At 38.2% G+C, this 1153433-nt stretch overlaps 5 protein-coding genes, 1 non-coding gene and 1 pseudogene across 8 annotated transcripts; 2 read left to right on the top strand and 5 right to left on the bottom strand.

Annotated features, from left to right (window-relative positions):
* Nucleotides 1–3281: 3281 nt before the first annotated feature.
* Nell1 (neural EGFL like 1) lies at nucleotides 3282–827593 on the bottom strand. 2 transcript variants are annotated; one of them, XM_070032056.1, is made up of 20 exons: nucleotides 827390–827593; nucleotides 820293–820421; nucleotides 743159–743309; nucleotides 676298–676468; nucleotides 630012–630108; nucleotides 609898–609970; nucleotides 608682–608764; nucleotides 602804–602938; nucleotides 601549–601651; nucleotides 587986–588059; nucleotides 578440–578539; nucleotides 558000–558128; nucleotides 409541–409666; nucleotides 297672–297794; nucleotides 189469–189564; nucleotides 42794–42934; nucleotides 18626–18819; nucleotides 8002–8178; nucleotides 5641–5865; nucleotides 3282–3745 (listed from the first exon to the last, which is right to left on the bottom strand). In XM_070032056.1, the coding sequence occupies exons 1-20, from the start codon at nucleotides 827442–827444 to the stop codon at nucleotides 3695–3697; spliced, it is 2433 nt and encodes an 810-aa protein (XP_069888157.1). In that variant the 5' UTR covers nucleotides 827445–827593; the 3' UTR covers nucleotides 3282–3694. The 2 variants fall into 2 exon arrangements, with proteins under 2 accessions (XP_069888157.1, XP_069888158.1); XM_070032057.1 differs by lacking the exon at nucleotides 42794–42934.
* Nucleotides 261308–262641, bottom strand: LOC138833759 (isocitrate dehydrogenase [NAD] subunit gamma, mitochondrial-like). The gene has a single exon (XM_070032055.1). It carries the CDS (start codon nucleotides 262584–262586, stop codon nucleotides 261414–261416), a length of 1173 nt encoding a protein of 390 aa, XP_069888156.1. The 5' UTR covers nucleotides 262587–262641; the 3' UTR covers nucleotides 261308–261413.
* On the top strand, nucleotides 307497–307600 carry LOC138834270 (U6atac minor spliceosomal RNA; annotated as a pseudogene).
* A 16349-nt stretch (nucleotides 827594–843942) lies between the features above and the next one.
* On the bottom strand, nucleotides 843943–896921 carry Slc6a5 (solute carrier family 6 member 5). Its single transcript, XM_070032058.1, has 15 exons — nucleotides 896385–896921; nucleotides 893916–894054; nucleotides 891471–891602; nucleotides 890997–891170; nucleotides 880794–880935; nucleotides 877746–877878; nucleotides 872980–873114; nucleotides 870834–870937; nucleotides 867993–868117; nucleotides 861660–861772; nucleotides 860778–860909; nucleotides 859577–859676; nucleotides 852431–852531; nucleotides 847165–847332; nucleotides 843943–844128 (listed from the first exon to the last, which is right to left on the bottom strand). Exons 1-15 carry the CDS (start codon nucleotides 896904–896906, stop codon nucleotides 843973–843975), a joined length of 2376 nt encoding a protein of 791 aa, XP_069888159.1. The 5' UTR covers nucleotides 896907–896921; the 3' UTR covers nucleotides 843943–843972.
* Nucleotides 896922–943966: 47045 nt separating this feature from the next.
* Prmt3 (protein arginine methyltransferase 3) lies at nucleotides 943967–1040430 on the bottom strand. The gene is made up of 16 exons (XM_070032720.1): nucleotides 1040345–1040430; nucleotides 1039993–1040128; nucleotides 1038340–1038422; nucleotides 1036357–1036406; nucleotides 1034679–1034781; nucleotides 1028817–1028976; nucleotides 1027712–1027847; nucleotides 1022679–1022744; nucleotides 1017971–1018092; nucleotides 1008737–1008836; nucleotides 995472–995550; nucleotides 984612–984799; nucleotides 982253–982339; nucleotides 958759–958809; nucleotides 958478–958565; nucleotides 943967–948351 (listed from the first exon to the last, which is right to left on the bottom strand). Exons 1-16 carry the CDS (start codon nucleotides 1040370–1040372, stop codon nucleotides 948242–948244), a joined length of 1587 nt encoding a protein of 528 aa, XP_069888821.1. The 5' UTR covers nucleotides 1040373–1040430; the 3' UTR covers nucleotides 943967–948241.
* A 3438-nt stretch (nucleotides 1040431–1043868) lies between these two features.
* On the bottom strand, nucleotides 1043869–1061283 carry Htatip2 (HIV-1 Tat interactive protein 2). Of its 2 annotated transcripts, none has more exons than XM_070032722.1 (6): nucleotides 1061232–1061283; nucleotides 1060605–1060800; nucleotides 1057702–1057809; nucleotides 1049757–1049894; nucleotides 1046948–1047009; nucleotides 1043869–1045413 (listed from the first exon to the last, which is right to left on the bottom strand). In XM_070032722.1, exons 2-6 carry the CDS (start codon nucleotides 1060797–1060799, stop codon nucleotides 1045188–1045190), a joined length of 729 nt encoding a protein of 242 aa, XP_069888823.1. In that variant the 5' UTR covers nucleotide 1060800; nucleotides 1061232–1061283; the 3' UTR covers nucleotides 1043869–1045187. The 2 variants fall into 2 exon arrangements, with proteins under 2 accessions (XP_069888823.1, XP_069888822.1); XM_070032721.1 differs by lacking the exon at nucleotides 1061232–1061283 and adding an exon at nucleotides 1061051–1061225.
* Nucleotides 1061284–1079725: 18442 nt separating this feature from the next.
* LOC138834243 (U6 spliceosomal RNA) lies at nucleotides 1079726–1079830 on the top strand. The gene has a single exon (XR_011374019.1). It is a non-coding gene; the product is annotated as a U6 spliceosomal RNA (small nuclear RNA).
* Nucleotides 1079831–1153433: the final 73603 nt, after the last annotated feature.

The raw sequence follows: 1153433 nt of genomic DNA on the forward strand, positions 1-1153433 counted from the left end.
TGTGTGTGTGTGTGTGTGTGTGTGTGTATCATAGTCAATAATTGTTTTTAACATGGGGTCTTGCTGTGTTGTACGGGTTGGTCTTGAACTAATGAGCTTTGCCTCAAGTTCCTGAGTGGGTAAGACTAAAATCACATTTCATTTCTCCTGAAAAATAATTTATTTTTCTGTGTGTGTGTGTGTGTGTGTGTGTGTGTGTGTGTGTGTGTGTGTGGATTTTGGGGCTTGAACTCAAGGCCTGGGGGCTATCCCTGAGCTTCTTTTGCTCAATACGAGTGCTCTACCACTTGAGCCTCAGTGCTATTTCTAGCATTTTCTAAGTAGTTTGTTGGAGATAAGAATCTCACCACCGCTGGGCGCTGATGGCTCACGCCTGTAATCCTAGCTACTCAGGAGGCTGAGGTCTGAGGATCGCAGTTCAAAGCCAGTCCGGGCAGGAGAGACCGTGAGACTCCTATCTCCAATAAACCACCAGAAAACCAGAAGTGGCGCTGTAGTTCAAGTGGTAGAGCGCTATCCTTGAGCTGAAGAGCTGAGGGACAGCGCCCAGGCCCAGAGTTCAAGCCCCACGGCCGACAAAAAAAAAAAAAAAAATCTCACCACCTTTCCTGCCCAGGCCAGTTTAGAACTGCAATCCTCAGACCTCAGCCTCCTGAGTAGCTATGATTACAGGCATGAGCCATTAGTACTTGACTGCATAAATAAATTCTAATTAGTAATGTCATCTATTATTTTTATAGGAACTAGATAGATTATTGATTGGGGCTGGCAGTAATTTAAATTGTGCTCTGGAATACTAATCATATTTAATCATCTAGTTATACCACATTAAATTTTCCCCATCATGTCTCAGATAAAGAGAATATTGCATATTATGATATTTTAAGACTACTTTTGATATTAATGATACCATAATAAAGTATGCACATATAAATATTTGAATAAAATATTGAGTTTTTTGAATTCCTTGGGAAAAAAGTACAACTGACTCTGTAATATATATCATTATCCAGTTATTGTCTATAGGAAGTTGGCATGCTTTTGTTTTGGGCAAGATAGCAACATTGTGGACTTTATGTCTAACTTGGAATCTGACTATTCAACTCTCCAATCTATCCCACAGCTTTAGAAAATAAACAAATACATTCACCCTCTAGTTCTATTCAGACAAGCAGGAGCTGGACTAGACATGTTTCTGTACATATACAATTGCAGACATATGAAATCAGAAACATTTATCATGGATGCTTTTGCTTTTACAGCAGAAACTGAGGGATTCTTTTTTATTTTTAATGTTGGTAGTAGGGCTTGAACTCTGGGCCTGGGTGCTGTTCTCGGCACTTCAGCTCAAGTCTAGCACTCTACTCTTGAGCCACAGTGCACTTTCAGCTTTCTGGTGGTTTATTGGAGATACAAGTTTCATAGACTTTCCTGCCTGCGCTGGCCTTGCTTGTACTGCGATCCTCAGATCTCCTGAGTAGCTAGGATTACAGGCTTCAGCCACTGACACTAGGCTGAGAGATTTCTTTAAATTGAATTTCCATACATATTTTTAAAACAAGTATTTTTCAAATTCTTCACCACAAGGTTCCACTTAAGAAAGTAACAAAAAAGAGATGAATTCTAATTTGTCATATTGTATCAGTCTTTGTCAAATAATCTATCTGAATGGCCCTTATCATAATTCATCACTTAAAGTTGGGTTTATGTATTGAATTCAATTTTCATAAAAATGTTATAATCTCCATGAACTATCAATAAATAATAGTGATTTGAGTTTGGTAGTTTAAGTTGGTAATTCTAACATGTATGATTTTTATGTTCTCTCTGTTTTTGAGAAAGTTTTACTTCATGATCCAGATTAACCTAAAACTTGTGACCCTCTTGCCTCTGCCACCAAAGCTGTATGTTACAAACCAGGTAGGATTTAAATATTATTTTTGGCATGGTTGAATAACTAGTTACACCTTTTGGAGAGGAGGACTGGGGAAGGGATAAAGTTTAGACTATCTAGGCCAATCTGGCATTGAATTTGTAATCCTGTCTCTGTCTCCCAAGTACTGGGATTAGGGCTTTGCCATGCTCAACCTACCTCTTTGATTTAGGGTAGTGACCAGAAATCTATGAACTAATTTAATTCAGAATAAGATGTTATATGACTGAAAATATAACTTAAAGTTGAATTCTCAGTTCAAACAAAATGTCAGTTATACATTTGTATTCATTTTGTAGAACTTAAAAACTGACAGCTCTTAAAAATCTGGAGGTGGCCCAAGTAGGAAAATTCAGTTATAAAACAATTACTGAGCATACAAATATCTTTCCTTAAAAGTGTCCTCACCATCTCACAAGAGGTAATGTCTATCAGTGGAAAATAGAACTGCACAGGAGTCAGGAGCTGTGGTTATCTGACACAATGGGCTATAAATCAGCTCTGAAAACACCTGGTTGGTCAAACTCCTTGATTCACATTTATGTGATACAGGGTAAATGTTCTTCATCTATATCATGATATTAACTACATTAACTATTGAAGTATTTTGTGAATTATTCAGTACTATACACAATGGATGCAAAGATCATTTTGCTTTCAATGCAAAGAAGGGCCTTAGCATAGATACTTATAAAACATATGTTTGGGTTTTTATTTCACTTATTTTATTTTTTTATTTTTTGAAGAAGGAAGAGGGTTTTTTTTTCCTTTTCTTTCTTTCTTTTACTTTTTAGTGCTGGTCGCAGGGCTTGAACTCAGGGCCTAAGTGCTGGCTCTGAAATCTTTTTTGCTCAGGGCTAGCATTCTACCATTGAATCATAGTTTCACTTCTGGCTTTTTTTTTTTTTGGAGGGGGACAGGGTAATTGGACATAAAATTCTCATAGATCTTCCTGTACATATTGGTTTTGAACTGCAATTCTTAGAGCTAAGCTTCCTGAGTAGCTAGGATTATAGACATGAGCCACCAGCACCTGGCCATTAAAAAATATTTTCTGTTTATGGTCCTTCCCTCTTTTGAGTTCATAACTACCTTTAGTACCTTTAAGATGAATAAGTGGGAATCTAGGTATGTTCAGGAATTTCAAATGTAAAGGTGATACTTTTAGCACTACATCTCTTTTTTCTCCTCTTTTATTTTTAGGTCTGAAACTGGGACTCGAACTTTGTACCTTATGCTTTTGCTCATTGGCTGGCAGCCTAACAACTGAGCCCATGCCTCCAACCCCTTAGCACTAACATCTCACAGGGATATTTCCATGATAAGTATTCAGTGAATGAGACAAAAATCACAACAGGCAACTTTATTTTTAGAACTGGATCCAAAATTGAGATAAATAAATAAATAAATATATGGTGAGGACTCTATTATGTTAGTACACAAAATAAAGCAAAAAAAATACATCAATATTTACCATGAGATCAGTTAAATGTATTTGAAAATGATCTGATAAGGGAAACGTGATTTACAACACGGGAAACTTCTTTTAACAACCATAGACTTTAAATGCACTGCACTGTAGGTCACCTAGACTAGGTTAGCAAGGATGAGCAAAGTGGTATGTCCAAAGGCAACCCCAAACACCTTCCTCAGGATGGAGACTTTGGTAATTGTGTTATAAAAAGCAACTCCTATTCTTCATCATGTTTGATGGTCATTTTGTCCATTTTTTTCTCCTCTGATGAGTCCATTTTCAATACTTCAGTTATTTTGAAGACATTCCAAATCCACTGAACAGCAGACTCTCCCATTCTGGACAACAAGAACACAAGTGTTAGCCAACTGGGCCAGAACATAAGCCAATAAGCAATCTGAAATCTTCATATTAAACAGGATCTGATGCATCCTGGAAATAAAAATGTGAAAGAGGAATTTCTCTTTTTGGAAAGAAAGACAACCCTCCAGAGGCCCTCTTGTGACAGGTTACTAGTGATGCAATTCGATGTCCTGCCTGCACCCAATCCATGGTTAGGTTAACACTCCAGTAATATATGTTTTAGCATTACTTATTTGCTGGATTTATTCTAAGTGAGAGTCTTTCCAAGCATAAATTTCTACCAAGGGACAACCTGCCACTTCAAAACTGATAGGATCCAGGCGGCTCAGGCCTATAATCCTAGCTATTCAGGAGGTTGAGATCTGAGGATCATGTTTCCAATCCAGCCCTGGCAGGAGAGTGAAGACTTTTATCTCAAAGTAACTACCAAAAAGTAGAAGTAGAGCTGTAGCCCAAGTGGTAGAGCATCAACTTTGACAAAAAAAGACAAAAAACAACAAAAATATAACAGAACAAACAAAACAGAATAAAACAAAACAGAAAAAACACCTAAGTGACAGTGCCTTGACCCTGTACCACAAGAATCTATACAAATCCAAAGACAGGATCAAGAAAAGTATATATAGTAAGTATAAATATAATGGCTTATATGACAATCAGAAAGGAGACAGTACAAGAAAATCTTGGAAATTCTTGAAAAAATCAATTTTATATATGGCTATAATAAATAAATGCCTCTTTAATGAGTCTCTAATCTGATCATAAAAATATTAAATAGCATCTTTGTCCATGTCTGGAAATTTAGTTTTCTGTGGCAAAGGGCTAGATGGAACTATGAAATTGTTTCGTAAAAATGTGTAACTTAATTATTTTTCTATCAGGATTATATCTTAACATGATATGCTTCAGGAAAGAGAGAAGATTTCAGAATAGTAACTCTATAAAATGGAAAGTTATCAACCCTGCACTGATGGGTAAAGTTGAGCCAGACTCTGATGGAACCAACTAAATGATTTTTTTAAACAAAACTCAATCTGGAATCTTAAACAGATATTTTGCAAGATATTTTGTCACTGACTAAATATTGCTCCCCCAACTCTAAATTTGTTAATCGTGACTCTTCATGAGCATTGAAGGGAGGGGTGGTTTCAAAATGCATGAAGGTGTTTTATGGAACAGATAAACAACCACTGTAGCAACAGCTGCACCTCCTGTATTAGACAAGTTGATGAAAGATCATAACAAACTACTTAATAGGATACTTTCCCCCTACTTACTGACAGTATCATGAAAAACTTTGAAAAATATCCATGATGAACAAAGTTAGAAGTTTCCTCCTCCTCCTCCTCCTCCTCCTCCTCCTCCTCCTCCTCCTCCTCCTCGTCCTCGTCCTCCTCCTCCTCCTCCTCCTCCTCGTCCTCCTCCTCCTCCTCCTCCTCCTCCTCCTCCTCCTCCTCCTCCTCTTCCTCCTCCTCCTCCTCCTCCTCCTCCTCCTCCTCCTCTTCCTCCTCCTCTTCCTCCTCCTCCTCTTTCTCTTTCTATTCCCTTTCTTTCTTCTCCCTCTTCTCTGTCTGTCTCTCATTCTTTCTCTAACATGCAGGTTAAACTATTTCAAATCCACCATAATTTTTAAAATTCTGAAGCTTAAAGAAAAGGGATGTTATTTCCATGTTCATTTGGAATTTGCCTTTATGTAAGGTGCAGCTATGGTCTGTTCATTCTTATTAACCTCCTGTGAGAAGTAAATGCCTGCTGTGTTTCCTTTGTGTGTCCACCAAACCAGAGCATTCAGAAACCTCAGGAATGACTCTCCTGCAAATGTACTCTGGTAACTGTTGAAGGCCTGTATATCCCCAGGAGAGCCAATTACCTTGCATTTACAGGTTGTACAGGGAGATCCAGCCATTGTCCAGACTGCACCACTAAGTCTCGATACACCGTTGCTGTCCAGGCAAGTTTTTCTGATGTCATAGACCATATTATCAGCCAGGCAGGGGTCACTGACACAGTGGGGACAACATTCTCCTTCTAACATGGCTGTGTATTCACAGCTCAGACTGGGGCAAGTGAGCGGCCAGCAATCTACCTCTCCGTCCTGTGGAGAGAAAGCCAAAATGATGCATCATTGCTCTTCTGCAGGAAGAGATCACAGTAGTTTTCATAGCTCAACTCAAAGAATGTTACCAGTTATCCCAGTTATCAACATTATGGACACTATTCATTCCCTCTGTGAAGTAATACTGCAGAAAACCATCTTTCTCAAGAATGTTTTTACTAAACCTCATTTTGATGGCTCACGAGAAGAGTGAGGTCAGCTCTTTTGTGTGTCAAGTGCAGCCTGTGATTATGTGTGACAAGTAAAATTTCCGTATTACAGTTCAAATGAAGCTTAATGTGCCTCTGCTGCTGGCATATGCAGTTCTAGTGGTCTGCCCATTATAAAATTGCTTCTCTACATATCTTCTTCCTCTGTAATAATGACTGTTATTACACTACATGGTGAGTCACAAGAAAATAGTCTGTTCACAAAAACTATGGTCAGCTATTACAGGTACTATCCACCCTATGTTGATCTTGCTCACTTCTGTATCATCCAGAGTCTGACACAAGGCAGACACAGATAAATATTTATGAAATATGACCCATATTATTCTCAAGATAGTATTTGAAAGCTCTTATTTTCAAAAAAAATCTCTGAGGGGACAGACAAAAGGAAGATATACTTGAAACTCTACTAAACTTCATGGATAAGATTAAAATCAGTCATTCTAGCTACCTGGTAACTAGCTTCTTGAAAAACAATAGCAGCTTTCCAGACTACTATGGAAACCAACTTATAGGCTTTATAAACGTTTAAAAAATATTTTTTCATTTTCAATTATTATAATTATCTTTAAGTAGTTGTACAAAGAGTTACCATTTAACATAGGAGTTTGTGAATACAAGGAATCTTGGTCAATTGACACCTCTTTCAACATTGTCACCCATTCTTCTCCTACCCACTTCCTTCCTACTCCCTTCTCCTCTCCTACCTACTTCCTTCCCTCACTCTTATTAATCTCATAGAATATACATTGGGCTCTTGTCAGCACATTATTGTGTATGTTGTATTTTGATGAGAGCTTGAGAAAATAATTGTGATTTAAATGTATCTGAGTTATACTTCTCAGTATTATGAGTGATTAAGAGTGTGTGTTTTCAAGATTATCTGTGCATTTGCTTGGTATTAAATGTGAATATTGATGGGAATTTAGAGGACAATTTCTCTGATTGCTTGTTTTCATATAGTACTTATAGACTGAAAAATGCATTTGAGCCAATCTTAAGCACCCAGCTAAGACTTTCAATAACAAACTGATTCATGTATAATGCTCTTGGGGACTCTTCACAGATAAAACATACTCAAAAGTCTTCCCATCCTTAGAAATCACTGTTTGAAACACCAGTTAAAATCCAGAAATTAAGCCTTTTATTTTGGATTTCTTATAATCTGAGTATTCTTACTAATATCTCTCTATTAATATAGTCTTTACTTTGTACACACAGTAAGCATTTTGCCTATCTTAATTTTTCTAATATGGACATATAGTGCCTGTATCAATTTGTATATTAGACAGACTTTCAAGTTAGGAAATATTCACAATAGTAACCATATGTCAAGTGCCTTCTACAGAACTAAGTACCTTCTATGTAACAAGTACAGTACAGTATTTGTCTACCACATTTTCCAATCATCCAAAAAGCTATCTGAAATAAGTTCAAAGGAAATGAATGATCAATAGAATGATAGAGCTCAACAAGCTAGGGACACCTAGGGACACCTAGGATAAGATTCCATTTCTATACCACTCAATTGCTAGTATTTCTACTATGTTTTGTTACCTCTCATATTAAAACTTTTAAATGTCATGTTTTACAAAATTTTTGACATTAAAAGGACCAATCAAGGTATTCAAAGCTAGCTATCCATGGAGACTTTTCTTATTCTGGGCTTCCTAAAATTTACTACATAGAAATTAACGTTGTGTCGGCCAAATCTGTACCACAAATGTGTCCTTTTTTTGTCTTGCACAATGTTCTAAATACAGTCAGAATGTCTTCAAGCACAGCAAAGGCCTCTTAGCCCCAGCCCCAGAAGTTCCTGTAAATATTGGAAACACTTTTGATCTACAGCCCACAGCATCTGGGGAATCCCTTCAGAATAAAGGAGCAGTGCAGGAAGCCGACATACCAGGCACCGACACTGCTGGCAGCTGTGGGTCCAATTGTCTCCACTTCGGTAGAGCTTGTGTCCACTTTGATCTAAACATTGACTTGTGACCCTGGTGTCACACTCAGGGCAACAGAAGAGGTCAACACTGGGGTTCTGGCAATCACACGCTGTCCGCCGGCAGAATATCTTCCCATCCTGTTTAGAAATGAGGTGAAGGGCCTTTAATCAACACAGGCTGAGAGGGCAGCTGCACTATGAAAACCAAACTTTGTAAAATACTTTACAAAACTCGTAGAAAACATTTCTTCAAATCTTCGTCAATCCACTTCGCACAATGTCGATCCATGCTTCTGCACGCACGCCCTCTCCAGCCCCCCAGCTTGTAACAGAGCATCTCAAGTCAAATGGAGACATAAAATCTGAGTATTCTTACTGGTATCTCTCTATTAATAACTAGAACAGTGCTCTTTTATTTTGTACCTACACAGTAAGCATTTGACATATCTTAATTTTTCCAATATAGACATACCACATCTGTATCATTTGGTATATGAGACAGCTTTTTCTGTATTTCTTTTTTTTCTGTATTCAATATATGCTTTCAAAAGTCTTTGTTAACCTCAACATATTTCTGAATAAGGGTTATTCAGAACGTTCACTAACCAAATGTAAAGCCTATATGATCAAGAATTCACACCCCACTAATGCATTTTCCTAATTCATAAGGATGTAACTCCTAACTTTTTCAAAAGCATGTATCTAATTTTATCTCTGTCTCCATACTAGCAGGCAGTTTGATTTTTACTTTTTTTACACAGAAAAAATAAACTGATGCCCAGAGACATGAAATACCTTAACTAACCAAGTTAAGTAACACTGACTTAAAGCATCACCAAGGCCTACAGTTTGAAAACAATTTCTAGGAGCTGGGGATATGGCTCAGTGGTAGAGCGCTAGCCTTGAGCTGAAGAGCTGAGGGACAGCACCCAGGCCCAGAGTTCAGGCCCCACAACCAGACCCCGCCAAAAAAAAAAAAAAAAACCAATTTCTACTTCAACAAGAAAGCCTTCGGGTTGTTTATTAGAAGAGTTTGTAATCAGGTGCTACTTTCCACCATGCTGCACTTCACCAAATTTCAAGCACAATACAATTTCTGGAGTACTGGTCTCGAGGACTCCCAGTTACAGAGTGTTGAAGGTCAATAACTTAGTCATTAAGACTGAACATTTTGTAGCCTTGTCTAATTTCATGTTGGTTGCTCACAGTAATCTCACACCTCACGCATTAAAGAAGCTGAATACATAAGATAGACTTGGCATGTGTGGTTATTTCTGAATATTTACAAAACTAAAGAATGGAGGTACTTTAAAGGACATTCAACCAATCTCCATATTAACTGTACATAAAATCATCAATATTATGCTTGAGGAACTCTTCATTGTGAGCTATTCAGAGTGCCCATCTTTGGAATCACTTACTATTAAATCTGGATTCTTATTACATCTTTTTAATATAATTATAGCACTCCCAATACCTTCTATCACATTTTAAGCTGCAGTTTTTAGAAAAAAATTCTTATGTATTCACTGAGTTGTATCAACTTTTGGTTTGGCCCATCATTTTTCATTCATTCATGGTCACAATTGAATTCTCCAATTCTTAATATTTTCTATGAAGATCATGATCTTCATCATCATTATTCCTCATAAATGGAACACTTCTGGTGTTCCTTATTCATTATACTCTTTTTCATTGATCACACTTAATCCTGAAATTTGGGGGTCAGATTTTTGTATGTTCATTTCTCAAGTGACTTAGCTGAGACAGAAATAAATATGTCAACAAAAACAATGACTCAGGACTCATGTGCCTTTTGTTTTCAATGCTGCACTTTAACAGTCTGGTTTCAATTTTTTTTGCTTATTTGGTTATGTCATAATGCTGACTTATATTAAACTTAATGAAGACTAACCCCTCATTTAGCACTGTCAGAACTTGTAGAGTTGGTTGTTTAGGAAAGCTAGCTTATGAATTGTGTATTGCTGTTGTATTTTATTTTATTAGATCCATCTTACCTCTCTTGCCTGACACAATGTTTTCTAAATTCTGTGGCTGCCATCTACCATAGATTGTCCTCCTTCACAGCTTAGTGACATCTGCAAACTTGATGAACTAGCCCTCAGGGTCTTCATCTAAACAATGCTGAATCAGATAGAACTTGCTAAGATAAATGTGCTGAGAGCTGAAGGGGAAATCTTTAAAAGCTTTATATTCTTTACAGAGGATGGGAAAGATATGCTGGCTGCATACATAATAATTATTTTGAAAAAATGCTTTCTCTTAAGTTGCATGTATTGGCTGTCTTCCAAAGCATGAAAAGAAATTACAGCGCTCCAAATATCTCAAGATATGAAAGATTATATGGGCACAGAAACTTTGTGTGCATATATATATACACACAGAGAGAAAGCACGAAAGATTCTGAAGTGAAGCAGATAAATTGAATGAGAGAATCAACTACCTTAGACAATGAAAATCCATGCTCTTGGTATCTTCCAACAAAAAGTCTTGTTTGCTTAGAGTTGCATAACATCATATTCTTTAATCTAAGATTCTGTTGTAGTCCTGTACATTTCAGGTCATCACAGATACAGAGTTTTTGATTATTTATTTTAATGAAATGAAGCTATAAAAAGTAAAGATAGCCACAACATGAAACTTGTATTGACTTAGCTTTCTATGGAACTATACATTCCCCTAGTTCTAGGAAGGCTAGAAATCAACATAGGTAAGTCTATGACCAGCATCAAGCAAAAGAAAAGAAATTATTTTAAAAGAGGTTGCTATATCTGTGAGACCCCATCAGAATGTCATTTCATCCCACATACTAATAAAAGAATGAACAAAAATAAATGGATAACCTCCAGGATTAATGCAAAATAAAGCAATTTATATTTCATCAATTATGTGAAAATGCCAAATAGGCCCCTTTTAGCTTTTAAGTGTTTCAGAACAATGTTCATGTACAAGTTGCCTTTGAATTATAGGGTAACTGTCAAGGAAATCAGTCCATTGGAATGTGACTAAAGACTTTACACTCAGAACACACTTAGAAACCACATTTTGGGAGGAAGTGGAATCCACTCTTGGGGAATCAATGCCACAGACCTTCGGGTTAGTCTAAGAGCAAGGATTCGAAGTTGCAATGGTCAAAACAATCCGCAGTTACATACTAAAGATATATTTCCTATCCTCTGCCTCAGAAGTTAAATGCTTTATGTATTTTATAATAAAAGTTTTATAATAAAAGCTCAGCTATAAACTACTAATAAAAGATGTAATATTGAAATTTCTTCCTAACTTTAAAAAGCTTGATATTTATTTTTGCTAGAAAATTTACAAATGAATTTATTCTTATTAGGCCATGTAAAATTATAGGTATTATATTATAAATTAAGCATTTCATCACTTTATAGTCAATATACTGCTACATTTATCCCATATTATCATTTTTTTATCCCACTGAGTTATTACATATTGAAACTAAAGATGGACTTAGTAAAAAATATTTATGTGCATTGAATAAAAATGTGTATTGGAAGATGGTGAGTCTAAATTTGACCTGTTCCTGCTTCTGTAAATAAAGTTTTATTAGCTCACAGGTTCCCTTCATTCACTCACATATTTCCTATGGCTATTTTCACACCTAATGTCAAAGTTGAAAATTTGGGACAGAGGGCTTATGGTCTTCATGGAAAAGGTGTTGACTGATCGCTGATGTAAATTGTAAAGTTATTATTTACTATAGTTTGTCACACAAAATTCTATTTGGACTGTGGATTCCAATGTTTTTGCTTAGTATTAGTTTTGATATCAGTCACAGCACACAAATTGGTCCCTTTGTCATCTTTAAACATCTGCAGTAGAAACACCTTCAGAATCCATTTGAATGAAACAGGAATCCAGACCTAGAGATGGAAGTGAATTTCCATGTGGAAATTTAACAAAAGAACAAAAAGTTTTATACAAATGGTTTTTAAGTATCATGCATCCTTGCACCATGAGGAGGCTGTAGGGCAGAAAAAACTGATTGCACCTAAAATGATGTTGGGCAGAATGGTTCACAAAGTATATTCCTCAAGTATTATTACTTCCTTGGAGCTAGTTAGAAAACACATTCTTATACCCCACCCAAATTCTACTGGTAATTCTACCAAATTCTACCCAAATTCTAGTGCTAAGGTTAGGGTCAGTGATTAAAGCTTCTATAAGTCCTCTCCATATAACAAGGGAAAGGGGCTGGGAAGGTGGCTCAGTGGTAGAGCACTTGCCTTGCATGCCTGAGGCCCTGGGTTCGATTCCTCAGCACCACATAAGAAAAAAGAAAAAAGCCAGAAGTGGTGTTGTGGCTCAAGTGGTAGAGCGCTAGCCTTGAGCTAAAGAGCTGAGGGACAGCGCCCAGGCCCAGAGTTCAGGCCCCACAACCAGACCCCCCCCCCAAAAAAAAAAAGAACAAGGGAAAGTATCAGAAGCTAATGAAACATCATTTGTCTGTTTGAAGCATTGCCAACATTCAGCCTCTCATAATAAGAAGAGAGGACTGGAATCTCACACTGAAAGAATGAAATCAAGGAAATAGAAATGGAGATCCTCTACTCTGACTGGATTCTAGTGTTTCACAAGGTGAACTAAACTTGCTAACATCTTTGTGTTTCAAAGAAAATGAATCAATTTAGGGCTTAGACAGCCGAATTCTGCCATCAAAAATACCATAAGCAAGAAGGTATTGATAATGCAGCTGGATGGGTTCAAAAATCCAGAGGCAAATTTCTTTACCCTAGCCTCCAACACAAACTGATTCTATCTAGTCTTCATCCTGTAGGTGTGTGTCATGTTCACAATGGCAGGCCCATTTTCCTGGCAGCTACTTACAATCAGGTTATTTTCTCTTTGCCAGAATTATACCTGAAGCCTTTCAGTTGCCCTTGCATGGCCATCCTCCTCATTTTCTGGGTAAATGTTTCTACCAAGCCAGGGAAATTGGCCATTATTACATACAGTTTCACAGCAAAGGTCTTTTCCATTGGACTCCTTCTGTGTTAACAAAGAAATTTGCTCATGACTTTGTTCTAGCATTTTTAATTAATTATAACATTCTGTTCTACTTATCTCTGGATTCTTCACAAAACTTAAACTCTATTACTGCTTTGTTCTTAGCATTTAGTTTCAGGATATATGTTACTACTTTTTACTAAATGAAATTGCAGGAATTTAATTCAGCCCTCACAGTTGTCTTTCTGCCAAAGGCTTTCTAGTTACTGATAACAGTACAGTGTCACCCTCTGCTCCTTATCTATATACTTAGGACATTTGAAACTATGGATGGTGTCAAACTCCATATATACTGTTATATCTATACACATAAAGCTCTAATAAAGCTTATATATTATGTATGACATAATGCATGACATAATATATAAATTATGTGTAATTAATGGTTTTGTTATGATTAACAATAATTCATTATATGAAAAAATTATAAAGGTATACTGTTATAATAATTAGGGGAATGAACCCCAAGATAAGTATTCAAATGTTTTTTTTTCTTTCATGCAATTGTTTCTAACATATTTATAAGATGATTTCTACGTTGCTTTGTATGTCCCTCCCCCACGGTATAACCCCTGCTTTCACTGTATTTGATGTTGGTATAATTTGTGGAGGGGAAGGACAAAAACAAATCATTTAACTAGGGATACTGGTGGACCCATTGCAACAATGAGATGTACAAGTTGTTATGTCGAAAAACAACTTTAATGGGGGGGGGGAGGGGATTGGGTGAGGGGAGTATGGGAAGGGATGGGAAGTGGAAACAAAGAGGAGGCAACAATGCTTGATAAGAAATGTACTCATGGGGCTGGGAAAGTGGCTCAGTGGTAGAGCGCTTGCCTTGCATGCCTGAGGCCCTGGGTTCGATTCCTCAGCACCACATAAAGCAAAAAGAAAAAATCTGGAAGTGGCGCTGTGGCTCAAGTGGTAAAGCGCTAGCCCTGAGCTTAAGAGCTGAGGGACAATGCCCAGGCCCAGAGTTCAGGCCCATGACCGGACCCCAAAAAAAAGAAAAAAAAAGAAATGTACTTGTTATCTTGCTCAAGTAATTGTAACTCCTCTGTACGGTATTTTCACAATAAAAAATAAAAATAAAATAAATAAAATAAAATAATTATGTGAATGTGGTCTTGCTTACTGTCAAAATATAGCACTGTAATCCCCATTCTTATGATGATGTGAGATGAAATTACACCTACATGGTAGCATTGGCATTGTGATATTGTATTAGGTTACTACATAAGAGAAACTTTGCAAGTGCTGTAGTATGAAAACATTCAGTCTGATAACCAAGAGGGCTATGAAGTGAACTGAAGGTGGCAAATGAAGGCCAAATCCACAGGACAATAGCATGACTCATACTCAAGATGGCCCAAGATTTTATCACCCTACTCAGAGCAGCGAACGATTTAAAGCTTGTGAAATGTTTATTTCTAGAATTTTGAGTTTCCTGCCTTTAGACAATGGTTGACTATAGTTAGCTGAAAGTGCATAGAGTGAAAGAAATCATGAATAAAAGTTTCCTGCTGTGGTCCTAAGTACAAGTAGAGGTAGAAATGTAATAGAAGCTGTGATTGAGTGCATAAAACATAACTTTCAAATCCTGAATCTTTCTCTTGTCAGTGGTACATGAAATCTGTTTACTCTGCAAAATAGGCATCTAAGTCTCACACTTGTTCCTTTAGAGTTACTTTCCTTTGTGCTCTTTTTTTGTGTGCCAGTACTGGGGTTTGGACTCAGGGCCTTGCAATTCCCTTGGCTTTTTTACTCAAAGCTGGTGCTGTCCCACTTGAGCCACAGCTCCACTTCTGGCTTTTTGCTGGTTAACTGGAGATAAGAGTCTTTCTTTGCCAACCTGGCTTCATACTTCTGTCCTCAGCTTTCAGCCTCCTGAGTAGCAAGGATTACAGATCTGAGCCACCAAAACCCAGAGAGCTTCATTTTTCCCAAAGCATAGGGAACACCTAGACCCAGAGACTGATGACCCATCATTTCCCATCAATATATTCTTTCATGTGATCTTACCTTTCTATCTTTCAGGTTCTTATGGTTCCTTTTCTAGAACCTTTACAATATTATAAGTGATTCATTCTAGTTACGTTTGATTTCCTTAGGCCACATATCATGCTCAGAGCTTGACCAGGCATTTAATTTTTTTAATTTATTCTATTGTAAAGATGCTGTACAGAGGGGTTACAGTTACATGAATAAGGTAATGAGTATATTTTTTGTCGAGACGTTACCCCCTTCTTTGTTTTTCTCCTACTATCCCTTCTCTCTTCCACCTCTCCTACTTCTCCCCCCCACAAAGTTGTAAAGTTCATTTCCAACATAGTGTCTTGTAAGTATCATTGTTGCAATGGGTCATCTTCTGTCCTGTTTCAGCACATTTAATTCTTAAATATAAAAGCTATCGTGATCTTTTGGTTCTAGGAATCCTAAATTGCATACCATAGCTCTATCTTCAGCCTTTATCTTCAAACTTCATACCTGTTCCACAATCTCTTTGTGCTTATATTCTAGCTTTATTCACTTAGTGTTTCCAATATAATATGTAAGCTTATCGCTTATGAGTTTTTTGCAATTCATTTCTCCTCACTTATTCCTAGCTAAATTTCTCCTCAGTTTTCAAAGTCTCTTTAAAAGGCCATCTTCTCTATGATGTAACCTTCAGTTTTCATTTGCTTCCTATCATCTTATAGCATACTTCTTTTCCTATGATATTCCTGGAATTCGTAACTATTACTATATGACAGATGGTTAATTGCTTTTGCATCCATTTCCTTCTTCAGCTAGATGATTCCCAAAATGAATGCAAACACTCATCCTACAATGTTGCATTTACTGGAGGCCAATAAACCTGGTACCTCCATACCTTCCCATGTGACAAATTCACCAAATAAAGATATCATCCCAAGACTTGACAAATTATGACAGAAACCTATGGAGGTAGTTCTTGTGTTCTAGATATTGCTGGGAAGGGTGGGTTCCAAGTAGCCAAAACTGTCTGCTTAATCAACCAAGTAGTTATATATGCAAAGCTGTGCTACTACCAAAGAAATCAATAGAATCTTAAAAGTTGAAATCCATTGTCTATGCCCAGATTTTATCATTAAACTCCATTTATATGTGGACACACTTCAAGGTACTTCTTTCAATTGATATAGCATGCTAGTAGCTAACCTTGTATATTGACTTTCAAGGGGAAAACTGACCTTTTAAAAACTTTCACTCTGTTTCTTTCAACAGTAAGCCTTTGTCATTTGTTGTCTTATATGAGATTCTATTGTGTGATTTTATTTTTATTGAAGGAATATGATTGAAACAATAGTAATTTATACCCTAATCTTGATTTTATTTCAAGGCTTCCAATATGATGTCAGTATAACCATATATTTAGATGCTTAAGTACTGGAGATATTTCTTATGAATTGGAATAGGATACTTTCATCCACAAATAATGAACATAAAGATGGTTGCAGACAGTTCATTTTATGAGGAAGACTTTCAGATTTGATTCAGGATATTGCAATCAGCTCCTCAAACATGGTTCTCCCTCTGTTTTGAAACCCTGGGAAACTATGGCATAAGTGGCTAATGAAGTAATAGTAAAACAACAACAACAAAAATTATAATAAGAAATCTGCCTAGTACTTTATTCAGAACATGATTGAATGTGGTGGTGGTAGTAAAGGCATATCTTACTAATAAATACTACAAGAATTGTTCATCTGCTGTGGCAATTTAAACATAATTTTCATAAGATTTGGGGGACACTTTAGAAGTCAATAAGAACAAATGGTGATGCTTGGCTTATTAATAAATTTAATTAATGATGCCCTAGGAAATTTTTAATGATTGGTGGGTCTCTTGCGTTAACACAGGAAAAAGAAAAAATTTTGGTTTTATAACAGTCAAAACTTGAGCAAAATTCCTAAGAAAAGTGATCAAGAAAACGTATCAACGATTTCAGTTTGGATTGTGGACATCCTCAAAAGTTTAGAAAAATGGTATTTCCTCAAAAATGAATAGCAAAGAATCCATCTCCATTTTGCTGGCTGAACAGGAAACAGAATTGCCATTGGGAATTGATATTCTCAATTATCTTAAGACAACATAATCTATTCCCTCAAAAACAGTTGTCATTGATTCATAACCACCTGGTTAAACAATATACTTAATGACATAACTTTTGAAGAACTAGCCAACTAATAGTAACATAATTCTGAGCTCACAGTTTAAACTCAGTCAAAGTGGATTTACAGATTTCCTAATTGATTTGAAACAGATTCATCTGCCTCATCCATAGCGATGACTGGCAATAAAGGAAAACTATGAACTTTCAAACAAGTGAAGCTCATATCCCTGGAAAATATAATGTCTAATTTTCAGAATAGACATTTATGCCTTCAGTATTTACAGCAAGTTCTAAATACTTCTTATAGAGTCCATTTCTTCATCTTGCAAAGTTGTGCTCTACGAATGGGTGTGTGAAACATAGCAGCTGCTCAAGAAATGGAAGAACAGAATCTAAAGTTGGGTTATAGAAACATTCAAATACAATTGGAATTCCAGTCTTTTGGCCAGTGGTGATATCGTTCTCCCTAAAGTTCCCTGGGTTGTTGAAGTGTGATAGACCTTAAAGGCAGTGGAAGAAATGATTTCTTGAGGCTTATTCCAGCTATGTTTCTAAGAAATACAGGACTTAGCAGGAGAACTGGCTACCTGGCTTCTAACCAAGTAATTTGTCTAGATTTTCATGCCCATCAAGTCTAAGTACAAATAGCCTCATCCCAAGAGATATAGAAATACAAGGCAATACCTACAGTAAAGCAACAACAAAGAAAAACTAACAGGAAAGACCAACAAAAGAAAAAATAAAGCACAAGGAAATCAAACACTTTCATAGTCCCATTTTGCAAAGCATAAAGTAAAGCCACAATGGTGATAGAATTTAATTTTAATAGGCAGTAAACTCACTATCAAACAATTTCGTGTAAGAAATAATCCAGCACTGTGATAGACAAGAATATCAATTACTTAGAGGCCATGAACTATCACAATCATTTGTTCAGAATAGAAGTCCACCTGTCTCTGACCACTGGGAACAAATCTGTGAGCCTTGCTTTTCTGGATAATATCAACACTAAAGCGAGCAGTTCACACAGGTGATCACTGCAAACAAAGAGATCTTTTAATCAGTAAGTCTGTGTGAGTGTAAAATGAGGGTTCTCTAATGTCACTCAATCAGCCTTTAAGACAATGTGGGCTCTCAATGGGAGGACTAGCTTTGAATTCTTTGCCCTGCTTCTCCTTCCATGCCATCTCTTCTCAATTCCATACCTCAAATTCCACAGAAAGCACAATCGATTTAAAGAAGATCTGCGTGCCGCTCAACATTACCATTAGCTGTCGTGTGGATCAGAGGAGAAGCCTTTTCAGGAACTATAGGAGTCACCAGCCAGAGGGATAAAAGTAAGGGAAGCAGAGATATGAGAGAGGACCAGAATGGTTACAATTCCTGCAGCCTCACCTTGCAGGAACACACAGAACACCTGTCTTCTCTCAGGGTCCACACCTGTCCATTTCGTTTCAGTCCTCCTTCATGGGGGCAGTCACCAGAGCAGGAGGGCCCAGAGGGACAGAGGCAATCAAAGCCCCCTGCCAAGTTAATGCAGGCAGAATCATTCCAACAGGTGTGAGTTCTTAAGGCACATTCATCAATGTCTGCAATAAATAAAGCACAGAAGTTTAGAATCTAGCCACGGGAGCTTAGGAAATAGCAATAATTTACAAGAACATTAACTAGCATTATTGTGTATTTAGCTTGTGCCAGGTACTTTGCCAAGCTGTTCATATGTATTAACTCATTTACCCTGCAAGGCAGCCCTGTGTAGGAGGATCTGTTCTCGTCCCTATTTTGTATATAATGAAGTTGTGTTGCAGAATGAAATAGCATGCCCACTGTCAGCTAGTTGTTGACTCGTTGAGACTGAATGAACCTACAACTGTCTGGCTGCAATTGCTCAAAGAACCAGTAGCCGCTATGAACTAGCTTGGTTTAGGATTGTCTCAAGGTCTTCTCTATGCAATAGTCCTATCCGCTTTGAGACCTAGGTCTTTTAGAAAATGTGTATGTAGACCAGCTTCTGAGTAAAAGCTACGGGGCAATTAGGGCATCCTTAATACAGTTAGGCTGCTCCCAGGATCCAGAATTCAAGTCTTTGAAATGGGAATCAATGTTGGTAGGTACTTTGTGTAATAAAGTCCTTAACACCCAAACAGCTATTGGTAGTCTTGCCCCAACCAAAATATAGTTTGTCTGCTGACTTACAAATTTTGTGCTACTTTCATTGAGAGTCAAATATGGAAGGAAAATGCAAGCCCATTCAACTATTCCAAGAGTTAAAGCTTAAAGTAGCCATAATATCACAAATACACACCTGTCCTGCCCTGTTTGAGCTCTTCTCCATCAGGTAATCCATTACCTCATAAGGCAGCCAATTCTGACTTTCAATAATATTTTAAAGAAATATCTTCCTTATCTCTTTGTTGCTTTGTATGTCCCTCCCCCATAGTATAATCCCTGCTTTCACTATATTTGATGTCAGTATAACTTATGGAGGAGATGGGGAAAAACAAGTCGTTTAAGGATACAGGTGGACCTGTGGCAACAATGAGAAGTACAAGTTGTCATGTCTAAAACAAGCTTTACAATGTTGGTGCGGGGGAGGGGAGAAGGGGGGGGTTTGGGTGGGGAGGCCGGGGGGAGACTGGGAAGGGATGTGAAGGGTAAACAAAGGAGGAGGCTGCAATGCTTAATAAGAAATGTACACATTATCCTGCCCATGTAATTGTAACCCCTCTGTACAGTATGTTCACAAAAAAAATAAAATAAAATATTTTAACTGGCACACAAAAAAAAAGCGAGAGGAAAATATATTACAAGGTAACATCTACTCATTGGTATTCTCCTACTTCTTGAGGCTAATGTATTTATGTATCTATGTATTTATGTATCTATTCATGTATCTACAGATCTATCATCTACCTGTCTCTGTATCTATCTATCTACCTATCATCATGATTCATCATTATCATTTATTTTTCTGTTCTTCCAAACCATCAGTCTATTTCTTAGATGCACAAATGTGATAAGATGTAATTATTTCTGAATAAAAACCTTGAGAGCAAGAACAATATGAATATGATCACTTAGTATTATTCCAAAACAGTATGTACCCAAATACTAAACTTCTACCAGATGTTACCACATGATAGAGCTCAGAAGAAGTGATTATTTCTGTGAATTGGTATCATGTGGAAAATGCTTAAATGAGAAAGTTAGGGATTGAACTTGGCCTTAAATAATTACAATGACTATATCAATAAACAAACTGAATCATTATTGCATTGTTCATATTGTAATAGGGAAGAATGAGGAGATGAGAAAGTTTTAAAGGACCTTAAAGTGGATGATATGGCTTATAAAGATAAAGGAAAAGTAAAGGAAGCTAAATGATGTGGCCTTTGTGTATATGGAAAATGACTGGCACACACTAATCATATAATTAAACAGAAGGTTTGACTTCATTCCCCTGACTTCATTCAATCATAGTTGTAGTTAGGGAGAATCAATGTAGAGAAGGAAGAATACGGAGATGAGTCTTCCAGAAAGTATCACCATATGGTTGAATGAATTGAGGGTTATATGATGATGAGTGAGGCGTAGTTGTCAATAGCTTGGAATCTAGCCATCATAATTCAGTATGATTTCCAAGGACTTTCTATCACTGTTCATTAACTAAATGACTTGATTTAGGTTGTTACGGGTAGAAGAAAAACAGAAAATGTATTTATGGAGTAATTAGCTTCTCGGAATATTGTTAGAATCCTTAGCCGTAAAGTGTATTTTCTGGTGTGGATAAAAGTTTTATGCCAATATAGTGCATGTATAGTGTGAAAGACTGGTCATTGATTTCCCCATTATTTTGTTTCTGTGTAGAAACTAAATTGAAATCTGTATTTTTTTTTGGGGGGGGGTCTGGTCATGGGGCCTGAATTCTGGGTCTGGGCGCTATCCCTCAGCTCTTCAGCTCAAGGCTAGCGCTCTACCACTTGAGCCACAGTGCCACTTCCGGCTTTTTTCTTTTTTGCTTATGTGGTGCTGAGGAATCGAACCCAGGGCCTCATGCATGCAAGGCAAGCGCTCTACCACTGAGCCACCTTCCCAGCCCCGAAATCTTTATTTTTAAAAATTTTTATCTGCAAGTAGTTGTACAAAGGAAATACCATTTAACAAAGCAGTTTATGAGTAAGATTTCCCATTATTTCCAAGTCTCATTTGCTTCAAAATGCTAACAAATTTTGGGTAATTGCAAAATAAAACTCAGAATTTAAACTGAGAGTACTGAAGAGGTTCAGTGGAAGATTTATTTTTCACCTGTGAAAATGAATTTCAGTGTCTAGAGAATAAATAGTAGAAAGTAGATAAAACCACAAAACATTCCACTATACTGACAAATTACTTTAAATCTTAACTTGTCATAGTGCAGTGAGTAGAATTATTAGTGATTCTGACAGAACTCTCAGAATGCAATCCCTGCTCTAAAAATGTGCTACTGTAAGACCAGTCTCTCTGTACCTCATTTCACCTTTTGTAAAACGTGAAATCATTATTTCTGTCTTGTGATCATATGCTACAACCAAGGAAAAATACCTTTGAAGAATTGAAATTGTGTGTATGTGTGTGTAGTTTTACAATTTATACATGTATATAAATATATACAAAAATATACACATATTTATATAAATATACACACACATATCTATTAACAAGAGTATACAGCAGTGGCAGTAAAGTTGATATGATATCTTTGAAATTAAGTTGTATACTTTATGGGAAAAGCCATTTATGATTTTATATTGGATTCCATTATCCTTAACAAAATGATTAAATTTTATGCATATTGTAATATGAAGTTTAGAATTAGGACAAGTTATTCATCTAATTTTCTACCCTCTATTTAGTCAAGCCCTCCAAACAGAAGACAACCAATATTTATCTGCTTACTTCCATGTCTCTCTTTTTCAGCTTCAGCAGAGGGCTGTCTTATATGTTATTTTCCACACCTCTAAAAACACCTCTAACACCTAGTGTGCAGAGTTCCTTTATTCTTTGGTAAAAGTGATTGAAGATATGTTTCCTCTAAAGAATATTTGTAAACTTAGCAGAGGTTAATCAGGGAAGTAGGAGATTGTGATAGACCATGTACCATTGATAGTTTAAAGATTGTCTTTAAAAAGGAAGGATGAAGCCGGGCGCTGGTGGCTCACGCCTGTAATCCTAGCTACTCAGGAGGCTGAGGTCTGAGGATCGCAGCTCAAAGCCAGTCCGGGCAGGAGAGACCATGAGACTCCTATCTCCAATAAACCACCAGAAAACCGGAAGTGGCGCTGTAGCTCAAGTGGTAGAGCGCTCGCCTTGAGCTGAAGAGCTGAGGGACAGCGCCCAGGCCCAGAGTTCAAGCCCCACGACCCACAAAAAAAAAAAAAAAAAAGGAAGGATGAAGTAGATATCAAGTAGATTTCCCACTACATGTAAAATAAAAGAATAAAATTAAGTTGTTTAAATCCTCATACTCCTCACTGGTAATTTATTGCATTAGCTTCTTATTGGATCTCTTGCTTTCAAACCACTTGTTCTAAATGTGGTGTTTTTCGACAGAGAGTACAATGGAAACGTGGAGGCCCTTACTTAAGAGTATTCCATTTTACCATGACTAGGGATTGATTTAACAGGTGTAATGTAGAATCCAGATATCTAGGCACTATTCAGCCAGATGCAAACCATGTTCTCAACATCTTTCTCAGGACAGTGGTTTGAAAAGCAAATCTGCCCATGCCACTCCTATGTTCACCACCTCTCTGCATATCTCTAATGCTTACAACTTCGCGTGTGTGTGATGGGGAAGAGTGGGGGGAAGGAAAAGATAGTGGGAGAACAACAATGGAGTGGTAACAATGTTCAACAAGAAATGTACCTTACTCATATGTAAACCCTCGGTACAGCATCTTTACAATAAAATAAATTGCTTAAAAAAAGACAGTTCAGGCCGTCAGCATATTATATAAGCCCCTATGTAACACTTCAATTGTTATATTATGTCCATTCCCATTTAGACTCAAAAGCACTGAAGACAAAATGTCAGTTAAAAAAAGGCTCAAGTTCAAGAGATCTAGTGTAAAGTATGTTGACTATAGGTAGCAGTTTTGAAGGAAACCTCATTGAGCCATTCCACAATCTGTCTATATTTCAAAATATCCTTATTTATCTTGTAATTATATATAATATATGTCAATAAAATAGAAATATATTAAAATTCTTTCCATGTGGTTGAACATGTCATTTCTTATTATTGACCTATTTTCTTCTTCTTTAACATTTTTTATTAATTGAAATTGAATTCAGTGAGGTAAAGATTAACTGATGGGCAAACACTACTGTTAGTCTGCAAAAATCATTCTTATTTTTCAAAATCCTGATTCAGCATCATCAACCCTCATTCTGCAAGATGCTCACTACTGGCGCTCTCTCTGGATGTTACCTACATATCCTGTGGAAAGAAAATAAAGCTCTAAGGGGTAGCACATTTCATGTTCTTATCTCCATAGATGTTGAAGTTTAGGGATGGACTAAATTTTATTTCTCTTTTTCTTCCTAGTGCCAAGGAAACAGAAAATATTAATGATGGGAAATATATTTATTTAATTTAACTTGTCTAAATCAAGGACATTCACTACAGCCATTTTTATAAAGCTTAATTTGCCAAAAATATGTTCTCATGTGCTCAAGAAGTATAAAGCATAACCACAAATTTGCCCTTCAGGATAAACATTTTGTTATTGATTTCTTAGCTATAAATGCCCTTGAATCTATTTTAAAATAAAACAAATACAGAAAAATAGTCACTACCCTGAAATAAGAAAGCAATGCCCTTTCTGCTCTACCCAAAAGGCATTTTATTTTTCTTTTAAATTCTTATCCTCCAAAGCAGAGGAAGACCCATTAACAAATCACTTCAGAAATTGTATAGAAACGTAATTTCAGCCAATCCACCACCAGTGGTTATGAAAAGATCACTGAGGTGCATCTAAAATAATCTCTAAAGTCAATCAATGCATAAAATAATATGCTTTTTAAATATTTTGTTATCTTATATTTACAAAGTTGAAAATGTATTAGCCATGTTTTCTCTCATAAATTAAAAATCTAAACTTAAAGATGAACACACCTAACTGAATATCATAAAAACAATGCCCCAAAGCAGAATTTGCTGTCGAGGATTTCACAGTAGAACATAGGGCCATATTGCCTACAGAGTTCCATGTAATTGCTTTACTTATGACAGAGAAATATAATTCTGCTTCCATGCAATTTAACAGATTTATAGAAAGCCAGATGTTAGCAATTATGGAAACTGACATTATTCATATTCTTGGTAATACAGACCTGTTTGCTCTGCACAAAGCCAACTTAATCTATTATACATATCCCAAGACACCCGGAAGGAAAAGGCACCCTATTTACATATTGCAACTGTTGTTCTCTGCTGAACAAACACAATAATATTCACCCATGAGACTTACCCAAAGCATCAGACATGCCTCGCAATGAGAAAAACTCAATGAAATGAGAATCAAGCAAAGAATTCTGACTCAACTCGATAATCATTACAGTCTACTTGTTCTTTCTCATTGTAAACAATGGCTTTCTGTGATTTCTTTGTGATCTGAATGTTCTATGCTTGGATGAGCCTTTTTCAATATGATTCCATTACTAAGCTTGCCTTAGAACTAACTTTCCTGCACTGAAATTTGCTCAATTTCTGAAAGATGTTATTATGGTTTGCAATTTTGCCTTTAAAAAAATCTAGATGTACATAGTAATGTGGTTCCTTCTTTGAGCTGAGGTTTCTTAGGTTACTTGAGCATGTTTATATCATAGAGATGTTTATATCATAGGCAATCAAACCAATCCCAACATAGCCCCAAACAATTTTCCTATCCTTCAATAAAAGTGGCTCTGTAGAAGTTTTAATAGCACAAACACTGTAATGATACCTGCCTTCAAGGTGGAAAGTTCTACATCTTGATTTCAAAGATCATGGAAAACGCTTTTTGGCCCCCAGGGGTTTGGTAGCAGTTAGGTCAAAGAAATAAAGTTTTTCATTATCTCATTTTTCTGAATAACTTCCACACCACAGCTTGTCTTTAGCTTCAAACTCAAATCAGGCAATGTGTCAGAAAACAAAATGTAACCTGGGGTTTGAATATCCAGCTGTGTGTGTTCTGACTTGGAAATCATTATTAGACATTACTAACTCAGAAAACGAGAACCGAGCTTGGGGGCTTATTAATGACAGACAGGATAAAACACAGATTGCTCACAAGTAGCTAAAGCAGAAATCCTTCTTTTACAGTGCCAGAGAGAAAATTATGGGGAAAATGATACATCAGCAAATAGCGAAGCAAGTAGAGAAGTCTGTCTCATCTAACTTGCAAAATGAAACACTGAGCTCAACAGTTCCAAGACCACAATAGGGCACCATTGCCACTTTCTGTGGTCTGTTGGTCTACCACAGCTAGATAAGATGTCACCTTTTGATCACAGTCTATTAAGAATGAGGTTGACACACAAGATATATTGGAAAAGATTCACCAGCATGGGGCTCAGGCCATCTCACTTTAACAAAATGTGAAGTACTCAGCTAAAAAAAGGCAAAGATTGAAAGAAGAGATAAGTAAGTTACTGTAGGTTTATTTATTTGAAATGCTGTTAAGAAGGATGTACAGTGTCCCTCCAATATTAACTCCGCAGTCTCTGTTTCAGCTACCAAATATTTTGAGTAAGGGAAAAACTCTTTCCTATGGCATTCCTTGCAGTCTTTGGTGTATAAGTTTAGTACTTGGCAATAAATATTTTCCTTTCTTTTTCTTTTCCTCATTGTTTTTAAAATTTATTTTAAAGGTCATGAACAGGGGGTTACAGTTATATAAGTAAGGTCATGAGTACATTTCTTTTTAAAAATTATTTTCATTGTCAAGGCGATGTACAGAGGGGTTACAGTTACATAAATAAGGTAATGAGTATATTTCTTTTTTTTTTTTTTGGGTCCGGTCATGGGGCCTGAACTCTGGGCCTGGGCACTGTCCCTCAGCTCTTCAGCTCAAGGCTAGCACTCTACCACTTGAGCCACAGCACCACTTCCGGCTTTTTTCTTTTTGCTTATGTGGTGCTGAGGAATCGAACCCAGGGCCTCATGCATGCAAGGCAAGCGCTCTACCACTGAGCCACCTTCCCAGCCCGGTAATGAGTATATTTCTTGTCAAACGTGTTGCCCCTCCCCTCATTTTTCTCCTGCCTTCCCTCTCCTTTACCGCCCCCCCCCCCCGACACATTTTACAGATCATTTCCAAGACATCGTCTTGTGAATATCACTGCTGCATCACTTGCCTTTCTCTCACCATTCTGTTGTTCCCCTTCCCTTCCTTAATTCAAATAAATGTATATATAATACCAGGGCACCAAAATCAAATACAGTGACAACAGAGGATATACCATAGGAGGAAGAGCATCCAAATGAAACAAAAATGAACTCCAAGACATGTACACAACACGTTTTCCTTCGTTGTTGTTGTTTATAATGTACATTTATTTTTAAGCAAAGTTACCCCCTCCCTAATTTTCTCCCACTTACCCCTCCCCACTCTCCCCCAAGTTGTAAAATTCATTCCAACATAGTGTCTAGTGAGTATCTTGTTGCATTAGTTCATCTCTGTCCTGCTGTTTCTGTGATTCCCTTTTCCTTCCATGGATCAAATAAGCTTATACACAAGACAAAGGTTACAGAAAACTAAGAGAGAAAGAAAAATAATAGAAATAACTGCATACAGGACATAAGAACCTCTTATTTCCAATTCTTGGTGTTCATTTTGCTATGCTTCATTAGTAATGGTCCTATGCACTTAGCAATTGGGCTTTTGTGACCCCCTGCAAAGAACAGCATAGCCATATTCTAGTTATTACAAATAAGGGAAACCATGCAACCTATATTTCTTTGGGCTGGCTTGCTTCACTTCACAACTATGTTTACTGCAGCATTGTTTACCATAGCTAAGATATAGAACCAACCCAGATGCTCCTCAGCAGATGAATGGATCAAGAAGATGCGTTATATATACAAAAAGGAGTTCTATGCTTCCATTAGAAAGAATATTGCCCCATTCATAAGGAAATGGAAAGGCATGGGAAAAATTATATTTTTGTAAAGATTTATTTCCTTTTTTGAGCAAACTCTAATTAATGAGGGAAAGAAAAAAAACAGGATTTGGATGCATTAACTTTGCATCTAGTGTGCAGATCCAGTTCTTGTTTCTGGGCATCTATTACTAGAAGCAGTCTCTATGTATTTATCTTCTTGGTCTGCTCAATGTGTGCAAATTTCCCTGTGATCCTGCCCTCAGAACCTAAATCTTGCATGACTAACGTCTTTCATTAGCCCAAAGTTTATATAAGCCTAATGTTTTTCATAAATGCTGTGTTGTAAATAATCATTCGTGCTTAATATGTATTGAAATAACCATTGTTAATGATTATCTCCAAATAGCAGCTCTCTATTCTACCCTTGTTGTCCTGTTCATCCGCTCACCTATTCATGTAATTCAACCATCAAGTAAGTAATTTCTCACCTTTAAAGCCTCTACTGTGATAGACTACTGGTAAGAAATGCATACACAATGAGAATGGAAGCTATCTTCCTATTGGTGTGGACATTAAAGTCTTCTCCTATTTTAAAAAAATACCATTAGTTTCTCCTGAGATTCTACCTCTGTTTTTGTTGCCATTTCTCCTCAGTAAAAAGCAAACACCATACTAGTTTAAAAAAAAAAGCTTTGGTATCCACAATAGTTGGTGCTATTAAATGATGCATTGCCCAAGTCCTCATGGTATTAAAATGTTCCTGAGGTATGAACCTTGGAACAAATAGTGTAAATCCCAGGCATATGGGGACAAGTAGTAAATTAAGTCACAATTTTACTTTGAAAGATATTAATTGTATGAATTTGGGAAATGTATTAAAATCCTGAGGCCTGGGCTCATTAGTTGAAAAATGTTCATACAGATATACCCCATTTGGTAATTTGGATTAATAAATAATAAAATGGAATCATGGAATAGTTTCTCAATGATGCTTCTCTGTCTAATTGTTGTTCCTGCTCCTATGGTTGGTGTAATTTTGCTCATAAAGGATTCCATCTTATGCATTCCACTGTCCCATGTCTTGAGAATATACTCAGCTCAACACCACCAGCCAACCACCAGTCTTATGTAGCTAGCCCTCCTTCATCCTCCAATACTTCCATTTGAATCCTGAAGCCTTGCATAAATTCACATGTATTAGTCAGCATATCAGTCAGTGAAATCCAGAAATATCAGCACCCTATCGGCACTCTCAGAGCTGTCATTTCTAAATCCAATTATAAGATTAACTGAATAATGTTGAAAGATCTTCTTTTTGTAACACTCAATGAACTTGTCTTGGTCACTCAGTGCCTCTAATTTAGAGAGTACATTCTTCCTGCAGATATCTTTCTAGGTATAAAAACAAGGATAAAGGGGCACCTAGAACCCTCTGAAATTAACCAACTCGGTTTACTTTCTGCTGTCAGTCATACTTCCTTAGCTACTGATTAAATTCTGTTTAAAATCAATATAATTATGACCAGTGAAGAGAATAAATAGAAAATCTATAAATATTGACAGAGTTGCTATCTAAAGAGGATTTTATTGTACACAGAAGCTACAGTATTGATGCCAAGAAGCTTAGATTAATATGATTTTGATATATCTGTATGGTGGGAGTAATATTACAGTTACCATCCAGTAAATGCTCAATACCTAACCATATGCATTCTAATCTTATAATCCTATTGTTTGATCACTGAAAGACAATTACTCCTTTCTGCATTTTAACTTTATGTTGCTTGTCTCTTTTATGTTGCCTTGTGTATGTTTAGCTTTGTACATTCTTTTCTATCCTTCTTCATTCAGATTTGTAAGATTCTGGGCTTATATTTATCTTTGCATATCACAGCATGTTTTGCAGTGTCACTCAGAATTACAAAAATGCATAAATAGTTATTAAACTTGAATTTGGTTGAGCTATTAGATTGAAAAGGAACTCCTTTGTTAGTCTGTTTTTTGTCTCTTGTAATATGGGAGTTACATAATATGTTTCCTAAGATTTGTCCATTTCCAACTTTATATGATTATTTTCTCCTTCTGTAGAGCTGAGCTCGTAATTCAAAGATTAGAAAATGAGTAGTGACAGCAACATAGAAATGGAGGAAAGAGTCATCCTCAAGAAAACAAATAGATTTCTTCCAATTAAGCAGTTTACTTGGACATTCAGTATTTATTGAAGCACTTTTGGTCTTCCTTAATGAGTATTTACAAGCAAGTGCCAAAGAGAGGAAGTATGCTATTCCTGTCCACCTTGAAGCCTTGGCAAAGTAATCTTTGGTGACAAATACAGATGGGAAATCCAGCCAGGGTGAAAGCCAACACTAACTCCCTATTTTGACAAATCATTGTCCCAAGCAAGTTGTCAGATGAGAAATTACATCTCCTCTCTTCTACAGGAATAAGAGGTCTTAGACACAAAGAGGTTACAAAGTAATTTCATTTACTACAAGAAGTGTCATGCAATTTATGCAGAAAACATAGTTAGTCACCCAATTCTAGACCAAGTCTCAACCTAAATAAAGTTCTGACTATAGTAGCTAAAAATTCAAAGATGTTTTAAGCTTATTACATTGCTCATTTTTCTACTTCTTTGGTCCCTAAATTCAAGGGGTAATGAGCAATCAAGACTCTTCCAAGAAACTGTCTTTTAGTGGGACATTTCGGATACTCAGGAAGCATAAGAATTTGGATCACAATGTCATGAAAGGGAGTCTCTGCTGAAAAGACTTACAATTAAAGAAATTTTGAGGGTGTTCTGGTGTATTTTCTTAGGAGAATTCATCTCCTTGAAACTTTTCTCCTCTATTCATATTTCTTCTGCTGTAGAACAAACTCTAATCAATTTGCTTAAATTAGTGCTGCTGACTATTTTGAAAGAAATAACTTTTGTGAAGACCTAGAAGGGTTTTGTAGAGGAAAAAAAAGGAAATGGAAGCACAATGATGGGGTTTGATACCATCTTTCTCTTAGGATGCAATTTATCTTTATTTTGAATTGCTCTGTCTGTGCTTGTTGCCTTAAATGAGACTAAACCAGGTAAGTAAAACTAAGCTGATTTCCCAGCCACTGACAATGGACAAAAATTCCATTCTTGAGCAAATGTTACTGAGCAGACTCAAAAGATTTTATCCATCCCACCCAACCAACTCCCATTAAATGACTAGCACACACATTGGCATTTTGTTTCTTACAGATCAAGGCCACATTGCTAGGATGATAACTTCTAAAGGCCTTTTGCTGCCTGGGCTCATGACTGTCAGAATTTGCTCCAGCCAATCCCTGAAGATGGGGCTTCAGTGTCTGTGAGGAGTAGGAATATAGCATCCATAGTATAAGTTAACAAACCCAGATGCCCTTCAATTGGACCAACACTTTTCTGATTTTTTTTCTTCTTTTTTTTTTTTTTTGTAAATTCTACTTGCCTGACTCTTTTCAAGCCCCCAGTAGTCCTTCTTTTTACTCCCTTATTGTCTCTTTAAAACATCTTGTTACTATTCTGTAAAATCTGATTACCTTGAGCTCTTTACCATGCTACTACAGTACAATACTAACAAAACCCATTCTTACCAATTGGACCAGTACCCAGCTCTGTGCAGCTTGAAGACCACTGTATGCTTAATGGGGTTTTAATACAAACAAAAGTGATTATTGGCATTCATATAGAGTCAGCCCAATCATAAGGGTAAGTTGTGGACAGGAGCCAATGAATCAGTAATAAAAATGATTGTTCCAATGGTCCTTTTATGAATGCATTTATTGGTAAATATTTACTGAGAAAATATGATATACTGGCTATCTCTGTGGATACTGGACAACAGAAAGTAAAACCAACCAGCTTCTTGCTCTTGAAAGAAAACGGGTTGATACAAACAATAGCCAGTAAATATCTCGATATTTTCCTTGTCCTATTTGTTTTACTGAATTAGGATGAATACTTCTTATGAAATGGATGCTTCTCTTTTTTTGTCAGTTGAGGTGCTTAAACTCAAGGCCTGGATGTTATCCCTGAGCTTCTTTGTGCTCAAGGATAATACTCTACCACTTGAGCCACAGTACCACTCCCGGTTTTTGAGTGATTAATTGGAGATAAGAATCTCATACTTTTCTGCCTAGGATGGCTTCGAACCATGATTCTCAGATCTCAGCCTCCTGAATATCTAGGATTTTAGGCATGAGACAACTGCACCCAGCTGAACACCTCTCCCCCTCTAACTTTTATTGTAAAGATGCTGTACAGAGGAGTTAGTTACATAAGTAAGGTAATGAGTACATTTCTTGTAGAACATTGTTGCCCTCTCCTTTGTTGTTCTCCTACTATCCCTTCCTACCTTTACTTCCCTCACTCCTCCTCCCCCCAGAAGTTGTAAATTTCATTTCCATAATAGTGTCTTGTGAGTATCAGTTTTGCAATGGGTCATCCTGTGTCCTTGTTTCAGCATTTTGTTATTTCTCTTCCCCTCCCCAAATTATATATATACACACAAGATGCAGGGTACCAAAATTGAGTACAGTGACAACAGGGGATCTACCATTAGGGGAAGAAGGTACAAAAGAAACAAAAAAAATCACATAGAACATTAAAAACAACAACAACAAAGAAAGACCTCTTTCCTTTCACTTAGCATCATCTTATATGGTCATATGTACATAGCTTTTGAACTTTTCTGCTCATCTTTTTATCATAAATGAAACTAAAAATTTTTAAAGCTCCCATGCAATGTAGTCTTTCAGAGCTTTCAAAATTCTACCATACCTATGACCTAACTTGTCATTCTGGAAATTTTATATGGTCAGAATCACTGTCATGTTCATTTGACAAGAAACAAAACTGAAGTTTTCATGAATCATTATTCGTTCTTTAACATGGCTATTTCCAGGTTTGGAAAGAGTACATACTTACATCTGTCAACCTCAGACCTGTGTAGGAGGAATGCCTTATTTGTATAAGATATATTTGAAGTCTCATTTATTTCCTGTTTTAAAAACAATTGATGCTATAGTCTATAATTCAAGATTGTTCTGATAGAAGTAATTTTTCTTCAAGTTATTGAGTAGAGTGAGATTCCTCTCCTAGTTATTTACTCCTGGATACAGAAATATTTTTAGCAATACTTGTATCCTAATCTAAAGAATATAAGAACAGGCAACATAGGCCTAGTAATTATCTGACTCAGGACACAAATTATGTATCTCAGTGTACATAAAGCTTATCCATCTCATTACACAAAGGTTGGCTGGCTTCCAAATCTATAGAAGATAAATAAAAGTTATTTTTAAAAGAACTACTGTGGTTTTTTTTTTACAAATGTTCCATCTAATGCACAGATTCTATAAAGACTGACACTTTAAAATGCAGTAAGCATTTCTGTATAATTGCAGCAGAAAATTTCCCCAATATTTCTCCCAATAAAATTTATTACTCCTTTCCATTTCTATTTCATAGAACACTACAATAGCATCTTATGATACTTCTTCGCCCAGGTCGAAATTATTTTTATTGGTTAGCTGACTGATTGAGATACCGTTTCACTATTTGTCCAGTCTGGCCTTAGACTTAAAATCCTCCTATCTTTTATTTTTTTTTCTGGTCCTGGGGCTTGAACTTGGGGCCTGAGTTCTGTCCTTGAGCCTCTTTTTGGTCACAGTGCCACTTCTGGCTTTTTCTGAGTAGTTTATTGGAGGTAAGAATCTCATGGATTTTCCTGCCTGGGCAGGTTTTGAACATTGATACTCATATCTCAGCCTCCTGAGTAGCTAGAATTTACAGGCATGAGCCACTGGTGCTGGGCTAGATACCCTAATAAGTTTGCTTGCCTGAACTTTAAAGAGAAACTAGACTAATTTTCTGATAATGTAATTATTATTATTTTAAGAATTCCTAGTAGAAAAAATGCAATTGTCTGCCTTGTCCAAGATTATATATCTGGCAAATAGTAGAAATGTGTATTTGAATCTATATCTTACTCATCTTTACTCCCAACAGTTTCAGATTTCAGCTGATAAGTTGTTATTGTGTGACAATATGAAAATTCATATATCTTTGTTCTTTAGCTTATCTATATAATAGAAATTCATACTAAACCTGAAATGCTACTTAAGACAAAATTATCACATAGTAATTGCTTGATTACTATGTTGAATCCAAACTAAAGAACTGTGTGTTGCTTTTCCCTCTATGCTTAAGATTTAGCACCAGGACTCACACAGAGCAGGTCCTCTCAATAAAAGTTGACTGAATCAGGGATTGTGATTTTTATACCCCCAGTGCTTTATTTTATCTGAATACTGCCATTTTTAATTTATCTACTCATAAACCCACAGGTAACCTGTGGGTAACCTGAGTAACCTCAAAGTAAAACAAACAATTCAGTATTCACATCAAAGAAGTGGTAGGTACTGATCTCTGACTTGCTGCTTAGACATGATCTTTGCCTCTAACACAGCAAAGTCAAAAATTTGTATAATGAAACAGTTGGTCATGCTGAGCCTCAAGAGGCAGAACTCTGACAAGAGCCTGAAATTCAATATGAGGGAGGTGCTCAGAAATGAAGGTGGTTGAATTTCCCCAGATCCTGAATTATTATTATCTCCCATATTCTGAATTTTATCAGGAAAGACAGAGGAGTTTAATCAGGATGATGACTAGAAATATTGGGGCTACGTCTTGTTATATTGAAAATGGTTGTTTCACTGTCAAGGGTCAGAATCTAGGGTAATCTATTGTTCCACTTCCTAAAAAAACAAACAAACAAAATAAGCACACATGCACACATGAACAGTTCCAGAGGGTTCATGAACCCTCTGAAGGCTTTCCATAAAAACCACAAGGAAGTGGTTTTCAGACTTGGGTCAACGTTAGAATGGACCAAAGGAGGCTCTTTAAAATTTCTAGCACAGCTGAGTATGGTGGTTCACTCTTCTTTTCCTAGCTACTTGAGAAGATTGGGAGGACCATAGTTCTGAGCCAGCTTAGGCAAAAAAAGTTGTGAGACCCCCCCCCCCCGGCCCAACCCATCCTCCATAGAAAAAGCTGGGCTTGGTAGCATACATGAGTCATCCTAAATCTGGTCAGAAGATATAAATAGAAACATCATGGTCCAGTCCCACCCACCAGGGAAAAATGTGAGAACTTACTTTAAAATTAATCATCACCATAAAGGCTAGAGGCATGGCACAAATTGTAGAATGCCTACCTACCAAACATAAATCCCTAAGTTTGAACCCTGATAGCAAAACAAGACAAACAAAACTCGGCCATCAATCATCATGTCCCTTTACCAGTTGTCAGTTCAGTAAGTGCAGAGTGGAATGGCATTTCTCAGGTGAAAGGTGGGCACTGCTGGTGTGAGGAGCTCATTTCTAAAGCCATGGCTATCATGTGCATGGAAAACTGTTCACAGGAAGCAATATGCTTTTAAGAAGCAATTTCTTATAGCGTTTTAAGAATCTTTAATTCTTAAGGTCCTACTGCTGTCACTCAGTAGCTACCACCAGCTATTTAGGAAGAAAATGAAAACATCACTTAAAACTTAATTGAAGTGTTTACATGATATAACCTTTGAGGTCCTATACAGAAAGAAAATGAGAGTGTCTATTAATACTTTGTCTATTCTATTTTTAAATGCCACATTTGCAATGAGAAAGAAGGCTTTAAGAAAACTCACAAACAACTTGTATTTATAGGGGGAGGGGAGGTATATGCCAGTTGAGCAATATTCAACTCTTATTCTCCAGCATTGGCCAATAAAGCCTCCTTCACTGTTCTGCCACTTTATTATTCCTGTTCCTCACTCCCACTGGGACAATTTGCACAATACAGAATTCACCATAGCTGCTGAAATCCTGCATCACACATTCCATTTTGCCTCTTCTGAGTCGAAAATTGCACGTTGCTTCTAGAGACATTGACTTGCTGTAATCTGAGAACACATTACCAAATCTCAGAAGACCATCTTAGAAAGGAGAGCCACTTTCAAAGTTTCATTTTTAAAATTAGAGATGAGCCAGATGCTGGCGGCTCACACCTGTAATCCTAGCTACTTAGGAGACTGAGATCTGAGGGTCGCGGTTCAAAGCCAGATTGGGCAGGAAAGTCCATGAGACTCTTATGTCCAATAAACCATCAGAAAACCAGAAGTGGTACTGTGGCTCAAGTGGTAGAGCCCTCGACTTGAGCTGAAGAGCTGAGGGACAGCATCTAAGCCCAGAGTTCAAGCCCCATGACTGACAAAAAAAAAGGAGATATGAATCTGATGTTATAAAAACTAAAATATCTATCAAAGTATGAATATGTTTATCAAAAACATATTCTAGGGCCCTTAGGCACAAACCACCTACAGCCCAATTAGCCATTAGAACATTATTAAGTATGGAATAATTATGTGGAGTGATTTAAAGTTTTTATGATAACATTACTTTCATTAAAGAACAGTAATAGATGAATATACAGACTGAAGTGATTTTTTATGAGAAAGTCAAAATAATATTTAAAAATCCTGATAGTAATGAACAAGTAGTGTGTTCAATAAATATTTGTTGCAAGAATAGAAAAGAAATCTCTTTGGAAGTAGCTCATTATTCCATGACAGTGAACAAGTAAGACTTTCTAGAAATTCTTAAAGCAGGATGTTTTCATTCCTGAGTTTTCAATTCGTATATTTCTCATCATTCCAAATCTACAAGATGCTGCTTGACAAAAAAATTCTAAAGCCAAAGAAATTCAAGATATTAATAATGTATAATAAAGGCTTAGTGTCTTTGTTCATTAAATAGTGATTAGAAACATACTTCTCAATACTATTTTGTTCAGAGGTAGAACATTTGGGAAGTAAATGGATTATAAGGGCTCTGACTTCATGAATGAAATAATTCACAAAAGATTCATAACTAATGGGATACCAGGAGAATATTTCATACTTTAGGAGGTGAGACATAGTTGGCAAGTTGGTCCCTGAGTGCATGCCATTGTATATTTGGTTGTTCATCCTGTATTCTCTTTCTTACTTCCTGGCTGCCATGTTGGACCTTTGCTTTAACATATATTTCTCACCAGGTTCTCCCACCTTGCCACAGCCTAGAAGCAGTGGAGCTAGTTGACCACTCATTGAAACCTCTAAAACTGTGAGTTAAAGTAAATCCTTTTCCTAAGTGGTTTATCTTTGTTAATTTTACAATAGTGATACAAAGTTAACTAATGTTTTGCAGCTTAGAGAATAGATGCTACGGGTAGTCTGAAGTCTTATTAGAATGATTACAGAAATGGCCAATTTTAGTTCCAAAGTTCAAGTAAAAAAAAACAACATACAGACTTATTCTATCATCCTTTGCTTGCAATGCATTGTGTTCCAATATCACTTTGAGAAGTATTACTTACCTTCTCATGAGATTCCCATAATATATTCTTCCTACCTACCATTCATGCTGAACAGATGTAGGCTGAGAGATTCTGGTGTGGACATACAGGGTTTAGAGAACAAGAAGGCTTCTCAAAGGTGTGGTTGGACTCTTCTAATTTACTATTGAAACTTTATCTCCACTACAAGGCCTTTTCTGGGGGACCTAGAAGGTCAGCTTTGCTATAGATCAAAAAATATTCTTTATTCTGTGTTCTGATAGCACCAATCCCTTCCCATATACATACATTACCTAGGTAGGCTCTTGATCCTTCCAAACTTGATTATGAAATTTGGCCAGTTTGTGCCATGAGACTGAATTCCTTTGATTTATAAAATCATGTTCCCATACACTCCATAGTGATTCCAGTTTGATCCATAGAGCTATTTAAATCGCTCCATAGCTAGGAGGCAACTACCTTTGAAAAGGCTCTTTAATTATAAAGAATTTATACTTGGCTAAAAAGCAGGTCTAAATTTCTTGGACAATAAATACAAAATAATATCAAGGAAGATGGGAACGGAAAAACAAAAACTCCTTTATGCTTGCATAGGTTTTACTATTTGGAAAAAGAAAAAATAAAAAAGCATCTAGTTCTCCAAAATCAGTGTCTACACCTCTGCTTCTTAAATATTTTTACAGCGAAGTTCCCTTTTCTGTGAAGATGCTTTCTCTGCCCTACAACTTCTGAACAGAGGAAAATCGTATAGTCTGTGCCTTGCTTTGTGCAATCTTTTTTACGCAAACTTCTTTCATATTAGAATAATCTGTAAAGTCACTATTTGGCTGCCACAATATAAAATATAAACCCTTGGTTACTCTTACTCTCTGGTTTAATAACTCAAATGCATACATATTAGCTATAGCTATACATGCTAAACTAATTACTTTTATACTATAGATGATTAATAGATAAATGAAAATAACTTGTTTACTCTCTACCCTCTGCCTACTCCTTCCTTGCTCTACTCTGGATTCAAACTACCAGATACTTAGAGAAGGCAATAACATTAGTGCATATGCAGGTGCTATTAAGTAATGTCTAAGCTTAACCCTAACCCTAACTTTAAGTCTAACTCCAGCATGTTTGAGATGAGAGAACAGAAGATAAAAGAATCTCTTTTTCAAGACTAGGCTTATAGAGACAAACTCCTGACAAAATGAGTCTCTTATTTTCAAAAAAAACTGCAAAATACTATCTGTCTTCCATGTGATAGTTATGGATTCATTCTCCTAGCTTCTACATAATTCTGATCTCCAGGCTTAGATTTAAAAAAACAAAACAAAAAAAAACTTGCTCACAATTTCTACATTAAAACTGAGAGCCAGGCACTGGTGGCTCAAGTCTGTAATCCTAGCTACTCAGGAGGCTGAGATTTAAGGATCACAGTTCAAAGCCAGCCCAGAGAGAAAAGTCCCCTGTGAGACTCATTTCCAATTAACCACTCAAAAGCCAGAAATGGTGCTGTAGCCCAAAGTGGTACAGTGAAAGCCTTGAGCACAAAGAGGCTCAGGAATAACACCCAGGCCCTGAGTTTAAGCCCCATGATGGACAAACAACAAACTTGTTCACAATTTCTAAGTTTCTAATTTCTAATTTCTGAGAGCCTGAGAATTGCTGTCACCTTCTGTGACAATTAACTTGCAAATTTTTGTGTATCCCTTTTCCTTGTACCGTAAAGACTTAGAAGCAAATAAGACAGTGGGGAAGAGATAGACAGAGATATAGACATAGAGGTGCTAATTCATAAGTCTCCCAAGTCAGGTCATCTGTCTGCCTCTACGTTAACTAGGGATCCTTATTACTCAATTATATAATTTACTTTGAGAAAAGGAGGCAAACATTAAACACTGATGTTCATAAAATAATAAATGTTATCAAAGTATGTTTCTTTGTGATGTCAACACATGTTGCTTGCAGCAGCTGATGAGATCAATAGAGCAGGTGCTGTTGTCTGCATCTGACCAAAAAAAAAAAAAACAATTAAAATGCCACAGAGTGAGAGATGGAGACTGCTCTGGAAGCCTGAACTGCCACATTTTAGATTCTAACATTTGCAATTCCCAAACTTGAGTTACATATTTCAATCACATGATTCTTTTTTTTTTGGGGGGGGGGTCTGATCGTGGGGCCTGAACTCTGGGCCTGGGCACTGTCCCTCAGCTCTTCAGCTCAAAGCTAGGGCTCTACCACTTGAGCCACAGCGCCACTGCCGGCTTTTTTCTTTTTGCTTATGTGGTGCTGAGAAATCGAACCCAGGGCCTCAGGCATGCAAGGCAAGCGCTCTACCACTGAGCCACCTTCCCAGCCCCATCACATGATTCTTAATACAACTTTAAATGTTTGTTTATTCTGATATATTTGCTACTTCCAATGCCACTAAGCTGTGTTATTATAATTCAGGATATTTCAAGTCATAAGTCCCTCAGGAATAGGGATCTTAACATGCCTGCCCCCCATTTACCTTCAGAGAAGATCTAATGCAGTCCTGCTGTGACAGTTCTTTTTGCTAAAGTAAAAGACTCATATGTCTAACACCATATGCCATGCTGCACAATTTACAGAACTACTTCTGTCAATCCAAATAGAAATTACAGCTGACCTGATATGCTTTTGAATGTCTATTCCTTCAGTCATTTGACAAAGATGCATAGAATGCCGACTACTTGTTTTCATTATTCTAGGAGATGTAGGTACAGTAGTGAAGGACAGGCAAGGTCTCTGTTCCCAAAGAATTTGTGAACGTGAAGCAAGAGTTGTTTAGATGCACACTCATGCACAGGAGTTTTGAGAAAAATGGTATAATGTATATGGAAAAGAATATAGTACTAAAGTGACTGAAGAAAGACAAAGTAATTTTTGAAAAAAAACATTTGATTTGAGACTTAAAGAATTAAACATGGAAACCACAAGCTGAGTACTGAGAGTTTCAGAGTATGAGAAGATCAGCAAGAATAACATACAGGAGGTGAAGCTGAGGGGAAGCAGGAGCAGTATTACCTAAGTCTGAAGGCCATGTGGAAGGAGAACTTTGTTTTGAATTAAATGAAAAGGTAATTGACATATTACATTAGATATGACTCATAACAAGAAAGCTGTATGATTGAATGTACATACATGTTGGCCCTGGAGATGCTTCAAACCCAGAGAGTACTGTTCAATACTAACAAAACACTAAGTGATACTCAGATTTCTTTCTTATGAAGCCCATTCAGAAAATGAAAATGGAAGGAAATTCCTATGAACAATTAACCAAATTAAAAATGCCATACATCCAAACATTTCTACTCCCATTAGAAAATGCTGAGAGTTTTTGTGAAGGACAGGAATCAGCTCAAAGATGAAACAACTGCTTGCACTCTCTCTCTGTCTCTCTGTCTCTCTGTCTCTCTGTCTCTGTCTCTGTCTCTCTGTCTCTGTCTCTGTCTGTCTCTGTCTATCTCTGTCTCTGTCTCTCTGTCTCTCTGTCTCTCTGTCTCTCTCTGTCTCTGTCTCTGTCTCTGTCTCTGTCTCTGTCTCTCTCTCTCTCTCTCTCTCTCTCTCTCTCTCTCTCTCTCTCTCTCTCTCTCTCTCTCTCTCTCTCTCTTTCTCACTCTCCTTTTCCCTCAACATAGTAGCTTTGGTCTTTTCTTATTATTGGATTATTGATCCCATGATGTGACTGCATTTTCTTTTCTTTTCTTTTCTTTTTTTTTTTTTTTTTGGCTGGTCGTGGGGCTGAACTCTGGGCCTGGGCACTGTCCCTCAGCTCTTCAGTTTAAGGCTAGTGCTACCACTTGAGCCACAGTACTACTTCCAACTTTTTCTGCTGAGGAATCCAACCCAGGGCCTTCTGCGAGCAAGACAAGCACTTTACCACTGAGCCACCTTCCCAGGCTGCATTTTCTTACTTAGAGAACATCTACTACCAAAAGACCTCACTGGAGAGACAGAAGAACGAAGCACATCTCCAGCACACAGTCCAGTTAGAGAGCAAAGAAACTACACTGGGAGACAGTGAAGTTACTACAGCCTATACCAGGGTCCAAAGTCAGCAGAATAGATGAGAGATCACTCACTCTGATGCAGACATCACAAAACCCTTCACAGGGCCTGGTGAAACATATTGAATCTAGGACAGGGAATACAAGCTCATCAGTGAGGCATCAAATGCCATTACGGTCAGAGGGCACAGCATATGCCAAGGCCTAAGAAAGTACAGCACCAGGGCAAGTTCCAGCAGTTATAAAACTGCTTTAAGTAGGTGATCTCTGATGCACTACCGATCTAAGCATCTTCTGTCCTAATGACATCAAATGTAATTTTTTAAACTTAAGGCTTTATTTTAGCCATCAATATTAATATTGTCTCTATCACCATTTATCAATAAAAGCTATTTAATGGTTCATTTTTGTTTTGCTTTAGTGCTGGTACTAGGGCTTGAACTGAGTCTTGTACTCTCCCTTAGCTTTTTGACTCTAGGCTGGAGCTCTACCACTTAAGCCACATTTCCCCTTCTGGACTTTTACTAATTAAGTGGAGATAAAAGACTCTCAGATTTGCTTGTCTAGGGCTAGCTTTAAACCTCAATCATCAGATCTCAGCCTCCTGAGTAATTATAATTACAGGAGGAAGTCACCAGTGCCTGGCCAATTAATGTTTTCTTATCCACACATTTTTTTATGAGCTGCATACATGGAAAAATATCTGATAGTATGTAAGGAAAAAAAAGTGAAGACCTAGGATAAATGTAAACTTCCCATGAAGCTGCAAATCACACCCACCCCCCGCCACACACCACATACACACCCATACCCACACCTACCTACCTCTCACATGTACACAGAGAAATATGGATAGAATATGGAGCAGAATGAGAAATAAGAAGGAACATTTAAGATAATATCTAACATGCAATCAATTATCAGAATACTTCTATTAATTAGATACAGGCATGAGGTAAGTATTTTCCAAATAAAAATTTATTTAGAACTACAAATCTGTCATTTGACTGTAGAAGTCCAGCCCAGAGGTCTATGCTTTTAACTGCTACACTACACATAACAGTAATTTAAAGACTATGGTGTACAATTGATGCCCCCTGCCCATTATTCCCCAATTCATCTTTGCATTATAGCAACAATGTGGAGAAGTTAGAATAGCACTAACCAGGTCCTGGTAGAAGCTATTATGAAAAGAGTAGTAGGCAATGAGCAGATATCACAGGTTTTCCAAATCATATTTCCACTAATTCAGTAGCCTGAACTTTTGAACCTCTAATCAAAATATTTGCCCTCCAGGTTTGTCAAGCATTATGAATTCAGCTGAGCCCACATGACATGAAAGAAGACATTGGGAACAATGACATTTTTGATCAGTTGTCTGGATTTCATCAAACTTGGCAGGTTGGGAAGGTGAATAATTCCATCTGTTAACCTTCCCTGTGTACAGCATTTAACAAGACACAAGCAGAATGGTGATTGGAGGTAACTTTGCAACTGTGTTGCCTATATGCATTTAGTCAAAGGTTGCAGTTTTTAAATACATACCATACCACTGAAACATAACCATATATGTATCTATTATTCCTAGTCTGACATATGCACACGCAGGACCAGGAAGTACAATGACTTTTGACATACAAGAAATGGGGCGTAAACTGAACTTCCGAATTCTGAATTTGGAACTCTTTCCTCTTCTCCACAGCTGCCTCTCACACTGTCAACTATTTCCACAAGTCATCTTGGGTGTCCCTAAAAAGATGTAGACATCTATAACATACAGAAGTTAGGCTTTGTCCTGTGACTCTCCCAGTTTCAATTCAAAAGTTCTAACACCAAACACTGGAGAATCCCTGCTTTAATCTCCACATCGTAGAGGGTGGAGATTAAAAAAAAAAACACGAATGAATTTATCCACTGATTGGTTATATTTTATCACTGACAACTAAGCAGAGTACTGAAGAAGGCTGCCCTTCCTGCCAATGTCCATGCGGGAGTGGAGGACTGAAAGCTGCTTACCAATACAGGACTCCCCGGACAGTGAATAAGTCCCATCGTCATGGAAACCGCTTCTGCACTCACAGTGGTACCACCCTGGCAGGTTAACGCAGCGAGAATGGTTGTGGCACTCAATGATTCCCTCTGTACATTCATCAATATCTGCCTCAGAGAAAAACACAAGCCCACCAGGACATTAATGCCTTTTGTCACTAACCCTTCTATAAGCATGCTCATCTCAACATATGAAGTATAATGGAAAAGTCATCTAAAATGAAAGCTATAGGAAAAAAACAAATCCCATTTTTTTAACAGAATTGAAACCAATTGAAAGCACTGTTCATAGATGCTTTCTCACATATTGGATGAATGTTGCTCCTAACTGCAAATGCTATGTTTACATCTGACTAACCGAAAACTACATAGAGGGCATGTGGTACCAATTTGCTAATCAGTATATATGACTGTCTCCTAAATTAATTCCAGGCACTACTTTATATTCTTTGGAGATATTTATGAACAGCTTCATTCAGGAAACTATGAATTAAGTACTACTTAGCTGATTTAAAAAATATTGTCTTATATGAAATCAATGTATGCAGGGTGGGTTAAAAACTCAAATAAAAACAAATTAGGAAATCATCAAATCAGAACGTGTGTAAAAATGAACTTAATAGATACATTTCAGATGAAGACACACAAATAGCCAACACATCCATAGAAATGAGGGGAAATCATATCAGAACTACATTGACTCCATCTCATTCTGATCAGAATAGCTATGGTTAAGAAAACAAATAACAGCTGGGTGCCAATGGCTCACACCTGTGTTCCTAGCTACTCAGGAGGCTGAGATCTGAGGATTGTGGTTAAAAGCCAGCCTGGGCAGGAAAGTCTGTGAGAATCTTATCTCCAATTAGCCACCAGAAAACCAGAAGTGGTGCTGTAGCTCAAGTGGCAGAGCACTTGCCTTGAGCTGAAGAACTCAGGGACAGTGCTCAGGTCCAGAGTTCAAGCCCCATGATCGACCAAAAACAAACAAACAAAAACAAATAATAGCAAATGAGAATGAGGATTCAGAAACAAAGAAACCCTTACTGTTGGTAGGAATGTAAAGTAACACATCCATTATGGAAACCAGTACCAAGGTTACTTAAAATATCAAGATTAAACAGCCATATCACCTCTAGATATATAATCTAAATAATCAAATTCAGCTAATAGTAAAGACACCTGTGTACATGTGCTTATGGCAACACATAACATGATAGCCAAATTACAGACTCAGCGTAGGTGACTATCAACAGATGATGGTTAAAGAAGAGGCATACACAATAGAATTTTAATACATACACAATGGAAGTGAAATTATGTCATTTAATAGAAAATGAATCATCATATTAAGTGAAATCAGCCATTCCCACAAAGACAAGTATCCTATATTGTCTTTTACTTGGAAGTGAGGAGAACACTAAAAAGAAAAGTACTCAACCCCAAAACGAGGTCCAGGAAACAGAGGGAGGGGGATCTAGTAGGGAATAGAAGTACATTGAATCATACATGGAAATGTCATAATAAATCCCTTCATATGTACGCTTATATAAAATAAAATGTTGTAATATAAGAGACTTGGTCGTTTAGCTATACCTGTATGGAAAGAGAGGAGATGAACTTGGAATTAATTAACTTAACAAATGAGTACTCATATTTTAACACTGATTGCTAAACAAAGTGCCAGCAAATCAAAGCAGGCTTCCCCTTTGGCAAAGGTACAGGTAAAAGGGCATGACTGAAGGCTGCTCATCCACAATGGTCTTTCCTGACAACGAGTCCCTTACAAAGCTTCTCCTAACTTTAAGTCACAGATGAATTCTTTTTCTTGGAATATCTTAAACATCTCATGAAACTGGTGCTCAAGGGAACACAATTGAGGAGGTACTTTTCTAATTCATTTGAAACTGCTGGTTGACTGACTACTAGTAAGTTAATCAAAGACCTTCATCCTGTATTCATTCCTAATGAAAATAAGTCCCCTGGGCTTTGCACTTTCTTGTGAAATTCCTCCCTGTACAATTTAGGTTTAGTGCATAGATATTCCAGGCCCAGAGTCTTCTCTGTGAGCTAAACTTGGCTGCCGATTCCATCACAGAAAGAATACTTGTTGACTGCTATGCTGGGTCAGCCCATTCCTATAGAATCTACCCCCACCCCTGGCATGCACTGAGGACTTGGAATATAATGATTCCAGGCTAGGAATCTTCTGGTTCTCCTGGGAATATATGAATTATAGAATCTATAAATACAAAATTTGCTAACATAAAACATGATGAGTAAAATGCACTCTGGGAATCACATTGAATAGAAACCTGATGTGGGGATTAACTCAGGGACAATCAGCTACTACTGGTTCTATTATCCTGACAAGGCCTAAATTGAACATTGAGTGGTGAACATAGTTTGCAGTTCCACACTGCTGTCTCATGACATGCCAGCCAAGGAAAGAGGAAAGGCCCAGATACGATCCCGTCAGCTCTAGCTTTGCCTTTTATCACTAAAGCTCATCTCCGTGTTCAGTCCATAGAGTCTTTTCACAGCTAGCATCTTTTAAGCTCTTAAATGCCGTCTGTCCTTAGGACCTGGTGCTTCCATGGTATCTCTAGGTATTACAGTTATACTGCGTGTGCATTTATTATAAATCCCCAACAATTATACAGATTTCCACTTTTTCAAGTTTTAATAGGTATGAGTTCTTTAAAACATGGGCTGGATCATTAAAATGTTCAGAAATTGAAGTGAGGTATGATGGAGGACTGTGGTTCAGCCAGGAGATGGCTGACTCCAGGTGACAGAATCAGTCAGCTCTTTTTTTTTTTTTTTTTTTTAATACAGGCAGCAAGAGGCACAACCCAACCAGAGGACTGATTTTTCAGAAATGACTTATCTATGTGAGGCTGAAAGATAACTCTTTCTAATGGAATAGCAACGAATTTTACTTCTGACATTGACATCTCTCAGAGAAGTAGTGGTGATCTCCACAAATATGATATCTCACATTTAGGCTGCCTACAGGATTATAAGTAACATCTAGCCATAGTTAGTGTTTGACAAAAAATAGGAGATATAAAAGCAAAGGCATCTCAAGTAAAGCTTGTTTAATAAGTCAAAACTTATCTTGCTTCAGAAAAAAATCCTAGTTTATACATGTAATTGTTCACTCTTAAAACAATCCTGCTCTGGGAGAAAGTAAGGGAAGGGAAGACACTGTACTAAAGGTCATGTACTCATTACCTGATTCATATAATTATAATCCCAGTGTACACCTTTATATTAACAATAAAGCAAATAATAAAAATAAATACATAAAAACAAACACCTGAAAAAATATATTCCACTTTGGAGGACAAATTCTCTATTGTCTTAAAAATTGTCTCTCTGTTGTAAATTCCTAAGAAATTTCTAGACAGAGGAAGTATGGTAAGTGTAATGCAAATACTTTCTCAATTCTCCAAATTAAGTGATAAGACTAATAAGAGTTCTCATAATCCAGCAGGGCATAAATAATCTGTGCAGCACTGGGGATTTATAGCCAGTGAAGACAGTCTGACAGTTATATATCTGCCCCTTCCCCAAAGACTCCAGGACACTTCTAGCTTGCATTGGAAATGAGAAAAGGAGTCAATTTCTCCTTTGCACCCATGAGGCTCTTCCCACAGCAGATTCTGGGAACTCACTGTGAATAACTAGGACTCATCATATACTGGTACTTGGTAGTAAGGGCCTATCTCTGTTCTATGTGAAAGATCTACAAAGCAGATAATGCATTTTCCATGCAACCATTGCACACAGGAGGCCCTCAGACTTTTACCGTGTTCATAAAGTTGGCTATGTTTTTCTATGTAATCACAACCGTACAAATCCAAACACAGAAAACACTTAGAGGTTTTTTCAGCAATACATTGGAGAATTTACAAATTATACATGATGGATTCTCCCTAAGTTGGGACATGGCTGCCTTTGTCCTCAGGGATTTGTTTCTCCCAGTCAGCACTTGCTACTGGCAAACAAACAAGACAGATACTGTAGGAATAGGGTTCCTGCTAGTTCACTCCCAAATCCGACTCTTACCCAAGGAATTCTGATAAGTCACAGTGAGCCTGGCTGCACTTCATAGGAAGTCTGCCATCCCAAAAGAAATAAACAGAAAGTGCCTTATCTACCTATATTTAATTTTAGAATTTTGTTTGAATTTCAATACAATCTATCATAGACATAAAATGTAACAAAGAAATAAAAACATGATAGGGGATTCTAGAGAGTGGAACCAATAGCATTAATTTCTATTATCTTATTTTCCAAGTATCTGCTATACGATAACATTATTGACGAAGTCACATGCTGAACCATGGTAAAATCTGGTCCAAGACTCACTAAGCCCAAGTCCACCTTTATCCCTACTCTATTATATCATCATATTGGTAAATCATGAAAGATAACTTGTACAAAGATAATGCATTTATTCAGCTTGATAAATAAATTTGAGGTAAACATCAATTATTTTTGCATTATGGTGAATATTTCCACGATTGCTGAAATCCCATAATTCACAATTAAGGAAAAGAGATGTGCATACTTTCTTCAACTTCATCTAATGTAACTACTCCAGATGCCCACTGCCATTAATTCAGTACTTCTGCATATATTTCTTGGTCCATCCAAGATATTTTCTTTTGTGTCCAGCCCTCAAATGCAAGTTTCCAAAGAATAGGGACAGCATCTTATTAAGATTTGTATCCTTAGTAATTTAGTGATAAGCAATAACAATGTGCCAAGGGAAACTCACAGGTTTGAGTGAATAGAAAAATAAATGGACCAGTGGGCCACATGAAAGGAAAAATTAACAAGAACTGCAATGGAGATTCACAATACCAAGGTGTCCTGGCCCTGGAAAATGACAACATAAAATGCCAATTTATTAAACTAATGAATGGGACTAATTCAGTATTTGTTTTTCTGCTTAAGAGACCTGTTGTTTCTATTTAATGCTTTTATTTTTAATCTTAGAAAGTTTTAATGGGGCGAAATGACAAAGACAGGTATAATTGCCCTTACTGGACAGTCTTGCCTGTACCATAAGATATTTTTCTTTTAAAATAACAATGAGAAACAGATGAAGACCCAAGGGTTTTCATAAGATATGTCTTAAAATTTCATAGAATTCTATAAAGAATGCCAAATACATTATCTACTAAGAGCCATTTGCAGACAAATAGTGTGGTTCTTGTAAAATCCTGGTCTCCTATGTTAAATCTCCTTTCTATTTGAAAATTTATATAATCAGTAATGGTTCTCAAGATTATTTCTTCTTTTTCTTTTCTTTTCACTACTTTCTCATCTTCCCTTTTCTCTTCCTCCTCCTCTTCCCCTCCTTATTAGTCTATTTCTCTATCTGTCTGTGTCTCTCTTTCATTCTCTACCCCCAAAGGAGGGCCCTATAATAGCTGAATCATGGAGGTCACCCACAGAACTCAAAGCTGTTACAAAGTGATAATTTTCATATTAACTAGTTGAAGTTCACAATAAACTAGTGGCTTAATTTCCAGTCAGATGACACCTCTAAAAGTTTGCAGTGAGGTGTCACAAAAAATTACTTTGTATTTTTCTTTCAATAAAAATTTATAAGTAGTAAACATATTTCCCATTGTGAAATAGAGATGAAAAGTAAAGTCTCTAACTTTTAGACAAAGAATCTTTCAAGAGCAACTGCAATATAAAAAGATGAGCTATGACTGAAATGTGGATTCAAAGTTGTGGGCCAGTTGCTTACACCTTTAGTCCTAAATATTGAGAAGCCTGAGATCTGAGGGTCAAGGTTCAAAACCAGCCTGAGCAGGAAAGTCCATGAGACTCTTCTCTCCAATTAATCATCAACAAATCTGGAAGTGGAGCTGTGGCTCAAGTGGTAGAGCACTAGCATTTAGCAAAAGATGCTCAGGGACAGCACCCAGACCCTAAATTCAAGCTCCAGGATCAGCACTATTCAAGGTGTTAGAAAATATTTAATATAAATTCATTAATGTTGTTCTCTCTTTTTTGAATGGAGGGGCTTTTTTTGGTCTAAGAACAATACTTAAACTCTGTGTCCGACACTTTTGCTCATTAGCTAGAATTCTACCAACTGATCCATTCCTCCAACACACTATTCCTGAAAATTTGACAATGTTACTATTGTCCCAAGGTCCATATGTATTTAAGATCTAGAAATCACCATTTACTTCCAACTAGTTCTCAGGTTACAAGGTGTATTGAGTTTTCAGGGGGTATTTGGAGAATCCATTTGTTCTGTGTTTAGAAATGAACAGAACTTAAAAGTCTAGCTTACCTACACATTAACTTATTATTTGTTTGTTCCATCTGTATGTTGAAGAAAATAAAATCAAACTTCATAAGGTGGCTATGCACAAAAAGACTCTTAGTAAAACATAAAGTTTCTTCTAAATAGTAGCTTTGGGTAAATAATAATGTTAAATAAGTAGAAGATAGACTACTAGGGATTGCAAATAAGGGAAACCATGGGACCTGTGTTTCTTTGGGCCTGGCTTACTTCACTTAATATAATTTTTCCCAAGCCTTTCCATTTCCTAACAAATGGGGCAATGTCATTCTTTCTGATGGAGGCATAGAATTCAATTGTGTATATATACCACATTTTCTTGATCCATTCATTTACTGAGGGGCATCTGGGTTGGTTCCATATCTTAGCTATGTATTCTTAAAACTTCAAAAACAAATTTAACTTGCAACTGAATTGGAATTCAATTCAAAAATTCAAATTATAACCAGGAAACCATTTGAGGATAAGAGATTATTTCTGGACTTCAAACACATTCACATGGACTTGGCATAATTGTAAAATGTTCAGGAATAGTATCTGTGAATCTATTCTTCATATCTTTTATTCTTTTGAATCCTTCATCCTTTTATGGTTTTATTTATATATATATTTTAATATATATTTTTATTGTAAAGATACTGCACAGAGGGGTTACAGTTATATGAGCAAGGTAATGAGTACATTTCCTATCGAGCATTGTTACTGCTACCTTTGTTTTTCTCTTACTACCCCTTTCCTCCCCACCTCCCTAACTCCTCCCTCCTCCTCCCCCCCAAAGTTGTAAAGTTTGTTTTCAACATAGTGTCTTGTACATCTTGTTGTTACAATGGGTCAACCTGTATCCTTATTTCAGCATTTTGTTATTTCTCTTCCCCTCAAACATTCCTCAGAAGTTTATGTTTGAATGTTGAATGCTTATCATCTGATGATGCTATTTGGGAGATGGTGGAAAATTTGGTAAACTAGGCCTACACAGAAGAAGCATGTGAATAGGGTGGTTCATTTGAACACCCCTGGTCCTCCCCTCTCCTCTCTCCTTTCTATGAATGAAGTGAAGAATTTTCCCTTACCACATGGTTCTGACACCCATGATACTTTTGCCCAAGTCCATGGGAACAAGCAGCCATGGACTGAACCACCTGAAATTGGTCAATAAATGAGTTGTTTTCTCAGATATTTGGGCCAGCCACAGATACACGAGAGTAACTATTACAACAAGTTAATACCAGACAGGTAGGGTCACTGATGCAAATAAATATGGTCTTATGATAATTAAGCTTCTGGAACTGGTTCCTAGGGAAACTGGAAGAGTTTGAAGTCAAAGGCTGCTGAAAGTTTAAAATGCTATAAGCAAAGATCATTAGGTGATTAGGAACTCAAAGGACACAATATCAAGAGGAATATCTACAATGAAAGCTAGGTTCATGAGGTTCACATTAGAATGAGGACTAAGGCAAAGAGGAAAGACTGAGAATTCATTCCTGTGAGATACTGGCAAATAATCTGTGTACATTTTGTCCAGATCCTGAGATTTTTGGTGAAGCTGAGTTTCAAAGTGACAGGCTAATTACCAAGCACTCAATCTGTCCCTTGTGTTTTAGAGACTGCTTCCAGTCAAGCATATTGTGAAAATCCACAGGGGAATAAAACAATAGAAAAGAAACAAAAAAAACTTTAAAAAAAAGGAAATTGGTCAGAAAAGTCAGTATCAAGCTGGTGCTAAGACAAATTTTCTAAAGAGATTGCAAAGCTACCATTAGCAAGGGTTTTGCATAAAGACAAAAGGAAAGACACAGTGAGGACATCTCATTTATTAGTTAGACTCACCATAGCTTGAAGAGTATAAATGTGTACACTTCACTTAAAAGATTTTCCTTTGAGATGGCAGAGACACTGACACCTGCTATGTGCATTCCTGCACATAGAAGGTGCATTCCTGCCTAGAAAGTTGTATACTCAGGATTCCTTTTATTGTGCATATTCACCCACGCATTCAGAGGACACAGTAGTTTGGTCCAAGGGGACCTAGCTACTGCTTGAACTAATGGCAGACACAGAAGTCTTCATTCAATATCTGACAGGTGTATGCACGATGCTGCAATGACAACCCCAGAGTGTTGTGGATGACCAGAATGTGGAACGTCTGCTGAGGAAAGTCACAGGAAATGACTGGAGCTGGTCCAAGAGGAAAGTCACATGGGTTTCAAATAGCAAGGCCATAGAAACAGGGCTGAGCAATCCAATTGGAACGCACATCATGACATCATCTGTATTAGAAGCTAGACCCTGATCGCATTTGCCCTGCTAGATTTGGTCTTTCTTTGAACTCATTTGTCCTTTCAATGCTTCCCAGTCCCATCTTTGGGAATGGGAATATTTATTTTGTGGCATTGTGTATTGGATGTATGTGAATTGATTTTTATTTTTATAGTAACTCTCAGGTAAGAGATTGCCTCAGATCTAAAAATAAAACAAAAGCAATAAGAAAATAAGAAATTATCTTCAGCACCAATCACAGGTTATTCAGTTATCTATAGAAATACAAAAAATTGTCTGCTGAGCCTCAGAGTCCATGTGAAAATGTACAAAGCAGAAAACACTTTGTAGTTAGATATGCCTGAGTTTAAATGCTGTTTAAACTCAGGCATATCTAACTACATCACTCTGAGCAAGTTATTTATTTTTTCTTGGGCTTTGGTCTCCTTGGTACTTACATGAGGATAATATTACCTGGCTCATAATGTTTCTTTAAGGGTTGAGTGAGATCAGTGTAAAGCGATGGCCACACAGACATCCATTAGGTTGGTAACTAATATTGTTCTCTAAATTACAGTCCTGACATGCCCAGTGAAAAACTGTGTGTCCATACCAAGACAGACAGTCTGAGTCCTCAGTTTTCCTTTTCTCACATGAAAAATGAAAGAACTGTGCTACTGTGCATTTGAGACTTCTTTCTAGCCTGAAATTCCTACAGGAAGCGATATCTCAGCTTAGGCTGATGCCTTCATTTACTATTGGTCAACTGAATGACCAGTAGGTTTAAGTGTACCTTAGTTCTTCATTATCCACAGTGCAATTTTTAAACAAGTGTTGTCTCTGCTTCACAAACAAGGCTTCAATAAGGTATGAGCAAGCTGCAAATAGCCAATTAATTTCTACTCAAAATGTATGGTAATATTGTTACTGTTATTTTCTTTCTAAGTGCTGATTAATAACTAGTTTTGATCCATTAAACTAAAAGCAACCTGCTGTCAATAATGGGTTCAAGTGCATTGGTGATATGGTTGCTGGCTCTTTGTAAATCTCTTTCATTATTGATGTTTCACAAGCTAATCAGTTTCTTCTTAGCTGGGCACTTTTATCTCTGATGCTTTTCTTTTTGATTATGTTTTCTCTAAAATTAGTACATTTTTTCCCATAAAGAATCTATGTACTGGAGATTCTTCCTCTGGCACAATTTCCAAACATTCTTGCTATTCATTTTTCTACATCTGCTTCCAACATTGTGTGTTTCTGTTGCTTATTCTCACAGACCTGAATGAGTGCAAGAGCCACTCTGGCTAGTCTTTCTGTTATTTCCATCTGCTACCTAGCAACAACAGGTAAATCATCACTCAAACAAATCACTTAAGAGAGATTTAATTAAAATACTCTAGCTTTTCTACCACTTGAAAACAAATTCTATTTGCATTAAGTCACATTTTAAGACAACATTTTCATCCTTTTATTTGCATAAAAATTGAAGATTAAACAATGAATACTTTTTTAAAAAACCCACTACTGTGTAGAGTCTTAAATTGCCAAGAATATTCTCTTATTCATACAAGGCAAATTTCCTTACATGAGCCTCTGTACATTCTTGCAGTGTAGACATATAGAAGTTGAACCAGTATGAACACTGAAGTTTCACAAATCATCGAAGTAAGTTTTTTATATACTATAAGCCTGAAAATTCTATGATGATAGGGTTTTTCTTTTTTTCCTGATTCTCTAGTCATTACCATGATCCTTATTATAACTATCTCCTACTAGACATTCAAACCATTTTAAAAAAAATGACCTGCCTTTCACCATTTTATTTTTATTTGTTAAAATTCTTCAGCCCCAAACCTTTTGGTTTGGTGGAATTGCCATATCTTTCCATCTAACTCCATTTCATGCTTCCCAACCTACAAAAGATTGGTTTTGACTTGAAATCCAAACACAAATTTTAATTCCACCGCGAAGCTCTCTTTCTTTTCTCTATATTTTACAATATTGATAGCTCTACAACCCCATTTAACTCTGACACTCATTTAGAAGATTCTGTCTCCTGCTGTAACTTTTTCTTCCTGAAAAGAAAGTATTTCTGAAGTTCTACTTCTTAATAATTTACCATGTGTCAGGTCCTTTGACAAGTGCTTTATACTCCCTACTCTATTTGATCTTCAGAATGGTTCTGAGATAATTTGAATTTCCTTCTTTTGCAGAAAATGGGTGTTTATGCATTGAATGATAAAGCCATGGCAAAATTTTGGGGCAGTTCTAAAGTGAGGATTTAAACCAAGGTCTTTGATTGCTATATATGTATACCAACCATCACTTTACATTCAGCCTTCTGAGCATTTGGGGTAAAAGAAGAAACTTGTCTTTAATAGTCACCTGTGACTAACTCACTTTAATCCTAAAGTGAATTAACCATTGTTATCAGGTTTGCAGGTAGAAGAACTGAGTGAGTTAAGCCAATGCTATTCCTAGGTATATAAACAAACAGGATCAAGTGACTCAAACTAAGAAAAAAATGGCAATAGAAACCAAGCTTACTCTTACACAGACACTGGAGTTATTAGAACTTTAAAGAGATTATGGTTTACAGACTTAGAATACAAGCATACTCAAGTAAATAGTGGACAAAATTCTAATGTCAAACAAAACAGAATAGAGGTCGGATTTATCATCCCATCTGAAAAAAACTAAAGACAAATAAAACTAACACACTTGAAAAAAATAATTTTCAAGATACTGGCAATTAAGCAACAAATGAGAGTGAGTCCTAAAAAACATGAAACAGGAATTTGTGATTGTCCTGGTTGCCTGATGGAAAGAGTACCTGTTTGCGGCTCATGAAAGAGGATCCTGAGAGATACTATGCAACAGGAGGAGAAAGCTGGCAGGATGGGAAGACTAAAGCGGCTATTGTATGCTGGGCAGAGTGTTATATAAAAGAAAGCTGCACCAACAGAGAACTTTAACGTCCTGCAGAGACTACCATTCAAATATTCAGTGCTAAAGAAAACTAGGTTGATCAAATTACAAAGCTGATGGAAGAACACCAGAAAGCTGAGAAGTAACAGTTCCTGGTGTTCAGACATGAGGCAAAGAGTGCAATCTTCTTCATGTTGGAGGAGAAAAAAAAATCTCATAATCAATTGAGTAATATTGGATAGAGCACACTGATGTGTCTCACCTTAATAGTGAAGAATAATTTACTTGAGTACTTAACTGTTAAGAAAATGTTTAAACCAGTTGCAAAGGTGACCCATGAATACAGCATATATCTGTAAAGGAAACACATTGGCTCAAAAATGAAAAAGAAAGAATGAGAAAAGAAAGGAAGAAAGAAAGAACAAAAAACAAAAGAAAAAGAAAGCAAGATAGAGGAGGGGGAGGGAGAGAAAGGAGGGAGGGAGGAAGGACGAGAGGAAGAGAGGAAGGAGGAAGGAAGGAAGAAAGGAAGGAAGGAAGGAAGGAGTAAAGGAAGGAAAGAAGGAAGGAAGGAAGGAAGGAAGAGCTAAAGACTCTAGACATGATGTGATCTGTGTTAGCAGAATTAAAACTGCTTCAATATCTCCATATGTTCATCACCATATTTATCTTGCTGTAAACAAAAATATCTTCATGTGGTCCTGGTGGCTTAGGCTAAAATTGTCCCAAAGCTATCAAAAATATAAATTCTTTCCAACAGTATTGAGATAAATTTATAATTGGCTTTAATCACTTTCATTTGCAGAATCCTGAACTAAACTTGCTTGGGTTGTAGCTAACCCTAGAGCAAAACAGAATTGAGGAGGCAAAGCTACCTAAGAACTGTTAGAAGGGCAACACTATAATGGTGAGTTTGTTCAAAGAAGTAATGAGAATGCTACTACACCAGTGAATTGTAAGATGGAGGTACTAGCTCTAGAATCCACGCTAATTTGGCAATGTGTAGCTTTGTCTGGAATGCTTCAAAATCTAAAGGGCATCCGTCACATCTATTCTCCTCTTACTATCAGGTCAAAGTTCTCAACATATATCCATTTTTGTCAAGAAGCCAAATAGAGCCAGGCAGTATATCTCATATTTCTAAAATCCTAGCAATTGGGAGGCTGAGATTGAAAGGATATGTTTTCTTATGTATATTGTTACATATTATTATATCTTTAAACTGTTGTACAAAGGGATTTCAGATTAAAATGTCAATTTATGAGTAAAATTCATCTTGATCAATGTCACCCCTTCCATTTGAAGCAAACTGACATAAAACATTTGTGAAACCCCATTTCAATTATTCAAAAGCTAGGCCCAATAGTATTATACCTATTATCCAGCTATGCAAGAAGTCGAACTAGGAACATCATGGTCCAGGCCTGCCTGGAAGAATGGAAACACCCAATTTGAAAAATAACTAAAGCCGCCGGGCGCTGGTGGCTCACACCTGTAATCCTAGCTACTCAGGAGGCTGAGATCTGAGGATCGCGGTTCAAAGCCAGCCCGGGCAGGAGAGACTGTGAGACTCCGATCTCCAATAAACCACCAGAAAACCGGAAGTGGCGCTGTAGCTCAAGTGGTAGAGTGCTAGCCTTGAGCTGAAGAGCTGAGGGACAGTGCCCAGGCCCAGAGTTCAAGCCCCACGACCGACAAAAAAAAAAAAAAAAAAAAAAAATAACTAAAGCCAAAAGGACCATGGTATGGCTAAAGTGGCAGAATGCCAGCCTATCAAATTCAGGAGCTAAATTTTAATCCCAATACCATTAAAAAGGCCAAGTGGTGGTAGTTTATGACTGTAATTCTAGCAATTCAGAAGCTAAGATCAGAGGATCACAGTTCAAAAGCTAGCCCAGGCAAGAAAATTCATGAGACGCTTATCTCCAGTTAATCCCAAAAAATGCTAAGGTGGAGCAGTGGCTCAAGTGGTGGACCTGGAGTTCAAGCCCTAAGACTAATACATGCCATGAGTGCACCCCCACACACACCAGAAACAGAGAGAAGGGGGGAGGGAGAGAGGGATTGAGGGAGAGAGGGAGAGAGAGAGAAGGGAAGAAAAAGAGAAAGAGAAAGAGGATGGTTAAAATGGTCTTATTATGACCCCATGAATTACATGAATTAACTATAAAAGAAACCATAGAAAATTTTTTTATTGTGAAAATACTGTACAGAGGGATCACAATTACATGGGCAAGGTAATGAGTACATTTTTATCAAGCATTGTTGCCTCCTCCTTTGTTTCCCTTCCCATTCCTTCCCATTTCTCCCTCCCTCCCCAGTGGCCCCCTCACCCCCACCGGCCAAAGTTGTAAAGTTCGTTTTTCAACATAACATCTTGTATATCTCATTGTTGCATGGGTCCACCTGTATTCCTATTTAAACATTTTTCTTTTTCCCTTCCCCTCCACAAATTATACCAACATCAAATACAGTGAAAACAGCGGTTATACCGTGGGGGAGGGACATATAAAGCAACAAAGAAATCATCTTATAAATATGTTAGAAACAATCCAAGAAAGAAAAAACATTTGAGTCCTTATCTTGGGTTCATTTCGCCTAACATCAATTTATCTGACCTTTTCTGCTTGTCTCAGACATATACTAGTTAGCTCCCCTATGCCCCAGCAATCCCATTTTTGGGCATTTACCCAAATAATCACAAACAAGACCATACTAAAGCTACCAGCACAACTACTGTAGCACTATTTGCCATAGCTAAGATATGGAACCAACCCAGATGCTCCTCAGTAGATGAATGGATCAAGAAAATGTGGTATATATACACAATGGAATTCTATGCCTCCATCAGAAAGAATGACATTGCCCCATTTGTTAGGAAATGGAAAAACTTGGAAAAAATTATATTAAGTGAAGTAAGCCAGGCCCAAAGAAACATAGGTCCTATGGTTTCCCATAGAGAATTTTTGAAATATAAAGTAAGTAACACCAGGTATCTTTCTTCCACATAGACAATTGCCAGGTAAAGATCTGTCCAAGGGGGAATTTTGAAATTCTGGTGTGTTTAAGGAGTGTGACTTCCAGGAAAGGGCTTAAGGGTAAAATTCAATCACCATTTGCTGGTAGCTTCACAGTACAAACATATTCCTCACTGTCCAGCTCTGAAGAAGGAAACTACTATCCAGCTTGTTTGGTTCCCTCCACTTCCACATTCTGAATGATACACCCTCCCACTCTTTATAGTAGAACAATTTGGGTCCACATACAGTAATCCCTAATCTCAGGATACTTGGGGCTATATTCCAACTTCAGGAACTCAATCACTCATGGTTAAAATTAGTGATTCTAAAAAGTTTATCATCAAGCTGACAGCATTAATACTAGCAGAGATCATATTGTAAAATAATTACCAAGTCCTTAGGTACTGGATGAGAAATTATTGGGGCAAACTCAGAAATATGCAAACCCCAAAAACTTGAATTTGAGCTCTTATATTTTTAAGCTCCAGGACCAGAAAAAAAAAAAGAATCCTTGGGCAAGACAACAGCAAAACAATTCTGGATTATGCTTTATTTTCTTACTTAAAAGAGGATATTGAGTTGGTGTTTAATTTAGCCAGAGAAATGCTAAACATATCCCTTTAAGTCAGGTCCATGTTTTTTACATGAAGACTTTCAACCATTTTGCATTATTCATCATAGAAGTATTTATGCAGACATGATAAATAAGATAATTTGCCTCCAAATAAACAGTAGCTTCTGTCCTCTCTGAAAAATGAGAAATTTAAGTCAGTTCTTTCACGAGCTTTACCTTATTTCTGTCACCCTTGAAGTGCATCCAGAGAAAATCCTTTTATGTTGTGGACTGGTAGACAGTAATCATCATAATGAAAAAGTCATGTCGAGAAAAAAATATAAGACTATCAAGTTCACAAAGTTAGTACTTTCTGCTTATGGGAGAATAAATAACATTATCTCCTTTTTGGAGAAGAAATTCAGAGATGATTTCATAGAGTACCAGAGTTAAAGATTTCCAAAGAGCATTTATGCCATCTGTGTGGGTGTACTCCTACATTATCCCAGATATACCTGGCTTGAGTTTTTGTAGGGCTGGCATAGCTCTGAGCAGATCCTAAAACAGGGCTGGCTTCCCTGGGTCAGTATGAGTTTCTCAGATTGGAAAGGTTGGAGTGAGGAACAAGTAACTGCATGTGGGATTGAAGGTACTGCATCACTTCTTGATGAATGTTTATAAACATATATCTTGGAAACACAACAGGTAAGTAAAGAGAACAGATTTGTGAGAGGCTAGATTAGAGGAGAGAGGAATCACTCTTAAATGGATTTGAGGATTATGCTATTGCCTGTAGCCATTTGTTTGATGGCCTTTTGCATGTTCTGAAGAAACAAGAACTCCTTTCAATTATATGGGCTAGTCATTGTAATATTGGTGATGACTAAGAATATCTAAACTCCAGACATACTGAGAAGTCATTGAACCATAGAGGAATACAGTAAATTTTTTTTCTTTCTTTTCTGTGTAAATATTGGAGCTCAAACTTAAGGCTTGTGTTTTCTCCTTAGCTTTTTTGTTCAAAGTGGTGATTTACCCTTGATTAACACCTCCACCTTTTGTTGGATATTTGAAGGTAAGAGTCTCATGGATTTGTCTGTCCAGGCTAGCCTTGACCCAGATCTCTGTCTTTTGTACTCAAGATTAGGATTAAAGGTGTGAACCACCTGTGCCCAGATGAGAAATAAAATTTTATATCCTCTGAAGTGAAGGCCATATATTCCAAATGGCAGGTAATGAACATTGAGAGAGAACATGTCCTGCCCAAGAAAATCAGCTATAATGAAGCTACAAGAAATGTCATCATGTTTGTTGAGATTCCAGTGAGCTTCCATACATCATCCAGTTGATGGCAAAATAGCTAAATCTTGCTATAAGTTTGTTTGAGTTTATATTTTATTTATTTATTTTGCTAGGCCTGGTGCTGTTCCTGAGCCTCTTTGTGCTCAAGGCTAGTGCTCTACCACTTAAGCCATGGTGCCACTTCCAGATTTTCCTGAGTAATTTATTGGTGATAAGATTCTCACAGGACTTGCTTGCCCCAGCTGGCTTTGAACCATGATTCTCAGATTTCAGTCTCCTGAGTAGCTAGGTTTATAGAGGTGAGCCACCAGAACCAGGCTTGGTTTTATTTTTTGAGACAACACTTAAACCAATCAGACGATGTACAGCATCTAAAATATGTTTTCATTGAACTCGAATTCAATCATCACATTTTCACTTGGGGAAAATTGAGATCCAATGCAAAAACTGATTTGTCTAAGGTTTTCTAGCTAGTTGGACAAATACATAATGTTCCATGCATCATTTCACTAGCAGTTTATAAAAGAACAATGCCAACTGGTTAGACATGCTTAAAAACAGTGTATGTGTATAATGTCTTGTGCTGTGCATACAGGAATTCATCACCTATGATGTGCTCAGGGACTTTGCTAAATGCTGAAATTATAAATGTGGACATATTGTGTTCTATGGCTATTAAGGAACCTGGCTGCACCGTTTTAATCCTCATGGAAATACTGGGAAGTAGAATGTATTGATCTCATTTTCTAGATTAGAAAACTAAGAGGGTATGTCAGATTTTCAAGATAATACATGATAGAACTGGATTCAAGTCTAGATCCTTCTATTGGCAAACACTGTTTCTCTACTGTGAAATGTTGCCTCTCCCCCCCCCCCATCTTCTTTAAAATCGAAAAGTAAGCACACAGACTCTGGCTTTGTGAACCTTGTACTGAGGGAAGCAGACACAGAAACAAATACTTTTCTGAGGGATGCTCAGGTCCAATGTTACTGAGAAACTACGGGACTGCTAGGAAGATACCAGGAAGTACTCTGTAGAGCTTTAGTTGTTTCCCTCTCAAACTGGAGTGAACCAAATTTTGTATGTCAATTTGTTCCTTGTGATATCCAGACAATGATCAAAGTCAGATTATGTACTCCCTGAGAGGGTCTTTTTGATGTGAAATACTGTGTCATGAAAGCTTGGACATAATAGTGACTGAATCTTTTAGGGTTGGTGCAGCTCTAAGAAGTAGAGATTTGGTGCAGCATAATCAATGTACTTTCACATTCAGGATTTGGTTTGATCCTCACATCCCTAATGTGAATTGAGCACCTCAGGGTTCAAATTCTCTTTCAAGCATGATGTGACTGAGGCCCTCAGAGCAAATTGCTGAAGGTGAAGAAGCCCAGACAAGTTCTTCTTTGAGCTGTATGTTCTTTGCAGCCTAATATACTACTTACTGGAGAATTTAAGGTGGAAAGAAAAGGAAGTTACTGGCAAGAAATAAAAAAGGTCCCTTATAACAGGTATAGTGTCTCAAGCCTGTCTGGGATGTAGAAATCAGGGGACACAGGTTCAGGTTCCATTCAAAGACAGCTGAGACAAAAAAATTTGAGAGACTCCATTTCAACCAATGGCAGGGTTAGAGTGGCATGTACTTCTCACCCCTAGCAAAGTGGTGAAGTGCAAAGTAGTGGGATCAGAGCCTAGTACATCAGGGCACACAAAGAGAACTTATCTAGAAAATGACCAAGGCAAAAAGGGGCTGTAGTTATGGCTCAAGTGGTAGAGTACTTGGTTAGTAAGCATAAGACACTAAGTTCAACCACACTAAGACCAAAGAACAAAAAATGTAGCACTAAGATAATTCATTACTTATTGCAGTAGGACTTGAATTCTTTTGGCTGAGCTTTTGTCCTGTGTCTTTCAGTATTGTGGGTAAGATTTTCAAAGATAGACTTTCAGAAGGATGTCAAGATTTAGTAGCCATAACAAATCCATAGTTTTTTAAAAAAAATTATACTGAGGGCCACTTTAAGGATGGTCAGTACGTAAAAATGTGAAATGTCTAAATATCATAAAAAGCAGAGTTAGAGGAATATTGTTGTTAAGTTGTATCAGTGTAAGATGATGAAGAAAGGTGAAGGTATATTTTTATTCTTGTTGTTATTATATTAGTGTGAATTAATTATAATATTAATCATAATATTAGTTGTATTATATCACTATTAATTAATTGTAATATGAATTGTAAATTAATTGTAATGTTTCCATGCTTGTATATAATGCACTTAGATCAAATTCTCCCCTTCTGTTTCTTTTCCTTAGTCTTCCTCTGCTCCCCACCTTTAACGGATTTGGGGTTTTGGTGGGGTTCATAAGGTTATTTTTCACACATATAGATTATGTACCCCATCATATACACTTTTGCTCCTCTTTCCCCCTCTTCTGCTGCTTCCCTGCAAAAGTTCCCTTTTTATAATCATGACAGATTATCATTGTTTTAGGTCTAAGGCAAAAATATGGCATCTGTCTTTCTGAGCGTTGTTTATCTCACTCAACATGATGATTTCCAGTGCCATCCTTTGTCCTGAAAACAACATACCTTCATTCTTGCCTTTCTGTGTATTTACACTACATTTTCTTGACTTGTTCATTGGCTGTTAGGACCTAGGCTAATCCCATAGCTTGGCTATTGGGAATAGTGTTCCGATAAGCATTAATGCACAGACATCTTTACCTATGCTTTATCTTTTAAAAGCTTTCTGTGTTTCATCATTGTAGTACCCCCGCCCTCCCCCTCCCCCGTGTCCTATCTCATCTTCTAGTAGTAGAAACATGCCTTCTGGAAAGGATTCTATCAGCCAGGGACATCATATTCCATGAAGATCACCAATGACACCAAATTCTTGGTTTTGCAATGAGATCAAGGGATAAATAATTTGAAAGCCAATCCTCAACAAAATGGGACAGAGCAGGACACTCTAAAAATAACAGGTTTCCAACTCCTTTGGAAGGGAATGTTCTCAACTCCTTGTGCTGGATTTGTTGCTGTAAAGTAGCATACATACCCAGACAGTTTTCCCTCTGGCAAGAAACAGCCCTACACAATGTTAAACCTTGAGCTTCTGTACACATATTCTGAATTCTTACAACAAACATAATGAACTTGATAACTCTTAAGCCATGCTGAGTTTTCTTTCTCTAATGTATTAATTTTAAAATTACATAATGATAGAATCAGCCTAGATTCAAGAAGGCCATGGATTTAATTTTCTTCTATTTTTTTGGTAGTACTAAAGCTTGACCTCAGGGCTTTATGCTTATGAGACAGGCTCTCTACCACTTAAGCCATGTCTCTAGCACACTTTTTGCTCTGTTATTTCTGAGATAGGGTCTCACACTTTACCAGGGATGAATTGTGATCCATTTATTTCTGCTGCCTACTGTAGCTAGACTGTCAGGCATATTCTACCACACTCAGAATTTTCTGCTGAGATGGGGATTTTTGAACTCTTGCCTGAATGGACTAGAACCAATATTCTTCTAGTCTCAGCCTTCTGCGTAGCTGGAAATATGGATAGGAGCCACCAGCTTATTGAAAATCTTGTACTGTTTTTCTGTACTATGTGATGATTACATCACATAGTACAGATTTAGTAAGCTTTTAGTATCTTTATTCCCTGTAACTCCTAAGAATAGAAATTAATACCAGTATCCATTAGCCCAGCTCTGTGTATCCTGGAGTCTCCACAGCATCAACATTCTTCCTCACTCTCACAAACTAATCAGGTCAGCTCTGATGTAAGACATGTACTATGGATTCAGCCCAAACAAAGCTCAAATTTAGCTTCACTCCTTCCTGGACATGCCACCATATGCCAACTACTGAAGTCCTAGTTTCTTACTAGAAAAATAGAGGAAATAATCATTAGGTCATTGGAATATAATATATAAATGGATTAGTGACCCCAGATTTCAGAATCCATGGTGAATAGCAGGTGACATTCATCACAAACCAAATTCATTTAATCAGGTGTTGGATTATTTTACAACGTGATTATCTCTGACTCAGGGATTCCAGGGATGTGTTTGGATACCTAGCATATATGTCTTTGAGAAAGATCACACCATCACTTTTAGTCTACCAGTTCATTTTTCCTTTTCAATCCATGAAGTATAAAAATGTTTTACAAAGTACAAAAAGGTGTATTTATTTTACTGGAGTAGTAAAATTAGAATCATCATAACCTGTAAAACCATTTGTTTTTAGATACAAAGTCACCAACACCATAAATGAATACCACACAGCACATAGGAATTCTTTGATTAAAGAATACCCCAATATTATTTTTTACCCCAATATTATTTCTGGATAAAAAAATCAATAACCGGGGCTGGAAAGGTGGCTCAGTGGTAGAGCTCTTGCTTTGCAGGCATGAGGCCCTGGGTTCGATTCCTCAGCACCACATAAGCAGAAAGAAAAGAAAAAAGAAAAAAAAATCAATAACCTTCCAAGAAGAAATACTTTGGATTTAGCTTTCATTCCCATTACACAAATATTATTTCACAGGCATTAATTTCTCCTATGGTGTTGACTATAATTTACTGAGTAAATTGTGCTGGAGGGTGGAGAATAACAAACCTTAATTGAACAGCAGGGATGGGATGACTAGAGTTGACAAGTACCTTTTCTGTACAGCTTCAGTCCACTGCCCAGGGTCCCAGACTGTAGCTAACAATGGGTTTACTTCTTAAGAATAAATTTTCTGCCCAATCAGCTTGAATGTTTGCTTTGATTGGAAATACAAGTGCCACAAACGTCATTCTCTTACTCTAAAATGACCAAATATGTTTTTCCTTAATAATCAAGTGCATCAATCATCTATTGAGCAATAACTGCATGGCAGAGAATTTACACAGAGTTTGAAACAGTACATTTAGAGAAGCAGAATACAATGAGTTTGTTGTTTTATTTCTAGTGAAACTGTCTTTTCTAGTAACAACTTTTATTTCAGACCACTTGAGTTTGAATTCAACCTTTACTGCTGCATGGCTTTCAAATATTGTTTCTCAACTCCCTCCTCTTTTAAACTAGAAATAATATGTCTTCCTTGTAGACATTTTGTGACTACTAAATGAAGCACAATACTATCTGTGGTAGATGACAACAAATGTTTCCATATTTCCCACTGTTATCAGTAGCATAAAATTGACTGAAAACTCTTTCTGCCTCAGAGAACTCATATTCCTTGAGAGAGATAAGCACATATAAGTGAAAATATCAGACAATCTTATAATACAGTTATATGTCAAATGCAATAAGTTTAAAGCTATAATATCATCTTCTTTAATAGTGAAACAAAGTAAATTCCTTGCATGACATATTCCTTAGTGAAATAAATTCAATAAAGCAATTTATAAGTGATGACTTTCTCTAATTCGTTTCCCAATCTTTCTTCTTAAACAGAGGTGGAATAAAGTGCTTTTTGTATGAGTGGTGAAAAGAGAAGGAAAGTTCAGATCAGCATTAACAAGAAGCAAGCAAGCCCCCTTCAGGAATTTGAAGGAATCCCGTGTGCTTAATATTCTTTTAGGTCATTGCTCTGAGACTATTTCATCAAAATGTGCACCAACATCTCCACTTTCCTGCAAAGACATGGGAACTATATACTCAGTAGTAAATGAAGGTTGAGGAGAATCATTATCAGATAGCAAGCATCAAGTGGTTGGCAAAGTCCAGATGGCTTTGAATCCTGGAACTGATCACCTTGACTTATCTGACAGGCTTATCCCAATTATTTCTTCCATCTGATTATGTTACTACCTTGTTACCATACAATATGGTATTTTTAGGTTCACATTCTCCAATATATATGTTTGCATTGTGTCAGGGTTTTAGAGGGAGTTTTGAACTATATTATACTCTCTATAAGAAACAGATTGTCCTTGTTCTCACCCCATCCTCTCGCCTTGTTTTGCAACACCCCAGATATGCTGGTCTGTTTAAATCCACCATTAGAGGGTTTACACTAAGTCCCTGCCTTTCCTAGAATGTTCCTAATAATCACAACCAGTTCTTTTATTATAGAGCTCTCACCTCAAATGTCACTATCTCCAGATTTCTTCCCTGAGTACTAGTTTTGAAGTAGTTCCATTTTTTTCTTTTTCCTGCATTCTTTTCCGTGCCTCACCCATCAGTATCTGACCATAATTAGTATGTTTTTGCTTGTTGTTAAGCTTTATTCTCAATAAGGTAAGCCCCTCAGGGAAGAGCCTTGTCTATGTTGTCCATTCTCATGCCTCCCAGTAAGAAGCTTGTTTGAGTCATTGCCTAGGCCCTGCTGTGATACATAAAGTAAGCTATGTAATAAGTCCCTTAATATAAAATGTACAAATATGAAAGCTATAGGAAACTAGAAAGTTTTACAAAAAGTGAAAGACTATTACAGTGAATACATCTGATGGAACATGTTGAACATAACCTCTTAATCCTGGATGTATCATCAATGAACAGCATCCTATCAAACACTTACTGGGCTGACCACTCTTCTAAATATTTTACATGTGTTAGATCATGTAACTGTCTTAGGAACCTGATACTACAGCTACTACTATTATTCTTACAGATGAAGAGATAGATGCCAAGCATAGTTATAAAATTTACTGAAGTTCACATGCTAGGAATGGAAGAAGGTAACAGAAATCATGCTATATTGTCTCCATTCTCTTAACACCTTTCTTAACTATTCCAAAGCAAATCATGGAAATAGCAAGCATGATAGTTTAGTTATTCCTAAAAGAGAAAAAATAGCCTAGACAGTAGATCTAGGACAGATGGTACAAATGAAACACTGGGAAGAGGAAAAGTCACACACTACATTGCAAAATCACAAGCAGAGGATTCAAAGGGAAATGGGGGAGTGAATATGAAACACTTGAGAGGGTTCAAAAACTAAATTATATTAAGTGAAGTAAGCCAGGCCCAAATAAACATAGGTCCCATGGTTTCCCTTATTTGCAATAACTAGTATATGTCCGAGTCAAGCAGAAAAGGTCAGATAAGTTGATGTTAGGGGAATGAACCCCAAGATAAGTATTCAAATGGTCTTTTTTCTTTCATGCAATTGTTTCTATCATATTTATAAGATGATTTCTACGTTGCTTTGTATGTCCCTCCCCCACAGTATAACCCCTGCTTTCACTGTATTTGATGTTGGCATAATTTGTGGAGGGGAAGGGAAAAAACAAATCATTTAGGGATACAGGTGGACCCATTGCAACAATAAGATGTATAAGTTGTTATGTCAAAAAATGAACTTTACAACTTTGGCGGGCGGAGGGTGAGGGGAGGATCAGGTGGGAGTATGGGAAGGGATGGGAAGGGGAAATAAAGAGGTGGCAGCAATGCTTAATAAGAAATGAACTCATTATCTTGCCCATGTAATTGTAACTCCTCTGTATGGTATTTTCACAATAAAAAAAAAAAAACTCAGTGTGGAGAAGAACAGACAGGGGGTGGGGCTGGTTCACAGCCACAAATGAATTTTTTTCATGCTGTTGGAAATCATACTACAGCCAGCGATACTCTATCAGACTGGATCATGACATTTTGGGAAATATCAGCAGAAACAAATACACTGCAATGTGTCCCTTCAAATTGGGTGCTGGTTCAGCCTTTAACAAGTATGCTTATGTCTTAGCCCAGTCAGACAAAATGTGTGAGAAAGGAAAGATCAATAACAAGAAACAAGACTCAACTGAGCTTTCCTCTATTTTTCCACACAATTCAAGGAAAGAGCAAAAAAGGGAATTTACTCGGGTTTTGTTGAAGCAAAAGCTTTATGAATTCCATAGAGCACATCTAAATTGCTTTTGAATTCTGTACTCTCCTTTAGCATAGATATTTATGCTGTTTATCAAACACCACCCCCATTCTCTAGCTCTTTACACATTTATAAACACAATTTTGAAAAGGCATCCATTAATAATTATGATTTATAATTACAAATAAGATGCTCCCAGTCAAGCATTTACCAACATTATAAAAACATGGACTACTCTTGGAGGGTTGGAGAGGTCTTGCCATTCAACAGAAGTGTTAGGATGTTAATGAGATCTCAGTCCTCAGATGTTTCAATGAGGCTTTTAGCTTATGATTTATCACAGTCCATGTTTCTCACCTACTTCTCCTCATAGATAAAAAACAAAGATTAACAATATAGCCGGTAATGTTTTTGGAATTCTTAGCAGCCTGGGACTCATCTATAGTATGAACTAGATTACCTAAATATATTATAGGTATAATAAGTGATAAAATATATTTTTCCCATTACACTTCTCTTTCTTCCTTAGGCATGACAGAATGACAGAATGGCAAATGAAAGAATTCCTAGGTCCTTTCTAAGAGGAAAGACAAGAAAATATATTGCCATATTGCCTCTGTGACCATAGTCCCAAACCCATGACATTTATCCAACATATCTCTCCTCTACTCAAGGAAGTAAAGGGTAAGATCATAGTTTGAAATATTAAAGTTGTCCTAACACCTAATCTAGAAGTGGAAAAGTTAGTGGTTTGGTAACTATTCTGAGATAAGAATCATCACTACTTAAGTGCTATGTACATAATACTTCTTTTAATTCCCATCAATTGTATAAAGTGTCCTATTATCCAGATGAGGAAACTCAGAATACACTAAAAAATGCATCAAAACCTGGTTCACTTTGTTTTACTCCAGCTCCTACTCTAATATTTTTTTGAAAGGAAACCCTACTGAACAAGTTGGGGTCTGCATGAACAAAACATTCCACAATATTTTTTTCAGACTTTGGGATATTTAAACATACTAGGTGGGTATGAACTGAACAGTTGTTTTTTGTTGTTGTTATTATTCTTATTTTGGTGTATGCACCCAGGAGAAAACTCAGAATTCTAACTTCCACCACTAATCAATCATTTAGAGAGGTTCTTATGAGCAAGAATATCCATAGAATATACAACAAATATACATATAATATACATCACATATACATAGAAAAAGCCCATGATTCTCAAAATAGGATTTCATAGTGTAGAGGAAAATACATAGAAAATAAATAGCTATAATATTATAAACATTAGAGCAGAGAAGATGGTTCAAGTGTCCTTTGGGTCAGATAAGTTGATGTTAGGTGAAATGAACCCCAAGATAAGTATTCAAATGTTTTCGCTTTCATGCGATTGCTTCTAACATATTTATAAGATGATTTATTTGTTGCTTTGTATGTCCCTCCCCCACAGTATAACCCCTGCTTTTACTGTATTTGATGTTGGTAGAATTTGTGAAGGGAAAGGGAAAAAACAAATTCTTTAAATAGGGATACAGGTGGACCCATTGCAACAATGAGATGTACAAGTTGTTATGTGGAAAACAAACTTTACAACTTTGGCAGGGGAGTGGGGGGCAGGGGGGGAAGGGGTCAGGGCGGGATGGGAAGGGGAAACAAAGGAGGAGGCAACAATGCTTGATAACAAATGTACTATTTTCACAATTTAAGAAAAAAGCACTGGAAAAAGAATACTTTGGGACAGAAGGAGAGTAATATTAGAGGAAATTAGAGAAGTTTTACAAGCTGAGCCTTGAAAGTCATGTAGCATATTATCAGACAGAGCTAAAAGAAAATTATAGGTATAGAAATACCATATATAAAGTGCTAAGATGCAGGGGGAAATGAAGAATTTCATGTAGCTGTATAGTGTATGGCTTAGGGAAAATCAAAATGAGAGACATGTTTATAAGATATTATGAGACCCATTTACCAAAAAAGGCTTATGTCATAATTCCTGTTAGAGTTTGAACAACTATCATGTAGAGAGTGAGAAGTAACCTAAGAGATTTTAGCTAGTACACAACTCTATTTCTACAGTGAAAAGAACATGAGTTCCTGTGTTATTGTTAATAAATTTAGACGTTTGTGGCTAGATTGACCGAGATTCAATCTAATATGTCAGAATGCTCCAAAGATGGATGGTAGTTTTCTGAGGCACTACTTGGGAGTATTCTGTGGTCTCATGAAGAAATAAAAACAGATGTATGATTTGTGGTATCATCAGAAGTGGTGGAAAGAGTGTGCCATTCATCTGATAACCTAAGCAATGGGGAAATAAACATAAGTTCAAGGGGATGATTTAAACCATGTATTTATCCTCATTCCAATAATAAGCAACAAGAAAAAATTAGAAGAAAAAGGTTTTGAGGTATGTATTACCTATGAAGTGTGGTAATGGGCTTTACATATAACATTCGGCTATAAATATATTTAACTCTGAATTCTAGCATACTGAAGCAATCAAAGCAAGTGATACTGACCTGCTTGCCTAAAGTTCAAGAAAAGAGAGGTGCCTAAGTAGAACCGTTGGCAACTGGAGATACTCTGGGCAAGATAAGGAAGAATGAGAAGCTGAGCCTGACTCTGGAATCTGCTTTGAGCTAGTGAGTGGACGTGTTTAAAATAAACAAAAACTTACTAAAATATAAGTTAGAATAGTGCACATCTTTCATGAAAGCCAGAGGAAAAATAGCAAAACAACCAAATTCACATAACCAAGAGAATGGGACAGAGAGTATCAGAAATTCTGACGATCAAGTTTCCCCGAGCCTATTTTAGGTAAATAAGGGTAAGCATCAAGTTAATTAAGATAGGAATTACAAAAGCACCCTGTGAGTTCATTCAATTAAGAATAAAAATTGGAGTCAGATGGTAGAAGAAAATATGTAAGTAGAGAGAAGTAAACAGGACCTAACTTCCAGCTTGTGTCCCAGTGTTTGCTAACCACTCAGTCTATGCCTCTACATCCAAGAATGTGAAACAATAATCCCCAAAAGACACTAATGTGAAGATGAAATGAGAGAAGGTGTGTGAATTCACTTATAAATTACAAGGCTTTTTGACAAATATGAGTTATTATCATGAACACATCATCACAATAAATGTTTAAAACACTCAAGGAAAAGCACCCTAACTGCCATTTATGCTGTCCAAATATTTGTTGGGCACGTATGTGCCAATTTGCTGCTCTAAGCCCTGGAAAGGAAATGAGGCTTCTGCTCCCACAGAACTCACATGGAACCAGTATCCTCACAGTGAAAAAAAAAATCTCATGAGTTATTCATGAATTCAGTGTGCCATTAGCAAGACAGAAATCCCCTGTTGCAAATTTAGCTCAGCAGTTCCTGGATCCAAGGAAAGAGAGTGGATGTAAGAGGTGTTTCAATGAAGTTAGAGGAATGTGCGGATCAAGGTTGGAATTGAGAAACACTGCTCTTGGAGACCGGTGGGAAAGAGTATCAGAGGATCAATTACTGATGTAAACAAACAAAAAGCCAGGAGCCACAGATAAATACAGAGTCCAGATGAATGACTAGATTAGGCAAATATATACACTGAGTGTCAGATAAGATGTTGACAATATCTTTAGGGTCCAGTTGACTGACACTGAGACCTTATTTACAAGGTCAAGTTGAGAAAAGCTTTTAAATGACTGGATTTATACCACACTACTGAAGCTGAGAAGAATGTAAACCTTATTTTTTACCTGAGAGTCCACAGAAGAGAACTAGGCAGAACAGAAGACAACATATAGCCTTGTAGTTAATATATCCTAGTTTGTCACTCCAGATCTTTTCTAGAACAAGACATGTGTAGAGATGTTCCCGCTAGACCTTTCTTGGAACTATAAATGTGTAGCGCTGTGCCTGGATAGAAAAGGTCAATCCTGGTGTCAAGCTATCCTCTTCCTGTGCTATCTATAGAAGTAATATCTAACTGAAATAGGAGCTTTGGGTCAATTTTTAAAGATGGAAAATGTAGTAAGCACTAAGGAGTTAAATTAATTTTAATATTATATTTTATTTAATTCAACATATCTAAATGAATTTCATTTTCATGTCCAGCCAATATAAAACATTTCTTCAGATTCTAGGAACATCACAAGAACCCAACATTCACACTAGAGTATGTCAAGAATCTAGTCACATAATACAAGTTGAATTATACATAATACAAGTTCCATTATTTATCTTATTTGCAATAATTAGCATATGTCTACAATTAAAAAAAGAAAAAAAGAAATATATCTTTAACCAAACAATACAGTTATATTAAAGAGAAAATATATTATATAGTTTCAAATTTTAATTTTAATTTTATTAATTTATTAATTTATCTTATTTTTGTTTATGTGGTACTAAGGAATCAAACACATGGTCTCATGCCTGCTAAGCAAGCCCTCTACCAGTAAGCCACATTCCCATCACTCATGTATAAATTTTAATTAAACAAATTAACATAAATTAAAATTAAGTTGCTCAGTGTGCCAGCCATGTTTCAACTGCTCAGTAATCACATGAAGATAGTGAGCATTAAAGTAGGATAGCACAGATCTATACATTGGAAAGAGTATGAGAAGTTCAGCTGAAAATGGTCAGAATCAGTGTCTGTAGTTTATAGATGTATATGACGAGGAATGTAGAAAACATACAGAGATGGTACTCTGTACTTGACTTGCCACATGCTATCTCATTTCATTTTCATAATAACCCTAAGCAGAGGCATTATAAACTTTTATGCATTCAGACAAAAGGGCCTACCAAGACATATACTGTAGAAATGTGATATAATCTAACCCAAACCTAGAATTCCTGATTCCTTCTGTCACAAAGAAACACATTTAGTTAACTGACTTTGTCTTGTTCCCCCACACCATCAGAGAAACCTATTGCTTTAAAGCATACAAGGTTGATACATGGAATTACAATTTTCTATATGAGAAGAGAACAGAATCCTGTGCCCCCTTTTATACCTATATCTTCTCCTTCAAGCTCTCATTTGCCATTCATGATGCACTGGGCACATTTTTTTCTATATGGTAATGGTGCATCAAAAGGAATTATTCTCTAAACTTTACAGTACAGTAAAGCTACTTTTATTTACAGTAGCTGCCAGATCTCCAAGGGCTAACTCAAGGACAGCAATGCATACTGCTGCTTCTGTTCTTTCTTTCTTTGGGTATGCACAACATATGTGTACAATCAGCTTGGACACTGTGATAGTTCTAATCGCTATAAAAGAATCTAAAAACTCAAATGGTCTGGAAAGCAAGGACAATGAAGAATGTGAAGAATCAGATACTTTAAATAAAAGGCAACCAAAATGTTATTGTCACAAATTCCTCCAAAATTCAGTTGTGAGTTCTGATGAACCAGCTTGCAGAAAAACCAAGCATGTTTAACTTCCCCTTGTAGCTCATCTTATACTACTCTTACTAATTTCATAATATCCTCACTATTGTAAAAATGCCCTCAAAGCATAACACATTTGCTCATCCTCCTCTTGTCCTCACTCAAGTCACAAATCAGTCACAGACATCATAAAGCCCTCATATGCCCATGTCCATTCACCATGTCATCACAGAGGTCATAAAACTCTCATGCATGTCCATAATGCTCTCACTCATGTCTTCCTGCTGTTGCTCTTATGATTATGCTCTCACTCATATCATACTGCCCTAACCAAGGTCATAATGCAATCATTACCTAGACATGTGGTATGTACTTGGATCTCAACTTAGCTCACTGTCAGACAATCAGTAGAGTTCCGAAATCAAGAAGAGTTACTTTAATAATATGGAGTGACATCCTACTACCCTTTGCCAGATTCCATTCATGTGACTTTTAATCACATCAACTCCTCTTTCCATTATTGCTATCATCTACAAGAAATCAAGAGAGTTACCAATGTAGGAGATCAGTAAATCATAAACCATCAGAGGCGCTCAGTATCTGCCCTCTAGATCTTCAGCAAGTTTTATTCCTGGGAGAAACATGCATATGTGCTGACAAAGGATTTCAAAACTCTGCTAACTTTTGTTAAAGAGAAGAAGCAGGAATACTGACATTCCTAAACACAAGTTAATATCTTGCATGAGTGTTGATGTAGGTAACATGAGTGTTGATGTTGATTAACACTCATAGAGAATTGAAAAACTATCCATGACATTTTACAAATTCATAATTATAGGAGTTATTTTGGGCTAAACAGTGAAATCCACATTCTAGTTAAGAAATCTCATGACAGAAAAAAATCTCAATTCTACAAGGTGTTTAAAGGGTTTTGTTCTTAGCAAATAGTTATAACTATCCAGGTTAGTATACTAATTTCCTGAAGTGGGTGCTAAGAAATGAAGGTAAGACTTTTATTTCACACTGACATAAATATGGCATGGTGGTGGAGACCTGTAATCCCAAATACTTGAGAGGCAGGTATAGGAAGTTAGACAGGAAGTTAGTGAGACAATCTCATAAACAACTTTCAAAAGGGCTGCGGATGAAATTCAAGTAGTAGGACACTTGCATGGGCCCTGGATTTAATACCCACATTCACCTATATATGTATATGTACATGCATATGCATATGTATATATACTTTATAGTAAATAATACTGTGTAGATATTGTTGGTGCATTCATGGTAAACAAGCCATAAATTAATATGGAAAATCTTTAAATAGACATATATGTGAACATGAAAAAGTGGAAGGTTTATCAGTGGAATAACAATGTCTAAGCCATATAAGCTTGTCTTAGAGCAGCAGAACATAAACTCTTAGCTCCTGCTATTTGTGAAAGTAAAGTCAACATTCATTTCCTTCAGAGAAAATGCAAAATAGTATAATACTTAGAAAAGGGAAGAAAATACGTTCATGCTACCATATAAGGGAATTTCTGAAATAAACACAAAAAATTAAGCAAAATGCTAATGATCTTTATCAGTCATTACCAGTGTGACAAAATATTACTACAAAAGTATTTACAAAGATGCTATAAAATAAAGACCAGGTATCTAGTATGCAATAAAAAAATCAATAATTGTACAGGGATGATGTTAATGACACTAGGGGGACATCAGCGGAACACATGCACCTGAAGTAAAGAGAATGAGCAATAGGTAGAAGAGAATTTGTTTACCATCTCTAAAAATCAGAGAAATGCAAATAAACATGAAAACCTCATGTGTTTATTTGTGCACGTGTGTGCATGCACACACATAAACACATATTTTAAACCAATTATTAGTAAAAGCTTATGGAAAAGTAATTCTCACACAATGGTATGAATTTGTAAACCCCTTTGTAGATAATTTGCCAATGCCCAATAAAACCAAATATAGCTCTATCCTGTGGTACAATAAATGCCACCTTTGGCAGGTACTGTAAAGAAACTCCCCCAAATCTTTATTGTGAAATTTCTACAAAGGTATTAATTGCAATGTTTCTTATAAAGTTAAAAATAGAAATAACTTAAGATGTTGATCCCTAGCAAAATGGAAATTAAAACATGGTTGTCTCTTTTGATATAAAATGCTATATAGCATTATATGTTCTATGTATTGGAACTGTATGTATCAATTTATACATATGTTAAAAATGTAATTGTGAGTGAAAAATAAATTTCAGATTGTACATATTAATATTTATGTATAACTTAAATAAAAAATTATATGAAATGATAACAATAATTTACATGTAATAGAACATATATGTACAAATATATGTAGTCAAATGATGTAACCATGTTTACCAAATGTTTTTTTGTTAAAATTTATTTACTTATTTATTTTTTTCTTTAGTGTCTTGTTTTTTAAAACATTTTTTATTATTATTATCTTTAAGTAGTTGTACAAAGAAGTCCCCATTCTCCAAAACAGTATATGAATACAAGGTTTCTGACAACATTAAGATTACTTCCTTATTATAAGAGCATATGATTTTACTTTACAATACACACAAAACCTAAAAGGAAAAAAAAATAAAAGCTTCTCTTGCCTTATTCAAAACCCAGTGCTGATATTTTTTATAATAACGGTATTTCTTTTTTATTATCTTTAAATAGTTGTACATAGAAGTTGCCATTCAACAAATCAGTTGATGAGCACACCACATCACATTATATCTTGGTCAGTGTCACTCCTTTAAACATTCTCACCTCTCCTTCCCAACCCCCACTTTCCACACTTCTTTTGTAGGCTATGAATGGAATTCTTTTTTTACAGCATTTTCTCTCCTTTCTTTTCTTCATTTGTCTACATTCCTCTCCTTACCTCCACTCCACCTCTTACTATATCAACTGTTTTATGGCAATTGCTTCCAGAAAATCCTTTCCAAGGGAGAAATTATAGAATGAACAGAACCAAGAAAAATACAGAGAATTTAAACTTGGCCAGGGATAGTGGCTCATATCTGTAATCCCAAGTACTCAGAAGGTGGAAATCAAGAGGATTGTGGTTTGGGGACCAGGCAAAATGTTAGTAAGACTCCACTCAACAAATAAGCTGATTATAGTGATGATCTGTCATTCCAGCTACTCATAAGGTCTAAGAAGTAGAATTGCAGTCCAGGCTAGTTTGACCAAAAATGTGAGACTCTATCTGAAAAACAGAAGTAGTATATTCCTATTTTTATAGTATATTTGTCATTTTCTAAATAATGTGGGGGAATGGAATCCTCGGGTTCCAATCCCAGGACTCCTCAAAAATAGGGAGAATTTCAATAATATGTAAACCTGAAATATTATAATTTTTAATAAAATAAGTTATATGCAAACATAAGATATTAAACTTTTAATGAATTTCATTTTTAGCCATCTATTTTTCCAAGCTTTTCTTTTTTTAAAATACATTTATTATTGTAAAAATAGTGTACAAAGGGCTTACAGTTACATGAGTAAGATAATGAGTACATTTCCTATAGAGCATTGTTACTCTGCCTTTGTTTTTCCCCTACCATCCCTTCCCTTCTCACTTCCCCAACTCCTCCCCCCCCCCTCACAAGTTGTAAAGTTTGTTTTCAACATAGTGTCTTGTACATCGCATTGTTACAATGGGTCAATCTGTATCCTTATTTAAGCATTTTGTTTTTTCCCTTCCCCTCCCCAAATTAGGAAAGTGTATTATGTGATTTTTTTTTCTTTTGTATGTTCTCCCCACCCCCCATGGTATACCCCTGGTTTTCACTGTATTTGATTACAAGCTTTTCTATCTGATATTGTTTCATTAAAATTCAAACTAAGAAAGACTAAAAATAAAATATGGGTTAAGTTATATCAGACAATGCACATAGACAAAGCTGAGGTGTAATATTAATATGAAATTAGTCAGAATTTTTTGTAAAGCCATACCTGGGCTTGTAAAGGTGGGGGGGGCAGGGAGATGGGAGGGCAGGGATGGTAAGGGAAAACAAAGGAAGAGACAACAATGCTTGATAAGAAATGTACTCATTACGACAATGAGATTACAAGACATTATGTGGAAAAACGAACTTTACAACTTTGGCGCGGGGGTGGGGTGGGGTGTGGGGGGGGGAGGGTGGTGGGCCAAGGGGGTCAGATGGGAAAGATGGGAAGGGATGGGAAGGGGAAACAAAGGAGGAGGCAACAATGCTTGATAAGAATGGTACTCATTACCTTGCTCATGTAATTGTAACCCCTCTATTGGAGGGAGATGTTAAAGAGGTGGGAGGGAAGGGATGGTAGGGGAAAAACAAAGGCGGGGATAACAATGTTCAACCAGAAATGTACTCATTACCTTACTCATGTAACTGTAAACCCTCTGTACAGTATCTTTACAATAAGAAAATATAAAAAAAAAAGAAAAAATTCAAATCCTAAATTGTGTGAAGTAGACATTTCAATTGAAGAACAAAAACACATCAAAGCTGGATCTATTTAAAGAAAGGAATTCCCACATACCTAATTAAGGAATACAAAGAAAATAAAAAATCTAGCTTGAAGCAGAACAAAAAGACAATAAAGCATTAAAAATGGAAGTAATTACATTGGAATAGCACATAAAGTGTGGTAATGGACTTGTACACCCAAGGGAAACTGATATTTTTAAAGTATAAATTAATATAATTATATATAAAGAACTAAGACAGTGAAATAGAATCCATAATCATAGACAGAAAGCATTGAAAAGTATAAAGATGCTATTTTCAAATGTTTCAAGGTCTCATGACCTTATAGGCAAACCTATCTAAAATTTAAAAAATAAAGAAAATGATCATCCCTAAATTATTTTATTTAAATAAAACAGTTTACCTATGCAATAGACAATAAACAATAGTCTAGTTCATATATTAGAATAGGTAAGAAATTTTAGGTAACTTATTTACATTGTATGAAAAAACAAATCAAGAAATAATGACCTCATTTAAAAACTGGCATTAGTGGCTCACATCTGTTATCCTTGCTATTCAGGAGACAAAGATCCAGAGAATTGTGGTTCGAAGAGATCCTGGGCAAAAAAACTCCTCAAGCAGTAAAATCATTAAAAAGTTTGGCTAGAAGCATGGCTCAAGCAGTAGAGTGTCAGCTATGAGCAAGCAAGTTGAGTGTGAGACCCTGAGTTCAAGTCCCAGTATATTGGCAAAAATATTAATAATCAATATTAATAATACTAATGATTATTAATAATCAATTACCCAAAGAAAATATGCAAATGGACAAAAGTATATGTAAGGGTGAACTATATCACTAGTCATAAGGTAAAACAAACGGAAACTGCAATAAGGTATCACATCACACCCATTAGATGAGAGCAGGGACATGGAGAAACTGTAACACTAATACCCTGCGGATGGCAATGTACAGTGGTGCACCTACTGGGTGGGCCTTCACCTGAGAAAACTTTTGTATCATTTTTGGAGGGCATAGCAGGGAAGCCACAAAAGGGTTTGGGCTTGCCTGAAAGTGGCTAGCTAAGCACACTCAAACTAAATTTCATTTGCTTGATCTCCAGGTAATTCAATTTAAAAACTGAAGTTCTTAAACATGAACAAAGGCTTAATGTTATACTATATTTAAGGATTTAAGAATGTGGCTTTCTTAAACTTCCAGTACAGAATAGCTATACTATAGGTGAATGACCAAACATGCAATGTTGAAAAAGCAGTAATAGACATCATTCTTATAATAACCACTAAGATTACGGAGGTGGGATGAATATTTGGTTGTTTAAAAGTTGCATAAGTGCACTTTATTTTGTTTTCATTATAATGCAAATCCTATAAGAATACGATGTTCCTTGTTTTAAAAGGTCTTACACCATATTGCAATGATAAATTTCAATGTATTTTTCTTTTTTAATATATATTTTTATTATAAAGATACTGTACACAGGGGTTAGAGTTACATGAGTAAGGTAATGAGTCCATTTCCTATTGAGCATTGTTTTTTTTTTTATCGGTTGTGGGGCTTGAACTCTGGGCCTGGGCGCTGTCCCTCAGCTCTTCAGCTCAAGGTGAGCGCTCTACCACTTGAGCTACAGCGCCACTTCCGGTTTTCTGGTGGTTTATTGGAGATAGGAGTCTCACGGTCTCTCCTGCCCGGGCTGGCTTTGAACCACGATCCTCAGATCTCAGCCTCCTGAGTAGCTAGGATTACAGGCGTGAGCCACCAGCGCCCGGCTTCCTATTGAGCATTGTTATCCCTCCTTTGCCTCCTTTGATTTTCCCCTACAATCCCTTCCCTCCCTACCTTCCCAACTCCTCCCTCCCCACCTCCTCAACTCCTCCCTCCCCACCCCAAAGTTGTAAAGTTTATTTTTAACATAGTGTCTTGTACATCTCATTGTAAGAGATTCTTAATATAGTCTTCTAACTAGTCACTTCAGACTCGAGTGAATAGCTTGGACATGTTGTAAGGAATATGGCCTTTTCAGTCCCCTATCTTTTCCGGTTCCTTATCTATTACCATTTTAGATGGAATTATTTGATCCCATATAATAATTTCTTTTTTTTTGCAGTATATTTTACTTTTAATTCCAAGTCTGCAATACTGCATTGTTGTATCAAATGCTTATATAATTGTAGCTTGGAGACACTGTGGTCACAATAGAAATTTGCATGGTCTTCTGCACGTCATTGTAAATTGTATGAAACTTTGAGTCTGAGATACAGCTTCTTCTGTACAACACATGGAATACTGATAAAAAAATTTTTGTTAATGATGTTTAGCATGAAAGTCAAGCAGATACAATTTTTTTTACAAGATGAGTATCTAAAGCTTTCCTACCTTCCTTATCCAACTTTGGATAAAGTGGTTTCCATCACCTGTATGGCAGATGAGTTAAAAATTAGAGGCAAAAATAGTACAGATCAGCTTGAATGAGTTTCCATTGAGAGCAATGTCAAAAGAATAAGAAAACAAAAATCAGAAAAGTACCAATGTCCTCTAAATAGACTACATTTCTTTTCTTTTCAATTTGACTCCAGAGCTTTCAAGAGCTCTGGATAAAGATCAGCATGTGTATGAATATACATCCTTTCCCTTTAACTGGTTCTAGTCTTGCATTCAGATAGAGTCATGACTCATAAGTCAGACTACAGTCTTAGAAAATATGACAGGACACATCTCTTACTCAGAGATTTAGATTCAAATAGTTTTAAATCTCTGGCTTCAGTGTTGAGAATTTTTAACTCCACCGATTCTGATGTTGAGTCACTGAGATCATGCGTCAGAAAGAAAGCAATACTTTTTATTGGTTTTGTTTCCTTGTTTTGTTGTCATCATTGCTGTTTTTGCTAGAAAAAATCTAGTTAAAAAACACACACACACAAGTGACCTCCTCCCTACATATAATGTAAGAAACTGCTACCAATAACTGTACGTTTTATTAAAAAGTATAATGTCTGTTAAGCTAGTTTACATCATGTGTGTCCAGACTAGGGTACAGTATTACTTCCATTTTGCAAAGGATAAGAGAAATTCAGTAAACATTTGTTATTCTGGCTGGCCAGCATCCAGAAACCTGTCCTATTTGGGGGCATCTTCTATGATAAGCAGTATCTGTTGGAAATAGTTTTTCTGCATTGCAATATGACACTCAGAATGTAAGCACATAAAGAAGAGATAACCACATGCTCCCACCTAGAACTTTCAAGGGATAGCATAAAATGCAAGGCCTGTTGGAGAATACTAATTACAGTGTAGCCCATAATCTGCTGGGGCAGATGTGTTTAATAGCCACAGGACTGCAGTGATAACTCCTCATACAAGCCCTTCCATTTCCTTACTACTCTGGTGTCTGCCAGAACTTGGTTCTTAGTCTTTCTACTAATTCTGTATTTCACCAACCCCTGTTTCACTTAAATTTAACCAAAATTTATTTCTGTTATTCATCAAAAATAAAAACAAAAGATAAAAATATAAGGCTCAGAGAGATGAATTCATTGGTTTAAGGTAACCTATCTAGTTAATAGTAGAGAATGACTTTAAACCCCCTTATATTTTGTTACAGCAAGAATCCATTAACAGGGACTATCTTACCTCCCATCCAGATAATTGAGGCAAGGGCCTCACAAACCTCAACTCTACTACATGAGCTATCACCTACTCTGTAGCTAACTAAGCTCTTTAGAGTTTACTTGATGCATGGCAAGCAGGAGTTGGGAACAATTTGAGGCATTGAGAACCTATCCTGGATCAAGAGTTAAGGTCACAGTCTAAAGCAGATGTCACGAAATAGTCCAATGTTCACCAGAGCAGAGGAATCTCAGAACTGTCCAATCATCAACCATCTAACTTCTGTCTTTGACAGGTGCACATGCAGGGAAATTTTCTCCTTGGACTCCTGCTTCAATATCTATTGTTAACAATAGTAATCTGTTTCATCTGCTCTTGTACTCTTAGGGAATATCGAACAAGTCTTAGAAGAATGATAAGGATGTGTGTCTACTTTAATTCAAACCTTCCATTACTCTTTCTGATCCTACCATCAATCATGCTGGAAAGTCATTATGAAGTCACACTGCAATCTTCCCCTGCCCAAATTAAAGAACCCATTTGCTCTAACCTTTTCTCAGAGGAATGATCTCATGGACCTCCATCATTTTCAATGCTTTTTCTGGAGCTGTCTTCAAAAGTCATTAAGTCTTGTATGAATAGAAATGATGCATAATGTGCACAAGGCCTCCATGAAGCTTTCTTTGTGGACTTGCTCTACAGGCTCTTTGAATTAGGATAGGCTTCACCTGGGGTGTGGGGGAGGGCATTCCCATGACAAAAGCATGATTTAATATCCCATGCTATCTGATTCTGATTTAAATGTCATTTAAATCAAGTACTTCCTACGCATCTCTCAAATAGATCCTCAGAAAATTTCTCATGGCTTCTCACTGAATGTACAGAGGAAGACCTTGTAAATTTCCATTTTATAAAGGACTAAACTGAGTCTAAGTGACACAGCTTGGCCAAGACCATATAAATATAACTGAGATCCAGAAAAGAAATGGAAAGGAACAGTAACAGGAAAAAGAGTAAAAAGTAGCTTAAGGGGTATTACCCCAGCCATTTAGCTTCAGAGGAAATACTAAGTGAAAATTAAATTGAGATCTTCTGAGGGGAATAGAATGATGGAACATTACAGAGACCTGAACCATTACTTCCCCACTCCTTCAGTATTAACTCAGGAACATTTTTATCAGAGTGGGCAATACATAGTTAGGGAGAACCTGTCTCTCATTGCCCATAGAGAGTTTACACAGAGCATTCAGTGAGGAGTCTGGTTAGTTGCCAGTAGCCAGAGTGAACTATTTTAATTCCAGGAAGAAAATGCTGTGCAGGATTTTTTGTTGTGGTTGGAGATATGTGACAATTTAGCATGCCTGTGGCTGACACTGTCAAGCCGAATGGACAGCCTAATAGCTTCACTTACAAGCAAATTTGTCTGTGTGACAGTCAAGTTCTACCCAGGCAAGGAAATTATCCTTCTCCCCTGCCCTTTTTGACCATTTCCAGCTGCTACAATTTCTCACTCCACTGATTTACATTTCTATCTGAATGGGATCAGGGAGGCACATTGTGAGAAGAGCAGTCTGGTCACCATCTTGGAAGCTAAATGGTTAAAACAAACTAGCCCCCGGGTTTAGGAGTGGTTAAAACTTTACTGATTTCAACCCTATTAGTAAAAGCACCAGGGAAAGTCCTCATTACATGTCAAAAAGAAAATATTTTTTTCAGTCACACTAGAGAGTCATTAATTAGATATTTGTTATACTCCCAAATCTCCTATAATGTCTTAATTAAATTTAAGAGAGAGGCAAAAAAAAAGATAAGAGGATTTAAAATAAGAAGTTTGGGGGCTAGGAAGGTGGCTCAGTGGTAGAGCGCTTGCCTTGCATGCCTGAGGCCCTGGGTTCGATTCCTCAGCACCACATAAGCAAAAAGAAAAAAGCCGGAAGTGGCACTGTGGCTCAAGTAGTAGAGTGCTAGCCTTGAGCTGAAGAGCTGAGGGACAGCGCCCAGGCCCAGAGTTCAGGCCCCACGACCGGAGCCAAAAAAAAAAAAAAAAAAAAAAAAAGAAGTTTGCAGACCAAGTATATTGTTCAAAGATGAGTTCTGTTGACTTTTCCACAAGATGAAAGAAAAAATTCACCAAGGAAAGAAGATAAACAGACAAACAGACATACAGATAGAATTGAATTATAGGAATCATATGATACAAAGGAAAGTTGAACCACATAGAAATATTTACCTGAAGAAAAGAAAATTTAAGATTATGTGAAGTATTAATCAGACAAAATGGGAGGAGGATTCGAATTTCACCTTGTTTTCCCATCAAAGTCAGTACCCATAATGGCAATATATTCTCGCATGCATAGTTGTTGGTGACTGTAGCTGAGAAAAGTGATATTCTGTGCGCTCACACCAATCTATTTTTAAGTGTGATCTTCGGGTAGGCCAAAATATGCACAGACACTGTGAGCAGCCAAAACTCATATAATCCTCACGAATCCTTTAGCATAATAAAAATACATGTTTTGTTTTTCTCTTAAAAAAATTAGTTACCTTTCTTTGATAACTTTTCATCTTTCTGGTAACAAAGAGAATGTTACATTTCTTCAACCATTCCTGATAATTCTTGTTAATAAAGACAGAGCAATGGCCATGCCATTAAGAATTAAGAGCACATAGCCAAATGAATGCACCTGTTTAGTAATAAGAAATGTATTTTTAGAGAATGATCTCCATTTTTGGGGGGTAGGAGTTGGTTGAAGAGCTTGAACTCAGGGCCTGTTTGCTGTCCCTGAGGTTTTTCAGTCAAGGCTAGCACTCTACAACTTTGATGCACAGTGCCATTTCTGGTTTTCTAATAGTTAATTGGAGATAAGAGTCTCATGGACTTTCATGCCTGGGCTGGCTTTAAACTGTGATCCTCAGATCTCAGCCTCGGATTATAGGAGTGAGCAAGCAGTGCCACCTGAATATCTCCTTTTAAAGACCTGAGATAATGGTTCCCATTTCTGGCAGTGATGTTAAAAAAATTACTTTAAGTAAGAAGAATTTAACTGAAGAGGAATTATAAATTATCCATTGTACTACACACCTCAAATAATGCCACAGTCATGAATGCAGCAACATTTTAAGTTTATCATTTGAGAAAGCTAATTTTCAAAACCAAGTAGGTGTTCTTGGTAAAGAGCTTATTTATAAGTGGAGACTGTTCCAGCTGTGGCTTGATAGCTATTTGGTATGAAGCTGTGCATAATTTCCACACTGAATAGAGGCCAGTACTCAATGACTTCGAATGCCTCTCCAACCTTGAGATTTTTATGTTTCTTTATATGGTCATGTGATGCATAATCACATTTAGGTTGATGATAGCATTCACAGTGTTGGTCTCATAAGATTATAATGAAATTGAACATTTTTCTGTTGCCTAGTACACATCAAAGCCATCATAATATCACAATACACTCTTACTGACTTATATGTTCGTGAGCTTGCTGATGTAAACATATTTATTGCACTTCTGTTTATATGAAAGATAGCACTTACAATTATATACCTTATATAATAATAATGAAATACAAAACCATGTTAGTCTTATGTAGCTAATATCTTATAGTGACTAATATTATTTGAACATGTATTACTATTATACAAAAAAATCAAATTTTAGTGGAAATAGTATTCTGTGTCGTGCTGGCAGCAGTTGCATATATACTTTCTGAACTGCAAAAGGTTGTGCAAGAGGGTAACTAACCATTTAATGTGTCGATTTAAGTGTCCATTGTTTCTTGACCAGTGTTACTCCTTACATGATTTTCCCCTATCCCATCTTCTGTTTCTTCTCCCAAAACTCATTTCACATTTCTCTCCTTCTTTATCACATATGTACATTGAGTGTTCTGGCTATGTTTGGCCTACGTTCCCTTTCCCTTTGTCCATCTCTCGACTTTCAATCATTTTTCATAAATAAATTATATCTATTAATATTTGCTGTGTGAATAATGAGCAATTCAGCTTTTTATGTGTGGGTTGGTTTTTTTAATGTTTTTATTATAAAAATAGTGTACAGAGGGTTACAGTTACATGAGTAAGGTAATGAGTACATTTTCCGTCGAACATTCTTACCTCCTCCTTTATTTTTCCCCTACCATCCCTTCCCTCCCTACCTCCCCAATGCCTCCCTCCCTCGTCCCCACAAGTTATAAAGTTTTTTCAACATAGTGTCTTGTACATCTCATTGTTACCATGGGTCAACCTGTATCCCTATTTAAGCATTTTGTTTTTTCCCTTCCCCTCCCCAAATTTCAACTTCCTGATATGTATTTGGTTAAACTGTTCATTATTCAAAAACAGTTTTATTCCTGTTTATAATTTATAATTTAGTCTAGTAAATTTTGAATGTAATCATATGCTTGTGTGTGTGTGTGTGTGTGTGTGTGTGTGTGTGTGTGTGTGTGTGTTATGGGAAGTTGTATTTTTGGTTTAAGACCTTATACATACATACATACATACATACATACATACATACATACATACATACATATATATATATATATGTTGAGAATAAACATGTGTTCTTTGTCTTTATGAGCCTGGTTTACTTTGCTCATATAGCTCTTGATTATGCCAAGAGTCCCCAGGGAATGACTGACAATGTCTATCTATGTCTATATAAATATAGTCTTCGATGTGTCCAAGATGCCAAAATTTTTAATAAAAAAAATTTAAAAAAGATGCCAAAATTGTCTAACAATGCATTCCTTAGTGCCTATTTCCATGTTAAAACATACACCTCTACTACATGATTTCTATTAAGCCAGCAAACAAATCTTACAATCCTCAATGACAGAGCATCAAGAATACTTGGTTCCTACATGATCAGAGGCACATAGGAGCTCTATTTCCTTATATTCTCAATCTCAGAATAAGATAGCAACCTGTTTGTCTAATAGTTGTCTTTAACAGCAAGGAGATCAAATTCTAAACCTCTACACCTTGTGCACTCACAGAACATTTGCCACAGCAAGTCACATGCCAAGTCTCGCCAATAGAACTCACAGAATGTATTGTAAGCCATACAACCAAGAATATGGATGAGTAATCCTTTCACAGGAAGGAGAAGGAAATGGAGAGGTAGGAACAGTATTGCAATTTACCACAAAAGAGATTCCAGCTAAGGACCTTCAGATCATAATTAAAAGTTTCCCAGCAACTTCAGGTATCAATGCTTCCTTCCAATTAAAAGGACACTGAGACACAACTCTGTCATGTCTCCACATAATTAAAAAGTCATAGATAAAATAAATAGAACTAATTTTTAAAGAAGTTGTTTTATGACAAATGCTAAAAAATGTGGCCAAGGGAAAAAATTTAGGGTATTAGAGCATTTTGGTTTTATCTTTATTTCCTTTGTTTTCGCATATGTAGTGTGTAAGGCTGCTAGAAATAGCATGAATAGCATGGGGACCCACTGCAGAGATAAATGAGACATTGAATGAGAGCTTTCCTGTCCTGAATTTCTCTCTCAAATGCATTCCACTTCAGATATTCACTGAACGGAGATGAGATGCAACTCAAAGCTTTGCCAAATAACCAAAGAAACTGAGAGAATCATTGTGAATATTATTTGTGCCAGCTAGCTAAAGTTAATACATGTTGCACATTAATTAATGATTACCATGCAGAAAAGTCTTTGCAATTACTATGCAGAAGATGACAACCCAGATTAGGTTTTATTGAAAGAGGAAGTAAGAAAAGCAAATACCTAATTACAAAAGGGCCTTTTTAGAAGAAAGATATTTCTCATGTCAATGTTTCTATAAAACAAGGGAGCATTTACTCTAGTGTGTTCTTGAAAGTTATTTTGCTTTGGTGAAGGGACAGTTTAAAGATAGATTTGTCCCAGCTGCTTCCATTATTATTAAACTGAAAAAGTTGCATCTAATGTTCATTTGTCACTGTTTTAGTCCATTTTGTGCTGTTATAATGAAAACCTAAAGACTGGGTAATTTATAAAGAAAGAAATTCATTTCTTAGCGTTCTAAAGCCTATGAAGAGTGAGAACAAGGGTCAGGAATCTGACCAAGGCATTTTTGCTGCACGATCCCACAGTGGTAAACGAAGAGGCAAATTAATTAACCCATAATGACACAGTCTTCATGAGGACTTTGCCTCATGAGCACCTCCCCATCCGGTCCCACTTCCCAACCCTGCTGCATTAGAGATCAAGCTCTCAACACATGAACTGTAAGAAACATAAAAACCAAATAAAATATGTTTCAAACAGTATGACCTTTATTTTTGAAAATGTAAATTAAAGGCAGGTGATATACTTGATTTTTCCAAGTTGTTGCAAATCCAACAATAAAAGAAAGCTTATTGTTTTTGTTCCCTTGATATACTTTGTAGAAAGGAACAAAAGGTAACATATACCATATCAGATAATGTCAAATGGGATGAACAAAAAATAATGAGAGGCAGAGTAACTTTGGTCAGTAGTTGAGGCTCATGGATAAGTTGGCAGGGAAGATGCCTGAATTAGACAACAGATGAGGGGGAGTGCAAATGACTTACTCTAGGCAGAAATTCAGATAGTTACAAAACAGTGTTTGATAAAGCGATTTAACATGGATGGATAAAGCAGTTGAAGGAATGGATGGAAGTTGAGGAGAAAGAATAAAACAGGCATGTAGATTGCTGTTAAATTAAGATGGAATAATTATTATTATTATAAAATTAAGAGGGAATGTTATTGTGAGCCAGGAGACAGCATTTTATAGGAGAAATAGCATGCAGTATATAATATTATTCAGGAAATGTTAAATTTTCCTTCCTTTATCCTCTCATGAAAAAGTAGAACACCTATTCATAATATCTGAATAGAGCCTTTGAAGCACAGACACATTGGAATAAAGAGACTGGTGGCACTTTTATGGGATCTATTGTTCCACTTGACATAGAAATGTAGTGGAAAAGTTGATATCCTGGATTGCCCTTAGGATATCACATGGTGCTCCATTTAAAAACTCATAATTACTGATTATGTTATTTGTCTGCTTCCCCCCTTCCCCCCAAAAAAATCAAAACCCTAGTTCATTATACCCAAATTGTCCAGCTCACAATATCCAGATCCTTCCCCAGGCTTACTTTACCAGTAACATTTGTCAAAAGCAATGTCAACTTAGCTACATGGACAGTGCTCTCTCCACTAATGGAGAATGTTGAAAATATCCCTTTTTATCTCTAGGACAGTAACAACTACCTTGACAATCTAATGCTACACAGAGTTACAATCACATCTCAGAAATTTCCTGTTAGCACAGTGACAGGTAATCGTACATGACTGGTATCATAGATAGGTGATATTTTTGTGTGAAAAAAATCAACACTTTAGACAATCAGTCACTTAGCAGACCCTGAAGAGCCACCCAACACAGAATGAGTAAGTTTGATGTGGGAAAACACAGAAGTGATCCTGCAAAGTTCAGATTCCAGGGTTACCAGCTCAATAGTCCAGAGAATGAAGAACTAAAGGAAATAAAAGATTTCACATCTCAACCCTTTTCTGCACCCTTCAATCTGGAATGTTCCTCCACATTTTCTAATGTGCCTGTCTTCTTTTATAAAATTGTATTTAATTGTAAAGATGCTGTACAAAGGGGTTACAGTTACATTAGTAAGATAATGAGTACATTTCTTGTTAAACATTGTTTCCCCCTCCTTTTTTTCCTACTGTCCCTTCCTTCCCCCCTCTACCACTTCTACCCCCATTCTAACCTCACCCCCACCTTCCCACCCCCACCAAAGTTGCAAAGATCATTTTCAACATTCCAGCACAGTGGTTTGTGGGGATCATTGCTGCAATGGGTCATTCTGTGTCCTTTCAGCATTTTGTTATTCCCCTTCCCCTCCCCAAATTAGATAACTGTATATACAAGATGCAGGGCACCAAAATCAATGGGCTTAGTTCAAATGCTACAATAGTCATGAAGCTTACTTGGTTTCCTAGAAAAGAGAACCACTTTGAGGTAGTCTCACCTGTCTCTCCCATGGGGTTGACTGCAGCTTATCTTAGATTTTAGTTACTTTTTATCCCTGGGATGTCTTGTGTCTTCTAGTATTATATAAAAATAGCTGGAGGTAGAGATTACTTCTGATTATTCTTTGCACTATTTACTTTTTAAAGCTTCATAACTTTACCTAATGTTTACCAGTAGTGTGTATCAAATAGCTAGCAGTTGTATGGATGGTTTCAATGGAAGGTAAAGGAAAGCAGGAAGGAAAGAAGGAGAGGAAGGATGGGAGAAAGTGAGGAAGGAAGGAAGGAAGGAAGGAAGGAAGGAAGGAAGGAAGGAAGGAAGGAAGGAAGGAAGGAAGGCAGGAAGGGAGAGAGGGAGGGAGGGAGGGAGGGAGGATAGAGGGAATGAGGAAGGCAGAAAAGGAACACTTCCGATTTGTTTCTTCCTGGATAATGCTGGAATCTTGGCACACATCAAGAACATAGATTTCCCCAGGAAATGGAAAGATTCGTTACATTCCCATTGAACAGCACTCTGATTTTCCATATCAACCCACTTAATTTGATTCACACACTACACTGATCTCCCCCTCTCAATATAATTGGGTCATAAGACATATAATAAGTCAAGGAAGGTTTTCTTTTTTAAGACTCCAAGCTCTCTATAGTTAACTGCAAACATGGTAGTGAGTAAAGGCCAGGAAGTGATTTATGACTAAATAACAATTGGAAGAATAATGTGCTTGGTGGCATGATTTAAAATAGTGTTATAGCACTCCAAGTCTTTAAAGTTCAACAGTTTAGGTAAAAAGAAAGCAAGCTGTTCTTGGTAGGCAGACAGCATCTCAGGTATGTGGAAGTACAATCAAGCTAATAATGAACTAATCTGGAGGCAAGATAGGGTTTCCTAATCAGAAAAAAAAAGTGTGAGCTGAAATTTTCTAGAGATTGAAGGCATTCTCTAAACAGTGAGTTGCAGCTGGGCAGAGAATTTTAAAAGAAAATAAAATAAGGGCAGCAACTTTGATGCTTTGCTTCTGGAAGCTTAGGCAGCTCAAAGGCCACCGGGAAATATCATACCAGCCTTGCTCTCATTGACAGTATGTGAAAGTCACTCCTGAAGTTGAACTCAATTGAACTGAATGATCTCTCTAAATAGGCAAAAGAAAATGTCTTCAACCTTATTTCTTTTGTATTTACTGACAACGTCAACATGGACTTTTGCTGTGAGAGATTATTTAACTTTTTTAGACTTCACATGTAGTATTTCAGACATAAGTTGAAGTATAAATTTAGCAGTTTTTCATATACATATATATGTATATATATGCATATATGTGTATTTATAAATAAATATGCATACATGTACATGTCCTGTGTGTATAAACATGTCTCCATTTGTGTCTTTTTTCAGTAAATTGATGAAAAACATGAACATTAAAGACCACAGCATTAGCTAAATATTTCACACTGACTCTTTATTTAATGTTTGTATGTCAGTACTAGGGCTTGAACCCATAGTCTGGATACTGTCCCTGAGCTTTTATAATCAAGGATCACACTACCACTTGAGCCATAGCTCTACTTTTGGTTTCTTTGGTAAATAATTGCAGATAAGAGTCTCAGACTTTCCTGCCCAGGCTGGCTTCGAATCACAATCCTCAGATCTCAGCCTCTGAAGTAGCTAGAGTTATAGGCATGAGACACCAGCACAAGGCTATACTTGGCTTACTTTTAGTTATTGATATTGGATACATCATAAACTATCCTAATCTCAGTTTATTTGCATAATGAGAATAGAGATTGTACTTTTCTCATTGAATTATGTTTACTGGATGAGATAAGAAATGCAAACTGCTTATCAAGGTAAGCAAACAATCAATATTAGCTTTATTATAACTATGTTGTTAATGCCAGATACACTCAATCTTTGAAATGATTTCACTTCTTCAGATTTTCTGTCATTTTAAGGAAAATACCAGACTTCAGCAATTTATTTTCTAACATATTTCTAGCTCACCAGTGAGGAAAGATGGTCCTTTAGATCAGGAAGATCCAAGGACAAATAAGAAAAGAGCACAGACCTGAAGAGTTTTATTAGAGTATGTTCTGCTAGTCAGGAATGAAAAGGTGGCAAGCCTGATCATTTTGTCTTAAGCTCAATTTTATTCATATCTTTCAGGCTACTTTCCCACAAACCCCCAAATTCATTTTCAAGCCTATAATCTTTTCTCAACTACAGATAAAAGGATCATTGAAAAGGTGGCAAAAAGTGAGGGAAACACAGTATGGTCCATGTAGGGAACTGTATTTCTTTTAACTCTACTGTAGTTATTGCACCATTGTATTTTTTCCCTAATTCTTAATTCCGACCATTTGTGGTCACTCTTTTTGTGTTTATATTTTTATTGTAAAAATGCTGTACAGAGGGGCTACAGTTACATGAGTAAGATAATGAGTATATTTCCTATCTAGCATTGTTACCTCCTCCTTTGTTTTCCCCTCCCACTTCCCCAACTCCTCCCCCACCCAACTTGTAAAGTTCCTTTTTTCTTGTCTCCTACATCTCACTGTTACAATGGGTCAACTTTCTCTAGCCGTAAAAGAAATGTAAATCAAGACAACATTGAGATTCCACCTTTCCCTAGTTAGAATAGCTATAATCAAGAAATCTAATAACAACAGATGCTGGAGGGGATGTGGACAAAAGGGAACCTTACTGCACTGTTGGTGGGAGTGTAAACTTGTTCAACCACTTTGGAAAGCAGTATGGAGGATCCTCAAAAGACTCCACATAGAGCTCCCCTACGACCCAGCAATCCCACTTTTGGGCATTTATCCAAATGATCACAAACAAGATCATACTAAAGCTACCAGCACAACTATGTTTATCGCACCATTATTCACCATAGCTAAGATATGGAACCAACCCAGATGCTCCTCAGTAGATGAATGTATAAAGAAAATGTATTATATATGGAATTCTATGCCTCTATCAGGAAGAATGATAGCACCCCATTTGTTAGGAAATGGGATTCTATCTCTTTGCAGCTTTCTGTCTGCAAGGATTGACAAACCTTTGCAAATGGCAAGACAAATAATATGAAACGAAATTTCTCTGCAGGCTTTCTAGCTTTAAACACTTATGCTCTGGTCTTAGAAGGCTTGAATGTAATTCTTCCAAAGTTGAAAGATGAGGAATGATGATAGTTAATATTTGTAACTGTCACTTACTTACCAAACAACTTGCTAAGTATTCTATAATTATTGTGATGCTTAAGTTACACAATAACTTTGGTGAAGATACTGTTTTTAAATCAATAAATAGAGGATGCACAGAATTTAAATTATTTGTCCAAGGTGACATGACAGTACCTGAACTCTAGAGTTAAGACTTGCCAAGTGATACATAGTACATCCAAGGATCAAAGCCTTTCAGTGGATGTTTTCTAGGACCAGGACTAGCAATGTCACAATGAAGAAGGCACTAGAGCTTCATACCTTCAGGACATTTCAGCACAGAAAACACTGAAATGAATATCGGTGCATTGAGGAAGCTCTGATTGTTAAGATGTACAAACTACTAAGTGAGGAAACATTGTTCTTCTCATGAGTGAATGGAATATGATTCAAAAAATAAGCCCAGGCTAACATTTCCAAAAGGAAAATATCTCAAGTTTCTAGAGAGTAGAACATTTCATATGTGATGCTTCTATTCATTATTTTAAAGATTTCCTTGCAGGGAAGTTGGCACAACTGTAGCTTCAGCCTTCCTGCTGTATTTTATAATTACATCCATCAACTATTTCTATTAAGAGCAAATGCATCACTAATGGTTCACAGTTAGCAAAGAAATGTCCCAGAAAGCACGATGCTGGGACCAAGTCTACAAAGAACACAGGAAAAGCAGGTACAATATCAGGCCATGGAATGCTGAAGAGAATGTAAAATGAAGCCTATTAGACGAGTGGCAAGTATGTTATAATACAAATTTTAAAGTAATGAGATTGGAGCAGAACCCTGGCAGACCAGAGAGAACCTGAAATATACTGAGATCACTTGACTTTGTACTATAATAGAAGGACCTATTGGGGCTTTTCATTAATAGAGTAATATCATACTTGAATCTTAGAGTCATAGTGCTGAGAACAGTTTGAGACCTTAGGGTGATCTTGTTCAAAACTGCACACAATGTAAATATCAGTTCTTCATCTGTAAAGTGGGTATAAAAGGAGCCCATATTTCAGAATATAGTGGTGGTGTTAATTAGATGAGATCATAATGGAAACTTTATACACATTCATAATATAAACCATACTTCAGTAAATGTTGGATGTAATTTCTTTCTATGAAGATTGGATAGTATTAATCCTGTTCTTCCCTCTGCTAGACACTTCAGAGCAAAACCACAAACAGGAATAAGCAATATCAGCAGTAGCACTTCCCTTCTGTGTGTCCCCAATCTAATCTAACATGGAGAAAGATACAATAAAATCTAGAAAGCCACAACAATATATTTTATACTTTCCAAACATGCAATGTTACTTATATCTTAATAATGCCTTCCTTAGATTCAAAATCTTGCAGCCCTAAACTCTTTTATCTCCAATTAACCACCAAAAAATCCAGAAATGGACCTTTGGCTCAAGTGGCAAAGTGTAGCCTTCAACACAAAAGCTCAGCACACTCAGACCCTGAGTTCAAGCCCCAGGGAAAAGCACACACACACACACACACACACACACACACACACACACACACACACACACACACACACACACACACACACACACACACACACACACACACAAATCCCAAAACCTCTTAAGAAATGAAACAAATATTCAAGTAACTTGAACTAATAGCTAACATTTAACCACCCATGACAGGTGAATTGCTCATCATGTCTGGGTCTTTATTAGTAACCTATTACCTTAGTGGGAGAATGACCTGAATCTTCCATAAACTGGAAAAAAATTATTTAATTTTACAACAAAATCCCAATATAGAAAATGTATTGCTAATGCCCTTTAGTCTGTGTAATTGAGAAATTCCTGTCATTGAGGCCTTCACAGTTTTCCTCACATAAGAAGCTAAACAGTGGGGTTTCAGATATATCTCTAAATATATAATCTCAACTGGGGCCTTAGAAGTTCCAAGAGGATTTAGACAAAAGTAGAGTGCATTGTAGAAACCTCTTGATCATCTCTCCTTTACTGGAGCAAGGCGCTTTCATCAGATATAAACTCAGCAGATCCAGGAGACACTCATTCATCTGTTGCCATAGTTTTTCAGCTAATCATACCCAACACCCCCTGTTGCTAATAAGCATGTTGTCCTGAAATTAAATCTTAAGAACACATGAATAAACTCTTGAAGAATAATACTGAAATTTTCAAGGTAAAAAATTTAATCTACAAAAAGGAAGGACTTGATAATTAAGTGATATATAACCTGTTGGCACTGGTGGGTAAACTACTATAAAAAGTAATAAAACTGCTACATGTTTGTCTCTGGGAAGTTTAAACTTAAATGAATCTGGACAAAATAAAACTGACACATTCTCAACATTTTTATCATTGAATTTTAAAGATATAAATAGGCACAAAGATATGCATATCCTCACCAGGAGGGATCTGACAACTTCAACTGCAGAATAATGCCGGTATAATTGCATTAGAGCACACATCTAGTTGGTAGTTCATGACTATCCAAAGTAAAAACAGAACCCTGGTTACTTCTCCAAGCACTTTAGTTCCCCTTGTACTGTTAACCCATTTAATTTACACAGCATTTTGAAACAGGTACTGAAACAACCCCTAGTTTACAGCTTGGGAAACTGAGTGGCTAAGAACCTTACTCATAGTCACAATGTAGCTGGTAAATGATAGAACTCTAATTTTACTGCCAGACTGGCTGAATCCAGATTGCTAGTTTTTGTTTTATTTTATTTTTAAACATTCTTTTTCTCTCTTGGAGATTAACTCCTGGTGAAGCTTCTAAGGAAAAAAAGTCCATTCTTTCCCCCCCAAATATAGTATCTATTTAAACTGTATAATAAATAATTTACATTATATCTTAAATAAAGACAAGTTCTATGCTCAGGTTCTTTTTTTTTTTAACATGTTTTTATTGTAAAAATACTGTACAGAAGGGCTACAGTTACATGAGTAAGGTAATATGTACATTTCCTATCCAGTATTGTTACCTCCTCCTTTGTTTTTCCCCTACCATCCCTTCCCTCAACTCCTCCCTCCCCTCCTTCCCTGCAAGTTGTAAAGTTCATTTTTAACATAATACATCTCATTGTGACAATGGGTCAACTTAAAAAAAAGTGTGGAGGAGATTCCTAGGCATCATGTGGGATATGAGACAAGTTCCCAGTGTCTACAACTATCCCTCCCACGGGACATCCCTGGTGCCTGTCCACTAAGTGATACTAATAGCAGTACCCCTGTTAACTACTGTGAAAACTACTACCATCGATTTCCAAAACTACACTGAGGGTAGATACACCTGTGACTAGTACCTAAACATTGTTGCTTAGAATGTAAGTGGACATTTCCTTTTATGATGAAATTCTATCACAGAATCTCTGATTTTATCTCTCTTATAGGGGGTTCCTGCCAAGATTTTACCTGGAAAATAAAGTTAAAATGATAAAGTTTAACAAAAAGTTTTTAAAACTATTGCTCTAAAGGAGTCATTGCCCATATCTACTCATTGTGCATCACAAAAATCACTTACCCACTGTCCTATATCCTGGGTGAATAAATTGCTAATGCCCTAAGGTCATCTGTCACAACAAAGACATGGAGTGACAAACTGCTAGTTGAGCAAAAGAACTCAGCTCCTTTGCTTCTGGCTGTGTCACTGTCTGGGATGAGGTCCTTTAGGCCTGCAGGCCCCTCTATACTTGTCTGCCCCTTATGAATTCAGCGAGGTGAGAGCTGGGATGGTTCTCTGGGCATTGGTGGTCCTCTGGGTGTCTGGGATTATGCTCTGATTCCAAGGCTGTAGCTGGAGGGCAATGCATTGTGCTAGAAGCTAACACAGTCCTGCCATGGCTAAGACAGTCCTGCACTAGGAGTCAGAACACAGTTCTCTGCTACTAATTAGTTCTTTCGCCTTGAGCAAACTACTTCCTTTCTCTGAGTTTCAGTCTCTTCATGAGAATTTCAAGATTCCAGCTTTTTGCATCTTGGACCCTCTCTGTCTCTCTCATTCCTGTACTTGACTGTGACTACAAAGGTACTGTGTACAGCTTCAAGGCAAGGTCAGCTGCATAGCCAGCTGAAAATGAGCAAGTAATACTTTTCTGGGGCTCCAGCCTGCATTTTTTTAATGTCCAAGAAGCTACCAGGGTTATTGTGACCTCTTTAAAGCATCTGCAGGAAATAGCAGTTCAAGGGAAGTATGGAATGGTGTGAACAATAGCAGTGAGAACAATGCTCCCAAGAAAATGTATTTTAGAATGAGCTTCTAGCTAGATTTTATTCTCTACATACCCACTGCATCCTCCCAGTTCCTGTCTTCTTTACAAAATAACTCATCTGTGAGGCTGCTCAAGGAATTAAAAAGATGGGTGAGGGATAAATGAGACACAGAGGAAAAGAAGAAACACTTGGGCAGGAGGAGTTTTACAAGGCGATGATTGATATGTCAAAGATTCCTTCTCAGAAGGGAATCAAGATGCTGTAATAAACTCTGGACAGATGCCAAAGATGTTGTTGGGAGATGGCAAAAAGAAATCTACAACAAATTGAGGTCTAAGCTTCAAAGAATCCTTAGCATGATGCATATGATAAACAGGCAAGGGAAGGAACTAGGAAACTTCCATTTCACCTATAGCTTTGCCTCTTACCATCTATTTAGCTGGGGGAAAGACTTAGTTATGTAAAGTGTTGTTCTCCCCCATCAACAAAAATTATTTTCAATATTGTTAACAATAGCTGTTAATACTGAGTACCAATTAAACTCCTTTCCAATTATATTAAGAAGACTCTAGTATCTGGCACAGATAAAAAATTCAGTGTCCTCACAAATAAAATAAAATTAAATTAAAAAAAATTCAGTGTCCTTTTTTGCCTATGTCATACAGAGTAGCCCCTAGATCATCTCTTCCTAAATCCTAGTATTATGGATTAGCTATGAAATGCTCCCCACAAGTTCATGTGTTGAATGCTTGGTCCCCAGATGGTGGTGCTATTTTAGACTTGGTAGGATGGTGAGTTGTGGAGCCTAGCTGTAAGAAGTGTCATTGGGAATGCATCTCTGAGGTTATATTTAGTCCCCAGTGCCTTTCTCTTCCTCTGCTTCCTATCTTGCATGAGGTGAAGAACTCACCCAGCCCATGAGGTTCTGTCCAAGTACATGAAACTGCTGTCCAAACTAAACTTCTCCTTCTTTACATTGTGTTCCCAAGTATTTGAGTCTCAGCTATGAAAGAGCAACTAATACATATAAGGATATTTAATATCATATTAGATTGCATCCTCCTTAAAATTTCTTACTTTCTAATATGTATCTTCACATATCTAACTAATATTTGCTCTGAGTCTCCCAATTTATCTGACATTCTACTAGGCATTGGGTATAACAGATAAATAAGACATCATCCTTGTTTTACATAGTTTTGACTAATACCAAATACTTTAATACTCTTCATTGGTTTGGTTTGAGGGTTTGAACTCAGGGCCTGGATGTTGTCCCTGAACTTTTGAGCCACAGCTCTACATCTAAAATTTCTTGGTGCTTAATGGAGGTGAGTCTCACAGACTTTCCTGCCTAGGCTGGCTTTGAACCACAATCCTCACATCTCAGCCTCCTAAGTATCAAGGATTATAGGCATGAGCCACTGGCACCTCGCTCCAAATACTCTTCAAATTACTATGTACCTTGTCATGTAGAATGCTCCCATGCTACATGACATTCTACAGGGCCATGGAAGTATTCCTACATGATCATGGTCATCCCTAAAAGATAAACTGAGACAGATATGTTGATTCATGCCTGTAATTCCAGAACTCAGTAGGCATAGAAAGTCATACTGAGTTATATAGGTTATTCAAGGCCAGTCTGACATATACAGCAAGAACCTGTCTTAAAAAGCAATGGCAGAGCCGGTGCCAATGGCTCTTGATTATAATTCTAGCTACACAGGAGGCAGATTTCTGAGGACTGCAGCTCAAAACCAGCCCAGAGCGTGGAGGGGAAGGGTAAAAACAAAATGTTTAAATAGGGATACAGGTTGACCCATTGGATCAATGAGATGTACAAGACACTGTTGAACAACAAACTTTACAATTTAGGCGGGAAGCAGGGAGTGTAGTTGTGGAAGTGGGAGGGAAGGGATGATAGGCGAAAAACTAAGGAGGAGGCAACAATGCTTGATAAGAAATGTACTCATTACCTTGCTCATGTAACTGGAGCCCCTCTGTACAGTATTTTCATAATAAAAAAACATTAAAAAAAACAGCCCAGTTAGGAAAGCATAGGAGATTCTTTATCTCTAATTAACTACCTAAAAAGCCAGAGGTGGGACTGTGACTCCAATGACAGAGACATATCATTGAGGACAAAAGCTCAAGGATAGTATCCAGGCCCAGAATTCAAGCCCAGGATTGCACATCTGCAAAAATAAGCAATGGCCTGTATCCACAGGATGTAGTTCATGCCTGGCATGTGAGAAGTCCTGGATTTAATACCATCACCACATTTAAAAAATATATAAACTTATATCTGGATCATGTACTAGTCTTTTGAAACTAATTTCATATGATTGCATCACTAAGATAGCATGATAACTCATAGTGTATTTTTAGGTTTGTAAGTCAAAAAAGGTAAACCTCAGAGTATAGTGAACCCACTGAGGCAAGCGCCTGCTTGTAAAGGTCTGTTGCAGCCACCTTCAACACCTGTATTCAATAATCCTCTTTATTCAAGTGACCTCAACATTTTGAAAAAAGCACTTTCAGAGGTAAGAGAAGTTCCTGGCTCATTTCAAGCCAGCTAAAATATATGCTGTTCATTTTCATGATCAGGATAGATGATGAAGTCTGTGAATATCATTTGGATGGAAGGCATAGAGAAGAATCATACAGACTGATCTTCTGAGCCTCCTCAACAAACCTCATGCTGTACCATAAAGGTTTTATTTATTTGGTCATGGAAAAAAATCACAGAATATGTCTGGATCAAAAGTATGTGGTGCTATTTGGAGCTATCTTGAAATCTGTTGAAAAGATAGTCTCGTTACTTCATGATTTCCAGTTACCAAATGTGGCAGTTTTTAAACCCAGTTGCCATTTCTTTGACATTTTCCAGAAGGACCTAGGAGTTATGTCTTATCTACTTTAATATGGACAGGCAAATGATCCAAACATTTGATATGCACAGTTAGTTAGACAGATATAGATATCTCTATATATACATATCTATCTATGTTTCTATCTATCTATCTATCTATCTATCTATCTATCTATCTATCTATCTATCTATCTATCTATCTATCTACCATCTATCTATCTATCTATTCAGATCCTAAAGATCATGTAACTTCTGTTCAATGGAACACTTCACTTTGGAACCCACTCCAAAGAAATTCTATTACCCAATTTGGGCTTGCTGTGAGAATCTCAAGTCAGGAAGTGGCACTGTAGCTCAAGTGGTAGAGCGCTTGCCTTGAGCTGAAGAGCTGAGGGACAGCACTCAGGCCCAGAGTTCAAGCCCCACAACTGACCAAAAAAAAAAAAAAGACAAGAATCTCAAGTCATGTATGTATCATACAACAAATGATTTGTCTGATCTATGGTTGTGGCTGAAGCCAGCTTTGAAATAATCCCAGCCCAATCTCCAGACACATGAACAGAGAAGCTTCAAGATTATTTCAGTTCTATGGGCTCTTGCCACATTTAGTCTTTCAGACATTTCTATTTCAGGAAATAGAAGAAGCCTCTGAGGCACTCTGAGTTTGTAACCTGTCAGGAATATAATTTTTTGTTTATTGCCACCAAGTGGTAGATGGCTTATTATGGAAGAGTTGATAACCAGAAGCAATGAGGTCTGAATTAGTATTCTCTCAATGTCAGATAGAATTATTATGTTAGTTTAGGAATGCAGCAGAAGAAGAATGTTTTAGGATACATTTCAGCAAATTACAGATAATAGATCTCATCTAGGGGGGAAAGGATCTTTGCAAATTTACCCCATGAGTTTCATAATTCAGTCCTAAAGGACTAGAAAGCCTAACTTTAGGTTTAAGCAATAAAGTCCGATAAAATCCTCCAATCATCATCACTTTTCCAAGAGTTTCATTGAGGCAACCTGATGTTCTAGTTCAATGCAGCCAAATATTAATTTCTATGAACCAAGTCTTTGAAATCCAAATAAAAAATTATTGTTTTCTAAACACCATCAAATACCTTAGGGTCAATTTAGGATAGCGAAAATATCGTACAGAGGGGTTACAATTACAAGGGCTAGGTAATGAGTACATTTTTTTTATCAAGCATTGTTGCCTCCTCCTTTGTTTCCCCTTCCCATCCATTCCCATCAACCCTCCCTTCCCCATCCTTGCCCCACCCCCCAAAGTTGTAAAGTTCGTTTTTCCAGCTAATGTCTTGTACCTGTCATTGTTGCAATGGGTCCACATATAGGGATACAGGTGGACCCTTTTTCCTTTTGAAGAAACAAGCCAATCATGATCCAAATTATAGTTTTCCTCTTCTGGTGCACTGCTAATCAACTTTTATTGACAGACACACATTAACCCAGAACAGTTAGAGAGCAGTTAAATTATCAAAGAATTTGTTTTAAACAGTTTTAGTAATTTTGTTTTTAGGGACTTCAAGTGACTTCAAGTGACTATTTTTTTGGGGGGGGGTCCAGTTGTGGGGCCTGAACTCTGGGCCTGGGCAGTGTCCCTCAGCTCTTCAGCTCAAGGCTAGCGCTCTACCACTTGAGCCACGGCGGCTTTTTTTTTCCTGCTTATGTGGTGCTGAGGAATCAAACCCAGGGCCTCATGCATGTAAGGCAAGCGCTCTACCACTGAGCCACCTTCCCAGACTCAAGTGACTATTTTTGAAACAATAAAAGAATGTTTTATCTTCAATTGTCCCTTGGCCTTATTTAGCGCAGATCAAATGGGCTGGGTCCAGCTCTGATCAAAGCCCAGGTCTGACAATTTTTTTTTAAACAATGGGGATGGGAGAGGAGAATGGACACTCAAAAAAATCAGAAGAAATTATGTGACGTTATTAGGGAATATGCATACTTGCTCATGTTAACTTCTGAGAAATTCGTGAGCCATATGAGCCCTTTAACTTTGAGGATTCATCAACTTTGACTGAGAACACAGCATCTAAAGGTATATTCATTATAAACTATAAATTAGGAAGAAACAAGTGTAAGGTAGGGAAATCAACCCTGAAGAAAGATAGTGGTATAAAACCCATTAAGATGTTTTTATGGCCAGATACCCTTCTTAAATTATATAATTACCTCTAAACTATAAATTAAATAAAAATGCCTTCATTGTCCAACAAACACAAGTAGAAGACAAAGACTTCAGGGAAAGAGGGGGCTTCTTCATTTTAAACATTCTTTTATAAAATTACAAAACTCTAATCTTTGCTGAAACAGGACACTGAACCAATTGAAGTTATTTGGACTAAGTTAAGGACAAAAGAGTGTTTACTAGCATCCATCAATATGTTTTTCTTGAATGTTTACTTTCTAATGAAATGTAGCAATATCTGCTGTCTTTTTACTTACATTTATTTGATCCAATATCCTCCTCTTTTATTTAATTCTAATTGTATGAACCAAAGAATGAATGGAGATCCATGGCCTGCTTTAATGAAAATTTTCCAGGTAAACCCAAGAGGTTCGTCCTCCTATTGGCTCTTAAAATTCAACAGTGTGATATGCACATAAAACCAGAACTAACAGATAAAAAAAAGCCAAAGACAGATGCCCCAGACTTCTCCAAGTCCAAACTTCTCAGCTCACAATTATTGCCTTTGGCTGAGCTTCTAAAGTTTCCTACTTCTATTCTCCAGTTTCAACACTTGGTGCTGGCCCTTTGTTATATGCTATTCTACAAAGCTTCCTTTGTAGTTTCCTGGTTTTCACTTTTCACTAAACCACATGAGCCGATTAACCCCAGGTTCATTATCACTGTGATTTCAGAAACTAACAGAGGAGCCAGGCTGCCCTTCTGTAAATCACCTCTCACTTATCCTTAGCATTGTGACCTCAGGCAAGACACTGAAACTCTCTCTTCTTCTGTTTCCTTAATTTTGTAATGGTGGTTTCCAAGACTGATGTAAGAAAAAGCGAGAGTTTACAGAAGTCCTCATAGAGAGTAATTAATGAAGTTTAGTCTGCTGGTGATGCTAACTCAATGTATCAACAATGAGAAAGAGACTTTTCATAAATGTGACAAATGCTCAGGAGAACAACTTAAAAAGAGGATAGGTATATTTTGAATTATAGTTTCGTTGCTCCATTGCTATGGGTCTGGGGTGAGGCAGAATATCAGGGAAGGAAGACAAAAGGTATAGCTAAGCTAAGTTACTAACCCCATGGATATTAGGAAGCAGAGAGAGAGAAAAACAGGATGAGCCTGGGCACAAGATATAGCAACCCCAGACATAGCCTTGGAAGCTGACTTCCTCCAACTAGGCCTTACTTCATAAACATTCAACCACCTCCCAAAATATTACCACAAAGTAGGGACCACATCTTCAACATTAGGAGCCTACGGTAAACACTTTATATCAAACCATCTTACCTTTTACCAATGTTGCCTTGTGTTCTGAGGAACTCTACTTCATTTTGAGAACTGAATAGGTAACATAGTTGGTAATGCTGGGTTAAAAAGTCAAACTGGTATCTTAACTTTGAGACTACCTAAACTATTGATTAAAAAGTTATCCTCTTTCTTCACATAGAAACTGCTCAGACATGGTGGGTCCACATGGAAATTCAGGATTTCTGTTCTGACAAGATGCTTATTAGATGGACAATCTACATCCTGGGTCATAATACACTTCTAATCATTTGGGGTGCTTTGCTCTCTGAAACCATTGGTGAACTAAGAGTTACTTCCTTGTTTCCAAAATTAGTGTTATCAATTATGAGATTATTAACTACTCTCCCCATCTGCCTCTAGTTTCTAGTGAAGAATATTAACAAAAGCATAAATCTATCTAAGAATTTGGGGAATTTATTGCAGATGATGTTTACCAATGAGTCCAGGAAAGATGTCCAAGATATAATAAATAATAACACCAATTGATTTCACATTTCACTATATGTCAATAATTCTTCCTTTGGAAAATTAGATTTCTCCAATGAAATCATGAAGGAACTGTGGGTGTTTCCCTTCCCCAGTGATTCATCTAGTTGACCCATTAGCTTCAAAACTGCTGAATATTATCAGATTTTTCTATGCATCTCAGTGATACACAAGCTAAAGAAAGAGCTGTACTACTTCAGAGGCCCTTCCAAGATCTGCTGAAGCACAAAACAAAATGGGACAAGTGAAAATCTGTGGCTTTATATTATAGGAACCGTAAGTCTACCAACTCCATAGCTGAGGACTACACACTGGAGAAAAGATTTAAATTTATTTTTAACTCATATCTAAGAATAGGTTTCCCTTATGCTTCTCTGTTATACCAATTCATGTCAGGACAGAAAACAATGTGCTTCACAGGCATCTTAAGTCATTGACTCATCTCCATGAGAGCTTCAACTTTCAAAAGCATCATAAAATCCTCTCCACATCACCCCAACTGACCCCAGGATTCTAACATGATGATTTTTCTCATGCTGCGTAGGCTTCAAAATACTCCATTATAGAGATTTCAGAATAGTCATTGTCTGCCATTCCTTACATTCCTTGGACACTCATCCTTCCCTTACAAACCTCTACATAATTCTTTTCCACCTCTTTTTGTACATTTTCTCATCACATGCTTTCTTCTATTTCTATTCTTCTTTATAAATATGGTATGTCATACTCTTCAGAATACCTGTTACAAGGTGAATGGCCTTCTTCATTTCACCATATTCTCTATCTTTTCCCCCAAATACTTCTTCCTCCTGATAATGACTCATTATTTATGTATTCATTTATTTATCTATAAAGTGAGAATAAGTTGGTCCTCAGATTTGGTTACCCATCTCCCAAAGTTCTAACTACAAAAAAAATCTAGAACCTGCTTCTTCTCTAAGAAAATATTCTTCTGGGTATCTCAGTGCCTTAAAGGCCCCGGGTCATTCTCTGAGTGCCCTTTCTAGGCTCTAGATTTGGTCTTTGTGCAAAACCCTCTCATCATTCAAGGCCATGCCATCCCAACCTTACCAGCACTCCTGCTTTGCTTCACATTTCTGCTGTCTGCACATCCTACTTCATCTAATAAGCACGTTAAAATAACCCTTGAACTTTCCCACTGATTCTGATTAGCATCATCATTGGGGTAATAGGATCATTAGTTTTGTTCCTAGAATTTTGGACAGTTCATCTAACCAACTATGAATCTCTAAAGGCCTTATTTTCCCATCATATGATCTGCCCCTTGAGTACTGCTGTTTCTCCCCTTATATTTTTCCTTTTTATCTTGTTGCCTCACCCCAAAAGTTTCTATTCCATATTAATCTTATAATTTCTCATTCAACTTAATTTATTGTCTATACTTGTAAAGTTTTTAAGTCCTAGTCTGTATTACATCTCCAACTAAACTAACTGCTGATCAATCCAACCCTTCTCTTTTCTTCTTATACACTTAGACAGGTTACTTCATTTGTAGAAAACAGTACATAATTTTGTGAAGTGTTAGTCCTACATATACATAATTTAAAGAGGACAATTGATATCATGTATCAATATTGGAGTCTGTGTCTAGTAAACTCCCTTCAATTTCCCCATAGTCCACCCTGCCCTATGTTGCTCCATTCCTCACTCAGCAGAAGGCTCACAAATACACTGTAAGTTGAATCTCAGACCATCATAACTATGGGAATCAAGAAAAGGGATGAATGGAGGTAGGGGAAAGAAGAAGAAGAAGATAAAGAGGACAAGGAGAAGGAGGAAGACAGCCAGTCTCCTACTGAATGAAAAAAAAAAACACTTTTGCTTCTCTTCCCCATATTTTTATGTAGAGGTAAATTTCTACCTCAAAGTGAATCTTGAGATCTAGTCTCTTAAGCTATACTAAGATACTCTTCAATTCCTAGTTTTTCCTATGTATTTCCATATCTTTAATTTTTTTATTTTCAATCTTTGGATTACTCTATATTCAGCTTTCTTATTTCTCATTTTTCACTCAACAGCATATTGCAAGCACATTTCCCCTGATAATTTGAAAGCCTTCAAAAATAAGATTTCAATAGTTATGTAATACTCTGCAAAAACACCATAATTTATATAACTATGGCTTCTTTGCTGAGCATAAAGATTGTTTCTATTTTTCATTATTATAAATAAAGCTGTGATTATTATCCTTGTACATAATTTTTATCTACATCTCTAGTTATATCCACAGGACAGATCTCTATAAGAAGTCTTACAGGGTCAAATACTATATTTTAAGGCTTTTTATACACATTATCAAATTGCTTTTCAGAAAGATTATACCAATTTATACTCTTACAAGCTGAGTATGAAAGAGATTATCTCACCACATTCACATTGTCATTAAGAATGTTTTTTGTTAAATGTTCAACTTCTCTTTCTCTACTTATTCTTACAATACAGGTTAAAAAATACAAATTTAAGTGTTTTACTTCCTAAAAATAATAACTTTCTACCAGTGTCTGTCTTTCTTCTACCCAGTGTTTGTCTTTCTTCCTATGTCCATCTATATTTGACCCTTAGCTCTCCATTTTTCCAGTGCTACCACTGACTCCTTAACTACTCAGTCTAACCAGTTCTTATCTTTGAAGTATAACTTAAACTTAAACAAGTACCACTCTTAACTTTCTTTTTTAAATATTGCCAGTGCTTGGGCTTGGAGATATAGTTTTCTTTTTTCTCTTACTCCTCCTTTGCCATTATTTATTAGGTCTATTCTGTATGTTCTTAGTCCTTCTTACATTTATTCTGAATTATTTTATCTGAGCCAAATGGCTGGCTTTTCAGTTAGTCCAACTTGTCCTTCAAATGATAACAAGAACAGAGCGTTCAAAATTCCACAGGACTTCTCGAAGTGAAAGTTTTTGTGAATTTAAAACTTAACAAATCCAAGATTGTGAGCAGAGAAAGTAACCTCCTCATACTCTTGAGCAGGACCCTGGGCACCACATCATGGCCTATTGCCCCAGGAAGACTTGCACATGAAGGGTGGACTGATTGGACCCAGAGGTGTAGGCTGTCTGAGCACCCAGCAAGGGGGACTAAACTACTCATGAAGAGCTCATGAGGGCTGGGTGCAGTCTCTGATCAAGTTTGTGGACTTACATGGTTTGAAGGCTGTCTGTTGAGTAATATTGCGTGTTAGATATCCTTCTCCTTGAGATGTCTTTTTACTCACTGAACAATCCCTTGCATCCCACCTAGTGGGAGTTCCACTTACCTTCTTATTCAATAAATCTCCATTGACTTACTTCTTCCTCATTCTTTGAGACCACAGAGACAAAGGGTCTGATCAAAATATCAGAATATTTTAGGATCAATATTACATTCACCCCTCTACACATGTATAGTATTATGTATTATATTGTCTATTTTGGAAAGAAATCAGAATATAATAGTTCAGCATTCTTAACCAATACCCAGACTGTTGCCAATACCACATCTCTTAGTGTATAGCATTCAGTCTTGTCTCTAACTTCTTCCAAGCATATCCATAAAACTAAGAGTTACTTCCACTTCAAACTGCTTTTCGATTACTGAGCACAGCAGCCTAATTCATGTCACTGTGATTTTCCCTTTTATTTTCCCATAATGTGGCACCCACACAATACACATTGCACCAACCCACCCAGCCAATGATTATTACTTTTTTTGGAATCAGCACCACTGATAATTCCCTAATGATGGCTCTGTTTGCTCAGGTGGAAGCATCCATTTCCTCCCATGCTTGAAATTCCACACATACATCTCTTGCTACTCAGTGCTAGAATACTTTTCTAAGTTTATGGACTTGTATATTTTTCCTGTATTCCCTTCCCCTTAGTGGAACTCTTATGTCTCTTTATAACCTCAGTTTAGGGAATTTCTCAAGGGTTTAGAGAATTTATCATGGTCTTCAGAAATCAATATATCAAGTTTAAAAGAGTGCATCTTAGAAAAAAAACACTTGTTTTTAAATGTGTTTGGTCTCTTTGCATCATCTAATGGAAAACAGGCGTACATCTTCTCTACTATTTATATATTTCCATTCAACTCCCACATTGCTTCATATGTGTCCTTGGTTGTACCTTTTAAATATTTCTACTACAAATTTGCATTTATTTCACAGTGTGTTTCATTTTTAGAGGCATTAAGTTTGATCTTGGGGCCATGCCTCCAACTGTTCTGGTTGTTTTGGAAACAGGGTCTGGATTTTTGCCTGGATCACAATCCTCCTATTTAGGTTTTCCACTGTAACTGGCAAGACATTTAACAACTTTGTGGGGTAAGATGGGGGGGTCTCATTTTATCAAGGGCTGTCCTTGAATTTCAATCATCCTGATCTTTGGCCTCTGAGTAGTTAGGATTACATACCTAAGTCACTCTACCCAGCATTTTCAGTTTGCCTAGGTATCTGATTCTTGAGACAGGTCCAGATTTTCACTTTCTTAAAAGTCTGGCTTCATGAATCCCTAAAATATGTGTTTCTAAGGTGAATATTGGAAGTTACAACACAAGATCAAACTGAGGAAACTGTCATAAAAAACTATGGACAGAATATTGCCCTTATACCAAACATGGAAATGTACTGCTGCACTAAATTATAAAGTTAAAAAATCATTTTTTAGTTTATAAAATAAATATGTCACAACTAGACAATAGACAATGATCCTTCAGAAACAAAGAGGAACTAAGTCATGTAACTTCTCTCAATGCCTTTTACAATCTGTTGTAATGAAAAGTAATACTACACAGCATCACAGGTGAGAAATAAATGAAACTAAAGACATCAATAGAAAAATCCACAAATCAGTAAAGAGAGAAAAAACTAAATTGAGTCTCAGTAACACATAAGATAATAGCAGGCAATACAAACTTATAATTATTTTAGGGCATGGGAAAAAGTACAAAAGGTGGAACTGAGTAAAAAAGGCCAATGTATCTGAGGCAATGATAGCTAAATTACAATTAGAACAGTTCCAAAATTGCATAAAACAAAAAAGTTGCATATCTATTAAACTGAAAACTTCAAGTGGAAGAACATAAAGTACAGACTAGCCAAACAATAAATATTGGTGACAAAATACATAACTCAAGTTTCAAAAAGCTACCCCATTTAAGACACATGATATAAAATGGTAAAAATTAATATCTTTCCAAATGCATCCAAACCATAAAGAACAGTTTAAATTCTTTTTTTTTCTTTTTCATTATCTTTTGCTGTTTCATTTTGTTTGTTGGTTTGTTATTGGTGTTGGTCTTGGGGCTTGAACTCAGAGACTAGGTACTGTCCATGAATTGTTTAGCTCAAGCCTAGTGCTCTAGAGCCACAATTACCACAACTCCCATTTCTGGCTTTTTGGTAGCAAAATGGAGTTGAGAGTCTCACAGATTTTCCTGCCCAGGCTGCCTTAGAATGGCAATCCTCAAATCTCAGTCTCCACAATAGCTCAAATTACAGGCATGAACCACAGGTGCCTTACAAGAATAGTGTAAATTCTAATGTAGTGGAAGGAAAAACTGCCAACATGTATTTCTACTATTGATGATAACTTCCAATAATGAGGTATAATAAAGATATTTTCAGGCAAACAAAAACTAAAAATACTATTTATCAACAAATTTAATACTGGAAGTTTATAACATTCTTCCTCAGAAGAAACTTGGGTCTAGGAAAGAAAGCTTGCATGAGAAAGTCTAAGGAGATGAACAAGACGCTATGTTGAAAAACAAATTTTACAATTTAGGCTTGAGGGTAGTGTAGTTGAGGAGGTTGGAGGGAAGGGATGGTAGGGGGAAACCACAGGAGGAACAACAATGCTTGATAAGAAATGTACTCATTAATTTGCTCATGTAACTTAACCCTTCTGTACAGTATTTTCACAATAAAAACTTATTTTAAAAAAAGGAAAAATCTGAGGACTACTGGTGTTAATTCTTCTTTGAAGGTCTTGTATAATTCAGCTGTGAATCCATCTGGTCTTTGGCTTTTCTTTGTTGGGAGATTATTTATTGCTGTTTCAATCTTGTGGCTTGATTTAGATCTGTTTAAATGGTTTATATCTTCTTGGCTCAGTTTTGGTGTGGGAAATCTTTTGTTCAGATGAGATTGGCTAAGGGGTTGTTATTTTAGCTTATTTTCTCCAGGAACCAACTATTTATGTAGCTTCTTTGCACAGATTTTTTAGTCTCTATTTTATTGATTCCTGCTCCATCTTATTTTTCTAAGAACTTACAGTACATCGTTTGTATATTCATTTGACATCATTTGGTTTTGTTGATGCAGGTGTTCATATCTATAAACTTTCCTCAGAGAGCTGCCTTTACTTTGTCCCAAAGTTTCTGGTATGTTTTATTCTCATTTTCATTGAATCCTAGGAAATTTTAGATTTCCTCTCTTAGCTAAGGGCCCGATCATTATTCACCAATATATTATTCAGTCTCCATGAGTGTGCATATTTTCTGTAATTTCTTTTGTGATTAATTTTATTTGATTATTATCTGACAGGTTATGAGAGATTATTTCAATTTTCTTGTCTTTACTGAGATTTGACTTATGACATAGAATATGTTCAGTTTTGAAGAATATTCTATAGGCTGCTGAGAAGAATATATATTATGTTGAACCCCTACAACTATAGCCAAATATAAATGTTGGGAAGAGACTGCCTCTTCACAAGGACCTTAGAGCCAAAATATACTTAGAACTTAAAAAATGAACCCGCCCCAAAATAAACCCTCAAAAGTACAACAACCAAATCAATAATTGGGCTAAAGAGAGATTTCTCCAAGGGAAATAAAAAAGAATGGCTAATAGAAACAAGAAGAAATGTTCAACGTCTCTGGACATAAAAGAAATGTAAATCAAAACAGCATTAACATTCCACCTCACTCCAGATAGAATGGCCATTATCAGGTAAACTAACAATAACAAATACTGGTGGGGATGTGGCTAAAAGGGAACCCTATTACACTGTTGGTGGGAATGTAAACTTGTTCAACCACTCTGGAAAGCAGTATGGAGGTTCTTTAAAGGACTAAACATAGAGCTTCCCTATAGCCCAGAAATTCTACTCCTGGGCATTTATCCAATTGACCACAAATCAGAACAAATTGAAGCTACCAATACAACCATGTTGATTGCAGCATTGTTTACCATAATGAAGGTGTGGAATCAACCTAGATGGCCCTCGGTGGCTGAATCAATCAAGAAAGTGGGACACACGCACACACACACACACACACACACACACACTGAAATTCTCATATATCAGAAAGAATGATGGTGTACCATTTATAAGGGAAAAACATGGAAAATATTATAGGAAGCGAAGGTAGCCAAAAACAAAGAAACATGGTTTCTCTCATTTGTGGTAACTAGAATGCACCTATAAACCTACGAGTAAACACTGAATAACCAGAACAAATAAATAAAACAGAAAATTATAAATTATATAGGACTCTGGTCATTAATATTCAGAAGCCAAAGGAGGCTAAGCATAGGAGTAGTGGGCAAAAGCTCAACAGCTCTGAACAAATGATCATATAAAATAATATTCTGTCAAATGAACTCCACCAAAAGGAAACAAGAGACGCACTTTAGTTCCCATTGTTACTGTTTCTGTTTTCTTTTCCTTTTGTATTGTTTGTTACTTTGTATTTGGGAAGGTAAAGGAGGGTACATAAAAAGTGGAACAAGAATGAACAAATACAATAGTGATACTCACAAGACACTGTAGAAAATGAACTGAGTATCTTATGGGTGGGGACAGGAAGGAAAGATTGGGAGAGAGCAATGGAAGAGAAAAAAATGGTTCAAAAGAATTATACTAGCCGGGCGCTGGTGGCTCACGCCTGTAATCCTAGCTACTCAGGAGGCTGAGATCTGAGGATCGCGGTTCAAAGCCAGCCCGGGCAGGAGAGACCGTGAGACTCCTATCTCCAATAAACCACCAGAAAACCGGAAGTGGCGCTGTAGCTCAAGTGGTAGAGTGCTCGCCTTGAGCTGAAGAGCTGAGGGACAGCGCCCAGGCCCCAGAGTTCAAGCCCCATGACCGACAAAAAAAAAAAAAAAAAGAATTATACTGATTGTACCTGATTCATGTAATGGTAACTCTTCTGTATATCAAATACACAAAAACAAAAACAAAAAATAAAAATAAAAAATAAAAGAAAGTGGGTAACATTTTATAATCCATAAAATGCTCCATCTCTTCAACAAATGATAAAGGAAAACTAGATATCCACATACAAAAGACAGAACCTTGATCCTTGTTTATAATCTTCTATTAGTTCAAAGTGGATCAAAGACTTTGATATAAGACCTGAAACCTTGAAATTTCTACAGAGAAGAGTAAACTCAAAGTAAATAAAAGAAGAAAATATTTAAAATTAATATTTCTTTATATACATATACATATATGTATGTATGTATAAATATGGACACATGTAGTGATGTTAGTTTATTCACAGTGGTCAATAGAGAAGCTTTCTTCAAAATTTATATGTACTTTTGAAATGAATATAATGATATTTCAAGAAATTTGGGGCTCTAATATCCATATGCTATAATCATATTTTTGTTGTTTTTAAAAAATGAATTTTCAAATTTGTTAGGATTTCTAAGACATGATCCCACAATATCTATTTTCACATAGACTGACATATTGATCAGAACAGGAAATAATTTGGTAGTATAAATCACATTTGTGCCTGAAGCTATAAACATCAATATTCAAATAATTACATGTGCATTATATCACATGACATCAGCAGCCTGATCCTACAAGTGTATTGTTTCAATTTAACAATTTATTTTGTTCTTTATTTTCCACTTCTTGGAAAAGCTTTGCAGGAAATTCATTGGAAATCCCCCAGATAGATCCCCAGAGAAATTACAATGAAATTATAATGAAAATGAAGACACAGATGCTTCCATTCTTTTTGAGCTCTGTTCTTAGATTAAAAGAGTCTTCATTTTTTGAAATGAATAAGTTATTTTGTTATAATTAAATAAACCACAAAATGGCAAAATACATTTGCACTTTTTATAACCTTGCAGGAATAAGCTAAATTTGCACAGTAACTTGTCACTCTCATTAGTGTTCACAGTTTTTCACAGGTTGCCACGAAGTCAAACTAGAAATCTGCATTGCTTTATGTGTGTGTGCACACGCACACACATGTGCACGCGCACGTGCATGCACCTACACACACATAAATCCTGGTCTTGAACTCAGAGTCTGGGTACTGTCCCTGAGCTTTTGTGCTCAAAGCTAACACTCCCAGTGAGCTATAGCTCCACTTCCAGCTTTTTAAGTGGCTATTTAGAGAAAAGAGTCTCACTGAATTTTCTGACTGGGCTAGTTTTGAGTCGGATCTTCCTTTCTCAGCATCCTGAGTAGTTAGGATTAGAGTCATGAGTGCTGGCAGGTGCTGCTATTATTTTTAAGCATGTTGACATAATTTTGAAAAAGAATAAATAAGATGGAAGGCTAATGCTACCTTTTCCCCAAGATTTATAATAAAGATATAATGATAGGTAATAGTATTGACTTAAAGATAAACAAGTGAATAGACATAAAAAAATGGTAGTCAAAAATATACAGTTATGTACAGACAACCTATGACTGGCTAAGATTCAAATACAGCTGAGCTTAATAATGGTAGTCTTTTCAATAAATTATAAATACTATTGAATATCTATCCATATGTAAAAAAGATCACTGTTGATCCATTCCATTACCTATTTACAAAAAATAGTTCAAAATATAGCAAAAAAACTAAATATAAAACCTAAAACTTGAAATGTCCAGGGAAAAAATTAGAGAAATCTTTGCATTATGTTAGCCCAAAATTTCTTGGATACAGCACCAATATGAAAATCTTTAAAAGCACAAACTGTACTTCATTAAAAATAAAAATATTCTACACTTCAATGAAACTGTTAAAAAAAGTGAAAACACAAACTACAAATGGGGAGAAAATATTTGTAATGTATGTATCAAATAAAGGAAATTTAGCTAAATATTTCAGACTGTTGCAACTCAATACAAAAGAAAAACTCTTGCCAGGCGCTGGTGGCTCACGCCTGTAATCCTAGCTACTCAGGAGGCTGAGATCTGAGGATCGTGGTTCAAAGCCAGCCCAGACAGGAAAGACCATGAGACTCCTATCTCCAATAAACCACAAGAAAACTGGAAGTGGCACTGTGGCTCAAGTGGTAGAGCCTCGCCTTGAGCTGAAGAGCTGAGGGACAGCGCCCAGGCCCAGAGTTCAAGCCCCAGGACCGACAAAGAAAAAAAAAACCCTCAATTTTAGAAGGTAACAGAATGATAAAATCATATAATATATTGAACAGTATATGACATTTTATATCTGTATATGTGTATAAATTTAATTCAACTTTCTCCTTGCATTTAGATTCTAATGACCTAGGAAGATTTATAGAATCTTTTATAGAACCTTTTATAGATTCATAGATTTATAGAATGACCCAGATAAGATTTATAGAAAAGTTAGCATGTTTAAAACTCAAAAATATTTCCAGGATCATGTGGCTCAGACCTGCAATCTATAAGAGGTAGAGATCTGAGGATCATGGGTCAGAGCTAGACCAGTCAGGAAAGTCTGTGATACTCTTATCTTCAATTAATCACTAAAAAGCCAGAAGTAAAGCTATGGCAGAACATCAGCCTGGAGTGAAAAACCTAAAAGACAAGTGCTTGTATTGGCATAAAGAAAGAAATGAAATACCATAGTACCACTGAATAGAATAAATATAAATAAATTATCAAGAAAATATAAGAAAAATAAAAGTGGCATAAAAATTGTATGACCACTACTGTTTTATGATAAGGCAAAGTAATTTCTGATTTCCTTTTAAGTAATGATAGCATTCAATATTGGTAGAATGGTGATTTAGAAATCCTCATCCAGATAGATAATTTTAAGTCATGAAAAGAATAGTTTGGTTGCATATAATACAGCCTTTAAATCAGTGCCTATTTTACTTTCCAGAATTTTACCTTAGGATAGCCAACCTATGAATTATGTGTAGGTGTGCTTCTTAAACTAGCAAGCAGGAAAATTTTTCTTCTAAATTCACCAGTAAGAAACTTTCTAGGACAATGATAAATGTGGGTATATTGTCTAAAAATACATTCTGCTAAATGAAAAAGTTGCAAACTCTTTATAGTTGTAGAATAATCCCTCACATATATATTCATAGTCCAGAACAAGAGAAGATACAGAGTGGGGGTAAAGGGGGCATGGTTGTTTAAAAAGCATTACAAACAAGAGACTTTTCAAAAACAGGTACTTTTCTGAAAGGCGCAAAAAGAAGGATGTTTGAAGAGAAAATATCTGAGTCAAAATTTGACACAGGAATGAAAAGTTAATCTTGGACAATAGGATTACTTTAGTTCCTGCAATGGAGATGAACTTAGTGAGATACAGGAGGTAAGATGAAAAAGATTTGATAATAGCAGAGTTTCAAACGTTTGGGGAAAAAACAACACAACAACATAGCAGGCTCTGCAGAACTGTGAACTAAATATAGACAACACCTATAATTCCCACATTTCATATGTTTTATAGATCATCAACAAGACAAACCAGTAAATGTGGTTTTCAGAAGTAAAAGTGTTTTAGGATATCTTGAATCTATTAGTAAATGAGAGTTGTGGCCTCTTCTCAGGAAGACACACAATCATAGCACCTCATCACTTTGGGGCAGTAATCCCACAAAAGGCATCAACATCTTTGTTCATACCAATTTCAAGTTCTTTATCTTTACTTATTTTTATCATATTTTTATTATCTTCAAGGAATTGTACAAAGGAGTTGCCTTCTAACAAGGCAGTTTATGAGCTGAACGCATCTTGACCAATGACACCCCTTTCAACATTCTCACCCATCCTTCCCAACCCAGACCTTCTATCACTCCTCCTAATTTTGTAGGATAGACATTGAATTCTCCCTGACTACATTCTCCCCCACTTCTTTTCATCAGTTTTCTACCCCTTTCTACTTCACCCCCCCCCTTTCAAGTGCTGGATTTCTGTTGTTTCATATGCTGAAATTTGACTTTGCCTTTGTAAGAAATTATGCTATTTGAGTTCTCCCATGAATCTACCACATTTCAGTTATTCATTTGTATACGCATACATACCACCCAACAGATTTATTATGAGTTTTCTAAAATTTTTATTGTAAAGGTGACATACAGCAGGGTTATAGTTACATAAGCCAAGTAATGAATGCATTTTTTAGCATTTTATATTGAGAAAATACTGTACAGAGGGGTTACAATTACATAGGCAAGATAATGAGTACATTTCTTATCAAGCATTGTAGCCTCCTCCTTTGTTTCCCCTTCTCATCCCTTCCCATCTTCCCCACACCCCCCTACCCAATCCTCCGAGCAACCCTCCCCCCCCCCACCAAAGTTGTTAAGTACGTTTTGACATAACGACTTGTACATCTCATTGTTGCAGTGGGTCCACCTGAATCCCTATTTAAACAATTTGTTTTTTCCCTTCCCCTCCACAAATTATACTGACATCAAATACAGTGAAAGCAGGGGTTATACTGTGGGGGAGGGACATACAAAGCAACAAAGAAATAATCTTATAAATGTGTTAGAAACATCACATGAAAGAAAAAAACATTTGAATACATACCTTAGGGTTCATTTCCCTAACGTCACCTTATCTGACCTTTTCTGCTTGACTCAGACATATACTAGATATTGCAAATAAGGGGAACCATGGGACCTATGTTTCTTTGGGCTTGGCTTAATTCACTTAATATAATTTTTCCAAGCTTTTCCATTTCCTAACAAATGGGGCAATGTCATTCTTTCTGATGGAGGCATAGAATTCCATTGTGTATATATACCACATTTTCTTGATCCATTCATCTACTGAGGGGCATCTGGGTTGGTTCCATATCTTAGCTATGATATATAATGCTGCAATAAACATAATTCTGCTGGTAGCTTTAGTATGGTCTTGTTTGTGATCCTTTGGGTAAATGCCCAAAAGTGGGATTGCTGGGTCATAGGGGAGCTCTATGTGGAGTCTTTTGAGGAACCTCCATACTACTTTCCAAAGTGGTTGAACACGTTTACACTCCCACCAACAATGCAGTAAGGTTTCCTTCTGTCCACATCCCCTCCAGCATCTGTTGTTATTAGAGTTTTTGATTTTAGCCATTCTAACTGGAGTGAGGTGGTATCTCAATGTTGTTTTGATTTGCATTTCTTTTATGGCTAGGGAGATTGAGCATTTCTTCATGTGTCTATTGTCCATCCTTCTTTCCTCTTCAGAGAAGTTTCTCTGTAATTCTTTAGCCCAGTTATTTACTGGGCAGTTGTTTCTTTGAGGATTTGTTGTTGGGGTTTAATTTTTTGAGTTCCAAGTATATTTTAGATATGAGACCCTTGTCCGTTGTATGGCTAGTGAAGATCTTGTCCCAATCTGTGGGCTTTCTATTGGTCTTGCTAGCTATGTCCTTTGCCATGCAGAAGCTCTGCAACTTCATGCAATCCCATTTGTCCAACCTTGCTTTGATTTGTTGTGTTTCTGAATCTTTATTAAAAAATTTCAGCCTGTGCCAAGGAGACCTAGGGTTTTTCCTATTTCTCCCTGTAATGTTTTCAGAGTGTCTGCTTTGACTTCGAGGTCTTTGATCCATTTGGAGTTGATTCTGGTGCAGGGTGATATATAAGGATCTAGCTTTAGTTTTCTACAAGTAGTTAACCAATTTTGAATGCATTTCTTTTTGAACAGTATGACCCCCTCCCTCATTTTTCTCCCAGTTTTTTCCCTCCCAGCTCCCTTCCCCCAAAGTTGTATAGTTCATTTCCAACAGTGTCTAGCAGTTTCCACACATGAAGGAAAATATGCATCCTTTGTCTCTCTGAGCCTGACTTACTTCACTTAACATATTTTTTCCATATTTTTCTATTTCTTTGTCTTTCTCATAATTCTCCTTGACTTTGACTATGTGGCAGTAGTGCAGGTTTTCACTACCTCCTCCTTCACATTCAAATTCTTTGTTCCCCCAAGACATTTACCAGTGAACTGATAAACATTTCAAACCCATTACCTTCTTGGCACTAACAATGTTCATTCTGTGTTCTTTGTTCCTTTTTTATTCTAGTCCTGCCCTCTCTGGGAGAATTCAAGCTCCTGAAAAGTAAATAATATATCTCATTGTATCTTAATCTCAAGAATTTCTAGCTTGGGCTTATATATTATATTACTTATCAGAAAAGGTAGAACAAAGAGTGAATAAAAATAACAGGGTTTTCACTAGACATTCTGGAAAATGAAATGTACATCTTGTGGGTGGTGACTGGAGTGAAAAACTGGGAGTAAGGGAAGAACATGGTTCATAATGAATTTTACTCATTACCTGATGCACATAACTGTAATGCCTCTGTCAATCACTTCTACAATTACAATAGCACACACAGATACACACACACACATACGCACGCACACACACACACACACACACACATGCACACACACACACACACGCACACAATCCTAAGTATGTTTCAAATAGTTTAGATCTGAGGATCTGCCTTTTCAACTAAATTTTAGGGAATCTTAATAGCTCAAGTTATCTTAGATGAGTATTTAGTATTTGAATTGAAAATGCATTGTTTAGTACAAGCTTTATGTCAGATTTTGAAGACAAACAAAAAGGTAATTAATGTAAAGTATCATGTTAATATTTTACATAGAGGCACAGAATGATTATATGCTGAAGTGGTAATAATATAGATATATTGAGTTAAATAGAATATTAGTTAGAGTATTAATTTTACATGTAGAGAAAGGACTAGGGTCTTGGTTCAAATAGTAGAGCATTTTTTAAGCAAGTGTGAAGTCTTGAATACAACCCTAGCAACACAAATGACAAACAAACATATCATGACAAAACTGATAGTCTTCTAGAAGGACAAAAACTGAATGGTGTTAGAAAAAATTTCAGAAGAAAGAGGAAGATCTACTATGCTATTTAATTTCATTTAAAAAAGGAACAGAAGAGCAATGTAACATGGACTTATTCAACATCTAAAACTTTAAGCAAATACATGTTATAAAGGTGGAAGGATTGTTTCTTGGTTAAATATAGAAAGGTATTTAATTGTACCCAACAGCTTCAGGGTCATCTATTCATTTGTTATGCTTTTATTCAGTTAATATCAATCAAATGGTCTAAGTGGGTGGTTAGCCCTTTATCTCTGGCCATCTAATCTAGCTTTGCCCTGTTGTGATGTTGCCATTTGACTGCTACTAATAGGCACTGCTCCACTCACTGAGCTAAGATTCACATCTTCATGACCAAGAGATATAAGAAACTCTTTTAGCTCTTGGCCCCTCTTCATTTCCTGGGTCGTCCAGGAAGAATTTAGATCAAAATTAGTCTTGTGTCTGACCTATTCCTTCCCTTGTAATCTGGTAACACATTGCATTGATAATCTGTGAACAACAGAAGACTTAAACTTTGGTTTTTGTCTAATAACCCGTGTGAATATCCCTTGCTTTCTTTACTCTGTCATGATATGTTACTCTCTTTTAGGCCTAATCATTTCATCATAGACTTGATCACAGATTAGACTGTCACTTGTGGATTGTGATCATACCCACAAACACCCACCTTTATCATTTGAACTATACCTCCTTCTATTACCCGCTATTCCATCGGGTTCCTATTTCAGAAAGGATTGGTGGAGATTTCAATCTCTTTGATTGTACCTGTGTACCGTGAATCAACCCCATAGGTCTATGAGATAATGAGACAGGAAATGCTTGTGTGCGACTTCCTGGGGGTTCAGTCATTCTTGTGGATGTTATCAGCACAAAGGTGAGAGGCGTAAGTTAAAGGAAGCATTAACAATTCATAATCACCTCACATTTCCTTACAGAGGCACAGAATGGTGCTTATTCTATTAAGTTTGAAAGGGGGGCATTGAAGCATTAGAAAAGATGTATTTCTCATTATGTTTAATTAGGTGAGAAATAGGTAAAGGGACAGGAAAATGAAATTACGCTTTTAAACCAAATAACAATAATTACACATTGTGAAGTAGACTCCCTTGCTAATGTCAAGGATTCAGTGAATCCAGTGAATTATAACATGATTTATAAAAAAAAAAAGTTACCCATTTTGAGTTCAAATAAATATAGAGGTTTACTTTTTTTCAGAATGGGCAGAAGATGTTGTTGTTATCGGCAAACAATAAAGAGAATCAAACTGTTCTTTCCAGCAGGCTTTCATTTAACTTTCATTTAACTATTTAACTTTCATTAACTATTCATTACTTTTACTTATAAATATATGCAAAATGCCAAGAATAAGGATGGAATTAATCAATCCATCTGTGAGCACAAATGTTGACCATAACTGCAAGGTACACAAATAACATGAGACACTTAGTTTTAGTTGAATCTATTACATAGAAAACAATCCAAAGGGTAAACAAATGTAGCAGTAGTACTCACTTGGCACTATGTTGAAAATGAATTATACAACTTGTGGGATGGGATGGGAGGGAAAAACTGGGAAAGTGGGAGCGAACAATTAATATGGTCCTTTTCTGACTTATGTAACTGTAACCCCTCTGTGTGTTACCTTTATAATAACAATAAAATATGTATATATAAAAAGAAAACAATCCAGATTGAACCAATGTAGGATATGAGGAGATGGTACAATTGCAAAACACCTGCAAAAGGATTTAATACAGGCCCCTGTCAACATCTTTTAAAGCCTCCTAATCCCCAAATGTTACATATTATCAAAGGATAGATTTTCTGCAATGACATGATATTTTGAGCAGGAACAGGGAAGTTTATAGAAAGTACAGAGCTGCAAAATATGAAAAATAAAAAAATTAAACCAGAAGCTAAAGTCTTTGTTAATTACAAAATGTGGGAGGAGGAATGTGAAAAGATTAGAGCCCTAATGGGTTAGGCTAGTTTTTATTTTGCTGTTCCTCAGTTAGCCAGAATTTACTAAGCATCAAGGAAAACCTACCACCAGGAAGGTGGCTTTTCTCATAGTGACAACATACTTTCCTGGCATTCTAGCCAATCATGCTACATTCTCTTGACTTTTCCTAATGCTGGGATGTGTGAGAGATGGAAGTAAACTGGGAGCAGGGCATGGAGCAGAACTCATGCTTTAATCTCAGCAGTGAGGCAGGCTAGCCTAGGATGTTAAGTATGAGTTCAGTCTCAAAATGCAAAGAAAACAATTTTGCTCTTGTTTGTAAGAACTATCATTTAATTCAGATGAGAGAATAAAGGAGGAGTGGTGATCACGGGAAGAGAGAGGAAGGAAGGGAAGAGAAGAAAGGGAAGGAGAAAATCAGAAGAGGGGAAGGGGAGAGAAGGGGAAAGGAGGGGCAAGGGAGGAAATAGGAGGGAAAAGGAGAGGAAGGGAGGTAAGGAGGGAGGAGGACAGCCAATGTATATGAACTCTCTGGTTTTAGACAGGTGCTCCTACAAGGTTTATTACTACCTTGACAGTATCATCTAATAGAAAAGAGGAAGAAACTGATAATGTACAATCTCTGGAAGTCTGGTGAGCCCCAGGACGCCTCTCAATTTAAGAAGTCACCACTCTGAAGTACATGGCTAAAGAGTCATCTGGCCTCCATGGAAGCAAATACAATAACAAAGAATGAAAAGGACATTTGGTGGATGACAACATCAGACAAATATCAGGAAATATAGAGAGCAGATAACCTAAACAAGGTAACAGTTGTGACTCATTGGAATATCAGATTAAATCTGAGAAATTTGAGAAGTGTGTAGAAAAGTTAGTGAGTCACAATAAGTTGTACAGCAAAGAATAAGCCCCCTTAAAACCTTTCAGTTGGGGCTGAAGTTGGCTCAGTGGTAGAGCGCTTGCCTTGCATGCCTGAGGCCCTGGGTTCAATTCCTCAGCACCACATAAGCAAAAAGAAAAAAGCTGGAAGTGGTGCTGTGGCTCAAGTGGTGAGCTGAGGGACAGCGCCCAGGCCCAGAGTTCAGGCCCCACCACCGGACCCCCCCCCCCAAAAAAAAACAACCTTTCAGTTGATGTGTCCTGACCCTAATAACTAGGCTGTGATAGTTTCTTGTTTAACATAAACAATTTCACATGAAGTCTTTCAGTACATGGGATAGAATAAGAATAAGGTAAAACTCCTTTTTTAAGTCCTGTGGGAACAAACAAAATTAAGGAAACTGCAAATACTCAAACAAAACAACAATGGTCTTAACAGGAATGACTGCTGTTGTTTACTTCTGAAGTCTTTAGTTCTGTTCCATTCATACTAATTCCTATATAAAATCATTAATATTAAAATTCCTATATAAAATCATAATTATACTCCTATATATACTCATAATTATATTCCTATATATATATATACTCATTTATATATTTTATATATTTCTTTCTTCTAAAAGTATTCAACTCAGAATAGACCTTTACTCCCTCTAAATTTCCCTATAGTCTCTAACACAAATCTTAATCCTCCAACAACATATTCTCAAATGCATTCTTATTGCAGTAGCTTTGATTATTGGTGTCCAATATCCTTTCTTGAAGCAGATCATAAACTTAACTTTCTCTCACTTTTGGTGGATCCTGTACACCTTGCTAGCTGGTGTGCAAATGCTAGGATCTCACTCAGTTAACGTGAAGTTTACAGCTGTAAATCAAGTAGCTAACAGCATCTACAGCCAACAAGCCCAAGTGCATTTTCCTCTAGAACACTTAATAATAATACATATATCAAGACCCCTAGTAAATTAACTGAAACCAGAGCAGCACCAACTTGTACATATACACGGTTTTGTTCTCCACATACATTAGAAAATCAATACCTTTTCCTTAACTGAGCACCTATCTTGTACTATAGCTGTAAATTATCCTGTTAGAGGTGTGCCAACAGACATAACCAATTTCTTTTTCCTTCCTTATAAACTTCACATATAGAAGATGCAGTTTGTTATATAGGTCTGAGAAACCTCACCATATAATTATTTAAATGTCTTTATCAAGTAAAAAAGTTATATCTTAATTTTCTCTTACTGGGGCTTGGTCTCAGGGCTTGGGGCACTGTCTCTTAGCTTTTTCACGCAAGGATGACACTCTACCATTTTAGCCACAGCTTTTTGGTGGTTAATTCAAAATAAGAATCTCTTGGAATTTCCTGGGCTGCCTTGGCTGCCTTTAGACTGTGATCCTCAGCTCTCAGCCTCCTAAGTATCTAGGATTATAGAGCTGAGCCACAGACACCAGCAGTTACACCTTTTATTTGAAAAAAGAAGAGTGGGTAGCTTCCTAGTGCCCTGCCCAAATTGTCAGCACTACCGCTCTCCTCTGAAACCATTTTCATCAGCTGGTAGCATGCGATTTCATCATATGCCTCCTAAGGGTATAAATTTAAAACTTAGGGATTATTTCTCTAATACTCCATTTAATGTATCCAACTGAGACTACACAAAGTGCAATGGCAGATACCGTCATTCCTTTCATTACTAATATTCTCTTGGTGTGGGAAATTTTTTTGCTTTAGGTTAGCATCGTGAGCACCTTTGTCTTCACTATATTTAAAGCAAAGAGTACATGGAAAAGTCACAGAACCATTCACTAAATATGGACACATACCATTATGACCTATGGAAGACCCAGAAAAAGTAGGGTCCTTATACTAAACCAATGTATATTCCATTAAGCCCAAACTAAAAATACGTTCATTGTTTTCTAGAAATGGGCACCATGATATCTTATTTTTTATTTATTTATTATTTGTGGTCGTGGGGCTTGAACTATGGGCCTGGGCACTGTCCCTCAGCTCTTCAGCTCAAAGCGGGTACTCTACCACTTGAGCCACAGCGCCACTTCCTGTTCATGAGTGGTTTGTTGGAGATAGGAGTCCCATGGACTTTCCTGCCCAGGCTGGCTTTGAACTGTGATCCTCAGATCTCAGCCTTCTGAGTAGCTAGGATTACAGGCGTGAGCCACTGACGTCCAACCAGGATATCTTATTCACTCATAAAATAGCTGAGAAACAGAATATACATGAGACCACTATGTTGCAGGGCAGTGAATAAAATAGTCTGGAATGACAGATCTAGTTAGTATTCAGAGCCACCTTCACAAATGTTTAACTTCTTTCTTCTTGTGAGATACTCACAGCATAGGTCATAACATAGGTAAGCAGGAAAAACTTTTGAAAAACTGGCAAAGGCAGAAGAGTGAAAAAACTAGACAATAGCACTCACTCAAAAAGCTGGATGAACCACTGGTGCCAACATAGGAACTGTAATAACTACAGCAGATAATATGGCTGGTGTGGGGGTACATGTGTTTTCTGAAATTGGATCCCTTACTTCCCCAATCTGATTATGCAAAAGAATAAAACTCTAAAATTTCACTTAGAAACTAAAGCATCAAATAAGCCTGCATTGTTTGAGCATCTTTGATACCTATGTTTGACCTGTGCTAGATATGGCTTAAGGCAATTGGGAAATACTAGTGAACAGAGCAAATTATAGGTATGTCCTGATGGAAATTAACATTCTAACATCATATGAAGATCAGTATGTAATAGTTATGAGAAATCAAAATGAAAAAAGAAAATAGAGAACATGTAATGGGAATTGTGGTACCAGGAAAAAGAGGACTTATATTAAGTAAGGTACATAGGGTTGGAGGTATGGCTCTGTGGTAGAGAATTTGCCTAGTAAGGGCAAATCCCAGTTCTGCCAAAAAATTAATTAAAAATTAAATAAATAGGGTTGGCCTCTTTATGAAGATGAGACAACATCAAAAGTGAAGTGAGGAAGGAAGGATGGAGGGGAAAATGGAAGATGGAAGAGAGGAAGGAAGGAAGGATGGAAGGGAGAGAGGGAAGAAAAGAAAGAAAGAAAGAAAGAAAGAAAGAAAGAAAGAAAGAAAGAAAGAAAGAAAGAAAGAAAGAAGGAAGGAAAGAAGGAAGGAAAGAAAGAAAGAAAGAAAGAAAGAAAGAAAGAAAGAAAGAAAGAAGGAAAGAAAGAAAGAAAGAAAGAAAGAAAAGAAGAAAAAAAAGAAAAGACAAAAAAAGGAGGGGAGGAAGTTGTGTAAGGAATAAAGTATGTTATGAGCAATAAAGCAGTAATGCAAGTATCTCAATTTCTCTTCAGAGCTGTTAATATAAATTATAATGTAGTTATTTCCATAGGCAAATTAATCTGGATGTACTTGAAGTCAAAAATCACAAAAAGAAAAAAAGTAGTTGTGTGTGCATGCATGTGTTTGTGTGTGTGTGTGAGAGAGAGAGAGAGAGAGAGGAGGGGGAGAGAGAGAGAGAGAGAGAGAGAGAGAGAGAGAGAGAGAGAGAGAGAGAGAGAGAGAGAGAGAGAGAGAAAGAGAGAGAGCAAGAGCGCTCAGTGGGGCTTAAAATTAGAGCCTCCAACTCCCACTTGGCTTTTTCATTCAAGGCTGACACTTTAGTACTTGGTCCCACCTTTGCTTCTGATTTATACAAGGTTTTTCCTTAAATGTTTGCATCTTGTTTCCAAATGTACAGGAGACTTACTACATTACTTACCCTTAAAAGGTATATAGGAGAACAGCACTTGCAAGCTCTCTGTACTGAAAAGGCCTAATCCTACAAACATAGTGTGACAAAGAGGGAAAAAAAAAACATGATCCCAGTGTTGCAGAGGGTATTGATAATCACTGAACAGAGACACCTCTGGCATTAGGCAAAATTCTTGCCCTGTTGTCCTGCAGGGCAAGTGTTCTGTCTTACCAAATGATAATACTTGCTATCTCAAGTGCTTGATGTTGGGGTAGTGACCTATGTCACCTCACAAATCATTTCATAAAATCTAAGTGGTCACACACTGTGTATTTGATATCCTGTGTTCTATGTAAAATGATTAAATGTATATCTGAGATAGATGTCTGTGGCTTTATACCTGTAATCCTAGCTACTCAAGAGGCTGAGCATCAAGGTTCAAAGCCAGCCTGGGCAGATATATCCAAAGTATCTTATTTTCAATCATCTAGCAAAATTGTGGCCCAAGTGGAAGAAGACTAGTTTTGAGTAAAAAAGCCATGCAAGACTGCAAAGCCCAACTTCAAGTCCCAGTACCTGTCCCAAAAAATCCCAGTCTAAGATTGAACATTGCATCAAAACAAGCTATAGTTCAGGCCCAAAGAAACATAGTTCTCATAGTTTCCCTTATTTGCAATAACTAGTATAAGTCTAGGACAAGCAGAAAAGGTCAAAAGCTATGTACACATGACCATATAAGATGATGTTAAGTAAAATGAACCTCAAGATAGGGACACAAGTGGTCTTTTCTTTCTTGCTATTGTTAACATATTTAAAATGTATGATGTGATTTTTTTGTTTCTCTTGTATGTTCTTCCCCCAATGGTATAACCCCTGTTTTTATTGTATTTGATGTTGGTGCCTTGAATCTTGTATATGCATTTTTCTAATTTGGGGGGGGGGAGGGAAATAACGAATTGCTGAAATAAGGATACAGGTTGATCCATTGTATCAATGAGATGTACAAGACACTATGTTGAAAATGTACTTTTCAACTTGGGTGGGGGAGGAGTTGAGGAGGTGGGGAGGAAGGGATGGTAGGGGAAAACGAAGGAGGAGGTAACAATGCTGCATAGGAAATGTACTCATTACCTTACTCATGTAACTATAACCCCTCTGTACAGTATTTTTACAATAAAAAACACATATATAAAAACTTGCCCAGAGTTCAAGCCCCACGACCAACAAAAACAAAAAAAAAAAAAACTTGCCAGCTTAGTGTTCATACTGCCTTAAAATTTTTAAATTAAGCTAAACAACTAATACATTATTTGGTATGAGGATTTTCAGATGATGAGGTTGAAAGTTTTCCAATGCTTATACTTCAAAGATTTTTAAAAGTACCCTCATTATTCATAAGATACTACACATTTTATACATTGTGAACTCATGTGGAAAACTATTCTTCAGACAAAAAAGAGTTTCAGATGAACCCAAAATGTCAAACTATATTTGAATCACTAACAGTTTGCAAGTATGATCAAAGAGACTATAATTTTTAAATTAAGATTTCAATTAGAAAGATAGAGTAAGTATAACCAAGAGATGATTTGAACAGTACAGTACCTACACTGGTGTTAGTTGAAACCCCAAAGGTTTCTAGTCATGCTATTTGCCAGTAACCAAAAGGAAATCTGATACTCAGAAAATTGTTGGAATTAGGGAGCATATAACAAGTATCTGTTTCAAGCCCTATATAGAAATCTTTTCCCTTGTTTTATTTAATCCTCAATACAAGTCCTTTGAAAATAGACAGAGGCTATTCTCTGCCATTTTACAGATCAACAAATCAGAGGATTCATGTAGATAAGATAAATGTCACAGGCCTCTCAGAAGAGATGGTAGCCCTCTGAGATTTTTGGGTCCTGGACGAGAGGCTAAGTATTGTAAAGAAGGCAAGATGGCCAATTTATCTTCCAGACAAGGGACTTTTCTAACTACTGCCTCTTCTAACAGGTAAATATGCAAAAACTTTGTCATCAATCCAGTCAAGGAAAATCCAGCAATGTGTTATATTTTCCCCTGCAAAAGTTATCTCCAAATTATCTGCTTTTGAATTTCAAAGCTGATGCAGCTCAGAATCTATACATTTGGAATAACAATGTTGTTTGGAAGAGCAAGGCATATTTTCACCATGCACTGAATTGAATGTAGGGTGTTTACAACCAGGTCAGTATTGAAGCCCCTTCCCCTGAAATGGCTTCATATCTGTAATGAACAACTACCTTCCAAATCCACGGACTTGGTTTTAAATGAAATTAAAAAGAATGTCCTCAAAGCAGTTTAAAAGCTAACACTGGAAACTCATCTTTAAATCCTTGATTGAAAAATCAGTTAAAGCATTACAGTCATCTTTCATTCCTCCCAACTTGTCAAGGCTGCTTTAATATTTAAACTCAGGGGTTTTATATCATTTTCGTAAAGATATCTTAAAACATTTCTTACTCTTCAGTTTAATTTTAAGTAGTTGAAAATTACTATGTCAGTGAACAAAGCAATCAAATTATTAAACCAATTTTACATGAACAGATTTCTAAAACTTTCCATGAATAAAAATGCAGAACTCACATTACTGTGTCACAATGCTTTCATTAGGAAAGAGGACACGAGAATTGAATAGCCATGCAATCTAGAACCTCAAGTTTGTCTGAGTCACATTTCAGTGTGGAGACTCATAACAGAAATGACTACTAAGCTATTGCTATCCATGTACAATCTGCCACCCACAATGCTAAGCAAATCTCACTCAGAATGGATGATTCATAGATTATCACAGCTAAGAAGTCATTTGATAATGTTGCCTTTAACATTTTACAGATCTCCTAGATCATCCACAGTAAATATTCTTTAACTTTTTGTGGCCTTGTTTTGTCATTTATGAATTAGACCCATTTCTGTTATCTTCCCACTTACTTTGGCATTTTAACCACAAAAATAATCAAGGAAGGAAGTCACCAATGAAAGTTTTTGCAAGAAAGCAAAAAGATTCAAAGTAATAAGCTTTATAAAAATGAATGTTTGGGGCTGGGAAGGTAACTCAGTGGTAGAGTGCTTACTTTGCATGCATGCATGCATGCATGAGGCCCTGTCGATTCCTCAACACCCCATAAGCAAAAAAAGAAACTGGAAGTGGCACTGTGGCTCAAGAGGTAGAGCACTAGCCTCCAGCTGAAGAGCTGAGGAACAGCGCCCAGGCCCAGAGTTCAGGCCCCACGACCGACCAAAAAAAAAAAAAATGAAAGTTTTGGTGAGGTTTTGCTGTTTATTAATGGAAGACAACTGCTACAAATTAACCTGAAATATTTTCTCAAACCAATACGTGGAAATGTTGGAGGGAAGGAAGTAAAAGGAATGAGTGTTCCTGTAATATATATCACTCAGTAATTGCATCAAAAAGCTGATCAGATTTACAGAAAAAATAATTACCTCAATATAAATGCTATCAAAAAACTCTCTCTGGCATCTTTTCTAGAAAATGTGTTGTGCCATTACTGGTTCATTTTATTTTCCATAGAAGACAAGTGCTTAGAAGACTATTTCAAAGGTACCATGATGTCATTGTTCCTTTAATGTGGTTCCTTGGGATTTGACTGAGAGACCTATGAACATCAAGGAGTTGATGAGAGCAGTAGTCAGAGAATGGAACTAATCCACTCCATACAGAAAGAAACAAATATTCCTTTACTATTTTCTATAGCATCAGGCAAGCCTGACATAATTTTCACACTCAACTGGAGAAAAATAGAGGTACCTAAAAATTTCGTAACTCGTGTTCAGTAAGAAAAACATTTCTAGTTCTCAAAGTTGGAAAACATTATGAAAAATGCTTAAAGGCATGCAGTAAATATTTCACCCTTTTTCTGTTAGGCATTATCCTTTCCCATCGGAACCAGATTTTGTCAACCTAGTGAAGTCCAGAGACATCCAGAGCTCCTTTCACTATATGGTCTTCATATTAGAGTTGATGGCAAAAGAAAGAGGATGGAGGAGGTGTGTGGGAGTGAGAAATAAAGACAGATGTGTGGCTGAACATTTATTAAATGCGAAGCCCAGTTCCACATCCACAATGTTCTCTAATGGCCCTGGTGGTCCAAAGCTGTCTCTGGTTCACCTCCGCATCGTGCCTGACTTTGGACCCACTGAAGTAATAATCACATTGAAATAAGCGTTTTTTCCTGGGCTTCTCCTTGGGTTTTCATTTCACAGGTTTTCCTTTCACTCCTAAATTTAGATACTCAAATTTTTTTTCACATAAACTCCAACTTGATCACCCTATTTCAGTGCTCAAGTATTAATGGTAACATTGGTCTGTTGTGGGACTTGAACTCTGGACCTGGGCGCTGTCCCTGAGCTCTTCAGCTCAAGGCTAGCACTCTACCGCTTGAAGGTAAGAGTCTTATGGGCTTTCCTGCCTGGGATGGCTCGGAACCTCAATCCTCAATCAGATCTCAGCCTCCTAGTAGCTGGGATTACAGGTGTGAGCCACCAGCAACCAGCTTCTTACTGTCTTCTAACAAACCTTTACTGACCAAGCAATACCCACAATGATGCAAAATCAGTTGCCTTTAATATAATATACATATTCACATTTTTCCTATAGTTGTTTCATGTATTACATTAAAATGTTCTGTTAACCTTTGTAACAGGGTGAGATATGGTCTACTTGCAGTATTTTGCTTGTGGATATGCAATTATACCACCACTATTTGTTGAAGAGCCTGTGTTTTCTCGAACGTATTTTTGTAAGAGATTTTTGTCAGCAATCATAGTTGTGTGGACATATTTCAAGTACATTACTTTATGTGACTGTTTTGTGCCAGTACTGTGTGGGCTGAGTGTCATGGTTCTGTAATAAAACTTACAATCAGGTATTGTGATAACTGCACTATAGCTCCTTTTGTTCATGATTGCTTTGGCTCTTTTGAGGACTTTTGCTCTTTTTTTTTGGGCGGGGGGGGGGTCTGGTCGTGGGGCCTGCACTCTGGGCATGGGAGCTGTCCCTCAGCTCTTCAGCTCAAGGCTAGCGCTCTACCACTTGAGCCACAGTGCCACTTCTGGCTTTTTTCTTTTTTGCTTATGTGGTGCTGAGGAATCGAACCCAGGGCCTCATGCATGCAAGGCAAGCTCTCTACCACTGAGCCACCTTCCCAGCCCCCAAATTTTGCTCTTCTATATGAATTTTAGGATTGATCTTTTGTATTTATGAAGAATGTTACTGAATTTTTAAGGAGACTGGATTTGGTGTGTACATTTTTTTTGGTAATGTAGTTAATTTTCCAACACCAATCAGCAAGTGAATAAACAGAGTTCTTTCTTTCTTCTAGTATATTCCTTTAGTGTTTTAAAATGTTCATTATAGAGGCCCTTCATCTCCATGATGAGGATTTTACTATATTTTTTTAAATATAGGGTTTACAAAATTGTTTTCCTGATTCCTTTCATAGCATGTTCATTTTCCAAATGTAGAAAAGCCACTGGTTTTGTATGCTGGTTTTGCAACTTGCTAGTTTGTTGAAGTTGATTGTCAGCTCTGTCAGCTCTAAGAATAATATGGTGGGGTCTTTTAACTATAGGATCATATCATGTTCAAATGGAGGTAATTTGACTTTTTTCTTTCATATTTGTATTTCTTATATTTTTTCTATTACCTTATTGCTGTGGCTAAAAGTTAACTAAGATCAGAGATCTTAGAGAGATCAGAGAGAGTGAATATTTTGTCTCATTTCTGATTTTATTGGAAATTCCAATTTGCTTTGTTCAATGCAATACTGGCTAGGTTTTTGTATATAGTTGTGTGTGTGTGTGTTTGTGTGTTTGTGTGTGTGTGTGTGTGTGTGTGTGTGTGTGTGTGTGCTTAGATATGTACTTAGATAGATGCTTCTATTCCTAGTTACTGCAGGATTTTTTATCATGAAGAAATGTTGAATTTTGTCACAGGCTCTTTATTTAACTATCAAAATTATCGTGTGATTTTCTCCCTGATTCTACATAGGTGCTGCAATATTTTTTTCCCTGTATTTTGACTTTCCTCACATGTCTAGAATAAAATCCACTTAATCATAGTGTATGGTCTTTTTAATGCACTGGTAGATTTGGTTTGCAATATTTTATTCAGAAGTTTGGTATGCGTATCTATCATGAGAATGGGTATATAAGCTTCCTTTTTAAAATAATGTGTTAGCATATATTGGTAAAATAAGGCAATCTCATTATTTTATTTTCATACTTGCATGCAATAACCTTTGACCAAATTCATACCATAACACTGTTAACTCTTAACACTTTTCCTCAACCAGGCTTTCCCCTTCTTAAGATAATTGCAGCAGGTGCCAATGCTCTATTTTTGTACATGTGTATAAAGTAACTATCACCATCTCCCTCCCATCCAGCCTCTCTCCTCCCTTTCCTCTTCTTACTGATATCCAGACCTGATAGAACCTGTTATTCATTTTCTTCAGTGTATATTAGGTTTTAAAATGTTTCAACATGATATTTCACAAATGAACATATTGTACTTTAGTTTTCTATATTTGTGGGTCTTTATCCAGTTGTATCAGAGTATTATTGGTTTCACTGAATGAATGTAATAGTGTTCCTTCTTTTTATATTATAGGTAATAGTTTGAGAAGCATTACTCTCAAAAGTCTGTTAGAATAAAATATGTCCATATCAAAATAAAAACCTGAAATTGCCATTATTTGAAATTGATATAATACTACATGTGAAAAATTCCACCAAGCATCTATAAAAATACTGAGTTGATCACTGAAAAATATAAGAAAACAATTCCGTTTTCAATAATGTCCAAAAGTAGACAAAGGCCTTAATAAATTTAAACAAGGAGGTTAAGTACTTGTCTACTGAAAAATGTAAAATATTGATCAAGGAATTGAATAGAACACAAATAAATGGAAAGATATTCCATGGTCAAAGATTAATATTGTAATAAAATGATATGTCCATATTACCTAACACAATATACAAATTCAGTTCAAAGCTTTATATAACTTTACAGATAATAAAAATAATAAATTTTCTGGTGTCAGTAGTTCCCGTGTATAATCCTAGCTATTAGGAGGCTGAGATCTGAGGATTACTTTTCAAAGCCAGCCAGAGCAGAAATATCCATGAGACTCATATTTCTAATTAACCACCAAAAAGCTAGAAGTGGAGCGTGGCTTAAGTGATAAAACACTAGCCTTGAGCAAAAATAGTCAAGGACAGTATCCAGGCCCTGAATTCAAATTCAGGAACAAAAATATGAAATTAAAAAAGAACAAATTTTAAAACCCCAATGTCATTCTTACAGAAATAACTTTTTAAAAATATAGCAGCATCAGAACCAGCAAATTTTCCTTAGAGGATTATAAAAGATCAATTGGGGCTCATCATCACAGAGATCCCTTTATTCCACCAAATTTTACCATAATTTACAGCCACTAATTTTATATTACTGAGTACAGGGGACTTTGTCAAATGCCATATATCATTACAGTGCAACATAAGCACTAGTCCTCTTTTCTCACTCATTTCAGACTTCCTGACTGAGACCAACATGTCCATGGTTAATTAAGGATCATGCATGTTAAGGGAGACTCTCTTCTTTTTAATTCTTTCTTTCTCTTTCTCTTTCTCTTTCTCCATCTCATGTTTCTCTTTCTCCATTACATGTTTCAGCGGGTTGGCTCTGAGTCTGCTCTAATCTTCTTTACACTAAGATCTGGACAGAAAGAACAACTGTATTTTCTACATTCCATTTACATGGCACAGATGTTTTTTTTTTTTTTTTCTGAGAGAGTTGGACCATGCATTTGCTTGTACTTCTGATTGCTAATGTCATATTTCTACCTATCATATTTCACTGATATCATTAGTCATCCATGTATGAAGGATAATCCTTTCCCTAAGGAAATATCAAATTAGGTACAGTTTTGAAACCTGGAAACAGAAGGCACATTGAAAAGAGAAGTAACAACAGCAATTAGCAGTGTTTAGTGTGTTCACATGTACTTACTATAGGTGCACAGGTGGATGAATGAAAGTCTGCCATTGCAAATCTCATTCACATCTAATTATCATACCTGATGTATGTATTTTATTAGAATTCAATCATTTTAGAGACTCTAGTGCAACACTAAGTTAATGTAGTAGATAATTAGGCCAAGGTGATATGTTAGTTGATTAAATCTAAATCCTTGGCCACATGGTTTCACAGTTTTTTCCATAGGTCCTTATGCTTTTATTTGTGCTAATAACTACAGTATTAACATTACATGATAGTTACATGCCTTTTACCACTTTCCCCAGGAATAGAATCCTTATTTTTCTCAATATTTATTTCAAGCAGTTCCCCGTAGGATTATACACAATAAATATCTCCTAAATCAATAAAAAAAATTGACTTATTAGAGCTGAGAAAGAAAATTCTTCCTCATCTGTGTGAAAATGTAATGCTCAGTTTGTAGATCTCTTAGGACACTGTAATCTAGTAAGCTAATAATGCTGACTCAGAAAAGAAGAGTCCCAGGATCAGACCTCATTTGAATGGGTAATATTTAGATAAAACATATGTTTTGTTCACAAATCTTCTGTTATATCAGAAAAAAAAAAACAGGAGTCTTAAGAAGATGGTGGTGGAGAAGCTGGAGGCTAAACAAGCTCTCACATGGAAAGTTGTTTTAGTGTTCCAGTGAACAATCTTAAGCTAGAGAAAATCACACCAAGTGTGCCATCACATACAGACAGCTTGACCAGAGAAGGAAAATTCAGGCAGCTTGGTAGTGATCACCCTGGCAGTGGTGGCGGCAGGTGGCTGCCATATCAAAGAGAAAGCTGCCAGATGTGGTTTGTGAGTGGATAATACTCACAACCAGCAAGTACAGACAAGGAGCAGAAATCTTCATCCTGCTGATCGCAGACCATTGGACAGCTGGGAAACCAAGAGAGTGATGTGAGTAACCCCAAGACATCCTCATTCCTTCTCAAGGAGCAGCAGTGGGAAGGTAGCCCCTCCCCACACAACCAGAGAAGAACTCCATCTTTGATACTGACAAAGGCCTGGTCCAAGCAGTTAGCTCCAACTCGGGCTTTGGAAGAAAACAGTAGGGGTCATTCAACAGGTCACAGGAACCTGACCCACCCTGTTCACTTACACCCAGGTGAAAGTTGCCCTTCCCAGGCAGAGAGAGCTCCACCCCTATAGGAGTGACTTTCTTCACTGGGTAAACAGAGCGAGAAGCTACCCCTCCCCACTGTTGCCTAGGCTCAGCAGCAGGAGGGGTAAAAAAGAATAATTGAAATTCAGTAAACATAAATCCTGAGAATGGCTCCAGGCTGGGCTCTGGGAGTATCTCAGGAGCTAGCCCCTCAGGGAAAAGCTACTGATTGCTGATAGGCTTCAACCCTATCCACAACCTAGCCTCATCACAGCAACTCCAAGCTTAAGGAAACAGCCATTTCCTTTTTTTCTGATACTCAAAGGAGATCTCCCTCCCACTGAACAATCCTGGGAGAATTACAAAGTCCTGGGTAAGGCAAAGTTGTCTGTCTGCACAAACGAACTGACTTAAGAAACCAATCAAGCCACAGGAAAACCAAACACCACAAACAAACCAGAGATCCCACCAAGAGACTGTTTATGGACACAGGGGAGATAAAAGATCCTTCCCTCCCCTCCAAAAAAAATCCAAGAACTCTTTTATCTACATAATTGTTTTTAAATTGTTTAAAATATTGTTTTCTATTTTTTTTCACAATTTTTACTTTAGATGTGTGTGTGTTTGTTTCTCTTTTTCTTTTTCTTTTTAAAAAATCTCTTTTAACATTATAGTCCCCTTTTCTTTTCTTCTTTTCTTTTTTTTTGTACGACTTAATTGCTGTTCTGCTCATCTGTAGATGAGCAGAATTGACCTGCCATTGATTAGTAGAACTTATCTTTCATTGTGTGCATACTTAAATCAGAAATTGCTTACTCAATTCACAACCTCAGGCTTAAATCCTTCAATAGTAGTATTATTTCTTTACACTTATATAATTATAATATTCCATTTTTAATTTTTTTGTTCTTTATTTGTTTATTTTTCCTTTTTATCCCTTTCCTCTCATTCTAGCCTTTTCTTCTATTAGTATTATTTCTTTATACTTACATAATTTTAAAGTGTTTTATTTTTTAAGTATAAATTTTTGTTCTTTAATTTTTTTCTTGTTTCTTTATCTATCTCCTTTCACTCTGCTATATCCACTTCTCTGAAAATAAGGCCTGGTTAAATTTACTCTTTCCTTTTACCTCTCCACATTCCTCTAATCCTATTTTTTCCCACAACTCTCCCTAAGCTTATTAATTTTTTTGGTCTGCTGAATCCCTCTTTAACATCCTTAGCCCATTAATCCACAGTTGTTTGATGTTGAATTAGATTGTATCTGTTGAAATAGAGTGTATCTGAAGCCATTTTGACTGTGTCAATAAATCTGTACAACTAAGGACTCTAGTTGGTGCTTGCCTCAGAATATGTTCTAGCATGAAATTGGTGTTACTTTCATACCAAATGAGCACAGCAAGCCAGAGAAACACGAGAAAAATGACAAGTCCAGGTATCTCAACTCCCACTCATGATAATCAGGTGATAGAACAGTTAATGGGTAACCTAGAGGTGAGTTCCCAGAAAGCTCTACAAACACTACTGGTAAACACAGTGAATGAAAAGATTGAAAGCCAGGCAAAGGACTCTGTGAATGTGATAGGGAGTGAGACGAGTCTAAATAAAGATAAATACAGGAACTTCACGAGCATAACAAGCCTAACCAAAAATTATTACAGCAATCTGGCAAGCATGAGGAAGCTAATCAAAGATTAATATAGGAATTTTGTGAGCAATCTGAGAATAGTCCAACAGTAATACAGGATTGTGTGAGCATGAGAAAGCTAATCAAAGAGTAATACAGGAATTGCTTGAGCAGGATGAGAAAAGACAAAGATCAATGGAGGCATTCATGGAATCCATAAACAGGTGAAGGAATCCAGGGAGGCCACAAAGGGAATGCTGAATGGAGCCGGTCAGAAAGAAAGGGAGTCTAAGGAAACCATAACCAATCAAGTAAGGGATTTGAGAATAAACGATGAAAATGAATTTAAGGAAGAAAAGAAGTCCATTCAAATTCTAAAACAAGGCTCCAACAAAGAATTTGATGCCATCAAAGCTGACCAATCAGAAGGAAAGGAAATAAAAAACAAAGTAAAAAGTCTTGACAGTAGGTTAGACCATGCAGAAGATCGAATCTCGGGGATTGAAGACAGTCTAGATATTATAGAGAAAGAACACACAACTATCCAAGACAAATACAAGAAATTTGATAGATCTATTCAGCATTTAAAAGACACCATTAGAAGGCCTAATCTGAGGATAATGGGTGTAGAGGAGCACCTAGAGACAGAAGTTAATGGTCTAGGAAATTTATTTAACAGGATCCTGGCAGAGAACTTCCTAAACACGCAAAAAGATAGGCCTATTCAGATACAAGAAGCTTTTAGAACCCCAAATAGACCACACCAGAAAAGAACATCCCACTGTCACATTATAATCCACATAGGAACAATTCAGACCAAGTAAAGGAAAGGATCCTTAAAGCTGTCAAAGAGAAAAGATCAATCACTTATAAAGGGAAAACAATTAGAATAACCTCAGATTTCTCAGCAGGGACAATCAAAGCAAGAAGAGCCTGGCATGATATATGCCACGCCCTAAAGACAAAAAACTATCAACCAAGAATACTGTACCCAGCTATCTCCTACATAACGGAAGGTCAAATAAAAACCTTCCATAGCAAAGAAAAATTGAAGCAATATATCTCCACCAAACCAGTCATGCAAAAGATACGTAAAGATGTCCTACAAATAGAAAACCAACAAGACTAAAATAAAGGTCAAGAAACAAAACCCAAACTGAGAATCTAAGATCATAGGAAGAACCCAGTTGTCACAACCCCCAGGAAGGTGGATAACATGGCAGGAACTACCAAACACCTCTCAGTCATTTCTCTCAATATTAATGGAATTAACTCCCCAATTAAGCGACATAGACTGTCTAGTTGGATTAAAAAGCAAGATCTTTCTATCTGCCACATTCAAGAGTCATACCTTGCCCATAAAAACAAACATATTCTGAAAGTGAAAGGCTGGGATAAAATCTACCAAGCAAATGGCCCCCATACAGGCAGGAGTTGCAATCCTAATATCAGATAAAATAGACATCAAATTGAAATTAGTGAGAAGAGATAAAGAAGGTCACTACATACTAATAATGGGAACTCTTCTTCAGGAGGATATTACAATTCTTTTTTTTAAATTTAATTTTATTTTATTTGTGAACATACTGTACAGAGGGGTTACAATTACATGGGCAGGATAATGCGTACATTTCTTACCAAGCATTGCAGCCTCCTCCTTTGGTTTACCCTTCACATCCCTTCCCAGCCTCCCCCCTCCCCCCCAATCCCAATCCTTCTCCTTCCTCCCCTTCCCCCCCCCCCCCCCCGCACCGACGTTGTAAAGCTCCTTTTGGAGGATATTACAATTCTAAATATTTATTCTCCAAACAACGGAGCACCCAAATTTATATTAGAAACACTACTTTCCTTCAAATCTCACATAGATCCAAAGACATTAATTGTTGGAGACTTTAACACAGCACTTTCCCCACTAGATAGACCAACTCGGCAAAAACTCAACAGAGAAACCGCAGACCTAAACAACTGCATAGATCAACTAAATTTAACAGACATCTACCAAATATTTCACCCAGCAGCATCAGAATATACGTTTTTCTCAGCACATGGAACATTTTCCAAAATAGACCACATTTTAAATCACAAAGCAAACTTGCCCAAATTCAGAAACATTGACATTATGTCTTGCATTCTCTCAGACCACAAGGGAATAAAATTAGAACTCAAAACCAAAATCCCACAAAGAAAGTCCTGTAACACATGGAGGCTGAACAAAACACTTTTGAATCACCAGTGGGTCATGGAAGATATTAGAAACAAAATTCAAATGTTCATGATATTCAACAAAAATGAGCACACAAATTACCAGCTCCTCTGGGACACAGCAAAGGCAGTACTCAGGGGCAAGTTTATAGCTCTGAGTTCCTACATCAACAAATTGGAGAGATCTGAAACTAACAATTTAATGAGACATCTGAGCCTCCTTGAAAAAGAGCAGCAAGATAAACCCCAATCCAGTAGACAGAAAGAAATAATTAAAATTAAATCAGAATTAAATGAATTAGAATCCAAAAAAACCATAGAAAGAAATCAACAAAACAAAGAGTTGGTTCTTCGAAAAAATTAACAAAATTGACAGACCCTTAGCAAATCTTATCAGAAAAAGAAGACAACACACCCAAATAAATAAACTCAGAGATGAGAATGGAAACATCACCACAGAAATAACCAAGATTCAGAACATTATAAGGGAATACTTCTCAAACTTTTATGCTAATAAGTTTGAGAACTTGGCAAAAATGGACCTTTTCCTAGTAAATATCGACATGCGGAAACTAAATCACGATGAGTTAAACCATCTTAACAGGCCCATATCAAGCATTGAAATAGAAACAGCAACAAGAGACCTCCCATCTAAGAAAAGCCCAGGACCAGATGGTTTTACAGTGGAATTTTACAAGGCCTTCAAAGCAGAGCTCACACCAATACTCCTCCAACTCTTCAATGAAAGTGAAAGAGAAAGCTCACTACTGAACACATTCTATGAAGCCATCATAACCCTCATCCCAAAATCAGGCAGAGACTCATCAAAGAAAGAGAACTATAGACCCATTTCTTTGATGAACATCGATGCAAAACTTCTCAACAAAATTTTTACCAATGGACTTCAACAATTCATCCAAAAAATCATACACCACAATCAAACAGGATTCATTTCAGGGATGCAAAGCTGGTTCAAGATACACAAATCAATTAATATAATTCATCACATCAACAGGAGCAAGGATAAGAACCACATGGTTATCTCAATAGAGGCAGAAAAAGCATTTGACAAGATCCAAAACCCATTTATGATGAAGGTTCTGGAAAAATTAAGAATCCATGGAACATTCCTCAATACAATAAAGGCTGTATATGACAAACCTACAGCCAGCATTATACTCAATGGTGAAAAACTAAAGCCATTTCCTCTTAACTCAGGAATGAGACAAGGCTGTTCACTCTCTCCACTTCTCTTCAATTTAGGATTAGAATGGCTAGCTACAGCAATAAGTCAAGATGCATGGGCTGGGAAGGTGGCTCAGTGGTAGAGTGCTTGCCTTGCATGCCTGAGGCCCTGGGTTTGATTCCTCAGCACCACATAAGAAAAAAGAAAAAAGCCGGAAGTGGCGCTGTGGCTCAAGTGGTAGAGCCCCAGCCTTGAACTGAAGAGCTGAGGGACAGCGCCCAGGCCCAGAGTTCAGGGCCCATGACCGGATCCCCCCCCCAAAAAAAGACAAGATGCAAACATAAAGGGGATCTAAATAGGGAAAGCTGAAGTAAAAATCTCCCTCTTTGCAGATGACATGATCTTGTATTTAAGTATCCCACAGACTCCACTCCCAAATTACTCAAGCCGATTAAAAACTTTGGCAAAGTAGCAGGGTATAAAATTAACCCTCAAAAATCAATGGCTTTTCTGTATGCCAGCAATGAGAATAGCGTGGTTGAAATCAGGAAAGCAACTCCTTTTGTAATAGCCCCACAAAAAATAAAATACCTAGTGTTAACAATGAAAATTTTAAAAACCTGAAAAAGGAAATCAAAGCAGAACTTAGGAAGTAGAAAAACCTCCCATGCTCCTGGATTGGAAGGATCAAAATCATGAAAATGGCAATACTTCCGAAAGCTATTTAAAAATTCAATGTAATAACTATCAATTTTACAACCTATTCTTCAATGAAATAGAAAAAGCAATCCATATGGAACAATAAAAGAACCAGAATAGCAAAACTGATCCTTAACAGAAAGAACAGTGTTGGAGGAATATCAATACCAAATTTCAAACTCTACTACAAAGCCATAGTAATCAAAACAGCTGGATACTGCCACAATAACAGATCTGAGGACCAATAGAATAGAACTGAAAACACAGCAATGAACCAACAGACCTTCAGCAAATTAATTGTCAATAAGGCAGCTAAATAAATAGAATTGGAATACAACCTCTTCACTAAATGGTGCTTGCAAAACTGGTTAAACACCTGTCAAAAACTAAAGCTAGATCCTTATATATCACTCTGCACTAGAATCAACCCCAAATGGATCAAAGACCTCAGAGTCAAAGCAGACATCCTGAAAACATTGCAGGACAGAATAGGAGAAACCTTAGCTCTCCTTGTCACAGGCTGAAATGTTCTTAATAGAGACCCAGAAACACAACAAATCAAAGAAAGTTTGGACGAATGGGATTACATGAAACTGCAGAGCTTCTTCATGGCAAAGGACATAGCTAGCAAGATCAATAGAAAGCCCACAGATTGGGAGAAGATCTTCACTAGCCATACAACAGACAAGGGTCTCATATCTAAAATATGCTTGGAACTAAAAAAATTAAATACCCAACAACAAATCCTCAAAGAAATAACTGCCCAATAAATAACTGTGCTAAAGACTTACAGGAAAACTTCTCTGAAGAGGAAATAAGAATGGCAAATAGACATATAAAGAAATGCTCAACCTCTCTAGCCATAAAAGAAATGCAAATAAAAATAACATTGGGATTCCACCTCACCCCCATTAGAATGGCTATAATCAAGAACTCTAATAACAACAGATGCTAGAGGGGATGTGGTCAGAAGAGAACCCTTGTAAACTTGTTCAACCACTTTGGAATGTAGTATGGAGGCTCCTCAAAAGACTCCACATAGAGCTTCTCTATGACCCAGAAATCTCACTTTTGTGCATTTACCAAAATGATCAAAAACAAGGACATACTGAGGCTACCAGCACAACTATGTTTATTGCAGCATTATTTACCATAGCTAAGTTATGTAACCAACCCAGATGCCCCTCAGTAGATGAATGGATCAAGAAAATGTGTTATATATACACAATGAAATTCTATTCCTCCATCAGAAAGAAAGACATTGCCCCATTTGTTAGGAAATGGAAAGAGTTGGAAAAAATTATATTAAGTGAAGTAAGCCAGACCCAAAGAAACATAGGTCCCATGGTTTCCTTTATTTGCAATAACTAGTACATGTGTAGGACAAGCAGAAAAAACCAAAAGGTATGTACATATGACCAAATAAGATGATGTTAAGTGAAATGAACCCTAAGATAGGGACACAAATATCTTTTTTCTTTCTTGCTATTGCTTCAAATGTATTTATAATGTACAATGTGTTTTTGTTGTTGCTTGGTATGTTCCTCCCCCACGGTTTAACCCCTATTTTCACTGTAGTTGATGCCGGTGCCCTGCATCTTGGATATACACTTTGGGGAGGGCAAGGGAACAAACAAATTGCTTAAATAGGGATTCAGGTTGACCCGCTGTAGTTGAAAACTAAACTTGGCAGTGGGGATGGGGGCGGTGGTGTTGTTGTAGAGGTGGGAGGGAAGGGATGGTAGGGGAAAAACAAAGGAGGAGGCAACAATGCTCAATAGGAAATGTACTTGTTACTTTGCTCATATAACTGTAACCCCTCTGTACAACATTTTTCCAATAAAAACACACAAAAAGAGAATATAAACAACTGGGTGTATAATAAAGGTACAATTAGGAGGGATTGGAGTGGACAGAGCCAGGTCTGACACTAATAATTAAAGGAAAACAGATCAAGTTAAGATGATGGAGTCAGAGGGCATTTCCCTTGCCAATATTGTGATCCTGAAGATGATCAATCAAGGTCTTCCAACCTCTATCAATTTCTCTGCTCCATTTTAAATGCTGGCCACTTGACTTTTATGTGGCAAAACTAGTTGAATCCTAGTATTTCTAACAGGTACAGATGATTAACAGCCATATTTATGAGAGATGCAAGTTATTCTTTGGGGGGCATTAAACTCCTTAAACAAGAATTGATTTGTGTGTGATGTGCCAAACTTAAAAAAAGAATTCAGACATGCAACAAAATCATATATATGATATATATGATATAAATATTAATCATGGGTGTTACTATATGGAACTTTGACTAATGAATGGGGACCCTTCTGAGTCAACTCTAAGTAAATCACCTAAAAGTACACAATATAAACCTAATTAATGAAAACTAGTATATGGAATAATCTACTCTTCAAATAAATAATTCATACCACAAATGAAGAGATATAAACAAAAAGTTGAGGAGAAGATTTAGATGTAGAAAAATAAGAACACAGACAAGAAACAACAAATATTCACATATAACTGCATTCTAGGCACTCCCTGGAATCCTTAGCCTATATGAATTAATTTCATAGTGTAGTCTGAGAGATTATACTGTTCACGGTAAAAGTTGGAATCCCAATTCCTTGGTTTATTTCTACTTTGACACAAAACACCTGTGGTCTTTGGGATGAAGAATTTTCCTTCCTCAGATTCTTCATCCATTAAAAAAGGATAAATTCAAATCATTTTTATGAGGAGTATGTGGCTGAAACAGATGACCAGCATAAGATGAAATAAGGAAATTAATGTAATGAATTATATATCACTGTTGCTTTGTCTGCCTTAAATATTAAAGAGAAACAAAGAATCTAAAATGTCATGTGTATGGTCCAGTAAATGAAGATGGCCCCAGCTGTCCACATGCCACGTGCCATTCTCTGTTTAGCATTACTTGCTGCCAAGCTCCCTCACACCCCAAATATATTATGAATAAGTGATTCTCACTGTGTGTTTGTATGTGTGTATATATGTGTGTCTGTGTGTGCTAAGTATGTGTACCCATGTGTGAACAGAGGTGAAAGATGCCTGGATTTAAAAATCACAGCTTAAAAATAAAGGGAAAGTAGATGGCACAGTTTTCTTTCTGTTATTTATACATGCTTCAAGGATTTTTTCCTGTTAGGTTAAATGAGAAAGATATTCTTAATCAAAAGTCAGTTTCATTCCCATTTGTTCCCTTCCTTCTAGTTTTTACGTTTTTTTTTGTTTTTTTTTTTTTTTTTTTTTTTTGGTAAATGACTAACTAATGGAGCAAGCACAGACACAGGACTTTTGAAGGAGAAACAAATACCTACAAAGACACCATTTATGAGGCCATATCCTAATTACTAGGGAGGAAGTCTTGCCACAAGGTTGGAACAGTAAATTACCAAATTATCTCAATCATCATGACTCATTTTAGCATATCAACTTACTATGAATACCACTGTTCTCTCTCTCTGCCCTCTCTTTCTCCCCCACCTCTCTCCCTCACATTATTTTCTCTTTTCTTACTTCTATTTTTCTTAACTCCCAACTCATCTGAATATGGTATCAATCCACACTTCAGAAGCGAGCATGGTGATCTTTATCATAAGAATAGAATTGGCAAGTACATAGAGATACTTTACTTATAGGTCTATTTTCTCTCTCAACCTTGCTTTCTGGAGTGTTGTAGCAACATATATTCCAGGAAACTAAAATATTGCATAGTCCAATTCTTGCAAGAAGTATAATTTTTTGTCATCACAGAAATCTTGCCAAGAGACATCCTCCATCCTCCCCCAACCCTTCCCAAAGACAGTACATACTTGATTTTAAGAAAACACAAAAATAATAGTCCCTGGTGAATAAGACCTAATTAATGACAACTACAGTATTTTTTGCCATGGATTTTTGTGTCTTTTTTTTTTTTTTTGGAACTCCTGGGGCTTGAACTCAGGGCCTGGGCACTGACCCTGACATTTTTGTTGTTGCCGTTTTCTTTTGTTTGCTCAAGGTTAGCACTCTACCACTTGAGTCACAGCTCTACTTGCATCTTTTTGGTGGCAATTTTTAAAGATGAGTCTCATGGATTTTTCCTGTCTGGGATGGCATAGAATCATGATCCTCAGATCTCAGCTTCCAGAGTAGCTACGATTACAAGTGTGAACCACAGGACTCAGATAATTTGATAATTTGATATGTGTGTGTGTGTGTGTGTGTGTGTGTGTGTGTGTGTGTGTGTGTGTGTGTGTGTGTGTGTGTGTGTGTGTGTGTCTGGCTTTACTGAGGCTTGAACTCATGACCTGGACACTATTCCTTAGCTTTTTTGCTCAAGGCTGATGCTCTATCAATTGAGGTATGGTGTTCCCCTTGGACCTCTGCGTCTTTATACTCACATAACTCTTCTGTTTTTCAGTGCTGTCCCAAAAAAGAGAAAATATTCATGATCTTTTTTATTTTTTACCATATTTTAGTTAGATAAATCAAAACACAAGTGTGGGGGCAATCTTATGCAAAGTAAATGATTGAAAGGCCCAGCCTCGAGTGCTCAGTTGTCAAAAATAAAGAAAACTACAGAGATACTGATAACATTCCATGAAAAATAGAAAATGCAAGGGAGAAATGGAAGAAAAAGAATAAGCCAAACAAAAACAAGAAGCAAATGGATAGCCTAGCATCATCATTGCATTTTTAATCTGTATGTTCACAGGCTCAACAAGAGAGTTGTCAGTCCATCTGCCAAACAAACAAACAAATGAGATGCCTGGTCTTATCAAACCTCATACTGAGAAATGAAATCCTTTTTAAGTCTGGAAAAGAGACACTTAACCCATGCTGTCTAAATCACTCACTTCCCTTCAGGATAACAGACTTCAAAGCCCTCCACAGGTTGTATATCTCTGAATAGGGACAGCAAACAAAGGCAAATTTTCTGCCTTTCTCTAATGAACCTGGTCTTCCACAACGTTGCTGAGAGCAAGGGCAAGAAAAGGTGAAGATAATCATGCTCAATTTGTGCTTTCAGGAATAGAGTTTCTCAAACAAGTTCAACTTTCTTAGTCAAAGTTTCAATTCACTGTAGTTTCTGGTAGTATAAAAAACCCTGAAGGAGTAAATAGCATTTATTTAGGTTGGTTAACCAAAGCAGTTAAAAGGTAATTAGGGATTATCTTGCCCCTCTGGTTATCTTTATTTCCTGTTGATGCATTTTGAGCATCTCTATTTTTAATGCCTCATGCCAAGGTTGAGCAAAAGGAAACAGATAGAAAATGCCATAGTAATTGTATTGTCTATTAGAAGCTCCAGCATTGGGCTGGCTAAAAGGAAGGACAGTCCCACATTTAAACAAGTTGAAACAATCAAAATTATATAGGATTTTTTTTGCCAAAATAACTTATATTGAGAGATTTGATCATTAAAAGTCTATTTTCAAATAGCCTCATTCCCACTTCCTATAATGCCTTTTAAAACATACAAGATACAGTAAAATTAGAATATATTGCAAGAGTGCTGTATTTAATGAGTGGTATAGAGATTCCTCATATAAAGAGAACCTCAGCAGAAGAGAAGGGCTTGCCTGGGGTAACAGAGACCATTATGAGAATATATATGTCAGTATACTTTGGAGCCTGTCACCAACTCACATCTAATTTTTGTTTTGTGCTGTAACTACTTGCTTTTTAAACATTTTTTCTATTAGTTTACTTACACTAGTTACACAGGGGAAAGTTCATTGCATTTCTATACAAGTTTACAATGTATTCCAATCAATCTATGATTCTTAAACCATAATCTGGTGTTGCCTGAAGTTTATAGATTTTAGAGGCTCACTAAAATCTACATTACATTCTCAAAATTTTTCATGGTATGTATAGATAAAGCATGTATTTCTATGGAGATTTTTCATAGTTTCCTTCAACATCACAAAGCATCTGTATGTGTGGAATAAAAATGGTGAAGGATAACAACAACTACAACAACAAAAACACAAATCAAAATAAAATTCTTGCACATTCCTATTCCTATCAGTTTTATTTTCCTCGAGCCACCATTCCTGCAACTACTTTTTCATAAAAAATATTTATACTAACTGGATTTCCAGAGACCATTGACTAGACTCAGTGGCATAGAAGTCTCCTTCAACTTCCACCTGCTTCCAGCTTATTAAAGACATAATTAGTCTCTCCAGATGATGATCACAGTTGTTCACGTTCATGATTTCCCTCTCCCTCATCTCTAATTCGGGGTGTATTTCTGTTGTAAGCCTTCAGAAAGACCAGCCTGTCATTAAGTGGAGGGCTATAAAGATTTTACTACCATCATAAGCAACAAAAACCTTGATCACGCTATTATTGCCTCTATAGGAGGAAGATAAACCAAAATGCTGTTTACATGCCCCCACTGAGTTGCCCTGTCTCTTGACAGCTGATGAAATATGGTTTGCATTTTACCGCTGGATGGACTGGCTCAAAATGTGATGGATCATGGGGAGGAAATAAATGCTGGTATCGTGCCTTAGCTTCAAAAATAGTTCTTTTTATGTGAGCACAATTGTTTTGCTGTTCTACATAGATGAAACAGCCAGTATTTGAGGAGGATTCATGACAGGACAGGTGCCTTGGAATAGGTATGCAAACAAAAGCAGGCTAAAATAGGAATGAATTCATTTTAGCCCTATTACTAAAACCTGTGGGAGGCCATAGACAAGACTTTTAACTCCTCTGGGACTCAAAGTGTCATAAGAGTAAGAGGAGGGAATTATATCTGATGAGAGGTTTATTTAAGCTCCTATTTCCCTTCAAAACTAACTTTGTATAGGAATCTGCATACAGAAGCATAATAGTGAAGCTCCTAAGACTGTCATTGAAATAGGTGCTAAATGCCCATTTACTAAACCCATCCTCACTCCCAGGAACCATACAGTGCCATTTTTCCATAATAGAGTTTCAAAACCACCACACTAAAAGGTCCATCCACATGTAACAACCAGTTTGTGGTTTACCATACATTCCAACACTCAGAGTTGTGGATGACACTCAGCAATGAAAGTGCTGACGCTTATGACAGTGATTCAAGATAACCTTGGAGTATGAAGTGTCTTCTGAGTTGGCAATAGAGGTTTGTTTTAACCAAGTATTCCATACAATTTGCCACTGTGTGTTTTGTTTTTAAATTAGTCTAAATACTGGATTACCCAAAGCATCACATTTTGTACATGTTAAAAACAGAGTGTGCTTTGATTGCTGGTTGGGATGTCTGCAGAACTAACAGCATATAATACCTCCAGTTTGGCTAAGATTTACAAAGTGATGCAAGTGAGCGCATGCAGATAGGGCAGGGGAGAATCAGTAGTGTTCTCAAGGCAGAGACAAAGCTATGGACTCAGACATGCAGTTTGGACCTACGTCACCTCACACCACCATGAAACTTTCTCTCCCCAGTTGAGTCATTCTTAAGCAGGATAGACCCTGTTTGTTGAAGTTCTGACAGCTTGCCTTGGTCTTGGTTTCTCTATCCCTGAAACTTCCATAAGCGAGCACCTCAAAGGATTATAATTTTCTAAACTCAATGTAATTTCTCCTTGATCCTTTACTTTTTATGAATCAATGTCAACAAAAAGTATAAACAGCCAATCCTGAAACATGACTCTTTAATACCCTGAGCATAGATATAAAAATGAGAGGGGGGGGGAAGAGGAAGAGAGGGAGAAATGGAGGGAGGGTGAAAAGGAGAAAGATGTACATTCAAAAACTGGCTCTGCTGCTTATTGTTAGGTTTTTAAAAGAGGTAGCCGAGTAAGAACTGCACCACACACGTGGTATTCAGGTAAGGGGTAGGTTTATTCAGTAGGCCTGCTGGGACCAGGCAAGGTTGGCACTCCACGTGGCTGGGAAAGGCCTAGGAAAGAGAGAAAGAGAGAGAGCTGGGAAAGAGAGAGAGAAAAGAGCTTGAGAAGAGCTAGACAAGAGCAGAGAGAGAGAGAGAGAGCCGAGTAAGAACAGCAGCACTCATGTGGTATTCAGGTAAGGGGTAGGTTTATTCAGTAGACCTGCTGGGACCAGGCAAGGTTGGCACTCCACGTGGCTGGGAAAGGCCTGAGAAAGAGAGAGGGGAAAGAGAGAGGAAAGAGCTAGAAAAGAACAGAGAGAGAGCAGAGAGAGCTAGAAAAGAGCAGAGAGAGAGAGCAGAGAGAGAGCAGAGAGAGCATCTGGGCCTGGGCTAGCCCTTATCTAGGGTATGGGCAGAGAAAGGTGTGGCCACATCAAATTCAGATGTGACCTCAGTGGATGCAGACGTGACCTCTTCCAGGTGTCCCAGTTGCCTAGGTAATGCAGGTACTGGGTGGAGACTTTGCTGCAAGGAGGGTGGAGTCTGCTGGCCATCCAGGAGTGGACCTTACACTTATTACTAGGTAATTAAGCAACTATGGCTTTTTTATTATAAAGATATGTACAGAGGGGTTACAGTTATATGAGTAATGTAAGGAGTTCATTTCCTATCGAGCAGTCTTACTCCCTCCTTTGTTTTCCCCCTACTATCCCTTCCCTCTTCACTTCCTCAACTCCTCCCTCCTCCCTGCCCACCCCCCAAGTTATAAAGTTCATTTTCAACATAGTGTCTTATATGAACTCTGACTTTCTTTGGTCTTCAAGTTTCTTTAGTTATGACAGTGATCTACTCTACAGAACTTACCTGAACATCAAAGCAAACAAGAAAAAAAATAAACCACTTGGTTTATGGCATGATACACAATAGTTATTTGTTATTTATAGCTCCCATCATCTAATAATTAAGTTATTGGTAACTTTTTAATCTGTAAGTATGTTAAGTACACTTAAAACAAAATCATAATTGAATTTAGAATTCCTGTAATGGCATAGGAAAAGAGAAAAATAATTTCTAACAGATATAAATTTAAACAAAATAACTAGCTGGAAGCAAGGTACCAGTAGCTCATGTCTGACTATACTCCTCGTTATTCAGGGGGCTGGAATCTTGGCTTATTACCTCTGCTAGGGTCTGATATATCTCCCTTACTTCACCTAAATCTCATGTTTGTTGTGTCCTATATTTAAAAATATATATTTTGGTAGTACTTTTATACTAACTTTCATTTTTTGTTGTTGTTGGTTGGTTGTGGGGCTTGAATTCAGGGACAGAACCTGTGTCTGAGCTCTTTTGCTGAAGGCTGGCACTCTAACACCTTGAGCCACAGCTCTACTGTTGTACGGACTCGGGACCCACGAAAGAGCACCAGAGACCACGACCAATGCAAACAGCAAAAGAGTCGTTTATTTGTAAGCTCAAGCTTGGTTCTCCGCGCACTCGGTAACCAGTGACGCTGAGGCCCCGAGCACAAAATCAGCACAGCTTTTATAGTATTAAACAAACAAGTTTAGGGAATTTCCACACAAGCAGTTACATGATTGGTTTGAGTCCACCCTAACTGCACTGCCCTTTTTCTGAACTATTGGTAGACGTTTGACTACTCATGGTTGCAAAACCATTATGTCCTGTTCCTGGAACACTTGGGCAATTGTTCTGTTTCTTAAGGGTGGGCAGGGTTGATGGCAACCGAGAATTGTTTTTATTTTTCTCTCTCTCTTGGGGTTACTCTGAGGGCAGCCTAGCTCAAGATGGTGGGGTTAATCTCAAAATGGAGTTACTTTAGCTCTTCACTACTTCTATTCTTTGGTTGTTAATTGGAGATAAGAGTCTCTCAGGGACTTTTCTGTCTGAGCTGGCTTCAAACTGTGATTCTCAGATCTCAGACTCCTGATTAGCTAGGATTACAGGAGTGAACCTCCAAGCCCAGCTTTAACTTTGATTTTCAAAAATGTGTTATTTTAAAAATTACACTGTGGGGGCTGGGAAGGTGGCTCAGTGGTAGGGTGCTTGCCTTGCATACTTGAGGCTCTGGGTTCGATTCCTCAGCACCACATAAGCAAAAAGAAAAAAACCAGAAGTGGTGCTGTGGCTCAAGTGGTAGAGTGCTAGCCTTGAGCTGAAGAGCTGAGGGACAGCACCCAGGCCCAGAGTTCAAGCCCCACGACAGGACCAAAAAATAAATAAATAAATAAAAATTACACTGTGTCTGATAGTACACACCTACAAACCCAACTACTGGGAAGCCTAAACAAAAGAATCATAGATCCACAAATAAACGCCAGTCCATACAAAAGTTAGACTCTCTCTCAAAACCAAGCCAGGAATGATGGCTCATACCTGCAATCATGCTTACTGTGAAGGCAAAGGCAGAAGATTTTTTTCTTCAAAGTTAGTTTAGGCAAAGCTAGCAAGACCACAGGTCAAAAACAACCTAAAACTAAAGGGTTGAGGAGTGTAGCTCAAGTAGTACAATGCTTGCCTAGCAAGTGCAAGGCCCGTGTTTAATCTCCAATACTCAAAAAGAAATTCCTCCATTAATATGATTTATCTTGGTCACCAGAGTTTTTTTTATAACCCTTGTTGTAAAATCCTCCATCTTTTCACCCTAGCCTTAGTGTTATTATAACTCCAAATAATTCTTTAACACAAACTTCTATTATTTCTGCTCCCCTATGCCCTTTTGAGATTATTACCTTATTAAATGTAACATAATTAATTGCAATTAGTGTTAATTTTACAAAGGGGTTTTATTTGGATATGTCTTTATAAACATAAAGTACTTGGACCAAATTGGTCTCCTCTGTTACTTTCTTATTCTTTTCTCCTTAAAAAAATGTTTTAATAGGTTTCACTGTTCTAGTTATTTATTATTAATGCTGCCGATGAGTACATTTTAATATAGAGTTGTGAATATCTAAGCCAACACATAGAAACAAAAGTCCTCTAAGGTCTCCACAGAAAGATTTCTGAAAACTACAAAGCAGTTCTTACAAAGAGAGCCACAGAACCTGAATGCAGCCACAAAGTGTGTATATTTGTGCCAATTTCTCTTTCTCTCTCTCTCTTTCTCTCTTTCTCTTTTTCACTTTCTCTCCCTCCCTCCCTTCCTCCCTCTCTCTATCTCCCCCTGCCCTTCCCAGATCCACACATGGCTGGATTCCAACACATTCCTTCTCTTGAATGTCCACTATATGATCTATATCAACTTGTCAGTATCTCATTTATCAGTATCTCATTTACAGCTTAGATATTTTCTTCACTTACAGGTGAGGAAAGTAAACACAATCTTCTTTATCTCTAGACCCTTACTATGACATCTTAAGTTATAATGCTAAAAGTGAGCCAGAAATGGTATTTGAACTTGGGTAGTAGGGCTCCCAAATGGATACTGTTTATATTACATCTGGTATTTTGGGAGAAACAAAACTGGCCAGGATATATTCTGCTTAGCAGATCCCATCACGAGAGCCATCTGTTGAGGGTGGGGGCAAGAAATCCTGGGTTTGTATTAAGTTAATTGCCTCTACAACTAAATTGATGTTTATCAGCCTCTAGCCATAGGGTCTCTAATCCCCTGAAACAGAACATACCATATGCTCCAGTGGTGTGAAGAGCTTGCCAGGCACACTGTACCACTGGGACTTCATGGTAGGCCACGTTGTATCAAATATTCTCTCCACTGAGATAAGGAAGACGCAAATCATTTTTGTGATCAAACAGCATGAAGCTTTTAAACAGGTAGAGATTACATATTACATCTTACTGCTGAAAATCTCAATAAAGATACCATAAACAGAAATCCACACATACAACAAATCATACTTAACTGTTCCTGGGATCTGATTTATGTAGGTTATAAATTATTGAATTGTGTGAATATGGTGTTGGAATGAAGCCCAGACCAGGAAATGTAAAAAAGAAAAATGTAAAAAGAGAAAAGATGCAAGAAAACAATCTTATTCTTCCTCTCCTATCCCTTCCTCTCCTCTCCTCTTCTCTCTTCTTCCCTCCTCCTCTCTTTCCCTCTCCTTTTTTTTCTGTCTCCTCTTCTCTGGTTTTTCTCTCCTTTTGTCTTCTCTACTCCTTGCCCCCTTCCTCTCTTATAGAATTTCAAAGCAAAACCTGATGGAACCTGAAATTTACTCATGATGTATTCTCTCAGATGGCAAGGTACTTTTCAAATAACTAAAGGTTTCTCTATTTACAGGAGAATAGAAATCAAATGAATGGCACAAGAAGTGAATAGTCATGCGTTGTAGATATTAATCATCTTGTTCCTCCAACAGGTTTGTTTCCTTGTGTCTACATAATGAAATAGTGAAAGAGGAAAAGCAATTGATAGTTCCACTGTATCATGAAAAGAAATGCCTCACTCCCAGAAGGAAATCTTTGCAATTCAGAAAGTAGGGAGGAAAAGTTATCAGTGAAATCATTTTGTTTCTGTTAGTATCAATTAGAAATAGGTATTTTCTAAAGAGTATGTTTAACATAGTAGAGATCTTAATGGAGTAAATTAGGTTACTAATTAAAAGTTCAAAAGTTATTTGAATACTGTCTTCTCACTGGCACTGCCTTCACCCATTGCTCATGTCTTCTTTATCATTCTCCTGATTATCTTGTGGGAATGTAGAGGGATTCATGTTGCTCCTTCAAATGTCACCTCTAAAATGGTGTTGGCTGGCATTTAGGCTAGTGTCTCCTCATTTAAGACAAAACCTAGGTGTTTGGATTGGGTCTGTCTTGCCAATGTAATGACTTCATAATCTGCAGACTGAAAATGAATATTCTTTGACATGTAGTGCCAATTTTTAAATGATTTAGCAGCTCTAAATCTGTAAGTAGAGCTATTTGGAAAACTAGACAAAGGGTTCAGACCTTGACTATCTTAGCATCTAACCTTCTCAATATGAAACAGTGCCCTGGCCTAAGAAAATGGAAAATCATGAATTATACAGGTCTTGGCCAATTTGGATCTCTCTATCTGAATAGAAAGGCTATGCTGAATCTTAAGGCAAATATCATGGAGGAAGAGATATTATAAAGATGATGCCCATCAAGTTTCATTTTGAATTATCAATCTATTGGCAATGACCTCCTTACGTTCTATATTATAGAGACTCAGGAAAGAGAGCTGCTCACCATAGTCTCTTCTCTTCACATTAATGCCAAGTACTTGCCCCTAGCAAGTGCAATTAACAACTGGCACAAGAAAAGGAGGGAAGGACCACTAGAAACATAGGCATTTCTTCCAAGAAGAAAGAGGTTCTATTCCACAGGAAGAATCAGAAAATACTTCATGGAGTATTTGACCAGAACCACACAGAAATTGAAAAGGATTTCAACTAGTGAGGGAGAATATCTTTTGGAGTCAAGAAAATTGTGGAAAAAGAAAACAAAACTACGGTAATGTTCAAGGACAATTTGGAGAAACAATTTATTGTTTTTTTCAAAGGGCAAGGTAATGCATAGGAAGTATGAAAGATGAGGTACGAAAGGACATTTAGAGAAACTAAATAACCTAATGACTACATAAAAGTCTATCATTGGCCTTGGAAGGTAATGATATGAGGATGAATACTACAAAGTAAAGACACGAGGCCAGAGTTACACTTGGAGCCATGAGTCTGGTGATCAGTTCTTACACTTAATCTGAAGGAGTACTTTATGGGCAAGTATTACAACCCTGTACAGTATGGGTATTGAGAACCTAAGTTAAACACAGAAATAAACTATTTCAAGAGAATTCAGAGAATGTATTGGGTGCTATGGGTACAAAATAAACAATTGTTAACAAGATTCAACATTTTAAGCTTGAGGAGAGAAAAAATACATTAAGAAAAATAGAAGAAGATGTTCAAGTGAGAGGGTTAAATGCTTCATTCTGTAGTCAGATATAGTTATATGTGACCTGGGACAAGGAGCTTGATTTTATCTGTGCTCCTGTACTTCATTTTCGCATCTACATGTAAAGTGTAATCCTTACTAGTTGTGATATTAAAAGGCTAATTAAGGTAAATCACTGCCTTATATAAAAACTGAGCAAGAGTAATCACCCAGTAATCTTCTTCTCGTGATAATGATTATTATTAGAAATGCAATAAAAAGAAATACCTTAACTGGGCAAAATTTGTTTTCCCAGGACAAAAATGCCACCTGGAGAATCCAAAAGAATTTTTGATTAGTTAAAAACTATAAAGGACATTTAATGAACCCATAGACAATAATTATTAATATGCTAGTAACTATATAATTATTATTAATATACTATGAACTAGATAATCATCAAGAACTTTCCACCTTTCCCTTTAATGTCTTCTCCCTTCACCTGTTGAAATTAAGCTCCCTTGTACACACCTTTTTTTTAAAATAAGCTTTTTAGTGTAAAAATACTGTACAGAGTGGTTACAGTTACATGAGCAAGGCAATGAGCACATTTCTTATCAAGCATTTTTGCCTCCTCCTTTGTTTTTCCTTTACCATCCCTTACCACCCACCTCCTCAACTACACCCCACCCCCCACCACACACACCGGCATAAATTGTAAAGTTCGCTTTTCAACATAGTGGCTTGTACATCTCATTGTTGAAATGAGTCAACCTTTATCCCTATTTAAACAATTTGTTTTTTCCCTTCCCCTCCCCAAATTATACCAACATCAAATACAGTGAAAACAGGGGTTATACCATGGGGGAGGGACATACAAAGCAACAAAAAATTCACATGGTACCTTATAAATACATTAGAAACAACAACAAGAAAGAAAAAAACCACTATGTTCCTATCTTGGGGTTCATTTCACTTAACATCTTCTTATGTGACCTTTTCTGCTTGTCCCAGATGTACTAGTTATTGAAAATAAGAGGAACCATGGGACCTATGTTTCCTCACTAAACATTTTTACTATATTTTTCTATGGATTTCATTGGCTTGTCATCAACTGTTTCTACCTATGCATGGCTTTATCAATCCAGTGGTTGCTATAACTGGTTGAAATCTCTAAAAGACAGAATCCAGTTGTCCCAGCATGGGCCTGGTGTCCTTCTTGGGCCAGGAAGCATTTTCCTAAGTGTCATTACTGATTTAATTAAAATTTTATTCCAGAAATTGGCAAGGGGAAGTCTTCAAAGAAAGAGGAGTCAGTGGGAAGAAAAATAATTTCAATCATCAGCAGAAGAAATTAATTCAGGATGAGAAAAATATGCTCTATTTTTTGTCTAGGTTGAGAGCCATGAACACATTAAAAATCAATTTCAAAGCAGCATTTGGATCTAAAGTTTGGAAAGGATTTTTAGAAATATAGTTTGGTGAGTCATCTGCTTAGGGCATGATAATAATTGATGATGCAGAGGAACTAATGAAAATCCTGTAAAAGGAAATAGTATGTGGAAAGAACAGTTTGTCTCAGACAATTTTCTGATGGCCCAGAATCTGATGTCTTCTATTATCTTCATGGGAAATATTTCCATTGACCTCAATTACCTCAGGGCACATGATTTCGTGTTCTGTTAATAGAAAACACCGTGACAAATCTAAAATCACGAACCCAGCACTGAAAACTAGAATCCTGTTTCTTATAACAACAATAAAAACAAGACTGCAAAACACACTAACCAAAATCAAGATAATCCTCTGTTCTTCAATATATGGGCCAGGGTGTACATTCAAGTCATTCTTGGGATGCTAAACAGCCATAATCATAATGTGTAGAAACAACATGAGGAGGAAGAGGTAAAAGATTAAGTAATAACAAGACCAGTAACATCATGGTGACTCTTGGGATAGAAAAAGCACTTAGACCCAAGTGCATGCTGGGTAGAATTTTTGTAGCAATCAGAAACAAGTTACAACTAAATATGGCCTTACAGATTATAAGACTAGGGGTTCCTCAGGGATTTTTATAGAAAATCTGTCTCAAATCTCACAATTTAAGAGATGAAAGAGCAGCTCTGGATAAAATAGGAGTGAAAGACATAGACTTGTTTGGCCCCTAACATAGTCTAATGAATAGTAAAGGCTGCTCTGAGAAACAGAACTTGAAAATAGTCAAAATACTCAGTGTACATATATGATAAAGGAATTGGAAGTATGAAATGAATCTGGGTGAAGGAGCAGATGTGGAGAATAATGGAAGTAGTAACTAACTGATCAATAAGTGCTGGACATGTAAATGGGTAAGTTAAAATTGTAACCCCTTTGTACAACTATTCGCAGTTTTACAGTAAAAAATACTCTAATAAATAACAACTAGAATTGTGAAAAGTAAAAAAAAGACAACTTTATAAAGAAATAGTATTATTCAAATATAATTTTAGAAAACTAATAACAAAGATTTTTTAGTGTGCCAAGCACATTTAACAATATTACAGTTTGAAACTTCTGGTTTCAATATATTTTCTGGGAACTCAATTATTTCTACTTATCAAATATTTGATTTTGTAACATTGTTATTCCTAGTCTATTTAAAAAATTTAGGAACATAATATTCGTATAAAAATAAAAATTTGTGGTTACTTGAACATGTTCATTGAAAGTGCTAATTTAAAGAGCACTTACAATTTAAATACAATTAACATACCTACATTTAACATGCACTGAAATTCTTGAAATTGTCATGCATTTTTATTGTATTTCATGATAGGATGATAAAAATTGAGCTCAGTTAACACTGGTCACTTTAATTTACCTTTTTATTTATTTATTCATTCATTCTTATTCAACTTAGAAGCTGTTCAAGAATGCTTTCTATTTGTCTAGAAAACTGTTGTGAGATAATAAGTTTAATTCTAGCTGGTAAAATAGGAAATAACAAATAATTAATATTTAATCCCAGTGCTAGACCATATCAGCTGTATGTAGAGCACCTACAGGCTTTAATCCTCAGTGCTATTATTTCTGTTCTATGTGGCATTATTGTAATGATCGTAGTCATTAAAATGTATCATAAGTATCATCCTACAGTGCCTGGGATCAAAAGTAAAGCTTCAGGAAGAAGTAGTCATAATTCTTCCTACTTTGTGAACAAATCACTATGTCTTAGAACTTCAATTTGTCTGTATGATGAGAAATTAGGCTAGTGAACCCAAATCGAATTTTTTAAGGCTCTCTGAAGCAGAACTGTAGACAATAAATCAGAAAATTCAATCTTATTTTAATTGCTCTCTTATGGGCCACATACTCAAAAGTTCCTGATAAAGCCTTTGAACTGTTACTATTCTTCCCTCTAAATTTTCTATAAAAGCAACTGACTGAAGAATAGCAAGAATAAAATCATTTAGCGAGTCCATTTTGAGTGTGTGACCTATTTTGGGTCAAGTAAAAGAAAAACTTGCATATAAAGCAAATGTGTATGTGGGAAATATAATGAACTGTTGTTTGCAATCTCTCACTAATATTTACCCCTTTGTTCCCTCCAAGAATTGTCTGACTCTGCATTTCAGTTCTGCCATACAGAGTTACCTGAAGGTCACGTATCATTCCTGAAAACTGAATTTCAACATGGAGAATAACCTTCTGCAACTACAAAGGGTTTTAATAGCAAAGGAGAAGACAAGAAAGACAGACTTCTCCCAATACTGACAAATACAAATAGAAAAACTCCTTGCACGGGTAGGTAAAGCACACAGAGACTCAATCTCAGCAGTCCACGAAAACAAAAGAGATGGATTGCAGACTGCTGAATGGTGAGGCAAGAGAAACAGGACGCTTAAAGCCGGGCTCCCATTTTGGAAAGACTCTGTCTGTGCAGGTAGATACTGGTTATTTTTATAATAATTACATTTATAGTCTATTCCTTAAAAAAATCATTCCTAATTTTCTTTTTTTTAAATTGTGAAAATACCGTATAAGGGGTTACAATTACATGGGCAAGATAACATTTCTTATCAAGCATTGTTGCCTCCTCCTTTGTTTCTCCTTACCATCCCTTCCCATTTCCCCCCACCTCGTTCACCCTCACTCCGCCCCCTGTTCAAAGTTGTGAAGTTCATTTTCGACATAACAACCTTGTACATCTCATTGTTGCAATGGGTCCACCTGTATCCTATTTAAACAATTTGTTTTTTCCATTCCCCTCCACAAATTATACAAACATCAACTACAGTGAAAACAGGGGTTATACCATGGGGGAGGGGCATACAAAGCAACAAAGAAATCATCTTATAAATATGTTAGACACAATAGCAAAAAAGAAAAAAAAAACATTTGACTCCTTTACTTGGGGTTCATTTTTCTTGACATCAACTTATCTGACCATTTCTGCTTGTCTCAGACATATACTAGTTATTGCAAATAAGGGAAACCATGGGACCTATGTTTCTTTGGGCCTGGCTTGCTTCACTTAATATAATTTTTTCCAAGTCTTTCCATTTCCTAACAAATAGGACAATGTCATTCTTTCTGATGGAGCCATAGAATTCCATTGTGTATATATACCACATTTTCTTGATCCATTCATCTACTGAGGGGTATCTGGGTTAGTTCCACAGACTCAGAAACACAACAAATCAAAGAAAGGTTGGGCAAATGGGATTGCATGAAATTGCAGAGCTTCTGCATGGCAAAGGACATAGCTAGCAAGATCAATAGAAAGCCCATAGATTGGGAGAAGATCTTCACTAGCCATACAACAGACACGGGTCTCATATCTAAAATATACCTGGAACTCAAAAAATTAAATCCCCCAACAACAAATCCTCAAAGAAACAATTGCCCAATAAATAAGTGGGCTAAAGACTTACAGAGAAACTTCTCTGAAGAGGAAAGAAGGATGGCCAATAGATACATGAAGAAATGCTCAACCTCCCTAGCCATAAAAGAAATGCAAATCAAAACAACATTGAGATACCACCTCACCACAGTTAGAATGGCTATAATCAAGAACTCTAATAATAACAGATGCTGGAGGGGATGTGGACAGAAGGGAACCCTACTGCATTGTTGGTGGGAATGTAAACTTGTTCAACCACTTTGGAAAGCAGTATGGAGTTTCTTCAAAAGACTCCACATAGAGCTCCCCTATGACACAGCAATCCCACTTTTGGGATCACAAATAAGACCATACTAAAGCTACCAGCACAACTGTGTTTACTGCAGCATTATTTACCATAGCTAAGCTATGGAACCAACCCAGATGCCCCCAGTAGATGAATGGATCAAAATCGTTTCTAATTTTCCATTGCAGATGTTTCTTTCTTTCTCAGAAATCAGTTCACACAGAAAAATTTACCAACCTTACTAAATCCAATCATCATAATGAGAACCACTGTTAGAAAAGATCAATGCACATTGTATACATGCATGAAAATACCATAATGCTATTTTATTTTTCAATTCATATGCACTAACAGCAAAAGAATAAAAGAAGATCGATCTGTCAGGATAATAATCTGGGAGGTTGTATGCCTGGGCCAATATTGCACAGGAGGCAATGTTTTATGATTAACAAGATCTAGTTAATCATAAAATCAACCAATAAAAACATATATGAGACAAAGATTCATAATGTTGTTTGAACATCTTTATCCAGCCATCCCCTGCGGCTAGTTTTTCTTTGAACTTCTCAAGTATGTGTAAACATGTCCTGTTTTTGTTAAAGGCTGTTTGAGTTGGCTTCCTGTCATAAGCCTCCATATTGAAGAGTTCACCTGGGCTGGGTCTCTGAACATACTTGCAATAAATAATGTTGATTGTATTTTGTACCCAAATGCTTTGGGCTTCATGAGAGCCCAAGCTGTCCATAAAATGCTGAGAAGGACCCTTACTCAATATGGCCAAGATTGAATACTGACTGTTCCCCGAAATGATAGAAAGTTAAATTTTAAGATTAAAAAAAGAGAAGGCCAGGTGCCAGTGGCTCACACCTGTAATCCTATCTACTTAGGAGGCTGAGATCTGAGGACCATGGTTCAAAGCCAGCCCAGGCAAGAAAGTCCATGAAGCTCTTATCTCCAATAAACCACTAGAAAACCAGAAATGGCCGTGTGTGGCAAGTGGTAGAGCACTAGCCTTGAGGTGAGGAACTCAAGGACAGCATCCAGGCCAAAGTTCACGCCCCATGACTGACTAAAAAAGAAAAAGAAAAAAAGAGAGAGTGTAGCTTTTGGTATACATCTGAATCTGTATTGTACAGTTCCATATCCACTTCAGCAGCAGAAAATGTAAACTCCACAGGAGACTCCACTCCTACCCCATTCCGTCAATGTTTCCCTATAGTCTATTGAGAAGTGAGTAGCTCCTTAGTTCCTGAAACATCTACCAATGTCAGTAAGGTCCACTAACCCTTTCTTGCTCTCACCTTATCAACCTTCTCTGATTAGAAGTAGTACAAGACGCTATGTTGAAAACGAACTTTACAACTTTGGCGGGAGGAGTTGGGGGAGTGGAAAGGGAAGGGATGGTAGGGGAAAAACAAAGGAGGAGGCACCAATGCTCGACAGGAAATGTACTCATTACCTTGCTCATGTAACTGTAACCCCTGTGTACAGTATTTTTACATAAAACATATTAAAATAAAAAAGTAAAAAAAGAAGAAGAAGAAGAGTTGCAATGCTCAGCTCATTCTCTAGCTACTTGAGAAGCACTTGGTAGGCATTCCGACTCCCTACTCGACTTTATAGGTTGCTGATAGATGACTAAGAAAAATCTTTTCCGGATGTGCTCTTTGGTTAAGGGTTTGTAATTCAAGGTATTCTTGGAATCATGTGAATACAACTGGATTACTTGAGTATGAAAAACAAAGATATCAAGGTTATTGCACAAGACATGAATGGAAATGGCATTCAAACTATTTTGTTGGATGGCAACTCCTTTGCACAACTACTGAAAGATAATTTTAAAAAATGAAGACTGTCACCAACATTAAAATTCTTCACAGTCCCCACCTTCCTCTTCAGTTAGCCTTTCTCCCTCCATGATCATACTTGATAACCTGGTGAAAAAGTAAAGATGAGCCACTTACCTTATACAGTAATATCTATCTGAATGCCCAGGCCATAGCTGGACTTTGACATTGCACCATGAGAAAAACCAGCATTTCATGCCAAAAACTGAAATCTGTGAATTTCTTCTTGTAAAGTAAAATATTGTAGCTAACTTGCCTGCCTTCAATCTTCAGTATTTTACTACAATTGGCAGGATTAATTTCTCTCTCAAGTGAGAGAGGGTAGAAGATATTTAGAGCATGGAAATAAACACAAAATTAATTGTTTTATCACATATTTTATCTTGATAATATGTGTCTTGGTTAACACCAGCAAAAAAAAAAATATGAAAAAGAACAAGCAAGGGCCCCTTTGTGAAAACCAAAATTTGTTAGAAGGCAAATTGAGTTATCTACACCTATACCTATTCTTTTTCAAATCTTAAATATAAATACTTGATGGTGATATTACATTTGAATATCTTTTCTGAAACTACAAAGATAACATAACTCTTTTCCTGTTTCTAAAACTATAAGTCAAAGAGAGGGACCAAAACCATACTGTAAAATATGCTGTATTCAAGGCATAGAGCTACACCTACATTGCTGCATTTAGTCTTCAACCCAAATTTCCACAACATGGATGTTAATGTCCTATTTTATATCTTAGGCTCAAAGATGTCATTTGAATATGAAACTATCGCAATTTTTAACAGGTGGAAAGAGGATATGTATCAAGGATGCCTGACGTGAAATGTACGTTTGTTTGTTATTTTTCTGCTCCACTATAATGTGTGAAACTAGGTCAAATATGCTTTTACCTTTTATGAATGGCTTATGCCAAAAATGCCATCGGCCTCATTGTCTCTGACCATTCCAACCTCTATGCAGCCCATTTCCTTAGCTTCCCACGAGATGCTTTTTCTCTGCCAGATACTATGTGAACGGATCTTTGGAGCACTTCTGAGGTTAGAACTACATGTGTCTCCAGCAGTAACTCAGGATATTGTTAAAAGCTATTTTCATTTTGTAGCTAGTATTGCCCAGGAAACATGGTAGGACTTATCTAAATTGCTGATGTTCTCTTAGGACAGAGGACGATTACTAATGCTCAAGTGTAACAGCCTTGCATACTTCACCCTGTTCACTAGGCTGCCGCGTAAGCAATTCCAATGTGAGGATGGGGAAAACATGCCATTTTGTATTTGTCACAGTAAGAAATAAAAGCTTCCCAATTGTCCCTTTTAATTCTTTGTTTCATGTGCTGTACTGTGGACAATTTTACAACTTTTAGGTGACATTTATATATACATACATACTTTCTTCTTCCCAAAAAGCTCAAACTGAACAACTGACATCATCAATTTGATTTTTTAGAAAATCTTTTACGTTTTCACTGAAAAGACACTTTGTATGCTCTACTATGATTGCTTTATAGCAAGAACATTTCAGCTTTAACAGCCAATGTTACAGAAAGGGTTGTATAATTTAAGTAGAAGGAAAGGAATAGAGACTAAATGTGGTGCTTTTCTTTGCCATATCCTTTATATAACTGTGACATTCAAAGACATACTGTGAAATTCGTCATTGCTGCCATCAGCAGTGTCTGGAATGTGTTATTTTCTGTTTGACTGACAGAGGAACATTCAGTCTTTTTCTCTCCAAACCTCTCGCACCTCTGTTTTTTTTATACCTTCTCAGCCTAGTACTGTACTCCAGCCTCCTGAAGTAGGTCACCAGCATCCTGAAATCGGTGACCACAACCTGATGTACTCATGGAATATTAACTATGTAATAAGGTGATCATGTAAGGAAAAAGAGCTGGAATCAGTCAGCATAGTCACCCAGAAAGGTGATGCAAAACAAACACCTATCGACCAAACAATTTTTTTTCTTTATTTGCAGCACAGCTAAGTCATAAAAACATGGCAATTTCTTTAGGCAGTGCACAATAAAAGTTCCTCTTAACTTAATGAAGATACAGAGAGAATCTCATGCATTTTTATCAACTTTAGAGGGAACATGAAACTTACAGTAAGAGAACTATGAATATGCATGATGATATTATTATGTCCCAAAATGAACTTGGTCTAGAGTTATAGGTCATTCCCCCAAAGAAGAAGGTAAATAGCAATAAATTTAATGACTGTTAATTGGACACTGGGAATTTGTGATATGTAAAAGATGAATGATTTTGAATAGATAACACTGTGGAGTCTGGAACTCAGAAATGATTCAGAGATGCAGATTCATCCTAAATGATGGCAAAAGCTCAATGGAATGGAGTCCTTCCATGAAAGCCAGGACCTTGCATTTGCTAGCAAGCTCTACCACTTGAGCTATGACCCCAGCACTTTTGTTTCATTTTTTCTTTTGCTTTTGAGATAGGATATTGCTAACTTTGTCTAATCTAGACTTGTATTCAGAATCCTCTTTTATTCTATCGCTTGATTAGGTGGGATTACAGGTGTGTCCATGTACCCCTGGCTACGAAGAAATTTTTGAGCTATTATCACCTGATGGGGACAGAATGTTCCCAACTTTGCTGTTACTTATATTATTCTAATACATATTCCTTTAAGTAAGAAGAAAAGATGCCTAATTTTTAAATGGGTAAAATAATACAGTTTTTTTAAGAGGAAGGCTTAAAGGTTTAGAAACACAGGAAGAGATACTCCAATTTATGAGACCCTAGAGAAATCAAAGTTAAACAATGATCTGATATATATATATATATATATATAAGAATATATATAAGATCTTGCTAAATAATAGACTATGTTATATCTATATTAATACATATCTCAGATTAGCAACCTCAGAAACCTAGACAATGTCATTATATTATTACCTGGTTTGTACATAGGCAATAGCCCTCATTCAGTGTCAGTAGGAATATGGTCTAATAAAACCAAATTTGGAAACAGACTCATTAAAATAAAATTTATGTGTGCATTACAACCCTCTAATAATAATTTGGATGTACACCAAGGAGATCCAGGTTCATAAAAGATGAGTTGATAGGTTGTTCTTAGTAATGTTGGTTGTGATACTGAGAGATTGTGGCTGTGTATATTTTAGTTTGGAGGGGAAATTTATGAGAAAAATATGATAGGGAAACACACTTAACATGCTGTGCCATGCGTGAGTTAGGTAGAAGAAGTGAATTCAAGGTAAACAGAGCAACCCATCTAAATCTTACATTTAAACAGAGTTATAAGGTTTTTTTTAAAGGAAGGGTCATAATAAAATATACAGCATTATACCACTTAAAGAAATTGCCAGTCCATGCACAAAACACACATACTGACCTTAGAGAAAGACATATAATTATGAGTGAAAGAAATTAAATAACTAAACACAAGGGAGAGTTTAGGGGAACAGTCTGGTGTTCAGTCATTATGAGGAAAATTTATCCCGGTACACGTGAAGTTGGCACAAATGAGGGAAATTTCAATTACCTTTGAAAATAGCTCAACCACTTGTGCCTGGGTGTTCTCTGTAATTTCATACTGCAGAATTTCATTCTCACCATAGTCTCTATCAAGAAGACAAACCATTCTTCCACTTTACGTTGAATGTGAATGAATCATTCCTTAAGGTTGTAGTCAAGTGCCTATTGCTTGCAACAATTTTTCTTTATCCTTCCTTTATTCCCCAGACACTAAAGCAATATTCCCCCTCTAAAATCCACTCTAAGGCCTTTATGTCTTTCTTAAAGAATTTATCACATTTGGTATAAGCCCTGCTTTCACTGTATTTGATGTTGGTATAATTTGTGGAGGGGAAGGGGAAAAAAATCATTTAAATAGGGATACAAGTGGACCCATTGCAACAATGAGATGTACAAGATGCTATGTCGAAAAACGAACTTTACAACTTTGGCCAGCAGGGTGGGGAGGGGAAGGGGTGTGGGAGATGAGAAGGGATGGGAAGGGGAGAAACAAAGGAGGAGGCAACAATGCTTGATAAAAAAAAATGTACTCATTATCTTGCCCATATAACCCCTCTGTATGGTATTTTCACAATAAAAAAAAAGAATTTATCACATTTAAATCTTACACTAATAATTGTTCAGTGTACATTTCTTACTTCCCGTGGCAGCTCATGATCTGGATTTGTTTTAAAGAATTAAATTTTCTTAGAAAATTCTTAACCATGTGTAGGATCAATGAATACACAGGTTTTTCAATCTATAAATTATCTTTGCCACCAGGTCTCTGTATTTTATTTTATTAGTCTTTTGTTCAGAAACCTACAAATGTGGGTGAATTCAATTACTGGTATTGGAAAAATACTTCAGAAAATATTTGCCCCCAAGCTTGTCTCCTACAAACTTAGTTCCTTGTAGATATGTCTCCTTAGAAAAATAGTCACAGTGCAGGTGACGTGCAAGTTCACAGAGGAACACTCACTCAGTTACTGAGATTTTTTGATGACAAGCCATTGGAGCAAAAATGCATTTATCTGATGAAGGAAGTTGCATTTCCAGGTATGTCCTAGTACAAATGGCTTCAAAACTTGCCACTACAAGCTACTTGAACTGAAGAAAGTATTGAAAAACATTTAATGTCTCCATGAATTGATTCAGTCTCTGTTGGTTGGCTGTCCTCAAAGTTAGTGGTTTGTTTTTGTTTTTGTTTTTTATTTCTGATCAATAATGTGCATACTTGGTTGATTCTGAGGATTGATGTTGCTTTTTTATTATTTTTTTCAAGCATCTTTTGATTTGAGACACAATTCTGGTGTCTTGGAGAGGCCAATTTAATTTCCATAGATATCCAATAGTAGAATTATGCTTTTAATATTTTATGTCTTTCAGGGCTTCACACTCTATGGCATGACCTGTGGTATTGCTTTTACAGTATTAAATAAGAAGGGAATTAGGATTTCTAGAATATTAGGTGAGAACCCACTGTGTCATGAAGAAATTCTCCATGTCACTAGTGTTTTTCTTAGTGAGTAAAATGAGTCCTAGGAACTGAATAAGTCTTTTAAGTAAGAGAAAGAACTATTTTAAACTCTTACCCCAGAGACCAAGGCAGAACGTTCTTATATGTTTCCTGTGGTTAAACATAGATTATGAAGTTTAAAACAATGTGTTCATTACCCATTTTCTAGAATTTATTTCATAATCTGCTTGATCTTCTCCAGAAGAGATAGTGAGCTTTCTTAAATGTGAATAAATTCCAGTGTAAGCCTTCTCACTTTTTTCACAGATATAGAATTTCCCCCTGGGATTGTTATTCTATAGCCCTATGATACATTCTGACTAGTTTCCAGTAAAAAAAAAAAAGGTGAACCAATTTAGCAGTGAAACCCACTAGACACATACTAGACATTACATTGGAAATGAACTATATACAACTTTGCGGGGATGAAAGCTGTGAGGGGAAAACTGGGAGAGAATGTGGGAGGGAATGATAGTGTTCAAATGAAACTGTACTCATTACCTGAATCATGTAACGTAACCCCTCTGTATATCACCTTTACATACAATTTTTAAAAGAAAAATGGAGTAAACTATAGCAGTTACCACCCAGCATCGCTTCTATCTGTTAATTTTATGGATCTCTTCCTCATCGCTCATGCTTATTCCAGTTTGGATGGTTACTATTTTATCTTGACTTTTAGAGCACGCATGCACATGTGTATGTGTGTGTGTGGGGGGGGGGTGCATGTGCACTGGTCGTGGGGCTTGAACTCAGGGCCTATTTGCTGTCCCTGAGCTGTTACGCTGAACGTTATGCTTTACCACTTGAGCCACAGCTCCACTTCTGACTTTTTTGTGGTTAATTGGAGATAGGAGTATCAGAGTTTTTCCTATTCTGGCTGGCTTTGAACTGTGATCCTCAGATCTCAGCCTCCTGAGTAGCTAATGTTACTGGCATGGGCCACTGGTGCCAAACTGACTTTTAACACTTTCAATAGAAATGTTTGTTATATTGGATGTTCCCAAATAAAACTAGATGATTATGATGATGATGATGATGATGATGAAGATGGTGATGATGATTCCCTCAAATTCATTTAAATCCTCATGCATATGCCTCTCCAAGAAATCCTCCTGAGCTCTAGATAAAGCTCCACCATCTGAGTCCTACTAAAATCGGTGCAAATTTGCCGACAAAAAAGAAATTGTTAATTCTGGTTCCTTTTGGGTAGGAGAATGGAGAGTTGGTGTCCAGACAGAAAGACTTTCAACATATCTCACTGATATATTTAGTATCTGAATGTATAAACCTATATAAGTATTACCTCTTGAAGATATTAATATTTAAATCTTTAAATTGCAACAGTGCTCTACCCTCAGTATTGATAGGAGGGCTTGATATTGTAAAATTATGTGATGTTTGCTATAGATTAGTCATCTAATGTATACTGCCTTCGAAAATTAAGAACTGGTTAATTCATGAACAATACACAATTGTTGGAAATAGCAGTGAGCTCTGCTCACACACTTCCAGCTCTGCAAGGTCTAAGGAAAGGAGATTCCCTGCCTAGGCCCCAAAACGTTAAAGTATAGACAAAATGCACGTGAGATTTTTTCACATATTACAATGGCTGCTTTTCTATAATAGAGAGTGAAACAAAGTTGAAAAACATTGTAGGTGTTAAAAAGAGCAGCTCTGGGTCCTTGGGTCCCTGGGTCCCTGTGTTTATTCCTGTTTAACTTTAAGCCTTCAGGTTTTCAGAGCTTTTAGTTTCCTTGATTGCAAGTTGGGGATGAAAGAATAAAATCTAATCCTGTAGAACAAATGCACAAATTAAGGAAGTTAACTTATGTAAAATCCTGGAGAACCAAGATACTAAACAAATTACTTGGATATGTCTATCTAGCGAGAAGATTTCCATTCTTGTGGATAACTCCAACCAATCTGCTCTATTGCTTGCAGGTCTCCATGGAATTCTCTATTCCGTTTATCATGCTTTTCAAATAAAATAAGATCTTTCAACATTCATACCCACGATAAAGGTTCCTATAGTCAACTAAACAGGTATAGAAGTGGCTACCAATTTTCCCAAACTCCTAGCAGATTCAACAGTTTACTTCACAATCAGTCTTGTCTCGGTAGTCACTCCCATGTTAGTCTGCAACCTTAAAATCGGGAATCCATATTGAAATGAGTGTCAAATTTACTTTCTTGGAATAAAAGTCTGTTCGATGTTTTTACTCATCTTTGTGATAATCGCCAATTCTTCACCCTCACACATTTATTTTGTGAATATTACCCCTTGAATAACATAGTAAAAGCTGCATTTTCTTTTTAAAATGAATTTATTTCTAGAGTCTCTGAGTTCTGCTCTAGCCACAGGATTTCTTTTAGCTCTACTCTTTTTTATCGCATTAATTGATTGAAGTTCAACTCCTTTATTATTCGCTGAACAAAGTGTGTTCAATTGTAATTATCCTTCCCAAATTTAATTTTGTTCTTCTGTGCCCACAGCTATCAAAGCTTTTGACCTCACAGTCTTTCTGTATCATTTCTTAGTTCTCTCTGGTATTTGTAACTTCCACTAAGGACCATCTGTAGATTTAATTAACTTGTTGGATCTTCTTTCTTCCAGACCATTAATGAAGTTGTTAAATAAGTCTGATCCTAGTGCTCATCTCTGTGGTATCTTGATGATTCTTCAACCCCAATTATGTAGTACATTTCCTTTTATCATTCTCTTATTTATGTCCCCTTGATTATGGTCAATACTGCTGAAAAAAATCTCACTTCCAAATCATTTGAAATTATAAATTTCAAATGAAATTAAAGAAAAATAGCTCTTTTTTTAATCTTATGCCTGACTTAACTGTCTTTAATGGAATGGTGATTTATAGTCTCAACTTCTCATAGCATCTTGAAAATTTAAAGAAATAATTCAAATGATTAGCACCTTAAATAATGCTCTATTGGTCTTTGAAATGAGATATATACTCTATTTCTAAAGGAGGATTGTCTATATTTTCATGAAATCTCTTCCAATACTATTTTTGTAAAGAGTAACTCTCACATTATAGATAAAATTATATCCCTTCCTTCAGCCTTATAATATATGAACATTAAAATATTTTATATTACGTGATCATTTTCAAAGGAATAATATAATATAATTGGATATAAATTATCAGGTTGGCCAGGATTCCTTTTGACTTTTCATCTGAAGGTCAAATGCAATTTTGAACCTGAGGGCGTAGCTCCTGATTAAAGATACTGGGTTAAATATTCACATTTATCTCTACTTTCTCCCTCAAACACTAATAAGATCATACCAAAGATAAATTATAAAGGTCTAAAACCTCAAGGGCAAAGCATGCAGAAGAGGAGACAAGGGCAACATAATTTGGGGAGCTACAAAAGAGATAGATGATTGTTACTTTACCTGGAAGATAGGAGAAAAATGAATCATAGCCTGCATAGAAAAAGCCAAGAAGCAAGTTGATTTACACTACAGAATTAGGAATGGTGATGCCCACTATCCCTGGAACTACTGGAAATGGTGAAATTAAAACAAGAAAACTACTTGAAAACTAAATTCAGAAGCACTTAGATTATTCAGAATTATTCACTCACCCCAGCCAGTTTCCTCCCTTTATCTTGCCCCAGCTATATTTATAGGATTATAATGTACCCCACAAAGAATAGGAAATAGCAAGAAAACAAGGGTTTACAGTTCAACTTTACCCACTGAAATTTGTCCCCTATGAACTTAGCCTTCCCAGCTTTCCCAACTTGCTTTCATGTTGCTAGCTAGCAAGTTCAATCCCCTAAGAATTTAATTTTCTTTAAGGATATTTGAAACTATTCCCACCAAGTTCTGTGTAGCTAAAAATAACCTAATATTATCAACCGCTGCAAGCTACACAGGTTAATAGAGTCTTTTTTTTTTTCTTTTGGCAGTACTAAAGATTGTTCTTAGGGCTTTCCCTTGCTAGGCTGGAGCTCTATCACCTGATCCATGCCTTCAATCTTCTGTTCTACTAGCCATTTTGAAGATAAGACTTAGTGAACTGTTTGGCCTAGGCTGGCCTTGAAGCATGATGCTCTAGCTCTCAGCCTTCTGTGTAGCTAGAATTGCTGTCATGAGCCAAAGATACCTACTTTAATGTTTATAATGTTAATAAGCAGATAGCTAATACACAGAATGTTTGAGAGAAAGTAAGGTAAAAAAAAACATAAAAAATAAAGTAAAAAAATAAATGAACACAAAGAAATAGATGGAACAATAGTAAAAATAGTAAATTATCATTAAGGAGAAATTCTGCTATCTTGAGAAACATCTAAGAACTACAAGAACTAGAAACAAAAATGAGAAATAACATTCAGCTAATGATAACAAAATAGCAGAAATGAATACCTTAATAATTAAGGAAGATAGTATTAATGCCCTGGGATCATGGGAGATCTGCTTGGCAAGGAAACATTAGAAATTGGGTTCAATCTCCAACATTAAAATTTAAGACCTCAACAGATAACACTGACAAAGTATCTCCACCATACTCCAAAGATAATACAGGAAAATAAATACAGGAAAAGAAGACAGAGAAACCTTCTTTTGACTTGACTAAAAAACTGACCTTGGAATAATTCCTACTGTATTTTAAAGCTAAATGCTTTATAACCTATAATTCTAACCCATCAAACTATCAACTAAGTACAAAAATGGCATCTTCAGCTATACATTTGAACAAGTTATCTGCCATGTACCCTACCTCCAGAATGTAAAAATCTGTTCTATACAAACGATGGTTTAATGGAAGAGGGAAGAATATTCAAGAACAGGACATTCAATAACATCAAAACCAGATGGAAATCCAAATAAAACAGTTGTTGTAGACCCAAAGAGCTTCCAGCATGCAAGCATTTTCTTCACAGAAAAAATACCAAGTGCATTAGCATGTAGTGGGAAAGTATTGTCTAAGGAGAATCTGGAGTTGATTCAAGGTGAAGAAACAAACACTGGACAAACAACATTAATAAAACAATTACAACGTACAAGGGAAGAATACTTTTCTGACAAAGAGAACTCATGATAAGTAACTCCATAGCTCACCTACAAATTTATTTGCAAGTACAAGCTAAACACTGAACATTGATCTGATCATTATTGTAGAAGAGGAAAATTGACAGCTTTTGTATGTGTATAAGGGTGTTGGTGTGGACTTGGGTAAGATTTGAAAATAACTCATGGTACAATTATACTTTCTACACTATCTAACATATAAATAGGTTTAACTACCTTGGGAAAAGAATGGACAACATTAATATGTAGTGTGTGTGTGTGTGTGTGTGTATGTGTGTGTGTGTGTGTGTGTGTGCATGCATTGATGTTTGAACTTAGGGCCTTGCACTATTTGCCTTGTCAGCTTAAGGCTAGCACTCTAAAACTTGAACCACACAACTTCTTCAGGTTTTTGTTGGCTAATTGGAGATAAGAGACTCAGGTCTTTGCGTAGCCTGGCTTGAACTGCAATCCTCAGCTCTCAGCCTCCTGAGTAGCAAGAATTATAGGCATGTACCACCATAACAGCTGACAGTTTCTATTTAAACTGACCCTGGACATACCTAGCAATTCTATTCCGAGATACGTTGGTCTATAAAGTATACAGATATGCCCACCCAGAGACACATAGAAGTTTATCAAAATAACCCTATTGAATTGAATACAGTTGGGTATGTGCAAACAATAAAATACTTCTGCACAATGAGAATTTTAAAACTATAAACTATAAGCAATAGAATAGATGAATCTTATAAATCTAATGTTAAAAGGAATTGGACTAGTGCACTAGTGGCTCACAGAAATAATCTGTTGTAAAAATCTTATCCCAATCTCAGATCCATCAGCTGTGTGATTTTTTAATGTTAAATACCATTCAAATTTTACTAAATCAGGGGATGTATTTTGAAGTCTCACACATACAAAATTCCTAGGATAATATTATTTGTTATTTCCTGTTGAAGTGTCATTTTCTTTGATATGCTCATGTGGCCTTTTATTCCACTTCAAGTTCAAGCTTAGAGTAGGGCAACTGGATGATTCATACATAATATTGGAATGCTTCATTGGCTGGATGATAAATATGAAATATACTTCAAAGTGCTTCTTTTTAGTTGTCCAAGAAATAAAATTGTTATTTCTGAAATATCTGTACATACTGTTTAAAAATTGCACTAAAATTGACACAAAAGTAAAGCAGATTCTGTATCAGCAGGAAAGGGAGAAAGGATATGCTTGAATAAAAATACAACAATGAAGCCAGATAAAACTGCTTCATGAAGGAGAGAGGAGGTAAAGCAGAATGATGGAGAACATTGTATATGTGTGTGACAATGCCACATCCCACTTCTTTTACAATACTACATGTTTAAACTATTTTTAACAATCAATAACATTGTTCTCCAATACAGAAGCTAAAGAGAACAGTTTGTACATCAGCACTCTTTACTATCTGTAAATTTTATTAGTACCTACTATTCATTGATTGGAATTTCTCTAATTCTTATAACAGTGGAGAAACAACTACACATTGAGAAGTTGTATATGGTGAAGGACACATTTTAAGTGACAGAGGTCATCCTGCTTGGAAGATTGTGCTGGGCCCACTTCCCTGATGTGAGTAAAAGTGAATTGCAATGGCATGTCTTGGGTATGTTCAATATTTAACATTAGAATTACACAATGAAAGGAAAGAGGAATGCCTAAGTGTGGAAGGGAGGCTGGAGGCAGTGTGGCATAACAGGGAAAAAGAACAGAATTCTAAACCAGCAGATCAGAATGTAACTCCTACTTTCTCCCTTAATAGCGTTACAAAAGGAATAACTTCCTTTGCTGGCTAGCCTTGGTTTCCTGATATGCAAATCAGGGTGACAGTGAGATAAATTGGTAGGAGAATAAAGGGAAATGAAGTAATGAAATACTTGGAAAGGCATTTGAGATGATAAGATCTGTACTAGAATGAACACTAGTATACCAATAGTATACTGAGCCAGGGAGAATTAACTCAAGTGTAAGGAGGAGAGTTGGGTCTGGAAAGCATAAGTATGGTATAAATGGGATGCTGAGGAATTGTAATAAAACACTCTGAATTCTGCAACTGACCCAGAAAAAAATCACAGAAGATGAGTTCTAACAATTCCCGTACACGTTTTAGATCAGCATTGGCCTACATGAGAAGGCAGCAAAGAATGGTGGATAAAAGGCTTGATTCTGAAGCACAAAGAATGATTCAAACCACAGCTCTGATACTTCACAGCTCTATAGTTTTGGTAATCATATTTAGTGTTGATTATCAATTACTCAGAAAATAAGGGTAAGCATTCATTGATCCATGAGTTCATTCATGTAATAAATATCTCCTAAGGAAAAATCAAGTCCCAGAGACTTCAAAATGTTGAGGATATTGCAGTCATTGCAGAAGTGAACAATAGAACAAGGTGGCAAATCCAGCAGTAATTGAAATGGGGGAAAGACAGAAATTTGTAGTGTCCAGAAAAGATTCAGGGGTAAGGTTTAAATAAAAATAGAAATGGCCTTACTAAGAAGTGACAATTGAATAGAGATCTAAAGTAAGTTAAAGAAATGGAGAAAGAATATTCTAGACAACTATCAAAACAAAACAAAACAAAATATCAGGTCCAAAGGCCTCATAGGTAAACTAGTATGTTTGAAAATAACAAAAGAGAGAGATGTACAAATACGTGATCAGGGATGTGGATGTGGCTCCATGGGAGAATGCAGCAAAGGCAAAGGAAGAAAGAACAAGTTCCTGAAATTAGATAGCAATGTGAGACGAAGGCTACTGATCCACACTTGCCTTCTGTGTTATAAGTTTTAATAACAATATATGCCAAGCACGTAACAGAGGTCTAGCTTAAATTATAGTTTAGGTTAACATTAAGCTCTAAGTCTAGATGGCTAGGGACATGACTCAAGTAGTAGAGCACTTTCCTAAAATGCCTAAGGCCCTGGGTTTAATCCCAGCTCTACAAAATAGTAACAACAACTATACAGTTGAGTTTGTTCCTTCACTAGGAGAAAAGAAGTGCAATCACAAGGGACATTAGGAAAAATACATGGAGAACAAGAAACGCTGGTTTCTTCAAAACACAAATGTATGGAGTTTAATGGGTGCACACAGATGGCTGTGGTACCCTCATATTATCTTAAGACTAAGCACTAGGAAAACATGAAGACTTGTTATTTGGTGCTACATGTCAGTTCTCTTAATGACAAGGCCACAACACTTTCTGGCAGCAAATCATAAATATGCTTTAAAATGCAATTCACGTGTTTGTGTATGCTTTTTCCTTTTTAAGCGTTCCAATTAAATGGTCTTCCTAGAAGGGAGAAGGACCACATTTACCCAAGCTGGCCAGGGCTTGTCTATAGGAAGAAGGGAGGGGTTGCTATCCACCTAGAATAAACTATCTAGCTTATGTATATTAAAATGTTTACAATACATGCCAATATTTATTTGATTCAGAAAATACCTGAGTTAAATATAATGTTAGCAACTTGGGATAGATAGAAATGACCTACTAGAAAAAGGATGAAAGAAAACAGGAGACATATGCCATTTTGATTTGGAGACATCGTGGGTCAGTATAACAATTGCTAAATCAAGTTAACAATATTTTTTAAGCTTCGAGGGCTAGTGGGGTTAGTGGTATTACAAATATGTTTCCGAAATAGGCAGTAAGAAGAAAGTGGCGAGAATCAAGTAGAAAGGCCATTATTTGCATTTTATAATGAGAAATCCAGGTTGATATGGATTTTGCTAGAAGGGATTTAACCTTAACTTCTAGGGCCAAAAGAAAAACCCAAGTATTTCTAAAGAAAAGCTTAGTTAAGGTCTATTCGGGAGGTTGGGCATGTTGGTACATTCTGTAATCCCAGCTGTGCAGCAGGAGGAGGAAGTAAGAAGACTGAAGTCCAAAGCCAGACCTAGAAAAAAGGCAGGACTCTATATGATTAAGACAACTGAAAAAGCGGAAGGACCAGAGGCATGGTTTAAGTCATACAGTGCTATGTTGCAGTCACAAAAGCCCTGAGTTCAATCTCTTATCCAGAGAGAAAGAAAGAAAAAAGATGAGAGAGAGAGAGAGAGAGAGAGAGAGACAGAGAGACACAGAGAGAGAAACAAAAATGATGTATGTAAAAATATGGGGCATGAAGCAAGTTCATATGCTGGGGAAGAGGTAAAGCTATGAAGGTCATAAAATATCACAGACAAGAGAGTCAAAGAGAAATACTGCTGCTGATCATATTTAGTGCAGAAGTTACACTAATTATAAATTGTGACAGAGGTGTTAAGAATCACCTGTGCTAATGAAGGGCACTGAAAACCATTTAATATTTTTTATCCAGAAAATAATTTTATTATATTTTATAAAGAATACAATATAATTCAGAAAGAGCCCTTTTTTTGGCAGAGTGAAATAAGACTGAGAATATGGAGACTGGTTTTCTAATATCATTCCTGGGAAGAAAAACATGGCAGTAGTTTAGAAGAGGTAGGATGAAGAAACAATAGCTCTATTGTGGTGATGGGTTGAAGAGGAAAGTGAAGAAGGAGAAAGCAAGGATAAATGACTACATATGATCCAAAAATATCAGAGATGAAGGGGTGTGATTGACACCACTAATTTTCTCTTTCTTCCCAAGATATGTCATGATGACAGTATCACAGCTTCAAGGATTAATATAGAAGATAAAAGGAGCATCATTTTCTTAAACTTTCTATTTCTTCAACAAATGTCTTGAGCATTATTACATGCCAGGCACTGGTCCTTAGTCTTTCAAAATACAATGCCCACAAAATGGACAAAAACCCCAGTCTTCATGGAGTGGAATTATACAAAAAAAGTCTCATTGTGTCAGAGACCCATAAAGACTGACAATCAAAAAAAGCAGTGACAAAGACAAGGAAGGGCATGTGTCCTCTCAGCTAAGAGGTCAGGGCTTATGGGGGAGGGACACTGATCAGGAGCCTATATGACATGGTGGAATTGTGGCAAGATTTGGAAACAGTGTCCCTAACAAAACCAGCAGTAGAGAAAATGCAGCAGATGTGTTCCAGGAAAGGAGGAGAGTTAGGAAGATCCTACCATCACCTAGATTGGAGGTGATAATGATGCTGTTTTGTCCCAAACCAATGCTAGTGGAGACTGAATCAAATTTAAATTCACATGCATTTTAAAAGTTAATATAAATGATTTGGATGTGAGAAAGGTGCTCTAGTTTGGGTTTAGTGGTGGCCCATGCTTCTAATCATAGCTACTCAGGAGGTGAGGGAGTCTGCTTGAGAGGATCATAGTTTGAGGCAGGCATAAGCTCATGAGACCAGCCCAGGCAAAAATTCACCAGACCTCACTGCAATCAATAAGAAGTTGAGTCAGTGGGACATAATACCTGTCATTCCAACTATCCAGGAAGCACAAATAGGAGGATCATGATCCAGACTGATCCAGACCAAAAAAATAAAACCATGCCTCTGAAATAACTAGAGCAATCCAGTGCTAGTGGCTTATTCCTGCAACCCTAGCTTCTCAGGAGACTGAAGTAGAGTTTACCAGTTTAACATCACCCACACTGAACAGCCTGTGAAAAAGTCCATCTCCAACTAACTAGCACAAGGGCACATTAAAGGTATGGCTCAAGTGGTGGAATGCACAAGGCTCTGAGTTCAAGCCACAGTCCTAGTACAAACACACACACACACACACACACACACACACACACACACACACACACATCAGAGCAAACTAAACTGGGAGTATGATTCAAGTGGCATCTGTCTAGCATGTGTATATAATATATATACCTATATATAATATATGCATATATCATAGGTACATAAACTATATATACAAATGTGTGTGTATATATATACATATATATATTAAACAAGGTTTGAACTAGGGTTTGTATTTGTGTATGTATGTATGTTTTAGCCCAATGATTGTAAAAGAATAGATTATAACAAACTAGAATAAGGTAGATGCATTTTTGGGAGGGTAGAAAACATAACTATTGTATATCATCAAAAACCAATATTTTCTATTATTTCATGTTAATTGTATAAATCAGTTTATGTCCATGATAAATATATACATCTGTCTGTGTGTGTCACAAAAAGAGAGAGCACTTACAAACAAAAATTCAGAGACTTGAATAATATGGAACATTTCAGTGTACAGAAGTAGTTAGGAATAGTCTGGAGTTGAAGAGTCATATTTAGGAGAAGATAAAGCTGCAGAGTTAAATAGAAGTCTAATCACAAAAATCTTTATATAACACTCAATACAATTTAGAACTTTATCTTTTAAGAACAGAGGGAGTACTGAAAGGCTTTCATAGCAAGATATCCTTTAATAAAATAATCTTCTAGTATTACCCCCTCATGACTCAATCTATTGGCCAAAATTCCTGCCACCCATAGATAACTTCAAGGTCTCTGTTAAACTGGAGACTGCTTTAAACCCACATTACCTCACTTTGGTGGCAGGATTTGCTTCTTATAAACCAATACCAAAATGAATGAACTGATCTTGTGATTTGAGTCATCATATTATGAACCTAAGTGAATATTACAAGCAATTACCTTTTCTAATCAACAAATTCTATGAGGAGAAAGTGAAGTATATCCTAAACATTGTCAATTTCCCTCCCCTCATCCCCTTTCTGCTCCACTGATGATCTACAGTGCAGCAAATATTCTTGGGTACAAAGAGTTATGAGTTAGTAGAGAATGTTTGTAATTTCTGGACTCCGGTGGGGCATAACTTCACAGAAACCTGGGTTTCCTTTCTGTGGTCATTATGCACCCATTTAGGGCATTGTTCATATCTTCTAGGACCCAGGATTAAAAAATGAATATGTGAACCAAACGCCTGACTTTCACAGTTCAATAGTGTGGATCTGCATGGCAAAAAGCAAGAGATGTTTGTCATCTGTAGTTAGGAACTATTTTCTGCATTACTAGCTAGACAAGGTAATCCCTAATAGCCTTCATTTATTTTATGGTGAATGTTAATTTGTTAACAAGATTGACTCCCATTCCTAATGTGAAAGGTACTGATAGCTTTATGGAAATGCAGGTTCAGAATACTATGTGCAATACACACAGAAATATTCTGTATTATTCTTGTTCATGCCATCCATCCCACATTTCCTTTTTTATGGTGTATTTTATCTTTGGTGTCCTTTAAATAAAGATGGAATTCAAGTCATCACATAAAATGAAAAGATTAGACGATGTGAAGTTCAAGATCTTTGTATGCCTTTGCTTATTCATTTATCAAATATTTATTAAGTGAAAATATGACAGGATATTAACACTGTATATTTCCCCTGTCAGAGTTCTGGTAGTTAATAATATGGTAGTTTTAAGAAGTCCTATATCCCTAAGACTATCTGTACAACATTTATTAAAAAAACATACAAAGCAACAAAAAATTATCTTATAAATATGTTAGAAACAATAGCCAGAAAGAAAAAACATTTGAATCCTTATCTTGGGGTTCATTTCGCTTAACATCAACTTATCTGAGATTTTCACTGTATTTGATGTGGGTATAATTTGTGGAGGGGAAGGGAAAAAACAAATTGTTTAAATAAGGATTCAGGTGGACCCATTGCAACAATGAGATGTACAAGATGTTATGTCAAAAATGAACTTTACAACTTTGGCGCGGAGGGGGGAGGCTGGGGGGACAAAGGGGGGTGGGGGGAGAGGAAGGGATGGCAAGGGGAAACAAAGGAGGAGGCAACATAGCTTGATAAGAAATGCACTCATTACCTTGCCCATGTAATTGTAACCCCTTTCTACACTATTTTCACAATTAAAAAAAACAGTTGTGCCCATAATAACCATTAAGTGCCTTGCAACTATAGGAACCTAGGTTTTGAAATTAATTAGGGGCCACTGACAAAATCAAAAGTGAGAACTTTAGTGGAGAAAGGTGGTTGAGGCAAGATGTCAGTTCCAAATAGTGTATTTTTTCTTTCCATGAGAGAGAACTCCTTTATTAATCTCATCCAAACAAAAGTGATGCAAAGGCTACTTACAAATTACCCTTACAGAGTGAGTCCCATTATGTCTGGATTTGACTCAAGTCTCAATACCCCAAAGGTAAATGTCTGTCTCTGAGGCTGCCATCATCACATGACAGAGAAATGACAAAGGAAATCAAAAGAAAGCTGCTCTATGCTTGGACTAATGGTAGTGGTGACAGTCATATATCTGTATTCTGGGAATGCTACCAGAGAAAATCACCCTGCACCTCTGCACAACAGCCTTTTATCAGCGCTGTAATTGTGATCTAGCACCCAGCTTGCAGATGTAGGAGTCTCCAAACCATTACATTATTATCTCCCAGGACTCTGATGGGAGAAACAGTCAAGTATAACCAACTATTGCAATGATTCATCTCAGTCAGATGAAACGATTGTTCTTTCAAGGTAGGTTCAACTGGAAATCACCAGTGATCTGAAACTCTCCCCAAAGCAACCCCAAAGGAAGAACACACCTCTGTAACATCCCCTATTCAGAGTACATAGCCATAGAACACAACTGAGCCATCGACCTGACACTTTCTATTCTCCCAGAAAACTCTCTTTCCCTGAAGAAAGAGATTAATAACATCTATGAAATTCAAAATATAAGATAAGAAATTAAGCAGATGACGCTGCTTCCCACTAACTTCTGAAACTGTGACAGGCAGATAATGAGGGGAGAGAAAAGCATATATTGAGCTTTAGTATAATATTCAATGAATTATTTAAAGGACTAAGACCCTTTTTCCCAGAAAGGGAACAAACCCCACTGGAGCCTTTTGGTGTATCTCATAGGTGTACCTGAGTATAAAATTTTGAATCATGTCAAACATCATTTCTACCTATTAATTTCAAGTGCTTATTGATTTCTCATCAATAAAAATATTCTCCAATGGGGCAGTATGAGTTTGGCATTCATTTATAAATTAAGAAACTGAGGGGCTGGGAATGTGGCTTAGTAGTAGAGTACTTGCCTAGCATGAAGCTCTGGGCTCAATTCTTCAGTACCACATAAACAGAAAAGCCAGAAGTGTGCTGTGGTTCAAGTGGTAGAGTGCTTGCCTTGAGCACAGAGAGGCTCAAGGACAGTGCCTGGGACCTGAGTTCAAGCCACAGGACCGGCACAAACAAAATTAAGAAACAGAGGCACAAGAATGTTAAATCACTCCTCAAGATCACAGGGCTGGACCTCATAACCTAAGTCTTCTTCCAGAATTGAGTGGTTCCAGACCACATGACTATGTACATCTCCCATATAATTTATCTTCCCAAATATACTTTTAAGATTCCATAAAATAGTTAATCATAATTTATTTCACCAGCTCTTTATTACTATATATCTATAATACATTGTTCCCAATGTATTACTTAAAATCTTAATCACTTAACATCCTACCTGTATCTTCAAACATCACTCCTATTTCCTATATTCCAGACAACACAATGTTGAAAAGAATGCAAAAATCATGAAATCAATCAAAGAAGGGATTATGGTTCACTACTCACATAATACTATTACTCTCAGAATTCACTGTCCTCACTCCTTCATCTCCTCAAGAGCATGTTGTAACCACTGCAGCAACACACTTAGCTTTGCAATATCTGATAAAAGAATATGAACCACTTAAAGTTTTTACTTAGTGGGTTATTCTCATTTTACACAGGAAAGTTGATATTCTCTCAAGTCATAGAGCAAGGGAGTAGTGGAATCTGATGGAATCCAGTTTTCCCAGTGTCAGTTTGAGTTTTGAAATATTTGTCTTTCTTGAATAAATTTGAGGAATCAACAAAGAGCTAAAGAAATATTTGTAGAAAGACAAGCAGGATAGCCTTTTCAATGAGGTCTCAGATCTCCTATGAACAAAGACACCTATGGCTTTCAATCATACAGTGAGAGCTTGGTGTTAAATCTTCCATATCAACCTTGAGAAATAGAAAATAAACAATGCTAAAAAGAATTGTTCTCAACGACCATACCAAAAACACACCTATGCCACATTTTAAGAAATGAATTAGATCTCTCTCTCTCTCTTCAGATCAGAATTCTATCAGATGAATCCATATTTATTATTAGTAAGAAATTTAAAAACATGTATTTAAAAAAAGAAATTATATAAAATGTTAATGAGAATATAGAATGTGAGTTGGAAAGGTAATATGAATAAAAACATTCTAGTTTTGAATTTTATAGTAAGAAATTCTAAGAACTAGGAGAGAATTGGGAGGATTTCAGTAACAGAAGACAGCTATAAGGAATGGCTTGACATTCCTCCACATTTCTCTATTTGGGGGAATAATAACCTGTTATTTCTGAATCTCAGTGCTCACTGAGTAAAAAGATAGCAGTAGCTATTGTTCCTAGATACACACCATATGCCAGACACTCTGCCGAGTGATTCAGATAGAATATTTCGTTTAATCTCACAATAATTTTATGAGGAACAAATGTGATAACCTTTTCCTACTGACTAACCAATGCTTAGAAATATTACTTTTATGTCACTGATCCTGCTGAGTAGCAGATCCCCAACTTAAACCGAACTTTGGAGATTGCATTTTAAATTCCTATTCTATTTTCTATATTTCCTACAACACAGATGTTAAAAGGAACACAAAAATCATGCAAATAATCCAAGAGGGGATTGTAGTTCATTATCCACCTAATTTACATAAACTCTGATAAAAATCTGTTATGTTTAACTGCCTTTGGGCAGAAAGAAGGTAGTCTAGAAGCAGTCATATATTATGATGTAGAATGTATGAAATTTGTATTTAGCTAATTATAGGTTAGAATCCCAACTCCTCTGTTGATTGGCAGGATGAATAACACTAATATACACTGAGTACAGTTTAGCAGCCAACCTCATGAGGGGAAAAATACAACGGTTTGAGACACACACTTACCTATACATTACGTAATATTTTATATAATATATATTAGTACAAGTTTCACATCACAGAGGTAGCAAATATCAGAACTCAGTCCTTTGACCTGCAGTTTAGTATTGTCACTGTTTGAGCTGCATCTTTGATTGCTATTCCAAATCCCTGTTTGTGAACAAAAGGCATTGCTTCCCAAAATTGTATTGAGATGACTTTAAAACCTGCTCTTTGCCAAGAATGAAAATAGCATCAGGTATTTTTTTTCCATTTGAGAAGAAATAATGGTTCTGGCCACTTGAAAGACAGGATTGAAAAAATACCTCCAATGTGGTTCTGAGAGTTGAGTGGCAATTCCATTTGGAGCCAGGGATTGGTTCTTTAGCAGAATTTCTCCATCATAGCCAAAAGAAGGGAGTTAAGTGGGTGACATTGAAGAAAGAAGGGGACACTGAACAAGGATCAGCTGCTCTAGAAATGAAATCTACTCTATACCCAGATCAGTAGTGATGGGTTTGGATGGTTGGTCCAGTTCAATGTCTCTCTTTTGCCACTCAATGTCTCTCTTCTGACAGTCTTAATTTCTGGAAATAACTAGTGCAAACATTCTTCAGTCAAATTCTCATTCATTTGACTTTTCCTTCTGTCCTTCCTTCCTTCCTTCTTTGATGGACAGTATATTAAAGGTAAACTACATTTTACTTTAATGAATTTTCATAAAGCATACACACCCATCCTCTAAGTGTTAGTAAAATTCAGAGAAATCTCAAATTTTCCTATTTTTCTTTATAAATTATGACACGAAGATCTAAATATTTCTTTCGGCAAATCTGCACAACAAAAAAAAGTGCTTTGGGACTGAAAAGGAGGGTGGGATCAAGAGTAGAGGGTAGACGAATGAAGAGAGGAAAGAGGGAGAATCATGAAACTCAATGTGCCCTACAGAATTGAAGAAAGTGGAGGGAAGGGGTGAGTTGGGAGGGATGAGGTGAGTTGTAAGGGGTGATATTGATCAAGATGCATTATATTCATAAAGTGCTTAGTTCAACAGCAAGTTCTTTGTACAACTACTTAAAGATATTTTTTAAAAGATAGAAAAGTACTTTGGATATGTCCTTCCCCCACGGTATAACCTCTGCTTTCACTGTATTTGATGTTGGCATAATTTGTGGAGGGGAAGGGAAAAAACAAAGTGTTTAAACTTTACAAACTTTACAACTTTGGCCAGGGTGGGGGGGGCGGGGGAGGGAGGGGAGGAGTGGGGATGGGAAGGGATGGGAGGGGAAACCAAGGAGGAGGCAATAATGTTTGATAAGAAATGTACTCATTATCTTGCCTGTGTAATTGTAACCCCTCTTACGGTATTTTCACAATTAAAAAATACATAAAAAAGGGGAAAAAATCTGCACAATAAAATTAATGAAACTAATAACAAATGCTGCTATTAACTAGCCAGGCGCTGGTAGTTAATAGCCATATTTCTATCTACTAAGGAGACTGGGATCAAAATTCGATTCAAAGCCAGCCTGATAAGTTGATCGGTCAAACCCTGGAAATTCTTACTTCCAATTGATCAGCAAAGCTTCAGAATGGGAGACTTGGCTCAAGAGGTAGAACACCATACTTGAGCCAAAACATCAAACTAGACCATGAAGCCTGAGTTCAAGCTCAAGTACCATTACAAAAGAAATGAGACCACACCAAACCCAAATAAAAGAATTAGGTTTCCCGTTACTTTCTAATTGTGTGACACTTGTGATTTGTTTATTGTTTATGAAATTTTGCTTTTTTGCAGAGAAAAACAAGGTAAATGTCACTGATCATTTGAACCACAGATTCATACCTGATCCATAGTATTTGAAAATTTTATATATGATCTCACTTTGCTCATATTAGAAAATACAGAACAATCTTTCTATTGACAGTTCAAGCCTCAGTATTAGCACACACACACACACACACACACACACACACACACACACACACACACACACACACACACACACACACACACACACACACCCCTCTGTCATTTACTTAGCAGACACCTAATGTACAAGGCATCTTGGAAAGCACAATTTGAGAAGACTTAAATAACTCTTGACTATTTATGAATTTAAAGAACTACTTTTGTATTCTTCCTTCTTGCTGCTTTTCTCTTAGCAATGAGATACCTGGGGAAGAAAGCGAAATATTCTCTGATCTGTTGAGATAAGAAAACTATTATCCACTCCTTTTTTAATGATTCATAACCTCTCTTGCCCTAGAAATAGAGGTCAGCCTACCAATAACAAGTAGATAAGTGTCAACAAGAATCTCTCAAAATAAGAGCAGGATTTAAAATTTGGAAAAATACAGAAGTCCTTGGTTTCTAATCCATTTTAAAGCCTGGTAAATGGACAATAAACTCTAGGTAAACTACATATTTTTACAAGTACATATTTACAAGTCTCTGTGGCACAAGAAAACAATAGAATAAATTATCCTGTGAAAAGTCATTTCCCTTTAGGAAAGGTTACAAAAAAATCAGAAAAATGTTATTTGTATCACATTTAGATTCTCTTCATTTCAAGCTTTTAAAAAGTCATTACTTATTACAAACAGTTTTATGGTTATTATAGAAAAATAGCAAAGATACAAGCAAAGTAGAAAATAGAAAAATAATTATATTTATATAAATAATACTGTTAAAGTTTCTCTTGTTGTTTTATTGATATTGCTGAATATTTTTGAGGATATTGGAGATCATGACAAGCCATGTAAATACTAGCAGTTTCTCTACCACTGAAATATTTACTTTAGCTTTGCCAAAACTTCTAATCAGATACATACTAGGCTTTGCAAATTTTTAGAGACCATGAGAGGTTCAGTGGTTATGAAAGTCTATAAAATATGTTATAACCATATATTAAATAATACAGCTATATAATACATATAATAGTTACTTGATCGATTTACAATAAACAAACACATTTCTGCAACAATTAAAGAAATGGAGGATGTTTGCTATTTTTATAACATCAGCTTGCAAGTTTCATTATTTTACCTTTAGATGATGGTAAAGCCTACAACTTGACAAATTCTGTCTTAGCTTTCACACTGATCTGCAAGATACAAGTTATTTATATGTCATGTATACAAGTATATTTATACAATTTACAATAAATGCACTCCAAAATAGAGGCTATAGAGTGCAGTTGTCTGACTTATACTTCTGCCTAAATCCTTACCAAGTTATTGATCAAATAAATTTATTATGGAAGAAGCATGATAGTATGATAGTCTCTTAAGATAAGCATATATGTATATATCTAAGTTTAATACTATAAAAACTATCTTCATGTCTATCCATATACATATGAATTCATATGTAGAAGTAAAGAAAGATAAAGTCCTCTCTTCCCTCAGGGAAACACAAAGTTCAAGTTACTTGGGTGAATTTAAGCATCCCAACATGCACTCCATTAACATGTGTGGGTAGATACAGATTCTAATGACTTTCCATATCAGTCTGATTTTCAGACAATGAGATGTACCCCACAAACCATATGATGGGCATCAAGCAGACTTTGAATTTTTTAATTTTGGTTAGTGATGAGTACTTCAAAATAGTCCAAGAGATACTTTAAGATGTTTATTTTTCATCTACAAAATGTATAAAATGTTTCTTTAAATTACTGTGATACTGGCAATTTGTTTATTATTTGTGAAAGTTTGATTCTTCTCAGAGGAAAAAAGGTAGATTTCATTGATCATTTGAACCATGGATTCATACCTGATTCATAGTATAGAGATTCAGTTGTCTTTATATATCAACACTTATGTATGTGTATACATACAATATTAATACATTCGAAGACAACTGATTTATGTTTATTAGAGAAAAGGAAAGAAAATTTAAAATAGAGAAATACAGTTAACTCTGCTTCATAGGAGTTTCAACATCCATAGATTCAAGCAGCCATGAATTGAAAATCATCTGTGTTGAACATGTACAGATTATGTGCAGATTGTTACATTATAATCTTGTCATTAGTCCTTGCCCAATACAGTGTCACATTGTTTACTTGATACATGTTTAACACATCTAAATGCAATGCAGAGGAAAGGTCAGGTGGGTTTTTGGTTTTTTTGTTTTTGTTTTTTTTTTTTTTTTTTGCCAGTTCTGGGGCTTGAACTCAGGACTTCGGTGCTGTCCCTGAGCCTTTTTGTGTTCAAGACTAACACTCTACCATTTGAGCCAAAACACCACTTCTGCCTTTTTTTTCTGAGTAGTTTATTGGAGGTAAGAGTCTCATGGACTTTACTGCCCGGGCTGGCACAAACCATGATCCTTAAATCTCAGCCTTCTGAGTAGCTAGGATTAGAGGGTGAGCCACCCAGGTATCAGGGTGTTCTCAAAGGCAAGGATTTGGCTTTCAGGGGAAGTATGGTAATGTATGGAGTCATGTTTTATTTTCCTGACTGGTGGCAGGAATACTAGTAATATTTACTGAACAAAGCTCACAGAGACACTGACATATTCTAATAAAATAACAAATCTCTCCATAACAAAGAAAAATCGGGTTCAAAATGCAATGCAGATAACTTTCAGATTAATAAATCCTAATCTAGACATAGATATAACATCTGATTGTGTTATATTTAATGTGTACTGATTGGTTTCTAAGCAGACATAACAAGCAGAAATCTGAGACTCACCTAACTCTGTTTCTTGGCCAGTTAATATTTTTCTGCTTTAAGAGTAGACTTTTGATTTTATAATTGGAAAAAAATGTAAGAGAAGTGCATTTTGTTTAGTTCTGTTTTCATTTTGTTTTGTGTTTGGTTACTATACATGCTTGTAGAATCCTATCCTTTTGGCTTTTAGGTTGAGAAGAGAGTTTTACCTAAAACATTTTTCATCTAAAGCTATTCTTCTTCCTGCTTCTTTAATACTTATCGCCTGTCTCTCCATATCTCTTTGTGTTTTCTTTTTCCCTTTCTGGTCCTGGTAATGAAAATCAGGGCCTTGCAACACACAGTTATGTCCTCAGTCTTTCATCTCATTTGTTATTCATTTCCATGTTAAATATGAAACCAAGCCAAGCTAAAGGCAGAGAAAAGAAACAAACAGTAGAAAAGAACACACATAGTATAATGTGAAGAAATCAACAGAAGTAAAATGTTCTTGAGTGGAACTGTCAAAACAAAAAATTTGACAACCGCAAATCTGTAGAAAACAAATGAAGAAGAGTTTGAGCTTAATGTCCCACACCAAGCATGAATAGGACTGTGAATGTCGTTATATTCTAGACACACATTTGCTTTACAAAATGATTTCAGTGATGGAACTAAGTTTACCTCAATGTTGAAAGGCCAAGTAGTATCATAAGCAATGAATAAAATCAAGAATACATGTGACCTTAGGAAATACAGGATTCATTTACATTTAGTCTCAACATGTGACCAAAGACACATGTTTGGGCCTACATGGAAGTGAATCCTATATGGCACAAATGAGATCATGTAGTTTGCCCTGAAATTAAAATACACCAAACAAGAGATTTAGTGCAATCATGCCTTAGAACATTCACAATATCTTTGCATTTTTCCTTTGGTACTCTAATTCTCAAGACACCCAGCATCACTGTTCAATGTCAGGTAGGTTTGTTTTAGTTCTTATTGATAATAATCTCCATGACAACAACATTCAGAAAAGATACAGCACAGATTTAATAGTTGGCTTACCATTATCTATATCCATTGTGCACAACTGATTAGAAAAATATTTCTTTTGCCCACGAAAATGATGATAGAATTTGGTATAAGATTGGCCACTGTGAAATGGAATGGCTTTGCTACAGATAAAAATACCAAATGGAGAGAAAGCTTTCTGTTTTCATTTTATTGTTTTGTTTTTCCTCTTGATGATTAAGCAAGAATTGAAGACTATGTAATAACTACCTGCAACATTAGGATTTGTCTAATAACAAACAGCTTCCCTATTTCCATTTTATTCATCCTCTAAACTTGATTTTTTTCTATTATTATATTTTTATTATTGCTCCAAGTGAAGGAACAGAGGGTAAGAAGTGATTCAATCACACAGGAAAAGATACATCAACAATGCATAAGAAATCAGACTCAGTATTTCCTATAGCCACTACTGATCACAGGGTCTAGTAGGCCCCTCCCCCTCCACTGTATACAATGTAAAAAGAATAAGAAAGAACCTCCCTGTAGATATTTTAGTGGAATACGGCAATAAATAGAAGTGCTCGTGGAAATACAGATTTGTTAACTCACCACCTTTATTATCACTCTCTTTGTCTAAGAAGACAGCCCAGGAATCAATATTTTCACAAGAAGTTGTTTGTTGTTTGTTTGTTTGCTAGCTGGTCCTGGGGCTCAAACTCAGAGCCTAGGCACTGTCCCTGAGCTTTTTCTCAAGGCTAACCCCCTGTCATTTGAGCTACAATACTATTTCTAGTGTTTTATGAGTAGTTTCTTGCAGTCTCATGAACTTCCCTCCCCGTATTTGGCTTTGAACCACAATCCTCAGATCATGAGCCACCAGCACCCAAGTATTACTTCTGAGAAACATATGTCAGCTACATAAAACACATATGGGTTCTATGTTCAGCTGTAATAATTATGAAACATACTAACTGACCCCTGGATAAGCTTTGGATTGCCATTTATAAAATGGAAGTAAAAGGACCTACTACTTTCCTTCTTCTTTTTCCTTTTTTTCTTTTTCTTTCCTTTTTTTAAAATAAGTTTTTTATTGTGAAAATACTGTACAGAGGTGTTACAGTTACATGAGCAAAGTAATGAGTTTTTTCTTTTTCTTGATATTAGCATATTCACTGAAAAAAGCTGATATATATTTAGCACATAATGAATGGCATTTCATTACTAACAGTATCTACCATCATTGTCACTACGATCAGTACCATGCTTTGCCCATCAAATCCTAGATATTCATTTTAGAGACATGGGAGTCCTAGAAACACTAATGAGAATCCTTTAGATTTTTTTTCATTTTAGAAAACCTAATTAAAATTAAATGTGCTGCAATAAGGGCCTGGATGCTAAGTTACCATTAAGTTTCTGTGCTTTTGGCAAGAATTCTTAAGCTCCATGTGGTAATTCTCTCACATTGCTCAGAGGCAGTACTTGGCACTTTTATTTTAAAGGACAAACCATTTAATTAATTTTATATAATAAGTGTGATTTGGTTCATTCGTAACATTGCAAAATAGAGAAATAATGCTGTTGCCCACTGATTTCTTTGTTAAATAATTTATATAGTTCAGTTTTGACATAATTTTAAAAAGATCAGGCTACCTTACAAATATATAGGCAGTTCAGTGCATTAAGTTGTCCAGGGTAGATTTCAATAAATGGGCCCATTTTTAGAACTTATTAGCTAATTGTAGAAACTTTTAAACTAGAAGGGAAGAAAAGAGTTCCTCTGTTTAGATATTCAGTGAAAGATAGATACTCTCTTCTTCATTTGGTAGTAGTGTTATAACAGCTTATCTCTGTTTTACTATGCTGTGCTGTCATATGTATCAAGGGTAATATCCAAACTCTGAAAAACACACTGCAGTGTTTTCAGTGTGTTCAGTTTTGATAAAGGACATAGGAAGAGTCAATTTATGTATTTATTTTCTGTTTACATTGACACATATATTGACATGAATATTTCACATGTACACAGGAAGGACCTTCTTAATCAGTAAGGCAGCTGGATTCAACTTGAGTGGTAAAAGTGTAAACACTACATTTATTGCAAACCAAAAAGTGCACACAATGGAATCGTACTAATACTAATCTGTTTATATTATCAGGTCCATGAATGATAATGTCACTAATAAACCAATATTAGAATAAAATCCCAAGCTCACCAACAAACCTGCTGCTGGAATTATTTAATATGCTTTTATGTAAGAAGCATGTGCTGCTAATCTAGATTCTGTTGACACAGCAGATTGTTAAAACTCTATTGGTCATGCATAGAGCTACCAATTGATGATAAAGGGGCAGGCCAGTTCATCAGGCTTTATCTCTAATTAGCACTAAAACAAAAATGCACACTGCAAAGCCTAGCAGAGAAAAGACTCGACCTAGCTAGATTAGACGCATTGGACAGAGGGCAAATGAAGGGCAGTGTTCAGAGGGAGGAAGGCTATTATGCAGTAATCAAAAGGTATCCACTTTGAGAGAGCCATGACACCATCAAAACACAATGTATGAAGTCACTCCACAGAAACCTATGCCTAGAGTGGCGCTTCCATTTGTTCTAACTCCATTCTTCTCCCCCATCCTCCTGCCCCCCAGCAGCCTAGGTTACCTTTCTCACAGTGGCTTCCTGTGAATCCAGGTGGACAGACACACTTGTTAGGAGCCACACACGTTCCGCCATATCTGCAGCCCTCTTCACAGAATGCTGTTGGGAAGGAATAAGAGATTTCACTTAGACAAAATGTGATAAGAAATCTGTGAGTTATTATTCTTTGCTGCATAGAGAATACCTGTTTATTGACTTTTTCTTTCTTTTTGTTTTTTTTCTTTTTTGATGCTGGTCCTAGAGCTTGAACTCAGGGCTGAGTGCTTCCCCTGAGCTTTTTGGCTCAGGGCTAGTGCTTTATCACTTGAGCTATAACTCCACTGCAGGGTTTCTGGTACTTAACTGGAGACAAGAGTCTCATGGACTTTCCTAGGTTCAAACCACAATTCTCAGAACTCAGCCTCCTGAGCAGCAAGGATTACAAGTATAAGCCATTGGTACCTGGCTGGTATATTTAAATTTTCCCATACCCCCAAATAAGTAATAATATCACTGGTTTATATAAAATTACTCTGAATAATGGATATGAGGCTGGTATAGGTTAAGTGGTAGCTAGTATTAGCAGCTATTTGAAATCAAGTAGGATAAATTGAATAGGTAGAAAAAGTGCAGTCAGGGTAAAGGCAAAGCCTTTTTAATACCCAATGTTTTATTACGTATTTTACTAGGAAGCATTTTATGATGATATATTTTTCAAAAAGGAATATTGGTATTTGACCAAATTTTTAATAATGTCATAAATTAACCCATTGCTTTTGAAAACTTAGGCAATATTTTGGCAATGCAAGTAATAGTGTCTTATCCTGATAGCTAAGATGCTTGGCTCATCTCACATTAGTCTTTTTAGGAAAAATGCCTCAGTATGGGAAGTTTGATTACAAGTATGTGGACTAAGTTTAGACTTGTGATAAGCCTTGTGAGGTTATCCAAACTCCACTCCAGAGTTACTCTTTTCTAATCAGGTTGGTTCTCCTTATCACAGACTCTCAGAGTATAGCATCACACTCCTCTTCTTGGCAGTATTAAATACAATTGTGCATTCATGCATAACTGTTTACCACACCTGACTGATCACTGGATAGCAAGACCAAAACAGACAAGAAGTACAAATTGTTCTTCTTGCCCTTGTATTCCAATCTGTCTTTACCATGGAGTAAATACTCAAAGATATGGGAGTATATTTTACTCTTCATTTCACAGATTGTTATGTTAGAGCAAACAATTCTTTATCAGTACCATCTGTATTAATTTATTGTCAATTGTTGCTAAATCACCAATGGTTCTGTATACTACTCAATAAAAAATAACCAAATTTCTTACTAAAGATAATGACTGAAACAATTAACCCTGAGTTCCTTTTACACACTTGAGAGTTACGTGAACAAAGTAAAATTTAATTGTAGCTGGAAAATGTCACCAAAGAAAAATGTCATGGTTTTGTCATCATCATACACTTAATGTGAGTTGAGCTTCAGAGAGCCACCTGATGTGTTTAACTATAGAGTACCCATCTGAGTATAGAGAATAGCTCACATTAATATTGCCCATAATATTTAAAATCCTTTCGGGACATATTCCTTGAGACTAGCTCATCTAGTGGTAGATAATTGCTTAACATGACTTCAGCCCTAAGTTCAAAAACCCAGCACCACTATATATGTAATACATACCTTGGGATTCAAATATCATTTCTTATTTCAAATAGCTGAATATACTTAAACGATACATAAAACTATCTGCACAACATTTACCTTGCTACGTTTATTATACAATCTACAACACATATAAGCATATTTATTTGCAAATCCTTGCCCACAAAATCATACATTTTGAGCTCTGGCCACTCACATTCTCAAATATATAGACACAGATAGATAGATAGATAGATAGATAGATAAATAGATAGATAGATAGATAGATAGATAGATAGATAGATAGATAGATAGATAGATAGATAGATAGATAGATGCACATACACACACATATGTATATAAAGTATAACTCTGCATCAAAGTTAGTAATGTAACAGCATTTCCACAAGCTACAGATGACAATTGGAAAGCTGGCAAGATAGAGTATCAAATATTGGCAAAAGAGAGAAGGAACATGGAACTAGAAGGCCCAGCTTGGCTTCTTAGTGTTCAAATGAAACAGTCTCCCATCGAGATCCTGCAGAACTGGGTCAAAGGGGTTAAAGTTCATGGTGGGCATAAACTCCTCACTTCACTCTGGCCCGTAAATGGAAGCAATAATAGGAGAACTTGTGCAGGGATCATGAGGTATTCATTACAATGTATGATGGTACAAGTGTCATGATAAAGAATCCTACAAGATAAAGCGAGATAATATCAGTCAGGACCTTGAGGTGATGTTTCTCACAGCTAGTGTTAAAAAAGTGCTTGGGTAACAGTGCTGCTATGACTTTGAAGGATACACTGGGAACAAATTGTCTCATACCCAGACTATATAAATCCACTGCACCAAGGTTTAAGCTTCCCCTATATGGGCTAATGTATCCTTGTTATTTTTACTTAACTTAGCTCCTAACAAAAGTAGCATCATCCCTTATCATGGAAATATCTGCTAGGTGCTATTGTTTCCATTTTTTAAATGGTGAAAATGAGACTGATAATCAAATGTCCTAAGGCTGCATAGCCTTAGCTGGCAGAGCCAGGATTCAAGCAATTACATGTCTTCCTTCAAAATCTTACCTGTTTTCATCTGTTACCATACAGGTTCATTTATAATCTGGTATTTCTTGAATGGAGTCTCATGCAGGGCTAGTGTCAAACTAAAAAACTATATCTCCTACACTATTAGAAGATTTCAGGCACAAACCACGACATCCAACTTGTTGGTTGAGATAGGAGTTTCACTAACTTTTGCCCTGGCTTTCCTTGAATTTCAATCTTCCCAATTTTCATCTCCCATGTAGCTGAGATCGCAAGTATATAAAAAGCAAAGGAAAATGACAAAGAATTTTTTTATAAAAGTATCAAATTGGGGAAGTTCCATTAAAGAATTGGTATCGAGGATTGTTCAAGATCACATACCTATTAGGCACTCTTTCTGAGCCTAGTCACATTATTCATCAATCTAGACACATACCATTTTATAAATTAAATTTACCTGTAATGAAAGAAAAATGAATTCATTACCTACTTGAGCCTTAGTGGATATGCCAAGTAGATTCAAAAAATCTAAAACCCAATAAAAAAGAACTGTATCATCCAAAGCTTAAACTATCTAGGGAAATCATGCTCAATGTAAACTTTCTTTGTGTATCTCATGAAAATAAACTATGTCTTAGTATAAAGATTGTGGATGGATTATTTGTATCTGGGTATGCTATTATTAGTCAACTATCAATTCAGTATTTCAAAGAAAAGGATTGTAATATTTAAGGTTCATTAAATTTTCACTTATTGGTAGCAAAACCAAGAAACCAGTTCAACATTGCATTTCCTTCCTAGGCTAGGAAGAGACAGGCTATCATACACTGTGTTCTCCAGATTCTTGCTCTAGATTTATCAGCAAACTGTTTCCCTTCTGTGCACCTAAGTTTTCTACAGAACAAAGAATAATGACTTATAATGTTAACAGCCACATCATGAAAGATACCACATCAAACCCCTATACACACTGAAAAATATGCTGAAGAACTGGAGGTAATGGCTTTTTTTTTTCTTTTATCACTGGATGTTTTCTTTGCCAGATAACAATCCTATGATGAAGCAGCTACTTTTCTGGATTCTGAAGAAGCAACAGTGAGCAAAGCAGAAGTGATCCTGAGTCCATGAGTTTATTCTTTACTGAAGGCTCATCCTTATCTTCTTCCCTTTACTGGATGATCTTGATGGCACTATAGAATTTGTAAGCATAACATAACTACCTGGCAAACCCAGAGAAACTCAGGTACCATGGATTTGTGACTTAATGTGTTGCCTATGTGTCAACCACAGAATCTGAAGCACAGCATAACTAGATTGTAGATATATAATGAGATTACAAACCTCAATCTGTTATTTTAGTGACATTTGTTATTAACTTACTGCCCTAGTGGAGATGTTTGATTTGATCAACTCTAAAATTGTATGCTTCTCTTGTTTGAAAGGGCTCTTTCCATTGTGTAAGAAAATGAAATCACTAGCATTGGAGTTGACAAGAGATTTAATCTACACAAAGAACACAGTTTTATATTTAAAGAAATCTCAGCATGGCAAATCAATTAGGGCATTTTAAGAAGGTGAGTTTGAGGTTCCAGGTTTGTGGACACCTGGAATCCTCATCATGTGCTCAATTCAATAAACAGAGTTGCCCACGAATGAAAAGTAATAGCTCTTCACATTCTAAACACTTCTCCTGGTCCTCTAACATATTTACTTCCTAGGGACACCTGGGAAACCTAAATAGAAAATGCACAAGTTCTGGCAGCATTTTCTAGAAGGAAATCCTACTTCTCTTGGTGTCCTTGAGGAGCCTTTTTTGTTTTGGACCACTGTCAGACCACATTCCTCTGTTTCCAAAGAAAGATACATTTCAAAATGATGCTTTTCTTCTTAGCTAAACAGGATAGTGAACACAAGTTGGGAACTGTGCATTTCTAGCTTGATTTTGTGCAGTGCATTTAAGATATAAATTACATTATTAAGTATAACTAAATTATTTAGACAAACAAGTGATGGTTGTGATAGATGGCTGGTAACATGGCTCAGTTGGTAGAGTACTAGCCCATGATCGAAAGTCTCAGGTACTAAGTTTTAGTCCAGGTCTCAGATGGAAAGGAAAGGAAAGGAAGGAAAAGAAAGGGAAAGAAAGAAAACAAAAGGAGAGGAGAGGAAAGGCAAGGGGAGGAGAGGGAAGAGAGGAGAGCGACTGTGAGCCAAAGTGTCAACAGTGATGAGAATGAGTAATTTAGGTCTAATTTCACACTATTAAAAACGTAATGTCTTTGGGAGTAGAATTCTGTTATTTTAACCCCTTTTATTCATGCAATGCCTCTCAACCATACTTCTAAAAGAAAGTTTTAAGTACAGAGAAAAGATAAGAGTGAAAAAGCAATTAAAAGGATAGTCTATGTCTGACCCAGGTGGCTCATGCTCATAATTCTGGCTACTCAGGAGGCTGAGATCTAGAGACTAAAGTTAAAAGCCAGCATGAGCAAACACATCCAAGAGATTTTTCTCCAAGTAACTAGAAACAAGAACTGAAGGTGTGGCTCAAGTGGTAGAGCACCAGCCTTGAACTTAAAAAGTCAAGCGAGAAGCCAGGCTACTCAGGAGGCTGAGATCTGAGGATCACAGTTCTAAGTCACCCCAGGAAGGAAAAGTTATTTCCAATTAGCCAGCAAAAACCTGCAAGTGAGGGTGTAGTTTAAATGGTAGAGTGGTAGCCTTACATACAAAAGCTCAGGGACAGCACCCAGGCCCTGAGATCAAACCCCAGTACCGGTGTGTGCGCATATGCACGCATGCACACACACACACACACACACACACACACAAAACACACCAAGGAAAAGTATGGCTTATACATGATATATTGCATAATTTATTATTTAATTTTGCACCTCAAAATTACTTTCAGCATGATCCCTCACTGTTTATACAACAGCAGCAGCATCAGGAGCATGTTCTGCTTTTCAATAGCAATAGCAATAGCAGTATTAGTCAGTGCTAAACTTCATTCCTACTACATGACAGCACTGAAGTGGGCAACTTAGATGGTTAATGCCACTTCATCCTTACAGCCATGCTATGTATTCATACACAACAGTCATCACATAGGAACGCTGGCTTAGAAAAGTCATGAGTGCCATAAAAGATGATGCGGTTACTCAGTGGACTCCTAGGTTTGGAGCTGTCTTAACTGCAGCACTAAGCTGTCTCCATTTAAGACTTCGCAAGTCTTCCACTAGTCACAAAGACCGTGCACATGCTCCAAACCTCAGTATCTAGCAGCAGAGAGTGACACATATAAGGCAAGGCATAATAAATTATGACAAATCCTAGAAAGCCACATGAACAACGCTCTGAGAGAATGGAGTGGAGGGGGATATGATTAATTGTGCCTTGTGGACTAGGGCAAAGCTTTGCTGCAGAGCTGGCATTTGAGTGTAGTTTGGAAGCGTGCATGTGATTTGTGCCAGGTGAAGTACAGGGAAAAAGACTTTGGGGGTCAAGGTTTGCCCTGAGGAAACATACTGAATAGGAGAAAAAAAACGAACAAGAGCTTCTAGCTCATCTTTGAGGTGAGAGAGTGAATATTACGAGAGAATTCAGTAAGCCATGAAGGGAAGTAGGAACTGCTAGAAAGGCTAAGCCATCCCCTGTACTATCCAATCTGCCACCCCATTTTCAGATTTGCTAGTTTGCTTAAGGCACATTCATTTACTGCTTGGATACCTACATATAGGCTTGTTTTCTGTCTTTCTTTAAAGTAAGTTAGTTTAAGTTAAAGTAAGTTGGGTTTGGCTAACAATTTTTGTTACAAGATAGTAAGAAATAAGGTATTTTCCCCTTTTAATGAGAGATCCTCACATATACATCTAGATACCCAGTAATTATACACTTTACTTTTACAGGGGATGAATGAGATAATTATATCCATGTGGATAATGCATATATATAGATATATAAATGTATGTTCTTGGCCATCATCCTTGTCTTTCTAGCCCCAATCATGTTGTGAAGAGATAAAGCATAGAAATACTTTTATATTCATCCAAACATATTCAAATTAAAATGTTAGCCTTAGCTCTAGAAAATGGGATATAAAGAGAACATATTTCATGTACTACATTCTGTGGCTCACAGAGACTACATGGCCTACAAAGAAGAAGATATTTGCTTATCTAAGTCTTTGCAGAAAATCCCTGCTACAGAGGACATAATACACAGTAGAAATATGAGTTGAGAGATGAGATGAGGAATGCATTTGCATTTATTTTGGCCAATATATGTGTATTTCAAACTAGACTGTGAGAATCTTCAGGACCAGGATCATGTACTTTGTAACTCTTAATTTTTCTATGTCTTGGCCTCAAGTGAAACGAAATGCATTATTTGCTGACAGAAGTAAATTCATTATGTAAATGTAAACAAAAATGTTCAAGAAAAAAAGTCCTCTGTATAAGGTGTGTCTCAAAATGTAAAGTAAACCTTTGAGCAAGTTTAAAACTTCGATCAGTGATCAATGAATTACTGCAGAAATGTTTCCCCTACAAAAAGGTAAAATGGGCATTCTTTCCATTCTGTCACCTACATGATGCCCTCAGCCTGGTTACAAAGCAACAAGAAGGCACTGCTGGGCCCCTCCTGGATTTTCTAGCTTGCCTAACTAGGAGTCATAAACTTCCTTCAGTATGAAGTCTGTCTCATTCAGCACAAAACGGATTAAGACAAGACACTTGTGCTCTGTCTTTCTCACAAAAAGCCCATTAGTCATACAAAGTTTAAGGACGGCTAACACTCTCTCACTTTCCCATAGTTCCAATTGCATTTACCATAAGGATACTGGCTTTTCCCTAGAAAAACAGAGGCAAAGGTTAGGTTTGAAAAAGGTTTTAATGGGTTTAAAATTCTCTGCAATGTAGAAATAAGGGGATAAGTATGAGAGCGATAAAGAATGATGGAGGGCGAATAATACAGTATTGACATACATTGCAACTGTGTATAAGGAAATTTCAATGAAAGCTGTTAATCAAAAGGGATTGAGGGATGGAGAAGAAGAAAGCAAAAGAGCAGGTTATTATGATTAAGGCATAATGTGTGTATGTCTAAAATACTATGTTGAAATAACTTGGTTCAATTAATATACACGTAACAAAAAGAATGACAAGAAAGTAAAATAAATGCTGTTGGGAGGACAGGTATCAGCAGGAAGGGAGAAGGAAAATAGAGAAAGAGAATGGGGATGAATAGGGTCAAAGTAGTTTATTTATATACACAAAAATAGGACAATGAAAACTTTTGAAATTGTTTTACAACTGGGAAGGAGAGCCTGAGTTTGATCGGGATTACATTGTATGAGTGTATAAAAATGTGACAGATAAAACTCTTCCCTTGTAGGACTAATGTATGCTCATTTAAAAAGAGAAAAAATAGTAGGTTAGTTACAAATTACTTTTTGACAGACATAGGAGTATCATATCTATAATTCTAGCTATTCAGGAGGGTGATATCTGTGGATTACAGTTCAAAGCCAGCATAGATAGGAAAGTCTGTGAGATTCTTATCTCCCATTAACCACCAGAAAAATAAAGTAAAAAAGGGAGCTATAGCTCAAGTGATAGAGCTCTAGCTTTGAGCAACAATGTTCAGAGACAGAGCCCTGGCCCTGAGTTTTACTAGCTCCAGGACCAACACACACACACACACACACACACACACACACACACACACACACACACACACACACACACACACACACACACACACACACATCTTCTGAATATTAAACATAGTTTTTAAAAAATAGAGAAATTTGATTATTAATAGCTGGAATGTGAGAATGAAAGGTATAGTGCTACCAGTCATTGGCAACCCAGGTTTACTCGAGTAGACTTACTTGAGAAAATCTTCCATATATTTAGCCTATGGCTTAGTGAAAGTTAAAAACAGAGGTTGAGCTTCTGGTTTTGATTCTACATCTTATTATTTGACTAATTTTGACAAGCTGGTTAATCTCCATGAACATCAACTTTCTTATCTGTATGATTAGGCACTGAGAGAGAAGATGGCTTACTGGTAATACTGGGATTAAATCAAATAGTGCATGTGAAGCACTTGATATAGAGCTCATGCATAGTAAATGCTTAATAAAGGTTTAAGAAAAAATTTCTTCATTCATCCTCAGGCTCTTTTCATCTAGATGATTATGATGCAGCTTCTTACCTTCAAATAGAAAAAACTTCTTACAGATTGCTTTCTACCAACTGGCATGCACATTCATGCATGTGTAGAGTTTCTTGAACATTGAAATCACTAGCAAAAAATGATGGAATATGACTCACCTTTTCCTCCAACAGCCAAATCTTAGAAGTGTCCTTGCTGTGAACCCCACTGAGTCATTTCCCTTCTCCTTCCCCCAGGACAAACATAGCCTGAAGTCTTGGAAGTGAGCCAAAGACCAAGGCCCTGTCTAGTAGCTAAAGATCCTTGTGGACATAGATTCTGTTGAGACCTTGAAACTCCTCATTCAAATAACGTTGCTCACTCACGGGCCTCCATCTCCACTTCCATCTACCCTACCTGACTTTACCCTTCCTGCCTAATACTAAAGAGATCCTAGTTATAAGGAGTTGTGAGGGGAGAGGGTGCCATTTCCCCTTCAGCTGGACTGAAGGAGATTTGGTTAACCTTTCTAGGCTTCCCTGCCAAATAAGAACTGTTGAAACACTGAGGTTCACCCTTTCTGCTTTTTTCTCCTTAAAGAAGAAAAAAACATGATGAATTATGACAAACAAAAACCTAATAGTAATATAGATGATGTACAAAAGGCAAAATTCAAGGAAATGATTTAAGATGATGACAAATAAAACCCTAAGGCTACAACAAACTATATCTAGGCACCAAAAAGTCTGAAATCAATGCAAAATATAGTGCCCAGCATTTACACTGTCACTAAGAAATGGGAAGCTGAAAGTACTATCTGTGAAAAGTAGTGGAGGGGAAAGCCGTGGGTAAAGAGGTCAGAGATTCCCTATTGTACTATTTGGAGATAACACTTCTATTATCCCTGCAGGTCACAGTCTAGAGACTTTTAAAGCAAGTAAGTTCCAGAAAATTCTCTCATGTAAAAACATTCTGTAATTTGATATAAATGAACAGAATTACATGTTAACCCTGGGAGTAAAATTTGAATCTAAGCTTCAGTGATAGTAGTTGAGTAATCCTGAGAGACCAAAAAGCTTGCCTATTTCCTATTCCTACACGTGAAATCTTGGAACAACTCCACTGGTTTGTTCTCATGTTTAAAACTGATTCCCAACAGTGGGGCACTAGTGGCTCATGCCTGTAATCCTAGCTACTTGGGAAGCTGAGATCTGAGTATGAAGAACAGGGGAGAGAAAGAAGAAAAGAGGGAAAGATAGAGGGAGAATCTCTTCTATCATCATATCCTACAATAGATTCTGCACCTGCCCCATTTCAACATACAGAATCCGACTTTTACATGCCAGGCTCCTGTACAGGGGCAGACTGGCTGCTGTTTTCCAGGCTGTATGATGTGAGGTTAAGATAACAATCTCTATAAGCTTTGCAATCTTGATGGCAAAATGGGAAATAAATCCTGCACCTTCTTTCCGTGGCTACCATAGGAAATAATAGGACTACAGGTTAAATTGTTTCAGTTTCTTGTACTCATAAAGAACTAATTATTATTGGCATCATCGTGATTCACTGTATAGTTATAGGCATATAGGAAAATACATCTTGCTGAGGCTAGGAACTAGTGGGAAAGGAACCTCAGAATTCGGAGATGTCTGGCTACCATTTGTATCTTGTGAAATGTTCTATTTTTCAATTTGATTGTCTGAATCAAGGAATTTAGCATGACAGTTATTAATTACAAAGTGCACTGTAGAATACTGCTTTTGGAGAAATCAAAAGCATGTTTTTGACCTTCCTTTGACTGCTTTCAAAGTCAAATCTTAGGATCCTCATAAGTGAGCATTTCTGATTTATGTCTGTTCTCTGCAAACAGGGCCAGGCCTCGGTCCTTCACCACTGCCCAGTGATCAGTCTTTCTAGCTGTTTAGCTATATGTCATCTTCAACATGGACTGCCTTTATTCAGCACTAGTGTTATTTTTGAAATATTTGGACTCAAATCACTTAAAATATACTTCAATTTATCAATGGGACATTGGAAGTAAAAGAGAACAATTCATGAAATGAGACAAATGTAGATTTAATCACAAGCTCTGTGACTACCATCAAATTACTAAACTTCCCGGAGCCTCATTTTTCCCATTGGTCAGATAAAGACATGGACATCTCTCTTTCAAGTTGGGGTGAAGGTTACACGGCAGGATAAATATAAAAGTACAGTGTCAGAATCACCACTTTCTGTTCCAGGTTGGTCCCTTCCTACTCTTCAACAACAGCCATTGTTGTAGTCTATCCTGCCAGGTCCATCTCTCTAGGCCTGTGTTTTTAATCCATCTGTTTAGCTCACATGACACTGCTCTTCCAGCCAATGAAGGACTTAAGCAAAATGCTTTGAGTATTTTCCAAGGGTATAATACTATGTTCATGCTGCCCATCTTTCTGCCCAATTCAGAAAATGATCCCAACTCAAGACTTTCATTCTAGGAGGAAATCTGCCCATGGAAAGACCTGTAGAGTGCATCTCTTAATTCCTATATGCTGCTTATGTAATTGTCAATTAGGGCAGGCATTATTATTTTGGAGGTTGCTCTAAAAATTAAAAATAGAACAAGTGTGTGATCCAACAGTCCCATCACTGGGAATATATTCAAAGGCAATGAAATCACTCTGTTAAAGATAGACCTGTAACATTATTGGCATATTTATTGCAGTACTACTCACAATAGCCAAGATATTCAGTCAACCTAAGCATCCATCAACTCGATTAATGGGTAAAGTAAATGTTGTATATGTGCCAAATAGACTATTACTCAGCCAGAGAAAAGATTAAATCCAGTCATTTGTGACAACATGGATATATCTGGAGGGCAGAATGTTAAATGAAGTAAGCCAGCAAAAAGAAGACAAATATACAATCCAATTCCCATGTGGAGGTGAAACAAAATTGATCTCATCAAAGTTAGGAATAAACTAGAGGCTACCCATGCTGTGCGGAGTAGGTAGGAGATGTATGAGAAATAATGGGCTGACAAGAACAATATTAATGCTACATACGAGCAATGAATGCTAGGGTTTTTTCTGCACAGAAGTAGATATAATTGGCAATAATACATTGTACATCTCAAGATAGCTGTAAGTGAGGACTTTGATTAGACCCACTATGAAAACTGATTAAAGTTTAAAGTAATATGCCAGGCACTGGTAGCTCATGCCTGTAACACTAGCTACTTTAGGAGCCTGGGATCTGAGGATTGCGATTTGAAGCTAGCCAGGGCAGGAAAGACTGTGAAACTCTTATCTCCAATTAATCACAGAGAAATCTAGAAGTGCCATGTGGCCCAAGCTAGCCTTGGGTGAAAGGAGCTCAGGGACAGCACCCAGGCTCAGGGTTCAAGCCCCAGGAAAGTCACAAAAATAAGTTCAAAGTAATAGATGTAATAATTACCCTTCAGAATTGTTTTTGTTTAAAGTCATCACTATGACCAATGTCTAATAGAAACAACTTAACGTAAGAAATATTTATTTTAGCTTCTAGTTACAGAGTACAGTCTACAGATGCTTAGCCTCATGCACTGAGCAAAACTTCATGGTGACAGAAACAGGAAGCCTGAGAGCTTCTTCACATTGTTACAGGTAGGAAACAAGAAAGAAAAATACAGGAAGAAAACAGGGGCAAGATACCCACCCCCCAATGACCTCCTCACAGTGACCAACTTCCTCCAGCTAAGTACAAACACCCAAAGTCTCCATAAACTTCCCGAATAGCACCAGTAGCTGGGCATCAACTATTCAACACATAAGCCTCTTTTCACACTCTAACTATAACATATAGGATCATTACCTGATATTTTCATGAACGGAATTGAAGGGCACCCTCCAATAGGCAGAATTGTAATGTGTGTCAAGGAAATGATTAAAATAATTTTCAAGATGCCTGTTTCATACCCACAGAGAGAACAATGATGGTGGAATCTTGTCAGTAGACAATGAATCCAGCAGAGAAGGGTCAGAGACAGAAATAAACATCGGTAAACTGCGTAGTCTCCTATTTTCAATATTTCACTAACCATCTTTTGACCAGAAAACATGCTAATACCAACGTAAAGTCCCTTTTTAGGGCTCCAGACTTGGTTAAAGGCTTGTATTCATTTCTGAAGTTTGCCATCACAAATTCCAATAAATAAACAAGCAAAAGAATCAATTCTCTTAAATTCTGAAATGAAGGTATCTTCAAGATCGATTTCTTCTTGGAGGTTCTAAGTGAGAAGCCATTTCTTGCCTCTTGTTGCCTTTAAGGGACTACCAGCAATGTTTGATAATCTTGGCATGTAGCTTCACAATACCTATCTCTGCCTACATATTCACATAAACTTTTCTGAGGTGTCTAATTTTTCTTTTAAGGAAACCAGTAATTAAAGTTATGGTCCATGCTAACTCCAGAATATCATCTTATATTTTTAATCTAACTAACATCTGCAGTTACCTTACTTCCAAATAAAGTAACATTCCCAGGAACTATCCTGTTTACTATCCAACCTAGAAGGGTCTAGTGCATTCCTCTAGAAAACCTTCTGCATAATTCTGATACTATTTTCATAGCATGCTATAATTGCCTACTTACTTATCAGTGTAACCAATATATTTGAGTTTATGAAGCACGAGGACCATGACTTTTGGTACAGTTCTTGGACATAATGCATAAACCATTCATTCTTTTTTTCCTGTGTCTCTTTTTCTGTTCTTTTTTGTATATAGTTTTATTATAAAGATTCTGTACAGACAGGTTAAAGTTACATGAGTAAGGTAATAAGTACATTTTCTATCACGCATTGTTACTTCCTCCTTTGATTTTCCCCTACCATCCTTCCCTCCCACTTCCCCAACACCTCCCTCTTCTCCCCCGAAGTTGTAAAGTTTGTTTTCAACATAGTGTCTTGTACATCTCATTGTTACAATGGGTCAACCTGTATCCTTATTTCAGCTTTTTGTTATTTCCATTTCCCCTCCTCAAATTAAAAAAAAAAATGTATATACAAGATACAGGGCACCGGAATCAAATAGAGTGAAAATAGGGGTTATACCATGGGGGAAGAACACACAAAACAAACAAAAAAAATCACATAGCACATTTTAAGTACATTAAAAACAACAGCAAGAAAGATAAAATCTCTTGTGTCCCTATCTTGGGGTTCATTTCACTTAGAATCATCTTATAAAATCATATGTGCATAGCCTTTCACCTTTTCTGCTTGTCCTAGACATATACTAGTTATTGCAAATAAGGGAAATCATGGATCCTATGTTTCTTTAGACCAGGCTAACCTCATTTAATATAATTTTTTCCAAGCCTTTCCATTTCCCAATAAATGGAATGGTGTTATTCTTTCTGATAGAGGCATAGAATTCCATAGAATACCACATTTTTCTTGATTCATTCATCTACTGAGGGCCATCTGAGTTGGTTCCATATCTTAGCAATGGTGAATAATGCTACAATAAACATACTTGTGCTGGTAGCTTTAGTATGGCCTTATTTGTGATTATTTTGGTAAATGGAGAAACTCTAGGGCTCCTTAGCACAGGCCAGAAATACAACAAATAAAAGAAAGGTTGGACAAATGGGATTGTATGAAACTCCAGAACTTCTACATGGCAAAGGATATAGCTAGCAAGATCAAGAGAAAGGCCACAGATTGGGAGAAGATCTTCACTAGCCATACAACAAAGGTCTCATATCTAAAATATACTTAGAACTCAAAAAATTAACTCTTCCAACAACAAATCCTCAAAGAAACAACTGCCTGACTAATAGTGGGTTAAAGATTTACAGAGAAACTTGTCTGAAGAAGAAATAAGAATGGCCAATAGACTTATGAAGAAATGCTCAACCTCTCTAGCCATAAAAGAAATGCAAATCAAAATAACATTAGGATTCCACCTCACCCCAGTTAGAATGGCTATAATCAAGAACTCTAATAACAACAGATGCTGGAGGGGATGTGGACAGAAGGGAACCCTGCTGCATTGTTAGTGGGAGTGTAAACTTGTTCGACCTCTTTAGAAGGCAGTATGGAGGTTCCTCAAAACAATTCATTCATTTTTTAAATTTTTTTTCAATTTATTGTGAAAATACTGTACAGAGGGGTTACAATAACATGGGCAAGATAATGAGTACATTTCTTATCAAGCATTATAGCCTCCTCCTTTATTTCCCCTTCCCATTCCTTCCCATCCTCCCCGTCCCCCCTCCCAATCCTCCCCCACCACTACCAAAGCTGTAAAGTTCGTTTTTCTACATAATGACTTGTATATCTCATTGTTGCAATGGATCCACCTGTATCCCTATTTAAACGATTTGTTTTTCCCTTCCCTTCCACAGATTATACCAACCTCAAATACAATGAAAGCAGGGGTTATTTTTTTGGGGGAGGTCCGGTCGTGGGGCCTGAACTCTGGCCTGGGCGCTGTCCCTCAGCTCTTCAGCTCAAGGCTAGCGCTCTACCACTTGAGCCACAGCGCCACTTCCGGCTTTTTTCTTTTTGCTTATGTGGTGCTGAGGAATTGAACCCAAGGTCTCATGCATGCAAGACAAGCACTCTACCACTGAGCCACCTTCCCAGCCCGGTTATTATTATTTTTTTTGTGAGAATACCGTACAGAGGAGTTACAATTACATGGGCAAGATAACAAGTACATTTCTTATCTAGCATTGTTGCCTCCTCCTTTGTTTCCCCTTCCCATCCCTTCTCATACTCCTCTCTTCCCCCCACCGGATACTTCCCCCACGCCCCACCAAAGTTATTAAGTTTGTTTTTCGACATAACAACTTGTACATCTCATTGTTGCAATGGGTCCACCTGTATCCCTAGTTAAACAATTTGTTTTTTCCCCTTCCCCTTCACAAATTATACCAACATCAAATACAGTGAAAGTATGGGTTATACTGTGGGGGAGGGACATACAAAGCAACATAGAAATCATCTTATAAATATGATAGAAACAATTGCATGAAAGGAAAAAAAACAAAAAAAACCATTTGAATACTTATCTTGGGGTTCATTCCCCTAACATCAACTTATCTGACCTTTTCTGCTTGACTCAGACATATACTAATTATTTCAAATAAGAGAAACCATGGGACCTATGTTTCTTTGGGCCTGGCTTACTTCACTTAATATAATTTTTTCCAAGTCTTTCCATTTCCTAACAAATGGGGCAATGTCATTCTTTCTGATGGAGACATAGAATTCCATTGTGTATATATACCACATTTTCTTGATCCATTCATCTACTGAGGGGCATCTGGGTTGGTTTCATATCTTAGCTATGCTAAATAATGCTACAATAAACATAATCATAAAGCCCATGGATTGGGAGAAGATCTTCACTAACCATACAACAGACAAGGGTCTCATATCTAAAATATACTTGGAACTCAAAAAATTAAATCCCCCAAAAACAAATCTTCAAAGAAATAACTGCCCAACAAATAAGTGGGCTAAAGACTAAAAGAGAAACTTCTCTGAAGAGGAAAGAAGGATGGCCAATATACACATGAAAAAATGCTCAACCTCTTTAGCCATAAAAGAAATGCAAATCAAAACAATGTTGAGATTCCATCTCACCCCAGTTAGAATGGCTATAATCAAGAACTCTAATAACAACAGATGCTGGAGGGGATGCGGACAGAAGGGAACCTTACTGCATTGTTGGTGGGAGTGTAAACTTGTTCAACCACTTTGGAAAGTAGTATGGAGGTTCCTCAAAAGACTCCACATAGAGCTCCCCTATGACCCAGCAATCCCCCTTTTGGGCATTTACCCAAATGATCACAAACAACAATTCATTCTTTATAGAATAAATTAATTATAAATTACAGAGCAGGTGTATATATCAGAAAAGGTTTTAGCAGTTTAAAATTCCTGTTATAATCAGAAGAGACACAAAGGAATTTTAATCTAATGATGGGCTTTTGCAAATACTTTGCTTTCTGTTTTTGTCAACAGAATGGAACATGTAGGATAAATGAAAATATAAAATTTTGTGGTGAGAAATAAAGGGAAAATGTTGTTGTAAAGACAAAGGACAAAAAAAAAAAAAAAAAGACAAAGGACATTTTCCAATATTAGCGGTTTCAAAGTATTACATATATATATATATATATATATATATGTAATATATATATATTACATTTGGGGGGGGTCCGGTCATGGGGCCTGAACTCTGTGCCTGGGCGCTGTCCCTGAGCTCTTCAGCTCAAGGCTAGTGCTCTACCACTTGAGCCACAGCGCCACTTCTGGCTTTTTTCTTTTTGCTTATGTGGTTCTGAGGAATTGAACCCAGGGCCTCATGCATGCAAGGCAAGCGCTCTATCACTGAGCCACCTTCCCAGCCCCATATATTCTTGTAAAGACACTCTACAGTGGGGTTACAGTTACATGAGTCAGGTAATGAGTACATTATCTTTTTTTTTAATTGTGAAAATACAGTACAGAGTGGTTACAATTACATGAGCAAGGTAATGAGTACATTTCTTATCAAGCATTGTTGCCTCCTCCTTTGTTTCTCCTTCCTATCCCTTCCCATCTCCCCTCCACCCCCCTTACCCCCCACCTCCGCCAAAGTTGTAAAATTCGTTTTTCAACATAACATCTTATATATCTCATTGTTGCAATGGGTCCACCTGTACCCCTATTTAAACAGTTGGTTTTTTCCCTTCTCCTCCACAAATTATACTAACAGCAAATACAGTGAAAACAGGGGTTGTACCATGTGGGAGGGACATACAAAGCAACAAAAAAAGAAAGAAAAAAACATTTGAGTCCTTATCTTGGGGTTCATTTCGCCTAACATCAACTTATCTGTCTCAGACATATACTAGTCATTGCAAATAAGGGAAACCATGGGACCTATGTTTCTTTGGGCCTGGCTTACTACATTTTCTATCCAGCACTGTTACCCCCTCCTTTGTTTTTCCCCTACCATTCCATTCCTCCCCCTTCCCAACTGCTCCCCGGCCAGTTGTAAATTTCATTTTCAACACAGTGTCTTGTACATTTCATTGTTACAATGGGTCAACCTGTATCCTTGTTTCAGCATTTTGTTATTTCCCTTTCCCTCCCCAAATTAGAAAAATGTATATACAAGATGCAGGACAGTGGAGTCAAATAAAGTGACAACAGGGGTTATACCATGGGGGAAGGATATACAAAAGAATAAGCCAGGCCCAAAGAAACATTCTTACTGTTTCCCTTACTTGCAATAACCAGTATATGCCTGAGATAAGCAGAAAAGGTCAAAAGCTATGTACATATGACCAGATAAGATGATGTTAAGTGAAGTGAACCCCAAGATGGGGACACAAGTGATTTTTTTTCTTTCTTGCTATTGTTCCTAACATATTTATAATGTATCATGTGATTTTTTTTTGTTTCTTTGTATGTTCCTCCCCCATAGTATAAGCCCTGTTTTCACTGTATTTGATGTTGGTGTCCTGCATCTTGTATATACACTTCTCTAGTTTGGGGAGGGGAAGGGAAAAAAACAAAATGCTTAAATAGGGATACAGGCTGACCCATTGTAACAATGAGATGTACAAGACACTATGTTGAAAAACGAACTTTACAATTTAGGCGAGAAGGGGGGAGTGTAGTTGTGGAGGTGGGAGGGAAGGGAGTGTAGTGGAAAAACAAAGGAGGAGGTAACAATGCTTGATAGGAAATGTACTCATTACCTTACTCATGTAACTATAACCCCTCTGTACAGTATTTTTGCAATAAACAATGTATTAAAAATAAAAAAAAGAATATACCAAATAAAAAAATTCACATAGTACATTAAAAACAACAGCGGCAAAGATAAAATCTCTTGTGTCCCTATCTTGGGGTTCATTTCACTTAGCATCATCTTATATGGTCATATGGACATAGCTTTTGAGCTTTTCTGCTTGGCTAGTAAGATTATCCTAGATGTATTCTAGTTATTGCAAATAAGTGAAACCATGGGACCTATGGTTCAAAGTATTTTTTAAATTATTTCAGTAATAGTTGAATAGTTTTCTTCTTTCATTATTCATTTTACATCTGCTATTATTCAAAAGTGAGATAAGAAACTTGTTGTATTTAGTAGTTACCTCAAATTTGAGAAAAAAAATGGGTTGATGATCTTTGTTTATAAGTCTGAAAACCTGAAAAGTAGTAGACAGGAGGGAAAAAGAAGAAGAAAGTTTGTGATTGACCAACAGCAACCGAAAAGGTGTCAGAGATAATTTGAGGACATGTGGTAACTCTGAACATGAACATGAAGATGGAAAAAGGAAAGAAAGGATAAATATGCATGCATTTAGTTGAGGGGTTCCCTGAGCTCATGGTTAACAGCCTTCTGACATGACTACAGAGATGTCATGAAATCTATCACACTTCGAAAATCGAGTGGCTACTGGTGACAGCAAGTGAAAAGACTCAGTCTTACTCATTTTAAGAGCTGTATAGCAAATGATTACAATCCAGTAGATTGTGAAATACTGAAAAAGGGCCAAATCAATTCATGTTCATTGTATTGACTCCCTGGGACATTACTGTAATCAGAGACAATCAAAGTGACAACCCACTAACAATCCAGTACTGATGCTCATTACAGTTAGAGTAAAGATAAGCTAGAACAAAGGACTGGTGCTCATTATAGTATAGCATGAAGATAAACTGGAATACAGTAATGCACCATAATCTATGCTGCAGCATTCAAATGATTACAAGCACAAAAGGTTGCTTTGTCATCAAAGACAACACAGCATACATTTCCAGACTCCAAGGCTCAAATCACTATCTGTGGTTTACAGCAAAATAAAGACCCTATTTTGCTAAACAAATAGACTAAGTTCTTTATCTTTTATTACAAAATATGTTTTCCAGAATAGGATAAAATATTGAAAATTAAGGGGAAAACAAACAAAAAGCAATCACCCAAAACACTACGAAAATTCTGATGTCTTCAGAATACCTTTCTCAGAACACTAAGCATTCTCTGAGCAACTTTGCATGCCGAAAAAGCTAAGGTTGATGTTGCCAATTCCTGCCAAAGAGACTCAGGCAGGTGCTCATAAATCACATTTCTTTCCAACTATACATACCATGGATAGGTTAATTATTCTCACATGTGTTAATGCTGCCAGATCTCATAAAATCACATCACTGATGAGTGGTGTATTTCATGCTAGACTTTTCCAAGGCATCACACATGTACCAGCTGCTTTCAAAGCAAAATAATGGTTGTTCTTGCTGTGTCCTTATAGCATCCACACAGTTGTAGTTCTAAGGCAAAATCATCCTCCATCATTTTTCCCATGTACATAGTTACCAAAGTGCTTTTGTCCTCTCCCCTGCATCTTTTTGCTACTTGTTTTAACACAGAGACTATTCTTTATCTAAATGGAGCCAATAGGCATGGTAAACAAATATTTTCATTACCTTAAACCAACCAAACTTCCACAGTTTCTCTCAATAGTTTTCAATATTTCTTGCCTAATTTTAAAATGAATAAAATTCTCCCCCAAAATAGTTCATATTGTTTCATACAACTATCCACCTTATGATATCTCTTGTCACTAATAAATTCTTATATCAATGCCATTCTTCTCTATTCCCAGGCCCAGATAAGTCATTTCTTCCTTGTTATCTTTATACTTTTGAAATCATAGTCATTGATCAAACCACAGAAAATTAATTTTTGATAGATAAGGCATGGGATGTTTTAACACTATTTATCTCTTTTATACTCTATCCTAAAACAATACAAGGAGAAACTATTTTTATTCCAACTTTTCAAATGAGGATATAGAGTCTCAAAGTAAAACATCTACTCACTTTATACCACTCTTGAAAGGTGAAGCATCTGTCACATGTTATTGAAATTATTGAGTTACCTGCAGTCTATTACTATCCTGCTGAAAGAAGGGTCCTTTTCTACATCAACCCTAATGCCCTGTCCAGAGCCTGCATATGCATGTTAGACAATACATTTTGAAGCCAGATGTTAGTAGCCTAAGCCTGTTATCTTAGCTACTCAGAATACTCAGGAGGCTGAGATCTACTACATTGTGGTTTGAGATTTGCCCTGTCAGAAGTGTCCATGAGATTCTATCTCCAAGAACATAGCCAGCAGAATTGAAGATAAGGCTTAAATAGTAGGACATCAATTCAAAACCCTGTATGAGAGGGAAACACAGAGAGAGAGAGAGAGAGAGAGAGAGAGAGAGAGAGAGAGAGAGAGAGAGAGAGAGAGAGAGAGAGAGAGAGAGAGAGAGAGAGAGAGAGAGAGAGAGAGAGAGAGAGGCAAAGGAGAGAGGACAGAGAGATAGAGATGGAGAAAGGAAAGAGAGAGGAAGGAAGGAGGGAGACAGAGAAGGCGGGATAGAGATGGTAAATTACTAAAGGAAGTAGGATAAATACAGAGAATGTGATAGGCTGTGACAGATATTTAATCTCAGTTAAAAAATATTCATCCTACTAAGGACACAGGACCAAGGTTTTGGAAAAAGCCTGACATGGTTTTACTTCCTAATGTTATCTTAATGATGACATTAAGGAAAAGGACATTACGCTAAACAGAAAAAAAACTTTCCAGAAAGTATTTCACTCAGTTTGCATAGCTGTTCTCCCTGACACTGAGCACCTGCCGGAGTCTATTTGGCAGGAATTGGCAGCATCAACCTTAGTTTTTTCAGCATGCAAAGTGCTCAGAGAATGCTCAGCCTTCTAAAAAGGTTTTCTGAAGACATGCAGAAGGTTACTGCATTCCTTTCTCTGCCATATCCTTGGCAACTTTGCCTAGCTGGACACAGGTCTTGTCTTCTACTCTTTTGCCAGTTTCTGAGGTTGGTAATCTTCTCCTGAACCACTTACTTCGAAAGTCAACATGGATATTTCTTCTCAACACACTTGGTCCATTGGGCCAATACCACAGACAGAATAAAATAGGTGGTATTAATTGTCCTATCTGGCTCTCAGAAAATCCCAGACTAGTCTATGAAGAAGAGAAATTAAGTGTTTAGAAATTTCTTGACCACAAGGACTCACAGTTAAATATTATATAAGCGATGTGTCTCTAATTCTGTTAAAAGTCAAAATTGAAGATTTAGTGGAAAATGGTATCTGTAGCAGCCAATGTCTCTTTGGGATTTTTGTTCCTCAAGCCAGCTAAGCTATTTTCTACTGTAAAGCCTTTAGACTGAGTATTTATCCCCAAGGTGATCATACGATTCACAGCTTCACCTTGTTCTGATCTCCAGGCATATGCTGTCTCCTCTAAAATGCCTTCCATGACCCAGAATTTCTTAAATATCATCACCGCCACACTCTGTGCCTTTTGCCTGCATTGCCATCTTCACAGCATCACCTCTCCACGCTATCAGAGAGTCAGCAACAGCAGCAGTATCAGAAGCAGCGGGACTAACATTTATAGAGCACTTAACTTTTCCAGAAGGCTGTGCTAAGCACTTCAGATGAACTGAACATACAGCTCTCACAACTCGCTTCAAGAAAAGAAACTGAGGATAAGTAGTTCACCCTATGATCATCTGCACCAGTAAATGGCTTATGAGGACAATAAGAAGTTTAAGTAGGAATTGTACAGGTGAATAGGCGTAAGACACTTTAGTGAAGTGACATATGTATGGGAGATTTCAGTGAATAGTTTCTGGTTTTGTTTGGCAATTGTTCATGTCTCATTAACATTATTGGTTAGTTAGTTGTTGGCTCAGGGCTACCCCTTAATATCTATCCTCAGTACATGTGGTTTTGGAAGAGTTGGCTATATGTCTACTACTCAGAATAACCATAGCCACCTAAGGAAGTTCAAGGAAAAATTTTCTTGATGCCAGTGTGAATATGGAAGGGTGCTTTTATAGAAATGCAGATAAAATCATTCTGGAACAACGAGTGGCCTTTCCTTCCATTTTTTTCATTTTCATTCACATTGTCAGGACTTTGGAGTGGGCTTTAATATTCATTTCCTCTGTGATCATAAGCAAATCATCTGGCCTTTGGCATCTCATAGCACTTTGTTTTAAGAAGAGATTGCACTCAGCCAGGTGCTGGTGGCTCACACCTATAATCCTAGCTACTCAGGAGGCTAAAATCTGAGGACTGCAGATCTGAAGCCATGGAACTCTTTCCAGAAAACCAGAAGTGATGCTGACTCAAGTGGTGGAATGTTAGCATTGAGCTGAAGAGCTCAGGGACATTGCCCCCAGGCCCAAAGTTCAAGCCCTACAACCAACAAAAACAAACAAACAAAAAAGAGGTGTTGAGTGTTTATTTCTGCGGTAGCATTACTTCAGTTATTCAGTAAGTGTACCGTTTTCCTCTGAGAAAGAGGCAAGTCATTCAAATTAAGAATGTAACTAATCAGAAATTTACCTAAATAAATAATAAGTAGAACAAGCTTACCTAAATAAATAATAAGTAAACTAAGCTACTACTGAAGCCAGAACTCGATGCAAGTCAATTCCACAGCCCAGTAGCAGGTACAATACTGATCTCAGAAGCAGCACCTCCCATTTTAAATCTGAGTCTCAAATGGGTTGAATTTGTATCAACTATGGTTAAAAAGTACTTAGTTCATTGCACAATCTTGGGGTAGAGTTCCATAAAAAGTGTTTTAAAAGTTCTGGCACTTAATGGATTAAAGAAAGAAAATCATTTTGGGTAGATACATGGTTTTCTGGAGAAGCAGAATAAATGAGGCTTCCATTAAATAAAACTATCCTTTCTCAGCTAAAACCTAGTTCGAAGTTCATAGGAAGACAATGACAAGGCAGACAGGCATTTTCTATATTGTAAAGATAGGCAAACTAGGGTAGAAAAATAGAAATGATGGGTGAATGTACATACGTAAAGATGGAAGTAAGAAACTCAAGGTGATGGATAGATAGATGAATGAGATGATGGAAGGGGTGATACTGATCAAGATGCATTGTGTGAATAAATGGATATGATGGTTTGAAACCCCTTCATACCACTATTTTGAAATAGTAAAATATGCAAGAGAAAGAAAGATGACAGAGAGCCTGATGCTGTGAAAATTACCAGATTCACACACAAAACACAGCAGGTAGAAAGGGTGGAATATGAAATTTTCATTTCCTGACTTCCAATACTCTTTCTACTTGGCCACATTCCCCTTTGTGCCAATTGTCTTATCATCACTGTTAGATGCCACTGCTCTTTCTTTTTTGTTAGGTGCACACAGGAGAATAATACTGTTTTCAATAGGGGAAAGGAAGAAAATCATTATAAAAAGCCTACACAGATGCAATAACACCGAACTGACTTCAGATGTGTTTGATGACTGGGTTTTACACAACCAGATACACATCCAGCAATACTATAGCTTCTACACCAATTTCAGGCCCAATGCCCACATGTATGATTGATGGAACTCAATTAATACTACTTTCTGCTGCCTGATTTCTTAGTGACACCAAGTTATCTCAGCATGTTACAGCTGCCCTGAAATTTCTCCACTGGCTCCTGCTACAATTGAGTATTGATTGAAAAATTCTATTACTGTACTTAGTTACACAGCTTTCAATAAACAGGTCACAGGTGGCACTGTGGCTGGTTTCAAGGAGAGCTGAAAGATCTGAGAGCAATCAGATACCTGAGAAAATTAGCAAGAAGCCTCAGCTTCTTGAGCAGCATGTGTAGCTCTGTGTGTTTGAGTGTGACCTGGTAATTGAGTATGTACTGACTTGCTTTGGGCCCTCAAATGAAGCACACTGACTCCACACAATATGGAAGATACTTATTTATTTATTCTACATGGAAGATATTTAAATCAACATGATTGTATTTCAAATAAAGGCAAGAATAAAAGATAAAAATCATCATTTGGCATGTGATCGTTTGTAGCAACTAATTCACTCATACTTTAACTAACATTATTGAGCAATGTCTCTGTCTCCAAGATTGAATTAAATGCTCTTCTCAACCTCAGGCTGTGAGTTAAGTACTGGGAATACTAAGACAAATGAATGCCATCATCAAGAAACCCTGGTCAGAGATTAACAAACCACAACACAGGTGCCTGATCTTACAAGCCATTTCTTTTTTTTATGTAAGCTTTATTGGAATGAAGCCAAGCTCATTGATTTACATATTGTTTCTGGCTACAATGGCAAAACTGAGCAGTTATGACAAGTGTGACTATACTACAGAGCCTATATACACATCACATGGCCCTAGAAAAAGGTTTTCCACCTGCAATCATCACGGGCACTAGTGGATGATGTCTTAAATTCCTAGTAAAGAAAGATGATAAACTATTAAGGAAAATTACCTAAGACTAAGTTTTCCTTCAGCTGAATAAGAGGATACATGAGAAAATTTGAAAATAATGAGCAGAGTGAGAAAGGTAAGGCGGGGGGTGTCTGTGAAGCTGCAGAATGGACTAAGTAAAATACAGACTGGCATTAATATTTCAAATTCTCAGGAAATGCATCCTACATAAAATCAGTTGGACATATGATGAAGAAGGAAGGAATCTGTATATAGAGAGTATTTTATAATATACTGAGGAATCTGGAATTTATTTATAGAGAATTTTAAGGTGTTTAAAAGATTAAACACATTGTAGTAGTCCAAATTCAGCCTGTGTTTGTCTTACACCATGAAAATCTGGAAGTTTCCTAACAAAACTTGACAGATTGTCTGAATGGTTCTTTCACCACTTGACCTTAAATGTAGTAAATCAGATAAAATATTGTTCTAAATTCTTTTGAGTTCTCAGATTTTAAAAAAAAAAGAAGAGTGCATGTTCTTTAGATATGTTTAATATACACAAGGTTGGAGTCATGAAATGTAGTTCACTTGATTAAAAATGAAAAATCTGATATGTAATTACTGTGGCATTTTGCTAAGACTGAATTGTGTCCTTGCAAAAATTCATATGTCAAAGCCTGAACCTCCTTATGTAGTGCTTAAAGATGGTGCCTTTTGGAGATAACTAGGTTTAAATGAAGCCACAACGATAAGGACCTCATAATGGAACTAGTGTCCTCAGTAGAACACAAAGTAACCAATATTCTCCTCCATCATGGGAAGATATAACAAGAAGATGGCAGGTTGCAAACCAGTTAAATTGCTCAACAGTTGGAAATGGTCCTTACCAACCTTTAAACTGTGAGAAACAATGTCTACACTCTTAAGTCTTGCAGCCTATAGTGTTATATTGTAGCAGCCTGAACAGACATCACTTACATAGTGATATTTACAACTTGATAATAGCAAAAAAAAAAAAGGATCAAACAAAAGAATAGTCAATTCTTCCATCATTCTCCCCCATTGACCAATATACATTTACTTAGACATTGATTGGGTGAATTACAACCCCTATGTACAACTACTTAAGGATAGTTTTAAAGAAATGATTGATAGTCAAACTTGTATTTTAGAACGATCTTTTTTTAAGAAACAAATGAGTATGAATAGCAAGAAACTAAAAACTATAAATTTAGGAGGCAACTAAAATGTACAAGTTGAAATTCAGCAGCCTAGGATTCAGTAGTGCTAAAATTTCTACTAAAAGAAGAAAAACGAAGAAGACAACATGCTTCCCTGAGCACTTCCTTATAAATGTCACTAACTAAAAACATAATAGCTGGGAAGTTTGCTTTTATTTCTGCATTTGATTCAAATAAGAAAATCATAGAAACATAGAAAATCAAGATGTGGCACATTTAAAAGTAGACACTGAATGTAATAAGGGAAAGATGAAAAGGAAATAATAGAAGCCAAGAAGGTTATCAGCTAGTCACAGTGTTAAGGTCTTCACATGTGTATTAATATTTAATTATATCCACTGAAATAAATTAATATGTGCACTAATTTTAAAGGGACAATGGAAGAGTCCAGATTATGTAACATGTTTAGAAGAGAAACTGGTGTGATTTGTTCAATGAAATTTTGGTGTTTTCTCTTGTGGGAAAACTCTGAGAAATTGCTTTTACTGAATCCAATCAGAAATGAGAGCATCTCATACCACAGATGTTTTCTGTATGTCTCCTCCCATCCATGCTTTTTGCAGGTTTTCTGGATACAGTGGAGACAATACAGATTTGAGTCTTAGCAACACAGTGATCACAATCTATCCTATTGGCTATAAACAACTCCATAAACAACTCACTTAGAAAAGTGACTCTATTCTTTGGGATCAACTCTCTGTTAGAATTCAAGGCAATTGCATATTATAGCATGCATGAACATACTTAAGCTCATGAGACTTATTAACTAAGGAGATATTTGGAAAACTTCAATAAGGAATATGTTTCAAATAATTTCTCCTTAAAAGTACCATGAAGTACAGAAATTGGTTTTGTTGATGCTTGAACCTCTGGGAGATACTAATTGTCTCTGAAATAGTTTACTCTTTCCTTGAAATCTAATAGATTATACATTTGAAGAGATTAGGTATTATGACTTAGTTTGTTCTGCATTTAGTCTAGAGTGATATGACAAAAAACACCTTTAGTTGAAGATAATGGCTTGATTAGTTGGAGCTACTGGCCTGTATATCTAGTTGAAAAAATTCTCTCTTTGCCTTCCAGTATCAATTCTCAATTAATGTAATTCATCCCACATACTCCAGATTCCCACGATCATAACACTAATTATTTGAATTACCAACACGGGACCTTGTTTACAAATGCCTGAGTTTCCCATTCAGAATAAAACTCCCCTTTGCCTGAGATAAATCCATGTGTGAGAATTCAGAAGCATGTACAGAATATGTTAAAACTGAATTGTTGCTTATTGTTGAGGTTCGGAAACTTCAGAGATAAAACAGGTTTCCCATGGTCTGTGATGTCCAGTGAAATATTAGAAATGCATGCCTTAACTAGTCTTCTCTTATACTCTGACAATAGAATACCCTAACCTGCAACCTTCTATTGGAGCTGATTTCTAGAACTTTGAAAAATTAGCTTCCTAAAATCTGTAAGCTTTTTAAAGAAATAACACAGTTGTTTTTCCCCTCTACTAATCTGGTAGTGCTCAATCCAGGACAAAATATATACTATATTAAAAAGAAGGGAAAGAAGGCTATTAGCTTAAATTTCTAGAGAATTATAGTACCTAGGACATAATTGAATGCTTACACAACCCTGGAGTATTGACTAGGAGGTGACACAATCCAATAATAGCAAGAATGAGAAAAAATGAGAAGAAGAGGAAAAAAAGTCTGTTAGGGAGCTAGTGCTACAAAACAAAATCCCACAAACTAGAAGGTTTAAAAGCATACGTGTATTGTTGCATACTACAGGTTTGAAATTCAAGATCAAAGTTTCAGCTGGGCTGAGAACTGTAAAGGAACTCTGAAAAACTACCAGCACTTACCCATTACTAATGCCTACATGCAATCATTTATTTATATCATAATCCATGTGAAGGCTAATAATTAAGTTGTGGTAGTTGTAAAGATACATATTACCACACTGATTTTATAGACTTTTGCAGACAATATCGACCTCTGCTCTGTGGGGGGTATGAAGGAAAATCTTTTTTTCTGATTTCTACCCTGTTTCTAGTGATTTTTCTGGCAATCTATCTATCTAGTTATTTATCTATCATCCCATCTATCTACTGACCTCTCATCTGTCTATCCTTTTTATGTGAGTACTCAATTTTCCCTATTTATAAGGACATCAGTCACATTGGATTGGGTATCGACACTGTATCACTATGACCTTATTTTTTTCTAATTATATCTACAATGATTCACTTCAAACACAGTAACATTTTAAGATACTGGGAGTTCGGATTTTATATATGAAGTTAACTCACAACATAAAATCTGAAATGACTTTTAGCTGCCTTCATTTTCTCATAGATATCTTGTTGGGTTCATTTGGCTTCTCATATAACTGTCTTCTTCTTACAGTGATACCAGTCATTTAGAGTAAGAGCTCCTAATCTTATCTAAGTTTTCAGGTTGCATCTACAAAGATCTTATTCCACATAGTCATATTCATATGTATCGGGGATATTCAACAATATTTTTGAGGAGAAATAACCCATAAAAGCCAGGATAAGAACAATGGAGAAGAACTAAATGATCTCTATTGACTGCTTGATCTTGTATTTATGAAATTATTCACACTGAACATTTCACAATTTAAAATGACAGTATAAGCTCAACCTATTACACATAGAATCTCTTCTGCAAAAAAATGTATTTCCCAAGAGGAAAAAAAACTGGGAGAAAACAAGAGTTGACTCTGTTCAAAAAGAAATATACTCATTTCTTGACCTATGTAACTGTAATCCCTCTGTACATCACCTTTACAGTAAATTTTTTTTAAGTTTCAGAGGGTTCACAAGCCTATGGAATACTATCCCCCAGATCCTGAAGTAATTCTCGGTCCCAGCTGATCAAAGCCTTTTCAAATTTCAACAATGGCATATTTTAGAAACATTATTGCTCAAATTTTATGAGCTTCTGAAGTCCTATAGCAGTGATAAACCTACTACTACTGAAAAAGTGTTTATATCCTCTCTGAAAAATTGTCAATGCTAGTAGTTTGGAGGGATGAATAATGTAAGCTATTTTCCTAAGGAATCAAAAGTGCCTTTGTTTATGTAAATCTGAAGTAAAGCCTTGTAAAATAAGTAGTTGTCTATGCTAGTGCTCTACCACTTAAGCCACAGGACACAGACCTCCATTTCTAGTCTGTGTGTGTGTGTGTGTGTGTGTGTGTGTGTGTGTGTGTGTGTGTGTGTGTGTGTGTGTGTGTGTGTGTGTGTGTGTGTATGTGTTTAATTGAAGATAAGAGTTCAACAGATTTTCCTGCCTAGAGTGGCTTTAAACTGTGATCCTCAGATCTTAGTCTCCTGAGTAGCTAGGATTACAGGCATGAGCCCCTGGTACCTGGCTCTTTTAGGAATTTTTTAAAGTTCTCAACTCCTGATATATCCCTGGAATAGGTATCTCACATGCTTTAGGATACCCAGAGAGTCCCACATCCATTCAGTGAGGCCTTAAAACCTCTGACACCATGTATATTCCATTTCAAAGATATTCATAATGGGTGACCATATTCGTTTTCTTGTCTTCACTTGCAATTGTCTTTTCTAAACCAGAGGACAAGTTGCTTATTTCTCTAATATAGAACAATACTTAATCAACTCTCACAGCATATCATATATTGAACTTGTATGATAGAGTCATCACATCTTACAGAACTACAAGAAAATTGAGGTTAGGAATCATAATTGATTCTTATATATTCCTCTAGTTTTAAACCACTTATCACAGAGTAGCAGTCATGCTAACAGCAACTTAGGAAGCACACACTCCTAAGATAGGTGAATATCCAGCAGATTAGGCATGCAATTAACAAAATAAGATTGAGTAAATAGGAAACAGGAAGGATAAAGAAATATCAGAACTGTATGAAAGACAGGATGACAAAACTTTCCACTTGAGAATGGCAAGTAGGAGAGAAAATATCAGTGCAGCAGAAAAATATAAGGAAAAAATACCACGTGAACCACAGACATTTTTCTACATTTCTCTGCCTCCTCTAACAGATGGCCTTGGTCATGTGACTTATTGTAGCCAATGGCCTGTGAACCAAAGCAGCATGTGTCATATGATAAATGCTCACGCCAGTATGTAGTGTCTCTCATTTCTGCTGCTCAAGTGATCTTGAAATACCTATGCTCCACATAGCATCATTGTAACAGGTTAATTCTCCTCAGCTCACTTCAAGTTCAGTTTTAGAAGCTCTGCATTCTCTAGCCAAGTACACAGAAAACAGCTATCAAGTTGAGAATACTTCAACTAGCTTCCTGTTTTCAACATGGATGGAGAATTACTTCCTTTTCAACAACTTAGAGATGAGTTTCCTTCTCACAGCATCATCCACTCATATAATCTCATCGTGTTTAATTGAGCATATCTTTTGCATCTTCACAGGTAAAGTTGGTCTCCAATTTCAACAGTTATCTCTTTAAGTCTATCCTCCCAGCGTCTCAATAAATGATCTTCAAAGGGAAGATCTTTCATTTCCTGTGAGTCGTGGAATTTAACTGCTGTTTGTGCAATAATCTTTTAATGTAGTAACCTCAGCAATTAGAATTGTTAAAGGGCCACTTGAGTGCAGATAAACAGCTGACAATAAGAATGATTTTAAAATAAAAATATCAAACGTTCTGATTCCTGTTTAATATGTGTGCATAATGTGTGCATAGCTAGGAAGCAATGTGGTAACAAAAGCCATAAATTAGATGGAAGTACAGGTAGATGCCAAAGCCTGACATGCTGCTTAAACCTCTTTGTGCCTATAAACAAAAAAAAATGGGGATAATAATATCTGATTCACAAGGTTCATGTAAGAATCAACTGGACTAATAGTGCATATGGAGAACAATATCTGATTCTGGTCAGCATCATGTCTATCTCTCTTTCTCATTTTCTCTCTCTCACACACACACAATCTCACACATATTACATTAAGAACATCCATTCAGAGGGAAAGTGGCTCAGTGGTAGAGTGCTTGCTTTGCATGCATGAGGCCCTGGGTTTGATTCCTCAGCACCACATAATCAGAAAAAGCCAAAAGTGGTGCAGTGGCTCAAGTGCTAGAGCTCTAGCCTGGAGCTAAAGAGCTGAGGAACAGTGCCCAGGCCCAGAGTTCAGGCCCCACAACCAGCAAAAAAAAAAAAAAAAAAAAAAAAAAAAGGAACATCCATTCATTACTACTATAATAAGATATATTGGAATTGTATACAAAATAGGAAGTCAGGACCAAATTTCCACTTGCTAATCGGATGTTGTCTAGAAATGGACTCACATTTTTAGAGAAGAGAAAGACAACAATGTCACCAGCTGTATTTGACAGCTTCCAAGCAGGCAATGGACAGCTCCTCAAACATCCACACTGGGGCTTCATCCCCTCTGAGAGAGCTACTGTCAAGGGATATCTCAAACCTCTTTGACAGATAACAAACAAAGGGCATTGAAGGTTTCATCCTAGATGAAGGGTGATGTTTAATCCAAAGTGATTTATGGACTGAATCACATGGTTTTTATTGACAAATTCTTGATTAGATCTTTGGCATTTTCTCCAGTCACAACTTTATCCCAATCTAAGTAAAATAAGATCAGAAAAGTCAGGTATTGTTATAATTAAGGAGAAGAAAGTGAGAAAATTGAGAGAGAAATAGAGATGTTAAGATAAAAAAAGGTATTAAGAGAAAGAGAGAAAAGGAGGGAGAAATAGTTGATAAAACCAAGTTGATTACATGTGATTTCTGGTTCTTTCTATTTTTTGATGCAACTTCAAAAAATATTTAGAAGTATGTATGGGAATCTGTGAATCTGAATTACTATCTTAGGACAGACAAAATACATAAAATTCAGAATTTTCAATGTTTTAGGCATTTAAATGTCATTTCTTAAAATCTTGACTTTTGTCCCTGCTCTTCCCCCCAGCACCAAAGTTTTTGCAATATTGTTCTTATTAGGTGTTTTAAAGTAATAATGTTTCTTATTTCTAACTAGATTTTATTCCTCTTTTGAAGATTTTTTAAAGTGTTTAGCATAACCAGGCACCAGTGGCTTATGTCTGTAATCCTAGCTACTCAAGAGGCTGACATGTGAGTATCATGGTTCAAAACCAGCCCAGGAAGGAAAAGTCCCTGAGACTCTTATCTCTGATAAATCACTGAGAAAACCAGAAGTGGTGCTGTGGCTCAAGTGACAGAGCACTAGCCTTAAGCTGAAGAGCTGAGAGATAGCACCCAGGCCCAGAGTTCAAGCCCCAGTACTGACAAAAAAAAATTGTTTAGCATGTTCATAAATGACACTATGTCTCTGGACCTATTACGTACAAAGAGAACTATTCTAACTTTTGAAATAATGAATTGCTAAAACATCGTGCTTGCTAATACCACTGTGGTGCAGCTAAGTATTTTATCTGCTATTTTCTTCTATATGTCCTTCACTAGCTGCTTTCTTTAGCTGTTTTAACAAATACAGCACATCTTGGAAAATTAATGTACCAAAGCAACTCATCTATACCATCACCAGAATATTGTATGAAAACTAAAGAAATTGTTCAATCCTTTCATTAAAGAGGCAAATAGGAACCTAAAATCAAATATAACAAAATGTTAGTCATGAATCATACATGATACATGCACTGGAATTCCACAAGTCTATCATTTAATACAGAAGAAAATTTAGAGATATATTAACGTATACAGATAGAAAGGTATCTTTCTCATGTAAGTCCCTTGGAAGAATAGTGACCATTAAAATTTCCTAGATGGGTGCATAAAACATAGCAAATTATATTATGAATTAATCTTAACATCTCATCTTATGTGAGCAGACAATAGCTGGTCACTGAGTATTGTAGGACCCCTATGAACTATAATCTATTTTTTTCACTTTTAAATGTAAAATTAGAAAGGACTATGTTGATGCTAATTGGTTGTTTACCTACTGACCAGCAGGCCTAAACTATTCAAAATTTGTTCCTTTATAAGGAAAGATGATATCTTCCTAGCCTATACTATTTATCAATCATAACACTTTGCCCTTCTTTCTTGTACCATTTATTACAGTTGTGTTCATTTACTTAGAATCTGTGTATGGACAAATTGCTTGTGAAACTAAGAACACGAATTCATAACATATATACATACATACATACATATGAAACATTTCAAAGCCAACCTAAAAAGACAAATATGAGAGAATCTTAACCAACAAAAATCCAGAACCAATGCAACAGCAATATTCACAAGACTGGAAATGATCTGAACAAGTTAGAGGGAGGGGCTTGGGGGGGGAGGGAAAGTAGGAGAAAAATGAGGGAAGGGGTAACAAGTTTGACAAGAAATATACTCATTACCTTACTTATGTAACTGTAGTCACTCTGTACATCACCTTGACAATAAAAAAAATTAAAAACTCAGAAGCAAAGCTGTGGCTCAAGCGATAAACTTCTAGGCTTGAGTAAAACAGCCAAGCAAGAGTGCAAGACCCTGGGTTCAGGCCCCAGTATTAATATACTCACACAGTATCAACAACACACATGTTCACACATGCACACATATGCACACACACAGACATGCATGCACCGGTGCATGTGCTTATAAAAATAATAGCTGAAAAGGAAGAAGAACAAACAAAGCACAAGGAAAGCAATTTTTCTTTATTTGAAGAGCATTATATTACTGCCTTATATATATTTTTATTAACTGCATATGGTGAGCCCTAGAGCAACCAATAAAAATTAACTCAAAATATGTAATAAAAATAATTATAAAAGTAATTAAAATGTTACACTGTGAGGTACTTAAAAAGAGAAGACAACGTAAAAGATCATTTACATTCTAAAGAAAAATAAATATTCCACAACTCATAGCCAATGAAAATGTCCAAAACTGCAAGAAAAATAGAGATGTTTTCAGGCAGACAAAGTCTGAGATGGTCATCAGCAAAGGGTACTCTACTGATTTTGTTTAGGTAGCAGAAAAATTATACCAGATGAAAACTTGGTTCTAAACAAATAAAGATTAGCAGGCACAGTTAATATGTAGGCAAGGAAAAGATATCTTATTCATTTTTAATTTTTAATTAACAATTAAAGTGACAAATAATGGTGTTTTAAAGTTTATAACATTGAGATATAAAATTTAAAAATTAGAACATAGATATGAGCGATATTGAAGTTTTCTCTGAAATATTTAATTTCAACATGAACTAGATTAATTACATTTGAAGTTTGCAAAAGTTAAAGATATATATGGCAGATCATAAAGTAACCTTTGTAAACAATAAAACAGATCAGTTTACAGAGTTAATAAGGCAAAAGTGTAGATAAAATTGAATAGGAAAAAAATACTCTTTATTTAAAATGATAGCAAGAAATAGGACTTAGATAATTGGAAGAATAAATAATAGTAGAACAAACTGAAAACAAATAGCAAGATGATAGAATTAAATCCTCAAGTAAGATTTGGTATAGGAGTATACTCTTAGTATCAATCAATAATCAAATTGTAGGTGAACATAATCATAATATTCAATGTACATATGTGAAAACAGAACCAGGTAACCTGAAGGGATAGAAGGGCTGGTATAGATGGGAGAGAATGATAAAAGGGGTAATGTTAGTTGAGATGCATTGTATTTATAAACTAACATTGAAATGAAACCTATTTGTTCAAGTATTTAAAGGTAATTTATACAGAAAAGAAAAGAAAAGAAAGTGGTGCCTGTGGCTCATGCCTATAATCCTAGCTACTCAAGAGGCAGAGATATGAGGATCACAGTTGTAAACCAGCTCTGGCAGGAAAGTCCAGGAGACTCTTCTCTCCAATAAACCAATCAGAAAACCGGGAGGGAGTGGCGCTGTGGCTCAAGTGGTAAAGCTCTAGCTGAGAGACAGCGCCCAGGCCCAGAGTTCAAGCCCCATGACTCACAAAATGAAAGAAAAAGAAAAGAAAAGAAAAGAAAGAGAATGGGAGGGAAGAACTGGGAGATAGTGAAGGAAAGGGTGACAATGTCCAAGAAGAAATGTACTCATTACCTAACTTGTGAAACTAACCATTCTGCACATCAACTTTATAAAAACATTTTTTTTAGATTTTTAATATATATTTTTATTGAAAAGATACTGTACAGAGGGGTTACAGTTACATGAGTAAGGTAATGAGTACACTTTCTATTGCGTATTGTTACCCCCTCCTTTGTTTTCCCCTACCATCCCTTCCCTCCCCACCTGCCCAACTCTTCCTCACCCCTCACCCCCACTCCTGAAGTTGTAAAGTTTGTTTTCAGCATACTGTCTGGTATATCTCATTGCTACAATGGGTCAACCTATACACCTATTTAAGCATTTTGTTTTTTTTTTTCCTTCCCCTCCCCAAGTTGGAAAAATGTATATACAAGATGCAGGGCACCGGAATCAAATACAGTGAAAACAGGAGGTTATACCGAAGGGGAGGAACATACTAAAGGAAAAAATCATATACTACATTATAAATAAGTTAAAGACAATAGTAAGACAAAAAAAAACACTTGTGTCCCTATCTTGGGGTTCATTTCACCTAACATCATCTTATTTGGTCATATGTACAAAGCGTTTGACCTTTTCTGCTTGTCCTAGACATATACTAGTTATTGCAAATAAGGGAAACGGTTGGGTAGAGCAGGTCAGATCTGGTTGAGTCAGCTAGCGCAGCAGTACAAGCACACTTCCTGCTCATGGAGATGTGACCCACAGGCATGTGTGCCAGGTTTGTCAGCCATGTGCTGTCCATGCTCCCTACATGCCCCCGAGGGACCAATCAGTGCCCCTCACAAGTGCCTTGCATCAACTCCCCGCTAAGTGATTGACTGGGAAGGACTGAGGAGGTTGGGAAAGTCTGTTCTTGTGCCAGTACCAAACTGTTTTGATTACTATGGCTTTGTAGTAAAGTTTGAAATTTGGTATCGATATTTTTCCATCACTGTTCTTTCTGCTAAGGATCATTTATAAAACAATTTTTAAAAGGAAAGAAAAGAAAGACTGGGAACAATTCAAATTTGAATTAATAGCAAAACATTTATATGTATATGTACATTATGGTATAGTCATATATTTAAATACTTTTCATTACTTAAATGAGATTAAACTATTGATAGACTCAGTCATGTGGTTGAATGTCAAGAGCTCTGTCTTAAGATAAAGGAACTTGCAATTTTCATTATATTGTTTCATTTATATATATAAAGTTCTAGGACAAGAAAAACTATTTTGAAGAAATAAAAATGCTTTTTCATGAGGCAAGCGCACAGGATTATTTTTCTAGCATGGTGGAAATAAATTACAACTCTTATAGTGATGGAAATAATGAATTATATGCATTGTATAGCTTTTTGAAAGGGAATACTTATGATCTATGTATTTCACTGCACACACATTTACACATTTTAAATAGGAAAAAACAAATTAACACACAAAGGAATAAAGAAATGGAATAAAAATTCAGTTTCATTTGTAATCAAAAGGGTTCCTTTAAGACAATGGAATATTCATTTTACATTGAAACAGGTTATAAATTTTAAAAACAATATTCAGTGCTGAGAAATTTTCATCACAAATATTCTCACAGGATAGTGAGGGAGCCTAAATTGGCTTCACTTTTTTGGAAAGCCTCTGATCTAATTATTCCACTTCTAAGTATCATTTCAGAGGAAATAAATCAAAGATACAGACAAAGATCAATGGAAAATGAATACTCCAAAGCATTACTTATAATCAAATGATAGTAGGAACAATCTAAATGCTTAATAAATTCTAAGTGGAACAAGTCAAAAGCAGAATTATATCTCCATTATCACAAAGCATGATATGTGAAAGAAAAATTGGCAAACTACAGGGGAGTTAGCAACCATATTTTCTCTGAATGATAGAATTACAGTGGAATTTTCAGTTGTCCTTCAAAATACATCCATAAATAAAAACAGTAAGAGTTAACATACAAAAATAGATCACCTTCAACATAGTGCCTTGTACATCTCATTGTTACAATGGGTCAAACTGTATCCTTATTTCATCATTTTATTTCTCTTCCCTCCCCAAATTAGAAAAAAATGTATATACAAGATGCAGGGCACAAACATCAAATATAGTGAAAACAAGGGTTATACATAGGGAAAGAATATACAAACAAAACAAAAAAAATCACATAGTACATTTTAAATGCATTAAAAACAATATCAAGCAAGAAAAAAACACTGTGTCCCTATCTTTGGGTTCATTTCAGTTAACATCATCTTATATAGTCATATGTACATAGCTTTTGCCCTTTTCTTCTTGTCCTAGACTTATACTAGATATTGCAAATAAGGGAAATCATGGGAGTTATGTTTCTTTGGGAATGGCTTACTTCACTTAATATACTTTTTTCCAAGTCTCTTCTTCCTAATGGAGGCATAGAATTCCATTATATGTGTGTATATATATATATATATATATATATATATATATATATCACATTTTCTTGATCCATTCATTGGCTGAGGGGCATCTGGGTTGGGTTCCATATCTTAGCTATGGTAAACAATGCTACGATAAACATAGTTGTGCTGGTAGATTTAGTATGGCCTTGTTTTTGATCGTTTGGGTAAATGCTCAAAAGTGGGATTGCTGGGTCATAGGGGAGCATTTTGTGGAGTCTTTTGAGGAACCTCCATACTGCTTTCCAAAGTGGTTGAACAAGTTTACACTCCCACCAAATGAACTTTACAACTTGGAGGGGGGATGGAGGAGTTGGGGAGGTGAGGAGGGAAGGGATGATAGGGGAAAAACAAAGGAGGAAGTAACAATGCCCAATAAGAAATGTACTCATTACCTTACTCATGTGATTGTAACCCCTCTGTACAGTATTTTTACAATAAACATATTAAAAAATAGATCACCAATAAGCTTTTTTAATGAAGGAAAACCATGTATAATTCTATAATTTGTATAAGACAGGGAAGAAAGGATACACATGATTCATAATTTAACAGAAAGGAGAAATAAAACATGAAGTAAAGATGTTTCCAACACTTTACTATATGACATCTATATTCCTCCTCCTTTCTGAGTATAACCAATTGTTTCTTCCCTTTTTCTTATCTATTGATATTCCCCTTTTACTGTCTATGAAACAGAGACCAGAATACTACTGTATTTTCTATTATTCTCTAGCACCTGGACAAGAAGGTACCAATTGAGAGATCAGCATCAGGACTCACTTGGATTTCTTGAAAGATACAATTGACAGATTATTGTCACTGCGTTGACATTGTTGGTGAACAGATTCTATATAAGCTTCATCCTTTTTCATAAATTCTACATTATCTGGAGCCTGTAGGCAATTACTTAATACAAATATGGATGGTAAGACTTTATTTTGTTCCAAGGAATTTGCTACTAGGATTTCCATAGTTAGCAGTACTTACTTCTACTAGTAACAAAATATTTTTAAAAATATGCAAAATAGTAGAAGAAAGAGTTAGAACTCTTTCAGGAAATCAGTAGTAGTACTTTTGGGAATCCAGATTGAAGTTGTTTTAATTTTGATTCATCAATTTTTGAAATAGCCATTATTATAATTCTTCAAGTAGCATCCTAAATAATACCAAAAAAGGAAAAAGTAAAAGAAAATACAATGAAACCAAATGTTCTTTTGCCTGAATCCTCTCTCTAGCTCCGCTATGATGCATATGAAATGTCACCCCCAACAGTTCATATGCTTAAGGTCTCGTCCTCAACCTGGAGCACTATTATAAATGATTTGATCATGAGGACAAAAACTTCATCAGTGGTTTAATCCCATTATTAATTAGGCCCATTAGGTGATGGGGCTTAGCTGGAAGAAATGGATCATGGACAGCTTGAGAAGGCTAAATCTCATGCCAGGGCCCTTTCCTGAGCAGCCATATCCACTACATACTTCTACCCCCATGGTAGTCAAACCCATCTCAGGTCCAGAGTAATGGAACCAAAGGATGATTGGACCAGTGGATGATGAATTGTAACTTCTGACACTGTGAACCAAAACAAACCTTTCCTCCTTTTTTTAATCGTTTGACTAGCCTTTATTAAGTCACATCCAATTTATAACCACAGTATAACCCCTGGTTTCACTGTATTTGATGTTGGTATACTTTGTGGAGGGGAAGGGAAAACACAAATTGTTTAAATAGGATACAGGTGAACCCATTGCAACAATGAGATGTACAAGATGTTATGGCGAAAAGCGAACTTTGGTGGGGGGGGGAGATGGGTAGGGAAGGGAAGGGGAAACGAAGGAAGAAGACAACAATGCTTGATAAGAAATGTACTCATTACCTTGTCCATGTAATTGTAACTCCTCTGTATGGTATTTTCACAATAAAAAAAAGATTGCAAGAAATCTTAAATTATGCCTTATTAGACCATGTACAGTTTTCCTGAACACAAAGTGGCATTGTGGTATTCTCTAAAGTTCATATTATGGTTTTTCTAACATTTTTATGGATTTTTCATTTGGCTTCAATCTATATGAATGGCTGGCAAAAAAGAAAATAGAGAATACATGACTACAAATTATGCAGCCTTTGAGCATCTTCTTGACATCACTCAAGCCTTTCCTCCTTTAAATTGTTTTCTTCAGATAATATGCCCCAGGGTAGGAAAAGTAACTGCCATAACCACTTAGTAGCTAAACTAATTGGACATAGTTTAGGCTTCTAAGCCTCAGGTCCTTATCTGAAAAGTGGGATTATAGTGACTTTCTCATGTACGAGTTGGAGTGAGAAATAAATCAGACTGCTACCAACACAACCCTTTAGCTAGGTAATAGAGATGAATTTCCTAAATGAAATGTTAACATATCCCTTTAGCAATGTACTTATTAGCAAAACACATAAACATATGAATAAGATATGATCATTCAAAGCATAGTACAAAAACAAGTTCTTTAACAATTAGAGAAGAGGGACATTAGCTCATCTTAAGAGACAGGAAAGGACAGTAAACATTTAAGCTCATTCGATATATTTTTAGTATTTCCCTGACTGACAGTTTTCCAGATTCTGGGCCAGTGAGAAATAAAAAGTACGAATCTTAAGCTGAATTTAGACATTACTGTTAGTATTATGCTCACCTTTGGTCCTCAGCTCCACCCAGACCTGGGCTCCCTCCCATTCCTGGAGTTCCCACCATACAGCTGTCCCCTCCCTCTCTCCACCCAGACCCACCTGAACTTCCCATCTACCTCACTTCCTATCCCTCAGATGCTGCTGCTACCTGGATGGGGACAGAGGCCATGTGCTCCCTCTTGGGGGAAATATGGCTCCTCTAATAAACCTTATAATAATCTTTCTCCTGTGCCTGCCTGCCTCTGCGTGGTCCCCTGGGATGGATGTGTGGGATCCTCCTTCAATTACTGAAAGATTTCAGAAAACAAACATGTACACAACTATATAAGAAAGTTATAGAGGGTAAAAGGTACTGTAAAACAAGAGAGCAGTACATCAAATATTATAAGAACACATATAAATATAAAATTAAAACATAGATGTAATCCAACAATGTTGGTTTGAGGGATGTGATCTTTTGGTTAAGATCTAAATAAAATAGGCGGCTATCTCAGTTATAGATGGGAGATATTACGAGAAGTATTAACTCTGGGTAGACTAGAAAATCCAACAGAGTTAAATGTCTCACTGAATTCAAAATTGGGTATTATTACCATCATGTAAAATGATGGGAGATGACCACAAAATATGTTACTATAATAAATTAGGCCCAATTATCATTTCCTTTTCCCAAGTCTTTGTCATCGAAATAGAGATCCTATGGAAAAGTACTTCCTGAAGAGTAGGGCCAGCAGGCTATGGCTTATTTTCCTGTCCCCGTGGGATCTGGGAACTGGAATCCCCTTATCCTTAGGGCTCTCAGGCCTAGTTTATAAGCTTATCACAATAATTTCTCAATGAAGGTAAAGGGAAAACAACTTGATAATAATAAAGCCACTTCACAAGCTGCAACTATTCTATTTTGTCGTTGTACACTGACAAATACGAATGATTTTTTTTTCTCTTCAGTTAAGCTCCATGCTCCATGCATTAGAGAACTTTAAAGAGCCCTCTGATGACTGAGTAAAGCTGTTTAATTCCAGGCTGAATTGGCCATTCACTTATTTATACAACAATGCCTTCCACTTCTATCCTAAGGGGGCACTTTCAATTCATTTAAAGGATAGTGAAGAGTCTAATGGCATCATGGAGGCAAAGCAAGAAATTGGGAGAAATTGCCTGCCTAGTCAAAGAGGAAAGAAGGACCATCCCACAGGGCACTATGGCATTTTCTCAGCAGTTTAAGGAATAAATATATGGTTGCTCCTCTATCTCGAGGGAATTGGTCTCAGGACCAACACTCTACCCCTGCATATCTTCACTACTTTAAACCAGCTGTTTTACATATACCTAATGAAATATGAGTGATATATCAGTGTTCAACTGCACTGTTTAGAGAATAATGACAAGAAAACTTTGCACCTAGATAATACAGATGTAAACCTTTATGAATATTTTCAATCGATGGTTGATTGAGTCTGCAGGTGCAAAATGCACAGATAAAGGAAGCTGACATGTGTTTTTCTTAATTCCCCAACAACAACTAAGAAGCATACAGCGTTTAACCTTGAAAAAAATCTTCCTGATCATCTGCCTTCATGGAATAAGATTTAGCTTGTAGTTAGAAATTCAATATAGTGGGGCATAGTCAACACTTCTTCAAAAAATGATACAAAACAGGCTATAACAGAACAGAATGGAATAAAATAGAGAATGTCATAGACTACTACAAGAATAATAGCAGGTTCCTGATATGCATAGGTGCCTGGGCATACAGTTATAAAATAATAATTACTTCTAATCATTGACAACAATTGAAAAATTATAAAATGTTGGCCAAGCATTGTGATGCTTGGTTATATATGCTTGAGAGGCTGATGCAAGAGAATCATGAGTTCAAAGTTAGCACACAGTGAGGCCTTCTCAGAAGAAAAAATTAAACCTTAATAATCCACAATTACAGCAAGTATCCTATGTTTAAAAGAATAACTGGTTTCTGACCCTCAAAATTTAGGAGGCATATACATACCCCACTAAACTTACAATCTCAGAATCACAGAGCATCTGAACTAGGTGGAAGCAAGGATGCTCCTTTTACAGATAGGAAAGTCAGAAAAGACAATGTAATTACTACTTTCCCCAATACATGAACTAAATTCTATTAACTCATTATACTACAGTCAAACTTTTCATCTTAAGATAGGGATGAGATGATTCTGAGTAGTGTGCATCTATCAATACAATGCAGAGAACAATCATCTTAGACTCTAAGAGCAGACTCCATCCTGCGATACTATCTTCCTTGCGCCCACATCTCACAAACTAGATGCCTTAAATCCATCTATTTCTTTGAATCTCTCTTGTCTTCCCCCAAAGACTTCTTCAAGGTAAAGCATCAGTTTGATATGTAGAAACAATAATATATAAGAAGTTGGAGCATAGGTATTAAGAGTCACACAGACCTGAATTCAAATGAACTGATGGAAAAGCCCAATGAGAAGGGGCTATGTCCATCTTGTTTACTGCTCACACAAGGGCCTCTGCAGATGTGCAAAACATGCTTGTTGGCATAAAGGAAAGAAGAGAAGAGGAGCCCTAGCTCGGTCATTCATCAGCTATCTTGTCTGAACAAGTGCCTTAATATAAGTGAGCTCCATATTTTTCATCTAATAGAAATGACAGTATTTAAAGGATCAAGTAAGAAAATACAAGATTTATCACTTTCCAGTACAAAGTCAATATTAGTAAATGTCTGTAATATTCTCTCCTATTCTGTTAGTGGATTATTACTTTTAGTTCAGCAGAAACTCTTTCTAAAAGCAATCATAAATAAATAAATATATATATGAAATAAAAAGAACAAGTCTCAACCAGAGTGTTGCTAGTTCCCCACCCTCTCTCTTTCTCACTTCTGCAGTCTCCAGCATTGGCCCCTGAATCACTGTGAGGTATCTTGGGGTTGATCAGAATTCTGCATGAAAACCATTCCCTTGGGCCATGACCTTTCTCTCTTCCTGACAGGATTACTGCTAAGGCTGAGATGGATTGTTGATGCTGGGTAGGAAATGAAGCCCTGCAATGAGCACCTGTCACAGTTAAGCAATTACAAATCTCCTAGGATCCAGCCTCCCATTGCTCATGAATGGCATCAACAGTGCATTTTCTGAGCTACAGAATTTCCGAGATGCAGAAAACATCATGTCCTATAAAGCAAGACAACGGATGAAGAAAAGAGCTCTAACACAAACGCGAGAACCTATGGAAGTTAATGTCAGAGTCATGTGTAATTCTACTAAATTTCTGGAATTTATTGATTGCCCCACAATCTTACTGCTTCCTCCAGGCACACATTTGCATATGGAAATGTGCAATGCTTTTTATTCATTCTACTTTCTTTCTTAATGTTAAATTAACTGGGCCAATGAACCACAGGAAGTATTGCTTGAGATCTGACTTCAATCACTATTAACATAAAATATTTATGTGCGCATGAAATTGTATTTCAGGGGGCTTGTCCTGGAGAGGAGCAAGTAGAAGGGGGAGTCAAAATTCTCTGCTAGGAGAGGAAAGCTTTTGATGTTGATCTCTAGCTGGCCATGGGACCAAGCATGGAGGATACTCACTCTGCTTAGAAAAGTCAGATTCTGAAAGAGCAATTAAGAGTCTCAACCTCACTAAGACAAAATGCAATTAGAAGCAATCGCTTTGATATAGCTTTTCCATCTGTCTACCTTACTATTTAGTTTTTTTAGGGACCATGTGAGGGCAAGATAGTGTTTATGAAATTACAATGGGTCACTGGCTTCTACAGCACCAATTCACACCAAGTGTTTTCAGATTTTATTTTGATATATTTACACACTTAGCTGAATGTGTTACAGCTTCTTAGGTTATCAGGATGATGTAAACACACAACGATTTCAAATTCAAAATACTTACTGAAAAATAAACTTCCATCTTTTCCCATGATCTCTGGAGCATTTTTCTGAACAAAATTAACACAAATAATTGCTGTAGTTACTATAAATGATACTCATTCATTTATGCTTGCTATGAACTGTACCTAAATCAGTGTTTTGAATACATGTCAGTATTAAAAGCAAGCCTTCCCACTCCAGCTTAGCAGCAGGATTCTGGCAGAATTCTGGCAGTGCAGATTCCAAGGTAAATTTCTAAATAATGTCTTTTTCTTTTTTTTTCTTTTTAAAAAATTTTTCCTGTCATGGGGCTTGAACTTGGGGCCTGAATGCTGTCTCTAAGCTCTTTTGCTCAAGGCTAGCACTCCACCACTTTGAGCCACAGTACCACTTCCAACTTTCTGGTGGTTATTTGGAGATAAGAGTTACTGACTTCCTGCTCAGGCTGACTTTGAACCATGATGCTCAGATCTCAGCCTCCTTAACTGTTAGGATTACAGGCATGAACCACCAATGCCTGGCTAGAAGGCCTTCTTTGCAGGGTTTTGGAGGCAGAGCCCATTTCATCTAACTCCTCCCCCTCTCCATCAATCTTATTATTCTGCTCTGTTCTGTTCTTCTGTTGAATCTTATAAACCAATTCAAACAAAAGAACACAGTCTCAACTGTCATGATGTTTATAGGCTACATTATGTCACAGATTGACAAAAACAACAATTACTAGTGCTTTGATTAGATGAATTTTCCAAACTACATACGTTATGTTCAATAAATATTGCTGTAACCAAAGTATTCATAGAGACGTAAGATTCTGTGTTAAATGAGGCTCTACTTTAAAGAGGCTTCATATTTAATCAATCATGTCAACACTCATACACATAGTGAAAGAACACAACCATCTAGTTAGTTACGAATGCAAAGAACAGTCATGTACAATAATTCCATTACACAAATGGAAGATGATATGAGGCACAAAGATACTAGCTATTTGCCATGGTCAGTCATATAGCTCTGATGAGGCAGAGCCAGGATTAAAACAACTAGGAACACATGCCAAGGCAAGTGCTCTCAACTATTAGGGTCCAGTCTTAGCAGAATCAAAGTCTAATAGGAAAAGTCTAAAAAGAAAGTGTATATTTTACTAGCAAAATTAATCCATCTGTATTCCTGCATCCATTCAACAACCATTTATTAAATACTATTACTATGCATTGGATATTGGGCATGAACAGAGTTATTAAGTGAATTCTGCTTTGAAGTTTAGATAGCACTGATAGACAAATAAGTAATTAAGCAATGATCTTACGATGTGAAAAATAGAGCCATCAAGAAGATAACTTTCTTCCTGGAATAAGGGACACTTAAGTGTGGACACTGAAGAATGTCGAATACATGGGTGGTGTGATAGGTACATATTAATGGCCTTGTTTCAAAGAGGTTTCAAGAGGGGTTAAGTTCCAAAAGAGAGTCCTCTAGAAATGATTTTCTGGGAAGAGGAGAACTATTCTGTGCTCTTCACATACACAGCTTCTGAGAAGATATATCCATGGTCCCATCCTAAAGCACCATCCCTGACCCCAAAAAGCACTCATGGGACCTGCTAAATTAAGAAGGTGGATTTCACATTGTCTCATTTCTATATATCAATGTCAAGTTTGACATGATGAATATTTCTTCTAATTTCATAAAATTCTAGCTATAGTATCATAGAAAGGCCATGCTATGCTCTAGAGTGTGGACAAGGTCAAGAAAATAATTTAATATCCTTATAAATTACATAAGGTAACAAGAACTTCAGAGTTTTAAATCTTTCATAATTGACTTATACTACCCCAAAACTTCCAATGCCATTACTTACCTTCTAAAAATAATTGTCTTTATTTGAAAGCATAGAATGTATATTTTGTGAATAGCTTCAGTAATGGGGAAATTAAATATATGACTCAAATTTTTATATAATAATTTTTATAATAAATAGAAATAGACATTTGCAATTCAAGGAACATATATTTTTGTTTCAAAATAAAAGGATTTATATCTGATTTGACTTGTAGGGTCATAGAATAACATTAAAATTTTAAAGTATGTACTTGAATAATCTAAATTTTCACCCTTATAGTTTAGTGGTAAAATGTTCAGAAAGCCCAAATAACTTTTCCATTTTCAGAACTACCTCAAAAAGTTAATCCACAAATATCTAATCAAAGCAGACCCCTTGCCTATATTTGATGTCAGTATAACTTGTGGAGGAGATGGGGAAAAACCAGTTGTTTAAGGATACAGGTGGACCTGTTGCAACAATGAGAAGTACAAATTGTCATGTCCAAAACGAGCTTTACAACGTCGGTGCGGGGGAGGGGGGGAAGGGAGGGGAGGAGAAGGATTGGGATTGGGGGGGAGGGGGGAGGCTGGGAAGGGATGTGAAGGGTAAACAAAGGAGGAGGCTGCAATGCTTGGTAAGAAATGTACGCATTATCCTGCCCATGTAATTATAACTCCTCTGTACAGTATGTTCACAAATAAAATAAAATTAAATTTAAAAAAAAAGTAAAAACAATTAACCATGAAATAGCAGAAAGTGAGGTATGAATATGGTTCAAGTGGTATATCTTGGATTTCAAGCCTTACTATTGAAAAAAACACATAATAAGTAAGAAAGGAGAAAAGCAAGGAAGGAGGGAAGAATGGAAGGGAAAGAAAGGAGAGGGAGCAAGAGCCACAGAGGAAGAAAGAGAGAGAGAGGGAGATAGAGACAGACAGACAGAGAGAGACAGAAACAGAGACAGAGAATGAGAATACCTAAGGCAGAAATTTCCACAAATATTTAGTGGCAGTGTGAATTATATTAACGTGAAGAGTACTTTGGCTACACATACTAAATGCCATACATACTTATTAATAAATAGAAATTAATATCTAAATACTATAATTGTACTTAAAGTGTCTTGGCAGTAACCCATAGTGGATAAGAATATGAATTCTTATTTTAATCTCAGCTTCATCACTTATGAGTCTTTTGATTTGGGGAATATTTTTCAATAAAAACTAAAGTTTATTATTACAGTGATTATTAAATATATCATTGTTTATACTAACCTAGAAAAGGGAAGTGTTTAAATAAGATGGAATATCTTAACCAGACAGAAGGTAGGGGGAAACACAGAAATGGTGAGACAAAGGGTGAACAAATGCATCAGTGATACTAGACACTATGTTGAAAATGAACTATGAACTTTTGGGGGGAGAGGAATTGGGAGGAAAACCTGGGAGAAAATGAGGGAATAGGTGACACCATTCATAAAGGAATATACTTATTACCTGACCTATGTAACTCTAATGCTTCTGTATATCACATTTACAATAAAAATGATAATAAAATAAAATAAAAGTCTATCTACTGAAACATAAAAAAAATCTTATATCTAGTGAACCACTTTATACAATTTCTAACAGGAAAAAAGTCAAGTCATGACTTTTATTTGACAACATACCATCTAAGCTTTAAAGTATTTCAAACAATTGAGTAGTTTGTTATCCATTTAAAAAGTTAATTTATCCAAGTGCTGGTGGCTCACACTTATAATCCTAGATACTCGGGAGGCTCAGATATGAGGATCTTGGTTCAGAGCCAGCCAGGGCAGGAAAGTTCATGAGATTCTTAACTCCAATTAACCACCCAAAAAACAAAAGTGGAGTTGTACACTAGTATAGCACTAGTCTTGAGCTGAAAAGCTCAGAGATAGCACCCAGGCTCTGAGTTCAAGCTCTGAAATTGAAAAAAAATTAATTTAATGGTAGAGAAAATATGATCAATATATGTTATACTCATGTGTGAAAGTGTCCCAGTTAAACCCATTATTGTATACAATTAATTCACACTATATTACAAAGAGGTTTAAGAAAAGTTATTTTTCCCCATTACCAAAATGAACATGTGGTTTGTTAAACAATATTTGAAACCCTAAAATGTATAAAGAAGGAGAAAACATCACTCCTAGCATAGTTTCCCTACTTACATTGTGTCTATATACATATATATATATATATATATATATATATATATATATATATATATATAATGGACTGCTATGTTTCCATCAGAAAGAATGACACTGCCACATTTGTAAGGAAATGAAAAGACTTGGGGAAAAAAATAATATGAAGTGAAGCAAGCCAGACCCAAAGAAACACATAGTTTCCCTTATTTGTAATAATTAGTATACATCTAGGATAATCTTAGTAGATGAACAAAATAGCTCAATAGTTATGACCATGTAAGATGATGCTAAGTAAAATGAACTCCAAGACATGGACACAAGAGGTTTTTCTTTGTTGTTGCTGTTTTTAATACACTATGTGGTTTCTTGTTTTCTTTTGTGTTTTTCCCCATGTTGTCACTGTATTTGATTTTGGTGCCCTGAGTATTGCATATACATTTATCTGAATTAGGGAAGGGAAGGGAACAACAGAATGGTGAGACAAAGGACAAAGGAGGGACAATACAGCAGTGACATTCACAAGACAATATGCTGAAAATGATCTGTACCACTGGGGGGCAGAGATTTGGGAGAGGGAAAGTGGGAGAAAAATGAGGGAGGAGGTAACAAGTTCAACAAGAAATGTACTCATTACCTTACCTATGTAACTGTAACCCCTCTGTACATTGCCTTGACAATAAAATAAAAATTTAAAAAATCTCAAATAGTTCCTTTAACAACTTGACCATTAGTGTTAACATCAAGCACTATTTATAAGGGAAAAAAATCATAACCAAACACCCTCGAGAAAATGCTGTTTGATAGATCCAAGATTGTGAATTGCTAACTTTAGGGAGAAATAATCATAAGATTTTAAATGTGATAACCATATGGTGAAGATGTCTTAAGATCTGTGAAAATCTCCAAAATTTAGAACTGTTTTTTACACTACATAATTAAGCTCACCTGATGCATAGACTCTCCTACGATGTCAACCAGACTCTGACTAAGGCTTACATTATTTAGAGTCAAGAAGGGCAACACAGATTTGCTTGTTTGCTAAATCCAATATCCACCACATTCTGTCCATCCATCAACCTGAACAGTGTTTAAGTCTAAGCTCTGCTCACTGTGGTCACTGCCTTTGCAGAAGTCCACTGTCTCCTGCCTTAATACTTGATTTCGGTAAGATTATGTGGCTTAGAGCATGGATTCTCATATAAATCTCGTCTCTACCACTCAGAAGTTGTCAGGCACTGTGCAACTCATGTTTTAACAAACAATACATGTTGCTCTGACCTTTTTTCAGTTCTTACACCTCTCCATAGCTGTATTACTTTAAGATTAAGACTAAAGATTAACATATAAGTATCTATTTCTTTGTCCATGTCAAATGCCATTCCTTCTTTTGCATTCTAAGTTCTAGTCATGTCTTCTTTCAGCTTCTCAAATATAAGAAGAGATTATTGCCTTGTTCATGTACATGATAAAAGAGACTGTGACCAAGTTCACCCATCATTACATATCTAGCACTAGGTAGAGCAATGGAAAATGATGCTACTAATAATACAAACATCAATTGCCTTTCTTGTGCATTAAGTATCATGTGCAAGTGCTTAATACAATCTCATCTCAACTCTTAATACCCACATTTATTCAATGAAAAGTTTGTGTCTCTATTTTAGTGAGATTGGTGCGGATATAAGTTATACTCCAGAAAGCTAGGTAGACTCTTGTATCATAAGAGAACACTATGCATTAATGTATACTTCATAAAAATGTTCAGAATTCTTTAAGTTTGATTTATTTGCATTTATTTTATGTTAAACTTATTCCCGTGCCCTAAGTTTTTGTTTCTTCAGTTTCTTCTGGGATACCTTTTTCTTCTGTGCACCCTCCTCCTCTGGTTTAGGAGCAATTTGCTCCTTCTCTGTAAGGATCATCTCAATGTGGCAGGGGGAGCTCATGGATGGGTTAATCCTACCATGGGCTCTGTAAGTTCGGCGGTACATCTTAGGTGCTTTGTTCACCTGGATGTCTTCAATGACCAGGGAGTCTACATCTAAACCCTTCAGTTCTGCATTACTCTCGGCATTCTTAAGCATGTGCAGCAGAAATTCAGCACTCTTTTTGGGCCACCGACCCTGTGTCCAGCCCCACTGTTTGGCCTGGGCACACCTACCAACTCCACCATTGTAATGCCGGAATGGCACACATTGCTTCTTTAACGTGACATCTTTCAGATACTTGGTCGCTTTTCAGATATGCATACCCTTGATGGCCTGGGCTGTTTCTCTGGTGTTCTTAAAGTATACACAAAGATTGGAACCTCTTGACTTGCATGATTTTGTGGGGTTTTCTGGGTCTAGAGAGTAGCGAACCATTTTCACAGGTCACCTCTGGTCGCTTACAGGAAGAGCTCAGAATTCTTTAGAAATTTATTTTAGAGGATAGAATCTTGGCTACACAGGGGTATGATTTTATTATGTGTGGAAAAGATATAAGGACCATATACTTGATTTTATGTAAATATATAAAATATGTTTTCACATTGCATACGCTTTCAAAGTTACAAACATATACAACAAACCTGAAGATCAGTATGGGGAGGGGAGGACTTACTATGCTAGGAATGAAAACACATGATTTTATGTCTATCAGTACAAAGTAGAAAAAAAATCTTAAATATATACCCAGTGGATTTATGCTGTCTGTTTCCTCCAATATAATTTTACAACATTTAGTTTACAAAAATTGACTAAGGAGATGTTTAGTCTATTGCTTTGCAATGCAACATTTAATTTTATAGCATGGATAATGCATTTCTTTTTACAAATGTAACACTTTCCTGATAGCATCAATAAGCTGCTCCAGAGTTAGTAAACACTACATGAGTGCCAGTAAAGTTACAGATTTTGTTACCAAAACCCACAGATTAATTTTCAGTTCATAAAGTCACATATGGGTTACTTGTCCAATGATTCCTACCCACATACTGAAGTTTGACATGAAAAGTCAGTTAACTAACAAGTCATGCTCTAATTCGAACCTGTTATTAATCAGTGTCTATTAGATACACATAAAACTATCTAACATGAACTATCTCAGTGCTCTGTAGGATCTAGTCCCTAGTACCTTGCCAGACCTATGTGTTCCATTTCAACATGGAAAGAACTTCCTGCCTGTGAAACTACAAATAAACTATTCCACTGTTCCCTGCTTATCTAAAACCCTTCCAACAACCATCCTACATTACAGTCCCTTCATATGACTGGTTAATTCTGTCTCCCTCTTAATTCAGCCTATGATTATAGTTTCCAGTAACTAATAACAATGCATATGTATAACAACTACTAATCACTAATTATTTAAAATGGTATATGCTTTTTATTGGATTATAAAAGTCTAAAATACAGGCACCATGTTTGATTTTCATTTGCTTTGGATTCATTATCAACCGAAATGTCCATCATAAAAGTCACTTAGTGAATATTTGCAAAATGAAGTTTATATGGCTGTTAAAAAAAACACTAAATGTCAAGGTAGTACTACAATTGCCAGCATGTCTGAATACTAATTTACAGTGACATTTAAAACTAATACTATTTATTAGGGTAATGGTAATATATGCATATATATATATGTATATAGGGTTTATGTAGGTATGGTTTCAAGTCTTAGCTCTGCAATTTAGTTGATTTATGGCCATGAAAAGTAAACTATTTCTTAGAACTTGACTTTTGTCACCTAGTAAATTAAATTTCTACTAGTTTTCCCTCACAGACCATTAAGAATTAAAAATAACATACATGATATACTTAAGACAGATCCCTACATATTATTAAATGTCATTCTATTAAAAGTGAAGAACTTGCAGTCCTGTCCTTTCTAACATAAACTGTGTCACTAAAATTACAAGGAGCATTAGAATAGTTATCAGAATAAAGACCAGAGCTGGTTCTCTGCAATGAAAGATTTAAAATAATTTAAAATTTCTAAACAGTCCCATCTAATCCAAGTAGGAAAGGCTTAGAGCCAACTGTTCTAGAAAAAATACCTGAGTTCACATAACTTCTTGCCTCTGAGACAGAGTTTTAGTGATGAACACCAGGAAGGTCAAACATTTTAAGAATCTTTGTGCAGGGAGTCGGTGGCTCACGCTTGTAATCCTAGCTACTCAGGAAGCTGAGATCTGAGAATCACAGTTCAAAGCCAGCCAGGGCAGGAAAAGTCCATGAGACTCTTATCTCTAATAAACCACTAGAAAACTGTGGCACTGTGACTCAAGTGGTAGAGTGCTCGCCTTGAGCAGAAGAGCGCATGGACAGCACCCAAGCCCAGAGTTCAAGCCCCACGACTGACAAAAAAAAAGAATCTTTGTAACATATAAAAGAAAACTAAGTATATTAAAGTATATCTCTAGATATGTCAATATTAATAGCCATGACAGCTGGCAAAAGAGTCACCATGTTTCATTCTATCAGAGCTATAGTAGAGGCCAGAATTAATAATGTTTATATTTTAAGTGCATATGCAAATATATAAACAAATAGAAAAAGAACAAAAAAAGCTAATTCAACATCCTACTTCTGTATAAATCTAATCAATAATTAAAGAATCCAATTTCTATTCATGGCAAAAAAAGAGGATTAAAAGAATTCAGCTCTCTTTTGGGCCTTGATGACCTTGGGTCCCACTGCCCATTAAAGGTTACTTCATCTTATAGTCATGGTAGGAAAAGTTGGAAGATAACACTGTTAAAAATTTTCCACAGATTCTGGTAGGCAAAACAAATTTCCCCTTTTTACATAAAATTTTGTAACCTTGAACTTTCACATAAAATATAGTAACCTTGAACTCATCATTTTTATGGTCTCCATGTCTCACTGTAAAGACAACTGATCATAAATGAGGAATAAACCTCCTTTAATCGGTGAAATCAGTGAGTCATTTGACTAAGGGTCACAGAAAGGAGAAAATTGAGGCTGTTAATTTCAAACAGAAGGTTGTCCACAGACCACCCAAGAGAAAGAAAACCATTGACATTCTGCTGAGCTTCCTAGTGTGCATGGAGAAACATGCTTCCTAACTATTTTACCATCATTACATACAGTAGAAAGAAGGTGATAGTGAATTTCTGAGCAAGTGATAATAAGTTTATTCTGTTTACTCTTTGACTTTTCAGCTCTATTTCCCAATATGCTTTATTGGACATACTTTAAGTTTCCATAAAATGTTTCATTAAATGGATCCACTGCTGTAGATAAAATGAGCCATCTTGTCAGTAGATTGACAAACTGTCTCAGTTAATTGATTAGTTATTTCAGCATACCAACAGTTTTGCTTGATAGCAAGATTTCACCTTTATACATGCAAAACTTTGAGTGTAGTATACAAATAAAAATACTATACTCCAAAATATCAAAGACCTTAAAGGTATGGGGAAGCATTTCAGAGAAGTAGAAAAACTGATTAATAGAATAATCTCAGTATTAGGTAGTTTCTCAATATTAAGGCAATAATAATGCATATACTTGACCCAGTAAGGGCAGAGTCTTTTTGGAGAATAGTCCTTAATATGAAGAAAACAATACCAGTACACCAAGAAATCTATTCCAGTATAATTGATTATGAAAATGTGGACATGTTTTAGTGGTAGGAAGTTGAGAAGTCAGGGCCTCACACTTACTGAACCATACCTCCAGCCGTTTTTATGCTGTTTTTTTTTTTCTTTGTCACTCATAGGACTTGAACTCTGGGCCGGTACCCTGTCCCTGAGCTCTTCAGCTCAAGGCTAGTGCCCTTCCACTTGAGCCACAGTACCACTTCTGGTTTTCTGGTGGTTAATTGGAAATAAGAGTCTCACATATGTTCTTGCCTGGCTTTAGTCCACTATCTCAGCCACCTGAGTGGCTAGGATTACAGGTATGAGCCAACAGTATCCAGCTATACTGATTATTTTTAAGACTCTCACTCCTTTCTTTCTCAGGCATATGTCTGGACCATGACCCACCTACTTTAGGCTTCCTGTTTTAGCTGGAATGGTAGGCTCTCGTCCACATGCCCATTTTCTTTTCACTGAGATGTAAAGTCCATGAGGCTTTCCTGGAATCGTGATCCTTTCAATCACAACTCCTCTGTAGCTTAGAATATCAGATGTGAAACACCAGGTCCAAATATGGGATGCGTGGAGGGGGAGGGGTCTGACAAATGTTTAGCCTGGGCTGGCCTAAAAGTACTATCTTCCTTTTCTCACCTCCTAAATATACAGGCATTAGTCACCAGTACCTGCCTTCAAGTTTGGACTCTTCCATATTCAAAAGTAGACTTTTGTCATTATTCAAAACACAATGATTTGCAATTACTTTTTAAAATGCTTTTCATGTGAGGTTTGTAATACATGTAACATATATAGAACCCATAATATCTACGCTGTGCAGTGCATACATGTTAGTAACCTCTGTATACCAGATAGCTTTGTAGCGTGAGTCTTATGCCCTGCTATTTATTATATTCTTTTTATATGTTTTAGAGGCATCTTTTTTGATAAACACACTGCTGCATTTTACTTGCTAGAATGGCAATTATGATTAATTTGGATGCATTTATGCTTGTCACCCATCAGGCATCAAATGATGCTCTAAGTACCCATGTGTTTTTCAAGTCTTTTACAGTATAACAATCCTCTAAATAGTAGATTTTTACTGCTAAATTAAAGGTAAAATTCAATTACCATAAATAAAGAATAACACATCTGCATCTGCACATTTTTCTCACTGAACTCAGGGTATCATATCAGTTCCTATTCCTTTGATGACTTCTGTCATTTCCCAAGAAAGACATACCATATATTGGGACATAAAGCTAAATGTTACTTCAAATTCTGTAAAAGCTCAGGGTAGTCTCTTCCAACCAATCAGTGCTCCCCAATTTTTGGTTCATAAAGATAAAATTACGGCCGGGTGCCGGTGGCTCATGCTTGTAATCGTAGCTACTCAGGAGGCTGAGATCTGAGGATCTCGGTTCAAAGCCATCCCGGGCAGGAAAGTCCAAGAGACTCTTATCTCCAATAAACAATTCAGAAAACTGAAAGTGGCGCTGTGGCTCACGTGGTAAAGTGCTAGCTTTGAGCGGAATTACTGAGGGACAGTGCCCAGGCCCACAGTTCAAGCCCCACCACCAGAAAAAATAAAAAGATAAAATTCTGGATGCATACGTGATATTGAATGCTCTCTTGACTGCATGCTGACTATTGTCCCATCTTCTTTTTCACTTCTTCACTCAATCAAAGTCCTTGTATGAACAGTGCAACTAATGTTTTCTTATCCCTGCTTACACCTTATTCTATGTCACAAAATATTACTTAGTATCTTCCTTTTCTACCCTGTATTCCTTTTAAAATTATCTTTACCAGGAACTTCCTAAGTGCTGATAAATCCTTGTGAAATAAGAAATAATAAACAAACATTTCTATGGAGTTTATACCCTATAGAAGAGGATGCAGCAAATAAAGAATAAGATGACTTAGAATTGTTTCAAGGTAATATATAATATTAAAATAGCAATAAATGGAATGTGACAGGGGAGAATAGGAAAGCAGGATACACAATATAATCTGAGAAAAAAACATGAGTTCTAAATTAGCATAGAATTAAGGGTTATAGACTTTTGTGCTTAAAAGTACTTTCAAAAATTCAGACAAGAGCCGGGAGATGGTGGCTCATGCCTATCATCCTAGCTATTCAGGAGGCTGAGATCTGAGAATCGTGGTTCAAAGCCAGCCTGAACAAGAAAGGCTGTGAGACTCTTATCTCCAATAAATCACTCAGAAAACTGGAAGTGTCACTATGACTCAAGTGGTAGCGTGTAAGCCTTGAGCTGAAGAACTGAGGGACAGCGCCCAGACCCAGCATTCAAGCCCCATGACCAAAAGAAAAACAAAATTCAGACAAGAAAAGCCATGATCACATAAATGGTAAATAGTTGGTTCAGCCCTAGGAACTATAACCGATGTCTCCTTAAAGCCTCTACATCACTTGTATGTCACATACTGATAAGGGAATTCACTTATGAGTCAAAATGGCCTGGGTGTTAAGCTCTCTCTCTGTTCTTAAGTAACTTAACTCTATTATCTAAACCTTACTTATTTTTAAAGTGAAAATAATTATAATACCATATATAAATATAGATACAAATGGAAACAACGCATGAAGATATTTGGATAGTTTGTGCCATATTGTACATTTATATTAAACAGTAGCAGAGTTTTTAAGTTTTGGGTATGTTTTTAATCTCTTCATCATACAAAATAGTAATGAATGATTGGTGTTACCTTAGAAATTACATGTATACCAAATTGAAATAAAACCCTAATGCAATGATATAGTAAGGGGTGTGGCCATTAGGAAATGATTAAGTTATGAGTGCTCTATTCTCATGAATGAACTGGTACTCTTATAAAAGGGTTTGAGAAAGAAATGAGTGCTTGGTACCCTTCTAACGTGTACCATGAAAGGAAAAAATAACCATTCCCTCCACAGGATGCAGTAATAAGACTGACAAGAGAGAAGACATTGGAACTGCACTAGACACCTAGTCTTACATTACTTTAAATACCTTTAAAACTATAACAAATACATGTCTATTCTTTACAAATTATAGAGTCCAAGGTATTTTACTAGAGTAGCACAGATACATTAAGACAGCATCTATTATGTTCACAATTTTATATTGCACCAAAATCAGTTATACATAAGCTGAGTAGATTGGAACATTTTATGCTGATGATATTATCTGGTTTGTTGGTTTGGGGTAATTGCATTGATACTGAGACTTGAACCAAGAGCCTTAGGCTCTTGCTTGGTTTTTTCACTCACAGCTGATGCTCTATCTCTTGACTGTTGCCTCTAGTTCCAGTTTCTTGATGGCTAATTTCACCTCAGAGTCTCTAAGAATTCTCTGTCCAAACTAGCTTTGAGCCTCCAACCTTGAATTTCAACCTTCTGAATAGCTAGGATTACAGGTACCCAGTTGGTGTTGCCTTTTTTGTTGTTGTTTGATTTGGTTTGGTCTGGTTTGCTGTTGTTTGTTGTTTTTCTATTTCAATAGATTCAGCTCCTGAACAGTTTCAATAAAAGGAGAATCAATATTGCTTAGTGACCTAAACAAGCCAAAGAGAAAACCAAGTGGGAGGTCATAGTAGCACTGTTTTCCCAACACTGAATTGACCCAGATACTACTTCTTTGAGAAAAACTGACTTTTCACAATGCTTACCAAATCTGCTGGAACAATAAATAGATGCTTCAATTTCTTCCATGATAGAGAAAACCATAGCAACAGGAGAAAGGCATCTATCATAAAAAGAATACTTTTCTGGAATGTATTCAGCCTTCCCATAATAGCAATTTACAAAGATATCTTAAGAAATATATTTCATCCACACACATACATCCTTCTGTTCTGGGCTAACAACTGTCAGCATAATATTTTCTTCTATATGATAAACATCATAAAGGCCAATGTCTTATCCAGGTCTTTTCTTTTTCATAACTCAAGACATTGTGTTAGAAAAGTTAGGCACTTAGTGTTTAACTTTTAGTAGGAAGAGAAAACATGTCTAGTTAGCACATGAATTAGTTAATAACTTGTGCTGTGGCTTTGTGATAGAGAAAAAGATCTTTGTAGATTAAAAAAAAAGCAAAAATCATTTCCTTACCTTGAATTTTAAAACAGAAGTCAGTACAGACCCAGAGGTACAAAGTATGACTAAACTGATATATGCACAACTATAAGAAAAAAAGTGCCCAGAAAGATATTTAGGCCCTGAATTCAAGATCCAGTAGCAGTGTAAAAAGAACAGCCAAGATAATAAAACTCATCTTTCATTTAGGGTCTCTTTCAGGTTTAATTTTGGACATAGTCATAAGACTTCTTTATGGATAGATTACTACATTAGGGGATTTGATTTTTTTTTACTGGCATTTTCCTTCTGGAACCTATCTGCCATACAATATAGCAAAACCTGCTAAGTTGAATAGTACCTGAGACATCATCTAGAATAAAATGGAGACACTTCAGCAGCTCACAAAAATTACTACTACAGGAATGAAGCTGTTATCCATGATCTATCCCATGTTCCATCTTGCTGAGTTTCATGAAAGGTTTCAACAAGACATGAAACAGAAGAGGCAATCCAAAAATTCATATGGAACAATAAAAGACCCCAAATAGCAAAAACAATCCTTAACAGAAAGAGCAGTGCTGGAGGAATATCAATACCGAATTTCAAACTCTACTACAAAACCATAATAATCTAAACAGCTTGTTACTGACACAAGAAGAGACCTCAGGACCAATGGATTAGAATTGAAAACCCAGAAATGAAGCCACAGACCTATAGCCACCTAATCTTTGATAAGGGAGCTAAAAAAGTAGAATGGAAGAAAGACAGCCTCTTCAGTAAATGGTGCTGGCAAAATTGGTTAATAACCTGTAGAAAAAGAAACACAGATCATTATATATCATCCTGCACCAGAATCAACTCCAAATGGATCAAAGACCTTGGAGTCAAAGCAGACACCTTGAAAACATTACAGGACAGATGAGGAGAAACCTAGGTCTCCTTGGCACAGGCCAAAATTTTCTTAATAGAGACACAGAAACACTACAAATCAAAGAAAGGTTGGACAAATGGGATTGCATGAAGCTGCAGAGCTTCAGCATGGCAAAGGACAGAGCCAGCAAGCTCAACAGAAAGCCCACGGATTGGGAGAAATCTTCCATAGCCATACAACAGACAAGGGTCTCATATCTAAAATATACCTGGAACTCAAAAAATTAAATCCCCCAATAACAAATCCTCAAAGAAACAACTGCCCAAAAAGTAAGTGGACTAAAGACTTTAAAAGAAACTTCTCTGAAGAGGAAAGAAAACGGCCAATAGATGCATGAAGAAATGCTCAACCTCTCTAGCCATAAAAGAAATGCAAATCAAAAATGACATTGAGATTCCACCTCACCCCAGTTAAAATGTCTATAATCAAGAACTCTAGTAACAACAGATGCTGGAGGGGATGTGGCCATAAGGGAACCCTACTGCATTGTTGGTGGGAGTGTAAACTTGTTCAACCACTTTGGCAAGTAGTATGGAGGTTCCTCAAAAGACTCCATATAGAGCTCCCCTATGACCCAGCAATCCCACTTTTGGGCATTTACCCAAATGATCGCAAACAAGACCATACTAAAGCTACCAGCGCAACTATGTTTATTGCAGCATTGTTTACCATAGTATGATATGGAACCGGCCCAGATGCCCCTCAGTAGATGAATAGATAAAGAAAATGTGGTACACACACACACACAATGGAATGCCAGGCCCAAAGAAACATAGGTACCATGGTTTCCCTTATTTGCAATAACTAGTATATGTGTGGAACAAGTAGAAAAGGTGAAAAGCTATGTACATATGACCAGATAAGATGAAGTTAAGCGAAATGAACCCCAAGATAGATAGTGGTTTTTCCTTTCTCGCTATTGTTTCTAACGTTTTTACAAGGTACCATGTGATTTTTTTGTCGCTTTGTATGTCCCTCCCCCATGGTATAACCCCTGTTTTCACTGTATTTGATGTTGGTATAATTTGGGGAGGGGAAGGGAAAAAACAAAATGTTTAGGGATACAGGTTGACCCACTGTAAGAATGAGATGCACAAGAAACTATGCTGAAAAACAAACCTTACAATTTAGGCATTGGGGGTTGGGGGGCTAGGGAGTGTATTTGTAGAAGTGGAAGGAAAGAGATGGTAGGGGAAAAACAAAGGAGGAGGCAACAATGCTTGATACGAAATGTACTCATTACCTTGCTCATGTAACTGTAACCCCTCTGTACAGTATTTTCACAATAAAAAACATTAAAAACAAAGAATCACCCAGACAAGCCCAGCTGATAGGTTATTGTTGTTTTAAGTCTTTCAATTTTGGATTATTTTGTTATGCATAAATGGTTGTTGAAATAGAGAAGAGTATTAAAGCACAAACATCAGACGAGGGCTCAGACAGCCACAGGACCTACATTTCCTCCAAAAAGACCTCTGTCACCTATCAGTTTTGAGATGTCATGGACCACTGCAGAAGTCACTCACATCTCAGTTGATTCATCCATAAAGTGGGTAAGGATGCCTGACTCATAGAAATGCTGTGAAGATTAAATGTGATAATGCCACACATAGTAATCTTTAAGACAATCTACAGGCTTGTTTGTGAGTAAAGAACAGGCTATGAATTTTTTTTCTTTGAGTCTTGTCATGGGGCCTGAATTCTGGGCCTGGGAGCTGTCCCTCAGCTCTTCAGCTCAAGGCTAGCGTTCTACCACTTGAGCCACAGTGCCACTTTCGGCTTTTTTCTTTTTGCTTATGTGGTGCTGAGAAATCGAACCCAGGGCCTCATGCATGTAAGGCAAGCGCTCTACTACTGAGCCGCCTTCCCAGCCCCTGGACTATGTATGTTTAAGTGGTGGAAAAACTAAAAGGAGAACAGTTAGACATGACACAGGGGAATTATGCAAAACCTGAAATTATAGTGGCCATCAATGAGATCTTATTAGAATATGACCACACAGATTACATACTATCCTGGGCTCTTCTTAGAGTGGTAGAGTTGATTAGCTGGGAGACAGACTATATGATCCACAAGGCTTGAGAGATTTACCATCTGACTATGTGACACAAAAATAAAATAATTTTTAAAAGCTAATGCTGACTTTAATCAATGACTTAGTAGAGGTCAACAATGTATATACACTGAGAAGGTTTTTTGAGAGAGAGAAAATATTTCACAGTGAAACTTCCCAGGCCCCTCATAAATGCCAGTGTCTGACCACAAATTCCGTTCCCTGAATTTCTGACTAGATACTTGGAAGTCTTCCACGTTCTTCACTGGTCTCCAAAAGCATTGTGTTGCTATAAGGCGCAGAATGCAAAGTCTGCATTCCCATCAAGTGTTCTAATTGATCTGCACATAGAGAAAAGCTCAACAAACAGGCCTGGCAATGCTGAAAAATCAAACACAGACTTCTTAATAAAGCTGAAAATAGCTTAATAACACCGAAAATAGTCTCCTGGCAACCCAGAGCATGTTTATTTCTGTTTAAATAGATGACTTCCCATAGACTACTATCAGCTCAGCAGGGTTCCTGGGCAGAAGTACTCTCCTCCTGTGCATTTTAAATTGTTTTCCACTGAAATCCCAAAGGAGACTGTAAAAAAAGCATCTGCCAATCTGGGTAAAAACTGTACCCATAGTCAAGTAATGCTAATACCTTCACTTGTGTACATCTGGGCTGTTCTAAACAGATACAATACAATCTCCTGGAAGAAAATAGAGAGTTTGTTGATCCTTGTGGAGAAAGGTGTCTTCCTGAGAAATGGAAGAGGAAAAGTATCAAGTAGATGTATGACACGGTCATTATCATTGGAAATGCTGCAACGGCTGTTAATTTTCCCAAACCTGGGATGTGTGGGAGAATGTTTTGGAAATGTTCCAAGAACACCAGAGGACCAGATGGCAAGCATCCTTTTAATACCACAGGATAAAAAAAAAAAGCCACAACTACCAGAGACCCTGGGAAGAAATGGAATCATCAGAAGTGACCCAGGGTAATCAGCACAAGATTTTACCACTGGTGCAAAAGTCATGACTGAGAAGGGTGATGGACAAGATTCCAAGTAAAATACTGAAGCTATTCTTAGGATTGGGAAGGAAAAACAGTATCAGAGATAGGATCCCACCCTGCAGCTGGGCCCAAAGGAAAGAAAGAATGGAGCAGGTATTTCCCTCCCATAGCGTCATGTGGGAAGAGGAAGAGAAAAAAAATAAGCATGCTCACAAGAAAGGTGCTTTGAGAGACAAAGATGACAAAGAATAATAAAGCAGCAACTGTGTTGAGAAGGATCTGAAAGAAAATAATCTTCCAAATCATATAAATTAGAGGCAAAACTACAATGAAGTCTAATAAGATGAATTAACCAATATGAAGAGTTCATTATTGAAAGAGAAATAGAAAAATCAGATGTTCTCCTCAAGTCTTGAAAATCTCACCTGATGAATAAACTCCAGTAGATAAAATTAGTTCAACAATAATTACAGGGTATGCATTTGAAATGAGGGAGAAAAATGTAAAAAAGCTTTGAATGGCAGATAATGGGCAGACAATGGCAGCCATCAGGGCCTTGTACTCATTGAGAAAGACTTTTCTTCTTCTCCCTTCTCATTGCTCACCTTCTTTATCTTTCTCTTTAAACCATTTGAAGGCTCACCTGAGGCATGGTTTACTCTGAGAGATTTCTCTGATTTCCTTTGTTCTTTCCTGTTCTATCATTGCTCCTTACTAATGTCTCTATAGTAATAGGTATCATTTTCTAGTATTCATTGCTTAATTATTGTTGATTCTCAAAGCCTTGTGGGTTTCCAGAGAGGAAGTGTTTCCTTAGGACTTGCACAGTTTGTTGCTCAAGGCAAGTATAATACTCAACAGAGGATAAACAGAGGGGCAAGTGAACCAAAGAATGAATGGATGGGATCATTGTGTGAAAGACTCTTGCTTCCAGCAAGAATAAATGGCTTAATTCCATCACAACTTGAATACCTTAAAAAGGATCAATCCTAGAGACTTTTCCTAGCCTGGAGAAAACAGAGTGTTTATAAATCAAGTGATCCAACATCTCTTTTTGAAACTTTGCACAAAAGTTCAGTTTTGAGTATGCTGTACACTTTTTCCCACAGATATTACATCTTTTATAAATCTGAGATATCAAAGGTAGATGAAATTCCATAGGTGTGCTGCAGCCATACACAGTATTAAGTAGTTACATATAACCTCTCTAGAAATTCCTCTACAGCTAGTACCAATGGCTCATGCCCATAATCCTAACTACTCAGGAAGTTGACTTTTTTTTGTTTGTTGTTTGTCTTTGTGGGTTTTTTGGTCTAGTCCTTGGGGCTTGAACTCCAGGCCTGGGCACTGTCCCTGCTTTAGCTCAAGGTTAGCGCTCTACCACTTGAACCACAGCACCATTTCCAGTTTTCTGGTGGTTAATTGGAGATGAGGCTCACAGACTTTCCTGCCTGGGCTGGCTGTGAACTGTGATCTCCAGATCTCAATCTTCTGAGTAGCTAGGTTTATAGGCATGAGCCACTAGAGTCTGGCAGGAAATTGAGTTTTGAGGATTCAACTTCAAAACCTGCCTTTGCAGAAAAATGTGAGATTTTTAGCTCCAATTAATCAGTGAGGGGAGGAGGGTGGGGGCAAATGGAGGTATGACTTAAAGTGCCCGCCCTGAGTGTAAAAGCTAAGAGCTCAAGGCCCTGAATTCAAGCCCCAGTATTAGCACACACAAAAATGAATTTCCTTTGCAATTCCTTTATAATACTACCTATACATCCAGAAACTACAAATGTCTGTGTGCAGTGATTGCAAACTCATCTTACCCCTCCCACAAAGTGCTGCACTTTCAAAATAATGTAAGTGCTTACATAAGAACACAACTCCAAATAGAAACAAAATATTTCCTCATAAGTTCTAAAAAAAACAGGAAAATGGTTTGAGAAAAGTGTAAAAACTCAGGAATGTATCGAATGGAGTGGGATCTGTGTAGAATATTTAATTTGAAGACTATTACATATTTGTATGAAATACAGTAATTACTAATAGACTGTTGAATAATAGATTAATTTGGTAATACTACTTTGGGTTGAATAGGAGATAATTAAAAAATACAACTTAATCTACTCACAGGAATATTGACCTCTGGTCTTCTCCAAAGCAGCTACTTTTCAAATTCTCTAAGATGCCAAATAAATTATCATCTCATCTACCTAGGTGTTTGATGTACAACATTTTTGTTCCCTTTTAGGTGAAGGCACAAGAACAAGACTAAATCTTAGGACAAATTCCTCTATTTTGTCTAATAGTTATACATTTGTAATTTTTATAATGTAACCAAGTACTGAAAATTATTGTTTTTATTCGTTATTTTTTGTACTGAATTTTTTTCTTTGTACTAGGGTTTAAACTTTGGCCTCATGTTTGTTAGACAAGTACTCTATTGTATGAGCCACATCCTTGAATTCTTAGTTTTAGTTTGTTTTTTCAGATATGGTGTCACAATTGTATGTATGGGCAAACTCAGGCTACAATCCTTTACTCAGACTGGGTTGTTTTTTTATTTTTATTTTTTATTGTCAAGATGATGTATAGAGAGGTTACAGTTACATAAGTAAGAGAGGTTAAAGTTAATTAAGTAAGGTAATAAGTACATTTCTTATCAAACATGTTACCTCCTCCCTCATATTTTCCATAGTTTCCCTCCCCCACTTCTCCACTCCCAAGTTGTACAAATTATTTCCAACATATTATCTTGTGTATATCGCTGTGGATCGGTTCCCCTTTGTCCTTTGTCTCACCATTCCCTTGTTCTGCTTTTGTTTTCTTGAGTCAAATTCTCCTCTCCCCCAGTCTCTCTCTTTCTTGCATTATAGACATATGCTAATAGCTCTGGCTCTACAATTTTTCTGTTATGTTTCTTTTTACAGATCTCAGCATTTGCATCTTTGTCTCTTTGAAATATAACTGACAACCGAAAATGTACATATTCAATGTATGTACATTATTTGATAGACAAATACACTGTGTAATAATCACTACAATCTAGCTAATTAAAGGACATTCGTGTTTATGATTGTGAGGTTATACTCCCATTAGTAATTCTTTGTAGAGAAATGTTTTTGTCTCTTTTTAAAAGGCATTTTCTATGAAAATATCAATCCAGTAAAAACAATGTCATGTTTTCTTCCCCTAAGTAGTTTCTTCTTGTTCAAAATAATAGACATGGGAGAATACTGGATAGACAAACTGACAGAAAATTTTTAAGGAATTCACTTTAAAATAAATATTTTTTTCTGGAGAATAAGAAGAAAAAAGATTCTTTTTTATTTGTACATACATGAAATTTTCTCCCTTCTGCAACAACACTAATCATTTAAATCGATTTTGGATGAATTCAATTTGGTAATAGTTATAATAAACAAGATGATTTAAGTTGAGCTATGCTCATACCACAGTTTTCATCAGTAGACAATGTTTTTATTCAGACCGTATCTGTTTCTATTGCCTATTTTATTTATTTATTATTTATTTTAGGTCCAAGTCCAGGACTTGAACTAACTATTGAAACTTTTGCTTATTGGCTAGTGTTTTACCAAATGAGCCACACCTCCATCTCCTCCATGGCCAACTTTAAATAATAGAAAGGGATGGAAATAGTATAGAAAAATTTTCATGGTGAGACCTCAAAAGATCAATATCCTTGATCTGTTGCTCCTTAGAAAACAGGTATCATGCGAGGAAGAGGCCAAAATAGTCACAGCAGAAGGCTATGTGGAGATTTGAGGGTTAATTTCAACTGTCAGTTTCAGAAATGAGTCCATTGTGGCTTTCAGTATATCTCAATATTCTCATTAATATAAATTACTTGTTTAATTACATAAATAATCACTGTTCTAGACCACTAAGTTTTGGAATATATTGTTATGCAGCAATTGATGACCAAATCATTTCCATTCAATTTATGTAATAACCCCATGAAAATAGGCATTCAGCATCTTAAAAATAAGCAAAATGGAGAGCAGATATAGGCTAAGGAATTTTTCTAGTATAGCACAGATCTTATAAGACACAGCTAGAATCAGGAGCCTCAATTCCTTCACTTGCCCATGAAATTTGAGTGATATTTGCAAGGCCATTAGCCAAAATAATGAGCAGAAATGATTTGGAGAAAAGTAAGACAACCTATTGCTGTTTTTAATAGCTCCAAAATAGTGCAAAAAGCAAGGCAAACTGATTAATACTAAAATAAAATTATCTAATAAGTGCAATGCAGAAGTTAATAAAACACAGCCTGCAAATCACCTGTTATACCAAAGGACTTTAATATTCCTTATAGAAGAAGAAACCTTATAAAGAAAGAGAGGTTAATAAACTGAGGACATACACAAACATTTCCAATAGATTATCTCTTCCAGTTGTCTACTCTTAACTGTGACTATAACCCTTCATTTATTTGCTCCTGCCTAACTTCCTTCCTTTCATAAATACTTAGAATGAACTTGAACTAAAAGCCTGACTCTGTCCTCGGTTCTGATGCTCTAGTGATGAATGGCTCTCTCATGTCTATTGCCAAGGATGTATTGTATAGTATTGTATGTGTTCAGTTGACTTTCTCTAAAGGACAAAGGGAAATCATTGAATGAGGAGTTTAAATCGGGAAGTGACATGATTTTATTGCTTTTTAGAAAGATCATGCTGGGTGTATTGGAGAAAATAGATTAAAGAGGACTGAACTACAGTCAGAACACAAGTTACAGATCATCTACTCACAGTAAGAGAAGTCCAAAAGTTTCTAAAGATAAGAAAGGTCAATGAGAAAGGAAGTAACAGAGAAGAGAATTGCTGGAAGAGAATAACAGGAAAGAGATTGCTGGATTCAAGAACTAAAAAGGAGGGAGACAAGAGGACTTGAATAAGATGACTCTTCCCTAGTTGAAAGCTTGTTACAAAACAATAATCTGTGCTATACTGATATATGGTACAAATATTAACATTACTAGATGAATATAACTGGGTATTACATAATATAATAATACGATTCACCCAATTGTCTTTAGAGTATTTTTAGAAGGCAAAAAGGATGATAGTGACTACAGTAAACCTATCCATGGTTTTATTAATGTGGTTTTGATCATGTGTAATCAAAAATGACAAATATTGTTTTTCATAGTGTATGCACAAGCTTACATTACCACCGACAGAGTATTAGACTTCTCTTTTACCAATATTCTCAATAGCATTTGTTATTGTTTTTCTTTTTTTTATAAGTTTTTTACTGTGAAAATACTATACAGAGAGGTTACAACTATATGAGCAAAGTAATGAGTACATTTCTTATCAAGCATTGTTGCCTCCTCCTTTGTTTTTCCCCTACCATCCCTTCCCTCCCACCTCCACAACTACACTCCCCCCCAACTTAATTGTAAAGTTCGATTTTCAACATAGTGTCTTATACATCTCATTGTTGCTATAGGTCAACCTGTATCCCTATTTAAACATTTTGTTTTTTCCCTTCCCCTCCCCAAATTATACCAACATCAAATACAGTGAAAACAGGGGTTATACCATGGGGAGTAACATACAAAGCAACAAAAAAACACATGGCACCTTATAAATACATTAGAAACAAAAGCAAGAAAGAAAAAAACATTTGTGTCCCTATCTGTGGTTCATTTCGCTTAACATCTTCTTATCTGGTCATATGTGCATAGCTTTTGACCTTTTCTACTTGTCCCAGACATATACTAGTTATTGCAAATAAGGGAAACCAAGGGACCTATGTTTCTTTGGGCCTGGCTTACTTCACTTAAGATATTTTTTTCCAAGTATTTCCATTTCCTAACAAATGGGGCAATGTCATTCTTTCTGATGGAAGCCTAGAATTCCATTGTGTATATGTACCACATTTTCTTGCTCCATTCATCTACTGAGGGGCATCTAGGTTGGTTTCATATCTTAGCTATGGTAAATAATGCTGCAGTAAACATAGTTTTGCTGGTAGCTTTAGTATGGTCTTGTATATGATCATTTGGGTAAATGCCCAAAAGTGGGATTGCTGGGTAATAGGGGAATTCTATGTGGAGTCTATTGAGGACCCTCCATACTATAGGTCTCCTTGGCACAGGCTGAAATTTTCTTAATAGAGACCCAGAAACACAACAAATCAAAGAAAAGTTGGACAAATGGGATAGCATGAAGCTGCAGAGCTTCTGCATGGCAAAGGACATAGCTAGCAAGATCAATAGAAAGCCCAAGGATTGGGAGAAAATCTTCCATAGCCATACAACAGACAAGGGTCTCGTATCTAAAATATACCTGGAACTCAAAAAATTCAATCTCCCAACAACAAATCCTCAAAGAAATAACTGCCCGATAAATAAATGGGCTAAAGACTTAAAGAAAAACTTCTCTGAAGAGGAAATAAGAATGGCCAATAGACACATGGAGAAATGCTTAACCTCTCTAGCCATAAAAGAAAAGCAAATCAAAAACAACATTGAGATTCCACCTCACCCCAGTTAGAATGGCTATAATCAAGAACCCTACTGCTTTGTTGGTGGGAGTGTAAACTCGTTTGTTTTTTTTTTCTTGATAATGGCCATTCTGTCTGGGGTGAAGTAGAATCTCCATGTTGTTTTTATATTTCCTTTATAGCCAGAGGTGTTGAGGATTTCTTCATGTGTTTATTGGCCATGTTTATTTCTTCTTCTGAGAGCTCTCTCTTTTAAGTCATTAGCTCTGTGACCCAGCAATTCCATTCCTGAGGATTTATCCACTAGATCACATTTAAGGTTACAATAAAGCCACCAGCACAACCATGCTCATTATAGCACTATTCACCATAGCCAAGATATAGAATCAGCCCAGATGCCCCTCAATAGATAAATAAATCAAGAAAATGTGGTGAGTATATACACAATGGGATTTTACTCATCCATTAGAAAGAAAAATATTGTACCATTCCTAAGGAAATAAAAAGACTTGGAAAAATTATATTAAAAGAAGGATGTCAGACCCAGAGAAACAAAAGTTGCAAGTTTTCCTTTATTTGGAGTAGCTAGAATAAGTATTGTATTATGCAAGTGGCTACAAATGTATTAACTGAAATATGGCAGACTCTCAGAAAACCTCAAGTAATATAATTCCTTAGAAAGACAAAATCAAACCAACAAAAGAGGCACCATGAAGTAGGTACTTGCAAAGAGGTGTGGGATCAAGAGAAAAGGGATAGAATGAAGAGAATTGGTGCAGTCAAGAATTCAGTGTATACATGACAAAATTAAGAAAATGAAAGGGGTGGGTCAAAGGAGGCTGAGAATACTGAAAAGGGTAACACTGATGAAGATGCATTGTATTCACAAACTGCTTTGTAAAATGGCATCTCCTTTGTACAACTCCTTAAAGGTAGTAACAAATGACAAAACTATTTCAAAAACAAAAATTTAAATTTTGGCGCATCAATAGTACAGCTCAGTTGATGCAAAAAAGCTCTGTCAGTCAGTCTCATATTATGGTCCCTTGTGTTCAAATCATTGTGTGTAATCTGATGAATGTTTGTTTCCCTGCCCTGAATGTTGTGCAAATAAATTTTCCCAAAAGCAAATGTTGTTCCAAAAGCAACTATAAAAGTTATGGAAATCCTCCCAAGCCAAAAAGGACATATTATATGCTCACTTAAGATGATGAAGTAAATATTTAGGATTATTAAAAGGTGTCACATCATTAACAGAAATGAGATGAAATTTTGCGAGAAATGAATCAATTAATTTTTATTAATTCAACAATTATGTATTAATTATATTGTATGTGCCCACTATTTTATTAAGGAATATGGAAGCCAAGGGGGAAAAATCAAGGTATTTTCCCTAGACACACCCATAATTATGTGGAAAAATCAAATAACAGAAATGGAGAATTGTACCACTGTGTATTATCACAGCAGTCTGGTCCAAGAACTACAGGAGAATTTTGAAAATGACCACATTTAAGAGAGAGAAACTTTAGCTCAAGTGTACCATAAAACTCTCCAATCCTACATGATAGCCTACAGTTGGCCCATCCTCTACAGATGGCCTGCATGTGATTTAATATATTCCTCTATTAAGGAAAGAATATAATGAAGAGTAGGTGAGTTAAGGTACTGTGGTTTAGTGATCTTTGAACTAAAATACATTCCTTGTTCTCTATTTGTAAAAACAAACACTGGTGATATAGGTTTAGGTAAGCCCAGAAAAGCATGCTTTATGGGGGTGGCAACACCCTAAATCTCTCTCTGCTTATCCAATAAAGGGTCTTATCATAATTGACTTATAATTTAATCTTCCTTAATTGTTTTGTTTTTCAAGGAAGACCTCAAGACAGGAAAGAAGGCAGTCTTCCTCAAAGTAAATTTCTTCCACGCAGCTTTCAGTTTTCAGTAACCTGGACCTGGCATAACACACAATCAGGATAGGTGATATCAAAGTAATAGAATTAAATCAGTACTTCTTGGAGTTCTAGGTCCAACACAAGTGTCTTTAACTTGTGGTACATAAACCATGCAGAGATCTATAGTTTATAGGAGGGCTGGAAAGGAGGCTCAGTGGGAGAGCGCTTGCCTTGCATACATGAGGCCCTGGGTTCAATTCTTCAGCACCACATAAGCAAAAAAGAAAAAAAAATAGAAATATAGAAGCTTCCAAAAAGAGGAATCCACTACTCTTCTTGATTTTACTTCTGTCTGCAGGCATTCCTGATGGCAAAACTGTTGTTAATAGTTTATAAACATTGTCTTTAGTTTCCTACTTGAATAATACCAGTTTCCAAGGACTAATAAAATTATTTTGTTTGCCAGTATATATAAATTATGATCTTAAAATACAGTGATAAAATACAAGCAAGTGAGGCTAAATATTTAAATTAGCTTAGGGCTTTAATCCTCTTTCTTATATAATCTTTAAAAGAAAGTCTGAAAACTTTGAATTGGACATGAATGGAGTTTGCAACCCATTGTTCTATTATAGACCCAGAAGCTGTAGAGGCATTTGACATACCTCTAAACTCTTGAGTCTAGCTAAAAGGAATTCAGAATTCAAAATTCATTTTTTCAAGCGAGCTGAAAGGTGAATATGGTCAAAATACTTCATGCAAATGTGTGAAAATGAAACAATAAAGCTTGTTAAATTGGTTGGGGGAATGGGAGAGATGAGGGGGCTAAGTCTGATCAAGGTAAATGTATTCACATATAAACATGTCAAAATAAAACCCACTAGTGCAATTAACAGGTATTTTTTAAGAATCATGAGGAAAAAAAAAAACAGAGTAACAAACCATGAAAAAGGTACCACCAGAGAAAATTCCTAACAAAAAGGTCATAAGCAACACAGTTAGGAAGAGGGAGGATGTTGTCCACAGAGAGAAAACCTTCTATACCAGCTCAGCTTTCTGTTACTTATTATTAAATGAGCTATCATACTTATTTTAGAGTAATATTGCAGTAGTAACTCATTAATAACCTTTAGGGAAAAGGCAGACATCTCTATAAGCCACTGAATTCTTATGATCCAGATAAACAAGAAAATCAGTTTGGAAGTTCTGGAAAAGCCCCTAGATTCCACTCAATAAGATGTTCTTATTTACTCAGTATAACATATCACAGAAAAATGAGAATTGTGAATTAAAATATTAAGGCAGGTTCTCAATTCACTTATAATGCAACCTATCTGGCTAATTAAAACAAGTAATATTTATGGCACTTTAATAGAAAAAAAATCAGTCAGGAGTCACTTATTTCTAATGAATTGAAGCAAATGAGTTTATTCTTCAGACCACACTGCTCAGACTAGTTGGGGTCTCGAGGGGATGGGTAAAAGGTGAAACAGGAAAGGATCTGAGTGTTAGAAACCTGTGAGGTACTGACCACTTAACCAATGTGTGGAATTTTCTTTGTGATGCTGTGAATGATATCCAATGTGCTGCCTTTGCCTCCCATGTCTGGTGTATGGATAGCTTTGTTCTCAATGGATCTCAAAACTGCATTCCGAATGCAGGTGGCATGAGAGTGGAGTTTGAGGTAATCTAGCATATTGCAACTTGATAGTAGCATGGCAGTCGGGTTGGCTAAATTCCTATTGGCTACGTTTTTGCCTGATTGCCTGGAGGCTGTCTCAAACACTGCACACATGCTGCCATAGTTGGCTCCAGGTACCACGCCAGCCCCTCCCACCAATCCTGTGCAGATGTTGTTGATAACGTTGCCATAGAGATTGGGCATCAACATGACATCAAACTGTTGGGGATGGGATACCAATTGCATGGTAGCGTTGTCCACAACCATGTTTTCAAAGAAGAGCTGAGGATAACGACTTGCTACTTCCTCACAGCACTTAAGAAAGAGTCCATCTCCTAGCTTCATGATGTTGGCCTTGTGCACTACTGTCACTTTTTGGCGCCTCAGCTTCTGGGCTAGCTGGAAGGCATGCTCGGCAATGCGCAATGACTTGACCTTTGTGATAATCTTCAGGCTCTCTACTACGCCTTTCACACCCTCATGCTCCAGGTTGCTGTACTCACCCTCTGTGTTTTCTCGAACAACTATGATGTCTATGTTCTTGTGCCGGGTCTCTATACTTGGCAGATTCTTGAAATGGATGACATTGGCATAGAGATCCAGAGAGGTACGAAGCATGTTGTTACGGGATTGGTGATCCAGTGGCAAGTTGTGATCCATTTCGATGTTACCCTTCAAACAGATGCGGTTTCGACGAACTGCCAGAATGGCATTGTAAACTTCCTTCTCCGGAGACATGGAGGTCACTTGTACCACCTCAAAGTCCACAGGCACACAGGCATGTCTGAACACCGTCTGGACATGCAGCATAAGTTCAGGGCCAACACCATCTCCGGGAATCATAGCCACTGTGTGACGTCCACCATATTTAGCTGATGGAGTAGCTATGTTACTAACAATGTGAGTGAACAGGTGCCTCCGAGAAATCTTAGGGCTATGTAACGCTTTCCAAACATGGCCAAAAATGGAAAGTGAGAAAATTGGCTTCACGGAGCTACTGGCTGCAGTCAGCATCCCCAGTGCCATGATCACCAAAACTTATTCCCCGCATGTGAAAGTATGTGTTCTTCCTTTAGTTTGGAATTGGCTTTCTTTGATGGAATTCTAAATCTAGTATTCTCTTCTATGACACAATTTTCTCTCCTTCCTTGTATTCTACGTTTGACATTCTACTATAGTGGGAGAGATTTCTAGAACAGATGAGATGTAAGGTGCAATATAATAGAAAATAACCACATTGTGTAGCTAAGGGTCAGTGCCCAAGCCCTGAATTGAAGGCACAGTACTAACACCAAAAACAAAATCAATCAATCAATCAATCTATCTATCTATCTATCTATCTATCTATCTATCTATCTATCTATCTATCTATCTATCTATCATTTATGATCTATCTATATATCATTAAGATCACATCAGAATTAAAGAGAAGGTACAGACATTGTACTTTTGCCCCTGCATCAACATGAGCACAAATGTTTCCACTTTCAAAATCTCATAGAAGAATGGTACATCTGCTTGCAGTGATAAATCCATACTGACACATTATTATCACTCCAAGTCCATGATTTACATTAGATTTCACACTTGATACCATATACTTGGTAGGTTTGGGCAAATGTATGATGACATATGCCCATCATTAAATATCATACAGATATTTTCTCCTTTGTAAAGAAATAAAGATTTTCTTAGAAAAACCTAGTTAGAATTTTAATCTCTTAGGACTCTCCCTAGACTTCTTGAATCAGAAGTTCTAGAATTGAGGATTAACAACCTGTTGTAATAATTTTGATGCACACTGAAATTTGGAAACTAGTGGGCTATGAAATGATCCTAATAAGGAATAAGGAGCAGCTATAGTAGAATAAAGACAAGGATAAGAGAGAAAAATGCTTCCCAGATAATTAATGTATACATATGGGTAGACTACTAACATAGGTGATGTTGAACATTATTCTTCTTTTAATATTTTTATTGTAAAATACTGTACAGAGGGGTTACAGTTATATGAGTAGGTAGTGAGTATATTCCTATTAAGCATTGTTACCCCCTTCTTTGTTTTTCCCCTAATATCCCTTCCCTCTCCACCCCAACTCCTCCCTACAACCCCCACCAAGTTGTAAAGTTGTTTTCAACATAGCATCTTGTATGGTCTCATTGTTACAATGGGTCAACCTGTATCCTTGTTTCAGCATTTTGTTATTTTCCTTCCCTTCTCCAAATTAGAAAAAATGTATATACAAGATACAGGGCACCAGAATAAAATATAATGACAACAGGGGTTATATCATAAAGGGAAGAGCATACAAAAAAAAAACAAAAAAAATCACATAGTACATACTCCTTATTGTAAATAAGGGAAATCATGGGACCTATGTTTCTTTGGGTCTGGCTTACATTACTTAATATATTTTTTCCAAGTGTTTCCATTTCCTAACAAATGGAGTGGTGCTATTCCTTCATGGAGGCATAGATTCGTGTGTGTGTGTGTGTGTGTGTGTGTGTGTGTATGTGTGTGTGTGTCTGTGTGTATCATACTTTCTAGATCCATTCATCTACTGAGGGACATCTGGGTTGGTTCCATATCTTAGCTATGGTGAATAATGCTGTGATAAACATAAACTAAAGCTGGTAGTTTTAGTATGGCCTTGTTTGTGATCATTTGGGTAAATGAGTGGGATTGCTGGGTCATACGGGAGCTCTATGAATAGTCTGTATTTAGCAGACTGAATGAATGATGATGCAATCAATGAAAATATCCCAACATTGGAAGAAAAGCAAGTTGTGTAGAGGATTATGTCTGGAAGTGTCATGTGTGGTAGGCTGTATCTACATAATAATGCCCAAAGGGTGGATTAATAAGGAATTCTCCCACTATCAGAAAATGGGTCATTGTTGATGAAGTAGAATCAAAAGTCATTAATATACTAGATGGTTAAACATACAGGAGTGTGTGTGTGTGTGTGTGTGTGTGTGTGTGTGTGTGTGTGTGTGTGTGTGTGTGTGTGTGTGAAATAGCCTATAGCAGAGAATATTAGCTTTTCTTTGGCTATGACACATGACAAATGGCATTCATATGAGATTCCCAGGAGCATACCCAATTGTAATGAAAAGCATGGGTGTGCACACACACACACACACACACACACACACACACACACACACACGGTCAAATGACTCACACTGCTCTTAAAATGTTTTACAGGTCATAGTCACAAAAGGAGAATTTTACTAGCAAATTATTACTTGGTTTTTTTTTTTGGGGGGGGTCCGGTCGTGGGGCCTGAACTCTGGGCCTGGGCACTGTCCCTCAGCTCTTCAGCTCAAGGCTAGCGCTCTACCACTTGAGCCACAGCGCCACTTCCGGCTTTTTTCTTTTTGCTTATGTGGTGCTGAGGAATCGAACCCAGGGCCTCAAGCATGCAAGGCAAGCGCTCTACCACTGAGCCACCTTCCCAGCCCAACTAGCAAATTATTAATCTAGCTAATGAGCTCAAAATATGTTATTTTTTAGGCAAAACTATCTTATGCTGTTTTAGTATGAACCATATTTTGAACTATATTTAAAAGATAAGGAAACCATTATATATGAGTAAGGACTTATAACTCTAATGTCAACATTATAAAATGAAAAATATAATATTTTACAATTATTTATAGTGTTAATACAAATAGTCTTGTTGCACATGACATTTTGATCATCATTTTGCTTTATATTTGGACATTAAAACAGTAAGTAACTTCATACTCATTGCTATGCTGTGAATATACAGAAGCATAAACATGTTTCCTTTACCTCTCTTCTTTATTAAATATGAATCCATGGGTAAAAAAATTACAACCATAAATCCACAATTTACACACGACAATATTTCAAAATTGCTGTAACTCTTGATGGCATATCAATAATATCAGATCATAGACACTTTCTGTAAATATAAAATAGGATTGTGAATTATGAGCAATTCACTCCATCCCACTCAAGTTCTACTTTGGTACACACATGGTGGCACACAATATTGAAATGCAAATGATAGTAACTTTGGAGTGACTCTACTGAGTTTGAAAAGTAAATCATTCACCAAGTACTTATAGCTTAATGCTTATGAATAAGTGAGTAGTTCTCAGGGTGACACTGCAATATGTCATGCCACTAAGATCTAAAAGTACTCATCTAGGCAGAGGTGGATAGAGAAAGCACAGAAAAAAATGACACTAACCCTAGGGACCATTAATATTTGAAGTGCTCAAAAAGGATGACTAGAGAAATGAGCTCTGATTCAGGAATGAACAGTCAGATGGATGTCACAGACTCTAACAGAATCAAAACACTAGGGATAAGGAGTCAACATTGTCAAGATACTGTTTTGAGGTAACAGTGGAAATAGCAATGCAGCATAGTTATTGACATACCTCAATGAGGTATGTACATCAATGTGTAAGAACACAGGATCCAGAGCCACAGTCTGCCCTGTCTGACCTCTGCATATTTTCCAAGCTTTATGACTTCCTTTGGAACTTATATTCCAGTGGAAGTAGACAGTAGAAAATAAAAGTTAATACAAACACACACACACACACACACACACACACACACACACACACACACACACACAAGATTGATAGACAAGTGAGCAAAATATATGGATCTTTTAGTGTCGAGGGGAAATGAATGCTGTGAAATAATATAAACCCTATATTTTCAAAGAGTTTATGTTCTTGGCAGAGTTAAGTGAAATGTATCTAGATGCTAAATGGTGGCTAAAGATCCAACTGACACTGTGTACCTGGGCTATGATGCTTGGAAAAGGACTTCAATCCAATCTTGATGGAAGGCTAGTACAGAGGAGGAAATACAGTTTTCTAAAATAGAGGTAAAACTAAAAGGTTGGTGAGATACCCTAACCAATTCTATTTGGCTGAAAGGAAGGGTTTATGTAGGAAAAGTGACAGACAAATGGGGAAAAGTAAATTGGGGTCAGAAAGTAGAGGGCCTTTAGTGGCAATCGAAGGATTTATATGATACCCTCGGGGTAGCAGAGAACATTAAGGGGTTTTGAAATAAAAATAAAAGGCTTTGAAAGATATTGCTTTAAAAAGAAAAACATGCATTAGGGAAAAAAAAGTGAAGTAGGCAATAACGTTTCAGGACCACAGTCACTTCATACAAAACCTTTGTTTAACACAAGCAGATATTTTAAAGCATGCCTTCTTTTTAGGAAAGTTCTTATTTCATGTCCTAGAGTTCCAGATTATGAGCGTTGTTTCATATTTTATTTCCAAAGGAATGAATGTGTGGTCTTATTTTCTCTATTGCATAATTAACGTAATTTCTCACCTGTCATGCCATCAATGCTAACAAGCAAAGAAGAATGGCAGAAGGCAGAAAACTAGGAGAAGCTATCTATCTACAAATGTCCTTCTTTCTCCCCAAAGAGAATCTTAGTACACAATACCAAGTATTTAACAGTGCGCTTGATGAAAATCTACGTATATCTTTCTTCAAAGAGGCTTCCTACCTACAATTGCTAATTAGTAAAGAAAATATTCTCCCCTGCAAGGAAAGATATTCAGGTATTAGTAGAGAATTAACTGTATTTGTATCATCCATATGTTTTTGCTTCCTTTGTGAATTATTATTATTGTTATCTGTAAGCAGTTGTAAAGAGGGGATTTCAACTAAATACATCAGAATATGAGGACAATGCATTGTGATCAATATAACCCCTTCCATTATTCTCCCTCATCTCTCCCAAACCTTCAAGTTACCTGATTCTATGTTCATAAGTGTACAGTGAACATTATGATCATTTTTTTCTTTTTAACTAAAATAGAAGAAGTTATAATGACAAGTGATATTGAAGCAGGAACGTTAGCCTTTCTTAAAAAATTTCAGGTGAAGACTGTCCATTGGAAGCACCTCATCTTGTATTATCCTACAAAACAAAATCACAGCCCAGGAACACGTCTATCAGCTACTTTTTTCTAACCTGGAGCCTTGACTATACCATTCGAAAACCTCTAGCAAGATTGTGATCTCCCAACACAATTCATCGATGAGATACTTACATATTTCTTCAATTTCTCTCTAGTTTGAAGGATATCCTTTTAAAGAAGATAAGGCAAGAGAAGCTCTTTGTGAAAATAATAAATGGAGATTCCCTCTCAAATCTATTTTTGTTTGTTATCCAATGATTTCTATTCATTTACTTAATTGTATGAGTGGAGTTTTGTTGTGATATTTCCCAAATATGCATACCACACACTCAAACCAAGCACATCCTTTTTTTTTTCTGGTTGTGGGGCTTGAACTCTGGGCTTGGGTGCTGTCCCTGAGTTCTTCAGCTCAAGGAAGGTGCTCTACCGCTTGAGCCACAGCGCCACTTCCGGTTTTCTAGTGGTTTATTAGAGATAAGAGTCTTACAGACTTTCCTGCCTGGGCTGGCTTTGAACCGTGATCCTCAGTTCTCAGCCTTCTGAGTAGCTAGGATTACAGGCATGAGCCACCGGCGCCCGGCCCAACCACATCCTTTCTATCACTTTCCTTACTCTCCCTCCTAAATCCGTGTCAACAATTTTGTTATTTTGTTGTTTTGTTGTTTTGTTCTATTTTCATATATGCAAAAAACTACTTTGAGCCTCTTCCTCATTCACCCTCTGCTTTTGTCTGCTTGGCTTTTACCTGCACCTTCCCCAATAACCTTTTCATTTTCCGGTCATTCATTTCTTCTTCCTGTATATTAATTGCATCACTATGGTATTTCAATTGTATACAGATTATACGAGGATCAGAATTACCCTCTCTATTGTTCCATATACCTATTTACACACATGTATATATTCCCCTCCCTGCTCAAAGCATCTCAGGCAAAGATACACCACAGATTTTTCTCAACATTTCCAATTTTAATTAGGCCAAAAGTCATAGGCTCTTTAAAATATACTCATCACCTGTTGAACCACTGTGACTCAGTTCTTATAATTATTATAGTAATTATAGATTCTAGAAAATAGAAGGGGCTTTTAGAGGCCAACTATTTAGCCAAGTGGTATAGCTATTAAAGAGTAATAGTACTGGTTGAGTACTAAAGAGTAGGTTTAATTATAAAAAGTATATACATAGCTAAAACATTCTCAAATGGAATCCTTCTTCCCTCTTAATATCCTGTCTATAAATGCTTTCCTTCCATTTAAGATGGAAATGTGCATCCACTGGGCATCCCATCCTTTTGGGTGATCCATTAATTCAATCAGAAAACTACAGCTATGAGAGCATGTTGTAGTTATCATTGCACAAATAAGGAGAGTAAGATGCCAAGAGGATGAATAACCCCTTATAAGTAGGTAGAGTCTGAGTCTCTTCACCCTCAAATTTGTACTCATCTCCCTACATCATTCTGCTTTCCTCTGTGCTTTGATGTATCTCCAGGGGCTACCATCCCTCTCCTCCCCCATCTCTGAGAACAGAAGGGTCATGCACCCATAAACACACAGATCACCATGGTAGACATTCAGGTTTTTAAAAGATAAACTGAGAATTATGTAACATTAAAAGTACCTGTAAACAAGTGAGTATGAGTTAAAATTAATTCACCTGAAGTAAATCAAGGAAAAAGGAAAGGCTCAAGAACCTTCAAGACAAATATCATTTTTTGCTTATACATAGGAGGACTCTCTACATGCTGCACATTTATTAGTCTGCTAGGTTATCAGGTATAAAGCAGATCATTCTCCAGCAACTTGACATGCTCTTCTTCCCTGAGCTACAAGTTGTATGGAATGTCAAAGGATGAGAATGAGGATGGATATAGATATATATATATACAGTGAATATGAGCAAATTCCATGTGGGTTTTTCCTGAGCCTGAATAACAGAGATTGTATTAAAAATAGAATGCATGATGCTCCTAAACTACTAATGAGCTCTGTTTGAATATCCACATTGCCAGTCGCAACATCCTGGGCTCCTCTCTTACAAAGGGACACCTTAATGAAGACATTTTCAGCTGTCTGAAGTAGTCTTGTGGACCATAATCTCTCTCTTTCCCGAGGCAGTGTGGAATACTGCCTGTCAAATATAATTACCAGGAGAACAGAAACTTCTCACTAATACCATGTTAACATGCCCACCATAAGCCCATGTGAAATGAACACAATAATGTCTGAGTTCATTGACTAAAACTGAAAGACATGGCTTGTGGTGCTCATCAACATCTGAGCATTAGAAAGGATATGATGTGATAAGACAAAGGAGGTTTTTATAGATGCAAATGTATTATATCAGGTTAGCTAAAATTTGGCAGTGTCAGTGTCATCTAATACCTATGGACTCTTGGTGCTACTTGATAAAAAATAATTTGAAAGGTTTTATGCTAGCTCAAAACCTACAGAAACATAAAACAAATAGAGATAAATAAGCTCTCAGTTTATGTATATGAAAATTAAGAAGAATCTTACAAGCATCTCAACTGGAGAAATGAAATCTCCTTTGCATGGAATCTAGGACAGCCAATCAAGGAGAAAGCTCAGCTGACATTTGAGTAATATTTATGCATTTATTGTTCTATGCACAGAAAATGAGGGGAAGGAAGCCAAGCATGGTAGCATACATGTGGTAATCCTAGCCTGCAGAGAAAACTGAAGCAAGGGAATTGCCAAGTTAGAGGATTGCCTGAGCTACATACCAAGTCCCTGACTCAAAGGGAATCAAAGTGAAAGGATGAACTAAAAGAGGGAGAAGAAGATAAAGAGACTAAGGAAAGCAGAGGAGAAACTACAAAAGCTAAAAGGATTGCAGGAAGAAAATCTTGATTTCTATACTAGCAAAGACGTGCCTAATTTTCCACTGTCCACATCTTCTGTATGTTAAAGCCAGAGTAAGCTGGCAAATGGTCAGAAATACAACTTTCTAGGGAGTAGCTTTTCATGCATGCTTCTTGGGTAAGTTAATCTTGGGACAGAACTTCCCACTAAAATGAAACTCCAGTCGCCTAGAGTGATAACTCCTATCCCTTAAATAAAGTGTCAAATACTTACCATTTTATCTTTCCTCTGTGTCCTTCCCATTTTCCTTTCAATGTTTCCTGTGCTCACCTCCCAGGTAAAATCTATGCCCCCAAACCTATTTTCATAGTTTCCTTCTAAGTCCCAACCATACAAATTCTTATACATCCAATATTTCTGCTGCATTGCCATAGTTTTAGCACACCTGGTTCTGGCTTGCACCAGAACAAGAGCCTTTTAGGAAAGGTAGTCACTACCGGGCGCCAGTGGTTCACACTAGCAATCCTAGCTACTCAGGAGGCTGAGATCTGAGGATTGAGGTTCAAAGCCAGCCTGGGCAGGAAAGTATGTGAGATTTTTTTCTCCAATTAACCACCAGAAAACCAGAAGTGGCACTGTGGCTCAAATGGTAAAGCACTAGCCTTAAGCTGTAGAGCTGAGGGATAGCTCCCAAGCCCAGGATTCAAAAAAAACCAGATAAGTCACATACCAGATGTGATGGTGACATGTCACCATGTAACAAACTGAGCACATTCTTTAAGGTCAGAGGCAGTTTGATAACATAAGTATGCTTGACCCCAGGGAGTCAGGCTGAGCCCAGCAGCATATTTCAGAATGACAAAGGTGTCCGAGCACAGCAAGATCTTTAAGTTACTTTTAACTTGAGGCCAAAGTGAAGAGTTCCCTTGTCTTTTTTCTTTCTTTCTTTTTTTAAATGCCAATATTAGTAGATTCTTCAGCAGATCTGCCTCCTGATCTTAATTGTTGCCATTACAGGCAACCCCAGTGGGATTTGTTTCTTTCATGGATACAAATTCAGACAATCAAATCTTCATTTCTGACTATTAAGTACTCAGGGTAGAAAAAAATCTACGAAAAGGAGTATTTATGATCTCAAGTGTAATCATATCAATACTATCTACCTGGGGATCTTCAGCAAAAGCATATATATATATATATATATATGTACATATATATATATATAATGGTATAAAAATAGTATAAAGTGAAAGAACATTTAGAAAACTGACAGAAAGCCAGGTGCTGGTGGCTCATGCTTGTAGTCCTAGCTACTCAGGAGTATGAGATCTGAGGATGGAGCCAGCCCAGGCAGGAAAGTCCATGAAATTCAGTGGTAGAGCACTTGTCTTGCATACATGAGGCCCGAGGTTCGATTCCTCAACACCACATAAGCAGAAAAAGCAGGAAGTGGTGCTGTGGCTCTAGTGGTAGGTAGCTAACCTTGAGCTGAAAAGCTGAGAGACAGTGCCTAGGCTGAGTTCAAGCCCCATGACTGACATAAAAAAAAAACAAAACAAAAAAAAAACCTGGAAGTGGAGAAAATGTCAGGGACAGTGCCCAGGCCCTGAGTTCAAGCTCCCATATGAACCAAAAAGAAAAAGAAAAAGAAAAAAAGCCTGACATAGATATGCACAATAGTATTAGACATTCAAATACTAAATATTCTTTGTGTATGAGATCCTTTGCTAGTCAACGAAGATAAGAAAGATAAGAGCTCTCCTCAGATGCCAGAGCCTAATGCTTGTAATCCTAGCTACTTGGGAGATGGAAAATAGGGAAGATTGTGGTTCAAGGCCAGCCAGGGTCAGAAAAATTTACAAAACCCCATCTCAACTGTCAATAACCTGGCTCTAGCCACAGGTGGTCCACACCTATAATCTTAGCTACTCAGGAGGATGAGAGATGGAGGATCACAGTTCAAAGTTAGCTAGACTGAAATGTCTGTTAAACTCCATATCCAATTAACCAGCATTAAGCTTAGTTCAAGACATTGCTCAAATGCTGGAATGCCAACCATGAACAAACAAGCTAAGCAAATGGCAGGCCCCTGAATTCAGGCCTTGGTAGTGGAAAAACAATATACCACAGAATTGAGAAAAATAAAGGAAAGGGTGGCTGGAAAGGGGGTGAAAATGTTGAAGGATGACATAGATCAAGTAGTATTATATACATAAATTGTTTTGTTAAATGGAAAAAATTCAATATATAACCTAAATATGAAGAAAAGCGAGAAGGGGTGGGGTGGGAGAAGTGGGTGAGGATGTTGAAAGGGGTGACATTGACCAAAAGGCACTGTACTCATAAACTGCTCTGTCGAATGGTAATTCCTTTGTATAACTACCTAAAGAAAATATTAAAAAAAAAAAAGGGGGGGGGAAGAAAGAGGAGAGGAAGAGGAAGGAAAGAGCTGGACATGGTAGTTTACACTTATGTCAGCAATACTAAGAAGCATAAAATAGGAGGATCATAGTCCAAAGCAGCCCAGGTAAAAAAGCAAGAGACCTTGTCTCAGAAATAACCAGTAAAGCCAGGCGCCAGTGGCTCACACCTGTAATCCTAGCTACTCAGGAGGGTGAGATCTGAGGATTGCGGTTCAAAGCCAGCCCGGGTAGGAAACTGCCTGAAACTCTTTTTTTTTTTTTTTTTTTTTGGTGGGTCCAGTCGTGGGGCCTGAACTCTGGGCCTGGGCACTGTCCCTCAGCTCTTCAGCTCAAGACTAGCGCTCTACCACTTGAGCCACAGCACCACTTCCAGCTTTTTTCTTTTTTTGCTTATTTGGTGCTGAGGAATCAAAACCAGGGCGTCATGCATGCAAGGCAAGTGCTCTACCACTGAGCCACCTTCCCAGCCCCTGCCTGAAACTCTTATCTCCAATAAACCACCAGAAAATCGAAAGTGGCGCTGTAGCTCAAGTGGTAGAGCATTAGCCTTGAGCTGAGGACAGCCCTCAGGCCCAGAGTTCAAGCCCCACGACCGACAAAAAAAAAAAAAAAAAGAAAGAACCAGTAAAAAGTTCTAAAGACATGAGTCAAGTAAAGGAAGACCTGTTTGGCAAGTATGAAACCCCAAATTCAAATTCTAGTATTACCTTTGCCTTTTAAAGGAGTCTATCTGGTAGTAGCCCAGCTATATGAAAAAGTGTGATATATGCACCAAATATTGATATGCAAGCAAGAACTGCTTATCATGAAGGAGCAGAGGATTGTGAAAATCTTCAATAAGAAGATAAAACTTGATTTGCTCTTGTGAGGGGGAGAGAAATTTTCCTTAAAAGAAAAAAAAAAAACTAGACTACATTCCAAGCAGAAATAGCAAAGTAGAAAAGTATAAATGTTAAGAGGGGTCACAGGCTATTCCCTGTTAGAATTGGAGGTGAAAATATCCAGACAGGAGGTGTGCACTAATATGACCTTTTCCAACAACAATAGGTATGTGTTAGATTTCAGCATATTTCTGTTCACAGATATCTAAACAGAATATAATCTGCAATCAGGAAACACAATACGCAGATTGTTTCAGGAAGTGGGAGAGGAGAGAAAACAAATGTGGAGAAGCAACATCTTTAACAGCATATCTTCATTTCTAGTTGCCCGGCTCTACTGAAAGCTGTTTATCTACCAGATGTGTGTCTGGATATAATCTTGTCAAATTGCATTCCAATTCTCCCTCCAAAGCTGGTTTAGAAAGTTTTTGTTTTTTTTTTTATTTTGTTATTGTTGGTATACTAAGAAACTCTGAATTTCATTAGCTCCATAGAAGATGATCCAAGCAGAAAAGTCTATTTGTCTTACAATATATCCTGGGGTTTCCTAAGGATAGTGTCTCTATTTTCAACCAGGACAAGAATGAGGGAATTACTTCCCTGTGAGACAGAATGTCTGCAGAGCACAGGTTATCAACACACTTAAGAAAACAGAGGTGTCAGCTTTGGAAGTTCAGCTTCTATGGACAGGCCAGATAAATGTAAAATCTTGCTAACCTTCGTAAGTGAGAAGTAAGCACTCCAAAGGACTCCCCTTTGATTAGTCTAGCCCCGTTAAAGATACAGTCCAGTCGGTTTCATTCAAGTCTCAGGATAGTCCATGTGACTCCCAAGTCACTTTGTTCTTACCACGGAGATTGAGTTCTACCAGTAAATTAGGTCACCCGCATATGTTGTGTCCATCATTTCAGACCCTCTGCTCCCCTCTGTGTCAAAAAAAGGTGAAAGACTGTGCTTCTGCAAAGCAAGTCAGTGTTGTGGGTCTTGCTCTACTGCTCTAAGATGTCCCTGTGCTCCACATGACCATCCTGTAGCCCCCCAATGGCCATCACAGCACAGCTGGGTTCTTTCAGCAAAGGCAGTGAAATGTACTGAAAAAAGAATGGATGGCAAAATACTACTTAATAGCACAGGGGAAGAAGCTTGCCAAACACACAGTACAGTTCAGCTGGCTGGCATTTTCATCAGTGACCACCAGTGTCTGCCACCTTTATAGACAAGGAGTTAACAATAAATATAAGCTTGCAACGATTGATAATGGCCCATGGGCAAAGAGGATTTTCCAGGCAATTCAATAGTGCTCAGCTCCATTAGGCATGTCTATGCAATCCTCTTGCCCAATTTCAATCTCCCTTTCCATTCACTCTCTTCCCTCCGTGGAGTCAGTCTTTTGTTTTTTATGTTCCGTACACCGAGCAAATATTGTTTTAATATTAACTTTATTTATGACACAATGTATACATTTGTTTGCTAGGTTTGAAGCCATCTGTGAATTCATTTTGATGGCACAACTTCTATCATGTAATTTCTATAGTTAGAAAGGCAATTTTCCCCCCATCATTGCATTTTCTTCAGGTACCATTCTAAATGTTCCATTTAGTCTCACAATTAGTCTCCTATTTAACATATGCTGACTTCACAGAGGCACATTTATTATTTCATTGCCCAATGCTATGAAAAGAAACAGTCTGTTTCGATGAATGGCTTACACCGCTTGGGCAGCTTTGGTAGTGGACTGACCAAACATACGGAGACAGAACTTTACAACATGCATGCTACACTCTTCCCTGAAACTGGTTCACATGGTTCCTTCTCCACAAATGTTACACCTTTTCCCTCAAACTGAACTGGAGTTCTGCTTGAGGTCTATCCACCTTCAGTTATTAGCTTTAACATGCTGTTGTCAACCTTTTCCACCTCTATCCCCAACATAAAACAGAAACTGAAACCCTTCTCCATTGAAGTCCATTCACACTGTGTTGTAACTGCCTCTATTTAGTTATCTATAACCTTCAAAACACGGTAATGCTTTTGATACGAGAGTCTGTGATTTTTGATTTTTTCCCATCACACCCTTGCTTATAGACATCTGACATATTTGTGGTTAACTAATAATTATGGGATGAATAATAGGAAGAATATATGTGCTACCCCAGCCTGTCCTCTAAGGAACTCACAGTGAAACAATTACTATCTTTCTCTTCTACTCTAGAAAGTGTCATACATGAATAATATATCACAAAGTTAACCTCATGATCAATACATTACAAAAAAGGATATATTCTGTATCCAAAGAATCTGCATTTGAATCTGAACTCTAGTATGCTTTTATTGTATAACCTTGACCAAGTTCTTTAATCTTTTTTTAATACTAGTTTCATCATCCATGAAGCAGGCTTGAAGATTATCTCTTTCATGAGTTACTGTGAGACACATTAGGAAACAATGTTGGAAAATTATTTTGAAGAGAAGCAAATAGCTAAGTAAATCACAGTTATCACTTTATCTCCCTATTATTGATACTATCTAGAAATAGTGAAACCGTTGTGAAAAACAATCTAAGAAGATATTACGAAGCACTGAAAAGATCTCTGAAGATCAGATTCCTAAGTACTCAGGACAATCCTGTTATTAAGATACTACAGGAGGACTGGGAATGTGGTTTAGTGGCCTCACATGCATGAAGCCCTGGGTTTGATTCTTCAGTACCATATAAACAGAAAAAGCTGAAATGGTGCTGTGGCTCAAGTGGTAGAGCACTTGCCTTGAGCACAGAGAGGCTCAAGGACAGTGCCCAGGCCCTGAGTTCAAGCCCCAGGACCAGCAAAAAAAAAAAGATGCTACAGGCCTGTCCTTTGGTGGGGGAAATCTAAAAACCTATAAACAGGAGATGTGACCCCAAGGATTCTTGGGTATCCAAAATCCTTTGTCCCTAAGTGCAATGTTTCATAGCATTGACACATTAATCTGTATCCAGATACAGTTAATTTACTTAAAGTGACGTAAGTTTGTAAATTTATTTATCTATTTTTTATGAGTGTCAGTCCTGACCTTGAACTCAGAGCCTGGATGCTGTCCCTGAGCTCTTTTGCTCAAGGCTAGTGTTCTGCTATTTGAACCATACCTCCACTTCTAGTTTTTTGGTGGTTCATCAGAAATAAGAATCTCCCTGGCTTCCCTGCCCAGGCTAGCTTTGAACTGTTATCCTCAGATATGACATCTGAGTACCTAGAATTATAAGCCTGAGTGTCCAGGTTCATGAAAATAGTTTTGAGTAAGAACAAACTAAGCTGTTTCACTTTTTTCCAATTTTGCTTCTCTGGTATATTTAACCTCAATCTTTGAACTTGTCCCCAAATTCCATTCTGGTCTCTGGAACCCAGCTCCTCACAGATAATATCATCCAGTAGCCAATAATCTGCTTGGCTTCCTGTTTCTGATTTGGAAATCCTCTTCGTTGTGATCCAGTCTATCACCTTGACCCTTCTTTCTTCATGTCATTGTCAACATTTTCCTAAACACTGGACATTGATGATTGATTCCCTAGGGTTTTGAGTTAACTCATCAGAAGGAGCATGCTTTCCAGTTATTTCAGCTCCCTTCCTCCCTCCAAACAACTACTTGATGAATCTAGCAGTCCTCTCCCAGAAAAGTGGCAGCATTTGTTCTTGATTGGGAATAGTTAGCTATATAGCTTGGTTAATTAGGAGTAGGTTGGTTAATAATATGTGGATTATAGCTTTCTATCTCAGAAGTAGATTTCAAGCTACAAATTAACTCTGAGAATTATCAATTGCCCATTACATGATGCCCTATATAAATATACTCTGATGCTTTTCAGAATCTCCTTTTGTGTTTAAAGAACAGGGGATCTCAACTCTTTTAACTTCAAACTTCTTTGCAATGGTCACCAAGTACTGAAATCATTGTCTATCTTACCCTGTCATACAGGTATTTTAGAGAATGCAGAAAGGCTTCTTTAAAAAAGAGTGTTCATACTTTCTTATTACACACATTTAGGTCATGTTTTCATACTTAATTCCTCAAAATAGCTCATAAGCTTCCGCTGATTATGCATACTACTGCTCCATTATAGATGTCTGATAAATAATATTTAGCATGGATTAGTTCTTTATTCAAATTCTTCAAAGAAGGATGAAGAACTGAAAACCAAAGGGCATCTAGAAAAGCTTAGGGTTTAAATGGCTGAGCTAGGAATTCAGTCCATATATTTAGCAAACCAATGGTTTCCCAACCAGAATGCCAGGAACAAGGAAAGGTTTGCTGAGTTGCTGGTCCTTTCAGACAGGCAGATCAATTTCGGCAATTAGATGCCTCACCTGTTTAACCACTTGTGTCTATAACACACTATGTTATATGTGAACCATTGGAAGTCACTATTTCCAGTCTTTTTTTTCCCCTTTCATCACTGGATGAAGACTCAAGACCTCATGCCCCAAATCCTTTTGTTTGCTTTTAAGATACGGCTCACACTAATTTTGCCCAAACTGGCCTTGGAATCATGATTTTCTACCTCAACTTTCCATAGAATAACTAGATTTCTAGGCCTAAGTCATCATGCTTGCATATTTTCACTATTTAAGCCTTATATTTATAACCTGTAGTCTCAAGAATAGGATGTTTTGCTGAAGATAATAAAATGTATCAGATTATCTGAGTTAGTCATTGATTCAATCATAACGAAAGGTATGATTGCTCTAATTCCTATCTGTTAGAAATAAAATACAACAACAATCTGCTTATCTAGGTGTTTAGACTATGGTCCTCCAAATACAGCTGACAGCTGATAAGAAATCAAAATAGCACCATCCTAAAGAAGGAAATGATATTTTAATTTCAATGGCTAGAAGCAAAGAAAAGCCCTGCAGGTTTTGAGAATAGTATGAATGAAGGTGGCTCTAAATTTAAAGGCAACAGAATATAGTGAGGAAGATAAAACTCCCTACAAATGCATTCATATGAGTAGTTTTGTTTCCCATGCCTGGAAAACAAAATAGTCAAATATGCAAATTATTCTTTCATCTAAGACATTATCTTTCATTTGGCTAAAAAATAAGAACTTTCACTGCCTGATTTGTAAAATTTTACATCAAATACATTTCATTAGATTAGGAATAGAAAGATTTTCTTCATTTGAATGCTAAGTGGGTTTTTTTTCCTGCTTTTCCTCACAAATAAACTGAGTTACCACATCTGTACTGATTAAATTAATTCCCAAAGGCCTTAAAAAAAACAAATTAGGAATGGTCCAGGCTTCAGGTGAGTATAGATACTGAAATTGCAACATATTATAAGAAACTAGTTTATTCTAATCTCACTTTATGCAGTTTATAGATTTCCATGTTACCTTTTAATTTAGTCTCTCTCCTGTGATCACAAAATGGATACAAAATGTAGGTGTATCCTTCTAGACTCCCTTCTATGGTAGAAAAACAAGTCTCCTTATCCAATATGACTCAGGGTAAAAAAGCAAATTGGCTTTACATAGATAATAGGCTAAGTCCTATATCATTCTTTGTGGCAGGAAAATAAACTACTCTAATTGTCTTAAGGGCTCTGTGTTCCAGTGCTGTAGAATTAAAAGACTGAGGGAAAAGCAAGCAATTCTCAGAAGAAAAACAAATAGTTGTCAAAATTTTGAGTAGCATAAAACAACAGATACTCTGTTGTAATAGCTAATATCTTAGCTATTACCATTCTCAGGAAATTTACTCTCCTCAGATGTTCACAATCTAGTATCTGCAGCTATCAGCCCTTCAACTCTTTCTCAGAAACACCCATTAAACAATTGATATAAATATATCCAACCACTACAAACCTCTGGCAATCACCCAAAATGCAATCCTTGCCCACATTCATTTCCATTAAAACTCAAGGTTAGATGCAGCATTTTTTTTTCCTGAGGCTTGAACTCACAGCCTGCATGCTGCTCCTGGACCTCCTTGTGCTCAAGACTGGCACTCTACCACTTGAACTAAAGCACTATTCTGTCTTTTTTATGTAGTTTATTGAAGATCAGAGTTTCACAAGGATTTTTCTGCCCAGATGGCTTCCAACTGTGATCCTCAGATCTCAGCCTCCTGAGTAGCTAGAATTACAGGTGTGAGCTACTGGTATCCAGCTAGATAAGAGCATTTTTCTCTCTCCTCATGCTTTATTCTCTCCCATTGATTTTCTAGATCTTGAAAGAAAACAACTTTTCTTAAATCCTTTACTCTTCCAGAGGATGCTTCCTCTATCACCTAGTAATATCTTTGTTGCTTGTAACATCATAAAATCACTCCCCCCAAATCTACTTATTGAATATGTTCTGAGTTACTACTGTTGGTAGGAATTTAAACTTGTACAGCCACTTTGGAAAGCAGTATGGAAATTCCTCAACAGACCATACATAGATTTATGACCCAGTAATTCCACTCCTGGGCACTTATCCAATAGACCACAAACCAGGCCACACTAAAGCTACCAGCATAACCATATTCATTGCAGTATTGTTTACTATTGTGAAGATGCCCCTCAATGGACAAATGGATCAAGAATATGTGGTAAATATGCACAATGGAATTCTATGTTTCCATCAGAAAGAATAATATTATACCATTTGTATTCCTTTCTTTTTTTGTCAGTCATGGGGCTTGAACTCATGATCTTTTGCTCTGAGATCTTTTGCTCAAGGCTAACATTCTACCACTTTGAGTCACAATGCCACTTCTGGTTTTTGAGTGGTTAATTCGAGATTAATATCATAAGGACTTTTCTGCCCAGGCTGCCTTTGAACCACGATCCTCAGATCTTAGCCTCCTGAATAGCTAGGATTACAGGTGTGAGTTACTAGTGCCCAGATATAGATGATGAGATAATGAGTATTCATGAGTATACATAGGTGATGATGAAGAAGAAGAAGAAGAAGAAGAAGAAGAAGAAGAAGAAGAAGAAGAAGAAGAAGAAGAAGAAGAAGAAGAAGAAGAAGAAGAAGAAGAAGATATAGACAGACAGATAGATAGATAGATAGATAGATAGATAGATAGATAGATAGATAGATAGATAGATAGATAGATTGATAGATAGATAGATAGATAGATAGATAGATAGATAGATAGATAGATAGATAGATAGATAGATAGATAATAGGAAGATTATGGCCAAAATGTATACGTCAATCAGTTTCCTAAGCACTTCTATGTGATTTAAAACTGAATGCAAGGCAAGCAAGAGAGGTATGTCCAATCATTATCCTCAGTTGGGAGCATGACCTACAAAGAAGTTAAGTGATTTACCCACTTCACCTATTCCAGTAAAGACCCAGGCTTCTCTTATGTTTTGTATATGCTTTAATTCCTCTAAGCCTTGTGTTGAAGTTTGATCCTAATGTATGTCTTAAGGGGTGGTGTAAACTTGAAGAGATTATTAGGTCAGAGAGATCAATATCTTCCTCCCTTTCTCTCAGGATAGTGAATTATTGCTGCCAAAGAACTGAAGAATGTCCTTTGTCTTTTGCATTTTTTTGCACAAGCCAGTTTGCTCTTCCACTTTCTGGCATGTGTTGAAGCCGTGCAAAAACCTCACCAAAATCTTAGCAGACTCTACTCTCAGACTTCTTAGCCTCCAGAATGACAGTCCTAAGTATACTTCTTTCCTTTATAAATTACCGAGTCCTGTGTACCTTGTTTATAGCAACAATAAAAGGAACTGAGATCTTGGCATTGGTGGCTCATGCCTGTAATTTTAGCTACTCAGGAGACTGAGATCTGAGGATAATGGTTCAAAGCCAGCCCGGGCAGGAAGTCCTTGAGACTATTATCTCCAATAAAACCGGAAGTGGCACTGTGGCTCAACTAGCCTTGAGCTGAAGAGCTGAGGGACGGCAACCATGCCCAGAGTTCAAGCCCTATGGCTGAGCAAAAAAAAAAAAAAGGAACTGAGATAGCTTCTAGCCAGTCTAGCTCCAGTACTGATGCCCACTGCATGTCTGATCACTGCTCTGAAGGTGTGGTAGATAGATGGAAGAGAAGCTATCTTGGAAAAGACAAGCTGATAATATCTACTATGAGGTTATTATAGTCTCCTCCCTAGTCTTTAGGCAAGAAGATCAACTCAGAGAAGATACATCACCTGGATCATACTTCATGTGCTAGAGTTGAAAATTAAATCCACGAATACCAGATTGGGTTTATGATTTTGGTAGTTTCCTCTTCCTAACATAATTTCTATGAAACATCACATATCCCAAATTGTCTGAGTCTGTTATTAGTAAAGTTGTGTGCTGTGTAAACTCAGCAGTCAAATATAAACTCAATAAGTGATATGCCTAAGCTTGTCAGAGAATTACCCACAAATTGCTACATTTTCCCATCCTTGAGAATGTACGGCTCTCCTCTGGCTAATGGCTGTACCGAGAGACTGCAGAACATATCACTATTTAAAGCTGATAAGCATCATCCCAGTGAGCAGGTCATTATGAAAAGCATTATATCTGCTCTTTTATGGATTGTTTTTAATATGAAATTGATCTTGAAATACAACAGAAGTAACAGCAATAGACTTGTTTTCTTTGTTTTTATGCTCCCCTTTATCTTAGCAAATTTGCGTGCTGATGAATGCTACTCATTTCGGCTCAATGCTTGACTTTATGGTAAAACACTGTCCTAAGTTAGGAAATGTTGTACTGTAGAAGGAAGTAAATATTCTAAGCCTCTGGTATATGGGTTCCAGCCATCTGTCTGCTTAACAAATGCTACCGCATTGCTTTTGACTAAAAGCCAGAACTGGGCTGCTTAACATTACAATCACAGAAAGCACCATTTCCTATTTTCAGTGTGCCTTGTTGTTTCTTCAGAAATTTTCTCATGGGTGCAGATTAACCAATGTGGCATGTTGTTTTGTTATTAATTTGAAAAGTTTTACAGCTTATGTGTTGGCAACTAGACCTGGAAATGTAGCTAGTTTGAAGTGAGATATGTCAAACCTAATTCTTCCTACCTCTGTCAAGGTAGCATAGATTCTGGTGTGTTATGAAGAATTCTTTACACACACACACACACACACACACACACACACACACACACACACACACACACACACACACACACACACACACACACACACTAAACATAATGCAAAAGAACTAACACTAAATTTCTCTCTTGTAAATTGCCAAATGTCCAATTCGCCAGTTATAAGAAATGACCACTAACCACAGGAAAGATTCTGTCATATTCCCAAAGGAGGAATCAAATATAAAATAAAAGAATTATGAGCTGTGCAAGACTCAGGTGGAGTGTAACTCAAGAGATATCTAATGACTCTGAGTTCTTTGCACTACTTTCCAGCGACCCATAAAGCATTTTCTCAATTTTCTTTTAAAACTGGTAGGATCAGAAGCTTAGATAAAAAGTGAACTGCCTTAATTTGATTGAAACCAGACTGAAGTAGTGATGACATGGTTGGAGAAAATGAGCTCAGTCAACTAGAGAAATAGTTAAACCCTGGGTGCTTGCATTCTTTCTTACTTGTAGACCTACAAATGATCGTCACAGTGCATCAGTCAGAATACATTTCAAAAGTACATACAAAGGTCTATTTTCTACCTTTACTCATTTTAATCATAAAATTTCATTTATAAAACAGGGGTTAGCAGAGATTGCAAGTTTCATCAGTAGCTATGCCCTTTCCCCTTTTTTTAAGCACTGAGGAAACCAGGCATTAAAATTTTAACAATTCAGTGTGAGCCAAAGAGCTAGGTTTTACTTTCAGATCTGACCTATAGCAACCTCTTAGGCATGCATGACCTGACACTCTGCCCCATTTGGACACAGCGTAATAGCAATTATGAAAAACAAACAGATCAGAACCATAAGACAACAATGATTGTGTTTCTAAATCATTGTGTTCAGTACAGGCTATAGTCACCAACAAATCCTAATAAACAATGACATCAGTAATAAATTACAAGTTATTGTATGGGATCCTTTGAAAATCTGGAGTTTAGTTATTTATAGAAGGAACTATATTTCCTTACTTCATACAAGTAGTTTTACATGTGAGTTTTACATGTGTTGGCAATTTTACCATCAAAAAGTTTTCTCCTTTAGGAGGTAAGAGTGAAAAATAAATTGCAAATATCATCACGTATTCTAACAAGTGAGGAAATAAATAACAAGAAGCGACTTCACTGGTCCATTGTCATAAGACAAGGTGTAATTTCCAGGTCCAGGCAGGTAAACATCTAGCTGTAATGAGATTAGGCAAAAGCCATAAAAACAGAAACTAAGTTCCATATGGTTGAATTGGAAGATGGCCATAGTTTAAGGACTAAGCTTTGAACAACTGTCAACAGAGCTGAGAGAATTCTTCCATGAATATAACTAATTTTATTCAGGAAAGCAAACAGCACAGTGTGCTTGCTCATGGCTGAAATGAAGAAATACATATTTGTGTTTGGGATAGTATGAGGCAGAAACTTGCAGGCAAACAACCATAAACAACAACACAGTCTACTGGTCAATCCTAAGAATGCATTCAAGAAATACCTTTCCAAAGAGAGATTGCAGTTAGTCTACTCCTAAATTATGTTAACACTTATACGTTGTGTGTAAATATGTTTCAGCTTGTTTTTTCTGTTTATTCTTGCCTTAATAAAAACCCAAAGCAATGCAATTCTTTAAGATATTGGTAAGAAGTATCTCAGCCAGGCAGACTCAAAAATAGCACTTAACCTAGACTTCCTGAGCACTGAATTCCCACAGCACAACAGTACTTAGGAAGTGACAATGACTAAAATCTTAAGCGAATGCCTTCAAATATGGCATCCAAGCCATATTTGGACAATAGCTCATTGCTGTAATCCTGGCTTACTTGGGAAAACAAGGATGGGAAAATTACTGTTCAAAGGCAACCCAGAGAGAAAAGTTAATAGGATTCCTTCTTAACGCTAGTCACAGAGAGACTGAAGCTATGGTTTGGTGTTATCATACCTGCCTAGCAAGTACAGGCTTGGAGTTCAAATCCCCATTACTCCTTCTCTCCAAATAAGGACACCCAACCATATACTGTATGTTTTGGTTTTACATAAGACAGACCTACTATGTACATATCCTGTGCTCAAAAAGGTGTATCAAGAACAGAGGGATGCCATTCTAAAACAGTATTGGTTGTTAAATATTTTGAATATTTTGTAAGTGACAGCTACTTAAAACAGATCATAATCTAGCAGATAGCCTCCAGATTGGCTATGACAGCTTCCAATAATGTCTCCTTTGGTCTGTTGAGAATTGTTACTTAGGAAAGAAAGTCAGTTATCTTCTGATTGCTCAACAGAAAAATAATCAATATTCAGTGGCTTATTTTAGAGGAAAACTGACTGATATATACATAGATATATATATATATATATTATGATTCTGCTAATCTCATGAGTCATTTCACATGTGATAATCACAGATCACAAACATTTATGGAACTCACAGTGCAACCTCAAACTGCACTCAAAAGAAGCAGCACTTGTCTAAGTGTCAGATTTCCATTCCCTTTGAGATCCATGCTTGGTCTAACAGGGTTCCCTTAAGCTTCCAAGAAGGATGTAATTATTGACTGCTGGGCTGCAAACTTTAAAAGCTGGCAGTGACTTTGGTAAGTGATGGAAAATGCCTTAAGTGCCTCCAAAAGACTTTTTTCCCACTAGAAATGCACTTCGAAAAAAAGGAATATTAAAAGCTGGGATAAAACTACCTCAAGAGCATCTTGTTAAGCCAAAGAACATAACCAATGTTATTGTGCCTTATGTAAGTCCCTTCTCTTTTCCGTAATCCTCCAGTGTATTGGGTTGCTTTTTTTTTGAGGGATTTCAATACAGCTTCCATGTCTGCCTCTAGCTCTTTTTCAAGTTGATGAACATAAATGATCTTGATAACCAAATACTAGATGATCAGTCTTATTTCCTAGTTTCAGATCCATTTTCAAAGGAAGTATTTATTACTGAAACATCAAGAGTAATAACCATTATTGGGTTGAAGGACTTTTTCTTCTCTTACAGTTGTTCAAGTCTGTAGGAATGGAGAAGACAGAGATGATATTTCATATCACCAATAAGAATATTTTATATTTATTGAAAAAATGAAGTGACCTTCAATTTATAGTTGAGAACTAAATAACCTAGAGAGCATTGTTTCTATGCTGTTTGGGGGCATACTATCTATTCTATATGTAGAATACTGATTTGAATCTCACAAATGTGTCCCCCTGGTTACAGTGGGACAGAGTTCATAGGAAAAGACATTCTATTCCAAGTACATGTCACACCTAGGTAAGTGGGCATCTGTGGGACTGTCTTAGATCATAAACGTCAGAGTTCTTGTTCTCATTCTCTCCAAATATACATTAGAATGTTCCATCCCTGTAGTAGCTATTAAGGGAGATACAGTGATTATATCAATGCAGTATTAATTAATACTAATGTTAATACAGTATTAATAAAGTCAATGCCATAAACAATGACAGAAATGACCATGCTATACAGATAACTACATGCACAATGTTTGTGAGTAGTTTCTAAGGTAGATTACTGCTGAATGTGATCGCAAAACGTGGTAAGGCAGAAATTAACAGTGACGTTTTGATTGTGCTATTTACAACACTGTTTGTAAATGCTAACATCTACAAAGCAGCTACAATATTACAGGCACGATGCAAATAATACTCATATATTAGTTAATTTGGTGTCATCTTTTACAGACTAAGGAGTTTGGGAACTTAAATTCTGAGTTTATTCACACCTTCACAGGTGAGCAACCTGAAGTTCAGAGAAATTCAGTTACTTGGTTAAGGCTTCATTGCTAAGAAACCTAAGCACAGTATTTGAGCCCAACTAGTTTAGCACCAAAGCCCATCCCCTTGATAACGATGATATAATTTTCATATAAATATATGAATATGTATATGTGAGTATATGTACATATGTATGTGTAATATGTAAGTGTAATGTGTATAAATCATAAATCACCAACAGCTCTTCTGCTATTCTCTTTCCCCCTCTTCACTGAGTGTTAGGTCTTCAACTTCCCACTCAGGCGAAGACATTTTCCTGTACATTCCAAATCTCAGGAAAGGACAGGGACTACATACTTTATCACTTTCTACTCCAACTCTGTACAGTTTACCCTCCTCCCACGGAAGCCTCTGCTCCTTTGAAGCTTATTTTGCACTTTGTCCAACCTGTCCCTAATCACTACAGACACTCATTTACTGACATAGATCTCCATCTGTCATAATTCAGTGATTTTAGTATCAATCCTGATCCTTCACTCTTATTTTTTTGTTTTTTATGCATGTTATTGTTGTAGTAAAAGTTATGTACAGAGGGGTTACAGTTATATAAGTCAGATAAAGAATAAATTTTTTTTTGGACAATGTCATCGCTTTCTTCACTCCCAGTTTTTTTCCTCATGTCCCAACCACAAGTTGTGTAGTTCATTTTCTACATAGTAAGTGACTACAGAGTGCCACAGTTGCATTTGCACACCCTTTGTCCCAGCATTTCTGTGCACACTTACCCTCCCAAAGACTGGTAAACAAACAAACAAGACAAAAGGAAAATAAGACAAAACAGCAGCAAAGGGAAAAAAAACCCTCTGGTTTCTCTTTCCTGGAGTTTATTTCAACAAATATTATTTTATATGTAAAATGTACATAGGTATTGCATCTTTGTGATCCTTCCCTGAGAATATTCTTCTTTGGTCTTACTGTGTGACTGTCTAGATACAGGTGTAATTTATGTCCCAGTATATTTTTTTTACAATCCAAAGTGTTTACTTGTAGACTAAAGCTTATATATTACTGAGAAAATAAACATTTTATCTGATCTCCTGCAATTAAATATATAGTTTTCAAAATCCTAGCTCTATTGCTAGTGCAATATTCCAGTGGAGAACTGATTCCGGTTGAGTTGTTAGAGGAGAAAGGAATCATTGTACTGGAGATAATTCTGTGAAGGGAAAAATGAGGGGTTGATATAAAATATGAAAGAGAGAAATCATGTAAAGTGCTTGTTTTACATCTGTCAAGCTGTTGAAAGGTGATCTAAAGGCTTAAGATGGTAAGGACATGGAAAGGGACAGCCTACTTTGTAAAGGAGGAATCAGGAGTTCTGTTGGTTTATATTAAGTTTGAAATTCAATAGTCCTTGCTTATCTGCAGTTTTACTTTCTGTGCTTGAAATTACCCATAACCACCTATAAGTCTAAAACTATTTTACAGAAATTTTTAGAAAAAAGGGTTCACCTGGTTTACATTGTGCTCATTCTAAGTAGCATGATGAATTTTTATGCTGCCCTTCTCTGTCCTACCTTGGACACAAATTATCCCTCTTGTCCACAGAATCTGTGTTGTTGTATATGCCGCCTAACCAATATCACAAGGGAAATGTAATAGAGGTCAAGATTTGCCATTCCAGGCATTCTTGAGAGTCTTGGAATGGAGGGACCCAAGTCGCTAGTTCACCTAGTTAATTGCTCACATGACTCTTGAGAAACCAGGGAAAATGCCAAAGCTGAAGGTACAAATTTAGTAGTCATCAGCGTACTGATGGTGTTTAAAGTTAATCTGTTTAGAAATAATTACCTAGGAAAAGAAAAAAAAAGAAAGGAAATGCAAACCCAGTACATTTAGAGCCTAGAAAGATCAAAGAATCAGAACTGTTCTCTGGCATAGGAAATCGAGAAGTATCTGAGGACTTCTGAGGCGAATTATTTCCAGATTTAAAAAAGTTTGATCATTTTAAATGGTTGAGGTCTATTAGACTCATATCTTACCATAAGACTATCCTTGTTTTTTGTCAATCACACAGCTGGAGCCTAGAGCATCGTATGTGCACAATAAATAATTGTTGGATAATATCTATGCTGATTCTCTTGATTTATTTGCTAATTTCTGTAGGAAAAAATATATAAACAGTGTAATATTGGGAATTCTAAAAAGAAGAAAACATTTTAAATGACAAAACTAATGAAAACAAGATAAACATATAGAAGAAAGAATCATTCAGTTTTGGTGGAAAGGTATACTAGAACCATGTACAGACCTGTTGAAAAGAACCTTGAATATCTCATAATGTCGATCAGGAAAGAGACTTAATCTCAAAACTGAATGTCAAATGTAATCTACAAAACTAAAACAATAATGAAAAATACAGAAAAAGATAATTGTCTTGATTCTATTTTCCCAATGTTGGTCTACATTCAGTAACAATACACCATGCTGTAAGAGCAGAAATGATTTGCATTAAATGTTGTAGCCTATTCTCATTTTACACCAATATATACTTGTCAAGTACCCATGCATGATACACAAGGTCTCATGTCAGTGGTAAATGTTAATATGTAAATAGCTAAGTTTAACTTGACAATATATTGAATGCAATGAGCAGACTTGAGAGGAGAAACAATTTATTTTGACCATGAAGATCAAGGAAAAAAATTAATTTGATCTGTACTGTGAAAGGCGAGTAAGATTTCTCTCCTAAGAAGAAGGAGATGGAAGAAAGTACTTCAGGATATATAAGAACCCAAGGAGAAGGAATGAGTATGAAGTCATCTGTCCTGGATTGTTGGGAAATGGTTTGCTCTAACTATCAAGTGTGACTGATAGAATAATAGGACAAAGATGAAAGTTTAAATGTTAGGCTCAAAATGCCCAGATGGGGCCAGATATAACAGGGTATCAGGTGCCTTGCTGAAGAGCACTGACCTTCTTCAGCAGGAAATAGGTATTTTTTAGGAGAAAATTTGAGGTGTCATAATGACACCTCAAGACACCACAGTATTGGGGGTTCTGAATATTTCTGACTACTTATATCTTACCATTTCATGTTAAAAACCCATGTCTCCTGGTTAATAATGCTTTCTGATTAGCAGTTACCTTAACTGAAATGGATTTCGTTATCTACATGCACATAAGCCTTGTCCTTATGTTTATGATTTGTGACCAAATCATCTAATAATCCTAGAAATTGTGAAAGTCACATTTCTCATAGCAATCTTACTTGTATCAATTATTTCAATTGAGAATCTACAATTGTAATAAACAGAACCTTCCTACATGATGTTATATAAGTAGAATACTTTGGAGGATCTAACACTTGCTACAATTTGTCTGGTTGACTGAGCCTACTACTGATCCACATGTAATCTTCCTGCTTTCTGTATTTATAAGTCAGTTAGATGTGGAGTGTAATTTCAGAATTTTTATTGGACTGCTTTGAAATTGCTCTATAAGAAGAAGTGCACTATAGGAAATAGACTCACAGTTCTGATCTGTTTAACAATAGGAACGTTTTTTATAAGAGGGTCCCACCTATACCTATGGCAAACCAGTCTATATTATCAGTCTTGCCTTACCTCATACTCTCCAACTTTTCCTCTCGACACCTTAAGGCAGAGTTTTAGATTGGTGCCTTCTTAGGTTCTTCCTCCTTATATTAACCACTTTTCAAAACTATGACTGGAGTGCTGTAAGTACTTTTGCCAAAGGCTTCTTTTTCCCTTGCTATTTGCTTCTAAATCTCTGAATTTCATCTTTTCTGATGTATGGATCAGCAGTTTATCAATTTTATTATTTTCAGTGATCACCTTACTGTGACAACCTGTCTTTCTATTTTCTCCTTTCATATTTGCCTGTAAGCCTCTGGAAACATCTTTGTAATTCAAGATGTCTATTTTACTTAGGATTTCTGTTAATTCATGATTTCATTTATACTGTTAGTATGTGCTTTCCCATTCATCTTTCTGTCTATATCTAATCTTCTCTGGCCTCTGTTTCTAGCTTCCTGTGCAATCTTTGAACATAGTTTATCTAGCATTCCATAAAAAAGATTTTTCTAGGAAGCAGTCATGCTGCTCAGGTGGTTAATTCAAACATGCTCATAATAAGTCACTTCAAAGAACTACAAGATTCCAAAGTGCCTTATTAGAAATATCTATTTACTTCCTGAAATGTATACAATGGCCTGTATTGAAATTATTTTCTTTGAGAACCAATTATCTATTGGCAAGAGTTGTTTATATATCTATACATATATACATATATATGTATATATATATGTATATATATATACATATATATATATATACATATATATATATATATATATATATATATATATCCATGTTTGGCAGCAATTGTTTTCTCAGGCTGGGAACAGGGCTTGTGTAATCCACAAACTACACTTTTCCCAGAGAGATGTTTTCTTTCTTGTATTCTTAAAATAATGAAGTGAATATTCTACTAGGTAGGACTCTTTAAGTGTTTTCTCATTCAGAAACTTCTGAGTGCTACAAGATACTCACCTCTGTATTAAACATTGGTTACAGATATGCATTAAGTAATATCTTGCAAACAGACAACTAAAGAGAAAACTGTAGAATTGGATTGTAGGGACTATAGTAGTGTTCAGGAACTTTCATTCATATATATATATAAAAGATATTGTACAGAGGGGTTACAGTTACATGAGTAAGATAATGAGTACACTTCCTATCAAGCATTCATGTAATACAATGTTTTCCAAGTCTTTCCATTTCCTAACAAATGGGACAATGTCATTCTTTCTGATGGAGGCAGAGAATTCCATTGCATAGTATGGTTCCTCAAAGACTCCACATAGAGCTCCCCTATGACCCAGCAATCCCACTTTTGAGCATTTACCCAAAGGATCACAAACAAGGCCATACTAAAGCTACCAGCACAACAATGTTTGTTGCAGCATTATTCACCATAGCTAAGATATGGAACCAACCCAGATGCCCCTCAGTAGATGGTTCAGGAACTTTCTTGATGGCACAAAGAAGGGGTACTCATCTCATGTGAAGCATCATAGTTGGCTCCTGGAACATGAAAGACAACAGTGGCGGACACTAAAGTGTCACTTGCCTGGTCTAAAAATGAATTGTTAGCAAGGGAAGATTAATTTATTTGCATAAATTAATTTAAATTTCTTTCCACAGAAAGAAATTTTAATGCCTTGCAACAGAAAGACATCAAAAGACAGGACAAGGTTTTCAAACCAAGTTTATGTTGGTGCCTCACACAAGCTTCTGAGTACTCTCTAGTGACTTTCCCCTGTGGTACAGATTGTTGTATCATGACAATGAGGCAATAACCCAACAAAATCCAGAGCTAATATCTTGGTTCAGATGTTCAAATATGTTCAAATGTTTAAACAATGAAACAACATTAAAAAGATTCCTCAGATATCTTTAATTCAATAAAGATGAAGACTAAAGACAGAAATATAGTGCTACACTTTAGTAGAAATTGTCAGTGAAGTGGGGGAAGAAAATGATGGAGGAGGGGAAAACATGCTTCTAGTTAATGCAACTGATGTTCCTGAGAGTGAATTTTCCTCCTTGGTCCCTTCCCTGACTACTGGTGAACAGAAAAGAGGAAGTACACACATTATTCATGTGTGACTCAGTTCTGTCCTAATTTTCCTCACTTCTAAACTAAATCAATATGTCCATAGAAACATATTCTGGAGCTGGGGACTAGTGGCTCATGCCTGTTAGCCTAGTGACTCAGGAGTTTGAAATCTAAGGATCATGGTTCAAAGCCAGCTGGGGCAGAAAAGTCCCTGTGAGTCTCTTATCTCCAATTAACCACTCAAAAACTGGACGTAGCATTGTGGTTCAATGTGATAGAGTACTAGTCTTGAGCAAAAGAGCTCAGAGACAGCATGTAGGCCCTGAGTTCAAGCCCCACAACTGACAAAAAAAGAAAATATTCTGGAATGTTTCTCCTTCCCTGTGGTGTAAGAGGAAACCCCATGGTTGCACTGATCCACCTGTGATTGGCTGTATAACCCTATCTAATAGGGAAGTTCAATACTATCAATGCTACCATGCATAGTCATAGATATAAGGCACATTTGCTGATATAATTTTTGTAAATATTCCTTCTGACACTTCAGTCTCCCTATGAATAACTTCTTTATCTTCCTCTTAGTTGGTTCTGACCACAAGTGAGCAAAAGCAAGGATACCATTTGGAATATCACCTGAGACCACATCCTTCCCATACCTCTATGCCTCTTCATACCTATCCAGATGCTGTAGCAGGGTCCTGGGCACAGACACTAAAAGACAATGGGGTTTTATATGCCTGCTTTTAGAGGCAGAGTCTGATGTTTCTTATCCATAGTATTAACTGACAATGGTGTGTTGAATTATGCCAGAGATCAAAGGAACTAATACAGAGCCTGCTATGTGAAGGACTATTGAGAAGGGGAAGTGTCTGATTCAAGTTCTCTGCCTCAGGCAAAGTCAAAATGCTTTGGTCAAGGGGAGTGGGAGCTCAGCAGTCAGGGTATGCCAAATTGTGGGCCTAAATTTCTCATAGAAGTCAATAACCACCCCAAGAGTATCCCCATGCCCAAGGAAACAACATTAAACAGCAAACACCAAACGTGATAGGATGCAAGAGACCAAAAATATAAAGTAAATGCTCAGTGCCTTGAAATAGCAAAATGTTCATGCTTTTTTTAAAAAACGTTCCCACGCTTCCTTTTTTTCTCAGTTCTGCAAATTGCCCAGCCACACCAACCAAATATTCAATTGCTTTTAAGCCAAGGAAAACTAACACGCATATATGCTCTTCACATGGCTCAATATTTTTATTAATTCCTTCTGAGTTTCTCTTATATGGGATAATTTCATTTTGTGAATTGTTCTATTGAGTTGGAAGCATTGGTTGGAAGCAAATCTTTCTCCAGCACTAAATGGTGTCCAAGGGTCCTGCCTTATGCTTTTTTGTTGTTTTTTTTTTGTTTTGTTTTGCTCTTTTGGTGCCTGGAATTATGTTGCAGACACGATATTCACACTTACTCTATATTTACAGAAGAAATGTCAATATTATCAGTCATTAAGACAAGAATGCTTCCAAGGATCATCCCATCTTCTCTAGCCCTAATGACAGATCAAGAGAGGAGGCTTAGTCTATTAGCTACATATTGACAGCTGCCTGATTTCCATTTCAGCATGAATGCAAGAATGGGCAAGCAGATAGACACTGCTCCATAGATAACCTTAACCCTCATGTCCGGTCATACAAATCTTATTTAAAACTGTTTGCTAGCATTTTCTCCCAAATGCCAACATATTCAGTATTACATGCTACACACTTACACAAGCAATTTAGTTTGTTTTTCAAATGAGAATAAAACCTTATCTGAAAAGTTATAGATTGCCATTATCTCCTCTCTTTCCTTTCTGTTTACTTTGGTAGGAAAAGGAAAAAAAATGACAGACAAATAAAGAGGAAGACTAAGGGAGAAGGAAGAAAATGGCAAATAAAAGAGAAGAAAAGGAATAGAGGACAGAAGAAAGACTGAAAGAGTATTCCCAATAGCTGCATTCAACCAGATATAGTTTTATCTTCTTCAGGATTTACCTTGAAAAAGAATAATGCGAAAACCTTCCCAGGGTTATGGTGAGAACCAAGTGAGATAATGTATTGGACTTGGTGGCACTTGTTAAAGCTGATGGATACTTCTCATCCCTTTGGGGAAAAAATCTCCTTGTATATGTATCAGCCACCATGAAAGAACACTGGGAGAAATCCCATCAATCAGTATTGTAGAAACTGTGGCTTAGGCTATGCTTGTTAATGTAAGTAAAAATACTTTCTATTCTATCTGCATTTATTCATCTATAAACATCATGTCTAGAAAAGTCTTATATATTTAAAATTAAAAACAAATTAGAAATGATCTGTACAACTTGGGGGTGGGGGTAAAGAGAGAGAAAATAGGAGAATATTGAGGGAAGATGTAACAAGTTTGGCAAGAAATGTACTTATTACTTTATGTAACTGAAACCCCTATGTACATCACCTTGACAATTAAAAAAAGAAAAAAATACAAAAAAACCCACAAAGATTAACCAGGTATTACTGGCTCACAGTTATAATTCAAGCTACTGGCTTGAGTAGACAAATCCTGGAGACTCTTATCTACAAATAACAGCAAAAATCAGAAGTGGAGACATGGCTCAAGTGGTAAAGTGTAAATCATGTGCGAAGCAAGAGCTTGAGACTCTGAATTGAAGCATTCTTACTGAAAACAATTATCATCATCATCATTACTATTATTATTATTAAGGGATTAGTTCAAGTTATCTAGTTATCTTTGTCCAAGTCACAATGCTTCAGTTACAGATGGTTTGATCTGAAAGCAAGAGGCAGAACTGGGTACTGAACAAAGTTTCAAGGAACCCATGAACTGCATCCCAGTTCCTTTCACCACTCCCTCTGCTTTCTTCTCCCTTCCTTTTTCTTTCTCCTTCTTTATAAACAACAATATCCTTTTTACTTTTTACTTTTCATAATGGGAAACACATTGGTATATATACTCTCTTAGTAATTCTTTGCCCTAACATTGTTAGATAAACAAGGGATGTGGTATTATGAACCAGTTTTGCTATGTATAAAAATAAAAGTTGCAACGTGCCAATAATAAAAATGAGTCTAAGCCCTAGCTCTTCAAGTTTTCATCCAATTTATTGATTCATGACAGTGCTTCCCCTTCAACATTATAAACACAGGACTTCCCCTTTTACCCAGGTCAGTGTGATTGAATGTGAGAATCACTTTAAGAAAATAATTTTCCTTAATTCACAGCTTTCTTTATTTACATTCCACTAGCATAACTTTCAAGGGAAGATATGGTTCCCTCAGAGTCTGGAGATACCAAGAACACTATTTGAACTCATATTTTTCATAAAGGTGATGGCCCCATTTATCACTAAGACAAGATAGGACTTCCCCACCAAGCCAGGGCAATTAATATTATTTTATTAGGTAATGTAAATCTAGGAGGAAAACAAATGCATCAAAATCAAATCCCTAGGTTGCTCCTTTGATTTATATATTTTAGCATGTGGGAACCAGCAGTGGGCTTGATAATCCATGAAGCTATATTAATAGTTTTGTTCTTTGTTTTGCTTTGCAATTATCCTTATCCTTCTTTTAAGCTGGTCTTTAGGAAAATCCTTAAGAGCTACACAAATACTCCATATAGAGGTTTCCATTGTAATTTATGGAATATATAATTTATTGTAACAAATGAGTATTCTTTTGTTCAGATACACACAGGCAAATAATGAATTGTCTTCTTATTTCTAATCTTTTGATATTTCTATAAGTGTATGGATATTTATAAATAATAACTTAAGACATGCTGTGATTCTGTACATGTAGTTGTGTTATATGATTTTGTTTCTCTTCTCAAAATTATGACTTGTGGGTCTTTCAGTGAACATTTATATGTGTGTATTTGCACTAGTGTGTACATATACATGCTTAAAGTTTCAAACTAGTGAATTTTATTCCACAAATATGCAAAATAAATACAGGCAATCTATTACTGCTGTTTATTTTGATTGTTTCTAATTTTCAGTGACTATGATGCTATAATAAATCATTATATGTACATTTTCCCCTCCTTATGAAGTTGTATTTCTCTGGAATCTATTTCAAAAGGTAAGGTCATAGAATTCAAAAACAACACCAACATTGAACATTGGTACATTTTTGTCAAATAGCTCCTCATAAGGGATTTTTACCAATTTACTCTCTCAATCAGCTATAAATCCATTCTACACATTCACCTGCATATAATAAAAGAGTGGATAAAATTAACTTTTTAAGAATTCTCTTCTAGACAAGAGTCATTGACTCAGACCTCTAATCCTAGCTACTCAGGAGACTGATATCTAAGGATCACAGTTTGAAGCCAGGCCAACAAGGAAAGTCTCAGAGACTCATTTCTAATCAACTACCAAGAAGCCAGAAGTGGAGCTGTGGCTCAAGTGGTATTAGCACTAGCCTTGAGTGAATAAAGCTAAGGAACAACCTCCAGGACCTGAATTCAAGACCCAGTAGTGACTGACACACAAAAAATTTGATCCTCTAGTCTAGTGCATGAATATAGTGATTCAGTCATTCTGAATTACTACTCTATCTCTACCAACATGACATCTCCGTAGAAGACTATTAATATAGTGATATCTGTCACGGAACAATTTACTTAACCTCTCTGTATCTGAATTTTAGCTCTTCTAAAGTAAGGATGATAAGAGTATCTGATCACAAGATATCTCCTGGGTTTTGTTCTTGTTGCTTCTTTTTCAATCATGTTGCTTCTTTTCCAAATGCTGGTATCTCATATATCTTTGACTGATGGCATTAGTTAACACCTACAGTGTTTGAGGAACAATCTAGCTCCTGGGGGCAAAGTTAGGGGGACAAAACCAAGTGGTCACCGTAATGAAGCACACATCCTAGCATGAACAGAGCCAATACAGGGACTAACACACAGAGACAGAGTTTTCTGTCCAGTTACTTATTGAGAAAGCAAGCTTTCAGTTAGGAAATATTAAAGGTGCTAATGTTGATAGGTTATCAAAGAGTGATTCTGGATTGGGCTGACCTTAGAGTGGAGGCATGAAGGAAATTATCCCCATCGAGGGTGAAGGGACAGGAGTGGTCAAGGATACAGGGAAAGCACAATGTCAATGGAGAAGGAGAGAAAGTGGGCCCAGGGTTCTGCATGCCTCATTGGTAGAAGGAGAACTTTTAATTTTAGTCTAAATGCATACCAAAGCCACAACACTGGCCTCTCAATCACTAAACAAATGTAGAGGTTAGGTTCTCTATTCACAGGGACACCTTCACCATAGATAGGGATGATGACCACGTGCATTTGAGAAAAGTTCACGGGAAAGAAAATTCACATCCCAGGAAAAGAACTTCCCTCACACAATTCAGTCTCAAGGGGGAAACACTGAGCAGTGACATCTAATCGTGGATCTGGGCCCCTGATCCATATTCTTAACCCAAAAGCCAATCCAGGGTCACTTTCATCTTTCTTTTTTGCACAGTAGAGCAGCAAACTTGGCAGTGTCCAGCCACCAGACGTAAAGGAAGTCAGCCACGTGAGCACCACAAGCTCACCGTTTAGCCCTAAGGCAGCAAGCCTACCTCTGCAGACAGTCCCGTTCCCCACATAGCCTGGCTTGCAGGTGCAGCTGTGGCCCTGGACAGTGTTGGTACAGATGGCATTCTCGTCGCAGTTGTGTTGTCCACTCCCACATTCATCATGCTCTGTTTGCAGGGTGGGAGAGAAAGAAAGGCATTTTTCTTAGGCAGGAATTAATGGTGTTAGAAAACTGAGCTGAAACTCACCACTAATAATTATACTATTTGATATAGGGACTTGACCAGCAGCTGAGTAGTTTCCATACCTTATGTGGTCTCCAGCAACTATAAACTATGGGTATTATTATCTCCACTCTGATGACCAAGAAACCATGTCAAAGCACACAAGCAACTTACATCAAGTCATATAATTGGTAAGCACTGCTCTATGTACATTGTTTCTTGCACCTTCTAAACATTTTAGACGAGGCTCCAAGGTAGTTCTCCACAGGGAATATACACTCATGAAGTAACATTTGATTTTTTTTTCTTTTTGTCCATCTTGGGGCTTGAACTGTGGGCCTGGGCACTGTCCCTGAGCTCTTCAGCTCAAGGCTAGCACTCTACCACTTGAGCGACAGCACACTTTCAACACATTTGTTGATATCTATAGAGCTATTTTGGTTGCCACCATTAGGGACAGCAAGTGTTACTGGAATCAGTGCTGTTGCTAAGAAGTACAAAGGAAAACCCACTACAACAAAGAATTAACAAGCTCAAATGCCAACAGCACCATGATCAGGAAACCTTCCTCCAAGGTTAAAAAAATCTATATGATAGATTGCAGAGCTTCTTTAGAACACAGAGGGTAAACCTGAACAGGAAGGCCCAGCTAATAATAGCCTGAGAAAGGACCCTTAACAACAGTGCATAGCACTGGGCACACAGAACATCAGTGAGGAGTGAGTACAGCGTTGTCTGTGAGCAGGACTGGAGCTTATGCTCAGGGGTATGTTTAAGAAATTTCAGCTTTTCAGCTTTCAGCATATTTCAGAGCTTCAGTTTAATTGTCCAAATGACTCTTTTTTTTTTACATTTTTACTTGTATATATCAGTTGTACAAAGATCTTTCATTATGACATGTCCATACATGCATACAATGTATTCCAATCAAATTCATCCCCCTGTGGAAATGCCTCCTATCCCCTTTTCCCTTTAAAATCACTTTTTTTATTGTGAAAATACCATACAGAGGGGTTACAATTATATGGGCAAGGTAATGAGTACATTTCTTATCAAGCATTGTTGCCTCCTTTTTTTCCCCTTCCCATCCCTTCCCATCTCCCTCTCCCACCGCCCCCCCCACCCCGCCAAAGTTGTAAAGTTCATTTTTCGACATAATGACTTGTACATCTCATTGGTGCAATGGGTCCACATGTATCCCTATTTAAACGATTTGTTTTTTCCCTTCCCCTCCACAAATTATACCAACATCAAATATAGTGAGAGCAGGGGTTATACTGTGGGGAGGGACATACAAAGCAACAAATTAAACATCTTATAAATATGTTAGAAACAATCACATGAAAGAAAAAATATTTAAATACTTATCTTGGGGTTCATTTCACCTAACATCAACTTATCTGACCTTTTCTGTTTGTCTCAGACATAGGTCCCATGGTTTCCCTTATTTGCAATAACTAGTGTATGTCTGAGACAAGCAGAAAAGGTCATATAAAATCACTTCCAACAGGCTTAATTGTTCTAATTTCATAGATGTTTATAAAGTACTTTAACAAGAGTCACCTCTCCCTATACACATTTCTTTTGCCTTCCCCTTTCTGCTGGTTCCTATTCCCTAACAGAACGTTTTACATTAATTCCTGTCATTTATTTTCAAGGATTAGATTCTTCATATAAAGAAAGAACATATTTGTCTTTCTCTGTATGGCTTATTTTACATAACATGATAGTATTTAGTTCCATCTATTTGAACATCAAAATTTTCATTCTATAGGTTGTAGCCTACTGTTGAGTAGTACACACACACACATACACACACACACACACACACACAAATACAGTTATTTGGTTTTCTACATATATATATATTACATAGCCATTTGGTGTGTATTTATATATGTATGTGTATATACATGTGTATATACATGTGTATATGTATATATGACCACAGATATAGAGGGAAATGAATCTATGGATCTATACTAAAAGAAGATGGACTAATGTGGCAGGAACTGGTGAAACACACCTATAATCCTAGCTAATTAATAGGCTAAAATCTAAGGTTCTCCATTCAAAGCCAGCCTGGGCAGGAAACCCCATGGAATGCTTATCTCCCAGGCCCCTCCGTTCAAGCCACAGGTCTGGCAAATGCACACATGCACATGCATGCATGAGTGTGTATGTATATGTACACACACACACACACACACACACACACACACACACTAAGCTAATGTATTCCAAATTAGAGCTCAAGATATCTTAGATAATTATCATTTTCTCATAATCAGGAGATTTACTGAATCATATCAAGGCTATTCTGTAAACAAACAATATGGGAAAGTCTGTACACTTTACTTGTGTAATTGTCTGATAGTGTAACTTCTTTAAAACTCTTAAGGAGAAAAATCTAGTGATGCTATTGAAATAATACAAGGTTATAAAATACAGTGGGAATTCCAGGGAGACCCTGCAAAGAATAACCCTAATTAGAATAAAGATTAAAATTCAGTGTAGTTGGTTAAGTGAACTGTTAAGTCAATTCTCTAATCAATGGAAATATCATCCATCTTCATTAATTTTTATTTTAAATTTCCTAACAAGGACCTCATAATGAGAAAGGTTAAATCTCTCAAAACAGATCCATTTTAATCACCCACACACAACAGAGGTAAGGCAAAGGCACCAATTTGAATTTGACTAGTTTTTATCTGTAGGATTTTCCAAAGAAAAATTTTCTTTAGGCTTTAAATCCAACCCAAACTGTCAGTGAGAAATGTGCACAGGTTCAAAAGCACTAAGAAGAGAAGGGAAGATTTATGAGGACAAACTTCTAGTATGTGCAAAAGCCATTTCAAGCATGCTGTAGGAATAGTATAAACCTGTAGACATCCAATCCAATTTATAGACCTATCAAGTACCTAGTGTATGTACAGGTGCAATACCAGATGATGTGAGGGACAAGATAATTTACAGACATAAACCTTCTCTCCAGAATTTTGGGCCTCCTTATTTAAATTTATTTCATAAGTAATTGTTAGAGTCTGTACTGGGAATGCAAAGATAAGTAGATAACTGTCTCTGCTCCTGCATACCTTTTAATAGGGGCTGTCAGACTTCAATGTGTAATTAACAGAAACCCAAGAGGAAAGTGAAAAAGTTTGAAAAAGGTGACTGTATAAGTTATCATACCAACAAGACATAAAGAGCGTTTTACCAATAAGACACCAGAATAACAACATAATTCAGAATGACCTAAACAAACCAGCACATTTGTTCATGCTAGATAAGAGGAATAAAGATAACCAGGAATGAGAATATATTGGAGAGAAAATAGTCTTTCTAATGGGAAGAGGGAAGCATAATCATCTTGCAGGCAATATTTAAACTGGTCCTTTAAGAATGGGCACAGCATTGGTACCCATAGACACTTTATTGAAAATGAACTATATAACTATGGGTAGGGACAGGAAGGGAAAACTGGGAGACAGCAAAGGTAGAAGTGACATTGTTCAAAAAGAAATGTGCTCTTTACCTGACTTACGTAACTGTAACCTCCCTGTATATCACCTTTATAATAACAATAAAAACATTTATAAAAAAAAACAAGAATGGGCACAATTTTCTCATCCAGAGTTGCTCACAAAGAACATTCTAGGCAAAAGAACAATCAAGACACAGCATGCTTTATGTAATATTCCAAAAGTCTAGACTTCCCTCCTTACTTTGTCTCATCTACCAGGATCCTTGAAGATAATTCTTCTGAGATGAGGTTGCCTGTTGACATCCTAAATATGTATCATTTCACTCCTAACTGTCCAGATTTTTCATGTTGTTTTCAAACCCCAAATACTTTTCCCCAGTGCAATTGGAATATGAGTGTTCCTGCTTGGCTTCAAATATCACTTCAAACTTACATTTTTGTCCTGAAGCTCCTACACATGATTTCTAGACCATGAAAATTTCATCCCTCTTATAAATTTATGTAATTTAGTATTTTATCACTTTGAAATTACTCATATCACAGTACATTGTATATCCAAGTTTATCATTAAAACCCTATTAACTATTTTAACTTCCTTATTGTTATTGTAAAGGTGATGTAGAGAGGACTTACAGTTACATAAGTCAGCTAATGAGCATGTTTCTTTTGAACAGTGTCACCTCTTCCCTCTCTCTCTTGCTCTCTACCAGTTTTTCCCTCTTAAGCCCCCACCACCCGCCCAAGTAGAGTTCATTTTCAACAGAGTGGTTGGAAGTATTACTGTTGCAATTGTCTGTCCCACGATTTATCCTCCCTTAAACAGATAAACTTACATAGAAAAGGTCCAAAAAACAAAAAGAGCAACAATGTGTTTTCTAAGAAAACACAAAAAGCAAAATAATACAAAAACCTCTTATTTCTATTTCTTGAAGTTAATTTTGATAAACATCATGATTATATGCACATAGCTACCAAGCCTTTGTGATCCTCTCCTAAGAATACATTCCTCTCAACACTCACTGTGTCGAGTCCTATATAATTTATCATGCCCAAATGTATTTTTTTGTCCTTTAACATCCAGTATGTCTACCCAATTAATAAATGGGCTAAGACTTAAAGAGAGACTTCTCAGAAGAACAATTAAGTATGACCAATATACACGTGAAGAGATGTTCAACATCTCTGGCCAAAAATGAAATGCAAATCAAAACAACATTGAGATTCCATCTCACCCCAGTTAGCATGGCCATTATAAGGAAAACTAATAATAACAGATTCTGGTGGGGTTGTGGCCAAAAGGGAATGCTACTACACTTTTTGTGGGAATATAAACTTGTTCAACCACTTCTTTGGAAAGCAGTATGAAGGTTCCTCAAAAGACTAAACAGAGCTCCTCTATGATTCAGCAATTCCACTCTTTGGCATTTATCCAATAGACCACAAACAAGGTCACACTAAAGTTGCCAACACAACCATGTTCACTGCAACATGGTTTACCATAGCCAAGATATAGAATCAATCCAGATGCCCTTCAACAGATGAATATACACAGTGGAATTCTATGCTTCCATCAGAAAAAAAATGATATTGTACCATTTATAAGGAAATGGAAAGACTTGGAAACAAACTATATTAAATAAAGTAATCCAGACACACAGGAACATAAGCTGCATGGTTTCCTTAATTTGCTGTAACTAGAATGTGGCTGCTAATTAAATTTTGAAAGAAAGAAATTGTAGTGTATTTTCTGCAACTTAACTTTTTCCCATCAGTATTTTAGCTAATGGCATTGAACCAAGAGTGTACCAAGCAGTAAACTATTATTTTACATTTATTATATAATTTCATGTTTTCAAGAACCATATGAAGCAAGTTTACTCATTTTACAATGAAGAAAAATGAGACTAGAGAACATTAAGCATTCTCCCTAAAATCACAGAACTGTTGAGCGAAGTCATTTGGATATGTGAATTTGGACCCCTGGGGAGCCATTATACCAATGAGCAGTCATTGTAGATAAATATGGATGTGATGGAAAACAAACCAAGACATGGTAGTATCTTCATCATGTCAAAAATTCTACCTTTTTCTTTACTAGCCCCAATTCTCCTCAATATGTCTCACATACTTTGTGAGAAGATAGACCGTATCTACCATTGAAGGACTAAGACTGTGAAACATATATTTTACTATATTAGTCTTGCCCAAGTTTGAAAAGTGAGTCAACTTTTAAAACCATGTCTGAGACAGTTGGCCAAAGGTGATGTAATATTAAAATATTCCTTTCCAGTTGGTGGAAATGCTACAAAAGTAGCAAAATTGAGGGTAAGATGTAGCATGGGGTAGAGATAAAGACCATAGACTAGGAATGCTGAGCCTAGAACAGAAGATCCTGGTTGACCATTCCAAGCCATGTGTACTAATGTAAGTTATTCAGTATCTTTGTGTCTACTTCCTAATCATAACATGTGAATCACAGAACCTATCTCCTAGTATTTCCATAAGGATTAAATTACTGAGTAGCTCATTGCAACTAGCAAATACTCCAGAGGAAAAGTAATTTCCAGCACTGTTGCTACTATTACCACTACTGCTCCTCCTACTACAATTACTTCTCAACATACTATGTCTTCGTTGTTAGTACTGTTGTCCTTGAGCTCTCACTTGCCATTTTTGCTTATGGCTAGCAATCTACCACTAACAGTTCCATTTTCATTTTTGTATGTATGTGCCAGTACTGGGGCTTGAACCCAGGACTTTGTACTCTTGAATAGCTATTTTGCTCAAAGCCAGTACTCTGTCTCTTAAGCCAAATCTCTACACAATTCTGGCATTTTGCTGATTACTTGGAGATAAGCGAAACATGGCTTTTCTGCCCCAGCTGGCTTGAATCATGATCTTCAGCTGTCTCCTGAGTAACTAGGATTATAGGCAGGAGCCAACAGTTCCTGGCTTCTTAGATATTCAATTGTCAGATTGAGTTAAAATTAATTGAAAAAAATCTCTTTTATTTAATAATGACAATTTTTTTCTTTTTTATTGTGAAAATACTATACAGAGGGGTTACAATTACATGGGCAAGGTAATGAGTACATTTGTTATCAAGCATTGTTGCCTCCTTGTTTGTTTCCCCTTCCCATCCCTTCCCCCCTCCCCTTCACCCCCACCCCCTGGTCAAAGTTGTAAAGTTCGTTTTTTGACATAGGTCTTGTACATCTCATTGCTGCAATGGGTCCACCTGTATCCCTATTTAAACAATTTGTTTTTTTCCTTCCACTCCACAAATTATTCCAACATCAAATACAGTGAAAACAGGGGTTATACCATGGGGGAGGGACATACAAAGAAACAAATAAATCATCTTATAAACACAACAAATGAAAGAAAGGTTGGACAAATGGGATTGCATGAAATTGCAGAACTTCTGTATGACAAAGGACATAGCTAGCAAGATCAATAGAAAGCCCACAGATTGGGAGAAGATCTTCTCTAGCCATACAACAGACAAGGGTCTCATATCTAAAATATACCTGGAACTCAAAAAATTAAATCCCCCAACAACAAATCCTCAAAGAAACAACTGCCCAATAAATAAGTGGGCTAAAGAATTAAAGAGAAACTTCTCTGAAGAAGAAAGAAGGATGGCCAATAAACACATGAAGAAATGCTCAACCTTCCTAGCCATAAAAGAAATGCAAATCAAAACAACATTGAGATACCACCTCACCCCAGTTAGAATGGCTATCATCAAGAACTCTAATAACAACAGATGCTGCAGGGGATGTGGACAGAAGGGAACCTTACTACATTGTTGGTGGGAGTGTAAACTTGTTCAACCACTTTGGAAAGTAGTATGGAGGTTCCTCAAAAGACTCCACATAGAGCTCCCCTATAACCCAGCAATCCCACTTTTGGGCATTTACCCAAAGGATCACAAAAAAGACCATACTAAAGCTACCAGCACAACTATGTTTATTGCAGCATTATTTACCATAGGTAAGATATGGAACCAACCCAAATGCCCCTCAGTAGATGAATGGATCAAGAAAATGGGGTATATTTATACAATGGAATTCTATTCCTCCATCAGAAAGAATAACATTGCCCCATTTGTTAGGAAATGGAAAGACTTGGGAAAAATTATATTAAGTGAAGTAAGCCAGACCCAGAGAAACATAGGTCCCATGGTTTCCCTTATTTGCAATAACTCGTATATATCTGAGACAAGCAGAAACGGTCAGATAAGTTGATGTTAGGTGAAATGAACCCCAAGATAAAGATTCAAATGCTTTTTTTTCTTTCTTGCGATTGTCTCTAATAATGACAAATTTTAAAGAACCCTTTTTTCTTTGATAAACAAGGATTTTAATATTGTAAGAACACTATTCCTAACTTCCAACAATTTTTCCTGTTTCTAAGTATTATAGTTTTACATGTTGCCTTTAAGCTCCTGATCCATTTTATTCTATTTTTATAATTATTTAAATTTTTATTTATGACATAAAATATACAAATTATGTGGTTTAGTTTGAAATTTAAAACAAAAAACAAAAAATATTTCTTTGGCCTATGCATGTGCAATTGCTTCAGTGCTATTTGTTAAAAGGCTAATTCTCCCCTCTTGAAATGCTTTTATTCCTTAGTCAAAAGCAATTAGTTGTGTTTGTATTGATGTGTTTCTAGTTTCTCTGTTCTGTCCCATTGCTCCTCGTTTGTCCTTTGGCAGTTTCTCAGTATCCTATTGACTGTGTCTGTACAGAAGCCTTAATGCCAGGTAGAGAAATTTTCCCACTTTCCTCTTCATTTCTAACATTGTTTTAGTTATCCTAGATCTTACACCTTTCTAAATAAAATTTCAATTAAGGTTGTTGGAATTTCTATAAGACTTGTGTTACACTTGGATATCTTGTGGAGAATAATGCATTTCTTCCAACCATGAAAGCAGTACATGTCCTTACTAGATATTCTTCAATTCCTTTCACTGATGTTTTGTAATTTTATCATGTGAATCCTGAAAATTTGTTAGACTTACAACTGTGTATTTTGTCATATTCCCGAAGAACTCTGTACAATACAAGTTTTATTTCTACAAAATGGTTACTGGTATATGGGAATGTAATTGATTTTATGTGTAATTCTTATACCTAGTGACTGTGCTAACATCATTTATTACTTGAGTAATACTTGCATAGACTCCTTGAGATTTTCTACACCAATATATATGTTATCTATACATAACATGTGTATCCATTGCTTTACTTTCTTGTTTTTCCAATCTGCATGCCGTTTTGTATGTGTGTGCTGTTAATAGAGTTTGAACTCAAAGCCTTGGTACTGTCCCTTAGCTTTTTCACTCAAGAGCTTTATCCTTGCTCTACAGCCCCACTTCTGATTTTTTCATCCTTAATTGGATAAGAGTCTTAAAGATTTTGTTGCCTGTGCTGGTTTTGAACTACAATCTTCAGGATTCAGTCTTCTGAATAGCTAAGATTACAGGCATAGGCCATTGGTGTGCAACTTGGCATGCCTTTTCCTTTCTTCTTTCTGACTTTTTCTTTCTTTCTTTCTTTCTTTCTTTCTTTCTTTCTTTCTTTCTTTCTTTCTTTCTTTCTTTTTCTTTCCTTCCTTCCTTCATTTCCTTTCCTCCCTCCCTCTGTAACCACCCTTCCTTCCTTCCTTCCTTTCTTCCTTCCTTCTTCCTTTCCCTCCTTGTCTTGCCTTTTTATGCTAGCTAATTAAGTCCATTTTGTGCAAGAGTGGTTAACAGTAACAGCATTGTATTAATGCCAAACTTAGTGAGAAAGCCCTACTTGTCAATGCTGCATGAAAGTGTGTAAGTTTAGCTCCTGTTGGGCCACATTAACATTGGAGTTGGGAGAAAGTGGAGGGACCAGTAACCTTGCCTCTATGAGTCTCTATGTTGCTGAGAGGATATAGTTAATAATCTCCCAATAGAACCCTGGTGACATTGTTCCACTGGAGGAATTAGAGAGTTTTCTAGTTCTACAAAGTAGTTTTTTCACAGGTGGGCATATTCTGTTCTGTTAGATCCCTTTCCTCTGTTTCTTTTGTTACTGGTAGTTTTATTGTTCATTTTTTCTACTTGTTGCCTGTGTCTGCTGGGAGTTCCAGGCTGCAGGCTTTTTCAGTTCCCCTTTCAGGTATTACATGAAAGGAGAGAAGGTTAGCATTCCCCTTGACAAGGATGGAAGAGGCCCTTGGGCCTGACAACACGCATACGGTTAAGGCATTGCCACCTACTTCAGTTCCCCTTTCAGGATATATAAAATGCAAAAGGAAAACTCTGAAAACCCATACTTTGTTGTTCCTTAAGTTCCAAGAATCCTATAGAGTCCAACTTTCTTTTAGCCTTCCAGAGTCATACTGTGTATTTGTTGTGCTATGTCCAGGTGCTTTTTAGAGGGAAGACATAGGCAGAAGGGGACTATCTAAAGTCTCCACTTTAAAGAAAATAGGTCATTTCCTCTTCACCTTTTATAAACAATGCAATTAGGATTTTCCATAAGTAATCATAATTAGGCTCACACTATATGAGCTAGATGCTGCTAAAATATATTCTGTCATTTACAGGAGCTAAGTATAATGGCCATTTCTATTTTCTAGATGAAGAAAAGAAATTATTAGTTTCACTTTCAATTTCATTGAAGAGTTGGAGGAGCATTTGTGAGTTCTGCTTTGAATTACTTTCACTTTCAATTTCATTGAAGAGTTGGAGGAGCATTGTGTGAGTTCTGCTTTGAAAGCCTTGTAGAATTTCACTGTAGGGATTTTCATAGGTGGGAGGTCTGTTACTGCTGTTTCCATTTCAATGCTTGATATGGGTCTGTTAAGTTGGTTTAAATCATCTTGGTTTAGTTTGGGCACATCAACATTTGTCCATTTCTTCCAGATTCTAAAACTTACTAGCATAAAGGTATGAGAAGTATTCCCTTATAATGTTGGGAATCTTGGTTGTGTCTGTAGTGATGTTTCCATTCTCATCTCTGAGTTTGTTTATTTGGATGTGTTCTCTTTCTGGTAGGATTTGCTAAGGGTCTGTAAATTTTGTTAATTTTTTGGAAGAACCAAGTCTTTGTTTTGTTGATTCTTTCTATGGTTGTTTTTGGACTCTAATTCATTTAATTCAGATTTAATTTTAATTATTTGTTTCTGTCTACTAGATTGTTGCTCTTTTTCAAGGAGCTTCAGGTGCCTTGTCAAATTGTTGCTTTCAAACCTCTCCAATTTTTTGATATAAACTTGTCTCTGAGTCCTGCCTTTGCTGTGTCCCACAGAAGCTGGTAATTTTTGTGTTCATTTTTTGTTAAATATCATGAACATTTGAATTTCCAACCACTTTGGAAAGCAGTTTGGAGGTTCTTCAAAAGACTAAACATAGAGCTCCCTTATAACCCAGCAATCCCACTTTTAGGCATGTAGCCAAACAATCACAAACAAGGCCATACTAAAAAGCTACCAGCACAACTATGCTTATTGCAGCATTATTTAGCATAGCTAATATATAGAACCAACCCAGATGCCCTTCAGTAGATGAATGGATCAAGAAAATGTGGTATATATACACAATATAATTCTATTCCTCCATCAGAAAGAATGACATTGTCCCATTTGTTAGGAAATGGAAAGACTTGGAAAAAATTATATTAAGTGAAGTCAGCCAGGCCCAAAGAAACATAGGTCCTATGGTTTCACTTATCTGCAATAACTAGTATTGTCTAGGACAAGCAGAAAAGGTCAAAAGCTATGTACATATGACCAAATAACATTATATTAAATGAAATGAACTCCAATATAGGGACACAAGAGGTTTTATCTTTGTTGCTGTTGTTTTTAATGTACTTATAATGTACTTTGTGATTTTTTTGTTTCTTTTGTATGTTCTTCCCTCATGGTATAAACCCTGTTTTCACTGTATTTGATTCCAGTGCCCTGCATCTTATATATATGTTTTTTCTAATTTAGTGAGGGGAATGGAAATAACCAAATGCTTAAATAAGGATACAGGTTGACCCACTGTAACAATGAGATGTACAAGATACTATGTTGAAAATGAACTTTACAACTTCGGGGGGGGGGAATGGGAAGGAGGAGTTGGGGAGGTGGGAGGGGAAGAAATGGGAGGGGTAAAACAAAGGAGGGGTTAATAATGCTTGATAGGAAATGTACTCATTACCTTACTCATGTAAGTGTATCTGCCTTACTCATGTAAGTGTATCTCCCTTGTACAGTATCTTTACAATAAAAATATATATTAAATTAAAAAAGAAATTAGGGAGTTTGCAAGTTGAATGTGGTTACAAAATGGTATATTCAAACCAAAGTATTCTGTCAAAATTTGTCAGAAGAAATAGTCATGTAGTTATTAATCATTCTATCACCAAATCCTAACAGCTTTTCTCTCTAATCAGTACCTCTTACCATTAGTCCCAGGTCTCCATTTCCATTGCCACAATCTCCTCCACCTGACACCCTCTCTCACTTGAACTATGGCTGTAATGTGCACAATACTTCTTTTCTCATCTTGTTGCCTACTTGCTGATCTGCTTTATACTGTTATTAGTGCTACCTGTTAGGGATTTAAATCAATGGTCTCACTATCCCTTAGGAAAAAACTCTCCAATGTGATTAAATGTGTGCCAATCCTGAGGACTGAACTCAGGCCAAGGTACTGTCCCTGAGCTTTTGTGCTTAAGGCTAGTACTCTACCACTTGACTCGCAGCTCCATTTCCAGCTTCTCTATGATTATCTGGAGATAAGAGTCTCACAGACCTTCCTGCCCTGGCTGACTTCAAACCATGATCCTCAAATCTCAGGCTCCTGAGTAGCTAGGATTATAGGCATGAACGACCAGGGCCTGTCCCAAATATGCTTTTTTTTTTGTCAGTCCTGGGGCTTGAACTCAGGGCCTGGGCACTATCCCTGAGCTTCTTTTGCTCAAGGCTAGTGCTCTACCACTTGAGCCTTTTTAGGTAGATGTCCCAGACCCAGCAGGTTCTCACCCACTTTTGCCTGCTCTATTCTAACCACTCTGATTTGGTTTCCCCTATCAAAAAGTCACTATTCCCACTCATGACAGGCTTAGTCACACGCTTTTCTTTCCTCAACCTAATGTATTTTTTTTATCCTTGAGATCTCAACTCTATCTTCAGCTCATTAGAGAAAAAAATGCTGGATTTATTGACTAGAGCTATTTCCCCTGTGACATTTTCACATAATACTCAGCAGTTCTCCATCATGGGTCTAATCACAGTTATAATTCTACATTTATTAGTATTATTAGTATATTATGAATGTCTTCTGTCTCTACTAGAGCACAAATCTCTTGAGAATAGAAACTATATCATTCTTTTATCACCAGCCCCTGGCAGAGCTTCTAAAATTTAAATGTTACTACAACTAGGCGTTTATAAAAGAAAGAAGGTAGGAAGGAAGATGGGTTCAAAGGAAAGGACAGGAGAGGAAAGGAGAAAGGACAGAAATAAAGAAACTATTTTGATGCTTTTAGCATCAAAGCAACAGAGAGATCACAGAGAATTAAGGCAAGAAAAGGCAATAGAACCAAACAGCTGGGGGCAAGGAAAGAGCTTCATAATATAACTCCAGCTGGTAATGACATTCCTTAAAAAGATGTGTTTGGGCCAGGCCCCAGTGGCATGTTTTGTTATCACAGTGACTTTGTGGAAGAAGAGAGTAGAGGTGAAGAATCTGTCATTAAGGGAGGTAATTCTTTCCCAAAGAATTGTTGAGGATACAATCCATGTGATGGAGAAAAGTATTTGCCAGTCATATATCTGATAAAGACCTTGAATCTAGAATATACAAAGAATTCTACAATTCATTAACTAAAAAAATAATCCAAGTGTAAATAGGAAAAGTATTGAAATAGAGTTTTCCTCAAAGAAGATACACAACCAGCTAATAAGCACATGGTAAGATGCTCAATAGCATCAGTAATTAGGGAAATAAGAAAACAGTAAAATATTGTTTCACATCTATTAGTATGACAATCATCACAGAGACAATTACAATTGAGGAAGAGTGGAGAGAAATTTGAATCCCTTACACACTGCTAGTGGGAGTGTCAAACATTCAAGCACATTTAAAATTAACTTGTCAATTTCTCAAACCATTCAACTATGATCCAACATTTCTCTTCCAAATGAGTATCTGAGAGAAATGAAAAGCCATGTTCACACAAAGACTTACATGAAAGCATCCATAGCAGCATTATTCACAATAGCCAAGATGGGAAAGCAGCCCACTTCAGCTGATGAATGCATAATGAAAACATAGCATAACCACAGAATGGGATATTATTCAACAACGAAATGGCAGGAAAATACAGATAGATGCTATTGCACATATCATAGATATGTCTTAAAATTATTGTGCCAGATGAAAGAAGCCAGTCACAAAAGGATATGTAACATGATTCACTTTATATAAAAGATTTAGAATAGCCAAATTTATAAAGCTAGAAAGTGGATTAATAATTATTAATAGCAAGGCACACTGGAATGGGATATGACAACTAATGAACACCAGATTTTTTCCCTTGAGATGGGAAATGTTATCAAATTAAATTTGAAGCCAGGTGCTGGTGGCTCACATCTGTATTCCTAGCTACTCTGTCCATATTGTTTTTTTTATTCAGGGGGAGGAAGTATTGGAGCCTTCCACTCACTAGGTTTCCATTCTATACCTTGAGCCATGATGGCTCTACCACTTGAAGCATGCCTCCAGTCCTGTTATTTTTCTGGTTATTTTTGAGATGAACTCACATTTCACATCCAATTATGTACCTGAGCAGCAAGCCACCACTTTAGGCTTCCCATCATTGCTAGGATCACAGATACACACCACTACATCCAGCCTTCCTCATTTTAGCCCAGTTTTACAAACTTTCCTTCCTGGACTCATCTGAAACCACAAATCCTCCTGATCTTACCCTCTCACATAGTCTGACATGACAGGCACATGTCACGGTCCCAAGCTATAGGTAGAAAATGGCTCCAGCTAGATTCAAATTATACTCCTTTTAGTTTCAGTCCCCTCTGTAGCTAAGATAACAAAAATGGGCCAGCTTTGTCCATAAAGAATCATTAAAAGTAAAACTTGGATGAAGCCATTTTCCAAGACTGGGAATTGGAAATATGAACTATTTTGCTAATATCCTAGATATGTGCCAAATCTCTTTCACTGAAAATCAGTACTAATTTCATAGTAGTACTGAGGGGGAGAAGAGTTGTGTACAAAATTGTGTATTAATTACAGAGTCTTTCAAGTTTCCTGAGATAAGACTTGAAAATCTTCACTTTTGACTTAAAGACATAGGTTATTTATATTCTAACACCATTCTTGATCCCAAGTCCAAATAAGCATAACTCAAAGTTCCCTATATTCCAGAATAAACAACTATGTCTCAATTACTATATCAAGTTCTTACATAAATTCTTCAGGAAGGGCTGTCCAAGTCTTACACTGGTTATGATCCTAACTAGAAAACTTCTTTGGGGCTGGAGGCTCAGCTTCAGGTACTGAGATCTTTGGGACCGGGGCCCTGAATCCTTGGGGAGCAACAAAGTCGCTTTTCGAAGAAACAGTGGGAGATACCACCTTAAGAACCTAATGACCCCTATCTTCCCTCTTCTGAGTGTAGCTACTTTAGTTAAAACTGCTTCTAGCTCTCAAAAATCAATACTGTCTTCTCTGAGAAAGGCAGTTTCCTTGAAAATGTGCTGTAAACTTTGTGCCAGTGGCAGAGGCCTCAAGTCTCCAGGTTTAGAGCCTGTCCTTAATTCAAGCCCTGAGGGTAACAGGAAGGATGGATAGAGCAGCTGGGTTGAAGAGAAGAAAGTAGGAAAGAAGCAGGAAAGGACCTTGTTCTTATCTTCTCTAATTCTTCACAGCAGAAAGAAGCAAATGCAAAGTAATAACTCAGTCAAATGTGTTCTGTATGATCTGTATACTTTAAGAAGTGTGGTAAATTATATAAAATGTATAGCATTATTTGTATGTGAGATATATGCACATGAAGGAAATGTCTATAAAAGTATGTGGTAAACTATTAGCAATGATATACACTAGAAAACTGGACTAAAAATAAATAGGTGGCATCTTATTAGTCTTTTCATTCACTTTTTATTTTTGAATGTTTTACAACCAACATGTATAATTTATTCATAAATAACAAGGTTAGAGGATTTGGGGGCAGGATTTTTTGTGTGAGGTTAAGAAGAAAGGAATTTCAGATGTAGCTATGATCCCATGGAAAGAGAAGCCTTGGAGGATGGCAGACCTGAATGGAAATCCCAGCATTCCAATCCGCAAACAACCACACACACTCTCTGTGCTTCTTTCCTCTGTGTGTAAAATATAGACAAGTTTACTCTGACGAAAGGGTACATAGCCTGGCTCAGTCTTCACTTCCTCAGATCCAAATGGATTCCGCTACAGAGCAGGGTGCTGTCCCTCAGCTCTTCAGCTTAAGGCTAACACTCTACCACTTAAGCCACAGTGCCATTTCCAGCTTTTTCTGCTCATGTGGTGCTGAGGAATTGAACACAGGGACTCATGCATGCAAGGCAAGCACACTCTACCACTGAGCCACCTTCTGAGCCCCCGGAAACATTTGTTGAATGAATGTTCCTGGAACTAAACTTTAAAAAAACATCTGCCATTGTGGATAACACAAAAGTGCTCCAACATGCAGAAGCATCACTACCAAGGCCCTGCCACCATTACCATCACCCTCACAACTGCCCTGCTAAATCACCTTCATCTTCATGATCATCGTCACTACTATCTCTCCATTATCACCATCATATCATCCCCAAGTTTAGTGTTCGTTCCTTTCTGTGTGAAGCTTTCTCCAATAATTCCCAGATTTTACAGGGAGTGTTACATTATTTGCTTTCATGTTCCCTAGGCTCCTAGACTTTTAAATAGAGTGAACAGAACTTGGTTCTATATTCAACTTTGTTACTTCCTTACATCTCCTAAGCTTCAGTGTTATCGCCTAAAACTGTGAGATCCATCACTCAGCTTAACAGAAAGTATGCAAAAAGAGTCTAGCATTATCCCAGTTAAGTAATAGAGATTCTGTAAACGTTAGTTTTGTTCCACTGGGATAATTTAGAAATGCATCATTAAACTACAAAATTAATGAATAGCTAACTGAATTCGGCTCTGAGGCTTTGGGATTTCTTTTAAAACACTTAGCCCAATAGGAATATCCACACTTAGCATAAAAGTAAGAAGTACAGCTATTGTTTGACTTTGGTTCCATGTAATGGTCACATAAGCATCCCCACAGCAACCCTATTATCTGAGGCCTTTTATCTCTCTGTAAAGAGACTGGCTTGTAATATTTCTTTGGTTCCACAAGTACCTTTAGAAAAAGAAGAAAAATGTCTAAAAAAAATGAAACATGGAAAGAAAAATAATGCTAGATTAAGGTTTTCTTGATCACACTCAGTCTGAGTGCATTGTTTCCCTTCTGCAAAAAGGTGATGTCCCAGATTGGGACTCCTCATGCAGCTTCTCTGGAACTCAGCTCACAGGTAATTCCAGAGGAAAAGAAAATGGAATCATCTTATCTGGTCATATGTACATAGCTTTTGGCCTTTTCTATTTGTCCCAGATATATACTAGTTATTGCAAATAAGGGAAACCATGGGACCTATGTTTCTTTGGGCCTGGCTTACTTCACTTAATATATTTTTTTTCCAAATCTTTCCATTTCCTAACAAATGGGGCAATGTCATTCTTTCTGATGGAGGCATAGAATTCCATTGTGTATATATACCACATTTTCTTGATCCATTCATCTACTGAGGGCATCTGGATTGGTTCCATATCTTGGCTATGGTAAATAATGCTTCAATAAACATATTTGTGCTGATAGCTTTAGTGTGGTCTTGTTTGTGATCATTTGGGTAAATGCCCAAAAGGGGGACTGCTGGGTCATAGGGGAGCTCTATGTGAAGTCTTTTGAGGAACCTCCATACTGCTTTCCAAAGTGGTTGAACAAGTTTACATTCCCACCAACAATGCAGTAGGGTTCCCTTCTGTCCATATCCCCTCCAGCATCTGTTGTTATTAGAGTTCTTGATTATGGCCATTCTATTTGGACTGAGGTGGAATCTCAATGTTGTTTTGAGTTGCATTTCTTTTATGGCTAGAGAGGTTGCGCATTTCTTCATGTGCCTATTGGCCATCCTTCTTTCCTCTTCAGAGAAGTTTCTCTGAAGTTAAGCAAAATGAACCCCAAGATAGGACACAAGTGATTGTTTTCTTTCTTGCTATTGTTTCTACTGTCTTTATAAGGCCCCATGTGATTTTTTTGTTGCTTTGTATGTTCCTCCCCCATGCTATAACACCTGTTTTCACTGTATTTGATGTCAGTATAATTTGTGGAGGGGAAGGGAAAAAACAAATTGCTTAAATAGGGATACAGGTTGACCCATTGTAACAATGAGATGTACAAGATACTATGTTGAAAAACGAACTTTACAATTTAGGTGGAGGGGTGAGGGGGGAGTGTAGTTGTGGAAGTAGGAGGGAAGAGACAGTCGAGGAAAAACAAAGGAGGAGGCAAAAATGCTTGATAAGAAATGTACTCATTACCTTGCTTATGTAACTGTAATCCCTCTGTACAGTATTTTCACAGTAAAAAACTTACTTAAAAAAAAGATAATGCAATCAAAGGGAAAGAGACCCTTGAAAACAGGTTGCTCTTACTGCCATGCTTTCCAACACATTCCTCCATTCTTATGGCATATTTTTTGCCATGTCTAATAACAGTTGATTGAATCACTGCTCAAAATGCTATGTTCTCCAGGAAACTCACAACATAATCTTATTTGGAAAACAGGTTCTTTGAAAATATAAATTGCATGGAGCTCTACTGCTAGTAGAGCTCCATTTTGCAGTGCTGAAGATAAAACCCAGGGTCTTGTATGCTCTACTTGAGCTATTAGTGGCCCAGAATAAGGACATTCTGGATTTGAGTGGACTTTAAATCTAATGACAAGTGTCCTTATATGAAGAAAAGACAGAGGTGCAGGAAAAAAAGAATACTGTGTAAAGATAGAGGCAAAGATCAAACTGATGCTCTGAGAAGGCAACGAACACCAGAAGCTACCAGAAAGCAGAAGCAAGAAGTGATTCTCTTCTAGAGCATATGGACTGCTAACACTTTGATTTTGAGTTCTAAGCCTCCAAATTTGTAATATAAAACTTTTGTTGTTTTAAGCCACTTAATGTGTGGTGATTTGGGGCAACAGCCTTGGAATTTAATCAACATTGTATGAAATGTGTACAGTGTAACTGAGGTATTAGTGAGGAAGGAGTCAAGTCCTAATGCCCTTCTCTGATTCCTAAAAAATAAAATGAAATGAAATAAGGAAACTAGAAATCACACCTGTGATGAGATCATTTGACTATTTGTGTAAAAAGGGAAAGAAAAAAGGTTTTAGATATAGACATGTTAAGGTTTTAGATATAGACATGTTAAACTTGAACTATAGCCCCAACCCAAAACACAAACAAAAAAATAATAAAACGTATTGTCAGTACTATGATTTGAGCTCAGGCTTACATTTACATTGTTCTATTACTTGAATCATTCTCCTAGCCTCAGCCCTATTTATTTTCCATATCATCTCAACATTATTACTTGGTCAATCTCATACCTCGATCCTCCAACCTCTACCTCCCATGCATCTCAGAGTAAAGGTATAAACCTTGTACCTGACTCTTCCTTCTCTTTAAACAAATGGAAGGAGATGGAAACATGGGTACACATAGAGAAAACATGTTTTTACTATTACCATAGGTTACAACGTATCCCTTCATTTCTATTGAATTCACTCTCTATATACAATTATGGCATGCAGAATAGTGTCTAAAAAATTCTACTACCTCTGTTGCTGAGGAAGTTGAGTATTCAGAAAAAACAATTTGCTCTGTTTTCACATATCTCAATGTATTATTGATGACCGCTAATTGCTACAATTTTTTTCTTTTTTTAAATAGCTGGTCTCAGACTACACAAAGCAGAAAACTAGGAGAGATTCACCGAAAGAACCACAAAAGGAAAAGTGTGAAGTCCTAGGTTGGATCCTTAACACTGCAAATAAAAGAGAGCCCCTGGAGCATAATGAAGTACAATGTCTGCTCAGCCTCATAACCTGGGAGAACTTTCTCTTGGTTGACTACCTATCAGTTCTTGCTGCTTTTTCTTTGTTACTGGCAAAGTCTACCTACAGAGCTGACTGAAAGAGCACCTAGAGCATGTATGCTAGCTCTAGCATGTATGCTACATTTTATAGCTCCCTTTTACTTCAATAAGAAAAGAAGGAAGAGGAAGAAAATAAATATATCATGGTAATCATATGGCTCTCTCTCCCTTTGATTGCCTATTTTTCTTCCAGACAGGACACATGATAAGAACATAGAACATTCTGACACATTAGACACAGAGACATTAGTACATTAGGCAAAGACAATGACCCTGCCTTCATAGATGCTAAAATGTAAGTACAAAAATGGATTTAATAAAAATAAAATGCCATTCCAATGCCAGATGACAAAGGCTAGGAGAAGAGGTGAGTGGGGTACTAGAGTAAAGCAGAGTAGGGGAACATAATCTAGGCAAGAGGTCAGGGAAGACTTTCTACAAAGAGTGGCATTTATTGAAAGGACTCAATGGAAGCCAAGCAAAACGAGGCAGAGATAAAATTTGAAGACAAACGCTAAGTCATTATATCAAAATAACAGACTTAAAAGCAATGCTCACTTGAATACATGGGATGTAAATACAGACACTTATGAAACAGAGTAAATAATCCCATTTATGCACATAATATGAGCAACATGGGCCAATGTTGCTTTCCTAAAACATTAACCTGTCTGACAGAAATTTGATGCACCTGTCTCTGCAGTAGGGGTTGAACTCCTGGTGTTCACAGGTGGTAATAAATACCATTTTCTTCTCTGTGTGTACCGTACCTATCCTAAAAGTGGTCATAACAGTATCTCCCATCCCACATGCTGTTCTCCAGTGTTACCTTGTCCTTCTTATCAAAAGGGCAAATCTAATTATGCTCCCTTTGAATCTGGACTGGTTTTAGAAATAGATAACCAACAAAATGCAGAAGATAGTGTATTCCTTCCAAAGTTGGAAAGAATAATTCCCACCTTTCTTAGAATGTGCATGTTTGGGTGCTTCACTTTAAAACATCATAGCTTAACACACAGCTGCCATGTCAGAAACAGCCAAAGACATAGGGACAGGCTCAGGGACATATTCTAGTGAATATTTAGAGCTAAGTCCAGCCTTTTAGTACCTTTCAGCTTTCAGAAAGAAGCTTTCAGTTGATTCTATTTTCCATCTATTAGAGGCCCCTTAGCCCTTTGACATCTTCTCAGCTGAGGGCCAAGTACTAAGGGGACACAGGCCATTCCTATTGGGCCCTGCCTGGAATATGGGCCCCACAGAATTTATGTGCACCATAAAATGTTAGTTGTTTTACACCACTAAGTTAGACATAGCTATTGAATAGCAATAATTAGGATAGCATCCCTGGCTCTGAGCCTGGGGCATGGTGTGATACAGGAGCTCAGTGAGATTTTGTGGAACTGAGTTGAACAAAAATCAAACTGAAAAATCAAAGCCCTTGGAAAGATTCTATTCTTCCTAAACCATCTCCCATCTTCAAAGTAAGGCAGATTAAAGACAACTATCTCAGTCACTTCACACTGCCTTTACTCAGCAGTCTTCAAGTATCACCTAACACACACACACAGACTCTAAAATAAACTCAAAAACCAGGGGCATCTGTAGCAATCAAAATGAATTTTCACCAACATCAATTCAGTGATTGCTGTGTGAACCTCAGTGCATATGTTGACAGCATCGTTGAACCTTGTTACTATATTCCATATCCATTCCCTTAGGCTGATACTGTCTAGCAATCTTTTAATGTAGGAGAAAGCAAAAAAATCATACTGAGAAAGTCAACTTGTTTTTTCTAAGACAAGTCACAGGAACCCAAAAGCATAGGAAGCAAGATTGTGATTTCCCTAAAAGTAGGAAAGTGATTGCAAGTCTGAGTTCTGGATACACATAATGTGGGCTTAAATTCTCAGCTCAGCTACTCATTGGCTCCATGAAATTTCCTGAAGAAGAAGAAAAAGAAACAAATAAACAAACAAACCAACATTTGTATGGGATTAGATAAAATAATGAGCACTTACCATTATTTAGGTATTTAGCATTTCCTTCCCTATGTACTTGCACTATTCTGAGTACACATAGCAAAAGAGTTTGTTTTAATGGAGCACTCATTCTAATAAGAGATACAAACAATAAATTAACATGCAAGGTAATGTGTAATTTAAGGTGGGGCTTGCTTAATGTGAAGAAAAATAAGACAGAGCAATGTAATAGAGTATAAAAACAGTGCTAAGTTGGAAAGAAGCCTAGAAAAAATTCTCTGAGGACACACAATGAGGATCTGAATGAAAGGAAAGAGGAACCCAGACAGTCTGTCTGGCTAAGATAGTAAGAGCTAAAATCAAGTCAGACTTCTGAAGCTATCCAGACTGTATCCCAAGTATGGTGGAAAGTCATTGTTGGGCTTCCCATCACCCACCATATAAATTGCTTATACCAATGTTTATAAGGCCTATTATAGCATATTCTGAGTAAGGGGCTGGGTTCATTTAGTATGGAATAATAAGAAGGCAAGAGAGAGGAACACACTTCTCACCAACAGCAATAAATACACTGGATCTGATCAGAGAGTACATGTGGCTGACATTTCATGTCTAAAGTACAAAATGTGGAAATTAGAAAATGATATGAAGCCTAAAGAAATGTTTGACCATCTGGTTTCACTCAGAGCACATAAATCCATTCTTTAGGTGACTATATTCTTTTTTATCAATCCAAAGTAGGAGGTAGAGTACCATATATAGGAAAACATCATTTGCTTGAGCCTGAGTCACTGAATAAATAGTGAACTAGCTGAAACAATGACCAAGCTGTATTTATCTTTGACCCAAGATTTAGACACACTCTGTCCAGTATGGTAGCCCCTAGCCACAAAGAATTGTAGAGCCCTTCAAATATGGATATTATGGCTTGAAATGTGCTCTAATTATAGCATACTCATGCTATGTTTAACATATAATGGTACAAAAAGAATGTAAAATTTCTTATTAATAATTTTATACTGGGTATATATTGAGTTAATATCTTAGATTACATTCAATAAAAACTATTTTAAATTTTTATTTCATCTCCTTTTATTTCTCTTAATAAGACTACTAAATATTTTAAATTATATATGTAGCTCATATTATGTATCTATTTTTCTCTTAGATTATAAGTGGTAAATAAATGTGAACAGGACAAAAAGAAGTATATATAAGAACATTTTTGCATTCTTAACCAGGAATGGCAAATGGGATTATTTTGATTATTATCAGACAGATCTGGTGTCTGGTAGAGGTTGCTAGAATACTGTACTAGAAAGAATTCAAGATCCAACCCTATAATCAAGGAGAAAGCTACTGCGATTAATTTTTAATGTTTACCATAGATACTAGAGAAGAATGTGGTCCACATACTAATCACCAGCTATGAACAAGAGCTACTTCTTGATGAAAAGAATTTCTTCCCAGGGTTGCTGAATATTAACTTGGACCTTTGTAATCGGCTCGATCTCCAGTAGTTTGATGTATGATCTTTTCCTACACTTGGCTGTGCAACATCCCTTAGGTACCTGACAACAGTCATTAATAGAGCATACTTCATTCTTTTTTCTCACTTCCGAAGTTGATCTAGATCAGTGGTTCTTGAGCCATACCTCACATTAGGATCCTGTAGAGGAGTTATTAAAGCACTGATAATTGTTCTCTGCCCTTAAAAAGTCTCTGATTGTAATCATAGCTACTCAGAAGTCTGAGCACTGAAGATCACAGTTCAAAGCCAGCCCAGGCAGGAAAGTCTGTGAGACTCATCTCCATTTAACCACCAGAAAACCAGAAGTGGCGCTATGGCTCAAGTGGTAGAGTGCTTGCCTTGAGCTGAAGAGCTGAGGGACAGTGCTCAGGCCTAGAGTTCAAGCCCCACAACTAACACACCTCCCCCCGCCCCCCGCAAAAAAAAAGTCTCTGATTCAGTTGAATTGGCCTTATGTAGGACCTGAGCATTTGAATTTCCAATAAGCTCACAAATGATACTGACCTTCTAAAATCGGTGCAAATACATAGTCAGGGTCTGTATTATGTCTTAAAACTGTGCTCAGTGGTAGTATTGGGCCTACTTACATATCCAATAGAGGAGAGATAGATTTGGATTGACCCCCAAAGACTGCACAACTCAGGGCACTGAGTTGGGGCTTATCTTAAAACTGTGTTCTGGTGAGGGAGTGGATATCCTTTCATCTTTAAAAAAGGAGAGATACAGTGAAAACACCTATCTTTGATTGTGAACCTCCAAAGTCTGTGCAACTACAGGGCTCTGGGTTGGTGCTTGTCTTAGAATTGTTTCTGGTATATAATTGGATATACTCTCACTCCCCCCAAAAAGGTGAGATGAGTGAAAATACCCATCATTGATTGTAAACCTCCAAAGTCTGTGCAACCACAGGGCTCTGGGTAGGTGTGTGTGTTTGAATGAGGAATTGAATTTGCTTTCATTCCCAAATGGGCAGAACAAGCCCCAGAAACACAAGAAAAATGGCAAGTCAAGGAATCTCAACTCCCACTCAGGACAAACAGGCAACAGAGCAGTTAATAAAGAAAATCCAGAGGATACCTCGCAAAATGTTTTACAACCACTACTGGTAAACATGCAGAATGAGAATTTCTAGTTGATCTTATTAGCCACAGCTCAAATCAAGGAAAGGAAAGGAAAGGAAAGGAAAGGAAAGGAAAGGAAAGGAAAGGAAAGGAAAAGGAAAAGGAAAAGGAAAAGGAAAAGGAAAAGGAAAAGGAAAAGGAAAAGGAAAAGGAAAAGGAAAAGGAAAAGGAAAAGAAGGAAAAGGAAAGGAAAGGAAAGGAAAGGAAAGGAAAGGAAAGGAAAGGAAAGGAAAGGAAAGGAAAGGAAGAAGGGGAAAGAGCAAAGAGGAAAGGGAAAAGAAAGAAGGGGAAAGGGGAAACAGGAAGGAGGAAAGGGGAAAGGGGAAAGGGGAAAGGGGAGGAAAGGAAGGAAAGGAACCAAAAACAAATGTCCAGTCCTAAACAAGACCACACCCAATGCATCAGAATCTGAATGGTGGGGCCCAGACTTAGTCATTTTGTAAACTTCCTCAGTATTGAAGACTGATAACTATGACATAGTTCTTCTGTTTACTCCTTTATTCTAGCTGTTTTAAAGGATAAATTAAAAAAAAAAAAAAGAACAATGGCCAAGCCTGTACTAATCTTGACTGACTTACTGTGGACAATTGCAATTTTGGAAGTGAGGTAAAGGCTAATAGTTAATGGGTAGCTGTCAGGGAGTGTACTGGAAGTTTAGAGGGCAGGTACAGAGCAAGAGAAACATTCCCTAGAAATTCTATTACTCACTAACTGAAATTATGAGAATCCATGAAACTGTCCTTTAAAGAGATTTTACTAGTGATTAAAAGTCAATCTGAGTTGAGTACTTCTCCTTTGTTGTAGAAATGGAGACTCTTCCAATATGAAGGACCACTGACATTGAAACTATCATCTGGCCCAACAAAAATGCAATTCGATGGAACAACAACAAACTACCTCAGTGTAGGTCCTAAGAGAAGAGATCCTACAAAGTCTACAAAGCTAAGAATTCTAAGTATAAGTGTCATGAAGCACTTTTTTCATAAAAACGATAACAGCCGAAAAGTTTGATTTTGACTTCTCCATTTTCAGTGCCACAGTGAAACCGGAAGAAAGCCTCCAAAACATTTCCTTTATCCTTGTCACTCAGACAAATTCAAATACAGCAAGTATCTTCTTCTCTGTGAATTTCTCTGGTACGTTTTTGTATAAATTTGCAGGAACTCTCTATGTATCTTCAGGGAGACACATCCACTCTTTATTTCTGATTGATCTGAGTCAATCAAAACTGCCAAATGTCTCCACTTTAGTTTCTTATACCTATTATTGGTGTTAGTTTCCTAACACTATATGATTGGAGAAGTAAGTCACTCATTTACACCAGTAAAAGTTATTCCTTTAACCTATCCAATCTAAGCCTTTACATTTTGACTGATTACTTTGTCAAATCTTCCTGACACTTCTGTCTAGAAGTAAAGAAATGACAGAAACAAATGGAGAGTATTACATTAGAGTTATAATTATGTCAGCCATTTAAAAGCTAGGAATAGTTATCATTTTAGTGATACATGATATAAAAGTAATAATCAAAATGCCTACAAAATCATTCAGCCAGGCGCCAGTGGCTCACGCCTGTAATCCTAGCTACTCAGAAGGCTGAGATCTGAGGATCATGGTTCAAAGCTAGCCCAGGCAGGAAAGTCCGTGAGACTCTTATCTCCAACAAACCACTAGAAAACCAGAAGTGGTGCTGTGGCTCAAGTGGTAGAGTGCTTGCCTTGAGCTGAAGAGTGTAGGGACAGAGTTCAGGCCTAGAGTTCAAGCCCCATGACCAACCAAAAAAAAAAAAAAAAACCAAAACTCAGTCACTGGCATAGAATTGCCTACTTGGTTCTTTTCCACATCAATAGAAAAATGAAATAGATTTTGTGTAAGTTTGTTCCAAGAGGGTATTGAAGTATCTCAAATTCTTGATTCGATGGAGCCTGTCGAAAAGAATATTTGTTTATATAGAAAAGTCTGCTATGCTCTGGTATCAAATATAAGTAAATCTCTACTTAATAAAATCTCCACAGGAACCCTGTTTTGAAAATACTGTCACTATAAAGTGAGTCATCTGAAAAAATATGAACATAAAAATAAAATTATATAGCAATTCCTATTGCTATATGATTTTGAAAGGGAAACAGTGATAAACAATTACCAATTACATCATAGTCTAATATTCACTTTACATCACATACATCCACACACACACTTACACCCTTAATGAACTACTGACTTAAATAGAGGAATATGTTTTAAACAAACAAGGCAAATAGTCTTAATTTTGTGTCTGAATTTACCTGTTTAAATGTATATTTAATATTCAAAATTCATGATAAATATTTTCAAAATATCATTAGCAAACATTACAATTTGAACTCAGCCACTCCATTTGCTGAAAATTAATATGTCTTTTAAAGCACTCAAAATGTGTTTTAGGGGAACTATGATAATTATATCCTGACCAAATATGTAAGGCCTCCATTTCATTTTCAGCCAAATTAAGTAAATACCATTGTGCTTATAGTCAGACAATAAGCAAAGGTTGCAATCAGAAGATAACACACAACTCAGAGATTTGGAATTTAAAAAAACATAATTATTACTGCATAAATAGGAAAAGGAAAGGCTATACAGGTATAGTATCTAAAAAAGGAAAAGCTTATTACTCAGTATCAATCATTTACACTACCTATTATCTCGAACAGGTTTTCTAATGATCCGATAGTAAAGTATTATATTTTATCTTTTCTGATACCCGTATTTGATATATTATCTAACAAGCCCATTTGAAATATGTAAGCTAAATTATAACAAGAGATACATGTCATTAGTACCTCTGCTAATAATATAAGAGCTAAAATGATTTCATTGGCTTCTCACATCAATTCTATAGGAAAGGCAAGAAGTTTAACTTTCTATAGTTCAGAACTGGAATGTGTCCTAAAGGCACAGTTGTGCTGATGTGACCACCAAGGGCAGATCCTGAATCTTGGATAGAAAAACAACTCTCATGTTATGAATATGAGTCTTGCTTACCAAAAGCAATACAAAATTAACTAATACAGCTATAGAGGTTCTCCAATATTACCTATAGCTGTTTATGAAAGACACATATATAAAATAGGCTAAGATCTGAAAACATTTGATGATGGATACAAGCTGTTTATTATACGGTGCTTTAAATGCTTATGCATGCTTGTAATACTTGATGAAAATACTATTTTTAAAAGGGATATTGCCTAGAATATTACAGTAAGTTCATGCAGGAAGGAACCCTAAAATTCACATGGCCCAAGTAACAGAGCTAGAGACCCAAGAGCAGGTAACCAGAAACCAAAACTAAAGGACAGTATCTCTAATCTGCACAAATGTTCTTTAACCCCTTGCCTACAGTATATTGTGCTTTGCTTTTGTTTCTAGCTCTTCTTAGTTAAATGAAAATCTAAATATTAAAAATTTTAATAATGGGTAAAAGTCCCAATGTCACAGTTTCATTCCTTCTAGATAAAAGCTTTTGCTGCCTACAGGTTTATGTGTGTACTCCCAGAGCATAAGAACAAATAAAGGAAAGAAAGAAAATACCCATAAAGCTATCTGAGAGGCTTTGCATATCCAAGCTGGAAAAAAAAATCACCAACACACAAGCTTGCTATGGGAGCCAAATACATTTACAGAATTGTGGATAAAGGGCTGGGGTACCGCTATTCTTAATGGAGATGACAGCCATCTGTCTCAGCCCTCAAATATCAGCTGACATTTCAACGAGAATCACGAAGTGTCCTAGCCCCAAGCAAAATGACAACAGAGAAATGTTTTTAATTTTTTCCCCTAAAATGATTCTAACTGGAAAAAGAACAGAAGGAAAGACTGTAACCAGTTATGTTTAGCTCTCCTCTGTGGTTTTGTCTTTCTCCTTGGTATTTTCCACCTAAAGGGTGGTGTTAGCCGTTCTTTAAATTTCAGGACACAGATAAGGAAGGAGAGTGAACTAACATTTGCTGACCTATTCTAGCAAGTATCCTATGGGTATCGTTTTGTCTCAATTTCACAGCCACCTACTGAGGCAGGTATGACCATCCCTATTGGACAGAAAGGGGGAAAAAGCAGAAAGTTTCAATGGTCAGGTAAGATACCCCAGTTAATGCATCTAGTAGAGATGTCTACCTACAACCTGTGTTGTTTTTTAACTAAATGGTGTTTCTGATTGTCCATATTCTTTGGTTCTCCATGTACTCTCCTCAGACGTTCAGGTGACTTCATCTAAAAATTACATGGATCAGAATAACCTGTCTTGAATGCTTTACACCTCTCTGAAATAAGTAACTCTAGAAGGACACACATGTTAAGTGTAATGCCAAACACAGACAACTTTGAAAAAGGAGATCAGCATCAAACCTGTGGAAAATAAAGGATCAGCACTCTTGACAAAGATATAGTATTATACCAGAAGAAATTGGAAAAGATTTGAAAGTAATGTATTCCTTCCTTAACAGGCTAGTCGATCTTCTCTTTGAGATAGTCTGGACCATCACAGATGAATTAATCATCTTAAGTGTTACTTTGATTTTATGCCTCTTGATGGAAGATGCCTTATCTTCTATCCTTTTTAGTCAGCTTCTCTGATAACCAGACATAAAATTCTTTGATCTTTCAGACTTTCAGTGTACAGGCATTTTATCTTCTCCTTCATATTCTAACATTATTTTCCCCCTTGAATTCCTTCATGTTTTTCCCTCTAAGACTAGCTTCAGGCTCACCTCTTCCATATAGCTTCTCCTTGACTTACTCTAGCAGGGTTCTGTGATTCCTGCCATTTCATATTTTTCTTGTCTCTTTGGTACAAACAGAGGAGAAAATGGGATTTTTAAATTCTATTTTCACAATATACCAGATATTCTACCTAAGCCTGAACAAGTGTAATTACATGAATTCCAATTAATGCTGTCAAGCTTGGAATTTATTCATTCCCATATCAGTGATGGAGAAACTGACATCAATTTTCCAATGACTTGGCAAAGGCCATGAATTTGGAAGTCCAGAATTGACCACCATATTAATCTAGATCTAAACTCTAAAACAAAAGATTTCTCCATTCCCAGAGCAGATTGACTAGAGGTATGTAGAAATAAAGATCTTTGATTACCCATAAGCTTATTCTAAGTGGGCCATTTCTTCAATTTCTAAAATACTAGTACTCTCCTTTGCCAGAAAAGCTTGCAATGTTGGATGCCCAGGTGAGATTAAAATCAAACTTATTTTATTCCTAAACGGCATTAATGTTGACCAAGAATGTTGTACATTAAGCTAAATGAATTATCCTTTCCTTGAAACCACCACACTACAACAGCAAACATAATTGTGCAGCTCTGGTTGCCACAGCTCAATAAAGATTTAACAGGACTTGGCCAACATCCAGAAAGGAGTAATTAAAACACCCAAAGAAGTGGAAAGGACTGTCTTCAAAGAACAAATTAAAGTGAATAAAGACCCTGATGTTTTTTCAAGAGGAAGACAAAGAATTGTTGGATTCAGGGTCTATAAAAACATATTAAATAAAATGAATCACTTTCTTGTTCCCATTGGCATCTAAAGTTCTTACAGAGAAGGGCATATTGTGATATAAGGGAAAAATTCCAAACCCTTCTTCTTGTACCCCAGAGTCTCCACAAAAAGTGTTCACCTTTCAATATAATCACTAAAGCCACAGAGAAAACCCTATGGCTTAAGCTCAGCCAATCAGATTACCCATCTCCTTCAACTCTGAGTCTTCAGAGATATTTAGACTGCAGTTACTTAAGTTTATCTGTACAACAATTCCTGCTGTGGACATCATTCCTTCTTTCCTATGTCCTGGCTATTGATCTTAGTCCCTTTCTCCACTCTGTCAATCAATTCTATGATCTCCTAATAGCCTTGTAATAAAACATGGTTTGGTTTAAATATCCAGAGTTAGTTTTAAGTACCTCCTTCCTAAGAAACAAAGGGATTCATCAAAGTCCAGATAAGATGTCAACAAACAATCCTTTTAGTTGTATGATAGTAAGTAAGGCATAGGTTAAAAAAACACTGGGTAGGGGATTGATACAGGCCAGGCACTATACTTAGAGCTTGTCAGCTATCACAACATTTATATCAACCCCCTGAAGGGGCAAGTAGGATCTCAGTATCATAGACTGAATCTGAGATTTAGTATCCTCACATTAAGTGGTAAGAAAAGAGGGAGACTAGAATGAAATACCAGGCCAAATAATAAAAAAAAAATTCTAAAGGAAAATAAGTAATATTGTAAATAATCTTCCTAAACAGACATGTGTTTGGGTAATTAAATAAAGCATGAGCCTAAAGATGGAGAGATAGATGGGAAAATGCATAGATTACAAGGCAATAGAGGATTGCTAGGCCTTGAGGAAAGGCAATTCTTGCACAATAGGCAACTACTGCACCCGTAAAAACATAATAGAATATCTGAAGTTACCATCGAAGAGACAGCACATGTTTTATTTTATATGCTATTACAGACTTTTGAATATTATATTAGAAAGAGAGAAGAAAATGTATAGATTGCTTCCTAGTAGGTGGCTTCATGCTTCCCATCTCAACTGAAGGCTGAAGGCAAGAGTCTACATTACTTACGAAACCTGATTTTGTTTCAAACACAACTTACTCATTAAGGAACTGGGGAAACTTCATTTTTGTAAATCGTCATACGTTCTATCACTTCATAGAAAAATTAGTGCTCTTTGGGGAATGACAGGTTCTTTTTTTCTCAGAGGAAAAGCAGTGTATTGAGGTACATCTTGAAAAAGTAAGCATCTCTTCTTAACGGATACATTTGAGATGACACATATTAGCCTACCAAGCAAAATAACTGAGGAGCAGTGGATGTCGGAATGAGGCAGCACTGAAGGGTATTAATTACAAGAAAAAAAACTACTTCCTTTCCCAAAAGGGAAAAATGTAAAGGCCAGTAAAGTCAACTGAAGTAGTAAAGCCCATAGGACAATGGCTAGCAAATTTGAGGTTCAGGCTTATGCTTTCCTGAGTTAAAATGAGTGTTCTGCCTCTATCTGGTTAAGTCCTTCACTTAAACCTAGAAAACAAATTGTGGGCCAACATGCAGGAAAACATAATAAAGTGTTTCTTCTACTTGGGAATCTAGAAAAAGAATTTTGTTTTATTTTACTTCAGATGAGCAGTGTCATTTTCTTTTACCTTCTTTCACTGGCCTTTGTTGCTCTTGCTCAGAGATGTGACTGATTGCCTAATCACATTCTACTCAGCACTCAGCACCACAAACCCTGTTCCAATCACATGAGTAAAATGAAAAGCTAGCATTCGGGTCAGCGCTGTTCCCGGTAGTAGAATCCACTATTCTTTGACAGGTAACAGGGGGAATCAGGATGCTGTCATCCCTGAATATGAATGAAAACCTCAACCTGCTTTTCACTGGCTTTGCCCTGCTGATGGAATGCCACCCACTTGACCCAGATCGATGCCTCCATTTCCTTAATTAATGATCAATGTGCCAGGGAAGAGGAAGTAGATATTTTGTCTCAGAGTTGATGAAACTCTTCTGCAAACACTGGAGCTCTTTGGGGCATCCAAAGGAATATAATAACCTTGATCCTGCATAATGTACTCATGTGTAAGCTTTATTTGTTTAGCTGACCCTATGAATAGATAAAATGTATAAAATGTTATGAAATGTCTGAGAAACAATTGTACTGCTTACTAAAATATTATGAATATCACATCAATAATCATTTATCGTATACCTGCTCTATATATCATTCTTAGCTGGCTATTGAAAAAGGTCTAAGCTAGGCTCTGATTAAGAGGATCCATAATTTAATGGGAAGGATAATACCTATAAAAAGTGGGTAAAAGCCAAACACTGGTGGCTCATGCCTCTAATTCTAGCTACTGAAGAAAGAGGATCATGTTGGGTGGGGGGGAGGGGGGAGGCTGGGAAGGGAGGTGAAGGGTAAACAAAGGAGGAGGCTTGGGCTGGGAAGGTGGCTCAGTGGTAGAGTGCTTGCCTTGCATGCATGAGGCCCTGGGTTCGATTCCTCAGCACCACATAAGCAAAAAGAAAAAAGCCGGAAGTGGCACTGTGGCTCAAATGGTAGAGTGCTAGCCTTGAGCTGAAGAGCTGAGGGACAGCGCCCAGGCCCAGAGTTCAGGCCCACGACTGGACCCAAAAAAAAAAAAAAAAAAAAAAGGAGGAGGCTGCAATGCTTGGTAAGAAATGTATGCATTATCCTGCCAATGTAATTGTAACCCCTCTGTACAGTATGTTCTCAAATAAAATTAAATTAAATTAAAAAAAAAAAAGAGGATCATGGTAGAAAGTCAGTCAGGATAAGAAAGTCCAATTAATCAGTGTAAAATCCAGAACTAAAGCTCAAGTGATAGAGAACCAGCCTTGAATGAAAAAGCTAAGGGATAGCACTCAGGCTCTGTATTCAAGAAAAATAAAGTGTATGAAAGTTTTTGGTGCTGGAGTAACCAAATAAATTTCCTTAACAGTATACTTTTTATGCTAAATCTTTAACAGATTTCTTTATCTTGAAAGATGCATACAGTCTAAACCACCTCTGCTTTATGGTGCTAGACTAGGACATCTGTCCTGACAGCTACTTTTTGTTAGCTCTGTCCATCAGCACAAGAGTAGGTCTGCAAATTTACAGCTAAAGATTGTCTATCTTCTTTCCTCCAGTCCTCATCATCCTAGCAATGATCTTCAACCCAATATCAGTAAAATGTTTAGTAAAAAGGGACTGACAAATCTCCAGTTTTCAGTTTTTCCCAACAACTACAGAAAGAGTCTTACCGCTTCCAGCACCAATTCTAGCTGGTTTCCATTCCAAATCCCATAGACAACCAACATGCAATCTGACTGCCAACATTTGAATATCATCCCCACCATTTTGTGGCCGTGATGAAGTTGGCTAGGAAGTCAGTTAATCCTCTCTGTGTATCTCTTTCCTCTTTGTCATAGCAATGGAACAAATGGGGCATCTCACTTCATTAACTGAATCAATATGTGGTAGTCCTAGAATAATACATAACTCGTAGAAGCACTATTAAATATTCACTGCTATTCTTACAGAGTAAAATACATGCTTTAGAAATCCAAACTTATTTGGACCCCAGAGGCTCATACCTATTAATCCTAGCTATCTCGTGGTAGGGGGTGAAGATCTGGAAGACTGCAGTTCCAATCCAACCGAGGCAAAAAGGTTTGGGAAACCCTATCTCAACACAAAAGGCTGGGCATGATGGCAGTGCTTGTCACTGCAGCTGTGGCACAAATTGTGACCAGGATGGTACTGGATCAGGTAGCCCAGCTGAGCCCAGGCAAAATATGACATTCTATCTCAAAAGTAACCAGAGCAAAAAAGGCTACAGACCTTTTTTGAGTGAGTGTCTAGCTGGTGAGCACAGAGCCCTTCGTACAATCTCTACCACTACCAAAAAAAAAAAACAAAAAACAAAAAACAAAAAACCCATAAACAATAACAAAAAGATCTCCTTTGGTGTACTAGTAAGGACAAAATAAAAACAATAACAAAAAGATCTCCTTTGGTGTACTAGTAAGGACAAAATAATGACTAATACTAAGGTGCTGCATTTTCTATTATTTTCATAAGTGTTGAGGTTTCTGTATTTTCTGATTCCACTTAAAAAAAGTGGGAAAATGTATATTGACATGCTATTAGAGAATTGCATAAATATTCAAATGTGTTACTGAGTAATAATGAAGAGGTATGAATCCCCAGTCACTTCCTTAAATTCATGTGTACTGCCTACATGACCCTCAATCTAGGCAAAAGTGAGTGGGTCTTGAGTCAGAATTAGGTTCCAGCTCTAGCTCCACCATCGCACACCTCTGACACTGTGCCACATTACTGACACCGCAGACTCACACAGCTGTTGCACAAAGTAGGGGGCTTCTGAATAGAAGCCTTCCTATACAGAGTTCCTAAATAAATTTCCTTGACTATTTCCACCTGATGTTATCTTTATCCTTTTTCTCAGCAATACAAAATGAAGGTGTTGCTCCTCCTCACATATCTGTCAAGAAAAAAAAGCAGAATTTCAGCAATGTGAAATGAGCTTGACAAGGACTACAATTCGCATTGTACTCATAAACTTTTGTTGTATGGCAGCTCCTTTGCACAATCACTTAAAGATAACAAAAAATGTTTTAAAATGTCTAAAATTGTACCAGTTTCTGCTACGTTGCCTAAGGGAGAGAGGAGAGGAAGACAGAGAAACAGAGACAGGGACTGAAGACAGACAGACAGACAGACAGACAGACAGAGACCAGCCCAGTAAAGAAATGTGAATCTTAATAGAAAGCAAGTATAAGCACACAGGTGCATGAATACTTTTAATCTCTATTAAAAATGTTATTTTCCTTTTCTTTCTTTAAGTAGGGCCTTGCATTTATGCAGGGTACTGATACAGGCATTCACATGGCCTGCTTTTTATTGATTCAGAGGGGATTTTGTCTTTTTGACTGGGATACCCTGGAATCACTAGTGTCTTGTTCTTCACCTCCCAAGTACATAGGATGACAGATGTGACACATTGTGTCTAGTTGTATTTCTACTTTTACAGAAACTTCTACACCACATGCTTCCTTTACCTGCAATAATAATAGTGAGACATGAAGAAGGGGCTCAGATATGGGACACACCTAGACAGTACAGTTATGGAAACTGTGACTGTTTCTTCTTAAGTATCAGGCTCATTCATTAAGTAAACACAGAAAGAAAGGTTTCTTTAAAAAGCTGGAAACTTATGACAAAGATTTCTCAGAATTGCTTCCAGGTGAGCAGACACAGAAGGGTCCCACAGAAGGAACAAGATAAAATACAATAGACAAATAGAAGATACTGCAGAACTCAAAGTCAAAAGTCTTTTGAGACAAAATTTAGAGACAATACCTAGCCAAAGTGCTTGTTGCTCAGCTAGAAGAGGAACAAATCTCCCCTCTAAATTGAATCCTAAATGGCTTCCAGCCATAAATAAATAGAAACGAATGATTTGTTTCTACATTAATTTGTCAACTCATTTTTCTTCCACAGAAGGGAAAATTTCCTACTCTTGATATTAAAGTCTTTTCTGATGGCTCAGAAACCAAGTCAGAGGCCAAAGAGAATCTCTAGTTCCATCTGTGACAAGAATTCTGAGTAGCAGGCTGGGAAGGAGGCTCAGTGGTAGAGTGCTTGCCTTGCACGTGTGAGGCCCTCGTTTGATGTCTCAGCACCACATAAAGCAAAAAAAGCAAGAAATGGTGCTGTGGCTCTAGTGGTAGAGCGCTAGTCTGGAGCTGAAGAGCTGAGGGACAGCGCCCAGGCCCCACAACTGACAAAAAAAAAAAAATTGTGAGTAGCATTGTGCAGAGCCAGGCACAAATTAGCAACCCCTGATCAAAACACGTAACAGACATGTAATCAAAATAAAACTCCCAGGTAGCAATGGTTGATTTCACCTCAGAAAGGGAATTCTACTATAATCTTGGCATTGGAAACCATGCCAGATTTAGTTTGTTTTGTTTTCCTTAAGATAGGATATAAACCAGAGATTATGCAGTAGAGGTTAATTCCCTAAAGTTAGAAAAAAATGATGCTTGATGTGTCTTAGTTCAACTTTACAAATCAATGTCTCCTGTTAACTTTTCTATGAACTATAGTTCATTTGCAGGCTGACTTCACCTCATGTGTTAAATCCAATCATCTAAACAGTTATCCTTTTGTCTAAGTTTTACTACAACACACATTGTTTACACTAGCTATAAGTGATGCTTTCTTCCAACCCCAGAAAACATAACCTGCAAAGCCTAAAATACCTAACTGGCTCTTAAAAAGTCTGTTTAAACAATTTGTTTTTTTCCCTTCAATGAGATGTACAAGACATTATGTCGAAAAACGAACTTTACAACTTTGGCGAGGTGGGTGGTGAGGGCTGGGAGGGCAGGGATGGTAAGGGGAAACTAAGGAGGAGGCAACAATGCTTGATAAGAAATGCTCATTTGTCCATCCTTTCTTTGATTTGTTGTGTTTCTGGGTCTCTATTAAGAAAATGTCAGCCTGTGCCAAGGAGACCTAGGGTTTCTCTATTTCCATCCTGTAATGTTTTCAGAGTGTCTGCTTTGACTCCGAGGTCTTTGATCCATTTGGAGTTGATTCTGGTGCAGGGTGATATATAAGGATCTAGCTTTAGTTTTCTATAAGTAGTTAACCAATTTTGCCAGCACCATTTACTGAAGAGGCTGTCTTTCTTCCATTCTATTTTTTAAGCTCCCTTATTGAAGATTAGGTGGCTATAGGTCTGTGGGTTCATTTCTGGGTTTTCAATTCTATTCCATTAGTCCTGAGGTCTGTTCTTGTGCCAGTACCAAGCTGTTTTGATTACTATGGCTTTGTAGTAGAGTTTGTAATTTGGTATTGATATTCTTCCAGCACTGTTCTTTCTGTTAGGGATTGTTTTTGCTATTCGGGGTCTTTTATTGTTCCATACGAATTTTTGGATTGCCTCTTCTATTTCCTTGAAGAATGAGGATGGAATATTGGTAGGTATCACATTGAATTTGTAGATAGCCTTGGGAAGTATTGCCATTCTCATGATGTTGATCTTTCCAATACAGGAGTATGGGAGGTTTTGCCACTTTCTAAATTCTGTTTTGATTTCCTTTTTCAGGTTTTTAAATTTTTTATCATAGAGGTCTTTCACTCCTTTGGTTAAGTTAATTCCTAGGTATTTTATTTTTTGTGGGGCTATTATGAATGGAGTTACTTTTCTGATTTCAGCCATACTTTTCTCATTGTTGGCATACAGAAAAGCCATTGGTTTTTGAGGATTAATTTTATATCCTGCTACTTTGCCAAAGTTTTGAATCAGCATGAAATTGCAGAGCTTCTGCATGGCAAAGGACATAGCTAGCAAGATCAATAAAAAGCCACAGATTGGGAGATCTTCACCAGCCATACAACGGACAAGGGTCTCATATCCAAAATATACCTGGAACTCAAAAAATTAAATCCCCCAACAACAAATCCTCAAAGAAACAACTGCCCAATAAACAAGTGGGCTAAGGACTTAAAGAAACTTCTCTGAAGAGGAAAGAAGAATGGCCAATAGACACATGAAGAAATGCTCAACCTCCCTAGCCATAAAAGAAATGCAAATCAAAACAATATTGAGATATCACCTCACCCCAGTTAGAATGGCTATAATCAAGAACTCTAATAACAACAGATGCTGGAGGGGATGTGGACAGAAGGGAAGCCCACTGCATTGTTGGTGGGAGTGTAAACGTGTTCAACCACTATGGAAAGTAGTATGGAGGTTCCTCAAAAGACTCTACATAGAGCTCCCCTATGACCCAGCAATCCCACTTTTGGGCATTTACCCAAAGGATCACAAACAAGACCATACTAAAGCTACCAGCACAACTATGTTTACTGCAGCATTATTTACCATAGCTAAGATATGGAACCAACCCAGATGCCCCTCAGTAGATGAATGGATCAAGAAAATGTGGTATATCTATGCAATGGAATTCTATGCCTCCATCAGAAAGAATGGCATTGCCCCATTTGTTAGGAAATGGAAAGACTTGGAAAAAATTATATTAAGTGAAGTAAGCCTGGCCCAAAGAAACATAGGTCCAATGGTTTCCCTTATTTGCAATAACTGGTATATGTCTGAGACAAACAGATCAGATAAGTTGATGTTAGGTGAAATGAACCCCAAGATAACTATTCACATGTTTTTTTCTTTCATGCAGTTATTTCTAACATATTTATAAGATGATTTCTTTGTTGCTTTGTATGTCCCTCCCCCACAGTATAACCCCTGCTCTCACTGTATTTGATGTTGGTATAATTTGTGGAGGGGAAGGAAAAAACAAATCATTTAAATAGGGATACAGGTGGACTCATTGCAACAATGAGATGTACAAGTCGTTATGTTAAAAAAGGAACTTTACAACTTTGGGAAGGGATGGGAAAGGGAAACAAAGGAGGAGGCTACAATGTTTGATAAGAAATGTACTCATTATCTTACCCATGTAATTGTAACCCCTCTGTACAGTATTTTCACAATAAAAAAACTCATTAATAAAAAAAAGTTTGTTGCCAGACACAGGTGGCTCACATCTGTAATCTGAGTTGTACAAGAGAATGAGCTCTGAGGATCATAGTTCTAAGCCAGCCCAGGCAGGAAGTGGAGCTATGTCTCAAGTGGTAGAGCAAAAAAGGGAAGGACCAATAGCACCCAGGCTCTGAGTTCCAGCTCCAGTACTTGGGCACACACACACACAGGTACACACACACACAGGTACACACACACACACACACACACACACACACACACACACAAACACCACAATTATTGACTTGTCTGAAACTCTTACACTAACACTTTTCTCTATTAGAGTTGCAAAAATAGACAGGATAAGAGCAGTCATAACTCAAATTGTCCCAAATACAGCTCCAGGAAGCAAATAAATGAGCAGTTTCTAAATCCAATTTTATCTAGGAATTGTGTCAAGGAATTTCCTTGTTCTTTGATTTTGTTCACAGCCAACTGCTTTTATTAACCAATAGACATGAGTAAAGGTCAAAATGTATGTTTATGTATTTAAGGACTTGCTTAAACTTGCCTTTGTCCTAATACATCTGTGCTGCTGCTTACCACCCACCCCACAGAGCAGGAGATAAACATGTTAATGGATTCATACTGTGAACACAGCCTGCTCAATCAACTGGAACATCTTTAAAAATAAATAAATGTTTTTAAGCCACTGACTTTGGGATGATTTGTTATATAACATCATTGTGGCATAGCAAACGAGAACATGACCAAACTACTGTCTCATTGTACTTTAGAATCCTCAAAATAGATTATTTCTTCTATACCACCATTACTTAAATAGAGATAAATTTAAAATACCATCTCTTTATCACTGTATGCTTAACATGTTTTGTTTTCAGGACCAAGTTCTAGCCCAGCATATCTACAGAGAAGACATCAGCTGATTATTTGATGGTGAGCAATACTACTTATTACTGAAATTCTATGCTCCTTGAAGGCTAAAAGTCCATGGACAATAAATTAATTGTTCATGAATCAGTACTTCCTAGTATGATAGACTCTAGGTAGTTTTAAAAAGTTCATCAGTCACCTGCAAATATTCCTTCCTGAATCTAATTCTTCAGCATATCACAATATCTACACATAATATCATTCCTTCCCATCTCCAAGAAGAGGCTCACTTCAAGTTTTGTTCTATAACCATAAAAAGCCATCCTATCACTTACCTTTTTTGTCATGGGACTTAAACTCTGGGCCTGGACATTGTCCCTCAGCTCTTCAGCTCAAGGCTAGTGCTCTACCACATTAACCACAGTGCCACTTCTGGTTTTCTGGTGCTTTATTGCAGACAAGAGCTTCATGGCTTTTCCTGTCTGGGCTGGCTTTGAACCATGATCCTCATATCTCAATCCCCTGAGAGCTAGGATTACAGGCATGAGCCACCAGCACCCAGCTTACTTTATATTTTTATCTAATTTGATTTTTTAAATTTTTACTTAACAAAATTTACTTAATTGGAAAACTATAGAATTTATAAGAGAAGTAAATCTCTCACGGAGCTATTTGTATTCAAACTATTCATTAATACCCTAGCAAAGTGGCCCTAACTTGTATATCATTTTCACTTTTCAGGGGAGAGCCACAGCGTCCTGAGTGATTATATATTTAATTTAATCTATTGAAGTAAGTTCAACTTTCTTAAAAATGAAGAATCAAGTCCTGTTAAATATTTTGTGATTCCTGGCCTTGGGCAATGGCCAATGTAATAAACACTGTGTCAAAACTACAAACTTTGATTAGAAAAATAAGAATGCAAACACATATACACACAAAAAAAACAGGACTTCTTTCATTACATCATTTACTAATTCTTCATAATCCATATCAGAGAGATCTGTAATCAAAAGCAATTTACGGTGAAGAGAATCCACAGATTGAGAGACATTATTTGCAAATTATATATAAGGTAAGAAATTAATATCCAAAATATATGAGAATCCTGCTAATGTGTAACAAGAAAATAAATAACCCAATTTAAAAATGTGCAAACTCTCTTGATACACATTTCTCAAAAGAAAACATATGAATGTTGACAGATGTATGAGTAACTGTTCAGCATCACTAATTGAGGAAATGCAAAATGAAAGCACAAACTTCACACCTGTTAGAAGGACTATTATACTAAAGAAGGAGGATAACATCTGGCAAAGATGTAGATTAAAGGGAATCCTGTACATTGTTGGGATGAATTTAAATTAGACAATCATTATGAGAAATGGCATGAGAGCACTTCAAAAACTAAAAATAGAATCACCATATGACAACAATTACACTGCTGGATATTGATGCAATAGAATTTAGATCAATATGTTGAAGAGATGTCTACATGTAGCATTATTCAAAATAAACAAAATATTAACATTATGGGAGCAGTATCCAACAAGGGATGAATGTATAGAGAAAATGTGATATGTATATGTATCGTGCACATATATATATATATGTGCGTGTGTATTTGTGTGATATATGTAAACATACACACACACACACACACACACACACACACACACACACACACACACACACACCAGAATACCATCCAACTTGAACAGGAAGAAAATTGTCATTTGTAGCACCTAGATGAACTAGAGGATGTTATACTAAATAAAGAAAGAACCAAAAAAGTCAGACACACATAGAAGAAACAACTATTGCATGATTGTCCTTATATAGGGAATCTACAAAAGCCCAATTTACAAAAGTAAATAGTAGAAAAAGAGTATTAAACAGTAAATAATAGAATGGTAGTGACCAGGGAAGGAAGGTGACTGAGATGGCTAGAGAAAGTGGAGATGGTGGTTAAGACTACAAAGTTTCAGTTAGATCGGAGTAACCAAGTTTAGGGCTCTATTGCACCAGAGTGTAGTTATAGTTAATCATAGTAACATATTGTATACTTATGCTAAGAGTAGCAAACTTTGAAAGTCTTAATCCCAAAGCAATAATACGTACATATGGTGATAGATAAGTGTATTAGCTTGATTATATAATTCCTCAATGTATACAGATATCAAAATCACTATACCCCATAAGTATATGCAATTATTATTTGTCAATTAAAAATAAAGAAATGGGCAAATAACCATGTTATTACTCCTTAAACCTGGATTCCATTAATGTCCCTTATCTTACTCAGCTTGGGCTTTTACACTAAAATACATGGATTAGGTAGTTGAAATAATAAATTTTTATTTCTCATAATCCTTCAGGTTGAGAAGCCTAAGACAAAGATTGTAGTAGATATAGTTCGGAGGAAGGGTTTTCTCCAAATGTACTTTGACTTCTCTTCCTCTTTTTAATTATGGCACTAATTCCACCATGGAGGCTACATCTTCATAAACTCTCCTTAATTTACCTATGTCCCCAAAACCCCATCCCACCACACTAGGATTAGAGCTTCTGCATGTGAATTTGGTGAAGTACATAAATATTCAGCCCATAACAACACTTTAAGTGAGTAAAGGAAGAAGGAAGAAGTTGAATATTCTGATAAGTTGTGTAGTCTAGGCTGTATATTCTGTAATGGAAAGGGCTTGGTTTTTCAACAGGGAAGATCTAGATGTGAATATTCAATCTATTGTTCAATTTTACGTGACCTTACAGATAGATAGATAGATAGATAGATAGATAGATAGATAGATAGATAGATAGATAGATAGATAATTTGTTTTCTGTCCTTCAAAATAACAATAGCAGTGTCTATTTCCTAGTACCAGGGCAGACCAGTGGTCTGAGTTTAATGAGTATCTATAGCCTACCTCCATCTGTTTTTGTATAAGTTAAAAATTCTCAGACATATACTAGTTATTGCAAATAAGGGAAACCATGAGACCTATGTTTCTTTGGGCTTGGCTTACTTCACTTAATATAATTTTTTCCAAGTCTTTCCATTTCCTAACAAATGGGGCAATGCCATTCTTTCTGATGGAGGCATAGGATTCCATTGTGTATATATACCACATTTTCTTGATCCATTCATCTACTGAGGGGCATCTGGGTTGGTTCCATATCTTAGCTATGGTAAATAATGCTGCAATAAACATAGTTGTGCTGATAGCTTTAGTATGGTCTTGTTTGTGATCATTTGGGTAAATGCTCAAAAGTGGGATTGTTGGATCATAGGGGTATATGTCTGAGACAAGTGGAAAATGTCAAATAAGTTGATATTAGGCTAAATGAACCCCAAGATAAGGATTCAAGTGGTTTTTCTTTCTTGCTATTGTTTCTAACATATTTATAACATGATATTTGTTGCTTTTTATGTCCTTTCCCCATGGTATAAGCCCTGTTTTCACTGTATTTGATGTTGGTATAATTTGAGGAAGGGAAGGGAAAAAACAAATTGTTTAAATAGGGATACAGGTGGACCCATTGCAACAATGAAATGTTCAAGATAGAATGTTGAAAAATGAACTTTATAACTTTGGCAGGGGTGGGGTGGGAGTGGGAGGGAGAGATGGGAAGGAAGGGATTGTAAGGGGAGACAAAGGAGGAGGCAACAATGCTTGATAAAAAATGTACTCATCACTTTGCTCATGTAATTGTAACCCCTCTGTACGGTATTTTCACAATAATAAAACTTATTAATTAAAAAAAATTCTCAGCATTTAGGCACCAGAAATTCATGTATGTAAGGGTCAATTAAGGAACTGAATAAAGATATCAAATAATAAAAGAATATACATTTGTATTTTCCACACTGCTAGCGTTAATACTGCTACATAGTTCTTGGTGCAGCAATTTTCAAAGTGCAGAACACTTACATCAAAAACCATTGATATAATTTTTTCCAAGTCTTTCCATTTCCTAACAAAAGTAAGCCAGGCCCAAAGAAACATAGATCCATGGTTTCCCTTATTTGCAATAACTATGTCTGAGACAAGCAGAAAAGGTCAGATAAGTTGTTGTTAAGTGAAATAAACCCCAAGATAAGTATTCAAATGTTTTTTTTCTTTCTTGCAATTGTTTTTAATGTATTTAAAAGATTATTTCTTTGTTGGTTTGTATGTCCCTCTCCCACGGTATAACCCCTGCTTTCATTGTATTTGATGTTGGTATAATTTGTGGAGGGGAAGGGAAAAAACAAATCATCTAAATAGGGATACAGATGGACCCATTGCAACAATGAGATGTACAAGACATTATGTTGAAAAGCGAACTTTACAATTTTGGCCGGGGAGGGGGGGGGGGGGGAGGAGGTTTCATTACCTTGCCTATATAATTGTAACCCCTCTGTTCGGTATTTTTCATAATAACAAAAACCATTGATAATTATTCATCTACTGAGGGGCATATGGGTTGATCCCATATCTTAGCTATGGTAAATAATGCTGCAATGAACATGGTGTTGGTAGCTTTAGTGTATCCTTGTTTGTGATCTTTTGGGTAAATGCCCAGGACAGGGATTGCTTGGTCATAGAGGAGCTCTATATTTAGTGTTTTGAGGAACCTATATACTGCTTTCCAGAGTGGTAGAACAAGTAATGTAACAATGTGGTATATATACAACACCACTTCCATCGGAAGGAATGACATTGGCCCACTCATAAGGAAGTGGAAAGACTTGGAAAAAATTATATTAAGTGAAGCAAGCCAAATCCAAAGCAACTGAGGCTGCATGGTTTCCCTTATTTGTAATAATTAGAATATGTCTAGGATATTCTTAGCAGAGGATCACAATAGCTCAATATCTATGTACATATTGCTATATAAAATGATGTTTATCAAAATGAACTCCAAGAAATGGAACAAAAGAGTTTTTTAGTGTACTGTTTGCTGTTCTTCCCCTCCCCACCTTTGTTTTATTCCCTGTTGTCACTGTTTTTATTTCTGTACCCTTTATCTTGTATATAAGTTTATCTGATTTGGGGAAGAAAAGGAGAATCACAGAAATGGTGGACAAGGGGTGAACCAATGCAAAAGTGATACTCATTAGACACTGAGTCAGGGACAGGGGGGAAATGGGAGAAACTGAGGGAGAAGGTAACACTATTCAAAAAGAATGTACTTATTGCCTTATTTATGTAATTTTAACCCTTCTTGGCATCACCTTTACAATAAAATATTTTATAAAATAACAAACCATTGAGAATTCATTAAAATGAAGATTCCTGGTGGTCACTAAATCTAAATCTCTGAGGAGGAGGCTCTATAATCAGCATACAAAACCAATTGCCTGAATAAAATTTTACCACTGGAAGCTTATAGATTAGATCACAGACATGGTGACCAGTGGTAAACCCATAGTGTTGTCCAAAAAAGAACATAGCAAACAGTAGTCAGTGCCCATGACTTTGGGGGAAAAAAGCAATGTCAAGCTCATACCTCTTACCTACAAGGTATTTTTCTCAGTACCGCATCTCATGCTGATAATCTGCCACTAGAATAAAATCGTAGTTAGATAATTTGGGGCAGAAAAAGTGAGGTTTGGTTACTATGGTCACTATTAGTTATCTAAAGCAATTTTAGGCCACTTATACCCTGTACCCACTTAGGAGCTCATTATGTTTGCTAGGCTCCTCACTCCTGGGAATTTCCTCATCCCTACTGCCAAACCTTAGAGTTTCTAAACACAGACAGCCTTAACAAAAGTCAGAGAGATCTCAGTCAGAATCACATTACCAGCAATTCACATTTATGCTGCCATTTAAACAATGCTGGGCGCAATGTATAGTGGAGAGGATCCATTCTTTCTCTACACTCACTGGATGTGACACAAACGTAGGCCAAATGTACAAGTGCATTTGGGTTACTTCCTTTTCTTTTGGACCAGGTTATTTTGGATTTTTTTTCTTCTCTCAGGTTAGGAAGGTAATTACAGTGAAATAAAATCATCAGGCCTGAAATGTCACAATGATTGTTTGAGTTCAATGGCAATTACTAAATGGTCCAGGCCTACTTGTATGACTCTTGGTCAGAAACTACTATCTAGTAACAATGTCTGCTCAAATCCTCAGGGGACCAGGCTTACTCCTTTTTGTTTGATACTGTTTGCTATATTCGTTTTTTGACCAACACTATGGGTATACATATGGTCACCATGTAGATGATCTGATCTACAAGCTTCTAGTGGCAGAATTTTATTCAGGCAATTGGTTTTATATGGTGATTACAGAGCCTCCTCCCTAGAGATTTAGATATTCCTCCCCACTCGATATTTTGGAAATCATAGTTAAGAAGGAAACGGTAGGGTGTTCGAATATAAGAAAAATGTATTTCAGCCGGGCGCCGGTGGCTCACGCCTGTAATCCTGACTACTCAGGAGGCTGAGATCTGAGGATCGCGGTTCAAAGCCAGCCTGGGCAGGAGAGACCATGAGACTCCTATCTCCAATAAACCACTAGAAAACCGGAAGTGGCGCTGTGGCTCAAGTGGTAGAGAGCTCACCTTGAGCTGAAGAGCTGAGGGACAGCACCCAGGCCCAGAGTTCAAGCCCCACAACAGCCAAAAAGAAAAAAGAAAAAAGAAAAATGTATTTCAATTTCAAGACCCTATGGCTGGCATAAATATCATAGATAATTAAAGATATTCTGTCTCTCAGCTTAGATAAGACTGAAAGACCAGATGACTACAAGATCTCGAATATCATTGTACTACAAGTTAGACATCCCAGAGAAGTGTATTAAAACTAGATTCAAAGTTCAAATGTGTTCAATGAAAGAGCGTCATTACTTTTTTAACAAATAAGTGATCATCTACACCATCTTCTCCAATATAGCATTCAAGCTTCCAAGAATCATATAATCATTTTGTGTGCGTTTGTGAGGGAGAGAAGTTAAACAGAAGACTGAGATCTACCAAATGACCCAGATTTTTTTTAAACCATGTTAAAGATGAGAAATGCATAAATTTAAACTCAGCACTCTCACACACTGTTATACTGGGTTACTTTTGAATTCTAAATTAGGCCAATTAAGGACATTTTCCACCTTATTAAAATTCATTAGGAATCTGGATAACAATAAGAAATATTTACAGTAACTCAGTATGCTCTGCCCAAACTCTTTTCTAACCTATCACTTCATATCAGCATGTAACATATGTGTATTCACAACAAAATTGAACTCTTATACTGACTCTTGAGTTAGGAAAAAAGAAAAGAGCAAATATAAAATTGAAGAATGGTTCCAGAGGAAAACCTAGCCCTGCTAGGTTTTGTATGAGAAGATGTCGTGTCCAAGTGCTAATGGGGCTGGTGGCTCACAAACCCATGCAGAATTCAGAATTGAAAGAAAAGGGCTGAGTACATACATATCTCTTTGGGAAATGAAGGAGGACCAAGGTTATGATGCTTCCAATTTTAGACAGCAATCCAACACACTTGAATAATATGTAAGATGTTTCCAGCCTGGAGTCGATTGTCAGATATGGCTTCTGAATATGGGAAATAAACAGCAAGTAATTTGCAATTACTTGTAATTAAAATATATAAATTTGAAATGATTTACTTATTAAATATCAATAAAAATGGACTCGAGGTTATGCCAAACATAAGATCTTTCTCACTCGTTTGCATGTCGGTTCTGGTGATGAAGCATAAAGAGTTAGAGCTAGAAAGTAGAGATTCACTACACATGTGACCTACTGTCTTTTATGATTTCTGCAGCCCACATGGAGAAGTCAATAATAGTGTGGGTCTCCAGCTAATGTGAACATATAAAAGGAATTTATTCATCATGTAAACTGAAACACAAAGCATACTAAGAACAACAGGCTTAAAGCAGTCTCTGAAGGAATATGATGAATTCCCAATCCTCCCACCTCTTCCCCTGCAATCTTCCTCATACCCCGACATGCTTTGCCAGGGATGTTGCATTTTTTTTCATCTACCTCCTTGCCCAGTGCTTGCCATTCATCTCTATTGTTTAAGGAAAAGAACACATTTAATCAACTACCAAATGATTTAAGGTGAACTGGTAATGATCAAATAAATTGGTGTAGGTAAATCATGGAAGAGTACTTGACTTGGAATAATAGCCACAATTGATATTACTGAAGATAAACAGATCACATATTATCTATTCAAACCCTTGAATAGACAAAAGTGTCTTTCTTCAACCCAAAACCATACATCTACACTGCGTCAATCTAAAGGGCTTCTTTTAGATTCCTGTAAGTGCGTGCATGCGTGTGTGCATGCACGCACGCACACACCACACCCACACACACAACACAAAAACACCTGTAAATACCAGACAATTATCAAGCCACCTCATATTTAATGAATGACACCTAACATATGTTAGGCACAATACCAACCACTGATTTTATGTTTTTGTGCATGCTTCTCGTTGAAGACACAAGGTATGTCTTCTATTCATTTTGCCTAGTACAATGTTTTCTCTCAAAAATCTACTGAAAGAATAGCTGGGCACTTGTAGCTAATGCTCACAATCCTAGTCACTCAGGAGGCTGAGACATGAGGATGATAGGAGGGAGGAAAATCTGTAAAACTCTTACCTCCAATTAACTACCCAAAGGCCTACATAGATCTGTGGCTCAACCCTTGACTGTCAAAGGTAAGTGGGAGGGCCCAGCCCTAAGTTTCAGCTTTAGACTTGCGCTCTCTCTCTCTCTCTCTCTCTCTCTCTCTCTCTCTCTCTCTCTTTCTCTCTCTTTCTCTTTCTCTCTTTCTCTGTTTCTGGAGAGATACAAGGTATCATTTTCCATATGGCAAAGTACTCAGCTGTGAAATTTTTTAAAGAATGTGTAAGTATCCTGTTAAATCTGAGCATGCTATAGCTTCCTAATTATACTGCAAAGCAGAGAACTGGGAGTTAGTGTGATAATTCCATAAAAATCTGCCAATATAAGGGTTTATAATATGCCTTTTCCTTACTGGCCTCCAGAGTCAAACTTGAAACTTACCCATTTGCCTCCTATTGTCAAATAATTCATCTAAATGAGGATGCCTGGAGCAGAGTACGTCTCATACCATAGCCTTGTTCCACACATATCTTTCTGCGGAGTTGTCATAAGTCAAATTTTTGCTAGTCCAATCAAATTTGAAATGTAAGGAGATCTAGCTATATAGAGCTAGCTCAGAGTCAGTTCTATTGTAAAGTGACTTGACTATATTGATAGAACAAAGCACATTCTTTTAAAAATATTTTTAGTGTAAAGATACTGTACAGCGGGGTTACAGTTACATGAATAAGGTAAGGAGTGCATTTCCTCTCGAGCATTGTTACCCCCTCCTTTTTTTTTCCCCTACCATCCTACCATCCCCACCTCCCCAACTTCTCCCCCCCCTCACCAAGCTGTAAAGTTCATTTTCAACATTATATCTTGTACATCTCCTTGTTACAATGGGTCAACCTGTATCCTTATTTCAGCATTTTGTTAGTTCCATTCCCCTCCCCAAATGAGAAAAATGTATATATACAAGATGCAGGGCACCAGAATCAAATACAGTGAAAACAGGGGTTATACCATGGGGGAAGAACATACAAAAGAAACAAAAAAAATCACATAATATGTTAAAAACAACAACAACAAAGATAAAACTTCTTATGTACCTATCTTGGGATTCATTTCACTTAACATTATCTTTTTTAATTTTTAATAATTTCTTGACATTGTAAAAGAATTTTACATTACGATCCAAGGGTTGTAGGGCGAAGAGGGGGAGCAGTAGAACAATCAAACCAAAAGGGAGATGGAGAAACACATGGTGGGAGGAGGGAAGGGATTTAGTTGGGGCTGAAGGGTGGGTGAGGGGTTCTGCTCAACTAAAATGCTATTGGTTTGTTACTGAGCATATGCATTCGAAGAAAGCATCCAGACTCCTTTTCTACAGAATACTGGGAGCAAAACTGATGCATCCTGGGTGGAAATATGATCAGGGGTGGAAGACAGATATGGGTCAGAGTAAAAGTCAGAAGTAGACACTGAGACACTGGTAGGCTGACCACAGATACCAACTCTTATGAGGGGGGAGAATAAAAAAGCTGAAGGATTAACATAAAAGTTGTAACAATAAGTGATATCTCTGGAAGATTCAAGAGGCAACTCTATAGTTTGGAACTGCTCATATTTACACACATATACACACGTGTGCACATGTGTGTGTTTGCTTAGCATTATCTTTTATGGTCATATGTACATATCTTTTGACCTATTCTGACAAAGCACATTCTTTAATCCTGGTTGTTTCTAAACACCGGTTTTCAGAAAGGAAGTTCTACAAAACCAAGGTAAAGGGTCATCACACATCTGTCAAAAAAAAATTACAAGCACCATAAGTTGTCAATATTTAAAAACAGCTTGCCCGTCATCTCTACCTAAACTATAATCCAATCTGCCTTAAAAGGGAATTATTGAAGCTACATTTCGGTACATGTGTAAAAAATAGCCTGAGCCTTGAATATGTATATGAGATACTTCACACAGTGTGTGGCAGGTAACAAATACCTATAAACGGTCTTCTTTAGACTGTGTCATTCTGAAAAATAAAAAAGAGAGCTTTGAAAAAGGATTTAAATGTAAACCATCTGACTAAGCCCTCATAGCAGGTTCTGGTGCACACCCAGAATAAACTATGTTCTAAAAACTATGAGGGTGATAATCTGAAGTAATGCCATTTTTCTCAAAGCCAGGAAGAAGATAAGAGGGGATTTGATATCAGGATCAACCACGTGATTATGGAAAAGGAGAAGTTTACAAACACGAAAGCAGCTCATAGCTTTCTCTCACTGTACTTTGAATGTGGCTTGCGTGGCTTTGTCCCTGCCAGTCCATATACCAGACCATATATTGGAATCTAAAAACCATGTAGAAAGTAAATTACTGTGTTAACAAACTAGAGCTAAAATTTAGGAATTCCTTAGTCCACTGATATGAGATTTTTTTTTCTTTCTAGTCCTGGGCCTTGAATTCTAGGCCTGGCACTGCCCTTGAGCTTTTGTGTTTGAGGCCAGTACTCTACCACTTGAGCAACACAGCTAAATTTCTGACTTTTTGTGGTTAATTGGAGATGAGTCTCAGAGATTTTTCTGCTAGGGGCTATCTTCACACTGTGATCCTCAAATCTCAGTCTTCTGAACAGCTAGGAGTACAGTACCTGGCTATGATTTTAGGATCCAGTAATAAGGAGTCTATAGTTTTCAATTTGGAAAGAGCTGTAGGGACATAGAGTCCAGATTAACATTGATGTCTCTTTAGCATTTGATAGCCAGGTCTAAAAAAAATAAATTTTCAGGTACATTTTTTTTTTGTCAGTCATGGGGCTTGAACTCTGGGCCTGGGTACTGTCCCTCAGCTCTTCAGCTCAAGTCTAGCACTCTACCACTTGAGCCACAGTGCCACTTCCAGCTTTTCTGCTTATGTGGTGCTGAGGAATCAAACCCAGGGCCTCATGCATGCAAGGCAAGCACTCTACCAATAAGCCACCTTCCCAGCCCCTCAGATACAATTTTTAAAAGATCTTTTTTGGATATTTTTACTGTCACAGTAGAAGATGGTTGGAAAAAAAAACTTTGATATAAAATTTGAACCTCAAATAAAGTTTGAACCTTTCAAAAGCAGATCACCATAAGATTCATTTCACCAGGTTCAAAGAAAGTTCAGAAACATGCAAATATAATTTCAATGTCAAAAATCATAAGAAAAATAAAGCTTTATTTTTGTTGTAAATAAAAATATGACAAAAGATTAGTGCAACTCAATAAGAAAGCATTAAGGGTTTATTGATCTAATTTAGAGAAAAATTAGGACAGATAACTAAGTGAAAAGAATCAAATATCCAAATTCACATCCAGCAGCCCTAGAAGAGCACTGTGGTATTAATGTAATATATAGAAATACCTTGCAGAAATAAGGCATTAGTTTCTTAAGGACATAGTCAGAGCAGCATATATATCCTAATTCAAAGGTGCAAAGAAACCCAAGCTCAGCGGCTTTACACTGTAAGGCCAAAATTAGAATAAGAAAACTGTTCATCCAAGAGGTATAAGAAGCTTACAGAGATATTCAAAACCAGAGAAAATCCATGTGGCATCAAAAATGCTAAAAAACAGAGCTTAAGTGAGAAAGGTGCATTATACAATAGAGTCTACCTTTTTTTTAAAAAAAAAAAAAAAGAAAGGTATTTATTTTATGCATTAAAAAAGACAAAGGTGTCTTACCAAAAAGTAAACAATGCTTATGTCTGATGGTTGGATTAAAGATGAATTTTGTTTTCTTCCATTGTAAATAAGTACTGAAGTAAACTTGGAATTTTTATGGCTACAAATATGAGATAATGAGCTTAAAATGTGTACCATTTGTCAGAGTCCTATAGGAAATAATACCAAGTTCAGTTGGTTACTAGCACAAAGAGGAAATGTAAAAAATAAAATAAAAATAAAATAAATAACATAAAAATGATTAATGTTTCTGGATGTCAGGTAAATGCTGGATATATTTGGATCCACTCCTGAAAATATACTACTACAGTTCCTAACAGACTGTATCTACCTGTAGGGTAGTCTCTGTAGGTATGAGCCCCACGCCTGCTGTATTTATCATAGTAGTTAATTATTTATTCAGAGATGCAGAAAACAGATAATATGAGAGTAAGGTGGGAAACCATGATGATAGAACATTAATCCAGAAAGAATATCTCAGGCCAAGGAGATGGGACAAAAATCTTAAGATAGATGTAAATGTCTCCTTGTATAATAATATAGAAATATATCCCCTTGTATTATATTAAAATAACTGCACATATACTTTTTCTAGATATGGATGAATGGTTAGACATAGATATCAGTAATTAATATATTTACCCATTCAGATAGGTGTTCATATTGTATGTATGTATATATGTATATATGCACTGACTTTCACTTAGCAAAGTGTTGAAAAAACTTGCCAAAGTACAAACAGGGAAAAGGGAATAATGTTATACATTAGGTAAATGCAATATAAATCTTGTATATTTTTTGAGGAAAATAGGATTTTTTTGCCTAGAAATATGACATATAAGAGTGAATCTGTCCTCAGTCCTAATTATCTCCTGTCTACTCTCCCTCTTCTTTCTCTTCTCTCATCTCACTTTCTCTTTTTCTTTCTTTTCCTATTTCTATCTCTACTTCTGTTTCTATCTGTGTTTTCTTTTCTTTTTATCAGTTTAATTCTCTCTTCACAACTTCAAGAAAGCTACATAGAACAAAATAGTAATACTAACAGCTCAAAGACCCTGGTAGTTATAAACCAAAAAGACAAGAAGTTTTCCTAATATCTTCAAGAGAAATATCTTGAGATCATTATTTCTTTGTCTGTGACAAATACTGGGGCTTGAACTCAGGGCCTGGCTACTGCACTTCCTTAGCTTTTTCACTCAAGGCTGGTGCTATACCTCTTGGCCACAATTCTACATTTTAGTAATTAATTAGAAATAAGAATCATGGAATTTCCTACCCAGGCTGACTTTGAATAGCTATCCTCAGATCTCAGCCTCCTGAGTAACTAGGACTACACTTGTGATCCACTGGCACCCCACTTTTGGAACCATTTTTATGAGGTTGTTTTGATCACATACCTAGATGTTTATTAAAGGGGTAAAACTGGTCACATGACCACCTAGATGCCAAAAATTAACCAAGGAGTTATTTTTTTTCCCAACGAGTTATTTTTGACAGCTCCATTTGTTCCACATAAAATAAAGTTGAGGGTTCCAAAAGCCACCAAAGAAAGTATTATGCACACAAAAGATTAATTATCATAGCTTGTCATACAACAAAAATCACAATTTATATTTTAATGTTGAATGGAAAATAGGCAGAATAGTTAAGCTTAGAGAAATGTAACAGAAATACATATATGTATTTCTGTTACATATATATATATACATATATATATATATATATATATATATATACACACACAGTTTGGCACAGTCACTGTGAGTAATCATGTGTAACTCTTAGCTCAACATGTCAAATGAAAAAGAGAAATATACAGTTACCAAATACACAACACAAAAACAACAAGGCTTTTCATTTCTTTTTAAAGTCTCAATTTTCTTCATTTTAATACTGAAACATGGAAAAGTTTTCTCTCTGTGTCTTCAAAATAAAATGGTTACAGTTATATGGGATACCTTAAATAGCATCCTGAACAACATCTTCATAACAGAAACAGCAAACTTCACTAAGTGGTTTCCTAATATATTCCTCAACACTGGTGACTGGAATAAGTCCAAAACATCACTGATACAAAGTAATTCTACGGTGTTGGAGTGGAGCCCACCAAGATCCCAGCTGAAATTGCTTCAATGATTTCTCAGGATTAAAAGGCATAAATTAGAGCATCTAGAATGATAGATGGGATGAATATCCTTCAGGTAATCCTGTTGTTTCTGGTTTTATTTATAAGCATTGTACAATGTTAGGACCAAGATTTTTTCTCTCAGCAGAGTTCAGAAAGTGGATATATTGCATCATCATTACAGAACGGAGTTCATATGCAATTCCTCATATCTGAGAAAAAGATAGCAAAAAAAATCTTCTGAAGCCCTCAAAGAGTCTCACCAATGTTGATGACCTCTAAAAAAAACAAAACAAAAAACAAACAAACAAACAAAAAAATCTACTCCCCAAGTCCGTACCTGCGTCAAGGAAAAGAAAGATGAGTTGCTGAAAACATGTATAATTATATAAGTTAATGTCTGTGAGACTTTATAGCAGCACTTGGGGAATATACTAAAGAATTCTAACTGAACCCAGATTCAATGTGAATCAATAGCTCAGAGGTTTTAGGATGACTAAGAGAATTGCAGCATCTTTAGCTAGAAAGCAAATGAAAGTCCTAATCAGTAGACAATGAATAGTATTATGGGCATTACTGAGAACAGCCGAGAATGCTCAAGCAGGATCATGTAAAAGGATAAGTCACTAGTCTGGTAAGGAAAGTCAAAATCATGTTAAACAAGAACAAATGAAGAGATTGGGGAAATCTAAGTTTCAAGAAAAGAAGACACAGAAACTGAGGTGTATGTGATAGCTGTCTTCAATGACTCAAAAGAATGTCACATACAAATTGGACTCTAAGGAGTAGAATTAGCATACACATATCTAGGTCAGAGTGAGATGATATTGTGTAACTGAGTAAAAAAGAAAAAAAGTGGAAGAACATTCTAATGATCCAAAGGTGGAACAGAAGGCCTAGAGAGATGGGAAATTCGATTTTACCAGGATTCATGTGTCAGAGACTGGATGGTCATTTGTCAAAGATGACCTTTAAATTTCCTTCCAACAAAGAGATTCTGATGGCTTTAGAAGACCATGCATTTATTACTTTACAAATACATATTGAGCATCAACTGTGTAATAGACATTTTATATATGTTAAGTACCTACTGTAGAATAAAGCAGATATCATCTCCTCCAAAAAACAGCTTTTTAAAAAAGTTGAAGATGAACACAACAAATAAGTAAGAATATGAACTGTAAATTTCAGCAAGTACTATGAATGAAACTGAAATAATATAGAATAGTTAAAGGGCAGTAAGCAGTGCATAGGGGGGTACCATTTTGTCTGTTCTAGTCAAATGGTCAAAAGAAGAATACATGAATATAATGTCTTTAACCTGTGATCTAAATCATAGGAGGGAGTCGGCCATGGAAAATGTAAAGAAAAAGGGCACTTTAAGGTAGATATAACAAAAGAATTAATCTTATCCCCATGCTAACTACAATATTCTTCTACTCTAATATCTATCGAAAACACATAACCCAAGTCAGATCTATAGAAGCTATCAATACAACCTTGACTCTTTAGGTTGAATCCTGGAGTCACTTTTTTATGTTAAGATTTAGAATAAACTAACAAAATAAAAAATACTGAGCTTGTCACATTCTCAATCTATGAAGAGAAATTATGCCATAAATAACTACACTACATAATTAAGGCCAGTTGAGAGGAAAAAAAGACTATTTGCTGTAATATTGTTGATTTTCTGGATTCTGCCTTTCTCAAACCAGCTTCATGTCTAAACTTTCTAGCTGCTTGAGTAAATAAATTGCCTTTGTTGTTTAAGTCAATTTTAGTTGTTTCAAGTTCCTTAATGATAAAGAACTCTATCACACAGTGTAAGGGATTTCAGCATTATCCCATGCAGCTGCTTTTAGGTTTGGAATGGAAATCATCTTATTGTCATTTTTATTTTTAAAGATATTTTAGATAACAATATCTTGTCCTATCAGAATTACATCCTTTTCTATGCAGCAATTTATAGATTTCTTTTTCCATTATCTTTACATTTATTTTAGACTACTATATTCCTTTTCTTTTTCCTTTCTTTTCTTTTTTTTTTTTTTTTTTGTTTCATTGAGAAAAAGTTTTGGTTCAAGTACTTGGATCATTTGAATTTTGGTGAATAGTTGGGTCAGGAACTCAGGGCCTCAAACTTGCTTGGCTTTATTTACTAGGCTGGTGCTCTACCACATGAGCTATGACTTCAACTCAGCTTTGTGTTAGTTGATTTGGAGATATAGTCTCATGGACTTTTCTGACTAGACTGGTTTGACGTGTGATCCCCTGAATCTCAGCATTCTGAGTAATTAAAATTGTAGGTATAATCATCTGCCTCCGGTGATTATGGTAATTATAGGAATAAGAAATAGAAGAGAACTGGGTTTGAGTAAAGCTGAGAGTTTATGAATAAGTGCAAAGTGCTTATTTAATAGCTAGTCATGAATGTCATGTTATCTCTTGGATTTAAAAGACTAGATGGCAAGGAAGAGTCCAAAGCTGCATGTAGAAATTTTGAAGCTATATGTAGAGAACTTAATTATTTCAGGTTACCAGAACAAGAAAATTCTTGTATCTAAAAACAGACATATTTCAAACAAGAGACCTCTGTAGTTTGGATAAAGAACAGAAACTCACAAAACCTACCATAAGAAGTCAGAGTAAAGTCACTACAGAAGTGGAAACAGTACAGCATTTGGGATGGGAGATAAGAAATGTAATACCTAGTAAACAGAATACACATGAGGTATTCAATGCAGGTCATTCTGGCTAGTGAGGTTAATGAAAGAACAACCCACGATTGTGTAGGTACCTAAAATGGACATTCAAAATAAGAGCCTGAATATCTGCTTATTGAGGCTAATTGAAAATGTCAGGTGCGGAATTCTGTGACACACACAGCCACCCTACAATTAAATCGGCATAATTTGAGTCATTTTACTCCCTTAATTTTCACAAAGTAATTTTAAGACCTTTTTTGCCAAGCTTCTTACAAAGTGAATAAAAATGTATTAGTAACAATCAAGAAGTTTATACATTGAAAGTGTGTACAACTAACTACCATCTGAAATTTCCCATTGAAGTCTGAAGTTAAAGGTCAACGGAGTCACATATTTGATTTCTCCTGAAGCCTCTCTCTGTAGCTGACATACAGCTGCTTTCTCTTTTTGTTTATATGCTTTCTCTTATGTCCATTCCTAAACGTGCACGTGATTCTAATATCCGTTCCTTTTCCGATAAAACTATACCAGGTCTATTTGACTAAAGTCTTAGCTTTATGACCTTAGTGATGCACTGAGTGACCATACATCCCTCAGTTCATACACGGAAGCCCTTATTCCCAGTGTGACATTCTATAGACATGAAAACAGAACACAAAGGAAATAGTGTGAGATGAGTTCATGTGGGCAGAACTTTCATGGTGGATTCTGTATCACCATGGAAAGAAGAAACATCACAACTTCCTCTCTCTACCATATGATAACACAGTAAGAAGGCTGCCATCTGTAAACTAGGACAAAGGAATTGCCCCAAACCAAATTGGCTTGCATCACAGTCATAGCTTCCAGGCCTCCAGTACTGAGAATAAATGTTGTTATGCTACCATCTATGGTATTTTTGTACAGCACCCCAAGCTTATACATATAGTCTTATTTAACTTCAATTGCCTCCTTAAAGTGCTGTCTCTAAATGTTTTCCATTCTAAGTGATGGTTTCAATGTATGGCTTGTGGTGAATCACAATTGAGCTCATCAGAGACATGTCCCAAATTTCTGTCTTCTGAATAGTAGCCCATCTTCACTACCATTGATTTACTCTGGACATTATCATACTTTATCCAAACCCTCCCAAAGACTTTTAAAACAATCTGTCTTTAGCTAGTTTGTTCAGCATGTTCCATCCATCTTCAATAAGACTGCAAAACTCACCATGCTTTAAACTAAATTCTACAGGATGAGATGGAAGTTTCTAGCCCAGCAAACAAGACCCTCTGTGAGCCGAGTCCACCTGTCTTTCCATTTCCATTCTTGCCACTCCTTTTTTGTTGACATTTTAATATTCCTCTGTAAACCATTTCTATATAATTGTCCCCTATTCCCCACATGACTCTTCTGTGGGGACTAGTAGTACTTCATTGGTCTCAAGCATTGGTCTTTCTTCAAAATTCATTCAACAGAATTATTAACTCAGAAAAATGTTTCTATCTCAACCAGATTTGTCCCTTCTTTCCCAGTGCAATTACTTTATGTTACCCTTTATGTTTGCCTAGGGTATTTTCATAGGATTATATATCTGCATTCCTGCAGGATAAATATACAAATACACTGTTCCACCCTAAGGCCAACCAGCCATTAAAATCCATCTAACAGAGTATGTCTTCAATTATATTCATCTAGTCATTATCAATAATTTGACCACACCTTTGTTTCTCTTCACTTGTAAAAAGTATTTTACCCCCAATCCTTATTCAGTCTAGTCTCATTCTCTCACTCAACCTGGCTCAAGGCAAAACAAATGAAAATGCTGACCTAAGTGTGTCTTATTCTTCTCCCAGGAGAAAGTTTGAAGATAGAACTTTTAATGTGCTATCCAAGAAAGAAGGTATTAGCCATACTGGAAGTTAGCCATGCAAAATGTACTGTAAGTGTAAAATACAAATTGGATTTCAAAAATTTCATTAAGAAGAAGGTAAAATGTTTCAACAATTACACACTCCTGATGTTGAAATAATATTTTGGACATAGGGAATTAAATGTTATTAAAAATGATTTTTACTTCTCCTTTTAACATGTAATAAATACAATTTTTCAATTATACCTATAGCTCTCATAATTGTACAGTGCTGTCCTGTGTGGAACTTGGGGCAAAGGATGAAAGAGAAGTTACTTCTAAAGAAGAAGAAACAAAGAGACAAAGCCATAACTCTAGTGCAAGGTAGTTTGACTACAGGCACTCAAGAGAACACAAGGGAAGGTTCTCTCACATGAGCTGTTGAAGCTCATTATTCCCCATGTCTTTTAGTTTATCTCAAAATGTACTTCTAAGTAAGATTCAAACTACAAATCCTACTAATACATATCAGTGTGTATGTATTTGTGTGTGTAGGCTAAACAAGAGGTAAAAATCACAACCAAAGTCCCCCATCCATGAAAATATTACTAGTTACTTATAACTAGAATAATAGGGCTAAAAGAGTTCACAAAAGATGTCAATAATATATATATATAGGAAATAAAACCTTTCTATTTGTTGAAGAGCTAAAACAATGCATGAATGGAGTAACAAATATTATAGAAATAGTAATGTATAAATTTCCTTTATTGCTATGAAAACACATTGTCTAGAGTCCTTGCCTAGAAATAGTTAGGTATAAATTTTCTTTATTTCTACGAAAATACACTGTCTAGTTTCCTTTGCCTTGAAATAAAATATCCCTTGCTCAAAGCTTGCTAAAATATTCATAAATAAATTACTTTCCCTGAAAGCTCCATTTGTTTCATTTAAACAAAAGAATAGGATATTCCAAATGTTATGATTACATACATACAGATTGAGCACCAGTCATGAAATATCAGCAAAATACAAATTGCTAATAGAAAATATCATTTATTGGAAAATCCTGTCCCCTTTTAACTATTATGCAGGAACAAAAGGGCACACAAGGAAATTAAGGCACAACTCACACTGAAAAGTGATTTAAAACAAAAACTCCTTTCCATTCTGAATAATTAACCTAGAAAACATCATGTCAGATGATGGCTCGCAAATAACAGACATTTCAAACAACACACAGGCATTTATGACAGAGTCTAAACAAATATTAGTTGAGAAAATGTCCTCAAATAATGACTAGAAAATAGTGCCTCACTCAGGACTCTTCAGTGGTCCCCAGCTAATACTGCAGCCTTAGATACTTTCAATTATCCCCTAAGGCCTTTACCAGTTCCAATGTAAAGGGTTGGAGAGGCATATTCACATATGCTAACATTATGTTCTTCCAGTAGAGAAATGTGCTTAGCCTTAATAAAATGCAAATGCATAAGTCCCATGGTTTCTCTTATTTGCAATAACTAGTATATGTCTAGGACAAGCAGAAAAGGTCAAAAGCTATGTACATATGACCATATAAGATAATGCTAAGTGAAATGAACTCCAAGATATAAGAGGTTTTATCTCTGTTGCTGTTGTTTTTAATGTACGTATAATGTACTGTGAGGTTTTTGTTTGTTTGTTTCTTTTGTATGTTCTTCCCCCATGGTATAACCCCTGTTTTCACTGTATTTGATGCCAGTGCCTTGCATTTTGTATATACATTTTTTTTTCTCATTTGGGAAGGGGAAAGGAAATAACAAAATGCTAAAATAAGGATACAGGCTGACCCATTGTAGCAATGAGATGTACAAGACATTATGTTGAAAATGGCTTTACAGCTTTAGGGGTAGGGGGAGAAGTTGTGGAGGTGGGGAGGGAAGGGATAGTAGGATGGTAGGGGAAAAACAAAGGAGGAGGTAACAATGCTCGATAGGAAATGTACTCATTACCTTACTCATGCAACTATAACCCCTCTGTATACTATTTTTACCAAAAAAATAAAATATTAAATTTAAAAAATACAAAGGCAATCTTTTCTGGAAAAAAGTGTGACCACCATTAGCTAGTCAAGAAGTGCCTCAGGAAATGTCCAAAGACATTAGGACTCATTAATAGTCTAGTTGTTAGATCTTAGGATATCATCTGGTCCTGAGTATGGACCACAACTGAGGTCTGAATCCTAAAACAATACAAAACCGGTTCAAAAGGAGGGATATGACACTAGTAGAGCAATGGGAGAATGAAGAAGAGCTGATGCTTTTCTTGCCCTTTGAATTTCAAACATCTATCATCTATGCATTGGCTATTATTTGAAAGGCATTTGTTCTCAGTCAGGACTCATGTTAATGCTTTATTCCCCATGGTTATGGTATCAAGGTAATGACAACTTTTACGAGAGATAATTAATCCTTGGGGCCACCTCCCTTGGTAGAGGTTAATGACCACATTAATCTGGGGAGTTGAGTCTTTCAGGACTAACTACCATGATAGCTAGTTACTATAAAGGATGGCCATTCCACATTCTTGGGCTCTTGCAGATGGCTGCTTCTCCTTTTGCTTGTGTCCCATACTGTACATATCCAGGAAGCCCTCACTAGTTACTAACACCTTGCTTTTTTGAACTTTCTGGATACCATAATCATGACTGAAATAGATTTTCTTCCTTCATTAATAACCAGTGTCAGGTATTTTGTTATTGGAACAGAATTATGATGAAATGAGTCAAATGGGTGATTGGTTAGCAAAAGGCAGGAGTTCATTTTTGAAGATACAGACAAATTATCTAGATGGAAACTGACAGAGAACCAAGTCCCAGCTTCAACAGAATCAGTTAACCACTAGGATCTTGGTCTCAAAACTAAGAAAAGCATTAGTATTCAGACAGAGATCAAAGCCAGATTGGCAGGATTGTGAATGCTGTGTTAATTACAAAAGAACCAGATCAATCATCAGTTGATCTTAGATAAATCAATTGCTCAATTTCTCCATTCTTACTATTCAAAAATATTGATAAGCACATGCCTAAATTTAGAAAACAAATGTCATATACATGAAAAGATTAAACTTCCTAAGAAGAAGTAAAAATGATAGAAACATAAAATTGTAATATTGTACAATGAGAAAATATGAATTTAACACAGGCAGCTGAACAAAAAAATGCTTGCTCATAAGAGAACTATTAATGAAAAGTTTGAGGGGTACTATTTTATTTTCCAAATAAAGATTAAAATATATACCATAATAGAATTTGTTCACAAATTAGGACTATCAGACATTGCCAAGAGTAAGAGAACCAAAGAAAAAAAGCAATATTGAACGTCAAGGTGATAGAATCACACCTTCCATTCAAGTCAAGGTAACAGGATAATATCAAGTGATTATATATTTATGTTCACAACAATTAGAAAATAATGATAGACAACACTCTTATAAGACAGGTAGGGGCTATTTTAGGTCCTAATTTAATCTTTACAGCTCATTGAAGCTTTATTTAATTCTTACATCTATGCTACATGGCAAGACTAGCATTATCCTCATTTTATAGATAGGAAAACCAAGCAATAGGGAAGTTAAACTGGCTGAGGTAAGCGATTGTACATAGAACTTAACATCTCAGTAGCCTGTCTCTGAAATATATGTTTTAAATTGTATGTCATATTGCTTCACAAAGAAGAAAAAAATGTTACTCAAGAGCAGAGATGTCAGAAACATGAATTCAAAATTGAACAAGCAACATATATAATCAAGTTAAGATTGCTGTTTTCATTTGAAGCGGAGACAATTTGCTTTCTCATGTCTCAGCAAGAACTGTTGTACCAAGAAATATAAAGATGAGGGCATGTAGTATGTCAGTCTTCAATGTGGAGATTTCAAAAGATGCAGACAAAGTTGACAGTAAACATTTTAATTCATTCAACAAATATTGAATACTTGCTTTTATAACACAATGCATCTTGTAATATGTGTATAATATCCCATTACAAATAAATATAACAAATACTTCCACATTCTCTTTTTGTGAGGATGAACATGAAATACTGAAAAGATACTAAAGACTGAAATACTGGAGACTGATAAATCAGCAAGGATAGGCACAATAACAACCAAAGGCAAATATTTAAAAGAGTTTAAGATCTTTTTTTAAATCTTTTCCTGACATACATTAATAATTGCTCTGATGATTTTATACTGTCTCAGCATTACTGAAAGGTTTCAATGTCTTCACAGCTGATTTGCTAACCACTGAATTTTCCGTTTTTGACCTCCGCAAATCTAATATACTTTACTTCCTTTCAGTTTCAATGTCTTCCTGTAGTGGGTCAGCCACTAGGGAGTGGTGTCACCTTCAAGTGCTCCACATTAGAAATCTAAACCTTCAGGGTCCTGGTCCCTTACTTTATCTCTCTCCTTCCATGTATCCAATTTCTTCGTTCCTCAGATCTCTGCCTTTCAAACTATAGACCTGAATCTTACCCTCATTTGGTCCCTGTTTTCTGACTTTTTTAGCCTAGAAGAACATCTCAGTTCCTTCCTTAAATTCATGTTAGTCTTGCAAACTCCAGCAAAGGCAACTTTGTACCACTGGAGAAAAAAAAAAATCACTTGTCCATGTGCACTGGCTTTGATGCAAACATTCACTTTCTAATGATCTGGATCTGTCCAACTTCAAATTAATCTGTTTAAACCATTTCCTTGTAGGAAGACCATATCCCCATATCTTCATTCTCACTTTCTTTAAATCTTCATTTTCCTTTAATCTCAGCATGTGTCCTCAGTTTCCACTGTGCTCCATTTACAAGGGGTCCATAGCAATAAATTCCCTCAGCACGCTACCCAATGCCTAAATACAAAGATTCCATCTCATTAAAAAATATGTCAGTTCCTACTTTACCCTGACTCCTCCGGTGAAAAAAAATCCTATTCTATTTTAAGCCAGAGTTCTATATTAATACGTGAGTACTTAATCTATGTGAAATTCAGGTATGTCCTTGGTCTTAAACCTCTAGCTTGTTACAATAATATCATCTTGATTGAAATGTTTGCTCATATCTCCCCCTAGGCCATCATAAACAGCCCCTTCCATCAATCTCTCCATCTCTCTCTCCCTCTCTTGCTTGCTCCCATCCATTACTTCATTTATTTTTATTTTTAGTTTTTGTGAATATACTGTACAGAGGGGTTACAATTACATGGGCAAGATAATGAGTACATTTCTTATCAAGCATTGCAGCCTCCTCCTTTGTTTACCCTTCACATCCCTTCCCAGCCTCCCTCCGCCCCCCCCACCCAATTCTCCCCCTCCCACCCCCCACCCCCCCCACACCCCCGCACCAAAGTTGTAAAGTTCGTTTTCGACATGACAACTTGGACTTCTCATTGTTGCAACGGGTCCACCTGTATCCTTAAACGACTTGTTTTTTTCCCCATCTCCTCCACAAATTATACCGACATCAAATATAGTGAAAGCAGGGGTTATACTGTGGGGGAGGGACATACAGAGCAACAAAGAAATAATCTTATAAATGCGTTAGAAACACATGCATGAAAGAAAAAACATTTAAATACATATCTAAGAGTTCATTTTCCTAACATCACATTATCTGACCTTTTCTGTTTGACTCATACATATACTAGATATTGCAAATAAGGGAAACCATGGGACCTATGTTTCTTTGGGCTTGGCTTACTTCACTTAATATAATTTTTTCCAAGCCTTTCCATTTCCTAACAAATGGGGCAATGTCATTCTTTCTGATGGATGCATAGAATTCCATTGTGTATATATACCACATTTTCTTGATCCATTCATCTACTGAGGGGCATCTGGGCTGGTTCCATATCTTAGCTATGGCAAATAATGCTGCAATAAACATAGTTGTGCTGGTAGCTTTAGTGTGGTCTTGTTTGTAAACATTTGGGTAAATGCCCAAAAGTGGGATTGCTGGGTCATAGGGGAGCTCTATGTGAAGTCTTTTGAGGAACCTCCATACTGCTTTCCAAAGTGGTTGAACAAGTTTACGTTCCCACCAACAATGAAGTAAGCTTCCCTTCTGTCCACATCCCCTCCAGTATCTGTTGTTAGAGTTCTTGATTTTTGCCATTCTAACTGGTGTGAGGTGTTTTGATTTGCATTTCTTTTGTGGCTAGGGAGGTTGAGCATTTCTTCATGTGTCTATTGGCCATCCTTCTTTCTTCTTCAGAGAAGTTTCTCTTTAAGTCTTTAGCCCACTTATTTATTGGGCAGTTGTTTCTTTGAGGATTTGTTGTTGGGGGATTTAATTTTTTGAGTTTGAAGTATATTTTAGATATGAGACCCTTGTCTGTTGCCATTACTTCATTTTTGTTCATGCAAATCTTTGAAAGATTTTTTACACTTGCTATTTTCCCTTCTTGATCACTCATCCATACTCTCATTTACACCCTCTGCTTTCTGTACCCTGTACATTGTGACCCTGGTAAGGTCACAATGAACTTCTACCTGTCAAATCAAAAGATGTTGCTTTGCTTGTTGGTTTCCAATTCTCTCCTGAAAACTTTATCTCCTTCATTCCAGAGCAATATTATCTTATTTTACTTGTATCTTTACCTTAAATACTTCTAAAATTTGCTTGACTATATTCCCTTTCTTGCTCTTAAATCTCTTAAATACTCATTTACCTAGGATTTTCCTCTGTGTTCCCATTTTCTCTTTGATATTGGGGATAGTATTCAAGGACTCATGTATGTGAATCATGTGTTTGCCATTGGTTATATGCTCAGAGCCCCATATTTTTAAATGCCACTCTCACCTTAACAATATTCAAATACATATCTCCATGCTAGGTGATTCAGTTTCTGACTCAGCCATCTACTCAACTCCTAACTTTATCCATTAGGATTTCTAAAGTTCCTTCACACAATCTGACCAAATTGAACAAATAATTACCAAACTCATCATCAGACTCCCTTTTTATTAGCTACCTCTTAGTAATGCCATCAACCACTGAGTCATACCTGAACGTCATTCTCTGAAAATCATGTGCTCCTAAATCCAATGATCTCCAAGAGCTGCCAACTTTATGTTAATCCAAGTATGCCTTCTTTTCTTTCACTGTCTTGATTAAAGTCCCAATCTCTCATGTAAAATAATGAAAATTGCCTTTCATGTGAGGAGTTTTCTGCCCAATTTTACCAACTCAGTACTTCTAGACATTCTAGTACTTCTTATACATTCTTTGCTACAAAATATAAAATTCTTTTTTTGTTTTTTTTTTATTGTGAAAATACTGTACAGAAGGGTTACAATTACATGGGCAAGATAATGAAATATAAAATTCTCCATTACATAGCCTATGCTCTAGTTGCTATCTGTGATGTTCCTTAAAGATGGTTTTGTTCCTAACTTGTGCCAGTGAGATATAGTAGAATCTTTATGAAGTGGAGTCTAGTGGTAGAGGGAAGTTAGGTTACTGTGAGTGTGCCCTAAAATAGGATATTGGGATCCTGACCCCTTTTTTATGTCTCCTTGTTTTCTGGATGCCAATAAGTAAGCAAATCCATCGTGATCTACTGTCTCATCACAGGCCTAAAACCAGTGGACCAACTATCCATAGAATGAAATTCACTTTACTGTGAGCCAAAGTAGACATTTCTTCTTCTTATATTAATTGACTCATATTTTGTTATAGTAATGGAAAGTTGAATAACAGACTATAGTAACTCTCGTCACTACTCATCACTTCCTTTTTCCCCATCATATACCACAACAAGGTAGACACCACACATTTCTCAAACTTATTTTATGGAGTCCCTCAATAAAATTCTATTTCCATAGCTCTCAATACATTTTTACTTATCCATGATTTTTATAAGTTTTTTATTGTGAAAATACTGTACAGGGGGTGGGGGTTACAGTTACATGAGCAAGGTAATGAGTACATTTCCTATCAAGCATTGTTGCCTCCTCTGTTTTTCTCTTACCATGATTCTTTAGGGTTATCTTTTCCTGTTATCCTACAGAATCCAGTTTAACTAATCTCTTTCCACAAGGAAGAGCTTTCTCAGCTCTTTCTCTCTTCCTTTGTTAATCCCTTCTTCCTTATGATAACTTAGGAAAATTATATATTTGTGTTTTTCCCTGCTCATCCTTAAACTTACAATTATAACTTATGAGAAAATATGGTAGGGAAAAATATAGTTTATTCATCTCTTGATTCTCAGAATTTGGCATAACATCTAGAAGATAATAACTAAGTAACCAGTTGATGAATTTCATGGAACTGGACTTCACAGTTCAGTTTCTTTTCCCCTCAGAGATGGCTGTGAAGATAGATTCCCCCTGTCATTTCAAGTCCCAAGCCAATCATCTTTTCAACCCAAATTCAATGTCACCATCCCCCAAGGCAAGAAAGGACTCTCTGAGATGAATACTGTTGTTTTCGCTCACTAACAAAGATATAAGTAGATAGAGAAATAGAATCTTGAGAATAGTCGACCCTCACCATCAGAAGCTGAAGCCTTAACAGTTCATTAAACAACGTTCACAAAAGATCACATTTTATTCACAACAAGTCACAGCTCAATCAAACCTTTCAACACCAGCCACAGTGCCATATGGCCTGTAACTTGGGCCATCTCATCTCATTTTCACAGCTCTTTTTATCTTGCCCACTAAATGGAAAGATAGAAAGAGCCATGAGTTTTGTTACACATGAGCTCTTTAATGCTGCCCAGAGCATGGTTCTCTATCCTAGTTAGAAGGCTTGAAAATCAATGGCTGCCTCAAAGGGTTGGAAGCAGAATTTCTTTTTTTTTTAATAAGTTTTTTATTGTAAAAATACTATAAAGAGGGGTTACAATTACATGAGCAAGGTAATGAGTACTTTTCCTATCAAGCATTGTTGCCTCCTCCTTTGTTTTTCCCCTACCATCCCTTCCCTCCCACTTCCACAACTACACTCCCCCCTCAAACAACACCCACCCTCCCCCTCCCACTTAAATTGTAAAGTTCTTTTTTCAACATAGTGTCTTATTCATCTCATTGTTACAATGGGTCAACCTGTATCCCTATTTAAACATTTGTTTTTTCCCTTCCCCTCCACAAATTAGAGTGAGAACAAATACAGTGAAAACGGGGCTTATACCGTGGGGGAGGAACAGACAAAGCAACCAAAAAATCACATGGTACCTTATAAATACATTAGAAACAATAGCAAGAAAGAAAAAAACCACTTGTGTTCCTATCTTGGGGGTCATTTCACTTAACATCATCTTATCTGGTCATATGTAGATAGCTTTTGACCTTCTCTGCTTGTCTCAGACATATACTAGTTATTGGGTGCAGAATTTCTAATGGGTAAGAACCCATCTCAGCTTTTAAAGAGAAATGGCACAGTGTAATAGAGAGAATATAAACTTTGAAGTCAGACAATCCTAGATGCTCCTCTAATTAGTGGTATAAACTTGAACAATTGACTTTAAACTATGAGACTGGATTTCCTTCACTGGCAAATGAGGATAACTTCTACTTCACTGCCTTCTGTGAAACTATGATACATAAGGTGATATGATATATTATCTTGTATAGCAGTGTTTCAGGCTCTAAATAAGTGCTATTTCTTTCTCTTTGCTCCAACCTCCAAAGACCTATTGATAAAGAATGATATGAGGCAAGACATTCACTGTGTATCCCCAGTGCCTAATACAATGCTTGGTGTGTAATAAGTGCTCTGCTCCATAATCACCTATCTCATGAAATGAATAAATAAATTTCCCTAACATATAGTTGAACAAAAAGAATAGCAAGAAGCTGAAACGTGGCTTGCCTAGGAGACAGGGAACTAAAAGAAGGAGGAAGACGAATAGAAAGGTATGGAGGGTGGATGAATGCAGTAATAATAACCAATGTGCCTATGCAAAAATTAACCTAGGAAAGTTAATGAGTTGGAGTGAGATAGGCTAAGGGGTGCGAAATGACAGAAGGGGTCACTGATCAAATGCATTGTACACATAAAGGGACAGGTAAAACTAAACTCCCATTATATAATCATTTGAAGAAATTTTAAAAAATGGATGCTGCTATTCTGAAAAATGTATAAATTTATTCCAATCCACACTGATACTCTTATCACAACATACACACACACACACACACACACACACACACACACACACACACATCCCAATGTGCATGCACCCCATCAGCTCACACACAAAGCTCACAATTGGGCTTCTCAGTCTTGAAAGTCTGCCTGTTGACCTCAGATGGGCTTAATGAATGGTCCATCTGGTTCAATCAAAAATGTCTATTTAACACACTAGCAATTTTATGATTTATAAACTACCTGATAAAAATACAATTGCATTCTAAATGCCTAGACTAAAATTCATCCATTGTAAGAAGGTTAAGAGGAACATAAAAAATACCCAATTGTCTATGTGCCATCTGTATCAATAGGCAAGAGGAATATCATGAATTTCAGAAAAAAATAATTTAAAAAGGTTAGTCTAGGTATTGAGAGGTGATATGAATGAAAATTACAAAAAAACAAATCTGGAACAAAATCAAGCTTCATTTGAGAAAGTCTATGTAAATGCTTTACAATGGGGAAATAGTTGAGGCCAATCTCTGAAATCATTTAGAATATAACTGGGTAAAGTCCTCTGGGAATAGTTTGCTCAAACAAGAACACAAAGATGAAATGCCTTGTGTCTGAAATATTTCTTCATCATTCTCTTTCTTGGAATGGAAAAAATAATGATTTCCTATTTGCATAAATTTGTTTAATTAAAAAGAAAATTATTTGAGAGAATTCTAATTTTAACCATCTCTACAACTATCAAGTGCATAGACAAAAGAAAAGTTGAGTCTGATAAGATAAAGATGCTAAAAATGTTATAAGGAAGCCTACCATGTTATAAGAATCCATCAAAGTCAGTATTTTTTATTACAGGTGTTGTCCTTTAATTCCTACCACCCCCAACTTCTTTAAGAAAATAAATGCAGGTTAAATTTTCCAAAAACATTGTTGAAAAAAATGTCTATTGGCCAAAATTGCAGGTTCAACACTCAATATGTACTTTGTTTTGAGCCATGGAGTTGGAACTTTAATCAAGGTCAAGTAAAAACCTACCACTTGTCAAAATACTACACTGGATGAAGTTGGCAACAATGAGGAGTAGCAAGGAAAGCATTGGGATCAGGAAATAAAAAATAAAAGCATAAAAGCATAAAATTTCTCAATCACATTGTCCATTGCTGAACAATAAAACTTTTGTGAAAAACAAAAGCTTTCTTCTTCATCTATTACCTTTAATTGCTTCAAAACACTGAAAATGTGACAAGGTACAGCAAGGTACTAGAAACTGATTCATTCATGTTCTTCATTAGTCTAAACATTTAATATTCTAGGGACACTAAGTCAGGGAATTTACCTTCAGGGCGTACTGGTATGCATATATACTTCCATGTTGTCAGCTGAAGTAGGGATGGATGATAGAGTATTGGGTTTAACTGACACCATTTTGTCTTCATGGTGGAAGCAGGAAAGTCTCACCTCCCAGGTGATGGGCATGCCTGAATTCCTAGAGGCACAGGTGGGACCTTGGGCAATGGGTTACTGGACTTGTCAGTTTGGGGTCTTGAACTCTCAAACTCCCTGTGACCCTTGCCCCCTGATCTGACCGTATTTAGGCCCACACCAGCTCAAGTGCAAGTCCCATAAGTCTCCTGTCTGCTTGTGTTCTCCTGGATCTCCTCTAGTCAACATGGTATCCTACTTCAGCTCTCCATTGGAGCTTATCTGGTCTGTTGGCATTGGTTTGCTCTTGAAAATGAACTACACAACTGGTGGGTGGGATGGGAGGGAAAAAAATGGATGAGGGAAAGAATGACATTTTACAAAAAAAAAAAAAAAGAAAGAAAAAAAGAAAAAGAAAAATGTACTCTTTACCTGACTTACGTAATACCTCTGTGTCACCTTTATAATTACAATAAAAATTAAATTAAAAATATTGGGAAGAAGTAACAGACTTGTGACGTCCTGAAACCCAGAATTCAGACAAACCTAATGGCTGGAGAAGTTTCAATAAGTGAGACTTGCAGCTACGCCTCAGGTTGTGTGACACTTCTTTCAACTTCGAATGAAACTTTAGGCATGTCAACTCATTTAGGTTTTGCCAAATTATTGTTTTTCAGTCATACTTATTCCTGCTTAACTGATAGAGAAAGTACAACTCAGAAACATTAAGAAAACTTATTAATATTTCTTTTTCATCCAGTAACTTTTGTAGAGGACATCGTGTTCTGGGGACTAAACTTTTTTTATACATATTACCCCTTTTAATCCTTAAAACTAAGATACCATTGGTATCCCAAATTTCAGAAGTGGACATAGGAACTCAGAGAAGGTCATCGTGTATGAATGGCTAAATTAGCCTCTAAAATGGATTGCAAATTCACACATCTCCACCTGCATCATCAATGCCAAAAATGTACACACACATACACGCACACTACTCATACTACAAATAATCACATTCACACCACTGACACATTACTATATGAGCTACACAAAAACACACAGACACAAGACAGCTATACTTCAGATGGCTCAAATGTGCGGCCAAAATCTATATACACTCCCTTCCACTAACAGGCCTCTTTGCAACTGCTGTTCTCTCTGCCTGAAATACTTTCTCCCTAGGTCTTTGTATGGCTGGGAAACAAACATCCGCTCAAAGCCACCTCCTTAGAGAAGTCTTCTTTGACCAACATCTAATATGTTCCTCCTCTAGGTCTAGTAACTTGCTAGCTTTACTCTGTTTTATTGTTTTTCTTTTCTTTATTGCACTTATCAATGCCATTATACTTACCTGAAATTGTCATAGGCACAGTTTTTTAAAAATTATTACCCTGTTTTCCTACCTTCTCTCACTGCTAGAACACAAGCTCCACATTAGGTAAAATTCTGTGCAACTTGTTCATGTTTATCTCTACTTATAGAACCCAGCATAGAGTGGATGCCCAATAAGTATTTGAATAAAAGAGAAAATTAATAAGTGACAAGTGAAACAATTCATTTAAGCTTTATGAGATCCAAATAGAAAATTTTTCAATACTTCAATAGGAAGGTGATATGCCTAAAAGTACGATGTAGCTCTCAAATCTCTTAGTAGTCAGGCCATTATAATCAAACTCATACCCATGAGATGGCAAAGCCTGTGTTCCAAACCACTATGTGGTTATATTATTATGTAGTTGCCCTTTAAAAGTGTGGCCAAGGTCACAGTTTTGTAAAACGTTAACAAGTGGCTTATGATTTTTCTCTGTTGCTCCTTTCACTGTGATCTAACTGGTGACTTAAAGTAAGAAAGTAGGGAGGGAAAGAAAACTAACAAAATTTGGAAGATAAAATAAGCACCCTGCCATATGGGAATTTATGTTCCAGGACTGCAATAAGACCTCTCAGGTGATGTAATAATATACTCTATTATGCTATCATGTGCTTTTATCATATGTACAAAATTTTCAAAGAAAAACTGACCGCTCTAGCTCAGAAACTTGCAGACCTTCTACTTTTGACAATTTCTCTACAGAAAGCAATCAACCAGCTCCCCAATCCAATTTCCTGGCTCCTTATAGAGGAAGCAGTGTGAAAGGTATACAGGGGGTTGTTTCTTCTAATTAACTTTCAGAGGCTGAGAACTATACTAATAGCCCATGGGGAGAAGTTGAGCCACACTGTTCATCAGCTACTCAAGGAGCTTGCTGAAGTAAGGCTCATAAACTCCTGCTATGTGAAATCCACTCACAGGACCATCAGTTTGCCACAAAATAGTTACAGCCTGGCCCTTCCTTTTCATAAATCTATCACTTGGAGAACACATACATTACCCACCAAACCCTGCTATTTGCATCCTTTGCTTCTTTTTCTTCTGTTTGAAATGCCAATCTCTCTTTTTCCCCTCTCCTTCTCCTTCTCTTTCTTCCTTCTGTTGTATTAAACTCTTGCCATCTAGGAGCTTAGGTAACTTCTGCCAAGCCTTGTATTTTTTTTGTCATTTAAGTTTTTTTTTTATTGTGAAAATACCATACAGAGGGGTTACAATTACATGGGCAAGGTAATGAGTACATTTCTTATCAAGCATTGGGGCTGCCTTGTATTTTTATACATACATACAACTGTAAGCCATTATTTACTTACTATCCCTTTGTCCTGCAATAGGATTTGGTATTTGGTCAAAGACTGACTGGATTCTTTTTTTTTTTTTTTTGAGTCCTTTGTGTGCTTTTATTTCTTTATAACAATCTTTCAATTTCATTGACAAGAAGGACAAGTTGGAGCTCTCTCCCTGTTTTTCAGTGTCATACACATTTAAGATACATGTCAAGTGGTACCAGGTGCCTGCTCAGAGGAGACCCAACAGGGATAAATCTTGGTTGGGAGAGGTCATCGTGAAGATTGTTATTTGTATACCTTAGCTCTCCATTAGGGTATCACTGCTAATGCCAAAGGGATCCAGAGCAACTCCTTTTCTAAAGTATTAGAAAAATAGGATAGTTTACACCAAGGCACTTTCCATCTAAGGATGAGTGAGCCATGAGAAGCCCAGCGTGTATCTCAGAGCACAGTTTAGAGAAGCATGAATTTCCCCTGTGCTATCACCTCTAAATGAAAAGTTTCCTTTAGTGTATTCTAAGGAGACTTTAGCCAGGAAAACAGATCTGAAGAATGTTTTTACTTTCACAGGGAAACTCAAATTGTTCCTTCATTACCAAAGGCTCTTAAAAAATGATTTAATAAATAGATCTGATTTGGTCCACCTCAGCATTTCCCACATTCATTTTGGCATGGAAAGCATTTCTCCAATAACAGCTATGAGAACCCCACAAAATTTCTATTGTTCTAACGACAACATGTTTTGAGTCAATACCTTTGCCATCACTTTTGAATGACTGGTACACAGGTATTGTTCCATGCCATCAAGCAGGAAATGATACTTTTCTGGATAGTTTGAAGTGAGCTGCTTTTTATCCATGCCCGCCCCCACCCCTGACCCCTTACTCTCTTCTTTTACTACGTGGCATGGATACTGATGATTTTCTATTTGCAGTTTGCCACCTTCACTTTCACATCTCTGTTTGTCCTCATCTACTCTGTGTTGTGTCTTCCTGGAGATTCCCTGTTGGCTAGCTTCCAGCTCGAGGGAGTAACAGAAAGAAGTAAAGGTTCCTTTGCACTGGCATTGTGTTCATGCCTTTATGGCCCCTGCTGGCTGCCTCGGCCCCACAATCTGGCTCTCTCTGTCTTCTAGCTCTTCATCCTCTTCATCTCCCTCTTCATCCTTCAGTTCTAAGGTTTTCTCATGTCACTCCTTTTCATTTCCTCCATCCAACCCATACCTCTAACAATAGCCCCATCTTTATTCTGTTTGTAGCATTTGTGGATGTATTTCTTTTATTTCTTCAGTCAGACCATGTTTGACAGAAGAAAGAATGGATTTATTATCTATTAATGCTTCCTGTGTACCAGAATCTACACGAGAGAATTCTATACACATTACATAAATTGATCCTTACAACAATATTTGATTATTAAGTAGTATTACCTTTATTTTCTAAATGAGTAGACTTAGACTGATTACCTTCCTGAGAGAGGCCAAAACAGATTTAATCTAAAGATGCCCAATCTGTGAGCAAATATTCTCTATGAAACCTGCTTCTAAGGCCTTGTTCTAAAGCTCAGAGACACAGAAGAGAAGAGACATAAACAGGGTCAAATCCCCTGCTGTTGTGAAAGGAAATTTGTTTGCCCTTGAAATTCAATGAGAATCAATGCACATGATGCTCCTAATGCATCTGCTCCACTACCTTTATCTAGCCAATCCTACCCCATGGCTTCACAGGAGATACTAGGCATAAAAGGTCCACCACCATGCTGAAGCCTCTTTTCTTACCCAGATTTTTCCTACTTGAATAAGACACATGGCCAAGATCAAGCTTATTTGTTCTTGAAATTCTATGTCTCATATAATTATATAATTAAGACGGTAACAGCAGCAGCATGTGTATTTTAAATCCCAAACACTAATGCTGTCATTTTTCTTTGCCATCTATATGTGATTAGTCTTAAATATTACCAGCCCCCATCTTTCTTATTAACTTATTCCCTCAATGTTACACCAATTCTGTTACAAATGATGATAGTGGTTAATGCTAATCCATTAGGATGTGCTAGGTACCCTAGTTATTTTTTATGGTTTGGAATTGAGGCTATTAATTGTTCTCTCTACGTTTACAACCCAGTTGCTTACCCTCTTCGTAGTTAGACATGTTATTAAAACTTTACAAGGCTCAGTTTCTCCATGTGAAAAATGGGAATAAAAATGCCTACTCTTTTAGCTGTTAAATTAGCTATTCCATTGAAAACACTGCCTCCTGAGCAGTTATAATTCACAATGAAACATGTAAAAAGTAAAGTAGGAAACTTGAGGATGGGTTAGATGTGGGAGAGAATGACGGAAGAAGTGACTATGATCAATACGCCTTGAACACAGAGACAGACATGTTAAGCTGAAATCCATCTGTGCAACTGTTCAAAGATAATGATAAAGGGGCTGGGAACGTGGCTCAGAGGTAGAGCGCTTGCCTTGCATGCATGAGGCCCTGGGTTCGATTCCTCAGCACCACATACACAGAAAAAGCAGGAAGTGGGTGCTATGGCTCAAGTGGTAGAGTGCTATCCTTGAGCTGAAGAGCTGAGGACAGTGCCCAGGCCCAGAGTTCAAGCTCCATGACCAGCAAAAAAAAAAAAAAAAAAAAAAAAAAAAAAAAAAAAAAAGATAATGATAAAAAGAGTTAAAGACCAACTGCCCTTTCGTTTGGCATATAAAATGATGATAACAATAGTAATAATAATAAACACATTTACCTATGTAGCTCTTGCTATTGCTCCAAGTGTTTCATATGTAAGAGTTCATCATCTTAACAGTCCTCTATGGGTAGGTGTTGCTGTTAATCTTTAAGATTAGTACTAGAGGAAAACAAGGCACAACTAGGTTGCAGTGATTCGCCCCCACATACACATCAATATATAATACAGCAGGCATTTCTATCATGACTGTATGACTCCAGAACCTGGGACAGAACTCACTATGAAATAGGATAAGGATTCTCTTGCCCTGGAAAACTACTTCACCTCTGTGTTTCAGGGTCTGTCAGCCTTTCTCCTTCTTCCATTCTAATCTTTTCATGCTCCCTTACTGAAACTGTTGTTCCTGCTAAGTATTCTATTCAGAGCAATTCTTTCATGACTCTCTTTTAGCCTCTGGGGGAAAAAATAGTTTTTACAATGGGCATCAGACCTTCCATCTACTGTGACCAATACCTTCATCGCATAGCATGCTCCTGTGTCTGTCACACTAAATACAGCAGACCTGCCGTAGCAAATACCTACTCCCCACTTCTCTCATATCCAGGAACCTTCCACTGGCATGAAGCCCCCGGTGACAGAGTAAAATAGAAATCACAATGTAAAAAAGATACGGCACTCCTGCTGATAAATAAAACCTGTGCTCTGTCAATTTCTCCTTCCATCCATTATTGACAAAAAAATTTGAAAAGCTAAAGCTTTATAAAATGCACTGTGTGGTTATAGCCTATTGATGCAGTTTTAGAATCCAACACAAAAACAAATGAGGGCTATGAGCATGCATGCATATTCATCACCTCTTAGACTATGTGAATCAATCATCATGTAATTATCCTTACATATAAGTATCAAGGAAAACAGTGGTTTGCTTCTAATTTCCAGCTTGTTCCAAGGTGTCTTCTTCATCTTCATTATCATCTCCTCATTTCCTCAGATCATCACAGGGCCCACCCGGAGTTTTTCTGTACATAAATGCAATGTAATGCACTTGATTCTCTTCGAGTCTGCATAAACAGTATTCCTTTTACAGTATTCTCCAATTTCCCCTGCGTTTCATGCTCTAATATCACTCACTCCTTTTCTTGCTTGCTTGGAAGTATCATTTTGAAATGTTATGCATTTCCTTCTTTCAAATCAGACTTCATACTTAATTCTCTCCGATTTTGCTGGGCTTATTCTTTATGTTATCTTCATTTTCTTCACCTTTTGTAACTGATTGGTAACAGAAGGACTGGAGCTCATGATCCATTTCCTTATTCCCTAGTTCCCTATCATTACACCAGGCTTAATGTAAGCTCTTTAAAAAATTATTGTAAAGATAATGTACAGAGGGGATACAATGACATGATTCAGGTAATGAGTACATTTCCTTTTGAACAGTGTCATCCCCTCCCTCAGTCTGTCATAGTCCCCCCCCCCCGTTACCTCCCCCAAAGGTTGTATAGTTCGCTTACAACATAGTGTCTAGTGGGTTTCACTGCTGAATTGGTTTATCCTTTGTCCCACCATTTCTGAGCTTCCCCTTCTCCTCCCCAAATCAGATAAACTTATGTACAAGACAAAAGGTACAGAAATGAAAAACAGTGACTGACAGAAGGGAATAAACCAAAGAAAAAAGAAAAGAAGAAACAAATGCTAACAGTATAATAAAAAAGCTCTCATTTCCATTTCTTGGAGTTCATGTCAATAAGCATCATTTTATATGATCTTATGCATATAGATATTGAGCCTTTGTGATCCTTTCCTAAGAATATCCTTCTTTGGTTTCACTGTGTGAATGTCTAGAGTCCTGTATAATTTATCATGTCCAAGTGTATTTTTTGTCTTTTACCATCCAGTGTGTTTGTAGATCTAGAGGCACAAATACCTCTTTTATCTTTCTAAATCTCCCCCTCTGCTCTGTGTTAGAACACTGATGAATTTGTTCTGCATCTTGATACCAGTAGTACTTGTCAACTTGGAATTCTCTGACCTATCAGAATAGTTTATATTCCTATAGAACAACCCCAGAAGTCCAATGTGGTATGCAAAATTCATATAAATTTCAATGGATTTGGGCTGAGGAGCATAATTTCAATACATTCACTCAGCCCATAGGTAGTTATACTGCTTGAGGTATGCTGTGTTGCTTCTGATGAAATAAACTTAGATGTAAAATTCAGTACCTTCCTTAACTTCAGAAAGAATAAAATAAATTTTAAATAGCATGCAAATCACCCTTGTACTATGTATTTATTCAGGTGGATATATGTGTTTTTAAAAAGAAAGTCCAGAGAGCCTCATATTGTAAACATTACACAGGGTACATGTGCTATCCATGTTTTGTAAGCTCTTTAGCCACACTACCAAAGAATTTTCACTAGTTATTTCAATCCACCTAATGTCCCAATAACATATTATCTTCTTGACCATTCCTTTACTCCTCTCAATTTTCTCCTTCATCACTTACAAATTTCATTTAATTATGTGTCTATTTGATTCCTTCAGTTCTAGTCATTGAGTTCATTGTTGTCTGAAACAATAATGCCTCTTTACAAGTAATCTTTTTCAATTTTTATTATAAAGGTGATGTACAGAGGGATTGCACTTACATAAGTCAAGTAATAAGTACATTTCTTTTGAACACTGTCATCTCTTCCCTCGTTTCTTATGGCTACCCAGTGAATTAAGCAAAGAAATCTTTCAATCTTTCCTTTAATGATAAAGATAGACTTCAGAAAGCTACTGATAAAGACATAAGGAGAAAGTATTACCTGGAAACTCACAAGTAAACAGTCATTCCATAAATCCTCATCCACACACACTTCATTCTTGTGTCCCATTTGTCCTTTAAAGGTCAATAGTATATGAATTCAACTTTATCTCATTTACATATAGCATAGGACCCAGAAGGAACTACACCAAATGCCCAGTGGCCTAGGAACAATTAGTATAACTGTACTTACTGTCTTTCCTTTCTGTAGGGCCTAAATATCAATTAGGATGCCAGTCAACAACATCAAAAAGAAAAGTGATTTAACTCCAGGATTTAAGCATTGATTTTATTTCAGAACACAGGCCATTAGAGGATAACTCCATTATTAGCAGATTCCTTCTGGCTTATCCTACCATCTTAGTAGGTAGATTATCACATAACCAAAGATTACTACTAAAACGTTGGTCATTCTGTCCCATTACAGGAAAGAAGCAAGTATGTTTTTAATGTACTATGTGATTTTTTTTTGTTTCTTTTGTATGTTCTTCCTCCTATGGTATATTCCTATTGTCACTGTATTTGATTTTGGTACCCTGCATCTTGTATATATATTTATCTAATTTGGGAGAGGCCACAGGATGACCCCTTGCAACAATGATACTCACAAGACACTGTGTTGGAAATGAACTTTACTACAACTTTGGCGGGGTGAGGGGCAGGAGGAGTGGGGGAAGTGGGGGAAGGAAGGGATAGTAGGAGAAAAACAAAGGAAGGGTTAACAATGCTTGACAAGAAATGTACTCATTACCTTACTCCTGTAACTGCAACCCCTCCATACAGGATCTTTACAAGAAAATAATTTTTTTTAAGTAAAACACTATTTTAAAAAAAGAAAAAAAAAACCTCCAGGCTGAGATACCAAGAACAAATGCCCAGACTATTGGGTCTGGGTCCTAAAAAAAAGGATCTAGTGGCTGCCAAAACCAAGAGGCTGAAGAATCAGATAGGAGCTACCACTTCAGAGCTACTAAATTCTTCCCTAATCCAGGTTAATGACTTGAACTAAATCAGGAAAGTGAAATCATACCTCTACTATGAAATAAACCACAAAAATAGAAATTTCTATCACCTGCTAGGCCTCCATATAACTTGGATACTGATCAAAGTCACCATGATTAATATATTAACTCATACTTGAAATGAGGATAATGGCAGATGGATGAGAAATAATAAAGATCCTTCACAAAAGATAGGCATGTCCATAGGTGCTGAAATTGGTGTTGAATGAGCCAGTCCCACACAATCTGGCATCCAAGGATAATGCAATATGTATTCTATTACCACTCACAGAATTATTCTTGAATGGTATGGAAATACTTTTGCTAACAGAAGATCTTTTGCTCACCAGCAGATATCCTCAGCTAGTAGAAATTGATGAGTAGGAAAGAGACACAGGAATGAAAGCTGGTTACAGATCACTGGTCTTTTGGACAGGACTCTTCTTAATCTATTTAAATAGATTAAGATGAGAGAGAGATAAAAACAAAAGAGAAGAGAAGAATTGCTACATGGTGATACCATGTCTCCTTGCATTGCTAGGCTCTTGAAGTCTTCCATCTGCTCCATGGTACTGCTGTTTCCTTAGTCTCTTTCCTTATCATTCCCCCTTGGATTTATAAGGCTCAAACCCTATTATCTGTTTTCTTCACAGATTTCTTAGTTGAAATTTACTGAAGCATAATTTATCTTTACCACATCTCTATGCAATAAGGAGGCACTAATTTTTATTTTCTAAGTCATAGAGAAGTTAACTGGCTCACACAAGGTTACCCAACCAGGCTGAAGGATAAAATACCAATAGCAAATATCAACTGAAGGTATGTGATTCCCAAAGAAACTCTCCATCTTTAAGCACATAGAGAAAACCTAGTGAGCTGAAAAAGGCAACTAGCTTCAGATTATATCCTGAAGGAACAATTAGCTGATTATCAAGGACTAAATTTTTTCTAGTGAGATTATTTGTTCTTTGTTTTATTTCTTTATGGCTTTGAGATCTCAAATTTCATTGCCAAGATCAGTTTGTTTAATCAAGTAGGACTTCCCTCAGCAAATAAGCTGTGTGATATAGATTGTAGATGGGTACAAACTGGAATAAAATTGAGTCTCCAATTACCTGAAATAATAAAACTGACCACCTTTCACCTTTGAAAACTAATAAATCTTCTGAAGTATTTAATTTCCTGCCCTCTTAGGTAGACTATTACCCAGGGCCTATAAACATGCTCATCCATGTATTTTCTCCACCTTCAATAAAAAAAGTCTTATATGTAGTCTAGAAGAAACTAAAACAAAATCTGATGATCTCATTTTAAATTTCAGTCTTGTCACTAACAACCAATAAAACAAACTTGCAGCAAGGTGACCTTTCTGAGCCTCAGTTTTTCATTCTTAAAATGGATGACCAATAGTCTGACTGTCAAGTTTAGGGTCACCAATTCAATACTTATACAACTGTGGCAAGAAATCTGCCCATGCTTAAAGAGCTGTAAATACACTGAGGATGAATAGAAAGAGGAGTAATTGACCAACACCCTCACAATACGCCATGTATGTATGTGAAAATGGAACTAGGAAATGGTAAGGAGGGAGAAGTAATGGGTGGTGGAGAATGATGGAAGAGTGTGATTCTCATCAAGATCCTTTGTACTCATGAATAGACATGTTTACAACTATTTGAATACAAGTTTTAAAAAGCCAAATCTCGCAGAATTGTGGTCTAGGTCAGTGCAAGCAAAAATGCAAAACTCTATTTGAAAGATGACAAACATCAAAGGGGCTGGGGACATGGCTTAAGTGGTAGAAAGCCTGCCTAGCGAGTACAAAGCCTCAATTTCAAACTCATACCTGTAATCCTAGATGCATGAGAGGCTGAGACTCAGTAGAGAGTGGTTCTTGACTAGCAAGGGCAGAAAAGTTTGCCAGGTCCATAGCCTGGCACAGCAGCACATGCAAGTCAGGTTTAGGAGGATCATTCAGGACAGTCCCATGAGATTCCATCTTTATGAAGGAAAGCTGGAGATTGTGGTGCCTATCTTTGATCCTAGGCAAATGGCAGCTTAAGCATCTGCCTGAGTGAGAAGAAAGATTTATCTAAAAAAAATTAAGCCAGGTACTGGTGTGCACCTGTAATCCTAGCTACTCAGGAGACTAAGATCTGAGGATTACAGTTCAAAGCCAGCCCAGGCAGGACAGTCTGTGAGACTCTTATCTCCAATTAACAACCAGAAAACCTGAAGTAGAGCTGTGGCTCTAAGTAGTAGAGTACTAGCCTTAAACAAAAGAGCTCAGGGACAGTACCAAGGTCCTATGCTCAAGCCTCACTACTGACAACCAAGAAAAATTAACCAGTGAGAAGCAGGGGTGAAAGTGTGGCTTAAGTGGTAGAACACATGCATAGCAAGTATGAGTCCCTGAATTCAACTGTAAAAAAAAATCTCTTTTCTCTCTTCTATGATAATAATCTAAAAAGGAAATAATTGGACAGACTTTATTATGCAAGAGCTTTACAAGATGAAACAAATGCCTTAGTGTTAATTAAATACAGATTTCCAGCACTGTGGCTGATATTTAGCCCAAAGCTGGCAAAAGGTAAGAGAGAGGACTAGCCAGAACACCCTTCCAAACCTTCCTTGTGCTGAAATGCTAATAACGAAGCAACTTGCATAGCTGTTATTAATTTCCAAGGTGTCCATCAGTGCCGAGCGCTTTACCTATGAGATCTCATTAAGCACTCACACCCATGTTCCCAGCCCACAGCTCATAACACAGGATTCTAATTTACATACTTAATTTCCTTTAGTGGACCTTCACCTTGGTGAGGCAAGTTATCTTGTCAGCTTCAAAGAGCCTCATAGTACTCTCCCTGCCACTTGCTTTTTATTTTTATTACAAATATCCTGATTTCCATTGAAGTACACTCATATACAGAGACCAGGTCTTTGGGAAAACTGCAAACCCAACCTGATTCCTGTATTACTTACCTAAGATAATCTGCTCTTGGTCTCCTTGAATGTGAAAGATAACATTGCTTTAGGCATTTGATTTTTTTTGTCTTGGATACTTGGCATGACTGAAGTCAGAAGACAGAAAGGGAATTTTTTTTAAAATCAGGTCCTTAAGGACATCCCTGAATTGTTGGACCAAACCTTAACTCAAAACTGGATATTGCTTGACAAACTACATCCTCAGTGGATGATTGAGGTGAAATAAGAGTCAACTATTTCCTAAAGTAATTCCTAACTGCCTAAATCTACAGCAATCCAACAGTTCTGACCCTGAGTTACACTGAGAAACTCCTTGCTTTATCAATACAAAGGACCCTCAATCCACCATGTTTTCAAGGAGAAACTATCAAGCTTCCTAATTAATATTCAGAGAATTTTTCTTTCTTTCTTATTTACTCTTTTTCTTTTTTATTGTATTAGTTCTGGGGCTTGAACTCAGGGCTGCTTGTACTGATTTGGCTTTGTCACCCAACGCTGGCATTCTACCACTTCACAGCTGCACTTCTGGTTTTTTACTGGTTAAAGTAGAGGTAAGAATCTCAGATGGTTTTGAGCCATGATCTTTAGATCTCAGCCTCCTGAGTCACTAGAATTACAGTTGTAAGCAACCAGCATCCAGCTAAAGTTCAGAGAATTCTTGACATCAGTACTGTTTAGATATAATTTTAAACATTTTGCTAAGTATCCATTGATAAAAACACATGCATGCATAATTAAATTTTAAATTTCATATGTTGACATCACAAAAGCAGTATATCCACAAAGCTTTTATGTATTTCGTGTGTGTGTGTGTGTGTGTGTGTGTGTGTGTGTGTGTGTGTGTGTTTTCCCAGCAAGATAAGAGGTAGATATTGTTTTCAGGAAAAATGGTTTTTTTTCACAGCAGTCTCTGTACCCAAAACAATATTTAGGTCAAAACAAACCACATATTCAGTTTTTGTTTTCTTGCTGAAGTGTTCCTGGGTGATAGATTGTTTTCCTCTGGTTTTACCCTGGCAGAGAATACATAATCTCTTCACAAATGCACCAATGACTGCCATGGAAATGAACATGAGGTAACAAATATATCATTATGAGTGCCATCATATCTAGTAGGTGGGTAATGATATCACTTTCCATTTAGAACCTTCTAGTGATTTATAAAACATTAACTCAGTAATCCCCCCAATGCCCCAGGGAAGAGAAGGGTAGTTTTATACGAGTTTTGCAGATGTGGAGACTGAGAGAGCAATTATGAGATTCTCCCCCTCTCCCTGAAAGCCCTGAGGGAATAAGAATTAAATTTTATTCATGTAGGACATTCAACCCCAGCTTTAGGTGTTCAATGCTTCTGTGAGCTTCTCTCCATCCTCAAAGAGCAGAAGACTTTTTCAAAGAGTTGGGAATGTGGCAGAACAATAAAGTATATACTGTATTTCAAAGGCCCCTCCAGGGGAATCCTTATATTTCTATTTACATTGAGGGAAACTATTTCATAGTTTCTGAAAGATGGAGAAGGAACATGTGTTGCACAAAAAGTGCTGAATAAAGGGGCAGAGCTATTATATCACCTGGCCAGGATCTCTCAAACCATACAGGACATTTTTGGTAGACCTGTCTCCTGAAGTCTTTCCTCCTACTTTCCCATCCAGGCTTAGAAGGAAGAGTCTACATCTTCATTCACAAAGTTCATCTACTGTCCCCCTTACTGCAAACCTGCCAGTCCGTCTTCTATCTTCTTCTTTCATCTAGCCTTCAAGTATTCCTCATCTGAGAAGTCAGCTTGAATGGAACATAATATCTTTCAGTTGACCTTGCTTTGTCCTTCAGGTTTCAGTCCAATTCTTTCTAATCGTTTGGCTGCCAAAATCCTCCACATTCTACCTTCCGTCCAACTTCCTATCAAAATATCTCTTTGTAAATCCCATTATTGGAAATGGCAATGATTCTGTTCTTTGGAATACTTCCAATGACTCTTGTTGCCAAACCTAATGGAATTTTTTATGCCCTCGCCCTCCAGAGCCTCTGTGTGATCCTATAACAATACTGGCAACTCATCATCACTTTCTGCCTTTTATTTCCATTTTACAATCTCTTAATTTAATTGCCGCTTTTGTTGCTTCTCCTCTTTCCAGGCTTCTATTACAGGGTTCATTTCCAAAGATACTGGTCATGTGAACTTTCCCCTACACATTTTCTCATAGTTACTTGTACACTGTAACAAGATTACTCACATTTGTACCTCAAATGTCTATTTCTCACATGTAATCCAGTTCTGTATTGGCATCTGTATATAAGGCTAAATAACATCATGGTTTGAAAGGGTGAGGGAATGATCTCTCCTGTCTTCCTGACTATATGCCCCCTCTCCTTGCCCAGTAGGACAGTCAGTCAGAGGGACACAAATTTCAAAAAGTCATTTAGCTACATAAATTGTCCATGGAATTACTGTATCTGAGGATATAGTGAGGCTTATCCAACTTGCTAGCCGTTGCTTGTTTCTTCAGAACACTGCATATTTTACTCCATAAAGGAGTGTAAATGACATCATTTAGATTTGAAGAAATTATCTCCATTTAAATTTATGATTAAATTGAAATGTTGCTCAATAGTCCTGTACTGGAAAAATACAAATACCCAAATGATGATAATATTAACAATGATAATAATAATATCATTCCTTTTAAATTGCTCCACACCACAGGGGCTTCTCTTTCTTCTAACGTCTGTTATACTTAGAGACAGAACAACAGTTTTGTAAATTATTTTCAAACTATTCTGTATGTAATTGATTTTCTTCCACTTACTTAATTAGATGATCCCTTATGGACAGAATCATCCTCTGCATTAATTTTCTCAACTTACCAGTACCATAAGCCCTACCCCACCCTCAACACTGCTGGAAATACAGAACATGCTATGTATTGACTAACTAATAGGATATCACCACAACCATAGTCAGTAGTGACTTTCATTGCTGTAAATTCAATAAGCTTTCAATATAGTCACATACGATTTGAAACTAACGGTAGCACTCCTACAAGGGTTTATGCTGTATATCTGGCTGTCTGCGGGGTGCTCTGGCCTTAACCCCCTTGTGTTTCACACAATGAACCACAGCTTTCTCTCTGTCCCTCAGTTGCATCAAGCTGAATTCTTGGGCAACGTGACCACAATATCCATGTAGAACTTTTCATGGCCAAATAAGGTGCCAACCTTATTTGGCTTTTGGTTCAAACAGTCTTGGACTGTTGCCTTCTTTCAATCATTTTCTAACATTTTTCCTTGTTTGTTTGTTTTCTTTCATCAAACACCTATAACAAGCATCCATTTCTCTGGATAGAATATAAGGCCCATGATGGCAGGGACTTTTTTATAGTTATGATTTTTTTTCTTAACATAAATTAGTTGTTAAAAGGGGGATTGCTTTGTTTGTTTGTTTTGTTGGTCGTGGGGCCTGAACTCTGGGCCTGGACGCTGTCCTTCAGCTCTTCAGCTCAAGGCTAGGCTCTAGCACTTGAGCCACAGCGCCACTTCCAGCTTTTTCTGCTTATGTGGTGCTGAGGAATCAAACTCAGGGCCTCATGCATGCAAGGCAAGCATTGTACCACTGAGCCACCTTCCCAGCTCCACCGGGGATCATGTTTTGACATTTCCATACTTGAACACACAGTATTCCAATTAACCTCCTCTTCTATCAAGCTCATCACTCTCCTTTATCTCCTCTCCTCATTCTTAAAACCAGTTCAATAGGTTTTATTGTTTTATTTTCACATATGAAAATAAAGTGCCTTGACCATCCTCTTTCTTCCTCCTTTACTTTTCCATTCACTCTGTGCCTCTCATTGAAACCCTGTCACTGACAAGACTTGTTGTACTTTGTCCTTCTCTGTGTGCATTGTGTGTCTGTGTGCTAACTGTACCAAAAGATTTTACCATGGTATTTTACATGTGCATGTAATTGTGCAGTTGTGTTTCAATCTCAATAACCTCCTTTCTTTCTTTCTTTCTCTCTCTCTCTCTCTCACTGTACCCCAATCCCCTCTGTCATGCAACAACTTTCAGTGAAATTCCTTATGCCATTTTCATACATGGGCACAATGGATTTCCACGTTTGGTCCTTTTTTCTATTTTTTGTGTTGTTCTTTTTAAGTAATTGTACAAAGGAGTTTTAATTCAACATGTCAGTCTATGAATACAATGCATCTTGTTCAATGGCCTTTTTAAAAAATACCCAATACATAATTTTAAAGGCTCATAGTTTGCATAAATAACTAAGATGTCAAAATCATTATGATCTCTTCTGTAACTTTTTATGCTTAATAATGAGGCATTACATGTCTACATTTTAAATCACATGGACAAAAGCAACTAATATCCCAGACATGGCCCTGGGGAATTATTCAGGTATTAAAAATCTAAAATCACTTTGCCAAGATTTAGGCATGAAAATGAAACACAAAATTTACTAACAAAAAGAAATAATAATTATTTTCAAAAGGTAAAAGCCAAATGTCCATAAGTATATTAAAGTATGTAAGGAAGCCAGGCTCCAGGCTCATGTCTGTTATCCCAGCTACTTAGGAGGCTAAGATCTGAGGATCATGGTTCAAAGCCAGTCTGCACAGGAAGATCCAGGAGACTCTTATCTCCAATTAACCACCAAAAACTGGAAGTAGAGAAAAGCTATGATTGAAGTGATACAGCCTTGAGTATAAAAGCTCAAGGACAGTGCTCAGGCCTTGAGTTCAAGGCCCAGGACCCCCCCCCTTCTCTCTCTCACATACACACAAATACATACACACACACACACACACACACACACACACACATATACACACACACACAAAGTATATAAGGATTTTGAAGCAGAAAGAAAACAATACTAATATTTTTTGAGCAACTCCTTTGTTATAGATGTTTCAAAGCTCATTTAACTTTCATATGATGCCTTAATAAAAGTAATTCTCTTGTTATCATTCCTATTTTGCAAATAAGGTAGAAAGCTCAGGTGGGTTAAAATGACTTGCTTTAGGGAACATGAGCTGAACAACTTAGATGAAAATGCAGCTCTTTCTGAATCCAAAAACCTGGGTTCAATGCTACATAAGACATATCCCATTCAGTTGATAAATATGATCACATTAGTAAGTTACCTCCTGAATCATTTTAATCAGTTCTCTAGATATAGGTAGTACACCAGACAATTACACACTTTTCTGATTCAGTCTTTCACAAATTAATATCCATATGATGTTTGTCCATTTCTAAGAAAAACAATCACCATTATATAAAAAGGTATACCAGAGGAATGCCAGAGAGGTGGATAGTTTTCTTTCCTTCTATTAAAAGAGCTACAGAGAGATGCTGTTGTAAAAGCACAAAAAGATTGATAATCTAGTACACATTCTCCCAATAACCAAGGAGCTCTCAGCATTTAGTAGAGGGCAATAAAGGAACAAATAATAAAGGAAATTGTATGGTACATTTTTTTGCTTTTTAAAGTGGTAATAAAAGTCTTTGTTCACTATTAAATAGAAAGCAAAAATAATGCAAATTATAATAGTAGCATTAACATGTAATATATTGTACACATAGTACATTGACTATTTAGCCCTTAAACTACAGTATGACCTAAACACTAATATTATACACATTACACATATGAGAGATCACAGATAGGTAAATTAAATAATTCATTCAAGTTCAGTAAGCTAGTAAACCTATTTCTCCTGGCTCCAAATTGCTGTTCATTCATGCCTGTAATATTCATGTTTGTGAACTTTGAAGTTCAAGGTATGTTTAATTAGAAAGAAGGCTATGACCTGTAAGTAACACCCCTCTCAGATGTTACTTGAAGATGTTGTAAAATATTTCCCCTACCGATGCCAACTGCAAAAGTCAGATATCCTGTGTAAGCAAAAAGGTAGGAAAAGTCTCAACAACATTTCTAGAGAGAAACTAGACTTTTCCACCACTTCATCTTCACTGTATAAACAGACATGGAACAGAGTTGACACTCCGCAAATATTTGCGGTTGACTTCCACAGTTATCAGAATTGTCCAAATTAGGCATCAAAAGCAAAGAATCACAGATAAATCAGGTCAAGATTGCCCCCAAATGTTAAAGAGCTCACTCAAAAAGGTATGTGTAAATAATCCCTTGGACCTTTCTTCTTCATCCAATCTTTCCACTTAGAGCTCCTGCACCAAAACAATAAAATCCTATTTCATAGCTCAGAAGAAGTTTTTTTGATCCTCCTAGCCTTAGGAAAGACCTGTGTTTCCTCCTGCCTCCATGGTCACATATCATACTTAGAATCAAAGACTTACAGAAACCCTAAACTGAGGCTTCTGCTCACAGTACACCCAAGAATCAACGGACCAGTATGGGAAACATCTTGTCCAAAGCAAAGCATCAGTAATGCCAAAGCAGCGACTTGAATGTAGGTCTTCTGATTTCACATATCTACCCTTTCTATAATCCCCATTACTTCCCATCCCATTTGGTACAAGCCAACACTCGAGGAAAGCCACAAACTGCCATCCATTTTCACTAGATCATGAGCTGTCATGTAGCTGCTTTGACTCTGTGGGCATTAGCCCTAAACAAACAGCAAGGCAAGTGTCAGAGAGTAACATTTGCCAAGAATTGCTCAACAGCACCTATGAAACTCAGCATGATGAGGACTTTAAAGGGAAGAGCAGCTGTCTATCCTAAACCCCCCGTCTCCAGTATTCCTTCACAGAAATTTCCCGATGTGCAAAGGAAGGTTCTTTGATCATTCGGGTGATAATTCCTTCACAAGCTAAAAGTGGTTAATAAAACATCATCATGGCCTGAGTCGATATTCAAAAGTTACATGAAATATTCAGTGCAACAAACACTGCCAAAGAAAGACTGCATCAGAATGATGTCCACATGTTCTTATAAAACATCTGTTCAAAAGTTTTAAACGTGAAACTAAAAAGGCATCTTGATCCATTCATCTGCTGAGGGGCATCTGGGTTGGTTCCAAATCTTAGCTATGGTGAATAATGCTGTGGTAAACATAGTGGTGCTGGTAGCTTTAGGATTACCTTGTTTGTGATCATTTGGGTAAATGCCCAGAAGTGGGAATTCATAATGGAATTCTATGCCTCCATCAGAAAAAATGACACCGCTCCATTTGTTAGGAAATAGAAAGACTTGGAAAACATTATAATAAGTGAAGTAAGCCAGGCCCAAAGAAACATAGGTCCCATAGTTTCCCTAATCTGCAATAATTAGCATATGTCTAGGACAAGCAGGAAAGGTCAAAAGCTATGTACATATGACCATATAAGATGATGCTAAGCGAAATGAACCCCAAGATAGGGACACAAGAGGTTTTATCTTTGTTGTTGTTGTTTTTAATGTACTTGTAATGTACTTTGTGATCTGTTTTGTTTCTCTTATATATTGTCCCCCCATGGTATAACCTCTGTTTTCACTGTATTTGATTCCAGTGTCCTGCATCTTGTATATACATTTTTCTAATTTGGGGAGGGAAAGGGAAATAACAAAATGCTGAAATAAGGATACAGGTTGACCCATTATAATAATGTGATACACAAGACACAATGTTTAAAATGAAATTTACAACTTTGGGGGTGAGGAGAGGAGTAGGGGAGGTAGGTAGGGAAGAGATGGTAGGGGGAAAGGATAACAATGTTTGATAAGAAATGTACACATGACCTTGCTCATGTAACTGTAACCCCTCTGGCCAGTATCTTTACAAAAAAAAATACATATTACAAAAAGGCATCTTGAAAAACAACATTTTCAAATCAAATAGAACTTTAATGCTCCAAAATGATTATAGATGTATATTTAACTAAAACCCAAATACAAAAGCAAAAACAAATCAGGCATTATTGACACATGCCTATAATACTAACTACTCACAAAGCTAAGGTCCAGAGGATCATGGTTGAGGCCAGTCTAGACAGAAAATTTCACTAGACTCCATTTCTAAAACAATTAGCAAAAAGCAAGCTGAGAAGGCATGGATCAACTGGTAGGGGCTAGGCTAAAAAACATGAGGCCCTGAGTCACAGCCCAGTACAATTAAAGAAAAGAAAAGAAAAGACAGACAAAAAAAAAAAACAAACAATGGGGCAGGGAAGGAACACTCAGTAGTAAGTATTTCAGATTTTGGATAAAGAGTCATTCTTGGTTTTAAAAAAGTGACAGCTTGATAAATCTTTTATAAGTTTTCACATTTTTGAACATGTTTATTGTAAAGCCAGGGGCCAATGGCTCACACCTGTAATCCTAGCTATTCTGGAGGCTGAGATTTGAGGATTGTGGTTCAAAGCTAGCCTGGGCAGGAAAAGTCCGTGAAACTCTTATCTCCAATAAACCACCAGAAAACCGAAGTAGCACTATGGCTCAAGTGGTAGAGCGCTGGCCTTAATCTGAAGAGCTCAGGGACAGCACTTGGCCCAATGTTCAAGCCACATGACTGACAAAAGAAAATATATATACAAAAATATATATTAAAGGTGATGTACAGAGAGGTTACAATTACATAAATAAGGTAATGAGTACATTTTTTAACAGAATTACGTCCTCCTTCATTTTCTCCTGCTTCCCTCACCTCCATGACACTCTCTCCACACCCAAGTTGTATAGTTCATTTCCAACATAGTGTCTAGTTAGTATCACTATTGCATTGGTTCACCTTTGTCCCACCGTTTCTGTGAGTCCCCTTCCCCAAATCAGATAAACTTATGTATAAGACAAAGGGTACAAAAATCAAAGTCTTTCACAGATGATTATATGAAGCCCCAAAGATATAAAATGATATACACAAGGCTACCTGTTAGTATGAATTATAATAACCAATATTTTTTTTGGGGGGGTCTGGTTGTGGGGCCTGAACTCTGGGCCTGGGCACTGTCCCTCAGCTCTTCAGCTCAAGGCTAGCACTCTACCACTTGAGCCATAGCGCCACTTCCGGCTTTTTTCTTTTTGCTTATGTGGTGCAACCCAGGGCCTTAAGGCATGCAAGGCAAGTGTTCTACCACTGAGCCACCTTCCCAGCCCTATAATAACCAATATTAAACTTTTCTTTTGACTCCATTATCTTTGCTAAATATTCAAGATTCACACAAACATTTGTTCAACATAGGAATGGTAACATTATTTCCACATAATTATTCCAAACAATTATTTTCAAAGGCCTATTTCTAACTTTGTTGTATTTTAGCTAATATATATTTTACATGGTTATTATCTTTATATGAGATACTATTTTCAGAAGTGAATAAATGAGGTGCAGTTGTTAGGTAAACATGGTCTAGTTACACCAGGAAATGTTTCAACATGATGCATCCTGACAAATCTGCATTCCAAGATGATTTCCTGATGTCATAAGATATCCTCCTTCGAGCTGAGCTTCACAGGCCATAATTACCTGTTGCTGAGCAGTTCAGTCAGGGACCATGTAAAGATAACAGCTTTACCTCTGTTTATTCCCTACCTACAGTCCTTGGTTTTTTTTCTAGCTATAAGAACAAAGCCAAATACATGGAAAGCCCCAAAGAACATACTGCTTTGCTGACCAACAATACAAAATACTGACCTGCTAACAAGACCCCGTGGGTGTTTGGAGACCAATTACATAATGTATTTGTCTTCTATATTAAAAAGGCAGGACTCTAACATTCATTTCTTTTCTGAATTATTTATCAACAACAGGGAAATGGAAAACCACAGTTATAAAAACAAAGAGGAGAAAAGCAAGGCTATTTCAATGAGCTCTCTGGTTGCTTAGAGATATTCTGGCCCAGACTCTGAGTTACCACATTCACCTGGTAGAATTAAATGTGAAGGTCTTGTTCTCAGTAATGGGGCAAGGGCATTAAATTTCCTGCATGCTGGGTATAAAATGTCCCTTCCTGAACTCTATTCCTTTTCTGAAGAAATATTGTCCTAGTAATGGCTAGGGCCATTAAAGCCTTGCTTTCTATTTAGAAAGATAAATACAGTAATATCCATTTATCTAATGGATGACTTCTGTCATTCCTTAAGCTTTAGGATAGACCTGATCCAGAATCTGAATCTCTGAGTATACAAACCCTCTGTACTTTATTTCACCACAGAGTACTTAAATTATCTGTAGAATAGAGAGAGACTGATTGTAGCTCATTGATTTAGCAAGCTCTTATTTAATCCTCAGTCACTGAGTAGATGACTATTTGAAATCTTGTCATCTAAACTTAAAAAGTAAACTGCAATAAAAAAATTGGATTTTTGCAATTTTCTGGGAAATTGTCTTATGTAAATCCTTTCCTATAGTGATGGTACTTTAGAAATTTGTCTGCAAATACTTGTATAAGGAATAATTGTTGTCAGTTACTTTACAGCTAACAAAATATATTTTTTTCTCTTCCAGCTTTTCCAGAATCTTTGTAAAACAATTACGATCTATAATGAATGCTATAGCATCAAGGCTCACAAAGGTCAAGTGATTTGTCTGAAATTTGCTGGAATCTGAACAACAGATTTAAAACTCCAAAGATAGGGAAAACAAAGGGGGAGGTAACAATGCTTGCTAAGAAATGTAATCATTACCCTACTCGTGTAACTGTAACCCCTCTGTACAACACTTTTACTATATAAATATATATATATATATTTTTTAACTCCAAAGATTTGGTTTTTTTAACATCGGGTCCTAGCTGTTTCAGCATGTCCTACTCTTCCCTTTCCTGACATGTCATCAGTGAGATTTTCTACACCATTCATAAAATTGAATGACTCCTCATGCCTGTGTCCCATCCTTCTTCCCTCAATTTATTTTTCTCCAAGGCTTACATCTTTCAGCATACTGTATGAATAGCTTACTGTCTGTCTCCACTCAGCTTTGCTCCATGGATAGCAAGGTATTGCCTGGTTTATTTGCTGATATATTCTTGGCATCTAGAATAACATCTAATGCTAAGTAGATGCTCGATAGACAAACAAATGTATAATGAATGAATGAATAATTAGTAAACTACTGTCTCAGCTAAAACAGAAGTTGATGCCCAATATAACTTAGATATCCAAAGAAAATATTTGTAAGTCATTTCAAGAGTTAACTCCCTGATGCCATATTTTCACATTTCACAAAAAAATGTGCTAAAATATATAACATAAAATGTAGCATTTTATTTGCTTTTAAGAGTATAGTTCCTTGGTATTAAGCACATTTATCTGGCTGTGAAATCATCATCACCATTCATCTCAGAAATCTTTGTCTTAAAATTCTTCATGCATGGAACAATAACTTCTCCACCCACTTCTTTTCCACTTAGGGCAACAACCATTCTACTTTCTGCTCTATGAATATGATTGCTTTAGCTCTTTCATATAATTGCAATCATACAGTATTTGTCCTTTTGTGACTGGCTCCTTTTATTTAGTATAATGTCCTTAGGTTTCTTCCACATTGTAGTATATATCAGAATTTCTATCTCTGCAAATATTGAATGAAAACATTCTGATTTATTTCTTTGGAAAAGCTTACTTCTCTGTCCATCTATCAATGGACACTTGGTATACTTCCTCCTTATATCTGCTGTGAATAATGTCACGATAAAGATTGGTAGACAAGTATCTCATTGAGAACCTGCTTCCAATGATCTGGAAATATACCAAGAAGCAGAATTTCCAGGTCATGATAAATCTGCTTTTACTTTCCCTCCCAATTTTTACTGTTTAGAGAGATGATCAAAGTGTTTTTCACAATGGCTATGCCTATTTTTACATTCCCATCAACATGACAAGAGGCTTCCAATTCTGCCACATTTTTACAAAAACTTGCTATTTTCTATTTAATGGAACTTTCTGTGTTTCTCATTTAAAATCATTATAAGTCAAGTTTTACTATAAATATTTTTTAAAACACATTGATGAATCAAATCCAAAAAGGTGAAGAAAACAAGATTCAAGGAGAAAATCTATTCTAACTGTCAAAGAGGAAAAGAGTATGCTAGAAGAGGAGATGAAACATAAAAATAAATCATGTCCAAATAGTGGTGCTGTAAATTGAACACTGTGACTGACTGACTTGGGAGGTAAGCATGACAATACAGGAGAGTTATTTGGTGACTTTTCAGTTTTCTTCATCCTAAAAATAGGTAGAGGACACTGCTCTCTAGCCTATCCAATGCACTTGGCTCTAAAGCTGTAAGGTATTCTAAGCTGCCCTAAAGTAAATAATAATAATAAAATAAGATAATAAACAGTTTCTTGAGTCTGAGAAAAGCAATGCAAGGCATTTCTTCACTTGACTTACTCCCCTGTAAATACTCATTCAGCCTAGATGCTATGGTATACAAACTATTCAATGTCTCTCACTCAGCTAAGACAATAATTATCCTCTTCCTTCTTCCTGCTGATGGGTGAGGATCATGTCTGTCTCTTCTAATCGATGCCACAGTTTTATAACAACCAAATCAAATGGACCGCCTGTGAAGAATAACTGTTAATCATAAAATACCCTACAAATGTTTAGTAATCCACAAGTATGATTTTTCTGCAAGTACTTTTCTTCAATAGCTTCATCAAAATTCAGAAATACAGACCTTTAATTTGAAGGGATTTGGGGAGGTCATACATGTCAACTATTTGAAACTCCCATTCACTTAGTGCTTTTCTCATCTATAGTCAACTTAGCAATTCTCTAAGTGCTAGCTGGTTGAGGAAATACCAATATTTAAAGGACAAAGAATTCAGCAGGAAAATATAGGTATGGAAATCATACCTCATAAACAAGTCAGGAGCCCAATGAAGCATCACCATTAGGTAACAAATACTTCTTTTCTGTGGGATGTGGCAGTCCATATGTATTTGTTAAGAGCACACAGTTCTTTAGTGTTTTGCCTTTCTCTAAAATATTTTTAAGTGAATAACATCTGAAACTGCATTTCTGCACTCTGAAAAAATCCATAAGCATAGCTTTGAGCTGGTCTGGGTCATTAATCTTCTCTGCCAAGAAGAAACAATGGTCATCACCATAATAGAGACGCTTGTCTCATAAAACCAAATGAAGAACTCTACTATAAAGTCATAGTAATCAAAACAGCTTGGTATTGGCATAAGAACAGACCTCAGGACCAATGGAATAGAATTGAAAACCCTGAAATGAACCTACAGACCTATAGCCATCTAATCTTCGATAAGGGAGCTAAAACAATAGAATGGAAGAAAGACAACCTCTTCAGTAAATGGTGCTGGCAAAATTGGTTAACTACATGTAGAAAACTTAAGCTAGATCCTTATATATCACCCTGCACCAGAATCAACTCCAAATGGATCAAAGACCTTGAACTCAAAGCAGACACTCTGAAAACATTACAGGATGGAATAGGAGAAACCCTAGGTCTCCTTGGCTCAGGCCGAAATTTTTTGAATAGAGACTCGGAAACACAACAAATCAAAGAAAGGTTGGACAAATGGGATTGCATAAAGTTGCAGAGCTTCTGCAGGGCAAATGACATAGCTAGCAAGATCAATAGAAAGCCCACCGATTGGGAGAAGATCTTTACTAGCCATACAACGGACAAGGGTCTCATATCTAAAATATACTTGGAACTCAAAAAATTAAACCCCCCAAAAACAAATCCGCAAAGAAACAACTGCCCAATAAATAAGTGGGCTAAAGACTTAAAGAGAAACTTCTCTGAAGAAGAAAGAAGGATGGCCAATAGACACATGAAGAAATGTTCAACCTCCCTAGCCATAAAAGAAATGCAAATCAAAACAACATTGAGATATCACCTCACTCCAGTTAGAACAGCAAAAATCAAGAACTCTAACAACAACAGATGCTGGAGGGGATGTGGACAGAAAGGAACCTTACTTCATTGTTGGTGGGAATGTAAACTTGTTCAACCACTTTGGAAAGTAGTATGGAGGTTCCTCAAAAGACTCCACACAGAGCTTCCCTATGACCCAGCAATCCCACCTTTGGGCATTTACTCAGAGGATCACAAACAAGACCATACTAAAGCTACTAGCACAACTATGTTTATTGCAGCATTATTTACCATAGCTAAGATATGGAACCAACCCAGATGCCCCTCAGTAGATGAATGGATCAAGAAAATGTGGTATATATACACAATGGAATTCTATGCCTCCATCAGAAAGAATGACATTGCCCCATTTGTTAGGAAATGGAAAAACTTGGAAAAAATTATATTAAGTGAAGTAAGCCAGGCCCAAAGAAACATAGGTCCCATGGTTTCCCTTATTTGTAATATCTAGTATATGTATGAGTCAAGCGGAAAAGGTCAGATAATGTGATGTCAGGAAAATGAACCCTTAGATGTGTATTTTAAGGTTTTTTTTCTTTCATGCATGTGTTTCTAACGCATTTATAAGATTATCTCTTTGTTGCTTTGTATGTCCCTCCCCCACAGTATAACCCCTGCTTTCACTATATTTGATGTCAGTATAACTTGTGGAGGAGATGGGGAAAAACCAGTTGTTTAAGGATACAGGTGGACCTGTTGCAACAATGAGAAGTACAAGTTGTCATGTCCAAAACGAGCTTTACAATGTCGGTGCGGGGGGGGGGGGGCGGGGGGGTAAGGGGGGGGAGGAAAAGGATTGGGATTGGGGGGCTGGGGGAGGCTGGGAAGGGATGTGAAGGGTAAACAAAGGAGGAGGCTGCAATGCTTGGTAAGAAATGTACGCATTATCCTGCCCATGTAATTGTAACTCCTCTGTATAGTATGTTCACAAATAAAATAAAATTAAATTAAAAAAAAAAAAAACAAATGAAGACAGAGAGGCAGCTGGACGTTAATACCACTCCAGTGTGACACAGGGTATGATGCTCCATCTATATGAAAGATTTTTTTCAACCATAAGTAACTACATTTTCACAGTAGCTTTACTTTTGCAAAGCTTATGAAATGAGGTTAAAAAACAACAATATCAGGTAATAGCAACAATGTGACTTCCTCAGTGTAAAGTTCAAATGCAGACATTAAAAAAAAAAACTCTTAATAAGAATAAATACTCAAAATGTTAGTAGAGGCTGTGTTAACAGGGTTAAAGTACAGATAGGTGTTATTTACTTCTTATTCTTCTGAACTTGTCAATGTTGCCAGGCATTCATATATTGCCCTATAGTAGCCATATAGTACTTTTATAATTAAGGAAAGTCTTTTTATGATTTCCTTAAACTCACTGCTTTCTTCACAACATTTCTCCCCGTTATGTAAATTTCCTTTAAGAACATTTTTGTGAGGGCCTAGAACCCATTCTAGTGTCCAACTTCGATGAAACTTTTGATCTCAGAACCATCTCTCCAAAATAATTTGTCCGATGGCCATCTCTAAGGATCACCTAGAGGTGACCAATGCCAAAGCTGATCACTCTTCAAGGCTGCCCTCCTCAGGAAACAAATATAAGTTTTTCAAGGGGGTTTATAGAGACTATTACAAAGGTCTATCCTAGAGCAACTCACAAACTCTGGATTCCAGAGGCAATGTATTGTTTAAACATAGGAATGTATTCCTGAATAGTTACAAACTGTGGAATGAAGTTTAGTTTACACTAATCTTAATCCATTAGCCTTATATATTTCACTTCAAGATCATATTCCTAGAAAATCTGGAAGCTGTCTACAAAGATTGGATTTCTCAAGACAAGCCAGGTGCTCTCCAATTCACCAATTCACCTTTATATATGCATATGTATAAATATATGGGTATATATATATATATAAATTTATTTATTTTTGGTGCCAAGACTGGGGGGCTTGAAATCAGCAACTGTGCACTGACCCTGAGTTTTTCCACTCAAAGCTAGCACTGTTGTATAGGAACTCAGATTCGAGATATAGAGAAGCCGTATTTTAAGAGGATGAATTGGGGATCTTTATTAGAAAGCCAACAACTGCAGGTGGACTCCTGTCAGAAACACCTGCAGTCTCTTGAATACACATAACACTGTTAGAAAACTGAGCCATGAGACTAGGAGAGGAAAGAAAGAGCAGAAAATCAATACCAACAACCCAGAGAAACTCCAATGGAGAGCGGGGGGGGGGGGGGGGGGGATTCCATAGTGACAAGAGGAAGAGCCAAAAGACACAAGACACAAGGCATAGCACCCGCAGCCCCAAACCTGAGCTCCTCCTGGCTTAACAGGCTTGGGGGAGGGGGAAGGTCTGGGTCACAGGAAAAGCCAGTCTCCTGAGTTCAAAGCACAGCATTGGAAAGGTCCAATAACCTATCATCCAAGCTCCCACCCCTGCCTCTAGGAATTCAGGCATACCCATCTCCTGAAGGTGGAACCTCTCTGCCTCCACTATGAAGACAAGATGAAGCTAGCTAAACCCAATTCCCTATCATCCACCACGTGGCCAAGATGGCATTGGTTAGACCCAGTATCCTTATTTCAGCATTTCCACTTGAGCTGCAGCTCCACTTCTAGTTTTTTGGGTTTTTTTTTTTGGGGGGGGGGGGTGTTGGTGTTTACTAGGAGATAAGAGATAAGAGTTTCAGGGACTTTCCTGCCTGGACTGGCTTCTCACCACCATACTCCTGAGTAGGTAGGATTACAAGCATGAGCCACTGGCACCCAGCTCTTCATATCTTTTTAATTGCTTCAAAAGCTTTGTGGTTTAAAATAAGTGGAGGCGAGGAATTTTGTGAATAAGTATTAGTACCTCAATATTGAGTACCCTATGTAAGCCGGTCATAGGGTTAAATACTCATTTATGTGTTTAAATTTAAAATCTAACCTTCTCTTGAGGTTATAAAATTAGGTATGGAACATTTAAAGACCTACCTAAAGGCCAAATCCCAGTGGCAGTGCCCAGGATTAAACCTCAGGCTTCTTCATTCAAGCTAATGATGCCTCTTGTTTGCTGACCACTAACAAAGCATACACATTAGCATTTTAAAGGCATCTTCTAAACAGCTCTAAAGGAGTTTGTATTTACATCTCTGTAGTGAGAGAGCACATCCTAGTAACTACACTTCCACCTTTCTAGCCTAAGGCTATAGGTAAGTTCCTTAACCTCCACACTCCCTAAAGTTAGACTCCTTAGCAGTAAAGTTAGAGACAGCAATAGCTTGCATTTACTCAACATTTATTCTGTAATGAGCTCTCTTCCAAGCATTTTGGATATATTCTCTGTCTAATCCTTACAAGATTTTCCTTTCTTTTCTTTTCTTTTTGTTTGGAGGGGAGAGGAGGGAGGGAGTGTGGTTCTGAGCAACTTCATCCCCAATTAACCAGCAAAATGCTGGACCAGACGTGTGGCTCAAATGTGGCTCAAGGTGTGGCTCAGCCATGAGCAAGAAAGCCAAGCATGAGTGTGCAGCCCTGAGTTCAATTCCAGGTACTAAGACAGGAAAAAGAAGAAAAAGAAAGAAAGATTATAGGAGAAATATGTGTCTTTTTCCCTGAAATCAATTCAGGTTGAGGCTGCTAATTAATACTCAAGTTAGGGCAGGAAGCTAGGTCTATTTGACTTCTACATATGAAGTAAGCGCTGAGAGGAGACTGGAGCTAGTACAGCTTTGCTTTTGTTTTAGGGATTTTAGGAAAAATGAAAAAACCTCTAAACAAGGTTAACTCGACCTTGGCTCCAACCAGCCCAGTTCTTGGAATGGAAAGAATGCCTCTAGGTCCCCCTCCTCTTAACAACTTAACCCACCTTCATTGTTCTGTTAAGGACTGACTGATACAACAGATAGCCAGTAATCTGGCTCATACAGGCAACATTACAAGCTTACCATAAACTCCCGCCTTTTTTCTGGTGCTTATGTTAAACTCTACAAAACTCCTCCTTTGTGTCGGCTTACCGTAAGCTCCGCCTTATGGTTGAATTCGTGAGTCATTTAAACCAAAAATGATAGGCTGGTTTAAACATCCATTATGTGACAAAGTGTAACCTCATTGGCCACCTGCGTGTGGTCTGGCATGACTGTGCAATCTTTTGGGTGTATGACAATCTCATTGGTCACCTGCGTGACCAGACTTGACCTTGTGAATTTTGCCTTTAAAAACCTAAGTACGTGGGCTGATACTGGGGGTCTCAGTATCAGCTCCCGAGCCTGTGCTGCGGCCCTGGCCAGTCAGTGTAGTTGCTTCTTTATTAACAACTTTGTTGCGGTGGGCTCTGAAACTCCAGACGACTAGGTAGGCTTGCCTGCCTGAGTAGGGGTCCTCCTACTACACATAGATGTAGATCACTCTGTAGATTAACAGAGAGAGATGATTTTCTAAAGCACCAGGCACCCTCTGTTTTCTTACCCTCTTTAACTCCAACTTAACATCCAACCCAAATGTAGGTATGCCGTGAGAGGGTGGAAAGCAGGTTCCCTCTACCAGTTGGTAATTAATGTCCTTCTTTCTCTTGGCATCTGTGCTTTGCTCTTTCCCATGGCATTTATTGCCTGTACCTCACAATTTAGCACTCTGTTAGATGCCCTATAAAATTTTTCTCCTTAAATGTAAATTTTATGTCTCCCAAAGAGCCTATAATCTCCTAGAGGTCAGAAACCATATCATACAGAATCACAGAATTAGAAAAGTAATAGTTTGTAAAATTATCTCTTGTTCCTTTTAAAGAAACTGAGCTCTTTTCAAAAGAAAGCTTATTTGTAATTCCAGCTTTTCTGACTGAAAACCACTGAGTTAGTTTAAGCCTTAAATCTTTCCAGTTTAAAAAAAAAAAAACAACAAAAAAGAAAAAATTGACTTGGTGGGGGCCAAACAATAATCGATGTTCTTTGATTTCATTTACTGGCCATTGCTGTGAAAATCTGAAGCCTTTTCTATCTCTTTTCACCACCTCTCTTGTCTTCTTACTGGTGGAGAAAATCTTGGACCATCAAAAAGTTGGTCCAAATCAGAAAAATTTGGACCATCTGCCTTGATTCTAGAAACTGCCAGAAGAGTTTTTGGGAGACCCAATAGTAGAAGCTGTAGTACCCTGGTTCCCCAGAGCAAGACATCCCAACACTAGGTCAATTAGGCTAGGAGTCTTAATTGCTGTGTGGTGTCTGCATCCAGCTCTCCAGCTCACAGAATTTAGGAATGCAGACTTGCTGGGTGTTTAGGACACAAGCCACATGTGGGTGGTGTTTTGCAATAGGCCAGAGCAAGCAAGTTGGAGGTACAGAAACTAGAATTACTCAATTCGCAGGAATTTGGTGCTTGTGCTACGGAAACTAGAGTTACTTGGCAGGAATTTGGTGGTTATGCTTTGTTTCCCTCTCACCCATTTCTCAGATTCTGCAAATGTCAGGCTTGATCCTGGTTATTCGGGTGACTGTGCCTTCTGCGTCTCCCCTGGCCTGGAAAGTCCCCATGGCAGATACTGATTGTGTTACTTGTTACTGAATTCCAGTAACCTGGTGCTTAACTCACTAATTCACTTCAAGCCTTTATCTTTGGAATTTTTCCTTTTGATGACTACTAGCCTTGAGTTTTTTGTTTTTTTGTTTTTGTTTTTGTTTTCTACAGGGAGCTCCTGTAGAAAACAAGTTTGGCTCTATTCTTAATAATCCATAATTTTGTTCTGTTTCTAATTCCACATTTTATATTCGTTTTTTGGGGGGCGGGGGGAATCACAAAGCTAACTAGGACTAGGAGATCACTTGCCAGGTGCTAAACTGAAAAAAACATCATCTGCAATGAACTCAGTGTTTAAATTCCTTTTGTTATAGGGGAACTCAGTCACGAGAAACAGAGAAGCTACATCTTGAGAGGTTGAATGGGAAGTCTTTATTCAAAAGCTGATGACTGCAGATGAACTCCTACCCCAAAGCTCTAAAGTTCCTTGAATTCACTTAATTCTGTTACAAAAGTGAGCCATGAACGTAGGACAGCAAAGAAAGAGCAGAAAAACAATAGCAAAAACCAGATCAACCCCAGTAGAGCTGAAGTAGGACATCATGGTGACCAGAGGAGAGCCAGGAGAGATGTAGTATAAAGGTGTAAAGGGCCTGAGGTCTAGGCCTAAATAGGATCGGGGGCAGGGTCACAGAAAACCAGAGAGTCTCCAGTAACATACTAACTGACAGGTTCAGTAACCTATCTTCAAAGTCCCTATCCCTGCCTTTAGGAATTCAGTCACGCCCATCACCTGGGGGGGGGGGCAACTTCCCTGCCTCTACCATGAAGACAAGATGACGCCAGTTAAACCCAATTCTCTGTCATCCAGCATATGGTCAAGATGGCACTGGTTAGACCCAGGATCCTTATTTCACTTAAAAATACACAGGTTGAAATCCTAACTCCTAACGTGACATAAGATGAGTCCTTTGGAGGCCATTAGGCTCTTAATGCCCTGATAAAGGAAACCCCAGAGAGATTCCTTCAGCCCAACCACGTAAAGACACAGCAGGAAGAAGCCATCTGTAGAGGAATAGGTCTCAAGAGACATCGAATCTGTGGGTGCTTTCATTGTGAACTTCTTGACCACCCTTCAGGATACATAAATTTCTGTTGTTTATAAGCCAACTAGTCATGGTACTTTGTTATAACAGGATGAAGGAAACAAGACAGAAGGGTAATTGTAAATGTCATTCAATTGCCATGTTGGCCAGTCTAATTCTACAAGAACTTGATAAAGCACAGCCATTTCTTTAATCTCCTCAGTTCAGACCTTTGATCTGTGTCACCAAAGATGAAAGGCAAAACCATAAACACTTAATTATTATTTTTAATTGTGAAAATAAAACCCAGGAGAATTTGAAGCAAAAACAAAACCAAGCCCTCAATGTCACTTTTGTCTAGCCTTTTGGTTTTATAATATTTTACCATTTATACTTCAGATAACAGAGCCTAATGCAGATTTACTTTATTCTTCTCATAGAAATTTTGGAAAATGCAGAGAAGTATCATGTGTGGTCATTTACTCAGTTACCTTCAGTCCCCTCTTTATTTGAGGTAGGCAGAAATATTTCCCAACTCTGTTTCAATATATCTATGTACTCACGTGTACAGCCATAACTTCTATTTATTATTTTAATTGCAATTATATGCAATAGCTTAAATCTTATATTGAGAATTCTCCACTGACACAAGGTAGCCTTTACGCATTATTTTAATATGAATTACATTATACTATATGAATGTATTATAATTTAATCACATCTAGACTCATGCTTATTTATGATCCTTCCAGGTTTTTCTTATAAGTAATAAATAAGGGGACACAATGAAAATCTTCTTCTATAAATATGTTGCTGTAAGTTGCCTTTGATGCATGCCTGTCAAAAAGAAAGGTGTAATAATTTCATCACCAATGCATCAACATATCTATTTCTGATAGCATCTCCAGAAATGAGTGAATGTTTATGTTAATAAATGTCAACCTATATATTAAGTCACATACATAAACAACATACCTGGCATCAAATTGTTATTTGAGTTGTTATTGATTTGCATTCTTTATTATTTCTAAGCTTGAAAATAATTTTCAAATTTGGTTATTATTATTATTATTATTATTATTATTATTAGTGCTTGTAGTAGGTCTTAAACTCAGGGCCTGTGGAGGAGTAGGTTGTACCTCAGTGCTGTACCTGAGCTCTTTTGCTCAAGGCTGGTGCTCTACCAGTTGAGCCATTGCTCTCCTTCTGGCTTTTTCTGGTTACTTGGAGGTAAGAGTCTCACAGACTTTCTTGCCCCAGCTGTCTTCAAACAGCAATTCTCAGATCTCAGCCTCCTGAACAGTTAGGATTACAGACATGAGCCACCGATGCCCAGCTCAAAGTTTTGATTGTACTTTAACAAGTGTTGTAGGTTATGTATACAATTGTGAATCTACACACAAATGCACACACACATACACACATCTTCTTCTTCCTTAACAACAGAAACTATATTTTCTTTAGATGTAAGTTAACCAAGTACCACAGAGGAAGCTTGGATCTGCCCCATCTTCAGAGTATAAGTCCAGATTCAAGGTAATTCTATTTACCTCTCCAAGATGTATTTTATGAATACATACATAAAACTAGTTTTTGCCAGTGACACATGGAAGTAAATCTACTGAGCTAGGGATTCTGATTAAGTTATCTTTGATCATAAGAAATAACAGTAAGAAGGGAATTCTCTTTTCCCTTCAGGCATTAGGATATGGTTACATTTATATCTTATACTGGGTGTGTTTAGTCAATTTTGAGATTGTGAGGGAAGTTAGATCAATCATTAAAAATTAAGCAAACATGTATAAATAATTTATATCACTGAAAATGAACAGGAATAGCTGAATTTACTAATTCTGGAAAAAGTGTACTACTGTACTTTGTGTCATGCAAAAATAAATTCATGACGAGCTATTTTTGTCATCTGTTGGTGTTTTGGTTGAATTTTTATTCTTTCAGTTTAAATCTCACACACAAACATACATACATATATGTATATATGCATATTTATGGATATAGATCCATATTCATACACAGACCTGCATATAAACACACAAATTGAGGTCATGTTATCCTGCAACAATTATTTGAGAAAGAAATGAAGGTATAGAGAAGAATCAATAAGTACATTAAGGCATGGAGAAGATGCATAAGTAAATGGCTTTCTAATTCATAGAGTAAATAAGTGGCAGAATCAAAAACTGCACACAGCAGAATTTATATACTAAATTTTATCCATTTGAATTTAGAGTTTTCATCCTGGCTTAAGAACAGAATCTTAGCGGATGAAAAGAAAACCTAAGATACTTCGCTACACTTCAGAAAAGTTGAGGCAACTATATATTTGCAGGTAACATGTCTTTCATATGGAAATACGAACTATAAGAAACGAAGCGAAGTTGTTAAACAGAAACATCTAGTAATTTTAAGACCCAAAATGCAGAGAGAATTGAGTTCCAAAACAAGCCTATACAATTTTGTAAGGGCTAAAGCATATTTAATCAACTCCTTTATGTGAAAACCTAATTGTCATTCTGAATGTACAGCTCCAACCATAAAGTATACAGAAATATTAACAAGCCTTTTATGATGAATTTGGGTCAAGGGCAATGCAGTACTTAATAGGTTTGTACACAAACACCCTGAGGACAAACTTCATTTGTCTGGCTTATTCTATTGTAACCAAGGTGTTCAGATCCTTTACAATACAAGATGGAATTTAACAAAAAGAACTTCCACTTAAAGCCAACAAAGAAGCCAAACATTGGACATGTCCTTCAGCCTCATTTTCATATTGAAATTTCAAGCTAAATACCTTCTGTTGTCCTCTCCAAGCTATATTTGCTGGATTCATAAATGTCAACATGATTTTAATTGTACAATATCTAGTTCTACATATGGAAAACTAAAATGAACCTAATAATCTAAATTGTTTATAAATCTCCATTTTATAATCACTCTCAGAGGAGGCCTTTTAATTTTGTGTTCTCTTATTCCTACCTTTGGTGGTGGTGGTGGTGGTGGTGGTGGTGGTGGTGGTGGTGGTGGTGGTGGTGGTGTGTGTGTGTGTGTGTGTGTGTGTGTGTGTGTGTGAACATATCATGCTGAGAGAAGCCCAATTACCAGGGTGTTTCTGTAGGTAATGTAACTTTCTATCTGTTCTTCAAATCAACCTGATGAGTGCTTCTGAGTTTCTTTTCTTCCATAGCAATGCCTTGACCATTTGGGGCCTTCTCCTCTTCTTTTTTATTGTGGCTTGTCTCTATGGGATTTCAAATAATCAAGGTTTTGCTAGAGAAGGAGTAATCTACCTTGGCCAATGGAAAGCACAAGTAACCAGGAAGACACTTTCTCTTTGGGGTCTTTCAGGCATTGTAGCACCCATGCCATACTTGAAGATTCAGGCTTGACCCTATACTTCTCACTGCAGAGACATCCCATAAACCTCCCTCCAATAATTTCCACATTACAGCATGAGAGGCAGGAGCCATCATCTAAGAAAGTAGTTTTTATTCATTACCTTCCAACTCCTTGTCTCCCACCACCAGTTGAGGAAATTCTTTTCTACGTTACAGTATAGAAGGTGAGTTATTCTCTCATTACCCTCTATCCATCTCAATTGCACAACAGAATCATCAGGAAACTTAAACAAATACACCAAGGCCAAGTCACAATTCTAAACCAAAGGTAATCAAAATTTCTAAGGCTAGATCCCAAACACTGGTGTTTATTTCTTTATTTTTAATGTTGCACATGGGTCTCTCCTGATGAAGGATTGATGACCTCTTCCCTAATGGAATAAGATTTGAGAATCCTGATTTTGGCCCAGTTACATTCCTCCTCTTGGGTATGAGACACAGAGTCTATAATCTGTTTAAATGATGGAAAGGAAAAAGGAGAAAAATACCAAACTAACCAATACAAAAGACAAAATTATTTCTTATCATCAAACAGTTATGCATTTTGAAATACACACAGATTCATGTCTTATTTTTTACTTTTTCTTATTCAGTATATCAATAAATCATTTGTGGTATCTTTAAAAAGCAAACAAAAAAATGGTTCAGCATTCTACAAAGCGCATGGAATAGCTATAGCTTTTCAAACTATAATAAAAATCAATCTCTGACCTGCTTCATTCTTATACGTACATCATATCCTCTAAAACCAAAAGGCAAGATATTGTCCACAAACTTGACCCTCATTGCTGAGCCAAAAATCAACAGACATACACAAGTACTCCTAAACCAGCGAGACTTTGTGCTGAAAAGATAAGAACAACCACTGGATGATGTATGACTTCACTCTATCAAGGTGGTGGGGGATGTTCTATTTTAGCTCCATTTCATGTGGCTCTGCTCAAAGAAAGAATATTAAATGTCACATATATTAAAATGTCCTAAATGACTCCAAACTTGAGTAGAAAGCACCTTCCAGAGAACTGTTCCCCAAATTTCTAGCAACTAACTTGTACTCCTTAGAGCATTTAAGCAATTGACTAAGCTCTTTTTATTATAGGGTGATTAATTCAAACCATTAAATTAATAGACTATTATATCTAACTCTTTAAGCTTGCTCTAAGTATTTCAAATGTATACTTCCTTCCAAGTCTCTTCAATGCCAAAATTAAGAAAATAAAAAGCTTTTTAGTGAGGTAACAGAAATCACATGGGATATTTTGTTGTCTCACTTTTCCCTTTATGTCTTACCTTCATGGGAAGTTTTTGGCATAAAAACGAATGCTTCCCCATTACTGTCAAACATCTGTCTTATTGCTGCATGCTTTCCTTGTAAATCACAAATATCCTTCTTTGAAAGTGCCTGTATATATAATGATAACATCTTAGCTATCTGCCAAAACACAAGGAGTTTAACTGGGAATAAATGAAAATCAGAAGCCAATAAATCAAGCAAGTTGACCACTCCAAAACTCAAAGGAATATGGGGGAAAAGGAAAGCTACCTCCCACATCCTCACAAAACTGCACTCTGGGACTCCTCTAGTTCCAAAAATTCATACAAGAGCAAGAGCTACTGAGCGATCTCTTAGAGGAAACAAGATGAACTATACTCATACTCAGGTTCCAAGAGCCAAACCTCCCTCACAGTCAAGAAACCAATTCACCCTTGAAAAGGCCAAGAGAAACTCTGTTGGCCAAGAAGTAGAGAGCTTCCTATTTAACTCATGGTCACATGAAGGAACTTTAGGTCCCCCAGAGTAGTGATTATAGAACACTTCTGAATTCTAGATCATTGTTCTCAGTGTTATATTTTTGATGCTAAATCATCTCATAAGTCTGATTTCTTATTTTTTAAATGGAGAAGATTAAGTGAAAATCTGTGTGATTCTTAATGTATTGTCTCGCCCCTCCAACGTGGGGTTTGGCATCTACTGTTGTGGATTGATGCAGTCTTCAGAAGGACTTGCTGGCAGCATAAAACTGGGAAGGCGGAAGTAGGCATTTGCGGGGGGGAGGTCAAAGTAACAACTATAAAGGATTAAACATCCAACACTTGGGCTGGGAAGGTGGCTCAGTGGTAGAATTCTTGCCTTGCATGCATGAGGCCCTGGGTTTGATTCCTCAAAACCACATAAGCAGAAAAACCCAGAATTGATGCTGTCGCTCAAGTGATAGAGCGCTAGCCTTGAGCTGAAGAGCTGAGGGACAGTGCCCAGACCTAGAGTTCAGGCCCCATGACCAACAAAAACAAACAAACACAAAACATCCAACACTTGTCTAAACTCTGCTGAGACACTGAAGAAGTATTGGCTTGGCAAATGAAGTGATTTTAATACAGAATGAGCATGAGCTTTTCAACTTGGAAAATGCTTTGTAATTTCTCTGGAGCTCTGCATAGGTACAGGAATCTTTTCTTTTTCTTTTTTCTTTTTTTTGTCAGTCATGGGGCTTGAACTCTGGGCCTGAGCACTGTCCCTCAGCTCTTCAGCACAAGGCTAGCACTCTACCACTTGAGACACTGCACCACTTTGGTATTCTTAGTGGTATATTGGAGATATGAGTCTCATGGACTTTCCTGCCCAGGCTGGCTTTGAACCTCGATCCTCAGATCTCAGCCTCCTGAGTAGCTAGGATTATAGGCATGAGCTACCAGCACCTGGCCCTTTTTTTTTTTTAAACTAGTTTTGATGGCTTTATTTCCTACCGCTCATGGATAACAATAATTGTATGTTGACTATGTGAATGAAACAATGAATAAGTGAATGAATCAAGTGCCTTATAAGATAAAATATGAATTATCAAAGCAAATACATCTTCTTTAACTCAGAACTAATAATTGGTTCAATGGGATTTTTTCAGTAAAACTATCGACTTCTCAAAAGTGAGTGTCCAAGCTAAAAGGCATACAAAGAACAAAAGACAGAAAAAACAGATATAACCTTGACATCACAGAAAACCAAGAGTGAAGAGCAACAGCAGATACTAATTGATTTTAGTGCAGAAAGAACAATGATCTTAGGAAATACAGAAAGTCGATAATGGAAATGCTAAATCAGGATCTCAGGGTAAACAAAAGATGTCTTTAACCCTGTCAATTTTTCCCAGCGAAGTGTCATTTGGAAAAGAAACGTTGAAGAAAAAGATACCTAATAATAGCAGATATTTATTACACACCTCATGTATTACAATATGTAAATAACCACTCAGAGGAAGAAATCTTCTTTGCCAATAAAAAATAGCAAGATTAGGTTGGGCTATCTATCTTGGATAATGACAAATGTATTTGGCCTAACAGGCTTATTTTATGGACACCAAAGAGGCCATCACAATTCCAGAGAGACTTTATTATTAAAAATATCTGCTGGACATTGCTGAATTGAATCTAGAGGAGAAATGACTACTGGAGAGAATGTGTATCTCCTTTCTTTTCTTATCTTATCTCTTCCTTCTATCAACCACATTCCCCACTATAAAATTCTAACCTAATTCAGTCACTGTGTGCTAGCTAGTACACTTCAGTAAATTCCAATAGTTCTCCTCGGCTTGGGGTAAAAAAAAAAAAAAAAGCAAAACATGAAAAATACTTCATTTGGCAAGGAAGTTACCTTTTTCTTATTATGTTCAGCCTGCTCTTCCATCATAGTACTTAATATGATTGGTTTAATATTAGAATTTTCCTTTTTTGTTGTTTGTGTTTTATTTTGTGGTGTTGGGATTGAACTCGGGGCCTCACACATGCTAGATAGGTTCTATACCATTAGTTTTACCCCAATTGTATGTGTGTGTGTGTGACATTACATTCTCATATAGTCAACTGCTGTTCAAAAAATTAACTAACAGCTCCTCATGACAAAAATACATTTGGAGACTGTTTTAAGTATCAGTCACTATTGTACTTATTAACAGCATTCACCAAATATTTCTGATTCCCTACCAGCCAAAAAGCCTAAAGTAGATCTAGAGCTTAAGTGGTAGAGAGCTAGCTTTGAAGTAAGTAACTTAGGGACAGTAGCCAGACCCAGAGTTCAAGCACACACACACACACACACACACACACACACACACACACACACACACACACACACACACACACACACACACACACACAATTTAGCTCCTAGCATTCTACATCTCTCTAAAATCTTTTTCTGATTTTCCTATGCATTCTTATTATATTGTGAACAAGATGGATAATGACATTTGACTCATACCCACTAGAAAATCCAGTAATCTAAACTCATAAATCCTTCACCTGAAGAATGGTAACTTGTACATGAACAGAAGTAAATAGTAAAGAAACTTGGACATACACTCTTCCATGACTTTTGCAACTTTCTGAACTTCTGAAAAAGTTATTAATAAGAATACATTGAGTGGTATCAAGAACATATACCTGACATTCTGAGAGCAGAATGCAATTTTCATATACCAATGCCATTTGGGACAGGAAAAAAAACATGCAGGGGTCAGGGAAAGCTATAACTGAATTCTTGGATTTAAAGGGCCCTTTTTTATAGGCTGCTGATTAGATATCTAAATACATTCTATCAAGATGCAGACATACTTGGAATCTTCTTCCGTGTACAACCAATTTTAGATTCCTACTGGCAAGTGTATAATAAAAAAACATGCATTGGAACTACAAACCATATGTTCCATGAAAGGAAAACCATTCCCTCATGGTCCCTCACTGTCCTTGGAGCCCTTTACTACTGTTGAGCCAGTAACAGAAAAGAGATAGGCAATAGGACTACGGGAAAATATGAACCAAAGCAATCATGTCTGGCTCCCAGATGCCAAATCTCTGCTCACCAAATTCTCTTTTCACCTTTTTCAATTCACTGTCCATCTTTCTATATTTATATTTTCATATATATGTGTGTGTGTGTGTGTGTGTGTGTGTGTGTGTGTGTGTGTGTGTGTGTGTGTGTGTATATATATATATATATATATATATAATCATTAGCCAAGTGCCAGTGGCTCATGCCTGTAATTCTGGTTACTCAGGAAGCTGAGATCTGAGGATCGTGTTTCAAAGCCATCCTAAGCAGTAAAGTTCATGAGACTCTTCTCTCAAATTAACCACCAGAAAACCAGAAGTATTGCTGTGGCTCAAGTGGTAGAGTGCTATCCTTGAGCTGAAGAGCTCAGGGACAGCATCCAGGCCCAGAGTTCAAGCCCCAGGACTGACAGAAAAAAAAATGATATCATTATGGCAGAGTGCCAGTGGCTCATGCCTGTAATCCTAGCTACTCAGGAGGCTGAGATCTGAGAATAATGGTTCGAAGCCAACCCAAGCAGAAAAGTTTGTGAGACTATTATCTCCAATAAACCACTCAGAAAAAGCCAGAAGTGTCACTATGGCTCAAGTGGTAGAGCACTAACTAGCCTTGAATACAAAGAGACTCAGGGAAAGTACCAGACCCTGAGTTCAAGCCCCAGAACTGCCCCCCCAAAAAAGTCATCATAATGGAAGGAAAATAGTTTGATACTTTTTTCTTGAGAACTAGTATCTCTCAATCTTTCAATGTTACCATATGCAATTAGGACTTCAACTCCAAATAGCACACTCCTGTATGGATGCTTACACAGCCACGGGCAGAATTACTAGGGAGTAGGAATCAGTTATAGAAATCAAATTCCATCAACATCAATGCTCTTCTCCAAAGAGGAAGGTGAAATGATGAAAAAGAAAAATCATTGAGGTAAAAATAGTACTTGGTGGCCCCAGAGTTAAATATTACACATAGATTTAGTTCAGTGAAGAGGTTATTTAGGAAAACAATGTTTCTTAATGCTCACCTGTGCAAGAGAAGTCATCCACACGAATGTATCCTGGGACACAGTCACAGCGATATAACCCCGGAAGGTTGACACACACAGTATTGGCATGACAGTAATGCATCTTAGCTGCACATTCATCAATATCTAAAGGAAAGCAAAAAAAAGCATCATCAGGATTAGTCAAATAATTGAACTAGTGTATAATCACCTTGCAAGGAAACTATAAGGGGCAAATGCCCACTGAAATCAAGAGAACATGCAAAATGCATTCTACCCAAAAGCTAAAGTACAACTTCTGATGGTGCATTAGATCCCATTTTGAGCTGAAAACATTTCTAGAGAGATACATGGTCATACGAAGCCAGAATCAATTATTAATCTCTTGCCAAGAGAGGATACTCTATTTAAATACTGTCCAAAATTAAGGCACTTTGCACCCATGGATTGATACCAATTAATATGTATTAGACATCTACAGTCCATGGTACAGCTTTCATCAAAGAGATAAAGGAGTCCTGTCCCTCTCTGCTTATGTGTCTTACTAAGACATGCTTTAATCCATCTGTTACAAAATTATGCTGTAACCAGTTTCGCCCATGTTGCATTGTGAAAACAGACAGCAGCTTTTGTCCAATTCAAATTAATGTTGTTCATCCTTTGACCTAGGAATCCATCTCGTGTGAAAGAATAATGAGATAATTCAACAAATGATATTATTCTCTTTGGGACAGAGGTCAGGGTATCACCTGCTTTCTCTCTGTCTCTCTCCCTCTCTCTCGCTATCTCTGTGTGTGTGTCTCTCTGTCTCTCTGTCTCTATCTCTGTCTCTCTCATACACACACACACACACACTTTAATAAGGAATAAAATAATGTACAACTTTTGGTCTTTTCTGGGGTTTATATTTTTTAAATGGATTTATGTTCATTTTACTCAAAATGCTTATTTGTAATGAGTAGAGAGAGGGAGGGATATGAGTTCAGAATGGGCATTCAAGACAGAAGTGTAAGCTCTCAGTCTGGTGCTGATAGTTTCTGGATAATGGCTGTAATTTAACCACTCTGAGCCCCTATATCCTCATCTGCTTACCCTAAGGATCAGTTCTAAACTCCATACCTTGTATTCTCATAGGCATTATCGAGCTTGGTCCACAAAGAATACTCCAAGCAAAGAACCATTACTACTCTCATTTTATAGTTCACATGGGATTCAAAGAAACTACATATCTAATATAAAATCATACCATTAACACATGCTACCCCTGGGATCTGAATTCAGAAGTGGATCATTTATTCACTGTGATTTATTTTATGAAAGAACCTTGAAAATGGTCATCAAATGAAGTGTTTAACTTAAGATAATCATTTACATCCCACTACCTTTAATGTATAGAGACTACATATAAAAATAGCTAATAAATGTTTACAAATACAAAAAAATAGCTACTAGTGTGTATGTGAGAGAGACAGACAGACAGACAGGCAGGCAGACAGAGAAAGAGAGTCTAGAGGCTTCACTCAAAGCCTAGGCACTCTCTGAGCTCTTTTGCTCAAGGGAAGTACTCTACTGCTTTAGCTAAAGCTACACTTTCTAGCTTTTGGATGAATAGAGATAAGAGTCTCACAGACTTTCTTGCCTGGGCTGACTTCAAACCATGATCCTCAGATCTCAGCCTCCAGAGTACCTAGGATTACAGGTGTGCCATGCATCATTTATTTATTTACTTTTGATGGGAAAGTCAGTGCTTTGTTTCCTGATAAAACATCTTGGAATATACCATACTCTTTTCAGGGCTACAGAGCCATCATCTTATATGTAAAAGTTATTATCAGATAACTGAAAGCCTAGGAGGAGACCCGCATTTTGCAAGACTGCTATAAGACTCCTTAAAAATAAGTGATATAACTCAGGCAGTCAGCAACTTCTTGTGTGCCAGTCTCCAGCTCAGAGCTGCTTCACTGCAGGAACTTCATTCCTGCAACGGGAAGCGACGGAGTCAAGAAATTACTATCCCATATGCACTGGAATGCATGAGATGGGAACCTAAAAGATGGGAGTCGTAGAGTGGTGCTTGCATTAAGGTGTATGTGGAAGGAGAGGTTGTGCTGGAGTTTTAACTCAGGGCTTCATTCTTGCAAGGCAGGTACTCTACTACTTGATTCATTTGCTATTTGCTATTAAGTTTCTTTGTTCAGATACTAACTTTTTCTAGACTGGCCTCCAATTAATTCTCTTGCCCCTGCTTCCTGAGTCACTGGGATTACAAGTATAAACTATCATATCCAGTTTGTTTTTTAGATAGTGTACCACGAATTGTCAAGGTTGGCCTCAAATGATAACCCTTCTTCCCTGCTTCCTTGTGATTCTGAAATTTTGAAAGTAGTTTATATCTGCTTGATTACAATGTCTTTGGGATGCCTATAAGAGGGTAGAAAAGGAAATTACCAGAGGTATGAGGTTGGAAAGACCAAGAAAAGCCAGGCATTGGAAAGGTTGATAGGAATAGTATTGTTTGGTAAAATGTCAATTTCATGCTTCTGGACACTCAGCATAATTGTATTTCCCCATCTTTTGCTAATTCAAGCCTGGCATGAAATATGAGTAGAAGTACATCACCTCTAGGTGGAAAGATTAGAGCCAGCATCTGGCCAGCTACATTTTCTTGTTCTTGTCTTAGAATATAAAGGAACACACAGAGATGGAGACTTCTAGCCTGGTCCCTCAGTAAAACTCAGCCCTAAGCAAGCATGGCAGAATGAGATACAAATAGGTCTCTGTAGATTAATGCCTTTAAGCCTGTCCTGACTAGTATGGAGAGCAACTATGAAGAGATTATTAAGCTAGATCTTAAAACATAATAGAAATTCATTAGGTAGGAAATGGAGATGAAGATCCAGAAAGGAAACCATACAGGTAAGAAGCTTTTGTCACTGTAGAGTCAGAAATGGAAAGAATCATGGCCTTAGCAAAACCTATGATCATTTCTCCCAGGGGTATGAGGTCTTCTAACAAAGGCATTTGACCTGTTCTAACAAGGTCAGAGAAGAACAATCTGGGGAGATGATATTTCATCTAAGACATGAAATAAAAATGAAAGTGATAAAGGAAAAGAGAAATAGCATAGCAAACAGAGAAGAACGTTCTAGAAAACTTAGCTATCGCAAAGAGCTTTGCTTATCTGAGGTGGAACTGGAATGCAAGCTCAGACCAGAACCTGATTGACCTCAGAAGCCAAATGGAAGGGGCTCGGGCTAATCAGGGCAGTGACATAATCCAATTTCTGTTTTTAAAATATCACTCTAGATGTAGTGAAGAGAATTGATTGGAGCAGGGCAAGCAGAAAGCTAAGTCATCTTGGTATTTTACTCAGAGACTCACAGTCACACTGAACTCACACTGCGAAGATACCCAGCCATTCCTCAAGATGAGAAACTAGTCAGGACCTGTCTTAGAGACAATTCAATCTTCCCCCATGGTCACAGCTGACAACCAGAATGCTGACCAAAATGAATGGTCCCTGTCATGGACCCTTGTTAAATCCTCCCTGAGGAAATTCCCTGCTCATTTCCCTGAGGCCATTGTGTAACTGCTGAGAAGCCTCAGCCTCATATAAGTTTGAAGAAGTTACTTGGTTATACCATGCTTATTTTGATTCAAACAGACCAAGCTACTTTCATGTTTCACAGGGGTCTAAGGCCTTGAGTAAAAGTATTTTCACAAAGCAGACAAAGGGATGTTTACAAAACCCCAGTGAGAATTTCTTCCATAGATTTAATCAAAGCTTTGCTCTCTACAAGTTATCTAAGGCCTTCCCTGGCCATTCATCCCTGCTGCTCTGCTGATAGGTCTTGGAGCAGAGGTTTTTTTCTCAGTTCATAGCATTTTAAATTTCAGCTCTTGAATATCTAATAATTTCCTAATACTTGCAGAATGTTGAAAGGCATTTTTTAGAAAATTAAACTTTCCCAATCTTACAATTGTGCTTATTGTTCATCACACAACTACCACACATAAAACCATCCTTGAGATATAAATGGAAGGGCTTGAACTCGGGGCCTGGGTGCTATTCCTGAACTTTTATGCTCAAGGTTAGTGCTCAACCACTTGAACCACAGCTCTACTTTGGGCATTTGGGAGATTGATTAGGGTTCTTCTTGGGTTGTTCTTGAATGATGAACCTCAGATCTCAGCCTCCTGAGTAGCTAGTATTACAGCCATGAGCCGCTGGTGACCAGGTAGAATGATAATTTTAAAAAGGGTTATCTAGCTCGGTCTCTTGACACGAGGTTTTGGAAGAATGGTATGATGATCAAACAATGAGTACTCTGTCAAAAGAGAGATTGTTTTTCCATCTCCAAGGAGTCACCCAACCCAACAGAAAATTTCCATAGGACTCAGGAGTGGTCCAAAGGGAAATCTGATCATGAAAGAATAAGAACAGAATTAACAATTTCAGGGAGATGGGATGTCCTAAGAACCCATCTGGAGAACTAGCCAACAAATGAGATTTGCCACGTAAGCCTGAGACAAATAGTACATTTTGTTTACAGAGAAGGGGCTCTGAAAGGTAATTTTAAAACACAAAATAGAACAAAGCAGAAAACAGAACCTCCAAGTAAAAGAAGGAACTAACATGCAAGGGAGAAAGTGAGCAGACTCAAAGCAGTGAGGATTCTCACCATGGAAACGAACTATAGTCTGACTGTTATCCAGATGGGACAGTGCTCTGCCTACTGCAATTCTCCTGAGCAATGGTCTCTCCCAGTGTTATATTTCCCCCCAAGATAGGAGATGAAAAGAGCTAAGCCTGAGCCTGAAAGTAGAGTTAAAAAACACTAAAGTCCAGAATCAAGTTACAGTTCTGAGTCAATCCAGAAACTTTTTCTAGGAAGAATACAGCTAACTTGATACCTATTTAGAAGGATGGACTTTAAAATCATATATTTAGATAAGAAATGATGCTCAGATGAGTGTAAAACCACACAGTACCTGCCTCAGAAGATGAAACTAGGAATAACCCCTGGCATCTGGTGAGCAATAAACATCTGTCCTTTTCATATACCAGCCACAATACTAGGGACTCTGTGAAGCATCTCTTCAAATGTGTACTCTTTCTGACTACTGTATGAGATGGCTAGCCCATACCTTGATGAGTGAAATGGTGCTCAGGAACTATTAGATCACTGATCAAGGCACAAAAATTAGCCAGCAGAAAAACTTTGATTTATATCTGAGCAGTACAACTGAAAAGTTGGTGTTTTCACTATGGCATTTCTACATACATAATAACATTTCAATTCTGTGATTATGCTAGATATGCCTGGCATGGTCGACATATGTATAGAAATAAACATGCCTCCAAATTCTTTGTGTATACGCCATATGCTTGACTATTGCATTATCTATTTAAAACAGCGATGCCATATTGCCCATTGCTGCTCCTTTATTCCTTTAATACCAAATACAAACAGATTTGAATCCCCAAAACAAATAGGCAAATTCTCCTTCCACCTTGGAACTCATTATTTAATAGAATCTACACTGCAGTTGCTTAAGACTATCTTTCAGATGCCTCCTATAGGATTAGCTATTAGTAACAAGAGGCCTCGGCTTTTAAACTATTATTAAATATTGTAAAACAAAAAGCATTAAAATCTTCTTGCAAAATGTATCAGCTTGAGCAAAATAGGGCACAAATTGTCTTCCATTCATACAAATTGCTTGTTGCTTATGAAATATTAGTGTTCATCTTCTTGTGGTCTTCTGAGGTAATGAAAATACATGATTTATGTCCTCAGCCTGGTAAAGTAGTTTGTTTTCATTTTTAAAGAAGGTATACTTATGGACTTCAAAATGAAACTTGATGTGGCATAATGATTCTTCACATATCATCAGCCTCCATATGCATGAGTTCAGACAAACACAGACCTGACTTGGGCATCATTGTTATTCAATTAGAGTTTAGGTCTTGATAGTAGAAGGAAGATTAAATTAGAGTGCAGGGTCTGGGCAGGGTCTAGATTTACTATGTAAGAATTTCCTAGGAAAAATATAACCCAGGGAGGGTTGGGGCTAAGGAGGAAAGGCGTGTTCCATTCCCTGTGCAAATTTACAAAGAAAGGGAGTAAGAAAATGAATATTTAGAGCTATATCCTGTGGCAAGAACTGTGTTGCATCTCATGATATTTTTTCCAATTACCCCCAGAGACTAATATCAGATATTGCATATAGAGTGCATAGAATCTCAGCGGAAGTTCATGTGATTTCCAAGAGTATTTGTTTTACTCTGCCTTTGTATCAAGAACTGTAGTTTGATAGTCAAAAGTTATGTTTCACCCTTGATTTTTTTCTTTTTATAATTGTTATCTTATTCAGTGCTGGAACTGAACCCTTGGCTTCATGCATGCTAGCTAAGGGTTTGATCATTAAAGTTACTTGGCCAGCTTGTTCTGTTTCTCACTATTAGCTAACTGTGGCTTTAGATATGTCTGTTTTCTTCTCAGTACCTTGTTTTTCCTACCTAGAAAACTAAAGAGTTGGACTTTAGAACATTTAAAAACCCATGTTCTGACACATTCAGATATTTCTGTTCATTCTGCTGACAAATCTGGAGCATTTTCTCTTGGGCCATTTCTTCTTACAGGAGGAGCTTGCATTTATATCACATGCTTTTCCTAGGACAGGAGTCTTAGAAAATACTATTAAGATGGCTCAAGCCTTCATTTTATTCCTCTGTCAACTTGGTTGGCATCTCCCCAGAAAACCACCTTGGACAAGCAAACAAATAGTCACACAAAACACAGCTCAGGTCAAGTTCTCAAGGGACTGGGAAGATTACCTGCTGAGCAATTTTACCAGACTAATCTTCTGACTTTGCAGAGATCATGGGCTATAAAAACACAGCCATGGCAGCAAGTTGGTTGGTATATTAGAACTATCAATATTTTCCATCTGTGTCAAACTAGATGTGTTTTAAAGTTTGAGCCTATGTGATCTCTGATGTTGAACTAGGGCAGAGAAGATTCTTGTATGCTGCTATGTAGAATGATGAATGTATGCTGTTATCATCAAAAGTAATAGAATGCACAATAATTAGAATGAACCTCAATGTAGAGTTTAAGTGATTAGGATATATCAGAGTAGATTCATCCTTTGTGAATGATGGACCTTCTAGTGAGTGATGTGGATAATGGGTAATGCATGAGGGGGTGGGGCATATGGACAATCCATGCTCCTTCAATTCCACTACGAACTTAGAACTTTTCTTAAAATAAAAAAAAATCTTAATATGTTTATAAAGCAATGATTAGGACCAAATATATATTGTTATCTCCTTTATCAAAAGAGAGAATAGAAGTTTTAGCCTAGCCTGGGCTTAATATACAGGACCACAACAGATAGAAATAAAAGGTAAGGAAAATAGAGATCAAAGGGAAAAAATTCTTACTTTTTTAAAAGTACACAAAGACCTCACTGGAAATAAAATTAAAATCTTCTAATTCTGGAATTAGTGCTTCATTCAATTCTGCATGTTTTTCTGCAATTCTGAGTTTTTCCCCCTAAATCAAAGAGGGAAAAACCAAATCCTTTGGACTCTAAGAATATAAACTAAATGCCTATAGAATCCAGGTGTGAAATGGTAATGGTGATTATGATGACAGATAGACAGACAGACAGACAGACAGACGGCTAGATGATCGATATTTGATCACAAAAGTAAGCTATTTCAATGGAAAGTGATGTTTAATCTCAGTAAGCAGTAACAAGAATGTGATCTTTGGAAAACTGGAGGTTCAAGTCCAATATTTCTGTAAATGAGTGGTAGGAGAGTGCTGTTTAAACAGTTCTTACTAAGTACCAGCTGCAGAGTTAAAGGATTCCTGTGTGTTCAATCATCTAATACTCAAAACTATGTCAGATACAGATTGGAATAATAGAAATGCATAGTTAATTATCAAAGTTTGCTTGGATGACAGGATGTGAGCTCAGGCAACACATCACCACTATTCACTCAGTAGTGCTGTCACTCACAAGATGCGGTCTCAATTTCTGATCTTTCAAGACAAGCTGAACATGATTCTATGTCTTCCACAGATAACTCAATCTAAGCAAAACATATCTTCCTATTAGATTGAAGCCAAGGATGTCTCTGCTTTAAATCTTCAAGAAAGAAGTGGGGAGGGAGGGAAAAGGAAAGGGAAAGAGGGATAAGGGAGGAAAATTATAGTAAAGGACAAAGAAGGAAGAGGAGGGAAAGAAGGGTAAATGTTAAACAAGACAAATTATCAGTTGCCGAGGTAGATGCAATGAGCTAAATTGTGTCTTCCCTAAATTTGCTTCTTGAAGCCCTAATTACCCAATATAAGGGCATTTGGAGAGGACACTGGGTAGTAATTTCAGTTAGATGAAAACTTGAGGCAACAGGCCTCATTATGTAGACTGTGTTTATAAGAAAGTCTCTCTGTGTCTCTGTCTCTGTCTCTCACTCTCTCACTCACTCTCTCACTCACTCTCTTTTGAAGACATTGGGCAGAACCAAATTGGGCAGAAACCCAGATCTCAGACTTCTAAATTACACACACACACACACACACACACACACACACACACACACACACACACACACACACACACACACACACACACACACACACACACACACACACACACACACACACACACACACACACACACCAGGACTGAGGCTTGAACTTGAGGCCTTGTGTTTTTAATTGACTTTTCTGTTCATATCTCCTGCTTTACCACTTCAGTCAAGCCTCTAGCTCTGACTTTTTGCTGGTTAATTGAAAATAAAAATCTCTTGGATTTGTCTGCCCGTGATTGACTCTGAACTGTGATCTTCAGATCTCAGCCTCCTAAGTAGCTAGGTAGGTCAGCCAGCCCTCTGGCTTTTGGTTGTTGCTGATGGTGATTTTAAGCTACTCAGGCTATGGTATTTTGATACTTGAGTTGACTGAGTTGATTCATGCCTTTAAGTATGAGCATACTATGAAATTTAATAGCTTTGAACTTAATAACTTTAAGTTTCCCATTTTCCTAGAGTCTTTTTCATCATCTTCTAAGATGTATGTTTAGTTTCGCCCTTAAAATAATTATTAAATGTAGGCTCCTTTATATTGTGCAAGAAAATACAAAAACAAATGGAGAGAAATGTGAAGACATTTGAATTTAACCTACTTTCTTCTAAAAGTACAATCCAGTGTTAGAAATGACTACATTATCCAAAAACCAGGAGAAAATCTACTGGTAGTATGTAAACTGAATTTTAAATGAAAGAACTCCATTAAAAATTATAATAGCAAGCTCTGTCAGTGACTCATTTCTGCAATCCTAGCAACTCAGGAGGCTGAGATCTGAAGATTGTGATTCAAAAACAGCCCTGGCAGAAAAGTTTATGACACTCTTATCTCCAATTAGCAATAAAAAGCTGGAGGTGGAGCTGTGATTCAAATGGGATAGCATTAGCTTTGAGCATAAAAGCTCAGAGACAGTGCCCAGGCCCAGAGTTCAAACACAGGACTTGCATAAACAAACAAACAAATAATAGCAAACATTTGTACTGCGGTTCATAAGTGCCAGCACTATTAACATTATTTACCCATTTAGTTCTCACAATAATTCTTTGGGTAGGTATTGCTTTTAGCATACCAACTCCACAAATGAAATAAGACTTGGAAACACTGCACAACTTATTCAAAGTGACCCAGCCAAAGATGAACAAAAATCCAAGCAAACTTGGCTCCCAACCCCTATACCTATACTCAACTAGTGTTATCATCAGCAAGGGGTTGAAAATTTTAGTCTGGAATGAGCATTGGATGAAATTCTTTGATGTTTAAAATGCCTGTGGTTTTCCACAGCACTATAGTTACACAGACAAATAGACAGTGTGTCTGTTGTATTAAAATTTCATGAAATAGTGATAAGCAATACAATGACTACAAGATTCTATAGGAAAGCAATGTTGAAAAAAGTCTTGTGCTCTACTGACCTGTATTAACATCTAACATGGAAGAACAGTATGTCAGATAGAATCAAGCAGAGCTGCTGTAAAAAGAAGAGACTCAGACTTTCTGCATGGCCTTAGAATGGAGAAGGAAAACATCCTGAACCATCTTGTAGCTATTGTGAATAACAATGCAATAAACCATGGTGCACAGGAATCTCTTCAAGTTCCTGCTTTCAATTCCTTTGGTAATTTATCTCAAATAGAACTGAAAGACCTAAGGGTAATTCTACACATAGGTTTCTGAGGAACTGTCCAACTCCTGTCTATCTTTTCCTCCAGAATAAATTGGAAGTTTCCAGGGGCTGAGGGATTCCAGGGGGCAGAGGGAAAGAGGATGTTTACTAGGCAGAGTTTCTGTTTGGAGTAATAAAGAAGTTTTGAATATACTAGTGATTGTTTCTTACATTGCTACTGTATTATTGTCACTAAAATTTGCACTCAGCATGGCAAATTTTAAGTTGCATCTAAATACAAATAGTTTTGGCACAATTTATCAAATAACATAAGCATACAACAGCCCACCAAATTATAGTCTTTCAGTGGATAAATTGTTGTGTGTGAATTGTTTCAGTAAAAGTGTTCAAAATAAAGAGACCACGTACCAATTGCTCACACCTGTTACCCTAGATAATCAGGAGGCTGAGATCTGAGGATTGCAATTTGAAGCCAGACAGGCAGGAAAGTCTGTGAGGCTCAAGTAGTAGAGTACTAGTCTTGAGCAAAAAAGCTCAAGTGACAGTGTCCAACCCTGAGTTCAAGCCCTAAAACCAGCACAAAATAAAAATAAAATAAAGTGGGGACCAATCCTAAGTGTGTATTTCTCCTTTCTCAGAAGAGGTGTTGGCAGATTTTCCACTAAGTGGCTGAATGTCATATAGCTAGAAAGAAAAAAAAAAGTGATATATTTCACTCTAAATTCCTGCTTTTCTACATATTAGTGTTACTCTGCAAAAAGTACTTTGGATTTCCTATTAGAGGAGCAGGGGTTGTTTTGAAGTTTGGGTGAGCATGGAACACACAAGAAGACAGCTTATACAGTGTTTCAGGGCTCAGGAAATAACTTGAGAAACTACTTCTAACTATTTTTGGTTTAAAAGCAGCAAGGTATTTCTTGACAGGTTTCCTGGACTCCCCCAGCCCAGTCTTAAAATCCAAAGTGGAAGCCAGTGTCCCTTCTAGGTAATACTCCATGTGTGAATACTCACTCTCACACAGCCACTGAAAAGGTAGAGCCCTTTCACTAGCTTACAGCCATTTTCTTCCTTCCCACCCTGCATCTCTGTACCAGTTACAGCAGGCCTTCCAGCTCAGACTCCCATGAAATGGCTTTTTTTCCCCTCCCTATCAGAGACCAGTTGCTATTGTTTGTTTGGATTACAAGATGGCATGACAGTTGTTATTGTTGTTACTGCTGTTGTTGTTTGTATGTTTAATGCTTTACCTATAAACTGTGAACTGAAGGGAATTAAAACTCTTACATTAAAACACAATAAAACAAAAACCTCAGAACCCATGCCTTTGCAGTAGAAACTTTCTGTGGGAATAAATAGCAAAATAAGAGAAAAGTCTTGAATAAGTGAAAGGCTGATAATAAAGATGGGTGAGGCTTTCCATCTCAGGCAAAGGAAAGCATTTGTTGGGAGGAAAATAAATCCAAAAAATGCCCACAATACGAAAATAACATTTTAAAAAATATGATGTACAGAGGGGTTACAGTTACATAAGTCAGGTCAAGAGTACATTTCTTTTTGAACACGGTTATCCCCTCCCTCATTTTCTCCCAGTATTTTCCTTCACAACCCCCCTACTACCCAAATTATATAGTTCATTTCCAACATAGTATCTAGTGAGTATAAATTGCTGCATTAGTTCACCCATTAATAAAAACATTTTTCGGGGGGTGGGGAAAAAAATAAAATAAATAAAAAATAAAAACATTTTTCGGGGTGCTAAAATAAATTCTAAAATATTTCCTTTAGGTAAATGCTGAGATCTCATTCAGACATTTCTGAGAATAGCCAATAATTTTTAGAATTGTAGAATATAGTCTCTAAACATATGAGAGGCATAGGTAGAGATAGAATACATAGAGAGAATTAGGAGATGCATATGATCAAATGCTGTTTTAAGGAATATACATAATATTATACATAATTATATATATATATATATATGGAAGAAAAAATAGAGCCAGAATCTAATCAACAACAGCCCATCTCCTCTACACACATCTATTTTCCAGGAACACCTGATCAAAGTGAAGTTTTTTTTTAAATCAAGTACTGTCAGGTCTCTCTAAGAAGCTCCATTAGAAATGTCACTGTCTTTTCAAGTATAGGTGGCAGAGAGCATAGCCAGGTAGGCATTTTGATTACGAGTTTCTGAGAGTAAGAGTATTTACCTGGTCCATATCTGATCCCACATGTTCACTTTGTTCTCAGAAGCTCAGCTGACTGATGCAATGCAGCTGTGTGGGAGTTACAGCAATGAGGTAGGCTTAGTCATGCCTTCCACCGTAAATAAAGACAAACAGGCCTAAGCAAAGGACTTTGACATGTTGAAGAAATCATTACCTTACTCATGTAACTAACCCCTCTGTACAGCATCTTTACAATAAAATTAAATTAAAAAATAAAAAATAAATATGCAAGGAAAAGTCACAAGGAAAGAATGAGCATCTAGGAAGGGCATACCTGATACAAAACAGAAGAAAATAGAAATAAGAAGAAACAAATCCTTCGAAAAGGGATTACTATAGGGCAGACAGAGGAATGAAACAGCCCCATTCTGTAACTGTGACTTCACAGACTTCAACAGTGGGATTGGGAACTAGGATTTGGGTGATTAATTGTATAAGATTACTTGATAGTAATTGTTGCCACCATGATTCTTGCTTAGTTTTGTAGAGGATTAATAAGAAACAGTCTATTTTTATTCTTAAACATGAGAAGCATAAATCTATTGAAAGGAATAATTTTTAACTGCTTAGTTTATTTTCATCTATTTGTAAATGAATGCATGCACTAGTATATAATTATTAAAGTGCTTCTAGCTAGGAACATGATCATCGGTGTATTTTTTAAGCATCACACTACAAGCAAAGTGAAAGTGGGTCTGACACACAATCAGGAAAGCACTGGTGAAGAATGCATGAGTAACAGGCAGATAGATGTCTACCTGCTGTGAGTGCAGTGATATAAAAACATCTGGGAGTTTAGAGTTGGAAGATGATGCCTAGAGATCAGTCTGGGAAGTTTATGACTTTAGGGTGGGGCAAAGTAAAGACCATAGGAAGTGGTATGAGAGTAAAGATGACTGTAGTCCCAAAGATAAAAAAAATAAATATTCAAGGCTGCACTTTATCCCAGAATGATGACATAGCTGTTTATGAAAATGAAGCTTGAGTAGCCAGGTACCAAAGACTTCAATGAATGAGAGGGTGTGGCTGAGAGATTTGTCACTGACAACAACGAAAGGGATAGCAGGTGTTAGGAGCAGATGGCTGACACTTCTAACGGGAAAGGATTTTGTATTAGGAAGGAAGAAATTACTCTGAATGCAGCCAGGCTGCCTTGGAGAAGCTGTGGTTGCCTCTGGGCTTAAGTACATTAGGCATTGAAGAAAAACAAGCCTCCACTCAGAGAGTTGTTTCCCAGAGAAATGCAAGGAGTCTAAGACATAGAGATAGTCTTAAAAGAGTTTAATGACATAGGAGTCATTTTAAAATAATGTGATGAGAATTCCAGACAACACACTCTAGTGGGAAAAAAAGGGGAAAAAACAAAATGAAGGAAGAATCAGCTTAAAAGACACATAATACAGAAAGGGGCATAGGATCTAGAAAAATACAAGTCACAAAAAGGCTTGGTGATTTGGACAATGGGCAAAGATAACAGAGATGGTGGAGAATAAGAGGTAATCTTAAAATGTGAGAAAGGCCTGAAACAGCAAAGGAAAGTTACTACAGTGAACAAGCTCACTTGCTAGGGGGACAAATCTGAATGCTGGTGAGTTCATTTTGGTCTAACAAGAGGCATAACTAATGATAACCATATCATGATAACTTAAAACAAAGAAACAAACAAGCAAAAACAAATATAATGTAACAATAGCAGCAGCAACAACAACAACCAAGAAAGAAAAACTTGGCTCAGGTGGAAAAAGGCCAAAGTTTTAGATGATCAGAATAACCACTCGTTTTCCATGTCAAGTCTCGGTCCCCAGACTTAGGGGTACCATCTCCAGTACATGTTCTAGCTAGCTCAGGCAGGCTCATGGGAGCTGGCTATACACTTAGTTCTCCAAATCTATAAATCAATGGCTTCACATTGGTCACCTGATAAAAATGTTGACATCAAATATTTCAACAAATTCTATAATTCAGGTCTCCCAGTTCCCTATCCCTGAACCCATGTTATATATTCACTACCATGTTTCTCCTGCCACGCCCACTAGACTTCAGAATGTCTCTGCTGGGATCCCACTAGACTAACCCAGAAGAAAATGTTATATTTTTACCCCTCTCCACCAGATCCTCTCCTAGCTTCTCTTTTATTTCAAGGGATTTGTACTTTGAAAAATGTTGACAACTTTCATATTCAATGTTTAACACTGTGCTCTTCAGCCATAAAGTCTCACTGTGACAAGTACTAAAAGTAGATGTAATCCTACCTACTCAGGAGTTAAGTATCTTGCTAAAACTGAACTGTTAATACCAAAGAGATCTAAGTGTAGAATCAATAATCCATTTTTAGAGTACTCACTCTTCCTTGCTCTCTTCCTAATCCTTGCTTTTAATCTATCTAAAACTTTTCTGTCTAACCCAAGTTACAACAACTACTGGACTATTATAACCTAGTACTGGTTGAAACCAAATGAATAAGAAAGATATTCCATAAATACCATGCATTAGAAAAAACAAATGCCTCCCCTTATAACATTCAATAACATTTTTTTTCATGATGTTCATTCCATCTGTGGTGCTCTTTTCCCTTGTCCTTTTAGCAGATACATTCTCATCATTCTGAATTTATCTTAGTTCTACTCCCCAAGGAAGCCCTGCATTTCCATCCTCCATCTTTCCATTGAGTCCCCATGGGCACTCCATAATATAGCCTTAAGTTTCGTCCTATCCTGGTAGAAAAGCCACCATGTCTCCTCAGCTTCTATAAAGTTGGCTTATATAAAGGTAAATTGTACATATCTTCCCCCACTGGCCTGCTTTTCTTCAAACACAGGGGCTGTCTTAGATTTCTTTTCCTCTAATGCATAGCAAACAGAATCCTTATTATCAAATATGTATTAAATTACATTTGAAAACAAAATGACTGAGGATGATTGGATCAATGATACATACAGTAATGAATGTGGTCTACATGAAAAATCAATAAAGTAAAAATCAGAAATAGAAATAGTCAAATAAGAGTTAGCCTTCTAGTTCCTATTACCTTAGTTGGAAATTCATTTAAAAAATAAAATATTTTCCCTCTAAAATTAAAAACAATTCCCATTCCTTCTATCTAGCACTCCTTCTATCCATGCTTGTATGCATTTGCTATCAGCTATAGAAATTACCTCATATATTCACTCACTAAGTCCTCTTGAATTATTTAAGCCAGGCTTACGTGAATGTCAGTTCTTAACTAGCTAAACATTTTCCCATCTATTCTTTGTCATACTAACAAACTACTCTAAGGCTTTTATTTAAATTGTATAAATAGCAGAGAAAAATATAAGTAATGTGATATAGTGTGCCTAACTCCAGATATGGTTTTAGAGGAACTATCTAGCCACAAAAGGATCACCGAGTGCTGCCAGAGGTAAAACAGAGGTCACACACACACTCACACACACACTCACACACACACACACACACACACACACACACACACACACACACACAAATAGCTACATTTTACTGAACATCTATGATATGCCGGCAAACATGCATTCTGTAGGTCTCTTCAAGACACCTTCCATTCCACAGAGAAGAACACTGAGATTTAGCAAAGCTAAGTTTCCTAAGACCCTATCATTCCCAAGAGGCAGACCTAGGGTTAAAATCTAAATCAGTTATATTTTGAAGCTCCAGCTCTTTCAGCGGTATGATTCTCATAAGCAGACTGTACCTAATAAAACCACTGTTCATTAGAAGAGAACATATTTGGGTATAAGGGTAGAAGGAGCCTCCATCTACACTCATAAATGTGTTTGTTTAGGGTGAATATGAAAATGAATGTATTTCCTTGAAATTAAACAGATCAAGAAAAAGCAGAATTTAACAGACGAGTCTGCATTCCTGTGACTACTTTCATCCTTCCTAATTTGTCCTACTCAAAATGCCATGTCTCTTCATGAGCACAAGATCAGGCAGCTGAAAAGTTACCCCACCAAGTCTCTAGCTCAGGCTCCCTGAGCTGAAGCCCACGGTTGTTTATAAGAAATATGTTGCCACCATCAACATAAATGTTCATTTCAAAATTCCTGTTTGACCTGGAGAAATAAACATTGCTCAGAAAAATAGTGAGAACCCCTAATGCCTTTTCCCATTATTTATGTCTATGTCCTGGCTGTATTTTGCTTACCCTCCCCGAGAGCATGGTAACCATAATGCTGTGACTAACACCATGTCACCAACCACAACAAATGAGGTCGTTGAGTACTGAGAAGATGAACTAGCCTTTCTAAACCCAGTTTCTAAACAGTTGAAACCAAGGTTTCTGAGCCATTGAGCACTTGCTCTTTGGGCATTTCTCTTCTTTTTAGACTCTTTTTTTATTTCCTGTGTTATTGTACACTTCACACACAAAACAAAGGGTCCAAATGGAAGTTGGGTTCAGATATAATAATGTAGATAGCAACATGGTGCAAAGAAAACCCTGTTCCAATCACTCCTCACTTAAGCCAGTGGGGAAGAAAAGCACATTGAAAAAGTGCCTACCATGGCAATTCTCCAGCACCGAAATAGGGACCATTATGACAATCTGACCTCAGAAAAGGACTTCTTTTTTTTATTGTGAAAATACCGTACAGAGAGGTTACAATTACATGAGCAAGGTAATGAGTACATTTCTTACAAGCATTGTTGCCTCCTCCTTTGTTTCCCCTTTCCATCCCTTCCCATCTCCCCCTGCCCTGTTCCCTCTGTCCCCCGCGTTGTAAAGTTCGTCCTATAGTTGTTCCAGGAAATGACCACCACAGAAACCCATCTAGTATTATCCTTCTTTTTATAAAATATTCCAGAATAACTAGCTTACTCCCTTGCAACCAGCAAGTAGAACCAGGGTTCTTCCTCATAGAATACCTGCCAATCAGAAACTATCTCAACTGCCCTACTCTTTATTCTATAAAACTTGGTTGTTTAAAACCCTTGTAGAAACAAAAATAATAGCAGATAGATTTCCTTAAAGAAGTTAAATGAGTAAACAGTCTCAGACTCAGCCCTGTTTCTAATAAAACTTATATAGTTAGCCATAAAAGCATGCATCCTAATGATGGTTTACTGCATTAGTGCATTATTATAACTCACGCCTTCTGCCCATGAGAGGAAGCAATAGAAAGATGATCCAAGGTGGGAAGAGATTCATCCACAATTATCTTTGATTCTAATCTAATTGATGATTTCACAGAACACTATCCAAACCATAGATGACATTTCAAGGAATTATCTGTTTGGTTGTTTTGTACATGGCTTTCACTCACCCTGAAGAGGAGAATGATAAGTAAGCCACATTAGTGTCATTAAATTCATTTCCATACTAAATGGTTCACTTCTGCAATCCATTTACACCTGCGTTCGCAATGGGCCCAGGGTATACACTGGATTATTGTACTCAGGATGAATATTTCTTGTCTTTACATTGCTTTACTCTGAACAATTGTGTCAGAACAGCTGGCACCCTCAGCATTTCTGTTTCTCATCCCTCATTCACTAATGAGGGACAATAGACAGGCTCTACTTATACCACCCTCCCATGTGTGTGTGTGTGTGTGTGTGTGTGTGTGTGTGTGTGTGTGTGTGTGTGTGTGTGTGTGTGTTAAGGAAATTGATTTTCAATAAGTTTTTATTGTGAAAATACTGTATAGAGGGCTTACAATCACATGAGCAAGGTAATGAGTACATTTCTTTTCAAGCTTTGTTGCCTCCTCCTTTGATTTTTCCCTACCATCCCTCCCACCTCCATAACTACACTCCTACCCCCCTCCACACACCTACATTGTAAAGTTCGTTTTTTGACATAGCATCTTGTACATCTTGTTGTAATGGGTCCACCTGTATCCCTATTTAAACAATTTGTTATTTCCTTTCCTCTCCACAAATTACACCAACATCAAATACAGTGAAAACAAGGGTTATACTGTGGGGGAGGGACATACAAAGCATAAAAAAAAACACATGGTACCTTATAAATACATTAGAAACAATAGCAAGAAGAATAAAACCACTTGTGTCCTTATCTTGGGGTTCATTTTGCTTAACATCATCTTTATTTTTGTCTCTAATTCTCTTACACTAGCTCTGTCCTATCTCTGGAATGTGATATTGACTAGCCTCTCTTTAAATTCACATAGATGCTATCTTCAAATGATAAATCGTAGCAAGCTACCCATATAATTGATCTTGAATTCCCCATGCCCCCAACAACCTTTAGCTGTGGCATTTTGAAGGACTTTGTACCTCTTTGAAAAATTACATACTGATGAAAATTCTGATGGTGAGATGTCTCACTCTACCTGAAAAAAATGTTTCAAATCTCCCAAGAAGTGTGAACATTGACCTCTGTAACCATTCTGAAGATAGACTTTTAAAAAATTAGACATGAGCTATGAATAGCAGTCTGTGGTAAGAAAGTAATACTCTCTCACTTTGTAGCTAGGGAAAAAAAATTGTATTTGCTTGACCTATACATGCAGCATAAGATAGAATGAAGTCAAGGAAAAATGACCTGTTGCCATCAGTACAGATCTGTTGAATTTGTCTGGCTTATTACAGCTTACTCAGGAAAAGACTAAATATAGAAAGGATATCTATGAGCTTTGGGGCCAAATTCAGGTTTAAATCTAGACTCACTCACTAGATTTACTGCTTAAAGCAAATAACTTTTCCAAGCCTCAGTTTCCTTCTGTAAACTCAAATTGTACTTTGCAGGGTAAATATGACCATTAATTTTACAAAGTCTATTGCTCTACATTAATCCAGAGATGGCACTCATTCAATATTAGCCTATGTCTGTCAAGGTTATTATTTTCCCAGGAAAGCCGCTACATATCTTCTGGAACACATACTGAATTATATCCCTTGGTATCACCATGGTCACCTACAACCTGTTATAGTTAAGTAAGAAAACCTAAACCAGTGGACTTTATTGGAGATACTATGACATACACGCAGGGTCACTGACGTTCACATAAAACAAGCTGTCATCATAGAAGGCTGATGTTCCATTTGCTTTGGGAATTAAAAGGGGAAATTCTAAAACTGCATCAAAAGCAGTGATTGGCAAACTTTGTCTATAAAAAGCCAGACAGTAAACAGCTTTTGCAAAGCCCATGTCTTCACAACAGCTCAGCTCTGCCACTTTATCATGAAAGCAACTACACACGGTGCAAGAGTAGTGTGATCGTGTTCCAATAAAACTTTATTGACAAAAAGTAATCTGCAAAGTAGATATGACAAAAGGGTCACCACTTGCTGACCCTTGATTTAAAGGAATGCAGTGCATTGGTATTTTTCCTTCATGGTATGTTCCAACTGACCCTAGTATTTAAAATATCTTCATGTCTACACAATTTCACAGGACATCAAGTTTGAAACTTTCATAGATAATATTGTAGCAAGATAGAGAGGTTCTTGGCCCCAAATAAATTTTTATTTTTACTCAGAGATTATGATAATGTGTGTCAGGATAATAATAAAAAAGTAGAGAATAAATTTATCTTCCCATGAATTTTGGCAATCTGCTATGATTTGTAACACAGTTATTTTCATCCTTTTTTTTCTCCTTCCAGATCACATAGGACACTAAATTACTTAGTCATAACCCAAGGTGTCTTAGGCCACAAAAAAAAAAAAAAAGATTCCACTTCTAGCACCGGTGCCTCACACCTATAATCATAGCTACTTAGAAGCCTGAGATCTGGGGATCACAGTTCAAAACCAGCCCAGGCAGGAAAGTCTGCGAGACTCATCTCCAATTAACCACACAAAAAAGCCAGAAAGGAGTTGTGGCTCAACTGGTGGAGTGTTAGCCTTGAGCACCAAAGCTCAGTAAGAATGCTCAGGCCCTAAATTCAAGCAGTGGCACACACACACACACACACACACACACACACTCATACATACACATGCACACAGACTGTACCACTGAGGCTTACTGTACTATTTATTATACAATCTTTTTACTCTTCTACTCAAGATTTTTTGTATATGCCTTTATAATAGATCTACTTGAAAATGATGCTGGATTTTGCCAGCCTATCTCAGAACAAAGGCTTAACAAATTATGATAGTAAAATTAAAGAGGTTAAGGTTGGTGATGATAGAGTATGCATTTTCCATTCATAATTGGGAGTGTGAAGCTCTTGACTCACACTTCTCCAAATGACCCAAGTCAGTGGGTGATGGCTGTGGACATTAGATGAAGATTGCAATCTGAGACAGCTCAGTTTTTATCTGCTAGTGCTGGTATAACTACTTGAGATGCCTTCCAATCCTACCTATTCCACCCTTAGAGATACTGTTTAGCTAAATGAAAACACTTTGTTTTAAAGTGCAGTGCAAATGCAAAAATCTTAATTTAAATAGCCACTATGCCCAAATACAAGTAAAACACTGTTCAGTGACAGAGTTCAAAACTTGAAAGTTCAAAGGTTGAAAATAGGACACCAAGCCCTCTTGTCATTTTTGTCTCAATACTTTGACATTTTTATGACTTTCTCAGGTAGCTTTTTGTTCCATAAAGATATACCTGAGGCAGACTAACCTTTAGAGAACAGTTTTAGTTAAAAAGTTCTGAAGATTCAAGTTCTGTGATTTTTGTGCTGTTTTCTGGTGCTGGAGATTAAAGGCCACACACCTACTAGGCAAGTGTCAGCCACTGAGATTCAAAGTTGAGGACCAAGCCGTCCTATTGATTTACCTCTGGTGAGGGTGGTAGAAGACATCAACACACAGCAGGAGCATGCATAGAAATAAGCAATGACAGCTTCAACCAGGAGGCAGAGAAAGCTGGATGGAGCTAGGCTCAGAGTTTCATAGGAACTCACTCTCTGAGGAAATACTTCAATCCCTTTGAAACGGCACCCTCAGGGATCTACAGACCTCGTATTCCTTAGGTGCTCCATACACATCAGGTGACCCAGGAGGTGACCTTGGAAATATTCAGTGAACTCATTATGGAGCAATGGGATTTGTTTAGGTGTTAGGCTACCACAATGCTACTGAGATCAAGAGGGGTGGATAAGATATTTGCAATACGTGGAACATGCATGATTCATTCAGCTTATCTTTTCATCTAACAGACTTTCCTACATGACTAATGCATTTCAGAAAACAGGCTAGACAGATAGGTAGTGAACCTTCAAAAATTCATGCATGTGAAAAGATAAACCATAATTTCTCTATGGTGCTTCCAGTTTGACTTTGTCCCTCAAGTTTGTTCCCTTCATAGTAGTCTGAAGTACTTAATAAAAACAAAAATCAGGTTATATTACCCTCATTTGAAACCCACTGTTGATTTTCATCATATTTATCATACAATTCTTGGGACCTAATTTCCCAAGGTCTTAACATGACCTGTCACCTGCCTGTCTATCATACTTGTCCTGCTATCTACCCTAAAAATGCCACATTCTCACTGGTCTTTTAAAGGACCCCTCTCATTCCTACCTTGTGGCCTTTGTGGGTGCCCTCAAAAATAACGATGCTTGGCCAAAGCTAGCCCCTTCTCATCCTTCATGTCTTCCCCCAAGTACCACCTCCTCAGACAGGTCCTCTCTGAAGAGACTGCATAAGCCACTTCTTCTCAGTCACTCTCCATCCTTTTACATCATCCTGAAATTGTGTGGGTTTTTTTATTGATTGATTTTCTTTGTTGGCTGACTTTGCCACTAGCACATGAGTTTCTAAGAGTATGGGTCTTGGTCCATGGGTGATTGGATCAGCCCACTCTCAATATTTAGAGTGATATCAAACATAATAGGCAATAAATAAATGTTCACAATAAATAATTGAATGTATACACAGGTCAGAATAATGGCTAGCATTTGTGTATTTTCAGGTGCTCGATGCTATTACAGATATATAATATGCATAGATGAGTCCATCTGACACACATTGTATGGCTGAATAAACTGAGGACTCTGAGGACAAGTTCTCATCTAAAGTCACTTGGATAACAAACAGCAAAGGCAGTATTAGGTAGTTTAACTTTGTAGAACGTGTTTTTAACCATTGTCCCACAACAGATGCTGGAGGGGATATGGCCAGAAGGGAACCCTACTGCATTGTTGGTGGGAGTGTAAACTTGTACAACCACTTTGGAAAGTAGTATGGAGGTTCCTCAAAAGACTCCACATAGAGCTCCCCTATGACCAGCAATCCTACTTTTGGGCATTTACCTGAATGATCACAAACAAGACCATTCTAAAGCTACCAGCACAACTATGTTTATTGCAGCATTATGCACCATTATTTACCATAGCTAAGATATGGAACCAACCCAGATGCCCCTCAGGAGATGAATGGATCAAGAAAATGTGATATATATATATGTATGCCTCCATCAGAAAGAATGACATTGCCCCATTTGTTAGGAAATGGAAAGACTTGGAAAATTATATTAAGTGAAGTAAGCCAGGCCCAAAGAAACATATGTTCCATGGTTTCCCTTATTTGCAATAATTAGTATATGTCTGAGACAAGCAGAAACAATCAGATAAGTTGATGTTAGCCAAAATGAACCCCAAGATAAGGAATCAAATGGTTTTTCTTTCTTGCTATTGTTTCTAGCATATTTATAAGATGATTTCTTTGTTGCTTTGTATGTCCCTCCCCCATAGTATAACTCCTGTTTTCACTGTATTTGATGCTGGTATAATTTGTGGAGGGGAAGAGAAAAAATAAATTGTTTAAATAGGGATACAGGTAGACCCATTGCAACAATTAGATGTACAAGACATTATGTTGAAAAACGAACTTTACAACTTTGGTGGTTGGTGGGGGCACGGGGAAGATGGGAAGGGATGGTAAGGAGAAACAAAGGAGGAGGCATACATGCTTGATAAGAAATATACTCATTACCTTGGTCATGTAATTGTAGCCCCTCTGTACAGTATTTTCACAATTAAAAAAAAAAGAATTTAAGAAATATATCCTAGAGTATGATGTCAACTTCTCTGGGTTTTTTCATATCCTACCAACAAGCTTTCTCAACTCTACAGCTGTGAGATAAAGTAGAGGCATTGGTCCCATGGTGTGTGACGATTGTGTGCCATCTACACAATGAACTCAAAACCTGTAAGATGATGAGCAGTGTCCTCTACTCAGTGAGTAAGCAATGGTACTGGGGTAGAAATTACCATGCTGCCTTTCTTACCTGCTACCCCAGTAGCAATACCTCAGTAAAACACCATTCTACCTAGGACCAGAAAAATCCTTGATCTTAATATGGAAAGTCTGAATTTGATCTTTAACCTACTTAGCTCAGAGCAAACTTCAGTAAATCATGAAACCAATACAGCTATATACATACAACCAGTAAAACAGCTATTAGGCCAAATAGCATGTTTAAAGGATATCATGACCTTTTTTATCCTCTCAATAATCAGATGTGAAAGGTGTTATTATAATTGCTCCCTTATAAGATAAAGGAGTTGTTATTAAGTGGCATATTGGTTCATTCTGGAGTGATGAAAGAGCAACAAGAAAGCTTATCCAGCATCCTCGCAGAGCTGTACACAGTACAACCTATACTAAGGTTGTACTAGTGTTCCCATCAAACCACTTCTATTGTGGAAGCTTTTTGTAAATATTTTAAATGAAAACTCAAAGTAGAATAAAATGGCAATAATGTTTACAGAAAACAATGCTTTGAATAGAATACTGCATTTCTTTTGTGGCCATTGTCAGGGTAATTCTAAAACAATTTTAATTTCATTTGTAGTGATGTATAGGACTTGAGGCATGGCAAACAGACTCTTTTAAACTCAAATGATAGATGCATAATTTCACCACTGTCAGAACACTTTGTCACAGTGGACAGGAATTCACAGGTAGGTGTCTACCATCTAAATTGGAGGTCTTCTAGGAATGGGTCTTTCAGTCTCCCAATGACAGGCCCACATTCTGAGATATAGCCACTGACATGAGGCACTCTAGGGGACAGTGTGTACCCCTGCTGCTTCTGGTACCATACATGATAACAATAAGCATTGTGACCCAGAATAAGTTTTGTCTTCCAGGAGGCTTCTGTGAAAGGGAAATTGAACAGAAAAGCTTGGGGAGAATGGCAAATGCCACATCCTTAGCTGCTGGTCTCAGGCCATCTGATGCCTCACACAGTCACACTGTAGCTATCTGCTGTTGGTAGACATTTATCTATCCTAGTCCTAGATATTTCCTCTAAAATCCCTATAGCCTCAACTTTGCTATTGTTTACCTTGCCAAGGATCCTGTGAAAATGTATACTAACTTAATTTCTATCTGTAGACTAGCTTCTTTCTCTTTACTTCACCAGAGAGCTGGCTTGATGCTGCTCTCTCTCAATGGTTACACGTCCACCAGAATTCTATTTTTCAAGCTTGAAACTTTAAAGACCAAAATAACCTCACTGCTTCTTTTTTCATTCCCATTACTGAAACTATTGAGGATCCTTAAGATCTCCATATTCACTTTACTGAGCTGTTCTTTTACTAAAATAATCAGGAAGAGGAGGAGGAGGAAGAGGAGGAGGAGGAAAAGGAGGAGGAGGAAGAGAATGAGAAAGAAGAAAGGAAAAGGAAAAAGGAAGAAGAAGGAAGAAGAGGAAGAGGAGGAGGAGGAAGAAAAGTAGAGAAGGAGATGGAGGAGAGGAGGAGGAGGAGGAGGAGGAGGAGGAGGAGGAGGAGGAGGAGGAGGAGGAGGAGGAGGAGGAGGAGGAGGAGGAGGAGGCGGGGGGAAGGAGAGGAAGGAGAGGAAGAAGAAGAAGAAGAAGAAGAAGAAGAAGAAGAAGAAGAAGAAGAAGAAGAAGAAGAAGAAGAAGAAGAAGAAGAAGAAGAAGAAGAAGAAGAAGAAGAAGAAGAAGAAGAAGAAGAAGAAGAAGAAGAAGAAGAAGAAAGAAGAAGAAGAAGAAGAAGGGGGGAGGCTGGGAAGGGAGGTGAAGGGTAAACAAAGGAGGAGGCTGCAATGCTTGATAAATGTATGCATTATCTTGCCCATGTAATTGTAACCCCTCTGTACAGTATATTCACAAAAAATTAAAATTAAAATTAAAAAAAAGAAGAAGGAAAAGAAATATTGCCTGGTTCTAGGCTTATGGCTAGTATACCCTGTGCTGTCCCTGTATTTGATTTTGGTACCCTGGGTATTGTATATATGTTTATCTGAGCTAGTGAAGGGAAGAGAACAACAAAATGGTGAGACAAAGGACAAAGGGAGAACCTACACAACAGAGATACTCACTAGACAATATGTTGGAAATGATCTGTACAACTTGTGGGGGGGGGAGAGGGAGGGAGAAAATGGAGGAGGGAGTAACAAGTTAAACAAGAAATGTAATCACTACCTTACTCATGTAACTGTAACCCCTCTGTACATCACCTTGACGATAAAATTAAGATAAAAAACAGTAAAGATAATCTAATATCTACCTGGGACTATGTTATTTTTTATTTCATACCTTAAAGAAATATCTTTAAATGTAGTGAAATGTTTTCACTGGAAAATGCTAAGAGAACACAAAATAAAACACCAAGTGAGAAACTATGAGCTCATATGGGGAGAACTAACTAGCTTATTGTTGAGAGTATAATGCACATGAAAGGAATTGGCAGAGATAAGTTGGGGGAGAAAATAGCATTGGAGCCATATCTAGAGGGTTTTGAATGCTGAAATAAGATCTGGGCTTTGTTGGGCAAGCAGTGGGAAGATATTGACGTTTAAACCATGAACTTGCTACCTGAGTCGTATTTTACAAAGGTGAATCTAGCAATCTAAGGAGGATGGTTTGAAGGGAAGGAATGAAAGGTGTTTGTGATTTCGGCAGGCCTTCATGGGGAAATTGTCACATAATGATAGCAGTCTCTGCATCTTTGATTGCTATGATTAACGGATAAGAGACCAGTGGGTACTCTGCAGTCAGATGCAGGGAAAGAGGATGTAAATATGTTATTTCCATAGAATCAGCTTGTGCTTTCCTAAATCAATCTGTACTTTTACTGAGTCCACTTCAACTGCATCATAAAATAGTGTGTATAAAATCCCATTCACCTGAATGAAGCCCTCTAGGGCTTCAGGACAGAGCCCCAATAAGCTTGTCCTAATTCAACTGCCTAAAACAAGACTACCTTTGATGTTGAATGCCAGAAAAACAAATGATCACCATTGTAAGGAATTCAGCTGTAATTTTCCATGTCCCCAGAGGCAATATAGAAAAAATGTTAAGCTACAAGAGTTCAAGCCACAGTTAAGAGGAAAATGGTACATTTTCCTGAGCATACAGCCTTGCCTTTCCGAGTGTGGTCTCTAAAGTCAAGCAGCCTGGGTTTAGATCTCCGTTCCCTGCCCCAACCCACCAGCTGCCTGTGTAACCTGAGTAAATTAATTTGATTTCTCTAAAGATGGTAATGGTAGCTACTTATAAGATGATTAAAATATAAGTGAGATAATCCATGTGAATCACAACAAGATAGTCAAATGATTTAGTTAATTATTTTTGCAAAGACTACTTTTGCTGCTCTCACTAGTCCACTAAATAGAACATGGATGTTTAAAGATGAGGGAAGTAGAAGGATTCAGGATACATTTTCTACGTAAGCTGGACAGAACTTGTTTAAGGAAGTTAAGAATGATTCTGATAATTCTGTTTGGAACTGGTTGAATAGTGGCATAATACACTTACAGGGTGTATTTTTTGACAAGTTAAAGAATTTTATTGCACAGAAAGGCATAAAGTTTTAGGTAGTATGAGCACATCCATTTCTAACCATTTTTACACAAGAAAAATTCCACTTAATCTAACAGAAAGAGAAACACACATTTCTAGTAAAAGTAAAACAAAACAAAAACAAAAACAAAGCCAGCCTGTGCCTTTTTGAGGATGAACTTTGTGACAACATTGTCTTAGGCTGCCATGGGGAAATTCCTAAATAAAAACTTTGGGGCTAGCAAGAGAGTGAACTTAGGGGAATTTAAGATGATATAGTTAAAGACAAACATATCCTCTAACTCAGCTTTCAAACTTAAGTTGTTAATGGTTCTTCAGAAGAATTCTAACTGGCTATAGAGGAATGGCATATTTTGCGGAAGCAGAAAGACAAAGTTTTGTCCAGTGGATAAAATCTCAATAATAGACTCTGTTCTCAAAGGCCAACAGAAAAGTGATCCAAACAAACAAACAAAAAAGAAGAAGAAGAGTAGAAAGGAAAATAAGACTGAGAAACCAAAAAACACTTATAACGTGACAAAGGCAGAGGATTATAGATGGTAACAGAAATGGCATTTAGAATAGAAGGCTAGAAGTTTAGTTCAAGACACATTATGGTATGGTCTGAGACAGAAATTAGACATTTGTAAAGGCTTGGTGTTTGCTGAAATATCTATACTGCCAATATTAAGTTGAAATCACTTTTTGTACATTTTTTATTGTAAAAATACTGTACAGAGGGGCTACAGTTACATGAGTAATGAGTACATTTCCTATCCAGCATTGTTGCCTCCTCCTTTGTTTTTCCCCTACCATCACTTCCCTCCCACCTCCTCAACTAATCCTCCCTCAACCCCTGCTGAAGTTGTATGACCATATAAGATGATGTTAAGCGAAATGAACCCCAAGATAGGAACACAATAATTTTTTTCTTGCTTGCTATTGTTTCTAATGTATTTATAATGTAATATGTGATTTTTTTGTTTCTTTGTATGTTCCTCCCCCATGGTATAACCTCTGTTTTCACTGTAGTTGATTCCAGTGCCTCGCATCTTGTATATACACTTCTCTAATTTGGGGAGGGGAAGGGAAAAAACAAAATGCTTAAATAGGGATTCAGGCTGACCCACTGTAACAATGAGATGTATAAGACATTATATTGAAATCACTTTTTTTTTCCTTAATAGGAAAAGGAATGAGACAAGTTTGAGGCCAGGAAATCTTGAACAATTTTAGTTTGGATAGATGAGAATTTTAGTTTGGATAGACAGGAAGCTTGTTCAAGTGATTAAAAAATGGTGAAAAGAGCCTGGCACTAGTGTCTCACTTCTATAATCCTAGCTAATCAAGAGGCTGAGATCATGGGTCGAAGCCAGCCCCAGCAGAAAAGTCTGTGAAACTCTTATCCCCCAAAAAATCTATGAAAAACTAGAAAAGGAGGTATGGCTCAAATGGAAGAGCACTAGCAAAGGAAGTTCAGGGGGAGGACAGACTCTGAGTTCAAACCTCAGGAAGAAACAATGAAAAGAAAGGTAAGGGATACGTAGGAGAATATTTAATCACAAACAGAAGGTCCTTCCCAAGGAAAGGTTTGGTAATTAGCTGAAGTCAAAGGATATGAAGAGATCAAATGCAGTAGACTTAGTACTTGTAGGCAAATGGCTCAAAAGAGATGGCCATTTCCTTAAAATATCTCCCAACTTCTGCTGAAGACATGACAACTCTCAGCTGGGCATCTAAAGCTCACGCCTATAATCCTAGCTACTCAGGAGGCTGAGATCTGAGGATCGCAGTTCAAAGCTAGCCCAGACAGGAAAGTCTGTGAGACTTATATCTCCAATTAACCACCAGAAAACTGAAAGTGGTACTGTGGCTCAAGTTGTAGAGTTCTCACCTTGAGCTGAAGAGCTCAGGGACAGCACCCAGGTCCAGAGTTCAAGCCCCACAACTGACAACAACAACAACAACAAAAAGGCAACTCTCAACAAATCTAAAATTTCCACTTCATCATACAAATAAAACATGTGTCTCTTTTGGGTGGTGGGCTGAGAATAACCATAACTTTATCCTTGAATTTACAGAGGTGTTTTTTGCTGGTGGTGGTGGTGGTTTTTGTTTGTTTGGTTTGGTTTTGGTTTTAATTTTTGTTTTTTCAACACTCAGCAAATAACACAGCAATTTAAGTACTACTGATGATAATGTCAAATTGAGAGCTCTGCATGGACTGAGCTCTGCAATAGATATGCAAGAATTTAAAATATTTGCTTTCGAAATTCCTTGGGGTATTTATTGTTTCTGACTATGTGTAGTCAAAAATGTGAATAATGAATCTGTGAAGAAACAAGGCTTACTGTAAGGTGAGGTCAGAGATATAGCCTGAAACTGGCGATGTATCCATTAGTACAGAATGGGATGGCTGCAAATTAGATAGTAATGGTTAATACAGGAGATGTGTATAAAAAACTAATGTAGAGTCAATTCTAGGAAATGATGGTAAAAGGGCATATGAGAGAGATTAGAAAGCTGGCAGGGAATATAGTCAAGGCAAAAAAAAAATCACTTCTAGGGTGAAAGAATACTGATAGGATACTATCATTATTCTATCATTAGCTCAGGACAGAAAATAAATAATCAATAAGATAAACAGGAAAACTGTATTTGATTCGAGTGCTCTGCATCTTGTATATACATTTTTCTAATTTGGGGAGGGAAAAGGAAATAACAAAAAATGCTGAAACAAGGATACAGGTTGACCCATTTTAACAATGAGATGTACAAGACAGTATGTTGAAAAAGAACTTTACAACTTAGGCAGGGGAGAGAAGAGTTGGGGAGGTGGGGAGGGAAAAACAAAGGAGAGGGTAACAATGCTCTATTGGAAATGTACTCATTACCCTACTCATGTAACTGTAACCCCTCTGTACAGAATCTTTCATATATATTTATATATATATATACATATATATATATATGAAAAGCTTAGACATGACGGAATACAGTGTACTAATAAGGTCTGTCCTCTGATACGATAAGAGATGCTTGCTGTTGCGGGAAAGAGAATCATGTGGGAGCAAACCAGAGTGTATATTTGGAGGATTAGGTATTGAGATCCTTCCCTTCTGGAGGTCTTTTCTTCTTGTACAAAGTCATGCCATAAAGGTACTAACAATATCATCAAGAGAGCTCACTGAGAGTTGGAATAAAATCTGGCAAGCTAATTGCAGAAACTTTACATATTTGTTGAGAATAGTTGGATTTCTGTTTGAAAATTTGTGATTATTAGTGTAAAATACACTTATAAACTACCTGACTCTCTTTGATAATGTTCAATTATTTATGAATAAATGTGATTATGATGGATAATTGGGTTCACTAAAGGTTGGAATAGATACAAAGAGGAAGAAAATGGCAGACATTGGAAATGTATTCAAAATATATTTTAATGATAGACCGTGGGATGAAACCTGCACTAAAAAGGAAAAATTGTGAAGAGGATGTAGGCATAAGCAAGTGGGTTAAGTGGCGCTGGTGAGGTATTAGGAGGGGAGGCTTGGGAGTAGTTGAGCAAGGGAAGTAGAAGGATAGAATTTTTTGCCTAAAAAAGTGAGAAATTTGGGCGTGGTATGTGGCTTAGTGGTAGAGTGCTTGCCCAGCATGCGTGAAGCCCTGGGTTTGATTTCTCAATACCACATAAACAGAAAAAGTGGCACTATGGCTCAAGTGTTAGAGTGCTAGCCTTAAGCAAAAGAAGATCAGGGACAGTGCCCAGGCACCTGAGTTCAAGCCCTAGGATTGGTAAAAAATAAAAAAGTGGTACATTTGAAATAGGAGTCAGGAATTCATGCCTAGCTAGTAATCCTAGCTACTCAGGAGGCTAAGATCTGAGGATCCAATTTTGAAGCCAGACCAGGTAGGAAAGTTTATGAAATTCTTATCTCCAATTAACCACCAAAAAGCTGAAAGTAGAGCTGTGGCTCAAGTGGTAGAATGTTAACCCCTAGCACAAAAGTTCAGGCCCTATTTTTAAGCCCAGGACTGAATGGTGTGCATATGTGCGTGCATACACACACACACACACACACACACACACACACACACACATACACACACATACACAAAGTGATACACTTAAGATTTCAGAAATCTTGTTATTTATAATGATGACAAAATTTTGACCATTACCAGGCAAGTCATCATCATGACAAAATTAGCTAAACTATAAGAAAGAGGGGCTGGAAGGTAATGGCCTAATGGAAATAAGCAGCTTATGAGACTAAGATACTAGCATGCTGGAGAGGGTCATCCAATTTGATATGCAAAGTGAGAAGAATATGCTTGAAAACAGTGACGCAGAAACTATATGCCAGCAAGAACAAGAGCAAGAAAAGGGTGATTTACTCAAATGAGGTAGACAAGTAGATAAGATTTTTTTTTTTGCAAAAGAATAACTAATATTCTGAAAGTGGAAACCAAAGATAAACTTTCTGGAATTGAAGGCACACAGAATGTGTATCATAAACAATATGCACTGAATGCTTTGCCTAACAACTACAAGCTCTTGAGTGCAAACCAGTACTACTAAAAAAGCAGAATCCTACCCCACGTAGGATTCTGAGGCTTTGACATCTGCAGGACTCTTCTGCATATCACGTTACTTGAGCCTTCTTGATCACCCTGTTAACCTGGGTCAGCTCAGACACTTCCACTGCATGGGAGTTTAGACAGGGTGTTTTTGAATCAATAGTTGTGTATCCCTAAACTCCCAAGTGGAACCCTATCCCTTAAAGCAGTGATAGTTGGAGAGGGAGCATTTGTGAGGTAATTAGGGTGAGACAAGATAGGGAAAGCAGAGTAGCAAGAGGGATGCCTGTAAGCTCACAAGAGCACTCTCACCAGAACTTGACCCTAACCCTTATCTTAGACTTCAGCCTCCAAAGCTGTGAGAAAATAAATCCTGTGATTTTTTTGCCAGAGGAAAAAAAAAAAGAGGCAGGTGGATACACAGCTATTTATGTCCATCCAGCCCCCACAGACAAAACTTACAGTGCCTTAGACTCCTGAAATACTTTCCTGCCCTGGTCAAGTTTTATCCTTAAATCCTAATCACTCTACCACCCCAATCCTCCCGCAGCATGCTTCACACAGCCACGTGGTCCATGCTCACTGATGCTGTACAGATTCAAATCCTCTTACAGTGAGCAGTGCTCAAACCGGCTGCATATGACCATCATCTACCAAGGTTTTATTAAAGTATTCATGAATTAATTTTCTGTTGTGCAAATTATATTTCAATAAGGCTACTTCAAAATGCCCGTATATAAACTCCACCTCAGTCTAATTAAGAAAAAAACTAGTGTCTCTAAAGGTCAGATCCCAGCCCTGGGATTCTTTAAATCATCACCATTAATTCTAGTGATTGGTCATTCTTTTTTCTCATCTATACCTGGATTACCAGAATTGTCTGGAGAGTTACGTGAAATGCAGAAATCTCTCCACAATCTCCACAATTCCCTTCACTCAAAACTCCAACTTCTGACTTTGGAGATCTGAGTAATTAATTTAAAAAGAAAAAAAGAAAAAAGAAACTGACATATTGCCAACCTGGAATGTCAAGTACAGCTGCATACCAGCAGGTTGCCCACCTAAGCATGTTACTGCTTCCTACAACAGGTCTCCTCAAACATTAAAGTGACTGCAAATGACCCAGAAGTCTTGTCAATATGCAGAATCTGATTTAGTAAGTCCAGAAAGGTCTTTGATGCTGCATTTCTAATAAGGTGATGCTGTTGCTACAGATACCAAAGCACCATCCAACAGCAATACTCTGGATCTCTTAGAAATGACTTAACGCCAAATGCATCCTCAACTAATAAAACATAAAGATCTAAGCTTCTTCAGCCTCCCTCTAGTTTTGTTTGGTTGTTTATAGCTCTAGGATTTAAAGTCTGGGCTTTGTGCTTACTTAGCAGGTGCTCTACCATTTGAGCTATGTTCCCCAATCCTTTCCAATTTATTTTTCAGGTAGGGTCTTATTATTGTCTTTCAGCTACGACCATAATCTGCCTATTTATACTTCCTGAGGCTGGGATGACAGGCAGGCATCTGTCACTACACTCAGCTTTTACTGGTCTTGAAAACTATTTGCCTGGGCTGTCATGGAACCATGACCCTCCCAATCTCCTCTGGTTCTCTCTTCCTCTTTAGTATACATTCCACAGATGGTTTTTAATTCTGGAATATATTCAATAGCTATTAGAAACAAGTAGTTTGCCATTTGTCTCAAGGTTAATATGTTTGTTTAGGCTTTAAGAAGCTTCTTTACTTCCACTCTCTTTGTACATTTCTCAACAGAAAAAGGAAAATATTTACTTATTTTCCATTCATAGTAGTTGCATTGCTAGCTGGAACCTAGATACAAAAACACAGAAATATATTATTAAATGATAGAGTAGGAGAAAAAGAACTATATTTTATGGTTTGAACTTCACTTCCTTCACATCTGAATACAAATGTTCATTCCTCAAGGAAGCCTTCCATGACTGTGCTTCTATGACCTAGTGTTACCTTCATACCCTACCAGTAACCCTTTAAGCATCAAACTCTTGTCCCATTCACTAAGACTTTGAAATCCATAAACTGACATCTTAGCTCAGCACTGAGCTTCTCCACAAACTCTTACCTTTAAAATTATCAACATCCAAGTATTTCTAGATGCCAATTTCCCAAACTGCCAATTTCAAATGGACTAAAAATTGGGTCACTTTTCCTCTTCCATTCTGGTATCATCAGACAGGAAGCATCCTGGAAATTGCACCATCTCATACTTATAAAAAAATTTTTCTGGATTCTAGATGAATCTTAGGTCTTTAAAGATAATCAGCAATGATTATCAAAGAAAATTTACATAATGCAATCTCTGACTGAGGTTTTCTATTTACTTCCAAAATCTACCACACAGACTTTCCAGCCTTCATGGCTCCAAAGCATCTCCTATGAAACTGAAAAGGAGAAGCCTACACTCAGCAGACACTAGGGAAAGAGGAGAGAGGTTGCTGAGAAAGAGTGGATTCTGGGAGCATATTATATTATATTATATATAATAATAATATATATTATATATAATATATATAATAATATAATATTATATATTATAACTGTTGGAGAAATAAAGGAAGAAAGAGTAAGCTATACAAAAAGGTCAGGAAACATTTCTGAGTTGTATGTTTCACCAAGAAGTAAAACATAGTCGGTATAATTTGTGGAGGGGAAGGGGTAAAACAAATCCTTTAAATAGGGATACAGGTGGACCCATTACAACAATGAGATGTACAAGTCATTATGTCGAAAACGAACCTTACAACTTTGGGGGGGGAAGGATTGGGTGGGTGGGCCGGGAGAGGATGGGAAGGGATGGGAAGGGGAAACAAAGGAGGAGGCTACAATGCTTGATAAGAAATGTACTCATTACCTTGGTCATGTAATTGTAACCCCTCTGTACAGTATTTTCACAATAAAAAAATTAAAATTAAAATTAAAAAAAGAAGTAAAACACATATTACACCTTTGAAGAGCTGAAGATATTGCTCAATGGTAGAATGCTTGCCCAGTAAGCACAAGGCCCTGGACTCAATCCCGAGTACCACAAAAGTAAGTAAATAAATCTAAATAAATAAATAAACAGAAAACATGATAATGAAATGTAGACTACCGTTGTATTGTTGACTAAAATGTGCACATATGGCCAATGGCACACATTCTGAATAATCAACAGGAAAAAAAATAGGCATTTCAGAGACGACAAAATTAGGGCATGAAATTCTTTACTGATGCCACCTAAGGCATCCAAGTCTCATTACAGCTTTGAAGTATATGTTGTTCACTCCTTTTGTAGTTCTTCTCTACTGATTTCTTTGGTGGAACAGTAGTTCTTTCTCTATGTCTAAATCTTGCCAAGCTTTATATGTTGGGGTTTGCTACAACTTAATCACCTATCTTTAGTCTGTCATTTTTTATTTCTCCCATATGTACAAAGAATTGTTATGCTACTTTGTTCCTCAGAAAATGCCAGGAACTTTCAAGCCAAAGAATAGTTTTACACAATAAATTATTGATGTTTAAAATAAAAACAGAATTCAAGTCAGAATTCTCTAGTTAGAAGGAAAAAATTAACTTGCCTGGAAATGAATAAATAACATCTTGGCATTACCTTATACAGGACAGTAATAGTGACAGAGATGTGCTGCGCAGTTTTCATATGCTAACATGTTTCTGTCTAATACAGGACATTCATTTAGAAGTTCTCAGGTTCTTGTACTTGTGTTCTATGCTGCTCACATTTGTGGACTTAATCATCCCGTGCCATTTGGCTATTAGCAGCATTAGCTCCCCAGAACTTCATCTGCCACACTATTAACTCTAATAGTTTCACCAGAAAACTAAACAAGTCAATAGGCCAAACTTTCACAAAGATACCTATATACTAGTTTAAATTATCTTCTGTGTACATCAGTGACAAGGAATTCCTATTCCTCTGGTAATGAGAAGGCTGGGACATCCGATTTTCTTTCTTTCTCATGGAATTCTGCCGTCAAATTGGCAGCATGATGAAGATCTGACCATTGCTATTAGACAACAATCAGAGAGCCATGGGACAGACAAAAGAAGTCCCACGTAGTCCTATTCTTATTCTTTAAGAAAAGGCAATGAAAATGCTTTCTGGAACACCAGCTCATTAAGTCACCTGTTGAGGAAAGGTGGCAAAGACCTTTCCATGGTCTCCCTACAAAGGTCAAGCTTTGATTCCAGATATCTAGGCCTGAACAACCTGCTGTTTCCTTGAGCAGGTTTCAACAGTCTGGAGACACGAAGCTGAAGAGAGAGAAAGACTGAAAGTCAAGTCATCATCAAGGTTTGGCCTTCTAAAATGAGTTCACCAGAAAACTACCATGGCCACCCTTTCTATGTGAAAAAAAAACAACAAAAAACGTTAATAGCCTAGTATGGATTTTTATCTTAAAAATTATTTGTTCTTCTTTCTCACTGTGAAATGTTCTTTGTTTTCTTTTTTAAACAGGGACAATGAATTATGGCTAATAACATACTGTAACTACTGTTACTGAAATCATTATTAATAGCATCCTTATCATTAATGGAAACAACTCTGCATGACAAACATGTTGTTAAATGTGTTGGGATTTTTGTTGTTATTTTTTTCATCCAAATCTAACACTGGAGCTCACTACCTGATGCTTTGTTTTCCTTGGCAGGCTCCCTACTACATGAGCCATGCCTCTAACCCTTGTTAAATGTTTAATATACATTTTTACATTAATTCTTTTATGATGCTTATTGAGTACCTGCTGGAATGTTAGCTTATAGTAATGTTTAAACCAGACATGATCTTTTCTCCAAAGAGAGCAAATGATTCTAACTTATTAATTCAATGTATTTACTTAGTCTTTGTAATAAACTCAGTACACATATACTAATATTTGTATTTTGAAGTGACAAAAATGAGACTCAGAATTTGCCCAGAATTACACAAGAAATCAGGCAAATTTCAAGACAAGTCATAACGACTCCAAAACCATAGCTTCTCAGCTATGCTAATGTTCTAAGAGCCTGAGCAACTTGGGCTATGATGTGGAAGGGCTGAAAACTCAATGGGCTCTTTCAATAGTTGGTGTCTTTAGAATGAAAGACACATTTATTACACAAAACAGAAGCCTCCTAGTTGTCACAATAAGAGAAACAACTGAAAAAATAAAAATAAAAACACCTCTGATGTTTTCCATTAGGCCAGAGAAACGGGTGATCTATCTATTTTCTCCATTTTGCAAATACTTTTTAAGGCATCTTTTGGTTCAGACCGTGAACACTGGTTTCTCAGACTTTTTACATGCTAATTCTAATGTCATGAGTGATCTTTATAATCATGAGCTAATAAAACATTATACTCAACTCTAATAACAACAGATGCTGGAGGGGATGTGTACAGAAGGGAACCTTACTGCATTGTTGGTGGGAGTATAAACTTGTTCAACCACTTTGGAACCTCTTTTGAGGTTCCTCAAAAGACTCCACATAGAACTCCCCTATGACCCAGCAATCCCACTTTTGGCCATTTACCCAAATGTTCACAAACAAGACCACACTAAAGCTATCAGCACGACTGTTTATTGCAGCATTATTTACCATAGCTAAGATATGGAACCAACCCAGATGCCCCTCAGTAGATGAATGGATCAAGAAAATTTGGTATATATACACAATGGAATTCTATGCCTCCATCAGAGAGAATGGCATTGCCCCATTTGTTAGGAAATGGAAAGAGTTGGAAAAAATTATATTAAGTGAAGTAAACCAGGCCCAAAGAAACATAGGTCCCATGGTTTCCCTTATTTGCAATAACTAGTATATGTCTGAGTCAAGCAGAAAAGGTCAGATAAGGTGATGTTAGGGAAATGAACCCTAAAATATGTATTCAAATGTTTTTTTCTTTCATGCGATTGTTTCTAACACATTTATAAGATTATTTCTTTGTTGCTTTGTATGTCCCTCCCCCATGGTATAACCCCTGCTTTCACTGTATTTGATGTCAGTATAATTTGTGGAGGGGAAGGGGAAAACAAATCGTTTAAATAGGGATACAAGTGGACCCATTGCAACAATGAGATGTACAAGTCATTATGTCGAAAACGAACTTTACAACTTTGGTAGGGGGGGGGAGGAAGATCGGGTGGGGGATGGGGGGAGGATGGGAAGGGATGGGAAGGGGAAAGAAAGGAGGAGGATACAATGCTTGATAAGAAATATACTCATTATCTTGCCCATGTAATTGTAACCCCCCTGTACAGTATTTTCACAATAAAAAAATTATACTCAAGTAATATCGTGCTGAACTATATCTGCTCAGCCCATAATACTAGGCTTTATGCAAGGCAAGAAATATTAGATACTAAAACTAAGACAAAAGCATGGAAGGAAACCTTTCAAATAAGCACATTCTGTATATTAATGTTATTTTATGCAAAGTGTAGAAATATATATCATATATATATATAGTCTTTCTACCCTTGTGTAGCCCCTGTAGTAGCAATAATTGACTTAGTGGTATTGGATTGGTTCCAATGTCTGGTTTATTTTTTTCAACTCCAATTTCAGCTTCTGAGAAGATACATTTATAACATCATTTGGAGAGAATAAAGAAATCTAGTTGAAATTTCATCTCAGATTCTTAAACATCAAGCCTACCAATTTTACAGTCTTCTTTTGTTTATAAGGGGTATTTTATTTCCTATGATTTTTCCATCTCTATTAAATGATAAAGCCCTCAGGGAGAAAGGATATATATGGATGCTTGGCATACATCCAGCTTTCTTGGTCATGTCTTCTCATTTAATTTACTGTAGTGCTCCATACTGAAATTCCTATCGGTATATGTTAGGAGTCAGACTACTTTAATAAAGCAGCTCCTGAGTCACTCAGTAAGTAGGCTCCTTGGGATCTGAGACAAACAAACTTGTCATTTTAGGTGGGGAGACTAGTTTAAATCTTCAGCTTAATGGATTACAGGCCACTGCTGTTAGGACAGCACCACCATTGTCTAGGAGTCCTTATATTATATCTGAAAGGAAAGAGGACATAATGACAGGGATGATTCCAGAGCACCTACTGTGTGTTGGGCACTATGCCCACTCATCTTATTAAAGGCTTCCAATGACCTAAAAGCAGTACAGCAAGGTGAATGAATCTCCCACAGTCAACCATATAGTAAGTAGAAAAACTGAGGGGAGAGAGGCCTGACCTTCCCTGGAGTCCACATTCTTTTCAACATACTGTTCTAGCCCCTCACCAGTAATTTCCAGCCTATATTGCCAGACATTGCAGGAAAAATACCTAAATTATCCAAATAACACTTCAGTCCAAACATCAATTTGTTTTAAAAGATTAACAATAAATGTAGGCCTACCACACTTGTGGAGAAGAATGGCCTAAGTAAGTCATATCAGGCAAGTCACCTTTACCAAGAGTTGGCCTTACTGGACACCTCATGATTCTCTCTCTCTCTCTCTCTCTCTCTCTCTCTCTCTCTCTCTCTCTCTCTCTCTCTCTCTCTCTCTCTCTCTCTCTCTCTCTCTCTCTCTCACACACACACACACACACACACACACATCAAGCTTGCCATGCAGCAATAATACTCTGAAGACTCCTTCAGTTTTGACACTATTTCTAGAAGTGCTCATCACAAATGCAAAGTACTTTATGTGACACTTTCCTATAAAACCATCCAGAGAACAAACACATCTGTTTCTAAATTCTGTACCCTTCTCTTTATTGCAAAGTAGAGAGACACATTGACAACTTTCAACTTAGGTCCTTAGATCTGAATGGAGTGTTTCAACAAGAATATAATCCAAATGAAAGCAGCATGGCAGGCCTATGTTCTATAGGACTACAATCCTTCAGAACTGCAAAGAAATGAATAGATTCCAACATATACATATGATTAGAGACAATATATTTCCTCTAGCATTGCCTCAATTCAGCAACTTCTTGTCCCCCAAAGCCTTATTTACTTAATGAACATTAAGCATTTCTCAAAAATTTTGTCTTGAGGAAAACAGGGTATTCAAAATAGAGACCAAGCCAAAAATAATTCAACTCACTTCCACCCAAACTGTTCATTTGTTGGTGGCACTTGTACTTCTGCAATATCTGTAGACTGGCCATTTCCCCACTTCCTGTCCTCTCCAATATGTAACTAAGTCTGGTCTTGAACTTAAAAGTGCTGGGATTACAAACATGTACTGTCATGCCCAGATCTTTACTCCTTTTGACTTGTCAGAGTTGAAGTATCAGCTACATTCTCTGTAGCCCCAAGAACCAACTATACCATTTGTCTTTTATACATATATGTTTATATTTCTATGTTCAGCTGTACATTTGTATATGTGTATATGTATGTATGTATGTACTTATGTGTGCCAGAGCTTGAACTCAGAGCCTGAGCACTGTCACCAAGCTTTTTTGTTTAAGGCTAGTACCCTACAACTTGATCCACAGCTTCACTTCTGGCTTATTTGCTTGCAGGTTGATTGGAAATAAGAATCTCACAGATTTTCCTATCTGGGCTGGATTTGAACCACAATCCTCAAATCTTAGCCTCCTGAGTACTACCTGTGATCAACAAACCTGAGCCACTGGCCTACAGCTGCATCTGTGCATTTATAGGACAAAGAAATATGGGGAGAGAATGAGAGTCAACCCTCTAAGGATGTTATTACATTTTGATTATTTATTCTAGGCTATGCAGTAGATCCCAACTTTATGGAATTATTCATTGCTTATCTAATCAAGTAGAAAAGAGTAGATTCAACTCAGAGGGTCTTGATTTCAATCTGATTCTACTACTTATTTCTGTAATGGCCCTGAGCTAATTAGTTAAACTCTCTATGTCCTTGTCTGAAGTTCAAAAGTGTCATGAGGATTAAATGATGGAATACATGTAAAAGGTTTAAAAGAGAGCAATACTACACAGTAAGCAAACCAAAAGTGTTAGTATTGTTTGCATTGTTCCTGTCTATATTCAGGGTTTTTACTGTATATAGATCTCTATTCACCCAGTTTCCAGAAAGAAGGACTTACTTAAAACAAGGAAAGCAACACATCTATCAGAGAAAATAGTCATCAAATAGTATTATACACAAAGTAAAGAATATATTCAAGAATATAGATTGTCATTTTTAAAATGCTCTTTGTCATGTTCTTTGTCAACTAGCAAGTCCTTTGTATAACTACTTAAAGATAATAAAAAAAAAACAAGAAAAGAAATATGAAAATATAGAGGGAGAGAAGTTAGAAAAATAAAACAAAATAAAAAACAGGTCATATTCACAGTAAAAACCAAACCAGTGATCTCACAAGCATTTGCATCAGATTTTTTGGTCTCCTTTTCTTCAATGGAGAAAGAGCCTCCTCTCTGCAAAATTCCTTCATCATTTTTCCCTTTGTCAAAAATATTTTTAGAGATAGCCCTCTGAGCATTGTGAACTATCTTCACCTCAGTATATGAAAAGTCTCAGCAAAGCAAGTCTCATTCAATTAGAGAAAAAATATTTCACCCAAAAGTGGAACACTACTTTAAAATGCAAGACTTTCAGAGGACATCATGTCTGCAAACTTAGAAGATTTCAACTCTCCCAAACAGTCAGATCTGGGACATCTGATATATTGTCCAGAAATCTCCCTTGATCATTGCTTTATCTTATACTTGTTAGGGATACTTTTGATTATAAACTTCATCATAAATACTCTTTTCAGATTTGAAACTAGTCAACAGAGCTAAAAACAGGGAAAATAATCTTAATAAAATGCATTCATGGCAAAGATCATGATAGTATATGCCTATAATCCTAGCACTGGAAGCAGAGACAGGAGAATCAGTTCAAGACCAACCTGGGCTCTATGGTAAAATCCTGTCTCCAAAAAATAACTACAACTGTCAACTAAGTCAATCTGTTACTGTGAAAGGGTGAGGGCAGAAAAATAGCATTGAATTTAGGAACAGTTAGGTGTTAGGATTTCTCCTGATCATTCAAGCTCTAATAAAAGGTGAATATCAAGAGACTGGAACTTTTTTACTCTGTGCTGATATTAGCACTTGAACTCAGGGCCATATGCTCTACCTTGGCTTTTCCACTTAAAGTATTTTACTTGAGCCATTCCTCAAGTTCTAACTTTTTGCTGGCTAGAGATAAGAATCTTCTGCCTGAGCTGGTATCAAATCAATTCTCATATATCAGTCCCACCCTCCCCCCCCCCCACACACACAGAGCAAATTGAAGCAAGAAACAATGTATCAGTTACCAAGATGAGCCACCAGTATCCAGTGAGGGACAAACCTCTTCTTCAATGTTGCACTTATAAACCTAGTCCCTAGAACATTGTCTGGCATGTAGGAGTTCTCATTGAATGCACATTGAATAAATGATAGTGTTTCTTTTATTTCATAGATCAGTACATGGATAAACACAAAGGGCCATAAATTAACTTGCTCAAAATTCCCAGCAGCCAGAAAGGCTATAGATTGAAAAATGTAAACCCATAGCTCACATTTATCTGTTTCATCTCATGCTTTTTCATGGTATACTAGAAACAAAATGAAAACACGATCAGAAAACATCCTGCTACAGCAGGAGAAAGAAGTGAATGCTGCAGAACATGAGATCAGACAATGAACACAGTTCCAACTGATAGCTGCCAAAGTTTTCTATCACAGTCAAAGAAAGCGGCACACTGAGAAAACGGAGAAACAAAGTCTTGTACAAACACTGGCAGCTTGAAGTAAGGTACAGGGGGGAAAGGTGTCATAATTGGTCCTTAGATACCAAGTCTGAAAAGCCTTTTGTTTCATTATGAGTAAGGTCTTCACTGCAAATGAACACAAAAGAACAATCAAATTTGATGAACTGTATTCATTTGGAAATGAAACTAGGAATTCCACTCAGGAAAAGACTACAAATGAGATAAAATAATAATATTCAAAACTACAAATGCATTAGGGACACTTTAGGGCACATATCCACAATTTTCCCTGCAAAGGAACAAGTGTTTATAAATGGTTCTCATCAGAGCATTTTGAACAATAAAAGAAGATCCTTGTTCTTTACCGATTGCTGCTTTGATTTTTTAAACTGATAGTTACTCTTTATAGTTACTCTTTTTGTGTCACTTGTAGAATATCAGAATATTTAATCACAAAAGCACTTATTCAGTTGAACGAAGAAAAGACATTTCTTCCCAGATTCATTGTGAAATCTTTTACCTTGTCTTATAATAACTGAAAGTGAAATCAGAGTTAAGAAGAGCAATATCCCCTTAGAGTTATTTCCCCCTCAGTTAACATCTAGCCCTATGTGATATAGCTATAACTACATTGCTCTCTGAATTCAAGACATACAATCCAATACCAGGTTACCATGAAAATAAAAAGGGAATCCATTATCAAGGGTGGTAAAAACAGAATCAATATTTTATATTTGTTTTTGTAAGCCTCTCAATAACTCTCCAAACATTCTCAAGATTCTTAGCATGGAAAATAGTTCCACGATGTCATGAGCATATCAACCATAATAAAGCAAGTTGAATCAAAAACAAATCTTCAATTTATTATAACAAAACTAACATTGGTTTGACCAAGAAACACAAGGTGACTTTTAAACAACAAATATAGAAATTATCCAACAAAGTCTAGGCCCTGTTTTCACTTAGATTTCCCTAAAATCTTGCTTTGCTACAGCTAATGGGAACCATATCCTTTCAAAGGTCTCTCTCAGATAAAACATTTCCTAACTGTTCTCTGGGCATGTAGGGCTATTTAATTCATTAGGATTATGAGCCTATAAACTTTTTAGAAGCCTACAAAAAATCTTCAAGACCCATAAAAAGTGTGATCAAAAGATAAAAAAACTACACAATTAATATTAATGTATGTTGATTTATCGACATAATATAGCACTGTATCAATTTCACAAGTTAAACTCATTATGTCAGTTTTGCAGATTCTGCACCAAAACCATAAAAGCAAAACTAAAAAAAAAAAAACTCTGTCCTAATATATACTGATTTGTCTACAAAATACAGCATTATATCAATTTCACAAAGTGTTAAATTCATTATATCTGATTTGCAGATTGTTAGATTCTGTATCAAAACCATAAAAGCAAAGCTAAAGCAATCAGTCTTAATATATGTTTATTTTAATATGCCATTATAACATTAAATTCTGTATTTCTAAATTCATGAATTGTCAAAAAAAAAAAGCATCTTTATAGCTATAAAGAATTTTTAGGTTAGCTTTTCTCAGTGAGAAATCAAGGTCATTCCTAAATTAAATGGGTAATGCAAGCCAAATAATATCAACAGGAAAATTAATAAAGTCCTTTAAAATGTTTATAACAAAATGCTACTTTACAATGGATGAATGTGTTTAGTCTGCTTAATAGGAAATAAGTTTATCCTCTAATACAAAGGGCACTTAACTCCTTATACCTTATTTAAATACCATCTCTCCACCTCCCAGTCCCACTTCTTTCCCCTTTCCCATCCCTCCTCCACAAACTTGCCACAGTGACTTTTATAAAATGCATTTCTGTTGACCCTTTTGAGTACATTGAGTCAAAACTTCTTACAATAACCTAGAAGACATCCAGTGCCCAGTCTCCTCTAGAACTGCTCCACCTCTTGTGCTAATTTCTGAAGAAATTGAATCAGCTCAGTTTTCCAGGATCAGACCACCTTTTATCATCTCCTCTCCTCTTTGACAAAACATTTCCCTTTGGTGAACCAACCATATTACAAGTAAACCACTAACCAGAAGAAACTTATGGCTATCATATTGGAGTGCCTAATCATAGACATTAGAAATTTCTTAGGGAGAAATAGATTAAAAAAAAAAAAAAGATCAGTTACAGTTAGGCAATCTAGAAAATGGTTGGCCTGAAGCCTGACTTTCTTGAGCCTGACTTCTTTAAAGAGATAAAAATATTAAACCTGATGCTGAGGACTGAAGAATTGGGGTGTTGGTTAGTAAGAAAAGAGCCCATTCTAAAGAAAAGAACCATCTCATCTTTAAAAAAAATACAGCTCAGTAATTGCCTCAGCCTCTAGCCAGACAAACTAAAGGGGTGAGTGGGAAGAGGCAGAAGCATCACAATCATTGGTTCTCCTGAGGTGCTCCGTTATTCTATCACCCACTGCAAAACTAGAAATATATGAGAAGGCTGTCTCACTTTGTTTTACTATGTTGCTTTGGCAAATGACAATGAAAGTTAATGTCTCTTGGTATTTACTTTTAACTGATAGGTAAAAACATAAACTCTGTAACAAAGGTATACCATGTAATATTCTAGTCATGTCTATAACATATAGAATTTCAATCCGTTTGTATATACTTATCTATTCAAACATAATTTCCTTGGAGTGGAAACTTTCCAAATCCTTTCTTCTACAGTTTTGAAGTGTCAAGTTTCTTATTTTTATTCATCTATTAGAATTCCTTGCTTTTCTCTTATGTATGATTTACTTCTCACTGCACAATCTTTCCTTACTGTCTTGTCTCCCTGGCCTCTCTAGTACTCACCATTCTATCCTCAACATTTTGAAGTGGTTTAAAATTTCAATATATCAGATCATGAAATTCTTGTGTCTCTATGCCTGACTTATTTCACTTAACAAAATGATCTCCAAGTCCATTCACTTTAATACAAATTACCAGATTTCATTCTTTTTTAGTATTTTTTTTTTTTGTCAGTCACGGGGCTTGAACTCTGGGCCTGGGCACTGTCCCTCAGTTCTTCAGCTCAAAGCTAGCACTCTACCACTTGAGCCACAACTCCACTTCCAGGTTTTTTTTTTTCTGGAGGTTTATTGGAGATAATAAAAGTTTCACAGCTTTTCCTGCCCAGGCTGGCTTTGAACTGTGATCCTCAGATCTCAGCCTCCTGAGTAGCTAGAATTACAGGTGTGAGCCACAGGCACCCAGCTTTAATATTTTTAAAAGCTATATTGTAGATTTCATTCTTTTTCTGAGCCAAAATTTCCTGAACAAGGCACCCAGAGTGCTAAGACCCTATTTACTTATTTGCTGTTGTGTTCTCAGGATTTAAATCTATGTTTTGTGTCAAGAGCAGGAGAAACTAACAAATGTATTAGAAGCTTCTGGCTGTATTTTTAGGCTTTACAATATCAAAGTCCCTTTAGTCATAAAAGAGAAAGGGTGGAAGGAGGTTGGCAAACACACCACTTTCAGTGTAGATAATGAAGTTGGCCCTAAACAACTGAAGAAATTTCTTCTTTTCTATTTCATTCTTCCTTACAGACTGGTTTATTGTTTGGTACATAATGCAATGCTAAAATCAATAATATAACATTTTACTAGATGTCAGCAAATATAATGAGAACTAGGTTGAAATGTTATATAGAAATACATCCATAGGCAAAGAGCACCCTCCAGAACAATGCTGAGCTAGCTGAACCAAATAATCACAGGAAGTCAAGTGACATAACCTACTAGTTAATGATGTTAGCTAAAAAAAATTAGGTGGCTATATTCATGAATTTTTAACCTACATTTAATTCTTGCAATAACCCTATCATCTCCATCCACAGAAAAGGAAAACTGAAATTTTGAGAATTAAATGACTTGCTCAAGCTTGCTCAGAACTAATAAGTAGCAAAGTGAGATTTAAATGGTGAGTCTTCAGTCCCACTTGTGCCAAGAGAGACTGGAGCAATGGAAAGAGAAAATGAATGGTGACAACATGACCTTCACAGCAGAAGCACAAAGTGACACTAAGATCTCATTTACCTAATTCATGTGCCTAATCCCATGTGGTTCATTAACATAAAGCAGCATTTTCCATTATAGCCAGGATTCTGAGCCCATGAAAATGGGTTCTTGGAGATGTCATAAAATAAACTTATTTTTTAAAAATTAAAGTATATAACTCCAATCTCTGACCCAGCAAAGGCCTACTCCATGAGATTTCAGTGGCAGCAGCAAAAGCAGCACTTGTGGAAGGCAGACCCAGATACTCATCTTCATGCTGTCACCTCCAAGGTCCCCTAGGGTACAGGACAGATGACAAAATTGTGCTGTAGAACATGGAAATCTAGGAGTGTGATATTAATCATATGCCTTACATTTCAAACCTTAAGTGAGAAACTCTTAATTTCTCTGAGTCAGAAAAAAATACCATTTTTTTCCTTTGGCTTGGTGAAACAAAATATTACACTAGGATTACTAAGAATTTCTTATTGGGAAGTACTTGTTTTCATCTACACTACAAGTCAAGGACACAAGTAAAATTCTTGGGGAATGGGGGATAAGACAAACATGTCTATAGTATAAAAGATGCCTGGGAAATCCCAAAGTTCTTTTCAGCAAGGGTGGCACATATTCAATGAGGTACAACTACAATTTTGGCACTACAGATAAAATTTGCAATAAAAAATGGTCTGCTTGATAAGATAGGAATATTATGACTGCATTATCATGAAATAGAAGAAGCGGTCCAAAAATTCGTATGGAATAATTGAAAACTCAGAATAGCAAAAACAATCCTTATCAGGAAAAACAGTGCTGGTGGAATATCAATGGCAAACTTCAAAGTCTATTATAAAGCCACAGTTATGAAAACAGCTTGAATCCCCCAACAACAAATCCTCAAAGAAACAACTGCCCAATAAATAAGTGGGCTAAAGACTTAAAGAGAAACTTCTCTGAAGAGGAAAGAAGGATGGCCAATAGATACATGAGGAAACGATCTACCTCTCTAGCCATAAAAGAAATGTAAATCAAAACAACATTGAGATACCACTTCACCTCAGTTAGAATGGCTAGAATTAAGAACTCTAATAACAACAGATGCTGGAGGGGATGTGGACAGAAGGGAACCTTACTGCATTGGTGGTGGGAATGTAAACTTATTCAACCACTTTGGAAAGTAGTATGGAGGTTCCTCAAAAGACTTCACATAGAGCTCCCCTATGACCCAACAATCCCACTTTTGGGCATTTACCCAAAGGATCACAAACAAGACCATACTAAAGTTACCAGCACAACTATGCATATTGCAGCATTATTTACCATAGCTAAGATATGGAACCAACCCAGATGCCCCTCAGTAGATGAATGGATCAAGAAAATGTGGCATATATACAAAATGGAATTCTATGCCTCCATCAGAAAGAATGATATTTCCCCATTTGTTAGGAAATGGAAAGACTTGGAAAAAATTATATTCAGTGAAGTAAGCTAGGCCCAAAAAAATATAGGTCCCATGGTTTCCCTTATTTGTAATATCTAGTATATGTCTGAGTCAAGCAGAAAAGGTCAGATAAGTTGTTAGGTGAAATGAACCCCAAGATAAGTATTCAATTTTTTTTTCTTTCATGAGATTGTTTCTAACATATTTATAAGTTGATTTCTTTGTTTCTTTTTATGTCCCTCCCCCACAATATAACCCCTGCTTTCACTGTATTTGATGTTGGTATAATTTGTGGAGGGGAAGGGAAAAAAACAAATTGTTTAAATAGAGATACAGGTGGAACCATTGCAACAATGAGATGTACAAGTCATTATGTTGAAAAACAAACTTTACAACTTTGGCCCAGGAGCAGGGGGGGGGAGGGGGGAGGGGAGGAGGCAACAATGCTTGATAAGAAATGTACTCGTTATTTTGCCCATGTAATTGTAACCCCTCTGTACAGTATTTTCACAATAAAAAATTATTTTTTTTAAAAGAAAACAGCTTGATACTCACACATGGACAGGCCTAAGGACCAATGGAATAGAATTGAAGACTCACAAATGATCCCACATACCTATGGAGCCAAAATCATCAGATGGAAGAAAGATAATCTCTTCAACAAATTGTGCTGGCAGAATTGGTTATACATGTGTAGAAGATTGAAGTTATATCCTTCTATATCACTCTCACCAGAATAAACTCCAAATGGATCAAAGGCCTCAAAGTAAGAGCAGATACTCGGAAAATATTACAGGATCTAGGGAAAGGGGAAACACTAGGACTTCTTGGTACAGGTGGAAACTTCATAAATAAAGATACAGAAACATACAACAAATCAAAGAAAGGCTGGATAAATGGGATTGCATCAAGACTGTTTATCTCCAATTAAATGGCAAAAAAGCAGAACAGTAGACATCCCTCAAATGGCAGAGTACCCGTGAGTAAAAAAGCCATGAGCAAGACCTTGAGTTCAAGCCCCATTATTGACATAAAAACAATCTCTGAATCAGACATGATATAAGAAAAATACCAGTTTCTTTAAACCATTTACATTCTTTAGAAAGTAACTCAAATACTTTACTTTTTTATTTACATGAAATTAATTTATGGCTATTATAGAAAAATGAAAAAAATACAGAGAGGTAGAAAATTTTAAATCCTTCCTAATGTATTGTTAGTTTTCACACTGTGGCAATAATTCTAAATACAGGTGTTTCTGATACTCATTTTTCAAAAGAGGAACTCAATTTTTCAACAGTGATTACCCACCTGCATCATGATATTTGTACACAAAATAATTATACAAATTATTATTTTTTTCTTGGTGTTACTAGGGATTAAATTCAGGGTCTCACACTTGCTAGACAGGAGTACTACCACTTGAGCCCACTTTAATGCTGGTTATTATCAAAGGTAGGGTCTTGTTTGCCACCTGGGCTGTCCTACGCTGTGATCTTTCTTCCTTGTGCTTTTGCATTGCTGGAGGTGACAGGCACACCACTGGGCTCATCATCATGCTTTCTTGGTAGCTAAGATGACAGGCATGTGCCACAATGTCCAGCCATTGGTTGTGATAGAGTCTCAAGAACTTCTTTTTGCTAAGATTAGCTTCAAATCCTGACCCTAATGAATTTGACCATTGTCTTGAAAAACTTGTTTCAAGTTTTTCTTTATTTTAAACAACAGGCAGATAAACATTCATATGTTGAAATATTTATGTATAACCATATTCATATTCTAAAGATGGATTCTTAGGAACTAACTTTTTACAATGTTTAATAACTCCTATAAAACTTTTCCATCTAAACATTTCGCTGGAAACGAAGTTTTTTTCTACTTCTTTAAGAAAAGTGAAGGTGTCTACTGCTAACCCTACCTATGTCTTAATCTTGACTAATTTGCTAGATTCAAAACAGCATATTTGCATATATATTTGCATATATTTTATTACCTGGGAAATGTAAAAACATTTACTGGGACATTCACATTTCTTCCTTTATGAAATGCTTTCTGATATGCTATTTGATTGATTTGGTGAAATTCTTAACATATTAAGGGTATATTTAATAATATGATTGACAAGCTTTACTTTTAAATCTTTCAAACTTTGAAATTCATGAGCTCCTTTTCTGATCCTTTTACAAAACTAGAAATTTTTCCGGTCTTGGCAACCCAAATATTTCTGTAATACAAATCACTGACACAGCTCGAAGACAAACATGAGTCTTACTCCCATTTCTGCCATCTACTTGCTGTGTAATCTCAGGAAGCAATCACCAACCCAAGGCTTCAGTTTCTTTATCTGTGCTAGATAATCTCTAACATACTTTGTGGTTCTAATATTTACTGATTCTATGAATTACCAAATGTGGAAATTTTCACTATAGTGCATTTGTATTTTAAATAACATTTATTTTAAAGTTTAATCAAAATGGAATTTAAGGAAGAGAGGAGCCTGCTGCAAAATACAATTTAATGGAGAGAGTAGCTTGCTAAAGCAATTGATTTATTCAAAGAATAAGCTTTCTTCTCAGCATGAAAATGAAGTCTGTATCAAATGGATGCCACATTTAAAAGGTAGATCTTTCAGAAGATTGTACTGTAATCATAGATTGGTAGAGTTCCTAAAGTTTACATACCCCACTTTCATTTTCCAGTTGATGGTACTAAGGTCAGAAAGGGAAGGTGACTAAAATGTCAAAGAATTAGATGCAGAATTGAACAAAGATACAAACCTCCTCACTTTAGAGAGACCGCTTTTCTGCACAGTATCTCTTTAGCTCTGTATAACAACTTTGAAATGTTTGATTTGTGAAATTCATATGTAAGGAAGAATCATTTTCCAATACGTTCTAAAAGACATCATGTTACTCAGTGGAAAGATTTTCAAGTAGGAAACAGCAGACAACAGTGCAGCTGACCATGTGAGAAGCACAGCAATGGAATGAATCTGCCTTGCTTCAAAATCTGGTTCCAATACCTATTTTCTCTGGGAAGGATCTAGTAAATTACTGGACCTCTCTCTCATCATCATCATCATCATCATCATCATCATCATCATCATCATCATCAACATCATCAACATCTTTTCTGTCCTTAAAATAGAGGTCATAAAATATCTACTTCATAAGCATGTTGTGAAGATTAAATGCATTAATCGATATTCACTACTTGGCGCAAAGCGCCAGGCTTCTTCCTGGACTTGGAGCCCATCCCAGGAGCCTTGGAGGCCCTGCGGGAGATGAACCGCATGCCGGGGTGAGCAGGGCGCACCCAGGGGCGGAGGGGGCCGAGGGAGGCTCCGCCCGGGCTGACCACTCCCCTTCCTCCCCCCGCAGCACCGAGGTCTTCATCTGCACCAGCCCCCTGCTCAAGTATGACCACTGTGTGGGCGAGAAGGTGCGCTGTGTGGGCGAGAAGGTGCGGCGCCTGCGCAAGCCGAGGCTTCCCAAACCCGGGTGTAACAGTGATCACAGCCACAAAGCAGGGGCCGCGGGAAAGGGGAGCAGTGACGTCCACACCCACCACTGACGGCCCCTGACTTAGGATCCCTCAGACCCCACTGGCTTAGTCGTTACTAATATATTGACTTAGAGATTACAATATTACAAGTATAGAGAGTGGAAATAAGTATGGCCTGCTAGCATTCCTTTCCCAAACTCATTATTAGCAAAATTTAGAAAAAGAATGAAACATTGGGATGTTGAAAAACATTTAAAAGAGGATTTTTACTGAGTTTGATGTTATGTTTACCACACTGCTGTGAATGAGGAAAAAGAAACAGACAAGGCCCAGGTGTTGTCTTTGGCTCACTGCCATCATCATTATCTTGTTTAAGTAACCCTATCTCAGTATTTCCTCCAACAGACATGAGATGAGTTATAAAATAAAGTCACAGGTCAATATCCTTCCTAAATAATACTAACAGCACATTATAGAAATGCTTACCAAAGATAATTACAATAGTGAATTATATTCATAAATAATAGCAGTAGATTGTAAAGAAGAAGTATATACAGGATTTATAAATCAGTATATTTTTATGCAAGGCTTATATTGAAAAAAATGAACTGCAAAACATTATTAAGGATTACGAAAGTGAACTTACAAAAAAAAAAAAGGGAAAAGCACTCTGTTCCTGTAAAGATGCCATTGCTCTCCAAATTATTTATTTATAAGTGTAATGTAATCCCAATTAAAATGTACTTCTGAAATTTGATACAAATATTAGAAATATTTTCTGTTAAGTGAGGAAGAAGAGTAAACCAATTTTTAAAGGGAAGGAAGGAAGGAAGGAAGGAAGCAAGCAAGCAAGGAAGCAAGGAAGCAAGGAAGGAAAGAAAGAAGGAAGGAAGAAAGGGAGGGCGGGAGGGAGGGAGGGAGGAAGGAAGGAAAGGTTCAGACCTATAAAGTTTAATAATAAAAAATAAATACTTAAAATCTTTGACAACTAAATTTTGGCTTAGGTATACATAAATTTTTCTAATGATAAGACATTTTAAATCATTTTGAATCAGTTTATTAAATAGTGTATTTGATCAACTATTTAAGGAAAAAGTAATAATGCTAGGCTTTCATATCATTTACAAGGCAAGGTAAACCTCAAGTGAACAATTAGTTGTTTGATATTAAGCTTTAAAATAACATATAAATTCAAATGGCTTGCCCAGGTAGAAATAGCTTTCCAATCATAAAAACAAAGAAAGAAACAGTGCAAATAACTGTATGTTTGTTTTTGTTTCTATTTTTACAGTGGTAGGGATCAAACTAGATGTTTGTCATGTTCTCCTTGAGAGTAAGGGCTCTGACCTGCCCCTCAAGCCAATGATAAAAATTTCAAAGGTTTGAGGTAAACAAAAAAAAAACTTGCCTTTTCAGAAATACCATAAACCAAGTCATTCTATAGGTTCTAAAAAAATGAATAGAGATATTCACACAAAAATATACATGCAAGGTTGTTACAGTGTTTGTTTCCAAATATTAGAAAGACAATATACAGAATTTGCAGTGCAAAAACTCATTCAAGTTACCGTCTTCGAAACTTAAATTTATGGATTATTAAGTGAAAATAAGCATGTCATCAAAGAATAACTGCAATATATGACCCTGACTGTCTTTTCCTTTTTCATTATAATTTTATTGTTATTCTTAAGGAGTTATAAAGAGGAGTGACAATTTCCTAAGACAGGTAAGCGGTACAATTCTTGGACAATGTCCCCTCTTCCTTCCTCCCAGTTTCCCCGTCATCCCTGTCCATGATTTGTTGTTTCTTTGTATGTTCCTCCCCCATAGTATAACCCCTGTTTTCACTGCATTTGATGTTGGTGCCCTGAATCTTGTATATATACTTCTCTAGCTTGGGGAGGGGAAGGGAAAAAACAAAATGCTTAAATAGGGATACATTATAACAATGAGATGTACAAGACACTATGTGGAAAATTAACTTTACAATTTAGGTGGGGAGGGGGGGAGGGCAGGAGTGTAGTTGTGGAGGTGGGAGGGAAGGGAGGGTAGGGGAAAAACAAAGGAGACGGTAACAATGCTTGATAGGAAATGGACTCATTACCTTGCTCATGTAACTGTAACCCCTCTGTACAGTATAAAATGTGTGTGTGTGTGTATATATATATATATATATACATATATTTATAATAAAAGGATCCTGATTTTCTAAAAAGGAAAATACACTTTTAGAGAGAGAAAGAGAGTGAGAGCGAAACAGCAAAAATCCTTATCAAAATGTTAACTGTAACATATCTTTAGGTACTAGGATATTTTCTTTTGGCCAAGATGAGAGTCAAACTGAGTTATAGATATTTTTGCTGTCTGGTGCTCTACAACCTGAGTTATGTCTCCAACCCCTTTATTTTATTTTTGAGATTTTTTTTTACATCTCAATTTTTCTGCACTGACAATGAATTATTACTAAAATCAGAAAAAGGTAATGGTACTTTGAAAGGTACATAAGACACATTCTAAACAGTTAATGAAGAAAAAAACATCGAGTTTTATGTTGCTGTCATTCATATTGTTTAGATTTCACATAAATAGGAATTGATTTTTAAGCAAGATTTGGCTTATCAGAGAAACACATCCATTCCAGCAGCCTAAAAGAGACATTTTGGATGCGTAGACACATATTTAAAGAAAAGCAATTTTTGCGCCAACCAGTTATATTTTAGTGAAAGCTTCCCTAGACTTCACATTGCCTCTAACTCCCTCTGTTTTTGACTGATGGAGAATACATTTTAAAGGTCTTGCAAGTGACAGAAAAGAGAGAGAGAAAGGCTTCTGGATGTTTTCCCTAAGCTGCTCTCAGGACAGTCTTCCTAATAACATCTTCTGGTACTCAATCTAATACTGGGTTTTCAATGATCAGGGCACCTTCTGAGCACCCTGGGAAGAGATCCTAGACCTAAACACTTCAAAACTCTATCACACAGTTCTCAGCACTGAGAGTACACATAAGTTCAGAATGAGTCATCCTTTCTACCATACCTGATCAATATTTCCAGCTTACCTGTAGGGATCAGATTAGGATACGAGCCCTCCTGAATATGGGCTGGAGACAGCAGGACATTCTACATCTGTGGTACAGGTCTAACACCAAACAGAATGCCAATGATCTCCCTTCAAGCTGCCTTAGCACCTTAGTCTATAGGCCCCACCTGCTTTGGACCAACTTAACGTTTCCATCTTGACTTTCTCCTTCCACCTCTCAACTCTTTAGGTTCACCTGTCCACATTGGATCTTATTTTGTCTTCAAACAGGGCAAGTTTGTACCTGCCATAAGGCCTTTGCATATGCCTTCCCATCTGAATAATAGCTCTGCTGGATGATTTGATATGGTAGTTTCTCTGCATTTTCAGCTCAGATGAATGACCACCAAATGACCTCTAAATGACCAAATTATAATGAATCCACTTTCTCAGCCACCCACTCTGCAGAAGACAAGATGTAAACTATTTTTACTTTCTTTAATCCACTTCTTGAAATACCAACATTTAATAAATATTGATGAACTTAGCCAGGTTCCAGTGGCTCACACCTGTAAGCCTAGCAACTCAGGAGGCTGAGATCTGAGGATCGTGGTTCAAAGCCAGCCTGGGCAGGAAAGTCCATGTGACTCTTATCTCCAATAAACCACTAGAAAACCAGAAGTGGCACTGTGGCTCAAGTGGTAGAGTGCTCGACTTGAGCTGAAGAGCTGAGGGACAGTGCCCAGGCCCAGAGTTCAAGCCCCATGACTGACAAAAAAAATAGATAGATAGATAGATAGATAGATAGATAGATAGATAGATAGATAGATAGATGAATTTATTAAATTAGTACATTGTTGACTATATTCCCAAAATAAATGGAAGAGGATGTGTGATGTTTTTACCCTTGCCATCTCTGCATGGTCTAACATATCACTATTTCTTCTGAGCTTTCTTCAATAATACTCTTTGTAGTCTGTCAGAGTAATCTTGTAATTTTTTACATTTTTTAAATGTTATTGTAAAGGTGATGTATAGAGAGATTACAGTTATATGAGTGAACAGTTGAACAGTGTCACCCCTCCCTTATTCCTTCCCAGTTTTCCCCTCCTGACTTTCCTCCCCCCAGAGTTGTATAGATCATTTCCAACATAGTGTCTAGTAAGTTTCACTACTGAATTGCTTCACCCTTTGTCCCATGTGCTTCCCCTTTCCCTCCTTAAATCAGATAAACTTATATATAAGACAAACGGTAAAGAAATAAAAACCAGTAACAGAAGGGAATAAACCAAAGCAAAAAGAAAAGAAAAGAACAAAAGAAAAAAAAGAACCACAAATAGTACAATTTTTAAAAAAAACAATCTTTTACTTCCAACACATCAACAAGAGCAAAGACAAGAACCACATGATCTTTTCTGCTTGTGTACATATGAACATATAACAAGATCTTAAGTGAAATGAACCCCAAGGTGGGGACACAACTTCTTTTTTCTTGCTTGCTATTGTTTTAACATATTTAAAATGTACTATGTGATTTTTTTTGTTTCTTTTATATGTTCTTTCCCCACAGTATTACTCCTGTTTTCACTGTATTTGATATCGGTGTCCTGCATCTTGTATATATATATGTATATATATATATATATATATATATATATATATATATATATATATATATATATATATAATTTTCTTATTTGGGGAGGGGACGGGAAATAACAAAATACTGAAGTAAGGATATAGGTTTACCCATTGTAACAATGAGATGTAATAGACACTATATTGAAAATGAACTTTACAACTGGGGGGGGGTAAAGCGGGAGTTAGGGTAGAGGGGAGGAAAAGGATAGTAGGGGAAAAACAAAGAAGGAGGTAACAATACTGGATAGGAAATGTACTCATTATCTTACTCATATAACTGTAACCCCTCTGTACACTATTTTTACAATAAAAAGTTTAAAAAAAAAAAGAACCACATGATCATCTCAATGGACATAGATTAAAGCATTTGACAAGATCCAGCACCCCTTTATGATGAAAGTTCTGGAGAAGTGAGGAACTCATGGAACATTCCTCAATACAATAAAGACTGTGTATGACAAACCTAGTTTTATACTCAATGGTGAAAAGTTACAAACATTTCCTCTAAAATTAGAAACAAGACAAGGCTGTCCACTCTCTCCATGCTCTTCAATATATTACTGGAATTCCTAGAGCAGTAAGGCAAGAGACAAACATAAAGGGGATCCAAATAGGGAAAGAAGAAGTAAAACACTCAATCTTTGCAGATGACATGATCTTGTATTTAAAAAACCCCATAGACTCCTCTCCCAAGTTGCTTGAACCAATTGGAAACTTTGGCAAAATAGCAGGGTATAAAATTAACCCACAAAAATCAGTAGTTTTTCTGTATGCCAACAATGAAAGAGCAAAGCTGAAATCAAGAAAGCAACTCCTTTTATAATAGCCTCAAAAAAAAATCTAGGAATTAACTTAACCAAAGAGGTGAAGGACCTCAAAAGATGAAAACTTTAAAAAACTTGAAAAAAATAAAGCAGATTTAAAGAAGTGGGAAAAAAAATTTCCTATGCTCCTGGACTGGGAGAATTAACATCTTGAAAATGGCAATACTACCCAAAGCTATCTACAAATTCATTGCTATACCAATCCAAATCCCAACAACATTCTTTAATGGCACAGAGGAAGTAATCCAAAAATTCGTATAGAATAACAGAAAACCCTGATCTTGTTTAAATGCAAATGTGTTCCTATGATTCTGGTTCAGACACTATGGTGGTTCCAATTTCACCCAAATAAAGGCAGAACGTCTCACTGTGATGCCCAGACCAGGGAGATCTCATCCACCCTGTCCTCACTCTATCCTATCTACTTCTCTCCTTTCTAACTGCATTCCTGTTATAGCAGCCTCCTGGATGTGTCTTGTCCATTCCAAGAATATGCCTGTCCTGGGGTATTTGCACAGGCTGTTTTCCCATCCTTGCATACCTTTCTTCAGATACCGCTATGGACCACTCTACCCACCACCGGCTTTTTCTGTCTTCCAGACTTTGTTATCTTTTCTTGCATAACATTTTGCCATCTTCTAACACACAAAGTTCTTTTTTTATCTTGTTGATTTTCTATTTCCTATTACTTAGATGTAAGCCCCACAAAAGCAGGAATTTCTGACAGTTTTATTCATTGATGCATCTCTTTATCCTCTACACAATGCCTGCTGCATTAATTTGAAATAGGCTCTCAGAAAATATTGTCGAAAGAATAAAAGAGTGAGACATGGGAGAAAACAAAAAGCATAGTTATTTTGGCAATATCTGTGATAAACATGGTTTTGAAAAAATTGTCTCCCCCCCTCATGTGCCAGAGGCTTTCACCTGGAATCCTAGCTGCTAGGAAGCTAAAAACTTGAGGATTGTAGTTCAATGCCAGCCTGGACAGAAAAGACTGCGAGACTCTTATCTCCAAATAACCAGCAAAAATCCATAAGTGGAACTGTGACTCAAGTGGTAGAGTACTAGCCTTGAGTAAAAAAAGCTAAGGGACAGTGCCCAAACCCTGATTTCAAGCCTTATTACTGGCACAAAAAAAAAAAAAAAAGAAAGAAAGAAAAGGAAAAGAAAATGTCTTATTTCTTAAAACTTCTTACCACTCTTGTACCAGAACCTACAGATGAAAAGTATTACTATTCACAGAAGAAAAACTAAGGTTAAACAGATGTCAAAACATGTGAAATGGGGGGATGAGTTTATTGGGTGCAAAGTACTTGGGGCAGTAAGATATAAGAAGTTCTCCTTTCTAAGGCTCTGTGCCAGTGGCACTGACAGCAGCTAGCACAACTATGGTCAGCCAGCATGGCAATAAGGAATTGCTAGGAATAGTCCTTTATTTATGAGAGCAATGTCCCTTAAATGTCTAGCAGAGATCTCAGAATCACAAATGACCTAGAAATCAAATAATTTTTTATTTGTGGCCCTAGAATCTAAACTCCTCACTGAGTCCCAGAGAAGTAAGGTGGCCCTGAGGTCACCTCAGAGCTCCCATATCCTAGGGAAGAGGACAAATAAGAAAGGAGAGCTTGTAAAAATAGTATTTGTGCCAGAATGAAACCCTTCCTACCCTTCTAGTGGTGTGAACCAGGTTATTGGTCTATACATCTATGTGCCACAGAATATGTAGAAATAAGTTCTCTTTTCTGAGTACGACAACAAGCCAAATAGATTAATCCTGCCAGTCATTTCAGAGCCTGTGACACCTTATTCAATCAACTACCTAAAAACAAATTCAATTTAAAATAGACTGTCTCAAAGATTATATTTATATAATTTATGAGTTTTAAGTAATCTGTATTCAGCTTGTCACTTGGAAGAATCTGATTAAAATGGCTAGTTTACAGAAGAAAGATTGAAGCAGAGTTCAAAAGAGAAAAGGGAAACCTTCTCAGGTTTTCCTTTTGATTTCTCTGTGTCTCTTTTTGATACTGCAATGCTAAATAAAACCATCCATATCACCTCATGTGATGAGAGGGGGTGGGGAAAAGTAAGTTAATGATACTGCTGGAGAAGGCAGACAATTATATCTTATTTATGTTATTCATCTGTCTCTGAAAGCATTTAAAATGCAGCCTCGCCACTGTTGGTGATTGACATCTACATCTGTGTTTGCTTATGGCATCACTTGTCAAACTAACATTTCATTAACATTTTTTTCCATTTAACTTTTAAAGCACTAAATGCAAGACTCCAATGTAGAGCTGCCATGAATTATTGAGCTGTGCTGATCTTCAAAAGATTTAGCTTTGTGCAGCCACATAGGGCTGGGATCCTGACTAAAGATGGATCTGTATGTTCTGAGTACTACTACATTCTTGGGAAGGTCTTAAAGGGATATCAGTGGGTGAGATCAGCCTCTTCCTCATGGCTTGGCAGGAAAATTCCTAGGTTGTGTGATATGTAAAGTTGGACCTTAAAATGCAGCTCAGAATGCTTAAACACAATTCCCATGAGAGTAAGAGGGATATCAACTAGGAGATGAGAGATCATCCAATTAGATCTTATACTCAGAAGGAATTAGTCACATTCATCCCATACTAGCATTGTTCACAATGTTGTGTTGTAATCCTTCTCTATCTACTGCTTCCCACCTCCTTTTCTATTAATGTCAGTTATCAAAACACTAATCAAATGGATAATGCCTAAGGGGAATGATCAAGAACTTTTTAACTTCACTGTAAAGTTCTTGGAGATCATCATGTTAAGCAAATTAAGCCAGACTCAGGAAGACAAATATTGAATATTTTCTCTTATAATGAGGAATTTGTCCTTTAAAAATATAGGAAAGTAAGGGGGAGCAGTTGGGAAGAAGGAGAAGAAAAAGAGGAGGAAGAATGAGAAAAGGTAATGGAGGGATGAATCTGATCAAAACATGGATTGTACATGCATGAAAATGTCACAATGAAACCCATTATTCTGCACCATTTATATATGCACATTTAAACGTTTCTAAAATGCTCTGACATCTATCAATAGAAGTTCACTCATTTAGTAATTCATTCCATAATCCAATTATTCAGCAATCTGTTCTATAAACATTCACTGACAGCTCACATTTGTCTAGGGGATGGGAGCCAGGCACTAAAGTTGAATTGAATAAAGAGTTCTGTAGGATAACAAAGAAACTTCCCCACAGCTAACAGGCAAAACTACCTCAGACACCAAGAAACAGGAGAATTAACCACTTGGTTTTCTCTTGGCCTAAGGAAATAAACACAGTGAAGGAGACCCATAGTCTTATAAATTGGCTCCTAGATACTGTGATGTGAGACAAAGACAGAAGAAGTCTGTCCCATCTTCTGAGGATGATAACTGTGTAAGTGACCAAAAGTCCTACAAAAATATTCCCTTTGTTGCTCCCTTTGCATAGTCCCCTACCATAATAACTCTGAGGTAGTCCTGTGACTTAAATTTAGTTAATACAAGTCTAAGAGGCAGGAGGAAAAAGTTTGAGAGCAACCTGGGCAACATAGTTCTTTCTAAAGTGGGAGGGGGATCTGTCTCTTAAAGATATGGAAGGATTGAATAACCTCTGTACACATTCATATGGATATTCACAGAGCACATTGTTCTTATCTTCAATGTCACTGAGTATCCATTAATACGATCTCAAAGAAGTCTGAGAGAACTGGTCTTTCTAATTGTTTTTTTTTTTTTTTAATGTGTGTGGAGGGGTGGTAGAGGGAACAGGGCGAGCTGGTCTGGGGTCTTGACTCAGGGCCTGGGCTCTGTCCTTGAGATTTTTTTGCTCACCACTCTACCACTTCCAGCTTTTTGGTTGTTAATTGGAGATGAGTCTCATGACTGAACCACAGTCCTCAAATCTTAGCTTACTGAGTTGTAAGGATTATAAGCATGAGCACTGGCTGTCATCTCATTCATTTGTTTATGTTAGCATAACCTCGATATCAAAACCTTACACAACATTCAGAAAGATAGTGTTACAATAAAAGCCAATTTTATTAATATATTCTATTATAAAATGCTAGGAAATATTATTTTAGAAATACAGAAATTTTACATCTGGACTCTGCATTGTTATGTATTGTTACTAAATAGGTGTTCATATAGTAATGCAAAAAATCTATTGATATATTACATAAAATTTTAGAAATGTGTATTAATAACCCACAAGATAATCTAAACAATAGCTAAAATAAACAGAAAAATTTCTACCTGAACTACATGAAACATTCAGGAATTTTTCAAAAAAGTGCTAAGGAGCCTGCTATTACTTTTCAAACAGCTGCAATATAGATGGCAACTGAATAAAAAAGTATGTAAGTGGTTTATTGTTTTTTCTTGTCTAAACTTCCCCCAAAGCAATATTTCTCATGCTTGAGTTCATAGAAACTTCTAAGGTCATAAGTATATTATCAGGGATCCTTCAATCCTCAGAAGTGATTTCAGATTTATATGTATACTCTACTGACCAGCTAAATAATAAATATTAGCATTTAAAAAAATAGAGAGAGCAAATGAATGGGCCAAGTTGAATTTCACCTATAGGCCATAGATGATTGAATGGTCATACGATTTGGTTACAATTGCCCTTTCTGTAGTATGTTTAAAAAAAAAAAGTGCTGATGACAAAGACTAGAATCAGACATAATCTGTTCATGTTACACATTCATCAGAAAGTAATGTGAATGAAGGTTTGCAGTGATGGGACAAGAAAAAAAACAGAAGGAACTGTCTTTGAATAGCGATTTTAGTTGAGATATGGCAAACCCAAAGATTCTGGGCTCCAGCAATAAGTTCACAGTCACATCAAAAGCATCAAGTTAGGGAAGTAATAGGGCTCAAGCAGTGTCGTATTAGACCCTGAGTACAATTCCCAGAATGATGGCTTGTGTTTAGCAAAATAATGTTATTAACCATATATGCATATATAATGGGCTCTGTTTATTTCTTAACTTTTTTTGTATTTTCAAACATATTTATGATTTTTGGGTAAACTTTTTAGTTTATTTAGTTATGTTATATTATTTATTTATTTATATTTGTGGGGGAAAGAAAGATTCTATGCTTGGGATTGTGCTGCTTCTTTCTTTCTTTTTCTTTTTTTTGCAATGGGGCTATTTTCTATTATAAGTTAGCTTATTGGCCTTTCTAAAGTTCTTGATGGTTCTTTATAGCTAAAGGTATGTTATTTTGTACAAATGTCTGTATCTGAATTCTTTGATTTAAGATCAGAGATTAATATCCTTTATTTATTCAATAAATGTGACATAAATGTAATATTTTAAAAGACATCATAATTAGTGGAATCTTTATTCCATTCAGAAATAATGCAAACAGAATGCAAATAATGGATGGATCTTATTTTTTTTATCCAATCTGCTATTCTTCTTTTGATTAAAGAATTGAGTCCATTAATATTTAGGGTTATTAAAGAGAAATGTAATGTTTCCTGGCATTTTCTTGATTTCCTATGTTTTGTTGTTTTCCTCTTCCTGTGATTATGAAATTGATCTTCTAGTGATATTTTTGTGTGTGTTTCTTTGATTTTGACTGTTTTCTTTTCTTTCTTTCTTTCTTTTTTGTCGGTTGTGGGGCTTGAACTCTGGGCTGAGCACTGTCTTTCAGCTCTTCAGCTCAAGGCTAGCACTTTACCAATTAAGGTACAGTGCCATTTCTGGCTTTCTGGTGGTTTATTGGAGATAAGAGTTTCACAGACTTTCCTGCCCGGGCTGACTTTGAACCATGATCCTCAGATCTCAGCCTCCTGAGTAGCTGGGCTTACAGGCATGAACCACTGGCACCAGGCCTTGACTGTTTTCTTTAGATTGTATTTCTCCCTTTGGAATTCTTTGTAATGCTAGTTAGTGATCATGAATTCCTTTAATGTTTGTTTGTCATGGAAGTTTTACCATCTAATATAAATGAGAGTTTCAGTTTGGGTTGGCAGTTGTTGATCTTCAGGGCTTGGATTTATACCATTCCGGGCTTTCCTTGCATTGTGTGTTTGTGTGGAGAGGTCTGCATTGATTCTGATTTTCTTTCCATTGTAATATAGCTGCTTCTTTCATTTTGCAGCATTTAAAATCAGTTGCTTGCAATTCATGTCTGATGTTTTTACTATGTATGATGTGTCTAGAAGTGTTTCTTCTTTTTTATTTTCATTTTTTGTGCTAGTCATGGGGCTTGAACTCAGAGCCTGGGCACTTTTCCTGAGCCTTTGTGTTCAAGACTAGCACTCTACCACTTTGAACCACACAGCTTTTTCTGTTTATGTGGTACTGGGGAATCAAACCCAGGGCTTCATGCATGCTAGGCAAGCACTCTACCACTAAGCCACATTCCCAGCCCTAGAAATGTTTCCTCTTGGATCCAGTCTACTGGGGGTTCCATATGCTTCTCTTAAGCAGGTAAGATTTTCTCACTTAAGAGTGGGAAAGTTCTCAGGTATTATTTTACTGAATATGTTATCAATGCCTTTATAATTAAATTCTTCCCCCTCATTGATCCCAATTATGCATAGATTTGATTTCTTAGTTGAGTCTGTCAATTTCTGTTCTTCTCTTTGGTAGGTTCTGAGTGTTTTTTTCCATACTTTTGACTTTTTGTTCTAGATTCTGTGTTTTATCCTTGACTTCTGAAGTTCTATTTTCCAGTTCAGTTATTCTATGGATTCAACTGTGCTTGTGGATATTGAACCTTTTATGATTCTAAGATCAGATCTCATAGTATCCATATCATCTTTTAATAGTGTATAGTGTGTCTATTTTTTTTATCTCTGTATCTTGTGGGAAGACTTGGATTTTCCTTGTCATTTCTTCCTTGAGCCCTTGAAGTTTTTGTGCATCGTCCCTTTTATTTTATTGATGAATTCTGTCAGCATTTCTTTAATGGTTATTTTGTCATCCAACTCTTCCTCATTCTCACTGGACTCTTCCCCTCAATTGTTGTTGGCTATTGAATTTAGTTTGTTGTCTTGATCGCTCATGGATCTTGTAATCTTTCATTGTGATTTAGGTTTCATAGATTGTCAGGGCCGTGGCCCCAGGCTGGCCATAAGTTTTAAGTAACTGTTATCAGGATATGAACTGTACTCTTAGTTTTCAGTTTCATAGTTTAGGATCATTGTCCTAATTTTCTTCAAAGATAATTTAAATCACCCCATATTTATCTTTTGTTTCTCCTTTCAAACTTTGCCTTATACCTTATTAGTGTTTCTTCTTAAGAATACAACCTTAGAGAATCAATTAAAATATTGGCACCAATAAAAGTGTTCAGAAATAAAAAGAGATACAACATAAATATATAAGAAATCAATAGCATCCTTAAACACAAGCAATAAAAAGGCACAGAATATAATGGAAAAAGATAATCACCATATTAGCAGCACAGCAAAAGATAAGCAGAACTAACATTAACAAGAAATATTCAGAGTAAACATGTGCATATGGGGTGGGATTATAAAACCTCATCTAGAGATGCATAGAGTAAATGGAAATAGGAAGAGCATAAATGCAAAGTCATTTGTGAGAAAACTAAATAAAGCCTAAAAGGCTATTATTCTGAAATTTAATTATATGTTTAATTCAATTTCAATTAAAGTCTACATAGGGTTATCACTGAAATACGACTGGGTTGGTCTAAAATGATAAAATGGTAAGAATAATGAAGAAAATTTGGTAAAAGGTAAGAAATGAAAACATGGTCAGAAAGAATAAAAACAAACATTTGAGAGAAAAATAACCTTACTTTATGAAGTAAATTAAGCAGAAATTCTTTTAGATTTGTGTGTACTGATATGAACTGTGTCTGAGGAGAGAGGTGATAGAAAAGAATGCATTGGATTCAAATATGTTAATTCTCTATTCAACACTTCTCAAACATATCTCCTGTACATCACCAAACAGAAATGATCAAAAGCCACCTCCCGGGACCCTCTGTTTCTAGATTTTCTAATCTTAAATACTTTTCCTCCAACACAAGTTATCCATTTATACTATTACATATGCCCTTGTCGTCACCATCATGAGAAACTCTACTGAAACCATCCATCTGACTTCAGACCTTTTACATTCAAACCACTAACACTTTGGTGCATGGTCTCCTCACCCTGGTTAGCATCTGTCATGATCCTTCCACCGCAAAAAGTCCACCAATCCATTTGTGTACTTTCTTGGTGGACTATCTCCCTTGTCTCCCTAATCTTCACTTTGTTGTACAAGCAGGGGGGGATTCATTTTCTCACACACACACACACACACACACACACACACACACACACACACACACACACACACACACACGATGTGTCTTGAGAAGACTCACCCCCCACTGCATCACTCTCCTTTTATCCCTGCCCTTTCCCCGATCTCAGCAAGCTTCATTGTTCCAGTCTGACATGTTATTTAGTTTATCTCTCTTGACCACCTGGGAAAAATCCTAACCTTTGTGGAACTCACTTGTCTCCCTTTTGGTGCCTTAAGTCAACAGAATGTTTCAGAAAAGCAGGATCCCACAATCATCTCTTAAAAGAAGTTTATGTCCACTATAGCACATTCTGTCTAGTTTATCTTGCCCATGCTTGGAAAGACTCCTGCAACTTTCTCTTTCCTCCAGCTCTCATCTGATGACTCTACCTTCCACTACCATAGAACAGACCCCTGTTCACTACCAAAGCAGAACTCCTACCTGCATCCATCTGTGATTTCTTAAGAGAAAAAGCCAGGTCCATTCTCCCATGAATGAGCAGTTTCTCTCCTTATCTTCTAGATGTCCACCCACTTATCCCTTTGCAGACCCCCTCTCTCCTGCATAATTAATCCCTGTTCTCTTGAATCTCTCCCATCTACATTTCCACACTCTGGTATCTCTCATCTTAAAAAGACAGTGATCAACACAATGACATACACAAAATATCTCTTAATCTTCCTTCTGGTATGGTCTATAGCTTTCTGCCATCACACAAAATTTCTCAAGTCCCCTACCCATGTTTTGTTCACATTTTAATCCATTCATCAACTTCCAACTATCTCCACCATAAGAAACAGTTTTTGTCAAGATCCCCATCAATTGACTCTTGCCAACTCAAAGATGCATCTCTGAGCTCCTAATGATTTTCAGCAGCATTTGAAAGTATTGGCTTCTCCTGTAAGCTTCTGCCTTCTCATTGAAAGCACCTTTTCCTTCATCAGATGCAATCTATCAGTGGGTCTTGTTCATTTTTTCATCTCTACCCATTTAAAACATGACAATTCCAGGTGTACAGTTACAGTGTATACTTCTATTCTGAACTCAAAACAAACATGTCCAACCTCTTGATATTGATCTCTACTTGAATTTTCCACAAAACAGATTTTAAATAAAATTCTTGCTTTTATTCCCCTCTCACAGCAATATCAGCATCCACAGTTAGTAAAGCCAGGCTTCTTGAGTCCTCTTTTCTTTAACCTACTGTGACCAATCCACCAAGAATACTCTGCATTTAACTTTAAGAAATTATTCTCAACTACCACCACTTTTCTCCATCTCCATTACTCCATTTGGTCATCAACTTTCCCTCTTTTCCCCAGCTTCCATTAATGCCTCCTCCAAGCCACACTTCATATAGCAGGCACTAATTTTGATTATACAAAACTCCAAACCATTCCTTATACCTCTCCTTACAATTTTTACTAGTCAATCTTCAAAGTGCTGCCCCCAGGATTTTCCTAATATGAACCCTGCAAACCTTCTCAACTTCATGAAATATTTCACCCCATCTCAGAGAAAAAAGAAAAAAAAAGTACATTCCTTTAAATGTATCATGCTGTTTCAAATCTTAGGACTTTATTTCTGAAATTTACTAAAACCTCCTCCCACTGTATTTGTTGATTTTCTCATACTCAGCTCCCCAACCACAATTTATCTTTCAGAATATCAGGGTCAAACACTTACAGCCCTGCACTGAGCATTGCTGCTTGTATATGATTGATTCACAATACATTTTCTTTTAAGTCAGTGAATGAATAGAACTGCCTTCCTTTTACCCCAAATGAGGTTACCAAATTTTCTTGAATCCATCTTCAATTACTTTGAAAAGATAACTTTTTCAGGCCCATGCCTATTTTACAACACTGAGTCTTTAAACTAGCACTGGAAGCAACTGTCAGTATTTGTCTGAAAATTCCAAAGACTTCAATGGACTGGAAACGGGATCTCACAAAACCACACTGTATATCATGCAGCCACTGTCATGATGATAAGCCTAATACTGTGAAATTCAGTTTCCAACAGGATTTGGAGGACATGGCTTGGCATTAACTTGAGGAACAGCTAGCTCCCTGATCTCCCACTCACCTCTCATCAGATGCTTTCAGAAACTGTCACCTGCAAGCCCTGAGGCCAGTATGGCAAAGCTCTGGCTCTCATCACCAAGAAATGACAAGGAAACCAGCTGCACAGAAGAAGCCATGGTCTCCAGAATAAGTTTGCATTTCAAGCACCTGGCAATGAGAGGAGACTTCTGACTTCACTATGTCTGGGGCCTGGCATATAAGCAATTTGGACTAGCACCATAGTTGACTCTCTCTGTGGATATTTCTCCACACACAGCAATGCAGTGGCCAGTAATATCTTTAAACTATAGGCTGAGCAACTGGTTATCATATTTCATTTGATTGTTTTTCACAATGTTCACAATCTGGAGAACCCATGTTCAAAGAAAAGATGAAAATTGCTCCATAAGACCACAGTGCCTCTTTTATGTAAATATTTTTATTGTAAAAATACTGTACAGAGGGGTTGCAGTTTCATGAGTAAGGTAATGAGCACATTTCCTAACAAGCATTATTACCTCCTCCTTTGTTTTTCTCCTACCTGGAGAGCTGAGGTATGAGGTCAGGTTGGTCTGATTCTAAACTCTGTTCTTTTTATACTAGATCAGTATTCACATACTTTGAAAGGGAAATAAAGGAATGAACAAGTGTAAGGTATGATTTAATTCTGTTTATTTGAATAATTCTTAAATATGGACAAAGATAAAGTTAGTTGCATGATCTTACCAATAATAGTTCTTAAACTACTACAAAGGCAATTTACCAGTTAGATTTTGTTTTCTAAACTATAAGCTAATAAAATTCAAATTAATTATACTGAAGAAACATGATCAATGATGGTATTTGGTGGAAATTAAATCAGCACTAGCTATGAATATAAAGTGCAGACTACAAGGTACAGGTTCCTATCAGTTGGCATCTGAATACTGCCAAACATGGCAAGATGGTCCATTTGTATCTCTGGCTGTACCTGAACCACTGACAAGCCTTTTTAATTTTTATCAGAAAAAAAAACATGATGGATCTATCATTTGGCCATTTTTTTCTTGACCACATCATTTATAAATCATCCTCTTCTCATCTACTAATGATAATTAAAATGTAACCTCTTAGCACAATGCATTGTTCACAGGAAGAAAAACCAGCACAGAATTTATAGCAATATTTTGTTATAAAAATTCATCAAAACAAATTGCATTATGTTGAAGTGAAAAAGTTGAGAATATTGTGAAGATATGTTGTATTTTATAGGATCTAGAGATACTAATGCATCTCTAATGTTCTACGGAACCATTTTCAAGGCATTGGGCCATACTGTATTATTGATACTTTTTGGTTTAGCATACTGAAATCTGAACTAGGCAGTAATGATAATGTTGGATATTATTATAATCAGAAATCCCAATGTAGATCTCAGAGTTATGAATTTGTCCCAGTTAAAAACCACTGCACAGTAATTATTTCTTCAGTTGTCATATACAAATTCTTTATAGGCAGAGTAAACATGTATCTTTAAAGGAAAGATTTCTCTCATCCAGAATTTCTCTTCTTCCCTTTAAACTCAGCACTCTCTTTTTACCTCTGATCTGACATACCTGATGTTGCTGGCATCTGTCTCCTATCCTGTTTCATTTCAGCTCCTTCTTGTGTCCTTCATCCTTTGGCCCTTCCCCATCCTCTAAAATCAGATTATTTATTCTAAGTGGTGAACTTGAATACTTCTTGTTACAATACTCAGGACAAGGAGTTTATATCAAAGGTAAATCAGTATGCCCTTTCCTTCATAAGGAAAATCTTACTATAAAAAATAATAATACAAACTGAAGCAAAAAAAACCTGAACTAAATATCACTCACAGTGATAAAGTTGATCAAAATTGTAGAATAAATATCTTTGGTTGTTGTAAATTAGTAATAGTCAATTGCAGCACCAGCATTAGTGTGGTATAGACCACGCTTGGATTTTAACTGTTCTAACCCTTCCCATCCCCTTCAAAATTTCAGCTGAATTTGTTCAGATGGTAAAAAATGTAATGAAGAAAACTGATATTCTCTCAGATGGAATATTTAGGGATTACAGTGGTCAGAGAGAGACTTCTGGTACCATTTGAGTTGGTAAGAACAAAATTGGTCACGTTTCTTGAAAATGAAGTTCTAGAGAGAAAGTCAGTGATTCAGTGAGCAGCAGCAAGGCAAAGGCCCTCCAGAGTAGTCATCTAGATCTCCTAATCTCAGCCCAGCATGATGGCTGTCAAGTACTATCAAGACATTAAAGCTGAAACTATGAAATCAGTATGAAAGTTTCACATAAGACTAAAATTAGAACTACATTACCATCCAGCTGTGCCACTCCTGAGCATATACTTGAAGGAATCAGTCAGCATTTGAATAAGATATCTGCACATCCATGTTTATATCAGCACTAGGTACCCATCATTGATGGATAAATGAAGAAAATGTGCCATATATCCATCATGGGGTATCTGAAGAGCATCATGTTAAGCAAAACAAGTCAGATTTAGAAAATCAAATATCACCTGCTGTCTCTCATATATAGAATCTGGAGCTTAAATAAAATAACATGAGCATAAAAGAGGGACTGTCAGAGGGGTTATAACATGAGGAGACAACAAGAAAGAGTGATGGGAGATGAATATGATTGAAATGTATTGTGCACATACGTAAATAAATCAATAAAACCCAGAGAAAAAGAAGCAAGGCTGAAGATCAGCCATGGAAATTAGAGGAAGTTTGTGGCATTTAGAGAGGAAACAAAACTTCCAGTAAGTGGGATCTAGGGTCTCAGCTGGACCCTAGGGCAAGACTAATTCCAGACCTTAATTATTGGATGGAACACTAAGGACTGAATGGGGCCAGACTGGACTGTCTAACTCCCACTCTCAAGTATGTGAATCCCAGAAGATTCACCTTAACATTGTAGCAGAGATGGTGATTTAGCTACCTGTCTGAAGAAAAATGGAACATCTAATTTCTCAACATCCTTTGTAGACAGAGATAGCTTTCGGACACGGTTCAATCCAATGAGATACAAGAGGCTGTCTCCAGGCCATACTAAAAAAAATGTTTTTTTCCCTTCCCCTCCACAAATTATATCAACATCAAATACAGTGAAAGCAGGGCTTATAACCTGGGGGAGGTACACACAAAGCAAGAAAGAAATCATCTTATAAATATGTTGGAAACAATCACAAGAAAGAAAAAAACATTTGAATCCTTATCTTGGGGTTCATTTTGCCTAACATCAACTTGTCTGACCGTTTCTGTTTGTCTCAAACATATACTAGTTATTTCAAATAATGGAAACCATGGGACCTATATTTCTTTGGGCCTAGCTTACTTCACTTAATATAATTTTTTCCAAGTCTTTCCATTTCCTAACAAATAGAGTAATGTCAATCTTTCTGATGGCGGCATAGAATTCCATTGTGTATATATACCACATTTTCTTGATCCATGATGTTGATATAATTTGTGGAGGGGAAGGGGAAAACAAACTGTTTAAATAGGGTTACAGGTAGACCCATTACAACAATGAGATGTACAAGACGTTATGTCGAAAAATGAACTTTATAACTTTGGTGGGGTGGGGGGGTGGGGGAGTGGGGGTGGTGATGGTAAGGGGGTGTAGGGGTAGGGGGTGGAGAGGGGAAGGGATGGTATGGGGAAACAAAGGAGGAGGCAACAATGCTTGATAAGAAATGTAGTCACTATCTTGCCCATGTAATTGTAACCCCTCTGTACGGTATTTTCACAATAATAAAAAAAATTAAAAAGAAAAAATGTTTTCTCTCCTGGCTAAAGAGGCAGACATTGCTAACACTTCTGCTCCCTTCCCCCATCTCCAACAAGCATGTGATACCTAAAGTGTCTGCATTGAAACTCTGAGACCAGTTTGAAGATTCCTACAGCTTCTTACAAGATGGTAAGAAGAAAAATAATGGCCCACAGATCCTTGAATCGTCAAACCAACATCCAGATATCTTGCCATGTGAGGAGAAAAAACACGGGGAACGTTGTTGTAGCAGCAAGAAGACTTTAAACACTCCCTTCCACCCTCCGTTCTGTAATAACAGAATCTAATGTGTGCAGCAGTAGAGAGAATCTCTAAAAATGAAGCATAGTAGTTAAGAGATGCACTGTGGGAGTCTGGGTTCAAATCTCAGCCTCACTGCTTACTACGTAAATTTGAACAAGATTCTCTACCTCTTTCTGTGCTTATGTCTTCAGTTGAAAAATGCAAACTGTACTGGAACCTCATTACATGGTAGTTGGAAGGTGAAAAAAAAAATCTTAGGATTTTGCAGAACTGCACTTAAAATGTACCTAAAATGTAGACATTGTAAATGACAATATATCGAGATATTTATGAAGTATTAGAATTAGTAAAATAATTTTAATGTATTTTAAATAGTTCAGTATACAAATGATTTATTCCATAATTATTTATAAATAATAAAAATTTTATACAGGTTTTATTGAAATGAGTTTGCTCAATTATAGTGATGGTGTTGAGGGGAATAAAATCAAAAGAATAAGAACTGGAAAATAAACTCTCTTTACCCTTCTCTGTTTCTTTCTTAGCTCAGATAGGCCCTCCACTTTTCTTTCTAGCATAAGGTACCCATTGTCTTCTCATTGTATATTACAGTTATTTTTCTGAAGTTAGCATCCTATTCACACACACAATTTTAAAAGGACAGGGATAAAAAAAAAAACTTATTGACTAGTTATCACCAATAGACTCATAGAACCATGATTGTCTGGCCCAAAACAAATAAACTAACAAAGGCATTTAAAACCTAACTGCTTTACTGATGGAATCTTATCACTGACAGGCTCTCATTATTACCCCTCAGGTTTCTTGTTCAGATGAAATAAGGCAGTTTGAACTTCCCATCATGGATTCATGGCTCCCATATCAATAATCATATGCACCTCAGTGCAGCTGGGAGAACAGGATACTCACAGTTTGCTTATAAACAAGGTATGTTAAACTGTAACTATAAACAAGTAAATAGTATCCAGTTGCCAATACATGTTTCATCTATATTATTCAAGGGCTTAATGGCCCATGAAAGGGACTTATTTACATTCCTGCTCTGTTACTTAACTGCCAACAAACATCTCTCTCCAGGCCCAGTAAGAAAGTCTTCCAATACCTGTCCACTGCAAACAAGTAATTGAGTCAGACAGAACTAGGGACACTTCCTTTTCCAGCAAGAGAATAGAATAAATGTCCTGCTAACTGCCTAGTACAGCACAGTAATGCTGAATACAATGTATTTTAAAACCTTCCTCCAGAGGACTATCTGAGCTTGCAAGAAAAGCGGGGGAATGTTCTGGGGGTCACAAAAAAGCGAGGTAGAAAAACCAGGGAGAGAGTAGAAGCTGAAAACCAGAGTACAAGTCCTTATTGCCCAAATGACTTTCCTGGAGCTGTTTCACACGTTTTAGTGACAGCATGGAAAAGTGTACAAGGATTAAGATTTTTTTCCCCAAATAGTAAATGAAATCCTCATGTAAAGCTGAGACTCTTAAAGAACTATGCACAAATTAAGGAAAGTATGAACTGAAAATGTATCTGCCCACCAGGAAAAAAGTAATAAAGGAAAATAAGTTTAATCACACACACATATTTTTGTCTATAAATAAATGATAGATAGATAGATAGATAGATAGATAGATAGACAGACAGACAGATGGACAGACAGACAGACAGACAGACAGACAGACAACCCCTGGCAGTGGATAACTACAAGCCTATCTGACATTTCAGGGCAAAATCTATTCACTTGTATTGTATGAGGAACTTCAGATGACAAAACTAACATACAGGGGCTGGTTGAAGATCAGCAGTTCCTAAATGCATTTAAGGAAATAAAAGTGAGAGCTCTAGCTCTGTGCTTCCCAGCAAGTGGTCTGCTAGCTATATGTGACTACATTTATATCTAAGTGAATTAATATTAAATTTATTTAAAAATTCATTTCTCAAACAAGCCAGATTTCACATGCCATAACACATGCCGCTATTATTGAACAGAACACACACACACACACACACACACACACACACACACACATTACATTCTCATCACTGTAGAACTTCTTATTGAACAGTAATGATCTTCAGAGACATTCTCTTAATCTAAGCTTCACAGGATCCCCACACCTCATAGTTTTGAAAATGAGTTAAAAAATCTCAAATTACTAAGCCAGTAAGGAAACAAGACATCATGAAGGAGAGTAAACAGATAAAGAACAAACTGTGGGGAAAGACTAGTCATAATTAACAGCTAATAGTATTATCTAATATGCATTATAAAATACATGCTTTCAAAAATCAAAGATGGACTAAAAATACAACAAAGGACAAAATGCTAACCAAAAATGTTTGTGTGCATATGTGTCTACAGTTGTGTGCATATGTATACGTGTGATCATTGAAATTACAAGTTTACTGATTAAAGGAATAATTAGTTAACTGGAAGATGTAGCTAAATAGGTTCCCAAGAACATAGTGTGATGAAAACAAAGGGTTTCAAGACTTGGAAGGCAAAGCAAAAAAGTCCAGTTAGAATCAGGAAAAGAGAAACCATGGAGAAGACACAATACTTGAAGATATTGGTAATGTTCTATATCACATGACAGTAATCAGTTCTTAAACACAAGAAATCAAAGCCATGCATGATGAATAGTAAGAAGTCCATACCTGTGTGAAACATAATACAGCTGCAGATCACCACTGAAAATTATCCAAGAAGAGTAAAGAGTGTCACTTACAAAGGAACAGTACCTTCAGCTGCAGATACCACCATACTAACAATCAGAAGGCAGATAACATGAAACAATTTTTCTCAAATGCCAAGAAGGAACTGAAGGTATAGCTCAATGGTAGGAAACCTACATAGAGTTCAGGCCCCATGACCAACAAAAAAAGAAAAGTATTTTCCACTTAAAATTAATGACTGACATGTTATTATTAAAGAATGGAAGTTTAGTAGTAATTTTTAGTCAAATGGAAAGTGAATGTATTTACAACCAATAATTCTTATTAAAGAAACCCCTCATAAATAAAATGCTTAGACATGGGAAAAGAAATTAAGTTGGAATTTGGTAAGCAGTGATCATGTAGATAAAACACATCAATAATACTGATACTGTAACAATATACCGAGCAATTAATTTGAGTAGTAACAAAACAAAACACAACTAAAATTCTTCAGGATAAAAATGATGAAAGACAAAATGGGGTATTTGAAGTTTAAATATTCTAAATAAATTCTGTTCAGAAGAAAACAAAAATATTATCTTAGATTTCATTGTTATGTCTAGATATAGCATTAGGGATAACTAACAAAAAGCCAGTAAAGTTACAAATCCATGTCAGAAATAATAAGTAACTAGTTCTGGACAATGATTTCTTGGGGTTCAAATAAAGAAGGAGTAGAGACAAGGTAATTGGAACAAATAGATTTGTAACTGGTACATAAAGAATTTTTCTTAAAAAAAGAATTCACAGTATTTCTAATTTTTTATTTGTATGTATACCTGATGTACAAAGAAGTATTAACAAAAATCTTTATAAGACTAAAGGGCTTGTAAAGATTATGAAGTGCTGTGGTTTGCATAGGCTTGTCTGTTCTTCTTAACAATCAGAAACACTTTGCAAACAAGGAAAGAAAAATGACCAGTAGGGCCAACTTCCTTTCCCAAGATGACACAGAAAGGACATGTTAGAATTTTTCAGTCACCAATCCAGAACATAACTGCATTAGTTTTATCATCTCCATCACCAAACTGGAGAAAGCTAACTTGAAAGGAGGAAAGATTTATTTTGGCTCTTGATTTTGGTATTTTCGTGCAATGTGGTAGGAAATGTTGGGTAGAGCAGCATGGCTCAGACCCTCATGGCTAAGAAGTAGAGGAGCGAGACTACCCAGGACTCTCTGGCTTTCTCCTTTTCCTTTTTCATTCCATTCAGGCCCTCACCTTATAAGATGACATCATCCACATTCAGGACAAGCCTGCTCCTCTTAATATTCCCTGGAGAACACTCACAGACACACCTTGGGGTGTTCCTTACTAATATTCTGGGCATTTAGTCCAATAAAGATCAACAGTGCTACTTTATATTTCATAACAAACTTAAAGAATAAATTACAGAACTAAGCATCCCCAGAGAAATACCATTCTATCTAAAAAAAGAACTAAATACATGAACACAAGAACATGCTCAAAGGGAACAGTCAAGGAATTAAACATTATTCATTTGTTCAATGAAGCATTATTTATAAAAGTGAAAATTGAAAATGACCTAAATATCTGAAAGTTAGGAAGAGCAGAATGGAGTGCTTGTGCAATGAATTCTTTTATAGTCATTATAAATAATTTTCTCAAAGAACATAGTCTTAAATGGCTTAGGAAAAGCTAATGATATATTAAGGGAAAATATGGCATTAAAACTGTAATACCCATTTTATTCCAATATAAATGTTGATGTAAAAATTAAAAATGATGATGGCTAAAATGAGTACTGAAAGCCCAGAAGGAATTATGCCAAAATATTAATAGTAATTATATGTATAGTAGAAGAGTTGAAATTATTGATTTTTATCTTCATTCTTCAAATGAACACATACTGCTAACCATAATCTGAAGGAAATGAGATGAGCAACTGTATTTTTAAATCTTCTTGTGTTGTAAAACTACCAGCAACATTAAGTACCTTCCCCTCCCCTAGGCTATAGAAGTAAAACTAAACACACTTGAAGAAAATAACAGAAAATAAGAAGTTAAAGATGAACAAGAGTAACCTGTGAGATAAATTGAATTAGTCCATGACATAATTCTCATTATCACTGAGTTCTCATCAAATCGACTAAATGGCCTCAGACATATAACTGAAAAGCTAGAATTGACAAAACAACTCCAATCCCCCAGGTTTTGGTTTAATGCCATTTGCTGCTCAAAAAAGACACTCCAACCAAGGCATTTCATCTATCTAATCTATCAGCTGTGCAACTGAAAGGTCAAAAGTTTCCTTAAAAAATGGCAGAAGCAGCCCAACCACAGAGAGAGATCACATCTGACTGAGTAAATGCTTTTGCCCAGACCAAAACACATCAAGGATCCTTTCTGGCCATTCACACTTCCCAAATGCTATGTGCAAGGGCAGTGACAATTTTCTTACACAAGATACCCATTCCACCAAGTTGCTTCTGCTGACCCCTAACGGAATATCTGATAGAATTTTAAAGTTCAGTTCGCAATAACACCACAGGCTGTCACTTTCTCATATTTGACCGTACCCATCACTAATATATCCTGATGAGCCTCTGATCACTTCATTTACTTCTAAGATGCCACTCTTTCAAGTACCTACTCAGCAGGTCAATCTATTTGCTGAGCATGTAGAAATGTTAAAATCTTCAATCTTGTTTTCTGTACAATGTACCTGCCATCAAAATGAAAATCACTTAATGGTTTTTCTATTTCTATTCTGCCGGAGAAATGGATGAATGGAGAGAAAATTGAAAGTTGGAAGTTAACACTGTAGGTGATTCCTTTAGCTGATCTATACCAAATGATCTTTTGTGCCTTTTCTCTAACCTCTCCCTTTTCCCCCTTCTTCACATGCTTCTTGGAACTATGAGCCTGAATCTGAGATACTCAAGGAACAAAATTAATTTAGGAGAAATAGTCAGCTTGGGACTCTGAAAATCAGGCTGATCTAGTTAAAATCATCAAAAATGTAGTTTTCAAAAACAATCTCAGAGTATCATACTCTTGCACTGAAATTCAGATTTCAGTAAGGTTTTCCTGCCATTTCCATAGCCAGAGTTATCATGGTGATAGTGTGTGATAATAGAGAGTGTGATAGTGGTGGCAATGATGATGATGATGATAACGGGGATAGTGAGAGACGAGAGGAACACGTTGAGAATGAAATGTAGTGAACCAGAACACTAGTAAATAATAAGCCTATGACACGAAACTTGTCAAACTGTGTATGTGTTTTTTAAGAAACCACATTAGAGATAGACAGCACAAACTTTGTGAAGTATAAATTAAGTTTATAAGTTGAAACCCATGATGAAGGTTTAAATGAAGTTTAACTTTGCCATTTATTAAGGATAAAATCCCTTTCTCTTCTACCTTCAATGAATTTCAATGCAGTCTAGCTGAGCAAGTACATTCTAGCCATCTAAACAAGGTAGTTTACAATGGAGCCAAATGTTCTGTGATTCACTGAAACCCTTTATTTCCAAATACAAGTTTGAAATGTATGTACTTCTCTGATTAGTTTCAGAAACACTAGAATCCACTCTTACTAATCCATGATCAGAGGGAAAGGAAGGAGATAAACTGGTGCAAGCAGTTCTAATTTAACTCATGTTTCAATAACCCAGGGAGAAAATCTGTTTCCATTAGGTTCTAAGAACAGAAAAGATGGGATTGAGGGTTAGAGAGACAGAGTTGGGAGGGGATGTAAACTTTTCTGGACAAAGTACAGAAATAGTAAATTGAAAATCTTGTAGATAAAGAGAATTATCAACCATCAAATCTACTTCATTTTTAAATGACTTATTATGGGCAAGCAATTCTCAATAATCACACATAATACTTCTTACTCTGGTCACGAAGAGAAATAAGTAAAGAAAAGAAAAAAAACAGGTAGAGAATCATAAGCAAAAGAAGACCAAAAATGGGGGGGGGGGCAGGTGAAGAGAAAGAGATAAAGGCACAGTGGATAGAATGGAAAAGATGGAAGACATTCAGACAGGAGGGAGAGGGCATCAGTGCTCTCATATTTTCTGTAGAATCTTCAGTCAATGCAATAATTAAAAGATTTGTCAACCCATCTCATAAATGGATATTACCTGTTAGCACTGTTCTTGGAAATACCAATTAGGTCTTCTACATGGAGTCATTAATTTGAAGCCCTTGTAGTTAACTAAAGATTGACTTAGCTCTAAATGGATATTTTTGATGGTCAACATGCATTAAGCTTGTAGGAAGAAGTGATTTTCTTAGTTCCAAGACCAGAGACAATTTAAACGTTATTTTTTCCCTTCTCTTCCACAAATTATACCAACATCAAATACTGTGAAAACAGAGGTTATACCATGGGGGAGGGACATACAAAACAACAAAAAAATCATCTTATTAGTATGGTAGAAACAATAGCAAAAAAGAAAAAACATTTGAGTCCTTATCTTGGGGCTCATTTCACCTAACATCAACTTAATCTGACCATTTCTGCTTGTCTCAGACATATGTTTAAATAGGGATACAGGTGGACCCATTGCAACAATGACATGTACAAGACATTATGTTGAAAAATGAACTTTACAACTTTGGCACTGGGCGGAGGGCTGAGGGGACTGGCAAGGGGGGGTGGGGGAGGATGGGAAAGGATGGGAAAGGGAAATAAAGGAGGAGGCAACAATGCTTAATACGAAATGTACTCATTACCTTGCTCATGTAATTGTAACCTCTCTGTGCAGTATTTTCACAATTAAAAAAAAGAGAGAGAGAGAGAGAGCTACATCAGGTACCAGTGATTCATGCCTATATAATTCTAGCTACTTAGGAGGCTGAGATCTAAGGATCAAAGTTTCAAGATAGCCTAGGCAGAAAAATCCATGAAACTCTTATCTCCAATTAACCAGCAAAAAAGCTGAAAATGGAGGCGTGGCTCAAGTGGTGGAGTACCAGCCTTGATTGTGAGGCCTGGAATTCAAGCACCAGCACCAAAACAAAAAATAAAATACAATAAAAAAGAAAAAGACCAGGGACAACTGAAAGAAACCATTCTCAACCTTGATTGTATATCAGAATCACAGGGATGGTAGCACATGCTTTTGGGACATATGTGTCCTAGGACTTGAAATCAAGGCCTGAGCTCTGTCCCTTTACATTTTTGCTCAAGGCTAGTACTCTTATCACTCAAGTCACAGTTCCTCTTCTGGCTTTTTCTTGGTTAACTGGAGATAAGAATCTCAAGGACTTTCCCACTCTGGATGACTTCAAACCACAAGCTTCAGATCTCAGCCTCCTGAATAGCTAGGAATACAGGTGTGAGCTGCTGGCATCCAGCAGTGTAGCTTATACTTTTAATCCTAGCAGCTCAGAAGAGACTCAAGTTCAAAGAGACTCAAGTTCAAAGGCAACCTATAAGACTTTGTCAAAAGAGAGAGTAGAGAGCAGAAAGAAGAAAGGAGGAGGGAATGAATGAGGAGGAAAGGAAAGAGGGGAGAAAGAAGTGAGAGAAAGGGGAGATTGGGGCTGGGAAGGTGGCTCAGTGGTAGAGCACTTGCCTTGCATGCATGAGGCCCTGGGTTCGATTCCTCAGCACCACATAAGCAGGGGGGAAAAAGCTGGAAAGGGGAGGTTAGGGAGGAGAGGAAAGGAAAGAGCAGAGAAGAAAGAGAAGGAAGGGCCAATTATAGGGAAAGAGGGAAGAGGGAAAGAAGAGCAGTCTGGGGTACAGCTCAGTGGAATAGTGCTTGCTTGGGCAGCATGCAGTCCTGGTCTTATGTTGATCTTCAGGGTAGCAAAAACTAAAATACTAATGGCCTATCTGTTCTGCACTAATGAAGACATCCCCAAATTAGGACATCTTACATTCTGGATGAGAAACATTCTTACATTCTCTCAAACATGTAGAAAGTCTAGGACACAGATGCATGAGATTTTTATATAATCATGTGGTCTTTTTTTTTTTCTATTTTCAGCTGGGTTCTTCAGGGAACAAATGAGTTTTCCAGAACCAATCTTGAGGATATTGAGGATATGTTGTTGTGTCAGAGTTCCACACAACTTTTTATATGTGTGTGCAGGAGGAACTGGGCTCCAGAGGGAAAAAAAAAAAAAAACCCAACTACACATCAGAGACAGCATGAGCAATGCTGCAATGCTGACACCTGAGGCGCACTCAGCTTCACTCCACAGGAAAAGGCCCACCCCAGCAGTATAAACCCTGCAGTGCCTTTTAACTACTCATTCTCGTCCAATAAGTAACCTATTCCAGAGAGAGTGATATCGTTTCAGGGAAACTAAACTGTTTCTTGCTACAAATCAAAATGAAACAGAAAGAAGAAAGTTTCCTTAGAAACTGTAAGCGATTAAAAAAAAAATCTTTGTAAAACAGTTGTCTGCCCTCTGTATCCATGCAAAAAATCCCAGAACTTGAAAGATGGTTACTACTGAAATTGTCTGACTTTGGGGAAGCAAGGCATTGTTCGCACATACATGATCCCATTGACATCTTTGAGAAAGCAACATAGTAGGAGAATAAACAAGCAGGAAGTTCAGGGTCATTGCTAAGCTTGGTGTGAGATTTCTGAGAGGAGGTTCTTCAGGAGTAGATTTCTTGTGGGGTCACATATTCTTTTATTGTGCCAGCTTGGAAGCTTTTGATTGATTTATCTTGATAATGGTCACTAGCACATGGCTCACCGCTAAAAGAAGACATGGTTTTGTTTACCTTTGTTAAAGGTCATCATTAGCTGCTACTGCTGAAGAACCTTCTGCTCTGCAGGAGCTTGAACAATAGGTAGAAGACCAGAAATACAAATGGAGAAGCCAGCCTAGACAGTCCTCAAAGTAACCATGGGAGATTCCTTTTGAAACTCCAAAATGAGTTGTCCTTTAAGATTGATTACGACTATCAAATATGGTAAATTACTGCCTTACAAAAACTAACACAATGCATTTAGCATGTTTCCAACAAAGTTCATTTCAAATGAATCGTGATCTTAAACCTTCCCTCGGCTTACAACTCTAATGCTCAGTAAGAGGAAAGTGTTAAAATTGATTCTTTTCCAGAAGAATATATATTAATCCTTCAAAGGATGCCATGAAATGCCATATTATAGTTCACTAGGAGGAAATATCCCAAGAGGGCTAAAATTGCATGCATTTCTAAGAAAGTAGGAAAGAATCAAGAGTCTGGGGTGTAGAGAAAAAAATAGCAAAATGTAATTGAAACAGGATTTTTTTAATTTTTATGTTTTTAAGGTTGTGGCAACTCTTGTCTACAATTAGCTGTGTGACCTTGAACAAGATACTTTATCTCTTCCAGCTCATAATTTTCATCTGCAAAAAAAATATACAATAAAATTACCAAAAGGATCATGGTTAATATTTTATAATGTACTAATGAATGTAAGATGCTCATCACAATGTTTCATACCAAGTAAGTGCACAAGTTATAAATTGATTAAACAATTATTTAACCAATGTATAGAATGGACCATGTACTATCCTAGGGGCTGAGACATCTACCCAATAGGTTAAAAAAAAAAATCCCTGTCATTCAAATAGATTACAGGAAAGCAAAAAGAGATCTTTTGGAGCGTGGATATAAGTAGGATGGGAGAGGGCAGACGGACAGACTGAATGAGAGTGAATATGATTTTTGAACTTTACATGTACATATGTAAAGGGAACGATGAAACTTTGTTGATATTGTTCTAAGAGAAGGTTGAGGAAGGAAGGAGACATGAATGGAGGAGGAAGAGGTGAGGGAGGAGAGATGGTATGGGTTTGATTGAGCTGCATTGTGTACTGGTGTGGAAAATGTCATAATAAAGTCCCCCTTCTACAACTTACATATACTAATAAAGTATCTTTTACTCTGCCTTAATATTGCTCTGTTAGGGAAGTTCTATAGAAAACATAAATGGAGAGGGTATTGATTGCTATGGAGAATATAAAAGCACTGGAGAGGGCCAGTGAAATGATACAAGATGGCAGAGTGGTCCTCACAGACAGCACTGATTAGATGACATGTTAGTAACAACTGGAGAGGCAAAGCAATGAGCCATGCAGGAGAGAGAGTAATTGCAAAGGCTTAGAGCACGACTATCGCTTGGTATGTTTGCAAATTAGAAAGGAGGCTAGTGTGGCACACAAAGAGCCTAAGACTCTAAGGCTAAGACTGGAGAAATTGAGGAAGAATTGGCATGAGGGACAGAAGGGCAAAGCTAACTAGGTAGGGTACTGAAGCACCACTTTAACAGATGGAACTGGGGAGAAGAGTGACATGATCTGATTTACGCTTTAACAGAATCACATTAACTGGGGAAGTGCAGAGATTTCAAAGATTTCTCCTGTGGGGAAACAGGAGAGCATTTAGAGATAATTGCTTAACACAGGTAAAGATGATGGTGACTTAAACCAAGTAATGGCAAGAAAGAAAGATATGGTCATATAGATTCTAGATAATGTTGAAGGGTGAGTTCACAGGATCAGCTGATGAATGAGATGTGTGACTGGAGAAATAAGAATCAGAAACTACTGTACAGGTTCGAGCTGGAGCAACTAGAATGATAGGCTTCACTGAGTGGGAAAGACAAGGAAAAGTGGGCCTGGAGAAGTCACTTTCTGAGGTAGGTAGAGCGCAATCTGGGGCATGTGGAGCTTTAAATGTCTTTTCAATCTCAAATGTTGGTCTAAAATAACCTGTAAAAAAAAATCTAGGGTGTGGAGGTGAGGGTAGGACTCCCTGTAAAGGTAGATGCTACCTGCAGATTGTTATTGCTTAAAATCATGAGACACTTCAAAGTCATTGAAAGAATGGATTTAAACAGAAAGGGAAGGTCATGAAAAAACTCTTGGGACTCTTCAAAGTTTACAACTCAGGAAAAGTACAAAAGAGCCAGCAAAGATGACTGAGGACAATTAGCCAAGGAGAAAGGCCAGAAGGTACACTGATAATCAAAACCACCTAAAGACTAAATTCATTTTCAGAAGGAAGTAACCAGGATTTTAATCCAAGTTCTTTCACTTACTAGCCCTGAGACCTATGAATGTATTCAACCTTGTAATCTTGACTATAAAGGGAGGAGAATAACACTAACCTTGTACGATTATAAAGATTAAAGGAGACATTTTACATATAAAGCATAGGAAGGCATGGTATACTGAATGAATGGATAGCTATAGTTTCTATGGTTACTACTATTCATCAAATCCTGTTAAGCACCTGCAATGGAAGCACAAGCCACCATGTCAAGTACGGAAATATGTGACATAAAGATTCATGGAAATTTCAAAAACATTACCTAGACTTTAGTCTCCAAGACAAGATCACTGAAAACAATGACCTTTTCTTTCTGGTTTACACAATATCCTTAGCAAGTAGACATGGCATAGAGCTGGCCCTCACAATTTGATGTACAACTACTTAAAGATAATAATAATAATAAATGTTTGACAAAAAGAGATACTGAGATATAGAAACAGACAAAATGGCAGAGAAATATCACTGGACATTGATGTGGACAGAGCACTTCCTTAATAAAATTTTCCAACTCCTTGAACCACAGTTAGTTAAATAGGAAAGGTAAAAGGGAAGGAGAGTTTGTATTGTAAAGAACTATGGCCTGGGGCTGGGAAGGTGTCTCAGTGGTAGAGCGCTTGCCTTGCATGCATGAGGCCCTGGGTTCAATTCCTCAGCACCACATAAGCAAAAAGAAAAAAGCCAGAAGTGGTGTTGTGGCTCAAGTGGTAGAGCGCTACCCTTGAGCTGAAGAGCTGACAGCGCCTAGACCCAGAGTTCAGGCCCCACAACTGGACCCCCCCCCAAAAAAGAACTATGGCCTTAGCCATACTAAACTACCAGCACAACTATGTTTATTGCAGCATTATTCACCATAGCTAAGATATGGAATCAACGCAGATTCCCATCAGCAGATGAATGGATCGAGAACATTATATATATATATATATATATATATATATATATATATATATATATATATATATATATATATATATATATATATTTACACACACACACACACACACACACACACACACACATGCCTCCATCAGAAAGAATGGCACCACCCCATTTGTTTGGAAATGGAAAGACTTGGAAAAAAGTATATTAAGTGAAGTAAGCCAGAACCAAAGAAACATAGGTTCCATGGTTTCCCTTATTTATGTTTTCCCCAATTTGCAATAACTAGTATATATCTAGGATAATCTTACCAGACAAGCAGAAAAGGTCAAAAGCTATGTACACATGACCATAAGATGATGCTAAGCAAATGAACCACAAGATAGGGATATAAGAGGTTTGAGGTTTTGAGGCTGGGAAGGTGGCTCAGTGGTAGAGCGCTTGCCTTGCATGCCTGAGGCCCTGGGTTCTATTCCTCAGCACCACATAAGCAAAAAGAAAAAACCCAGAAGTGGCGCTGTGGTTCAAGGGGTAGAGCGCTAGCCTTGAGCTGAAGAGCTGAGGGACAGCACCCAGGCCCAGAGTTCAGGCCCCACGACTGGACCCCCCCCAAAAAAAGAGGTTTGAGGTTTTATCTCTGTTGCTGTTGTTTTTAATGTACTTAAAATGTACTATGTGATTTTTTTGTTTCCTTTGTATATTTTCCCCCCATAGTATTACCCCTGTTTTCACTGTAATTGATTCTGGTGCCCTGCATTTTGTATATACTACATTTTTCTAAATGGGGGGGGGGGAAGGAAAATAACCAAATGCTGAAACTAGGATATGGTTGACCCATTATAACAATAAGACGTACAAGACACTATGTTGAAAACAAACTTTACAACTTTGGTGGGGGGGGGGAGGGAGTTGAGGAGGTAGAGAGGGAAGGGATGGTAGAGGATAAACAAAGGAGGAGGTAACAATGTACTCATTACCTTACTCATATAACTGTACCCTTTCTGTACATTATCTTTGTAATAAAAAATATGAAAAAAGAACTATGGCCTTAGGAATCACTGAATAAAAATAGAGAAAAGATCCTGCAGTTTTAGTACATCCTGTTTGAGAGAAGTTTGTCAGATCACATGTGTTGTCACGGAGAGAATGCCAGCCAGCTCCTAAATGAAAGGTAATCAAAATAATAATAGTGAATGGTCATTAAGGTTTCACTTGAGCTGGGCACTCTTATAAGCAATTTATCTTCAGTCATTCCTCAACAACATAGGTAACTTTATTAATCTCCATGATGAACAAGGAGGATTGGACAGTATCACTTAAACTAATACTACCAAGGGGCAGACTACCTAGCTATGTCTCTGGACTTCAGAATTGAGATCTGAACCACTGCAGTGCTTTCTAAACACATCAACTGAGTCTGGAAGCCAAAACATTCAGATTACATGCATACACACTCACACACACATATACACACACACATGCACACACGTACACGCACAGACACATACATCTAACATTAATTAATATAACAGCCATGTTTTATAAAAAAAATTTAGAAAATTTACATCTGTTTTGGTAGAACAGCCTTTGTGTAACATTGTATTACCTTAGAGCAAGTGGTGGTGGTGGTAATTATTCATACACGTACAAAGTGAAAATTAAATGTAGTGCCTTAAAACCCATCAAAATGACTGAGGAAAACATGACTCATAAATCATTTGTTTCCTGTAGTGTAATAGAAGAGTACACAAACCACTATACAGACCACCTGATAGAACCATAAATTAGAATTGGGGGAAATAGGCTCCACAGGTGTCATGCATTATCTTCATTAGCATGTTCCATGGCTTATTACCACTCAGGTAGTTATCTACAACCCAGCAGAGTTGCATGTTACCTACATTCTAAGTATTAATAGGAAGTTATGTTCCAAGTAGAAAGTATTTCCTCACAATGAATTGCATGAGCAGGTTAAGTATTTGCTGATTGTAAACTATTCAAGTGTACAATAAAACATTTTAAAATGCAAAAAATAAGTGCACATGAAAATAAGAGGCACCCATATTGCCACTACTCCAAATAACTCCTAGGGTCTAAAAAAATTAAACTCAAACTACAAACAATTTAGAGAGATGGCAGAGTTATGGTTTAGTGTACTGTTTGATTGTTCTTTTACCATTGCTATGAAGTTGTTGGTTGGTCTTTTAAAAATGAGTAAGAAGATATAAGGACTTATTCTCAAATCTTCATTTTACAGGGAAAAAACAAAGGCTCAAAGGAGGAGAATGATTTGCTGAAGAGCACACAGCTTCTTGGCTCAGAACAAAGCTAGAGTGCTGGGTTTTTAATTTCCTGGGTTTACACTCTACTAAATTGTCCAAGGGAAAAAAAATTACCTCTGCTTTTCAATGATTGCCTATAAATCTGAAATACTCCTGGAATGGAGAAAGAGTTTAAACTTGGGTTACAAAATTCCAACTGGTACTCTTTGCAGATAAAAACACTTCAACAGAGCCAGTGCTCTAACAAGTAAGGCATGACTCTACCCCTCAGCTCAGACCCTTTCCCGCAACTCCCCTTCATTCCTATCAAAGCCCCTAATACTTCATCCGCTTCCCTTTATGGCTTCACCTTTACCAGCATCCCCTCCAGCCATGCAACTGGACCACCTGTGATCATCAGAACACAGATTGTTTAACAATTATGCATGCCTCTTTTCCCATTCCCCCAATTCTTCCTCTATTTAAACAAACATCTGTATCAGGGAGGATGGGTTGATGTATACCTCACCTCTTTCTGCAGCATGTCCATGCTATGTCAATTACATTTCCCTTTCTGAATTCCACTATTGTCTTTATTTGGCATACTCAGGCAAGCGGCTGGACCTGACATATGAAACTATGGAGTTTGAGCCTGAAGCCAAAAATTCCTGAAGCAAGTGACAATGCCTGCGGAATTTGTGTGGGATGCTACTGGCTTCTAGTAAGTGGAGGTTGGGATGCTGCTACACATCCTTTGATGTACAGGACAGAAACACCCAAGAATTGTTCAACCCCAAATGGGTTGAATATTGGCGAAATCTGAAAGCACCATTTTTAACTGAGAAAGAGAGCCCAGAGAAAGTTTGGAGCCAAGAATAGCAGCTCGCTTTGCTTCTCACAGTCTTCACCAGACAGCCCAAACAGGGAGTTAATGAAATCAGCCCCCATGGAATTGAAGGGAAAATGGTACATTCTTTTGATAGTATAATTGCTAGCAACAAATTTGCAAATGGGCCTATCACCACTCTGAAAGTACCACTTTCCATCTCCAAAGCAACTTGCTATGCAAGAGAACAAGAGGCCAAGTACCATGTACATAATGCAATCTGCATACATTCAAAGAACAGCAGTTCATGTTCAATCAACACAGGTGCTTCTCTAAAGGTATAAAATTATAATTAGCAATAATACAGCCTTCATCTGACTTGCTTTCCCTAGGATGTGCTCCGCTTATTAAAATAAGTTTAATTTTTAGCTTATTGATGCCTCAAGTGAAGCGACTATTTGGGGAAACCAAAGTTCTCTGAAAGAGAATGAGCAATTATCCACCAACTCTTTCATACTTCTGATGATATGAAATAGACAAGTGAGTTTTAAAAGCTGTCTTTGGCTGCATACCTCAGCACCATCAAGTCACCTGTTAAGATTGGATTCCTCAGTGTGTGTGCAACTAGGCTCAAAAGAGTAGTTGAAATACTAGGCATGTAAATTCATATTTATCTTGACTCTTATGAAAACTATAACTCTTGAAACTACAGTTACAAGCAAAACAATCTATTTCTACTCTTCTATGGAAAGGACAGTGTCATTTGATTACCCTTTTGAAGACCTAAAAACTCTAGGAAATGATTTTTAACTATTTTTGAAAGCCTAGTGTTACTTCCTGCACAATCAGCCAGGTGATCCCTACCAGAAAAGATTTTGTCTAGTTATTGTCAGATCACAATAGCTGGTTGCATTGCTGCATGAGCTGCAAAAATTAGTGGTTCTTCGTGGGTTTCCTATATGGGTATTTTCTCCAAGCAGAAGAAAATGAAAGGAGGCTGTTCAGATGCATTCCTACCCAAAGATGTCTCTGTGACGTGAGTCTCTTTACCAAGACAGAGCAAATCAGACAGGTCAGAAGGAATGAGATCTTCTTTCGATTACAGATCAGGGAGATAAATTCAAAGTAAGACCCAAGCCAGGGAGACAGAACAGCTTAAATGTGAAGGATCAAGTGGTGAGTCATCTTGAGTTTGAACAACCTGGTAACATTTCTGCTTTCATCCTGGAAAACTCTCCCCTCAAATGCTTTGTAATCTATAAAGGAAAACTCAGGTGCTTCAGAAAGAATTAGCTACCCCAGCTTGGAAAGAACATATTAACAGATACATATCTCTATTATACTGTAGGACTATATACTAATACATTTCTCACATGCTTTTGACTTCATTTAGGCCTTTTTAAAAATTTTTCACTGCCCAAAGCTTGAAATAAAGGCTTGGCCAGTAGACATGCTTGAGAAACACATAATAATGCTGTGTTGGTGTGCTCTCATTTGGAGTTTTGTCAGTTATGTATTGGTTAACATCTGCTAAGCACTTCCAATGTACCAGGCACCATCTTAGGTATTTATTAATTAGCATGTACTGTCTTATTTGTGCATATTTATTGGCCTACAGCTGTGTGCAACATGTACTAATATCTTCAGTTTATAATTCAGTTAGCCAAAGCACAAAGAGTTATCCATGGTCAGGACTAGTAAATTCAAAGTAAGATTCTGAGCTCTAGTTGGTTATGCTTGTAATCTTGGCTACTCAGGAGGCTGAGATCTGAGCAGCAAGATTCAAAGACAGGCTGAGTACAAAAGTCCCTGAGACTCTTATCTCCATTTAACCAACAACAACAACAACAAAAAATCAGAAGTGGAGATATGGTTCAATTGGTAGAGTGCTGATTTTTACTCAGTTTGAGCAAAAGAAGCCAAGCAAGAGCATGAAGCCCTGAGTTCAACCCCAATTTTGGTGTACGCACGTGCATACACACATACACACACACACATACACACACACAAAGACATTCAATCTACAGGCAAAGTTCAAATTTCCAACTGTTATTATATGGATAAAAGATATTTTCAAGGAGAATAATAGGAGGAGACATGTCTAATGCAAGTTCATCTTGAAAGCAAACATTAGGCTCATTAGGATGGAAATCTAGGGCAAGAGCTGGGTGCAGAACTAAGCCAAGAAACAGCCCTCTGGCAGGCAGTTCAGTGTTTGTTGCCTCTTGCAAGTTGTTTGCATCTGGATGCAGTTTATCCTGATTATCAGTCCTGAAACTTCAAAATAGTGTTTCTCAACATCTGCTCTATTGACAGTTGGAAGTAGATAATTCTTTGCTGTGGGGAGCTTGTCTTATGCATTATAAAATGTTTAGCAGCACCCCAATAGATACCAGGGGCACTCTTTTTCTAGTTGTTGTAAGAGACAAATGTGTCTTCAGGCAGTACCAAAATCTCCTATGAGGCAAAATGACACACCTCAGACAAGACAGCCTTGCAAAATGCAGACAACTGCTCTTTCTTCTGCCATCAATATATACCTTACTCTGCTTGGACTGCCAAGAAATTCTAGCCCTTAAACTCCATTTTAGGACATATACATTTGCCTACTCCTCCACTGAATGGTGGCAGGAGGAGAAGTAGAATTAAAGCTCATCCAAGCTCTTATTCACTGCTTGGGAGTCTAAGCTCCCTGAGCAAGGGCTCATTCATTTAGAAGAAGAAATACTCTTTCTAGTTTTGCCTTACAACTAAAAAGCCCTTAATCAGATTAATAGACCCTAAGAGTTAAGAAGAGCAATTATAATCATTTCCATTTAAAAGGGCATGAACAGAAGGCTCAGAAAGGTTAAGCAATTTGTCCAGAGTCACAAAGCTAGTTCATGTTAGAGCTAGCGCTCAAGCCCAGACCTTTTATCTCAAACTTTATTATAGTTCCCTACTACCCTCGGGGGAATAAAGCTTTCAAAAGACCAATTAAAGTAAAAGAAAAAGAAAAGACTTCCCAACTGCATTGTGAAGATTAAATCATCTTGAGGATAGTAGGAGATGTCCAAACAATAGGAATACTTAAAATGAAGTAGCACACCAAGCTGAATGAGAAACAGCTTCAGCAGATGAGAAATGAATAAGAATCCTGCCACACTGCATTCGTCTCTCACTTGTAGCACTTGGTAAATAATAGATCTAAGCATTCCTGCAGTAGTCCTACTCTATAAAAATATTCCAGTCTAGCTCAAGAGTCACTGACAATATCTATCTCTTACACCGGCTTATGGGGAAATCAACAGCACATTATACGGTGCCTTCATCTATACTTTGGTGCCCAGGACCTCTTTTGCTACCAGCAGACCTGTTGTCATGTACTTGCTGCACTTGAACAGCCAATGAGGGTAGCCAGACTGATGGAGAGGGAAAGTTAAATATACTCCTGATCAACAAGATCAAACACTGACAAACACCATGCCTACAAGAGCTATAAGCAGTTTGCTGCTAGTCACTACAGTTTAACAGGTCAAGCTTTGTGTTCACTGGCCAAATTGTGTGGGTCTGTTAGTCCACACACTCAGCTTAAATCTTGGAAGATAAAAGAGTCTATACCACCATGGATAAGTAGTCTGTACCCCTATGGATAAGTATTCGCCTTTGAAGAGTTGTAAAGTCTATGTATAATCAAATGTTTCATCATGAAGTCAGTGACTACTATTAAAATATATTTTTAAATAAGATTTTTATTGTGAAAATACTGTACAGAGGGGTTACAATCACACAAGCAGAAAATCTATTTTATCCCAGACCTTAAGCTAGAGATATTAATAGAAATAAGAACAGGCATTTGACCCAAATATTCTCTGAGAGTTAAGAAAAAAATACCAATATGCAAATACATCTTTGAATACTTTGAGTTAAGCAAAAGAAGTAAGTCTAAAATGTCTGAGGAGCACAATGAAATAACTCCCTGTGACCAACCGCACCTAGGATCACAGCAGGGATGATATTTAAGCTAAGTGTTACAGTAGTGAAATCAAGAACATGGATAAAAGAGTGAGGATTAGAGGTGTTCATCAAATTGAGAAGACTTGGAGAGCAAAAGCTGAAAACTACCTCCAATGGGCTCAGGCCAAAGCAGTGAAATCAGTTACTTCAAGAAATCCATATAAGGCTGTTAAAAGTTTATAGAAACTTTAAGAATCTTTACCAGTGACTACAGCTACTGCAGCCAAAGGGCATTTTCCAAAGCTCACTGGAAAACTGATGTGATGCTGCCAAATTGAGAGTCTTGAATGCAATGGGCAAATGGACACATGAGCATTATAGTGAATTTCCCAAGAATATCCAGAAATTAGGACATGAGAGAAATTAAATAATTTGCACAGGATCCCATAAGCCATAAGGAGTAGAGACAGAAACTGGACCTGGGCAGTCCCATGACAAGGTTCACTCATTTAATCACTATGCTGATATGTGCACTTAGAAGAAAAAGGAGATCCAGAGTAATTGGTCAGTTTGAGATTGGATAATGATCCTTCAGAGCAGATAAACAGACTATTTTAACCTATTCTTTGCCAAAATAAGTAAGGTGAAATAGAAGAGAAGAAAACAATGCTTAATTGCTATAATCCTCAGTTTGATGAGACTCTAAAATGTTTTTAGTTATTGGTCCCTGGACTTAGACATTTTTAAGCATACTGTGACTCCAATGGCCTGGAGAGAATGTGTGGATATGGAATCTAAAAACTTCCTTGATCCTCACCCTAGAAAGGCTCAGACAGAAGAACTATGGAGCCTGAGTTCCGAATCCCATTCTTCCCAATCTTGAGAGAAAGCTGTCCTACTAGTTCTAGGATCAAATGATAACCCAGTTAAAAGTCTTATAAAATATTAGCACTAATACTACAGATAATAAAGTGAACAGGCAATATCCCTTTCTTTTTAGAACAATGTGGTTTTCCATATCCTAGTTCTTTTTTTTCTAATTTTTCATTGTGAAAATACAGTGGAGTTACAATTACATTGGCAAGGTAATGAGTACATTTCTTATCAAGCATTGTTGCCTCCTCCTTTGTTTCCCCTTCCCATCGGTTCCCATCCCCAAAGCTTTAAAGTTCATTTTCAACATAACGACTTGTACATCTCATTGTTGCAATGGGTCCACCTGTATCCCTATTTAAATGGCTTGTTTTTGCCCTTCCCCTTCACAAATTATACCAACATCAAATATAGTGAAAGCAGGGGGTATACCTTGGGGGAGGGACATACAAAGCAACAAAGAAATCATCTTATAAATATGTTAGAAACAATTGCAAGAAAGAAAAAACATTTGGATACTTAACTTAGGGTTCATTTCACCTAACATCAACTTATCTGACCTTTCCTGCTTGTCTCAGACATATACTAGTTATTGCAAATAAGGGAAACCATGGGACCTATGTTTCTTTGGGCTTGGCTTACTTCACTTAATACAATTTTTTCCAAGTCTTTCCATTTCCTAACAAATGGGGCAATGTCATTCTTTCTGATGGAGGCATAGAATTCCATTGTGCATATATACCACATTTTCTTGATCCATTCATCTACTGAGGGGCATCTGGGTTGGTTCCATATCTTAGCTATGGTAAATAATGCTGCAATAAACATTGTTGTGCTGGTAGCTTTAGTATGGTCTTGTTTGTGATCCTCTGAGTAAATGCCCAAAGGTGGGATTGCTGGGTCATAGGGAAGCTCTGTGTGGAGTCTTTTGAGGAACCTCCATACTACTTTCCAAAGTGGTTGAACAAGTTTACATTCCCACCAACAATGCAGTAAGGTTCCCTTCTGTCCACATCCCCTCCAGCATCTGCTGTTATTAGAGTTCTTGATTATAGCCATTCTAACTGGGATGAGATGGTATCTCAATGTTGTTTTGATTTGCATTTCTTTTATGGCTAGAGAGGTTGAGCATTTCTTCATGTGTGTATTGGCCATCCTTCTTTCCTCTTTAGAGAAGTTTCTCTTTAAGTCTTGAGCCCACTTATTTATTGGGCAGTTGTTTCTTTGAGGATTTGTTGTTGGGGGATTTAATTTTTTGAGTTCCAGGTCATATCCTAGTTCTTTACTTACATACTTTAGCATAATCAAATTGATAAGACATGAATTTTAAATGCCCCAAGCCTCCAGTAACAACAAATAGATTGTTTAAAAAGTTATGAAAAAAGAAGGTGGCTCAGTGGTAGAGCGCTTGTCTTGCATGCCTGAGGCCCTGGGTTCGATTCCTCAGCACCACATAAGCAAAAAGAAAAAAGCCAGCAGTGGTGCTGTGGCTCAAGTGGTAGAGCACTAGCCTTGAGCTGAAGAGCTGAGCGACAGCACCCAGGCCCAGAGTTCAGGCCCCATGACCGGACCAAAAAAAAAAAAAAGTTATAAAAAAAGAAACCTAAAATGGACTACCATAAATAAAACCACTCTTTCTCTTCAACAGGAATTCAATATGGAATGCTTCATTTACTCATTTATTCCTTTATTCATTCACTGATTGCTCTGCACTACCCACCGAGGCAGGGTCAAAGCTCTGGAAAGAACCAAGTAGTATTTATAGATTGTAGAGAACAATGGTCACCACCTTTTTCTATAAATCATATGGTCTTTGATGAAACTGCTCAATGCTCAACTCTGCATTGTGAAGGCAAGCAAAATTTGAAGCTTAACAGTTAAGCTATTTCCAATAAAACATTTTTTCAAAAATACACTCAGCAATAGGCTGTCATCTGCTAGAGGAGCGCACATCACCAGTTTCAAACTGTGAATTCTGAGACATAAATATCACTATTATATGGGAAATTGGTGGTCATGTAAATTCTCAGGCCCTAACCTAGAACAGTTGCATTGATTCAGAAACTGAGGGGGTGGCCGTTTGAGCTTATGTATCAATAAGTACTTCTACATGATACTGACATATACTAAAATTTCAAAACTACTGCTCTATACTTGTACTGTCCAATATGGTAGGAATAACTAACTAAATCAAATAATTTACATTCGAAAAAAATAAAGCTTCTATTTGTCACTAGCACTAGCCACATTCAAGTGTTCAATAGACATAGAAGCTGCTGGCGTGTGTATTATAAATATGTAGAATAATCTCTTCCTTGCAGATAACACTCATTTAAACAGATACTTAGGCCAGAAGTTACCAGAAGTTACCAGGCATCACAGTAGGTACAATAATGTACCAGGTACAGATGTCTCATGAAAGGAGAAATGTTCATTCTCTAACTGGAGAAAATAATAACTGAAAATAACTGAAAACTAAATGAATATGGCATATTATGCAAGGTCTTGAATGAAGCCTCATCTGGTACAGAATGGAGAATAATAATGGAGAGATAACAAGAGCTCAAGCACCAAGACAGAAGGGTAGGGACTATGATTTCTTTACCATGTTTAAAGCATAGGGTGCATGTAGGGGAGTATAGACAAAGGAGACTAAAAAGATGGTGGAATCAAATTAAAGCAGATTCTATATACCTTTGTTAGGGGTGCAAAGAGCCCCTGGCTTTTAAAAGCATGGGTTTATATTTGCCAAAGATCACACAAATGCTTCCAACGTCTAAGAAAGAGTGGACAGTGTGTTCACTAACCTGACTGATCCTAAAGCTCTTCTAGTTAATTCACTTGCTTTTAGCTATTGAAAAAGATAAAGTGAATTATTGAAGCCAAAACTGGTTTGTCATTTTAAAATGCATATAATTTTACACATGTTGCGCTGAATGCACCTGTCTGTCCTAACATATAACAGAAGTAGGAAGGTTAGGCTTCTGATAACATTCATTATCCGGTATCCATCTACTGTGTTCACAAATGCCAATAAACACCTCAATGGTGAGTCCTTTCCATTGCTAGACCTATTGGTACAGTTACTTTCTGCTAATATCCAAAACACAAAAGGCATTATGATACAGGATCCTACAGCTCAGTGTTCAGACTCAAAAGCTTGATACATTGTATTCACATAAAACAGGGCTAAATGGCCATTATATAGCAAAACAGTCCCAGAAATGGCAACAGTGCAAGGACAATTACAGGAGGTTTCTGGAAATAGAAAACATACTGTGTTGCTGGCAGGATTTGCCAGACTTAAAAGGGGGCTATGTCATATTTTACTTAATGCAATGTTAACGCCTGTAAAGAAGAATCATTTAGAGGGAACGCACAGATGGGGCTGTGGAATTGATTCTTGGTGGGAGGGAGGTAGAAAGGACCAGAGGGGAGTAAAAATCTTGAAAATGGGCCTTACAATCCATTACAAACCAAAGGAGTTTCAGAAGCTGCTGACCTTTTCACAGCTCCATCGATTCAGCCACAGGACAAAATAAAAGCCACGAAGCAAATAAAGTCACCTCAGGGTAACAGGTAGGTTAAAGAAAATTGTGAGGAGGAGAAAGGATTTGCCCTTCAAAGGCTGATATATTGTCAGGCCAACACAACCTTTAGACGGCATTTATCACCAAGGCCACTTCCCTGGCAGAAACCACTATTGTCATGGGGGAAAGGGTGCAGATTTGCACAAGGAGTCTGATCCCAAAATTTGCTCCTATCTAGTACCCAGCTCAGTAGTTTTAGTAACAGAAATGAATCCTTTATCCCCCTCCCTCTTCAAGGCCCTTCACTGAGAAGCTGGCTTCATTTCCAATTGAGTCTCAAGAGACTTATTCACTCTTTATGCAGGCATCCCAGCATTGTATAAAGCTAATTTATTCACTGTACTCCTGGTGTTACATCTTGCAGAAAACGGAACAGCAAATTGCCATAATAAGAAAAAGAGAAGAGAAAGAAAGAAAGAAAACTGGTGAATAGCATGACAATTTATCAGAAGACAGTTACCTTAAGAAAAAACACAGTTAACATAACAATAAAGGTATGAGGATCCAAAAAACACGGATAAGATTCAGGTCATGAATAAGCATCTTAAGTGGTGAGAGACAGCAGCAAAACTATTTGACAAACTCAATGAGGAAGTTCTGCTAGGAAAACAAGGGCCATGATCATGCTATTTCTTTCAAGGGTGGATTTAAAAGTCTATAATAAAACAACAACAATAGCATGGGACTCTGACTTTTCAAAATATTAATTTTACTTTTATTATTACATACGTTAATTCCAATATTTTCAGTTAGATAAACAAGTGACTTGTTTTTTCCAGTTTTGTATTCTTTTGTTTTTCTTTAATCAACATTACTGAGCTGCTAGCATAGCACCATGCTAAACATTTCGGTTCACAAATATGTATAAAAAAATAGTCTGTGCCCACCAGGAGCTCACGTTATCCTAAATTACAGCATGCTTCAAGCAAATAATCACAGAAATATAAGTGCTCAAAGCATGAGTTAAGCATGCATTGAATTATGGGCTCATCAGTCCTGATCATGTAAAACCCACCTGTGAAATAAACCTGCCTAGTGTTTGCTTAGAAAAAGTTTAAATTCTATGAGGAATACCAGCATTACAAGGCAAAGGACATGGTACATTAAGTTACATTTCTTCATTAAACTGTCCTACAAAGGAATTTTCTCAATTATTCAAAAAGAATTTACAATGAGAACAGGGAGAAAAAAAACAAAAGTGAGCAAGCTTGGCACCCCCCCCCCAAGAATTTTCATTTTAGAGGCTAGGAAGATATTCTGGGGCACATGACCCATACAGGCTGCCAAATGGAGAAATGGCCACCCTGCCCAGAACCAAATCCAACTGAATCACTGAGCTGACTTAACCTTCAAATCACTGGTGGAGGACTTACTTGAGACATCCTCTATTTGCCAAAGCTAGAACCATGACAGCAATAAAATGAAGCATTGGATTTATAACTTAAAGTACTAAATAAATATCTGTGAGTTTGCCCCCAAACATAAACTGGTTATCACAGTGGAAAAAAAAAATCAAATACAATGAAAGCAGTTGAATTAAAAAGGGTAGTGGGATGGAGAAGGATGAGTAATACAGAAGGTCAATCTGATTAAAGTACTACGTATGCACGTGGTAAAAACCATAATGAAATCCCTTTGAATAATTACCATTTAGTAAAGAAAGATTCTGTAAAATTTAAAAAATGTAACACAAGATCTGTCCAGGGTGAAAGTACTAGTGGAAACAGAGAAGGTGAAGAAGGGGCATGTGGTTGGAACACTTCATGTACATGTGTGAAAATAAAACAGTGAAGCTTGCTGAGATTGGAAAGGAAGGATAAAGAGGCAGAGTAATGATTTTTATTATTATTATTATTGTGAGAATACCGTACAGAGGAGTTACAATTACATGAGCAAGATAACGAGTACATTTCTTATCAAGCATTGTTGCCTCCTCTTTGTTTCTCCTTCCCATCCCTTCCCATACTCCTTCCACCACCCGATTCCTCCCCCCAACCCCCACCAAAGTTGTTAAGTTCGTTTTTCAACATAACGACTTGTACATCTCATTGTTGCAATGGGTCCACCTGTATCCCTAGTTAAACGATTTGGTTTTTTTTTTTTTTCCCTTCCCCTCCAAAATTATACCAACATCAAATACAGTGAAAGTATGGGTTATACTGTGGGGAAGGGACATACAAAGCAACATAGAAATCATCTTATAAATATGATAGAAACAATTGCATGAAAGGAAAAAAAACAAAAAAAACATTTGAATACTTATCTTGGGGTTCATTCCACTAACATCAAAAAAATCATAGGGGGACAACAACAAGGGAAGGGGTACAAATGATCTACAAGTAATGTACCTATTACCTTACTCATGTAACAGTAACCCCTCTACCCCTCTGTACAGAATCTTTACAATAAAATATTTTTTTTAAAAAAAGAAGCAGAGTAATGAAGGAAGGAATTCTGATGTATAGACATACCAGAATAAGAACCCTTGTACAATTAATTCATGCTAAAAATGTATCTAAAAAGAAAACTCCAATTGTGGACTATTTTTTTTTAATTCTGACATTTTTTAAAGCTGTCAGCAAAACAAGGAAAGAGTCAAGAAGAGGCCTTGGGAGAAATGAAAACAAAAATATAAGTAGTATCATGGATTGGATACTATAATGGATAAAAGATAAAAATTAAGGAAATCTGAATATAGGTATGGATTTTTATGTAAGCCCAATGTATCAATATTGGCTCATTAAATATAATAAATACAAAACACTAATATAATATGTTAATGGTAAGGAACTTTCAAGCTCTGTGTACTATCGTTTCAACTTTGTAAAATCTAAAAGTGTTCTAATATAAAGTTCATTAAATAGAGTGGGGGATGGGATGCATCCTTAACTAATTAGCGGGACCCATTTAATCCTCACAGTTGCCCACTAGGGCAGTTGCCATTGTATCATTCTGTGGAGGAGAAAACTAAGACTGAGACCAGTTAAGAAACTGTTCATCTGAGTGCTGACAGTGCTAGCTACTCAGGGGGCTGAGATCTGAAATTAAGAGTTCAAAGCCAGCAGAATTGTCCAACAGACTTGATATCCAATTAAACAATAAAATACAAGGACTGGAAGCATGATTCAAAAGGTAGAGTATCAGCCATGAGTAAACAAGCTGAGCAAGCTGTTTAAACTCTAGCACTAGCACTAAAAAGAGAAGAAAGAAGACTGGGAAGAAAGAAAGAAAAGAAAAAAAGAGAGATAGAGAAAAAGAGAGAGGGGAAAGGAAGCAAAGGAAAGGGAAGGGAAGGGAAGAAAAAACAAAGGAAAAGAAGGAAAGGAGGGCTGGGAAGGTGGCTCAGTGGTAGAGCGCTTGCCTTGCATGCCTGAGGCCCTAGGTTCGATTCCTCAGCACCACATAAGCAGAAAAAGGCAGAAGTGGCACTGTGGCTTAAGTGGTAGAGTGCTAGCCTTGAGCTGAAGAGCTGAAGGCAGCACCCAGGCCCAGAGTTCAGGTCCCACAACCAGGGAAAAAAAAAAGGAAAAAGAAAAAAGGAAAGGAAAGGAAAGGAAAGGAAAGGAAAGGAAAGGAAAGGAAAGGAAAGGAAAGGAAAGGTCAAAAGATGACAAGTCTTTCATGGAGGGTTAGGGGTTATGTAAATTTATCATTCCCCATCCTAAAATTAATTTGTTAATGAAAAGCTTTTAGCAGAGTAGTCAGTACCCAGGAAAGACTCAGCAAATATGAATATTCTGTTTTTTGGATTAAAATGATGATTGCACTGGTAGGACTAACTTAAGCCATTGAACTTGAAAGTGAATCCTGACTTTATGACTGTTGGATGCTTACTGAAGCCCTTATTGACTTTTCAAGACATACTAGATGCTAGAGAATGCAAGGAAACACAGGTAAGCTGTTCTCAGTCTTCTGGGGGGAAGTGAATAACAATGAACTGACTACGTATGTTCAGTAAGAAACTAGAACACAAATTCTGCATGTGTGCTGAACACAAAAATAGACACAAGATCTTTCAGGAAGGGATGTGGTAAGATGACCTCCTTTACTGTCAGCTCATTCAAAGTTCACTGAGGCATCTGATCTGATGACACTCTCTACAAAGGGAACCTTGCATCTGGGGAAGGAAATCAACCAGGGGAAGTATAACTATCATCATTTGAGTTCAACGTGCAACAAACAATTCTGATACACATTTATTTCTGATCTTTGTCCTTTCTGCATTATAATGTTTTCCCCTCTTTTTCCCTTGCCCACTCCTACTTCCTCCCCTGTCCTTACATACGTGTGGAACCCCTAGAAAATTCCATCTCAGTACAAGAAAGGGACTGCTTTATGAAATTATATAGCAAATAAATCTCAGCTAGACTAGAGGTCCAGAGAGGATACTGGATGTTCTTAAGTTGATTAGATCTTAGGGAAGCAAAGACCGGAGAAATAAGTTTGCCACCGGTGCATTAAACACATAAAATCCACATGCAATTGGTAAGATTAGCCCTTTGGGGAAATAAACCTAGAAAATGCCTATCAATGTGTGACTGAGGAATTCAGGAGCACCGCAAAACCCCAATCAAGGTGATTTGTGAGTAATTTCAAAGAATGAGAACTGCTGTGTGATTGTAATTTACTAATCAGAAGGAAGCCTAATCAATGGCATTGTACCCACTTAGAGAAAGACTGAACAGAAAAGGGGGTTGGGCATCAGAACTTCCAGAAGTACTTTAGTAGGTAATATGTTCAAAGGTGGGCCAGCTATGAGTAGTTTGCTGAGATTATTTTGTTGTTGTTGTTGTTTTGGTTTTAAAATGTCTAGAGCAGTGAGAGGGTAGTATTTTTGCCTGCTTAAAAAGAAATCTCTAGTAAAAACAGCATGTTCTTAATCACACATAATACTATTTCTGATTTCCTCTGGAGCCCCACAAGTTTATCCTATTCTAAGCACTTTACATAATGGTCACCTTTCCCTTCTAGGCAAAAGTATTACCACTTTGATTTTGAGGACAGAATCCAGGATCTCCTCAACTTTTAAATGATTGGTCTACAGCCTTAGCTGTTAGGTCAAAGTGTGGAGTTACACTCCAGAAAATCTGAGGACTACAAGTTGAAAGTCATCATTTTAGGATCTCACTTGAGTCTTTACTTGGAAAGGAAGGGACAGAAGCAGGGATGCAGGGTGGGGTGGAGGGGGTAGCTCTTACTATAAAGAAAAGCAGCTGGGCATCAGTAGCTCAAGCTATAAGCCTAGATATTAGGAGGCTGAGATCAGAGGATTGTAGTTTGAAGCAAGCATGGGCACAAGAGTCTAGGAGACATTTATTTCCAAGTAACAAAAAAAAAAAAAAATGTCAGAAGGAGGGGAAGGGAGGGGAGGTGGGGGGAGGGGAGAGAAGGGGAAGAAAAAAATCCAATAGATGGTGAATAAACAATGCATAAAAGCAATGCAAGTACATCACTAGGAATACATGCAAGTAGTAACTTCTAGAGAAATTGAGGGAAGGCATAAGAAGTGAGCAGTAGATTACTATCTGTTTTACATGATAAGCCATGTATCATATATGCATAATTTTGTTAAAACTCAAATTAGTTTGCAATAAAATGGCCTACTTACAGAAAAAAAATGTGCGCCACAGTCTATAAGACATTTAGTTATCTATTCCTACAAAGACTTTACCCCTACACTTCTGGGTAAGCTACTTCTCAGAGCAGGAGAGGATGGGTATATTGGCAGAGCCAACCATGGGGGGTAGAGAGGGCTCTATGCTGCTCATAAACAATCACCTCTAGACAGTGTTTGTATATTGTGGAGATGGACTAACCAGCCTTCTTCCAGAGCCAGCAGTTAAAAATGTCCTCTGGAGACCTGTTCCTTAAGAAAGCCTCTGATCATTTTTCCTCCCATTCAAGGTGAGAATATCCTAGTCTGTCTGAGATAAATGTCTGACCTGCCTGACAGTTACTGTAAATTATTGAATTGACATTCTCAGATATCACATATAATCAAGTTCTATGAGTATGTCAAATATCAGCCTGTCCCTAAGAGATGGAACCCTTCTCATCACTAGCAGAATCAGATTTCTGAAGCAGCATGACTTAGGAGACTGCATGGTAGTGATTTTCACCAGGGGCATTGTCAGCCCATGTATGTTATCAGGACAGCCAGTGGAATGTTCTCTACTGTATCACTATGAGCCATAGCTGGGCTATATGAGATATCACAAGGTCAATTTGTGTGTGTGTGTGTGTGTGTGTGTGTGTGTGTGTGTGTGTGTGTGTGTCCTAGAGCTTGAACTCAGAGCCTGGGTGCTATCCTTGACGTAAGGCTAACACTCTATTACTTGAAACACAGCTCTACTTCTAGCTTTTTGGTGGTTAATAGGAGATATAAGGGTCTCATGGTCTTTTTTCCCTAGCCTGGCTTCAACTCAAGATCATAAGATCTCAGCCCTCTGAATAGCTAGGATTACAGACATGAGCTGCTGGAGACTGGCATGTTTGGTGTTATTTATACTCTTCTCATCACAATGTTCACAGTAAACACAGGCAATGTATCTTTTCTTCTTCATGGACTGACTGCTTAATAATTAGAACATGTAAAACATTATAGGATGGAATAGGAGAAACCCGAGGTCTCCTTGGCTCCGGCCGAAATTTTCTGAATAGAGACCCGGAAACACAACAAATCAAAGAAAGGTTGGACAAATGGGATTGCATGAAGTTGCAGAGCTTCTGCATGGCAAAGGACATAGCTAGCAAGATCAATAGAAAGCCCATAGATTGGGAGAAGATCTTCACTAGCCATACAACGAACAAGGGTCTCATATCTAAAATACACTTGGAACTCAAAAAATTAAATCCCCCAACAACAAATCTGAGAAGAAACAACTGCCCAATAAATAAGTGGGCTAAAGACTTAAAGAGAAACTTCTCTGAAGAGGAAAGAAGGATGGCCAATAGACACATGAAGAAATGCTCAACCTCCCTAGCCATAAAAGAAATGCAAATCAAAACAACATTGAGATATCACCTCACCCCAGTTAGAACGGCAAAAATCAAGAACTCTAACAACAACAGATACTGGAGGGGATGTGGACAGAAAGGGACCTTACTGCATTGTTGATGGGAATGTAAACTTGTTCAACCACTTTGGAAAGCAGTATGGAGGTTCCTCAAAAGACTCCACATAGAACTCCCCTATGACCCAGCAATCCCACTTTTGGGCATTTACCCAAATGTTTACAAACAAGACCACACTAAAGCTACCAGCACAACAATGTTTATTGCAGCATTATTTACCATAGCTAAGATATGGAACCAACCCAGATGCCCCTCAGTAGATGAATGGATCAAGAAAATGTGGTATATATACACAATGGAATTCTATGCCTCCATCAGAAAGAATGACATTGCCCCATTTGTTAGGAAATGGAAAAACTTGGAAAAAATTATATTAAGTGAAGTAAGCCAGGCCCAAAGAAACATAGGTCCCATGGTTTCCCTTATATGCAATATCTAGTATATGTATGAGTCAAGCGGAAAAGGTCAGATAATGTGATGTCAGGAAAATGAACCCTTAGATATGTATTTTAATATTTTTTCTTTCATGCATGTGTTTCTAACCCATTTATAAGATTATCTCTTTGTTGCTTTGCATGTCCCTCCCCCACAGTATAACCCCTGCTTTCACTATATTTGATGTCGGTATAACTTGTGGAGGAGATGGGGAAAAACAAGTCGTTTAAGGATACAGGTGGACCTGTTGCAACAATGAGAAGTACAAGGTTATGTCGAAAACGAGCTTTACAACATTGGTGGGGGGGGGAGGAGGGAGGTTTGGGCGGAGGGGGGTAGGGGGGAGGTAGGGAAGGGATGTGAAGGGTAAAAAAAGGAGGAGGCTGCAATGCTTGATAAGAAATGTACGCATTATCCTGCCCATGTAATTGTAACCCCTCTGTACAGTATGTTCACAAAAAATTAAATTAAATTAAAAAAATAATAATTAAAACATGTTCAGTAAATGTTGCTGGCATAAATGAACAGATGATGCTAAATGCAGGACACAGCTTAGTGGTTGATGTGAAGGGGGAGCAATGCCTAGGAGAATGCCAGAGACTTGGTTTGACTCATTTTGTTGGAATCAGCAGTGAGTCACAGGTGACCATCACTAGCCCCCAAATGATTCCCACAATAAAGTGAGCACAATGGTTTGTTAATATATCCAGTGAATACAGACAGAAGGAAGGACATCAAAGAATTGAAAACATTGACCTTTACCAACCAAACTACCATGTCTTCTTCTACATGATGAACATGATTAGAAACTTGTGTGGATTCCACCTCTCTCTGGCATAATGAATGTCACAGTTGATGGCATAATGAAAACAACACCTTAGGAACTTCACTTTCTCTGGACCCATGTTAAATTCTACACCCTTCTGAGCTCCAGGTTAGTGAGTTGATACAGTAATAATACAATGCCAGCCACTTGTGGTTCACGCCTGAAATCCTAGCTATTCAGAGGATGAGATCTGAGGATCATGGTTCAAAGCCAGCCCAGGCAGGAAAGTATGTGAGACTCTTATCTCCAAGTAATCACCAGAAAGTTGAAAGTAGAGCTGTGGCTCAAAGTGGTAGAGTTCTATCCTTGAACAAAAGAGATCAGGGATGGTGTCCATGCTCTGAGTTCAAGCCCCATGATCAACAAGAGAATAAAAAATATAGCAATAATAGGGAGCTTCTGGAAACTGCCTATGTCACATTTTGGCTCAGAATACATATCAAGTTGAATATGGTTATTCTTACAAGTTAATCTTTCCTTATGAACATTCTTTTCTACAATGCCATTATAGATAGCTTTTCTCCTTACTACTTTATTATCCATATCTTTCATTTACCCAATAACTATTTTTTTCTGAATCTACTATGTACTAGGACCTAGAAACGAAAAAACGCTTATAAATCCAGGCCTATTCCAGTGTAAAACCCATCTACCAGAATAAAATTGAGAACATTCAGATTAAAGAAAAGTTTTCCTAATATTCTTTTCTTTAAAATCATGTGAACAAAAATACCTGCATATTTCAATACATCAACAGATAGTTACTGGAGTCTTCTACTAGACAATTACCATCAATCTAGCCTTAATATAGAAAGGCTTAAAGTTATAGCTCATAACCCCAACATACTTTCAGTTACATGGGTATAGACAAGTCTGAACACATGACACTAAGCAAGCAGGGTAAGGAGTCCCCAAAGTATGATCAGTCTCTGTGTGTTTGGGGATTCAGATTACAGTCCTGATGGGAGTTGGAATAAGATGAGCATTTAAGATGACAGTCAAGAGTACAATGATACAACCTCTACTGCCAATAAGCAGTAGAGATGATTTCAAAGCTATTTCCCACACTAAAATCCTTGATCTATTCTACAATAAATCACAAAGACTTCCTGTGTGTTACTAAGCTCATCGAAGGTTTTTACAAATGCACAAATGTGGACATTTCTAGTCATCCTCATACCTTCTACTATATATGTGAAGTGTTTTAAAAAAAAAAAAAAGCAACCCAGTCTTAGTAACCCACACCTTAATCATAATGTATAAAACTGCTTGTTTCTAAGTGGGCATCTAGATTCTATTATCCTCATTCTTTGATTTGGGAATTGGGAGATGTGATAAAATTACTCACTGTGAAATCATCATTGCATGGCACCTACAATTGCAAATGAGTGTTAATGTGCATGCTTCCCTCATACACATTTCCCTCCTTGGAAATACTAACAGGATGGAATCTGGCTGCCTGGCTTAAGAGAAATAGCCAAGGGAAAAAGGAATGCCAGTGAGGAAGCCTGGCTGGAGTCTAAAATACACATGCAAAAAGCTCCAAACGAGGGTTGCAGCCATTTCAGCCGAAAGCAGCCCCAGGCTAGCAATAACTTTCATCTCAATCATATCTGCAGTTTCTCACCCCATGCCTGATACAAACACAGTAGACATGAATGCCCTCACCCTATCAATATGTCACATGTTATGATGTCTTCTGGGTAGAATATTTCACTAAGAACTGACATCTGTAACAAGTTTAAAGGTTCTAGTAATTTCAGAAATGCCTTCCATTCCATTGCTCCCAGTTGATGACAACAAGTCGATGAAGGAAAGATGCTATATACTGCTATTTCCTGTTTCCTCTAATTACTGGACAGAATAGAGAGTTGGCTGTAGAGCAGAACTCTTGTGTGGGTAGTGTCACATTCCTACCATCCCAGAACTCAAGAGGTTAAAGCAAGAGAATCACAAATTTATGGACAGCCTTGGATAAACAAGAAGACCTTGACTCAAAGAGAGAGGAAGATAAAGAGGAGAGGCTATATATTCTCAAGAATAAGACAAAACCAGTACATTTGCACCTCTCATTGTTATTTGTGACTATATCACCTTCTATTTTACCAAGGGACAGATTAAAAAGTCTTTCCCAGTGGTTCACACATGAAAGGCTGCTTACGTTGATATTTATTGAATTTGTACACCAAGAAATTGAATTCAATTCAGCCTGCCCACTTCCACAGGAAGTCACCAAAGTGAAGTAGTTTTCTAGGGACAATTACAAACAGAAAAACAATTACAAATGGAAAGCAATTTACCATAGTAGCCCAAACTCCAAAACAAAGCTTCCACATGAATGGGATAGAGTTGGTAGTTTCAACCTTGACATGAATAAGGATCATATCCCTCTTCAACTGGCTGTACAGAGACTTCATTATAAAAAATGTAAACACCAGAGAGGAGAAAAGGCAAAAACTGATGATGAGAACATTGAAAGGGATGACATTGATCAATACGCCTTCTATGCATAACCTGCTTTGTTAAATGGCAACTCCTATGTACAACTATTTAAAGATAATAATAATAATTTTAAAAAGAAGTGACAACTTGTCTGCATCCAGAAGTTTCTGCCAAGGGAGAGAACAGTGAAGGAGCAAGAAGGTTTATGATCAGCTACCCATGTTGTCATTCTGGGTCTCAGAGACCCAGGCACAACACATGATCAAAAGAAATCTTCCTTGAGTGTTACCAGGACTATGACCAAAGGAACAGACTTCATTCTGTTACTTTGCTAGATGCTAAATACATAGTTTTTCTCTCATTTAATCATTCCTCCAACAGTTATGAAATTGTATGATTACATCTGTCTTATAGATAAGGAATGGTGACTCACAGAGGTCAAATGAAGTGGTCCTAGGCCACCAGAAACTGACGGGTGGGATTGAAACTCAGTTTTGCCTAAGACCATTTTGTTACACTAATGACAAAAGTGATGTATCTACCATTATTTTTTAAAAAATAGCCAAGAATAAGCCCAACCATGGGAAGCCACCACTTTGGCTTCTGCCTCTAAAGTGTTCATCAAGGTTAAGTTTGCCTCAACAAATTAAAGTCAGTGGAGCTGTTATGATTCAGCAAGGGTACATAGACAATATTAAAAATGAAATGCCATTCTGAGTTAATGAGATATCGGAAAGCTTTTAACCTCAGGGCTGCAAAACTATGTCGCTAATGCAGACACTCACAAACACCATTTTTATCAAGAAGAGAAGAAATTTTAAATACACGCTATCCATTTATAAAGACAAGGGCCAAGAGGCAGCAAAATGCCAGTGCTCAAGGAGCCAGACTCTTGAGATGAGAGGTAGGTTCTAAATGCCACCAGTCTGATAGTCTACCAATTTTCCTTTGCCCACAAACATCCTATCAGAGGCCTTTTTACTACCCACTGGATAGAAATCCAGCCTGAAACATAATATACACATTCTGTTTGAGACCATGAATCCGAATATCAAAGTCAAGGTCAAAAGGAGGAAATCTGTGATGTGATCAAATTGGTAAACATACAATCAAATGCAGTAATTTAGAATGCTCTGGATATTTTAAAAATTCATTTAAAATGGCTTAAATGAAAAGCTGTAATAAACTTCATTTTGAATTTTACTGTAGAAAATCATGCTAGAGATGTTTTTAGTATCTAAGTATCAGCAAATACCAAAATAATGAAATACAAGTTTCTAAGAATAACATGACTACAGAATTGTTATTCTGAATATAAGCTCTCACATTTCAAACTATAGCTGAAGCGAATGTGAGAAATTAGATCTGGTATATTTTGGTTGCAAGGTTTCCTTCTAGATGGTTTTCAAATAGATGTTTTAATTAAATTTATGATATGAAGTTCCAAGTGGTAGAGTACTTGTGTAGCAATTGTGAGGCCTTAAGTTCAAATCCCAGCACCACAAAAAAAAAATCCTGACTCCAACTTATTTTTCATCATCTACTTCAAAAAGGCAAATGTAGAAAAAAATTAACCAGTTGAGGGGTACAGCTGTGCCTCCTAGGCTTTGAGGATTTGCAGGCTGCTGATGTCAAAAAATTAAAATAGCTTGCTTCTTACAAATTATAAGCAATGCTCCTCTTGGAAAGTAAAGTTTTTCTGCACCATATGTTGCTCTATCAACATACATACACAATTTTTGCTCAGAGACACAGAATAGCTACAAAATGGATATCAAGCTGACACGGTTTGGCATGAACTCCCCAAAGTTCATGCACTCTAACTTAACCACCAATGCAACAGTGGTAGAAGATTGGGCTTAATAAGATGCAATTGGGGGAAAAAAAGAGATGCAATTGGATCATAAGGTGATTAAGTCCTGAGGCTCCAGCTTCACAAGCAGATTCATGTCATTATTGTGGGAATAGGTTAGTTATAGGTTAGTAACGTGGATATGTTTAAAGGTGAGTTTGGCTTTCTCTTGTCCTTTCTCTTCTACCATGGGAGGACACATCCTGAAGACCCGTACCACAATGAAGGCAATCTTGGTATTGAACTCTCCATCCTCCAGAAGTGTAAACCTAAATAAATTAATCTATAAATGACATCTGTCATTCTGTTACAACAACACAAAACAGACTACGGTATCTCACATCTGCTCTTTGAAAACTTCTCTATAGAGGCCAGGTTATTTGAGCAAGAAATTTCAGGGTTGGGAATCTCACTAATTTTTCATTAAATAGCCCTAAATAGCAATGGCTCCTCTTATTTTGTGCCTTTTCATAAGAAAGATAAGAATAATGATACCACCTTCATGGAGTTGATATTAGAACCAAATAAAACATTGTAAAAAATAATAATCTCTGCATATATTATATAAACTAAATCTAACTGATTCTAATTAGACTTTATTATACATTATTTTAATTAATATAATTTGAATATCTCTTATGCATCAATGTATAGAATAGGCTTTATGGATGCAGATGAATTCAGTGAACAAATCAAACCCTCAGCACAGGGAGAAAATCGTAGAAATCAATAACTGTCCTTCCAGATCCCAGTACTACAAGGGGTAGAAAAAGTGCAGAGAAAACACAGATGGTAAGACAGTCCCTTCTGAAGGGGAGCTCAAAGAGCATTAGTGATAGATGAATAAAAGTTTTCTAGAAAGGAATTTGCAGAGAAGGGAAATAGCAAGAAAATATACATGGAACTTCTATTTTGTTTTACACGCATCACTCCACAAATGTCCAGAAAAATATTGATCTTTATATTTTATTTAAGCACTTGACTATTTTAAGAATTTAGTTCACGCCTATAATCCCAGCTACTCAGGAAGCTCTAGATGATTGTAGTTTGAAGACCTTGAGACTCCATCTCCGACACAACCACTAAAAAAGCAAGGCTAGAGGTGCAATTCGTGGTAGAATGTCAGTCAAGCAATCAAGTCAAGTGAGAAAGAAGCCCTACTTTCAAACTTCAGTATCATAATGTATAAACAAACAAACAAAATGAAGTTTGTGCCTAAATGTAGTTTAGTTTAGTTTAACAAATGCAAAAGGCAGTCTTGAATTTGTTCTTGCAGTCTGTTTCTTGGAGTCAGAGTCTCTCTCAAGGGTAAGGATTCTGGATAAAACCCAATCGTGCAACTTAGGCTTATATAGTGGCCATATCTTTTCTAGCATTTCCTGGCATAAGATTTATTTTGTTGGTACCAATTAACTGAAAAGTAACTGGATGAGAGAACCCAGTTCTATCGTTTCTGGGCTCCACAACCTTGAAAACGTTATTTCTCTTTTTCATGCTTTGGTCTCCTATCCAACACTGAGATGACCTCCCATGCTCCTGTCAACATCAGCTTTCTTGGTCACTGGACACAATGTCCAAGACTAAAATGACTCAACAGAAAAAAATAGGCGTTTTCTGGTAACAAATTCATTATTGATATTCTTTGCATAGTATTATCTTGTTTCAGGAATAGTTGGTTCAACAAATATGTCCCAACTCTCACAGTACCGGTGGGAAAGAGAACACACACACACACACACACACACTTTTTTTCTGAAAAAGACAGTTCTGTTTATAGGCATGATCTTCAGGGGAAAAAAAGATTATGAACCTCCTGAGGTCAGGGACTATGTGTAATTATGTTATGCTCCAATTTACTCCAATACAAAGCTTGGAACATACAAATGTTCTGCAAATGTTAATCTAACAAAAATATTCTTATAAATTATATTTTTATTATATTTAAGTAGTTCTACAAAGGGGTTACCATTCACATATCAAATTATGAACTGTGGCTGAACAAAAAACGCTAAAGTAAATGCCAGACCCCAAGTATCAACATACAGATACAGACACAGACATACACACACACACACACACACACACACACACACACACACACATACAATTATCTAAATACTATTTTTTTAATTTTTTTATTGTAAAGATACTATACAGAGGGTTACAGTTACATGAGTGAGGTAATGAGTACACTTCCTCTTAAACATTGTTACCCCCTCCATTGTTTTCCCCCTACCATCCCCTCCCTCCCTCCCTTCCCCAAGGTTCTTTTTTTTTTTTTGAATGTGTCTAAATACTATTTTTAAATATTATTGTTCAACTAATTATCCTTGATGGCACATTTATTCAAGGAATACTTTACTGGTATTCCATTGCTGGAATGGATTAATATTAATTGATTATGGAATTAAATAATAAAACCAACCTAATATTAATTCTGCTCATAGTTTAAAATTGTAATTGTGCTTTTAAGGACACAGTGCAATACCTTCAGAACCGAGAAATCTAGGAGGGCTAGGAGAAATTCCTGACATGTAGGTAGTCCTAGCACAGCCTAAGTTTGCAGAAGAGTCATTCTATTGCCAGTGATTTGACAGGAGATGATGTGTGATCATCACAAGTAAAGACAGAACTGGTAGAAGAGCAAGTTCAGGTCACAGTGACTCACCAAAGTGATTTATTAGAGAAAGCAACAACAACAACTTTCACGCCGGCTAAGATTCACAGCACTAGGCAACTCTCTCAGTGAAGCATCTCTAGGTGACGGAACCTCCTTCTGCCATGCCTTTTGGATGAAGCAGATGCATGTAATGTGTAGGGTAAACAGTGGTAGATTTAGTGCCAAGTCACAGAGGCTTCTTCAGCTGAAAAGGCCAAGAGTGTTGAAGAGGAGCTGGAGTCCCAGCTCCCTCCTTTCTGGGTTTTATAATCTTGGAAAACTTCAGTCCTCCTATTCATGTTTCGGTCTTCTTCTATCAAGAATTTTCTACTGTCCCAAGCACAAGACCAATGTGACCCAACAGAAAAATGGCATAACCTTTTCAAGTATCTGTACTTGAAAATCCAAGATTTCTAATAAAATCAAACGTAATAAACAGGCTGGCCAAGCAGGAAAACTTTCTGATCCATTCACCTCCACCCACACTCAGTATTTTTAACTAGCTGAAATAAGCATAATATTTATCAGAGATAGAATGCTCAGGTCAGGCCAGTAATCCCAGCTACTCAGGAGGCTGAGATCTGAGGATCACAGTTCAAAGCCAGACCTGACAGGGAAGTCCTTGAGACTCTTATCTCCAATTAACCACCAGAAAACCTGAAGTAGAGCTGTGGCTCAATGCTAGCCTTGAGCAAAAATGTTCAGGGAGAGCACCCAGGCCCTGAGTTCAAGCCCTGTGACCTCTCCCCCTGGAACCCCCTACCACCCCCAAAAAGAAAGAAAGAATGGCCAAAATTCCCAAAACTATGCATGGATGCTCCTTTTGTTCATTAATTGATATAGGCAATTGTTATAGAATATTCTCACTCAACTTCTATACTCTTCTAATCTAAAGCCTTTTTATATCCCTGATACGCTTTTCTGAAATACTAGCTGCAGACATGTTGACAACATTGAGAAATGCATGAGAGGCAGTTTGCTATTCTTTGTCTCCATAAAGTGTTTTTTGTTTTGGGTTTTTGTTTTGCTTTGTTTTAAGTAGCTAACTAACCATCTCCATCTGCATCACCCTTGGATTTCACTATAACTACATTAGAATTGAGGTCTGGGCATTCTTCCTAGGCCAGAAACTGAGTACCAAACCTAGGGCATTTGTTCCCATCCAGGCCTCCGCGACATGATACTTTTTATTTAGGAGCCTCTTACCTAAGAAAAACCACTTGTCCCACAAGGTCTCTCTCAGCCTCAGCTTCTCTCAGAACCCAAATGACAAACAAGAAATAGTTGAAACTCCACTGGATGGGAAGGTCCTTTCCATATTGAGTCCTTTTCTTTGATGTCACAAAATCAGCTCTGATTCTTCTTACTGATGAAGTGTGAGCCAGATAAGTCCACAGACTTCCTCTTCTGCCAGGACTAGCACACCTTCCTTTCAAGCTCTTCGCATAGCCTCAGTGGGAAGCAGAGTCATCTTCTCCCCCTCCCAATGGTGGGAAGAGGAGGGAAGACCTTAACAACTTCATCCAAAGATATGTTTTGTTTTGTTTTGTTTTTCCAGTCCTCAGTTCCTCTCTTAACAGCTCTATTCTCTTAATAAGATGGAATTCATTTGATGGTCAAGATTTCTAACCATAAAACAGTAACAGCAACAGTAGGGTAGGAGGAAAGTTTGGGATGTAATTAACTTGCCTATGGACTTGATTGTGATGATAGTCTCATGTGTGTCTACTCATCTCCAGAACACTGACTGCTTTGTACATTCCAGACATACCTTCATGGGAGTAAGGGAAGAGTTATTCTCTATCTGTTCATAAGCCCTGCTAAAATGGCCCATACCCTACTTTGGAATGAGGGACGTGTGAACTTATACTTTGTTGTATGCGTGTGGCCTCCCTTCCACTCAAGGGTCAGATCGTTTATTTTAACATCCAGCTACAAAGAAAGAACATTTAACTGCAGAAGCAATGTCTATCAAAAGCCTCATGTTCTGCTGTAGCTTGTAGAAAAGCAATTTATCTGATCTTTATAAATCCTGGTCAATATACTACACTGAAATGAGTCAGAGGCATTACATTGCTCTTGTTCTTACGTAGTCTTCATTTTAAGAAAATAAAGTTATAAAACTGAGTCTGAGTTGCTTTTGTTTTGCCTAGCTTTTCTTTTGCTTTCTTGGTGTGGGAGGTTGAGGTGGGGAAGGAGGGAGGTACCCACACCTGCTAGGAGAATACACAGTGGAAAACTAACACTTTCAGAAGATTCCAGTTAAACAGCCAACAACAACTCTGAGATTGCAAGTCTGGACCCCAGACAGTGTGGTTCAGATGACTAGACAGTTCAAGAATATTCTCTTAAAACAGCTCACACACATTCTATAAGGATTCCATATATCATCATCCTTTGATAACACAGGAAACTAGACATGGTTCTGAATCAAAGTCAGCTGACAAGTAGGAATGTCAGTTGATCAGAAAATCTTCCCAAGGCCAGATCTCCATCTTTCACTGTGACTTAGTCAATCACTGCCCACAGTTTTTGTCCAGTTCCATTTATTTGCCCTTTGGGGACCTGAGAGGCATCATCCATCAACGTTCTAATTTAAACATACCACCACTCCAATCTTCACTCCAAACCTCCATCTGACCTTTCAAGTAATCAAATGTAATTAGCAAATATGCTCTGGAGTATCCATGTCCTTTACAGAGCAGAAGGCAGATTAGAGCTAAAACTATTTTTTTTTTTTGGTCGGGAGTGGGTCTTCAACTCTGGGCCTGGGCCTGGGCGCTGTCCCTCAGCCCTTCAGCTCAATGTTAGCACTCTACCACTTGAGCCACAGCACCACTTCCAGTTTTCTGGTGGTTAATTAAAATAAGAGTCTCATGGATTTTTTTGCCCAGTCTGGCTTTGAACCATGATCCTCACATCTCAGCCTCCTGAGTAGCTAGGATTACAGTTGGGAGCCACCGGCACCCAACTTAGAGCTAAAACTTTAATATTATCAACAACAAAAAGTTTTTCTTTCTTGCTTTTGTTTCTAACGTATTTATAAGGTGATTTTTTTTGTTGCTTTGTATGTCCCTCCCCATATGGTATAACCCCTGTTTTCGATGTATTTGATGTTGATATAATTTGTGGAGGGGAAGGGAAAAAAACAAATTGTTTAAATAAGGATAAAGGTGGACCCATTGCAATAATGAGATGTACAAGATGCTATGTTGAAAAACGAACTTTACAACTTTGGCTGGGGAGGGGGCCGTGTAGTCATGGAGATGGGAGGGCAGGGATGGTAAGGGAAAAACAAAGGAGGAAGCAACAATGTTTGATAAGAAATGTATTCATTACCTTGCTCATGTAATTGTAACCCCTCTGTACAGTGTTTTCACAATAAAAAAAAAACATTTAAATTTTTTTTTAAAAAAGAACATAAGCCACCTTATTTGAGGCTAGGACAAATTTCCAGAGAAACAGATTAAAACTCAAAGAAATAAAATAACAAAATAACAAAAGCAGTATCTTTTAAAGCTGGGCTTCAGCAAAACTTAAGCTAGTGCTAGTGTTGTGTTTCGAGGAGTCTTCAACATTTTTCTTCATGAATATAGTTGTTAGAAGACAAGAGCTGAAGAAAACATTTTAGTAAATAGTGTGATAGTTTAAAACAGTCAATTGTGTACAGTGACACCATTACTGTGGAACTTGTAGAACTTATACCATCTTAGCTACTAGGGATGGAGTTCTGATTTTTTCAGGTGAGTGCAATACATATTCGTTCCTCAGTTTCCACTTAAGGATTCACATTGTTTCTTTGAATATAAAAATAGTAGGTAGAGTTGGGTGCTGATATCTTACACCTGTAATGCCAGCTATGTGGAAGTTTTAAGATCCAGAGGATCACAGATCCAAGTCAGCCCAGACAAAAATATTTCTCAGCAGAAAAGGCTGGGAGTGGTGGCAGATACCTGTCTTCCCAGCTATAGTAGGGAACATAAATAGGATAGTAGGCCAGGCCTGCCCTGGCAAAATATGAACCTCTATCTCAAAAATAAGTAGTACAAAAAGAGCTAGAGCTGGGGCTGGGAAGGTGGCTCAGTGGTTGAGTGCTTGTCTTGCATGCATGAGGCCCTGGGTTCTATTCCTCAGTACCACATAAGCAGAAAAAGCCAGAAGTGGCACTGTGGCTCAAGTGGCAGAGCGCTAGCCTTGAGCTGAAGAGCTGAGGTACAGAGCCCAGGCACTGAGTTCAGTCCCCATGACTGACAAAAAAAAAAAAAAAAGAACTACAGGTATAGGCATGGCTCAAGCCATGGAATACCTACCTAAAACTTTCTGAATTCAAACCATATTCCTATCAAAAATGAGAAAAAAATAGAGGAAGAAAAGTAGAATGAGAGTAAAGAAAATTAAAACTGGGGCACAAAATTTTAATTAAAAGGCAATAACAATTGACTTGGGTGATAGCTGTTGACAGGACAGAAATACCATACACTAGACAGAGTGCAGTGAGGATCCATGGATTGGTTTATAGAGCAAAAGTGGACGGACTGAGGTGATGCAATAGCATTACATCAGTGGAATGGCATGGAAGCAAAATGCAGCAAAGAATCTAAGTATCAGTCTTAAGCTCATCTTTTATACACATTCTACATGGTCTTTTAGGCATAGTACTCTAACTCTGGTACTCTCATCCATAATTGACTTAAGAGTGAGGAAATGGTATGTAATGTGAAATAACACAAACCACTATCCAGTACATATTCCAAAATTGAATTTCAAGAGTCTATTTTGCAAACCAGAGTCTAGCCTAATGTATGATCACAGTCTCATCAAGCTTCATTTTTTGCTTTCCAAGTCATCCTTCATCCGGTTCCTACTGAAAAGCTGAGTTTACAGAAACAACGAAGAGTGCTTAAAAAAATAAGTTTATACAATAAAGTAAGAAAACATGCATTGCACAAACTGAATTTAATTCAGTCTCTTCTTATACGGAAGCATACAGGGATGTCAGTCTCAAGTGTACTCATTAGTCTGTTGATTTAATCGTACTGACCAGCAAGATGATGGAAGACTGCCCAAGTTTTCCTTCTGGTCCACATTATTGACCAAGTCAAAGCTGTTAAATTAGCTGCTGTTTCGGCTCAATAGCTCGCAAGATGCATTTTGTTTCAAGGTGCTTACACATATAGGAGAGAAGATTAATTTTGGTAATAACAGGACTGGAGGCATTTAGAGATGGTAGAAAGCAATGTGTGAGATGCTTAATGAAAATTGTCACCATCATCACTGTGGGGAAAAAAAAAGACTAACCTGAGATTAAAAAAAATATTTATTATCTAAAGAAACTTCGATAGTGGTAACCAAAAAACTCAACGGGGTCTGAAATGCGAGAGGGGGGTGGGGAGAAGCTTTATGTTACCTAAACTACATCTATCAGATACAAAATAGCCTGTGCTTTTATGGGAGGTTATGTCGATCAAGAGCTTAAAAATAGGGCTCTCTCTCTCTCTCTCTCTCTCTCTCTCTCTCTCTCTCTCTCTCTCTCTCTCTCTCTCTCTCTCTCTCTCTCTCTCTCCCTTTCCTCATCTCTCCTCCCTTTCCTTTGTCTTTCATTCCTCTCTCATAACTGGCTATTTATTAAAAGTAGCACATGTACATAAAACAATAAATGCATACATATCTATCCGAGGAAGAAAAGTGATGCTTTTTAAATTAATAGTAAAAAATTTTTAATCTTATAGATCATTATAGATCTTATAGATCATCAAAAAGAGAGATGAAATTTTGAACAATAAATAGAACCATTTGCATTTTGCTTCCTCTTTCCGGGCTTTGACCATAGGCAAAAGGAATTTATTCTAAATAAACTGTACTTCGCAATAATTTCAGACACGTTAACAAGCTGCGGAGACTGTGTACCAAGTTCCCTGGTGAGCCTCACCCTGTTTCCTCCCAAGTTGACATAATGTATTATATGGTGGTGTACTTGTCAGACCTAAGAAACCATCATCGATTGGTGCATTACTATGAACTAAGCTTCAATTGAAGGCACGTATCACCTTTCACTGTCTCATTCAATCTTAAACAAGAAAATAGTGCAGGCTCGCTGGGTCCTGCTTTATTTTTATAAGCTAAATTCTGTGAAAGTTATGTGGAGGTATATTTTGCTCTTGATAATTCAGCTGTTGTGGTAGAGATTATTTTCTTCCTCTACACTTCCTGTCATAATTAAGGATAAGGATTTCACCAAAGCAAAATTAAAAGTATGCCCATAGCTTATGAGGAAGAGGAGAAATGTGATGTAACAGAAAGAGTAAAATGAGGCCCTTTCATAGATGGAAAGGGGAAGGAAGGGGAGACTCAAGAAGAACAGGAATAGAAGGAAGAAGCTAAAGATCTAAGACCTCCATCTCTATAGCTTTATGAGATGAAGGTGGAAGTATCAGGAGTTGAAAAACCCTAGAGAAGGTAAAGAAAAGAGATGCACTGTATGCACAAGCTGCTTTGTTAAATGGCAAAAAAAAAAATCAATATACATCGTAAAAATTAAGAAAAGCGAGGGAAGGTTGTGGGTTGGAAGGGGGAGAATGCTGAAAGGGGTGACATTGATCCATATGTTCTGTTTTCATAACCTGCTTTGTTGAATGACAATTCCTCTAGACAACTACCTGAAGTTACTAAAATACAATGGTAAGACAAAAAGACTGCTGCTCCATTTCCCCTAGCAATGTGCTGCCATGTCCACAAGAGGATGCTGTGGGTGATGCACAGACATGCAGACAGAGGACTAATGGCTCCTTAGATACAGGGTATGAGAAGAAAGGGATCTAGAGTTTTCTAGGTCCTTCAGGAAAAGCTTACTGGGCATACTAACTTGTGAGATTAACCAGGAAAATATCACCCAGATGAGATGCCCCATAGCCCCAAAGCAAGCAGATTGGTGCTTTGGTCAGATCTAGAAACTCAGCAATCTCAGTGACAACCGTAGAATGGAAAGAGGATAAGATAGAAAGGCTCCCTGGGAGCATGAATTGTACATGAAAACCACAGCAAGATGTAGAGAGGACAGAGACTACCACTCAAAGTGAATCACACTTCATCCATGAGTCAGACACTCCAATCCTTCTGCCACCCATATGAGAGAAGATGGGAAAGGTAGGTCTCCCAAAGCTAAAACATTGAATAGGTTAAATATTTACAGTAAAAGAAGCTTAAATAAATGAAGCTGCACTCAACCAAGTAATTTTAAGGTAAGAGAGACCTGATGGCTGAAAGCTGAAACTCCCTCCTTCTTTTGGAAGAATGACACACAGGAATAAGATCAGACTGAAGAAAATAAATTCTTCTATACCAAATGGCCTGGTTTAAATTTTAACTCCAGTAGTTGGAGATTAATATATTACATAAGAATGGTTTTTTGGTAGGGCGAACGTGAAATGTCCTTCTTTCGTCCTTCAATCAAAAACGTGCTCATCCTTCAATGGTCGCCTTTTTCATAGAAAGCCCATTTATTTCAGTACACAGTAACCTAGGTTTTCCATCAATTCTTCCACTTCAATCCTGTAGCATTCTAGGGAGTCTGACCAACTCCTAGGAGGTCATTTACAGAAAATAGAGAACAGTTCTCATTTCTGGCCAGCTCCAAGCAGGTCATTTACTGAAGACAAAGACCATGTTTCCCTCTTCTTTTGATGTCACATGCTACACAGTATGAAACAGGGCAGTCCATAAATATGTGCTAATTGACTTATTGATTGATACACAGTAATGGAAAGGCAGCTGGAAGGCCTGTAACCAAGAGGAAGAACTGAGTTTGCTCAGCTGGGATGCGGAAAGGTGAAACTATTTATGGAAGGTGATTCTTTCTCTTACACACTCTAATTCTTAGTTATTCACAGTTGCTGAAATTAATAACCATTAATCACAAGAAAAGGATGAGCTAAGTTAATGCCTCTAGACAATTCACACACATTGTACCCAACACAATCCATTTTTCTTAGTAGCAATTAGAAGCGAAAAAAATATGAAGTCTGTTGGCTATCTACCTTCTTCGTAGAGCTTGCCATTCTAAAATAAGATAACAGTATGCAATTTAGGAGAGGAAAAAAGGAGAAAAAAATAGTTCTCCTGAGATATTGCTCCTTGTTATTTGAAGATTCCAAGGTAAGACTAGAGGAAATATGGAAATAGTTAAAATCCATAGCTACTATGGTTCGTTAAAATGAAATCTGATTGTCTCAAGGTTGAATTTGTTAGAAACAATAATTATTTATGACACTTTATTGCAACACCCTCCAAAGCATATGGTTACCTTATTAGAAATTAAAATTCATTTTCATATAAATCCCAGCAGGATATTACACTAAGATAACTAGAGTAACTCCAGGGGACAACAAATAATTCTAGTGTAGATCTTCTAAAGCCTGGTGCTTGCAATATAAAATTTAAAGTAATTTACTTATAAGTACAGTGACAGATTTGGAAAATGTAAACTATCTGCTACAAGCATGGGCATAAATATTATTTCTTTACCACTTGAGGATATGTATAATTTGTGTTTTCCTTTCAAATTTTTACTGCTTTGTTTTCCCATTCTCAACTTAAAAAACTACCTAGTCATTAGCAATGCATGTGCTGCCTTTTCTGACTTTTAATTGTGGATGCTTAGAAAAGCAGGCAGATCTTCCAACTGCCTGACTTTTGTGCTCTCTCCACAGTGAACAATGCATCAGATCATAAAACTAGGACTGCTATTGTGAGCCTGTGCAAGCATTGATTCACTACAGGTATTTCTAACTGTTAGATCCCACACAGGTTACATCAAATCTCTTTTATTGCAGCATTTGGCTGCTCAGGGGATCTTCATGTTTTTTCATGACATTGTTCAGTACTTATTTTCAAAATTGACCCGCTGTGTTTGTATCATGATTGTTTTAGATAGTGGGCTACATATGGGAGATATGGGTGTGTTATGTGTCTTTGAATTGCACATTCAAATAGTAAATAATAAGGACCTAAAAGCTATGAAATACAACATCCCCAAACCTTTATTATATGTTAAAAAATCAGAAGTATAATTCCTTAGAAGTTGTTTTAATTTGCCAGGTGGTTATTTGTAAGCTACATAGCTAGTAGAGGATTGTGACACTTTATACTTTGTTATCTTTGAAGGTACAAAGGAATATAGGAATCACATTAATTTTGTTTTCATTTTCTTGCAAATATAGAAAATGATGCTGTCAATTTTGTTTTGCTTGCAACAAGATAACATGTAAGTCTATGCACGAAGATTCTGTTTACTGACCACAGTAATGGACCTTTGCCTAAAGTAATCCACTACTAAGGTGGCTAAATAGAAGGGATGGGGCCCTCCCAAAAGTCTCATCAATGTACTTTCCCCAGCCCAGTGTCATCTATTCATTTCTTAAAAGATGGACAAAAAGAAGTGCTGAGCAAAAACTGGAGGCTGAGTACCCTCTGCCCCCCAGGAACTCACAATCCACTGGAAACAAATCACACTATAGTCACGGTCTTGTGCAGACATCCAGTGCAGGCACTCAGTAGAGAAAATATTTAAGTGTGAAGCAGGCAAGGAGGATTTTATAAAGGTATCTGCTGATATGAGTCATAAATACTATAAAAAGAATTCACCAGGCTCAGAAGAGCAGGTGAAGGTACGGCATGATGGGCATCAAGAGCAGAAAGTGTGACAAGGCACTGATACCATATCTCTTAACCAAAGCTTTTAGGAAGTGGCCCAAACTCCACTTTTGGCTAGAAGAGTGCCAGTCACTCTCATGGCAGAAACCTAGGATACTGTTTAAAACACAGAGAGGTTCTGTTCTATGCTCTGTTCTATGCATCTGACCTTGATCCATGTAAGGGTAAAGAGGGGACTGATGGTGAGTGATAGAAACTAGAACCAGACTCCAGGTCTTTACCTGCTCTAATCTATAAGACACACATTTTGAAATAATTTCCAAGGGTATTTGAGGGCTGTTTTCAACAGCTAAAATTAAAAATACCATCAACAACAGCAACAACAAAATACCCAAAAGCTTTGCAAATCCCTCAAAAGCAGCATCTCGGATAGCAATATAATTTGTGAAGAAACTAACTTCAGATAACAGGTCAAAATTAAAATCATAAACTAAGCAAGAAAGATAGAAACCCAGACCTATTTGGCAAATACTCCTGAAGTCACTGAGATCACACTGAAATAGAAACATTCTCCTTCCTGGTCTAGCCTCGCCTCCTAAGCCCTGTTTACAGAGTTGCCCCCAGGAACTCTTCTTACTTAACATATTCAACAGCCTGTAACTCTGAATTAATGACCTGGCATGTAAATATATTTGTCTTCATAAATATGCTCTTGAGTTAGATTTTTGAATATATATTTTACCAGCTTTTTGTTTTGTTTTGCATCTTATATAAGCTTTGAAGGAACAAAGGAGGGAGGGGTAGCCATGTCCTTTCTACACCATCCCCTGTCACCTCCTGGGCAATGTGATTCTCTTCAAGCACAGCATTTCTGGGGGGACAGAGAGAAAGAGAGAGGTTTAATTTTCTTCTGTGGAATTAGCTTCCTCATTTGCTGCTGTGCCGGAACGTGCATAATGATAAGACCAGAGAGTTGAGAGCCACAGTGGACAATGAGCATCTTTCCAGAGTAGGTTCCAGTAGAGGAACAGGCATTCGCTATGGTGACAGGAGAGGTCTTGACCAAAATACATGCTAAAGGCCACCCCCAAACCAGGGACAATGTGACTGGTCTAGACAGCAATGTCACCTACACCATCATTTCACTATAATGTGTGTTGTGTGTGTGTGGAGCAGGCGGGGCTGGGGGCAGCGGGGGGGGGGGGGGCGGTGGTCTGTGGATTTTGAAATAGGATAATCTGGATTTTTAATTTGGCCCAGACAAATTAGCTAGCTAGGGTATGTGACTCTTATTTCTGAAGTTCTTCATTTTCTCCTCTTTCAAATGAGAAGAAGAGCATCTATCAAGTAAAGTTGATGGGATAATTAAATGAGAGTATATATGAGGGATTTAGAAGGTACTCGGTAAAGGTAACTTATACTGTGGAAAATTCACCTTAGAAATCTCAAAAGCAGCCTCCTCCTAGCTACATGAAAATCTGCGGCTGAGAGGATTGCTGTTCAAAGCCAGCCTAGGCATATAAGTGAGAGGTTTTCTCAACTGGGTGAAGTGACATATGGCAGGAATCTCAGCTACAACAAGAAGGGTAAAATAGATCCAGGTGCACACCTGAGCAAAACACAAGATTCTATCTCAAAAATAAAGGTCTGGAGATGTAACCCAGCAGTCAAGCACCTGCTTAGCAACTATGAGGCTGAATTCAAACCCCAGTATTGCCACAAAAAAGGAGGTGAGGGGGAGAAAGAAAAAAATCCCAGTAGCAGTTAATTAGTAAATCTATACCAATGGGCTTAACTCACGGCTCTGCAGAAACAAAGACAGTATGTTACAACAAAAACCTTCATTAGAAATGTTATCAGAGGCAGAAATAAAGAGACAAGGAAACAGACTCTGGGGGCAGGAGTTCACTTAGAAATGAACACTTCCTCCTCGTATAATGGCTCCTGGTTCTCTCACCAGGCCACGGTGACCACTTCAGAATAGGAAAGTCCCCACTCCTAAGGAGCTAGAACACATCTGAAAAAGTTACACATGCTAAAGAAACGTCAGTGTTGCTTTTCAAAGATTAGGGCTGGGTCAGGTAAATCTGAGGCATGGAAACCAGAACACAGACACAAAAGATAACCAAGGAAAAACCTAAACTCAAGAGCCAGAGATGGGCTGCAAAGGTGGTTCAGTGGTAGAGTGCTTGCCTTTAAAGCATGAGGCCCTGGGTTCGATTCCTCATCACCACAAAGGAGAAAAAAAAGCTGGAAGTGGTTCTGAGGCTCAAGTGATAGAGCGCTAGCCTTGAGCTGAAGGGACAGCACTCAGGTCCAGAGTTCAGGACCCATTACCGGACCCAAAAAAAAAAAAAAAAGAGCTAGAAGCCAGCATCATAGGATGTTGAACAGAACTTCGCACATCCTTAATTAGTATGAAAGCTGGGAACAATATGAAGGCAAGTGTCCAAATTCTAGAGAAGAAATGAGATTTTCAGAAGCACAATGAAATTTCAGTCTTTTGGGAGTGGGCCTTAGTTTTCTGTTGTCTTAACTGTAAATCAATATAACATATATAACATCAATATAACAGTTTTCAGAACCAATAAGGATTTATACACAATACTCTATGTTCTAGACAAGGCAAGGATTCTATTTAATACTAAAGCATGTGCTAAGCATTTTTTCCAATCTGTTTGCATAAATTAGTTCATTTTTCCTCAGAGCAATGGTAGGATATAAGTACTATTATTCTCCTCATTATAAACATGAGAGAAAATGAGGCACAAAGAAGTAAGTTTCCCAATATCCATTGCTAAGAATTAATAATATAACAGAGAAGTGATTTTAACCTGGGCACCTGTCTCCAAAGACCCGCTGAATTGTTTTTTTTTTTATTAGATAACAGTAAGTATAGCCAAGGTCAAGTTAGTTCAGGAGGGTTACAAAGGGAGAATGAGCAATTAAGTACAATATATCAATAAAATTGCACCCTGGTTAAAGTAGCTTTGGCCTTATTCATTACAATCAGGCAATGTTTCAGCCCTAAAGGACTTTCTTTTTATCTGTTCAAAAATAAAATAATATATAATCAAAAGGTATTGTGATTATTGCCAATCATATGCCAGAGATTGTGCTAGACAAATATTGCATCACATTTTTGCAGTTCCCTTCTGTCTTCATTTTTAAAATATTTAAGTCTTCCAAATAGTTAATAAATACTTTATAATATTTTGGAAGGTTACTGACATAGGAAGCTTTCTTTTAATGTCCTATTAGCGAAGATTATAAAATGAGTGAAATAGAGAACTACCTGGCAATGGTTGCAGACACTAGAACAAGGTGCTGTTCTAGACAGGTCTAGAAATGTCTAGAAGCATAGTGCTGAAATCAGGAAAGAAAAAAAAATCCTCACCTGGAAAGTATTTTAAGCTCCACCACAGACCAAATGAATCAGGCATTCTAGAGGTCTCTATCCCTGCTAACACACACACATACCCCTGACCCCTAGTAAAAGTGATCCTTCAAGGCCTTTGAGCCCATGTTGACAATCACAGTTGCTAAAGATTCATGGCAGAATATAGAAGAAACCCAATAAATAAGACAAGCATCTCTATAAGGCTGAAGACAGCAGCCAGCTGATCATTGTTGCTCTGTACTCTAGACCTCATCTGGAATGTGGGAGATTTGAGGGAAAGAGCTGAACCTAGGATATGGAAGATGAGTCCAGAGACCCTGAAAAATCAGTCAAAAATGTGCAGGTAAATTTTGCTAATTATAGAGAGCATATACCAACAAATTCAGAGTTCATGTTTCCTGGTATCTTTCTGGTCTTACTTCACTGCTTAAAGGGTGTTAATTTAAAATACATTTCTACTCTTTCACACTACTTTCTTATATTCTTGCAAGCCACTCAGACTCTTTATGAAATGAGACGGGGTCTATCTAACAAAAGGTAACTTCCTTTAACCTCACCATCTAATTAATGACACATCATCGTGCTTATCCACAGCTCCTTAAGACAACAGTTTTAACTTGTAAATTTACCAAATAAAATGGACCCAAAGCAAAATATTTGATTAGCATTTTTTTCAGCACATAGCATTGATCTAATCAACTTGTAACCTTGAGAGACTCAACACAACTAGAAGGAAACCACTAACTTTGATCAGTCAACACAGAGTTATCTATTTTTTTTTTATTGTATTAGTTCACTGAAGCCCCAAGTTGAGATGCTACTTGGGGACTCAAGGAAGAAATTTAGCCAGTGAGTCATAGTGACCAAAGCGAGTTAATGTACCTTCAAAACTAAGAAAATTACTCCCTTCTCTCTGCAAATGGCCTATCATCATAAATATTGGCCATTAAGATGCCAAGTGATTCTGCACAGACCAAGGGGACACAAGATTGTCATCACTAATGAACTGCGCAGCATCCACTAGGTATCACAGAGATGCCCAGACAAGCTAAAGGAAGAGACAGCTATAGAGATTTAGGAAAACATATACTCTCTCTATATTTGAAGGGGAGGCTGGGAAGATGTGAAGGGGAAAGAAAAGAAAGGAACATTACTTGATTTTCTACCATGCATCAGTAGAATACAGCATTGTCTCATTTGCTTCAAATGTATGCAGTAGAATTACTAGCCCATTGTGCAGATAATGGAGCATAAAAATCTAGTGAATTTAAATAAGTCACCCAAATTCAGATAGAAAATAAGGTACAAAGCCAAGCTCTGCTTAACTTTCAATAGAAAATCTATTATCACAAAGAGTCTGATACTTATTACATACACAATAAACTGGTAGTAATAAATTACCAACTTATTTCTAATTACTAGGAGCTAGAAATGCAGTGTAGGAAACAAATAACTAACAATCAAAAAATCATTTAAAAATTGCCAAATTAACATTATGGGGTTAAAATAGAGGGAGAGGACAGCTATGGGGTACTAAAGGAAATGTATGTATGTATCAGAAATTTGTTTTTAGGCTGTGAACTCAACTAACTGCAAGGGTAGTAACTGATTTGAGATTTGAAAAAAAATAAAAATAAAAATAAAAGGCAATTCTTGGAAGGGTTTGGGAGGCCTAGCGAATGAAAAGAAGAAAGGAGAATGGTAAAAACAGAAAGCACAGAAATCCTAAGGTCCCTGTGGTCTGTGACTAGGATGTCTTTTTTACCTTGTGGCCATGAGAAACTATACATTAAGGCTAAGAGGATGATTAGCTCAGCTTTTACTCTGAAAAGGTTATTCAGTGTGCACCATTGAAAACCAAATGAGAAGATTCTTTGTGAAGGAAGTTAAGGTGCCAGTGTCACAGTCAAAAAGAAAGTCTGGGATGGATGAGTCCCAAAGAATGTTGAAGGAAGTAAATGAATTACAATGATATTTGGTAGAAAAAAATCAAGTGAACTTGAGGATAGATTAGAAGTTTAGGTGGTGATGAAGTCTCATAAATCTGTAGATTGTTCAGGGTTGAGGGTTGATGCAGTAACTGACCAATGGAGGAACACCAGAAAATGTGCACAGTTTCTGAGGGAATGTAATAGTTTGGGTTAGCAATACCCATCAAAGGCCTACGGTGTTAAAGCCTTGTTCCCCAGCCTGGAGTACTATGGAGAAGTGGTAAAAGTTCAAAGGGGTGGGACCAAGTGGGACATAGTTAGGTCATTGGGGATATGCCCTCAAAGGGGATATTGAACATTGGCCCCTCCTCTTTCTTTCTTTTATATTCTTGGCTACAATATAGTGAAAAGGCCTCCTCTAAGTGTTCCCACTATGTGTGCTGTCTTGTCACGGACTCAAAAGCAATGGTCCAACCAGCCATAAACTGACTGAAAAATTCCAAAACTGTGAGCCAACATACTCTTTATTCCTTGTAAGTTGCTTACTTCAGGTATTTGTGTAACAGGGTCACAAAGCTAAAACAAGGAAGATGATATGTCTATTTGTGCCATGTCAAATGTGACATGTCTCTAAGTTATCCCAAGTATGTAAGACATACAGGCATCAAGTTTAGACAAGAGGTCTAGGCTGGAGATGCAAGTATAAAGCCATCCATCTATTTAGTTTAAAAAAAGAACTGATGTAGATGTGGTAGACAAGGGACTAAGGGGTGAGCAAAGGACCAAGGGGTGAGCACAGACCATATTTGGGGTCAAGCCTTGAGGAGATCTATCATTCAGTGTAAACGGAAAGAAACATGAGCCAAGAAGTAGCAATTTTTCCATACAGCTGTGAATTAGGATGTTTCAAGAAATGCAAGTATAGGAGGAATGGAGTAGTCAGGATGTTGCTTGGTACAGTAATATACAATGATCATGAATGAAAATGTGCAAGAGCTTAGAAATTTTCCTATAGTCATAAAACATAACAGGAACCAGACCAGGTTCAGAACCCAAGCCTTCTGGATCATAAAGTCTGTTATATTATGCCCAAAAGAGTGAAAATTGGACTCCAATCTTAATATGTAAACAGATCAGATGCTGATTTGCCTGAAGAAGGCATCTGTAAAATATTTAATAAAACAAGCTAAATTTGTTAGAGCTTATTTCACTTCACAAAGATTCTAAATGATTAACCATAGAAATCACTTCTATGGTAAGCTCAGCCCTTTTAAAATTATTTTATTAACAACAAATCTATATACAAATAACTTCTTAGAAATAGCCAACTGCATTGGCATAATTCTTAAAAATCGTTCAGCTCACTTTATAACTGCAATTAAAGTTAGGGCTTTAAAATGAGGAGACAGAGAATTCTCTTCTGGTTCTTTCTATATTTGCTGCATGATCTTGGTCATCTAGTTTGACCTTCCTCCTGGCAAAATGAAGGGGCTAGTGATAGTAGCATCCAATGTCTCACCCCCACAAGACAGCAATTGATAGGAAATGAGCATCATTTTCCTCCTGTGAAGAAGATACCACAATCAAGTTCCTGGGGATAAGATCATAGATCCAGATAAGCAAATGGGAATTGAAATGTAGCTCTCCTAAGTCTCAGTGCAAGGCATTTCCCGCATTTCATTCTCAGTTATAGCATGTTTAAATGTCCCTACTTCAAAACCAAGACATCACAGCAAAAGAAAGATACTATCTTTTCCTACCAAGATATTATCTTCCCAGTACCCTCAGTCTCCTCTGAAGAAGGTCTATCCTCAGTCACATAGTTTGAGTTAAGTTGGCTCTCACTTTTATTGTTCAGTATAGCATTTGATAGATTCCTATGTAACTGAGTGGTTCAAGGACAAGCATGTGGCAGACTAATGACCCTTGATTCTGTAACACTTGCCAGAAGCACTAAGAATCACTGTTAGGAAAACAAGTGTAAAGTCAAAGGTAGCAGCTGACAGATCTGCCTGTGAATAAAACCGATGAGAGCCAGAGAAAAGAAAAAGATAAAGTCCTGGTGACAGTCTTTGAGCCTTCATTCCAATGTTGCCTGAAACTAATCCTGAACTTTCATTTATTTTAGGCCATAAAATTTTTCTGGGTAGGCCATTTTGATTTTTATATTTCTACCATTTGCATATCAAAGAAATCTGATCAGCACATTCATACACCATCATCATGAATTCTTTATTTCATTGGTTTTTCAAGGAACGATTTTTTTTTCTGGCTAAAAACACTGAATCTATAATCTACATCTTTAGTTTATTAGTATATTAGAAGCCAGGATGTAAGAAACAGGCACAGGGCCAAGGCAAATGTATTAAGCTTAATTGAGTTTGTCAAAGGCCTGGTAATTTTTGCAAACTACTCATAAAATTAAGAAAATAGACCTAATAGGACCCTGCTTTGCTCAGGTAGCAAAGGACCTACTAGATCCTATTGTTAGCCACTGTTAAAAGAAGATCTTCATACTACTTCACCTCCTAGCAGTCTCTCATATATAATTTATGTTCTGGCTACAATAAAACTACTCAATTGTATTTTGCCATCATATCATACCCTATTCTGCAGCCTATTTTCTGTCATATCATACCTTTAATGGACTCCAAGATGATCCAGACTCATCATCTCTTCTAAAATTCTTTTCTCTGCTTCAATACACTCCTCTAAAAGAATTTCTAAAATGTGCCAGGGGCTGGTGGCTCAGGCCTGTAATCCTCACGACTCACAACTCAGGGGCTGAGATACAGAGGATGGTGGTTGGAGGCCAGCCTAGGTAGAAAAGTTGACAAGACTTCATCTCCAAAGAAACCTTGAGGTGTAGCTCAAGTGGTAGAGAAGCGGTAGAGGAAACACAATGCCTTGCGCTCAAACATTGTACTAGCAAAAGAAAATAATTTCTAAAAATCAAGGATTTTTATATGCTCAAGTGTCAAAATACATATAAGCATTTCCTTCTATCTGATACTTCTCTCATCTTCCTAGCGGGTAGTGGGGTGGGAAACACTACTACTCAGCCTTTAAATTTTATTTTCAGGTATCTGGTGGATTCATAAGTCGCTATCTAAGGTTTTGCTGAGATAACAAAAATCCAAATACCTCATCTACATAGCATGAAATAACAGAAGTTAATTTAAGTCATTTGATATGTCCCTTGCAGGTCATCAGAGCAGCCTGAAGCACTTTGCACCTCTGAGAGAACCTTGGCTGACCTGCACAAAACAGTTAATCACAGCTTATCTAAAAGAGTAAACTTGGCATCTGATATGTGCCTAATCCATCTGAACAAGAGAAGTAAGAGGCTAACAGTCCTAGACTAGCCCAAGCAAAAATCGTCAGATTATCTAAAGAAAAACTCAAGCAAAAGAGCTGAAGGTGTGGTTCAAGTAGTAGGACATCTTATCTAGTAAACAAGACCTTGTCAAACTCCAAAAGGAATAAGTAAAAGAAGGAAAGGAGAGAGGGAAAAAGGGAAAGGGAGGGAGGGGAGAAGGAGGAGGAAAGTAAGTAGGTTTGATAGGCTAATCTAATCTATAAAAACTCCTATCCTTACCCTCAGGGATTTATTTTCTCACTTTCTTAGTGTTTCAATCTGGACCATCCTCTCAAAGTTCATGGGTTGACAAAAGGTGAACCACTGTTGGAAATGAACTTGGGAGGGAGGGGCATTGGGGAGGGAAAAAAGTGGGCAAAAATGATTTGAAAGGTAGTTTCCCAATTAGGGGTACTATTGGAGGATGGTAGAAACTTTAGGAGGTAGGCCTACATGTAGTTTCTGGAGGTTTACCCCTGAAGGTATAATAAGACCCTAGCCCCACCTCTTTCATCTTCCCAGATGCCATAATGTGAGCTGCTGTGATCAGCCATTTCCTTCCATGATGATTCTGTCACACCATGGCCCACTAACAATGGCACCAAATGACCATTGGTTAAAAGCTCTGAAATCATGTGCCCAGATGTTTTGCTACAGACATAAAATTAACACTGACCTTGCAAAAGATTATGCAGACTGTCAAATCTACTGTGTAATATACTCTGAGCATTAGCTACAGTGATGCATGCTAACGACTTTAGTAAAATGTTTGATTGAAAGAGGGATTTAGGACTTGTTAATCTCCTCTGTCCTTACCCAAGTCCAGTTGTATAATATACTCTAACACACACACACACACACACACACACACACACACACACACACACACACACACACACACACACACACACACACACACACACACACACACACACACACACACACACACACACACACACACACACACACCTTACCAGAAGATTCTGTAAACAAGAGTTAGTATTTATCGTCTCCACAGCCCAGGTTTCCTTTTATGGTAAGGTGATTTGTTTTTCTTTTTCTAAAAGAAAGCCATGGATTTATTATCTTCAGCTCCTTACTAAATGAGCTGAAGGGAGATTTATAAAGGCAAATAAACAGAAAGATTTACGGTTTCTTTCTCGGTGCAGCTAAAAATTATGGAAAAACTCGTTGACCTTTGAAGGAAAGGACTTGGTTCAGTCAACCAGAAACTAAGTGCACCTAAGAGTCATCCAATTAATCTTTTAATTTAAATCTTTTATCTTTCTCTGGTAAATACTCTGGAGGAGAAGGGACTCCAGAATCCCATTCATTACTTTTGTCTATTGTTACCTACAGCCATTACAGACAGCAGTGCCCATCACTCTCAATGCTTAAGTGTCGATAATGTTGGCAATTAGAAAATGAGGAAATTGGAGGATTCGAAAGAGAAAGGAATTAGAGCAAGTATCTAAACAAGGATCTGAACTTGTTGACAATATAAAGATAGAGAAAAGGTGAAGCAGGAGAGTCCTGTGTCTTGGAAAGAGTTTGAAGGTAGAAAGGGCCAGGATTAGTATTCTGGAAAGTTTTCCACAAAGTTCTCCAGAAGGGAGACATTGTGAAAGGAATCCAGGAAATATCTAAAAATCTATAGAGGGCTTATTCCTTACCTATGCTGACCTAAGACAATAAAATAGGAGTGGAGTAAATGCTTTCCTACTCATTTTGGACCTTTCAAAAGAATAAGGAAAGCAGACAATTGGCTTTCCAATTTGTTTTACTTTTCATAAAGATAGCCTTGGACTTAAATTAGAGACATAACACTGTCACTGTAACTTTGGGCAAGCCGTGAATTCTCTCAGAGCCTCAGTTTTATAGAGACAGCAGTTGTAGCTAGTTTGTATAACTGGGAGAATTTAGGGGAACAGGAAGATATATGTCTGTCGCAGTGAATAGATGCTGAGGAAATATTAGATGTCGGCTGCAAAAGCAGCATTGTCATCCTCTATCTACCACGGGGCTGAATTAGATTGAGAGAATATACACAGTTTGATATAGAAGCAGCTGCACTGAACAGAAGATTCCATTTAGCATCTGAGCTTCAGTTATCATCTTCGCTGAAATGAGAACTAATATTGTAAATGCAAAGAAATCTAACTCCACTACTTAAGTATGTAGACTACCCAAGCAAGTTTCTTCATGATTTCTAGCCTGGGTATATTCATTGGTACAATAAAAATAGCAATATTTAAATTATGGCACAACAAGAAGACCATGGAGGGAATTTTTTTGAAAAACAAATATATAAAATGAATTTACATATATTGGCAGCAATGCTTACTACACTATATTCATTCAGGCTGCACTCGACCACTATTTTCTGAGCAGCTGCTATGTGATAGCCAAGATTCGATGTTATAAACTTCATCAGTACATAAATCAAGCAAAAAATGTTGTGATCCTGGAGTCTATTATCTTTGCTAATAAATGTACTCTGTGCACTCTGAGTACTCATCAAACAATCTGAATATTTCAAGAAAGGATAACATGAAAAGATCCCCAATAGTTTTAATTTATGTTGGTTTCATAGCTGAATCTTGCAAATGTCATTTTACCACTCAGGGATTCAAGTTTCCTCATATATGAAAGTATCAATGGAGTAGCAGCTATACCCTATGAGATAAAGAGTTCTTAGGAGATGAAGGAATCAATGTGTTTAAAGATTCTCATAAATTGAAATGCATTATACAAATATTTACCACATTTACTCTACTTATACACATGCTTAATAACTAAAATTTTACTTTCTACTCATTTTTTTTTACAAATGAGGGAACACAAAATGATACACCATTTAGTTTTATTTATTATTCAAAAACTTAGATTTATAATGCCTAGGTCAGGTAAGCTATGGAAGAGAAGCAATTGATTTTAGTTGACTTTTCATTAAAGAAAAAATTTAACTTTTATAACTCCCCAGTTATAATACAAAATCCTGGTATGAACCTCATAGATATCCAGAGATCCCTGGAATCCTGGATTTATAAATAAGATTCCTAGATTGTCCAGTAGTGAAATACAGCAAAATCTATTTTTCCACAGTATTTTCTTCAGAATTTGAGTTTCATGGAGTGATGATAAATTTCACACATGAATTAAGATGATTCCATTTATATGGTGGCTGGGCTAAACACATTGCCCTATGAAATTTTCAAAACCAACATATGTGATTTTGAAATCTACTATAGAACATGTTCTAAATCTATCTGAAAAAACTCATTTTCCCTAGACTCTCAAACAAGTGGAAAAAACTAATAAATGTAAATAAACACAGTTGAAACAATTCAAGTGAATATCTCTGGATTTGCAATAAGAGGTATTCGATACCAATGGAAATAAAATTACAAAACTGAACTGTTACCCAGACTGACTGTGCTTTAGCTATTTACCACGTTGTGGACATTCATTCTCTAGATTAAAATTTATTCCAGATTATGTTCAAATGTGAAAGTGATATATATCTGATATGGAAGAATATGTATTCTATCACATATCACCTGAAGTGACAGATACTACATATTATGCAGAATATATATATATATATATATATACATATATAATATCTTCATGAACAACAAGAACCATTTATTGTTGAAGCTATGCTAGAACTAACCCTAAGTACACTTCAACTTCAGAGTCAGGGAAGCCAACCCAATACCATTTGCTTAGGGAAGAAGAATGGTGGTATGGTAGTAGGTATGTTCAAGGACACTAGAATAAATCCCCTGATCCTACTAACTACTTGAATAACTTTGGTGAGTCAAAATAAATAATCATGACTACAAATGAGCTACAATTCATCAAAGTAAAATTTAGTGGGGGTGTAGAGAGATCTATTACTTTTCTGAAACAGATTGGGACATATCCAAGTACTAAGACTACTTACTTATCTTTTAAATTTTTAACTATTTCAAACTTACCATTACACAAGTTTCCTTTGAATATCTATAGCCCAGACTGAAACTTAGTGAGAGAAATCCCAGTTCCTGCTACATATGCTCATGGGAAAAACACAAATGAGAGAGTTCACTTAAGATTCTTGAAGCCCCTGAGAACAGTTGGTCTGTGACTGAAAAAGGATGCTTTGTTTATCATGAACACCAAAAAAAAATACACTGAGCTGGTGTGTCACAAACACAAATATCCATTCAGAGAAATACTATTTCTGAGTAAGAAATTTGCCAAAGTCAAGGGTTGGAGAAAATGGACATCCTAACAAATGTATCCTGACATTTAAAAAAAAACAACGTAATAGAATTACACTGGAGTTCTTTTTCCTCTGGGTAATTCTATATATGTGTGTGATTTATTTTTGGTGTCAAGGGGACCTTAAATTAAATCCTAGCTCTGCCATCTACTAGATGTGTAATACTGTGCCTTGGTTTATTTACTGACCAATAAGGGTTGAGTAAAGTAAAAGTATAAAGATCTACTTAGCACATAGTCAGTTGAAGATGTCCCCATGATATTCTACTATCAATTATTCACTATTCAATCATTCCTACCTATCTACTGTGTTTTGAGCTCTGTTCTAGGTATGAGAGATTAAATGATGAACAAAATAGCCAACAATCCTATGAATAGTCTGATGCTTGTAAAAGACAATGTTCATGTTCATTCTTTTCTACCAAACATAAAGAAACTAAGTTTCATTCCACATCAATCAAATGTAACACAGTTTGCAGAATGGTGCTAGAAAAATCAATGTGTAAACTGTAATCTTTATGGCAAATCAAGATTCTTTATCCGGACCCCTACAAGTTTCCACTAAAGTTTTAAGCAATCAGGTATAAAATTCTGCCATTCAAATTCAGGCACTGTGGCACACACCTGTGATCCTAGCTACTTAGGAAGCTGAGGTCTGAGGATATGGTTCAAAGCTAGCTTAGGCAGACAAAGCCAAAAGACTCCTATCTCCAGTTAATCAACCAAAAGCAAAAAAAAAAAAAAAAAAAGATATGGCACAGGACATCAGCACTGAATTAAAAAAAAAAAAAAAAAAAGCGGGAAGAAGCTGGGTGCCAGTGGTGCATGCCTGTAATCCTAGCTACTCAAGAGACTGAGATCTGAAGATCACAGTTTGAAGCTAGCCTGGGCAGGAAAGTCCTTGAGACTCTTTATCTCAAATAAACTACTCAGAAAAAGCTGGACATAGTGCTGTGGCTCTAGTGGTAGAGCGCTAGCTTTGAGCACAGAGAGGCTCAGGGACAGTGCACAGGCAAAAGAATTTTTTAAAAAGCCAAAAATTTAAAAAAGGAGAATATGAGTCATAAATTCAGCCCCAATACCGGCACCAAAAAGAAAAAGAAATAAATAGAATCCTACCATTCAATAGCACTAGCCGTGTAAAACATAAAGATCCAGGAATGAATGAACAGTCTCTGAATCTCTACAGCAACTCTTTTTGAACTTTAGTAGTATAGAATTTTCAGAAAATTCTTTCAGTACTAAAAGAAAGAAGTCCAGGCCAGATGCTGGTGGCTCATGCTTGTAATACTAGCTACTCAGAAAGCTGAGATCTAAGGATTGTGGTTCAAACCCAGCCAGGGCAAGAAAAAGTCCATGAGACTCCTACCTCCAATTAACCACGAGAAAACAGGAAGTAGTGCTGTGGCTAAGTGATAGAGTGATAGCCTTGAGCTGAAATGCTGAGGAACAGTGCCCAGTCCCAGAGTTCAAGCCCCACAACCAACAACAACAACAAAAAAGAAGGCCAGGTTCTGGTAAAGATATGCAAATAATAACTAGAACATACTTCTATATAATATGTATAGATATATAACTATATATAACTATATAAAGATGTTCAAAGAATATATAAACTATATAAACTTTATAAAATACATAACTATATATTTATAAATAATAACTAGAACATACAAGGGGGCCCTTGCCAACTTAAAATTGGAAAAAAATTAGCAAGTTTTTTTTTTTTATGAGATGCTAAATGCCTCAGTGAAGCATCTAAGAACACTAAGTCTGCTCATGAAATCATACCTTCATTTAATCACCAGTTCATTCCAAAAGTATTGCCTGAGCATCTACAATGCTCCAAGACCTAGGCTGGGTCTTAATGATCAAAGATGAATCTGAAGCACAAATAGTATAACTCTTAGGAGAAAAAAAAAGACTAAGTTAAAGCCCAACTAAATAAGTACCAGGAAATGGGTACTTGCAAATGGCGAGGGTAGGGCCAAGGGAGAGGAATAAAAGAATTAAAGGGGAAAAGAGGTGAATGCAAGCAAGAATTTATTGTATACACCACAGATTTGAGAAATATAAGGGAAGAGGTAGGTGAAGAAGTTGAAGTGGTGACAGATCAAGATGCATTATATACATACACTGCTTTGTTAAATAAAAAAAAATTCAATGTATAAACCTAAAACAAGGTAAGTATGAGAAGGGGTGAATTGGGAGAGATAGGTACAAATGTTCACAGTGGCAGCACTGATCAAGATGGACTGTATTCATAAACTGTTTTGGTGATTCCCAACTCCTCTGTATGTACTTAAAGATAATAAAAATATGCAAACAAAAAAGATGAATCTGAGACAGCCCTGCCCTTTCCATAGCTCTGAGTCCAGAAAATACATAGAAAAGTTAAATAGATCCTGTATGATAGTCACTCTAATAAAATGTTGAATAAAGTGCTACCAGAGTCAAGGGGAGGCCACCACTGTCAGCGATCACACTTTGATGCAGTATAAATGAAACAGCCAGAAAATTAACTCTAAAGTCACTTCCCACACAACCTCCAATCTACCCCTCACATCCAATCAATCAACCTCTCTTCTGAATCTCACCTCCTGCCCAACCCTATAACTTGCCTAGATTATGGCCAGAGCCTGACAAGTAGTGTTCCTGACTTGCTGGTATAACCAGAATAAATCTGTTCAGAAATACAAAGTAAATCTTACAACCTTAACCACTTAAAGACCCTTCAATAACTTCAATGGCCTTTAGATGTGGAATCCAAATTTCTTTTTTTAATATCTATTTTTTATTGTAAAGATACTGTACAGAGGGGTTACAGTTACATAAGTAAGGTAATGAGTACATTTCCTATCGAGCATTGTTACCCCCTCTTTTGTTTTTCCTCTACCATCCTTTCCCTCCCCACCTCCCCAACTCCTCCCCCCCCACTCTCACCCCACCACCCGAAGTGTAAAGTTCATTTTCAGCATAGTGTCTTGTACATCTCATTGTTACAATGGGTCAACCTGTATCCCAGTTTAAGCATTTTGTTTTTTTCCTTCCCCTCCCCAAATTAGAAAAATGTATACCCAAGATGCAGGGCACCAGAATCAAATACAGTAAAAACAGGGATTATACTGTGGGGGAGGAACATACCAAAGAAACAAAAAAAATCACATATTATATTATAAATACGTTTAAAAACAATAGCAAGAAAGAAAAAAAACACTTGTGTCCCTATCTTGGGGTTCATGTCACTTAACATCATTTTATATGGTCATATGCACATAGCTTTTGACCTTTTCTGCTTGTCCTAGACATATACTAGTTATTGCAAATAAGGGAAACCATAAGACCTATGTTTCTTTGTGCCTGGCTTACTTCACTTGATAAAATTTTTAATGGGGCAGTGTCATTCTTTCTGATAGAGACATAGAATTCCGTGTGTGTGTGTGTGTGTGTGTGTGTGTGTGTGTGTGTGTGTGTGTGTGTGTGTGTGTGTGTGTGTGTGTGTGTGTGTGTACGTGTGTATATAACTAAAGATATTGAAAGAATATATAAACTATATAAACAGTATAAACTACATAACTATATATTTATGAATAATAACTAGAACATACAAGGGGGCCCTTGCCAACTTAAAATTGGAAAAAAATTAGCAAGTTTTTTTTTATGAGATGCTAAATGCTATTTGGGTTCTTTTATTGTTCCATATGAATTTGTGGATTGTTTCTTCTATTTCATTGAAGAATGAGGTCGGAATATTGATAGGTATCACATTGAATTTGTAGATAGCCTTTGGAAGTATTGCCATTTTCACGATGCTGATCCTTCCAATCCAGGAGCATGGGAAGTTTTTCTACTTCTTAAGTTCTGTTTTGATTTCCTTCTTCAGGTTTTAAAATTTTCATCATAGAGGTCCTTCACTTCTTTAGTTAATTCCTAGGTATTTTATTTTTTGTGGGGCTATTACAAAAGGAGTTGCTTTCCTGATTTCAGCCTTGCTCTTCTCATTGTTGGCATATAGAAAAGCCACTGATTTTTGAGGGTTAATTTTATACCCTGCTACTTTGCCAAAGTTTTGAATCAACTTGAGTAATTTGGGATTGGAGTCCATAGGATTCTTTAAAAACAAAATCATGTCATCTGCAAAGAGGAAGAGTTTTACTTCATCCTTCCCTATTTGGATCCCCTTTATGTTTGCATCTTGTCTTACTGCTATAGCTAGGCATTCTAATACCAAGTTGAAGAGAAGTGGAGAGAGTGGACATTCTTGTCTCATTCCTCAGTTTAGATGAAATGGCTTTAGCTTTTCGCCATTAAGTATAATGCTGGCTGTAGGTTTGTCATATACAGCTTTTATTATATTGAGGAATGTTCCATGGATTCCTAATTTTTCCAGAGCCTTCATCATAAAGGGGTGTTGGATCTTGTCAAATGCTTATTCTGCATCTATTGAGATAACCATGTGGTTCTTATCCTTGCTCTTGTTGATGTGTTATACTAATTGATTTGCATATATTGAACCAGCTTTGCATCCCTGAAATGAATCCAGTTTGATCATGGTGTATGGTTTTTTTTGACAAGTTGTTGAAGTTGATTGGTCAATTTTTTAAGTAAGTTTTTTATTGTGAAAATACTATACAGAGGGGTTACAGTTACATGAGCAAGGTAATGAGTACATTTCTTATCAAGCATTGTTGCCTCCTACTTTGTTTTTCCCCTACCATCCCTGCCCTCCCATCTCCACAACTATACTCCCCACCGCTCCCACCACCAAAGTTATAAAGTTCATTTTTTGACATAACATCTTGTACATCTCATTGTTGCAATGGGTCCACCTGTATCACTATTTAAATGATTTGTTTTTCCCTTCCCCTCCACAAATTATACCAACATCAAATACAGGAGTTATACCATGGGGGAAGGATTACAAAGCAACAAAAAAATCATCTTATAAATACATTAGAAATAACAGCAAGAAAGAAAAAAACATTTGTGTCCTTATCTTGGGATTCATTTCACCTAACATCAATTTATCTGACCTTTTCTACTTGTCTTAGCCATATACTAGTTATTGCAAATAAGGGAAACCATGGGACCTAAGTTTCTTTGTGCCTGACTTACTTCACTTAATATAATTTTTTCCAAGTTTTTCTATTTCCTAACAAATGTCATTCTTTCTGATGGAGGCACAGAATTCCATTGTGTCCACATAGAGCTCCCCTATGATCCAGCAATCCCACTTTTGGGCATTTACCCAAACAATCACAAACAAGACCATATTAAAGCTACCAGTGCAACTATGTTTATTTAAGCATTATTTACCATAGCTAAGATATGGAACCAACCTAGATGCCCCTCAGTAGATGAATGGATCAAGAAAATGTATATACATACAATGGCCAAAATTTTGTTGTGAAGTTTTGCTTTGATGTTCATCAAAGAGATGGGTCTATAGTTCTCTTTCTTTAATGAGTCCCTGCCTGGTTTTGGGATGAGGGTTATGATGGCTTCATAGAAAAATGAAACACTTAAAAATTATGTAAGTATAAAGAAATAATACTAATATTAATGGAGTTAAGGCTAAGGGTTTGAGAACTGAATAATCAATTTCTGAATTAAGTATTCACACAGTGAAGGATAATCAATGAAAGGTATATATCTGGGGATGAGCAGAACAGCAATTAAGTCACACACAAAAAAAAAAGGCCAAAAGGAAAAAGAGCAAAAAGAGTACACCCCAAGACATCCTCATTCCTTCTCAGGGAGCAGCAGTGGGAAGGTAGCCCCTCCCCCACCATGGGAGAAGAACTCTATCTTTGATACTGCTAAAGACCCAGCCAGAGCAGCTAGCACACAACTCAGGCCTTGGAAGAAGACAGTAGGAGCCATTCAACAGGTCACAGAACCAAATGAAAGCTAAAAGATAATGAGCATAAATACCACAGTAGCTCTAGTTTTGTACCCACTATAGTATTGTACACTACATATACACATGCTAGCCTACAGATCAAGCTGAAAGTCTGCAAGTCTACAATGTTCTTCACCACCAGGCATATATCTATTCCCCTATCCTACCAAAGGCTTTTTGTGCCCTTCTCTCAACTTCCACCTGTGGACTATTTCATTAAGGGGTCAACTCCTTGGCCACACCTCTCATGGGGCAGGTTATTGGCTCTTGTTGGCAGAATACATTTCTCCCACCATTGTGCTACTAGGTATCATTTAAATCCTAGGATAGAATAAATCCTATTGATTTGCATTCTCTACTTAAAGGACTCTCTTTAGACAATAAAGTCCTGGAGGACAGGATCTACAGCTTAACAATTTTAGATTCTCAGGAGTCAACTCAGGTTCTCACCACATAGGTGGCTAATTAATGTTTGCTGAGCGAATGAGAGAAAAGTCTGGGCCTATTTCCTTTATACCTTTGGTAGGATGGCCATGTATCACCTTGCAGTCTCTGTGTAGAAGTAATTTTGGCAGTTACCATTTACCTAAGTCATCCCACAGATAGCACCCCTGGAGTTGTGCACAGAACCCCACTTTTATAAATCCCAACACAATTCAACACAAAAGTGGTTAAGCATACATGCAGTTAGATCCATATCCACATCTACAATGTGTATAGAATGACTATGAAGACCTTAGATCTAAACCCAAGCACTGCCAATTATGAAAACTAACACTTACTGTTCTTATGTTAATATAATTAGATGTTATATAATTATAATGTTATTATAGTTAAACAATTAAAATCATAAATGTAACAATATACAGCTAGACTGCTTTCGCCTTTACAAAATGCTTTCACATTCACTATCATAGTTAACCTTCACCAACAATTAGTAAAGTAAACAATTAGTAATTAGATGTTATATAATTATAATGTTATTTTAGTTAAACAATTAAAATCATAAATGTAACAATATACAGCTAGACTGCTTTCACCTTTACAAAATGCTTTCACATTCACTATCATAGTTAACCTTCACCAACAATTAGTAAAGTAGGGCTTTACTTAGACCTTGTTCATAAATCCTATTTGAACTGTGAGAAAACTGAGACAGAGAAGAATTAGGTGGCTTTCTAAGGTCATCCAGCTGGTATGTAGCAGAGTCAGGATCAATCAAGGTCTCCTTACCCCTGGTTCAATGTTCTACTATATACTGCCTTGGGAGTTGTCAAGAAAATAAATGGAGGCCAGAAAAGTACAAGAAAGCAGGAATATTTGAGGCTGGCTGGCCACCAAAGCAACCTGCCAGGCAGCAATGACTTGTTTGGTCTTTTTGCCTAACAGCTCTTTCTTTCAAGAGTCACATTGCTTTAATTTTTCACTTTCTTTCACTATGCACCTTGAAATTCAATAACTTGGAGGCATTTTCTCAATTAACAAATGTCTTCTTTTAAGGATACATTTCTCTCTTGTGGTGTGAGATGAATATCAACATTGACAAGTGTATGTAAGTGTGTTATAGGAACAGTTTTCCTCCTGGCAAAAAACTCAGAACTAAAGCACTTGAAACTACAAGTTTTGTCTGGAGAAAAAGAAGAGATGGGTCACTTTTAGATGTGAGGTGGATGGAGAATGAACACACTCAGGAAGATAATACAGTGGTAGCCACAGCAACACCTGGAGGTAAAGCCAATAATGAGTGGAAGGAAAATGGTTCTGTAATTAGACTTGACCTAGGCCATAAGTGAGCCACTGTCAGTGCTATCTACTGAAGCCAGAGCCCAATTTAATGGTACATCAGACATAAAAAGCAAAAGGCTTTAAACTAATGAAGGAATATTGTTCATTTTGTAACAAAAAAAAGCTGGTAAGATCAGAAAATCATCTACCAGTATGGATTCTTTTTCCTCCTGGGCACAGCTAGAGAATATTTAACAACATTCCTTGAAGTTAGGTATAGGTAACAATTAAATTGTGGCCAGTAAAATGTCATCAGTGCAAGTCCATAAAGACCTCCCACTAGTTACTCTCCTTTTTCTTTTCCATGATGACCTTAGATTCCACATATTTTATATAATGGGGATACACAAGGGCTGGAGTTTGAGTCCCTGAATCACAGCTTTGAGGGGAGACATTATAAATAGAAATAAAAGATTGTATTGTTTTATACCTCAAATAATTTTTACTTTTCTATAAAGAATTGAGCAAGCCGGGCGCTGGTGGCTCACGCCTGTAATCCTAGCTACTCAGGAGGCTGAGATCTGAGGATCGCAGTTCAAAGCCAGCCCGGGCAGGAGAGACCGTAAGACTCCTATCTCCAATAAACCACCAGAAAACCAGAAGTGGCGCTGTAGCTCAAGTGGTAGAGCGCTCGCTTTGAGCTGAAGAGCTGAGGGACAGTGCCCAGGCCCAGAGTTCAAGCCCCAGGACCGACAAAAAAAAAAAAAAAAACAAAGAATTGAGCAAAAAAAAAATTCAAAACTGATTCTCTTATCAAAATCAACTTCCATGTGAAGGAAAGGTACCATAACAAAGTCAGTGAAATTCATATGGGATAAAGTTAATGAACAATATTTTATCATTATATAGACTGAGGATCAACAAAACTTAGAGGCAGCACCTGGCTTATAAATCCAAGTTTTACAAAGTAGCTCCTGAACAGCACTAACAAGGCAAATCTGGCATAAGAGGACCATATCATGGATCAGCTTGAAGCTGTTTTCCCTCATTTTCCCCTTCCCCCTTTTTCTTCCCTCCTCTTCCCATTTCCCTTCCTCTTCCCTTCCTTTTCCTCCTTCCTTTCCATTCTTCTCCCTTCCAGAATTTGGATATTGTTCTAAGAGTTGTGAGAGCCATAAAAACAATGCTCAAAAAGGAAGTGGCATGATTTGACCTATGCTTTAAAAGCTCACTTTGATGGATGTTTAGCCAAAGAATTGAGGCCACAGTAGATAACACTGCGATCATTATCCAGGAGGAAAGGAGACTCAGACTAAGGTGATGTAATGAACATAGCAAGAAATGGATGTTTGTGACTTGTTTTGGAGGTAAAACTGACAAGACTGCCTGGCGTAGCAGATATTGGCAGTGGGGAAAAGAGTAGGGTCAAGAATGATTTTAACTACTGAGTGGGTAATGCACCATTAGCTGACATTGCTGGGAAAGTACATGGCCCCTCTGTTCTTAGGACCCTGGGAACCAGAAGAAATTTGTAATCTGACAGTTCAACTATCATCATTACAGTTAGTTAGTTGCACTTCTATGAGCTACCCTGGAAACTTAATCCATACTTAACTAATGGACAAAGACATAATAAAAAAAAAAAAACCCAAACAGTATCTTACAGATTAACCTTGCAATGTGTGTTTTTTAAGGGGGAAGAAGCTAATTTAGCTTCTAGTCTGGACCATTGCTCCAGTTGATTTGACCAGAGCTCTTTCCTGAGCACAAAATGAACCCCCCTGGTCTACCCTAGGCAGTTAAATAATAAGATTTGGATCATTTCAAAGATGTTGAAGGGTTAAAAGGAGTTCAGAAGCAGGGAAAGAAGGGACAAATGCTTTTGTAAGATGACAGGCAGAGAAAAGACAGGTCTAGGAAGGACTCTACAAGTACCTAATTTTGAGAGGGTGGTAGCATGTAGACTGTAATAACAAAGTAAAGGCTAGAGGGGGGTGGAGTGTGACAAATATCTAAGTAACAAGGTATCTTCATGAAAGATGTCTAGTTAATAGAAAAAGTTGAAGAGAATGCCTTCTCTGGGTCCTCTTGGCTCATGCCTATAATCCTAGTTACTCAGGAGGCAGAGATCTGAGGATCTAAGTTTGAAGTCAGTCTAGGCAGAAATGCTCATAAGACTTATCTCCAATTAATCACCAAAAAGTCAGAAGTGAAGCTCGGGCTCTAGAGATAAAGTACAGTTTTGTGCAAAAAACTAAGGGAGAATCCCCTGACCCTGAGTTCAAGCCACAGTACTCTTACCTCAAGCATTCTAAAGCCCTACAAATTTAATGGAAACATAAATTAAGAGGTAGCCAGGTACTAGCGGCTCATGCCTGTAATCCTAGCTACTCAGGAGGTTCAGATTTGAGGATCATGGTTCGAAAGTTCGTTAGACTCTTATCTCCAATTAACCACCAAAATGAGAAATGGTGCCATGGCTCAAAGTGGTAGAGCAGTAGCCTTGAGTGAGAAAACCTCAGGGAAAGCACCCAGGCCCTGAGTTCAAGCCTCACAACCACCACCAACAACAACAATAATAATAACAATAACAATAATAAATTAATGAAGAGGCTTCTGATCCCTGAAGCCTAGATTTGAACATAAAATGGGCTGTGTAGATTATGATGCTCCTGAATTTTGTAAAATGTAAAACATTTAAATGCAAAAAAGTGAAAAACAAATTACTTCTTGGAAAATAAGGATTGTAATTAAGCACTGAGCCCATTTGACACATGAGTTCTCTTAATTGCAAATGGACAATGTTGTTTCTACACAAGAGCATTTATGCTAGCCTCAAACCCTTACAAATCTCTCTCCATTAGCCATTCAGAGAGCTGTTCTCTGTTTGAACTCTGCTTCTTCCTATCTTTTCCCAGTGCCTTACCACTCACAGGGGGGTCAAGCCCTCATTGTCACCTCCAATCATGACCACAAAACTACAAAAGCATCTTGCTAATTAATTGCTATAGTTTAGACATTTCAGTAGCTTTGTTACATGCAATCATTAAACTCATATTAGTACAAGTACGATTTTCCCAAATACTTCCTTCAGTACAGCCCCAATTACAATTTTCTGAGGAAAGAATTAGTTAAATTCATAGACTAGTATCCTTGGTTTCCCACTGTCCACAACAGATCTAAGCAGGACTGATAAAACCTGGCCCATCCATACAAACTCACTCTCCTCTGCCACTGCCAAACGTCCCAAGAAATGGAAGTATGGAACACATATATTCTCTATGTGTTATGTATGGAACACATACACATAGACATGATAGGTTAATAATAATGATCATCATAATAATTCATCATCTATTAATTGTTCAGTGAATACTAGACAATTTGCTAAATAGTTGACATGCATTGTCTCATGATCACATTAGTTGGAGGATGCAATTTACCATGTTAGATTTGGCATAACAAAACACTAATTTACAACTGTGATCTGAAAAAAAGTTCTTGTCTGGCAGCAGGATGAAAGCAGACTGCTGATGATCCAAACAAATCATATTTCTTTTCCTGGTGACTTTCAATACTTGATCTGTTAAAAGTTATGTTCAGTGATGAGAACTCACAGAGCACTGAGCCTGAGCCCATACATTTTAGATAAATTCACTCTGAAGGTTATGTCAGTAAACTTAGCTCCACTATGGAAAGGAAACCTGTAAATTTCATTGAACACATGACTATTCCTCATTTATGCCACAAGTACATCACTGGCCTCATCACCTGCCCCAGGTTATCTTTACTGGAATCCTAGCCAAAGGAGAAGTCCTGATCGGCAACACTACCAGCTTTGGTGACAAAGGAAATAGAATGTATAATCCTGCAATGATCCTGGAGTGCCCACTCTGAAATGACATTTCATGCTAACTTGTATTTCTTTAGCCAAACCAGATGTCAAAAGAATGAATTGAAGAGGCAGCAGAGAAGTTGAACAGCAATACAACTCTGGGCAGGGTAAGTAGTGGGAGGGTTAGAAGCATCATAAGTCAGGGCATTAAAAGCACTGGAGGAGAAATGAATCGAGTTTTATCTATACTCGATTTTTCCCAGTGTCTGCAATTGTAACATGAAGTGAATAGTAGCCAGGGCGACTACTCTCCTCAAAGATTTACCATTTAGTCTCAGAAATTGTAACAGATATAAAAGGAATCTGGCAAACTCAGAAAACTCTGTAAGTAAAAAGGCTTTTCCTTTAACACTAATTATGCTGTTTTCCATACCTGAAAGAATGGTTGCAGGATGGATATGGAATCTTTGTTATTTTTTGGTCATCTAAACATTTTATTACATACAAAAAAAAAACATTTGTGACAGACTATCTCTGTAGACCCCACATCCAAAAAGTAAGAGCTTCAGAAAAAAATGGCACCACCAAGGGAAAAAGGGTCAGCCTACCAGATTCACAAAACACTAAAATCCGTAAATAAAGCAGTTTCCAAATGGAGAATGTACCTGTTTCAGTTCTATGAGGCAAAATGAAACTTCCTTTTAATTCAATAGTTATGAATTGGATCATAATCGACAAAGGTCTTATTATCTTTCTATTGATTGACTGGGAGTTCCAATATCTTCTCCATGGCAGAGCCAAAGATGTTAAGAAAATTGAAAGCTTTTGTGCCTCCTCTTCTACAGCGAGCTCCAGTAGGCTTTTCAAGATGACCTGGATAATTTGTGTAATATTTTGTTTTAATTTGCAAGCCAGTTGTGCTCATTGTGGCTAAGATAATATGGGTCATTTTCACTCCATTTATTCCAGGTAAAAGAACAATTTGCCTGCAGTTCCTGGGTATCTTGTTCTCTCTAGGCTAATATAAAACACTAAGCCCACCCTCTGAGAGATGCTTTTCTTTACCAGATCATTTTCCCAGAGCGCTGGGGAAACACGGTGAATGAAGGAATAAGATAGGCACGGTTATAGCTTCTCAAAAACCACCCATATCCTTTTCTGTGGCCACATTCCTTTGTTTCAAAGGATAATGATCATTTTGGTATCCGGGAAGTAAACTTGAGCTCCTGTGGATGAATGCAACTAGCCCAAACCAGTGAGTCATTTCCTTCATTCTCAAAAGTTAATCTAGGAGTGTTGAGGCATAACCCAAGTCTGGGAATCTGCATGCAGTAGTGGTAGAGATAAGGGGCAGCTTCCAAGTAGAAATTTCTCTGAACATAAAAGAACCTAGCCAGCCACCAGTGTCTTAGGCCTATAATTTTAGTTACTCAGGAAGCGGAGATGTGAGGATCACCATTCAAAAACAACCTGGGCAGGAAAGTCAGTGAGACTCTTACCTCCAATTAACCACCAAAAGTGGAGCTGTGGCTCAGGTGGTAGAGTACCAGTTGTGAGAACAAAAAGCTCAGGGATAGTACCCAGTTCCTGAGGTCAAGCCCCAGAATTGGCCAAAGAAGAGACAGAATGTCCCATTCAGGAGATTGTGAGTTTCTGCTCCTTCTGCCTTTCCTTACCTGGGATGTTATAGGAGGAATGGTGGAAGTGCCATGAATCACAGGGATATACACTCAAGGACGAAGTTCAATATGCTGAAGTGGGCAGATGGAGTAAGAAATGGCATCTGTTCTGAAAATTCATATTTATCATACTTGGCTCTCCGTGCCCCATCCGGATGACCAGCTGTGGTACCTGCTTTACCCCCAACCTCTATTCCTTTATATTAGGAAGGCTTCAGTATGTAGCCATTTCTCCTGAGGTGCTATCCTTCTCTCCAGGAGCAAGTTCCCTCATACTTATGAAAAGTCTCCATGACAATGAGAAATGAATGAAGCTCAGAAACATGACCATTAGCCATGGTAACAACACAAGGCACAGTGGCTCAGGGTTGGGCCCATACACTGATTAAGCAGGACTATGTCCAAGAAACAAAGGTTCAGACCCAAAATCACTCTACCAATAAAATAAATGTTCCTACATAAAAGCCAGCTTGTCTTCATGCTGATTCTATGTAATTTAAAAAAAATGGTGTCAATGGGGAGAGAATCTTGGAAACAGCATTAGCACAGTATTCTCCCCTGTTCTTCTGCATCACAATACTTACAAGGGGTCAGCAGTGATTCCAGTTTTCAAGGGAGCAGGATTGGATTAAGTTAAAGTTCCTGCTATCATTTCTCTGTTTTGAGTCTATCCACACATATAATAGAAGGAGAGAAAATACATTTTTTTCAGATCATTATCTGGTTTATAAGATATTTCAACAGTGAATGGAGGGTAGAATGTGCACATATAAAATTTTTAATTACTTCAGTTATGTGACAAAAATAGCCTAAGATAAAAATAGGAAAGCATTAATTTGATGTATTAAAACTAATAACCCTCCGTTTTTCAAAAGAAATTAAAAAGGCAGAGGCTATATACCAGGAACTGATCACAAGAAGTGATTAAGTAAATTTCTTTAAGGCTGAAAAGCTCTTTGCCCCAAGCTAAAAAGTCAAGCAGGGACCATAATGTAAGACAGTAGAATATAAAGGAATTTACCCTTTCTGTCACCCATCAATACTCTCTTCACCTCAGAAAAACTTGATACCCTTGAGAACCAAATCACTTGTAGAATAGTCAGGCATTATGCCATCTATTCAGTCCAAGAAAGTTACTTTCCTGACCAATACTTCATCATCATATGCTGTTAGTAAAGACAGAAGAAATGGTTGAAATGACAGGAACTGGGTAAATGAAGAAATGCCCAGGAATTACTTTGTCTGCTAGAACTCTAAGTTCATATGATAATATTGGGATGGACTCAATATTATGGTACCATACATAAAGAACAGGGCCAGAACTAACCCTCACTCCTCTAGCATGTTGAAGGTAAAAGATCTACAATGATCAGCAGGTAGAAGGCTTTTGGAAAAAGGCATTCACATAAGCCAAGAAGTTGTTTTGTCCTCATGAGTACAAATGTGGGTCATGCTTGAGGCCACAAACCCATTGTAATAGCATCAGCCCATGGATCCAAATTATGAGTCCTGTCACTGTGATTCTTAGTGAAGTCTAGTAATTTGCAACATATTAATCAATTATTATGAAATACAATTAGAGTAAATCTGACCTTGGTTTATGAAAGAGATGTTCACTGGATATAGATAATGCCAAAGTGTCATTTGAAAAGAGAATCTAGCATCTCAAATATATAGTTGAACCTAGAGATTACAAGAAATAGCAGATAAAATAGACAATGTGTTTACTGTTGTTTGGTGATTGTTAAATACAGTGAAGCAGGGTATTTCATATGTGATATTTGAATGCTGTTTGCTTCTGGTTCTTTGTTGTGTTTCTCTACTGCCTACAAAGGTGTGGATTTTTAAACATCCTGGATAAAACACAACACTCTACCTTAGGCAGTTCTGTTTTCTTGAAGGATCCAGGAATACATTTATCAGCCATTTTCTGAAAAATAATTTCATTAAGTCCTTCCTTACCTTCACAATAGGCAGAGTCTCCCTGGATAGAGATGTAACCATTCTTGCATTCACAGGTAGCTTTTGTATTCCAATTTTTACATTCTGAGTTTTCACCACATTTAGGTGCTTCAGCACAGAAGTTATGACCTGAAAGATGCAACAAAATGTTTGCATAAGGGAAGACTGGAAAAGATCTCTAAATAATGGAATATATAATGTATTTATTATGGATCACTATTCACAGCCATATGCAAAGATGAGGTGGGTAAGGAATTGAAGATGAGAAGTAGCAAACTTTGGACCAGTCTATTCTTAAGAGTTTTGCTAAGGTTTTTCCTAACTGAAGGTGCTGATACTAAACGCTTTTTCTATTATTTCTTTCTTTTAAAAAAAATATTTTTTTGTGAACATACTGTACAGAGGGGTTACAATTACATGGGCAAGATAATGAGTACATTTCTTAACAAGCATTGCAGCCTCCTCCTTTGTTTACCCTTCACATCCCTTCCCAGCCTCCCCCCCAACTCCTCCACCCAGTTCTCCCCCCCTCCCCCCCCACCAACATTGTAAAGCTCGTTTTCGACATGACAACTTGTACTTCTCATTGTTGCAACGGGTCCACCTGTATCCTTAAATGATTTGTTTTTCCCCATCTCCTCCACAAATTATACCGACATCAAATATAGTGTAAGCAGGAGTTATACTGTGGGGGAGGGATCTATTATTTCTTAAATGAAATATTGGTCATTTAATCATAGTCTTGTCATAAAATATATGACATGGAGAAAATACTACTTAAAATAATTCAATGAGAGTATTATTAGTACCTCTGGGTTTATATCTCCAGTGAATCTTTCTGCCAATCTCCAGAAAGAAGTGTTCTGGCCAGGTGCTGGTGATGGCTCACACCTATAATTCTAGCAATTCAGGAGGCTAAGATCTGAAGATTGCAGTTCAAAGCCAACCCTGGCAGGAAAGTTTGTGAGCCTCATCTCCAGTTACCCACCAGAAAACTGAAAGTAGTGCTGTGGCTCAAACTGGTAGAGCCTTGAGCAAAAGAGCTCAGCGACAGTGCCCAGGCCCTGAGTTCAAGCACATGACTAACAATAATAATAATAATTTTTTAAAAAGAGGTACTCTGAATCTTGTGGTAACTACTTTTTTGTTTGTACAGTTCCATCACATGTAGATATTTATTCCTAAACAAATACTTAGTTCATTTGAAGGTTCACATCATACTATATATGTATTGTATGTGTGCCTTAATGTCATTAATATGAGTAAATGTCATTCATACTGCTGTGAAAAACAGTCTATAGTATAAATATTCTTCATTTGTTTTGCACATTGAATTGCAAATTCATATATTAGTTATTTGCAGGTTTTGAATTATTAACAAAACTGCTTGAGATTCTGTTGGTAGTGTTCTTGCTGTTGTGATTGTTTGTTGCTTATTTGTTTTTCTGAAGTGCCAGGGTTTGAACTCAGGGCTTTTCATTTTCACCTAAGTCATGCCTCCAGTTCTTACTGCTCTGATTGTTTTTGGGATAAGTTCTCATTTTCTTCCTGCCAGACTAGACAAAGATCCTCCTATTTATGCTTCCTGCTATAGCTGGAATGACAGATGTGTGCCACCACACCCAGATATTATTGTTGGCATGGGTCTCACAATTTTTGTTGTTGTGCATGATCTGGAATGGCAATCTTTCTGTGCCTCCTAATATGCTAATAATACGAGCCTAATATGAGCCTAATAATAGGCTCATGCCTATAATCCTTGACTACAAATTTGCCATTTTATTTGCTTAACATGTCTTCCTGAATCACTATTATTCTTCTCAAGATAACTGTTTCTCCTAAAGCATTCTTGAGAAGTTTCTTTGGTGAAGATCTTTAAAAGAGAGTGACTTCCCAACTTTATCTAAATACATACATCATCTTCGTTTTGGGTTTGGGGGAGTATACCTATATCCTGTTTCAATATTTTGAAGATACTGTTCCATTTTTATAACTTCTATTACTATTGCTGAATAGTCCTCTGGTAATCGAATTCATTCCATATGTGAAATCCTCCTGATTTCTGTGGAAACCTTTTTTGTGGTAAGTTGGTTTTGTTGCATTTTGTCACATGCTCTTCAGTTTTACTCTAAGGTTCATAGCTAGGATTTTATTTTTAGTTTGGATTCGTGAAGGCAAGAACTGGGGGAATTGTTCATCATTTCTAAAAATATTCAAACATCGTCCTTCACCATTCTCTCCTGTCTTTCTTCCTGGAATTCTAACTGGATAAATGTTTTTCTTCATAGGATCTCTTTCATGTTACTTAGATTGGCTGTCATAAAAATCCTATTCTTTTGCTCTATATTGTGAATTCCCTGTAACTTCTCCAAGTATCTTTCCATTCATTAACTGTCTTCAGCTGTGCAACATTCAAATCATTTATTAATTCTACTTATTATACTTTATTGTCTGAAATACTGTTTGACTCTTTTAAAACTGCTCAGTCACTTTTATAGACCCCTATTCATTCATTTTAAGTTTTACTTTTTATTTCTTTAAATACATTATATGTACATATTACTTAATAATAATTGCAATATATTTAAACTTTGTACTTGTAACTGCAGTTTGTTGTTTAAGTGAAGTACTATACATTATGGTTTCTTTCCTTCTGTTTTTGAGTTATTATAATGTGAGCCCATTTTCTTTGGAATCTAATTTGTGGGAAAATCTTTTTTTTTTTAATTGTGAAAATACCGTCCAGAGGGGGTTACAATTACATGGGCAAGATAATGTGTACATTTCTTATCAGGCATTGTAGCCTCCTCCTTTGTTTCCCCTTCCCATCCCTTCCCAGCCTCCTCCCGCCCCCCCACCCAACCCCCGACCCAATCCTCCCCGCTCCCCCCCATCCCCCCCACACCAAAGTTGTAAAGTTCATTTTTGACATAATGACTTGTACATCCCATTGTTGTAATGGGTCTACCTGTATCCCTATTTAAACGATTTGTTTTTCCCCTTCCCCTCCACAAATTATACCAACATCAAATACAGTGAAAGCAGGGGTTATACTGTGGGGGAGGGACATACAAAGCAACAGAGAAATAATCTTATAAATGCGTTAGAAACAATCACATGAAAGAAAAAAAAACATTTGAATATATATCTTAGGGTTCATTTCCCTAACATCACCTTATCTGACCTTTTCTGCTTGACTCAGACATATACTAGATATTGCAAATAAGGGAAACCATGGGACCTATGTTTCTTCGGGCCTGGCTTACTTCACGTAATATAATTTTTTCCAAGCCTTTCCATTTCCTAACAAATGGGGCAATGTCATTCTTTCTGATGGAGGTGTAGAATTCCATTGTGTATATATACCCCATTTTCTTGATCCATTCATCTACTGAGGGGCATCTGGGTTGGTTCCATATCTTAGCTATAGTAAATAGTGCTGCAATAAACAAATATAGTCGCGTTGGTAGCTTTAGTGTGATCTTGTTTGTAAACATTTGGGTAAATGCACAAAAGTGGGATTGCTGGGTCGTAGGGGAGCTCTATGTGGAGTCTTTTGAGGAACCTCCATACTACTTTCCAAAAGTTGAACAAGTTTAAGGTTGAACAAGTGTAAACTTGTTCAACCAAGATTTTGTGGGAAAATCTTGAGGCTTAGGTTTTATTTATTTGATTTATTTAATTTCTGGCCAGTCGTGAGGCTTGAATTCTGGGCCTGATACTGTCCTTTAGTTCTTCAGCTCAACACTAGCGCTCTACCATTTGAACCACAGTACCACTTCCAGCTTTTTGTGTTTATGTAATGCTGAGGAATTGAACCCAGGGCTTCATGCATGTGAGGCAAGCACTCTACCACTGAGCCACTTTCCCAGCCCAGAGGTTTAGGTTTTAAATGTTCATTTCATCAGAAAGTATTTGTGCTTGCTTCTGTTGGTGGCCTGAGGGAATTATCAACCCAACATCATTTTACACTTTTGCCTTGGGGACGAGAATTGAGTCACACAGATAGAATAATTTCTAGCCCTAAGTTTTCAAGAATACATTTTTTTCCCTCTAGACTTTAATCTAGAGTCTAACTGATAGGCCAGTCTCCTTTTTCACACTGGACCTTTTCTGCTTCACCCCCTGAGGGATTCACCCTTCAATGTTCTTAGGTAAGTATCTCAAACTAGCCCCAAGCCATCCTCCTTTTTTTGTTTGTTTGTTTGTTTTGCCAGTCCTGTGGCTTGAGCTAAGTGGCCTTTGCACTGTCCCTGAGCTTCTTTGTGCTCAAGGCTAGTGCTCTATCATTTGAGCCACAGCACCACTTCTGGCTTTTTCTAAGTAGTTTACTGGAGATAAGAGTCCCACAGACTTTCCTGCCCAGGCTGGCTTGGAACCAAGATCCTCAGATCTCAGCCTCCTGAGTAGCTAGGGATTACATATGTGAGCCACCAGTTCCCACTGTCTCCTGTCTTTTTACACAGTGTTCACTAGAAGCCAAATCCCAAGCTACCATTTGACTAGAAACTGCCTTCAGATAAAATGTCAATGCCTGTGTACTTGATTATTTCCATGGCATCATATTTTTTTCAATATTTAAAAACAAATTCTCATTACTCTACTGCCAGCTACACCAACTTAAAAAAAAAAAGAAAGAAAACTTGTATATATTCTACACTATTTGCAGTAAGTAGCAGGCATAGGATATACCGATTAAAAAAAGTTGTAAAGGGAAGGGATGTGAAGGGTAAACAAAGGAGGAGGCTGCGATGCTTGATAAGAAATGTACTCATTATCTTGCCCATGTAATTGCATCCCCTCTGTAAAGTATGTTCACAAAAAAAATAAATAAATAAAATTTAAAAAAGAAGTTGTAAAGTTCAAATAGAATAAGACTATCTTTAAATCAGTACATTTTAGTGAATAATAATTACTATAATGCATCAGGTATTATGGTCTCATAGAAAACAGTGCATCTAAGAATCCCAAGATCTAATGTATAATTCAGAGTCAACTGCCAACAAACACAATAAATCACTTCGCTTTCTTTGCTATCTACTAAGCGTGGATGACATCAGTGATTTTCACACTGTGCTTCTAAGAGCCCTGGGAACAGATAAGTTGATGAATAAAGCTCAAGTCCCTGGACCCTTACTGAAATAGGATAGCTATGCTTTTATAGTTTTGACATATGGATCATATGAACCATTTCTGGCTTAATAAATATGAAAATCACTGGACCAGATAAAACTCCAAATTTAATTCCTTTCAGTGGTGACATTATAGAACTATATTTTCTCTTGAAACAGAATTTTAAACTAACAATATTTATGCTGCACTTAGCCTAAAAGAGCAAATTGTTATTAAATAATGATGATGATGATAATGATGATGATAAAATTTCATTCACCTATCATATACATTGCATTATAAGAGGTATTTTAAGTGAAGATAATAGTATTACTTAGCTTGCTAAGATGCTGAGGAAAGCTAAATGGGTCAATGATTGCAAAGCAACTGGAACCATCCCAAATGCATACTAAAGAGGTCAATAAATTGTTTCTACTGGGATGTTGGCAATGAAGATGATGATAATGATGGTGATGGTGATGATGATGATGTCAATCATTATCATTAAAATTCAAAATAATTTCCAATGCTGTTAGCCTTAACTTCAAGATAAGAAAAGCTCAAACTCACCAATACTTAGCTAATTGAAGATGTCAAGTTCTAAATAAAGTCTGTCTAACTCTGATTCCCACTATGTCACATACCTTTCTCCAATAGCAAAACCAAGTAATAAAATGTGACAGATGTAGTCACTTCTTGGGACATCAAACAGCAGAAAGATACATCATCTGGGTGAACATGGTATTACATCTAGCCTTACTAACTAGGCCCTGCTAACCAGTGATTGCCCTAGTAGAAGCAAAGCAAATATTTAACTTGTTAAAAGTCTGAAACATGTGACAGTTGAGAACATTTCTACAAGGACTTGGAAGGCTTACAATAATCATTGCAACTGAAAGGTCTTAATGAGTTTACTACCAACAGAGCGATTTTAGGTTTCACTGGAGTAAGAGCCTGGACTTCTCTCTGCATGTAAGAATTGATCAATAGTTAAGTTATATTTCTCATCATTAATAAGCTTGAACCAATATATTTATCATGTGCATTCTTTGTCTTTGTTTTCTCTCTTTCTTTCTAGGACACTTCAACTGTTTTGTTTTTTTTTTCTTCCACATGCATTTGACTACCTGGAAAAAAAGACCCTTCAGATACTATTGTCAACATATATCAAAACATCAGACTTTAAAAAAGAAGGGAAAAAAGAAATAACTTCACACAGTACACTTAAAAAAAAACAACAAAAACACCTCTTATTTCCATATTCCTGTTGTCGCTGTTTTTTATTTTTGTACCATTTCATATATATATATATATATATATATATATATATATATATGTATGTATGTATGTATGTATGTATGTTTATCCAATTTGGGGGAAGGAAGGGGAATAACAAAATGGTGAGACAAAGGACAAAGGAAGAACCAATGCAACAGTGATACTCACAAGACACTATGTTGGAAATGAACTTTACAACTCAGGGTGGAGAAGGAAAGTGTAGAAAACAAGAGAGGGGGTAACACTGTTTGACAAGAAATGTAATCATTAGCTTACTTATGTAACTATAACCCCTATGTACATTACCCTTATAATAAAATAAATGGAAAAATTAAAAATCACATTGCATCACATAAATATGTAGTTATTTTTGACCACTCAAAATGAAATTTTACAAATCAATAAACAAATTGTTGGCAGGAAACAAAAAGAAATTTCCAAATGCATATCTCTCCATCAATCATATGCCATATCAACTCAAAATGTAGGGAATTGGTTAAATCTATTTCATGGACAACAAAGAGTCCATGGGACAAATTAAGTTTTATTAAAATACAAGAGTTGGGGTTTTGTTTTGTTTTGTTTTGTTTTGATTGCACCATTTTCAGTGCTTTCTTTTTTTCTTTTGTTTTTTTCCTTTGGTTTAGCCTCTGTTGTCACTGTTATTGATTTCAGTAGCCCTTGTCTTGTATATATGTTTATCTGTTTTGGGGAAGTGAAAGAGAATCACAGAAATGGTGAGACAAAGGACAAAGAGTGAACCAACGCATTAGCAATACAAGATACCATGTTAGAAATAAACTTTACAACTTGGAGGGTAGGGGAGTCAGGGGGGAGGGAATGTGGGAGAAAACAAGGGAGGGGAAACACTGACAAGAAATATACTCATTACCTTACTTATGTAACTGTAACCCCTCTGTACATCACCTTTATAATAAAATTAAATTAAATTAAAAAGTAAAAAGAAATGATATCTACTTTGAAGTCAGGCACCAGAGGCTCAACCCTGTAATCTAGCTACCCAGGAGGCTGAAGGCTATAAAATCATAATTCAAAGCCAGGCCAGGCAAATAAAAGTCTGTGCGATTTTATCTCTATTTGCCAGCCAGCAAAATCTTGGCTGCAGGCATGGCTCAAAGGGTAAAGCACCAGCCAAGCAAGCAAACTAAGCAAGAATATGAGGGACTGAGTTCAAGCTCTGGTACCAGAAAAAAATGCTCACTGGTTGGGCCTACCAGTGTACCAAAATTACATTTGCTTTGTGAATGTAGCCTTATTTAAGTAATATTTATTCAATTTCCACTAATCATTCACTCAATATTAATAGGGCAATTATTCTGTGACTCAACATCTGACAATAAAGTTAGATGTTTATACACTCTGTCCACAATGTTTTTTTGTCACAATATTTCAGGGAAAGAAATTTGAGAAGGGGCAGGACACACATTCTCATGGGAAAAAGAAAAAATTTTCAACTTTCAGGAAGAAAACAATAAGTAATCTACACAGGCACAGCCACAACAATTTTAACATTTACTGAACACAACTATGAGCTCAACAATCAACTTAAATGTTTTTCATATACGACTCCATTTAATTCTATTAACAAGTTCATGGACGTGAATTATTATGTCCGTTTAACAGATGTGACCGTTGAAGTTCAGAGTAGTTAGCGCACATGGGGAAGGTATACAAAACATAACCCAGGACTGACTGAAGCCAGATAACTTTATCACTGTGCTACTCCACTCCACTCTCCTCCAAGAGAAACAGATTTCTAAGTCTTCTACAGCTCAGAAGAGATAGAGGACATCCTTTATGCACATGTAGTTCAAACATACTACAAGTTAGGTTACTTCTTATTTCCCAACTATAATTTTTCCAGGGCCATTTTAAATCTTAACAGAAAGCATAACCTTTTAATTATTCCACCTTCTTCAGGTAAGTCCACACTTATTCATTCTGGTTGACCTAAAGCTCTCTGCATAGGGATAGAACGACATATGGATATGTGACTTACGGATAGATCGGCAAATGGGCCAGCAAAAAGAATGGGTAGATAAAGACTTAATAAACAGATGGATGAATACACAAGTGCATGAAATCCTCCATCCTAACCCACTGGAAAGCAAATTTGATTTATTTACTAGTCACCATATTTCTTTCCTTAAACATTTTTTATTGCGGTAAAATTTGCATACCATTCAATTCAAGTAGATAGGTTGATGTTCTTCAATAAATTTACACAGTTGTTTGGGTGTCAGCCACCACTGAGGTTTTAGAACCTTTTCATCACCCCAGCTGGCCAGCATCATTCTTAAAAATCCAACCTCAGCATCTGAGTTGGCTGCTGACTTATAAATCCTCAATTAATTCTCTGTCTTTCAAAATCCTGCTAAAGGCTTTGTCTTTCTTATCTGATGTGTCTGGATAGAATGGCACTTAAGATACACAGTTTGTTTTCCTGGATATTTGTCTTTGGTTGCTAGCCCATCTTTCTCTCAAGTGCTCCAGTTAGACTTCAGTTTGTTTTTTTTCTTCAGGTGGTTATCAATGTGATCTGATACATGAGGCTCCTCAAAATTACCCTCTTCCCTATATATCATTTTCTGTCTTTTATCTCTTATGGATTTAGAAACCGAGAGTAGATTGTAGCAGACACATGCACAATTAAGCTGCCCAATGTTCAAGCTCTTTTTAACTTGAATCTTTTAATAAATGAAACAGTTCTATAATTAGAAGCACACAGAGTCATCTGTCAACGAGGACTAATCCAAATATACAAATGCCCTAATCATTTATTCACTTCTGCCAACCTATCAAGTATAGTGCTTTACATCTTACATGTATTATACAACAACCCTGAAGATTACTTTATCTCCCATAATACAGGTTAGGAGATTGGGACTGGAAGTTTACATATCAAAAACAATACAGCGAGGTCATATTCACGACTTGATTCTAAAGATCAAATTAGGACAATTAAGAAAATATTTCTTCTGAGACTTAAATACGTAGGGACACACAAAACTGTTAGCAATTACTCATTTATAAAGTTTAGAGATTGTAACCATTCTTGCCTTGTAATTTATTTTAATTAGTCCATTTAAGACCCAACTTCAGTTTCTGCCAATCTCTCCTGGCCAGAAGTTAAATCTTATCCAACACTTGTCTCTGAAGACATATGAACCCTGATTGAGAATGTCTAACTATTTCTAGGAGCAATAAAGAGGAATTATAGTCCCCGCTATGGGCACAGGAAATAACCCCAAGTTTCTAGGATGTATCACTGACACATCATTACAACTAGTAGCCCATGAACATTCCATGTGAATGCACGCACACAAACGCCCACTCCACAAACATTGAACTCGTGATCTTCCCCCTCCAAACCCATCCTCTCCAAATTCTCCATTTCTATCTTTAGCCCTTTTCTACTCAGACTAGAAAAAATAGAGTCAAAACTCCTCAAATACCATCCCTGGCAAGTTCCATCTGTCTGATTTTCTGTCTTTCTCTTTCTGTTTGTCTGTCATCTTGTAGTTCTGAGATTAAATCATAGTCCTTGTTTATGATAACCAAGTACTCTACCACTCAGTTATATTCCCAGTCTCTTATTTCATACATATCTCTTGAATCAATCTCCTTCTCTTCCACTACATAACAATAATAATTTTTTAAAATTCTATTCCACACCACTATCACCCCTCTATTGGCAATCATTTCATTGACCATCCTAATCTCCTTTTTGTCTATCTCTAACTTATTTTCCACAAAGATCCATTCAAATACAAATTTGATTGTGTCTCCCTCCCTTAAAAATCTGCAACTTGGAACAAATATACTAAGCCTTTATTCCTCTAGTATGTCCATCTCTATCTATCCAAGGCAGGCCTTGGAAAACTTGTTCTCCCAACTCATACCATTATTATCCATCTTTACTACAAATTCAAGTCAATATTAAATATAATCTATTCATGGGAAGGAGGAAGGAACTGGGATTTGGTCAAAGCATACAAGACTTTACTTAAGCAAATGAGTGAGTTCTGGAAATCTAGTGGGCAGCCTGATGAATACAGATAATACTGGAAAATTGCTACGCAAGTAGATTTAAATGATCTCACCACATAGATAAAAATGACTCTGTGTGAGGTAATAGATCAGTTAGACTGACTCAACAATGTTACTATATATATATATATATATATATATATATATATATATATATACACATACATACATATGTGGAAAGGGCTGAGGATGTCAGTCAAGTTATAAAATGCCTGCTTAGCAAGCAAGGGGCACTGAGTTCTTATCCCACTACTTGCAAGAAGAAAAAAGAATCCATGTTTTAACTGTAAGTTCAAACAATTTTATATGTGAATCATATACAAACATGGGAAACAACATTTTTATAAGGAACAACACAGACACACACACACAGACACACACACACAGACACACACACACACACACACACACACACACACACACACACACACACAACAACAACAACAACACCCCTGACCCAACACCCATGTACAATGGTCTACTCAAGGAAGCCATTCTTGCTTCCCAATTAGAAAGAAGCTCACCTTTCTTAGAGAAAGGACTATACATATTTGTTCCTCTTGTCCCTAAGACAATATCCCAGTCTATTACAGTTATTTGATTAGTATTTACTGTTAATGACTACATTCTTCTAGTTTTCCCAACTTAAGAATTGAAGATGTTTTAGGGCCAGGTCTGGTGGCACATACCAATCTTCCCAGCTACTACAGAGACAGAGACAGAAGAATCATAGATGTAGTCCAGTCTGGGCACAAATAGTGTGAAGCTCTCTAAAAGCAATATATTTTAAAATGACTGGGAGCATTGTTCAAGTAGTATAGCACTTGCCCAGCAAATATAAGGCCTTGAGTTTAATCATCAGTATTATAAAAGCAAAAATTACAGCATATACACATGCAGATACACACATACAAATTACATGAGTATAAATGTGGAGCCATTTGGGGGATGAAGAAGGGTAGGGGGAGGAAACAGAATGATTCAAACACTATGAAAATAGCATAAGAAAATTCACTGAAAGCTACTAACAGGAGGGGACAGGGGAAAGGAGAGTGATAGATAAGGTTAATTGGACTAAATTATAATGTATAACTATGAATCACCTTAGAAAAACCCATTTGTATTATTAATATACATCAAAAAACAGGAAAGTAAAACAGGCAACACTAAATGGGGGGCAGCAACAAGAGAGGAGAGGGCCAATGGAGAGGGTAAATGAGGGTGAACATGGTTGAAGTTCCTTATATGCACGTATGAAAACTGAACAATAAAATGAGTTAAAAATCCTTTAAGACATCAGGAGGAGGGAGGAGAGAGGAGAGATGAGGACAGTGGGTTTGACCAGGATATATTGTATGCAGGTATAGAAATGTCACAATGATGGGGGGGGGGGAGATGGGAAGGGATGGGAAGGGGAAACAAAGGAAGAGGCAACAATGCTTGATAAGAAGTGTACTCATTACCTTGCTCATGTAATTGTAACCCCTCTGTAGGGTATTTTCATAATTTTAAAAAAATGTCTCCATGAAACCTCCCACTGTACAATTCGTATGCTCATAAGAAGTCACAGAAAACTGGAAGTGTTTTAAAGAAGAATAAACTGAGTCTCAAAGAAGTTAACTACTTTCCCTATGACAATAAAATGAGTAGGTGATAAGACCAAACCTGGTCCCCAGCATCTCTCCGCAGGACTGCTTAGCTGTGATTGGAATCATCAGGGAAAATTCAAGGACTGTTGACCATGGCCTGAGTAGACAAGCATTCCATCAGCTATAACATCTAGCACATGCCTAGATCTTTCAAAAGAAAGAAACCTTGCTTCTTCCTTCAGGAAACACACTGCAGTTACTCATTGCTTTGGGACACACACAGAAGAGAAATCATTTGCCACAGAACACAATCCATGAAAGAGATGCTAAGATGGGTAAGGCCCACTGGGAGCCCTTTGCTAAGTGCTTAAAATAAGCAGATGCTCAGAGAAAGACACACAATCTCCTGAAACAAGCCTTCAAGATTTACTCCAAACACCTGCTTAATTTCAGTTCATCACCAGGGATATCATTCCTTCACTCAACAAAAATTCATTAAACACTTAGGACATGCCCAGGCATTGCATCAAGCAATAAGGATACAGCAAGAAGAGGAATACCATAGAAACATTGTACACATATCTTTATGACCTTACACTCTGGCAGGGATAAATGGCTCTGAGCATCTCATTACAAAGGACATTATAATGGAGAGGTGCACAGAATTCTGGGACTGTATTACCAAAACAAGGGTCCTAAGGAAAAGGATTGAGGAGGAAACTTCAAGGATGAATGAGGTTTGATGAATGAAGATAGAAACTCCTCACATACATGGAGCAGTAAGTGACCATGACATGTCCAAGGAAAGAATGAAGGAACACAACAAACGTTGGCAGTCATATATTTCCTCCTCTAGTTAGGATCAATCTAAAATTTAGACTCTCTCTACTGGTCCTCTATCTGCAGGTTTTTCATCATGACCAATAAACACTAGGAAAATAATTTGCTTTGTTTAAATCTGTTGTCCCCTATTACAATAAAGTGCCCCAGACCACTACTTTCTGTGCGCTTTTTTTTATTTTGACAAAATCATTCACTTGACAATGATGGACATGTATCTGTATGCTTTACTCCTGTGACTAAACAGACCATCATATTCGGTTCGACTTAACACGGCTAAGGTAAAGTAACCCCATAACGAGTCCCAATGCTTGTCCTCAATTTCCTGCCTATAATCTAGTCTCCTGTAGTTTAAGCCATTGCCTTTGAAATTACACGCCTCAACATTCTGAGAAAGCACTGCAAGTTCCTCTACTCTGTTAAATCTGAACAAGTCAATACCTCTTCCCTCCCATAGTACTCGCCCAAACCTTTAAATTCATACAAGTAGCAATCATTCACAGAAATTATATTCCTCAGAGGTATGGAATCAGCTTGATTTATGAGCTAGTGATGAGGAAAGTGGCCCAAAGATCCTTTATGGAAACCTGGATGCCCTTACATACTCTCCAATCCAAATATGGGTGAGAAAATTCTATCAGCCTTTGGCGGACAGTGGGTTGGGCCATCAGGAAAGGTTAAATTCCATATTCAACCAAGTTTTAATCAATTGGTTTCTTTCTGCGATAGTCCATATTTAAGGGTTGTCCTTCCCAAATAAGCCTGGACTTAGTTTCAGGTCTTCTTTCTGGGATGACATGTTTCCTTCCAGAAGCTTCCTAGATTTTCATGCACTGGAGTTCTTTCATGGCCACTGGCTTCATGTCTTCCCTGAGACTTTACTCCCCTTCAAATGTACCCTGCTCCAGGTCTTGCCAGTCAAACCTACAGCCTTGTCTTCAATGTTTAAGTCATGGCTGAAGAACTTTAAATCAGAGGCCATCCATCAGTACACAGAGGATCTAACCCATCCAAATACTGTCATTCCTCCATTTGCATGCTAGCTTACATGCTCTTGAAATGCCTCTTTTCCAAGTCTCTTCTCACCTCAAATAACCTCAAATCCTCTCTTTAAAACCACTTTAATTATAAATTCACCTCAAATGAGAGGGGAAGGCTGGGTTTGGGGGGAGGAAATCATGCAATGCTAAGATGCTTTGGGAGGATCTAATTGAAAAGCATAAAATCTTCAATAGTCCAAATAATCTCAACTAATTTCAGTCCAGGCCAGATGACAAGGCAAGTGAGCATGAATTAAAATTACAGATAAACACATTTGGAACAGATGTTGGGAAGAACTTTTTTCCAACACTAGAAGTCATAAACATGCAGCAACACTCTCCAAAGTCATTGGCGACATTGAAGATACAATTAGAGTTGATTATGAAGGGAATGAAAACCCTGAGGAGTGTGTCAACAATTTGGGGATGGGCCAAATGATTGGTATGTTTTCTTCGTGCAGCCCTAAGAATGCATGGTCAAAATTATTGATTTTTTTTTCAGCCTTTAACAGAGAGCACCGGATATGCATGTGCAATCTTTTTCTGCTGGGTCTGTATGCAAGCCTTTATTACTTCTTTCCAGGAAAGGACATAGATGCCCCTCCAATTGCGTACGCCCCAGATCCATCTCATCACCTCACACACCAAGTGGACAGGCTCCTGCTATGGCCATTATCTCAAAGTAATGAGGAGCATAAACAAATTTCATGCTGCTAGTGCAAACTGTTCAGACGCATCATAGAAATGCTGCAGCAGTGATCAAGGATGTTCTGGGTGGCACAGCTGGTAACTGACATCATGATCCCCAGCAATTATAAAGAAGCACATGCCCAGTATCCGTCCTCTATATTTCTTTACATGTGTCTTCCCAAACTGATCTGTTCCTAGGGACATTCTGGCTTTGGTAACAAACCTATGGGTTTAACTACCTGTTTATCCAATTATCCAATATATCCCCAAATAAAAAGAGAATTCAAAATATGTTATTTTTGTTTGTTTGTCATGTCAGTGTGGGGGACTGAACTCAGGACCTTGTTCTTGCTAGATGAGGGCTCCCCTCTTGAGCTATGCTTCTAGCCCCAAAAATATGTTTGCTTAAGTATAAGGTTGTGGGTTTAACTCCTACAAAGGGAAAAATTCAGTTTAAAACTATAGTCTATGCCTTTCATCTTTATTAGTCAATGGGGGTACCAGTAGATACATTCAAAAATGTGTATCAGTTTGGTAAAAAAAAACAAATTCAAAATCAAACTGGAAGTAATAATTTGAGAAAATAAGTTGTAACCAATAAAATGTTGTTTGTTTGTTTGTGCCAGTATTGGAGCTTGAACTCAGGGTTTTGAGGTCTTGTTTATCTTTTTTGCTCAAAAAAAGTGGAGCCATACCTCCACTTCTGGCTTTTTGCTGACTAACCAAAGACTCTTATGGGTTTGTCATCTTGGGTAGTTCCAAACCACGATCTTCAGATCTCATCCTATGAAGTAGCTAGGATTATGGGAGTGAGCCACTAGTTCCTTGCCAACGTAGGTTTAAATACTACTTCAAATACGTAATCTATAGAGTTTTATCTTATGCTGATAATAATGTCATTTAAAATCACAGATACAACCAGGCAGTAAGTAGCCATGCCTGTAATTCTAGCTACTCTGAAAGCTGATATCTGAAGATCGTGGTTCAAAGCTGGCTTGGGCAGGAAAGTGTGTGAGATTGTTATCTCCAATTAACCAACATAAAGCCAGAAATGGAGCCATGGCTCAAGTAGTAGAGCACTAGCCTTGAGCAAAAAGCTTGAGGACTATGCCCAGGCCCTGAGTTCAAGCCCCAGGATCCAACACAAAAATAAAAATAAATAAATAATAAATAAAATCCTAGACATAAAAATGACATAAATATATCATGTGATAGGAACAATAGTCTTAACTACATTATCTCCTACACTTAAAGAATCATAAATATAATCATTGGAACAAAATTTTTTTTGGGGGGGTCCGGTCGTGGGGCCTGAACTCTGGGCCTGGGCGCTGTCCCTCAGCTCTTCAGCTCAAGGCTAGCGCTCTACCACTTGAGCTACAGTGCCACTTCCGGCTTTTTTCTTTTTGCTTATGTGGTGCTGAGGAATCAAACCCAGGGCCTCATGCATGCAAGGCAACCACTCTACCACTGAGCCACCTTCCTAGCCCCTATTTGTTTGTTTTTAAGGGAAACTTATGGATATTATATTATCATCCAACTGGGACAGAAAGTAAAATCTACTCTCGCAGTTTCCTCACTTGCCCAGTCTAAAGAATTGTTCTATGAGTTGGCTCATCAGAGTCTTAATGACAATAAACCTTCAAAACTTCAAGTCCCCAGGCAGGTACAAGAAAGGTTTCAGGTTAGACTTGAACTTCTGAGGGGATAATATTCCTCAGACTACTGACTTGACTGACCCACAGTGAGACAGACAGAGATGATAAATGTGCTAACTGAAGAAATGGCATTCCATGCAAGTATTGAAAGGCCACATCTACTTTGTTTCCCATAATCAATAACATCAGGGTGGCAGAATCCCTATGGCTGCAACATCCCACTGTATTCACTCCTGAAACAATGCATTTCAACCTGTCAGAACCTCCCCGCATGGGTCTCTGTGGACAATTTCAATCCATGAAGTAGAAGATGGAGACTTTCCATATACAGGGCAAAAACCATTTTACATAGAAATTGGGTTCTTCTCACCTTTTCATCACTTTCTGTTTTAGCAAGAAGGAAGGGGGAATGAGAAAAATTGGAATATTTTCCCATAGAAGAGGGCCGTGGACTTTCCAAATCTTTTCAAAAAAGTAATTGTTCAGTCCCCTCCTTATCTAGGAGTCCACTGAGCAAATACAACATAAATGAGACAATATATACATGCATACATATGTAAACATACACACACATATATACACATATATTGAGTGTGTATGCTGGTAATGGGGCTTCAACCCCAGGTTCTGCACTCTCTTCTTGCTCATGGCTGGCACTCTCTATCACCTAAGTTAGGCTTCTAGTTCAGCATCTTGCTGGTTATTCTGTCGATGGAGACTCATGGACTTTTCTGTACAGGCTAACTTCAAACCACTATCCCCTAGATTCTAGCCTCCTGAGTAGCTAAGATTACAGATGTGAGCCACCAACACACAACATAGATACATAGCTGAACAGATACCTTTTCAAAGGAGAATACATTGGGAAATACATTGGAATTAAGAGAGATGGGATAGAATTTGCAGAATGCATAGATCATAGTGGCACAAGAAAGTTGAAGATGATAGAACCTTAAGCTTATTTGACTGATACTTTCTCCAGTGTTATTTAAATTGTAGAGTTTCATAAAGAAGAGACAGATTACTGCCCAGACAAATACTATTTTTATTTTCTGATTGCCTGATATGCAGAGACCTAACCATTAGGAAATGAGCTAATGTTCTGGATCTTCTGTGCTGTGGGTCAACAAGGAGAAGCAGTAAATAAATGCTGGTGGGTGGAGCTGTAAAAGCCCTTAATCAAAAAAAGTAAGGGCACCACTGTAGAAATCCAAGAGAGCTAATAGGCTCAAATAGTTGTTTGTTTGTTTGTTTTGTTTTGTTTTTGTCAGTTGTGGGCCTTGAACTCTAGGCCTGAGCGCTGTCCCTCAGCTCTTCAGCTCAAGGCAAGCACTCTACCACTTAAGCTACAGCGTCACTTCCAGTTTTCTGGTGGTTTATTGAAGGTAAGAGTTTCACAGACTTTCCTGCCTGGGCTGGCTTTGAACCGCGATCCTCAGATCTCAGCCTCCTGCGTAGCTAGGATTACAGGTGTGAGCCACTGGCGCCCGGCAAGGCTCAAATAGTTTAACTCACCATACTTACCAAGAAATTCCCAACCTACTACATCTTTCCTAAACACTTGCCCCATTTCCTGTCAAAATATAGAGTCTCCAAGACCTTTTTCCATACATACACATCTCAAATGAAAACCATCAGTTTCCAAATTGAGATGTCTTGATTTGGAAAGGAGTGAGTATGAAGAAGAAAGTTCTCTGTTTCACAGATTGGCCCTAGCTAAACTCAAGTCTATGAAGTCTTACTCCTGCATCTCACTCTTCCTCTGGACAGCTCTTTTGATAAAGAAGGCATGCTTCCTACACAAATGCTAGCAAAAGCAGTGGCACCTGATCTGCTCACTTTTACACTGAGTCAGAACAATGGCATTCCTCCTGAATTTGTGCAGCCTGATCAATGATTCTATTCTAACGAAGCTATAAGTCAGAAAATATTTGCATAAACCGAATCCCACTTGGCCCTCTAACAAATAACAAGTGGTGGATTTTACATTAAATTATAAAAACCTACCCAGTTCCCTTATCGGTTCCCAATAAATGCATCCCTCTGAAAATTCCACTTGATTTTTTAAATGTCTAAGACATCCCAGCTGCAAATATATAATTGCAGGTTTTTTTAAAGCAGATAAATTAGGAAAAGTACTCTGAGAGCATAAGACCAAAATATCCTCTTGGTGTCCCTTTCTTTAAAAAAAAATGTTTACCAATCTCTGTGCTAGAAAAAAATGATTTCACAAGGTTAGAATATGAAATTAACTGAACTAAACTATTGTGCTGCTACATCATCCTTAATTCAAAGATTAGCCAAAAACAATGTAAGTTGGTTGGTTTTGGGGGGTGTGAATGAAGTGTTTGGAGGTAGGCATGTTTTAAAGTAGTAGTTATAAGTTTAACTGCATTTATTTCTTAATGGAACCAACCCAGATGCCCCTCAGTAGATGAATGGATCAAAAAATGTGGTCTATATACAAAATGGAATTCTATGCCTCCATCAGAAAGAATGCTATTTCCCCATTTGTTAGGAAATGGAAAGACTTGGAAAAAATTATATTAAGTGAAGTAAGCCAGGCCCAAAAAAACATAGGTCCCATGGTTTCCCTTATTTGCAATAACTAGTATATGTCTGAGACAAGCAGAAAAGATCCGGTAAGTCAATGTTAGATGAAATGAACCCCAAGATAAGTATTCAAATGTGTTTTTTTCTTTCTTGTGATTGTTTCTAACATCTTTATAAGATGATTTCTTTGTTGCTTTGTATGTCCCTCTCCCATGGTATAACCCCTGCTTTCATTGTACTTGATGTTGGTATAATTTGTGGAGAGGAAGGGCAAAAACAAAACCGTTCAACTAGGGATACAGGTGGACCCAATGCAACAATGAGATGTATAAGTCGTTATGTCTAAAAACGAACTTTACAACTTTGGAGGGGGAGTTAGGAGAGCGGGGGCAGGGGATGTGGGGGGGGGAGGTGGGAAGGGAAGGTATGGGGAAACAAAGGAATAGGCAACAATGCTTGATAAGAAATGGCGGGGAGGATTGGGTGGGGGAGGCGGAGGGAAGATGGGAAGGGATGGGAAGGGGAAACTAAGGAGGAGGCTACAATGCTTGATAAGAAATGTACTCATTATCTTGCCCATGTAATTGTAACTCCTCTGTACAATATTTTCACAATTAAAAAAAAAAAGAAATGTAGGGCTGGGAAGGTTGCTCAGTGGTAGAGCGCTTGCCTTGCATGCATGGGGCCCTGGGTTCCATTCCTCAGCGCCACATAAGCAAAAGAATAAAAGCCGGAAGTGGCACTGTGGCTCAAGTGGTAGAGCGCAAGCCTTGAGCTGAAGAGCTGAAGGACAGGGTCCAGGCCCAGAGTTCAGGCCCCACTACCGGAACCAAAAAAAAAGAAAAGAAAAGAAAAGAAATGTACTCATTACCTTGCCCATGTAATTGTAACCCCTCTGTACGGTATTTTTACAACTAAAAAAAAAAAAAAGATTTGAATAAATACTAGGCTCTCCTAATCCATGTAATTCCCTCTGGTTGAACATTGCAAAAAAACAAGCAATATTTAAGCAAGTATTTAAACAAGTAAGAGTAAATTTGAGGAGGAAGGAAATTCCAAAAGAAGGACACCAAAACGATTCCTACCCAAGAATTAACGCACAATCAAGCATTACTTATGTGAAGCTCTTTTTCTTAAAAAGAAGGTAGAAAAGAAAAAGTTACATATAATATATCTCATGAATAAGGATCCATCATAAGTCATTCTGAGTCTGATATAGGAATTGGCTCATGGACTAGGCTAAAAAGAGTTTCTCAATCCCCCTTATGAGAAATAATGTAATAATGATAATAATGGTTATTATTGCAAGAATATCATTAGCATTAATATAGGAATGATCGTCTACTAAATGTTTATCACATGCTGGGATTATGCTGGGTGCTTATGCATTATCCCATTTAATCTTCACAGTAGTCTTATGAAGTAGATACTATTATTATCTTCATTTTGCAACTGAAGAGGCCAGGACTGAGAAAAGTAAATGGGATATGAAAGTGCCCATGAAGCACTGCAGAGTTTGAAATATAGGTTATTATCACTGTACTATTCATTAAACCTTCACCCTCACCCCAACACCACCACAAACACCGCCCACACCCGCTCCACTCACCTCTACAGACACTGCAGCACTGATTCTCTGGAAGAATATGATCCTTTTCTGAGCAGTTCAAAGGAGGGCACATTTCCGTAATTTTTACTAAAACTCCACCCTGGAAGCCAAATATTAGGAAAATTTTTTAAAAAGCTGTTCAAAGATATAGCCAATGATCCAAACTTATAAGACTCATTTTTAATATCTGCAATTTTAATAACCTGCAATTATCACAACCTACACCGATAGAACAACATTAACAACACCCTCGGGAATTCCACTAATAAATGATGACAGTGCAAATTACATTGCTGAAACTCTTGAAAGAGAAAGCCAATTTCCCCTCTAAGGGAAACAGCCTCAATTTCAAGGTTCTGAGTATCTTTTATAGAGCAAATGGGTGCTAGCAATTGACTCCTGAGTAAGGAGGTCTAATTCGCAAGCCTGACCGATTTCTTGATGTGAATTTTCTAAAAGGTCAATTTTGAGTTATCACCAACATGGCTTCTTCACTGAAAGCAGTATTAGCCCCATGAGCTTCTGTGAGCCAGTTCCTGCACTCCACAGGGTAATGGCATTGTGAACCCTAAGGTAAGCAAACACCTGCATTATTCTTGATGAACTCAAAGTTTGGTGGAAAGAGGAAAAATATAATGATCTCTTAAACTAAAAAAACATAATACTGTATAGCAATACCTCCCCCCAAATGGGCTGTACTAAAACGTATTATAGAATAATATAATAAAAGAGGAAGAGGTCTTACTGGCATAGGAAATATACAAGGGCTAAAGAAATCAGGTATGCCAACAATGAGAAAAGTGTGGCTGAAATTAGGAAAGCAACTCCATTTGTAATAACCCCACAAAAAAATAAAATACCTAGGAATTAACTTAACCAAAGAAGTGAAGGTCCTCTATGATGAAAATTTTAAAATCTTGAAAAAGGAAATCAACACAGAACTTAAAAAATGGCAAAACCTCCCATGCTCCTGGATTGGCAAGATTAACATCGTGAAAATGGCAATAATTCCTAAGGCTATCTACAAATTCAAAGGGATACCTATCAAAATTCCACCCTCATTCTTCAAGGAAATAGAAGAGGCAATCCAAAAATTCATATGGAACAATAAAAGACCCCGAATAGCAAAAACGCTCCTCAACGGAAAGAACACTGCTGGAGGAATATCAATACCAAATTTCAAACTCTACTATAAAGCCATAGTAATCAATACAGCTTGGTATTGGCATAAGAACAGACCTCAGGACCAATGGAATAGAATTGAAAACCCAGAAATGAACCTACAGACCTATAGCCATCTAATCTTCAACAAGGGAGCTAAAACAATAGAATAGAAGAAAGACAGCCTCTTCAGTAAATGGTGCTGGCAAAATTGGTTAACTACATGTAGAAAACTAAAGCTAGATCCTTATATATCACCCTGCACCAAAATCAACTCCAAATGGATCAAAGACCTCGAAGTCAAAGCAGACACTCTGAAAACATTACAGGATGGAATAGGAGAAACCCTAGGTCTCCTTGGCTCAGGCCGAAATTTTCTGAATAGAGACCCGGAAACACAACAAATCAAAGAAAGGTTGGACAAATGGGATTGCATAAAGTTGCAGAGCTTCTGCATGGCAAAGGGCATAGCTAGCAAGATCAATAGAAAGCCCACGGATTGGGAGAAGATCTTTACTAGCCATACAATGGACAAGGGTCTCATATCTAAAATATACTTGGAACTCAAAAAATTAAATCCCCCAACAACAAATCCTCAAAGAAACAACTGCCCATTAAATAAGTGGGCTAAAGACTTAAAGAGAAACTTCTCTGAAGAAGAAAGAAGGATGGCCAATAGACACATGAAGAAATGCTCAACATCCCTAGCCATAAAAGAAATGCAAATCAAAACAACATTGAGATACTACCTCACCACAGTTAGAATGGCTTTAATCAAGAACTCTAACAACAACAGATGCTGGAGGGGATGTGGACAGAAGGGAACCTTACTTCATTGTTGGTGGGAACGTAAACTTGTTCAACCACTTTGGAAAGCAGTATGGAGGTTCCTCAAAAGACTTCACATAGAGCTTCTCTATGACCCAGCAATCCCACTTTTGGGCATTTACCCAAATGTTTACAAACAAGACCACACTAAAGCTACCAGCACAACTATGTTTATTGCAGCATTATTTACCATAGCTAAGATATGGAACCAGCCCAGATGCCCCTCAGTAGATGAATGGATCAAGAAAATGTGGTATATATACACAATGGAATTCTATGCCTCCATCAGAAAGAATGACATTGCCCCATTTGTTAGGAAATGGAAAAACTTGGAAACAATTATATTAAGTGAAGTAAGCCAGGCCCAAAGAAACATAGGTCCCACGGTTTCCCTTATTTGCAATATCTAGTATAGGTATGAGTCAAGCGGAAAAGGTCAGATAATGTGATGTTAGGAAAATGAACCCTTAGATATGTATTTTAATGTTTTTTTCTTTCATGCATGTGTTTCTAATGCATTTATAAGATTATTTCTTTGTTGCTTTGTATGTCCCTCCCCCACAGTATAACCCCTGCTTTCACTGTATTTGATGTCAGTATAACTTGTGGAGGAGATGGGGAAAAACAAGTTGTTTAAGGATTCAGGTGGACCTGTGGCAACAATGAGAAGTACAAATTGTCATTTCGAAAACGAGCTTTACAACGTTGGTGCGGGGGTGGGGGGAGGTGGGGGGGAGGATTGGGTGGGGGGGAAGGGGGGAGGATGGGAAGGGATGTGAAGGGTAAACAAAGGAGGAGGCTGCAATGCTTGGTAAGAAATGTATGCATTATCCTGCTCATGTAATTGTAATCCCTCTGTACAGTATGTTCACAAATAAAATAAAATAAAATAAAATAAATAAAAAATAAATCAGGTATGAATGAAAGAGGTTTAGTTAACTAAATCCTAGTGTTTCTCTGGATACAAATAAAATCACCTATATCAAAATGATAAATATTCAGCAGCTGGATCTTTATGACCTCACTTCAACTAAGGTCTTCTTTGATGGCATTACTACATCTGTATTTGTTTTGTTTTGTTTTGAAGTAGCTCATTAATTACTATCCTTTAAAATGCTAGAGAGGCCTTTATTTTATCTATAAGAGTTTTTCTCTACTATTTTTACAGGGATGTTTAAGACAACCAAGAAGCAAAATGGAAGAGAATCTCATTTAAGGTAAAAAGTCTGCTCCACACATAGATAAAAGAACAGGATAGAAGCCATCAGCCAGGACACATGGAAGAGTTACTGAGTTTTCCATTTCTAAGCCGTTCTTTGGTTCCAGGGCCCCATTCTCAGCCCCAGTTTCCTAGTTCAGCAAGATCTACCATTATATCAGGTATACCATTCTAAAATGTGAATACTAATAACATTAACTATAAAATAACAATTTCCAATTATTTATCTCTTGAGAAGATTGTAGCATGGATCCCTGTCTTTTCTCATATTTTCCTGCCTGGATAGGCCAACATTTAGCATTCTGTTTCTTTGCTTCTGTTCCTTTGCTCTCCATTACCTAAACTTTTTCTTATATACTGATTCTTAGAACTAGCCCTAAGATCTGAGAATTACTGCCTCTGACTCTCAATCTCTGTTTTCTACTAGAGTCCATTTTCATTCTTCACTCCAAGTCAAATTGGGCAGCCTCAAAAATTAGGACTACTCCTAATGTAAGATTCCATTCCTGACATAACTTAGTTTTTCCTAGAGAGAATAAAACAAATTACTACAATGGACAATAATAATTCTATTATTGGGGCATACACTAAATGCAAAGGAATATGCCAAATTACCAATTTTGAATCTAATATTATCCTTAGATACTATGTTTTTATCCCAATTCTCCACTGCTTCCTGGCGTAAGTAGAAAAACAGACACTGCTGCATCTCTTTTGTGCATTCTATGTTCCTACTCCTAAATTGTGAATGCTTTACTACTAATGACTCATCTCTGTCACCCTTAGAGGGTTGCCCTGGGACATAGACTGTGTCTATGCAGAAAACCAGAATTATCTGTAAATTCTACAACTCTGTGCTCATGGCCCAATGCAAATGACTACATTAGACATTCTTTATAGAGAAGGGACAATGTCTGGGGTTTCATTTATGTTCCAGAAAAACTAGTGGCATCTGTAGAGCAATTAGGAGATGGTCAGGATCTGGGGACTCCTCATAGATTATGTTGTTATCATTCAAGAAAATTACTAATAAAAAGATGAGTTCCGTCTCTCTTACTCTAGTAAAAAAAAATAAAAAATAAAGAGAATAGGTATATATTTTAAATGCTTTATAATAAAGGAAAGTCTATAGCAAATGCTTTAGGTAAAAACACTGAGAAAAATATCCATTATAAAAATATTTTCTTTTGTATTTTATTTTATTGTGAAGGTGATATACAGAGGGGTTACAGCTATATAAGTCAGGTAATAAGGATATTTTTTGAGCAGTGTTACCCCCTCCCTCGTTTTCTCACACTTTCCCTCCCCGCACTGACTCCTTTCCCCTAATGTTATAAAGTTCAATAAAAATATTTTCTAATTACTTAATAAAAATCTAGTGGCATCAAAGTATGTCTGGAATTTCACCTCTAGTTTTACCTTTGATCTTTCTCTGAAACTGCACCTTTGCTGAGTTTCTTTGTTCCTTCCCCCTCCCCCCCCCCCCAATGGCATGCTCCAGAGTCTACTGGACTAGCTTCTCTTCAGAGCATGTATATAATGAGCCACTTCTACTGAAATCCTTAGTTCAGGGTCTGCTTCCAGAAGAATCCAAACTAAGATGATCAAGATACATTTCATTCTTGCTATCATAATTCAAATCAATAAAAGTAACTATCTCTAGGTGATAAGATTCTAGAGTGGTTTTCATTTTGTTTCTTAAGCTCTATTCTCTAAATTCAGAATCTTACTATATGAATGCATACTTGATTTTCTGAAATAAAACATGTTTAACATAAAGTAGAGATTCCTTTTCATTACTCACAAAAGGTATTTGGTTTATTTCATTTTATTTTTTTTTTATTTTTTGGTTGGTTGTAGGCTTGAACTCTTAGCTCTTAGCTCTTCAGCTCAAGGCTAGCACTCTATCACTTGAGTCACAGCACCACTTCCATTTTCTGGTGGTTTGTTGGAGTCCCTTGGCCTTTCCTGTCAAGGGTGACTTTGAACCATGATCCTCAGATCTCAGTCTCCTGAGTAACCAGAATTACATGCATAAGCCACCAGTGCCTGGCTAAAAAGGTATTTTTTAAGGGGTCATATTTTAACTTCTGAATCACTGGGTCAGTAATTCTCATTAACTTTTTTTTTTTTTTTTTTTGCCAGTCCCGAGACTTGAAATCAGGCCCTGGGCATTGTCCCTGAGCTTCTTTTTGCTCAAGGTGCACACTCTACCACTTGAGCCACAGCATCACTTATACCCTTTCTGTTTATGTGGTACTGAGGAATCGAGCCCAGGGCTTCATGAATGCTAGGCAAGCACTCTACCACTAAGCCACATTCCCAGCCCCCTCATTAACTTTTAACATATTTAATGAGTAAGATCATAACTCTAAATGTTTATAAAGAGAGAAACTTTTATATGTTTCTAAAATTTGAAATGTGATTACTGTAGTACAAATACTACTAAATCAATTATTCGAGCTACATAGTCATTATAACCCTTTTTTCTTTACTATTTTGAAAACTATTCATAAAATATATTTTAAACTGTTTTTAAATACTCCTGATTTATGGCATGATATTTTATAACCTCTGTATTGAGCTCTATCTGGAAAAATACAATTCTTATTATTATTTTTTTTGTAGCTTAGAGAAACTATCACCATGTCATTGGTCGAATGTAGGCACTCAAGTTCTATACTAATTAATCACTGTGCTGCAACTTGAATTTCTAACTACATATGAAAACTACATTTTCAAGTAAAAAAATATTGTTCAGCTACAGAAATGTTTGAGAAAAGCAATAATTAAACAAAATGAAGTCAGACTGCTAAAAGAGCATATTGTTCTTGATTTTCAAAGGAAAACAATATGCTAACTTCTGAAAATATTCGGTGAAAATAGTTGAGTTGTTCCTTCTTTAATTAGTGCTGCTAAAACTTTAAAATGATCCCAGAAAATTGAGACTGATGGATCTTCAGGTTGCCTCTTGTCAACTGATGATCTTCCTTTGTAACACAGAACAAAGAAAACTGAGAACTATTTTTTCTATTTTCTCAAGGATGACACTACAATGTGCCACTTGAGATGCATAGGACAGAAGTCAATTCATTACATGCAACAGATACCATTAGGCATTAGGCCATTAGCATTAAGGCCAGAAGCTTGAGAAAGGCTACTTGGGAAAGACTACTCATCCTACTATTCTCTGTCCCTGCTGACTACATCCATTGCATATACCCCTCCCAAAGCTCTTGTATGGCCTTTTTATAAATGCTGCCCTTGAGTAAGGAAATCACTGGGCCCTAGCCTGACCAATTTGATATCCTTAGATAGACTGAAAAGTGATTATTTAATCCTTTAGAAACTACCACTCTAAAATATAAAATTATTTAGGTGAATTCACATACACGCATACATGTATACACAACGTGTCTAAAGTGAATAACCTAAAATGTGGCTTATTTTGGAGAATGTTCCGTGTGCTGCTCAGAAGAAAGTGTATTCTGATGCTGCTGGATGAAATATTAGGTAGATGTCTATGCAGTTATTTAGGTCTGAGGTTTCTCTGTTGAGTTTTTGCCAGGTTGATCTATCCAGTGCAGATTGTGGTTTGTTAAAGTCCCCAACAATTAATGTTTTTGGATCTATGTGTGATTTTAGGGACAGTAGTGTTTCTTGGATAAATTTGGGTGCTCTGTTATTTAGTGAATAGATATTTAGAATTGTAATATCCTCCTGAAGGAGATTCCTTAATTAGTATGTAATGACCTTCTTTATCTCTTCTCACTAATTTTACTTTAAAGTCTATTTTATCTGATAGTAGGATTACAACTCCCACCTGTTTATGGGGGCTGTTTGCTTGGTAAATTTTATTCCAGCCTTTCACTTTCAGACTATGTAGATACGTACATATGACCATATAAGATAATGCTAAACAAAATGAACTCCAAGACATTGACACGAGAGGGGTTTTTTTGTTATTTTTTAATGTACTATGTGATTTTTTTTGTTTCTTTTATATGTTCTTCTCCCTATGGTATATCCCTTATTGATACTGTTTTTGATTTTAGTACCCTGGTATTGTATATATGTTTATTTGAATTAGGGAAGGGGAACAATATTAGAATTTTTTTTCTTTCTTCAAAATAAAGAAGGCCAAGCCACCCTATATGTAGCACCTATCAATATAGAAAAACTATTACAACATTGTACCCACAAATCTGACTGGACCTGGCATTCCTATTGCTACTCAAAAGGGAGAAATGGGAAATATGATAAGGAGTGTTCAAGGAGGTCAACTATTGGGGTAGATTTTGGCAACAGGAGACAGGATATAGGAAGGAAACCTCTCTCCCTATTACCCTCTTCCCATAAAGGAGTCCTGTCTTTGGTTTGTATCACCTTGAAAGCATCTGTAAGCCTCTAAATACCTCATTCACTTCCATCTTTAAAATATATTTCATCATTTCTCCCAGAATGTGATGAAGGGAAGATGAAATAATGTGAGTAAAAGTGTTTGGGAAGATGGTCTGCTCTGAGACAAAGTGGTTCTGTCAGCCGTTCTGAAGGTGTCTCACAAAACCAGCAGTGCTTTGCTGTAGTTTGGGGCTGCAGTATAAAGCACAGCCTTGTATATGCCTGCTTGCCTTCCCTCCTTTACTTCCTTGTGTCTGCCTTCAGTTTTGCATTACTAGGACTGTTCTTATCAGCACCCCATAACTACAGAAGAAGGAAGGAAGGTAGGAAGGAAGGGAGGGAGGAAGGAAGGAAGGAAGGAAGGAAGGAAGGAAGGAAGGAAGGAAGGAAGGAAGGAAGGAAGGAAGGAAGGAAGGAAGGAAGGGAGGAAGGGAGGGAGGGAGGAAGGAAGGGAGGGAGGGAGGGAGGGAGAGAGTCAAGCCAAAACTCCATACCTCAAGTTGTGCTATCTAGGAACCTCGGTTAGATAGGTAAGGAAGATAGGGTTCTCTTGCCAAATTTTCCAGCTAATATTGGGCAGAAGGGAAGTTTGGTTAGGCAGCTCAGCCTGAAGCTCTGGGAAATCTTATTATTGCATTTGGCCTCTTCCATCTCATTATATTCCTCTAGGGCTGATAGGTATGCCTATAAGATGATCTCTTCTTATGTTGCAGTGAGTGAGGTAAGAAAGTGAAAAAAGCACAGAACTACTTTCTCTTCCATCTGTCTGAGATGTGCTTGCTAGATTCTCCCTACTAGACCATGGCTGTTCTCTCTGATTTCAGACTTCTGGGACTTGATCTGAGAGATGAGGGTCCATTAAAGGTGAATGTGCATGTGTCCTAAATTGCTTTGCATCTTTAGGGGTGACATGGATTGCTGTGTTTCTTTGGGGTGATTGGAGGAGCACTAAGAGTAGATAAGAAATGATGAAATTCCAATCATGCACAGTGACAGCAAAGATATAAACAGAGAATAATTTGAGAACTAGTTATAATGTTGAAATGGAAAGACTTGGTGGATGGGCAGGCTAGGGGGAGGCTGTTGTGAGGAGGAGAAGGAGAAGGAGGAGGAGATGGAAGAGGAGAAGGAGGAGGAGGAAGAGGAGGAAGAGGAGGAGGAGGAGGAGGAGGAAGAGGAGGAGGAGGAGGAAGAGGAGGAGGAGGAGGAGGAAGAAGAGGAAAAGGAGGAGGAACACAACTGGTATCTGGATTCCTCACATGGTCACAGGTCCAGGGCTTTGTTCTACTATTGCATCCTTGAAGAGATATTTCCCAGATCCCACCCCAAACCTCTCCATCCTCTCAGCTTCCTTCATATTTTTAAGTAAAAAATTGACATTATATTTTATATTAATATTCCTACTCTCATGAGACTGGAGTTCTATAAAGTCAGAGACTGTTTTCTTCACCATTGTATTCTCTGAGGGAAAATAGCACATGCTTAATGTGAGATGCATGCATGTTGGATGATTACTCAACAAAATCTAAGGCTCCATACTTCCTATGGCATAGGAAAGGACACCTAGGAGGCAGAGGCATTTTCTTACCATTCGGTCAGCTGTATGGCATGGTCACAGCTGGCATCACAAATGCATTGCTCTAATACCAACCTTTCTCAGGACCACCCACCAATCTCTCCTGACTCATAGCAGCTTTTGGCTCTCCTTTCTCATAGCCTTCCTGAGACAGCTCCTTCCCAAGCAATGGGATCCACATACTGTCACAAGATAATCATACAATGGCAATGGCTGGGCTTTCCCCATATTCTTACTCCCAACCACCACAGAGGATTCTTGACCATCCAGGCCAATGCAGCCCACCACTCACTGAATCTAAACCCCATATGTCTATCTATTCATTCTCCAACATGACCAAGATCATAAGATGAAAACTTACTCGACATTCACGACAGCTCTTCGTTAAGATTCGTTGGCCTTCTGCAAGAACTTTTCCTCCATAAATACATTTTGCTGTAATAAAACAGAAAAATGGGTCAGTCTGTCATGCTCTGCTACAAAATGAACTCAAGGTGCCATGTAACTCAACAGGTTTCACAGAAACATTGATTCTAAGCAATGCAAATCTCCTTATGAAAAGTAAGGTGTAAAATAGTTTGGGGGATAAACCTTAGATTCCCAAATCAGATCTCATCTCAATTGTGTTTGCCTGGCATTCACATATAGGACATATGGGACATATGGGACATAATTAGTTTAAAGTTGCAAGCACTAACGGACCTAGAGTATGAATTGCTGTGGTCAGAGGTTAAAACCAGGAAGATTTGACTACAATTACCATGGAGTAAAATTATCAGCACTTTTGATTCAGACATTGCAACTATTAAAAGAAGCAGACTCAGTGAAAGGGAACTTCATTTATGTTGCATTCATCAGAACGCAGTCTCAGTGGAGGAGAATCCCATTTATTTTTTCCTTATCATTATAAAGAGTAGGTGTCTTAGCTTATGTGTTTTTAAGACAGACAACTTTGAAATGCAAGCTAATCCAGTAAACTGCTACATGGATGCACTGCAGAGACTGCTGTTAGAAAGGTGAGTTTAACAAGCAAACAGGGAGGACAGAAGGCAGAAATAGACTTTGAAGAAAATTTCAAAGAGAAGCATAAGTGGAACTTTAACAGGGATCCCAGAGACTCAGTCCCTTACTTAACGTGCTGATACACTGTAAGCAAGCACAGAATACGCCCATTTGATATAAACCCACTCAACAAGAACAAGCAATGGCTGATTCTTTTCTCTCCTGCCCTAATGCAGCCCTTCCAGCCCCCTTATTCAGAAGAAGCAGAAATGGTGATATGCACTCAGAGATCTCTCCCATTGAAACTAATTAACTTATCTCTCAGTCCCTCTGTTTCTGTATCTGTTAAAAAGGGGTTAATTAGCCAGATGTTGGTGGCTCACACCTATAATCCTAGTGAACTGGGAGGCTAAAATCTGAGGATTGTGGTTCAAAGTGAGACTCTTATCTCTAATTAACAAAAAAAAGGGAAAGTAGATTACTGTGATAGAGAGCTAGCCTTGTGCAAAAACTCAAGCATATAGTACCTAGACCTTGAGTTCAAGTGACAGGAGGGCACAAACAGGGAGGAGTGTTAATCTAGTTTGGTTTTCCAGTTCTATAATCTTCCGATTCTCACGAATGTTCAAGTGTGCATAATCCTTGTAAACAGCTAGTTCAAACCCTTCTTCTTAGCCACAAGGAAGGAAAACCGAGAGACAACGGTCCACTAATCATCATACTTCTGCAGTAGGGGCTGTGTGCTGTGCTATCCAGAGCAAAAGACACATGTGTGCAGCTGTTGGAACAGTGGCACAAGCATGTCTCTCAGCCTAAGGGGACCATAGAACCCTGTGGGAACTATGACTAGCTGCAGATTTGACTGCGTGCTTCAAGTAGAATGTCTGACCTTTTGCATTAATTCCTGTTAAAAGACAGAATCCTTGCGTGTACTTATCTTACTAAGGAAGTTCTTGGAATCCTTACCAAAAACTACTCCCTGACTTTTTGTCATCTACCCTTTGGAATGTGCCCTTTAGTCTATCTTAACCCCCCTTTAAGTTTGTCATAGTCCAATTTGAACTTCTAATAGCAAGGGTTGGGGAAGAGAACTGCAGCTTCACCATGTCTGACAAACTCATTCCTCACCCCGTGGTGGTAATTTGAATATTAATTACTTAATAAACAATTTTCTGAGATCTTACTACACAGGCATCTGTTCATCTATCACCTTGGGATCTGCTGGTTGGAACAGGCATGGGCTATTTATCAAGGACTTATCCTGAGCTGTAGAGAGGCACTTGCTGTAGATGAAATCCCCTTTCTGGGCATCTTATAACCAATAAAAAAAAAAAAGTGTTGATGAAAGTAGTACAAAGTCCTATCTCCTGTGCCCCAAATTCAGGACAACTCTGTAAGGCCATTCTAGCTCTGAAGCTCCCTAAAGTAATAACAGAGTCATTTGCTATAACTGCATTGCAGTTCAACCTCTTCTTCTGCCCTATTGTGCATGCTTCACCATCTCATGTCTATCTACAGAAATGATCCTGAGAGAACTGCCTAATCAATCTCATGCAAGTCTCCACTGCAGACTCTATTTTTCCCTCAAAGTAGGATCTACAGCATCCATATCCCACTCATACCTGCTCCACTTCATTTTTCTCCTCTCCATCAATGACACCAGCACTGACCTCAGAATGCATGCTCTGAGGCCTTTCTAACTTCTGCCTCAATTTTGTGTCACATTGGTGCCGAAATCCCAAATTTCTCAAGTTTCTCAAGTCAAATTACTTTCCTCTGTTCCCTGTTCGACTCCAGACAGTCTTCAATCAGGCTACAATCTCACACTCTTCTTTAGTCCTACCACAACCTCCTAAGTCTCTTGCATTCTAATCTCAGTCTGCTCCAGTCCTTTCCACAGAACAGTAAGGTCTATTTCAGGTGCAAATACGATGTCCTTTTTAGAACCCCAGTCCCTAATGCCTTCAGAATAAAGTTCAAGGTCATTCATTCAACCCATAAGGCCATTTATGTAGTGCTCCCTCAGCTTCCAAAGTTCTCAGCTTACCAGGTCCTGAGCTTTCTCTCACCCACACAAACATGCACACCTCCCCAAATCTTGTAGTCATGCTTTATTTCTCATTTCTAGGCTTTGCACATGTTTTTTATCTTCTAAAGGAATACTCAGACTGTCCACTCACACTGATTAATCACCATATATAGCACCAGAAGTTATTCTTGTAGATGTGTGTGTGTGTGTGTGTGTGTGTGTGTGTGTGTGTGTGCACGCGCTCGCGTGTGTGTGTGCATACTCTGGTTCTGAGGGCTTGAACTCAGGGCCTTATGTTCTTTGCTTATAGCTGGAATAATAGCATTTGAATCACACTTCCCCTTCTAGCTTTTTGCTGGTTAAATGGCAAGAGCCTCTCAGATCTGCCTACATAGGCTAGCTACATGCCACAGTCCTCAGAATTCAGCCTCCTACCTAGATTACAGGTAGGATTACAGGTGGACATCATAGGCAACTAGCTGAGAAGTTATTTCTGATCTTTAATACTGGCTAATTGCTCTCACTTTGTGCTTCCATTGTACTTTGGACTTAACCCTATTTGTAGCATAAAACATACAATGTCTCCATTGACCATTTAATTACCTATCTCTTAGAAATGTAAACTCCCTAAGAGCAGGGATTGCTCATAAATTAATCTTTAGCCTCCAACTCAGTCCCTCTCTTGGTTTATTCTTAGTAATTACAAATAGTTTTAGAATCAATGAGCTCTACTTAGTAGCAAAATGCATTCCAATTTCCTGATGCCCAGTTAGGACCTATTCCTGCTATTCAGTGAAATTTCCAACATAGATATCAAGAGGTTCAAAGGCAAAACAACAACAAAATGAAGAATCAATATAATTGTCCAAATTATTCTCTTCCACAATTCACTTAAATGAAAAATAAAAATAAACCAGGCATGATGCACAGAGCCTTGTAATCCTAGCTACTCCAGAGATCAAGTCAAGAGAATCATGAGTCCAAGGCTAGCCCCCACAAAGGTAGCAACAACATAAGATGTAGGTAGTTCACACATGTAATCCTAGCTGAGCCTTGCAAATCAGGAGGTTGAGACCTGAGGATCACAGCTGGAAGCCAGCCCAGGCAGAAAAGTCTATGATATTCTTATCTCCAATTAAACACCAAAAAAGGTTAAGCCCAAATACTTGCACACACACATACCAAAAAAAAAGGTTAAAACAAAAAAAGCTGAGATATAGTTCATTGATAGAGCATTTGCCTCGCATGTTCTGGGTTCAACTCCCATCAATACACATACATAGACACACACACAGACACACAGACACACACACACTCTTGTATACACACTCATACACACAAAAGAACTATCCTAGATCACCACTTAGGCCTCAGTTTTCTAGGTAAATCAGTTTAAGCATGAGCCATTGGTCATAAGGACTTTGGCTTTCCCAGTTTACTTACAGGAAAAGACTCCATTTCTCCAAGGGCCTGAAATTATTGTGTACAAATTCTCATACTCCCAAACACAGCTGTGACCAAATTGACAAGGTGGCCCACTCCAGAGTGGCGGTCCTGCTAAATACACCGCTGTCCAAGTGCCATCTGCTTCCTGGTTCAGGCTGAGGGGGACAGAAATACTCCTTTGCTTCTTCCCAGTGCCCCTTGTCACTCCACAATGCTATTTAATGCACTTGGTGCCTGTCTTTAAGACATTTGTCTAATTCTTTTCTTTAACAGCCCCATCCCAGAACTTTGATCTGGAAATAAGAATGCCTGTTTACTCTCCCACCACACTTGGAGATATATCCATCCCTCAAATCAACTAGTCTGGTATAGAAATTAGATGTCCATTGAGCTTTATGTTCTCCCACAGCAGAGTGCTTTGGGAGCTGGTGGATGAAGTCAACTGAATGTCTATATTACTTGCAGCTATGGCATGGGGCAGAATGCCTAGATGATAAGAATTCTAATTAATTTACTTCAGATAACTTTCAGCTCACAACTACAGGCCATAAGATTTCCCCTTGCATTTTCAGACCCCACCTCTGCTTCTCTGTCAGAAACCCTCCTTCCTTGCCACTGCCCTCCATATGCCTAACATCACTCCTTGTTATCCAATCTCCTTGATCTACAGCCTAACAGCTTAGTTTTGATGTCTGAGGAAATTCAAGCATAAGGTGAGTCAGGCTCTGCTGCGTCTGGCTGGGGCATTTGAGACTTCACTTCAACAGCTTTCAATGTGAGTAGAAATGTAAACCGATACCTGAGCCCTTCCTATCACATCGGGGATATGCAGACTAGAATATTTCACAGTGTCCAACCATGAAATTGAAACCAGCATCAACATATACTTCCCCATGATGTCAGAGACAAGAACACTTGGGAGTGAATGAGAGAAAGAGAGAGAGAGAGAGAGAGAGAGAGAGAGAGAGAGAGAGAGAGAGAGAGAGAGAGAGAGAGAGAGAGAGAGAGAAAGTGTTATGCAGTTATATCTTTTGGTACCCACTGACATCTGACCCTTCAAATTTGACCTTGATTTTCTCTAGTGCAAGGATTGAACAATTTTGTCAACTGGATGACACACTGAATAAACAATTGACAGGTACAGCTTTTGTTGTTCCTATCACATGTGGATAGGAGGTTATACTGTCTTTATTTAGGTATTTGTACCCTGCACACATTCCAACCATTCCTTGGTATTCAATGGCTTAGAATCTTTAAAAAAAAATCAGCACTCAGCTTTACACTTTAAAGGAGAGTAGGCAGATTAGAGGGGCTGAACACCCAAGGATTCTTCTTCCCTCAGTGAAGTAATTTTCAGCCCTGGCTTCAAACAGCCCCTCTCTGTGCAAAACACCCACATCAAACTGGTTGTCCCTCAGGCATCTCCAGTTCAAACATGCCAAAAAGATAATATGTCACTTCCCAGACTACTTCCTCCATGGCCTTATTTCTGTTAATCACACTCTGAGCCTCCCTTGGGTTCTTGTTCAAACCTTGGCAACCTCTCCCTCACAGATGCTCATGCAAAACAATGCTCACTGAGTATCTGTCATGTGCCAGGTCCTTTGGCTACCACTCACATATACCCCTGCTTTTGCACCTCCCCAAATAGGACCTGTCAGCCAACAGAATCATCTCCATCCTGGAAAATGCCCAAACGCCCATATCTACTCCCCCTGCCTCCAGCTCTCTGATATAATGACCTTCCTAAAACCCCTTCTTTGAGTTTGCCATGACCCTGCTTTAAAACCATGCTTTCCTCCTGTAATCCCAGTTACTAGGAGACTGAGATCTAGAGGATGACAGTTTCCGGCTAGCCCTGGCAGATACAGACTCCATCTCCAAAATAATCAGCAGAAAGCTAGTCTAAAGTACACTAGCTAAGCAAGTGTGAGGCCCTGAGTTCAAATCGCCATACCATGACTATGTCCCCGCCTTCTCCCAAAAAAGAAAAAGGTTGCTTTTAAGAACCCAAAGCATGGGGCTGGGAAGGTGGCTCAGTGGTAGAGCGCTTGCCTTACATGCATGAGGCCCTGGGTTCGATTCCTCAGTACCACATAAGCAAAAAGAAAAAATGCGGAAGTGATGCTGTGGCTCAAGCGGTAGAGTGCTAGCCTTGAGCTGAAGAGCTGAGGGACAGCGCCCAGGCCCAGAGTTCAGGCCCCACAACCGGACCCCCCCCCCCACAAAAAAGAACCCAAAGCATGGATTTACATGTGCACTTCCCTTTGGCAACTATGTTCTCACTCAGCTTGGCACCTAGCAAACTCCTACTCATTTGGAAATGCTCTGCTAAGCTATTGTCTGTAAACTTTTCTTAACACACATGTTTGCTTTGAGCCTGTGGTGGTGAGGCACAGTATTGTGACAGAGAGTTGGACTTAGAGTTCAATTGCTCACCTCATGGCAGACAAGAAGCAAAAAAAGACAGATAAAAAGTGGTCAGGGCAATATATACTCTTCAAGAGCAAAGGAACTTGGATTTCCCCATCATCACTGTTCATTCCTACCTCCACTTCAAACTGGACCTCAGTTTAGAAAGAATGCTCAGTATAGCAAACCACACACACATACACACACACACATACATACACACACACACACACACACACACACACACACATACACACATGCACAGAGGGGGGGGAGAGAGAGAGAGAGAGAGAATTATTTCATAGGGACTCTATCCTATGAATTCCATGAAGCAACTCCCAATTTTTAGGAAGATGAACAATGTACTTGTGCTTCTAAATGACTCATGTCTTTCAGGGCACTTTAAAAGGTTTTAAGACTAACTTTGACTGATTTTAATTCTTACCTTAAACAAAAACTTTAGTACCTAACTGGATATTTCTGCCAGGACTGGCCTGGAACTATCATCCTCCAGATTTCAACGTCCTGAATAGGTAAGATTACAGGCTGAAAGCAGGGTTTTAAAAAGGGTTATGACATCCTCAAAGAAGAACTTTATCTACACATGTATGGCAGTCCAGGAAGTGGTTACAGGAGTTTTGTTCCTATAAATTAGACAGAAACCTCTGAAACAGAAAAAATACATCCTTCCTCATTTAAACTGTTTCTCTCAGGTATCTGAAAAGCTAACTAACACAGAAAATACCTGTAAAAACATTTGGGAAATGAAAACTCCTGTTCCACATCCTGGACTGCCAAGAATGCCTAGATAAAATTTTTTCTTTTTCTTTTTTCCAATAGGATGCTCTTGTCTAAAGAGCTGAATCTCCTGAGGCTGTGCCAAATGCATGAACACCTAAGAAGTCAGCAGACAAAGCAATTCACTTTTATAGAGTGGCTTCGCTTTCCTGAGTCAGAATAATACTTTTGATTAGTGTCCCTACAATATGGCCTCACTTAAACCTAAGAAAATTTAGGAATATTTTATTTTGCACATTATATTATCTTACTCTTAGTGTCTTGAAATAGTTGTACAAAGGGGTGTGGAATAGCTTTGGTTGATGTATAAAATACTGACTAGAGATGGCTCTCTAGAGATATAGAAAAGACCAAAATAATAAACTGAACCATGGGAGTAGTAAGCCAAAAAATAATCGTCCTAAATATATCTATAATATCACATGTGGGTGGGTTCAATGAGAAATAAAACAATACAGAGGTTGAGGAAGGAGTATAAAAATTCAAAGCCAGCATAGGCTATGTAATAAGATCCTATCTCCATGAAAATCAAAAATTAAATATATTATATATTTATTAATATATACACATTAATACATTATCTATATTAATAAATATTCTATATATATGGCAATCCAGATTACCAAACTTGGTTAAAAGCAACTCTATGCTATTCACATAAGACAAACTATATTTTCCTCTTTATAATTTTCCTTTTATATTTTATTATTATTATTGACAAAATTGTTTATGTCGATGGTGTACAACATGATGCTTTGAAATACGTACATGTTGAAATGGCTGAATTGAGCTAATCAATATTGTGATGCCTTACATATTTATTACCTTTGATAGGAACAACTCAAGTAAATTCTCCATCATAGTTTTGTTTTTGTTTTTTTTTTTTAATTTACAGGGGATGAGATGGATGGAGATGAAGGCATTGGAGAAGTCTGAAATCCCCATTGAGCGTGCGGTTCCATTGCTTCATCACTGTAGTACAGATGATGGCTTTTATTATTGACCTGTCCCTAGCAGTCTCCATAGATTCTTCTCCTTTGATATATATACATATATATATATATATATATATATATTCTTTTTTTGGTAAAAATACTGTACAGAGGGGTTACAGTTACATGAGTAAGGTAATGAGGACATTTCCTATCCAGCATTGTTACCTCCTCCTTTAGTTTTTCCCCTACCATCCCTTCCCTCCCCACCTCCCTAACTCCTCCCCACCCCAAAGTTGTAAAGTTTGTTTTTAACATGGTGTCTTGTACATCTCATTGTAACAATGGGTCAACCTATATCCTTATTTCAGCATTTTGTTATTTCCCATCCCTCCCCAAATTTAAAAAAAAAATGTATATACAAGATACAGGGAATTGGAATCAAATACAGTGAAAACGGGGGTTATACCACTGGGGAAGAACATACAAAAGAAGCACTGTGTCCCTAATATTGGGGATCATTTCCCTTAGCATCATCTTATATGGTCATATGTACATAGCTTCTGACCTTTTCTGCTTGTCCTAGACATAGACTAGTTATTGGGAACCCAGATAAGGGAACCCATGGGACCTATGTTTCTTTGGGCCTGGCTTACTTCACTTAATATAATTTTTTTCAAGCCTTTCCATTTCCTAATAAATGGGGCGATGTCCATCATTGTTTTTTGTGATGTAAGCTATTTGAAATTTTCTAGGAATTCTACTGACTCATGTTAAAAACTCATCTCTGTCAACCCCCATTCTCCTTTTGTCCTACAGAGCAACCCACTGCAGCCATCTAGTAGAAGGCTAGAAACTCTTCACTTAGCTCCACTTCCTCAGGAGCATCTACCTGTGTCCTCCACCTCCCTCTCCCAGCCTTCCTCCCTGCTCTAGCCAGCCCCCTACAGATGTCTATTGGTATTGCACTTAAAATTGGACATTGTTCTTTTTCCCCTAAAACAAAGGAGGAGGTAACAATGCTGGATAGGAAATGTACTCATTACCTTACTCATGTAACTGTAAGCTCTCTGTACAGTACTTTTACAATAAAAAAAATATAAAAAAGTTGGACATTCCAAACCTTATCTGTCATTCAAAAGTGAGCTTCTATAGCAAGAAGGGCTCTTCCACCACTGTTCTAGGCACCCAAACTCAGAAGCTGCTGAATTTACATTTCTACTAAACATTATTTCTATTAAATATGAAAAACTAGTAAGACTTCTGATGAATTAAAGGGCTCAGTGGGAAAGCACTTGCTCCTATGTGCAAAGCTCTACTTTGATCCCAAGGCTGTACAAGAAAAACTGGTGAGAAAATTGAAAACGAACTTTACAACTTTGCAGGGGGGAGGGAGGAGTTGGGGAGGTGAGGAGAAAAGGTAGAATAGGGGGAAAACTGTAACCCCTCTGTACAGTGTCTTTACAATAAAATTTTTTTTTAAAAAAAGAGTCTCAGGGATTTTCCTGTGCCCTGCAATCCTCAGATCTCAGCTTCCTGAGTAGTTAGGATTAAGGCATGAGCCCCTAGCATCTGGACAAGTAGTGATCTTAATCATTTATATGTAGTCCCACTTTATTAAACTCAAAATACATCAAACTATTAATTTTCTGCTGAGAAAATTAGTGGCACCTAATTAAATTGATATGAATTCTATACAAATAAAGACATAAAAGCCAATGCTAATGTTTTAGTTAACATGTATATTAGTTTACTGGTGGTAAAACTAGACAACTTTCTAAAATACTTTTGAGGATTTAGAATTCTCAAATAATATAGAATAAAGAAAAAAATGACTGGGCTGGGAAGGTGGCTCAGTGGTAGAGCGCTTGCCTTGCATGCCTGAGGCCTTGGGTTTGATTCCTCAGCACCACATAAGCAAAAAGAAAAAAGCCGGAAGTGGCGTTATGGCTCAAGTAGTAGAGCGCTAGCCTTGAGCTGAAGAGCTGAGGGACAGCGCCCAGGTCCAGAGTTCAGACCCCACAACCAGACCTCCCCCCCAAAAAAATGACTGTTCCATTACAGTCACATGGGACAAACAGTAACATGAGAAAATAACTTAGTGATTTGTATCAAGGACACTAAAACTGTCAAGCTTTGGCCCAGGTATTCTACTTTGGACAATTTTTCTTTGAGAAAATACAGAATGGGGGCAGGGATGGGAGGGCAGGGATGGTAAGGGGAAACATAGGACGAGGCAGCAATGCTTGGTAAGAAATGTACTCATTACCTTGCTCATGTAATTGTAACCCCTCTGTACGGTATTTTCACAATAAAAAAAAACTTATTGATAAAATACACTTTCTATAGTAAACTTATTACTGAAGATGAATTTATAGTAGTAAAATATGGAAAACAACCTAGACACATAATAGTTAGGGAACAGTTAAACAAATTATGCAACAGGAAACTATGAGACCAATTAAAATTAAATGTATACAAAGTATATTCAAGGGCATGGAAACATTTAAATGATAATGATAAATCAATCAAGTAAGATATAAAACTGCACAGTATGACCTCAACTGTATACCAATGCACACAATATAGATCATGAAAATGAAATCCTCTGAAATTTCAGAGTTAACTGTTTCTATTAAAGTGATGATACTTGTAAATTTTCTATCATTACTTAATCATCTGGATTTGTTAATGTTTATGCCATAAACATAGTGTTTTAATAATATGAGGCTTCAAATTCAAACTGCACTATGGAAGGAAGGAAGGAAGGAAGGAAGGAAGGAAGGAAGGAAGGAAGGAAGGAAGGAAGGAAGGAAGGAAGGAAGGAAAGAAGGAAGGAAGGAAGGAAGGAAGGAAGGAAGGAAGGAAGGAAGGAAGGAAGGAAGGAAGGAAGAGAGGGAGGGAGGGAGGGAGGGAGGAAAGGAGGAAGGGAGGGAAAGAGAAAAAGGAGAGAAGGAAGGAAGGGGGTAAATAAAGAAAAAGGAAGACAGGAAGAAGAAAAAGGAGGGAAAGAATGATCTGATTAAAAATTGGCATCCTATAGGTAATTATCAAGATCATTTGTTTTCAAAGCAAAACAAGCACACCGTCATCTGTACTGATGTACAGCATGCCAATTGAGAACAACATGCTGGTGGTTTTAAAACATTCTAAAGCAAAAAATTAAAGGATTAAAATATGCAACACCTGAAGGACTTAATCCTTCTAAGTTTAAGCAAATATTTCTAAATATTTACAGATCTGCACAGGTAACAAAATGATGAACTAAAATAATTCCATAGTGTTAACAAATCTCTCATCATTTTTTAAATTCTTCATCTACTGGTAGATATATCTAATACCAAAATTGGAAAGAATAAAATGTGTCTACTGATAGCTATCTTTTCATCAGACACTAAATCAGAATTCAACATCTGGACTTCTGAGCTATCTGTATTGCCAGATATGACTTGTTAAAGCTTTTGGAGCAGAAATGAGAAAGTTCCTCTCATCACATTAACTCCAAATGCACCTCCAAAGCAATGAGTGTGCTGTGATGACAGCAGGAAGACAAGTATTATCATGTTCCTTCCAAAACAGTTCAATAAATATCTGCGATGGTGTGGCCAGTCACCTGTTCCCTTCCATTGACATGTTAGGCAACATCCAATTCTAAACAAACAAACGAACAACCACTGTGCTTCAAAATGTACTGGTATTGGTATGCGGTTTCAGTTTGAAAACTAATGATCTTGAAAATTACCCATAGGATACCACAATTCCAACCACCAGACCTCTTCTTCCTTTCTCTTTTTCTTTCCTTCCTTTCTTTCTCTTTTTTCTTTGTTTCTTTCTCTGTTTTCTTTCTCTCTTCCTTCCTTCCCTCCCTCCTTCCTTCCTTCCTTCCTTCCTTCCTTCCTTCCTTCCTTCCTTCCTTCCTTTCACTTGCTTGCTTTCTGCAGTACTGGGGTTTGAACTCAGTGCCTCCCCTTTCCTAATCAAGCACTCTACTACTTTTGCCACATGCCCTGTAACCTCTCCTTTCCTATGGAAGACTACGTGACTTAATGAAAAAACTAGTCAGCAAATGTAGTTTGCCCAGGTGCTGGTGGTTCAAGTTGAATAACCCAGCTACTAGGGAGGTTAAGAGTGAAAAGACTGAGGCCTGTCTTGAAAGAAAAGGTTTTGAGATATATCTCAAAAATAACTAAAAAGCTGGGCACCAGTAGCTCATGCCTGTAATCCTAGCTACTCGGGAGACTAAGATCTGAGGATCACAGTTTGAAGCCGGCCCGGACATGAAAATTGATGAGAGTGGAGCTGTGGAGAAAATCAGGAGTAGAGCTGTGGTGCAAATGATAGAGTGTTAGTCTTGAGCAAAAGGAACTCAGAGAGAGTCCCCAGGCCCAGGGATCAGCACACATGCACATGCATGAGCACACACGTACATAGGTGTGCACGTGCACGCACACACACACACACACACACACACACATACACAAACAAAACTAACAAAATCTAGGGCTGGAAATGCAGTTCAAGAGGTATAGCACCAGCCTATCAAGTGCAAAGCTGTAAGTTTAAACAGTATTGCCAGAAAAAAAAAATAGTTTGATGTCTCACCAGCTTTGTGAGCTTGGTAATTTCACTTCCTTAAGTCTAAACTTCCTGTAAGGTAGAATAATAACGTAAAATTATGCACCCGGTACTGTATAAGGTGCATAACAAGTAATGATATGTTTAACTCTTATCCTCTCCTGCGTGCTCAACTTTTTCATTTGAAGCAATTGAAACAGATGTGAAGGGGATTGTTAAGTCATTGTATTACATGCACAAGCCAATGCCGCTTTGGTTCTCTAACTGAATTTCATTTTCAAATTCCTAACAAAGGCCCTTTAATGACAAGAGAATCTGGCCCAAACCTCCAGAATCAAAAACAGAATTTGGCTCTTAACTAGGTCATCAGAATTAGAAGATTGAAGCCCAGGGAACTTTGGCATTGTGAGTTTACAGATTAAGCCCACCCAGTTGTTTGACCCTAGATCTAATCCTTTATAAAAAACAAGTGGTCTCCATTGAGCATGTGAGAACAGTAACTAGAGTTAATAAGAGGGAATTTTCTGAAGGGGAAAATAATGTCAGGTAACATTATCTGCCACAGCAAAGGCAATTAAAATCTTGGGAGTCTTTAATCATATATTTAATATGACATCAACTGCCAGTGCTTTGCTTCATCAGTACCCATCAACAAGGTCTTGAAGAATAGAGGAAAATATAAGTTAACCCAAAGCACAGAGGACCACTAGGACCCTTAGTCAGTACTTACGTCGGCAGACCTTACAACACTGGCCAGCAATGTGCACAGGAAGAGAATCTGAGGAGCAATTGAGAGGGGGGCAAGACATTCTTCGGCATTCCACGGAACCACTCTGAGCAAGGGAAGACAGGAGAAGGAAACTCAGGAGTGTTCTTTGAATGTTTCTGCTGTAAGAAAAGTTCACATCTCATTCCCCCAAACCTCATCAGGGAAACAGAAGCAGTGTGAGGAATTCCCAGTCCACTCCACCACCACAAATCAAGTATTTTCTTCAGCTCGAATGAACTCACATCACCTCAATTACTTTTCTGATATACATCACTGGCTTCATCCCACCTGCCCATGTGGACTAAGTAGATTAGGCCGCAAACAAAAAGCCTATTTTTACAAGAACATAAATAACACCGTTTGCAGACCTTGTCAATCATTTTTGAGGCTCTAGAATCCATTTTGTATTTCTGTGGACAAACAATGGCATTCTTCAGATATTTATCGAGTCATTTCAGCAGGACAGGGTTTACATACTAATTTCTGTATGGGGCCCTTGTACTTCTCTGAAATGAGTCTACAAATGATGGATATCCTGAAAAGCAGAGAATGGGGAAAATGTCCTGCAATTCTGATGATAGATACCTTCCAAAATACAACACAAACATGCAGAGACTAATTACACCTTTTTCGTACTCATTCTAGCAGATAAGCTAGCCATTAGGCTGCATGAGAATCTTTTCCTTTCTCTAAACTTCTACTCTGAAATTTTCAACAAGTTTATTAATAATATCAGGCCAAAACCAGGCACTGATGACTCACACCTGTAATCCTACTTACTCAGAACTGAAACCTGAGTATCAAGGTTCAAAGCCACCCCAGTAGGAAAGGCCATGAGACTCTTATCTCCAATTAACCATCACAAAGTTAGAAATAGAACTGTGGCTCAAGTGGTAGAGCACCAGCCTTGACTGCAACAGCTATGCAACGGAGCCCAGAACTTGAGTTAAGTCAGGCCTCAGTACTGACACAAAATCATAATAGTAATAATACAAATAATTCAAGTGAGAGTAAGTCAAGAGGGAGGAGATTTTAATGTCTGAGTTTTTAGATAAGAAATAACAATTCTCCAGCACTGACTCACAACTACTCACACTACTAAAGAGGTAGTGGGTTCAAAGGAGTCAATATTATGCATTAAGGAGTCCAATTATATTGTAAGTAATGAGCTTATCTCCTTAAAATGGCTCAGTGTTCTATTTATAATTGGGCTTACCTTGCATGTGCAGTTCCTGCACTGGTCACCATCAACCCAAGAGTCTTGGTCACGATATAGCAGTCCACTCACTTGACAGGTCTTCTCACAATGACAGTTTTCCAATTGACTAAGTCTTGTCTCTGCATAATTTAGCTGATAAAGAGAGACAGAGAGAGCAATGGAGTGTGATTTGTGTCATTCAACTGCATTGTCCCAACTAAGATACTGCACAAGAAAAAGAATAGATCTCAGCAGAGAGAAAGACAGACAAACAGAGAGAAAGAGAGAGAGAGAGAGAGAGAGAGAGAGAGAGAGAGAGAGAGAGAGAGAGAGAGAGAGAGAGAGAGAGAGAGAGAGGGAGAGAGAGAGAGAGAGAGAGAGAGAGAGAGAGAGAGAAACAGAGAGAAACAGAGAAACAGAGAGAAACAGAGAGATGCTCAGGATAGTTCACCGGTTCTTAGCAGGAGCTGTTGCTTTGTTTCATTTTGTTTTGGGTTTATTGTATTTAATACAAGGTGAAATTACTTGAAAGACATATTGGCTCCTAGGTCTAATGAACACCAAAGGATACATTAAACTGTACCTCCAGAGCCACATGGGCATTTAGAAAGGGTGCTTTCAGCTCAAGATGAATAATGAATATGTTCCCCAGGACCAGTTACAATGTTTACATTTATTCCCTACTATCCTCTCCGTGTTCCTTCCATATTAACTGGAGTGTTATGGTATACAAGCCAGGAACTCACTGCTTCTTCTCTGATGAGAAATTCCTGAGGTGCGTGCACCTCTCCAGAGGTGGAAGGAACACATATCATCTTCCAAAGAAAGTTCTTCAGAGCCCTGGATATTTGAAACAACATTCTGGACTAGAGCTGTGAAATCTCTCTGTCTAATCTGTGAACATCTGAGCTTTCTTGCACCATGAGATTTTCCTTAACAACTCCTCCCAGTATGGTTCCAGCCTTCTCTGTCCTAGCCACTCTTCATTCCTCTCTTCTGACTCTACATCATCCACTCTATTCCAAAAGCTTCACTGGATGGGTGTCTGTCTAGCACGTCTGAGGCTTGGGTTTGATTCCTGGCACCACACACACAAAAAGAAAAATCTACCCCTGAATACAGCACTTTGGTCTGAGATGACTATTGTCATATCCACACTAAAGAGTAATTTAGTCAAACAGCAATTATTACCCTTTTATCCTTCCCCTTACATAAAGACTGTCATTACTGAAAAAAAAAAGTTCATACTCATCATGTCCTAATTTTTTTTCCTTCCCAATCACACTATGCCTCCTTGAGTTGAGTGTTTTCTCCATGCACATCATTTCAGTCTTTGGTCCAACAAACTTCTTTAAGGAGTAGTAGTTAAGCCTGAAAAATCATTCCCAGATTCTTTCTGTGGTCTCATTCTACACATATTTCTCTTAGTCCTTCATAAGAGAGATGCTCTCTGGAAATGGATTTCATATATATTTCTCCCCTATAGGTCTGCCATTTATCACATTCTTTCTCCAGACTTGTGGGATTTCTCAGGAAACTTGATGGCTGTTCACCCTTGGTGAGAAATGGCAAAGGGCAGAGAAAATAACAAATAGGATCCTAGATAAACCACAAACAACATGGTACTAAGGTGACTCTGCATGAAAAATCAGCTACCTAGGACTTCTTTTAATAAATATGATCATTCAAAAACAAAATCTTTTTTTTTTAAACTTAAAACTCCAGCCTAATCATGGAGTTTCTAGAGTCTATGATAGTTAAGATCTTTGGGAAATCTTTAAGAAACACAGATAAAATCTATTTCTAAGAATTTTTTGAGGTTAAGTAGGTAAACTAGATAGATAGATAGATAGATAGATAGATAGATAGATAGATAGATAGATAGATAGATAGATAGATAGATAGATAGAGATAAGAGATAAGAGATAATAAAAAGGACTTAAGAACTCATTAGTATTATCATTATTGCATTTCTGTTAGTCCCAGTAGTTCCTACATAAGGCTGTGATTAACATATGACCTACAACTGAAGAAAAAATAGTTGAACTGGATCCAAATACCTTCAAAACGTAGCTCATAATGTAGTCTCTGCTTGTCAGAATAAGGATTCTTCATTGCTCTGAAAACTTTTGGCAACTCTAGATGGAAGCCTCTTAAAGACTATATAATCCAAAAGGCAATTCAGTATCTGTTTAAGTTCCATAAATTTCTAGGATCTTGGTTAAGGTTAATACTAGCAATTACCAGTACTGATCCAATAAATCTGAGCTGTTTTCATCTATAGGATTCCATTCCTGAGGAAAATGTGGGTTTTAATGTACTAGATTTTGTTTTCCTTCAGATATTTGTTTTTTTAAAAATATATGTTTAGCCTTTGCTGACAGCCCTGAAAATCCCTAATCTCTATTGTAATAATAATAATAATGAATCAAACAGATACAAAGGCAAAGGGATCTTAAGGCAAAAAAATCCCACTAACTTTTCAAAGCCATTTAATATGTAATCTTCCTTTCTTTTCACCCCTGATAAAGTCTATAATAATAATAAAGGAGAAAAACAACTCTGAGTCAAAAAATGAATTGCATTTTATGTCATTGGTATTAGCATGGTGAATTTATACAAGTTCATTTTCAAAAGCTATTTCTATACTACTTGCTTTCTCTCAGAATGCCTGAAAATCTAAAATAGATATGACATCAAACCTACAGCTCGATTCTGTTCCATCTTTGTTTGTGCATTTACCTAAGTGACCACTGGCTCTATCATTTATTTTCAACGCTATACATGGAAAGATAGCCAGCAAGGCCCTTTGCACAGAGACAGGGTAATGAATAGATCTGACTACATTAGCCACAGGGTAGATTGCTTTTTGCCTTTCCAGTACTACTTGGTGTTTGCAATATGGAAGAGGGGGGAAATGAAATTCCTATTTTTAAAATCTAAATTAACTGAGAAATTACCAAGCTCTAGTGTCTCTTCTCCTGATACTGGAGAGAGGAGGAGATCATAGCACTGGTGGAGTTGGAGAGCAAGACACCTGACTAGAAGGTATGTGACTCCCACAATGATAAAACCACCTAGGAGAACTTTAGAGTAAGCCATAGCGTTGTAGAATCTTGTAGATCTTTAAGGGTTCAAGAGAGTAACAACAAAAAGTAGAATTTCATACTGTGGGTAACCTTCATGCACCTTCTCTGCTTGAAGATGTCTGGTTTTGTCAAATTGTCAGGATTTCTCCAGGGGTATCTTATCTACCCTAGTCTCTGACACTGAATGTAAGTGAGTATAAGCTGTTTCTATGATCTATTCTGTCTCCAGCAAGGGCACAGTCATTTCCCAACACCATCAGCTCTAAAAGGAGAAAAAGAACAATGAGTCAGCCTAAGTAGACCCCTGGGATTTATTTATGACTGGTTTTATCTGCCTTTGGCTAACAATTGCTGTCCAGATTGTGCACGAGGCTTGCTCTCCAGGAGGATGCCAAGTTTCTACAAGCTTGATTCACATTCACTCCCAACAGATAACCAAGTGAAAACTTTACCTCTGTTCTAGGAAGAGATCAAACATGCATTCTCCCTTTCCTTTCTTCTTTTTATCCTGCTGGCATCAGCCACCTTTTTCTCTCTGTCAGTCATTCCACCATCATAGTTCTTTTTCATTTCTCTTTCCAATCGCCTTCTCTCCACTGCACACTTTCTCAATCATGATTCAACATGCAGGATAAGACACCTATACTCAGGTCCCAACTCTGCTACCCACTACCTTAAAAAAAGTGATCTAACTGTTCTGGATGGCATTCTTCTCATCTATAAAGTACACTAGTAAACAGCTCACAGAATTATTGTGAGCATAAAATAATAATGACTATTTAAAAAATCTTAAGCTTTGGAAGGAATGTATAGAAAATGCTCAGCAAATATTACCTAGTGTGCCTGCCTTTCTACCTTCTTCTAGATCAATGTTGAAAAATGAAGGCCCAACAGGCCACATCTGTTCCACTTATTTTTGTACAGCTAAAAAATGGCTCTTATAGTTTCCAATGGTTATATGTTAAATTATCATAAATGATTATTATATTTAGGTAAAAAGAACTATATTCATAATATCCTCAATTTTGCCTCTTGGCTTGCAAAGCTCAAAATCTATTAGTTGGCAATTTATAGAAAATATTACCTGTTCCAGATTATTATATATTCAAAATTATGCAATAAAAAATAAGTATCCAGTTGTAGAATTAGAATTCTACCTGTTTGGAAGGAACAGACCCATAAATCTGCCAAAGTGGTGGGAGAAGGGGCATTTAAGGTAAATTTAAACATTTTCTGCTAGCAATTTCCCACAATTAAGTTTTTTCTGCCTCACAAATGCTCATTTTATATAATGGTGTTTTGAGGGTAAAGATCATTGTGGCTCCTAGACAATATCTACCCAAAAACAAAAAAAGTAAGAAAGAAAAATGAGATTCCCTGCAATGGGAAAGAATGAGAAAGGAAAGGGCATTGTCAAAGCCTGAGAATGGAGAACCGCCATCACCTAAGACTAAGTGGCATGTTTCTTGTTCCAAAAATTTGGTAGCATGCTAAAATATAATTGACAGTATTGAGATCAAGCAGCTTCAGACAATACGAAATAAAAGCCTCTATATGCCACAAGCGAGGATGGCAAATAATTGCCTGCATTTCACATTTCCGCCACACTCTGAAGTAAAAAGCTAATGCTTCAGGTCTTGAGCCCCAGTCTCATTCTTTCTCTTTGTAAAAATATTCCATCTCTCTTTTACAGACAAAGGAGAGACTTGGGCTTGGCCAAAAAAAAATCTAGTTTGAAACAGAAATGTTGTTTTTAGTGGCACAATCTATGGGCCCGGGCCCAAGATACAGCCCAACCTCCCACTCACATATTTACCCACCATTTTTTTTTTTCCCCTGTGTCATGGCTACAGGCAGGGAGCAGTCATAGCTGCAGGTGGAACGGGATTAATGTATCATTTCCACTGTTATTAAAATACTTCCCTTTGCAGAGTATAATGTCTCTTAGGCTCAACCTAATTCTTTCTTGGCCCTAGGCTGGAATTGATGTCCACGACTGATTGGTATCATAACAACAGCATTAGACACATTTTCTGGTTTTATTTTCCACTACCTTTCTCCACAAAACTCAGGCTTTTCGTTATGACTTTCTACTTTATAAATAGGTATTCATGTGCTAATTATTCACATTTTTGGTTCAGTTTGTCTATGTAAGTAGTTCTAAAGAAGGACATTTTTTGCTCAACATTGCCTCTTTGTGCATTACAGGACACAGAAAACATAGGTCCTCACACAGAGCTTGTTTTGTGAATGACAGAAGGGAAAGATGCCTAGTTATAAAAACTGAAGGTCTTGGAAGGCAATTTTGCTTCCTTCCCTATTTAGCTCAGGGCCAATTCTGAAGCAAATCACACATTAGAAATTTGATAAAATACCTTCCTATGACTATCATCTGTTCCTAACAATAGCTATTTTGTCTTTCCTGATTATTAGCAATTATTCTTATACCAAAACACCTTGCTTTATAAGCAGCAGTGACTCTGATCATCTATCATCTCACAATGCTATTATTAATAACCAATGGGCAAATCCCTTTTCCACTCATAGAAAATCTACCAGTGATACATACTGCACCTCTTGCTTCAAAGCATTTTTCAAGAAAAACATTTCAATACAGTCTAATAATATCAGAATCTGAATGGTGACGCTTAAAATAGGTGGTCATATTTCCAGTAAGATAAAACATGTTTGTACTAACATATTGCAGATGTCAAAGCTAAAAATGTTTCCATTGCAACCTATCACTCTAAATTCCAGATAGGACAGAGAAAGAAATGAAACACCACAAGTGAAATTTAGATACCTACTTTTGCAGTCATCTTGGCCAAGAGCTCCTGTAAATCCATTATTCCTTGCACCAGGCTTAAGAAATCACTGCAGGTTGGGCAAGCTCAATAAAGAAAATATAAAAATATATATATTGATCTTGTGCTAATATAAAAAGACAGTTTTGAAACAGTAGTTGTTTGACTATAGAAGGGTTTTACCTTTTTTACTAAATCCTCTGTGAAATCACAGAGGATCAAGGCTAGCTTTGCTCCTTTTTTTTTTTAATAAGAAAAAGGAAAAAAGAATGTGGGAGGGGGTGTGGGAGTGTTGTTAACTGAAAAGAAAAACAGTATGATTTCTTTTACCTTTTTTTCCTCAGAGGGGTTTCAATTTGAGGTGTCAATTTATGTGTACTATGCATTTTGGGCAAAGTCACCTCTTCTATCATTCTTCATGCCCCTCATTTATCTAAACCCCAATGGCCCCTTCAAGCTTATTCATTTTTCATGTATATAAATGGAGTATTATATATTCACCTACTATTACTATTTCTATTTTCATTCATCAGACCCCTTGTTTTAATCCCCCCCACCCCAAGCAGCCAAGTCATATTTCATCTTTCTGGTATTCACTCTATTGAATGCTATGTTAATTGCTCCAAAGAGTTACAACATAATCCACAGATGTATATACCATCCTTTGTAGTCAATTTGATCATGTACACATCTGAGCTGGTACCTAGCTTGACTATTACAAATATTATGAATAGACTTGCAATGCCCAGGAGTTGTAGGTACAATCTTTCAGCTAAATGTCCAAGAGTAGTATAGCTAGATCATAGTGTAGCTTTATTTTTAACAATATGACATTTCTAAATTAATGATATATTGTTAAATAAAAACCCATGTTTTGTTGGCAGATAAATTCAGAAATGTAAACTACTATATAAAAGGAAAAAGTCAGCTCATATATATGTATGTGTGTGTGTGTGTGTGTGTGTGTGTGTGTGTAATACAAACTCATTATTATAACCACTACATGTCTTCTCTTTTTAACTTAGTAAAAAGTCATGTCATTTTTAAATGTTTAAAGGCACAGAAATGCATATTATCATACTTGTTCACTATCGTCACCATTTCAGAAATTAACAATGTTAAGTAGTTTGTATGTATCTTTCTACATGTATTTCCATGGTCATTTGAACAAGTTATATAATACTTAAAATTCACAAATGATTTTAAAGCTGCTACTTACTGCGATTTAGATTTGGGCACTGTGTTATGTATCCATTTGGCATAAAGATGATTTTCCCATCTTGGATGATCCCCTTGATAAAGAAAAGACAAGTAACAATAAAAATGACATCACCAGTTCAAATGGCCATGCAGGTCAGATTACTTTTTAGCAAAACTAGTGCATTCAAAATGAGAAGTGGCCTTTATCCACAGTACACTACTTCAAATCACTCTCTTGAATCTTGAGAAGTACATTCATGTCGACAAAGCCACAATTAGCCACCACTGGTTAATGTCGATGAGATCATAGCACCAAGGATCTAGCAGGAAGTGTTCTTAAATTATCATACCAAAAAGGCATTCCCCCATAACAATTTTCTTCAATGCTCTAATCATCCTGACACATTAAATATGGCTGATTTTATAAAATATTTTTAAAGGAGGAAGAAAGGTAACAGACTAAAATGTTTATGCATTGATTCATTTAGTCAGGGAAATAAAATTAGATATTATCTTCACTCCCCAAGTAAGTAGCATTGAGTCCTTGCTGCTATATCATAAGACTCAACATCTGTGAGTAAAAATTGGGTCTTCTAATATTGGAATTCAATCTGGAAGAACACCCTGAACTTAAAGTTATCAGGGGCAGCATCCCTCAGTGGAAATACTGATTGAGCATTTGGATTTTTTGAGGTTAAATTTAAGATTCTGTTTTTAGGTTTGTTATTATTTTTAGAAAGATTTTTTTTTAGATTTGATAGAAAAGATATTACCGAACAGATGGAAGATGTGGAAGCTGGTTCAGAATACTGAGCTTAAAGTATAAATAAAATATCGGCTTAAGATAGTGCTGCAAGTCTTTCTGAGGGAGTAACATTTAACATTTATGTGCTCCTCTTCTAAACAACAGAAGGCAGTCAGCAAATGCTGTTTTCTCCTTTTATTATTTCAGGCTAAAATATGAATTGGAAATATTAATAAAAATACCTGTACCCCAGAACCTTTGCAGCAGAATTATATACATTAATTAACCTCTTCCTCTTTGAGGAAGTGTTGTGATTACCAGGGTAGACAGCCTCTCCATGGGGAGGAAGTCTCTGCCATGGCTCGTCAATATTATTTCATAATGTCTTGCAGGGGGTTTCCAGGGAGCAATTAATGGATTCACAATCTACGTGAATCAGCCTCTCTCTGGGACAAGACTGCTCAGTTTTCCCAAGCAAATTAACTCCTAGAATATCTTTCAAGATTTGGCAATTAGAAAAATAGATGAATGAATGATCAGACGTGAGGTGACATGGGCTCAAATTCTGGATCTCACTCTAGCTTACTGGGTAAACTATAGGCCATAAATCAATCACTTTCTCTGCCTCAACTGAGGCAGAGAAAAAGTAGTAAATAGATTTTTTTTTAATGTTAAAAGATCCTTCCAACATTCAAGTTCTAGATCAATTAAATAGGAATAAGAGCTGATATTATCAAATTTTAGAGCTCTGTGGTTTCATTGGGTAATTATTCATTTCATAATACATATGCATATAAAATGAGATATAAATGCATATTTACAAATGCATACATCTAAACAAAGATAAAGGTTTCCACCAAAGAACAGACTATCACTGAAAACTGACTATCACATTAGAAAAATCAGATTTGATTATAGATGAATTTACAGTAACCCAACTACATCCTCATTTTGTTCAAGGCATAGGGATTTCCTGGAACATGGGAAATTTCAGTGTTAAAACAAGAGACTTCCAAAAACTCAGACAGCTGTTTAACCTAGGTGAGACAGAGGTGTTAGAAACACATGTATCTATAACTGATTGGGCCCATCTATTTCCTATTCATCAGAAGATGCCATACTATTCTTATTTCTGTCATCCAAGGAAAAACAGCACTCAAAATTCTGTTACATTTGTTGTGACACAAATTACTTTATCAAAAAAAAATCATTGTAAAAGATATGCAGAAAAGGAGGGAGGGAGGATGAACAAACACAATCATGCTATTCAATACACACTATGTGAATATTCAATATACACATAGAGATGGGAGGGGGAACATGGGAGAAAGAGAAATAAGGATGACATTGTCCAAAACAAGAAATGTACTCATTATGTGACCTTACTAATTTTAGACACAGGATAAATTACAAATTTCTTCTCCATACTTTTCCTGTATTTTTCTATTTGCTCTCAGTATCCACTGTATTCATACTGAAATAAGAGTTCTCATCATCATTTTGAATTTTCAAAAAATGTTGGACAAAAAAAATTACATGGTACATTATAAATACATTAATGGTATTAACCCCTGTTTTCACTGTATTTGATTCCGGTGCCCTGCATCTTATATATACATCTTTCTAATTTGTGGGGGAGGGCAGGGAGGGAAATAACAAAATGCTGAAATAAGGATATGGGTTGACCATTGTAACAATGTACAAGATGTACAAGATGTACAAGATGTACAAGACACTATGTTGAAAACGAACTTTACAACTGGGGGGAGAGGAGCAGTTGGGGAGGGAAGGGATAGCAGGGGAAAAACAAAGGAGGAGGTACCTTACTCATGTAACTGTAACCCCTCTGTACAGTATTTTACAATAAAAAAAATACAAAAAAAATGTTGGACAAGGGCTGGGAAGGTGGCTCAGTGGTAGAGTGCTTGCCTTGCATGCATGAGGCCCTGGGTTCGATTCTTCAGCACCACATAAGAAAAAAGAAAAGAAGCCGGAAGTGGTGCTGTGGCTCAAGTGGTAGAGCGCTAGCCTTGAGCTGAAGAGCTGAGAGACAGTGACCAGGCCCAGAGTTCAGGCCCCATGACCGGACCCCAAAAAGAAAATGTTGGACAAGGACAGTAAAGTCTGGGGTATTCTTCTGAGATGATTTTGGTATCTCCAAGGAGTATAGGTCTGGGGCCAAATCATGTATCTATTTGACCAATGAGAAGTTAGACTTTGATACTTTAAGTTTCTTTAAAAAACAAACAAACAAAACCCTAATCTTAAACCATATACTAGGAGTTACTAACTCCAAAAACATTGCTGGCATCCTACAAATGTTATGGGGAAGAACACATAGCTTAATAGGGCTCTAGTTACAGGCACTAATAAGATACTCCTACAAAAAAAAATCTGTTTTCAAAATAAGGTTTAATTTTAATCACCTTAAATGGATACTAATCAAACACGTATAACAAATTATCCGTATTCAAATACTGTGACATTCATTGCTAACGGTTTATTAAAATAGCTTGCTAAAATTGTTCAGTGCTGAAAAGCAGAAGCATTTTTCCCCACAGGCTTATTTCCCCTGCAATCTTGTTTATACTATTAATTCCTAAACAATCCATTTTCTTAATCCATTCTCTAACCCCCAGCATGTCTGAAAAACCTCAATAAATTTCTAAAGGGCAGAGCCCAAATTAAAAAGTTGTTACTGTTAGTAGGGACAGACAGGGGGAAATGAACCTTCTTTTCCTTTTCTTTGTCCCACCTGTGGCCACTTCTGCCTCCTGTAGTCAGTGAGAAAATAAATTTATTCCAGAGAGGTTATACTTTATGCTGTACATTAATGTTTGAAGAACTAATGCCCATATTTCCATTATTCCTACATTTTTTTCATTTCCTGTGGGAAGAAAAAAAAAGGAGGAGGCAATAAAATAAATCAGAACATTACACCATTAGAACCTTGTTCTGGTTGGAATAGCCAAGATTAGGCAAGCCTTCCTAAGAGCTTTCTGATAAGATACAAATGAAAGCTACTTTACCACCAAACAAATGCTAATTCTTTTTAATGCTCTTATTTCCCTGCAGATCTCTGTTTACATTGAAGAAAATGGTTCCATTTTTTTTGTATGCTAAAACACTGAAACAAATTGCCTTGAAAGAGAAAGAGAAAAGGGATGGGTGGATTTCCTGCCAGGCATGTAAATATATGGATGAAGATTTGTTCTGTTTATAAAGTGGAAATGACCCCAAGCTCTGGCAACAGGCTAGCAAAAAGTAAGACTTGGGAAACTCAGGAGGAGGGTTTTCAAAGCACATCCAATCATTTCTTTCTGCCCTGAAGACAGTTAATAAAATATTCCAGCTTGCATGAAGCTAAGAAAGACACTTGTCGACTTCCATTATGATCAATAAAAACCGTCAGCTCATTAGCATATCGTTAGTTGCCTTGCTGTTTCCAAACCCATAATGCACAGAAATATTAATCTACAATTGTATACAATTTCCCAGTTCTGTGACTTTGACTTTCTGCATGACAGAAAAGAATAAGAATTAAACATGGGAGGAATTCAATCTAGCTTTTTCTATGTGTCTATAAACATATGTATACCATCTGTAGAATTATGGGAAGCAGCTGAAGTTAAAAATAATAAAACAAAAAAACCAACAGCTGTGGTATTTAAAAAATTGTAATCAATTTCACTTCTCATTGACAGCTCAGCTATTAAAGGAGACAACAAGGTCCAGGTAAGCTAAAGGTTACACCCTAATTCATCAGAGAAACACAGACACAGAGACACAGAGAACCAATCTTCACTTGTACGAAAGGCTTTGGATGGGAATTCTCCATCAGACTTCAGTTCTTCAAAAACTGTCAGAACATTCAATCTGTGAAACATCCCATGACTCACTATGCTTCACCTATTGTTTTTCATGTTCATTATGTTTTTTATATTTTTGAAAGTTTAACAGCATCATCAGCTTAGAATATATCAAAAGGAAATTGAGTGGCTAGTCTCCCATCTTGATCATGAAAACCTTGGACAATTGGGAGATTTAGATAAGCCTATCACTACTGGCCAGCTATTGTCTCAAAACATGTTGTTGTGAAGAAGCCTCTGCTCTGTGTCTCACACAGGAATTATCTAATGTTAGAGGCCATGTGCCCGGGCATCAAGCAATTGAACCCATCCAGTGCTCTTTAAGTAGAAGCAAGTTTCCACCAGGGCCCAGAAATTAGATTTGACAAGTGAGGAGCTCTTGATTTTACTTTGCCTTTAAAGCACCATATTAATATTTTAAGACAGAGAATAACATTACTTTAAACTGAAAACATATAAACATTTTTAGTTCTGGAGCAATAAAGCTGGTGTGGTTTCTTGGACCCCAGCAGTAGCATCGGTAAGATAAATATGGAATGCTTGCCTCTCACCTGAGAAACAACTACTTCATTTTAAGAAGGATTTTGCAACAACCAACACCTGGTAACTTCAATAATGTCAAACTGACATAGTTCCCCTACCCAGCCATCTCTCCTCTCTAAAGAAGAGCCAGAAACACTGTCTGGCCTCTAGGTTTCTAAGGAGGAAATAAGTTTTTAATACAAATTAAAGGGACTTACCTCTCCCTGGGATGTGTTAGAGCACTGCTAAGCACTGTTAACCTACTATTAAGGTTAATAATAAACCTTTATTGTAAATTCCCCTTTGGATGTTTATTTTTCACTATAAATAAGCTGTTAGAGTTCAGCATAATCTGACTGCCATTAGACCCCTCTCTTGTAACCCTGGAGGCCTTGAGTGAAAGACTATAAGCCAAGCAGCTATCCAGAGTACCCTCATGCCAGTACTGGCTGCTTTGGGCACTCCACAGATGCCTTGGATATGGTAAACACAGCTACTTGCTGTCAAAGCACAACTCTACATCCTGGAGGTCTTGTTCCAGAACACAACTGTTTCAAAAAGCTTGCACTCAGTGCTTTGCTGTCACAAACTCTAGATAACCCTTATGACCATTTCCACCCCAGGAAATGTGAAGGCCTGTGACTGCTGAAAACAGCGTTCCTAATTTGAGTGAGGGACTACTGTGATTGGAGCAACTGCAGTCCTCATTTGCATGAAAAGTTGTGCCATGACTGGTGCAAATTCTCTGACTTCACCTCTTTTTTGAGTATATAAGCAGGCTCTTGGGCTCACTTTGTTTTGCATGCAAGTCCCAGTATTGCAACATTAGGCTACAGTGAGTATTTTTGTTTGTTTGTTTGTTCATTAGTTCATGCTCACTTTTGATCTTTATCACTGGTAGAGCTGCCTGAACTGAACACAGAGAATGGTAGAGCTTCAGCAGCAGATGATAGCAGAGACAGCTCCCCCCCACACCTCCTCCCCAAAACAGTAGCCTGGACAGAAACAATGGAGAAAAGAGGCAACAGAGGAAAAAATAAAAACTGGGAAGAACTGAAGGTGAGAAACAAGGGCCCTAGTCACTGAAGTTTTTCCAGAGGGCTGCCAACTCAGATACCCTAGGCTTGACCACTGTCACATTTACCACCATAGGTCTGTACAAGAGCTATAACACAGGATGGCTAAAAGACACTTCTTACTGCTTGCTGTCCTCAGCTGCGGCAGCCCCTAGCTTCAGGATACCAAAAATTACAATAGCTGCTAACTGGTACTTAACCCCAGAGCAATAAGCCTCCTCCATTTTGAGTGCCTAGAGCCATACTTTCCTGGCTTCTAAAGCCTGGAAGAATCAGCCCCTAGATCGCAGGACTTGAAGCTATGGAGTAGTCGTCCAGTCCAGACTATAGACATAGACATTAAATACTCAACCACAGAGGACTCATAGCACTAAAAGACTTTCTCCTCGCCTGTCTATGATTCCTATCTAAATAGAGTCAAAGGACCCTGGCCAGCTGACTGGTAACATACTGCAATCTTCTCCAGGCACAAAATCTAAAGAACGATTCAATAAGGCTACTCCTACTAGGAAGCAAGGAGAACCATTTTGTTCCCCAGGACAATGGTCAATGTGTAGCTACCATTCTTTTTTGGTGGCTCACAGTGGCACCACTTATTTTGGAGGGAGGGGGTAGTAAATCCAGAAAAAGATAATAATAGATATCACATCTTCCAAGGAATATGGTATCAGTAAGTGAACAGTTCCCCAAGTCAATATAATGATATCTGTAATAGCACATGATAAACACTTATTAAAGATTTGTTACAAAGACTATGAAGCAAATGTGTGTGTGCGCTTCCACTTAGTTCCCATCTTCATCACTATGGACTATGTCAGGTTGGCAAGTCTCTTAGTGTTTTTGAATCTCACTGGCAGACCTATACAATTAGAATGATACTTAATATAGCTCATTAGGTTTCTCTGAAAGAGAAATATGATCAATTTTGCTAATACATCTAGAACCAGACAAAATCTGGAACATAACACACTTCTGAAGCAAAGTGATTGTCAAACTCTGAAAACCCATTGAGTATTCTGTCTTTATCATGTATGGATGCTCTTCTGCATGACATTGTTTATATCCACAGAGAATGAGGAATTTGGAGTTGGAATAGATGATAGGACTTTTCCCTCTGATAGTCACATCACATCTTCTCAACCAAAACAGAAGTCCCCCAAAGGCAGAAAAATAGCAAATATATAAGAAAAAAAGGGATGGAATGTGTGTTGTTAGCTTTCCTATATGCTAGCTGATGTTGGTATATTGGTATATATTCTTATCTTGTATGCTAGCTGCTTCATATATATACAGATTTATATATGTTTATGTATACATATATGTATGTATATGTGTATATATATATAATCATTGTCTCCATGAGAGATAGCTTTACCAATTTACAAATAACTGATTCAGACCTTGTACCTGCATTCATGTGAAGAATATAGAAGGTCCTCAACTTTTGACAGTTACCTTATGATACTGTAACTTATGAATTTTTTTCAACTTTAGAATGGTGCAAAGGCAAGGCAGGGTCAGTAGAAACTGTACTTCCAGTTTTTAATTTTAATTTTTCCCCAGGCTATCAATATGTAGTACAACAGTGTGTGAATGTTCTCAGAACCATAGTGGACTCTCATGTCAAAGTCTAATGAAATGCAGTCAAAAGACCAGGGATGGAAGTCTTTATGCATATTTTACTGAACTATCATGAAAGACCCTACTGAAAGTATAACCTTCTACATCTATCACCTATCACCTTGAACAAAAAAGGTGCATTTCTTTTTCTTTTCATTGTGAAATCTCATCATCTATTTGAGTAATGATTCACAATGTAGAGTGTATACCTGACAAACAGAAATAGGATAATCACAATTATTTGACCTTTTCTTCCTGGTCTTTTTGCTCCTATTCTTTTTTTTTCCCCAAATACTTCTTTATTGAGATAAGTGACTACATAAATTTTACAATACTGTGGCATAGTTATACTTGGCTAAAGTCATACTTTTTAACCTTCACAATGATAATCATTGTATTTCTTTAAGGATATTTACCCAGAAACTATCTGAATAAAATCTTTACTATAGAAAGCTGGTTATTCTGACACTCACTTTAAATTGACAATAATTATTTATGATCTGTGGCAGCAGCAGTGAACCACAACTCCCAGTCACACACATGGCCAGAGGGGAAATGAGTTATATTCCTCCCAATGCTGTGCTGCTAAGCTCTTTGATAGGTGAGGTTCACTAAATGCATTATCAGCTTAAGATAGTCAGCTTAAGATATTCTCAACTTCACTGGTTTGTTGAGACATAATGCTGGTAGGAGAGCATTTCCATACTGTCTGCCAATTCTATAGCTAGAACTATATTCTGAGCACTTGCTGAAAAACATAGAGGCCATCTGACCCTGGTAAAGCATACAATCTTAAAAATAAACCAACTATAATGCAAATGCCCGCATAAATTGTACCCAAGATCCTGTACATATTGCAGAGTCCCTTATGCAAATATATCAAACCTTGAAGGTGACTGCAGAGAAGTAAATCCCTTACTCCTGAGAGCCTTACAAATTGAAGTCCCCTGTGGAATTTCACAGTTGTTCATGAAGCCAGCCCTGCCTGTACTTCACACTAGTGATTGTGGTGCAAAACATGGAGGTGATTCCATCAGAAGGTATGTGATGGAACAATTGCAAACTGAATGTATCCACAGACTTTGAACCAACTTATAGAACCTTATATCAAGAGAAGAGTCTATTTCTGAACCTATGAATGTGTACTTGTGACTTGCTTTAACAAACAGAATATGGAGGAAGTAAAGAGTGCCAGTTCTAAGCCCTTGGTTCTAACATCTCAAGAAACTTGAGATCATCTGTGCCCACTCTCCTGAGTTATTTCCAAGACTTAAGGTAATAAATACCCCCCAAACACACACACACACACACACATACACACACACACACACACAATACCTGCTAGATACTAGAAAGAATCTGTGAAGATAAGGTGGTCGAGGAAGATTTAATTTAGTACAAGACCAAAGAGATTAAGACAATGTAAGAAAGAGGAGGGAAGGAGAGATCAAGGGAGGAAGGGAGGGAACGAAAGATAGGAGACACACAGAGAGAATATTGTATACAAATAAATAATAATGATTCTGAGCAGAGCATGTGAAAATGTCCTGATAATGTTCAGGTGATAAAAAAAAGAAAAGCAGTAGGTCTATGGTGTGGTGGACAGAAGAGAAAACAGCAGAGATAAAGGTGCAGAGGAAAGTAAAGGGAAAATCTCATACTGATCTGAATGTAATGAAGATTCACTGAAAACAATTTAAACACGAGTATAATTTCATTAGCTTCAAACATATGCTAATGGCTAGTGTGAAGTTCAACAACTACGAGCAGGTAAATCCAGAAATCAAATGCAGACCATATCACTTGAACCCAAGCTCATTTCCCTCTCCCTGTATTTACATGTCCATTTAAAGTAGTTAAGGATGTTCCAGTATTGGCATTATACGCATCGATTGCAGTAGTTGGGTACTATCTTAGGCCTATTAAACAAGATGTTGAAATAAGGTCCATCTCCTTCATTCTTTTTCTTTTGTTGGTAGTGATAAAATATATTTATTAAAAATTGTCATTTTAAGTGGCATTAATTACAATCACAATGCCACTATTACCACCTAATATTAACAAATTTTTTTCATTGCCCCAAACAAGAGCTTTATTATAATTCCATCACCTTCTGTTCTTGGTGCCTACGAACCTTAATCTACTTGAATAAATTTCATGATTCTTGATATTGCATATAGGAAGTAGAATGGTACAACATTTGTCTTTGTGGGGTCGGCATTTTTCACATGGTGTGTGCTCAAAGTTTGTCCATGCTACAGTGTGGTTTGGAACTTTCTATGACTTACAGCCTATTAAATAGATTTATATACTACATTTTTAAATCCATCCCTGCATGGATAAATATTTGAGCTGTTCCTTTTTTGGAATATTGTGAATAGTGCTAACATGAGTGTTAGCATACAAATGTTGGTTTGAGTTTCTGCTTTCAAGCCTTTCAAAAATGTAAGAGGGTCTCGATTCCTGTATAATTTATCATATCCCAGTATCTTGGATCTAATTTCTGCATATCACAGAGAACACGTACCATTTGTCTCTCAGTCTGGCTTACCTCACACACAATGAGACCAAAAGAGTATATTCATAGGAAAGAAACACAACAGTTCAATGCCTCTTCATATTTATATAAAATAATATGTTGAAATGATCTCCAAGATGCAGAAACAAGATACCTCTCTTTTTTTAATTTCTATTTTTTGATGATTCTTTCCTGTTTTATGTATGGTGTATTCAAGTATATATTTTTGGGAAAGTCAGGGGAGGGTACAGACTTCCAGGGAAAAGGGGTGAAAAAGTGTAACCGTGGAGCTCACTGAACACTGATGAAAGTGAACTAGAGAACTCATGGGCAAAGACGGGAGGGAGAGACTGGGAGAAAGTGGGAAAACAGATGACACTGTACTAAAGGAAATGTACTCATTACCTGACCTGTGTAATTGTAATCTTTCTGTACATCACCTTTATAATAACAACAAAGTAAATTAACTTTAAAAAAATCTAAGAGAGGAACTGCTAGGTCACATGGGAACTCTGTCCTTAAAGTTTTGAGGAAACAACAAACTATTTTCACAGCAACTAACCTATTTTACATTCACACCAACAAAAAAGGTTATATATTTTCCATAGCCCTCCCAACACTTATTTTCTACTTTAACAAATGTATAATGTTCAGGTGTGGTGGCTCATACCTGTAATTATAGCCACTCAGGAGGGTGAGATCTGAGGATTATTATCCAAAGCCAGCTCAGGCAGAAGAGTTTGTAAGACTCTTATCTCCAGTTAACCAGCACAAATCCAAAGTGGAGCTGTGGCTCAGGTAGTAGAGCATGAATCTTGAGCAAAATAAGTCAAATGAGAGCACTGGTCCTGAATTCAAGCCCCCTTCTTGGTGTGTGTGTGTGTGTGTGTGTGTGTGTGTGTGTGTGTGTGTGTGTGTGTGTGTGTGTGTGTGTGTGTGTGTGTGTGTGTGTGTGTGTGTGTGTGTGTGTGTGTGTGTGTAAAATGATGTAACATTGTCATTTTGATTTATATTTTCCTGATGATTAAGGATGTTGGGTATCATTTCATGTGCTTATTTGCCATTAGTGAATTAATGACATTTAGAGAAATGTCAACTCATGTTATTTGTCTATTTTTTAAGTGAGTTATTTGTCTTTCTGTTGTTGTTTTATAAGCACATTTTGCACATCGTGGGTAATAGATTTTTATTAGATATGTAATTTGAAAATACTTTCCCTCATTCTATGGGATTTTGTTTCATATCCTTGATAATGTCTTTGCATACACAAAATGTTTTTTGTATTTTTGACATTTAACAGAGGAGTTTATTATTACAGTCCACCTTAATCAATGTCACCCCTTCCAACATTCTCACCCATCCCTCCTTTATCTACAACAGCCCTCACTCTTCTTAATTTTGTAGTATGCACATTGAATGCATGACTGTATCTTCCTCATCTTCTCTTCACTCATCTACCCCTTTCCTCTTGACCCCACTTCCTGGTTACTAGCTTGTGAATTTTGGCTGTCTTTCTAAGGAATTACACTGAGTTCTCCTCTGATTCTACCATATTTCAGATAATACATTTGTACATATTTGCATACCACTCAACGTATTTTCTTTTACATTTATGAGCTAAGTCAAGCTTCTCTATAAAAGAGAAAACATGTATCCTTTGTCTCTCTAGACCTGACTTAACTCACTTAACAATTTTTCCAGCTATTTCCATTTCTTTACAAATGATGCAAAATTCCTATGCATATATCTTAATCCATTCATCCACTGAGAAGTGTCTGGGCTGTTTCTGTAATGTGGCTATGGTGAATAGCACTGCAATAAACATGTCTGTGCTCATTGCTTTACTATATCGTGGTTTGCAATCTTTTGGATAGATGTCCAGGAGTCACATTGCTGGATCACATGGTAGTTTTTTATTTTAAGTCAAGCACCAGTGGCTTATACCTGTAATCCTAGCTGAGATTTAAAGATTGTGGTTTGAAGTACACCTGAGCAGAAAAGTCCATGAGTCTCTGATCTCCAATTAACCACCAGACCCAAAACCAGAAATGGAGATATGGCTCATATAGTAGAACGTCAGTTTTCAGTAAAAAATCTAAGAGATGGTGCCTAGTCTCTGAGTTCAAGTCCCAGTACTGGCGTGCACATGTGCATGTGCAAGTGCGTGTACACACACAAACACACACACAGAGGTTTTAATTTTGGTGACTTCAAAGGTATATTTTTATTTTGTGGTCACATTGGTCATATCCAAGAATTCATTGGGAAACAAAATATTATGGAGACCTAGCCTTACATTTTCTCCTAACAGTTTTATAGCTTTAGCTCTTATATTTAATTATTGATCCATTTTAAGTTAGTTTTTATAGATGATGTAAAGTATGGACCTTAACACCATTCTTTTGCATATGGAAATCCAGTCCCATGTGTTGAAGAGCCTATCTTTTTTCCCCACTAAGTGGTCTTGACATTGTTATCAAAATTTAACTGGCCATGCATGAAATGTATGAGTACATTTCTGGACTCTCAATTTTATCCCATTGGGATATACTTCCATCCTCATACAGGAGCAGATTGTATTGGTCCTGACAGCTTTGTGGCAAGTTTTGAAACTGTGAGTCCTCTACGTCAGTTCTTTTTCAAGATTGCTTTGGCTACTCAGGGTTTCCCATAGTTCTACAGGAATTTCATGACAAGCATTTATTTACCTTTATGTAGGAAAAGATGCTAGAATTTTGACGGAGCTTTCATTTACTTTATTGATTGCTTTGGGTGGTACTGATACTCTAACAATATTAATCTCCGAATTCATGAACAGAGATGTCAGTTTAGTTAGGCGTTATTTAATTTTTTTTCAACAGAATTTTATCATTTAAAAAAATCCAAGCCTTGTATTTCCTTGGTTAAACTCATTACTGTGTATTATATTCACTCAGTTACTCCCATGAGTGGAATTTTCTCTTAATTTCCTTTTCAATTTATTTACTGATGGCTTATAGAATCATAATTGATTTTTGTGTGTTGATCATGTAAACTGTTACTTTGTTAATAAATCCATTTATTGCTCTAGTAGCTTTCTTATAGGTCCTTTGGAATCTTCTATATATAGAATCATGCCTAGAAATTGAGGTAGTTTTATTTATCCCTTTCCTATTTTGATTAATTTTATTTCTTACACTTGTCCAATTGCACTACCTAGAAACAGTGTTGAATACCAGTGATATCATCCTTGTCTTGTTTCTGACCTTAAAAGGAAAGCTCTCAGTCTTTCACCGTTATGCAGGATGATGACTATGGGGTTTTTCATTTATACCTTTTATTATCTCAAAGAACTTCCCTTCCACTGTTTGCGTTCTATTTTCTGAGAGAGACAGAATACAATCAACTCTCAATTGCTTTCTCTTGCTGAGTTTAACATTGATACTGTTAAGAATATTAATAATAGATCATTATTATAAGCACTTCTTTTAATTGTTAATTTTCCTATAAATAAGCTATGTTGTTGGAGGGCTGGGCCAGTTTGACCGTTTCATTGACAGTTGACAGACCTTTCCCTTATGCCCACTTGCCTTAGGCAGAGAGCTGTCAACTGAGCAGATCCACTTTTGGCAACCAGCTGGATGTCATTATAACAACCCAGCTGCTTAAACTCCATGGATACCTTGAGGAAAGTACACTCCAGCTGCAAGGACCGCTGAAACTGAAACCGTGAGTCCTGCTCCAGAAGGCCCTGCTCCAGCATAACTGCATGAGGTAACTTACACCCACTTACACCCACTTTAGTCATCACAAGCTTTGGTGAACTGGAGAGTAAACTCTCCATAATACAATGCACTCTATAGTCATTATCGGGACAGGGGAGAGAAAAGTCCCAGGGGAAGGGAAAAAACAAAATGTTTAAATAGGGATACAGGTTGACCCATTGTAACAATGAGATATACAAGACACTGTTGAACAACGAACTTTACAATTTAGGCTGGGGGTAGGGAGAGTATAATTTTGGAAGTGGGAGGGAAGGGATGGTAGGGGAAAAACAAAGGAGGAGGCAACAATGCTTGATAAGAAATGTATTCATTACCTAGATCATGTAACTGTAACCCCTCTGTACAGTATTTTCACAATAAAAAACGTATTTTAAAAAAGCCTACAACTAGTCTTCATGCAAGGCTTGTGATTCATCCTATTGTAAGCTTCTAATTGGTGGAAGTGGAAGCTGGGTTATGATTGATATAAATTGCAATCCTATGTTTGCATGCTGTCTTCACTTTCTGAGTCAGCCTGGAGATACCCTCCAGTGCTGCCCTCATGTTAGAACATTAGGCCCAAAAGGCTCTTCTCAAGTGTTCTTTTTTTGTCTACTTGTAATCATTTTTGTTTGGTTGTTTATTTTTTTGTTTTATGTTGTTGTTGTTTTATGCTGGTCCTGGGCCTTGAACTGGGCCTAGGCACTGTCCCTAAGCAACTTTTGCTCAAGGCTAGTACTCTACCACTTGAGCCACAGCACTACTTCCAGCTTTTTCTGTGATGAACTGGAGTTAAGAGTCTCATGTAGTTGAGTGCTGGTGGCTCATGCCTATAATCCTAGCTACTCAGGAGGCTGAGATCTGAGAATCATGGTTTAAAGCCAGCCTGAGCAGGAAAGTCCATGAGACTCTTATCTCCAATTCACCACCAGAAAATTGGCTCAAGTGGTAGAGTGTTCGCCTGAAGCTGAAGAGCTCAGGGACAATGCCCAGGCCCAGAGTTCAAGCCCCACAACTGTCCAAAAAAAAAAAAAAATTCTCATGTACTTTCCTGCCTAGGCTGGCTTTGAACCACAATTCTCAGATCTCAGCCTCTTGAGTAGCTAGGATAACAAGCATGAGCCACCCACACCTAGCTTACTTGTGATCTTTGACATAGTTATAATGGGCTGAGAAATGACATGAAGAGGAGACCATGGCAGTGGAGGTGATGGGATGACAGCAACAGCAGTAATGGCTGAATCTTTGCTGGAGAGATCCAGCCAAGGGTAGCCAAGACTACAGGAGGTATGAAGGAAGGGTAAGTATGTATTAAGAGATGAGAAAGAGTGAAGAGAAAGAGACTGCAAAAGATGAGAGGCTTCCCAGAGCCAAAGAGCTGCCCTTGGTTTGGCCAGGCTCTGTTGGCTATAATTCTGGCTGCTCAGGAAGCTGAGATCTGAGGATCACGATTCAAAGCTATCCCCAGCAATAAAGGCCAGGAGAGTCTTTCTCTCCAATTAACCACCAGAAAACTAGAAGTGGTGTTATGGCTCAAAGTGGTAGAGGTCTAGCCTTGAGCAAAAAAACTCAGGGATAGCCTCCAGTTCAAGCCCCAAAGAAGTTACCCTTGGTTAAAGGCAAAGAGTACTGAAGAGTGTTGACACCCATGGCTCAGAGGCTGTATACACACTAGCTGGCAATGATGATTGCTAGCATAAGCTGCTGCTAAAAGTCAAGGATTACAATAGCTACCAAAGGCTAGGCCACTGGAAATCAGAGCTGAGAGCCATAAGCCTCTGTCCTGAATACCTAGAGCTATGTCTCTGGCTTCTAAAGCTTATAGCTAAACTTCAAGGTTTTAGACCCCAGAGCTGCCTCTGAATCAGATAGTCAATCCCATGGGTCCCTGTGTTGTTTTTCCTTTTTCTTTCCCTCCCTCCCTCCCTCCCTCCTTCCCTCTCTCCCTCCATCTCCAATCTCTCTCTCTCTCTCTCTCTCTCTCTCTCTCTCTCACACACACACACACACACACACACACACACACACACACACACACACACACACACACACCATCCTAGTGCATCTATTAGTGTATTTGATGGTAATGTAAAAGTCCCTTGGGCTCTGTTCATAGTACATTTTTTCCCTCTACAGACTCTTTAATTTCAATTACCTTATTTTCAAGTTCAGTGATTTTTTTTTCCTTCAGCATGTTCAATTCTGTTGTTGAATCTCTCTGGTGAATTTTTTGTCTCAGTTGTACTTCTTAGCCTCAAAATACCTATTTGGCTCATTTTTATAATGGCTCTGTCATTCTCTAGCCTCCTCTAGGTGCTTTCCACCTTCTTGTCCTTTTTCTTTAAACGACTTCACCACTAGAAACTTGACAGTTACTTTGTGGTTTCTACTGTTTTTGCCGCTGTCTCACTGTTGCTGATATGCAGCAGGATTTGAGTACACGAATCCAACATATTACTCTTTCTTCTACCCTTAATACTAACCACCTAATTAATAGTGAATACTATCAATTAGAACTATATAGCTGCTATTTTACTTTAAATATTTTCTTCCTCTTCATTTATTTATTGTTTGTTGGTGGTGGTGTTGATGGAGCTTTTGAGACTGGATCTCCTTATATTGTTCAAACTCTTCTCTTATAGGCTAAAATCATTTTCCTCCCTCCACCTTTAATGTATATAGAAGTACTTGGCACAGGTTTTTGGGTTTTTGTTGTTGCTGTTATTGCTATTGTATACTCTCTTTTGCTCATACTTAAATTTGGAATTTAAACAAGACATAATATTTTGGTCTTGGCTTAAATTTGTAACATGCAAACTTAATTCATTTCTTATTTATAGAATAATTATTTTCTCCATTCTAAGTAAACTAAATCAAATTATCTTATACTATATTTTTATTGCCATTGTTTCTAATTTTACTTTTGCTAAATTAGACATGCTTATTATTATTTCAACCAAATGGATAATTTAGTCCTGTATATCCTTTCAATGTTTATCTGTAGTTATGTGTTTGAATGATAATTAAATATATATCCTTTTTTATCCAGAATGTGCAACATCATATTGCAGAGCAACCCTTCAAGCCATAAAGTCTATTTCTTTACTCATTGTCTCTAGAGATCATAATATGACTTTCTTTTGGCAATAAAATGTTAGCAAATGTGGTCATGTAAACAGAACCTAAAGAAGCACAAAGATACTATAGGCTGCTATCTTCTTACACTTTAAATCCCAAGGTTGCCACACAAGTAATTCTGAGCTGAGCTACTAGAGAATGAACCAAATGGAGATGACTGAGAAACACCAGTCAACATCCAGCCTGCTGTCAGAGTTGTAAAGAAATCATCTTGTGTCCTGCTGATGGTCCAACTGATCAGAGACAGAGGACAGAGCTCAACAGGTATAAGCTTAGCTAGGCCAAACCAGAAAAACCATCAGAATTGGGACCTGAAGAAAATGGCTACTCTGTTACTCTCTAAGTTTTCTAAGTGAAATTAAAGTAATTTATAACTTGATTTCATTTTGTTTCCTATGAGAATTGATGTCTATTGACAATTCTAGGAAATTCTTAATGATTAGACTTCTAATAGTGCCTATAACTTCCTTCTCTCTATTATCTGTGTATAATATATTACCTATATATGATATACATGTATACAGGCATAAGTATATTAAAAGTTGTTTTAAAATTTTTCTATTTATCTTTTTTTATTATTGTCAAGGTGATGTACAGAGGGGCTACAGTTACATAAGTAAAGTAATAAGTACATTTCTTGTCAAAGATGTCACCCCCTTACCTCATTTTTCTCCTACTTTCCCTCCCCCACCCTCCTACACGCCGACAACTTGTACAGATCATTTCCCACATATTGCTGTTGGATTGGTTCCCCTTTGCCTTTTGTTTCACCATTCTGTTGTTCCCCTTCCCTTCCCTAATACAAATACACATTACCTTTTCTAAATTGTAATTTTACTTTCTTTTTTCTTATCTATAGAATACCCTCAGGGGAATGACTGATTTCATGAATGTTCACTCTGTGTCTAATCTACCATGTAGCAGGTTCACTGAAGGTTCTTCTCCCTTCAGTGACTATATTTTTCATTTCTAGAAGTGCTTCTTATTTCAACTATTCCTGGACAAATTCATCACTGCTAACTATCACACATTATTGCTTTGTTTCTTTAGGTATTTTCAACACAGGGATTAAAAAAACTTCTGAAGCCCTGGGAGAGCTAATAGAAGGTTTTCCCGTTAACTGTCATTCGTGATGGTTGAAAAACCACTGCCTTCCTAAACTTAATTCTATAAGTATTCTGTGAGGTCTGCATCACCGCTGATGTTATCCAAAGATAATTTTCATTTTCTTCATCAGGAATCTCGAGGGACCAACCCAGGACCACTTTGAGACAGTTGGCAGAGCTCCATGTTTCAGGTCTATTCAGGGAAAACACTGTAGTTATATCCTCAGGGAAGGACCTTCTTTTCTTAACTGGAGATGAGGTGCTAACAGACTTGTTACTCAATTGCCTTTCTTTGCTAGAAAGTAGACCTTTCCTTTTTACCTTTTCACTGGAGGTCTAGTTTTCTAGGTGCTGGCTTCACTTCAGAAGTTTCCATTCCAATTCCCAAACATACATGAGATCTGAGAAAATTCTCACATCCCACACTAACTGTTGAAATTTACAGTTCCAAAAGAATTTGTATGCATTGATGTGGGCAGGCAATGTGCTTTAGACACCTGGTAAAGTAATTTGGCAAGTTCTTATGATGTTAAGCATACACTTAATGTAAGATTCAGCAATCTTACACCTACATATTTATCTAAGAGAAATGAAAAATCTCTGCTCACACAAAACCTATATGCAAATGTTTATAGTCACTTCAATGAACTCAAATATCCATCAACTAAGGAATGGAAAAACAAACTGTGGTGTGTAAACACAATACAAGAGTCACTCACAAAACATAGATGAGTCTCACTATCATCCTTAGGAAATATAGAAATAAGAATATAGTATGTATACATAGATATATATAATTCCATTTCTATAACATTCTGGAAAAGGTAAAATCGTATCTTTGGTTCCTAAAGATTCCCCTTCTTCTAAATGCAATGATGAATTTTTAAAGAATTCTGTTGTATTTTTACCTAGCATTTCTAGACATTTTGAATTGGGAAGGTTTTTAGAATACCTAGTTCACCAGATTGCCAGCGGCAAAAATCTGTCATTCTCATGCAGAATAAGACTATCTTCAAATGTGATGGTGTTTTCAGTTTTTCAATCCATTTTATCACAGTATAGTCATGTTTCCATGCAGTACAGAATATAACACATCGCATTACTTCCTTCATAGACAAGAAATACAGAGCTCAGGAAGTAAAAATTTGTTTCTTATTGTACATATAGGCATCAAACCTCAATTGGTTTGAGTTTAACTAGAATGACCTCCAGAAAAAGTCAAGGAGATACAATCTTTTATTCATTTCTAATTTTGGGGTTTTTTTTAAATTTTTTTTTTAGCCACTACAAGGGTCTGAATTAATGACCTCATGTTTGCTTAGGTAGTATGCTACCATTTGAGCCTGTCTCTGGTCCTGCTTTTTGCTACTTAACTGGAGACAGTCTCAGGAACTTTTCTTCCTTAACAGGCTTTGAAGCATGATTCTCACTATCTCAGCCTCTTGAGATAATAGGCCTAAGCCACAGCCATCCAGCCAAAAGACACATTCTAAGAACCATTTAAATCATGTATGGCAGCACACTGAGCCATCTGAATGTATGTATGTATGTATGACCAAGCCACCTAGCACTCTGCCTAGTTTCAAAGCATCTCCTTTATAGAGTCCTTGTGACAATAAGATGACTTCATGTCAAATGCAAAAAAGTAAATGGCACACCATAAGAAGTATCCAGCTAGTATCAGTTTTTATCATGCCAGGCTCCTCTACTAGTATAATCATATTCAATGCTGCCTCCAATAACACTAAAGCTTGGATATTGTCCATATGCACATAAATAAGAAAATTAGAACTTACTTTGAAGAAGCCATGCTTTTGGTTGCGCTGACCAAGCCATAAACTGCTTCCTGGAGGAAAGTTGGTCTCTGGAGGATCTATCACACGCTCATAAATCCTGCAAAGGTGAAGAACAGTTACTAATAGAGATCTGAAGCAAAACCAAAAGGTATATAGCTGTTTAAAGTATCCCGAGGTAAAAATATGATGCCAAGATACCCTATGATTTCCATGCCGAGTAACATGAATATAGAGCTATGTCTCTGGAGAGTACTTGGAAACACTGTCTGGGCCCCTTCTGCCTTCCTGTCATCTCCCTTTGGGAAAGGAAGAAAGAAAGGGGAAATGTTTTGAGTGTCTAACTTTACAAAAACCCTGAAGAAAGTGGCTTCATCCAAATATCACAGGTGGAGAAGCTGTTCATACTTACAGACCAACCAAGTGACCATGGCAACAAGCAGTGGAATTAGGATAAACCCTCATGTATTTGGCTTAAATGACCACATGGTTCCCTTTGCAACCTATTGCTCTGACTTTAGTTAATGTAGCTGCTACTCATTTTTTAAATTAAATTTTAAGCAAATGGGCAGTGGTTATTCAGATACTCAGCTGAATAACTGAAGCCATCATCCAATAAAAATATTTATTTCAAGTCCAGTCCAGGCAAAAATGTGAGCAAGGGTCAGGTGTGGTAATACATGCCAATAATCCAAAGAATGTGAAAGGTACAGATAAGATGATTACAATCTAAAGTTGCTCTGGGCAAAAACAAAGAGATCCTATCTGAAAAATGACAAAAGCATAAAGGGCTAATCACATGAGTCAAATGCTAGCATGCTTGCTTAACAAACATGAGGTTCTGAGTCTAAACCCCAGTATTGTCAACTACATCTTCCATAATAAATAATAGGAAAATTGAGTAATAAACCAGACACACAGGCACTACCTCCCTGGAACAAAAGGGAGATGGCATTCCTTAGATGAAGAACATCTTCAACTGATACATAATAGACATAGACCAGTGGAGGCCACAGTTCTTTGACGATGGCCACAGAGCCTGCAGCACAATTGAATGTCTCAACTGATCAGTCCTTCCAATGCCCAAGTAATCAGTCTCAGTCTTTAAACTGATGTTTTCTTCTGAAATAGTCTATACTACCACCCGCTGAGTGTAAGCCTCCATCTCAGTCCTGGCAAGTACCTCTCAGCACCTGAAGCTTGGAGGATTCTCAGTGGAGTGAAATGGAGGTGACTGATAAATTTGGAATTCTGCAAGAGAACTCCTTCTATTCCCATGTTCACAAAGACCAGTCATTCCTCGGTTATATCCAGAGGTCAGGACAACTAATCTGACCTCTCTGCTGAGATGAAGCAGGGTGTCTCCTGCCAGAGAGTGATACGTTCCTCCAATGGTCATCAGAAGGACAGTACAGAAGAGCTGAAGAGAGTGCAGTTGTGTCACAGAACTATAGTATTGTGGGGCTGCCAGGCTGTAGCTGTCTATACAAACTACACAGACTGTTTCTCTACCATTGCTCTCTGGAAACATGCAACTGGCAAAGAAGGTATAATTAGAAATATGAACCCTATCAGGAAGTATATCTGGTCTTTCTCTACTAATTATCTTTCCATTATAAATGGAGACTCAAAACATAATTAAGGAAAAATAAATAAGTTTTCCTTTAAAAAGACAGACTATGTTTTCTTCCTAGGAATCCAATCTTTTTTCTATGTTAGAATAAAGCAATTTGGATGAAACAATTTGTCAAAACTGCTTTCAAACAAGAATCTACTATATACTTCCTTTAAAAAAATGTTTTCCTCCTAATAGTAGTGAAAAAAAGTTGAAACAAGGCAAATTTACAACAAAAGAAAAATGCATAACTTATAGCAGAGCAGCATGAAAGAGTTTACTGCAGTCATTAGGAGTGATAAATATGCAGGTTATGAAAAATGGGTAAGTATATACAAAATAATTTCACTGGAGAACATGGAATGCAAAATTATTTATGCACTATGGAAGATAACGATGCAAAAATTATGTTCAGTGTTGATAAATATGAGAAAGAGAAGAGAGAAATGGAAATCGCTGTATTTAGGAGAAGTGGTGGAACATAATTTTCTATACGACTGTTTGACTAATAAATTGAAAATGTTGTCAAACCATTTGCCTGAGCTTTCATTTGAAAATATTTGCCTCTGTCTAAGTGAAAGGAGCTTTCAGTGCAAAAGCTTTCTTCCTGGTCTTCAATATACCAGCAGATGAGCACCAATGAGCAAAGTAGACGCTTAATCAATGTTTATTAAGTGCATGAGTGAATGAAGGACAGAACAATCAAAAATATCAACTTCCTATCCTGCCTTATCTCCCACAACATAATAACCCTTTATGCTTTGCAAATACTTGAGAAAGCAAACGTCTGAGACCCAGCTTCATCAGCTAACCACAGAATGACCCACAGCATACATCATAGTGGCGCTCTGATTTCCTCTTCCTGTCCCTACCATAGCTGCCTCTTCTTGCCCAGGAAATTCTGCTATTGGCTATCTTTCCAGCATCCCTGCCTATCACTTCCAAAAGGTGATTCTTGCTAAGTAAATTCCATGCAGCAGGCAAAACAAGTAAATTAGTCACAGATGTAGCAACGAAAACAGAATAACAACATAGTATTTTAAAAAAATAACTCATGGGAGAAATCAGCAGCTGCAAATAACCTATCTTTTTTAAGCAGCTTGTGAGTGACAGATTTGGGATTTGAACCAAGCTCACACAATTGGTGGTATATCCACCTTCCAATGTTGTCTCTGTATATTAGTAAGAACAAACAAAAAAATACATCCAAACTATGATTCCCGCCCCCATTAATATATTATGTCCTAAGTATTCTGAGTTAAAATACAGACCCAGAAAGAATGAAAGCTTGCAGAGCAAATAATGAAATAGATATGTTGTCCTCCCTGTTTGACTCAAAGTACTTAAAGCTTGGGTAGAGTTTTTAACCAGTCTGATCAGGAGAGGAAATGATTTGCACATTATGCTAAGTCATCTCTTCACACACAGTTATATATTTTGTTTTGTCTAAAAAAGAAACTTAAAAACAACTCATTGTTGCAATGGTCCACCTGTATCCCTATTTAAACAATTTGTTTTTTCCCTTCCCCTCCCCAAATTATACCAACATCAAATACAATGAAAACAGGGGTTATACCATGGGGGAGGGACATACAAAGCAACAGAAGAAAAAAATCACATGGTAAATACGTTAGAAATAATGAGATGTACAAGATGATATGTTGAAAAATGAACTTTACAATTTAGGTGAGAGGGGGGTGTTTGAGGAGGTGGGAGGGAAGGGATGGTAGAGGAAAAACAAAGGAGGACGCAACAATGCTTGATAAGAAATGTACTCATTACCTTGCTCATGTAACTGTAACCCCTCTGTACAGTATTTTCACAATAAAAATTATTTTTAAAAAACTTGACTCATTCAAGTAAATTACAATTTTCTAACTTGACCCATTTATCAGGAATGAAAAGGATACAATCCGTGTGACAATGTAGCCAAGATTGTTTTCACTCTACCTAAACCAACTGGATTTAGTCAATTCAGAGAGTTTCTGGGAAAATTAAAATGTGCCCAGTGAGCCAGACCTATTATTCTATATTCTTCTTTCAAATGGACTTCACACATCCTTTTTTTTTTGCGGGGGGGTCCAGTCATGGGGCCTGAACTCTGGGCCTGGGCGCTGTCCCTCAGCTCTTCAGCTCAAGGCTAGCACTCTACCACTTGAGCCACAGAGCCACATCCGGCTTTTTTCTTTTTGCTTATGTGGTGCTGAGGAATCGAACCCAGTGCCTCATGCATGCAAGGCAAGCACTCTACCACTGAGCCACCTTCCCAACCCCTTCACACATCCTTTTTGATGTGTTATTTTTTACGTGACATAAATGTCCTGTATGTTATTTCTCTGCTGGTCTGGGACCCTTTCCTCTTGAATGATTCTCCAGCTTCTCCTGTGACACTATAACCATTATGCCTATGTACTTACAGTGAGGGCTCTGGAATTCTGGTCGTGACTGAGCCTGCCTTTCCAGACTACGAGGCCAAAGAAGAAGGAAGCTGGCTTTCCTAGTATCCCCTCACCAAGTAGTTTTAATGCTGAATTCCCTGACTGATACCATTGATTGACCTGGAAAATAAATGGATCCCTCACCACAGCATACTTGTATCTTGTCAGTTGTTTCCTTTATTGATTGACCCTCTCTGATTCTGTATAAAGGAGTTCCAAATCTTGGTCATTCTTCTCCCCTTACATTGTCTTATCCTTATCAAAGCAGATGACTCTCCAAAGTTGTCTCTTTGCTGAGTGTCTGACACCTACCACCAGATACAATGACTTGGCAGCAAAGATTTTCTCTGCCTTTTGCGAAGTCAGTATTTCTAAGTGTCTAGAGGGGGAAAAGAACATAGCCAGAACAAGTGTCTATTCTACATATTGAGTGAATGAATGAGTACATGAATGTATGACTGATGAGTAGATGAATGGATGAATAGATGGATAGATAACAGCTGTATGACACTAGCTTTGGAACAGCAGGACCATAGTCCAATATTTATAAAAGCCCTACTAGGACAAAACCTTAAAATGTGCTTATTCATGATACAGAATAATTCAGAGTGAAAGAGCAGATTGCCAAAGTGACACTTTATGCACACAATCCTTAGGGAAAACGCTAATAAAAATTAGTGAAATGTGAAAACTCTTTCCTAATATCTTTCCTCTCCCACCATAAACTGGGAAGAATGAATAAGATGAGCCCTTCTGACTGTGTTTCACTCTGAAATGAGCTAGGGATAGAAGTTCAAATCTGTCAGGCAACTCACTGATAAGAAAGTGAAACAGAGCCAAGTACAGGAGGCTCGTATCTGGAAACCTAGTTAGAGGAGTAAGGAGATGCCAGATAAGAATATTCACTAATTTGAAAATATAATGAGATCCAATCGAATCCTCATTTTCTGATTTTTGCTTGTCTATTTGTTTTTGCTTTTTGAGATGGGGTCTAGTCTCAAACTCACATCCTCATGCCTCAGACTCCCTTCTTCCTTTCCTAGTGTTGAGTTTAGGGATTACAAAAGTGCAATCCTTTCCACCGTGAATGGTTTACAGTGTAAATCGGTTACATTGTAATCAGCCCAAATGTATCACATTCCCTTAGGCTGTCTGACACAAATAATGAATTTGCTTTACAGCCATCTAACACGACCCTTTCCTTTGGCTGAAGAAATCCTAATTCCCACTTAATTATGTATCTGTGGCATTGAGCTCACTGGAGCCATTACACAAGGTGCTGCTATTGAGCGGTATTGGGAGAATGATGGAAATGTTGCACGCTATTAGTATCTCAGTATTTTAAAGTGTAAGTTACTTATTTCAAATATGTAATACCAAGCAAACTTAAGCATCCACTCACATGTTCACACATAACCTGCTTGAGAGGAATGAAGGATGCAGAGTAACTAAAATAGCTCTTTTAAAGGGCAGTTGGGGAATCAAGGGCTCACATTACAAAGTTTCTTCATGGGGTACAACATTTCTAGTTACTTGTGTCTTTGCTTAGGAACATCCGCACTAGAACGTGTCCCATCTACAGAGACCAGTACTGTGAAGAATTTGGATTTTCTTGTTGAAAGATACAATCCTCAGAGTGCCACACAAAGACAGGCATTGGTTCAGCAACGTGGAATTATTGGATTTTTATTTGCCTGGGCAAAGAAAGGCCTCTGAAGGGACGCTGTAGTACCTTACCTAATTATACAGGAGAGTGAATTTCCAATGTAGATCGCATGAATCGACATGTTATTGCCCCTGTTCAATAAGACAATATGAAGTCCAAATGAAACACTAAATGATTGAGGTTTATCTTAGACTTTGTCTAATATTGAAGAAAAGCTTTCATGTATTCCCTTAAGAAGATAGTTGCAGTGACCTTCTTTCACTGGATAAAGCCACTCTACATTGCTTTTAGCTGGCACCCGTGAATATCCAGGTACTCCCTAGAACAATCCAAAAGCAGAGGTAAAGTTGAAGTCTGTAAGGAGATGTCTTTGTGGTGGCAAATAAGGCAGTTCAAAGGACATTAGCAAATATTACTGCTGGACAGCTTGCCAGTTGTGAACATCTCCAAAGACAAGAGAGAGGTCTTCTCAGAGATGACCAAACCTGTATGTGTCCTACTTCCTCTGCTTAGAAAACACTTATTGATTTCATGTTTTTCCTTATCTACCAACTACATTTGAATATTTTCATTTTCTCTCCTCATTTGAGCTATGTGAAAGATGTTGGCTCTGCTTAACCATATTTTATGTCTATAATACTATTACAATTACTCCCATTACTCCTCTCTAGCCTTTACTCTTTGTTTGATGCTCACAATCCAAACAGCATCCTAAAATGATTCTGATTTATGGATCATAGTCAAACACCAAGCTTCCATAAGTTCGTACTACACTTCATGTGTATCAGTAATTAGGTAGTATAATAATAGGTGTGCTTCTTCAATCTATAGGAAGATAGGAAGGTAATGTGATAGTGTAACACCATCAGAATTAAACGGCAGACATTAGAGCCAACTCAAATGGGATAAAATTCAACTTTGAAAAATGATGGAGTTTCTTTGTTTAGAGTAGATACACTTCTCAGGCACAGAATATGAGATCTAAGGGTAAATAAAAATGTATTTTGAAGAGTCAACGTTAGCTTTTTTGGTCAATATTGGACAAAGATAAGACTTGAAAAAGGATTAAGATCTTAAACTATTCCATGAGAAGAAGACAATGTTTTTTTTTTCATTTTTAAAAGAAGTGAGTTTGTTTTTATGTTTTTATTTTCTTTAACTAGTTGGACAAAGGAGTTGCCATTTAACATAGAAGTTAAGGAATATATCTTGGTCAATGTCACTTGATCGCTGAGGAAGTGTCAATTATCATCCATCCTTACCCTACCACCCCTTCCCTCACTCTTCTTGTCTGCATTCTCCCTCTCTTCTTCTCTTCATTTATCCATCCGTTTCCCTTGACCCTATGCTACTCCTTCCAAGTACCTGCTTCCTGGTGTTTTATTTTGCTGAACTTTGATTTTGCCTTGCTAAGGAATTACATTATTATATAGCCCTCAATGAAAAAAACAGATCAAGAAAATGTGGGGTAAGTACACAATGGAATTTTACTCATCCGTGAGAAACAATGATATTGTACCATTTGTAAAGAAATGGAAAGATCTGGAAAAAATGTTATGTGAACTAAGGAAGTCCCAAAGGAAAGCCCAATGGATGCATGTTTCCCCTTACATGTAGAAGCTAGATTTTGCTTATGAGCTCATAAGTGAATACATTGGAAGAAGCTACTATCTCATTCTAATCTGAGTCACTCTTCCTAGATATAACAAGCAGTTCTAGAAATTTAGATAATAAACAGATACATTTCACATGGAAGCAAGCAATACCCTAAGGATCTGGGGAGTCAAATCAATCGAGGAAAGGTTAAATAACAGATCTGCTCAAGCTGAAGAAATACAGAAAGATCAAAAGGTGAACTAATTCAGCAGTGATACTCACTAGACACTATGTTGAAAATGAACCATACAATTTGTGGAGGGAGGGTCTGGGAGGGAAAACACTGGAAAAAAAACAAGGGAGGAGTTGACCCTGTTCAAAAAGAAATGTACTCATTAAGCCAGGGGCCAGTGGCTCAAGCCTGTAATCCTAACTACTCAGGAGGCTGAGATCTAAGGATTGTGGTTCAAAGCCAGCCTGGACAGGAGATTCTTATCTCCAATTAGCCATCAAAAAACTGGAAGTGGCGCTGTGGCTCAAGTGGTAGAGTGTTCACCTTGAGCTGAAGAGCTCAGGGACAGCACCCAGGCCCAGAGTTCAAGCCCTACGACTGACAAAAGAAAAAGAAAAAAAGAAAGAAAAAGAAATATATTTATTACGTGACTTATGTAACTGTAATCCCTCTGTACATCACGTTTACAATAAAAATTCTAAAAGAAATATTCCAAGAAACAATGGTAAGGACCTCAAATATTTAGAAATATTTGGAGGCTTTTCTTATAGGAAGGTTGTAGACTTCAACATCTAATGAAAGCTGAATACATACTCACCATGAAAACAAAATTTGCTCATGTAGCTCAAAGAAGTAAAATGTGTAGAAGTTATAAGAAGTCAATATTAGGGACAGATGTTCAGAGAGGCTAAGTGACTTGACTAATACCATTCAGTAAATGATAAAGCTGAAATTCAACTCCAGGTATAAACTTCTGCAAGATCTTATGTTCCTTAGTTCTACACTTCTAAAAAATCCAATCAGAAGATTGCATAAACAGTGCCAGATACAGAAGGATCATTGGGCAAGAGTTAGAAAACCTCCACTTGCATCTTACCTTTATTAGTATGCTTTGTGACTTGTGCAAGAAACACAACCTCACCAAGCCCTTAGAGTTTTCATCTACCACCTTTTATTTTTCCATGGCTGGGGATTGAACTAAGGGCTTCACACTTCCTTGGCTTGCTTCCTTGGCTAGCATTCTGCCACTAGAGCCATGCCTCCATCCCAGTTATTTGATAGTTTGGAGACAAAGTCTTATAGGCTTTTCTGCCCAAGCTGACTGCAAATTCTAATCCTTGGGATCTCTGACTCCTGAGTAGCTACAACTGCAGGTGTAAGCCACAAGCAGCACACTATGCCTTTAACAGCAATATCTCTTTCAGTAAACAGATTTTTATGAACATCTAGTGGATGGGTTCCTATAATAATTTACACAGGCTGAAGTGCTGTTTACAAATGTTATTAGGTAAAACTGATGCTGCTGTCTTCACATCTTAATCCAAAAGATACTTTTGTTTGAAATATTTTCAGGCAAAACACCAAAAAAAAAACTTATCAGAGCAACTTGGCCAAGTGGTGAAAGCATAATAAATATCATAGTTTCTATAACTGAGGAACTCAGAGGCAATGACATGATAGAAAAAGAATTGGCTATGAGTCTCTAAAATCACTCTCTAGATAGCACCACCAACGGCACTTTGAAACCACAGCCATTGGCTCTGAGTTTATGTGCTTGTGTGCATGTGTCAGTACTAGGGCTTGAGCTCAGGATCATCTGCTCCTGCTGGGGCTGGCACTCTAACACTTGAGCCACCCCTCCACTTCCACCTTTTGGAGGAGTCTCACAGATCCGTCTGCCCTGGTTGGCTTAAAGCCTCAGTCCTCAGATCTCAACCTCTCTGAGAAGCTAGGATTACAAGCATGAGTCACTAGTGCTGCTGGCTGCTACTCAACATATTCACTTATACTCCCCATGATAGCTGCACATGACTAGTGTTGATTTGGTATAAACTCAAAAGAAGAAGATTGGGTATAAAAGGTAGAAGATTTAAATATTATTCGCTAGTGATAATAAATCAAATGTCTGTTGTTTATATTCAACACACTTTAGCAACAAGGACTCACAGGGTCAGAAAGGATATTGACTATCCTCTAATCCAACCTCCATCTGCCACTTGTTATAATAATATATGAGCATCCAAAAGCCATCTGTCATGCAGTGAGCATGACATTCTCATGTGGCAGTTTAAAGCTTTTCGGAGCAATAGATATCTCCCCAAATGGGCAAATAATTGACCATTTCCAAACAACCCATGTGGAATATGTCAGGGTCCAGCAGCTATGGTGAGGAACAAAGGATATATTTTGTTCTCTGTCTGTTAAGTCCTTATAAAGTCACCCAGTACACACATACACACCAGCATCCCCAACGCTGGCAAGTGCCCAAAATTCAATCAAGGATATTCTGTTTGTTTTTTGTCTTTTGTCTTTTGTCAGTACTTGGATAGTGCCAATAGGTTTCTTGGCAATTTCTAAACTTGAGTAGGTAGGTAACCTTGTAAGTTCATCACAAGTGTAAATTACTTCCTGCCAGAGATGATAGCCCATAACTGTAATGTCAGCATTTGGAAAGGTGAACAGAATCTAGAATATATAGTGAGAACCGGTCTTAGAACAAACAAAACGCAAATTTCTAGGCCATTCAAAAATCAGAATTAAGGGCACCAGAGCAGTCAGATGAAGATGGAAATCTCAGATAGAGGGTTGATTTGGTATTGTCTGCCCCACGCAGCTGTCAGATTTGGACTACATCTTCCACCCCAGAAGCCATGATCACTTCACTACAACTTTAGCAGGCTGACAATGGAAGTCGCTGGTACTATTTCAAGGTACAATGACAGACATATGGGGATGATTCTCCACCGCAGCATCATTTCTAAAGACTTTTATACTTGAATGAAAAAAAAACCATACAAAGAAAGAATCCTTCATTTAGCACCTCATCTTTTCATGACGTATATAAAGAGATGAATTGTTCCATGAACTGTTATGTGAATGAAGGATGGAGGAATAGATGAACAAGTAGATAAGACAGATAGATAGATAGATAGATAGATAGATAGATAGATAGATAGATAGATAGATAGATAGATAGATAGATAGATAGATGGATAGATAGATAGATAGATAGATAGATAGAGATAACTTATCAACTTATTTTGATAAGAATAATATTATATCCCTGCCCTTGAATAATTGGCATTATAATATAGATCAATGGCAATCAGCAAATAAACTTGTGATTTAATTTGAAGTAGTAAAGTTGTATATAAGTAAAAATTAGAATGAACCAGACGCTCTCCATTTGCACCCACAAAATACACTCTGTTCCTCTTTGCCAGATATTGAGCCACAGGAGACTGATCTCTGGGTCTGCATCTTAAGATCACTTGATTTTTTTTTTAAATTTTATTTTATTATAAAGATGCTGTACAGGGGACAGAGTTACATGAGCAAGTTAATGAGTACATTTCTTGTCGAGAATTATTACTCCCTTCTTTGTTGTTCTCCCACTATCCCTCCCCCCCCACCTCCCTCATTCCTCCCCACCCCCACCCCCAAAGTTGTAAAGTTCATTTCCAGTATACTGTCTTGCGGGTATCATGGTTGCAATGGGTCATCCTGTGTTCTTGTTTCAGCATTTTGTTATTCCCTTTCCCCTCTCCAAATTGGACAAATGTATATACAAGATGCAGGGTACCATCACTATCAAGTACAGTGACAACAGGAGATATACCACAGGGGGAAGAACACACAAAGGAAACAAAACCATCTCATAGAACACATGGTACATATACACAAGGGAATTTTATACTTACCTCAGACAGAATAATATTGCTCCATTCATAAGGAAATGGAAAAACTTGGAAAAAATATATTAAGTGAAGTAAGCCAGATCCAAAGAAAAGCAGATCACATGATCTCCTTCATCTGTAAGAACTAGAATATGTAGAAGATTCTCTACACAGGGGATCTCAAGATCCCAAATGCTTAGTACAAAGGACTATATATAATGAAGCATATTAACACAAACTCCAACTTTTGGGAAAATAGGCTCTCATTAGACCTTCTCTACAGTTCTCTCTTTTTCTCTATTGTTGTTTTTTCCCCATGGTTTCCTTCATTTGCAATAATTAGCATACATGTAGGATAATTTTATCAGATGAGCAGAAAAGCCCAAAAACTATGCACATATGACTAGATAAGATGATGCTAAGTGCCAGGCGCCAGTGGCTCATACCTGTAATCCTAGCTACTCAGGAGGCTGAGATTTGAGGATCATGGTTCAAAGCCAACCCAGGCAGGAAAGTCCATGAGACTCTTATCTCCAATAAACCACCAGAAAACCAGAAGTGGTGCTGTGGCTCAAGTGGTAGAGTGCTTGGCTTGAGCTGAAGAGCTGAGGGACAGAGCCCAGGCCCAGAGTTCAAGCCCCATGACTGACAAAAAAAAAAAAAAGATGATGCTAGGGGAAATGAATCCCATTTGATTTGAAGCAAAGGTAAGTACCAGCAGTGGGGCAGGAAGAATTAGGGTTGGAGTGTGTACTGACTTATAAAGGTCTTAGCACAGAGCAGAATACTAGTGACCCCTATTCACAAAAACAGAATGAAGGTCTTTATTACCAAATCACAGTTCCATGTTTTCCCTGTCAGCTGCTGCCTATAGCCAATCTTCTCAATATAAATGTGTCAATACAAACTTGATTGTTTTTTAATAATGTTTACAGAAAGGACAATTTGTGTGCCTTGACTTCTGCTTTGTAGCATGTACATTGAATTATTCATTTAGTTTGAGGCTGTTTTAAAAAGTAATTGTTATCTTCTTGAAAGAAATTTTCACTTTTTTTTCATTCTATCAGTCCTGTCAGACTTCAGAAGTTCACAATCACCAAAGAAGAGCAAAGCAATTTAGATAAAATTTCCTGTTCTGAAGGAAGACTTTTGTTATTAAATGTGAGGCATTCACTAGCAACTGCCAGCTGTTTAATCAAAAAGTTATTGTTCATTGTAGAGGGGGAAAAATGGAAAATTTAAGAAACAATGGGCTACAACTCTAAGCTCAGAAAGTGTCTGATAAAGTTTCAAACCCTTTTTAAATTCACTCTTAGCATTTAAACTATAATGTAATGGCCCATTTCTGATAAGGCATTTCAAGGATGTTAATAAGAGAATCACAGAGACAACAGAGATCTCCTATTCGTCACTTTAATTATCCGTTTTCTTCGTGGCCCCTCCATGCTCAGGTTACAAGGTATAAATTAAAGACAGTTTCCAGACATGTCTCAAATAAGACTATTATTAAGGATACACAAGTGATTCCTTTATTTCTAAGTCCAAAATAATGGCAAAGGAAAAATTAAGAAGGGGAGGGAATCATAAAATAAGGGAAAGCATATGAGTAAGAGAAGATTTTATACAAGGCTAATTGGAAAAGAATAGATTCAAGTTTGGGAGGTGGGAGGGAAGGGATGGTAGGGGAAAAACAAAGGAGGGGGTAACAATGCTTGATATGAAATATAGTCATTACCTTACTCATGTAACTGTAACTCCTTTGTACAGTATCTTTACAATAAAAGATATATATTGGGAAATAAAAGAGTCCTAAGAGTCCTATTCGGGGGAAAGATGGCAGAACAGAGGCAACCCGCATCTCTACAAATCTGAAAACAAACATCAAGTGCCTGGTGGCAAGGAGAGATGGTTGGCATGGACAGACATGGACAGGTAACAGTAAACAGTAGAGCAAAACAAAGTGAAATCCAGATATATTCAATGTAAGATTTTCTTTGAGGAAACAAGGATCCCTAACATAGAATGGCAGGCAAAACAGCTAAGAAGTATGTAAATGCTCATAGTGAAGCTATAAGAAAAGGAAAACATTTTTCAGAAAGCTCTAGAAGTGTTCAAAGAGGTCCTCTGTTTTTGTTTTTTTTTTGGGGGGGGGTGTCCAGTCATGGGGCCTGAACTCTGAGATGGGTGCTGTCCCTCAGCTCTTCAGCTCAAGGCTAGCACTCTACCACTTGAGCCACAGCACCACTTCCGGCTTTTTTTCTTCTTGCGTATGTGGTGCTGGAATCAAACCCAGGGCCTCATGCATGCAAGGCAAACACTCTACCACTGAGCCACCTTCCCAGACCCCCTCTGTTGTTTATTGTAGTATTTGCAGTTATCTTCCATTCTTTGGTTTATTCCATTTTGTCGCAGTTTTTTTTTTTTTTAATTTCTTCACCCTTTGTCTCGTATGTAAGTTTATCTGATTTGGGGAGGGGAAGGGGAATCACAGAAACAGTGGGGCAAAGGGTGAACCAATTCAACAGTGATACTCACTAGACACTATGTTGGAAATGAACTATACAACTTAGGAGATGAGGAGTTAGGAGAAAATGGGAGAAAATGAGGGAGTGGTGCCATTGTTTAAAAAAAGAAATGTATTCATTACCTGACTTATGTAACCCTCTGAACATTACCTTTCCAATAAAAATTTTTCCATCTTTATTGTAAAAATACTGTACAGTTACATGAGTAAGGTAATGAGTGCATTTCCTATCCAGCATTGTTACCTCCTCCTTTGTTTTTCCCCTACCATCCCTCTTCCCTCCCAACCTTCCCAACTCCTCCCTCCCCCCATCCCAACATTGTAAAGTTTGTTTTCAACGTAGTGTCTTGTACATCTCAACATTTCCAATAAAGTTTAAATTTAAAAAATCTGTAACCTATTCAGCTAGCAGAGACCAGAAAAGCCTTCTATCGCCCTATACTTCTTAGTTGGTCACTAGTGCCTTGGAGGGTTGGGAGAGGTATTGTGGTCAAACCTTAAAACCATGGAGACCAAAAGAACAAAACAAAAAAGTAAATGTTTTATCTCTAAACCCCAAAGGCAAAGCAAACCCCTACCAGGAAAGCAACCAACCAAGCCCAGAATCAGTGTGGACCCAGGAAATTGCTTATGACTTGGACTCTGATTTACAGATAGAAATCTACTTGCTGGAAAGTACTTGCAACATTACATAGGGAAACAAGGAGTGAATCTTATCTAAGGAAGCTGAAGCCCAAACTCTGGGAGCAAGAGAAGCCTGACTTTGTGAATACAAAACAGGGTGTTGGGAGAAAACGCAGTGTAGATCAATGGCAATCAACACATAAATTTGTAATTTAATTTCAAATAGTGGTTAAATGCTTCAAGATCTAGGCACAGGCAATAACTTTCTGAATAGGACACCAAATCACTCAGGAAATAATATTAAGAACTGACAAATAGGATCGCATTAAATTAAAAAGCTTCTGCACAGAAAGTGAAACAATCAACAGAATGAAAAGACTTGACTACAGAATGGGATTCCTCCTATTTTTTTTTTTTTTTTTTTTTTTGCCGGCTATTCATGAATAGCCAGCAAAAGTACAAAGAACCCAACAAATTAAAAATGGAAAGCGCAAACAATCCAATCAGTCCATGGGCAAATGAATTGAAGTTTTCAAATGAAGAAACACAAATGACCAATAAGTACTTGAAATTAATGTTCAACATCTTTAGCCATCAAGAAAATGCAAATCAAAACTACACTAAGATTCTACCTCACCCCTTTCCTTGCTGCCATCAAGAGAGGGTGCAACAAATGTTGGCAAACATGAGGGGAATAAAATCCCTTTACCCTGGGAATATAAAATAGTCCAACCACTATAGAAATCCCTCTGGTGCTTCCTCAAATAATTCAACATAGAACTTCCATATGGTCTAGTCATACCATGAAAGTCAGCTTACTACAAAGATACCTGCAAACTTATTAATTCCTGCACTATTCACAAGAGCCAGGTTATGGAATCGGTTTTAGCCATCCATCAACATGTGAATGAATGAAGCAAAACACAATGACATTTTTTTCAAGAGCACAGATTTCTTTTATATTTTCATTAGTTTAAATTTACATGGATTCTATGACCAATGACCTTAGCAGGAAGGTTGCTTCAGAATTTGGCATGAACCATGCCACTGTTTCCATTACCTTTCCCCAGATTGCTCTGGTTTTGTTAGGTTTGCTGCCAGGAGTCACTGTTTTTTGCTTTGTATACACAAGCACATCTCTTGCCCAAGTAGAAATCGGTATCACCTCAGGCTTAAACAAACACCTTCAGTTTTAAGGAGAGCTGTGTGCTCCCTTTGGTTCAAGAGACCCTGCTTAAAGCCAGCAAAAATGGCATTGCACCACAGCCTTCCAACATTTTTCCTTTTAGAAGTCCTGTTCTCAGCAGGCCTCCAGAGGCTCCAAGATGGCAGAGAGAGACACATAGCATTTTATTCATTTATAGAGAAGAATCAAATTATGCCTACTGAAGGAAAAATAGGAGATGACCATGGAAAGTGAAATCAGACAATCTCACAAAGATGAGGACTGCAAATCTGCTCTCCTATGTAGAATTAAGGGGGAAAGAAGAGATAAAAGCAAAGAGGAAACTATAGGAATGTGGAAGAGAAAAACAATGAGAGGAAAATAAAATGTATTGAAGCAAATACGATCAGATATGATCAGTGCACGTTATACACATGCATGGAAATGTCATGATGAAATAACTTCAAAATTAAAATATGTGATTTCTTTTTTCTTTTGTGTTTTATTTTCTTATGGTTTATTCCCTGTGGTCATTGTACTTGATTTTGGTACCCTTGGTATTATATATACATTTATCTGAATTAGGGAATGGCAACAACAAAATAGTGAGACAACGGACAAAGGGCAAACCAATGCAACAGCGATACTCACAAGACAATATGTTGGAAATGAACTGTACAACCTGGGGAAGGGAGGGAAAGTGGGAGAAAGTTCGACAAGAAATGTACTCACTACCTTACATGTGTAACTATAACCCCTCTGTACATCACCTTGACAATAAAGTTAAATTAAAAATATATAACACACCTATGCATATACATATATACATGCACACATATACATATACATACATGTGCACGTGTGTGTGCATGCGCGTGCGCGTGCGCGTGCACACACACACACACACACACACTCACACACACACACACACACACACACACACACACACACACACACACAGGTCCCTATTCTAAATTCTGGCCTTAACTGATCAATTTAGAATGTGATCTCAAACAAATCACTTCACTTCTCTGGGATTTTTTTTTCTCTTTTACATAAATAAAATGGTGTCTACCCTACTTGCCTATTCATTTTGAGGCTTAATGAGATAATGCACAATATTTGCAGAAGTAAGGAGACTCTGGGCCACCTGGATGCTTATTGTTCATCTAGATCTTTCCAGAAATCCAGTCAAATCTTTTTCCTTATTTTTACTCTACAAGACGATAAGATAACCTCTTAATAAACTTCCATTTTTTACTTAAATTATTCAAGTTGATTGTTGTTAACAATCAAAGTGTCTTCACTGACATAAAAAGGCCCAGGAAGATATACTCAAAGTCAACAATTCAGCACTACAATAAGCCTTGGGATGCTCACTCATCAGAGCATGTGAAACAAAAGTTCTGTTCTTCCACCCTGTGATTTAATCAGCAATATATTGATTTTTTTTTATTACTGAGGAGCAGGAAGCAGTTCTTACTTGTTCTGACATACTCACCACCTAAATCAAAAGAATATACACTAAAGAATAACAGTTTTAATTTCATTTATTTTTAGCACTTGTACAATCAAATCCTGTCTGTCTTGCCACGCCTACTCCAGTGGAGTCTGCTTAGCATGGGAAACCAGCTTTCAGACCTGAGAATGGGGCTTCACAGAGACCTATCTCTGAGTATTGGGACTTCACCGAAGTCTACCTCGGAGAATAGGGCTTCAAAGAGGCCTACTCCTGGAAAGGCTGGCAAACCCCTGGGAAAGATGTGTTTCTGTTCTTGCTTTTCTTTTCTTCACTGTATAAGAGTGCCTATTAATCTTTTACTGTTTCTAATGCTCTTTGTACTTACTCATTGTCAACGTTCCCTTATTCAAAGCTCTTTCTTAAGAGTGTTGACGACTCCAATATCTGATGAGTGTCTTAAAAATATGACTAACTCACCAGAGTTAAGTGCTACCCTGAAACCCCTCTTATGGAGGCTAGTAGACAAGTTATAAGTAAATATAAAAGTATTGGGGGTTTCACGAAGTCACTTCAGCAGAAGGAATTGTTTGTAAGGGATTTACAAGAAGCTGTAGGCTCAGCTAGAACAGAATGTATGGCAATTGCTGAGATAATTATTTAGGAGAAAGAATGTCCTGCTATTTACTAAGAGACTTGCTAGATCCAGGTCTCCTTGAGGTTTACTATTAAAGAAGAAACAGGAAAGATCTTATGGGAAAGCTAAGGCCTCTATAAAGATAGGTAATGGTTAATTGGTGACAAACATCGTAATCATTGTATTTCTTAGAGATAAGCCGGAAACAAGTGCCTATCAGGTGACAAGCTGGTGACCACCCAAGAATGAAGCCATGCAGCAAGATTGTGTAACCTTTTGCCCTTTCTCATGGAGACTTTTGCTATAAAAGTTTGTTATCCTCTGCATTAAATCGCACTCAGCATCCACTCCTAATGTGTGTGAGTTGTCTGTTTGCCATCTACCCCCCATTCCAGGTTCCTCCCCTAGGTGTCCTCCGTCTTCCCGACAGAGCCGGTCCGCGGCACTGTCTGATCAGTTTCTGTACACAGCCCTCTCCCTATAACTGTATAGTGATGATATAGTAATTAAACTGGCTTTGTTGCCTCTGACTTATATCTAGATGATTAATTGTTCACCACCTCCAATGGTTGGAACTAGAGGATATTGTGTTAAGAAGCCAGACACAGAAAGACTAATAAACATCTTCTTTCTTATATTCAGAAGCTAAAGAAATTATCTCAATGGAAGAGAGAGTAAGATAATGACTAAAGAGACTAGGAAAACAGGGAGTTGAGCAGAGATGAAAGAAAATGGGAGAGGGCTGGGAAGGTAGCTCAGTGGTAGAGTGCCTGCCTAGCAAGCATGAAGCCCTGGGTTCGATTCCTCAGCACCACATACACAGAAAAGGCTAGAAGTAGTGCTGTGGCTCAAGTGGTAGACCACTAGCCTGGAGCATGAAAAGGCTCAGGGACAGAGCGCAGGCCCCAAGTTCAAGCCCCAGCACTGGCAAAAAAAGAAAAAAGAAAAGAAAATTGGAGAATAGCACCAAAACACAGGAGTAAAATCTAGTGATGTACATAGCACAGAAGAACTTCAGTTTACAATAACTAATTATACATTTTCTGAAGAACTAAAAGAGTACTCATTCAAAGCATAAAGAAATTGGAAATGCTAATTACCTTGCTTTTGACCAAGGACATAATATATATGTATTGAAATGTCAGGCTGTAGCCCATAAATATATAGAATTATCATGTTAATTAAAAAGAGAAAATGAAATTTTAAAATTGTCCATCAGCACTTCTAATACTATACTGATGGAGAGAGTAAAATACAAATTATCATTTGAAGGATAATATTTGGAGTAACTGAAGAATTATTCCAGTGAACATCATGCTACATTTCCATGTACAAGTAAAAATAAGCTGTGCATTTTTCTCCTTTCTAATCTCCCCCTCATCTCCTTATATAAATCTCATCAAGGACCCTCTCTATTTTTCTCTCTCTCTTGCATATCAGGCTGAACATTATCAGGCACTCAATATTAATGCTCAAGAAATATCAATAAAGTAAATTAAAGAATAAATGAACTACTTGACAAAAATCTAAGGCTTTAGGAGTCATTCCACTTTAAAGAAACTCCAGTCTTAGTGAATTATTTGCAGTTCTTATAAATTTCATGCACTCTCTTCTCCTTTGTATAATTTGGTTGCTTGGTCTGAAAGATCGTCTTAGGACATAACTAGCTGTATAATACACCAAGACTCAACACAGCTGTCAAACTGAGAAGTTTTTTTACGGTGTCTTTCCTTGACTTTTATTGAAAATTCTACTTTTGTCTTATTTTGTATGTGGCTGTCAAAATGTCTGATGCCAACCTAAATATCTTTCCTTTGTAAATGAGATGGTCTTTTCACACTGAGTTCAGGAAGTTTCTTTACTTTTACTAAAACTGTATCTCAGCCCACTTCATAGATCACTTACCCAGATTCAAGATGGACCTGCTCAACATGCAGATTTAGGTGGTATTTTCTTTCTGGATTCAATGTCAATTTATGAGTACAATGCATCTTGATCAGTGTCGCCCCAACCATCATTCTCTCCTGCATCTATCCCAAACCCACTCATCATCTCAAATTGTCTAGTTCTATTTTCACATCTGTATATTGACTTTTCTGACTATATTCACCCACCAGTACAGTCTCTTTCTTCTTCTTCTCCTCCCTTTAAAAAGCTACATCCCCCAGACAAGACATGTTTTAGTTTTCTCCTATTTATTTTGAGGTTTGTTTCCTTGCATGAAAATTTTACTGTTTTATTGACACACTTCACATATAAATATTTTGCCAGTGTAATGCATACTCTTCAACAGATTCTGATATACTGCATTATTCATTGTAATTATGGTAAAATATATGTAGGAAAAAATTTTGCTATTTTATTTATTTTTTATTGTATAATTCAGTGCCACTGATCATATTCACAATGTTCTCCTATCATTATGGCTGTTTTCAAAACCTTTTCAGTACCCTAAACAGACACTCTATAACCATGAGGCAATGACATTTCTTTACTCTTCACACTCTCCAGTCCCTGGCAACTTCTAGTCTACTTTCTGTATTTATAGTTTGCCTGGTATCAATGTTTTATCTAGGTGAAATCATCTCATCAACATTATCATCTCTTCCCAAAAACTAGTACAGAATCTAACACATAAAACACACTCAATAAATAATGAATGAAAGAATGATGTTAACTGTTATGCCTTCTCGATGGTAGTGGTACTTAACAATACACTTGATACACACAGTTCAGCATCGCATTAGACAGTATTTTGTGATACAATCCACTAGTTGTTGTGTTACTTTTACGTTCCAAATAAAACATAGAGGATATGTATATTTACTTCTATACCCCCTGTGGCATTATTCTAGCTGGAAAAAAGAAATATAGGTTTGACAAATGCTTTTCTGAAAGATTTAGTAAATATTTGAATCCTCATCTAAATATTCTGGACATGTTTCTAGGGATTAGAAGATAGATCTGAAGAGAAACTTGCAGCTACTTTCTTTCTATACATTTTCTTTTTTGGTGTTTTTCTATTTAGTTTTATTGTCAAAGTGATGTACAGAGGGATTACAGTTACATACATAAGGTAGTGAGTATATTTCTTGTTACTGCCTCCCTTGTTTTTCTCCCACTTCCTGCTCGCAAATCACCCCCCTCCAAGTTGTAAAGTTCATTTCCAACATATTGTATTGTGAGTATCATTAATGCATCGGTTCGCCCTTTGCCCTTTGTCTCACAATTTTATTGTTCCCCTTCCTTTCTTGTATTTCACCTTTTCTTTCCCATCAGCCACCTCCAGCTTTAACTCTTCTGAGCTAGAGTTTGATATAGTAACTTCACCTCTCTGTAAAATGAGAGGGTGAAAAAATGCTTTCTAGGTTCTGTGTAATCTTGATATATAATAATGTTTATAAATCATGAAGCCTAGCTGGTCATTTTTTTACAAGGAATTTTGACTCTTCATGCTCCTCTCAATATCTCCCACTCAATCTCACCTTCTTCTGACAAAATCTGTACCACTGGCCAGATACAACAAAAGCGGAAGCCCAACAGAACTTCTCTCCTGGTCAGCAGCTATTTCTGTTCTGCACTAATTATAAAATATTCTCATTCATCTGGCCCTGCAAGAGACCACCAGTGGGCCAGTTGGTGGCATCCAAATAACTGGGGCCATCTTCTTCACTTATTTTTTTTGATTTGATCAGTTTGATTTTGAACGAATAGGAGATGTGATTCATGGTTATAAGATACAAATGAAATATGTAGAACAGTCATTCATTCTTTTACTGAACAGAAATGTATTAACCTCACTGGTTAGGCATAGTACTAAGTTCTGAAGACTCCTTTCCTTCTTAGCTAGTAAGACAGAAAAAGGGGGCAGATGAACACTCATAAAACACAAGTAAATACAAGGATTGAAAACCACAAAGAAGAAAATTAGAGAGTAAGAGAGGTAGAGATCAATGCTGTGAGAATCTTTAAGTAGCTTTGTAGATGAGAAGCATTTGAAAAGAGACTGAAAGGAAGTTTTTTTTTAAACAAAAAGTTGTGCAATAAATAGAAGTATTACATATAGGTTAAACAGAAATGCAAACACCTGAAGGCAGGAATATATAAGGAGTGCTCAACGGGACATTCAAGGCTTAAGGAGCCAGGTATGCCTAGACCAGGTAAGCATGGGAAAAAAGTGGTAGGGGATGAGGTTGGGGAAACTGCAAGGGACTAGACAGCCTTAAGCTTAAACACCATCCTATGGACCAACTTTTTATATTAAATGAGATTAAAAGTAGAGAACCAGCATGATACAATTCAATTGGATGACACTGATACAATTCAATTGGATGACACTGGTAGGTAGGTTAAGAATAGACAGAGAATAGGGGCCCGGTGAAGATAGAATCAAGAAAACATGATGCAGAGTATTGCAGCAATTCGGGTGAGAACTGTTGATGACTGGGACCAAGCAGGTGGTCAGTTATAAGACTATGAAAGTTGACCAAATTCCTTATACGTTGTGAAGATAAAATAAAATATACTGATAAGTAAGTACAAGATTACTCCACATATTTAGAGACCCTGAAACACAATGAAGAATATTTTTTTCAAAGAGAGAGCAATCGATTATATCCATTATACTTGATTGGTCTGATCAGATGAAGAACTGAGTCTTAGAACTGCTAATGTGGACATCTTTGGTGCCCTTTACTAAAAACAGTTGCTTTGGTGTGATGATATGGACCAAATTAAATTTTACTAGACCATAGGAAAAGAAGAAATGAAGATAAGAGTATTTACTAGATCTTAGATTTTTGTGGGTTTTGTTGTTGTTCTACTAGGTAGATTGAACTCAGGGCCTCCTACCTGCAAGGCAGATGCTCTAACACTTGAGCCATACTTCCAGCCATGCTCAGTGAAAAAAAGCAGAGACATGGGATACTGGCTGGAGAAAAGCATAGCATTAAAGGTTTTTAGTTACATATGACGTGTTTATAGAATGTGTACATGCTGCCTGAGATGGAATACAGAAGGGAGGGAAAAATGATTGGAGCAAGTCCTATACAAGTGATTCTGGGCACAAAGTAGAAGTAAGTAGTGGTCCTAAATAGAAGTTTAGAAAGTATCCAAAGCAATGAAAAATACAGAGCCTATATAATGGAACGAGAGAGGCTCTCATTGTTTCTTGTTTCTGTGAGAGGCAAAAAAACTAGTTTATCCATGGAATGTGAGAAGAGGGGAGAAAGTGCTTAATGTGAAGTCAGAGGAGGAAAGGTAGGAAAATTATTATTTACTGGAGATACTTGGGACTCATGCCAGCCTGGGCTGTGGTCCCACCACTAACCTTAGCCTTCCCTGATACTACTATCTAATAACCCAAATGGAATGGGGATGCCTTAAGAAAGACCTGCTCCCACCTATAAGTTATTTTGAAAGTTAAATGTGATGGTGCATGCTAAATAGATATTACTCTTTTGTGCTGATCCTGGGGCTTGAACTCAGGGCCTGGACACTGTCCCTGAGCCTCTCTGTGCCACTTGAGCCACAATACCACTTCTGGCATTTTCTGTTTATGTGGTGCTGAGGAATTGAACCCAGAGCTTCATGCATGGTAGGCAAGCACTCTACAACTAAGCCACCTTCCCAGCCCTGATACTACTCATTTGTTTCCTACGTTCTCTTTTCACCTGAAACATATACAAAAGAGAGCAAAAAAATGACAATTTAGGTAATTTGGAAGTAGAATTATTCTTTTTTTCTTTTTTTATTGTGAAAATACTGTACAGTGGGGTTACAATTACATGGGCAAGATAATGAGTGCTTTTCTTATCAAGCATTGTAGCCTCCTCCTTTGTTTCCCCTTCCCATCCCATCCTCCCCCCCCTCCACCCAACCTTCCTTCCCCCCCACCAAAGTTGTAAAGTTCGTTTTTCGACATAACAACTTGTACGTCTCATTGTTGCAATGGATCCACCTGTATCCCTATTTAAACGATTTGTTTTTCCCTTCACCTCCACAAATAGTAGAATTATTCTTTACCTTTCTCTTCTTTCTCTTCTTAATCCCTTGGGACACCTTTTAACCCTAATATCCATCCAACCAAATCAGTCAGACAAACAACCAAGGGGTATTGAGATTCCCTCCATATTCAATGTGTGTGGGATACTGGGATAGAAAGATCACCAGAAACATGGTATTCTTTTCTCTTAATTAAAGAACTTGATGGTATACGCAAGAAAAATAAACATGAACAGAGGAGTAAAGACATCTTTCCATGTGTATACTGTGGTCTTTTTATTTTTTTTGAAATATTAGTTATTTTATTCTAGGAAACTTTTGGAAAAATATAGTGTATATCTTTGAAATGAAAAAGGTAAAAAAATAGTAGCATAAAAATTTTAGAGAAGTCTGTCTTCAGAAATATATATATATATATATACACACACACACATATATACATATATATTATATGTAGAAAGACATACATTTTTGAGATTATTTTTTACCAGAAATATTTACATATACCTAAATTTATGTGTAGAACGATGTACATTATAGTGAAACAAAAATCTTAAAACAATTAAAATTTAAAAAATACATCAAACCAAGTGCCATTGACTCACGCCTATAATTCGAGCTATTCTGGGTAATGAGATCTTAGAATTTTGTTCAAAACTAGCCCAGTCAGAAAAGTACTTGTTAGATTCTTATCTCCAATTGACCTCTGTGGTCTTTTTATTTGCTTGTACTGGGACTTGAACTCAGGGCCTCATGCTCACTCAGATTTCTTGCTCATGGCTGGCCTTCTACCACTTGAGCCATGCCCAAGCTAGGCTCTCTCTCAGCTTAGCTTCTTGGCTGGTTAACTGGAGGTGGTATTTCATAGACTATTCCACCCAGGCTGGCTTCAAATTGCTTTCCTCCAGGTCTCAGGCTCCTGAGTGGTACAGATTAGAGATGAGAGCCACTGGCACCAAGCTCATGCACCATACTTTCTTATACTCCAACACTATGTATTCTCAGTACTTTGTATACTGTATGCATGTATTTCAAATTGTAATTTGAAGGCATCTAAAAACCATCAATGCCTGAAGAAAGTAAGTTCTTGCCAAAGGTCACACAAGCTGAGGAACACAGCTGGAACTAAGTAATTAAGTCTTCTCACTCACTGGTCAGAATTCATTGAATTTTATTTCAAAATGCTTTTTTAATTCCTTTTTGTTAGCATATATGAATCACACAAAATAACGGGTTTCATAATGACATTTTCATACATATACTTCCTAAACGTTTCATTCTTTCTCATCTTTCTATTCTGTTTACAGTAATGAACATTTACTGAATGGCTACTTGCTAGACAATCTATATGATTTCTACTTATTTTTTTCAATTAAACCTTTGATTCAGTGTAAAAATACTATATTTTTATTGGCATGCATTAGTAGTACAAGGGGGTCATAATTCCATACATGTGTACAGCATACTTCAAATAAACATACTCTTTCTATTATATTCCTTTAACTCATCTCTCTCTTCCCCTGACCAAGTAGTATTTGGTGAATATCATTATATTTTAATATGTATACGTATATATCTATCTTTCTATCTATATATATATATATACATTTCATGTACATGTGATATACTTCAATCTTCTTCACTTTCTAGTAACCCTACTTTTTCCTTCTCTCACACTGATTTTCCCGAATCCCCCTTCTTAAACACCAGCCCTATTGTTTTTGTTATTAGTGCAATTTTAGTTCTAGATTCCATACATATGTGAAAACATTCTAGAAATCAAATTCAAGGCTTTATGCATGCTAATGTTTTGCCACTGGCCTATACTGCCAGTCCTGTTTAACTCAAGAGTCTTTGCACTTGCTAAGTGATTTAACACTTGAGCTATGTCCCCAGCCTTTTGCTTTCAGTTATTTTTCAGACAGAATCTTCTCAAACTACCATTCTTCCTACCTACCCAACATTGCCAACTGCATAGCTGGGATTTACAGATGTGAACCACTACACCTGGGCTCCCAACCCTCATTTTAAAGAAAAATGGGTTAAAACTGTGAGCCAAGTAACTAAGAAATGATTTTGGAAAATGGTGAAACTGAATAAAAACTCAATAATGTGACTGCAACCAAAGCCTTTCTCTTAAGCCACTAATTTCCAACAGCAGTTTTCCTATTTCTGCAACAACTGAACTGTGTCTTTGAATCCATTAGGGACCTGGGTATTTACAGTTCTCTGAATCGAGAGTGTTTGCACACATCTCATCAAATATTACATTCATTCATTCATTCAACAAATGTCAGTGAATATCCATTCTGTGCCAGTCATTTGTGCTGATGATAGGTACTCAGAACTTAAACAAAACAAGCTCCAAGAACTGACATTCTTCACCAAAGGGAAGGGGAAGGAGAATGAAGGGACAATGAAGTGAGGGACAATGAAGTTCACCATAAATTACAAGAGTTAAATGATCTAGGCCACATAATGATAAATCCTTCAACGTCAATAAGGAGGTGAAGCGATGGATATGATAAAGAGAAACTCACTTGGTCCGTACTAACGTTACATGACTGTAACCCTAGCTACTCAGAAGGCTGAGATCTGAGGATCAGGTTTTGAAGCCAATCTGGGCAGAAAAGTCCATGAGATTAATATCTAATTAACCAGAAAAAAAATCCAGAAAATCAAGTGGTAGAGCTCAGCCTTGAGGGCCAAAAAGCTAAGCAAAAGCAGGAAGCCCTGAGTTCAAGACCCTAAAATTAACAGAAAAAAAAAAAAATAGAGGATCCTACTGGAAGGACTGAAGCTTAGGCATCAGATTTCAAAAGCAATTTCCAGGGTAAAGACCACTGTTATTTCTCTGTAGCAGCACATGTCAGACAACAGCAAGCACAAGTACCAGGATTTCCTCTTTCAAATGTTGTACTTTCTGAATACGGAAAAACAAAGGCCTTTTTAAATTTTTAATTTTTTTATTGTAAAGATACTGTACAGAGGGGTTGCAGTTACATGAGTAAGGTAATGAGTCCATCGAGCATTTTACCCCCTCCTTTGTTTTTCCCCTACCATCCTTTCCCTCTCCACTTCCCCAACTTCTCCCGCCCCCCCACCCCCAAGTTGTAAAGTTCGTCTCAATATAGTGTCTTGTTCATCGCATTGTTACAATGGGTCAACCTGTATCCTTATTTCAGCATTTAAACAAAAGCCTTTTCATTTATGCTCAACACTGTTCTGACAATTTCTTCTTTTCTAATCATATAACTTTGACTAAGCATAAAATCCATTCTAGCTCAGATTAATTTTATCACTACTGTTTTTCTGCATTGAAGAAGTTCCTGGTGAGACATTCTGTAGACTGTGGAAAAGGTGGTCCTGTGGGCTCAGTTCTGCAGTATGATGTTTTGGACTGTCCTGTCAAAGGTGTTTCTCACTGTCACCACAGAAGTTGAAGAGGCAAAGTCCTCTGGAAAGCACATGCTCCAAACTCAAAGGATATTTTCCCCAGTGCTCACTTTGAGCATATTTGATTCATCAGGGAGAAAGAAACTGATCTTTCATGCATGGCCCATGACAGTTGACACAGCATTTGTACATTCTCTGTTTCTTTCTGATGTGGTTACAGAAGTGAGAATTATTGTCATCCTTGTTTGACTGAGGAGAAACCTAAGACTCAATGCAGTTGAGAAATGTGCCCAAGGACACAAAGCTAGCAGGTTGGGAAGCCAGAGTCCTGTGTAATAGCCAGGGTTCTGGTGAGACAGGAGTCAGTAGATTGAGATTTTAATGCATAAAGGAAATAATATACTGTAAAGGAATCCTTTACAAAATATGGATGGGGAACAATTACATGGAAAGGGGTTGTATAGTACCCCTACTGTTTCTAAAGATGTTAGGCAGATTGAAGGACTTCTTACCTTCCTGGGCATAAAATGGCAGGGAATGCAAGATGGACCACTTGATTAGAAGCATGGCCCTTATTTAGTCAAAGGATACAGTGAGTTCAGAGTAACTCCACAGGAAAAAAGCTGGAAGAATAGAGGGCTTCTCTCCCTTCCCCAGAGCTCATGTGTATTATTACTGCTAATATAATTCCCTAGGAATTCAGATAGCAGAGTGAAGAAAGGAAGGAAGACAGTATTTCTAGAGAAGCAAATATAAAATACCCAGCATGGAGTTCAAACCCTTTCTACTGACTCCACATTGAGGGATAACTGCATGCTTTCTTGAAAGAAGTGACATTTTGGTTAATCCCAGTGGTTATTCATCTTGCAAATACTGGGTCACCATTTAAAATCCAGTGCTCGTCAAGGATAAGCTTTAGAGCAAGGCTAAGTCACATAATTTGCATGTTTAACAGCTTATGGATACTGCAAAGGTTGTAGTCATTTTCTTTTCCAGATGTCAGAATTACTCTAAGTGAAGCTTTCAAGCCTTATCAAATCTCACAGATGCATGGCTCTAACTTCAGAGAAGCAAAGTGCCATCCCACCAAACAGTCCAGGATTCAGCACGCAGTTAAAATGTTGCAGGAATATGAAAACATCAAGGTATGTTGAGAGGTCAGTATCAGAAAGCTCAGCAAAGCTGAGCCTCTCCCTGTCAGCAAAGATGCTATGGAGTGGGACTGGCAAAGTAGTTGTAAAACTGTGCTACCAATAAATAGAGAAGAAATGCAAAGCTTAGCATGTAAAGAAGCAGATAGCAAAAGCCAGAGACAGAAAGAGATGGGAGGGTGAGAAGATGAGAACAAATGAGAACACCAGCAGGAGTAACTGCTGCAGGCACTGTGGCACATGGCACCGGTGGAACAGGCAGCCGTGCTTAAATGACCAAAGAGACAGCCCACTCAACAGGCAGCCAGACTGAAGCCAAGTTGCAAGGCAAAAGCCTAACAAGAACTATCCTTGCCAATAGACTGATGGATTCTGGAAGCAAGAGGCTAGTCTAGCCTGTTGGATGATAGCCTTGGGCCTTTTGAAGATGCCTTCATGGCAGGAATAGTCATACATTAAAAAATAACTCCTGTTTAACCAGGTAACTCTATTATGTGTCATCCTGCTTACTCCAGATCTGCTCAAACATGCAAGAAGAACCATCACGTTCAGATGGAACATTAATAGCATCATAATGGCTTAGTGTCAAGTATGGTGCTGAACTACTGACCGCTGGGATGGTCACCATGGACAACCTACTTGATAGCCACTTCCTCTTCTTTGTTCAAATCTCTCAGTTTTGTTTGGAAAGTAATGTGCCAGTGATATAGAAAGAATGATGATTGGTCCTCTTTGATAGGGAAAAGTATTAAAAGACAATGGGGCTTGAACTCAGGGCTTGGGCACTGTCGTCAAGCTTCTTTTGCTAAAGGCTAGCATTCTACCACTTGAGCCACAATACGACTTCTAGTTTTTTGGTTTTGTTTTTGAGTAATTTATTGGAGTTAACAGTCTCACGGACTTTTCTGCCAGGGCTGACTTCGAACCACGATCCTCAGATCTCACCCTTCTGAATAGCTAGGATTACAGGTGTGAGCCACTAGTGCCTAGCGATGTATGTGTATAAGTGTGTGTGTGTGTGTGTGTGTGTGTGTGTGCGTGCATGTGCACATGCATGCATGTGTGTGCTGGTACAGGAGCTTGAACTCAGGGCCTGTATTCTTGCTTGTTGGTTCATTGTCTTTTCATACTTTCCCTAGGCTTAGAAAAGGTAAGTAACTTGCCTGTAGTCATGTAGCTAGTGGAACATCCAGAGTCAAAAGCAACTCCAAGAATGGATGCTCATTCTTAACCACTAGCAACACTTTCTCTTAGGGTTTTTACTTCATGTCTGACCTTGGACAGCATCAGTTCCACTTCAGCCACACAAAATGAAATCTAGCAATATACTCATATTAACCTTCATCACATATCCACTTCAATTGTGTTATTCCCATCACAGCACAGATTCATTGTCATGGTCTCACCTAAATACACAGCCAAGACAGGACATTCTGATCCAAGGGCAGGAGCTCCTGGCTCACTGCCCTGTTTCTATAGTCACTGCTGTTTGTGACAGTCAAGAGGGATGTATTACAGCTCAAAGCAGAAAGCTGCAAGCTTGTAGGTGAGTGCCATTGTACACACTGCCAAGGGACAAAGCTGCCCGGAATATCCTATGAGAAACAAAGCAGCCTTTATTCTTCCTGAGTGAGTCCCAGCTACAAATCCATAGGGTATTATGCTTACAGTCTGTTAAAGGAAAGAGCAAGCTGAAATATGTACAACGCTGACTCACTGTTGGGGAAAAAATGTGTTTGCATATTCAAAGGAAAATTTCTGAAGAACAGAAATAAAACTGGTAATCATAACCACTTCTATTCAGTGGAATTTAAGGCCTGGTTATCATTCTAAATATCATACACTTTTCATAATTTTAACAAAGAAAACTACAGCCATCGAGTTGCACAATAATACTATACCAAAGTAGTATAGGGTACTCAGGATACTGTGCCCAAGGCCTTAATCTAATGGATTTGATAAGAAATCTTGCCTATAGGCTTCAAGTGCAGTTTTGAGAAACAGAATCACAGGATTTTATGACGGTGTTATGTCCACCAAACAGGCAAAACATATGTATACAATATGTACACAATTGCTGTCCAGCAGGGGGAACACGTGTCACTTAATCTCACCTGTGATCAGTTAAGGTTCATAAACATCTGTAAATTACCATCTCTTTTATTCCATTGTGCCTGCCAGAGCTCCCATGGACACAAGCCACATGTAAATTTAACTTGAAAGCAGGGTACAGTTCATCTTGTGCTGTGAATCAAGCCAGGAAAACACCAAATGCCTCATATAAATTCACTTCTTCCTCTGGAAGAGGACAATCATCAAATTTTCAAAGCAAAAATACTACAATTACTTCATCATACTTTCACCTTTCCTGAAATTTACAACATACATTCATAGGCTGATTATCTTTGCTCCTACAAGTGAGCTGGGTAGAAAGAAAGGATACCTATTCAAAACTAATGGAACTATCTAGAAGACTAGGCACATAGTCCAAAAGCCAATAATACACACCCTAGAGCAGCTCTTCTATTCATCCTTCTATCCAAATCTCTACAAATATGGCTACCTGGCTATCATAAAGCAGCTGTATGGTGTACTTGGTGCTTTTCCCACATCTGTGAGGGAAAAGTATACATTGATCTAATGTGTACATTGACCAAAAACTATTTGCCAGCTAGGATCCAATGTCTCACACCTATAATCCTAGCTACTCAGGAGGCTGAGATCTGAGGATTGTGGTTCAAAGCCAGCCCAGGCAAGAACATCCATGAGACTTTTTTTAATATATATTTTTATTATAAAGATACTGTACAGAGGGGTTACAGTTACATGAGTAAGGTAATGAGTACATTTCCTATCAAGCATTGTTACCCCCTCCTTTGTTTTTCCCCTACCATCCCTGTCCTCCCCACCTCCCTAACTCCTCCCCCCAAAAAAGTTGTAAAATTCATTTTTAACATACTGTCTTGTACATTTCATTGTTACAATGGGTCAACCTGTATCCTTATTTCAGCTTTTTTTTATTTCCCTTCCTCTCCTCAAATTAGAAAAACGTATGTACAAGATGCAGGGCACCAGAATCAAATACACTGAAAACAGGAGTTATACCATGGGGAAAGAATATACAAGAGAAACAAAAAAAAAATCACATAGTACACTATAAGAACTTATCTCCAATTAGCCACCAGAAAAACAGAAGTGGTGCTGTGCCTCAGGTAGTAGAGCACTGGCCTTGAGCTGAAGAGCTCAGGGACAGTGCCCCGGCCCAGAGTTCAAGACCCAGGACTGACAAAGAAAAAACAAAAACTATTTGCCATAGGTTCAATTGCTCACACTAGCTACTCAGGGGAATGAGATCAAAAGGATCAAATTTGAGACCAGCCCAGGGAAAAAAGTTCAAAATACCCCTTCTGTACCAATAGTTGGGCACAGTGCTACACCCGTTATCCCAGCTACAATGGGAAGTGAAAATAAACAGGACAGATATTTGCCCAAACAGAAATAATAATAAAAAATATCATCTCACAGATAACCAGTAGGAAAAGAGCTAGAATTATGGCTCAAAGTTAGAATGCCTATCAAGCACCCTGAGTTCAAACACCAGGATTGCCAAGTAAATACATGCCACTTGGTAGAAAAATGAACACTATTTGGGGGTGGAAGAGAAAACACCAGCAGCCTCTTTCCTTGATGCCTAAGGTTAAGTAGCATCTGCAAAAGTCTAGTGGCTTAATGGAGATGGTATATCTAAAGAATGGTAAGAAACCAACTCCAGAGGAGGAAGAAACTCAATACAAGTTGACACTGAAGAGGGAAACATAGGCCAAAGCATACAAAATTTATGTATGGATTTGGAGCTTTAGCCTAAAACTCAGGGGCTTCTTTAATTGGGCTTAATTGTTGGTTGGTGTGGGAAACGAATATGGAGATCAAGTTGGTAAGATGAAGTTCTTACCCATGACTGTATTCATAATTCAATGTGCTGACCTACCTCTTATGCTGCCTGATTAGCTCCTGCAGGCTATCTAGTACATTTCTAATTAGGTACCAATAAAGGAAGTCATAATGACAAACATCCTCCTAAATGGAAGTTGCTACTGCCCAACCCTTTATTTTACTGCCAGTAGTTTGTTTGTTTGTTTGTTTGTTTGTTTGTTTTAAATAATTTACTGAGCTGGGCACCAGTGGCTCATGCCTGTAATCCTAGCTACAGGAGGCTGAGATCTGAGGATTGTGGTTCAAAGCCAGCCCGGGCAAGAAAGTCCATGAGACTCTTGTCTCCAATTAACCACCAGAAAACCAGAAGTGGCGTTGTGGTTCAAGTGGTAGAGTGCTGGCCTTGAGCTGAAGAGCTGAGGGACAGTGCTCAGGCCCAGAGCTCAAGCCCCACAACTGACAAAAAAAATAAGTAAATAATTGACTTCATTGTTATTATGAAGGTAATGTACAATGACATGAGTCAGGTAATGAGTACAGTTCTTTTCCTACAGTGTCTTATGTTCTCTCACTCTCTCCCAGTCCCTCCCTCCTGTTTCCACCCACTAGTTGTATAGTTCACTTTTAATAATGTCCATTGAGCTCCACTGCTGCACTTTTTCACCCTTTTTCCCTTGAGTTATTTACCCTCCCCTTAACTGCCTCTTCATATTTATATAAAATAATATACATATCAAAACAAACTCTACAATATGGAAACAAGAGAGCTCTCTTACTTTTTTCTTTTCTCTTCTTATTTTTTATTTTTTGATGATTCTAGCAGTAGTTTTTAATGAGGTCTTGTGATTTCAAAGTCACCTTAAAGAATACAGAGTTTATTGCCTTGAAACTGCAAATGTTAAAATTTATAGCAGAAAAGGATAAAAATCACATATGTAACACTGGAGAATAGAGTAATGCATCTGCTACACATTTGAAGAAATGGTCAAATGGCTCATTTGCAGTCAGTCATGATTTAAGATGAGGTCTTGGCTATTATGCATCAGCACAGACATACACAAGGCATACAAATCACACAAGGACCATGGGCTACCTCTCTATGTTACTAAAGCCATGAACCTCTCAGTACTCCAAAAAATACATCTAAATCTAAAAGCAAGACAACCACAGTCTTTTAGAAAATTAAGACCAAAGGATCAGCAATAGTTGAAAATTATAATGAGAAAGACTATGGATCAACAGGGAAGTACTCTTGTAAGATGGACAGCTCCATTTTCCTTAGACAGTAATACCTCAAAGTTGTCCTTTAGTGATGGTTGTTTTTCCAGCTGACAAATGGGATGTTTTTACATATATTTTTAGGAAAGCTAGAAGTGTTGTCTTGACCCATAGAAAGGAACAGGAGGAGGAGGAGGAGAAGGAATTCCAAATCCTAAGGGCTACTCTAATGAAACCTATTTGACTCTCTAGAGTATCTACAAGGTAGAAGGGTAGAAGGAGCTGGGAAAAGGAATGTATGTGATAAGACCTCTGGCTCTAGCTGTAGTCTGCCACTGATTAACAACTGAATAAATTACTTCTTTCCCCAACATCTCCAAAGTCTCCAACTGTGACACAAAAGCATCCATCTCACCAGCCTATCATAAAGGTCTAGTAAATGGATGAGCCATTTTTAAAGAAGTGTAAACGTTATCCTCAGTGGTGACTGAGCAAATCAGGATGTCTCTAGCATTGTGATGAGCCTCTGAGACTAAAATGTCAATGACATCAGGAAAACTTGAACTCTACATTCCCACAAACCCCTTCTTGCCTCCTCAAAGACAGCATCTGACCTAGAAGGCTGGCATCAGCCAAAGCACAGTGAGTGACTGAGTTTGTCAAGGCCTTTGCTAAAGATATACCAAGATTAATCACAGCCTGAGGATGTTTACTTCCAATAGAAATAAAAATCCATTGTGGGTGATTCAGGCATTCTAAGTGTCTCAATGAAGCCAGCTGATGTCCTCAACTTAATGCCTATAAGTACATACATGTGAAATTTGCTGTCAGGAAAGTGATACCCTCAGGCTAATAGACTCTAATGAGTAGGGATGCTGCATGACATTGTTGAGGAAGAGTTAGACACTGCACCACACAAACTGTCTAAGGAGAAGAGAAATTATTTCCACTCTAATTACCCAGGAAAACCCTTAAGTGAGGGTCTATGCACATTAACTAGCTGGGTCAGTAGCACTGGAGCCTTATCGAAGGAATACGCAGCACAAGTTTGAAAGGATGAGCTGGGGAACAAAACTCAGCTGACTTTGTGATTCAGACAGGGAAAAAGAGTACACAGAAATATTTTCCTTCCAAACTTCCTACACCTCATACCCATCCTCAACACACACCTAGAAAAAAAAAAGGTGTCAAACAGCTATAGATCTGTTTTCTGACATCCAGCATTCTGTCTGCTATTATTTATACCATTAGTTTAATTAAAGTTTCCAGGAAGATAGATTAATTTCTTCACAGTAGTGTAGAAAATCAGTTCTTTTCAATGACATCATCAGCAACTCCAGTCTAACTGGAAAACTAATGCAGAAATTGGATTTTTCTTCAATTAAGAAGTCTCCAACAGATCATGCATTTATTCCCCTATGTTCCTTTCTAACAAACAAAAACATAAGAAGAAACTATACAACTAGTGTATAAATATACCTATTTTTGTCAGTCATGGGGCTTGAACTCTGGGCCTAAGTTCTGTCCCTGCACTCTTCAGCTCAAGGCGAGCACTCTACCTCTTGGACCACTGTGTCACTTCTGGTTTTCTAGTGCTTTATTAGAGATAAGAGTCTCAGGGACTTTCCTGCCTAAGCTGGCTTTGAACTGTGATCCTCAGATCTCAGCCTCCTGAGTAACTAGGATTATAGGCATGAGCCACTGGCACCTGGCTAAGTATACATTTTTTAAATAGACTAAATCATGTGTATTGTTCTGATTTGATTTATTTTTTTCTGTCTGTGCTTTCCTTTTTAAAAACCAAAATAGCTGTGTCTATCTATCAAAAGCATGAAGTAAATTATAACAATAAAGATGAAAGCATCAGTATTTTTCTGTAAGAAAATACTTCTTTCTCTTGAATCCTATTTTCCCTTCCATTCTTGCTATACAGACCCATGTCTATGCAACACAATAACACAGGATGTGTCTGAAGGCATGCACATGAAATCACCCATCATGAGCTGTAAATTGTCTTATTTTTCTCTCTACATATTGAGCCTCATATATACAATGAAATACCTTCAAAATCTACTAGTAGCCTTGGCTACAAACCATGACATGAAAGAAAGATTCTATTGTATTTGTAAAGTCCTTTTCATGCTAATTTTGCAAGACTAGGAATGTAGGTTGGTGAATGAATGAAGTCACTTATAGCATCCACTTCAATTAATCCTTTCACCTCCTATCTCTCTCTGCCATTCAGACCACAGATAACTAATGGTTTATTTAAACTCACTAGTGAACAATTTCTTTTCAAGATGAAGGATCTAGAAAAGACAAAATCAGAACTACATCTGCCACTGATGTCAACAGAACACAGGGCAAAGTTAATCTTGGAATCCACTAATGAGGTTGAAATGACTAAAGCATGAGAATTCTGCAAAGTCAGAAGCACACAGAGCCCAGTTAGAGTGAGTTACCCCAATGTGTAATATCTAGGCTGCCTTAACTAGTAAGCAGCCACTTTCCATCTTGACAAAGAGTTAGCAGTATCAAATGTATTACATTGGCCCCCTAGATCTTTACAGCCACTCAATACAATTCCAATGTTTGTAACTGAGGGAAAAAAACCAAACCCTTTTTATTCTGAATATATGTGATAGTTTTGTCAATGGCACAACTATCTCTCATGTACTTGCTACAGTGTGCTGCTGTCTTGTGAGTGAGTAGACATGCAGAGCTTCTGTGACCAGACCAGTCTCGATTCACAAAAGGCTGAATGCACTGAAAGAAGGAAAGGGTATGAGGTGAAAAGAATCCAAAGCTGTATATTTAGCACCTACTACAACAAAGAAAGAGAAAACTGATTTTAAAAGAGTGGGCAACTAGATGGAGCACGCTTAGGTCTGTGCTCATCAACAGCAGGCTGCCTGTGAATCCATATAGAAATGCAGATGAATGCATACACCCTGCTGGTCCACTACAGGCATGGCCCGGTGAAGCTGGGAAGCTGAGTTGCTCTCCAGGGTCCTGAAGAGAAAAAATGCAAGCCATGAAACAAGGCATTTGTGATAAGACAGAATCAGAGATGCCCAGAAAGCCAAAGTTGGAAGACAATTTTAAAGTCATCTAGTTCTACTCCCTTATTATTAAACTAAGAAAGCTAAAGCCCAGAGATAGTAAATAACTTTCCCAAAAGTCTTACAAGTTTAACTGTTTCTTTCAGTTCAAGTTTTTAATGCAGAACCTTTTGGGCTTAAAAGGCCGGATTTTCAAAGCAAACAAACAAACAAACAAACAAAATGGTAATACTATTTTGTCCACCCATTGGGACATTAGAATATTTGGGAAATTGTGACAGATATGTTCCCTTACTGAATAAAGCTTTACATTACCTCATAAAGTCATAATGCTCTCTGCATATGAGTTAAGAGAAGGTAAATTTCTGTTCCTGCTATATACAAGAATAAAGAAAGAGGCTGGGAACTACAATCAGAATAACTTTAGGAATCTGATTGGCTTCAAACAGTGTGTTACATCATGTAGCTACACTGAACAGTAGATTCTCACCTACTGTTTTACAGGGATGAAAATCAGAATAAATTGTATTCATTCCCTGTACAATACTTCAAAATATTCTCTATATGATGGCACATGTGCATAGTTCTTAAAAATAGTAGCTTGAAATTTTCAGAAAATTTGACATATACCGTGAGGCTACATTTCTACAGAAACTCTACAGAGGAATTCTAATTTACAAATACAAGCACAGTTCTTGATATTTGATTGAATGACTGACTGTACGAATCAATGATGAATGAATGAATGAATGAGAAATGAGTCCATGGATTTCCTTCCAACTCCACATTACTGCATTTTTAGAAATGACAAAGCCAAGACAAGGATTTAAAATTCAGTTCAGTCTAGATTAAACCAGGGAGCTTGTGTGTGTGGAATACAAAACACTGGAGACAGCTCATCTTTTCTCTTTCTTACCCTCACAAATACTCCTTTTTAAAGTTTTTATTTTATGAATAAGGGAGAAGGGATTATATTTCCAAACATTAAATAATAAGCATTGAGTATATACTCAGTAGTTAGATCACTGTATTACAGGGTAGTTTTATTTATGACATTTTTGGTGCAATTGCTTAATTAAAACATGGTGTATCCTAGCTTCCTAGTTTGCTTGTCACCTTGTTCAGATACTTTGACAAAATATCTAGCTTGTTTTCTTAGTTGGAATGAGGTATATGCTAGCTTACCAAATTGTAATTTTGGTGATGAGATGTGCCATACACATCCATTTCTGAAGAGAAGAATGTATTGTATCAACCAGTTAACCAGGAGACTGAGAGTCATGGCCCATTCATCTCCTAATTTCCCTCAGTCAATCATACAGCAGCAGTGTTGATACAAATCCAATGTAGTGTATTACACCGATGGCTTAACCACCTTAAGAAATATAAGGTTTAATATGATGAGTTTTGTAAATACTTTGGAAACTCTTCTGAAGAAAGATTTCATATCACAATATTTCATTATGAAAAATCTACACAGATAAACAGATGCTCAGATCTTGAAAGTACTCTGAAATACTAGACAGAACCCTTGAATTATTGACTCAGCCTATGATTTATACTAAGTTTAGCTTCTGATGTGGCATGCTCCTCAAGATCAGTTGAATGGAATAAAGCACTGAATATACCCTGTGGTTAATAAGGGGCATACTTTAAAAGTAAAATCTAGCCAAGCACTAGTGGCTTAATCCTGTGACCCTAGCTACTCAAAAGGCTGAGATCTGAGGATCATGGTTCAAAGTCAGCCTAGGCAAGAAAATCGATGAGACTCATCTCTAATTAGCCCCCAGAAAACCAAAGTGGAGCTGTGGCCTAAAGTGGTAGAGCACTAATCTTGAGCAAAAGAAGCTCAGGGACAGCATCCAGGCCCTGAGTTCAAGACCCAGGACTGATACACACACACACACAAAAAAAATAAAATCCAAATATGATGATATTTTTAAATACATTTTTATTGTGAAACTACTGTACAGAGACAGTTACATGAGTAAGGTAATGAGTACATTTCTTATCAAGCATTGTTGTCTCCTCCTTTGTTTCCCCTTCCCATCCCTTCCCATTTCCCCACCCCCACTCCCCACCCCTGCCAAAGTTGTAAAGTTAGTTTTTCGACAGACAAAGGTCTTGTACATCTCATTATTGCAATGGGTCCACCTGTATCCCTATTTTAAACAATTTGTTTTTATCCCTCCCCCCCCAAATTATACCAACATCAAATACAGTGAAGACAGGGGTTATACTGTGGGGGAGGGACATGCAAAGCAACAAAAATAATCACATGGTACTAATCTCTGTGTTAATCTTCCCGTCAGGCTGACAGCTAGGCACAGGCATGTGTACACTGAGCATACTTGTACAAGAATGAACAAGAATTCAGATCTCTGTTACAATAATAAATAGACTATCTATACGATATAATTATTCCAGCAGCAAGACATAAAGAGGTAAACTTAGAGCAAGGACATTCACAAAATACAAAACGTGCTAGACAAAAGCTAAGTAGATGTACCATTGAACATCTGAACATCTATCCCTTAGCTCCTGAGAAGCTCAGCTCTACTCTACTTCAAGACCAAGATATTAGAAGTGACTATTTTCACTTCTCTCCAATTCTCAACTTCCATTAGGAGTGGCTGAATCAGCCCCGCTCACAGGTTTTCAGACTTTATCAACTATCTTTGTCTGAGTACAGACTTTATCTGATGTCCAGGGACAAGAGCCAATCATGGTGGATGGAAAGAGGATCTCAGAACGAGTTTTAAATGACTACATGAATAAGCCATGAATTTCTTGATAAGCTAGGACCCTTTTTATTTCTTTGTATCCTCCTCAGAGAGATAGTATGCCAATAAATTAATTTGTGGGGCTGATGGAAGATTAAAAGTTACCAAATAAAGGAAAGAAAATCCATTTTATGGTGAATGGGAAAGATGATTTTTTTGAATCTAAAGTACTGGTGGGTTTTGTCCTTTGTCAAGTGAGCTTAGAATGGAGAAAGGAGGCTTAGAAGAAAGTTAGTTCTGGCCTCGTTCTAGGCTTTGTTGGAAATTATTTAATAGAAAAGTCAGCTAGAGAAAAACCCAAGGCATTGGAGACAATCAGCCTAGCCACCTAACCGAATTAGTCCTTTTGAGTTTCTTGCTTTAGGTAATCTATGACCTGTGCACTGAGAGCTTTTAACTAGACCCAGTAAACAGCTAAAGAAAGGAGAAAAAAAAGTGGAAATCTCAAAAAAGAAACTGTGAACTACTGACTAACATAGCAGTTGCTTTCCTCATGACAATTCATGCAATTAAGTTTGAAAAGGCTCTTTTCCTCAATTTTAACCTTTTAAAAATAATAAAAGTGGGAAATTCTGCCGCACTAAAATGCCTTAGTGTACTAGAATTGCTTTGGAAGTCTTTTTGTCGTGGTTTTAGATGTTTTTATGACTTTCTATAGCAGAGAAGCTAGAGAGGCATCCCTTAGGAAGACTTTTTGTCATGCTGTGACATTGTCTTAAGCAGTACATACTGCCAGCAAACTATAGAGGTAGATTGAAAGTTAGAAAGAATAAGGTTTGGCGCATAAGTCCTGACTCAAAAGTTTTGTTTTCATGTTTATTGTATTGTGTGACTGAAACCTAGTACTTCCCTTTTCTGATCCTCTTATTTTCAAACCCATACAATGGATCTAACAAAAGTGTCCTTCTGTGTCTATCCTAAAAATTAGTAAGCCTAGCATATTACCCAGCTTGCAGTGGACATTCAATGAATGTAGGTCTCATCTCCTATACCAATGCAATAGATTCCATTAACTGGATTCCACATTTCTCCAGACAAGTCCAAGGATCAGCAATATAAACATGTGGAAGGAAAATGATAGAAAGAAGCTAACTTCTTCCCCTAAATCAGCTCTTGGTCAAGTTTCAAAACCAGTGTCTATGAACCTTACAGGAGTAATAGAAGCAGGCACTCAAAATGAGCAGGCTTTGGTTCAGATCCCACTGCTGGCACATAAGTAGTAGCAGAATTGCACACAAATATATGTTAAGTTCTTTCATTGACAAAAAAGTTATGGCATTAGTTCAAATGGCAAGCATGGGCAACTCTCAGAAAACATTACCTATCTTCATTTCTACTCATCATCTAATCAGCAGGACTCCAGTGGACAAGAAAATGAGAGGAGGGAAAAAAATAAGGCGGCATAAATGTAAAGGCAAGAAAGATTTTTTAAAAGAAAATAAGAATATCATTGTAGCATAAAATGCACAGCTGAGAAAGGAAAAATAAGTCTTTGTGAAATTCACTCTGTGAGGGTGACCTAGATAAGAAGTGGTAGACTGCATCGTGATATATGGATCCAGCTTCCACTGCTCAAAGGTCAGCTAGTAGTGGTTATGGAGGAACTTGTGAACAAAATAAGTTTATTCTGCGCCCTAGGAACAACCTTTCTTCCCTTAATTCTTTCATCCTCCTTTCAAGGGCTCTGCTTCAATTACTTGGTTTTCCAAGCCCTTACTCATCAGAGCTCAGCTTCTTCACCACCTTCCTTCCTCTCTATCTAAACCAGTAGTTTTTAAATGCCAGTCGAGGAATAAAAGCATAAATTAAAAACTACAAAAAGAGCCCATTAAAAATATATGACAACTTGTACTTCTCATTGTTGCAACAGGTCCACCTGTATCCTTAAACAACTGGTTTTTCCCCATCTCCTCCACAAGTTATACTGACATCAAATATAGTGAAAGCAGGGGTTATACTGTGGGGGAGGGATATACAAAGCAACAAAGAGATAATCTTATAAATGCGTTAGAAACACATGCATGAAAGAAAAAAACATTAAAATACACATCTAAGGGTTCATTTTCCTGACATCACATTATCTGACCTTTTCCGCTTGACTCATACATATACTAGATATCACAAATAAAATAAAATAAATTAAAAAAAAAAGACTAGAAGGGAAAAATATATATATATGAGAAGACTATGGTGGTTCAGGCCTCTCAGAGACCTGAGAGGATTACAGTTTGAGGCTGGGCCTAGGCAAACATAAACTAAAGCAAAAAGGTCTGGAGGTATGGCTCAAGTGATAGAAGTTCGCCTAGAAAGCGCAACGCCTTGAATTCAAAATCCCAGTATATGCATATGTATATGTTACATACAATTGACTATTATTTGGCTATATAAAGAACAAAGTGTTGTCATTTGTAACATCAGGGATTAAAGTGTAAGGTACACAGTAAGTGAGAAAAATCTAAACCCTACTATATTGTTGGTGGGAATGTAAACTTGTCCAACCACTATGGGAATTCTACTTCTGGGCATTTATCCAACACTAGAGCTACCAGCACAACTATGTTCATTGCAGCATTGTTTACCATAGCCAAGATCTTGGAATCAACCCAGAAACCCCTTAATGAACAAATAGATCAAGAAAATGGCATTCTACTCATCCATCAGAAAGAATAATATTGTACTATTCATAAGGAAGTGGAAAGCCTTGGAAAAAATTACATTAAGCAAAGTAAGCCAGATCCAAAGAAACATAGATTGCATGATTTCTCTGATTTGTAGTAACTAGAAAGTGCCTATAAGTAACCACACTGGATGGTTAAAAATAATACACTGAGATATGATAAATTATAAAGGTCTCTAGACATTCACAAGGAATGAGAGCAAAGGAGAATATTCTTAACAGAGGATCACATAGGCACAATAGCTATATGCATCTGACCATATAAAATAATATTTCTCAAAAATAAGTCCAGGAAATGGAATAAACAGGTTGTTTATTTTCTTTGTTGCTATTTTTGTTTTTATTTCCTTTTGTCTTTTCTGTTCATTTATCTGTCTTTGGGAAAGTAAGTAGACACAGAAAGGGCAGGGCAAAGGGCAAACAAATCCAACAGTGATACTCAACATGGACCCTATGTGATATTCAACACAGACCCTATGTTGAAATTGAACTATACAACTTGTGGGTAGGAACTGGTGAAAAAGACTGGTAGAGAGTGAGGGAAGGGGTAACATTATCCAAAAACAAGTGTACTTTTTTAATTTTTTTTTTTTTTTTTTTTTTTTTGTCGGTCGTGGGGCTTGAACTCTGGGCCTGGGCTCTGTCCCTCAGCTCTTCAGCTCAAGGCGAATGCTCTACCACTTGAGCTACAGCGCCACTTCCGGTTTTCTGGTGGTTTATTGGAGATAGGAGTCTCACGGTCTTTCCTGCCCGGGCTGGCTGTGAACCTTGATCCTCAGATCTCAGCCTCCTGAGTAGCTAGGATTACAGGCATGAGCCACCAGCGCCCGGCTACAAGTGTACTTTTTACCTGACTTATGTAACTGTGAACCCTTTGTACATCATCTTTGCAGTAACAATATTTTTTTAAATCCAGACGCAGCAAGACAAATTTTTCATGTTCTCTTTTGTATAAGCTAAAAATAGTTGCTCTCACAGAAAAAGAAAATGGAACAGTGGTCACGGGAGGCTATAAAGTGGGGGCAGGGGGATTGAAAAAGGTTACTTAAATAATGAATAAGTAGGAAGACTTTGTTTTAATGTTCTATAGCAGCATAGGTTAACTACAATCTGCAACTAAGAGTCCAAATGTTCACAATAGGTAGAAATTATAAATGTTTGAAAAGATATAATAACTACCCTGATTTGACTGTTACTTACTGCACACATGTATTGAATTGTTACATTATGCCCTGTAAATAAATAAGTGCAGTATATGTTGATTATAAAATAAAAAATGTTACATTCTCTGATAGGGAATCTGATCCAGTAGGTCAGAGATAAGTTTGGCAATCTGTATTGTGTATAAACCCCCAGAAAGTTTTCATGAACTGTCCGATTTGAGGACCACATTCGTAGAATTCTCCTACACAGAAATAAAAATCTGTCTTTTCTATAGTTGTCTTTCTGCCTCCCACCCCTCTACCAATGTAAAGTGAAAAGTTCATGTTTTTGTTCCTTGAAGTATGACCTGGTAGCAACTTCATATGTTTTCCCCCCTCAAGATTTAGGATATGAAATGTCATAACCAACATTGTGGAAGGGCGTGATGTGTAGAAAGAAGAAAAACAATGGGGGATGCCTTCCATCTACTCCTTTGTGGATTGTTTTCTGGGGTGGGAACTTTTTGTTTGTTTTGGTGGTACTAGGGTTTGATCTCAGAGGTTCATGTTCATTAGGCAGAAACTCAGCAACTTAAACCATGCTCCCAGACTATTTGGTTTAGTTATTCAGTATATTTTTTAGGGTTGTTTTTGTTGTTGATGCTGTTATTTTTTGTGTATATTTTCCTGAGTCAATCTCACCAAAATCTTCCTATGTATTTGCTCCCTATCTAGGTCTAGGGCAATGGGTGAACACTACAACTCCCACTACCCCTATTTATTAGTTTAGTTGGGGTGGGGGGAAGGGCCATTAAGTTTTTGTTGTTGTTGTTGTTTTTGGCTGGCCTCAAAACGTGATCCTTCTAATCTCCACCTCTCTTGTAGCTATAATCACAGGCATGTGCCAAGATTCACTCTACCATTCTTTTTTTTTCTTTGCCACCTCTAGAGCCTGACCTCATGACCTGGGCCATGTCCCTGAGCTTTTGTTCTCATGGCTAGTGCTCTACCACTTAAGCCCCAACTCCATTTCTGGCTTTTTGGTGGTTAATTGGAGATAAGAGCCACGTGAAGTTTCTTGTCTGGGCTGGCTTTGAATCATAATCCTCCAATCTCAGTCTCCTAAATAGCTAGTACTATAGGCGTGAGCCACTGGTGACCAACTACTTCAACCATTCGTATAAATGGGGCCAACCTTAAACCTGTAGCTCTTTAATCCTCTTTCCCATCTCCTGATAGACAGTCCCTGGTAGCCATGAAGGACTTACAGTAGGAAAGAGACAGGTCCCAAAGCCACTGGAGATTTGCAAAATTCATAGCAACAACCACAAATACAAACTGAACATTGAAGATCTAAGTACTATATATACTTTTTCAATGACCATTCCAATTTATAAAATACAAAAGTCATGTGGACTATGTACTGCTAGATGCATTGGAAGGTGATGTCATCATTTCCTTAAAATAAGAATGTACAAACTAAGAAATCTATGATACACTAAGGTGATATATCTAATGGTACCACAGACTTATTATCTAAAATGTTACTATGTGCATAGTGAATAATTGTACATTAATATATTTGTTCCCATTTTACCAATGAAGAAACAGAAATAAAGAAACTCCAAAGAAATTAATCAGCCTAAAATCACACAGCTAACAAGTAGCTGAGGATGGCAGGAGAGAATACTTTGCAGAGACCAGAGAATTCAGAGTCTCTGAGAAAGAAATGATAGCAGAGCAGAAATACTCCCTCTTTTTTTTCTCTTCTCCAAATAGAACAGTGTCAAAAAATAGCATAACTTTTGGAGGCAAGAAACAAAACCATGCTCAGCAAGAAAACAACAACGTCTTAGACTTTTCAGTTTTGGAATTATTAAACTAGAGGTTTGAGGCTTCTTTCTGTCCTATCGTTCTGAAAGACAAAGCAAGTCCTTCCTCTGCAATCCCATTTGGGCAGCACACAGGTGGTATGCCATAAAGGAGAAGAGGCCACTTTTGTTCTAGAAAACTGACTTCATGGTAAAAATGGAGAGTGGGACTAAGGGCTGGCTTTATAACCAGGCTGCTTAGCCAGGCCTGTAGCCTAGAAAAGAGATGGTGGTTTCTATGGAAACTTTGTCCAGACATACACTTCATATCTAGTTGAAGCCACCTTACTTCAGGAGTCTAGAGGAGACCTTAAACAGATCACCAAAATGGACAAAGACTCTTATCAACATAGCAGACCTTCCCTTGAGCCTGACACTAATTTCTTGACCTTTCATTGGGGATCTCAGAGCTGGAGTGGTAAGCACATGTAAGAATCTTTGTCAGATATGTAGTCTGTCACTGAATGACCTTGGGATACCATTCCTCTTTATGGGTCCTGGAAGAGAGGATGTTCCCAACACATCTGTTCTTTACCCTGGACTCTAGGGAACAGGCTGATAAAAAAAAAAAAACAGTCCTATTAACTTTGATGGCACCCTTTTAATGAAACCAATAATGCATGGGTACACACACACACAAATAAATCTCTATAATTAGACATGGATCACTATCCATAAGGATTGTCAGTGGGTATTAGAGAAATCAAACATTCCCTTGACCATTGTTGTCCAGCTGTCTAACCACAAATGATCCAAGAAAGACCAATGGCTGCTTCTCTGTGTGTCAGCTGTCAGGAAATATGCCCCCAGTGACAGACTTGGGGTCATCATCTCCTCACCATATCCCATAATGTCCTGTGAACTCACACCTCACCCATAGCCCTCCATCCCTTCACAGGTGGGCAATCTCTTTCCTTTGCCAAAAGTAGATTATATTAATTCCAAAAGATTCCAAAAAGAGACTGTTCAAGAAGGCTCAGTTTAGATAAAGTACTTAAGCAAAGTGCACTTGATGAAGTAAAATTGAATTAGCTGCTTCAGTAGCACAGGCTTCTCAGATTCATTCTAAGGTGGAAGCCAATAGGCTTCCAAGTGGAACAAGCTCACCACAATCTATCACAGTTAACTGTAGTCAAAGCTCCACAAAACTTCAGCCAGTACCTAGTAGTACACCAAGGTACACTTCATAGTCCCCAGTCTATAATCAACCTTTTGTATACAGTCTCATCTTAATGAACTGTTTTTTTATCCTATTATGGTTTGTCATTTCAGCACACTTAATGGCCCATTTGGTAGGTGAAATTATAAATGAGGTCTTTGGTTCTGTTTCCTGGCAAGTCTTGAAGAAAGTTCATTTTTCCCCCTTCTCATTGTACACTGTCAATGTGAGAATCACTGAAGATCAAAGACAAAAACATACCTATTGCAATCCACGTGGAGCAGTAAATGAGAGGCGCTAACTGACAGTGAAACTTTGTGCCATTGTCCGTCCGCCATTCGGTATGGAAGTGCCTCTGTCTTGGCCTTCCCATTATGTATATAGTGATATCGAATCTCATCTCTCAGGCCGCTGCTCTCCAGTTCAAAATAGCTGTATATAAAGGAAAGAAATTGTTTTTATTTGAATTAAGAGGATCACAGCTATCATCAATCCCCACTCCCTTTCTACTAGGTTTCTCAGAATCTAAAATTAGCTAACCACAACACAAAAGAGCCATGACCTGAAATCAATTGTACTGTAGGAGACCCTTGAGCCTCTGAAATGGAGATCAATTGATCCACTGTGAGGTTAAAAAAAAGCCACAAGGTAATTAGCAAAGCCCAGTGCTGTGTCTCTTAACCACTTGAAAGTACAGTTCAGAATACTCTTAAAAAAAATCCATTCCCGTGAATTTATTGATGTTTATTTTTAGAATGGCCATTTTCATTATTTCAAGAATTAATGAGAAATAAAAATCAGGGATTGAAATAAATTACAAGTGTGAAGAGATTAGTTAAGACTATTTTCCTTCTTTTCCCTGGACAAAAAGTTGTGACTAAAGAAATCCTAGATGATGACTAGAGAAGAAAAGATTGAAACTACTCACATATGAACAGTACTTCAAATATCATAGAATTTTTGTCTTTTCTAAGATGGTTATTGTGTTTTCCAGACCATAAGAATTTGCTAGTGTCACCATTATAGTCTGACTTTAGTCAGAGTGCAGAATATATTTTGAGATACTTCTAGACACCTACCAAGGCTAGTAGTAGGGTGGCAGGTGGATTCTGTCTTCTGTACCTCTCCAGAAATGCACCATCACCATTATCATTCATATTGAGCCTGCTCTCTACCAAACATGGCCCTGAATGTCACATAAACTAACTTATTCATCACTCACAAAGGAAAAAAAATAAAAACCAATATTATTGTCACTTTTTAAAAATTAAAAGTGTCAGTTCTAATTGTGGTGGCTCACACCTGTAATCCCAGCTATACAGGAAGCATAGGGAAGAGGATCATGATTTAAGAGCAGCCTCAAACAAAAACACAAGGGTCTACCAAAAGAATATCTAGAACAAAAATGAACTGGAGATGTGACTCAAGTGATAGAATACATGCTTAGCAAGCATGAGGCCTTGGATTTTAACTTCAGTACTAAAAAGCTAAAATAAAATGAAAGTGAATATTACAAATGGAGATTCAAGAATTTACATACCAAGACAGGATTTAAACCTAGATCTAAATTTGATGATCTGAGCACTTTTAAACACTCTATTGAAGCTGAGCGCCAGTGACTCCTGCCTATAATCTTAGCTACTTAGGAGGCTGAGATCTGAGGATCTCGGCTCAGCCAGGCAGGAAAGTCCCATGAGACTTTTAACTCCAATAAACCACCAGAAAACCAGAAGTGGTGCTGTGGCTCAAGTGGTAGAGTACTAGCTTTGAACTGAAGAGCTCAGGGACAGCACCCAGGCCCAGAGTTCAAGCCCTACAACTGACAAAAAAAAAAACTACCACTTTATTGGCACCAAATATATCGTTGAGTAGCATAGAAAATGACCTCAACTGGCATTAACCTCTAGCAATGCATTCATACAACAATTAAAGACCAACTCTGTCTCAAGAGCACTTGTTTAGGTGACCAGTTTAATTCTTCAATTTGGAATAGATCTTCTCTTTCCCTTTAATCCACTGAGTTAGCTTCACTCTTTTGGTATATAACCTAAAATACAAAATGCATCTTCTATCAGGACTGAAATGAATATATCATGAGTCTCAGCTTCTATTATGCATGACTCCCAAGTCTCATGTTAGAAAACAAATGAATATGTCTTGTTCATCTTTCATAAGGATTCTTCCCAAAAGAGCAATTCTGAGAAAGTAGATAATCAAGACCATTCCCTGACCCACTTCATTTGCCCAAGTACAAAGAATCAGGCCTAAACCAAAGTTATTATTTATTCTATAAGCGGCCAGCTCCTGGGCCCCAAGTACATGCTTATTAGTAATAATTAATATAATACATATTTTATAAAACCTCAAAAGCAAAAAATTCCTTAATTTTTATTTTAACCTCATAGACTCCTCTCCCAAATTACTAAAGCTGATCCAAAACTTTGGCAAAGTATCAGAGTATAAAATTAACCCACAAATAAATAAATAAATAAATATAAACAACCCACAAAAATCAGTAGCTTTTATATATGCCAACAATAAGAAGAGGGAGGCTGAAATTAAAAAAAAAGAAACTCCTTTTGTAATAGCCTCTAAAAAAATAAAAAATCTAGGAATAAACTTAACCAAAGAGGTTAAGAAATCTTATGAGGAGAACTCTAAAAACTTAAAAAAGGAAATTAAAGCAGATGCTCATAGTTTGGGAGAATTAACATTGTGAAAATGGCAATATTGCCCAAAGCTATTTACAAATCTGATGCAATACCTATCAATATCCCAACAACATTCTTTAATGAAATAGAAGAAGCAATCCAAAAATTCATATGGAACAATAGAAAACTCTAAATACCAAAACCAATCCTTAGCAGGAAGAACAGTGCTGGGGGAATATCAATACCAAACTTCAAGCTCTATGATAAAGCTGTATTTATTTAAATTAAAAAAAAAAAAAACAGCTTGGTAATGACACAGGAACAGGACTGAGGACCAATGGAATAGAACTGAAGACCCAGACATGATCCCACAGACCTATGGCCACCTAATCTTTGACAAGGGAGCCAAAATTATCAGATGGAAGAAAAATAGCCTCTTTAACAAATGGTACTGGCAGAACTGGCTATACATATGTAGAAAATTGAAGTTAGATCCTTATATATCACCCTGCACCAGAATCAACTCCAAATGGATCAAAAACCTGGAAGTAAAAGCAGATACCCTGAAAATATTACAGAAAGGGATAGGGGATATGCTAGGGCTCCTTGGCACAGGTCAAAACTTCCTAAATAAAGATCGAAAAACAACAAATCTAAGAAAAGCTAGATAAATGGGATCACATTAAACTACAGAGCTTCTGCATGGCAAAGGACATAGCTAGTAAGATCAATAGAAAACCCACAGATAGGGAGAGGACTTTCACTATCCATACATATGAGACAAGGGTCTCATATCAAAAACAAACCTAGGGCTCAAAAATTAAACCCTCCAATGACAGATCCCCAAAGAAACAATCACCCCATTAATCAGTCTAAAGAATTAAAAAGACACTTCTCTGGAGAGGAAATAAGAATGGCCATAGACACATGAAGAAATGCTCAACTTCTCTAGCCATAAAAGAAATGCAAATCAAAACCACATTGAGATTCCACCTCACCCCAGTTAGAATGGCCATCATCAAGAAAACAAGTAATAACAGATGCTGGAGGGGATGTGGCCAAAAGGGAATGCTACTAGATTGTTGGTGGGGATGTAAACTGGTTCAACCACACTGAAAAGCAGTATGGAGGTTCCTCAAAAGACTACACATAGAACTCCCCAGTGATCCAGCAATTCCACTCCTGGGCATTTATCCAAATGATCACAAGCTAGGCCACAATAAAGCTACCAGCACAGCTATATTCACTGAAGCATTATTTACCATAGATAAGATATGGAACCAACCCAGATGACCCTCAATAGACAAATGGATCAAGAAAATGTGCTGTGTATACACAATGGAATCTTATGCTTCTATAAGAAAGAATGACATCACCTCTTTTGTAAGGAAAAAAATCCAATTAAGCAAAGTAAGCCAGACCCAAAGAAACATAGGTTATGGTTTCCCTCATTTGTAATCATTAGTGTATGCCTAGGATAGTCCTGACAGAGTATCATACTAGATCAATAGCTATGTACATATAACCATGCAAAATGATGCTAATTGAAATGAACTCCAAGACATGCAAACAACAGTATGTTTTTGGTTGTTGACCTCGTTGTCGCCAATGTACTCTATCTAGCTCTTTATTCTTATTTTATTTCATGTTTCTTTTTCCATTGGTTTATCCCTGGCAAGTACTGCCTTTGATCCTGGTACTCTCTGTCTTGTATATACATTTATCTGATTTGTGGAAGGGAAGGGGAATAACAAAATGCTGAAACAAGGACAAAGGATGACCCACTGCAGCAACAATACTCACAAGACACTATGTTGGAAATGAACTTTACAACTTCGGGGGAGGGAAAAGTTGGGGAGGGAAGGGATAGTGGGAGAACAACAAAAGAGTGGGTAACAATGTTCGACAAGAAATGTACTCATGACCTTACTCATGTAACTGTAACCCCTTTGTACAGCATCTTTACAATAAAATTAAAAATATTTAAGTTAATTCTCCAATTTCTTTTATGAGAAGAATTTCTTACATGAGAAGAACCAAACAATCATAGAATTTGAAAGTTAAGGTGACCTTTGAAATTATCTGGTCATTCGTTAATTCATTCAGGATGTCTCTACTGAACACATGGAGACATAGTGAAGTAAAGAAAAAAGACTTAAAATACAGGTCCTTGAGATGTATTGTGCTAAAAAGTAAAAAGTGACCTAAGAAAAACAAAGAAAAAGAAGGGATCAATTGTCATTGATTGAGTGAATGCCACTTGCCAGAACACGTCAAGTACTTTTGTAAGTCCCAATGACTTAGTTAAAGTGGATGCTACTAATTCTATCTTATAGATGGGTTTATATACAATCAAAGATATTAAATGTGTTACCCAAGATCACATGGCTCTTTGGAATTTTATCAGTGTCTCTATACCCTGAGAAATTTCTCAGTGACTTTTAGGAGAGAACATGACCTTGAAAAGACTGTAATCAATGACAATTAGAAATGCTCACAGAGACTCACTGGGGGAACCATTAAGACGATAGGTAAATACATTGAACCAGATTCAGTCATTATTCCTAGGGTTATGGCCTCATTAAACCAAGTGTTTAATGCATTACAAGTAGATCATTTAAAGATCACTTTACAAATCACTGGAGTAAGTGATTACCTTGTAGACAAATACATAGCTATGAGAAAAGAAATCTACCCTAATGTTATACAGTGAATGTATATCTTAGGGTAAGGTACTGATAGTATCATGCATATATTCAAACATGCATATATTCTTTTTGTAAAAGAAAAAGTGTTGGCTAGCTGATGGAGCATCCCTGGGGATGACAAAAACTCTGAATGGCTAAGTAACATCTGTACAAAATTGTTTCATGAGGACTGAGGAGCAGGCCAAAATTCCAGACAGTGACCCTGCGAATAGAGATTCAAGGCTCAGTCCTAACAGTAACTTGGAAGACATATGCATTGACCTGATAGGGGTTAGTTAGAGCCTAGGGGGAAAAAAAACCCGTGATTTGTAGCAGTCTTATGAGACAGAGGTAGGATATGAAGTGTCCCCTCAAAAAGATTGTGTGTTTAAAGCTAGGTCCCTGTTGAGTGATTGATTTCTGAGTGCTCCGACCTAATCAACAGATTAATCACTTGATTATTGGATTCACAATGTAAGGACACTTAGGAAAATTACACCTAGTGGGAATAAGTAAGTTATTAGAGGCAGGCCTTGGAAAGATAGGCCATCCCCTTCTTCCTGTCTCTACTTCTAAGTCCCCCTCAGTTAAGCAGAACCCTCTGTCACATGTCCCCTATACCATACTGCTCACCACAGATCTATAGAAACAGAGCCAGCCAAGTGTGGACTGAAACTATAAGTCAAAATAAATCCATCTCTTTTTTTAAATTGTTATTCTCAGGTCATTGGTCATGGTGATGGGGGAAAAATGCAAATAACATACATGGTCTGCAGGATAGCAGCAGCAGGATTCCTGGTCCCACCCAGGAACTGAATCAGAATCTGCATTTCAATCAGACCCCCGGATGGCACCAGGAGCACATTAAAGTTTAAGAAGGCCTGCAGTAGACTATAGCAGGTGTCGTTTCATTTCCTGGCCAGCTGGTCATGATGGGAACAGAAGTTTGGTTCTACAAGCTTGAAACGTGTGGTGCAGGCAGGAGTGGGGGGTTGTGGGAATTGGTCATAAGGAAGTGTCTAATGAACAATATAGCTCTGTACAATATAGCTCTAAGTGAGTTGGAGGTCTTCCTGGAAGTCTGGAAAGGAAGCGAATGGAACCTTTTTTTAATAAGTTTTTTTTTGTGAAAATACTGTACAGAGAGGTTACAGTTATATGAGCAAGGTAATGAGTACATTTCTTATACATTTCTTATCAAGCAGGAAACTTTTTGATTGGTATAACCACTAGCCAGATCTTCTGAGCAATCCTTACCTATAACTTGGACTTCAGACAAGGGTGCTACTCCAACAAACTTCTCTGGCCCCAAGGAAATTCTGCTCATCTTGGCAACATTTGAAAAGAGCAATGATAGTCCCTCCCATTTTTTTATTTCTTTTTCAGAACAAGCATTTTCCTTTATATTCTTGTCTCCCACCTAGACTGTCAACTCCTACAAGAAATGGGTTCTGCTTTATTCCTCTTTCTCCATACTTCCACATGGTCAAATGAGCTTCTCTCCATGTAAGTACAGCATTAAGAAATGAAGGCACCTGTGCCAACATGGTCTGCTACAAAGCATAATTCCACTACCACCTGCTTTGCTCTAGGCTATGGACAACTATGAATGTTTCCTAATGTTCACCCTGACTTTCTCATCAACTAAAACCCACTCCTTTCATCCAAACTGCTATGAAGACAACTTTCTTACTCTATTTCCACAGCTGAATTTCATTAAGCCAGGCTTTTGGTTAAGTGTTAGGCAGATCCTACTCAAGGTTCTCAATAATTCCCCCAAGTCTGCCCATGGTAAACAGTAATACCAAAAAATGGACCAGAAATTCCAAACTATCTGAATTCCATTGGATACATGGAAATAAAATTTGGAAACAATAACACCAAATATTATAGCTAAAAATCAAGCAAGTCACTATTATTAAAATGGTCATCATTTCCCCCAAACTTTATACCAATATAACCCATTAGGAAGACTGTATATGTATATATATATATATATATATATATATATATATATGCATATATATATATATATACCAAAAAATGTTAAAGTGGTTATATAAGGATGAAAGCTTTGTTTTGCTTCTTTATTCAGTAGCACATAAAAATGGTTAATATTAAGTTAATCCTAGCTTCTACCAAGAACATCATGAGCCAGGATACAATAAAGACACCTGTACAACCATGTTCATTGCCACACTATTCACAATAGTTATGATATGAAAACAGCCCAGATGTCCCACAACAGATGAGTGGATCCAAAGAAGTGTGGTACCTGTACACAACGGAATTTTACCCAGCCATTAGAAAGAATAAAAAATGTTGTTTACAGGGAAATGGATGGAACTAGAACAAAACCAAGCTAGAGAGACAAATGGTGCAGGTTCTCTCAGCTAGGTAGAAATTATAACTAAAATACACTGGGATATATTAAATTTGCAGAATTCTAGATAGCACACACAGTGAGGCCAAAGAAGGATATTCATAGAAGAGAAACACAAGTACCTCAGTGATTCATATTTAGATAAAAAATAAACATAATGAGGACTGGGAAGGTGGCTCAGTGGTAGAGTGCTTGCCTTGCATGCATGAGGCCTTGGGTTCGATTCCTAAGCACCACATAAGCAGAAAAAGCCAGAAGGGGTGCTGTGGCTCAAGTGGTAGGGCGCTAGCCTTGAGCTGAAGAGCTGAGGGACAGCACCCAGGCCCAGAGTTCAGACCCCACAACCAACTATATATATATATATATATATGAGAGAGAGAGAGATGAAATCTAAGATGTGGAAACAAGACACCATTCTTTATTTTCAGTTCTTTTTAGTTTTTGATGACTCTTCCTTCTTTACATTATGTATGATGTATTCAAGTGTATATCTTCAGAAGGGTTGGGGGAAGGATACAGAACTCCAGCAAAAAAGGGTGAAAAAGACAGCAGTGGAGCTCACTGGACACTGATGAGAGTAGAGACAGGAGGGAGGGACTGGGAGATAGTGAGGAAACAGAAGACTCTACATGAAAGGAAATGTACTTATAACCTCACTTGTACAAATTCAATCCCTCTGTACATAACCTCTAAAATCACAATAAAGTATTTTTAAACCATTTTGAAAAAGAAAAGTAAATGGGTAACATTTTTAAAAGATAAAGTTAATCTTAAATAACCAGTATTAATTCATTAGCAGAGGCAAGAAGTTTCATAGACAAAGTCTCCTGTCCCGCTCCATCCTCTACATCAGATTTATATTGTTTATCTAGAGAAATACATGATACCTCTTGCTCAAGAGTTAGTGCTACATCTACTTACACTCAGTCTCTGACCTCAGTGTGGCCTGAACAAACAACTGCTTTGTGGGAGCCTGATGCGAGGTCAAGGCAAAATGGACTTAGGAAAACGGGCCACGTTTTCAATCCAATGCTTACCGGTGGCAAGATTGTCAGCTTTAGAGAGAAAAGTGAACAGGCCTCTAAGCTACTTATCTGCACTCCAGGCAGCGAAACAAATCAAGACACATGTAGAGAAAGCACCTGGGTAGGACAGTTACTTAAATCATTCATTTAAAAAAAAACTCCCCAAGGTGATTTAAAAAAAAAAAAAAAAGCTTCTTAGAATTCCTACAATATTGTAGGACCTTAATAAAAGTTAACTCTATAAATGATAACAATAAATAAAAATAAGAAATTAACATTAATCACTAACAGCTGACTGCTATTGAGTACTTATCAATATCAGAACTGCATTTAGGTCTTTATATTTCATAGCACCACCACCACAAATCTGTGATATGGATTTATTACTTGCTTTTACAAGTACTTCCATAGCACCAGCTATGAGCTGAATATCATTCTACAAATACTTACTCATTTAATCCATAAAATTTACCAGCTACTGCCATCCCTATTTCATAAAAGATGGAACTAAAAGCAGACAGTCTATATCATTTGCCCAAAACCTTATGGGTAGAAGAGTAGGACAGGATCCAGACTAGAACAATATGGTTCTAAGGTTCATACTGTATAAATTTTACATACGATGCTGAATGCAGCAACCCAAGTCCATTCTTTCACTACCTCATTTTGCAGATAAGAAATTAAAGATTGGAAGTGTATAAAGCTATGGGTAGTAGAATTGTGCCTCAAATTGTGATCTGTTAGACAATAACGTGGGTGCTTCAGAAAGCATCATTCCATGACTTAAGATTGTGTCAGATGTTTCAAACACACATTCTCTGCCAACAATATCATATAACAGTCCTTATCATTAGATTTATATTGTAAGGGTGAAAACTGAGATTCAAAATGATAATTGCCTTGTTTCAGGCCACTCAACTCCTAAAAATCTAATTTAGGTCTGTTTTCTTCTGGGACCCATATTCATTCCACCCCAATGTGCTCCTCTCTGAGGACAGTGGCTGGATGTCAGGATCAGAAGGCAAGAGAATGCAGGTGTGCCTGCATGTCCCTGCCATGCTTCCCATGATGTCCCAAGCTGCCAAGTCACCCTCTGTAAACCCATGGAGCCCACTCCATGTTCATGCCTTCACCCTGGAGAGAAAAACAGTGCAGTTGTTCATGCTGAAGCACTTCTCGCTGCCCTAGCCCTTGGCCTGATGCTAGAAAAAGAAGAAAAGCCAAAATGTGCCAAGCAAGTATACTGTGTCCTAATCCAGGCCAATAGTCTCAAAGACTATGTGTACTAAAACAGAGTAATGTTCCCATTTTAAGTAAATCATAGTACACGAATGTCTGAGAATCCGATCTTGAAACTTAAATCACTACAGAAAAAGGATGTGATTTTTGAAAATGATGAACTTTGAAAATTATGTCTCTGCTACTTGTGCAAAGATCCCTAAGATTCCGTGCAAGGACCTTGGAATCCATGACAGGGTTGTAGTGAAACCTTTGTAAGCCAGAGAAACTTTATCTCCATTTATTATAATAATTGGAGCTCATCAAGAGAATTCATTGAAATACAAGAGAATTATTCTAAAACTGGTTTTAAATAATTGAGCTAAATAACCTCCAAAGTACAGCTCAGTCTAAATTTCTATATTTCATGTTGTGCTTTACAAACTGGTAGACCTGAAAATAAACTAAATGAATGGCTGGACAGTTAGTTCGAGATCTTTGACATTTTTGCCAGCACTCAGACTACAGGCTCATTAACAGCTGTGACAGGAGAGGAGACAGATGGCGGGTGAGGCAGATGGGACTTACATTCATGCCCTGCCCTCTTCCCAGGCTCCATACATACTGTATGACTAGTTGTATCAACAGATCATGGGCAGAGTTAATATGTAAACCATCTAGGCCTACACTCTTAAAAGTGTTCCTTATCCATGCCAGTTGTAGGGGGTCTCCTGGAGGATTCTGAGGTCTTAGTGGGTAGAGATACTTCTGGATACAAGAACCCTGGGCCTGAACAGAAATTGTAGCATGTTTATTCCAGGTATACAGATTTTGGCCTTTAAATTTTTAAACTACAATTTAAGGATGTCTTCTTATTAAATGTCTAGGGTTATTAACCAGAAACAGATCTCAAAGTGACAACTTTCCCATAGATTTATAACTATTCATTTTGTCTATATTATAAAAAATGGAATTCTAGATCATTGTTACTGTAGAGAAGATGTAACACTAATGTTTGTGACCTAATTATTTAATTCATTTATTAGATCCAACAGCTCTTTTGTGGAGTTCATATGATTTACTCTACAGAGAGCATGCCATCTAGAAACAGTCTTGGAAAAAGAAGGAAATTCTGTCATTTTCAATAACATGTAAGGAAAGAGAGAACAGATGCTACTAAAAACAGACAGACACAGAAAGTCAAACACTGTATGCTCATCACATATGCAATAAAAGTTAAGCAAAGCGTACAGTCAGGGAGGAGAACGGTAGTGCTCAGGGCTGAGGCTTGAAGACAATAGTGATATAGTTAAGAAGTACAAAATCCAAGGCTGGAGAAATATGACTTCATTTAGTTCTATTCTACCACACAGTTAATATTAGAATACTATACATTTCAAAACGGGTAAGAAAATAAATGTCAATTGTTCCGACTAAATAAAAAGTATTTAAAGTAATGGGTATGCTCACCAATTTAATTATTCCGCACTATAGTCATAAATCATTACATCGCTTTGTTGCAGATTTCAATTTAAAACTCAAACTAAATTACTGAAAATAATGTCTTACAGTCCTCAAACCTTTATATCTTTTAAAATACATATTTTAGCAGTTTTTTTAAAGAAATAAACACTAAAGAACTCCTTGATGTCTTTGTCATTAATCCAGTATATTTCCTGCTTTAAGCCCCACCATGTTAGTCTCAAGCTTCAAGCTTTACATGTTGACCTAAATAATAGTGACTGTCTCAAGGGTTCTTTCATAAATCAGATCTTTGCTCTATATTCCCTCTCCAAGTTGCTTTCCTAGTCTACCAAGCTATTGTCTAAAGAAAATCCTAATTTCCCTGAACAAATTTCTGCACTGATTTTTCCTTTATCTAGAGCAACATGGAGCTGTAGAGAGTACACTCTAGAAAATGTAGGACAGACGTAAAGGTGTTTCAGAACTCAGGCAATCTCTGTCCAGTCTTTGCTCCTGCCATTTCATATGTGTTTATGGGGATAAAATACATGGCTTCCATACACATTCTTTGGTTCACTCGGCAGAGAATTTAATGTCTATTTTACTAGAATTGTTTTTCAAGATAAAATGACAAGACATTGGTAAACTACCTTTCAAAGTACCAACTGTGAACTACTGATTATTATTTTCTTTCTTCAACTCTTTCTTACATCCATGGAAATAAGTAACTTCTCTCAGAGGTACAATGTTGCTGGATACATTTGCATCCTGCCTTTCCTGAGGAGAAGGATTTATCTGTCCTCTTATTTAAACATGGCCTAGTAACATTATTTGTATTGTAAAGTTATATATTAGTCCTGTACACAAACTCATAACAAACACCTCACCAGGAAGTTATAGAGATAACAATTACAAAATCCTTGTCATTGAAAACAAAATATTCACTGTTAAATGATATGTAAAATAAGGCTGTTCACATAAATTCAAAACATTTCTCTTATAGTCTTTAAAAATTCACATAAATTAGCTATGCTGTTCTTGTTAAAGTAAAATCAACTCTACCTTCTCAGATATTGAGAACGATGAGAAAATAGGAAAAGTTAGGGAAGTTAGGATAGAAATAAAAAAATTTAAAAGAAAAACAACCTAAAATGAAAGTAATCAATGAAATAATTTACAGAGACAAATAAAGAAAGATGGTTTGTTCTGTTTATGATCACTAAGACCTAAAAATAAAACCAAATAAAAATATTTATTAGGTAACAAGAGCTTAGAATTGTACAGTTAAATTCTGTATTAAGTCTAACAGGTATCGTTCTGAACCTCCTGGAGTTAAAAACATCTAAATGTTTGTGAACATTAAGATTTAAGAAAAAGTAGCATGGTGCCAGTATTTCATGACTGTAATCCTAACTACCCAAGGAGCTCATATCTGAAGATCACAGTTCAAGGCCAGCCAAGGCAGAAAAGTCCATTAGACCCTTAGGTCCAATTGACCAGAAAATAGCTTGAAGTGGAGGTGTGGCTCAAGTGTTAGAGTACCAGCATTGAACACACAAAAAAAACAAGTGAAAGTGTGAGAACCTGAGTTTAACCTCCACTATCTGTACTACTACTACTACTACTAATAATAATAATAATAATATAAACAATAGCAGTAGTAGTAGTAGTAGTGCTTCATTTAGTTGTAGTTGGTCAATAACAATCATATGTATAGCACACTTGCTACACCGTTTACTAAAAAGAAGGAATACTGTTCCCAAGTAAGAGCCATAAGCTTCATTTTTTATTTGATTGAATTCTTATTTCTATGGCTCACAAATAACTAATGTATCTGTATAATTATTCAGTGAACATTTCCCCTGCCATTCAATATATCATGTGACCAGAATCTCAATCCCAAGGTTATGAGTGTCATCCAAAGTTTTTTTGTTTTGTTTTGTTTTAGTGTAGGGTGTGTGTGTGTGTGTGTGTGTGTGTGTGTGTGTGTGTGTGTGTGTGTGTGTGTGTGTGTGTGTGTGTGTGTGTGTGTGTGTGTGTGTGTGTGTGTGTGTGTGTGTGTGTGTGTGTGTGTGTGTGTGTGTGTGTGTGTGTGTGTGTGTGTGTGTGTGCTGATCCTGAGGCTTGAACTCAGGGTCTGGGCCCTGTCCCTGAGCTTTTTTTGCTAGTGCTAGTGCTCTATTATTTGAGTCACAACTCCACTTTCTGGCTCTTTTGGTGATTAGAGATAAAGCATTATTCACCATATCTAAGATATGGAACCAAGAAAATGTGGTATATATACACAATGGAATTCTATGCCTCCATCAGAAGGTGAGATCACCCCATTTGTTAGGAAATGGAAAGCTTGGAAAAATTATATTAAGTGAAGTAAGCCAGGCCCAATGAAACATAGGTCCCATGGTTTCCCTAGTTTGCAATGACTAGTACATGTGTAGGACAAGCAGAGAAGGTCAAAGGCTATGTACATATGACTATATAAGATGATGTTAAGCAAAATGAACCCCAGGACAGAGACACAAGGGGTTTTTTCTTTCTTGATATTGTTTTTATTTTTTTTGTTTGTTTTTTTGTTTTGGTCGGTCATGGGGCTTGAACTCTGGGCCTGGGCGCTGTCCCTCAGCTCTCCAGCTCAAAGCGAGCGCTCTACCACTTGAGCCACAGCGCCACTTCTGGTTTTCTGGTGGTTTTTTATTGGAGATAGGAGTCTCACGTTCTCTCCTGCCCGGGCTGGCTTTGAACCGTGATCCTCAGATCTCAGCCTCCTGAGTAGCTAGGATTACAGGCGTGAGCCACCAGCGCCCGGCTTCTTGATACTGTTTTTAATGTACTTAATATGCACTATGTGATTCTTTTGTTTCTTTTGTATGTTCTCCCACTGTATAACCCCTGTTTTCCCTGTATTTGATTCCAGTGCCTTGCATCTTGTATATATATTTTTGTAATTTGAGGAAGGGAAAGGAGAGAACAGAAAGCTTAAATGGGGATGCAGGTTGGCCCATTGTGACAATGAGATGTACAGGACACTATACTGAAAACAAAGTTTACAATGTTGGGGGTGGGGGGAGTTAGGGAGGTGGGGAGGGAAGGGATGGTAGGGGAAAAACAAAGGAGGAGGTAACAATGCTCAATAGGAAATGTACTCATTACCCTACTCATGTAACTGTAACCCCTCTGTACAGTTTTTTTTTTGTTTTTTTTGTTTTTTTTTGTCGGTCATGGGGCTTGAACTCCAGGCCTGGGCGCTGTCCCTCAGCTCTTCAGCTCAAGGCGAGCGCTCTACCACTTGAGCTACAGCGCCACTTCCGGTTTTCTGGTGGTTTATTGGAGATAGGAGTCTCATGGTCTCTCCTGCCCGGGCTGGCTTTGAACCGCGATCCTCAGATCTCAGCCTCCTGAGTAGCTAGGATTACAGGCGTGAGCCACCAGCGCCCGGCTCCCTCTGTACAGTTTTATATATATATATATATATATATATATATATATGAGAATCTCAGGAATGTTCCTGCAGGGGCTGGCTTTGAACCACAATACTCAGATTTCAGTCTCCTGAGAAGCTAGTATTACAGGTGTAGCCTATGGTTTTTTTTCATAAACTCTTCTAGAAGAGTTGTATATTTATAGAAAATTTGCAAAGACAATACAGAATCCTCTATACTAGACACCCAGTTCTCTCTCCTATTGATACCTTACATTATTGGTATGATATATTATCACATTGATAAACTCATATTAATATAGTGTTATTAACTAGAGTCCATAGTTTATTCACACTTCCTTAGTTTTACCTAGTATCTTTTTCTGTTACAAATTGTTATTGAGCACACTATATATTAGCTAAGTTATTATATCCCCTTTGGCTATCTCTGGCTATACTAGTTCAGATTTGCTGTTTTGTTTTGTTTTTTTTTTTTCCTTTTTTTATTGTGAAAATACCGTACAGAGGGGTTACAATTAGATGGGCAAGATAATGAGTACATTTCTTACCAAGCATTGTAGCCTCCTCCTTTGTTTCCCTTTCCCATCTCTTCCCATCCTCCCCCCCCCCCCCGCTGCCCACCACCAAAGTTGTAAAGTTCGTTTTTACACGTAATGACTTGTACTTCTCATTGTTGCAATGGATCCACCTGTATCCCTATTTAAATGATTTGTTTTTTCCCTTCCCCTCCACAAATTATACCAACATCAAATACAGTGAAAACAGGGGTTACACCGTGGGGGAGGGACACACAAAGCAACAAAGAAATCATCTTATAAATATGTTAGAAACAATCGCAAGAAAGAAAAACCATTTGAGTCCTTATCTTAGGGCTCATTTTACCTAACATCAACTTATCTGATCTTTTCTGCTTGTCCCAGACATATACTAGTTATTCCAAATAAGGGAAACCATGGGACCTATGTTTTTTGGGCCTGGCTTACTTCACTTCATATAATGTTTTTCCAAGTCTTTCCATTTCCTAACAAATGGGGCAATGCCATTCTTTCTGATGGAGGCATAGAATTCCATTGTGTATAGATACCACATTTTCTTGTTCCATTCCTCGACTGAGGGGCATCTGCATTGGCAGTTCGGAGGAGTAATGGTTAGGTGTTTTACATCAGTTGGAACTTGTGGAATGTTTGTCATGATATATGTATGTTGTGAATTTGGGGGAGAAGACCATAGAGATAAGCTGAAATTCTCATTTCATTCCATCAAGGATGTGTGCTACCTATACAACATCACTGTGGATACCAATCTTCTATCCATCTACCTGGCTGAAGTTCTGTATGCCAGGGTACTCCAACCTATTCCTCTTTTCCTATGTCCATACTCTTTAAAAAGCAATCTTTTTCACCACTATTTTTCATTTTCATTTCACCATTGTTTTTCATCTTCCAAATACTCTGCAGAAAGTATTTGGAATTCTACATTAGAAATAATTTTTCCACTTGTCTGTTTACTGAATCATTTATGTATATCAATGTGAATGTATAGGTTACCATTTTATTCTTTGGGCTATAATTCAATAGAATATTTATTCAATATTTTTAACTAAAATTATTCCAGCTTTATGTTGTGCAAATTTTTCACTTGGCTCTTTTGGCAAACTCCAATCATGAATAGTTTTTTTTTAATTTTCATTTTGCTTTGTTCTGAACTTTTACTTACACTCTGGTCTACCTGACTGTACAGACTTGTCTTAAATCTTTTCCAAACGAGTTCTAAAACAAAACACTTTGCCACTGTGTGCCAGTTGCTCATGCCTGTAATCCTAGCTACTCTGGAAACTGAGATCTGAGGATTATAGTAGGAAGCCAGCCTGGGCAAGAAAGTCCATGAGACTCTTCTCCCCAATTAATATGAAAACAAAATTTTAAAAGTCAGAAGTGGAGCTGTGGCCTCAAGTGTTAGAGTACCAATCTTGAGCAAAAAAGCTCAGGGACAGTGCCCAGGCTCTGAGTTCAAACCCTAGATAGCACCAAAGAAAATAAAAAACCCACATTTCTTCAAGATAATTTTTTAAACTGGAGAATGATATTACAAACTAAGGTGTGGGTTATAGGTGTTCTTCTGTTGATTTTAGGATATTGTTGCTTCAGAAGTGTGTGTACATTGTGTTTGTAAGACTGTGTGTATGTGTAATAATCAGTATATGGACAGAATATAGAACTATTTTATATGTAACCATATATAACACAACTAAAATATGAATTCATACTGATGTTTTAAACGTAAATATATTATTACCACAAAGATTATTATAGTCTCTGTCCTATGCTTACTTGTAACTTCCCATTTAATAATTCACATTCATTATACATGTATAGTACCTTTTCAGAACTGTTAACCCATATACATATACCCATATAAACAACTTTATCACCTAGAATGAAGTGTCTATATAGAGTTCAATTTGCCTTTTGTCCCATAACTTCCATTCATTCCCAAGATTACTAAAGTCATCGCATTTTTTTCTTTCTTTCTTTCTTTCTTTCTTTTTTTTTTTTTTTTTTTTTTTTTTTTTTTTTTTTTTTTTTGGTCTGGTCATGGGCCTGAACTCTGGGCCTGGGCTCTGTCCCTCAGCTCTTCAGCCCAAGGCTAGCGCTCTACCACTTGAGCCACAGTGCCACTTCTAGCTTTTTTTTTTCTGCTTATGTGGTACTGAGGAATCAAACCCAGGGCCTCATGCATGCAAGGCAAGCGCTCTACCACTGAGCCATCTTCCCAGCCCCAGTCATTACATTTTCTTTGCCACTTTGTGAAGTTGATTTTTCACACATTTGTGCTACAGTTCAGAAATTCTGTTAAATTCTGCATTCCATTCAGAGATCCCCTAACCTCTAAAGTGATTATTTTTTAATACGCATACTTTTCTTTTTTTACTCTTTGTGCTGCAAGATTACATAGCTGGGCACTTGTAGCTCACGCCTGTAATCCTACTTACTCAAGAGGCTGAGATCTGAGGATCATGCTTAAAAGCTAGCCCAGCTAGGAAAATCCATGAGGTTCTTATCTCCAATTAACCACCAGAAAGTGGAAGTGATGCTGTGGAGCAAAGTGGTAGGACGTTAGCCTTGAGCAAAAAGAACTCAGGACAGCTCCCAGGCCCCAAGTTCAAGCCCCACAACTGAAAAAAGAAAAGAAAAAGGATCACGAGTCTTTTCCTGTAGAAGCATACCCAGTAGTTCAAATGCCTGGAAAATATTATCTGCTTTTAATCTATTTAATATTCCCTTAACACTTAAGGCTCTGAAAATCATCAATCTCTGTCATCTTTTTGCCATCTTTTACAGAATATGATATAAATGGAATTATACAGTGTGTAGCCTTTTTAAGCTGTTCTTTTTCACTTAGTAATGTGAGTTTTAAGAATTTTTGGTGAATTTCAAGTAGCTTAATAGTTTGTTTACCATACCTGAGTATTATTCCATTATATAAATGTGCCCTAGTTTATTAATCCATTCATCTACTGACCAAGATCTTGGTTGCTCTTCATTTTGGCAGCTATGGATAAAGCAGCTAAATAAATGTGCTCTGTGTGTGTGTGTGTGTGTGTGTGTGTGTGTGTGTGTGTGTGTGTGTGTGTGTGTGTGTGTGTGTGTGTATGTTTGCCAGTAATGGGGCTTGAACTCAGGGCCTGGACACTATGCCGGAGATTTTGTGCTCAAAGCTCTCTACCATTTGAGCCACAGCTCCACCTCGGCATTCTGATGGTTAACTGAAGATAAGAGTCTCACAGATTTTCCTGCCCAAGTTGGCTTCAACTTCAATCCTCAGATCTCAGCCTCCTAAATAGCTAGGGTTACAGGCATAAGACTCTGGCACCTGGCTTAAATAACTGTTTTAGTGCAGGGAATTGTTTTGTAAAATATGTTTCAAATGAATTGAATAATACTAGGAGGGCAATTGCTACATGAAATGATAAAACTATATTTAGATTATTAGTAAGAAACTGCCAAACTTTCTTCTAAAACATATTCTTTCTACTATAATATATTCCTACCTGCCACAAATAAGAGTTACTACTGCTATTCATCCCCTCTAGGAACTATTATTGAGTAATTTTTAAATTCTAGACATTTCATATGATAAATTATACAGGACTCTAGACCTTCATACAGTGTGACCAAAGGAGGATATTCTTAGGAAAGGATCTCAAAGGCTCAATAGCTATGGGCATGTGGTCATATAAAATGATGTTTATTGAAATGAACTCCAAGAAATGGAAATAAGAGGTTTTCTGTTGCTTCTTTTTGTTGTTGTTGTTTCTCTTTTGTAGCGGGTTTTTATTCTGTACATTTTGTCTTGCATGTAAGTTTATGTTTGGGGAAGATAAAGGGGTGCACAAAAGTGGTGGCACAATGGGTAAAGAAATGCAGTAGTGATACTCACTACACACTGTTGAAAATGAACTATACAACTTGGGGAGGGGGGAGAGGGAAAAACTGGGAGGAAACAGGGGAAGAGGTAACACCATTCAAAAAGAAATATACTCATTACCTGACTTATGTAACTGTAATCCCTTTGTGCATCACCTTTACAATAACAATAAAAATAAATAAATAAATTTTAATTAGCCATTTCAGTTTGTGTATAGTGGTATCATGCAGTCTTTATTCACCTTCCCCTAGTGATAAGTTATAGTGACCATTTTTCTATGCTTCTTTGCCATTTGTACACCTTCTTTGAAAGTAATATTATCTGTTAATGTCACTTACAAATTTATTATTGGATTTTGTTTATTGTTGCATGCTCTCTGTTTATATTCGAAATATTTTTATCAGATACTTTTTTTATATTTGCCTAGTATATGATTTATTTCTTCATTCTCTTCATAGTGTCTTTTGCAGAGCAGAAGCTTTTTGTTTTAATAAAATTTAATATCAACTTTTTCTTTCATGGATCATCCTCTTGATATTATATCTAAACTTCAAAGGTCATATTTCTAAATCTAAGAACATATAGATTTCCTCCTACTTGCTTCTAGAAATTTAATAGTTTGTATTTTGTATTTATATACCATGTAAAACATAATATACTACAATGTGTAATCCATTTTGAGTACATTTTTCTAAGGTTTATATCAAGATTCATTCTTTTCATACAAATGTCCAATTTTTCATGCATCATTTATTTGAAAGACTATCTTTTCTCAAAAGTTTTATGCTAGAAATTCAACAATAAATATATTATTCATCCCACCCTTTTAACATAAATAGTAACATATTATTCTCATCCTTCTATACTTCTCTTTTCACTTAATGTAACAAGAAATCTTTCTTAGAGACAGGGCTTCTTTTTATTCTTACTGTTTTCAATTTGATACACATACTCCCACTCAAAATTTAAATCACTTATTTCTTCCTAGCACAAATCTAGATTACAACAAGATCTTTATCTTGTCGAGCCCAAATGCCTAAGGCTTATATAATCTTACATCATAGGAAGGCAAGATTGAAAATCATATGTAAGGGAAGACACTGTTACAATAAGTAAGAAGCAAGAAAGAAGTAATATAAAAACACCTGGCTCACACCTATAATCCTAGCCACACAGGAGGCTGAGATTTGAGGATAGTGGTTCAAAGCCAGTCCAGGCAAGAAAGCCCATGAGACTCTTGTCTCCAATTAACCACCAGAAAACCAGAAGTAGACCTAGTAGAGCTCTACCACAAAGTGGTAGAGCACTAGCCTTGAGCAAAAGAGCTCATGCTGAGTTCAAACCCCACAACTAACAAAAACAAACAAACATGGTTGTCTCCAAGGAACTTACATGCCACTTGGCATGGTAAAATAAAAACATATGGAAAAGTAGACAGTACAGTCCTGACCCTTAAAGACAAGAATTGAAATCCACTCTGGAATGGTAATGCAGGAAAGGTACATAATAAAATTAAATGTGGAGGATGATTTGGATTGGAAAGAGATGGATGAGGAAAGTGATTCAGGAAAGTAAAGCAAAGACATGAGGGAAGAAATGTGTCTGGTATAGTGAGGGATCTCTGAGTCACCTGTTAGCAGCATTTAAGTGGAAGAATCACACTAGGGATAGATGTCAAATGGGAGAAGTTTTGACTCAGGGCAAACTGAAAGGTCACAGAGGGAACATAGGAAGAAAGCACCTAGATTTTTCTAGCACAGAGCTTAGACTACAGAATTTTTCAAGAGTAAGCATTTGCATTAGATACGTGCAAGTGACTGGTAGGGAGCCAGACCACCTCTAAACCACACCTGAAACATAAAACCCAGAGAGAAATTAAACCAACCACCCACAACATTCCAGTGATGATTCCCAACAGAAGCAAAAGTAGGGTGGAAGAGGTTCTGACTCAGAAAAATTGAGAATATGGAGTGGGATGTCAGGAAGCAGCAAGGGGTTCAGTGGTTGGTGTCCCCACCCTGCTGAAGCAGAAAAGTGAGAAGCTAAAGAAATATTACCGTGAGAGTCCTGAGGGATTGTAGCCTCATTTTCTCTGGCTTCAGCAAGTCCCAGTACCTGAGGATCACTGTAGAAACAGTGCCAATCCAAGCCTATGGATGACAGAATTCTCACCATCCAGGAGCTATCTGGTAGCTTTAAAGGCTTGATGCTAGGAGGAACTGAGATCAGATCTCCAAAGAGCACAAAGCCTGGAGCATACACGAAATCCCCTACTCCCATCCTATTCACTGGGAAACAATATGCTATTTGAGATTTAAGAGAACTGAGACCAGCAGACAGAACCTAAGTCCTTCAGTTCTCTGCTCTTGGTACAGCATTCAGTGTACCACCCTCCTTCCACGGCCACTACCAGTTACATTAAGAGCACACTCCAAAAGACATAAACAGGGAATCCTGTGAAACAGGTGGGATCTTGTCTGCCTTTAAGGTGGAAGCTTTAAAGAAGCTTCTTAGAGCACCAATCCATACACAAGAATAGCAGATGATTCTCATCCACAGCCCTGATGTCCTAAGGATAGACAAAAGTATGCTATCCTCCCCACATTCCAGATTAATTTAATACAGACAGAGAAATCTTGAAAAAGAATCAAACTGAAACTCTACAAAGGCAAATTTTAATAGATCCAATGAAAACTTCTATTGTAAGTCTCTACAGTAGAGTAGTTTATATCAGGGGTCTAGGACAAAGTAGACACATTAGAACAGCCTAATTTGAGAGAGAGAAAAAAGGAAAGAACAAAAAAATAAGTACAAGTGGACTATGCAAAATATCTAGGACACCAGACATAAAAGAAGGAATAGAGGTTTAAGCTAAAGGGATAGAAAATATGTTCAAAAAGTAATAAGAGAAAACTTCCCAAACCTGGGGGGGGGGGGGGGGGAGAATGTTATATAACTACAGGAAGCTTTGGGGAAAAACCAACAGGCCAGACTAGAAAAGAATAACTCGGAGAGTTCCGGGAAGATGGCAGAGGAGAAGCTGGAATCTGAACAAGCTCTCGCATAGAAAGCAGTTTTAGAGTTCTAGTGAACAGTCCTAAGCCAGAGAATCACACCAAGTGTGCCATCACAGGACAGAGAGTTAGACAAGAGAGGGGAAGCCAAGGAAACACATCAGCTGCCCCTACGGCTGCAGGGTCGCGGCGGCGACCACTGCCGCGGGGTCATACCTGAGACACAGAGAGTCCGGGACGAAGGAGCCAGACGCAGCGGACGAGCGGATTCTACTCAACACCAACAAGAACCGACAAGGAGCAGAAATCTTCATCCTGCTGTTTGCAGACCAGAGACGACCCAGGATCCAAGACTCGGCGTGAGTACAAGCCCGACATCCTCACTCCTTCTCAGGAAGCAGAGGAGGGAAGGCTACCCCTCCCCCCCCAGCACCGGTGATCTCCATCTTGGATACCCACAAAGCTCGGAGGAGCTGCTAGCTCCAGCTCAGGCCTTGGAATAAAACGAGTCATTTAGCAGGTCACAAGAACTTAACGGCGAAGTGACCTGCCAGACTCAGCACCATCCAGGGAAAAGTCACCCAGCTCAGGCGCCAGCCATTGGAGTGCCTTGCCTCACTGGGTAACCAGAGCCAGAGGCTGCCCCTCCCTCTGGCAGCCACCACAATCAATTGAAAAACAGAAACCCTGAGAATGGCTCCAGGCTGGGCGCTGTGAGCTTTATCACAAAATAGCCCCAGGGAAAAGCTACTGTTTGTTGAAAGGCCTCAACTCTACCCAGAACCCAGCCCCATCACCACATCCCCCTCTTTTGTGATTCTCAAAGCAGATCACCCTCCCAGAAAACTAACCTGGGAGGGGGATGTCAAAATCTTGGGTAAAGCAGAGCATTTTTCTGCCTCTTCCAACCAACCGACTTAAGAAACCAATCAATCCACAGGACCTCAAGCTGACCAGAGACTCCAACAAGAGACTGGTTAGAGACAAAAGGGAGATACAGGATTCTTCCCACTCCTCCCCCCCCCAAAAAAAAAATCAAAAGACTTTTTTTTCTTTTTTTTTTTCTTCTTCTTCTTTTCTTTTTTTGCTTGTTTTTTGTTTTTTGTTACCATATATATATATATATATATATATATATATATATATATATATTTTCCCTTCTAAAACTTTTATTAATCTTAAATTTTTGCCTCTTCTGAAAAAATAATTGTTTTCCAGTAACTTTTTTTTTCTCATCTTATAATTTTTATTTTAGGAATATGTGAATGAGCGTTTTCCTTTCTTTTCTTGTCTTCTTTCTCTTTTTCTTTCTTTCTTAATTATCTTTTTGTTTTTTGTCTAGCTCTACTGAACTTCTGATCTTTTCTTCTCCCTTTCCCATCCTTAAAGTTTTTCACATCTCCTCTATGTCCCTCCCCTTCTCGGAACATATTCACATCCCTCTCTAAATAGACGGTCTTTTAACTTCTATAATAACATTAATTTTTACGTTTCTATTTTTTTTCTGGTCTCTCTCTCTCTCTACTTGCATCCTACCCAACCCATTTCCTGCATTGTGATTAGGACATAGTTAACTCTCCCTGTGCCTCCCCACACCAATCTATTCCTATTTTTTACCCACATCTCTCCCTAATCCTAATAATTTCTGGTTTTCCAAATTCTTTTCTGCGGTTCGAAGTACTTTAACATACAGTTGTTTGATGTTGAATAGATGTATCTGTTGAACTAGATTGTATCTGTAGACTATTGACTGTACAAACGCAAACTTTGGTTGAGGGTTGCCTTAAGATAGTGTTCTAGCATAAAACTGGTGCAATCTTCATCTCAAATGGGCCGAGTAAGCCGGAAAAACACAAGATAAATGGCAAATTCGGGTATCTCAATTCCCAATCTTGATAATCAGGAATTAGAACAGAAAAAGAATAATCCAGAGGAGAGTTCCCAAATAGCTCTACAAACACTAATAGCAAACATGATAAATGAGAAGTTTGACAATGTACAAAGGACTCTGTATGAGCGTGATAGGGAGAGAGAGGAGGCATCCCAGAAGTTTATACAGGAATATCATAAGCGTGAGGAAGCTACTCAAAAACTGATACAGGATTTGCGTGAACAAATTGAGAATGCTCAAAGAGAAAGGGAGGAATGGCGTGAGCAGGCAGAGAACACTCAAAGAGAACTGCAGGATTCCCACGAACGGGAAGAAAGAGAACTGCAGGAATCCCACAGACGGGAGGAAGCTAATCAAAGAGTAATTAAGGAGGGGCTGGGAAGATAGCTCAGCGGTAGAGTGCATGCCTTGCAAGCATGAGGCCCTGGGTTCGATTCCTCAGCACCACATAAACAGAAAAAGCTGGAAGTGGCGCTGTGGCTCCAGTGGTAGAGCGCTAGCCTTGAGCTGAAGAGCTGAGGGACAGCGCCCAGACCCAGAGTTCAGGCCCCATGGCCGGCAAAAAAAAAAAAAAAAAAAAAAGAGTAATTAAGGAATTGAGAGACCAGGTAGAGAATACACAAAGATCACTAAAGGCATTCATGGAATCCATTAACAAAGAGCTGAAGGAAGTCAGGGAGACCACAAAGGGAATGCTGAATGGAACCCAACAGAAGGAATGGGAGTCCAAAGAAACCATAACCAATCAACTAAGTGATCTGAGAACAAACACTGAACACCAAATTAAGGAAGTAAAGAAATTCATACAAGACCTAAAACAGAGCTTCAACAAAGAACTTGAAGCCATCAAAGCTGACCAAATAGAAGGAAAAGAGATAAAAAAACAAAGTAGAGAGTCTTGACAGCAGGTTAGACCATGCAGAAGATCGAATCTCAGGGATTGAAGACAGCCTAGATATTATAGAGAAAGAACATACAACCATCCAAGACAAGTCCAAGAAATATGATAGGTCTATCCAACACCTGGAAGACACCATCAGAAGGCCCAATCTAAGGATAATGGGTGTAGAGGAGCACCTAGAAACAGAAGTTAATGGTCTAGGAAATTTGTTTAACAGGATCCTAGCAGAGAACTTCCCAAACATACAAAAAGATAGGCCTATTCAGATACAAGAAGCTTTTAGAACCCCAAATAGACCAGACCAGAATAGGACATCCCACCGTCACATTATAATCCACACAGGATCAACCCAGACCAAGGAAAAGATCCTTAAAGCTGTCAGGGAGAAAAGGGTAATCACCTACAAAGGGAAACCAATTAGAATTACCTCAGATTTCTCAGCAGAGACAATCAAAGCAAGAAGAGCCTGGAATGACGTATGCCATGCCCTAAAAACAAACAATTATCAACCAAGAATACTGTACCCAGCTAAACTCTCCTTCATAACTGAAGGCCAAATAAAAACCTTCCATAGCAAAGAAAAATTGAAACAATACATCTCCACCAAACCAGCCCTACAAAAGATTCTTAAAGATGTCCTACACATAGAAAACCAACAAGACCGCAACAAAGGCCAAGAAACTGCACCCAAACTGAGAATCCAAGAACCTTAGGAAGAACCCAGTTTTCGCAGCCCCCAAGAAGGTGGATAACATGGCAGGAACTCCCAAATACCTCTCAGTCCTATCTCTTAACGTTAACGGACTGAACTCTCCAATTAAGCGACATAGACTGTCTAGTTGGATTAAAAAACAAGACCCTTCTATCTGCTGCCTGCAGGAGTCACATCTTGCCCGTAAAAACAAACACATCTTCAATGTTAAAGGCTGGAACAAAATCTACCAAGCAAACGGCCCTCATAAACAGGCGGGAGTTGCAATCCTAATATCAGATAAAATAGACTTCAAACTAAAATTCGTGAGAAGAGATAAAGAAGGTCACTACATACTAATTAAAGGATCTCTCCTTCAGGAGGATATTACAATTCTAAATATCTATTCGCCAAACAATGGAGCACCCAAATTTATCAAAGAAACACTACTTTCCCTCAAATCCCATATAGATCCAAAGACATTAATTGTTGGGGATTTTAACACACCACTCTCCCCACTAGATAGATCAACTCGGCAAAAACTCAACAGAGAAACCGCAGATCTAAACAGCTGCATAGATCAACTAGACTTAACAGACATTTACCGAACATTTCACCCAGCAGCATCAGAATACACGTTCTTCTCAGCAGCACATGGAACGTTTTCTAAAATAGACCACATTTTAGGCCACAAAGCAAACTTGTCTAAATTCAGAAACATTGAAGTTATACCTTGCATTCTCTCTGACCACAAGGGAATAAAATTAGAACTCAACACCAAAAGCCACCAAAGAAAGTCCGGTATCACATGGAGGCTGAACAACACACTGCTGAATCATGAGTGGGTCATGGAAGAGACTAGAAAGGAAATTCAAATGTTCATGCTATTCAACAAAAATGAACACACAAATTACCAGCTCCTCTGGGACACAGCAAAGGCAGTACTCAGAGGCAAGTTTATAGCTCTGAGCTCCTACATCAACAAATTGGAGAGATCGGAAACTAACAATTTAATGACACATCTAAACCTCCTTGAAAAAGAGCAGCAAGATAAACCCCAATCCACTAGACGGAAAGAAATAATCAAAATTAAATCAGAATTAAATGAATTAGAACCCAAAAAAACTATAGAAAGAATCAACAAAACAAAGAGTTGGTTCTTCGAAAAACTTAACAAAATTGACAGACAATTAGCAAACCTTATCAGAAAAAGGAGAGAACACACCCAAATTAATAAACTCAGAGATGAGAATGGAAACATCACCACGGAAACAACCAAGATTCAGAACATTATAAGGGAATACTTCTCAAAACTTTATGCTAATAAGTTTGAGAACGTGACAGAAATGGACCATTTCCTAGCAAATATCGACATGCCAAAACTAAACCAAGATGAGTTAAACCAGCTTAACAGGCCCATATCAAGCATTGAAATAGAAACAGCAATAAGAGACCTCCCAGCTAAGAAAAGTCCAGGACCAGATGGTTTTACAGCGGAATTTTACAAGGCCTTCAAAGCAGAGCTCACACCAATACTCCTCCAACTCTTCAATGAAATTGAAAGAGAAAGCTCACTACCGAACACATTCTATGAAGCCATCATAACCCTCATCCCAAAACCAGGCAAGGACTCATCAAAGAAAGAGAACTATAGACCCATTTCTTTGATGAACATTGATGCAAAACTTCTCAACAAAATTTTGGCCAATCGACTTCAACAATTCATCCAAAAAATCATACACCACGATCAAACAGGATTCATTTCAGGGATGCAAAGCTGGTTCAATATACGCAAATCAATTAATATTATTCATCACATCAACAGGAGCAAGAATAAGAACCACATGGTTATCTCAATAGATGCAGAAAAAGCATTTGACAAGATCCAACACCCCTTTATGATGAAGGTTCTGGAAAAATTAGGAATCCATGGAACATTCCTCAATACAATAAAGGCTGTATATGACAAACCTACAGCCAGCATTATACTCAATGGTGAAAAACTAAAGCCATTTCCTCTTAACTCAGGAATGAGACAAGGATGCCCACTCTCTCCACTTCTCTTCAATCTAGTATTAGAATGCCTAGCTACAGCAATAAGACAAGATGCAGGCATAAAGGGGATCCAAATAGGGAAAGAAGAAATAAAACTCTCCCTCTTTGCAGATGACATGATCTTGTATTTAAAGAATCCCATAGACTCCACTCCCAAATTACTCAAGCTGATTCAAAACTTTGGCAAAGTAGCAGGTTATAAAATTAACCCCCAAAAATCAATGGCTTTTCTATATGCCAACAATGAGAAAAGTGTGGCTGAAATTAGGAAAGCAACTCCATTTGTAATAGCCCCACAAAAAATAAAATACCTAGGAATTAACTTAACCAAAGAAGTGAAGGACCTCTATGATGAAAACTTTAAAATCTTGAAAAAGGAAATCAACACAGAACTTAAAAAATGGCAAAACCTCCCATGCTCCTGGATTGGCAAGATTAACATCGTGAAAATGGCAATACTTCCCAAGGCTATCTACAAATTCAACGCAATACCTATCAAAATTCCACCCTCATTCTTCAAGGAAATAGAAGAGGCAATCCAAAAATTCATATGGAACAATAAAAGACCCCGAATAGCAAAAACGCTCCTCAACGGAAAGAACACTGCTGGAGGAATATCAATACCAAATTTCAAACTCTACTATAAAGCCATAGTAATCAAAACAGCTTGGTATTGGCATAAGAACAGACCTCAGGACCAATGGAATAGAATTGAAAACCCAGAAATGAACCTACAGACCTATACCCATCTAATCTTCGATAAGGAAGCTAAAACAATAGAATGGAAGAAAGACAGCCTCTTCAGTAAATGGTGCTGGCAAAATTGGTTAACTACATGTAGAAAACTAAAGCTAGATCCTTATATATCACCCTGCACCAGAATCAACTCCAAATGGATCAAAGACCTTGAACTCAAAGCAGACACTCTGAAAACATTACAGGATGGAATAGGAGAAACCCTAGGTCTCCTTGGCTCAGGCCGAAATTTTCTGAATAGAGACCCGGAAGCACAACAAATCAAAGAAAGGTTGGACAAATGGGATTGCATAAGGTTGCAGAGCTTCTGCAGGGCAAATGACATAGCTAGCAAGATCAATAGAAAGCCCACCGATTGGGAGAAGATCTTTACTAGCCATACAACGGACAAGGGTCTCATATCTAAAATATACTTGGAACTCAAAAAATTAAACCACCCAACAACAAATCCTCAAAGAAACAACTGCCCAATAAATAAGTGGGCGAAAGACTTAAAGAGAAGCTTCTCTGAAGAAGAAAGAAGGATGGCCAATAGACACATGAAGAAATGTTCAACATCCCTAACCATAAAAGAAATGCAAATCAAAACAACATTGAGATATCACCTCACTCCAGTTAGAACAGCAAAAATCAAGAACTCTAACAACAACAGATGCTGGAGGGGATGTGGACAGAAAGGAACCTTACTTCATTGTTGGTGGGAATGTAAACTTGTTCAACCACTTTGGAAAGCAGTATGGAGGTTCCTCAAAAGACTTCACATAGATCTCCCCTATGATCCAGCAATCCCACTTTTGGGCATTTACCCAAATGTTTACAAACAAGACCACACTAAAGCTACCAGCACAACTATGTTTATTGCAGCATTATTTACCATAGCTAAGACATGGAACCAACCCAGATGCCCCTCAGTAGATGAATGGACCAAGAAAATGTGGTATATATACACAATGGAATTCTATGCCTCCATCAGAAAGAATGACATTTCCCCATTTGTTAGGAAATGGAAAGGCTTGGAAAAAATTATATTAAGTGAAGTAAGCCAGGCCCAAAGAAGCATAGGTCCCATGGTTTCCCTTATTTGCAATATCTAGTATAGGTATGAGTCAAGCAGAAAAGGTCAGATAATGTGATGTTAGGAAAATGAACCCTTAAATATGTATTTTAATGTTTTCGTTTCTTTCATGCATATGTTTCTAACGCATTTATAAGATTATTTCTTTGTTGCTTTGTATGTCCCTCCCCCACAGTGTAACCCCCGCTTTCACTATATTTGATGTCAGTATAACAGGTGGAGGAGATGGGGGCAAACAAGTCGTTTAAGGATTCAGGTGGACCTGTTGCAACAATGAGAAGTACAAAATGTCATGTCAAAACCAGCTTTACAATGTCAGTGGGGGGGGGAGGGGGGTATAATTGGGTGGGGGGAGGGGGGAGGCTGGGAAGGGAGGTGAAGGGTAAACAAAGGAGGAGGCTGCAATGCTTGGTAAGAAATGTATGCATTATCCTGCCCATGTAATTGTAGCCCCTCTGTACAGTATGCTCTCAAATAAAATAAAATAATATTAAAAAAAAAAGGCAAAGTCCATTGTATTTAGAATTCAAGAAAACTCAAGGACTTATTGGATATAGTCAACTTTGGGAAATTCATTGAAATTGTTACCATGCTGTACCTATATGTGCCAAAACAACCCTGAAAATAAATTCTAAGATTATAAAAAAAAAAAAAAGAATAACTCCAAGACCCATTATAATTAAAGTATTAGGCATGCGGATCAAAGAAATGACATTAGAAGCTTTCACAGTATAGCTCTAAGTCACATGTAATGGGAAGTCCATCAGAATCACAGTAGATTTCTTGCCACAAACTTTAAAAATAAGGAAGACATGGAATGATGTATTTGAGGTATTATAAGAAAACAACTGCTAACCTGGATTAATCTACCCAGGAAAACTATCATTCATAACTGAAAAACAAATAAAAACTTTTCATGATAAACAGAAACTAAAGCAATTTATGACCACTAAATCAGCACTGCAGAAGATATTCAAAGACATCTTACATACAAAATAGGAAGATATGCATAACTATAAAAATAGAAGATGAATCACGCTAAATAAACTAATGAAGACAAGGAAAGAACCAAAAACAACAAAATGTCAACTTTTGCTATATAACATTCATCAGAATGAATGCTAATGGTCTCAGGTCTCCCATTTAAAGACAAAAACAAGTAGAATAAAAAAACATGACCTGGGTGGGAAAAGGGAGAACTAATTCAGCAGTGATTCTCACGAGACACTATGCTGAAAATGAACTATACAACTTATGGGAAAGAGGAGGTTGGAACAGAAAACACTGGGAGAAAATTAGGGAAGAGGTGATACTGTTCAAAAAGAAATATACGGGTGCCGGTGGATCATGCCTGTAATCCTAGCTACTAAGAATGGTGATCTGAGGATCACGGTTTAAAGTAGACGAAGAAGGAAAGTCTCCAATAAACTACCAAAAGTGGTGCTGTGGCTCAAGTGGTAGAGCACCAGCCTTGAGATGAAGAGCTGATGGACAGCACCTTGGCCCAAAGATCAAGCCCCACAACTGACAAAAAATATTAAGAAAGAAAAAAATGTACTCATTACCTGACCTATGTAACTGTAACCACGCTATACATCACCTTTCAATAAAAATAATGTTTTTCAAAGAACATATAACAAAAAGCATGGCCTGACCTTTTAATACCTATAAGACACATACCTTACTGAAGCAATGTAAACACCAAAATAAAGTGATAAGAGAAAAGGTAGTGCTAAGAGGAAAGTTTATAACTATGAGCATCTACATTTAAAAAATGAGAAATATCAAATGATGAAGCTCCTAAAGCTCCTAGAGAAACAAATACAAGCCAAACCTCAAATCAGAATATGAAAATGAATAATGAAGATCTGGGCAAAAGTCAATAAAATGAAGAAAAGGGTAATGAAGCAAATGCAGACAAAAATCCAATGTATATCTTACAAAATTAAGAAGAGTGAGGAAAGGGTTGGGAAGGGAAGGCATGGATAATAATGTTGAAAGGGGCGACATTGATCAAGATGTGTTATTCTCATAAACTGCTTCATTAAATGGTAACTCCGTTGTACAATTACTTAATGATTATTTAGAAAAAGAAAAAAAGAACCAATGGAACAAAAATTTGGTTATTCAAAAGATAAATGAGCGTGTTAAATTCTTACTGTGTCTGGCTAAAAGGAGTAAGAAGACCCAGGTGAATTAAATTAGAAATGGAAATGGGTATTCCACAATTAAAAACAGAATATCTCAAGGGAATATTTTTTAATATTTAATATTTTGTTATCTCTATGTAGTCGTACAAAGGAGTTGCCATTCAACAAAGCAGTTTAGAAATACAAAGCAACTTGATCAACATTCTCACTCTTCCCTCTCTTCCCCAACCTTTTTCTCCCTCTTGTTATTTTTGTAGGCTATATACCCTATTCTTGTCTGAATTCTCTTCCTCCTCTCCACTTCATTTGCCCACCCTTTACCACTGACTCCACCCCACCCCTTTTGAGTACCTGCTTAAAAACTTATATTCAAACAAACAGGATCATCTGGGGTGGGGGGGGGGGGGGAGGAATTCATTACTGGATGCACCTGACCTACCAAAAGTGAATGAAGGGGATATAAACCATTTAAATAGATCTATAAGAAGCAAGAAGATCAAAAGAACCATAAAGAATATCCCAACAACAACAACAACCACAAAAAGCCCAGGACGCTGACCAATTCACTGGCAAGTTCTAATAGACTTGTAGTTCTCTACTTTTCTGTGGGATCAAAAGAGTGCTACTAAACTCATTCTATGAAGCCAGGATTATACTCATTCTAAACCAGACAGGAACAAGCAAAAAGAGAATCATAAACTAAATCCTTTGATGAACATAGATACACAAATTCTCAATAAAATACTTGTAAAACAAATTCAGCAACACATCAAAACATTGTACAGCAAGGACTTACACTGTAAGTGCATCAATCTAAAATATACTGCACAGCAAAGTACATAGTCACTAGACTGAAAAAAAAAGCATTTACAGAGTGGTAGAAAGTATTCACCAACTGCACATCTGACAAGGAATTAATACAGACAGGGAGCTTAAAAAACTAATCTCCCTGCAGGGAACCAGTGGCTCATACCCGTGAGCCTACCTACTCAGGAGTCTAAAATCTGTGAAGTTCAAAGCCAACATGGACAGGGAATTCCAAGTGGCATAGGGCTCAAGTGGTATAGGGGAAGCCTTCAGGAAAAAGAGAAGCTCAGGGTCAGCACCCAGGCCCTGAGTTCACCACTGGTCTAATAAGGGAATGATTAAATATATCATATGATCCAGCAATACCACTCAAGCAAATATTTGACAGAATATAAGCCAGAGTACAATAGAGACATCTGCACACTCTTGTTCAATGCAACACTATTCACAAATGCTAAACTACAGGAATAGCCCAGGTGGCCTAAAACTGATAAATGCATGGTAAAACTGTGCTACAAATGTAGACATATATTTAAATAAACAGGCATATACAATAAAGTATTATTCCACCATAAAGAAGAATAAATTAAGTCATTTGCAGGAAAATGGATAGAAGTGAAAATTATGTTAAATGAAGTAAGATAGGTTTAAGATAAGTTAACTTAGCTGGGTGCCGGTGGCTCATGTCTAAAATCCTAGCTACTCAGGAAGGCTGAGTTCTGAGGATCACGGATCAAAGCCAGCCTGGGCAGGAAAGTCTGTGAGATACTTATCTCCAATAAGCCACTAGAAAACCAGAAGTGGCGCTATGGCTCAAGAGGTAGAGCGCTCACTTTGAGCTGAAGAGCGCAGGGATAGCACCCAAGCCCAGAGTTCAAGCCCCACAACCAACAACAACAACAAAAAAAGATAAGTTCACTTGTTCTCTTACATATGTAGATGCTAGACCTAAAAGATAAATATATATGTAAATGCATGAAGGACCATATGTGTTATATAACATATATATGTGAGTATGTGTGTATATGTATGTATACACACACCAAAAGACAGAGACTGAGGTGGAGAGACAGTGAAAGAGAGAAAAAGGGGGGGGGGGAGAGTGTCAGAGAGAGAGAGTGCACATTTATAACAGTGAGACTGTTTGAGGGGATTGCATAGAGGAGCAGGAGAAGAGGATGTTAGAAGGTAACAATTCCACAATACACAGTGCTTATGTGAATAAAGACAATAAAATGAAACTCACTGAAAGCAGTTTGAATTACAGGGGAAGGTGGGGTAGGGGAAAGTTAAGAGTAAAGGAGAAAATCTGATTAAAGTACTATACCCACGTGTGAAATTCCATGATGTGACTCCTTTAAACAATTAACCTACACAGTACTTAAAAACTCAATGACAGAAACAAGTCCTTTCTGGGGTTTGAGTACTAGTGGGAGGCAGGAGGGCAAGCAGAGAGAGAGAAAGACTGTGAATATGTACATGTATGAAAAGAAGCAATAAAGCAGATTGAGATTAGATAAGGGACAGTGATGTGATAGGCTGAGTCTGATTAAAGTGCATTGTGTATCATGTCAAAGTGAAATCTCCTTACAACTAATTGATGCTAATAAAGAGAGTGGGAGGGGGAGAAGAAAATAAAAGTTCTCTTCATCCAGGAGGTAACCCATTCAAAGCACCATCTACATAATGGTAATATGATAATAATTGCTAGCATTTATCAAATCTTACCACATGCCAGCTCAGTAAGTAATTTACATACATAAGTGAATTCTTACAGTAACTCTGAGAGGAAGCATTATCATTATATTCCTTTAACTAGTGAAGAAAGAAAACCAGAGACAAGTTATATGACTTGACCAAAGATAAAAAGCTACAACAATGATGCCTAAGCCAGATGTTCTTTTTATTATTATTATCTTATTGTTAAGATGTTGTACAGAGGGGTTACAGTTACATGAGTAAGGCAATGAGTTCATTACTTGTCGATCATTGTTACCCCTTCCCTTCCTTGTTGTTGTCCCACTATCCCTTCCTTCCTTTACCTCATATACACCTACCAACCCTGGCCAACCCCCTGAAGTTGTAAAGTTTGTTTCCAATATACTGTCCTGTGGGTATCCTTGTTGCAATGGGTCATCCTGTGTCCTTGTTTCAGCGTTTTGTTATTCCCCTTCCCCTCCCCAGATTAGACAGATGTATATACAAGATGCAGGGTATCAAAATCAAGTATAGTGATATGCCATAGGGGAAAGAACATACAAAGGAAACAACAACAAAAAAATAAAATCACATGGTACATTTAAAACATAACAATAAAGACAGACCTCTTGTGTCTATATCTTGGGGTTCATTTCACTTAGCATCATCTTAAATGGTCATTTGTACATGGTTTTTGAGCTTTTCAGCTCATCTGATAAGATTGTCCTATATGTATACTAATTATTGCAGATAAGGGAAACTATGGGGCTTAAATTTCTTTGGGACTAGTAACTTCACTTAATATAATTTTTTCCCAAGTCTTTCCATTTCCTAACAAATGGGGAAATGTCATTCTTTCTGATGGAAGCACAGAATTCCATTATATATTTTTACCACATTTTCTTGATCCACTCATCTACTGAGGGGCATCTGGGTTGGTCCCATATCTTAGCTACAGTGAATAATGCTGCGATAAACATAGTTGTGCTGGTAGCTTTAGTATGGCCTTGTTTGTAATCATTTGAGTAAATGCCCAGAAATTGGATTGCTGGATCATAGGGGAGCTCTATGTATAGTCTTTTAAGGAACTTCCACACTGCTTTCCAGAGGGGCTGAACAAGTTTACACTCCCACCAACACTGCAGTAGGGTTCCCTTATTTTAAGCCGATGTTCTTGAATGAGAGAAGCATACAAATCAACACAGGCTCATCAGTCTCATAACAGTATTTCCACACATCTTTAAGAGTCATTAGAGGAAGTGGCACTGTGGCTCAAGTGGTAGAGCGCTAGCCTTGAGCTGAAGAGCTGAAGGACAGCACCCAGACCCAGAGTTCAAGCTTCCCCCCGCCTCACGATGGGGGAAAAAATTCATTAGAAAGGCTGATGTAATAGGAAGAGAGTTTCACCTGGCATGCATCTGTGAGCAATAAGAAAGCTAACACATGGCACAGAGCCAGGGCAGAACTTTCCATTGGTGCTGATGGTTCTCAAAGTACTGGAAGCTAAGACTGGCTACCTTAACAAACATGACCTGGTGACTCCTGACTGCTGCAGTTATGTAGACGTGATCCCTTGATAAAATAGAGTAAAGTATGTTATATTGAAAAATATTTACCAGAAGTGGAATGCTATAAAAATTCAATAAATGTCAGCTATTACCATTATTTAAATGTTGATTTTTTTTACTACATAGCTTCCTCATTGATAAGCTTTTATGTTCTACAATAATGATTCTCAGCCTCAATGTCAAGGCATTTTGATGTGTCGCAATCATCTGTGAGGTGTCCTACATGCTATTTAGTATTGTTAATAAAAAAAAAAAAGAGGTTTGCTAATTTATTCATTCATTCCAAAAATACTTACAACATGCTAGGCTCTTTGCAAAATAAAATAAAATAAAAACCATATAAGGGCTGTGTGTTCATAGAGCTCACAAACCAGTGGGAGAGACAGATGTTAACAAAATAATCACACTAGCAGATGTAAAATTGGCAACAGATAAGTACTGTGAAGAAAAGGAACATGACTCAATGAGAAAGTCTAAATTAGTTTAAGTTGGATAAGAGCAACCAGGCTGATAAGCACCAGGAAAATCCCTGTAAGGAACCCCCTTCTGAGCTGGGAGGATCAGTGCAAAATGTGCTAAGCAATGAGCCCACAAGGTAGGAATGAGCGGATTGAGCTAGATGAGAATATTTGTTCATAGTAAGATAAATGGGTGATGAGCTTTGGGTTAAATCTCTCTGGAATGCATTAGTTAGACAAGTGCAGTTGAATTTTTACACAGCCCACCCACAATTACAAAACCTCCCATAGCCAGCATCAGCAATAATGGAAACCATGACCAAAAATTCTCCAGGGAAAGGTTACTGCCACCACTTGTTTCAAGTTCCTGTTCCATCACAGGAGAAGACACCTGAGTCCAGTGAATTCACCTAAAATCAATTTGCCTGGAGTTAATCTACATAAGTGAAAATTTGCCTAAAGCAGCTTTATTTAAAACCAAATTTGACCAAAGCCAAATTAACTTCCTATCACATGTGGATTGTTATGAATTTTGCAAGCATTGAAGTTTATTCAAGTAATACTATTAGAGAAAACTATTAAGTAAATGGACCGCTAGGTAAATTGGCTTTAGAATAATTTATTTGGGAAAAATTTAGAATATCCACTCCCTATCTCTGGCAGTTCCACAGGTAGACAAGGTGACTCCAGGCTACAGGGATTTCTCACACAATTAAGAAAATGATAGCAAGCTGGTGTATCCAGACCTCAGCCACCTTCCAATCTAACCCTTCTGTGTCAAAATTCCTGTTATGTCAGCTACCTTCATCATGCCCGCTCTTAGCAGGCATGAGGCACTATGCCTGGTCTATCATCCAAATACTTTATATGCATTAAAGAAACTGGTTAGAAAAGCGGGTGAGAATGCTGAAGGGGACAACATTGATCGATATGTACTGTATTCATAATCTGCTTTAGTGAATGGCAATTCCTTTGTACAACTACTTAAAGATAATTTTTTTAAAACCATTCAAAATTAGGTGCAAATGCAAAGAAAGAGACAGGAAAGAAAAATACTGGGGATGAATTTGATCAAAGTATATTATATGGACTTGGATGTGATTGTACATGCTGTAAACCTTGCTACTCAACAGACAGAGACTGGGAAGACTGCAGTTCTAAACTAGCCTTGGCAAAAGTTAATGAGACCCCCATCTAAGAAACAAGCTGGTATCTCTTTTTTATTTAGATTTTGTATTTGCTGTCCAGGATTGCTATGTTGTTGGACTTGAACTCCTGGGCTCAAGTGATCAAGCATTAATCAATCATAACAGAATGCAACCCTGTCATTTGTGCAAAATGGATGTCAAAATCCACTTGAAAGAAAAAAACAGTGATTACTAAGAATTAGGAAGGGTATGGTGCAGATGGAATGTGGGAAAGGGTTGAAAAGGGTTGATGGATTTGGTCAGTGCAAACTATGCACACATATGGAAATATCACGCTGAACCCCATTAATGTGTATAGTTACTTGTTAATTTACAAAATGCACTAACACATAAAAGAATACCCTCTACTATGTTATATATAATCTCTCTTCTGATCTCCACTGTCTTTTCCTCTATGCATAAAGTCATGCTCACAGTAAAAACAAATTAAGCTGAATCAAATTACAATGATGGATTCCAACCAAAGCTCTTTCTTGCTTAGAGGAGTGTTATGGTGAGAATAAAGGAAGCCAGCTTCCACAATGAGGCTTTGGATAATTTTCCTGGATAGAAATCAATCTTCCAACTGGTTCTTCATGCTAATTATACAATGAAAATGAATTCTCCAGGGATTCGCATTCAGATGCCCAATGAGGAATCCAAGACTCTTTCAGCAAAGATCTGTTCAACTGCTAGAAGTAGAGAATGCCGGCTTGTCTCAAAGTGCACTCTTCTCTTCTTCCCTTAGTAATAAAATCTTGGTGAAGCAGATGGCCACCCAGAATAAAGATCACATTCCCCACTTTCCATGCAGCTAAATGTAGTCATGAGATGATGCACTTCTTCTGTTCAGTAGTACATGAGTGAAAGGTACAAGTACAAGAAGCCTGCTCTCCACCTGTGGTTCTTCTTCATACTGGCTTAGCATAGCTATGGGAGTAAACTATCAGGAACCATGAGACAGGGCCAAGTACCCTAGGTATTATAGGGTCACCATGTAGAAGAGCTCTTTTCTTCAATCCTATGAAGTTGTCACATAAACTCTGGACTCCCTATGTAATATAGTAAAAAAACAGAGATGCCACATTTTGAGAGGTTGAATCCTTGAGTCTTCATTAAAAGGCTGGTGACTGCATGGTGGACCCCTGTCTCAAAGACCAACAGCCCCAAACAGGGCTTGCATAAAGCTTTTAAAGATAACAACCACATGCTTGGGGTGGAATCCAAGCCTTAATAAAAGTAGACTTTATATTGCCATACTTAGGTACAAGCTCAAGTACCAGTAGAACTTTTCCATCTAGGGAAGATATACCTCAACCTTCCATACAGGGCATATTTAGAGGCTACTCAGAGGTCGGTTATTCAAGCCATTTTGGGGGGGGGGGGGGTAGAATCAAAATATTCTCTATATACAAAGCTTTCCCAAGGCTATGACATCTGCATTTCTCTGAAACACGGCCCCTCTAGGTCATTCAATGAATGGCCTCTCTCACCGCTAGGCTTTTTAGCCCTTGGTGTAGAATTCCCTCCACCCAGCAAGAGGCACCAGCCTGGCTGTAAGACTCAGCCTCCTTACTTCACCTACATCTAAGATGTGATCTAAGGTATAATTACATTTTCATCTTGTTTGAACTACTGTATCTTGGGCTTTGTTTCAGTCATCAATCCTGTACCCTAATCATTATAAATTCCTTGGGTTTCCTCAGATGTGTGGGAATTTTCATGAATTTTGGCTTTTCCTCCAGCTCTGACTGAATGGCTCCTCTCCACAGATTTTTCAAGGAAGGACATAGGGCATGCTTGCCTTACTAGTAGTATCATGTATTTATCCACATGTTTGTATTAGAATCACCTGGGCACTTACTTTAAATTGATATGCCTAGTCCAAATCCTCAGGGACTCATACAAAGGAGATTTTTTTTTAAGCAGTTCCCAAAATTGTATTTGTGTGTGCATGCACTAGTGATTTAACGCAGGGATTGGGCATGGTCCCTTAACTTCTTTGCTCAAGCCTAGTGCTCCAATGCTGGCTTTTCAGGGGTAGTTCATTGGAGATAAGATTCTCAAAGTCTTTCCATTTCTTTACAAATGGTACAATGTCATTTTTTCTAATGGATGAATAAAATTCCATTGTGTACATATACCACCTTTTTTTATCCATTTGCCCATTGAGCAATGTAATCTGGTCTGATTCCATACCTTGGTTATGGTATGTTTAGTATGGTTATGGTTAGTAAACAGTTATGCCTATGGCTTTACTATATCTTGGTTTGTAATCTTTTGAGTAAACTCCAAGAAGTGGAATTGCTGGGTCATAGGGCAGTTCTATGTTTAATTTTTTGAGGAACCTCCACATTGCTTTCCAGAGTGGTTGAACAAGTTTATATTCCCACCAACAGTGTATTAGGGTTCCCTTTTGGTCACAGTGGAAAGACCTGGGGGGGGGAAAATGTGCTAAGTGAAGTAAGTCAGGCTAGAGACAAAAGATGAATGCTTTACCTTATATGTGGAAACTAGACTTAGCTTATAAACTTATAAGTAAAAATGTTGGGTGTGAGGAACCTAAGCAACTCCATTTCACTTAAGACTCCCATCTCAGTTCTACAACTTAACCCTTGACCCACTTCAGCCCCAATGCTAGGAATTAGGACAGCAAGCCTGGTGTTTTCTCAAGACAGTATGTCAAGGTATCTGAAATTCCAGAACTGCCCCTCCTGGGGTCTGGTGACCATTATCTAAACCAGACACCCTGCAGTTTAGCACCTATCCTCTTGAGACTCCCCTGTGGTGCAAGCCAACCAGTTTAAAGTACGTCAGCCCCCTTGATCTAACCAACAACTTGTTTCTGGTCCTTTCCCGCTTTGTAGTGTACCAATCATACTGTAGAGTTGTTTTATGATTTTCCTGCGGTTTGTAGTCATTTGTTACAAGAAGTTATGATGTATGCAAAGCCCCTGCCTTCCCTAAAAAATGTATAAAAAGTGCTGTAACCCTGGGCTCGGGGCCTCTCAGCGTCATGGGCTGCTGCCATGTACGCAGGGGGACCAAGCTCGAGCTTGCAATAAAGACTCCTTTGCTTTTACATTGGTGACGGTCTCTGGTGGTCTTCTGGGTAAGAATTTCCGAATTTGGCTTTACATTTGGTACGTTGGCCAGGAATCCCCCCCCCCCCAGCCCACCCAGACGCCTTAACCAAGGAGTCGTGAGAAACCTGGCCGATAAGTCTGAGGCATTGCCATTTTGTCTTTGTCTGAATCTGAAAACCTGGGTGTCTGTCTGGTCAGCAAAGGGTCTTGGTGGACGCACTATAAGGCTGCCGACAGGGGTCTGTGGGAGACATTCCCATTCCCCCATCTGAGTGGATTGTTGTCTGTGGGAGATTTTCTCCGGCACCTGCTTGACTTTCCACACTGTGCATCCTCATGTCATTTGTGTCTGTTGTAATTATGTTTCTCTCCTTATCCTGGGACTATTGAAATCTAATCTTGGTTTTCCACAGGAAGCTGATCAGACCTGTCGCCTCCCAGAAAATCTGTGTTTTTGTTTATAAGTTGCTTATTCCTGCTCGTCTGCTAGATTTGTGCTGGACATTTTAGTTGGCCTGACTACATGTGCATGTAGAAGGGCTGGGGAGACTTGGTGAAATTCTTCTAATACCCTGCTGGTTCTGCTTTTGTAACTTGCTTCTTTGTCAATTGTGAAACTGTCACTGACCACCTGCAAGTGGCCCCAGCAAGATTTTAGCCTCAGGCCTTGGCCTAGGAGGTCTGAGCATGGGGAGAACCTGTCAGTCTGAGGGGACAGCCACTAGGGACTTTTTTCCCTTGCCCCAAGATGACTGGGAATTCTCCTTCACCTTGGAAGGCCCCTGGGTCAACGTTTGCAGGAATCTAAAAGAAAAATCCTCTGGAATGAGTAGAGGGGGTTTGAGTCCCCTGGTAAGTGGATTTGAGATGTTGCCCATTCACTGAGACCTGATTTTGTCTTTGTGGCCACTTGTCTGTCTTGTTTTCTTCAGTGTGTTTTCTGTTCTGTGTTTCCTGGGGTAGGGAAGGTCTGAGTGAGAGTGGCAGGCTCACTCAGCAGACTCTGGATTCAGCTTGCTGAGTGAAAACAGCACAGAGTTCTGGTAGAGATAAGCTGGGGGCCCATTAGTCCCCAACTCAGCCTTTGTTGTTGTCGTGTCTAGTTCTGTTTTAGAATTAGTACCAGTTTTAAATGTGGATTCTTGGTTTTTGTGTTTATTTGTGTTTTTGTTATTTATTTGAACATCTCTGTGGGAAAGAAAGTTCCAGCCTCAGGCTGGGCTCCATCACAAGCCTGCTATACCCACCCTCCCTGTGAGGCATGGAAGGTTGATGGACTAGTTTGGTTCCCTTCAAGCCTCAGACTGCATTTTCTCCTTGTGGAGGCTGCCAGTGGTGAGGGTGTAGAAGGCTATGTACCTGGTTTGGACTTTTCAGCTTGTCCTGACAATTTAACAATTTGAAAAGTGCTCTTGTCTAAAATTGGATTAAAAAAAAATCAGGCCAGTTTAGTTTCAGGTGACCTCCTCCCCCAGCCTTCCTCCAACAGAAGGGATTAAAAGACCCATTGGTGAATTGCCTTGCTAAATAAGCAAGCGCTGGGAAAATGAAGCTCAACAAAGGTACTTAGTTTAAAAGAAATACTGTCTTAAATTTTTGTTTAAAAACTTTAGAAAATGTATGTACAACTGATTTTGATTTTTGTGCACTTTAAGTTCTGTACGAGTGTTTTGTATGTGTTTGTGAACATGTTCGAGATAAGAATTGTCAGCATGTTGTAACAATGGGGTGAGTTTAAGTGCCAAATTTAAAAGGTTCTGACGTTTGGACATGACCAAAAACTTTTAAAGAATTTCACATTGTTTTAAAAGGCTATTTAAGGATTCTTTAACTTAAAAATTAGAAAATCTGGTATTTTAAAATCTAATATTTTAAAATGCATAAGGCTGTTTATACTGTAATCAGGTTATCTGGCTTAACAAAAATGCAGTGGCTGTTTGGGATTTAGTTCCCTTGGCTAAAATTTGGGGATAAGTATTAGAAATTTAGTGTAAAGGTTAGTTTAACACTGTCAAAGATGTTACTTATTCTTGTCTAAAACTGTATTTCACTCGAGAACCAAGAGAAAAGAAAGGAAAAAAATCTTAGAAGCCAACAGAAGACCTGTCTTTAGGGGTGAAGAGTGGGCAGGCAGAAGTGCAGTTCAGCTGGTCATGCATGGTGGGACAGGCCCTGGGGGGAATCCACAGATGGTGGGACAGGCCCTGGGAGGAGTCCACGCATGGTGAAAGAGGGCAAGCTGGCACAAACGCAATTCACCTAACCCTAAAGAGTCAGATTGGGTGCGTGCCCATTCCATAGGAGGGGCCGAGTGGCCCATCGTTGTTCTGTCCCTTTTCCCTGGAGATTGACACTGGAAACAAGATAGTAAAAATTAGTGATGTGATGATCTGATTAGTATTGCTAAAACTGCCCCTTGGATGTGTTAAAATTAAGATTGAAGAGGCCTTGGAAGGAGGGTTAAAAAGCTTGTTATATAATGTGACTTGCTTTCAATGCTGTTCTACAAGTAGGATATGTTTTTAAAAGTATAAAGGTGTTAAGTCTAGCTTCTTGGTACAGTGTTGGTGATTGTAATTCTTGCAGTAAGAAAAAATTGTCATTTGCGTTTAAAAGTTTTAATGTGTATCTGTTTTAAAACAAGCAGCCAAGAGACAATGAGTGACACTTGGACTCGAGATTTCAAGGGATCTTTTCAAAACATAAATGAAAACTAAAGTATAAAGTATTAAAGGAGATTAAAAAATTAGAAATGGATTTTTGGATATAAAGTTTAAAACTAAAATTGTTCTTAGCATCTGCCTCAAAGTGCACAAAGAAAAAATTAGGATTACCAAAATAATTGCTATTCCAGTTTGCTCTTATAGGTTTTTTAACAGTTTCCAGCAAGCCCAGAGCAAAGCACAGAGGATTCTTACAAGTTTGTCAGATGTAACTTTGGATCTTAATAAGTTTCAGGTAAGAGCATGCTTAAGACCTACTTCTATGTTTACCACCTTGATGCTTTTAATTGGAGTAAAGTGGCCTTTTATAAGACTCATTGATCTGCAAACTGGTTCAAAGCCAGCCCAGGCAGAAAAAGGTCCCTGTGAGACTGTCACCTCTACTCAGCCAGCAGAGTGCTGAAAGAGCAAGCAGAGTTGCTTTGGGACTCAAAGTGGCAGAGTGCTAGCCTTGAGCACTTGGTTTCTGGATATCACCAAAAGAATGTCCCACAAGATCTTAGTTTTAGCAGCTTTCAACTGGGAAGCAGTCTCAGGTGATGGAATCTGGCAGGAGTTTAGTCTACTTTTACCACAGTGAAGGTGGTCTTGGTGATGATGTAGATTTCCTCCAGGTGATTGTCAAGCTGTCCTTGAGCTTTACCCATTAGGGTGTGCAGCTGCAACAGCAGCAGCAGGGTCTCTCAGTGGCTCCACGGGACTGTCACACCTCATGCTGGGCTGCAAATTCCTACACAGACTGGTTAAGGATACAAGTAATACATAGGCTTGGCAGTCTGTGACCCCCACTAGTTTTTAAGACTAGATGATAGCCCAGGACAATTTACCAAGATGACAACTTTTTAAACTAGATAGTTCTTTTAATAAGGCTAGGATTTTTCAGGCAGATACAGAGGGCTCAGGCCTGTACTACTATTTTCCATGCCTTTTCCTTCTGTCTATTTTGCCACATTTTTTTAAAAAATGACTCTGGTCCCTTGTTCTTAAAAGGGGAAGATGGGCGAAGATTCATCTTCTGTAACTTCTTCAAGCTGACTCAGGGGTGTTGATCCTACCTAGCCAGGAACCTATAACCCTAGCCTATTTTACAAAGAGAAGTTACCAGGGTTAAATGTCATTAAGAACAGTATTTTAACTTTTGACAAATGCACAAGCCTTTCCTCTGGCTACAGCAGTGTAGCTTGTTTAGCACTCTGGTTTGCAAAAGCATCTTTCTGCATGGCTTAGGAATGTGATCTCTAATGATCCTAACAATGCCTAAGTTACCTATGTAGGCCTTCAGGCAGATATCAGTAGAAACACACTCTCAGGTTTACAAACTTTTTTCCTGAACAGATGAATTTCATGTAGCTGGTGTCAGCTCAAAAGTTACTGCCAATTAGAATTTTTGGCACATATAGGGGTTGGGATTTAAACTATCCCCCACATTTTATAACTTTAGCTTTTTACTACTATCACAGAGGATAGCAAGTTCCTGTCCCTTACAAGGTAGACAGTCATGCACATTAGGCATGCTTACAAACTATCTTCCCATGACCTCCTGGCTCTGACCAATTCTTGAAGGGCCACACACAAATGACTCTAGGATCTGACATTTCTGCCATCCAAGCAGTGGCTTACTGCCTCTGGATGCTCCTCCATTGCTCTTGTCCCAGGAGTGTCTTCTCTACACTGGGATAAATGCCTCATTGGCATTTCCCTTAGCTGGTCACTGGACTTGAACTCGGGGCCTAAGTGCTGTCCTTCAGCTCTAGTAGATAGTGGGGGCAAGGATATCACTGGCCTGCCTTAGACACTTCAGAGTCACAGCCTAGTTTGGCTCTGGTATGGTAATAATCTGCTTCCTCCCAGGTGCAGGTTAAAGATAAAGGTGAGATTTTTTTTTTAATCAATTGAGGTAGTAAATGAGACCCAGCCCTACTCTTAGCCTTAAAATCTAGCAAGCTTTTGTGTGGTACCTTAAGACTGTTCTGAGATAACTTGGTTCCGCAAGCCAAAGGAAAATTGGGCAGTTTTGAACTCTAGCCACAAAGAAGCTCAAAGAATTGTAAAGAAGAGGAGGGAGGTAAAGAAAGCCTTGGGAAAGGACTTGGGGAAAAAGTGGTATCCTCTGGATAAAAAGGGATTTGAAAAGGATTGTCTTAAAATGATTGTAAAGAAGACAAACCTCAGAAAGCTTAAGTATGTAGCAAATGGTATGTCTTAAAATGGGAGCTTACAAGTACAACTGGTATAAAATTAAGTTAGCTGTGATATACGGAGTCAGGACTGGTGGAAAAATGTAAGGGCCTTTGGTACGTTAATTTTGTTACTCACAATCGGACCTTGTATACTCAACAGACTGGTGTCCTTTGTGAAAGAAAAAGATCAGTGCAGTCCATCTATTAGTTCTGAGATCCCAATACCAAACTGTAAATATAAAAGACTATGCAAATTAGGGGACCATGATTGGTCCCTGATGTTCTAGAAGAGGAGGAAATGAGGAACCTAAGCAACTCCATTTCACTTAAGACTCCCATCTCAGTTCTGCAACTAAACCCTTGACCCACTTTAGCCCCAATGCTAGGAATTAGGACAGCAAGCCTTGCACAAACAATTCTCAGAACCACAGATGGTGTTTTCTCAAGACAGTATGTCAAGGTATCTGAAATTCCAGAACTGCCCCTCCTGGGATCTGGTGACCATTATCTAAACCAGACACCCTGCAGTTTAGCACCTATCCTCTTGAGACTCCCCTGTGGTGCAAGCCAACCAGTTTAAAGTACGTCAGCCCCCTTGATCTAACCAACAACTTGTTTCTGGTCCTTTCCCGCTTTGTAGTGTGCCAATCATACTATAGAGTTGTTTTATGATTTTCCCATGGTTTGTAGTCATTTGTTACAAGAAGTTATGATGTATGTAAAGCCCCTGCCTTCCCTAAAAAAATGTATAAAAAGTGCTGTAACCCTGGGCTCAGGGCCTCTCAGCGTCATGGGCTGCTGCCATGTACGCGGGGGGGCCCAAGCTTGAGCTTGCAATAAAGACTCCTTTGCTTTTACATTGGTGACGGTCTCTGGTGGTCTTCTGGGTAAGGATTTTCGAATTCGGCTTTACGGGTGATATGCAAGTATATTAACTGAAGTATGGTATATACAAGGGAGAACTCAAATAGTGTAATTCCTTAGAAAGGCAAAATTCAGCACTATGAAGCACCTGGACGTGGATACTAGAAAGCAGGAAGAGTGGGGTCAAGGGAAAGGGGTAAACAAATGAAGGGAAGAGAGGGAGGATGTAGTCAAGAATCCAATGTATAGCTGGGTGCTGGTGGCTCACGCCTGTAATCTTAGCTACTCAGGAAGCTGAGATCTGAGGATCGTGGTTCAAAGCCAGCCCGGGCAGGAAAGTCCATGAGACTTTTATCTCCAATAAACCACTAGAAAACCAGAAGTGGCACTGTGGCTCAAGCGGTAGAGTGCTCGCCTTGAGCTGAAGAGCGCAGGGACAGCACCCAAGCCCAGAGTTCAAGCCCCAAGACCAACCAAAAAAAAAAAAAAAAAAAGAATCCAATGTATATCCTACAAAATTAAGAAGAGTGAAAGAAGGGTTGGACAGGATAGAGATGGGTAAAAGATATATTGTATTCATAAACTGCTTTGTTAAATGCCAAACTCCTTTTTACAACTACTTAAAGATAATTTTTTGAAAATTAAAGAATCTTATTGACTTTCCTGCTTGGGCAGATTTCAAACCACAGATCTTCACTTCTTAGTCTCCTGAGTAGCTAGGATTACCGTCACTAGTTACCAGCACCCAGACTAAAATTACAGTCTTCAAAGCTCTTTCAAGCAATTAAAACATTCATCTACATTTTCTATGCCCTGTGGAGGTGTGGGCAGGTAAGTAGAACATGCTTCAGTGTTTCTGAAGACCTCCCTGCAGACCTGCCACTGTTCCTACTCCCCGCCCTGTGCTTTCTCCATGTAATGCAGTATGGTTCCTCACAGTTCTTTCATTGCATGTGTTTCCAGAATAAAACTCTTTCCCACTTCGATGCACCTTCAGAAGTCAGTCCTCTTCCACACTACAAATTTGACCTGCTTTAAGCCTTTTACTCCCATCAACTTTCATTCATTCATTCAGCATAAATGATTCAAAGTTTAAAGTCTTTAAGGAAAGTCAGACACAGAACTATACCAGATTTGACCACCTCCAATTCTTCAGCTTTATCTCCAAACCTTGCCTGTTTACTCTGCATCTGTACCAACTGCTCCTTCAGACTGGCATGCTATTCTGCTCTTGGATCCCTGACACTCACACTGGCCTTTAAATCTCAGCTCCAGCATCTACACAAAGGCCTAGAAGACCCACCATAATATTCTTGACACTGGGATCCTTGGCAGTCCAGTGGAAATTCTGCCCATGTCCCTATATCACACAGTCAAATCCATTAACATCTCTCTGAGGTTGTTCACTCCTGTTGGCCCTGAGAACACCTGTGATGAGAATAACTCATGCTCGAGCAAAAGGCTTCTTATCTCAGGAAAAAAATTTTAAATGTTTCATTAACACATGAATATATATTAAGCATTCATGCCACAGCACTCTCTGCCAGGCCTAAGGAGAGAAGATTAAATCACCTCATTGCTAATAATTTCCATCACTATCCCATCTGTATTTGATTTCTTTCTGTGAAGACTTGATGCCCATAACTCAAGTTCCCTGAGACCTGTCTATGCTGGTTCACCAAGCCATCCTCTGGAGCTACCTCTTCAACTTCTAAATACTCATTTCCTGGTGTTGATTTTATTGGGCTTTGACGTAGTTTTTCCTAAAAAAAAATTATACTACTTGGGCTCTCCTTAGAGTCTACTATAATTCGGTTAATTTATTTGTAATCACTTGTATACCACCCAACGTGTTTACTTACAGATTTATAGGTACATTCTAGCTACCACAAATGAGGGAAACCATGCAACCTTTGTTTCTCTGGGTCTGGCTTATTGCACTTAATATAATTTTTTCCAAGTCTTCCCATTTACTTAGGAATGGCTCTTAGCCTCCTGAGTAGCTAGGATTATAGGTGTAAGCCACCAGTGCTCAGCTTCTTCTAAAGTTTTTCTGCTTTACTTCCAACCCATTACTTTGCCTAATAACCCAATTTGTCTATGCTCTCTGATCCCTAGTCTACTCTCCACCATAGACCCATAGAGAGTAGGGAGGGTACTATCATCTGAAGCTTGACTAGCTTCTCTCACATCTGACTTAGGGCTATCCTTTGACCCAGTTTAAGGCTCTCTAAACTCAGAAGCCTGGTTAAACACTTGAATCTCCTTGGATACAGCTTCTTAGAAGAAAACAGTAAAGAACAGAACCTATTTCTACTGACTACATAGTGAAAGCTAGTCAGAGGCCCTCAGCCCATCTCTTTGATGATATTAGGTAAGAGCTTACCGACAGCTCATTGTCATTTTCTAAGCATCTGTTCCCCCAAAATGCAAAAGAACAAGAGAGTTATCCTGATGTTCAAATTAAGCAGTGTGTGAATCACTACAGAACCCAGGCTGAGCCTGTTGGAATGTAAGTTATTACTGCCCTTTGTAAAAATTTAATTACACTGTTTGAACATTATCTCATTTTAAATATCTGGTTGCCAAAGCTCAATTAAAATTCCAAAGTGTCAGAGTAAGAAAAAGCCTCAAGTGGAGATCTAACTTTATCCTGGATTTTAAGTGTAGGGAAACAGTTGGACATTTTACAGTCATAACAAGTCCTTTTGGAGATGGACATTATTACTCTACAATCAATTCAGGATGTTCTACAATCCCTCTGTCAGCCTGAGAAACCCCTGTGTACTTCATATAAGGAGCCAGTTGTGAGCTGATAATACTCATTGCAGGAGAATGAATACATTTCCCCTTCCCCAATCTCATTATAATCATACTTAAGCTCAATCAGGCACTTGACATATCATATTGCAGTGTGGAAGCTGAAGAACTAGACAGTCAGTGGTATATTTTACTCAAATGATGCTGGCTAATAGTTTGTATTCCAGAGAAAGATGGGGGAGGGAGAAGGAAGGAAGAAAGAAGGAAGGAAGGAAGAAACAATTCACCATGCTCTTGCTTTTCTTGTCATGCGCAGAAATACTCCTCATCCTTCCTTCCCTTCTCCTCTCTCTCCAATTCACCCATTCTACGTACAGAACAAACTCTTATTCATGCTTCAAGATCCAGTTTAAATTACATCTTCTCAGGCTGTGTGCTGGTGGTTCCCATCTATAATCCTAGCTACTCAGATTCTAGCTACTGAGATCTGAGAATTGCAGTTCAAAGCCAGCCCGGACAGGAAAGTCTGTGAGACTCTTATCTCCAATAAGGCACCAGATAACTGGAAGTGGCGCTGTGGCTCAAGTGGTAGAGCACAAGCCTTGAGCTGAAGAGCTGAGTTCAAGCCCCACGACCAACAAAAAAAATAATAAATTATACATCTTCTCTATAAAGCCTCTCTTGGCTTTCCCTAAAATGGTTAGTGGCTGCCTTTTCTGTGTTTCAACAAGACCCCACCCCCACCCGCCTTCATTTAATTATTCAATAAAAATACTAGGTAACTATAAAGTGCCAGGCATGATTTAAAGTGCTTGGGATACAGCAGTTACAAAACAAATTAATTTTCTACATATAACTTGTTTATCTAATGGAAGAGAGGGGATAAAAATTAAATATGTACTGCATTAGATAAAGATAAATAAAGCACAATGCAAGCATACACAATGAGGATAGAGCATGGCAGAGTAGCGGAGGGTCTATGAGAGAGAGGGCTGTCAGAGGAGGCTTCTCTATTGAGGTATGAATACGTACGGCTGAATGCTGCAAAGGAAAAGAAATTCTTGGATAAGGGAAATGAATGCGAAGCCTCTGAAGCAGAGGCAAGAGGGAGCAAGTTTGTGAAACAGCAGAGAAGCCACTATGGCTGAGAGGAGAGGAGAAGCATAGGTCAGGGAGAGATGGGAGAGGCAAGGGCCAGACCACAAGGAGACTCATAGCCAAGATGAAGACCCTGGATTAGTGGAGAAGCAATTGAAGGGTGTTCATCAAATCAACACCATGAAATTACTCACTCCTTTCATAAAATATGCCATGGTATACTGTCATAATTGACTGCCGTATCCCTCAAGGAAAGTCCCCCCCACCCCGATTCCTAGTAAATCTAACTTATCAATGGTATTTATGAACTTTTCAGAGATGGGAAGGTGAAAGCAAAACAAATTGAAGGCCCTAATCAGTCCAAAGCCATACATGGCATATAGAATTGTCCCTTTCACTAATCTTTCTAGAGAAAGAATTGGCTTTACAAACACTACCTATGCTTATAGTTGCCGTACATCAGAATTTACTTAGACACAGCTGTTGTTCAAGCACAAGAATAGGTAACTATACTGATCTCCCCAAAGCAGTGAAGTACCAAGAATCACCATATAAATAGGTTCCTCTTAATTCCTGTAGCCAGAATTCCTGGGCCATCCAAATAGGCTTCAAAATTGATATAGGGTAGAAATTCCATTGCTCTTATAGTGTGGACTGAGAACCTCATCTCACTCTCCAGTAACAGGTATTAAAGATCTTCCTAAATAGTTTGCCTGAGAAGAGCTCAGGGGAGCAGGTAAATTACCTCTTTATCCCTTAGGCACCATACAGCCATAGTAAATAACTCTCAGTGTCCCTAAGGCACTATGAGAGATGACAAATGAAGCCATTTGGAAACCCTGAAGTTGTTACACTTACCATATTTCAGATCCTTGGCAAAAAAAGAAAATGATTCCTATGAGTCCTTGTGGATTCCTTCAAGTCTGAATTGTCTGAATTTTAACCTGCCAAACTCACCCATTTCTGGGATCCACACTGGTTTAAAAAAGATAACCTTCACATTAAAAAAAAAAAAAAATTGTAAGTTATATTGAGTAGCCTGCTCAGGAGTGATTTATCTTACTCTCACCTGAAACTTAGATAACTTGTCTTATCTAACAATTGATAGATAAGAAGATAGTGTAGTTGTTCAGCCTTTCTCAGTAACTGTGAACCCAAACAAGTAAAGAAGACCCCAGGTATTCCCTTCAGTATACTACGAAGTCTGGCTGGGCACCTGATGTCTTTGCAGTAAATAGGTCTTTTTAGTAAATATTTCATCACTGATCTCAAAAAGGCATCAGACAAGCACCGATCAGCAAGAAGAGATTCAACCCCACCAACAACCTTATGTATTCTAATGTGTCTAAGGTTCCAAGAATTTTCAAGTCTGTTTTTTCTTACTGGATTGGAAGACTCATGTGTCCTTTCGATGTTATCTTTATAGCACTTCTGTGTATTTTATTGGCATGCTAGTTAAACTAAAAATATTAAATAATTCCACAAAGCATTCTCTGACAAAAGACAAGCTTCAGAAATCGTGAATGAACTAACACAATTCACCAGTATGTTTGCCAGGTATAGTGGTTCAAATATACCACCCCAGCTATTTCAGAGATGTAAATAGGAAGATCATATTCCAAGTCAGCCTGGGAAAAAAATTGAGACCTTGTTCAAAAAGTTACTAAAGCAAAAAAAAAATTATGAAAACTGAAAGTGTGGTTTAAGTGGTAGAATGATTGACTGGCAAGTGTAATGCTCTGAGTTCAAATCCCACTCCTCAAAAAATATACCTGAATCAAAAAAAAAAAAAAAAACCAAGCTGGAAGGGGTGACACAAATGTTAGAGTGGCCTGCCTAGTAAGCATGAGGCTCTGAGTTCAAAGCCTAGTACCACCAAAACCAAAATGTAGGCAAATAAAAATCAAGATAACATTGGTCAAAATTACTAGGTGTACCACACTATCTTATGTCAAATTCTTCAGACTTGGGATGGAATTTTGCCTCTGCCATTTTCTATCTACATAACTCTGAGTAAATTATTCATTTTCTCTGAACAATACCTTTCTGATCTCAAAGACAGAAAAATAATGCTTAGCATACCTTAGTTGTGGTAAGGAAAAAAATGAAATATTTTAGGTGGACAACTCTTACGCTTTAGATATCAATCAAATTTGAGTCTCTTTTCACTGTGGCTTAACGAGAAAAGCAACATCACTGCTTAGGGCAGCCAAACCCACAGCCCATTTCTACCTAAAGATTGTTCTGTGCCCCATACTGTCAAAAAGCATCAAATGAATTCATCTTTTTAAAAACTATATAATCAGGCTGGGAGCCAGTAGGTCCTACCTCTAATCCTAGCTACTCAGGAGGCTGAGATCTGAGGACTGTAGTTGAAAAAGTCTGTGAGACATTTATCTGCATTAAACTACCAAAACAGCAGGAAGTGGAGCTGTGGCTCAAGTGGTAGAGCTCTAGCCTTGCACAAAAAAGAAGATCAGGGACAATGTCCAGGACCTGAGTTCAAGCCCCAGGACCAGCAAAAAAAAAAAGTACATAACCATGATTGGGAACCTAGAAAGAACTATGGAATAAGAATACATTCAAGACATTGCATAAATAATACTCAGAATGAGATAAATTATTCCATATCGAGTACCCTTAATCAAGTAAGGACAGAACTAACTAGTATGACAAGTGGGCTACTTATGGTTGTTTTCATATCTCCTCCCAAATTACCACACACATCTAACTATATCTATAGATGACTACAATGACTACAGCCCAGATAATTCATGGCAGTTATTCTGGACCAGTCTATTGTCCTATATTCTAATTAGTCATCAGTGCTTCCCAAGCAGTGTATATTCTAGGACTAAATACTACCTTCCAGACTAAGAATTATGCCTAAAGTCAGCCTAAAATCCCATATCTGACTCCAAACTCTGACCTGAGAAAACAGAGCCACCATCCCAACAAGAGAAATGAAATAAATGTCCTTGGGGTGATTTATAGAAATCTTTAAAACAAATAAATAAACAAACCCTGTTTTGAAGATATGATGTATGGGGTCTATTTAAACTAGTTCCATTTCTCTGCTCATATATTCCTCTCATCCTATCTCAGTTTGTCCCAAACTATAATTCCTAAACTGCTCTAACTACCAAAAAAAGCCAGCATGGCAAACACATCCTCCACATAACCACCTAAGAGTGCGCCCTAAAAACAGTCTCTCAGTATGTCACTCTCCTGCTTCTAAAACAGCTAAGGAACACTCAGACCCCTACAGAGAAGAGTTTTGAACTCCAGGGGACATAGACCAAGAAGGGTGTTGAACATGACTCAAGTGATATGAGAGTCTGAAGTACATTTCTTGAAATAAGCAACCCTTTATGTCTCTTTCATTTTCATCTTTTATTGGAGATGAGTGATATGAGAATATCCCTTTTCTCCCAAGGACACCAATTAAAAAGCAAAACGGCAATAGACATGTGGCCTCTCAGTGGTAGAAGAGCCATAGACAGTGCCATCTCAAGAATGCATGTCTATTTTTCATGAGAAATGGAAAGCTAGATGTTTGATAGGCCACATACATAGATTTTAAATATTAAAACTAATTCATGATTTTAAACATAGTGGCAAACCAACAATAACCTGCAGTTTCCACCTTTATCATGTTCCCTAAAGTCTCTGCTTCTTACAAATGCCTCAAGGCTGCCTTCCAGTGGGGGTGAGGGACTCTCCAGCCTACTCTCTTCCCAGTTCCCTGCTTGGCAGGTGGACACGCAGCCACAAGAACCTCTTCACAGAGCCTTGCTCCAAAACACTGGATAATAGCCATTTTGAACTCCTGTCTACCTTCCTAAGGGTGAAACCCTCTACCTCTTAAGAGAGAGATGTTATTGGCTAGAAGCACCTGGTTCTAACTAACCTTGATGAACTGACCATGTTTCAGATCATGAAGTTCCAAGTCCTTCTTACCAATTATTATAATTAATTTGCTACAAACTCAATCAATTACAAGAAGAGCTTAAAAAATTCTAAAAAATAGAATGCAACTGATTGAGCTGGTCATGGTGGCACACAGCTGTGAAATCCAGCCCAGACTCCTTAGCGACACTTTGTCTTTGAAAGGAGGAAGGAAAGAAGGGAGAGAAGGAGGAAAAGAGAAAGGAAAAGATAAAACCCAAATGTTCTAATTGAGTTCATTTTTTTCCAGAAAAAATAATTGAATAACTGTAAATTCATAAAGTATGAAATTATTCTTTATTCCCTCGGAATCCTCTTCATGGAGAATAAATTTTTCATTGCACATAGCTAGTGCTTGGTAAGTGGTTTCTGACCTAAAATAACTTACGTAAACATTATACTTTGTCAAGTCTGAAGCTTTCTCTCTCACACTGCAAAATCACAAAGGCACTTCTTACTATGAAAATCTTCCCATCCAGAACCACTCCCTCTCCTCACCTTCAATTTACAAAGCTCTGTATAAACTTGCTCTTCAGCCTGTTCCCTGAGTAAAACAAACTGGGATCCTGCCACAGCGCCTTTGTATTTCCTGTCTTCTCTATTGGGGATGCTCACCTTTCTTATTTTCTCATAGCTCTGTCTCTTTAATTCAGTGCATATGCCTCACCCTCATTAGATCCATCTAGAGTCCCTCCTCCACCCTTCTAATTTTATATATTTCTATCGTATTTACCATGATGTTTACTTTTGTCCTGATTTATTATGCCTCCCTCCACCAGAATATAAGCTTCCTGAGGACAAATCCTTTGTACATCCACTTCACCAATTAAAAAGTCTGTCAACATTCTTAGCTTCATGAATAAACATCTGAAATAGGTGATTGCCTGATAACTGAATTCTAATTGGACAGATAAGTCCATTGAAAATGAGCTAGTCTTGTCCCCGGAGTATCCAATTCATTGGCAGAGCAGAGCCTTTGAGCTCATGTCTTCTGCCTCTGCCTCCTGGCTCAGCACCAGTTCTATTGTACCACTCTCAGCGCTGCTGTAAGAGTCAATGATGCTCCACACCGAGCAGCTATTGAGGGATTTAATCTTTCATCAGTGACAAGCTCATCTGTCCTCATTTCTCTCCGCAGAACCAATCGAGTGAATGAATATCACACAGAAATGCAAGTGTTTCATGACTACTAATTCCAAAGGACATCAAAGAGAGTTTTTTCTATTCTCTAGGAGAATTCCATTGAATTTAAATGATTTTGTGCATAAATATTAATGGAATTGTGACTTTTATAGTTAAAAAAAGTAAAGGTTAATGGCTACATCTGCTATTTTTCCATTTCTCAAACACTAGGCAATCCAAAACCTAATATGCATATATACAAGCATGAGCAATTTGCCTAAAACATTATACTCTATTGCTATGATACTTCTTGTCTTCAATTAAGGTCAAAAGTCAGCTGAACAGCTTTATTTCCTCCAACAAAGATTTAAATTTTACTTAATTAGTGTGTTCCTGAAACCTCATTTTCTTACCAGAAGATCCATGTGTTCGTTTTCATTTCTGCCTGAATGTTGTTACTTTCCAATTCATGCCACAGCCTAACTACCCATCCTCTTGCTTTTCAGATAGACACATTTAACACCGCACTTTGCTGTGCATGAAGGTAAAAATGACAGGGACTTAGAAATCCTAGAGTCTTGTCACCTAGCAGAAGAATTTTCAGCTTTTAACTGCCTCTTTCAGAAAGCAGGTGGTCCCACTTACTGCATGAAAATATATGCCACTCATTCTGACTCCTCACTTCTTTATACATCTTGATAACTTACTCAACTAAAAACTTAAAGCGTTTTTTCAAAAAGAAGAAAAAGAAAGTCTGCTATGAACCAATACAATAAGTTTTTTAAAGAAAAGATAGATATTCACCACCCCATTTTACCTGCTCAAGACAGAAGCTCAAGGAAAAACCCTTCATTCCTCTTTCCTCTCCATGCCCCAACACTGCACACAGAACTACATGCAGCAACTCCTGAATTACTCTCTTCTCTCCATCAGTACCACCCTACCTAACATAGCCAAGAACCTCATTCTGTCACGGGATATAGATTCCACACAGCTGCAGCAACCTCCCAACTTTATCTCTGCCTCCATTTCTGACTGTTCGTTGTTCTAAACAACCAATGTAATCTTTCTAAAACACAATTAAAATTAGGTTGCACCTGTCTCTAAATCTCTTTCATAGGCCTTGGCATAAAGATTACACTTCTGTGCATTGCTTATGGAATCTTTCACAATCTGGCATCTTGATTACCTCTCCAGATTCATTATTTCTACTTTGCCCTGTCTTCCAACTCTTCTCTAACACTGGATTTCTCTTCTATTCTTTTTTAGTTAATTATCTTTAAGTAGTTGTACAAAGGGGTTTCAATTCAACCTATCTGTTTATGAACATGACACATCTTGATCAATGTCACCACCATTCTCCCCCATCTCTCAAGTTCTCACATCTCTCACCCTTTTACTTGTGTTTCATGCAGCACACTCTTCCATTCATGTTCTCCTTGGCTTTCTCAAACTATTATGCGTAACTCTCAGTGGGAAGGGTTCTCAACTCCTTTTGGGTGAGGTAGAGGGCCCTACTAGCTGTATTTCCTCTGTCAGAGTACTACCAATAGCCTGTCCCCACACATGTAGACATCACAAGTGTAGCTCACAATCTAAGGAATGCTGGTGATGGAATTCACATTTTGTTAGGACTGGAGTTCTAATCTAAAGCCCCTCTGATCCCAGGAGCACTTTATTTTCTGGAATGTGTAGATGTGTTTGAATATTTCAAAAGCAACATAGATAGATCTGTGTTAAAGCAAAATTCCAATCCTCCCTCCCTTCACAAATAAAAGTATTTTCACAATTTTTTTAAAAAAACTACTTTTTATAAAATAAGTCTTATGTTGAATCTCATTGTGAAGGAAGTTAGACTTTCAAATTTATATAACAAGTTTGGTTTATGTTATTGGACTGGTAATTTCCCAAGAGAAAATGATTTCCTTGGGCTGGCTTCACGAACCATGTAGTATTCTTCCAGAATCCCCCCTTTCCTCAGATTCTCCATGCAATGTTGTTTAATAAATTGTCTGCAAGTAAAAACATCACCACTTATCTATTTTCTTACTTCATTCATAACTAGGAAATCTTCTCTTTAGAGATTACAGAATGCACTCCACATAAACAATGCAATCTTTTTGTGTTATCCATAATAATTCCTTGATGAGAAAAATCTAGAAACTACTTCAAATGGTGGGAACGTACTTTTATCTATCATTTTCCCATCTGAAGAATTTGGAGGGATTGGGAAATTTCTACAGAGAAATACTTTCAGCCATGAGAAAAGAAAAGGGAGGGGAAGAGAGGAAAAAAGAAGGGAAGGGAAGAGAAGTGAATGGAAGGGAAGGAATGGCATGCCTTAAAATGTGAGAGATGTAAGTTGGTGTTCATATAAGTCATCCCATCTGCTCCATGACAGAGTAAACAATACCCATTAGCTTCATATTACCCCGACAGTGAAGTTCAAGTAAATTAAACAATTTAAAAAACAAAAACCCTACTCATCTAGAGCCAGGTACTGAACCCAGATATATTTCATCTCACAGTGGAAAATCCTTCCTGCCACAAGAACTTAGAAAACTGAAGAGATTGTTTTGAAATGCAACACTTTGTTTTTTAAAACACTGTCTCCTTACGAAGACAAGTGTCCTCTTCAGCGCCTCACAGTAACGAGGGAAGTTTTTTCCCTTATATCTTGACTTTCAGTTTCCTATCTAATTACAACTGAATTGTAATTTGATCTATAATTTAGGAATAAAATTGAAGAAAAAAAACAGAAGATTTACCATTATGTCTTATAGAGTTTCATATACTGGCAGACAGTTCAATTAGATTTAATCTGTGTTAATTAAGCTTTCTATTTTAACAAAGCTCTATATTAACAAATTTGAATCTGGAAAAAAAATAAACACTAAATCAGCAGTGCCACTAAGAGAGTTTAACAAGACAAATTCATCTTTGTTGCTCTTCCAATGTGCTCAATTGGTACTGTAAAAGAAAATCCATCACATATGACACATAGGTTAGAATTAATAACAGAGCACCAATTCCATTACATAAAAGAGACTTTTTTTCAATTACTACCTCCAGGTATTTTTTCAATGGTCTTTATATGTAAGTTTTCTATTTCACTTTATCTACCCACTTAAGCTATCCCTGGGAACTGACTTGGCTCTGTTACCTAGGGCGTTTCCAGATATTTTGCCGAGAAGCTCACTTCTAGTTGAAAGGAATCACAATCACCCATAATCCACCTTGGGCTGCTAAGTGCCTACCAGGTGAGCAATGCCTGTCTTTGGCTAGAAGGAACTCCATCACTGAATGAACTTTTCTGCGATTATTTCAATAATGACCTTGCCTGAGAGTAGCTGGAAACCGAGCAGAAATCGAAAACAGTGATTCCCAAAACAGTCAAAGAAGTTTCTCTGGCTCCCAGCTTTGGAAAAATGTAGTTAGAGGAATACATGATGTGGCGTGCAGAATGGCTGTAGAGACTGTTCCAATGTGCAATATTGTTCCACCATTATGCATCATCAGTGAAGGTAACTTTGGACTGGAACCTCAACTGCACCAGAAGGCTCTGGTGAATAGGCATCATTTTCTTTTAACCACCCAATCAAGAGGAAAATGACTGTTGTCTCATCCAGTCCAGCTAATCCTTTATGCCCTATCACCTCTTAATACCAAATTTCTACCTCAACAATGTCATCATCACCATTAGCATCATCATCATCATCATCACCATTGTTTTACATCAATTTTCTATTAAGTATCGAGCCCTGTGCCAGTTGTATTACAACCGCCTCTAATCTTCTGGAAAGATATGTGGTGGTGTTTATTTCAGTCTGAAAATTCCAAAACCTTTCCAACTATCACTATCCTCTAGGGCCTCCCCAGCGTAATACATACAGGGTAACACTGTCCCTGTGGAAAGGTCAATGTATTCCATGATAATTAGTGGAAATGAGCCATAAGGATTCTGAGTAGCCCTAACCAGAGTTGGAGAAGGAAACAAAAACAAACTTTTGTTCATTTAATATGCATTATTAAGTGAATGCTTCAATGTGATACAAACCTTTGCTATTTTCATGTGTTTGGGTAGAGACTAAACAGGAAACATCACAACCAGTCAAAACAAACACTATCTAGTTGTTCCAATGTCCATATTCTCCCTTCTCTGGCACAATGCTAGCCCTAATTTTCCAGTACTAGTCAATGCCATATGGTGCCCGTGATTTAGGACATTTCTAGACCTTGCCCTGCAGCCTCTATGTCAAAACTGTAATTACAGCAGAAGTGATTAATTTGCCTTTCTCAAAATGCAGGTAGTAAATAAGTATATTAGTAAAACAAATACAAGTGAAATAATATAACTGAAAGGCACATGTGATGTTGTGTTTGTATATGTTACTTATCCACACACACAAAAACTCCCCGCTGGTTTAAAATGTGTCCCTACAAATTAAAAATATTCAGCCTGCAAAAGAGGATGAGAAAAACTTCAGTAAATAAAAAATCTAAAGATCTAAATCTTATCCTTGATTTACTTTTTTTTTTTTTTTTTTGGTCCAGTCGTGGGGCCTGAACTCTGGGTCTGGGCACTGTCCCTCAGCTCTTTAGCTCAAGGCTAGCGCTCTACCACTTGAGCCACAACGCCACTTCTGGCTTTTTTTCTTTTTGCTTATGTGGTGCTGAGGAATCAACCCAGGGCCTCGTGCTTGCAAGGCAAGCGCTCTACCACTGAGCCACCTTCCCAGCCCTCAGTAATCTTCTTAATTTAATCATTATGCAACTTTTAATTCCTCTGGCTAGTGTCAAAGAAGAAGTAAAACTGAAACTAAGAACTACCAAAAGAAACTGAAAATGGAAATACTATGTAGCAGTAACAATGGCTATAATCAAATGAGAGTTATAAGGCAATATAAAATCAGTGGTTCCACTTGAATAATAAATGGAGAACAGTGAAAACAAATGAACTAAACATTTTTAAGAAACTGGTAATAATGCCAACAAAAAAATCCAAAATAAAGTAAGATGAAGAAATCAATGATCCTGAAATGAAAAATAGTAGACTGGTCAATGAAACTAAGAGCTATTTCATTAAAAAGATCAATAGATTACACAATCTCATGAGGAGTTAGAAGAAAATATACATTTATTTCACATTAGAAATGAAAGAGAACTAACCTCAAATATAAAATTTTTATTGAGAATGTAATGCTACTTGCCAAAAAATCCCCCACAAATCTCAGTAAAACTGTAGTTTTCTAAAATATATAAACCAATCTAAATAAGAGTCTCAAATTATACAGAAATTATGCTGTAAAAAATGGAAAATATTCAATAACAAAAATTTCCTCAGCATCTACAAAAACATATTAGCAACCCAAATGATGGCTGTATTTTTCAAAATGAATATATTCTGTACTAAGTATTTTCTATAGTTTTCCAATTACATTTAAATATCATTTTAAAATTGAATTATTTTCAAGCTAATTCCATTAAGAACATTTACAGGAGAGGTATGGCCTATAATTTTAACCCAGTCCAAAGCATACAGCAATTTCCAAATACAGACCATATATTTCAGGCTTACATCTAAAGTCCTACCCAATGAGGAAAAGTTAAAATCTTTTCCTCCAAGGTTCAGAACAAGACAAGAATCCCCCACTTACTTTATTCTATTCAATATAGTGAGTCATTAGGAATGAGAGAAGAAAAACAATAGAGAGACAGAGAGAGAGAGAAATTTGAAAGGAAAAAGTTAAGTTATCCCTGATTGCAGAAGACATGATTTAAAACAAACTGTTAGAATTAGTTCATTAAAGTTTCAGGATACCTCAGCAACTACAAAATTTAATAGTGTAGGTAAGCAGTCACAGCAAACTAACCAAAGAAATCAAGGAAACAATTACATTTATGATAGTTACCAAAGAACAAATTCTTAGTACTAAATTTAAACAATAAATTGAAAAATATCTACTCTGAAAACCATAATACATTGATAAAAAGAAATTGATACAATAGGGAAATATCTCATACTCAATACTATTAAAATGTCCGTAATGGTACTGGTAGGAAAGCAGATGCACATACAAATAGAACAGAAATGAGAACTCAGAAATAAATCCATGTTTTCACAGGCAACTGATATCTACCAGCAATACCAGGAACACACAATGAAGAAAGGACAATGTTTTCAATAAGTGAGGTTGAGAAAAGTGGATATTCACATGTAGAAAAATTAAATCAGACCCTTATCTCACACCATAGGTGAAAATCAACTCAAAATGGGCTAAAGACAAATGTTAGGACTGAAACTATGGAAATCCTGGGGGATATGATGGAAAAGGCCATGTAGCATTCATCTGGGCAGTGCCTCTTTTTTAAATGATCTCAACAGCACAGGAAACAGACACAAAAATAGGCAGTTGGTGCCACAAGTAACTAAAATCCTCTGCATAGCAAATCAAACCATCAAAAGTGATGAGGCAGCACCCTAATGAAAATGTTTCCAAATTATTAACCTAATAAGAGGTTAATATTCAAAAATATATAGATATCAAAGCAAGAAAATAAATAACCCCATAAAAATCAAGCAACTTATCTGAGAGATATTTTCCAAAAGGAGTTACACAAATGGACAAAAAGGCCAATAGGTGAATGTTTTAAATGTTTAATAAATAGTGATATTATTAATCAACAGGGCAATACAAATTAAACCACACTGAGATTATACATCTTATCTGTTTCATGGCTATTGTCAAAAAGATAAAGATTAGTGCTGGCAGGAATGTGACCCTCACATAGTATTGATAGGAATTAGAATCAATGAACAAAGTATGAAAGTTCTTCAAAGAAGTAAATATGTAACTACCATATGATCTTGCAATCCCAAAGGAAGGAAAATGCACTCCTATGTCTTACTCAATATTATTCAAAGATACAAATCAGACTATTGATCATTAATGAATGAACAGTGATACACACAGAGATATAATGTATATACATATATACATATATATCGATATGTATTTATACATACACACACACACACACACACACACACACACACACACACACGGAATACTACTCAGCTATAATGATGAATGATATACTGTCATTTCAACAACCTAGGTGAATCTGAAAGAAATAATGCTGGTGAAATAAGCCAGGTGTGTATGAGTGTGTGTGTGTGTGTGTGTGTGTGTGTGTGTATACATATGTATACATATAGATATATATGTATATATGTATATACATATATATGTGTGTGTGTGTGTGTGTACACACACACACACACACATCCTGAGTAGCTAGGATTATAGACATAAGCCACTGGCATTAGGTTCTTGATATATTTTTGTAAAGTTTTTGTAAAGCTTTGTAAAGTTTTAGCAAGGATTTATTGTAGTATTAGAGGGCTAAAACACAGAGAAATAAAGAAAAGAATAAAAGAGAAAAGGAAAGAAAAGAGATATTTCCTTCTTCCTGTGTACAGAATCAAGACTTTTAGATATTATACTTATTAGATAAAAAGAACATAGTAAAAATCATGAGGATTGCCTGCTGTCTTACTTCCTTTGTCCTTTAATCAAGACCTTTCATATATTTATCATCCATTAGTGCACTAATAAAATAACACAAACATTGCTAGTATAATTTTTGGAATTTCAGAGAAAAGATTTTCAAAATTTTCAAATTATAAACTCTACAAGTAACCAACCAAAGCAGGTTAAAAAATTAAAATTCAAGGCACATGATATAAAATCAGCAAATATTTTCTTTAAACAATCCACATAAAAAATTAGCTAAATTTATTACCAAAACTAGAACAAAAACGTAAGAGACAACTACAAACCATGCCACTCATATGAATATAGACTTTAACAATATAGTTTCATCACAAATCCAGTAATTCAGAAAGTATTTTACACAGCATAGCCATGCAGTATTTATCCCAGAAATACAAGCTTGGTTTTACATTCAAAAATTAATTTATGGACTGGGAATGTGGCTTAATGGTAGAGTGTTTGCCTAGCATGCCTGAATCCCTGGGTTTGTTTCCTCAATACCACATAAACAGAAAAAGCTGGACGTGGTGACTCAAATGGTACAGTGCTAGCCTTGAGCAAAAGAAGCTGAGTTGAAGCCCTAGGACTGAGAAAAAATTAATTTGTTTAATATGACACATTAATAAAATAGAGAGTAAAAACAACATGATTATCCTAGTAGATGGAGAAATAGTATATATATATATATATATATTTTTTTTTTTTTTAAAAAAGGAGCTGAGCGCTGGTGGCTTACACTTGTAATCCTAGCTACTCAGGAGGCTGAGGATTGTGGTGCAAAGTCAGTCTGGGCAGAAAAGTCCATGAAACTCATCTCCAATAAACTACCAGAAAACTGCTGTGGCTCAAGTAGTGGAACACTAGCCTTGAGTTGAAGAGCTGAGGGACAGCGCCCAGGCCCAGAGTTCAAGCCCTAGGACTGACAAAAAAAAAAAAAAAAAGTAATGCTCCTTTGCAATAAAACACTGAATAATAAGGAATAGAAGGGAACACATTCACCCTAACAAAGACTATCCACCAAAAAAAAACTCCTTCAACCACGTTGAGTCTCTATGAGCCCACAGCTAGTACATATGCTTCCTGGTAAAAATTGAAAGCCTTCTCCTTATGATCAATAATGTTGCCTTTCACTATTTCTATTCAAGAGCCTACTTATTCAAGGTAATTAGGCAAAAAAATTAAATAAAGGCATCCAGGTAAGAAGGAAGACATGATCTCTATTTGAAAACAAGGTCATCTCATGAAAAACCCTAAGAAATCCAAAAGAGTGGAGGTGGTAGACAGAGAATCTATCATAACAAGTAAATAATCTTAACCTAGATGCTAAAATGTAAAATCAATATGCAAAAATGCAATTGCTTTTCTATGCAATAGTTATGAGTAACCACAAAATAAAATTAAGACAATAATGCCATATACAATAACATCAAAAATACCTAGGAATACATTTAAAGCCATGAAAATTAATATCATGAAAACTAAAAGCTGTTGAAATAAATTAATGAAGACCTAAATAAATAGAAGGATACTTCATATTTACAAATTGAAGGGGAGGTCTTTAGGGGAAACAGAAATTTTCTAAAATTGATTGTGGTAATAAACATATAACTTTGTGAATAAACTAAAGCTATGGATCCATAGAACTAATAAAATCAAGAATTTTATAATACTTATCATATTTTTAATATGGCAAACATATTTAATTCATCCTGATTATAAGTTATAAAATCAGGTTCTCACAAGAGAGAACCTCAAAAGGAACCAAGATAACTGACAATCTACCCATCAGATGCCTAAATTCTCTGCCACTGAATAAAGAAGAGTCCCAAATCTTTGGTCATCTTATTGTACACCTGGCCATATGACCATGCCAAGTGTCTGTAGGACATTTTTATCTATTAGATCCTGGAATCCTTGTAAAAGAACCTGGATGATGGAGGATTTTTCTTTTCTCAGATGGCTGAGATCTGAGATTTGCTGTTCAAAGCAAGCAGAAAAGTCCATGAGACTCTTTATCTCCAACTAACTAGCAAAAGTTGGAAGTGAAGCTATGACTCAAATGATAGAACCTTAGCCTTGAACAAAAATAAAAAAGGTGAGAGGCAAGGCCTATTACCTAGCACAAAAGAAGGGGGACAAAGGGGTGACTCAATTGGTAAATCATCTGCTAGCAGCTTCATCAGAAATACAGTCGACATACCAGCATATATAAAACTGTTAGCAAAAGTTTTAAATTGCTTTTTAGGCTACCTAATAATCATTATTTTGAACTCCATTGGTAGGTTGATCTTTCTCAAACTTAAAATCCATTTCCTGAAGAATGGAAAGGGTAACATTGATCAAGATGCATTGTACTCATAAATGTACATGTTGAATTGAAACACATTTGTACAACTATTTCAAGATAATAAAAATTAAGGAAAAGATCATTACCAAGAGGATCCTCCATACACCGTTGGTTTAGAATATAAATTAGTAAAATCACTGTAAAACTATGCATAGATACGCCTCAAAAAAGAACACCACTCTTGGGTAGACATCCAGAGGAAAAGAAACTAGTTTATAATAGAGATAGATACTGCCACACACGGGTGTTTATTGAAGCACTAGTCACAATGGCCAAGCTTTGAAATCAACCTAGCTGCCCAACACCAGATAAATGGGTAAAGACAATGTATAAACACACTATGGAATATTACTTGATCCCAAGGAAGAATGAAATGATGAGTGGAAATGGAGAAATCATCTTAAATGAAAGCTATACTGTGATTTAAAAAAAACAAATGTGATATGTTTTCTCTCAGATTTCTTTTCATGGAAAGCATAAAAATAAAAGGGAGACCACTTGGTGGGGGGTAACTAGTGGGCTAAAAGAAGTTGAGGGGTGAGAAGACAATTGAACTATATGTCATGTATGAAAAGGTCATAATGCAACCCTATTTTAAAAATTGTAAGCAAGATAGGAAAGAGATGGGAGATGAGGGATAATTGAGATTGATAGAAGGGTAAACATGATCAAAGTGTATTAAATGCATGTATGGAAATATCACAATGAAACTCTTCAAACTGCAGAAATAATATGTGCATAAAATAAATAAGAAAATGAATCCATTATGTATGGGGACTTGAGTACAAATTTTTCAACGTGGCACTGAGCATTTGCAATCATACTGGCTTCTATTTACCTCCATAACATCACCCCTCATTGCCCAACTCAAACTCTAATGTTTTGCAGATGACACACTCGTATTTCCCAACCACTTACACACAGACATGATCCTTCTTAAAATCCCAGCATCCTGTTTCTGCAATGTTGTCCCGTCTCTCACATCCCCTCTACCATTCAAATCAATCTGATTTCCTTATACAACCATTATTCTTTTGAGGCCTCTCCTGGATGATCCATCCCTAAATAGAAGTGACTCTGCCTATCTTTATTTCCTAAAAATAACTCCCAGTATTACATCTACAATCCATTATGGTATTTATTCATTTATGTTATTTAGTCATCCATATCGCCTTCTAGCTTAGGGATTCTTGGAGGAAAAATTCAGAAATATTCACTTTAATATAAGCAGTTTCCACTGAAAGGTGGTTAAATAAAACTAATTAGCTTGCTTAATCACCAAACTGTAATAGATAGTGTAAGTTCTATAGGAACAAAGCCAACCCAAGGACAGGTGAAAATACACTCATGAATTGGCCTTGGAGAACAAACATAATGCCATCTTCCACAAAGTAAATTCATTCCCCCCCCCCCTCTCTCAAGTTTGTACTCAACCACATGTTTACTAGGAAGGGGCTTGTTCTACACTTGAGCCATGTTCCAGCTTTTGGGTTGTTTTTGTTTTGTTTGTTTTAGCTATTTTTCAGATAGATTCTCATGTTTTTGCCCAGGGCTAGCCTCAGACAACAATCCTCCTAAATCTTTCTCCATAGATGGATTCAAAAATGTAATGGATTGTTTTTAAGATGTAGTCTCACTAACCTTTTGGCCTACACTGGCCTCAAACAACAATTCTTCCGATCTGAGCCACTGGAGTAGCTGGGTTGCAGGCATATATCACAATATGTGTCCACCCCCTCAAAAAAAATGTAATTTCTTAATACAATATAAATTCATTCATATATTTATGAACATTCCAGCTAGCTAAAAGCTTCCATTGAGCTTCTACCTCTAAACCCAGGGCATGTTACACAGTCTAAGAAGATTTTCAAAAATAGAAAGTCCTCTCTTACCTGTGTTCCAATTCTCGAATGGACAGTATCACTCCTGATGTCGATGGCTTCTGCTGTACAGTGGCCAAAAACGTGAAGTCACTCTTATTTCGGAACAACTGAATTAATTTCTCACTCACATGAGGGGCAGCATGGACTTCTCTGTCTATATCTAAGAATAAAAAAAAGGAGGTCAATGGAAAGACATAGGAGGAGAGAAGATTAAGAGAAGGAGAAAGAGAATTAAGAAATACAGAAGGAGAAAGAAAGGGAACAGGAGAAGACAGGGAGAAAGGACCGCTGTTATAAATGCATGCTCAAGAATCCAGATTGCATTTTTCCCCTCTTATCATGAACTTTGATTTTCAGGTGCCATACAGTCCATACACTCACAGTCCTTCAGTTAAATAAAACCAGAAATGCTATCTCTGTTACATTGTCTCCTTGTCATTTTGACAGGTTCATAATTGGTCAGTGACTTTCTGACATGAATTGGAATGGGACACTGAGCAATTTAACCTGCTACAAGCCATTTAAGCTGCTGTAAATAAGATGAGATAAACAGAGTCCTAAAATTCAGAGAATCTTGGTCCTAACAGAACTCATATCCACTCAGCAATCATCAATTTTAATTTCCCATGGACTCAATTTTCATCTCCGCACTGTGCACCTAAAAGGTCTATCTTTGCCTTGTACCTGGTGGAGATTACTAGCACTCATAAGGCCAGACAACTCTGCTTTTGCTTAAAGAATAAATATAAGACATACTCATGATCTGTAAGCGTGCCTGGAATTTCTCTGTAAACATACAATGGATTACTTTCCTCATGAAATATTTATTAAAGTTGAAACCAATTCAGCAGGTCCAGAAGTATGTGAGTCTAGCTAGAGCTGCTCCTGGTTAGAAGTTGCTCTCTCTAAAATCAGCATGATAAGAGACATCCATTACTTCATACCCAGACTTGCCCTTCTTCATGGTCAGCAGAGTGATATCGCAGTATTTCACACGCATTTACGGGCATCATAAAAGAGAACCAAGAGGACAAAGTTAGAGAAGGCTATTCAAAGGATGCTGAAGGACCATCAGAGGTGTATGGCAGCATCCTCCTGCAATGCTGACCATGCCTTCTGACTGCCTTAAAACTACTTGATTATTCCTCTAGGTCTAAGTGGAGAGTCTGTGGAAAACATAGGCTGTCAAAGGCTGCATTGCCCAAGCAACATTGCACACTTCATATAACAACTTTAAAGAATCTCGGCTCAAACTGATGTTTGGGAAAGATGCTTGAATTCTTGGGGTCAGTCTCTTCTGCGAATAGCAGCAATGAGCTTTATGATGTCTCAAAGCTCCTAGCTTAGCCCATTATTCTATGAATGCTGCTTCACCTATGTAACACAGGCAGGGGGAATAAAACAAGTCTTTTCCAGCTGAGAAAGTCAGAGATACGGATGGCAGAAGCCAAGCAAACCTATACACAAAGTCACCTAGCCAAGCAGAGCCTTCTTTTAGAACACAACCTACTTTCACATACTTGCTTTTCTGTCCAAAGAGAGGCCAGGGCTGCATTACTGCTAAGGGGCATATTTTCAGCATTGTAAAAGAATGCAGTCATTATAGAGAATGTATATATATGAAGATGGAACCAGGTCAGTTGAGGGAATGGGTGGGGATTGGAGAGATGGGAGAGAATGATGAAAGGGAGTAACATTGGTCAAGATTCACTGTACTCACAAGCTGACATGTTGAATTGAACCTCTTGTACAGGCTCTTAAAGATAATTTTTTAAAAATAAAATTTTTTAAAAGACTGAAATGAGTCACACTGAGCTAGACATGGTAGTTTACACTTGTAATAGCAGCTACTCAGGAGGCAGAGGCTGGATAGCCTCAGGCAAAAGTTTGGGAGATCTTATTCCCAAAACAAATACAAACAAAAGGGTTGTGTGACATAAGTGGTAGGAGTTTTTAATTCCATCCTTAGAAGGGAGTAAGAGGAGGAGGAAGGAGGGGAAGAGGAGGAAGAGGTTTGGAGAAGGATGAGGAGGATGAAGAGAAGGAGGAGGGGGGGAGAAGGAGGAGGAGGAGGAGGAGGAGGAGGAGGAGGAGGAGGAGGAGGGGGAGGAGGAGGAGGAGGAGGGGGAGGAGGAGGGGGGGAGGAGGAGGGGGAGGGAGAGGAGGAGGAGGAGAAGGGGGAGGAGGAGGAGGAGGGAGAGGGGGAGGAGGAGGGGGGAGGAGGGGGAGGGGGAGGAGGAGGAAATGATGCCTCCATGAGCTGCCTGTAATCCCAGCACTAGAGAAGCTGAAATCGAAGCATTATGACTTCCAAGCCAGTCTGGAATATACAGGAAGAACTTGATTCAGAACTTTAAAAATAATTTTTAAAAAATAAACAAATAGTCTTTCCTTCTCTTTCCCAGCACCCTTCTCTTTTCTAGCTCTCTCTCTCTGCTCTTTTCTAGCTCTTTCTCAGCTCTTTCCTTCTCTTCTCTTTCCTAGCTTGCTCTTTCCCACCTCTTTCCCAGATGCTCTCTTTTCTAGCTCTTTTCTCTCTCTTTCCCAGCTCTCTTTTTCCCCAGCTCTCCCAGCTCTCTTTCCCAGGCCTTTCCCCACTGCGTAGAGGACCAAGATGGCCTGGTGCCAGCCGGAACAATGAATAAACCTACTCCTTACCTGAATACCACGTGTGTGGTGCTGTTCTTAACTCGACTACCTCTTTTTAAAAACATAACATTATAAAAATAAAAATAAACCAAATCGGCCGCGCGCTGGTGGCTCACACCTGTAATCCTAGCTACTCAAGAAGCTGAGATCTGAGTATCTCATGGTTCAAAGCCAGCTTCAGGCAGCAAAGTCCACGAGACTATTATCTCCAATAAACTACTTTAAAAAATCTGGAAATGTTGCTGTGGCTCAAGTGATAGAGCACTAGTATTAAGCATAGAGAGGCTCAAGGACTGTGCCCAGACCCTGAGTTCAAGCCCCAGGACCAGCAAAATTAGAAATAAATAATAAAACATAATACTGTGCTTTCTACAGAATTATACCTCAAGACTTTCTAGAATGATATTCCAAATTTATTGACTGCATTGACAAATTATTTTGCGAACTAGGAAATATCGACAAATTTTATTAACTGATTTTTATTTGATTACTGTTGCTCAAAGAAAAAAAACACCTCTTAATAAAATTCACCTAGAATTTAGTGCCAGAAAAAAATATTCTTTTAATTTATCTGCCTACTTTTTCCGTTCTTTACTCATCAATTAGGACTCCACTTACTAGTAGTAGCTGCCTGGAACAACTCCTTACCAGACTCTAAGGCTTAGGCTCACAGCTAAAGGGCCAGGATCAATCAGTAATGCCTACAACAGGGAAAGGGTGTGAATATTATATTAAGTGTGGGAGTCCTCATCTTTCACTTAATTCTCATGGTGAAATATCCAACCCTTTGGTCAATGACCTTCAAATTTAAATCTGCAACCCTAAACTCTCCCTTAAGCAACAGATTCACATATTCAATTTCCTGGTTAAGATCTCAATGTGAATATCTAATAAACATTTCAAACCCTGTTCCCATAGAGAGCTCCTGTGCTCTCTCCAACCTGCATCTTCTCTCCTCCAGTCCTAGTCAATAAATGATAACATGCAGATCCTGAAGAAAAACAAGTCGAAATCGCCCTTGATTCCTCCCACATTGCAATCCAAGGCTACCACGAGGTTTCCCTCATCTGGAATCTGTCTGCTGCTTCCTCACTTTCATTCTTCCAACTCTTCATTCTCTCAGTCACTGTCATCATTCTTGACACACTGGTAATCGTGTCCTGACTGGCTCCTTGCCTCTGTATGGCCATCTTTTTCTTGGTTTCTCACAGCAGCAAAAATGCCTTTATTAAAGTACATGTCTGAATCACCTCAGCCTCCTGCTCAAAATTCTCCAATGGGTTTTCCACTGCTCTCAGAGTCAAACACAGACTCATGAACACGACCTGCAAACATCACAGATTCTGACCTGCCCCTGACTCTGATCTCACACCCTCCACTCTGCTGACAAAGCCCAGCCCTGCCTTCCGGAGATCTCACAACTCCTCTGCCTACTTCCGACTCCTCCAGCTCTTGCGGCCAGTGCCACCTCCTAGCCACTCACTCCAAAGCAGGTTCTCCAGTGTTGTCTAACACACTGTTCTAGTTATTTTCTCCGTGTAACTCATCCTAATACATGGATTGTGATCAATCACATTTCCTGACATTTTGTTCCATATTTCTTGTTTAGTGTCATTTTCTTTCTCCACTAGAATCCAAGCTCCACGAAGGCAGGTGTTCTTATTAAATCACTCGGGGACCCACTATTCTTAGTGCCTGACACACTAAACTGGCAGCCAGTAAAGAGGTATTCATTAATGTCTTTTCCATTTACTTGTCTCATTTATATTATTACTTTAAATGACCATATATGTGACAGTCAAAAAATAATATGGTTCCTTTTGGAAAATCAGGAGATAAACAAGTCCTTCTCAAATGCCAACAGCCATCATTTAAAGGAAATATTTTGGCTGGGCATTGGTGGCTCATGTGTATAATCCTGATTAGTCAGGAGGCTGAGATCTGAGGATCAAAGTTCAAAGCCACACTGGACAGGAAAGTCCATGAAACTCTTTTTTTTTTTTTTAATTGTATTTTATTTTATTTGAGAACATACTGTACAGAGGGGCTACAATTACATGGGCAGGATAATGCATACATTTCTTACCAAGCATTGCAGCCTCCTCCTTTGTTTACCCTTCACTTCCCTTCCCCGCCTCCCCCCTCCCCCCACCCAATTTTACCCCCCTCCCCCCACCCAATTATACCCCCCTCCCCCCCCCACACCGACATTGTAAAGCTGGTTTTGACATGACATTTTGTACTTCTCATTGTTGCAACAGGTCCACCTGAATCCTTAAACGACTTGTTTGTCCCCATCTCCTCCACATGTTATACTGACATCAAATATAGTGAAAGCGGGGGTTACACTGTGGGGGAGGGACATACAAAGCAACAAAGAAATAATCTTATAAATGCGTTAGAAACACATGCATGAAAGAAACGAAAACATTAAAATACATATTTAAGGGTTCATTTTCCTAACATCACATTATCTGAGTCCATGAAACTCTTATCTCCAATTAACCACCAGAAAGCTGGAAGTGACACTGTGATCCAAGTAGTAGAGCACTAGCCTTGAGCTGAAGAGTTCAGGGACAGCACCCAGGCCCAGAATTCAAGCCTCACGACCAACAAAAAAAAAAGTTCAAAGCCAGCCCAGACAGGAAATTTTGTGAAACTCTTATCTATAATTAACAAGAAAAAATTCAGAAATGGAGCTGTGGCTCAAGTGGTAAAGCACTACTCGTGAGTAAAAAGCTGACCAGGCTCAGGCCCTAAGTTCATGTCCCAGTATCAGCACAAAAAAGAAAATTGGTACTCATTCTTTTCTCCCACCTTACAGCTCATCCCCAACAATGGGAGCCAGGCTTCTCTTCACAAAACCATCCTTCATAGAGGAACATTCTTTTGTTGGATTTTCTGGTTTCTCTTGATAAACAATTGGCACGCTGAAGTAAAGAAACCCCATTAACACTCACTGGAATGATATGAAAGGAACATTTATTTTGATACATGATGCTTTGTTGCATTCTCATTTTCAGAAAAGCCTATTCAAGTAAACATTTATTATAACTTGGCCAATAAAAGAAGACACTTCTTAAAATACAGATTCAAGAATATCAGACCACTCTTTAGGTAAGGGAGAGAACTCTGAGCTGGTGGCCTTGGATAAGGTACTTTACCTTTTTGTACTCCATACCCAACACAGAAAACTGACAAGACTGAAATCCATGGTCTCCAAGTTGTTTCCTGCTACTCACTTTCTCCTAGAACTAGCCGCCTAGTGAAGGAGAATTGACATGGTTTCAAACACCCATAAACCACACAGATTCCACAGCTTTTCTCCTTTGCTTATTTTCCCAATTAACATCAAATATAAAACTTTCAATTACTGAAAAGAGTGGCATGCCACCTACTTTGGAGAAGCCTGTTTTACTTCCCCATGGAGTTAAAAAAAATTAATAAATTGAAATAAAGTAATAAACCCTACAGTGAATGTTGTACTTCTGTAGTCACCAGGATGGTGTGTGTGTGTGTGTGTGTGTTGGCTGAATGACTTGAGAATATTTAATCTACTCAAAGCAACAAGAAAAACAAGTAGGGTGGATACAGCTCGTAAGAAGTGTTGAATGTAGATATCAAGTTAAAAATCTGTGAAATGTGTTAAATATAGACCAAACAAACAAAACCTAAGTGTGCTGGATATAGATTCAAAGGGTTTGATAAGAGTGTAGCTTCCAAATAGAAGGGAGTGCAAAAAAAAACCAAAAACAAGTCATATGTACAAACCATGCCATCTTCAGAACAGCAGCTATGTTATCACTAAAGATGCCCATCACAGACATGCATTACACTCCTGTGTGTGGTCCCACGTGCACTCTCTCCAAGAAAATTCATTGCTGTTCACCAGTTTAACTGGTGAGCCACAGCTGCAGGCAAGATGCTGGCTCCAAAGCCCCACCCTTCCTCCTGATTCTAGCCTAAACTCAGTCCTTGTGACCCTAATCATCATCAGGGATGCTGATGCAGCAGAGAGAAAGAGAAAAACTGAATACATAGAGCATGTCTCAATAGAAATAGCTCAGGGTGTCTTTCTGCCCTGCTTGAACCCCACCCTACGTGTACTGACCTCCTGGATACTGCAAATTCATTAATTAAACCACGTGATGTAAGCGTCTGAATTTGGTCTGTCTTCTGACTTCTGGGATACACTTAGAGGTGACATTGCTCTGTGCATCAACCAACCAAAAATGAACATTTTCCCGTCTGTTTTTAAAGAGGAAAAAAAGAAAAAAGAATGCTGTGCCAAATACCCAAGAGATTTGGCATGATCTAGTTAAGAAGTGCTAACTCAGCAGCAAGGGTTAAGTGCTTTACTTTTCCATGGATGACAATAGCATTAGTCATTTTTAAAGAAAGACTAAAAATGCTAATGTGAGATTAAACATGAGCCAAGAAAAGGGGTGTTGGGTGAAGGAAGGAGACTGAGAGTGAAAGTAGGAAGGAGATTAAATGATATTCACACAGTTCTCTCTGCAGAAAGTAGAAGACTTTGTTTCCTTCTTCTCAGATGCAGGGTGAAGATGGCAGTGAATTTCACTGCCAACAAATATGTGACTATGTGTCCTCTGTGCCAGACACTGTGATGGGCACTGGAAAATGAAAGTCAAATTCCCAATTTCTACCCTGAATGACAGATGCATACACAAGACAGGTTCCTGGTAATCATGACTACACAACAGGGCTGGACACAAAGGACAAGGGAGGTCTCTGGAGGTTAGGAATGATACCATAGACCCTGGCTCTAAAAATAAATAAGCTATTACTGGGCCAGAGTAAAAGGAAGAAGAGGGTATTCATTGATGGATCACTGTGTGGATCTAAAAGCCCACGTCTTACATTATCCTGCCATTTTTCTTTCTCTGCAAGCATATCTCTCCCTAATAGTTGAACAGGGAAAGTATCTACTCACCCTCCAATATGGGAAGGAATTCTCAGGCATGTGACCAGACAGGGGGCACAAGATTACTACAAAGCAGAATAACAGGCAATATCCCCACTAGTGTACCAGCTAAGGATCAGTGAATCCAGGTAACAAAATCAGCAGCAGCCAGAAACATGACAAAATAAACACGCGGGATGGCCCATCATAACCCTGACTGACAGAGAATGAAAGGCAATGCTGAAGTATTTACATACAGCTAAGGCATGTGCTTCTAGCCTGGGTCCCACTTAAGCTAATAAATGACAAGATGGGTCCCCAAAGGAAAAGCAGTCTTTGTTCATTTGAGATGGTTGCTGGCTTTTTATTTCTGAGTAAGGAGGCAATTCACCGATTCAAACTACCAACCACCCACATAGTAATTCCTTCCGTGGGGAAGGAAGGAGTGAATCTCTTCTCCCACTGTGAGGTCTTGTGACCTGTCTTTGAGAATTATCAGCCATTATTAATCCAAGCATCTTTCAAACAAGGAGAAATCACAAGCAGAAAGTTCTGGGAATACCTGGAGAATTCCAGTTCATGTGTAAGGGGTTTTCATCTCCATGAAGAAGCATGCAATGACATTCCACTAAACCTCCTTGAGAACCTCAGGCTAAAGTGAGAAAGAACAAAAGTGTTTGGTTTATCAGAGTACCATGTGCAGGGGTAATGCTCTGCACATATCATTGCACTTATGATCACCTTAGGAGGTGCATATTATTATTATTATTATTGATAAACAAGGGAAGACTTACAGAAATTAAACACTATTCTAATGGATAATGGACTAAGAAGACAAGGTAGAGAGATTCCAACCCAGAAGGTTGGTTCTACAGGTCCCACTCTTTTTTTTTAATGTTTTTTAAACCTTATTTAATTAAAACCATCTTTTTGTAAAAAAATGTTCATTATCTTTCAGTACTTATACAAAGGATTTGCCACTTAACAAAGCAGTTTATTAATATAATAGATCTTAATCAATGTCAGCCCTTTCAACTGTACTGTCTGCTAATGGCCAAGATACATGATCCCAGCACTTGATATGTATAAATTAAAGATAAATCATATATATACATATATGTATAATCAATACCTGCTGTCCCTTTATGTTCACTCAGGAAACATTTATTGCATACCTGAATGGACCATCTATTTCTATATCCTTATAAGGTATTTCTGAGATAAGTCCTCATAAGGGATATAGGAATGGATATAGACAAAGACATAGATATAGATACATGTAGATTGATATATGAGTATATTCCTCATAAGGGAGACAGACAGATACATACATACATACATACATACACACATGCATGCATACATACATACATATATACTTCGTAAGATTTATATTTTTTTTATTTTACAGGTGAAAGAAACTGAGACACAAAGAAGTTTCATGTCAGCCAAGGGTCATAAGGCAAATGAATACAGGGAAAGTTGATTCGTGCCCATCAGAAGCAAAAATCTTATGGCTTTTACCTAGTACTCTGCTTATTTTTAATTCACCTCTGCCCTCGCCCCTCTTCCTTCTCCTCATCATCATTACTACTACTACTACTATTACTACTACTGCTACTACTACTACCACTACTACTATCCTTGTCTTTGTTCTCCACCTTCTTCTTCATCTCCACCATCTCTCTCTCCTTTTCCTTCTCCATCACTCTCTCCCACTCCCTCCTTCCCTGCCCTCCAGTCCACCATCATGACCACCATGCATTTCCCTTCTTCCTAGATCCACATCACAACATCCTTATCAGCAGTAACCTCCCACTTCTCTCACACTCTTTTGAGTACCAGCTCAGTAGTTACTCAGGCATCTTTCTCTGACCACTTCAGGCTAGCTAGAGTCCCTTGTATTTTTTTCTTCATTGTACTTACCACAATCATCTGCTTTGTGTGCATGTTTTTATGTGTGGTTATTTTATTGATGGATAGTTTGTTCAGTGCATTGTAAATCCCATGAGGAATTATTTACCACTGTGTACTTCCCACCTAGTGAGTACAGTGCCTAGCACAAGGAAAAGCCTCAACCATCGACCATCTTGCATTAATAAAGCATAGCTGGACTCCAGACTCTGGAACATGACATAGGAAAAGAGATTTCACAGAGAGATAAAGCCAACTTGTTAGAATATAGTATATTAAAATAATGAGCTGTCTAAGGAATAATAAAGTCAGCTAAGCATACCCAATCTTCCATTAAGAAACTAAGCCTAAGGAATCCTGTGACACATGGTATTAATCAATTCTTTTTTTGTAATTACTGTGTGACTCAGTCAAAAGATATTCTAGTACCTCCATAATTTTACTAATTGGATAGATACCAGGCTCCAGCACTGTAAGGCAGCTGAGCCCTTCTTTATAAACATTTGATGAAACCGCTAAGAAAAATTCAACATACCTCTTCAGTTACTAAGAAACTAACAAAGCTGCAACCACTCCTTCTTGGGTTATACCTCTACTGTCACTGCAACTCATCAGCAATCAAATCCCCCTTTTCTCTCCTTCCCCTTATCCCTCTACCTTCATCTCCCCCATTCCTCTACTCCATCTCAGTTGTAAGAGAATAAAGAAAGTGGTGAAGTATGAATACCAGTCCTATTTGAATGACAAGACAAGGTAACAAAAAGGAAAAGATTTATGAAAGGCTTTTATAATATAATTAAGAATGTAGTGAATAGGGAAAAAAAGCTATCCAACAGTAAGGAAAGATAAAGATAACTGGGACATAACTACCATATCAAACTACATATAATAACATAATGATACCAAAGTCATAAAAATAAACATAGGAAGTGCCTAAAGCAATGCTGTCAAACAACTACACAATTATATGTCCAGCATTATTTCAAATATACATGGAATTAACTTTGTGATTCGTGTAGCCTTCAATCAAAATGTTAGTGATTGGGAGCTAACATGGTGAATTTTTTTCTTCTCTCCCGACATCTGAATTTTCCAGTCTTCTCTGAGAATTATTGCTAAGGAAAACAAATATTCTTTTAAAATATAAAAGTACACAAAAAGAAAAACAGAAGCATCCGTTGCCTTGCTTTCCGTCATGTAAGTTATGCATTCTATGCGAATGAGGACAACAGAGGCTCCATCCAGCCAACCTTACCTAGGTCTTACTTGTGAATATCACAACTCTCCTTAAAAGAATTAGCTCCCAGGGGGCTGGGAAGGTGGCTCAGTGGTAGAGCACTTGCCTTGCATGCATGAGGCCCTGGGTTCGATTCCTCAGCACCACATAACAAAAAGGAAAAGAAAGCGGGAAGTGGCGCTGTGGCTCAAGTGGTAGAGCACTAGCCTTGAGCTGAAGAGCTGAGGGATAGAGCCCAGGCCCAGAGTTCAGGCCCCACAACCGGACCCCAAAAAAAAGAATTAGCTCCCAAATGGCCCATTGAGGTATTTCAATAAAACCATGTTTGAGCTCTACTCAGGAAGACAGAAATGAAGGTGTATTGTTGTCAATAACTGAACATGAAAGCTTCTTCAAATGTGACTTTAATACACTCTGTCAATCCTGAATGCCAAACAGGTATGTTTAGTACAAGAAGATACTGGGGGCCAGAAAAAAACCTCGTTTCCAGTAAGCTAGGCCCTCTGGCTTCCGAGGAATGATAGGAAGGCAAGTCTTGTCCCTGCCTTTGTGAACTACCATCCATTCGTTCATTATTCAGTTACTCATTCTTTACCTTTAAAGCCTTTATTGAGCACTCCTCAGAAGGAGGCACCAGGAACTCAAAATAGATGAATATGTATCTTCAATTCACAAGAGCTTAGAGTCTAGCCACGTGCATATAACCAGGCACTGATGGCTGATGCCTGTAATCCCAGCTACTGAGATCTGTGGATCATGGTTTGAAGCCAGCTAAGGCAGGAAAGCCTATGAAACTCTTTTTTTCTAAGTAACCTACAAAAAGCCAGACGTTGAGCTGTGGCTCAAGTAATAGAGTGCCAGCCTTGAACAGAAAAAGCAAAGGGACAATGCCCAAGCCCTGAGTTCCAGCCCCAGTCCTGAAACAAATATAAATGTATCCGTGTGTAACCACACACAAACATAGTGAATTTGGCTCATAAATGAGCATGAACAAAAAGCAAAAAGCACTAAAAGTATAGAATGAATGACCTGTAACAGAATGAGGCAGTATCTCATAAGGAACTTGATCTTTTTATTAGAAACACACACACACACACACACACACACACACACACACACATATATATATACATATATATGTATATATACATATGTGTGTGTATATATATGTATATGTATATATATATATATATATATATATATATATATATATACAGAGAGAGAGAGAGAGAGAGAGAGAGAGAGAGACAGCGCACAGAGGTTACAAGCTCAAGCTCTAAACCCTAACTACTTCAAGTTCTAGTTTTACCAGATATGTGGCCTTGGGCAAATTCAACTCCCATCTGTAAAATAGGAATAAAATTGTCTGTCCCTTAGTGATCATAAGAAAGTTAAATCAACTTGTGAATGTAAGCTCCTAAAACCATGTCTGCCACATTGAAAACACATGGTAATTATTCGTTTATTGGGAACACAGCAGGGGAGGGCTTGGGTCTTCTAGAATGGGTTGGAATATCAAGCTATCTGAACAACTGCCATGCCACCAAAGGAGCCTAGGTGCTGCAGCAGAGGTAGGGGGAAAAAAGGCTTCACTTACAGATTTTTATAACTTGGCCCAGCAGGAGGGCCACAGGCAAGTAAACAGATGTTGCCAGCCATGGTTGGAGACACCGTTAATGACCAATTGTAATTCTCTTCTGTTTAAAAATGAGATGGGGGCTGGGAAGGTGGCTCAGTGGTAGAGCACTTGCCTTGCATGCTCAAGGCCCTGGGTTCGATTCCTCAGCACCACATAAGAAAAAAGCCGGAAGTGGCACTGTGGCTCAAGTGGTAGAGTGCTAGCCTTGAGCTGAAGAGCTGAGGGACAGCATCCAGGCCCAGAGTTCAGGCCACATGACCGGCCCCCCCCAAAAAAAAAAAATGAGATGGGCACTACCTTTGACCTTCCAGTCTAGGTCCAGCCATCCAACAATCAAACATTTTGAATTTTTGCTGTTTGCTAGATATCCACCTGAGGATTTAAGGATGTTAATGCCCACAGAAGCCTGATAATGTCAGTATCACTGTCTGTGTTTTAGAGATGAAGTACAAAGAGGCAAGAAGTTTTCTATGGAATAATGTAGTTGGACCTCCATGTATATTTTTGTGAGAGTCGGACAATTCTGTTCCCCTTCTTCATCCTTGAGTTGCCATATCTCTGATATGATGTTGATATTACCTAGCTGTAATAAAGGACCACTAATGTGACACACACATTAAATAGCTAGTATGCTCCTAAGAATGCTTCTGAGCCCCTTAAAAAGAAGGCCCAGAAAGTTACAGTCTGAAGCCTGAGCTTTAAAACATTCTTTTAGCATGCATGATCACATTCCATGACATAACAACCCATTGAGAAAAACATTAGAAGGAGGGATCTCTGGCTTGGAGCACGTAGTAATTTGCCCACTTCTAGAAACTAATGAAGATATGTCTACAGACTCTGAACTTGGAGCTCTTTCCGTATATTTCTGCATGGCTTCTCTAATCATACACAAGAGAGAATCAATCAAATCATTAAGTTTCTCTGCTCCACTCCAGTGCCAGGTGTTCCCTGCCAATGCACCCTCCTCTTACAAGAGCCTAAATTACTCCAGGCATGAAAAGCACAATCTTTTGCCTGCCTTAAATGTTTGGAGTGGGCACTGAGACATGGCTCAAGTGGTAGAGTCCTTGTCAAGCAAGTATGAGGCCCTGAGTTTCAAAATTTGGAGTGGTGGGCTGACTTCATTATAATTATTTCCTTTTTGTGCACAGTCCTAATTCTCAGGCATGAAAGAGACATTTTAAATGCTGTATTGGCCTTGACCTTGCCGTACCTACTCAGTTTCATAGTAAATAGTAGCAAATCATGTTCAACCACCAAGCTTTCCCATTTATGATTGTTCATTATAGACCATTTTTACATGTTGCTTCAAATGCTGTTTTTCAAGACTAAAAATCTGCCTGCATTGAAATGCACAGTAATTTTAATATGCAAACCTCCTACAGAGATGATGTCTCATTTTAATTATTGTTTCGGTTTTATGGGTTTTCATTAAATTAGAGGATGGAGCAATTACTAGGTTGAACAGCTAATGTTTCAAAGGTAAGCTCCCATGACTCTGTGGGCAAAAGGATGGTCGTGACATAGCAATACAGAAAGCTGGGTATAACTGCATTCAGCCTGATAGAAAACAGTGCTGGCTATTTCTTTTCCTAGCTTCAAAACACAACAGGCTTTCCCTTCTTGTGATATGCAAACAGCTCTAAGCATCTGTTTATCTTGGGCTACCTCAATCTCATAACTTTTCTATCAGGATTCCAAGCAGTTTTGTCATCAGACTAGAAAGCACTTTGAAAAGTTCACAGCCTGCAAAGCAAGATGCCAAACCACAGGAAAATACTCCTGGTGAAATTGTCTTTCACACACACAAGTAATTTACTTGGTTTACTGGATTAATGTCTGACTTTCCACCCCTGGGAAATTGGTCCAACTTCAAAATATAGGATGTGATGACCAGAATCATATTAATTAGCAAACTGACAAAGGCACAAGGAGAAATGACCTGGATGATTTCAGCAATAGTTCACCCTAGAACTGTGTAAGTTTGTCATTTGGAGACCAATGGGACAACATTGCCGCAGATAGATGGGAAGGAATGAATGAGACATAAGGAATGAGCGAGGAGCTTCACTAGGGTCCAAGTGGCCAGAAGTGAATAAGATCTAGTCAATAGTAGGAGACAGGATTTTGCATTGCACAAGCCCAGGACTGAGGCTTTACAAACTTCAAACAAGCAATTTCTGGCCAGGTACCGGTGACTTACACCTGTTATCTAGTTACTCCGGAGGCTGAGATCTGAGAACCACAGTTCGAATGCAGCCTGGACAGGAAAGTTCCTGAGACTCTAATTAACCACCAAAAAGCTAGAAGTGGAACTGTGGTTCAAGTAGTAGGGTACTGACCCAGGCCCTGAATTCAAGCACCAAGAGCAGTGTGCACATGTGCACACACACACACACACACACACACACACACACACACACACACACACACACACACACACACACACACACAATTTGTTTCTCTCCAAATTAACTAAAAGAGAAAGGAAAGCTAGAGCAGATCCTTCCAGAAAGAAGTAGCTTATTAGGTTAAGGCAAGTCTAGCTACTATGTATATCACATAAATAACACAGATGCTTCTTTCCTTGCTACGGTATAAAAAGGGAATAAAAGAAATTTTTTTCTACAACAAACTAGAATCATAAAATAACACTAGTCCTAAGCAAACCAGGAGGAATTAAGTGATTCACTTCAGTGTTCACCACCAACCCCATTCATACCCTGGTATTTTTTAAATTACTACTTTAATTATACATATTTGTGAGATACATTATGATAATTTATAATATGTAATGATCAAATTGGGAAACAGCACTTCCATCTCCCTTTTTTAAAATTTTTGATTAACGCGTCATTGTATGTGTTTATGGAATGCAGAGTGATATTTTAACACATATAAACAATGCACTGCTCAAATCAGCTTGATAAACGCTCCATCTCTTAATCATGATTCTTATGTTTGGCACCTTCATGCTCCTCTCATCTAGTTATTCATAAAATATTGAATAGGTGTGTACTTCTGACAGGGATTGTCATTGGAACTCGTCAATGCAATGCTTTCGTTTCAACTCTTTTATTTCCATTGGCCTAAAAAGCACATCATCAGCTCTTGGATCACATGCATTAATCTAATTACACGCCTTGTTAGCTAATTAGTTCCAGTGTCACTGCTGGGAAGGTCTCACTCACTATTTATCTATCTGTCTTGGCCACAGAGTATCTGTACTTTCTGGTTCCTGTGGAAACCACGCAATTATTGGCCTTTCCCCTCCATGCAGGAAGGGACGGGGAAGCTTTTTGGACAAGGCATAGGTCATCTGAAACTCCAGGCTTTGAAATGAAGCTCCAGAAACATGAGCATCTAACCAGACAGGTGCTGTCCAGAAATATGGCTTTGTGCGGTTTTACTTTTCTTTGAAATCTGGCCTCCTTTGTAGAAATTCTATACTACATTAAACATTAATATCATCCTTAAAATGACTCATTAGAAGCCAAGAACAGTGGCTCATGCCCATAATCCTAGTTTCTCAGGAAGCTGAGTCCAAGAACATTCCAGTTCAAGGCCAGCCCAAGCAAAGGAAAAAAAAAAAAAAAAAGCAAGAACCCCCCATCTCAACCAATAGCTGGACACAGTGGCATGGACCTGTGATCTGTTATGTGAGAAGCATAACAGATCATAACAGAGGTCCATACTTACTTCACCAAAATGTGTGGCCCTATTTGAAAAATAATGAAAGCAGAAAGGGCTAGAGGTGTGCCTCAAGCGGCAGCCTACCTGCCTACCAAGTCAGAAACTAACTGATTTCAAAACTCAGTACTGCCAGCTTCTTCTCCACCATCTTCCTCCAAGCTGAAATAAGGATACGGGCTGATCCATTGTAACAATGAGATGTACAAGACCCTATGTTGAAAATGAACCTTACAACTTTGTGGGGAGAAGGGAGGGAGGAAATGGGAGGTTGGGGGGAAAGGGATGGAGGGGAAAAACAAAAGAGGGGGTAACAATGCTCGATAGGAAATGTACTCATTACCATACTCTGGTAATGCCTCTGTACAGTATCTTTACAATAAAAATATATTATTTTTAAAAACTCAGTACTGCCAGAAAGAAAAATCATTGCAAATGCTATTTGCTTCTTGAGCTCAGGGCCAATTGCTATCTGACTGCAAGATTTTGCTTGACCAATTTCCCACCCCACCCTTACAAACAAGCACAATAACCATAGGCTATAATTTCCCATTTACTAAATCTTTTTTTTAATGCAAAGGTTGATTGGGGAGAAAATTTGTCTTTGATCATTCTTGCAAATAATTTGTTTCTTGCATGTCCTACAGTAACAACACTGAGTCAGTTTTGAATGAATTGCTCCTTTGGTGCATTAAATAGTAACGTCATGGTATTTCATTTCAAAGGGTGCCTGACAGTTTCTCAAGGAATCTTTTCTATTTGTGTATGGTTAGACTACAGACATTTTCTGAACTCGCTGAAGCTGCTCCTCCGCACTGACTAGAGTTGTAGGGTTTATCATAACACATCTCCAGTTGGGCCACAAGAGAGTTCCCAGAACAAAGAAATTATCTTTTCTCCCTCTTGAGTTCTAACCATTTTCTCTATACCTATCCAAATTCTACCAATCCTTGAGGTCTAGCCCAGTTCCTCTAATGCCACTAAGCTGAGTGTGATTTTCCTTCTTGGTTCCTAAAGTCAATCATCTAATGATTTAAACATGTATTTATACAGTGTGTCCTTTGTGTGAGGATCTGTAGCATGGTGAGTAAGACAGATCCAGACTGGAGAGACATTTTTTTCCCATTTTATCCAGACTGACTTCAGTACTGTGGCACACGGACCATGCAACATCTTGTCAAATCCAAAAGCCAGAGGGCAACTTGACTTCTATGTGCCTCTCACAATGGCCAAAAGTTGTCCTCTTCTATTGTTTGAAGGACGGGGTCCTTTTGGCACTGTCTTCTGCTTTGCTTCTTACCTCTTGGTCCATCTTGAGTTTCCTTCATCGTGACATCTTCTGTTAACTTGCCAATTGTCAAGAACTCTCAGAAAAGCTCCATCTGTCCCTGGGTGCTGCTTCTGCACCACTGCCACCATGACCCTCTGTCTTCTTTAACTGTGACATTCCAACAGCCATCAACTGACATCTTCCACTTGCATCTTCCTTTGTCCTTTCTTCTCTTCTATCCTCTTTCTCCTCACCCCTTCTCTCCTCTTTCTTATTTTCTCTCTCCATCTCATGTAGCAAAACATCAGAGAAGTCTTTTCAAAACTTAAATCACATCATATCAATCCCCTTGATCCCATCCTTTTGACCCTCAAATATCTGACTATATTAGTTTCACATGGCTGTTGTAACAAATTACAGCCATCGGTGGTATAAGATAATACATTTTATTATCTCCCAGTTCTGGAGGGCAGGAAGCTGAGATGAGTTCCACTGGACCAAAACCAAATTATGAGTCGGATCATAATCCCTCTGGATGTTCAGGGTGGAAGTCTGTTTCCTTGCATTTTCTACTTTCCTTGGGCTCCTGTCCTTTTTTGTTGTCTTGGACACTATCAGCACAGCCTCTCACAATCTCTGTCTCTAACTTCATCTCACTTCTTTATCTTCTATTTCCCTTACATAAGGACCTACCTAGATTAGTAGACCAACCCAAGATTTTTTTTCTTCCACTTTTCTTATTTGTGGGATATTGCTATGGGCTGTATGACATCATACAGGGAAGGATGGCATCACATAGAACTGAAGAACATCATGGAGGCTAGATAAAATTGCACAAGATGTGGTGACATCATGCAAGGCTGAGCAACAGCATGCGGGGTAGGCATACAGAATAACATGAGAAGGCTTGATCTCAGCAGCCTTCTCAAGCAGCTTACAATGAAGCAGTGTGAATAAGCGGTTAGGTGCCCAGATGATGAAAAATGAACATTGAATCAATCCATGACTCAAGTTAGATCCACAAATAATTTGGACCAGAGATGGGGGAGGCCAAGTGTGTAAGGATGGTGTGGGTTGGCAAATGTCTCCAGATAAATCTGATAATAAATGAGAATCTAAGTCCTGTGTCAGAGTGGAAATCATAAAACAGTTGGCTTCTTAAAAACAGATTCACGTATTTTTTTAAACTGTTTTGGCTTCCTTGTTCAAATGTATGATGTAAGTTAGTAGGATGCGCTTCTTTCTTAAAAGCTGTGTTACTATTCCACAACAACAGTGGGGTATAAATTTACTCATTAAGTAAGTTCTCCTGGGGCTGGGAAGGTGGCTCAGTGGTAGAGTGCTTGCCTTGCATGCATGAGGCCCTGGGTTTGATTCCTCAGCACCACATAAACAAAAAGAAAAAAGCCGGAAGTAAGTTCTCCTGGCCCACTATTTTCTCCAGACCAGTGATACTAGATTATCCAGACCCCATCTTCCATAAAACACAAAAATTCAGAAACAAAAACAGAAGGCAATACTTTGATCAACCACAGAATAATAATGCAAGCATGATCAATGCAAAAATGGCTGTCGATATTTCTATTTGTGTATAACTACTGCTGGAAGTCCCTTCCTTCATCATGCTCTTATTTCCTGTGTGTACAGAGTCTGTCACTGAGGGTCTGGGTCCTCCAACCAGCAAGAATACCAGTCTCACACCCAGTTGTTCTGTGGCAAATCTTCTTTTAAATGAATTATTAGGGAGACTTAAAATTTCTTCAAAAATGTCAGAATAATAACTATTTTATCTTTTCTATGCCATAATTATGATTTGGAGCCTTGCTTTTCTTATTTCATCCAGGCACACCACAACTCATGAATAAAATATGACAAGTTTGATAGCAGCCATTGGAGAAGGTTCATCCGTAACAGTAGACGTGCTCTGTGTACAAAGAGCCTTTGTGTTTCCACCCTTTGTTTCTGGGATGGGTTTTTATCTAAAAGAAACACTGCATGTCTCCTCCCAGCAACCCCATAAGTCCCGCTTTCCGCACAACACACATGAGACCATGTTTATTTTGCCATTGATTGAGGATGTTTCTAAACAATTAAGGGCCAAATTTAAAAAAAAAATCAAAGGGCATACTGCTCAATACAAAACTGGATTGAAACAAATTAAGTAGTTGACTCAAAGAGGCACAGAAACAAGTCACAAAGGAACCCACAAAAGTAGTTGACATCTGAAAAACCCAATCACATGATTGCATCCACCTAGCAAGATATTTAAGGTACCCATAAAAATTCTCTTGCAAGAAATTTCTTTCCCCAGCCAAGGCTATTAGGTCCCTTCTAAGTTTAGGATCTGGTAAGTCTTTCAAAGAAATAAATGTGAAAAGGAAAAAATAGCTGTGTGTGGCTGCAAAACGATCACTATTTATCAAATAACCCCAGGGATGACAGACTTCAGGTTTTGAGGTCTCATTTTTTTTTAAGTGAATCTATAAGCATCTTGTTCTGTCACACATACGAAAACTAGCTGGCTTCCAAGTTTCCTTCCAAATGCATTTTTCCCCCAGAGTTTGTTTCAAAACATGTAAGAGGGCAAAAAGAAGACATTTTTAAAGTCATCCCTTACCTAGAATCTGAAGGACAGAGAGATGAGATTTAGGTCTCCTGGACTGAAGCAATTTGCCGAACTTCCCAAGTTGTAGGTTTGTTTGTGGAGCTTTACAAACAAATCTCAGATGAAGCTGAGACCACAAAATACTTCTGACAAGCCTCAAAAGAACGAACCCTGTTTTCATCAGGAAAACCAAGCATATAAAAGCTTAAACATATGCTGTAGCTTCCTTGTGCTTACTGTGCAGATACATCTTGATTTTTCAAGGGGCCAAATGAGGCTAGGGAATTCAGCAATACCATTTTTTTTTCTTTTGGCTTTTTGAAACCATCTTTCTATGTAGCCCAGAATAGATAGAGGAGCAACGGGTAAGAATGTTGAAAGTGGTGACATGAATCAAGATGCACTGTACCCATAAACATCTTTGTTACATGGAAAGTCCTTTGTAAAAACTACTTAAACATAATAAAAGTATATTTTTCATAAACTGATGATTCTCCTGCCTTACCCTCACCAGCAGCATACAGGAATAATGGGTATGTACCAATACAACCAGCTAGTCGAATGGGCTTTACCAAGCTTCATGTCTTGTGTAAAATGAAACAAAAGAGAAAAGCATAAAGATTCTCAAAGCAGCCACAAGTGTGTCTCTAATCAATGATACATAAGATTTTGATATTTGGGGGATTTTCCCACTGTTGGCTTCATTTTCATTTGTTTTAATGGTATATATTTATTGGGTAGAATATTATATTTCAAGATACGCACACAAGGAGCAATTATTTGATGAGGATAATGAGTATAGCCACTTCTTCCACATTTTCTATCTCTTTAGGTTGGAAAAACCTAAAGGAAACGTTCAAATCCTATTAGCTATCTTGAAATAGAGAATTTTCCATCCGTTATTCTGCAGCCCAACCATACCCTTGCATCCATTAACCACCTGGGATCTTGCTTTAAATAAAAATTTTAAAAATTGCAAAGGTTAAATCTCAAGGACTTGTGTGATAATTTCAGGAGCTGAGTTCTATCACCATATGCCCTAAGAGACCACTCCCCCCTCTGTCCTCTGGCTGGCATTATTTTCCACATTCTATTTTCCTGCTCCCGCCCACACTTTTGGGGGCAGAAAAATGACAACATTTGATGAGTCTATAGGATTTATAATCTAGGACATGAAAGTAATCTTCCTGTGCCAGCACCAGTATGTTCCCAAATGCTTCTGAGGCTCTAGCTAGATTTGACAGATGACTAGCTTCCTACACACTGAGCAGCAGAAAACCAAACCAGCCAAGCTACTCAGATCAACCAAGGGATGAATCAAACATATTTGAGAACAGCATTACAGCAGCATGCACTACAGCCTAAGCGTTTTGCTTGATGGCCCAGAAAATGGTGGCATTTCCCAAAACAAGTGTTTGACTCCACTTGTGTAAGAGAACGTGTTGGCTGTCTGAGTTGAGGCCGAACTGCTACTGGTAGTATCAACCTCTTTCTCTGCCCACACTATAAAAAAAAAAAACAGACACACACACACTATATATATTCTAGGATTTTTGTTTAGTACCTAGGGACAGAGAAGATCATGTTTCTCTTTTTTGATAGGATAGCAGCCTGTAGGTAGAGAATAATATCTGCTTCGTCCTCACCCAGCTCTCAGGCAGCCCAGGGGCTTCTATGTTTAGAAGGACAAGAACACATAGAAGGGGGGCATGGATTTCCTCAAGATAATTTACAGCTTCTGAGGGAATGCAGGATAATTAGGGGCCAGGAAGCAAAGAGGTCATTGGAATAAGGATGGTTTTTATACTTGGACTTAGAAACACTTTGCTCCTGCAAAGAACTAAAGCAGGGAGGATAAATAGGTCCCTAAAGACCTGCATCTTTGAGTGTCCATCAGGCACAGCATCCTAGACAAAAGTGGTGATCCAGAGGGGGTTTTCTATGAGCCCCAGCAATTACCATCTTATTTCTAGAAGCTTCCTGACTATCCAATGTAGAGTAGAAAGAACCATTTCTCTGGTGGTGGTAAATAGAGATCTCAGACTAGAAAGCATTCAGAAAGAAAGAACTGGGTTCCTGAAATGTTGCACACAAAGTTAGAGGTTCCATTAATGATGAATGGAATAGGTAGGTGTTTTGTGATTATTCATAATAACGTGCTTCCATATGGTATTCATGGGCTATTAAAGGCTAGTGATGCTGTGGATCTCTCTTAAAATAAGTCATTATCAGTATCAAATAAAAACAGCCAAATGTCATGGATAGTCTGAGTATTTCAAAGGCTAGGTCTGCCCTGTAAGAAGAAACTGAGCCAAGCTATCCAGAAAATACCAAAACGCTCTCAATTTTTGTATGTGAGGCTCACAGAAAGGGAGAGGAGTTTAAAGGCAACAAGCAGCATGTCTTGGTTAGAGGAAGAGAAAGGATGGTGTAAAAGGAAAGGGTTAGTCATGTGGATCTACATTTGGGACCTGGCTGTGCCACTTACCAGCTGCATAACTTTTCTGAGCCTCATTTCTTCACCTGTAAAGCCCAACTGCCTATCTCAGAGATTTCCATGCATATGGTAAACTCAAGAAAAAAAAAATCAATTTCTTGAGTCAGGCCTGGTAAATGCATGCCTATATCCCAGCTTGTCAGGAGGGGGAGATAGGAGAATTGTACTTCAAAACCAGCCCTGGGCAAAAGCATATGACCCTATCTGGGAAATAAAAACTGAAGCAAAAAGGATTGGAGCTATGGACAAATGACAGAGCACCCTTCTGGCAAATGTAAGGCCCAGCGTATAAATCACAGTTCTGCCTAAAAGATATCAGCTTCTTCTCATCCTTTCCTTTTATCCTTCCTACCTACAGATTTTCCAGATTTTTGAAGTACATGTTACTTCAAAAACAGAACAAAATAGTACACATTTTTCCTCTGACTGAAGGTCCTAAAGCAAGCATCTTCAACTGAAGTGACTTTGTCCCTAGGAAACAAATGCCAAAGTCTAGAGAAAAGTTTGATGGCTACAATTTAGAGATTCTGCTGACATCTAGGGAGTAGAGACCAAGGATGCTGCTAAACATGCTACAATATGCAGAATAGTCCCCTACCACCACAACCAAAAATTATCCAGCCCTTCAACATGCAAAACACTGAAACTAGAAACTTTCACCCTACACAAGAATCAATTCCAGATGAATCAAAGATCTTAATGTAAGATCTGAAACTTTGAAACTACTACAGAAAAAGAAATGGGGAAGCCTGGCGCCGGTGGCTCACACCTGTAATCCTAGCTACTCAGGAGGCTAAGATCTGAGGATCACAGTTCAAAGCCAGCCCAGGAAAGGAAAGTCCGTGAGACTCTTATCTCCATTAAATCACTAGAAAACCGGAAGGGGCGCTGTGGCTCAAGCAGTAGAGTGCCTGCCTTGAGCTGAAGAGCTGAGGGATAGCGCCCAAGCTCAGAGTTAAAGCCCCACTACTCACCAAAAGAAAGAAAGAAAGAAAGAACAGAAAGAAAGAAAGAAAGAAAGAAAGAAAGAAAGAAAGAAAGAAAGAAAGAAAGAAAGAAAGAAAGAAAGAAAGAAAGAAAGAAAGGAAAGAAAGGAAAGAAAGGAAAGAAAGAAAGAAAGAAAAGAAATAGGGAAAAGTTAGGAGATATGAACATAAGTCATTATCTTCTGAACAGGACTCCAATTGCCTAGAAAATAGGAGCAAGAGTGAACAAATGGACTGCATCAAATTTTTGCCCTGCAAAGAAAATGAGACACAACACACAGAATGGAAGAAAATCTTTATCAGCTATTCAGTAAGAATTCAAATTCAGAATGTATAAAGAACACAAAAAATTAAAACAGTAAAAGAGAAAATAACCTAATAAATAAATGGGCCAACCAAACAGACAGTCCTCAGCTGATAAAACATGAATGCTTAATGAATACAAGATCTTTGGCTATAAAGGAAATTCAAATCAAAACTACACTAATATCATCTCATACTTAGAATGACAACCATCAAGAAAGCAATCAACAAATGCTGGTGAGGATGTAGGGTAGCAAGGAATTGTCAAAGGCTGTAAACTAATGCAACCACTATAGAAATCAATACCGAGGTTATGGGAAATAAAACTAACACCTAGTTTATGATCTCAAGATCCAACTCTTGGGAATATATATCCAAAAACATGTAATCAACATACAAGAAAGATCCACACATATCTGTGCTTATTGCACCTTTGCTTCAACAGTCAAACTGTGGAAATCAACCAAAGTGTTCAATAACCAGTGAATGAATATTACATAATCATAAAGGAAATTATGTCATTTGCTAGAATATTATATACTCATAAAGGAAATGTTATTGCAAGAAAAATGCAAGGAACAGATCATCCTCATAATGAGCAATATGAACCAAAAAACCAAAGCCAAATATAGCATAGTTTCACTCCTTTGTGGCATCTAGACTTGATAAATGTACATATATTATACATACATATACATATATGTATGTATATATAGTTTCTGGTTGTAATTATGAAGCTATTTTCAGGGATGAGGGAGGAGAGAGGCAGAGAAAATAAAGTTGAAAAATATCAAAGTACACTGTGTCTCTATATGAAAATAACACATGTGAACCTACTGAAAGCTATTGAATATTAACAGGGGTTAGAGATACAGGAAAAGGAAGGACAACAGAAAACATGAATCTGACTAAAATGTAATACAGGCCTATGCGAACTATCTACAATATAATACAGGGCTATGTGAACTATCATTGTAAAGCCTCATGTACAATGAGTATGCACAAAAATAATGAATACCTGGAAAGTAAAACAGGCCCAGTTACCTCACCTGAAGGAAAGGAAAGAAGGAATGGAGAAGTGAGGGATGGTACATATGATCACAAAATAGAACAGTGCACAAAAATAGAACCGTGAGACTGGGAATGTGGCTCAGTGGTACAGTGCTTGCCTAGTATACATGAAGCCCTAGGTTCAATTCCTCAGTACCATCTCCACAGAAAAAGTTGGAAGTGGTACTGTGGCTCAAGTGGTAAAGTGCTAGCCTTGAGCAAAAGAAGCTCAGGGACAGTTCCCATGCCCTGAGTTCAAGTCCCAGGACTGGCAAAAAATATATATAGAACAGTGAGACCTGTTGAAGTTGTGTTAAGAAGCAGGGATGAGGGTCAATGATAGAGGGGATGGTTTTGATTGGGGTACATTGTACATATGTAATGAAATACCTAAATAAACCCTAGTTTATATGCTAATAAAAATGCTCTTTTTTATTTCTTGTAAATAGCTTTATTCAAATAGCTTTTAAAAAAGAAAATTTTAACTGTAAAACCTCTGAGAGCAATTTTATTCTTTAAATTGTAACACAAACATCTGAAATCAAATGATAGGGTCTATTCTGAACCATGTTGATTTCTTTTCCTATGGTAGTAGCAGGACCTAGCCGTTGAGAGGCAAGTTCTCTACCATGTGAGCCATACCTTCTTCTTAGCTTCAGTTATTTTTCAAATAGAATCTCACACATTTTGCCCAGGCTGACCTCAAACCATGATCCTCCTATCTCTACCTCCCAAGTAGCTAAGATTATAGGCATGAACTATTATGTCTGGCTGCTGACAAAAAAAAATTATTGTGAAAATACGGTACAGAGGGGTTACAATTACATGGGCAAGGTAATGAGTACATGTCTTACCAAGCATTGTTGCCTCCTCCTTTGTTTCCCCTTCCCATCCCTTCCCGTCTTCCCCCCCCAAAAATTTTTTTGAGCTTGTCTTCCATTTTCAAAGGTATTACTTACTTATATCTCTGATTTTATAGTTCTAATTTTGATTCTTATTTAAAATGTTCTTTTTAAAAGAACTATACAGACTGATAACTGAACCTCCCACATTTTCTGAGATAATCTTTCTAATTTTTGCCTAAACAGTTTCAGGGGCAGACCCTCACTACCTCTGACTTTGACCCTTTCCTCTACCAGTCAGTGCTAATTCAAAACATTTCTCCTCAGAAAATCCAGAACTCTTAGTGATTGGTCCAGCTTTTATCCTTTCTTCACAGAATGTACTTAAAACTTCTGGAGCTTGGTAAGTGTCTAAGGCAGTACAGATGAAATCAAGTATGCAAGACTCTAGGGAGAACCAAATATAAATGCAAAGAGTTCCTGTCCTCAGGAAACTAACACCACCAGTCTCAAATGTCATACTAAGGAGTTTGGGTTCTTCAGAGCATGTTCCATAATGAGTGCTGTGGAAGTTCAGGATTAGCCACTGTTTCAAGAAGAGGAGGAGAGAGAAAACAAAATACTGGAAGAGAGGAAGCTCAGTGATGGTATGAGGGGATAGCAGGGTGATTTGAGTTTTAGGAAGGACAGGTATAGACCTATACTATGTACAGAACTCTGTCCCTCTCATAAATTCACTCAAGTCCCCAGTGAGACAGTACTTGGAAATGGGACCTTAGGTGGTAGTTAATTTCAAATGGAATGATGAGGGTGAAAGTCTCATGATTGGATGAGTCCCCTAATAAGAAGGTAAGAAAATCATAGAGAATTTGCTTCCTCTTCCTCTCTACCATGCTAGGTGGGACACCAGAAGAAGGTCGACATCTGTAAGCCAGGAAGAAGACTCTCACTGGAACCTGACCTTTCTGGTATCCTGACCTTAATCTTCCCAGCCTCCAGAAATGTGGAAAATAAACCACTACCATGTGTCATGGCAGCCTGAGCTTCCTGACATTAACATGTTAAGAGCCAATGGAAGAAACATCCCAAATCTGCAAAAGAACTAAAGGGTGGCTCTCACAATTGGTTCTGGAAGCAAGACGTATAAGCACAGATTCTGGCAGGACAAGCCTAAAGAGAGTTAGGTAATGACAGCATGAGAATCTAGAATGGAAAGGAGCTTAGGCATTTAGCCTAATTTACAATCATACTTCATAGTGAGTGAAAAGTAAGGAGATAGGTAATCTAAGAGGACGATAAAGGTATGGGCAAATCAGGAAAATGGAACCACTATTCAGAGCACAGTGAAGGGTTATGTAGGCAGTGAGGAGAATAAGAGCCTGCTGATACTGGCTAATAGGAACGTCCAGAGTGCCAATAATTGAGTCTCTATTGAACATAGATGGTAGGACTTATGCAAGGTTGAAGATTTTTTGCAAGAGAGCTAGGAGAGATCCTTGTGTACCCAGTGAAGGGGCATGGAGATAAAACAGAATGAACTGCTTATACAATCCATGAGTCAACACTTGGAGACAGACAGTGATGATCGTTGCCCAACTTTATAAATGTAATAAGTTAATGCCTCTGAGCTGTGCATTTTTAAAACAGAAAAACTTGTATTATGGATAGATTATTATCATAAAACATGTAACTGGGTTAAAACGTTCACAAGAAAGAAAGGCAAAGGGAAGAAAGGAAGGTGTTCCAGAGAAACAAATGAGAAAAAAAAAAAACAAAAAAAAACATGGCTTTAAAACCGATACTCCCTAGACACTATGATGGAATTGAACTATACAACTACAACCTGGAGAGAGGGACCACTGTGAGAAAATGAGGGAGGGGATGATACTGTTCAAAAAGAAATGTACTCATTAGCTGACTAACATAACTGTAACCCCTCTGTACACAACCTTTACAATAAAACAAATTACGATGAAGAAAAAATAATTAAATAATTAAAATAAAACTGAGTGATCCTTAATATTCAGCTCTACTGTTTCCATCACCTGAGTCTTTTGTTTTCCAGTCAAGATAACACTTTTAACTTATCCAGAGTACTAATGATAGGGTTTAAACACCTCACTCTATTCCATCCCCTTGTTCTGGATTTAATCCCGTTTGTGAATTTTTCTTATAAAACAGAGCATCCAGAAGTGCAAACAAGCTATACAAAACCATACGCAGTGTACTCGGGAAAACTGTTCTTAAATGGGGTCATTTGTCCACCTCCCCAGGGATATTTGGCACTGTGAAGTTTGTCACACCTCAAGGAATGTGATGAGCATTGGGAGAAAGGAGGCCAGAGATACTGCTAGAGCAAAAACATTATAGGGAGTTCTACATGCACACCACATACACCGCACACACATACACGTACACACACACACACACACACACACACACACACACACACACACACACACACAAATTATCTGAATGTCAATAGTTCTTCCCTAGTATAACTATTGTCTACCATTATGTCCCATGATTTGGACCTTATATACCTATTAAGGTTGTCTAAGATTGATGCCATATGATCCCTGAACCTGAGTCAATTAAAAACTTAAGGTCTTTTCCACATGAACCACTCTCAAAATAGGTTTATTCTTGTTAATCAGTGGTTTTGGAAACTAGGAAGAACTTTATAGTGTAATCCCCATAAAATTCCACCCCATCAGCTGTAATTCCTGGTTCCAGCATAATGAGACACATAGAGGCCTGATTCTAACATCCAACAACAGAATTATTTCAACCTGTCTCCATCACCTCCAGCAGTAACTCCTAAACAGAGAAGTACAAACATTGCTCCATCTGGGATTGATGGTGTGGTTGTTTGTTTGCAGTATTTCTGTCAGCTAGTTACGTGCCTGCTTAATCCAGATGATCAAAGTTATTATCAGAGCAATCTTATCTTTCCTTATAACCAGATATCACAGCTTCTTCCCTGCCTATTCTGCAGAGAAAGTGGAAATGTCAAAGAGTGTATATGGCTTGCAGGGGGTAGGGTGGAGGATCCCATACTTGATAAAATGGAAAATACTTGGATTAGCATTAAGAATATTGTTCTTCTGTTTTATCAGCAGAGTTATAGGATTCTGAAGTTTCCACTAAGTCTAAAAGCAATCAGGTTCACAGGCTGACATTAAACTTCCATGCTATGATAAACTGTCAAGTTCAAATTCCAAAAATGACACATCTTTCAAAAGAAAATTACTATTAGATTTGTAATTGTGCAAACTGATTTTTAAATTATAATCATTTGTGTTATATATATTAAATTACTTTATTTTAATGTCAGTAGAAGGCAGCCAACCATGCCTTCTTGAGATTGCATTTTCACATGACAGCATGTCCTTCATCCTCTTTTTTAACATAAAACTCTTGTCTTAGCAAAATGTTGCTTAAATGACGAGGTGGCAGTTAACATATCCTTACTTGGCAGAAATAGAAAGTCAGAAGCCCAGAATCATTTCTACATTTTTTACAACTTATTCAGACTGCAAAGCATACAATTCTCAGAGCAGTTTACCAAAAGATTTGACAAATGCATCTGTGATGTCTTCATCCAAGTCACTGATGAGAAATGCCAACCCAGAAAGGCTTATGTACAAAATCAGACAGCATGACCCTAGGGAAAATCCTTCAGGTCAACATCAATCCATGAGTCAATACTCCTACAGAATGTTTGTTCAGCCCACTAGAAATCCAAATAACTATATTACCAACAAGCTCACATTTTGCCATCTTTCCCAAACAACATCCTCAGAGACCTTTAGAGCACTACTGAAATCGCAGTGTATTTGTCTGCTAGATAGCAATGGACAAACACATCCTACGTGGATGGGTGTTTTTTTGGTGCTCTGTTTTGTTTTGTTTCCCTGCTTACCTTGTACTCTATCCACTGATAATATCTACACCATGGTTTTAAACACCGTATGGTGCAAGAATGATTGCACCTCAGGTAGGTAGGAATGTGACTTCGATCTGTCTCATCAGCATCACCTATTTTCCTGACCATAGGTCAGTATTGGCTTAGGAGTCAGCAAATGCCCCCAATACAAGCCAGTGAGATACAACTGCAGAACTTCTGTCTGTCTTCTTAATGAAAAGGATGCACCTTTCAGTTGGCGTTCCTGACAGAATACCACATAAGTGTGAGAACCCCAGGGATCACTTTGCTCTGAGCACAACAGCCTACCTAAATGTAGTCATACCCAAGAAGAATGAAGAGACGAATTGAAAGAGAATAGTGATCAGATGTAAAGCCAAGTATGATTCATGGAGGAATACGAAGACCAAAGTGAATGATTCCTAGACTCTAAGGTCCAAAAAGTCATGAGAGAAGATGACATTTGAGTGTATTCTTGAGTCAGATCCAGCAAGGTAAATACTTTCTTAATTCTCCCATCTATTATTGAATTATAAAATCAAGTTTTTGCAAAGAAGTTTTAAAAATAATCACGAGGCTATGCTGTGCCTTTTGGAATACACAATTTTTCCACAGAAGCTAATAATGACATGTATCTGATCCTCAGCACCTCTTCCATTCTCCATGATTTACAGGACAGAAGTTCAGATGATCAAAATGAATTACGTTCTGTTCTCTGGGTGATATCCACTTATGCTCAAGACTAGAAGTCCTCTGCTTCAATGTGATAGCCAACTGAGACTTTAATTTTTCTCTTCCTCCTGTTTGTTTCAAACAATCCTATATTAATACAATTCTTCTAGAATAAAAATTGGATCAAATGTTGCAGGTGTTAACCTGATCCTTCTATCCAAAGCACAAGGCCCACTCTTTTTTTTCCTTCTACTTCCACGAGGCACAGTTAGTGGCAAGATCTTAGAGTCATGGTAATTTTGGTACATGGACAGATTTCTCTGACATTTTCTGCTTAAAGGACAATGATCTGAATAGAGAATAATTTTGTCATTCCTCAGTTATATCTTCAGCAGAAAAAAAAAATATCAAAAAAGCCAGTTTTGGGGCTGGGAAGGTGGCTCAGTGGAAGAGCGCTTGCCTTGCATGCCTGAGGCCCTAGGTTCAATTCCTCAGCACCCTATAAGAAAAAAGAAAAAAGCCAGAAGTGGCGCTGTGGCTCAAGTGGTAGAGCACTAGCCTTGAGCTGAAGAGCTGAGGGGCTCAAGTGGTAGAGCGCTAGCCTTGAGCTGAAGACCTGAGGGACAGCGCCCAGGCCCAGAGTTCAGGCCCCACGACCGGACCAAAAAAAAAAAAAAGCCAGTTTTTCTCCACCATCTTCACACAAGGAATTTATAAAATTTGCCTTCACACAATTCTTACAATTGAATTGGCTACTCTCAAAGCACAAAAGGCACTTGCCAAAATTCACCATTGTAAGCCAGGAGCTGGTGACTCACACTTGTAATCCTAGCTACTCATGAGGCTGAGATCCTCAGGAATCATGGTTTAAAGCCAGTCCAAGGAGGAAAGTCCATGAGATTCTTATCTTCAATTAACCACCAGAAAACTGGTAGTGGTACTATGTCTCAAAGTAGAGCAGTAGAGCAGTAGCCTTGAGCACAAAAGCTCAGCCAATGTGAAGGGAAAGCACAGAAATAGAACAAAGGGCAAACCAATTCAGAACTGATAGTATGTTGGACACTAGTAGACACTATGTTGGAAACAAACTATACTACTTGGGGGTCTCAGGAGGGGAAAAACTGGGAGAGAATGAGGAAGGGGTAACACTGTTCAAAAGGAAGTATACTTATCACCTGACTTATGTAACTGTAACCCTCTGCACCTTTACAATAAACTTTAAAATTAAAATTAATAAACACTCATAAATAAACCCCATCACCACCATCAACAGAAAAAAATGGTTAAGAAAGAACTGTAACCCCTCTGTTCAGCACCTTTACAATAACAATTTAAAAATTCATTGTAATGATATTTCAAAAACAATGCTCTGCAACTAGGAATACATAGTAACTTTTCCTTCTAATTCAGGGTATCTCAAAAAGCAAAGGACAAGTTGCTGGGAAGGTGATCAGTGGTAGAGTGCTTTCCTTGTGTACATGAGGCCCTGGGTTCGATTCATCAGAACCACATAAGCAGAAAAAGCTAGAAGTGGTGCTGTGGCTCAAGTGGTAGAGGTCTAGCCTTGAGCTGAAGAGCTGAGGGACAGTGCCCAGGCCCAGAGTTCAGGCCAAACAACAAAACAAAAACAAAAAGGGCTAGGAATATGGCTTCATGGTGGAGTGCTTGCCTAGCATGCATGAAGCCCTGGGTTTGATTCCTCAAATACCACATAAACAGAAAAGGCCAGAAGTGGCACTGTGGCTCAAGTGGTAGAGCACAGAGAGACTCAAGGACAGTGCCCTGGCTCTGAGTTCAAGCCCCAGGACTGGCAAAAAATTAATTAAAAATAAAAATTTAAAAATCCCTACAAATTGTATCATATGTCATCCTAATGAAATACTGAATGTTTTCCCACTAAGATTGGAAAAAAAAAGTTTATTATTACTGCTATCCAGCATTGTGCTTGAAGTTATAATCAGGATGATAAATCAAGAAAACCAGTAAAAGACAAAAAAAATGAAAAGAAAAAGTAATACTGGCCAGGTGCTGGTGAATCATGCCTGTAATCCTAGCTACTCGGGAATCTAAGATCTAAGAAGAACAGTTCAAAGCCAGTCCAGGCAAGAAAGTCCATGAAATTCTTATCTGCAGTTACCCACCAAAAAGCCAAAAATAGAACTATGACTCAAGATGAAGAATCACTCAGGAACAGTGCCCAAACTCTGGCTTTAAGCCCCAGGATTGGCACACACACACACAAAAGTAAAACTGTCATTTTCAGAGAGGATATAATTGCAAATAAAGAAAGCCCAATAGAGACTGACAAAAATTTAAAAAAAAAACATCAGAGCTAATAAACAGTGTTAGTAGGGTTTCAAACTTTTTATGTAAACATTAATCATAATTCTACAATAACAAAATTATAATTAAACATAGTGTCATCTAAATTAGCATCAAAGCAAAGAAGAAGCACATGGATTTGACTATGTCTCAGAGCTAGAACACAAAAAGAAGAGATGTGCAATGCTTCTTTATTATCAGCTACAATTCTAAGAGATACTTTTAAAAACCTGAGTTCATAAAAACACACGCATTGCTCCTGAAAACTCAACAGTTTTTTTTTTCAGATGTTCATTACCCACAAAATGATGCACAGATTCCACATATCGAAATCAAAATCCTAGTGGAATTTTTTAAAGAAATTTACAACAGATCATGTATTTTTTAAATGAAAGGGTTATAACAGCTAAGCAATCAAGAGGAACAAGAACAAAGTAGAAATTTCTACACAGCCTGATTTCAAGACTCACTGTAAAACTGTAGTAATGCAGAGTGTGGCATTAACACAGGACAAGCTACACATGACTGAAAGGAAATGGAGAGAACAGGAACAGACTCATAACACACTCAGATGATTTTTCACCAAGTCACTACAATAGGGAAAGCCTATTAGTGTGCCAGGACAAGACACTGGGAGATTTATATTCTTCAAATTCAACATCCACTTTAATCTCACAACACACGCACCCAAAAATAAAGTAATTCAAAAGTGGAGCTGATTTTGTCTAAACCAACAGAGAAAACTGTTCTCAATTCTCTACGTGTTTTTTCAACTGCACAGATTTTACTTGAATGTTAAGTAATTTGCATCCTAGCTGCATTTATCAAGTGCTCTTTACCTGTGTTCTCTTCAACTAACCAAAAATTTCTATTTATTTCTTTATTCTTATTATCTTTAAGTAGTTCTGCAAAGGAGTTGGCCACTTAACAAAGCAGTTTATGAATACAATGCAGCTTGATCAATGTCACCCCTTTCAACATTCAGGCTTTATTTTTACATTTTTACTAGCATATATTAATTGAAGGAGGGTTAATTGTGATATTTCCATACATGCATACAAATATACCTTGATCAGGTTCACCCATTTATCACTCTCAGTCATCTCCTTTCTTCTCTTCTGAGCAGAGTTTTAATGGGTTTGGTTGTTCCATTCTCATACATGTATACAACCAACTTCAACCATATTCACTCTCCTTAATTCTCTCCACCTACCCCAGCATAACCTGCTTTACATTCCTGCCATTCATTTTATAAGTGGCTGTTAATGGTGCAAAAGGGAGGGATCATTGTGGTATTTTACACATGCATAGGCTATTTGTTAGTCAGATTCACCCCCTCTGTGGCTCTTGCTTGCCAAGTCCCCATACTCCCAATTATTCAACAGCTTTCAGTGAGTTTCCTTATACCCTTCTTGAGTCACTGATAAACACAGTGCATTTCAATATTATTTATCCTTCATCATTGCCTCATGTCACCAAACAAGCCCACAATTACAATCATTTTCTACGTATATGTGAACACATGTGTGTGTGTCTATGGATATGTGTATCATTCAAAAATCTCTATGAATGTGTATGCACGTGTGTCTTTCAGGTCTAGATTCTGCATATGAGAGAAAACATCCAACCTTGGTTTGTTTCACTTATTTTAATCTCTAGTTCCATCTATTTTCCTGAAAATGTCAGGTGTGTGTGTGTGTGTGTGTGTGTGTGTGTGTGTGTGTGTGTGTGTGTGTGTGTGTGTGTGTGTGTGTGTGTGTGTGTGTTGATTGTCATGGGGCTTGAACTCAGTGCTTGGGCACTGTCTCTGAGCTTCTTTGGCTCAAGACTAGTGCTCTACCACTTGAGCCACAGCGCCACTTCAGGCTTTTTTTTCTGTTTGTGTGGTACTGAGGAATCAAACCTGGGGCTTCATGCATGCTGGGCAAGCACTTTACCAATGAGCCACATTCCTAGCCCAATTTCTTTCTTCATTATGGCTCAATAATACTAAATTGTGTACATATGTCACATTTTCTTTATGCCATTCTTTTTCTGTAAGTTGAAAATTAGTCATTAAAGCCTCATAGCATTTGGCTTTGAGAACCAACCAATCTGAAGGGGATGTGGACAGAACAATGTGCTGCATTGTTAGTGGGAGTGTAAACTTGTTCAACCACTTTGGAAAGTAGTATGGAGGTTCCTCAGAAGACTACACATAGAGCTCCCCTATGACCCAGCAATCCCACTTTTGGGCATTTACCCAAATGATCACAAACAAGACCATACTAAAGCTACCAGCACAACTATGTTTATTGCAGCATTATTTACCAAATTATTTACCACGTATACCATATTATTTACCATAATATACCATATTATTTACCATTACTTACCATAGCTAAGATATGGAACCAACCCAGTGGATGAATGGGTCAAGAAAATGTGAGACATATATATATATATAGATAGATAGATAGATAGATACACACACACATATACATACACATACACACACAAAAATGGAATTCTATTCCTCCATCAGAAAGAATAACATCTCCCCATTTGTTAGAAAATGGAAAGACTTCGAAAAAATTGTATTAAGTGAAGTAAGCCAAGCCCAAAGAAACATAGGTCCCATGGTTTCCCTTATTTGTAATAGCTACTATATGTCTGGGACAAGCAGAAAAGGTCAAAAGCTATGTACATATGACCAGATAAGATGATGTTAAGCGAAATGAACCCCAAGATAGGGACACAAGTGGTTTTTTGTTCTTTTTGGTCGGTCATAGGGCTTGAACTCTGGGCTTGGGTGCTGTCCCTGGGCTCTTCAGCTCAAGGCGAAAGCTCTACCACTTGAGCCACAGCGCCATTTCCAGTTTTCTAGTGGTTTATTGGAGATAAGAGGCTCACAGACTTTCCTGTCAGGGCTGGCTTTGAACCAAGATCCTCAGATCTCAGCTTCCTGAATAGCTAGGATTACAGGTGTGAGCCACCAGCACCCGGCTGGTTTTTTTTCTTTCTTGCTATTGTTTCTAACATATTTACAATGTACATTGTGAGTTTTTTGTTTCTTTGTATGCTCCTCCCCCACAATATAACCCCTGTTTTCACTGTGTTTGATTCTGGTGCCCCGCATCTTGTACATGTACTTCTCTAGCTTGGGGAAGGGAAGGGAAAAAACAAAATGCTTAAATAGAGATACAGGTTGACCCATTGTAATAATGAGATGTACAAGACACTATGTTGAAAAAAGAACTTTGCAATTTAGGCAGGGAGAGGGTAGAAGGGGAGGGAGGAAAGGGAAGGGAAGGAGGAAATTGTAGTTGTGAAAAACAAAAGAGGAGGTAACAATGCTTGATAGGAAATGTACTCATTACCTTGCTCATGTAACTGTAACACCTCTGTATAGTATTTTTACAATAAAAAACTTATTTAAAAAAAAGAAAAAGCATAAGGGGAGGAAATGTTATTAGCTAGATGTTGGACAAGGCAACCTATAAATGGTAAATGCTAACCATTTATAAACTTTAATAGTAAAGATCCTAGCTTGCACAGGAATAAACTTTTCTGTTAAATAAAAAAAGCAATAACCTCTTCCAAAGATTACACACTTACCTACCATATGACTCATTTACTTAGATGTTCATAAGCTAAATCTAGCTTCCATATAAAGGGCAAGTATGCATCCCTTGTATCTCTGGGCTTGACTTACATCACTTAACATAATTTTTTCAGGTCTTTCTATTTCTCTACAAATGGTACAATAACATTTTTTCAAATGGATGAGTAAAAATACCACTGTGTTCTCTTTCTTTTGAATAAAAGAACATCAAGCTGAGCAGTCCTTCCTTCTCACCATGCCTAGACTACCTACGAGCTTGCTGACCAAGATACTAAGTTTTTCTTGCTGAGGAAATTGTATTTGCATTCTTACTTTGAATGATTCAACACATTCTGTTTCTACTAATGAAACATTCTTCAATATAGTCCCAAATACGCACAACCACATAATGATAGTATTTTCATACAGAGACTCTCAGAGCAGGTACCTTATCCACGCAGACAACTTAACATTTTCTCACTATTTAAATACATTCAATGGCCCTTCCTGGCCAGAACTACCCATCACTCTGAGGAAATGTGTAATTGTTCCACAAAATTTTTATTATATGTGGCAGGTGTTTTATAAGAAGGAAGTCAGGCATGTAATTGTGAACAAGACACATCTCTGAGCCAAAGGGGAGCAGACCAACATTCAACTCATTGCAGAGTCACCACTGGGGACTTCTCCTTGAGAGGGCAAAGAAAATGAGATTTCTTTTCAGCCTGGTATGGTGTTGGTAAGGAGTTCACTTCAGCCAGGGGGGGCAGGCTGAAAGTCTTTTAAAGGTTCTTTCCAGCCTTGAGTAAAATGTGTAGATTCAATAGACAGCATCCCACTAGCTGTACACCGTAACCATCCTGGATTTCCAATGAGCCACCAAAGAGACAGAAATAATGGAAACACGAGGGAGTGGATAAAGAAAATGAGTCTAAAAATTATCTGAACTGTATCATGTAAATAAAATTTCACATTCAATGTCCTTTACCTCATTGTCCCAATTAGCCAACATTGAAAGGATCAGGAAAGACCACTTGAAATAAAAATAAATACTGTTAAAAAAATAAATACTGTTTATCTTGATTCTTTACTCTATGCCCAAAGGGGAAACAATCCTAACACCCTCACCTAACAACAGACTAGGAGTTTCCGGTTAAAGTGATGTGATAGTGAATTTGAAGCATCAACCAGACTGGATTAAAGGTCACCAGGAGAACAGGTAAAGGATTCTGTGACAGTGTGACCGCAGGATGTTTTTAAAGGTTGATATGAGAATCCATGGAATGAGGAAGATGGGCCCTCAGTGTAGGCAGACACCACCTAATGGGCTGGACACCAGGATAGAAAAAAAGGTGATTTCCTCTCTCTCTCTCCTGAAGCAAGGCTGCATTGTTCTATTCTCTGACATGAGATCAATGGACTCCATCACCTACACTAGCATCCTCCTGGGTTCTCAGGTCTTTGCCATCAGACTAGGAGTTACATCACTGGTTTTCCTGATCCTGAAGACTCTGGATTTGGACTTGGCCTTCAACCTGCATCCCAGAATCTCCAGTTGCAAATATATTCCAAATTACTATATGTATTGTATATATGACAACTTACAGTTTTTTTTATAAAACTTGGATCTATGTCTAATGATCTCCAGTGAACTGTAGTCTGCATATTATTGTAAAGAGTAATATGCACCTAATATGTACAATTATAGTGAAAATGATCAGAATAGTCTTCCTCAAGCTAAGTGACACGGATTTTAATGAGATTCTACCACAGACTGGCTCCCTGATGTCTTGATTTCCCTTCCTATTAAATAGGGTGATATCTGCTCTTTCTCACCTCACAGCCTCATTGAGAGTTAAAACACCAGAGCTGGCAGATGCCCAGAATAAAAGTTCCTGACACAGCATTATTTTCCATGTTTCCTTTGACAAGTCACTTCCTCTTCTGAGCCTCTAGTGAAGCCATTGTACCAGAACAATAATTTGGCATGTCCTATCACTTCACATGAGCTAACAACTTAAGATACATTTTTATTAATGCATGAACAAATAGCATACCACTGCAAGCTGTTGTCTTTGTGCACAACTAAGGGTTGTTTATTAGGAACCTACTCAGTAGACTACCATCATCAGGTAACCATCAACTGAAACCAGTATGCTTCAAGTTAATTCAGGATGCACATATTGGGCAACGTCAGATGCTCCTAAGGTGCAAGGTCATGTGCAGATGGCTGTAAGGCCCACAGTTCACAAGAAGAATGCACGTGTATCGATATCATTGCTGCCTTCATTTGATGGTGCCATTCAATTGCTATAATGATTGCTTATAAATTAATGTTAATGAGCACCATAATCATCCATTTAGACTGCCTGGGTCATTTGATTAGCTCTACCTTGTGTTGTGATGCCTGTTTGGATCCACAGTGCTTGAGCTACTATCATTTTCAAGAGTTAGGCTTTAATGCATATTAGACAGCTGGTAAAATACTTATCGAGCACCTATTACATGACAGCTCTACGCCAAGCTTCTATTCTGTCGCTGGAATGCTTTTATGAATGAGACAGGCTTTTGTCCTCTAAAACTGTATATATGGGGAATTTCAAAACAAAATAAGTACATTAGTTAATGTCAATTATCAAACAGTGAAATGGGCTACTTGGGAGATGAAGATCACGGGATTGAAGTTTGAGGCTAACCTGGGTGTAAAAGTTCATGCAACTATCTCAACCAATGGCTTGGAGAGATAGGGTGGTGCATGTGTATTATCCCAGATACGAAGGCAGTACAATGGCTAGACACAGTGGTGTTTGCCTGTCATCCCCAGTGGCATGAAGAAGCACAGCTAGGAGGATCATAGCCACGCCTAGCGTGGATAAAAAGTGAGATCCTATCTCAAAAATAGCCAATGCCAAAGGGACTGGAGGCATGGCTCACGTGAAAGAGGACCTGCCCTGCAAACATGAGGCCTTGCGTTCAATTCCAAGTGCCACCAAAAGCAGGAAGGAGGGTATGGAAAAGATAAACTATATGATCATATGGGTAAGAGTGGATATTCCTTTAGCCAAGACAATCTTCAAAAACTTCTCCAATGAAGTAATATGTAAATCAAAACTAAGTATCAATAGATGGGTTTGTGAAATTCCAAGTGAGTTGCATTCTAGAAAGATAGAACAGGAAGGAAAAAGTTTCTGAGTAAGAACAAACTTGGAATGTACAATGATCTGGTTACTCATTCAGCAAATGTCTTCTCCTCTTCCCATGGTGGACAGAATGTACTCACCAACCCTGCCCCTCATGAACATCATTGAAGTTGGCCATAAGCCTTTGCATCAGCCAATAGAGTATATAAAGATGTGATGTAAGCAAAGGTTTGCACCTGCTTGTGTAATAGTCTAGCTCTGTAGGGCTTCTGTCTTGCTAAGAGATGGCACCACCCTGAAATGACCAATGCATGTGGCAGATTTTAGCTTAAATTACTATGCCTTGCCAGCGCAAGTATGTTTTCATGTTGAAGCAGAATCTCTCAGTCAAACGTGCCTCCATTAGCTGATTGAGTCAACTCTAAGTTAGTTTTAGTCCTATTAGAGAAAAAAATAAATGCCTGTGATTGTATGCTCCTGAGTCTTAGAGTCGTTTATCCTAAAGCAATAGCTGGCTGATACTTTTAGACAGAGAGAAGATTGGTCCTGTTGCAGTGAAAAAGAAACACAAGTCATACTATAGATAAAATAGAAAGACTCAGGAGAAAGCCGGGCGCCAGTGGCTCATGCCTATACTCCTAGCTACTCAAGAGGCTGAGATCTGAGGATCATGATTCAAAGCCAGCCTGGGAAGGAAAGTCCGTGAGACTCTTATCTCCAATAAACCACTAGAAAACTGGAAGTGGTCCTGTGGCTCAAGCGGTAGAGCACTCGCCTTAAGCCTAAGAGCGCAGGGAGAGTGCCCAGGCCCAGAGTTCAAGCCCCATGACCGACAAAAAAGAAAAAAGAAAAAAAAAGGCTCAGGAGAGCATAAGTATTATAAGCCAGGCATGGTGCTTAATGCCTTCGACCCCCAGCACTAGGGGAGGCTGAGGCAAGATTACTGTCTCAAACAACAACAACAAAAAGAGGTTTTCAGTTTAGACTTTATTCTAGCTATATTGGTAAGTCATTGGAGAGTTTTAAGTAAACACGTACACCACAGGACTGTCCTATGTAGTACACTTCTTTGCTGACTCCCTCCCTGTTCTCTAGCCTTTTGGTGCTCAAAATAGTCCATGGAAAAGCATCACTATGAATTGCCTTCTGGGAAATGGTTAGAAATGCAGGATCCCTTCTCTACTGACTTAGAATCCTCACGGAAGTTCCTCTGTATGTTGAAATTTGAAAAGCATGATGCCAGCACTTACTTCCCCTGGGACTTTGTAGTCAGGGGTGGCTATTGGAGCAAATTTTCCATCTAATCTCTGCGATCACAGGGTACCAGAATTCTGGAACCGAGAAACATTTATATATGCTCTATGGTAGTCTGGGCAGCTCATCCATTGCTTCTCTGAGGAGCCTGCCACCAGCCACACACCTTCTAAAGAATGTTTGATCTCTGGGAATTTTCTAGGAATATTAACAGAGTTGAAATGAATGATCCTGATGCTGATCTTTCTGGCCTGACAGGGAAGAGTCTCAGAAATCTCACCCCCATTTTAATCTTAATCATGGGAAGTAATAAGTTCTGGTAGTGCTTGTGGACTTCAACAAACTGAAGGTTGAATCATAATGGGAAGATGTTGTCATCTGTGAGCAGTTAGGAACAGAAGCCCTCTGCTAGATGATGCAAGGTGGTACTTTCTTAAACAGAGATAGAATAAAGCCCACTGTCTAGACTGAAAAGTAAAGTACTATCTGTGAAACCCTGGCTAAGAAGCAGACTTGCTTTGAGGCAACAGGAAAAGCATTATGAGGCAGCCAGAAGGCTTCAGGAGTTAACATATGCATAGAAAGCTGCTTTTTGGATGATGAAATGTGAACCTCAGAAACCCAGAAAGGTTCAGAATCATCTGCAAATCTGATGTCACTCTTAGCGGGGAGCTGGTGGCTCATATCTGTAATTGTAATCATACCTTATCAGGAGGTTGACATCTGAGGATTGTGGTTCAAAGCCAGCCTAGACAGAAACATCCAGAAAATAATAATAATAATAATAATAATAATAATAATAATAATAATGTTTTATATCCAATTAGTAAAAAAAAAAATCAGAAGTGGAACTGTAGCTCAAGTGGTAAGACCACAGGCTTGAACAGAAAAGCCAAGTAAGCATGTGAGTCCCTGAGTTCAAGACCCAGTATTGGCACCAAAAATTTCTTTTAAAAAATACTTTTAGTCTTGAGGAGAAAGCAAGAAGAATGAAAAGAAGAAAGAAGGAAAGGAAAGAGTAAAACTTAGTGGCAGGGAAGGAACTGAAGAAGCAAGTTGAAATTCTTTTATTTTTTTAAATTAAATCAGCATAAGGAGAAAGAGAACAACAGAGGAAACTGGAAATTGGAAATCAGATATTACAAAAAGTAGATTCAAGGGCTAGAAGCATGGCTCAGAAAGAAGTATTATACCAGCTTATCAAGCAAGAGCCTCTACAAGCAAATCTAAAGAAAGAAAGAAACAAACAAACAAACAAACAACAAAAGAAACAAAGAAAGAAAGAGAGAGAGAGAGACAGAAGAAGGGAAGGAAGGAAGAAAGGAAGGAGAGAAGAAAGAAGAGAAAGAAAGAAAGAAAGAAAGAAAGAAAGAAAGAAAGAAAGAAAGAAAGAAAGGAAGGAAGGAAGGAAGGAAGGAAGGAAGGAAGGAAGGAAGGAAGGAAGGAAGGAAGGAAGGAAAGGAAGGAAGGAAGGAAAGGAAGGAAGGAAGGAAAGGAAGGAAGGAAGGAAGGAAGGAAGGAAAGGAAGGAAGGAAGGAAGGAAGAAAGAAAGAAAGAAAGAAAGAAAGAAAGGAAGGAAGGAAGGAAGGAAGGAAGGAAGGAAGGAAGGAAGGAAGGAAGGAAGGGAAGGAAGGAAGGAAGGAAGAAAGAAAGAAAGAAAGAAAGAAAGAAAGAAAGAAAGAAAGAAAGAAAGAAAGAAAGAAAGAAAGGAAGGAAGGAAGGAAGGAAGGAAGGAAGGAAGGAAAGGAAGGAAGGAAGGAAGGAAGGAAGGAAGGAAGGAAGGAAGGAAGGAAGGAAGGAAGGAAGGAAGGAAGGAAAGAAAGAAAGAAAGGAAGGAAGGAAGGAAGGAAGAAAGAAAGAAAGAAAGCTCAAGTTCCTTTCTGAGCGTATTCACCAGTACACCTAACAGTATAATATTTGTTAAATAAACATAAAATATAATACAGAATATTGCAAGGTCATGGCAGGATATTTCTGCTGTAGGTTGAAAGTAAAGAGGTTCTGAAACAAGAATATTCCTGAGATGCTTGAAACAGAATATTCCTTAAGCTTGCAGAGATCAGACTGAGAGGAAAGGCTGTGTTAGGCAGCAATCTAGGGAAGCAGGAATCTGTGATGGGAGATTCTCTATGAGAGTTGCAGGGATTTCAGCAACAGGGGAAGCCAGGGCATCACAAGGCTAAGAAAGCTTCAGTGTCTGCAGCTTTTGAAAATGGTGAGAAAGACAAGACCACTCATAGAGATACTTAGAATAAATGAGGTGCTTCTGTCCCAGAGACAGCAGAGTAGGCTCAGTCTTCTATTTTCCCCATGTGTGGACCAGCTGTAAAGCTCAGAATAAGAAGAAGGATGTTAGACAGGAAAGCTAGACAATCACAATCACTTCTGCCCCTCCCAATCAAGGAGACCTTGAATATATTACCTAACTTCTGAAAAGCAGGAACTATAATGTGCATCTCATAGGGTTGCTAGTAGAATTGAGCACAGTAGCAAAACACACCTGGCATGTAGTTTACACTAAGTGTTTCTGATCTTCCTTCAAGACGATGTAGGCCCACAGGACTGGGATTACTTCTCTTACTGCTGTATTGTGGTCTAAGCACCTAGAACAGTATGTAGGCAAACAGAACTTGCTCAACCAATTTTACTGACTGGCTAGATCCCTCCCTGAATCTTCCTCCCAGTACAATGGGCATTTGATGAAGTGCATCTGGAATACTGTTTCTTCATTGTTCATCTCTGTCTGTATTAATTTTGTTTGATTCTTTAAAATCCAGACAACTAGAGTCATCCACCGTATCTCACAACTTCCTTTCTCCTCCGATCAACCATTTCCTCTTGGTAGCCCTGCAAACATTCAGGAGAGATTACTTCTTATCTCTGTGCTCAGGGAACAGTGGGTCACATGGTGGGCATCCATTAGCAGGACAGGCAAATACTCAACTGAATTACACCCCATTCTCACTGCTCTTAGTTGAGTGGGGGGTCTCCTGGCACTTTCACATTCCAAGTATACTGAGAAAGGCACTGTCAAGAGAATGGTAAAAATAATAAACCATTTTTACCATGCCTAGACAAAAAAATGTAAATACAGGCAAAGAAATCGCTGGGTTTTTTGTTTGGTTGTTGGGATTTTTTTTTTGTCTGCTGGGAACATTTAAAGACCTACAATGTGCAGCAGGAAGCCAAGAGACGGTATTTATTTATGTTGAGCACTTGGTTCCCAAGAAGCAATCTGACCATGTGGGGTATGTCCATTCTACCCCCAAATACAAGGAGGACACGGTGACATTGAAAATCTAGGCTGTCTTCCCTGATAGTCTCACTAAGCAAAGTCAGCAGGCCCAGGAAGTTCTGCTAAGACCCTACCACGCTATCTGGGTTCTCTGCTCATCCACCAGCCCTTGCTCTCTGCAACCTGTCTGTCAGCAGCTGCTCCAATAAATCTTTCTACATTGACAACCATGCTACTCAATATAGTAGCCAATATCATGTGACCACTGAACACTTAAAAGCCTAATGTAACCGAGGAACTGGATGTTTTATTTTCACAATAATGAAACTCAGCATACATGGCTTGTGGCTACCTGTATTGGATATCACAGCTTTAAAGTGATAAAAGTCCTGCTTGCTCGCTTTGCCTTCACTTCTATTCCTGAGTGACTTGCTCCTACAGTAGAAGCAAGCTTTTAGTGAACACACTAATTTAAGATGAGTGCATCCATTTTCTTCATTTTTTGTCAGTGTGGGGTTTGAACTTGGGGCCTGGGTGCTGTCCCGAGAGCTCTTTTGCTCAAGGCTAACACTCTACCACTTTGAGCCACAGCACCACTTCCAGTTTTCTGGTGGTTAATTGGAGATAAGAGTCCCACAGACTTTCCTGCCTGGTCTATCTACGAACCACAATGCTCAGATCTCAGCCTTCTGAGGAGCTAGGATTACAGACGTGAGCTACTAGTCCCTAGACTTTCTAAGCCTCCACTTTCTAAGGCTAAAAGTCAAAGGCCGTGCCAGCTCCAAACAACAAGCAGATAAGGCCTCTCCCTTTTACCACTACAGCACTAACTAGCGGACAAAGTCTTCCCCAGACATTACTCCACTGGTGATTCACAGTACTCTAGGACATGAATCTTATTTCCCCTACTTTTACAGTGGGAACATGGTCCAAGGTCATGAGGCTACTCATGGCCAAGCTGGAACTCAAATCTAGATCCAAATGTAGAACTGTGGATACTAGTCCATTTTACCAGAGAAGAATGAAGGAAAAAAGGAAAAGGCACCAAGAAAACTCCAAATGTTCCTAGACAAATGCAAGCAGAAAGTGACCCAGATTTTGCTTACACGGGAGCTAAGATCTGTCTCCCCCAGGACTTCATGTCTAAGCTGATGTGCTCCTGCTTAACAGCCATCAGTGATGCCCTGTCATCTCTACTTCTTCTACTCAGAAAATCTAGTGACCCAAGTACCTTGGGTACTTGCTCATTCATTCATTCACTCATTCAGCTAACAAGCACTGAACATATCTGTATGCCAGGATCTTCTCAGCCTCCTGCCTGCTTCTCATCCTAATGTAAAGCCCTAATGCCCTACTAAAGCTCGGAACATTCTCTTCTGGAATGTTTTCTTAGAAAATATATACAGAAATAAACAGCAGAAATAATGGCTGTGGTCCTGTGATTTTACATTTGCTCACATTGCATCAGCAATGACTCTATCCAGTCTTTTCTCTGTTGCTCAACCAGGTGCTCTTTATTATTACATTTATTTAGCAAATACTATGCCAGTTGCTAGGATGCCATGGTGAGAAGCTATGGTACCTGGCCCTGCCTGGCCCTGCCCACCGAATGCCCAGAGTACAAGTGCAACAGCATGCTACAGCACTCTGCCCATTCCCTTTCCTTCCTTTTCTCACATTCCTCTCTCACCACCAGCTCCCACCCCTCTTGCTGTCAGCTCATGACTTCTTGTTTTATTTTACTGAGAAAAGAAAAAGAACTAGCTCATCTTGGCAACTTAATCTCTTAACTTCATGAACCTGTATGCATTATCCTCAGCCTTCCTCCTGTTCTAAGAACCAGCTGGTCCATACTTCTAACCCCAGGGGCAATTCTTTATTTTTTTTTCTGTATCAGAAAGATAATTTGGAGGTGAAGTATTCAAAGACTTTTCTACTCAGGGTGGCTTCCAACTGTAATCCTCTGATTTCAGTTCCCAAGAGACTAGGAGTAGAGGTGTGAGTCACTGGTATTCAACTCTCCTGTACAACTCTTTATAGTTTCTAGTATCTTACTTCTGAACTATGGTATAATACCTCCTATCTTAAAAAAATGTCCCTAGACTCCAAGGTACCTTCCAGCTCCTGCCCCATTTCATTGCTCCTCTTTCTTCAAATCTTAGAAAGCAGTTGTCTATAATTTCTTTCTCTGCATTTTTACTTTTCCTCCTGTTTTAAACTTACTCTCAACAATTTATCATGCTGGCTCCTCCACTGAAATTGTTCTAGTCAAGGGTAAGGAAGGATCCTAAAACGGATCCTCTGGGCATTTCCCTTAACCTTCAGCAGCATTTGACTCAACTCGCCACTTTTTTCTTAAATGATTGGCATCCATTGCAAAACACTATGAGGTTCCCCTGAAATCTCAGATTGGATCTCATTGACCTTCTCTGTTTCCCTGTCTTCATGATTTTCAATACTGGAGATCTCTTGGATCAGTCTGGATCTCCTCTTTAACACTCGCTCCCCAACACCAGTTTGCACCAGAACTCCCTGGAGGGCATATGGAAATACACATCACTGGGCCCACTCGCCAGAGTTTCTGATACAGGTGGATCTGGTGAAAAGCCTCAGAATTTGAGTTTCCAACAAGTCATCAAGTAATGCTGCTGATGTTGCTGGACCAAGAACTGCTTAGAGACCTCTTTCCCCAAGTGACCTCCTCGCTCCCTTGGTTTCAAATACCACACTCATGCTGGTAGTATCCAGAAATACATCTCTACCTCTACCCCTACGTCCTCCGCCTCTTCACTCTGAACTCAAAGCCCCCATCAAAACTTTTGCAGACATCTGATAGGCTTTTACACACATAACATGGCCAAATGTAACCGAATGATAGTAGTGTTAACAATGGCAAGATGAAGGACGCTGTCTTGACAAGATCTCTTGAAACTTGTAGGCTCAGGGTCCATCACAAATCCAGTATCTCTATTTAAACACACACACACACACACACACACACACACACACACACACACACACACACACACACACACACACATTTAAATGCCTCCCATGACCTCCCATGACCTTTCTCATGGCAATCTTTGTCAAAGCATCATCTCACCTTGACTCTTACACGTATCCTGCTATCTCTTCTCTCTAGTTACTTTTTAGGCTTTCTATATTCTACTATGAAGCAGTCATATTTCAAAGATGCAAATCATGTATCCCTGTACTGCTTTACACTCATGGAGAACAAAATCCAAACACCTTGCCACATACTCCAAGGTTCAGCTCACCACTCTGACCAGAACTCCTTCTACTCCTTTGAATTTGTTGTTAAACATGATGTACAAAGGGTTTATATTACATAAGTCAGATAGAGTACATTTCTAGCTGGGGGCCAGTGGCTCACACCTGTAATCCTATCTACTCAGGAGGCTGAGATTTGAGGATTGAAGTTCAAAGCCAGCTGAGGCAGAAAACTACCTTTCAGACTCTTATCTTCAATAAACTACTCAAAAAAGCTGGAAATGGTGTTGTGGCTCAAGTGATAGAATGCTCGCCTTAAGCAAAAGAAGCTCAGGTACAGTACCTAGACCCAAAATTCAAGCCCCAGGACCAGCAAAAAAAAAAAAAAAAAAAAATAGAGTACATTTCTTTTTTAACACTGTCCCCCTATTCCCTCACTCTCTCCCTGTTTTTCCCTCCTATCTCCACCCTAAGCAGTTCATTTTCAACATAGTGTCTAGAGTGTTCACTGCTGCATTTGTTCACCCTTTGTCCTACTTTTTCTGCATTCCCCGTTGCCCTCTGGGAGACAGATTAAAAAAAAAAAAAAACAAGACCAAAGGAAATGAAAACAAAATCAGCAACCTTGTTTCCACCTCTTGCAGTTCATTTCTTTTTTAAAATTGTTATTTACTTATTTCTATGATAAAGGTGATATACAGTGGGGTTACAGTTACATAAATCAGGTAATGAGTACATGTCTTTTTGAACAGTGCCACCTCTTCGCTCTTTTGCTCCCAGTTTTTCCCTCCTAATCCCATCTCTCCCACAAATTATATAGTTTTATTTTCAACATACTGTTTAGTGACTATCACTGCTGCATTTGCTCACCCTTTGTTCCACTGTTTCTATGCTCCCCCTTTCCCTCCCCAAAACAGCTAAACTCACATACAAGAAAAAAAAAAAAGGTACAGAAATTTAAAAAGTGACAAAGGAGGGGGGAAAAAAGCAAAATAACAAAAAAAAAACCTTTCTTAGAATTCATTTCAATAAACACCATTTTTATATGATCAGAGGCACATAGCTACTGAGCCTTTATGGTCCTCTCCTAAGAATATTCTCTTTTGGTCTCTGTGTGAATACCTAGAGACTTTTATAATTTATCATGCCCCCAGTCTACTTTTTTTTTTCCTTTTACCATCCAATGTGTTTACTGGTAGATTTATAGGCACATTCTAGCTACCACAAATGAGAAAAAACATGCAACCTATGATTCTTTAGGTCTGGCTTGCCTTACTTAATATATTTTTTCAGTCTTTTCATTTCCTTACAGATGGTACAATAACATTCTTTCTGACTGATGAGTAGAATTCCATTGTGAGCCTGGTGCTGGTGGCTCACACCTGTAATCCTAGCTACTTGGGAAACTAAGATCTGAGGACTGCAGTTCAATGCCAGTTCAGGCAAGAAAGTCCCTGAGACTCTTATCTCCAATAAACTACTCAGAAAAAGCCAGAAGTGGCACTGTGGCTCAAGTGGTAGAGTGCTATCCTTGAGCACAGAGAGGCTCAGGGACAGAGCCCAGATCCTAAGTTCAAGCCCCAAGACCAGCAAAATAAATAAGCAAACAAACAAATCCTTTTTGTTTTCTCTTCTTGTCACCCATCCTCCCCTCTTCTGACTATGCTTCTACCTGTTCCCACCTCTCCTGGCCTGAGCTCTTAATCTGCTTATCTCTAGGCATGGTCCATCTTATGCTTGGACCATGCTCCGAACTTGCAGCCATTCTGGAGGACCTCCAGGCACCTACAAGTTAATTCTACTGTTGATAAGCTGCTTTGATCTACATCAATATGTAGTGACTTCCAGGGGAAAATACACCAGGCCAAAGATACATGGACTGCTATATTGCAACTGTGATTGTAACATTGCAGTTGCCATGGCCTTATAAGGTGTAGAACAGACCCCATACTTATTGGAACCTATGAAAGAAAAGCAAGAAAAGGGAAATGCCAAGAAGTGGGTGGGGAGCTGACCAACTTCAATACCAATTACACATTAGTCATTTCAATTGATATTATTTCAAGAATGACTATTCTTATTTTACATAGGAAGAAACTGGGACTTCAAATTTTCAAATAAGTATTAAGTTTATCCTGATGGAAAATAAAGAAGTTGGGGGTTCATTCCACTAGAATGCAAAATCTGGAAGAGCAGGCACTGATCTCTGTCTTCCCGGTAACAGACCCAGCACTGGAAACAGTACTTATCATTCCAATAAATATCTTATGGAAAGAACTTGTCTAAGTATGGTAACTCACACCCATAATCCCAGCTACTCAGGAGGTAGATATCAGAGGCATCACAGTTCAAAGCCAGACCAAGCAAAAGAAAAAAAATAGTAAGATCCCTATCTCAATCAACAAGGTGGTCATGCCAACAGTCAATATCTATATTCCCAGCTATATGGGAGGTCTCAGTAGGACATTTGAGGTTTAAGGCAAAGCTAGAGTCAGTAGTACCAGTAAAACTCCACGGGGCTTTTTATCTTTAAATTATATTAGCAGACAAGGACTCTTAGCAGCCAAGTCTCTCAACCAACTAATGAAAATAAAAGATATATAATAAAAGAAGCAATTGAGGCCTACCAGCCTGAGCCTCCTCCAGAGAAGAACCTCACCATGTACATGCTCATTCAAAACAGCCTGCATTTGCTACATTTGCAGTTGTAAGGTACCTGACACTACTGAGAAGCCACGCCCTGGCCCTAATCCAGGAGTTGCTCCCATTTAGTTGTGGAAACAGTCCTAGAAAGAGATTTTTAAAGGCTGTGAGTACTGACGGCCAGATCTAGGAAGAAATCCATACTAAGATGCACCCTTATTTTAATAAATTCTTGAGGGATAAGAAATAGAACTTTCTCTGGTTGCATGTGTACCTTCGCTTGTGACCTATATCATGCTAAAAGGTAAAATAGCCATCTCAAAATTGAGAAGATGTGGTGATACCAACATAAAAAGTTGATGTGAGCCGGGCACGGGTGGCTCACAACTGTAATCCTAGCTACTCAGGAGGTTGAGAGTTGAGGATTGCAATTTGAAGCCAGCCAGATAGAAAAGACTGTGAGACTCTTATCTCCAAAAACTACTGAAAAACAACAACAACAACAAAAAGCCAGCAGTGGAGCTGTGGCTCAAGTGGTAGAGCACTAGCTTTGAGCAAAAGAAATTCAGGGACAGCACCCAGGCCCTGAGTTCAAACCCTAAGACTGGCGCACGTGCACGTGTTCACACACACAATCTGTTGTGAGGATTAAAGGTGTCACACAGGATGAACCCAAGTATCCTCTCCTATTTATTCAGATCCACTTAACCCAAGAACAAGAAAGGAAAAGGGACAAGTTGTACCGAGGTCTCAGGTGGTAACAGATAGATCCAATGTACACAGATTCTCCAGGAGACTTCTAGCTTCCACCAAAGACACAGAGAAAGAACCTGGGAAGTGATTTCCGGAATGAGAGGTGGGAGGGAGGAGGGAAGGCTCCCACTGGCAGTGTAAAAATGTTGAAAATGCCCAGCAGGAAGCCAGGCAAGTCTTAAAGGCAAATCTCAAAAGGACCCCAGCAGAGGGTCCTTTTGTGAAAAGGCTTCCCTAAGAAAGCCTGATTGGAGAGTATGCTGTGATTTTACATGAGGTGAAGCCATTTAGTTACAATCCACTAAGACAGCTAGTGGGCAAAGCTAATGTGGGTACACACACCTACACCCACACCTGCTCCTATTACAAACAATAGCAGGACTAATAGCTCACTAATGCTGAGCATATGCTTACTCATTTTTCACTTTTGGTTGTTTTAAAAACAATTGACCCTTTGAGATAATTATTATTATTACTATTATTATTATTATTTGACAGATGAGAAGAGGAAAGGGGGAACTGTTAGGGATTAAAAAGTGGCAGATAACAGGTGGCCCACATGGCTCTTCTTGTTCCCATGGTGCTTCGAGTTTCTGCTTAATTGCTTCTTCCTGTGCCCTGAGTGGAGCTGAGATAACATGTGTACAAGCCACCAAGCAACCAGCATAAAGCCCAGGGGAGGAGACACAGAAGGAGCCTCACACTGCAATAACTACCCTCTGAGAAGAACCCACTGGACTCCTCATGGGGCCCTTCTCCCAGTGAAAAGCACTGCTGGCTCCTTTCCTTTCATGGATTTCCTTTCACTTTCAAATAAACTTGCTCTGTCTGTTTTAGGTACTTTCTTGCTTTTTAATTCTTGAATGAGTGCAGTGATATCTAATCCATACCCCTAGAGAGCATCAGAAAAAACAAGCAATGAGATGTGGCAAATATACACAAGGGAATTTTTCTCATCTGTTAGAAAGAGTAATAGTATGCCATTTGTAACGAAATGAAAAGACTTGAAAATATACTGGGGGAAGTAAGTCAGGTCCAGAGACACAAGGGTTGCATGGTTTCCTTCATATGTGGTAGCTAGAATTAGCTTGTAAACATGTTGGATGGTAGGCAAGCAGTTACAAATGTATTCGCTGAAATAAGGTAGATTCAAGGGAGAACTCAAATAGTGTAATTCCATAGAAAGGCAAAATCAAAGCACAACAAAATCAGCCTCAGGAAATGGGTATTTGGAAGAGGTAGTGTTAGCCCAATGAGCTGCCTTCCCATAACTTAGTACACTCCTTCTCCTCTCCACAGCTTAGCATGTTCCCTTCCTAGGCAACACTAGGCCCATGTAGTAAAGGCAGTAAATAATCAGCCTCCAACCCCCTTGACCTTGAGATGGCACTCCTCTGAGACAGCTACCACCAAATAAGGCAGCAAGAGACCCTTAGAGTGACCTTCAGGTCTGGGCAGCTGCAGGGCCCCTTATCTACTACTTGGCAGCAGCCATGAATCCTAGTCTGACATGATGAAGCCCCCGGTCCACATGTCCACGCTGGGGTCTCCACCTCCTAGCCCTTTCTAGCCCCTCCTAGCCTCACGAGGTTATATAGGTCACCTCAGACAATAGCCGGCACTTCTCACTTCTCTCTTGTGAGAAAGGGTCTTGCCAATCCCTTTACTGGCAATAAACCTTTTCTTTGTTCTCTGTACCTGGATGTCTGTGTGGTTTTCTGGCGAAGTCTAATGTACTCTAACAAGGAGCATGGGGCTAAGGGGAGAGGGGTAGACAGATGAAGAGGGAAAGTTGGGGGAACACAGTCAAGATTTCAGTATATAGACCACAACGTTTTTTCAAATAAGGGAAAGGGTGGGTTGGATTGTTGAAAGGGATGACAATAATCAAGATGTCTTGTGTTCATCAACTGCTTTGTTAAACAGCAACTCCTTTGTGCAACTACTTAAAGATAGTTAATTTAAAAATCAAATAATTTTTTGAATTAACTTACATACCTTCTAATTCATGTGTCTGGAACTCACATCCAGGTCTTAGTTACTTCATGCTTCTGGTCTTAACCCCCTTAACAACTCCCTTCTCACCCCCAAGTCCATCTTCACACATCCATGATGTTTACATTCACAAAGCCATCCACGCGTCCATGATGTTTACATTCATACCAATTCCCTCTATTACCTCATCTACCTCCATTTAGTATTGATACAGATTAATATTGGCCTCAAGGTCCAAAAACTCCTAAGCAGGAGTTTTCTCCCTTCTTTCATTCAGCCACAGCTGTCAGCCAAGTAAACCCAACAAATAATGGTTTCCTATGTGGTCTCAGTTTGTACAAGGGAACCTCAACAGGTCATTTTCAAACTGCTTAAAGCCTCTTAAGACCTTGCAGCTTGTGAAGGTCTGAAGGCATTCGTGGAGTACAGACTTCCTCGGGTATCTGCAGAACTGCGTTTTTCAAGGTGAACAGCAAAGTTAAGTGGTGTAGGTGTCAAAAGCTCCTGCTGGGACTACCGCTGAAGATACCAGACATTCCACAACTGTACATACCAGTTAACACTCCACTGGCCTGGGGACATGAGGAAAATGAGTGCATTCAGACCCACAGAGAAAACAATCATGACCAAAGAAAGATCCAAATAGGCTTGCCAAGGAGATCTGATCCTCCCTCATTAGCCACTTTTAAGTCAAGAAGTTCTTCCTTAGCTATTACTAGTCCTTGCCCCTGTGGAATCAGGGACAGCTGACCACCATCACGTTCATCTCACATACTCAGGCATCCCACAGAGCATGGGTCATCTTCTGAAGCTAAGTCTTGTTGGGTTTTCTCCTGAAGCATGGCCTTTCTGTTTGAAGTAACAATTACATGCCATTCCTGAACAGTAGTCAAAACTCAAGGAATGGACCAATCACTAGTTTCCCCTTACTAAAACTTTGGGAGTGTATCATGATAGTTTGAAGACAGAGACACGTTGTACTGCTTCTGCCATTTAACTTCTTAACCTTCTTAACTGAAACACAGGGATATTATCAAGATGAAATATAGTAGAGTACTTATTAAATCTGTGAAGGTCTACATGTAACTTTGGATATGATGCAAGAATAAACCCTTTGCCCAGGAAAATGCATGTTTTGCATATAAAATATGTATGCATCTCAGGAGATCCACAGTTCCCAAAGCTTTTCTTGCTGAGATACAATAGTTTCATTTTAGCCAAGCACCACACTGTTAGCTATTAGTCTTAATGGTATAGAAGTAAACTTCTATGCAGTTACTCATTTCCAACTACACTTTCATTGCCTAAAAAACAAGCAATTCTCAGTTCTATATGAGGACTCTTTGAGGATTTATCAATGAGAAAGCTGTATCTAAAGTCCTATGGGATTCAGAGAAGCCAGGTGTCCTCCTTAGAAATCCATCTTCTTCCTGAATTTCAGGGTTGTTGCCAATACATTGGAGCTCATGCCAGAGATAAAACAGCTGCTTTCCCACTTCCTTGGCCCAAAAAACCTCAGTTATTCTATCTGTCAGGCATCCTAAGTGCATCCAATATCCTCCCTGTTGGCTGGGGTCTGCACACTGCTAGCCTTCCCAATCACCACAGCAAAAGAAGTGCTTCAAAAGAGACAACTCAGAATTCCTCTACATGCCTAGCTCCAATTCTTCTGTGGAAAATCACCAGCCCAGTACAGCATCAGGTATAAGTAAAGACCTCAAGCATGGAAATGATGGATGGATGGATGGATGGGTGGACAGATGGATAGATAGATAGATGGATGGGTGAAACTGAATTGTCAATCTAAAGATGAGAAATCTTCAAAAAGAACTCTTATTAAAACTTAGGCTCTAATATTTGTTATGCAGCTAACAAGCTCTATAACCTTAAATAAATCTTGTCCCAGTGTCCTCCCTTATGAAGTGAAAAACTTGTGCTAAAAAGGCAGTTATGTTTATATGAAACCTCACACTCATGCATCTGCTTTGCTTTCAGAAGGCCCTAGAATCATCTTGTATGATTTCCATGGTGATGCAGCCTGATTGCTCCTGCTACTCATATTAGGACAGACTCACCACCTGCCTCAGAGACAGTTCCTAGAATCTCTCAGAGCTCATGCACATGCTCCAACACCTCCCCTCATACTATGTTCCTTGCCTTTTTCCTATATCCTTCAGCTACTGTACTGAGGCAGGAGATTATTTTAGGACTTACATGGCACATATGCACATGCAGAAGTAGATGCTTTGTAGAGGGAATGTGGACCAATGAGGGATGAGGGTCAATAAACAAGTTTTCTTTCTCCTTCCCTTACTGCCATGGATTATTGAGAGATGCAGAGACTATAGATCACCTCTATAAATACATCCTGAGATACTAAGTAATCCACTTACTAGGAAAACTATGGCCTGCTCAGTACTGAATGCTCTCATATTTATTCTCCCTCAATCTCTACTTCATTTCTTTAACTCTGGCTTCTTAGGCTTGTACTCCCACAATAAAGTGTGAGTGTAGAACGTCATCTCTCATATTTATTGCATGTTTGTTGTGTATGTGGAAAGTGCAAAAAGCTTTACATGTGTCACCTCAGGGAATTACAACAATTACCGTTTATTTCAGTTTTACCCCAAATACTGCTTTAAATGTTTTCAATCATTAAATCTCTGTGACAGCCCTATGAACTATGTACCATTATTGTGCCTTTTTGACAGATGAGGAAATTAATTCAACTTTCTGAATCTGGACTCCATTCATGGATTAAACCAACGGCTGATCAAAAAAACACATTCAAGAAAAAGTTTCATTTGTATTAAACATGTATGGATTTTTCCAACATAATAACTATATAGCATTTATAGTACACCAAGTATTAAAAGTAATCTAGAGATTATATAAAGTATATAGGACAATATACATAATATATACAAATGTTACACCATTTTATATAAGGGACTTGAATAGCTACAGATTTTGCTATCTGAAAAGGGTCCTGGAACCAATTCCCCACAGGGACAATTGTATAGTAGCTTGGCAAAGGCTACCCAATTATTATAGGCTCCTGTGAGGTAGATGGCCCTCTATCTTCTTTGACAGATGGGAAATGTTTCAGAGCAATCAAGTAACTTAACAAAATTTTTACAGCCTATGTGTGCCAGATCTGCAACTTGAAGTTTTAGACTATAAAGCCTATACCTGTTGTGTCCCTTCTAAGACCTCTTCCATCCCTAACCTATGAACTGTAAACGTGTTAAGCCTCTGAAAAAGAGTTTTCTCTAGTGTTAACTCAATTTGACAGAGTCACCCACTATCTACCTGATACACACTATGTGCTAGCTTGTACCTAACAACGCACATAAACATTTGCTGCCCCTCCCTAGAAAGAACTGTACTTTCCTGTCTTTAGGGTTTGGCTAAATCATTTCTTTTTTGTACATTTTTAATTGTAAAAATGCTGTACAGAGGGGTTACAGTTACATGAGCAAGGTAATGACTACATTTCCTATTGAGCATTGTTGCCTCCTCCTTTGTTTTCCCCTACCATCCCTTCCCTCCCCACCTCCACAACTACCCCCCCAGCCTTTCCCCTCCCTCCCCCCCCTCCGCTGAAGTTGTAAAGTTCATTTTCAACATAGTGTTTTGTACACCTTATTGTTACAATGGGTCAACCTGTATTTTTATTTAAGCATTTTGTTTTTTCCCTTCCCCTCACCGAATTAGAGAAGTGTATATACAAGATGCAGGGCACCAACATCAAATACAGTGAAAATAGGGGTTATACTGTGGGGAAGGAACATACAAAGAAACAAAAAAAAAAAACCACATGGTACATTATAAATATGTTACAAACAATAACAAGAAAGAAAAAAAGATATTTTTGCCCCTATCTTGGAGTTCATTTCACGTAACATCATCTTACATGGTCATATGTATGTAGCTTTTGGCCTTTTCCGCTTGTCCTACACATATATTAGTTACTGCAAATTAGGGAAACCATGGGACCTATGTTTCTTTGGGCCTGGCTTACTTCACTTAATATAATTTTTTCCAAGTCTTTCCATTTCCTAGCAAATGGGGCAATGTCATTCTTTCTGATGGAGGCATAGAATTCCATTGTGTATATATACCATATTTTCTTGATCCATTCATGTACTGAGGGGCATCTGGGTTGGTTCCATATCTTAGCTATGGTAAATAATGTTGCAATAAACATACTTGTGCTGTAGTTTTAGTATGGTCTTGTTTGTGATCATTTGGGTAAATGCCCAAAAGTGGGATTGCTGGGTCATAGGGGAGCTGTATGTGGAGTTTTTTGAGGAATCTCCATACTGCTTTCCAAAGTGGTTGAACAAGTTTACACTCCCACCAACAATGCAGTAAGGTTCCCTTCTGGCCACATCCCCTCCAGCATCTGTTGTTATTAGAGTTCTTGATTATAGCCATTCTAACTGGGGTGAGAAGGAATCTCAATGTTGCTTTGATTTGCATTTCTTTTATGGCTAGGGAGGTTGAGCATTTCTTCATGTGTCTATTGGCCATCTTTCTTTCCTCTTCAGAGAAGTTTCTCTTTAAGTCTTTAGCCCACTTATTTATTGGGCAGTTCTTTCTTTAAGGATTTGTTGTTGGGAGATTTAGGTTCTTTGAGTTCCAAGTATATTTTAGATATGAGACCCTTGTCCGTTGTATGGCTAGTGAAGATATTCTCCCAATCTGTGGGTTTTCTATTGATCTTGCTAGCTATGTCCTTTGCCATGCAGAAGTTCTGCAACTTCATTCAATCCCATTTGTCCAACCTTTCTTTGATTTGTTGTTTCTGGGTCTCTGTTAAGGAGACCTAGGGTTTCTCCTATTCTGTCCTGTAATGTTTTCAGGGTATCTGCTTGACTCTGAGATCTTTGATCCATTTGGAGTTGATTCTGGTGCAGGGTGCTATATAAGGATCTAGCTTTAGTTTTCTATAGGTGATTAACCAATTTTGTCAGCACCGATTACTGAAGAGGCTGTCTTTCTTCCATTCTATTTTTTTAGCTCCCTTATCAAAGATTAGGTGGCTATAGGTCTGTGGGTTCATTTCTGGGTTTTCAATTCTATTCCCTTGGTCCTGAGGTCTCTTCTTGTGCCAGTACCAAGCTGTTTTGATTACTATGGCTTTATAGTAGAGTTTGAAATTCGGTACTGATATTCCTCCAGCACTGTTCTTTCTGTTAAGGACCATTTTTGCTATTTGGGTTCTTTTATTGTTCCATATGAATTTTTGGATTTTCTTCTATTTTGTTGAAGAATGGGATTGGAATATTAATAGGTATAGCACTGAATTTGTAGATAGCCTTTGGAAGTATTGCCATTTTCACGATGTTGATCCTTCTAACCCAGGAGCATGGGAGGTTTTGCCACTTCCTAACTTCTGCTTTGATTTCCTATTTCAGGTTTTTAAAGTTTTCATCATAGAGGTCCTTCACTTCTTTAGTTAAGATAACCCCTAGGTATTTTATTTTTTGTGGGGCTATTACAAAAGGAGTTGCTTTCCTGATTTCAGCCGTGCTCTTCTCATTGTTGGCATACAGAAAAGCCATTGATTTTTGAGGGTTAATTTTATACCCTGCCAAAGTTTCGAATAGCTCGAGTAATTTGGGAGTGGAGTCTGTGGGATTCTTTGAATACAAGATCATGTCATCTGCAAAGAGGTAGAATTTTACTTCAGCTTTCCCTATTTGATCCCCTTTATGTTTTCATCTTGTCTTATTGCTGTAGCTAGGCATTCTAATACTAAATTGAAGAGAAGTGGAGAGAGTGGACATCCTTGTCTCATTCCTGACTTTAGAGGAAATGGCTTTAGTTTTTCACCATTAAGTATAATGCTGGCTGTAGGTTTGTCATATACAGCCTTGGTTGTATTGAGGAATGTTCCATGGATTCCTAATTTTTACAGATCCTTCTTCATAAAGGGGTATTGGATCTTGACAAATGCTTTTTCTGCATCTATTGAGATAATCATGTGCTTCTTATCCTTGCTCTTGTCGATGTGATAACTTATATTAATTAATTTGTGTATATTGAACCAGCTATGCATCCCTGAAATGAATCCTGTTTGATCGTGGTGTATGATTTTTTGATGAGTTGATGAAGTCAATTGGCCAAAATGAACATTGCATCAATGTTCATCAAAGAAATGGGTCTATAGTTTGCTTTCTTTGATGAGTCCCTGACTGATTTTGGGCTGAGGGTTATGATGGCTTCATAGAAGAATTCAGTAGGAGGAGGAGGCTACAATTCTTGATAAGAAATGTACTCATTATCTTGCCCATGTAATTGTAACCCCTCTGTACAGTATTTTCACAATAAAAAATAAATAAAAATTAAAAAAATAAGAAGAATTCAGTAGTGAACTTTCTTCTTTCAATTTCATTGAAGAGTTGGAGGAGTATTGGTGTGAGTTCTGCTTTGAAGGCCTTGTAGAATTCTGCTCTAAATCCATCCTGTCCTGGGCTTTTCTTAGATGGGAGGTCTCTTATTGCTGTTTCTATTTCGATGCTTGATATGGGTCAAATGATTTCTTTTGCCAATAAAATTTGAGCAAAAGTGACACATTTTTCTAAGAAACCCTATTTTTTAAGCCTGGATATTTCAGGATTTTTTTGTTTTGTTTTTCTCATAATTAACTACAATAAATATCCTGACAAGAGTTGTACTGGTTCCCAGAAGGAAGAAAACATGAAGATTAAGTAAATTCACAATGGATATAGGTCACATGCCAGTTCAATGTTGTTTAATGTTGTTCAGTGTTGCTGTCAGCAATATGGTAAGTTCTAAGCCATGCTCTGTTACACAGCAAGACCTTCCTTCCAAAAACAGAGAGATAAGTTTAATACTATGAATCACTAACACTAAAGAGTTGATGATTGCCACAAAAATCTAGCCTTGCTGTTGATACAAAAATGGGTAGAAGAAGTGGGAGGGTACTTTTGGGCATTTACCCAAACAATCTCAAACAAGGCCATACTAAAGCTACCAGCACAACTATGTTTATCACAGCATTCTTTACCATAGCTAAGATATGGAACCAACTCAGATGCCCCTCACACCCACACACACACACACACACACACACACACACACACACACACACACACACACACACACACACAGAATGGAATTCTATGCCACCATCAGGAAGAATGACATTGCCCTATTTGTTAGGAGATGGAAAGACTTGGAAAAAATTATATTAAGTGAAGTAAACCAGACCCAAAGAAACATAGGTCCCATGGTTTCCCTTATTTGAAATAACTAGTATACATCTAGGACAAGCAGAAAAAAGCTATGAACATATGACTATGTAAGATGATGTTAAGGGAAATGAACCCCAAGATAGGGACACAAGAGGGGTTTTTTGTTGCTGTTGTTTTTAACGTACTATGTGACTTTTTTGTTTCTTTTGTATGTTCTTCCCCCATGGTATAACACCTATTGTCACTATATTTGATTCTGGTGCCCTGCATCTTGTATATATGTTTTTCTAATTTGAGGAGGGGAAGGGAAATATCAAAAAGCTGAAACAAGGATACAGATTGACCCATTGTACAATGAGACATATGAGACAATATATTGAAAACAAACTTTACAACTTTGGGGTGGGAGGGCAGCCTAGATGAGGAGTTGGGGAGGTGGGAAGGGAAGGGACAGTAGGGGAAAACAAAGGATGGAGTAACAGTGCTTGATAGGAAATGTACTTGTTACCTTACTCATGTAACTATCACCCTTCTGTACAGTTTCTTTACAATAAAAAAAAAGTGAGAGAGTGTGCCATTAACAACAAACAACATATGTACAGCATTGGTTCCTGGGGCCAGGAAGTGAAGAGAAAGGAAATTGTTTTATTGGAGGGTATATTGATATTGATTCATGTTTTACAATGGTGAAACATTTGGTAAGGCTGTCATCTGAAACAAATTGGAAAAGAAAAGCATACCTGGTGAAATTGGAAAGCCCAAGTCTAGGGAGTATGTAATAGTTATTATTGCCATATTTGACAAGGATGAAAAGAAAAAGTGTTACTTATTGAATTTTGCCTTCTCTCTCCTAATTCATATGATGAAGTTCCAGTCTTTGCCGAAGTGAGGAAACTAAAATTAGGTCATTTGGTAAGTTCTAGTCCAATATAACAGGTGTCCTCATTAAGATACATACAGGAAAAAAATATGGAAAGAAGCACAAAAAGGAGACAGTCTTGAAAGCTTACAAGAGAGACCAAATGAACTTCTCTCACAGCACTCAGTGGGAACCAACCTCACAGCTACTTTGATTCTCTACTTCTAGTGTCCAGAACTGAAAAATAATAAATTCCTGTTGTTTAGCCCACCCAGTTAGCAGTGTTCTGTTGCAAACTAGCACAAGATAAACAGAAGTGGCCACCTGGTAAATGGAAGTGAAAGGGAACCAAGAAGAGCCAAATTCCAGGGCATGTAGAGTTGAAAGAGTCGACTCCTTTGAGTCCTCAGTAACAAATTACAAAACTGTCAAGGATTGTAAGCAAGTCAAATAAAACTCAGGTTTGATTCGGGGACACAATAGAGGGGCCAGCAACCCCACCCACTGCTAAAACATCTAACCATGTAAAGGGAATTGCCAATGAATACTTTTATTCACCTGCAAATATAAAGAAAGGAAAGGAAGCACTTAGCTTTCATGACATCCCAGTAGGTTTGAGGCACTCAAAATTAATTGTGAGTGTAGCTCGTGGTATACAATGCAGTCTGGAATTTAAAAGATGGGAAGGGAAGGGATGGTAGGGGAAAAACAAAGGAGGAGGTAACAGTGCTCAATAGGAAATGTACTTATTATCTTACTCATGTAACTGTAACACCTCTGTACAGTATTCTTACAATAAAAAAACATATTTAAAAAGATGATAAAAATGACTGGGGATGAGGTTTTACCCTTCTTTTATAGGCAAAAGAACCACAATGTCTTATGTTAAAAGGGACTATGACTGCCTAGAAAACAAAATGACCACCAAGCCTCCAGCTTTCTGTGGGTAAGAACTGCATAAACCATTTTCAGTTACAACAGAGTACAATGGGAAAGGAAGGACAACCCTTCCTTAGGAAGGGAAACCAAGAGCCAGAAAAAAAAAAAAAAAAAAAAAAAACAACGGGCTTGGAGGCCTCCTTCTGAAAGTATTTTCCCTCCCTGCTAGCATGGATCTTTAAAATCTCCACAAAGAACAGAGGCTCATGGGGAGCCTGTAGGTCATTGGGGGAGGTCCCTTGAAAGAAATTATGGGATTCTGACCCACTTTTTTATTTTCTCTTTGCTTCCCAGCGATAAGGTAAACTGTTTTGCTCTACCATACCTTCTGCCATGACAGGCCCAAAACAACAGAGACAATTGCTCATAGACTGAAACTTTACACACTGTGAGCCAGAACAAACCTTTGTCTAGTTTTAGGTTAGTTATGGCAAGTATTTCCTAATAGGAACAAAAGGCTAACACATTCCTTGAGGTGATTCTGATAGAGGTGACTATTGTGTATCTTTTATTCCACCAAAAAATAATAAAATAATCATTCTTTTTTGTTCATGCATATCTGAATCAAGAGGAGGGAAATAGATATCTCATGTAAAGAATCATTGCAGGTTCTTATTGCATGATTAGAGGGGAATTTTTGTATGGTCTCCATAGGGAGAGGAAGGAGAATATATTTTGTTCCAAAAGGTGATTGAACCAAATATATGTGATGAGAAGACTGAAGGAAACCATGTTGTCTTTCACAAACATGTGCTGCCCTGTACAGGGTGAGGCTATGTCTTTGACCATGAAACTTGCTTTAAGCAATGTTTCTCCAGACAAAGGTTTTAAAAGGCAGTTGATGCTTTTACAGACTCTCTTTCACCTCTGTCACAGACACCAGCAGTATTCTACATTTTAAAATGTCTATTACCTTGTTCCAGAAGTTTCAGGTATCCCATAATGAATATTATAGAGAGAAAAATTAGTCCTTGTGGTGCCCTGTACTGAATGAAACATCCATGAATTTCCTTATCCTTGAGGATCCAATTCGATATTCCTCCTCCTGCCTCATAAATGCCTGGCTCCTAATTCTTATCTAACTCAGGCTCAGTTGTAGAATCAGGTTTCGAATCTGAACTGTTTAAGACCAAAGATTTCCAAAGAGCACTGGGCTCTGGTGTCTGAAATCAGTAATATATTTTGCCAAGAGATAGAGCTCATATCTTACCTTGATGAAATGTTTGCAGGTTTCGCACCATTATGCAACAAATTGGTACAAGTAGCTGATTTTGTGGTTCTTCAAGTTTAAGGAGTTTATCTTTGCTGTGGCAGAGGGATAATTAGGCCATCCTATTGAGGTGGAACTCTAAACGTGACTCTCTCCTTCTACTTGTGAAGAGAAAACTCTCCTTTCCTCTATACCAGACTCCCTTAGACCAAAGATTTTTGGCCCTGGCTATCACTCAGTCACAGTGGGGCTTTTCCAAAGACAACAAAGTCCCAGATTACATCAGATAAATTATGCTCCCTGACATACAGCCTCAGTATCCCAGCGTGGGTGTCTCTGTGTCTTGTGTATGTGGTTTTCCTAGGGGTACCTGGTACCCAAAACTGTGAGGCAAGGGTCTCTCTCTCTGTCTCTCTCTTTCTCTCTTTCTCTTTCTCTCTTTCTCTTTCTCTCTCTCTCTCTCTCTCTCTCTCTCTCTCTCTCTCTCTCTCTCTCTCTCTCTCTCTCTCACACACACACACACACACACACACTCCAGTTCCACTGTAATAGAAAGTTCCAGTGGACCATGTTGCTCTAAAATAACCAAATTCATTTTTAAAAGCAGCAAATGACCTTGCTGATTGAATCCAGATCTCTCTTTTTATAGTTGGTAATGAAATTTAATAGTAATGAACATAAGGACTTAAATGTAGGTCCAAAAACTGCATAAGATCAAGAAGGAAGAAATAGTCAGAGCTTAGCAGAAACAATTAAAAGCAAACAAAACTTCTTTGAGGAGTTTCTTTCCACATTCAGTTCATGGTGAAGTAATGTTGTGACAGAATTGCCATTAAACAAACATAGGAACCCAGACAGACAAAAGATGCATGTTTTCCCTTATATGTGGGAGCTAGATTTAGTGCATAAACCTATGAGTAAATACTCTGGATGGTATGCAAGTATATACAAATGGATTGACCAAAATATGGTAGATTCAAGGGAGAACCCCAATTCTGTAATTCCTTAGAAAGGCAAAGGCAAAGTTCAACAAAATAAAACACCAGGAAGCAAGTACTCAAAATGGATAGAGTGGAGTCAAGAGGAAAGTGATAGACAAATGAAGAGAAGAGAGGGAGAATACAGTCAGTAATCCAATGTATATTCTACAAAATAAAGCAGAGTGAAGGAAGAGTGGGTAGGGGAAGGATGGATGAGAATGATATGGCATTGATCAAGATCTATTGTATTCATAAATTGCTTTGTTAAATGACAACTACTCTGTACAACTATTAAAAGATAATACAAAAAAATTAAATAGAAACATAGGAACTTGAACAAGGAGAATCTCTGTAAAGTCTTAGCCAGTGCAATTTGGTAAATACCATTAGAAACGGGACTAATGGCCAGTAACTTAAATACAGGAAAATGATGGGAGAATTCAAAACAGTGTCCAATCAGGAAACACAAAATAATCAGAAATGTTTAATCTAGCAAAAGGCAAGGAGTCCTAGAGAGCTGTAAACAAATTCTAAGGAAGCATCTCATAGAAAAAGAATTTAGACAGCCAAGCATAGGTGGTTCACACCTGTAATCCTAGCTACTCAGGAGGCTGAGATCTAAGGATCATGATTCAAAACCAGCCAGGGAAGGAAAGTCTATGATTATATCCAATTAACCACCAGAAAACCAGAAGTGGAGCTGTAACTCAAAGTGGTAGAGCACTGATAGATAGCTAGCCTTAAGCAAAAAGCCCTCAGGGACAGTGCTCAGGCCTTGAGTTCAAGTTCCCTGATGGACAAAAAGAAAAGAAAGAATTTAGACAATTTTACCATGCTTCATCAAATCATTTCTTTATTCATTATCTAAACAAGTCTTTTTTTAATGCCAGCTATCAAAAGTACCAGGCATTTTGTTGGGTACTGATTTATGATGGGAAACAAAACAAGTAGGGCTGTGGAGTTATCCATGCTTTACTGTGGAACAACATAATTAAAAGAAATAAAGGGCTGGGAAGGTGGCTCAGTGGTAGAGTGCTTGCCTTGCATGCATGAGGCCCTGGGTTCGATTCCTCAGCACCACATAAGCAGAAAAAGCCAGAAGTGGTGCTGTGGCTCAAGTGGTAGAGTGCTAGCCTTGAGCTGAAGAGCTGAGGGACAGTGCCAGGCCCAGAGCTCAGGACCCATAACTGGCAAAAAAAAAAAAAAAAGAAAGAAAGGAAGGAAGGAAGGAAGGAAGGAAGGAAGGAAGGAAGGAAGGAAGGAAGGAAGGAAAAAAGAAAGAAAGAAAGAAAGAAAGAAAGAAAGAAAGAAAGAAAGAAAGAAAGAAAGAAAGAAAGAAAGAAAGAAAGAAAGGAAGGTACATTTCCATTTCTTATTTTAAAAAAAACTCGGATGGACTAAGTCATAAGAAGTAGTGACTGATAAGGAAACAATGACCTTTCGATGTCAAGATGGTCATAGAATGCTTCCTTAAAGAAACAACAGTACGGCTAAAACCAGAGGACCGGTAGGATCCTGATACAGAAAATGGAGAGACAAGGAGGCCTTCCATGCCAAAGCAAGTACGAATGACGGTATGGATCAGGAAAATCACGGAATATTCAAGGTACCAATAGGTAGCCAACAAAATTTGCGTGATTTAAGTGGGACCAATGGAGAGGCATTGCATTAAACCAAAATTAGTCTTCCTCAATTATTTCTAACACAGTACTCCAAAACAATGTATTTCCTGCCTCCTGTCCCAGTGTTATTTCCCTCACTGAGGGAGATTAGACATTATATTATATACTAGTAATCTACTTTTGGACAATTAGGGATCCCACTAAAGAATCTTCTCTATAGTCTACAAACAATCCATAGGTACACACAATCTATAGGCAAACATAGGGACCTAAACTTATATCAGTAAGGTATGTATCTTAAGAATTTAAGAACCATAAACAAGAAAGAATGTACAAAGAGATCTCACTGCTGTTTTTCAGGCATCTAAATTCAGCCACTCTCATCAACAGGCAAAATAAGTGAATACCTTGTAGCATCTGCAGCAGTTCAGACTAATTCTTTTGAAGACTTTATGTCTTCTGAGAACAACAGTAAGCTAAATAAGTTTCAGAAAGATCCATACTGTATTATACCACTGATGGGATTTTTGTAAACCACACAAGGCAACTGCTGACATTCACCGAGTGTTTACCAAACACCCAATCATGTTCTAATATATTACTCATGTAATATATCAGCTGGCTTAATCCACCGAATAATGCTGTGAGAATGAATGTTTCATTTATTTTTATTGAAACTAGGAAAAATAAGGCAGAGAAATTAAGGAACGCACTCAAGACTAAACAGCTAATAAAAGTCAGATCTGGGATGTGATCTTCAGCAATGTGGCTCCAAAGGCTTTACCTATGGCCATTTTCCATATGCCATTTTTACTATATGTCTTATATATAGATACATAAATATGTAAATGTGGTAAGACACATGTATGAGTGTGATGTGTGTCACATGCACTTGCGTGTGCGTACACACACACACACACACACACACACACACACACACACACACACACACACACACACACACTGAATTCTCATCAACCACATAGTGGTTGCCTCTAAAGAGCTTAAAGGAAAAAAGGAACTGAGAGGCAAACATAGGGACCTAAACTTAGTTCATAATTGTTCTTTAAAGGTTCTAAGCAACATGACAGAATGTTAACATTTTTTTTTACTGGGGGATAGTTATAGGACTGTTATTTTGTATCAATCTTTGTGTTTGTCTGCATTTTTGCTTTGCTTTGCAATATAATTCCCTATGGAGCTAAAAGTACTGTAACTCTAAAAGCTTGTGGTGGGATGAAGTGAAGTGATATATGAAAGGGATGAACAGTAAAAGCAACCAGACTAGAGCCTGGGTTCCCAGGCATGCAACCCCAGACTGCTCGGCTACCCCATGCTGCCAAGAAGTTTGTGTACCTTACTTTTAACAGGCTGTCAGCGTGAGGATGGAGCCAACCAAGCTTGTCCCTAGATCTCAGCTTCACTTCATGTATTGGCTGCATCCATTCAAAATTGTATTTAAATAATATATTTGCATATCAAGTTTTTCCACTGATTTACATTCTCATTTTAGGGATGTGTTCCCACAGAAAGAATTTAGTCCCAATAATGTTTTTAATCCCAATTAAGTATCACGGAATTCATCAAAGAGCATCACAGTCACTGGAAATATAATTCTGACACAAAGCACTCAAGAAAACCCTGGTCAAGCCAGGTGCCAGTGGTTCACAGCTAGGAGATTGAGAGTTGAGAATCAAGGTTCAAAGCCAACACAAGCAGAAAAGTCTGTGAGATTCTTATCTCCAAGTAGCTAGGCAAAAGATGGAAGTGGCTCAAGTGGTATAGAGGCCAACCTTGAACCAAAACAGAAAATCCTGGTCAGCAGGCTCAATAGTTCACACCTGAATTCGTAGCTACTCACTCCAGTGGAAATCAGGAGGATTGATGTTCAATGCCAGTCTACTGGCAAAAGTTAGCAAGATTCAACTAATAAAAAACTAGGTGTCATGACACATGGCACATGCCACAGGAGGGGAAGAGAAGAGAGGGAAGAAGAAGGGAGGGGAGGGAAAAAGAAAAGGAAAAAAATAACAAAGAAAGAAAAGGATAAAGGAAAACTTCTGGCCACAGAAACTGCACTTTAATTTTATACTTATTTAAAAGTAGCTCCATAGGTAATTCATGCATGTGCTCTTCAAGCAGCCAAACTGATCACCTCTCAGTAGTCAGTAGGCAATTCAAAGTGGAAAACCACGAAAATTCTACTAAATAGGATTTGACCACTGCTAAGAATATCATCTGTCCTGGCTGGAATAAAATACCTATCCAGGCATTTTGGCAGAAGTCTCTCAGTATCTCCTAAGAGAAGCTTTATCTCAATCATGTCACACTTATTCAGTTCCATTCTTATGAAGCAGGAAAAACAGTCCCAATGTAAGAGACAGACTGCAGACTCTGGCTACTGGTATAACTCCTATGTCCATTACAACAAATGTATGGTCATGGGTAAGCTACTCAAGTTCTCAGGGTATCCCTTTCCTTGTCTACATAATGAAGATGAAAATAGTTCACATACAGGAGGTGGTTTATGTGCCTTTTTATTTTCTTAATATGTTTTTATTGTAAAAATACTGTTCAGAGAGGGGTTACAGTTACATGAGTAAGATAATGAGTACATTTCCTTTTGAGCATTGTTACCTCCTCCTTTGTTTTTCCCCTACCATCCCTTCCCTCCCCACCACTCCACTCTTCTCGCCTCCTCTCCCCCACAGAAGTTGTAGAGTTCATTTCAACATAGTGTCTTGAACATCTCATTGTTACAATGGGTCAACCTCTATCCTTATTTAAGCATTTTGTTATTTCTCTTCCCATCTCCAAATTAGATAAATGTATATACAAGATGCAGGACACCAGAATCAAATACAGTCAAAACAGGGGTTGTACTATGGGGGAAGAACATACCAAAGAAACAAAAAAAAAAATCACAGAGTACATTATAAATACATTAGAAAAAATAGCAGGAAAGGAAAAAAACACTTATATCCCTATCTTGGGGTTCATTTCACTTAACGTTATTTTCGTTATTTTCTATGGTCCTATGTACATAGCTTTTGACCTTTTCTGCCTGTCCTCCACATATACTAGCTATTGCAAATAGACTGTAAGCATGAATATGGATTAAATGTAACCATTGGAATCACTTTTTATTCAAAAAAATGCAGCCAAGTACTGGTGGCTCTGGCCTAAAATTCTAACTCAAGTGGCTGAGATCCACAGGATCTCAGTTCAAAGGAAACCTGGGCAGAAAAATGTGAAAGATTCTAGCTCCAAAATATGCAGCAAAAAATCCCAACTGGAGGCATAGTTCAGGTGGTAGAGCACTAGCATGAAGGCCTGAGTTTGAATATCTTCAAAAGAATCCAGTTCAGATAGTTATCCATTCTAATTAGAACTTAAGAACAGCAGGTAACTGCAAATATGTGTGTGTGTGTGTGTGTGTGTGTGTGTGTGTGTGTGTGTGTGTGTATTCTTTGAGACAAAACTATTTTCCTGAGTTAAAATATATGAAATTTTTAATTATCTAAATGAAGCATACTTTATACATACTTTATTGTTATGTTTTTCTTAATTCTTCATTATAATATTGTGCTTTAAAGAAAGCCTAGCTAGCCAGGTGCTGGTGGCTCACACCTGTAATCCTAGCTACTCAGGAGGCTGAGATCTGAGGATCGAGATTCAAAGCCAGCCCAGGCAGGAAAGCCTGTGAGACTCTTATTTCCAATTAATCACCAGAAAACTAGTAGTGGCGCTGTGGCTCAAGTGGTAGAGTGCTAGCCTTGAGCTGAAGAGCTCAGGAACAGTGCCCAGGCCCAGAGTTCAAGACCCTTGACAGACCAAAAAAAAAAGAAAAAAAAAAAGCTTAGAACATAATAGACACCACCTATCTATGCAATGGAAGATGCACATTTTCTAACAAATACTCTTAAAGATAATATCAACTAACACACAAACAACAAACTATGTTATCTAAGTCCATCCTTAAAAAGTGTCTTGCATGAAACATTACCAATATTACTCAATGCCAAAAGAGGAAACAAGTTCTGTTGAAGTTGAGTCATTTTCCCAAGATCAGTTTATTCATGCAGAATTGACTCATGCAACCAACAGTTTCTTTTTTTTTAATGGTAACATTAAAATAATTTTATTGTTATTATTAAGGTATTGTACAGAGGGGTTACCATTTCATAAGTCAGGTAATGAGTACATTTAGAGTTTTTTGAACAATGACACTCCTGTTTTTGCTTTACCCATTTCCCCATCCCATCCCTACCTATAAGTGACATAGGTCATTTTCCACATAGTATATACTGACTACTATTTGTTCACCTTCTGCCCTCCTTTCTTGCATCCTCTTTTTAACCTTCCTAAAAACACCAAAACAAACCCAAATACCACTATCAGCAACAACAGCACAGCAATAACGACAAAAACCCTCATGTTTCCATTTCTTGAATGAAATTAATTCCAACAGTTTCTAAAAGTCATCAATTCTTATCACTTTGTTTTTTCTCTCTCTGTATCTCTGCTTTGCTTATTGTGCTATTTAATAGAAGGTGAAGCATGACTGAGAGATCGGGATTCAGTGTAGATGTTGGAACGATGCAGATCTGGGGAATAAATGCAGAGTTTATTTGCTCTGCTATACATTTAGTCACATTGCCATTTAACAATTTTCTCAAATAAGCCAGTGCAGGTGTTAATTTGCCCCAGAGAGGGATTTGAAACCCCACTCACAGCTTGCTTGAGGTTTTATTTGGCAAGAGCAAAAATACCTATATTTGGGAGACACTGGTATGTGAATTGAATCACTCCACTAATTGATTAAATGCAAAGTTATACTAAATCAACCCACTCAAAGTGAGGTTGACTTGTAAATGCTCCCAGAGGCAATTAGTGACTAGGCGCATCCAATCAACAGAAAAAACAATTCAGACTTGGGCAATAGTGGGTGGCAAGAAATCTGGAAGATCGACATTAAACAAACCCTTTGGGTAACTCCATCTCACTCAGATTCTCTAAGCATTAAGGACTATAGCTTATTCCTTCAACACTGTTTTGTGAACATGATTATACATGAACAGTGCTTCTGTGAAACACAAGCTACATATTTACTTCCTATCTCTGCAAGTCTGGCTAAGGTGTCACCTCTCCCAAAAGTCTCCTTCCCATCGAAGTAATTTCTCTTTTCCATTTTCTCAGGACTTTATCCACACCTGATTGCATGCTGGTTCTCTTCTCTGCACTGAAGTATCAAAAGTTGTTATGTAGTGTCTGCCCTCCTAGGCCATTAGCCTGGCTGAGACCATGATCGCTGCCTGAAACACTTTGTGTCTTCCACAAATCTAGCTCAAAGCCAAGACTGCATAGAGGTACAGATGACTGAAATCTTCCTCTCAAAGCAGCCTACTAATATTAGTCATTATTCTCCTTTGTCATACAAAACAAGATTCTAGAAAGATAGTATCTATCCTTTCTTTAGAAACTCTTCTAAAACAGAACTGCTTTTTTTGGGGGGGGAGAAGCAATTTTCCTAGCAGGAATAAAAAGCAACATGTTTGAATTCATGCATATTCCAATTCACTTTTATCAATGAAACACCAAGGGAAACCTTCTGCTCAGATCTTCCTTTGAGTTCCACTCCACTCAGGGCCTGAGCATTGTCTCTTAAGCCTTTTTTCTTTCACTCAAAGCTAGCACTCTACCACTTAAACCATAGCTCCACTTCTGGTTTTATGGTGATTAATTGGAGAAAAGCGTCTCATGGACTTTCCTACTTAGGCTGGCTTCAAACTATGACCCTCAGATCTCAACCTCCTGAGTAGCTAAAATTACAGGCATGAGACACTGACCCCAGTGTTTTATTGTTTGGGGGCTTTGCTGTTTTTCAGCTTAGAACAAATCTATGCCATTCTTACCCATTCTCCTATCCTCCCCCATCCATCATCAGATATCTCCCTCCCTCCCCTACCCCGTACTAATTTCTTTTCAAGCAAAAGAAGGTCTTTGTAGTACCCAAAGATAAGGTGACACAGATAACTAAAAAGCTGGCTAGTCCTGAAGTAAGTCCTATGGGGCTTTGAAGGTGGTACTGTCAGAGTGCTTTGGCTTACAGGAGCTTTCTCCTTAAATTTATCAGTATCAATCAGCTAGCACTGAAATGAAGGCTTGCATTCCCCAAACTTGGAGCAACTCATAGCAGGACAGGAGATGATGAAACATGAGAAGAAATAGAAATAAATGAAAGAAATAATAATTAACTTATTGTTCATTCTCTACACTTTAAAAGTGCTTTCTCATCCCTTGCAATTTAATTGCTAAATTTTGCATGCGCATTCCTCTTCTTCCCAGATAAGAACAGCGAGTCTAAAGGCATTGAGGAGACAGAACTGGTACTGCAATACTGTCTCAAAGTACTTATACTTACTGATAAGAAGACATAATAGAGCCTGGGTGCTTATGACCCATGTCTGTGACCCTCTGCTACTTCAGAGGCTGAGATCTCAGGATCCAGGAGCAAAGCCAGCCCAGGCAGGAAAGTTCATGAGATTCTTATCTCCAATTAATCACCAAAAAGTAGTAAAGTGCCAATCTTGAGCCAAAAAGCTAAAACTAAAGCTAAGTGTTCCAGCCCCACTACTGGCAAGTGAAGAAAAACTATGTATAGTGTATTATTAAAAATAATAATAATATAAAAATGATTCCTACTTTTATGGATAAAGTGAAGGTAAAATAGATTAATACATAAAGTACTGTGCCTTAACCTTCTGCTCCTCCATGACCTGCTTTTCTCATCATCCTAATCTACCTGGGCATGTTAAATTTGGCCATTAGTAAGCTACAAAGCAAATGATAACATGTGATTTTTTAAAAAGCCAAAGCAATATCCTATTACTTCAAAATATGTTGATTTATATTTAATGGGTGCTCACCAAATACCAAAAACAGTTTGAGCACCATATTTGTATTGACTCATCCCATCTCCACTACAACTATATATAATAAGAACTATTGTATATCACATGTATATTTTATATTATATTATATATAAGCACTGTTATGTATTATATTACATACTCATCTAATCTTCACCACAACCATATATAGTAAGTACTAATATATATTATATGTATATACATATCTTGTACTTATATATATATATATATATCTTGTTAGTTGCTCTCACATATTAATTTTGAAAGCCAAGGTCTTACAGTCTGTTCATAATAACTGAGATGTGATGAAAAATTGAAATCTCTGAGCCTCTCTAGACCTGAACTATCCAGGAAGCTAAACTCCAGTCACATATAACAAATAAAGACATCAAAAAGCTACGAGTATAGCTGAAAAAATAAATTTCTAATTTTATATAACTTTCACTAATTTAAACTTGGATTTAACATGATGGTTTGCCCTTTTCTTGCACTAGACAGCAATCAATGAAAGGTAGTAGTAATTGAGACATAATATCCAAAAGAGGTGAGTCCTAGAATTGCGATAGCTGATGGCTCTAGAGAGGAGGAGATGCAGGAAGAGTCCAGACATCTCTATGCTGAATGTCTAGAGAGGCTGGGGCACTTGAATTTCACAGAACAAAGTGCATCAAAGGAGATTATAAGACAAATGAAGAAGTTAGAATCTCCCCTAAGATCTTCACTCAACAGAACCTGTGATCAGTGCAAGTATTTGAGAAAACCACCCAAGCATAGACTAGGAACACACAAAAGGAAACAGTGTTCAGTAAACCCTCAGGAGCAAATGATATCCCTTTTGGTAGTCACATGGAAACCTTATGATTCGTGGGACATTGAGTCCAGTATACCAAAAGCTCTTGCCTCAGTGAGGGAAAAATTTAGCTCTACTTTGTTATTGGAACTAGTTCTTTTCTGAGCCCTTCCACATTCCTTAAAAATAGCATCTAAAAGGACAGGATTGTTTCCTAATGACTTAACTTGTGCTACAACAAACTTCAAGAACAATGAATTTTTTTTTAACTGAAAGAGTGAGGGAAGGGATGACATTGCCCAAAAAGAAATGTGCTCTTGGGGCTGGGAAGGTGGCTCAGTGGTAGAGCACTTGCCTTGCATGCTCGAGGCCCTGGGTTCGATTCCTCAGCACCACATAAGAAAAAAGCCAGAAGTGGCAATGTGGCTCAAGTGGTAGAGAGCTAGCCTTGAGCTGAAGAGCTGAGGGACAGTGCCCAGGCCCAGAGTTCAGGCCCCACAACTGGACCCAAAAAAAAAAAAAAAAAAAAAAAGAAAGAAATGTGCTCTTAACCTGACATGTAACTGTAACATCTTTGTATTTCACCTTTATAATAACAATATTTTTTAAAAAATAATGAATAGAAATACCAAAAGAAAAACCTAATATCAAACAAGGAAAAATTCACAATCACTAGCATTTCATCAAAAACAGTCAATCAAATCCCAGTACCACAACAACAACAAAATACTTGAATCCTGATATGGTAGTTCACATCTGTAAACCCTTGGGAGATTCAAGGCTAACCTGGGTCACAAAGTGAGATCCTATCTAAATTAATCATATTCTTGAGAATTTTTTTTTTTTGGGTCCGGTCATGGGGCCTGAACTCTGGGCCTGGGCGCTGTCCCTCAGCTCTTCAGCTCAAGGCTAGTGCTCTACCACTTGAGCCACAGCGCCACTTCCGGCTTTTTTCTTTTTGCTTATGTGGTGCTGAGGAATCGAACCCAGGGCCTCTGGCATGCAAGGCATGCGCTCTACCACTGAGCCACCTTCCCAGCCCCGCATATTCTTGAGAATTTTATAGAAACAGAAACAATGCCCATTTGAACTAAAGAGAAGAGGAAAAGAACAAAATAAAAGAAGACTGACAACCTCTGAAATTTTTCTGGCAGAAATCAGACTGATAAAACTACTCAAGAAACACACCCTATCCTTCATGCAGAAGATATATCTCTCAGGAATGCCCCACCATCACAGAAAGCAAAGAGTTAATTCTAAACTCTGAACCTCAATAGTGTTTGCAGTACTTCAAAATTATCTGGGATTGGTAACCCTTTCTTCTTCCCATTTCTTCCCACTTCAAACAGAAATGTCTACCAGTGGTAGTCTATACCTGTTCCTGCATATTGTATTTTGGAAGCAGAGTACTTATTTTTTGTTTGTTTCCTCACGGATCTACAAAGGAAAGGTACTTTTACCTTCATATGGGTCTTGAACATGCCTGGTTTAAAGTCTTTAGATGATGTAATTTGGAACTTATCAGCTGATAAAAAGAGATTTTGGATTTGAGTTAATAATATAATAATGAAGATTTTTTTAAGTTATTGGTATTAGAGTGAATATATTTTGCAAGTGGGACAGGCATGAATCTTTGGGGGATTGGAGTATACATTGTGATAAGCAAAATAATGGTTCCCCCAAAGATGTCCCTGGGTTTATTACTAGAACCTATAGATCTGACACCTTCAGGGCAAAAGGAATTGTGCATACAATCAAATTTTAGATGTTAAGATAGGAGGATTTTTATCTTGGATAAAAGATAATCTTGGGCACAATTATCTTGTGTACAATATAATCATAAGAGAGAAGAATACAGGGAAAGGCTGCCTCAAATTCCCAAAATGAAATTATTCTTCCCAAAAACTGAAGCCAAAAGTCCCTCCAAGTTATTGCAGTCTGGCAGCCATAGCAGAAGCAGTTGCCAAAATATAAACTACAAAGAATAGTGGGGAATGAATGATTGATGAGCAGAGCGGGAACAGGACTTCATATGTAAATCTCATTATACAATGTTGACCCACTCATGTTAAAATAACCCTTCTGGGGGCTGGGAAGGTGGCTCAGTGGTAGAGCGCTTGCCTTGCATGCCTGAGGCCCTGGGTTCGATTCCTCAGCATCACATAAGCAAAAAGAAAAAAGCCGGAAGTGGCGCTGTGGCTCAAGTGGTAGAGCGCTAGTCTTGAGCTGAAGAGCTGAGGGACAGCGCCCAGGCCCAGAGTTCAGGCCCCACGACTGGACCAAAAACAAAACAAAACAAAAAAAATAATAACCCTTCTGTTTTTTTTTCACAAAAGGCCTTCCTGTTGATACAGAAATATCCAAGCCACCTTACTATCATATCTGATAAGTTCCCATCCAACTTTAATCTCTACAAAAAGTCCCCAACTACTTTGAGATTAAAATATACAACCATTAATATGGCTTCCTGCATACCATAATGGACACTGGCCATAAAGCACTAGTCCAGACAAACCCAGGCATATGAGCAAAATATCAACTCTGACTACTGTGTCCGCTGTAACCTACTGCCTGCCTACATGTTCAGGCACTCATCAACCCTCACGTATGTTAGACCTCATTGTGTTGGTTTCTGCTTATAACCTCTGTATTCTGTTGCCTCTACCTAAAATGCTCTGACTCCTTCCAACACGAAGCTTCTATTCATTCTTCAAGTCTGCTGACATACCATTTTCTCAAGGTGGCCTTTCTCTGCCTACCACCATCTCCTACTCCAATTGAATCAGACCTGCCTGTATTGTTCTTGTTTGACAGCCTATACATCCCCTTCAATGTGATTATCGACATTTTAATTTAATAATGACTTGTGTAATTTGCTGTGCCCTTCATTAGATTTTAGAGCAGGGACTGAATCTGTCTTATATACTCTTACTGATAACCCTACTATTCACACACTGTGCAGTACATAGAAGGAATTCCAAAGCAATAACTAGTACTCAGTGAGCACTTGCTACAAATAGATACTGCTGTATATCCCCAAGAGGTAGCTGTTATAATGACCTATTATTTTATTTATTTATTTATTGAAGTCTAAATATTTGGTTTTTTATTTTAGGAATGAGTAAAAAATATGGCTAAAAGTCTTATTTTTGTCAGTTGTGAGCCTTGAACTCAGGGCCTGGGTGCTGCCCTTGATCTCTTTTGCTCAAGATTTGTGTTCTACCACTTTGAGCAACAGTGATACTTGCAGTTTTCTGGGGGTTAAATTGGAAGTAAGAGTCCTACAGACTTTCCTGCCCATGCTGGCTTCAAACAGCAATCCTCAGATCTCAACCTCCCTGAGTAGCTAGGATTACAGGCATGAGCCTACTGGCACCTGACCTGGAAAAATTTTGAAATATGTCCAAAGGAATATAATTTACCCCATCTTTTCTCTCTACTTGTGTCTTCCTTCTTTCTGTACAGATAGTCATTGTTATGTATTTCTTTTTTATTAATTTTTATTTGTATACATTAGCAGTATGGGGACTTTTACTGTGACATATCCATATATGTCCATAACATATCCCAGTGTCAATCTCACACAATCAGTCTCTCCCTTAGCTCCTCCTTTCCCAACACAACTTCAGCCAGCCTTATCATTCTGTTTTCATACATGCAAACAAAACAGGGGTCTACTATTTTATATGAGAAGACAAGCTAAATTTCTGCCCAAAGTCTAAAGCCAGTAGCACGACTAGCATTTGGACCCATGCTTTAATAACCATCCTGTGCTGCCTTTATAAAGTGCCTCTTGGATGCTTAACTGAACTGTAGTCAAGTTTCCAAAGAGAATGCAGCCATAGACATCTCTGTACACATGGTCTCTTCATTAGGTAAGAGACAGAGAAGGTAGAGGTAAAAATAGAGATGTAGTAAGGGAAATATCCTGTAAAAAATATGACTAGCCAATGGCATTCAAGAGTTTTGTTAATACATTCCACTATGGGTGCCCCACCAAAATCCTCAGGAGAACATTTCACTGCCAAACCAAATATTTTACTACCACGCCCCCTAGTGCCTCCTCCTACCTTCAGAACACTCCTTGCATATGTTAATGCTCTTCAGGCAATAAGAAAAAATAGCAACCCTGATCCCCATATACAGACCAGATAAACTTTCCCCAGGCAAACCCTCCTCTTAGCCTCTGTTCCCATGCAAAGGGGAAGTGTCTTTACCTTGAAATAAAAATGCTTTGCTGGCATTGTGCAATCCAGACACCTGAGTGACTCCGAAGGTGGTGTTCACAAGGTCAAGCTCACTAATGATGTCCATCTGAAGGTCAGGGTCCATCCCAAAGCCCACCACTGGAAAGAAACAAAGAGCATGTTGCCTTAAATAGCAGATTTCAAGCTGCAATACGAAACATAGATTACTCAGGCAGGGAGTACAAGGGGTACAGGAAAGCCAGTGATGAGTATTTGGGAGACTTTTCTCCTACAAGAGAAAAGGAAAGCAACTCTGTTTTATCACCCTACTGAGAATGAACTTTCTTTGCACTTTCTCCAGCCCCTTTCCCCATTACGGATGAATAATTCCTCATCCAAACTCCCTTGTCTGAGACAGGCAAATTCCAGAACGATTCACTCATGATTCCCAATGGGGTGTGTGTGTGTGTGTGTGTGTGTGTGTGTGTGTGTGTGTGTGTGTGTGTGTGTGTGTGTGTGTGTGTGTGTGTGTGTGTGTGTGTGTGTGTGTGTGTGTGTGTGTGTGTGTGTGTGTGTGTGTGTGTGTGTGTGTGTGTGTGTGTGTGTAATAAAGCTATAGATCATCCAAGGGACTGTGTTTAAGCCCTTCATAAAGGCTCTATCTCCCTCGACTCAGCATCTCAATAGTGCAATTCTGATTGCGCAGTTGGAGCTGTTTTAATCAGCAACAGCTGTCAACTTTCACGTGATGGTAATGCAGTCTCTGAGGCAGGATTCAGAGAGTTTGCACCCAATTTGTCCCACAGAGACTAAGTGAATATTCATCAGGACATCATGAGGTACCATCACCTCACCTGTCCTCCTAGCCTCTCCTCCCCCCCCCCAAGCTCTACAGATGAGAGGAGGAAAATCTACCCCATCCTTCCTCTTTTCCTGGTAGGAAACCAAAGCTGCTGCCACAATTGAGGGTCCTGTCCGCACAAGGTTGGTCAGGTAGATTGGTCAGCTGAAACCTGTCATTGCCAAGGCCGAAAATAGGTTAAAATGAAGGCACCATGCCTGTAGCTGCCTTCTTTGTTTTTGTCAAGCTTCTTCTTATTTCTTGAACTGAAGTGTAAGTATACGACCAATATGCAATCTATTTACCTAGAGCCATCTTGTGACCCAATGTAAGGAGCTTGGATATTATTCTATTTCTAATCTTTGCAAGATTTTAAGTATTATGTTTAAGAGGAAGGGACAAGGGAGATACTGTTTTCCTGATTAAATATAATCTAACTTTGCCTTCCACCTGACTGCTATTGCTATCCTGCATACAGAGTGAAAAGGAGGACTGAGCTGGGCAGTCTTCTGTCATCCCAAGTATAGACATAGGAACCTGTTGTTTAGACTTGTGATGCTTTTCTCCAAGTGAGCTCAGATGCCAGCAGCTCTGTGATCACCTTGAAAAGACAGGAAAGGAACTAATATTTCAATTTGATCTATAGTGTTCTGTACCTATATGGCAGAAATTAAATCAAGGATGATCTCCAAAGACCTTCATTCTAGGAATTTTGAAAGTGGCTGGACACAAAAAGGAAGCATGCATTCCTATAGTCCCAGTGCACTGCACAGATCCTGACATAGTATAGGCTTTTAATTTAGGGCTTGATTAATTACATGATTAGTGGGTGAATGATTGTCAATTTGGGAACAATAACCTCAGAGCAATATGCACATTTGGGGATGCCATGAAAAGACCAGATGGCATAAAGGCCAAGGAAATTTTCATAGGACTATGGTCGGCTGAATTATTGGCCTCAAATCTTTGCCCCTCCCATACCCAGTTCCCGTGCTTTGCAGTTCCTTTCACTAGAATTAGAAGATTCCTTTCCATCCCTTGACTTTGAGCTTAGCCATGTACCTGTCTGGACCACTGGGATGTTAGCGACATTACACAAGCTGAGGCTTGACTATTATTGAGAGGTAGGACTGATTGTCTTGTTCTTCTGCACCTTGCAGGACATGGTCCTGCAAGCCTACTAATCCAAAAGGCCACTGGAGTAGAACCCTATTTAACTGAGAACAGAGCTCAGCCAAACCTGACCAGGTAAGTCAACACCAGACCAACTTACAGCCATGTATACCACAATAAATAATTTTTGTTTCCAGGCAGAATTTTCTGTCTGGCTATGCAACACTGTTGCAGTAACAGTCCATGCAAAGTCTCACCATGATTCTCATTGCAAAAATATCCAAATTTTCCTAGCAATGAAACAAGCCTCAAAGGCAACCAAGCAGATTCTAAAGAACTGAGAGAACAAGAAACGGTGTATTGAATCCCTACCCCAAACAAGAACACCCTTGATCCAGAAAGTACTGTGAAACACTAAACTAAAAAAAAACAACCACAAAAAACCTCATTTTCTACAAAGCACGTGCCATCAGTAAAACCACTTCTCAAAGCCTGTTTCCTCATCCATAAAAAGAAGATAATAATACCTCCTCCCAGACTCTGGAGATCTCAATGGTAGCTACATGAACACTCCAACAGAGCAGTCTGGCACATCGTTGATGCTCAGCTGGAGTTTGCTTTACTTGTTCTCTAGATCATGCCAGCTCCCTAGTCTTCAGCTCTTCTGGAAAATCCAAGAGACATAGCTGTCCCTCCCAGCTGAGAACTGTTCTGCTCCTTTACTAAAACAACCCACAAAACAGAACAGGTGAAAAGAAATCAATTAGGTTTCTGGATACAGTTTTCTTCTCCCCCATTAATCTGTCTTCTTCAGGATGAATATGCTGTGTCAATAATAGGATCTATACTGCTTAGGGAATCAGAAAACCTATTAGTAAGGCAGCATTTATGTGACCTCTTCTGAACCTTAGGTTGTATTAGGCAAGTGTTGGTTCCATTCAGTTTTATTTCGTTTGCTTTTTTTGTTTTTTTTTTTTCTGTGCTTTTTTTTCTGTCAGTCATGAGGCTTGAACTCAGGGACTAGGTGCTGTCCCTGAGCTGCTTCACTCAAGGCTAGCACTCTACCACAATGCTACTTCCAGTTTCCTGGTGGTTAATTGGAGATAAGACTTTCCTGCCTGGGCTGACTTTGAATCACAATCCTCAGATCTTAGCCTCCTGAGTAGCTAGGACTGCAGGCATGAGCTACCTGCACCTATCCACTTTTATTTTAATATTTCTGTCTCTTGCCCAAGCATAGAGCTCCTGCCCTTTCCTAAGAAACTATATTAATGTTTCTACTTTTGACATAACAGCTCTGCAAATGGCTGAAACCCGGAATTAGATTTCACAGGATGAAAAGCTCCTGGGGAGAAGATATTTTAAAAACCTGGAAAGCAACTTGTCAATGTCACAGAGGCACTTGAAGCCTAGCTTTGGCATTCAGAACTTCTACCTTAACTTCCAAAAGCATGACACCTCCTGTTGCTGCTGCTGTACTACTAGCCAATCATCAGCCTTATTTGGAGAGTGCTAGAGCCCAAAGCCCACTCAGTCCACCTTTGTTGCCCAGAATCTAGACTTCCAGAAAAAAAAATCTTCCTAACCAATGGCCCACTTCAAATCTAGTCTGGCTCATTGCCTATGGTGGCTGCTGTTTTCCTGGTCCATGAAGAGTACAATGATGCTGAACATTCTCTAGGACCTCATTTAACAACAGAATTTCATGATCACTTAATCCATTCCTAATATTCTTAAAAGCAATCCTTAAGCAATATGCTTTATGTGTGTTCCTAGTTAGCCAGTGTTTTATAGGGTCACAGACTGGGGGTTCAAATTCACTGCTCCATTATTCAATACGTAATTAATGAACCACCTGAGAATTACTTCAAAAGGAGAAAAATCTCTCCAGTAGGTGGCAGCAAAGGGCATTTACTGGGCACAGGGGTCCTGATGTGACCCTTACTTTCTTCACCTTTTACCCTAGTGAGCAAAACAAACTGGATAGCAAGGAGGGACCATCTTTGAGTTCATATTCCTCACATCTGCAAGCCATGGGAGAAAATTCATGAACATACTGTGCCATTACTGCTCTTACTGTAACTGGTGAAATTTTTATTTGTAAGTGATGCCCAGATTAATTTTTTTTTCCTCCGAAATAACAAGAACTGAAGAACAGCGCCCCCTAGCCCAACTCTAATTTGCACTCCAAATCAAGTGGTCTGAACCAGAGCCTCTTTACAACACCTATCATTAGATCTTTTCATATGTAACTGCTTTTGCACTGCAGTCTTTCTTTAATTAAAATGTGCCTGATATCATCTATTCATTTCCACTACAAGGCAGTGATATCTAAGCAGCTCACTAAGTGAACCACATGTTTATTTCATCTAGGACTGTTAACAGCCCAGACAATTGTCTCACTTGACAAATAAACTTTCCAAGCAGCTGTTTGGATCCTGATAAACTTATCACCAGCCAGACTTTACTACCTAAAGAAGACAGATGTGTGATGTGAGGAAGGTTCCTGGGCAGAATTAAAGGGAATGCCCTCAAGAAAGCCACCACTCCTACCCCTTCAAGCTACAAGAAATTATAATGGTATGAATTAAGAGACAATTTCTCCCTGTCTCCTTGGTAGGAGAAATATGTGGCATCAGGTACTGAAGTAGTATCTAGTGGAATGGAAACCCAGGCTCCAGGGACAATGGGTCAGATTCTTCCCTGCTTCTCGGCTTTTGGCCGGCTCTTTCCTCTGCCTCAAATGCTTTCCCACTTTAACCCCCTGAAGCCTTCAAGACGCAACTGGAAATAACACTTTCTGAGAAGCACCTTTCCTAATCACTACCATCTATCTGTAGAATTAATTCCCACCTGCCTTCTTCTGTATCTCCTTGAGCCAAACTTTTTTTATAAATCCCACCTCTATACCTCCTGTCAAACTGGTTAACAAAAACCTTTCCTAACTCTAACAGACTTTCAGCCAAAATGTACATACCCAGTAGTCAAGGGCCAAGTAAGTCACGTCCTCTTTACCTCTAAGTTACTCCCAAGTAGGACTCTCAACTGTGTGTTGAATGCAAAAGTAAACATGTGACTCTTTCGCTAAAACCAGATTTCCACAGCATGTATGGAAAAGGGTGCTGCGGGGGGGGGGGGGGGGAGACAACAAGACTGTGTTCTTAAAGAGAGTCTCTATAAGTAATATGCCTGGAAACCCTGTCTACTCCAGAAGGGAGCATGCTTAGGGCAACTTTTAAAAACAGTAATGAACACAAAGGCTGCAGACCAATGTATATCAGGTAATGTGATGTGTACTGAGGATGTAAAATGCCTCCACTTCCATCAAATTTCTCTCCCACAAGGCTCTGCCTCGTGTGTCCTGATCTTCCTCATCCTTCCAGGGTGTTCTTAGTTTTCAAAGAGAACCTTTCCTGATAAACCTGATTCTAAGAAGCAACGATTCCAGACTCCACTGAATCTTTGCTTCTCTGTCTCCAGGGGAGCTCCTGTGGAGAGAAGGAAAGGTACTAGGGGTTCTTTTGCTCCTGGAGAAATGGTCTCCTTGATGCTCTTGGATGAAGCAAAGGAAAACTGCTGCCGGTTCAGTTCTGGGGAAATGGTAAGAGCCAGTCTAGAAGCTGTAAGATCCTCAAGCAGGTAAACTGCGAAAGACTGGTGTCTGGGTAACAAACAGGGGCAACTTTTAAGTCAACCAAAGCCAGAGCCCCTGCTCAGCACTCATAGGGTCAACTTGTTCCCTGCCCTGAAGGAGAATATGCCTCTAGAAAAGACAGGAAGACAGGAAGACAGACAGACAGGAAGGAAGGAAGGAAGGAAGGAAAGATGGGAGGGAGGAAGGGAGGGAGGGAAAGAAAAGAGGAAGAAAGAGAAAGGAGGAAAGAGAGAAAAGAGAAGGAAGGAAGGAAGGAAGGAAGGAAGGAAGGAAGGAAGGAAGAAATGAAAGAAGGAAGGAAGGAAGGAAAGAAGGAAGGAAAGAAGCTGGTAAGGGGACAAGGTATAGGGAGAAAGATTGACTACAGGTCCATTACAGGGTTCAACGTCAGTCACCAAGGAGGACCGAGGATATCTGCTATATAACTGAAAATCTTCCTCCCTCCCCTGCATCGGGAGGCCCTTCTCTGGCAATGTCTTACCCTGGTCCACCTCCCGGTCATCTCTAAGCATCTACTCCTAAGGAGCTCCTTGGAGAAGCCAGTCTCCCCGGGAGGATTAGGAGAAGGGGAGCTGATGGAAGCGGAAGGAAGGAGTCCTCACAATGAACTGCGGACTTGAGACAATTACACCCGTTCGCCTTGCTCCTCCTCCCTAGCCAGCAATCTTCCATTAGAGCCGGGGAAAATTGGGCTTGGAGGTTGAGGAAAATCTCCCAGGTTGTCTTGCCTGCTCCAATTTCCACACACACACACACCTGCTCCCCGAATAAACTAGCTTGTTCGCTCAGCCCTAGGGGCGGGAAGCGGGTGGAGCAACAATACTCCTGGAGTGGGGAGAGTTAAGAAAAGGACCAGAAAGAAATCCCGGGATCCCGGGGCTCTCCCCCCGGCCCCCCGCAGCCGTCCTCCGCGCTGCGCCTGCCTTTCCCGGGCCCCGGCCTCGCCCGGAGGCAGGAAGCGCCTCCTTCGCGGGATGCATCCCCCCCCCCCGTGGCTGCCCTTCTCCCCTCGCCCCTGCCCGGGGACAGCGCTGTCCACCACGCCTTGCAAGTTCGTGGATGTGAGGTTCCCCAGGCTCGCGATCGCTGCGGGTTTTGACTCCCCGGAACCCAGAAACTGGTTACTAGCCAAAGCCAGGGTGCGACCGCACGGCCGCGCCCTTCACTCTTTGAACCGCACGCACCCCCCGCACCCCCAACACACACACATAACACCCCGCAGAAGAAGACACTTCTTGGGGCATCTTCTAGCTCAGGAGTTCCTCTTCTCGCCCTTTCACCCCAAAACCGGGCAGAAAGATTTTTAAGGCTCCATCCACGCTACCGCCCTTCCCTTAGGTCAGCGTGGAGCTCGCCTCCACATCTCCCTCCATGGTCAGGGTGGGTGCTAGGTACAATCGGGATGGGGGAGCGGGGGATCACACACACACACACACAGTGCCCACACCATCCCCCAACCCTCACCCCCACCCCCCGCTTCCCGGGGCTCACCCCTCCATCCGCCCCAGCTGGCTTTACCTGTCCGGGCGATGCACACGCACAGCCATACAACTAAAATCACATCCATCGGCATCGCTCCCGTGGGTCCCCGGCCAAGCAGGGCTCGCCGAAGCCAGGGGGAAAGGAAAAAAAATGCGCCTGGATCCCGGGGCGCGCGCGGGTCTCGCCGCCGCCAAACTTGCTAGCGGGCGGCAGGGGAGGCGGCTCGGCTGCGCGCGGGGCGCTGCGCTTGGGGATTGCGCCCGGGAAGGCAACCCCGGCCGCCCCGCCCCCAGCCCGCCCCCCGCCGCGGGCGGCCGCCGCGGCCACCGGGCTCCGGCCCCGGCCCCCAGCTCCCGCTGCGGCTGCGCTCGCCCTGGATGGAGCTCGCCGGCTCCCGAGCGCAGGAGACTCGGCCACTCCGGCAGGTTGTCCTTGGCACTGCGGGGGGAGAGGAGGGTGGCGCGGGGCGCGGGGCGGGGGGGGGAGCAGCGATCGGCTTCTCTTGCTGCGCTCTTGGAGCTGTGAGGACCCGAAGGCAGTCCACGGCAGCTTCTGCCACCCGGAGCACCCGAGCGGGAGTCCCGGGACCCGAGATGAGTGGGGGGGAGAGGGGGAGAAAGGGGGTGGGGGGGTGGCTAGAGGCTTCACACGCTCCAACCGCGCACAGCGGTGCTCGCCACGGTCGCCGCCTCCGCCTTCTGCGCGGCCGCGGGGGCTGCTGAAGTTAACACAGTTCATCCCGGCCGAGTCCAAACGCCGCGGCGCCCTCGTGGGTGGGTTGGGGGCTCTCTCTCTCTCTCTCTCTCTCTCTCTCTCTCTCTCTCTCTCTCTCTCTCTCTCTCTCTCTCTCTCTCTCTCTCTCTCTCTCTCTCTCTCTCTCTCTCTCTCTCTCTCTCTCTCTCTCTCTCTCTCTCTCTCTCTCTCCCCCCCCCACCCTCCGGGAACCCAGTCCCAGGCGACGGCCCCGAGTGTGCCCGGCCCCTCCTTGGAAACCAGTCACTCGGGATTGGCTCTGGGAACTACGTGGGGAGGGGCGAGCGGGGGGGTGGGACCCCGGAGGGACGATGGCTGAGCCCCTGGTTCGCCACCCGTACCTTCGCTGTCTGCGATCTCCAGGCAGGTCCCTAAAGAGAGGGTATTGGGGGGCGGGGGTTGCTCCTAGATGGAGAGATCTGCCGTGGAGGTTTGGGACATCTATTTGCAAACCTCACTCTGCAGGGCAAATGCTGCCACAGAGGGGAAATTCTTAACCTTCCCCCTCCCTCTTTCCCCCGCCCCCTTCCCCCCTCCCCCGCCTTGCTTGACTTTCTGGATGGCTTTTTCAAAATAAACCACTCTCCCTTCATACTCACATGGGGCGGGGGGGGGGGGGGGGCGTGCCTTTCCTCTGGGGTTCTCACCCCAAAAAGCGTTCTGTGGAGAGAGAAACTAGGTTTCCTTTTCAGCCTGTGGAGGAGTAGATGAGGGGAGGTCTCCCCCATTCTCCAGGCTAGCCCTTCCAGGACTGTCCTAAAATGACCTCGCTCGTGGGAGACCTCTTGTCCTATTTCCTATCTGTCCCACATCCGTCCAGGATATGATTATTAACCAGAATGTAGAGTCAAGGAACTAGAAGTGACAGCACCTCTGATAAATAACCACATGAGTGCTGTGAGATGCAGAGTTCGCCAGCTACTTAGCTGTGCATGCTCTCCACAGGAGCCCCACGCCCCCTGCCCAAGCCGCAAGGGCCCCTGTTCCACCCCTGTGACGCACTGGGGATCCAAAAGAGGAAAAAAGCAAACTCCTCAGCATCTCTCCTTTATTTCCTGGAAACCAAATCCTCTTCAAGAGGATTTCTCACTCTTTGCACCCTCGCCCCTCCCCTCAGCTTTTGACGGATTAGAGCCCCAATGAAAGTCACCAGATTAGGAGCCCTGGTTTATTAAAACAGGTTTCACTCATACGCTCCTCTGGTCTCTGCCTTATTTTTCTGGATGTTTCTGCATGCAAGCTGTTTTATTACTTGGCCCTGTACATTGTGGTCTCTCAGCAGATGAAAAAGGAAATGAACAAGAAGGTAAACCTCAGGTCGCTGAGTATTCTGTGCAGACCATAAGCTGAGTTGAAATAATAAGAGGTAAACTGATGTTAACTTTTCCCCCAGGCTTCAGCTTGCCCTAGAGGGGACCTCTCTGCCTTGACTTTGTGTCTTCATTCCCGAGTCTGAACTCTTCCTTCCACCTGGAGCATATTACACATAAAGCTAATATTAAGTCACACACTTTGAAGAAAGGTAAGATTTCCTAAATCAGGCTAGCTCTGTATGCGGGACATCGTAGGCCATACTGTGTTAAGAGACCCATGCCTTCTTTAAATATACCTCAGCAGCCTTTTATGGCTTTGAACTGTTGCCTCCCCGGCCTTTTTTTTTTTTTCTTTTATTCTCACCAACCTCGGAATCCTTAGGAACCAGTGGAAAGGAGAAGGGAGTGGGAGACAAATATGACCAATGTACATTGCGTACATGCATAAAAAGAATGAGCTACATCATCCCTGGCCATAAAGGAAATGCAAATCAAAACAACTCTGAGATTCCACCTTTCTCCAGTTAGATTGGCCACCTTTCTCCAGTTAGATTGGCAACTGCACTGTTGGTGGGATTGTAAACTAGAACCTCTAGACAGCAGTCTGGAGGTTCCTCAAAAACCTAAACATAGATCTTCCCTATGACCCAGCCATACTACTCCTAGGAATCTACCCTTAACATCATGAGCCAGGATATAACATTAAAAACAACAACAACCAAAAAAAAAAAAAAAGCCTGCACACCCATGTTCATTGCCACACTAATCACAATAGCCAAGATATGAAAAGAGGCCAGATACCCCACAATAGATGAATGAACCCAAAAAAAGGGTACTTGTATACAATGGAATTTTATACAGCCATTAGAATAAAATTGTGTCATTTGAAGGGAAATGGATGGAACTATAACAAATCATGGTAAGTGAGGTAAGCCAAGCTCAGGGAGACAACTGGCGCATCTTCTCTCTGATAGACAGAAATTAGATCTAAAATACACTGGGATATGATATATTACACAGGATTCTACATACTTACACAGTGAGATCAAAAGAGGATACTCTTAGGAGAGAAGCACAAAGAAGTAATACCTATGTGCCTCTTTATATGTATATAAAATAATATATCAAAATAAACTCCAAGATACGGAAAAAGAGATCACTGTTTTTATTTTAATTTTTGGAAGATTGTTTTCTTTTCTTTATGTATGGTGTATTCATGTGTCTATCTTAGGGGGGAAGCATACAGAACTTGAGAGGAAAGAGGTGAACAGGTACAGCAGTGGAGCACATGGGACATTGGTGAAAGTGAACTATACAACTCAGGGGTGGGGGTGGGAGGGATGGACTGACAGAGAGAGAAGGGAAGTCGCTGTGCAAAAGGAACTGTACTCATTACCTGACTCGTGTAACTGTAATCCCTCTGTACCTCACCTTTATAATAACAATAAATGTATTTAATTTGAAAAAGAATTGAACTATTGACTCAATTTGGCTGTATCCCTGGGTTGTTCACTGAAAACAAAATAAAGCCTATCTCAAAAGTTTTTTTTTTTCCTTTTGGGTCCTGTGGTCGTGGGGGCTGAACTCTGGGCCTGGGCGCTGTCCCTCAGCTCTTCAGCTCAAGGCTAGCGCTCTACAGCTTGAGCCACAGCGCCACTTCCGGCTTTTTTTCTTTTTGCTTCTCAAAAGTTTTTTGTTTTTTGTTTTTTTTGTTTTTGTTTTTGTTTTTGTTTTGTCGGTCGTGGGGCTTGAACTCTGGGCCTGGGCGTTGTCCCTCAGCTCTTCAACTCAAGGCGAGCGCTCTACCACTTGAGCTACAGCGCCACTTCCTTCTCAAAAGTTTTTTAAGTGAAGGAAAGAAATCCCAGATCCCCAAAAGAATTGCAGTGATCTCAGCGATCTGGCTAAGAACCTTAGAGTTCTCCATCTTCACGCCTCTGTGTAATTAGCTGGTCCTGTGGGGTGAGCCTTTTTGCTTATTCCATTAAATAAATAAAGGGAGACATATGTTCTGTCATAGATGTGTAGCATTCCATCCATTAACAGAAACAATAGTTAATCTCAACAAGGCCATTAAGCTTTCCTAGATAACTAAGGGCTTCAATCTCCTCTGTAGCCTTTAGTGCTGTAAAGTGGAATTTTTTAATCCTTGAAAGGACATTTTGAGTTTCATGGGTCTATTAGGCCACGTAGAAGAATCCTAGCAAATTGTATGGCAATGAAGGGACTGCATGCTATGTGTATGCCTGATGGCAGAATGTTGATCAGTGGGCACAACAACAGGCCTTGGCTTTCCTAATGCCATATCCTAAGCCCACTTTCCCATTCAAGGTGATCCCCCTATGTGCTTTCTCGAAGAGCCACTAACTTCTTTTATGTATCCCTCCTCTGCTTTTTCTTCCTGACCTCTAAAGATTGGAGTGCCCTAGGATTCAGTCCTCAGCCTTTTTCTCTTCTACTCACAATTGCTCTATTATTGTCATCCATACTCCTGGATTTATATCTATAAATGACTCCCAAATGTGCTCCTGCCTTTCCTCTGAACCTGGGGGCCTATATTTCCATCTACCTACTAGTACAATTTTCTCATGTCATCAAAATTTTAAAACGTGTGCTTCAAAGAACAAAACCAACATGATAGTAAACAATTTTTACCAGACATGTATCTGATTGGGACTTGGATCTACTAAAAATCTACTGAAACTACATAATGAAGACTCAATTTGAATGAATACAAAGGCTCTGAATAGACATTTCTCTGAAGAAGATATAGAAGGGGCCAGCAAATACATGAAAAGATCTTCCACATTTTTAGCCATGTGGAAGATGTGACTCAAAACCACAATAAGCCAAGCACAGTAGCGCACATTTGTATGCAAGTAGCACACATTTGTATGCATGTAGTGCACACTGAGTCTGAGGCAAGGAGAATCACAAGTTTTAACCCATCTGGGGCTTCATACTATTTAAGTGCAAAAAAATAAATAAATATCACCTTCTACACATTAGAATGGCCAGTATCAAAGAGACGAACAGTAGGTGTAAATATGGAGAAATTGTCACCTTTACATACTGCTACCTGGAATGTAAAATTGTTCTTCAGGAAGCTACACATAGAATTTTCATATGATCCATCAATTCTATCATTAAGAGAAATAGAAACTTTTGCCCACAAGCTAACTTGTACACAAATGTTATAGCATTATTCAAAAGTTAAAACTATAAACAAATCAATGTCCTTTGATGAGTAGATAAAAGTGTGACATATATATATATATGGAATATTGTTCAGTAATAAAGAGAAATTAGGTACTGCTATACAGTACAACATGGATCAACTTGAGAACATCATGCTAACTGAAGGAAACCCTTCACAGAGGCCATGTATCAAAGAACTTCATTTCTATGAAATCTCCAAAAAGACAAGACTACAGAAATGGAGCAGTAATCACTGGTTGCCTAGGGCTGAGGGGTCAGGTGGGAAGATGACGGGAGGAAGATAGGGGTTACTTTTGTGGTCTTGAAAGTGTTCTAATGTTGATGAGTGTAAAGCTCTCACAGATACTAATAATATACTGAAGCCGTTGAATGGTGTGCTTTAAATGGGTGAATTTTATGATGTGAGCTACACTTCGAGCTGTTTTTTAAACATCTTTAATGATTATAACAAAAGATTGCAAAACAGCCAAGTGGTACTTCTAATTTTTCCTTCCTCCAGAACATACTCCCTGATAACTGGGATGGTACCAGCCTTCATTAGATGCTCCAGCCCAATAATCCACTTGTTCTTGTGCCCCTGTGTCCAAGTCATCTAACTCTGCCAGTATGCCTTAAAGAAAAATCCCATTAAACATAGGTCCCATGGTTTCCCTTATTTGCAATATCTAGTATATGTCTGAGTCAAGCAGAAAAGGTCAGATAAGGTGATGTTAGGGAAATGAACCCTAAGATATGTATTCAAATGTTTTTTTTCTTTCATGCGATTGTTTCTAACGCATTTATAAGATGATTTCTTTGTTGCTTTGTATGTCCCTCCCCCACAGTATAACCCCTGCTTTCACTGTATTTGATGTTGGTATAATTTGTGGAGGGGAAGGGGAAAAACAAGTCGTTTAAATAAGGATACAGGTGGACCCATTGCAACAATGAGATGTACAAGTTGTTATGTCGAAAACAAACTTTACAACTTGGGGGGGGGGAGTGAGGAGGATGGGTGGGGGGACGGGGAAAGGATGGGAAGGGATGTGAAGGGGAAACAAAGGAGGAGGCTACAATGCTTGATAAGAAATGTACTCATTATCTTGCCCATGTAATTGTAACCCCTCTGTACAGTATTTTCACAATAAAAAATAAATAAAAAATTTTAAAAAAAGAAAAATTAAAAAAAAAAGAAAAATCCCATTAGTCACGACTTACCAGCCCCAGCTCCAATCCATCACCAGCTATTCCTTGGAATAGAGCAGAGCACACTCCAGACTGTTCCCACTGCCTCCATTCTTGCCCTCTACATTTCAGTCACTTCTCTTCTCCAGAAGACATAGTCTGCTTTTCAAAGCATGACCAAATCATATTTCCTTGTCCAAAAGTCCTCCTGCAAGTCATATTTTAGAACAATCCAAACATCTTTATAAGGCCCTGCCCACTTCCCCAGTGTTATCTCTCCCCATTCCTCCCTCCCTCACTCCGGATGGATTATTTTTGAAGTACCTTAAACATTAACATTCCATCCTTCCTTGTGGTCTTTGTCCTTACTCTTTTTCTACCTGGAATAGTCCACCATGAATCTTTGTTTGGTGCACTTTGTGTGTCTGTATGTGTGTGTGTGTGAAAATACCTTACAGAGGGGTTACAATTACATGAGCAAGGTAATGAGTACATTACTTATCAAGCATTGTTGCCTCCTCCTTTGTTTCCCCTTACCATCCCTTCCCATCTTCCCCCTTCCTGTCCCCGCCCCCCCACCCTTCCCCAATCACCCCCATTTGTTTTTCGACATAATGGTTTGTACATCTCATTGTTGCAATGGGTCCACCTGTATCCCTAGTTAAACAATTTGTTTTTTCCCTTCCCCTCCACAAATTATACCAACATCAATACAGTGAAAACAGGGGTTATACCGTGGAGGAGGGACATACAAAGCAACAAAGAAATATTTTATAAATATGCTAGAAACAATAGCAAGAAAGAAAAAAAACATTTGAGTATTCACTTTTAACGTGACTAAAACTTCTGCTAAAATGTTGGCTCCTTGGGAGAGAATTTACCTTAAAAAAAAAAAAAGCATTCTACTTTATCCCCAACGCTTTCTACTTTATGATTTTGTCTTCCCAAATACAGCCCCCGCTCCACAGAGTCAGAATTTTGTCTTCCTTGTTCACCATAGTACTTTTCCACTTAGTGCAGTGCCTGGCACATTTCAGGAGCACAATAATAGTTGAGTGAATGCAACAAAAGATGTTCTTATAGCATAGAGAACTGACTTCTTATTGGCTATCACCAAGGCAATGGCCTATTGACTTGCTCCCCTGGCCCCCAGAGATACTCCATTGCTGATTCCATTTCTCAAGGGTAGTGGATCCCACAAAGAAAAGGGGGGAAGGATTCCTTGTCACTATTCAAATTGAATCCATAGGCTACAGGTAAATCCAAGCATGAGACACTTCCCATCTACAGCTTTCAAATTCCCACTCCCAAAGTTATTGTCCTTTGTCCAAACAGCTTAACAACTACCTTCACATTGTGGACATGTAACAAACTTGCTTATAAAACAGGAGAAAATGAGACGGCAGTTATATGATGTACTGTGTCCTTCAACACACACACATAGACACACACATACATACCAAAAGACAAGTTCAAGTCTTAAGCCTGGTACCTGATAGTACGACCATATTTGGAAAGTGGAGTCTTTGTAGAGAGAATCAAGTTACAATGAGTTCAATATGGGCCTCAATCCAATGTGAGTGACCCATTTTATGGGAAAGCAGTCAAGAAGACTGTCATCTCTATCCTCAAAGATACCAAATATCTTTCTGCCAGGAAATATCAATCTACTACCTACATTTTGCCCACTGTGGCCTGCCACATAACATCTCAACTCTGTGTGGCCACTGAAAGCACTTATAAACTACATTTTTCAGCCTTAGATCTCTCTTTCCATCAATGCTATCCGGATCCACTCAACATTCATTCTTAAAATGGTCTTTCTTGAGACATCTTTTGGGGTCCCTCTCTTAGGAGAGTCCTTTGCTGCTTTCCTTTTGCTTTCCAATAAACTTGTTCTGTCTACTGTAACAACATTCCTTCCTTTTTTTAAAAAAAAATGGTCTGAGCTGGGTGCTGGTGGCTCACACCTGTAATCCTAGCTACTCAGGAGCCAGCTGGGGCAGGAAACTCCTTGAGACTCTTATCTCCAATAAACTACTCAGAAAAAGCTGAAGTGGTGCTGTGGCTTAAGTGGTAGCGAACTAGCCTTGAGCAAAAGAAAAAAGGTCTGTCTTACCCAGAGGTTGTATACCTTATTTGCTTTCATCTACCTGGAAGACGGTCTTGCTGTCCTACTGAGAGGCCAGCTCCCATATACCAACATGCTTTTTCATGAAGCCACGGGGAACTTCTTCCTCTGATTTCCACAAACCTGTCCTACATGGGATTCCAGTACTCTCCAATATGTGTTGTGGCTGTGTGTGCACATATCATGATCCCACTCACTGTGAGTAACCCAGTAGATAGATCCAGTTTTACCCATAGTTCCTTGCACACTGTAACACAAAGCTCTATTCTTCAGTCAGAGCCAACACTCAATATTTGTTTGTTCAATTTTTAAAAAAATGCATTTTTGAGTATCAGCTTTGTGTCACAAACTATTAGGTCCTAGAAATGCATAAATAATTATGACATTGAATATATGTGAAAATAACTAAAGGGGCAAAAGAATCAATGACTGAGGAAATGCGACTCAGCTTTGGTGTTGATTCACATTCTACTCCCATCAGTCTTTCCTCCTAAACCTACAAGGATCTATAGGAAGTCTTCTGCAAAAGGAATAAAAATGGAATAAAAAAGAATAAAAATAATTTTCAATACAAAAATTCTCATAGAACTACAAATAGCATGAAAGGCAAAAAAGGAGCTGCCTGAACTATACATGGGCTTTGTCCACATCTAATCAGAGAAACAAATCCAATCTTTGTAAAGTTGGGCCATTTTAAAAGCACTAGAGAAGTGTTCTGCTAAAAGGGGACCCTACTGTGAATCTTTAAAACAGCAAGTTCTCATCCCACATGCATATCTTTGTAAATACAATTCCAACAAAATAGACTGTCATGAAAGAATTCATGTCTCGGATGTAAATGACCTTGGAGTTCTATATAATCATGAGATTCTGAATCTCTACTTGTGGGAGAGACATCTAGGCAAGGAGAGTAAAAAAAGCACAGGCAGAAAATAATCCAAAAGAGCAGGAGGAAGCTGAATAAGAAATTGTTTTCAGAAATGGGAGGAAAGGATGGGAGAGTGCAGGAAGTCAGTTTGATTGGTATGCACTGTATGCATGTACACGAGTCACAACAACACCCCCTTATACAACTAATATATGGTAATAAAATATAAAAAAAGAAAGTAGTAGGTATATGGCAGACTGTTTCAATGAGGAGTGGAAGAGGAGAGAGAGGGTGATAGGATGACTATAATAAACATAATATTCATGTGCGTATATGTATGCTTGTAGGATACGTATGTGTATGTTTATGCACATATATATTTATATGTGTTCACATATATACACATGCATATGTGTATGTATATATATATATATAGAGAGAGAGAGAGAGAGAGAGGAGCACAATGAAGTCCACAAAAACTTAAAATGGAAAGAAAAAAGAGGGATGGAGTTAAAGAATAATATAGATGGGTGACTTCGATTAAAGTACATTATATGCATGTATGTGCATAGCACAATGAAACTCTTTTGTATAATTAACTAATGCTAATGAAAAAGAAGAGGAGAACTTGGCACTGGGTGGCTCACACCTGTAATCCTAGCTACTCAGGAGGCTGAGACCTGAAGACTAAGGATTGAAGCCAGACAGGACAGGAAAGTCTGTGAGATTCTTATCACCAATTAATCACCAAAAAAGCTAAAAGTGAAGCTGTGGCTCATGTGGTAAAGCACTAGCCTTGAGCAAAAAAGCTCAGGAATAGTGCCCAGGCCTTGAGCTTAAGCCCTAAGATCTGCACCAAAACGAGAGAGAGAGAGAGAGAGAGAGAGAGAGAGAGAGAGAGAGAGAGAGAGAGAGAGAGAGAGAGAGAGGAGAAAAGGAGAACAGCAATGAAGTCTAAGAGGAGGAAAAGATGGTATACAAATGCGGACAAGGAACAAGTTTTGATAAGGAAGCCAGGATATCTCTGAGTGGACCTCCCATGACCTTCTCCTTCCAGAGAGACCCTTGTATCATTTCTTCCTAACATCCCAGAGTAGTCTGGATCTGCCATCACTGTGTGAACTCTAGGTTTCCTGTATTGGTCCTTACCCCTTGTTATGGTTCAGAAATGAAGTGTCACACACAGGCTCATGCATTGGTTGTCTGGCTCCTCACTTCCAGCAACATTTAGGAGGTAGTAGAAACTTAGGTAGGTGAGGCCTAGCTGAGAAAATAGATCAGTTTGGAGCCTTGCCTTTGAAGATTATACCTGATCTCTGGTAACTGCCTCTGTTTCAGTCAGCCATGAGGTAAAGAGCTTTCTACGCCATGTGCTCATGTTATCATGATGCAATTATGAACCAAACTCCCTGTAAACAAGCCAGAATAAACATTTGCCCCTCTATGTTATTCTTCCAGGTTTTTTGGTCACAGCCACACAAAAGTAATTCATATCTACTACTTAGAAAATAATGGTCAAAGGGCAACCGAGCCCCATGGAATTGCGTATCAGCTTTAAAAAAATTCTAAAGAAATACCTCTTAGGGTAAGGAGGATCATAAATGAAATAAAATTTGGTCATGACTTGATAAATATGGAAATTGAGTGATGTGGCATAAGGCTTCATCATCTAGTCTATCTAATTTCTGCACATCTGAGAACTTTCTAAACACACCCATGCATGCACACATACACACACATACACACACACACACTGAGAACAAAGGAAACTCAGGAAGATGCTGAGCCTATCCCAAAGTTTGATCCTGTAGAGAATCTTCTTGCCAGGATCCTTGCTGGAGAGAGAAGACATAAACGCTGGCTTTTTTTGGTATTTGCCACACTGTACATCTTCTGAAGTGTAATTTCATGGCCATTATTGAGTGTATGTGCAATATTATTTTTTTTGCTGTAGGCTTTTCTCAGCCTAAAGTTGGACTACAGGATGGACACCTGTGCTCTTGGCATAAGCTTGTGAAGGCTTTTCTCTTCCCATTGAAGCTGGCCCAGAACTTCCATGTAGCTGTCTAACATTAAAGCTGAAAATGGTGGCAGAACATGTGTTATGTACATTGTGTTCACTTAAGAAAAGAGTCAAACATCTAAGTTGACATCAAGGACAGGCGAGCTCTTGACATGGGACCTCGGGGCCCTATCTCAGAGCAGGAAACCTGGGATTCCACATATTTACAAGAATAGAAATGACATTTGCTTATTTAATGAGTACTCTGTCTACCAGACTCTTCAAATCTAGGACTATTTCATGCGATGCTTCCTGGAGCCTAGCATTACTCATGACCTGTGTAGATGTTTTCTGAATTGAAATAAACTTGAATTGAGAACTGACAAAATAATAATTTGTCCAGTCTCCCTTCCTTAGATCTTTCTCTCTGTCTCATTTTCTCTTTCCTCCCTATAAGGGGACAATTAATAATTCAGCAGAGAATAGTGCATTCCAGTGATTAAGAATATAACAATTTAATTTATATTTGTTCCTGCAGTTGCACAACAATATCTCAGTTTCCCAGGAGGGCAATTTTCCATGGCCATTCCAGTCTTCTCACAATAAAACAGATCAATACTGGGGAAATGTGGAGCCCCCTTTGTTAAGAAAGAAAAATAGTGATTAATGCATTTGTAACAGACACAATACTATGATCGTCATATTTTAAACACTGACATTTATTTAGGGTTTTTGTGGACTCATACATTGTTAGGATAAATTCTAATTTATATCAGTATATAATAAGCAAATATATAATACAATAAATTGCATTTATACACATAAATACAAAATTTGAGGTAGGGCCTCAAGAATAATGACCTCTTAAATGAATAATGCATAGTATATAATATGTACTCTATAAGATATATATGTATATATGATGCATCATTTGTAACATAATATATTTTCTTCATGTACAGTTAATGAAAAAATATAAGGACTTGATTGGGGAACATATCTTTTTTTCATGGGCAACAGTACCCACATAAGATGCTTGCATTGCTGATATTATCCATACGCAATTTAAGAATTAACCTATTACTTGATAGGTCTATAATAAAGTGCAAAAAACGACCAACAAATGAGAGGCAAACAGCTCCTACTCTGTTACTAAGTATCACTCTAACAAAACACCCCAAAGGCAAATGGTTGCCTCATCCACAACAGGTAAATCAAACCACTGCTTGCTTTTCAGAGGTGAAAAACACCCAACACAAAAGCACTTTCTCTTTGGCAGCAGGCTGTTGTGAGATGACCTGAGCAGAGATCACATTTGACAATTCCTTGGCCTCTCCAGATCAGAAACAAAACCTGGGAAAGACAGGAAGCTTCACTTTGGGAAATCTCAGGGCCACTCCAGGGAAATGAGAATCAAGGCCCAAATCACCTGCCTTTCCTCCCAGCCTGGAAATTTTCTGGATGATACCCAGTATAAAACAGGAAATGCTCATTTGTTGGCCTTGGCCTGTGTCCCTGAAAGGCAACCTGCTATGTAAAACACTTCCATTCAGGTCATCTGCCTCAAAACAAAAACACTTTGCAAATCCTACCCAGGTACTCCAGGAGCAGTCTGTTCCTGCCAACACACATCCATCTAGCAATAGTTACATGCCAGCCTCTGGGAACAGTGAGGAAAGAAAAATCTGAATTTAAAGCATGGAAAAACCATGCTGACAGGAGATGGTAAACAAGGAGCACTGAGGCACATGGAGATCAATAGAAGACATACTGAAATGAAAACTCAAGTGCCATCACATAAGACATTGGCATAAAGACAACCAAAATCTTACCCAATTAAAGATCATCACATTAAACTCTTTTTGTTTAAAGTGCTGCTCACTGAAATACAAGTTGATTCCATTTCTGATGTCTTAGAAACACATTGGAAATTGCAAAGACATTGAGGTCATCAAGATTTTTCATTGACCACAGATATCATGCAATAAATAAATATACAGGAGAAAGAACGACTACAAAAATACCAGCACTGGACACATTTGTACACAACAAACACAGCCCTAAAAAAAAAAGAGTAAAAGTTACTAATGTGCAAGACAAACATTTGCATAAGAAGCCACAACATCAATAGTTAAGAAATATACTTTTTTTTCTCCATTAAGGATATTTCAGGGTAACTGTTTTTCACATATGGCTTGTTTTTCTCTGAATGGGTTCTGGCATTTGTGGATGGAATGAAATAATATCACTAGTGGAAACTACCCCATCATGCTTCACAGCAAACCAATGAAAGTCTTTTCTAAGTAACTCAGTTGTTGTTGCTGTTGTTTTTTCTCTTCAGTTTGAAGGGCAGCTCTCAGGTGGCAGTATACTACAGTGTTATTTATTTTATTTGCATTCATTCAATTTTTTTTCTTCCAATTGACTGTGCGGAAACAAACCATCTGGCGGTATACAACTCAGCTCTCAGCATCCCAGCCAAATACACAGGAGGTGCAACACTGGAGATACACCAGATACTGAAAACAGCTCCCACACCAAACGCTTCCCTGCCAGCGATAGTCTTGAAGGTGAACAGGGCTCTAAAACCCAACACAATCAGATTTAAAAGGTAAGCATTTCTGGAGTAAGTTCAGAACTTTTCACCTGAGCCTCTTCCTTCAAGTAGATTTTATATTCAACTTGAAAATTGCAAGGAAAAATAAATTTTAATTTTTTTAAAAAAACACAACTTAAAAAAAAAAGTCCAGCTGTTGAAGAAGCAAATACTGGTTCTTATCTAAGGTCTTACAAACCCTAATAAACAAGGCATAGCCAGTCCTAAATAGAATGTACACTAGCTAAGGAGGAAGACTCAATCCTTACAATTAAGTCACTTTTCAATTTATATCTGGCAACATCAATGGGGCTACTCCCCCTTCTTTTAATCGGGGCAGCAATAATTCGCAGAAATTGGTTTGGCTTCCAGCCTCAGACTCCAACCCCATGAAAGAATGCTAATAAGTTTAAGCACTTTTCTTCAAACTTCAAACTGGAAAGGAGCTACAGATAATTTCCAGGCCTATCTTATTTCTATACAGTCAACTCACTTCCCAAGCTACTGATTGGAAAGGCTAATTTCTGGTGCCACCTTGTGTCATCTGGTACAGGAAGAGGGGCTTCTCAGAAACATGGCTTTCTTAGGGAAACAAGTGCTGAGAATAGACAAAACACAGTGGCTAACAGTGGACAGGTGAGACCATGGCTCTGGTTCCTGACGTTAAGTTTCAGGGAGGCTCCAGGTTTAGTCTCTGTGAGAGAGCCCACCAAGGCCTACCTTAGGGAGACAGAGGGAAAGGAAAAGAAGGAAGAGAGAAAAATACACACTGTTGATGAAAGACATGAAACCTACAGCTCAGATCCCATCTTTCTTTCCTTTCCTAAAACCTTTCCCTCCCCCCACCCCCAACAGGCTATTTTGGGAAGCTGGAAGTTCATAAATCGTTGGCAAATGATGATGATATTTGCCCTAGAAATGGAAGAACTTGGTAAAATGAGTTGAGATACTTTTATACAAATGAAGTTATCATTCTGAAAATGTTACATTAAAATCTGTTGTTGAGGATGAAAATGTCACATCAATTCACAAGATTTGAACTAAAACACTTTGCCTGAGACCCTGTAATATGAAGAAAATGATTGAAATGGTCTCCTATGGAGGGAACAATTTTAGGTTTAGATATTAATACTGTGGGTAGGGGGGGAGAGCTCAGACTATACTATGCTAAATGCACCATCTCTATAATGATTCCTAAGATATTTATAAGGACAGAAAACACCACTATAAGTACACACTACATGAGCACATTTTAAAAATCTCATATATGCATGTTCAGGATACAAGAAGATTATAAAGGTTACGGCTTCACCAATCTCAGCCAACACATGATTTGCTCTCATTAGAGTACAGTTACAATAAGCACTGTGCATAGGGAACTCTGGAATTGAATTGGCTAAATGTCGTCTTAAAAGCTATAGTCTTAATTGGCTCACTCACTACTTACCTAAGCTGTATTTATCAGATATTTCTGTAAATACAGTGGTCTAAGATGTACTACCAGAGTGGTAAATATCATGATTGCTTTCTACTACATCCTGTATTTCTTCAATTTCTCTATGATCACAATTGGAATTTACTGTGAATGAAAAAGAGTAAAAATTGTGAAAGTGTCATTTAAAGGTTTGCATCATATATATATTAGATAGAATCAGGTTAAGTCTTGCTTTTCCCAGAGGTTGAAAGACAAGGTATCTTTAGCTTTCAGAAAGACATTTAAAGAAGAAGAAACAAAGCATCATGACATTGGACCACTCTGCTTTGAGGCTAGAGCTCGGCTATGAGCATAAAAAAGAAAAATCAGGCACAAAATATAGGAGGGCTTCTTGTGCAGAGGTGTAAGAAATAATCAACCAAAGTCACAAATGTGGTTGTTTTAACAATACGACTACTACTACTAATAATAATAATAAAAGATGACTTGAGGGAAGAGAATGGACACTTCACCCAGACCCACAGTGGACAGACAGTGAAATATCCCAGTTTGTGGTACACTTGGTCCAAATGAAGGAAACAGATACCCAATTGTGACATCAAATACAAAGTTCACCACTTTAATAGTGTCCAAATCTACCAGCCTTATCTTATATCCAAACAATTGGTCCTTCTAAATGTACAACCTAAACTTCTCTCTTCTGAATAAAATCACTACATTTCTCCGCTCAGCTCTAAAAGACTGACAAATCCAAATAAACAGTCCTGGAAATCTACCATTCTCTGCATGCCCTACTGGCTTCCTCCAATGACAACACACAGTAGGCACTTCTCTATTGACCAAACCAAACAGAGCTCACCCAGTCAACCCATTCTCCTAGGATAAAGCAAGTGCTCAAAGGAGCAACCCTTCCAGACAGTGACACCATGGGCTCAGGCAAGCAGTTCTTCCAGTGGTCTGTATGCGTCTCACTATAGCATGCGACACTATGGCCTATTTTCTATGTAACACTCTCATGCATGGCTGTGAACCAACATGTCTGGAGAAAGAAGAAAACCGGGACTAAAACTTGGGAAAATCTCAAGGGTAGGAAGAGAGTTAAAACAAAATGAAGTCTGGACTATCCTATACCATGGGACTAACACTGGGTACCCAGTTCTAAATCCTTTACTGGCAGTTTGAGTCCCAGGGAAGAAGTTCCCAAGGGGTCAATCATATTCTTGTAACGTTCTCCACGGTGTTGAGCTAAGAACGGGCCCCAGTCTGGCTGTGGAGAACACACCAACTTCAGCCTCTGCAAAAACAAAATGTTAGAGACACACATGATTATGGAAGTAGTCTATCTTTTGTCCCTAGGAACCACCTACCCCTCCCCATACTGCTTAGGACCACTTCTCCAGAGCATTTGTTGAAGCCAAGAGCCCCCAACCTCACCTCCACAAAAGAGGCAGTTAGGAAGATTAGTTCCTATTAATTAATTAAGCAAAGGACAATAGAAAGAGATTCACTTTGGTTCACTTGAAATTATTTATATCACCCAGCAAGGCGATATTGCAATTACTCCATGTTTGCCTTGCACAAGATTAATAGAGGATAAAAGGCCCAGATTTTAATTACACATTTTCCCCCCTCCAAATGAGCAGAATCTGTGAGAGTCTGTCTCTGCTGCTAAACCCAGTCAGCAAAAGACATGGGCTCAATGACTTTTGCTCTATAATCTCTATAGTGAGTTGCTTCATCAAAATAATTGGGTTTTGTTTAGTATTTTTCCCAGAAGTGTATAATAAATAAATATAAATAAATGACCAGAGGGGAGCAACATGAAACCTGAAGAGTCATTGCTAGGAACAACTGAAAATTATAATTATCGGTTGAAAAACTATATATTCCTAAGGGGGAGGGGAAGGGGGGGAAGATGAGAAGGGATGGGAAGTAGAAACAAAGGAGGAGGCTACAATGCTTGTTAAGAAATGTACTCATTATCTTGCCCATGAAATTGCAACCCCTCTGTACAGTATTTTCACAATAAAAAAAAAAAACAGATGAAAAAATATATATTCCTAACTTGGTTTAGCAGTGTGAGTTTGTGCAAGTGAGCTAAAAGTAATGGGAGTGTCTCTACCCTTTAAACTGAATATTTTTATGGAAACCAATATTTGACTGGAATCCTTTCCAGGAAAAAAAAAGAAAGCATATTTCTGAATACATAAGAGGGAATAATTATATGTTTATTACCTATTACAGTGAAGCTGGTTCTTTTAGCTGTTGGTTTAATCTCCCCTTAATTGTCAGCTTGCTGCCTTTGTGTCCCGAATCAGCCATAATAAATTTATATGGCTGACTCATCAGCTTAGAGAATTTCCTAAGACAACAGTAGCAGAAGATCCACCAGGATCTGTTTGAGGAAAGCTTTTCTAGATCTGTTGGTGGAAAAGTTGATCTGAAGCAAGACAAAGCTCTTCCTCCTGCCCCACAGCTGGACATGAATGCATGGGACCACAGTTAATTCACCTCAAAAGGATACCTAACAGCATTTTCCATGTACACACACCAGGACACTGATTCAATAAGAAGGCTCCTAGGCCTAAACTGCCCAGCTCCATGCCCATCTGTAGATGGACACTTGTGTGGTAGACTATGACCTTATTCCCATACTATTTCTTCCCTGCAGAGCCTCCTCATTTTATCAATCTGGCTGCCCACGAGCAAAGCCCATAGAGCTGTTTTCCACCCTCTGTTGGCAGATATTTCTATGTCTTGATCTCATCCAATGCGTCTCAAATTTGAATATGCCTGTGAATCACTTGGAGGAGATGTGCAGCCTTCTCTTCCCAGAGATCCTAGTTTCAGAAAGCTTCCTGGAGTCTAAGCATTTGTAATTCCAACAGCTTTCCAGATTTCTCCTGGACCCACCCCTAAGTAGCATGAGTCTGGTCCAAAATGCCAGGCCCCTGTATCTTCAAGGCAATGGCTGAGCTCTGTCTTGATTCCTAAAATCCTGTACAAATGGTATTCAACAAAAGTCTGATCAACTGGATCAACAAGCAGTCCCCTTTCTATCGACTCTAGGCTGAAGGTAGATATTATTATATTATTATTATTATTATTATTATTATTATTATTATTATTATTATTATTATTATTACAAAAGGGAAATGCCTTCTGGGAGGAATTAATAAAGACAACTCTCACTTCATTACAGCCATGACCTGGAATATCTTTATTTATTTTTTTAACGATGGTAACAAGGTTTGTACTCAGGGGCCCATACATGTTAGCAGGTGTTCTACCACTTGAGTCACACCTCTAGCCCTTTTGCTTGTTTTCTTCCTTTTAGTTATTTTATATAAGGCCAGCTTTGAACCACCATCTATGTTTCCTGTGTAGCTGGGATCTCAGGTACATACCACCATACTTGTCTCATTGCTTGAGATAGGTTCTCACTAATATTCTTGCATAAGCTATCTTTGAACCATGATTCTCTCAATCTCTGCCTCCAGAGTAGCTGAGAATCCAGGCATGTACCACCATACCTGTCTCCTACATGAGTTCTTATTACAGCCTATGAAAATAGTAAAATGTTATGAAGTTGGACCTTTCAGTCATTCCTAACACAAGAACCAAAAGAAGGAGTGGTCATTTGAAATGTAATGGTAATTAATATTTGGTAGGAAGGAGGCTTGGATAGAGAGGCATATCAGGAAAGGGAGGAGCTGATATGTGGTTAAAAACTAAAGAATGAGCCAGGCACTAGTGACTCACGCCTGTAATCCTAGCTACTCCGGAAGCTGAGATCTAAGGATCATGGTTCAAAGCCAGCCCTGGCAGGAAAGTCCATGAGACTTTTATCTCCAATAAACCACCAGAAAACCGGAAGTGGCATTGTGGCTCAAGTGGTAGAGCACTAGCTTTGAGCTGAAGAGCTGAGGCCCAGAGTTCAAGTTCCATGGCCGATAAAAAACAAACAAATAAAAGAACTAAAGAATGAGATTCAAATGGTGGCTAAGGGGAGAGAAGGAGGAGGAGAAGGAAGCTTCAGAAAGAGGAGACACTCTGATCATTCGTTCCTCAGAGCTGTCCCCACAACAGGAGCAGCATGGCAAAGCTCAGCCTGTGGGTTGGCTGCACACCCCAATTACAAGGGTTATATACATATGGATTTCATAGAAACCATGGCAACTGCAATCACTTAATTTCCCTCTTGAATAAGTTGACTGGATCTTTTGTGTGTGTTTATGGGTTGTTGTTGCTGTTTTTTTAATGCACACTGCTTTTAGGGGCTCTCCTGAAGGAGAGAATAGGATAGCAGGGGGAAAGCAAATAGAATTACCTCAATAAATCTTCCAGGGGCCAGATGCATTTTTATCACAAACATAATCGGGATCCAGATAACTGAGCAGGCAAGCATTAACCATCCGAGCACCATGGACCAGTTTGGGTAGCGGTAAGAGCCATAGGTCATTGGCTCCCACTGGTAAAAGCTAAAGCAAAGGATAAACTGGGGAAAAAAGAGAAATCCAACGTTAGGGTGGTGCTGTGATCATGCATTATTCAACAGGCATGTGCTGAACCCGTTATGAGCCTGATGCTTTCATTTCCATTATCTTATTTCATACCCATGTCCACTCTGAAACAGAACGTTCCAAATGAAGAAACTGAATTTCAAAGAGGTGATGATCACATGCATTTAGCTGCTGCTGCCCCAGCATTTACCATCCCCTAGGAATTGTGTGTGTGTGTGCGTGTGCGTGTGTGTGTGTGTGCGCGCGCACACATACAAACTGAGATGAACTAAACAGTCAGCAAAGTGACTAACAGGAACAAGTGGGAAGGAAGAAGGGGCGGGGAGTTTGTAAGGGATTGTCTGTATTTCCTACAGTGGATAATCAAACTTGTTATATGAATAAGCTATGTTAAATTTATGCATTTTTAATTTTTTAAAAGATTGGCTTTCTCTTTGCATGAGGGATGGCCCACATCCAGGAGCTGCCTTTTAAGCTGTCTGAGTGAGACCCAAAGTGGTCCCTGAGCAGTGACTGAGCCAGAAGCCTGGTCCTATAATAAGCTATTGGGCAAGCAGAGAGGATCCACAGCTCCCTCTCCAACTGACTCAAGGTGAACGAGTGTCATTGCCAAACAGTGAGCTGAGAGCCCAGAGACCGGCAGGCTAATCTTGGCTCTACCATTAATTAGCTGAGGGACCTTTGTGTCTCAGACTTCTCTGCTATAAAATGGATATATTTCACACCATGTATAGAGTAAAGGAGTTTGGGAATAAGAGTCTGTTAGTTGCTCGGGCAATCCCCTCCCCCGATTTTAAGAGGGGTCATGATTTATTTTCTGCCCATTATCACTGAACACTTGGCTAGAAACATATATAGGATCTCTCTGAAGGTTCAGCCAGTGTATCTGAGGAATAGAAAAATGTATCTGCTCAAAACAGAGGCACCTGTGAAGTTGGATGATGAGTTCTAGCTGCTCTAGCCAAGCCTTTAAGGATAGGGAACATTTCCCTAGGAAAATCATGTGGCTTCCAGTACTCATCTTGACCATGGTAGCCTTAGCCTAAAATACCTTTCCCACCTGAATCCTATCCCGGTCTCTTCCTCTCCCATCCCATTAAGCTGTGAAATAACTATCTAAGAATGACTGGGAGAAATAACATCAGGGAAAAGAAGATATGGAAGTACTTTGGAAATACATGACCCACTATACAAATAGAAGGCATCTATATTGCTGTTGCAAATCCCAGGCTGCTTGAGCAAATGATTCTTTCAATGCAACAATAATTCAATATATTGATTCAAAGCAACATGAGCCCAAAGACAACTGTTGAGAAAAAAAAATGTTACTCTAGAAAGAGATGCTGCCTATTCTAGGTTCTTTTTTAAACACTTGCCCCTAGAGTTATAAGCTTTATTAGCCAGTCTATTGGAAATAGGACCTAATGTAATTATGGTAAGCTGCTCCATTTCATTTACTATATAAATAGCAATACATCTGCTTATGTGTGTGCATAACTCAGAAACGTGATCTGACTATGTATACAATAATTGCATGGAGAATATTTATAGCTTCATAAATCTGTGAAGGCACATATAAAAATGATCAATTTTATTTCAGGGGCTTCGAAGTAATTTAAGCCTATAATCTCAAGCTATTCTAGCATACTACAAATTCCATTTTACAGAAGGGAAAAATGTAAAATATAAGTAGAGTTTGGTCCTTGGACACCCATTTCCAATTGCACAAACATCATATCAAACTTATATGTACAGACCTATTTTTTGCCATCAATTTCCCTCTGCCAAGTCAGCTCTAATAAACCTTGTTGCCAGATGGGCCTAGCCCTGAGAGATGGTAATTTTTCCACCAAATCAGACCCATCTTGATGCTTTACTGATAGTGCCAAAGGTAGCAATGCAGAGAGACTGGTTAGTAGTTGATGATAGTGAAATTGACCATTTCTAATCATCCTTAGCTTCCAACTAACACAGAAAGGAAATCTGGTCCAAGATATTATCTGTGATCTGGATACAATTTCTAACATGAATTTTGGTTTGGTTTGGGTTGGTTTGGGTTGTGGGTCTTGAACTCTGGGCCTCAACACCATCCCTGAGCTCTTTTTTGTTGTTGTTGTTCTCAAGATTAGCACTCTAGCACTTTGAGCCACAGCTCCACTTCAGGTTTTCTGGTGGATAATTGTAGATAAGAGTCTCACTCACAAGCGGAAAAGGTCAGATAATGTGATGTTAGGAAAATGAACCCTTAGATATGTATTTTAATGTTTTTTTCTTTCATGCATGTGTTTCTAATGCATTTATAAGATTATTTCTTTGTTGCTTTGTATGTCCCTCCCCCACAGTATAACCCCCGCTTTCACTATATTTGATGTCAGTATAACTTGTGGAGGAGATGGGGAAAAACAAGTCGTTTAAGGATTCAGGTGGACCTGTTGCAACAATGAGAAGTACAAATTGTCATGTCAAAAACGAGCTTTACAATGTCAGTGGGGGGGGGGGAGGGGGGAAGGGGGAGGCTGGGAAGGGAGGTGAAGGGTAAACAAAGGAGGAGGCTGCAATGCTTGGTAAGAAATGTATGCATTATCCTGCCCATGTAATTGTAACCCCTCTGTACAGTATGTTCACAAATAAAATTAAATTAAATTTAAAAAAAAAAAGAGTCTCACTCACTTTCCTTCCTGGGCTGGCTTTGAACTGCAATCCTCAGATCTCAGCCTCCTGAATAGCGAGGATTACAGGTGTAAGCCACCAGCTCCTGGCTTAACATGTGTTTTATAACCAAGATCTGTTAAGGCACAGAAGAGCTAAGGAACTTCTCAAAAACAAAAAAACATAGCAAGTCCCTGGCTTTTTCCCTGATAGTAAGATTAGGACTATTTTAACCTACAAAAATAGCCAAAGTCTACCAGGAGATGAACATTTGGGCTCTTAAGAAATGTTCAGCGCAGGGCTGGGAAGGTGGCTCAGTGGTAGAGCGCTTCCCTTGCATGCTCAAGGCCCTGGGTTCGATTCCTCAGCACCACATAAGCAAAAAGAAAAAAGCCGGAAGTGGCACTGTGGCTCAAGTAGTAGAGTGCTAGCCTTGAACTGAAGAGCTGAGGGACAGTGCCCAGGCCCAAAGTTCAGGCCCCACAACCGGACCCAAAAAAAAAAAAAAAAGGAAATGTTCAGCGCATGAGCTGAAGCCTAGACAGCACTGTATATATTTGGCTCTATAAAGTTCCTTAAGGTCTCTAAGCCTCAGTGCACACATCTGTAAAACAGGGTGAGAATCACCCAGCAGGCATAGTGGCCATAATTTCAAAAACAGTGTTGTTGAAAATCCTACTCATCGGTCTGGGAAGGTGGCTCAGTGGTAGAGCGCTTGCCTTGCATGCCTGAGGCCATGGGTTCCATTCCTTAGCACCACATAAGCAAAAAGAAAAAAGCCAGAAGTGGTGCTGTGGCTCAAGTGGTAGAGTGCTAGCTTTGAGCTGAAGAGCTGAGGGACAGCGCTCACGCCCAGAGTTCAGGCCCCACGACCAGACCCAAAAAGAAAATGCTACTCATGCTAGACCTCCATATGCACAAGGGATGATTACTTGTGCATGGTATATTTCTATAGAATATAAGAAAACTCTCTGAAGTTTAATCTGTTCTAGGACAGTAGAAAAAGGAAAGCAAAATCTAGAACAGATTCTAAGTTTGACTCAACCAAGAATAAACTATGAAGAATGGGGGAGGGAAAAATCTCAGTTCTTCACACACAGTTCTGTCCTGAACTCAAGAGATGAAAAGCCTTTCTGAATCTATTTAACTCATATTCCCCAGAACTCTGATGGGAATGTTCAATCAACTACAAACTGAAATATGAATGTAGACATCTGTGTTAATTCAGAGGGAAAGTAATACTGAATGGTTTTTGTGTCCTGAACCTTTAGCTTTTAATGAAGAAACTAAGGTGTTTTGATGGATGGAAGGAAGGAAGGAAGGAAGGAAGGAAGGAAGGAAGGAAGGAAGAAAGAAAGGAAAAGGGAAAGGGAAAGGGAAAGGAGGGAGGGAGGAAGAAAGTATGTTTTTTCTTACCTACCTATGTATTTTCAGCCATCCTTATGCTTCTTAAGCAAAGCTAAAAATCTTCTAGAAAAAAAATGGTCTTAATCTGGTTTCTATTGCCATCTACTGGGACAAACAGAAATTACATACAGCTTCCTCCAGCTTTGCCAACATGATACCAATATTACTAGCCAAAAAGTCAGGGGGAGGAGGTAGGGGGGAGGGCACGGAGAAGGCAAGATTTCCATTAATCACTACTCTTAGAGAACCAAGTGAGGCTAACTTGACAGTCGCAGCACAATAACAAAGGTGACAAGATGTGAATGAATGCAAGCCCCTGTGCAAATTTACTGACAACACAAAAGGCTCTGATCTTTAAAAAGATGAATGTCAGCTGATCCGAAAATGTCACCTGACACTTAAGGATGACAAAGTAGTCTTCAAAAGCAATAGAATGAACAATGAAAGTGTAATTAGTGTTATATTAGTTGTAGAGTCACAGTATTGAGTACTGGTTGGGAGAATTAACATTGAAGCTAGACCACAGATACTTGGGTTCAAATACAATTAATTACTAGACTCACAATGCTATAAGCAAGTCATTTAATGTCTAGGCTTTAGTTTCTCATCAAAATGGAGATGATTACATCAGCCTCTCTGAGCTGCTTAGGGAGATGAAGCTATAGATACAAAACACCTTGAACACAGCCTGAGACAGGTACCCCATGGTAGATGTCTGCTATGGTTGCTTGCTACCTGCTGGCAGTTCAAAAGACAGAAACCTAGGATGGAAAAAATTCCACAGAGGTACTCCAAAGACCTATGCATTAGTCCCAGCTCTGCACCTGACCAGCTAGGCAACTTTAGGTAAGCCATTTCACCTCTCTGAACTTCAATTTCCTTACCTGAAAAACACGAATGAACCCATCCCACCAGTTTGCCAGGCTCACACATGTGTTCTAATATTTACCAAAAAAAATCATATACACATGTAAAGAGCTATTGCTATAAAAAAAAAAAAAAGCATGCAAATCTTACAGTTAAAATGGTTGGGGTTACAAATGCCCAGCAGACTTTCCAGAAAATATTGGGCTGGAATCCAATCATCATCTCGATGTCTTCACAGAATCTTTGCAGGCCTGAGAATGGACAAGCAGAGACCAAGTGAGTGCAGTGGCAGACGGAGAAAAGGAAGCAGAGGCAACGTGTCAGGTACTCAAGACCATCATTCAAGCACCATTGGCTAGGGATGGGCCCAGCCTGGCATCAGCCTGACCCTGATTATGCAAAGGGGACATTAGACAAATGATGCACAGCCAAAAAGCTTATAGCAAATTGAACACTGAAAGAGATATTAACTACTCTCTGCAGTAGAAGTAAAAAAATGTCAGCCCAGAGTGACATCTGAAAGTTCAGCTCCGACCCAGCACCAGTGTCTGAGCACTGTCACAAACTGACAGTGCTGTGTGGTTATTCATGTATGTGGCTTATGAGCTTAGTGACAAGTCTGGCAAGACCATGAAGATTGTGGCCAATGAGGAAAGTGTACTTGGAAAGACTTAGGATTTAGAAGGAGGGTTGCTCTCTATTGGTATTTTTGTCCCTCATCCCCCCCCTCACTATTTCTGTGAGTCCATTTATCTCTTTACTGGGTGAGATTATCATGACAGGCCCTGGTGATTTCAAGTGGCCATCGTCCACTTTGTCAGAATGGAAGGACTGCTTCTGGGTGAATCAGTGACTTTACAAAAGTAAAACGCAAAGGAGACAGTTACTCTCTTTACCCTACCTCACTACCTTCCCTGCCCCTTCTTGGATGAGGAAGGATTTTTAACCACTCCTTGAAAGGAAAAGCCACTGATGGATGTTTTTGAATGGGGCAGTTCTCTGCAGCCTTACTGAACTTAATCAATAATCTCAGAACTGTGGGGTTGACAGCTAAGGAATCTGAAAGGTTGCTGCGCTCAAGCTCCTTTGTATTCAGCAGGTCTGAAAATTCATCCCACTGTATATTCAAGATATGTGTTCCCTATAGAGAAAATTAAGCTAGTAAACTCTTGACAGGAATCTCAATTAATTCAGTCATTGTGGAAAATCATTTGGAGTCCTCTCAAAAAGTTTAAGAAAGCCAGGCACTGGTGGCTCACACCTGTAATCCTAGCTACTTAGGAGGTTCAGATCTGAGGATCACAGTTCAAAGCCAGCCTAGGCAGGAAAATCTGTGAAACTCTTATCTCTAATAAAACTACCTGGAAAACCAAAAGTGGTGCTGTGGCTCAAGTGGTAGAGCTCTAGCCTCAGCACCACATAAGCAAAAAGAAAAAGAGCTAAAGAGCTGACAGCACCCAGGACCAGAGTTCAAGTCCCATGACCGACAAAAAAAAAAAAAAAAAAAAAAAAAGCTTAAGAAAAAACTACATGACCGGTGGTCATACTAACTGGGTATATATCCAAACAACTTGAAATCATTATGTTAATGAGACATCCTCACGCTCTTGTTTACTACAGCATTGTTCACAATTCCAGCCTATGAATGTAACCTAAATATCTATCAGCTGATGACTATAAAAAGAAAATGTGGTATATATACATAATAGAACAATATTTGGCCTTTACAAAGAGAGAAAATACATGATATGCAACCACATGGAAAAAACCTGATGGTCATTATAAGCCAGGCACAGAAAGAAAAATACCAGATCTGTTATCATTTACATATAAAATCTTTTCAAAATCTCACTTATAGGGCACAGAAGGAAATGGCAGTTATACAAGGCTAAGGAGTACATAAGGGGTGATGTTGGTCAAAAGGCACAATATTTCAGTAAGAGAAAAAAATAAGTGTTGGTGACTGAATTTAATTACTTCAATACTACATTTTTATCACATTGTCTCCTATAAATATATGCAATTATAATTAGCCAATACCCAATAAAAATATATAAAGGAATGTTTTGCAATTGAAATATATATATATTCTTTCTTACATACATGTTAGACTTTAACCCCAAAAAAGTCCTCTCCAGCCTCCAGTATCAAAATAATGGTTTCTGAGATCATTTATAGCACTCAGTTTTCTTCGTACTTCAGAGCAGGCTATCCTAGAAAACGTTCAGGGACTCACCAAATCATTCAACAATTTCTCTTCTGAGATCCCTGCTCTACTTAAAGGTAAGTTTGATAGCTGTCACTCATAAATGTGATTCAGTGAGAAGAGCACTAGACTAGGAACCCACCCCCCTCTATACCCCCTTCTGCCTCTCTCTGGGAGGCTTTCCCCTTCCTAAGGTTTGTTGGTTTATTTAGGGAATTGGGCTGCATGAGCTCTTGAGGACTGTCTAGTGCAGGGAAGCTCCAGGTCTAAGACATGAACTAAATGCTTTTAACTGTGGACTTCTCTTAGTGTTCTATCAAGTACCTCCAGCTCAGTGACCTGCAGACACTAGGCTCCTTGGGCAAGATGATGCAGAGAAAAGCAAAGAAACAGAAGTCACCAGGCCCTCAAACACATACCAAAACACTGAAAGCTGGCCTCTGCGTAGAAAGGAAAGAAAGAGAAAAGGAAATGAAGCCAAGGAGGGAGGGAGGGAGGAAGAGCAGGACAAGGGAAGGGAGGGGAGGAAAGAGGCAGGGAAAGAGAAGGGTGGGAAGGGAAGGGAGGAAAGGAGAGGGAGGGAGGAAGGAGGAGGAGAAGGGAAGGGGGAAGGCTGGCTCTAAAAACTTCTGTTATCAGTTTTGATCTTGTAGCCAAGTTCTTCTCCACAAACCATCAACTATCCCTAAGAAATGAAGATATGTAGCTTCATTGGTTACACCGACTTAGCAGGGTTTCAGTTAGATCAGAGGAAGACAGCTCACAGCCTCCTCTAGAAGTATTGAAGCTTCCCCAGAGGGGAAGAAGAAGAAGGGCTTTGACCCCAAGCTGTGCAGAGGAGAGGCTAATGGGAGCCTCGTCTGCAGCAAGTGGCAACTATTATAGAGAAGTAGTTTCAAGTGTGGCAGTGAAAGTTTTGAGTAACAGGGCCAGTTCAGACCCTGAAGACTCATCTTCTTCCCTTGGGCTTAACATGAGGGATCTGGACATCCAGCCTCTGTCCCAGATCACTCCAAATCCTGCAATTGCTATCTGCCTAGTTGGAGACTAGTCCTGCCCATGCTGGGCCTCTTTGAGTGACCTTCCTACACTGTACCCTCGTGGTTTTCAACCTCTCCCATCCTCTCCCATCACCTCTGCCTCATATCATCGCCCATCCAGCCACAGCCCAGACCCCGTGCTTCACACCCAAGCCCCCTGAGTTCCTCAGTGGTTTAATTATTTCATATTTATTACATTGTTTTATGATTTCCTCATGCCTACTCTTTCTTGGGAGCTAGTTGGCAAAGCCCACTGCAGGTGAGAAGCTATTCCAACCCTCCCCCAGGTTTCTGGGAACACAGAGGGCATACAGCAATCACCTAACAAATACCTGGTGGCTAACTCACGCATTGGGCTATATGAGTTACAACAGATCCAAGCCTCTTATTCTTAGTGTATACTGAGCCTCGGTCAAGTTTGGAAGTCTACCTCCTGAAGTACAAAGGTTACACTAATGTCTTTGCAGTCAAAAATGTAAGTGGCATTGAAGCATAGGGGGGGCATGGGACAAAACATGGCTTCAGTTGGTAGAGCTTTCAGGGAGGGATTTTGGGATTGCCTTGTAAATTTGTTTAATTTTGTTTCTGTTTTTTTATAGTTTTACTTTTCTTCTGCACTGGACCAAAAAAAAATCTTAGAGCTCATCCAGAAGGATGGGCATCTTATAGAATTCATTGCCAGATAGGAAAATAACACCAACTCCAATTCCGCCCCCCCCCCACTCCAACCCCCATGAAAAGTGTGGAGGGACAGGCTAGGGTGGGATGTGAAGTGAGCAAGTGCCCATGTGGTAAGACCAACTATCTTATATATTCTATAGTGACATACAGTGAGTCAGAGTTAGGGGACAGGATGTTTGGTCAGGGATTATTCAGTCAATCACATTGTTCCTCATAGCCAGGGTCCTGAAAAGTGACTCTACTTCAAAAGTTGGTTAAAGGAATCACTCCTTAACAAATGGAGGTAGTTTCACCTTTGAAACTGGGTAAATCCCACCTGGAAAACAGACTTGGAAGGGTGCTGACTTAAGAATTTCAATGAGCAACTTCAATCTAAGGATGAAACCTGGAAAAGTGCCCTACACCTGCTGGTGGCTCACGCCTATAATCCTAGCAACTGAGCAGGCTGAGATCTGAGGATGTGGTTTGAAGCCAGCCCAAGAGGAAAGTCTTGAGACTCTTGTCTCCAATAAACTACTTAGAAAAAGCTGGAAATGGTGTTATGGTTCAAGTGGTAGAGCACTAGCCTTGAGCACAAAGAGGTTCAGGGACAGCACCCAGCCCTAGGACTCCCTCTCTTCCTCTCTCTGTCTCCCTCCCTCCCTCTCTCTCTCTATTTCTTTCTCTCTCATACACACACACACACACACACACACACACACACACACACACACACACACATACACACACACATGTACCTGTCATAAAGCAAATGCTTGAATGGCATTTCTTTAATTTAGTGATTACTAGAAAGAAGTGGAAAACACAAACCTCTGTAAGTCACCTCATCCTGGAAGGTAATGCAATTAAACAGATTCATTTTCTTTCTTCTCATGTTCACATTCAACTACCCTACACTAACCTGGCACTAGTTTGCAGCCACATCACTTTGGTATAGAATGCACTATCCTTGGGGAGAAAGGGGTACAATTTACATGTTTGTGTGGGGTATTTTTTTCATCTCTTAACAAGTATGCTAACTTATCTCAACTATTTCCTCCTGAGATTTACTTCTTAACACTTCATTAGATCCAAGTCCAACCTAAGCCCAGCACAAAATCAACCTGAATATGGAATCTGGCCTAATACCAGCAACCCCTAGGGACCAGAAGATGTCTTATCTCCAGGAAAATTAGCATAGCCCAGGAATTAGCATAACCCAAGGAACGAAACATTGGGATTTATTTATTCCTTCAAAATCAAGAAATCTACTTACAGACCTAACAGAATTACAGGGATGGGGTAGGGGGGAGGGCAGTCAACGGGAGCTAGTTAATTTCTAAAAAAAGACATGTTAAAAGGTTTCTGTTTTAGTAATGTTTTTAAAGCACATTGAACAGAACTGTTTTATAGGGGAAAAAACTGTACAAATGTGCCCTGTGTGTCAATTAGCAGCTAGAAAACAGCTAAAAGCAGCATTTTGTAATGAAGAAAGCAGGTAAAAGTGACAATCTACACTTAAGCAGTGCCACAAATGAACTGTTTTTCCCAACTTTAGAAATGATCCTAGCTTACCTAGGGACCTACATAGGTTTCTGCTTCCAATGGTAACGTTTTCTTATCTCTCAAAGTTGAGGATTTTGGTATCTGGGAAATACATTAGAATTCACTGCGGTGGGTTGTCCTGGGCTTGTGCCATTCTCTGCTCAGGTAGAAAGCACTCTGAAGTCTCACTCTGACTCTGGCATCAGAGTCTCCATCTCAGAGTCACTGCAATGCCCAGACCACTGCCTCAGCCAAAAGGGTTGGCAGCTTGATCTCGTGAACTCACCAGGACAGCTGGTACACCTGCCCACTCCTCTTGCCAGGAACTAAACTCTCCCTGCAGTGGGGATGTAATGTCTAGTCTGAGAAAAAATCATCTTCAACTAAAATCCAAACATGATTGTACTATCTTCTTGTTTTAGTGGTACACAATTGTTCCATGATCCTCTTCCATTTTAATGAGTTTTCCAAAGAAGCAAAACTCTGTGGTGCCTCTGTGGGTAGGAGGCTAGCATTTTATCTTAAGGATGGATATACAGCAGCCAGGGTGGGCTTGGCTGTACACTCAGTTTAAAAGCAGAGCTCTGTAGACACCTCAGACCTGGACTCCATTCCTTCAGGCTTTGCCTGAAGACACCAAATCCTGCACTCTAAATTAAATCCTATCCTGCATTTCCTTTTATTTGTTTGTGCCAGTCCTGGCGCTTGAACTCAGGGCCTGGGTACTGTATCTGAGCTTTTGTGCTCAAGGCTAATGGCCTAACAACACAGGAGCTAGAGCTCTACTTCTGGATTTTGGTGGTTAATTGGAGATCAGAGTCTTATGGACTTTCTTGTCTGGGCTGGCTTTGAACAGGGATCTTCGGATCTCAGTCTCCTTGAATAGCTAGGATTACAGGTGATAGCTACCTGCACCTGGCTTGCATTTCCTTTTATATTAGCACCTGTGGCTATCTTTGGAGGCATTTGAAATAGTTAGACTGAACTGGAAATTTTTATCTTCCTGATATGACCTAGGGTGGCCTTATCTATAGTTGAAGGCCTTAATCTAAGAACTGTTCTGAACACTCTCCCAGGCACAACAAAAATCAGAACTGTGATGAATCAAACAGGCCTTCCTTAGACTGACTGGAATGACATACAAGGGGACCTCCAAGCCAAACCTCAAGAACCTTTGCAGCCATGGGAAAGACACTATTCTTGTTGTTCTTGACAAGAGTCCCCTTGAGTATGGGATGCAAACAGCTATGGGAATGGTAGAAAGAACATGCTCTAGGAAACTGGAAGCTTATTCTTAATAAACATGGCATTGATATACCATATCATGAGTTTCTTTGATGCTAGTAAGTTGTCCCAAAGATCTATCAGTCAAACGGTCTCTGGTCTCACTATCATATCCAGGGACAAGCTGCAAAGCAACTCCTCATTTCAAGCTATGTGTGTTCCACAGCTACCAAGACCAGGACATAATTCCACACCTGCCACACTGCCCTCCTCCTCCCTCATCTGACTATTGGCCACAGGCAGTAACAATTCATTTGTCAGGGCATACCCAAAGGCTGTGTTTCACCATTTTTTTGTTTCTCTATTGAATCTGGATCCACATGGGAATATAGAGGATGGAGATGAATCTGTTCAAAGTCTATCATGTACATGTATGCAGTTTTCACAACAAAATCCCTCATAGTACAAACATACACCAATTCACAAATAAAACAAATCTGGATCGTAGCAGTCCTGGGAAACAAAGGTATGATTCAATCCTATAAATAGGAGAACCTTGCTCGTTAGGAATGCCTTACCACACGGGAGTTGACCTGGGCAGCAGCCCTGTGGCTCGCTTACCATAGATATAGGAGATCCCAACAAGCTCAAAAATGGCAATGATGACAAGGGCATAGGAGGCAGCATATGTGTCCACAAGCTGAAACATGTAAATTCCACCCTAAGAGGAAAGAGAGACAAGCAACGTCAAATAGGCCCTGGAGCCAACTGGACTCCATCTTCCCACTTCCAGTAGTGAATCCTCTCCATCCTCCAGAGAGTCAGGAACAGACAGGCATCAATGGATCCGCTCCCCTCAACAGCAGTAACCTCATCACCTCACCTGGTCAAGGATGAAGAAGTTACCAGATTAGCAAAGCTGACCCGTGACAGGCTCAGAGCTAATCAATAAAATAACCACCCCCAAACAAGTGAGGCAGTGTCTTATTTCTCAAAGGCAAAGGTTGTAAGTATGCGAAAGTATTAGGAGTACTTGGAGTGTTTTCTTTCTGCTGTAAGCAGTCGGTGATCATTTCCACTTGTAAACCTGCATTTGACCTTTACATACCTATGAGTATTCCTCACACAAGCTTATGAATCTCTACCTTATTCCTACCCTTTAAATCACTCTAAGATTGTTGGGGCTTATCGACAATCTCATTTCAATCTATTGTTTTTTACAGATGAAGAAACTAAGGCCCAGAGCAGTGATTCATTCAATGTCACAGAGACAGCAACATATATATATATATAGATAGATAGATAGATAGATAGATAGATATATACACACACACACACATACATACATACATACATACATATACTGAGTTGACAGCCAATGTACCAAAACATTCAGAACCTGGAAAAAATTCTAGTGATAATAGAGTGTCACATATGTTTTTGTTTTTATCAGAGATACTACATTTCTCAGGCTTCATTTGAAATCTGATCCCCTGTTCATCAACTCCCAAGTGCTAAGATTACAGGCATGTACTACCATGCCTGGCTGTACTTTCCATTCTCTTTCAGTAGGACGCATCTGCCTTGTTGGCTCAAGAAGTTATATCTCAATTATAAAAATGCCAGGAGCATTACTAGTAGCCAAGGTGACATATTTTCCCGGGTAGTCAGAAACCCTAGTGAAACAGTGCCATCTACATGGAAGTAACAGTGATTTGGGCTAGAGTTATAAAGTCTGAGAGCTGAGGCTAAAAGGAGAAATAGCTGCTATAGCCCCTCACCTGCCCACCCCACCCCAGCACCTGCCCAGCCGGCCTCTTACCTGAGTGATCATTGGAAAGCCCATGATGAAGAAGCAAATACAACAGCCCAGAGTAAAGACGGGCTTGTGTGTACGCAGGTACTTGGGGAACTCATCCGAAATGGAGGTCACTATGGTCTCAATGGTGGCAAACTAGAACAGGGTCAAAAACAAGCATCTGAAACAAACTGCCTCATTCAGAAGCCTCTCCCCCTGACGACCCCCTCAACCCTTTTCTGTCTCACCAGGGATAGTGGTATTTGCATTAGGTCTAGTTTCTAGGCTGGTATTGCTTCCATGGGTCGAACAGACCTTATAGGGGTCAAATCCACAAGGTCAGCCTGAAAAACTTGAGCAAGATGTCAGCTCTAGAAACTATACTACCAGCCCCCAGAGCATTCACTCATGTTCATTCATCAGGGAACTTTAAGTTTCATTTTGTATTCATGAGATGTAAATTCCTCTCTTCCAGTTACCTTGCATTTGATCTTTGTACTTGAGGAAAAAACCCTCATTGCACCCAACGACTAAACTCTGAGCACTTGTCAGCATGATTTGTAGTAGGCTGAGCCCCATAGCAATTTCCTTAAAATTGACTTCATATTATTCTCCCTTATCCAGCCCTACAGAATTTGCTTTGGCAAAACGATGCCAAAGCAGAATGTATGCAGACTTAAAACTTAACATGGAGAACAAAGAAAAGGAAGACAGGAGTGGGGACAGCTCCTTCACGTGAGCACTCAGCAAGGTTATGCTGAAGCACCTCACCCTTCCCACTTTGCTCAGGAAAAGAACCTTCGAGCACCTGTAAACCTGCCTCTTGGCTGCAAATAGCAGCCAGGACCAAGGAAACAGGGACCTGAGAAGGACCCTGGTACAGGGATGTCAGGGTAAAGGACTCACCATAGTGTCAAGTCCAAGAGTGAGGAGCATCAGGAAAAAAATGATGGCCCAGAATGGAGAGAGGGGCAGCCTGGTTAAGGCTTCTGGGTATACCACAAATGCAATGCCGGGCCCTGGAAGGAATGAGACAGACAATCAAAGGCAAACCTGGCTCAAAGTCTATCTCCCCAGAGCTCACAGGCCTTCTAGCCACTGAGATCCCAAATTATTACTAGGGATATGTTGTTCTCGCTATTTGTGATTTTTTTTTACTTTTCACTGCCCATTTTGCCAGTTCAATCAGGCTATCTCTCTGCAAATAACATGAGAAAGTACATTTTTCTATCAGATGAGTTGGGGGTAAATATAATAATTACCCTCTAGAACAGTGGTTGATATGATCAACAAAGGGATATTTGACTATACATGGAGACAGTTTTGATTCTCAAGACTGGGATAGGAAGTAGAACTAGCTAGAGAGAGGGGGGATGAAGGGAAGGAAGGAGAGAGAGAGAGAGAGAGAGAGAGAGAGAGAGAGAGAGAGAGAGAGAGAGAGAGAGAGAGAGAGAGAGAGAGAGAGAGAGAGAGAGAGAACAGAATGTGGGGTTGCTATTAAGCACTATCTAATGCAAAGGACAGCTTCCCAGCAACAAAGAGCTATACAATCCAATTCCAGGGCTGCTGAGGCTGAGAACCACTGCTCTAAATTATGACATGAACAGAATGACATTATCCCTGCCCCTTGCTTAAACTACATTTGCTCTGGAAGAAGCCATTGATACGATACTCGAATATTTCTAACACCTTTAAGATCCTTCCCTACTTGGTAAATAAATAGATGGGATTATGTCGAACCATCAGAAATTAGTTGGGGAAATGGGGCAGTAGATCATGACATAGATTGTTTAGTCTCTAAAGGTCAGACAATCTGATCCACATCTAGCTTCATCACTTAGCAGCTAGGTAACCCCAGACAAGTTACTTGATTCCTTTAAGCCGCAATTGTGCCCCATCTGTACAGTGGTAAAACACATGGGTGAAGACTAAGCTCAGTGTCCTGAGCATCATCACACTCCCTCACCTTATGAGTAGACAATGAACTTGGTAGTTAGAGCTCCTGATTCAGACTGTCCTAAGAATACCACATGCTGTTCTGGTAGGGGGATCTAAGATTTCATTCTCTCAACCATCTTGAAGCCATGTAGCTATTCCTACCTGCCTTATGGTCTCCCTGAGAAAATCACTGTAGCCAAACACAGCACCAGGCATGGCAGGTGTGAGCTCCCTTTAAGTAGAAAGCTAAATGATCATTGGCAGAGACAAGTGAACGTGAGCACAGGGATAACACATAGACAGTGCACGTCTGGAAAGCAGAGATCCCAGCACCTGGAGTTTTTATAATTCAAGCCTAATAGCACTTCTTAAAACTGGAATTTATCAGGTTGTTAGTTCCTAGTGTTGCCTAGGGCCTGAGGGTATTTAAAATATAAAGCCTCCAATGCCTAAGATACTCCCGCTTCATGCATTTATTGAACAGATCTCAGAGCCAGCCTCCAAAAGCTCCCTCTGTGAACCATAAAAGAAAAGCCTGCATTAAACTACAATTCAAAATAAGTCTCGAATGAGAAACAACATGGAAGCCAGTACAGTGCTGAGGACAGTCGGGCCCATAAAGTGGATAAGAAGGTCTTCAATGGTCACCACAGGAGGACTTCTCTGGGTCACGTGGACAGGGTTTGATTACTTTAAAGGGGAGGAATCCATTCAAAATAGCCAGCTTGTTTATCAGTTGTCTCTCTAATACGTGAGGGAAGAAACTTTGTTTACAAGCTCCATTACCACTAATGTCACTTATCCAGGGTGTCTGGGAATGGGGAGGGGTAGAGTCATCTAGTGAATAATACTGTTTAATGATTTAAAAAGCACATGGCCCACTGGATGCTAGGGGCTCACACCTGTAATCCTAACTATTCAAGAGGCTGAGATTTGAGGATCACGGTTCAAAGTCAGCAAGTCAGAAAGAGACTCTTACCTCTAATCAACTGCAAAAAAAACCCAAAAAAACAAAAAAACAGAAGTGGAGCTGTGGCTCATGGTTCTTAGAGCATTAGCCTTGAACACAAAAGCCCAGCAACAGTGCCCAGGCCCAGATTTCAAGCCCCAGGACCAGTAGAGAGAGAGACAGAGAGACAGAGACAGAGACAGAGAGATAGAGAGATAAAGAGACAGGGCTGGGAAGGTAGCTCAGTGGTAGAGCGCTTGCCTCACAAGCATGAGGCCCTGGGTTCGATTCTTCAGTACCATATAAGCAGAAAAAGCTGGAAGTGGCACTGTGGCTCAAGTGGTACAGAGCCAGCCTTGAGCTGAAGAGCTTAGGGACAGTGCCTAGGCCCAGAGTTCAGGCACCACAACCAACCAACAAAAGAGAGAGAGAGATAGAGAGAGAGAGAGATAAAGAGACAGAGACAGAGACTCAGAGAGAGAGAAAAAAAGAGAAAGAGACTTCTACCTCTTTTCTCTCCAAAAAGAGGCAGCATTTTCCAACAGCCAGAAGGCAGACTCCCCATGAATGGCCTCTTCCTGGCTGTGTGTGGGACCATAGGTGAGTCATTTGTCCTCTCTGAATCAACCCAACTTTCCTTATCCATGCAATGGGGATAATGATAGGACCAATCCTCACAGCCTTCTATGAACATTCAGTATGTCAATCCAAGTAAAGGGCTTAGAATTAGCCTGGACCTAGTAGGAACTCAGTTTAGATCCTCACTACTTATTCCATGAGAGGGGATCCACAAGCACTGCACATCAAGATCTGGCTTGGAACAGAGTACCCTTAGAGTCCCCTTTGCAATCCAGAAAGCCACTAAAGATAAAGCAATGCAATGCATCACAACCAATGGGACAGATTGGGCATCATGCTGCTGTGACATAACTCACAGGAAGGAGTTCACTAAGGACACACCACAAAAACTCCTGTGCCTTTGAGCAGAAGAGCTGAGATCTGGGTGATAGACAGATGGTTGGATAGAGATAAGGGGATAATCCTTGTCTGGAATTATTCATTAGGATCAGCAGCGTTTCTGAACTATTAGATAAATAGGGAACCAAAGCTGCAATTTCTGACAGTCTAGTTGGCTAAGAGTTACTACCAACCAGTATCCGGAAACTTAAATAAAATTTTTTTTGCCAGTTCTGGGGCTTGAACTCTGGACCTGGGCTCTGTCCCTGAGCTTCTTTTGCTGAAGGCGAGCACTCTACCACTTGAGCCACATAGACAATTTCATCTGGGAACTTAAAAACAACACACACACACACACACACACACACACACATTTGTATTTTTCTACTCTAGTCTAATTATGTTATTCTGTTAATGGTTAACAAGCTTTGTAGAGTTTCAGGTTCTGAAAATTAATCCTGCTTCCATAAGCAGCAATAGTTGGAGACTCTGGAAGTAGTTGCTCTAGAGCAGATCCTTAAGAAAAGCATGCCTCCCTTCCCTGTGGCTGTCACAAAGCAGAGGTCTGCTTACACTTATCACCAGCACCAGGCTAGGATTTCAGACAAGAGTTTTGATAGAATGCCTCCCTAAGCCAGGTGCTGGTGGCTTATGCCCATAATCCTAGCTACTCAGCATGTTGAGATCTAATGTTGGGCAGGAAAGGCCATGAGACAGGGAGGAGGAGGAGGAGGAGGAGGAGGAGGAGGAGGAGGAGGAGGAGGAGGAGGAGGAGGAGGAGGAGGAGGAGGAGGAGGAGGAGGAGGAGGAGGAGGAGGAGGAGGAGGAGGAGGAGGAAACAAAGAAAGAAACAAAGAAAGAAACGAAGAGGTGGTAGTAGCAGTAGAGCTGTGGATCAAAGTGGTAGAGCACTAGCCTTGAGCAAAAAAACTCAGGGACAGCCCTAGGCTCTGAGTTAAACCCCAGAACTGACAAAGAAAAAAGAAGGAAGAAAGGAAAGAAGGGAGGAGGGAAGAAGGAAGGAAGGAAGGAAGGAAGGAAGGAAGGAAGGAAGGAAGGAAGGAAGGAAGGAAGGAAGGAAGGAAGGAAGGAAAGAAGGAAAGAAAGAAGGAAAGAAGGAAGGGAGCCAGGGAGGGAGGGAGGGAGGAAGGGAGGAAAGGAGGGAGGGAGGGAGGGAAGAAAGGAAAAGAAAAGAAAACAAACAAGCAAGCAATGCCTCCCTAAAAAGGAAATGATAAATGAAACAGAATAATGTCAAGTCATAAAGAAGAAACTGTTGCCTAAAGGCCAAACCTTAGTTACCAATGTTGGGTCAACAGAAGTATCTTAACTGTATCTATGTTAGTTGTATTGTGCAGCTAGGAAGGAGTGGGGTTGGGATTTCACACATGCCTCACTCCAAATATCTGACCTGATTTCTGCAAAGCATCCTTTAAACCCAGAGAAATAGGATAAGGTGGTGTGAAAGCAGGTGTGAGTCCCCCACACACACCTCCCCACAGGGTCTGGGAAAAGGTCTCAAGGACTGCTGTTCCCTCTCCTATTAGAAGTGGGCTATTCCTTGTTCAATCAGAAGAACTGAAAAATACTAGAAAGGGAAAATTCATAGAGAAATACACATAATTATCTGCTGCTTATTATAGATAATAAATAAAAGTCTCTTTAAGTGTTATCAGTATCTTCCAAAACCCTTTCCAAGGGCAGGAAAGAGTTCAGAAGATTTAACTTATATGGCCTACATCTTAGTAAACACTATTTGTAGCTAGTTGGCCACTTGCTCCCAATAAACTCAGTAATTCTCTCTCTCTCTCTCTCTCTCTCTCTCTCTCTCTCTCTCTCTCTCTCTCTCTCTCTCTCTCTCTCTCTCTCTCTCTCTCTCACACACACACACACACACACACACACACACACACACACACACACACACACAAATAGCAAAACATCTCAGATCTGCAGGAAAGTGGGGCAGAGCCTATTCGCTTCAGCAACTCTGCTAGGAGAAAATGAGGTTACAGGACAGCTGGAGGTGACTCAGACACCCCTGGGAACAAAGCCTTCTCACCTTCTCTCCTGCTTCCCATGGAGTTCAAGAATTCTCAAAGCAGAGGAAAAAAAGTATTGCTTAGCTCCCAAGGCCCCTGTAATTTAATGTAAAGCTGCAGAACTAAATATCCCTGTGGATTGCATACTCTTCAGGGAGAAATAATTACAACCTTGGAACATATCTGCTCTTTAACTCTTCGAGGCTCTATGAGTATAAAAGGAGGCAGGAATTAAGAGATCAGTCATCCCACCCCTCCCCACCCCAAAAAAGATGAGATTTCTAGAGTTCAGTGCTCTTAGTAGCAGCATCTGAGCCATTGTCTGAGAACTGCAGTGAGCATCTTCAAGGAAGATGACCACAGACAAGGCTCCCATCTCTAGATGGCTGAAGCTCTGTGGCCATGGCTCTGAGCACCGAGCCCAGCCTGCACTCACGAAAGCATCCCATAAAAGCCTGATTTGAAAATCAGACCGAAATGGTAAGCCATAGTCACAGTGAAGTCCTTCATTCACTGAAAGCTTACAAATACCCAAATCCTTTGTAGAACCAGGCTGGGTGGAAATGGAGTTAAATAAAAACCTTAAATGTTCTCTCTACAAATGCTGTCCTAGAAATGTGGATTCAAGGCGATAAAAATAAAAGCCCTTTGTAAACTCAAAAGCACATCCAAATGTTAACCATTCACAAAAGGATTATTTAAGTGGAGGGTAAATATTTATTCTACAGCCTTCCTTCCATCCACCCATCCACCCATCCACCCATCCACTACCATTTTTTTTTGCCTCCCTGTGGAGGCAAAAAAAAAAAAAAATCAAAACTGCAGGTCTGCATTGCAAACTAAGCAGAAGGCCTTGAGAATACACTTGACCTAACAATCAGGAAAGTGCTTTGTAAGGGAAAGTCAGAGCTGAAGTCAGAGCTCATTAAGCACACATGCTCAGTTTCCACAGGGCCCTCTGTGAGCCAGGGCATCCTGTGGCAGGCTGGTTTGCCCAATAAATCCTCTGCTTGTACCTGATATAACTATAACAGGAATGGGACTGGAGGAGAATTAAGAGACACGGGGAAGACAAAGGAAAGGAGATATGAGATACAGAGAGAGACAGAGACAGAGAGACAGAGAAAGAGAGAAAGTAGGGCTTCTTATGTAAATCCCCTCCTTGGTAGAGAGCGGATAGCTCTAACGCTGCAGTAGGCTTCCACTAAAGCCAAGAGGTTCCTCAGACAAAATCTTATGGGTTCTCATACCCACTACTTGTTCCAGAAGTCAAAACCCTGGCAAAGAAGAAACAAGAATCTACAAGCAAGCCTGGAGCTTGCCCTATACCAGCAGATAATGAGTGCCCTGTACCTTGGTCAGCCACATTCTCGATGTTGACTTTGCGTTCGTTGGCCATGAAGCCGATGACAGAGAAGATGACGAAGCCGGCAAAGATGCTCGTGGCACTGTTGGTGCAGGTTACAATTAGAGTGTCCCTGGAAGGAAGAGACCAGAGTTTGCCATTCATTGTTTTATGACTGGGAAGGGATGAGGGAAGGGAAAAATGAATGTATGCCATATATTTGTGAGCATGTGTATATGTGTGCTCCTGTATGGACACGTCATCTCTAAACATATATCCAAACCCACTGTGGTGGATCACACCTACATACATTTACTTAGGAGGCAGAGACTGGGAGAATCACTGCTTGAGGCCAGCCCAGTTGAAAGGGATTCATCATACAATAGCATTATGGGGTGGTAGTGAGATGTAGGAGGTGGAGCTTTGCTGGAGGTAGTAGAATGTGTACCCAACTTTCTAGCTCTCAGCCAGGTTATTTCTGCCACAACCACAACTGTCATTTCTACTAAGGCACAAAGCAAAGTGTCACCCTGATTCAGATCAACAGTTACTGAGTAGTGTGATCACAGTAGTAAAGCATTCAAGAATCTTATGTGTTGAACTGTGTATCTTATACCCCACCAAAGATTCATATGTTGAAGTCCTAATTTTCAATATCTCAGAATGTGACTGGTCTTTAATGTGTCATTAGTTTAGCCCTTGATTCAATATGTCTGATGACCATAAAGAAAAAGAGATGGGGACAGAGCCACACACAGAGGAAAGACTATGTGAAGAAATGAGAAGAAGATAGCCATCCACAAACCTAGCTCTGCCAACACCTTAATCCCATACTTCTAGCCTGAACGGTGAAATATTTCACTTAGGTGATTGAAACTTTCCAGTCTGACAAATGTGCTAAGGAGGCTCAAACAAGTCAATACAGTGATCCTGTCTAATCTGGCTTCAGCTGAGGTTCAGGCCCTGTTGCCCCCTGACCCCATGTGCACCCACTTCTTCCCATTCTATTTACCAGCTCCCTCCACATACAGCACCCCATTGGTTCCCACTCATGCCATCTCAGGCTCTCTGCTACCTAAAATATCACTCTCGCCATCTACCCTGCTTCCTCTGCACCTTCTGCAATTCAGCCCAGCGTAAATCTCACCTGGTGATGCTGTCCCAGACAGCCCAAGCCAAGCTTACCTGTCATCTTTCTCCTCTAGCTTCAAAGATGCTTGAGGAAGGTTTGACCCTCAGTCAAAACTCTTGCATTATCAACTGAATAAGCGAGAGTCTGTGACAGCTGCTAAGGACGAATTATCCATCACCTAAGCATGGCCCTGAGCCCCTCATGCCTGGTTTGTGTATCATCTAAAAAGGAAGTATGCTCCTGCCCCTCCATGTCTAATGACCAGAGGTATTTCAGGGCAGAGACATCCTCTGTTCTAATCGGACCAGTACTCATACTGTTTCTTACTATCATTCTTTACTCCAAAGATATGGTGGGAAGTACTGAGTTCTAGTGCTGGAAGTTTCCATGGGGCTAGGTTCTTGTTCCAGAATCTCCCTTTTTTATTTTTATTAGCATATATTAATTGTACAAGGTAAGGGTTTTATCGTTACATTTCCATACATGTATGTAAGGTACATCAGTCATATTTGCTTCTATACTATTTTCTTGGGGTGTGTGTCTGACAGTCCTAGGACTTGAACTTGGGCGCTGTCCCTCAGCTGGTTTTGCTCAAGCCTATTGCCACTTCAAGCTTTTTCTGAGTAGTTTATTGAAGATAAAAGTCTCATGGACTTTTCTGCCCAACTGCAATCCTCAGATATCAGCCTCCTGAGTAACTAGAATTACAGGCATAAGCTACTAGCTCCTGGCTCTATTACTCTTTTTTGTTCTCTTTCATCTTCTCATTTTTCCCTCCTCCTTGTAGAGCCCTACCAGACCCCATTTTACTTTCTTAAAATCAAATAAACTTCTAGAACTCCTCTTTGGGCCCCTTTCCAGGTGGAGAATCTCTCTACTTGCCTTTCATAGCTTTCTCTTCGCTTTCATTATTCCATTTACCTTGAAAAACATCAAATAAACTTGTGTTCAATGGTCCTATTGTGTCTTGTGAGTATGACTGACAATCAGAACTTGAATGCACACCTGTGATCTTGCACCTCTCCACCTAAATGGGAAGCTATTTGAAAACAAAGACATGATTTGAATCTTTCTGTCTCTTTCTTGGTCCATACATAATTGCAACAATGATGATAGGAATGGCAGCTGCCATTTTGGAATACCTCGTATGTATATGATATTGCTCTTATAACCCTGCATATGCCATCCCTTGACCCTTTCCCAACAAGTTATTATAATCTGTGCTTTACAGATGAGAGAGAAGTTTTGGTTACAGGGTGACATCATAGTCAAATGGTTCCCATCTCACTCCAAGTTGTTCTTTTTATTGTACCCTGCTCACCTTCCTTTAAAATCCTCTAGAAAGAAAACATTTGCAACTGTATAAAATATTATAGTTTCCTACTCTATAATTCTATGATGATGATGTGACTCACTATCGTCTGTGACTATACTAAGCCAGCTGCACAGCATTGTCTAGAGAGGCTGAGTGGCATCCTGTAAGTGTGCATCAAGTCCCCATTTGGTGTCTCAGTCAGTGGTATAAGTTGGGGGTCCAGAAGTTCATGGCTAGGTGTGGGCAGGTAATTTCTCCTAGGGTAAGAGTTCATGCTCCAGTGTTGCCTTGGGTGAAAGGGGAGGGTATGGGCTCCAGCATCTGACAACACAGCCTGTTCTGTTCCTTGACCCCAATTTCACTCATCGGCTATCTTGGGGTCTCGCAGGTGTCTCCTCCTACCTGTAGCAGTTGTTGTGGAATTTGTTGTAAGAAGAAAGAGTGATCAGACCTCCCCAGGCAGCAGATAAAGAGAAGAAAATCTGAGTGGCAGCATCTTTCCACACCTGGAAGCAAAAGCAGAAGAGAGTCAGGGTCCCCAGGAAGACCAATGCCAAGAGAGCCGAGCTTCCTATACCTGAGGCCATATATCACCTGCCCAGGGACAAAACAACTTTGAGTACAAATGTCAATAAGAACTTCACCTATACCTGAAGCCAAAAGGTAGTAAATTACCTGGGAGATTTTAGATCCTTCTAATAGGAAGTGGGGACCTTGATAAACTCTGCACATTTCACACTTATATGTCTTACCATGTACAACCACATGGAATGGAAGATTCCTTTCTTTAGGTTGATAGATACCTAAAGATCATTTGGAGCAACAAACTATGGTGGTGAATCCAAAATCCTTTTTAATTGATTGGAGGGGGGTGAGAGAGGGAGACAGAGAGAGGGAGAGAGACAGCAACAAAGAGAGACAGAGGTCAACCTGATGAAAGTATGGTGTATGCATGTGTGAGCAACAGTCTTTAGCTCTTAATCTCATTAAAGCAAGTACAGCACTACAACCGAGGAGTCATAGAACCAGACCCTTCCTGAACCTGCCCAAAGAACCTCTTGTTTCTCCTAAGCTATTCCTTCATCTTCAGAAAACTCCGTGTCATTCAAGAGTATGACGTATAAGGCTGGGAATGTGGCTTAGTGGTAGAGTGTTTGCCTAGCATGCATGAAGCCCTAGGTTTGATTTCTCTCAGTACCACATAATCAGAAAAGGCCAGAGTGGCACTGTGGCTCAAGTGGTAGAGTGCGAGTCTTGAGCAAAAAGAAGCTAAGGGACAGTGCCCAGGCCCTGAATTTGAGCCCTAGGACTGACACATACACAAAAAGGGGAGTATGAGGTATAGATTTACATGTTTAGTGTCATGAATATCCATTCATCTTTATAAATTGAACCCTGTTCAAAACTGTTTAACAAAGAGCAAATCCAAGTGTATTCTGTGCCCATCCAACACCATTCTCCTTTATAGCCTTAGATAAAAAGCCTTGATTTAAAGTCAGTCATCTATCCAGCTACTTCATCTAAGAGGTACAGCTAGGGAAAGGTAATTAGATGATCAAGATAATTGTCCAACTGTATGAAAATTGTTATGTGGGCTTCTTCTTTTCTTTTTGTTTTGTTTTGACAAAATCTGGGACTTGAACTCAGTATCTGATGCATTTACTCACTGGCTGGTGTTCTACCCTCTGAGCCAGAAACCAACTCCCAGGTTTCTTTTCAATAGAACAGTGCTCTCTGCCTCCACTCTCCACAAAGCTACCTGGAAGGTAGATATGGTGGCTGGAGCCTTAGCAGCTATATCAAAGCTATTTACTGAAAATGGTAAAGTACAAAAATGGAAGTTTGAGTCCCTGGTGACAACATGAGACCATTCAACAGGCCTTCAATTAATCACCTTAAGAGGGAGATCAACTTTTATCTTGTTTAAGCTGACTTTATCTGGAGAATTTCCATTATGTGCAGTCAAACTCAGTCCAAACAACACATTCCTAACATAATCTGGAAAAAGCAGCATTTTCTTTCAAAAGAGAAGAATTCACTGTCATTAAATAATAATAACTCCATTTGGAGTTTTCTTAGATTGTGAATTTTAGAGACCTATATTCCTGCACAGAATATGCAAAGAAAAGTTTGATGGATTGGGCCCTGGTCCTGTGTGTGTGCAAGAAGCATTCAATTGTGTATGAGGCCTTTAACATGACAGAATTGCTTGTCACTTACCTAAGTGCTATGTAGTTTTCAACCAGCAAAACTCTACTTCTAACACACCATAATTAGCAACAGACTAATGGAGTATGGTGGCCCAACACTATTAAAAGATTATCATTCCTCCCGTCAGCAATTGTAGGACACCTACTCCAGGGCTCTGAATTCCCTCAGATGTTCCTGAGTATATAATGTGCCAAAGATCATCGGCACCTTGTAGAAACAGGGAGATTCCCACAGAGCCAAGAGAAAACCTGATCTCTTCTGCCAAACAGAATCCCAGGGTGTGACCCATCCCTGAACTCCCTCCCAAGGTCTGTTAGGACTGCAATATTAAGCCCACCGTGGCATCTGTGAGTTTCTCCCACTTCGGTGTGATGAAGTACCAAATTCCAGCTCCAGCTCCAGGCAGGGTGACTCCTCGGATGAGGAGGATCACCAGCACGACATACGGGAACGTGGCTGTGAAGTAGACCACCTAGAAGAGCCATTGGGCAGAGAGGCAGGATGAGCGAACTTGCGGAACCCACCCCTGCAAACAGGTTCAGCCACCCAGATGTACACCTGGCTATGAGCTCTCTCCAGACAGGCCCAAAAATAAATCTTCCAGCAGACACTTCTAAGGCTCTGCAGTGCCTCAGCCTAGAAAAAGGCAGACGGCTGGGGGAAGTGTCACCCCACCCAGCCATTAAATGGAAGGAACCACTAGAGAAGGAGGCTCTGTGATTCTCTACTCCAAAACTCAGGCCCAGTTTCTACCATTAAAGGTGAAGTTTTGTTTATCATAAACCTTACAGCTCTGATTATACAGATTCTGTCAGTGGGACAGCCTGGTAAGATGGAAAGACCCTGATCTTCTAAAAAATTATGTGACCTTGGACAAGCTATTACATCCATGGATCTCAGTTTCTCTATATGTACAGTGAGATAATTAGAAATAATCAAGAAGATTAAGTGCATTAATGCCTGGGTAATATATAACACAGCACCTGAGAATTTGGTGATAGTCATCAAATGCAATTAAGTGCCACAGGCTTTTATGGAAGAGTTGCCTAGGAGCTGACTGCTCATAGAAACTGTGCTAGACATCAGCTGCATAGAGATGAAGAACTCATTTTAAAAAATTAGAGCTGGCTATCAGAGGATCCCACCTGTAATCCTAGCTACTCAGGACTCTGAGAAGGCTGTGGTGTGAAGATCACAGTTCAAAGTCGGCTTAGGCAAGAAAGCCTGCATGAGTCTTATCTTAAACGAACCACCAAAGTGGAGCTGTTAGTCAAGTGCTGGGACAATGGGAATACTGGCCCATGTGAGGGGAACAGACAATCCACACACTGGCTACACACACTTGAGTACCTGGGGAGAAGGCTCCAACCTGGCAGCAAAGGCTAGGCACTAGAATCTCAGGGATATAGTGATGTGTGTGGGATATAAGTTGGGGAAAACAAGAGTTCAGATTAACATATAACGCCAGGGAGCCAAGCATGGTGGTGCACTCATAATATCAGCATAACCCAGGCAAAGAGATTGTGAGTTCGAGGCCAACATGGGCTATATGGCAAGACCTTATGTTTAAAAAAAATCAATGGAGGGAAGACCTGGAATATTGCCCCTTAAGAAAGGAGAATGGCCAGGTGCAGGTGTCTCATGCCTATACTCCTAGCTACTCAGGAGGCTGAGATCTGAGGATCATGGTTCAAAGTCAACCTGGGCAAGTAAGTCTGTGAAACTCTAATCTCCAATAAACCACCAGAAAACCAGAAGTGGCACTGTGGCTCAAGTGGTAGAGCACTCGCCTTGAGCTGAAGAGCTGAGGGACAGTGCCCAGGCCCAGAGTTCAAGTCCCACGACCGACAAAAAAAAAAAAAACAAGGAGGATGTCTGCCTCTCAGAGACAGCAGGGAAGCCACATGGCTAGGAGGGAAGAACAGGAACTCTGTAGGTGAGTGGGAAGGGACCATTGCCGCAGATTGGGGTGGCACGTTGTAAGGCTTTTAGTGGAGACTATGTCAGGGAAATGAGCAGAGAAATGACATGGCCTACTATCTTAATAGCATCACCAGATGGCTACGTTGTCAGTTTCCTGCAGAGCATTGGGAAAAGCAGTCATGGGCAGCAGTGAGAAGGCCAGAACAGCAGGAGACAATCACACACCGGATATGCTTTCCAGAAGCCAAACAAAATCTTTGTCATTTGCATATGTGTGCGTGTGCGTGTGCGTGTGTGTGTGTGTGTGCGCGCACGTGTGCATGCACACATACGCACACACCACCAGTACTGGGGCTTGAACCCAAAGCCTGAGTACTATGCCTTAGCTTTTTGGTTAAGGCTGGTGGTGCTCTGCCACTGAAGCCACAGCACTAGTTCTGGCTTTTTGCTGGTTCCTTGGAGATAAAAGTCTAATGGATTTCCTTGTCCCAGCTGGCTTTGAATTGTAAGATCTCAGCCTCCTGACTAGCTAGGAATACAGTCATGAACCACTGGCACCCAGTATCCTGACATATTTAACATGGAATGTGTAAAAGAAAAGGAAAGTCCAGGATGCTTCTAAAGTGTTTGGCCTTTAGCCTCTGAAAAGAGAGGCTTCCCTTCACAGAAATGGAAAGGGACTGTTGCTTCCAAAACTACTCAAAGCCAACTTTGTGGTTGCAGATCATGGCTAAGCTGGCCTCCACCCCTATCATCATGGGCCAGATCACCTCTTCTCTGCCCCATGAGATAGCCATCTTCCTTCCTAGTCCAAAGAACTCATAGCGCTAGGGAGTGTGGGGAGGAGGCAGCCAGCTCCCTCCTATATCTGCAAGCTTCCTCTCTCCTTCCCTTAAAGTCTGAAGAAAGAGCAAAGCTAGACACACACACACACACACACATACACACACACACACACACACACACACACACACACACCATGAAACCCAAGGGCATCTGGCATCTCAAGAGATGAGATGGGGCTGGGAAAGCAATGTTATATGATGAGGTACCATCTTGACCAGTCTGATTTGCTGCCCCCAACAAGATTGTTATGTTTACAGATGTGGGGAACAACTAAGGACCATCTAACTGGGCCTGGGACGTTGAACATTAAAAATCACAGAAGTGATGTCCCAGACAGCAGGAGACATGCGACCTCTGAGTCTCCTGCGTCTAGCACTGGTACGGGTCTAACCAGCTGCGATAGCTCCCATTTGACTGCTGATAGCTATAGGAATTTGGAGCTCCCTCTGAAGACCAGATATATTAGTTCCATTTTTGAGTAGGAAGCTGAGACTCAGGTTAAACATGTCACTGAATGTTTTCCAGATTGAGCCAAGATCTGAACGTTCTCACCCCAAAGCCATTCTTTTGGAGTGAGGTAAATGAGGCATTTAGGTACAAAATTTAAGGAAGCACCTCTCCCTAGGGCCATTATGTATACTGGCAGGAACCTGAGAGTGAGTACTTCCTTAAATGTTCACCCTAGACACTACTTCCTCTCCTCCCCTGGTCCTGGAAGACTTTATAGATGGTGGTTTGGCTTATAAATCCCGAGACTGCTTGAAGTGTGGAAGAGGCAGATGTGGAGGCCTGACGCACAGCTAGTTCCACATGTCAGGTGAACATTCTGAAGGACACACCTGTTTCCAGGATAGGCTGTCAGAGGAATCACACATGAACAGTAATGAATTGTGCTTGGCAGGAATGACAATGACTAGTTGATCTCAGCCTGTTGGCATGACCCCTCCAGGCATTCTTCGCACAACAGGAGCCCTGCACAGGTGGTAAGGCACCACCAGCCTGTGCCAGCTAATTAGGTTAGCTTTGCTCTGCTGCTGTGAATTTCAGGCAGAGCAGCCCTGAAGGCCAGAAGGGCTACATTTGACCTTCAGGCTGCCTGCTGGTCCACCAGCCCCTAGAGTTCTAGCTGCTTGGGAGTTCTCTGTTGCAGAACAACTCATGGACCATTTTTATTTTCCTATGTCCTGTGAGAGGAACTGAGCTTCTCAAATTGTGGGCAAAGCACCATGTACACACACACACACACACACACACACACACACACCAGTGTGGGCAAAGCACCATGTACACACACACACACACACACACACACACACACACACACACACACACACACACACACACACACACACCAGTACCTGCGGAATTTCTATCACAAAGGAGTTTGTCATGAATCAATGAGCAGCTTTTAGTCCTGCATTCACTCTAGCGCTCAAATAATTTTCCATGATTAATGTCTGCACATACCCAGGGCAGGAAAATAAATTGTGGCTCATTATTTCTAGTGGTATTCTTCATTAAAGAAAAAAAGAGAATTGATTACTGATCTTTGGTTGGAAGTCTTTCTCAATGAGGCAGGGAATTAAGTTGGTAGATCAAAAAGAAAAATGTATCTGCTCCAGCCTGCTTAAACTTTCTTATTTCAGAAAGCCTACAAAAGCTAACACCTAGGCTTCAATTCTTTATGTGTTGGTCCTGGGGCTTGAACCCAGGTTCTTATGCTCTTGTTTGGCTTTTTCTGTCAAGTCTCAGCCACACCTCCATTTCCAGCCTTTTGCTGGTCAATTGGAGATAAGAGTCTCACAGACTTTCCTGCCCAGGCTGGCTTCAAATTGTGATCTTCAGATCTCATCCTCTGGAGTAGCTAGGATTACCGGAATGAACCCCCAACACCTGGCTATCCAACTCCTCCATACAAGCAATAGTTGATCTGACAACCAGACCAGGAGGCAAACACCTAGAGCATAAATTACAGAGTTTAAGGAAAGCAACAAAAATCTTAGGTGAGAGCCTCCATCAGTGGAGTGAGTAGTAGCCCCTAATAGAGAAAGATGAAGCTAATCACTGCACCCTTGCCATACCTTGAGAGCTCAGTACACGTTTGCCTCATTGAGTCCTTTAAATGCCCCTGCAATACAGGGGCATCCATCCCAATTCTACAGGGAGGAGTGAAGTCGCTTACCCACAGCCCCATAGCTACAGCGGGGCAGAATTAGAATGATTTCATGTCTAATTCTACTGCCTCTCTTCCTACGCTCTGCTGCCTGCTCAAGACACAACCTGCTGCAGGTGGGCCCAACCCTTTCTCTTGCTTAGTTAAATCCAAATGCTTACTTTTCCTGAAGTCTTGATTCCTTTAGCCAGGGATGCGTACACAATTACCCAAGCCAGGAAAAGGCAGAAGGCTAGCGGCCACCTGATCTCACCAGGATATTCGATCCCAGCAGAAATCTTCAGCACAAAGTACCTAAAAAATCAGAAAGAGGAGAAGGAAAGGAGGGCCAAAGAAGAAGAAGAAGAAGAAAAAGAAGAGAGGGAGATGGTGGTCTGCAGGCTTTAATCTCTTAGCATAGCAGGGAGCCTTAAGCACATCCACCACCTCCCACACACTCCTCATCAGGGGCCTCATCAGATCGAGTTAGAATGGATTGGCAGGTCTGGGCTCTCACTCACAGCTGTCTACAGAGACATCCACTTCTCTTAATTATGTGCTGAGAGGCTACAGTAGGCCCTCAATAGGACTCTGTGCGAGATGGTCAGCACACCATCATCTGAAATTGCTTTACAGAAGTGTAATCAAAATTCTAAACTGCTGAGCATGGTGCTTCATGCTTGCAATCCCAACTCTAGAGGTTGTCTCAGGAGGACTGAAAGTTGGAAGATAAACCTGAACTACATGGGGAGACCCTGTACAAAAAAAAAAAAAGGAGGGACTGGGAAGGTGGCTCAGTGGTAGAGTGCTTGCCTTGCATGCACGAAGCCCTGAGTTCGATTCCTCAGCACCACATAAACAGAAAAAGCCGGAAGTGGTGCTATGGCTCAAGTGGTAGAGCGCTAGCCTTGAGCTGAAAAAGCTGAGGGACAGTGCCCAGACCCAGAGTTCAGGCCCCATGATGGACCAAAAAAAAAAAAAAAAAGGAAAGAAGAGAGAGAAAAAGAGAGGGTGGAGATAGGAAGGACAAAGAAAGGAAGGAAGGACAGAAGGAAGGAAGGAAGGAAGGAAGGAAGGAAGGCAGGCAGGCAGGAAGGCAGGCAGGCAGGAAGGCAGGAAGGATTCTAATCTGTCAAGGGTGATTTCTGTATGCTTTCTGCATTGCTCTACTCTTAGGAACATGTATTCCAATAGGATTTATATACTTGTACTATGTAGTGGAAACTGCTTCTGCTAAGACTGCTTTGTGTTTCAGTTCAGGTTCCCTTGGACATATGTTGAGTCTGAAGCTGGCTGAAATGTAAAAGTGGGGCTGGCCAGACCTAACTCAGGGCTCAGATTCCACACAGATAAGCAGCTGTTCACAGAAGGGATTTCTGGTTATCCGTTGCTGCTGCTGCTGCTGCTGCTGCTGCTGCTGCTGCTGCTGCTGCTGCTGCTGCTGCTGCTGCTGCTGCTGCTGCTGACAACCCATGTTACCCCATGCAGACATCATCTGACTGGCCTCTCCATATCCCTCTCAGGTAAGTGGAGCCTGGCTGGACGGCTAGTGCAGTAGCTTTACTCCTGAGGACAGGAGGCAGCTTCAGAGACAATGAATCCTGATGGCAGATTCCAACCGTCCCTTCGACTCAGCGCCAATCCACCACACATTCTATATGAAGCTGCTGTGTTTCTAAGTCAACATTTTTCTGTGACTTGCCCAAACTACCATCTAGAATTTAGACTGAGGTACATAGAATGTTTTGACTTGCCAAGAAATAAGAACAAACTAGTGGAGGGGGGGAGGGCTGGGGGATGGAAGTGGGCAGAATACCCCTTCTTGCTCTCTAGCCATGAGGCTGCTCTGTGCACACAGCCATGCTTTTCAGAACAGGAAGGAGGCAGGGCTGTGCAGGAACAGCCTTAACCCTTGGAGCTACCTAGGCTCGAGAGTTGAGTAAGAACCAACCAAAGAGAGTAGGAGAACAGCTATGTGGTAAAGCTCTTGCGTAGCAGGTTAGAGGCCCTAGATTTGCTCCTCAGTCCTGGGTGGGGGGGAGGGAGGTGAGAGGGAGAGATGAGGATTGACAAAAAGTGGAACTTGGCTGCAAGACAAAACTTGGGGGACCCTATTTCACTTCCCCATGTTCCCATCCTTCAAATGTGTGAAACATATGGACAATCACTTAGCACCCTGACCATCTCAACTACTCTTAAAGAACTTGGAACAGTCCCCAAACATTCTTGCTATCATTTTTCCCCCTGAAGATTGGCCCAGAAGATTAGTAAAGACCACCGAAAGCAGGTTTGCCTTTCTGCTACCCTTAGCTTCACAAAAAGGTGTGGTCAGATTTTGCCCAGTACCACCAGGGCACACTCAGTTTCTTACTGATCAGGGTAAAGGTAAAGCCCACTCACACTCTCCCCCAGAATACCTCATCTTTAAAAGGGAAAAAAAAAGAAAGGTTATCTAATAATTCAGCTTTGCTTTGCTTTCCCCATGCAGGGTTCAGCCATGTACCTCTGCCTACATGCAGGAAAGAAAAGCTGCATAGCAATTAATGGAATTAATGCTGAGATGAGATATCAGGGACTAATTCTTATTACTATCTAAGTCAAGGCCATTTGTGTCTTACTTGGTTCCATTGCTTTGTGGGAATCATATTGATATCATTTTAAATGGGCACCACTGGCTCCTGCCTATAATCCTCGCTACTCAGGAGGCTGAGATCTGAGAATTGTGGTTGGTTCAAAGCCAGCCAGGGCAGAAAAGTCTCCATGAGACTCTTATCTCCTGAAAAACCGGAAGTAAAGCTTTAGCTCCAAGTGGTAGAGCGATAGCCTTGAGCCAAAGAGCTCAGGGATAGCACCCAGGCCCTGAGTTCAAGCCCCACAACAGACTAACACAAAATAAAATAAAATGGGTGGACTGTCTTGGGTGTGGGTTGACTTTGTTTTTAATCAGCATGATAAATTATAGAAGCAATGATTTTTGTTACCACCAGCCATCACTAGATCAACACTTACCTCCAGGCCCACAGTGCACAATGTTCCTTTGGAAGACAACCCGGGAAAGTCTTCCTCTCTAATCATTATAGTACAGGCAGAGGATACAGAGGATGCAGAGGGCAGGGACCCATTCCCCTGACCCCAGGAGTCACACTTCACATCTGTCAATTAGATGCTTGCTAATTCTCTGGGCTGCTCTAAGAAAGTCTGACCCCACCCCCAAAGACCAGCCATCTTACTTGAAGTACTCTTCACTCCCACTGACAAACGTCTTATTGGCCTGGCTGGTGAAGTTCACCATTGTCAAGTTGGGATAGGCAGTCATGCAGAAAGTTGAATTCTTGATCTGGATTTTGGGGTGATCAGTGATGACACAGGAATCTGTTCAGGAGAGCATGGGATAGAAACAATGAAATCTGTGCAGATGGCATATGCCTGCCTCTACCCATTGAAAACCAAAAACATCCACCCAGTATTTGGGAGTAGCTCTGGAAGCATATGAATTGAATAACATACAAGGACCACAGAATGACGCTGTATTGATTATGGGGTCTGGTGACCACTGTGGCACCCTGTACTGATAACACAGACTCACATGGAATACTCCATAAGGAGTATTCTCCATGTGAAGGATTAATCACTTTGTAAAATTACCTCATTTAATCTTGACAACAACCTAAGCACAGGCTAAGAATGTGGCTTAGTGGTAGAGTGCTTGCTTAGCATTTATGAGGCCCTGGGTTCGATTCCTTGGTACCATATGAACAAAATAATAAATAAAATTAATTTTAAAAAACAAGCAAGGGGCTGAGAAGGTGGTAGAGTACTTGCCTTGCATGCCTGAGGCCCTGGGTTCTATTCCTCAGCCCCACATATAGCAAAAACAAAAAGCTGGAAGGGGCGCTGTGGCTCAAGTGGTAGAGCGCTAGCCTTGAGCTGAAGAGCTGAGGGACAGCGCCCAGGCCCAGAGTTCAGGCCCCATGACTGGACCCCCCAAAAAAACCAAAACAAACAAACAAAAAAAAAAACAAGCAAGGGATAGTATCTCTATTGCTTAAATAAGGAAACAGACTTAAAGAGGTTAAGTACATCTATTGTAGTAGTGAAGAAGAGAATCAGAGTTGAATCCTAGATTTGTATTACATTATAGAAGACAAATGAACTATAGAAATTAATTTAATCAAAGATTCACTGTATTTGATGTTGGTATAATTTGTGGAGGGGAAGGGAAAAAAACAAATCGTTTAACTAGGGATACAGGTAGACCCATTGCAACAATGAGATGTACAAATCGTTATGTCGAAAAACGAATTTTACAACTTTGGTGGGGGGTGGGAGGAGGATCGAGTGGGGGGAGGGAAGGAGTATGGGAAGGGATGGGAAGGGGAAACAACGAGGAGGCAACAATGCTTAATAAGAAATGTACTTGTTATCTTGCCCATGTAATTGTAACCCCTCTGTACGGTATTCTCACAATAAAGAAAAAAAAAGATAATGAAGCATCCTGAATGGCTACTGCTATAGAAGGTTCATTCCAATTTACCTTGGAACTGGGGAGTGGCCCAAATGGTGGTACTCCTGCCTAGGAAACACAGGGCTGGGCACTGGTGGCTCATGCCTAGAATCCTAGCCACTCAAGAGACTGAATCTGAGAATTAAGGTTCAAAGCCAGATCAATCTGAGACATTCTCATCTCCAATTAACCAGCAAAGAGTTGAAGGTGGAGGCATGGCTTGGGGATTAGAGTGCCTACCTTTGAGTGAAAACACCAAGCAAGAGCTGAGTTTAAACCCCAGTACCATCAAGTTCACCTTGGGCCCACGGCCCAGTACCACAACTGACACACAGTAAGTACTCTGTGATACACCTGCTGTGTACTCCCTAACTTCACTTGGTCAGTGGATCCAGCAGCCACCCTGTGTGCTGTTAATCTAACCTCCTGTTTGTCAGTGAATTGCAGGACCATGGGCCATTTGATGAGGTGTGGAGGCATCTTTCATGCTCACACTTGGGAGGCTGAGTGCTCCTGAGGGAGGGACATTACTAAGTACCCCAGAGACACAGGTCAGCCCCCTACAACGAAGTTATCAGTCCCAAATGTTAACAGTGGTGAGGTTAAGAAGACCTGGGATAAGAAGAGAAAAGCAACTCGGTATGTGTTATTGCGTCAAGCACTATGCTGGACCTTTAAAACAATTACTAGCTCATAAAGTCTTCATCAAGGCCTAGAAGAATACATTATCTTCACTTGAAGTAGGAATAAGTTGAAGTCTTTCTGGTCATAGTACAGTGTCTTTCTAACAGCATTAAAATACAAATAGACGGACAGATACTTTAATACAGAATCTATCAGAACTAAAAGGAATGTTTTATAAAGGCATAAGTGAGGAAGGAGAGCTGACAAGCTGGAAGACACTATAACCGGGGCTCCACCAGGCATTGACCTCTATGCGGCTGGCGTTGTGATTATCTGGGTTCCAGAGAAAGAAAAGTGCAACAGAGAGAGATGCAGTTTCTTCCCAAGGTCATGCACACATAAAGCTAGCACAATCATAAACTGGCTCTCTTTGGAGTCCTTGCTCTTAACTATACAATGCTGAAATACAGAGCAAGGATCATGAACTCCAATACCAAAAGATTCCAGGATGGAGACACAAAAGGAGACAGAGGAGAACAGAGTGAGAAGAGACCACTACTTTGCTTTTCCAGCTGTTCTGACAGGAGATGCCAAAAATGTGACTATTTATATGAAATTTCTTTTTGTAAATCATAGAAATATATAATAAGATTGTTTTAAATATCATGAATTCTTTTTTAAAAAGCATATGCAAACTGGGTGCTGGTGGTACATACCTGTAATCCTAGCTACTCAGAAGACTGAAATCTAAGGATTGTAGTTTGAAGCCAGCCCAGGTTTAAAACTACAAATCTAAGTGACTCTCATCTCCAATGAACCAGCAAAAAGCTGGAAGTATAACTGTGGCTCAAGTGGTAGAGTGCCAACCTTGAATGAAAAAGCCAAGCAAGAAAGCAAGGTCTTGAGTTCAAATCCCAGTACTGGCACACAGTGGATATCTGGTGCATGTGCTCCCAATTTACACCCAATAGAGGTGGGCAAAGCTCGGTGGGTGGGCAAGGCATCTGAGTTCAGTATTTTACTAGTTATGACAGCTCAAAGGAGTTTCTTTTTCTGTCCAAGTCAGCATTCCCTCATAATAGTTGTGGCTAGTTTATAGCACCATTGCAATGATTAAATTAAATGAGACTGGTGATTTCAAAATTTCACGAAATACTAGGAGGCTGAGATCTGAAGATCACTGTCCAAAACCAGCCTGGGCAAGAAAGTCTGTGAGACCCTTATCTCCAGTAAACTACTACAAAAGCCAGAAGTGGAGCTGTGGCTCAAGTGCTAGAGTACCAGCCTTCAGAAGAAGCTCAGGGACAGCTTCCAGACTCTGAATTCAAGCCCCAGGACAGGTACAAAAAAAATTCAGGATGCCTGTCACCTGATTTACACTCAAATTTTATTCTAATTCAATCATCATTATTCATTATACCTTTTCATTGAGTGAACATGTCTAGTGTACCACATTCTCCCCTCACCTAAAAATAAATTCCATTGCCCTGCCGGGAATTACCTACGGCAACAGCTCATCCCCTAATATGTCTGGTAAACATTAAAATAATTCTGAGAGGGCTGGGAAGGTGGCTCAGTGGTAGAGCGCTTGCCTTGCATGCCAGAGGCCCTGGGTTCGATTCCTCAGCACCACTAAGCAAAAAGAAAAAGCCAGAAGTGGCACTGTGGCTCAAGTGGTAGAGCGCTAGCCTTGAGCTGAAGAGCTGAGGGGCAGCGCCCAGGCCCAGAGTTCAGGCCCCATGACCGGACCCAAAAAAAAAAAAAAACAAAAAAAACAATTCTGAGAATCCCTTTCCTTTGGTTAGCTCTTCAATTTAATATTTCTCCTTACTAGTGACATTTGGGGTCCGATAATTCTTTTGGCATGGGAAGCTGCCCTGAATACTTCAGGACATTGAGCAGCAGGCCTGATGTCTGCTCCCTAAATTCCAGGGGCAGACATGCCCTCTCCCCCAAAGCAAAACACAAACATGTCTCTGGAATATTGCCAGATGTCTCCTTAAAATCTCTGACAGTCAGCTGTGCACAGGTGGCTCACACTTGTAATCCTAGCTACTCAGGAGGCTGAGATCTGAGATTCACAGTTTAACTCTTATCTCCAATTAACCACCAGAAAACTGGAAGTAGATTCGTGGCTTAAAGTGGTAGAGAACTATCCTTAAGCAAAGAACAAACAAACAAACAAAAAACACCTCAGGGATAGCGCCTAGGCCTTGCATTCAAGCCCCATAACCAAAAAAAAAAAATGAAATAAAATAAAAATCTAACAGTTGAGAGCCAGTGACTCGCTAATCTTAGCTACTCAGAAGGCTGAGATCTAAGGATCACAGTTCAAAGCCAACCCAGACAGGAAAGTCCATGAGTCTCATTTGTAATTAACCACCAAAAAGCCAAAAGCAAAGCTATGGCTTAAATGTTATAGTACTAGCCTTGAACATAAAAGCTCAGGGACGGCAACTAGGCCCTGAGTTCAAGCCCCAGGATTGGCGCGCATGTGCGCAAACACACACACACACACACACACACACACACACACACAACAACAACAACAACAACAACAACAACAACAACAATAACAAAATGTCTAACAACTTCTGCTTGTAGATGTCTCTGAGAACTTTCCTATTCTATATTATCTTCTTTAACTTAATCAAGTAACTAGTTCTGGATTCCCAGATTAATAGCTAACAAATGTTGAGCAGAACAATTTTTCCCCCCAGCAGCCAAAGCTCTATCCATATTCCTTTTCAGTAAATAAGCGCAGGAAGTATTTCCCATCCTCCAGCCATCCATCCCCTAAAACTGAAGAGGTCATCAACAAACGGGCGAACATCAAGTCGCCAACTTCTAAAATTGCCACTGTGGAGCACGCACTCGCGTGTCTTCCCTAGAGACAAACTCTGGACGTCTATGGATCCCTGCCCACTGCCGCAGCACAAGGTCACCTCTTCCTGCGGAGGAACTATGCTTTGCTCTCTCCTTGCGGCCTCAAACCTCCTGCAATATCCCTATCTTCCACTGGGGGTCAGGCGCCTGCTTCGCAGCTCCCCCTCCTGTAGGTCTGCCAGAAAAAGAGTGATGGGCCTTCTCAGTGGAGAGCGCTGTGGCCCAGCAACCCCGAACAAAGAACAGCGATAATGATCGTGCTAAATTGGAAAGCTGTTGGAATGGGATTCTCTTTACTCGGGCAATTATTAATAAATGAAAGCACATGAAAGGCTAGGGAGAAAAGGATCATTTAATTAAAGTTCTAATGAAAATTAAGCCATTTCAAGAATAGAAATGGTATTTATGGGGTTCTCATTTGAAGTGACCCAGCTAGCTCCCATTTGCACAAAACAGTTCCTGGTCTCATTGGACAGGGCACAGATTACTCATTCTCCACAAAGGATACCTCACCGGTTGCCTTAAAGAAGGAGCTTCACCTGTGAACAGCACCTTAGAAAATCCACGGCAAAGTCTACTTCTCCACATGGAAGAACTCAGGTCTCTCCTCTGGGGCATCCCCAGGCATCTCCACCGTGAAACATGGTCCCCAGGTAGCATGCTCCAGCAGCACTGAGAGGGAGGTATGGGGCAAACATCTACCCAGTGCCACAGAAGGTCACATGGCAGCCGTTTATCCCTTGTCTCCCTGGATGTCCCTTGGCCCAGCTGTCCCAAGTGGTGGCTAGTCATGAGCTTCATAGGGAAAGAGTGTGCCCCGAAGGTCAGCCGAAGGACACTGGTGGGAAAGCATGTTTTTCATTTCCTTATCAGTATGTCCATTTGGGAAATGGTCTGAGAATATCTGTTGTCTGGACTCCCAATTGTCCAGCAAAGCAGAGAGGCTGTAAAGCTACCTGGATCTGTGCAGCTAACACAGAGAATGATAGATGGAGGGACTGCATGAAGAAAGAGAGGCGGCTGACACCTCATTTAAAACAACAACAACAGAAACAAAATTAAAGCCCTAACTAAGAATTAGAGAGTATTTACCCATCCTGTCCACGAGCTCTCAGGGAATAATCATAGTGAAAAATGTTCATTGTCCCTTTGTGCTCAGAGCTTTATGGTTTTCAGGGTTTGCACCAGTGGACTAGAAGCTTAGCTGTGTCCGTCTTTACTCTGCCTTCCATATTTCCTGTGAACCAAACTGCAAACACCATGAAACCATAGCAGGGCAGGGTTCCTGCCTCTTGGACCATAATCCACTCGGTTGGCTGGTCCAGCCAATATGCTCAACTTGCTTTAAAAAAAACTAATACACATATTCAATAAACTCATGTCCATGATAAAAAATGTAGAAAAGAATTATCCCAATTATATTTTTGTTAATATTCTGAGCATAAGCTTTCTGTTTTTGTTTTCTCCTTCTCTCCTTCTCTCTCCTCTCTTTATACACATATATAAATTCATCTGTGTTACTGTTATAGTAAAGATAAAATTATACTATACATCTTCATCTTGGTCTAACGTGTAATATAATATAGAGAGGCTTTTCCTATGTTCTATGAAGTCATTTTTTTTTTTTTTTTTGTCAGTCATGGGTCCTGAACTCTGGGCCTGGGCACTGTCCCTCAGCTCTTCAGCTCAAGGCTAGCCTTCTACCACTTGAGCCACAGCACCACTTCTGGCTTTTTCTACTTATGTGGTGCTGAGGAATTGAAGCCAGGGCCTTATGCAGGCAAGGCAAGCACTCTACCACTGAGCCACCTTCCCAGCCCTAAGTCATTTTTAATGAGTACAGAATGCTTTATCCTATGGATGAACTGTAGATTATTGTGAGCTATGGAATTAGTAGATCATTATGTGTATTTTGTCACACGTTTAAGTGTGCTGTTTTCTAATGCTGAAAGTATGGCTAACAGTTAATAGTCTTCTTTTTTTTCTTTTTTTTTTGGGGGGGGGGGTCCGGTTATGGGGCCTGAACGATATCCCTCAGCACTTCAGCTCAAGGCTAGCACTCTACCACTTGAGCCACAGTGCCACTTCTGGCTTTTTTTTTCTGTTTATGTGGTGCTGAGGAATCGAACCCAGGGCCTCATGCATTCAAGGCAAGCGCTCTACCACTGAGCCACTTCCCAGTCCCAATTAACAGTCTTATATAATACTTACCTGTCTCTAGTTTCTCCCTTAAGATAGATTCCCAGAAGCAGAATTGCTAAGTTAAACTGCTATTTACACAAAGTTCCAACATATCTCATAGAACTTCAACCACAAACATCACCTAGGAAACACACCAAATTACATCACTTTGCTCGGACTTATACTATAGAAATTCTGGGCTAAAGATTCTTTGAGATGGGCTGGGGAGGTGGCTCAGTGGTAGAGTGCTTGCCTTGCATGCATGAGGCCCTGGGTTCAATTCCTCAGCACCACATAAGCAAAAAGATTCTTTGAGAACCCTGGATAAGCAGAGAATCTTGGGTCATGAGACCAAGTTCCAGGGCTGGTCTGTCCTAATACAATTTGAGCCTAAGAGTCTATTCAGTTGCCTTCAAAATAGTGGCCATGCCATTTGGACCAATTCAGGGGACTCCTATCAGGAATAACAAAAATATCATTCACGAAGCTGCTTTGTAGACTGGAAAGCATTTAGCATAGTGGTTAAGAGCACGGCCTTCTTGCAAGGCAGGCAAACTTGGGTTCAGAAACCTGGGTCTACCACACAACTAACTCTGACCTTGGTCTCAAGTTATTTTTTGTTCACCTGTAAAATGAAAACAACAAAGGAACTCATGTCAATTTGTTGTCCATCTTATTGTCGATAATAAAAGTGTTTAACAATCATGGCGTGTAATAAGTGCAGATAGTTACTAAGATTCAAGATGCTGCACACGGATGAGTAGAGGACAGAGGTGTTTCTGAACTTCTGTCCTGGCTGGAGGACAGCAGTAGAGCACGATCTCTATGACTCATGTGTACCCTGCGGCAAGTCCTCACAACGCATCCCCCGAATGCTGAATCACGAACAGCAAATTCTCTCTTGGAAAGTGACTTCTCTTCCAGACACAATCTGGAAAGGACCAGTAGCATGCTGGGATGGCCTATGACCGTGATGCATTTCTCCACTCCAGACCCCCTCCTTGCAAAATGCACTTTGCTTAACATGATAGCCATTTTCTGGACGCTATTCTGCCAGCAGATGGTGGGTTGTGATTCTGACCAGGATTACCAAGCAGGATGCCCCAAACCATAGCTCTTTAGAGGGCTCTTTGTAGAGTCAAAGAAGATGGACCACTCTATACCAAAACTGGGTAAGGAAGTCCAATTAAGGGCTGAGGAAGAGCTCAGTAGTAGGGCCTGTGCTTAGCATACACAAGGCTCTGAGTTAAGTCCTAGCACCAAAGAAAGCAATAAACAAAAATAAAAGGAAGTAAACAACCTCATGGTTCTACCCTCTTAGTTGTGCCTGGAAAATTTGACATAGAGTCCTTGCCTCCATTCCCAGGTAGTATGATTTTTTTTTTTATCGGTTTGGGGTAGCGCCTAATTATGTTCAACTTTGTAGCCCCATACCCCATGATTATGATATGCAGCATCTAGGTTTAAGAAGCACTGTTCTAACCTAAAAGACCATCAACAGGGAAATTGTCATAGGATACTGAGACCCTGGAAGGTTGAGGGACTCATCAGTCCTGATTATATAACTAGAGAACTGCACCCATATGGTTCCAGGTGCACTGCTCAAATTCAATGGTAAGTAGTTCTCCTTCAGTCTGACATGATAGGAAGGCACATGCACATATGTGTAAAGGTTAGCACACTGAGAATGACTGTCTTTAAGTGTATGTATCTCTCTTGGGCCTGTAGGAGGGAAGAATTATCTTTTGCTGTTAACATATTCAAAGAGTCAAATAATGCCCTAGTTGGACAATCAGGCAATAGGGGAAAGAGGTCGTGAGGGAGGCCAGCAGTAAGAGCCAATTATGGGGAGAACACAGCCACTTGTCTCAGGGAAAGGAGAGACCTCTTGCCCTTGGTCCTCATTAAAAGACCACACCTGGGCTGGGAAGGTGGCTCAGTGGTAGAGTGTTTGCCTTGCATGCATGAGACCCTGGGTTCAATTCCTCAGTACCACATAAGCAGAAAAAGCCGGAAGTGGTGCTGTGGCTCAAGTGGTAGAGTACTACCCTTGAGCTGAAGAGCTGACAACACCCAGACCCCAAGTAACTGATACTAGCATCATCTGTGTATAGAGTTTAAATTTTTTTCAGCTGCTATCATTTCCCTTCTGCCTTTTCTCAGTAGAGCAGACCATAAGGGAAGTAGGGTACAGAATATTATTACTTTGATTTCTCCTATAAGGAGAATCAGGTTCCAGAGGAAAGTTTTCTGATCCAGTTAGCAGCAGAAATGGCTTCTAGATGAGAGAGCCTTTCCTATATATTTGCCCTATTCTCCATCATGTTCTCTCCTATCCTCCACCCATAAGACTTGGTTTCCCCATAGTCCTCAAGTCCCAGGGAATGTCACCAAGTCTCAGTGGATGTCACACTGGAAAAGATCTTTCAGGAACATTCCCTAACTTGCCAGCAAACATGCTTCCCCTCCAGGCCCTATATGATACACATTCCTAACAAAGACCTAAGCCTAAATGTCTACACTCATGTTTATGACCCCTGGGACTACTTGTATCTCTCTCCTAGAAGGATTGCTTGAATTGTTTGAATCGTATCATGCAGGATCTGGGCAAAAAGCAGCTTCTTATTCAGGAAGGCTAGTGAGGGACTTCTAACCACCTCCCAGGCCGGTCTGTTAGTCTGTCACTGTGAAACCAAATAACATCCTAGCTAGTGTAAATCTGTAAATTTCACAGGTGGCTCACACCTATAAATCCTAGCTACTCAAGAGGCTGAGGTCTGAGGATTGTGGTTCAAAGTCAGTCGGAAGAGGATAGTTCATGAGACTCTTATCTCCAATTAACCACCAGAAAACTGGAAGTGATTCTATGGCTCAAGGTGGTAGATAGAGCACATGCCCAGCACTGAGCCCCTGAGTTCAAGACAGGTGACCAACAAAACAAACAAAAAACCTTCAAATACTCGGGCTCCACCCAACCTAAAAAAGCTGAATCTATCCTCATCCTATGTAAGAGAGGTGACTCCATTTTTAACAAACACTCCAACTATTTGTGAGCAAACAAAACTTTGATTATGAGCTTATCATTCTTACATGGATTATGAGCTTCTTACATGTTTGAATTAAGTATGTTTAGCTGTGTTGCCAGACTCAAGTAGAGAGCCCGACATGCATAGTAAGTGCTAGAATAATCCTCGTGAATGACTCACCACAGTCACATTCAAGACATATCTAAACTTACCTAGTAAAAGTTTGGTTTTATCTTTGCATTCTGGCGTGTTCCAAGGGTTGTTGCAGGAGCCCCAGGGTAGCACAGACACAAAGGAGGCAAACAAGTAGAAAAGTGTGTAGCAAATAATCACATTGTAGTATATGGCTATCAGGACAGAGATGATCAGCATGGCAATGCCACAGCCTGCAAAAGCAGAAAATCCGGATCGTCATTCAGAGCCTTTGGGCTCTGGAAATCTCTCAGCTAGTCACAGGAGTGGGAACATAGGTCTGGACTCTTTGTTTCGATGGATGTGCTAATATGAAGTAGACTGTAGGTTTACCAGGGATTTTGAGACCTTCTACGAGGAACCTAAGAATGACAGCCATGATTTTGGCCAGTTCTTTAGAAGCAAAGAAAGGGAAGAGGAAGTGAGGTCTACGGATCTCAAAAGCAGATCTCCTTGTCAGTGGCAGAGGAAGCTGAAAGACAATGTGGACTCACCTTGGAGAGCTGGGATGGCCTTCCACACAGACACTGGCCCCTGACTGGCAAATTGACCCAGTGAAACCTCTAAGAAGAAGATAGGCAATCCAGCCAGTGCCAGCATCATCAGGTAAGGGATGAGGAAAGCACCTGGGGGAGGAAGAATAGAAAGTGAGGTCTAGGGAGGCAAAGGCAGGTTTCTGGCCCATTTTAACCCTCTGGGCTGGGGGAGGGGGTAGGCTCCTCCTCTATACTCTTAAGGACAATTTACCTCCTTTTCTGATGCTATTGGTGTGCTGATTTGGAGTCTTGCTTCAAGAAGTATGAATGGAAACACGTTTTTGTTTTTGTTATTTCAATTTCCCACCAGACAGGATGCCGGAGGCTTATGTGCTGGTAGGTTTTTATTCCGTATAGCATTTCAATTTCCCCAAATTGAGCCCTTCCAGGATTCACCAAAGCCATGCCTTTGGCCCATTACTGGTGAAATCTCATTAGAACATAGGCCCTCCAAGGACCTTTTTAAAATCTGCTAGGCTACACGATGGGACTCTCTTCTACAGCAACCCAAGTCATCTGTATACTTTCTGCCAACCACAATCAAGCTTGCTATACCCACAGACACCTGAGTCACCTCTACCACCATCACCAACTTTACCACCATACCACCCAGGCCCTTGTCCCAGACACTGATCTCCTGAGAATATTTGCTTGGGTGTTTACCCTACACTGTGATGCTCCTGAGGCCATTTAGCTTTTCCATATGTATTTTGCCAGAAGGCCTAACCTAGGATCAAGGTACCAGGTAAGCTTTCTCAGGCTTGTTGACTTCTCTAGGGCTCTTCCCTTCAAAGATTCTTCAGCTTGTCTGGGAGGATTTGGGGACAAAGCTAACGTTTGAAAGAGATGGGTCGGGGTCAAAGAACACTGTGCTCCAGGGAAGAAAGCTGTGGCCCACCCTTTACAGTGAAACTGTTGTGCTCCTAGGTAGTAGGAAGGGCTGAGCTTTCCACACCACCCTCAGGGCTGGCAGGAGGGGCGGGAGAGGGGTCTGGCACTGCAGTGCTCACAGAGCTGCCTCAGGCTGGGGGAGGTGCTCAGAGCTTGCTAGTCCTTGAACTTTGAGTGACAGCAGCGATCAAAGCACAGGCACTTTCTAGAGCCAAGCTCACTTGACTGGATCGCCCTCCCTCTCCCCCTGGGGGCTGGTCGGATTTTCCTTTCCCCCCCGGGACAAGAGCACTTTCACCCACTTCCTGCGCTCTGTCCTGAGAGCTCTGTGCAAAACAGGACGTAAACCTAGCTGGAGTGCCGAAATCTGTGTGGCCAGCACAACATTTCGCTTCCAAAGCACCACTGGTTGAAAAAGCTCTTTAGTCCTTAATGAGTATTTGTCAGAGTGTTCTAATTTTGAATGGAAGGGGGTCATCTATTTTCCCATTGTCACCATCCCCTGGTACAGCATCCGTTCCTCCCCCTGCTCCAAATTCAGCCTAAACGAAAGGGGGAAATAAATAAACTAAGGGCGAAGTGACTTGTTTCTTGTCTCTTTGATGCCTTTGAAATGTGGAAGGGAGATTGAGGTGTGAATACTTACTCCCAGAGATGACTGATGAACTTGGGGGAAGGGGACCCCATGGCACACAAGCCAAGGGGCCCTGGACTGCCTCGTGCCCCTTTTCAATGCATACAAAAGAGCTACAATGCATTCTGCGGTTGATGCACCCCTACGGGCATCCTCCCCGTCTTTGAAACAGTTTACTTCGTTCAAAATCAGCGTCTTTTTTTTTTTTACCCAGTTAGGACAAATGGAAGGAAAATCAGCATTTGTTCAATGCGTTTACTAAAAATGAAAATGTGTCCTGCTTTCTCCCAGGAAGGGTGTGTTGGGAGAGGGTGCTTCTGAGAAGCCTGGGAGAATTCCTACACCCCCTCCCCTCTCCTTCCTCCCCCTGGCTGGTCTGTGTCTCGCATTCCGCGGAATGAGTGCCCATTCTTAGAGTCTCCTTTGTAGAATCGGATTCCCAAATTATAACCTAGAATATTCTTAATTGGGGCTTCAAGACCGCGTGACCAGTGGCTGTACAGAGTGGGCGAGGCGCGAGTGTGCCCCATTTCCTGAGTACTTGAGTCCAACGACCTTCTGTCATTGTCTACTTGGTTCAGGACCCAACTCCCCAAAGTGAACCAGTGGAGGATTGTTGTGGGGAGGGGAATCCTATGCCTCCCCTTCACCCCATCTCCAGATAAAAGCCTCCCGGACCTAGTGCCAACCAATTTAGTTCTCTCCTGTCCTCCAGTTTTCCACTCAGTCCTACAGAGATGGAGCTAGTGTGCCAGGAAGCTGCCCCAGGCACCCCCTCTCCCGTGCTACTGTGGGGCTTTGGGTCCTACCCGACCCCCAACCCACCAATACCCACCCCACCGCCCGAGCCGCAGGCGGAAAGAGCTGAAAAGCCATACCTCCCCCGTTCTGGAAGGCCAGGTAGGGAAACCTCCAGACATTGCCCAGCCCTACTGCATACCCCACCATGGACAGGATGAAGTCCAGTTTGCTGGACCAGTTCCCTCGGGCCTTATTCTCATCCCCTTGCTCGTCCTCCTGGGGGCGGAAAAGCACATTGTTGGATAACAGACCTGGCTAGATCCAGCAAGCAGGCCACATTCCATCCCTCCCCACCCCCAAGGGAGGGTCCTTCCCAGCAAGCAAGACCCCACTTTTCAACAGAGGATGCATCGGCAGGCAGGATCCCAATTCTATTAAAAAATAAAAAGATGCACCTATAAGCAGGGGCCTCATCCCTCAACCCTGAATCGGGGAGTCAGCAAGCAGGACTCGATTTTGATGTAAAAATCCCCTAAATTCCTCTTCCCCAAACCCTACCATCAGAGCACACCAGCAAGCAGCTCTCTCCCCAAATCATGAACTTGTACCTTGATTGCAAGCATGTCACTCCATACCCAACCCTCATCAAGAGTTCATTTGACAAGCAGGCTCCCAAGTCATGCCTAGACTTCCCAGCAAGCAGATTCTTAACAGAGTTCCCCACATACACCCCCCAAAACCCTTATTTGCACCCCTTTTTTCAGCACTTTCTTCCTCTGAAGTGCATACAAAAGCTGAAAAGGAGCCTTGGTGCTTGTTAAAGCCTGCCAGAGCCCCTGCCTCGTTTCTCTATCAGAGGAGAACCTGCCTGGTCTGCTAATTTAAAGGAAGCATCCTGCAACCCTAGTGCAAGAGAAATGAGCAAAATGGAGACTTGGAGGTGAAACAGAGAGAGAACAGAGAGAAGGTGGATGTGGTAAGAGACAGGACATTGGACACTCTGAGTGCCATCTTTACTACTAGTCACATAGATTAACCTCAGGCAAGCCATTTACCCTTTCTGAACTGTTGTGTTCTCATGGGTAAAATAAGGGGCTTAAAATAACTGTCATTCCCCCCCCCCAAAAAAAGCATGCTGGATTCCAGCAGTCTGTGAATCTTCGGAGCTCACTTCTCCAAGCTCACCCTAAGGCGCTTTCTGGACGCAGCCTCTGGTTCTGGAATGCCTCACTACTAAGCAGAAACAGCTGAGGGGCTCAGGGGCACCTGGATGAACTCAGAAAGTCATCAAGAAACCTGGGCTCTAAGGGTCTAAGGCCCCAGCACCACTTCCACCTTTTTAGTCACCCTCCAACTCAGACTAACAACTTTGAATGCCTCAACCCTATATGACTGGCCAAGAAGAAGGCTAAACAGCAGCCCTCTAGAGAAGAAGTGGCGTTGGAAAGGGGAGAAGAGCTAGGTGAGTGTCAGAAAGCCACAAACAGAAACAGGCAAGGGCCTGGAAAAAAAAAAAGTACTCTCAAGAATGTGCATATCTCTAACATCCTCCCTACATTCTTTCCCTCTACCGACCATCCCCATCCTTAACCCCTCCCTTCAATCCTCTCCGAGCTGAAAGGGTGGGAGTTACAGCTCCTGTGCCGCAGTGCGGAAGTTAAGGAATGAACCCCTGCATTTCACAAATTCTAGTCTGCTCCATGCCCCACCGCACTCCCACCTTCACACACTGCACAACTGCCTAGCCCCAGAGCCCAGGAGAGAGAAGACAGGAAAAAATAAATCCGCATATGGAAAAGAAAGAGCTAGAGTGGGTGAAGCAGGACAGAAGAAAGAAGCAATCAAAGAAGGGAGGAAGGAGGCTGGAGAAAAAGAAGGAGATTTGCTTGTATCCCTAACCCTAATGGGAAGAGACTGGACTTTGCTTTTATATGCTTCCAAGTGGGGGGTGGTGGAGGCCGGCAGAGGCTTCCACAACTGGAAAGGTCCACATTAAGGGTGGGAAATTCTCCCCCAAAAAACTTATGTTGGCAAAATTAGATAACCTGGTTGCTAACGGACCCAGGTAACAGGCCCAGAGGCTTGAGTTTCAGTAGCTTCAGGTGAAACCGTCACAGGTGATACACGGTAGCATCTGGTGTAAAAGCTAGAGAATAGAAATTATTATCCACCTCGGCTTCTTTTGTACGATTTTCTTTTTAATTTTTTTGTATTGTTTTAGAAGGAGGCGGAATCGTAATGGTCTGCTTTAAGGGTTAGAATCTATTGGCTTCAACTACTGAGAGGATCTACATCCTGATTGCCAATAACTACCAGCCAGGCTGGGAAGGGGCAGTTCGCGCCCCCCCCCCCCCGTCCCCGATCTTCCTCTTTACCCCCCCCCCAGCCCACCCCCGGCTGGGCCACTGCAGCCCTCTCACCCTGAACCCCAGCGCAGTGCGAGCTTCCGAAGCCCCCAAAGCTGCGTCCCCAGCATCCATCCCCCCCCCCCCCCGGGCACTGCCAACCCGTCTCCCCATCAGCACACGTGCACCCGCCACGGCTCGGCTCGCCTGGCCTCGCGGCTGGAGAGGGAGGAGGCAGGGCGGGCCTGCGGGCCAGCTTACCTGTGTGGCCGAGGTAGCCACGCTGCCCGGAAGCACCGACGCGATTCCATCGGTGCCCAGCACCACAGTGCTCTGGCTCATGTTCACCCAGCCCACGGCCGGGGTATTGTTGTGTTCCAGCGTGCCCTTGCCCACACTCACATTCGCATCCCCCTCCGGGCCGCGTAGAGCTGGGATCTTACAATGCAGCGCGTTGCCAGGCCCCGCGCCCCCGGAAGGGAGGTTGGCCTGCGCGCCGCCGTGCCCTGCGCTTAAGTCCCGGAGGGCCGCCGAGGCCGCCGGCTCCCGCTGGCCACTGAGTTTGCAAAACCCCACTCCTGGCCGGTCTACCTCGCAGGCTCGCGCATCCGAGGGCTGGAAAGTTTGGGCTCCGGTGGAAGCGGACCTGGGCACACGTGGCGGCGGCGGCGCGGCGGCGGTCGCCGCAGAAAGCTCTTGCTCCGGGCTGGTCTGGGGCGCGCACGGGTTATCCCGATGGCCCGGCGCCGCCGCCTCCAGGTTGTTGGCTGGTGGTGTATTCATTTCCTTCGAAGCACTGCAATCCTGCAAATACAACGTCAAGTTCATGCAAGAAAAAAAAAGTCACGATCGGTAGCTGGGGAAAACACTTCTACCTAGGGAGAAGTTCGGAACTCAGCTCCAGACACAATACTCAAGGGATCAGAGGAAATCTGGAGATATATATATATATATATTTTTTTTTTTTTCTTTCGGCACTGCAATCAGTAGTCTCAATTTGCCGGTCTTGTCAATAACCAGATGTCATGCAACGGCTATTTTCTCACTCACAGAAGACGAACTAAGAGGCAGTTTTTGTGGGGGTTTTTTTGTTTTTTGTTTTTTTGATGGAGGGAGACGGTAAGAATAGCCCTACAGCCATGAGCTCCCTACCCTCTTTGGATTTCAAATCACGACTGTGGGGTGTCCGCAACCCCATCACCATTGTAGGAAGATTCTTTAATTTTCCGCCCCATTTCCTTTGTCATTCAACAATGCACATTGCCTTTCCCCCCCTTGCCATAGACAAGCTGAGACCACAAAGCTGAGGCTCTGGCAAAGGCTTCAGCGGTCCCAATGCTGCAAACCCTCCCGCCCACCAGGTAGCATAGGTAAGGATCAGGATCACAATCAAAATGCCAAACAAAACTACAGAAGAAAACCAGAATTAAGACGCAAAGTAGCAAAGCAGTAATTCAGGTTTTTACTGTATGCAACAACCTACATTCACTTCCAGAAATGTGAAAGGATCACGTAAAGAAATTTTGTTCCCCTGCTCCCTTTTCCCGAGAGTTTAGTATGTATTATTTCCTTATTTCTGAGGAGGAAAAAAAAAAACTTCACAATTATTTTCACTTGCCTTCTCCAATTGAATGTCAGATGAAAAGAATTACCAGCAATGAGTTTTTCAATCCCCTTTCTCAGTTCCTGTTATCTACCAAGGCTTCCTATACATTTGCACCAATAATTATTGTAACCGCTAGGATAATTAGATTCGCTTCGCTTCAACTACACACCTCTCATCTAGCCCTCACAAATGCATAGATCAGAGTTCCGTAATTTGTGCCAAATCTAAGTGCCTCCGGCCAGCCTTCTCAATAACCTCTAGGTTATTGAGAATGGACTCGCCTGTGTACCGGGCTCGGGATTTTCAGCACCAAGGACAGTGCTCTAGAATTCCGTTTCAGGCTAGAGACCGCTCCACTCCGCCTAGAAAACCCTTTTCTGATTTCAAGTGATGCTAATAGTAGTAGTAGTAGTAGTAATAATAATAACAATAATAATAATAATACAACATACAACTAGCATACCTACAGTTTCAAAACTTGCCTTTCCTTTGCATCTCATCCAATGTACTGACACTTCTAAAAGAAATATCCTAAACGAAGCTGTTCCCTCATTCCCCAAAAGAACAAAAGCGAACACTCACCATGTCGGACCCAGGCAACAGATTGAACTGAAGAGTGGTACCTGCTACAGACAAGACTGGGTTGGGCCACCGGCAGGAGAGGCTCTTTCTATATCTCCTTGGGAAAGGCCGGGTTTGCGTCAGTGCAAAGCAAGGTGCCCTTCGGTTGACATCTTCTTGATAATACAAGTTTGATAAATCATTACCCCTTTGGATTCGAATTTTAAAGGGACAACAGCCTAGACTATGCTAGCCAGTTGTCGCAGGAGGTGGCTGCGTGTTTGGCGTGACTCATGTGGGTCTGATTACTAAACCAAAGCCGGTGGGAGGGGACGACAAAAGTTCGCCTCCTCCTAATTAAGGGAAACATGGGAGGGACACGTCTCGCTGCGCTCAAGGCAAGATGCAGTAGTCGTCAACCAAGTGGATTGGACTGTGGAGGTGGGAATGGGAGGAGGGGGGGCATGAATCACTATCCCGTCTCTTCCACTAAATTCCGTTGATGACTCCCGGAATCTGCCGAAGATTCCAAAACACGATGTGAGAAAGGAATGGAGCCTATATCTGCCAGTCGTCCCAGAGCTCCCCAGTGGCTGGTGTGGACTTGTGGCCCTGTGGCCGATGTGCCACTTCAGATTTTCACAGACAACCACTCTCAGAGGATCCGGGTTTTCATTTAAGGGGAAAAAAATGAGATTAGTATTTCAATTCCTATTTTTAATCACTGTTAAGGCTACCACCACCACCACCACCACCCCACGATACTGCTGCGTCTAATGGGCTGTTCTCTTGTATTGGGGCAGCTGTTGGTGGTGGTGGAGCTTTTCTTCAACACCGACTTACTATTCTCAAGCTACTTTCAATTCAAAGTCATCCCATTGTTTATGCATAGCCCTTTTAGTAAAAATGCACCAGAGCCAGGTCTGATTTTAAAACTTCAAGGTCCTAACCCCCCAAATCAAGACCTCTGTGAACCAGGACACAGGTCTGGCCATGTGGAAAGTCACATTTAGCCGTACTGCAATCAGGGTTAAAGGTGGCATAAAGTATGATTACAATCATAACACCTTCACACCACACACACACACGTACACACACACACACACACACACACACATACACACACACACACCATGCAATTTGGAGAAAAGACAAGAATTTGCGGTAAAATTCTTCTCTCCTTCATCACTGGTCGGGCTCAGAAACCCCCCTTGGCCTGGGGCTAAGAAGCGACAGAAATCATTTTGCCCCTTCCCTGCTGCCCTCAGCCCGGCATGCCTCTGGGTCGGGCGCGGTGGTCGTACTTGGCTGGGCAGTCTCCACCCAGCAGGGAGACAATGCCCAGAGGCTGCGGGGCGCAGGCTGTGGCGGCAGATTGCAGCGGGCGCCAGCGGCACTGCGGATGCCTCTTCCCCGTTCCCTCCCTCTCCCCCCAGATGCGATAGTGGTGTTGAAGGTCTCTGCAGAGCCGGTTCCCCCGCCGGGCCCCTCAAAGGGCAGGCCAGCTGGGGACCCAAGGTCTGCACTATTTAGGGGGGAATGGGGTGTAGGTTCCCTCAAGAGACCTGGCTTTCCGTTTCAGGTTGGTTTTGCTGTAGTTTGTCGAGCTAACCTTTCTTTGAGCGCTCAATACGGGAAGCGTCGGACCGACAAGATCATGGCGTGAAAATATTGCATTTAACCTTGCAACAACCTTTGAGAAACTATCCTAATGTTAAAGCTGGGTAAACTCAGGCAACGGAAAGTCTCTTTTAACTCTGGAGAAGGTCCTGAGCACCTCCCAACTAGCTCTTGGGGGGGGGGCAGTTACCCTTTCTTTGAGGCTAGTTCCAAGGGAAACAGGGAGAAAATGGTAAGGTCCAGTAATGAAGTGGGGCTGGGACAGGGGGCCTGTGGAGAGGCTGGACCAGAAGAGAAAGAGTCAGGTAAAGGAGAATCTTGCTGAGATAGGAGCTGAGACCTCCCCCCCCCCCACCAAGAACCTTGGTGTCAGTGTGGAGGGGCAGGGGAAGGCTGAGGGGCTCTTCTTCCGAAATAGATCCTAGAAACAGATTCCAATTTGCCACTGGGAGCCAGACGTGAAACTTATAGAGAATAGGCCTGGCATAGTGCAGTCCCGAAACTCTCTCCTGATTTGGGGTAGGCCTCTCTCTACTGGCCCTGGGCCGGCTTCTACGAGGGCTAGTCACGACACCAAAAGATTCTGGCTAGTCTCCAAATTTGTATTTGCCCCAAGCGTATGCAATGGGAATGGAACGTGTCTCCCAGGGCCAGGACGTGTCTCCCAGGGCCAGGACTGGAGGAAGGGAGCTGCGCCTTCCACCTGCCTCCCGCAGGCCCTGGTGGCCCTGGGCCTGAGTGACTCCCTACGCTCTGCTGCTCCCTCGCTGCTCAGCCCTGACGTGTCACCAGCTGGCCCTCTCAGCACTTGCGTGGGGCCCAGCGCGCGCGCGCGCGCGCGCGCGCGCGCGCATACACACACACACACACACACACACGTCAGGCTCTGCAGTGGCGGGTGACGTGCTGGAAAGGCTGCAGAGGCTTTGGTGGAGGCGTTGCTCAGCCTCTCCGCATCGCCCCCACTTTCAGCCGCAAGATTCTAGAAAGGAGGGGCTTCTTGGAGAGTGGAGGCAGAGTTCTGAGCCTAGAGGCCTAGTGGAGTTGCTCTGAAGCCAACCAGAGTGAAGTGATTCAGCCCTGCTTGGCTAGATGATTTGGGTGTGAGGGTGGGAAAGGGCATAGGGGGAGGCTGGGGGCCCAGCTCTGGGCAACCAGTTGTGTACCTGCTCTGCTAAAGCGCAGAGGATGAATCTGCTGGAGAGGGGGCGGAGGAGAGGAGACATGGAGGGAGGGGAAGGGAGGGGAGAGAAGGAGAGAAAGGGGAGAGAGAGACCAGAGGAGACAGAGGCGGGAGAAGAAAGGGCTCCCCGTCACTAGGGCCTCTGCCCGCCCCCCCTGCCCCCCTGCCACCGCCTGCTTGGAGTGATAATCCTTCCCGCACACTCCAGCAAGGAGGTTGTAAATCTGCATCCATCACTGCGCAGCCATTCGGTCGGAATTAGCCAGTCACTACGGTCTTAATTACTTTGTCAAAGATGAAAAATAGTAATTGATTTTGTCCTCGATCACTTCGTCCCCCCCTCCCTTTCCTTGCAGATAAGCAAATAAATAGCTATTTGTGAAAAACGTGTCCATCCAGCTGTATGGAGTAGCCTACTGGGGAGGGGGGGGAGGGGAGTGGCGGTGGAAGCCATCAGGTAACTGCTCTGATGGCAGTGTTTGTACTAAGTCAACTGGAACCCAGGCAGGAAAGGGCCAAGAGGGCAGCTTTCAGAGCCTTGGGGAAGGAGGAAGGAGAGAAAATAAAAGGTATACAGTGAGCAGCAAGCCCCTACTTTCCTATTAACTAGATGCTTGTGGCACCAGCCTTCTCCGGTCCGCAGGGCAGCATGTAATAAAGGGCTGCCACTACAATTTAATTCCGTAGAAAGGTGAGGAAATTTGCTATCAGCCAGCACGGGTAGGATTTAGCCCAGGTCTGCCTATGTTGATGCCAGTTCACCTATGGGAAAGATGATATGAATGTGTTTAGGTGATTTTGATACAGGAGTATTAATACCCACAACTTCTACAGATGATGCATGGAAGGGCTTTGTGTGTTTCAGGCAACATTGCTGATAGTGGAGAAGTCATGCATTTTTTTTAACCCCACTTCTTTCCTTCTGACCAGTTCCATTACAGTGTTGTTCCCTGAAAATGGTGTGGATTCTGCAGACAAACTGCACCACCTCTTGTTCTGTGACCTTGGAGAAAATTGCCAGTCTGTTAAATGAGGATAAGAAGAATTAATTTACCTCAAGGGGGGCTGGAAGTTTAAATTAGAACATGCATGTGTAGTGCCTACACTGAAGGTGGCTACTTGGTATGCTTTCAGGCAAGCTCTGGCTATTATGCAGTCTAGTTGTTTAAAGCCCAGAGATTTAACAAATATAGCAGTTCTCTCTCTATAGTTCACGGACTGTGATATGGATAAACAAGCACAAAAACAGGGCCCTTAGAGAGTAGTCACTGTGCACCATTTTCTTCTTGATCTGTGGCTTGCACATTCAGTAGTCAAATATTTACCTTTATTAAAGGAAAATTAGGAAAACATCTGGGAAAAGGGCTGGAATACAGAAGGTGCTGTGAGTCTTGGGGCACTTTCTCTTGCTTTCAAGGTAAACCTAAATGTAGATGACAGAAGAATCAGAGCTTTGTGATCAGCTTCACTATCCAGATCTCCTATACACCCTAGGTGTCAGGGAGATACAAACAGATCGAGGCATGAGGAGCAGGGTTTGAGGATGCTCCTTCACCAGAACATCTCAAAATGGAGGCCATACTTGGAAATCAATAGTTTCGCTAAATAACTCACCTGTGTATCAAATACAGGTCCCAAATCCTGAGACTTAGACAGGCAAGACTCTTGGTTCTGAGTCAGCAGTAGTGAAAATTACCATATCACTGCATTAAAACACAAGACCTTGGATTCCAGAAGAACTCAAGGTCATCTGGAGTACCAGATGCCTGCTTTCCCACAGAGAACACAGAATCCAGGGACGAAACAAGAACACTCAGGTCACTTGGCATATTAGAAACAAAGTCTAGTGTCATCTCTAAAGAAATCAACTCTATTATCCTTCTACTCTTACAGGATATTTCAAGGAAACAAACCATAGCCACACCAAACTACAGAGCTCTAAACTTTATTATTATCTTGATGATGAAGTGAAAGCCCAGGGGAAAAAGAGGAAAGAAATATTCACATTAGAATACTAGCATATCCATAAGGTGGGATGTCTTGTGTCTGTTAGAATGAATTAGACGTGTATGAACATTGGAGAGATTTTCATGAAGTATCAAGAAAAGTTAGGTGCATAGAAGTGTGCGGACTATAGTCTCTCTCTTTTTTTTGCAAAATAATAATTTAATTTGTGTGTGCATGTGTCCCAGTAGAATGTGGAAATCCATGTTTTAGGTGGAAATAAAGATTATTGGAAGGCCAGGAAGGCACTGAGCAGAGTAGAGAGGCAGATGAAGAGCCAAGCCAAAAATAATGGTTATAATCTTATCATATCTATAATTTACGTAAAAAGGGATGTATAAAATCTTTTTAAAAGAAAAGTTCAGCAGTAGAATCTACTGCCTTGATGGATGAGAATATTCATGAAACAAGCTACTTTCATTAAGAAGTGTTAACCTTAAATCTATTTTACTGTCTTCTCTGAGGAGAGTTCAGAAAAAATGAATTCAGCTAATTAAAGATCTCATCTACAAACATTTGGCTCAAGCCCTGGTGTTTCTATCACCTGGCTCTGCTGGAGTGGAACTAAGGTATAATGAAGTCCATCAGAGGACACAGTCTTGGAGTCTTGGGAAAATACAAGGTTGTCATGGTCCCTCTGTCCCATTCTTTAATTGTACTCTAAACTACCTTTTATATTAAAATTACACTAAACTAATATTTTCTAATTTTCCATAGTGACCACATTCATTTTTTTCCTTATAAACACCACATTTCCATCTGCTTCCTCTCTTCTTTTTTCTTAGCATTTTTATTTATTTTGGGTAGCCCTGCTTTATGCATTGCATATATTTGTTGTAATAACTTAACAATCCAGTTTTAACTTTTCTGAGCTTATCCATCTGCTCCAAGTTTCCAAACCCCAAAATGGGAGACATTATCCTCCTAAGAGGGGTTAGGTGTCAACTGGAAGCTTATAACTTTCTAATATATTGAGTATAACTTAATTGATAATTCTTGTAATATTGCTAAGATTTCACTCTAAAAAATATGTAACTTCTTAGTTTCTCAGTTATTTTTAACTGTATTTTTTTGTCTCTTTCTTTTTTGTACTGGGGATAGAACCAAGGACATTGCACTTGCTGGGCAAGCACTTAGCCATTGAGCCACATCCCAGCCCCTTAGTTTCTTATATGCCATCCATCTTATATGTCACTTCACTAAACTATATTCTTAAATACATGTTTTTGTATATATTTTTATTGTAAAGATACTGTATAGTTACTTATGTAACTGTAATCCTATCAAGCATCGTTATTGCCTCCGTTGTTTTTCCCCTACCATCCCTTTCTTCCCCACCTCTCCAATTCCTCTCTCCCTCTCCCGAAGTTCATTTTCAACATAGTGTCTTGTATATTTCATTGTTACAGTGGGTCAACCTGTATCCTTTTCAGCATTTTGTTATTTTCCTGCCCATCCCCAAACTAGGAAAATGTTAGATACATTTTTAAAAAATTAAAAAAAATTTATTTTGTCATACAAGTGATATACAGAAGTGTTACAGTTACAAAAGTCAGGTAACAAATACATTTCTTTTTGGACAATATCACCCCTTCCCTTGCTGTCTTCCAGTTTTTCCCTCAACAGTCTAGTGAGTACCACTGCTGCATTTGTTCACCCATTGTCCCTCCATTTCTGTGCCCCCTTACAGATAAATGAGCAATCAAGACAAAAAGAAAAGAAAACAAAAACAGCAATGAAAAGAAAACTTATTGTGGCTTATGAGCTAGATGTGGCTTTCCAAAACTGCATGAAAAACTTGACTTGGCCTAGATATTACAGTTGATACCTGAGGAATATTAAGCATGTCTATTTCTTATTTCACTTACTATTTTGCTTTGTGGACAAAATATTCCCCCATAAAAATCAAATCAGTATCTGATTATATCAGATAATATTTATAAATGAACTCCTAGAAATAGATACATATTTTAAGCTTTCATTCTTTAATCTTATTTTCTTCTGATTATAAAGGTAACATATGTTTGATAAAGAAAGTTTAGGGAAATTTGAAGAAAACCATAAAGGTATTTTTTCCATCTTCTCAAACAAAAACCATTTGATTAACATTTTGATGTACCTTCCCATGTATAGAGATATGGCTCCCCTTCACCCCTAAGAGACAAGATAGCAAGATGTCTACCAATGGCTGCTAACACTCTAGTGGACAAGCTATTGAGGCCTATTGGACTTTACTCTGAGACATAGCTTTCTTTTAAAAAATAAAATTAAAATCATGTCATCCATCACCTTTTGTAATATACTTCTTATCATTTATACAATAGGCTCATGTAACTCTGTCTCACTACATGAAATCTACATGATCAGTTTCTTCCTTCTGGTGCTGGACATCAAACTTACTCTAGGTGAATACTCTACCACTGAGTTATACCTCCAGCTCTACATTTTTAATTGCTGAGTAGCTTTTCCTGGTAATATACCACAGCTTAACTTTGGATTATTTCCTATATTTAAAAATCACTACTGTATTCTGCACATCTTTCTGTAAGATCTTTGCTAGCATCTCTTAATTTTGATTCTTAGTGAAGATTCCTACCCAGGAAATTACTGTTTAAGGAAATAGCACAGTTTTGAGAATTTGATCCCTCTCACCTGAACTAGCTTAAAAAAAGAAGTCTGTTCCAAAACATTGCCCTGTAGCTGTATATGAAGATACATCCAAGCTCTGAGCAGAGGGTGACAGTGCTCTGTGGCTTCTTTCCATTTCTCTTCTCAGTGGTACCCAGCAATCCATGAACACCTCTGCTATTAAAAAGCCATGAGAACAAAGAGTCGTGATAGGTTTCCATAGAGAACAAACAAATTTCCTCTTCAGCATAAAGGAATTTTTTAATGGAAAGAATATTACTTGGGAAAATACAAATATTTATAATTGTCAGTATGCATAATATCCACATTTTACAACTATTAGAACCAAACAAATGAGCCCATCTGTTTACACAGGATTTAATTAAATGGTTTTGAGAAATAATGCAAACACTGTCAAAATGTGCAGGATTTGTGAACACTTCCTCCTGGGTAGAAACGCCTGATTTAGGGTTCGCTGCGGTATGTGCAGATTATATGGATGATGGCATGTTTTTCCAGGTCATTAACCTGGGCACAGCTTTGGGGCCAAATGAGAAGCTACATCCAAACAACTCTAAGGGCCTGCGTGATTGGTAGAGACAACAAAGGAAAGAGCCTCCATCATTCAGTGCTGTGAGCACATTTGGGGAGGGTACTTGCCTGTGAGGATGCATGGTTCAGTGCTTTCATTGTTTCCTGAAGGTCTGCTTCCACTGATACTAAAACAAAACATGGACTGTGCTCCCACAGGGATTGTCCAAGGTGACACTGTAAGAAATATTTTCAAACTTTTTTTCTGTTAGAATTCTATTGCTAGTTTTGTGATTACAATCTCCGTTTGTATAATAGCATGGGAGAAAAATAAGCAAAAACATAATAAACCTCATTTCATCAGGATTCTTGATGACAAGGGACAGAAATGCAACTTAACACACACTAAAAGCTCAAGGTGCAAGTCACAGGCCAAGGTTAAAACTGAAGCTGACGTCCAAAGAGGCTGGATCTCAAGCTAGCCATAGCATCAAGGGCCTGTCTTTAAGTCCTAGCCTCCAGTGGTTCTTCTGTCTCAAGTTTTCAGGTTCATATTATAGAAGTCAAGTCACCCAGAGTCGTGGGTTCACAGGTTCTAATCTGAGGGGGAAGAGATGGGCAACTCTGCTGCCGTCTGCTAAACTTTGGGAAAGGATCTCAAAACAAGATTTTTGATGCAGGTACATTATTTGGGAAGGAGTCCTTTAGAACTAGTGTGGGGGCTGGGAAGATGACTCAGTGGAAGAGTGCTTGCCTTGCATTCATGAGGCCCTGGATTAGATTCCTCAGCACCACATAAGCACAAAAAGCCCTAAGTGGCACTGTGGCTCAAATGGTAGAGCGCTAGCCTTGAGCCTGAAGAGCTGAGGGACAGCACCTAGGCCCAGAGTCCAGGCCCCACAATGGAAAACAGTCAGAAAAAAAAAGAAAAAAGAAAAAGAATTAGTGGCAGGGGGGGTGGGGGAGTAAAAGGAGACAACAGGATTAATCAGTGTCTTAGCTCTATGGTAAGTAGTGTCTAAGGTATCAGATGGAACACATCAGATTTCTCTCTCTAAAGAACCCCTGAGATTTGCTCACATATTTCCATCCCTTATTGGCTGAGAATGTTCTAGAGGTATTGAATCAAATGTTTATAACACTGGCAAAAGATTTCAGGGAGAGAAACAGAGAGACACAGTTGCTTGAAGTAGGAAGATGTCAGCATGCCAGAAATTGTCCAACATAACTGTAGATGACATAGCTTCACAACTCTTCAGGGTGTTACTCTTTATCTTGGTGGTCAATGGCTATCAGAGGAGCTGTGGGTCACTATGACACTGTTCAGTTTCTCTACAGAATAATATATGACCTAATTCTAGCCTGAGAAATGATCCAAATTCAGAGTTTGTTTCTGTTCTGTTGAATGTATGTCTTTTTTTTTTTGCCAGTCCTGGAGCTTGAACTCAAGGCCTAGGCACTGTCCCTGAACTGCTTTTGCTCAAGGTTAGCACTCTACCACTTGAGCCACAGTGCCATTTGTGGCCTTTTCTGTTTATGTGGTACTGGGGAATGGAACCCAGGGCTTCATGCATGCTAGGCAAGCGCTCTACCACAAAGACACATTCTCAGCCCTGTACATCACTATCATACCATCATAAAGTAAAAAAAAAAAAATAAGTTGAACCATTGTAAGTTGGAGAATGTTTAGTGAACATCTTACTAAATATACATATAAAGAACATTATATAGTTTATATAATTCTGATATTTTTTCTACTGATTCATGATTACAAGTGGACTTAAAAAGATAAATACAGCTGGGCACTGGTGGCTCACGCCTGTAATCCTAGCTACTCAGGAGGCTGAGATCTGAGGATCGCGGTTCAAAGCCAGCCCGGGACGGAGAGACCCTGAGACTCCTATCTCCAATAAACCACCAGAAAACCGGAAGTGGCGCTGTAGCTCAAGTGGTAGAGTGCTCGCCTTGAGCAGAAGAACTGAGGGACAGCGCCCAGGCCCAGAGTTCAAGCCCCACGACCGACGAAAAAAAAATAAAAATAAAAAGATAAATACATAAAATCCTCACTAATGCCTCAGCCCAGAGAAAAAAGGTTGTAATGTAGAGTTTCAGGCAACAGAGGAGAAAGAACCAACTTCAAAGTCAGAGACCAGGATTTGAATTCAAATTCGTATTACTTACCTATGTGACCTTGATCAATTTATTTAACCCATCGAAATTTACATCCAATCTTAGACATAATTAATGCTAAATAGAAAGACTTTTGTTATTGTCATCTGTTAAGTGAGAACTCTCTCCCTTCCTGGCAGCTTGCTATGATGCTTGAATTAAGACTTAGAGGTAAAGTGCCAGGAAAGTGCTTAATGAACACCTACCACATGATCTAAATTATGTAAAGAAGAAAACATTCCTCGAAAAAAGACTGGAAGGAAATAGTGAGAATGTGACCAATAGGTATCTGAGAAGGTAGAAAATGGACTGAATTTTGCCTTAGTACATTTCTGTCCTTGTGAACGCTTTTTAAAATAATGAACAGGCCAAGTACTTGTAGCTCATACTTATAATCCTAGCTACTCAGGAGGCTGAGATCTGAGAATTGCTGTTCCAAGCCAGCCTGGGAAGGAATGACAGTGAGAACCTTATCTCCAATAAACTACTCAAAAATTCCAGAAGTGGCGCTGTCATTCAAGTGGTAGAGTGCTAGCCTTGAGCAAAAAACAAAAACAAACAAACAAACAAAAAACAGGTATTAGTTTGATAATCAGGAAAAGCAATCATTTTTAAAAAAGCTTAGAGGGGCTGGGAAGGTGGCTCAGTGGTAGAGCACTTGCCTTACATGCATGAGGCCCTGGGTTCGATTCCTCAGCACCACATAAGCAGAAAAGGCCAGAAGTGGCACTGTGGCTCAAGTGGTAGAGTGCTAGCCTTGAGCTGAAGAGCTCAGGGACAGTGCCCAGGCCCAGAGTTCTGACCCCATGACTGGCAAAAAAAAAAAAAAAAAAAAAAAAAAGAAAAAACCTTTTAAAAAAAGCTTAGAGGCTTAGAGGAAGTAGATTTAGAAGATTGTTCTATTTGCTCAAGCCTTCTATACTGTGGTGAATGTTTCTTCACACACCACTGACATAAGGCTTGGCCATGTGACTTGTTTTGACCCATAAGATGTAACTGGAGTGATACATTACATTCAATAACAAAGAGCTGAATGTGATGGCACATGCCTATAATACCAGTATTTGGAAAGCCAAGAAAGATTATGTGTGATAAATATGAGTTGTCCTCAATATTATTATTGTAATTTTTATTATTATCTCTTTTTTGTTTATCATGGAGTGATTTCTGTAGTTGATACTCAGGTAGTTTAAATTCAAGTACTTTTATATCTTAAAGAAAAATCCATTAAACTAAAAAAAACACAAAACTCCAAAACAAAAAAAACAACCAGTCAGCCCTGTAGTATCCCAAAGATCAGATCTGTGTGTCCTTCAAGTTCTACCTGAAAGGTCATAATTGGGAATTTTCATGTGCTAAATCTCACTAACTAAAATGCACATATAATTTTCTTGCCCTTCCCTTCTTTTTGTTTTATATGTGATAAGAAAAAAGTTTCTTAAGGGAAGAAAAGCTACCAGATTTGTAAACCAGTTTTCCAATTACTGAACTTCTACAAAGAAACATGCCACAGTTGCTCAAGGTGAAGGGAAAAAGAAAGAGATAAGAAAGGAAATTATCTAGAAGATCGATGGTAGAAGATTTCGAAGACCCAAAGAGCATTTTCTCCTGTCCTACCCGTCAGACATGAGAGACTAAAACTGAATACCAGAAAATAATTATATGCAATCACTCCTGGGCTATTTTTCCTTCTCTACTTTGAGACCCACAGATACTAATAAGATTAACTTTGGCATAAGGTGCCAGCCAAGTGAGGGATAAGGATGAGTTAGTTGAAAGTCCAGAGAGCAGAAGAAATGGACGTACAGACTGTGGATGGCAAGGAAAAGCATGACAAGTAAAAATAAAAGAAAGTCCTTGGGGCAACATTATCGGGTTTATCTGAAAAATTGGTATGCTCTGATCTATTGCCATCTCCCTATCCCGTCTTTGATTACAGACTCACTCTTTAGAAGGCCAGATTTCAGACAAGGCCAAGGTGAGATGCTCATGGACAATTGGCATTGAATATCTCTTGGCTGATCTGGGGATTGTTTTTCTTGATGGAATGAAACTCTCAGGCTTCTAGATTTATGAGCACATGAGTGTTTTGCCCCTTGAGCTAACGATGGAAGTTTTCTAACGGTCTATTAGAACTAAGTTGTGATTTCCTTTTATCTCCCATCACTGGCTTCCTATGAAGAAAAAGCCATTCCACTTGGCTTCATGTTTTAGATCTCACATGCTATTCACATGGTGTGATATGTTTATTTGCTTAAGAACTGTTGAGTGGGCAGTCTCTAGGTTAGGTATATCTGACTGAGGATATAGCAGTAAGCCAAGCAGACAAGGCCTCTGCCTTTATTAACTTTATGATCAATCGGGGGAGAAGACCATTAGAAGGCTATTACGATAAGAGCTATAATAAGCTTGTGTTATGTAGCAACAGCAAACATCAGTTGAATGATTATTAGAGGTCAGTTACAAAATACAGTACTACATAAACTCACTTAATCTTATAACAATGAGATAAGGTTGGTCATGTTCTTACCTCCATTTAAAAGATGAAGAAACAGCAGGGCTTTGGTGACTCATGCTACCTGGAATCCTAGCTACTCAGGAGTCTGAGATCTGAGGATAGTAGTTGGAATCCAGTTGAGGCAGAAAAAGTTGGTGTGTAACTTAGCTCTAGTTAACTAGACAAAAAGCTGGAAGTGAAGCTGTGGATCACGTGGTGGAGCTTGAGTGAAAAAAAAACCTGACTTTACTGAGTCCTGCAAGATGAGCAGAATTTCACCTGGAAAGGCAAGTATATCCAATGTAAATATTTTTGGCTGCAAGAATGTCTGGTGATAAGTGATTACTAGCATTGGTCCTTGGAAGAATTTAGGAAACCAGTGTTGTGCGCAGCACACTTTTCCTATCTCCTCCTGGTCTATAGCAGGATCATATCTTACAACTACTTCCAAGGGGAGGAAACAAGGGGAGCAAGAGGCTGAGTTTTTCCTTTCTCTTCTTTTTCTTTCTTTTTCCTTCCTTGCTTCCTTGCTTCCTTCTGTCCTTCCTTCCTTCCTTCCTTTCTATTTCTTTTCTTTCTTCTTTCCGCTCTTTCTTTTTTTTTGCCAGTCCTGGGGCTTGAACTCAGAGCCTGAGCACTGTTCCTGAGCTTCTTTTACTGAAGCCTAGCATTCTACCACTTGAGCCATAACACCACTTCTGATTTTTTCTGTTTGTGTTATACTGAGGAATCGAACCTAGGGCTTCATGCATGCTAGGCAAGCACTCTGCCACTAAGTCACATTCCCAGCCCTTAATTTTCTTTTATGAAGAAGGAAAGACATCTCAAAAAGACTTCCTTGAAAAATCAGAACATCAAAATTAAATTCTATGTCTAAATTATATGTCAAAAGACCAGGGCTCATGTCTATCTTCTCTGCGACCAAGAGATTTGCAGAATTGTATTGGAAAAAATTATAGAAACTAGTAGATTATTTTCCTTTTATTAACCAACAATGTCAGCAGAGAGAACAAAATTCTAGGTAATAACATGTGCAAAAACTTTGCAGTCAGCCAGAACATGATTAAAAAAAAAAAATGAGGAATGATCGGGCTGGGAAGGTGGCTCAGTGGTAGAGCACTTGCCTTGCATGCCAGAGGCCCTGGGTTCGATTCCTCAGCACCACATAAGCAAAAAGAAAAAAGCCGGAAGTGGTGCTGTGGCTCAAGTGGTAGAGCGCTAGCCTTGAGCTGAAGAACTGAGGGACAGCGCCCAGGCCCAGAGTTCAGGCCCCACGACTAGACCCCCCCCAAAAAAAATGAGGAATGAGAAAAATTTAGAATGATTAGGGGCAACCTCAACTGATAGCAAGATGTGAGGCTAAAAGGTTACAGAGAACCTAGAGCATGAAGGACTGTCCTTGACTTCCTAAGGACTTTACACATTGGTCTGCAGATGAAGATTTATTTCATTATTTTATTGTATTTAGCTTAGGCAGGCTTCACATTCTGGATTCTTCTGCCTCAGACTCCTGAGTACTGGGATTACAGTCATGCACCATGGTGTCTGAGTTCAAGAAAGGATTTTAAATAAGGCAACAAGCTGAGGTGAATTGTTTATAAAGATTATTCTTGTAACTCGGTGAAGAATGATTGAGGAAGACAAGAAGCAGACAAACTACTCGGGAAGATATTGCTATGGTCCAGGTGAGGAATGATGGTGTTATGAGCTCCTACATTGCTTAGATCCTACCAAGGGCTGGGATAGGTCTAGATTGCTATCACCACTACCAGCTCCTACCTCAGCTTTCTGTGTGTGTGTGTGTGTGTGTGTGTGTGTGTGTGTGTGTGTGTGTGTGTGTGTGTGTGTGTGTGTGTGTGTGTGTGTGCTGGGGATTGAGCCAAAAGCTTTGCTCATGCTCTGTATTATGTGTGTGTGTGTGTGTGTGTGTGTGTGTGTGTGTGTGTGTGTGTGTGTGTGTGTGTGTGTGTGTGTGTGTGTGTGTGTGTGTGTGTGCTGGGGATTGAGCCAAAAGCTTTGCTCATGCTCTGTGTTATAACCCCCAGCCTTTGCACAACTTTTTGGGATAGCAAAATGCCTAGTTTTGTATGACTCTAAAGTAAACATGACATAGCTCTTTGAAAAAAAATATAGTTATTCTTTCAACATATTTAAGCATGTTAGCTTTTCTGATGATGCCACATTCTTGAATACATCCATCTGTGAACCTTGAATACCCCCTTTCCAATGTGTACTACTTGCTTTCTGGGCATCTGTATCTGTCAGCTATTTCTGCATAACAAACTAGCCTAAGTGGTTAATAATAATGGTCATTTATTTAGCCTACCACTCTTCATTAGTTCGATGGGTGGTCCTCCTGGATTTGCCTGGACACACCCCAGGCTAGCTGCAGCTCAGTTAAACAGTTCTGCCTCTTGGGGGGCAAAGGGGAGGTAGGTGTTATGAGATGCCATAGCTTCAGACTTCACAGTAGAAGTCAAGATTATAAGAGAGACGGTCTATCAAAACTTGAATGGGAACTGACTTCTTATGACTCTTTTTACATTCTACTAGTCAAAAAGTCACAAGGCCCCCTAGAATCAAGGAATATAATTATAGAATCCATGTCTTGAGGGAAGCATTGGAAAATCACTTTGTAAACAACAAGGGTATAGGAATATCACCGACAATACTATCAATTCAACCAGTCTACCATAACCATTGTCGTAGGATCTTCTGTCACCTTAGGATTGTGTTTTATCCTGGATTAGATCCCCTGTATATCATATCATTTGGCCTTTTGCTAGTCCTGGGGCTTGAACTGAGGGTTTGGAAGCTGTCCTTAAGCCTGTTTGTGCTCAAAGCTAGGGTTCAACATTTGAGATCCACTGATGCCCAGCTGATGCCAGTTATTTTAACAGCCCTTCTTAACCAATGAATGCTGGTTATGGTGATTTTTACCTGACATTCAGCTATGCAAGATACACAAATAGGAGAAGTTCTGTCCAAGCTAGCCTAGGTGTATATGCTTTATCCAAAGAAAAAGGGGCAGGGGTAGAATGGTCCACCTCCCAAGAACAAGGCCCTGAGTTTAACCACTGACAAGAAAAGGAAAGAAAGGCTGGGTGCTGGTGGCTCACGCCTGTAATCCTAGCTATTCAGGAGGCTGAGATCTGAGGATCACAGTTCAAAGCCAGGTGGGGCAGAAAAGTCACCACGAAACTCTTATCTCCAGTTAACTACTCAAAAACCTGAAAGTGGAGCTGTGGCTCAAAGTGGTAGAGCACTAGCCTTGAGCAAAGGAGCTCAGAGACAGCAATCAGGCCCTGAGTTCAAGCTCCATGACAAAGAAAGGAAGAGAGGAAAGAGAGGGGAAAAGAAGAGAAATGAGAGTAGCAGAAATATTAAAGTCAAAATGACTATAATCCTAGCACTCAGGGGGCTAAGAAAGGATCCTGAGTTCAAGGCCATTCTGGGATACATAATGAGACTATATATTAGAAGGAAAAAAAAAAAAAAAGATTTAAGGCAGAGCAGACTTGACCTGACAGCTGACTGGATATCAGAAGTGAGAATTCCACCTTCTATTGATCTGCCTTCGACCTCATCATTGTTAGTGGATAACACCACTAACAGAAGGAGACAATAAAGGAATGGACATCTTACTTGGCAAAGAAGGGCTACCTTGGATCTTTCTCTTCTTTCTCATCTGCATCTACAGAGCAAAGCTCTGCCAAACACAATTGTTAGCATTGTTTGTGGTCTGCTTTTATTGGGGAAGATTGGTTGGTACTGCTTACAGGACATTTCACCAGAGTAAATGGTTGCTCTGATTGGGCTCCTCAGTGCTGGGTAGGGAGCAGAGCCCTGTGAGATTCAATATGGTTAACGGCTGTTGAATGGTTAAAACTCCAGGCACTGCTTGAGAAGTATTCCCAGCAGGCCATTTGGGCTTTGTGTAAAAGAAATTAAGTGATGAGAAAAGTGAGTTCAATTTAGATCCATCTGGTCTGGGTTGTTTCTTTTTCTTCTTTTTTCTCCAGGAAAGAAGACTCTTCAAACCCAGACACTTTGTGGTCACTATAAGCTGCTAGGAAATAAGGGTTTTGTCAGACAATTATGTTGAAAAACAGAAACTGCTCTCATTTTAATTAGCAGTGATATCAGCTCAAAGCCGTTCATTACCTGGAGCGTTGGCTCCAGGACATAGAACTTGGGAGGAAGGAAAGGATGCCTGGTTTGAGAACATTATGTCCAGAGGAATGAAGAATGACCCTTATTAGAAAATGACTTCTCACACTATTTTCCCATCAACATACAAATATGTGGAAGCTTTGAGAAGTAAGTTCTATGGGCCCCAACTAAAGCAACCAGAGGAACACATTCTTGATTTTCCAAATTAACCCAAGTTTAAATATCAACTCCTGGTATTGGACCATACACTTGGAGTCACTGCACAGTGAATCTATAAGCTACAGGTGTATAACTGAAAGTGACATATACATTGTACAATTCTGTACCAAGCAAATGTAATAATTATTAACTTTGACTAAGCAGTTAACTGAGTACCAATCACTATTGTAAATACTTGTGTTTTGAATTTCTTCCTCTCAGCAACCCCTGAGATCCTGTTATTATATAATAAATCCTAGTAGATATATTAAGTCATAGGGAAGTCATTGGGAAAGGTAGTTGGGTTGTTCTAAGACTACAGCTAGTAAATAACAGGGCTGGGATTTGAACCCAGGAGACCTTTCTTTGGTGCTTATGTGACTCCACCAGGTTGGAGGCTCCATACCCAACTGGCAGCATGGTTGCTTCTGGGGTGAGGCTGAGGGATACCAGATGGATAGCTTCCCTTTTGAGCTTTTCCACGTAAACCACTGTGCTATTTTAATTTTAAAAATACATATATACATATGATAAATATATGATAAAAGGAAAAGAAGGCTGGAAAAGACAAGATAGGAGATAGAAATGGAAGCTTTTGAGTCAAGAGAAGATACCATCACCTTTACATTAATGATAAGAATTTATTGAGGTTATCAAGAAAGTCTAGGATGAAAGCCAGGAACTAATCAAATCTCTTCAAATCTCTGTAAGCCATTGTAGACAAATGAAAAGTGTGAGCACATAGAAAACAAGCCCTTAGGACGAAGTAGTGGTTTGAAATCATAGAAGTAAATGCACTCTGTCAAAGCTCTGAGACTTCAGAGAGCAAAGCAAGGTGATTATCAACTGGAGGCCTGAGCAGTTGGAGACGAGGAGACCCAGGGTAACCAAAAGTGCCGAATAGAGTGAAGTATGGAAGGTCACAGGGAGACAGGAGGCCCTGAGCCAGGGAACCTCTTCCAGTTTCTTCTGAGGCCTTGAAGATAGATGAAGGAGGTGACAGAGAAAGTTACAGAAGGTGTGCCTGGCTGCAGTGGAGTGTTGAGAGGAAGAAAGGAAGAGAGAAAGAGAGAAAGAAGGAAGGAAGGAAGAGAGAGAAGAGAAAGAAAGAGTGAAAGAAAGGAAGAAAGGAGACAGAGAAAGATAATAGAAAATGACATGTAACTGTAACCTCTCTGTACAGAATCTTTACAATAAGATAAAAGAGAGAAAGAGAGAGAAAGAAAGATGGAAGGAAAGGAAGGAAGGAAGGAAGGAAGGAAGGAAGGAAGGAAGGAAGGAAGGAAGGAAGGAAGGAGGAAGGAAGGAAGGAAGGAGGGGAGAGAGGGAGGGAGGGAGGGAGGAAGGGAGGGAGGGAGGGAGGGACAGAGTAACTTCTGACATCTAGGGCAATAGGAGACCAGGAGACCCAGAGTAACCAAAAGCACAGAATAGAGTGATGTATAGAAGAGGACGTGAGATCTGAAGCCATGGGACTTTGGTGTACACCATCTACCTGCATGCTCATCTTGCAGACTTTTTCTTGTAATGTGCTATGGTGTAGGTATGTTCCCCTTCCTTTCAGCTCAGCAGTGTGGATGGGACCAGTGGGCTAGGGGACCAGCGGGTCTGCACATAAGCTGTTGCTAATAGTTTCCCTCATTAACACGTGTCACATTTTCAGTGCTTGCCTAAATTCTCGATAAAAAGTTCTGAGACAGCAACACCATGCCCGTCTTCCTGTGACCCTGAACTGAGCTTGTCATCTAGTAGGATAAAATAATTTTAATTAGTATTTGGGTGAATCTGTGAAGTAAAGTAATACTAGGGAGAAAGCTATTGTTGGATCATGTTGGTTCAAAATGCCAACTCCTATTTTGAGCTTAATTTAGTAATCCTCTTGATCACAATATTAAGTGTTTTTATTGTTATAGCTACATGGCTTAACTTGCTTCAAGTAAAAGGAAAACCAACTTGAATTTGTGTTGAAAGGAAGCCTGCAGGGTTTGTTCAAGGTTCTGACTTCTTCCTCAGTGATTTGGCTCTGCCCTATTAGTTTTTCTTGAGCTGGATTTACTCATAGTTTCTGAAGGGCTACTGGCATAAACTGGGGTTACACAACCTCCCACTTATATTGAGGAGAGAAATGGGACAAGGGGGATAGGAAAGGGGGAAGAGAAAGAGAATAAAGAGAGAAAGATGTTCACTATCAAGTATTTTTGAGCTTTACTTAAATGACCAAAGCAAATGAACTAAACGGGAGTTGATCACATATTGACTGGCATAGTATAGGTAACACCACTAAAGTCGCCAGAGTAGCCACAAGACTGAGATTATACTGCTTTGTTATCTATGGATCAACCTCCTCCTGGAGGTCAGGGTTTAGGCTATCCGTACTAAGTGACATGGTTACTTTGAAATGGAGGAAGCAATGAATGGATGTTGAAGAGCCAGATAAATACCCATGCATGCAATTCTCAAAACACCTGTGAGATTCCATGAAGAGCTGGATGCCGGTGGCTCACGCTTGTAATCCTACCTACTCAGGATGCTGAGATCTGAAGATTGTGGTTCAAAACCAGCCCAGGGAAGTAAAGTCCATAAAATTCTAATCTCCAGTTAACCACCATAAGACCAGAAGTTGCACTGTGGCTCAAGTGGTAGAGCGCTCACTTTGAGTGGAAGAGCTCAGGGACAATGCCCAGGCACTGAGTTCAAGCTTCACAACCACCACCACCACCACCAACAACAGCAAAGGAGATTCCATGAAGTGAGGAAAAACAAAACAAAAAAACCCTCAGAGAAACAAGTTGTTCAAGATCACAAAGCCACGGTTGGCAACCTTTGAATCCCACACTCAGCTCTGCCTGACTCTGTGAACTTGGCCTCTAGCATCTACTATCCCAAGTCTTAGACACTGTATGAGTCTCACCAGGTTGCCTCAAAGAGAAATATATTTTTGTGATTGCTCTCTTCCCCTCGGCCCCCAGCTGTGCTGGGAGTCACTGGGGTCAAGGACAAGGACCAAAGGATTCTGCAAGAAGCCCAGATTCTAAGATTGGCTTCAGTGGCTTGCAGTTTTCAGCCTTCCATTGGGGAGCAGCATACACCTGCTCAGACGCTGACCAAGACCAAAGTCTGAAACAGACTTTGCCCTGTTCTCCCTTCAGTGGTCATTCATCAAGAAGTTACTGAGCATCTGTTCTCTAAGGACCCATCTGTCAGAACCAAAGCCTGAAACTGTTTCCAGTGTCCTTGTCTGGTCTTTCGTTTTGTCTGTTGTTTTATTTATCACTCCCAAAAGTCTTTTTCACCTCTCTTGGATTGAGCTTTCTAAACTAATGCTGGTTCTTTATCTTCAGACCTGCATGGCACCTGGTTTCTTTCTTTGGACATGGAACCCTGGGTGAGTAGACTTGTCTATTCTGCAGCTTTCAGTTCACTAGCAATGACTGCCCTAAGCAGGAGATGGAAGGTGTAGCTAGTCTCAGAAGTGTATCACCATTCATCATCAATGTCTAACACAGAGTGGTTAAACCAGGCTGCACAGTGGATTGGTGACACCCGTGGGCCAGTGCATTCACCCCTATTCTATCACTGAGACCTAGAATTAGCAGTCTCCTATTGGTTGAATTCCCAGAGTGTGATTCTACAACAAGTGAATGTTAGCATACCAACAAGCTTTGTCTCTTTGCTAGCCTTTTCCAGAACTTTGAGTAAGATTGAGTTGTTTACTTCTTGGTTACTAGAATGATGGGAAAGTCTGGAGAGAACGAAAAGCAAGAATGATAAGGCCTGGTAAAGTACAGGCCAAGGACCTCACCACTTTGATTTAGGAAGTCTGAATGCAATGCATCTAAGTACTAGCTCACACTATGGTTCCGGGCAAACCTCTGCCTCTCACTTGGCCTAGGTTTACTAATGGCACATTGGACTACATGGGGGTGCTCAGAAGGGGACAGACAACCTCCTAGGGGTGATTTGAACTCTATGGGGGCATTTCTCAATGTCACAAAGGAGGCTGCTTCTAGCACTTAGTGGGCAGGGGACAGGGATGTTAGCAAGCTTAACACAGGATAATGCCTTGATTAAAGAATTAGTTTACAATGGTCCCATGTCCTACTGCACATTCAAGGATCTAAAAAATGTGTTCATAATTAACTGTATAATATATGTGTGTAGGTGTATACGGCTATGCCTGTGTGTGTATAGATCATACAGATATAAACTGATATAAAGGTAGAGACAGAACTGGGTTATATGTGTATGATATTCTGTATTAATACATCAAGTGTGTGATTCTAAGTGTAGACCAGTAGACCCCTGGTATTCCTGGATACATGGTTCCAAAGAGACTGTCACCAAGGAAAAAGCCAGAAATGCTCAGAATTCAGTGCTGTACTGCAGATGCTTGATTCATTTTTTTCCGGTACTGCCAATCTAACTTCCATTAAAACACTTTTTCAGCAAATCTCAAATTTTCATTTTATTACTTAAATCAAACATAGTAATGTTGTTTAACGTTAGGCAACATGTACTTTTCTTTGTGTGTGCGCCAGTCCTGGGACTTGAACTCAGGACTGGAGTGCTATCCTTGAGCTTTTTCTTTTTTGCTATGGCTCTACCACTTGAGGCATAGCTCCACTTCTGGCTTTTTTGATGGTTAAGTGGAGATAAGCGTTTCACAGACTTTCCTACCCAGGCTGGCTTTCAAATATCAATCCTTAGATATAGCTAGGATTACAGGAGTGAGCTACCAGTTCCCCAGTGCCATTTGCTTTGAAGTTTCAGAGGCATATTTTTACAAAATTAAGGGATTTAATTATTTAAACACAGCTGGTGATAGTGGGGGACCAGCTGACAGCTTTTCTGCCTCAACTGAGTTGCATAATGCCCACGAAGGAAGGAATTTAAAATATTGATCTTTAAGTAGTAAAGGAGCTACCATTCAACAAATAAGTTCAAATACATCTTTATCAATGCCACCCCTTTCATCATTCTTCCCTCCTTCACAGCCCAACCTCCCCTTCAATTTTCTTAATAGGATATGCATTGAATATTAATTTACTATTTTCTGATGGCCCTTGGTTGGCGCTGCAGGTAATACATTTGCAAAGAAGGCAGGCCCACTGTACCAGACTGCACAAGGATAGGTTTCTACTTCATTAGATATGTTGTACCAAACATTTCCATATTGGAATACAGTACTTTAAAATTTCCTTCTTTATCTTTTATGTAATGAGAGCACTATAATTATTAAAAGTCATGTGCATAGGCAGCTTCTACTCATAAATTTAATTCCAGACTAGTAGAGGATATTATAAAATATTTTTACAGAAAAGGTGGTTTTGAGACAGACTGGGAAGCACTAGTGATTTTTAGGAGCCCTAACGCCTATGAATTTTTTTTTTAATTTTTTTAATTTTTTTTTTTGTCCGGTCGTGGGGCCTGAACTCTGGGCCTGGGCACTGTCCTTCAGCTCTTCAGCTCAAGGCTAGCACTCTACCACTTGAGTCACAGCACCACTTCCGGGTTTTTTCTTTTTGTTTATGTGGTGCTGAGGAATCTAACCCAGGGCCTCAGGCATGCAAGGCAAGCGCTCTACCACTGAGCCAACTTCCCAGCCCCACGCCTATGAATTTTTAAGTTCTAGGCTCAGGAGAGGTTTTCTTAGGAAGGCAACTGTTAATCCAGATTTGAAGCCAACAGCAAATCAGAGCAATTGTCTTGCACCAGTGGCTTTGATCATCAGATTGTGGCCCAATTCTTTCAGGCCAGATTCAGAGAGACCAAGGAATAAATAAACCCAAGAGAACCATCACGAGAATGTGCAGAAAGCGCTTCTAATTCTGCTACTCAGCCTTTGTGTCAGAGTATAAACCACAGCACAGACTCAGCAGACTGGTCCTTGGGAGACTCATGGAATCTAGGCCTGCAACCAGACAGCCAAATAGCCAGTGTCTAGGGGATTGCTAGGAGCTTGATACTTAGATGCCTCTTCAATCAGACACTGTGGTCATTTAGAAAGGAGGAGGAGCCCTGTGAGAGAGAGCTTTGGATGAAGAACAGCCTGTTGCCTCTCTGGCCCAACCAGTCACCTGTAACCCAAAATTGCCTTCCTCCAATTAATATGACCCACCTTCCCAGGGAAGGAGCAGTGCTTGTTTACCTGTTGTTACAAATACGTGCGCTCAGGAGGCCTTACCAACTGCACTCACTTCAAGTGGATTATTAAAGTTTGTCTTTGTTATACCCACATCCCCTCACCAGTACCCTCTCCTGCAGAAACTTGTAAAGGGAAATTATTCTATTATATTTCATGGATGCATTGTTGCTCCTCCTTGCAGAGACTGGAGACAGCTGTTTTCTCCTTTATTTGGCTCTGTACAAGTCACGCTCTTCCCAGTCTGGGGCTGTCTGTCTGGTTAAGGAAGAGAGGAGCATTTATTGAAGCAGTAAATTGGAGATCCAGCCATGCAGGAAGAGGTAATATAGTGACCCAAGGGGATATGGGTTCTTGTGTCGGCTGCCTGTGAACCTGATGTAGACCATAAGCTCTGAGGTTGTGCTAAACATTTTTGTGGGACACCCACCCAGGTGGTGGTGGTGGTGGTGGTGGTTGAAGGGCGTCAGGCCAGGAAGTAGTGTTAGGACTGGGGTTTTGCTGCCACATTGGAGGTCATCAGACTGATAACTATTTAATTTGGCTCTTGAGTTATCATTTTCTTTCTACCCTTTCTGTTTCTTTCTCAGATGGAAGCGCTCATGAAAGTTCCAGGTATCTTCAAAACATGCTTCAAAGGAGTCACACCAGTCTAACTAGCTGTGTGGCTGGCAGGGACCTGGGCAGAATGAGAGTACACTGAAGTCAGGCAGCCATTGGAAACAGACAGCAAAGCAAGCTGGATAATGGTGAGTAGAGCGGCCTGGAGAGGAGGCGGACCCAGGAGTGAAAAGAGGAGATCAGAAAACACAGACGTGGGAGAGTTACAGAGAATGAGATAAGAAAGCAAGGGGAAAGGAAAAAGAACAGAGCAACAATGGAAGGAGAGGAAGGACAAGGCAAGGGAAAGAGAGAGAAGGGAAGCAAACTGAGAAGACAGAGAGGCAGGGCTGAGCCGGAGGGAGGAGAGCCATGAAAGAAAATGAGGAGGGAGGCAGGTGGGAAGTATTTTTGTTGAGTCTTTGCTCCTGTGGAGAAAGTTCCTTTTTCCTGAAAGAAAAGCTGGCTTTGCTCAAACAAATCTTCAGCTTGCCACCCAAATGCCAGGGTCCCTCTCAAGATACGGACAATGGTAGGTGCAAGAGGTACCTCCCTTTTCTTTCCTAGAGGCCTATGGGAAGCAACAGTGTTACCTGATGGTGATCTTGATTAGGTGCCACCTCAGGTTGTTGATGTAAACAAAGAGTTGGGGAAAACACAAGTGCATAGGGAAGCCTGGGTTTATTGGCGTGAAAATAAAACCAGAGTGAAGTGTGAGTCCCCCCTCCACAGCCTCATAGTGGGCCTGCGCAGCATCGCTCCAAGGTCCTGAGGAACAATGTCTGGGACAACTTCAGGATGGTTTAAGCTGAGAAGACTGTAAGGTCCTTCCCACAGGAAGGGCCCTTCATGATGGACAGTTTTGAGTGGCAGGTGGTGGCTATTTGTTTTCCAACTGTACACGGTCATTCCCACAATACATTTTTCTTTTCTTTTTGCCAGTCCTGGGGCTTGAACTCTAGGCTTGGGCGCTGCACTGTTCCTGAACCTCATTGTGCTCAAGGCTAGCACTCAACAGCTTGAGCCACAGTGCTACTTGCAGCTTTTTCTGAGTAGCTTATTGGAGATGAGTCTCATGTACTTTCCTGCCCAGGCTGATGTCAAACCACGATGCTCAGATCTCAGCCTCCTGGTTAGCTTAGTATCACAGGCATGAGCCACTGGAGCCCAGTCTATAATGAATTTTTTTTTTTGTAGGTTGTGGGACCTGAACTCTGGGCCTGGGCACTGTCCTTCAGCTTTTCAGCTCAAGGCTAGTGCTCTACCCCACTTCTGGCTTTTTCTGCTTATATGGTGCTGAGGAATCAAAGCCCGGACCTCATGAATGCAGAGCAAGCAATCTACCACTGAGCCACCTTCCCAGCCCAAACAATGCGTTTTTATAATGATAATGATATGCAGTGCACAAACGTAAGGCCCTAAGATTCTCCTCCCAAAAGTTCATTTAAGGACAGACTAGTGCAGTATCTGGGCATGTGTCACGAAGGGGAATTTCATTTTGCTGAGCAAATGTCCTTGTTGTCCAGATGTGATGCCCATTTGTCTGACTCATGGGAATTTTATCTACTTTCTATGGTCATGAAGTAGGAAATTAGGGGAAATCTTGAAGCATTACTCAAAGAGAATCAGACCCATGTCCAGTCTTACATGTTCAATGGCAACCACATATCCTGTGCCTGCCTCAGGAGCTCATACCCGGTCCAGTGCCCTCTTGGAGGCCAAATGGCTTTCTCTGAAGGGGTATGGAGATCTGGGATGTCTGTGGGCTCAGAGCCACAGAACCCACAAAGAAGTATATGCACCCACACAGAAGCCCAGCTGTCTTTAACAAGGCCCAAATGCCTGCAAGGAGCCCAGGTAGCCACACAGAATTCATGGAGCCCTGATGGCAGGTTAAGTGGTCACCCAGAAACCTGGAACTGGGCCCAAATCTCCAATATCCTCATGACAAAGCTCCAATGTTGAACTGAGGCCACTGAAGTATAACTACATATTTGAGATTCAGGGCAGCTTCTATTGGAGTTGGACTTTGATGTGGACACTCGCTTGACAATGCAGTAAGCGCTGGCTTCTCACATGGGCAGGAGCAAGAGGGCAGTGAAGAGGCAGGTGCCAAAGAGCATGTGCTCCGATGTCAGGACCAGCCTGCAGTAGCTGTGCCTGCACAAATTTATCATCTCCCACAGCTTGCTGCATTCTGAGAACCGTATTCCTGTGTTTATGATAGAAGAATCACTGGCTGTGGAACAATTACTGTGTTGCAAACAAAGCATTATGGCTGGAGGTGAGAGGAATAAACAAACAGCAGGCATTTAAAATCTGGCTTCTTTAGTTTCTTGCAGCAAACTTCTCAGGTGTAGAGCCATACAGAGCCTCAGGAGCCAGCTGGGAAGCTGCTGGATTTCAGATATTTACAAAAGAGCGAGGAAAAATCCAGCCAGTCTGGCTTAGATAAGAGGAACACATCTAGCCTTGGGAAGTCAGGAGTGTGTGCCTTGCAAGCAAATGTCTGAGCATCAAGGAAAGCTGAATGCAAGACGAGAGAGAGAGAGAGAGAGAGAGAGAGAGAGAGAGAGAGAGAGAGAGAGAGAGAGAGAGAGAGAGAGAGAGAGAGAGAGAGAGAGAGAGAGAGAGACAGAGACAGAGACAGAGACAGAGACAGAGAGAGACAGAGAGAGACAGAAAGAGACAAAGAGAGACAGAAAGGAAAGAAAGAAAGGGAAGGAAGGAAGGAAGGAAGGAAGGAAGGAAGGAAGGAAAGAAGGAAGGAAGGAAGGAAGGAAGGAAGGAAGGAGGAAGGATCGATCACACTCTCTGTTTTTAAGAAATAGAGCAGGAAACAAGGAGGTTATTTTCAACTCTGTTATTTGCTCACTGCTGACTAAGCACACACTATGATTCCATCCAGGTAGATGCATGGAGAAAGCAATAGAGGATGGAGAAAGCAACGGAAGATAGAGAAAGAAAAAGGTCATGTTGGGAGAGATCCTTAGCTCCAGCCTTGGAGTCAAGCTGCCTACATTTGCCTGAGATAAGCAACTGAGGGGCCAGTGTCCCTTTTGAGCCTGTTTCTTACTTAAAGCCTCATAAGACTGTTGTGAGAATCAAATGAGCTTCATGGATAGTGCTTAGAACAGGACCAGCCACATACTAAGAATCATCCACTATTAATGATTTCTAAGCAATCTATTACCAATTTGCAAAAGTGTCAGCTAAACTGAATTCACTGATATTTATAATTGACAGCTCAGATTTCTGGTACTGTTGTTAAAAGACAAAACTACAACAAATTTAACAAGTTTAAAGGTCTCAGTTAGCTTATATTTGCAATTCTTTAATTGGGTAATACCTTATTCTTTAAAACAGGACCAGTCTGCCTGTGAGCTGAGCGAAGGAGGCTGGTGGTATGGATAGAAAGGATTGAAGAAAGCAGAAATAGAACAACAAGCACAGAGATTCCTACAGAGATGAATCAGGGAACCTTTATATCATGCCAAACCAGGACCTTTCTGACCAGTTGCTTTAAAATTGCCTAGACTTAATTCTTAAAGTGGCCTGATTCAGTTTGATTATGTAGAACTTAGCATGTTAGGGTTTGGCCTAGTCTTCTTGGGCCTAGTACAGAACAGTAGTTCAAAACAATAGTGCTCTATAACTTTTATTTGATACTATACACTGGCTGGTTATCCTTTCCTGTCAATGTGGCATCCTTTCCCCCTAAAGCCCAGCCTCATTTCAAGATATGCTTTTATCCCATAAATGTTAGTCTAGCAAGACTCAAATAAACCATCTCATCTATATCATTTTTTCAGATGTACTAGTCAATTTTTTGTAGTTTGTTTATTTATATTTTTTGCCAGTCTTAGGGCTTGAACTCAGGGCCTAGGAACCGCCCCTGAGCGTCATTTGCTCGAGCCTAGCACTCTACCACTTGGCCCACAGCTCTACTACTGTCTTTTTTATGATACTGAGGAATCAAACCTAGGGCTTCATGCATGCTAGGCAAGCACTCTACCACTAAGCCACATTCACAGCCTTTGTAGTATATTTATAGAGTTGACAAATGATCACTGTAATTTAATTTTAATTTCTTTTCATATCCTCAAAATAAACCCTATTAAGCAATCATCCTGAATGTTTTTTACTTCTCTTGGTTACAACGAATGGAATTGCTGGATTACTGCCAGACTTTTCCAAAATGGCTGTACCATTTTACAAAATGAAATGATACTTTATTATGGTTTTGATTTGCATTTCTCTGATGGCTAATGCTGTTAGCATTTTTTTTTTTTTTTGGGTCCAGTCGTGGGGCCTGAACTCTGGGCCTGGGCGCTGTCCCTCAGCTCTTCAGCTCAAGGCTAGCGCTCTACCACTTGAGCCACAGCGCCACTTCCCGCTTTTTTCTTTTTGCTTATGTGGTGCTGAGGAATCAAACCCAAGGCCTCATGCATGCAAGGCAAGCGCTCTACCACTGAGCCACCTTCCCAGCCCGTTAGCATCTTTTATATACTTATTTGCCATGAAAATGGACATGGCTGTTGTATATCTCTTTTGGAGAAGTATCTATTGAAAGATTTCATCCATTTTTTTACAATTGGTTTATTTTTTGTTTTGAATATATATGTATATATTTAATATATTATAAATTATATTATATATTAACATATGTAATATAATTATATATTAATATTTTCCTACTATTCTGTTTTGTTTTTTTGTCAGTCATGGGCCTGAACTCTAGGCCTGGGCACTGTCCCTCTGCTCCTCAGCTCAAGGCCAGAGCTCTACCACTTGAGCTACAGCACCACTTCCGACTTTTTCTGCTTATGTGATGCTGAGATATCGAACCCAAGGCTTCATGCATGCAAGGCAAGCACTCTACCACTGAGCCACCTTCCCAGTCCATTCCTACTATTCTGTAGAGTACCTGTTAACTTTCTTGATAGTGTGCTTTGAAGCATGGAAGTTTTAAATTCTAATGAAGTCCAACTTGAATATCTTCTTTTATTATATATACATTTATTATATCCAAAAATTGTCTCATTAATGATCAGAAAACTCTATTTTATCTTTTCTTCTGAGAGTCTAATAGTCTTAGCTCAGACTATATCATAAACAGAAAAGAAAACTAAAGCCAGTGAAGGTAAGATTTGCTCCAAATTACATTGCTAATAAATGACGAGTAATGTTTTAGAAAACCAATCTAGGCTTAACCTAAAATCAATATAATTTCAAGATTGAAGAAAGTCTTGACTCATTTAAAAATCAAAGTCTAAGGGCCCAATTTACATTCATTCTGAAATAAAGTCAACTTTCATTTGAGGCTACTTAGAATAAGCAATGTTCCTATTTCTTGAGTATTAGTCTCAGCCTAGTGGCACTATGCTTTTACATATTCTCTTCATAATTCTCAAAGCAATCATCTTGTTTTAAAGATGGGGCTTAAAGATTACTGCTTAGTAAACTTTTAAAGTAATACATCCAAAAATCAGTAAGAGGCAAAGCTAAGTTTCAAACTCAAGATTCTTACTCTTGTTGTAGTGTGTGTCCTATTAGAAGAATTAATGATTGTGACTAAGACTCTGACAAAACACAGCAAGATAAAAACCTGCTGCTAGCATGGACTGGTGCTGTGTCTACTTGTCACATCTGTCCGTGATTTTCTTTGGTGGATTGTGTTTATTTGTGGTGGTCTGTCCAGATACCACAAACCATCTGGGTTATAATGAAGTTCTGATTCTCTTCCTTTAAATCCAATTTTCCACTTGGTTTGGCTAGGCCAGGAAGGTGTCAGAGACTGTGGCAGAGGTCAGTCTTAGAAGGTACTTGTCTATATTTACATAATTCATTGGAACATTGACATGTGATGGTATGGGGTGTGTGTGTGTGTGTGTGTGTGTGTGTGTGTAAAATCCATCTTCAATGACATTAGCCTTAGAATCTCTGCATGGGATAGGAGAGAAATGACTCCACGCTTAGATTTCAGTGCTTAGGTAGACATGTAAATTTGCAGATTCAATCAGGCATATTTATTTACATGTGGAAATTCCCAGGGGGAAGCTGAAGAACACAACTTAGGAGTTAGTCCCCAAGTGGAAAATTGAACAGTACACTGAGCTCCTTTTATTTCCATTTAATTCACCATTGGTATCATTACCATTATTTTGTTAATTATTTCACTAGCAATGATGTAACTTGGGACCAAGGTAATTGCAGCCAAATGGGGAAGATGTTTCTCTGCAGTATTTAGTTAGCAAAGACTTTCATTCACCTTTTTAGGAACCTCTGCTAGTTTGTCCCTTTGTTCAGGGAGCATAAAGCTGCCTTGAAATGCTGAAGATATTAAGAGCTCCCTGCAGCGTAATGAACTCTCTGCTTGGTTGAGAAGTTTCAGCTCTCTACTGCTCAAAACTGCATCATTTTACACCAAGAAGTGGCTTCTTGAGATTCTAACAAGCCTAAACAAACACATCAGTGTCTGTCCAGTGGTCTGATGCCAAAATGATCACAACTTTGAACTAAAAGGTCTGGCTCCAATATCTGATAGCTGAATGGCCAAGCTACTGGTAGCCCTCTGAACTTCTTTCATTACTTACCTCAGACATGAGATGGTTTTTTTTTCTTCAAATTTTTTATTGTGATTAAGTGGTTACATAATTTCCCAAATTTCACAGTATTGTGGGATAGTGATGCTTAGTTAAAGTCACCAACACATTCTAACTTTCCTGGAGCAAATTGTCTATCATGGTCTATAACATTTATGAGTTCTTTTTTAAAAAATTTTTTGTGAACTTATGAGTTCTATGAGCTTTGTGATAGTTATTTCTTCCACATTGGATGATATGTACATTTGTTTTGCATTAGCATCAGCTGTTCCCTCTTTCCCACTTGTTCCCTCCCTCCCATCGCTGCAATTGAGTTGCTTAGTTCATTTTGGTCAATGTCCAGTGCAGTTGATGGGTCCCGCTGTTATATGTTTTTCCCTGATTCCCTCTAGCTCTGGGTTGTCTTCCTGGTTTCCCTCCAGTGTACACATATATACCATACATGTGATCAGCAGCATGGGGTTATTTAGTAGTGATTCGACCAGATGAGTGAAAGTCCTTTGTTTCTTAAGTCCTGTTAATTTTGTTGTATCACCTAACATTTTGGATTTAACATCCACTTATCAGGGAGACCATGTACCTACCATTTGTCTCTTTGTTCTTGGCTTACCTCACTCAATGAGATGGGTTTTTTAAAGCTCAAAGTATTCCTTAGCCTGTCTAGTAAAAGGTGTTTCTTTGAGGCAATGCTAGTGTGGAAGCTTTTTCTTCTGAATCTCAAGACTGTTTAGGGGCTAACTCCCAGGATAGTTTTGAGGAACTGTAGAAGAGCAGGACATTTAGGTAAGCAAGAATGAAGACCTTGGAAGCGCCAGAGGGGAGCTCTTGATGAGACTCAGGATTTAGCCTCCAGGGTCTCTTTTAGGCTGCAGGGGTCATCTCTGGGTGCTAGACGTTCTGTGTGATGTGGCCCAAATCTACCTCCGTGACATTTCTCCTTGCTGCTTCTATTCCCTCCCTGCACTGCACTTCATTTCCTCCTGTGTGGAGCTCTCCCTACTCATCTTCCTTCCACAGGCTGATACCAGTCTGCTGTGCTCCCCCCAGCCCCAGTTCCTGCCCTTGGCTTCCAGGACTTGGTCTGTCATTTTCTTTGGCACTCCTCTTGGTGCATGTCCCTGAAGGGCTACCCTGTGTCTTCCCACATGTCACAGACTATAGCTAACAGAACTGTTATCAGCATAAGAATTTCAACTGAAAATATCTCCAACCAGCAAACAATCTCTGGGACTCATCAATAGCTCTTTCTTCTTGGTGGTGTCAAGTAATTTTGGAGACTGAAGAGGAAAGCCCTGGAGGAAGCTGGGAAGGACCCTTCAATGCTGACTCTCGGTCTTGTTTAAACTCTTAAAGCAAAGGCAAGAAGATAAAAGAGTAGATGTTAGTTGGCTCAGTGTGCTTTCTACTTGCTAGATGCTTGACTGAGAACGATTGTGCAATCAGTTATTCAGTCTCCATAATAACCCTACCATCACTTTCAGCCCTGTCATTAAGATGGGAAACTGAGGACTGGAGAGGTCAATAGTAGCAAAGCTAAGAAGTGGATCTGAATGCTCTGGTTCCAGAATGTATGCTTCTGGCCATTACGCTGGTCTTTCCCACATATATTTCCTCTCCCTAGAGCATGCTTTTCTTCTCTGATCCTCTCCTCACATCTTTCCTGAATGTTTTGACCTTAGGGTCTATGTGAATGAGCAGTTCCTTAGTAGACTTTCTAGATTTCCATACTAGATCAAGCCCCACATCTCAGCACCCAGCATCCTGAATGTTTTATTCACAAATCTTAGTGGTTATTCCGTTCTGGCTGCAGAACATATCTTACTTATCTTTGGATCCTTTATACCAACCAGCACAAGGTTCAGCATATAGTAGTTGCTCAAAAATTGTTAGTTAAAATAGAACGGTCAAGTGTCAGAAGCTGTTTGCCCAAGTTTGGCAATGTCTCACATCTAGGAAGGTACTCTAAGGAGATAATAATGAAATGCAAAATGATAATTAATGCAAGGACTGCTGACAATGGCAACAAATTAGGAACAACCGTGGTACAGATTCATGAGATTAAACAAAATGTACCCTCCCCACACAGTGGAACCCTGTGAGATAATGAGAAAGGATAATATATGATCTACAAGTGATGACAGAGAACTCTACATTCTATCGTGAGTGTAGGGCTAGAGGCGTGGCTGAAGTGGTAGAATACTTGCCTAACTGTGAGGCTCTGAGTTCAAACTACAGTACTGCTAAAATAAATAAATGAATAATGATTTAGTGAAAACAATTTTGTAAAAGTTTAATAGGTCCCTTTATTTAGAGCTTGTGATCTACTTTCAGGAACCAGATTAAGCATTTCTATATACATTAGTTTATTGGTCCTAAAAACAATCCTATAAAGCAGGTTGATTCTGTTTATGGAACAATAAGATTTAAAGACTATGTGACTAAGATGTCAACTCATGATTATCCCTAGATCTTGTAATCAGTCTCTGTAGCTTTTGTGGGGCCTTTGATCAAAGTCTAAAACGAGATTCAGATATGTGTAGTAAGCTGATGAACTGGGTTTCCTGATACTGAAGTGTCATTTGGCACTTGTCAGAGCCCTGTCTCTCTCCCCTTCTCAGGCACATCATTCATCTAGCTTGGCCAACAGGAATGTCCTCCTTCTCCCCCTCCCCCAACAAAAAAGAAAACAAAGCAAAACTGTGCTGCTGCCTCAAAGGCCCAGGTCCTAGTCTTTCCCTCCCAGATTCCATGAGCATTGTTGACATTTGGTCACCGAGAGCGAAGTGCAGAGTGATTCTACAATTACAGTAGCATTTTGGTTTTTTGTCTGTTTTTTCTTTTCTTCAGTAAGGATTGAAAGGTTGACCTGATATTACATTCCACCCACATTTCAACGGGAAAGACTTTGGAAATTGATTTTCGTGGTGAGCACGAAAACTGGTCGGAAGTCACTTGTGTGTTCACATGTCTATTGGTTGGCAAGGGATGCCATGAGTGTTAACTTATAACAGTAGTTCTTAAAAGTGTGGTACCCCTCAGATCAGTGACAGCAGGGTCACTGGGGAACTTGTTAAAGATACAAGACACAGGATTCTCAGACCCCCACTTCTGATAAATCAGAAGTGCTGAGGCCCAGCAGTGAGTGATTTAGCAGCCCTACATGACTACAAAGCAAACTCAAGTTGAAGAACCTCTGACTTACATGGCTGAGTTTAGATTGTCACAGAAGCTGATTTTTTTTTCTTCAAGCCATTATTTTGATGTTGATTTTTAATTTTTATTTTATATTGAGTAAATTGTACAAAGAAGTTATAATAAATCAGGTTTGAGCAAAAGGCTTCTTGATCAATGTCACCCCTTCCATCATTATCCCCAATTTTCCCCTTCCCATTCCTACTCTCAAATATTTAACTAATTCCCTTGACTTGGCTTGCTTCTCTTCTTGACTCTGTGAGCGCAACACAAGCACTCCCTCAACTCGTTCTGAACCTTCCCTGTGCAGATTGCTCATGCCCTGTGCATATCCACATTACACACATATTATCTCATGCACTCTGACATGTGTTGTCATACCTAACTTATTTCACAGAAGCTGATTTAAATCTCCAAGGTAACAAATACTCCGATGACTATGCTCAGTCTCACATTAATAGAAACGACTGTGATATTCTACATTTCTATTAATCTCTATGCCAACACCATCATTTTCTCAGGAAATCCTTTCATATTCTGTGTTTGCACCACCAGGTCTCTTTGTTATGTATTTCCACAGGTGTGCTTCCCATCCATTTGTGTGGTCATTGAATAAGATTCTGAGCCGGCCCTCTCCCCACCCCCTCCCCGTGCCCCGCCCCAGTAATATGTTTAAATACAGCACAGAGCCAGATCCATAATAAATACTCAATAAATACTTATGAATGAATAAATGAACAAGTCCTTTACAGGGTTTTCTTCACTGATACTTGAATATACTTCTGATTAATTGCTAATTAAGTATTCTTCATCAAGTGCATCACTATTTTTTTTTTTTTTTGGTCGGTTGTGGGGCTTGAACTCTGGGCTTGGGTGCTATCCCTGCACTCTTCAGCTCAAGGCAAGGGCTCTACTGATTGAGCCACAGTGCCACTTCCGGTTTTCTGGTGGTTTATTGGAGATAAGAGTCTCACCGGCTTTCCTGCCTGGGCTGGCTTTGAACCGTGATCCTCAGATCTCAGCCTCCTGAGTTAAAACCTTGGTGATCTTTACAACTTGTCACCCTTATTCATCTCCAGGTACTAACCAGTTACCAAGTCCTATGGATTCTTCCAATGAATGTCTCTTCCACTTGACATGGTATCTCCACCACCAGCCCCATGCCAGAGTTCCCATCACAGCATGTTCAGATGATGCTTGGTTAGTTGCATGCTCTTCATCACATTTGATATTCAATTATGTTCAATAAAACCTAGATTGTTATTAGTACTGATTAGTATCTTATGGCATGTGACCTCTGAGTCTGGTTAATTCTGTCACCTGTCCTCTGTGCTATAATGCTCTCCACAACCTTCATCCATGGTCTGTCCCATTGTATGAACTCAGGTATTTGGATAGGTTCCTCCTTGTCACTTCTTCTGCTCAAAGAAACCACAAGTCTCTCAACCTCTTTTTTGGACCAAGGGCCCTCCTGGGGCATACTGTTCTTATAGAGAATACAGAAACACAAGAAAGAACACCAAAACAGTTGAGGTCTGTTAAGGTCTAGGCTTAAAATCACCTCCGCACATGTTTCACTGACCAAAGCACATCACCTGGCAAAGTCCAAACTACAAGGGATAAGGAAGTAGATGATGAAGACATATGAGAGCAGACTGGAGCCAAGAACTGACAAGAAGCTAAGGTAGGTGTAGTCCCAAGTAGTCAGCAGGTTGCAGAAGAAGGATCATTTAAGCCCAGGAATTCATCATCTGCTTAGGTAATATAGCAATAACTCTGTCTCTGTACAGCAAAGGATATAAACAAGCTGAAAAGATAGCCTACAGAATGGGAGATTTTCACCAGCTGTACACCAGACAATACCCAATATCCAGAATATACAGAGAGCTTAAAAAACTAAACCCTCAAAGAACCATTTACTACAATTAATAAATAGGCTAATGGGCTAAAGAGAGACTTCTCAGAAGTAAAAATGGCCAACAGACATGAAGAAACGCTCAACATCTCTGGCCATAAAAGAAATGCAAGCTAAAACAACACCTACTTGGACTGGGAAAGCGGCTCAGTGGTAGAGTGCTTGCCTGGCATACATGAGGCCCTGGGTTCGATTCCTCAGCACCACATAAGCAGAAAAAGCAGGAAGTGGTGCTGTGGCTCAAGTGGTAGGGTGCTAGCCTTGAGCTGAAGAGCTGAGAGTTTAGGCCCCACAACCAATAAAACAAAAAAAAAACAAAAAACAAAAAAAACCAAAACAAAAACAAATAAAACAACATCTACTTCACCCCAGTTAGAATGACCATTATCAAGAAAACAAATAACATGCTGGTGAAGATGTGGGTAAAAGGGAACCTAGTACAGTTGAAAGGAATGTAAACTTCCACTTTTTGGGAAAGCAAGATGGAAGTTCCTTAAAACAAAACAAAAAGCCTAAACTATGATCCAGCGATTCCATTCTTGGGCATCACCTGAAAGATTACAAACCAAGATACAGTAAAGCCACTGGCATGACCATGTTCATTTTAACACTGTTCATCATAGCCAAGGTATGGAATCAGACCAGATGCTTCTCAATGGATGAATAGATCAAGAATTCATCCTTTTTTTTTTTCAAGTTAAATTGGACTTTTACAATAGTGAGGTAGAGTCACAATGGCATCTCTTACTCCAGTGCTTGTGTAACTCGAGGTGCTGAGCCTTCTCCACCTTCCACTTCCCTAAAATAGAATACAGCAGGCTGAGTCGGCAAGAAGATCACAGGCATTGAGGGGTTTATGCCCTTCATTTGACTGGGAAAAAGCCATCAGTATTCAGTGGCTGGAGAAGTTGAGAACCTGGGCTAGTCTTCTGTGAAGGGTGACAATTCCTTCACCTAATGATGCTGACTCAGAAGAAGCCCGCTGTAAAATCACTGTCATCTGCTGCCAAGAAATTTCCTCTATAACCAATGCTATGAAACAGCTAAGTGTTTTCTATTTAGGGGAATTTTAACTTAAATGTATACACATTAAAAAAAAATCAGGAAGTGGCACTATGGCTCAAGTGGTAGAGCACTCGCCTTGAGCTGAAGAGCTGAGGGACAGTGCCCAAGCCCAAGTTCAAGCCCCACGACCGACCAAAAAAAAAAAAAAATCAGTTCCCGTTGGCAGGTTCTAGTAAAAACATGGCAATGTCTAAATCCTCTGCTATGGATAAAAATGCTCGGACGGGGTGTCCTGGTACTGAGGCTTGAACTCTGGGACTGGGCACTGTCCCTGAACTTTTTGCTCAAGGCTAGCACTCTACCACTTGAGCCACAGCGCCACTTCCGGCTTTTTTCTTTTTGCTTATGGGGTGCTGAGGAATCGAACTCAGGGCCTCATGCATGCAAGGCAAGTGCTCTACCACTGGGCCACCTTCCCAGCCCCCAAGTGGCAGATTTTTTTAAGAAACATACCAACCAGGCAATATTCCCTAAATGTATTTGAGGCTTGTTTGGAGCAAGGTGTGGTAGTACATGCCTATAATCCCAATACTCAGGAGGCTGGGGCAACAAAATCATAAATTCCAGGCCAATCTGGGCCTGGAATCCAGATAGGATTTTAAAGTATCTACAGAGTCCTCTATACGAGGACTCTGGAGTCAGATAAATAAGGGTCAATTGGAATTGGCTTATGTCCCTACAAAAAACTGTTAAATCTTCAGGAATTCTGAAAGCTAGTGGTTAAACATAGCCATCATTAAAGTGTATTCTATAAGTTTAAGATGAAATAATTTATAAACAAAATTCAACATTTCCTAATTATTTGACTATGTCACAATTTTTTTGGCCTGTGGTAGGATTTGGAACTTAAGAGCCTGGGCACTATTCCTGAGCTTTTTTGCTCAAGGTTAGTGCTATACCACTGGAGGCACAGCTCTACTTCTAACTTTTTGCTAGTTAACTGGAAGAGTCTCATGGACTTTCCTGCCCAGGCTGGCTTCAAACAGCAATTTTCAGATCTCATTCTTCTGAATAGGTAGGATTATAGGCATGAGCCACTGTTCCCCTACTGTCTTTAGCTTTTAATAATATAGTTTTGAGTTATTCTTATTCAGGATTTTTAAGCTTCAATCATGAGCTGGTGTTGAATTTTCAGGTCCCTTTGATTATGCTGTCATTTATTTTTTTTTTATTGTGAAAATACTGTACAGAGGGGTTACAATTACATGGACAAGATAATAGGTACATTTCTTATCAAGCATTGTAGCCTCCTCCTTTGTTTCCCCTTCCCATCCTCCCCCCCCAATCCTCCCTGCTACCCCCCCCCCTTATGCTGTCATTTGTGCGCGCGTTTTCCTTCTCCTTTCTTCCTTCAACCTTCCAAATATGGCTGGCTAAAATGAGATTGCTTTTGTAGAGTTCTTTTCTTTTCCATCATTTTCTTTTCTCCCCTCTCCAACTTCTCCCCCTTCTTCCTTTCCTCCTCCTTCTTCTTTTGTAAGGTCTTCCGATGATGCTCCAGGATTATTTTCCTCTTGGCACTGGGGATGGAATCCAGCATCATACATGCCAGGCAAATGCCCTACCATTACCTCTACCCTGCAGCCCTGTTCCAGGAATAAACACCCTGTTCTCTGTGCTCCATCTGTACTTTGCATGCATGCCATTTAAGTTTTAAGTAATTGTTTCTTTTTACTTAATGCTTGAAGGAATATACATATAACAATAAAAATTCCAGTGAATTCACCACCAAAACTAAGAACTAAAAAAGTGTCCAATTCAGCTGGGCACTGGTGGCTCATGCCTGTAATCCTAGTTACTCAGGAGGCTGATATCTGAGATCTTTGAATGGTGGTTCAAAGCCAGCTTGGACAGGAAACTCCACGAGACTCTTATTTCCAGTAAACCACTCAGAAAACTGGAAGCGGTGCTGTGGCTCAAGTGGTAGAGCACTTGCCTTGAGCTGAAGAGCTGAGGGATAGTGCTCAGACTCAGAGTTCAAGCCCCACGACCGAAAAGAAAAAATCTTGCTGGACATTCAGGCTCACACTTGTAATTCTAGTTATTCGGGAGGTTGAGACAAGTCTGAGAGAGACTAATCTCCAGTTAAACCACTAAAAAAGCCTAAGTAAAGCTGTGACTCAAGTACTAGCTTTGACAAAAAAAAAAAAAAAAATTAGGGACAGTGCCTGGGCCCTGAGTTCAAACCTGAGAACTAGTACAAAAAAATAAAGTGCAATTCTATATTGTGCTTTCTGCCTACATGCTTCACTCCATCCATACCCTGAAAGAAATGTCTATAATTCCCTTCTCCTTAAACTGTTATCATGTGTATGTGTGCCTCCAAACAATTTTCCTTATGCTTGGGTCTTATAAATGGATTCATACTGTGTATAGTCTAGCCTTGCTTGCTTTTAAAAGATTCAGCATTATAATGTCTAAGATCTGTCTATAGATAGACTGCACATAGATAGCTTTTCATCTTTTATTTCCCCTCCTGACCCCACCATCCCTGCCCTGCCCCATACTAGGAAATGAACCCAGTGACTCTTGCATGGAGCTTGAACTCTGGACCTGGGCTCTGTCCCTCAGCTCTTCAGCTCAAGGCAAGTTCTCTACCACTTGAGCTACAGTGCCACTTCCAAGTGTTCTATTTCTTGAGTCAAGCTCACAGCCCTTTTAAAATTTCATTATGGAGGGAGGTGGCATTTGTGACATTTCTATGCATGTTTACAATATATTCCAATCAATCTCTACTACTATGTTTACAATGTATCCCAACAATCTCTACTGGTCTCCTTTCCAAATTTCAACAAGTGTCATTGTTCTGATTCCATACATGAAAACCATCTGTTTCAACTATATACACTTTCCATCTTCCTGCTTAGCTCAACCACCAAGTACCCCCCTTTGGCCTACCCCCCATGAATGGCCTGCAGGTTGTTTCTGCCCCTTGAATCTGTATGGTTGAAGTTTTTTTTTTTTTTTTTTTTTTTTTTGTCGGTCGTGAGGCTTGAACTCTGGGCCTGGGCGCTGTCCCTCAGCTCTTCAGCTCAAGGCGAGCGCTCTACCACTTGAGCTACAGCGCCACTTCCGGTTTTCTGGTGGTTTATTGGAGATAGGAGTCTCACGATTTCTCCTGCCCGGGCTGGCTTTGAACCGCGATCCTCAGATCTCAGCCTCCTGAGTAGCTAGGATTACAGGCGTGAGCCACCAGCGCCCGGCTGTATGGTTGAAGTTTTAAGCATTCCTAAACATCTCTTCCTACATTCAGTGATGGTATGTTTGTTGTTTGAAATCAACCACAGTTAAGAGTACTTATGCCACCAAAATTAGAAGGAATGAAATTTAGCACAAGGGGAAGGGAGTTGGTTTAGAGAACTGTTGCATATGTACCAACACACCACTGTTAAACACACATCAAATACTGACTTCAAGCAGGTCATGGTAGGATGCCTGTAATCCTAGAATTCAATTCTTTCTGAAGCATGACTCATTTGTTATGGCCAAGGCAGGGAAAGTCTGTTCTCCTTTGCCTCCTCATCAGGCCCCAGAGCAACTCTGTATCTATTAATCCTCTACAGGTAAAGGTACTATGCAAGAACAAGACCATTTCTCTAGGCCATCCAGTGAATGTGGAAACAAGTCAGTAACAAAAACCCACTTTGTGGTGCTCTTTCCTGCCTTGTATCCAAATCTTCACAGCAAGGTTGAAACACTAAGACAGCTGGAGGCTCATCAATTTTTTCTCAACAAGGCCAACAGCCATATAGCTGATAGAGCAGGCAGACTCCTGTGTTCCGCATGTCAGGCCGGGCTCTACCTCTCTATCAGCCCCAACTAAACTAGCAAGCTGGCGACAACCATGTGAAATTTGGTTTGTTTTCAAATGTTTTCTTGTAACTGAGGTAGAACATATATTTGACAATTAAAAAAATACAAGAGACTATCATAAGAGCTCATCATAAATTTTCTTCAACCCCATGCCTTTCCTACAGCCAACACTGTTTGATCTGTTAAACTTGTAATTTTTTAATGTGGCAACTTTTACATCTTATATTCATTGCTGGGCAGTGGCTCACACATGTAATCCTATTTACAGGGGGAAGGGAGGATCACATTTTGAGTCCAGCATAGAGTTATGCGACCCTTTCCCCATCTGAAGGGAAAAGGTGGGCAAGGTGGCATATGCGTGTTATTCCAGGTATGCAGGAAATGTAAACAGGCAGATCTCAGCCCAAGTGGACCCAGATATAAAAGTAAGCACCTATTAGAAAAATATCTAAAAGAAGAAAGGGCTGGGGAGGTGGCTCAAGTGGTAGAGCATCTGCCAAGGAGGGCCAAATTTAAACTTCACTATATATTTTCTCTCCCTCTTTACATACATACATGTATACATACACATGTATTTATGTAATATGCATATATATATACACACATTTCAGTTACTTATTTCATTAACACTAGGTCGAATTTTAAATTCTTCATGAAAAGAGCTTCTAACTTCTTACTCTCTGCTGCATCTCCTCACTCTCCTTCCCACTCCCTCCTGTCCTCAGGAGAGGCAATCTGCTCAACTAGGATTGAGTTTTAGAGATCAAGTGACTACTGTGATCTTCTTGGTTCAATGTACTCAAGATGTCACCGAATGTTGGTAACATATATAATGGCAGGAAACAAAACAGAATTTTAAATTCCCTCAGGAACACCTCTGCCTGTTAAAGGAAAAGATAGGACCTAAGAACATCCCCTCCCCCCAATTACAGCATTGTCTCATTAAACAGACTACCATCGAGGAGCCAGGGCAAACAGAGGTGCAAGGGGAAGAAATCCTATTAGGGCTCCCAGCAGGAGGTTCCCTGCAGACACACTAATGAAAGAAAGATGGCTCCCTTCACTTTAATATAGGTTACGTTAATGTAGGCCACTCCTGAGGTTTGTGGAGGGAGGGTGAGAAGTTTATCTTCAGTAAATATTCCTGAGGCCTCACAAAAAGTCTCCCCCCCCAAAAGAAATCTTCTAGAATAGACAAAAATTTTACAAATTCACAATGATGGCATTATTACAAAACCTGGACAAGTTGTACAGTTATTTGATTGAAATTTCTCATGAGCTACTTTTAATTATTAACATTGTTTATAGTGTTGAGGAACTTTTTGAGTCATCCACAACTTTATCCTTGTTTCCTAACCTACGAATTCATAACTAAACAAAGTATTAAATGTTTATATTAATGTCTGAGGCAAAGTCTCAATGGATAGCCCAGAATGGCAGCGAAGTCTTGATCCTTCAGCTAAGTCTCTCCAGTGCTGGGATTATGGTGGAGCAAAAGCACATCTGGCTTTTTAACTATTTTTTTTTTGAAACTTTAGTCATATTTCTGCCAAGTAATTTTCTATATCAATCAATACAACAGGATTAGCCGTTGCCAGTTCTAAATTACACATATTTTGAGAAGGCTCACCATAAAAGTCAATATAAGCTATTTAACTGTGTACATGTTGGGTATATATGATCCTCCATATGCATATCCTTGACCTATCAGTGTGAACTCAAGTTATTTGGGGGTCCAAGTTCTAAAACTTCAAAATTTCACAATGGTTGAGAAAAAACAAAGAAACATATGAATACATACTAATGATATGCAAAGTATTTCTTAACTTAGAAAAGTCTAACAAGCAATTCAGATAATAGTATAAAACGACTATACTACACTGGTTAATTATAGTAGGCCAACTCTCTAGATTATTGGTCAGTAGATACTGTACTCATTTAATTATTCAGCAAGTATTTACTGAGCTCCTACTATATTCTAATGCATACTGTAGATAAGTAGATAAAAATCCCTATCTCCTGGGAGCTTATATCCCAGTGCAGAGACACAATACAAAAAGATAAATTTGCTGAACTATATTAAATATCAAAGCATGTAATGAAAACCACAAGGGTAAAAGGTCTTCACTGTATTTGATTCTGGTGCCCTGCATCTTGTATATATACTTTTCTAACTTGGGGAAGGGAAGGGAAAAAACAAAATGCTTAAATAGGGATAGAAGTTGACCCATTGTAACAATGATATGTATAAGACACTATGTTGAAAACAAACTTTACAACTTGGGGGGGGGGGGAGGAGGGAACTGAGGAGGTGGGAAGGGAAGGAATGGTAGGGGAAAAACAAAAGAGGAGGTAACAATGCTCAATAGGAAATGTACTCATTACCTTACTCATGTAACTGTAACCCCTCTGTACACTATTTTTACAGTAAAAAACATTTTTTAAAAAAGGAATTAGGAATGTGAGTCTAACTTTCAACTTCTGACTAAAGTTGCTTTTTTTTTTTTTTGGTTGGTCGTGGGGACTTGAACTCTGGGCTCAGGCACTGTCCCTCAGCTGTTCAGCTCAAGGCGAGGGCTCTACCACTTGAGCCACAGCACCACTTCCAGTTTTCTAGTGGTTTTTATTGGAGATAAGAGTCTCAAGGGCTTTCCTGCCGGGGCGGCTTTGAATCGCAATCCTTAGATCTCAGCCTCCTGAGTAGCTAGGATTACAGGCGTGAGACACCAGCACCTGGCTTGAAGTTGCTTCTGTGTAAACTTGAACTCTAAACTGAGTCATGATTCCAAACAGCAAATTTTAGTAGTCCCCTTGCTCTGTCACTTACCTTGTGGTATCCCATATATTACTGAGATTTATAAAAATAGGAACTAGGGGAGTTTTCTTTTTGTGGTTCAGAGCTTTCCCCTCTTTGTCATCTTCCTTTCATTTCCTTGATGTTTTTGTCTCTTTAACTATGCCTACTTTGAAAAACAAAAAAAACCCAATACCAAAAACAGCCTTCCATGTCAGAGAGATAGAGAGAGAAAATGAGAGAAAAAGAGAGAGACAGAGCCAGGCGTCAGTGGCTCACGCCTGTAATCTTAGCTACTCAGGAGGCTGAGACCTGAGATCGCGGTTCAAAGCCAGCCCTGGCAGGAAAGTCCATGAGACTCTTACCTCCAATTAACCACCAGAAAACCAGAAGTGACGCTGTGGCTCAAGGGCAGAGCGCTAACCTTGAGCTGAACAGCTGAGGGACAGCGCCCAGGCCCATAGTACCAGCCCCACGACCAACAAAGAGGTGGGGGTGGGGAGGAGAGTGCATGCACTAGGGAGCAGTAAATAGGGAGCAGTAGAGAAGAAATCTGAAATCTGTGGATGATTGAGAGTGCCCAGGTGAGAAGGAAACCGTGGCCAGACATACTGGAAGTTCATCCCTCACAGGTAGGACGGTAATGTGGGACATGAGGTTGTGATCTGGAAGCAGTTCTCTGATCGGATCTATTTCTACAATGAACAGATACAAGGGTTTCAGCTGAAAAAATGAAGGGGAGCTATATAAGATGTAGGGGCTGGGAAGGTGGCTCAGGGGTAGAGTGCTTGCCTTGCATGCATGAGGCTCTGGGCTTGCCTCAGCACCACAGAAGCAGAAAAGGCAGGAAGTGACGCTGTGGCTCAAGTGGTAGAGCGCTAGCCTTGCATGCCTCAGGCCCTGGGTTTGATTCCTCAGCACCACATAAGCAAAAAGAAAAAAAAAAGCCGGAAGTGGCGCTGTGGCTCAAGTGGTAGAGCTCTAGCCTTGAGCTGAAGAGCTGAGGGACAACACCCAGGCCCAGAGTTCAGGCCCCACAACTGACAAACCAACAAACAAAAAACGGTGTAAACTAAGAAATGGAGTAGACTAGGGGAATTAGTAGTGACTTCTGGGCAGTATATAAAAGCCTGACCCAGTCTGCGTTGTTGGGTGCTTTCCTCTAGCCTTACTGATTGGTCATGAATTTGTACTAGAGTAAGATTGTGAGAGAAGCAAAAGTGTTTTTAGTGATAGAATTTAAGATGGGAAAGGAGGGAAATGAAAGCACAAGGAGGCAAGGGACAGTACAAATGTGAATCAAATTTTGTCCTTGGTGGAGATAAAGGATTGTTAGAATTTCCATAGGCAAGAAGGAACTTACAATAATAAAGATTAAGTGCACAAAGGAATCAGAGTTTGGAGTTATAACCTTCTCTGGAAGATGGCTAAATATGCTGGCACAGAGTGGTCAATAAACCAAAAAGCAAGGTTGTAAAAATGGATATCATCTCTATGAGATATTGCCTTGCTAATAAAATAGGGGGAGCCTGGACATTAAGTTCAGAGCTATTGCTTGGAGTTTGGAAGGGATGACGGTGATAGGATAAAATAGTTGGTGTTAGTTTTGATGAACAGTAGATAAAGTCAGTCAGGAGGTAGACAGCAAGTGAGGAGAATGGGCCAAAAGCCAGGAAGTCACCTACTTCACATCCAGGTTTAAGGGGATGGTATTGAAGAGGACAGTCACTACTATAAGGGTTACTAGGGGAAGCAGAAACCTCTTCAGAGAGCAAGAGGTTTGTGGCTATAAAAGGGATCTTTAGGGCTACACAGAGATGAGATGGGATTTGCAGAATGAACAGGATACCTGATTCCTGGGCTTACTGAGAAGAACGGTAATAAGACACTGTAAAGTCAGTCTAGAGAGTCCCAAAGCAAGGGTCCTAAGCCTGTGATGCTGGGAAAGTCCTGTAGTTTTCAGTTCTTGGGTTCCCATATTTATTCCAAACTGATGGCATCGCCTGTGGGCTCATCTTGCAGGATGAGCAAAAACTACTGGCAAACACTATTTCTGAGCATATATTTTAAAAACATAGCCAAATTATATAACATTACAGAAAGTGCAGCTAGCAGAGGAAAAAAAAATCATTTAAAATCCAATCACTCCAATGAATTATTATTATTATTATTATTTTTTTGGGTCCGGTTGTGGGGCCTGAACTCTGGGCCTGGGTGCTGTCCCTCAGCTCTTCAGCTCAAGGCTAGCGCTCTACCACTTGAGCCACAGTGCCACTTCCAGCTTTTTTCTTTTTCTGCTTATGTGGTGCTGAGGAATCGAACCCAGGGCCTTTTGCATGCGAGGCAAGCGTTCTACCACTGAGCCACCTTCCCAGACCTAGACTTAATTAAAAAAAAAAAAAAAACCTACATAATACAATGAAAAAGAGGGGCTGGGAAGGTGGCTCAGTGGTAGAGCGCTTGCCTTGCATGCATGAGGCCCTGGGTTCGATTCCTCAGCACCATATAAACAGAAAACGCCCAAAGTGGCACTGTGGCTCAGGTGGTAGAGAGCTAGCTTTGAGCTGAAGAGCTGAGGGACAGTGCCTAGGCCCAGAGTTCAAGCCCCACAACCGACCAAAAAACAAAAAAAAATAGTCTAGTCTCAAGTTATCTTGCCATTTAGTTTGCCAGCCCTGCATCAGATAATTCCCGACCTTGTTTCTCACAATAAATTTCTCTCTTGAGAGAAATGGATAGCAAGTGTAGACTAAATTTGTAGCCTACTATTTTCAGTTTTGAGAAATGACTTATATGTTGTATGATTTGACATGTTTTTGTTATTTTGGTACACAGAAAAATCTAAATACCTGGAATATTTCTGATTCATGCTGTGGCTCAGCATCTAAGTTATAATTTCTGGCATATATCTTGCCCATGTAACTGTAACCCCTCTGTACGGTATTTTCACAATAAAAATAAAAAAAGAAAGGTTGAGTGAGAGATGAATAAAATAAAATAACAAAAAAATAATTTCTGGCATAGCTATCAAGAGCTGAGCGGCATATCATCCTACTTCAATTTCCTCCCTTGAATGCTCTTTAGCAGTGTCTTACTCTTTCCTACTTCCTCCATTTGAAAGCAGAATTGCTGATCTCAAACCAGCAATGTCATGCGGGACACTTTTCTTATTCCACTTTAAGAAGTGAGGCAGAATGCTGGAGAACATAGGGAGACCTTGAGAAAGAAAACACATCTGTAGGACCAAGATTCTCATCCTTCTTTAGTCCCAGCAAAGATTTTACTTCAGACTTAAATACTGCAGAGATGAGTTATTTTAAAATGTGTTCTATACAAGTTGTGGCTTCTTTTTAGCTTTGACAGTGAGAATTAAACTCAGGGCCTGAAGCGTGCTAGGAAATGTTCTATTGCTAGGCTATACCCACATGTGTCTTCTACTTTTTGCTTTTTTTGGGGGGGGTTGTCATCGGGACTGAACTCAGGGATTAGGTGCTGTCTCTAAGCTCTTTTGCTCAAGGCTCGTGGTCTATCACTTTGAGACACAGCTCCATTTTCATTTTTTTAGTGGTCAATCAGAAGTAAGAATCTCACGGGCTTTCCTGCCCAGCCTGCCTTTGAGCTGCCTCAGCATTCAGCCTCCTGAATAACGAGGATTACAGGAGTTAGTCACCAGCACCTGGCTATTTTTTGCATTTTGAAATCAGGTCTGGTTAACTTGCCTAGCCTGTTTCAGTCTACTTAGTTGTTGGGATTACAGGTGTGTACACCTCCCAGCAATTGTAACTGAAAGAATAATTTTGTGCATTGCATGCAACCTTCAAGAATTCTGTTTTCGGATTGGGAAGGGAGCTCAGTGGTAGAGTGCTTGCCTTGCATGCATGAGGCCCTGGGTTCAATTCCTCAGGACCACATAAGCAGAAAAAGTCAGAAGTGGCGCTGTGGCTGAGGGACAGCACCCAGGCCCAGAGTCCAGGCCCCACAACTGACAAAAAAAAAAAAAAAAAGAATTCTGTTTTCTTGGAATACTCCCTCCAAAGTATTCTCTTCAGAACCTGCTGTTCTCCACACAGATGACTATCATATATCATATTTGGATGAAGCCTACACATCACTGTACTGTTTGGTTTTTACAAAGGCAAATAGGAGAAAATGTATTTTCTTAATGGAAATAAAACAAATTGCTATCTTTAAATGATCATCTGCCCACAGCATGAAAGGACACTGTATTTATCATTGTCAAGGGCTATGAAGTACTTATTTTTCACAGCAGTTTAATGACAGAAATTCCAATTGAAGAGCTAACATTTGGATGTTCATGTTCTCATAAAATGCTTAGGTGCACAAATTAGAACGTCTCAGTCTGGGAAGGCTGACTGAATAGAACAGATCTATTAACTACAGCAGGCCAAGATAAGAATATCAAGGGTCAATGGGGGAAAAAAAACCTCTCCAAAACAAGAAAGTTACAGAGGAGTAACTTTTGAGAAATATCTTTTTAAACAGTAGGAAGCTATCAGTTAGTCACTTAAAAAAAAAAAAAAAAAAGACCAAGCCAAGAGCTGATAGCTCAACACCTATTACCCTAGCTACTTAGGAGGTTGAGACCTGAGGCTCAATTTTCAAAGGCAGCCCAGGAAGGAAAGTTTGTTACTCTTATCTCCACTTTAATAGTAAAAAATGGGAAGCAGAATGGTGGCTCAAGTGGCAATGTGTCAGCCTTAAGTAAAAAAGCCAGGAATAGTATGCAAACCCTAAATTCCTGCCCCAGTACTGGTTCAAAAGTAAATAAATTGATCACTTTTGGTCACTTAAAAAAAATCATCTAGGGGCTGGGAAGGTGGCCCAGTGGTAGAGCGCTTGCCTTGCATGCTCAAGGCCCTGGGTTCGATTCCTCAGCACCACATAAGCAAAAAGAAAAAAGCCAGAAGTGGCGCTGTGGCTCAAGTGGTAGAACGCTAGCCTTGAGCTGAAGAGCTGAGGGACAGCGCCCAGAGCCAGAGTTCAGGCCCCACTACTGGACCCAAAAAAAAAAAAAAAAAAATCATCTAGTAGGCTGACAGTTTGTGCTCCCTCCAATAAACTCTTCTGCCTGAAAAAGAAAATCACCTACATTTTCCTAAGGATCTCCTTATATATTTTATTCCTCTAATCTTCAAATGTGTACAGGAAACTACCATGACAGAATTTAAACGAGCTGGTTTTGTAGCCTCAGCAGGCTGGAGACTCAGGCGGGAAAATTACTTATTTGCAGGCATTGTAGACTAGCCTGGGTAACAGAGCAAAAGCCCACATCAAAACAAACAAAAAAGTACTTTTAAAAGATATCAGCACCTCACATTTTCAGTAATGGTCTGAATTCAATGGTTAAAAACAAACTATCTGGTTTAATTCACTGAAAACAGAAATGATGTTTATGAAGAAAGACCAAGACTACAATCCTAATACCACCATTTAAAGGGGTTATTTTTTCACTGATGAAAGTCTAGCTTAAGACATTTTCTTTTTGACACAGATTTTTGCTATTTGGATATATTCTATGAAAATCTTTTTGCCCATTTATGTGCTAAGATACTTAATTACTATCCAAGGAGGTTGATAATTCTTACTCTGATTAGATGTGCATGTCACGCATTCTTCAGAAGAGGTCCTTGAATGTTTAAAAGAGCTGTTACTCAGTGTTACTATTCTCTATGTGCCAGGTCCTGATCTAAATATCTTAAATTGGTACATCTATGGAAGGTTAAGGAGGCAGAGGCTAAGGAGGTGATAGAGATAACACTTCAAGTAAGATCTGGTTTGAACATGGCACTGATGCAGAGCTGTTGCTCAACACCATGTTAAACGCCTTATTTTCACCGACAACCAAATATAGCTGAACATACATGCCTATCTCTCCCACTAAAATCTCTATTTTCTTAAAATGGATTCCTTTTTAAAATGCTTGTCTTGAATGCTTATGTTTTTACAAAAGCTGAAATATTTTATAATAGTAATACTATTCTATAGTGGTAATTGTTCTATACATTTTATTAAGCATTTTCCATTCAGTTTCAAACTGACATCAATAACTGCAAATGACCCAATTTCATAATGATATAAGTATATTAGCAGTTATATGTTTAACCTCTGCACATAGATCTACTTTTAAAAAGGTAATATATTAGTAAATAAGTATATATCCCATTCTTTAAAAACTTCTATGAAACCTAGAAGTGAATATATTGAGTTTAGAATTCTTGGGCAATCCTGGAAGTCTATGGCTAAAGAATACCCACAAAAGGGGAAGAAACTACAAAACCAGAATCACAGATATATTAGACAGCCAGGCAACTTTAAGCTGTCTTTTTAAATGCAATTTGTAGAAGGCTGCTTCCAGTTCCTTACACTTGCTGTCTACTATATCCTGATAGTCTAGCAAAAATACTGCTAAAAGTTATTCCTTATTACAAAGGAAATGGTCAATAAAATGGGTACTTGATTGTGCTATGAATTTAGTAAACTGTTATCTAAAAACTAATCAATTGTTATTAAAATTTCTAGTAAGAAACTTATAAAAAACAAAGATTATCACTGTTCCAAATATAAGCCAATTTAGACAATTTTCAATATAGCTAAACTCAAGAGAGGGGCTAACACTTGCTTAAATCCAGCTGAGCAGACCTCTAAGAATGGGATTACTATGAAGCACTCACTTGGTCCTTGTCCTCAGCTGAACTACATCCTATCTCTTCCACGTCCTCATCCCAAACCTGCTGCCTCCCACCTACTACTGGCCCTAACCCCACATTAAACCTGCAAGCTAGCTGTGCATGCATGGCTTTGTCATTGAAGACTGTAAGTCTGAGTTGAGTTATTCAACATGAGGGTCACAATAAGAGAACGAGGATCCTTCTTATTCTTGTGAACTGTGATCTTTCCTTTTAAGGCTTCACCTGTAAGAGACAGAGAGGCAAAAGTATGAGTAAGAATTCACATAGCATACTCTAACAGGAAAGTAAGTAATTGTACTTAATTTTTTGTTTCAAGAGGCTTCTCTAAAATTTTTCATTGTTGAACAGACCTCTAGAACAGTTTTATGTTACCATCTACATATCTCAGGGATGAAATGCTTTTGATTATCCACCTTCCCCCCCCCCACACCCTTTGCCTTTTTAGTCCCTTTTGGTGCTGTGGATGGAACCCAGGGTCTTGTACCTGCAGTGCTCTATCACTGAGTCACATACATCCCTAGCCAAATCCTATGTGAGAGAGCAAAACCACAGTCATGCATGGTGGAGGTGGCAGTGGGGGTAGTTTTATTACTGACTACAAGGCTCTCTAGTGGTTCTGGGTATAGAGAATAGAGAATAATGCAGGGTCTCAAAGAGTTCATGGTCAAGTGTAAAAAGACATAGTTATATTAGCAGCTACATAACAAGCTTATGTCTAAAATAGGCTTCAGAAAGATTGAAGGAGGCAGTGAGTCAAGGTTTTATAGGAATTAACAGGTTACCTAAAGGCAGGGCTAAAGTCATGACTAACTAGGATTAAGGAGTATACATGTAATGGCATTTAAGGGGAGAAAACAGGTACAGAAAGCCTTCAAGAAGTGGGATATGGAGGAATTATAGTTGGAGAAACATTAATGCACTGAAGGCTGTTGGTCTCCAGTGTACTGACATAGTAAATGGGAAACAGAACTTACATAAGTTAAAACAAGGAACACAAAAAAATTGCATCAGTTTTAGGTAAAGGCTAATTTTCCTAAACATTTATTATTTTATTCCAATACTGGGACTCTTACGTGCTTTTGTGATCATAAATACTTCTCAGCTAACTTTTCTCTATTTGCAAGGAGTCATTTAAAACTAGCAAAACACTGCTCAATTGTAAATTATTATTCCTTGCATTAGTAAAATTAACAGCAAACAATATACTAGGAATATGGCTGGACAGGATGAGACAGCACATAATGATTGAAGTATCTATATAAATCATGTAAGTACCAAATCAATGTTTATCCAAATACTGAGCAATATCCTATTAAAAATCTTTTTAGGGCCAGGAATGTGGCTTAGTGGTAGAGTGCTTGCCTAGCATGCACGAAGCCCTGGGTTAGATTCCTCAGTACCACATAAACAGCAAAAGCTGGAAGTGGCACTGTGGCTCAAGTGGTAGTGCACAGAGAGGCTCAGGGACAGAGCCTAAGCCCTGAGGTCAAGCCCCAGGACAGGCAAAAAAAGAAGTTTTTTAAACAAATAAATACAACTACAACCTTCTCTCTAGGCAATGAATATACTTTTGTTAAACATCCAGGCTCCGGTGTCTTACACCTATAATCGTAGCTTCTCAAGAGGCTGAGTTCTAAGGATCCTAGATTCCAGCCTGGGCAGGAACAGTCTGTGAGACTCTTATCTCCAATAAACCACAAAAAGCCAGAAGTGGTTGGGTGGTAAAGCCCTACCTTGAGCAAAAAGTTCAGGCCTCAGTATTGGTAAAAACAACACTCAATACTTATTTTCAGAATACAAGTACTATATTACTGCTGCATTTTATACATCTTTGCAAAAAGTCAAGACTGATAATTGAATGTGGAGTAGGGTATATATAAAATATATAAGTGATAAAATATAAAAATATAAAATATAAAATATAAAAATATAAAATATAATATATATATAATATAAAAATATAAAATATAAAATGATTCCATGTGTTGGGGTCTGACTGAATATGTACATATACTTTTAGCTTTTATATCTAACTTATTTGTCTATAGTAAGAAAATGAAATAAACTACCACATGTGATACTAATAGTGCACATAAAAAAGATTACTGGGGCTGAGAAGCTGGCCCAGTGGTAGAGTGCTTGCCTTGCATGCATGAGGCCCTGGGTTCGATTCCTCCACACCATGTAAGGAGAAAAAGCTGGAATTGGCTTTGTGGCTCAAGTGGTAGATGGCTAGCCTTGAGCTGAAGAGCTCTGGGACAGCACCCAAGCCCAGAGTTCAGGCCCCACAACTGACAAAAAAAAAAAAAAGATTACTAGTCAGATGGGTCTACAAATTTTAAGGAGTGCAGATTAATTACTACCATAGGACATCTGTATGTGCAGGTATCTTCATTTATAAAACCATTAATATTTATTTAAGTCTCTGGGCATTCACATAGTGAGACGGTAGATATTCTTAGAGAGGATCACAAAGGCTCAATAGCTCTGTGCATATGATCATATAAAATAATATTTTATGCAATGAACTCCAAGAAATGGAAACAAGAGATTTTTCTTTGTTGATGTTTTTGTTTTCTTTTCCTTTTGTCTTGTTTGTTAGTCTGTCTTTGAGAAGGTCAGGAGGGGCACAGAGAGAGGGACAAAGGGTGAACAAATGCAGCAATGATACATTTGTGGGTGAGATGGGAGAGAACTGGGAGAGAAAGAGGGAAGGAGTGACATTGTTCAATAAGAAATGTACTCATTACCTGACTTATTAACGTTAAGTCTAATAATAACTCTGTACATCACCTTTACAATAACAATAAAAATATATATTAAAATGTTTATCTTTACTAAGTTCTAATAGTTGTTTTCTTATCTGTTAAGACATTAACTTAGGGAAGAAGTAAAGGCATTACTAACTTCAACAAATCATAGACATTTTCCAGTTTTAAACATGTAAGCAGTATTTTATTACTCTATTCTTCCCCCTCTCCTTTACTGCTTTTTTTAAGGTGCTGAGGACTAAACTCAGGACCTTGCATTTGCCAGACAAGTACTCTTGCACTGAGCTAAATCCCCAACCTCTTCCACACTCCTTTTGAGACACAGTTATGCTATATAGCCAGGCTAGACTCAAACTAAGCCCCAGATGCTGGGATTATATACATGAATCACCATTCCTGGATTACTTGGAATCGCCACTTTTGTCAAATTAAGGTTACAGTTTAAAATTTAAAGTCCTTATGATAGAGAATAGTAATTACTAATTAAGATTAGGTTAAATTTACTATTGCTGTATTACCAACACTTATGAGCAACAGCTCATTTTTAGGGCTTAATGGCTTATCAATTTTGTCTTATTTAATAAGCAGTGTATCTTAATATAAATTGATTATTTCTATAAAATACTTCCTATGTTAAAAAAGACAGCTAATGATTCAAAAATAACTCCACACACATAGATGCTTCCTTAAAATCTACATGTTGCCTCCTTTTAAAATATATGGCTTAAAACTGGGTGATGAAGGCCCACCAGGAGGCTGAAATCTGAGGATCAGTTCAAAGCCAGACTGGGCAGGAAAGTCCATGAGACTCTACCTCCAATAAACTACTCAGAATGAACTAGAAGTGATGCTGTGGCTCAAGTGGTAGAATGATAGCCTTGAGCACAAAGAGGCTCAAGGACAGCATCCAGGCCCTGAGTTCAAGCCCAAGGACTGGCAAAAAAAAGAAAAAAAAAAGGTGTGTGTGTGTGCGTGTGTAGTATATGGCTTAAGTGTATGCATGCTTTAAGACTAAAAACATCCTGCATTTCCTATTTTTCATGGCTTCCTTATTTCATTTAAAGTTTGCAAGATGAAGATGAGGCAAATAGGATAGCTACAGTTCATTTACATTCGATATTGTCAGTATTAGACCGTCCCAGTAAACTATCCATTCTTCTCTCACACTGTTTCCAGTTTGTTTTTAGTATAATTATAGTCCTGTGCTGTATAGAACATTTCAGCCAGTGACAGACTGCACATATAACAGTGTATATCTTACAGCTTGGTGTTTGGCAGGCTGTATTGTCTAGGAATGTTTAAGTGGTATATTGTATGAGGTCTGCACAATGACCAAATTGTCCATTACCACACTTTTCAACTGTATCCCTGTTACATACAGTGTATGTACTTGTAGTGTTCTTACAGTGTTCAAACGTCATGAGTTCCTCTAGAATGTGAACTACTGGACTGTTGGGCATACACATGCTCAAATTACTACAGAATGACCAATTAGCCTTTGATAAACTTCAGCATTAATTCATAAAAGGCCTGTGATTGACAAAGGAACAAAAAGCAATTTCCTTACTGAGGGATTTTGATAAATATTTATCAAAATCCAAGAATATTATAAGATACCATGTGATTTTTTTTGTTGCTTTGTATGTTCCTCCCCCATGGTATAACCCCTGGTTTTCACTGTATTTGCTGTCGGTATAATTTGGGGAGGGGAAGGGAAAAAACAAAATGTTTAAATAGGAATACAGGTTGACCCATTGTAACAATGAGATGTACATGACACTGTGTTGAAAAACGAACTTTACAATTTAGGCGGGGGATGAGGGGGTGTAGTTGAGGTAGGAGGGAAGGAATGGTAGGGGAAAAACAAAGGAGGAGGCAACAGTGCTTGATATGAAATGTACTTATTACCTTGCTCATGTAACTGTAACCCCTCAGTACAGTATTTTCACAATAAAAAACTTATTAAAAAATCCAAGAACAAATATAAAAAGCAAACTGCATTTAGATTTAAGTGAGAACACAGCAAAGATGTCACTTAACATTATTGTTAGATACTCTACCAAATCAAATATGTCAAGATTTAGGGCTGGGAAGGTGGCTCAGTGGTAGAGCGCTTGCCTTGCATGCCTGCATGCCTGAGGCCCTGGGTTCGATTCCTCAGCACCACATAAGCAAAAAGAAAAAAAAAAAGCCAGAAGTGGCGCTGTGGCTCAAGTGGTAGAGAGCTAGCCTTGAGCTGAAGAGCTGAGGGACAGTGCCCAGACCCAGAGTTCAGGCCCACGACCGGACCCCGAAATATGTCAAGATTTAAACAGAAGTAAAAATAAATATATAACATTAGTGGGAGTAGATGAAATTCATTACTGAGCAGTTATTTTCAGTAACAGTTTGAGAAATCTCCATTAACACCTCTTTAGACCTTCATTAGACACTGTCCTGTATACTGTAGGACAAAACTGTAGTTCTGAACAAAACATAGCATCTAGAAAGCAAGTAACCAAACAATTCCCACAGCTCACACATCTGGGAATCTACCAGGCAGAATAGAAAGAACAGGTCAAAAGTTGAAATCTGAACTGTAACATCTAATGCCCTCCTAACCAAACGTTAAAGGTTAGAATCAAGGTAGACTATAATTAAAAACAAGTATCAAGTTATTTTTAAAGATAAAATCTAAACATTAAGCAACACAAAATTTTTAATGTCTGCTGGCCAATTAAAAAACACTTGGGATAAGAAATGTACTCATTATCTTGCCCATGTAATTTTAACCCCTCTGTATGGTATTTTCACAATAAAAACAAAAAACAAACAAATAAAAAAAACACTTGGGTATGTGAAAAAGCAGCAAATTGAGGCCTACTAGCAGAAAAAAAAAATCAGTCAACAGAAAGATTGAGGAACTATGATGAAAGAATAGATAACAAAAAAGCAGATTTAAATAGAACCTTCAGAGCTGGAGACATTGCAGAAAAAGAAAAATCAGTGAATCTGAACAACTAGAAAGAAAAATCACCCAACTGGAGCATGAAAAGAATTCTAAAATTTTTACCAATCAATTAGTAGAGATGCAGACTTAGTAACTAGGGGATTGTATCATACAGCCCAATATATATTGAACTAGAAAGTTGAGAAGAAAGTTAAAATAGGCACACACAGGAAAAAAAATTCAGAAAATATGCCAGAGGACTAATAAACCCATAGATCTAAAATGAAAAGCCAACTTCAGGCAGAATAAACCCTTTGAAGTGATAAAAGAAAACCTATCCACTAAGAGGGCAGAAATTCACAAGCTGATTAGAAAAACCATATATAAACAAATATCCAGAATAGCCAAAACAACTTTGAAAAAAGAACAAGTAGGAGAACTTATAAACACAGTGTCTTACTGTCTAAAGGACAGATGTATAGACTGATGAAAAAAACAGTGGTTAGAAAGAGACTTTTTAAAAGAATTGATGATATTCATAGGAGCAGATCACAAAGGCTTCACAGCTCTGTGCATATGATCACATAAAATAGTATTTTAGAAATGAACTCCAAGAGATGTAAATGAGATTTTTGTTGTTATTGCTGTTTTTGTTGTCTTTTCCTTTTGTCTTGTTTGTTAATTTGTCTTTGGGAGAAGGGAGACAGAAATGGAGGGACAAAGGGTGAACAAATACAGCAGCGGTACTCACTAGATACTATGTGGAGAATGAACTATGTAACTTGTGGGTGAGGATGGAAGGGAAAAAGTGGAATAGAGCAAGGGAAGAGGTGACATGGTTCAAAAAGAAATGTACTTATTACCTGACTTATGTAACCATAACACCTCTGCATATCACCTTTACAATAACAATAAAATATATTTTTAAAAAGCATTGATAAAACAAATACACATTTGGAAAAGACCCATTACCTCTTAAAATTAACATGAAATAGATTACTGACCTAAATAGAGAAAGAAAAACTAAAAATGAGTAAGCTAATCTGAAGATGTTGTAAAAATCCTTCCTTACAAGGAAGGTTTAAGATAGAAATGTTTCATGGTGCTTCTAAAGCAGGGGATCTAATTCTTCATTTCAGGTTCAAAGGATACCTAATAAGATTTTTTGTGCATTTTTCTACTGATTAAGGCAGCCCTAGTCAAATTGAATTAGTAATGAAAGTTTCTGCTAAATTTTCACAGGAACGATTTTATGTATCAATATTACAGAGAACATTTGAAAAATTAACATGCATTGCCTTAGGTATAAAGCTGATGGCTGTTATTTTTACATCTTAAACAAAAGACAAATATGACATTTTTTCCATAATAATAATTTGAAAGACCAGGGCACACAGATATTTAAGTTAATTAAATGGCAAGAAGGGTCACAGTAATAAATACATAATTCCCAGTGCTGAGCTCCCTTCAATTGTCTAGGCCTATCTACAGTATGCCAAGGCAGTGGCTATAACAGCAGAATAGATCAGGGTAATTAATCAGTGTCAACTAGATACAAGATGACTGATGTAATGTGTTTTCGGTGTGGTGGGAACTGCAAAGGACATGGTGGAGCCGAGCTGTACTGTCTTGTGTTTATGCCTGCAGACAGCTCGCAGCGTACCACATAGCAGTGTTGCAGCTGGGGCAGGAAGAAAACTAGTTTCATTTCAATTCCGTTAGTGCACTTTTAAAAATTACTTTTCTTCTAGAACAATGAAATTTCATTTTCCCAGAAGTGGAAAAGAGAAACACAATCAATATCACTATGAAGGCTTAGATTTCAGAAAAAGGGAAAAAATTCAGATTTTCCATAGTAAAAGCTTACTATGTATAGAAAAAGACAAACATAGCCTAGTCTTAATCATATTTTTAAGCTCAACTACATGAAATGTATCCAGACCTAAAAAACAAAAACAAGCCTAAAAACCCAAACCAATTAGGTTCATCCTTTTACTGTTCTACTTTGCTCTTAGCCAAATGTATTATAACTATAACTTACTTAGGTGCGAGCGCGTGCGTGCGTGCGTGCGTGTGCGTGTGTGTGTGTGTGTGTGTGTGTGTGTGTGTGTGTGTGTCTGGGGTTTGAACTCAGGGTTTCATGCTTGCCACCACCTGAGCCTCATTTCCAGCCCACTTAGCTCTGGTTTGAGATGCATTCTTGCTTTTTTGCTAGGGCCTGCCTAGACAGACCACAGGCTTTCTACTTACTCTTCCCAACACAGCTGAGATGAGAAGCACATGCTACCATGCCCAGCCCTTTATGTTCAGATGGTAGTCTTTTGAGTACTCAACGAGGGCTGGCCTGCCATCATGATCCTTCTGATCGTTGTCTCCTATACAGATAGGGATGACAGGCAGGCACTATCATGCCCAGTTATTGTTCTAGGTGGGGTCTTGTGAACTGTTTTGCCTAGGCTGGCCTGGAACTATGATCCTCCCAATCTCTGTTTACTGAATAGATTATGGGAATGAGCTATGGGTGTGTCTGGCTAAATTCTTATTTTAGGTAAATTCTTAGTTTGAAAAAAATTCTATTATTTATATTGCTTTTCCCCCTGTTAAGCACTATGCTATTTACAGGGATAAAGTTACTACTACCAAAACAGGTTTACTATTACTAAAAATATTAGCACAAACATTCAAAAACATATGTACATATTTAGAAATCATATAGCACAACCACCAGTCTAGGCAGAATAACTATAGTATGTTTACAACTATTTTACTTATTTAAAAAAACCTTATTAAATTTTGAAAACTGAACAAGCCTCATATCTTGCAAAGTTTCCCAATGAGACTTAGCTTAAACGTGACCTGAAAATTGTACATTGCACTGAGAAAAACTTCTTTTCAGACTAGCCAAGATAAATTTGAATAACAAGCTACTGAAGTTGAATAAATTTCTGAGGACATCAGTTGGCAAAAACAGGAGAATTACTGATAGCAGCCAGCTAAATGGCCTTAGCATGATATCATCCAAAGTGATGAGAGGAATTAATTTCAATGCATGACAACAGAATCAATTTACAGTATGTCAACTATTGTATCAGATCAGGAAAGAGGCAAATAACTCATCTTTTCTTATCAGAGCTCACCATAACATAGATGTATGTATACAATTATTTCATAGAAGAAAGAAAGAACAACTATTTTTCTGGGCCAACTAAAGAATGAGCTGGGTTGGAAAGAGAAAAGTTGTAATTTATCAAGGAGAAGAGGTCAAAACAGTTGTCTATATAGAAGAATATCTCAGGCATAGTCAAATAAGAAGAAAACATGATCATTAGCTAAACTATGATTAATCTAAAGGCTGGGATTTGGCTCAATTTGGGTAAGCACTTACCTAGGCCCTAGGCTTGAAATGACTAGTCAGATAAAACAGATAAAACAGATAAAACATATGGACTTATCTGAGATTGTGATAAGATAGGTCTGGAAATTTTGAAACACTACTTAGATTACAGAGTCACCATAGGGATATATTTTTATCATATTGTCTAGTCATTTGATTATCATCTGACTTACATGGTTGCTGATGAGTATTCTGACACTCCTTTCTATGTTCATATATATATATATATATAAAATTGACCATTTCTCTGGCCTAAAGAATATTTAGCTCTAAATTTGTGTGTGTGTGTGTGTGGGGGGGTGCGTCCCCATGTGCACGTGTGCATATATATATATAATATCCTGTTGGGGGGTTATTAAAATTATTTAAGCTGCATGTTACAGTTTTCATCCAATTTAAGAAAATTTGGCTGTTATTTTGTCAACTGCATTATGTCAACTGTATTACTAGTCTGTGTCCTCTTTTTCTTCCCATTTGTCTTCCAGATTCTTTCACAGACGCATGCTATTACATGATCATTTATAAATTTATTTTCCTCATCTCATTCTTGACACATTTTGATATATTTTATTGCAGTATCTTCAATTAACTGTTTTTTCTTATACTCACTAATTTCAACAATTACCATTTTCATTTAATATTACAATTTCTACATCTAGAAGTTCCATTTGCATTGAAGGTTATTTTCTCACATTCTCCTTATATGCATACAAATGAGCTTATAATATTTTAACATGCTCATCTAATTCCCACATTTCTGGGTGTTGCTTCTAACTGATTTTCCTTATCTAACTATATGTGGTGGCGTTGAAATTCTTATGTGGGTGAGTTTTATTAGTTTCCTTTGTTGCCATTAAACTACATACCTGTAGTTCCATTTTTTTTTCATGGTTCTATGTTCAACTTTGCTAAGAAGCATTTAGGTATCCTTTACCCTAGAGATAGTTTATTTCTATGATAAGAACATAGTCCTTCTGGCATTTCTACTGAGTTATTCGATGGAAGTTTTGAGCTACATAATACTCTCTATTTTAGGGGCAAAATACATTGAACATTAAAATTTTTCTTAAAAACATTTCTTTTAATTAAATGCCACCTGAAATCTATATATACATGGGATGCTCCAGAAACAGCTTACCTTAACATCTATTATACTGTCCCCAATGTGCGCAGCAGGCACATAAATGGTTGTAAAATGAAAACTACTGTTTACTTTAGAACAAATAAGATTCTTTCCCCTTCTTATCTTCTCACCTGCTTTAACTGAAAATGGCTTTTCCAGTAGAAATGCTGTTTGTTTCCAGTGTGTTTTGGTACTCTGGGGGCCCGTGGAGAACATGACCTGTTTTGGTAAAGTTCAGAAGTATTTCTGATGAAGTACAGATTTCTAATATCATGGTACATTACTCTACTAAATCATACAAGCTCCAAATGCTTACAACAGCAAAATGCTATGATCAAACACCTTAGGGCACAAAAATAAAACGCAACATACTCCACATAATCAATTTATATGAAGAACTCAGGATACTTACCCTGTTATGGCAATTCTTCTCAAAATATATGTCAAAGTAGCCAATGATTGCCTATTAATTTAAAAGAACACATATGATTATTAAACTATTTATATGATATAATAGTTAACTATTTGGCCTTTAAAGACATGACAAATTTGGAACTATTTCAAAGACACCTTTTTATTGATAAGAGTCTCGCAGACTTGTCTGCCCAGGCTGGCTTCAAAGACACCTTTTATTGATAAGAGTCTCACAGATTTGTCTACCCAGGCTGGCTTCAAAACAGAATTTTCAGGTCTCGGCTTCCTGAGTAACAAGGATTAAAGTCACAGGCCACTGGCACCTAGCAACCAAACACCTCTTAAACTGTTTTTCTTATGGAAGATATAAGTAAAAGACAAAGGAATATAATTTGGCTTTTCTCCACAGAAACAATGTAACAATGAGGGTAAAAAATTAATCAAATATCAATATTTTATTAAAGAGAAATGATAGACTAGAATAAATAAGACTAGAAATGATAAAGCAGGCAGAGAGAGGTCCAGCCAGTCACTAGTTGACCCAAACCGGACAACTGACTGAGATGCTGACAGTAAAGTTAAGCCATCTGGGAGCCTCTGCCAGACAACTAAAACTGTAGGACAGACACCAAGACAGACCCACCAAAGCACTAGCCAGGTTAAGTTCAGTACAGATTGCACAATCATAAGCAACTATATATACTTGATTCATAGCATAACCCATGGGATGGATATAACCCATTTAGATGGGTTATAAAGATAGTAATACATAATGGAAATACATTCTTTTATACAAAGCCAGTTCATTTACTTTGTTTTGACCTAGTAGTACCAATTTATTAATTTTTTGGAGCACTTCATGTCACTAACACTTCCATGTCACTAACCCTAGTGTTTGCAATTACAGAACAAAATATAAGAACATTTGTGGTAAGATCAACAAAAATAATTTTGAAATCAGTAAATTTGGAAATATTACATTTTTTGAAAATATACTAAGCACAAAAGTATTCAAGTTAAACTTAAGCAAATACCTAAAGGGAAAACTCCAAAATTAATTATAATATTACAGTAACAGCACAAAAGGCCCACAATAAAAATGAACATTTATATGAATATGTAATCTTACTTTTGTTTAAAATTTAAGCCACACTATTCCTTTCCCTTTCACTAATGGGACAAGCTTAACATAATCTGTTTTTAAAACTAACATTTAATGAAGATTATAAAGTTTTAAAAACAAGAGATTGATTATTAAAAAATCATTATTAAGCCAATTTGTGTACTCTGTTGTTTTTGCTAAGAATGTTAAGTTTTATTGATCTTGAAGGGCTAAATATGGATTGGGTCCAAAGCAAATTCAATATTTAACTTTGAAGTTCATTACATTTTAGATACCAAGAGAGAACTGAAAAAATATTTTAAAATTTTTTATTAATCCCCCCAAATACATACAATTATTGTCAATAAGTTTCAAAATATTATCAAAATGAATAAAAACCTGTGCACTAAATTAGGAATATACACAACTAAATTAGGAACAATATTTTTGTGTCTTTCTCCATATACATAAAATTCTGTATTTTGAAAAAAACTATAATTCTAACAAATAGATTATTCAGCTATGAATGATCACAGAAAACCATATAATTAATCAGAAACCACCTTTTCAGTTGGTTTCCAATACTTACGCCACCTTCCACAGGTGAATTTTTTAAATTAAATTTGTTCCTTCCTGACCTTCTAGTTCACCACTATATTCTTAGTACCCAGAACAGTGGTAGCATATAGTGGACAAATAAATACTTGCTGGATATATATTTATTATACATAATTCTATTACAGTATATTTTGTGCTATGTTACCATGTAGTTCTGTCCTATAAGCATGTAATTTATTTAATAGTAGGACCCAGGCTTAACTCCTGTTTTTATGTCCCTCAGCCAACACAATTTCTGAAAAGTTTTAGCCAAATCAATATTTTAGTCTTCAGTCTCTCAAATATAACTAGCCTTACATAATTAGACTAATTTATTAAGTCTTTTCTATATTATACTACTACAAATGAATAATAACACAACAAAAGAAATGAACAAAAATTAAGTCAGGAAATTTATTTTTAAAACATCAAATGATTAATAACCATGTGGAAAAAAAAGTATGTCATATTTAGAAAAACAGGGGTTTGTGTGAAGAATAACCAGATGTACTATTCTTCTGAGGAGGGAAAAGGGGCAGAGGACTGAGCTAATTACAAATGGCCAATGATTTATTAAATCATACAACACAATGGAACATCATTAGAAACCCAGAACAAGGAGCAGTTCAGAGTGTCTAGTTTGGTGGATGTGTCTATGTGCTAGGACAGCAGTAGAGTTGTGTGCCTAGGATGTTCCCAGACCTGGCTCCATAGACCCACTCATCTGGCTATACATTTATATCCTTTGTAATTGTGTATATGAAACTTTGAAACTGGTGAAGTGTTTCTAAGTTCTGTGAATCCTTGGTTGTTCTGTGTAACCACATGGACAGAAACATGGGTAATTTGGGGGCCCAGTTCTTGTGGCTGATACCTGAAGTGTGGGGCAGTCTCATCAGGTGGAGACCTAACCTGTGGAATCTGTGTTAAATCAGGCAGTATCAGAATTGAATTATAGGACACCCAGCTTGTGTTATAGACAACTGAAGAGTGAGTTGTCACACATGTAGAAAACTTACACATTTTGGTGTCAGAAGTCTTATGTGTAGAAAAACTGTTTTCCTTCTAATATCACTTGGCCATCAAAAATAATCCTTCGATAAATCTTGATTGATGTGGAAGAACAGTCACGTTATTCTATCAGGTAAAGAGCATCGTGACACATCAGTAGGTATTATGGTCACATATGGCATATTGTGAAAATTAAATATATGTATGAGATTAAGTATATGTATTAAATATATGTATATATCTGTACAGAAAAATGTATTAAATATACGTATATATCTGTAAAGATATATGTATTAAATATACGTATATATCTGTACAGTTATTTACCAGGCTATTTACAGTAGGTGATAAAGTTGGAGTACTCATAATCTTTGTGATTGTCTATATTGTTTCCAAAAAACATGAAGAGCTTATGTGAAAATAGGTTATTTGAAATAAGACCTTACTGTAATTTATCTATGATAGTACTGTATGGACAAGCATTCAGTTCATCACCTTTGCCTCAGTTTCCTCAGTGAACCTCTCCTATCACTCATCTTTGCATCCTGTCGGGCTAGGGCAATGTCTAACAGGTAGTTAGAACTAAATGAATTAGGGGCAAAGAAAAGGTTTCTCCCCCAATTAATAATTCTATATATTTTCCAGCAGACGAGCAAAACAGAATCAACAAAAAGTTTAAGGAAAAAAGATAGAATATTTACAATAATTACAAAACTATTTAAAAACATTAAAGTTTAGATCTGAAACTAAAACATATAACATACATAAAGAAAAACATATTTTTAACCATGGCAAGCCCTCCCCTCAAATAATAACAAAAACAAACAAACAATAATTCCTCAAACCCAGACTGGAAATTAGCAATGACGTGGTAGAATAATTATAGAATTACAATTAAAGAATTCAAGTCTAAAGAAAAAAGACTGATATGAGTTCATACAACATGAAAAATACATAGTGTGTTTGTAATATAGATACTTTAGAACTACCTTCAGCCCCCAAATCTATGAATTGTGATTAAAAGTCAAACTCCTCTGAATAATTAAAATACTATTTATCAAGATGAGTTTAAGGAAATGGAAACATGTTTTGTTGTTGTTGATGGTGGTGTTTGTTTTGCGTTCTTTTTTTCTTTATAGGGAAGCTGGGGGGGGGGGGATAAAGAAAGGGAGGGAAGGAGGGTGAATGAATGCAGCCATGCTATTCAGTATATACTATATGGAAAATGACTAGGGAGAAGTGAAGAGTGATACTGTTCAAAAAAAAGAAATGTACTAATTACCTGACTTATGAAATGGCAAACCCTCTGTACACACCTTAATAATAACAATAAAATTACATTTAAAAAATCCAAACTCGGGTGCTGGTGGCTCATGCCTGTAATCCTAGCTACTTAGGAGGCTGAGATCTGAGGATCATGGTTCAAATCCAGTCCAGACATTAAAGACTGCTAGACTCTTATCTCCAATTAACCATCAGAAAACTGGAAGTGGTGCTGTGGCTCAAGTGGTAGAGTACATGCCTCGAGCTGAAGAGCTCAAGGATAGGGCCCAGGCCCAGAGTCAAGCTCCACGACCGACAAAAAAAAAAAAAATAAAAATCCAAGAAACTAATCCATACCCACTCCTTTCTTCACCTCTATTAATACAGTGCAAGAAATATAGGCTTATTTGGGTGACTAAAAGACAAAGATAAGCAAGCTTAAGGAAAAATAAGAGATTTTGATACATTTGGTTATGAGCATTTGGAAGAGATGTAATACATATGAAATTGCACTTATTTTATAGTTCTCTTTGAAGTTGCATCAGAGCGTCTTTTCTTCCTCAAGCACATTTACCTTCTTTTTTTAAAAAAATATTTATTTAAATAATTAACTATTTTTATTTTTTGTAGGTCGTGGGGCCTGAACTCAAGGCTAGTGCTCTACCACTTGAGCCACAGCACCACTTCTGGCTTTTTCTGCTTATGTGGTGCTGAGGAATCGAACCCAGGGCCTCATGCATGCAAGGCAAGCACTCTACCACTGAGCCACCTTCCCAGCCCCATTTACCTTCTTAATATTTGAGTTTCACCATGAGGTGAAAGTCACCCAAGATTAAAAATCATTTGCAGAGAGGAGGGCATGGTGGTACATATCCATAATTCCAGGAGACGGAAGACAAAGAGTTCAAGGTCAGTATGGACAAAATTAGTGAAAACCTAACTTAAAGAAAAGGGCTGAGGACATAGCTCAAATGGTAGAGAACTCACCTAAACAAGTGTGAGTGTGAGGCCCTGGGTTAAATGCTCAGTAACACACACACATATTTACAAATGGTCAACTCTTAAGACAGCAATTGTATTTCTATTTTTGCAGATCTATTTGAAAATACAAACAATGATATAGCCAATCAAATATAGCAGCTGACTTAATGAGACAATTTTTATCTAGAGACCATAACATACCACCATTTTTATACTTTCATGACATTGCTATGACGGATTCTCTTTTGATCTTTTAAGCGTTAATTGCAATGAATTTATATTTTCCCAAAAGAAGTCATTCAAGATACAAGAATAAACAACAATACAGGAAATTGAAAATGAGGACTAATACATAATAGCAATAGCTTGTGTTACCACTTGATATGTGCTTGGGAAAGAAAGATCAGATAGGTTAGAAGTCTGAACAGAAAATAAATTTCTCTTGTCTCAAGTGTAACTCTTGTCAGGAGCACTGGTAACTGCCTGGAGGCAGGAGTCACTAAGATAAGTATCTAGGAGCTGAGTTAATCAGCAAAGGCAGGGTCACAACTAAATAAAATCTCATACAATGATACCAGAGAAATTTTAATCATAAGATCTCAAGACCAAGCAAAGGGCAAATGGGTGGTAATGAACAATAACAATAAAAACAATGATGGTGACAGAAAAAAACAAAAGGGAATATAAGTGCACACTGAGAATTTCTGTCAGTTTGATCCCTCTTGAAATTTGCTGTGAAGCTTCCACAATAGTTTTGAAGAACATACACAGATAATGGAATAATGTTGCTTTTCTGTGCATTCTAAAAATTCCTATGCATTAATATAATTTCAGAGTGAGACATTCAGTCCATTTTAGTGGATTTCAAAAATTAAAGAACTCATGGCATTTGTAAATTGAATCATGACATTTTAAAGCCACGTTTTGCTTGCTTGTACACTGTGGGTATAAAAGGAGATGTAATTCATTTTCTACATGCTCATTTGAAGAATGATTTAGAATAAAAACAAATTTCTTTTTCACGTATGTTGGTGTGAAGAGTCTTTCCTTGAGAAGGACACATCACGTGTGCATGTAACAGGACGACAGCCAAGAAATAAGATCAGCCTAAACCTTATGAGGGAGAAGGAAATTAAAAATTATCATTATCACTATCACCTGCAGGGAGTAATTTATCATTTCTGTTCTTCATTGGTATCATGTTCCAACAGCGTGTGGTTACAGCAGATACAATTAGGCAGCTGGCCGCAGAAGTAGGAGGATAATGTGCTTTTGATGGAGTTTATCCAAGCATGGAGACAGAGTGCTTGTAATCCATGCAGCAGAATCACTATAACAGAGATGCAATTCATTTTTTTGTTGGAGTGTTTCTTTCAAAATCTTAATATGGAATTTAAAAGCCAAATGACGGTAACTCTGATGCAAGCAAAGCAAGAAAAACCAGACAATGAAATCAAACAAAAACACACACACACACACACACACACACACACACAAAAAAACCCAAACAGCCTACATTGTCATATGCAAGCCAATCGGATAAAAACATAAACACAAGCCATACAAGCTATAGCACACAAGAGCAAGAAATGTGATGACTAGTGTACACAATCAATAAATATGAAAATTATAATTCTCACAATATTAACTATGTCTTAAATTATAGGCTTTCTTCTTCAATTAATTTTCCATTTTATCCCAAGAGTAAATTTCCATCTTTGCTTTCTTTCATGATTCCTCCAGGGAACAATACACATTAAGTGTCATAAAATCCTCAAGGGGTATTGCCAGATTGAGTGGTGTTTAGCAGTACACCAAGCAATATGTGAAGAAGCAAAACAGACAAAAGGTCTAATAGTATCAGACACTTAACAATAATATCCTTTTATTTGGTCTACTCAAAATATTTCCAAATAGCTGAAACTCATTTTAAATTTATTTAGGTTACTTATAATTTGAAACTGCTTATTAAAGTGTTTTAGGAGCAAAATCAATCATTTCTTTGGGGGTCTAAATTTTTTATTTTCTTTCTAAAATTTTTAATTTTTTCAGACACATGAAGTCCTGGTATGTTTCTTAGGTCCAAGTGATACCTGTGCTTATTTAACTTCCTGAGTAGCTGGGATTGTGCATGTGCACAACATTATGCCACACTGAAACACAAGTATTTAACATTTCATAAACCTCAATGCATTAACCACTCAAAATTTCTTCCAACTTGCAAACACGAGAGATTTTTGTTTTATATAGTCTGTGTGTGTCTGTGTGTGTGTACACACACATGTAACTTTACCAGTATTTTTATCCTTAAAATGTTTTAATATATAATGTAATACAGAAAAGCACATACAAGGGAATATTACAGCACATTTTCAACCTGAAAAGAACTGTGAAACCCACACTTGGATTAAGAAACAGAACATCTTCAGCCCCCCAGGAGACCTTTTCTGAACCTAGCCAATCCTAGGCAGCTCCACTGAAAGGAGTAATCACTATCCTAGGCTCTAAGGGCACACTATTCCTTATTACACGTTCAACATAAAGGGAACGAAGGCATTAATCTTTTGCATTTGGCTAATTTCCCCTCAAGTTGTAGGTGAGATCGTCTACATAGTTGCAAGCTTTTAATAACTGTTCATTCTCATGTCTGTAGACATGTGACTATAAATGAGGCACATTAAGAAACTAGCAAAAGTTGGGCCTTTGGTGTGGCTCATGTCTGTAATCCTAGCTACTTAAGGAGGCTGAAATCTGACGATTGAGGTTTGAAGCCAGCCCAGGCAGGAAAGTCAGTGAGACTCTTATCTCCAATTAATCATCAGAAAACCAGAAGTGATGCTGTGGCTCAAAGTGGCAGAACACTAGCCTTAAGCAAAAGAGCTCAGGGACAGCACCCATACCTTGGAGTTCAAGCCACACAAATGACCTGTCCCCACCACCCCCAAAATACACCAGCAACAATGAAATGACCAGTACATTAACAATATTTGAATGTGATCTGCCGGGCACCGGTAGCTCAAGCCTATAATCTTAGCTACTAAGGAGGCTGAGATCTGGGGATCATGGTTCAAAGCCAGCCCAGGCAGAAAAGTCCATGAGACTCTTATCTCCAATAAAACACCAGAAAACCAGAAGCGGCGCTATGTCTTAAGTGGTAGAATGCTAGCCTTGAACTGAAGAGTCGAGAGACAGCACCCTGGCCCAAAGTCCAAGCCCCATAACCGACCCAAAATAAAGAAAAACTTGTAGTACTATATTTACCTTTCTTTTGTTATTCTCAAACAATGGAACACTTGGAAAAACAAAACTTCAGATAAGAGAGGACTACTCCATCCAATGTATCCAGTAAACTGCCGACAGAAACTTAGAACATTTTGAGTTTTATCAAGAGTGCTGTTAGAAAATTCTAATGTACATCTTTTGGTGAAGCTACACACTCATAACTGCTGGGGACACCACCACACATTTTTCACTTTTGTTAATCTTCACTGCTTGTTGTATTTCTGCCCTTCCATCAGGAATCAGTTTCCGTTTGCTGGAATACCCTTTAATGCTTAATACCCTTTAATGCTTCCTTCATGAAGGCTTCCTGGGGAAAATGTTCTTAAAAAAAAAAAAAGAATTCAGCCTAGGCAGTTGTCTTTCAGTACAATGATGATGTCATGGTTCAAGAGTTTTCTATTGTCTTAGACAAGGTCTTGTGATCCTCCTGCCTCAGCTTCCAGATTTTGTTTGTTTGTTTTTAAATATTATTGTGACCACTGAGAATTTACCTACCATACTAGTTGCTGGCTTTAGATAAAGATAATTCCAATGTCCTACCCAAGCCCCAGTGACTGTTTTGAAGATCTTTTGGTGGGAAGGGGAGAGGGATTCTATATGATTTCTTTTCTCTTTTTAACTGATGGAATTCACATACTATTTTAAAAAGTATGCAACTATAGATCTTTAATATACTCAGTGCTGTATCCCCATCACAATAATCTAATTTTAGAATACTTCTATCTTTCCCAAAAGAAATGCTACATTTATTCTCCTTTCAGCCTAGTCCACAAATTTGACTATTTTGAATAGTTCATACAATATATGGCCTTTGTGTGTATGTGCACGTGCATGCACCAGTGCTGAGGCTTCAGCTCAGTACATCAAGCTCTTACTCAACTTTCTTGTTCACAGAGGGTACTCTCCAACTTAAGCTATGCCTGTAGTCTGGCATTGTGCCCGTTACAGATGGTGCCTTGCAGACTCTTCTACCTGGGTTGGCTTCAAACCACAATCTTCCAGGTCTTGGTCTTCTGAGTAGCTAGGATTACAACAGGCTTAAGGCTTCAATGTTAGGTTTAATACGCAGTTTTTTTGTTTGTTGGTTTTGTTTTGTTTTTTGGTCAGTCGTGGGGCCTGAACTCTGGGCCTGGGTGCTGTCTCTCAGCTCTTCAGCTCAAGGCTAGTGCTCTACTGTTTGAGTAACAGCGCCACATCTGGCTTTTTCTGTTTACGTGGTGCCAAGGAATCATTGAACTTAGTAATTAGAATTTTTTTAAAAATCCATACTGATATAAGATCTAGAGCTCTTTTTATTATCTACTGGGTCTATGTTGTCTTATATCGTTTTGTAATTAATTGCTTTCTTTTTATGTTCTGAACATTGTATTTGAAAAATTGCTGAAGAAATAATCAAGTCCTATAGACCCCTGAATTTCTAAGGCCAGTGAGATGCCTTGAGGCTGGGCTGTAGGCCAGGTCAAGGTTTCTTGATCTCTACACTCTTCCTGAATTCAGTTTTTTTAAGATTCTCCAAATACCCAGCACTTTGCTTTACAGGGATCCCATTTATACTGGCACCTATGTGATGTAATCCACAGGGCTATTCACATCTTTTCAGCAGCTTCCTCTGCATAAGCAAATCCTATAGGCAAATGTAGTCCCAAATGTTATTCTTCTTTTCTGAGCTTTGACTAAGAAGTGCTTTACTAACTTACAGTGTTTTCTATTTTTCCCCAACTTTTGTAATCATTCTAAGAGAGAGGGTCTTTCTAGTCTACCATTTTAAGAGGCAGAGTCTTTCTTACATTTGTACATATATAAAAGGCCCCCATGTCTGTAACTTTCTCCCCTCTCACTCTAAAGTAACTGGTTACTGTCTCAGTTGAAACCTTACTTCCTCTGGACAGTCTTCCCTAATCCCAAGGAGTAGATTAGAATGTATCCATTAAAGGTTGTTGCACGCCCTGTAATGGCTTTCACAGTATTCACTCAGCTTGTTTGTTGTCTTTTGTTCAACTGTAGATCCCAACAGGTAATTAAAGGCAGACTCACCCCTTTCCACAGTTCACCTATCCTCAGTGCCTAAGCTCAATCACTGTAACATATCTAAACAATGAGAATGATGGTGCAGTTACAAAGGCATGACATAACCTGGAATACTCAGAAACTACAGGAAGTTAACTAAGTGACCTATTTGTTAAATGATGCAGAGACACAGGCTAAATTTGTACCAATCTTTGGGAAAAAGAAGTCAGGATATTTTATTTCTTTTACAACTATTTTTATTCAACCTTGATATTAGATAACACCTACTTCAAGATAATAGTTTCTGACATCTGTACCAAAAATTAACCATGTCCCACTAATTATAGTGCATACACTATTTAAAAGGCTTTCTGAAAGAAAAGGTTGTGATAGCAGTGGATATCTTTTACATAACATTCATCATTACATTTTTACTTAAATGAAAAGTACTCATGAAAAGTATCTTTTTGCTTGTGCTTGCATTTAAAGCAGCTCGCTGCTTCTCCAGATTTCTATCTCCTTCTCCCTCATGCACCATCGGTTTCTTACTGCTTGATATTAATGTTTACTATATCCCATTTTTCATGTTGCTTTTCAAAAGTGTCCTTAAAACCTATCCATGTGAGGACTCTAATTCTCATTTTCAGTTCTTCAAATGCCAGAAAACATTACCAATGCTAAGTAACCGTTGCATTCTTAAGAATATATCTGACAGTGGTTTCAGGGGCTCATACCTGTTATACCAAGCTACTCAGGAGGATGAGACGTGGAGGACTGTGATTCAAAGCCAGCCCAGGCAGGGGGAAAAAAACCCATAAGACTGTATCTTCAGTTAACCAGAAAAATGCCAGACAGGAAGTATGGCTCAAGTTGTAGACTGCCAGCTTTTGACTAACAAAGCCAAGCAAGAGCTGAAAGCCTTGAGGAGTTCAAGGCTTAGAACTGGCACACAAGCATAAGCATATGCATACTCATGCAGGCATACTCATATACACTATATATATGTATCTGTATGTGCATATATCTATATGTGTATATGTGTGTATATATATACACACACATGCACATACAGAGAGAATGTTCACACTATATAGAATGTTGAACTTAAGAAAACAATTAAAGCAAGTAGGTATGACTTGCATGTGACTGTAGTCCCAGCTGTTGGGGGAGCTGAGGAAGGAGAGCCCCCAGGAGTTGGGAGGCCCACCTGTCAACAAAAAGAAATTCTAATTCAAAATAAAAATCTAAGGGCGAGGTGGGGGGAGGCGAAGGTGGCTCAGTGGTAGAGAGCTTGCCTCGCATGCATGAGGCCCTGGGTTTGATTCCTTAGCACCACATAAGCAGAAAAGGCTGGAAGTGGCACATTGGCTCAGGTGGTAGAGTGCTAGCCTTGAGCTGAAGAGCTAAGGACAGCGCCCAGGCCCAGAGTTCATGCCCCATGACTCACCAAACAAAAAAAAATCTAAGAGGGAAAACAACATGGAAATGTATTTCTGTTTTAAGGTTTAAAACTGAAAACTATTAAAACTAATCATTATAGCTAGATGATCAAGTGCTATCAAACACCAGTTTGCCTTCAGATGTTAGTAGCATCTATATGCTACTAATAGACAGAAAAAAGGGAAGAGATAGTAAATGTGGAACATCTAACTTTCCAGAAATGAACAGCTCGCTTCCTTTTGAAACAGTGAAATGAAAGACGGCTGTGACCTCTCTGCAGAGCCCAGGGATCATCATGTTTCTCATTAACAAGCTGCCATTTTTCAAAGATAGTAATTACACTAGCTATCTTAAGTTCTGGTTTTGTATTTGTAACTTGGCTTGTCTTATTTTGTTTTTGATTACAATCCCTGCATATGCTGGTGAAATAGCTTATATCTCAGGGTCCCCAAGGTTCAGTATGGCCTATCCCTTAGAGAAAAGAAATCTCTGGAGAAAAGAAATCAGACTGACCACCATGTGTGCAGCTTTGAGGAAAACCCAGACATATCATTTGTTAGAAGATATTAGAAGAAATGTAATATTTACATTAAAACACAACTCTCTAAGACTGTAGGTAAATGAGGCTGCTTTCAGAAACAGCAGAATTGCATAAATAGCATTTTCAAAGAAGGTATAATTTCTGTAAATACAGTAGATACTCAGGTGTATGGATAAGTCTGAAGATTTTTTTTTTTTGTATATACAGAAAGAAACTGGTTGTTGATGTGGTAAAAGCACATCTGTTTGGTTTAGTAAATGCTGAAGGAATAAGTAGACCCCATCTATGAAACCACAGAGTCCTAAATTCCTATAAGCAAATGGATCTGTTCAAAATAAAACAAATAGAAACAATCCTTTCTTTAACAATGTATCTAGACAGGAAAGTGAAGGGAAACATTGACTGAATCACTAAGAATCTTCTATGTGCCAGGCACAGTAGTAAATGGATGAATTCTTCTTTAGTTCTCAAAATACCAAAGGGTAGTTATTGGGGTTACCTCCACTTCTTTTTTTTTTTTTTTTTGGTCAGTCGTGGGGCTTGAACTCTGGGCCTGGGTGCTGTCCCTCAGCTCTTCAGTTCAAGGCGAGCGCTCTACCACTTAAGCTACAGCGCCACTTCCGGTTTTCTGGTGATTTATTGGAGATAGGAGTCTCACAGTCTCTCCTGCCCGGGCTGGCTTTGAACCGTGGTCCTCAGATCTCAGCCTCCTGAGTAGCTAGGACTATAGGCGTGAGCCACCAGCGCCCGGCGGTTACCTCCACTTCTGAGATAGAAAATTGAGAGAAATTAAATACTTCAAATTAAATACCTTAAATATTATATTGGTAAATGTGGGCCTAGCAGGTCTCAGGGCATGGCTTATAATCACAGTGTTATATTACCACCATAAATGTTTCTCTTTGAATTTATAGTCATCTGTTTTAAAGAGAACTGAATTTTTAGAACATTTTCTTTCACTTTAATATTAGTTTTTTACATTAAGTTTTCTTTAGAACAGAAAAATAAACTGACTGACTTGTTTTGTTAAGTATTCCAAAGCAAATTCCAAATTATCTCATATAAATAGTAAAAATTTATTTTCCCAATTCTTGATCATATACATTAACTGTTTAGAAACATTGGGTACTTTAGGATTTCTAGGAGATCTAGATGCCAATATTCACAATGGTTTCTGTCAGGACAAAGAAATCTGAACTGGGAAGATTATTTTCTTATAGGTCATTACTTCAGAGATAACGAACAGAATCAGAGAAAAATATCTGGTCAAACTCATTTACCATCACTACCTAATAGTACTAATTGGCAGCCTCTGAGATGAGACTAGGTCAAATTGCCATGACAGCTCTACACAAGTCCACTACTATTGATTATTTGATAAATAAACCATTTTTTTCCCTGCTCATTGTTATGCTGTAGCTAGACACTTTAGAACTGCTTGAGTGTCATTATTTCTGTCATAACTTATTCTGACACTGCTGATTTCAAGCATGACCTGATGCCTATCTGGAATTAAATGAGTATCATCACATAGCTTACAAATTTTAAGTCTTCTCAAGTTGTTTCAGAACAATTTGATATTTAAATTCTTTTAAATGCTACTCAATCTAGAGACTTAGAATCAGTTGTAAATAATTTTTAAATGCAGATTGGTTTTAGCAAGTGCAAGGCCCCAAGTACAAGCCCCAGTACTGCCACAAAACAAAATGAAAAACAAAAGAAAACAAAAAAAACCACACAACAGCAACAAAAATAGATTCAGTAGCTTTTAGAAAAGAATAGGGCACATGAGTATTGATTTTGTAGACAGCTTATTTTTCTGAACTTCAGAATTACCATTTTGTGTTTTGATTCTCTAATTCATATTGGAAATGATCCTTTCCACTGTCCTATCAAATGAATATATACCTCAAAGTTAACAGAAAGTAGTAAACATAACTGATGTTCAAAAAATTAAGTATTTCTTCATGAATGTTTTAAGGAAAGGATCTAACCCATTCTTCAATTAAATATAAACAATGAATTGAAGAAACTTTTTTTTTATTGTGAAAATACTGTACAGAGGGGTTACAATTACATGGGCAAGATAATGAGTACATTTCTTGGGGGGTCCGGTCATGGGGCCTGGACTCTGGGCCTAGGTGCTGTCCCTCAGCTCTTCAGCTCAAGGCTAGCGCTCTACCACTTGAGCTACAGTACCACTTCCAGCTTTTTTCTTTTTGCTTATGTGGTGCTGAGGAATCGAACCCAGGGCTTCAAGCATACAAGGCAAGCGCTCTACCACTGAGCCACCTTCCCAGCCCCATGAGCACATTTCTTATCAAGCATTGTAGCCTCCTCCTTTGTTTCCCCTTCCCATCCCATCTTCCCCCCACCCCCTCACCTAACCCTCCCCCCCCAAAGTTGTAAAGTTTGTTTTCGACATAACGACTTGTACATCTCATTGTTGCAATGGATCCACCTGTATACCTATTTAAACGATTTGTTTTTTTCCCTTCCCCTCCACAAATTATACCAACATCAAATACAGTGAAAGCAGGGGTTATACCGTGGGGGAGGGGCATACAAAGCAACAAAGAAATAATCTTATGTGTTAGAAACAATCGCATGAAAGAAAAAAACATTTGAATACATATCTTAGGGTTCATTTCCCTAACATCAACTTAACTGATCTTTTCTGCTTGACTCAGACATATACTATGCAAATAAGGGAAACCATGGGACCTATGTTTCTTTGGGTCTGGCTTACTTCACTTAATATAATTGCCCCATTTGTTAGGAAATAGAAAGACTTGGAAAAAATTATATTAAGTGAACTTTTTTTTTTTAATGGCTATACTTCTCTGGCACATAAGCCTTCTTGGGGTTGGAACAATAAAAATTAGAGGAAATCAGGTCATATAAACTGTATGGCTTACATTTAGAGTTGCCCTCAGACTTTAGTCAACTATAAAACCATTCAGAACTACACAGACTCACTTTGAAATATAAAGTAATAAGACAAAGTTTCATATGGAGTATCCAGTCACATGGGGAAAAGCTCAATCAAACTACTCTGAAACCAGGTTTGGTGGCTCAAGCCTATAACCTTAGCTACCTGGGAGGCACATATTGGGAAGGTCTCAGGAAAGGTCACCATGGGCCCAAAGTGAGACTACCTTGAAAATAATCATGGTAACAAGCACCTGAAGGTATGGCTCAAGTAGTAGAGCCCCTGCCTTGTAATTGAGGCCCTGAATTCAATCTCCATCCTACTACTGAAAAAAAAAAAATCACACTGGAAAATCCCTTAATAAGATTATTTCTTTGGCTGAGCTCCAGATAAAGTAGATAGTGTATAATAGATCACCAGTTATATTAAGAACATATGCTTTTTCATGGAAAATACTTTGTATATGTGTATGAAAATGGAACAAGACAACTTGATGGAACTTGCTTAGAAAGCTGCTGGGAGAGGAAGGAGAATCACAGAGTGATTATGATAAAGAAGTATTATACATGCAAATAGACTTGTTAAAATGAAATATCCTTGCATAACTAATGGATATCACTACATCGAGAATAAAAAAAGTAGATGTACTTTTTGGGTGGGTTATTTTATTTTTTTTTCAGATGCGGTCTCATGTAACCCATGCTGAACTGGAATGCATGATCCTCCTGCCCCAGTTCCCAAGAGCTGGGATTTCAGGCAAGAACTATGCCTAAATCTGAAAAGAAATAATTTAAAAAAGACTAGAGTGACATGGATGGAGTAAAGCAAGATGTTTTCTCTGGACCAATGCATATAAGCTGGTGGCAACTAAGGAAATGGCAATTTATTATGCTCATCTGGGATGGCAGGTCATCTGTACTTTTTACACTCTTTTCCTCTTACAGACTTTGTTTACCTGAAGAGTTACAACCTACATTAAGATATACTTACTTAAAAAATAAGCTTTCAGAACCTGCTAACTTCAAGAGCAATTCCTATAATTTTATGCTTGCCTTTATTAATCAACAGAACCATAGTTCTTCAAAGTGTACAAGTAAGAATCCTTGGAGTTGTCACTGTTATTTCTTCTCTTATTTCTTTCCTTCCTCATCTAACCTATCCTCAAATTCTTTCAATTTTACCTCCTACATAATCCTTGAATATGTCCACTTACCCATTTCTACAAAGAGCCATCTTTGTGTAAATCACTGCTATTTCTAGCCTGAGTCTATTAGCCTCCCACATCCATTGTGACCTTCTATTTGTTCTCCATAGTATAGTTATATAATCATCCCAAAGTGCTTTTTTGATCTTATCATTGTCTGCCAAAAGACCATAATAATTAACTTCCCACTGTTCTAAGGAAAAGATGAACTTGCTAGCTAGATCATATGGTTATTGTATTTTTATTTTTTTTAAAGGCATCAGCATACTATTTTCTACAATGTTTATATTAACTTATAAGAGTTCTTTTTTTTCTCTTCATCTTCACCAGCCATTCAACTTATTCCATTTTTTGTTTTGTTTTGTGCCATTCACTGGGGCTTGGGTTTGGGAGCTGTCTGAGGTTTTTTGCTCAGGGGTAGTAGTCTATCACCTGAACCACAGTTCTACTTTAGGGTTTTTTTGGGCAGTTAATCAGAGAAGAGTCTCAGACTTTCTTACCCAGGCTGGCTTCGAATATGATCTCAGCCTCTTGAGTAGCCTTATGTTAGAAAGATTCTTCTTTAAAGCTTTATTGCTTTATTCTTCTCAATAAGTATGTCACACTTACTTATACTAAATTCTACTGTTGGCAAGTACTGCAATTATTTCCAGTTTGTAGCCATTATAAGGAAGGTTGAAATGGGCATTTCTGGTGATGTCTTTTTGTTGAAGAACTGAATACATTTTTCTGTGTTCTACTTTTTTATACTAGAGTGTAATGATTAAGACAATCGCTTTGTCTCCGTGCATTACATTTGTTTTACCGCACTTCCACATTTCTTAGAACACTGTCAGTCTTTAAAAATTACCCAACTATGGGAAATTTCAAAAACACACACAATTATAGAATCTTTGAGTGCCTATTGCCTATTATTGAACCAGTATTTAGATGGCCACTTCATCTATTGTCCCCTAGCTTTCCCTTTTCTGCTCAAGTATTTTGAAGCAATACCTCAACATCATGTAATTTCTTCCCTATACAGTTCAGTTTGCCACTCTAAAAATAATGGATTCATTTTTGGTGGCTACAATGGTCTTACACATAACCAAATTCTCAATAATTATTTGCTATTATATAATATACAGAGGGGCTGTTTTTATTGCTCCTCATTAACAGAACTACCGACATTGGACTTGTTGCTGTATCACAATGACTCATAGCCCTTCCTTAGCATGCAACAATACTAAGAAAACAAGAATAAATGAAGTGTTTTAACTACTATCTAGGCCTAGCTAGGAAAGCTCAGGTTTCAGAGAACAGCAAAATGAGGATTGTGCTCTAAGTCAGAAGGTCATTCACACAAGGAGAAACCTAAGTAAGACCAACTGTAGAGGTAAAGTCATATAATTAGGAACACGCTTCACCCCAGACAGGAAGTTTACTTAATGAAGCCTATTAGAAATATATAGCAGATGTCCCACTAAAATCTATGATGCAAGTTCAAAACAAATCTTACTATTTCTAAGCAGCACAGATGTGTTTTAATAATTAGTTTCTTTAGCTGATTAAGTTTGCAAGGTCAAAATTAGGTCAATTTATGCCAAATAGTACTGAGCTGATTTAATATTCAGGAATGAGTTTGGAATTAGGGTTCTAGCATCAGAGATTTTTCACAAATATTGGAAGAAGATTTAATAAACATAATTCTAAAATGGGTTTATCTCGAAGATTTTCTTTACCTTAAGCCATTAGAAAAATGTGAAACTTAATTGAAAAACTAAAATGAAAATAAAAAGTACTATGCCTAGGGAGTCAAGATTTGAGCTATACAGATTTCAGTTTCATTTCACAATAATTGAGTTGGTGTTTAAAAAAAAAACAACAAAACAACTAGTAACTCAAAGAACTGATTAAAGGGATGGAAAGAACTTAACTCTAAGACAAAAATACAGGAATTCTAGAAATGAAAAATAAGATCACTGAAATAAAAACATGGATTGGCTAGCAACAACAAAAATTATATGGAAAAATGATTAATAAATCAATTCTTTGTCCAGAAAATATTTTGCCATGTTCCCAGTCCCAGATCATCCTTTATCCATGCATTTTAATCTTCATATTGATACTGGAAGGTACTCATTGCCTATCTCCTCTCATTTAAGAGCCTTTTCAGGGAAGGGAATAGTTTTTATTTTTCTGCCCAGGTTAGAACAAGTATTTGGCACATAGCATTTAATATTTGCTTATGAATGGAAGTAACTGTTAATGCACTTTTGATCAACAAATCTTCCATTCACATATGCAGTTCTATAAATCTAACATAAAAGCTCTTATTTTATGAAGTTCTTAAGAATATAAAATAAATCTGTTATTTATTTGATACACAAGTTCCTCTTCAAGTTAACAACTATAGTAATAGAAAACTAAATCTGAAAATAACATTTCTTGCTAAATGTTTAAATAATGAGAAAAGTTTGCATAAACTATAAACTGCTTTTCAGTCATTATTTTAGAACATGCTACTAGAAGGGTTAATCTGGGAGAGAGCAAGGGACACTGTCCCAAAAGAAATGTACTTTTTACCTGACTTATGTACATCACTTTTACAATAATAAAAAATAAGAACAAAAAAAGTAAAATTAAGAGATTAAGAGATGACATATCAACGCCTACTTATCCAATAACATTTATGTGAGCAAGTAATCTGATAAAGCCCTCTTCAGTATTTCCATTTTCAAGGTCAACTCATGCATTATAGGGAAGCATTACTAACAGAATGTATAGCTACAATTATGACAGTGGATGCTTTATTATACTGGTGAGAGGTTTACGCACAGTCGCCACAGAGGTGGCTGCGCCACCCCCCACCCCAGAAAGAGAACACTATACAATTAACAAATGACATTAAAAACAAACTAGCACACAAAATAGAAACAAAATAGGACTTACAAGATATAACCTATTCTATATCTCATGTTCTTCACAATGTTAATAAAAATATCCATTTTAAAATGCTATCATTTTCTTTTCTGTGGTAGTGTGTGTGTGTGTGTGTGTGTGTGTGTGTGTGTGTGTGTGTGTGTGTGTGTGTGTGTGTGTGTGTGTGTGTGTGTGTGTGTGTGTGTGTGTGTGTGTCTGCAAAAAGGAAAGATACTTTTCTATAGAAGGGTCTAACAACCCAAAGAAGCTCTCTACAGGCACTATCAGACTAGGGCATATAAGCTATTGAAATTAAATCCAAAGGAGGTGATGTTAGCATCTTGTTACTATGAGAAATCCAATTTTCTCCCATTTAACTAAACTATAGATTTAAAAGTTCATTAAGAAATAAGTGGTTCTACATATTTGAAAATGGACTTCAATATTAGAAATTGTCCATCTCAACTTGTAGCTGTGCATTCAAGCCTCAAGCACAAGAAAAGAAAAAAAGAACATACTATATGTAAAGGTTTGTACTTAATCAGGACATATCCTGATATTTTCTACATTGTATCTAAATACCCCTAAATTTTCTACCCTTCCTCCTCAAAGTTATTTCTCTACCCCTTTACCAATATCTTCACTAAATCTTCTGCCGACATAAAGGGAAACTAAATTCCAATTAGCCACTCATCCCTTTTAACACTTCTGTTACAGATTTTTCTTTGCTGTAAATGTAGCTAATTTAACTTTTCAGAGGGAGTCAGCATTCATGGTAGTCTAATAGCTCCAGAAGGTTGGCAGAGAATCAGGAGCTGGCAGCATATCAAAAAGCAAAAGAGAGGTGTAGTGCACAGCAGTTGTTAGTTGGTACTCACAAATAGTGAAAATCCAATAAGCGAATTAGGCTCTAAAATCTTATTCGTGTCAGGCTCCATGGTAGAGAAAGTATGCCAACCAAATTAAACATTGCTCTAAGGAATGAAATTAGAAGCTACACTTTTTTGTGTGCGTGCTGATACTGGGGCTTAATCTAAAGATTATCCCTTAGCTTTTTTGCTCAAGGTTTGCATTCTACCATATGAGCCACAGCTCCACTTCTGGTTCTGTGGTGATTAAATGGAGCTAACAATCTCCTAGACTTTCTTGCCTGGGCTGGGTTCAAATTCATGATCCTGAGATCTCAGCTTCCTGAGTAGCTAAAATTATAGGCATGAGTCACCAGTGCTCAGAAGAAGCTATGCTTTTTAATCTGCTGCATAGGAGAATGCATGTCTTTCATCAAACAACTCTCTGCCCTACTTTTAAGGAAGAGTGCCTTACGATTTATACTGACCTGCTCTTTCTATCACAACACTGCTAAACTACTGACTGAAAGCAAAAACTATGGAAACTTACACATATAACAAGTTTTAGCTCTGTCTTATGTGCCAAATGCAGCCTGGTTTAAGACCTGGAATACCTTATTTTTTAAGTTTTTTTGATGTTTTCTTGGTAGTTTGTACAATCTGACTAAGATAGTTTTCATGGGTCAGCAAACCGTAAAGAAAGTTTTTCATGAGTCTAACAGTCATATCTATTCTTTATCAGTATAATGGGAACATAAGCACTCATTTCAAATGGTTATAAGGACTAAATGAAAGGCAGCTTTTTAAGAATGCAGTACACTACTTGACATTCAAATGTTCAATGACTGGTAGATATTATCACAAAGCAATATTTTGCAACTAATTATTTGACCAAAAGTTCTGAGATGAATTAACACTCCAGTTGGCATATACCCAATAAGCATGGCTTATAACAACACATCCCTTTAGAACTATCTTATTCAGCAGCGATCAGATATATAAGTGAACTCGAACCTCCTACTATCTTCTTCAGAGATTTCAGAACTCCATTCCTAATTTTTGTTTTTCCTTTTTATTGAGACAGGGTCTTGCTTCTATAGCCCAGACTGTTATATAAATACAATTCAGCCAAGTTAAGAAAATATAAATACTATGTTCTGTACAGTTGTACGAGAATATAATAGTTCAGTTCAAATAGATTTTTCTTATGGAACTCTGATGATTATAAAAGGAAAAATGTATGTAGCTATTTGATACAGTACTCTGAATACCAAAATAGTCTTTATAACTTTTGAATTGAATAGATTTTACTCATTTAAACAAGTTGTTCTAGATTTGATTGCTTGAAATTAAGGATCATGACCAATAAATAAGAAAACAGAATTTCAAAGTCAATATTTATCTAGTACATCTATTCATCTAATAGGAATAAAAACGTCAATCAAATGCATTATATTCATAAACTGACTTACAGATTTAAAGCCCCTTTGTACAATTACTTTAAAAATAAATATATGAGCTGGGTACCGGTGGCTCACACCTGTTCTAGCTACTCAGGAGGCTGAGATCTGAGGATTGTGGTTCAAAGCCAGACTAGGCAGGAACGTCCACAAGACTCTTTATTTCCAACTAACCACAAGAAAACAGGAAGTGGCATTGTGGCTTACGTGGCAGAGTGCTCGCCTTGAGCTGAAGAACTCAGGGACATTGTCCTGGCCCAGAATTCAAGACCCACAACCGACAAAAATAAATAAATTAATTAATTAAATTAAAATAAATAAGCAAAACACAAATATAGTTTTTGACATTTCTACTCATTTTACATTTGTTCCAAATTATGTCAAGTTCACCGAAAACAGACTTGAAACACTACTCAAAAATACTGGTGATATGACAAAGACATTCTATGATTTTCTTTATAGATAGATCAATTTTTATTAACCAAGGTAGGTTTTCTTTAAATTCTTAAGAATTATTAATATTAAAACACAGTAAAAGCTAGGTAAGATGTACAGCTACATTTATAATCCTAGCCCCTGGCAGTCTAACTCAGGAAGGTAAGGAGTTCGAGTCCAAGCCAGGAGACTGAGACACAATGTCTAACTCAAGAAGGTAAGGAGTTCGAGTCCAAGCCAGGAGACTGAGACGCAATGTCAAACCATCAAACAGGATTCAAATGCCAGTGGCTCACACCTGTAATCCTAACTACATGAAACCGAGGATGGAAGGATCATGTTTTGAGGATAGCCTAGGAAGAAATGTTTATGAGCTCCCTTCTCAATCCACAGCTGGGCACAGTGGCATGTCCTGACATCCTGGATTCATGGAAGGTTGTGATTGGAAGGATTGTGGTTCCAGAACAACCCTGAAGAGTAAAGTTCCAAGACTCTCTCTGAATACAAAGAGTTGGGTATGGTGGTGCATGCCTGGACAACAAGTGAGACTCTATCTCCAACCACTGCCCCCCCCCCAAAAAAAAGGAAAAAAAAAACAAATAATGGTCTGGAGGTGTGGCTCAATGGTGGACAACCAGCCTAGTAAGTGTGAGGTGCTGAATACAAAAGCCCAGTCCTGCCAAAAATCCAGAAAAGCCCCCCCCCCCCCCATGAGGTCTAATTCTTCTAAAGCCCATACTTTTCTTAGTATCCAAGCTGCTTTCTAAAAGAAACATAAATCAATGTCAACTCCTTATTTTTCATAAATAAATATAAAGCATTCGACCATATATATATATATATATATATATATATATATATATATATATATATATATATATATATATATATATAAAATAAGTGTTAAGAATTACTAGGAGTAGGATATAAATTTTTATCTTTGAAGAGAAAGTTGAATGCTCTTGATTAATTCTAAGATTGATAATTATTTTATAAAAAAACAGAAAAATTATGCAGACATAATTTCCTACTGTTTTGTCTACTAAACTAACCTAACTTTCTTGAAGTCTACTCACCTATTAAATCAGATCTGTTCAGTGGCCTAGCTAAAGCAAAAATAGTCTGTCAAAAGCAATAGTTGTTTTCATTTATCAAAAACCTGATAATTAATTCATTAGCCTGACAGTCAGTTACCCTGACGGTAAATTCATGAAAGTAGGTTGAGTTCAAGTGGCTCTTGCTTGTAATTCTAGCTACTCAGGAAGCAGACATTATAGTTTAGAAGCCAGCCCTAGCAGGAAAGTCTGTGAAACCCTTAGCTCCAATTAACTACCCCAAAAGCCAGAAATGGAGCTGTGACTCAAGTAGTAGAATGCTAGCCTTGAACAAAAAGCTCAGGGACAGAGTCCAAGCTCCAAGTTCAAGCCCCAGGACTAGCACAACAAAACAAACCAGAAAAATTCATGAAAGCAGAAATGAATAGCTTACAGTGCATATGGATGACTTTGTGATCTTCACAGTAAAATCTGAGGAAAATTCCAAATCTGAGATAGATGTGGTAAGGCAATCTATATGCTATAATTATAAAGAAAAGAAAGGAAGAAGTTAGTTAAAAAATACAAAAAAAAATCAATTTTATACACACACGCACCCGCCCATACACAGGATTGCTGTGAACCATTTTTTTGCAAATTTGGATCACTTATAGTCCATTTTGGAACTTTTTCCAAATATAAGGATTACTAACATTATTATCCAATTTTCTTTAAATCAAATTAGTATCTTTTATTTGATTTCTTATAAATAATAGTATATTAAGTTATGGCTCTGATCTGCTAATTCTTCTAACACAAATAAATACTTTTTTTTGTGTGTGTGAGAATACCATACAGAGGAGTTACAATTACATGGGCAAGATGATACTTTCAAATAAAATATTTTTCAGTCATACCTTTCCTGTAAGTTATGTGTGATCACCATCAATATTTAATAGAGAATAGCAACTCTAAACCACACGCTAATAAAAGGAAAAATGTTTTACTAATTCATTTAGGCAAGTTTATTAGACAAAGAACAATAATGGAAACTGAATAGTAAAACTATAAAGATTCAACTCAGGGGAAAAAGAATAGCCAATTATCTTTGTTTTTGCACTCTGCTCTGGTCCAAATTCCTGTTGGACATCACTTTTTAAACTATAGTAGCCTAAACAGGCTAAAGGCTGCCACTGTTGGGTTGCCATGAATAGAGCAAATAACCCAGTAAACAGAATCCAAATAACCACATACCTGAGGCATGAATAAACAGTTTCAAAATAAAATAAGAACAAAGTTAAATGTGGTTATTGTTTATTTGTGGGGCAGGAACACAGAACAAATGATATTTAAATGTTAGATTTTATTTTAAAAGGTATACTTATACCTTTGTTCTTCAGTCCTAAACTTTTCATTTTAATTATTTGTTCACAGCAGTTCTGGAGATTAAACAAAAAGATGAGAGAGAGAGAGAGAGAGAGAGAGAGAGAGAGAGAGAGAGAGAGAGAGAGAGAGAGAGAGAGAGAGAGAGAGAGAGAATAGCACTCTCCTCTTTCTGTTCTGCCTTAAAGCTAGGTTAGCTGAAATTGCACATGCTTGCTCTGAGCCAAACAGCTCACATAAATCCCTTAGTCAGTGTACCAGAACAATGAACAACCCAACAGTCACAGTACTGGATGTTGGTTTTGTTTTTTTTTTTTCCCCCGTAAAAGCTGAATGCAACTTAATTAGGTTTGTTCCTGTTGAGAAACACTGTGCTTATTATTCTGTGCTTATTTTAATACTTTTTAAAAAAGAACTTTAATAAACATGCTTAATCTAAATATGTTTACTTAATATCTACTTAGCACAGAAAGTAATACGATTTCTCAGTAAAGAGAATTAGGAATGTGAATGAGAGAAGTTAAATTGTGTGAGACACATGATAGGAATGAATAATCTGCTGGGGGAAGGGGGAGCCAGAATAAAGCCAGGAGGGGTCGGTGAGGCAGATATGACAATACTGCCACACATTTTGCCTTTATTAAGCCACAGTGAATAAGAATGAATCAAGCAGTTCAAGAGTCAGATTAAAATTGAGTAAAAAGAATTTAAATTTGTACAGAGAAAAAACTTCAAAGGGATGGCAAAATCAAGTGTAAATACTATGACCTAGAGTTGCTTTGGACAAAAGTTAGAAGACATCTACATTTAAAATCAACATATAGGGTTGGGAAGGTGGCTCAGTGGTAGAGTGCTTGCCTTACATGCATGAGGCCCTGGGTTCAATTCCTCAACACCACATAAGCAGAAAAAGCCAGAAGTGGCGCTGTGGCTCAAGTGGTAGAGCACTAGCCTTGAGTTGAAGAGGTGAGGGACAGCGCCCAGGCCCAGAGTTCAGGCCCCATGACCAGCCAAAAAAAACCCCAAAAGAAACCAAAAACACATAGATGGTCCTGTATATCACCACACCCTTGGATTCAACCAACTGTGAACTGAGAGTATTTTTTTTTATATTGCAGCTTTACTGAGTATTTACAGAACTTTCTTTTGGCTGTTCACTGAACAATATAACATAACTCTTTACATAGAAATATATTTTACTAAGTAAAAGCAATAAAAACTTTTGAAGTATATGGGAGGATGTGCATAGGTCACATGTAAACACTACATTATTTTGCTTAAGGACTTTTATGCATCCTTGGATTTGGTTATTTGCAAGGAGTCCTGGAACACAATCACCCAGATAACAGAGGAATAGCTGTACCAATTTCAATAACAATTAAGAAAAAGGGCAACACAGTTATAAAAACAAAAATTGGTGAAACACCTACCTTAATACTACAAGGGTCTGAAATAAGAGTCTTTGGATCTAACACTTCCACAATAGCTTCTGGAATAACTGCTTTCTTCATGCAGGACATGTTGAAGCCATAGACATTATCCCAGAAAGCAATTCTTTCAGCATGTTTATTCACATCACTCACTGCCACCAGGTTTATGGTGCAAAGGTCAGGGTAGACTGCAACCAATAAAATGCCCAACAACACAGTTACGTTCCTTTCACAAGAGAATGTAGTTTTTAAAAAGCTAAACATAAATACCAAATCCCTCAGTATGATTACTAGCAAGGAAGATGGATGAAGATAGAGGGTCAGGGAAAACAACCAAGTTCCCTCTTGTTGGCATACTTACTATCAAAATTAAAATGAAGATGCCACCAATGAGCCTCTGTTAAAATTATTAAAATAAATGATACAGATGTTTATCAATATGAAAACTTAAAATGTACCATCTTAAAAAAGGTACTCTTGGCCAAGTGCAGGTAATTCATGCCTGGTATCCTACCTAGTCAGAAGGCTGAGATTGGAAGATTGTGGCTCAAAGCCACAAAGCAGTAAAGTCCATGAGACTTTTTTTTTAATTGTAAAGCTGCTGTACAGAGGGGTTACAGTTACATTAGTAAGGCAATGTACATTACTTGTCGATCATTGTTACCCCTTCCCTTGCTGTTGTCCCACTATTCCCCACCCTCACCACGAAGTTGTAAAGTTCATTTCCAATATACTGTCCTGTGGGTATCCTTGTTGCAATGGGTCATCCTGTGTCCTCGTTTCAGCGTTTTGTTATTCCCCTTCCCCTCCCCAAATTAGACAGATGTTTATATAAGTTGGTACCAAAATCAAGTACAGTGACAACATGGGATATGCCATAGGGGAAAGAACATATAACCATCCATGAGACTTTTTATCTCCAATTAGACACCAGAAAGCTGGAAGTGGAGCTTCGGCTCAAGTGGCAGAGTGCTAGCCTTGAGCAAAAAACTCAGACAACACTCAATCCCTGAGTTCAAGCCTCAGGAATAGGGAAAAAAAAAAAAAGGTACTCTTTACCACATACCCTCTAAAACATGCAGAAAGGGTCAAACTAGTTAGGAAGACAGCATATAAAAAAAGTGATGTAATGGAATTTCATAGTTATGCAGAAGTTCAGTTTATATTACCTTCTTTTAGTATATTAGGAAGTATTTACTAGCAGTAAGTAGGTGTCAGGCATATGTGCCAATCTAAAAACTGTGCACATATCTTTACCCTTAAGAAACTTAACTTAATGTGACAATTACTAACAAAGGGAAAGCATGAAGTACTTGGGAATTGATAGGAAAATCAACTAGTTCAGGCATGGCTGGAGCCCAGATAAGAACCTCAGGACAATTTAGGAGTGTAGAGGAAAAGAATACATTGTAAGTAAACTATGCATAAAGGGTGACAATAAACTGCAATCTAATTAGAAAGGAGACACATGTTTAGAAAGGTACCTCAGTAAACCACGGCTGTAAATTGGTCTTTAGTCAAATAATAAAAATCCAGTGAAAAATTTTACATAGGATATAGTAACATGATGAGATTTACTTTAGAAAAAAATGGAATGTAATATGAAGAATGAGAGAATATAACACTAAAACAGAGACAAATTAAGGAATAGTAATAATTCAGTTATCAGGGAAGTAGGGTGATGTCTATGGGACTAGAAAAGAGATACTTAGAAAGTAGAACCAGGACTTTGACACTGATTGGCTGTGACAGTGAGGAAGAGGAAGACTCAAGGATGACTGAGTTTAATTTCAGTAATGGAATGGATTGTCTTATTAACCAAAGTGGGGAATAAATATGGGCAACTTAGGAGTCATATAAAAGTTTACTGCTTATGTCATGAACAGATAAAAATATTCAATACAGAGCTAACATAGTTTTCTGAGATTATAAAAATAAAATAAAATTTTAAATAAAAATTAGAGTCCTTGAGCATATCAATGGAAAAAAAAGTTAGGAGCTCACAAATTCAAGGGGTAGAACAAAGTACACAGTAAGTATGATAGTTTAAGGGGGAGAAAAAGAAAAGGAAGCTGGAAAACTAGGAACACAGGAAAAAGAGACCCAAGAGGGGGCCCCTGGGTGAATTATATAAAAAAATGATTTAAGAAGAAACTCTACTGAGAACAAAGTCTTAATGATACAAAACTTGAAAAATATGCTGATTTTTCTTTTGACAAATAAATAAGAAAACTAACTTCAAATCTCAACTTGTAGGTGACTCATGAATTAAAATATAAACCATAGATTCCCTTATCAACAAAGAACAAATATAAATATATCAAACAAATGGAGAAATTCCAAGATTCATTAGCTTCAGACTTAAACAGTAGAGAAATTATCCTTTCCTAACCTCAAACTTTATTTCCATCCAAAACATTGGAAATTTAATTACTCGGTGACAACAGCACTAAGTTTTCCTCCAAACAAAACTCAAAGTAAGGTATCTTGGCATCAAAACAACTGCTTCTCAGTCTACTTTATGAGATACCCAGAAAAAAGAAATATGACTACTTCACTGGTAAGTGTCTCAATTCATTCCCACAGAGCATGTGAGGAATGTGTGCTAGCTGCCCAGGACCAGAGTCCACTGCCTTGTATGTAAACTGTTACTTTCATTCCCTCCTTCCATCATGAACAGGTATTGCTTCTTGAGTGGGTTTAAATTGATGACTAATATAAATTCTATATAGTAACTGGTATGTTATTTGGAATGATGACCAGCAAGAGATCAGCTATAAGGAAAAGTGTTTAATTTTTGGAAGCAAATCTGTAAGTTAATGAACACTAAAGAGACAGAGAATTCTGAAGCACTAGCTATTTGGATAGCTTTTTTATTGGCTTTTGCCATGCTGTGACTTGAAATTTTATCTTTATTGAGAAGCAGAGAAAAGGAGCGGGCTGGGTCAACAAACTTTTTTTTTTTGTAAACTCATTATTTTAGGTTTTGTGGGCTATATGATTGTTGTTCAAATTACTGTTTTCCTAGAAAGACAGCCAACAGATGGGGAGATCTTTACCAATAATACATCAGACAAAGGCCTAACATCCAATATACACAAGGAGCTCAAGAAACTAACCCCTCCCACACTAATAAAACTAATTGCTATATGTGCAAGGGAGCTAAGGAAAAACTTCTCCAGAGAAGAAGTAAGATGGGCAAGGAAATACATAAGGAAATGCTCATCATCCCTGATATAAAGGAAATGCAAAGCAAAACAACTCTGAGATCACATCTCACCCCAGTTAGATTGGCCAACATTGTGAATTTGAAAAACAAATGCTGGTGGAGAGGTGGGGAAAAAGGAACCCCATTGCACTGTTGGTGGGAATATAAATTAGTATAACCACTCTGGACAGCAGTCTAGAGGTTCCTCGAAAAAACAAACAATCATAGATCTTTCTTACAACCCAGCCATACCATTCTTGGTCATCTACCCAGAATATCATGAGCCAGAATATCATAAAGATAGCTGCAGGGGCTGGAACTGTGACTTAGTGGTGGAGTGCCTGCCTGGCATGCATGAAGATCTGGGTTCCTCAGTACCACACAAAACAGAAAAAGCTAGATGTGGTGCTGTGGCTCAAGTGATAGAGTGCTAGCATTCAGCAAAAAAGGTTCAGGGACAGTATCCAGGCCCTGAGTTCAAGTCCCAGGACTGACAAAAAAAAAAAAAAGATACCTGCACATCCATGTGATTGCCACACCATTCAAAATAGCCAAGATATGGAAACAGGCCAGATGCCCTACAATAGATGAGTAGAACCAAATAATGGAGGAACCTAACAATGGAATTTTACACAGTCATTAGAAAGAATAAAATTATGCCATTTGCAGTGAAATGGACGGAACTAGAACAAATCATGCTAAGTGAATTAAGTCAAGCTCAGAGAGACAAACAACACACGATTTCTCTGATATGCAGAAATCAGATCTAAAATACACTTTGATATGATAAATTATACAGGATTCTAGACACACACATATAGTGAGACTAGAAGAGGATACTCTGAGAAAGAAACATAGGGCTCAGAAAGCCCTGGTTTGATTCCTCAGTAATATATATATATATATATATATATATATATATATATATATATATATATATATATATACACACACACACAGAGAGAGAGAGAGAGAGAGAGAGAGAGAGAGAGAGAGAGAGAGAGAGAGAGAGAGAGAGAGAGAGAGAGAGAGAAAGCTGGAAGTGGCACTGTGGCTCAAGTGGTAGAGTGTTAGCCTTGAGCAAAAGAGGGACAGTGCCTAGGCCCTAGGTCAAGCCCCAGGATTGGCAAAAAAAAAGAATACGTGGCTTGCAGTATTATTCCTATAAAAGAGAGAGAGAGAGAGAGAGAGAGAGACAAAGAGAGAGAGAGAGAAAGACAGACAGACAGACAGAAAAGGTACAATGTAAATGTGCCTCTTCATATCTACATAAAATCATATATATTTATATACATATCAAAATGAATGTCAAGATATGGAAACAAGTGGTCTCATTTTTTATAAAATTACTTTGTTGATGATTCTGTCTTCTTTATGTATGGTTTGTTCACGTGTATATCTATGGAAGAGTGTGGCGGGGAGAGGGCATAGAACTCAAGGGAAAAAAGGGTGAAAAAGTGCAGCAGTGGAGCTCAATGGACACTGATGAAAGTGAACGATACAACTCACGGGTGGAAATGTGAGGGAGGACTGGGAGAGAGTGAGGGAAGAGAAGACACTGTATGAAAGGAAATGTACTCATCACCTGACTCATGTAATTACAATCCCTCTGGATATCACCTCTATAAAAATAATGAAGTAAATTTTAAAAAATAAAAATAAAGAAATATATCATTTCAAAGGTTTGGGAAATTACTGTTTTCTGTTGTCAGTGTGAAAGCAGCCACAAACAACATGTAAACAAATGAGCAGGGCTGTGATCTTTTTAAGACTTATGTATAGATAAGTCTTATAAGGCATGAGGAGGGTATGATTAGGGCCATCATAATGTTGCTACTTCATGAAGTACACTCACCACTATAGTATATGGGAACCAAATATCCTATGAGTTATATAGTACTTAGCAAAGTTCATAAAGTTCTTCACTTTAGTGAAATTTCTGATATCACCAATCTCTGTATCAGATTGAAAAAATAATGGCCCCTGAATCAAATCCAGTCTGCTGCTCATTTTTGTAAAATAAGGTTTAATTAGAACACTACCATATCTATTTGTTTACATATTATCTTGGCTGTACTGTTATAGTGGTAGGATTGAATAGTTGGGGCAGAGACCATATGGCCTATGAACCCAAAAATACAGTTAGCTTTTCTAACTCTACTTCAAGATATATTACATATACTATGAAGAAAAATGGTAATTTTTCATAATACAAATGATACCTTATTGAAAGTAATAAAATGACTTTGAAACTAGTCTGATACTAGGAATAAAAAAAGAGGAATGTTTTACTTTTTCTAGTGTTAAGGTCTATTTTCCAACTTAGTCATATTTCACAAAGAGAAAAATTATAGTTTTAGTAATTTGAAACAAAATGATTTTTAAAAACCTCTCAGTAAGAACTGTAAGTACTCACGAAGATGTATAATCACAGTTATAGGTCTACACAACTGCCTAAATTCTAGGCTCCCTGAAAGAACTGTGAATAATCCTTTCACATTCTGACACATTTGTCATTTGAATTTTGTCAGATAGAAGCTATAATTGAATAATTATTGTGTTTGTAGGTGAAATTAACAAAGCGCTGATTGGACAAAAGAATCCTCTTAACAGACCATTTATAAATTTCTGGCTTTGACATCTGTGTCCTTCTCGATTCACTGCCCAGAATTCATTTGTCACTACACCAGCTCACTATGATGGGAAAGCCTTTATCTCTCAGAAATATCTCGAAAAATTTGGACAATAATGGATGAGATGCCAATTCTAGTAAAACACAAGTAACTGTTTGTATATAAATAACTACAGAGGAAAAATGGTTTTAAACAAAAGGAGATATTCAGTCAAAACAAATGGTGCTTTCACAACAAAAGGACAATACTCAACAAGATTTAGTGAAGTAACGATGCAAAACTCTCAGTTAACATATATAATAGGAAATGTACTATGAGGTCAATAGATCAGTGGATATGTTGTGAGTCAAATAAGCTTAAACAGCTTCCAATTTATATATCAAGAATATCTCAGCAATTAAATATTAATTGGAAACTGAGCCCAGCTCTCTATCATTAACTTATAAAGAATGACTAGGCCCATGAAACTTAGCTAGGCCAACATATAGCTGCAATGTGCTTTGAAAAATTAGTTACTGAAAAAGGTAGCAAACAATACTAGTGAAACATTGTTGAAAAAAGCCAAACTAAGAAATATGAAAAAAGTAAAGCTGAAGATGTGGAAGTAGACAGTAAACTAAGAAACTGCTAAAGGAAAGCATTAAACACTATGACAGCCAATGGCTGTTAATACTTGATAGAGTACAAGAGAGTATAGAAAAGGTGAGGTATTACACAAAAGGCAGGGGCAGGTGTTAATACCACAATGCTTAAACGTACTTTTTAGCGTATAAATCTAATTATTTGTAATTACAGAATTAACACTTACTGAACAACTGTTTACATCAAACATTTAAAAATGACTGTTGAATGATTTTTTAAAAACTGCATTATTATCTCATTTTACAGAGAAAGAAACTCAAGTTCAGATAGGTTAACTTGCAAAAATTACTACTCCCCATCAGCCAACATAACCACTAGTCAACTGATGAGCTTAAAGTCTGTCTATATAATCCACATGCTTTCCATTCAACATGCTATCACATTTGATACATTTCAAAAGGAAGACAGAAGAACCTTGTCTTCTTAAAGCAAATGGGTAACGTAGCAAGAAGAAAAAATAAAAGGGAAAATAGATTGAGAAAGATCAGATAGTGATAAAAATTAATAATTAACTCAGGAAAATGGAAATGTTCAGCCCTATTTCCTTCACTCTCAGTGAAGGGATGACATGATAGGGCAAAAACAATCAGTAAAGAGAAAGCAGCAGAGCAGAAAGGAGAATAGTGAGATGCATGGCTCAGTATGCAGAGAAATCATGTATGCAGAGAAACAATCACAAAAGTACATTTGTAAATCTGGAGTTTAGAACAGACTGTTTATTAGTATAGAACAGATTTCTGTGTCAACAGATTATATATTTATAAATATATTACATATATATAATGGAATTCTATGCTTTCATGAGAAAGAATAACACTGCCCCATTTGTTAGGAAATGGAAAGACAGAAAGAAATCATATTAAGTGATGTAAGCCAGACCCAAAGAAATATAGGTCCCATGGTTTCCCTTATTTGTAATAGTTAATATATATCTAGAATAATCTTATCAGATGAGCAGAAAAGCTCAAAAGCTATGTACACATGACCATATAAGATGATACTAAGTGTAATGAACCCCAAGATATAGGCACAAACGGTTTTTCTTTGTCGCTGTTGTTTTTAATGTACTATGTGAATTTTTTTGTTTGTTTCTTTTGTCTGTTTTTCCCCCTATGGTATATCCCTTGTTGTTACTGTTCTTGATTTTGGTACCCTACAACTTGTTTACACATTTATCTAATTTGGGGAGGGAAAAGGGAATAATAAAATGCTGAAACAAGGACACAGGATGACCCATTGCAACAATGATACTCACAAGACACTATGTTAGAAACAAACTTCACAACTTCTCAGGGAGAGGGGGAAGTAAGGGATAATGGAGAAGGGAAGGGATAGTAGGAGAAAAAAAAAAAAGGAGGGGTGACAATGTTTGACAAGAATTGTACTCATTACCTTACTCATGTAACTATAACCCCTCTGTACAGCATCTTTACAATAAAATTAAATTAAAAGAAAAATAACAGAATTCCTTAGGTAGTTTGCTTTACCCAGCCAGGTAGGCACCTGGATCTCCAATTTCTTAGTGAACAGGAAATCTGTGGTTTACAAAGCAAAAAAGGCTCTTCCCCATAGATTTTGGTTCACAAGCATCTGGTGAGAAGGTCTGAATACATACACATATAACATATATAAATGAAAAGTCCCTATGGGATGATTGTGATGGTCTTCATAAAGATAAATTAGAAATGACTTAGAAAGTGGTTATATCACTACTTCTGCACTGTACTGGCTAAACAATTCTCAAGTTTATGTTTCCTTAAATATAAACTGAGGAAAATAGGTTTAATTTTGACTTCTAAGGGTAGAACCCCTCAGTATAATGTACATGTAATGAAAGGCAATGAAAGTAACACTTCTTTCTAGTAGCATAGAAAGGTTCCTAAATTATCTTTTATAAAATTTATGATTTTATAAGCTATTACTGATTCGTGATTGGTTTCAGAAAAGTAAATTATTTCTATATTCTCTAAATAAGTATGCAATTTGAATTTGTTCCATTCCCAAATGTGTCTACTTTGATTCATTCCTGAATGTGTCTACTTTGATTACTTGACTAATGTGTCAGCTTCTACATTGAAACTGACTCTTTACCATTTGTAGTTAGTAGATATTTTGTGGGAAGGTTCAAATTATTCATTTCTAACTACTTATAACTGAAAAAAGACTGTTTCCTGTCTTCCTTAAAGGATTATAGACATAAAATAATTAAAACTGTGAAGTATATAATAGCAGAAGTAAAATTCTAAAGCTTCTATAAGACTATTAGAAGGAACAAACTTAGTAAAGTCGTAAGATATAGGTTAATAAATAAAAATCACCTGTATTTTTTATACTAGCAGCAGGGAACAGAAAAATCACAAACATTACTATTTTTAAGAGTTAAAACAGTTAGGTACCAGTGGCTCATATCTGTAATCCTAGCTACTAAGGGGACTGCGATCTGAAGACTGTGGTTCAAAGCCAGAATGTACTGAAAAAGTCCAAGAGATTCTTATTTGCAATTAACCAGTCTGGTACCCAGGCTTCGTATAAAGCTACTGTGATGAAGACAGTAAGGCATTAGGGAAAGGACAGATTAAAGACCAAATTAAAAGAATGCAGAAATAGACCCATGTGAATATGGTCAAATATCAAGTGATGCCAAATGATTCATGAAAAAAGACAGCATTTTAACAAAGGGTACTAGAAAACAGCAACAGCAACCACACACAAAATTAACTTGAAGTGAATCATAAACTTCAATGAAAATATTTAATACTTCTAGAAAACAAGAAAATTTGGTATGACTCTGAGTAAAGTACAGCTTTTGTAGATAAAATATCTTTTGTTTTATTTTGTATTCAGGGCTTTTGCTTGCTAGGCTGGGGTACTAATGCTGAGCATACCTCTAGCCCTGCTTTTCACTTGTTATTTTTAGAAGAAGGTCTCACTTCTATTCTGGGTACAACTGAATCACTACCCACCTACTTTTTGTCATCCAAAATCTTTCTGTTGTACTTGGGATCCCAGGTTTATCCCATATCCCAAAAGGATATGAGGATTCTAATAATATAAACAGGGTATAACTAGTGGCTCAAGTGACAGAGCACCAGTGTGAAACTTTGAGTTCAAACCCCAGTATTGCTACTCCTCCCGCCCAAATATTACAAATATATAGACAACTGTTGTAAGGTAAAATACACCCAAAAATTCTAGTCAGGTTCATGGGAGAGATTAGGAATCCATTCAAATGTATTATAAAAAGAACTATTGTTGTAGAGAATTTTCTCTGTACAATCTATTTTGGTCTTAGGAGTTTCAACTGTACTACAGCTGCCAAGGTAAGTTTGAAAAGGATGAATGGACAGGCGGTATAGCTATGCTCCAGTGCTCTGTCACTACTTTAGCTTCTCTCCCCTTTCCATCAATTATGGACTGACTGTGGAAACCATTTGCTAATCCTAAAGCTTTGAGATAAGGAAGGTAGTTACCGGTAAATGAAGAGAGACATATGCTATTCAATTTAATCGTTTTTTTTTTTAAACTAGGGTATGAACTCAGAGCCTTATGCTTGCTAGGCAAGCACTCTACCACTTGAGCTATATACATCTAGCCCCTTCAATTTAGTTTTAATGATTGAAGTCAACTACCACATATGCTCCTATAGCTACGTTCCAGAAGCTGTGGAGCTCCCTGAAATGATATAAAACATTAATCCTTGCTCTTGAGGACAACATTTGTTCAAGCAAAAGGCTTGTAAAATACCATTTCACTTGGAGTAAATGCAATGCTTTCAAGAAACATGAGACATTTTAAAAAAGGGGGGGGGAAGGGCTTCCAAATTTACTGGGTTGTGGTGCTTTAAACCTTATTAGAAACCAAATAATCACTATTTAAATAGTATCATTAAATTTCTCAGAAGCCAGGTTTACTTAGAAGTTATGACAATCTGACAACAAAGTGAATAATGTCCAACTTAATATGAAATATGCTACTGGGGAAAAATAAAACAAATGATATGAGTATTAAAAGTGAAAAGTCATTTCTTTTAGATTTCTTATTTGAATATCAAAAAGCTTCTAAAGCTTAGTCCTTATGTTATTTTCAAAATCCTTTATAACAAAAGTCTTCTTGAAAGTTCCATGAAAGGATTTTAAAAATAAAATTCTTTACAACAAAGTGTTCTTGAAAATACCATTAGCTTGCCATCCTACATCTTATATAATGTTCCACTCTCAACAATATAGTAAATGAATGTTTTAAAGCTTCTTCTAATGGAAGCATCTTTCATCTCTATTGTGAACTTTCTCAGCCATGAATAGTTTATTTGAAATTCAAAGGTTCATTTGGTTCTGCCAGACTGAAATTACATTAATAAAACTAAAATTTTATACTCACCCGATCCTCCTTTTGCCAAGTATTTGTTCTTTGCATAAAGAACAGAATCTAACATAGACTCAAAAAGAAGAAAATAGCCCTGCATAAAAACAGAAAAAAGGATTAAAAAAATGTACAACATTCTTATGAGCAGATCAATTTAAATATTTGAAACTACTCCTTTAACAACACAGAAATATTTGTCTCTGTCTGCAAAGTCATTAATTTTTTTCCAGTAAATTCTTCATCTAATAATGACTAAAAAATCATGCCTAGGTAGGCAGTGGACCCAGTACATTATCCTGAGTCTTCTTACCCATGGTTCCACTTTCCACAAGATTGTTTCTGCATCACTGCAAGTAAAATTTCAGATGACAACTGATAAACTCTCTTATTCTCTGTGATGTTGCAATATTTGTCTATAGCAGTGGTTAGATCCTACCTTTGAGGGAACATGTAATAATGTTGGATATTTATCACTGTTACAACTGAGCCTGGGAGCTGGTGGGTGCTACTAACATCACTGGATAAGCCATGGGAGCTGCTGAACAGCACACAACACACAGAGCAGCCCACACAAAAACCACCTGGCCCAAAATGTCAATGATTAAGGTTGAGAAACCCTAGTCTGGAGTACCAACTCCCAAAGTGTTTCCTGTCTAGTAAACTTCCCTTTGATTAAACAAGGGGAAAGATATCCTTACACAGATGCTATATACATGTAGTGTCAAAATATATGAGATGTCAGATTCCATCTTAGGTTTGTAAAAATGGTAAACAGACTTGTTGAAACATATTTTAATCAGGTATTAGCCTTTTTTTCCCCTGTCATGGGGCCTGAACCCTGGGCCTGGGCACTCTCCCTTCAGCTAAGGGAGTAGTAGCACCCTACCACTTGAGCCAGAGCACCACTTCCAGCTTTTTCTGCTTATGTGGTGCTGAAGAATCAAACCCAGGGCCTCATGAAGGTGAGGCAAGCACTCTACCACTGAGCCACCTTCCCAGCTCCCCCTCTTTTTTGACTACAGACTTGTTATTTAACATCTATGGAAACCTTATAGACTTAGTATTGCTTGAAATAAGAGTTCATTGAACATGCAAAAGCACAACAACAAAGATTTGTCGTCAGTATTTTAGAATATGGCAATGAATCCTCTTTTGAGAAAAGACAATAATCACAATACAAATGGAAATCTTCACAAGAGATTAAAGTAAATGTATAGAAAATGCAGTTCTTATGTATGAATCACTTACACAGAAACAGGATTAGACTGTGGCTAGTGGACTAGGGCATAACTCAACTGAGTTCCTCAACTCACTCAATACTGCATCTCCATCCACCCAAATTATTGCCACTATAACTAACCAGACTTACTTCTCAACAAACAAATTCACTGATAGGAAAAATAAATACCAGCAAAATGTTACCAAGCAAAAAAATATCCTTATCTTAAGGATTTGAAGCAAACTGTCTTTTTTTTGGGGGGAGGGGTCAGTTGTGGGGCTTGAACGCTGGGCTTGGAAGCTGTCCTTGCAATTTTCAGCTCAAGGTGAGCGCTCTACCACTTGAGCCACAGAGCCACTTCCGGTTTTTTCTATCAGCCTCCTGAGTAGCTAGGATTACAGGTGTGAGCCACTGGCACCTGGCTTCAAACTGTCTTTCTTGATAGAAGACTTCAGTAGTTTGTAAAGTTTTAAAAGTTGGTTCTCCACTAATATGACCTACATACTCAGAGAACACAGGATTTACAGAATTCACCAACAACAAAAATAATTTTTTAACCAATCTGAATTCATGCAGATCGATACAAACAATTATAAATAGACAGCTACTTATCCATTAATGTCAATTATAATTCATGAAATAATTTTTTTAAAAAATGAGGCACGTGTGTAATCTTAGCTACTTGAATCCTCCAATAGGGGATCTTGGTTCCAGGCTAGCCCATGCAGAGAGGTCCATGAGCCCTTCCCCTGAGGGCTGCCTTAGCCCATAGCTGGGCCAAGAGATACTATGAGAAACTGTATCGTTTTTAATGATACAACCATAGATGCTATGCTACATTATTTAAGACTTGACCCAAGCATGATAATCATCACATGCCTGTAATCCAAGAACTTGAGAAGCTGAGCCAAGAGATGAAGAATTTGAGGTAAATCTGGGCTACATAGTCAGAGTGTGTCAAAACAATAACAGTCTAACAAAAAAACACAAATAAATATGTAAAACTCAAAGGACCCAATTTTGTGGATCATTCATTTCACTCGGTATTCAGATACTTGTTCAACTGTTAACCATCAAACGGGGGACTTCTATGATGTCAATATACAAAATGCCTTCTTTTTCCTTGATTGAGGTCCGTATTTCTTTGTCTATTTCATAGATCACTTACAAATTAAAATACTTCACTTTCTCTCTTTACTAAAACAGAAGCTCCCAGAAGTATAAAGATTTGAGCCATATTATCAGAGGCTACATTCCTAAGATTGGAGATGTGCCAGATACACAGGAGGAATGCAGTAAGAAATTTCTAAATAAATGAATGCAGAAGTCAATGTTATAGGTGCATACACTTTTTGCATTTAACTGATGAGGAAACTTGGCTTCGACAAAAAGTAGTTTATATATGGGGCTGGGAAAGTGGCTCAGTGGTAGAGTGCTTGCCTTGCATGCATGAGGCCCTGGGTTCGATTCCTCAGCAACACATAAGCAGAAAAAAGCTGGAAGTGGCACTGTGGCTCAAGTGGTAGAGCACTAGCCTTGAGCTGAAGAGCTGAGGGACAGTGCCCAGGCCCAGAGTTCAGGCCCCACGACTGGCAAAAAAAAAAGAAAAAAAAAAAGAAAAAAAAGTAGTTTATATTTACACAACAGGGAGTGAATCAAACAGAATTTGAACCTGGTCTAAGTAATTCAGGGTAAGTTCTGAATTACTATTCTTTGTTGATTCTTAAATAGACTACACTGGTAATTTAGGACTCAAGTGTTCCAAAATGAAAAATTAACCATAAACAATATCAAACAAGATTAGAATTTACAAATATAGTAACATCTTAGCTGACATCTTAGCTGGTAACTGGCTCTTAACCACCATCTATCAAAAAATTAGTATGGAAAAATCCCAATCTTATACTGAAACATATGAAGAACTAATATAAGGCATTATCAGATAAAATTAAAATTAATTTATCCAGTTTAAGATATAGCAGATGTGAGATTCCTATATAATCATATATATTGCGAATGACTATTGTCCTTTCTCTCAACTTTCCAGTTTGCTAAACTTCATTTTACTAAAGGCTCCCTATGTGACTAAACAGCTTTTAATTTCTGGGAATTGTCCTTGGTTCTGAACCAAGTCATTTATTACTGCTATCAAAGCTTTGCTCCAAATGTCCAGCTCATCTACAGTGTAATTCAGACTGCAATTTCACAGGCTGCTGACTTACCTGTAGGGGTGCCATCTGGAAGGAGAATTACACCTGATACTTTCTCCTATGATGCTCATGGGGCACACTTCTTTCAAAACTGACATTTACTCTTAAAAATTGAATACTACATTTACCTTAAAAAATAAAGAACTCCAAAAAAAATATGGACTTAAACCAGAAGTTAGATATTAACCATATTCATGGAAATGGAAGCCTTATTCTTAAAATGTCTGCTCATATCTGTACATCTCTAACTTTTTTTAGTTCAAATAAATAAATTATTGAAATATCCCTAGGCAAAATTTTAACTATTAAAAAATATTCAAGAGAGTTACAAATAAAGAGAATTTGGAAAAAGATTGGTGACAAATAGCCAATGGTCTGAAATTAAAGACAAAATAAAAAATTACATCAAATAACACAAACTTACAAAATCTAATTCCAATCCAAAAGAATTCATGGATATGATATGCACAAAAAAACCAATAAATTTGATCACATTACAACCTTAAGCCTAAGCATATCAAAAGGTATAAAAAGTACCAGAAGATATGTCAGAGTTTGAAAAGACTGGCTACACATATACACATATATTTTTGTCTCTAAACAAAGAACACTAGTCATTTCAAAGAGTATCCAACACAAAAGAATATTGGCCAAACAATTATATACACTTATTTCACAAAAGAAAAAATACAAACAGCAAATAATCCCATGAGAAGCTAAATTTCATTAGTACTTCAAACAAATGAAAACCATTTAACTACTACCAGATACTTAGTCAAGTCCACAGAAATATGAACGAATAAAAAAATTCACCTTTTTGGAAAAGTTGGCATTATCTACTAACACTGAAGTTCAGCATACCTGGAGAGAAAGCAACTCTGTTCCTACTTATACACCCAGAAATGCAGAGTTAAATGTGATTATATGTATAAATAAGTATATAAAAGCAGTATTATATGTCATTGTATAAATTGCGAATGATATAGTGTCCATTATCTGTAAAATGAAAACCCATACTGTATGGCATTCTCAAAACTGTACCTACAGAAATAAACATAAATGTTCTTTACAAGGCAGGATTAGTGAATGCCACGAACATGATTGAGTGAAGAAAGCAGAATCCTTTTTTTTTTGTCCGGTCGTGGGCCTGAACTCTGGGCCTGGGCGCTGTCCCTCAGCTCTTCAGCTCAAGGCTAACGCTCTACCACTTGAGCCACAGGGCCACTTCTGGCTTTTTTTTCTGCTTATGTGGTGCTGAGGAATCGAACCCAGGGCCTCAGGCATGCAAAGCGAGCGCTCTACCACTAAGCCACCTTCCCAGCCCCAGAATCCTACTTTTTAATACAAAATGATACATTTTTGTTCAACTTATGTAAATGTCAAAAACCAGGCAATAAAAACAGGTGACTATAGAGGGATGTAAATGTAAGTGCTAAAACCATAAAATAAGGAAATGATTATCATACAGGTCAGAAAACCACTATCTATGGTGGAAGAAGGGAGCCATAACAGAAATACATGGATAGCTTTGTTCTATGCTCTGATTTCACTGATAATTACATAGGTCTTTTTAAAATTATTATATGACTACTGGTTACACCATACCTTTAAGTTTATATAATTTTCTGTGTACAGCTCACAACTTCAAAAGTAATAAAAGGAGGATTTATATGGATAGTGTATATAAAATGCAATATGGGTAGAAGCAAAAAGATAACCTCATCCATTTATAAAGGCTCACAATGTATGGAATAGTACACAATAAAGAAGAAAAATGTTTGCATGTGAGGTAGAGAATATGAAACCAGGATATAAGTAAGTGGGGGAGAGGCTAATTCTTCACTATAAATTCTGTCATCTTTTAAATTTCATGTTATAGTTATGTATATTCATTCATTCACTCACAGGAGCCTGGCACCGGTGGCTCACGCCTGTAATCCTAGCTACTCAGGAGGCTGAGATCTGAGGATCACGGTTCAAAGCCAGCCTGGGCAGGAAAGTCCGTGAGACTCTTATTTCCAATAAACCACCAGAAAACCAGAAGTGGTGTTGTGGCTCACGTGATAGAGCACTTGCCTTGAGCTGAAGAACTCAGAGACAGTGCCCAGACCCAGAGTTCAAGCTCCCAGGCCCAGAGTTCAAACTCCATGACCGACAAAGAAAAAAAAAGTACAAATAATCACAAAATAATTATAAAAAGATTTGTGAAAAAAAATCGAGGTTATAAACAGAGAGCAAGAGTGTTTTTTGTTTTTGTTTTTTTAAAGGAGAATCCATTACAGATGTGCTCAAGTTACAATGGCACTATACCCAATAGTCTCTCAGAAAATAATGTAAAGCAAAAATACTTCTATTACTCCTCACCTATCCATCATCATAGCTCAGCAACATAGTGCACTGGATAGAGACAGCTGTTTCCCTCTGTGCTGACATGGCTGACCAGGAGCTGCAGCTCACTGCAGTGACTTTAACACAACATTTTGCTAGCCTAAGGAAAGAACAAACTGCAAAATTTGAAGTAGGGTTTCTACAGAACAGATCTTGGCTTTTACAGCGTTGTGAACACAAAATATCTAAAGTTGAGCCATCTTAAGTTTCAGATCATCTGTATATTTAAGAAGCCTACTTTAAATATAGAAACAGAGGTGTAAAGGGTTGGAGACGTTCATATACACAGTCTGTATCTAGCAAGCACAATGCCCTGGATTCAATCCCCAGTATTGGAAAAAGAAAAAGAAAAAGGGAAAGGGTAGAATCTGTGTAACAGTTGAATACAAACAATGAAAAGCTACAGTGATTCTAAGTAGATTAAAGAGCCAAAAACATTATCAGAGACAAAGACCACCCCTTTATAATGATTTAAAAAAAAGCTATCATTCATCAAGAAGACACAATAAAACTAATGTGTAATCACACAAAAATACCCGAAGGAAAACTTGACATTAGTGAAAAGAGAAATGAATAATAGGTAGCAATTCACTGTTACTGTTTCAGAAATTCAAAGAACTAATATGTTTAAAATAAATAAGGATTTAAAAGACTTGAATTATATAATCAACCATTTTGATCCAAATGACAGTTAGGTAAGACTTAATTAAGCAATAACAATTTATTCATTTTAAACCAATGTAGAACATTCATCATGGCAGACCATGTGCTGGGAAGTGTGAACAAGTTTAAAAGAATGATAGCATATGATAGATACTCTCTTATCACAACTAACTCAAGTAGAAAGTATCTAAAAAATTTCCTAACACTTGGAAATTAAATAATGTACTTCTAAGTAACCCCTGGATCAAAGCAGAAATAAAAATGGTAATATTTTAAACAAGCTAAATCTGGGGATGCAGGTACTGCAGCTATCAGAGTGGTATTTATAGTTTTATAAGTGATGCAATAGAGTAATACATAGAGTTTGTCTACAGAGTAGACAAACTCTATGTATAGGTGGGAATTATATGTGTCCTGCTAAGAATAAAGGTGTCCACCACACAGTCAGTATTTGTTAAAGTGAGTATGCCGGATGCCAAGGGGAAAAGACACACATGTATATTTACAATTAATTAAAATATTTCAGGAAGAATACTAGGAACTAGTAACAGATTTGACTAGAAAACCAGCATAAATCCTAAGTATAGGATAACATTTTTAGCATTTCTATATTAGGACACAGTCAAAAGATGATTAAATTTTACAAAGTGACATATCTGTTACAGCAGTTCCTACTTACCTATAATTTTATGTCATTGTCAGATTACATGAAAGAAAAACTACTCCTGTCAAAACTACTGTTAATGAGGTACCTACTATGTGCTTGCTGTTGTCCTGAACAACTAAGTTCCTTTTCTCTCATCTTATCCCTTCCCCTCCCCCCAATTTTCATAATTGAGTACTGTAGATTGACTAAGGTAAGATCTCCCATCCTCTACACACTCTTCTGAGAAACTTTTATTAAGTCTTTTCCCACTAGATGGCACTCTTGATTTAATATAAAACTGATCGTCAAATAGGCCCATTTCCCCAAAGTGGCAAACAATCTAATAAGCAAGTCTAGCAAGAAAAAATGAGTCATCTAAACATCTTTCCAAAAGCCAATGCAGATCTTCCTCCAGATATAGGATAGCTTACAAGGTTAAAGAAAAGATGTATGTGTGTTTTTAAAGAAATATTCTCAATCACCCAAACTGGTTTAAAAAGAAAAAAACATAACTATAACCAGATACTCTACTCTCAATTACAACTTAAGTATGAGTGGGCAGGTTTTTAAATTATATTTTCTTATTGTAAAGATACTGTACAGAGGAGTTACAGTTACATGAGTAAGGTAATCAGTATATTTCCTACCGAGCACTGTTACCCTCTCCTTTGTTTTTCCCCAGCCATCCCTCCCCTCCCCACTTCCCTAACTCCTCCCTGCCCAAGCTGTAAAGATCATTTTTAACTTAGTGTCTTGTACGTGTCATTGTATCAATGGGTCAGTCTGTATCCTTGTTTCATTATTTTATTATTTCCCTTCCCCCTCCCCAAATTAGAAAAATGTATATACAAGATGAAGGGTACCAGAATCAAATACAGTGAAAACAGGGGTTATACCATGGGAGAAGAATATACAAAAGAAACAAAAGAAATCACATAGTACATTGTAAGTACATTAAAAGCAACAGCAACAAAGATAAAAACCTCTTGTGTCTCTATCTTGGGTTCATTTAGCATAGCACCATCTTATATGGTCATATATGCATAGCTTTTGACCTTTTCAACTTGTCTGGTAAGATTATCCTAGACGTATACTAATTATTCCAAATAAGGGAAACCATGGGACCTATGTTTCTTTGAATCTGGCTTACTTCACTTAGTATAATTATTTCCAAGTCTTTCCATTTCCTAACAAATGGGGTGGTGTCATTCTTCCTGATGGAGGCATAGAATTTCATATACACATCTATGTATGTGTATATATATACATATATATATATATCATATTTTCTTGATCCACTCATCTACTGAGGGGCATCTGGGTTGGTTCCGTATCTTAGCTACAGTGAATAATGCTGCGATAAACATAGTTGTGCTGATAGCTTTAATATGGCCTTGTTTGTTTGTTTGTTTGTTTGTTTTTGGTCCGGTCGTGGGGCCTGAACTCTGGGCCTGGGCGCTGTTCCTCAGCTCTTCCGCTCAAGGCTAGCACTCTACCACTTGAGCCACAGCGCCACTTCTGGCTTTTTTTCTTATGTGGTGCTGAGGAATCGAACCCAGGGCCTCAAGCATGCAAGGCAAGTGCTCTACCACTGAGCCACCTTCCCAGCCCCATATGGGCTTGTTTGTGATCATTTGGGTAAATGCCTAAAGGTGAGATTGCTGGGTCATAGGGGAGCTCTATGTGGAGTCTTTTGAGGAACCTCCATACTTCTTTACAAAGTGGCTGCACAAGTTTACACTCCCAAAAACAATACAGTAGTGTTCCCTTTTTGCCAAATCAAAAGAATAAGAATAAAAATAAAGTGATCTGAATTCCAATCAAAAAAAATATTAAGGCTACATAAAGGAGAGACTAGGGAGTATTTAAGGGCACAGACAAGAATAAAAATAAAGATTATAAAGTTGGAATAATTATGCCTAAGGGCCTAAGCTTAATTACATTTTTGTTTTCTTTACTTTGATTCAGACTGTGTCTATGAAAAAATACCTTCATGAACTGCAAACTTCCTTTGTTGCTTAAGTACTACAAATATCTCCTGTTAACATTTATATACTAGAAAAATATTACTGTACTACAAAATACGAATTTTATATTTTACTTAAAAGTATTAGGTATTAGCAATATTGCCTAAAAATTATTTATAGAGTAGCAAACAAAATTTAACTTGTAATACACCAATAATTTAAGTGAATTATAATAAAAATGCAAAAATCAAAGGCAAGTTTAAATCTGGAAAATTTGGTCAAGGAATGGCTTAGCGGTAACTACCTAGCATTCTATTCCTTGGTAGCACATAAACACAAAAAATAAATAACTTTTTTTTTTTTTTTAAGTCTGGAAAATTCAGGCTGGGAATGTGGCTTAGTGGTAGAGCACTTGCCTAGCATGTATGAAGTCCTGGGTTTGATTCCTTAGTACTACATAAACAGAAAAGGCCAGAAGTGGTGCGGTGGCTCAAGTGGTAGACTACCAGTCTTGAGCAAAAGCTCAGAGACAGTGCCCAGGCCCTGAATTCAAGCCCCAGGACTGGTTAAAAAAAAAAAATCTTGGGGCTGAGAAGGTGGCTCAGTGGTAGAGCACTTGCTTTTGCATGCCTGAGGCCCTGGGTTCGATTCCTCAGCACTACATAAGCAAAAAGAAAAAAGCCAGAAGTGGCGCTGTGGCTCAAGTGGTAGAACGCTAGTCTTGAGCTGAAGAGCTGAGGGACAGCGCCCAGACCCAGAGTTCAGGCCCCACGACTGGACCCCCCCAAAAAAAATCTGGAAAATTTATTTATCTAAAAGGCAAGTGTCAAAGGAAAATATTTTCAGAGGGGAGAAACACAAAGGTGTAATGCCCATGGGCATCTAATCTTATAAAATAACATCATTTAAAAAAAAAAGACAAAGTGATAATTTACTAACAGAAATGATCTTGCATTTTAAAATTACATATTGTCTAGGAAATTTAAAAGAAAAGCAAAATTTGTGAAGAGCTACAGACACAAAAACCTACCTAGATTAAAGCTTGTAATAGTTAGTGGGCCACAGTAGACGGTAACAGATGTAGGTCTGTAATATGTGATATCTACATTGGTATACTTGTTTATAAGCCCATATTAAACACCTATTTCGTAGTGGATATTACTATTTTGTCCCTTTTTGTTGAAATACTTTTAAAAGGGGAAAACATCTTTTAACTAGATTTCTGAATCTGTAATAAACTGTACAAACAAGCACACAAACACTTTCAAAGACACAAGATTCTACATAATCCATTTTAACTAAAAACAAAAAAACAAAAAACAATTACTCGGGAAGCTGGGATCTGAGGATCGCAGTTCAAAGCCAGCCCAGGCAGGAATGACCGTAAGACTCTTATCTCCAATTAACCACCAGAAAACTGGAAGTGGTGCTGTGGCTCAAGCGTTCATCTTGAGCTGAAGAGCTCAGGGATAGAGCCCAGGCCCAGAGATCAAGACCCACGACCAAGAAACAAAAAAACCTGTTCATAATGCTAGCAACTGGTGGCTCAGGCTTATCTATATTGCTAGCTACCCAGGACAATCATGTTTTGAAGCTAGTCCATGCAGACAAATTCAAAAGATTCTCATCTCAAATTAATGAACAAGACACTGGAACTGGAAGTATGGCTAATGTGGTAGAGTGATTTTTTTCAGTGAGAGAGAAAAATAAAAGCAAGAGCAGAAGGACCTGAGCTCAAGCCCCAGTAATGTCCAAAAACAGAAAGAAAGAAAGAAAGAAAGAAAGAAAGAAAGAAAGAAAGAAAGAAAGAAAGAAAGAAAGAAAGAAAGAAAGAAAGAAAGAAAGAAAGAAAGAAAGAAAGAGAAAGTATGGGGAAGGGGGAGATGGAATAAATAAATAAATGTTGGATTTGTTGAGACTAAATTCATACCTTATCTGATTCAAAAGAAAGGTACTTTCATAAACTCTATTATTTAAGAAGAATGATACTGGAACTAAGAATTATTAAAGGCAATTCTAACTTTTTAAAAAAATCACAGAGAAAGGGAAACTCTTAAACACTTTTGTAAGAATTTAAATAAGCAAGCCAGGTGCTGGTGGCTCACGCCTGTAATCCTAGCTACTCAGGAGGCTGAGATCTGAGGATCACAGTTCAGAGTCAGTCCGGGCAGGAACGTTCTTGACACTCTTATCGCCAATAAACTGCTAGAAAACCAGAAGTGGTGCTGTGGCTCAAGCGGTAGAGCGCTGGCCTTGAGCTGAAGAGCACAAGGACAGTACCCAAGTCCAGAGTTCAAGCCTCACGACCGACAAAAAAAAAAAAAAAAAAAAAAAAAAAAAAAAAAAAAAGAATTTAAATAAGCAATAACAATGATAGAAAACTGTATAAACACTGTTCAAAAACAAAATCTAAAAAACAGGCCAGGTACTGGTGGTTCATGTTTTTAATCATAACAATTCCGACTGAGATCTAAGTATTATGGTTTGAAGCTAGCCAGATAAGAATCTATGAGACTCTTTCTCCAATTTATCACCAAAAGGCCAGAAGTAGAAATGTGGCTCAATTGGTAGTGTTAGCCTTGAGCAAAAAAGCTCAGGGACAGTGCTCAGGTACTGAGTTCAAGGAACAACACACACACACACACACACAAATTGCTACATATAAAACTTTCTTATGCTATGATCCACTAGTAGGTATATATCCAAAGGAAATGAAATCAGTCTGTCAAAGAGACATCTGCACTCCACTTTTACTATATAACACTTCACAACTGCTAAGGTAAGAAGTGTCCATCAGAAGATGAATAAAGAAAATGTGTTATAAGTACTCAGTATATTATTCAGACACCCATGCACACACACACTCTCTCACACACACACACATACACACACACAAGAATGAAACTATCATCTGTAACAATGGGATGGAATGGAAGAATATTATGTTAAGTGAAATGAGCCAGGCACAGAAGGTCAAACATTGCATCAACTAACTCATATGCAAGCTAAAATAAATGCTGATTCATGGAAATAAAGTAGAATAGTGATTGTTAGAGGACAGAAAGAACAGGGAGAAGGGAGACAGAAGGAAGGTTGATAAGGGATACAAAAATAGAGTTGAATAGAAGGAATAAAAGCATTAATGTTCTGTAGCACAATAGGGTAATTATAGTTCATAACAATGTGTAATACAGTCTACAAGCAACTACAAGAAAGGTATTCTAAGGTTCCCAACACAAGAAAATTATGAACAATTGAGATGAAAATGCTAATTACTTTTACTTGATTATTTTATACCATATATGGACCATATTATCATATTTTATCTCATAGATACATACAATGGTAAACAAAATACAAAGCAAGAAAGATAATGCATTTTTCATGTATGAAAGCTTAACTACCAACAGCAATAACTATCATTGGCTCTACACTGACATGAACTACTACATTAAATTTGAAACTTTAAAAAATATTCCCTAAAATTCCTAACTAAATAAAATTGTTATTCTACTCACTCAAAAATGACAGTAAATTGTAAAGCAAAACTCAAACAGAAATTTAAAATAAACTTTGCATATGGTTAGGAAATCTTTGTCTACTGGAAATATTAGCTTATCTTCATCAAAAGATCCTATTAATAAACCACACTGAATTGGTAAATACCATTCATGAATTCTAATGTATGCATGCTTTAAAATATTGTGCTTTGACTCAGGTGACAACAGCAATCTGTAAAGCTATTGAACATAGTTTAATATTATTATTTTAATAGTACCAATACATTCTGTTTTATGTGAAAAGAGACATTGTTTACACAGCCTAATGATCCACAGACATTCAGCTTGATAATAATATCAGAAACATTGTTAGTTTTAACATGTCCTTATTAGTCCTTGCAAACATTCAGGTCTCCCCAAGTTCACAAAGTAGAAAAATAATTCCTTGTTATGATTTTAAAGGTGAAAGTATAACTTGGTATTTTTTAAAAAGATGAATAACCAATAAATTAATGTCATTTTAAAATAAACTACTGTGGAAGATTGTTGCTATTTTTAAAATGCTGCCACCACGCTGCCATTTATCAAACATAATTAAATGCGGAAAAACTGCTACAATATTCATTGTTTTTCTTTTTATTTTAATAGTGGAAGCAGGTGTTTTGGGTTTTTTTTGTTAACACTTACCATCCACTCGGATATAATAACATCCACTTTATCTACAGGAAGATGCACTTCTTCAATCTTGCCTTTAATTAGCGTAATAGTATCTTCAAGTTTATTTAGTCTGAAAATTATCATAATGAGTGGGATTAGTATGAGAAGCAGATTCTGAAAGCTAATTAAATTACATAATTCTTTTACCAAGTGCTCATACTGTCCTGTGGAGTAAGTATGTTGCAAGTTTACTTATTTCTTGAGTATTACTATTGTTATAACAAAGAATGCCCCCATGGCAATATACTCACTGAGTAATAAAAATGTCAGCCTAAAAGAAATCTGACCGTTTTCAAGAAAACATGTATTATATAATAAAATTACTAGGTCTTGAAAAGAAATACTTTAAAGGAGGGATGAAAACAGATCAGCATGAGTACAAAAGTATGAATTAAAGGAATTGACACATTAAAGGCCTGAGCCTTCATTTTAATGCCCCAATTCCATCTCAGTGCTTGCCAGCTACTGAATCTTCACCAAACGTGTGCTTGCTAAGCCATCATGCTTATGTTTACACCCTGCTAGGGGATCAAATACATTATTTTGATTAAGAATAGTTTTGCTTCTGCATTTGCTTTTTTATTTTTGCTGCATTATAAACCATGTATTTATTATTTATTAGTGTACATTGGTTTTACAAAGGTAGTTTCATTTGTGACATTTCCACATATACATATAATATACTCAAACTGACCTCTTCTCCCTTCTTAAAATAATTTTCCTATTTTATTTTTACATATGCAACTAACTAGTTGACCATAGTCTCACCCTCATTCACCCCCTTGAGTTAACAACTTAACTCCCTCCCTCTAGTACCCAGCCCCTTCCACAGAGCCTGTTTTATTTTCCTTTTTTTTGAGGGGGGGGGGATGTGCCAATCCTGGGGCTTGAATTCAGGCCTGGGCACTGTCCCTGAGCTTCTTTTGTTCAAGAATAATACTGTACCATTGAGTCACAGCTCTACTTCCAGCTTTTTGGGTGATTAATTGGTGATAAGAACCTCACAGACTTTCCTGCCCAGGCTGGCTTCAATTTGAACCTCAATCCTCAGATCTCAGCCTCCTGAGTTACAGTAGTAGCTAGGCAAGATCCACCAGTGTCAAGCTTTTCTTTTCTTTCTTTCTTTTTTCTTTTTAGTTCTTGTTTGTTTTGGTTTTAGAGTTTTTTGTTTTTGTTTTTTACTATTTTTTAATTGTACCAAGAGGTTTTACCATGGTATTTCAGATCTGTCATTTTCAATTTATATACTTTTTTTTGTATCACCTTGCTGCACTAGCTACAATTCTGCAATAGAGGAGGTGATGCTGATATGCCTATCTTGTTCTTGAACTTAAAGAGAATGCTTTAGTGGTTCCTCAGGATGCTAGATGTAAACAGAGGGGATGAATTTGATGGCAGCTGTAGGGTTGGTTTTTTGTTTTGTTTTGTTTTTTGGTCGGTCATGGGGCCTGAACTCTGAGCCTAGGCACTGTTCCTCAGCTCTTCAGCTCAAGGTTAGCGTTCTACCACTTGAGCCACAGCACCACTTCTGGCTTTTTTTGCTTATGCGGTGCTGAGGAATGAAACCCAGGGCCTCATGCATGCAAGACAAGCACTCTACCACTGAGCTATCTTCCCAGCCCTGTAAGTTTTATTTTTGTAGGTGTACTGTATTAGAACATCGCTTTCTACTTTAATACGATATTGCTCCTTTCTTTCTTCTCTTGCTCCTCTCTGTGTCTCTCCAATTCTTTCCTAATCTTATACTTCTGAGATTGGGTCTCAGTATATAGTTCAGACTGGTTCAGACTGGACTTGAACTTGCTATGTAAGCCGAGGTTGGCCTTGAGTTCAATTCTCCTGCCTCCACCCTAAGTACTGGTGTTACAGTCATGTCCCATGGAAGCCAACTACTAAGAATTTTGAATATATACTGAATGAACAATGAAATTTTATCATTTTTCTGCGTCTATTACAATGATCTCAAATGATTTTCCTGGCTGATTTTCTCATGTTTAACTGTGCTTTATTGGAAAAGACTCTACCTTCCATAATATTACCTAATGTAGTTTTGTATTTTACTATTTTTGGTGCTAGGCCGTTGGCATGCTAAGAACACTCTCCTACTAACTTGCTTCTCTAGCCCTGGTTCCTAAAATTTTAATTAGGATTCTTTTATATGTCTATGTTCCTGCATTAGTGACCTGGGTTTTTTTTTCTGTTCTATTGCCAGGTTTTGGTTTTAAGGTTTATTATTAGTTTTATATATATATATATATATATATATATATATATATATATATATATATATATATATATATATATATATATATAGTTGATTTGTTTTTGAAAAGATAACCTCCAAGTAGACAGGAAAGAACTGTCTTTGTCCTAAGTCTTTAGGATCAAATGGGTGAGAGGGATGAGCAAGAACTGCTATTTCATCTCATAAACACAAATCACTGCCTAGTACAGATCTAAATGTAACAGGCACAATTACAAAGTGTTTATATAATATACCCCCCTCCCAAGCCCTATTTAGGTTGCTATTTCTTATTCAACCCCTGAATAATAGCAATTATGAATAAGAATGGTGGTAAATAAAATATGAGAATTTCAGTTCATAAAAGTTATGAAAAGAGCCGGGCACCAGTGGCTCACATCTGTAATCCTAGCTACTCAGGAGGCTGAGATCTGAGGATCGCGGTTCAAAGCCAGCCGGGGCAGGAAAGTCCATGAGACTCTTATCTCCAATAAACCACTAGAAAACCAGAAGTGGCATGTGGCTCAAGCGGTAGAGCGATCGTCATGAGCTGAAGAGCACAGGGACAGTGCCCAAGCCCAGAGTTCAAGTCCTACGACCGACCAAAAACAAAAAAAAAGTTATGAAAAGAGGTAAAAGTGAGAGGTGGAACATTTGAATTACATAAAACCTATAAAGAGCTCAAGTTCAAAATATAGTCTACTAATAAGAAAAAAGAACACATAAGAAACCCAAAGACATAAGCAAATATTTCAATAAAGAAAATGTCCAATAACCACACAAAATAGTGCTTAAGTCCCATTATCACAGAAACTATGACAGAAACAAACAAAAAAGCATTGCAATATAAAAAATTTGAAAAACTTTTAAAAGCACAATCTAGAACCTGTTAACATACTTCTGATATGAATATAAACACTTTGGAAAATAGACTGGCAAGGTCAAAAAAATCTTGAGGATATGTATATCTTGAAGACTTCTATTCTACTTGTAAGTATACCCTGCAGGTACACTACGATATGTGTGCAAAATATCTGCAACGCAACAGAACTGTTCATAGAAGCCCATCTGATTGAGAAATAGCTGAGGACTGGATAGGATTTTGAAGTTGTGGAAAATCTTTTATCTTGGATATGGTGACTGTATGTTTAATTTTGTTTGCTATTTGTGCATTCTTGAATATATTAATGCTAATTCAGTTTTTGTACTTTTTCCATATGCCATGCTTCATAAAAAAATTTGAAAAAAATGCATATTTGAGTTTTTTAAAAGGTAAGCAATAAGCCAGGTGCCGGTGGCTCACGCCTGTAATCCTAACTACTCAGGAGGCTGAGATCTGAGGATCACAGTTCAAAGCCAGCCCAGGCAGGAAAGTCTGTGAGACTCTTATTTCCAATTAACCACCAGAAAGCTGGAAGTAGCACCTGTAGTTAAAGTGGTAGAGCGACAGCCTTGAGCTGAAGAGCTCAGAGATAGTGCCCAGGCCCAGAGTTCAAGCCCCATGACTGATCAAAAAAAAAAAAAAAAAAAAAAAGAAAAAGAAAAAGCAATAAGATTCTTTCTGATGAAATTACTATGGCTGCCTATTGTTTATTGAAATGCTTATCAGGCTTTACCAATTATAAGCACTTTGATAAAAGCAAAAAGCAGGCTTTTGAAAAGAACAAAATGTCCCCATTGCTAAGAAATATCTTTAGAATGTCTGTGCAGAAACAAGATCTGTGTTCTGAAAATGGCCATCTGCTTAGGCTGTTTATTGTCTGCTACAAGTCATAATCCTATTTGCATCAGTAATTACTTGTTCAAATATGAATATAACAGGGAAGATTATGATTTCAGGGAATACACAGGAAAAAAGACAAAGCATCATAATTACTAGTAATTTGTATTAAAATACTTTGACATAGATAGCATCCACATAGATAACCTCTTTCATAAGGCTGTTAATCTTGTCACCTGATTTCCCTTCATTAAAAAAAAAAAACAGACTAGATTTTTACTTTGTTTTCTCAAATGGCTACTCCCTTAATCTCACTTCAAGGATAAAAGCATTCAAAGTGAATCCTATCTTTGGCAACACCTGCTGAAAATCTAGTGTACCTTTAATTTGCAGAAATATTTCATTATAATAAAAAGCTTATTTTAAACAATTCTCTTGACAAAACAAATACAATGATCAACTTAGTTTCTAAGTAGAAATTAGTTTACTTAGTTTTCTGATAGAAACAACAAAGACTTCCTTCCCTATCTTACTTCCTATTTTAAGAGTAGCAACATAACTTCTACTTCATTCATGATCAAGTGATGAATTCTCTTAGACTAGGCATACAGAAATAGAACACAGTCCCTGCCCTTAAATATGATGTAAGACAGAAAGAGTATTAAAAATCATAGGGTACCACAGTATCCCATATAGCTAAGAAAGCAACATCTGAATTTAGCCATGCAGATACCATCACAAAGATAAACAGATGGAGTAGAGGAGTGAAAAGTGGCAAACTTAAAGAATTATGAATAGCTGAGTGCCAGTGGCTTACACCTGTAATCCTAGCTACTCAGGAGGTTGAGATCTGAGGATCATGGTAGGAAAGTCAGCGAGACTCTTATCTCCAACTAACCACCAGAAAACCGGAAGTGGCACTGTGGCACTCAGCTCTCATTGAGCTGAAGAGCTCAGGGACAAAGCCCGGGACCAGAGTTCAAGCCCCACAAATGACCAAAAAAAGAATTATGAATAATTCACTATGACTAGAACAGAGACAAAGTAAAAAGGTGATGCTTACTGAGTCTAGATTTTACTTAAAGACAAGACTCAGGATCTCAGAGTAAGTTATTAGAACAAATTTCTAATCCACTTTGCTCAAAGTAATGTAGATAAAAGCCATGGTTGATATTCTATGGAATATGGAAAAATAGAAAACCAAACAGCATAAAGTATCATGGGAATTCATGCAATAAGGAAATAAGTAAATAAACAGGTAGATGGGTAAATAATATTTAAAGCTAGCGATAAAACAATTCTAACAAGAACTTTTGATGACCACTATTTTAAATAGCCTATGAGACTCCAGCCTGTAATCTGAGCTGATCTAAGGATCACCATTCATAGCCAGCCTTGAAAGAAAAGTCCAAAAGACTCCTATCTCCAGTTATCCACCCAAAAAAGCTGGAAGTAGAGCACTAGTCTTGAGCAAAAAAGCTCAGGAACAGTACATAGGCCTTGAGTTCAAGACCCAGAACAAGCATTAAAAAAAAAAAGAAAAAAAAGCATGTAATGAGAGTGGGAAGAAATACAGGAATAGATTTTAAAATATACTAACCATATTTCACATGCTATTTCTCTCTTTTTTTGATACTCAAGCATACGGAAATGATAATAAAATAAAAAGTGTAATAAGTGCTTTTTTTGTAAGATGATATCAAAGATTCTAGAAAAGAAAAAAATGTAATGAAATCACAAGAGCAAAGTTGCAAAGATCCACTGCTTAGAGCACACACTGGAGAACATTCTATGGGAGGTGGAAGCCATCTCACATAACACAGAGCTCTGGGGTCCAGAGTTTTATAAACGGGACTTAACAAAGGAACTAAAAAACTACTCAAAGAATTGTATTTTGATTCTTTTCCATCAGACAGAAAAACAACACCAGTTATCTTTATTAAAGGATCTAGTATTCCATTCATAACTGCAAGCAAAAAAGCAAAGGTCTTTAACTAAAAGAGGCATGAAACACCATATTACCAGGCAATTAAAACAAAACAAAATCAAACAAAAAACAGGGCTGAGATGTGGACCTAAAACAACTCTATTCATGCGGGTCTCCTCCCAAGTGTGTGTCACTTGTAATGTGTGGTATTAAACTGAGGCCATTACTATTTGGAATGAGCAGTAATTCATTTTCTAATATGGAAGAGTGATGAAAGATCATCTGTATTCTAGCAGAGACAACAGATTTTCAGGCCTGGTGATCATGACTCAATTGGCTTTCAACATGTGATGTCCTAGGTGTTGAAAAAGATACCAAGAAAGCTCTTATCCTAGAATCTAGAGGATACTTACATAAATAATATAGCAGATCTAAACATCCTCTAGACTTTTCTTTTTATTTTTTGTGGTGCTGGGGATCAAACCTATGGGTTGGCACATGCTAGCAAGTATGCTACACCCCCAGCCCCACTCAGGCCATTCTCAGTATTTCCTTTCTAGTTTTCTGTACACAGGTAACACAAGATTCCATCTTTACTGTCACAATGAGACTATAAGTACCGAATTAAGGCAGTATGATGGATCAGTCATCTCAGGAAAATTCTTCAGTAACATTCAAAATATTCTGAATAACGAGCTTACTCTACGGCAGCATCAATGAGAAACCAAAGGCATCCAGAATAATGGCAAAAGCATTACCAGAAGCTATCTCTGCTTCCCAGGAGTGAATTGAGTATATAATCATTTGGCAGAATAGCTTTGCTATCCTTAGGTAAGTTTATGTTTCTGAAGTAAACATTCATTTGGTAAAGTTCAAAATATAATAGCAAGAATAAGAAACAAGTTCTCATTCTCTCCTATACATCATTTTTTAGTTTATTTGCCCTTAGTAATATAACATCTTAGATAACTTGTATTGTTTTTTCATGTCTGCAAGTTAAGAACAGCCAGATTTAATTTCTTAAACTGCATTATGTCAGCTTAAATTACACAACCAAAATTCCTTTCTCAGGAACATTACATCATTTTTTTTTTTTTTTAAAGTAAGGAAAGGTCACTGGAGAATGCCTTGGAAGGACATATCTTATCCCCGGTCCTTCCTTCTTTCTCTTTCTTTGCTTTCTGGTGACATGAAGTAAGGAGTTTTCCTCTATCACTTCGTTCAGCCATGCTATTCTGCCTTATTACAGACCAGAAATGGAAACTGAGGCACAATTATCTTTCCTCCTTGAAGTGTTTTCTCAGAAATTAATCACTATGATGATGACTGACTGATAATACTCATTAATTGACTAAAAATTAAAAGTATACATGAGAAACAAGTTTTTTTTCTAAAAAGCTTTGATACTATATCCTCTAGTATTTATATATAAGAAATTTGAGGGCTGGGAAGGTGCTCAGTGGTAGAGTGCTTGCCTCATATGCATGAGGCCCTGGGTTCGATTCCTCAGCACCACATAAGCAGAAAAAGCTGGAAGTGGTGCTATGGCTCAAGTGGTAGAGCGCTCGCCTTGAGCTGAAGAGCTGAGGGACAGCGCCTAGGCCCAGAGTTCAAGCCCATGACCCACCAAAAAAACAAAACAAAACAAAACAAATTACTGGTATACTTTTCAGTTTCTTCCATAAACTAAACTAAGAACACAGGAAGTCCCATTTTACAGAAATCAAAAATGACAATTTAAAACATAAATATGGTCTATCCTAAGATTAGAAATATCTTACCATAATCTCATTATCAATAATAAAACTTTATTACTTCTTCTAGAATCTCTTCTTTGGGACAGTGGCACTCATATTTGTTTGTATGACCACTGCACAAGAAACTCAAAAGTGCTCTCTATAGAACCCTCAAAATGATGATAATGTATTCAATAGGACATCACAAAAACTAGGAAGAATATCTTTACTAAACTGCTTATATGATGACATATTCAACAGGACATTTCAAGAACTCAGAAGAAAATGTCTACTAAATAGAATTGCATGTATGATATATTTAACTGGACTCTAAAAGAACTAGGAGGAAAACCTTCACTAAATAATAAAACTGTACATATAAATTACAACTGCAATTACTTGCTAATAATAATAGTAATAATAAATGTTCAAACATTTGCTTTGTGTCATGCTATGTGATTTGTATGAATATATATGTATATACTTTACTTATAACTTATTTCATGTTACCTTATTTCTAACCATATTAAGTAGTCATTTTCACTTGACTTTAAAACAGGTTTTTCAACAGGTAAAATAAGATCTACTTCAAGTTCAAAATGCTGGTTAAATGGTAAAATGAGGACAATCCAAGCCTAACACAAACCTGTGCTTTAATCATATTATATACCTTCCATGGTGTAGAATAAAATCTAAAAATATTAAGCATTTTTATCATCATATTTTAAATTTGCAATATTTGAAAAGATGAACAGAAAGAGTTAGAACATAAGTTTAAGTGGGAGAAACATCTAAATATTGCTACATGAAGCTTTCTATTACTTTCTCTGGAAATTATTACTAAATGTCAAATAAAAGGTGTTTTGTTAAAGAGCTAAAGAAATCTAATTCTATAAACTATTTTGAATACAGGCCTTTTAACATCAGACATTTTGGGGGATAGAATTTTTTAGGAAATAGACATTTTTGGGGGGGGGGTCTGGTCGTGGGGCCTGAACTCTGGGCCTAGGCGCTGTCCCTCAGCAGTTCAGCTGAAGGCTAGTGCTCTACCACTTGAGCCACAGCGCCACTTCCGGCTTTTTTTCTTTTTTGCTTATATGGTGCTGAGGAATCGAACCCAGGGCCTCAGGCATGCAAGGCAAGCGCTCTACCACTGAGCCACCTTCCCAGCCTGGAAATAGACATTTTTAGGGGATAAACCATTCTGTTTATTTTTAGGAATTTTTCTGAATTTACATCATACATAGTACCTACAATCTATTTGCTAAAGAAAATACTACTGACATACTAGTTCTGCCAGTATTATCCTACCTATCAAAAACTTCTTAGCTTATATGAGAACATTTATATAGTCACAATCAGAAATATAAGAAAACAATATAAAATAATTCTAGAACAACTGTGAATAGATTACACATTACCATAGTTTAAACCTATCTTGTTCCCAGCTTATAATCTCATTATGCCAGAGTAGAGGTTTACCAAAAGCAAAAAATATCTAAGTCTTCATTAGATAGCAGCTAAAGATAAGAAAACAAGTTAAATAATTGTTAGATTTAAAGCCTTAAAAATTATCTACCTTATTATATCCATCGCCTGGTAAAGAATTTCGGATTGATCAACTCCAAGAACTTTCTTTGCTCCAGCTTTAGCAGCAAACATAGACAGAATTCCAGTTCCACACCCAACATCCAAAACTACCTGATGCAAAACATGTAAATAAGGAAAATAAGCTTCAGAGATGGAAAGAAGCAGGTCCAGGGTTATAGGGTTGATAAATCATAGAAACAGTATTCAAACACAGGTTAAATACATTTCTCGAGCTTCTATTTAATATTTTAATTGAATATTTTTATGACTTTTAGCTAAGAAAACAGTGATTAAACAAACAAATTTGACAGACTCAAAGAAAGACTCAAAGATTCAAACTAACTGAATAAGGTAATGATGAAGGAAGCTGATTTACTTTTTCTAAAAATGAAGGAAAAGTTAATTATAACTGTAAATAAAAATCAGAAGCATAAAGAGGACACCTAGCTGAGAATTTCTTCCAGGGACTGCAGAAATTAATTATGAGAGGGTGATAACTCGATTAAATGCTACCCAAGGTTAAATTAATCTGAGGATCCATATGGTCTCCACAGGAGCTTTGTGATTTCAAACAAAAAGGAAAGAGGAAAGAGGAAGGAAAAAAGGGAGGAAATTTAATTACCAACATTCTTTTAAAAAAAAATTTTTTTTTTGTTTTGTGCCCATACTGGGGTTTTTATTTTTATTTTTATTTATTTATTTATTTTTGTCGGCTTTTCAGCTCAAGGCAAGTGCTATAACATTTGAGCCACTGCACCACTCCTGGCTTTTTCTGCTTATGTGGTGCTGAGGAATCAAACCTAGGGCCTCATGCATGCAAGGCAAGCACTCTACCACTGAGCCACCTTCCCAGCCCCCCATACTGGGCTTTTAACTCAGGCTGGCAGTTTAGTATTTGAGTTACACCTTCCAGCTTTTTGCTGGTAAATTGGAAATAAGAATTTTTGGATTTGTCTGAGTGGGCTAGCTTTAAACCATGATCTTCAGATCTTTGCCTTATGAGTAGCAAGTATTAGATATGGGCCACTGATAAGTGGCTAAATCTCTGCTGTTACAAAAACAAAGAGAGGAATCCTGCATCTCAGGATGCTGAGATGCAGAGGACTGCAATTCAAAGCCAGCAACTAGCAATCTATGAGATTCATCCTAATCATAAACACACACAGACATATGTTCATATACACACAAACATATGATTTAGTTGACTATAATGCAGTATATAAGAAATGAATTTCCATGGAGTAAAGCTTTTTAACAATTAATAGTTTAACAAAATGAATTGTCTAAAAGCTGAAATTTGAGAGGAAAGAGTAAATTGGAAAGGAATACATGAACGAAAAAGGAATGGGACAAATACAGCAAAAATCTTCAACGTACATATGTGATAAAGGTAGTGGGAGATGTGAAATGAGTCAGAGAATAGGGAACACATGGGATGAAGGAGAATGATGGGGAAATGATTCTAAGATGCACTGGACATGTCGAGGGACATGTTACATTATATTTCCTTGGACAACCTTTTTAAGTTCAGTAAAAAAATTTTTTTTAAGTAGAGAAAAACTGTATTGTTTTATATTTTTTAAAAATACTAGGGGCTGGGGAGGTGGCTCAGTGGTAGAGCGCTTGCCTTGCATGCCTGAGGCCCTGGGTTCGATTCCTCAGCACCACATAAGCAAAAAGAAAAAAGCCAAGCCAGAAGTGGCACTGTGGCTCAAGTGGTAGAGTGCTAGCCTTAAGCTGAAGAGCTGAAGGACAGTGCCCAGGCCCAGAATTCAGGCCCCATGACCAGACCCCCCCCCAAAAATATATATATATAAATAATTTCCTAATTTTATCTAACTGATTTGTAACAGGATAGTATCCTGTTACAGCAAACAAAAGAGGCACAAAAAATAAAAGGCCAATTCAGACACATCCCAAAGCAATATAAAAATCAGTACAACCTCCAATTTACTCACTGCTTCACTGTCATATAAACCCCATGAGGGAATCTTAGAGAAGTACCTTTTTAAAAAAGTTTTATTGTAAAGATGATGTACAGAGAGCAGTTAGTTACATAAGGTAGTGATTACATTTCTTGTCTAACTTGTTACCCCTTCCCTCATTTTTCTCCCTTTCTCTCTACCCCTCTTCCCCCAACAAGAGGTATAGATCATTTCCAACATATTGTCTTGTGAGTCTCGCTGTTGCATAGGCTCCCCCTTTGTCCTTTGTCTCACCTTTCCCTAGTTCTGATAAACATATATAAAATGCCCAGGGTACCAAAATTGAATGCAGTGACAACAGGGGATAAACCATAGGGGGGAAAACATAGAAGAAAGAGAAATCACATAGTACACTGAGAGCAACAACAGAAAAGAAAAACCTCTTGTGTCCATGTCTTGGGAGTTCATTCCACTTAGCATCATCTTACATGGTCATATGTGCACAGCTACTGAGCTATTCTGCTCAGCTGCTAAGATTATCCTAGATGTATACTAATTATTAGAAATAAGGGAGACCATGAAACCTATGTTTCTTTGGGCCTGGCTTACTTCACTTAATATGATTTTTTTCCAAGTCCTTCCATTTCCTTACAAATGGAGCTGTGTCATTCTTTCTGATGGAAGCATAGAATTCCATTGTGTGTGTGTATCACATTTTCTTGATCCACTCATTACTGAGGGGCATCTGGGTTGGTTTCATATCTTAGATATGGTAGCTTTAGTGGAGAAGTATCTTTTAAAATAGAGGTTAGAAGAAACAAAAACCTGGGGCTGGGAAGGTGGCTCAGTGGTAGAGTGCTTGCCTTGCGTGCCTGAGGCCCTGAGTTCAATTCCTCAGCATCACATAAGCCAAACAAAAAAAAAAAAAAAAAAAAGAAGAAGAAGAAGAAACAAAAACCTGGCATATTCATTGTGTCTGTATATGTATTATGTGTTTTTATTTTGGTTGATTGTGGGGCCTGAACTCTGGGCCTGGGTGCTGTCCCTCAGCATTTCAGCTCAAGGCTAGCACTCTACCACTTGAACTACAGTGCAACTTCCAGTTTTCTGGTAGTTTATTGGAGATAAGAGTCTCACAGACTTTCTTGACTGGGCTGGCTTTGAATCTCGATCTCAGCCTCCTTAGTAGCTAGGATTACAGGTATTAAGCCACCGGGCGCCCGGCATTTTTTTTTTTTTCTTAAAGTGAGAAGAGTGAAAAAATTCCCAAGCAAAAGTATGTAAATGGCAAAAATCATAATTCTTGAGAAAATTAGCGGACTGTTTCTAACAAGCAAAAATAAAAGAACAAACATGTCAGCGTAGCCAAGACAGTGAGGAAGCGGGGAGGGAGAGAGCAAGAGAAGAACAAATGGAAAGGATTCATAAGGAAGGTAGACTGAATGAAACAAATTTCCAGCATCAAAAGTCTATCATCTCTAAAATAAATGAGGTAGTACAACAGCTGCAAAATATAACGGTGTAGAATAGACCAAAACAATAACATATTTTTTAAAATCAGGCAAATAAATTCTACCTTATAATATTTAACCTAATTCTTTAATAACACCTTAAAATTATTGATTTTCAACTACTTAAAGCATACTAGAATAAAACTGGATTCATCTGACACATCTAAAATCACATAAGTTACTCTATATCATAAATATGGTTTGGGCAAAATTATTTGGATAAGTGAAGCCTAACTTTTGTCACTGTAATTAATGACTTTCTTTTCATTAATGATATTTTTGTTCTTTTGTGCCAGTACTAGATCTTGAACTCAGAGCCTGGGCACTGTCTCTAAACTTTTTTGCTCAAGGATAGAGCTCTATCACTTGAGCCATAGCTCCATTTCAAGTTTTTGGTTGGTTAGAAATAAGAGCCCAAGCCCAGAGTTCAAGGCCACGACCAACAACAACAACAAAAAGAAGTAAGAGTCTCACAGACTTCCTGTCTGAGCTGGATTTAAACTGGTAATTCTGAGATCCCCTCCTCCTGAGTAGCTAGAATTACAAGTGTGAGCCACAGGAACTTGGTTGCAATTAACTTTCAATTTAGGAAAACAACTATATTGGAAAGCAGTACCAATCAGTATTTCTTTTCAGGATCCTGCACCACAGGGCAGCACCATAAAGTTCTTCCATGAAATAAAGCTAGGGTATGGGCTGGGAAGGTGGCTCAGTGGTAGAGCGCTTGCCTTGCATGCTTGAGGCCCTGGGTTCGATTCCTCAGCACCACATAAGCAAAAAGAAAAAAGCTGGAAGTGACACTGTGGCAGAAGTGGTAGAGCACTAGCCTTGAGCTGAAGAGCTGAGGGACAGCGCCCAGGCCCACAGTTCAGGCCCACGACAGGAACCCCCCCCCAAAAAAAAAGAAAGAAAGAAAGAAAAAAGAAAGAAAGCTAGGGTAGCCTGTAATCCTAGCTACTCGGGAGGCTGAGATCTGAGGATTGAGGTTCAAAACCAGCCTGGGTAGGAAAGTGTGAGATTCTTATCTCTAATTAACCACCAGAAAACTGAAAGAGGCGCTGTGGTTCAAGTGGTAGAGCAGTCACCTTGAGCTGAAAAGCCCAAGGACAGTGCCCAGGCGGAGAGTTTAAGTCTCACAACCAAAAAAAAAAAAAAAAAAAAAAAAGGCAAGCAAGCAAGCTAGGTTGAAATAAATCAACTGCTATATAATAATGAGCAAAGGAAGGACTTCTACCACTCAAGAATAGCCTATACTACTCACCTTATCTTTGAAGATATGTGCATTTTGGTATATAAAATCTCTGTAGCTTTCTGTTCGTACTCTGTCCTGTTAGAAAGAACAAAACATTGTGTTTACAGGTACACGTGGAACAATTAAAATTTTTAGGAATATATTTGCTATTTGTTCACATACTACTAGTTTCCACAGCTTTTTGCATAGAAAACCAAGTTTAAGGTTTTGGTTTTTAAGACAAAAATATAGAATAAGATTAGCAATAACGAAGCATTTATTCTGAAAGCATCATTGAAAGTCAAAACCACTTATGTTCAAAACACACGTTTTTCTCTTAGAAGAGTGCACTATCATCCTGTGACTTTAAATCATCTTAAAAAGGTCCAAGAATGGCCGGGCGCTGGTGGCTCACGCCTGTAATCCTAGCTACTCAGGAGGCTGAGATCTAAGGATCGAGGTTCAAAGCCAGCCCGGGCAGGAGAGACCATGAGACTCCTATCTCCAATAAAAAACCAGAAAACCAGAAGTGGCGCTATAGCTCAAGTGATAGAGCTGAAGAGCTTGAGCTGAAGAGCTGAGGGACAGCGCCCAGGCCCAGAGTTCAAGCCCCACGCCAACCAAAAAAAAAAAAGGTCCAAGAATGTAAAGCATGAATCCCTGCACCAAAGCTCCATTAAAACAAGTGAAAGAAGAAACAAAATAATGTAACAATAAATAAATAAATAAATAAATAAATGTAGCAGGCACATTTGAAAGCAGAATCGAATGCTTCTCTGAGAAAATCATTCCCAGCACCTATCTGATTAATAATCCTATTTTTTTTTTTTACTAAAAACTTCTAAAGGAAATGCTTAAATTTCTAAAGGAAGTGACACTTAAATGCCTGAAAGCCTAAAAGTAAATCATTTAACCCCCACAGCCCACATTATGAACGTCTCTGCACTGAAACCCCATTTAAACTGTGAACAAGGCAGGCACTAAAAATCTTCACCTGTACACTTATGTATGTCAGGAACAACTGATTCCTGAAGATGAGACACATACAGACTGCTAATTACATTCCTTGGGACTGATGCCAAGGAAGTAAAATACAACTATGATTAAAAAAAATAAAAATAAGGGCTGGGAAGGTGGCTCAGTGGTAGAGTGCTTGCCTTGCATGCATGAAGCCCTGGGTTCGATTCCTCAGCACCACATAAGCAAAAAGCAAAAATAAATAAATAAATAAATAAATCTCACAAAATGAAAAAAGTTCTAATTTGAGCTTTCACACTTAGATAAAAAGAAAATACACTCAACCGTCTATATCTGTGCATTTCATTTTCATGCATTCACCCAATTACAGATGAAAAATATTTCAAATTGCATCTATGCTGAACAAATACAGGCTTTTCTTGTCATTATTCCCTAACAATACAATACAATGCTATCTACACAGAATCTATTTTGTATTAGTAAGTACTGTAATGTAGGGACAATTTTAAAGCATACAACAGGATGCATGTCACTTATATGTAAACACTGGACCACACTATATAATGAACTTGAGTAATCTGCAGACTTTAGCATCCTTAGGGTCTTAGAACCAATCCCCCAAGCGTACCAACAGTCACCTGCAGTGTTATGCTACTCAAATTATAACCCTCAAAAACATCTTTATACCAATATTTATACATTTTTTTAAAACATAAAGGAGAGATCTTGAAAGGCAAGTTATTTACTTATTTATAAAATGTAATACTCAGAATTCTATGCTTTCTCATTATTATTTCAGTTGTTTTACAAGAAAACGTTATTCAAGCTTATTATATCTTTCCCTTTAATTCTAGTTTTTTGTTGTTGTTGTTGTTTTTGCCAGTCCTGGGACTTGAATTCAGGGCCTGGGCAATGTCCTTGAGCCTCTCTGTGCTCAAGGCAAGCACTTCACCACATCTGGCCTTTTCTGTTTGTGTGGTACTGAGGAATTGAACCCAGAGTGCTTCATGCATGCTAGACAAGCACTCTACCACTAAGCCACATTCCCAGCCCCTTAATTCTAGTTTTTAAAAGTTACACTAAAAATTATTAAACAAATGTATGTAAACACTCATGGTCTAATTTTTAAATGGTCCTTTTCAAAGCCTAACTTCACAGATTTTTACTTATATTCTTTGCACTGGAAAATGGTGATTTTTGCTGAAGAAACAATATGTACAACGGTGAGCATCAGTCATGAATGCAGTCACCTGGAAAGCTCTCACCGATCACCTGCCTTACCACTGCCCTGCTTAATCAATAGAGCCCTAACGGCTGTCCTGGCTCCATGCACGGCTGCCCAGCTAAGCTGCAATCCTTCATGTGGTTCTTTCTATAGATTCATCTGTTTTTGTTCTTATGCTTATCCAGGTATAATGAATACCAGTGCTTTGTATCTAACATAGCTTCAGCTTAGAGACTGATTTTTTTTTTTGCAAGAGTGTGAAATGCAAGCAAATTCACAATTACCTTTCATAATCAATTCTAAAAATTTATTCCAACAAAAGATTAAGATGTCAATGCAAACACCAAAGAAATAAAAGATCTTTAATTCCAATGTATTAAAACTAACAAACAAATGAACTAGAACTCTAATTATATTTTAACGGGTCATGAAGTCCTTGGACTCCAAATATAAAAACAGGTAAGCATGAGGCTAAAGGCAAGAAAAGGGAATATACTCTAAATTTTATACATGCGAATAAAAGAATACTTTTAATGTACAGGCTCATGAAGGTGGACTGAAAGCATGAGTCAGCTGCAGACATGAAGTAAGACTGTAGTAGTAAAAAACTACTAAAATTTCAAATTATTACAGAACACTATAATATGTGATACATGCACACACAGGATGGCTTCCCACAGAAAAAAAGACAATGATGCATCTTACATTCATAATGTTAGTCAACAACAGCTCTTCGACAAAAAGGACAAAGGAGAACTTTTTAAAGTTTACATATTCTATCCCCCTATAAATGATATCTTAGACCTTCCAAACAAAACAGAGACCAGTTTGCTTTACTTTAGCCACTGTATTACTTAGCAAAATAAAGCAGTCTTTTTTTAATGAAATATATCCCTACTTGCTATGAACACTGAAGTCATCACCAAGAGGTAATTACATTGTATGACAGGTGATTCTAGCAAAGGACAAGGATGGTACTAGAACTTCTGAAGTCTGTTGCACATCAAAAACACTTGCACGATAGTCAAGTGTGCATATCCTCTAGTTACTGCTGTAAGTATTAAGTGTTCAGGATAGAAATGTGTAATTGCTCACAATGAATTTCCCTCATGATTACACTGAAACCACTCATACCTACTAGTGATATGTGTAGACTTGCCTGAAAACAACTCAAGTGCTAAATGCATCATGGCATTTACCTAGATTTAAGATGGCAAAGGTAGATTTTTTTTCAAGGTAATAAAGCTAATAAAATTAGCTTTAAAAAATATCTGAGACAAGACAGAATGAACAACAAGAAAATAAGTAAATTTCTTCTCTTTTTTATTTTGTACCAGTCCTAAGGCTTAAATTCAGGGCCTGGGTGCTGCTCCTGAGCTCTTTTGTTCAAGGCTAACACTACCAATTGAGCCACAGCACCACTTTCAGCTTTTTAGTGGTTAATTGGAGATAAGATTCTCTTAGGTTTTTTCTGCCTAGGATGGCTTTGAACCACGATCCTCGTATCTCAGCCTCCTAAGTAGGATTATAGGTGTGAGCCACTGGCTCCTGGCACACCCAACATAAATTTCTTTTAAATAAGTTCACCTGACTTAAATCAATTTACGACATAGAAAACACCTGATATTTATAATGCAATGCCATTAGTAATGATATGATATTGCTTTAAAAAAACTCCACAAATATAAACAGTATAAATCAGCAAACCTCTACTCTACAAAACTGACTCAACAAAACTTCTAACATGTAATTAAATATGCCTAGTTAATTAAGATCCATGTTTCAGGAAAATTAGATCTTAAAGTTTACATTAAATAAGATGAGCTTTAAAGAAAGGACTTAGGAAGGTCATTGGGTTCACTTTAAGAAAACTGAAGATGCCAATCTAAATCCCCAGAGATAAACACCTAAAATTTACGGAAATTTTTTCAATCTAACTTTTATTTTATACTTTACATTTTATATTAACTTTTATTTTATCTCACAATCTAACTTTTATATATGTTATAACTTTTATTTTTAGTTTTACTGAATTAGAAATGTTACTATAATTTTAGGGCTAGAAATGTGGTTCAACGGTATTATCCCAGCCTAGCAACCACAAGACCCTGAGTAGAAACCTCAATATGACAAAGAAAAAACAAAAACCTTGTTATTTTAACATATAATATTTGATGAAACATACATATGAATTAAAATAACTAGATTTAAATGACGACTAATTTAGCATATATTTGTATACATCAATGTCAAGTATAAAAGTCGTGCCATAAAAATTGTGAAAATTGGGCTGGGAAGGTGGCTCAGTGGTAGAGCGCCTGCCTGGAATGCATGGGGCCCTGAGTTCGATTCCTCAGCACTACGTAAGCAAAAAGAAAAAAGCCAGAAGTGGTGCTGTGGCTCAAGTGGTAGAGCGCTAGCCTTGAAGGGCTGAGGGACAGCACCCAGGGCCAGAGTTCAGTTCTCACAACTGGACCCCCCCAAAAAACAAAAACATTGTGAAAATTATTTATAATTAAACATTATGTCAAAGAATTATTTGCCAGTGTAAGTTAAAACACTAAAACTAATCATTTAATTCCCATGTTAAAAAACAAGGGTATAGTTGAATTTCTATTTAATAGATTCACTTGAAACAATTAAAATGATACGTTGCTTTTTATCAAGGTTAAAAAAAAGACTCCATAATAAAGAGTAAAAATGACATTAAATAAAATCTACAATGACTTCAATCTTTTCACCTCAAGATCAGCTATTTAAGCACCAGAAATTTAAAAGGCCTAAAATACAAATCAAAAAGAGCAGTTTCCACATATTTCTTCATTCATATGAACTTGGTTTATCTGTGCACTTTTCTAACCTTTAGCATTTCTTCATGTATCCCATAATGCCCGTAGGAGCTGAAATAAACACCATCCTCATCCTCCTGGAGGTCTGCAATGGCAGTAGAGCAGGTTCTGACATCTGCGTTCATCACAAAATCCTGAGCAAATTGTCTGTAATCAATTTGAAATACACCCTTGAGACAGGTTTATTGGACCATGAAAAAAGGAAAGGCCTAGAGGTTGGGGAAGAGGAAAGGGGAGGGGTGGCTGTTAGAGTCCATCTTAAGCAACTCAATGCTCCCCCTGCTGGATCTTAAGAAATAGACTCCCAAACCCTAAGGGTGAACATTCAGTTCCTCTGCCAATCACAACAGCAATGTGACTGGTTCCTAGTTTATAAAAAAATAATAAAAATAAAAATAAAAATCCAGAAACCAGGAAGGGGAATTAAATTGACTACTTTTTTTCATGCAGGGCACTCTGGCAAACCATCAAATGGGTACTCATAGCTTATAAACCCAACAAGCAAACAGCTTTGAGGTAAACCAGTAAGAAATGTAGACTATCTCTACTTTTGAAAACTTAAGATGGGAAAATTAAAGTGAAGAAACCAACTGGAATATAAAATTAAAGGAAAGGCATTAGCTAGGTACTGATGGGTCCAGCCTGTAATACTAGTGACTCGGGAGACTGAGATCTGAGGATTGCAGTTTGAAGCTTCCTGGACAGGAAAGTCCATGAGACTCTTGTCTCCAAGTAACTAGCAAAAAGCTGGAAGCAGAGTTATGGCTCAATTGGTAGAGCACCACCAGGTGTGAGCAATAAAATTCAGGGACAGGGCCCAGGCTCTGATCACAAGCCTAGTAATGGCACAAAAAATAAAAATAAAAAAGGAATTATCAAAGCCATTCAAGAGGATAACATCCGTCAGAAACATAACCATTAGTAAACAGCATTTATGAAGTATGTGATATTAATCAACTATATCCATATTACATGAAAATGCTATATATCTTTAGTGCTACTAAATTTAATAAATATATTTTGCTTTCCAAAAAACACAATGTTCTGTAGTCTACCTTCCCACCAGCAATGGGAGTTGAGAAAGCTAAACAATTTTCTGTAAAACTGATAAATTACTTCATTCTTTGCAGATCCTCCCGTGCTCTAGCTAATGCAGCTTCGGCAGATAGCGCCCTGGCTTCCATATGTTTCAATTTCTCAACAACAGATGTACTGTCACTGAGTCCATTGGGATACGAGAATGGGACAGACATAGGCTCATAGAGATCTTCTACATCTAAAGAAATAAACAGATATCATTATCAGGACATCCTATAATAATGACTATAAATATTATCTTCAGAATAAATTTGTTCTAAGTGCCCATTATCATCCCAGCAAAAGTACTTTTCAATATTTAACATCCATATGATGCCGGTGTAAGTTTTTCATCATTTAGTTAAATGGAACATATATGTGTATTAATTATACAGAAGCAAAAGAAGTAGAAAACAGCAGCAAAGAAAAAAACCCTCTCAAACAGCCAATTTCCCTAGTAACAAAGCTACGGAATATCTCAGACATTCCTTCAGAGAGATCTGCCATTTGCAATTACATGGCTGAATAATATTATGTCATGAAATATGCCAGACAGAGAATGACAAAATACTACATGATTTCACTTAATCATCAAGTCTAAAATGACAAAACACCATATGATCTCACTTACATGTGAAATCTAAAAAACACCTCACAGAGTGAAGGATAGTGATCATTAGGGCTAAGAGTCAGAAGGACTATAGAGATGTACATGATGAATAGGGTCTGGACATCTCATCTACCACATAGTGATGACAGTGAACACTGCTAGAGTCTATGCTTGTAATATGCTAAGCTAGCAGGTCTAGTACTCTCATCAGACACAAGAAAATGCTCTGGGAAGTGATGAATACTGATTAAATTGATGGTGGTAATAATTTCACAATATATACACCACATTCTAACATTGCATATCATAAATGCACATAATTTTCAAATACTTAACAAAGGTGAAGAAAAATATATTCCTTTGGGCTAGGAGTGTCGCTCAAATGTGAAAACTGCCTGCCTAGAAAGCACACAAAGCCTCGGGTTCAGCTCCCAGTAACATAAAAAACAAAAAGATGATAATGCTGTTTTCCTCAACTTAGGGACATGCTTGCTAGACACATGCTCTACCATATGAGCCATACTCATAGCAAAAAAAAAAAAAAAAGGTATTCCTTAAAACCAGAGTGTACATGAAGACTTCTATACATTCATTAACTTCATCCTGAGCACAGTGGAGTGGCATCTATCTACATACTGACATTACTGATACTGCAAAATATCCAAATGCTAATACTAAAATTATCATAAATTCTCTTGTAGAAAGAAAACACTAGCTGGGTACTGGTGGCTCACGCCTATAATCCTAGCTCCTCAGGAGGCTGAGATCTGAGGATTGAGGTTCAAAGCCAGCCCAGGCAGGAAAGTCACTGAGACTCTTATCTCCAATTAACCACCAGAAAACCAGAAGTGGTGCTGTGGCTCAAGTGGTAGAGCAATCACTTTGAGCTGAAGAGCTGAGGGACCCAAGGCCTAGAATTCAAGCCTCACAACTGACCCTCCCCCCTCTACCCCCCCCCCCCAAAAATAATAACACTAGAAGCAAAAGCTAAATAGCTGGTGAGTTTTACAAAATTTCAACTAGATTTAGTGGTCTTTCAGGTCAACTTAATGCAAGAAATGGTAACAATTGCATATTTATTTTCTCTTCAAATGTAGCACTACAGAAATAACTTCAAAAACAAAAAAAACATGTCCAGGTTTTAGTTGTGATTCCCTAAAGATACTTCAGGGTTGGAATGAAGTAGCTAAGCTTACCAAGGAGAAAGGCCCCAACTTGAACTCCTGACACAAAAATAGTGCAATGTGTCACTAACTTCTAATCTCTGTCTGCCATAGAATACCAAGTTACTGAGTTAGTTATTCATTCACCAAAATTTAATGAACACAACAAAATGTTTCCAAACTATTTAGTTATTTAACACCAGTGTGTTTTACTTCCTTACTATAGTCCTCACTTTTTTTTTCTTTTTTTTTTTTTTTGCCAATGCCTGAACTCTGGGCCTGGGTGTTGTCCTTCAGCTCTTCAGCTCGAGGCTAGCGCTCTACCACTTGAGCCACAGCACCACTCCCTGATTTTTTCTGCTTGTGTTGCTGAGGAATCGAACCCAGGGCCTCATGCATACAAGGCAAGCACTCTACCACTGAGCCACCTTCCCAGCCCCTAGCCCTCATTTTTTAAATTTGTTTTGAAATTTTTTCAAGCCTGACACCTATGACTCATGCCTATAATTCTAGTTATTCAGGAGGCTGAGATCTGAGAATCATGATTCAAAGCCAGCCCAGGAAGGAAAGTCCGTGAGACTCTTACCCTCAATTAAGCACCAAGTTGCCAGAAGTGGAGCTGTTGTTCAAGTGGTAGAACACTAGCTTTGAGCACAAAAGCTGAGGGACAGGGTCCAGCCCTGTGCTCGAACACAAGGACTGGCACCAAAAGAAAAAAAAATCTTCAAACTGGTTTTTGTTTTAGGTTCTGGTACAATAAAAATCTGTCCTGGTAACAGTTTTTTAATAATTTGTAGCTATTTTATTAATTTATTAGTAACTTTATTGAAATTAAATTAATAATTTTTGTGCCAGTCTTGGGGCTTGAACTTGGGGCCTGGGTACTGTCCCTGAGCTCTTTTGCTCAAGACTACACTCTACCACTCGAACTACAGCTCTACTTCTGCCTTTTTGTGGTTAACTGGAAATAAGAATCTCTCAGAAGTTTCCTGCCCAGGCTGGCTTCAAACCATGATCCTCAGATATCAGCTTCCTAAGAAGCTCAGATTACAGGCATGAGCCACCAGCACTCAGCTTTACATGAATAATTTATTAATTAACTGATTACTTTGACATTTATCGATATTTTGTTTATTGGAATTCAAGGACTTGCACTTTTAAGTTAAGCAGGAACTCTAACCCTAGAGCTACAGCCTTAGCCCTTTCTGCTTTAGGTTATTTTTCTGATATGGTCTTTGCTTAGGTTGGCCTTGAACTCCAATCATCCACTTTGCCTTCTGAGCAGCTAGAATTACAGGCATGAATCACTGTGTCCAGCCTTGTAGCAATCAGTCATTAAAGGTTAAGCTTTGAAAAATAAATTTAAAGGAGAGATGATTGAGTATATATGAAGAGTAGCAAATATCCTTTTCGGATTTGCCTTCTCCTATTTAGCATTATGCTTTAAGTATCAATCTGTTTGTTTCAGTTCTATACTAATTTAGCTATCTTTACATTTTCAAAAGCAAACACTTAGCACATATTTGATATATACTGAAAGCAAGTGGAGGTAGAATGGCTGGTGATTATGCGTAGAGCCAGGGGAATGACAAATTTATATCAACTTTTTCTCCAACAAATGACAAATTGTTACCAAATGCAGGCATTGCACATAACACCATCCCTACTTCTAGCTCTACTTCATTTAATATACATTTCATATAGATGTCTTCATTTATTAATAACAATACATTGTCAGCCAGACCCTGCTGGTTCGTGCCAGTAATCTTACCTACTCAGGAGGCTGAGTTTAGGAGGGTCCTAGTTCAAGTTGAGCTCAGACAAAAAATTCATGTGACTCCCATCTTAACCAATAGCTAGGCAAAGAAGAAGACACCTATCATCTCAGCTATTCAGGGGGCCAAGATCAGGAAGGCCGTGGTTACGGGCCAGCATATCCAAAAGAAGTTCATAAGATTCCATCTCAACAACAACAAAAAACAACTGGCCATGGTGATGGCATGTCTGTCAACCCAACTACAAAGAGAATAAAATAAGATCAAGGTTCAGGCTAATCTGAGCAAAAACTGAGATTATTTTCCTAAAGATAAGCAGAGTAGAAAGGGTTGCTGCTGTGGCCCAAGTGGCAGAGAGCATACCTAGTAAGCACAAAGACTTGCTTTCTAATTTCTAACACACACATGCACACATATACACACACAGAGTAAATTCTCCTTTACTAACCATTTACCCTGTGTCAGATACTGTACAAAAGTATTTTTTGCAAAAATATTTTATATTGTGTATCATTACAATTGCTTTATAAATTAAAATTAAAGGTTAAAATAAACTGAGTTTATAAACCTATATAGAGTGAACAGTTCCACACTGATATGTATCCACAGTAAAATACATAGTGCTCACTGGCCACTGGTAGTTCACATCTGTAATACTAACTACTTAGGAGGCTGAGATCTGAGGATCAAAGTTCGAATCCAACCTGGGCAGGAAAGTCCAATAAAGGCTCTCATGTCCAATAAATGACTCAGAAAAAGCCAGAAGTGGCATTGTGGCTCAAGTGGTAGAGCGCTAGCCTTGAGCAAAAGAAGCTCAGGGGCAGTGCCTAGGCCCTGAGCTCAAGCCCAAGGTTCAGCAAAAAAAAATAAAAAATAAAAAACCACCAAAAAACCCCACAGTACTCACTATATATCATTCATCTCAATAACCACTTCTTCTGAGCTGTAGGAACTTTTCTACTTCTCATGACATTCATCATATTCTCCCTTATGTTAAAACTGTAGTACAGACATTAAAAACCCAAAACCAAAAACAACCCATACCAGATTGAGCCCTCCTAGTGAGAGGACCATGAGTTTCTTTCTGCTCTTAAGTTTAATATACTAATTCCATACTCTGAGTATTCAGTGATTTGAATGTAAGAAGTTATGAAGAACACCTATTAGGCATTTTTCCATTTATCAAAGAGATTACTTCTGAGAAGTGATATTAAAAACAAATGTCCAAATGGAGCTAGAAAATTTTAGAGCTAGAAATTCTAGAAACCTAGCAATAATTGTTCATGGGTACAGAAAGCTTTTAGTGCTTTTTCTAAGGTTACACAGTTCCTAAAACTACAGTGTGCTACTCCCCAGTACACCATGCCACACAATTCAATAGCAACTTCCCAAGGAAATGAGAGGTAAGAACCAAGTAACTGCTCAAATATACACTGTGAAATTATGGTCACTTCAGGTCCATCTCTTCTGATTGGTATAAGAAGTATGGAAAAAAGACAACAATCAGGAAAAGAATATAGGATTTCATTCCTACAGATTAGATTGACAAACTGTAAGACATCAGCAGAATTTCCACAGGCCTCCTACACAGTACAGAACAAACCAAAGAACAAACTGGACAAGCAATTGAACAAAGTTATAGTAAATCAGAGTGGTTCTGCCACAAAGGAAGCTTTAAGAATGAGTATGTGGGATAAGCCCATGGAAATGTGTGTGGAATACATTCTGCATCAAAACAGTACATTAGGTAGCTTAAAATTAGTCATGTGATCTGAATATTTGGGAGAAAAGCAGCAAATGTTATTAAATCAACTTTGAAGCTTAAAAAAAAAGCATTGTCTAAAAACTAAAAATCATTCTTGCTCATTTCCTTATGTTTTGAAATGTCTTGTAATCTCAAACTACTTCTAAAATGCCATTCTGGTAACTACTAGTATGGCTCTCAGATCTTTTTTCTCCCTGAACAATGATTACTTGAACACAGGTACCATATTGGAACAGACAATCCTAGATAAAAATGGCTACTGACATCAAGAACAATATCCACTATGTAGATATACAGAGCAAAAGAAAGATGCACATCTTGGAGAGATAGTGCTGGATAGAATATATTTTATCACACTACTCATTTTATCACACACCACGCATTTGAAATTTACAAATTGTTCATTTCCAGAACTTTCCATTTCACATTTCTGGACTGTGGCTGACCATGTGGAATAGTTGAAATCACATATGTGACACCATATAGTAAAATTACCAGTAAGGGGCGATTTACGTGTATATCTTCCTAAAACAGTACTTTCATTTTGTCATAAAAAATATTAAAGTAGATACAGTATGATCATCTTACCAAATTGAAGTAAAAGGTCATCTTCTAATACTGGCTTCAAATATTCTTCTTTCTCCCAAGGCACTGGGTTGTATATGGAATTCATATACTCAACTGTGGGATTCTGGATGTAAAATTAATTGCATGGTTTATTCACTGCTTGTAGTACAAACCTCCCTAGTAAAGACTAGGGAAATTAAGCAAAATCAGAAATGTAGTCTGCTTTACACAAAATTGGTATATAAGAAACCCCTCACCTATTATGGGAATTATATTCCAGAGGCACCTCTCCCCTCCCCCCAATAAGTGAAAATCCACAGTGTTATATTTTATTATTTATATATATATATATATATATATATATTAAGGCTTTATAAACCCTTCCCACTCTCCTATAAACTTTTCCCACTCTTATTAAAACCTCAATTAATATTTTATATTGTTTTAAATTTTTTAGGAAAAATTAAAATCCTAAGTATTATATAAATACATATAGTATACTGCAAAATCCCATGACATAATAAAAGCTCCATGGTACAGAATTAGGTATGTTTTTTTTTTTTCAAAACCAGAGATACAGTGAAGCTGCAATAAGTGAACCGGGATATAACCAGGGACAACTGTGTTGCTATTTAAGGAGTTATTAGAAGTCATTAGAAGTGGTTTTAATGAAGTTTCGTATTGTTCAAATTGATGGAAAGTAACTATAAGTTTAAATTTAATTAAATTTATTTTAAACAAATCAAACAAAAAAGAGCATTCAAAGTACTTAATATCAGACATTCCTGATTTTACAGAATTACCGTCAGCATTTTCTTTTATCTGATATAGAATTGCTTTTTTTCATAATATTGATTCACCTCTTTAAAATATGACACTTGTGACCAGGTGCCAGTGGCTCACACCTGTAATCTTAGCTACTCAGGAGGCTGATATCTGAGGATCATGATTCAAAGCCAGCCTGGGCAGGAAAGTCCTTGAGACTCTTATCTCCAATTAACTACCAGAAAACTAGAAGTGGCACTGTGGTAGAGTGCTTGCCTTGAGCTGAAGAGCTCAGGGACAGCGCCCAGGCTGACACTTATAACTGCATACACATTCATTTAGTACTTAAGTTGTGCCTGTTCCAAGTATCCACAATTCCCACAATATGATGAATAGCACAACTCCCCATATATGCCTCTCAGTGGTGGGGAAACTATTTTCTGCCAAGGGTCATTAAGATATTTAAGCCGGGCGCCGGCGCGGGTGGCTCAATCCTAGCTACTCAGGAGGCTGAGATCTGAGGATCGAGGTTCAAAGCCACAGGAAAGTCCACGAGACTCTTATCTCCAATAAACCACTTGAAAACCAGAAGTGGCACTGTGGCTCAAGCGGTAGAGTGCTCACCTTGAGCTGAAGAGCACAAGGACAGAGCCCAAGCCCAGAGTTCAAGCACCACCATGGACAAAAAAAAAAGATTTATAGCAGCATTTATGGACCAAAAAAATCATGAATACAGGCAGAAGGGCCACTAGCACTGAGGAGAAGCATATTTGTCTCTCCAGTCATGTACCAAATGACTTTGCAGGCCTTAAACAAACAGCAGGCTGGATATACCCCAACCCTTAAACTTCAAAACTTCAATTCAGGGATTAAGTCCTGAGATCCTTATTTCATAAATTTCTATGTAAAATTATAAATCAAGCTGCCAACTTACCTTAAGCCTAATAAAGTTTATTAGTTTAATGTATCCATAAAAGTCAAGTCCTAAGTGGGAAGAAAAAAAGACAATACATCTATTTTAATGGGAGTTTTATTTAACTGACTTGATCTATAAGTGGTCCTCTGATTAGATAGTATCTAATCTCTAAACTACCACTTATACTTTGAATTTTGTATTAGGAACTGGAAATACTTCTGAATATTTGATACTTCTGAATATTATCTAAACTTTTTTATTATTGTAAAGGTGATGTACAGAAGGGTTAGTTACATAAGCCAGGTAAAAAGTACATTCTTTTTTGGACATTACCTTGCTCTCTTCCTATACCAGTAGCTCTCTTTTCCCTTCAGTCCCCACCCACAAGTTATGTAGTTCATTTTCAACATAGTGTCTACTGAGTACCACTGTTTCATTTGTTCACCTCCTTCTAAATATTTTTATCTGAAAAACAGCCCTAGATGATAAACTTTAAGTACTTTCCTTGTATTTCTAAAAAAGAACATAAAAATAAATTTGCATAATTATTTTTCCATTGTCAGAATAACACACAGCCTGATGATTAGATAATAAATTTTACCAAGTATTTCACAATTAATATTAGAACTGAGATGTTACAAATCCATAATATTTATGGTGCTTACCAAATTATTATTCTGCCACGACATGAGTATACAAAGTTTGCTAGCTTTACCATGAAGTTAAATGATGCAAATGAAAAAATAATGAGGCTTTTTATCTGTTCTATCTTACCAAAAAATGAAGCAGCATTTAAGTCAAAGAAGAGCAATCATGGAAGTGGAGCTGTGGCTCAAATGGTAGAGTGCTAGCCTTGAGCTGAAGAGCTGAGGGACAGTGGCCAGGCCCAGAGTTCAGGGCCCCACGACTGACAAAAAAAGAGAGCAATCATCTAATGGCTATTATTTGTTATTGGACAAACTGGTTGTTTGCCATCACAGGAAATTGATAATTACTGAAAAATAATGTTATGAAGCTTTGATAGCATATTAAAAACCCTAATATTATTAAGTAAAAAAAAAAGCAGTAGTATTCCAATTCACTTTAAAATGCAACATCAGTAATGGAAGAAAAGCTGAGGCTGTATGTACATCATTCACAAATAGTTACACTTGAATTTGACTTAAAAACATAAAAAGTATTGGGCTGAGGCAGTATTGGGGCTTGAACTCAAGGCCTAGGTATTGTCCCTTAGCTTTTTCACTCAAGGCTAGCATTCTACTACTAGAACCACAGGTCCACTTCCAGCTTTTTGCTGGCTAAGTGCAGATAAGAATCTCATGGACTTTCCTGCCCAGACTGGTTCTGAATCTCTATCCTCAGATCTCACCCTCCTGAGTATCTAGGATTATACATGTGAGCCACCAGTGCCTGACTTAATGTACTTGAGACCTAAACATGTGTCCAACAGCTGTGAATAACCAAGTTGCTATTTCTCAACAATGTCACTTACAGTTTTTAATAAAAATAGGGACCAAAAACTCAATTCTGTATTTTCTGTATCTTCCTGAAGAAGTGGAACTCTGTAAGTCTAAGAAATGTCTAAATGCAAGTCAACAGAAACATCAGTTGAATATTTTGTAACTACCTTAACTTCACAACTTCATTTTCCATACTTTTTAATAAACATATAAAACTCAGTCTCATAGGCCTTAATGTTCATATTCTACTTTGTCCTGATTGCCTGTCTTCTTTCAAAATGACCTATATCTGCTTTCTGAAGTCCTTGATCTTCTGATTCTAATAGGATGATAATGTATTCATATGCCAAGGAGGTTTTTCTCTTTTTAGTTGCAAAACTGTTATAAGTATATTGAACTTCATCTAGATGAATGACTGAATCTTTCTTCAAAAGACATTTCCATAAGGTAAGCTGCTGCTCTGTTTACTATATTAGACTAGTACCGGAAAGTGTCTTTTACTTTCACAAGTAAAACTGTCTTTATTCTAAGAAATACTCACCATGCTTATGGACCATGCTGTCTATATTAAATTGATGCTCTGTCTTACAGTGTGAAAATGTTTCTTCAGCAGATGTGAATAACCTGAAAAAAAAAATATACAGCTTCATGGAATAGTCTCCCAGGAAGTCTAAATACTGATTTCATGTTAAATATACACTTGAATTGTTAATCAGCTAGTTTTTAGTTTTGTTTCCAATTTTATTCTACTCAGGAATTAAAGAACAGAGAGCTTAGCCCTTCTGAGAAGTAGTACAACTGAGTTTCATTCAACACCTAAAACAAAATGAACTCTTTTAAATGTCTAAGTTAACATATCTGTCAAACAAAAAGCACTGTATTTATCCAAAGGTTTTCAGTACAGAGAGATCCCTTGGATAGACTTTGTTTCTCTCAAACCAAATCACGCAAATTTCCTACTTGAGATTCTTTCACCGGTGTCATCTCTTCTTTCAGTGGATTTTTGAACTGGCACAGCTCAAAAGCTTTTAAAATATAAAATGTAATTCTATGGTTGGCATATCCCACAGGAGCAGTTTTTCACAAGTGATCCTGTAGTGTTCTCACAGGACTTGAATTACAGACATTGTGAAGAGTTCAAGACGCACAAGACAGGAATACACAGCAGAGGCACCGCACTCCTCTTCTGTATGCCTTGCACATAGACAGTAGTTTTCAACAAACGTTTGCCAAGACAGGTTACTGCAGTATTTATGCAGCCTATCAGGGGGCACTGCGCCACTGATGTCAATAAATACTACTTTCTGTTAACTCGAGTAGGGGCAGTCATTTTCCCTCCACTGAGGCTACACGTGAGAACACTGGATATAAGGCTAATGCTCATCATGACCAGGTATGGGGACACTGGAAGATGCTTAATAAAGTACGAAGGATCAATATCAATCAGGCCTCAAGAAGCACAGCAGCCAAAGTTTCTTGAGACTAAGAGGCAGACTTTTAAGTGGAAAGATGGACTGGGGAAATGAACCACAGCTTTGTGACCTTGAACAATTGAATGACATTACAGCCTTTTATTTTTTTTTCCCCCCTGAGTGCAAAAAGGCATCCGGGCGTCCATTCCTTCAACAGGTGGGGGGGGGGGGCTCTACTTAAATTACAAAGAATGACTAAGGGGCTCCAAATGGAACTAGTACACCTGAACAGCTATAATGTTACAGTTTGGAGCAGGTCCACGGCTCAGACTCTGGGGCGGTAAAGGTGGAAGGGCTCTCTGGGGTTACCTAGTTGGACATGACTCCCAGACTCGTTACTCAAGGAGCTTAGAATCACTGGAGTGGCTGTGTCAAAACTGCAGTCCTAGATTCCAGCGGTGCGAATTCAGTGTCTGTGTTCCTTTTTTTTAAGCAGCTCAGGTAACAAGGGTCATCTGGGAACCCGAGAGCCAATCCCAAACCAGCTCATCATTTTACACAAGGGAAACTGAGGCCGGTCTGAAGCTTGGCATCCGGTTCATGGCTCCTCCCCCTCCTAATCGACTGTGGACTATCTCAACACAAGCCACCCCCCCACACACCTGGTTCAGGAAGGAAGAGGGGCAGCTCACTCTAGGGGGTCCATTCCTGGCAGATCGAGACCCCCCCATCCCAGCGGCCCGGCACCCCAAGAGCGAGGCCGGGCGCCCAGGCGGACGAACCTGTCACAGAACAGGCATGGGGTCTGCGGCCTGTCGTGGGGGAGCTCGGCCTCGTCCTCGTCCTCCCAGGCGGCCTCGTCACCGCTGTCCGACAACTCGGGCAGGTCCTCGTCCTCCTCCACGGCGCCCCGGCCGCCTACCACACGCAAAACAGTAAGGTCTGCCCGCGACCCCGGGCACGACCGGAGGGGGCGTGGGGCGGGCGCACCCCCCCCGCCCGCCCGCCCGCGCGCCCGCCGCCCCGCGCGCCCGCCGCCCTCGCCCCACCGCCCAGCCTGCGCGCAGGGCAGCGCCGGCCACGCGGCCCGGCCTGCGCCCGCGCAAGCCGGGGGCCCAGCGGCAGCGTACCCACCCGTAGCGCCCGACGCTAAGGAGCACATGGCTGCGGTGCCCGAACACCCCGCGTGCCCGGGAAGGGGGAGGGAGGGGCGGGGCCCAGCCGGCAGCGCGCGCGCGCGCGCAGCCTCTGCCGCCAAGCTCGGCACCCGGAGGAGAGAGAGCCCGGGAACGAGCGAGCAAGGGAGCGTGCGTGCGCGCGCGCGCGCGCGCCGCCAGTCCCGGAACCGCGCGGATGCCTGGGAACGGGAGAGCGCGCGCTCGGGCACTCCCGCTAGCGAGCGTTTCCGGGATCTTGGTGGTGGTGGGGGGGGAGGGGAAAACTGGGGATGGTCACGTGAGTATTGTGTGGGCGGGGCGGCGCTTCTGCCCCGCCTCCTCCAGACCGGATTGCCGCAGTGCACGCGGGAGGCATGCTGCGGGAGACTGCTTGCCCCGACAGGCTTGGAGGTGACTTTTTCTCTCCTCCTCGGTTTTAGAAGGGCTAAGTAGAAAGTGCCAGCCAGAAACCGTGAGCCTGACGGTGAACAGAAGCCGCGGCGGCTTCGCTGTGACCTCGTGGTCCTCCGTGTGGCCCCGGTTCCGAGGGAGAACGCTGGTAGTCCCAGGGCGACCGGCTGGGTGCGCCCTCTGGTGGCGGAGAGGAGGCCAACGCAGGCAGGCAGGCGTGGCGCTTGAGTTAGGGGTTGAGGTCCCCTCGTCCCTCTGCAGGTGCAGGTGAGCAGGGGAACCGAGTCCAGCTACTTTACCTGAACCTTATCACTGCGGATGTCCTGTAAAGCCCAGATGGGGCCACGCCCGGGAAAATCTGATGTGAGAGCATGGAACTCTAGAGCCAGCCTAGAGGGTTTGAAGCCGCAGAAGCTTCCTAATTGTGTCATCTTAAAAGATTCCTGCCTTGGCTTCCCTCATCTGCAAAACGGGGATAATGCCTGCCCTAACTGGAGGGCTATGGTGAGGATAAAACGTGCTAAGTGTTAACTCTCTGAGTAGGTTAGGTGATTTATAGGCGGGGTGATACTGTTGGGTGTGTTTAAAACAGATGTTCTGGCTGAGTGTGGGGAAGAATGCCAAGGTTCCTACACTTCCGAATACCTCCCTTCTAATATTCCTGATATCTAACCGTAGAATTCTCTTAAGCGGAGGGCAACAGGTATTTTGGTTTGGGACCATCCCAAGCTCCAGTCCAAAAGACAAGACTGCTTGGCATGCACAATCCAGACATTACAACCCAACCCAGCCCTTCACCACACATCCCACCCCCAATCCTTTCTGTGAATCACTGAAATTGAATGTTCTCTCTACAAATGTGTAAGGCCTCCTTTTCGTCTCAGCCCAGAAGGGCCTTCGTCCAGCCACCACGTCAAAAACAGCTTCCCCTACTAGAACAGGGGTAGTCACTTTCTTAGCACCTACCACTAAGATTAAAGGCCATGTCTCTAATTACTCTGGCGCATATTACACAGCATGACCCATAGGATAATTTCACTGAATAGAAATAATGCCTTACGACTGATAAACTTTTAAAATATACTCCTTTGCCTTAACTGTAACTCTAGCCCTTAACTGTAAGCGCCTAGAAGACATACCCTTCTCCCCACACATGTACACATACATACACACCTAATATGCCAGAATATCTGCTGCCTCCTGTAGGGTAAACTTTTCAGGACCATCCTAATGTATCCACAGGATACATTCATGAACCATTTGCTGAATGAATTAATGAATTGAAATCCTGTCTTCACTTGGACCCCATCCAACTTTCCTCTTCATATTTCTTGCATAAACTTTTCCTCTCAAAATCCATTTCTCTACAGCATTTGGAAGGAATTTTCTGAATCTCAATGGCACCTGTTCAGTGTTGACAGGGATAGTAACACCTAGTCAGGAAAGTGATTGGACCAGAATCTTGAGTTTACATCTCATGATGTGCAGGTTTGGGGACTGGGTTGCTTTTCTATTACTCCACTATTAAGACCAAAATAGAATGTTAACCAAGTCTTGAAAGAAGGATTGAGAGAAAGAAGGTGATACAGAGAACAACTTAAAGCTGGCTACTGAGAATGGCTGCCTTGGGGACCCACAAACTCAGCATATCCTCATGGGAACTCCAAAGGCTGCCTCACATCTAGGAGCTCAGGCCCATTACCACAGAAACACATCTAGGCTGTTCAAAGCTTGGCCAAAAGGGAACCCTAATGACCTACCTTCCTTCCTTCCTTCCTTCCTTTTTTTCTTTCCTTTCTTTCTTTCTTTTCTTTCTTTCTTTCTTTTCTTTCTTTTTTTCTTTCTCTTTCTTTTCTTTCTTTTTTTTTTTGCCAGTCCTGGGGCTTGAACTCAGGGCCTGGGCACTGTCCCTGAGCCTCTCTGTGCTCAGGGCTAACACTCTACTACTTGAGCCATAGCACCACTTCTGGCTTTTTCTATTTATGTGGTACTGAGGTTTGATAACCCAGGGTTTCATGCATGCTAGGCAAGCATTCTACCACTAAGCTACATTCCCAGCCCTATTCTACCTATTTTTTTAAAAAAGTATATTCAGGGTCTTACTTAGTAGCATGGATTGGCCTTAAAGTTGAGATCTTCTTGCTTCCTGCCTCACCCTTCTTAGTGCTGGGATTCCATGCATATACCACTGTGCTCTGTCTTTCTCCTTAAAGCACGTGTTCTAAAATACTATTCTGCTCCAAATGATTCATCTAGAGCCCCCTTTTAAAAGGAAGGTCTTTTTACCCTAATGTCCACTGAATCTTTACATGTACTGTAGACTCTTAAAAATGGACAGAATCTCCGGGTGCTGGTGGCTCACACCTGTAATCCTAGCTACTTAGGAGGTTGAGATCTGAGGATCGAGGTTCAAAGCCAGCCAGGGCAGGAAAGTCCATGAGACTCTTATCTCCAATAAACCACTAGAAAACTGGAAGTGGCGCTATAGTTCAAGCAGTAGAGCGCTCTCCTTAAGCTGAAGAGCACAGGGACAGCACCCAAGCCCAGAGTTCAAGCCCCACAACTGACAAAAAAAAAAAAAAAAAAAAGGACAGAATCAACTGGACACTAGTGGCTCACACCTGTAATCATCGCTACCCAAGAGGCTAGGATCTGAGGATCACGGTTCAAAATCAATCTAGACAGAAAAGTCCCCATGAGTCTCCAATTTACCACTCAAAAACCAGAAGTGGCACTGTGGCTTAAAGTGGTAGAGCGCTAGCCTTGAATAAAAGAGCTCAGAGACAGTGCACAGGCCCTGAGTTCAAGCCCCATGACCAAAAAAAAAAAAAAAAAAAAATCACTCAAAACACTTAACTTCCATCAGCAAAGAAATTAAGATCATTTTCTCCACTAACCTTTGTCCCATTATAGAAATGGGCATATCCCCTGCTCCTGTTACCTTTTGTTCCTGCTGCATCTTCTACTTTGTGGTATTAGAAGTATAGCACTTTGAGTTTGATCCCTTTAGAAAGTTTGGTGTCACAGAATTTTACTGTCATGTGAATACCACTGTGGTTAATTGTAAGAATCCAAGACTAACGGAGAAACCAACATTTGAATTTTATTCATCTACAACATTCAGTAACAATTAATTAGAACTACCTGGAAATACACAGATGGAGGTCGGCTTTTGCAGAGTGGTTAAAAATACAACCTCTGAGCTGGGTGCTGGTGGCTCACACTTGTAATCCTAGTTACTCAGAAGGCTGAGATCTGAGGATCACGGTTTGAAGCCAACCTGGGCAGGAAAGTCCATGAGACTCTTATTGCCAATTAATCACAGAAAAAGCCGTAAGTTGTGCCATAGCTCAAGTGGTAAAGTGGTAGCCTTGAGCAAAAGGAGCTCAGGGACAGTGTCCAGGCCCAGAGTTCAAGCCCTAGGATTGGCAAAAAAATATATATATGTAATCTCTGAAATCAGGGCAGGAGATGGGGAGGGAGATGGGGAGCAACTAGATTAGAATCTTGACCTTGCCATTTGTTAGCTTCAGGTCTTAAGTTGTGGACCCATGAGCAAGGTGCTTAGACACAGTCAGGCTCAGTTTCCCGATCTAAGATATGAGGGGTAAAAAAAATAAAAGAATAATTTTAAGAGAAAAAAATATAACAGATATAAGAATATTGAGAGTATCACTTTATGAAGTTGGCTAGAGGATTAAAGTGAGGTAACACACACTGGACAGAGCTTTACAAGCACTGGTTAGGGACTAGCTGCTGTTATATCATCCCATATTGACCAAATGTTTGCAAATCACCATTAGTATTTCCACATTTTTGAACCAACTCAGCAGCACCTAGGATTGGTCCATTTTTTTTATTCCTCTGCTTCTCCCCATGAATTATATAAGCCCGCTATGTTAATTTTTACTGGATAAAACAGTAGTAGAGGTACTGTATTCACTTACACAGTTAACATATAGTTAGCACTGACTAGAATGTCAACAGTTATAAAACAGCACTCATCTGTGTGGCACATCAGAGTTACCAGTTCTGACTGTGGCCATGTGTTAACCAGCTGGTTTCTTCCTCACCAATGGCATCAGAACCACTAGGGGAAGTGCAAACAAAACTAAAGATTCCCAATAGTGGCCACAGCCTAAAACGTCTGGTTCACAATGTTTGATATACAAATGCCTATTTTTCAAAAGTTCCCTGAGTGATTTCCATGTAGGAACAGGCTAGGGGAGGGGCCGGGGAGAAAACAGCCCAGGAACCCAGGCTGAGTGGAGTCCTGACTTGTTTCCATCTGCAGAGCTGAGAAAGTAAAATGACAAAGGTAGAGCACATAGACTCATTTCTAGACCCAGATGTTAGCAATTTGGTAACAAGTGTTGAGGTTTTCAGTAAACAGCACTCCTTCAGTGTGATCACAGCTTGAGAGGGCCATCCGCCTTCCCTAGGTCATGGATGGCCTTGTTTTCCAGAAGTTCCTTCTGCTTGTCTCCCGGCCTCACCATGTTGTTCAGCATTGCTTTAGCCACCGTTTCCACAGGTACAGAGTGCCCGCTGGCCCAAGAGGCTGGTAAGGCACCAAAGAATTTCCTAACCAACCATTCCGCTGGACGAGATTCTTGTCTATCACATAACAGGACTCTAAACAGAGAAAGAAAAGCAAAGGAAGAAATGGTAACTTGCCTTCACACCATGGTAGGTGTTACCGACTGTATTTCGTCCCATCAAACTTTGTATCCTAGCCGGGTGCCAGTGGCTCACATCTGTAATTCTAGCTACTCAGTAGGCTGAGATCTAAGGATCATGGTTCAAAGCCAGCCTGGGCAGGAAAGTCCATGAGGCTCTTATCTCCAATTAACCACCAGAAAACCGGAAGTGGTGGTGCTGTGGCTCAAGTAGTAGAGGGCTCACCTTAACCTGAAGAGCTCAAGAACAGTGCCCAGTCCCAGAGTTCAAGCCTCAGACTAAAAACTAAAATAAAAAAATAAAAGTGTGGGGCTGAGATGTAGCTTATTGACAAAGTGCTTGCCTAGCAAGTGCAACCCCTAGGTTCGATCCCCAGTGCCAAAGCCAAACAAAAAAAACCCATTGCATGTTGAAATCCTATCCCCTAATATGACTGATCTGGAGACTGGCATTTGGGGACCTGATTAGGGTGAAAGAAGTCTTATGGATGGGATGGGGTCAATCAGATAGGCATACTTTTAAGAAAAAAAGGAGACCTCAGACATCTCTTTCTGCACAACATACAAAACAAAGTCTATGTGGGGCTACAGCAAGAAGGTGCCCACCTCTGCCAGCTGAGAAGGGAGACCTCACTAGATACCAACCCTGAAAGCACCTTAATCCCAGACTTCCAAATCCCAGACTTTGAGAAAGAAACAGAAGTAAGTTTCTGTTGTCAAAGCCACCTCTGGCTGAGATACTGTGCTGTGGAGTCCAATCAGACTAATGCTGGGAGCATAAGGTTTAATTTGGGACATAAGGAAGATTTTCATACTAAAATAAAATAAAAAATAGGACTGGGAGTGGAGCTTGTAAATTCCTGTCCAGTTAGAAGGTAGACAGGTATGGACATTAGATAGGCAGGCTTTTTACTTCTTTAGCCAAGAGGTAGGGAGGTGTCTGTGCAGAGCCTGCATGGCCCAGGGCAGAACTTACAAAGCTCCTTGTGGTAGAGCACTTGACAAGCAAAGATGAGGGCCTGAGTTTAATTCTCAGTAACAAAAAGTAAATAAGTGCATGAAGTGCAATGCAATGAAATAAATGGAGAAAGTGAAATGAAATAAACATTATAGTTGCTACCTAGGAAGTTTCTGATTATTCTGAAACTGTTCCCTTATCCTGTCTTTCAGATTCAAAGGGTGGAACCTACAGAGAAGCAATCTACCCCCAGCTAATGTCTTTCCTAGCTTATACTCCAATTAACCACCAGAAAACCGGAAGTGGTGGTACTGTGGCTCAAGTAGTAGAGGGCTCACCTTAACCTGAAGAGCTCAAGGACAGTGACCAGTCCCAGAGTTCAAGCCTCAGACTAAAAACTAAAATAAAAAAATAAAAGTGTGGGGCTGAGATGTAGCTTATTGGCAAAGTGCTTGCCTAGCAAGTGCAGCCCCTCTTCAAATGAATTGGCTTGAGGAACTGACCAACCGTGGCATTCCCGGGCAGCACTTACCCTGGCCTAAATACTGAGTAACGATCAAATTTTAGTTCTTCAACCTTGGCTTCCACTTCTCCCTGTTGAGAAAACACAGACAAACATACACATACACACAGTGTTTAGTAAGACTGATTAGGTGAAGCTTTAGAGAAAAATTCAGATTTGAAGATCTGCTTCTGCAGATCCCAATTTGGTTTTTGCTTTTCATTTTTTGTTTTTTTGTCAGTTGTAGGGCCTGGGCGCTGTCCTTGAGCCTCTTTGTGCTCAAGGCTAGCGCTCTACTACTTGAGCCACAGAGCCACTTCCAATTTTTGAATGGTTAACTAGAGATAAGAGTGTCACAAGGACTTTTCTGTCCGGGCTGGCTTTGAACTATGATCCTCAGATCTCAGCTTCCTGAGTAGCTAGGATTATTGGTGTGAGCCACTGGTGCCCAGCAGATCTCAAGTTTATAAATATCCTTACCTATGAGCTTTGATTCCTAAAATACCCAGGTGCTGTGCGGGTCCTTGTACTTGTGTCAGTGACAAAAGCTAGTCATTACTTAATGCCTTACAGGCCAGGCTGTAGAATGAGGCTGCCTGGATTCAGGTCCCAACTCTGCCACTCACCAGTTAATATCACAATACTCAGTTTCCACAAAAATGCATGTAAAAGCCTTTAAAATGCTACTTAGAGAAATTAATGTTAGCTATTTTAAGTCTGATGAATCATTATTATAACTGAACAACAATAGTAGTTCCTTTATCTTTGCAGGTGAATACAATATGCATTTTCTTTCATAAAAGATCTAATTGTTTACCTTGCCAATGAGGAAAAATAAAATTCCACTTGACAAATCTTTCTCAGAACCCAAATGTATTCTGAAACACAGACCAACTCCCCCACCCCCGACCTCACCCATGAAACTTAGGATTCTTAACAATTAAACTGAAACTTTTCTATTCTTGATATAACTTTATTGGTGGCTCACTGATCTTTATCTTCCCCAAAATATGTTAGATTAGAAGAGCTATGGCTTAGCTGCAAGCCACAGGAAAGGGTTCTGGAAATGTTCATTATCCAAAACCAGTCTCAAGAAAACACAATGCTAGCCAGGCACTGGTGGCTCATGCCTGTAATCCTAGCTACTATGGAGGCTGAGGTCTGAGGATCAAGGTTCAAAGCCAGCCCGGGCAGGAAAGTCTGTGAAACTCTTATCTCCCATAAACACTCAGAAAAACCAGAAGTGGCGCTATAGCTCAAGTGGTAGAGTGCTTGCCTTGAGCTGAAGAGCTGAGGGATAGCCCACTAGGGCCCAGAGCTCGAGCCCCATGACCGACAAAAAAATAAAAAGAAAGAAAGAAAACACAATGCTAACCATTTTTGAAAACACAATGGTAACAATCTTCTATTTCTCTTAAACACACACACACACACACACACACACACACACACCACAATGTCAGAGAATGTAAAGAAAGTCCTACTGTGATCCCACTCAGTAATGACCAGGGTGATGAAGGGGACAGAGATAAGAGCCAATAAAAAATGGTAGAAAGATGGGGTTATTTATTAGGGGGGTGGGGAATACAATGTAGGCAAGTATCAAAAAAGCCTACAGGGCAAAGAACAGACTGATCTTGCTTCTGTTATGCTTGCCTTGCATGCATGAGGCCCTGGGTTCAATTCCTCAGCATCACATAAGCAGAAAAAGCCTGAAGTGGCGCTGTGGTTCAAGTGGTAGAGTGCTAGCCTTGAGCTGAAGAGCTGAGGGACAGCGCCCAGGCCCAGAGTTCAGACCCCACAACTGACAAAAAAAATAAGTAATAAATAAAAATTTTAAAAATGTACCACTAATGATAATTAGCACTTATAACGCAATCCATTTTGTCTCAAGGTAGGCATATGTTTGATAAGTGGATCTGAACCCAGAGGAGGACTTTTTGGATAAGGGATTAGGTAAGGAGATAGTACATGCTTTCAGGCTAGAGTTTTGCATTTAAGCTAAAGTTAGAAGAACCTGTGGAAAAAAAAAAAGCATTTCACACTATACCTTCTGGGACTAAGAAAAAGTTAGGACCTATTTGAATTCAATTCTACTTGAAGGTTAGGGAATGGAAACTTTAAGATAAAAGAGAAAAACAAATATGCATAAACACAAGACTTTTAGGAAAGTTGAGCTTGTTATTAAAAGTAGACTGCTTCAGGCTAACTGTCCCTAAAGCTCTAGAAAAGTAAAAGTTCCAGATTCTTGGCCATGAGGGAAACTGCTAGAGAAGTTTAAGAATCACTGTCCCAGGGGCACTGGTAGCTCACACCTGTAATCCTAGCTACCCAGGAGACAGAGATCTGAGGATTATAGTTTAAAGCTAGCCCAGGTGGCAGGAGTCTGTGAGACATTTCGTTTCAATTAACCATTAGAAAACTGGAAAGGAGCTATGATTCAAAACGGTAGAGTGCTCACTCACTTTGAGCTAAAAGAGCTCAGGGACTGTGCCCAGGCCCTGAGTTCCAGCTCCACGACAAAAACCTCACTGCCTTATGTCTCTCCAAAGCTGGAAAGCCTGACCAACACTCAAGGCCAGAGCAGCCACGGCTCCTCCCACTGACTTTATCAACTAATGAGTAGAGGGCAGGTATTGCAAATTGTCTTTCCAATTGCTCCGAGTCCCTAAATATATTCCTGCAAAACAGTAAGTCCTTGTGAGTAATGAAAAGTGCATAAATTGTGCATTTAATTCTTTTTTGTATAGCATATAGTTTTCTGTCTAGCATATAGTTTTCTGTCGAGCATTTAGTACTGCCAGTTAGTCCAGGGGTTATGTCAGAAACACACACAAACCTTAACTTGTAAGTATAAAAAATTGCTGGATTTGTCAGCTCCTCTGGAGGACAGCAGGTTGAAATGTTTGCACCCTCCAGCTTTTGCCAGCTCTGCAGACTTTAGCACATAATCCCGGTCAACGCGAACAAATCCCTCCTGAGGGGGAAAAGGATGTGAGTTATTTCCAATAGCTGTGAGTTCATCTTACAGATTGCTACCTGGCTACTGCCTGGTGGCAGGAGGGCCTGGGAGGGAAGGGGGATCTAAATAAAATGCATTCAAGCAATACATGAAAGTCAGACCCTGGGAGAGGCTCCAAGTATTGTCTTCCAAACAGACAAAACAGTTAAGCAGCAAGGCTGCACTGTAATGAAAACAAGGAGAGTAAGACTGAAACAAAGACAGTAAACAAATCCATAAGAAGCAAAGTAAGACCAGGCTGGGAAACTGCTTACATCACACATTTCTTTGTTCTTCTCCCTGTTCCAGTGCTGGATCAAACCTAGGGACTCATGCATGCTAAGTAAGCACCTGGTACTCCACCACTAAGCCACATGTGCAGCCCATTTCTTTGACTTTTAATCATTTCCCAACTTTACACCTTCACTCTGTTTTCTTTCTTACTTTTTTGGGCAGTACTGGGCTTTGAACTCTGGGCCACATGCTTGTTAGGCAAGAGTTCTATCACTTGAGGCGAGTCTACAGCAGCCTCTCTTTTTTCCCTTTATGTTTCCTGTGTCAACTCTCCTAGGGTTGGGTCTTAAAGTACAACGCAGGACACTCTCCAGGCACTATGAGAAGGGTCCATTTGATTTCCCATTTTGTTCAGACTTTACAACATATTTTAGGTGTTAGTAAAGATGAAGCTTCACCTTTTCTTAAAAAAATGATAGGTGTATAAACGAAAAGTGTAAACAAAAATGATCTTGACTTGGTCCAGTGTGGATAGTGGCTGAGACTTTCTTCTTAATTCACATCACAGCATCAGCACATGTCCAGCACATGGTTGGTGTGCTAAACATATTTGAATAAATGAATAAAAAGCAGAACACAACACATTTCTGGGTCCTAATGGAATGGTATATGCCTTTGCCCAGAAAAGGGCAAAGGTAGTGTAGTACCAACTCCAGGGACCACCACCAATTATGGCACCTCCAAATTTAAGACAACTTAAGAAAAGCTAGTTCACAAAAGCTGAAAGTCACCATTATATGATAAGGTCTTTTTGTGGGTAGATTCAAATCTGAAGATTGCTACTCAAAGGACTTTGGGGGATTTTGTGGTGGTACTAGGGGTGAAACTCAAGACCTTATGCTTGCTAAGCAGGTGCTCTACCAGCCCTTTTGACTTTATTTTGGGGGCAGGGTCTCATGTTTTTACCCAGACAGGCCTAGATTGTGATCCTCCAATTGAAACCTCCCATGTAGCTGGGATGACAGTCATGTGCCATCACACCCAACTACTTTCTGAGATGAGTATCTTACTATTTGCCAATCCTGACCTCTGACCACAATCCTCCAGATCTCTGCCTGACAAGTAACTAGGATGGCAGGCATCAGCCACTGTGCTGGGTTCCAAAGAACTTTATAAGATTAATAATTCTTTCTGTAGTAGTTTACTTATTTCAAATATCTTGTATGATGTAGTTGTATATAACTTTTATCTTTTTTTATATAGATGAAAATAAGGTCCAGTAGTCTCAGGAACTGCTAGGTAGGGAATTAGAGACAGAAAACAGTTTCTTGTCTGAGTAAGTGGTACTCCTATCTCATACTTTCTATAGCTAATGAAAATAACTGATCCCTAACCTGACAGACTATTGGTCTTTCAATTCTATGTCCAAATCCCCCTACCGGTGTGTATGTTACATTACATGGCTGCAGATGTTCATAAGGGTACTAAACAGTGGGCCTTAAAATAGCGAGATTATTCTACTTTATACAAGGGCTCAATGTAAGCAATCCTAAGGGCTGTTGGAAGCGGGAAGCAGCTGTGAATTTAGAGGTATGCAATATGAAAAGGGTACTTCCATTTCCAACCTCCCAAATTGCTAGCCTTGAAGATGGAAGGAAAACAATCATGAACCAAGAAGCAGACAGTCCGTGCCACCTAGAAATGTAAGGATATGAATTCTCCTTTATGACCTCCCAGAAGAAATGTCAACACCTCAATTTTTACCTCAGTAAAACTTCTAACCTATAGAACTATAAGATAATAAATTTGGGTTGTTTTGAACCACTAAATATGAGGTCATTTGGATAAGCATTAAAAACATTGCCAAACTCAAAGGATAGGACAAAGTAAACGTTTTTCAAGTTCAAAGTCAGAAACAAAAAAAACTTTAAGTAAAAGAACAGAGCACATAGCTGGGTGACTTTTCATTAACTGAACTTCCTTTGTGAGCACTTCCCAGCTGAAGAAACAGAACATGAATTACCACTACTAGAAAAGTGTCCCCTTCTCCTCCTCATTATCACTCCAGTATAGTTTAACTCTCTCCCCACCTGTGGGGAAATGCTATTTTTCTGCCTGACTTTAGTTAACAGAAACTCATCCTCACTGCCCACAAATGATCGCCATTTTCTTCTTGTTGCATACCTTGGCATCCAGTATTAAACATATTCATATTCCTGTTGATGCTGTTTAAAATTAGTGTGAGGCAAAGCAATTTTAACACATAGCACATCCTGAGAGAAAGGTGATTCTCATCAGAGCTTTTCTCCAAATTTTTATTTAGATGTGCTGAAAACTAACACACACACACACACACACACACACACAAACAAAACTACACAGTAAAAATTTGAACTGAATTTCCCTTTCATATCCGTTTCTTCATTTCACTCCAATTAAAGCCTGCTTTAATAAAATAGTTTAGTGAAATACATTTTTTTCTTGTTGTGTCAGCATAAGTGCTTGGAAAGATTATTGGACTTCTCTCTGTTAAAATGCCTTTTTTTTTCCTTTCAGCAGCTTCTTTAAAAATAAGGCAAAGATGCAGCCAATCACAAGCCTCCAGCCCGACGCTGTCTCTCTCACTTAATCCAGAGGCAAGAGAGGGATAATTTGATTAAACTAAGACCCTAATTTATTTGGCTTTAGTTCTGGATCAACCTCTCTAATAGAGTGCTGTCGTCTCCAATTGTTTGATGAAAATTAAAGTGACATAAATACCATGGGACTCTTTCAATCTGATTAGTCAGCGAATGCACATCAATACCACCCCAGCCATCAGACTCTGGCGTCCTTCCTTTCACCGGCTTCGCTGGCATCTGACAACCGCTCCTTGAAGGACCAGCACCCACGCTGCTCCACAGACCCCTGCCCCCAGCCCATCATCTCTGCTCAAAGGGGCCTGTTGACAAGGTGCCCATACCTTTCTCCATTGCTATTCTTTAGACAAAGCTAAATATTGTTTTATTAGCAATCAATAGCTGTTAATCCAAAATGATTTCACAAATCCTCTGAGACTTCAAGCTGATTATAAACCTGCATTTTTCCAAGCTCACTAAATTTTAAATTTCATTTCCTTCACCCTGATGGCATGGCCTTTTCAGTTGGTGAGTGAAACTCAAAAGCAAACAGGTCAAGTGCTTTCAAGGACTTAGAAATCTAACTGAAGGGAGGATTCTGGTGACTGATTAGGCAATACCAACGTGCACCGGTTTGCTTTGGAATGAGAAAGGGTCTACTTGTATATGGAAGAAGCTAGCTTAAAAATCTTATTAATTCCCTTTCTTGTTCCCCAACAGCTCAAATTTAAAAAAAAAATAGAAAAACAAACTAAAATAAGCTATTCTATATCCCAGAAACACCATTTTCAGAAAAAAACTAACCATACGTAAAGAGAAAAGCCAGCTATCTCTTCTCGAATTATTGTCTATTGTCAGAACTCCTTCTAGAAAAAGGAGTCGATAAGTTCTCACCTTAAGTTTATTTTGCAAGGCCAAAATAATGCATACAGCTAAGCTGACATGTCCTCACTCAGTGGGCTCCACAAACATCAACGAAGACAGATGTTCTTATTTTGCGTCTTATTAAAACTGAAAGCCAGTATTTCTCCTTGTCTAATTTACCAATACCTGAAAACTAGCAATAATACTATGGCTTAAGACTAACTGGGCTACAAAGGTATTTCAGAGGAGAGAGCCTGTGTAGAAGGACTAAAGAAGGTCACAGGGTCCTTTTCTGAGAAGGAAGGATCTGTCATTCTGTCAGTGGTCTCAACCATAATTCTACTTCAGGTTCCTTTCTCCTTCATTCCCTTTTGAAATGAACCTAAATCAGGGCAGAAAACACAGATGCTGACACACAATAAATGGTATAATCTGACACCCTATTTGTTTGTGTCCTGGAGGGCATTTTTTATATTTGACATGTGGAGGTAGAAGAAAGATTGTACGCAGAGAAAGAACTCTGAATAGAAAAATAAAATCAAACCAATATTAAGGATTCCTCTGTCATTCACTAATTTTTTTTGTTCTTTCTATAGGGTCAAAGAATTTTGCAGTTGGAAGGGGGGTACAGTAGTCCAAATAAGGAAGTGATCCACAAAAGCTAACCGACACACCCAGGGTTCTACCATTCCTTGATTTCCAAACAAGAAATCATTCATCACGCCTCCCCCCTAACACATACATCAAATCAAAGTATGGAGCATAGAATGGGGGTTGGAAAACTTTGCCTTTACAGGACAAGCCTATTAAATATTGTCAGCTGTGCAGTAGAGACTGCATCTCCATAGATATACCATTATAGCACAAAGTTGTCATAGATAGTATGGAGAGAAAATAATGAGCCTGGCTCTGTTCTAACAAGATTTTATTATGGATATTGAAATTTAAATTCCTTGTACTTTCCTTTGCACTTTTAAAAGAAAAAACATTCTCAGCTCATAGGCCATATAAAAACAGATGGCAGGCCATATTTGGCCCCCAAGACTATAGTTTTCACACTCTTAGACTAGAAGAGTATATTAGTAGAATCAGAAGCCTTAAGATTCTAAAGATGCCTAATAAATGTTACAGGTACCTGCATTCATCACATAAACAACATCATCCATTCAACAGAATTCAAGAACTTGAATTGCTAGAGCCTATTCCTAACAAGGAAGGAGACAAATGAAGAAGTAAAACTATATCAAACCACCCAAACTACTAAACAAATCCTCCTTTTACTCCAAATAAAGGAAAGTGCATTATTTATAGAGGTATCTGTGACTTTTGCTCTTCACTCAAGACTAATTTTCAAAGGATATGTTAACCTCTACTAGCATATACGTTACTTACTAAAGCAAGGTAAAAACCCTCAGGAAACCAGAAACACCTCCCTGCAGGAAGAGAGGGTTACTTTTATTGGGATCTTCCAGGAAACCTGTTCAAGAAAGAGATTCCAAGCTTCCAAACTCAGAGATTACTTACCTAGAAGGTCTGGATTAGGCCCAAATCAAGGTAACATTGCATTGAGAAAACAACTCTGGACTGTGGCTATAAAAGGAGGCTTAGAATCTAATCAGCTATGACTCAAGAAAATGGTTTTTCAAACAACTGATGGAAGTGAGCAGTCAATGGTAGTTTTAGTTCTAATAGAAATCTGAGCGGACTGAATTTTATGGGCTGAGTTTATCCCCTACAAAATGTTAAAGTCCTAACCCCAGGACCTTAGAATTTTAGGTTTATTTAGAAATAGGGTCACTGCTGATCCTGTTATGATGACGTTGTCATGAGCAGACTGGCCCCTAATCCAGTATAACTGTGTCTTTAAAAAAGAGTAAACACAGACCCAGACATATACATGAAGGAGGAAACGGTCAGGCGAAAAGACAGATTACTTAGCCAGCTACAAGTGAAGGAGAGAGCCTTGAAACAGATTCTTCCCTCAGCATTCAGAAGGAACCGATCCTGCTGCCACTTCGATTGTTAACTTCATAGATGTCTAGCCTCCAAAACTCTGAGACAATACACTTCTGTTACGTTATTATGGAAGCCGTGGCAAACAATTATACCAAAGGTCATAGGGAAATGAGCTGACTCTCAGAGGAGCTCAACACAGAGAGAGAGAGAGCCCCTTAATTGAAATGAAGTTTCTCTACTGAAAACTGGAATTGCTAAGGCAAAATTCCAAGTACTTCTGTTACAATACAACTACAGAATGCTACTAGATTCGTGAGTAGGATCACAGGGTCCTTTCAGTGAAATTTTCTAGAGAAAGGGCTGCTTGCTGATGGAGAATTCTAGCAGCCATGAGCTTGGAAGGCTACAGGCTTTTTCCAAACAAGTATTGTTACTTAGCCACTTTTAAAGGGCCTAAAGTCATCACAAGCTCCAAACTATCCATTGCACTCCAACCAAATTAATTTTTTAATGCTTTTTCTACAGGCACTGACAGCTTACTTTCTGCTACTATCCTCTTAAACCATTAAATCCTAACCCATTTCTGAATCTATTTAGCTTGCTAATCTTCTCCCTTACTCATTAATTACTGTTAGCTTTTCAAGCTGATTTTAAAGGAGAACAAAGGTAGTGCTTGGCGTAAAAAGTAGAGAGCTATTCTCAGTTCAAAACAAAGCAAAATAACACCACTATCCTTCTGATTAAAGTTGCATTATATGATTGAATGCAACAAAATAATGTAGGCTTTCCCTGGAGCGCCCTGTGAGGTTTGCCTTAGGTCGTGACAGTCCACTGCTCAATGCTTAATGCAGTTTTGTTTTTTAAATTCTGCTGAGTCACCACCAAAACCAGACAGTAAAACCTGCAGTGTACTAGAACAAAAAGTTCAACACTTTTGGAGGGCACACAGCTTGTGACTGTCCCTGAGACATAAAAGATCGCACCAGCCGCTAAGTGGGAACATCACTCTTTTCAGAATGGATAATGCAGCTCTTGGGGAAATCAAACGTCTCCATAATCCATAGCTCCTGAGCACAGAAAGCAAAACTTAATAGTGTTCGAGGGTAAATTTACAGAATGGCAAAACAGAAACCAATCTTGAGCGAAAGCATAAATAGAATTATCCCCTGGTTCACCATGAAGCCCACCTGAGCCCAACTACTTGGTTGGTATAAACCAGTAGTTCACAACCACATGCTCTCCTAATGATTCAGATGTTTGGTTCTGGCTTAAAAATCTGCAGCAAGTCCCCGGGGCAGAGTCACCACCCTGCATATTTAGTAGATATGTTTGGCCCCAGCAAATAAATTCTGCCACAGGAATAAACTATATTCAAGGGTCTGTGTTTACTCTTTTATATAGTGTGTATATATATATATATATATATATATATATATATATATATATATGATATATAACGTTGACTCAGGATCTACCTTGTAAACTATGACTTTTAACTATGGAGTAAACTATGACTTTTGGACAGGGTCTGACTCAATTTAGGACACCATTTGAGGAAAAAATAAAATGTGTGTTAAAACAGTTTTGCGTCAGTGGAATCTGAATCATCCCTAGTGTTGAATCACTGCTGAAGCTGAGTCACGACTGGGGGCTGATTGAATCGTGCCTTTGGATTCTGATGTTGTAGCCTAAAAGTTTAAAGTTTGGTGTGGAAAAATAGGTTGAAGCCAATCACTCAAGTGAAAGAGAACTTTAAGTTTCAAATGTTACGGAAGAAAAATAAAAATAGTTTACTGCCGGTAGCACAGGCCAATTACTTTTACTCTGACTTTTTTGTTTTTCTTTAGTCAGAGGTTGTTCTGATGAATGCTGACTAATTTTCTATAGGCAAGATCACGTAAATATTGACAGTGATCTAGCACTCAAGCCTGAACTTGTTTGAAAGGAAAACGAATTGATCAGTAATATTGACAGTATCATGTTAGGATAACAGAATCTTAACAGTGAGTTTACTAAGCACTGTAGGTCGCAACAATAAAAAATCATAAGAAGGAACTACTTGACATTACTAGCCAATTAAAAAGAGGAAATGGTATATTTTTATTTCTTACCGCTCCAGCTTTTTTTCTGGTGGTACCCAGGCAACAGAATCCAACATCATGACCTTGAAAGGCAGAAACATAGTCATCCAGCTTTTCAAAGTCCACCAATTCTTGGTTCTAGACAAGGACACAATTGTATATAATCTCACATTATTTAAAAATACGGACAATTTAAAGAAGAATGAACCATTACTAAGGGGCATAACCAATTATCAAGTTTTGCAAATTCACTTTTTCCCACTAAAAAGCAATTCATCTGAGCTGAAAATCAACAATTCACATGAGTGTTCATGGTACATACAACTGGACTAGGAGTGATCCAGATTTCTAAAATCAGGTTCCATTTTAATAATTCATAGAAAAATTTGTCTGTAGCTTACCAGGAAGGAGATCATTGAGGATATGAAGACAGTGAATAGTGTTTAGGATCTCAAAGAAGACCTGATTCAAACTTGTTCCTACTATCTATTAAATAAATAATTTTGGCCAAGTAATTGATCATAAGCTTCCGCTTTTTTGTAGCAAAAAAATGTAAATGATAAACTTTGTGTTGGTATAAGTCATAAACCACCTATATAAGATTCAGAGAGGATCTAAAAGCATATTTTGGGGTCTGAATCAATATCTGTACTTTAAACAAGCATCCATAAGAATTCTAGAATACTTTGGGAGTTTTTTGTTTTTTGTCTGTCGTGGGGCTTGAAACTCTGGCCTGGGCCATCTCTCTCAGCTCTTCAGCTCAAGGATAGCGTTCTATCACTTGAGCCATAGTACCACTTCCAGTTTTGCTGGTGGTTAATTGGAGCTAAGAATTTTACGGACTTTCCTGACTGGGCTGGCTTTGAACCTCAATCCTCAGACCTTAGCTTCCTGAGTAGCTAGGATTATAGGTGTGAACCACCAACACCAAGCTTGATTGATGTGTGTGCGTGTGTGTGTGTGTGTGTGTGTGTGTGTGTGTGTGTGTGTTTGTGTGTGTGGCAATACTAGGGCTTGAGTTTAGGGCCTAGGTGCTGTCTCTTAGGTCTGAAGGTTAGTACTCTACTACTTGAACCACTCAGTAAAGGTTAGTGCTCTACCACTTGCACCACAGCCCCATTTTCCAGCTTTTTTGTGTGGTTAACTGGAGATAAGAGTGATGTGAAAATAGGTTGAAGTCAATCACTCAAGTGAAAGAGAACTTTAAAACATTTATTATGGAAAGAAAAAAAGTAGCCTACTATCAATAACTTGGACTTTCCTGTCCAGGATGGCTTTGAACTTGGGTTTTCAAATCAGCTTCCTGAGTAGCTAGGATAACAGGTGTAAGCTACTTGTGCCCAGATGAAATTTAAAAACCTACACCTAGCCTTGTACTAACTGCTATGAAACTAGAAAGTGTGAGACATTCCATCATTCATGAGTTCAGATAAAATGGTTTCCTTTACTACCATCAACATTTTCAAAAGAATTTTTTTGACACTGTATCCAATATTGGAAAGCAGATTTTTCACCAAGAGCCTGGTCAAAACCTACACAACCAAAACTCCACTCTCAAAAAAATACAGACTTCAGGGCTGGGAAGGTGGCTCAGTGGTAGAGCGCTTGCCTTGCATGCATGAGGCCCTGAGTTCAATTCCTCAGCACCACATAAGCAAAAAGCCGGAAGTGGTGCTGTGGCTCAAGTGGTAGAGTGCTAGCCTTGGGCTGAAGAGCTGAGGGACAGCGCCCAAGCCCAGAGTTCAGGCCCCATGACCGGACCAAAAAAAAAAAAAAATACAGACTTCAGCCTGGTGCTGGTGATTCATGCCTGTAAATACCATCAACTCAAACGGCTGAGATCTCAGGATCTCAGTTTGAAGCCAGCCTAGGCAGGAACGTCTGTGAAACTCTTATCTTCAATTAACCACCAAACAACTGGAAGTGGAGCTGTGGCTTAAGTGACAGAGCTAGCCTTGAGAAAAAAAAAATCTCAGGAACAGTGCCTAACTTCCTGAGTTCAAACCCTGGACCAGCACACAGAGAGAGAGAGACAGAGAGAGAGACAGAGTACAGACTTCTGAACAGCTTCTAATTTTCAACAATGTCTCACAGCCCATGAAACAAGACAACAAAGACCACTCAACACCTGCTTAAGAGTGGGCAAAGATGTCTGCTTTAAACAAACAAGTCCTGATAGACTAAAAACATCCTCAACATGATCTGAGCAGGGACTGCTGGGAATAAGAACATGTATTTGCAAGCCTGCTTGTTATTTGAAATGTGCCTTTTGTAAAACCCCAGGGGGCCATATTTTTGCAGCGTGGTCTCAGGAGTACACTGTATTGTTCCATTTGTTTCAGTTCACAGGTAACTCAGTTTAAATCTCTCCAAAGCTCAGACTTGAGATATGTAGGGGTTATCACCAGCTGGAAGTCTGGTGCATGGCATTTGCATAACTGTGGAAGTGTAACTTATTTGAAGGTAGTATTATTCTCTTTTCAGCTACAAGCCTGGGAAATCAGGGAGACAGTTCTTATACTTTCACTGCCATAGACCACCAGAAGTATTTTCAGGTTCTCTCACATTTCTGTGAGGTCACAAGTATGTGAAGCTACCATGTGGTTGCGAAAACTGTCAAGAGAACAGGACTTCTGAAGGTTGAGGAAGCCGGATGGTCTGAACCCAGACCTGCTATTCTATCAGGCTGGCCCTTAGGACAACCCAAGTCCTGCTTTATCTGATTCCAGGAACACAGAAGGGCTGGGCTCAAGGCCACATGGCAAGAGGAGAGTGTGCAGCAACTGGGCTTTGGACTGGGACTCTCAAACACCAATTAGGACCAGATTTTGGCAGGAGCCTTTTTTAGCCTCCATGGCTGGCCCAGTCACGCTCAGCCACCAGTGATGGAAACAGGCTGTCACCTCCAGAATGACCACAGCTCCAATACCCACCACATTTGTATAAGCTTCCTCCTCGAAGGCGAGAGTCCTCCGGCCAATGAGCGTGACTTTGGAGAACAGGCGCTGTTCCAGAATTTCCTTTAAGAGTACTTTGCCGGTTTCCCCGCTGGCACCCAGAATAAAGACGGATTTATTTTGCATCCTGAAGTCTTCCCGAAGCTTCGGCAGAGCTTCGATCTCAGCCATGCTGGAGAGGGGGTGGGGAGAGGGGGGACATAATACAACACGGGAGATGACGTTATTCTCCGCAGCTCCCCGGCTAGCGCTGAGTCACCTGCGGGGTGGGGCGCGGTCACTGTCCCACCCCCGCCCTCTTGCGCGATCCTGCAGGTGTGTGTGTGTGGGGGGGGGTCTCCAGAGCCGGGAGGGTGCGCTCAGGACCCCGAAGTACCGGCCGGGCCTGGGCTCAGCGAGATCCCCTCCCCTGCGGAGGTTACCTAAGGCCAGCCCCGGGCCCCTCGTCGTCAAGCCGCAGTAGGAGGATCGCAGCCAGCAGCGCGGCCACCCCCCAGCACAGCGCCGCAGGCCCGGGCATGCGGAGTGCGCCTCTGCGCAGCGGACGCCCGCCCGGGAGATCGCGGAGGAGGAGACCCCGGACAGCCCGGCCTAGGTGCCTACCCCTCGCGGTCTTCCGGGTGGCTGCGCCTGGGCGGCCTTGCCCCGCCCCTGGGCGGGGTCTGGACCAGGGCGCAGGGGACCCGCGTGGCTCTCGCGTGGAGAGGATCCAGGGCACGCGCGCCAGCGCAGAGCCAGGCCTGAGCGCTCTCCTAACTGTCCCCAAGAACCTCCCTCCCCACTTCCTCTCCCCTGGTACAGGCCCTAGCCAGAAGAGAGCCCAGACTCGACCTTGACTGTCTGCCCCTCTGCTTCCCTTCCCCCCCAGGTAATTTGTGCATTGAAAGCCTTCATCTCAAATTCACCACTTTAAAAATGTAACCTTTTTCATCCTACCATCCCAAACAGGAGTTCAACAGCAACAACAGAAACCTATTCCTGGCTTCTCTTGGGTGCACTCTCCCTCACCCCTAACATTTACACTTGTTTTCCCCCTTCCCATCAAAATCGCCAAAGCAGTCCATCTCCTTTGACTGACTCATTCATCTTTCCACATGCCAGATTCATCAGCAAGTCCTGCCAATGCCTTCCAAATATTTCTTCCCTGTAGCTGATCTCTTCCTGCCTGGGTTCCGGTCCACCGCTACCACCGCTAGACCGGTAGAGCAGGGGTGACCTTCCACACCTGCACCTGGAGTTCACACATTGCTACACGGGACTTTTTCCTGGACTTTGGGAGTTCCAGGCAGGAGTTAGAATGACAAACAAAAATCTGGATGATGCACACAGTTTGTGCTGTAGACATCTATCATGTTGGAGCCCCCTCTGCCAGTCTAGAAGACAAATGAAACATTCCTTCCTTCTACCAGCTCCTTGGGAGTTATTACGTATTTACATATACTGACCTGACCTGGATTCAGCTCATCAGATACTTTGTGGGAGATTCATACCAAACACGGAGTTTTTATTCCAGCCTGAGCTGGGGTTCCAGGAGGTGGGGAAGGGCATAGAATAATAACATTGTTAGAACTGATATGACTATTAGAAAAACAGGCCTCTACAGGGTACAGAGGGCAAGTTGAGCTGATAAACCAGAATCTGCCTGACAAGAAAATGGGAGGAGTGGTTATGAAAGAATGAGGTAGTAAGAAGGACAAAAGGAAATAAGGGTAGAACAGTAAATCTTTAGTGTCACAGTCTAACAGGATTCAGAAAGGGGATCAACCAATTCTCACTATTAAATCCAAGGCCAAGCTTTGTAATCAAAGCAGAATGGCAGAAAGTAGAGCAAGATGGCCGAGCTAAGCTGAACTGCCATCTTCCTTGTGGCATGCATATGTCACATGCTGTCTTTGTCATATTTCTCTTCTAATAAACTTTCCTGTCACCTTTACTTATATTCACACCTTACCTAAATTCTTCTCTTTCCAGATGCAAGGACCAAGGTTGTGGTAGCTGGCCTAAACTTTCTGGTAACATATTTGGTACATTGGCCGGGAAGTTAGGGGTGAAATATGTATATTTCTGAGCTGGACTCTTTGAATGGTTCCAGAACTACCAGCAATCTGCTGATGTGATGATCTTGCCTGTGTTTCGCCTCCTTTCATTGCTGCCTGTTTTTAGAGTCCAGGTATTTCCTGTTATTCTTCCAACATTTTCTTTCTGTTTAAGGCACCAAGTTCTAGTCTGTTCCTTGTGATTAAAAAGCCTTACCAATCTAGAGCACAAAAGATGATATTCCAAACCATTAGTGTGTAGATTCTTCCACCTGAATTCCCAAAGACTCTTCTATTAAAATTCTGTGTCAACCCTGTCAGCTAACAGTGTCTCAGGATTTCATCTAGCAGATCTGTTGCAGTGATTAACTGCACTCTTCTTGCTTCTCTTCTTACTTTTTCAAAAAGAATTTTGTGGCATACATCCTAACAGATCAATCCCATGATCCTAGAAAATTGCATGCACACCTAGCTAGAAAAAGATGAAGAGCACTGTTAGTCCAGAAAGCAAAGTGCCTTTGACTCTCTCTTTTAGCAATTCAGCAAACTCTTCCCACCACAGCCAATTACTTTTTGGTCATTGTTGACATACTTTTCCCTGTTGGAGAACTTTATTTAAATGGATTCATACAGCATGTATCTTTTGTGTCTCCATATCTTTTCCCTTAACCTATGTTTTTACTATTTATCCTTGTTGTTTATATAGCAGCATTGGACTTCTGTGGTTCCTAAACATTTGAGGCCCTATCATAAAAAACAAAAACAAAAACAAAACAGAACAGAAAAAAGAGCTGGGTTGTGGCTCAAGTGGTTAGGGACCCACCTAGTAAGTTTTGAGGCCCTAAGTTTAAACCCAGGCACTGCCCAAATAAAAAGATTAAATTTATTCCTTTATATTTCTGAGTTATCCTGCAGCATTCAAGTATAAATAGCCCATGACATATTTAAACATTCTCTTTTTAGCTAGTATAACTAAGGCTCCTATGGCCAGTCTTCCTGAGGACATATGTTTTCATTACTTTTCCAGAATTTTCTAATGTCAATATCATACTCCTACTAAGTCCAAGTTGTTATCATTTGGTGGTAAATGTTGCCTCATCTTTTTTTTTAGTAACAGAGCCCAAGATTTTGTCATTTTGTTTTGAGGTGACAGTACTTCAGTTTGAACACAGGGCATGCTGCTCACTAGGCAAGTGCTTTACTGCTTGAGACACACACTCAGCTCTTTTTGCTTTAGTTTTCAGATGAGGTCTCCTGGTTTTGCCAGCTTCCTGCATAGCTGGAAAAACAAGTATGAACCACCACATCAAGCCTGGTGATTGAGATGAGGTTTTACTACCATTTTGCCTAAGCTGGCCTTGAACCTCAATCCTGCAGTGCCCTCTGTTTTATTAGAAAATACATATGCCATTAAGATCATGTGACAGTGATGTAGCCAAGGAGATGCAAGCAAAAGTGATTGGTTGCACATTTGAATCATGTTTTTCTGAGGAAGCTGTCTGTTTTCTGTCACTTTCCCTTTTTTGTGAATGTGGGGCCAATGAATCATTGACCAGGAAGAGAAAAACAGCCTAGAGGATTGCAGAGCAAGAAGCAAGGCCTCTGGAGCTCACAGACCAGAGCTCCCTTCCTACCCTGGACTTCCTGCCTACTCCCTGAACAGTAAGAACATGGTCATGTTAGTGACCCTGTAATTTTGCAGCAGCTTAGCTAGCACCTTGCCTAACAAAAGATCTTTTCAATCAGTCTTGCACTGATGGATTAGCTAAATGCAGGGTAGATAACTACAGTGGACCAAATAGGATGAATTGGATGCCAGCTATGTTCACATGGAGCTGGGATAGTAAGCCATTAATACTTGCGAAATTCAATGAAGGTATGAATTAGACAGCCTTATAAAACATACCCACACAGTGGCTCATGCATCCTGGAAAGGAAATGGAAACTCAGAGGATGGATTCCCTTCTCTTGTGGATGGCATCTCCATATCAAGAAGCTGACAAGCCATAATATGTCCTGGGCTACTAAGGCAACAGGGCTATAAAAAATTGGAGAAAAGGGAAGGGAACATAAAGAAAGTGAGGTAGTATCCAAGATCCCTGGCCAAAAGATCATTGGCTTGTCAAGTCTATATGACCACTGATCTGGAGGAAGACTTTTTGTGTATCTTTGGCATTTGTTTTCCTATCTGTAAAAATGGGACCATTCATTTTACTCCAAGAAACAATGGTTGCAGTAAACTTGTGTAAAGACAGTATTGGTACTGGAAGCTCAAATCTGTAATCTTAGCCACTCAGGAGGCTGAAATCGGAATATTGCAGTTTGAAGCCAGTCTGGGCGGGAAAGTTTATGAAGTTCATGAGACTCCTATCTCCACCAAACTACCAGAAGGCCAGAAATTGGACTGTGGTTCTCAGGGACAGTGCCTAGGCCCTGACTTCATGATTAGATCTCTGAGAAATCTAAAAACAGAATTTGATTAGGGTGGGGCTTTGGGAGAATGAACTTAGATAAAATGCAGAATCCTTGGGATCAGCCCCTAGCTTTTTGTAATATTATTTTTTATTGTAAAGATATGTATAGAGGGGTTACGTTTACATGAGTAAGGTAATGAGTACATTTCCTATTGAACATTGTTACCCCCTCCTTTGTTTTCTGCTACCATCCCTTCCCACCCCACCCCAACTCCTCCTTCCCCCCTACCCCTGAAGTTGTAAAGTTCATTTTCAACATAGTGTCTTTTTTTTGGTGGGGGGGGGTCCGGTCGTGGGGCCTGAACTCTGGGCCTGGACACTGTCCCTCAGCTCTTCAGCTCAAGGCTAGCGCTCTACCACTTGAGCCATAGTGCCACTTCCGGCTTTTTTCTTTTTGCTTATGTGGTGCTGAGGAATCGAACCCAGGGCCTCAGGCATGCAAGGCAAGCGCTCTACCACCGAGCCACCTTCCCAACCCTCAACATAGTGTCTTGTACATCTCATTGCTACAATGGATCAACCTGCATCCTTATTTTGTTGGAACCCCAATCATAATGTTAGAACCCAGTGAGCCTATGTGACTCCACGCTAGTTAAACATCCATCTTGTTTACAAGTTTAGGAAAAATGTGGATTGCAAGTCTCTGATAACAGAGCCTAGAGACCAGGTGGACATGTCAGTAAGGAGCACATATGTAATACCCCCCCCCACACACCAAGGAAGGCAAACTCCACCTTCCCCCCTAAACTCGCATGCCAAAACTGACCAAAGTGGTAGGCTAGTTGAAACAACTGCTTAGGGATAAGTTGTAACCTCATTGGTCACCTGCGTGTGGCCTGACATAACTGTGTGCGAGTGTTGCAATGCTATTGGCCACCTGCATGTGGCCGCCTAACTGCATGGCCTGTTCCCTATAAAAGGTAGCCTGTGCAGCTGAGCAGGGTTCGCTCTCTGCCAAGACGGCCCTGACTAGTCAGTCTGTTTCTAGATGCTTGGTGCAAAATATAGCTTTGTCTGACTTTCACTTTGTTTCAGTCTTGTTCCTTTGATCACAGACCCCAAGATTGGGGGGCACCTCAGTAATTTCAGCTTTTTGTTATTTCCCTTCCCCTCCCCAAATTAGAAAAATGTATATACAAGATGCAGAGTACTGGAATCAAATACAGTGAAAACAGGGGTTATACCATGGGGGAAGAACATACAAAAGAAACAAAAAAATCACATAGTACACTATAAGTACATTAAAAACAACAGCAAGAAAGATAAAACCTCTTGTGTCCCTATCTTGGGGTTCATTTCACTTAGCATCATCTTATATGATCATATGTACATAGCTTTTGACCTTTTCTGTTTGTTCTAAGCATATACTAGTTATTACAAATAAGGGAACCCATGGTACCTATGTTTCTTTGGGTCTGGCTTACTTCACTTAGTATAATTTTTTCCAAGTCTTTCCATTTTCTAACAAATGGGGTGGTATCATTCTTTCTGATGGAGGCATAGAATTCATACATATATGTATATATATATATATACATATATATATCACACTTTCTTGATCCATTCATCTATTGGGCATCTGGATTGGCTCCATATCTTAGCTATGTGAATAATACTGTGATAAATATAGTTGTGCTGGTAGTGTTAGTAATCCCCCAACAACAAATCCTCAAAGAAACAACCTCCCAATTAATAAGTGTGCTAAAGACTTGAGAGACTTCTCTGAAAAGGAAACAAGAATGGCCAATAGACACATTAAGAAATGCTCAACTTCTCTGGCCATAAAAGAAATGCAAATCAAAACTACATTGAGATTCCACCTCACCCCAGTTAGAGTGACTATAATCAAGAAATCTAATAACAAACACTGGAGGGGATGTGGCCAAAAGGGAACCCTACTGCATTGTTGGTGGGAATGTAAACTTGTTCAACCATTTTGGAAAGTAGTAGGGAGGTTTCTCAAAAGACTCCATAGAGCTCCCCTATGACCCAGCAAGCCCTTAGCTTTTTAAGTTAAACTTTAAGACTATTACAGGCAATTGAAACCCCTACTCAAAATGTGCATGAGCCAGGAGCAGGGTGGCTCAGGCCTGTAATCCTACTACACAGGAGTCTGAGATCTGAGGATCAAGGTTTAAAGCCAGCCCTGGCAGGAAAGTCCTGAGACTCTTATTTTCAATTAATCACCAGAAAACCAGAAGTGGTGCTGTAGCTCCAGTAGTAGAGCACTCTCCTTGAGCTGAAAAGCTTAGGGCCAGGGCCCAGGCCCAGAGTTCAAATCCCACAATCTACCCCCTCCCCTCCCCCCCCCCAAAAAAAAGTGCATGACTGAGATGTGTGATTTGGTACAAGTAGGTGTCTGGAAGAAAATGCTGTCATTTTTCCTTGTCAGAACCAATTTAATCATGAGGTGCATTCAGCAATTTAGGTAATGGATCTCATGCATGTGTTCTCAGTTAGTAATTATTTTCCTTTTTAGAAACTATGGGGTGGAGAGCCATTTTTTAAAAAAAATACTTTATTGTTATTATAGAGGTGACATACAGAGGGATTGCCAGTACATGAGTCAGGAAATGAGTACATTTCATTACCTACAGTGTCTTCTGTTCCCTCTCTTTCTCCCAGTCCCTCCCTCCCATCTCCACCCACAAGTTGTACAGTTCACTTTCATCAGTGTCCAGTGAGCTCCACTGCTGCACTTTGTCACCCTTTCACTTGAGTTCTGTGCCTTCCCCTCCACCTCCCAAAGATATACATGAATACACCAACCATAAGGCAAAGAAACCACAATCACCAAAAACTGAAAACCTAAAAAAAAGTCTTTTGTTTCCATATCTTGGAGCTCATTTCTGTATGCATACTATTTTATATAAATATAAAGAGGCACTTAGATATTGTGCTTTTGTGATTCTCCCCTAAGAGTATCCTCTTTTGGTCTCACTGTATGTGACTATCTAGAATCCTGTATAATTTGTTATATCCCAGTGCATTTTAGATCTAACTTCCTCATATCAGAGAGAACATGTGCTGTTTGTCTCTTTGAGCTTGGCTTACGTCACTTAACAGGATTTGTTCTAGTTCCATCCATTTCCTTAAAAATGACATTATTTTATTCTTTGTAATGGCTGTGTAAAATTCCATTGTATATAGGTAGCAAATTTTTTTTTTTTGGTCCACTCTCCTATTGTGGGGCAGCTGGGCTGTTTGTATATCTTGGCTATTGTGAATAGTGCAGCAGTGAACATGGATGCGCAGGTGTCTTTATCATATCCTGGCTCATGATATTGAGGGTAGATGCCTAGGAGTGATATGGTTGGGTTGTAGGGAAGGTCTATGTTAGTTTTTTTGAAGAACCTCCAGACTGCTGTCCAGAGTGGTTGTATTAGTTTACATTCTCACCAGCAGTGCAGTAGGGTTCTTTTTTGCCCACATCCCGCCAACATTATTTGTTCAAATTCACAATGTTGGCCAATGTAACTGGGGTGAGATGGAATGAACAGGGATGATAAGCATTTCCTCATATGTTTCTTTGCCTTTCTTACCTCATCTTCTAAGAAGTCTCCCCTTAGCTCCCGTGCTCATTTAGTGATTGGTCTATTAGGTTTGAGAAGGGTTACTCCTCATATATATTGGATCTTGGGCCTTTGCTAATATATTGCTGGTAAGATCTCTTCTCTGTTGGTTGGCTATCTTTCAAGTTTAGTAACTATGTCCTTAGCTGTACAGAAACTTTTCATTTTGATGTAGTGCCACTTGTCAAGTCTTTCTTCTATCTGTTGTTCTGCTGGGACACAAGAAGTTTCTGCCTCTACCTATAAATTCTAGTGTTTCTCCTACTCTGGAGAGCCAGAGTAGGACATTGCCATTTGTACATGTGCTGGTGTTTCTCTCCTTTGTGCTTATTATTATTATTATATAGATAAAGAATTGAACTTTAGTGTTTAGGATAAGAAATTGGATATTCAAACCAATGACAAAGTTATTAACAATACCTCCAACATTTTTTTTCAAGAAAGCATAATTGTTTATCAAGAAAGCGTAATTCAGGTGGGGGAATGTAGTTGTGGAAGTGGGAGAGAAGGGATGGTAGGGGAAAAACAAAGGAGGAGGCAACAATGCTTGAAAAGAAATGTACTCATTACCTTGCTCATGTAATTGTAATCCCTCTGTACAGTATTTTCACAATAAAAAACTTATTTTAAAAAAAAGCAAGAAAGCATAATTCATTCAGCTGGGCACCAGTGGCTCATGCCTATAATCCTAGCTACTCAGGAGGCTGAGATCTGAGGATTGGGATTCAAAGCCAGCCTGGACAGGAAAGTCTGTAAGACTCTTACCTCCAATAAACCACTCAGAAAACCAGAAGTGGCACTGTGGCTCAAGTGGTAGAGTGCTAGCCTGGAGCTGAAGAGCTGAGGGACAGCACCCAGGCCCTGAGTTCAAGCCCCACGACTGACAAAAAATAAAATAAAAAGCATAATTAATTTTCAAGAAAGCATGATTGCTGTGTGTCTTTTCTTTTAGCACAGTGTTAAAATTTTTGTTGAATTATTCCAGTTCCCTAGCACTTCTGAGTATGTTTCTTCATGGATGATATACTGATGCAATACCATTGATGCACTATCATTGATGATATACTTGTACAAATGTCCTGTGGTAGATAAGAGTGTGATTCGTTTTGAGGGGCCATAAAAAACAATATGCCTGAAATGGAGGGATGGAAGCATGGAGCAAGGAGGCGGGGAGAGGAGCGTGAAGAGGCAAATAAGGGACTTTGTAGGACAAATGATCATTTGTAATATTATTCATTTAAACTTTAAAATGTAGCAAATGATTTTTTCACTGCATTTTATGATGTCCTTCTATTTAAGGTGGGCATGTTACTATAATTATTTGTAATGTATTTATTAGTACTTGTGGCTATACACATATTTTGTTAAGTCTACACCCTGAGAGAGTAGCTTAGTGGAAGAATGCTTGTCTACCAATGCACAACCTTTGGGTTCAATCCCCAGCACCTCTCATACACAAACCATCTATGTGAATAAAGCTGACAAAACTTTAACTATGTTTCAGTGCATTAAGGGCTGGGGAGGAAAGTCTCAGCACATATGGACTAGGAGACCTTTGTGAAGGTGGTGTCTGCCTGAGTTAAGTCTGGGGGCTAATGGTGTGGTGGACATTTTTTCATTTCTCCCTCCCATGTAGGTACACTGATCTCCACCCTTTTTTCAACCCCATATCCTTGTCCTCTGGCTTCCGGCAGAAAGAAGCTGGTAGCAGACACTGACGAGACTGAAGAGAGATAGGAGTATGAGGCGAGGGCCTTTATCAACTGTGCCCCCTCTCCCTCCCCCCACCACCTTCTCCTACACTCCCTCTGCATAGAGTTACGATGGCTGGTCCTCCACCAAACGCCACAAGTCTTGCCATCCCTCACAGGAGTTGCACTGCCAGCTCCAATAGCCACCTTCTCACCTCCCTCTGACTCTGAGGCTGTGATAGCGCTGCTGCCACCAGCCCTACAACAGTATCATTGCTTGTTGTGGTTTTCCCCACACCCTGATAAACCATCTCTAACTACCTGCTCCCCATTGGCCCCTTTTGAACCTGTTCTCGGTTCCCTGCTATCATCCTGACCTGTGTGTGTGTAACCTGCTGGAAGTGTGGACTTTGAAATAAGTGAGACCAAAGGAGATTGGAATCCCTACCAGCCACTTCATAGATGTGTGGTTGGAACAAGTCCAGATAGATAAAGGCCGTCTTCGCCTACCCAGGAAGACTGCCTGGTGAGGTCCAGTACCATATCTCTCTTCAGATATGTTTGGTACTTAGTGCTTGATAAAAATCTTTGCATGGCCAGCTTCCTCCATGCCCTCAACAGGAGAGTGAGGAGCGTGAGAAGTCACGTGTCAAGTATGCACACTTTGCAGAAGACCCCTGAGGGTGTGATGTAACAGGTGCTACAGTGACCCCGGATACATCCTATATTGAAGGCCACTGAGGAAAGGAATGAGGCTGGTGAAGAAGATGAAGGGCCCCTTGCCCATTACACGCCCATATCCATGGAGATCTCCTTTCCTTTCCCCATCTCTCCACTTCACAAGATGCTTTTCTTCTGAAGGAGAAGTCATGGAGTAAGTTTCTTCTTCCCAGTAGAGGAAGCAGCAAGCCGGAAAGCATATTAAGAGGCCCAAGGATCCAATGCTGGAGAGAGGGAAGGAATAATCAAATGTAGATGGCTTACATAAGAAAGATTGTATTTGCAGGACATGGAAATGATGAGCCCTGAAAATTGGGAAGAGGGGATGAGAGACGGTGCTAGTTTCCTAACAAACATAATTGTCAGCACAAATTGCCAGAACATGCTTACAAAGGCACAAATTTCATCTCTCATAGTTCCAGAGGCCAGAAGTCTGAGATCAAGGCATGGTAGGGTGGTGGTCTGTCTGGAGGAGAATCTGTCTTTATCACTGCTAGCCATAAAGGCTCTAGGTATCTCTTGCTTTATGGCAACAAAATTTCAATCTCTGCCTCTGTTTTCACATGGCCAGCTGTCCTCCTCTTTTCCCCCTCTTCCTTTTCCTCTTTCCCATCCCTCTTCCCAGCTCTCATCTTAGCATGACCTCTTTGTCAAAGTCAAGAGTTTCCTTTGGAGCATTAAATGGCATGATACAAGTAAAACACTTAGTATCTACCATGTAGTAAGGTGTGTGTCTGTCGTTGTGAGCCTGAACTCTGGGTCTTGGAGCTGTCCCTGAGCTCTTCAGCTCAAGGCTAGTACTCTACCACCTGCGTACGTGGTGATGAGGAATTGAACCCAGGGCCTCATGCATGTGAGGCAAGCACTCTACCACTGAACCACCTTGCTTACTCCTAGATAGTGATTTTTAAAAAAATAGTAGATGTCTATGATGGTGCTTTTTCTCATAATACTCTGTGTTCCTGCTCAACTATTAAAAAGAGCCCAGGTGGTACATACACAAGCCTTCAAGCAGTCAGCACAAAGCTCAGTGTGGGAGTTATAGGAGAAGCCCCTCACTATATTAACTACCCTCCAAGAGAGGACCCCATTGGACTCCCAGCTCTGGGATCCCTATAGATGGATAGTATACTCTGCTTTTGCTTTCAGATAGCTCTCTGATTGCCTTAAACACTTTTCCTGCCTTTTAATTCTTTAATAGGTGGAGAAATGTGACCCCCTACCTCTAGATGGCGTCAGTAGCATTGGGGAAACATTAACAGTTATTTTATGGGAAAGAACTTTGCAAAACTTCAAAGCGCCACAGCAGTGATTTGTGTTTCTGGTTACATATGGGAATGTGTTGAGAAAATAAAAGACTAGAAAAAAAATAAATGAAGCTTTAGAAACAAAAGCTGCCTGGACTTGCCCTCTACCCATTGCATTAAATATCCTCAGACAATTCTGTTGCCCCATTAAAGGAAATTTACTGGGGAAAGATAGGTTATTTAGGACCCATCCTTAATACCATAAAGAAAACATAGTCTTCTCCCTTAGGGAGACTGGATAGACCTGAAGAACTGGGCTTCTACTTTTCCACTTAAAAAAATATATATATACTTAATATATTTCAAGTACTGTTAAATGCTTTACATATATGAACTCATTTACTACTTGCAACATCCTTATGGAACGGGAGAGGGAGAAGGAGGGAGAGTTAAATACAATGGGAGAATCTTGTCAAATAACCCATGTTATAAATGCATTTCATAGAATGAGACTCCAGGAACAGAAGCTGAAGGAAACAGCTGGATAAGGAGAGTTACAGCCTAGTTAAGACTGGAGAAATCCAAGTTTACTGTTCCTGACACAAGCACGGACCAGAGCAGCATTCAGAGAAGACAAGGTCTGGCTTATGGGCACGCATGCGCCTTTGTATGCACACTGCAGAAAATAAGTCCAGATTCTGTCTCGCCTCCCACAACTCAGCAGCAATGGGATAGTTACAGTGACAAAACACAAGAGGGCGCCAGAGAAGCGTGGTCACAGGAGCTACTTGATGTTGAAATCTTCCCATTTAGCTTTCATTCCTAAGGATGCGGTTGGTTCTTTTGATTATTATTGATTATTGACGAACTGAGTGGTTATACAAGCGAGCTTATTGTATGATGCTTTCAGGGTGTCTCTTAATGCATCAATTCATGTATTAAATATCTGTGGTTTTCTGTGTGGCTGTACTGTGTTAGAGGTTTTGGGTAGAAAAAAAAAAGATGAAACCACAAATTTACACTGAACCCATTAGTAACAGGTTAAGGTAAAACTTCATGCGACTTTTCTTTTCTTTTCCTCTCTTTTCCTTTTCCTTCCTTCCTTCCTTGCTCCCTCCTTCCTTCTCTCCCTCCTTCCTTCCCTCCTTCCCTCCCTCCTTTCTTCCTTTCCTTCCTTCCTTCCTTCCTTCCTTCCTTCCTTCCTTCCTTCCTTCTTTCTTTCTTTCTTTCTTTCTTTTCTCTTCCTTCCTTTCTTCTTTTTCAACCCTGGGGTATGAACTCTGGGCCTTACATTTTCTAGGCAGGTGCCCTGCTACTTGAGCCAAACTACTAAACTTTTTTTTCTATTTAAAAATGTTCTAATACTAACCTCTTTGCCCATTAAATTTATTAGAGGAAGTATATAATAATAAAACAAAAAGACTTTGGAGTAAGAGCCCAGGACTCAGTTCTGTTTGCCACTTTCTAGCTATCAATCTAGTGCCTGAGGGTCCTTACCTATAAAATGAGCTCATAGTTCATCTGTTGCTGGCTACTATGAAGAGTAAATAAAACAGTCCATGCAAAGTCTTTGGAATCATGTTATAACCAAGGGCTCAGTTTCACATATACCTTAGAAAAAGAGTGAACAACAAGAATGCAAAACCGGTCCTATAAAGTATATGGGGGGGGGCAAAATCAGTGGGAAAATGTGGGTAAATGAGGTGAATATGGCTGAAGTACTTTATATATGTGTATGAAAATAGAACAATGAAGAAAACAGAACCTTTGGAAGTTCTAAAAAGGGGGAGGAAAGAAGAGGAAGAGCAATGAAAGGATAAATCTGATCAAGGGACATTGTCAGCAAATATGGGTTTATCTAAATGAAATCCCTTTGTACAACTTGTAGGTGCTAAAAAATAATTCCATAAAAGAAAGAACAAATGAGAGCTCAGTTTCTATAAATTCTTATTTGGTACTACCCATATTTGGAAAACTACCTTCAGTCATAGATGCAAACAAATGTGGAGCTGGAAAGAGATTTATCCTGCTCTAATCCCTCACATTATAAATAAGAACATGAACTTCTGCCATCTGCTACCTATACTTACATGTTAGCTAGTATGCAAGAAGAATTTTTGTTTGTTTTTTTCCAGTCCTGGAGCTTGAACTCAGGGCCTGAGCACTGTCCTTGTGCTCTTTTTGCTCAAAGCTAGTGCTCTACCACTTGAACCACAGTGCTACTTTCAGCTTTTTTTGTGATTAATTGGAGATAAAAGTCTCACAGACTTTCCTGCCTAGGCGGGTTTCAAACTGTGATCCTCAGATCTCAGGCTCCTGAGTAGCTAGGATTATAGGTGTGAGCCACCGGCACCTGGCTAAGAAGAGGTTTCTAGACCTTCCAAAGACTTATACCTCTGCAGAGAGAATTATATGAGGCAATGTATATAAAGTCTTCAATCATGCACAAGTGACCAAGTCACAGCTTGGTTGTTTCATGCTGTGGCATGATTTACACACGTACACATGCACACATACACACATGCACACACACTCCAGCAAAGAATAAACTACGTTGTCAGGAAAAGATGCTCAGCTATGGGCTGGGAAGGTAGCTCAGTGGTACAGTGCTGCCTTGCATGCATGAGGCCCTGGGTTCGATTCCTCAGCACCACATATGCAGAAAAAGCTGGAAGTGGAGCTGTGGCTCAAATGGTAGAGCATTAGGCTTGAGCTGAAGAGCTGAGGGACAGCACCCAGGCCCAGAGTTCAGGCCCAAGACTGCCCCCCCCCCAAAAAAAAGCTCAGCTAGTTTCAGCTTTTATAACCACTTTTCTCACCAAATCAATCCAATGACAAAATGCAAAGACTGTGTCAGCAATCCTCACAGGGCAGAAAGGACACACCCATAATCTTGAACTTCAGATTAACTGCTGGAGATCCAGGGGCCTGGAAATCAATGCATAGGTTGGATATCTCCCTCCTAGTAAGTAGAAAAGTAATCTGGAGACTGTAACATAACAGCCACGAAAGAGGCATGGAATGTCCCCTTGAAGCTAAAGTTCCTTTCAGCTATTGTATTTTAAAAATAGTTAAGAAATACATTTTTTTCTAGTTGAAAAGGAAGCCGGGCATCACACCTGTACTCAAGCGGCTGAGGTCTGAGGGTGGCGGTTTGATGCCATACCAGGCAGGAAAGTTTGGAGACTCTTATCTCCAATTAACCACCAGAAAACTGGAAGTGGTGCTTTGGCTCAAAGTGGTAGAGCACTCGCCTTGAGCAAAAAAAGAAAGAGCTCAGGGACAGCACCCAGGCCCTGAGTTTCAAGCTCCAGGACCAGCAATAATAATAATGATAATGGTAATAATAACAATAGTATTTGGGGGAAATGGAGTTTGAAAACCATTCTGCAACATGTCTAAGATCAGGCAACTTCTAAGTAGAAGAAAGATTTGAACTGAGTTTCAGCTTCACTCTTATAATAAAACAGGTTTTCCCAGATGTGACCGTGTGTCCTCAATTGTGAGTAGCTCCCTATAACAGCTGTACATTTTGATGCTACTCAAACCTTCACTGAGCTCTGCTTTCCCTAAGTATTTGCTGAGGCCACAGTGGACGTACCACAAAATTAGGATGCACTATGTACTATTATGCACTATTGTGTGTATGTGTGTGCCCGTTCTGGGGCTTGATCTCAGGGCTTGAGCATTGAATCTAAGCATTTTTGCTCTACCACTTGAGCCACAGTTCTTTGGAGATGAGAATCTCAAGGACTTTCTATTCCTGGGCTGTCTTTGAAAGATGATCCTCAGATCTCAGCCTCCTGAGTAAGCAAGGATTACAGGTGTGAGCTACCACCACCCAGCCTATTATATATTATGGTACATAGTACAATCACATGTACTATTTATACATAATGTGTAGTACGATACATTATGTATTATTCTCCAACTATCTTACTGGAGTAGACTTTATATTTTGCTTGCTCTGATATCCTTAGCACTTCAATGATATCCAAGTAGCATCAAAAGCAATATATATATATATAGAATAATAATAAATATTTGTTGGATAAATGAATGTGCGTTAGCTTTTCTGGACTGCATTGGACACTAAGGAGAGTTGTAGAATACTTAAGAATATTATACACTGGAAAATGTTGGTCAAAATCTTTCTGATTTCTATCTTTCATATCCTCATACTGTAAGTGCTAAAAATATAAACACACAAGCATGCACACATGCACACATACATACATGCAGGCACATACCTGGACTGGCAGATGTAAAGACTCTATCCTTAAAATGTGCTTGTTCATGAAGTTTCCCCAACCACAAACTGCATGCACCTGACACTTAGCACATTAAGATGGATTGTGAATGTTCCAGATCTGTGGATCCAGCACAAGAAGCCTAGAAGGTCTAGGTTCTTCTCTTAGCCCTGCCACTTGCCAGCTCTGTGGCCTTGGACAAATGCTATTGTCTCCCTGTACTTCAATTTCTGCAAGTGTCAGAAATGATCTTTCAGACCAGTTCATCTCGTCACTTTTTATGAGAATCAAGCTATATAGTTGGAGAAGACCAAAAAGCATATCACTTATGAGTAAAAAAATAAAAAGGTTAAATAAAGTCTCCTTTTGACAACTATGTTCCTTACATTGATTGGCTGTGATCGCCAGAAAGAAAATCCAAGACAGTGTAGTCAAATATGATTTCAAAGCAAGAAATTTGATTAAGATTAACTTAACCCATAGAACAATTTGATCACAACAGCAGATGGGCAGAGATCACTTAAATTTGCATCATTGTTTTTTGGGGGGGGGGCATCAGATAAGAGTCTCACAGACTTTCCTGCCTAGGCTGACTTTGAACTGTGATCCTCAGATCTCAGCCTCCTGAGTAGCTAGGGTTACAGGAGCGAGCCACCCACCGGTGCCTGGTGATTTGTCATTGGCTTTAATATGATTATTTAGTTTGGCTTACTTTGGCAGCAGAGTTTGTGCATCTTTTAGCATGCTTTACTTTGAAGGACTCAGATTTTCTTCTCTCCATTTTAAATCACTTCAAGGACAATTTAGAGTTAGATATCGCATTCGTTTTAATCATTTATCAAATGTGTTTCCTCTCAGGAGATCTGGTTAACATTGATAAACAATTTATAACCGGGAAATCATAATTGAGTAATTATAAAAATGGATCACTAGAACAGTCAATGTCTCAGCTAGATAAATGCCATATGGACGTTTCCTTTTCGTACATTTGTCCTCTTGACAACTGGCTGCTTTGGGGTCTCTTATAAAATTTATTTATCACTTTTATGCAGTTTCCTGTTGGGAGAGCATTGGAGGGAGACAGTTTCCTGGGGCAGGGAGGAAGCTTTTGGGAGTCCAGCATGGACAAAGGCACTATTATTCGCTAAGAGCCTTCTAAAACCTCCATTTACATTTAAAACCAGCTGAAGTGAAAAACGAAAAAGATTGGCTGGGAGGAAAACCCATGAACAGACTTGAAGCACGCTTTGAGCTTGTAAAGCCGGTGGACAGCGCCAGGGGGCAGTGTAGCGCTAAGATTCCAGGAACTCACGGCGCCTCTCACAAATTGACTCTAATCTAAATGTAGCACTAGAACTCCAATTCTTGAGATAGAGATTAGAGCATCCTGTTTAGGAAGCTGTCCGCAAAATTAATGCACGTGGGTTTGAAAGTTCTTTTTTTTTTTTTAACTTTTGAGCAACATGAAACACACATTAATGGAAGAAGAATCGTGGATTTAATTTCCAAACCCATCATCCAGAGAGTGAAATTAACAAGAGCTTGGCCCCTCTGCCCTCTATGCCTCTTCCCCTCCAATTTGTTTCTGAAGTATTCTAAAGCTAGATCCTAGATCATGTTGGTTGGTTTTTTTCCTCTCCCTTCAGGGTATGGAGGGTTGTTATTCTATTTTAAAACATGGACACAAGTCACTATGATGCTAACGCAATTCTTTGTTATTACCTAACACCCACCGTATATTCAGATTATTGTAATTGCTTCAAATATATCATTTAATTTTAATCAGTCACCGAACAACATCCATAAATTGTATTTAAACATTCTACTTCTTAAGCGCTTTCAATCTGGATCAAACAGTTCCTCCCTGCCCCCCTCGCTCCCATTTTTTTGGCCAATGACTTGTTGAGGAAAAAAAGAAAATCTGTATTCTGGATTTGTCTGCTTGATTCCTCCCAAAAGGAAGACCAATATTGTATTCTTAATGGATCCTTTACAGATGTCAGAGCATTTGGGTCACAGTTCTTAATTTTATGCCTTCTTATTACTCTCTAACTACAGAGCCTAATAGTGGGAGGCATAACTCCACATTCAAATTGCAGCTCAGCTATGTATTGAGCTCTGCTCCAATTTATTTGTAGAGTGGTTGTTTCTGGGACCTAGAGGTCTTGGGGAGGATTAAATGAGACATTTTATGGTAAGCTCCTGGGGCAGAATAGCTGTAATCTAATGTTAAAAACTATTACTATAATAAAATGTATATTTTTGTCAGTCATGGGGCTTGAACTCTGGGCCTGAGCGCTGTCCCTTAAAAATGTATTTTTATACTACCATTTCTGAGTAAGACAAAGGAACACACAGTCTGCGGATGAGTGTGGATGGCTCATTTTCACCCTCAGCATGGGTGACAAGCATTCCTTGGCTGAGCCTTTCCTGAGAACAAACCATTCTCACACTGGAAACCTATTTAATGACTATAGAAATAAGTATAACTGATTTGGATAAGAGTTCTTGCAAAGCCATAGCAGATGAAAGTATCCCATTACATGTCAAGATGGTTATCAAAGAAAGGTTTGTGAATAGCAGTCAACAAGCCAAAAATTTATAATCTCACTTTTCAAATTTCAATACACCATCTGAAAACAATACAAGAATAACAATAGCAATCATGGCTCTACTTTCCAAATCAATGAGATTAACAATTTATGAGAATTCACCTGCACGTCTAACAGTCCTCCGACCAAATGTTGATCATAGTAAATCAAAGGGCCATGACTGAATCAGTCAGCAATGCACACTGACTGAGAAAAGCTTAAGGAAAAGGATACCAATAGTGGAAAGCAACCCCTAAGCTCCCTGGTTTACTAGAGACCATGGTGTGAGAATCTAACATTTACAAGCATTAAATATTTGCAGGTCCAGAAAGATTTCAATTATTCCTGCTGGTTTGGACCAATTCAGTCTGAAACAATTCATCTGATACTTGAAAAGTAGAAAAACTTAAGCTTGCTCTTAAATTGTATATAAACACAAAGACCCTAATGAAATTAGCTGCTAGCATTTTACGCTTACTTTGTGGACCTAAAATAGTCTATTAATAAGCATGCTTAGTGCTCACTTTAGCAGCATGTATACTAAACTTGGAAAAATACAGAAAAGACTAGGACGGCCCCCACATTAAAATGACACAAATTTGTGAAGTGTTCCATATTTTTAAGATGCATTGAATTCATAAACTGATTTATTTAATGGTACAACTAAGGAAAAGTATAATTAAATTAAAAAGTAAAACAACGGGGGAAGGCTGGGAAGGGATGTGAAGGGTAAACAAAGGAGGAGGCTGCAATGCTTGATAAGAAATGTACTCATTATCTTGCCCATGTAATTGTAACCCCTCTGTACAGTATGTTTACAAAAAATAAAAATAAAAATAAGTAAAGCAAAACACCCAGTTTTAGAATTATATTGTATTGTCTGCTTATAAATATAATTTTTTTTTTGGTTGTAGGGCTTGAACTCAGAGCCTGGGCATTGTCCCTGAGCCTCTTTGTGCTCAAGGCTAGTGCTCTACCATTTCTTCCACAGCACGAGTTCCACTTTCTGAGTGCTTAATTGGAGATAACAGTCTCATGGAGACTTTTTTGCCTGGCTGGCTTTGAATTTCAACCCTCGATCTCAGCTCATGAGTGGCTAGGATTACAGGCATGAGCCACTGGTACCCAGTAGAATATACTTTTTAATTCAAATATAGCATTCTGCCATGTATCCTTTTTTTGGTAGAATCATGACTACCTGTAAATGAAAAAAAAAAGTGTAGTGACTATTTTTTTTTTGTTGTTGTTGTTGTCAGTCATGGGGCTTGAACACTGGGTCTGGGCGCTGTCCCTTAGCTCTTCAGCTCAAGGCTAGCACTCTACCACTTGAGCCACAGCGCCCCTTCCAGCTTTTTCTGCTTATGTGGTGCTGAGGAATCAAACCCAGGGCCTCAGGCATGCAAGACAAGCACTCTACCACTGAGCCTCCTTCCCATCCCTAGATGTTTTCTTTGTATTAAGCATACATAATTGTTTTAACATGACATAGAATGTTTTACAAATAGTCACTACAGGGGCCCAGGCCTATGACTGACAACACACACACACACACACACACACACACACACACACACACACAAAACCAAAACAAAACAAAATCTAAAACAGAAGCATTTACTTAAAGACAAAGTAAATTTGGAAATAGATTTGTTATGCCAATACACAAATAACTATATATCTATGCTATATTGGAGATAACTTGCCATTTTTGCACTGTAATTTGAAAAGAATTGCTTCAGTTAACTCTTCTTATAACAAAACTATCACTTCTAATATACTACAAAAATTCACATCAAAATCGCATTCTTAAAAGTATTGTGCTTTGTAGTAAAATACACACTTGCAACTCTCTGAGCTGCAAAACCACAAATAATGGATGATACCCAAAACAGGCCCAAGAAGTATCCTTTGAAAGGTTGATTTTTTTTCTAACGTGATTTAAGTCAAGCCAACTGTAATTTATAGAGGAGAAGTTATTAAGTGGAAAACTGTGGTCAGTTTTTGCATAAATGACTTTATCAGCAGAATTCCTCAATTTAAAAACTTGATGACACTTTCCTTGGTAGTTTCATGCAGATTATACCATTCCAACAATGTTAATGTGAATTCATTTGATTAGTATGACTTTTTCCTGGGATAGAATAAACTGCCAGGAAACTTTAATTCTTCTGTGGTCATGCTTCAAAGGGAACCCAAGTTAGTAAAATGTGGTAATTGTCAGAAACAGATGTTTTTCCATGGGTAACTCATTTTTGACAATACAATCAAATCTCTTGAAATGATTCTCTGACCTTTGAGTTGTGGATTCCAGAATTTCAGACCGTTAGAGTTGGAGGAGTATTTAAAACATTTAGCTCCTTCTTCTAGTGTCTGTTCAGATTAAACTGGAGACTGCTGACCTTGGAAAAGTCCCCCAAGGAAGAAAATTCTGTTCTTATTTAATTGATTCTAAGAACTGATTCACACAGATGTCTTAAGCCCTTTCTGGAGTCCAGAGTAAAGTTGATACTTTGTCAATTTCCAAATATATATGTATTAGTCTGTTGTAGAAAATGCACTGAATTTAGAATCAAAAGACTTGAATTTGGTATTTCTTAACTGACCTTTGACAAGCCCTTTTCCTTTTTGGAGTTTAGTTTCCTTTTTTGTAGAATGAAGTTAATAATCCCTACCTCTCTCAAAGAAGGTTATGAAACTCATAAGAAAAGGTGTGAAAACATACAATAATTATAAAATTTCAGACTTCACCTTAAACCTAATGATATTACCAAGTATTGAAAAACAACAAAGGTTCAGCATTTAGCACTTGTGCTACTAGGAATTTGGATAATGATTAGATTTCAGGCCACATTAGTTAATTTGATAAAGTTCACAAATCTGAAACTTAGGCCTAAAATCTATAAAACTTAGTCATCACTCAATGACCTTATATTTATTTTTATTTTATTTTTGTGCCAATCCTTAGACTTGAACTCAGATCCTGGGCACCATCATTCCTGAGCTTTATCAGCTCAACACTAGCGCTTTTCCACTTGAGCCACAGCTCCATTTCCAGCTTTTGGGATGGTTAATTGGAAATGAGTCTCATGGACTTTCCTGCCCAAGCTGGCAAAGAACCTTGATCTTCAGATCTCAGCCTCCTGAATAGCTAGGATTACAGATGTGAGCCACTAGTGCCCAGCCCACTTTGATTTTTATATTTTATTCATTTATGTTTTTGGGATTTATTTATATATAAATTATATACAAATATTTATATAATTTATGTATTTATATAAATATAGCTTATATATTATTTTGGGATTGAACTCAGGGCTTTGTACTTCTTAGGCCGGTGATCTACAACTTGAGCCATGTATGCCCCTAAATCTATTTCAGTTATTTAAAAATAAAATCTCATTTTTTTTTTTTGTCTCAATGGTTGTGGATGGACGTCTTGTTTTTTATGTCTCCTGTGTAGTGAGGATGACAGATGTGTTTTTATCAGTTTACCCAGTTTTTATTAGCTGAGGTGGGCTTCATCAGCTTTTTACCTGGGCTGATCCCAAGACATGATTCTCCCCATCCCCTTTCTCCTCCCAAATAACAAAGTAGCTAGACCTACAGGTATGAGCCACTATGCCCAGCTCATTCATACTTTGGTGGTACCTGGTTGGTCTGGAATATCCAGACCTCTGAGACATTATTCAGGTGTGATCCAATCACGGTGAAATGCAGAAGCTTTGTTTGAAGGCTATGAAAAGTGACTCTGTTCCCAGAATGTGAATCAGGGAATCTGTAGGCCAAACTACATCTGGCAATCTAGTTCACATTATGAATATTATATTTGATGACAAATACATCCACATAGAAAAGCAGTAATGTATAGGGAAAGTAGGTGGAACCTAACACATTTCAGGGCTTTTCGGTTATAGATGCCAATACATTCTCTATATTTTTAAGCTACTTCAAATTTTATTTTCTGTTACTTGAAACCCAAATCATCCTAAATTACTTATTTAATATATAAAGCACTTTTGCATTGTATAGTTTTGTGTAACCGAATACTCATTGTGAATCTGTGCAGTAGGTTTTATTGGTTTCCCAATTTCACTGAAAAGGAAAGGCATCTTGAAGGCTTGTCACTTGCCTGTCACATTAGAGCTGGAAATAGAATTGGGTCTAAAGTTACTGGTTTCTACTCTGCCATGTCACATGGAGATGGAAAAGTAAGGCAGGTTTGGGAACCTTTGAAACCTAGGCATCACATCAGATTTAAAAATTATTAATAGGGGACTGGGGAGGTGGCTCAGTGGTAGGGCGCTTGCCTTGCATGCATGAGGCCCTGGGTTTGATTCCTCAGCACCACATAAGCAAAAAAGAAAAAAGCCAGAAGTGGCGCTGTGGCTCAAGTGGTAGAGCCCTAGCCTTGAGCTGAAGAGCTGAGGGACAGCGCCCAGGCCCAGAGTTCAGGCCCCACGACCGGACCAAAAAAAAAATTATTAATAGTAGTATTTATACAGAGGAGGCACATGTCACAGATTTCAAACCTCTATCTATGGAGGGCAGCAGTAGTTGCATTCACTTTTTAAATATTTTGCTGTATGGGTCTAATTGGTCATCTGAATATGCTGTGACTTTCACTGAATGTGTTGTTGTTCTTGCTCTTTGCAAAAAGGCAGTTATGATGATCTTAAGTGCACTAAAAATTGGAATTTAAACATACCATGATGATATTACTAGCTCTGATGATAACAGCATCCAGCATAAGTCTTTGAATTGTGCCAGTTTCCAAATAACATTTTTTTTTGCCAGTCCTGGGGCTTGAACTCAAGACCTGGGCGCTGTCCTTGAGCTTCCTTTTGCTCAAGACTAGCACTCGACCACTTGAGCCACAGTGCCACTTCCAGCTTTTTCTCTTTATGTGGTACTGAGGAATCGAATCCAGGTCTTCATGCATGCTAGGCAAGCACTCTACCATTGAGCTACCTTCCCAGCCCCCAAATAATATTCTTTGAGGGTAAGATAAGACATGTTTTAGTTTTCAATGACTCAGGACTGATAATAACAATAAAAATAAACGCTCAATTATGCCATGTATGTGGAACGTAATTGTATTAGAAAGGCTCAATTAATATTCATTTATTTGGCAAAAATTTATTGAGCATAATCTAGGACTTAGAAGCTACAAGAACTCAGAGGTGAACTGTTAGCCTAGAAAACAAGTTTGGTTTTTTTGTGTGGTTTTATGTTTGTTTTAGCATTGGACATCCTTTTGCTCCAAAGTGCTTCCTGGGTTGGATCTATGCCAGTTATGGGTAATGATGTACAATTAAGAATTAATAAAATGATGGATGATTTGATGTGAAGCTTTATACTTTGTTTTCTCAAGCAGAATAATACATGGTTGGAATTGATAGAGAAGCTCAAAGGTTATGAATAACTTGTTTTTTTCTTTTTCCAGATTTAATACCCAGAACTCACATAATTCTCCTAGAACATCTCTCCCTGAAACACTTAGAAAGGCAAAAGACAATGAGTTGCTGGGTGCTGGTGGCTCATGCCTGTAATCCTAGCTACTCAGGAGGCTGAGATCTGAGGATCATGGTTCAAAGCCAACACCATGCAGCAAAGTCCACGAGACACTTTTCTCAAATTAACCACCAGAAAACAGGAAGTGGGGCAGTGGCTCAAAATGGTAGAACTCTAGCCTTGGGCAGAAAAGCTCAGGGATGGAGCCCAGACCCTGAGTTCAAGTCCTATGACCATAAAAATTAAAAAGAGAGAGAGAGAATGAGTTTTCTATCACTTGCAACCTGAAAGAAACATTACTAAATCAAACAGAACTTTTCTCCTGGTTAGAATCTATCAAAAGGCAGTGGGTACACACGCTTCCCTGAACTGCCTCTCCCAGGATCATCCTTCCATGTTCACCCAAGCCCTGAGAAGCAGAACTGGAAAGTACAATAGACAGTAAGACCTTATTCCCTATGAACTCTCATGGACAACTGGATGTTTCACTTGTCCTTGTCTAGAAATACACTAGCTTTGATAAACTTCCTCTCTGTGGATTGTATATTCCTTACTGTTAAAGGGAGAGTTGGAACTATACATTATTCACATTCCCCAGAGTCCTTTGAATACATAGGACTTGGTCATCTCTTTAACTGTTGTGTACCCTATTTGAGGAACTATCATGTGAATAGGTCCTTCTAATTCCCTGGCCCGATGCTCTACATGAAGCAGGTTTCTTTGTGATCCTCCCATTGATTAATAATCTGTGGCAGAGCAGCTAAACCTTTCTCCTGATTAGGTTTGTTTTGCCTTACTGTTCTTGCCTTGGGCTGTTGTAGTCTTTTGATGAAGCTCTTACACTAACAAGCTCATTTCAGATCTAGAACTAAGACAACCTTTCCTCTCTTCTCCCTGTTCCAAATGAGGACAATTTCATCCCTATCACTCTTAAGATCCCTTGTTCCCCAAAGCTCAGATACCAATTAGCCTCCACTGGAGATTAATAAGCAATACAATAATGACAGATAAAAAGACTAATTCTTTGGCCGAGAGAATCACTTTAATTAATTTAATCCTGCCTGAAAGATCAGCTGTGCTCAGGCCTGCTCACCAGCAGGGCCCATTTATTCCAGTCTGTCCCTGCCTGGAAAGCCAGAGTGGGCTTGGGAGAGTCCTTCTTACGTAACAATGAGAAACAGATTGTACTGCCAGGCTTCATTAAAGGTCATCATTAGTATTCCAATTTGAAGACCATCACTCTAGCTCAACCTTTTACCAATTCTTCCCTGGTGCATTGTGAAGTTTGGTTCAGCTGTGAAATGTAAAAATTCTCTCTGGACTCCCTGGTGGCAGAGGCTGGGTGTCATTTGATGCCTGTCTTTCTGCAGCTTAAAGGACAAATCCCCATAGAGTGACAGTCCCACAACTCTATTTGAAAATCGAGGCATGTGCAGCTGTCTGGATTTCAGGTTTTTGGTTTGTTTGTTGTTGTTGTTTTTGGTCCTGGTCCTGGAGCTTGAACTCAGGGGTTGTGATGCTGTCCTTAGCTTTTTTTTTTTTTTTTTGCTCAAGGCCAGTGTTCTATCACTTGAGCCACAGCTCCATTTCTGGCTTTTTTTTTTAAATGGTGATTGGAAATGAAAGTATCATGGACTTTCCTACCCAAGCTGGCTTCAAACCAGTGTGATCCTTGCATCTCAGCCTCCTGAGTAGCTGGATTACAGGCATGAGCTACTGGCATTTGGCCTGGGTTTCAGTTATTTATTTATTTATTTTTGGAGGGGGGGGGTCAGGTCATGGGGCCTGAACTCTGGGCCTGGGCGCTGTCCCTCAGCTCTTCAGCTCAAGGCTGAGCCACAGTGCTACTTCCGGGTTTTTTTCTTTTTGCTTATGTGGTGCTGGAGAATCAAACCCAGGGCCTCAGGCATGCAGGGCAAGCGCTCTACCACTGAGCCACCTTCCCAGCCCCGATTTCAGCTATTTTTTTAAGGAATGGAACTTTCTAGGACTTAGCTATTGCAATCAGAAACAGGATGGTTCTGTCATTTTACCAGGAGCCTATTCCAACTGCTCTCTTGCAAAATAATAAAAATAAAAATAATATAGCTGAAATGTGTAATGGAACTATCATTAAGAGTATCATCAAAGTGTGAAATTACTCTGGGCCAAAGGCTCAATAGAAGGAAACTACCCTAGTATGATTTAAAGCTAACAACCTTCACACTGGCTTTGGAGAAAGTTTTCAATTTGTTGACTTCGCATACAATATAAAATCTTGTTGTTGTTTTTCTGTAAAACTGCCAATTTTAACTATTTTCCCTCTACCATTTTTTTTTTCTGATAGTCTTTTTGGTGTTTTCCATCTATTTTGGTTGTTACTTTTTTACACTCAATACATTGCCTCAGATTTTATTTGATACTCTTATGTTTTAGAGTTGATGCCTTATTTGTATTAGAATAGGCTCTGCTAATGAATGTTCCCTAGAATTAATCTCTATGTGCTCTTTTTTTGCCTTTCTCTCTCCTTTTCTTCCTCTCTCCTTTCCTTCTCTTCTCTTCCCTTCCTCTCTCCCTCCTTCCTCCCTCCCTCCCTCCCTCCCTCCCTTCCTTCCTTCATTCCTTCCCTTCCCCCTTCCTCTCTTCTCCCTCTTTCCTTTCCCCTCTTTTAATTGTCCCCCTCCCTTTCTTTTACTCTTTTTATTTCTATTTTTGGCAATACTGGGATTTTCATAGAATTCTAAAAGTATTTAACATATATCAGATTATGGCTCATGCTTCAGAAATACTTCATTAATTTATTCAATGAACATGTATGCATCTGCTATTTCCATAGGCAGCAAATACTTGTCAGTTGATTAATCTGACCAGCAAAACAGTGACTTTTCCCCCTTCATTCACTGTTTCTAGATCCAACAAGGTAAGTCATGATCTCTGAAGGCTATACAAATTGAGTTGTTCCATTATTATCTCTATCAAATAAACAAAAATTAGAGATTATAATTCAGAAACTTCTGAAGAATACAAAAGTACTGTAATGAGAAATTCTCTGCTTCTGTGTTTTCATTTCTAGTGTATATTTTTCCCACTGAATCCAGGACAAGGGATGTTAAGTGAACACACTACACTGTTGATGACTGAAGTCAGACCCTGTTATGCCTAGGTCGCAGGACCCCCACCAAGAAGACCACCGAGAGTCAGACTCTACAGCTGTTTTAAGGTTTTATTTAAACGGGCTGCAGCTCAGGCCTCGACGGACACAGCGGAGCCCAGGAGAGAAGCTCCGAGCTTAAAGATTTGCAGGGGTTATAAAGGCACACAACCAACCAGGTGTTTGGATTACCACCACGTGTTGCTCTGATAGAAACAAGCAACAAGTGGTCACTACTGCCTCAAAACTTTAACCCTTCAACCCTAGTGGCAGGATGCATTGTCCTACTTCTGTAGAAGACACTAGGATGGAGCCTTTAATGTCCTAATGAAGACAGTTGAAGAATTTGTTACTCCTTCACTGCTATAAAAACAGTCCTGTTGAATGTGAAAAGATGGGGTGGGGGGTGGAATTCAAAATTGTGTCATAGAAGAAAAAACCCCACCAATTCCACTGAGATAATACATACAAAACTATATACAACTTGGTATAATAAACAGTCTGCCCCTGATTTATTTATTCTTTTGATTACTTAAAAAAGTTCAGCTTTATAAGTGCAATTATACTTCTCTTCTTCCTCCTCTTTCTACTGCTGGTTGATAGTAATTTTCATAAGTGTTCTGTATATATAATTCTGAATGAAGCCTGAAACAACCTAATGGCATAGCTACCATTGTCACATCAGGCTCTAGCAGCATGAAATAACTTAGCTGAGGCCACATAGTTTGCAAGTATCAGAGGAGAGATTTTGTATATTGTAGTCTGGCCCTACAGCCAGTAATCACTGTATACAAACTTGAAAATTTCACTGTGATGTAAGATACTTTCACATCATTTTATTAGGTGGGAAGGGTCAGAAAGTATTGATCCCAAGCAAAGAAGTCCTTTACAGTATAGGACACATAAATAATTCTCTCTTATTTAAAGAGAGTTTGAAACCAGGGATTCAGAAAAAAAATGATGATGTTGATGATAAGAAACACATACAGTACTTACTTCACGTCAGACAGGTTTGTGCTTTTCCACATAGTAAGTCACTTAATCTTCTCAATAATCCTACCATGATTGTACCCACAGAGGTCAAGTGGCTTACCCAATGTTTCACAAGATTACTAGAACAGCTACTAGTTCATAAGCTGATGCAGTAATGACAGAATTTAAACTATTCTCACACCAGAGTCTAAGCTCCTACTCACCACTTGATCTTATCCAAATGTTACCACAAAGCTGATGATTTCAAGTGGCCCAGTCACAACTGCATACATCATGACAAATATAAATATCCTCCCAAACTGAAGCTTCAAAAGAATTAGCCTTATATCAAATGAAATATATAATTAGAAAACTTAAAATGGTAACTTGAGTTTCTTTAAGTATTCTGTTCCCATAGGATACTGGAATTCTTATTCTTTTCTGACCACTCCAGCATTTCCTTGTTACTAATTCTTTATCATTCACATAAATACATTAACATGCACACACACACACACACACACACACACACACACACACACAGAGTCACACACACACAGTGCTCCTTTTATTTGGACTCTACAAATACATTAACATGCACACACACACACACACACACACACACACACACACACACACAGAGTCACACACACACAGTGCTCCTTTTATTTGGACTCTACACTTGAGACGTATAGCTCCTTAAGTCACAATATGCCTGAAACAAAACCGGAGATCAGTTGGAAAACATGAGTGGGCTTTCTTCAGAAATTGTATGACTCCATCCCAGGCTGTTGGGAAGATCAAAGTGAGAATATGCGTAACACTGCTTTGAACACTCCGAACACCAACACAAATGTAAGCAATTGTTATTGTCACCATTCTCAAACACCACCAAACACTCTTCCTCAAACACTTCCCTGGATCACAGAATCAGTGGAAAGGCGGGCCTCGAAATTCACAGCCTTCGTCTGAATTCAGAGGTCTTGTGTGGTTTTATTGTTGCTATTATTGTTAGCATGTGTTTTGCTAGGGTTGCACAAGACTTGTAGGCTTTATAATATTGTGCAGTAAAATTCATTGATATACTGACTCAAATCCACACATGAATACATTTCTCAAAGAAGTCTTTGTGCTGTGTTTGGATTAAAAGAATTTCTGTGAAAGCAGGGCAAACTCTGCTTGAAATCACTTCCTTGTAGAGACAATGCAAAAAAGTAAGATGCAAAAGGGATCACCTTAGTTGAACCAGCTTTCCATGTGACCCAAAGAAGTCCATAAAATTTCTTGTATCTTATTTATTCTAACTACAAATGAAAATGGCAGAGTAGGATTTTGTAATCTGTCAGATATACTTAGGATTCTATGACTCTTCCCTTCGTAAGTACTAGAAAGATTAAATGTTGTGCACCTAGACCCTGACCATAGATATACTTTAGTACTCTATGCGGCACTTCATCCCACTTACATTATAACTGAAATTTTATACCTCTCACTGTCTAGTTAATAGAATGGCTTCACATGTATTATTTTTTCTTATTTTACCATCAATCCATAAAGTAGCAATTTTTTTTTGCCAGTCCTGAGGTTTGAACTCAGGGCCTAGGCACTGTCTCTGAGCTTCTTTGCTCAAGGCAAGCATTCTACCACTTGAGCCACAGCACCACTTCTGGCTTTTTCTGTTTATGTGGTACTGACAATCGAACCCAGGACTTCATGCATGGTAGTCAAGCACTCTACCACGAAGGCACATTCCCAGCCCTTTAATTTCATTTTAAAGGGGATAGAATTGGATTGACTGGTTAAATATCTCTTCTTTTTAAAAATCATGGTTATTATTAAGTCATTGTACAAAGGTGTTCCAATTCTCCCCCATATTCTTCCTGATGTCTCTACCCTCAAGTTACATAGTGGATAGTTTTTACATAATATACACTGAATATAATGACTGCATTTGCTCATCCTTCCTCTCTCCATTTCTGTCCTCTCTCCTTTGCCCACTTCCTAAAACAAGTTTCCATTTCCTGGTATTCATTTTGATAAACAGTACTTTAGTTGTAAAGAGGAGTTACATTTTCAGCTTCCTCTATAAGTATCCCCTTTTTAATTGTTTGTGTATAATCCATTGAGACATGTTTATGTGATCATGAATAGTTGTATTTTAGATCTAGTGTCCACGTATGAGAGAAAACATGTGTTTGTCTCTCTAAGCCTGGCTTATTTCACTTAATACGAGTTGTGCTAGGTCCATCTATTTTCCTGCAAAGGATATAGTATTCTTTCTAAAGAATGGTCAAATTTTATTCTGTAGATGGACCACATGTTCTTGATCTGCTCATCTCTTTAGGGCTTCTGGGCTGTTTTCAAAACTCAGCTGTTGTGAATATGCAGAAATGAATATGGATGGGGAGGTGTCTTTACCATATCCCGACTTCTAATGATCTGGGAGGATATACAAGAGTAATATGGCTGGATCATGGGTAGTTCTATGATTAGCTTTTTGGTAAATCTCCAAACCTCCTTTCAGAGTAGTTGTACTGGTTTACATTCCCACCAACAGTGCAATAGGGCTCCTTTTCCCACATATCCTGCCAGCATTTGTTATTGTTCAGGTTTTTTATGTTGGCCAATCTTACTGGGGTGAGATGGAATTTAATGTCGTTTTGATTTGCATTTCCTTTATGGCCAGGGATATTGAGCATTTCCTCAACATTCTTGGTCTCTCTTACTTTGTCTTCTGAGAAGTCTCTAGGTAGCTCATTTGTCCAATTATTGATTGGGTTATTAATTTTGGGGGTGAGTTAGTTTCCTAAACCCCTTGTATATTTTGGATATTAGGCCCTTGTCAGATGCATAATTGGTAAAAATCTTCTGCCAGTCTATTGGTTGTCCTTTTAGATTAGTAACTGTCTTTTGGTGTGCAGAAACTTTTTTAAAATTTTATTTTCTTGTAAAGATGCTGTACAGAATGGTTACAATTACATCAGGAAGGTAATGAATACATTTCTTATCGGGCATTGTTAACTCCTCCTTTGTTTTTTTCCTACTAACCCTTCCCTCCCATACCTCCCCCACTCCCCCCCCCCCCGCCCAAAAGTTGCAAGGTTCATTTCCAGTATACTGTCTTGTGAATCTCACTGTTGCAATGGGTCATCCTGTGACCTTGTTTCAGCATTTGGTTATTCCCTTTCCCCTCCCCAAATTAGATATATGTATATACAAGATGCAAGGTACCAAAATCAAGTACAGTGGCAACAGAGATATACCATAGGAGGAAGAACATACAAAAGAAACAAAGAAAAAAATAACATAGTACATTAAAAACAACAACAACAACAAAGAAAAACCTCTTGTGTCCATATCTTGGGGTTCATTTCACTTAGCATCATCTTATATGGTCATATGTGCATAGCCTTTGAGCTTTTCTAATCATCTGATAAGATTATCCTAGACATATACTAATTTTTGCAAATAAGAAAAACCATGGGGCCTATATTTCTTTGGGTCTGGCTTACTTCATTTAATATGACTTTTTTTCCCAAGTCTTTCTGTTTCCTAACAAATGGGGTAGTGCCATTCTTTCTGATGGAAGCATAGAATTCCACTATATATATATATATATATATATATATATATATATATATATACACACACACATATATCACTATATATATATATATATATATATATATATATATATATATATACCACATTTCCTTTTTAAAATTTTTATTTTAGTATAAAAATGCTGTACAGGGGGGTTACGTTACATGAGTAAGGCAATGAATACATTTCTTGTCATGCATTGTTACCCTTTCCCTTGTTCTCCCACTATCCCTTCCCCCCACCTCCCTCACTCCTCCCCCCTACCCCAAAGTTGTAAAGTTAATTTCCAATATACTGTCTTGTGGGTGACATTTTCTTGCTCTATTCATCTACTGAGGGGCATCTGGGTTGGTTCCATATCTTAGCTATGGTGAATAATGCTGTGATGAACATTGTTGTGCTGGTAGCTTTAGTATGGCCTTTTTTGTGATCACTGGGGTAAATGCCCAGAAGTGGGATTGCTGGGTCATAGGGGAGCTCTATGTGGAGTCTTTTGAGGAACCTCCATACTTCTTTCCAGAGTGGTTGAACAAGTTTACACTCCCACCAACAATGCAGTAGGAGTTGAGCCAGAGAAGTTGAGCATTTCTTTATGTATCTATTGGCTATTCTTATTTCTTCTTCAGAGAAGTCTCTCTTTAAGTCTTTAGCTCATTTATTAATGGGGTGGTTGTGTCTTTGAGGATTTGATTTTGGAGGATTTAATTTTTTCAGTTCTAACTATATTTTAGATATAAGGCCTTTGTCTATTGTATAGCTAGTGAAGCTCTTCTCCCAGTTGGTAGGCTTTCTATTGATCTTGCTACATATGTCCTTTACCATGCAGAAACTCTGCAGTTTCATGCAATCACATTTGTCCAATCTTTCATTTGTTGTGTTTCTGAGTCTTTATTAAGAAAATTTCGGCCGTGCCAAGGAGCCTTAGAGTTTCTCCCATTCCTTCTTGTAATGTTTTCAAGGTGTCTGTTTTTACTTTGAGGTCTTTGATCCATTTGGAGTTGATTCTAGTGCAGGGTGATATAAAAGGATCTAGCTTTAGTTTTCTACAGGTGTTTAACCTATTTTGCCAGCACCATTAATGAAGAGGCTGTCTTTCTTCCATTGTACTTTTTGGCTCCCTTATCAAAGATTAGGTGGCCATAAGTCTGTGGGTTCATTTCTGGGTCTTCAGTTCTATTCCATCGGTCCTCAGGTCTGTTCTTGTGCCTACAGAAACTTTTTATTTTGATTAAACTTATTTGTCAAGTCTCTCTCCTATTTGCTGTGGCCCTGGACTCTGTTCAGAAAGTTCTTGCCTATGCTGGTAAGTTCTAATGTTTCTCCTACTCCATCTTGTAATGGTTTAAAATTTCAGGTCTGCCATTGAGATCTTTCATCCATTTTGAGTTGATATTAGTACATGGTGACAAGCAAGGGTCCAATTTTAATTTTCTACGTCTAGAGGTCCAGTTTTCCCAATACAGTTATTGAAGAGGCTGTGTTTTTTCCCTTAACATTTATGTTTGGCTCCCTTACCAAATATCAGATTAAGTACATGAATTCATTTCTGGTTCTTCTAGTCAATTTCATTGGTTTTCAGGACTTTTTGCAATTATGTCATGTTAGTTTTTTAATGTCTAGGTTTTTGAAGGTGCATAGTATTTGTCTGGCCAGAAGTGACTGTGATCCTCCTACCTACATGTCCTGGAATAGCCAGGATGATAGGCCAAAATACCAGCTTAACAGTGTGTGTGTGTGTGTGTGTGTGTGTGTGTGTGTGTGTGTGAGAGAGAGAGAGAGAGAGAGAGAGAGAGAGAGAGAGAGAGAGAGAGAGAGAGAGAGAGAGAGAAACAGAGACAGAGACAGAGACAGAGAGAGAGAAAGAGAAAGAGAGAGACACACACACACAGAGGGAGGCTTCCTTTGATTATTAGTCATTGGCAAAAAAAAAGAAATAAAACAACTAACTAGGCCACGCACTAGTGGCTCACACCTGTAATCCTCGCTACCCAGGAGGCTGAGATCTGAGGACTGATGTCCAAACACAGCCAGGGCAGGAAAATTTATGCGATGTTTATCTACAATTAACCACCAAAAGCTAGAAGTGGAGCTGGAGCTGTGGCTCAAGTTGGACAACGCCCAGACCATGAGTTCAAGCCCCAGGACCCTTGTGCATGTGGACACACACACGTGTGCATGCACCCACACAGAGATTAACTTTAAAAACATTTTCTTTTACATTTCAAAGCTTCTTATTCAAATTTAGGAAGCCAGAGAGACCTAGTTTATTTTTTCTAGTGCTAGACTGTCATATCAAGGTTTTGGAATTTTTTATAAAATACCAAGGATCGCAATAGCAAATCCACAAGAATCTGATGTAAATCAAATATTAATTGTCCTTCATTTTTGTAAAGGAAAGAGGCAATAAATCAGCTTTCCCTAACTGAAAATGCCCTGTACTTTCCTTGGCTTCCATCTCTTCATCTATACTAGCATTGATTTTCACCATTTGTTCCACCTGTTATTGTAAGGAGGTGAGGAAATGGAACATATAAAACACTTTGTAAATTCTAGAGAGCATTACAAATGTCTGCTATTCTTCACATATATTCTAATATGTGGGACATCTATTTCTTTGGGGATATGTAAATGTGATGTCACCTTATAAAATACCTTGTTTGTCTCAACTCAGATGTTAAGTAAGGCATTAAAATCACATATGCTGGACTGGAAGATAGCTCAGCAAGTAGAGTGCCTTCCTGACCTGTGCAAGTCATTGAGTTTTATTCCCATTCACATACGCATGTGTGCATACACACACACACACACACACACACACACACACACACACACACACACACACACACACACACACACACACACACACACCCATCCCACATGTGTTTTTCAAAACCGTGGACAGCTAATTGAGAGGAACTATAGAAAACAAATGGCAGGGATGAACAATGTAGTGTGGAAAAGCTGCCTCCCAAATCCCCAGGTTAAACAGGCTTAAGCAACCCATGTAGCTGGCCTTGCCTGAGGAGGAGTCCAAAAGACTTCCCCATGGCAGGCTGGGTAAAGGGTGAAAGGTTAACAGGCCAATCCCAGGACAAGGAATTGGCCCACATTAGGTCTTTAGAACATTTGCTGAAGGACTTAGTCAGCTGAGTTCTTTATTTCGAATAGCAAAAGTATTTAGGAAACAAAAAAAGACTTTTGTGTGGAAGAATTTGAGAAATCTAATTGGGTCTTCTCCTCCAAGGGAAACAAAAGGGTTCAGCTTTCTCCCTTATTTTAAGGAGACAATTCTAGATAAAAGGTATTGTTTTGTTCTCAGAGACTAAATATCATATTGGAAGAGTCACTGCTCAGTAACTTACATTGCTACATAACAACTAGTCACAAGAACTCCGCTAACTTAACATTTCTAATATCATTGTTTTTATTTTTCACTTCTCAGGGAAAAATGAATTGTTCATTGAATCCTAGGTTTGAGATAAAGAGCAGGAAGTGGAAGACTGTAGAATTTGAGTAAATAATTATTTTTTTACCCATAAACTCCAAGGCCAAGGAATTTTATTTCCTTCAGGTTGCAAGAAACTCAAGGGCTGTCTTTTAGTAATGTTATTAGTTGAATATGGTTTTCTTTAGCAGTTAATCACAGATCTAGGTGGGAAAGGACAGAAAAGCATTTCTTTGTGTATTTGTTTTTTTTTTAATTTTTATTTTTTGTGAACATACTGTACAGAGGGGTTACAATTACATGGGCAAGATAATGAGTACATTTCTTACCAAGCATTGCAACTTCCTCCTTTGTTTACCCTTCACATCCCTTCCCAGCCTCCCCCTGCCCCCCCAATCCTCCCCACCCCCCCCCCGCACCAAAGTTGTAAAGTTCGTTTTCGACATGACAACTTGTGCTTCTCATTGTTGCAACAGGTCCACCTGTATACTTAAACTACTTGTTTTTCCCCATCTCCTCCACAAATTATACCGACATCAAATAATTCTGAAAGGACCCTTGTCCAATTTTGTCCAGTGACAAAACTGTCATATCAACTTTCTGAACTCTCTGATAGTGTCACTGGTAGAATACAGATAATCACAGCAACAAATCCATGTGAATCTCACGGCAATCAATTAAATAAGAATTTATCTTCATTTTTGCAATGGCAGGCTAAATATTTAAAAGCCAAGGTTATACAAGAAACTAATTCTGAACCACATAAACTACAGAATTCAGAAAATTACATTTATAGGTCCAGATAAAAGATAAATTCGGTAGGGAAGACAGTTATTCGCTTTATAGAGGAATTACAAATAGAATTCTTTCACTTAGCAAGATAGCTTCATGATTTATGTGGTATGGTAGAGTAAGCATGTGAGAAAGAATGAAGTTGAGAATTCAATGTATAGCCTACAAAACTAAGAAGAGTAAGGGAAAGGGTGGGTTAGGGGAGTGATAAGTGAGAATGTTGAAAGTGGTGCCATTGATCAAGATGCACTGTATTCATAAACTGCTTTGGTTTTTTTCTCTTTAATTTACAGTAATTTTATAGATGTGATTAGCCATGCTAATGTATACATAAGACCAGTGCATAAATCAAATTAATGTTTATAACAAAATATATCCTATGAACAAATCCTATAACCTCTGAACTCAATAAATAATAGTGTGTTCTCAGTCTTGGGAGCATAAGACACACAGTGACTGGTATAATTTAGTATGCTGAACAGAAGGAATAAACAGCATAGAGCTATGAAAAGGCATTTTGTGATGTTTTTCATTTTGATTGTAGTGCTTATTTTCAGGAAAGACTTGAAAAGTTACTAAATATTTGAGAAGGGAATTTACATCATTCAGTTCTTTGTTTGCATCTCTTTTATTGTAAAGAACTGTACAGAGGGGTTACAGATACATGAGTAAGGCAATGAGTACCTTTCCTATCAAGCATTGTTGCCTCCTCCTTTCTTGTGCTATTTTCTCAGCAGTCCACATGTCTGGATAAAGTTTATGATTATTGAGAAGTATCAGTCCTTCTACAATGGAAATTTTGCCTTTAGGAATGTTGGTGACATTCATTTCCGAGTGATGGTCTTTTGGCATTCTGAACTCCTTTGGCATTGACTTTGGTTGATCATTTTTAACCTTCGGGGAAGACATATGTATCTTTCAAAAATGACAGCACCTTGTTATCTTTTTCAGTAACTTCTCGTTTAATTTCTGGATGATCAGGTGGGCAAAACTGCGCTGCTCGCGATCCTTGGGGTTCAGACTCCCAGTTTCAGGTCACCAAACATCAATGACAACCAAGGTTGGCATGGGCACGAAAGCGTAAAGTGCTTTGTTAAGTGACAACACCTCTGTATAAAATTACTTGAAGATATAATAATAAAAATTTTTAATAAAATACAAAAAATGTGTGTCATAACTGGGTGTGGTGATGAAGTCAGGAGAATAGTGTGAGACAGAGCCTGTCTCCAAAAGAACAAAACACAGTGACAACAACAACAAAGCAGAGTTATGTACAGAGTTATGCCTTAAAAGCAAGAACAAGCCTACAACTGCCATCTTCAATTCTATGAACTCATCTAAGGTCTCTTGGACTATGAGACTGTCGGAAATTTAGGAGCTATCTATAGCAGAAATGCACAGAGCCATCTCTTAGAAACCTATCCCAGATGATCCTTGAACCTTGAGCCAGGACAACGGCAACTCGGTGCCATTGTCCAGCTGTCTCCTTGCTCATCTGTGAGATCCTGCTGAACAACAACGGCTTAACCTGAGTTTCTCTATGCCTTGCCAAGAGCTTGGAATGAAATAGAAACTTCGATGAAATTTTGTCAAATTAAAGAAAGGATAAAGAAAGAGATGGTCCTCATGAGCCCTGAGCTCTTCAGCAATTTGGAGAAAGGGCAGGTGCAGAAGCTGCATTTGTTGAACAACTATGGATTAAATTACCTATGAGCTGCTAGATGTTATGCTGGTGTTCAAAATTCAGTTCCTGCCGATAGGAAGTTTATAGTCTACCAGAACATTGTGAAGCCAAAACAACTGATAGCCATGGAGAGGATGAAATGGTGTGGGAAGGTAGAATGAAGAGAGGAAAGGATTTCGTTGGCAAAGAAAGTTTGTTAGACTCACCTCTGTGTCCTTTAGGAGCTAGGTGAACTTGATGACCAATTAGAATTAGTCTAACTTCTAACTATTATGTTAGTTAACTTCCTTGTATAATCCTTCAAACCATGATCCTCAGATCTCATCCTCCTAAATAGGGGATTACAGGCATGAGCCACCAGCACCTGTCTTACAAGTTGTAAATTTAAGACCTAACTTTATAAGATTGTCCCAGGAAGAAAAGAGGAAATTCTTACTATGGCAGATGTATTGATTTACTATTTTTCAGAAGTGATAGTTTACAGAAAATGGCACGCAATAGCTCTATTCACCAAAAAGTAGGTGCTCTGCCTAGCAAGGGCCACGCACCTAGCCCAAGAGAAGACCAAATAAAGGTGGCAAACTGGGGAGTGTCAGAATAGGGGGTGGTGGAAGCTGGAACAATCTAGTTGTCAAATCTAAACTTCTTTTTTTCAGTGCGAAGGATTGACCTCCAAACCTTGTACTTGGTAAACAAATACTCTACCATGGAGCTATATTCCCAGTTATACCTAAACATAGTGCCAGCTAAACATACTCTTGGATTGTGACACATCAGCTTCTGGTCCCAGGATAAAGAAATTAGAGACTTCATTGCCAGCGGGAACCCCAGGAGACTGGCATTCCCCTTCCATGGCCTGAGGACCTCCCAAGAGGTCCTGCCACCTCTCACATAGGCCCACTGCAGACCAACTCTCTAACACTAAAACCCTCGGGGGACCAGCCACATCCAAACCAAAGCCCAGGTCATTCTACAGAATATTAAAAAGAAACACATAGTTAAGGATTATTTCACAAAATTAATTTTTTTGGGGTCCAATCATGGGACCTGAACTCTGGGCCTGGGCACTGTCCCTCAGCTCTTCAGCTCAAGGTTAGCCTCTACCATTTGAGCCACAACGCCACTTCCGGCTTTTTTCTTTTTGCTTATGTGGTGCTGAGGAATTGAACCCAGGGCCTCAGGCATGCAAGGCAAGCGCTCTACCACTGAGCCACCTTCCCAGCCCCAAATTAATACTTTTCATGACTTCATCAAGGAAATACTTGAGAAAAAATAGATATTTAAATTTTCCTACAAGCGAACTATGGTGAAGAATTCAAGATATTAGCAGTGCCATTCCTTGTGCAAAGGCTTCCACTTTAACCTACCATTGCTTTTGTACCATGAAAGGAAGTGTGATACATGTTTCACAAATTCATTTTGAAAATGATTTTGCTGCTAAATAAGTTATGAGAAATCCTGTTTGGTGTATTTGAATACAAGAGATTTTAGAATTGCAGACGTGTAGGCTTTATTGACCTCTGGGCTGGTGGAGCTGGAGAATCTGGCCCTTACCAAAGAAACTGCCAGCTAAAGACTGTCTCTCTCTCTCTCTCTCTCTCTCTCTCTCTCTCTCTCTCTCTCTCTCTCTCTCTCTCTCTCTCTCTCTCTCTCTCTCTCTCTCTCTCTCTCTCTCTCTCTCTCTCTCTCTCTGTCAGTCATGGGGCTCCCATGCCTGGGCGCTGTCCCTCAACTCTTCAGCTCAAGGCTAGCACTCTACCATATGAGCCACAGCACCACTTCTGGTTTTATGAGTGGTTTATTGAAGGTAAGAGTCTCACGGACTTTCCTTTCCTGGGCTGGTTTTGAACAGCGATCCTCAGATCTCAGCCCCCTGAGTAGCTAGGATTACAGGCGTGAGCCACTGGCGCTCCGCTGTCTCTAACTTTTGTTGTGGTTTTTGTTGTGCTGGGGATTAAACACAGGTCCCTGTACATGCTAGGCAAGTACGCTATCTACCTCTAAACTGTCCCTGTTCGGGTGTACATTCTATAGGTAGGCAGGACAGGTCATCTGTTATAGATGGGAATGAAAGCAATTGCCTCCAGCAATAGAGTTAATGGAACCATGAGGGGCTGGGGCAATTCCCTGATAGCACCTGCCTCATGTAAGTTGGAAAGACCGCCATAAATGTGAAAAATGCTGAATGAAATGCCTTGTTACTGCTCTACACCAGTTTCTTAGGCCCTTTCCCTTTAGGGAGAGAAAATACTCATACTGTGAGGCTGTGTGTAGGCCTAAACATCCGATGGTCAGATTAATTAGCTTTGTATCTTTTGGCTGGGAGTTCATGTCAGACCTACCACAGGCCTAAATATGGCTCCTGCTGGGCCTCCAGTATTAGGACAAATGGTTAGGCTAAGAGTGCAAGGCAGCATGAATAGGACTCAATCAGGCCAGGCCTAATAACCCGTTTACTAACACCTGTATTAGTCTTCCATGGCTAGGAGTGAACTGCTGTCTGACAAGCCATAATCCCATAAGCTGTTCATTTGCATATCCCTCATTAGCTGATGAAAACTTGAAGAAGGCAGTTCTGCAGCTGGTAGGTCCATTCCTTCACACTGCCTGCCTGGGTGGCTTTGGGAATGAAGTCATGTGGGTTATATGTATGGAAGGGATTAAGAGTATTAGAATTTGTGTGAACTAATGTTGCCATCTTCTCTCTACTGGAGCCCAGTAATTGGATGGGAGGAGAAATGGCAGACCCATTCGTTTTGTCTGTTTACTCAGGAGCAGGGTGCTAGAGATTCAATTTTGCTTTCTTTGGCTCCCTCGCCTTTGTGAAGCAGGCCTGCTTTGTCTCCTTTGGCCCTGAGCACCTCACAACACCAGCCTGGCTAAGACGATTCAGTCACAGAAAAAGGGATGTTGGTGACCAAGGGCCCCCAGGAGAAGAAAATACAGCCTGACTCAAGTACTACTTGAAGACCACCCCATCCCGCCTAGTCCAATCCTGGGATAGAGAGCAAGAGATAATTGAAATTTATAAACACTTCTGGGGACCTATTTTTTTTTTAAGATTTTATTTTATTAGTTCTCCACGTTTGAGATTAACAACCCTGAGCATCAAACGCACCGCAGACTTCTTATTTGGCAAATGAATGGTCAGACATTTCTGAGGTTTAACCAAGCAATTGTTGTGTTTGTGGGGTTTGCATAACTTTAGTAGACTAAAAAAAAAAAAAGATAACACGAAGACGAAATCCATTTCCTGTGCTGTTTGTACAGCTGGAGACAGAGTGCCTTGAGCTTGGTGATGTCAGAAATGCACCATTGTCTTGCCCCTCACCCCAACAATGCATTCCCACTAATGTTGTTAACAAAACTAGACTGGGCAATTCTGAAAACTTTGAAGCTGAACATTGTCTTCAAAGTGTATGGGGCGCCACAGACAGGATGATGTTTATTCATCAGTCGTGTTCAGGTTTGCAAAGCTCAGAGATAAGAACTTGCACAGCCAAGAGTGGAGGGAAATAGGGCCAGCTCACAAGACCAGAGCTTGAAGGGAGAGAAAATGAGGGGAATGTGTGGATTTTATTTTTCTTTTGTCAAGAAAAAAAACAAGACAAAACCAAGGAAACATTTGAGATTATTTCAGTTTACTTAGATTCCATGATTTATATTTTGTTGGCTTTATTATTTTTTTAAAGAAAACTATAGCTCTTCCCCTAGGTTTCTGTGAAACGGTATAAGTAATTTTAAAACTTGCAAAATATTTCCTTTCCATTCGTTTTCTGTTTTTGAATGTGTTCAGTGAGGGAATAAATTTAAATATCTACCGAAAGCAACTGTGAGTTCATTTGCAAGGCTTCCAATGATATCATTTAGCAAGGTTAAGGAATTTCATGTGGAAACAGAAGGAGAAACAGAGCCATTATCACATATGTAAAATCTTGATCACAGTAAAATCAAGAAAAATCTTTGAAAACAAAAGACAACCAAACCAAGGAACCAAATAAATTTAAAAAATTCTATTCAATAATGACATAAATGGGTTCATTTATGCATGTTTTACCAAGCAGTAACACAAACTAGTGCTTTTATTTTTAATTTTTTAATTAAAAGTTTTTGGATTGTCTCATCATATTGTCTGGGTTCAAGCAATCCTATTACCTCAGCTTCCTTAGTAGCTGGGACTGCAGGTGTGTGCCCAACTTTGTTTAACTTTTTGTTAGTATTCCTAGTACATCTTCTATGTTTTGGAGTCTCTACTCTGCCTTGCCTAAGTTGGAGTTACAAAGTCTGTCTAAGCATGCAAGATTTTGATTACAACCTATAAATTTTAAGAAAACTTGGCTAGTTAGAATGAAATAAAAATAAATAAATAAAATTCAAGAAACTTTTATCTTAGATTGTAAAATGATTCTTAGAGCTAGAGATTCTTAGAATTTCAAGAGTAGAATGAATCGAAAAAGCCCTCAAATCGATTCAGACAATCAACACTCTGAGGTTTAAGATAACAAAGTTTAAGATAACTACTTAACAGTTTCAAGTTCTGGTGACCTATCATGTTCTTAAATTCTGTATTTAGGTAGCACTGAGGTGTGAACTCAGGGCCTCATCCTTGCTAGGCAGACACTGTACAACTTGAGCCATACCTCCAGGACTCCCTGAGTTTTCCTGGTAGGGTTTCATGAATTTGCCTGGGCTAGCCATGGGCATTGATAATCTTGTTTCTGCCTTCTGAGTCTCTGAGATAAAAGGTGTGGTGATACTGTTTTGAACTTCTTGCAGTCCTATTCTACAAACTGATTTTCTAGCATTTTTCCATTCCTAGCAAGTTTATCTTTGCCTACCATATTCTTCACAAGAAAGGAATTCCACACCATTGAGCACCTAATACCTTATAGTAGGTGCTAAATATTCAGTGTCTTTGAAGTGGTTCTAGTTTTTCTCATGAAGACAGTAAAGCTGAGGGTAAGCTAAATCATTAGGAAGATCAACCTACTTGGACATAATGGACTACTTCAAATTTCATGGTTTGAAAATTCATTTCACTATTTTCATGAGTTTGGCTGAGAGATTATGTGGTTCTGGGCTTGCTTGATTGGATCTGGATAATCTGGACTGGCCTCATTCACTGATCTAGGCCTCAGCTCAGATGGTTAGGGTAGCCTGATCTCTCTCCACATGATTCTCAAGAAAGCAAATGCAGACTTACTCATTTGAAGTTATCCTTTCAAGAGAGTAAGAGCAAAAGTTCCAGGTTCTACTGAGGGCTAGGCTCACAATTCAGTCCCTTCCTATGCTTTTATTGTCAAAGCAAGTCAGTTACAAGGCCAACCATCTTTGAGATTGGGAGAATTTTCGTGGGAAGAACTGATTTTTTTTGTTCATTTGCATTTTGTATTTGATCATTGTTTATGCTCTTAACACTAAAGCCAAACAGTCTATGTATAAATCTTGGCCTTGCTAGTTGGTAGCCAAAATGCCTTGGGAAAAGGCCTGTTTCCTCCTCTGTAATACAGTGGTTCCAACAAAGCCCTCCTCAAAGGGGAATTGTGAAGGTGAAATGAATGAATACATCTAAAACATTTAGAATATTATCCAGCACAAAGTCTGTGCAATGTTATTATTGCTATTAACTCCTAATGCCTCCTAATGTTTAGTATGAGCTAAGATCTGAAAACACAAAAGAATTAAGTGGGAAAAATTAATATTTACCATCTGTTAGATTGGCCAACATCATGAATTTAAACAACAAATGTTGGCAAAGATAAGGGGGAAAAGGAACTCTATTGCACTGTTGGTGGGAATGTAAATTAGTTCAATGGGGGTCTAGATGTTCCTCAAAAAACGGAACAGAGATCTTCCTTACAACCCAGCCATACTACTCTTGGGCATCTACCCAGAATAGCACAAGCCAAGATACCATAAAGACACTTGCACATCCATGTTCATTGCTGCACTGTTCAAAATATCCACATTACAGAAACAGCCCACATGCCCTACTGTGGATGAGTGGATTAAAAAATGTGGTACTTATACACATCTATTAGAAAGAATATCATGTCATTTGCAAAGAAATGGATGGGCCTAGAGCAATTCATGTTAAGTGAGGTAACTCAAGTTCAGAGAGACAGATAGCACATGTTTTCTTACATATGCCAAAGCTACATCTAAACTATACCAGGACAAGATAAATTATACAGCACTCTAGGCATTCACACACTAACAGTGAGAGTAAAGGAGAATACTCTTAGAGGAAGAACCCAAAGGTGTAACTTCTCTGAACATTTAAAATATTATTTATTGAAAAAAATACTATTTATCAAAATGAACTCCAAGAAATGGAAAACATGGTTTTTATTTTTATTTATTTGCTACTGCTAGTGGAAATGGTATTTTTGCTTTTCTTTCTTTCTTTCTTTGCTCTTTTGTGTGTGTGTGTGTGTGTGTGTGTGTGTGTGTGTGTGTGTGTGTGTGTGTGTGTGTGTGTGTGTGTCATGGGCTTGAACTTTATGCCTGGGTACTGTCCCTGAGGTCTTCAGTTCAAGGCAAGCATTCTACCACTTGAGTCACAGCACCACTTCTGGTTTTCTGGTGGTTAATTGGAGTTAAGAGTCTCATGGACATTCCTGCCTGGGCTGGCTTTGAACTGGGATCCTCAGATCTCAGCCTCCTGAGTAGCTAGGATTATAGGCATGAGCCACCAGTACCTGACTCTTTTATAAATATATTTTTTTGAGGGGGAAAAAGAAAGAGTACAGAAATGGAGGGTTGAAGGGTAAGCAAAAGCAGCTCAGTGGATGCAATGTTGAAAATGAACTATACAATTTGTGGGCAGGAATGGAAGGGAGAAAAGGGGAAAAGCAAAGGAAGTGGTTTCATTATTTTTTTTAAATGTACTCATTACCTGACTTATGCAACAGTAACTTCTCTGTAGAACACCTTAATAATAACAATTTTTTTTAAAAAAAAGGAAGCCTTTACTAGGGAACTCTGAGTCCCAGGAAGGTTGAATTAGCTCACATAGGGAGAGAGAGGTCTCACACAAAGGTTTTGTTTGGAAGAACAGAGAGCTTTCAAGACTCCTTAGCCAATATGATTTAGAAGTGAGCAATGGGATTAATGAGGGCTGGGTATGTTAGAGTATTTCACTAAGTTCTTAGAAGAATCCTGTAGAGAAGAGTTTCTTCTCCCTGGCTACAAGGAAACTAAGGTAAGTATGACCTGGTCTCTTTTCTCAAAAATTCAATTGAGAGTGGAAAACATTTAAAAAAAAAACTCAACTATTGGTGATTTCACAAAGCACTCATCTTTTGAGCTGACTTTAACTCCATAGAGCTTCTGTGTTTCCCACTAAGCAGCAGTAAATAAAGATCTACAGGTAAAATGTTACTGCTTTATAATACATTGGGGTAGGGAATAAAAATAAAATGTCATGACTCTAACAAAGAGAAAGCCTTACTTTGATAAATTCCTCAGTCTTCTGAGTCTCTATAATAAGTAACAAACTACTACCCAAATTTGGAAGAATTAATGACTTCCTATAAAGACTTGTATATGGTCCAAGGTCTAAAAGAGTTATTTCTACTACTGAATAGGATTCTTTTTTCTTTCTTAAAAAACATTTTTTATTCTTAAGCAGTTGTACAAAAGAGTTGCCATTCAACAAAGCAGTTTATGGATATACTGTGTGAAAGTCAGCCCTTCAACATTTACACCCATCCCTCCTAAGTCATCTTTTTCTTCCTTTTTCTTAAACTTTATAGGATATATATTGAATTTTGGACTACATTCTCCCCCTTTTCTTCTAGCCTGAACATAATTCTTTACCTGGTGTTGATTATGCTACTTAATGCTACTGAATGCTATTCTGTTACTTATCATGCTATTGAATATACTTCAATATTTTCATCTTTTTGTTTATTACTTCTTACCCACCATTTGCTATGATCACACTATGACTCTCCAAGAATCATGTCTAAGTAGAACACTGGAACACAAATAATATCAGATTTAGAGTTAAAGAATACCAGAATCATACCTTAGCCCTATAATTCTCTGATTTTATGATGCATAACTACCATCTAGATAACTGTAGCAAAATTTCCTATTATTGTTACCAGTATCCATCCATTTTCTCTCCTCTCTTCCCCTCTCTTCCCCTCTCTTCCCCTCTCTTTCCCTCTCTTCCTCTCTCTTCCCTTCTCTCCCCCTCTTTCCCTCTCTTCCCCCTCTCTTTCCCTCTCTTCCCCCCCTTCTCTCATTTAGGTTGTCTTTTTAGAAGTCTTTGGTTCCCAGCCTCCCTTGCATTTAGTTATGGCCAACTGACTAAGTTTTGATCAAATTGGAAATAGTCCATTGCCTTTCTCTAATCTTTTCCTAATTTGGGGAGAAAGGAAAGGCATGATATCCTATATCTAACCAAACTTCTTGGTTTGACTACATGATTGAACATAGAAAGAATCCAAAACCCTGAAGTGGGGGGAAGTTAGGGGCATCCCAGTTATCTCAGTCCTATAATAATGACTCCGCGTTTTGTGTGCTTTATATGTTTAACTTTGTTTTAATGAAAATTGTTGTCACACAATCATCCCAAAATATGAGAACAGTGACATTTTGTCTTACATGGGCACTCAATATTTTAGTTTCTTTCCTGTTATCTAATCATTTTTTGTTTTTTTTTCAACAATCAAAGAAACTCTCTCATATCCAAATATCAAATCCAAACAACACCTTCCACAGATGTGCTCATATTCTCTCCAATTTAAAATGTCCTCAACTCCCTAGGGCCTACCAGTAGGCCTAGAAGATTAGATTGAATAAACGAATGAACATCCAAACAAATGAATGTTCCTCATCACATCAAAATGAAGAGGCAGCTCTGTGGGCCTCAGAATTCACCCATGTGCGCAGTCTAATTTGGCCTTGAGTACTGCCAGCAGTGATTGACCTCCTCCATGTATGTGGCTTACTACACTTCTAAAATGCACTCTGGACCCTTTTTTATGTACAATGGAAAGATAGAGCAACCTCCTCCAACTCAAGTCAGTTCAGTCAGGAAAATCCACTGCCAATGTCCCTGTGGTCTCTGAAATGTCAATACCAAGAAAGTTGACGCTAAGCTCCGCACACTCCCCACGTTATCAAATGCTGCTTTGCTTCATGTTTTGTCTGGTCTGTCAGCACCATTTACTGCTGAGTAGGTCCCTTATCTTTATTGATCACTTAATTTATCTTTTCTTAACTTCCCTTTCACCGTCTGGTGCCGTGTGTCCGTCTGTTGAGGCTGTCATGACTGGTTTGCTCTTGAAATAATAGGGGCAGCAGGTGGTGTGACTAAGTCGACCCTGTGCAGAATGGAGGCCCATTCCCAGTCCCTGTCTCAACCTGCCAGTGTGTCTACACCCTCCCAGCTGTTCCACATTAAAGCAGTCAACTGTGACTTTACAGTCCGAGTTTTACACAACTGTTTTACAAACCGGGAAGAAGGTCTTTTGTCACAAATCCTTTGTCAGGCAGTAGAATGAGTGGGAGAGAAAGCCAGTTCTGAGACTTAGTGCATTTTAATGAATATGCAGATATACATCCAGCCTTTGGCCTTGGTAAAGGGATATGGGTTGTGGTGCAAGACTGGCTGGAAATAAGAGAGAGCAAGCTGAGTCCTTGCTCTGAGGACAATTTGTAAGAGGAGCAATGGCTCTGTCAGCACTAATTTCTGCTGCAGATCCTTCACTCCATGGAAGTTTTTACTCCTTTTGTAAAATAAGGGCAGTTAGTTACAGCTCTGGGTCCTGGATTCAGTAATCTGGGGCATGTGTTATACAGGTGGGAAAATAGCAAGAAAATTAAACCTTTGGGACTGAAAGCCAAGTATCCCTTTATGACTTTGGGCTCACAGTCATATGTAAGAAGTGGTTAAACAAACTGGAAAGAGGCGTCTGAGTTAGGTAGCCTTAACATATCTTTTTATTAATCATGTGATATATCCAAATTCTTATTTCTTACTGAAATTCCTATTTCTGAAAACAGAAGTCTCTGAAGAGACAGCCATCTCCATTAACTCAAAGTTAATTAATAAATTTAATTTAAAGCTACTTGTCTCTATATATGAATATATCTCTATCTCTATATATCACTAGAGTTCCTTTAGTTAAAAATTAAGAAGCAAGGAAATTAAATTTAACATCATGGGAAGAAAACATAAGCATGGGACTCAGTTGACCTTTTGTTTGGATGCTAACCTGCATATAGAGTTTTGGCATATCATTTAAGCATGGTAAGCCTTAGATAAGAAATTGTAGTGCATGTGCTTTGCCTCTAGGTGTGTGATTATGGAGCTAGATGGTAGTGGGAAGGGGACAGGAAAGTGAATCCATTGTCTATTTTTCCCCTTATTGACATAGGTCCATAGAGTACCAATTCCTACTCACTTTATGTGTTAAAAAGGCACCTTTGGCTTGTCTTCATCCTGACTCCTTGGTAATGTAGAAGAGGGTGAGAGACTAGGTAATGTGGAGTATTGAAGGCCTTGGCTTTTATTGGACCTGTTTATCTTTCTTTCTAGATAATTGGCTAGAGGTCATAGGCACAATATTCTCCCTTAGCCCTCATTTTTCATCTGTGTGCTTAGCAAATCTTGACCAGGAACCAGGTCCCATTTCCTAAAACAAAATTATTAAAAAATGGAATTCTATCACCAAATTTTCTTACTGATAGAAAATAAGTAATATGGTCATTGTCATGAAGTATTTAGAAATCTGTCAATCCAAATTAGAATAGGAAATTAATAAGCATGAAGCAAACTTATTTTTCACATTAAAAACTCTTGCATAGCATAAGGGATAATGTGGAACATTATATGTTTCTATTTGAAAAGAAGCAAGTCTATAATCCAAAATCTAAGCTTCCACCTTCATAAACTGAGTAAATGAAATTAAAATCAAAAGAATTACTAAGGACCAGAGAAGAAAGCAACAAAATTAAAGAGAGAAAATAAGAGGAAAATGATTGAAATTAAGAACTAGTTCCTGAAATGGCAATACTTCCCAAGGCTATCTACAAATTCAACCCGATACCTATCAAAATTCCAAGCTCATTCTTCAAGGAAATAGAATTGGCAATCCAAAAATTCATATGGAACAATAAAATACCCCGAATAGCAAAAATGCTCCTCAACAGAAAGAACACTTTTGGAGGAATATCAATACCAAATTTCAAACTCTTCTATAAAGCCATAGTAATCAAAACAGCTTGGTATTGGCATAAGAACAGACCTCAGGACCAATGGAATAGAATTGAAAACCCAGAAATGAACCTACAGACCTATAGCCATCTAATCTTCGATAAGGGAGCTAAAACAATAGAATGGAACAAAGACAGCCTCTTCAGTAAATGGTGCTGGCAAAATTGGTTAACTACTTGTAGAAAACTAAAGCTAGATCCTTATATATCACCCTGCACCAGAATCAACTCCAAATGGATCAAAGACCTCAAAGTCAAAGCAGACACTCTGAAAACATTACAGGATGGAATAGGAGAAACCCTAGGTCTCCTTGGCTCAGGCCGAAAGTTTCTGAATAGAGACCCGGAAACACAACAAATCAAAGAAAGGTTGGACAAATGGGATCGCATAAAGTTGCAGAGCTTCTGCATGGCAAAGGACATAGCTAGCAAAATTAATAGAAAGCCCACGGATTGGGAAAAGATCTTTACTAGCCATACAACGGACAAGGGTCTCATATCTAAAACATACTTGGAACTCAAAAAATTAAACACCCCAACAACAAATCCTCAAAGAAACAACTGCCCAATAAACAAGTGGGCGAAAGACTTAAAGAGAAACTTCTCTGAAGAAGAAAGAAGGATGGCCAATAGACACATGAAGAAATGCTCAACCTCCCTAGCCATAAAAGAAATGCAAATCAAAACAACATTGAGATACCACCTCACTCCAGTTAGAATGGCAAAAATCAAGAACTCTAACAACAACAGATGCTGGAGGGGATGTTGGTGGGAATGTAAACTTGTTCAGCCACTTTGGAAAGCAGTATGGAGGTTCCTCAAAAGACTCTACATAGAACTCCCCTATGACCCAGCAATCCCACTTTTGGGCATTTACCCAAATGTTTACAAACAAGACCACACTAAAGCTACCAGCACAACTATGTTTATGGCAGCATTATTCACCATAGCTAAGATCTGGAACCAACCCAGATGCCCCTCAGTAGATGAATGGATCAAGAAAATGTGGTATATATACACAATGGAATTCTATGCCTCCATCAGAAAGAATGACATTGCCCCATTTGTTAGGAAATGGAAAGACTTGGAAAAAATTATATTAAGCGAAGTAAGCCAGGCCCAAATAAACATAGGCCCCATGGTTTCCCTTATTTGCAATATCTAGTATATGTATGAGTCAAGCGGAAAAGGTCAGATAATGTGATGTTAGGAAAATGAACCCTTAGATATGTATTTTAATGTTTTTTCTTTCATGCATGTGTTTCTAACGCATTTATAAGATTATTTCTTTGTTGCTTTGTATGTCCCTCCCCCACAGTATAACCCCTGCTTTCACTATATTTGATGTCAGTATAACTTGTGGAGGAGATGGGGAAAAACAAGTCATTTTAGGATACAGGTGGACCTGTTGCAACAATGAGAAGTACAAGTTGTCATGTCCACAATGAGCTTTACAATGTCTGTGCGGAGGGGGGGGGGGGAAGAAGGATTGGGGGATTGGGACTGGGGGGGAGGGGGGATGCTGGGAAGGGATGTGAAGGATAAACAAAGGAGGAGGCTACAATGCTTGGTAAGAAATGTACGCATTATCCTGCCCATGTAATTGTAACCCCTCTGTACAGTATGTTCACAAATAAAATAAAATAATAAAAATTAAAAAAAAAAAAGAACTAGTTCCTGGGCTGGGAAGGTGGCTCAGTGGTAGAGTGCTTGCCTTGCATGCATGAGGCCCTGGGTTTGATTCCTCAGTACCACATAAGCAAAAAGAAAAAAGCCAGAAGTGGTGCTGTGGCTCAAGTGGTAGAGCGCTAGCCTTGAGCTGAAGAGCTGAGGGACAGCGCCCAGACCCAGAGTTCAGGCCCCATGACAGGATCCAAAAAAAAAAAAAAACTAGTTCCTTTAAAAAATCAGTAAGGTGATAAACTTCCAGATAAGCAGCTCCACTAAGAAGGGAGAAGACATACAAATTACCTATATCAAGAATTAAAGGTCATCAGTATAGATCTTCTAAAAATTAAAAGTATAATGATGTAAAAGAAGTAATATTGTCATGAATGTCTCTGAATTTAATAACTTAGATGGACAAATATTTTGAAAGACACAAACTAGTAAAGAAGAAATATATCCAAGCACGGTGGATTATACCTATAATCCCCACAATTTAGGAGGCAAACAGAGAATTGTGGTTTGAGGCTAGCCCAGGCAAAAAGTTAGCAAGAATCTGTTTTAAAGAACAAGCTGAGTATAATGGTTTATGTCTGTAATCTGGACTATACAGGAGGCAGAAGTAGGAGAATCATGATTTAAAGTTGGTCCTGGGAAAAAATTGTGAGGACTTATTAAAAAATAAAACAAAAAGGTCTGGACATATGGCTCAAGTGGTAGACTACTTATCTAACAAGTATGAAGTCTTGAAGTCAAACCCCAGTAGTCTTTTTTTTCCTTTTTGCCAGTCATAGAACTTGAATTCAGGGCCTTGCCACTGTCCTTGAGCTTCTTTTGCTCAAGGTTAACGCTCTACCACTTGAGCCACAGTGACACCTCCGTTTTTTTTTGTTTATGTGGTACTTAGAAATTGAACCTAGGGCTTCATGCATGCTAGGCCAGCACTCTACCACTAAGCCACATTCCTAGCCCTGTTGTCTATTGTTAAAAGCAGCTCAATTCATTACTCACCAAAGGCCCAGATAAGTTCATCAGTGAACTTACTAGTGAACTTTTTTGGAACATGTAAGGAAGAAATAATACTAATTCTAAAAATGGAAAAAAAAAACTTTTCCAGGGACGAAACATTTTCTAAATCATTTTATGATGACAACAACCAAAGAAAGATATTACAAGAAAGGTTAGCAGTCACCTAATATCCCACACAAATGCTAACACAATGATCTTTACACAGCTTTAACAAACTGAATTCACCAATAGCTAAACACTTATATATCATGACCAAATAATTTATTCTAGAAAGGCAAACTTGTTTCAACATTTGAAAATTATCAGTCCATATAAACAATCATGTCACTGGATCAAAATGTAAAGTCCTATGATTACCTCAATAGGTATAAAAAAAGGAAGTATGGTAAAATCCAGCACATATTGATGGCAAAATTTACAGCAAGCTAGATCTAGGCGGATAATTTCTGAATCTTATATGATAGTATTTATATAAAACACATACTAACATCCTACTTCTTGGGATATTTCATGTTTTCTCCCTCAAAATTGAGAAGTCAAGAATGATCTTTCCCATTACATGTATTCAACATTATTGTGAAAGTTCAAGCCATATACAGGCAAGCACATTCGTGCACATGCGTGTGCACACCCACACAAATAATAAGGAAATAAAACACGCAATCAAAAAAGGAAAAATGGGACTGTCTTTATTTGAAGATAACATAAGAAACTACATGGAAAATTCCAAAGAACCTATAAAAATGAAAAGAAAAGCAATAAGTTTAGCAAGATTTCAGAAAATAAGGTCATTGTACCAAAATCAATTATACTTATATACTCTAGTGACTAAAAAAATCATAAATTTAAACAATTTTAAGATGCTATTTATGACAGCTTTTAAAGCCACAAAACATATTTGAATAAAGCCAATTAAATATGTGCAAGGCTTGTATGATGAAAATTACAAGACACTAGTGGACAAATAGAGTACATATACATATATATATATATTACTAACAGACTGTAAGACTTTTTTGTTTTTTTAATCATTATCTTTTATGATTAAAGATTATACAAAGGGGTTTCAGTTTAACATATTCATTTAGGTGTATAACACATCTTGACCAGTGATTACAGGACTTAATATTGAGAAGATATCACTTAGAATTAAATCAATTCCAGTAAAAACCTCAGCAGTGAAAGAGGAAATGGAGAGTGATAAATTGGAATATATTATAAATATATGTGTCAATGTAACAATGAATCTCCCTCATATAGCTAATGAAGTAAATGTTTTAAAGAATAAAAAATCCCAGCAATATGTTTTATAGAAATTGAAAGCTTATAAAAATGAAGGACCTAAAATAGTCAAAACAACTTTGAAAAAGAATAATCCATTTCAGTACTTCCTAAAATGTTATGCTAATAATGATGGCAAAGAATTAAGATAAAGACAAAATCTAGGTCAATGGAACAAGGTCTAGAAGTGTGACCAAAGTGCAACTATAATTAATTTTTGATGAAGGTGTGTAAGTAACTCAGTGGATGGAATACTGTCTTCTTGGTACATGGAAAGTTAAGCATCAATGTGTAAAAGAAAGTAGAGGAAGAAAAGCAGGAAAGAAGAGAGGAAGGGAAGAAGCAATAAATAAATAGTCAATTCAAATTGGGTCTCAAATTCAAAGTATAAAATTACAAAGCTTCTAGAATAAAGCACCGTGACACCCTTGTGATCTTGGTTTAGTCAACTATTTCTTAGATAAAACATTAAAAAATGGAACCATTGGCGTGGGGGTGGGAGTAAGGGACGGGAAGGGATAGAATGGTAAGGGGAAACAAAGGAGGAGGCAACATTGCTTGGTAAGAAATGTACTCATTACTTTGCTCATATAATTGTAACCTCTCTGTATGGTATTTTCACAATAAAAAAAGGAACCATAAGTAATTTGATAAACAGTTGTTTAAACATTTGCTCAACATGATAAAACAATTTTTTTGCTCTTTGAAAGACCATATTGGCTGGGCACTGATGGCTCACGCCTGTAATCCTAGCTACTCAGGAGGCTGAGATCTGAGGATCCTAGTTCAAAGCCAGCACAAGTGGACAAATCTGAGAGACTGGTAAGAAGCTGGAATTGGAGGTGCGACTCAAGTGGTAGAGCACCAGCCTTGCACATAAAAAGCTAAAGCCCTGAGTTAAATCCCTAATACCTGGGCTTGTATGTTCAGATGTAGAAAAAATTAAAGTAATGATATTGAATATCAGCAAGCCATGAACTCTTTTATGTTTCTGGTGAGAACACATACTAAGCTATCTGGGAAAACTCTACTAATTTTCTAATAAAATTAAGTATACCATTAATTTAAGACTCAGTAACCTTAGTAATCTACTCAGGAGATAAGAAAATATATATCTATACAAAAACCTTCACACAAACATTTTTCCATAACAAATTTCTCTATGATTACCCAAAACTGGAGACATCCAAATGCCCATCCATTGCTATAGGGGTAAACAAATTGTAGTTGTTATATCCATACAAGGGAATATCCATACAAATGGAATATATTGTTATACCCATAGAAATGGAATAACACTCACCAACGAAAGTAATAAACTACGGATACATACAACCATGGTTGAATCTCCAAAGCATTGTGTTAAATGGAAGAAGCCGAATAGGAATAGGATCATATTTTGTTCACTTGTACTTCATTTTGGGAACGAAGAAAACCATAAGATCAGAAATCAGATCTGTGACTGTGAGAAACTGGGAGTAGTGAGAAGGGTATAATTTTAAGATGACACAAGTGAACTTTGCATTATGATAAAATATTCTATATTTTGTTTGGTGAGATGACTTTACACATTTAATTTTACCCCTCTGTACAACCAAGAAAGATTAATTTTGCTGAGTGAAAATTATACCTTAATAAGTCTGATTTATAAAAACAATATTTATGGCTGGGCATTGGTGGCTCATGCCTATAATCCGAGCTGACAATCTAGTTTGAAGTCAGCCCATGCTGGAAAGTTCTTGAGACTCTTATCTTCAATTAACCACCAAAAAACTCTAGAAGTGGAGCTGTAGTTCAAATGGCAGAATGCTAACCTTGAGCATAAAAGCTCAGGAATAGCACCCAAGCCCTCAATTCAAGCCCCAGGGCTACTACAAAAACAAAAAACAGAAGCAAAAATGATAATATTAATATATACAATATTCAGTCAAAATATGCAACAGTAATTAAAAGTAGATTTTGATACTTCTTACTTGGTTATAACCTAGGAGTGGCAAAAACTATGAGGACAATAATAATAACAATATATCATGGATCTATACATATATTTTTAGTGAAATATATATACATATATGTATATATCAAATTTTGCTTATAACAGTATTTTGTCAGACTGGTCTTGAACTTGTAGACTCAAGTCAGTCCCCTGAATAGCTGGGACTTCATGCATGCACCAATGTGCCTGGCTGGCACTGTTTTGTTTTGTTTTTTAATAAAAATGTTGTTTTCGGGGCTGAGAAGGTGGCTCAGTGGTACAGCGCTTGCCTTGCATGCATGAGGCCCTGGGTTCGATTCCTCAGCACCACATAAGCAAAAAGAAAAAAGCCGGAAGTGGTGCTGTGGCTCAAGTGGTAGAGCGCTAGCCTTCAGCTGAAGAGCTGAGGGACAGCATCCAAGCCCAGAGTTCAGGCCCCACGACCAGACCCCCCCCAAAAAATTTTGTTTCCTTTATTATATTACTTAAAAATAATTTAAAATCTGTTAACTCTAATAAACATTGATCTTCATGTTTTATGTTTTTGCTTCCTTTGTCTATTTATTTTTATTGTATTTCACAAATTTATAAGTCAGATATGGATCGAGAATTTTTAAATCCTGGTTCTTCAGCATAAACAGGTCTAGAAGCACTATTCTAACAAATCTATAAATTCCATTGGATTTCAAAAGTGAGATGCATTCTCTAATACAGATATATTGGCAATTTTTACTTTTTCTAAATTAGGGGCTATGATCATCATAGCCTCAACCTGAAATTCCTTCTAGTTTTAAAATCCTAACGTTTCATCAGAGTTTTATGAAACAATTAATGTTCAGGTAAACATCCATCTCCTAACCCTAGTCCTTTTCTCTAATCCTCAGACACTTTCTTTAACTTAGCAATTTCTTAAATTTAAAAGCATATTAAGCCAGGCGCCAGTGGCTCACGCCTATAATCCTAGCTACTTAGAAGGCTGAGATCTGAAGATTGCAGTTCAAAGCCAGCTCAGTCAGAAATGTCCAAGACTCTTATCTCCAATTACCCACCAGAAAATCAGAAGTGGTGCTGTGGCTCAAAGTGGCAAAGCTCTAGCCTTGATCAAAAGAGCTGAGAGACAGCACTCAGGCCCTGAATTCAAGCCCTATTACACCCTCCCCACCACCTCCCAAAAAAACAAAGAAATTAAGCATTAATTTTATCCAAATATCAAATTCCCAAGGTTTGTTTAAATAAATTACACTAATGTTTTCATTGCCATTTAGAACTATTATCCAAGTTCAATGCTTCCAGTGCCTAAAGCAGGCAATGTCTTCAACAGCAGATAATTTGCTGAAGACTTTTACATACTTCCCTTCCTGCATTGTTTTGGCTTCTTTGCTAACTAATACGTTTGCTTATTTTTTTTCTTATGTATTTACTTCTTTTTTATTACAACGAGATGTATTTACTTCTTTATACAAATTTTAGTTAAGCTGATAGACACAGTATTGATATTTCCAAGTAATGAATGCTTGTAAAGATTTTATTCCTAGTTTTTTTTTATTCTGCTAAAACGTGAAGGTGTATACCTGAAAAGGTAAATAAAAATGCTTTTCATTTTAAAACCAATATCCAGAAACTTCCCACGTGTAAGGAATTTCCTTCTTAGATTTTTTTTTCAGGAGAAAGTCTGATTTTACTAATAGATCTATGTTGAATTTAAACATCATAAAAAGGGAGATATGTAATAGATTGTATTTTCCCATTTGATTGAAGTCAAACATTTTGTGTCTAGTTCATACTTAACCTTCTTCTTTATGATTTCTGACTTCTCTTTTTATCTGTCTCGTAACTTTAAACTACTAGAAACTACTATGGAAGTAAATGGGTAGTAATGTTCAAAAGAAAGCTGATTAGTTTACTAAGGGTAGTTTAAGAACTAGCTTTAAGAATTTGGTCAGTTCCATCCAGCACTAGTATTTTGTTTAATTTCTTAGAAGATATAGCTACAGGTCTTTCAAGAGACTAAAGCTATCGTTTTTAATAAAATCTAATAGTACAATCAGGCAGGTAAAACATTTACTAAGCTAAAGTTTGATAATATTTGTCGCCTAATCAAACCAGAAATAACAATGTCAGAATTGGGTTACTGGAAAAGACAATTTATAGAAACAAAAATAAATAAATAAAACATTTTGCAAACAACCAAAACAAAGTGGTAGATAATTATTTTCCTTCAGAAAGCACTAGTATTAAGTAGTCTTTAGCGAAAACAATTAAAATATGCAAGATAGTTGGATGATATAAATAGTAAGCAACATGTTTCCTTAAAGATGGTATTAAAATTTTAACTGTTAATCAAAGTCTAGGATTTTGATTTGCCCTAAAATATAACTATGGTCATAGTTTGAATACCTCTCATATTCTATATCCCACATCCCTATAAGACAGCATGAGCCAGCAGCACTGTGCAATGCCATTGGGTCATCTAGAAATCTGGGTTTCTTCTAAACACCTTCAGTTAGAAGTCCTCTGGTTGGTGTTATTTACTGTGGTCAGATGACCAACTAGCAGAATCTCTCACCTCAGGGACCCAGGGTATAAATTAGAAAGAAAGCACGAGTGAACTGAGTTTGGTGGTCTTGTTTGAGACCCTGATGGACATTTGTCTGCCTCACAAAAGCTTCCATACAATTGCATTCAATTTGTCACAACTGACAGTTTCTGTTCCAAAGAGGCCCACATTTGGAGCCTCACAGATGTTATACTTTTAATCACTCCTCAGTTTGGACCAAAGGGACAAAATTTAACCAACCAAGTTAATAATTCCAAGCAATCTTCCCAATCAAACTATGAACCGTTTTCTATTTTTTCCTCTATTTCCTTGTTTTCCTAGATCAGTTTCCTTAGCATGAGAGTAAACATCAGATATTGTCAGACCCAACAAGCAGGCAACAAAGGGTACTTTCATTTCATAAGCTGTTGGAAAGACTCTGAAGATCCTAGCTGAGAGGACATTACAGAAATCTATGAGCTTCCAGAAGATAGAGTCCAGATTTATCTATATTCCTTCCCAAATATTACCAGGATTATATTATCAAGCCCATTTGATCCTGTAATCATCATTCTATCAATGTAACAGAGTAGAGTAACTTGACATCATTAGAAACACCAATGAGATGATGTAATTGAGTTCTCCCTTATTCTAGTTTAAATGAAAACCCAATTTGTAACCATATGTCACCAGGAGGGCCATAAGAAAGCATAACTGAAGTTGTGCCTTGTGGCAAAACTCATCAAATTGCTGTTTTTTGTTTCTTCCTTGAAATATGACTGAGAAAAACGAAAGTTTTTGCATAGGCACCTTGCAGAGAGTCTGCTTCCCTTAAAATTATTTTAAGACACTCTGGTCTGTAATACTAGCTACTGAGGAGGCTGAGATCTGAGGACTGAGGTTCAAAGTCAGCCCAAACAGGAAAGTCTGTGAGACTTTGATCTCCAACTAACCACCAAAAAGCAAGAAATAGAGCTGTGGCTAAAGTGGTAGAGCACCAACCTTGAGCAAAACAAGCTAAGAGATAGTGTCCAGGCACTGAGTTCAAGCCCCAGCACACACACACACACACACACACACACACACACACACACACACGAGTAATTGAATCTGTCTTTGAACAACTCACAAATTATCTCCTGACAACATGAAATAACAGATCTTTTTGTTAAAAGGAGAAAGCTTGTGGAGACCAAAGGTTAAACAGGTCTTTTCATCATGATAAATCACTGGTTAATGAGGTCACTATTGTTAGGTATTATGACTATCCTCTTTAATGTCATTACCTCCTGGTTGTAAAGCTGACTCTACATCTGCATTCTTTGAACTTTTCCACAATATTGACTGGCTTCTCTAAGCAGATGTTCCTTGGATGAAATTACAATAGGAACTATAATACTTATTTGTGGAAAGAGAGTTTCAAGCAAGGTTATATAATCTGGGTTGACCAGGCTTTGCAGAGAAGCAGGAAGAAGGAGTAGAATGTCTAAGAATGCAAGTTTTAACTCTAGTATAACAATACAAGTTTGCCGAAGTAATAAAATGTGTCACTAGCATGCGAAAGCTTGATCAATGGGCATTCATCAGAAGTACTGTGATAATTACAGATAATAGATTACTCCTTGTACTTGACAATAGTATATATTATTTCACTTCATCCATATAAGATCCCTCAAATTCTATTTATTATCAAATGAGAAATTGAGTACCTGACTGCAGAAATCATTTTCCTAGGTCCTGCAGGTAAGTAAATAGATTCAAAACTGCATGCTTTCCCACTGTCATAGGACCAGGGGAAGAAATATCTAATTACTATATTATACCAGTGACCACTGAAGATACTTTCTCTACACAAGCAATTCCATGACACAGTGGTTCATTTGCACTTGACAGCTGAACAGAAATAGAATTATAGAACTTTCATAATGGGAGCAATCTCTTACATAGGGAACAGATGCCCAGAGACAAGCATGTTAGCAATGTTTGAAGTCAGATAATAAATGGAAATGCCATCAATGTCACATTTGTAGCAGCATGTTTAGGATAGAATAGCTTCTAGAGTATGGTTGCAATTTTTTTTTTTTTTTTTTTGGTCGGTCGTGAGGCTTGAACTCTTGGCCTGGGCGTTGTCCCTCAGCTCTTCAGCTGAAGGCGAGCGCTCTACCACTTGAGCTACAGCGTCACTTCCTATGGTTGCAATTTTTAAATCACAAGAGTCCCCCACCATTTATGTTGACACTCCTGAATTGCTCTTATTTTTTATTGTCATTTTATTTTATTTACCTGCATCAAAGGAGAAAAATTAATGAATAATCCAGAGATCCTGCTAATATAAAAATGTACACAATGCCTCCCAAAATATACACCATTTATGTTGTGTTGACAACACACTATTTTTGGTGTGAACTAACCAAAATAATCAACACCTAATGGCCATTGCTTTGCAAAAGAAAAAAATCAATGGAATGATTGCAATTGCTCCAGAGCTAGGAAGAATTCAATAAATACTAGTTGAATTAAACTGAAACACATAGAATTTATCCATTAGCTCTTAAACTATTGAAATGCTTTAAATGCTTTGCTTTTTCAGTTGGTGAGAAACAGCTTTTCTTACAGGAGACTACACCTAGAACATGTATTTGCTGAGTATTTTTCTCCTAGTAACTGATCACTCTGGCCGCTGGCTGTCTTTTCTACTTCAGTCTTGAGTGCAGCTGATGCAGACTGGTTAGCTATTGTTTCACTTTTGACAAAACCATGATGAGATTCCAAGAGAGGAAAATGAAGTGTTAGGAATCAAGAAGATGAGGAAGCAAGAGAACAGTCCCTATTCTGCTTACCCAGAATATAAGGATATTTCTTATGACAGGGACTATGTTTTATTCGCTCTGTACATGGAGGTAAAAGTATTCAATACATGTTTGTATTAACTTGTTGTTTGTATAACATGTTGAATTAACTTGTTAAACTTATGGGAATATATATTCATGGATAGAAACTTTTAAACACACTTGAACAAATCCAGACTTCCTTCCTTAAAGCTCTCCCCATCACCCCCTGCCCCAAATTCCTTAGATCAATAGGATAGGAAATCACTTTATCTATTTTGACAACTTGGAAAAATGGATCCACAGATCAGGTAGCAAACTGCATCAAAACTAAAGGATCTCATTTTTTTTAATTGCAAAAAGTAGACTGTTTAAAGTAAAACTGACAAAATGACTGCGGTAACAGGCATTCTTGGCTGTATGAATGTCCTGCGGAAGGAGTTTTTCATCCTTGGGGGGTGGGGAATTAAAACTTTTCCTTTTGTACAACGAAGGATGGAACATGGTATTGAAACATGAAGTTAATCTCTCAAGTATTTTGTCTCTGCACTACCAAAGATTCTGAAATAGAGGAAAAACTCTGCAATCTCATAAAAACAAACAAAAAAACCCCCACCACCTAATAATTAGCTGGTCCACTATTTCTTTTTCTTTGCTCAAGTCTAAAAACAAAAGTCAGGATCATGTCAGGATGAGAATTCAGTCCCGTATTAGCAAAAGAGATATTCTGCTTAGCTTCATTTTTTGGGGTCACATTTAGGAATCACAAAGAGTGAACTGGAGATTAAACCTGTTCTCTCATTTTCAGAACTTAAAAGTGTCCACTGCAGAGGCCACTCACATGAAGATGATTGTAAGAATCTGGAGCTAGAGGAACAAAATGAGAATAATTTACATTTCACCTGAGCCTCACAGCAGTCTGGTATTGTGATGGTTTGATCTGAAATCATTATTCCCCACTTCAAGGAGGCAACTGAGGTTGCAAGGATGAAATAAATAGCTAGACAAGGCTGAAGGGGACAAACCTACTTGGGAAAGACTCTATCCTCTTTGATTCCGAACTATGGGAACTTTCTAGTTGAGAGCATTGGCCAATGGTCGTAGAATGGAGTTTGCAATATCAGCAGTGCTTGTCAATAATTTGGTATGACCCAGGTAATTGGCAACTCACATATCAAAAATTTCCTACCCAGAAAAGGTCAGCTAGTGCTACCTCAGAAAAGAAACAGTGGAGAGGAAGTCATGCCAAGTCATTCTCTTTTTTTTGTATATATTATATATATATATATGAGTTATATATTATATAAAAATAATTTATATATAACTATATAAAATTATATATAGTATATGATAATATAAGTAATATATTACATATTTATATATTTTTATTATAAAGGTGATTTACAGAGGGGTTATCTCATAAGTCAGGTAATGAATACATTTCTTTTTGGGCAATGTTACCCCTTCCTTCGTTCTCTCCCAGTTTTTCCCTCCCTTCCCCACCCAGAAGTTGTATAGTTAATTTTCAATATTGTGTCTAGCGAGTACCACTGCTGCATTTGTTCACCCTTTGCCAAGTCATTTCTAACATGTAGCGAAAAGGCATACTAGGTATCAAAATGGATATGTTGTTGAAACAGTGTCCTATGAAAGACCATTCAAGTGTAAGTAGAAGAAAATGGTCTCTCATTGGGGAAGTCAGGGCATTGAAGACATAGGGATGGACAAATAGTTTAGGTTTCTCTCTACACTGGAATGATGAAGTATATCAGTCCACTGAAGCCATGTTCTGCCTGCTTGGGGATGAAACCACCTGTTTAACTTGATCCTTAATTGATTCTGCACCCAGAATTTCTTTTTTTTTTTATTGTGAGAATACCGTGCAGAGGAGTTACAATTACACGGGCAAGATAATGAGTACATTTCTTATCAAGCATTGTTGCCTCCTCGTTGTTTGCACCCAGAATTTCTTGAGGAGAATTTCTGATTATAGAATGACAACTAGAAGTCACAGCATGTTGCCCAGGATTTCTGGAGTAAATCTTCAAATGAGGTTTTCACATAGGGCATGGTTTTCGAGCTTAGAGAACAGATAGCCAGCCTCTGATCAAACACAGAAGAGAGAGAAGTACCTGCAGTTGTGGAAGAATTGAGCCTGAAATTTACTTTCATTATACTCTTGAAACCATAGTTAGCAGAGAAGTTTACCACTAACTTGTTCTGTGGTTACAACTATCTACCAAAATGAACACAAGATTATTCATGGATCAAACTGGGTTAGTCCAGTTTACAACAGAAGGCATAGGAATCCGCTAGCCATGATTCAAATCAAGCTCTGCAAATGAATACTTGAACCTCAACATCCTGGGGGATACAGAAGGTTCTGTGGCTCTCTGATTATTACATGGGCTCTGAATTTGCTCTATGAATTGGGCTTTGTCATTGTTGTTGTTTAAGTTTTATTGTAAAGTTGATGTACAAAAGGGTTACAGTTACACAAGCCAGGTAATGAGTACATTTCTTTTTGAACAGTGTCACTCCCTCCCTCATTTTCTCCCAGTTGTTTTTAACTGTGAAATGCAGATAATAATTGTGTCCAATTCAGAATGAAATCCACAAATTGGATCTTGTCCTGAAACTAAGCTCAGTGGCTGAATCCAGCCAGAAAAATGTAAGCTCCTAAGTTATTGCAATAATTATTAGAATTCTTTTTTTAAGATGCCCTAGTTGGCCTGGTAGTTCACAGGCTCACCTTACTTATGAGAGACAAAACCCTTCTTGTCCTCAGTGTTATAGGTTGTATTCAGCCTAGAGCTTTCCAGAAGGATATATCAATTTGAGTATCAATAAAAACAATAACAGCAATGTATGGAACCTATTAACTGAGAACAATTTATAACTGAAAATGATGACTAAAGAATTCTAAAACATGATCTTCCTACATGATCTTTGGAAGTACTTACAGAACCAAGTTGTTATTTGTAAAAATGAATAAAGTAAAAGAATGGAGCACTGATCCTGCCTATCTGATAAAACCAACTGTATCTCCTGAGGGAAAATTTATCTTTGTTAGAGGACACCAGCTAATTAATGAAGACCTGATGATTCATTAAGAACATCAATGTTTTGAAGAACCTAAGGAAATAATAAATCTATGTCAATAGTTCTCAGTTAAACATTATTTTCAGCTAGTAAGCACCAAACACCCTTCCCTGTATTTTGGAAGGAAACCGCTCCATGTGAGTCTTGTTGGAAGACCAGATGTGTGTCCCACAGCAGGCATAAAGGGGTAGATATTCCCTCTCATTTGACAATGTCTGCGCAAAACTGATGGCAGTTTTGGCCATGATCACTAAAGAGAAGGAGTACTTATAGCATCCAGTGAGCAGAGAGCAAGGGATGCTTTGAAAGGTTTTTTTTTTGGGGGGGGGGTGGAGGGTCTGATCGTGGGGCCTGAACTCTGGGCCTGGGCACTGTCCCTCAGCTCTGTAGCTCAAGGCTAGCACTCTACCACTTGAGCCACAGCACCACTTCCGGCTTTTTTCTTTTTGCTTATGTAGTGTTGAGGAATCTAACCCAGGGCCTCAGGCATGCAAAGCAAGCGCTCTACCACTGAGCCACCTTCCCAGCCCCTTCTGAAAGTCTTAACAGCGCTCAAAATGACAACAGTGCTAAGAATGAGAGATCCGGATTTGGCAATCCATCCTTCATGGTTGCCAATGTCAGCAAAACAGACAGATTTTTCCGCCTCCTGGTGGAAGTACATGGCATAGCTGTGGAATGACCAAAGCTGAAGTTTAGTGGTTCTTAAGCACTCAGTGGGCTTTCTGATCATCTAGTAGGCTTGTTAAAACACAGCTTGCAGATCCTCAGCAACAGGTTCTGATCCCTTAGATCCCAGTAGAAATAGGGAATTTGAATTTCTGGTAAGTCTCCAGCGTTGTTGACATTGCTAGTCTAAGACCACATTTTGAGATCTAAGTTAATTTGCAAGAAATACAGGAAACAAGGTTGGGAGCAATAAGGGAGAGTGGGGATGGGTAAAATTGATCAAAATGCATTGCACTCCTATATTGATATGTTGAAACCATTTGTTCAACCACTTAAAGGTACTAAATTTTTTAAAGACTGAGGAAAAAAATTAATCATAGCATCATCATCATCTTTATTATACTAGTGGAGTCTATATTATTCTCTTCATTGCTGTGTATATTTGAAAGTATTCATATTAAACATTGAAAAACAAAGCTAGCAACAGAAGACACATTTAATGAAAGGAAATCTACTCAAACACAAAGAAAAAAATGAGGGAGAAAAATGAGAGAGGGGGTAAGAAATAAGACAAGAAATGTACTCGCTACCTTACTTATGTAACTCTAACCCCTTTGTACATCACATTGACAATAAAATTAAAAAAGAACAGAATATAGTTATATCTTAAAACACATTATATATATACAGAGAAAACAAATCAGACTCAGGAAAAATCTGATAAGTTAAGCATCTCTATGTAGTATACGTTATTTTTTAAAGTTCTTCTTGCTTTTTCTATATTTTTAAATATTAAAGATGGGAGCAGGGGGCCTGGAGGGAAAAAACTGGGAGAAAAAGAAGCAAGAGGTACTAATGCTCAAAAAGAAATGTACTTATTACCTGACTGATGCAACTGTAACCCCTCTGTATATCAACTTTACAATAAAAATAAAAATTAAAAAAGAAAGTTCTAAGGGCTTGGAATGGTAGTATTCACCTGTTATCTTGGGTATGTTGGAAACAGAAGTAGCAGGATTAGAGATTGAGGTCAGGTAAAAACACAAGGACATAGCTGAAAACTAAAGCAAACAAGAGCTGGGGATGTGGTTCAAATGGTAAGATGCTTGCAAGCACAAGGTCCTGAGTTCAGCATCCTCCTCCCCCCCCCCCCCCCCACACACACACAAAGCTCTAAAAACTGCTGTGTATTCATCATGGTAAAACTATAGTTTTAAGTTCCTACATCTATCATCTTTGTGTCCAGCATCATCTAGTGAGAAATCTCTTACCTAGGCTCAGTCATTGCAGGCCATGGGAGGGCCACAGTATTGGGTAATCTCAAACTATAGTCACAAAGTACAGTGAGCAAAAAGCTCTAAGAAATGAGTGCTAATGAGTGCTACAAGGACAAGAAATCTACATCTCTCCTGAAATAGGGAAAGGCTGCATGGCAGGGGGAAGGGGCATTTGATTTCGACCAAGAAGAGAAAGAGCAAGATTTTTGACAGATGATGAAGATGAAGATGACGAGGTCAGAGAATGCAAAGGCAACACCAGTGTTAGAAACCATGAAAAAGGCTGAGGAGTACTCCCGCATTACAGAGGCTCAGGATTCCAGGGGACTGGCAGAGAGGAGGAGGTTGGAGACGCTGTTCTGGACTGAGAAACCTCACCAGAGTGTAACTCTGCTCTTCCAAAGGATTTGCTTTTGGAAGTTTTCAGCTCTCCCTGTAATGAAGGGATCTGGTGAATGCAAGTTCTCCTACTTTCCACTTTCCTTGGCCCCTGATCATGGGAGTAGTTGCCCTCCACCTTCCATATGCATCATCCTGTCATCAAATAGGTGAGTCTGTATGTTTCATCTCTACAAAGGCAGCCAGCTGCAACCCTCCCACTTCCCTTTGGGCTCCAAATAGAAGAGATTGCTAGGCCGGGTCAGTTCTGCCCAGATCTCCACTGCCCGCACACACTCCTGACAAAGGCCCCACCAGCTGTATGCCTCCCCCAAGGAATGTAAAAGCCAGCGCAAGGTCCCCTCATTTACCCTGTTCCCAAGTGAAAGAAGATTTGCAAAAAACTGCTCATTTCATGTACTCCGATTAGCATAAAATTGCTCCTTTGTCTCAGTTGTGAGGGGGAACAATGGCGCTGGGACTCTGAACTGGTGAAATGGCTTCTTCTGCCTTCCTTACTCTGAGCTCAGCAATCTACCCTTTCACCCCCACCCCCACCCCAAACCCTGAGGAAGCAGGGTCAACCACATTTTCAACTGTGACTCCAAAAGGGGCCTCCCCGACCTGGAGCTTTTTAATCCCTGAATGGTGAGATGTGACCTGAAGACCTGGAGAAAACATGATATTAATGTTCTGAAGTATTGGTTTTGCTTTCCTTCAAGAACTGAAAATGAAGACATCAGAAATACTATTCACTCATTTCTTCTTGTAATTCCTAGGCAGTGACTGCCATGTCCCAGACACTGGCTAAGTTACTCCACTCTTGACATCTGAAAAAAGGATGAGAAACGGTCAAGAAAGTCAGGGTTTTTTTTTTCTAACAAGAACTTAGAAAATGTTTACCTTTTCTAAAATGGCGTGGTCCATGTTTATATTCTGAATAAAGTGCTCAATTTTTAAATACTTCAATAAGGGCAATAATCAATAGCACCCCAAATTCAAGGCACATAACATAAGAATTCCAAAAATTCCAAAATTCATGGCCCATGCTAATATGGAAGTTGTCTTGTATTAGTTTAAAAACTTTACTGCAAAAGGCAATGATGATGTTTGAAACTGTCCAAAACTAACCAAAAGCCTCATATTGGTTAAGTGTTGCTGATTTTATAGGAATTCTTTCCCCTCCTGTCCCAAAGAAGTGTTTTCCAGGGACAGAATTGTATTTCATAATTTGAATATGAAACAGCATATATAAATTCTCTAAGATCCTCATTTTTCACAAAGCTGATAGAAAACAGAACCAAATATGTACAGAGTCAACTCTAAGTTATATTTCTGGTACCTAGTATTTCTTTTTCCTTTTTACATGTTTTGGTGGTATTGGGGTTTGAACTTAAAAGCTTTGTGTTTGCTACATTGACATTCTACCACTTGACCCACATCTCCAACCCTCCATTTTGTTGGATAATTGGTAATAGAGTTTAGCAAACTTTTCAACTACAGTTACCCTCAAAACAGAATCCTCAAGTCCTCAACCACCTGAGTACCTAGGATTACAGGTGTGAGCTACTGGCATCTGGATCCCTTTTTACTTTTTTGAAGCCTTTCTTTTCCTAAAGGGTAAATGGCAAATTTTCCATCCTTACTGTAGGATTAAATGGTACAAAACAAAGCACATAGGAGATGCTCAATGCACTTCCTTCTCCATATATATAGTTATTTGTTATACTGGACATACAAGACCAACAAAGTTCATTCAATCGACAAAACCTGCCCATCAAGTGAGAGTCTAAGCAACTTAAGCATCTTACAGTTGGTGACAGTCAAGAGCTCGGGATTTCCAAACAGAACTTCCACTACTGAACACAGTGCCCTATTTTTTGTACAACAGCCAACTCCATCAAAAAAAACCCTCACTTGTTGGATGATGGGTCTCCAGCAAGCCCTGCACTCTGGTGGCTTTCAAAAACAAGGTTTAAAACAAATGAATCTTGGAAAAGGACATCAAATGGCTAGGCTCCTTATGACACATTGAGTCCAGCGAACATCTGGGTGAATGATGGGTGTTCAAGGTGCCAGGGTCATTACCAGCTCTGCTGTGTATGATCCAGTGTCTGTGACCACCCTTCCCCTCCTCCTGACACCCTCTGGGGCACACCAGTTGTGGCCCGAAACAGCTGCACTGCTACCTCAGTTTGTAGCTATATTGACACAGCCATTTTCATGGTAGGCCTGTTGTAAATTTGTTGCTACATGGTGCGTCTGCCCCAAATTGCACGGTGTACGTAAATTTTTGTGTGTGTGGCGGGGCTGGCACGGGGGGTGGTGGGGGAGGGATCCCGGGGCTGAATGGAGCGTGTGATGGAGCAACCCGCAGGAGACCTAACCCTGATAAATTGTTTACTTGTTAGCGATGGGGCTCGAGTGGGCTGGGGGCTGCGGGCTCAGCGGGACAGACGTAGAAGGTGGACCCATGCCAATTACCAGCCATTGTGGTGTCCCACCCGTGATTGACACCAATGTCTCCGCTCTCACCATGGGTCCTTTTACCATCCTGGACCCAACACAAGCCCCACTGTGCTAATACCATGGTGTCTTCAATTTCCTCTGCTGCTAGCAAAACTTACCGTAGGCCTTCAGCCTGTGGAAGACCTAACGGCTTTATTTTACTATGCATTTCCCTCCAGTTTTTTTTTTTTTTCCCTCTTCTTCCCAAGGATGAGTTAAAAAAAAAAAAAATAGAGGTTGCTAAGGCCAGTTTGGCAACAAAGAGAGCTAAAGGGACAAACATTATCTTTGGATGACTGACTTCAAAGTTAATGATCTCCCCCACTGAATGGTGCCCTCTGCCGCTCTATGAGGTCTCTGCCATCAGATAAAGAAGCGCCTCTTTAATCCACTCACCCTGCTTTGTCCCTTTGTAGCAAAATGATCATTTCATCACTTCGGATACTCTCTGGCCAAAGAGTTGTTTAGCCTGAGTGATTCAGAGCAGGAGAGACAGAGAAGGGTATTTCTCTCCTTCATTTTTCCTCAAGTGACGGCTGAATAACTATGCAAAAAAATTAAGGCATAATGACCCGGCAACAGTGACAAAACCTAATTAGTCACGGAGGCCACTGGGTAATGAGCCGCAAAACCTGGCTCTTGAGTGTGTAATAACTGTATTTTTCTCCATTTCTTCCCCTTTAGTCACAGCCTTGTGTGGCATTTTTAACTAACTAAAATGGCACCAGATGCAACAGGGTTCAGACATTTTAACTTGAATTAAGAAACCATATGTTCCGATAAGTCATGGTCTCTTCTTTCCCACAGACGGGGTCTTCCATCTGTGAGGTAACACTCTGGTGGCAGAGGGAAAATGTCCATAGGGACTATCACCCCACGAAGAAGATTGGGGTTAGAGGTATGAGTGGAGCCACCTAACCCTTTAGAACGCTCCTGAGATGAAGACTCCGACTTCTACAGGATACCCAGCATTCCAGATATAGGTCCTAGCCATCTTCCCAGAGCACAGGAAGACTGGGAAGCTGAAATAGGAAGAGAAGCTGGGAGGAAACAGAGGGGGGCAGGACTCTGGGTCACACAAAGCACTGTGGAATGCTTCACTTTGTCTTTTATGACTACGTGATTATTTTCCTACATGTGAGTACATAGCTATAGAAAGCCTATGTGAGCTCTTACCTTATTACCCCCCTCTCTCTCTCTGTGTGGGGGAATGATGGAGTCAAGAATCAATGCAGTTAGGAAATCAACTGAGGTCTGTTAGAAATGCAGAAAGCAAAATGTCAGGCCATTTTTGGAATCTTCATCCGAGTATGTGCCCCTGCTTGTTGTTAACCGTAATTTCGTCTTAAAATTAAAACAAAAATTAAAGGCAGAAAGCTTACATGTCATCTAGTGTGGTGTGATATCTCTTCTCAACCCTCGGGAAAGGAATATCTTTCCAAAGTTGATTAGGAAAGTCATCATTTATACATGATTATTATTTTAAACAGCCCCAGTCTGGGTTTATTGGGGAATTCCAGTCCTAGTCCATGAAGGAGACACTGCCCCTCGGTGTTTACTTGTAAACAATAGGACTGTGATTGGGTATATACAACAGGAAACATTATGATCCCAATTTTCTGACAGGTCAGGAAGGCTGACCTGTCGTAAATCCATCTCCATAACCAAGGAATCAAGAAAAATAATTTGTCCTTTAGCCAAATTTGGCTTTTGCCTGACTTCCACAAGGGTCTTACTGCCTGAATTTCTAGGGGTTGAATTGCATGAGAGAATCCCAAATAAAACTCTCATGTACAATATGATCCATAACATTACTAATTACACGTTCAGATTTGGACAGGGCTGGCTGCCTTCTTGGGGACTTGGAAAATAGTACCCATGAAGAAAATAAGAAAACTCCAAATCCATTACCTGTTCTATGTCTGTAATAGGAGTAAGGCATGAAAACAAACACATAACCGAAAGAGAAGTGGCAGTTTGGAGTTTCTCTAATACAAATTACATTCTGAACTGCTTAGCCAGTTTGGATACAGCCAAGGCGTGGGTCTTTCTATAACCCAGGAGCAGCCACATGATTTGCAGGGACCAGAACAAAATGAGAAAACAGAATAGCTTGTTTTTCAAACCTGTGAAGGATTTCAAGCTGGCTATACAGAACATAAAAGCAAGGACAGGTCCTTCCTAAAAATGGAGTCCTAGGTAGCTCTGAAGGTTAGACATCCAGGGTGCTAGGCCTGCAGAGAAAGCACACACGTGGACATAAGCCACATGCTCAACAACTGAAAAATGTTCCAAAAGGCCGCCAGCCATTCTTCCAGCTTCTCCCCCATAACTGTTCAAAGTTCACTCTTTCTTCTCTACGCTTTGAACTTGAGAAACTTCACTTTAGCACCTCAGAAGTACTGTATGGAAAACGGGCCGCTTCTCCCCATAGACAATGCCATTTCTTCTCAACTCTTCTCCAAACTTTCATCTATTCTAGTCCCGGCAGGCTTGGCTGCTCTGTTCATCGGCCTTTTCCTGCACTCAAGCCAAGTCATTATCCTCTTTTTATATACTGCACTTCGTGCCCTTGTGAACCTGTTGAAAAATACTGAAAGAGAGTTGAAAAGTACCACTGGCTCCTAAAAACAGTGCTGACTAGGAGGCAGAAAGGGGGAACTCCGGTTTTATTCAGTGCTAAAGATAACACCACCAGAATGATAGACTCCTCCGAATTGTTTGTCCCCACTGGTTATTGTCTCTCTGGCACTGAATGAGCCTCTTAGCAGCTCTTGAGGGCCTGTCACAGGTAGGCACCCAACAGAGATAATTCCCAGCCCATGCTTGACTGCCCCTTTATAGACCCTCACTCAGGCTCTGAAAGGCCTCAGACACTGTTGAATAAACTCCTACTCGCTTCCATAAACTTTTTCTCCCACTGAATTTTCCGGGGATGTGAACAGCTTCCCAGCCTTGCCAGAGGATGCTTCTGAATGCACTCCTGTTCTGAATCAAAGCCTCACAGCCAAGTGTCTTTCGAAAACAAGAGAAGGAGGAAAAACAAAACAAAACAAAAAGCAACCAACCACTGGTCCCAAGAAATCCAGCTCAGCATTTTCTTCTGCAGGTGAAGACCAGCATCCAGAAGCTGGGGCCTGCTTCTGCTTCTCTCCTCTGTGTTTATTTTGGTTGCAGAGGACTTATTCTATAAGGCAAAAGGGTCCTCTCTTTGAGTCTAAGTACTTGGTGTTGGAAAAAGAAGGGCCTCCCTATAGAGCATAAAGCCTCTGGGGACATGTGTGCTTTCAGAAGAACGAAGGCTATAGAGTGGGGCCAAGCTGGGTTTGGATTCAGTTCCACCTCTTACTAACCTGCGGTGCCTTCAGCAAGCCATTTACCTTTCTCAGTAAGTTTTCTCAGCTGCAAAAGAGAGCTCATAATACTATTTCCTCATTGGCTTCCCCCCCCAATGGTTAATATAAATTATATATTTATAACAAAGAGTTAGCATGTTCTCCAAGAAGTAAATGAGATGAATAAAGATAGAAGCATTGTTTTCTCTTTACATGATTCTTCTGTTTTATTAGACACTTAGAAGCTCTGCTTAGCCAGTCATTGCTGCTTTCTTCCTCCGCCTGTATATTTTATTTATTATGTATTGTATTTATTTTCATTATATTTTCAGTCCTTATCTTCTAAAGTTGCCTCTCTTTTCTCTGCCATTTGATCTTCCTAAACTAGTTTCACTGTAAAGAAGACATTATGTTCTTCGTAATATTTATAGCTCAGCGCGTTACAGTGTCCTAAGTAGTACACATTGCTAACTTGTCTCATTCGTATATTGGCATTTGAAATTCCTGTGATCTCAAAAGAAGGTTTTAAGGCCAATGAAGCAATAAGCAGGAGAACGTGTGGGAAAGAATTTTTTTTTTTATTTTGCACTCTTCACTCAGTTTTTATTACACTGTGTCAAGTAAACAAGGTGGATACTTTGGTTTCCCTCCTCTAGGAGGATCAAAATATCCCTTTAGCCAGAAAGAAGGAAACAAATACAGAAGTGGGCCACCACCTCTTCCTTCTACTATCCCCAGTACTTCTTCTGGAGTATCATTGATACAATATCCAAATATCAAGGAGATCCATTTCTAAGGTCTCAGATTCAGAATACCAAACCCCAATCAGGAATACTTCCTTGGTGAAGCCACAGGGATTTTTTTCTACATGCTGATTAGTGCATTGGTCTTCAAATATCAGTACGGCTGGCAGACAGAAAAGAGGCTGCCCCACTGATCACATTAGCATCTTTGCTCTGAACAAGAATAAATGTACATACTATTCTAATCCTCCCCCACCAGAGGATTAGTATAGACCTGGCTGGGGTAAAGTACCAGGGAGAGCGGTTCAAAGGAAATTCTGCCAGAATGCTCACCCACTACGAAGAATCCACTCTTCTGAAACATCCTTCCACCAAGCTCCATAAAGCAGGAGAGTTTTATAGTAATTACATGCTTTTAGCAACTATTTATTGAGCATCTACTCTGTGTCCAGCTCCATGGTAAGTGTGGGGATGTAAAAATGAGCTGGGAATAAGCCCTCTGGCAAAGTGTCCTCTGGGTGGGACAATGAGACTATATACAAAGATTTCTAAGACCTTTTTTTTTTTTTTAAATCTACTGTAACACAAAAGAGATATAGAGCATATATTGTGGGAGTCCAGAAGAAAACAGGTCGGTTAAAACTTGAAGACTAAGAAGAAGAGATTATAGTATCAGGAAAAGCCTCTTGAATTACATCTTAAAATCGAGAATGAATTTGTCATTGCTGAGATTGTTAAGGAAGAAGAAAGCTTCCTAGGGTAGAAATGGTAAGAGAGATAGGAGATCAAGAGCATGTTCAGGAACCAGGGACCTGACATATGTCGATACAGTTCTTAAATAGGAGTAAACTTAAAGAGAAAGGTCCTTTCTTACCTAGTCTCAGCAGTTAAATGGATGTCTCAAAGTCATCTTCATATTCTTGGCAAGATCCTCTTTCCAAAGCAGGAGTTCAAAAGCAGAACTTTCCAGTGTTTTACCAGGAGTTCTGGGGATGGAAACAAACATGCAACATGGTCTTTATTTTGCTGTGTTCAGAGCCTTACTTCTCAGCCCTCTTCCTTCACCAAAGATGAGTGTTTTCTACTTCCTTTACTGTTTTGACATTATCTCTACATCTTACCATAGGTGATACTACCTATCTACATACATGGCTTTAAAACAAGCTGTGTGATGTTTAAGTTATATAAGTAATGCCTGAGGGTTTGTCTTAAGTGGCACTTTAACTCATTTGGAAAGGGCTTAGGATTTAGTAAAACACAACTCTGGAGTTGTGTTTATGAAAGCATTTCCAGAAAGAATTAGGGGGAGGAGGATCCATCCTGAATGTGGGCAGCACCACCCCATAGGGTTCTTCTTTTTGGAAAAAAAACCTGCAATATATATCTCTCCCTCTACCTCTCCTCCTCTCCTGCCCTTCTCCTTCCTCTTCTCCCCCTTTCCCCTTGTTCTCCCTTTCCTATTCTTTCCTCTTCTCCCCTCCCCTCTTTTCTTCCTCTTGCCTCCTCTCTCCTCCCTTCTCCCTCCCCCTTCTTCTTGCCCACTTCCATCTCTCACTACTCTCTTCCCTTCCCCTTGCTCATCCCTCTCTCTCAACTTCCTGGCCACCATTATGTTAGCTATTCTGCTTAGTGTGCCCTCCATGTCATGTTATACTAAAACATCTGAAACTGTCAGCAAAATAAACAATTCTTCCCATTCTTCTCACAGTAACAAAAATATCCAACACAGAAAAAACAGTACCAGAAAAGTGGGGTCATTGCCCTGACATTGAATGATGCAGTTCAGAAGTCTTCAGATTTTTCAGTATGGTTTATGTAAGGAATTTGGAAACATGTGGAGATATAGTCTAAAGAAGTCTGTCAATGCTGTCGCAAAGCTCAATGGGTGATTCTGCTGGGAGCTTCCAAAGAGCATAATGCTGACAGGAATGCAAACAGTAAAGACTGTGCTTATAAGATTTCAGGCAGGAACAAAGACTATTAAGAATTGTGCCAGAGACCATACATGTTCAATTCTGACAAACAATTTGTCTACATTTTGTTTGTGTCCTGAGATTTTGTATAAAGCTGAGTTTAACAGTGATGAACTAATCTGGCAGAGGAAATGTCAAGGCAGTCAGCATTAATGTTTTGGCATTGTTATTGTTAGCTGCTTTTGGCAAAGTTTACAGTGAAAATTGTGAGCAAAAAATGCAGAGTATCTTGAAAAACTTGAAGCTTGCTCTGGAGAAGCACATGTAACACTGGAGCTAAGAAAAGAATGGTTTCTGAAAGATTAGCACTATTAAAAGAAGTCAAGCACTTTACCTTAGAAACAATGAAAAAGATGCCACCAGCTAGGAATCAAGAATTCAACACATGGGCCTGTGAGAGATGTTTATATTTGAGCTACAATGGATACCAGGTTGGCAAAAGGTGCACTTGTGATAGTTAATACTGATTGTCAACTTGATTGGGCCAAGACATACTTAATTAGTAAGACACAAATCTCTGTTATCTGTGAGTATCCTTCCAGAAAAGATTAACTAAAGTGGGGAAGAGCTACCTAGAATATACACGTACCATCCTAAAGGCTAAGGGACTAGACGGAATCAAATTGGGTGGAGGGAGCCCACAGTACAGGCATTTTTTCCCTCTCTTTCTCTCTCTGTGATTTCTGGCACTATGATGAGTCACTCTGCTTTGCCACACCTTCTTCTCTGAAACTTCTGACAAAGTTAGCAAAATAAATAATCTTTCAAGTGTTCCAATCAACTATTTTCTCACAGCAAAGTCAAATCTAACACGCAATACAAAAATAAATATGATGAAAATAATTTATAACAAAACAAGCATTTTAATCTTCAAATGCTTAAGAAGGTTTACATGGATAACAATGAAAGATCAGAAGTTCCCATCCTCATATAGAATCATTGTAGCAGACTGACATCTGGGTTTTGTGGAAGACTCAGATGCCACGAGCAATATTGTCATCAGTGAACACAATTTTTTACAATGATGAAAGACTTGTGTCCCCAAACAAAGCTAAACAAGCTATAATTGTCTGCATTCCCGGAAATGTTTCTGTACGTTAAAACTATATAAAAATGACTTGTTGCCTATAAGTAAAATAGAAGGTTTTTTAGAAGTTATTTTTGACCTTTGGATACTATTTCTCCCCAGCCAATATAAAGGCCAATTCCTATCCATATAAATTCCAAACTTTAAGGACATTTCCACCCCGACTAAAACCCTTTTAGTTGAGCTAGTGAAATGTCTGAATCCCCAAAAGATAATCAGTACTGTAAGCAATCACCAGTTAAATGTCAAAGTATTCATTCCGAATAGACAGAGGAGAATAAGGCAACCATGGGTCCAAGACACACTGAAATTTATTTGTTTTTTTTTAATTGTGAAAATACCGTACAGAAGAGTTACAATTACATGGGCAAGATAATGAGTACATTTCTTATCAAGCATTGTTGCCTCCTCTTTGTTTCCTCTTCCCATCCCTTCCCATACTTCCCCCACCTCCCCTCATCCAATCCCCCCACCCCCGCCAAAGTTGTAAAGTTCGTCTCATTGTTGCAACGGGTCCACCTGTATCCCTATTTAAACGATTCATTTTTCCCTTCCCCTCCACAACTTATACCAACATCAAATACAGTGAAAGCAGGGGTTATACTGTGGGGGAGGGACATACAAAGCAACATAGAAATCATCTTATAAATATGTTAGAAACAATTGCATGAAAGAAAAAAAAAACATTTGAATACTTGTCTTGGAGTTCAACTAAGCATGATGCCAGAAGAAAATAAAGGATGGATTTTGATTTCAGTCTCTGGGTCAAAGATCTCAACCTGGAAACTCTCTCTGTGAATTTGGATAATGTAACTTCTCTAAGACCCCGTTTTACTTCCTGTAAAATGGGAATAATGATGCCTATTTTGGAAAGTGTGTGGAAAGGGTTCAGTTGGATTATATAAAGTACCTAGGAGATTACTTGCACAAGGAAGATGCTTACAAACAGGAAGAAGAAACAACTTCTGGCCTTTGAAGGATGGTTGGTATAAGCAAGGGGCGGGCAGAGCACATCCAACATAAGCAAATGTCTGGAGGCTGGACAACCTATGGTATATATGGGGCAAAGTAAACAGATAAGTCAAGCTGTCAAAGCAGGTAAGAGTGAGGCATGATTGAAAGTTGGATGTATTTTACAAGTGTAAAGTCTTGAATTCTTGACTAGGAGTTTGTCATTTATTCTTGTTGGCTAGTAGAATCAGTGAGGGTACATTCCTATACACAAACTAGGCTAAACACACTACAGACAAGCCCAGCAAGAGATACAGCCCCTGCTGCTCTAAAAAGTCACATTCTATATTAAACATGCTTCTCAAGCTGCTCATGTGAATTGGATGCCCTTGGACTTTAGAGTAGACTGTTTGGTGATCTGTGATTTATGCTATAAAAGTGTATTGGTGAAGTTGATCTTAGTCAATCAGACACTTCTCTTGGGAAATCGAAAAGAACAAGATAGTTAACTACTAGAGTGAAGTAGAGTTTGGGACAGAATTGGCACTGGAACATCTACCTGGGGTTGTGGAGAAGTTAGAAAAAAAAGACAGCCAATTGCGATCAAACCTGGACAGAAGCAAGAACACCATAGTCGGAAAACCACACGGTCTCTAAGAGAAATGGAAAGAGTAGTGACCATGGTACTGGTGGTTTTATGTCTCCAAATCCCAGTCTATGTGGAGCTTTAATAAAAACAGTCCAGCTGGGCACTGGTGGCTCATGCCTGTAATACTAGCTCGGGAAGCTGAGATCTGAGGATCACAGTTCAAAGCCAGTTCGGGCAGGAAAGTCCATGAGAATCTTATCAGCAATTAACCACCAAAAAGTCAGAAGTTGAGTTGTGGTTCAAGTGGTAGCGTACTAGTCCTGACCAAAAAAGTTCAAGGGCAGCATCACATCCAGGGTCTGAGTTTAAGCCCTTGGAATGTCACCCAAAACAACAAAACTTCTATAAGGTTACATCATTGTAAGTGCAAAGGGGCTAACATAAAAGTTGACACATTGTACAATTATCTTCTGTGAGAAATGTCCATAATAGGCAAATCCTTAGGAACAGAAAGCAGATTGTTACCAGCAAAGGAAAAGGGCAATGGTGAGGAAATCTTAGTGGGTATGAAGTTACCTTTTTTTTTTTTTTTTGTCGGTTATGGTGCTTGAACTCTGGGCCTGGGTGCTGTCCCTCAGCTCTTCAGCTCAAGGCTAGCGCTCTACCACTTGAGCCACAGCACCACTTCCGGCCTTTTCTGCTTATGTGGTGTTGAGGATTCGAACCCAGGGCCTCATGCATGCAAGGCAAGCACTCTACCAGTGAGCCACCTTCCCAGCCCCTGGGGTTACCTTTTGAAATGATAAAAAAAATATTCCACAGATAAGCCAGGCTCACATCTATAATCCTAGCAACTCAGGAGGCTGAGACCTGAGGATCACAGTTTGAAGCTAGCCCAAGCAGGGAAGTCTGTAAGACTCTTATCTTCGATTAACTACCAAAAAGGTGGATGTGGAGCTGTGGTTCAAGTGGTAGAGTGCTAGCCTTGAGCAAAAGAGCTCAAGGATAGCATTCAGACCTTGAGTTGAAGCCCCAGGACTGGCACACACAAAAATATATTCCACAGTAGATAATGGTGATAGTGGTACAACATTGTGTATATTCTAAATGCCACTGAATGGTATACGTCAAATGGTTAAAATAATACATTTTAGGTGCCATTCTATCATCATAAAAATGATAGTCAATGACTTTAAAAGATTAAGTTGTATGTCCAAACCATTATTTAGTGATTCCTTTATTTTTTAATATTTTTGATATTTTTGTTATTTAGATTTTACTTTTGATTTAGTATTATAATAGTAATTTCAACTAATCTGACTCAAAATAAAATTATCACTGTTGATAATGTACATATATTCTTTCATTAGATTGAGCTTATGTAGTATTAATATATTACCAGTATTCAACATATTTAAGTCAAAAGTTATTGCTTATCAAGTTCTTTGTCAAACCTATAGGCTGAGGTAATTATGTGATCTTTTGCTATATTTTATTTGTATATTTCCATAAAATAAACTTTCATGTATTCCTCTTACATATCTTACTTGCTTATAATGTAATATTGAATTCTTTGTATTGACATTAATTTTAGACTTTCTTGCCTGTATTAGGAAATTACTGATCTACAACAGTATTTCTACATCTGATTCCTCCAAATATTGGCCAATGTCAAATATATCAGGTACCATCTTCAAGTGCTATTAAAGGAATAGTATTATATATATTCAGATTCTCTCTCAAAATATGACTTGCTGAGGTTATTCTGTCTCATACATTTTATCAAAGAACTACTACTTGGATATTTATCTGCAAGTTCAGTCTGTCACTTAGCTATCTGTTTTTTTTCTGTTTTTATCTTTATTATTTCCTTCTATATAAGTCAGTGTCAACAATTATTTGGCTAAAGAGAATTTAAATAAGTATTAGGAGACTGAAAAGCTACAGGTGTTCAGCGTTTCTGGATTCTAGAGGAAAAGAGTCCTTCTAGATGGAGTGGCTGCCATCCAGCTCCAGCTGGCATCTTTCAGGAGTCATGATGAGACTGGTTGTGGAAGTCTAAAAAGAAACAGGCACTAGAACAAAATGGCTTCCTTGGTGAAAGACCATCACTCAGTGGAAATGAAGACAAACGGCATAAACCCTGTGGATGCAGACTCCTTCATCCTCCTTCAGCCTTCCTGTCTCCCTCACTCTTGTTCTCTCAAAAGACCAGTCTGAGAATTATATAGCCTCATATATCATCCAAGGAGGGGCTTATGTCCCATACACTTTCCTTCACTATCATTTGATGGTTCTTTCCTGTGCTCTTTTTGTTCCTACATCACTTTTATGGAAGTATGGTTAACATGCTAAAAAATTCACTCTTTTCCATAAAGAAAAGCTATATCTGTTAGCAGAACTTTCTCTTTCCTCCCTGCCCAGCTCTGACAATCATGAATCCACCATCTGTCTCTATGGATCTGTCTATTTTGAATATAATTTATATATTCAAATCATCTAATATGTGACCTGTTGTATCTGCCTTCTATTTAGCATGACATCTCTAATGCTCATTCATGTTACAGCATGTATTAGTTCTTTAATGTTTTCATGGTTGAATCATACTCCTTTGTGTGAATTCAGAGCATTTCATTTGCCATTAATTAATTCATGGGCATTTGAGTTGTTTCTTTTTCTTCATTATTATCAATAATACTTCTATAAACACTTGCGTGCAAGTTTTATGATGTAGTCAGTGCATATTTTCAATTCTCTTGAGGTAATTCTTTCATTTATCTTTAACATTAATGTTTCCTTTAGTAATTAATTGTATTTAAAATATGATACATAAGAGCATCAGTCTTGCTCCAGATGCAGATTCTTTTCCTTCCTTCCTTCCTTCCTCCCTTTCTTTTTTCTTGCTTTCTTTCTTTTTTCTTGCTTTCTTTCTCTTTTGTTTTTTCTTTTTTGCTGGTCCTGGGCCTTGAACTCTGGACTGGGCACTGTTCTTGGCTCCTTTTGCTCAAGGCTAGCACTTGAGCAAAAGCACCATTTCCAGCTTTTTTGTGATTAATTGGAGATAAGAGTCTCATGGACTTTCCCTCCTGGGCTAGCTATGATCCTCAGATCTCAGCCCCCTGAGTAGCTAGGATTACAGGGGTGGGCCACTGGCACCTGGATAGATGCAGAGTTTTTACAGCTGATAGGGACAGAATTTCAGTGTTCTTTATTGACACCAAGTGAGTGATGCCACTCCAACTTCCAGTTTAAGTTTTGATTTTTTTTGTCTTTTATCCAACAGCTATTTAGAAAAAGTATTTTAAATCATATATTTAACTTCCATTAATTTATGTACTATTTAGAATGTGTTAAATTTTTCTTTGTGGCCTAGTGTATTTTCAAGTGTATATGATCCATGGTTCCATTTTTTATTTTGTTCTGCAAATTGTCCCTTTTTTCTATTTGATTTTGAAAAGTAATTCTGGTATCTTTTATAATAATTTTTATCTCTATCAAGTTCTCTTTATAGTTTATATAATTTTGGACATATATATCCTTGATTATTGATTCATGACTATTACATTTTTATCCCTATAAGTTAACCTACTTAATTCATTAATAATTTTTTACCTTGAACATATTCCACACAAGAAATCAATATGCTTTTATTCTTTCCCCCTAGATTACTTTTTAAATTCTTTTCAATATTCTGAACCAGTGAAAATTAATTGTAAACTATCTCTAATTTCTTGGACCAAGGTGTCTAAAACACATGTATTACTTACTTGTTGGGGAAAAGATAGCATAGATCATAAAGCACTTTGTTCTTTGAGATGCTTGCTATTGGAACCCAAAGAATTATTGGAGAGGTCTGTGTAAAAAGAACTGAGCCCTGGTTCAAAGCCATAGCTTTGGAGATCCCAGCTGATCACCAATTAATTGAAACTAGATCTTTATCTCTCACTCTGTGCAAAAATCAATTTAAAATGAGTCAAAGAGCTTCATGTAAGATTTGAAACTTTAAAACAAATATAGGAAAACAAAGGGAAACACTTGAAGATATAGGCACAATTACTTTCTAAGTAAGACTCCGATTGCCTAGAAAATAAGATGAGGATTTGACAAGTAGGATTGCATCAAGTTAAAAAGCTTCTGCACATCAAAGTAAAGCATCACCAGAAAAGAACAGATAATCCACAGACTAGAAGAAAAATCTTTGCAAACTATGTGTAGGATAAAGGATTGATATCCAGAATATGCAAATAGATTAAAAATTAAATGCCAAGAAACAAATAACCTAATTAATAAATAAGAAAATAAATTGACTGGGCAGCTCTCAGAAGTACAAATGGAATACATGAATAGTAACCAATATCCTTAGTCATAAAGGAAATATAAATCAGAACAACACTAAAATTCTGTCTTCCCCAGTGATACTGACAATCATCAAAGAAAACAACCAAAGCCAGTCACCTGTAGCTCACATCTGAAATTCTAGCTACTTAAGAGGCTGAGATCTGAGGATCATGGTTCAAAGCCAACCCCAAGCAGAAAAGTCTGTGATACTTTTATCTCCAATTAATCTCTAAAAAGCTGGAAGATAAATAGTGGCTCAAGGGGCTGGGAAGATGGCTCAGTGGTAGAGTGCTTGCCTTACCTGCATGAGGCCCTGGGTTTGATTCCTCAGCACCACATAAGCAGAAAAAAACCAGAAATGGTACTGTGGCTAAGGTGGTAGAACTCTAGCCTTGAGCTGAAGAGCTGAGGGATAGTACCCAGGCCCAAAGTTCAGGCCCCATGACACTGACACACACACACACACACACACACACACACACACACACACACACACACACACACACACACACACACACACACACAGTAGCCAAAGTGTAGAGAATTAGCCTTGAGTATGAAAGCTCAGAAACAGCACTCAATCCCTGATTTCAAGCCCCAGTACTGGCCAAACGAAACAAAACAACAAATGCAGATGAGAATGTGGAACCCTCATATACTGTTGGTGGGAATATAAATGAGTACAATCACCTTGGAAATAAGTATGGGAATTCCTGAAAAAACTAAAAGTAGATTTACATTGAAACCTCCTCCATACCACTCTAGGGCATATAAACCCACACATAACATACAATGGCACATACATGTTTATTGCAGCACTGTTCACGTTATGACTAGTATAAATTAGCTATGAAATCAGTCTAGGTGCCCAACAACTAGCAAATGGATTATGAAAATTAAGTGTGTGTGTATGTGTGTGTGTGTGTGTGTGTGTGTGTGTGTGTGTGTGTACATGATAATCAACTTAAGTTTTTTACAGGAAAATAATTAGAATAGGGTAAAATAAACAAATCTCAAAGAACCCCAAATCACATGTTTTTATTTATACTCAAAATCTAGACCTAAAATTATAGCAACAATAAGAATGGAAGGGTTGGAATCAACAGAAGAGGTCTGAAAACGATCAAAGAATATATCTGTGTGTATATAAATTTCACAATAAAACAACTTTATATAATTGATGTAGGCTAGAAAGAAAGCAAGAAGGAAAGAGAGGGAGAGAGGGAGTGAGGAAGGGAAAGAAGGAAGGAAAGTAGGGAGAAACAGGAAGGGAAGGAGGAAGGGAGGGAAGGAAAGAAGGAAAGAAGGAAGGCAGGAAGGAAGCAAGAAAAGAGGAAAAGAAGGAAGGGGTACCTTCTATTTCCAAAGTCTGAATTAAGGCCACTGCACCGGAAGCTTATGTGCTGTGCTTACAATGCTGTGCCCCAGTTGCAGATTTATAAATCAAGTTCAATGAATGTTATTTTAAGCATTATTTTTGGACACATTTCTCCCTTAGGAATACATAAATGACACAAATACCACAGTGTAATAATCCATTAATAAATAACTATTCCTTAGCAGCTTCAATGAAAATTGGACTTGGAAAAAACGTATTTTAAGATGAGAAGACAGCGAATAAACAAATAAGAAAATTAGCTATCTTGCAATCACTCATAGTGAATGCTTTGGTATCTAGAGGGTGGGTTAGCAAAAAAGTGGATATGAAGGAGACCAGATGAGGGAGGAAGACTTTATGTACTTCCCAAATTCCTAGTAGAAGTCAGTTGGCTAGGCTTGGACCTAAGCTCCACATGGGTCTAGGCAGCTGTGACCAGGCAGGAGCCCACACAGTTTTCCAGGCTTCCTCCCCTAGTCTCTGAGTGAGGACTGATGTCACAGATGGGACAGTATTAGAGAGGAAATGATGATGCGAATGCATGTGGAAATAGAGCTAAAAGACTGCCTTCTAGTCGCTGAAGTTTGGGCCATAGTTCACAGTCTTGCGAAAGTATCTTTAGAATGTAAAGCACTTGGATGGCCAGTGCCACAACAGAACCATCAGTAAGACGATAGTCTTCCTGCCGGTTTTTCAAGTTACTACTTCAAATGCATGTAGGTCTCAGGAAAGAAGATCTGGCCATAAAGTGCACCAGGCAGTCATGACACCTGCTGTCCATGACTCCCTATGATTGTAATAACTAGCACCTCTGCTATCCATCCTCACTCAGGCTCAACAATTAGGGTCCACAGATAGCCAATGATCATGGACAGAATCTTTCCCTCATTGGGGAGTACAAACATGATTCCTCTGTGTGAGCTTCCTAACACTCTGAATCTCTCCCTCCCTCACTGGAGAGAACAAATATCAATCCTTTCTCTGAGCTTCCTAGTACTCCAGTCCTTCTTCCAGCAACTTGCACAGAGGCACCTGGAAGCTAGGTATTTGCTTGGGATAGAGTTTCTTAGCCTCTGCACTGACCCTCCATCTTGTGAGGGTCTGCCCTGTGTAGTGTAAGAGGTTTAGCAGCATCCCTGGCCTCAGTGCATTTGATACCAGTTCTTCCTCCTGCTAGTCAGTTGTGACAACATGTCTCCAGGCCTGGCTAAATGGGAAACTGTCCCTTGAGAACCACTGGTATATGATCTGGGAACAGCAGAAGGAGACAATTCCTGTTCAGTGCCTTGGTAATTATTTCCAGGACCCAATTGCAAGAAAACTAGTGGCCCTTTCTCATAACCATGAATACTGGGCTTGTGAGCATGCCTTTCCAAGGGCTACTCAATACAGTGCCAGATTGGCTACAGTGTAGGAGAGAGGGGGACTCAAATCTGGCCTAAAGTTGTGGACTGGCTGGCTGGCACAGGCCTTTTCATACTTGAATAGTACACCTTTAGGTGAAGCACATTCTCTTGGCTTTCTTGGCCTCAGTGCCTACTACATATTTATCTTATCTGACTTGTCGCTTGTGATTTAGCAGTAAGAGGGTTCATCTAAGTGCAATGTTCTAACCACAGTTTGTTCACAAATTTTTGAGAGACTCCATCTCAACCAAGGACTGATTACAGTTGTGCATACCAATCACCCCAACAACAAAAGAAAGGACAAATAGGAAGATCACAGCTTTGACTGATCTAAGCATATCACAAAAATAACCAATGCAAAAAGGGCATTGTGGCTTAGGGGGTACAGCTCCGGCTTATAAGGATGAAGCTTTGAGTTCAAACCCCATTACAAGGGGAAAAAAAGAACTTGTAAGCATTCTTAAATTTTAACTGAATTCTGGAAAATAAAATTGTAAACTATCAGGGAGTCTTAAGACCCTAAATACAGAATGGTATTTTTTACAGAATGGTATTTTTTTTTTAAATATCCAAGCCAAGTGACCATATTTGCTTCAAAATTAATTTAAGGAGGTAAACTTCTAACGTCTGTTCAAAATTGACCCCATGCTTAGAAGTGTCTATAAAAATTAAGTTAGGGAGAAAATAATAGTCAATAAGTGGATTTTCTGTTGTGTAAATGTTTGTACAGATGTGAGACTTAAGAAAAAAACCAACTCCTTAGTTGCTGACAGCAGACAACTTTGCATATCTGTGTTAACAGGAGAATGTGCTGTGTTTCAGATGAATGGGGACCGGGGCTAAATGACTTTCAGATTAGCTGGAACAGATGGAAGGGTCACAGTTGAACAACTTGACACCCCAGCATAAAGGCATCGCTGAAGTGGAGTTCATTGCCTCTGACAGATACTGTCAATCAACTCAACCTTAACTTTCACTTAACCAATAGCCTGGACCTTTAAAGACTTAAAAAAGAATTTATAAAAACGGTATTTGGCAATAAGAACTGGAGTTTATCTGATCTATTTCAGCACCAAATTCCATCCCAAACTGACAGAAGTTTTAGAAAGAAACTAACAGTTTAAAAACATTTTGCAAACGAATACGACATTTTTTTGGCATCAGGAGTTTCTGAAAAAATTTAGGCTTCCTGGCTTTTGAGCCAAAATGGAGAAAATATAAAGTTTTGGGGTTTTTTTCTTTTTCTTTCTTTTCTTTTTTCTTTTTTTTGCTGGTCATGGGGCCTGAATTCTGCACCTGGGTGCTGTCCCTCAGCTCTTCAGCTCAAGGTTAGCGATCTACCACTTGAGCCACAGCGCCACTTCTGGCTTTTTCTGCTTATGTGGTGCTGAGGAATCGAACAGGGCCTCATGCATGCAAGGCAAGCACTCTACCACTGAGCTGCCTTCCCAACCTGTTTTTTTCTTTTTAAGATATGTATCAGTTATATAAAACAATGGGTTTCATTATAAGAAAATACAAGTTTAAAACCACTTAAGTTTAAATTTTTTTTTCCAGTCTGGGGTTTGAACTCAGGGCCTGAGCACTATTCCTGAGCTTTTTTGCTTAAGGCTAGCACTCTACCTCTTGAGCCACAGTGCCACTTTAGGCTTTTTCTGTTTATGTAGTACTGAGGAATCAAACTCAGGGCTTCAGGCATGCTAGGCAACCACTAAGCCACATTCCCAGCTTCTCAAGTTGAATTTTATCAACTGAACAGGAAGATGTTTCCAAAGAAGTGTTAAATTTTACTTTTCAAGCTGAGTGCTAGTGGCTCATATCTGTAATCCCTTCTTCTCAGGAGGTTGAGATCTGAGGATCTCAGTTTAAAGCCAGCCTGGGCAAGAAAGCTTGTAAGACTCAAATCTTCATTTAACAAGCAAAGAGCCCCAAAAGAAGCTATATCCCAAGTGGCAGAATGCTAGCCTTGAGCATAAAAGCTAAGGGACAGCACCCAGGTCCTGAATTCAAGCCCTAGTACTGGTACAAGCATTTGCACGCACACACACACACACACACACACACACACACAAACACACACTTTTTTTTTTTAAAGTACTATTCAAGTTATTTTTCCAGTTGGTATATGATAAGCTTTTGTATGTGGCCTAAATGGTAAAAACAAAAAATCAGATTATCTTTCACTGTGAGCACTTTTCAAACAGGGCCACTAGGGTATTCTTGAAAATCTGAAGATTCTTCCAGACTCTCTCCTGAGGTGGAAGGGTCAGTGCAGAGGCTGAGAAACTCTATCCCTTGCACAATGCCTCTCTGAATAGAAGAACCATATTTTCCTAACTTCCTTTTTAGCAGTGACGCCAGAGAGGTTTATGGGGGCGACAGCAGACTGATGACAGAAATGTCGAGATGGGAAGGCCTCGCCTGCCAAGTCAACTTAGCTTAGTTGTCTAGAAGGCTTTCACACAGTGAAAGTCTCCTGCTCCCAAACCTTCCAGGCCTCCTCATTTCTATTAGGATGAAAACTGGGATTCTCAGTATGCTTTAGATGCTAGATCATCTCGTGATCTCACCATAGCCTGTGCCTCTAGCTTCATCTCCAGTCAACATCAGCCACCTGCACCTGCTCTGACCTAGACCATCTTGCCATACCCATCACACTTCCACACTTTCACTCACACAGTCGATTCTGTCCAACTGTCCTTGTGGCTCACCTCCTTCTCACACTTGTTCCATCAGCTAAAGCCCTATTCATCCACTTAGAAAGGTGTCCCACTCTATCCCAGGCCCCCAGTAGAATGGACTGCTTCATCCCCCATGCTTCCACAGGAGCTTGCCCTTCTATTAACCTACTTAATTACACAATGTGCTTTAGTCGCAAGCAGATTTCAGACTCTGCCTGGCACCATGCTTGATATGGGCTAACTTTGGTCAATAGATCCTACTACACTTCTTTAGTTCATTCATTCATTTATTTTTGTACCTCATTCATTTATTTTTGAATACCGTGTATCATGCACTACACAGACGCTGGGAATACAGCAGTGGTAAAGCAGGCCTGACAAGCTCTCATGGGGAATTCAGTTACTCTGAGGTGAGAAATGGCCTCCCAGACTCCCAGATGATCAGTTGCCCCATCTCTGATTGACCTCTTCTTGTGATGGGAAACTTACTTCCTGAAGGAATATAATGGGCTTGTGAGAGGCCCAAATTTTCCTTGAACAGAGGGAGAATCTCTGCCTTTGCACCTTTTACAGAGATTCTATCGTGCAGCCACACAGAATAAATATGGCCACTCAATGCCAGTGACTTTTCAATCCTCGCACTGCTAAGGCACCTAGTTCGGTGTCCATCCAACCAGGTAGTGAATAAATCACATCTTCTATTTCTACCTGTACTTTTTGTATTATGTGAGAAGTTTTCTTCTCATGATGACTCTGCATAGCTGAAAAGAAGTCTCCTCGAGTGGCGCTGTGGCTCAAGTGGTAGAGCGCTAGCCTTGAGCTGAAGTGCTGAGGGACAGCTCCCAGGCCCAGAGTTCAGGCCCCACGACCAGACCCCCAAAAAAAGAAGTCTCCTCATCTCCAGCATCAACATTGCCAATTCTTGCAGTAATTGTCACATGCCATGGTTCCCAACTTCTATTCCATTGGTTCTACTCTGATGAGGATACAATATCACCCTAGAGTCATAACCATTAAATGAAAATAAAAACAACCCCGAGATACCACCTTACCCCAGTCAGAATAGCCACATCCTTAATTCAGCCAATGACAAATGCTGGAGGGGATGTGGAGTAAGAGGAACCTTATTGCACTGCTGGTGGGAATGCACACTAATACAACAACTTTGGGAAGCAGTCTGGAGATACCTATGATCCAGCCATACCACTCCTAGGCATCTACCCTGAGCAATGGGAACCAGGATACAAGGACACATGCACCTCCATGTTCATGGCTGCACTGTTCACAATAGCCAAGACATGGAAACAACCCACATGCCCCACTACAGATGGGTGGATCCAAAAATTGTGGTACCTATATACAATGGAATATTATACAGCCATTAGGAAGGACAAAATAATGGCATTCACAGGGAAATGGATGGAACTAGAAAAAAATCATTTTTGAGTGAGGTAAGCCAAGAGCAAAGAGACAAATGGCACATAGTCTCCTTCATATGTGGATGTTAAATCCAAAATTCAAGGAGATAATGACAGAGTAAATAGGACTTGAGAAACAAAAGGACCTCACTCATTTTGTCCTATCATTACTAAATGACCCCATGTTCTTGACCACATATATGGTATATATGCGCACATCTGAAGGAAGCTAGGAAGAGGACACAGAAACAGAGGGAAACAGGGGAAAACATACAACAGCAGGACCCATCAGCTGCACTAGACATTGATGAAAGTGAACTAAGCAACTCAAGGGCAGCAATGGGAGGGAGGGGATGAGAGGGATAGAGGGAACAGCTTACACTAAGCAAAAGGAGGGGCTGGGAAGGTGGCTCAGTGGTAGAGTGCTTGCCTTGCATGCATGAGGCCCTGGGTTCGATTCCTTAGCACCACATAAGCAGAAAAAGCTGGAAACTGCACTGTGGCTCAAGTGTAGAGTGCTAGCTAGCCTTGAGCTGAAGAGCTGAGGGACAGTGCCCAGGCCCAGGCCCAGAGTTCAGGCCCCACAACCAACAAAAAAATATTAAACAAAAGGAAATGTACCGATCACCCAATATGGGAAAAATAGTTGTACTGTCAGACCATGATGATGACAATTTGCCTCATGAAGGTTAGAATATGTTTGTGACTTTAAGTATCACTATCTCACAATACTGTGAAATTTGTTAAATTTATGTAATCACTTAATTACAATAAAAAATTATTTAAAAAACCATAACCATTACTACAATAGACAGACTGTATTAAGCATTTCATTAGTCAGGCATTGTGTGAAGTCCTTTACAAGCATTAATTCATTTAACCCTATGGAGAAGTTACTATTGTGTCCATTTTGCCAATGAGAAACTTGAGGTGAAGAAAATGGAATAATTAGCTCAAAGTTTTACAGATGTTAATTTATGGGGTTGGAATTGAATTTTTAACTACTACCACCAAATACTAATGCCATGGTCTGGGCAAAAGCCTCTTATTACATCTACGATCATACGTAATAACTATAACTTATAACTACAACTATAATATAGTAACAGCTTATTGCTTCTTTACAGATGGGCACTCAATGCCAGTGACTTTTCAAGGCACCTACTTCAGTGTCCATACAATCAATATTGAATAAATCACATCTTCTCTTTCTTTTTTTATTATAATAAGGTTTTTTTTAATTGTGAAAAGACCATACAGAGCGGTTACAATTACATGAGCAAGGTAATGAGTACATTTCTTATCAAGCATTGTTGCCTCCTCCTTTGGCTCCCCTTACCATCCCTGCCTTCCCATCCTCCCCCTACCTCCTGCTAAAGTAGCAAAGTTCATTTTTAGACATAACATCTTGTACATCTCATTGTTGCAATGGGTCCACCTGTATCCCTATTTAAACAATTTGTTTTTTCCCTTCTCCTCCCCAAATTATACCAACATCAAATACAGTGAAAACAGGGGTTATACTATGGGGGAGGGACATACAAAGCAACAAAGAAATCATCTTACAAATATGTTAGAAACAATAGCAAGAAATAAAAAAACATTTGAGTTCTTATCTTGGGGTTCATTTTGCCTAACATCAACTTATCTAACCGTTTCTGCTTGTCTCCGACATATACTAGTTATTGCAAATAACATCTTCTCCTTCTACCTGTACTTTTTTTTTCTAATCCTAGGGCTTGAACTCTAGGTCTGGGAGCTGTCCCTGAGCTCCTTTTGCTCAAGGCACTCTACCACTTGAGCTACAGTGCCACTTCCAGCTTTTTCTGTAATTAATTGGAGGTAAGAGTCTCATAGACTTTCCTGCGCAGGCTGGCTTCGAACTGTGATCCTCAGATCTCAGCCTCCTGAGTAACTACGATTACAGATGAGAGCCACCAGCACCCAGCTCTCTACTGGTACTTTTAAAGTTGCATTTTTATCTACAAATTCAATGCACTATCCATCAAAATCCCAACAGCATTCTCCAATGATATAGATGAAGCAATCCAAAAATTCCTATGGAATAATAGAAGAACTCAAATAGCAAAAACAATCCTTAGCAGAAAGAACAGTGCAGGAGGAATATTAATAGCAAACTTCAAACTCTATTACAAAGCTGTAGTAATAAAAAAAAAAACCAGCTTCATACTGCACAAGAATAGGCCTGAGAACCAATGGAATATAGTAAAAGAACCAGAAATGAACCCACAGATATATAGCCACCCATATGGAAGATGGAAGAAAGACAGCCTCTTCAACAAATGGTGCTGGCAGAACTGGCAGAAGATTGAAGCTAGATCCTTATATATCACCCTGCACCAAAATCAACTCCAAATGGATCAAAGACCTCGGTGTGAGAGCAGACACTCTGAAAATATTACAGGAAGGAAGAGGGGAAACACTAAAGCTCCTTTGGCACAGGCCGAAACTTCCTAAAAAAAAAGAAAGACTGGGATTGCATAAAACTGAAGATTTCTGCATGGCAAAGGACAAAGCTAGCAAGATCAATAAAAAGGCCACAGAATGGGAGAAGATCTTTACTAGCTATGCATCAAACAAGGGCCTCATCTCTAAAATACATTTAGAGCTCAAAAACTTAAACCCCAACCCCGCTGTACAGCATCTTTAAAAGAAAACAATTAAACCCCACAAAAACTAATTCTCAAAGAAACAACAGCCCCATTAATAAGTGGGCTAAAGATTTAAAGAGACTTCTTAGAAAAAAAATAAGAATGGCTAATAGACACATGAAGAGAAGTTCAACATCTCTGGTCATAAAAGAAATTCAAAACAAAACAATATTGAGATTCTACCTTACCCCAATTAGAATGACCATTATCAAGAAAACTAATAATAAAAAGATGGATACAGGGATGAGGCCAAAAGGGAATACTACTACACTGTTGGTAGGAATGTAGACTTTTCAACTACTCTAGAGCTTACCCAGAAATCTCACTCCTGGGCATTTACCAAAATGACCACAAAGCAGGCCACTCTAAAGCCACCAGCACAACCATGTTCATTCAGCATTGTTTACCAACTCAGATGTCCCTCAGTAGATGAATAGATCAAGAAAATGTGTGTGTATACATATATACATTTTTCTTGTATGTATATATATATATATATATATATATATATATATATATATATATAATGGAATTCTATGCTTCCATCAGAAAGAATGGCATTGCCCCACTTGTAAAGAAATGGAAAGACTTGGAAAAAAAGATTAACTGAAGTAAGCTAGACCCAAAGAAGTATAGGCTGCATGTTTTCCCTCATTTGTAATAATTGGAATGTACCTATAAATCTATAAGTAAATCCAGTAGATAGTAAAAGACAAATAATTACCCTTGGGCATGATTAAACAGTACTCTAAACATTCACACTGTGAGAACAAAGGAGGATATTCTTAGGATAGGATCACAAGGGCTCAATAGCTATGTGCATATGATCAAATAAAACAATGTTTATCAAAATGAACCCCAAGAAATGGAAACATAAGGTTTTTATTGTACTGTTTGAGGTTCTTTTCTTTTTCTTTTTCTTTTTTCTTTGGTGTATTCCCACTTGTTGCTGTTTTTGATTTCTATACCCTTTATCTTATAAATAAGTTTATCTGGCTTGGGGAGAGAAGGGGAAGCCCAGAAATGATGGGACAAAGAGTGAATCAATTCAGCAGCAATACTCACAGATACTACATTGGAAATGAATATACAATTTGAGGGAGGGGAGTTAGGAAGGAGGGAAAAAAACTGGAAGAAAATGAGGGAGAGGGTGATACTGTTCAAAAAGAAATGTATTTATTACCTGACTTATGTAACTGTACCCCCTCTGTACTTTACCTTTACAATAAATTATTTTAAATAATAAAGTTGCATTGTATTTCATCATTGTGTATGCCTAAAATGCTGATCTTGTCAGATTTAACTCCTGGCTATAGACTATAGTAGTCAGTTATAAAATGATGACCCAAAGTTACCAGGACCTAATACCTTGGACCTGAGTAAAGGGATTTTGCAGGTGAGATTCATCTGAGTGTGATAGGATGAGGACATGACAATGGGTTATCCAAAGGCAACTAAATGCTACCATGTGACTCAGAGAAACTCAAAGAGATTTAAAAAGAGAAACAACAGAGAGACAGTGCACCCAGCAAGACCCAGGCTAGAGTGAAGCTTTTCCAAATCAAGGAATGCCCCAGCCACAAGAGGCTGGAAGAGAGAAAGAAGATCCTCTTCCAAATCCTGCAGCTGAGGAACACAGTCTTGCTGACCCTTAAATTTTACCTTAGGCTCCCAGACTTTAGAACTATGAAAGAATGTATCTTTGTTGTTTGAATGTATCTTTGTTGATAGTGGCAATCTGTCACTGCAGCTACAGGAAAGTAATGCAACTGTTGAGTACTTTGGATCTGAATCCCTAATCCAACGAGTTAAAGCTAGCTCTCCAACTTTTAACCACCAGCAATGCCAAAGATCTTGATCATGTCTTCTCCATATATAGATGGCCACGTAACTGCCTCAGTGTAGGTGGCACACAGGATCATTTGTGCAGTCCAGGAACTGTCAGAGGATATTTGTGGGACCCTGTTTCCACCACAGGAATTATCAGACCAAAGGAGCTTTGTGATTTACTAAAGAAGTTTAGGAAACACAATTGG

This window comes from Dipodomys merriami, unplaced genomic scaffold (assembly GCF_024711535.1).
Source record: "Dipodomys merriami isolate MVZ:Mamm:240054 unplaced genomic scaffold, mDipMer1.0.p SCAF_21, whole genome shotgun sequence".
Classification (NCBI taxonomy): domain Eukaryota; kingdom Metazoa; phylum Chordata; class Mammalia; order Rodentia; family Heteromyidae; genus Dipodomys; species Dipodomys merriami.

Excerpts from the sequence above, each read along its gene's own strand:
- LOC138833759 (XM_070032055.1), bottom strand. The coding sequence starts at position 262,586 with ATGGCACTGGGGATGCTGACTGCAGCCAGTAGCTCCGTGAAGCCAATT.
- Nell1 (XM_070032056.1), bottom strand. The coding sequence starts at position 827,444 with ATGCCGATGGATGTGATTTTAGTTGTATGGCTGTGCGTGTGCATCGCC. Across the intron at positions 189,565-297,671 it reads GAACGGGACTGTCTGCAGAG|CATTCTGTGAAGAGGGCTGC; the intron begins GTAGGCTTGCTG and ends CCTTCCCAACAG. Across the intron at positions 3,746-5,640 it reads GTACAACCTGTAAATGCAAG|AATGGGAGAGTCTGCTGTTC; the intron begins GTAATTGGCTCT and ends CTTGTTGTCCAG.
- Slc6a5 (XM_070032058.1), bottom strand. The coding sequence starts at position 896,906 with ATGAATACACCACCAGCCAACAACCTGGAGGCGGCGGCGCCGGGCCAT. Across the intron at positions 877,879-880,793 it reads GGGAGTGAAGAGTACTTCAA|GTACTTTGTGCTGAAGATTT; the intron begins GTAAGATGGCTG and ends CTGATTTTTTAG. Across the intron at positions 844,129-847,164 it reads CCCCTGGAAGATTTATTGAG|AGGCTGAAGTTGGTGTGTTC; the intron begins GTAATTCTATTT and ends TTGTTTTTGCAG.
- Prmt3 (XM_070032720.1), bottom strand. The coding sequence starts at position 1,040,372 with ATGTGCTCCTTAGCGTCGGGCGCTACGG. Across the intron at positions 1,008,837-1,017,970 it reads CAGGCGATGGATATAATAAG|ACTAAATAAACTTGAAGATA; the intron begins GTAGATAATTTT and ends GATAATTTTCAG. Across the intron at positions 948,352-958,477 it reads GCCATTTTCAGTTAAAGCAG|GTGAAGCCTTAAAAGGAAAG; the intron begins GTGAGAAGATAA and ends TGTCTCTTACAG.
- Htatip2 (XM_070032721.1), bottom strand. The coding sequence starts at position 1,061,148 with ATGCCCGGGCCTGCGGCGCTGTGCTGGGGGGTGGCCGCGCTGCTGGCT. Across the intron at positions 1,060,801-1,061,050 it reads GGGCCCGGGGCTGGCCTTAG|CATGGCTGAGATCGAAGCTC; the intron begins GTAACCTCCGCA and ends CCCCCTCTCCAG. Across the intron at positions 1,047,010-1,049,756 it reads TTTTATACTTACAAGTTAAG|GGAGAAGTGGAAGCCAAGGT; the intron begins GTTTGTGTGTGT and ends TTTTCTCAACAG.